The sequence below is a fragment of the Giraffa tippelskirchi genome, chromosome 13 (assembly GCF_054371585.1).
Source record: "Giraffa tippelskirchi isolate mGirTip1 chromosome 13, T2T-mGirTip1v1.2.pri, whole genome shotgun sequence".
NCBI lineage: Eukaryota > Metazoa > Chordata > Mammalia > Artiodactyla > Giraffidae > Giraffa > Giraffa tippelskirchi.
This window is the reverse complement of record NC_137287.1, coordinates 64,243,141-65,206,297: the sequence shown is the minus strand read 5'-3', so window position 1 is coordinate 65,206,297 and position 963,157 is coordinate 64,243,141. Positions and strand designations below refer to the sequence as shown.

The window sequence follows — 963,157 nt, the reverse complement described above, 5'->3', positions numbered from 1 at the left end:
AATGGAGAAGTCGCTTTAGTGTTCTAAGGGCAAACGGTCCTGTTAGTCTATTCTTGTCCAGTCTTTTCCATGTTCTGAAAAATTGATGGGTGCCATCCATAACCACTTTAATTTTGTCTCAACACCCACTGGAAGTGGAGCCAGATAATTAAACTACTCTTCCAATTTGATGCCCGAAGAATGCCTCTCTCATGGTTGCTTGGCTGGTGAGCAGAAGAGAAACACAAAGGGTACCGTGTTGTCCTCAATCCCATACTCAACTTGCTACCTATTTTGGAAATGTTATGCACACACACTTTTTTATGCTCTTTGCTCTCTCCTGAGCTTTCTTCCAACCAGTTGATTGTCCCTCCTCACTTTATTTACAAAACCTGGTTCTTTTACTTCTGCCCAGCCAAGCGTTTTCAAGTTCTAGGCAACCTTACCTCCAAAGCTGAGTACCTGAGATACTTAACTATTTAACATTAAGTTGAAAAAAGTAATCTTCCTATCAAAATCGGATTGTCATTTAATTAACATTGATTTTTTTTTCTCTGTATCCCTGGTGACCTCACTACTTCAAGAATCCCTGAAGAAATAAAACATTCAGTGCCATTGTCCCATTTATACCCAAAATCATGGGGACCCAGCAGGAGCCATTTCAAGAGCATCTCTTCCTTAGTCTAGAGTGTTTCCGTCCCCTTTCACAGTAGAAAAATGGGTGTTTCCTGCTTTTCAAAGAAGAAACAAGTCCCTGCCTCTCCCTGGTATCATTTTCTTTCTTTTTTTCCTTTATTATTATACGTGCAAATTAGCAGTGCTTATTTTTGTTTGTTGTCAGCAATGCTTTGCCCTCCTGATGGAAGCTATATACCCTAAGAGGAAATCTGATGCCAAAAATTGAAAGGGAGCCAAGTGGTAATTCAGAGTGACTCTGGAGAGGCTTCTGTGTGTTTTGTCTATCTCACTGGTGCTGTTTCATTTTACTCATATCTTATGAATAAGTAAATCTTATTCTGAAGAGCAGCCCACACAGAAAATACTTAAGTATGGGAGAAGATCCAGGTAAGCAAAATTCAATCATGCATGATGATTTAGTGCTCAGAACTAAGAAAGAAGTGCACCACCATAATAAAGTTAGGCTTTGGTACATCAGCTTAAAAGTCAACCAATGATTATTTGTTAAAAATTATTTTTCCTTTAGCAGGTGACAAATAACTAAGATGTATGTAGGATAGTATGTTCAGGGAGAAATGGAAAGTTCATTACTCATATTAAATCCTGGCTAATTAAAAGTAGTATACTTTGTGGCCTAAATGATCTAAGTTTGCCATACATATTTCACCAAAGAACAATCTATTTCACTTTCAGGGAGAGAAATTAAGATGTGTCTAAGGAAAAAGTTTCATCTTCCATCTCACTAGAGAGAGAAGAGTTACAGTGAGTGAGGTTTGTTTCTATTTAGTTGTAAGAACTGAATTGCTGGGATTTTGTTTGTTTGTTTTTTACTCACTGGCTTAATTTTAACTAACCTCTCAAGGAACAAATGAATCAGCAATCTTCATGGAGCAGCACTTGAGTTCCTTGTCCATGACAAAAGATCTGAAATTCACTGAACACCCTCCTTTTAAGATCTTAAAATTGTATGTGAGAATCACTCTCACCAACAGAGAACTTTGGGCATTCATTAGCACCTGAGGTAATGTCTATACAGATTTCAGTCCTGTTCACAGCCCCTTATGTATACTGACCTTCAGAGACATTTCTGCACATTCCAAGTGCAATACTATCTATCTGAAGGTAATTACAATTACCCATCTCAGCCCACCTCCAACTTTGTCATCTCTCCTAAATTGAAACTTGGCTAACAGGATACTCAAGAAACCATCATGCTCACTTAGAAAAGAACTGAGATGTTATAGGCTGTGGGGTACTCACTATTTATTGTAACCTATTTTTTGTTATTTCAGGAAATAATTTTTGTCTGTTTTAATAGGATTTGTTAAAACTTTATACAACTGCTGTCATGGACAGCAAGGAGATCAAACCAGCCAATCCTAAAGGAAATCAACCCTGAATATTCATTGGAAGGACTGATGCTGAAGCTGAAGTTTCAATTCTTTGCCCACCTGATGCAAAGAGCCGACTCATTGTAAAAGACCCTGATGCTGGGAAAGATGGAAGGCAGGAGAAGAAGGGAACAACAGAGAATGAGATGGTTGGATGGCATCACTGACTCAACAGACATGAGTTTGAGCAAACTCTGAAATGGTGAAGGACAGGGAAGCCTGGCGTGCTTCAGTCCATGGGGTCACAGAGAATCAGACGTGACTGAGTGACTGAACAACAACAACAAAAGGGAAATTACTATTAGTGGATTCCTTTTATTAAGTCCTTATCTAATGTTATGACCTTTTCCTCCAGGTCTAAGGCATTTCCTCTCCCTCCTCATTTGCTAAAACTAATCTTTTTTATCTTTAGCACACAATCACAAGATTCCTTTCTTCATCTTGGCTGATTTTTTTTCTCAATTCATCCCAACCTCTCCTTCCCCCACCCTCTCCATCCCCACCATGTCCACAAGTCTATTTTCTGTGTGTATCTCCATTGCTGCCCTGCAAATAGGTTCTTCAGTTCCATCTTTCTAAATTCCATATATTTATGTTAATATACGATATTTGTTTTTCTCTTTCTGACTTACTTCACTCTGTATAATAGGCTCTAGGTTCCTCCATCTCACTAGAGCTGAGTCAAGTACTTTCCTTTCTATGGCTGAGTTATATTCCATTTTATTCCATTGTATATATGAAATATACATATATGAATATTCCATTGTACAATATTCCATTGTGCCACAACTTTTTGATCCATTCATCTGTTGATAGACATCTAGGCTGCTTCCATGCCCTTAACTATTGTAAATAGTGCTGCAATGAACATTGGGGTACATGTGTCTTTTTCAGTTACAGTTTCCTCAGGGTATATGCCCAGTAGTAGGATTGTTGGGTCAATAGGGTAGTTCCTTGTTTTTTATTCACCTTGTTTGACTTCTGCTCTCAGAATCAACTGAGGATTCATTATACTATTTCTGGATATTTCAGCTTTTTGCTCTTTTATAATCTTAAGTAAAATTTTTATGAATAGAGTGTTTTGAATGAAATAAGCATTTAAAAAATTACATGACAGCTAGTAGCACTCTTTTTTTCTTCAGGGACATTAAGTATGCAAGAGTACTTAATGCCTTTTATCCTCATGTCAATAGTACATTTACTATTTAGATGAAATTAAAATATAATTATATTTGGCTCACTCATAATGAAATAACATACTGCATTAAAATGTTATACATATTTATACTGTCTTCTGAATCTTAATAAGCTAAAGTTTTTTGACCAGTAAATTGCAAAGTACAAATATAGTAGAAAACAAATTATTAAAATGAACTAGTACACTCATATCAGAGAAGGCAATGGCACCCCACTCCAGTACTCTTGCCTGGAAAGTCCCATGGACGGAGGAGCCTGGTAGGCTGCAGTCCATGGGGTCGCTAAGAGTCAGACACGACTGAGGGACTTCACTTTCCATTTTCACTTTCATGCATTAGAGAAGGAAATGGTAACCCACTCCAGTGTTCTTGCCTGGAGAATCCCAGGGACAGAGGTGCCTGGTGGGCTGCCATCTATGGGGTCGCACAGAGTCGGACACGACTGAAGCGCCTTAGCAGCAGCAGTACACTCATATATGATCAGGCCACTCAAGATGGCTGTTCTCTTCCTCTTTGTAGAGCCCCTGCTAAACCAGTCCCTGCTTCACCTACACCCTACTCAGGCAAAAGTGCCTGCCCCCTGCCCCAGCTAGTGATTGTTCTAATCCTTAGGCCAGAAAGGCTCCACCTGCTAATTTATTAGAGGAAAACATTTACTCTCCTGATGCTCATTAACCTCAGGAGCTGTAAGGGGCAGGCACAGGCTGCTGGTTTCCCTGGTAATTGGCAGTCAATATAAGGGCAATTCCCCCCTATAAACAGCCACCATCTTCCCTAAGTAGTAAAGGTGGCTACCGTGTCGCTTGCCTGTAGTACCTTGTTGGGCATCACACCAGGACCCTTTATTTCAGACAGGTAAGCTCCCTTATCCAGTATTATTGATGTCTCTGTCACTGTTTGGGGGCTCTTTCTTCAGTGTCCAGGCTGGTGAACTACAAGGCTTGCGGACTTGCCCAGTGCGACCCAGCAGTTGGTGAGCTATTGGGACGCCAGGGAAAAATCCCTTGAGTACAAAGATGTCAGCAAAAGAATAACGGGGAATGGAAGATTGTGGGGTTAGTCCCAAGGTGGCCATCCACCCAGAATAGGGGACTCTCTGGCAGCTATCTACCATGAGAGATATCTTTCTCTTCCATTATGTTGATAATATCCTGTTAATCTCAGAGTCTTTCAAGTTTAAGAGTAGCAGTCTTGTGCTGGTGGTTCATCTTGACTACACAGGGATGACTGGTGAATACAGACAGAACAAGGTCATAGATTATTCACAAAATGCAAGCACACCCCTGACCCACTGCCCCTAAACTATTACAGACCCAAGCTTTGAGGATACTAACTCAGGAATAGACTTGTGAGTTAGACATGGGCAGTTACCCGGGTTTGGCTAGGGGCTGTGACAATGGCAAAATAAGTGTACCCTTTTTCACCACAGCTATGGAAAGGGGCAAAGCAACCATACAGTGTGAAGGAACAACAGCTACATGCAGTATGCGATGCGTTACAACAGGTGGAAGGAATTACAGAATGCCTACGTGAGTCATCGAGTACTGCAAAAACCCACTATTCAGGGTATAGAAGAGCTGGGCACAACATACAGGACCCCATGGACACAGTGACCAGGGAACTCACTTCACCTGCCACAAAGTTCAGGAATAGGTCTATGAAAATGACATATGCTGACATTTTCTCCTGCCCTATGACCCTGCTCTCTCAACCTGTGGGCCAGGAGGCTAACTTAAGCACTAGGAACTGTAAAACCGAACATTCCAGGAGCGATTGTCTCAGTGCCTATGTCATGTTAAGTGAGAGGCTACTACTCAACACTATCAGAATTCAACTGTTGACACCAAAAGATGACTGCCAGTTGTAGGTCAGGACAGTAACTTGCTTTTGCCCTCACCATAGAATCTACACCCCGAGGAACATAAAAAAGTGACTCTGGGACTAGCAGGTAAATCCTCAATAGTTTGGGTTTGCTACCCTGTGTGTAGCAATTAGAAAGGTACTTGCGGTTTTCACCTGTCTTTTCCCTGGACTCACTGAAGACTACTAAGGTAGTAATCTGACTCCCCCCCCCCCCCAATGGAGAAAAGCACCATTATATTAACCTGTGGTCTGTTATTCTATCTCTCCAGTCTATTTGACATTGGCTGTGGGTACTGCAGGCCAGGGCAAAAACTACAGGTAGGAATGATATGATTTCAGAATGCTGTTACTGCTTGTGTTCTGCTTAATGGTCATGATCTTCCCTGTATTGTACCTGTTAAACATCTTATATTTCGTCCCTCGCCTAAGTACAGGGAGTCTGTGGGCTGGGCAACAGCAGCGGCCTCACTTACTGCCAAATGAATTTCATTGCGGGGTCTCCGGCCAGATGCTGTTGTTGTCCTCCTGCGGACGTCCATAAAAAATTGACCTGATAAGAACCTGTCTCCAAAGTTTGCCCACCTCTTTGACTCTGTATTCTATATGTGGTATCTGGTTGCAGTACACCTCTACATACCTAAGCTATGTATATCGCAGAAGAGGGGTGGACCAAGATTGTAAGGGTGGTGCCGGGTGTGTAGGGCTGTGATGTATGGTCAAGCCACTCAAGATGGCCGTTCTCTTGCTCTCTGTACATCCCCTGGTCGACCAGTCCCTGCTTCAAGTACACCCTACTTATATGAACTTGCTTGAATCCTGCCCCAGCTAGTGATTGTTCTCATCCTTAGGCCAGGACGGCTCCACCTGCTAGTTTATTAAAGAGAAACACTTGCCCTTGTGATGGTCTTTAAACTGAGGGGCTGTAAAGAATGTTCCCAGGCTGCTGGTTTCCCTGGTAACTGATGAATCAACCTAATGTTAATTCCCCCTATAAATGGTAGCTGCCTTCTCTACTGAGTAGCAAATATGGCTGCCATGTCCTGTCTGCCATACAGGTGAGGTGTTGCTCCAGGACTCTTTGTTTCAGACATATGAGATCCCCTATCCAGTATCATTAACTCTGGTGCCATTTTCAGGTTCTTCATCTTTGGGGCTGGGTCACTACAAGGCTTATAGGCCTGCAGGGTGCTACCCAGCAACCCCTAAAAAGGGTAAGGGCATTACCTGACATTTCTTTTCATGTAGCAACAATGAATACTAGCAACATAGACCTATTCCTCAGTTCTTTGCAAAGATAAATCCAACTGCTGCATTTTGCTAAAAAGGAAAATGGCCAAGTACTCAGCAAGCATTTAGTGAATTAATAAATGAAATATGTTAAGGAATATGCTGCATAATTCCTAATATGAAACACTCAGAAAAGTTCTGAAAATGCTGATTTGTTGTGGACATTGTCAACCCAGGCTTTTCTGAACTGATCAAAATACATCTGAACCTCAAGAAATATGTTTTCTAAGTGTGGGACCCAGCAGAAGTTGTGCTTCTGCAAACCCCTGGTAGACTCTTACTCCTAGCACAGATCACGGGCCTTATGTTCACTGCTGAAGTGCTCTGCACACAAACCACCACATGACCAATATTCAGCCTTGAAGGCTTCTCCTGCATTTCCTTTTCTCTAAATTTCCTCCTTTGCATCTTCACCACTTGAGTTTTTTATTGATGTATAGTTTAATTAACATACATAGCTCTAGACTTATTCGTTTAAAGTGTACAGTGGATTTTCTAATTCCAGAACCATATCCATCACTCCAAAAACCTCATACTAATAGTTACTTCCCATTGTCCTCCCCAGGCCCAGCATCTGGCAACCACTAATCTACTTTCTGACTCTCTGTATTTGCTTGTTCTGTATCCCTCATATGAACAAAATCAGACAATATGTGATTCTGGGTCTGACTTCTTTCGTTTACTGTGTTTTCAAAGTTCATCCATGCTGTTGCATGTATTAATACTGTATTCCTTTTAATTGCCAAATAATATTCCATTGAGTGGATATAGTACATTATGTATATTCACCTAATGGACATTTGACTAGTTCCCACTTTGGTGCTATTATGACTAATGATGCTGTGACATCACGTACAATATATATGGATAAATGGATGATACATTGAGTATTTTTAACTTTGTGAGGAAATGACCAACTGTCTTCCATAGTGACTACATCTTTTAAAATTCTCAGCAATGTATGAGGGTCCCAAATTCTTGTCCTCTTCACTGACGCTTGTTATTTTCCATTAAAAAAATACTTATATAGCCATCCTGGTTGGTATCAAGTGGTATCCCATTATGGTTTTGATTTATATTCCCCTACTGACTATTGATATTAAACATCTTTTCAGTTGCTTACTGGGCGTTTGTATATCTTCTCTGAAGAACTGTCTATCCAGACTCTTTTGCTCTTTTTTAATTGGTGGTTTAGTTGCTAAGTTGTGTCTGACTCTTGCGACCCCATGGACTGTAGCCCACCAGGCTCCTCTGTCCATGGGATTGCTTGCCTACTGGGATTTCCAGGAGGCAAGACAACTGGAGCGGGTTGCCATTTCCTTCTCCAGGGGATCTTCCCAACCCAGGAATTGAACCTGGGTTGCCTGCATTGCAGGCGGATTCTTTACCAACTGAGCTATGAGGGAACTCCTTTTTAATAGGGTTGATATTTTTCATTATTGAGATGTAAATGTTCTTCATATATTCTGAACACTAGGCTCTTGTCAAGATATATGAATTGCAAACATTTTCTCCCACTGTGTGAATTGCCTTTTCACTTTCTTGATAGTGTCTTTATATGCACAACTTTTTAAAAATCTAATTTAAAATCAATTAATATATTTCATTGTTTCTGTTTTAGGTACCATGTATATGAAACCCAAGTCTAACTCAAAGTCACAAAGATTTTTACCTCTGTTTTCTAAGAGTTTTAGAATTTTAGCTCCTATTTTTTTTTAAGGTTTCTAATTCATCTTGTTTCAATATTTGTATTCAATATGAGGAAAGGGACCAAAATTATTTCTCTGTATATGGCTATACACCTGTCTGGGTAATTGTTGACAAAATTATTTTCTCACTGAATGAACTGGCATCATTGTTGAAAATCAATTGGTCATAGACTGGTTTATTTTTGAACTCTAAATTCTATCCATTAATCTACATGTGCATCCTAGTGCTAGTACCAAGCTATTCTGGTTACTGGGCAAAAATAGTAGTTGGAATTTTGATAGGGATTAAACTTACTCTGTAAATTAACTTGGGAGACTTTTGCCATGGTAACAATGAGAAATCTTGCAATCCATTTATATGGAATGTCTTTCCATTTATCGAGGTCTTTAATTTCTTTCAAGATGGGAGTTTTCAGTGTACTAGACTTGTACTTCAGTTATATTTATTCCTAAGTGGTTTTTTATGCTATTATAAATGGAATTTTCTTAGTTTCACTTCTGAATTGTTCATGGCTAGCATATTAGTTTGCTATGGCTGCCAAAACAATACCACGCTCTCAGTAGCTTAACATAAATTTTCTCGGTTTTGGAAACTGGTCAAAGTGTCCGCAGGGTTGGTTTCTTCTGAGGCCTCTCTCCTTGGTTTGCAGACAACTACCTTCTCTAAGTGTCCTCACATAATCTTGGCTCTGTGCAAGCGTTTCCCTGAAGTCTCTTTGTGTAAGTCTTTGTGTCCACGCTTCCTCTTATAAGGACACCATTCCGACTGGATTAGTGCCTTCACTGACAGTCTCATGATAATATAATACCCTCTTTAAAGAACTGTTCTCCAAATTCTGAGGTACTGTGTATTAGGATTTCAACATATGAATTTGGAGGGCATACAGTTCATTCAGTAACAATGGGTATAGAGAAATACAAATGATTTTTTTTGCTTATTAGTCATGTACTCTGCACATGACTTCCCTGGTGGCTCAGATGGTAAAGCGTCTGCCTACAACGCGGGAGACCCGGGTTCAATCCCTGGGTTGGGAAGATCTCCTGGAGAAGGCAATGGCACCCCACTCCAGTATTCTTGCCTGGAAAATCCCATGGACGGAGGAGCCTGTTAGGCTACAGTCCATGGGGTCGCAAAGAGTCAAACACGACTTCACTTTCACTTTCACTTTCATGTACTCTGCAACCTTGCTGAACTCATTCTAAAAGTTTCTTAATATGTGTGGATTCTATAGTTTTCTATATGTAAGATCATGTTTTCTGCAAATAAAGCTCAATATTTTTCTTTTGAATATAACTGGGCTTTTTTCTTTTTGCCTGATTACCCTGGCTGGAACCTCCAGTGCAATGATGAATAGAAGTATTGAGAGTGGTTGTCTTGTTTTTAGAGGGAAACCATTAGTTCTTTGATCACTAAATATAATGTTATCTATGGGTTTATCATTGATTCCCTCTATTAGGCTAAGCAAGATACAGTCTGTTCCTGGTTTGAGTGTGTTTTTTTTTTTTTTTTTTAATCATGAATGGATGTTGGATCAAGTTCCTTTTTATACATCTGCCAATATGACTATGCATTTGTTCCCTTGGCGTGTGCTCAGATGTGTCTGACTCTTTGAGACCCCATGGACTGTAGCCTGCCAGGCTCCTCTGTCCATGGAATCCCCCAACAACAATACTGCCGTGGGTTGCCATTTCCTACTCCAGGGTATCTTCCTGACCCAGGGATCTAACCGTCATCTCCTGAATTGTAGGCAGATTCTTTATCTCTGAGCCACCGGGGGAAGCCCAAAACAGTACACTGGCCCCAGATAGCTGAGGTGGATATCAAAGGAATGATTTCAATGAACTCAGACTCTAGCATCTTCCCATACATAGAAAAGCACTAAATTCAATAACTTGAGTTGTCTTTCTTCATGTGTGTTTAGTCAGTCCTGCCCTACAATTTCGGAGAGGGCACTGGTACCCCATTCCAGTACTCTTGTCTGGAAAATCCCATGGACAGAGGAGCCTGGTAGGCTGCGGTCCATGGGGTCGCTAAGAGTCGGACACGACTGAGCGACTTCACTTTCCCTTTTCACTTTCATGCATTGGAGAAGGAAATGGCAACCCACTCCAGTGTTCTTGCCTGGAGAATCCCAGGGATGGGGGAACCTGGTGGGCTGCCGTCTATGGGGTCGCACAGAGTCAGACACGACTGAAGTGACTTAGCAGCAGCAGCCCTACAATTTGTGACCCTTCAGACTCTAGTCTGCCAGGCTTCTCTGTCCATGGGATTTTTCAACCAAGAATACTGGAGTGAGTTGCCATTTCCTCCTTCAGTGGATCTTCCTGACCCAGGGCTTGAACCCATATCTCTCGTATCCCTTTATTCTATTGGTATAGTGTATTGATGAGCAAATCTTGCAGTCATGATATAAATTCCATTTGGTAATAGGTTATACTCCTTTTACTAAGCTTCTGAATTGAATTTTCTAGTATTTCTTGAGGTTTATAGCAGCCATATTGGTAAGAAATACTGATCTGTATTTCTTCTGATACTTTGTCTAATTCTGGTATCAGGATAAAACTAACCTGTTAAGTTGGTAGGTGTACCCTCTTCTATTTTTTGAATAGTTTGAAGAATTAGTATTCTTTAAACATTTGGCAGAACATTCCAATGAAGCCACTTGGATATGGGATATTCTTTGTGGAAAGCTGTCTTGATCACTAATCAGTGTTTTTACTTTTTATTAGACTGTTCAGATTTCACTTTTGAATCTGTTTTGGTACTTTGTATTTTGTTCACAATGTCCACTTGTTACCTAATTTGTTGGCATACAATTGGGTCATGATATCCCCCTAAATTTGGTTTTCACTGGGGAGGTTTGGTAGTAACATCCAGTTTCATTCCTGATAGTAGTAACTAACGTCTTCTCTTTTATTCTTGGTCAGTTGAACTAAAGGTCTGTCAATTTTGATCATTCAAAAAAAAAAAAAACTATTTGTCTTGCTTTTCTGTATTTTTCAATTCTCTATTTCCCTCTAATCTTTATCATTTACTTCATTCTGCTTGCTTTGGATTTAGCTTGCTTTCTTTTTTAATTTCTTAAGGTGGGAAGTTTAAGTTGTTTTAGACATTTTTTTTCCCACAGCTTGACTAAGATAAAACTGACATAACACTGTAAGTTTAAGGTGTACCATGTGAAGGTGTACCATTTAATTCAAGTATATATTGAGAAGTATTGACCATAATGTTAGCTAGCACATTCATCTTCTCACATAATGATGACTTTGGTGGTGGTGAGAATATTTAAGATCTACTCTATTAGCAACTTTCAATATAAAATACAGTCATGTTAGCTATATTCACTATGCTGTACATTACATCACCAGAATTTATTCCTCTTGAAACTGAAAATTTGTAGTTACAATTAATATCTCATATCCTCCCACCCCTCAGTCCTGGACAACAACTAATCTTAGTTTCTATGAATTCAACTTTTTTAGATTGCACGTAGGTGGAATCATTCAGTATTTCTTTTTCTGACTCATTTCCCTTAACATAATGCCTTCAAGGTAAATCTATGTTATCACAAATGCACGGATTTACTTTTTTTTTTTTTACAGCAGGATAATATTCCATTTTATGATATATATTTATCTCTTCATCCATTGATGGATATTTAGATTGTTTCCATATTGGCTATTGTGAATACTTCTGTAATGAACCCAGGGATGTGGATAACAATTTGATGATACAGTGATTTTATCTCCTTTAGATAAATATCCAGAGTATAATTGCTTTATATACTTTATTGCTTTAAATAAATAAGTAATTGCTTTAAATAAACAGCTTTATTTAACTTTTTGAGGAAGCTCCATATTATTTTTCCATAGTAGCTGACCTAATTAACATTCCCACCAACAGCTCACAAGAGTTCCCTTTACTCCACATCTTCACCACCACTTATCAGTTGCCTTTTTGGTAACAGATAGGAGGTGATATCTAGTGGTTATGGTTTGTATTAGTGATATTAAACAGTGTTGACCATTTTTTATGTCTTCTTTGAGAAAATGACTATTCAAGTTCTTTGGCCATTTAAAAATCAGATTATTAGTATTGGAGTTTTTGATAATAAATTATTTAGGTCCCTTATATTTGAATATTAACACCTTATCCAGAGATATGGCTTGCAAGTATTATCTCCCATTCCATAGGTTGCTCTATTTACTTTTTTGACTGTTACTTTTGTGCAGAAGCCTTTTAGTTTGTAGTTCAGCGATTTAATTTTTGCTTTTGCTTGTGTTTTTGGTATCAGATCCAAAAAAAAAATCATTGCCAAGATAAAACTCAAGAAGTTTTTCCTTTGAATTATGTAGGAGTTTTATGGTTTCAGATATTACATTTAATCCTTCATCTGTTTCAAGTTAATTTTCATGAGTGACATAAAATATCTGTCCAATTTCAACCTTTAGAATATGAATATCAGTTTTCCCAACATCATTTTTAAAGAGACTATCCTTTCCTCATTTAGTATTCTAGCATCTCTTTTCAAATATTAACTGTGTATGGTAGGTTTATTTCTGGACACTTGATGCTGTGCCATGGATCTATGTCTTTTTATGGTTTGGTTACTAGCTTTGTAATACAGTTTGAAGTGTGGTACTTACTGTTTAAGAAGAAATTGCTTTCATTATCTGGGCTCTTTTGTGGGTCCATATGAATCTTAGGATTATAAACCATTTAAGTGACTGTCTTAAGATTATTTAGATAATCATAAGTTTTTTGTTTCTATTAATGTGGTCTATTGCATTTATTGACCTACATTTGACAACCATTCTTTACTTCCAGGGATAAGTCTCACTTGATCATGGTGTATGATCCTTTAAATGTGTTGAATTCTGTTTTTTAATACTTAGAGTATTTTTGCAACCATATTCATCTGAGATATTGGTGTGTCATTTTCTTTTTTATATGAGGGTTTCCCTTGTGGCTAGGCTGGTAAAGAATCTGCCTGCAATGCGGGAGATCTGGGTTCGATCCCTGGGTTGGGAAGGGAAAGGCTACCCACTCCAGTATTCTGGCCTGGACACTTCCATGGACTGTGTATAGTTCATGGGGTAGCGAAGAGTCAGACATGGCTGAGTGACTTTCACTTTAAATACTATCCTTATCTTTTGTATCAGAGTAGTGCTACCCTCTTAAAATGGTTTTGGACTGTTTTCTCCTACAGTATTCAAATTTTCTTTTTTTTAGAGCTTGAGAATTGCTATTTAATTCTTTAAATGTTCAGCAGAAATCCCCTATGAAAACATCTGGTTAGACATTTTAGACATTTTTGGTCATGAGGCTTTTGATTAATGATACAGTCTCTTAGTCTGTTCAGATTTTGATCATGATTCAAATTTGGTAGGCTCTATGTTTCTAGAAATTTACCCATTTCTTCTAGACTGTCTAATTTGTCGGTACACAGTTTCTCATGTTGTCGCTCATGACCTGCTGTATTTCTGTGGTATCAAATGCAGAGTCTCCCTCTTAACTTACAAAACTGAGTCATCTTTCTTGATAAGTTTAGCTAAAAGGTTGTTTTCAAAAAGTCTTACTTTCATTTTTTTTAATATTTTTCTATTTACTTCATTAATTGTTGCTCTGATCTTTGTTACTTCCTTCCTTTATACTAACTGGACTTTGTTCTTTTTCTAGTTCCTTGAGGTATAAATATAAAGTTGGGTGGCTTATTTTAGGTCTTGTTAATAGAGCCTTTATCTTTATAAACTTCCTCCTTGGAACTGCTTTTCCCACATCCCATAAATTTTGGTGTATTGTGTTTCCATTTTCATTTTAAGATATATTTAGATTTCTCCTGATTTCTTCTTTGATCAGTTGGTTAGTCAGGAGTGTGTTAACATCTACATTTTTTTAATTTGTCAATTGTCCTCCGGTTACTGATATGTACCATCACAGTCAGAAAAAGATTTCAATGTTTTCAAGTTTATTGAGAATTGTTTGAACACCTCTAGTAAATTTTTCCATTGGTTATTATACTTTTCAACTACAAAATTTTTATTTGGTTCATCTTTACAATTTCTATTTCCTTGTCAACATTCTCTGAGATACCATTTTCATAATTTTTAAAAACTCATCTGGGCATAGTTTCCTTTAGATCTTGTGAACATTACTTAAAACAGCTGATTTAAAGTTTTGCTTTCTTCTAGTAAAACATGTGACCTTCCTCAGATTGTTTCTACTAATTGCTTTTTCCTCATGCATGAGCTATTCCTTTGTGCTTCTTTGCAAACTTTTTTTTTTTTTTGTAAACTGATCATTTTAAATAATGTGACAACATGTAAATCACACTATACCCTCTCCCCGGGGTTTGTTTTTGCTGTTCTCTATAGCCATTGCTGTTTGTTTAGTGATGTTTCCTGTACTAATTGGGAGAAATCTTTATATGTCATGTGTGGCCATTTGAGTCTATTTGGTTGGCCTAGCAGTTGTAGATCCGATTTCCTGAAAGGACTGGAACCAATTTTTCTATCTTTGCTGAGGGCCTTGTGTGCATGTTGTATGCCTTCAACATTCAGCCAGATAATTTTCAGCTCTACCTTAAGTTTTCCAGTTTCTGCTGGCCATGGCCTTATGGTCAGCCAAAGAGGAGTCACTGTAGTCTTCTACAGTCTTTCCTCAGCAGGCACACATGCACGTGGCCTTCTAGATGCCTTGCAACATGTCTGAGGTCTTTTAGAGCCACTACAGGCATCTCATTCTCCAGGTTTTCCTTTTTAAGATTTTTTTTAGTCAATCTGTTTTCTCCAAAAGTTATGTTTTCTTCAGTAGTTATAAATCTCCCCAGGCAGCTCCAAAGATAAAGCACTTGATTCCAACTGTTTTTACCATACTGTAAGAGAAGAAGGCTTTTAGTATTGCATAGACTCCAAGTTGAAAGTGGATATTCCAGGAACCCTTCAGACAGGTAAGACAATGACCATACTATGAAAATAAGGCTTTGAAAGAGATCTTGTTCTATTTGCTCACTATAGTGAATGCCATGCTTAACCAGAAATGCAGAATATTACCTATTACAGCCACCACTGAGCTGCATAGGGCTAGTGTATGATAAAATGCCCCAGAGCTCACTATTGTTCAGAGTTAACCATTTTTCTTGCATAACACTCATTGGGTTACTGCAATACTTTGGTTAATTTCCAGAATTCTGAAAAGATTTTTCTGATAATTTTGCCAATTGCTTTTATGGAAGAACATGTTTTTGGAGGTCTTTCCTGTACTATTTTTGCTGACATGTACCCTTACTTTTTTTAAAACAGTTTGAAAACTGGGGATTAAGGAGAGTAATAAATCTGAAAGCATTAAAGAATCACAGGAAGAAAAATATGTAAAGCATAAAATATCTAAGTTAATCCTTTGAAAATGTAGACGAGAATAGCACGTGTGCTTAGTCGCTCAGTCGTGTCCAACTCTTTGCGACCCCATCGACTGTAGCCCTCCAGACTCCTCTGTCCATGGGGATTCTCCAGGCAAGAATACTGGAGTGGGTTGCCATGCCCTACTCCAGGGGATCTTCCCAACCCAGGGATCAACCCAGGTCTCCCGCAGCGCAGGTGGATTCTTTACAGTCTGAGCCACCAGGAAAGCCCAAGAATAGCATAACATTTATATATTTTATTTAAAGAAGTTTAAGATTTACAAAATACTCTAGTTTTCTTACCTTTAATATACTTCATTTGCATGTCAGTATAAAATATTCATATTTTAAACTCATTAACCTCATGAAGCCTGCTCCTACCTAAAGCAACTTTGTCATCTATTGCTCAGCATCCCCTTGTATAATTTTTTAAGTAGTTATTCACTTTTCATCTTTAAAATAGAAGTAAACAACATACATGGAAACTGACTTGTGTTGTTAGGAATCTCAGTATATAATTCAACTGAATTTATTTTCTCACTTGAGTTTTTCTGAAGTTCTTTGTAAACAAATTTGTTTCAACCGATTCGTGTCTGTTCAATTTTAACAAGGAAACAGATAAAGAATGCAGTATAATATCTGAATGCTTCTTAAAAACAAGTAGAAGTTTCCTTAAATGTCTTCATATGCAAAGAATGACTAAAATGAGTCCTTAAAATTATAAATTACATTAGATAATGGTTATTTTAATGCTAATTTATAGTGCTCTTATGCCCACTACCGTGTGCTTCTCCACATCCTTTCTAGTTGGAATTCACTGTGTCCCTAAAGTGACACTAAGATCCCAAATGGAGTCAAGATATTTCAAGGTATCTAATCTCTGTTTTGTAAAAACTGTGGTAATGTACATAAAATTTTTCTATCATTCTTAGGTATACAAATCATTAGCATTACATGTACTCACATTGTTGAACAGCCAACGTGACTAACCATATTCAGCACTTTTTCATCAAAAACTGGAAGTCTGTATCTTTAAAAGAAAAGTCCTCATTTCTCCTCCTCCATCCCCAGGACACCCCAAGCCCCAGTGACTACTGTTCTACTATCTTACTGAATTTGACTATTGTAGGCACTTCATAAGTAGAATCATACCACATTCGTCCTTGTTTCTGACTTATTAGCTTACTTATCATAATGTCTTAAAGCTGTATGCAAATTATATGTATCAGAATTTGATTCCCTTTTAAGGCTAAAATTATCAATATAACTTATAGTACACTTGTTTATCCATTTGTCCACTAATAGACATTTGAAACCATTTCAACAAGGACAAAAATAATCCATTTGAACAAGTAAGGACTGAGTTGGAAAAAAATGTCAGCAAGGGAAAAAAATTAAATATAAATCTCAGAATACATGCATGCATTATGCCACATTTACATGACTAGTATGTAGATAAAACTGAGTTTTTCATCTATTTACTTGGACATAGAAAAAAACCAAATTCTGGATGAAATGTAACTTTTGCCTTTTTTGTTTGTTTCATGTTAATATACTGTATAAAGTCTCTAGTCACACACACAAAAATCTATCAACAACATTATTTCTAGTTTCTTTTATTTTCCAATAAGAAAATAGCATAGAGTGAATCAACTCTAAACATATTACTGCTATGAGGAAAACTAATAATCAACATAATTATAGATATGTACTATTTAAACTTGAGAAATGTTAATAGGTTATCACAAGTACAACAACCTTTACTGAGGAATGAAGGCCAATCCTCACATGGGATGTGGATAATTAAAATCAATGTATACGTGAGGCAGGATGGCTCATGCAATGTGATGCAAAAGCTTGAAGTGAAAGGGTGTGGTGAAAACTCAGCCTTACTGTCAACTGAAACTTGATGGCTCCAGCAAGTTTCTACACACCCACATTAACAAGCTAATGTCAACCACAGTCATCTTAGGGATTCAAAACTGTGCCTCTCTTCTGGTCGGAATAAAGAGATAAACCCAAAATTCAGGAAATCATAATCACTTCACATGAAGCCTTGGCAGATCTGGACTCAAATTTTTTAAGATTATTTTATTGTTGTTGTTGTTTCTCAGTTGCTAAATTGTGTTCAACTCTCTGTGACCCCATGATTCTCTTACTTGTTAAATAATGTATAAAGTCTATTATACTAGAAGGATTAGTAGGCAAATACATAGGAAACTAGCTCAGAGCAATCTAATGGGCAATCCTCATTTAGAGGAGAGTGAAAAAGTTGACTTAAAATTCACATTCAAAAAACTAAGATCATGGCATCTGGTGCCATCACTTCATGGCAAATAGATGGAGAAACAATGGAAACAGTGACAGACTTTCTTTTCTTGGGCTCCAAAATTATTGCAGATGGTGACTGCAGCCATGAAAGTAAACACGCTTGCTCCTTGGAAGAAAAGCTATGACCAAACTAGATAGCATATTAAAAAGCAGAGACATTACTTTGCCAGCAAAGGTCTGTCTAGTCAAAGCTGTGGTTTTTCCAGTAGTTGTGTATGGATGTGAGAGTTGGACGGTGAAGGCTGAGTGCTGAAGAATTGATGCTTTTGATCTGTGGTGTTGGAGAAGACTCTTGAGAGTCCCTTGGGCTGCAAGGAGATCAAACCAATGAATCCTAAAGGAAATCAATTCTGAATATTCATTGGAAGGACTGATGCTGAAGCTGAAGCTCCAGTAGTTTGGCCACCTGAAGAAGAGCCGACTCGTTAGAAAAGGCCCTGATGCTGGGAAAGATTGAGGACAGGAGGAGAAGGAGATGACAGGGGATAAGATGGTTGGATAGTATCACCGACTTGATGGACATGAGTTTGAGCAGGCTCCAGGAGATGGTGAAGGACAGGGAAGCCTGGTGTGTTGCAGTCCATGGGGTCGCAAAGAGTCAAAGACGACTGAGCGACTGAAAAACATTTTGATATAAAAGTAGTTTAAAGAAGCTTTCAAACAGTTAATAGAAGTGGTATGGTCAAGTTAGATGTGATTCCTTTCACGAGACTCTTGAGAGAAGAGTCCCTTGGACAACAAAGAGATCATAGCCGTCAATCCTAAAGAAAATCAGCCTTGAGTATTCATTGTAAAGACTGATGCTGAAGTTCCAGTGCTTTGGCCACCTGATGCAAAGAGCCAGCTCATTGGAAAATACCCTGATGCTGGGAAAGATTGAGGGTAAGAGGAGAAGGGAACAACAGAGGATGAGATGGTTGGTTATCATCATCTAATCAATGGACATGAGTTTGAGTAAACTCAGGGAGATAGTGAAGGACAGGGAAGCCTGGCATGCTGCAGTCCATGGAGTTGCAAAGAGTTGGACACAACTTAGTGACTGGACAACAACAATGTTTTAAAACCAAGTGGATCTAGACAGCATCTTTAAAGAGAGGAAGCTGCAAATATCCTGTGTTACGAAGGACAAACTCTGCCATTCTAAATTTTAAACCTAAAATATTTCTATAGCAAACATGATATTAACACATCACAGTAAGTTGCCAGGATAGTCTAAAAGAACTGTCTAGTTCATGATACAGAAAGTTTATTCATTTCAGAAAAAGAGTGTCAAAAGAAACATAATCATTAGTATTAAATATTAAATGCATGCCTAAAAATATTCTACTAATTAAACAGTGTGCAGGATATAACATGGAAATACATGAGATAATATTACATTGATCTAATAAGTAATAAGCCACAAACAAGAGCAACTAAATCTTCAAGTAATACTGCCCACTTTTAGATTCCCTATATATGCCTATTGAGTTTTCCACAATAAGGAACTTTCAAATTTATACAACTTTGTTGCCATTGTCCTTTTGCAGTAGAACTTCAGTATTTAATTGTGGCTGATTCATCGAAATACACAATATTTATTAAAATTCTGCAGGAAAAGGAAGGAACATTCAAATTTAGGTATTCTATGACCTACTTAAAATGACAGAGGAATCACAGGATAATTTGTGTTAAAAAGCAAATGAAAGCTTTAAAGTCTTCTAGAGCATCAAAAAATTTTAATAAATGCTAATATGCTATCGTTAATGAATGCCTTTAACTGGAAAAGTCTATTAGTTTCTTTTGCTACTTAGAGGATTTCATTTATATTAAAGAATTCAATAACCTATTTTTTCCTAGCTCTACAGAATTTGGTCTGACATATTTTACTACCTGTGTGCATTTTCTTCTTCAGATTAAATTCTAGTTTTCTTGATTAAATCATCCATCATTTTTAGGAAGATTTTTCTCTTATTGGCTTTTTGGTACTGCCTCAATTATTTTAGCTACTTGCTACTTTCTCTTTTTTTTTTTAATTTATTTATTTATCTATTTTTTACTTTACAATATTGTATGAGTTTTGCCATACATTGACATGAATCCGCCATGGGTGTACATGTGTTCCCCTTCCAGAACCCCCCTCCCACCTCCTTCCCCATCCCATCCCTCTGAGTCATCCCGGTGCACCAGCCCCGAGCACCCTGTATCATGCATCGAACCTGGACTGGTGATTCGTTTCACATTTAATTTACATGCTTCAATGCCATTCTCCCATATCATCACACCCTTGCCCTCTCCCATAGAGTCCAAAATACAGTTCTATACATATGTGTCTCTTTTGCTGTCTCACAGACAGGGTTATCTTTATCAATTTACTAAATTCCATATATATGTGTTAGTATACTGTATTGGTGTTTTCTAGTGTTTTTTTTTTTTTTAAATAAATTTATTTATTTTAGTTGGGGGCTAATTACTTTACAATATTGTAGTGGTTTTTGCCATACATTGACATGAATCAGCCATGGGTTTACATGTGTTCCCCATCCTGAACCCCCCTCCCACATCCCTCCCCATCCCATCCCTCTGGGTCATCCCATTGCCCCAGCCCTGAGCATTTGTCTCATGCATCGAACCTGGAATGGTGTTCTGTTTCACATATGATAATATACATGTTTCAGTGCTATTCTCTCAGAATGTCCCACCCTCACCTTCTCCCTCAGAGTCCATAAGACTGTTCTATGCATGTGTGTCTCTTATTCTGTCTTGCATATAGGGTTATCGTTACCATCTTTCAAATTCCATATATATGCATTAGTATACTGTATTGGTGTTTTTCTTTCTGGCTTACTTCACTCTGTAAAATGGGCTCCAGTTTCATCCACTTCAAAAATATTTCTGTGACTTTTGTATATTAAATTTTCTAATAGCATATTAATTTTCATTTTAGTTGCAGTTCATTTTTCTATTTCTTATCCTTCATGCTTTTCATGTCTCTGGATTTCTGTATCTACTTGGGACCTTCAATAAAATAAGTAGCTCCTTCAAAGAAGAAATCTTACCCCTATGTTGTCATTATATGGCTTGCAAATACTCCATAACCCCTAAATCCTGTGACACCTAGAAGTAAATATGTTTTCTAATGTATTAGATTTAAATAATTAGCTACTACTTATTTTATGAGCTATGAAATGTTTTGTATTAATCCTGAAAAAACCAATTAAACTTTCTATTTTGGGAAAAATGGACTATAAAAGAGATACACTTTATAGGGATTGAACTTACCTGATGGTCAGTGAAGATAAAAGTTCGGACAATGAAATGCCTGCATTACAAGATAGAGGACATACATGATTGTTCCCTTAGTATTATCTAAACCATGGAGGTAGAAAATGTGTGGAGGTAGGAGGAGCAAAGTTTCCATGCCTGTGTGCAGGGAAGTGTGTTGAAAGATAATCAAGAGGTTGCATTTTTTTAAAACTCAGAAGATACTTGAGAAGCTGTGAAGCTGGAGCATGGTCTGGGATAGAGATATGTGTTAGCAAACGATAACTGTGGAAAACGGAGATATAAAATAGTATTAATACACAGAGTATCTGGAGACACCACCAAAGAATGATTCCAGACAGAGGACAGAGAGATACAGAGAAAACATCATCAAATGACAGTTGTGGAGTCACAACCACAGGATGACCTTTCTTCTGTTCAAGGGATAACCCAGAGTCCTAGCATCATGAACTGACCTCATGACTTGTGGGGTCTAAAGGCTGTTAAGCTGGATCTTAGATTAATGATGGCAACTTGAATCAATATCTTAATTTTCAATCAAAACATGATAGTACTTAATAGGAGTGTGATTCTCAACAGGATGAGCACATTCCTATTTCTTACAGGGCTGTGGGGGATGTTTGGGGGAAAAAGGAGGCTATGTAGAAAGAAGAAAACCTGACATTATAATTTTGCATGTGGGAAACAAAAGTCTACTTTTTAAAACGCAAACTACAAAACAACATCTCAACTAATCGGAATATAAAAAAGATCATGATCCTTAACAGGGCTGGGGTGCAGAGGGCACACACTGGCAGGAGTCCTAACAGAATATTCATGAGAAGTGAGATTTTTATGTTATGGAGGACAGGAAATGAAGCTGGAGATACTAGTGTCGTAGAATGACTAATTAGTGTTCTCACTCAAGTGTGTGCTTAAGTCAAGATTTGAGTAGCTTTGGACTACTATCAAAGCAGGAATTTGACTAGTTTAGTGGTATTTAAAAATCTATAATTATTGCCATCATTATCAGAAGTTCCACAAATGGCCAATCATCAATTTAAAAAGGAGTCTCACAAAAAATACACAATAGATGCACACTTGACATTAAAGTGTACTTTACAGAAGCTGGATAGAAAGAATCTTAGATGAGATAATAGCCTCTAAAGCAGGGACACTTTAAGGTCACTCCTTCAACTAGCTCTATTAGTATCACCAACTATGCTTGTTTTGTATGTATTTCTGATCTACATGCCTGCCTGGTGATTCTGATTCAGTGAGTCTGAGCTGGGGTGGAAAGTGGGAAACAAATTTTAAAGCAAGCTCTTTAGGTGATTAAATGGCTCAAGTCATCCTAACACCACACTTTGAAAACATTGTCCTAGAGTAAGGGAATGACAAAGGGGACTTTTCATCACACACATATATATAAATGCATTTTGTTTTTATTATCAATTTTTCATGACAGTAAAATTAAAAGGAAATAAACCTCTATAAGATTATATGTGCTTTAAAAAAGCCCTCTCTAGCATATAAGTTTCTACAGTTTTATTAGATTAGAAAGTAAGACACAGTAATTAAAAATTAAAAAGCACACCCATCTATGATTAAATCAATTTACATAATGAGGTGTTGTAATTCAGAATTTAGAAAGTAGTAGTCAAGTTGAGGACAAGCCATCTCATTAAATAGCTCCTCCTCAATTGTGAGTTAATAATCACTCAGAGCTTAAATGCTTTTGATTCTAAAATAAGTTTCACTCATAGGGCCTTTTAGAGAGATTTGTGAGAACACTTCTTGTTTCATTAATCAGAATAAGTTAAAAATATATGGGGCAGTTCATTTTTCACATTTTTTTTTTTACTATTATAGATATGAAATTTCTATCTGGGAAAATGAGCCCTTCAATAACCAATACCACCTCTCATTGAGTGTGTACTGTATAGACAGACATCTATTTATTGCTCATTTCTATTCTAAAACATTATCACTAAAATTAATAAACCATGTTTGTAGCTTTATCTGAGAACATAGTTCTCTTGTGAAGTGTAAGAAATAAAACATTTTGTTTCTAGTATTGCACATATACTGGTGTTTAGCCTTATAGGCTTTTGCTTATTTAAAATATAGGAATTCAAAGTTACTACCTTTTCAGTGGCAGTAATTCATATCATGTGATTCTTACACATATTATCTAAAGATTTGTGTTGAAATATTCAGATTTCCCAGACTAAAGGAATTGTGCTTTGAAATGAATCAAACTGATTGTTTCAATAGAAACTGGTAATGTCCTATATGCAATTTAGAATGTAAAAGGTATTAAAAAGTTACAGACCTTGAGAAAATTTTATAGTTGAAAAATCTTATTTGGTGAGTCTATTAAGTCAGACTTCTGGATTTTTGATATCCTACAAAAAGGAAAGAATCTTCATGCTCATAACTGAGTTATTCTCTGCTTAAGTGGAGGGTTTGCCCAAATTATGACCAAGCTTGACAAAGGGATCTATTCTCAAAACTAGGTTGGAAAGTTGCCACTGTGACACTCTAGTAAAACAGTAGAATTACAGTAAAAGTAACAATACCCTTTTCTTTCCAGTTCATGACATGGGTCAATCTGGATAATTTGGGAACTGTGACAAAATTAGAAATGGGTTGCAAGTGCATAATTTTGAGATTTCATATGTTTAACTTTAGTGGTTTGAATGTGAGATAAATGCATATCCAGAAAAAAACTATAATTAGTTCATTGATCACTTCAGCCTTTCTTATTCTTCTTAGATTTTTTAACTGAGGTATACCTGACATACATTGTATTAAAGTGGATGACATAATGATTCAATTATTTGCATAGTGAACACCATAATAAATTTAGTTAATGTCCATCAATACATAAAGATTTTTTTTCCTCTTGATAATTTTTAAGATTTACTCTCCTACTAACTTTTGAATGCAAAACAGTATCAAAAAGTGTAGTCATCATGCTGTATGTTACATTGCCATGACTTACTAACTTCCTAACTAGAAATTTGTATTTTTTTATTTCTTTCACCCATTTTGCCCAACTGTGACCCTCTGCTTATGGCAACCACAAACGTGTTATCTGTATCTATGATGTTGGTTGGTTGGTTGGTTTTTTTTTTACATTCTACATGTAAGTGAAATCCTATGGTATTTGGCTTTCTCTGTCTGATTCAACTTAGCATAATGCCCTGAAGATGTATGCATGATATCGCAAACATCCAGATCTCATTATTCTTTGTGACTGAATAATAATCCAGTGTGTGTATGTATGTATTTTCTTTATCCATTTGTACATCAATGAACACATGTCATTTCTATATCTTGCCTGTTGTAATTCTGCAATGAACATGATGGTGCATGTATCTTTTTGTGGTAGTGCTTTCATTTTCTTTGGATAATATTTTAGATATGGAGTTTCTGGGCAATATGATAATTTCATTTTTAATTTTTTCAGAAACCTACATACTGTTTTTCATAGAGGCTGCACCAATTTACAATCCTACAAATAGGCGACAGGGGTTCCCTTTTTTCCATATCCTTGGGAACATTTATATCTTCTTGTTGATGATGACCATTCTAACAAATGTGCAGTTATAATCATTGCAGTTTTCATTGGTATTTCCCCGATTAGTAATGTTGAACATGTTTTCATATATCTGTTAGCCATCTGCATGTCGTCTTTGGAAAAATGTCTTCATATCCTCTGCCCATTTTTAATTGAATTATTTGGGAGTATTTTTGCAAGTGATATTTTATAAGTTATTTTATGTGACCTGATTTGACAATGTTTCCTCCCATTTCATAGGTTATCTTTTCATCTGTTGATGGTTTCTTTTGCTATGCAGTAGCTGTTTAGTTTGTACTCCAACTTTTTTATCTTTTATTGTCAAATCCAAAAAATGACTGCAACAACCAATGTCAAGGAGCTTACTGCCTATGTTTCCTTCTAAAAGTTTGATTTCAGGTCATATGTTCAATCCATTTAATTTTTGTATGTGGTGTAAGATAGTGGTCCAATTTCATTCTTTTGCACATGACTGTACAGTTTTTCCAACATCATTTATTGGACGGTCTTTTCCACACTGTATGTTCTTTGCTAATTTGTCATAAGATCAGTTCAGTCACTCAGTCGTGTCCGACTCTTTGCAACACCATGGACTGCAGCACGTCAGGCCTCCCTGTCCATCATGAACTCCAAGAGGTTGCTCAAATTCAGGTCCATTGAGTCGAGGATACCATCCAACCATCTCATCCTCTGTTGTCCCCTTCTTCTCCTGTCTTCACTCTTTCCCAGCATCAGGGTCTTTTCCAGTGAGTCAGTTCTTTGCATCAGGTGACCAAAGTATTGGAGTTTCAGCTTCAGCATCAGTCTTTCCAATGAATATTCAGGACTGATTTCTTTTGGATTGTCATAAGATAATTGACCAGATATGTGTGTATTTATTTCATGGGCTTTCTTTTCTGTTTGATGGATCTATGTGTCTCTTCATATGATGGTAGCATACTGTTCTGATTACCATTGCTTTGTAATATGGTTTGAAATCACAGAGAACAATGTCTCCAGCTTTGTTCTTCTTTGCAAAGGTTGCTTTCGCTATTCAGGATCTTTTGTTCAGTTCAGTTCAGTCGCTCAGTCATGTCCGACTCTTTACGACACCATGAACTGTAGCACGCCAGGCCTTCCTGTCCATCACCAACTCCCGGAGTCCACCCAAACCCATGTCCACTGAGTCGATAATGCCATCCAACCATCTCATCCTCTGTCATCCCCTTCTTCTCCTGCCCTAAATCTTTCCCAGCATCAGGGTCTTTTCCAATGAGTCAGCACTTGGCATCAGGTGGCCAAAGTATTGGGAGTTTCAGCTTCAACATCAGTCCTTCCAATGAACACCAAGAACTGATCTAGTTTAGGATGGACTGGTTGGATCTCCTTGCAGTCCAAGGGACTCGCAAGAGTCTTCTTCAGCACCACAGTTCAAAAGAATCAATTCTTCGGCGCTCAGCTTTCTTCACCATCCAACTCTCACATCCATACATGACCACTGGAAAAACCATAGCCTTGACTAGACGGATCTTTGTTGGCAAAGTAATGTCTCTGTTTTTTAATATGCTATCTAGGTTGGTCATAACTTTCCTTCCAAGGAGTAAGCGTCTTTTAATTTCATGGCTGCAATCACCATCTGCAGTGATTTTGGAGCCCCAAAATATAAAGTCAGCCACTGTTTCCACTGTTTCCCCATCTATTTGCCATGAAGTGATGGGACTGGATGCTGTGATCTTAGTTTTCTGAATGTTGAACTTTAAGCCAACTTTTTCACTCTCCTCGTTCACTTTCATCAAGAGGCTCTTTAGTTCTTCTTCACTTTCTGCCATAAGGGTGGTGTCATCTGCATATCTGAGGTTATTGATATTTCTCCCGGTAATCTTGATTCCAGCTCGTGCTTCCTCCAGCCCAGCGTTTCTCATGGGGTACTCTGCATATGAGTTAAATAAGCAGGGTGACAATATACAGCCTTGATGTACTCCTTTTCCTATTTGGAACAAGTCTGTTGTTCCATGTCCAGTTCTAACTGTTGCTTCCTGACCTGCATACAGGTTTCTCAAGAGGCAGGTCAGATGGTCTGGTATTCCCATCTCTTGAAGAATTTTCCAGAGTTTATTGTGATCCACACAGTCAAAGGCTTTGGCATAGTCAATAAAGCAGAAATAGATGTTTTTCTGGAACTCTCTTACTTTTTCGATGATCCTTCGGATGTTGGCAATTCGATCTCTGGTTCCTCTGCCCTATCTAAAACCAGCTTGAACATCTGGAAGTCCACGGTTCACGTATTGCTGAAGCCTGGCTTGGGGAATTTTAGGCATTACTTTACTATGTAAAGTAATTAGGCATTACTTGTGAGATGAGTGCAATTGTGTGGTAGTTTGAGCATTCTTTGGTATTGCCTTTCTTTGGGATTGGAATGAAAACTGACCTTTTCCAGTCCTGTGGCCACTGCTGAGTTTTCCAAATTTGCTGGCATATTGAGTGCAGCACTTTCACAGCATCATCTCTCAGGATTTGAAAGAGCTCAACTGGAATTCCGTCACCTGCACTAGCTTTGTTCATAGTGATGGTTCCTAAGGCCCACTTGACTTCACATTCCAGGATGTCTGTCTCTAGGTGAGTGATCACACCATCGTGATTATCTGGGTCATGAGGATCTTTTTTGTACAGTTCTTCTGTGTATTCTTGCCACCTCTTCTTAATATCTTCTGCTTCTGTTAGGTCCATACCATTTCTGTCCTTTATTTAGCCCATCTTTGCATAAAATATTCCCTTGGTATCTATAATTTTCTTGAAGAGATCTCTAGTCTTTCCCATTCTATTGTTTTCCTCTATTTCTTTACATTGATCACTGAGGAAGGGTTTCTTATCTCTCCTTGCTATTCTTTGGAACTCTGCATTCAAATGGGTATATCTTTCCTTTTCTCCTTTGTTTTTCGCTTCCCTTCTTTTCACAGGATCTTTTGTGGTTCCATGCAAATTAAAGAATTGTTTATTTATGTAAAAAAAAAAAATACCATAGGAATTTTAACAGAGACTGCACTGAATCTGCACTGAATCTGTAGATTGCTTTAGGTAGTATTGAAATTGCAACTTTTAACTATTTATAATCCAGAAGCACTAAGTATATATTCAATGTGTCTCCTTCAAATTCTTTATCAATGTCTTACAAGTTTTCAGTATGTAGGTCTTTTACTGCCTTGATAAAGTTATTCATAGATATCTTACTTGTATTATGAAATGGTAAATGAGACTGTTTTCTTAATTTCTCTTTTTGATAGTAATCTTTGTTATTAGCACACAAGAATATAACAGATTTGTATAGGTTGATTTTTTTCATCCTGTTTCTTTATTGAAGTCATTTACTAGAATTTAGGTGGAGTACTCTTGCCTGGAAAATCCCATGGACGGAGGAGCCTGGTAGGCTGCAGTCCATGGGGTTGCGAAGAGTCGGACATGACCGAGCGACTTCACTTTCACTTTTCACTTTCATGCATTGGAGAAGGAAATGGCAACCCACTCCAGTACTCTTGCCTGGAGAATCCCAGGGATGGCGGAGCCTGGTGGGCTGCCGTCTATGGGGTCGCACAGAGTTGGACATGATTGAAGCGACTTAGCAGCAGCAGCAGCAGGTGGAGTCTGTAGGATCTTGGCTATATAGTACCATATCGCTGCACAGTTTTACTTCTTCTGTCCCAATTTTGTTGTTGTTATTCAGTCATGTCCAAATCTTTGGGACCCCATGGACTATAGAACACAAGGCTTCCCTGTCCTTCACCATCTCCTGGAGTTTGCTTAAACTCATGTCCATTGAGTTGGTGATGCCATCCAACCATCTCATCCTCTCTCATCCCCTTCTCCTGCCTTCAAACTTTTCCAGCATCAGGGTCTTTCCTAATGAATCGGCTCTTTGCGTCAGGTGGCCAAGGTATTGGAGATTTAACATCAGTCTTTCCAATGAATATTCAAAGTTGATTTCCTTTAGGATTGACTGGTTTGATATCCTTGCAGTCCAAGGGACTCTCAAGAGTCATCTCCAGCACCACAGTTCAAAGGCATCAATTCTTCAGCACTCAGCCTTTTTTATTTTCCAGCTCTCACATCCATACATAACTATGGAAAAACCATAGCTTCAACCATATGGACTTTTGTAGGCAAAATGATGTCTCTGCTTTTTAATATGCTGTCTAGGTTTGTCACAGCTTTTCTTCCAAGGAGCAAGTATCTTTTAATTTCATTGCTGCAGTTACTGTCCACAGTGCTTTTAAAGCCCAAGAAAATAAAATCTGTCACTGTTTCTATTATTTCCCTATCTTCCCAATTTGCATGCCTTTATTTCTTATTCTTGTTAATTACTTTGGCTGGGACTACCAATATTATGTTGAATAAAAGTAGAAAAAGTGAGCTACTTGTCTTGTCCCTGATCTTGTGTATGATGTTAGCTGTGGGCTTGTCACATATTAGTCACTCAGTTGTGTCTGACTCTTTGTGACCCCACAAACTGTAGCCTGCCAGGCTTCTCTGTCCATGCAATTCTTTAGGCAAGAATATTGGAGTGGGTTGCCATTCCCTTCTCCCAGGGATCTTCCTGACCCAGGGATCGAACCACGGCCTCCTGCATTGCAGGCAGATTCTGAGCCACCAGGAAAGCCCAGGCTTATCAAATATGGCCTTTATTATGTTGAGGCACATTCTCTCTATACCCACATTGATAAGAGTTTTTATTGTAAGTAGATGGTTACTTTTATCAAATGTTTTTACTGCATTGATCAAGATAATCATATGATTTTAAATTTTGTTCTGTTAACATGTTATATCACACTGATATGCAAATAGTGAACCATTCTTGCATTACTGTAATAAATTCCACTTGATCACAGTGTTTGATTCTTTTAATGTACTGTTGAATTTGGCTTGCTAATATTTTATCAAGAATGTCTGCATCTATGTTCATTAGGATATTGGCCTGTAATAGTCTTTGCTAGTGATATCCTCTGGTTTGGGTATCAAGGTAATGTCAGTCTCATAAAATGAGTTTGGAAGTGTTCCCTCCTCTTCTGCATTATGGAATAATTTGAAATGGATTGGTATTTTTCTCTGAATATTTGATAGAACTTACTAGTGAAGTTGTCTCAGTTTTTAAAATAGCTATTTTCTTCACTTACTTATTTGGCTACTCTGGGTCTTTTTAGATCTTGCAAGCTGGGTCCTTTTTTTTTTTTAAGCTGCAACATGTGGGATCTAGTTCCCTGACCAGGGGTTGAGCCCAGAGTGAAAGTCACTCAGTTGTGTCTGAGTCTGCGACCCCATGAACTATGCAGTCCACGGAATTCTCTAGGCCAGAATATTGGAGTGGGTAGTCTTTCCCTTCTCCAGGGGATTTCCCCAACCCACGGATCAAACTCAGGTCTCCTGCATTGCAGGTGGATTCTTTACCAAGTGAACCACCAGGGAAGCATTGAGCCCAGGGGCCCCTGCATTGGGAGCATGAAGCCTTAGCCATCAGACCACTGGGAAAATCTCGTGATGTTATTTAATTTTTACAGGAAGTTTTAAAACTACTGATCAATCTCTTCACTAGTAATCAGTCTATTGAGATTTCCTATTTTTTCCTGACTTAGTCTTGGAAGTCTATGTGTTTCTAGGAATTAATCCATTTATTTTAAGTTGTCCAACTTGTCATTTAATTATTCATAGTCTCCTATGATCCTTTGTATTTCTGTGGTATCTCTTGTAATATCTTCCCTTTCATTTCTGATTTTGGGTCCTCTCTTTTGATTTCTTGGTAAGTCAAGCTAAAGGATTGTCAATATTATTTATCCTTTCAAAGGATAACTTCTGGTTTCATTGATCTTTCCATTGTCTTTTTGTCTCTACTTCATTTATTTTTGTTCTGATCTTTATTTCCATACTTCTACTAGGAATTCACTTCCTAGTAATGTAATTATTTCTCTAGTTCCTTTGAGGTGTAAATTTAGGTTGTGATTTTTCTTTTTTCTTTAAGTAAGCATTGATTCTATCTTAGCATTGTTTTTGCTGCATGCCACTGCATCCTACAAGTTTCCGTATGTTATATCTACATTTCCTTTTGTGAAAAGGAATTTTTTGATTTTGCTTTTGATTTCTTCACTGAACATTGTTCAGCAGCATGTTGTTTACTCTCCACATATTTGTGAATTTTACACTTTTCTTTTTATAGTTGATTCCTAATTTTATACCATAGTGGTTGGAAAAGAAACTTATATCATTTGTTTCTTTTTTAGCTGAAGTACATTTGATATGCAATATTGTATAAGTAACAAGTGTACAATTTAGTAATTCACAATTTTCAAAGGTTATACTACATTTATAGTTCTTATAAAATATTGGCTATATTCCCCATGTTGTACAGAATATTCTTGTAGCTCATTTTATACATAATACTTTATACTTCTTAATTCTCTACCACTATTTTATCCTACCTCCTTTCTTCTTCACAGTGATAACCACTAGTTTGTTGTATATGTTTGTGAGTCTGCTTCTTTTTTGTTATATTCACTGTTTTGTAATTTTTAAGATTCTACATTTAAGTGAGGTGATATATAGTGTTTGTCTTTCTGTGTCTTATTTCACATAGTGTAATGCCCTCCAAGTCCACCCATGTTGTTGCAAATGGAAAAATGAATGTATACACACACACCCCACAAACATAGACAGTGTATTTGAAAGCAAAGCCATCACTTTGCTGACAAAGGTCCACCTAGTCAAAGCTATGGTTTTTCCAGTAGTCATGTACAGATGTGAGAGTTGGACCATAAAGAAGGCTGAGTGCTGAAGAATTGATGCTTTTGAACTGTCGTGTTGGAAAACAATCTTGAGAATCCCTTGGACTGCAGGGAGATCAAACCAGTCAATCCTAAAGGAAATCAATCCTGAATATTCATTGGAAGGACTGATGCTGAAGCTCCAATACTTTGACCACGTGATACAAACCTAGCTGACTCACTGGAAAAGACCCTGATGCTAAAAAAGATTGAAGACAGAAGGACGACAGATGAGATGGCTGGATGGCATCATTGATTCAATGGACATGAATTTGGGTAAATTCCAAGAGATGGTGAGGGACAGGGAAGCCTGGCATGCCACAGCGCATGAGGTCACAAAGAGTCAGACATGACTTGATGACTGAACAACAACAACAGCAGCATACACCACAACTTCTTAATACATTCACCTGTTGATGGGCACTTAGGTTGCTTACACATCCTGGCAATTGTAAATAATGCTGCTATGAACAGTGGGGTATATGTATCTTTTTTAGTTGATATTTTGGGTGTTTTTTGGATGTAAACCCAGGAGTAAAACTGCTGGGTGATAGGTAGTTTTACTTTTAGTTTTTTTAGAAACTCCCATACTGTTTATCACAGTGAGTATACACATTTATATTTCCACCAATAGTGAACCAGAGTTCTTTCTTCTTCATATCCATGGTAACATTTCTCTGTCACTTTTGATGATAGTCATTCTGATATGTGTGAAGTGATATCTCATTGTGTTTTTGATTTGCATTTCCCTGACTATTAGTTAATGTTGAGCCTGTTTTCATGTGCCTGTTGGCCATGTGCAAGTCCTCTTTGGAAAAATGTCTATTGAGCTCTTCTGCCCATTTTTCTTTTTGTTTTGAGTTACATGATCTATTTATATATTTTAAATATTAACCCCTTATATAATTTACAAATATTTTCTGCCATTCAATAGGTTGCCTTTTCATTGTATCAATGATTTCCTTTGCTGTGCAAAAACTTTAAGTTTAATTAAGTCCCATTTGTTCATTTTTGCTTTTGTTTCTTTTTCCTTGAGAGATCCAAAAAAATTACTATTAGGATTGCTGTCAAATAGTCTTTTCCTATGTTCTCTTCTAGGAGTTTTATAGTCTTACCTTCAGGTCTTTAATCAATTCTGAGTTTAATTTTGTATATGGAATTAGAGAATGTTCTAATTTATTGTTTTAAATCTACCATTCCAGTTTTCCCAGCACCACTTATTAAAGAGACTGTCTTTCCTTCATTGTATATTCTTGCTTCCTTTGTCATATATTAATTAATGATAAGTGCATGTGTTTATTTCTAGGCTTTTAATTCTGTTCCATAGATTTATGGATCTGTTTTTGTGTCTGTACTATACTGTTTTGATTACTATAGCTTTGTAGTGTACTCTAAAGTCAGGGAATGTGATTCCTCAAGCTCTGTTCTCTTTCTCAAGATTGTTTTGACTGTTCAGGATCTTTTGTATTTCCACATAGATTTTAAAATTATTTTTTCTAGTTCTGTGCAAAATTCCATTGGCATTTTGATAGCGATTGCTTTGAATCTGTAGATTGCCTCAGTTACTATGGTCCTTTTAACAACATTAATTCTTCCAATCTAAGAACATGTTATATCTTTCCTTCTGTTTGTGTCCTCTTCTATTTCTTTCATCAGTTTCTTATAGTTGTCAGAGTACAGACCTTTTACTTCCTTAGGTAGGTATATTCCCAGTAAACAATCCCATTTACTTTTTGATGGAATAGTAAATGGGATTGTTTCCTTGATTTCTCTAACAGTTCATTGTTAGTATATAGAAATGCAAGATATCTGTACAGTAATTTGGTATCCTGCAGCTTTACTGAATTCATTGAGCTATGGTAGTTTTCTCATGAAGACTTTATAATTTTCTATGTACAGAATCATGACATTTGCAAACAGAGACAGTTTTACTTCTTCCCTCCCAATTTGGATTCTTTTATTTCTTTTTCTTGTCTGACTGCTGTGGCCAGGACTTGCAATACAGTGTTAAATAAAAGTGGTGAGAGTGGGTGTCTTTGTCTTGTTCCTGATCTCACAGGAAATGCTTTCAGCTTTTCACTGTTTAATATGATGTTATCTGTGGGTTTATCATATATAGCCTTAATATGATAAGTAATGGCAACAGAGGATGAGATAAGTTGGATGTAATCACTGACTCAATGGACATGATTTGAGCAAACTCTGGGGGATAGTGAAGGACAGGGAAGCCTGATGTGCTGCAGTCCATGGGGTCGTAAAGAGTCGGACACAACTGAGTAACTGAACATAAACAACAACATTGGGTAATTTACGAATATTGAAAAACTCTTGCATCTCTGGGATAAATCCCACTTGATCGTGATGTATGATCCTTTTAATATACTGTTGGATCTGGTTTGTTAATATTTTGTTGAGGATGTTCTCACCTATTTTATCAGTGATATTGGCCTGTAATTTTCTTTATTTTTTGAGATACCTTTAGTTTAGGCATTAAATTGATGCTGGCCTCATAGAATGAGTACACAAGTGTTCCTTCTTCAATTTTTGAGAATGGTTTCAGAAAGATAGGTGTTAAATCTTTAAATAATTCACAGGTGAAAAAATTCACCTGTAAAGCCATCTGGTCCTGGACTTCTGTTGGGTGTTTTTAAATTAATGATTCAATTTCATGACTGGACATTAGTCTTTTCATATATTCTATTTCTTCTTGGTTTGGCCTTGGGAGTGTGTACATTTCTAAGAATTTATCCATTTCTTCTAAGTTGTCCATTTTCTTGGCATATAGTTGTTCATAGTAGTCTCTTAGGATATTTTACATTTCTGTGGTGTCAGTTGCTGTTGTTCAGTCACTCGGTTGTGTCTGACTCTTTGTGACCCCATGGACTGAAGCATGCCAGGCTTTCCTGTCCTTCACTATTTCCCAGAGTTTGCCCAAACTCATGTCCATTTAGTTGATGATTCCATCCAACCATCTCATCCTCTGTCAACCCATTCTCCTACCCTCTATCTTTCCCAGCATCAGGGTCTTTTCCAATGAGTAGGCTCTTTACAAGAGATAGCCAAAGATTGGAGCTCCAGCATCAGTCATTTCAATGGATAGTCAGAGTTGGTTTCCTTTAGGATTAACTGGTTTGATCACCTTGCTGTCCTGGGGACTCTCAATGACAGTCTTCTTCAGGAGCACAGCTTGAAAGCATCAGTTCTTTAGCACTCAACCTTCTTTACAGTCCAATTCTCATATCTGTACATAACTACTGGGAAAACCATAGCTTTGATTATATAGACCTTTGTCAGCAAAGTGATGTCTCTGCTTTTTAATATGCTGTCTAGGTGTCAGCTGGGGCTTCCCATGTGGCTCAGCTGGTAAAGAATCCACCTGCAGTGCAGAAGACTTGGGTTTGATCCCTGGGTTGGGAAGATCCCCTGGAGAAGGGAAAGGCTACCCACTCCAGTATTCTGGCCTAGAGAATTTCATAGACCTAGAGAAGTCCATGGGATCGTAAAGAGTTGGACACGACTGAGCAACTTTCATTTTCTTTCAGGTGTAAACTGTAACTTCCTCTTTTTCACTTCTGATTTTATTGCTTTGGTCACTCCCCTTTTTATCTTCATGTGTCTAGCTAAAGGCTTATCAATCTCATTTCTTTTCAAAGAAACAGCTTTTAGTTTCATTCATCTTGTCTTAATTTCTAGTTTATCTATTTCTGCTCTGATAATTATGACTTCAAGGCTGTATATTGTCACCCTGCTTATTTAACTTACATGCAGAGTACATCATGAGAAACACTGGGCTGGATGAAACACAAGCTGGAATCAAGATTGCTGGGAGAAATATCAATAATCTCAGATATGCAGATGACACCACCCTTATGGCAGAAATTGAAGAACTAAAGCGCCTCTTGATGAAAGTGAAAGAGGAGAGTGAAAAAGTTGGCTTAAAACTCAACATTCAGAAAACTAATATTGCGTCCATGGGGTCACAAAGAGTCAGACACAACTGAGCAACTGAACTGAATTATGACTTCTTTCCTTCTACTATCTTCAGGTTTTGTGTGTTCTTCCTGTAATTTCTTTAGGTGTAAGGTTAGATTGCTAGCGATTTTTTGCTTTCTGAGGTAAGCTTTCATTGCTGTAAACTTCCCTTTGAGAAGTGTTTTGCTGTAACCTGTAGGTTGTGGATCATTCTCTTGTATCTGGTGTCTACCCACTGGTGGGTAAGGCTGGTTCAGGGCCTAACAGCAGACTTCCTGGAGGGAAAGGCAGGGACCCAGAGGATTCTGAAGCTGGTGCCTTCTGACTGATGGGCAAAGCTGGGTCCTAGGACCTCTGGTGGACAGAACTGTGTCTAGACTCCTGTTAAGAGGTGGCAATAGGCTCAGGGGGTCTTTAGGCAGCCTGTCTACTAGTTAGTTGCATGGTCTGAAACTGTGCCCATCCAGTTAGTAGCCTGGCCTGAGGCATACCAGCACTGTACTTACAGGCTATTGAGTGGGGCCAGATCTTGGTGCTAATAAGCTAAAGGGAGAATTCTACTATGGTGTCTGTCAGCACCAGCATCCACACAGCGGAAGGATCTCCCAAGAATGGCTTTCTCCACTGAGTGTCCCCAGGAAGAGCTGCAACCACTCCCCACCTCTCTAGGAAACTCTTCAAGATCAGCAGGAAGGTCTGGCCCAGGTTACTATCAGGTTACGGCTTTTTCACTGGGTGCCACAGCATGGGAGGTTTCATGTACTCTATTTCCCCAATCTTATAGGGCAAGTCTTCAGAGTTGAATGCTCTTGGAGCTCATCTTCCCAGTACAGGACCCCTGAGGTTGTAGAACCTGACACAGGGCTCAGAACTCTCACTACTGTGGAAGAACTTCTGCAATATAATTACTGAAAAATGTGTGGGTCATCCACCACTCCCAGGGGTATGGACTTGACTATATCATGACTGTGCCTCTCCTAGATGGCTCATTGTGGTTCCTTCTTTATATCTTTAGTTGTAGGTCTTTTCTGGTAGTTTCCAGTCATTTTCATTGATGTCATTTTGCTCTGTTTGTGAAAGGAGGTGAACTTGTAAGGTCTTTCTAGTCTGCCATCTTGGCAAGATCTCTTGGCTGGTATAACTTCATATTCTTAAATTTGTTAAGATTTATTTTTTCGCTAACATGATCTATCCTGGATCATGTTCCATGTGCACTTGAAGAATTTCTATTCTATTGCTTATGAATATAATATTCTGTATTATATTTCTCTCTCTCAATGCTTTTATTTGTCTTTTCCTTTCTATGAAGATTTGTATTTTTCAGTCCAAGTGTTGTTGAAATAAAGAAAGAATAACTTATATAACCTTGGCTATGTTTCAAGCTCTTTTTTAAGATTGAAAGTAAACTCTGGTGCTTACTTGGTCAATATGTATACTGAAATTGGAACAGCACAGAGAAGATAAACATAGTTAATGTGCAATGATGGTTCACACATTTGTGAATCATTCCATAACTGTCAGCCTTTGTCTTGGAAGAAATAGGGTAGGGGAAGCAGGATGGCAAAGGAAAATTAAAGGGTACTGGGCCTCTACCAATTATATTTTATTTATCATATTTTATTATATAAAACACTGGTTTTAATACAGTAAATTTTGGTGTGTGAGTGCAGTGATTGTGTAGTTCTGATTTTTGTATTTTAAAGTAGAGAAAGAAATCACTATAGCTGTCATTCCATTTCCAAACCTATAAAAATTATCAGAAGTGAATTCCAAGATTTATCCATAAAGATGTTCTCTTCAGCATTATTTATAATTTATAATAGGGTAAAAGTAACAATAATTTAAAATTTTAACTACATAGGAATGTCACATAAACTAGTCATATGATTGTTTTATATTTATTTATACATCTTATTTTCTACATTAGTTTTTTTTTTTTGCTACTGTAAGAAATTACCAGAAACTTAATGTCTGAAAACAACACAAATTTACTAGCTTACAGTTTTGGAGGTCAGAGTCTAAAATGGATCTAAATTAAAAAAAATCAGGATGTTGGTAGGGCTGCATTTCCTCTGGAAGATTCTTCTTTTCTTACATTTTTTTAGCTTGTGGAGATTTCTACATATAATGGTTCTTGACCTTTTCCTTACCTCACTCCAGCCTTTTATTTCCATCCTCATTCATATCTTTCTACCACTGACTCTGACCCTCTTACCCCCTTATAAAGATCCTTGTGATTATAACATGCCCACCAGAATAATCCAGTTAAATTTACTCATCTCCACATGATTAATCACATCTGCAAAGTCTCTTTTACCATATAAAGTAATATATTCTCAGGTCTATGGACATTTTGGGGGACCACTATCCAGCTACCACATTACATAAGCAACTAAAGGCATGTGAATATTTAAAGTGTTTAGAATAGTGCTTGAGGGAGTTTCTTGGTGGCCTAATGGTTAGGATTCTGGGCTTTTCTGGCCTGGGTTCAATCCTTGGTCGGGGAACTGAGATCTTGCAAGCCACACAGCTTGGCCAAAAAAAAAGAAAAATGCCTGACACAAAACACCATCAACTGTGACTTGTAAAATGAATGGGTAGACAAGCATACTTCTCACTGCTTTCACAGTCTTATCTAAACCACCACCATCTCTTATCTGATAACTTCAATAGTCTTCTCATGGGCTTCCCTGTTTCAACCCCTGCTTCCATCTATTCTCAGCATAGCAGTCGGAGTGATCTGTTTAAAACACAAATGAGATTGTATTTCTCCTCCATTTAAAATCCTACACCGTCTCATCTTCCCATTTCACTCAAAATACAGTTCAAAATCTTTGGCCTCTCTACACTATGTGCTTCCCCTAATGTGACCTATTTAAAAAAACCTTCTGTATTTCTATTTTGCCCCACCCATGCTGGCCCCTTATTATTCCTTACAAACACTAGTCTTGCTACCACCTCAGCACCTTTTCACTTGCAGTTATCTCTGCCTGGAATAGTGTTCCCCTAGATAGTCATGTGTCTCATATCTCCCTTTCAAGTCTTTGCTCATATATCACCTCATTGAGGCCTACCCTATGTACTCCATTTAAAATCTCAACTGTTTCATCATTTCTGTATTCCAGATCCTTTTTACTCATCTTTGTTATTTTTATATAGCACATCACCTTTTAGTATTACAAATACTTTATTAATTATACTTATATTTTCTCACCCCCTACTGAAATATAGATTACAAAGGGCAGGAATGTTATATGTTTTGCTAAATGATGTATTTTCACTCCTTGAATAGTTTCCAGCAAACAGAAATCACTCAATAGCTACTGAACAAGTGGCTGATAAAATCCTACTAGGTGCCAGGTTATATCCTAGGTACTAAGATCACATCAGTAAATCTGAGTTTCTCCTTTACTGGTGCTTGCTTTCAAGTCCTCCAGTCTATTAAAATCTACTCCACCCACGTCCCCATGTTGATGAAATAGAAGAAAACACTACAATGAGAAGTAGTAAGACTGGAATTATTAATTAGCCTTGTTTCTTTACACACCATCCTCACCCTTACCACTCCTATACTTCTGTCCCAATTACTGGGACTGATGTTTTGGAGACTAATTCAAACAAATGTAGCTATTAATTGTGCATGCTGCAAAACAAAACATGGAATTTGTTTTAAGGGTCATAGAATAAGCCAGTGGGAAATTAAAATATCTAAACATTCTACCATTTTATAAATATACAGAGAACATATGCACATATTCTCATTGAATTGATTCAAAACTAATAAGCCTTTTTCAAAAACTATTTTCTTGTTGACTGTAATTTTTAAACTGCATTGAGTATAAATCTTTGTCTTAAATGCATCCTTCAGTATGTTATATGGAATCCTGACACAGTTGCCAGGTGACTTCTGGCTGAGATTTTTCCATTTATTTTGCAGGACAGCACACTACTACCTTCAGAATTTAAGCAAAGCAGGGAAATCAGTTATTCGTAAGCAAATGTTTTAATCTGGATGATTTATACTTTGCTGTTTCCTTCCTATATATAAAATACTCTTAAAGTTTAGAACAAACAGGCTGATGCTCCATTATCCCAAACTTTTTTTTTATCAGAGAATGCAGAGCCAGAACATGTCAAATAGTTGATATGCCATTTTCTGACCTCGATTGTCAGGCTTCCAACAGATGAGATTAACTAGATAATTTAATGTACTATACTACTCTATTTTACTTTTCTCTATTATAATGAATTTCTTATTGTAATTTACAGTGTAAATATCTTAAAGCAGTATATTTTAAAAGATTAATTTTAAAGTAAAATTTTTAAAAATTCAACTACTTGGGTACCATAGCCAATCATATCCTTTTGGTATTTTAAAACATTCACCAAGACTTTCTTTCACATTTTATGAGAAACTAGATTCAAGTTCAATTTCTCCTCAAATAATTTTCAGCCACTTGAAAACAATGTAGTATTTCAAAAGGCATCCCTTATTTTATGATTTTTGCTCTGTGACTATCTATTAATCTTTTTTTTTTTTTAATTATTTGGAGGACCCTTTAAAACTAGGATTTGGGAAGACATTATTATTTTTGAAGTGTTAGTGAACGCTGGCTCATTTGGTCATCAACTACAATTTTAGTATTTTCAAATACAGGTAATTTGTTATACTCCCAACTCAATTACACCAATATTATTAAGGTACAATTAATTAATCATTGGATTAATTGGTATGTTTTTACATAGCAATTTTTATAAGTTTATATGAAAACTGTATCTTGCTTCAAGACAGAAATGTTAAACTGCACATAACTTTAAAGTATTTACTAATACCACTAAATAGATGATAGTGATTGTGTGTGTTTGCTTGTTTTCTTCTGTTTCTAGTTTCAATCAGTTCAGTTGCTCAGTTGTGTCCGCCTCTTTGCGACCCCATGAATCACAGCACGCCAGGTCTCCCTGTCCATCACCAACACCCGGAGTTTACCCAAACTCATGTCCATCGAGTCGGTGATGCCATCCAGCCATCTCATCCTCTGTCGTCCCCTTCTCCTCCCGCCCCAATCCTTCCCAGGATCAGGGTCTTTTCCAATGAGTCAACTCTTTGCATGAGGTGGCCAAAGTACTGGAGTTTCAGCTTCAACAACAGTCCTTCCAATGAACACCCAAGATTGATCTCCTTTAGGATGGACTGGTTGGATCTCCTTGCTGTCTGAGGGACTCTCAAGAGTCTTCTCCAACACCACAGTTCAAAAGCATCAATTCTTCGGTGCTCAGCTTTCTTCACAGTCCAACTCTCACATCCATACATGACTACTGGAAAAACCATAGCCTTGACTAGATGGACCTTTGTTGGCAAAGTAATGTCTCTGCTTTTTAATATGCTATCTAGGTTGGCCATAACTTTCCTTCCAAGTGTCAGGATACATTTAACAGGAGGCTTCCTGTATGCTGTTTTCAGTCTTGCATGAATTCTATGTTCCTTAACAGCACTTGAATACAGGTGCCAGAGAGCTGGCAAGCTGGCTTTCGGGGATAATAGAAATTCATGTATCTCATTCGTATGGAAATTCCATATGGTGAACAGCAGCCATTTACAAGTCTCTTCCTTTCTGATATGTAAAGTTACTTTTACAACCCCCTCTCTAGAGAATAATTCTAGCCTCCGGCTTTCTAGATGACTTGTTAGATCTTTGATCCCTATCTCTGCTAAAAAGGGCTATCTGGTAAGAGAGTATATATATGCCCACAATATGTTGAATAAATGCCTTTGTTCCACCAGAGCACTGGTCCCCCTGCCTTTCCTCATTCTCTCTCTCGCTCTCACTCTCTCCCTCTCTCTGTTTCAGGCTGCTTCCACGGAGCACAGGTGTCCATCATGTCTAATTATTTGCCCGGGCTTTCAAGACCTCTTCAAGAGGACGCCCTGAGCCTACGTAGACGGTGCTAGCTCTTTGTCCTAGAATTATATTGGCATACTGTGTAAACCAGGGAATATCAGCCTCTTTCCTTCCTTCTTTTACTTTCTTATCGGTCGACTCTGTACCCCCAAGTTCCGGTCCATTAAAGGACCACAACATCCAGCCATCTCATTCTCTGTCATCCCCTTCTCCTCCCGCCCCCAATCCTTCCCAGGATCAGGGTCTTTTCCAATGAGTCAACTCTTCACATGAGGTGGCCAAAGTACTGGAGTTTCAGCTTCAACATTAGTCCTTCCAGTGAACACCCAGGACTGATCTCCTTTAGGATGGACTGGTTGGATCTCCTTGCAGTCCAAGGGACTCTCAAGAGTCTTCTCCAGCACCACAGTTCAAAAGCATCAATTCTTCGGTGCTCAGCTTTCTTCACAGTCCAACTCTCACATCCATACATGACTACTGGAAAAACCATAGCCTTGACTAGATGGACCTTTGTTGGCAAAGTAATGTCTCTGCTTTTTAATATGCTATCTAGGTTGGCCATAACTTTCCTTCCAAGGAGTAAGCATCTTTTAATTTCATGGCTACAATCACCATCTGCAGTGATTTTGGAGCCCAAAGAAATAAAGTCTGACACTGTTTCCACTGTTACCCCATCTATTTGCCATGTGATGGGACTGGATGCCATGATCTTAGTTTTCTGAATGTTGAGCTTTAAGCCAACTTTTTCACTCTGCTCTTTCACTTTCATCAAGAGGCTTTTTAGTTCTTCACTTTCTGCCATAAGGGTGGTATCATCTGCATAGTTTCAATTAAAAGACCTAATTGTAACTTTTAGCTATATATTCTAGAGCTCAGTATCTCTGAGCATCACTTCATCTTTTATATGGAGAGTACAATTCCAGCTCAACCTTATAGAAAGGTTGTAAAAACGACATAATCTGGAGGCATGTTGTAAACTCTAAAGCAGCTAGAGATACAGTATTAGATTTATTACGTGCTTATATAAGTCTGCTCACCTTAACTAAAATGTTCTCTCCCCTACTTTTTCTCCCATATGGTATTTCTCCTTAGAAAATAGTAGGCTGTGTGACACAAGTATTGCATGGTTCCACTTACATGAGTTATCTGAAATAGTCAAACTCAAAACAAAGATGAGAAGGGTGGTTACCAAGATCTAGGGCAAGGGAGAAGAAATGGGCAGTTATTAATTAACAGGAGTTAAGTTTCAGTTAAGTAAGAGTTATAAGCTCTAGAGATCTGCTGTAAAACATTGTTCCTATGGTCAACAATAACACACTGTACACAAAATTTGTTAAGATGATAGATGTCATAGTGAGTGTTCCTAACACTATTTTTTTTTTTTAGCAGAAACTTACTTGATTGTATCATTGTATGATTCCACTGATATGAAACGTCCACAATAGGAACATCTATAGACATGGGCTTCCCTCATAGCTCAGTTGGTAAAGAATCCTCCTGCAATGCAGTAGACCCTGGTTCGATTCCTGGGTCAGGAAGATCTGCTGGAGAAGGGATAGACTACCCACTCCAGTGTTCTTGGGCTTCCCTTGTGGCTCAGCTGGTAAAGAATCTGCCTGCAATGTGGGAGACCTGGGTTCGATCCCTGGGTTGGGAAGATAAAAAGGCTACCCACTCCAGTATTCTGGCCTGGAGAATTCCATGGACTATATATAGTCCATGGGGTTGCAAAGAGTAGGACACGACTGAGTGACTTTCACTTTCACTTCATAGACATGGAGATGATTAGAGTTGACCAGGGGCTGCAGATGGGAAAATGGGGAGTTAAATGGTTGGTACAGAGTTTCTGTTAGGATGATAAAAATGTTATGGAAATAGTGATGATTGCACAACACAGTGAATGTAATTAATACCACTGAACTGTACATTTAACATGGAAATTGTTTTCTTCTCCTAAATCAACACATAGACCTTAAAAAATCATGAATATGCATGTCCTCAACAAATATCTCAGTGCCAATTTTGATCTTGTCTTCTTTTAAGGACACCCTAAATTGTTTTCCTATTTGGGGAATACAGATATTTTAAGTTAGAATGCATTCACAAATCCTTCTACTTCCAGTGTTAAGACCTTCTTAGATTCCTGTTACCTCTGTACTTAATTTCTGAAGAGAGAGATTAATGCGCCAACCTATTTCTTGCCTCACCCTCACCTTTACTGTGATTTTTACAATGAAGAAAAAAACCACGCTAACCCTAACTATGAAACTCTTGTTCACCACATAAGAAAATATGTTTAGATCATCTTTTCACCATAACTCTCCTGAGATCTACAGTTCCACCTGGTTCTTCTATTGGCGTCTCAACATCAGTACACCTCACACTGTACTTATCTCTCTTTCCTCACCCCTAAGCTGCTCCTTCTGCTTTGCTATTTCTGTTAACACCAGTACCATTTTCTGAGGCCCTAGCTTGAGAAGTTTTTGTATTTCTGACCTCATATTTTATTTCTTCTTGTTTCCATTGTCTCACTCTATGGTTCCCCACTTCAAAAACTTCACATTTCAGGCACTTACAATCTTGGGCCTGGATTTTTTTTAATAATTACTAGTAAATTACACTTCTATGTTACTTCTTATCCACTCAGTTGCTAGAATAATTTCTTTAAGACATTATGTTCATTCTCTTCTCAGAAGTCTTCACTAGCGTTCAGCCTCCTTAGAACATTACTCAAAGCGAAACTTATTGTCCAACTTTGTTCTTTCCGTAGCCTTGAAACTTGACTTATTCTACGTGCTAAAACCTCTTTTTTCTGACTTCATTTGCTCATGTCATTAAGTTTACCCAAAATGTACAGCCAGCTCCATATTCTGTCTTCATTTCTTATCTTATCCATTACTAAAGACCTAACCAATTACCTTTATGAGAGACACCCTAGCAGGCAATGTGAACTTTCTTTGCATTCACAGTACTTTTCAAAAAGACTAACAGTTTGTATGCCCCAAATTTGCTTTTACAGAGCTCATATTTCATCTGTTTAGCAATGTTGGTACTATGCTCAGCATATTCATAAATTGTCCTTTTATCTTACAGTGTAGAATCAACACATTGACAACAAATGAAAAGAATCATGAAGGAAAATAAAAGAGTGGAAAGAAGAGTTTTGAGATTCTGGGAAAAGCAGTTACTATATAGGATAGTGGAAGAAAAATAATTATTTGGGGAGGAGGAAAGGAAATATATTAAAGCAATAAGTGTATTAAAGAAACAAAATGATTTATGTTCTTCTCTTGACTGTTGGTTTTTGATAGTTTTAATGGCATTTCTGTGTGTTTCCTTAGAGTATTTAAAGGCCTATACACTGTTAGATAAGTGAAAAGAAACAGACATGCAACATTGTTGCTTCATTTTAGATATAAATTCTTTGAATTTTTCTCTTTTTTGGGAGTTTTCTTGTTTCAATAAGTAAGGATATGAGGGTAGTCATGATTCAGGACCATTCTGGTTTCTCTGTTATAAGAAAATCTATATATTGATTTTTTTTAAGAGATCTTTAAAATGTCTTCCCTTTTTATATTTTCTTTTTTTTTTAAATTTCTTTGAGTATAGTTGATTAATGATGTTGTGTTAGTTTCAAGTATGCAGTAAAGTGAATCAGTTATACAAATATGTATATCCACTCTTTTTTAAGATTCTTTCCCAATATAGGGCATTACAGAGTAATGAGTAGAGTTCCCTGTACCATACAATAGGTTCTTATTAGTTACCTATCTGATATACAGTTGTGTATATGTCAGTCCCAATCACCCAATTTATCGCCCACATCCCCTGGTAACCAATAGTTTATTTTTTACACCTATGACTCTACTTCATATTTTGGAAGTAAGTTCATTTGTTGTTGTTGCTATTCAGTCTCTCAATTGTGTCTTGACCCTTTGCGACCACATGGACTGCAGCACACCAGGCTTCCCTGTCATTCACCATCTCCTGGAATTTGCTCAAATTCATGTCCATTGAGTATCCAATGGTGCCATCCAACCATCTCATCCTCTGTCATCCCCTTCTCCTCCTGCCCTCAATCTTTCCTAGCATCAGGGTCTTTTCCAGTGAGTTGCCTCTTCACATCAGATGGCGAAAGTATTGGAGCTTCAGCTTTAGCATCAATCCTTCCAATCAATATTCAGGACTGATTTCCTTTAGGACTAACTGGTTTGATTTGCTTGCAGTCCAAGGGACTCTCAGGTGTCTTCTCCAATGCCACAGTTCAAAAGCATCAATTCTTCAGTTCTCAGCCTTCTTTATGATCCAACTCTCACATCCATACATGATTACCGGAAAAAACATAGCTTTGACTATACAGACCTTTGTTGGCATACTGAGTGAGGCACTTTAACAGCATCATCTATGAAGATTTGAAACAGCTCAGGTGGAATTCCATCATCTCCACTAGCTTGGTTTGTAGTGATGCTTCCTAAGGCCCACTTGACTTTACACTCCAGGATGTCTAGTTCTTGGTCAGTGATAAGACCATTGTGGTTATCTGGGTCATTAAGATCTTTCTTGGACAGTTCTTGTGTATTCTTGCCACCTCTTCTTAGTATCTTCTGCAAATCCATACCATTTCTTTCCTTAATTGTCCCAATCTTTGCATGAAATGTTCCCTAATTTTCTTGAAGAGATCTTTCCCATCCTATTGTTTTCTTCAAATTTTTGGCACTGTTCACTCAAGAAGGTTTTATTATCTCTCCTTGCTCTTCTTTGGAATTCTGCATTCAGATTGATATATTTTTCCTTTTCTTCTTTGCCTTTTGCTTCTCTTCTTTTCTCAGCTATTGGCAAGGCCTCCTCAGACAACATTTTGCCTTTCTGTATTTCTTCTTCTTGAGGATGGTTTTGATCACTGCCTCCTGAATAATGTTACGAACCTCTGTCCATAGCTCTTCAGGCACTCTATCAGATCTGATCTCTTGAATCTATTTGTCACTTCTACTGTATAATCATAAGGGATTTGATTTAGGTCATATATGAATGGCCTAGTGGTTTTCCCTGCTTTCTTCAAGTTAAGTTTGAATTTTGCAGTAAGTTACAGTCAGTTCCCAATCTTGTTTTTGCTGACTGTGTAGAGATTCTCCATCTTCAACTGCAAAGAATATAATCATTCTGATTTCAGTATTGACCATACAGTGGTGTCCATATGTAGAGTCATCTCTTGTGTTGTCGGAAGAGGGTGTTTGCTATGACTAGCGCATTCTCTTGGTAAAACTCTGTTAGCCTTTGCTCTGCTTCATTTTGTACTCCAAGACCAAACTTACTTGTTACTCCAGGTATCTATTAACTTCCTACTTCTGCATTCCAGTCCCCTGTGATGAAAAGGACACCTTTTTTTGGTGTTAGTTCTAAAAGGTCTTTTAGGTCTTCATAGAACTGTTCTTCAGTTTCTTCAGCATTAGTAGTTGTGGCATAGACTTGGATTACTGTGATACTGAATGTTTTGTCTTGGAAACGAAACAAGATCATTCTGTTATTTTTGCACCCAAGTACTTCATTTCGAACTCTTTTGTTGACTGTGAGGGCTGCTCTATTTCCTCTAAGGGATTCTTTCCCAGAGTAGTAGATATAATGGTTATCTGAAGAAGAGGAGAGTGAAAAAGTTGGCTTAAAGCTCAACATTCAGAAAACTAAGATCATGGCATCTGGTCCCATAACTTCACGGCAAATAGATGGGGAAACAGTGGAAACAGTGTCAGACTTTATTTTTGGGGGCTCCAAAATCACTGGAGATGGTGATTGCAGCCATGAAATTAAAAGACGCTTACTCCTTGCAAGGAAGGTTATGACCAACCTAGATAGCATATTTAAAAGCAGAGACATTGCTTGACCAGAGTCAAGGCTATGGTTTTTCCAGTAGTCATGTATGGATGTGAGAGTTGGTCAGTGAAGAAAGCTGAGTGCTGAAGAATTGATGCTTTTGAACTGTGGTGTTGGAGAAGACCCTTGAGAGTCCCTTGGACTGCAAGGAGATCCAACCAGTCAATCCTAAAGGATATCAGTCCTGGGTGTTCATTGGAAGGACTGATGTTGAAGCCGAAACTCCAATACTTTGGCCACCTCATGTGAAGAGTTGACTCATTGGAAAAGACTCTGATGCTGGGAAGGATTGGGGGCAGGAGGAGAAGGGGACAACAGAGGATGAGATGGCTGGATGGCATCACTGACTCGATGGACATGGGTTTGGGTGGACTCCGGGAGTTGGTGATGGACAGGGAGGCCTGGCGTGCTGTGGTTCATGGGGTCGCAAAGAGTCAGACACGACTGAGCGACTGAAATGAACTGAACTGAACTAAATTTGCCTATTCCTATCTATTTTAGTTCAATGAACCCTAAAATTTCGATGTTCATTCTTGCCATCTCCTGTTTGACCACTTCCAATTTACCTTGATTCATGGACCTGACATTCCATGTTCCGATGCAATAGTGTTCTTTACTTTCACCACCAGACACATGCACAACTGGGCATTCTTTCCCCTTTGGCTCAGCCTCTTTATCCCTTCTGGATCTATTTCTCCTCTCTTCTCCTGTAGCATTTTGGACACCTACTAACCTCTGGGGGGGTTCGTTATTCAGTGTCATATCGTTTTGCCTTTTCATACTGTTCATGGGGTTCTCAAGGCAAGGATGCTGAAGTGGTTTGCCATTCCCTTCTCCAGTGGACCACGTTTTGTCAAATCTCTCCACCATGACCAGTCTGTCATGAGTGGCCCCATGGGGCATGGCTCATAGCCTGATTAAGTTACACAAAGCTGTGATCCATGTGATTATTTTGGTTAGTTTTCATAGACTGGTTTTGATTTTGTCTGCCCACTGATGGATGAGGATAAGGGGCGTGTGCAAGCTTCCTGATAGGAGGGCTGGCTGTGGGGAAAATTGAGTCTTGTTCTGGTGGGCAAGGCCATGCTCAGTAAATCTTTAATCCAGTTTTCTGCTGATGGGTGGCAGGGGTAATGGTGACTTCCTCCAAAAGGACTTATGCCAGCACACTGTGCCTCCCAGGACTGCTGCTGTCAGTTTCTCTGATTCCGTGGCAGGCCACTGTCAACCCACGCCTCCACTGGAGACTCCCAAACACTCATAGACAAGTCTGGCTCAGTGTCTTTTGGGGTCACTGCTCCTTTCTCCTGGGTCCTGGAGCACATAAGGAAGGTCTTTTCCTTTCAAGAGGCTGTTTCCCCAGTCCTGTGGAAGTTCTGGAATCAAATCCCGCTGAACTTCAAAGTCACATTCCCTGAGGATTCTCAGTTCCTTTGCCGGATCCTCTGGTTGGGAAGCCTGTTGTGGGGCCTGGAACTTTTGCAACAGTGAAAGAACTTCTTTGGTACAACTGTTTTCCAGTTTGTGGATAGCCCACCTGGCAGCTCTATAGTAGGGCTTATGGAAACCTCCTCCAAGAGGACTTATGCCACACGCCACACCTCGCAAAACTGCTGCTTCCAGAGACCCTGTCCCCGCGGCAGGCCACTGCTGACCCATGCCTCTGCAGGAGACCCTTAAACACTCACAGGCAGGTCTGGCTGTCTCTTCTGGGGGTCACTGCTCCTTTCACTGGGTCCTGATGAACACAAGGTTTTGTTTATGCCCTCCAAGTGTCTCTGGTAGGTATGAGGTTTGATTTTAAATGTGATTGTGCCCCTTCTACCACCTTCGTATGGCTTTTCCTTTGCCCTTGGATGTGTGGTATCATTTTCTGGTGGATTCCAATGTTTTCCTATTGATGATTGTTCAGCTGCTAGGTGCAATTTTGGTGTTCTTGCAAAAGTTGAGTGCACTCGTTCATTTGTACCCTCTTTAGACTCCATATATAAACTATATCATGTGATATTTGTCTTTCTCTTAGTTTACTCAGTATGACAATTTCTAGGTCCATCCATTTTGCTATAAATGGCATTATTTTTTTTAATGGTTATATTCCTTATTTAATGGTTATATGTACCACACATCTTCTTTATCCATTCCTCTGTTGATGGGACATTTAGGTTGCTTCCATGTCCTAGTTACTCTAAATAGTGATGCAATGAATATTGGCATGCATGAGTCTTTTTGAAGTATGGTTTTCTCTGGGTATATGCCCAAGAATGGGTTTGCTGGGTCATGTGGTAGTTCTATTTTTGTTTTTTTTAAGGAGGCTTTAGATAATAGTCTGCATAGTGGCTGTATCCATTTATATTCCTACCAAAAGTGTAGGAGGGTTCCCTTTTCTCCACATCCTCTCAAGCATTTGTTTGTAGATTTCTTATTAACTTATTGTCTTAATTATTTTGGTATTTGTCACCCATACCTAAGACTCCACTATTGAAAATTTAGGAATTAACACTTCTTTAAGGATCAGATAAAAATCTGGGAAGAAAGTCAGTTTTGCTTTTCACTTTAAAAAAAATAAGGGACTTTTAAAAATTGAAGTGTATTTGATTTACAATATTGTGTTAGTTTCAGGTGTACAGCAAAGTGATTCAGTTATATTGTTTCAGGGAGTTTTCCATTATAGGTTATTATAAGATATTAAATATTCCTTGTTATATAGTAGTGCATATCTGTTAATCCCATACTGCTAATTTATCCCTCCCACCTTCTCTTTCTCCTTTGGTTACCCTAACCTTGTTTTCTGTGTATTTATTTTGTAAACAGATAAATTTGTATTGTTCTTTTAAATTCCACATATAAGTGATAACATATTTATCTTTCTCTGACTTGACTTAGTATTTTATAGGTCCATCTATATTGCTGCAAAAGGCATTATTTCATTGTTTTTTATGGCTAAGTAGTATTCCATTGTGTATACATACCACATGTTTATTCATGCATCTGGTGATGGACACTTAGGTTATTTCCATGTCTTGAGTACTGTAAACAGTGCTGTTGTGGGGTGCTTGTACCTTTTCAAATTGGAGTTTTCATCTTTTCTGGATATATAGACAGGAGTGAGATTGCTATCTCATATGGTAACTCTAATTTTTTAAAGAACCTCTACACTGTTTTCTATAGTGGTTGCACCAAGTTACATTCCCACCAACAGTGAAAGAGGGTTCCCTTTTTTCTACAACCCCTCCATTATTTATTATTTGTTGACTTTATGATGATAGTCATCCTGACCAGTGTGAGATACCTCATTATGATTTTTTCACTTATCTAATAATTAACAATGTTGAGAATCTTTTCATGTGCCTGTTAGCCATCTATGTGTCTTCTTTACAGAAATGTCTATTTAGATCTTCTGCCCATTGCTTGATTGGTTTTGTTTTTTTTTTACATGAAGTTGTATTAGTTGTTTGTATATTTTGGAAATTAATCCCTTGTTGGTTATTGAAATATATTGAATATATTCATATTCAATATATTGAATATATTGAAAAATATTTGAAAATACTTTCAGTTTAACCATAGGTTGTCTTTTTGATTTGTTGATGGCTTCCTTTGCTGTGCAAAAGCTTTTAAGTTTGATTTAGATCTCATTTGTTTATTTTTGCTTTTATTTCTTTTGCCTTGGAAGATTCATCTAAGAAAAATTGCTACAATTTATATCAGAATGTTTTTCCTATGTTCTCTTGTAAGAGTTTCATAGTGTTGTCTTATTTTTAGGTTTATAAGCCATTTGAGATTTAGTTTTGTATGTGATGTGAGGGGGTGTTCTAATTTCATTGATTTTCACGACACTGCCCAGCTTCCTCAAAACCCTTGAGGACATTGTCTTTCCTTCACTGTGTACTTTTATCTCCTTTGTTTATGATTAATCCATAGTTGTGTAGGTTTATTTCTGAGCTCTCTATTCTGTTCCATTGATCTATATGTCTGTTTCTTGCCAATATGATGCTGTTTTGATCACTGAAGCTTTACAGTATTCTCTGGAGTTTGGGAGGGTAATGCTTCTAGGTTTGTTCTTTTTCTTCAGGATTGTTATGGCAATTCTGGGTCTTCTGTAATACCATATAAAAGTTTTACTGTTGGGGTCCTTTAATGGACTGGAACCTGGTGGTACAGAGTTGACCATAAGAAAGTAAAAGAAAGAAAGAAAGAGGCTGATATTCTCTGGTTTACGCAGAAAACCAATAAAACCCTAAGACAAAGAGTTTGCACCACTTACGTAGGCTCAGGGCACCCTCTCGAGGAGGTCTTGAAAGCCTGGGCAAGTAAGTAAGCTTCAGTGGGCCTCTGCACTCCAAAGAACTAGCCTGAAGGAGAGAGAGAGAGAGAGAGAGAGATGAAGAAAGACACGGGGACCCGAGTTCTGATGGAACAAGGGTGTTTTATTCAACATAATGTGGGTATATATACTGTCTTACAAGGTAGCTTTCTCAGCAAAGATAAGGATTAAAAATCTTACAAATTACCAAGGAAACAGAAGGCTCAAAGAGAGAGGGTTGTAAATAATCACTTCCATATCAGAAAGGAAGAGGGTTTTAAATGTTACTTTTCACCATATGGAAAAGCTAATGAAGGAAATGCATGCATTCCTCAGTCCTTGCCAGCTCCTCTTAATCTTTGAATATTCAAGTATTAATAAGGAACAGAGAAATCCTGACAGATCAGCACACAGGAAGCCCCCTGTTAAATGTTCCCTAATATTTTACAATTGTTTTTTGTAGTTCTGTGAAAAATATCATAATAAATTGAAAGACTGCTTTGGGAAGTATGACCATTATATTAATACTTTATACCCACAAGCATAAAGTATCTTTCCATTTCTTTGAATCATCTTCAATTGCTTTAATCAGTGTTTTAACTTCTTACTATACAGGTCTTTTCATCTCCTATGTAGATTTATTCCGGGCACTTTATTTTTTTGATGTCACTTTATTATTATTTTTTTTTACTTTCTAATATTTCATTGTTAGTATAAAGAAAAGAAACAGATTTCTGTATATCAACTTGTGCTCTTCTAACTCGCTGAATCAATTTATTAGTTCTAATAGCTTTCTTTGTGTGAAGTCTTTAGGGATCCCTACACAGAGTATCATTCAGTTCAGTTCAGTCACTCAGTCATGTCTGACTCTCTGCGGCCCCATGGACTGCAGCATGCCAGGCTTCCCTGTCCATCACCAACTCCCAGAGCCTGCTCAAACTCATGTCCATCGAGTTTGTGATGCCATCCAATCATTTTGTCCCCTGTTGTCCCCTTCTCCTCCTGCCTTCAATCTTTCCCAGCATCAGGGTCTTTTCCAGTCAGTGAGTTTTTCACATCAGGTGGCCAAAGTATTGGAGCTTCAGCATCACTCCTTCCATTGAGTATCGTGTCATCTACATATGATGACAGGTTTACCTCTTTCCTTTCAAATCGGACACCTTTTATTTATTGTCTCCTTGAAATGTCTAGGAATGACAATACTATGTTGAACAGAAGCAGTGACAGTAGGCATTCTGTCTTGTTCCAGAATCAGTGGGGAAGTTTTCAGCATTTCACTCTTGAGTTTTCTGTTGGCTGTGAAATGGCACTATCCTGTTGAGATATGTTCCCACTTTGGTGAGCTGTTTTTTTGTTTTATAATGAATGTATACTGAAAGCTATCAAATGCTTTCTCTGCATCTATTCAGATGATCATGTAGTTTTTGTCTTTTCTTGTTAATGTGGTGTATCATATCAATTGATTTGTATGTTAAATCATCCTTGCAACCTTGTAATGAATCCAACGTCATCATGATGTGCAATTCTTTTTATGTATTATCGGTGTAAGTTGCTAAAACTTTGAGGAGTTTTGCATCTATAGTCATCAAAGATATTGGCCTTTTTTTTTTTTTGGTAGTGTATTTTTTATGGTCCTCTAAACATCAAGTAAGTCCAAATATACTACTGTGTCCTTTAAGATTTCTGTTGCTTTTTTGATTTTCTGACTGGATGATCTGTCCACAGGTGTTAGTGGGGCATTAAAGTTTCCTACTATTATTGTATTCCTGTCAATCTCTCACTTTTACCAGCACTTGTTTAATATATTTAGGTTCTCTTATATTGGGTGCATATATGTTAACAAGTATAATGCCCTCTTCTTGTATTGATCCTTTTACAGTTATATAGTGTCCTTCTTCAGAGAAGGCAATGGCACCCCACTCCAGTACTCTTGCCTGGAAAATCCCATGGACGGCGGAGCCTGGTGGGCTGCAGTCTAAGGGGTCGCTAACAGTCGGACATGACTGAGCGACTTCACTTTCACTTTTCACTTGCATGCATTGGAGAAGGAAATGGCAACCCACTCCAGTGTTCTTGCCTGGAGAATCCCAGGGACGGGGGAGCCTAGTGGGCTGCCGTCTATGGGGTCACGCAGAGTTGGACACGACTGAAGCGACTTAGCAGCAGCAGCAGTAGTGTCCTTCTTTGCCTTTCTTTATGGACTTTGTTATAAAATCTACTTTATACAGTATCACAAAGCGGCATCAGTTTTCTTATCATCTCCATCTGAATGAAATACCTTTTCTATCCTTCTTCTTGAATCTATGTCTTTGCCAAAAAGTGAGTCTTATATGCAGCATACTGTAGTTTCTTTTATTATCCACTCTGCTGCTTTGTATCTTCTGATCACAGCATTTAGTTTACTGACATTTAAAGTAATGGTAAGTATGTAATTATTGTCATTTTAAGTCTGTTTTTGTTGTCAGTTGGCTTCAGCTCGCTTCGGCAGGCTTCAATGATGGCTTCAGAAGGTAAAGAGTCTACATGCAATGCAGGAGTCCCAGGTTCAATCCCTGGATCAGGAAGATCCTCTGGAGAAGGAAATGGCAACCCACTCCAGTATTCTTGCCTGGAAAATCCCATGGACGGAGGAGTCTGGTGGGCTACAGTCCATGGAGTCACAAAAGAGTCGGACACAACTGCACAACTAACACTTTCCCTTTCATGTAGTTATTATTTTAAACCTTTTTTCAGTTGGATTTTGTACTTCTTGTGTTTATTCTTTTTGTCCACATTGCTACAAATGGCATTATTTCATTTTTATTTACTTTAAAAATTTTCATTGTAGTTGCTTTACAATGTTGTGTTAGTTTCTGCTGTACAGCAAAATGCATCAGCTATACATTTTCGTGTATCCCTTCTTTGTCGCCACCAGGCATTGAGTAGTTTCCTACACAGTAGGTTCTCATCAGTTATCTATTTTATACATAGAAGTTCATATGTGTGAATCCCAATTTTCCAATTGATCCCACTCCCCCTTTCCCATCTTGGTGTCCATATATCTGTCTGTGTCTCTATTTCTGCTTTTCAATAGATACATTTGTACTATTTTTCTAGATTCCACATATATACATTTATATATGATGTTTGTTTTCCTCATTCTGACATACCTCACTCTGCTTTGTGTGACAGCCACTAGGTCTAGCCACATCTCTGCAATTTGCACTATTTCATTTCTTCTTATATATACTCCGTATTTATATATATTCCATTTTCCATAAAATGACCGTATATATATGCTACAGTGCCACATCATCTTTATCCATTTCTCTGATGATGGGCATTTAGCGTGCTTACCTGTCCCAGCTATTGTGGATACTGCTACAGTGCATGTATCTTTTGGAATTATGGTTTTCTCTGAGTACCTGCCCAGAAGTAAGTTTGCTGTGTCGTATGTTAACTCTGTTTCTAGCTTTCTAAGGAATATCCGCACTGTTTTCCACAGTGGCTGTACCAAGTTACATTCCCACCAACAGTGCACGCAGGTTTCCTTTCCTCCACACCCTCTCTAGCATTTACTGTCTCTAGATATTTTGATGGCCATTCTGACTGGTGTGAGGTGATACCTCATTGTAATTTTGATTTGCATTTCTCTAACAGTCAGTGATGTTGGGCATCATTTCAAATGCTTTGTGGCCATTTGTATCTCTTTTTTGGATAAATGTCTAATTAGGTCTTCCACTCATTTTCTGATTGGTATTGAGCTGCATGAACTGTTTGTATATTTTAGAGATTAATTCCTTGTCAGTTGCTTCATTTGCAAATATCCCGCCCCCCTTCTGAGGGCTGTGTTCTCATGTTCTTTATAGTTTTCTTTGCTGTGCAAAAAGCTTTAAATAGGTTCCATTTGTTTATTTTTGTTATTTTCATTACTCTAGGAGTTGGGCCAAAGAATACCTTCCTGTAATTTATGTCAACGAGTGTTCTGCTTATGTTTTCCTCTAAGGGTTTTGCAGTGTCTGGCCTTACATTTAGGTCTTTAATCCATTTAAAGTTTATTTTTATGTATGGTGTTATGGAGTGTTCTAATTTCATTCTTTTACATGAAGCTGTCTAGTTTTCCCAGCATCAATTATTGAAGAGACTGTCTTTCCAACATTGTGTATTCTTGTCACCATTTTCATAGGTGACCATAGTCCATTGGTTTCTCTGGGCTTCCAATCCTGTTCATTGGTCTATATTTCTGTTTTGTGCCAATACCATACCGTCTCCACTACCATGTTTTGTTTTTTTTTCTTACAAATTGTAAAAAGTTTTTGTTCTGAATCTGTGAAAAATGTTATTAGTAATTTGATAGGGATTGCACTGGATCTGTAGATTGCTTTGGATAGTAATTTTCACAATATAGATTCTTCCAATCCAAGAACATGGTATACCTTTCCATTTGTGTGTCTTTGATATCTCTTATCAGTATCTTATAGTTTTCTGCATACCAATCTTTTACCTCCTTAGGTAGATTTATTCCTAGGTATTTTATTTTTTGTTGTTGTTGCAATGATAAAGGGGACTGTTAATTCCTCTGATTGTTCATTGTTAGTGTATAGGAATGCAAGAGATTTCTGCATATTTTTGTATTGTGCAACTTTGCCAGATTCAGTGATTAGCACTAGTAGTTTTCTGTTAGCATCTTTAGGATTTTCTATGTAAAGTATCATGTCATCTGCAAACAGTAATGGTTTTGCTTCTCTTCCAGTTTGGATTCCCTTTATTTTTCTTCTCTGTTGTAGCTAGGACTTTCACAACTGTTGAATAATAGTGTCAAGAGTGGTCATCCCCATCTTATTCCTCATCTCAGAGGAAACATTTCAGTTTTTCACCACAGAGAATGTTTGCTGTGGGTCTGTCATATGTGGCCTTTATTGTGTTGAATTAGATTCTCTGTATACCCATTTTCTGGAGTTTTTATCATAAATGGGTGTTGAATTTTTTCAAAAGCTTTTCTGCATCTACAGAGATGATCATATGGTTTTTATTCTTCAATTTGTTAATATGGTGTATCACATTGATTTGCATATACTATTTTCATCACTGGGATAAATCTCACTATCACAGTGAATGATAGTATTAACGTGCTGTTGAATTCTGTTTACTATTTTTTTTTTTAATAATTATTGAGTCTATATTCTTCAATGATATTGGTCTATATTTTCTTTTGTGTGTGTGTGATTTATTTGTCTGGCTTTGTTGTCACAGTGATGATGGCCTTGTAGAATGAGCTTGGGAGCATTTCTTCAATTATTTTGGAAGAGTTTGAGGTGGATAGGTGATAGCTTTTCTCTAAATATTTGATGAAATTTGCTTCTGAAACCATCTGGTCTTAGACTTTAACATGTTGGAAGATTTTTAAATACAGTTTCAATTTCATTGCTTGTGATTGGTCTGTTCATATTTTCTATTTTTTCCTAGTTCAGTCTTGGAATACTGTACCTTTGGAAGAATTTGTGCCTTTCTTCCAGGCTGTCCATTTTATTGGCATATAGTTTCTTATAGTAGTCTCCTATGGTACTTTGTATTTTTATGGTATCAGTTGTAATTTTTCCTTTTCATTTCTAATTTTATTGAGTCCTTCCTCTTTTTTTCTTGATGAGTCTGGCTAAAGGTTTATCAATTATGTCTATCTTCTCAAAGAACCAGCTTTTAGATTCATTGATCTTTGCTACTGTTTTAATCATTTCTACTTTTTATTTCTCCTGTGATTTTTATGATTTCTTCTACTAACTTTGAGTATTCTTATTCTTTTCTCTGGTTGGTTTAGGTGTAAGGTGAGGTTGGAGATTTTTCTTCTTTCTTGAGGTAGGAATGTATTCCTATAAACTGCTTTTGCTGCATCCCATAGGTTTTGGGTTGTTGTGTTTTCATGGTCGTTTATTTCTATTTATTTTTTTAATTTCTTCAGTGATCCCGGTTATTTAGTAGGACATTGTTTAGCCTCCAGGTGTTTGTGCTTTTTACTCTTCTTCCATCTAATTGATTTCTAATCTCATAGTGTTAGAAAAGATGCTAGAAACAATTTCAAATTTCTTAAATTTACCAAGGCTGGATTTGTGTCCTATGATGTAATATATCCCGGAGAATATTCCTGGTGCACTTGAGAAGAAAGTGTATTCTGATTCTACTGCTTTCGTATGGAATGTCCTATAAATACCAATTAAGTCTATCTGGTCTAATGTGTTGTTTAAAGCTTGCATTTCCTTATTAATTTTCTTCCTGGATGATCTGTGTATTGGTGTAAGTTGGTGTGTTAAAGTCGCCTACTATTATTGTATTACTGTCAATTTCCCCTTTTATGGCTGCTAGTATTTGCCTTGTTTTTAGGCGCTCCTATTCTAGGTATGTAAATATTTATAATTGTTACAGCTTTCTTCTTGGAATGATCCTTTGATCATTATATAGTATCCTTATGTAGCATCCATATCTTTTGTAACAGTAAGGTCTATCTTGTCTGATGGAAATATTGCTCCTCCAGCTTTGATTTCCATTTACATGGAACACCTTTTCCCACCCACTTCCAGTCTGTGTGTGTTCCTAGGTCTGAAGTAGGTCTCTTTTGTGAACAGCATGTGTATAGGGGTGTATAGGTCTTCCTTTCATATCCATTCAGCCAATCTGTCTCTCAGTTGAAATATTTAATCAATTTATATTTAAGGTTAAGTGTTGATAGGTATGTTCCTATCACCATTTTCTTAACTGTTTTGGGTTTGCTTTTGTAGGTTTTTTCTTCTCTTGTTTCCTGCCTAAAAATGTTCCTTTAGCATTTGTTGTAAAGCTGGGTTGGTGGTGCTGAACTGTCTCAGCTTTTGCTCATCTGTAAAGTTTTTGAAGTCTATGTTGAATCTGAATGGTATCCTTGCTGGGGACATTAATCTTGTTTTAGGTTTTTCCCTTTTATCACTTTAAATATATCCTGCCACTTCCTTCTTACCTGCAGGTAAGAATCAGCTAATAAACAATGAGGTACCATTTCACATCAGTCAGAATGGCTGCTATCCAAAAGTCTACAAGCAATAAATGCTGGAGAGGGTGTGGAGAAAAGGGAACCCTCTTAAACTGTTGGTGGGAATGCAAACTAGTACAGCCACTATGGAGAACAGTGTGGAGATTCCTTAAAAAACTGGGAATAGAACTGCCATATGACCCAGCAATCCCACTGCTGGGCATACACACCAAGGAAACCAGAATTGAAAGAGACACGTGTACCCCAATGTTCATTGCAGCACTGTTTATAATAGCCAGGACATGGAAGCAACCTAGATGTCCATCAGCAGACGAATGGATAAGGAAGCTGTGGTACATATACACAATGGAATATTATTCAGCCATTAAAAAGAATACATTTGAATCAGTTCTATTGAGATGGATGAAACTGGAGCCCATTATACAGAGTGAAGTAAGCCAGAAAGAAAAACACCAATACAGTATACTAATGCATATATATGGAATTTGAAAGATGGTAATGATAACCCTATATGTGAGACAGAATAAGAGACACACATGCATAGAACAGTCTTATGAACTCTGAGGGAGAAGGTGAGGGTGGGACATTCTGAGAGAATAGCCTTGAAACATGTATATTATCATGTGTGAAACAGAACACCATTCCAGGTTCGATGCATGAGACAAATGCTCAGGGCTGGGGCAATGGGATGACCCAGAGGGATGGGATGGGGAGGGATGTGGGAGGGGGGTTCAGGATGGGGAACACATGTAAACCCATGGCTGATTCATGTCAATGTATGGCAAAACCCACTACAATATTGTAAAGTAATTAGCCCCCGACTAAAATAAATAAATTTATTAAAAAAAAAAAAGAATGCTTGCAAAAAAAAAAAAAAGAATCAGCTAATAGTCTTGGGATACCCTTGTATGTTATTTGTTGCCTTTCCCTTGCTACTTTTAATATTTTTCTTTGAATTTCAGTTTTGTTAGTTTGATTAATACATTATTGACTAGGGGAGTTTTTGCAGAAAACTAATGCCTGTGGCTCGAAATTTGTAAGTGAATACTGAAACATCCATGTTGGACTAAAAATCAACAAGTTTTCTTTGCACTTAACATACCTATTTGCAGCTTGCAAGATGGTGAAGAACAGAGAAGCCTGGCATGCTGCCATCCATGGGATGGCAAAGAGTTGGGCATGACTTAGTGACTGAACAATAATATGTCTTACAGAAACATTCTAATATTTCGTTGAGAGTGTAATAAGCAGTATAGCAGGCCCCTCTGTACAGGGAACAGAACATATATTACAAATATACTGTATACCATCTGCACTTTTTCCTGAAAGAGCAGATGCTACACTTCCTGGCAGCAATTTTTTTTTTCAGTCCTGTGGGTATTATTTCCTCTAGAATTTGTTATTCTATTGTACCTGATACTCAACAAGGTGAACATTTTCTTTTAGAAATGCCACAAGAAGGACCAGGTATGGGACTACCACTGCATTCACCAGAATGGTCAGTGGCTACTGCTAACAAAAATTGCTTCTGTGTCATTTTATTCTATGTGTTAAGGCTACAAAAAATTTAAATGCATTGGATAAACCACAATTACTCAAATAGAAACCCACTTTTTTATACTATTCTTGAGCTTGCCAGAGGATACTGAAGTTTGCCAGGTATTAATCAGATCTATTAACTTCTAATTATACTCTAATATACAAATGGACTTGCTCAAAATTCTCCAAGCCAGGCTTCAGCAATACGTGAATCGTGAACTTCCAGATGTTCAAGCTGGTTTTAGAAAAGGCAGAGGAACCAGAGATCAAATTGCCAATATCTGCTGGATCATCGAAAAAGCAAGAGAGTTCCAGAAAAACATCTGTTTCTGCTTTATTGACTACGCCAAAGCCTTTGACTGTGTGGATCACAACAAACTGTGGAAAATTCTGAAAGAGATGGGAATACCAGACCATCTGACCTGTCTCTTGAGAAACCTGTATGCAGGTCAGGAAGCAACAGTTAGAACTGGACATGGAACAACAGACTGGTTCCAAAGAGGAAAAGGAGTACGTCAAGGCTGTATATTGTCACCCTGCTTATTTAACTTATATGCAGAGTACATCATGAGAAACGCTGGGCTGGAAGAAACACAAGCTGGAATCAAGATTGCCGGGAGAAATATCAATAACCTCAGATATGCGGATGACACCACCCTTACGGCAGAAAGTGAAGAAGAACTAAAGAGCCTCTTGATGAAGGTGAAAGAGGAGAGTGAAAAAGTTGGCTTAAAGCTCAACGTTCAGAAAACTAAGATCATGGCATCTGGTCCCATCACTTCATGGGAAATAGATGGGGAAACAGTGGAAACAGTGTCAGACTTTATTTTTTTGGGCTCCAGAATCACTGCTGATGGTGACTGCAGCCATGAAATTAAAAGACGCTTACTCCTTGGAAGGAAGGTTATGGCCAACCTAGATAGCATGTTTAAAAGCAAAGACATTACTTTGCCAACAAAAGTCCGTCTAGTCAAGGCTATGGTTTTTCCAGTGGTCATGTATGGATGTGAGAGTTGGACGGTGAAGAAAGCTGAGGGCCGAAGAATTGATGCTTTTGAACTGTGGTGTTAGAGAAGACTCTTGAGAGTCCCTTGGACTGCAAGGAAATCCAATCAATCCATCCTAAAGGAGATCAATCCTGGGTGTTCATTGGAAGGTCTGATGTTGAGCTGAAACTCCAATACTTTGGCCACCTCATGCGAAGGGTTGACTCATTGGAAAAGACCCTAATGCTGGGTAGGATTGGGGGCGGGAGGAGAAGGGGAACACAGAGGATGAGATGGTTGGATGGCATCACCGACTCGATGGACATGGGTTTGGGTAGACTCCGGGAGTTGGTGATGGACAGAGAGGCCTGGCGTGCTGCAATTCATGGGGTTGCAAAGAGTCGGACACGGCTGAGCGACTGAACTGAACTGAACTGAACTGATACAAATGGACTTAGCTATCTGATGGCCAGGTCTCCTGTCTTCTTTTCCTATTGATGCTATTGATGCAATTGAGGTGTCATGAATAGTTGTCACCACGTGGACTAGCCACTTGTCTTTTCATTTAAGAAGAATCACTTCTCCCATCTATAAGAATGTCATTTCTTCCCTCTGTGGCTTTTCAGATTTCTCCTTTAATTTATTTGGTAGAGCACGATTCTCTGTTACAGTCCCAGAAACTCTGGCTTTATTTTCCAATAATATTTTAGATGTAGACATACTGTTGTAACAACTGTCTTAGTAACTATGGTGCCATGAACCAAGATAAGACTGTAGGACTGATAATATTTTTTCTTGCCGTTTCCTTTCTTCATCTGTATAAATCTCAAGGTTGCATATACAACCAATTTCACTTTCACTACCCATCCTGATCAGAATTCATTCTATATTTTTTGTAAGTTTTCTAGGATTATAAATTTTGAATCTGAGTCATCCTCTCTACTACTTTTTGGTAGAAAATAATCCAAAACAAGTTTAACTTTGGATTCTGTCTGGAGGTAGTGGAGTTTCTGAGTTAAAGTGTAGAAATGTCATTATTTGTTTGAGCTGCCTTCTTGTAATAATCTTTGGAAAGTTAGGTGTTTCAAGTAAGGGAGCAGTCAACCAATACTCTTTTCACTGTGACGTATTCTTCCTATTAAAATTATTAATTCAAGAAACTTCTTCAGGTCACTATTGGTTACATCAGTCCATTTTAAAGCTTTATCATACTTTTTATATGATTTTTCATTCTGTTGGTGATAACAAGTTTGAGAAGTGACCAACTCCAAACAGTCATTATCAAAAATTCTGTTATTTCACTAACACTTTGTAAATTCAAGTTACACCTGACATAGCTATAAAGTCTTCTAATTTTCATGAAATGTTGTCTTCAATTCACTCTTCTATAGAGGCAAAAAGCATTTTCCAGCACATGAGTTTCATTTTCACTTTCCGTATCAGAATCAGTCACTAACTTTTTTTGTCTTTTTGTTAGTCTCTCATTCACATTGTCTGAATCTGAACTATATTCTGAAGAACTATCATCTTTTGAAACACTAAAATATATGTTGTTTGGACAGAGAAAATATCTGCATAAAATTCACTGAAAAATTCTTCACTCAAAATTTAACTATGCATCATTTTAAAAACTTTTTTTAAAGTTTTAGGGTAATAAACTTAGGTTTTATTCCAACCTTGTATATATTATAAACACAACAAAGCAAAATGTGAATGATAATGACAATTATAACACTCATTCAGTTTCAAGCTCTAACAACTCTTTATGTTGATGTTTATTGTATCACTCTCTAAAAACGTATTTGTATCTCCAGGCAACAGTGTGTTTAATGTGTCTTGGCATGTTTCTCCTTGGTTTTATTCTGTATGGGACTCTATGCACTTTCTGGACTTGGGTAGCTATTTCCTTTACCATGTTAGGGAAGTTTTTGACTATAATCTCTTGAAATATTTTCTCAGATCTTTCTCTTCTTCTTCTGGGATTCTTAAAATTTGAATGTTAGTGTGTTTACTGTTACAGAGGTCTCTAAGACTGTCTTCATTTCTTTTCATTCTTTTTTCTTTTTTCTGCTCCTTGGCAGTTATCTAGCTCACTTCTTCATTTTTCTGCCTCAGTTATTCTGCTGTTGATTCTTTCCAGTGTATTTTTCATTGCATTTATTCTGTTATTCATCACTGTTCGTTTGTTCTTTAGTTCTCCAGTGTCCTTATTAAACATTTCTTGTATTTTCTCAATCCATGCTTCCATTCTGTTTCCGAGATTTTGGGACTATCTTTACTATCATTGCTCTGAATTCTTCTTTCAGGTAAATTACCTGTTCCCTCTAAATTTCTTTGGTCTTAAAGGTTTTTACCTGGCTCCTTCATCTGTAATGTAATTCTATCATTTCATTTATGTTGATGGGTGGGGCTGTGTTCCTGTTTGGCTTGAGGCATCCAGCTTTGGAGCATGTGGGCAGCTGGGTGGAGTGAGGTCTTGGTGCCAAGATAAGGACCTCTGGGAGAGCTCACAATGATGAATATTCCCTGGAGTCTGAAGTTCTCTAGTAGTCCAGTGGCCCAGATTTTATGTTCCCACCCCAGGAGTTCGGATTTAACCCCTGGCCTGGGAAATCAGACCTTGCAAGTCACACTGTGGCAAAAAAAGAAAAAAAGTACAAATAATTATATTAAAAGTAAAATATAACCTAATAAAAGATGAAAAAAAAATTAAAGATAAAAAAAAGAAAACAAGTAAAAATTCTCAGGTGCCTCTATCAGTGTCCTTACTGCAGGCTGGCTGAGGTACCGGCTTCCACAGGCCATGTCCACAAAGCCCAGCACAGCTTGAAGAGGCTTTGAAGACGTGCAGCGTTCAGATCAGCAGGACCCATGCGGCCCACAGAGGTTTTGAGGGAAGCACTGCTCGGGTCCAGCAGGACCTGTGTGGATAGAGGAGGTGCTGGAGGGTTCAGGCCCAGGACCCATGTGACCCTGAGGCTTTGGCAGGGGTAAGGATCAGGCCTGGAATACAAGCAGTTTCGCTGGGGCCCGAGCAGGAGAGGGAGACCCTGGCTTGAGGGTTAGGTGAGCCTGCACAGGCATGCACTGCTCCCATTGCCCAAAGAGGCTGAGCCCTGGTGTGGAAGGGTCTTGCAATGGCAACCATGCCCTTTTGTGTGCCACTTAACAATGGCACCTTGCTTCCACAGTGGCCTGGGCCTCCCCTGCTAACCTTCTGAGCTGGCTGTGGAGCCCTTCCCTCCTGTTGCCTCAGCCTGTCTCCTCAGCTGTCCGCTCCCTGGGTCCACTCTGCAAACCTCACTCTCTAGCACCTAGCACACCTCCTCACCAGGAGACACATAACTCAGGCTGGGATGTGTAGGCTTGTGACATAGTATACACAGGTCTTTCTCTATCTTGCCATCCAGAGACCAGTTACTGCATTTCCCTCTGATTCCCTGAAGGTCCCTCTTTGTCCCCACTGATCGCCTTGCCAGGAGTGGGCTTTTCTGAGTGGGGACATGCTCTTCTCCTTCAGCTTCCCCTCAAGGGCACCAGTCCCATTCCATTTCAACTTTTATGCCCCCATTCCTTTCCAATGTTCTATCTGGTTGCATGGGAATTTTTCTTATCCCATTAGATGGCTGAGGTCCTCCACTAGTGTCCAGCAGGTGCTCTGTGAGAACTGTTATGATGTATTCTTGATGTACTTGTGAGAAGATGGGAACTTCACCACCTCCTATTCTGCCATCTTTATTCTGTCCCACCTTTTCTTTGGGTTTCCCTTGCGGCTCAGCTAGTAAAGAACCAGCCTGTAATGTGGGAGACCTGGGTTACATGCCTGGGTTGGGAAGATCCCCTGGAGAAGGGAAAGGCTACCCACTCCAGTATTCTGGCCTAGAGAATTCCATGGACTGTATAGTCCCTGGGGTCACAGAGAGTTGGACACAACTGAGCGAATTTCACACACACACACACACCCTTTATTTTTAATGGCTATATGGAGTTATATTCCATTATATACATGTACCACATCTTTATTCATTCGTCAGTGGATATTTAAGTTATTTCCATTTCTTGTCTACTGTAAACAATGCTGCAATGAACACTAGAGTCTATGAATCATTTTGAAACATGATTTTCTCTGAATATATGCCCAGGAGTGAGATTGCTGGATCATTAGTTCAGTTCAGTTCAGACACTCAAGTTGTGTCCGACTCTTTGCGACCCCATGGACTGCAGCATGCCAGGCCTCCTTGTCCATCACCAACTCCCAGAGTTTATTCAAATTCATGTCCATTGAGTCAGTGATGCCATCCAACTATCTCATCCTCTGTCGTCACCTTCTCCTCCCGCCATCAATCTTTCCCAGCATCAGGGTCTTTTCCAATGACTCAGATCTTTGTCTCAGGTGGCCAAAGTATTGCAGTTTCAACATCAGCATCAGTCCTTCCAATGAATATTCAGGACTGATCTCCTTTAGGATGGACTAGTTGGATCTCCCTGCAGTCCAAGGGACTCTCAAGAGTCTTCTCCAACAACACAGTTCAAAAGCATCAATTCTTCAGCACTCAGCTTTCTTTATAGTCCAACTCTCACATCCATACATGACCACTGGAAAAACCATAGCTATGACTAGACAGACCTTTGTTGGCAAAGTAATGTCTCTGCTTTTTAATATGCTGTCTAGGTTGGTCATAACTTTCCTTCCAAGGAAATTTCATGGCTGCAATCACCATCTGCAGTGATTTTGGAGACCTCCAAAAGTCTGTCATTGTTTCCATTGTTTCCCCATCTATCTGCCATGAAGTGATGGGACAAGATGCCATGATCTTAGTTTTCTGAATGTTGAGTTTTAAGCCAACTTTTTCACTCTCCTCTTTCACTTTCATCAAGAGACTCTTTAGTTCTTCTTTGCTTTCTGCCATAAGGGTGGTGTCATCTGCGTATCTGAGGTTATTGATATTTCTCCCAGCAGTCTTGATTTCAGCTTGTGCTTCATCCAGCCCAGCATTTCTCATGATGTACTCTGCATATAAGTTAAATAAGCAGGTGACAATATATAGTCTTGTCGTACTCCTTTCCCTATTTGGAACCAGTCTGTTGTTCCATGTCCAGTTCTAACAGTTGCTTCCTGACTTGCATACAGATTTCTCAAGAGGCACTCAGGTGGTGTGATAGTCCCATGTCTTTCAGAATTTTCCACAGTTTGCTGTGATCCACACAAAAGCTTTGGCATAGTCAACAAGGCAGAAATAGATGTTTTTCTGGAACTCTCTTGCTTTTTTGATGATCCAGCGGATGTTGGCAATTTGATCTCTGGTTCCTCTGCCTTTTCTAAAACCAGCTTGAACATCTGGAATTTTACGTTCACATACTGTTGAAGCCTGGCTTGGAGAATTTTGAGCACTACTTTGCTAGCGTCTGAGATGAGTGCAATTGTGTGGTAGTTTGAGCATTCTTTGGCATTGCCTTTCTTTGGGATTGGAATGAAAACAGACATTTTCCAGTCCTGTGGCCACTGCTGAGTTTTCCAAATTTGCTGGCATATCGAGTGCAGCACTTTCACAGCATCGTCTTTTAGGATTTGAAATAGATCAACTGGAATTCCATCACCTCCACTAGCTTTGTTCGTAGTGATGCTTCCTAAGGCTCACTTGACTTTGCATTCCAGGATGTCTGGCTCTAGGTGAGTGATCATACCATGATTATCTGGATCGTGAAGATCTTTTTTGTGTAGTTCTTCTGTGTATTCTTGCCACCTCTTCTTAATACCTTCTGCTTCTGTTAGGTCCATACCATTTCTGTCCTTTATCGAGCCCATCTTTTCATGAAATGTTCCCTTGGTATCTCTAATTTTCTTGAAGAGATCTCTAGTCTTTCCCACTCTATTGTTTTCCTCTATTTCTTTGCATTGATCACTGAGGAAGGCTTACTTATCTCTCCTTGCTATTATTTGGAACTTTGCATTCAAATCGGCATATCTTTCTTTTCTCCTTTGCTTTTCGCTTCCCTTCTTTTCACAGCTATTTGTAAGGCCTCCTCAGACGTCCATTTTGCTTTCTTGCATTTCTTTTTCTTGGGGATGGTCTTGATTTCTGTCTCCTGTATGGTGTCACGAACCTCTATCCATATTTCTTCAGGCACTCTGTCAGATCAAATCCCTTGAATCCATTTCTCACTTCCACTGTATTGATTTTGGTCATACCTGAATGGCCTAGTTATTTTCCCTACTTTCTTCAATTTAAGGCTGAATTTCACAATAAATAGTTCATGATCTGAGCCACAGTCAGCTCTCAGTCTTGTTTTTGCTGACTGTATAGAGGTTCTCCATCTTTGGCTGCAAAGAATATAACCAATCTGATTTTGGTGTTGACCATCTTGTGATGTCCACGTGTAGAGTTTTCTCTTGTGTTGTTGGAATAGGGTGTTTGCTATGACCAGTATGGTGTCTTGGCAAAACTCTTATTAGCCTTTGCCCTGCTTCAATCTGTACTCCAAGGCCAAATCTGCCTGTTACTCCAGGTATTTCTTGACTCCCTACTTTCGCATTCCAATTCCCTATAATGAAAATGACATCTTTTTCAGGTGTTAGTTCTAGAAGGTCTTGTAGGTCTTCATAGAACCGTTCAACTTCAGCTTCTTCATTATTGGTGGGGCATATACTTTGATTACTGTGATACTGAATGGTTTGCCTTGGAAATGATCAGAGATCATTCTGTCATTTTTGAGATTGCATCCAAGTACTGCATTTCAGATTCTTTTGTTAACTATGAGGGCTACTGCATTTCTTCTAAGGGATTCTTGCCCACAGTAATAGATAAAATAGTCATCTGAGTTAAATTCACCCATTCCAGTCCATTTTACTTCGCTGATTCCTAAAATGTTGACGACGTTCATTCTTGCCATCTCCTGTTTGACCACTTTCAATTTACCTTGATTCATGGACCTAACATTCCAGGTTTCTATGCAATATTGCTCTTTACAGCATCGGACTTTGCTTCTATCACCAGTCAGATCCACAAACGGGTGTTGTTTTTGCATTGGCTTTGTCTCTTTATTCTTTCTGGAGTTATTTCTCTGCTGATCTCCAGTAGCATATTGGGCACATTTCGACCTGGGGAGTTCATCTTTCAGTGTCCTATCTTTTTGCCTTTTCATGCTGTTTGGGGTTTTCAAGGCAAGAATACTGAAGTGCTTTGCTACTCCCTTCTCCAGTGGACCACATTTTGTCACAACTCTTCACCATGACACATCTGTCTTTGGTGGCCCTACACGGCATGGCTCATAGTCTCATGGCTTATATGCTGGATCATTTGGTAGCTCTATTTTTAGGTTTTTTTTTTTTTTTTTTTAAGAAACATCCATACTCTTCTCCAGAAGGGCTGTACAAATTTATATCGCCACCAAGAGTGTAACAGGGTTCCCTTTTCTCAAAACCCTCTCCAGCATTTGTTATTTATAGACTTTTTGATGATAGGCATTTTGATTGGTGTGAAGTGATATCTCCTTGTAGTTTTGACATGCATTTCTCTTAATAACTAGCGATGCTGAACATCTTTTCATGTGCATCTTTGCGATATATATGCCTTCTCTGGAGGAATTTCTATTTAAATCTTCTGACCATTTTTGATTGGGTTGTTATTTTTGATATTCAGCTGCATGAGCTGTTTGTAGATTCTGGAGAATAATCCTTTTTTGGTTGCTTCATTTAGAAACATGCTCTCCCATTCCGTGGGTTCTCTTTTTTAACTTGTTTATGGTTTCCTTTGCTGTGCTAAAGCTTTTGAGTTTCCTTAGGTCCCATTTGTTTTTGTCTTTATATCCACTCCTCTAGGAGACACAGCAAAAAGATATTGCTGCAATTTATATCAGAGTATTATGCCTACATTTTCCTCTAAGATTTTTATACTATCAGGTCTTACAGTTAACACAGTGAGTTTACTTTTGTGTATAGTGTTAAAGAATGTTCTAATTTCATTGCTTTACATGCAGCCGTCCAGTTTTACCAACACCATTTATTGAAGAGACTGTCTTTTCTCCACTGTATAGTTTTGCCTCACTTGTCATAAATTAATTGACCATATGTGGTTGGGTTTATCTCTGGGCTTTCTATCTTGTTCCACTGCTCTCTATTTCTCTGTCAGTACCATACAGTTTTGATGACTATAGAATAGTCTGAAGTTAGGCAGCCTGATTCCTCCACTGTTTTTCTTTCTTAAGACTGCTTTGGCTATTAGGGGTCTTTTGTTTCTCCATACAAATTTTAATATTTTCCTTATTGTTCTGTGGAAAGTAACATTGGTAATTTGAAAGGAATTGTATTTAATCTCTATATTAACTTGGGAAGAATAGTTATTTTGACAATATTGATTCTTTCAATCTAACAACATGGTATATCTTTGCATCTGTGTCATCTTTTGATTTCTTTCATCAGTGTCTTAGCGTTTTCTGCATACAGTTCTTTTGCCTTCGTAGGTAGGTTTATTTCTAGCTATTTTATTCTTTTTGGTACAATGGTAAATGGATTGTTTTTAAATTTTCTCTTTCTAATCTGTTAGCATACAGAAATGCAACAAATTTCTGTGTACTAATTTTGTAAGCTGAAACTTCACCAAATTCATTGAACGGCTCTAGTAGTTTTCTGGTAGCATCTTAAGGTTTTTTTTTTTCTTTTTTTTTATGTATATCATCATGTCAACTGCAAACAATGACAATTTTCTTTCTCAATTTGGATTGCTTTTCTTTTTTTCTGATTGCTGTGGCTAGGACTTCCAACCTTATGCTGAATAATAGTGGTGAATGTCTTATTCTTGATTTTAGAGAAGAAAGAAAAAGCTTTCAGCTTTTCACCATTTAGTATGATGTTTGCTGTAGGTTTTTCATATATGGTCTTTATTACGTTGAAGTATGTTCCCTCTATGCCCAGTTTCTGGATAATTTTTTTTTATCATAAATGGTTGTTGAATTTAATCAAAAGACTTTTCTCCATGTTTTATATGATCATATGACTTTTATTTGTTTACCTGGTAAATCACACTGACAGATACTGAAAAATCCTTCCATCCTTGGGATAAATCCCACCTGATCATGATTATGATCCTTTTAACATATTGGTGAATTGTGCTTAGTTGCTCGGTCATGTCTGACTCTTTGCGACCCCATGGACTGTAGCCCGTCAGGCACCCCTGTCCATGGTGATTCTTCAGGCAAGAATACTGGCGTGGGTTGCCATGCCCTCTTCCACGGGATCTTCCCAACGAAGGGACTGAACCCAGGTCTCCTGCATTGCAGGCAGATTCTTTTACCATTTGAGCCCCCAGGGAAGCCCATATTATTGATTTCGGTTTGCTAGTATTTTGTTGAGGATGATGAACATCTGTATTCATCAGTGATACTGGCTTATAATTTTTTTGTGGTATCTTTGCCTGGCTTTGGTACCAGTATTATGGTGGCCTCACAGAATGAGTTTGGGAATGTTCCTTCCTCTGCAGTTTTTTTTTTTTTAATAGTTTCAGAAGGACAGGTATTAACTCTTCTCTAAATGTTTGATCAAATTTGCCTGTGAAGCCATCTGGTCCTGAAATTTCATTTGTTGGAAGTTTTAAAATCAGTTTCTCTTTCAGTACTTGCAATTGATCTGTTCATATCTTCTGTTTCTTCCTGGTTCAGTCTTCGGAGATTGTAACTTTTAAAGAATTTGTCCATTTTATCAGTATGTAGGTGGTTAATAGTAGTGTTTTATGGGTGTTTATTTCAGCGGTGTCCACTGTAATTTGTCCTTTTCATTTCTAATTTTACTGACTTCAGCTCTCTCCCATTTTTTCTTGATAAAGCTTTATCAATTTTATTTTTTCAAAGAACCAGCTTTTAGTTTCATTCATCTTTTTTATTGTTTTCTTCATCTGTTTTTCATTTATTTCTGTTAAGATCTTTAAGATTTCTTTCCTTTTACTAACTTGGGATTTTGTTCTCTTTTCTCCAGTTCATTTAGGTGTAAGGTTAGGTTGTTTTGACATTTTTCTGTTTCCTGAGGTAAGACTATTACTATAAAACTCCCTGTTAGAACTGCTTCTGCTGCATCCCATAGGTTTTGGATCATTGTGGTTCTGTTTTCATTTGTCTCCAGGTATTTTATTTCCTTTTTGTTTTTCTCAGTGATCCACTGGTTGTTTAGCAGCACACTGTTTAGCCTCCACGCGTTTGGGTTTTTTTTTTTAGTTTTTTTTTTTTTCTTCATTTCTAATCTCATAGTGTTGTGGTCAGAAAATATGCTTGATATGATTTTAATTTTCTTAAATTTAGTGAGGCTCACTTTGTGACCCAGCATGTGATCAGTCCTGGGAAATGTTCCATGTATCTTGAAAATGTGTATTATCCTGCTGTCAGATGGAATGTTCTATAAATATCAAGTCTATCAGCTTATAATGGGTGTGTTAAGGCCTGTGTTTCTTCTTGATTTTCTGTCCAGATGATCTGTCCATTGATGAAATTGGGGTTTAAGATCCCCCACTATTACTGTATTACTGTCCTTTTCTCCTTTTATGAATAATAGCACTTGCCTTATATATTGAGGCACTACTAAGTTGGGTGTTGGAGAAGGAAATGGCAACCCACTCCAGTATTCTTGCCTGGAGAATCCCAGGGATGGCAGAGCCTGGTGGGCTGCCGTCTATGGGGTCGCACAGAGTTGGACACGACTGAAGTGACTTAGCAACTAAGTTGGGTGTATATATTTACAATAGTTATATTTTCTTGGACATTATGTAGTGTCCTTCTTTGTCTCTTGTAACAGTCTTTAAAATCTATTTTGTCTTAGTATTCCTACTCCAGTTTTCCTCTGAATTCCATTTGCATGGAGTGTGTTTTTCCATCCTCTCACTTTCAGTCCATTTGTATCCCTAGATCTGGAGTGGGAGGTCTCTTATAGACAGCATATATACATGTCTTGCTTTTTTATCCATTAACCAGTGTATGCCCTTTGCCTGAAACACTTAATCTGTTTATATTTAAGGTTAAGTATTGATAGAAATATATATCACCATTTTCTTAATTGTTTTGGGTGTTAGGGAAGTTTTCAACTATCGATAATCTTTAATTCCTTTACCATTTTTATTACCTCCTTTTTGTATTTGGGGGCCTAGCAGACCAGAAAGGCCTGTTTCATTGTTTCTTCTTTCAGGGGATTTCTCCTGTCCTTTTAGTTGGAAATTGTTCCTCCACTTTTACTTTTTCTCAAATTTCTCTGTCTCTATAAATTCAGGAGAAACAGTTACTGTGGTGCTGAAGGGCTGTTTTTACGTGTGACCATCCCTGCGCAGACTGTGTGAGTCCAATATTTCGGGTGCAAGGGCTGTTTGCAAGTCATGATAGGCATACATCCCAAAGGGTGTGCTGGCTGTCATCCTTTTGATAGGGGGTGTGGCTGCTGTTGTGGTGACAAAAGCCTTGTCTGGAAGTTGGGTAGGACCTCTTTGCTGTGTGGCTGTCACAGACCTGTTAGGGATGGGGTTTGCTTCCCAGTTGTTTGGGTAGAGGCCCTGAGGGTCAGGTGTGATAAGGCTCTGTTGCTCGTGTGTGTGTTCTGTCCCCAAGAAGGGGAGAACCAACGCAAGTGAGGCCGGTGTGGTCACAGAGAACCTATGCACTGAGTGACCATGCAGGGGGCCTTGGTTCTACTCAGAAAGGGCCCAAATGCTGCATCCCTTTCTCCGCTGTGTTCCTACCAGACATAATACCAGGCTGGTGCTAGGGCCTGAGGTGTGGCTGTGGGGATTGAGATGGTTGTGCTGCCTATATGGCAGGACTCTCCCAGGAGCTGTCTGCTCAGATCCAGCTTCAAGCTGTGGTGTGAGGGAGGCGGGACTGGAATACTCCATTTGGAAAGGGATCCCAGCATGCTTCACCCTAGGGGCTGTCTGCAGAGCACATGGGATTCTGTGATACAGCCCACCTCCCAGTGTGTTCACCAACAAAGTGGCTGCTGCTGGACCCACCCCCATGTTTGGAATGCTGATAATGGGCTTACATACCAGCCACACCCACACCATGTGCTCACTCACAAAGCCTGTGACCAGAGTTGCTCCCCGCTGAGAGCATGCCTACAATGAGGCTCCTACCTCATGCATGAGCCTACATGAGCTAACAATGGTAACCCAGACCACACTCCAGACCAGGCTGCCTGCACAGCTAGACCAAGTCCTCCCTCAGAGTCCTTCTGCTGAATCCTGAGTTCCACTGAAGCCCGAGTTTCAGTGCTCAGCTTCTGCACATAACTAGCAGCCGCACCCAGCATATGTTTCAGACTAGACAGTGCAGCAAAATGGCAACTGTCAGCACCTGTCTCTCTCTGTCCTGACTGATAGCAAGTCAGCAGGCACACACTCCTCCCAAGCAGAGAGCAGAGACCAGACCCCTTCAGCTCCCTATCTGTTCCTGGAGACCTCCCAGCTGCTGAAGAGTTCCCAGGGCAAAGGAATCTTTCCTTTTTCACGACTCCCTTCCAGGTTTGTCAGTTCTATTCTTACGCCTTGTATTTTCTTGTCCTACCTGGTTACATGGGGATCTTTCTTGCATCTTCATTTGCTTAAGAGGTCTTCTGCAAGAACTGTTCCACATGTAGGTGTATTTCTGGTGTGTTTGTGGGAGGAGGTGAGCTCCACATCCTTCTCTTCTGCTACATTGATCTCTGCCTCACTTTAAAGGTTTTTTTTTTAAAAAGAGAACCTTTACTTTCATTAAATTGTATCCATGTTTTAAACATAAAAGAAATTTATTCCAATATAATAGAAAAAATAATTACTATAACTAGTATCATGACAATAATAGACTGAATGTCTACTATATGCAGATGCTTCATATACATCTATACCTAATCTTCACAATAATCTCAAGTGATTAGTATTTTAATCACATTTTATAAATGAAAAAACTTTCTAAGTATGTAAGTAACTAGTTCAGGGATATGTAGCTTATTAATGATAGAGCCAAGTTTTTAATCCAGTGTTAATATACAAATACATTTTCCACTGTGTCATGCTGTCAAGCATTTCTAAGGTTAACAAATCTCCTCAAACTCTCTCACACACCAAAAATGAGAGAAAAAGCACACAGGTTCTAAAAATTCCAAATATTTGAAACTCATATAAGTCAACTTAACTTGAGCTTCTCCTGCTCTACTATGAGGTCTGCAATGCTTGTGGGTTCCTTTAGGTGTCACTAACAGGCCTAATGCAGAAGCAGAGAAAATGCACATAGGAACAATTAGGTGATATTAATAGAAGAAAGAAGAAATGAAGGGAAAAGATACTTTTGGCGAGGAGTGGGAATATCACCACCGATTGGCTACCAGACACCACCATTTGTGGGTTCACTTTAACACTTAATGTATTTCTAATAATGTGTGAAAGTCTCATGTATAGCAGTCAAATACTACGCAAATATAGGAAGAGTTCCTCTGCTGCTAAGTCGCTTCAGTCGTGTCTGACTGTGCGACTCCATAGATGGCAGCCCACCAGGCTCCCCCGTAGCTGGGATTCTCCAGGCAAGAACACTGGAGTGGGTTGCCATTTCCTTCTCCAATGCATGAAAGGGAAAAGTGAAAGTGAAGTTGCTCAGTCGTGTCCGACTCTTAGCAACCCCATGGACTGCAGCCTACCAGGCTCCTCTGTCCATGAGATTTTCCAGGCAAGAGTACTGGATTGGGGTGCCATTGCCTTCTCCGAGAGTTCCTCTGCTCATAGTTTAAAGAATAAACAAGCTATTTTTTTTCTGTTATACCTAATCATCATTAGTGATTAATTCCAACATTCCATACATGTTCTTAAATTTTTTTTGCTTTGACAATCAAATGAATAGATTTCTTCAAATATCTTCCAATGTTATTAGAAATACATTAGGTTTATGAGAGTCAAACTTCTTGTCCTCTTTGGAGTGTTTATCATAAAATGATAAAGACAAATTGTAGTAAGATATTAAAACAATTATAAAAACTGGTAGACACAAGTGATGATGTTACTGAATTATAGCTTGAGAAAGTTCTTTTTGTGACACTGGAAATGTCTGTCAGCTAATCCTAAAGGTCTAAATTCAGAGCAGTGAAGGCTTTTTAGGGACACTGATGGATAATCTGTGAAAATGAAACTTCTATGGAAGCTGAACACAAACAGAAGTGCCTTTAATTACCTACTTTTGGCTCCTTGGTTCAATCTCTCTGAGACTATCCAATATTTCTTTAATTACACTTCATCAAGGACAGAATTGCTCTTTCAAACCTGAAGAGGTCAAAAGTTCACTCATTCTTTCTTCTCTACATTCACTGGCTTTTCCCTGAAGTACTAACAGAATAAATGTTCTCTTCTATGCAATATGGAGGAACATATGAATCAACAGTTTGTCTTCCCTCTAAGAAGACAAACTGAACTCCATGAGAATGCAAAGACTAGGTTGTTCACTCCTGAATCCCATTAAGTGGAGCACCAGCTGGTACTTTATCAGTAGGCATTCAACATACATTTGTGATTGGATGACTCTATCTAAAGCTGGGAAAGTTCATTAACCCAGGAAGGAAGGGACTAGGGGAAACTTGAGCAGTTATATAGTCTATGAAAAACTAGCAAGGGTATTTCACTTAAGTGATGATTAATAATATTTTCATTTATAATTCCCACTACATTATTTTCTCAACATTAAATACTTACGATGAACCCAGCCATATTTAGGCTTTATAAAGAATATAGGAAAAATAACATTAAATATCTCTTAATCTTTGCAAAGTACAGTTTACACAATAAATGGTGTCTATAATTATTATTACTAAGTAGTTTAGACTTTTGAGGATATCTCATGTTAATAAAACTGTAAGTACAAATACCTCTCAAGAAGTACCTGGGAAAATAAAAGATAAAGGAATCAAAGTGAATTTTAAATCGCACCATAACATTACTAAATTTCACAATGCTTAATATATTAGTCTTGGTTCTTATAAATATACAGCTTAGTGAATATCTCTCAATGTCCTAAGTCATTTATTCTTTAGGATAAACTAAGGTTATTAAATGTTTCCCTTTTTAACACACATATACCTTATCTCTAGAGCTCTTCGGAGACCTTAAAGTTTTTCTCCTGTGATTTCCTAGTGGTGCCTTTTCCTGAAGCTATTATCCAATAAAAAAGAAGATTAATCAGCATACTCAGTTTGCTGCTCACTTTTTCTGAAGTAAGCTAAATAGCATCTCTAAGGTAGGCCAAGTCCTGGAAAGGAACTACCCAAAAGCGCATAGCAATGGCAAGTACACTCAGAAACCTGCTTGTGGTACTTTCTTTTTTGGTAAACACATTCTACGATTTTTTTAATTGAAGGATAATTGCTTTACAATATTGTGATGGTTTTTGCCATACAGCAACATTTATTATTTGTTTTTTGTTGTTTCTGTTTTGCTTGGTGTAAATAATAATCAAAGTGTGAATCAGTATGGAAGAAATTTTTGCTATAAGAACAAGTGAAAACTTGAATCTGTCTATATAACAGCTGCATGGGAGGCCACATCTATACAGTATAGTACGCTACCTGCACCAGCTGGGGGTAGGGCAGTATACAGTGATAACTCACCATTGCTTTATGTATCTTGGTTGATACTTACCAAAGTCTGGTTTAGAATATAAATTGATTTCTGAGATTTCATTTCTGAATTGTAAGCTTCCTGAGGTTACAATGAGTGCCTGATTTATTTTTTCCCTGTTGTTCCTAGTCCATATCTTACATATTTTAAGTGCTGCTCTAAAATATTAGGTATAACTAGTTAATTTCAGATTTAATGCTTATACACTACAAATTATACACTATAAATTATTTAACGTCACTGAAATAAACCATTTAAACACCCAAAAGCAATTCATATTTTTGTTATGGAATACTCTGAATATAGTATAAAAGCCAAAATAAATAAAACTTTTATACAGCCTCACAAATGAAGCACATTTGTTCATTCGATAATACTGAGCACTCCCAGGAGTTAGGCAAATCTTGCTCCAGGTGTGGGTAAGATGCCTGAAAAGTTCTGGAAAGCTCCTGGCTTTACAAAGCCTATGTTCTACAGACAGACAACAAATAAAATTAATAACACCAAAGCCCTAAAGTGGCAAGAACTTGATGTGCATGAAGATTCTGTGCCTGGAAAAGGTGATGAAAGAGTGAAATGGTACACACAGATACTCGAGCAGGCCACTGTTAAGAAGCTGAGTTTTTAAACTCTATGTACAATAGGAAGCCACTGAAAACTCTTAAGTAGGAAGCCCATGCGGCTTCTTTATTTAAGAAAAAACCAAATAAATATATACAAAGATAAAACCAAAGCAAACCACACTGGCTGCTGTAAAGAGGATGGGTGATGAAAACTGGAAGGAGAGAGACTTGATATGAGTTCACTGCAATAATACAGCTACCAGGAGATGACAATGGCTTTTACTAAAGGGATAGCAGAGGAGAAGAAAAGAAAGTAATAGGTTCAAAATGTTACTTTGGAAACAAAACTAAGAGGACTGTCTGACAGATTAGATGTAGGGAAGAATTAAGGACTCTAGAATTTTTAATTTGAATCACTAGAGAATAGTTCTTTTACTTTGATGGCATGAATGGAAGGACAAAGTGTGAAAGAGACCTCTACCCGCCACAGAGTTCCAATTCTCTCCTTCTGCGGTAACAACAGGGTTCATATTAAAGATGGAAATGGGTCCAGCTGAAATACATTTTTGCTTTCCTTTCCTTAATTCTAGGTGTGTGCCCACTGGCTGGGTTCTGGCTAACAAAACATAATTGGAAATAACATGGGAGATTTCTGGAGAGGTTGTTTCAAGCTAAGTGATGTTCCCTTTTCACATTTTTATCTTTTCCTGTCTTCCTTCTGAAACCTGAACATGATGGGTGGTATGCCAAGACCACCATCGATAATGAAATGATTTGAAACACAGAAGCACCTGCCAAGATAGTGAATCAGAAACAAAAACATACCTGATGAACAAGGAGCCTTCATAGCAGCTTTGAATGAAGACCTTCAGACCTCTTTCACATAAGAGAAATAAAACATATTTTAAGTCACTTTTATTAATAGTTTCATTTGCAGCTGAATTCAGTCTCCACTGGTACCAACTTGTTTGAGGAGAGTTGTGGAAAACCAAGAACTATTTCTGAAACATTCATGTGAGATGTCTTAGAGAGCCAAATGAGATGTCTAATAAACAACAGAATATAGAAATCTTGTCCTAAAATAAGAGACCAGCACTGGGAGATATCCATTTGGGAGCTATTGGTGAGTTAAACCCATGGGACTGATCAAGTTTGTATAGACAGAAAAAAAAAACAAGTCCAGTGAGGTAGTAAGAAAATTCAAAGGTTTTGGTTTCATAGCAGCAAAGAAAGGAAATGATACCAAGATATAGGGAGTTTTCAATTGTTCTGAATGCATTCAGTAGAGAACTGAATTTAATGAACTGAGTAGAGAAAGAGTCTGCAGAATTGGGAACTGTGGAAAACATTTTATCTTGGACAAAAACAGTTTCAACAGGATGGGGAAGAACTGGAGCCTGGATTGGAGAGAAGTAAGAGGAGTGCATGGGAGGGCTTTAGTTTCAGATTCCTGTGATGTGGAAAAATACATATCCTGGAAAGCCTCCCAACAGAAAACTTAGAACCACCGGGCAAAGTATAACAAACACCTTGCTAAATATGCAGCTAAGCTACAAGAAACTAAGAATCATAAAGGGTACACAATGAAGAGGTGTGAAGAGGGACTTAGAGGAATAAGATGAAACTAAAACTGGTTTCCCTGGGTTAATTTGCCAATCACCACTTAAATTTTTATTAAAAACTAGATACATAAATATTGAATATTTGCAATGTATGAAAACAATCATAACAAAATGAACACTTGCAAGTGCCTTCCAAGTCCCCTTTGAGCCTCTTATTATACCACCCTTTCTGCTCCTGGCTAGGGGTTAAATCCTTTCCCAAATGTCATTACTACCTTAACCTTCACAGATTCATCAAAGCTGTGCTCCCCCCCCCCCCAAATGTTACTATTGGTAACATTTTCATAGCAAGTTTTAATCTGTGTTTAAATGAATTCAGTCTTTGTTATTCTGCAACTTGTTTCGTAATTGTATTTTTCCAGTGTTTATCAGTGTTGTTACATAAATCCATAATTTAGTAACTGATGATGGAAGTAACACTCCAGAGCTGTGGGGAAAAGGTTTTGTCATAAATCTGCAGACCAACTGGAAAATACAGATGAAACTTACCCCCTACCTAGCCCAACTGTTAACCCAAATCACAAAAAAATAAAATGGTGGGTTTGAGAGCTAAATGTGAACGTTAAAACAATCAAGGTCTAGAAGATAACATAGGAGAAAATATTCAAGACATCAGAGTACAGATATATTTCTTAAATTAGATGCAAAAGTCACTAGTCATAAAAGAGAAAGAACTGCATTAAAATTAGGAATTTTTGTTCATCAAAAGATTACTGAGAGTAGAGAAAGTATTTGTAACATGTATAACCAACAGTGAGAATGTAATGACTATTCAAACAATTTTTACAAATTGGTAAGTCTGACAATCCAATAGAAAAATCAGCAACAACATGATTAAGAATTGCATTAAACTACCAAAAATTATAAGGAAAGATCATGGCCTCATTAAAAATGAGGAAAATGCAAATTAAAACCTCACATGGTATACAATAATGACTGCTATTTAAAAATGACAATATCAAATGTTGGAAAAGATGTGGGGCAACAGAATCTGTCCTGCAGGTGGGATAATTTATGCAGAAACTTTGGAAAACTAACTGGCAGCTTGTATTAAAACTACACATTCATATATCCTCATGCATGTTTCTATTCTTAGGTACTTACCTAGAAAAAGCATATATATGTTTGTTTACCAAGAGGCATGTCCAAGAATGTTCATAGCAGCATAATTCATATAAATCCAAACTATTCAAACTAGAAATAGACCAAAATGTCCATCAACAGTAGAATGGATAGATTATTGGAATATTCATATAGCTAATACTTAACAATAGCAAAATGCAAAAAAAAATGAAATTCCCAAATACAATTTTGAAAAAAAGCAAGACACAAAAGAACACATAGTTATTATTCATTTAAAAAAATATAACAACTCACATGTGTGAGATATGAAGAATAGTTACTTACCTTTGAGAAGGGAGAAGTAACGACTGGGAGAATCATGAGAAACTATGAGGGAGGTTTCTGGAGGGCTGCTGATGTTCTGTATATTGATCTGAGTGCTGTTTACATAGTTGGTTTTACTTTTGCAGTCTTAGCAAATGAGAATGGGGTTAAATATTAAAGGTTTTCATTAAATGTTGAGTAAGTTTTGTTGAATTTAAGATGAGAGGGAGAAGCCTTATAAATGAGATAGATCATAACTGTTATATTAATTATTTCAGTACTCCATAATATGTATCTCTACTGAAACCAAGAAACCAAAAGTGGTTAACCTGTGTAAACTATACATACTTCTATACTTTTTAAATATTTAAATTAGTAATTCCTAGAAATTTTTTTGGGCTGCACGACATGGCTTGCAGGATCTTAGTTCCCCGAACAGGGACGAAACCTGTGCGCCCCTGCAGTTGAAGCGTGGCGTCCTAACCATTGGATGGCCATGAAATTCCCTGGAAATTTTATTATTCAGATTCTTTTTTCCCCTGACAATTACAAATAAATTAGGTAATGAGAGTGAAAACACATCACTAAATAGGTTTCTAGTGGGGATGACCAAATCCTAAGTGACTTTCACTGAATTTCAGGAATACAATGTTAAAGTTTAACTCTGAAAGTTTTAGAAGGTATCAGGAGAGAAAAATCGGCAACATTTAAAATGTCCCTAAAATAATAAGGCTTCCAACTTCACACTAACAAGAAGACCTAAAGAATAAACTGTAGTGCTTATGAACTGTTACAACATAAAGAATGGAGAGTTAAAGGATTTCCTTCTTCTAAATGCTCTCAGAAAAATAAACAGAAAACATAAATACTTCCTCCAGAACTACTAAGCCAATCCTCAACAAAATACTAGCAAAAAGAATCCAACACATTAAAAGGACCATACACTATGATCAACTGGGATTTATCCCAAGGATGCAAAGATTCTTCAATATAAACAAGTGAATCAATGTAATACACCATATTAACAAATTGAAGAATAAAAACCGTATGATCATCTCAATAGATACAGAAAAAACTTTTGAAAAAATTCAACACCCATTTACGATTAAAAAAAAACTCTCCAGAAAGTGGGCATATAGGGACCCTACCTCAACTTAATAAAGGCCATATATGACAAACCCACAGGAAACATTATTCTCAATAGTGAAAAACTGAAAGCATTTCCTCTAAGATTAGGAACAAGACAAGGGTGTCCACTCTTGCCACTATTATTCAACATAGGTTTGGAAGCCCTAGCCACAGCAATCAGAGGGAAAAAAGAAATAAAAGGAATCCAAACTAGAAAAGAAGTAAAACTGTCACTGTTTGCAGATAACATGACACTACATATAGAAAAACCTAAAAGATGCCACCAGAAAACTACTAGAGCTAATCGATTAATTTAAACTCACAGGATACAAAAGTAATACACAGAAATCTCTTGCATTCCTATACATTAACAACAAAAGACTGAAAGAGAAATTAATGAAACAATCCCATTTACCACCACAAGGGACAAAAATAGGAGTAAACCAACCTAAGGAGACAAAAGACTGATATGCAGAAAACGGTAAGATACTGATGAAAGAAATCAAAGATGACACAGATGGAGAGATACACCATGTTCTTGGACTTGGAGAATCAATACTGTGAAAATGACTACACAACCCAAAGCAATCTACAGGTTCAATGCAATTCCTATTAAATTACCAACAGCATTTTTTACAGAACTAGAACAAAAATTTTTACAATTTGTATGGAAACACAAAAGACCCCAAATATAGCCAAAGCAATGTTGAGAACGAAAAACAGCTGGGGAAATCAGACTCCCTAATTTCAAATTATACTACACAGCTACAGTAAAGATGAGAGCATGGTACTGGCACAAACACGGAAATATAGATCAATGAAAGGGGGGTAGAAAGCCCCAAGTTAAACACATGCATCTACGACAAAGGAGGCAAGAATATACAACAGAAAGAAGATAGTCTTCAATAAGTGGTCCTAGGAAAATAGTCAGCTACATGTACAAGAATGAAATTAGAACACATCACAGGGCAGAACGGCCATCATCAAAAAATCTACAAACAATAAACACTGGAGAGGGTGTGGAGAAAGGGGAACCCGCCTGCACTGATGGTGGGACTGTAACTTGGTGCATTCACTTTGGACAACAGTATGTAGATTCCTTAAAAAACTAAAATTAGAATCACCATATGACCCAGCAATCCCACTCCTGGGCATATTCCCTGTTCAGTTCAGTTCAGTTTAGTCGTTCAGTCGTGTCTGACTCTTTGCAACCCCATGAACCGCATGCAGCACACCAGGCCTCCCTGTCCATCACCAACTCCCAGAGTTTACCCAAATCCATGTCCACTGAGTTGGTGATGCCATCCAGCCATCTTATCCTCTGTCGTCCCCTTCTCCTCCTGCCCTCAATCCTTCCCAGCATCAGGGTCTTTTCCAATGAGTCAGCTCTTAGCATCAGGTGGCCAAAGTATTGGAGTTTCAGCTTCAACATCAGTCCTTCCAATGAACACCCAGGACTGATCTCCTTTAGGATGGACTGGTTGGATCTCCTTGGAACACACCTGTACCCCAATAAACACTGCAGCACTACACAATAGACAGGGCATAGAAGCAACCTAAATGTCCATCAATAGAGGAATGGGTAAAGAAGATGCAGTACACATATATAACAGAGTATCACTCAGCCATAAAAAGGAAGAAATTTAGTTATCTATAGAGACAAGGATGTACTCAGAGATTGTCACACAGAGTGAAGTCAGTTATAAATAAAACAAACATCGTATATTAACACATATATGTGGAATCTAGAAAAATGGTGTAGATGACCTTATTTACGAAGTGGAAATAGACGGAGAGGTCAAACATATGGACACTAAGGGGAACAATGGGGGTGGGGTAAACTGGGAGATTGGGATTGACATATACACACTATTAATACTATGTATAAAACAGATAACTAATGAGATGTATAGCACAGGAAACTCAGTGCTCTGTGGTGACCTAAATGAAAGGAAATTCAAGAAAGTGAGGATATGTGTATACATATAGCTGATTCATTTGGCTGTACAGCAGAAACTAACATTTAAAGTAACTATAATCCAATAAAAATTAATTTAAAAACCTACTAAGCCATAATAAAAATTCAAAACATTTCTAATTTATAAAATGTTAGCCAGGGAATACTGCACATAAAAAAGAGTTTTCTAATAATCTTTTGTCTCCCTAGTAAAGGAAGGAGGTGAATTTCAAAGGGAAAAAGGAAAAAAAAGTTGGTGCTATGTTCTCCTTTCCTATAATAAATAATAATTAAATTTCAGTTATTTTATTTGCAGGTAAAGATTCTCTTCATTATGACAAGGTTGAAAAAGAAGGAAATCATCTGTACCTTCAATTACACTTTGAAGCCAACTGAGATTGCAATAGCACTCTATAAACATTCAACATCTACAGAGGCTATTAATAAATAACTGCCTGAGATTTAACAACAAAAATAACCACAAAACCCAAATGCTCCAGCGCTACAGAAGACTCCTCCAGTTCCAGGGTCAGCTACCTCCATGAGTGTGCTACTCCAGAGGAACCAGGAAACAGTGAAAGGATTTAGCTCAGTACAATCATTCAACTCACTGAAAAATAATTCAGCACACAAGCCTTATCAATGAGTATCTATACTGTCATTTGTTGTTGTCAGTATTACAATGGAACATGTCTTGAGAGGTAGCTAAAGCCTTACAGTTTAGAAGACAAGTTCTAGAGCCAGGTTGAGTATGAATCTTGCCTCCACCATTTATAAGCTATGACTCTGAGCAAGTTGTTCAACCACTCTGGACCATAAAACCATTAACTGTGAAAAGGGATAATGTATCTACCTCTGAGATCTATAAGGACTTCGATGGTTAATTTTGCATGTCAATTTCACTTGTTTCGAGGGGCCAAGATTAAACATTCTCTCTGGGTATGCTGTGAGGGTGTTTCTGGATGAGATTAGCATTTGGATTGGTAGACTCAGTGAAGTAGATGGTCCTCCCAATGTGGGTGGCCATCATTCAACCACAGAGGGCCTGAGTAGAACAAAAGGCAGAGGAAAGGGGAATTCACCTTTCCTCTTGCCTCACTATTTTAGCTGGAACATCACCTTTCATCTTCTTCTCTTGCAATGGGATTTATATCATCAGTTCCCCTATTTCTCAGGCCTTCATACTCAAACTATATTACACCACCACTTTTCCTGAGTTTCTAGGTTGCAGAAAGCAAATCATGGGACTTCTTAAGACTCCACAATTGCATGATCAAATTCCTAATAATATATATACTATGAAACGAACCAACAGGAAATATATACCTGGAGAACCCTAACTAATATAGGGGCTAATGAGTTAATGAGGCTTCCCTGGTAGCTCAGCAGTTAAGAATCTGCCTGCAAATGCAGGAGATGTGGGTTCGATCCCCGTGTTGGGAAGATCTCCTGGAGAAGGAAATGGCAATCCACTCCAGTAATCTTGTCTGGAAAACTCCATGGACAAAGGAGCATGGTGGGCGACAGTATACGGAGTCGCAAAGAGCTGGACATGATAGAGCACACACAGCACATGTGTGTATGTGTGTATCCAGCTTTTTTCCTGAGTTGAGGTTGAAAGGATAGGCATGGGGTAAAAATAATACATCTTTCTTTAAAAAATTGTACATTTTTAAAGTTTCCTCCCCTCTTTTCTGTTTGTAGTAACACAGAACTTGTTTAGCCAAAGGAATTGGTTGTAATGAGATTGTCAAATGTATGAACAGACTCTTGTCAAATAGCCTTGAAAAAAGCAAGTATCTCTTCACCATATGAAAGTACATTCACATAAACATCTCTCTATCAAATCACTGGGCAAATATTCTTAAATCTTTAGTGGGATGGATGTCCTATATTAAGTTTATAACAAAATAACAAGCTCAAAATGTATTATACATGAGGCATCATGCATAGCATTCATGTGGACACAAAGATACACAAAGACCTGTACTGTCTAGGTATGCAATAAAGTTGTGAATTTGGGCCCTTAATCCCTCCTGGTGGGATGAGCAAAGGAACTGACCTGACATACCTCTGGTTGTATCTACCCTTAAAATCAACCTAACCAGAATGCTCAAATGTATCCACAGGAACTTCAGCTGATAATGTCAAAAGAATGTTAAGTGTGTGATAAATGTTATTGCTTCTAGACGAGTTCAGAGGAAAGGGTTCACTGCAAGCTGAGTGCTGCAGGGAAGGCTTCCTGGAGGAGGGAAGGCCTCAGCTGCATGAAGACAGAGCAGGCAATGGATGGCCATAAAAGCAGGACAAGGAATTCAAACCAGTAACATGGCAGTGTTGTTTTAGGTGATAAAGACTGGATGTGATAACATGAAAAGGAAATTGTAATGAGAGTTAGTACAATGTAAGTCTGATTCAGTGTATGATTCAGCCATTCTCCACTTTTGCGTGAAAAACCTCAAACTAAGAAACATGCAGTGTTTTATGGGACAGAATCATTCTTGCAGTGCTATTAATTGCTTGTTTTTGTAATTTTCTAATTGCATTGTGTATTTAAGACAATACAAAACTGAAAAATCAGCTTTAGTAACATTTTCCATTTTGGATTATTTTCATACATGAGGCACCAAATACGAAATGGTGCTTAGCTAGCTTTATTTTAATAAACCATCTTAAGGTATTGGACAATACTAAATATCGAATGAAAAATAACTAATAATTTTGTAAAGTATCATTAGTCTGCCAATCAACAAATGTTTATTTGGCACCAAGTATGTGCCAGGCTCTGTGACAGGTGCTAGGGCAGATACAAACAATAAATGCTTTCTGGCTGGAATGGGAAACATTGATTTGAAATGCTGGAGAGGATGTGGAGCAAAGGGAAACCTCCTACACAGCTGGTGGGAATGTAAGTTGATGCAGCCCCTATGAAAAACACTATGGCGGTTCCTCAGAAAACTAAAAGTAGGATTACCATATGATGCACAGTTCCATTCCTGGGCACATATCCAGAGAAAACTGCAGTTCAAAAAGATCCATGCACCTCTATGTTCATAGCAGCACTATTTACAATAGGCAAGACATGGAAGGAACCTAAATGTCCATCAACAGAGGCATGAATAAGGAAGATGTGGTACATATATACAATGGAATACTACTCAGCTATAAAAAGAATGAAATGCCATTTGCAGCAACACGGATGCAACTAGAGATTATCATACTAAGTGAATTAAGTCAGAAAGAGAAAGACAAATACCATGATATCTTTTATATGTGGAATTTAAAAACAGGACACAGATGAACTTATCTATGAAACAGAAAAAGAATCAAGGACACAGAGAATAACTGGTGGCTGCCAAGGGAGAGGGGTGGGAGAGGGATGGATTCATAGTGCAGGATTAGCAGAGCAAACTGGTATATACAGAATAAATAAACAAGGTCCTACTTGTTATAGCATAGGGAACTAGATTCAGTATCCTATGATAAACCATAATGAAAAATAATATCAAAATGAATGTATACATTTGCATAACTCAGTTAGCTGTACAGTAGTAATTAACAGTGTAAATTGACTATACTTCAATAAGTAAAATAAAATAAGGTGTACGTAACAAAATCTGGTGCTCTGAATGTGACCTCTTGCATTTCCTCTAGGGGAGGGCTGCAGGAGTGATGTGACCTTATATATTAATATAATGGATCTTGGATATTTATGTTCTAACGCATACATGTTTTTCACTTGTGGGACATAATGGCTGTTTAAGAAAGTTTATCTTTGAATCTATTTCCACTTTTATGATGCAAACTTTAATGTGATATTTCATAAAGTAGCTGTCTTCTCAAATTTCAAGGGATAGCTTCTCAATCACATGTGCCAGAATTTGATGAAAGTTAATTATTTCTCTGTAGCCATCTGGTTCATGTCATTATATATCTCAATAAAGAGTAATTAATAAAGAAACTTATTTGAAATGCTGGAGAGGGTGTGGAGAAAAGGGAACCCTCTCTTTGGCAGGAATGTAACTTGGTGCACCCACTACAGAAAACAGTATGGAGCTTCCTTAAAAAACTAAAATTACAGCTACCATATGAACCTGCAGTCCAAATCCCGGGCATATATCAAGAAAAGATGAAAAAAACTAACTTGAAAAGACACATGCACCACAAGTTCACAGCAGCCTTAGTCACAACAGCCAAGCCATGGAAACAACCTAAATGTCCATCAACAGATGAATGGATAAAAAGATGTGGTATATGTATACACTGGAATAGTATAGCCATAAAAATGAACGAAATTGTGCCATTTGCAGCAACATGGCTGGACCTAGAGATTACCATCCTAAGTTAGTCAGAGAAAGACGTATGATACCACTTACATGGGGAATCTAAAATGACACAAATGAACTTATTCTCTAAAGATAAACAGACTCAGGCAGAAAACAAACTTACCAAAGGGGAAAGGGGGTGGGGAAGGGGTAAATTAGGAGTTTGAGATTAGCAAATACAAACTACTATATAAAATAAACAACAAGGTCCTACTATAAAACACAGGGAGCTACATTCAATATCTCATAATAAACCATAATGGAGAAGAGTATTAAAAAGAATTTATATACATATATATGAATCACTTTGCTGTATATCAGAAACACAACATTGTAAATCAACTATACTTCAACAACAACAAAACCACTGGTTTTGAAACCAAGAATAACTCCATCAATAAAAGTTTAAATAGGTCTTTCTGATAACTAAAAAATGCTGCAATTTATATGTACTTTATCCCAAAGAAACCTAAAAATATTTTTTACCTTTATATATTAATACTGAATCTGTCTTGATACGTAACAGTTAATCTCACTAAACCAATGTATTTTCATACTTGTCAATGCAAGATAATCATGTTAATTTTTCCTAACTTACAGAGGTGACCAAACTTATCATACTATTTCCAAATATCCACTGATTGGAAAGAAAGGAATAAAAGCCTCATAAATATCTATGCACTCCTTCTCCCTCCTATACAAAACAAAAAGGTAGTGAGAGAATTCTGACATTACACCCTGTGAGAAAATTTTGTATCATAAATTTCACAAGATATAAACCCAATCCCATCAATTTTCAGAGTGTTTTTGGATCTTCCTTATAAAAACAAAAACTATGGCCATGGGCACACAAGGCTAACTGAAATAGTCCTCCAAATTCTCCCGAGTTCTGTCTCAGGGGAGTATTTGTTAAGGTAATAGATTCTAATGAAACCATGGTCCTTCCCCTTGTTCCCTACATCCGTTTCCTCCCTCACTTCTCAGGGACTTTTCTTCTGCAATTATTTTTTCTCAGTTGACAAAAATGTGCACCAGCTTTCTCCTACAAGTGACTAAAGGTGCAAATTCTAATTATTTAACCAAAGTGTTTAATGCCACATTAATAATGGTGTCTACTTGGGTGGGTGGGTGAGCATATGTGTGTGGCAGAATTAGGGGACGGCTTGGAAAGATGGGACAGGGGTGAAGACTTGACAGCTAGGGGACAGAGATAGGAGAGGACTACATATCTTTTAAATGCTTTTTGGTCTTTGAAGCACATAACTGTATAATTGATCACACCTAATAACAGCAACAATAACAACATAACGAAATTAAAAAGAAAAAAGTTCTCCAATCTCTGTAGGATTACTAAAGCAGAGCTATAAGAGCTGTAACACCTAGCACAAGTTGCTGATTAAATGTGTGTAAATTAAGACATACTTCAATTGTGGAAGTTTTCCATAAAATATTTAGTATATGCATTAAAAAATTTTTTAGCTTATGTTTTTATATATTTACCAATCTGCCAGGGTAACAACATCAGCCATCTTTCCCCACGTGAAACATGAAGAGCACCAACCCAACTCCTAACAGCTTCAACTATGAAAGCTACTGCATTAGCTCAAGCATTTCAATACTGCATTGTGATGCAGGCTTACCCAGGTCGGATGCAGGATGAAGAGTCAGAGCATTGCTAGGGACTAGTCACAGCCAGAGGGAACCCGGATGAGAAGAGTGCCCTGCGTGGGCAACTGGCCAGGCTGCGGGTCAGGCTCCTGGGACCATGGGCATCAGGCCTTGAAAACACGAGGCTCCCTGTGTCCACGAGGAAAAGCAACTGCTCCGGCAGCCCTGTTTTCCGAGATCCCAGAGGCCAAGGGCCTCGGGCCACCCCAGGACGTGCCGCTGTTGACTTCTAGGGGTGGCTTGCTCCTCTCAGCCGGTATCCAGGCCTTTAACGTGCCAAGCAATCGGCCCTTCAGTGGATCTGCCAGGAGGGAGCGAATTGGGAGGGCTTGCAGTCTCTCCGCAGGCTGCACAGGCCTACTAGGTTCCGTACAGGAGAGCTGTCCGGAAAGGTGGTTTACCCCATCCACTGCCAGCTACTGTGAGCTGTGCCATGTGGACTTTGTGGCGGAGAAGTAGCTCAGCTCTTCAGAAACGGGTTGAAGGCCAGAGGGCCTCATACAGAGGAGCGGATGCTCTGCAGAGTCCAAGCGCGCTTCCAGGCCTTCACGTCCCTGCCGGTCGTCTCCATTTTAGCTGGCCGGGCCGACGCTGTGGCGCAGGGCTACTTCCGGTTCTACATCCGCCTCCAAGCCTGGGGCTCACGCCTCGCCCTATGCGCTTCACCACCTACCTCCTCTGATGCTGGTCTGCTTCCGCGTCTACGGCCAGCTGCACTCTGAGTGCAGAAAGTACCCCGAAGAGCCCAGATGTCCGTGGCTTCAAGGCATTCTGCTTCTCATGCTAGCGGGTGGGCTCCTGAAGAAGGTCGTGATGGAGATGCTGTGTGAAGGCTAGGCTGGCAGGGCCCGAGGCAGCTGGCGATGCCTGGGCCTTTGGAAGGACCAAAACTGCTCAACCCTTCATTCGCGGCCAGAACTCCTGTTAGGCCAAAAGATGCTGAGCAGCACCTATTCTGTGACACTTTGTGAAGATAATTTCAAATGTATTTGTGCACCATTATACACAAGGAAGACAGAACAAGAGGTCCTGGGTTTCCGACGAAGCAGGTACCCAGATCTCATTCTGAGGTCCACTTGGCCCCTTCTGGGCCAGCAGTTGTGGCCCTAGGGAGATGAGGGTACCCAGCGGGTGGGGAGGCTCCACAAGCATCTTGCCCTTCTCTTCACAGGGCAGGCTTATTTTCCTGGCATCACATTTCAAAAACCCATCCGATGAATAAAAGGAGACCTTGCTGGGGGGTAGGGGGAGGAGCGGTCAAGCAACTGACTGATGCTCTAGAGCATTCATACGTTAGTCAGGCATGACTTTGCATATGATAATTCAGAAAAATCAACATTTTTCAAGTGTTTTCTGTTTTAGAAAAGCTCTGTTTCAATGCTTTCGTAAAGAAGAATTCTTATTACTGTTTTTCTAGTGAAGAAAATATTTTAAGAATTTTTGTCATTTCTGAAGTAGAAGAAAAGTGCTAGCTAGAAAGCACTGGGTTGTTTATTGTGGCTGCTACAATGCCTCACATCTGTAGAAATCTTCTATATGAAACTTCAAATACATCACATTTATAGTACTATAGTATATCTTTATGAAATGAATGGGGAGGGGGGAGGAAGGGCCTGAGGAGGCTAAGGGACTCCTCCAGGATCACAGAGTCAGCCTGGAAATGAATTCTCAGAGTGAACCTTTACTGATGCACTGTGCTGATGACATCTGACTGCAAGGCAGAGAGAATGGCTTCTCCAAGTATGGAAATGAATTCATGTATAAAAGGTTAATCAATGATCTTACTATTGGAGAGGCTTTCCTAATCAAAATACATCTTTTCAAAGTCTCTGTTCAAACTGAATTGAATCTTGTAACTTCTCTGCCTTCTCCCTAGTCATCATTTTCCATTAAGCACCACAGAAAGAGTGCTTGGAGACTACAAGTTTTCCAAGAGTCTAAGAAAATGTCAATGGGAAAAATAAATTATACTAAATATATAAAAGAATAATCACAAAATTGAATTAAACATTTCATTCATTGTCTACAAAGTGTGGCCTTATAGCATCTTCAAATACAGTCCAACTAACATGATTATGTATAAAGTACACTTTAGTGTCTGAGAGAATCCCATGGGCAGAGGAGCCTGGCAGACTACAGACCATGGGGTTGCAAAGAGACACGACAGCATACATGGACATGGGCACGTTTTAAAAGTGTTTGATGTGACATGAGGCACTTCAAGGAGTATCTAGAATTTACAGAGAACCTCTTCCCCAGGCCTACCTGGAGACAACTACTCATCTGTCAAATGTCAGCATTAAGTGCCACTTTCTCTGAGAGGCTGTTTATTATTCTGCATTTCTGCTTCCTCTATGCTAAAGAGGTAAGCACTTATTTCTCTGTGTCCTGATGATAATTTTTTCATATTATTAGTAGTTTACTATAGTTTTTGATTGTTGGTTGGTTGGTGTGCATACAGTCTGGATTCAGGGACTAGGAATTACTCATCTCTGTATTCCCAGTTACCGGGAACTGTGTGGGAGTATAGTAGGTGCCCCGTAGTTCTTGATTGATTTATATTCCTTTTCTGTGAGGATACTAGAGCATCTGAAATTCTACCATTATAGTTATGCTTTTGGGGAGGACACATATGCTTATAAAGAGCACATAATCTTGGGACTTATATTGGAGTGTTTTCCCCAGATGTTTTTGCATACCTAATAGTTTTTCCTAGGACTTGGTAGACACAATGTTAGAATGATATTTGATCATTTAACTTTTCCTCAAAGGATGACAGCTAGCCTGAAATTTCCCCCAAATGCTCTTTGTCTCCATTTTCTTTCTCTGTTTCTTCTATTCATCATAATTTTTTCCCTCTTTACTCTTTCCATTTTGGACCTATCAATAAAAGTTTTAGCTGGAATCAGTTATCTTAAAGGTTAGTTTTATAACAACTCTGAAAACTCAAGCTTCTCTTCTATATAAATCCTCTCTTAATTTACTGATATTTCCAGGATGTTTGTTTTCTCTTTTAGTAGAAGGTGGGAAAAAAAAGAAAAAGAAAGAAACAGAGCATGCTTATCCTCATACTTAATATTTTTTACATTTACCCATTCTTGATTCATTACAATGATATGCTGCAGATGTCCAGCATAAACTGGATCATTTAATGCATAATTATACCTTTTAGATGACTCTCATATCTATTGCTGTTATTTTACATGGGCTGTAACTGTTATGTGCCTGAACAGAATTAAGTTCCCATCATCCTGTGTCATGGTATATTGTCTTCTGGAAGATGAGACTGAAAAAAGAAACTAGTTTGGGGAGAAATTGTTCTTACAATAGTAGACGTAGCACTTTGGAAATGCTTTGAGGTTCCTGAAAGACAGAAAACTGCCAGATGCCACTATTAATTCATGTACAAAATAAACTCCATTCTAGAGATGATGAAACTGTTTACATAGTAGTGAATCATGCCACTTGAAGAGTAGGTTTTCAAAAAATGCTGTATCATATAGTTGGTAACAAAATATTGTTCCTATGCTTAACTTTCTTCATATAACAGGGATACCTATCTTTTAAACACAAGAAAAAATTTTAGTTGAATGCATAAAAGGGTAAAAACAAAATGTCATTGCATTTTTTTGCTTCATTTTAAACTTTATCATATGGCATATAGTTAATGAGATATGTGTTTTTCTGTAAGAGTAACTGTTATTCAAGACAGCACTGAATTTGTGTGGCTGAATTTTTAGAGATAACAGTAACTTAAAATTGTGATTGGTTTAATTCCAAATAGTATCAGAATTTCAACACTGACCCTGAAAAAAATCAACATCACCTATATCTCCAAAATATTTAATTCAACTTTGCACTTGACAGCTTAATTCAGTTATAGATTATGAACCTTTGTCTCCCTTTTAGATTTTCTTTTTTTAATAGTGGTGATAAACTACTGATGTGCTTTCAAGATCAAAAAGCTTGTTTATCAGAGCTGCCTTCCAACAACAGTATTTCATAGAGCTATTTTATTGAGGTCCAGGGCAAGTTCCAGAATAATAGGATGAATGTTGAGCCACTGAGTGACTGATCTGATATGGCAGAGATGTAAGCCAAGAGTCAGAAGCCAGGCATGCAAGATCAGTTTCATAACTATACTTTGTGGCTGATCTTAGATAGGTTAAATCATAAGCCTTATAAAATTGAGATGATAATACCTACTTCAAAGAGTGACTTTACAAGTTTGATGCTACACGGGAAGGCACTTTTAAAGTGCAAAATAACACAAATTTTAAATCCTAGATTTTCCCTTAACTTCAAATATATTATGTACTTCCAGTGGATGATTTAATTAGTTTCTGTTAATCCAAATAACTTAAAAAATGAATAGCAACAGAACTGTCATTTATTGAGGCACTGTATATCTCATTTAATTGCCTACTAAAGACTTTATGAGGTAACTAGTATTATCTGCATTTAAAAAATGAACTCTAAATAACTCATTAAAAAAATAGCATGTAAATTTTCTCTTTTCATTTTCACATTGTCCTGGAGCTAGAAACCCATATTACCTACTGTTTATTAAACTCTTTACTGGGATATCTAGGTTATTCAAATTTCATGTGTTTAAATCTAAACTCATTGTTGTCCTTCCCAGATCTCGTTCTTTCTCTTGCATTCCTAATTACTTAATTATATCAGTATCTACTTAGTTCTAAATTGGGAAAGGAGTACATCAAGGCTACATATTGTCACCCTGCTTATTTAACTTATATGCAGAGTTCAGTTTAGATCAGTCACTCAGTTGTGTCCAACTCATTGCCACCCCATGGACTGCACCAGGCTTCCCTGTCCATCACCAACTCCCAGAGCTTGCTCAAACTCATGTCCATCGAGTCCGTGATGCTATCCAACCATCCCTCCATATTTCTTGAAAAACATTATACACATTTAGGAAGGTCAGTGAACTCCAAGACAGATAAACTCAAAGAGAGCCAGAAATAGACATGTAATAGTAAAAATGATGAAAGTTGAAGACAAGGAGAAAATCTTGGAAGCAGTAAGAGAAAAACTGCTCATTACTTAAAAAGGACACCCAAGAAGATTAAAAACAGACTATCAAGTTTCTACTATAAAGTAGAAACAAGGGAAACCAATTACAATGACATAACATATTCAAAGTACTGAAAGAAAAAACTGTCAACCAAGAATCTTTTACCCAGAAAAACTATCTTTCAGAAATGAAGTCCAAATAAAGACTTTACCAAAAAAAATTGAGAGAATCTATTTCTGGCAAATCTATTTCTAGGTTTTTCCAGAAAGAAATCCTACAGTACCTTTTCAAGCCAAAACCTAGTGATTTCAGATGGTAATTTGAATACATGAGGAAAAAAAGGAATACCAGAAGACATAATTATATAGTTGTAAAAAAAAGAAAATAGATGTACATATTTTTATTTCCTTATCTTAAATGATTTAAAAAGCAGTTATATAAAATATGTACATAATCTACTCTTGGACTTATAGAGAAATGTGCCAATAACAGCATAAAGGAGGTGAGTGGAAGTAAAGGTATTTTGGGTTAAGAAAGGACTAGATTGTAGAGTAATAATTGTAGCAAAGTATTTTGGGGTCTGTAATATTAACAGACATAATGAATATAAAAATAACAAAGCTGTATAGGAATAATATTTAGATATAGATGGTAAGCCCTGAACAACTATCAGAAAAACAACCAATTAAAAAAGTGTAATGAAAAAATCATTAGAGAACTTAGAATGCTACATTAGAAAATATTCACTTAATGTTTAAAAAAATCACAAATGAGGAATAGAAGAAGAAAAAAGACATATACTATATAAAAAACAAACAGAAAAATGGAAGCTGTAAATCTGTCATACCAGTAATTACATTAAATGCAAATGAATTAAAAATGTATTAAACTCTCCAATTAAAAGGTAGGAGTTTTAAAATTTGACTTAAAATAACTGCCACAGTGACCATTCAAAAGTGCAAATAGATTGAAAGAAAAAGAGATAAGAAAGATGTATCAAACAAACAACAACTGCAAAAAAGCTGGAGTGGCTATACTGGTATCAAACAGACTTTAAAATAAAAGATGATACTAAAGATAAAGAGAAATGTTTTACTAATATACTGATAAAAGAGTCAGTTCATCAGGAAGATACTATATATGCACTCAATGACACTTTAACATATATAAAGCAATAGTGATAGAAATTAAGGGAGAAATAGACAATTTAAAAATAATAATCTGAGCTTGAATATCTTATTTTAAATAATGGATAGAAAGACTGGACAGAAGATCAATAGAAAATTTGAACCATGCTATAGACCAACTAGACCTAACAGATATTTATAGTGCACTCCTACATAACACAGAATATACATTCTTCTTAAGTGTATGTGGAACATTCTCCATGGTATACCATATACTAGGCTATAAAACAAACCTCAACAACTTTAGAGGGATAGAAATTACACAGTATGTTCTTTGGCCACAATGGAATAAGAAATCAGTAGCAGGAAAAATTGGGGAACTCCTAAATAACTAATGGGTCAGAGAGGAACTCAAAAAGGAAATAAAGTATTTTGATATATGTAAAAATTAAGACAATGTACTGAAACTTATTGGAGGAACTAAAGCAGTTGTTAGAGATAAATTTATAGTAGTAAATGTCTATCATAAAAACAACGATTGCAAATCAATAACCTAAACTTTAGACACTGAAAAAGAAAAACAAACTAAACCTAAAGCAAGCAGAAATAATAAAGATTAGAGCAGAAATGAATGAAACAGGGAATCTACAAACAATAGAGAAAAATAAAACCAAAAGCTGGTTCTTTGAAAAGGTCAATAAAATTAACAAATCTTTAGCTAGATTGACCAAGGGAAAAAGAAGACTCAAGTTACTCGAATCAGAAATCAAAGAGGGGACATTATTATTGTTCTACAGAAATAAAAAGGATTTAAAAAGAATACTATATTTACTTGAATGCCAGCAAATTAGATAATTGAGATGAAATGAAAAAATTTCTAAAAATATATGAACTACTGACATTGACTCCAGAAAATAAAAGGCAATCTGACTGGACCTATAATATAAAGAGACTAAGGAAATAGTTTCTTTAAAAATCGACACAAAAAAAAGTCCAGATCCAGATGACTTTACCACTAAATGCTGCTGCTGCTGCTGCTAAGTCGCTTCAGTTGTGTCCGACTTTGTGCGACCCCATAGACGGCAGCCCACCAGGCTTGGCCATCCCTGGGATTCTACCAAACACTTAAAGAAAAGTTGAAAACAATTATTCACAAATTCTGAAAATTAGAAGAGGAGCGAACACTTCCCAACTCCTTCTATGAGGCCAGTATTACCCTGCCAACAAAATCAGACAATATCATTATAAGAAAAGAAAAATACAGACCAATACCTCTTATGAACAGAGGTTCAAAAACCTTCAACAAACTACTAGCAAACCAAATCTACCAACATAAAAAAGTATACACTATGACCAAATGGAATTTATCCCAGGAATGCAGGGCAGATTCACTATTTTGAAAACAGTACATTATATCAATGTAATAAAAAATGAAAGTCGCATAGTCATCTCATTAGATGTAGAAACTGCATTTGACAGATCTAATAACTTTTGATAAAAAAAGGGACTCAACAAATTAGGAATAGAAGGGATCATGCTCAACTTGACAAAGGCCATGTATTGAAAAATCACAGCTAACATCATAGTTACTGATTAAAAATCTGGATACCTCCAAGAGCAGATAAACAAAAAGATATCCTTCCTCACTATTTCTATTCAACATTGTACTGGAGGTTTTAGTAAGGACAATTAGGTGGCAAAAGAAATAAAAGCCATCCAGATTGGAGAAGAAAAAGTAAAACGATCTCTATTTGTAGATGACATAACTTTATTTATAGAAAATCCTAAATAATTCACTAAAAAGAATTAGAGCTAATAAATAATAAGACAAACAAATGAACTAAAAGAAACAATCAGAACTAATAGACAAGTTGTTGTTCAGTCACTAAGTCATGTCTGACTCTTTGTGACCCCATGGACTGCAGCATGCCAGGCTTCCCTGTCCTTCATTTGCAGAAGACATGATCAATATAAAAACATCAATTTTATTTATATTGCAGTGAACAATTCAAAATGAAAATTTAAAAATCCTTTTATGATAGTGTCAGAAAGAGTAAAATACTTAGGAATTAATTTAATAAAAGAAGTATAAATCTTATACTCTGAAAACTATAAAGCAATGGTAAAATAAAAAAAATGTAATAATTGGAAAAATCCATTGTTCATGGATCATAATATTTTTATATGGCAAAACTCCCCAAACTTATCTACAGATGCAACACAATCATCATAAAAATTGCAGCTAACTTCCTTATAGAATTTAACAAGCTAACTCCAAAATTCATATGGAATTTCTGGTCACCCAGGTTTATAGCCAAAATAATTTTGGAAAAGAATACCAGTTAGAAGATGCATACTTTCCTATTTCAGAAGTTATGGCAAAATTTGAGTAAGTGACACAGTGTGGTGTTGGCCCAAGGATAGACAGATCAATGGAATAAAATTCAGAGTTCAGGTACAAACCTATGATTTATAAACCCATATATGGTGAACTGCTTTTCAACAAGGGTGTCAACACTATTCAACTGGAAAACAATCATGTTGTCAATAAAAATGGCTAGGACAACTGAATATCTATTTGCAAATGGATTTGGTCCCTTTCCTCACATCCTATACAATAATTTACACAAAATGGATTAATTGAAATACAAAAACTAAAGCTATAAAAGTCTTGGAAGAAAACATAGAGGTAAACCGTCATGACCTTAGATTTGGCAATAGATTATCAGATATTGACTGCTCCAAAAGCAGGAACAAGACAAAAAATAAATGAATTTAATTTTATCAAAATTAAAAAAAAATTGTGCTTCTAAGGATGCCATCTGGAAAGTGAAAAGGCAACCACTAAAATGGCAGAAAATATTTGCAAATCATGGCGATATTGTTGACCATGAGGATGGAACAAGAATACTGAGAAAGAGTTTCTGGCACCTTCATTCCCATTCTAAGCATGAAGTAATGATAACTAACTGCTATATGCCTTTGAAGTCTGCTGGGAGGGGTGGGTAGGTGGGGGAAAGAAAGGTTAGGAGAGCAGCAAACAAGCCAAAATCCTGAGTAGAATAACAACCCTACACAACAGAAGCAGGACAAAAGAAGAGGCATGCTCATTTTCAGGCATAAATACTATTTACTTTAGTCTCTGCTAGTCTACATGTGCAGAGAAGGCAGTGGCACCCCACTCCAGTACTCTTGCCTGGAAAATCCCATGGACAGAAGAGCCTGGTAGGCTGCAGTCCATGGGGTCGCTAATAGTCGGACACGACTGAGCGACTTCACTTTCCCTTTTCACTTTCATGCATTGGAGAAGGAAATGGCAACCCACTCCAGTGTTCTTGCCTGGAGAATCCCAGGGACGGGAGAGCCTGGTGAGCTGCCGTCTATGGGGTCGCACAGAGTCGGACACGACTGAAGCGACTTGGCAGCAGCAGCAGCAGTCTACATGTGATATCCAGCATTCTATACAAAATTATCAGACAAAAAAGCAAAAAGAGCTAATCCATAATTGAGGTTAATCAGAAAATCCAGTTTCAAAATGACCAAGATGTTAAAATAATCTGAAAAGAGAATTTACAATAATGATAATTAATAAGAATCTTGCAGGAAATGTTGATAATGTATGAACAAATGCAAGATTCAGCAGACTAAAAGAAAGTTTTTAATAAAATGAGAATACTAAAAATAAAACATACAATGATAGAGATGGAGAATTCCTTCAATGGGATCATCAGCAAACCAAGCACACCTGAGAAAATAAATTTGCAGGTACAACAATAGAAATTGGCTTCTCTGGTGGCTCTACCTACAATGCAGGAGACCCAGGTTCAATCCCTGGGTCAGGAAGATCCCCTGGAGAAGGAAATGGCGATCCACTCCAGTATTCTTGCCTGGGGAATTTCATGGACAGAGTAGCCTGGTAGGCTACAGTTCATGCAGTTGCAAAGAGTCAGACATGACTGAGAAACTAACACACACAATAGAATTACCCAAAGAGAAACTCAGAGATAAAAACTGGGGTAAAAACCCAAAACAGAATAGAGCATGCGCAAACTTCAGGATAATATCGAATGATCTAACATATATGGAATTTGAGTCTTAGAAGAAGAGAGGAAAAATGAGATAGAATAAGAGAATGAAGAGATAATGGCCAGAAAATTTTCTAAAATTTATGGGAAAAAAAAAAAAAGACACAAATCTATGAATCTCAAAGAACCTCTAAAAGGATAAATTCCCTCAAACATACCTACACATATTAGAGTCAAACAGCTAAAACTCAATGATAAAGAAAAAAATCTGGAAGCAAACAGAAAAAATAAACAAAAGATACATTACACAGAGAGGAACAAAGATGATAATTTCACTGCTCTTCAAATTAGGAACTATATACCCTTTAAGAATACAGAATGACATCTTCACTCGTCAAAGTAATGAAACTATTTCAAAGTAATGACAGAGAAATCTCACAACACAAGACTTTGATACTCAGCAAAAATATTTAAAAAAGTAAACGTAAAATAAACACTTTTTTCAGGCAAAGAAAAGCTGAGAGAACTTACTGCCATCAGGCCTGTGTTTAAAGGAATGTTCCAGAAAGTTATTTAGACAGAAAAATATGATGTCAGGTAGAAATTGAGACCTACCTAGACAAACAGTGTAGTAGAAAGGGTAAACATAATGGTAATTTATAGATTTTTTTCACAATTTTAATTGCTTTAAAGGATAATGCAGAAGAAGTAACAATACATTGTATAATTTTGACATATGTAAATAGGTGTAAAAACTATGACAAAATCAGCATGTAGGATTAAGAGAAGGGGAATAGGAGAATATGATTGTAGGGCTCTTACACTGTATATGAAATTTTATTTCAAGGTTGACGTGCATTCTAAGCTCTATATAGTAATCACTTGAAAATAATATAATCATTTAAATTCTCATAAATACAAAAATTACATAATCTCTAGACTAAAAAGTGCCCCATATTTTTAAAGAATCTTATTTAAGACTGATGCTCTCTTCTTATAAAATATTTGTTCTAAATTGAAAGAATATATTTTAATATAAATGTTTAATCCTAAGGTCAGTAAACTTCATCTTTTTTCTCTCTACAAATTCAAATATAAAATAACTGGGATTAATCTAGTAAAGACAAGGACAAGGTGGACAATATTTTGTTCTATATATACTCTCAGCACTGTGAAACATAGTAGTAAAAGTTTAAAAGTATTTTATTCTAAGCAACAAGCAATAAGATGTAATCTCTCACTTTCTATTCCTTACGATGGTAAGAAAGATAATAAACTTGCATTATAAAATTACCTTCCAGGGTAGCATGTTTCAAAATAAACCAGACAGTGTAAAGAGCCCAAGGCAATAAAGAGGAATTTTAAATTTGGAACTTTTAATGGTAAGAAATAACACTGTTTATTTGTTCCTAATATGTTTTACTCCATTTTCATTTACTCTGATATTCTGGATCCAAAACCATTGGGAAAATAGAATATTTGTATTTTTAATTGGCATAAAACATATGCCATTCGAACAAAACAAAACCAAAAAAAGTTGAGTTTTTAATCCTAATATAAGCCTTCCTATTTTTTCAACTTCCAAATTACATTCATTGCTGTAATATGATTGATAGAAACACATCAAGCACTGGCCGTTTTCTTGCATTAATTGAACTACATTCATTCTAATCTTTGGCTTGGTAATGGTTTATGCACTGCATGTGAATGAGCAGCCACTGGGCTGGTTTTCTGACATCTCCTCCCATCCCCCTTTCTTTCTTTTCAGTTCTGCCTCTAGATGCTGCAGTAGATGAAAGCTTTTCAGAAGCAGCAACATGCTCATTGTCTTTCTAGTCATGGTATGATAGAGAGTGACGAAGAGGAACAAGAGTGTTTGGAACAGCTACAATAGTATCTATTATGCATCAGTCATAGAAGGATGAGCTAATTTTGCGGAATTGTTATGTGCCTATTGTGGAAGCTTTTTCTGTAACATCAGATAGAAATAATCATTCTGAGGCAGGCTTTCCTGGGAAAGACATTGTCTCTCTTTTGGACGTGCATTTTCAGTATGGTAGGTGGTGCTGCGGTTAATGTAAAGCACATCAAATGTGTAATTCAGTTTCAAAGAATTGGTTTTAATTGCTGTGGCAATACTAAATGATCAGTCATTGGGATATATAATACCAAGCATGGAACTGGCACTCTTTTGAATTAGAAATTATCTGTTTTCATATTTATATCTGGCAAGCACCTTAGGTGTGAAGAAATGCAAATGCTTCAGGGAACTGCAAATGGGTATCTGCCAAATAGGTACCCATGAAGAGCAAAATGTCTAGTGCTCTTGAGAATCTTGAAATTCATTTTCAGAAATCTCTAGATCATGAAAATCCTACTTGGCACAGGCATAATTTGTCTTGTCTTTGTACTTTAAGGCACCAGATACTTTGTACCATTTTCTCCTGCTAACATAATTTTAATTGAAAAATGTTAAATATTTTATTATATTTAACCTTACAATATAATATCTCTGATTATGATCTACTTCATCAAATGTCCTTGAAAAAGTGAAATTCCAAGATCTTTTTCTAAAAAAAACTTTGTCAGGAGATTCATTTTGTAGAAAGACGTAGAAATTTATTAAAAAATAGGGGGATTTTTGTAGTCTTATAGGCAATACAAAGACCCATAAATATTTTAATAGATATATTATTAAGAATGTAACCAGTTTTAAATTTATAGTTTCTCTATAAGTTCCTTAATATTTTTCACATGGAAGGGAAAAATCTGCCTCCAGTCTGTCACAGTGGGTTTTCTTGAGGAACAGAGAACTGTTCAAATAGAGTTTGAACCCAAGAACTGTGCAGACAGAGAGGTGGTCACCAAGAATTTGACCACTAGAAGCACCCCCTGTCTTGGCTCAGTTGGGTGGGGGTGGGGAAGAGAGAAATTCTTTGCATGATGGCCATGCTAAAGCTCTCTTAGATTTGGATAGACTAGCGAGGTAAGCAAAAGAAAGGATTAGGGTCTCCATCTTATGATTTAACATAAACCAGAATTATATGATCTCTCACTATCTCTTTTTCTCTCTCTCTCTACACACACACACACACACACACACACACACACACACACACACACACATACATATCTATATACACCCATCTGTATCTACATCTATAGCTATATAGATGTAACTATAGCTATCTACATCCATATATCTCTATCTCTACATTGTTCTTAAGAGCCTAACTTGCATCAAAGGTTTCTTCGTTCCATCATTGCAAAGTTTTGTATTCAACTGCATGTTGTCTGGACATGAGGACTTTCCCTTTCTCTCCATACAATGCAACTTCTATGTGTAGACATAGGATAAAATTATACATGAGCCTGAGTATGCTACTTACCTACCTGGAGAGAATTCATGTCACTTTAAATGGATACATTTCCTCCTTATTACAGCTGGGAAATCATTACTAATTTGTGGCACACTGATATAAATTATTATCATCCTTGATATTAATGCCATTATAATGTCTAGTTCTATCATAGGTCTGTTTTAATTTGGCACTAAGTAACTTCCAGTTCTTGAAAATTGTAATCATGAATAATATTATTTATTTTATTTATTGTGTTTCCAAATTTAATACAATTTAGTACTTAAAATGTTTACATCTGAAACAAAAGTAAGGCCATGTAAAATGATTTCTAAGGAATAATATATTTCCAAATCTTCACCATGGAATGTTTATTAGGGAAGTCAGAGTTAAGTGAAATTGTGTTCACTAGGAACAAACACAATTTGGTAAAGAGGACTTGTGTTCTTTTAGATTAAATCTATGCAAAATTTGGCAAACATATATTTTTTGTGATTCTTTATTTTAAGGAATTTCAATAACTTCACTCAGTGTTAATTAACCGTCTGTGAGTTTCATTTTTAAAAGTTGCTAAAACTAAAGTTTCTAAAAAGTTATCCAAGCTGCTCTTACAGTCTGTTCTCATAGCACAGAATGCTTTCTGAAAATCTATAAAATAATATTTTATATGACTTTAATGATATTTGTTAAAAACTTAACTTTTATTGATATTTTTAACACCTAATAATGGACAATATACAGAATACATCTGTAAAGAAGAATGAAGGAATTACTAGAAAGCAGAAGGGATAAATTTTCTAATCCATTCTTGGTCTGTAATCACACGTCACTGCCTAAATCAGGATCTGAACTTTACATTCTTATTCTATTATATTCTTAGCCAATTCTTAATGTATTTCCCACACCTATGATCTATGAAAAATGTAAGAAAAAGCCATTGCAGACCCCATATAACAACAGCACTGTTATGGACTGAAAGTCTGTATTCTCCAAAATTCACATGTCAAAGCACTAACTATAATGTGATGGTGTTTGGAGATAAAGACTTTGGTAAACTAGTTAAGATGAAGTCATGAGGCGTGGGGCCTTGAAAAGGAGAGGTTACTTTCACTATTCTCTTCCCTAATGCAAGGAGGAAGTTATGAGAGCACACAGAAAAGATAGCTGCCCAGTATCCAAGAGAAGAGGCCTCAGAATGAAACCTATTTTGCTGGCACCTAGATCTTAGACCTCCAGCCTCCAGAAATAAATAAGAAATAACTTTTTTTTGTTTAAGCAACTCAGTCTAGTGCATTTTTGTTACAGCTGCTCAAGCTGACTAAGGCAAGTTCCAATTTATGCTTCAGTTGGTTTTCTTTGGTTGTTTGCAATAGAAACAGCCTGACCAACTTAAGCTAGATAAAGGGATATATTGGAAGGATACCAGGGAGCTCTCAAAACTAAACAAAAGAACAATCAGAACATGTGAAAGATTTGAAGCAGAGTTGCTTTGAATATTTAAGTAAGGGCACCATCTTTGTAGGCATTTCCAAATGATGCCTCAGCTTTTATTGCCTTCAGTCCAACTATCTTACATTTTCATATGTAATATATGAAATTTCTTTCATTTCATATGTCTGCTTAATAGGCAGATTTCCATCAGGGAGAAATTAATTGGCCTGCCTGAGAGTTGGTAAGATTTATTATTCTAGTATATCTATTTTAAACTTATCATAATAGTTTCATTTTAAAAAATTTGTTTGTTCAAGACATACATTCAGTTAGCCTTATATATTATTCTTGTATCTAACAAACTTGTTATACTATTTATAATGACAATTTTTTCTTCTTCCAATACTTTTATGTATGTATTTTTTTCTTTTTCATGTCTTATTTTCTTTTTAGGATCACTAGTAAACAGTTATAAAAAAAAAAAAGCTGGAAGGTAAAGTCAAGTGGGCTTTAGAAACCATTACTATGAACAAAGCTAGTGGAGGTGATGGAATTCCAGCTTAGCTATTTAAAATCCTAAAAGATGATGCTGTGAAAATGCTGCACTCAATATGCCAGCAAATTTGGAAAACACAGCAGTGGCCATAGTACTAGAAAAGGTCAGTTCTCATTCCAGTCCCAAAGAAGGGCAATCCCAATGAATGTTCAAACTACCACACAACTGCACTCATTTCACATGCTAACAACATAATGCTCAAAATTCTTCAAGCTAGGCTTCAGAAGTACATGAACCGAGAATTTCCAAATGTACAAGCTGGGTTTGGAAAAGGCAGAGGAACTAGAGATCAAATTGCCAACATTCGTTGGATCCTAGAGAAAGCAAGGGAATTTCAGAAAAACAGCTACTGCTTCCTTGACTATGCTAAACCCTTTGACTGTGTGGATCACAACAAACTGTGGAAAATTCTTAAAGAGATCACCTTAGCCCTCTCTTGAGTAACTTGTATGCAGGTTAGAACCGGACAGTTAGAACCGGACATGGAACAACGGAATGGTTTGAAATGGGGAAAGAAGTATGACAAAGCTGTATATTGTCACCCTGCTTATTTAACTTATATACAAAGTACATCATACGAAATGCCGGGCTGGATGAAGCACAAGCTGGAATCAAGATTGCCTGGAGAAATACCAATAATCTCAGATATGCAGATGATACCACTCTAATGGCAGAAAGTGAATGGGAACTAAAGAGCTTTTTGATGAGGGTTAAAGAGGAGAGTGAAAAATTGACTTAAAATTCAACATTCAAAAAACTATGATTATGGCACCCTGTTCCATCACTTCATGGCAAATAGAAGGGGAAAAAGTGGAAATAGAGATAGATTTTCTTTTCTTGGGCTCCAAAATCACCATGGATGGTGACTGCAGCCATGAAATTAAAAGATGCTTGCTTCTTGGAAGGAAAGCTATAACAAATCTAGACCGCATGTTCAAAAGCGGAGACATCACTTGCCAACAAACATCCATATAGTCAAAGCTATAGTTTCTCCAGTAGTCATGTACAGATGTGAGAAATGGACCATAAAGAAGGCTGAGCACTGAAAAATTGATGCTTTCCAGTTGTGGTGCTGGAGAAGACTCTTGAGAGTCCCTTGGACTGCAAGAAGATCAAAGCAGTCAATCTTAAAGGAAATCAACTCTGATTACTCATTGGAATCACTGATGCTGAAGCTGAAGCTCCAGTTCTTTGACTATCTGATGCGAAGAGCTGACTCACTGAAACAGACCCTGATGCTGGGAAAGACTGAAGTCAAAAGGAGAAGGGGCGACAGTGGATGAGATGATTAGATAGCATCACTGACTCAATAGACATGAGTTTGAACAAGCCCCAGGAGATAGTGAAGGACAGGAAAGCCTGGTGTGCTGCAGTCCATGGGGTTGCAGAGAGTAGGACACACTTTAGCAACTGACCACCAACAACAATGTCTTATTTTCTCACTGGGATCACTAGTAAACAGTTACAGAAAAAAAAAAAGGCTAGAGGGAGAAACAAAGTTTCCTATTCTTGATCTCTTAAACTGGCATTTTTTCATTGGCTCCAAATTACATATTGACTGCAGATATTATGCTAATTTCCTCAGGTGATTTCTTAGTTACACAGCTTTAGGCAAATACTATAAAACTCTAAGGAAGTTGTCTTGAAAGTGGCTAGAACCAGGCCTACATAAATAAATGTTTTTAAATTTAGAAAAACAAAAACCTCTTTATTATTGCTTCCACATTCTACAGAAGAAAATGTGTTCTTTACTGTTTCAGAATGTTTGATGACATGTATCTGTGAATTTTTGAGTGGATTCTTAAGTATCATAATCGTTCATTTATGCTTTTATTTATTTGCATACTTAACTGATTCATAGTTATAGAGTTCTTTAATTCAAGATATGGCATGTCACCAGTTTCACTGAAATTTCACAAAGTGGGTGCTTGTAGAAAGTGGTGCTTTTTCACTTCTGATTATTTAAAGAGCAAGTTCTTGAATTTGATGATTACTTATTTTAGAGATTCTAGTCAAGGCTATGGTTTTTACAGTAGTCATGTATGGATATGAGAGTTGGACTATAAAGAAAGCTGAGCACCGAAGAATTGATGCTTTTGAACTGTGGTGTTGGAGAAGACTCTTGAGAGTCCCTTGGACTGCAAGGAGATCCAACCAGACCATCCTAAAGGATATCAGTCCTGGGTGTTCATTGGGAGGACTGATGTTGAAGCTGAAACTCCAATACTTTGGCCACCTCATGCGAAGAGCTGACTCATTGGAAAAGACCCTGATGTGGGAAAGATTGAGAGCAGGAGGAGAAGGGGACGACAGAGGATGAGATGGCTGGATGGCATCACTGACTCGATGGACATGGGTTTGAGTGGACTCCGGGAGTTGGTGATGGACAGGGAAGCCTGGCATGCTGCGGTTCATGGGGTCACAAAGAGTCGGACACGACTGAGTGACTGAACTGAACTATTTTAGAGATTGAACCCTTGCCTTGGTTTTCTAGATACATCAGCAATGAAACTCCAAGCATTTTGCCAGTTGATACAAAAAAAAAAAAAGCAGAATAACATTAAGATTCACAAAGCAAGACTTCCCTGGTAGTCCAGTGGCTCCCAATGAAGGGGGCCCGAGTTCAATCCCTAGTCAGGGAAATAGAAGCCACGTGATACAACTAAGAATCTGCATGCCTCATGTAAAAGATCTCTCATGCCACGTTAAAACCTGTCGCAGCCAGAGAAAAGACTCACAAAGCTTTCACTGTTTACAGTGAAATATATACTTGAAATCTTATTTTTTAAAAGACTTTTTGGAAAACAAACTCAAAGTCCTTTTATGGATTTTCCCTGGTGTTTATTTTTAAGAATAAAGTTTAAGACTACTTACTGCGAAAGACATTGCCATGAATATAGTAGTTGGTTTACCTAAACTACATGCCCTTAAATGAAAAATACAAGGCAGTTATTATTTAAAGGATCATGAATCTTCAGTTCTCGGTGTGACAAATGTGGAAAATGACTGACAGTCAAGAAGATGAAAGGGGAAAAGCAAATTCTTACATGATTTTTTCAAAATGCCATCTAAATGCGGAAAAATAGGCAAAGATGATATGGGTATAATATGTTATATGCCAAGAAAGCACTGTTAAAATATGCTACTTTATCACATATATTTGGTTGTTTGCTTACAGTAAACATGCTTTGTCTTATTTATAACTTACCATTATGCTAAAATTTGGCTGATTCTAGTTAAAATACGTATATTGGGAAATATTTCAGTGCTTATCAGATTTATAGAGATTACTGCTGTGCCATTTATAGGAAAATATTTCAACGTTGTTCTAAGCCACTGCTGTTGGAGAGAACTTCATGGGATGATGGAAATGTACTCTGTGTTGACCAATACAATTGTCACAAGCCACATGTGGCTACTGAGCATTTGGAACATGGCTAGTACAACAAAAGACACACATTTGCATTTAATTTTGGCTAATTTAAATTTCATATTAAATATCCACATGTGGCTAATATCCACATTATTTCCATGTTTGTGGTTTTAAAACACATAAAATAAGAACAGTATTTGGCAGATTATTAGTACTTACCAGTTTGTTATTAATATGCTTAAAGTATATTTTGGGAAACAACAGGTTGGTCACATGAATCCAATTAACAATAAGATATTGTCTTAAATATGTGTGCACTCAAAGCCCTAAGAATCTATTAGCACTACTCATTGGTATCCATTCTCCTGACATTTACCAGCTTAAAAAAAAAAAAACAACTTTCAACAGATTCTCTGTCCTTTAGTGAAATTTAAGATGATTTAAAGGTGATTTATGTAATTTGTGGACTCTCTATACTTCCTGTTGTCCCTCTGTTTGTTGTTTTTTTTTTTTTGCTTTCTTTGCTTCCAAGCCATTCTCCCATATCATCCCGCCCTCGCCCTCTCCCACAGAGTCCATAATACTGTTCTATTTATCTGTGCCTCTTTTGATGTCTCGCATACAAGGTTATCTTTACCGATTGACTAAATACCATATATATGCATTAGTATACTGTATTGGTGTTTTTCTTTCTGGCTTACTTCACTCTGTATAATAGGCTCCAGTTTCATCCACCTCATTAGAACTGATTCAAATGTATTCTTTTTAATGGCTGAGTAATATTCCATTGTGTATATGTACCACAGCTTCCTTATCCATTCGTCTGCTGATGGGCATCTAGGCTCCTTCCATGTCCTGGCTATTATAAACAGTGCTGCGATGAACATTGGGGTACACGTGTCTCTTTCAAGTCTGGTTTCCTCAGTGTGTATGCCCAGCAGTGGGATTGCTGGGTCATATGGGCGAGGGCGGGATGATATGGGAGAATGGCATGGAAGCATGTAAATTATCATATGTGAAATGAATCACCAGTCCAGGTTCAATGCATGATACAGGGTGCTCGGGGATGGTGCACGGGGATGACCCGGAGGGATGGGATGGGGAGGGAGGTGGAAGGGGGGTTCTGGAAGGGGAAAACATGTACATCCATGGTGGATTCATGTCAATGTATGGCAAAACAAATACAATATTGTAAAGTTAAAAAATAGAAAATAAACTAATTTAAAAAAAAATAAAAAAATCACAATGATGCAAATTTGGACTTATATCAGAAAGTTTTCAGAGGAAGAAGTATGCAAATAAAATTTTTATTTTTAAATCTTGCATCGGATTATGAAAACAACGTAAACATCTACCTCTTCTACTTACTGGATAAGAAAATTCAGTTTCATTCTTTTAGCTCCACAGAACTGCATATGTATTTTTTAAGAACTCACAAATACTTGATTTAAATATTTTAAAGTGTGTTTAACTTGCTCCTGAAGAAAATTTTAAACACTTTTAAGAATATCTTAATTTCTAGTCTCTGTAGATTTTCTAGTCTCTGTCATTTGTCTCAATCAGAAGCTACATATATGTTAGGAATTTCCTCGATACCCTAAAGAAACAAGCCAGTTTAAATTGGACAGTCATTTTTATTATCTCTTTTGCACTTTCCCTACATTTTTCATGTAGTAGCTTTGAGACCTTTACTAAAACTATACCTGAATTTTAATTCACTGCTTCTTTAGGAAGTTAGATAAAAATACTGAATATATCTGGATGATATTTTTAAACTGAAATAAATGCAACTTCCAAAAATGCATATGTCCCACAATGCCATGAACCAAACAGTAAACAACAACAATTCAACAGTAAGAATGGCAACTGATCCTCTCCTGTATGATTTTTTTCCTAAGATCAGAAATTTTGATGTTAGTTGGAAAGCAGCACTTAGAAAAAGATATTCATAGAGAGCAAAACTAGAATGCAGTTTATGGGGTTCAAAAAATTAATTTAGATAAAATTTGAGATTAACTTTATTGTAAGTATAACGAAAAGTAATATTTCTCTGCACTGTGTACTCTCACAAAGGGCACTATGTTGGTAGTGAAATTTACATGGGGCTCAGAAATGTCCCAAACATAGCTTGAGAATTGAAACTTGTGAATGAGAATCCTTGCTGAAGGCATAGAGCTGTCACAAGAACTATTGAACCCATATACTGCAATTACTGAAGCCCATGAGCCTAGAGGCCATGCTCTTCAACGAGAAGCCACTGCAACGAGAAGCTATTGTAGTACAACTAGAGAGTAGCCCCTGCTTACTGCAACTAGAGAAAGCCTGCATGCAGCAATGAAGACCTAGCACAGCCGAAAATAAATAAATTTAAAATAATATTTTTAAAAAATAACAAAGCAAAGAGATGCCCTAGTTCCCAATTTCCTGATTTGTTGGATAAAAATTGCCACATTATTTAAGCCATTTCAGTAGGAAAGTTTTCAGTTACTTAACAGCCCAAAATGTCGTTAAAAAAAACCTAATATTTTATAGATGATACTCCATTCAAGTTATTATAAAATATTGGCTATATTTCCTTGTGCTGTGCATCCTTGTTGCTTATTTATTTCATGGATAGTAGTTTGTATCTCTTAATCCTCCACCCCCTTCTAACCCCTCCCTTCTTCCCTCTCCCTCGCTGGAAACCATTAGTTTGTTCTTTCTACCTGTGAGAGTTTTTTTGTTTTTGTTGTTGTGAGGGGTATTTTGTTGTTGCTGTTGTTGTCACTGTTATATTCATTGGTTTGCCTTATGTTTTAGATTCCACATATAAGTGATAACATAGAATATTTGTGTGTCTGACTTATTTCACTAAGCATAATACCCTCCGTCCACGTTGTTGCAAATGTAGAATATTTTTTTTGGCTAAGTAATATATATATACACATATATATACACATATATTCACACCTCATATCTTCTTTATCCACTCATCTATTGATGGACATTTAGGTTGCTTCAGTATCTTAGCTATTATAAATAATGCTGCTGTGAACACTGGGGTACATATGAAACACTAAGTTTCAAATTAGTGTTTTCATTTTCTTTGGACATATACTCAGGAGTGGGATCGCTGGATCATACTGTGGTCCATTTTTAGTTTTTTGAGGAACCCCCATACTGTTTGCCATAGTGACTGCACCAATTTACATTCCTACCAACAGTGTATTAGGGTTCCTTTTCTACACATCCTTGCCAACATTCGTTATTTGTAGACTTTTTGATGGTAGCCATTTTGATGAGTGTGATGTGATGTCTCATTGGGGTTTCCATTTGCATTTCTTTGATGATTACCGATGTTGAGCATCTCTTCATGTTCCTATTGGCCATCTGTATTCTTTGGAAAAATGTCTATTCAGGTCTTTTGCCCGTTTTTTAAATCAGGTAGTTTGTTTTTTTGATATTGAGTTATATGAGTTGTTTATATATTTTTGATATTAACCCCTAATTGGTTATGCCATTTGCAAATATTTTTTTACCATTCAGTAGATTGTCTTTTCATTCTGTCAGTGGTTTCCTTTGTTGTGCAAAAGTTTTTAAGTTTAATTAGGCTCCATTTGTTTCTTTTTGCTTTTGTTTCTTTTGCTTTATGAGACAGATCCAAAAAATATTGCTATGATTTACATATGCTTGCCTATGTTCTCTACAAGGAGTTTTATGGTTTCAGGTCTTACATTTAGTCCTTTAATCCATTTTGAATTTATTTTTGTATATGGTGTAAGAATTTGTTCTAATTCAATTCTTTTATAAGCAGTTGTTCAGGTTTCCCAGAACCACTTACAGAAGAGACTGTCTGTTCTCCATTGTATATTTTTGCTTTCTTTATTGCAGATTAATTGACCATAAGTGTGAGGGTTTATTTCTGGGTTCTCTATTCTTTTCAGAAAAACAAAGCTTCTTAACATATATTTTAGCATTATTTTTATATCTATGTAAAGATAGATGTTAAATGATGATTTGAATGAAGGCAAGTTCAGGATGATAATTTATCACATTTTTTTTCCCAAATGCAGAAATACCTTTTATTCACGGTTATGTTGATTAGGATTATTATATTTGTCCACCCACTCCTGCTGGTTTGTAGTCAGTTCAACTTTATTTCTAAGCTCAATGGAATATAAATAAGCATCTTAAACTTCTTTATATTCAGGGTCTGAAACAATTTGATTCATCCTTAAAAAAATAACTATAATAAAATCAAAAGAAAACTTAAGTGGGACATTTTATTAAAATATTCAGATATATAATGAAGATAAAGTTCTGATTCAGATTCCATGAAAACATTCAATATATTCTATAAGAAAATTTATTTGTAAATATAATAATTAGAGTGGTATTCCAAATCCCTTCCAGTTTTACTATTGAATAAGATGAGTTTCTATCAGATTTCACAGACTGGATACGAGATCATATTTGATCTTTTTGTTTTCTTTTTTTTCTTTTGCCATGCCATGCAGCATGTGGGATCTTAGTTCCCTGACCAGGGATCAAACCTGTGCCTTCTGCAGAGGAAGCGCAGAGTATTAGCCACTGGACCACCAGGGAAGTCCCAATCTTGATGATCTTGATGGCACTATTTGAGACAATTAGATATAGTCTCCAGTCTTCCTGATATTGTGTCATATAATGGATTTGAGAAGGAGTATATAGAACTCTAAAGAAAAACACATTGAAAGAGTTATGATTTTAGACTTTAAAATAAGAGACTTTTTCCAGATCATGAAGAATGCAGTGAGTTTTTAATGGATTTTTACTGGAGTAATAACTAGTACGTCCCTGACTCCTACTTCAACACCTCCAGTCCATACTGCCTGAACCACTGACACAGGCCTCTTCTTGGTGTGTGCCCAGCATCCTCTGAGCAAAGGAGCCACTGCCTCATCCTCACCTCTGGGTGTGATGGGGGAATGCAGTGGCCAGGATCTTGACTGTTTCTTTCTATGGCACTGTTTTTAAGTCTGTTGCTTTGATTATAGTTAGGTTAAATAAAACTAAATAAAAATATTTACAAAAACCAATAGCCAACAGCTTTCAGCTGGGAGAATTATATTTTGCAGTATATATTAGAAAATCTAAAACATGGCAGGTTGTATAGGACAACCAACATGATTTCCTCAACAAATAAATTGCAAGGGGAAAATAGAAAACAAAATCTAGAGATTAAAAGAGACTAGAGACATGTCTGGAGAAGGCAATGGCAACCCACACGACTGAGCGACTTCACTTTCACTTTTCACTTTCATGCATTGGAGAAGGAAATTGCAACCCACTCCAGCGTTCTTGCCTGGAGAATCCCAGGGACGGGGGAGCCTGGTAGGCTGTCATCTATGGGGTCGCACAGAGTTGGACACAACTGAAGCAACTTAGCAGCAGCAGCAGCAGAGACATGTCTAACAATTTGAATGCACATAAATTATATGGATCCTGATTTTAAAAATATAGCAACAACAACAAAGTACAACCCCTCCACACATACTTATTTATGAGACAAATGGGATAAGTTGAACACTGATGGAATCTTTGTGTCATGGAATTACTGTTAAATATTTGCAAGTGATACTGTGGTTATATATATTTTTTTAATATATTTATCCTAGTATAACTGAAGTCTTAACAGGTAAAATTAAATGATACTGGGATTTGCTTAAAAACACTCTGGCTGACACAAAGAGTGAATTGTAATGTAAACTATGGACTCTGGGTGATAATAACATGTCAATGTAGGTTCATCAGTTGTAAGAAATGTACCACTCTTGTTGGAGATGTTGATAATGGGAGAGGCTATGCATGTGTGGGGACACAGGATATATGAAAAATCCGTGTACCTTCTGTCCTGAACCTGAAACTTCTCAAAGAAAATAAAGTCTATTTTAAAAAATATCACCACCATTCTGGTGGGTGGAGGGAATGGGTGGCAGCAGAGGTGAAACAAGAATGACCATGGGTTGATCATTGTAGATGTTAGCTGATACGTCTGTGGTTTTCAATATACTATCTTATAAATTTGTATATAAGAATATGAGAATTTTCTCTAAGAATGTTCAGAAGAGCATTTTCTGAGAAGTCTATTTCTCTGTTATGTCAGGAAAGGTGCACTTAGTTTAATTAATACAAAGTTATTTGTTTCTGAAACAACAGAAATCAAAATAGCAACAAAAGTTGAGAGCTATGTCAGGATTTCTTCTCTAGCCATTCTTAGTGGAAAGACACAACATGAAAGAGGAATGATTAATATAAAAATGTCAAATTTAAAACATTTTATTTCCTTACATCCTTCGTAATTTTCAGATTCTAAAAGTTAAACTAAGCTAAAGACTAAAAAGATTAAATTTTTTTTCTTTAGTAAAAATGAAAATAGGTTTATGTTACACCTTCCTTCTTTGTCAAGAAGATACATTACTTTTGTTTCTTATTTATTTATTAATATTATCCATTAATATTTATTAATATTATCCATTAGAATTACATTTTCATTTTTACTCTGTGACTTAACTGACTTGAAATCAAGTTAATTCTGTATTCTTAGGTATATCTTACTTATTTTCATTTCTAACATAACCACACACAAAGTGTGTATATGTCATTAATGAAGATGTAATGCCCTTAATTTCTCCCTTCCTCTTCTAAGTTATCAGGTAAAGTGAAAATCGCTCAGTCGTGTCCAACTCTGCAACACTATGGACTATACAGTCCATGGAGTTCTCCAGGCCAGAATACTAGAGTGAGTAGCCTTTCCCTTCTCCAGGGGATCTTCCCAACCCAGGGATTGAACCCAGGTCTCCCACATTGTAGGCGGGTTTCTTTACTAGCTGAGCCACAAGGGAAGCCCAAGTTATCAGGTAACAGAAATAAAAAAAGTCAAGCGTTTTATTAGACTTTGACCACATAACTCAAATATGCTAGAAACCACATGATCTGAAAACTCTGCTACTTACTTTTAGTAACAGTAATAATGGTTTATGACTGACTTTCATTAAAAATAAAAACTGGTTTTCTAATATATGCTCACTTTGATAAGATAATTAATTTGATACAATATTTCTAAAATCAGATATAAGGAAGCTTTCACACAGAAGTGATGTGTCATGGCTAATCCTGTTTTATACCCAGATGGATGCTCATATTACATACTTAAGAAAGGGATGAGAGAGATTTTACTTGCCATTTTCTCCCCAGCCTATTTCATATTGCACTCATAAGGAGTAGCCGTTAAAAAGGCCAAGAAAGATGTAACACACTTCAGTTTCTCCTTTCTCTGTCTAAATTATCAGGTAACAGCCCTCACAGCCCACACCTGAATTGAAAGAGAGCACAGAATGCTATTCCCCCTTTTGTGTTTGGGAATAAAATATGAAGAACAGTCCATGAAGAGTTACTGTGAGGAGACGACTAATACTCTGTTGGTTAAACTGATACTTTCCAGATTTCTTGCCCCACTCTCGGAATGAACAATGACCACAAAGCCATTTAACAGTGAACTGATTCTACAAGCGGATTGAAACCGTCCTGAAATGGAAAATTCTCACTGCATATTTAGAGAGAATTAAAATCCTTCCCATCTCATCTCTCTGGTGGAGAAATAAGTCCACTAAAACACATTTCTTAACCATTATATGGGGACATGTCCAGACAGCACTGTGTGTGTGTGTGTGCATGTGTGTGTGTGCAATTGCATGTGCTTGTGTTTTCCCTTCGGAAACAATACAGTTCATCATTACCACTTACCTCTGTTTTCTCTGGGTTGCTCCAGTTCCCATAAATTGGATTAACAAATGCACGGTTAATACTTCTTTTAGTTTTCCTTAAAGCACACAAGGCCATAAAAAGGAAAGTAAGTATTGAAATTACCACAGGACATTTTCAGGTTGTTTTCTGATAGAAATCTTGGGGAGACACATTGCCTAGCCAGTGTACTTATTTTTGTGAAGGTATTTCCATAAGACTACTTTGTAGGACACCAAGGCAACCACATCTTTGAAGGCAAACATAATCTGATGTCTGAAAAGTTAGATCCAAATAAACCCAAGCATATAAAAAAGTTGTTCTTAATTTCTTAAATGTTACTAAAATAATACAAAGGATACAACATAGAATACAAAGGATACAACATAAAATACAAAGAATGTTACTAAAATAATACAAAGGATACAACATAGAATACAAAGGATACAACATAAAATACAAAGAATGAGGTAATCTAAAGCTGAACCGGTTATAAGGAAAGATCACCGTGAAATCCCATAGATTCAAAAGTGCCAAGCCAGCCACAATCTGAGGACTATTTTCCATGACAATGTCTGTCATAATAATCTGTACATAGCATATGAGTCATAGTATTTAACATTTTAAACAGAAAATTTAAAGAGGAACATTTTGAAAAGAACTTTATGTTAGTATTTCCTTTCAGGAGTCATAAAGAGGCATGTCCTTGGTAATCTCACATATTGGTCTATATCTGCATGATTGACTCAGATTAACTGAGCTCCTAAATGATCATTTCCTTTTTATGTTTTGGCTCCTTAAGAGTCAATAGACTTATTAGAAGACAAGTAGCCCTGGCATAGTTGGTCACAACTGATGGAAAAAGTGCTCATCACAGGAACAAAATAAATGTAACTAGATAACTAAATACATGCTATTGAAGAAATAAGGAAAATTGTATATATGCACACATTCACATACACATACAGTGGAGAATGGAAGACCAATTCCAGGATGATTGCCAGTGTCTTGAGAAGGCAGGCAGGAAGAAAAATTACATGTGCTGTGTTTAGTTGCTCAGTTGTGTCTGACTCTTTGTGACCCCAAAGAGCCTGCTAGGCTCCTCTGTCCATGGGAATCCTCAGACAAGAATACTGGAGTGGGTTGCCCTGCCGTCCTCCAGGGGATCTTCCCAACCCAGGGATTGAACCCAGTTCTCCCACATTTCAGGTGGATTCTTTACTGTCTGAGCCACCAGGGAAGCCCAAAAGGCATGAAAATTTTTGCTTAATCAGAGTATAATGACAATTAATACTTGTCAATAATGTACCTTTAAATTCTGAAAGAAAAGGGTGTAAAGAGTAAGTCTTACTGATTCCTCCTTTGAAAAGATATTGTCAGAGGTATGACCTCTTTTTTCATCTACCAAACCACATGGTCCTCTTCTAAAAAGTAACAGGATTAATAAACCCAACAGCATAATCTGGGTAACTGTGTCTGTCTGGCAAAACATTCTCCCTATGGATTCAGTGTCTTCTAAGATTCCTGACCTCTACTGTTTCCATGCAATTGACTTAAATGTTCAGTAGCTTAACCAGATCACCTTCGGGTTATAGATGAAGAGGGTTGTAGCAGCCATTTTTGTGAGTTATTTTGTGGGAAAAAAAACAGATATACTTTAAAATGATGAAGGAACAATTACTTAACCACTAATTGAAAATGTACAATTGCTATACTTGTTAATGAAAATTGAATAAGTGGTGTTTGATTCTTTGCCTTTTCTCTCTCCAAAACCAGTCAAGATTGAGTTTTCAGAGCACTAAGCTCAATAAGTGGCATAGTTAGGGCATGATGGGGCTGCTCTCAAACCTGAGACTGGGTAGGAAGTGAAGTGGTGTTTTGAAATGTGTCAAATGTGAAAGCAGAAGCTGGTACAGGAGAGACTGAGGATTAAAACAAGATGGAAATTAGGAGCTAGGTAAAGACGGGACAGCCACAAACAGCAACAACTGAGAAAAATTATTCTTGGCTGAAATCAGGCATGAAATCAGAAAGCAGGAGGAAACCCAAACCATAAGACCAGACAGGACAGATGGTCCAAAGACTGGGCAGGCAACCAGGAACTGAAGAGACAGGCTTTGCTGTCAGTGGGATAGAAGTGAGGCACAAGCAACCCAAAAGATTTTGATTATTTTGGGCTTTGAACAGCTAAGACTCCAGATGACCTAAACCACTACTGGCAAGCAGAAGTCAAGTAAATTGATCAATTTTCCAACCCTATTACTATCGCTTCAGCTATAGAAGCTACTGTTCTTCTGAAAGGATTTTAAGTCTTAAATCATTTTCTGTTAAAATGAAGTGACCAGCCTTTGGGGTGGGTGACTATAAAGAAAAGAAGAGGGATACATAAGTGTAAGGATATGGAGCTATAATAAAAGAAGAAAGGGTCACAGTATGAGTAGTGGGAGGTGAGCAAATTATGTTTACTTCAAATTATGTTTATCAGCAATCTCAAACTTTTAATTTTCCCCAGATCAAGAGTTGTTTCCCAATATGGAAAATCTGAGAATTGTTGGTTTTAATTTTTAATATCTTTCCTATGTAAGAAGTAAAATCATACCCACTACCTATAGATACTTCAATTAAGTACATTCCTAGTGTCAACTCCATAGAATTACTATTTCACGTTCCATGATATAATTTTCCACCTCATCAGTTATATGTTTGATATTCAAACATAAACAATTTTACTTAAAATGACAAATCCTGCTACAAGGGACATAAAATGTTTGATTATGAAGTTTTCTGCAAGTCCTAACACTTGCAGAATGGTACAATGTTAAGGTTAATTGGTATGGTACAATGTTAAGGCTTCATGAGGCTAAAAAATGCTGTGTTTAACTTACTGTGTCTGTCATTATTAGGCAGATGGCTCTTTAAGAGCTAAGGTTTCGAAGAATGGAATCACCTCTGGGAATCAGAAAGGTATTGATTTAGAAGTTTAGAGTAGATAAAAGGAAACTGAATCACATGCATTCTCCTCCCCTGACTCAACAGGCATTCACATAAACTACTACTAAGCTCTGGCTACACCCAGTGTGTGCAGGCACTGTATAAGGTGGTGTTCTGAGGGGGCTAAACAGACATAATGTTAGTGCAGAACCAGGATAAGTCTGATACAAGTTTCTAATTTAAATATAGTGAGCATATGGATACCTCCACAGGAATTGACTTCATGGCTTATTAACTAACAAAATTGTTTCAGTGTTGATTAAAAACATGAAAGTAGTTATAATAGATATCTGAAATTATTTTAGATGAGCAATGAAGAAAAACAAAAAATAAAGCAAATTCCTCTATGTTGCATCCAGTAAACATGACTTTCAGGTAAATGCTTATTTTATACCTTTCAACCAAATTATTAAATTAAAATTGACACACCCTAAAAGTCACCCATTTAAAGAATACAATTCAAAGTTTTATAGGAATATTAATTGTATTTATTAATTTTAAAACATGGTAAATATATATATATAATAAAATTTGCCATTTTAGCCATTTTTTGAGTGTACAATTCAGTGGCATTCACTGCATTCACAGTGTTGTGCACTATTTCATTTTCTTAGTGAAATGAACATCTTTGATGAAATCCAATTTATCTATATTTTTTTTCTTTTGTTTCTAGTACTTTTGGTATCATATCTAAGATGGCATTGCCAAATCTCAGATCATGAAGATTTACTCCCATGATTTCCCCTAAATATTTGATGGTTTTAGCTCTTATATTGAAGTCTTTGACCCATTTTGAGTTAATTTTTATGTGTGGTATGAGGTACGAATTCAACCTCATTCCTTTGCATGCAGAAATCCAGTTGCCCTGGCACCATCTATTGAAAAGACTATTCTTTCTCTATTGAATGGACTTGTCAAAACTCAACTGGTCATAGATGTATGGGTTTATATTTGGATTCTTAATTCTAATCCATTGGTCTCCATTTATATTTACATGCCAATACCACACCGTTTCATTTCCTGTGGCTTTGTGGTAAGCTTTGAAATTAGGAAGTGAGTTCTCCAAGTCCATCCTTTATCAAGATTGTTTTAGCTCTTTGGTGCCCTTGTAATTCCATACTTATTTGAGGATAAGTTTTATATTTCTGCAAGAAAAAAAAAAGCTTCTGGAGTTTTAATAGGTACTGTGTTGAATCTGTAGATTGCTTTGTATAGTACTGACATCTTGACAATAATAAATCTTTCTATCTATAAACTCAAAATGTCTTTCTACTTACTTAGGTTTTCTTTAATTTCTTTCAGTAATTCTTTGAAATTTTAAGTGTAGAAATCTTTCACCTCCCTGGTTAAATTTATTCCCAGGTATTTTACTTGCTTATATGCTATTGTCAATGTGATTATTTCCTTTATTTCTTTTTCTGATTGTTCACTGATGGTATTTAAGAGCATACCTGATTTTTGTGTGTCGATCTTGTATATCAAAATTTTTCTGAGTTTACTAAATCTAGTAGCTCTCTTATGTATTTTTTTGAGTTTTCTATCTATACATATTCATGTCATTTATAGTATAGTTTTCTTTCTTTCTTTCCAATTTGGATGGCTTCTATCTCTTTTTCTTATATAATTGCTCTGGTTAAGGTTTCTTTTTGATAAACACATTTATCTCTAGCTTAGCAGAGCTATAAAATCTTCATTAACATAAAACTAAATTGTAATGCTAGTGTATGAGAAAAATTATTATGGCAACATTCGGACAGTTTTAAGTTAGAGTCTGATTGCCATTTAATGTGAACGTCTTTAGACTAGATACGTGAATAAGCTTTTATCTAGGTTGAAAGAAAAACAAGGTTACAGCATTCTGCAGTTGAAAAATAGCTATCAGGAAGCTGATAAAAAAAAGAATGACAAGACAGTGCCTGAATTGTTTTAACTGACAAGTCTATACTTCAAAATAAACATCTATTTACACATATTATAAATTTATTAATAATTGTAATCTGCTTTTATGCTTTGTCTAGTGAGTGTCTTATTCATTCTATTTACTAAATTTATTATTGTTTTTGGTTATCAATCAGTAGTTTACTTTCTTTTTGTTAACAACAGACGTGTTTTTCTCCAATTTTGTGTGTTGGAGAAACTGGCTAGTCTTCTTAGTCAAATCCACCAAATATCTTGTTCTTGCTACCATCTCATGGGAGTAAAGCTGTCACAATGTTTTCATATTTAAAAGTGAGCTCAAAACTTTAGCACACATTATTAGGGTGGAACAACACTGAGAGGGCCATGCACAATGATTTCTGTTATATTCAGGTGGACTGTATTATAACACTGTATTGTAAAAAAATATGTCTACTAAAAAGTATGGAGAACAACACTCTCTGAAACTGGGTAATCCTAATGTAGCCATCAAGATGATTTGAAGAGATAAACATGATAATTTATTTACCAAAAGATATTTGTTGTGCGTGTGTATGTGTGGAGGAATTTGCTCTCATGCTTCCACTAAAGAAATGATTTCTATGTTTGTTTCTAAATGCTAAAGAACATTCTAAGGTCCAAGAAATAACTTCTTTGTGTCTAAAGGAAAATGATGTCTATAATGTGATGACCCACTCCTCAAGATGGTGGAATGCTAGAATGCTGATTATGTTATTTATCATCTTTCATATTCATCTATTTAAATGTATCCAACATTTCTAGGACACATGTTATCTATCAAACACTGCTTTAGGTCCTGTACTTACAGAGTTTATTAGTATGTGGTTCCTGAGTCTAGATCTAATTTCTTTTAGAGGGTGGCAGCTTACTAAATTTCTGTCTCTTGGATTAAATTACATCTTTATAAAATGCCCACCACAAGTAGATGCCCACTAATGGTTCAGTGCTATTCTTTTACCTTCTTTTATTATTTTCTCCTTTTGCCATTGATATTTTTATTTAAACTCCCTACCTGTTTCTCCTGACCCCAAAGCTTGGGACCAATGAAAGGACATTGGAATAAAGGGGGAAAAAAAAAAGAAGGAAATGACAACATTGGCAATAATACTCACTGTAGTACTTTTAACTTTTTATAATAGATTTATTTATTTAGAGTTAGCAAGGACCTTTGCAATCATCTTGTTCATGCATTTTTTACAGAAGGGTTAAATGAGGTTCTTCCTTATCTGGCTTCCTCTTCTATCACAGCACCTAGTATAGTACCTAGTGCTATAGGAATCAAGTGAATATTTACAGAAAGAATAACAACAAATGTGTATAGTCTGAGGCTTGATGATCCACTAGCTAACTCTCTACTCTGTTCTTCCATGCCCACTCCCAGCAATACACTTCATCAATACTCAGAGAAAGAAAGATATTCACTTTTACTATTGTGACCTTGGAGTCACATTTATGTTTAGATTTCTGTTCCACTTAGCTCAAGACTAAGTGGGCCAGGAGCCTACTCTTGACCTCTGTCTCTTTCCATTTTTTTTTTTTTTTCCAGCTGGTTAAGTGCCAGTCCAGAGGGGTAGCCTGGGGGCTTTCCTGAAGATGAAGTGAAAGTGAAAGTCCCTCAGTTGTTTCCAACTCTTTGTTACCCCAATGGACTATACAGTCCATGGAATTCTCCAGGCCAGAATACTGGAGTGGGTAGCTGTTCCCTTCTCCAGGGGATCTTCCCAACTCAGGGATCAAACCAAGGTTTCCTGCATTGCAGGCAGATTCTTTACCAGCTGACCCACCAGGGAGAGAAGAGTATAATAGAACAGGGATGGTCCCTCTATCCATTTCATCACACAGGAAATGAAAAAGTCATACAATTGGTGAAAAATTAATTTGGTACAAATAAACCATTTTCCAACATTTGAAAAATAAAGGTCTGTGTTTCTTACATCTCATATGTATCTCTGAAAAACGAGAGGTATGAAATATCCATGTATAAATATCAGGAGTTGATGTGAGTTTTCAGGCTATGAAGTATATGATTTGTTGCTACTGGGGAAATTGTTTTCTAACAGTAAAAGTACATGTGACATATTTTTTAAAAAAAGGATCCATCTAAATTATGAAATACAATCATTTCACTGGTGAAAATGGAATTCATTTATTCTGGGAGTCATGCCTAGTATATTAAATTTTGCTTACCCTGATTAATGGTGAACCTGAGGTGTCCCTCAGAAGTAAATCTCAATTCTACTCTACTCATTTCCACCTCTGTCATTTTAAACTCTTCAATTTGGTTTTTCTAAATATTTTCAGTTCTAAGAGTTTCTATGAAGTCTTCCTGAGTGTGCTTAATCTTTCAGGTAAAGGGAAAATATATTATAAAATCCTAATAAAAATAAAATATTTTTGGTCTCTATTTTTACTCATATCTATTAAACATATTTCTTTTGGTCAAAAAGAGATCTTTTTAGAAATGTTTGTTTCTTAGTTAGGGTACTATTAATTTTTATTCTCTATCTCATTATAAAAATTAATGAGTAATGCTCTTTTTTTGCTTCCTGATTTTAAAACCTATGAAAATGAGGTTTGCTTGTTTTGATTTTTTGGTTTGTTCATTTTTAAGTTGTAGTAATGGGGAGAGATTGTGCACTGTATTTCCTGTGCAACCATGGGTGCCACATGATTTACATATATCATCTTTCTTTTCTGAAAACCCTAAATAAGTTTTATTTTACACCTGGTCTCTGATCATTTCCAATCCAAATTTTAGCCTGTTTGAATAAACTGTTTTTAAGGAAAGGTATCACAAATTTTAAAATTCAGACACTGCTTTGTCCTTTTTGTAATGAAAACAAATTTACAGCAGCTTGCAAAGATAAGCACAACAGAAGAATATAAGACAAATGAGAAGTAGATAAGTGGAGAAAGGGATTCTGAGAACTGGAAAATAGAGTTGACCCAGAGGGAATGTGCTGGGGACGGTCCATGAAATGGGTATGGTCCAGTCTATGTATTTAATTCATACAGGATACAACTTTGTCTTGAAGATTCTCCAATGCAAATTTAAGCAGGACAAAAGAATCAGTTACCATAGGTCAGCGCTTTCAAACAAAACAAACCAAAGCCAGGTGCTTAGAAGCACATCTCCAACTTAGGAGAGAAGACATTTATGGTCTGTATCCTGTCACTATTATCAAGACTAACAAAGTAACAAGACCCCACAATATTATTTTAGGAAGACCAGCAATATGCTTCATTAAGTTGTTTCAACTAAAATCCTTAAAAAATATCACACTGAGATTATGCTCAAGTGTGCTTCGGTAAAAACTATCTAAGAGAGGTGGTGGCCAGAGGGGAGGGATTTAATGGAAACTTTGAAACACAACAGTGCCTTAGAGAATTTGATTTGGGGGGCATTTTCATATGGTTGTGTTTATCATAAAAACGCCAGCACCAAGATTACAATCTGCAGTGTGTAATTACATTGTGGCACATTAAATCTGTTATAAGAATCTACAGATAGAATAAAATTACACAACGTTATAAGGCAGTATGAGAAACAATAAACCAAGTCTATTAAATCATCCTTTTCTCACTGAATGTATTAAAATGCTGCATTATCTGACCACTGCTAAAGAAAAAAGAGAAGAAATCATGAGGAGTAGTAAACAAAAATATTGAGCTATAAAATGGTGTCTACCTTTGGAAAGATGATGACTTAAAAAAAAGAAAAGAATTAAAACAATCTGTAAGAAAGGAAACAAAGAAAAGAAACAAGCCAATTTGGAAAAGTAGCGATAATTGGGGTGGGGGGAGGGGGGGCAGTGGTGAGGAATGTCCATGAACTCAAGTTTTCACTTCCCAGTCCTTATGAAACAAGCTGAACCAAATGTTTTGGGTGAGAAAATTCAGAAAACATTGGCTTTGCAAATGTAACCAGAAATGCCACAAAAGGGAGGGGAAAGGATTAATCATCCAGGGTCACAAAACCAAACGACAACTGGGACATCAAATTTGCTAAACTGAGTCACGTGATACAGCAGCTGCCATATTTTTTCTCCTACTCTTTTCAGGCAGGAAGTAAATATCACTGACCACAAAAACTGTCACTGTTTAATTGGATCTAGCTGTGGGAGAGTGCTTAAATGGGAACATGCCCAGGAATATGGAGGCAGTTACGATGAATAAAGCTGACCCAGGTTTCCGTGGCTTAACTCTAAGGAGACCCTGTGTTGCCAACGGGAAGGCGGCCTCCGCCAGCTTCTCCTCCCCTGAGTGCAGTGTTAGCACATCCATAGCCGCCTAGTGGGAACTACATGCAGAGTAAAACAGATTTTCAAGATGAAAAGTGTATGTACATGTGTGCACATGGATGAAGGTTTGGAAGAAGACACATCAAAATGGTATCAGTCTGCATCTCTGGGTGGTGACATTAAATATAATCTTTAATTCTTTCCTGGCACTTTGTTGTATTTCCAAAATTCCATTCATTATGCTGCTGTGTATCTGAATCTTGAGGGTGAGGTGATGGTTTTCCAATTTGGAAAAGATCACAAGGTGTTTCCCCAAATGAGCTCCTTGCCTCCACCCTGCCTGGCTCCTTGTAAATCATTTACCTAAAAGACAAGATCCTTATTGCAGTCTTTCCTAGGTCCTCTCTTTTTAGCATTTCTTCTCAACATCTACCTACCTCCTGTTGCGGCTGCACTCCTTAGGCTAGGTTTTAAGTAGGTCATGTTTTTTCATAATTCCTATTTTTGCTCTTAAATACCCTCCTTATGTGGGGCTTCCCAGGTGGCACTAGTGGTAAAGAACTGGCTTACCAATGTGGGAGACATGAGATGTGGATTCGATTCCTGGGTTGGGAAGATGCCCTGGAGGAGACTATGTCAACCCACTCCAGTGTTCTTGCCTGGAGGATCCCATGGACAGAGGACCCTGGTGGGCTATAGTCCATAGTATCGCAGAGTTGGATGTGACTGTAGCCACTTAGCACGCACACACCCTTCTCATTGGCCAGAGTCTTTGCCAGCCTTGGAACCAGGTAAACCACATCTCTTCTTTGTACTTCCGTGTGCATTGTGCATTTTACCATCAGGCTACATGATATTTTTGTTAATTGAAATGAAATATTTTCCCTGTAAATTCCTCCATATGAAAACTCACTCGAATTTCCTTATTGAATTCCCTTAGACACATAATCTCTTTGCTTAAAAACTGATTGCAGCATTGAAGTTAATTATCAGTCTTGTGATTTCCCCTAGCAATCACCTAGAAACTGGCTTCTAAATCTTTTGACAATTTAAACTTGGAAATGCTGTGTAAGAATCTGTCTAGAAAAATGAACTTAGTTGCATTTATTTATCTACACTCACATCTCTCCAACTAGAATATTAACTTCCTATAGACGGAGCTAAAATCTGTATAATTTATCTAGGAAACATTTTTTGAGCCCCAAATATGAGCCATGCACTCTACTGCAGAAATGCTCAAGAGAGTGATTTATATTTGGTTATGGTCTTATTCTGTTTATCGTTCCAAGATGACATAAATACAAAAATAGAGGATAGCTGTTTAGAAATGTTTGTGGCTATTTGTCTGTTGAGGCTAAGAATAAGAAATTTGGACTAGTGTTTTGTGTGTCTTTTAATTTCACTTTCCCAGTACTTCTTACAAAAGCATTGGTATGTGATGGATTGAAAACAAAACAAAACACAGCTGGTCCTTCATCACACAGTTTAGACAGCTCTGTTCTGCTAACACTGGTGTTTAGATATGAGTAAATACACATGTGCCTGGCTGATTTCTACTTCTGATTTCTAATAACTTTTTGCTAGCTGAAAAAATATATATATATTTTTGCTCTTCTGAAAATATGTTCTCTTCCTTTCTCTTTGAATGAATGTGATACCCAAAGTCCCACAGTTGGAAAGGGCCAAGTACTATATAACTTTATTCAATCAGAATAAAATATTTTTTCATGTAAATTGCTCTATATGAAAACTCACTCTAATTTTCTTATTGAATTCCCTTAGACACATAATCTGTTTGATTGAAACTGATTGCAGTGTTGAAGTTAATTATCAGCCTTCGTGATTTCCCTTAGCAATCGCCTAGCAACTTGCTTCTTTCTAAATCATTTTAGACAATTTAAAGTTGATAACTCCATATGATAATCTATGTAGAAAAACTGACTTACTTCATTATGACTCACAAATACCGACAAATTCCTTTAAATATACCCTATTTTGGATTTATCAATACATTTATTAAAACTCTCTTGGATCTATGAATTTGTTTATAGTGCTTAAAATTTTTAAAAAGCAATAAAACTGCATTTTCTTACAGTTATTCTAAAACAACTTAGTTTTAAAATATAAAGAGAAATTTTTAAGTACACAAGCACATGATTAGCATTCTATGTAGATTTCTTAATTTCTCTGTAAATTCTCAGTAAATTTCCTATCATTTTTCCTTATCTGTGTTTGTATGCTTAGTCGTATCTGACTCTTTGCAACTCATGGACTGTAGCCCGCCAGGCTCCTCTGTTCATGGGACTTTTCAGGAAAAATACTGGAGTGGGTTGCCATTTCCTTCTCCAGGGGATCTTCCCATCCTAGAGATCAAACCCGTATCTCCTGCACTGGCAGGCAGATTCTTTACACACTGAGGCATCAGGACCTATATTTTATTTACATTAACCCACACCATTCTCCAGTACAGCTTGTACCTTGACACGAGCTGTTCTGTCTGTTCTTCCTGCTTTTCATCTGGGGTTTCCAATCTATGAATTCAGACTTGAGTGATGTAGCACATAAATCCTTTTTCAACCTCCCCCACCATATTATTTTCACCTCTGAAACAGACTTCACCTCTCCTTTACCTGTGTTTCTCCAAAACTTAGTAGGAAGTAGCTGCATGTGCTTCATACATGCTTGTTGAAAAAGTGACATTATATGCTTTTCTTCTCCACCAGATTGTACATTATCCTGTATTTCTATATCTCCAGCCAAGAGCACAGTGCCCAGCACATACTAGGTGCTTAATAAATGTTTGCCAACAAGTATATTAATGAATGATTAAGAGTTTCTGATATATATGTTTCTTTTTCCAAAGACAAAAACAGGCTGGTCTTCAAGTTCTGTTGTAATTGTGTCCTTTGATTCATTAGTGAGCTAGAGATTCCCACACAGTAAACAGATCATTGAACTTGTAAGAGAGTCCCTAAGGATGCTTCTAAGGAGAAATGGTATCAAAGATGATGTGAAAGCAGAAAAGAGTCTAGCAGGAGGATGGCAAAGCAGTTAGTGAAGAAAAATTATGGAGTTGATCCCATCATCCTCTCTTTGAAATTCCTTACCCTCTAGTATCATTAATAATGAACAACATTTAGAATTCTGATTCTCTGGCAAAAGGGACTGAATGTATTTGCTACATGCCATTGTAGAGCTAAATGGTTTGCTAGTAGCACACACCTCACTTATCTTTATTACCTTCCTGTACTTCCTCATTTAAACAGGTTACCTCTTTCAAGGAGCAACTCTGGTTTCCCTACAACACGTTCTTCTACTCTGATTGCTTGGTGGAAACGAATGAAACACTGAAATGTATCAGGACCGAAATGCTGTCTTCCTGCTCATATAAGATTTATAGTGAACAGAAAGATGATGCTGAAAAGCACCTTGACTCTTGCCCCGAGGACTATTTCTGCCAAACAGTCGTCTGTATTGAAATGGGAAAATAGCTATCTTCAGATCAAATAATTAGAACATGGAGCTATTATACAGTAAAGTGCTCTATTTTTTCACACAGAATTTATTTCTTAGACTATTTCGAGTCTGTATGCAATGACAACAGAATTGAAACAACTTGAGAAAGTTGGCAATGACAACACACACATACAAACTAATGAAGCCTGCATTATTCCAGACTTATATCCCTGACACATTGCATGTAAGCTGATTTTGTACAGTCAACTGTTTGCAACCCCAGGAACTATAGCCTGCCAAGATCCTCTGTCCATGGGATTCTCCAGAAAAGAATACTGGAGTGGTTAGCCACTGCCTTCTCTAGGGGATCTTCCTGACCCAGGGATCAAACAGGGTCTCCTGAACTGGCAGGCAGAATCTTTACCATCTGAGCCACCAGGGAAGCCCCAATGATCAGAGAAGTGGTTACTTGAGGAGCTACTAGTTATTTAGTAAAGATAGCAAGTCATTTTGAAAATTCATGTGAGATTTTTAATTTTGTTCATTTGATAAATATGAATATTACTTGAAGAGTAAATCTATATACTCATCTATATATGGGGAGAATGGACACATGTATATGTATAGTTGAGTCACTCCACTGTGCATCTGAAACTATCACAACATTGTTAATTGGCTATATTCCAAAATAAAATTTAAAAAAGTAGAATGGGAGTAATAATATCCTTATGAATAAAACTGATAATTAGATTTCCAATTAGATAGACTAGATTAGACTGTCAGATGCCAGGCATTGTTTTCAGAAACATTCAGGGTAAAATCTGTCACACATAAAAATATCCAAATGAAATGATATTGTGTGAGGACGATATTGGGATGAGTGAATATAGTCACTTCTTAAAGTAAATTTGAATTTCCTGCCTCCCTGAAATGCCAGTGTTTTGATATCCAGTTTCTTCCATAGATTACAAATGTGCATACTTACAGGTTTTTGGTTTTCTCTAATGTCCTTCATTCATATTCCAGGATTTAAGCTTCTGACTATATGGGCTGATTTTGTAGCCCATCATAGAATTCAATAATGATTCTGCTAAAGGTCATATATGTAGGCATCATTCAGAATTCCTTTATTAGCTTTCAGCTTCTACAGAATGGAATGAAGGTCAGTAAAGCTGGATTGAAATTTTTCAATAATAGTCAACAATGATATCCTAACTTTAAGAGTCATCTGTGAGGATTCTAGCAGAAATAAATGCTGGAGCATTGAAGCCAAGTGAAATATTTCTTGGAATATAAGATGTTCATTTGGGCTCAAACATCCTACTGGAAACAGGCTGAGAAAACTGATTTAACAAATAATTCAGTTCAGTTCAGTTGCTCAGTAATGTCTGACTCTCTGCAACCCCATGGAGTACAGTACGCCAGGTCTCTCTGTCCATCACCAACTCCCGGAGCCTACTCAAACTCATGTCCATTGAGTCAGTGATACCATCCAAGCATCTCATCCTCTGTCGTCCCCTTCTCTTCCCACCTTTAATCTTTCCCAGCATCAGGGTCTTTTCAAATGAGTCAGTTCTTTGCATCAGGTGGCCAAAGTACTGGAGTTTCAGCTTCAACATCAGTCTTTCCAATGAACGCTCAGGATTGATCTCCTTTAGGATGGACTGGTTGGATCTCCTTACTCTCCAAGGGACTCTCAAGAGTCTTCTCCAACACCACAGTTCAAAAGCATCAATTCTTCGGCACTCAGCTTTCTTTATAGTCCAACTCGCGCATCCATACATGACCACTGGAAAAACCATAGCCTTGACTAGACAGACCTTTGTTGGCAAAGTAATGTCTCTACTTTTAATATGCTGTCTAAGTTGGTCATAACTTTCCTTCCAAGGAGTAAGCATCTTTTAATTTCATGGCTGCAGTCACTATCTGCAGTGATTTTGGAGCCCCCCAAAATAAAGTCTGACACTGTTTCCCCATCTATTTGCCATGAAGTGATGGGACTGGATGCCATGATCTTAGTTTTCTGAATGTTGAGCTTTAAGCCAACTTTTTTACTCTCCTCTTTCACTTTCATCAAGAGGCTCTTTAGTTCTTCACTTTCTGCCATAAGGGTGGTATCATCTGCATATCTGAGGTTATTGATATTGCTCCCAGCAATCTTGATTCCAGCTTGTGCTTCCTCCAGCCCAGCATTTCTCATGATGTACTCTGCATATAAGTTAAATAAGCAGGGTGACAATATATAGCCTTGACATACTCCTTTACCTATTTGGAACCAGTCTGTTGTTCCATGTCCAGTTCTAACTGTTGCTTCCTGACCTGCATAGAGGTTTCTCAAGAGGCAGGTCAGGTGGTCTGGTATTCCCATCTGTTTCAGAATTTTCCACAGTTTATTGTGATCTGCACAGTCAAAGGCTTTGGCATAGTCAATAAAGCAAAAATAGATGTTTTTCTGGAACTCTCTTGCTTTTTCAATGATCCAGTAGATGTTAGCGATTTGATCTCTGGTTCTTCAAATAATAGTTACTGGTCCCTCTGGTTCCTAAAACAAATAATTACTAAGATGCATTTTCTAACAGCTATTTGTTGAATTTAGGAATATGAATATGAATAGGACATGGACCCTACCATCAAGAAGCTCACAATCTGTTGTGGGAGACATCAAACCAAAAGTCAATGTAATGAGAGAAAAACAAGGCTGAGAACAAAGCACTTTGGACGCTCAGAAGTAGGAGTGCTTGCTTTTGTCCAACGTCACCTGGGACGATTTGCAGATGACACAGCTTCTGTGGTTAGTTTTTGTGAAAGTTTTTCCATTTATGTTTTATTTTTATGGGAAAGGAAGAAGTAAACCTAGTATTTCTGAAAATTTATTCTATCTTCCTTTGACCAATAATTTCTTCTTGATCACTGGAGTCTGGAAAAATGGCAGCTGGCATCATTCATTCTATGTCTTGGGCATATTTGGCCTATGGAGCCTGAATTCCAAGACTTTGATGTATTACTGTAAATACATTACAGATCTTAGCCACCTTATTTTTCATCTGCCCTACATGTTATTTGTGAAAAGCACACTGTGTGTTAGGCAAAGAACAGAGTAAACAAAACTGCTGTCTCTGCTTCCCAGAGATTTATCAGCAAATAGAATTATAACTGAGTCCCAGATATTGCTGTTTCTAATCATCAGTCATCTGTGTGGTCAAGACCACCATACAAATAGATTTGCTAAGTGTGTGGTCTAATTTTGAATTGTAAGTTAGACACTTTTAATTTTTAAAATTAAGCATTAACTCTCTTGGAGAATTGTAATGCATAGATAAAGACAGGACACTACTTAGTCAGATAAAAGGCACCCTAATAGCTGAAAGGTCTAATGCAGTTATTAATACATCATAACCAGGTAATACTCAGGGCCCAAAGGTGTAAACCCTAAGTCTCTTTAAAGATAAATAAATAAAAAAATAATAGTAAACATAATATATAGTCATGCTCTGAATTGTGGGGGTGGCCTATACATCAGGGTTTCCCAATCCCCTGGCCCCCAGTCATGGCCTGCTAGGAACCATGCCACACAGAAGGAGGTGAATGACAGGTGAGCGAGTAAAGTTTCATTTGTATTTACAGCTGCTCCCCATAGTTGGAGGGCATCACTGACTCAATGGACATGAGTTTGAGTAAGTTCCAGGAGATGGTAAAGGACAGGGAAGCCTGGCGTGCTGCAGTCCATGGGGTCACAAAGAGTCAGACACGACTGAGCGACTGAACAACAACAACCCATCGCTCTCCCATCACCCCCAGATGGGACCTTCTAGCTGCAGGAAAACAAGCTCAGGGCTCCCACTGATACTGCATTATGGTGAACTGTACAATTATTTCATTATATATCAAAATGTAAAAAGAACAAAGTCCATAATAAACGTAATACACTTGAATCACCCTGAAACCATCACCCCACTCCCAGTGTGTGGAAAAATTGTCTTCCAGGGAACCAGTCCTTGGTGCCAAAAAGGTTGGGGACCACAGCTATACATGACAGATATTTGGGAAAACTTTAGTTCAACTTTCTCATTTTATGTATAAGAAAATACAGAATATCAAAAGAGTTTCTTCCCTATTGCCCAACCTGTTCATCTCCCTGGGTTTTTGGATTTTTGTTAGTGGCATTATCAACTATGCAGTTGTCTAAGTATAACACTCTTGGATCAACTCTGACACTGGTCTTTTCCTCACCAGTTATATCAGGTCAGTTGCCACTGCTCAAGTTCAAGTTCTCACTGTCTTTCATCCAAACCTCTGAAATAGGATTATGTCCTCTAGACAGATGATTGCTTTCTTAATCTTATCCTAATCTGTTCTCATGCTCTGCATTATTTTAACCATAAATATGATCTGGTCATTCTTTGTACAGTCTTAAAAGACTTCTTGTCATTCTTAAAACACTTCTTGTCATTCTTAAAACACTTTTCTGGCTTGCATCAGTTAAGGCCCTAGCAGGAAACAGATGATATACTCCAAATGGGAGATGTGAGGAGTATTCAATAAAATGACAATTTGCAAAGGTGTGGCCAGAATATAAAGAAACCATAAATGATGTGGCAGTAGCCTGGGCCAATGACATCAGGCCTGTTACCAGCCTAGGCTGGAAGGAGGAAGACTGAGAAGAGGTACAGCTGGGGTCTGCATAGGGCCCCTCATGGACCTATCGCTGCTACCAGCCAGCCAGAATGGTGCTGCAGGCTGGAGCCAGGATTATGAATACCCAGCCCCCTCTCTCTTTCCTCCCTCAAGGTGCACTCCACTTCAACCAAACATAATATAAATTCAGATGACAAGGGAGCCTATTAATGCAATCCATACAGGCCAGTTCTCTAAACCCTGGGGGGACAGACAGGGATAGGCAGCACTTACCCCAACTTTATCAATAAATTGAAAACTCCTTAATAGTCATTCAAAACCCTTAACCACCTCTCTACCACATACTTTTACCACAAGTGTAATGTAACTTGTTCCCCTCCATATTCTATAGCTATGACAGCCAACTAAGAAACTGTAAGTTTCCACATTTTTTTTTATTTTCACCCATGTTCTTGCCTCATCTCTACCTAGTTTCTTCATCCTTCCAGGCTTTATGTAAATGTTACTTTCCCCTTGCAGCCCTCTTCATCCATCTGAATTGCATCTCCCCAGAATATATTGCCTCTGTGTAACACACCAAGATACATGCCATGCTCCACTCACTCCACTCGGAATAAAAGGAGTTTTGAAATCCCCAGGCACAGGGTAGGGAATGGAACTCCTCTAAGAGGTGCAGAGATGTGATCTGCCTGGGATAAAGGCTCTTCTTCCTTTGAGGTCTTTTTTATGGGCCTGTTCTATCATTTCAAGACAAAAAACAAAGGTGAGGATTAAGGGAAAAAAATAGGTGGCATGGTATTCTTTAAAAAAAAAAAACAGAAGAAGAAAAGGAAGGAGGAGGAAGAGGAGAAATCTTCATGATCACATATGGTCCAATCCTGTTTTTAAGGGAAAGATTTCAAAACCCTGCTCTCCATTTTCCTTTTCTAACTCAAAGTAAACATTTAACAGAGTTGACAGGACATGGCCAATATATGCACAAAGGCCTGAGACTGGGGAGTTAGGTTTGTGCATCTCAACAGCTGTACTTCTTTTGGACAAACGCATATATGGAGAGAGCAAAGGTTTGCAAGCACTGGGAGATGACCTTAGTCATTGCCGCTGGTGGAATTCCAGTTTGCTAAGCTGAGAATTCATTTCCGGGACCAAAGACAGGCTCACTAGTGACATTCTAGCTGCAAGAGCAGCTGAATGCCTTGAGGCACAGAGTAAGTAATTTTTGATTTTGGCTAAGGATAAATATTCATCACTGAGCCCAGTTTAGGTCTAGCCAAGGATCACAAACTAGGAGAGAAGCAAAACTTCTGCCCCCAAAGAAACACATTATCATACAAGGTGTTAGCAGTGGGGAAGGCTCTGGGAGAAAGAATAATAATATAGAGACAGATATTTTTTTTGGACGTCAGGGCCACTCATTCATAAATCTCAACCAAGAACATCTGTATTTTGCATGGGCAGCTGGTATACCTTTTGGGATTCCAGTCACCTTCTTTCTTATTGAGATATAAACAATTACTATTTTGATTATTCTTTCCTTCCATTTTATCCCCAAAGTATTTTGTTTTACATTTCTACCTTTACACGTGCCATAGTCAAATAAATACATTACTATAATGGAGTATGAGTCAGAAAGCATATAAGATGATAATAACCACATATATATACATATATATATATATATATATATATATATATATACACACACACATATATATATCTTTGAGCTTTTGCAAAACCAGCACATAGGAAGTCTTAATAAATGTTCAAGGCATTGAATCAAGAGGCATTTCCAAGATCACATTCAGGTCTTTTAATTGCCTACTCAGCAATATTTTTACAGTTGTACATACTTATAATCCCATGAAATTATTTAGAAAGATTTTAGAAAGACGTAGGCCTATCTTATTTCTCAGCATAACTGAATGAAATAGGTCTGTTAATTTTTAACATCTGTTTGTGTATTTATTAAATCAACACAATCCTTCAGGAGTAAGTGCCACAAGACAGCATAATAAACAGCTATTTATTGTGTATTTTTCCCCAGGCAAAGATGATGTAATCCAAAATAGGAAAGCAGTGGGTGTTATGTGGCTTTAGGAAAGTAAGGATAAATAGTCCACTATTTATTTGTGTTCTTTAATATTAGCTTCCTGGTGTAGGTGGGATTGTCACAGCTATTTTCTATTAACTGCAAACAACTCTAGAAGTTAATACAAATTTGTTGCATCCTCTAAAATCTCATGAGGAAAAATCTGGTGGATTTTGGACTGTGAGGCCAGGTGTAGTAGATACTTTCAGAGACCTTTCGTGATGACCTCCATCATCCTCACCATGGGGCATTGTATGGGGTCCCAGCAGCCATGTTTGTACAGTTGATCTTGCCCCATAACTCACCCATAGCTGATTTAACCAGAAATGGGATCTTGACCCAAGTGGGCTAATCAGAGGGTCTTCCTTTGGAATATGGAATGGAGATAGAAAAACAAAGATATAGTCTCTCCACGGGTCTGGGGGCATAATGAGTAACATCCATCCCCAAGGCAACACCTTTTTGTTAATATAGACAGAGTAAAGGCAGTATGTCTTCAGAGAGAGAATCACCAAGAGCGAAGCAAAAAGCAGCAGAGATGAAAAGCAGAATACCACTGGGTCGAGGCTTTCCTGAGGCCTGATCTCTTTATTCCTACCCTTGAGCTCTCTAAGACATGTACATTGTTACACTAAATTCTTTATTTTGATTAAGGTGCTTGAGATGCTTTCTTCCCCTGCGATCAGTGTCCTCACTCATACATTTGGTGGCAAGTAGCTAACAGAAAGGTCAGAGAATGTATAATAAAATCCAGAAATTGCATCTCTAAAAACAACTTTAAGAGGCTTGTTGCTGTGCTTAGCATTGTCTGAGCACACAGTGCTCCATCCTGTGTTTTTCAGAAATGAATACAAAAAAGTTTCAAGTCACTGAAGGATCTCTTATGCTACAGATTCTTTTTATAAAATCTAATGAAAAATATTAAGGTTAAGGTTTATTTAGAGAAGGTGATAAATTTCCTGCTTACATTAATTCCTGCCTATCTCAAAGTTTTGGTATTATTTTCAAGATGAGTCATTTTTATCATGTAGCTATCTCCCAGCCAAACATTCTAACTTGCTTTAGGGCTTAAATGATTTTTTGCAAAAAGACATTTAAAAAAGTTAACGTGCAACATTTTCATTGAAAAGTCATCAGTAGACATGAGCAATATTTCCAGTGATGATCAGAAGTATGGAAAATATTAAAATACAGATAGTCTTCAATAGGTGTGTATTGGATATGTTATGCATATGATGCTAGAAACTGGGAATGGTTAATATGGAAATTGTTAAGTAATAACACTACAAAATGGTGTTGTAACAGTCTTCTTGAGGATAACATTCTGACAACTCAGTGACTAACCCTGAAGGGATACCAGGCTATTTTTACTTAGTATCAAAAAATACATGTGTTTGTATAGCTCTGCTAGGCACACTATGTGAAATGCCACACACTTTAGAGGAATGCTAACACTTCCCAAGGGTAGGGTGTGTGTGGAGGGTGGAGTTGGTGGGAAATCAAACTTGGTACAGTGGTCTTTGAACACTGCCACTTGAGTTATCTCTAAAATAATTTAGAAAAATATGCATCTCCTTTTACATTTTTATTTTAATGTCTAAAAATTGTACTGAGTCAATTTCTAGGTAGGTTGATAAGAAGTCGGGGGTCCCTGAGGAGGAGAGAGGGGTCTGGGCCTCTCAAGGAGGAGATAGGGGTCTGGAGTTCTCAAGGAGGAGAAAAGGACAAACTTTTTTTTTTTTCTTATATTCCTTAGTTTTAGTTTTTTTTCTCCTTAAGCCCAGAGCTGATGATTACACAACAAAACAACTCAGCTTAAACTCTGTACTAAGGATTATATAACAACAGTGTATCCTGCTTGAGGGTATGTTTCTCCTTCTTGAGAACCTTCTGACTAATCCTGTTATCTTAAAATGTAAATTGTAGGAGTGGGTCTAGTAAGACCTTTACAATCTTGGGACATTCTTTTGATTTATTGTAATAACCAATTAAAAAAGTATATAGCTCCCTTGCTAAGACTAGTGAGGGGGCATTCTCCATCCCCTTCTGATGTCTTTGTCAGAAGCTTTCTTTGTTTTCACTGTAATAAAACTTCTGCCACACAAGAGGCCTGAGTGGTCAAGCCTGGTCTCTGGTCCTGAAGCTAAATCTTCTTCGGAGATCAAGAATCCGACATTGTTCACAGTAAGCTATAAGTTTAGTGTTTGCAAAGAAAAGAATTTCTGGAATATTTTATACTGAGTTCTTTAAATTATGGAATTTGTCTACCACCTTATCTAAGGGACAAAGCCAGTCGTGCTAACTATCCAATCAACCAACTCAAACTTAATTTTCAGAAAAGCTGACTTATTGTTAAATTTAAATACATACGTTAAAACATGTCCCAGGAAATCTAAAAAAAAATGGTACAAATGAACTTCTTTAGAAAACTGAAACAGACTCACAAACATAGAAAACAAACTATGGCTTGTTACGGTTACCAAAGGGGAAAGGGGTGGGGAAGGGATAAATTAGGAGTTTGGTATTTAACAGATACACACTTGTTTAGTTGCTAAATTGTGCCCCACTCTTTTGCGACCCCATGGACTGTTGCCTGCCAGACTCTTACTTCTATATGTAAAATAGATAAACAACAAAGTCCTACTGTATAGCACAGGGAACTATATTTGATACTTTGTAAAAACCTATAATGGAAAGTAATCTGGAAAAAAATATATGTATATACACGTATAACTGATCACTTTGCTATACACCAGAAACTAACACCACACTATAAAACAACTGTACCTCAATTAAGAAAAAAATCATGATTTCAAACTCTAAGTGAGAGAGGAGAGAAAGAGGAAAAGAGATCTCTCAGGCTGGGCTGTAGTGCCACCAACATTTGCCTTAGAGGTCTCTCCATAGCCCAGAATATACAGGGTGTCCAATATGAATCTGGAGAAGGTGTGAAACTTACGGTTCTTTTTGAGGACTCCTGCTGATTGTGTTCATATGGAAACTTATTTATATACTGCAACGATTAATTTTATGTGTCAACTTGGTTGGGCTGTGGAGCCCTATTGTTTGCTCAAACAATACTCGAGATGTTACTGTGAAGGACTTCTCAGATGTCATGAGCACTTACAGTCAGCCAACTTTAACATTATTACCTCTATTGTGGGTGGGGCTCATTCACTTATTCGAAGGCTTTAGGAGTAAAGACTGAGATTTCTTAAAAAAGAAAGAATTCTGCCTCAAGATTACAACAGAGAAGTCCTACCCATGTTTCCATTCTGATAGCTTGTCTGAAAGATTCTAGACTCAAGCTTACACCATCAACGGCTTACTTGACTTTCCAGCTTGCAGGCCTGCCCTGCAAGTTTCATGCTTGCCAGTCCCCACTATTACATGAACAAATAAATCCTTCTCTCTTAATATATTACATTATTATCTTATTAATATAATTAAATATTGATTAATTATCTAATTAATATTAATAAACAATTTTATAACTCATTGCATAAATGTAATATATTAATATGTAATTCTTTATATGAAGATATAATGTTAATTTTTAAGAGATCTTAATATATTGTATACTGACATATTTAAACATAAGATAATATATTAATACTTACATAATTTATTATATAGGTTTTATAATATACTATGTTTATACATTAAATATAAATATATTATGTATTGATATTTAAAGATATATATACACGCAGGATAGAAACAACAGGATATCTAACTAGCTAGCTAGCTTTCTGTTTATCTATTTTTTTGTTTCTCTGGAAAATGCTACTATCTATAGTAGCACAAAACCAGTATTTCACTTAGTAGCTTTGTTTCTTTTTTTTCCCACTACATTAAGTCCAGACTTATTTTCATTCATGTTTGTATCCACATTGTCTGGTATATTTTAGGCATATAAGAAACAAAGAATTAATAGATGAGTAAGATCTTAATAGTAATGGATTAAAACGTCGTATCTTTTTTTCTAATGAACACTATAATTTTATAATAAATTTGCCTTAATTGATGATATCAAGTTTGGTGTCTGCTAATTAACATGATTGCAGGCTGGAGATCTGAGGAGAATTCAAGCAGGAGGCACATATAAGTTGGCACCAAGGAACAGGCAGTTATCCAGGGCTCTGTGACATACTGGCTTGCAGCAAATCTAAATTTCTGACCACAAATGCAGGTGTGCAAGATACAATGCATTTCTTTAATTTCTTAAAATTTCATTAAATCTTATTTTGAGCCCTTACCTTGTTTAGTTCATGGGAAAATCAATCACTTTCATTACTGGGGGGATGTGATGTGTTTCTCATTCAGATGATAGGAAGATGGGTATGGGGTAGGAAGCCCCAGAATCCGGAAGGGCACAATAGGTTGTGAGGTCTTAATCATGCATAGTCCAGCCCACAGAGTCCCTCCAGGTACGCAGCTCTCAGCCTTGGATCTGCGTGCCGCCTAGGGCCTGGAGTCTTGGTCTGGGGCACTGGTGCAAGACCTCCCTGAGCAAGCTGAGAAAGGGTCTCTGATAGTTCTGCTGCCAACCCTGAGCACTGCCAGAAAGTGGGACACCCATCCCCTTGTGCATTTTTCATTTGGGCCAAATGTCAGGTTTCGTTATTTGGTATTATCAAAAATGTTCCTAACGTATTTAGAAAAGTAAACTTAACAGCTTTTTATTTAAAAACTGCTAATCATTAAATAGCTTCAGCTTTCTTCCCAGAAAAATAAATCCATGAAGTATGGAAAGCTAAAGTTACCTGAATGTAATATGGAATGAAAGAAAAATATAACAAATGAAATGTTTCAGAAAATTGGTCTGCCAGAGCAATCGAAGGCATCACTTACCTTACTGGTACTTTTCTGTTGGCAAGAAAACACAAGACCGCTAGTGTAATATGAGCTATCAGGAAAGCTAATCCAATACCCAGGAGGGTCCATATATCTGGAATTTCAAACCAATGAAAAAATGTAAATATTCAGTGAAAAATATTAGAGACTCCAAAACTCAAGTGATTTTGGTCACAATGTCACTTACTGTTCTGAGTGTTCGTGAAATCAGCAGTCGGTGGGTTAACCTTGACGTGGCAACGATTTCCCTTCCAACCTTGTGCACATCTGGAAATGAGATAAAATGTGATAGTTGGCAAAAAAAAAGAAGTGGAAACATATTTTAGCAGTACTGTCATGGAATAAAACAATGAATGTTAAAAAATAATGAGATACCAGGAATGTGGGTAACTTTGACATGAAACCAAAAATGCTAAAGCAAAGCAAAAACAAAATTAAATTTTATTATTTTCACATTATTGTGTAAGAGAATTTTTTTTTCAATATTTATTCCCTCCTTTTTTATCTGTAAGGTGGGGGCTTGATTTCCTTATCTATACGGTGGGAACCATATTCCATATATTGGAAAATATTTCCTTCGATTCCTGTGTTCCACAGTTCGATTACAGTGGCATACCAATTCCATATTTCCATATATTGGAAAAGACCCTGATGCTGGGAAAGATTGAAGGCAGGAGGAGAAAGGGACGACAGAGGATGAGATGGTTGGATGCCATTACCGACTCAATGGACATGAGTTTGAGCAAGCTCCGGGAGTTGGTGATGGACAGGGAGGCCTGGCGTGCTGCAGTCCATGGGGTCGCAAAGAGTCGGACATGACTGAGCAATTGAACTGAACTGATGGTGGGAACAAGACTCATTTCTTGTTTTCAAAAGTTGACTTCACTTTTCACCAGTGCCCAATATTACTTTACTTTTTCATTTGTCTCAAACGTTAAAGCTATCACATTTTTCAATAGTGAATGGATTTAAGTTCTTTCAGCTACCAATAGAGAATATTCAAATAATAGATTAACATAAATATAAATCAGAGAGTATTTTTATTTCTCATTATAAGGGGATGATCCTTCAATTTCATAAGTGTGGAATCAGATTAATAATCAAATTGGAAATACCATCAATCCTACAGGATTTCACTATCTCTGCTTTATTTAGGGTCATACGTGATGAAATTTGTAACACTGGGAACATCTGCTCTGATATGGATGGCCTTCAGAAAGTTCAGAACTGGAGACTGACTCTTGCCTCAAAGGGAAACGAGGTTTATTTCTAAGCAGCATAAGTGTCAGAATTTCTCTGGTAAAATGTGTTTGCATATGAATGTGAAAGCTTATATATACATTCTTGTTTACCAGAAATAACAGGATACAAATTAAGAAGGGTTTGGTTGAGTTTCCTGCCAAGTTCATAGTACACATGACAAAATTGGATTAAAAACTGGCTTTTGAATGCATGTTTTTAAAAGCTATGTGTTAGAAGCAATGTTTCTTCAGCACAGAGTTAATTTTTTTTCTCAATCTCTCTTTTGATTTTGAAAATCTGAATAACCAACAGCAATTTCTTCAAAAAAGCAATAGCTTCCTTAAATATAAATAGCTTAGAGGTTCAAGGGGGCCCATAAGAATGCCTCTTTCCTTAGTAAATATTCTTTAAAAAGTAGAAACTTAAGACAATTTAATTGTTTTTGATGTCTCTATTCAAATTAAAATAAATTAGAAATGTTTAAAATCAGAGTCTATTTGTTTTTTTACTCTCATAAACCTTAATAAGTATTCTTTACCAGTTCTCCAGTTGGCAGTGTGAATCTACATGTCAGTTTTTCACATTTTGCCAAGACTGCCTTGATCTAAGACATTACTTTGCTGACAAAGATCAGTATAGTCAAAATTATGATTTTTCTAACAGTCATGTACAGATGTGAGAGTTGGACCATAAAGAAGGCTGAATGCTGAAGAATCATGCTTTTCAAATTGTGGTACTGGAGAAGACTCTTGAGGTTCCCTTGAAATGCAAGGAGATCAAACCAGTCAATCCTAAAGATCACTGAAATTTTTTTTTTTAAAGGCTAGTCATCCTCTCTATTCCTTTTCATGTGCAATCTGAAGCTTAGATATCTCATTCAACTATTTGTTTTTCACTAGCAAATCATCAATAGTAGCATACCAAATGAAAAATAAGAGACTGACTTTTCCTGAAGAAGGAAGGCACAGATCGTTATTTTCAGTGGCAGCATTCTGGGTAGTTTTACAGTTGTTGGGGACGGAACGTGAAGGCTCTTGTGGGGAGAAAAAGGGAAAGTAGATGATCTCTTGGGAAGAACCTGGTGTGCTTTGCCTAAGCAGATGCCAACCAGAGGATACCAGTCCAGGTGGGGCATTCCAGGCACAGCTGCGAAAAGCTGGGTGGCTGGTAGAGTTGGGTGGGTGTGGGGAGTCCTGTGTAACTGTCTGATGCCAAGAGTGAGATCCCTAAGAGAATGGGGCAATGAGATTCACCCTATTTGCTTGAAAATTAAGGATCAAATAATCCTTTCTAGGTAATGTTTTAGCTATATTATGATTAGGCAAGATTCAATGCAATGGTGATTCCACCTCTTGTATAACCCAACAAGATCTATTAATATAAGGATGATAAACATTATATAGTATTTGTGTTAAAGACTAGGGTTATTGTTGTTTAGTCACTAAGTCGTATCCGACTCTTTTGCAACCCTATGGACTATAGCCTGCCATGCTCCTCTGTCCGTGGGATTTCCCAGGCAAGAATACTGGAATGGGTTGTATTTCCTTCTCTAGGGGATCTTCCTGACCTAGGGATCAAACCTGCATCTCTTGTGTCTCCTGCATAGTAGGCGGATTCCTTACCAATGAGCCAACAGGGAAGCCAAAGACTAGGATATCTCAGTCTAAATGAGAAGGCTTGTTTTGTTTTAATGTCAAGAAGAAAAGAAATGTTAGATGTGATGAAATTATTCTGGAGGTCTTTTTCATACTAAGTCATAAGAAACAGTTTAATCAAAAAAATTACCTGTTAAGCTTGACAAAAGGAAAAAAAATAACTTATTTTTATTCAGAAAGTATGCATAAGCAAAAAGTTTTTGAGGAAAATTTAATTTATTCCGAGTTAACGTGAGGCTGTGTGTTTTCTCATTTATTTCATATACCTAATGAGTTTAACATTGGAGTATTTCAGCCTTATTTTTTGTTGTTCAGTCACTCAGTCGTTTCCAACTCTTTGTGACCCCATGGACTGTAGCACACCAGGCTTTCCTGTCCTTCACTATCTCCTGGAGCTTGCTTAGACTCATATCCATTGAGTCAGTGATACCATCCAACCATTTTGTCCTCTGTTGTCTCCTTCTCCTGCTTTCAATCTTTCCCAGCATCAGGGTCTTTTCCAAAAAGTTGGCTCTTCACATCGGGTGGTTAAACTATTGGAGCTTCAGCTTCAGCATCAATCCCTCCAATGAAAATTTAGAACTGATTTCCTTTAGGATGGACTGGTTGGATCTCCTTGCAGTCCAAGGGACTCTCAAGAGTCTTCTCCAACACCACAGTTCAAAAGCATCAATTCTTCAGTGCTCAACTTTCTTTATGGTGCAACTCTCACATCCATTCATGACTACTGGAAAAACCATAGCTTTGACTATATGGACCTTTGTTGGCAAAGTGATGTCTCTGCTTTTTAGTATGCTGTCTATGTTGGTCATAGCTTTTTTCCAAGGGGCATTTGGAGGCATTTCAGCCTTATTTTTAGAACGATGGAAGTTCAAGCTGCTACTCAATTATCATGTATGTAGTGACTGCCTGCCCCAAATTCATTGAAACACATATCCTCCTTCCTTTCCCTCCATCAAATTATAAGCATTTCTATGGTTTGGCTAAGATGGAACCCTAGCCTGTCTCTCGGGTTATCTCATTTTCCTTGGTGCAGTGTTTTGCCTCAGGGCCCTATCCATTACCAGACAGCATTCCCAGTCAACAGGGATTGGTTCATAGACAGGCATGGACATAAGTTGTCCAGAAATTATTCTGTCACCAGAGGGTACACACTGATGGATATTTGTGGTAGAAATTATCTTCTGCCCAATTCTGATGTGACAAAGGAAGAATAGAGCCCTATGAAGCTACCATTTTGCTACAAAAGCCAGTCTAAGGATAAAATAACCTAATGGGAAGACACAGCCTAGGAAATCATAGAGAAAGGGAGGAACAACCTTAACGGCATTTCAACCTTTTCAGCCTGTTCCTGTTTCAAGTCTGCTCTGCATTCAGACTTTTTAGATACATGAGTCAATAAATACCTTTCTCATTTGAGTCTGGTCTTCTTTTAGGAGCACACATGCAAACCCCGTTTTCCTACTCTTCCATTTTGATCCCTGAGGCTCTCCTCATTAAATCAATAATCCCTTATTCTTAAAATATTTATTGAATGTCTACTACATACAAGATAGTCTGCCACATAGAAAAAGAATGGACAAGATATGCTAGAGAATTGGAAGGAGCATAAACTTAGGAGATAAAAACCTTTTTTAAACATAAGCAAGAAACAAAATAGAAAATAAAACATATGAAGTATAAGAAAGGGAAAGAAAAATGCTAAAGGAGAAGATGAAAAAACCGCTTCCAGAATCTATTTCTCCAGACTCATAAAGTGAAAAATGTGCAATCACAACTAGACATGTATGGAACAAGTGATTTATTAAAGTGTTTTAATTCTAGAGCATGAAGGGTTTATATATGTACTATATAACAATGAGTCAGAAAAAATGGTCATCTGTGTATGTAGAAACCATCAATGACTGATGGGATCTGGACAGATATGTCTGAATTATGTTCAAATTGTTAATGGGATGTTAATCTAGCCTCTAGATTTCCCAGTTCTTTACTGAAGTATATTTTTTCAGAAATACTTACTCTATAGTTTTCTAAGTCTGCAAAAGGGAACTTCCTTCAGAAGGAAGGGATTTTGAATTTAGTGCAGATTAACCATTTAGCATTCTAGTAGTAGACTTGTTTTCATTAGGCATGTTTACAGTAACATTTTATGATTATTAAAATTATGAATATTGTTATAGGAACTGATATCATTCTACAATGACATTTATGCTTCAGAAAACTACAATATACTAAACCCAATAGGGATTGGATTGAGCACCTCCTATGTGCTAAACAATATTCTAAATACTTTATTTCCCCATTTTATAGTTGAGAAAATAAAGGCCCAGAGTGGTTGAGCAGTAAGTCACCAAAGGTACTCAATGAACTAGCCCTTACACTGTGTCTCTTTGCCTCTCAGTTGATGCTCTGTTTACTATAAGGTTTCACTTCCCACTGTCTTCCTAAAGTTGGAATATAATTGTTTATAATTGCAGTTAACTTCACAATATTTGTCTGTTGGGAGAGAAACACTGGGGACATAGGGCTGATCTTCATTTTCTGAAAACATCCATTTATCTCATTAAGTTTTACCCTGCAAACATCTAGGTGTGGAGGAGGCAGATGTGATGCTGAGAAAAGAGTAAGAATGAGAATCAGGGCACCTGGATTCATTCAGCAAGACTAAGCCACTTTCTAGCTCTGTAGCTTTACGAGACTCAGATCACTTCATTTTACTATCTATTTACTTATTTATTTAGAGAGGAGACATACTTTTCATTAATTAAAAAGTGATTATTTTTCCCCTTACAAAAGCAACAGTAGTTAAAAAAACAAACAAAGATAAGCAAAAAAAGAAAAAAGAAAAATGCCAGTTTCTATCCCTGGGCTGGGAAGATTCCCTGGAGAAGAGAATGGCTATCCACTCCAGTGTTCCTACCTAGAGAATTCCGTGGAGAGAGGAGCCTGGTGGGCTACACTCTATGGGGTTGCAGAGTCAGACACAACTGAGTGACACTAACACTTTCACTTCACTTTCTCCACTCAACTAAAGAAAAATCATGGTATTCATCTAGACTTTCAAAATACTACACAACAGTCATACGCACAAAAAAATTCAGTTTCCTATTTATAAAGAGTAATAAGTACAACTCATCTCACAGGATGTGTAGGAGAACTGAATTAAAAAAATGCACATGAAAGCACGTTGCTAACTGTAAAGTATTATCTATGTCAGGCTTTTTGATACACAGCCTTCTGCTTTCTGATATAAACCATGGTCATAACCATTCCCTGCCCTAACATACTGACCCTCCGGGGAGCTGGCATCTGACAACAGTCCTGTCTCCACCCCTCCCTGAGCATCAGTAAGACTTAGGAGATGGTGAAAGGCCATGGTTTACAGCTTCTACTTTCATAGCTTATCACTTAATGTCACTTGAAAGGCATTTTTACGCCCAAATTTGCCTGGAGGTTCTTGAGCCAGTTACACAGGTAGAAGAAGGAAAAGCAGGTGTTTAAGGTGCTCACTGCCTGTGTTGAACATTTCTACACCCCTCCCCCATCCCCTGCGGTTTCTACCCACTGGAAGCACTCCAAGGAGGGAGAAAGTAGTGCCAACCCAACTTTGCATGAAAGCATCAGTTCAGACGGAGTGTTTTCTGATCCCTATGGCGAGCCTGTGACAGCAGAAGGGGAGTGGGACAATGGAGGTAAGCCCCTAATGAGCCATCGGTGTTGACATGGATGAATTCATTTTAACAGAAAACAAGAAAGCAGGAGAAACCACTAAATAATCTCTGAGTCACAAAGCACTGAAATTCCACATTGAGCACCAGTGATTAATTCGCTTGGACTAATTTCCTCCTTGACTAATTAGCTGCAGCATATTTTATAACATTTAGAAGTATTAGGTAGAGCCCTCCTGAAAGAGAAAGATAAACCTCCCACTCCATCCATGCATAAGGGCCTGTTTCCTCAACACAAACAGGAGAAAGGGAGAAATAAAATGTAATTAGATTCTTTCAGCCACAGCCAGCATCCTAATCTTTCCTAAATTCTTAGAGGTCTTCTGCTACTAGTAGGTAATAAGGGAGGAGCTATAAAATAACAGCTTGTTTCTGGGTGCGCTTGGGAACACCCATTCATTACTCACTAACACCTGGAACAAAGGATCCTCCCAGCCTTTCTGTCATCTGTGTGTTGGTCCCAGCTTATCTCTTTCATTGCCAGGAAAAACAAATGAGGGGCCACACATTTTCAAGCATGTGTTCATGGATTAATTTGGTGGGAACCAGCAGGGGGTTTACTCTGTCCTTTTTAAGCAATATGAGTTGTTCAAATAATTCTAAAGTAATAAAAAACAAACTAAGTGATAATGCAGAGGCATGGCTATTTCATAACATGTTGATATTTGAATATTTTAGATTTTAGTTAGCTGACCTGATCCAATACTTCTTACTGATTCAGGATAATGAGGCAAACACATCTGACTGCATTTTTTCCTAATAATTTTGAAAACTCTTTAAAGGGAATCTTAATTTTGTTTTGAAATATGACATTTCAAGCATCAGAGATAGAGAAGAATTTTACATTAAAAGAAAGATGTATAGGTTAAAAACAGTTTCTGAATTCCCATATCCATTCTTCCACTTTATCATCTCCAGGGGTTCCCAACCTCCGAGATCTAATGCCTGATGATCTGACATGGAGTTGATGTAATAATAACAAAAATAAAGTTCACAATATAAGTAATGTGCTTGAATAATCCCCAAACCAACTTCACCATCCCAGTCCCTAGAAAAATTGTTTTCCATGAAACCGATCCCTGGTGCCATAAAGGTTAGGGACCGCTGATCGTCTCAATCACCAAAGTTCCATCAATTTACCTGCTAGGCATCTCAGCCATATGTCCTTCTGCTCCATCCTGCTTTGGTCACATGGCCAAAGGCCCTCATTGGTCTAGTACTGGAACTGGATTTCCTGCCTTAGGAAACTGATGTCACATTGTATAACTTCCCTGATTCAAGACTTTGCTGGTTTTCTGCAGCTATGAGAATCCTATCTAGATGAAGAGGTTTCACATGGAGGTTCTTCTCCAACAGGGCCTCTTGATGGTATGGAGGGTTTGATCTCCACTCTTCCTTTGTTCACACTCTCTTTACCTTTATTTGAGCCCCCTTCATCTAAGATACTCTTTCACACTCCTAGGACTTTCCAGGACATCTATTCTCATTAGCTGGAAAATGGGTTCAATCCTTATCAACCTAGCCAACTCACCTAAGGACACAGACCAAATAGCATCCCCTGGGAAGCCCTCCTTCATACCCCTGCCTAACTTAAATGGACCATCTTTGGTTGTAGGACATTCTGCAAGCTCCCATGATAGCTCTTAACATACAGCACTACAACTGCTGGTTTCTTTATAAATCTTTCTTGACTATGAATTTTTTTTTAAGGTAAAGACTATACCTTTTTAACTCCTGTATGCTCCAATCAGCACAATCCTGCTCAAAGACAATATTTGCTGAAACTATTCACTAGCATCATAATAATGGGAGTTAACATATGGGCAATGTGTTGTAGTTTTCAAAGCACTTTCACTTTAATGAAAGTCCAGAGTCCAAATAGTTATCTGTTTAGCCACAGTCATGGTCATTGACAACTTTAGTGTGTAATAGAATGACCTGGAATGTTTGTGAAAACAGATGGCTGGCCCATCCACAGAGTTTCTGATTCAGTAAGTCTGAGGTGACCCCAGAATTCCATTTCTCACAAGTTTTCAGTGACACTGAACAGAGGCCACACTTTGAGAATCAATGTCTTAGAACCCCTCTTAAGGTAAGTGTTATTATCCCCAATTTACAGAGAGGAAACTGAAGCTTAGAGAGCAATGCTTTTGTAAACGGCAAATTCAGGTTCTCAAAACTGCTTAGCCTGTGTTCTTGTCATTGTACCATATGAATATTTGTAAATTTCTCACTATATTCCATTTCCTTAGGAATACAGATCTCTCCTTATTGAAGTATAGTTGCTGTGCAATATTATATGTTACAGGTATACAATATTATATGTTACATGTATACAATAGAGTGATTCACAATTTTTAAAGTTTATGTTCCATTTATAGTTATTTTAAAATATTGGCTATATTCTCTGTGTTGTATAGTATATCCTTGTAGCTTATTTTATATATAATAGTTTGTACCTCTTACCCCCAACCCCTGGTTGCCCCACCCTTCCCTCTTGCACTGGTAACCACTAGTTTGTTCTTTTTTTTTTTTTTTGAGTATAATTGTTTTACAATGTTGTATTAGTTTCTGCTGCATAATGAAGTGAGTCAGCTACAGGTATGCATATATCCCCTCCCTCTTGAACCTCCCTCCCACCCCCATCCCACCCCTCTAGGTCATCACAGAGCCCTGAGCTGAGCTCCCAGTGCTAAATGGCAGCTTCCCACTAGCTAGCTATTTTACACTGGTGGTGTATATATGTCAATGCTACACTCTCAATTCTTCCCCGCTCCCTCTCCCCCGAGTCCACTAGTCCACTCTCTACATCTGCGTCTCTCTTCTTGGCCTGTTAACCAAAAGCAGTGTATGTATGGTCAGATTTTGTCCTTAGGGGATGATAACTTGTAAATGTAAATCACATGCTCTTGTGTAGGAAATACCAACCCACTCCAGTATTCTTGCCCAGAAAACCCCATGGACAGAGGAGCCTGGCAGGCTATAGTCCATAGGGTCAGAAAAGAGTTGGACACGACTGAGCAACTAAGTAACAACCATCACCACCACTTGAACTGGTAGCTAAGTTGCACAAAATTGCAAATATAGGAAGGAAGCACTTTCACATGTTACTTCAAGTTACTATGGGAGAAACAACTTTAATTACTTCAGAATAGAAGCAAAGCAGATAAAAATTATGTTTCTGTTTCCTCTTTGTTCATATAGGGAGCTGATGTGATACTAAAAAAAAAAAGAAGAATTCCTGAAATTGATGTTTTGAGCTTCCCACTTAGGTGTTTTTTCCCCCCCCCCAACTGTTATGAAGTAATATTTCCCTGGAGTCAGATGAAAGGGGCGGGGAGGGGGGGAGGGAAGGTAGAGGAAATAGCATAGAAACTAAATAATTCACAAACTGGGCAATTGAAAATGGCTGCAAGTCAATAGAAATCAGTCTTATTCTAGGATGAAGAAGATAAAGGCACTAAGTTTTTGCTGTGGAGTGTAAACTAGCAAGAAATAGGTTTTTGAACTTTTTCTCCTGCCATTCTATGAAATGTAAAAGAATTTTCCTTTAAAACATAAATTCTGACTTAATTCCAGCAAAGCCTTATTCTTGTTTTCTCTCCTTCATTGAATATCTGTGTGTTGAAATACATATAAAAACACCCAAGATGGTAAAGGCTGAAAACTAGAAGGAACAAACAATGAATTGTCAGCTCTGGAAGGAACGTTCACTCACCAGAGTACTCACAAAGGCCAGGATAGGAGTTCAGGGGTGTTTAGGACTCACTTTCACCTTTATTAATAAAGAGGTCCTGTACTTGCTCAGCACACAACAATGAATCTTCTAATGACCTTTCATCCAACTGAGGAAAAAAAAAGTCTAAACCCTGTACTCTTTGTTCAATGAGTAATTATTGAATGTCTCCTATTGGGTTGGCCAAAAACCTCGTTTGAGTTTTTCTATAGTGTTTTTCATAAGATGTTATGGAAAAACTCAAATGAACTTTTTGGCTAATCCACATTATACACCAGACCTTGTTCTAGGTGCACTGTTATCTATTAGATCACATGTTGCCTGGTACTGCTCTTCCCTAAATACACTAAGCTTGTTCTTGCCTTTAAGGACGTCATAATGCCTCAGGGACTTCATGCCTTTTCTGACAGTTAAGCAGTTTTGCCCAAAGCTTGGAATAGCTTGCCCTTTCCTGAAATTGTGATCTAGACTCAAATTACACCCTCTCAGAGAGGCCCTAACCAATTTATCAAAAATACATCACTGCCTTCATACCTTCCCCGCCCCTTCCTAGAAACCTGCTTACCCTAATGATTTCTTCATTGCACTTGTGACTACTCAAATTTAATGCACACACACACACAAAAGTATATATATCATATATGTATATCTAAAATATACTTCTAAGTATAAATGTGAAAATGCAAATATATATAATGTGTAAAGAATATACATACATATTCACATATTAAACTATAAATAGAAACTTGAAAACTTCAATGAAATGATTTTGCAATGATACTACAAATTATACAATTAATATAAGTGGTAGAAATCCAGATAAGTTCAATAATACATATGATATTGAAAAAGCCTTAAACACTGCTTCAAGACAGGTTATTTGGCTGTTTTGTCCTTTCAAAGTTTCAAGAAAGGTAATTCTCATGCTTTACATGCTGTTTTGGAGAATAAAAAGCTAGCCAATTTACTTCAGAGAGCTAATGCTTGCCTAGTAACGAACCTTAAAAAATATGCACAGAAGAAAAGCTGAGAACAATGTTGCTCATAGATGCTAATATCCTAAATAAATTACCAGCAATCTGAATACAATGTGCAAGAGTACATTGTGCTTTAGGATTTATTAAACACTCCCTTTTCCCTGGGTATGTAGTTTTAATCCACGGGGAAAAGAGAAATCAAATGGTATAAGAAGCAGAGGACCCTGTGAGAAAGAAGCAAAAGATAAAACAGAAGAACCTATTGTCCTAAATCATCCACAGAGTCCTTCCGATAAAGTTTCTTTCTCTAAATCACTGTACTGATGAATTTTCTCAAGTTCTTAATGAGTAAATAATATTTATGTTATATAAACTCTTCTAAACACAGAAAATATATAAAAATAAATCCATTTTGTTATTAATGAAAAACCTCCTAATATATTTCCTGGCTTAGATCAATTTACTAGTAAATTCTTTCAAATGTTTAATAAACAGGTAGTTCCCAGGTTATATATATCCTTCTAAACATGAAAAAAAAAAAGGTTAACTAATTTGCTGCATAAAGTTACATATCTCTGCTACATAAATCAAGTATAGCATACCCACAAAATCATAGATCAGGGGCTTCCCTGGTGGCTCAGTGGTAAAGAATCTGCCTGCCATTGCAGGAGACATGGTTCGATCCCTGGTCCGGGAAGATCCCGCATGCCACATAGCAACTAAGTCTGTGCACCACAACTATAGAGCCTGTGCTCTAGAGCCTGGGAACCACAACTACTGAAGCCCCCACACACTAGCACATCTGTGCTCTAGAAGCCACTGCAATGAGAAGCCCATGCACCACAACTAGAGAGTAGACCCCTCTCATCATAATTAGAGAAAGCCTGTGTGCAGCAACAAAGACCCAGTTCAACCAAAAATAAATAAATAAAATTATTTTAAAAAATCATAGATCAATCTCACTCAAAGATGCACAAAAATCCTCATATAATTCAGAAAAAAATCTCTGTTACACAAACACAAATATTTCCATTGTTTATATCTCTTTGTTAGAGTATGTGTTGATCTCTTAAAACTTCACACCCTTGGACATAATGAAGAATGATGGTTCTTCGTGTGTAACACCTGGTGAGGATGGAGCTCTGGATGGCTGCCTCTATGGGCGGAAGCTCTGAATAAGGATAAGGTGGTGTGGCTAGCAATGGAAGAAAAATGACTCTGTTAGGGGCTATTTCACCTTGTGAAAATCTCATAAATTTTAAGGATAATAGGTCATTAACCACCTGGCTGGGGATATTCTAGGTACACAGCAGGAGAAAGAAACTGGAAAAAAGAGAAAGTCAGGGCAAGAACAAGCCGGTGATGCTGATGGATCTTTACAAAGAAATGTTGCTTCAATACTCCTGAGGTTTCATCTGTTTCTGTTACAATAAATCCTGACATTAGAAAATTTTATGACACTCAATCTACAGAGAATTAAGCATTTCCCATTAAATTTAAAACACATATATGTGTGTGTGTGTATATAAGTATATATATATATATATATATAGTTTAAATTATTTCTGAGCACCTTACTATGTTTGCAAGGAAATAAACATGCACTAAAAATGGAATTTTTAAGCAATTAGAATGGACATGTAGCATGTATTGGTTGTGCTTATGTGCCTAAATCCTAAAAATAAAGCTATTTTGTGGAATGTTATATTTAATTGGTAAAATATATCTCCCATAGCAAACTCCAGGAGACAGAGGAGGACAGAGGAGCCTAGAGTGCTGCAGTCCTTGGGATCACAAAGAGTTAAGTATGACAGCAACTGAACAACAACATATTTATATATATTATATAAACAGATTAGTGGGAAATAAATATATGTTTTCATTTGATTTGATTTTACATTTCTATTAAGTCAAATGTTTTAAAAAAGTATTTAAGTCATTGTCACACTGTGTGTTTTATATGGTGGACCTTACAATATGCTCTAAAACATCTTTCAAAAAAATCATTGTGTTGTTTTGAAATAAACATTGGATATTTAAATTACTTGTTGGAAGATATTTATTGAGGGCCAGGTGCTAAGTCCGAAGTTGGGACAGAAGCATAAAAGACTAAGTCCTAACCTCACACAGTATACCTTTTATTGAGAGAGGGGGCTGTGGAGATAATAAGCAATTTATCAGTTAACTATGTTTATGGTGGACTAGAGAGGCTGCAGTACTCTTGCCTGGAAAATCCCACGGACGGAGGAGGCTGGTAGGCTACAGTCCATGGAGTCTCGAAGGATCGGACATGACTGGGCGACTTCAGTTTCACTTTTCACTTTCATACATTAGAGAAGGAAATGGCAACCCACTCCAGTATTCTTGCCTGGAGAATCCCAGGGACAGAGGAGCCTGGTGGGCTGCTGTCTCTGGGGTCGCAGAGAGTCGGACACAACTGGAGCGACTTAGCAGCAGCAGCAGCAGCAGAGAGGCTGCAGTGCCGGTGGAAGGACCCAGTTGGCAACAGTGAGTGTGGACAACTCTTTGAAGTGGACAAGATGGATATATTGGGAGCTGGAATAGACAGTGGGAGCAAGTGAGGGTTGTGTTATTTTAAGGGTATAGCTCCAAAAGCACGTTTGTTGATAATTCAGTAGGTAAGGAGAGGCTGATGTCTTATAGAGACAGGGTGATGAAGGAAAAATTCTAGGATGAGGAGAAACAGCTGCCTCCAGAGTCCATGGGAAACAGGGTCTTTTTTGAGAGAGGATAGGGAACATGAGAACAGGTCATTTGCTAATGGAAAGGCTTGGGAGTTCTCTTCTAATAATAAATCTTTTCCCTAAATTAGAGTTGGCAGAGATGGTATTTTGGGGTGGAGGGACTGAGGAGAGGAGAAAGCATGAAATTGGAGTAATTTCTGATTCAAAAAGCACTCAATCTACAAATATGTAAGGGCATGTTCACTAGGTCACAGGTGTGTGTGTGTGTGTGTGTAATCAAGGGGATTTTGCTATATTTATATTTTCAGTAAAAGATTACATGCATAAGTGTTCAAAAACTCAAGTTGAACTAAAAGTCTTAAGCTCCAAGACAAATACTTTCAATCTCTTTCCTGTTTCTTCCAGTATGAGCCTCTATTTATATTAATGATATTCATATGTGGTGCTTTTTAATTTATCTATTTTATTGTTATAGCTAAAAATTTCACTGTGTTATATAATCAGCAGCTCCTTACTCATGGCCTCTTAGAGCCCTTCCTCCACCACTCCATATAATTAAATCCATATTCACAGTTTATAATAACTATTACTACATAAATATTGCTGTTAACTGCCAAGCTAATAGGGTATGAAAGTGAACCATTCATTTACTTTTTTGTTCTTTTCTCTGGAGCTAATTATCTGATTTATTTTAATTTGCCAAGTTGTCTAGGCTTTGGGGCCAATTCTTAAACTCTCCAACAACTTCTCAATACAATTTAATCCACTAGATTAAAATATCAGATAGAATTGCTTATTTATATATTTATTTATTATTTAATTTTGGCTGTGCTGGGTCATTGTGGCTCCAGGCGGGTTTTTCTCTAGTCAGAAAAAGCGGGTGAGGGGCTACTCTCTAGTTGCAGTGCACAGGCTTCTCATTGCAGTGGCTTCTCTTCTCGTGGAGCACAGGCTTCAGTAGTTGCAGCTCACGGGCTCAGTAGTTGTGGCCCATGAGCTTAGTTGCTCCATGGCATGTGGGCTCTTCCTGGACCAGGAATAGAACCCATGTCCCCTGCATTGCAAGGCGAATTCTTAACCACTGGACCACCTGGCAAGCCCATCAGACAGACTATTAGTACACTATTTCTTCTGGAGACTTCCAAAGCCCCTTTGTGTTGATTCTTTGGGCCAAACTTGATGCTTGTTCTCTGGACCTCCTTTCCAGGGACTTTTCTGGGACTTCTCTTGAGCATCAGCCCTGTGTCCTGAATCCCACTCTGCCCTCTCCTTTGGTTCCCTCCCTCATTTTCCTAGGGCACAGAGTACATGGGATGTTCATTTTTTAATATATTTTCTTTTAAAGACTACAGTCATTCCATTTTTAGTTTGGAACTCAGGTTTGAAAATCATGGAACCGAATAAATAAATAAACTTGAAGATGTATTATCTTCTAGATCTCTCCATTCTTAGCTTGTAGTTTGTATTTCTTGGATTATTCCCCTTTCTCTGTATGTGAACTGTTACATTCACGAGAGTGTTGTCATCTCCGGTTTTCTGAAATTCCCCCATGGAGAGTCTTTGTACTGTACCTCTCACTTCATCAGTCTGGGGAAGGTTTTTGCAGATTTCTTTGACAACTCTCTCCCTACTTTTTATTTTCTCTGTTGTTTCTTTCTGCAACTCATTTTTTTGGGGGTACTGACTTTCTGAATTGATCCTTAAATGTTCTTATTTTCATCACATATTTTCTTATCCCTTATATTCCATTTTAAGGAGAATGCTCTGTTTTCATCTGCCAACATTTTTATTCATATTTTAAAATTCTGAGAAATGTTTTAAATTTCTTTAAGCTTTTTTCTCTATTTTTCATAGACATCAGGTATAATAAATTTTCTGTCTCTCTGAACACATTAAATTGAATTAAATATTTTTCTTTAGCTCCACATACTGTTTTTTTTATATGAACTCCATTTTTCTGTTGAATCTTTTGATTTACGTTATGAGTTCTATCTGTCTTTTATATCATTGGTTCTCCTCTACATGTGGTTATTCTTGGGTTTTTAGGTGTATTTAAGAGTAAAGGCCTGAAAAGATGATCACTGGGTCTCTGGCATGGGCTAAGCTGGTTGACTGATGGGTTACAATTTAAGGCAACAAGCCTCCTTTTCTTGGTGCTGTCCAATTATAGAATTTGTAGGTCTTTATTCTGGTGTGATTCAGTCTCTGTAGTGGGGGGTGGAAATTTGGCATAGGGAAGATATAAAATTAACTGCTGGAGTTCTGGGGGCTGTGAAGGAAAGGAAAAGAAAAAAAAGGTTTTTACCATTAAAAATGCAAACTGGCAATTCTTGAAGCAGCATCTCATGACTGTTCTCCACTGGCATTCAGAGTGCTGGCACAATTTATTCAGAGAAATTTTTGATCTCCTGAATGGGTGAGTACAGCTGGGGTTTTGCTGACAGTCCCTTACAGGCTTTCAACAAGTTATTTTCCAACTTAGTGCTCCATTCCGCCATTGAAGTACTCAGTCCTCCAACTGTTGAGCCCTACAAAGCAGCACTCTCTAACCTTTTTGGCACCAGGGACTGGTTTCATGGAAGACAATGTTTCCCCAGACCAGGGGCAGTGCGGGGCGGCAGCGGGGTCGGGGGGTTAATTTCAGGATGATTCAAGTGCATTGCATTTATTGTGCACTTCATTTCTATTATTTTGTCAGCTCCACCTCAGATCATCAGGCATTCGATTCCAGAGGTTGGCAACCCCTGCTGTAGGGTGTTTAATGGGAGTGATGGCACCTGTGGCTCATTGGAAGCCCCTTCTGAAGATGTTTAGGCATCAGCTGGTTCCACTCAGACAAGTCATCCTTTACCTATGTTTCCTTCCTAAAATGCTATCAACTTCTCTTATCTTTTATTGTCTATTCATCACTACTGAGGCCTTGTGGATTTACACGGCTTTCATGCTTTGTTGCTGCTGTTATTTTAGTGAGTCTGGAAAAGAGATAGAGGTAAATGCATTTGCACAACCTCCCAGCTTTTATAATCTTCTTCATATACATTTAGCTGACCTGGTATATTCACAGAAAAGACAGGGAGTTGTGTACATTTAGAAGTAGTGTTTTCCCCAGTAAATGATTCAGAAAGTGAAAGTCGCTCAGTCATGTCCGATTCTTTTCAACCCCATAGACTATATAGTTCATGGAATTCTCCAGGTCAGAATACTGGAGTGGGTAGCCTTTCCCTTCTCCAGCAGATCTTCCCAACCCAGGAATGGAACTGGGCTCTCCTGCATTACAGGTGGATTCTTTACCAACTCAGCTATCAGGAAAGCCCTAAATAATTCAGAGGAAAATGTGAATGGGAACTGACAATATTATCAAGAGAAGACTTTTAATAATAGACCACAGAATTGAACTTTGATAAGAATGCAAGTAAATACATGAGGAAGCGAGGAAGAATGTAAAATGACTCCTACTTTGGAGTCAATGGCATGGGGGTCTGAATAAGAAGGAAGAATACTGCAATGGACACTGCAATGATAGATTACATGGTCTGGAAGTACTAGGCAGAAACTTGAAATCTAAATAACGAAGCTGTAGGTGGTGACAGTGTCTAGGATGTGACTATGAGAAAGAAGAGATCTGCAAGTGGAGAAGAAAAGCTAACTGGGAAGAAGTCAGAGAATTGAAAGGACAGAGAGTATTGTGAAGATATATTCACTAACCCTTAGGCCACTAAGAATGATTACAGGACTGGAAATGAATACAGATGAAAGCCAAAATCAAACACAGTGAGACAGAGGCTGGGAACAATGAGGGGTGGCAAACAGCAGAGCCAGAGGGCACAGTTTTCAAGGCACAAACTGTTTTATGTGGTGGAAAGGAGGGGGAGTAAGTCATTCTAGAAGTTGCTGATGCTATGAGAAAGTTTGTTGACTACACAGATTGGGGGACAGGAGGAAAGAGTGTGGGGAAATGGATGGAGGTGGGGGGGGTTGATGTAGATTAGCAAATGTATCTGACAAAATGGGGTTGAAAATTCTTAGTATAATAAATGGAAGAAAAACGTAGAAAAAGTCAAGTTTAAGCTAAGATCCTAATGGCTAAGTTTTGGGAGGGCTCAGACTAGCTATTCCCTTCAGTAGTTTAAGAAGTTGTGATATCTTACAGGAAGAGGGGAATTAATACAATCAACCCCAAACAGGTTCCTGTTTATCTGCCGAGACTCTAGATAATGACCTTTGAATTATATGTAAATACTCAATGGTATGTGTATAACTAATATTATTTATAATAACCTTTGATCATACAGAGTGAAGTTAAATCAGAAAGAGAAAAACAAGTATTGTATATTAACATATGTATGTCAAATCTAGAAAAATGGTAGAGATGATCCTATTTGCAAAGCAGAAACAGAGACATAGATGTAGAGAACAAACGTATGGATGTCAAGGGGGGGTGGGAGGAATTGAGAGATTGGAATTGACACATATACATGATTGATACTCTGTATAAAACAGAGAACTAATGAGAACCTACTGTATAGCACAGGGAGCTCTGCTTAATGCTCTGTAGTGACCTGAATAGGAAGTCCAAATGGAAGCGGATATATGTATATGTATGGCTGATTCATTTTGCTGTGCAGTAGAAACTAATACAATATTATAAAGCAACTATACCCCCAAAAAACTGATTTAAAAATACCAAAGAACAAAGTATTATGATTCTTAAAACCATTAAGAAAATAACCTTTGAAATGAAGTGCAAAAATAAGTTTATGGTAAGTACAAAAAGAAGTGTTCTGATAGTACACAGGCAGTATAATCTTAAAGTTAAGGTACAGCAACGTATTAATTTTGATTACTTCTGAGGTTTTTCTGTTTGATGTACTTCTGAATTCCAAATTTTTCTATAATAAATACATTAGAAACACAATTCTTTTATAAGAAAGAAAAAAAAATCTTTTAAAATATCCAACAACACCATGCATTGAATATTTACTTTTCTTAGATGTGTGCTTATTTTTAAAAAGTTATTATATGAAAACTTTAGATTAACAAACCAGGTTGCTTTGAGATACATGAAGGCTATGAGACATTCATCCTTAAACTAAATTAACACTTACAGCCAGTGATTTCCAAACTGGACTCAGCATTAGCATTCTCCTTTGTTGTTGTACAGTCACTAAGTCATGTCTAACTCTTTGTGACTCTGTGGTCTGCAGCCTGCCAGGCTTCCCTATCCCTCGCTATCTCCTGGAGTTACTGCAAGTTCATGTCCATTGAGTTGGTGATGCTATCCAACCATCTCATCTCATCTATGCTCCTCTGAGATCCCATTAAAAGTCCTGCTCCTCGGCCCATGGAATCCAGCCACGATCACACTCCATGGCTAACAGGCCGTGGAAGACAGAGAGAGGCCTCTTCTGAGGGTTTTCACCCTGAATTTTTGCACAACAACCCAGTCATCTCCTCAACCCGCATATCTGCAAATTAGGGGCTATCATGGAGAGCTTTCAGAGTAATTTTGACTACTTTCTTTACCTTTACTGCCTTTGTGATGGAGGTGACTTTGGAGGCAGCAAAGCTTCACCTTGATGAACCACAATCAGGAATTACATTTCACTACGTTTTATACAGGACTGTACAAAACTGTGCTAAAACCTGAACAGTTGGAAATTTTAAAACCTTCCTTTTCTCTTTCCTTGGATAGCTGGATGACTTTCAGTAAATCATGTAAACCCTCAATACCTTTGTCTGCAAATATTCACAGCAGACTACATCTCAGAAATGCTGTGAAAGCATAATTTTAACTTGAGTGGGAAAATACTTTGAATTCTTCAAAAAGAACAATCCTATATAAATGCAATAATAATGCTTGAGCTTGTTCTATAACAAGTGAAGAGTAAAAGGATTATTTCTCTTTTTGCCCTTTTGCTTCTGCTATGTACTGCTACTCTGAAATGTACTTGGTGTGCCTTTTTAGTTTCCTCCAAAGAGCAGGTTAGGTAGAGACAGTCATCTTAGAGGTACTTATATTTCCATTCAAATAATGCTAATCTACATGTTGTTGTTACTGTTCAGTTGCTAAGTCATGTCCGTTTCTTGTAACCTCATGGACTGCAGCACACCAGGCTTCCCTATTGTTCACTATCTCCTGGAACTTGCTCAAACTCATGTCCATTGAGTCTGTGATCCCATTCAAGCATCTCATCCTCTGTTGCCCCTTTCTCCTCCTACCCTCAATCTTTCCCAGCATCAGTTCAATTCAGTCGCTCAGTCATGTCCGACTCTTTGTGACCCCATGAATTGCAGCACACCAGGCCTCCTTGTCCATCACCAACTCCCAGAATTTACCCAAACCCATGTCCATCAAGTCAGTGATGCCATCCAACCATCTCATCCTCTGTCGTCCCCTTCTCCTCCTGCCCCCAATCCTTCCTAGCATTAGGGTCTTTTCGAATAAGTCAACTCTTCGCATGAGGTAGCCAAAGTATTGCAGTTTCAGCTTCAACATCAGTCCTTCCAATGAACACCCAGGACTGATCTCCTTTAGGATGGATTGATTGGATCTTCTTGTAGTCCAAGGGACTCTCAAGAGTCTTCTCCAACACCACAGTTCAAAAGCATCAATTTTGCGGCGCTTAGCTTTCTTCACCGTCCAACTCTCACATCCATATATGACCACAGGAAAAAACATAGCCTGGACTAGACGGACTTTCGTTGGCAAAGTAATGTCTCTGCTTTTAAATATGCTATCTAGGTTGGCCATAACCTTCCTTCCAAGGAGTAAGTGTCTTTTAATTTCATGGCTGCCATCACCATCAGCAGTGATTTTGGAGCCCCAAAAAATAAAGTCTGACACTGTTTCCACTGTTTCCCCATCTATTTCCCACGAGGTGATGGGACCAGATGCCATGATCTTAGTTTTCTGAACACTGAGCTTTAAGCCAACTTTTTCACTCTTCTCTTTCACTTTCATCAAGAGGCTCTTTAGTTCTTCACTTTCTGCCATAAGTGTGGTGTCGTCTGCATATCTGAGGTTATTGATATTTCTCCCAGCAATCTTGATTCCAGCTTGTGTTTCTTCCAGCCCAGCATTTCTCATGATGTGCTCTGCATAGAAGTTAAATAAGCAGGGTGACAATATACAGCCTTGACGTACTCCTTTTCCTATTTGGAACCAGTCTGTTGTTCCATGTCCAGTTCTAACTGTTGCTTCCTGACCTGCATACAGGTTTCTCAAGAGACAGGTCAGATGGTATTCCCATCTCTTTCAGAATTTTCAACAGTTTATTGTGATCCACACAGTCAAAGGCTTTGGCGTAGTCAATAAAGCAGAAATCGATGTTTTTCTGGAACTCTCTTGCTTTTTCGATGATCCAGTGGATATTGGCAATTTCCCAGCATCAGGCAATTATAAATACAATATAGTACTGATGTTGAATAGTACGCAGTCAATAGCAAAAATATATGACAAAACCTTGTCCAATTATTTTCTTTTTCTTCCTAGAACTTGGAACAGTATGTACTAATTAACACTCTTTCATATTAAAGTAGAGGCTTCCCTGGTGGCTCAGATGGTAAAGAACACGCCTGCAATGTGGGAGACCTGAGTTTGATCCCTGGGTTGAGAAGATCCCCTGCAGGAGGAAATGGCAACCCACTCCAGTATTCTTGCCTGGAGAATCCCCATGAACAGAGGAGCCTGGCAGGCTACAGTCCAGGCGATTGGAGAGTCAGACATGACTGAGTGACTAAGCACACAGCACACATATTAAAGTAGTCTGTGATTTTATTAACAGATGCTACATTTTCAAGATACATATTTTTTTAAAAGAAATAATGGAGGAATGGGTGTTCCATTGAATCCATCTGTAGGTGGAAAGCTAATTCAAAACCTCAAACTTCCCATCTGTTTTGTTCATTGTGATGCTCGCCATGGTGTTTAATATATGCATTGTTTCTCACAATAGCAAGTGAGGCTGTTTCCCTTGGTTTGCTTGCTGTGATTATGTTGTCATTAATATCAATCTGTCATTTGGTTTCCTTTTTACCAAAGAAAAATTGTTAGTGTTTTAGGCTTGATGGCATTGGAATAACTGATCTTATCTCTTACCTCCTTCCACATGGAAAGAAAAGAACCTGGGAAAAAATAGTTTAACAAGAAAGTCCAATTGGAAAACAGCTCTTTAAAGAACTGTGATCACAGTAGCTAATTAGTTTCCTCTTTGAAAACATAGGGCAGTAGAGGAAACTTCCAGAATTAACACCACTACTGTGTTTTGTTTTTGTTTTTTCTTTTTGATTGAGCACTTATGGGAGAAAATATTCGATGCTTTCAGGAGATTATAATTACTGTGAACTCTCAAAAGCAAAGCAAGCCAAAGAAAACCAAAACAGAACTTTTTTTTTTTCTCCCCACATGGAGAAAGGTGAAGGTAGCTTATCTGGGCATTTTGAAGTGATACTTTACTTGGGTGAATACACCTGAAATCCTCTTCTTCCATTGTCATAGCCTCACCATGCATATGTAGTAACTAGTTAAGACCACATTTCATTTCCTAACCTCCAAGGCCCAGGAAGACACAGGAGTAATGACTGTCTTATTCACTGCTTTATCTGCAGCCGGGGATAAGAGGTACTCTGTGGTCACTCAGTACATGTGTTTTGAATAAACTATGAGGAATGCTTGTAACTTTTTTAAAATTTATTTTTAAAAGTAATTTATTTTTTGATAACTTCTTGTACGGGTATGTCTGATACACCACCAACCCCAGCTTGCCAAAAGAAGAAAACTCAGAAACCCTAAACTAAGACTGATAATCCACCTATTGCCCGAGACCGGGAGAAATTTCTTCAGGTAACAGTTTCAGGCAGATTAAGAGAAACATACACAAGCTTAGACATCTTGTGTAAGCAGACTTTAGTTGCAAGTTCAGTCTGTGCCTAACAAAGAACAAGGAGTCATTTTATTACTGCCAAGCTGTGCTTTGATCTCTCTATTGTCTTTTCAGTGGAGGAACCCTTGGAAAGCACCATGACTCAAAGATACTGATTTGGGGGTACATTATGGGCTTCCCTGGTAGCTCAGCTGGTAAACAATCTGCCTGCAATGCGGGAAACCTGGGTTCTGTCTCTGGGTTGGGAAGATCCCCCAGAAAAGAGAATGGCTACCCACTCCAGTATTCTGACCTGGAGAATTCCAGGGACTGTATAGTATAGTCCGTGGGGTCACAGAGAGTCAGACATGACTGAGCAATTTTCACTTTATGACCCACAAGATAAAGTCCTTACAGCTTGTCACTGAAGGTGAGGATGGAATTAGGGAGAAAGTGTTCCCTATAGCTCAGGCTGTGCATTGTATCTTACACAATTCTGTATCAAGTCATCAACACAGTCATCAAGTTGGCAGATCCAAGGGTCAGTTAGCACCATGGAATAGAGCTGAAAATGGAACTGCTTCTTCTCATCACCAAACTCTGCGTTTGACTGAAGACAAGTTTAACATCATCCAAGTAGAAGTGGAGCAGGGATGTGAGCACCTGACATATTGTTTATTGACCTCAGTCCACAAGGAAAAATAAACATGCCACTTTAAATATTATAGTAGGAAAAGGTGAAAGGAACATTATCCTAAAGATCTAGAGAATGAGCCACTGGAAGAAGAAATGGCTTCTATGAAGCACAGCAGTGGTGGAGAGAGAAGAAAATGAAATAAACTGGAATAAGATGAGGAAGATTATGTGAAAATTTAAAACAAAAGAGTTAAAAGTTAAAGATATTTTGGAGGTAACGAACATAGAAATAGGCATTTCAGAAAATAGCTTATTGATGAAGAGAATAAATTTGAGAATCTCATCTAGCATGTAGAAGATAAAGACAATTAATCAATTTATGCTTCAGTTTCTTCATCTGTAAAATATGAAAACATAACACTTATCTCTTAGGGATTGACTCAATATATGTCAAAGTGCTTAGAACTGCAACTTGATATATATTAAGCATTCTATGAATGTTAGCTATTATCATAAACAAATATTTTATTGAGCTCATAATATATGCAGTGTGCAAGGTTAACTTTTAGAAATATAAAGGCCAAAGCAACTGATGTATTGATGAAAAGTTCATCAAATGACTAGCAGAGCAAATATCAAAAGACTGAAATAGATAAGAAAGAGCTCCCTATCCTAACACTGATAGCTAAAGCGCAAAACATAAGAAAATACACAGATGAGTCATTTTTATGGTTGGTTCAGAAAACAGGCAGTTTTATACTTTGCCAATTAAACTGTTTACAAGATAGCAAATGATTTGTCTTTCAAAGCAAACATTTGGCTCAACTGATTTTTCATTTCTTCTTTAAAAAAATCATGATTGTTTTCAATGGCATCTCTCTAACAAAATCAGTGCAGCAATGCTATTACTTTTAGAGATAAACCACCAAGAGACACCTACTAGAGTTTTTTCAAGTGTGGCCAACATGACAATGAAAAATAACTCATATGAAATTAGAGGCTATACCAAGTGTTATACCACAGTAGGTAAACAGTAGAGGTTGACAAAAAAAAAATCACATTGAAACAGCTCTTACTGCTCTTCTGGTCCAAGTCTTTCCCCTCATTTCCATCTGTATTTAAGGAGACTCAACATCAGAGAAGTGAATTAACTTGGTAGAAATGACTGCAGCCATCAGAGCCCACAACTTTTGATCCTCAATATCAAGATCTCTCTAACATTCCAAATTGTTGTATTTTGATTGTCCTTTGTTTGAAATATGGAATACAAAGAGAAGAAAATTTCCAGAACCTCTTCCAACACTTATTATGGTTCATTACATGCCTGTGTCTCAGAATTAAGTCTCTGTGATGTTTGTACTCTCAGGTTATGTTGAGAACTGGCGAGGTATCAATCATGGAGTAAAAGATTGAAAACGGACAAACCCATATAAGGTTACAGTACTATTTTGAGCATGCTGAGTCTCAAATCTATTTTGATCTTTTGTTAAAAGTCTTATACTTGGTCTGAGTATCAAAATACAGCATTCATACACTATTAGTCTGACTTTAATCAATAAATAATAACTGAATACCATGAGTGGAGCAGAGCAGATACCAAAGAGTATAATAGCCTCTCTTCTTTCAAAACCCACAATCTACTAGATGCCTTATATCTACATCATAGAATTTTCAAAGAACTTCCATCCATACTGTTTTACTCAGTTTTCAGAACAGCCCTACAAGACAGCAAAGACAGACATTGTCATCCCATTTTAAAGATGGAGAAATCAGTGTTTATAGAAGTCTCACAAGCAATAATAGCTGAAGACCAGTGTCACCTATACTCTTAAGATGGGAATCATGACGGTTTTAACAATTCATGACTTGCACATTTTCAAAGTAGTGGTATATTTAACCAATTGTTGAATAAATGTGTATGTATTCTGCAGTATTGATTCTTCTCTCTTAATTCATTTATTTATAAAGGAAACAAAAACAATTCTCCTTTAGTCCTTGTGGTCATTTCTTGGTGACTAGGTGGGGCTTCTTCTAGACCTGGTATCTAAACTACCAGTACAGAGGTCCTGGATATGGACACTAGGAGATGCTTTCTTTGGGGTTTTTTCTGGAGAAGCCACCCTGAACTCTGCTTTCTCAAGAAAGACAAAAGCAAAGACCCAAGGATTTTGTGGGAGAATGTACATTACCAGGATGTGGAAGAAGGGGATGGATTCATTGCAAAATAAAAACCCAATTAGCATAAAGGATAAATCAGTCAACAATGCAAAATTTAAAGACAGATTAAAGAGAAACATGATTGGATTAGATGACCAAGCATGGTTGAACAGCTGTGCTAGCATACCAAAATATATACAAGCCTGCAATGCAAGAGACCCCAGTTCGATTCCTGGGTCAGGAAGATCCCCTGGAGGAGGGCATGGCAATCCACTCCACTATTCTTGCCTGGAGAATCCTGTGGACAGAGTCTAGCAGGCTATGGTTCATGGGGTCTCAAAGAGTCAAACACGATGGGAATGACTTAGCGCACACACACACACACACACATCAGAGTCACTACCTACTTTAAAAAAAATTGTCTTTATCCTACTGGTGCTATTTTCAACAATGGATATGTCATATGTCTAGCTATTACGTCTCACCAAGCAATCACTTTTATCACAGGTAAAATAGGAATAATTGTGGATAATATACTTGTCCTGTCTCCACAAATATACATGACTTCTTGGGATCTCTAGGTTCTGTGATATCAAATGTATCTTCAAATTATCAATAGTTACATTGAAGAAAGTCAAGCCCAGAGAAGTAAATATTGGAGAACTCAAGGCCAGAAATGGTCTATAAAATCACTTCCCTCTTCTCGTATACAAAGGGCAAACTCCTAGAAACAGACTCTTCTCCCACGTCTTACTACATAAATTTAAAAATTCTTCAATTTCAATTTCATTTTTAAAATTAATTTGACCAGAAGACTGCAGGAGAACCATACCCAACCCTCCAACTGAGGCATAGATTTCTTTTTGATCTCAAATGCAGCTTCTATAGCTTTTGCATCATCATTCTGTCTACAAATTCCTACTTACTGTTATTTTTATCCCATACCACAGTGCAAAATATTGACCAACTACATCATGTTTTTTGCTCTTTAAAAATGAATCTTTAGATTCACATCAATTCTGTGATTATTTTAAAGTTATTATCAATGGAGGAAGACTGATTCCCTCCTGTTAAATAAACAGGAAAAAGATTGCAGTTCTTTACTCTCTGTTGCTGCTGCTGCTGCTGCTGCTAAGTTGCTTCAGTCGTCTCCGACTCTGTGAGACCCCATAGACACCAGCCCACCAGGCTCCCCGGTCCCTAGGATTCTCCAAGGAAGAATACTGGAGTGGGTTGCCATTTCCTTCTCCAATCTTTACTCTCTACAAAAGCCAAATATCTCAAGTCTTCATATAACTTTTATGTAGCAGGTGGGGCAGGAAGCTGAAACAGTCCATAAATATTCAAGGCCTCAGGCTCAGCACACACACTGTGTCTATCTTTTACATTTCTTTCTTGCCTCTAATTCTCTGGATAGTCACTTTCTGATTTCCCCTTTGTATGTGGATATTTTCAGCTTCAACTTTCATGCTCCCTCATTTTCTCTTTTACTATATTCAATGACAAAGGTAGTTTCTTTGGGGAACTTTGTTCCCTAACCTCTTTTTACTTTAAGAACATTGAATTTCAGATTCAACTGAAAGTTATTTGTTTGCAACTGGGAGTAAGTGAGAGAAAAGTACTGCAGCCATTTAATACAGCAAAGATTTCCTTTCCAAAATACACAGAGAACAAGAAACTGCACTATTTAATATGATTCACCTTTTGGGTTCATCTATGTAGAAATATGGATACTGGTCATTTTTCCCAGCCCAAGACAGCATTTATATCTGTTTTCCCTGGTGCTTACCATGTAAATCAGCAGAGTGTGAATAACATGAAACAAATCTTCACTTAAAGGCTTGAATGATGACTGTGTTTGGTGAAATGCGTTATGCTACACATCTTGTTAATAAGGTGCATAAAAAACCCTCATTTTTTGATGAAATTTTTTTCTTTCTCTTTTCTTAATCTTGGTTTAGTCTTTTGTTCATCAAAATTATTGGTTCCCACTGGAGAGAGCATTGCTAAGGGAAACATTACTCCTGCCAGGTGGATGGCAGTGCATATGGGAGGTGATAAATCATTTGTCATGTTGAGGAAATCATAAATTCATCTGCTTCCATGAGAGACAATATTATGCTATGAAGTCTATGGCTGTCTATTCTTAACGCTGCACGTCAGGAAGCCACTCAGTACCTCAGTGATAACCCTGCTCGCTGTTAACAAAGAGCTTCATTAAACTGTTAAACGCAATATCACAGTTCCACTTAGAATTGAGGATCACGTGTCAGCAGCAAAGAAATGCTCAAATCTCTCCCCACGAAGATTTCAAAAAATAGAGGAAGGATAATGATAAATGATATTGATGTTTTAGGTTCCTGTCTATAATCTAGAAGAATCTTTATATATTTCTATTATCCCAGTTCCATAAATTTAATTAATCATCTAATTAATTCCTGGACTATGAGAGTTGTAAGGGTGAAAAAAAGTAACATTTATCTTCATGGTTAGTTGGTACTTTAGTGAACTGAGACACACATGGGTTTAAAGGAATGACATTCACAATTTGTAGACTACCCAAAGAGTGTCACACAAAATAGAATAGTTTTAGACAACAAAGTCTTTAGACAAGTGATGACTTTACCCTGCATACATTTGCATATTTATATATATTCATCATGCTAATTAGGAGCCACAAGCAACGGTGTGGAATTCAAAAGTTTTTTTTTTTTAACTAATAATGGAAAAACTATATTACAATGGATCACTGTGGACCACCAAAGAATAACCTAGATATTATTTTGAAGTTTAGTCAGACTATTCAGAAGTAGCCTTTGAATTATCTACATGGAGGTAAACAATAAAAAATTCTTCTTAAAGTACAAAGAAAAAGAAGAAATTAACAGAGGTAAATGTGAATAGAAGAAGGCAAATGAACTTTAAACTTCCATTTTTAAACTTACAGAAAATGCAACTTTGAGGAAAAACAGTATTTAGTAATTGTTTAGGTTTATTCTTGCTAGGGATCAGAGGATTCTTTGCACATTTAAACTGAAAAGTAATTTTCAGTATTCTCATTTTTAAGAAATGTCATAAGCTTCTAATATTTATCCTGTATGTTTTCTTTTTGAAACACTTTTCACATCTATATACCCATGTACCTTCTGGATTCACTGAGATGCTCTAAGTTAGGCGGCTGGCAGCACTCTAGTTGTTACCAAGAGACTCTTTTCTAGGTCTTACCTTACTGGACTTTCCACCATTTGACAGTTCTGATGTCACTGGTTAGAATTCTCTAGGATTCTCTGGTTGAATCCTCCCTAGGACTTCTTGACATCAACTCCCCCAGACATTATCCTTACTCAGATTCTTCCTTTCATTCTTTTCTGCAGTCTGCCTGTCCTTTATATTTATGTACTGCTGATTCCAAAATTAAAACTTCAAGTTCCAAGTGTTAAGAACTACATGCTTAATAGGTGTACATCATGAATGACATATATTATCTTATTCTTTATATACATGAACCCTAGCAGTAGAAATTATTCTCCTTCCATAATTGAAAAACTGAGGTTTCAGAGAGTTTAAGTAACCTGTCTAGTTCACACACACACATTTTTAAACTTAGTTTTACACATACATCTTTAAAACAGTAGAGTGGTGACTCAAACCAAAGATAGTTTGACCAAAAGCCTCAGTCCTAGTCACCACACTACACTGCTTCTGATCAACAATCTCATCTAACAGTCAGTTGTTCATATTTAATCTCTAGAGTCTATCTCCATGTGGATATTCCACATCTGTTTCAGAATCAGTGTATCCAAGCTGGAGGTCAACATCATCCTGCAAAATCTTCGAACACAGTTGCCTCTCTTAGTTCAGAGACCGTTATTTATTCCTAGCAACCTAGTGGAACAAGTTAGTAACCTGACTGTTATCTTAAGCCATTTAATTTCACTCAGCCCCATATCTGATTGGTTTTCAAGTCTTTCTGATTTCTCTTTTATATATTTTTATTTCTTTGCAGCTTCTTCTTTGTTCTCATAGCCATAGCCATCATCCAGGCCCTCATTTTTCCTCTCCTGAATTCAACTCAGTGGCCTCCTCACGGATCCTTCTTGCTTCAGTGTATTACTGACACACTATTTCCAAAGCAATCTCCATCGTGCATCGTGATCTATATAACATTCAGATCCAAGAATGTTCCTTCCCACTTTTCCAAGGTTTACCCTCTTTATTGTGGCACATGATCTGAACACTGTCTGCCTTTAGAAGTTTACCTCTAAATGCCTTTCCTGTACGGGCCACATACTTGAACAGCACACTGAAGAAATGTCTTTATACACTTGGTTACTTCTTGTACTATGTAACTCCTTACCTGTTTAGTAAACATCTATTTATTTTCCAAGATTTATCTCAAAGGTATTTCATATAAGAAGTGAGAGGCATAGCACACATCCCATTACAAAAACTGAACACTCCAGAAATTTGCTTTTCCAGTTTCCATGGCAGCTAAGATGTCAGCATATGACTTAGGCTCTGCCAAAAAGAGGCTCTCATCCTAGACTTCTTTAAAATTTATTTTTAATTGGAGGATAATTGCTTTATGATATTGTGTTGGTTTCTGCCATACAGCAACATGAATCAGCCACAAGTATACATAGATCCTCTCCTTCTTGAACCTCCCTCCCACTCAGCCCTCTATCTCCATCCTACCCTTCTAGGTTATCACAGAGCACCAAGCTGAGCTCCCAGTGTTATACAGCAGGTTACCACTGGCTAGCTATGTTACACTAGGTAGGCTATATATGACAATACTACTCTCTCAATAGGTCCTCCCCTCTCCTCCCCTCACTGTGTCCACAAGTCTGTTCTCTATGTCTGTGTCTCTATTCCTGCTCTGCAAATAGTTTCATCAGTATCATTTTTCTAGATTTCATATCACCCTAGACTTGGAATTTGGTGCTGGTGATGCATCATGGGCAGTCTCACTGGTAGTGCTGGGCATTTCATCAGTTGTTAGTTTCTGGAACTATTAAGGATGGAGTCAAGGGGCAAAACAGGTGATTAAATAGTTAATCCCACTAGGGGACTGTAAGTGGAAAAAATATGGGAGACTCATGTAAGTTAATGGTTACACAGGAAAGCACATTTGCTTAACCACAAAACCAAGCAGGCTTGCATAGCAACAAAAGCATGCAACAGAAGTATGAGACATGCCCCCAAACAAAAAAACAATGATGGCATGAGACCCACATCCTCCTCGTGAGCTCAGTAAGTTAGGACACGCTCTCTGCACACATAAAAACAATTTGTGGACCTAGCTTGACCATGTAGGGACAGGAAGACTCCCCTGCCCAATCTGGAGGAGAAATTGATAATGGAAACATGGCATCTAATCAAGAAAGACAAAGAAGGTCCTCCACCTCTCCCTTCTCTTCCTTTGATTATAAAAATGTGACCCACGAAGTTCTCAGGGCATGGCATCCTCTCAGCCACTGTGTGTAAGCCTCTCAAGTGTCCTATTTTAATAAATAATTTCTTATCTATCACTTTGCCTCTCACTGAATTCTTTCTGCACTGAGACATAAAGGACTATGGTCCTGGAGTTTTTCAGAGCCCTTTGAAATGCCACCCATCTGTTTCAAAACAACTCTACTATGGTGATACTAGCTTAGCACCTGTGCTCTGCGGCAGCTACAGTGATGCCTCATCACCATCAGTTCTGGGGCATGAATTTGGTCATGGTTCCTGCTTCATAGGAGAAGGCAATGGCACCCCACTCCAGTGCTCTTGCCTGGAAAATCCCATGGACAGAGGAGCCTGGTAGGCTGCGGCCTATCGGGTTGCTAAGAGTCGGACACAACTGAGCGACTTCACTTTCATGCACTGGAGAAGGAAATGCCAACCCACTCCAGTATTCTTGCCTGGAGAAACCCAGGGATGGGAGAGCCTGGTGGGCTGTCATCTATGGGGTCGCACAGAGTTGGACACGACTGAAATGACTTAGCAGTGGCAGCCTGGTTTCATAGATCCTGCATAATATTCTTGAGTCTTCTAAGTGTTTCTATAGACTATACTCTATTTTAAAGATACATTCCTTTCTACTTAAGGCCATCAGAGTTATATCTGTTTATTGCAACTAACAGCACTGATAGTCATGCCCTAGAGGATTAAGCAAGTCGTATTTTCTGATCTCATAGCATCCTTTTTTGTGGGCTATTATGCACATCTCTCATTATACTGTGGTTTTCTTGCTCATCTGCCTTCCCCACTATATTAATCATTTTGAAGCTATGATAATTGCCTTCTTTATGCGTCTATCCACATAATACCATGGGTCTTGGTGCATAATAGTATCAGTAAGTGTTTGTTTTGAATGAGGAAACTATTTAATGGATAACTAAAAACTTGTGATTCTGAACTATCTGCTTTTCTACATTATACTTTTTCTTTTTCAAACAGCAGCCCTCTCTTAAAAATTAACAGTGAAGCTTAAGTAAGCTCAATCTGCCTACACTGAATCTGATGATTTTAAGTATTTCCTAAAGACACATAATTGAGAGATCAAATGACACTCTTGTTTTGTCTGTTAAAAAATATTTTGGAAGTTACGTATAATATAGGTCACCATAGGACATTTCTTGCATATTCAAGGGTATCTCAGTCCCCATCAAATTTACTAACTAAGCTTCAGTTAATGAGAAATGTCAATTTCCTAACCATGATAGCTAAATTAACAATTATTTGAACTGAAAGAATACCTGAATTCTTTGGACTGGTGACCATTTAATTCACTTTATTTTTAATGAGGAAAAATAGAGAAATGGTATTGAGGGGGGAAATTCCATTATTGAATTAAAATATTCCATTTGGGTCAAGAACAGAGAATATCCTTTGATGTGGACAATGGATTCTAAAGAGGTTGGAAGATTGATTTGCTATTGATCAACCATACATTTAGAAACACCCAGTGCTTTCTCTGGCTTTCAGTACAGACTCCCACAGTCAGGATTGGCTGTCAAGCTGAGCTGATACCAATTCCACCTCTCCGTAGGAACGGCTGCTGCAGATTTAACCTAATGGGTGACACAGGAGGCAGCCTGTAGAGACCCAACTGACTTAAAAGATGCACATTAACTGGTTGGAAATCTGGAATGTTACAAAATCTTAAAAGGCTATTACAGAGATACTAGTTAATATTAGTTGAGGCCAAAGTGTAATTTTATTGACCTTACAACCATGTATTACAATTACAAATGTATGTGTCTATCTCTGCCACAGTCTACTTTGAGGATAAGAACTTTGCTGGACTTCATCATTCATCTTCTCATCTCCATGAGTAGGCACTGTGTGTGGTACCTTTTAAAGTAAATAAGTGATAACAGGCTAAACCCATAAGCCAATGCCCCTTAAAAACAGGTTAAAAGCTGCTTTCTTCAAAAAACGACTCAGATTTTGTTATTACCCATTTGATGGTTTAAAGAGACTGTTCAATAACATCCACTGAGAAATGGAATATTTCCTGCCATATCAGTAAACAAGGATGTCACAGTCACCACCAATTGCAACCACCATGGCTGGTAAGCTGGTGAACCCTGAAGGAACTCAGAAAAGAAAGAATACCTGCAATCTAGCAGCCATTGAACTGCAGTCACTCCCTAAGTGAGTCCTGAGGAACTCAGGATATGAAAACACACTGTACCGGCCCCAGATAGGTGAGGTGCATATCAAAGGAATAATTTCAGTGAGCTCAGACTCTCGCATCTTCACATATATTTGTCAGTAAGTTGTGTCTGACTCTTTTGTGACCCCATACATAGAGTCTTTTGCGACCTCCTTACCTTGAGATACCTGGTTTTGTTAATTAAACAGTAATCTCAGGCGGGGCTAAGATGGCGGAGGAATAGGACTGCGAGACCACTCTCTCCTCCACAAATTTATCGAAAGAACATCTGAACGCTGACCAAACTTCACAAAACTACTTCTGAAGGCTGGCAGAGGACGTCAGGCTTCCACAAAGACAGCGCATTATCTTCAAAAGCAGGTAGGAGAAATTATAAAAGATAAAAAGAGAGACAAAAGAGTTAGGGACGGAGACCTGTCCTGGGGAGGGAGTTGTAAAAGAAGAGGAATTTCCAAGCACCAGGAAACCCTCCCACCGGCGGGTGTGGGGGAAGATTTCTTATCTCGGAGGGCAACGTAACTGGGAGGAAAAAATAAATAAAATCCACAGATTACGTGCCTAAAGCAACTCCCAGCAAAGAACCCCAGACGCTCGCATCATTCGCCACCAGCAAGTGGGGGCTGAACGGAGAGGAGCGGGCGGCACTGCCTAGGGTAAGGACCGGGCCCGAGTGCCCCGAGGGCAATCTGAGGGAGCTAACGTGAGATAGTAACCTAAACTGTGGGACAGCCAGAGAGAGAGAACTATCCCGCGAAAAGCCCAACTCTAAGGCACTGCCGGCCCGCTCACAGAACAAAGGACTGAGCGATACCAGAGGAGAGCTAGCCGGCTGCGGACCGCCCCATCCCCCGCCGGACACAGCGGGCAGGCGGGGCCCGCCAGAGCCGGAAAGGGGCAAACTCGGCTCCAGAGAGGGCACCCCCTACCAAACTGCAAACAGGCTCCCAGTTTCTAAGCAAAGACTGCCTGAGATCCCGGAGGGTCGACAGCCGCCGGGAGGGTCGCAGCCAGAGACCAGCTCCCCAGAACCGACACAAAGCACACCGGAGCCGGGCGCGCCCGTAAACCGAGGCGGGGACCAGGGAGGTGATAAGCCGCACCGCCCCAACGGGGGGGAGCGCGCTCGCCAAACTCCTGGCCGCCGGGGCAGCTCCGACCGGGAACGGCACAAGCCGCGGGCGAAACCGAGTCTGCGCCTTTGTGGAGTAACCGGGAGCCTGAACCTGAGCGGCTTAGACCTGGGAAGTGCACGCAGCTCAGGGCCCGCTCCCCGGCCGAGTAACCTGAAGCCTGAGCAGGGTAGATGGGGAAAGCACACACGCCGTGAGCGGGGGCGAACCCAGTGCGGCCGAGACACTGCGAGCTTACCACACACACGCCAGATTTGCAGTGTTCCTTCCTCCCCACAGCACGATTGAACAAGCGAACCTAAAGAGATCACCTCCACCGCTTTGTTGCAGGGCGGAAATTAGATACTGAAGAGCTCTCCAAACAGAAGCCAAATAAACAGAGGGAAGCGCTTTGGAAGGGACAGGCAAACAGATTAAAATCCCTGTAGTTAATACCGACTGCATTGAAAAGGACCTATAGATCTTGAAAAGTATAAGCAGGAATAAGGATCTATCTGAAACTGAGCAGATCCCACACTGCTCACAACAGCTCCAGAGAAAGTCCGGGATATATATAATTTTTTACTATTATTATTATTTTTTTTTAATTATTTTTTTTTTAATTTAAAAAAAATTTTTTTTTTCTCTTCTTTCCTTTTTCTTCAAGTCCTCTATTACACCTTTAAATTTCATTTTCATAACCCACTATTAACTTGCAAAAAAAAAAAAACCCTATTTTTGAAGCAAACTACATACATATATCTTATACCTTTTGTGTTTTCTTTTTTTAATGTTTTTTTTCCTGTTTTACTTTTTTTTACTGTTTCTTTTTTTACTGTTTTACTGTTTTTTTTTCTTTTTACACTGTTTCCTTTTTTCTTTTTTTTTATATTATAAGTTTTATAAGAGTCTAACCTCTACTCTAGATTTTTAATCTTTGTTTTACATATTTGATATCAATTTTGTACATTTAAGAACCCAATCTTTAGGACCCATTTTTACTCAGGAGTGTGATCACTGGCCTGATCACTCTCTCCCCCTATTGATGCTCTTCCTTCTCCCCCAGGGAACCTCTATCTCCCACCCTCCTCCTTCTCTTCTCAACCCAATTCTGTGAATCTCTGAGGGTGTTCTGGGTACCGGAGAACACTTCAGGAACAGGATACTGCCCAGATCTCTCTCTCCCCTCTTGATTCCTCCCTTTCTACTAATGCTCACCTCTATTACCTTCCTCCCCCCTCTCTATGTATCTCTGTGAACCACTCTGAGGGTTCCAAACTGTGGAAAGCACAGAGGGAAGTGCTTACTGGCTAGATTGCTCTCTCCACATTTGAATTCCCCTCTTCCCCTCCTGGTCACCCCAACCCCACCCCCCCACCTCATCTCTCCATGTAACTCAGTGAACCTTTCTGGGTATCCCTCACTGTGGAGAATCTTTTCACCATTAACCTAAAAGTTTTATTATTGAGGCTGTATGGAAGGAGAAGTCTAGAGGCTACTACAAGAATAAGACTGAAAGCCAGGGGAAACATTAATTAATAAGAGACCATCCAATAGCCTCCATATATACACTGAAACCAAGCTCCACCCAAGAGCCAATAAGTTCCAGAGCAAGACATACCACGCAAATTCTCCAGCAACGCAGGAACATAGACCTGAGCATCAATATACAGGCTGCCCAGAGGCACACCAAATCCATAGACATCTCAAAAATTAATACTGGTCACTCCATTGCACTCTAGAGAGCAGAAATCCAGCTCCACCCATCAGAACACCGACACAAGCTCCCCCAACCAGGAAGCCTTGACAAGCCACCTGTCCAACCCCAACCGCAGTGAGAAACCTCCACAATAAAGAGGAACTTCATACTACCAGAATACAGAAGGGCCACGCCTAACACAGCAATCTAAACAAGATGAAAAGGCAGAGATATACTCAGCAAGTAAAGGAAAATGAGAAATGCCCACAAAGCCAAACAAAAGAGGAGGAGATAGGGAATCTATCTGAAAAAGAATTTCGAATAATGATAATAAAAATGATCCAAAATCTTGAAAGCAAAATGGAGTTACAGATAAATAGCCTGGAGACAAAGATTGAGAAGATGCAAGAAATGTTTATCAAGGACTTAGAAGAAATAAAAAGGAGTCAATATAGAATGAATAATGAAATAAAGGAGATAAAAGACACTCTGGAGGGAACCAACAGTAGAATAACGGAGGCAGAAGATAGGATAAGTGAGGTAGAAGATAGAATGATGGAAATAAACGAAGCAGAGAGGAAAAAAGAAAAAAGAATCAAAGAAATGAGGAAAACCTCAGGGACCTCTGGGACAATATGAAACGCCCCAACATTCGAATCATAGGAGTCCCAGAAGAAGAAGATAAAAGGAAAGGCCATGAAAAAATACTCGAGGAGATAATAGTTGAAAATTTCCCTAAAATGAGGAAAGAAATAGTCACAGAAGTCCAAGAAACCCAGAGAGTTCCAAACAGGATAAACCCAAGGCGAAACACCCCAAGACACATATTAATCAAATTAACAAAGATCAAACACAAAGAACAAATATTAAAAGCAGCAAGGGAAAAACAACAAATAACACACAAGGGGATCCCCATAAGGATAACAGCTGATCTTTCAATAGAAACCCTTCAGGCTAGAAGGGAATGGCAGGACATACTTAAAGTAATGAAAGAGAATAATCTACAACCCAGATTACTGTACCCAGCAAGGATCTCATTCAGATATGAAGGAGAATTCAAAAGCTTTACAGACAAGCAAGAGCTGAGGGAATTCAGCACCACCAAACCAGCTCTCCAACAAATGCTAAAGGATCTTCTCTAAACAGGAAACACAGAAAGGATGTTTCAACACGAACTCAAAACAACAAAGTAAATGGCAACGGGATCATACTTATCAATAATTACCTTAAATGTAAATGGGTTGAATGCCCCAACCAAAAGACAAAGGGTTGCTGAATGGATACAAAAACAAGACCCCTATATATGCTGTCTACAAGAGACCCACCTCAAAACTAGGGACACACACAGGCTGAAAGTGAAGGGATGGAAAAACATATTTCATGCAAACGGAGACCAAAAGAAAGCAGGAGTCGCAATACTCATTTCAGATAAAATAGACTTTAAAATAAAGGATGTGAAAAGGGACAAAGAAGGACACTACGTAAAGATCAAAGGTTCAATCCAAGAAGAAGACGTAACAATCATAAATATATATGCACCCAACATAGGAGCACCACAATATATAAGGCAAATACTAACAAGTATGAAAGGGGAAATTAACAATAACACAATAATAGTGGGAGACTTTAATACTCCACTCACGCATATGGATAGATCAACTAAACAGAAAATTAACAAGGAAACACAAACTTTAAATGATACAATAGACACATTAGATTTAATTGATATTTACAGGACTTTCCACCCCAAAACAATCAATTTTACCTTTTTCTCAAGTGCACATGGAACTTTCTCCAGGATAGATCACATCCTGGGCCATAAATCTAGCCTTGGTAAATTCAAAAAAATTGAAATCATCCCAGCCATCTTCTCTGATCACAATGCAGTAAGATTAGACCTCAATTACAGGAAAAAAACTATTAAAAATTCCAACATATGGAGGCTCAACAACATGCTTCTGAATAACCAACAAATCACAGAAGAAATCAAAAAAGAAATCAAATTCTGCATAGAAACGAATGAAAATGAAAACACAACAACCCAAAACCTATGGGACACTGTAAAAGCAATACTAAGGGGAAGGTTCATAGCAATACAGGCGTACCTCAAGAAACAAGAAAAAAATCAAATAAATCAACTAACTCTACACCTAAAGCAACTAGAGAAGGAAGAAATGAAGAACCCCAGGGTCAGTAGAAGGAAAGAAATCTTAAAAAATTAGGGCAGAAATAAATGCAAAAGAAACAAAAGAGACCATAGCAAAAATCAACAAAACTAAAAGCTGGTTTTTCGAGAAGATAAACAAAATTGACAAGCCATTAGCCAGACTCATCAAGAAACAACGGGAGAAGAATCAGATCAACAAAATTAGAAATGAAAATGGAGAGATCACAACAGACTCCACAGAAATACAAAGGATCATAAGAGACTACTACCAACAGCTATATGCCAATAAAATGGACAACTTGGAAGAAATGGACAAATTCTTAGAAAAGTATAACTTTCCAAAACTGAACCAGGAAGAAATAGAAGATCTTAACAGACCCATCACAAGCACGGAAATCGAAACTGTAATCAGAAATCTTCCAGCAAACAAAAGCCCAGGACCAGACGGCTTCACAGCGGAATTCTACCAAAAATTTAGAGAAGAGCTAACACCTATCCTACTCAAACTCTTCCAGAAAATTGCAGAAGATGGTAAACTTCCAAACTCATTCTATGAGGCCACCATCACCCTAATTCCAAAACCAGACAAAGATGTCACAAAAAAGGAAAACTACAGGCCAATATCACTGATGAACATAGATGCAAAAATCCTTAATAAAATTCTAGCAAACAGAATCCAACATCATATTAAAAAGATCATACATCATGACCAAGTGGGCTTTATCCCAGGAATGCAAGGTTTTTTTAACATCCGCAAATCAATCAATGTAATACGCCACATTAACAAATTGAAAGAAAAAAACCATATGGTTATCTCAATAGATGCAGAAAAAGCCTTTGACAAAATTCAGCATCCATTTATGATAAAAACCCTCCAGAAAGCAGGAATAGAAGGAACATATCTCAACATAATAAAAGCTATATATGACAAACCCACAGCAAACATTATCCTCAATGGTGAAAAATTGAAAGCATTTCCCCTAAAGTCAGGAACAAGGCAAGGATGCCCACTTTCACCACTACTATTCAACATAGTTTTGGAAGTTTTGGCCACAGCAATCAGAGCTGAAAAAGAAATAAAAGGAATACAGATAGGAAAAGAAGAAGTAAAACTCTCACTGTTTGCAGATGACATGATCCTCTACATAGAAAACCCTAAAGACTCTACTAGAAAATTACTAGAGTTGATCAATGAATATAGTAAAGTTGCAGGATATAAAATTAACACACAGAAATCCCTTGCATTCCTATACTCCAATAATGAGAAAACAGAAAGAGAAATTAAGGAAACAATACCATTCACCATTGCAACAAAAAGAATAAAATACTTAGGAATATATCTACCTAAAGAAACAAAAGACTTATATATAGAAAACTATAAAACACTGATGAAAGAAATCAAAGAGGACACAAACAGATGGAGAAATATACCGTGTTCATGGATTGGAAGAATTAATATAGTGAAAATGAGTATACTACCCAAAGCAATCTATAGATTCAATGCAATCCCTATCAAGCTACCAATGGTATTTTTCACAGAACTAGAACAAATCATCTCACAATTTGTATGGAAATATAAGAAACCTCGAATAGCCAAAGCAATCTTGAGGAAGAAGAATGGAACTGGAGGAATCAACCTGCCTGACTTCAGGCTCTACTACAAAGCCACAGTCATCAAGACAGTATGGTACTGGCACAAAGATAGAAATATAGATCAATGGAACAAAATAGAAAGCCCAGAGATAAACCCACGCACATATGGACACCTTATCTTCGACAAAGGAGGCAAGAATATACAATGGAGAAAAGACAATCTCTTTAACAAGTGGTGCTGGGAAAACTGGTCAACCACTTGTAAAAGAATGAAACTAGAACACTTCCTAACACCGTACACAAAAATAAACTCAAAATGGATTAGAGATCTAAACGTAAGACCAGAAACTATCAAACTCCTAGAGGAAAACATAGGCAAAACACTCTCCGACATAAATCACAGCAGGATCCTCCATGTCCCACCTCCCAGAATATTGGAAATAAAAGCAAAAATAAACAAATGGGACCTAATTAAAATCAAAAGCTTTTGCACAACAAAGGAAACTATAAGCAAGGTGAAAAGACAGCCTTCAGAATGGGAGAAAATAATAGCAAATGAAGCAACAGACAAACAATTAATCTCAAAAATATACAAGCAACTTCTGCAGCTGAATTCCAGAAAAATAAACGACCCAATCAAAAAATGGGCCAAAGAACTAAACAGACATTTCTCCAAAGAAGACATACAGATGGCTAACAAACACATGAAAAGATGCTCAACATCACTCATTATTAGAGAAATGCAAATCAAAACCTCAATGAGGTATCATTTCACACCAGTCAGAATGGCTGCTATCCAAAAGTCTACAAGCAATAAATGCTGGAGAGGGTGTGGAGAAAAGGGAACCCTCTTACACTGTTGGTGGGAATGCAAACTAGTACAGCCACTACGGAGAACAGTGTGGAGATTCCTTAAAAAACTGGGAATAGAACTGCCATATGACCCAGCAATCCCACTGCTGGGCATATACACCGAGGAAACCAGAATTGAAAGAGACACGTGTACCCCAATGTTCATCGCAGCACTGTTTACAATAGCCAGGACATGGAAGCAACCTAGATGTCCATCAGCAGACGAATGGATAAGGAAGCTGTGGTACATATACACAATGGAATATTACTCAGCCATTAAAAAAAAATACATTTGAATCGGTTCTACTGAGATGGATGAAACTGGAGCCCATTATACAGAGTGAAGTAAGCCAGAAAGAAAAACAACAATACAGTATACTAATGCATATATATGGAATTTGAAAGATGGTAACGATAACCCTATATGCGAGTCAGAATAAGAGACACAGATGCATGGAACAATTTTATGGACTCTGAGGGAGAAGGTGAGGGTGGGACGTTCTGGGAGAATAGCATTGAAACATGTATATTATCGTATGTGAAACAGAACACCATTCCATGTTCGATGCATGAGACAAGGGCTCAGGGCCGGGGCAATGGGATGACCCAGAGGGATGGGATGGGGAGGGAGGTGGGTGGGGGGTCCAGGAAGGGGAACACATGTAAACCCATGGCTGATTCATGTCAATGTATGGCAAAAACTATTACAATATTGTAAAGTAATTAGCCCCCAACTAAAATAAATAAATTTATTAAAAAAAAAACAAAAAAAAAAAACAGTAATCTCTTGCTGTTGCAAACTACCTGCCCTTTGTTGAAAAATTCCTATGTATTCTAGCTCCTCCCCTCACCTTCTCTGAGCAATTTTTCAGAGTTATCTGAAATGCTGTCTCCCAGGTTGCAGCCCTTATTTTGCCCCCAGTAAAACTTAACTTGTAACTCTCACATCGTGCAAATTTTTTTTTTTAACACTACCTTATCCTTTCCAATGATTTCTAAACTGTTTTCATCAGTTTTTCTTCTTTTATTATTCTAAGAAATGTTAAACAGTACTTTGCTTTGGTTTGAAATTTAACAGTACCATGATCATAGTTGAAAACAACAGCTAACAAACATGTGAACTTAAATTTTTAATTAGTATTAATGGATATAATAATATTGCTATTTATTAAAACATAATAAACATCTAAAATATTTAACCAATTTTAAAAATTAATGTGTTTCTCAAACTGAAAAGTCATTACAGGGTTAACCAGATGAAAAGCAAAGAACCCAAAGGATGAAATGTTCTAAAAATCCATTTTTGAAGATATTTCTAACTCAGGAAAGTTTGTGATATAAACATCCACAGTGAATCTAAAGCCTAAATTTTGTTGAAATCCAGGCTTTGCTTGCTGCTAATGTTATGACTTCTTTCAAGGTTCTCATCCAGAAAATAAGGATGTCTACAGTATTACTCCACAGAAGAGTTTTGAGGATTGAGATAATGCATAGAAGTGCCCAGCAAAATGCCTGGCATTAAAAACTCTAAAGATATATCATATGGACAGCCTCCATGGAAACAAAAATGGGTCCATTTTTTGAAAATTAAAACCTGTATTATCATAAATGTATTTAAAAAGTTTAGGTGGAAAGGACTTTTGTCACTCTTCATACACGTTAATAATAAGAGTGCTTACTCTAAATAGAAGGCTTACTATTTAGGAGAAAAACAAATCCTTGTTGGCAACAAAGTAGCAGAATATAACTGGGAATACATGAAGATATTCACTATCTACTTACACTGTTCATTTTTTAAAAATAGAAAAGTAAATTAAATCTTAACTTTAGCCTGACTAGAGGATTATTGGCTTTATGTATCTTTACAAAGAGCCATCTTTTCATTGATTTTCTCTATGGTTTTCTTGTTTCAAATTCATTGTTTTCTATTCTTATCATTTCTTTTCTTCTACTTACTTTGGTTTTAATTCCCTCTTTTTTATTTTTGTAAAATGGAAACAGGTTATTGATTTCAGCTCATCCTTCTTTTCTAATATATTCATTCAATGCTATAAATTTCCCTCTAAGCACTGCTTTCACGGCATCCCATAAACTTTGATGTTATATAGTTTTGTTTTCATATAGTTCAAAATAGTTTTGTTTCTCTTGAGAGTCCTTCTTTGACCCATGTATTATTTAGAATCACATTTTTAATTTTCATGTATTTTTGGATTTTCCAGTTATCTTTTTGTTACTGATTTTTATTCTTTCAAATTTGTTAAGGTGTGTTTTATGATCCAGAATGCGATCTATCTCATTGAATGTTCTCTGTGAACTTGGGAAGAATATGTGTTCCGCTATTGTTGGATGAAGTAGTCTATAAATGTCAATTACATCCAGTGGATGGATGGTGCTGTTGAGTTCAACTATGTCCTTCTGATTTTCCTCCTGCTGCTGCTGCTGCTAAGTCGCTTCAGTCATGTCCGACTCTGTGCGACCCTATAGACGGCAGCCCACCAGGCTCCGCCGTCCCTAGGATTCTCCAGGCAAGAATACTGGAGTGGGTTGCCATTTCCTTCTCCAGTGCATGAAAGGGCAAAGTGAAAGTGAAGTCGCTCAGTCGTGTCCGACTCTTAACGACCCCATGGACTATATAGCCTACCAGGCTCCTCCATCCATGGGATTTTCCAGGCAAGAGTACTGGAGTGGGGTGCCATTGCCTTCTGCATTCCTCCTGCTAGATCTGTCCATTTCCGATAGAGGAGTCTGAAATCTTCAACCATAATAGTGGATTTACCTGTTTCTCCTTGCAGTTCAATCAGTTTTTACCTCATTATTATTATTATTTTTTTACCTCATTATTTTAACACTGTATTGTTAGGTGCATAATACATTAAGGATGTTCTGTCTTTTTGGAGAATTGACCCCTTTATAAATATAAAATTCCTTTCATTATCCCTGATAATTCTCCTTGCTCTGAATGGAGTCTGCTATGGCAGAAATTAATATAACTACCCCTTCTTTCTTTCGACTAGTGTTAGCAAAGCATGTTTTTCAGAGAAGGCAATGGCACCCCACTCCAGTACTCTTGCCTGGAAAATCCCATGAACAGAGGAGCCTGGTGGGCTACGGTCCATGGGGTTGTTAAGGGTCGGACATGACTGAGCAACTTCACTTTCACTTTTCACTTTCATGCATTGGAGAAGGAAATGGCATCCCACTACAGTGTTCTTGCCTGGAGAATCCCAGGGATGGCGGAGCCTGGTGCGCTGCCGTCTATGGGGTTGCACAGAGTCGGACACGACTGAAGCGACTTAGCAGCAGCAGCAGCAGCAACATGTTTTTCTTTATTCATTTACTTTTATTCTATATGCATTTTTATATTTACAGTGGGTTTCTTGCAGAAAACATAAAGTTGGGTCTTGTTTTTTGATCCACTCTGACAATTTCTATCTTTTTATTGGTACATATAGACCATTTATATTCAAAGTGATTATTGGTTGTGTTAGAATAATATCTACCGTGTTTGTTACTGTTTTCTATTTGTTGCCCTATTTTTTCTTCTACACATTACCTTCCTTTTTAATTAAACATTTAGGTAATTGTATTTTCTTTTTTTTCTACGTGTGTTGGTTATACACCTTTTTAATTTTTTTAAGTCGTTGCCCTACAGTAGCAGTATATATTTACAGTTAATCCAAGTCCACTTTTGAATAAGTGGTAACACTAAGTGGTAACTTCATGGATAGCGCGAGTATTTTATAATAACAAAATAATCCCAATTCTCTCTCTTTTTCCTTGTATCATTGCTGGTTATCCATTTCATTTACATACAAACATATATAATCAAAACTGTCACACTTGCAGTAAGTTTCATTAAACTTTCCTCCTAAACTTCTCCAGGGATATGCATTTGTTTCTTTCTGCTGCTAGGGCTTTTTTCTTGAAAAAGTTTTGAGGACTACTTCTAAGTCATCTGAGGACATTTTTCAAAACTTACCCAGCTTTAAAAAATTTTCTCTCTGCCTTTCCTCTGTCCAACCAGTCCCCTCTCATAGGTCTGCTATTACTCAGTGCTCAGCACAGCTCTTATAACTTTTCTGTTCAGAAACTACATATACACCCAGGACATGTTGTGTCTTAAATGACAAAGTAGCATCTGCTTCTGTCCTTTTTAACTTCTGAACCAAGAAGAGTGAAAGTCTTTACATTGGTTATCTCATTCAATGAACAAAACAACTTTATAAAAAAAAAAGTATTATCATTTGCTTTATTGTATTTTTAAAGCACGTATATGACAAACAAGGAAAGAGGGCAGCAGAAGATGAGATAGTATCACTGACTCAATGGACATGAATCTGAGCAAACTCCGGGAGATAGTGGAGGACAGAGGAGACCAGTATGCTGCAGTCCATGGGGTCGCAAAGAGCTGGACACAACTTAGCGATTGAACAACAAATATGCAAACAGTGTCCGGGTGCCAGGGTCACAGACATACACAGTACTTAGCTCTGCATCTGAGAAACTAACAGAGGAAGATTTAAAATCTATTTTAAATCTTAAATATTTTATATTCTACAAATATTTTGGGTCATTGGTTAACCAAAAGTTGGAAACAGTGTAGTCACTGAGACAGAGAAATGAGTTTTCCTGTTAATAATCCCAGCCAGCAGCCACATGCCAGCACCCTCCCTAATAAACTGCTGAAAAAGGAAATGCTAACCTTTGGAAATCGGGGCAGGGGGGCAGGAAATGAAAGAAGAAGTGGTGTCATGTTTAAGTATAAAAGAAAATTGGTGAAAACTGGATCCATATTTAACTTAGCAAAACTTTGCTTTTCCTTATTTACATGAGCTACAAAATTTGCATTCAATCAACAAAGAAAATGGCAATAAAGGAAAACCAAAATTTGTTTTTGTAGGGAAAACAGTACACTGTTATTTAATGTACTATTTAGGAGATAAGAAAAAGATTTTCTTCCTATCCATTTTTTAATATACTGAATTCAGAGAGTATCATCTAAAATTTTACAAGATGCAATGGCACCACTTAACAAGAGAAAGGGAGGAAAATTATCTGATAATGTTCTTCACCTAGAACTGATACATAGTTTATTCCAAGTTATAATCAGTATGGGATAATTATTTATAAATTGTTAACAAAATAGAACTTACCTGCAAAGGACAATGAATAGCTTTATAAATGGCTGCTTTTCTACATCCAAAAGGCTAATTATGAGGGATAAGAGTTAGGAAAATGTTATTTATAGTCAGTATGGGTTTACTTTCTGCTACTTGTTAGTTCCATGATTTGGTGAAGAACTACAAGGTGTTGATCCTCAGGTTCATTATCTGAAAACAACACCCTCATGGACTTTTTATTCATAAATTAAAGAGACAGGGACTTCTCTGGTGGTCCAGTGGCTAAGACTCCCAATGCAGGTGGCCCTGGTTCAATCCCTGGTTGGGGAACTAGATCTCACATACTACAGCTAAGAGTTCTCCTGTAGCAGCTAGAAGATCCCACATGCCGCGGTGAAGATTGAAGCTCCGTGTATTGCAACCCAGACATGGAGTGGCCAAATAAATAAATAAATAAAATATTAAAAAAGTAAAAGAAACAGTGGTATCTGACCCATAGTAGTCAGAAGTGATGGCCATTTATATTATTAAATTATAATATGTATTCACTAACAACCCGTTTTGCTTTTGTCTTGAGCTCCTATCATGATATAAGATCTTGCTAAATGCCAATCTTAAAGATAATCCTGACTTAAGAACTCCATTTTACTATGCAGAATCAGATGCTGTCTTGCCTATAAGCATAAAGATCTATTGATGTAAATGCCATTATCCCCCCATCACTGTACATGATCCAGTGAACTGCTTCCGCCAGTCCATCTTTGATGCCTATAAGCAACAAAGCAGACTGATAGGCAGTTATGGTAAGCATCTGCTAAGCCTTGATACAAATTTCAATGTTTCTTTCAAATGAATAACAATGGGGTTACTTTATGAGATCAGTGGGCTTCCCTGAGAGCTCAGCTGGTAAAGAATCTGCCGGCGATGCAGGAGACCTGAGTTCAATTCCTGGGTTGGGAAGATCTCCTGGAGAAGAGAAAGGCTACCCACTCCAGTATTCTGGCCTAGAGAATTCCCTGGATTGTATAGTCCATGGGGTCGTAAAGAGTCGGACACAACTGAGCAACTTTCACTTTCACTATGAGATCAGTTACCTGAAATGAGCTCAGAAAACAGTATTCCACAGGATCACTGGTCCCTGTACTTCTGGGATCTTTAAGCCTACAGAGCACTACCTTTGCATCTTCTCCTTCTTTAAAACCACCAGTTGGGAGGGAAAGTGTTCAAGTAGGGTTTCGGCAGAAAACAGATGACGAAGTCTTTTCAGTTCACTAAGGGGGTTTAGTAAAGGGATGTTTTACAAAAATGAAAGCAAGGCTTAGGCAAAGCCACAAGGGACAGTGCAGTATATCAGGGCAAATAACAGTAGGAAGTTGAAGGGGTGAGAGGAGAGAGTGATTTCCTGAGCTCAGAAATAGAACTGTAGTTGGAGGAGGGCTCCAGGTCAGAAGCTATGTCTTAGAAGGTACAGCAAGACTGCAACAGCACAGGAGGGAGGTGTCCAGGAAAATAATCTCATTTTCTCTTCTACCCTCTGATCTCTCCCCATGCATCCCCACAGCTGAATTCAATTAGAAGCCAAAAGGCACGGGAGTCTGTTGATACAGTCCATGAAGGTCAGCATCGCAGGATCACAGCGTGGGAAGAGAGAGTGGAGAATAGATATGGGGGCAAGCGGAGTACGTGCTGCAGGGAGGGGACCGGATATGCATCATTCGTGGTCTGGACACTGCATACTAATAAAGTTCAACAAGTCCTAAGGTCAGACATTTAACTTGATCTGTTAGTGGAGTCAGAGGCTAAAATAAGAAGACTGGGTGCTGATCTTCCCCATCTATTATCAGTATTCATATGTGATTACATTAAAAAGTATGTTAAAATTATTGGACAGTTTAATCAAGCACAATTCTGGTTAACTGAAGAAATAATACACATAGTCTTATTCATGTAAACTTACAACATTCATGTCTTTACCTCAAAACTAATAATTACCATACTAGTTGGTATGCAAAATGTTTCCTACAGTGAAGAGAATATATAAAAGAAATGCAAAGGGAAACTACCACTGACCATTACCCACGAGGAGGCGATAAGACAGCTATGTTTGGATTAACTACAAAATTATTACAGCTGCTAAGTCACAACATGAATCAAGTTCAGTGAGAGGTTGAAGAGAGAGCTTTTTGGAGCCAGTGGTAATGGCTTTGTTTGCATAAGTCTATCTGAGACCACTTCCTTAAAGACCTCTCTAACTTCACAACCACATCCCCTTGCTGAGTAATACATGGATGCCAGTTATCTTTAGTTTTTTCACTCTAGACTCTCAAGCTTGAGGCATCTAGCCTAATACTTCAAATTTTAAAAGACCCATATCTTTTCAATAGAACATCATCTAAATTGAACTTGAGGATTTCTATGCAGAGTATATATTTTTTATTCTTAGATCTTTCTAAATTATTCGGACTACTGCACCTAGCCTTAGAAATAGGTTTGTTCAGTTGGATTATATTTGTATTGACTGTACTGATTATTTTTATCTTCTTCCCTACTATTCTACTCAATAAATTTCTAGTGTGTTTTTATATTGTTTACTGTACCTTTGATTTTTTTGATTTTTACTTTTTACTGAGAGATTGGAAGTAACAACGAGAGAGAGTCAACTATGTAGGTAGGCTGCTTTAAATTAAAAAAAGAAAAAACCCTCAATATTCCTGTTGCTTAGTTTAAAGTTTATAATAATTTCTGTACTTCTAAATGGATTTCAAAAAAAAGGGCACCAAGCCCTAGTCAAAAATGTACCCTTTTTTCTAACTCTGAGGATCACAGAGTTCAACATACCTTCATAGAAGAGTAAGAAAATTAGCCACTAAGATTGTTCAGTAGATTTTCTAAACAGTCTGTTATCCTGTTTCCACAATGATTCAAGTCAATTTATGGAGATTTACATAAATATACAAACAGAAACACTTTGTTTGCACAAATATACAGACAAAATCACTGTTTTGTTGGCCTAACCCTTAATAACAAAGTATGTGGCAGTTTCAGTAAATTTAGTTTGGGGTTGAAATTGACATCTATCATTCAAAAATATCTTAAAAACTATGCCACAAATGACTGAAATTATTTTTAACTTATTTTTAAATTAATTAATTTATTTTAATTGGAGGCTAATTACTTTACAATATTGTGGTGGTTTTTGCCATACATCGACATGAATCAGCCATGCGTGTACATGTGTCGGAAATTAGTATTAATTTTAAGGAAAAGTGTACATTAATCTTTATTCATTCAAAGATAATCTCCAATTCTTCCCATTATGTGTTTACTTGTTATTATCAATAATAAAAGGACAAGGTCGAGCTATATGGACCATAATAAAACTTAGGTCATTTAGTATATGTTGAATTTACAATTTAACTCTGAGGAAGTCATGTCAAGTGTTTGGTAAATATTTTGTATATATACTTATGACAAAATGCTGTTTCAGGCATTAAAAATCAACCAATGAGCTTGCATAACAGACAGCAAACTCCCATTAGATTATAAGATAGCATCTAAGATAGCTACGATGCTCATTTTCTTCTAACAAAGATTTTTCACTCCAAGAATGTAACAAATGGTTTCTATCATTCCTTGAAGGTCTTTCTTTTTCCATAATTTGTCTGTAGGATCCTATAATCTGTAACGGAGGATTAGAGTACTAGAAATAAAACGTTCTAAACAAAGTCTAACATTATACTGGGGGAAAATAGTTGGTCAATAAGTAAAACAAAATTATTAATCTGTTTTAAGATGAGGTCTTTACTTGTAAAAACCACACTCTTATATAAAGCAGTATCCATTGCCACTTCCTTTTTGTATTTCAGAATGCACCTTTTCCTTTTGGATGTAAAGCATTTGTCTAATGATTAAAAAGCAATGAGTGTGCATATAATCATTGCTTGGTACTCTGATACATATAGTTTATTTATAGCATCTTTAATGATCTTCATAATTTACTTTAATCATCCTATCTAAAAATAAGATTTTGAATGCTAATTCTAGAATGCCCTTATGTATTACTTGATGTTTATCAGATTTGTCGTACTATATATACTATCATATAAAAATATAATCCACCATCATAGAGTGTAAATATGTTTACATTGAACATATCTTTGGGATATTTAAATGTGATAAATTTATTATAAATATACCTTTGGGATTTTTAAATCCAATCATTTTAGCTTTTGCTTCTTTTTTAAACCTATTTTTAATCTTCCTTTGGGACCATTAGTAAAAATGAATGTCCAAGAGAAAAAAACACAGATGGCATTAAGAGGATAATAAGATGATTAGAAAGCAATTCCTAGATGATTTCTAGTTGGATATGAAAACAAAATAAAAACTGAATAGCGCTAATTTTTTTCAAAGACAAAACTCCATTATTCTCACAAGTTCCATTTTTGTATTTTTTCCTCTTCATTTGAAAAACAAAAAATGATTATATAATTGCCACCTCTCAGCTCTTTTGTTATGTAATACCATGAAACAGTTATTTCTGGATTGAGTAGAAAGGAGAAAGGAGGAAACGAGATAGGTTCAAGAAACAAAATGAGAGGAACTTTTAACCACAGAGTAACAGTGACCCAGAGAGATACAAATTAGAATTAGATGCTGTTAGATACCACATTTTTCAAAATAGTCTAGTGTTATGAGAATCCATAAAGTATATGATACAGAATATGGTTAGGATAGAAAGGAAATTAATAAAATATTCAGTATTAAGTTTCCATTGAGTTTTTTGAAAGACCCCATACACATTTATCCATTGAAATAACTGAAACAGACTTTTTCTCCTCCTTTTTCTTTCTCAGGATTGGAAACACCCTAGGATACTGCAATGGGACTTCAGAAATAGCAGCTGAGGGGAAGAATACAATGAAGCAGTATCCCCTTGTGGGCATCACATTCAATGGAGAGTTAGTATAATACATTTGACTTGAGGGGAGAGGAAGTGACTTGAGCTGGTTTCATTTAATTGGCCCAATTCTACTGTGAAAATAACCTCCATCTCCACTACTACCACCCCGGAAAAAAAAAAAATCCCATATGTTCTTCTGTATAATATATAGACACAAAACCATACATTGACTCTTTGGAGCAAAAGCAATTCTAGGTTTAGTTAATGGTGACTCAAACTATATTGTCTTGCTGAGTTAAAAACATACAAATTATCTGAAAGTGATACGGTGGTTAGCTGCTGGCCAGAGGTATATACATTGCAAATATGATCAGAGAAAATACTAATGTTTGTGGTATATTCATACGTTCTTATTTAATGCCTTCTGCCAGTGAAATAATTTGTATCTGCCATTTCTCACATGGATTTTATGATGGAAGACTAGAGCTGAATGCTCAGGTTCCTGTGCACTCCAGGACTGGAACAATGAGATCTCAGTGATCCCTTCAGGGATACTGTGGAGGATCAAACTCAATTTTGAAGCGTTATTTATTGTTGCATCTTTCTCAAAATGTATGGTGAGAGCTGGAAAAAGCTTGTGTGGTAGACAGAGTTATTTTACAGGATTCTTACAGGGATCAAAGAGATGTGCTTGTTGAATTTGAGCTACTTCATTTCAGCCACTGTTCTAATCAAGACTATACAGAGATGACTACATCCTGCCAGCATCCTACAGACAAATGAGCACATGAGTTTCAACCATCTATGTACAACTGAAGTCTATTTGGTGATGTGATAGAAGTTTTTCTAAAGTAAAAGAACAATGCTGTGCTGTGCTTAGTCATGTCCAACTCTTTGTGACCCCATGAACTATAGCCTGCCAGGCTCCTCTGTCCACGGGAAGTCTTCAGGCAAGAATTACAGCTGCCACGTCCTCCTCCAGGGGATCTTCCCAACCCAGGGATCAAACCCAGGTCTGCCTCATTGCAGGCAGATTCTTTATCATCTGAGCCACCAGGGAAGCCCAAGAATACTGGAGTGGGTAGCCTATCCCTTCTCTAGGGGATCTTCCTGACCCAGGAATCAAACTGGGGTCTCCTGCATTGCAGGCAATGGCACCCCACTCCAGTACTCTTGCCTGGAAAATCCCATGGATGGAGGAGCCTGGTAGGCCACAGTCCATGGGGTCGCTAAGAGTCGGACATGACTGAGCTATTTCACTTTCACTTTTCCCTTTCATGCACTGGAGAAGGAAATGGCACCCCACTCCAGTATTCTTGCCTGGAGAATCCCAGGGACGTCGGAGCCCCCGGTGGCTGCCATCTATGGGGTCGCACAGAGTCGGACACGACTGAAGCGACTTAGCAGCAGCAGCATTGCAGGCAGCTTCTTCACCAGTCGAGCTACCAGGGAAGCCTAAAAAGTACAGTATGAAGACTAAATTTTTTTTCTTCGCTACACATTTTTTAAGGAGGACAATGTTACATGTTTTTGACATTGTATTCATTTCTATATTTGAACTTCTGGACCATTCCTCCTCTTGACTTTCTAACTTTTACTTTGTGTATGGTTGTACACTGTTTGGAGTTTGGAATGATTTTTTTTTTTTTTTTCCTACTCAGATAAAGCAAAGTTTAAGAATTTAGTTTTCATGAGGCTTCAGTAAATAAGAATAAATAATAAAAAAAAAAAACCCCAACCCTTCCTGTTACTCTGGTCATCCTCATGACAAAAAGGAAGTTAAAATGTTTGCTGACATGTCTCTTATGGTTTGAGTCTGGGCTTCCTTTTCTAGGACTCCTGCCAAACACTCAGCTTCCACAGACAATCTTTTGTGGGAGGTGACCTCTTTGGAATCTAAGAGCAAAGGCTAAAAAAAATGCCATAATAATTGCAAACAAACCCTAGTTCTGGTGAAGGATTGTTTGGTTCACATTCCTGAAGTAGCTGGAAATATACTTTCTGAAGAGTTTAATAGAATATGAGTTCTCTTCTCTTGAAAACAACTCTTCTAGACACTCAAGTTCCAGTTTACTGTACCACCACTTTTCAAGTTGTTCAAAAGGGTTATGGTAAACTTTCACTCTTTCTTCTTTATTATCTATCACTCATATTTGATTAATTAGTTCTAAAATCTCTTTATAAGATGAATTTTCTGCTACTCCCTTAATGCAGTATCACTTGACTTTTAGATGAATGTATCTTTTTTTTTTTCCCTGTACTTGGCTTTTCTAAAATTTATTTTTTAATTGGAGGAAACTTGCTTTACAATGTTAATTTGATTTCTGCCATACAACAACATGAGTCAGTCAATGATATATAGATCCCCTCCCTGTTGGGCCTCTCTCCCCTCCCCCATCTCACCCATGTAACTTGCATGATTAATTTCTGTCTCTTTAAGTCTTCTCTCCATTATCATCTTCACCTAACTTTTTGTCCTGTGGCTTTTACACACTTCACATGTTTTCATGATCCATGGAAAGAAATCAATAGAAGGCAAAGTGTCCTTTGGCATATAGGACCTTATTCATTGCCTTTGTTTAAACATTTAGTGTATAGATTCTTGATATTTCTTTTGTTGACTAAAACTTCCTTTAAGACTAAAAGGTTTTTTGCCTTCTCTCCTGAAGTCTTCCATCTGTTAGTGATGCGGTCTTTCTCATACCAAGTGGTTTCTCTCTGGGAAAGTGATCTCAAATTTGTTTTGGAGATTGTATCTTGGCATACCAGTATTATGACTTCACCCCATGTGCCTACCTTGGCATGTAGCTGGTATGTTTGCTGATTCATTTCTTATTTCTGGAAAGGAAATGGGACATTAACCTTCTGAAAACAGAATTTTGACCGTATGACTAATGTGGTTATAAACCATCAATGACTCCCCTTTGACTCTGGATCTGGAACTAGGTTGACCTGATATCCAGTTTTGTCACCACTAGCACAGTGGCAAGCTCCTGAACCTCATTAGGAATAAGTTACTTTATCTGCGAACAATTGATATATTCAGTTGTACTTTTGATTTTCACTTTTATGTTTAGAAGTAAACTTTCTCTACACTTTCTCTGCTTTGCCCTTATTCATTATTGATACCAATATTATCTTAAGAGGCTCAGTGACAAAGAATCCACTTGCTAATGCAGAAGACACAGGAGATTCAGGTTCGATCCCTGGGTCAGGAAGAGCCCTTGGAGGAGAAAACAGCAACTCAATCCAGAATTTTTGCCTGGAAAAATCCCATGGACAGAGGAGCCTGGTGGGCTACATTCCATTGGGTAGGAAAGAATCAGATATAGCAACTGAGCATGCATGCACTCATAAAGTAAAGTAAGTAGGATGGTTTTCCTACTTCTATTATTTTTAGAGGTAATAGCTAATAAATTTATAGAAGAGTTTATCAACTTCTTGAATCACCATTGTGCTGCACATCTACACTTTTTCTTTAGGATAAAGTTTTCTCTTTGTTTAAGTACTTACCAAGGAATTATTTCTTTTATTTATTTATTTTTAATATTTATTTATTTCTGGTTGCACTGGGTTTTCATCGCTTTGCATCGGCTTTTCTCTAGTTGCAGAGAGTGGGGGTTACTCTGTAGTTGCAGTGCACAGGCTTCTCATTGCAGTGGCTTCCCTTGCGGAGCACAGGCTCTAGATGCACAGTAGTTGGGGCGCATGGGCTTAGCTGCCTCAAGGGCATGTGCTATCTTGGATTGAACCCTTGTCCCTTGTATTGGCAGGCAGATTCTTAACCACTGGACCACCAGAGAAAACTTCTCTTTTATTAGGAAGCCTATGGATAATAAATATTCCTCTGACCATATCTTTATTTCACTCAGGCTTTATTTTAAAGAGTTTACCAGAGCATGAAATTTCAATTTGACAGTTATGTTCCCTCAGTATTTTCCCTCTGTTGTCATGCGGAGTCCTGAGACAAGTCCATGGTCAGTTTAATTGCTAAAACTTTATAAGTACTGTGTATCTTTTCTTCCAAATGCTTTAAAAATAGTCTCTTTCCCCTAATATCCTGCAATTTTTCTATGACACGTTAAGTGGTGGATTTGGGGGGGGGTTGTTTTTCATATGTGTATTGTACTTTGTGTGGTACATTTGAAGTCATAATTTTACTCAAATCAAAAATACTCTCAGCATCTTTTTTCTTTCAATATTGTTTTCCTAATATTCTATTTTTTTATGTTTCTAGAAATCATAACACTCTACAGATCACTCCCTTCTGTGCCCTTATCCGTGAAGAACCACTGTGGATGACATCCTTATCTATGGTCCTTGGTTGGCTTTCTGTCAGGTTCAGCCAAAGGGAGACAGAAGCTGGAGTTGGAAGGGTGGGAGAATGGAGAATTCAGATATATTTTATCTGTTTGTTTCCTCCAGTTTCTCTGACAGGCAGTTGCTTCCTCAACTCCCACTCCTGCTATGAGGTCCCCTCCCCACGGTTCCAGCTCTCACCGGGAACTGGGTATCCATGTCCCCTCTCTGTAGTCTTTCTACTGCTGCTAGTCTCCAGGAATCTCACCATCCCTTGCCATTCCTTACACCTTGCCAATGCCTTCATTAAAGTAAGTATTCTTGGAAGTTTGTTATTTTAGCCATCTGGATTTGTCTTTTCTGATAGGCTGCTAATACCACTATATAATTATGCAGGGTAGTCAGGCAGATCTAATTCTAAATCCATTCTTCCTTTTCTTATACCTCACACTATTTCATATATTTGACCTTCAATAAATGATTAAGTTTTATATATTGTAATACGTTACCATAAAAACAAACAAAAATATAGGCAAAATACTTGTCAGTATGGATATACAGTTGTTCCCTAGGGTGATTTGTCCTAGTGAAAAAAAAATAACATAAAAAGAATAGATTATATATCATCTATCAACATATATCTTTTTATGTATATAACTTGCATCCCTCCGTAACCAATAGGAAAAGGCAACACATTATAATTTACATCGTTACAGAGAAAATTCTTATAATATCTTTTTTAGTTCCAATAAATGGAAAAGAATAATATATGTAAAGCCTTATTTTCTGTATTGAAGTCTTCATTCAAACTAAACACATTCTCATTCTGACACTCTAACACAAGAACAGTACTTTTCAGTTTTATCTACAAAATGAAAAAAGTAATTATTAGAAAATATTCTTATTCCAAACTTAGAATTTCCCATATATATTCAGAATCATGCTATTTAGTCCTCTACATTTTCAGATAGTAGTGACACTAAAACACAAGTTTTGCTATGAAATGATATTATATGTTTTCATTCTAAATCCTCAGGCAATAAATTCAAAAGGGATAAATTTCTCTTAATACCAAAATGCCTGTTCTCTTATCTTTTTTTTTTGCTGCACCTGTGGTATTTACTACAATATATGTGTGTGGTCAGTCATGGCACACAGAGGGAATGAAAAGGCAATAAGTTCAACATATCATATTTTGCATAAAGTTATTTTTGCCATATTGTGTGTTGCTTTTTGTTGTTTTCATACGTCTTACTCACAATTCCTTATGTTTTAATACACAATAAACAGAAGGATAATACAGACTTATAGATTTATAGCTTATATAAACTCTAGCCACTGATCATGAATAGTGGTCATTTAATCTTAAACTTAGAGACATAAACAAGTTCCATTACCTCCTTCTTCCTCCTGGTGCAAACAAGGAAAATAAACTAAGTCTTTCTCTGAAGAATACAAAGGGATGCCCTACATCTCAGAGTGACAGATGGACAACAGATTAAGGCAATCACACACACAAACCAGGGCTTTCAGAGGATAAGAAAAGTCCCACGGAGGTTTCAAAATTAAAATGCACTGAACTACTCAGATGTGTCAACATTTCACTAGGAAGAGGGACAAGTTCAAAAAGTTCTACCTCATTTGGTAGATTTTGCTTCTGTAAGGCAGAGATCAGCCACCTAGCAACAGCACAAAAGAGTCTCCTCTTGACATAGTTAAACTCATGCTGGCTGAGCAGGAAGAAAAGCTGTGTAGGATCAGGGCAGAGCTGTAAGGCCTGCAGTTCCAGTGCCACTAGGGAGTCTGGTTTGGGAAATTGTGAAATTCCGTCAGAGGAATGACATTTTGCCAGCATTCTTCGAAGTTCAGGTCTCAGCACCCCTCCCCACTTCAGGAGACTGCACTGGACACATGCATGCACATCAAGCTTGGCAAAGAAAGAATGGATGTCACTTCCAATCAACGACTACCTTGTTAAAGTACCGGTGTGCACAGGCTAGGAAAAGTGAGAAAGTAAAAACTGTGTCGATGAAGAGGAGACATTTTCTGACGCAGCTATTTCAGGACTGGTGAAGCACTGAGCTTTTTCAAGACCCTGATCTTCACAATATAGACAGCTATCTCTTGTTCTCTCTCTTTGAAAGCCAGTCCTTTGGCACGGTAGATCCTGCCCCAGAAATAACCCACCACTTTTCTTCCAGGAGAAGAGAAATATCTACTTAACAGTCAGGTCAGACCAGAGACTTTGGAAAATATCTGGATCACAAATCTCTGTCAGCAACAACTAGTGAACAAAATCTGGGCCATGTGCTTCCTTGGAGGGCACCCTTCCGGGATGAGTCCACACCACAGGTCATTCAGAAGGCAGTTGCATCAGATTGTCAAAGCGATGCTGTAGTCAGCTGTGAAAGTTTACAGCCTGGCAGAGGGAGTCTAAAACAACTGGACAATTAAGTGGTCCAATACTTCATGAGGCTTGCTTTCTGGGAGAGGGTCAGAGAGGGAAAATGAGGTATTACTGGGCTTTTGATTTTCATGATTCTCTGAGCATATGTGATCAGAGGAGAATGGAGCTAGAGGAGGGAGATAGGGAGGGAGGCTTGGTGAGAGAGGTTATTTGTTTCATCGTCAGTTGCATTCCTAGCTTGCCTGGCCTGTCTGACTTGGCACGAGGCAGAAAGTGTGTGATGCTTTCTGACAACGGGGGAAGAAAACCCAGAGACAGGCACATCTTACCACGGAGCTGCTGGTAAAAGCAGCCAGTTGGCTCTGCCTTTTACTGTAAGAGGTGTTATTCTTTTTTAAACATTGCAACCATTTTAAAGATCTTTTTGGAAAAAATTCATTTTGGAGCTACAAGAGCAGTTCTTGTTAAAAATGCAGAAACTAAAATATGAAATTGTCCTTTTCTCCAGAGCCAGTCTCCTTCTAGAGAGGTCACTGACAACCCTGAATGTGTCGATGCTCACACTGCTATAAGCATTTGTTTTGCATTTTCACATACTTTCTGCCCACCCTCTCTCACATAGAATTTTAATACACATATTATTTTGGCATCTGCACATTTTTACCTAACAACAAAGATACTTTTCTGTCAGGATTTATATTTAATTTAAAAATTGTTTTCAAAATAGTACTCACAAAATACCCAAATCAACACATTTATCTATATTTTTTCTGTTTATATGACAGTGGGCTAGAGTCCTAGGATTGAGATGACTGAGTTTAAGAGTATAGATATTAAAAATCTTGAATGGATATTGTCACTTTGTCTTTCCTACAAGTTTCTTTTCCTAAATGTTGTATGTATAATTTCCTAAATATATAAGTTACATTCTCATAATCTGTATAAAAGAGGGTAAATATTTCTACCTTCTAGTAGATATTAGTAGATAGTAGTAGTACTATCTACTATCTACTAGTACTATCTATGTCACTTTGATAGGTTAAACCAGTTTAAAAGGTTTAACTTTGTACTTTTTTATTAATGAGTGTTGAGTTTTTTCTGGTATGTGTTGAACATTTATATTCCTTCTTCTGTGAATAATCTTTGTCTATCATTTATTGTATAATATGTATTGCTCTGAGGGGATACTACATATATTATAGCTAATCTCCATCTATGGTATTTACTGCATATCTTTCTTGTGGCCTGCTCTTGTGTCTTTCACCATTACTACAGTTTCATTTTTGTTTAGGAGCCATTCATGTGGTCAAATTTCCAAACCTGTTCATCTTTTCTCTTACGGTTGCTAGTAAGCTTATAAATGACTTCCGTTCTTCAAGATTTTAAAATATTCTCTTATTGTATATTTTCCTTAATTATACGTTTTCCATATTTATACCTTTAACAAATCTGGGATTAGTTCATTATACACAGATTAGTTTTTGGGTATAGTGTCAATAACAATTAATATTTTAAAATAAATGGCTAACCAATAGTCCTAACACCAATTATTACATAGTCCAACCCATCTACCTTCATCAACTTGAAATGCCACTGGTTTTATATTAATTCCACATAGCTGTATCAACCTATTAGTAGACACTTCATTCTGTTCCAATAGTCTATTTGTTGGTTTCTGTCCCTTCTCCACAATATTTATTACTAAGACCTTATAGCAAGCTTTAATATAAAGTACAACACACAGCAATCCTTAATTTTGTCTTTAAATATTATATTTCTTTTTCTAGTGAACATTAAGATCCACTAGTCTACTTCAAAAACAAACAAAATCTAAAACACTAAAAAATGTCCTTTGTTAATTATCATTTTTATGTCACTGAATATTGCTAATTCCAGAAAGTAAGTTCGTTTTCTTTTCTTATCCATTTGATTAGGTCTTTGAATATCCTTCATTTGTGCCTGCAGTTTTCTTTATGTGAGTCTTCACCATTTAAGTGTAGGCCTGTATATATTATAATAACACTATTTCAGAATGGAGCTCTTTTTCTAATTATCTTGTTTAATTATTGCCCTTACTGGTGAAAAGGAAAAGACTAATTAGTCTTGCATTTTTATCTTGTATCTATCTACCTTGCTGAACCCATTTTATCATTCTAATAGTGTCACAGTTAATTTGCTTGAGTTTCCTAGGCTGTGAGTATCTGCAATAATATTTGTGTTTCTTTTTTTTTTAATATGTTTATTTTTTACTTCTTTTTGCTTGTTCCTTCACTCAAACCTCCTGAGCAAATAGAATAATCTCAGATCCTTTTTTTTCCTTATTCCTGGCTTTAAGGGAAAATACTTTCAGTTTTTAAAACAGATATACACATTTAAGTTTTTGGAGGAGAGGCACTACATCTTTGACATAAAATTTCTACTATGTCATTTAATCTAATCAACTTTAATATCTCTGTTTGGGCCAGTTGTGGTGATTTCTATTTTCCCATCAAGTGGTCTCTTCATGTGTTAGTAGATATGAAAAGAAAAGCAACTGCATGGCCTTAAGCTTGCTATACAGAAAACATCTGAGTGCTCTCTTTTTAAATTGACTTCTTGACATTTTGAAATAATTTTCATTTACAAAGCATTCAAATGTTATTATAAACCTATTTGTTAGTCCTTAGCACTTCAGTACTCTGTTTGAAAAAAAACAACAGAGGCCATGATCTTAAATTTTGATAATTTGTTCTATTTTCCACCAGTAAAGAATTGTTGTTGGTTGCTATGGAGATGATTTCAATGATGTTAAATAAGAAACTGGCAAACAGATTACTAGTGCTTCCCACTTAGATACATTTTAAAAGTGTTCTTAAGTAAATAAAACAATTATGAATTATATATATTCAGCAATACAGAAGCTCTTTTCAATTGATAGCTCCACCATGGCAGAGAATGTTGGTTTCTCAGTGAATGTTCATTTCCCCTCTTTGGAAAAAAATGAGGTAATTTATTCAAAGTCATGGAGTTAGTCAACGGTGGATGGAGTTCATACCTAAGCCCAGGTTGACCTGGTTTTAGGGTCAGATTCCTGCCCTCTTTTGTACACTTCCTACAGGATATGGCTCATATGCATGCGGGTTCATGGAAATAGAGAGGAGGTTCTACAAGTTGGGACACAAAAAATTAACCTGGAGTTTTTCAGTCAGTCAAGGCGAGAAAGCAAAAAATGGGCAGAAAGGAACAACATGAACACTCATAAGAATAGAAGTGCACAGTGTGTTAAAGAACAGAAAACATCCAAATGCAAATAAAACTTAGTTTTATAATTTCTTCAGGCATTTGAGTCAAATCTGTACTCGATGAATCTGGCGATTATAGAATCATGAGTCACCAGGACTTTCCTAGTGGTCCAGTGGCTAAGACTCTGTGCTCTCAATGTTGGGGGCCCAGGTTTGATCCCCGGTCAGGCAACTAGATCCCACATACAACAGCTAAAGATCCCACATGCCGCAACTGAGGCCCAGTGCAGTCAAATAAATTAACTAACTAATTAAAATACATTTTTTAAAAAGACTCATGAGTCACCTAGTCAAATATCCAAAGAGGTAACATATCACAATGGTTGATAACTTAGGAGTACAGACACTGGCCAGAAGACTAAGATTTAAGTCTTAACTCCACCACTTTCTTGCCCTTTGTCTTTGGGAAAATTACTCAATTTCATGGTCTCATCTCCTTACCTGCCAAATTAGACACCATATCATCTACCCTATAGGTTTATGTGAAGGCCAAAGTCATGTCAGACACTTAAGAGGTACCTGACATGTGACAGTAAGACACCTGATTTTTAACATTTGAGTCAAATGAAAGAAAAGCCATATGATAATTCTAGCAACTATGACTATATATTCTCATTTTCCTTTAGACTGCCCCAGGCAACATTTGCCCCACATCTGGTAGAAAGGACACCCCTTAACTGTTCTACATTCCAATTGCAGTCTGTCGTGTGAATGTACCATTGATTATTCTGCCACTCTCCTATATGTTGGCATTTAGGTTGTTTCCAATATTTTGATATTACAAAAAATACTTACAGTAAGTAACTTTTGTGGACATGCATTCTCATAGTGCTGGAATTGTACCAAGAGTATAAATTCTAGAAATGGAATTCTTAGGTTCAAGAAGTAAATGCATATGTAGTTTTGCTATATACTGCCAAATTCATTTCTATAAAAATTATACCGATTTGCATTTCCCCTAGCAAAGTGCTTATTTCTTCACTTTCTTACCAACAGAATATGTTGCTCATCAGAGAGGCAGAGAATAGCATCTTAGTATGATTTTATCTTTATCTCATGAATGAAGTTGAGGTTTCTTCATATATTGAAGCATAATTTTGCATATTTTTAAACTAATCATGGTCTATTTTTAATATGATGTTTAGGCTTTGGCCGTATTTTAAAATACTTAAGTATTAGGCATATTTTCATTTTCCTGAGATACATGATACAAACATTTTCTCTCAGATTGACAGGTGCCTTTTGATGTTGCATATGGTACTTTTTTGTAACATGCAAAATATTCCTTCTAACCATATTTTTGTGTAGTCAAATTTATCAGTATTATATTTTATTGTATTTGGACCTGCTTTTTTCTTATATCCAAATTATAGAGAAATTCACCATGTATGTAACTGGTTTTAAAAATCACCCTAGTATATGCATGGTTTCACTTTGAACTCTGATCTACCTGAAGATTATTTTTATTTGTGTATGGTGTGAGGTATAGTTCTAAGTTTTATCTGTTTCCAAAGAGCTAAGTAGTTGCCCCAACACTGCTTGAAAGTCCATCCTGAGACTGAGATGCTGTCATTAATATTTACTAAGTTTTCATATGCAGTTAAACGTATTTCTAGACTTTTTATTCTGTTAGTCTAAAATGTCTATAAAGTCTACTCAATTTCCTGTAGACTTGCTTTAATAGTAAGCAAGTCTTTTACTAGTAAGCAAGTCTTTAATAAGACCTCCTTTAATAGTAAGAACTTTGCTATCTTTGTACTAGTCGGTCTACTCAGCTTCTAGTAGCATTTTTCAACAGTTAACTAGCTAATTCTATGTTTATTTTCCCATATGAACTTTATTATCAAATTATTTACCCCAATTTGCGGATATTTTTGTAGGGTTGTATAAAATTCATAGACTGACCTAGGGACCAAGGTCCTTTAAGATGTTGAGTCAGCTACCCAGAGAAGGAAAATGTCTTTCTATCTGTTCAAGATTGTGGGATTGATTTTATCACGTGGATTTGCTTTTTACTTTATTAGATTTATTCCTAAATATTTTATCTTTTTGTTTTTGTTATGAATAGGGTTTCCTTTTCCATTTTCCCTGAGTTTTGTGTATATCAACTATTGATTTCTGAATGCTAATTTTATATCCTCCAAACTTACTTATGGAATTGTTTTCAATTTTTGAATTTTATTTATGATTAATTTTCTAAGGTTTTCCAAGTATGCTGTCATAATAATTTAAGTTCTTTCCTAGTTCTTAGACTGCTTTTTTCCTTTTGTTTTTGGTCCAATTGAATTGATTACTATCTCCCATACAACATTAAATGTCAGTGAAGATAGTGGTCAAATTTCCTTCCTCTGAACATCTTAATGGAAACGCCTTGTGTGATTCTCAATTAAGATACTGAATTTAGAAATAAAGAATTGATTCAAAATTAAAAATAAGAATTCCTTATCACATTAAGAAAGCATCAATTGGATACCAATTCATATATTCCTTAATGCTTTTTTAAAATATCAGGAATGGATATTAAATTTTGTCAAAGACTTTTTTTTAAATTCTGGAGAAAATCATAATAATAGGTTTCTTTGTCTCTCTGATTTCAGAAGTCTAATGCTTGACTAATCCCTTTTCCTTATTATTTGGTCTTTTTCCCTACAGGTAATGAGAATATTTTTCTTTGGTTTAGAGCCTAAGATTTTTACTAGGCTATATCTTGGAATTGCTGGGTTTGTGTCAAATTTCCCAGGTTGCTGACAAATTGTCATCTTAATAGTTGTTTGTCCTTTCATTATGCAAATTCAGGTCTTCTTTCATTTCTGAGTTTCTTGGATGATAGTTTTAAATATTAATTCTGTTCTATTGTTTTGATTTCCTTCCTTAGGGACTCAAACTACAGTTGATCTTTGAACAACTTGAGGTATAGAGACTCCAACCCCTGCACAGTTGAAAATTTGTGTATAAATTTACAGTTGACCTGCTGCATCTGAAGTTCCACATCCCCAGATCCAACCAGTCATGAAATGTGGTATACTGTAGTACATATGTTTCTTAAAAATCTGTATATAAATGAATTTGTAATGTGCATATAAGTTGTATGTACTTCAAATCCATGTTGTTCAAGGGTCAACTGTACATGCATGTTTTTTGTCTTCCACTTCAATTACTTTCTCTTTGGTTCTTTTTACTTCATCTCACTTTCATTTGCTTGGTTATTTTCTCACTTTTGTTCACAATTCCTTAATAAATTTAATTTGAATATATCCTCCCTTGAGAGAATTATAATTTAGTTTTTCTTTTTTAGTTTCTTTCCTGAGTTCAATCAGTTCTTATTTGATTCTTACTGTTGTGTTTTCCATTTGTACTTTGGTTTTGACTTTCTCAATTAAGATTTTTTTCCCTTATCTCTAAATGTTTTATTTTTTTCTGACAATATTTAATTTAGTTTGGAGTTCAGATCTTTGAGTATTCTGTCTTTTGCTTCATATTACTTGTTTTTCCTTCTTTCCTTCCTTCTCCTTCCTCCTCCTCCTCCTCTTCTTTTTCTTTTTTGGGGGAGGAAGAATAGTGTTCATTAGGTGAACTTTTAAACAGTGGCTTTGTAGGTATGAAAATTGCATTTACTCTTCATTTCAAGCCTAGGGTTGTTGATTTGAGGTAGTTTATAAGATTCCTAGTTTAAGAGCACCCTCTTCTGTTATTATAGCAAAGTAGAGTTTCTTTAATGGGTGATATTTATCTTTTTTGATATCCATTCTGTCCTATAAAATGGAGAGTCATTACTTTTTAGTATAATAAGCACATCATAGGCTCACTCAGTATTCTTGCAGTCTACTTAGAAAACATTCAATAGTTCCTTTGTGGTTGACAGTCTGAGTTTTGGTGAGACCATATGCTCACTTGGGCTTCCCTGGTGATTCAGACAGCCTGCAGCTCAGGAGACATGGGTTTGGTCCCTGGGTTGGGAAGATCCCCTGGAGAAGGAAATGGCAACCCACTCCAGTATTCTTGCCTGGAAAATCTCATGGATGGAGGGGCCTGGCAGGCTACAGTCCATGGGGTCACAAAGGGTCAGACACGACTGAGCGACTTCACTTTATATGCTCACCTCAATAACTTAAGAACATATTTAAAAGTATTGATATTTTTTCCTTGAAACTCCAGAACTTTGCATGTATATCCATTTGTTCATCCTTCATTCAGTATATCATACAAATAGCTCTTATAACGTCAGGTATGATGTTGGTACTACTTATGAAAAGATATACAACAAACTCTGGTAAATTCTTAAAGAGATGGGAACACCAGACCACCTGACCTGCCTCCTGAGAAATCTGTATGCAGGTCAGGAAGCAACAGAACTGGACATGGAACAACAGACTGGTTCCAAATAGGAAAAGGAGTACGTCAAAGCTGTATATCGCCACCCTGCTTATTTAACTTATATGCAGAGTACATCATGAGAAACGCTGGATGAAGCACAAGCTGGAATCAAGATTGCCAGGAGAAATATCAATAACCTCAGATATGCAGATGACACCACCCTTATGGCAGAAAGTGAAGAAGAACTAAAGAGCCTCTTGAGGAAAGTGAAAGAGGAGAGTGAAAAATCTGGCTTAAAACTCAACGTTCAGAAAACTAAGATCATGGAATCTGGTCCCATCGCTTCATGGCAAATAGATGGGGAAACAGTGGAAATAGTGAGAGACTATTTTTTGAGGCTCCAAAATCATTGCAGATGGTGACTGCAGCCATGAAATTAAAAGATGCTTACTTCTTGGGAGAAAAGTTATGACCAACTTAGATAGCATATTAAAAAGCAGAGACATTACTTTGCCAACAAAGGTCCGTCTAGTCAAACCTATGGTTTTTCCAGTAGTTATGCATGGATGTGAGAGTTGGACTATAAGGAAAGCTGAGTGCTGAAGAATTGATGCTTTTGAAGTGTGGTGTTGGGGAAGACTCTTGAGAGTCCCTTGGACTGCAAGGAGATCCAACCAGTCCATCTTAAAGGAAATCAGTCCTGAATATTCATTGAAAGGATTGATGCTGAAGCTGAAACTCCAGTACTTCGGTCACCCGATTCAAAGAACTGACTCACTGGAAAAGATTCTGATGCTGGGAAAGATTGAAGGCAGGAGGAGAAGGGGGCAACAGAGGATAAGATGGTTGGATGGCATCACTGACTCAATGGACATGACTTTGAGTAAATTCCAGGAGTTGGTGATGGATAGGGAGGCCTGGCATGCTGCAGTCCATGGGGTCGCAAAGAGTCAGACATGACTGAGTGAACTGAACTGATGAAAAGATACAGAAAACATGACCTTTATTTTCTGTTTGGGTCTTCAAAATTTTTGCCCACACTCTCTAAAAGAATATTTGAAAATTTTTGAATTTCCTTTAAGTCAAAGTTATTATTTTTTTTAACCTTAACTTTAAGCTACTGCAAATTATACACTCTCCAGGCTAGTAAAAATAAAACTCTTAGACCACTTTTTCAAATGTAGTCACTGAAATGTAAATATCATGGTGATTGGATACACATTGGTGGTGGTTTAGTCTCTAAGTTGTGTCAGACTCTTGGCGACTCCATGGAGTGTAGCCTCCCAGGCTCTTCTGTCCATGGGGATTCTCTAGGCAAGAATACTGGAGTGGGTTGCCGTTTCCTTCTCCAGGGGATCTTCCCAACCCAGGAATCGAACCCAGGTGGCCTGCATTGCAGGCCATTTCCTTACCAACTTAGCTATGAGGGAAGCCCCAGATACACATTATCTTCCAACAAAAACTACATGAAGAAGTTTGCCTTTAATGGTTAGAATTTTTAATAGCTCCTTTTCCTCATTGAACTAATATTTTTATTTTCCTTTCCAACTGATTTTTATCATTCATATTGCAAACTTCTTTATATCACAAAGCTTTGTTATGTTTTCAAACTTTCCTGCAACAAATATGTAATTTAGTTTTTTAAGTTGTCTGTGATCATAACTAAGATTTTATCCTTATATATAAAACTAATAAAAATTAGAAAAAACAAATTTTGATGGTCATAAAAAGTGAAATTGCATGGAAATGAATTCCTTAATAAGATAGATAGGTTTTAAATAGGTAATAAAGTAAAACAAAGACTTGTAAAATAACATACTTACACAGGCAATAGAGGAGCCTAGAAGGAGCAATGAGTCATTTTACCTGGTTGGTATGGGAAAGGATCTCCAAAGAAAATGCCATTTATATTGGATCTGAAGTATTAAAAAGCATCCTTTGGGAAAATAAGGCAGAGGTAACAGTGTGTGCGAAGCGTGGAGAAAGAGGAGATGACCTGTCGGGGCAAAAGATCTTTTTGGACATGTTATATTTGTGATACCTATTAGATATCCAGATGAAGTCTGATGTCTTCTTGGCTGATGAATTTAAGAATGTGGAATTTGGTAGGATAGGTTTGAACTGCTAATACACTATTCAAAGTCAATAAATTAACCCAAGCTTAGATGAGATCATATGGTAAGTGAAAGTAGGCAGAAAGGAGAGGAGTTTCAAGCACTGAGTATTGGAGCACTCCAATATTACAAGAAGGAGAAGGAACTAGTAAAGCAAAGTGAGAGTGATGGCCAGTGGTATCTCAGAAACCAGATAAAGAAAAATGATAATTCACTCTCACATACTGCTCCAGAGAGAAGATGACAAAAGAGAAATTATCATTTTTATTTTCTTTTAAAATTACAGGTTAAAATGCCTTTCTAACCTAAAGGCTTCCTAGAAATGGTATTCAAAATACCCAAAAATGTGTTTATTTTCTTTTGTCGTCCTTCTATTCTTTTTTTTTTCTTTTGGGTATCTAGAAACTGCTGCTTTATGTATTTTGCTACTAGGTTATTTAATACATAGGGATTTTTGTCTGTTGTAACTTTTAGAGTGTATCATTTTAATTTAGCAATATAACCTTTTAAAAATGTGCTTATACTATAATTTTGTGGGGTTTTGATATTAAAGTTACCACTGTGTATTTTTTTATTCATTTGTCAAATCTTTTTTTTTCTTGCCTTTTTTCAGTCTTCTTCTAAAAATATTTTTGTTTAAAATTAAATATATGTGAAATAAAAATATAACATATAATGTTTATACAGTAAAAATATGTGTGAAATAAATATTTATATAGTAAACTTCTATATATGTATGTAATTGTATAAGTACTTCAAATTTAATGCTTTTTCCTATTTCTCTCTCTTAGCCTGGCTAACTTGATTTTCCTTTCTTTCTTGTAACTTCTTTCCTGCCTTCCATGTTAACTTTGAAGTTATATTACATAGCTCACTCTTTTTCTGATAAACATATTGGTATATTGAAATAATATAATAATCAAGCCTCCTCAGGTGAAGAATAATTTACATCTTTTGGCTCATGGTGTGCTTCCTAAGTCATGAACATACCAAGCTATTAGGGTTTCTCAAGTAATGGGAAACCACGGTTCACCTTGTAGCTTCTACTCTTGTGAATAATTACAAGCTCCTAGCAATACGAATGACCTTATAAAGTCTCTTTCCTCTGGGGTTGTAGATTAAACCCGAAGGTCCTTTCTCACAGATTCCAAGAGGAAGTCCAAAGGCTTTTTTGACAGGTTTCCTCAGGAAACCATGAAATTCTTGTATCCACTATGGCCTGAATGAGAGATGGGCTTTGGACTTCTGTCCTTATTTCTTTGGGTGAAAATGACAATGAATTCCCACTCTTGGGGATGAGAGAATAGGGCCTGACATAAAGCCAACACCTTCCCACAGTGCCCTAGAGTTACTCTAAAACTGTATTCTAAAGCTGTCTTCATTTAACCTTATATCCAAAAATGAGTACCTGTATGTGACAAATGAACTGGATGCTAAATTTAACTGGGAATGAATCTGACACTAATTGCCTTTAGAAATAATTTACATTGTTATTTGGCATTACAGAAAGACACACTATACTTAAAATAAGGAATTGTACAAGAATAAGTCAAAGGCTGATGGTGACTGCAACCATGAAATTAAAAGACGCTTACTCCTTGGAAGGAAGGTTATGGCCAACCTAGATAGCATATTTAAAAGCAGAGACATTATTTTGCCAACAAAAGTCCGTCTAGTCAAGGCTATGGTTTTTCCAGTGGTCATGTATGGATGTGAGAGTTGGACGGTGAAGAAAGCTGAGTGCCGAAGAATTGATGCTTTTGAACTGTGGTGTTGAAGAAGACTCTTGAGAGTCCCTTGGACTGCAAGGAGATCCAATCAATCCATCCTAAAAGAGATCAATCCTGGGTGTTCATTGGAAGGACTGATGTTGAATTTGAAACTCCAATACTTTGGCCACCTCATGCGAAGGGTTGACTCATTGGAAAAGACCCTAATGCTGGGTAAGATTGGGGGCGGGAGGAGAAGGGGACGACAGAGGATGAGATGGTTGGATGGCATCATCGACTCAATGGACATGGGTTTGGGTGGACTCTGGGAGTTGGTGATGGACAGAGAGGCCTGGTATGCTGCGATTCATGGGGTCGCAGAGAGTCGGACACGACTGAGCGACTGAACTGAACTGAAGTCAAAGGATGGGTATTACAAGATAACTGTGAAACAAAATATTTAAGAACCAAACCACCAGTAATAGGATTAATGGGGTTAATTAAACGATGACAAGCCCATATATTAAATACTGTATACTACACAGTATAAAATAGTGGCATAGTAATAATAATGGGAAACATTCCTCTAATGTCTTATGTGTCAGGCTTTGTGCAGAATGTCTTACATATATTAACCCTTTTAAATCTCATAACAGCTCTAGGAGGCTCTATGAGCACACTTATTCTCTCCACTTTAACAAAGAAGAAGCTGAAACACAGTCAGATTAATGGATTTACCCAATAATACACAACCAGTAAGTGGTAGATCTAGAATTATGTTGACTGATGTGGAAGAACAGCATGACATTTCATGAAGAGATTAAAGAAAACACACATACACAGTACAAAGTGTATTGTAAAGTGTAATTCACAATTCTGTAAGAAATAAATGTGTGCTTGTGTGTGTGTGTGAAAAGAAAGCCATGTGGATATAAGCCATACTACTCAAGAAGAGGATTTAGGTGTTGGGATTTCTACTTTTTGCCTCATACACTATTTTATGCTTTTAAAAAACTTTATTACAATACACGTGTCACTTCTGCAGTTCACCATTTAAAGAAATAAAATTTTGAATGAAAAGGCTACCATATCATACTATGAAAAAAATGTTAAAAAGTCATTTTTTTCACCCCTATGGAGCAGATAGCCCTCAGACCAGTTGTTTAAATTGATGGTAATTTAAATTGATGGTTAGCTAGCTATTTGGAAAGTACTATTTATTATGAAAAGTAACATAATAAAATACTTCATTGGCTTTCCAGTCAGTGAATTCCTTTATATTGCATTGGTCAAAAACTTCATGCGGGTTTTTTTCCATAAGATCGTGTGAAAAATCCGAACAAAGTTTTTGGCCAACTCAATACATTTTGCTGCATTAATTTCCTTTCTTTAGTCTAGCTCTCTCTCAATCCTCTTGTCATATCTTCTCCCCCCACATCAGAGTTTCTTTACTTGAAAGAAATAAGTTTCAAACATCACCATCTGGATTTCAATTTTCAAAGTTATTTAAGTACACGAGGAGGTTGCCAAGAACGCAAAACTCTTTGCTTGCTCAGCTGAGACTAACTATAGTTGGGAGCTTTTGTCTAACCATCAGGGTTAAAAAGAGAAAAACTGAAACCTCCTTATTGTAAACAGTTGACACTAAACAACATTACCCACTCAGCTGATGTTCAATAAATATTTATGCCATCATTCTCAATTTCTTCCACAAGATTTTTAGAAATTAGTAATATGTATCCTGTATTTCCATGAAGTTATAGTTTGTAGAAAGCTAATTTCCATGGAAACTGATACAGGGAAAAGTATAATTTTGCTAAGATGTTGTGAGTTAAATTATGTAGTGAATTTGAAAGCCAAAAACTTTGAGAAACACATTAATATTTCTGTTTCAACAATGTTAAAATTGTGTAGTATTTCATCATAAAAATTTTTGTTGTTCTTGGTAGACGTGTTTGTTTTCTTTTAAAGTGATAAACGAATTTTCCTAAAATGTGAGTGTTGACTCAGAAGGATGTAAGAATTTAAACAACTATTAATGAGTTTTTCCAGATAGTAATACTTCTGTGTGCTTTGTTATGACTTGAGTGTCAACATGAAACCATTTCTCTAATAAGCAAAGTAATATATACACTGGTCTGTTAGATTAAAAAATCATAAACACAAATATAATGGAATATGCATCATTTCCTTTAGAATTTATGAAACTGTTTTGCATGATATTCCCTAAAGGGTGAGAGAAAAAAAATCAAGCCATCTTTGATAGGCAATATAAATAATTCCCAGAAGAAATCACAAGAACTGTTTCTGATTATTTTTGCTTTAACTATGCAAATGTATTCCTTATCTGTACCTTAACTTTATCTACTCATAAACATCCATTGAATAAACCAGAAAAAGGTTTTACTTACGAATTAATTTTATTCTTGTCTTGTTAGAAAAGAAAAATATAGAACTTGAAATAAAAAGCGAGATAGGAAATATAGACACTAAGTTTATCTGAAATAGGATGATACCTATATGAAATCTTTTTATAACCTGATATAAATATTAAAAACAAGAAATAATGAATATTATTAAAACTATATATCCCATGCAAGATAAAATGAATGTTGAGAGATATAAAATCATGTGAAATAATTGATATTTTTCTAAATATCATATATTCCTTTCTCACACTCAGACAGATAAATTAATACTGCCATTATTTACTGTTTTACCTTAATAACCACATGTTCATTATGTTCTCTTAGATCAGCCTCAAGAAAAACAAGATGACTATAAAAAATGTTAAAAAAAATTTAAAAAGGCAATTATTCTTACCGACACATTGGACCATTTTTCTCTACCACACAAGTCCCACCATTTCTGCAGTAACCTCTTGGACACTCTAAAAAGAAGCAACCCAAAAGCCACAGTTAATTATAAATATTACCAGGAAGAAGGAAGACATATTACTATTAGTCAAGACATTAAATCTAATCATGGAGAATAAATTGCTTCCTAGTTGCCAAAAGCATGAGAATTTGTTTAGGCTACTTTCCTGTATCCCCAAATTTGTTCAATGCTCCCCACTGCTCTGGATGTGTTCATTCCTTATACATGCCCAGTGCTTGGGCCTAAGACTTTCCCATAGATTAGGTACAATCCACTTATCTAGAAGGTCTATATAACATCTTTGTGATTATACTGAAACGTTTTCTTTACTGAAATATTTCTTCAGTTCCACATACCAGTCACTATATAATGGCAGATAAATGCTTCGCATGGGTGACTGTCATTTTGAAAAAATGTCACTCGTATGCAGACTCTTGTCCTACCCTCCCTGTCTGTGACAGACGTCAGCACAGCTCAAATGGATCCTCACCGACCTGAACCTGCTTATTCTGCTGCTCGTATCATTCCTGAGTTCTAGGTTAGCATGAACGTTTATTTTCGAAGATGGTTTGTTTATAAGTTAAAAAGAAGCTAAATAGTTTCATGCAGTCATGCCTGTAGAAGTGGTTAGTGTTGCTTTCCCAAATACACCACCATGTGTAAGACAGATAGCTAGTGGGAGGCTGCTGTATAGCACAGGGAGCTTTAGCTCTGTGTGCTCTGTGATAACCTAGAGGAATGGGATGGGGGTTGGAGGTGGGAGACTCAAGAGGGAGGGGATATATGTATGCATAATAGCTGATTCACATTGCTGTCCAGCAGAAACTAACACAACAGTGTAAAGCAATTATACTCCAATATAAAAAGAAGCGGTTAGTGATTCCAGCTCTTTCCTTTACACTGTCTCCTTGTATTGTCACTACAGGATCCTGATCCATTGAAACTTGCCAATTTCCCCACTCACTTAACTCCTTCCTTACTCTTTTTGGCTTCTTCATACCTCCTCTCTTGCAGGAGACAATTCTTCTCTGATTAGGCTATCAGAACTCTATTAGTTGAGAAGCCTACATTGCTTTTAATGTATAATCAACACATCTATTTTGAGCCCCTATTCTATGTTTGTCACTTGGCTAGGCACTGGATATGGAATGATAGATAATACAGGAAGCTTCATAGCTGTTAAGGCTGAGGGTACTCGAGCCAGACCACCTATGTTGAAATCCCAGCTCAGTCTATTAGCTGTGTGATTCAGGGTAAGGTAGTTAATCTCTCTGTGCCTCAGGTTTCTCTCTGTTAAACAGGGTTAATAATAGTACCTATCTCATGGGGCTGTTGAGAATGTTAATAGAACATCAGGATCATAATATGTGTTTAAGAAATGTTGATCTAAAAATGATATAGGCACAGCCTCTGCTCTCATTGAGCTTCCAGCTTCATGGAGGATGTAAAAAGTGACTAGGGGATTAAAATATGGTATTAAAGAGAGTCTACATTGTAATGAATGCAACAAGGGTAATGGGGACACCAAGGAGAGAACCTAAGTCAAATTTGACCGCTAAGGAAAAGCTCCAGAAGAGCTTTTATTTGGACTGGTGTGTGTAAAGTGGCAAACCACTTCAGTATTCTTGCCTTGAGAACCCCATGAACAGTATGAAAAAGCAAAAAGATAGGACACTGAAAGATGAACTCCCCAGGTCAGTAGGTGCCCAATATACTAATGGAGATCAGTGGAGAAATAACTCCAGAAAGAATGATGGGATGGAGCCAAAGCAAAAAAGATACCCAACTGTGGATGTGACTGGTGATAGACGCAAAGTCCGATGCTGTAAAGAGCAATATTGCATAGGAACCTGGAATGCTAGGTCCATGAATCAAGGCAAATTGGAAGTGGTCAAACAGGAGATGGCAAGAGTGAACGTCGACATTCTAGGAATCAGCGAACTAAGATGGACTGGAATGGGTGAATTTAACTCAGATGACCATTATATCTACTACTGTGGGCAAGAATCCCTTAGAAGAAATGGAGTAGCCATCATGGTCAACAAAAGAGTCCAAAAGGCAGTACTTGGATGCAATCTCAAAAACGATAGAATGATCTCTGTTCGTTTCCAAGGCAAATCATTCAATATCACAGTAATCCAAGTCTATGCCCTAACCAGTAATGCCAAAGAAGCTGAAGTTGAACGATTCTATGAAGACCTACAAGACCTTCTAGAACTAACACCCAAAAAAGATGTCCTTTTCATTATAGGGGACTGGAATGCAAAAGTAGGAAGTCAAGAAACACCTGGTGTAACAGGCAAGTTTGGCCTTGGAATACAGAATGAAACAGGGCAAAGGCTAATAGAGTTTTGCCACGAGACCGCACTGGTAATAGCAAACACCCTATTCCAACAACACAAGAGAAGACTCTACACGTGGACATCACCAGAGGGTCAACACCGAAATCAGATTGATTATATTCTTTGCAGCCAAAGATGGAGAAGCACTAAACAGTCAGCAAAAACAAGACCGGGAGCAGACTGTGGCTCGGATCATGAACTGCTTATTGCCAAATTCAGATTTAAATTGAAGAAAGTAGGGAAAACCACTAGACCATTCAGGTATGGCCTAGATCAAATCCCTTATGAGTATACCGTGGAAGTGACAAATAGATTTAAGGGTCTAGACCTGACAGACAGAGTGCCTGATGAACTATGGACAGAGGTTCGTGACATTGTACAGGAGACAGGGATCAAGAAAATCCCCATGGAAAAGAAATGCAAAAAAGCAAAATGGCTGTCTGAGGAGGCCTTACAGATAGCTGGGAAGAGAAGAGAAGTGAAAAGCAAAGGAGAAAATGAAAGATATTCCCATCTGAATGCAGAGTTCCAAAGAATAGCAAGGAGAGATAAGAAAGCCTTCCTCAACAATCAGTGCAAAGAAATAGAGGAAAACAACAGATTGGGAAAGACTAGAGATCCCTTCAAGAAAATTAGAGATACCAAAGGAACATTTCATGCAAAGATGGGCTCGATAAAGGAACGAAATGGTATGGACCTAACAGAAGCAGAAGATATTAAGAAGAGGTGGCAAGAATACACAGAAGAACTGTACAAAAAAGATCTTCACGACCCAGATAATCACGATGGTGTGATCACTCACCTAGAGCCAGACATCCTGGAATGTGAAGTCAAGTGGGCCTTAGAAAGCATCACTACGAACAAAGCTAGTGGAGGTGATGGAATTCCAGTTGAGCTATTTCAAACCCTCAAAGGTGATGCTGTGAAAGTGCTGCACTCAATATGCCAGCAAATCTGGAAAACTCAGCAGTGGCCACAGGAATGGAAGAGGTCAGTCTTCGTTCCAATCCCAAAGAAAGGCAATGCCAAAGAATGCTCAAACTACTGCACAATTGCACTCATCTCACATGCTAGTAAAGTAATGCTCAAAATTCTCCAAGCCAGGCTTCAGCAATACGTGAACCGTGAACTTCTAGATGTTCAAGCTGGTTTTAGAAAAGGCAGAGGAACCAGAGATCAAATTGCCAATATCCGCTGGATCATCGAAAAAGCAAGAGAGTTCCAGAAAAACATCTATTTCTGCTTTATTGACTATGCCAAAGCCTTTGACTGTGTGGATCACAATACACTGTGGAAAATTCTGAAAGAGATGGGAATACCAGACCATCTGACCTGCCTCTTGAGAAACCTGTATGCAGGTCAGGAAGCAACAGTTAGAACTGGACATGGAAAAACAGACTGGTTCCAAATAGGAAAAGGAGTACGTCAAGGCTGTATAGTGTCACCCTGCTTATTTAACTTATATGCAGAGTACATCATGAGAAACGCTGGGCTGGAAGAAACACAAGCTGGAATCAAGATTGCTGGGAGAAATATCAATACCTCAGATATGCGGATGACACCACCCTTATGGCAGAAAGTGAAGAAGAACTAAAGAGCCTCTTGATGAAGGTGAAAGAGGAGAGTGAAAAAGTTGGCTTAAAGCTCAACGTTCAGAAAACTAAGATCATGGCATCTGGTCCCATCACTTCATGGGAAATAGATGGGGAAACAGTGGAAACAGTGTCAGACTTTATTTTTTGGGGCTCCAAAATCACTGCTGATGGTGATTGCAGCCATGAAATTAAAAGACGCTTCCTCCTTGGAAGGAAGGTTATGGCCAACCTAGATAGCATATTGAAAAGCAGAGACATTACTTTGCCAGCAAAAGTACATCTAGTTAAGGCTATGGTTTTTCCAGTGGTCATGTATGGATGTGAGAGTTGGACGGTGAAGAAGGCTGAGCGCTGAAGAATTGATGCTTTTGAACTGTAGTGTTGGAGAAGACTCTTGAGAGTCCCTTGGACTGCAAGGAGATCCAATCAATCCATCCTAAAAGAGATCAATCCTGGGTGTTCATTGGAAGGTGTGATGTTGAAACTGAAACTCCAATACTTCGGGCACCTCATGCGAAGGGTTGACTCATTGGAAAAGACCCTAATGCTGGGTAGGATTGAGGGCGGGAGGAGAAGGGGACGACAGAGGATGAGATGGTTGGATGGCATCACCGACTCGATGGACATGGGTTTGGGTAGACTCCGGGAGTTGATGACGGACAGAGAGGCCTGGCGTGCTGCAATTCATGGGGTCGCAAAGAGTCGGACACGACTGAGCGACTGAACTGAACTGAACTGTGTGTGTGTGTGTGTGTGTGTGTGAAGGGAAACATAAAGACACAGAGGTCTGAGAAGAGATTGTGGTGTATTTGAGAAATTGAGGGGTGTTCCACCAGACTGGGTTGTTAATACAAAGTATGAAAGAAGGTCATAGGCACACAGGGACCAGATCCTCTGGGCTCAGTGAGTTTAAACTTTATCCTAGAAAACTAGGATCTTAAGAAGGGAAGTGGTATGGCTTATGCTTTAGAAAGATAACTCTGGCTACAAAGTTTACAGTCAGCAGAAGGGCCAAGGCAAAAAATCTGGGTGTAGATCACAATCCATGAATGCCCAAATGAAAGGGATGGCATGGGAGCATTCAGAGTTGTGGGAGTTTATGAGATATTTAAATTTTGGGACTGAAACATTTTAGGAAAGTCAAGGATGATGTTCAAATTTCTGACTGGGCTACTTATTAATTGATGGCTTGATTCCTTGAGTTGTGGGATTTATGGGGAAGGAAGATTTTAAAGGGAACAATGATGCTGTGTTTTAGGTGCCTAAGGGACATCCAAGTGGAAGTATTCAGTGGGCAGATTTGTAGGTCTGAAGAAAGGTGAAATATTAACACAGATAGAGAAACCATTTACTTGGGCAGAGGAAGGATGATGTTCATGAGGCAAAGCAGAAAAGCAAAGAGGAGAAATAGAGATATTATGTAGATATTATCCATTGAAGGAAACTGTGAGTCTAAAGAGTCAGACTGTCAGGTCGGTCATTGAAGGTTCAGAAGGGGCTGGTAGAGGCATTAGAAAAGAGGAAAACAGGGAAGAAGAAAGGTTGTATTCTGGGAACAAACTTGAAATATACCATGTGTTTGGTATACATTTTGTTTCAAAACTTTCCAGTGTTTTGCTTTTCCAGGGGTATATTTCCTATCTTGCCTTCCCCAAATCCTCCTATGTAACTTCAGCAGGAAAGTGCAGGCTGGAGATGAGCATAAAGAGCTGCCCACCTCAGGCATTGAAGGCAGACTTGGCTGAACAGAGCAGATGTGAAATTTCCTTCATAAATAAGAAATTAGCTGGTCTGACTAAAAATACCCTATAATTTGATAGAGAATAAATAGATACATACCTTGTTAGATTAACCAGTTTATTATTATTGATGTTTTTTGTCTTAGGTACAATTTTAATCTTCCTCAAGTAAGAGCTCTGTTTTAATAAAAAAAAAAAATAGAATGTCTGATACTCCACAGTGTCAAAATATAATACACAGCTACAGATTTTTTTATGGAGTTATTAAAATTTGCTTTGATGCTTGCTTTACATCAGAATGATTTTGTGGGAATCTAAATGTGTATTTTCTTGTACAAGAGAGTGGAGCACAGCAGAAAGAACACAGGCATCGGCTGCAATAAAGAGTGAATCCTGGTCGCTGGGTGAACAAAGATTTGTAGATTATCTCTGTGAGAAATTTTGCTAAGTTTTGGCCTTGAAACCAAGTTCTTTATAAAGATAATGGGCAGAAACAGTACAAGAATTTTCATCTTTAACTTACTCAAAACAATTTACAGCAGAGAGCAGAGAGTGAAATGGGGAAAGACATGGACACCAGATAGTAATGAAGATACAAAAGATATTTAGTAGATAAATGAATAGTTGGGAGCTAGAAATCCATAAGCTGGATGTTAGAATTAGCACCACAAATATCTCACTACCTTGTACCCTCTTGAGTTGTTTATCATGACCATGTGTCTCGAAGCCTATACAACTCACTGTTAACTCTGTGGAAATACCATTCTGGAAAGGATTCACATTCAATCTCACTCTACCGTATGACTTTGGATAAGCAGAAAACACATATAAGTTGGATAAGTGATGAGTACAAAACAAAAGTAACTTTTAAGCTTAAATCTAAATAATCTGCAATTAGGCACACACACAAATATATATTTATATAAAATATGTTTACACATATATATTAATAAAATATGCTTATATAATATATCTTTATATAATATTTAGGCTTCCCTGGTGGCTCAACTGGTAGAGAATCCACCTGCCATGTAGGAGACCTGGGTTCGATCCCTGGATAGGGAAGAGTCCTTGGAGAAGGGAATGGCTACCCACTCTGGTATTCTGGCCTGGAGAATATCATGGACTGTTTAGTCCATGGGGTTGCAAAGAGTCAGACATGACTGACTTTCACTTTCACTTTTTACTTTATATAATATTTATATATAATTATATATCTTTATATTTATACTTCATTTATATATTTTTTTCCCTTCTCAGTTGCATGGAAACTAGAGTAGTGATGACTATTCTATGGTGGGCTGTAGGGAAGACTGACAATCACATGAGTCCTGGTTTTCCCTCTGTGATACATGACTTAGTTAATGATTTATGTGTTGTTGTTGGGTTAGGTATTTTAGGTATAAAGTTCTTCATGTTTAAAATGAAGATGACCTTCTTTTATAGGACTTATGGGAGGATAAATTGGAAGGACTGATGCTGAAGCTCCAATACTTTGGCTACCTGATGTGAAGAACTGACTCATTGGAAAGGACCCTGATGCTGGGAAAGATTGAAGGCAGGAGGAGAACAGGACGACAGAGCATGATATGGCTGGATGGCATCACCGACTCAATGGACATGAGTTCAAGCAAACTCCAGGAGTTGGTGATGGACAGAGAAGCATGGTGTGCTGCAGTCCATGGGATCACAAAGAGTCAGACATGACTAAGCGACTGAACTGAATATTTTTATAGCAGTGAATGGTATGAATAAAGTATTAAATGATTGTTCTCATCCATTTCTCCATATTTGGTGTTCTTTTTTTTAATGATACAATTTATTTATTTTTTGGCTATGCTGGGTCTTAGTTGCCACATGCAGGATCTTCAATCTTCATTGTGGCATGCCGGATCCTTAACTGGGGCATGTGGGATCTAGTTCCCCAAGCAGGAATCAAACCTGAGTCCTCTGCTTTGGGAGCATGGAGTCTTGGCCACTGGACCACAGGGGAAGTCCTATTTGGGGGTTCTTTGAGTTTACCATGGAACTTAATTTCTATTACCACTGCTCTCTCCAAATTTTCTTCTTTTATTTTCCCCCTTCTATCATCATGAGCACCATCATCACTACCGTTTACAGAAGATCTACTCTATCAGAGACATACAGCAAGAGTCCCAAGAATTTTACTGATCAGTTCAGTTCAGTTCAGTTCAGTCGCTCAGTCGTGTCCGACTCTCTGCGACCCCATGAATTGCAGCACGCCAGGCATCCCTGTCCATCACCAACTCCCGGAGTCTACCCAAACCCATGTTCATCGAGTCGGTGATGCCATCCAACCATCTCATCCTCTGTCGTCCCCTTCTCCTCCCACCCCCAATCCTACCCAGCATCAGGGTCTTTTCCAATGAGTCATCCCTTCGCATGAGGTGGCCAAAGTATTGGAGCTTCAGCTTCAACATCAGACCTTTCAATGAACACCCAGGATTGATCTCTTTTAGGATGGATTGATTGGATCTCCTTGCAGTCCAAGGGACTCTCAAGAGTCTTCTCCAACACCACAGTTCAAAAGCATCAATTCTGCGGCACTCAGCTTTCTTCACCGTCCAACTCTCACATCCATACATGACCACTGGAAAAACCATAGCCTTGACTAGATGGACCTTTGTTGGCAAAGTAATGTCTCTGCTTTTAAACATGCTATCTAGGTTGGCCATAACCTTCCTTCCAAGGAGGAAGCGTCTTTTAATTTCATGGCTGCAGTCACCATCAGCAGTGATTCTGGAGCCCAAAAAAGTAAAGTCTGACACTGTTTCCACTGTTTCCCCATCTATTTCCCATGGAGTGATGGGACCAGATGCCATGATCTTAGTTTTCTGAACTTTGAGCTTTAAGCCAACTTTTTCACTCTCCTCTTTCACCTTCATCAAGAGGCTCTTTAGTTCTTCTTCACTTTCTGCCATAAGGGTGGTGTCATCTGTATATCTGAGGTTATTGATATTTCTCCTGGCAATCTTGATTCCAGCTTGTGTTTCTTCCAGCCCATTTAATCCTCCATTTAATCCTCACAGCATTAAGTGGTATATGCCTATATCCCATACTTATCTTCTTCTTCTTTTTTTTTTTTTTTTACAGAGGAAGAAACTGGTTAATATTATAATTTGCTTAAATTAACAGCAAGGAAACACCAGATAGTTAACTAAATTTTGGTCCTCTATTTCTAAATCCTGTTAGTCTAAAAATGTCAAATAATTTGCTATTCAGTTCAGAATTTCTAACACCCCTTGTGTTTCTTGATATTATATGGTATTTAGGCACTGCCATGGATTAAATATACATATCCACAGTACCCTGTATGTAGTTTCAGAAGCTCTATGGATTATAAGAGTTCACCAGAAAATTGTGCAGCAAACTAAATTCCTAGTGGGCAGAGACTTTTCTTTATCTTGAAATCCCAGCTCAGGGACAGCAGGGGAGATTAACTGCATTTCAGAAACTTGAAATAGCTTCACAAGTACTTGTATAAGAAATTTTTGTGTTATGTTTTGGTTTGATTTTCAGAACTTTCTGAAACTTTATTAAGCTATATTATTATTATTGTTGTTCAAATATTAAATTAATACTATCTCATCTGAAAACTGTGTATTTTGTGTGCCTTTCCCTAATTCTCCTTCAAAGAATGATTATCATAATTACAGTATCACTTTAACGTAATCTTTATTAACTCTACTAATGCAAATGACTGGAAAAAGACTTTCAATGTAAATTAACTCAAATATATTCTGTTTAATAATTTTCTGTTGCCTAAGCAACCAAAACTTGAACATAATATTCCTTATTAGTGTAACTTGGGAACAAATAGGACTCATTGAAATATACTTAACCTGCAACACTCATGCAGTGCCTGAGCTTGTTTTGGTTAAAGACTTAAACCTTGAGGTGAGGGGAGACCAGCTGCTCACCATCTGTTGTGTGACTACTGGGAGAATTACTGGATGCTCTAAAATTGGGCTCATAAAAGTCCATGAAATGCTGACCTTAAGAGAATATGATGTTTGAAAAGAGGAAGTTATAATATCTATGGACAAATTTCAGCATGGATGAGGTATAAAGGCATTCTTAAAAACAGAAACATTCACCTTATCATATTTGATTGACAAACTAAAAGGCATAAAAATATAAATAAGAGAATACATAATACGGATCTTTTTAATGAAAACTGTTTTACTAGTTCTTTATTTCATTCTAACCCAACATCTGTGGCAATATGACCTATACTTTATAAATGAACTAAGTGAACAGGGAAGTGACTGAAAAGACAGACAACAAAAATGTGTACTATAATATCACCTACAGATTGTCCATCATACAATGTGAATGACAAGTCTTCTGTCCTCCTGACCGTATTTTAAAAGATAGACTATGTCAAAGTAGACAGTGAACTGTAACATGTTACAATATACTTGCTCTCATATAGGACTATCTTGAAAAAAATCTCAGTTTTATATAGATAAATATGAGTACTGGACTTAAGTGCTGTATCTTCATAAGTTCAAAGAAGGGACTTGTTTCATTAATACCATTCTTACTCTCTTCAGTGTAAGATCTCTCTTCAGAGAACAAGAACACTTCCTTTTGGATATCTGATCTGATATATAAGCATGCCTAGTAAAGATAGAAAGTCAAAGAGCATTCATCTTTGCACACTTTATGGGATCAGATTTGCCCACTTCTTGATTTCCCTTTGTGCTCATAAAATTCAGTGCCGTGCAAGAACTCATTTTTAGCAGTATAAAAAATATTTTTGCACTATGATTTCATTTTAAATATCTTGCCTTTGTTGCTTATCTCATAATGTTTTTCTATCTTGAAAGATACAAAGAATATATTCTGTCCTAGTTTTGATATGAAATATCCCCAGTTTATTCATAAAATGTGATTGAATATATCTTTTATCACCAGTTCATATTATCTTTTAGTTGTGACATTTACATTGCCTCTATATTTTATTTTACATATCCCTGCATGAAATAAAAATTCAATTACTCAGGAGAGATGTTAGCAATGTGCTACAACAAATTAGAGATCATTAAAGTAGTTTTGATAAAAGTATAATCACAAAAACACATTGTCAGTTCTTATAAATATTCTAGGGTCAGAAGAAAGAAAAATGTTGTAAAGACTAGTCTAAAGTTTCATAAATTGACTTTTAAGCATGACTAGAGAATGCAAATAGGGAGCTCTTAGGAAGAAGTGAGAAAAATGCACAATTAAAAAATATTAATAACATATTTGATTATGTAGGGGTTATATAAGATTAGATTATGTAGGGTTATTATAGAAACCAGCAATTTGCATAGAGGAGATTATTAAATGCTAATAATGCTAAGTTATATTAAATTAAAATTGTTTGATTTTTATTTTGTGAGCATTTTTAAATGGAGTATGCATGAGTTCATTGTATTATATATTGTACATTTTTATAAATGTAGCAAAATAATGTTAACTTTCTTTCTGCCACTAAGCCAATAACACAAATGTAATTATTCTATGTTTGCCATTATTTAGAATTTCAAGATAGTGCACAGGTGAAGTTACTGACTTATATTGCAAAGAATATTTAAATGGATAATTACCTAAGCAGCTGGATTCATCAGTTTGGAAATCCATGCAGTCAGCAAAACCATCACAGCGCTTGTGCACTGGGATACAGCTGTTAGAAGAGGAGCAGGTCAAAGCTCCATGAGGACAGCTCTCATTGGCTGAAGAAAAGAACAATAATAATCACTTTAAAAAATGGATTTCTTCTAATCATATAAGCCAGTTTGTATTATCCTTCATTTTTCTAGCCTTATTATTTTTAAAATTTTTAAAGATCTATTCTGTATTGGAGTATAGTCGATGGTGATAGTAACAGGTGAACAGCACAGGGACTCAGCCATACATATACCAGTCTTCATTCTCCCTCACATTCCCCTTGCCTCCAGGCTGTCACATAATACTGGTCAGAGTTCCCTGTTTAAGCCTTATTTTTTTTTTTTTTATGTGTATATCAAATCGATTGAACTGACTGTACAATAAAGATACTGGATAGACTCCTTGTGTGCCAGAGATGGTTCAGCCGACCCATGGACTTCATGTAGCTGGGATTTTTAAAAATGATTGCTGCTAGAGCAGCACCCTAAACGTTTCCCAGGAGATCCTAGGAATAGGATGGCTGCCTGCTCATGACTCCTTACTGACCTATTGTTATATTAAATATTATGATAACAGTTAAAGTTTATTGAATAATTACTTTGTGCCAAACAGTGTGTTAAATGGTCCACATGGATTATATTTATTTAATTCTTACTTGAACATGTCACTTAGCCTTGCTGAGCCTTACTTCTTTTTTCTTTTTTTTTTTTCTTTTTAATCTATTTTTTATTTTTTATTTTTTTTTACTTTACAATATTGTAATAGTTTTTGCCATACATTGACATGAATTAGCCATGGGTTTACATGTGTTCCCCTTCCTGGACCCCCCACCCACGTCCCTCCCCATCCCATCCCTCTGGGTCTTCCCATTGCCCCGGCCCTGAGCCCTTGTCTCATGCATCGAACATGGAATGGTGTTCTGTTTCACATATGATAATATACATGTTTCAATGCTATTCTCCCAGAACATCCCACCCTCACCTTCTCCCCCAAGCCTTATTTTTAAACTATTGAGTTCTTAATGAAGAAAACTTCAATTTATTAAAATTTCCTCTAAACACTGTCAACAGAATCATCGTCCAGCTGTGCATCGTGTCCAGCTGTGCATTCACGTATATATGTACAAAATGCTTTGTATATGTTTTATGGTCTGAACTGATTTTAGACTAGTGAACTTTAATATCAAGGCAGATCTCTGTTTGTACTTCTGTTGCTCCCCTAACATCTCTATATTATGTACTGTTGAATTAGCAGAGACTGTAACTTGTTTGAATGTTCATCCATTTCCACCTGGGTCATAAGCCATGGGTAGTCACTAGGTATCTATTAGATCCGGGTGATGGTGAAGGTCACTGCAGCCCAATGCATGATGTAGGTATTTCACTACTTCCAGAGTCTCCTGCTGTCTTGATTTCAAGGGGCAAGCATAAGTCTTGTGCATAAGACGACTTTGGCTATTTCAGAAAACTGCCTTTATGGATGCCCATCAAGACTACTGACAGCTCAATGGCAATCTAGTCCTGTAAAGTACTTGACCTTCCTCAGATGCTACTCTTAGTCCTATAACTGTATTCTTGTGTCCCTTATTTGAATATTTTAACGCAAAGCTGCTGCCAAAAATTTATAAGACTGATCCATGAAGTTACTTCTACTAGAATAAAGACAATTAAGCTCAAATTTCTCAAGTTAAATCGACAGTTTTAGAATACTGAGGAGTAAATTTCCCCATGTATGGGTCTTGCACAGATTTTGTCAGTTATGCCACAATTTTTCTTTCTCAAATATATTTATGGGTTGGAAGGAGTTGTTTACTTGAATCGTAGGTTGTTGACAAGTTTAGTTTGAGAACTGCCTATCACCATTTAATGTCAAGTAGGACACAAAAGTGTTTTTAAGAGTATATATTTTCATTGACTAAAACTGCTGGATCTGAAAAATTCAAGTGATACTCTTCACTGAGTGATTCTTCCTGCTAGAACATTAATTCCCACCAACGAATAATATTGAGCTGCCTTACTGTGAGTAAGACATTATGCCTAGCACGTTCACTGGGAAGTGCAGGAAAGAGATTTTGAAAACAGTAGTCAAAACATATGGAGCAACAAAATCAAGATAACAATATAAGAATGATTAAGAATGCAAAGTTCCAAACAATAGCAAGGAGAGATAAGAAAGCCTTCCTCAGCGATCAACGCAAAGAAATAGAGGAAAAAAAACAGGATGGGAAAGTCTAGAGATCTCTTCAAGAAAATTAGAGATACCAAAGGAACATTTCATGCAAAGATGGGCTCAATAAAGGATAGAAATGGTAGGGACCTAAAAGAAACAGAAGATATTAAGAAGAGGTGGCAAGAATACACAGAAGAACTGTACAAAAAAGATCTTCATGACTCAGATAATCATGATGGTGTGATCACACACCTAGAGCCAGACATCTTGGAATGTGAAGTCAAGTGGGCCTTAGGAAGCATCACTACGAACAAAGCTAGTGGAGGTGATGGAATTCCAGTTGAGCTATTTCAAATCCTCAAAGGTGATGCTGTGAAAGTGCTGCACTCAATATGCCAGCAAAACTGGAAAACTCAGCAGTGGCCACAGGACTGCAAAAGGTCAGTTTTCATTCCAATCCCAAAGAAAGGAAATGCCAAAGAATGCTCAAACTACTGCACAATTGCACTCATCTCACACGCTAGTAAGGTAATGCTCAAAATTCTCCAAGCCAGGCTTTAGCAATATGTGAACCGTGAACTTCCAGATGTTCAAGCTGGTTTTAGAAAAGGCAGAGAAACCAGAGATAAAATTGCCAACATCCGCTGGATCATCGAAAAAGCAAGAGAGTTCCAGAAAAACATCTATTTCTGCTTTATTGACTATGCCAAAGCCTTTGACTGTGCGGATCACAATAAACTGTGGAAAATTCTGAGAGAGATGGGAATACCAGACTATCTGACCTGCCTCTTGAGAAACCTGTATGCAGGTCTGGAAGCAACAGTTAGAACTGGACATGGAACAACAGACTGGTTCCAAATAGGAAAGGGTGTACGTCAAGGCTGTATATTGTCACCATGCTTATTTAACTTATATGCAGAGTATATCATGAGAAATACTCGGGTGGAGGAAGCAAGCTGGAATCAAGATTGCCGGGAGAAATATCAATAACCTCAGATATGCAGATGACACCACCCTATGGCAGAAAGTGAAGAACAACTGAAGAGCCTCTTGATGAAAGTGAAAGACGAGAGTGAAAAAGTTGGCTTAAAGCTCAACGTTCAGAAAACTAAGATTATGGCATCTGGTCCCATCACTTCATGGCAGATAGATGGGGAAACAGTGGAACCAGTGGCTGACTTTATTTTTCTGGGCTCCAAATTTGCTGCTGATGGTGATTGCATCCATGAAATTAAAAGACGTTTACTCCTTGGAAGGAAAGTTATGACCAACCTAGACAGCATATTAAAAAGCAGATACATTAGTTTGCCAACAAAGGTCCATCTAGTCAAGGCTATGGTTTTTCCAATGGTCATGTATGGATGTGAGAGTTGGATGGCAAAGAAAGCTCAGCGCCGAAGAATTGAAGCTTTTGAACTGTGGTGTTGGAGAAGACTCTTGAGAGTCCCTTGGACTGCAAGGAGATCCAACCAGTCCATCCTAAAGGAGATCAGTCCTGGGTGTTCATTGGAAGGACTGATGTTGAAGCTGAAACTCCAATACTTTGGCTACCTGATGGGAAGACCTGACTCATTGGAAAAGACCCTGATGCTGGGAAAGATTGAGGGCAGGAGGAGAAGGGGATGACAGAGGATGAGATGGTTGGATGGCATCATCGACTAGATGGACATGGGTTTGTGTGGACTCCGGGAGTTGGTGATGGACAGGAAGGCCTGGTGTTCTGCGGTTCATGGGGTCACAAAGAGTCGGACACGACTGAGCGACTGAACTGAACTGAACTGAATGTTTCAAAGTAAATATAAGAAATGTCATAAGGCCAGACTTAGCTAGAAAAGCATTGGTATAGGTAAGTATGACAGAAACAAGAGATTCCTTTAGTATAGGGAAGTCTGTAAAGGGTGAAAGTAGGAATAGAGTCTTGAGATATTCTTTATATTTTAATTTACATTTTAATGCTTCCAGAGAAAAGCCATTTAGCCAAGTGGGAATCAAATCTACAGATTGGGAATCAATACTTTTGATATTGGAACAGTAAGTAAAGCAGTTTTCTCAGCTGGAGAATTTCTGTGAAGAGGTAGGAGAGACAAATCTAAAACCAAAGGCTGAAACAAGACTGTAGAAATGGCTAAAGTGCTAGGAGAAAAAGCTATAGAAAAAGCTCTTTAAGCTTTTCCAAAGGGTAAAATAATTTTAGGATATACATCGACAAGATAAATAATATTCCAAACCAAATAAACTAAGAAACAGAATAATTTTCCAACTCTTATAAGATGAAGAGATGTTTGTAAAAAAAAAAAGGATTGTGTCTCTAGAGCCCACAAGCCACATTTACTGAAGCACACATGCCTACAGCCTGTGCTCCACAACAAGAGAAGCCATCACAACGAGAAGCCAGGTCATGGCAACTGGAGAGTAGACGCACTAGCTGAAGACCCAGAGCAACCCAAAGTAAGTTTAAAAATATGAATGTGTGACTAAAATCACGCATCAATATATCCATGTATGTATGTATATGACAAAGGTCCCCATGGTCAAAGCTATGGTTTTGCTGGTAGTCATGTACGGATGCAAGAGTTGGACCACAAAGAAGACTGAGAGCTGATGAACTGATGCTTTCAAACTGAGGTGCTGGAGAAGATACTTGAGAGACTCTTGGACTGCAAGGAGATCAAATAGTCTATCAACCCTGAAGATTCATTGGAAGGACTGATGCTGAAGCTCTAATACTTTGGCCATCTAATGTGAAGAGCTGACTCATTGGAAAAGACCCTGATGCTGGGAAAGATTGAGGGCAGGAGGAGAAGTGGTGGACAGAGGATGAGATGATTGGATGGCGTAATTGACTCAATGGACATGAGATTGAGCAAACTCCGGGAGATTGTGAAGGACAGAAAAACCTGGTGTGCTGCCATCCATGGCGTCTCAAAAAGTCAGACACAACTGAGCAACTGAAGAATAGCAATGTATGTATATGCATTTTATCACTGTTTTGCATTGCTAGGAGCTGAGAGATCATACAAGAGAACAGTTTAAAGGTTTTAAATAATATGTTGAAATTTGTATACAAAGATGATGGTGCTTATTTACTTGTAGAGCATTATTTTGGACCCTTCTTTTCTCAGAAACACTAATCCAATTCATATTCCTTAACCCAATCTTCAGTATGACTGAGAGCTTAGTTTCAAGTTTACTGTACAATGAAAAGTTCTAACTTATAAATGATATAACTGTTCAACCATAGCCCAAGCAGCATTGAAAGACATAAAATATATATAAGAAAACACATGGTTTCAATTTGTAGAAAAATTTACTCTTTTCTTTCTATAGAAAATTTACAGTTTAGATAATTTAAAATTGGCCTTTCACTTAATGAAATTAGAAACTAAAATCACAGTTTCTGTAGCATTTTAAATGATGTAATATTAAAGTTAATGAATACTTATTAATTGCATTTTAAAAGTAGGTGGAAAACCTACTTTTACATACGTGATGAATACTTATCGACACCTACACAGCAAAGGACTGAAAGGAGGAAAACAAATGGAATCACTACTTTCTTTTTATCCATTATTAATACATATACAACAAAACATTTTCCAAAATTAGTCCAAATAAGGTAAAAATAAAATTTATAGGAAAATCAGGTTTCAAAATGTTTCCTTGGACAATATCAACTTTTGCCACATTCTCTTTCAAACATTATGGTTTCATGGCTATAAAAATACTTATTTCAATCTGTCATCACCCTAGAGGTTGATACTCTTTCTAACCAAAATAAACTAAGTATCACAGTGCATTTTATGGCTTTGAGGTCATTTGCTCAGGTAGATGACACATTAAAAATAAACAACTGATGAATGATGGCTCACCAAAGTTACTTCTGTAAAGTAACATCCCTTTTGAATATTATATCTGCTATATAAGAAATATACACAGAAGTAAAGCATATATGACTATGGCTGTGTATCTATTTACTATTAAAATGAAAGGTCAAATATGTAGCAGATTAATATTTCCAACCTTAGAGGAGCTATGGTTTTGTGCCATGAGAATGAAGGCTACAAGCCCTTCAAGGCAGATTCACACCTAGCATGAAGCAGGATGGATATGTACTCTGTCCCTGAACAAAACCAATTAGTACTCTTATTAAAACATCTTAGCAGCTTAAATAATTTTAATAAAACTATAAAGATAATTTAATGTGGAAAGGATAATAATGCTTATATTATGCAATTTGCCACATTAATTCATTTAATTCTTGACTACCTCTGTAAAATAGACTTAACCACTATGATTTTCATGTTGAATAAACTGAGGAACACTTTTTTAAGAAGTTGTCAAATACAGAGGGTAACCTTTATACATAGGGTGCTGAGATCATAGCTAATAAATTGAAAGTGAAAGTGAAAGTCTTTCAGTCATGTCTGACTCTTTATGACCCCATGAACTATACAGTCCATGGAAATCTCCAGGCCAGAATTCTGGAGTGGGGAGCCTATCCCTTCTCCAGGGGATCTTCCCGACCCAGGAATCAACCTGGGGTCTCCTCATTGCAGGTGGATTCTTGACCAACTGAGCTATCAGGGAAGCAACAAATTGAAAGGCCAGCAATAAAACTGTTGACAAAGGTTGGTCTACAAGTCTTAGGAGCATAACCCCACTCCTAATTTTCAGAAGTGGCCCTTAACTTCATAAAATACATCAACTACTTCTGGAACATAAACAGAAAGTTGTGTGTCCTCAGTTACTCAGTCGTGGCCAACCTTTTGCAACCCTGTGGTCTGTAGTCCGCCAGGCTCCTCTGTCCATGAGATTTTCCAGGAAAAATTATTGAAGCAGGTTACCATGCCCTCCTCCAGAGGATCTTCCCAACCCAGAGATCGAACCCGCATTTCTTGCATTTCCTTCATTGGCAGGTGGATTCTTTACCACTAGTGTCACCTGGGAAGCCCATCAATTAAAGTTAGATAGCAGTAAAACTGTTCACCTCCCCATCTACTGGTCACAGTTCTCTCTCTTACTGAAAGATAGCATCCATGTGCCTCTCTTGATCCATCTCCATCTTCTCTCCTTGCTCTGGGCCCTAGGAGGTGGAACATCTTTCTTTGTCTTCTAGTTTTGGTTGGGTTTGATTGATGGGTACCACCAGTGGGAGGTTAACGCAGAGGAAGAGACTGTGAGATTACCAATGGTTAGCTGCTCCCATTACAAATGCCACATCCTTTATCAAGTAGCTCTCCTTGACTCTAGATTCAAACAACTGTTCCCTCCTCTCACATCCCTTGTTCTATGGTGATAAAAGACCTCCTTGTGGTTTTCCTATGCATATTATTTCCCTAATAAATAATTCCTTTATTAAAACAGTCTAAAATTACACAATATCAACATACCATCTATTTCTTGTCAGGATACTGACTGATACATCTGATGAAATAAAAATCCTCATGGTGAATAGATTTCTTTCAGAGGAATATCAATGAGAAGAATGTTTCTAGTTTTGGGTTATTTTCCCATATCATTAAACCATACTTATTTTTTTCCACTTACTTCAAGGAAATTTGATATTTTGGGTCAAACAAAAGTATCACTAACTGAAGCGACACTTTAATAAAAAATATGTTACCAATGGAAATACATGATTAAATATGAATTATTTTTAAATGTTGGACTCACCATATGCTCTGTTTAAGCATTCTGATCACTAAACATGTATTTTTGCAAAAATAAAAGGCTTTTAAATATCAATTGCTACCGATTTTCCTGTATAAAATTTCAAACTTTTCAGAATTCTGTTCCTACAATGTTTAAAAACATGCAAGTCTCACAAAACAAACAAACCAATCAACCAAACCTCTTATTTTGTCCGATATTCCAGTCTCAATGCCACCTTTTTGAAGGGGTTTTCTACAGCTGGCTTCCCTCTGAGATTTGTCATCTTCTCCACAAAAGGCTGATGTCACAATTCTGTCCTCCCACTCCACAGGGTGTTACCTCTCTAGGATCACAGCAACTACTTTAGCTTTTTCCCAGTCTAAAAATTTTTAGTACTAATTTTATGTGATCTCGCAGAAACATCTGAACCTGTGCATACCCTGTGATACATAGATTTCTACCTTTGATTTAAGATCATCATTCTCTTTTGGTTGCCCTCCTGTGTCTATGACCACATCTCTTTGTCTTTTGATTTTTTTTTTTTTTAAACTATACTTTAGATGTTCTCCTTAGGATTCTGTCTCCCTCCTTATCTTTTTCCTCTATTATCTCATTTACAGCCACAGTCTGAATCGTTGTATGCTAATAGCTTTGTATCTTTATATATCTTCCTTGAGCTCATTCCTGAGCTCCACACACCCATTTCCAGACATATTCTGAATGTTTCCATGTAGGTATGCCACAGATAATATAAATAAAACATGTTTAAAGGTGAAGCCACATTCTTACCCTAAGAGGTCCTTCTCCTCCTATTTTTCCCAGCTCAAGAAATGGCAGAGTAGCTGTCTTGTTGCCTAGATCAGAAACTTGGAAACTATTATTGATTTCTTTCTCCTGCTCTTCACTTGAATATCTCCTAAATCTATTCATACTGTGCATCATACCATTAACCTAATCAACCCCTTAATATTTCAAGAGTGACGTCTCCTAACCAGGCACCCAACCTCATTCCAATCCATTCCATGTACCACTTAAATACTTACTTTTCACTGGCAATATAGGGTGGACTCTTCAAGACCTAGCTCCTGCTTATCTCTCCCAATTTATTTCTACATTTTTCACCACAGACTTGAGTTATATGAAATATTCTTTGATCAAACAACTTCTCCTCTATTCTTGGAACATTCTCACTGGAATCAAGCATTTCAAATTGTCTAATTACGGTAATCCAAGTCTATGCCCCAACCACTAACGCCGAAGAAGCTGAACTTGAACGGTTCTATGAAGACCTACAAGACCTTTTAGAATTAACACCCAAAAAAGATGTCCTTTTCATTATAGGGGACTGGAATGCAAAAGTAGGAAGTCAGGAAACACCTGGCGTAACAGGCAAATTTGGCCTTGTAGTACAGAATGAAGCAGGGCAAAGGCTAATAGAGTTTTGCCAAGAGAACGCACTGGTCATAGCAAACACCCACTTCCAAGAACACAAGAGAAGACTCTACACATGGACATCACCAGATGGTCAACATTGAAATCAGATTGATTATAGTCTTTGCAGTCAAAGATGGAGAAGCTCTATACAGTCAGCAAAAACAAGACAGGGAGCAGACTGTGGCTCAGATCATGAACTCCTTAATGCCAAATTCAGACTTAAATTGAAGAAAGTAGAGAAAACCACTAGACCATTCAGGTATGACCTAAATCAAATCCCTTATGATTATACAGTGGAAGTGACAAATAGACTTAAGGGACTAGAAGAGTGCCTGATGAACTGTGGACAGAGGTTCGTGACATTGTACAGGAGACAGGGATCAAGACCATCCTCATGGAAAAGAAATGCAAAAAAGCAAAATGGCTGTCTGAGGAGGCCTTAAAAATAGCTGGGAAAAGAAGAGAAGCAAAAAGCAAAGATATTCAGATATTGCCATCTGAGTGCAGAGTTCCAAAGAATAGCAAGGAGAGCTAAGAAAGCCTTCCTCAGTGATCAATGCAAAGAAATAGAGGAAAAAAACAGAAAGGGAAAGACTAGAGATCTCTTCAAGAAAATTAGAGATGCCAAGGGAACATTTCATGCAAAGATGGGCTCGATAAAGGACAGAAATGATATGGACCTAACAGAAGCAGAAGATATTAAGATAAGGTGGCAAGAATACACAGAAGAACTGTACAAAAAAGATCTTCATGACCCAGATAATCACGATGGTGGGATCACTCACTTAGCGCCAGACATCTTGGAATGTGAAGTCAAGTGGGCCTTAGAAAGCATCACTACGAACAAAGCTAGTGGAGGTGATGGAATTCCAGTTGAGCTATTTCAAGTCCTGAAAGATGACGCTGTGAAAGTGCTGCACTCAATATGCCAGCAAATATGGAAAATGCAGCAGTGGCCACAGGACTGCAAAAGGTCAGTTTTCATTCCAATCCCAAAGAAAGGCAATGCCAAAGAATGCTCAAACTACCGCACAATTGCACTCATCTCACATGCTAGTAAAGTAATGCTCAAAATTCTCCAAGCCAGGATTTAGCAATACGTGAACTGTGAGCCTCCAGATGTTCAAGCTGGTTTTAGAAGAGACAGAGGAACCAGAGATCAAATTGCCAACATCTGATGGATCATCGAAAAAGCAAGAGAGTTCCAGAAAAACATCTATTTCTGCTTTACTGACTATGCCAAAGCCTTTGACTGTGCGGATCACAATACACTGTGGAAAATTCTGAAAGAGATGGGAATACCAGACCATCTGACCTGCCTCTTGAGAAACGTGTATGCAGGTCCGGAAGCAACAGTTAGAACTGGACATGGAACAACAGACTGGTTCCAAATAGGAAAAGGAGTACGTCAAGGCTGTATATTGTCACCCTGCTTATTTAACTTACATGCAGAGTACATCATGAGAAACGCTGGGCTGGAAGAAACACAAGCTGGAATAAAGATTGCCGGGAGAAATATCAATAACCTCAGCTATGCAGATGGCACCAGCCTTATGGCAGAATGTGAAGAAGAACTGAAGAGCCTCTTGATGAAAGTGCGAGAGGAGAGTGAAAAAGTTGGCTTAAAGCTCAACGTTCAGAAAAATAAGATCATGGCATCTGGTCCCATCACTTCATGGGAAATAGATGGGGAAACAGTGGAAACAATGTCAGACTTTATTTTGGGGGGCTCCAAAATCACTGCTGATGGTGATTGCAGCCATGAAATTAAAAGACATTTACTCCTTGGAAGGAAGGTTATGACCAACCTAGATAGCATATTTAAAAGCAGAGACATTACTTAGCCAACAAAGGTCCATCTAGTCAAGGCTATGGTTTTTCCAGTGGTCATGTATGGATGTGAGAGTTGGACGGTGAAGAAAACTGAGCACCGAAGAATTGATGCTTTTAAACTGTGGTGTTGGAAAAGACTCTTGAGAGTCCCTTGGACTGCAAGGAGATCCAATCAGTCTATCCTAAAGGAGATCAGTCCTGGGTGTTCATTGGAAGGACTGATGTTGAAGCTGAAACTCCAATACTTTGGCCACCTCATGCGAAGAGTTGACTCATTGGAAAAGACTCTAATGCTGGGAAGGATTGGGGGCTGGAGGAGAAGAGGACGCCAGAGGATGAGACGGTTGGATGGCATCACCGAGTCGATGGACATGGGTTTGGGTAGACTCCGGGAGTTGGTGATGGACAGGGAGGCCTGGTGTGCTGCGATTCATGGGGTGGCAAAGAGTCAGACACGACTGAGTGACTGAACTGAACTGAATGACTACCTGTCTTTCCAAATTTGGCTCTGCAATCACTTATCATGTTAAAATTTATAGACACTCGGCACCATAGTTAGGGAGTACCCTATGTTATTCAATAACACTTTGGTTATCTCTCACAGAACTTACCACGTGGTATCCCAACTGTCATTTACTACTCTCTTTCTCTAATATAGAGTGTATCTAACAACCTGAGCTTGTATTGAGTCATGTCCTTTGGATCGTCAATGCCCAATACAATGTGAGGCATAAATTACATCCTTAGTGAAGGTTTGTGAATGAATGAGTGACAGTTAATAAAATGCCATTCTAAATAAAAAAAAACGAGTCCAGAAAAAAAAAAATTGTTATGCCTTCAATTGTTTAGTAAATTGTCACCGTCAGATGACAGTCCTGTAATCATTGCTCTAGCATTTTGTTCACAATTTATTTTCATGCAATTTTCCCTACAGAGTCATAACTCAATAAATATTTTGGAGATGGAGAAGAGCAATTCTTTCACAGTATCATGTGTTCCTAATGTACACTTATTTCCTTTTAGGAGCAGAATTCCATATATTACTATCTCATCAAACACCAATTTTCTAACATATGTCTAAAAGTATAAGAATACAGTATCTTCCTATGCTTCTCTCTAAATAGCACTGTTTTTTGAAGTCAAATACCATATGGCTATATTGAGCTTAATCTGATTTCTTTTTTATTTTTATTTTTTTAAATTTGGCCAAGAGACGAGGCTTGTGGGATCTTAGTTCCCCAACCAGGGATCGAACCTGTGCCTATAGCAGTGAAAGTGCCAATTCCTAATCACTGGATCACCAGGGAATTCCTTAACTTAATCTGGTTTCTAACAGCCAAATTCCATTAGAGCCTTGATCAGAACAGGGATAAGTAACTTGGCTTCCTCTTCCTCATTCGCCTCTATTTGTTTAACTTGCCTCTAAGACAATATTATATGACCTGACAAACTGACTTTACCATAGAAAGAATATACATGTAGGAAATGACAGGGAAATAGAAAGCCAAGGAAAAGAGATTCACTGATTTAAAGCTAAAACCTTCAAACATACAAAAACTGTCTTATGTTCCTTCATTCATCTTCATGCCTTTTGCAATAGATATCATAATTCTGGATGCTCACACAAAATGGGGCACTGAAATAGCCTTCTGTTTTTTTTCCAATACCCTCATCTTACAGTTACATGCCAAACTTTACTGCTCCAAAAGAAGTGGCCACTAACATATGGCTTATGGAGCTCTATCACTGAAGCTCATATACAGTGTGATATAACGTGAAATCAGACAGAAAATAATTAAATAAAATGTTAGTGGTGCCTTGACTCCACCATGATTATGTGCTCACCTTAAAGATTTGTGTGATTTGTGTAATTACTTAATTAACACTCTTCCTTCTCTATCTGACATAGGCTAATTATAATAAAGAAAGAAGTTGATGAATGTAGGACTGAGAATTTTACATGCATTCTCTCCAATTCTTATAGCCCTGTAAGGTATGTATAACATGGGTGGTGAGACTGACTCAAATGACTTTCCCCAAATTGTACAGGTAGTAAGTGATGAAGATGAGGTCAAACCAGTTGTCCCACCGATTTACTCCGGCATAAACTCTTTTTTTAAATAAATATTTTTTATGGCTGTGCTAGGTCTTTGTTGCTGCATGTGGACTTTCTTGAGTTGTGGCAAGTAGGGGCTACTCTCTAGTTGTGGTGCATGGGCTTCTCCTCACCATGCCTCCTTTTGTTATAGAGCATGGGATCCAGAGCTCAGGCTCAGTAGCTATGGCACACAGACTTAGTTGCTCTGTGGCATGTTGGAATCTTCCTCGACCAGGGATGGAACCTATGTCCCTTGCATTGGCAGGTAGCTTTTTATCTATTGTATCACCAGGGAAATCCTGCATTAACTCTTAATGACACAACATCTATCAAGGTTCAGGTCTAAACCGTTTAGATCTATTCTAGTGAATCTAAATCTATTCACTAAAATAGATATTTCCTCACTTGTTTGTGCCATCTTCATGAACGTTTTTAGGGGGAAGAAATTATAATTACATGTCTTTAATCCATCTCCAAACACATTTTAAGAACTAACGGATCTGTAAGAGAATCCCCTATATGAATGATTCAGATGCAAATATAAAAAGGAGATTAGACACATCTAACAGAGATTAGTATGACTATAAACAAAATGTTTTCAGAAATGCTAAGCAAGGACTGTACACTTTGTTCAGCAACATAGCACAAACAACTTTGTTATTGATGATATGATCATGGTAAGACTCTAGAGAACTTTGTTTTATCTGTCAAGCTCTCTCTATCATTTCCAAACAGCATTTCTTCCCTGGAACACTGAATGAATGAAAATAACTCACAGCAGCCAGATTCGTCTTCATTAAAGTAGCAATCAGGCACTCCATCACAAAGCAGGAGGGACGGGATACATTCATGGGTGGAGCACTGGAATTCTGTTTGACCACAGAGCTGGGGAAGGGGGCTGAAAGGACAATCCATTTCATCAGATCCATCTGTGCAATCTTCCTGTCCATTACATTTCCCTGCAAGAGGGACACACTCGACAGCATAGATACAAGAAAATTGATCAGCTTCACACAGTGACGGCTGTATTGTGACAAGACCTGAAAAAGAGAGCAAGTCATTTTCACATTAGGGGAGTTAGTTCTCTGTTCAGTGTTGAAACATTGTAAGATATTTTCAATGAAACATTTAGCTAATTTAAGTATTAATTTTCTATTAGGAATAATAAGAACTCTAACATAACAGGCCAACATGATTACAGAACACACCTCAGAAACACCTCTTAAGTTAACCTCAGAAACATTTTTATAAAGGGCATCATTACTGTTAAAAAATGACACTTCCCAATTAAAGAGGAAATTGTGATTCATATTCTTAAATTCAACCATAAGATTTTCTTGGAGGAGTAAAAACACTTTTATGTGGTAAGTTAGGCACTTTGAAGGGTTGCATTCATAATTTTAGCATTTAAGGAAATTGGCATTATGTCACTATACTGGTATACAGTTTATTAACTGTTTCTTAGTGACTTCAGCTTGGGGAGTTTGGCTCCTGAGAACTTGAGGAGGAATGAGTCACAGAATTGAGGGTTGCTATGGTTTTGTCACACTATTCTTTGCCCTTCAGTCTTGATCACATTTCAAAGGTCTAAAAAGTACAGTATGTGCGGTCATATCTGAAGTAGAGATGAAAGCATAGCTTAAGCCAAGATATCACACTAGTGAGACTCTTCAAGATAATGTGATTCATACCCAACAAACCCATTTTACAGATAAGGATACTGAGGCTCATAAAATTTCAGTGTCCAAAGACACAATGTAAATTTAATGAACTTTTATCACATGAAACTATTCCACAGGGATGGTTTGAATCAACACTTAAAGCATGAGAGAAGAGTGCTAACTTGCTGCTGTTTCTAGAGGTCAGAGAGTATCTGTGAATATACAGGATTACACTAATTTGCTGGAACATTATTCTTGAAACAGTCCTTAAACTTCTTATCATTTTGGGGACATATGCTAATGGGCTAATCAGTATTTTAGGGAAGAAAAATAGCATGTAATGGGGCTGGGGCTGGGGGCGACGGCCAACAGGGGCTAGGCCGGTTCGGGGGCCAGGGGCGGCGGTGAGAGGAGTTACCCCAGGCCCAAGGAGCAGGGGCTGAGTGGGCACAGGAGGGCCGAGAGGAGTTACTCCACATTCAAGGTCAGGAGGGGCCGTTGTGAGTAGATACCCCTTGTCCAAGGTAAGGAGCAACAGCTGCACTTTGATGCAGCAGCCGTGAAGAAATACCCCATGTCCAAGGTAAGAGAAACCCAAGTAAGACGGTAAGCATTGCGAGAGGGCATCAGAGGGCAGACACACTGAAACTAAAATTACAAAAAACTAGCTAATCTGATCATACAGACCACAGCCTTGTCTATCTCAATGAAACTAAGCCATGCAATGTGGGACCACCCAAGACAGATGGGTCATGGTGGAGAGGTCTGACAGAATGTGGTCCACTGGAGAAGGGCATGGCAAACCACTTCAGTATTCTTGCCTTGAGAACCCCATGAACAGTATGAAAAAGCAAAAAGATAGGACACTGAAAGATGAACTCCCCAGGTCAGTAAGTACCCAATATGCTACTGCAGATCAGTGGAGAAATAACTCCAGAAAGAATGATGGGATGGAGCCAAAGCAAAAACGATACCCAGCTGTGGATGTGACTGGTAATAGAAGCAAAGTCCGATGCTGTAAAGAGCAATACTGCATAGGAACCTGGAAAGTTAGGTCCATGAATCAAGGCAAATTGGAAGTGGTCAAACAAAGATGGCAAGAGTGAACGTCGACATTCTAGGAATCAGAGAACTAAGATGGGCTGGAATGGGTGAATTTAACTCAGATGAACATTACATCTACTACTGTGGGCAGGAATTCCTTAGAAGAAATGGAGTAGCCATCATGGTCAACAAAAGAGCCCGAAAGGCAGTACTCGGATGAAATCTCAAAAATGATAGGATGATCTCTGTTCGTTTCCAAGGCAAACCATTCAATATCACAGCAATCCAAGCCTATGCCCTGACCAGTAACACTGAAGAAGCTGAAGTTGAACGGTTCTATGACGACCTACAAGACCTTTTAGAACTAACACCCAAAAAAGATGTCTTTTTTATTATAGGGGACTGGAATGCAAAAGTAGGAAGTCAAGAAACACCTGGAGTAACAGGCAAACTTGGCCTTGGAGTACAGAATGAAGCAGGGCAAAGGCTAATAGAGTTTTGCCAAGGGAACGCACTGGTAATAGCAAACTACCTTTTCCAACAACACAAGAGAAGACTCTACACATGGACATCACCAGATGGTCAACACCGAAATCAGATTGATTATATTCTTTGCAGCCAAAGATGGAGAAGCTCTATACAATCAGCAAAAACAAGACCGGGAGCAGACTGTGGCTTGGATCATGAACTGCTTATTGCCAAATTCAGTCTTAAATTGAAGAAAGTAGGGAAAACTACTAGTCCATTCAGGTATGACCTAGATCAAATACCTTATGAGTACACAGTAGAAGTAACAAATAGATTTAAGGGACTAGATCTGATAGACAGAGTGCCTGATGAACTATGGACAGAGGTTCATGACATTGTACAGGAGACAGGGATCAAGACCATCCTCATGGAAAAGAAATGCAAAAAAGCAAAATGGCTGTCTGAGGAGGGCTTACAGATAGCTGGGAAGAGAAGAGAAGCGAAAAGCAAAGGAGAAAAGGAAAGATAGTCCCATCTGAATGCAGAGTTCCAAAGAATAGCAAGGAGACGTAAGAAAGCCTTCCACAGCAATCAATGCAAAGAAACAGAGGAAAACAACAGATTGGGAAAGACTAGAGATCACTTCAAGAAAATTAGAGATACCAAAGGAACATTTCATGCAAAGATAGGTTCGATAAAGGACAGAAATGGTATGGACCTAACAGAAGCAGAAGATATTAAGATAAGGTTGCAAGAATACACAGAAGAACTGTACAGAAAAGATCCTCACGACCCAGATAATTACCATGGTGTGATCACTCACCTAGAGCCACACATCCTAGAATGTGAAGTCAAGTGGGCCTTAGAAAGCATCACTATGAACAAAGCTAGTGGAGGTGATGGAATTCCAGTTGAGCTATTTCAAATCCTCAAAGGTGATGCTGTGAAAGTGCTGCACTCGAAATGCCAGCAAATATGGGAAACTCAGCAGTGGCTACAGGACTGGAAAAGGTCAGTTTTCATTCCAATCCCAAAGAAAGGCAAGGCCAAAAATGCTCAAACTACCGCACAATTGCACTCATATCACATGCTAGTAAAGTAATGCTCAAAATTCTCCAAGCCAGGTTTCAACAATATGTGAACCATGAATTTCCAGATGTTCAAGCTGGTTTTAGAAGAGGCAGAGGAACCAGAGATCAAATTGTCAATATCCGCTGGATCATCGAAAAAGCACGAGAGTTCCAGAAAAACATCTATTTCTGCTTTATTGACTATGCCAAAGCCTTTGACCTTGTGGATCACAATAAACTGTGGAAAATTCTGAAAGAGATGGGAATACCAAACCATCTGACCTGCCTCTTGAGAAACCTGTATGCAGGTCCGGAAGCAACAGTTAGAACTGGACATGGAACAACAGACTGGTTCCAAATAGGAAAAGGAGTACGTCAAGGCTGTATATTGTCACCCTGCTTATTTAACTTATATGCACAGCACATCATGGGAAACGCTGGGCTGGAAGAAACACAAGCTGGAATCAAGATTGCCGGGAGAAATATCAATAACCTCAGATATGCAGACGACACTACCCTTATGGCAGAAAGTGAAGAAGAACTAAAGAGCCTTTTGATGAAAGTGAAAGAGGAGAGTGAAAAAGTTGGCTTAAAGCTCAACATTCAGAAAACTAAGATCATGGCATCTGGTCCCATCACTTCATGGGAAATAGATGAGGAAACAGTGGAAACAGTGTCAGACTTTATTTTGGGGGGCTCCAAAATCACTGCTGATGGTGATTGCAGCCATGAAATTAAAAGACGCTTACTCCTTGGAAGGAAGGTTATGGCCAATCTAGATAGCATATTTAAAAGCAGTGACATTACTTTGCCAACAAAAGTCCATCTAGTCAAGGCTATGGTTTTTCCAGTGGTCATGTATGGATGTGAGAGTTGGACGGTGAAGAAAGCTGAGTGCCGAAGAATTGATCCTTTTGAACTGTGGTGTTGGAGAAGACTCTTGAGAGTCCCTTGGACTGCAAGGAGATCCAATCAGTCCATCCTAAAGGAGTTCAATCCTGGGTGTTCATTGGAAGGACTGATGTTGAAGCTGAAACTCCAATACTTTGGCCACCTCATGCGAAGAGTTGACTCATTGGAAAAGACCCTAATGCTGTGTAGGAGTGGGGGCAGGAGGAGAAGGGGACGACAGAGGATGAGAAGGTTGGATGGCATCACTGACTCAATGGACATGGGTTTGGATGTACCACAGGAGGTGGTGATGGACAGAGAGGCCTGGCATGCTGCAATTCATGGGGTCGCAAAAAGTTGAACACGACTGAGCGACTGAACTGAATTGAGTGGGGACTGGGAATTCCCTGAAGGTCCAGTGGTTAAGACTTCACCTTCCAATACAAGGCGTGTGGATTTGATCCCTGATCGAGGAACTAAGATCCCACCTGCCTTGTGGTCAAGAAACCAAAACGTAAAACAGAAGCAATAAATTCACACAGTCAATGAAGACTTTAAAAATGGTGCATGTCAAAAAATATTTTAAAAAAAGTAAATAATGGGCACCAGTTTCAGGAATACCTTGTTTTGTGTTCATTACATTATAAAACTATTATTTATGGGTTTTGTAAGAATGATTTGTTTTAAACATAAGCATGGTGGTTGAATACATTTTAGAAATGAAATTTAAATATTCCTCTCCCACTCAGTAGTGGTGATATACCCAGAATATATTCAAATTCTAACCCTGTGATGAAAGTCATGTATCTGAGGGAATTTTTGTTCATGGGAATAAGAATGTTTAAGTGGATAGAGATACACGTATGACTTTGAGGTGTCTGTATCATGTTCTTATTTAACTACCTAAGACACAGCAGCGCATACAACTTCAGTGTTCCAATGGAAACACTCTGAATGAAAACTTGGAAAGTAAATTGGATTTAAATGTTTAGAAATAAATATATATATAGCATATATATCTTTTGATACTTAACCATGATCAAATGAATAATTACTCTTCATTCTTTTTGTTAATCTCACATTGAAGGAATGGCAGATATCCTTACTTTCATTTTTTCTCAAACATTTTATGGACTAAACTTTTATCTTTATAAACTTCCCTCAAAGTAGAACCTCAGATCAAGGTTGAAAAGGCTGGATAAAGCCTTTGCATGTGAAGCCTTTTTTGCATGTGAAGAAAACCTAGAACTAATTTTAGTAATTCACCTATTACTTAGTTAAGCGATCGACCTTTTCTGAAAAAACACAAGGGAAGTAACTTTCTCTATTTCACAAGCTTCTTGCCTTATTCAAAATGAAGTGTGTGTGCTTTCCTTTATATTTTTGCTTATATAAGATATGCACAAATAAACTTCTCTCTTATTCTGAGGCAGCAATTCTGTTAAATTCTAGAATCATTTCTATCAAAAGATACTCAAACTCACCTGTTCTAAGTCCTTTTTTACAGGAAACCTGGTAGGCTTGTATTGTCTCCTGTGGATTCTGTCTTGTATTGTCCAGATTTTTCACTCAAGGTCAAGGCCCTCATTCCCCCAACTGCTGAGAGGTTAGCAGTGATAGTGCACAGATGTCTACCTCTAGCATCTTCTCTCTAAAGTCACACACCCTTGCAGAGGCTGTTCCTGGCAGAATTTCCAATTGTCACAATTGACCAATGGTGCTGGAAGGTTGATTATGGGGGAAGACAGGTATACATAAACTCTCTGTAATTTTCACCTAATTTTGCTGTGAACCAAAAACTGTTTTAAGAAATAAAGTGTGTGTGTGTGTACATCTCAGCAACAATATCCCTCAGAATCTGTAGTCTAGCCTGTAACTCATGTTTGATATTTTTCTTTTTAAATTTTCTGTGTTCTAGTTTCTCCAAGTCCCTTTTAAAATCCAGCATTTAAAATTCACAGTACTTAAGTAAGTGTACTGTCCATTGGTCAAGCCACTTGGTCCATTTCTTCCCATGCCCAGTGAGCTGCTTAGTCAGTTGTTTAAAACCAAAAGAACTGAGGTGCAGGGCCAGTGAATGCACAAGAGAAATGGCACCATTTCAGTACTAACCCAACTTGGCCTCCTTGAACATGGACATGATTGTTCATTACATGTGAGAGTTACTTTGAGGGAATGGATCATGATCAGAAAAGGTGATGGATAACTCATAAGCTGGAATCAAGACTGCCAGGAAAAATATCAACAACCTCAGATATATAGATGATACCACTCTAATGGCAAAAAGTGAAGAGGAATTAAAGAGTCCCAATTGGAAAAGATTCTGATGCTGGGAAAGACTGAGGGCAGGAGGAGAAGGAGGTGACTGAGGATGAGATGGCTAGACGGCATCACTAACTCAATGGACGTGAATGGACTAACTCAATGGCAGAGGACAGGGAAGCCTGGCATGCTGTATTCCACGGGGTTGCAAAGAGTTGGGCACGGATGAGCAACGGAACAACAAAAGCACAATCAGAGCAAAAGAAAACCCACATCCAGAAAGTCAACTGAAATACACCTCAAAGAGTAAAGTGAGAATAGGAAGGATGAAAGGTAAGATAGAGAGATTGAAGGACATCAAAAATGTTGGTGACTGTGACAGAGGCAGAGAGAGAAAGTGGAAAGAAAGACAGTCCAAGAAAATGTGGATTCATTTTCACAATGTGATTCAGTCTTTAACTTACAGGTGTTCTTCTTATTGCTGTTCAGCCAACATTTCTTAAGCTGTATCTGATTAGGTGAATTGTGAAGACCTGATACTGTGAAGACTTAGTACAACTGTACACACATACACTCACACACATATTATATCATATTAGCTTTAGGGGCATGTTTCTCAAATAGATCACAAGTCTAAAGTATGTTGGGTTCAAAAACCAAGGGTATCTCCTATTGCGGTTTGCAACTGATTCACAGTCCATGGTGTCGCAAAGAGTTGGACACGACTAAGAGAATTTTACTATTCTTTGCAGGCTGGAGCTGATTGAAGGCATTGTTAACTAACTTTTGCATTCCCAGGAATCAAAGACATTCCTCTCATTACCACATTCCACTTCATAATGTGTTATGCAGACAGGTACAATTTCTAATATTATGGATATTTCTTTGTTCTCCTAAAATGATGTTGAGTTTCACTGTTCACTTAGTTTGGGTAGTAGCTGAAATACCTTTTTTTAGAGCAATAAACATTATAAACAATATAAAGCAATAAACATTTCATACTGATGATTTACAGTGAAATACAATGTAGCATTCTCATGAATTTCATACAAATTCAATAAAAGTCTAAAAGTGCCCAAGGAAAATTTCATGGATTTTGATCTTTATGATAAGTATGTTTAGTAAAAGCAAAATTGATTGCCTGATTTGAAGGGAAAGAAAAAAAATGCACAGGGAACTTTAGTTTTAAAGAGCAGGAATTAGCTCTTGCCAAATCTTGCCATACTCAATGATATAAATGGTAAAATGCTTATTGTAAAATATGACAGCCAGTTATAAATTGGTAATTGTTTGTCTTTGGCCAATACTTCATTAACAACATTCAAAAATGTTACAGGAAGCTACAGGAGGGGAAGGAGATGATAAATTTTTAACTTTAACTTTGCAGAACTAGAAACAGAGGAAAACAACAGAATGGGAAAGACTAGAGATCTCTTCAAGAAAATTAGAGATACGAAGGTAATATTTCATGCAAAGATGGGTTCGATAAAGGACAGAAATGGTATGCACCTAACAGAAGCAGAAGATATTAAGATAAGGTGGCAAGAATACACAGAAGAACTGTACAAAAAAGATCTTCACGACCCACATAATCACGATGGTGTGATCACTCACCTAGAGCGAGACACCCTGGAATGTGAAGTCAAGTGGGCCTTAGAAAGCATCACTATGAACAAAGCTAGTGGAGGTGATGAAATTCCAGTTGAGCTACTTCAAATCCTGAAAGATGACGCTGTGAAAGTGCTGCACTCAATATGCCAGCAAATCTGGAAAACTCAGCAGTGGCCACAGGACTGGAAAAGGTCAGTTTTCATTCCAATCCCAAAGAAAGGCAATGCCAAAAATGCTCAAACCATCACACTAGTAAAGTAATAGTCACTCATCTCACACACTAGTAAAGTAATAGTCAAAATTCTCCAAGCCAGGCTTCAGCAATACGTGAACCGTGAATTTCCAGATGTTCAAGCTGGTTTTAGAAAAGGCAGAGGAACCAGAGATCAAATTGCCAATATCTGCTGGATCATCGAAAAAGCAAGAGAGTTCCAGAAAAACATCTATTTCTGCTTTATTGACTATGCCAAAGCCTTTGACTGTGTGGATCACAATAAACTGTGGAAAATCCTGAAAGAGATGGGAATACCAGACCATCTGACCTGCCTCTTGAGAAACCTGTATGCAGGTCAGAAACCAACAGTTAGAACTGGACATGGAACGACAGACTGGTTCTAAATAGGAAAAGGAGTACGTCAAGGCTGTATATTGTCACGCTGCTTATTTAACTTATATGCAGCGTACATCATGAGAAACGCTGGGCTGGATGAAGCACAAGCTGGAATCAAGATTGCCAGGGGAAATATCAATAACCTCAGATATGCAGATGGCACCAGCCTTATGGCAGAAAGCGAAGAGGAACTAAAAAGCCTCTTGATAAAAGTGAAAGAGGAGAGTGAAAAAGTTGGCTTAAAGCTCAACATTCAGAAAACTAAGATTATGGCATCTGGTCCCATCACTTCATGGGAAATAGATGGGGAAACAGTGGAAACAGCGGCTGACTTTATTTTTCTGGGCTCCAAAATCACTGCTGATGGTGATTGCAGCCATGAAATTAAAAGATGCTTACTCCTTGGAAGGATGTTTATGACCAACTTAGATAGCATATTGAGAAGCAGAGACATTACTTTGCCAACAAAGGTCCATTTAGTCAAGGCTATGGTTTTTCCAGTGGTCATGTATGGATGTGAGAGTTGGATGGTGAAGAAAGCTGAGCGCCGTAGAATTGATGCTTTTGAACTGTGGTGTTGGAGAAGACTCTTGAGAGTCCCTTGGACTGCAAGGAGATCCAACCAGTCCATCCTAAAGGAGATCCAACCAGTCCCTCCTAAAGGAGATTAGTCCTGGGTGTTCATTGGAAGGACTGATGTTGAAGCTGAAACTCCAATACTTTGGTCACCTGATGCAGAGTTGACTCATTGGAAAAGACCCTAATGCTGGGAAGGATTGGGGGCAGGAGGAGAAGGGACGACAGAGGATGAGATGGGTGGATGGCATCACCGACTCGATGGACATGGGTTTAGGTAAACTCCCGGAGTTGGTGATGGACAGGGAGACCTGGCGTGCTGCGATTCATGGGGTCACAAAGAGTTGGTCACGACTGAGTGACTGAACTGAACTGAACTGGTTTCAGATTATTTTGAATTAAAATTTAATTTTTATATTTTTGCAAATCACTTCACAAAGTATAAAATATTTCTTTTTCAATTAAAAATACTTATCTTTAATATGGAATCATAAAATAATCATTTTTATCTTTTTATTTCATTTCAATATTTAATAGTTTAAATATTCCTAGAAAGATGGAATGTGACTTCAGGTTGAACTAAAGAAGATAGAAGAGTCTGGCATAAACAGAGCAGTATGGGGAGCACTGGAGTGGGTGATGAATCAGGAGAGCTTGGGTGGCTGATTAGAAAGGTTATGCAGAAATGTCAAAAGTCTAACACAGTAGACAAAAATAAATGAAATTTAAAAGTTTGCAAAAGGTGAGTCCAATGTTTTGGATTGACCAAAAAGTCTGTTCAGGTTTTTCCATAACATCATATGAAAAATCTGAACAAACTTTTTGGCCAACCCAATAGAAGCTGATAAGTATTTGAAAAGAGATGCCATATGGAAAGTGATAATTATTTTCAGAGTGAATGGCAGAGCTAGTTAAAGCTAAGGCTAAAATAAAGATAGAAGAATACTAGAAATTAAATTTGTTTTGCAAGAATTGAAAATGAAAAATTTTCTGCCTGCTTATAACCCTCCAATAATCTAAAACATGTGAATGTGGAAACATGCATAAAATATGGAATGTTAGAACAGTTGTTGGTCATTTCTTTCTTGTCATGAAGCCTGGAACCCAGAGAGAGACCCCAGCAGATAAGAGATAAATTCTTCTCTTATCATCTCCAGCTGGTGCTATACCACACTTCTTGGTCTGCTATATCTATGCTGGTGTGGCCTCTTTTGTATGCACTGTTGGGCCAGGTAAAGTACTTGACTTAATTTAATGCTACTGTTCTCTGATAACTCTATCTCCATATTAACTAAATTTTATTTAATAGTCAAAGAATTTCGCAAATGTTAAACTCTTGACTTCTATATTAGGACCAATATTATTAAGTACATTCCCCTTTTAATTTGTGCTTTACATTGCTTCAAATATACATTTTCCAAAAGAAGAATCCTGCTCAAAAATGGTTTTCCAATGTCTGACACAATGAAGCCCACTGTCCTTATAAGATAAAGGTCCACTGTCCTGTGGTTATTCAGTGACCTAACTTCTGGTTCAGTCTCACCAATGCTTTCCCATTAAGCCTAAAATTGCAGAGGAAATAGTGACTCTCTTTCAGTTATGGCTGTATTGAACTTTGCTAATTATGGCTGTATTTTACCCTTTAACTATTTCAATTATGACTGCATTGTACTCTTTGGGCTTCCCTGCTGGCTCAGATGGTAAAGAATCCACATGCAACACAGGAGACCTGGGTTCGATTCCTGGGTTGGGAAGATCACCTGGAAGGAGGGAATGGCAACCCATTCCAGTATTCTTACCTGAAGGATACCCATGGACAGATGACCCTGGTGGGCTACAGTCCATGGGGTCACAAAGAGTCAGATACTACTGAATGACTAAGCACAATACTCTGTCTGTTGAAGTGGGGCAGAAAAGAGAATGCTGTTGTCATTCGTGTAAGTGGGAAGGTTTTTACTTATGGAAATTATGAGAGGGTGTCTTCAGTTCAGTTGCTCAGTTGTGTCCAACTCTTTGCGACCCCATGAACCGCAGCACGCCAGGCCTCCCTGTCCATCACCAACTCCCGGAGTCCACCCAAACTCATGTCCATCGAGTCGATGATGCCATCCAGCCATCTCATCCTCTGTCTTCCCCTTCTCCACCTGCCCTTAACCTTTCCCAGCATCAGGGTCTTTACAAATGAGTCAGCTCTTTGCATCAGGTTGTCAAAGTATTGGAGTTTCAGCTTCAATATCAGTCCCTCCAATGAACACCCAGCACTGATCTCCTTTAGGATGGACTGGTTAGATCTCCTTGCAGTCCAAGGGACTCTCAAGAGTCTTCTCCAACACCATAGTTCAAAAGCATCAATTCTACGGCGCTCAGCTTTCTTTACAGTCCAACTCTCACATCCATACATGATCACTGGAAAAACCATAGCCTTGACTAGACGGACCTGTGTTGGCAAAGTAATGTCTTTTCTTTTAAATATGCTATCTAGGTTGGTCATAACCTTCCTTCCAAGGAGGAAGCATCTTTTAATTTCATGGCTGCAGTCACCATCAGCAGTGATTTTGGAGCCCAGAAAAATAAAGTCAGCCACTGTTTCCACTGTTTCCCCATCTATCTGCCATGAAGTGATGGGACTGGATGCCATGATCTTAGTTTTCTGAATGTTGAGTTTTAAGCCAACTTTTTCACTCTCCACTTTCACTTTCATCAAGAGGCTCTTTAGTTCTTCTTCGCTTTCTGCCATAAGGGTGGTGTCATCTGCATATCTGAGGTTATTGATATTTCCCCTGGCAATCTTGATTCCAGCTTGTGCTTCATCCCGCCCAGCGTTTCTCATGATGTACTCTGCATGTAAGTTAAATAAGCAGGGTGACAATATACAGCCTTTACGTACTCCTTTTCCTATTTGGAACCAGTCTGTTGTTCCATGTCCAGTTCTAACTGTTGCTTCCGGACCTGCATACAGGTTTCTCAAGAGGCAGGTCAGGTGGTCTGGTATTCCCATCTCTTTCAGGATTTTCCAGTTTATTGTGATCCACACAGTCAAAGGCTTTGGCATAGTCAATAAAACAGAAATAGACGTTTTTCTGGTACTCTCTGCTTTTTCGATGATCCAGTGGATGTTGGCAATTTGATCTCTGGTTCCTCTGCCTTTTCTAAAGCCAGCTTGAACATCTGGAAGTTCATGGTTCACATATTTCTAAAGCCTGGCTTGGAGAATTTTAAGCATTACTCTACTAGTGTGTGAGATGAGTGCAATTGTGCGGTAGTTTGAGCATTCTTTGGCATTGCCTTTCTTTGGGATTGGAATGAAAACTGACCTTTTCCAGTTCTGTGGCCACTGCTGAGTTTTCCAGATTTGCTGTCATATTGAGTGCAGCACTTTCACAGCGTCATCTTTCAGGATTTGAAATAGCTCAACTGGAATTCCATCACCTCCACTAGCTTTGTTCGTAGTGATGCTTCCTAAGGCCCAATCTTGGCATCAATCAATTATTACATCTTTGTCTTAGTGTAGAAGGGTTGAGATGGAGAGTGTAAAGCTGTTTCTTTAACACACTCTAGAGATACACACAATTGAAGGAAATCTAAGAGTCTCAGGCAGTCTGTCTGTGAATTGCTGAACTTCATACACACTTTGGGGACTTTCTATATGTCTCGAGAAAGTCAAAGGAGAGAGGCAGATACCAAGATGAAGATATGGAGGTGGGCAGTAGAGACAACCATTCAGGAGTTAAATATGGTGGTCTTTTAGAGATATTCCAGCTGTACTATCGTGACTGCCTCTATGATCCAAGAGAAAGTGGTGGGGATAGCCCATAACTTTTAGTTAACAGGGCCTTGGCTCTAAGCACAAAGACCAATACATCCAGCTATATTTAACTTACTATTAACTTTTGAGGAATAGGAATGAATAGCTTTCCGTAAAGTTTAGAGTGTTCTATATGATTGAATTACTATTAATTTTAAAACCACATAATCTGAAGACTAATTTCTGCCTTTCTAATAAAATCATTTAAAATGTACAGCTATATACCTGTAACTAATACAACATTATAAAATAAAATTTCAAAAGTTAAAAATACACTTTAAGTCAAAAAGAACTAGTAGAAATATTACTTCATTTGTTGCTTAATGATAAACAAAAATTGATTTATTGGGAAGATTAAAAAATGATTATTTTAAAGTGTGTTGGATTATTTTGCTTCATATGGAATTCTTTAGGAGGCATGCCTATTTAACATATCTTAATTGCATTTTAATCAGAAACAACAGAAAGTGCAAAATGCAGGGTCTGGATATTTTAGAACTTGAACTGACTTCTTATCAATTATCTCCATTCAAAAGTGAAGACCAACTATGGTTCTATTATTCCTTCAGATTTTTTTTTTTTTTTAATAAAAAATTGCTTATTTCTCTAACCTCATATTTTTTATTTTGAGGAAGTTCATATTAGTGAAAATGATAACTCATATATGTAAACCCATTTATTTACTCTTTGTTAAGACAAGAAAGTTGTTTTTTATTTTCTATGTTCCTACTTGAAAGAGTGCTCAGTCTTTTCTGAGTAAAATGTTCTCACATGCCAGTAAGATGCTATCAGAAAAACGGTCGTTCTATTGAAGTCATTTGTTTTCAATGAAAAGAAAAAAAGCTTTTCTTAAAATAGATTTCTTAGTGAATGAGTGTCACTTTCTTATTCTATTTCTTAGGTAACAGACAAACAACCTTGTTTTTGTAGATCTGAATGTTTCCAGATAACAACATATGTGTTCCACGGAATTAGGAAATCTATAATAGAAACAGATTTTAATAGCCCAAGAGAACTAAACAGGCCCAGATTGACCTTGGCTATTGAAAAACTCCCAGAACCCCTCAGATACACTTGTCTTGGTAAAACATTTGGCCTGCTGAGGATTTTCAAGGTAAAAGAAAAGAGTCAGCAAAGGTTATGATCATTTTCAAACTTACTGTACAGTAGAGAAATAACAATCTCCATATTTTATTTTAAATATACATATATTTATATACTATGGTACAAAATATATATGATTATGTGGTAAACTTCTTTTTTGACATAAGAGCATTCACCTTGAAGACAGAGTGTTGGGACAGTGAAGTGTGGTTTATTGTTATGTTCAATATGAGGCACTTGTCAAATCCAGGCTAATGGAGCACGGTTTCTACTGGGACTGATTTTTCCATGGTTGTCATTTGGATTTCTTCCCCATAATTCAACAAAATTCCTTCCAGTCTGAGGATCAGCAGGAAATCAAGTAAGAACCACCTCATAGTACAACAGACAAGCTCCTCCAAATATAGTTAAGAGGGAATTCAGATTTTACTCCTGTAAGTCGGCTTGGTATTAGCTTTTAATGACATTTTTCTGGTTCCTGTGTTTTTCCCTTCTAATCTAATGTCCTTGCCAGGAATAAAGAGGAATTATCCTATCATTTGACAAGCTGTGAGGAATTCAAAACCCACAGTAACAGATTTAAAACCTAATAATATTCTATAAACCAGTAAGTGAATCAGAATGGACAGAAAATAATCTTCCTTCAGCTTTTTGTACATTCATCACTATTCCTTTAAAGATTAGGCCCATGAATGACTCACTGAATCAGTATTATAAAAAGGACCCATGTATTAAAACTGTGTTTTAAATTATTTATCTACAGTTGCCATGATACCACTTCTGATATAACATGGATATCTACTCTATATCATATACTTTTTTCAAATTTATATTTTTATCCATCAACCTAAAATTAAAGATCACTTACACTCAACAAAATTTTCTTTAAAAAATAAGGTAATGGAAATTTTTCAGTGTAGAGGAACTAAAAGTGACAGAAAACAAGCTACACATATCGCAAAATACTATGTAAGATATATTACCAGAGAGCTGCAAACTTAAGGCTAAGACAATCTGGAACAGAGTTTAGCTTCCTGCTGGGAATATCAAGGATAAATTCAAGGATAATAAGATGGCTTTTGCTCTGCCCTAGAAAGTAAAAAGGATTTTAACAAGAGAAGATAAAGGACAGGGCATCCCCAGCCTGAGAAGTGGTAAGATTAAAGTCAATGAGGTGAGAGGAGAGAATATAGGAGAATATAGGACAAGACTAGAAAAGGCAAGAGGTCCTGTTTTAAGGGATCATTTTAGAATCAGAATCACACAGCTAAGCCAGGAATTGCAATAAAGACTAAACAGTGTATTAAGCAGGCAATTGAGAGTCTCTGAGTATTTTTCTTCTTCTTTATAACTGGTATGAATTGCTATATTTTGATTAGTCTGTTTTATTTCCTCTCTTACCACTGGCATATAGATAGATAATTTATTGTTTCTGGTCAACCATATAAATTGAACCATATGGTTACAGAATATTCAGGCTTGATTATGAGTTTTTTAAAGAAGTAGAGGAATGGTGATCATCCAGGTGATGGATGATGGGGAAATTAGAAATGAAAGAGTAACTTATAAGACTCTGAACCATGGGCATTTGACTAAGGCTTAGTCAATAGTATGCTTCCAATCAGTTCTTTTAATTTTGAGGGAAAGGCAAAGGCACAATTAGAGATTACTCATAATGGTGGCAGGGCAGTAGACAGGTCAGCTCTGAAGGAAGTATTTATAGGCAGTAGAATTAGGCAGTTTTACTCACTGGTTAGTCAGTTTTACTCACTTTCTGCTCGTTTTTCTGTCTTAGACTCTTAGTTTTACATTTAATTTTTGGAGTAATCTAATACTCTTTCAATAAACTTATTTTCTGCCTTTAAGTTAGCCTAAGTCAGATACTGTTGCTTGCAATAAAAAAATCTGTTACTGTGGTGAGTAAGAAAAATGCAAGAATACTTTTCTGGAACTTACACGATAGTAGGGACTAGAAGATGAAGTTGATAATTATGTGTGAGTAAATTAGACAAATCAGATATGCAGCCATAAGAGAGATTCTGATGAGTCATAAGAAGCCCTTGAACTACAGTTTGAGCAATAAAAGGGAACTGGGGGTGGGGGAAGAAGGCAAAGTCTATAGAATATGCTGCCTGAGGTATGCTTGGAATAAGCAAATGGAGTAAAAATACTGGTTTCAAAGTGAATATTTGGTGATGGACAGGGTAGCTTGGTGTGCTGCCGTCTATGGGTTCACAAAGAGTCAGACACAACAGCAAGTGAACTGAACTGATTCCTTGCCCTGGACCACAGCTTGGGTCTTCACTCCTGTGTAGTGTTGGTAGGAAGGGAACACCATTAACTGTGAGGATCCTTCCTCTGACGTGTGTGTAGAGCAGCCTATGTAAAGTAAAAGATGGCATGCTTTTCTTCTTAAACCCACCAACCTACAGTGATGTCATACTGGTAAATTAAAATTAACCATGCTGGAGAATTGACACCAAGGAAATAGGAAAATGCTACACACGGGGCTTTTTTTCCTCTGAGAACTAGTTTACCAGCACACCACTGAATATTTCTCAGGAATATTCATTGATGGCTCAATAAACTATTTCTCTATGCCTGATGCTGCCTTCAAGTCAAACGAAATTGTCTTAGAACCATAGTTTAGAGCTGAGAGAGTTTCAATTACATTTACTACTATTTTAAGCTTTCAAGGATGCATTGCTATCCCAATATGTCCTTAGATATTAAACTTCTGGAGAGCTGGCAATAATATTATGGGCACGTATGTCTTTTCAATCTAAATTCAGGGCAGCGCACAGTAGATCCACAACAAACTTTAGTTACATGGGATTCCCTGGTAGCTCGGCTCGTAAAGAATCTGCCTGCAATGCAGGAAACCTTAGTTCGATTCATGGGTCAGGAAGATTCCCTGGAGAAGGGAACAGCTACCCACTCCAGTATTCTGCTCAGGAAAATTCAATGGACTGTATAGTCCATGAGGTCACAAAGAGTTGGATGCAACAGAACAACTTTCCCTTCACTTTTGGTTAAATGAAGGGCAGACTTACTCAAGTTTACAAACACAGCAAGTAATGAGAAGTCGTCTACGTCTTCCCACAATGACATTTCTGCCCTAACTCCTAGACCCTCTGACCTTCCTCATCATTCTATCTGGACTCTCTTCTTTTCTAGATCATTCTCTATCCTTTCCTTTTGCTTTCCTGATCCTCTTTTACAAATCCTGTCCCATATGATCATAAGATAGTAGACTTGAAAGAGAGAGAAGACATTGTTTATTTCATCTCCCTGATATAACATGATCTAAGGAGTTTAAATTTCTTTTAAAATTATATAACAGTTTGGTGATACAGTCATGATGTAGACTCATGTCTCCAATTTTTAGTATAATTGTTATCTTTCTACCTCTCAATACAGTCACACAGAGTACGTTGGACCATTCACTCAGCTCTGTCTGTCACTGTCTCTTTCCTTTTTCCAAACCAAGGGTTAGAGAATAAGACTGGAGGCAGAGTTCATTGGTAGTAGTGAAGAAGGGTATCATATAAATTCAGTTGATGACTTTTGCTTACTCATATTTTCATTTGACATATTTATTGTTTATTCATAGGATATGTTTATTGAGTATCTCCTATATAACAAGACTCTTCTAGACATGTAGAATACATCACTGGAGATAATATAAATGATGAAGATGATAAAAACAGACAAATATTTTCATCATCAAATAATTTGCATTCAAGATAATATACCAGTCCTGGAAATGCTCCAGAGTAATGCTCTCTGTTCACATCCAGAGATAGGAAAAAAGAAGAAAAATCTCTGTTCAAGAATGAGGTGAGAGCTACTGTCATTTAGCAGTGATAATATAAACAAGGAGAACTTGTGGCTGCCTATTCCCCATGAATTCCTTATGAATTTCATTATTTTGTTTGGCACCTTCCTAGTTGCTGTCATTTTATATTTACCAAGTCAAGTTAAAAGGGATGCCCTGGGATAATATTTCTTTTTTTTGGAATTGCATTCACTCCCTGAAGATCTATTTTTTTTTCAATTTAATGACAATAACAACAACAACAAAATGTAGCTAGAAAGATTGTTCAAAAAGAAGAACTAAAAAAGCCCAAAGTTAGTGGAAGGAAGGAAATACCAAAGATTAGAGCAGAAATAAATGAAACAGAGACTAAAAGCACAACAGAGAAGATCAGTGAAGTCAAGAGCTGGTTCTTTGAAATGATAAACAAAATGACAAATCTTTAGCTAGACTCACCAAGGAAAAGAGAGGACTCAGATAAAATCATAGATGAAAGAGGAGATGTTATAACTGATAACACAGAAATACAAAATGTAATAAGAGACTACTACATACAATTATAATCCAAATACATTGGACAATCTAGAAGAAATGGATTGATTCTCAGAAACACAACCTTCTAAGACTGGTTCAGGAACAAATAGAAAATCTGAGCTGATGGTTGCTAGTAAAGAGATTAAATCAATAATTAAAGACATTCCAACACATCAAAGTCCAGCATAAGAAGGCTTCACAGGTGAGTTCTACCAAATATTCAAATAAGAACTAATATCAGTACTTGTCAAACTCTTCCAAAAACAAAAGAGAGAGAACACTTTCAAACTCATTCTGTGAGGTCAGAATTATATACATAAACAAAATAAGGACACCACAAGGAAAGAAAATTACAAGTCAATATTCCTGATGAAGATGAATGAAAAATCTTCAATGAAATATTAGCAAACCAAATTAAACAACACATTAAAAAAGATTGTACGTCATGATCAACTGGGATATCTTCTAGGGATGGAAGGATGACTGAAAATCTGAAAGTCAGTCATTATGATACATCATATTAACAAAATAAAGGATAAAAATCATATGATCATATCAATAAATGCATAAAAGACATTTGGCAAAATCAACATCCACTTTTCGATAAGAACTTTCCCAAAGAAGATATAGAAGAAATGTACATCAACATAATAAAGTCTATAGAGGACAAACCCACAGCTGATGTTATACCTAATGATGAAAAGATAAACACTTTACCTCCAAAAAGATCAGGAACAAGACAAGGATGCCCACTCTGTCTACTTTTATTCAATATAATATTGAAGTCCTAGCCACAGCAATCAGGGGGAAAAAGAAGTAAATGGCAAATACATTGGAATGGAAGAAGTAAAACTGTTGTTATTTGCAGGTAACGTGATGGTATACATAGAAAACCCTGTAGACATCACCAAAAAAAATCCCTGTTGGAAATAATAAATAAATGCAGCAAAAGTTGCAGCATACAAAATTAATGGACAGTTTGAAAGCCAATGACCCTACTCCCTAATGTTGATAAAGTGAAGGATTTATATAAGAACAAATAGCCACTTAAGTGGAAGCATCTTAAACATCAGAAACTCAGATTTTTAGTTAAAGGTATGATTTCTTAGAAAAGGAGTTAATGACAAGACTTTTTTTCCTTTATGCAATAGAATAAGAGTTTTAGATTGTAATGTAGAAACAGAAGGGGGAAAGACAGGTGAACAGAAGAGTCTTTGTACAGTTGCTGTGAACCTCTGGAAATTAAAAAAAAAAAAATAGACAACAAGGCTATATTGAGAAAACTAAATTTTCTCTGGGTTTCTTAAAGAACTTTAGTCAAAGCTATTTTGTTGCCTAGAGGGCATAGAAATTTCATGATAAAGTTTCATGGAGAAAAAACTTTACCTCCAGCTGTGTATACGGCTCTTTCTACAATGTATGAGTAAGACTGGACATGAAAAGACATGTAATTCTTCAGAAATCCCCAATTCTTTTATATTTAGGTATCTAAAACAATCTTTGTACAGCTCATTTTCAGAAGGAATTGCTTACCTCCAAATACACATTCTGGGGTAAAAGTGATGTCATCAAGGGCGATAAAGATGTTCTCTTTTCCACTCAAATCAGCTTCAAATGCCACTTTAAATGGACTGTTACTCGAGAGAGGAACATGCCCATACATCCAACCAGTTCTTTTATTGCCAATCACTGACCACATGAGGATGTTTAGTCCAGATTCATCAACAGTATACACCTAACAATAGGGAAGAAAACAAACAGAAAAAAATCAACTCTTTGTGGTTTAGGTATTAGAGGAACACAGACATCCAGGTTGTCAGTGAAAGAATGGAGTCTGGCAATGTGACAACCCAATAACAATACTTTCTATATATATAAAAGCATGGTTGCCTATGGATATTATATTTTCTTTGATTAATCAAAACTTTGTTTAGTTTTGTCATATTGATTTCTGTGTACCAACTTAGATATGGCCCCAAAGTGTAACTATTTCAAGTCTCTAAAAAGCTGGAGGAGGCATGCAACCAGAATTTTTCACTACTTAAAAAAAAACAAAACGAAAAACCATGGAACAACAGACTGGTTCCAAACCAGGAAAGGAATACATCAAGGCTGTATATTGTCACTCTGCTTATTTAACTTATATACAGAGTACATCATGAGATATGTTGGACTGGATGAAGCACAAGCAGGAATCAGGATTGCTGGGAGAAATATCAATAACCTCAGATATGCAGATGACACCACCCTTATGGCAGAAAACAAAGAAGAACTAAAGAGCCTCTTGATGAAAGTGAAAGAGGAGAGTGAAAAAGCTGACTTAAAACTCAACATTCAGAAAACTAAGATCATGGCATCTGGCCCAATCACTTCATGGCAAATAGATGGGGAAACAGTGAGAGACTTTATTTTGGGGGGCTCCAAAATCACTGCAGATGGTGACTGCAGCCATGAAGTTAAAAGACAATTGCTCCTTGGAAGAAAAGCTATGACCAACCTAGACAGTGTATTAAAAAGCAGAGACATTACTTTGACAACAAAGGTCCATCTAGTCAAAGCTATGGTTTTTCCAGTGGTCATGTATGGATGTGAGAGTTGGACTATAAAGAAAGCTGAGTGTCGAAGAATTGATGCTTTTGAACTGTGGTATTGGAGAAGACTCTTGAGAGTCCCTTGGACTGCAAGGAGATCCAACCAGTCCATCCTAAAGGAAATCAGTCCTGAATATTCATTGGAAGGACTGATGCTGGAGCTGAAACTCCAATACTTTGGCCACCTGATGTGAAGAACTGACTCATTTGAAAAGACCCTGATGCTGGGAAAGATTGAAGGCAGGAGGAGAAGGGGACAACAGAGGATGAAATGGTTGGATGACATCACCGACTCGATGGACATGAGTTTGAGTAAGCTCCGGGAGTTGGTGATGGACAGGGAAGTCTGGCGTGCTGCCGTCCATAGAGTATCAAAGAGTCGGACACAACTGAGCAACTGAATTGAACTACAACATTAACTTCACATTCTTTGAAAGAGACAGAATATTCAGGAGTAATCAGAATTAAAGTGCCTCTTAATAGCAGAATGACGTATGTAGGGTTCAATGTTAGCCTGATACCTCCAAGTTTTTTTGTTTTTAATCTCAATTAGTAATATTACTGTACAGACTACCTTCAAAATGCCTTCAAAGCATCTTCCCTCCAAATGAAGGAAGTTTTAGACTGTAAAACTACAAACAGGAATTTACTTTTTTGGTGTATTCTGAAGGATTGTAAGTATTTGAAAAAATGGTTTCTGGTTCTGATGGCTAACTGAAAACATACGTTTATCTATACACCTCAAAAATGTTTCCATCCACAGAAATACTGGAAAATTAGGAGCACATCTACCAATGTACAAAAGTAGTAAGTTCTTTCTGGAAGTTTTAAACTAAATGGAAACTGTTGGTTGAAATTACATAAACAAAACTGAGGAATTTGCAAACATCCACAGGCGAAAAAAAAACCCAAAATTGACTGTTCCCAGCAGAATTCTGGAATAACAGTAAGAGATGGACAACATAGAGAAGAATCTATGCATGTGTCACCAGCTTATAATTCATCAAAGAATTCCATGAAAAGCCTGATCAGTCATTATGTTAGGAGTTACTGATGCAGAGTTGCATACCTAGGACACACAGGTTGGGTATATACTGCTGGAGAAAGTATTTTGTTATGGCGGCCATGAGCAGAGCAAACTAATGAACACATTAAACAAAAAGAATTCAATATAGTGGACTGCACAGGGATTAAGGTTGAGAGTAGGAGGAAAAGGGGGCCACAGAGGGAAAGATGGTTGGGTGGATTATCAACTCAATGGACATGACTTCAAGCAAACTCTGAGAGATAGTGAAGGACAGGGAAACCTGGTATGTTGCAGTCCATGGGGTCACAAAGAGTCAGACATGACTGAGCGACTGAACAACAACAATAGGGATTAATAAAGAGTAGTGAGCAAAGATCATGGTCTTTGATAATTATCATTGATAATTATATACTTATGATGTCTAAGGAATTTTAAAGAATACAATTGCCAGGGAAGTAGATGACATTTACTACATGCATCTAACCTTAGTAAGTCATAGAGCTGTTTGAGAGGGTTAGTTTAGGTCAATAAAATTTTGCCAAAGGTCTTTTTTTATTTGAGGTTAGGTAGTTTAAAGTACGCAATTAATTTTCAACAAAAATGGATAAATATTTTAAACAGATTTACTAAAAATTTAGTATCTACTTTACAGAAAAATATAGCAATTAGAATGTAGAAACACAGGGAATAAGAAGAAGTAAAGGAAGTACAATCAATCTAAATGAAGACAGAGCTAACAGGGTAAATAATGAAACAAACATACAAAAAGACAAATAGAGAACGTACACAAAAAATGGTTTGTATAGATGTGAAAGAACTGCACTGATTTATAAAATCTTAGATTACAGAAAAAAAAATAATCCAGCTATAAGCTGTTTATAACTGATGTTCAGTTCAGTTGCTCAGTTGTGTCCAACTCTTTGCGACCCCATGAACTGCAGCACGCCAGGCCTCCCTGTCCATCGCAAACTCCCAGAGCTTGCTCAAACTCATGTCCACTGAGTCAGTGATGCCATCCAACCATCTCATCCTCTGTCATCCTTTCTCCTCCTGCCTTCTGTCTTTCCCAGCATCAGGGTCTTTTCAAATGAGTCAGTTCTTCCCATCGGTGACCAAAGTATTGGAGTTTCAGCTTCAGCATCAGTCTTTCCAATGAATATTCAGGACTGATTTCCTTTAGGATGGACTGGTTGGATCTCCTTGCAGTCCAAGGGACTCTCAAGAGTCTTCTCCAATACCACAGTTCAAAAGCATCAATTCTTCGGCACTCAGCTTTCTTTATAGTCCAACTCTCACATCCATACATGACTACTGGAAAAACCATAGCTTTGACTAGATGGACCTTTGTTGGCAAAGTAATGTCTCTGCTTTTTAATATGCTGTCTAGGTTTGTCAAAGCTTTTCTTCCAAGGAGCAATTGTCTTTTAACTTCATGGCTGAAGTCACCATCTGCAGTGATTTTGGAGCCCCCCCAAAATAAAGTCTCTCACTGTTTCCATTGTTGGAATGAGTAAGATGTTAAAGAAATTATTTTTAAAGTGGTAAGGATGCCTGTATTATAAACAAACAAAATAAGATTTCAGGAAAGTATAAAGGGGGGATATTTAAAATTGATAAACATTATAATTCTTTCAGCACATGTAACTGTCTTGAATCTTCATGCATTCCACCACATGGCTTTGAAATGTAGAAGCTGAGACCAATAAAGACAGAAAACCAAACTGAGACTTAACACTGGAGGGAAAATGTCTTTTTCCTAAATTGTCAAATTAAGTCAATAACAGTAAGGTTGTAGAGGATCATGATTTATCTCTGTGTTTCTATCATCTCTGTGTATCTATCTATCTTCGTTTCAACTAAGAAGCAATCATTCTCTTACACATCTATAGAAAATTTACAAAGGTATACATAAACTTAACAATGATAATGAAAGCATGTCTAATCAATAAAGGGAGGGCATAGTATTGAATCAAATGGTGTTGGAATAACCAGCTTCTTATCTGGAAAGAAAAGCATGAGTTTCTACCTTCTCACCACATATACACAAAATCAATTATTACTGTATTAATCAGTTAGATCTGAAAATCAAAATTATGTGATAACAAATAAGTGAGAATATTTTGCTATTTATGACAGGAAAAGGCTTCCTAAACAAAGCATTAAAGCCAAAATCTATCAGGAAAATAGACTGATGGATTTCAAAAAATAAAAATGGAAAAAAAAGTTGCTTTAACTATGAATATATTAAGTGTTTTTCTCTTTTTAAGAAGTAATATTCAGCTTGGGACCCAGACTTTAAAGCAGGGCTGACTTTTGGTTCTTTCTCAAGGTGACTTTGCACCTAGCTTGCTTTTAGGCAGGTGTAAGAAATATCTTCTTTTGCAAATTCCCATGTCTCTATCCTAAAACTGTGACTTGATTTTAATTTTTAGCAGCATAACTCTTCAACTTGAGGTCACTTTTCTTTTCCTGCTTTTATTATATTCTAAAGGGAAAGTCTAATTTGAAGGTCATATTCGATTAGCTCCTTCTCCTGAGTGTCAACCTTTGAATTTCACGGAGTGCCTTCTCAGCCTGCTAATTTATACTTTAATAGAAACTAACAGCAAAGTTTTCCCCATCCTGAGATTGATTTTCCTATTATATACAATAAAAGATAACAGCACGTTCCAGCACTGTTTCCTCTGCCTGCACTGTTGAAGTATCTCTGCCATCAAGATCTGTGCACCCCCCTTTGCTAAGCTGTTAACATAAGCCCATGATTCTCACTACACAACGTGATGGATGAAACATTCTGTTGGACACACTCTCCTATGGACACACTCCTCATCACAGCATCCTCAGTGTCACACAAACTGCTCAGCAAAATGCCTGGCACACCAGGTACAACCTTACCTTTCTTGTCTTCTATTCAGTAAGACCTGTTAGAAGAAATATAGGACACTGATAAAGGGAGAATCTTGAAGTTACACTCAAAATGGGAAGAAATCACACTGAAAAATACTTGGGTTCATTTTAACTACTGTTCTTGCGTATTACCTGTGTCCCATTTTACAAATGACTGACACACCAGTATGTGTACACGTTGAGAATTACTGCCTTAGTACATGACTAACTACGTTTTTGCTAAAATAGTATGAAATGCTCAAATGGAGGGTATTACCTAGAGTTTGATAAGTCTGTTTAGAGGGCAGAAATTTGCTAAGTCTGCTCATCTACACAGACTTCCTACCTTTTATGCCTGGGGATATTTGCATATATCGTTTCCTCTGTTAAACATTCTCCGAGGTTATTCTCAAAAGCTGCCTTTGATAAGCCATGTACCACCACTTGTAGATATAAGAACTATGAAGTTCAGCATGTAACAGGAATGAGAGCAAACTTGTTAGTCTGGGACAGTTAAAATTTGTTTAAAAAAAGAATAATCTCCTGCAAATCAATAGACAAGTGATCTAATATAAAATGGGCAAAAAACTTGAGCAGGTAGTTCACAAAGGAATGTGTACAAACAGCTAATAAGCACATTAAATTGCTTATTACCATTAATGTTCTGAGAAAATGCTAATTAAAATTACAGTGAGATACTGTTTTATATTCATTATAATGGCTAACTTTAAAAAGATAACTACAACTGTTGGTGAGAATGTGGGAAAACTGCTGATAGAGTACAAAATCACAATCATTTTGGAAAAAAATTGGCAGTTTCTTGAAAAATTAATCATGTATCTGTGCTGTGGCCCAGAAATTCCACTTCTAGGTATTTCTCCAGAAGAAATGAAAATGTATGGCTACAAAAGGGCATGCAAAAGAATGTTCACAACAACTTTATCCTGGTCACAAGATGGAAAGAACCCAAATATCCATCCAGGATAAATTATGGTATAATTCAGATAAAAGAATACTGCTCAGCAAGTAAAAAGAATGGACTACTGATACATCCAGCAATAAGAGCAAATCCCCCCAAAGATCATGTTGAGTGAAAGGAGCCAGACACAAAATAACATACTGAATTATTCTCTTTATTATATAAAGTTATAGAGGAGAAAAATTTATGGTGATAGAAATAAGAACAGTAGTTACCTGGGAGGGTATATGGTAACTTTCTGGAGTGATAGAAATGCTCAATATCTTGACTGGTGTGGTAGTTACATGGATACACATTTATCAAGATTCATCAAGTTATATGCTTAAGGTTAGGCATTCCATTACATGTATATTTTACCACTGTGAAACCCAAATCAATAGTTAACTATATGCCATTACAGCAGTGAGCAAAATAAAGAATATTTCTAACACCCCCCCCAAAAAAAAAAAGAATAAAATTATAGACCAAATACTGATAATGCCTCTCAACAACTTTCATAATAACATAATGTCATAAAAATGCATTTTAAAATTAAGCATTAATAATAAAAAACAGGACTAAACAGAAAATCTGATGTGTAAATTGCCTTAAGCATGTGCCATACAAACTAGACCCTATTTAATTTTGAATGCACAATTCTATAAATATAAGTACATATTAAATTTTTTGAATATACTTTTTCCTTCCTGAAACTTAACATTTTTATCATTTCTCCTTTTACTCAACATATCACTGGAAGAATTTCTATAGTACTAGTGATAATTAAGAAATGAGCCAGGTCCTTGTCTCTGTGGTGACATTGCACGGTAATAATCAGAGACTTGGGGCAAGTCATTAATGCAGGTTATCAATTTGTAAGTTATGACTTCATTGAACTAAGTGGTAATCTAGTGTCCTGATTTGTGTGTGAATATAAATCTAAAATGGGCTTCCCTGGTTGCTCAGATGGTAAAGTGTCTGCCTGCAATGCTGGAGACTCGGGTACAATCCTTGGGTTGGGAAGATGCCCTGGAGAAAGAAATGGCAGTACTCCACTCCAGTACTCTTGCTTGGAAAATCCCATGGACAGAGGAGCCTGGTTGGCTACTGTCCATGGGGTCACAAAAAGTCAGACATGACTGAGTGACTTTACTTACTTACTTACTTAAATCTAAAATACATTTTCTTTTATTACTAGAAACTGTTTATATACAATATTTTATTAATTCGTTATTCAATTATTTCTGATCATATTATTACATATGGTGATAAGGGTAGTTGCCAATTGGTGTATCAGATGTCTTTTCTAGAATACCTCAAAATACCTGGCCCTCAATGATTCATTGTGCATCACCCCTAGAGGGCCCAAGGTTGTTTTGCATTTAAGAAACAAGGCTGAATTGAAGTGAGACTCTTTTTTGGCCACATAGCTTGAAAGATCTTAGTTCCCTTATCAGGGGTTGAACTGGGCCCTTGACAGTGAGAGTACAAAGTCCTATCCACTGGACTTCCAGGAAACTCCCTAAATGTCTTATTCTGAAGTTTGGAAGTCTGGAAGCAACACAGGGAATATAAAGAAATTCCTCTTGCATTGTCTGAGAGATAGGGGCCCCTGAAAGGGCCAATTCTTCTAACAGGACAGATATAGATCAGATAACAAACGCAAGAGGACTCTGAAACTGACCAGAAAGGGCTTTGAAAAGTTTGACAAAAAGGATGTAGTCTCGGTGGCTCTTGTTCTTGAACAGCTCATTCAAAAGTTAACCATCAAAAGCAGCAGAACAAAAGGATTAAATGTTATCTCACAGGGGCAATTATAGAAAAAAGGAATACTGATAGCACCCCCCCCCCGACCGCCCCGACACCAAACACACACTATACATTTAGGGTGCCATGTTTAGGAGGATGATTTAAATAACAGTTTACACCAATTTGGAGGCTTTTTTTTTTTTTCTGTTACATTGGTTGTTGTTGTTCACTCTTTGTGACCCCATGAACTGTGGTACACCAGGCTTCCGTGTCCTTCACTATTTCCCGGAGTTTGCTTAAACTCATGTCCATTGAGTCAGTGATGCCATCCAAAGGTCTCATCCTCTATCGCCCCCTTCTCCTCTTGCCCTCAATCTTTCCCAGCATGAGGGTCTTTTCAAATGAGTTGGCTGGCTCTTCACATCAGGTGGCCAAAGTACTGGAGCTTCAGTTTCTGCATTAGTCCTTCCAATGAATATTCAGGGTTGATTTCCTTTAGTATAGACTGGTTTGACCTCTTTGTTGTCCAAGGGACTCTCAAGAGTCTTCTCCAGCACCACAGTTCGAAAGCATCAACTCTTTGGTGCTCAGCCTTCTTTATGGTCCAACTCTCACATTTGTACATGACTCCTGGGAAAACCATAGTTTAACTATATGGACCTTTTATGGCAAAGTGACGTCTCTGCTTTTTAATATGCTGTCTAGGTTGGTCATAGCTTTTTTTCCAAGGAGCAAGTGTCTTTTAATTTCATGGCTGCAGTCACCATCCACAGTGATTTTGGAGCCCAAGAAAATAAAATCTGTCACTGTTTTCACTTTTTCCCCATCTGTTTGCCATGAAGTGATGGGATCAGATGCCATGATATTCATCTTTAGAATTATTGAGTTTTAAGCCAGCTTTTTCACACTCCTCTTTTACCTTTGTCACATTACATTAGTAATTCAAATCAAATTTATATTGAAAACCATAATATGCAGAATATAAAACAGGTAAAGTATCTTTTAAAGACCATATTTCAATAATTATTGGAGAGAATAAAAGATGCTTTTGAGCAATAAAGTATGGAAAATAAAATATGTCGTAAAAACCCATCTAGATCTGGGAGGCAGTAAAGCATACTAATTAAAAGCATAGGCTGGAGCCAGTGGGTATGGGAACATCATGGCCTGCCATCTCTTAAATAGCACTGTGACCTTGAACAAATTCCTGAAGATTTTTCTATCTCATTTTACTCAACTGGTAAAGTGTAGATAATGTCATTATGTTCCTTACTGGATGGTTGAGGATTAGATCAGTGTAAAGGACTTCAGTGTATAGCATACAGTAACCGTCTGCAATTATTATCAGTTTTTTTTCACTGCTCTTACTATTTTTCTAAATATCACATTAAAACAAAACAAAGCAAAATTCACAAGCATAAGGCCATGGCAATAATGGCTTCCTGAACAGAAGATTTACATGTTGAATTCCATACATTTTAGCAGAAATCATTTAGCTCTAAAACTCAACTTTATTTTTTTAAGATTTTTTTTTTGATGTGGACAATTTTTAAAGTCTTTATCAAAGTCAGTACAATATTGTTTCTGTTGTTTATGTTTTTTGGTTACTTGGTGATGAGGAATGTGAAATCTTAGCTCGTCAACCAGGGATTGAACCCATACACCTGTACTGGAAGGTGAAGTTTCACTTTAACCACTGGACTGCCTAAAACTCAATGTTAAAATAAAAACCACTTCAACCTGGTAGGCTAACTGTTCTGATATATGAACAGTAAGCTTCTGGAAAGCCCTTTGAAATATATTAACTCGTCTGTTATCACTGAAAGAAGTTTTAGGTAATGATTCATTTTTCCCCCTTGAACAAAGAAACTCTTCTACAAATTACAAAGAGCATTTTGAAAAGTATTAATTACAAAAGTTCACTTCCTTTTTGTGTTTTTAAAAAATGAGTCTGGAGTAATAAAGGGCTATTAGTTATTTGTAGGGAAATTCTCTTGTCCTGTGCTAAACTTTGTCTCTTTCATAGACATTAAATAATTCACCTGAGCTAGCATTAAATATCAGGACAAGTCAGAAGCTAGGAGCTGAACTACTGAAACTAAATAATCTCATGGGAAATTAATTTGGTTTCACTTAGGTCTTTTTTGGCAATATATATCAGAAAATGACCAGCACCATTTTAAAGAGTGCTTTTAATTTTATATGTAGGAGGTAATTCAAAGAAAGAAACTGACCTAGAAAATAAAGTATGTATTAGCATTCCTCCATAAATCATGAGCCTGTGAATCAGAGGATACTGAAGCCTGAATAGACATCTTATTATTCTGAATATTATTCATTCACTATCCTGAATATTATACATTTAGTATCAGGCTTTCTAGTTTCTATAAAACATTTTCTTTCATCATGCAGCTTTCTACTTTGCAGGATGGATAGATGTGAATTATTTGGCGTTTTATCCTAAAAAAGTAATAGCGACATCATAATTGAATCTCACCTTGATCTCATCAACTGTATAACATTTTGATTAAACTAACTTTATATGATGCCCTTCACTAATATACTAATAAAATAAAAGTGTGTTTTATTTAGAAGATAATCTTAATATGCCAATGAAGAGCTCAGGCTTGTTCATTATTTGTAGCAATTGTTTTCCAGTTTATTCTTACACTCCACTTTAAATCAAGCTGGGGACCCCTGGAAATCATCTAACTTGCCTTCCTATTTCATGTCCACTTCTGATCTCCTCCTTTTACTCCCAGGTCCTGTCCCTTTTCCACACAGCATATCTTCTAAATTTTCAAAGATGTTATTATCCCTCAATTTAATACTCTCGACTATGGGCTGAATATATCCCCTCAGATTCGTAAGTTGAAGCCCAAATTCTCAATGTTTTGATTTTGGGAGGTGGGGGTCTTTGGAAGGTAATTAGCTCATGATCGTGGGGTCCTGTGGATTAGATTAGTGTCCTTTTAAGAATAGACCCAAAAAAGATGATTTCTATCCACCGGTTGAGCACACAGTGAGAGCCAGTTATCTACAAACCAGAAAGCGGGTCCACAAGAGGAACCAAATTGGCCCATACCTTGATCTTGAACTTCTAAGCTTCCAGAGCTGTGAGAAGGAAACTTCTGTTGTTTGATCCACCCACTTCATGGTAATTTGTTATAGTAGTTCAAGCTGACTAAGACTCTCCAATGACTTTCCATGATTCTTAGAATAAAATCTAATCTCCTTACCATTCCTGCAAGGCCCTGAAGGAGCTGGTTCCTACCTATCTCTGATCATTTCTCTCTTTCTCTTGCTTATTTTGTTCCACTACAGTGGCCTTCAAATAACTTCTACTTTTGAGCTTTTCCCTTAGCTTATTTCTTCTGCCTAGAACATTCTTACTACAGTTGTTCACAAGAATGGATCTTTTTAGCTTTTCAAGTCTAAATTCAAACCTCATATTTCTCAGAGAGACTTTCTTACTATTTGATATAAAATAACTTTCTCAGCAGACCATGAGTAATTATATATTATAGAAAACAGTTTAATTTGGTCCATAGTATTATATCACAAACAGAAGTTTTCATATTAGTGTTTTTTCTTTAATTTGTTTTCTGTCTTCCTCTACTAGACAGTAAAGTTTTTAAGAAGTTAATGTAAGGAGGACAAATTTAAATTGGTGGTCATTCACAATTTTTCATTGTTTTATCAGTTAATGTCTTTGAAAGATTTGTGTTTTCTTTGAGGTAGGTACCTAGACAGGGCTGAGTTAGGAAACGGAAACTAATATATTTCAAATAGAGGAAATTTAATATAGGTAATAGGTACAATGTTTATGGAAGAGATGAGAAATCACCAGGGAAATTATGAGGCAACCTATAGATTAGCATGTACAGGAAGATGTTTCTCCTCCAAAAAGTCAAAGGGAGGGAGTAGTGAAGCTGAGTTGCTGGAAGAAGATGGCATTTGTCAGTATCCTTGGTGGGAGTTGAACCAGGGAGGCAAGGCCTTCTGGGGGAAGTGAGTCACAGATGAGATACAGTACAAACTCAGCTAGAGAAATATAGATATAAATATACAGAAAAAGAGAAGAGAGAAAGAGGAGGAAGGCTTGTCTCCTTTTCCTGCCCTCAGATGTTTGGCCAGTACCTTCCTTTGGTCAAACTTATTCAGGAATGCAAACAGCAAAGGAGTCTGGGAAATATTGTTCTCTGGGATACAGAACAGAGCACAGAAAGGCAAGAGATACATAACACTCAATACAATTTCAGATTTGTGCTGGCAAGAAACCATTCTAGCACAATCTGTTATTTGATCTCTTTTAAGAATGCCAGGTTATTTTAGGGCCTCATAGACACTTAAATATGGAACTTCACTTTAGATATTTTCTTTGGCATATCCTCTTTGAAGAATTTATGTTGTCAATCTAAGAGATGGTTTATAATCTACCATGTGCTCCAGAACCACATTTGCTATTTATTAACTCAAGAAGTGACCTGTTCATGGATATCCTTGAGCTGTGTCTTTCAACATTTTCAAACGTGATGATCCTTTAGAAAGACCCTTATATATATTTTTCTTACTAGAAAGGCAACATATGCTTAATGTAGAAAAATCATAGAATAAGAGTAAAAGTAATGGAAACAATCCTTTCATCTCACCGTCTAAAGATAATTACTCTTTTCATTTTAGTGTATATCCTTCCATATATATTTTCACATATATATATATATACATACATATATACTTATTTATATAGATTAAGGAATAGATAGTCATATGTTAACATATGTGAAATTAGATATATTTTTATATCACATTCTAGAATACATATTTGTAAATTTGGTTACTTTGGTTATTAATGAATCACAAATACTTCTCTTTATTATCAATTATTCATTTACAGAATTAACTTCTCCACAGTAGTTCACTGTAAGAGTAAATGTACTATATTTCACCAATTCTTAATATTTGACATTCGGGTGGTTTCAAATATTCCCTATTATAAACAACAGTGAGATGAAGATACTTATAAATAAAACATCATGCATATCTATCTTTATTTCCTTATAATACATTTATAGATGTGGAATGTTTTGGTAAATAATATAAAAATTATAAAGCTTTTAATTTCCAAAATACTCTTTATAATTACATGCTGATAGCAGTGAATATCTATTTATCCACATCATACCTCAGTGCATTTTATCATTTATTATAGTCTTAAAATTTTTTTTAATATTAAAAAGAAGAAGTTCTTCCTCACCATGAATCTAGATAATGTTATTTCAGTTACTTTAGAAAATGTATTCACAAAGGTGGGTTTTCAGACCCTTTGTAAGAAGCTATCTGTCCATCAGTCTTGTCAATACTGTAACTACAGATGATTCTAAGGCAACACACCAGCTGAAATACCCCTGCCACGGAAATTTTATAAAATGTGACACTGTTATACTCAAATTAGAGATTACAAAAAAGAACAGTTGCCTGTGAAAGAACAGCATGCAGCTGGAAAGTCTCACTTTAAAAGAGTGGAAAGAATGGGTTTCCACTTCACTGATTTATTCACACAATATAAAAATATAGTATACTCAGGGAGTTTTTCAGACTGGGAATAACTCAAGATTAAAAGCAACAGTTGAGAAAGAGACTTGCCACAGTTACCATGATCCATCAGAGACATGAGGATACATTACAAAAACAGTTTCTCCCTGGGTTTCTGTAACAGGAATTTTCCAGTAGCAAGTAACAAAGAGAAATTACTGACTCAGGTAAAGCAGGCTCTGGGATTTAAACAGAAACAGTTCTGTCTTCCTTCTTTTGGTCCCGAATTCCTCTGTGGGCTAGCTTCTTTCTCAGACAATCTCTCTTCCCATATCGGGAAAGATGGTCTCCAAGAGTCCCAAATCTAGTCTACTTCTAGCCAGTGACTTGCAACACAGAAGACAGAGAAAGCCTCTTGTAAACATTGCATCAAATCCTAGATGTGACTACAATTGTTTCTGCTTGGGTCACTTGTGGAGGCGGTAAAAAGCCATGGGGACAGTCAAAACCTACCAAGACAATCTGGTGCTGAGGAGGGCAATTTCTCTACGAAACCTGGATGTCAGCCTTACTGCAATTCCCCTCCAGTGTTCTTTCCAGTATACCTCTCTGAAGCCAGCTGAGAGTATAAAAGCAATGCTACACTTAATGGCTGCCTTCCAGTTAGCTGTAATCACTATTTTAAGCAAGCTATCAGAAATCAAGACTTGAGACCAACATTTTCATTTCAAAGACTGTTTGCAAAAGCATGGCTAAAAACAGTGGGCTGTTTAACTAGGTAACTGAACTAGCTGACTGTCATAGTTAGGATTTAATATGTGAATTTGGGGAGACAAAAATATTCAGCTTCTAGCACCGACTGACCAGCTGGTGAATAGCTAAAGGATATACAAAGGTTAGTTTTGAATCAAGAAAGCAACATTTTGTTAGAAAGTGACTGAAATCTATGTGCATTCTGTTGAAAGGTTTCCATTTCACATTTGCTTCTGTGTGTAACAAATAACCACTGACTACTGTCCTCTTTAATTGCAGTATCTATGTTTTAAAATATCAGTGAAGACAATATATTATAGAGTCTTTTTAAGATCAGTGGTTATAAATTACCATGGATAAAATTTAGCATAAGCAATAGGATAATCTACTGAATTAAAAGAAATGTAAAAAAGCAAAATGGCTATCTGAGGAGGCCTCACTAATAGCTGTGAAAAAAAGAGAAGTGAAAAGCAAAGGAGAAAAGGAAAGACAGACCCATTTGAATGCAGAGTTCCAAAGAATAGCAAGGAGAGATAAGAAACCCTTCATCACTGATCAGTGCAAAGAAATAGAGGAAAATAATAGAATGGGAGAGACTAGAGATCTCTTCAAGAAAATTAGAGATACCAAGGGAACATTTCATGCAAAGATGGGCTCAATAAAGGAAAGAAATGGTATGGACCTAACAGAAGCAGAAGATATTAAGGAGAGGTGGCAAGAATACACAGAAGAACTATACAAAAAAGATCTACAAAACTCAGATAATCACAATGATGTGATCACTCACCTGGAGCCAGACATCCTGGAATGTGAAGTCAAGTGGGCCTTAGAAAGCATCACTACGAACAAAGCTAGTGGAGGTGATGGAATTCCAGGTGAGCTATTTCAAATCCTGAAAGATGATGCAATGAAAGTGCTGCACTCGATATGCCAGCAAATCTGGAAAACTCAGCAGTGGCCACAGGACTGGAAAAGGTCAGTTTTCATTCCAATTCCAAAGAAAGGCAATGCCAAAGAATGCTTAAACTGCTGCACAATTGCACTCATCTCACACGCTAGTAAAGTAATGCTCAAAATTCTCCAAGCCAGGCTTCAGCAATGTGTGAACCATGAACTTCCAGATTTTCAAGCTGGTTTTAGAAAAGGCAGAGGAACCAGAGATCAAATTGCCAACATCTGATGGATCATCAAAAAGCAAGAAAGTTCCAGAAAACATCTATTTCTGCTTTATTGACTATGCCAAAGCCTTTGATTGTGTGGATCACAATAAACTGTGGAAAATTCTGAAAGAGATGGGAATACCAGGCAACCTGACCTACCTCTTGAGAAATCTGTTTGCAGGTCAAGAAGCAACAGTTAGAATAGTTAGAACAACAGACTGGTTACAAATAGGAAAAGGAGTACGTCAAAGCTGTATATTGTCACCCTGCTTATTTAACTTATATGCAGAGTACATCCAGAGAAGGCAATGGCAACCCACTCCAGTACTCTTGCCTGGAAAATCCCAAGGATGGAGGAGCCTGGTAGGCTGCAGTCCATGGGGTCAGTAAGAGTCGGACACGATTGAGCATCCTTGCTTTCACTTTTAATTTTCATGCATTGGAGAAGGAAATGGCAACCTACTCCAGTGTTCTTGCCTGGAGAATCCCAGGGACGGCAGAGACTGGTGGGCTGCCGTCTATGGGGTTGCACAGATTCGGACACGACTGAAGGGACTTAGCAGCAGCAGCAGAGTGCATCATGAGAAACGCTGGGCTGGATGAAGCACAAACTGGAATCAAGATGCCAGGAGAAATATCAGTAATCTCAGATATGCAGATGACATCATCCTTATGGCAGAAAGTGAAGAAGAACTGAAGAGCCTCTTGATGAAAGTGAAAGAGGAGAGTGAAAAAGTTGGCTTAAAGCTCAACGTTCAGAAAACTAAGATCATGGCATCCAGTCCCATCACTTCATGGCAAATAGATGGGGAAACAGTGGAAACAGTGGCTGACTTTATTTTTTTAGGCTCCAAAATCACTGCAGATGGTGACTGCAGCCATGAAATTAAAAGACGCTTACTCCTTGGAAGGAAAGTTATGACCAACCTAGATAGCATATTAAAAAGCAGAGACATTACTTTGAGAACAAAGGTCCGTCTAAGTCAGGGCTATGGTTTTTCTAGTAGTCATGTATGGATGTGAGAGTTGGACTATACAGAAAGCTGAACACTGAAGAATTGATGCTTTTGAAATGTGGTGTTGGAGAAGACTCTTGAGAATCCCTTGGACTGCAAGGAGATCCAACCAGTCCATCCTTAAAGAGATCAGTCCTGAGTGTTCATTGGAAGGACTGATGTTGAAGCTGAAACTCCAACACTTTGGCCACCTGATGAGAACTGACTTATTTGAAAAGACCCTGATGCTGGGAAAGACTGAAGGCAGGAGGAGAAGGGGACAACAGAGGATGAGATGGTTGGATGGCAACACTGACTCAATGGACGTGAGTTTGGGTAAACTCTGGGAGGTGGTGACGGTCAGGGAGGCCTGGCGTGCTGCAGTCCATGGGATCGTAAAGAGTCGGACATGACTGAGTGACTGAACTGAACTGAATCTACTGAATATTTACATACTATATGTAAAAGAAAAATCCAAAATTTTTTCATGATCTGCATATACTCACATTTATCCAAACTGTTAAAAATGTATCTCGAGAGGGCGGGGCTAAGATGGCGGAGGAATAGGACAGGGAGACCACTCTCTCCTCCACAAATTTATCGAAAGAACATCTGAAGGCTGAGCAAACTTCATAAAACTACTTCTGAACACTGGCAGAGGACGTCAGGCATCCACAAAGACAGTGCATTATCTTCAAAAGGAGGAGGGAGATATTATAAAAGATAAAAAGAGAGACAAAAGAGTTAGGGATGGAGACCCGTCCCGGGGAGGGAGTCGTAAAAGAGGAGAAATTTCCAAGCACCAGGAAACCCTCTCACCGGCGGGTTTGGGGGAAGATTTCGAATCTCAGAGGGCAACATAACTGGGAGAAAAAATAAATAAAACCCACAGATTACGCGCCTAAAGGCAACTCCCAGCAAAGAACCCCAGATGCTCACATCCGCCACCAGCAAGTGGGGGCTGAACGGAGAGGAGCGGGCGGCACTGCTTAGGATAAGGACTGGGCCCGAACGCCCCGAGGGCAATCTGAGGGAGCTAACCTGAGATAGCAACCTAAACTGTGGGACAGCCAGAGAGAGAGAACTATCCCGCGAAAAGCCCAAATCTAAGGCACTGCCGGCCCGCTCACAGAACAAAGGACTGAGCAATACCAGAGGAGAGCTAGCCAGCTGCGGACCGTCCCATCCCCCTCGGGACACAGCGGGCAGGCGGGGCCAGCCAGAGCCGGAAAGGGGCAAACTCGGCCCCAAAGAGGGCACCCCCTACCAATCTGCAAACAGTCTCCCAGTTTCTAAGCAAAGACTGCCTGAGATCCCGGAGGGTCGACAGCCGCCGGGAGGGTCGCAGCCAGAGCCCAGCTCCCCAGAACCCACACAAAGCACACCGGAGCCGAGCGCGCCCGTAAACCGAAGCGGGGACCAGGGAGGTGATAAGCCGCACCGCCCCAACAGGGGAGAGTGCGTTCGCCAAACTCCTGGCTGCCTGAGCTGCTCCGACCGGGAACGGCACAAACCGCAGGCGCAACCGAGTCTGCGCCTTTGTGGAGTAACCGGGAACCCGAACCTGAGCGGCTTAGACCTGGGAAGTGCACGCATCTCAGGGTCCACTCCCCCGCCGAGTAACCTGAAGCCTGGGCAGGGTAGACGGGGAAAGCACACATGCCGTGAGCGGGGGCGAACCCAGTGCGGCCAAGACACTGTGAGCTCACCACACACACGCCAGTGATATAGGTTTGCAGTGTTCCTCCCTCCCCACAGCACGACAAGCGAACCTAAAGAGACCACCTCCGCCCCTTTGTGGCAGGGCGGAAATTAGATACTGAAGAGGCCTCCAAACAGAAGCCAAATAAACAGAGGGAAGTGCGTTGGGAGTGACAGGCCAACAGATTAAAATCCCTGTAGTTAACACCGACTGCATTGAAAGGGGCCTATAGAGCTTGAAAAGTATAAGCAGGAACAAGGATCTATCTGAAACTGAACAGACCCCACACTGCTCACAACAGCTCCAGAGAAAGTCCGGGATATATATTTTTACTATTATCAATTTTTTTTTAATTTTTTCTTTCTTTTTTCTTTAAGTCCTCTATTACATCTTTAACTTTCATTTTCATATCCCACTATTACCTTGCAAAAAAAAAAAAAACCTATTTTTAAAGCAAACTGCATACATATATCTTATACTTTTTGTTTTCTTTTTTTTAATGTTTTTTTTTCCGTTTTACTTTTTTTCCTGTTTCTTTTTTTACTGCTTTACTGTTTTTTTCTTGTTACACTGTTTCCTTTTTTCTTTTTTTATATTGTATGTTTTATAAGAGTCTAACCTCTACTCTAGATTTTTAATCTTTGTTTTACATATTTGATATCAATTTTGTACATTTAAGAACCCAATCTTTAGGACTCATTTTTACTCAGGAGTGTGATTACTGGCTTGATAACTCTCTCCTCCTATTGACGCTCTTTCTTCTCCCCCAGGGACCCTCTATCTCCCACCCTCCTCCTTCTCTTCTCAACCCAATTCTGTGTGTCTCTGAGGGTGTTCTGGGTACCGGAGAACACTTCGGGAACAGAATACTGCCCAGATCTCTCTCTCCCCTCTTGATTCCTCCCTTTCTACTCATGCTCACCTCTATTACCTTCCTCCCCGCTCTCTATGTATCTCTGTGAACCACTCTGAGGCTTCCAGACTGTGGAGAGCACAGAGGGAAGTGCTTACTGGCTAGACTGCTCTCTCCACGTTTGAGTCCCCCTCTTCCCCTCCTGGTCACCTCAAACCACCCCCATCCCCCACTTCACCTCTCCATGTAACTCAGTGAACCTTTCTGGGTGTCCCACACTGTGGAGAATCTTTTCACCATTAACCTAAAAGTTTTATTATTGATGCTGCATGGATGGAGAAGTCTTGAGGCTACTGCAAGGATAAGACTGAAAGCCAGGGGAAACATTAATTAATAAGAGATCATCCAATAGCCTCCACATATACACTGAAACCAAGCTCCACCCAGGAGCCAGTAAGTTCCAGAGCAAGACGTACCACGCAAATTCTCCAGCAATGCAGGAACATAGCCCTGAGCATCAATATCCAGGCTGCCCAGAGGCACATCAAATCCATAGACATCTCAAAACTGAATACTGGACACTCCATTGCACTCTAGAGAAAAGAAATCCAGCTCCACTCACCAGAACACCGACACAAGCTCCCCCAACCAGGAAGCCTTGATAGCCACCTGTCCAACCCCATCCATAGTGAGGAACCTCCACAATAAAGAGGAACCTCAAACTACCAGAATACAGAAAGGCCACGCCTAACACAGCAATCTAAACAAGATGAAAAGACAGAGAAATACTCAGCAAATAAAGGAAAATGAGAAATGCCCACCAAACCAAACAAAAGAGGAGGAGATAGGGAATCTATCTGAAAAAGAATTTAGAATAATGATAATAAAAATGATCCAAAATCTTGAAAGCAAAATGGAGTTACAAATAAATAGCCTGGAGACAAGTATTGAGAAGATGCAAGAAATGTTTATCAAGGACCTAGAAGAAATAAAAAGGAGTCAATATATAATGAATAATGAAATAAAGGAGATAAAAGACACTCTGGAGGGAACCAACAGTAGAATAACGGAGGCAGAAGATAGGATAAGTGAGGTAGAAGATAGAATGATGAAAATAAACGAAGCAGAGAGGAAAAAAGATGAAACTGGAGCCCATTATACAGAGTGAAGTAAGCCAGAAAGAAAAACAACAATACAGTATACTAATGCATATATATGGAATTTGAAAGATGGTAACGATAACCCTATATGTGAGACAGAATAAGAGACACAGGTGCATAGAACAATTTTATGGACTCTGAGGGAGAAGGTGAGGGTGGGACGTTCTGGGAGAATAGCATTGAAACATGTATATTATCATATGTGAAACAGAACACCATTCCATGTTCGATGCATGAGACAAGGGCTCAGGGCCGGGGCAATGGGATGACCCAGAGGGATGGGATGGGGAGGGGGGTGGGTGGGGGGTCCAGGAAGGGGAACACATGTAAACCCATGGCTGATTCATCTCAATGTATGGCAAAAACTATTACAATATTGTAAAGTAATTAGCCCTCAACTAAAATAAATAAATTTATTAAAAAAATAAAAAAAATAAAAAAAGGAAAAAAGAAAAAAGAATCAAAAGAAATGAGGAAAATCTCAGGGACCTCTGGGACAATATGAAACGCCCCAACATTTGAATCATAGGAGTCCCAGAAGAAGAAGATAAAAGGAAAGGCCATGAAAAAATACTCGAGGAGATAATAGTTGAAAATTTCCCTAAAATGAGGAAGGAAATAGTCACAGAAGTCCAAGAAACCCAGGGAGTCCCAAACAGGATAAACCCAAGGCGAAACACCCCAAGACACATATTAATCAAATTAACAAAGATCAAACACAAAGAACAAATACTAAAAGCAGCAAGGGAAAAACAACAAATAACACACAAGGGGATCCCCATAAGGATAACAGCTGATCTTTCAATAGAAACCCTTCAGGCTAGAAGGGAATGACAGGACATACTTAAAGTAATGAAAGAGAATAATCTACAACCCAGATTACTGTACCCAGCAAGGATCTCATTCAGATATGAAGGAGAATTCAAAAGCTTTACAGACAAGCAAGAGCTGAGGGAATTCAGCACCACCAAACCAGCTCTCCAACAAATGCTAAAGGATCTTCTCTAGACAGGAAACACAGAAAGGATGTTTCAAAACGAACTCAAAACAACAAACTAAATGGCAACGGGATCATACTTATCAATAATTACCTTAAATGTAAATGGGTTGAATGCCCCAACCAAAAGACAAAGACTGGCTGAATGGATACAAAAACAAGACCCCTATATATGCTGTCTACAAGAGACCCACCTCAAAACTAGGGACACATACAGACTGAAAGTGAAGGGATGGAAAAACATATTTCATGCAAACAGAGACCAAAAGAAAGCAGGAGTCGCAATACTCATTTCAGATAAAATAGACTTTAAAATAAAGGCTGTGAAAAGGGACAAAGAAGGACACTACACAATGATCAAAGGATCAATCCAAGAAGAAGATGTAACAATTATAAATATATATGCACCCAACATAGGAGCATCACAATATATAAGGCAAATACTAACAAGTATGAAAGGGGAAATTAACAATAACACAATAATAGTGGGAGACTTTAATACTCCACTCACACATATGGATAGATCAACTAAACAGAAAATTAACAAGGAAACACAAACTTTAAATGATACAATAGACAAATTAGATTTAATTGATATTTACAGGACTTTCCACCCCAAAACAATCAATTTCACCTTTTTCTCCAGTGCACACGGAACTTTCTCCAGGATAGATCACATCCTGGGCCATAAATCTAGCCTTGGTAAATTCCAAAAAATTGAAAATATCCCAGCCATCTTCTCTGACCACAATGCAGTAAGATTAGACCTCAATTACAGGAAAAAAACTATTAAAAATTCCAACATATGGAGGCTCAACAACATGCTTCTGAATAACCAACAAATCACAGAAGAAATCAAAAAAGAAATCAAATTATGCATAGAAACGAAAGAAAATGAAAACACAACAACCCAAAACCTATGGGACACTGTAAAAGCAATGCTAAGGGGAAGGTTCATAGTAATACAGGTGCACCTCAAGAAACAAGAAAAAAATCAAATAAATAAACTAATTCTACACCTAAAGCAACTAGAGAAGGAAGAAATGAAGAACCCCAAGGTCAACAGAAGGAAAGAAATCTTAAAAATTAGGGCAGAAATATATGCAAAAGAAATAAAAGAGACCATAGCAAAAATCAACAAAACTAAAAGCTGGTTTTTCGAGAAGATAAACAAAATTGACAAGCCATTAGCCAGACTCATCAAGAAACAAAGGGAGAAGAATCAGATCAACAAAATTAGAAATGAAAATGGAGAGATCACAACAGACTCCACAGAAATACAAAGGATCATAAGAGACTACTACCAACAGCTATATGCCAATAAAATGGACAACTTGGAAGAAATGGACAAATTCTTAGAAAAGTAAAACTTTCCAAAACTGAACCAGGAAGAAATAGAAGATCTTAACAGACCCATCACAAGCACAGAAATTGAAACTGTAATCAGAAATCTTCCAGCAAACAAAAGCCCAGGACCAGACGGCTTCACAGCGGAATTCTACCAAAAATTTAGAGAAGAGCTAACACCCATCCGACTCAAACTCTTCCAGAAAATTGCAGAAGATAACAAACTTCCAACCTCATTCTATGAGGCCACCATCACCCTAAATCCAAAACCAGACAAAGATGCCACAAAAAAAAGAAAACTACAGGCCAATATCACTGATGAACTTAGATGCAAAAATCCTTAATAAAATTCTAGCAAACAGAATCCAACATCATATTAAAAAGATCATACATCATGACCAAGTGGGCTTTATCCCAGGAATGCAAGGTTTTTTTAACATCCGCAAATCAATCAATGTAATACACCACATTAACAAATTGAAAGATAAAAACCATATGATTATCTCAATAGATGAAGAAAAAGCCTTTGACAAAATTCAACATCCATTTATGATAAAAACCCTCCAGAAAGCAGGAATAGAAGGAACATAGCCCAACATAATAAAAGCTATATATGACAAACCCACAGCAAACATTATCCTCAATGGTGAAAAATTGAAAGCATTTCCCCTAAAGTCAGGAACAAGGCAAGGATGCCCACTTTCACCACTACTATTCAACATAGTTTTGGAAGTTTTGGCCACAGCAATCAGAGTGGAAAAAGAAATAAAAGGAATACAGATAGGAAAAGAAGAAGTAAAACTCTCACTGTTTGCAGATGACATGATCCTCTACATAGAAAACCCTCAAGATTCTACCAGAAAATTGCTAGAGCTAATCAATGAATATAGTAAAGTTGCAGGATATAAAATTAACACACAGAAATCCCTTGCATTCCTATACTCCAATAATGAGAAAACAGAAAGAGAAATTAAGGAAACAATACCATTCACCATTGCAACAAAAAGAATAAAATATTTAGGAATATATCTACCTAAAGAAACAAAAGACTTATATATAGAAAACTATAAAACACTGATGAAAGAAATCAAAGAGGACACAAACAGATGGAGAAATATACCGTGTTCATGGATTGGAAGAATTAATATAGTGAAAATGAGTATACTACCCAAAGCAATCTATAGATTCAATGCAATTCCTATCAAGCTACCAATGGTATTTTTCACAGAACTAGAACAAATCATCTCACAATTTGTATGGAAATATAAGAAACCACGAGTAGCCAAAGCAATCTTGAGAAAGAAGAATGGAACTGGAGGAATCAACCTGCCTGACTTCAGTCTCTACTACAAAGCCATAGTCATCAAGACAGTATGGTACTGGAACAAAGATAGAAATATAGATCAATGGAACAAAATAGAAAGCTCAGAGATAAACCCACGCACCTATGGACACCTTATCTTTGACAAAGGAGGCAAGAATATACAATGGAGAAAAGACAATCTCTTTAACAAGTGGTGCTGGGAAAACTGGTCAACCACTTGTAAAAGAATGAAACTAGAACACTTCCTAACACCATACACAAAAATAAACTCAAAATGGATTAAAGATCTAAACGTAAGACCAGAAACTATAAAACTCCTAGAGGAAAACATAGGCAAAACACTCTCCGACATAAATCACAGCAGGATCCTCCATGACCCACATCCCAGAATATCAGAAATAAAAGCAAAAATAAACAAATGGGACCTAATTAAAATTAAAAGCTTTCACACAACAAAGGAAACTATAAGCAAGGTGAAAAGACAGCCTTCAGAATGGGAGAAAATAATAGCAAATGAAGCAACAGACAAACAATTAATCTCAAAAATATACAAGCAACTCCTGCAGCTGAATTCCAGAAAAATAAACGACCCAATCAAAAAATGGGCCAAAGAACTAAACAGACATTTCTCCAAAGAAGACATACAGATGGCTAACAAACACATGAAAAGATCCTCAACATCACTCGTTATCAGAGAAATGCAAATCAAAACCACAATGAGGTACCATTTCACACCAGTCAGAATGGCTGCTATCCAAAAGTCTACAAGCAATAAATGCTGGAGAGGGTGTGGAGAAAAGGGAACCCTCTTACACTGTTGGTGGGAATGCAAACTAGTACAGCCACTATGGAGAACAGTGTGGAGATTCCTTAAAAAACTGGGAATAGAACTGCCATATGACCCAGCAATCCCACTGCTGGGCATACACACCGAGGAAACCAGAATTGAAAGAGACGCGTGTACCCCAATGTTCATCGCAGCACTGTTTACAATAGCCAGGACATGGAAGCAACCTAGATGTCCATCAGTAGACGAATGGATGAGGAAGCTGTGGTATATATACACAATGGAATATTACTCAGCCATTAAAAAAAATACATTTGAATCGGTTCTATTGAGATGGATGAAACTGGAGCCCATTATACAGAGTGAAGTAAGCCAGAAAGAAAAACACCAATACAGTATACTAATGCATATATATGGAATTTGAAAGATGGTAACAATAACCCTATATGCGAGACAGAATAAGAGACACAGATGCATAGAACAGTCTTATGGACTCTGAGGGAGAAGGTGAGGGTGGGACGTTTTGGGAGAATAGCTTTGAAACATGTATATTATCATATGTGAAACAGAACACCATTCCATGTTTGATGCATGAGACAAATGCTCTGTGCTGGGGCAATGGGATTACCCAGAGGGATGGGATGGGGAGGGAGGTGGGAGGGGGGTCCAGGAAGGGGAACACATGTAAACCCATGGCTGATTCATGTCAATGTATGGCAAAAACTACTACAATATTGTAAAGTAATTAGCCCCCAACTTAAATAAATAAATTTATTTTTTAAAAAATGTATCTCTTTCTTTGTTGCTTTTACTGGCTTCTCTTGAGGAAAACAGAGTCTCCACTTTCTTGCATGCTTTTATTTTTACTTGATAAGAGCTTGCTTTCTCAGCAATGGCTAGAATTGATAAGGCCTTTTATTCTTTCTCTCTTTCCCTCATATTTCTCCTTAGACATCTCTGAGTAATGGAAAAAATATGAGTGACAATGCTGGATAAAGGATGTCAGATTTTTGAAATCAGATTTCTGGTCAATTGTGTAATCATGGAAAAGTTATTAAGCCAGTTTGAGTTCAGTTTCTTTACTGAAAATTTTGGGAAAGCTAATCACTGCCTCATTAGATCAATGTGACAATTAAAAATACTAACACATATAACACATATTCTTGCCTTGAGAACCCCATGAACAGTATGAAAAGGCAAAAAGATAGGACACTGAAAGATGAACTCACCAGGTCAGTAAGTGCCCAATATGCTACTGGAGATCAGTGGAGAAATAACTCCAGAAAGAATGATGGGATGGAGCCAAAGCAAAAAAGATACCCAGCTGTGGATGTGACTGGTGATAGACGTAGTCTGATGCTGTAAAGAGCAATACTGCATAGCAACCTGGAATGTTAGGTCCATGAATCAAGGCAAATTGGAAGTGGTCAAACAGGAGATGGCAAGAGTGAATGTCAACATTCTAGGAATCAGCGAACTAAAATGGACTGGAATGGGTGAATTTAACTCAGATGACCATTATATCTACTATTGTAGGCAAGAATCCCTTAGAAGAAATAGAGTAGGCATCATGGTCAACAAAAGAGTCCAAAAGGCAGTACTTGGATGCAATCTCAAAAATGATAGAATGATCTCTGTTCGTTTCCAAGGCAAACCATTCAATATCACAGTAATCCAAGTCTATGTCCCAACCAGTAATGCCGAAGAAGCTGCAGTTGAATGGTTCCATGAAGACCTACAAGAACTTTTAGAACTAACACCCAAAAAAGATGTCCTTTTCATTATAGGGGACTGGAATGCAAAAGTAGGAAGTCAAGAAACACCTGGCGTAACAGGCAAATTTGGCCTTGCAGTACGGAATGAGGCAGGGAAAAGGCTAATAGAGTTTTGCCAAGAGAACATACTGGTAATAGCAAACACCCTCTTCCAACAACACAAGAGAACACTCTACACATGGACATCACCAGATGGTCAACACTGAAATCAGATTGATTATATTCTTTGCAGCCAAAGATGGAGAATCACTACACAGTCAGCAAAAACAAGACAGGGAGCAGACTGTGGCTCAGATCATGAACTGCTTATTGCCAAATTCAGACTTAAATTGAAGAAAGTAGGGAAAACCACTAGACCATTCAGGTATGACCTAGATCAAATCCCTTATGAGTATAGAGTAGAAGTGACAAATAGATTTAAGGGACTAGATCTGATAGACAGAGTGCCTGATGAACTATGGACAGAGGTTTGTGACATTGTACAGGAGACAGGGATCAAGACCATCCCCATGGAAAAGAAATGCAAAAAAGCAAAATGACTGTCTGAGGAGGCCTTACAGATAGCTGGGAAGAGAAGAGAAGTGAAAAGCAAAGGAGAAAAGGAAAGATATTCCCATCTTAATGCAGAGTTCCAAAGAATAGCAAGGACAGGTAAGAAAGCCCTCCACAGTGATCAATGCAAAGAAATAGAGGAAAACAACAGATTGGGAAAGACTAGAGATCTCTTCAAGAAAATTAGAGATACCAAAGGAACATTTCATGCAAAGATGGGCTCGATAAAGGACAGAAATGGTATGGACCTACCAGAAGCAGAAGATATTAAGAAGAGGTGGCAAGAATACACAGAAGAACTGTACAAAAAAGATCTCCACGACCCACATAATCACGATGGTGTGATTACTCACCTAGAACCAGACATCCTGGAATGTGAAGTCAAGTGGGCCTTAGAAGGCATCACTATGAACAAAGCTAGTGGAGGTGATGGAATTCCAGTTGAGCTATTTCAAATCCTGAAAGATGATGCTGTGAAAGTGCTGCACACAATATGTCAGCAAATCTGGAAAACTCAGCAGTGGCCACAGGACTGGAAAAGGTCAGTTTTCTTTCTAATCCAAAAGAAAGGCAATGCCAAAGAATGCTCAAACTACTGCACAATTGCACTCATCTCACACGCTAGTAAAGTAATGCTTAAAATTCTCCAAGCCAAGCTTCAGCAATACGTGAACCGTGAACCTCCAGATGTTCAAGCTGGTTTTAGAAGAGGCAGAGGAACCAGAGATCAAATTGCCAATATCCGCTGGATCATCGAAAAAGCAAGAGAGTTCCAGAAAAACATCTATTTCTGCTTTATTGACTATGCCAAAGCCTTTGACTGTGTGGATCACAATACACTGTGGAAAATTCTGAAAGAGATGGGAATACCAGACCATCTGACCTGTCTCTTGAGAAACCTGTATGCAGGTCAGGAAGCAACAGTTAGAACGGGACATGGAACAAGAGACTGGTTCCAAATAGGAAAAGGAGTACATCAAGGTTGTATATTGTCACCCTGCTTATTTAACTTATATGCAGAGTACATCATGAGAAATGCTGGGCTGGAAGAAACACAAGCTGGAATCAAGATTGTCGGGAGAAATATCAATAACCTCAGATATGCGGATGACACCACCCTTATGGCAGAAAGTGAAGAAGAACTAAAGAGCCTCTTGATGAAAGTGAACGAGGAGAGTGACAAAGTTGGCTTAAAGCTCAATGTTCAGAAAACTAAGATCATGGCATCTGGTTCCATCACTTCATGGGAAATAGATGGGGAAACAGTGGAAACAGTGTCAGACTTTATTTTGGGGGGCTCCAAAATCACTGCTGATGGTGATTGCAGCCATGAAATTAAAAGACGCTTACTCCTTGGAAGGAAGGTTATGGCCAACCTAGATAGCATGTTTAAAAGCAGAGACATTACTTTGCCAACAAATATCCATCTAGTCAAGGCTATGGTTTTTCCAGTGGTCATGTATGGATGTGAGAGTTGGACGGTCAAGAAAGCTGAGTGCTGAAGGATTGATGGTTTTGAACTGTGGTGTTGGAGAAGACTCTTGAGAGTCCCTTGGACTGCAAGGAGATCCAATCAATCCATCCTAAAGGAGATCAGTCCTGGGTGTTCATTGGAAGGACTGATGTTGAAGCTGAAACTCCAATACTTTGGCCACCTCATGCAAAGAGTTGACTCATTGGAAAAGACCCTAATGCTGGGTAGGTTTGGGGGCAGGCCAAGAAGGAGACGAGAGTGGATCAGATGGTTGGATGGCATCACCGACTCAATGCACATGGGTTTGGGTAGACTCTGGGTGTTGGTGATGGACAGGGAGGCCTGGCGTGCTGCAATTCATGGGGTCACAAATAGTCGGACATGACTGAGCAACTGAACTGAACACATAGAAATTTAAAATGAATAGCCAGAAATATAGGAATCGTTTAATAATAGCTGTTAGTATTTACAAGGGACAATGTTTGAGATAACGACAAAAATTCCAAATTGTATATTTATCCCAACAACAAATAACTGCATAATTTCAAGGCAGTATCACTACATGTTGTGTTCTGACACACAATCTTTTCATTAGAAATTAAGATTTCAAAATTGGTTCCTAAGAAGTGAAAATTTCATTCATTGATCTTTTGTATAATAAGAAATATAGATGCAGCAACTTATCGTTTAAATATATGATCATTTGGTGTAGATTCTTGTATTCAATTAGTTAAAAATAAAGCAGGCACACTGTTTTCAGTGTGAGCTGATAATATACTTATAATCTTAAGTGTGCTTTGCTTTTACTTTGGGGAAGAGAATCCTCTCCATTGTTATCCCTCTCGTCACATTTCTTCATTGTTCCTATCTAAGTTGTTATCAGAAGATACATGTAGAATCTGCCCATAATCTTTCATCTGTAGATAATCTTTTAAATAGCATGCACCATAATTGAGTTCAGGTGGCAGCCATGAATGAGATAAATCTTGAATGAGATTAAGATCAATGACAGAACTGCTTGCCAAAGTCCCATTGCCCCAGAAAGAAATGAGAAATTAATAGAATCAGGATTGGTGTTGTCTGACTACCAAAAAAAAGAGAGAAATGTTTAAACACATGCTCTGAATATGTTAGTGAAAGACAAATCTCTGTCTTCCTTTTGTACCTTTAAGACTCCCGTGTTCTTGGGATCAACCATGTAGAACCAGAACCGAACAGCACACATTCTGAGGCTTGCTGGGAAGTATTGGGAAGTGGTGATTCTTGCAGTGTATCCTTCTTTGGGGCCAGATGAGTTGACAAACAGGAAGTGCTGACCACTACCTTGAAATAGATAAACAATTTTGATTTAGTGAAATGATATATTTTGTAGCATGAGGTAGAATATATTTAAATCATGTGTGAATTTCAGTTTTCCCCAAACACACACATGCGCGCATAGAAAAAATTAAACACAACTCACTTTCTGTCAATTATATATCAACAATATTGACTTCTTTAAACCAATATTAAAAAGAGTGTCACCATGATTATGAATTACCATGAATTACATAATTCACAAAATTCACCTTGGTATGTGACTTGTGCATAAAGATGATCCAATATTTTGTTGACTCTGAAAGTGTATTCCTTTTCTCTTACATTGCTCAAACTTGTCTGTCAGTTTCTAGCAAATAAAATATTCCGTATGCTGCATGTAGAACAGGTATGGAGGGTGTTGGGATTGATTGATACTGTATGTTATTTTTGGTTGATCCAATTCCCACACTGACCAAAGTAGCAGTGAATGGCATGCAAGAACTGCAAAGTGAAATGTAATTCTGAAATTTACCTTGTTATTTTTCTGAATAGATAACTTCTCAACTACATTAGTATGTGAACGATCTCTCAATTTAAACACAATTGGATTTTCTTTTTCTGCAGACATCATCAAAATGTATCATAGTTACTACTCCCTCTGTGGCTTTTACTAGGGGATAATGAAATGTATATATATATATATATATATATATATATATACTTCCTTAGGTTAATTATTTATTTATAGTTCTAAATGAAGTCTATTAAAATATTCTTTAGTTACAAGTATTTTTTCTTGTGGCTTTCTATTTTTACTGAGAAATACGTGTGTAAATTATAAATTGTGAGTTAACAATATGCCTTTTCCAGAATGTCATATAGTTGGAATCATACAGTACAAATCATACTAGTCTTTTTAGATTAGCTTCTTTCAGTCAGCAATATGTACCATTTAAAGTTCTTCTGTTTCTTTTTGTGACTTGATAGGTCATTTATCATTATCACTGGGTAACATTTCCTTATATGGATGCACCACAGTTTCTGTATCTATTCACCTATGAAGGACATCCTGGTTTCTTCTCAGCTTTAGCAAATGTGAATAAAGTTTTTATAAGCATTAGTGTGTAAGCTGTTGTGTGGACAGAAGTTCTCAACTCATTTGTAAGTACACCAAAGTACACAACAGCTGGATCTTATAGTAAGACTAGGTTTAGTTTTGTATGAAACTGACAATCTATTTTCCAAAGTTGGCAGTCCCACCAGCAATGAATGAGAGTTCCCATTTCTTCTTATTCTTATCTGCATTTGGGGTTATCAGTGACTTGGATTTTAGCTACTGTAATAGGTAATATGCAATGGCACCCCACTCCAGTACTCTTGCCTGGAAAATGGATGGAGGAGCCTGGTAGGCTGCAGTCCATGGGGTCACTAGGAGTCAGAGATGACAGAGCGACTTCACTTTCACTTTTTACTTTCATGCATTGGAGAAGGAAATGGCAACCTACTCCAGTGTTCTTGCCTGGAGAATCCCAGGGACGGCGGAGCCTGGTGGGCTGCCATCTATGGGGTCGCACAGAGTTGGACACGACTGAAGCGACTTAGAAGCAGCAGCAGCAACATTCGTGTTCTCTACTGAGGGCAGGTCTTGTTAGAGAGAACAGACTGTTCTGATAAATGGCGACTTTTCTCTTCCACCAACTCAAAGCAGAGAGGAGTTTTCTCTGATCTTTACTGTGAGAAATGGTAGGGCTCCTGAAGTTAAAACGTAAAGAAGTGTGAGGACCTCTAACACTGAATGTCCCCCAGGATTTTTTAATCTCTCAAATGGGTGCACATTGTTGTTGTTTAGTTGCTAAGTCATCTCCAACTCTTTTGCAACTCTGTGGACTGTAGCCCACTAGGCTCCTCTGTGCATGCGATTTCCTAGGCAAGAATATTGGAGTGGGTTGCTATCTCCTGCTCCAAGGGACCTTCCTGACCCAGAAATCGAAACTAGTCTCCTACATTGGTAGGCAAATTCTTTTCCACTGAGACACCTGGGAAGCCCAGTGCACATTGAGCCTAGAGCACTTCATCAATTAGGGATTAGAACTTCCTCCCCCAGTTCTTATTCCTGCAGAGGTTTCTGCTCTTGAGCTTCTGCTCCAGGAAGCTGTGATTCTGTTTCTCCTATTTGTCTCCAATTTAGAGGCAGTGGTTTGCCTTTGACATTAATTCTCTAACCGACTTAAAAGAGCTGTTGATTTTTAATTTATTCAGCTTTTTGTCTTGTTGTGAGGATAGGAATAATGACTTTAAAATGACTTACACGTCAGATGAGAAACTGAAAGTGACTTGTATATATTAAAAAAAAAAAAAAAAAACTATTCCTTTCTGAAAGTATTTCTCTTCATTAAGGACCCTTATAATGTCTGGCAAAATAAAGAAAAAAATCTTATCCAAGAAACATGAAGTACGAGTTATTGCAGCAAGAGTCTCCTCAATACAAAAGAGTGGTGGGAATTCCCTGATGGTCCAGGGGTTAAGAAATGGGCTTCCTAGCCAGGGAACTGGGTTTGATCCCTGCTCAGGGGACTAAGATTCTGCATGCCATGACTAAGACCTTGATGCAGCCAAATAAGTAAATAAAGCATTTGTTTAAAAAAGAGTGGTAGTGGAAATAATTTGAAATGTTTCCCTATTACATCTGTGAATGGTCTTCTATCTTCAATGTTCCATTAAATTTATTTTATGTGTTAGCAAGTACTGGATTAGGAAAATTGTACACACTATTTTGGAGAAGGCAATGGAAACCCACTCCAGTATTCTTGCCTGGAAAATCCCATGGACAGAGGAGCCTGGTAGGCTGCAGTCCATGGAGTCCCTAAGAGTTAGACACGACTGAGCGACTTCACTTTCACTTTTCACTGTCATGCATTGGAGAAGGAAATGGCAATCCACTCCAGTGTTCTTGCCTGGAGAATCTCAGGGACGGCGGAGCCTGGTGGGCTGCCGTCTATGGGGTCACACAGAGTCGACATGACTGAAGCGACTTATCAGCAGCAGCAGCAGCACACACTATTTTAATTCAACAATGAAACAGTTTTCTTTCACATTTCATTTCAAGGATGTCACTTGTTTGTTTTCTTATTTGGAAAATGAAGACATGTATGTGGCATGCACAACCAAGATATACCTACACTTCATCTGTCAAACCTACTAAGAACTTTGACTTATGCGTTAAGAACATGCATTCTTTAACTCTGTGCTATTTTGATTAAATACGAACACTGAGCTTTCCCTCATCTTACTACATTTTACACCCTTGATGACTTATAATTAGCTTAAATAATTACTCTTTTATATAGTTAAGACTTTATTGAAAACATATTGGATGTAAAGAAATAGCCCTGATCGAGTTCCAAATAAGGTGAATTAATGCTAACTGTCTGGGCTGCCATTGTTAGCTCATGCATGAGGTGGCGCAGCTCTGTTATAGGAGCCTCAGTGTAGGCATGCTCTCAGCGGGGAGCAACTCTGGTCACAGGCTTTGTGAGTGAGCACAAGGTGTGGGTGTGGCTGGTATGCAAGCCCATTATCAGCATTCCAAACATGGGGGTGGGTCCAGCAGCAGCCACTTTGTTGGTGAACACACTGGGAGGTGGGCTGTATCACAGAATCCCATGTGCTCTGCAGACAGCCCCTAGGGTGAAGCATGTTGGGATCCCTTTCCAAATGAAGTATTCCAGTCCCACCTCCCTCACACCACAGCTTGGAGCTGGATCTGAGCAGACAGCTCCTGGGAGAGTCCTGCCATATAGGCAGCACAACTATCTCAATCCCCACAACCACACCTCAGGCCCTAGCACCAGCCTGGCATTATGTCTGGTAGCAACACAGTGGAGAAAGGGATGCAGCATTTGGGCTCTTTCTGAGTAGATCCGAGGCCTCCTGCATGGTCACTCAGTGCATAGGTTCTCTGTGACCACACCGGCCTCACTTGCGTTGGTTCTCCCCTTCTTGGGGACAGAACACACACATGAGCAACAGAGCCTTATCACACCTGACCCTCAGGGCCTCTACCCAAACAACTGGGAAGCAAACCCCATCCCTAACAGGTCTGTGACAGCCACACAGCAAAGAGGTCCTACCCAACTTCCAGACAAGGCTTTTGTCACCACAACAGCAGCCACACCCTCTATCAAAAGGATGACAGCCAACACATTCTTTGGGATGTATGCCCGTCATGACTTGCAAACAGTGCTTGCACCCAAAATATTGGACTCACACAGTCTGTACAGAGATGGTCGCACATGAAAACAGTCCTTCAAGACCACAGTAGTTAACTGTTTCTCCTGAGTTTACAGAGACAGAGAAATTTGAGAAAAAGTAAAAGTGAAGGAACTGTTTCCAACTAAATAGACAGGAAATATCCCTGAAAGAAGAAACAATGAAACAGGCCTTTCCAGTCTGCTAGACCCCAAGTTCAAAAAGGAGATGATAAAAATGATAAAGGAATTAAACATTATCAGTAGCTGAAAACTTCCCTAATACCCAAAAGAATTAAGAAAATGGTGATAGAAACATACATATCAATACTTAGCTTAAATGTAAACAGGTTAAATGTTTAAATGTTTCAAGCAAAGGGCATACACTGGTTAATGGATAAAAAAGCAAGACCTGTATATATACTGTCTATAAGAGACCTCCCATTCCAGATCTAGGGATACAAACAGACTGAAAGTGAGAGCATGGAAAAACATATTCCATGCAAATGGAATTCAGAAGAAAGCTGCAGTAGGAATACTAAGACAAAATAGACTTTAAAGACTGTTATAAGAGACAAAGAAGAACACTAATGATCAAAGGATCAGTCTAAGAAGGTACAACTATTGTGAATATATATGCCCCCAACATAGGAGCACTTCAATATACAAGGCAAATGTTAATATGCATTAAAGGAGAAACTGACAGTAACAAAGTAATAGTGGGGAACCTTAAACCCCAATTTCATCAATGGACAGATCATCTGGACAGAAAATCAAGAGGAAACACAGGCCTTAATACACCCATTATAAGCAGATAGACTTAATATTTATAGAACATTCCATCTGACAGCAGGAGAATACACATTTTCAAGATACATGGAACATTTCCCAGGACTGATCACACGCTGGGTCACAAAGTGAGCAAATTTAAAATTTAAAAATTCTTAAATTCAAGAAAATTGAAATCATATTAAGCATATTTTCTCACCACAACACCATGAGATTAGAAATGAAGGGGAAAAAAAAGCTGTTAAAAAAAAAAACAAAACTTGTGGAGGCTAAACAATGTGCTACTAAACAACCAGTGGATCACTGAGAAAAACAAGGAGGAAATAAAATACCTGAAGACAAATGAAAACGAAGCACAATGATCCAAAACCTATGGGATGCAGCAGAAGCAGTTCTAACAGGGAGTTTCATAGTAATAGTCTTACCTCAGGAAAAAGAGAATTCTCAAACAACCCAACTTTACACCTAAAGGAACTGGAGAAAAAAGAACAAAATCCAAAGTTAGTAGAAGGAAGGAAATATTAAAGATCCGAGCAGAAAAAAAAAAAAAAATAAAGATCCGAGCAGAAATAAATGAAAAGCAGATGAAGAAAACAATAGAAAAGATGAATGAAACTAAAAGCTGGTTCTTTGAAAAAAAATAAAATTGATAAACCTTTATCAAGAAAAAATGGGAGAGAGCTCAAGTCAGTAAAATTGGAAATGAAAAAGGACAAATTACAAATTACACTGGACACCGCTGAAATAAACACCCATAAAACACTACTATTAAGCACCTACATACCGATAAAATGGAGAATTTCTTTAAAAGGTACAATCTCCCAAGACTGAACCAGGAAGAAACAGAAGGTATGAGCAGATCAATTGCAAATACTGAAATAGAAACTGATTTTAAAACTCCCAGCAAATGAAATTCCAGGACCAGATGGCTTCACAGGCAAATTTGATCAAACATTTAGAGAAACATTAATACCAGTCCTTCTGAAACTATTTAAAAAAAAAATGCAGAGGAAGGAACATCCCTAATCTCATTCTGGGAGGCCACCATAATCCTGGTCAGGCAAAGACATCACAAAAAAAGAAAATTATAGGCCAAGATCACTGATGAACATTGATGCAAATATCCTCAACAAAATATTAGCAAACATAATTCAATAATATGGGCTTCCCTGGTGGCTCAGATGGTAAAGAATCCACATGCAATGCAGGACACCTTTGGTTCAATCACTGGTTTGGGAAGATCCCCTGGAAGAAGGCATGGCAACCCACTCCAGTGTTCTTGCCTGAAGAAGCCCCATGGACAGAGATGCTTGGTGAGCTACAGTCCATGTGGTCGCACAGAGTCAAACACAACTCAGTGACTGAGCACAAGCACACAATCTTTTTATAAAACTATTTCATAGCTTAGCTCTTAAACAGTATGACATACATAATGAGATTGATGAACTTCGGTCTCATGAAAGCAAATTATGTTTAACTCAGACATCAAATATATTGCTTTCCATGATTTAATGCTAACATGATGCTGAAGATTAAATATTTAGGGCAATGGAGCAAAAAGTATTTGTGTTCATTGACATGAATTTAATCTGTTTTACAAAGTTGGGAACTCTCATTTAAAACCTTGTATTTCAGTAAATTATTCCTCTAACTACAAAAATACACTGAAACTTCACTAATTCAGATGTTTCTCTTGAATAGTTTTAATCATATAGTATGTAGTTTTAAATGTAAAGTTTAAGCTTGCCCAGAAACCTGAGTTCATTCTAACCAAGTTCTCCATTCTTGGTCTTTGCCTACACGCTCCTAGAGTGACTTAGACTACAGCATCCTTAGTGTCTCAATATCTTTTTTCACAGCACCTCAAATGGGAAGTTACACCTCAATTTTGTTTACTAAGTACTTCAGTGCAAAGAACTTAATATTTATTGGTATCTAACAATATTACAAGCATTTGAAAAATAAAACATACAACTGAAAAAATTTATTTCATTCTTAAATAGCCACAATTATGTTCTATCTGAGTGTGATCCCACTGGGCACTGCACACGTTCTCAAACCTCGAAATCAGATTGAACAAAATCACCTTCACTCCTCATTCCACATTTATCTTCCCAGGACTTAACTTTTTCTTACACCAACTACTGAAAAGCAGTTTAGCAAAGATACAATATCACTGAAAAGAATGTAGGACAATCTGATGTTTGTATTTTAGGGTTATATCATGGAACTCAATGTAAAAAAAAAACCAACTAATTCACTGGGGATGATGATAATCCAGCATGCCACTGCAGTATATATTATTTCAGTACAAGACAAACAAAGTCACATAAGGCTAAATATCAAAGGGAGCAATTCCAATTATTAGTTAGGGGACTCTGGGTGAGCTTCAGAGCACACCCGACTTAGCCTTTTCTGATTTGCATATTCAATTTTTGTCTTACCAGATCCCCCAGTCAAACACAGAAATCAGAAAGCCTATTCCTGTGTGATCTATTTGTGCCTGTAAATGGAAAATTTTATTCATTTAAAAATTTAAGATTACAAAACTGTACATGGCAATTTAGAAGCCACCATTGCAAATTTGGTCTTTGGGGATTTTAAATTCTGGAACTCAAGCATATCTAAGTTTGACTTTGCAAGTGGAATAGACTTGTTGCAATGCTATGTTTGTTTGTTTGTTTGTTTTTCCTGGAGAATCATAAAGGTGAAAAGTTGCTAAGCCTCTTAAAATTATTAATAGAAATGTATAAATTCTCTGGGAACTAGGTACTCTATCACAAAATTATAAAATGCTACATTGAATTACACTTTCAGAAATAGACTTGTTCTTTATCTAGCAAGCTCAGACTAGACACGCTTTCATACATTTATAAACTTTCAGTTGCCTCATTGAGAACTACCTATTTATATCTGGCAAAATCCTTGGGGAGGTCAATCCAGCCTCCTTCACAAAGTTCAGAACTTGTTAAACCAGAAAATAAAGCTGAAAAGTTCTAATTACCACAACATAGTTAGAATTTAACAGTAAATCATTAAACCAGCATTATTTAAATGTAACTGTGTGGCATGATCAAGCATTCATTCATGGGACAGATTTCCACAGAAGGGGACTGTTTTGTTCCTTAATTTGATTTTGAACTATTTCATAACTTTATACTGGGCATTTAAAAAGCTACTGAACTCTGATATATTAGATCAGAATGGATCCAATTAAGTTTGTAATATCTAAAACATTACTACATGTAATACTCTAGAACATGGGCATTCATTAAATATTATCTGAATTTTACCTCTCCTCAGATGCTACGCCTCCTGGTATTTTCTCTACATTTTCAGTTTAACATTTCAATTTTGCTTGTACCGCACTAATGATTACAAATTCTTAAGATTCTCAAGGTACAGCTTTTATATTTCACATCTTAACTAGCTAAAATAAGAACCGGACAGAAATTTCTCATTAATGTTAAATTCTTTACCTTAAAAACTTTAAAGAGTCGCACATGTTTTCAAAAACTGCTTTAGGCGCTCCCTGGTGGTCTAGTGGTTAGGATTCGGTGCTCTCAAAAACTGCTTTAGTGTCAAATAGGGCAAATTCATCATCAAAGTGTACTTTGTTCAAATCATTATCTTGACATTAGAGGCCAAAAATATACTAGCCATATTCAGAATCCATCACCATGCTTCATGAACATTCTTTTTAAACTTTGATGTCTGCAGAGAGTAAAGATTCTAATTTGTCTTGTAGATGATATTAGCTATAATTTTGAGTTTTTGAAAATGTTTCACTGAGTTATTATGCCATAAGGTAATATATTTGACATGTCTCTTTAAAATAGACAGCTAATACTTTTAAAAGAAAGCTGCATTTTTAAAGCTCCAATGCCCTCAGCAGAATGATACTCATTTGCACTAGGGTCAAATCATAAAAGACAATTTCTCACTTCAAGTGTTCTGAATTCACTCCCTGCTTTAAATTGTAGGCAATTTTCATCTTTTTTTTTCTTGTTCATAAAATAGGCTAATGGTTTTTTTTTTTCTTTTTTAAATGCAATATGTCTCTCTTTCAAGATAGCAAATTCTCCCTTCCTCAGAGTCAGACTTACTTTGTTTGGCTCCATATCCTCTATAATTTCTACTTGTCTCTCACTCTAAAATAGAAGGGTGCATAGGACTATCAGTTAAAATGCCCTCAATCTCTTCATGTACTTTCATTCCCTCCCCACACCAGATGATCATGGTGCTAGCTATTTGCATCTGCAAGTTTTAAAGCCTGTGAATTAGAAACATACTCAGAGAGAAAACAAAAGTTTCCTCAAAGGTGTCAAAATGGCAACCACAGATATGGCGCCTCTCAAGTCAAGTGAAATCTTCTCATAGTATTTGATAGACATCACCACTGCATCACTTCCTGAAGAGCTATGCACTGAACAGATTTGACATTTCTTCATTTTCACCTTTTCCAACAGTTTATTCTTTAGGCATTATTCTCTTGAGAGTCATTATTACCTATTTTTAAAAAATCCACTTTCCAGCAGAATGTCTCATTTCAGCACTATTCTCTATTACCAAATTGAGTGCTATACTCTTCCCCCCTCAGGATGTGGTGCTCTGATATAAATATGAAGCTTCTAGTTGTGACATGCTGACACAGGATAGATTCAACTTCTTTTGAAGTTTCTAATTTGCTCAGCAGCAAAAATGTCTCAATCACATGAAGTTGACATATGAATGGAACTGATTGGTACTTTCTATAAGCCTAGGAATTTCAAAGGACTCAGAGTTTCTTAATCCTCATATTAGAAGAACCCTGAATTATGTCTTTAGTGCTTTTTCTTATCAAAATGCCTTTGGAAACATGTATTGGCTTAATAGTATTTCTGTAACATGCTTTCATTTGCCAAATTAAGATTACAAAGGAAATGAATTAAATTATAAACCCTTTTGTTTAGGTAAGTGATATATGGTAAGATATGATTTTGTTTGATCTATTGCCTGAAAGAGTATGAGAAGCAAATAATGGAAGAATATTTATCTTTATGGAAATAGAAAACAGTATTATTATATTGTTTTAATAAATAAACAAGGAGCAGAATCTGGGCTGGATGTCTATTAGTTAAGCCTGCAGGTTCTAGAGGTCTTGATTCAAACTCTGACTTTTCCACTTATTAGGTATGTGACCTTGGGCAGCCTATTAAAATTCTCCAGGACTCAAAAGCAATAAGAGATAATTACAGTAGGTACTGCAGCCATGAAATTAAAAGACGCTTACTCCTTGGAAGGAAGGTTATGGCCAACGTAGATAGCATATTGAAAAGCAGAGACATTACTTTGCCAACAAAAGTCCGTCTAGTCAAGGCTATGGTTTTTCCAGTGGTCATGTATGGATGTGAGAGTTGGACGGTGAAGAAAGCTAAGCGCCGAAGAATTGATGCTTTTGAACTGTGGTGTTGGAGAAGACTCTTGAGAGTCCCTTGGACTGCAAGGAGATCCAATCAATCCATCCTAAAAGAGATCAATCCTGGGTGTTCATTGGAAGGTGTGATGTTGAAGCTGAAACTCCAATACTTTGGCCACCTCATGCGAAGAGTTGACTCATTGGAAAAGACCCTAATGCTGGGTAGGATTGGGGGAGGGAAGAGAAGGGGACAACAGAGGATGAGATGGTTGGATGGCATCACCGACTCGATGGACATGGGTTTGGGTGGACTCCGGGAGTTGGTGGTGGACAGGGAGGCCTGGCGTGCTGCAATTCATGGGGTTGCAAAGAGTCGGATACGACTGAGCGACTGAACTGAACTGACTTAAGCCTCAAGGGGTTGTGGTAAAGACTGAATGAGACCCTACATATGAGCATATAATACCAAATATTAGTATAGATGGTAACTGCTATGTAGCTCAACAGATAACAGATGTCGTAAAATCGGTGGATACAGAAAGAGACAATAAAAGATGATCCATTATGTTGTTATTCAGCCACTCAGTCATGTCCAACTCTTTGTGACCCCTTGGACTGCAGCACGCCAGGCTTCCCTGTCCTTCATTGTCTTTCAGAGTCTGGTCAAACTCAGGTCCATTAAATTGGTGATGCCATCCAATCATCTCATCATCTGTCATCCCCTTTTCCTCCTGCCTTCAATCTTTCCTAGTATCAGGGTCTTTTCCAATGATTCATTATATTAGAATATTAAAGGATATTTACAAGTGCTTCCCTTGTAGCTCAGTCGATAAAGAATTTGCCTGCAATAGAGGATACCAGGGATCGATTCCTGGGTTGCGAAGATCCCCTGGAGAAGGAAATGGAAACCCACTCCAGTCTTCTTCCCTGGAGAATCCCATGGACAGAGGAGCCTGGCAGGCTACAGTCCATGGGGTCACAAGATTTGGACATGACTTAGTGACTAAGCCACCACCACCACCACCAAAGTATATAGCAGAGATGTCATAGGCAAAAGAGGTTGTACAGGAGTAGGAAAAGATCATTAAAAAAAAAAAAGAAACAAACAAACAAATGTGGGGGAAGACTTCTGGTTTCCAGTCCAGCATGTAAGGAGCTTGGAAAGCATTGGTTTCATCTTCCCAACAACCAAAAATCAAAAATTCTTCTTAGATCCTTCAAGAAGAGTGATCACAGGGAAAACTGCTTCCCCCAAATTGATGGGCATATATAGAGAGTAAAACTTAGCAAAGCAAAAACCTGGCAAAAGGAACTACAACTGGAGTCAGCATTTGGCTTTCTAGGTGGCTCAATGCAGGAGACGTGGGTTCAGTTCTCATGGTGAAGATTAGAAAAAAATCCCTTCTACTTCTTACAAGGAGAGAGGAAAAAGTAGCCATCTGAAAGTGCACCTAGTTTTCTTAATGATTTGCTATCTTACCTAAGGTTTCTGGGGTAGGGTAGGGTAAGAAGTGAAAAGTACTTATGAAGGTTACAGTGAAAGGACACAGACTCACTAGTAGACTGAGATCAAATCACAAGATTGGAGAATGATTCCATTCCCCTGGCCTGACACTTGGCACCTTTCCATCCCATCATCACATCACTAAGGCTCCTACATAATAACAGGGAACTGTAGTGAAAGAGTGTCATCTCTCAGACCTTATTTAAGAAGTTTGGACCTCCAGAATACAAAAAGGGAGACAAAACCAGGATGCCAGAGGAAACTTTACCTTCTGGCACCCACAGCTCTAGTCAGCAGTAAACACAACCTAGCCAGATAAACAAAAATCTGACACTATCTCGCTGTTTACCTTGATTCTTTCAAAGCAATTCATTATGTTCACCATCAACACAAAATTACGAGTCATACTAAAACAGTATTATGGCCAAATGTTGACTTTTGTAACACCCAAAGCACACAGAGTTTGTAGAAGAATAAGAGATGAAATCAAAACTGCACTTTGGGGAAGAACATAGGAAGCCCTTCAAACCAAATTAAAAGGTAGTGAAGAGCCTCTGATTTGGTGTCATCATTTAGGAATATTAACCCTGCATCCATGTGAAGAGTGGCCTCGTTTAGGGGAATACTTGCACAGACATGAGTTGGCTGGACATGTGCAACAGTCCAGGAGTTACTAAGATGGCAGAGGTGGAAATGCAATGAAAGAAAAGCGTATAAGTTGAGAATGAAGAGGTAACAGATTGAAATTCAGAGAGAATTAGTTAATAATGTTAATAATGATAATAGTGTTAATAATGATAATTTTAATAACAAATAGTAAGATCAGGATTAGGAAATTCTTTCCTAAAGGAAGGTAAGTATGAGTTTGAAGTAAGTATGGAGTTGAAGATACTGGCAACTAAAAATATGGGATAAAGATGTGGAAATAAGGGCTACATACACGGGGGACTGAGCAAATTTTGAGTGCCGAGAGAATAAAAATTCAAGCAAAATGTGTAGGAAAAGATATAAAAAGGTAAAAGTCAGAATTTTGGTTGAGATGCACAAATAGGTCCTAAAAGGAGAAAGAAAAAGCATAAAATACAAATATAACACTAGGGGGAAAAATCACATCAACTATAGTGAAAACACGGATGAATACTTTAAGAAGGTGTGGATTGATCATGAGTGAGTGCTAAGTCACTTCAGTTGGGTCCACCTCTTTGCAACCCCATGGACTGTAGCCCACCAGGCTCTTCTGTCCATGAGATTCTCCAAGGAAGAAGACTGGAGTGGGTGGCCATGCCCTTCTCCAGGAGATCTTCCTGACCCAGGGACCAAACCCATGTCTCTTGAGTCTCCTGAGAGGTGAGTTCTTTCCCACTAGCGCCATCTGGGAAGAACAGGTGGATTGATCAGTAGTGTCAAATGCAGCATTAGAAGAATCATTATAATTATGAAATTAATGAAGTCCTCAAAGACAGCTAGAATACATGCTTCATGAGGGTCAGGAATGTATTTGATGAACAATTATCTCTACAGTTTTAGATCAGTGACCAAGAGTCAGTGACCAATAATTATACATTGAAGAAATATATATAAATATAAATATAAATATAAATATAAATATATATATTTTGGCTGCACAATGCTACATGTGGACTCTTAGTTACCCAACCAGGGATCAAACCTGCACCCCCTGCATTGGAAGGGCAGAGTCTTAAACACTGGACAACTAGGGAAATCCCAAGAAAAAATATTTGGGGGGAGACAATAGAAGACAGATTGCAGGAAACCAAAGATGATATAGAAGTAGAGGATACAAACAATGTGTTGCTGTTCAGTTTCTCAGTTCTGTCCAACTCTTTGTGACCCCATGACTGCAGCACACCAGGCTTCTCTGTCCTTCATCATCTCCCGGAGCTTGCTCATGTCCAGTTAGTCGGTGATGCCATGCAAACATCTTGTCCTCTGTCGTCCCCTTTTTCTCCTTCTTTCTAATTTGCCCAGCATCAGAGTCTTTTCCAATGAGTCGCCTCTTCTCATCAAGTGGCCAAAGTATTGGAGTTTCAGCTTCAGCATCAGTCCTTCCAATGAATATTCAGCGTTGATTTCTTTTAGGATTGACTGGTTTGATCTACTTGCAGGCCAAGGGACTCTCAAGAGTCTTCGCCAACACCACAGTTCAAAAGCATCAATTCTTCATAGCTCAGCCTTCATGGTCCAACTCTTATATCCATACATGGCCCACAATGGGTGGGAAATGTTAATTAGAGATAAAAAATAATTAAAAACAATAATACTTAGATGAGAAACAAAGTTAAGATTTTGTAGTTAGGTAATTCATTGTTTTTTAAGGTAAGAAAGAATTGTGATGCCTAAAAAGGCAAGAAGTGGTGATAAAGAGGCAATTTAAGGACACACACAAAATGAGCTAAATACAAAGAGGCAAGGTTCTGAAAAGATAGAAAGGGATAAGTTGAATGGTTCATTATTTCACTGAGAACTAAAGTCATAAATAAATAAACATTTAGTAAATTCCTTTTAGAGAAACTCTGGATTCTTGGATACTTGGAAAATGATAAATAACCTGAAAGACTTTCAGAGTATTTATTCAGGCTTTAATCTTATCCTACAGGATTCTAAAAGCACCGCTTCCTTCACATGCCTTTCACTTTACACCATCTCTCACAGATGATACCTCCTGGCATTTCAAAAAGAGAAAGCATATCCTGAGTCCTACTTGAAACAATTATTAAGTATCCTTGGAAGTATTTTAAGTAAACACAGACAAAACAAAGAAAAGAAAAACAGAAATTTAGATTTTGTTTCTCCTGGGAGGCAGAAAAATATGATATAAATTGCATGGGGTATTGATTCAAATGGTACACGTGAATGATTGGAAGGGGTTCAGGTTTGATACCAGCATTACTTTTTGTCAACAAAATAGAAATCGCCGTGGGATCATGAGACTTTTTGAAGAAACACCGAGGAGCTGTAGATGATCTGAGCTTATTTCTGCTATCTAAACATCACCAGGTTTACCTTCTGTCTCAGAGTAAAATAAGGAGAACAGAAACAACTCTGGCCTAACCACTCACATCATGACAGAAACTGTCCTTGTTTTTTCACTTCATGAAGGTAAGTCATGAAGAGAAGTGCCTTTATTGTAATTCTGCTTAATAAACAAATGAAGGATGTCATCCATTGCTTTTTTTGCAATGAGAAAATGAAATCTGCAAGACATATCCTGAGATTTATCAGTCAAAACGGCCTCTTCCCCCCGCTACCCCTTGGCATAGTTGTATATTTGGAATGGAATGGTTGTAACTCCAAGTAACTGGAGAAAAAGAGATAGTAGTAATGATACTGAACTGTGATAAGAAAATGGCAACTAGAGCGAACAGGAAATATAGGAATAAAATGCTTGTTTGTTTTGAGCTCTTTGACATGGATGAAAATGCCATCTCGCAACATTTTTGTGTTTTAGAAGAGAAACTACTAAGTATTCTCATATGACCATCACATTTTACATTTGTAAGCTTTGAGAGTGTCATGTTAAGCTGAAGAGATTGAGGGTTACACAAGCAGGCTTTTGCTTTAGAGAGATACGAGTTTCAATGCTGAATTCAACAAGTGTCTTCTGTGTGGCTGGGGGCGTTATTTATTCTCTCTGTGCATCCATTTCCTCTGCAGTAAAAGCCTCAAGGTATTATGAGGATTAGAAAAGATAGCCAGGGACCTGGTGATTGGCATTCAGTGACTACCAGTTACACAGCCACAATTTTTGATAACCAGGCTTGTTCTATTTAGTTATATATAAGTAAGTAAGTAAGTGTTAGTTGCTCAGTCGTACCCAACTCTTTGTGACCCCATGGACTGCAGCCCACCATGCTCCTCTGTCCATGAGATTTTCCAGGCAAGAATACTGGAGTGGGTTGCTATTTGCTTCTCCAGGGGATCTTCCCAACCTAGGGGTCGAACCCAGGTCTCCTGCCCTGCAGGCAGATTCTTTACCGACTGAACTACAAGGGAAGTCCTTAGGTATATACAACAATTTTCAAGTTTTAGTAGTAAAAAGAAATAAATGATAACAATAAAAAACCTCTCTCCCTCTGTACATATACTCTACATATATGTAGATCATTTAGTACATATACTCTAGGTATATGTAGATCATTTAGCACTCTTTCATTCTCAAGTATTTACTTAGTTACTGAATTAATACATTATTTATTAAATACCAAAGCCAAATTACTTTTATCAGATGATATTAAAGGTTACCAAAAGATACAAGAAAATCAGAAAAATGTTATGCTATTTAATATTACTCATTTTATCCTAATAATCTATATCATTATTCTGATAAAATCTCCTTTTACTTGATGCTATGTCTTTGACGGCATCATAGAAGAGAAGTAAAGGGGGCAAAAGGAGGTACAAATAGGAGAAAATGAGAAAAAATACCAACACACAACCTATCATCATACAGATTATCATACAGTAATAACTATTGTCTAACTTGTATTTTCTAAACCTGTACTTTCATAAAATCAATAAAATATCAACTTTGAACTTTAACTACATATTAGAAAAAGAAAAATATATAAAAGACAAATGAAAGAAAATATGGAAATAAAGAAAGACTGAAATAGGAAAAGGAGTACGTCAAGGCTGTATATTGCCACCCTGCTTATTTAACTTATATGCAGAGTACATCATGAGAAACGCTGGGCTGGAAGAAACACAAGCTGGAATCAAGATTGCCAGGAGAAATATCAATAACCTCAGATATGCGGATGACACCACCCTTATGGCAGAAAGTGAAGAAGAACTAAAGAGTCTCTTGATGAAAGTGAAAGGGGAGAGTGAAAAAGTTGGCTTAAAGCTCAATGTTCAGAAAACTAAGGTCATGGCATCTGGTCCCATCACTTCATGGGAAATAGATGGGGAAACAGTGGAAACAGTGTCAGACTTTATTTTTTTGGGCTCCAGAATCACTGCTGATGGTGACTGCAGCCATGAAATTAAAAGACGCTTACTCCTTGGAAGGAAGGTTATGGCCAACCTAGATAGCATATTTAAAAGCAGAGACATTACTTTGCCAACAAAAGACCGTCTAGTCAAGGCTATGGTTTTTCCAGTGGTCATGTATGGATGTGAGAGTTGGACGGTGAAGAAAGCTGAGCACTGCAGAATTGATGCTTTTGAGCTGTGGTGTTGGAGAAGACTCTTGAGAGTCCCTTGGACTGCAAGGAGATCCAATCAGTCCATCCTAAAAGAGATCAATCTTGGGTATTCATTGGAAGGGCTGATGTTGAAGCTGAAACTCCAATACTTTGGCCACCTCATGCGAAGAGCTGACTCATTGGAAAAGACCCTAATGCTAGGTGGGATTTGGGGTGGGAGGAGAAGGGGACGACAGAGGATGAGCTGGTTGGATGGCATCACCAACTCGATGGACATGGGTTTGGGTAGACTCCGGGAGTTGGTGATGGACAGGGAGGCCTGGCGTGCTGTGATTCATGGGGTCGCAAAGAGTCAGACATAACTGAGCGACTGAACTGAATTGATTCTACTCTTTGAAAATTATGGAATGAGGAGCCACAATAGTTGGGCAATAATTCAGAAAGCAGTATTTTTAGACATAGAAACTGTTGATACCGTAAGAAAACTGCATGCTAAGGTTTAAGTATTAGGATGTAATATACACAATACAATATTATAAAGATAACACATCAGATAAGATTATAATCACCCCACTTTACTTTTTATATGTTCTTTTTTTTTTCAAAGTACCTTTTGCATAAAGTAGACGAAGTTGTGCTGTGCTGTGCTTAGTCACTCAGTTGTGTCTGAGTCTTTGTGATCTCGTGGATGGTAGCCTGCAGTTTCATCTGTTCCTGGGGATTCTCCAGCTAAGAAAACTGGAGTAGGTTGCCATTCCCTCCTCCAGGGGATCTTCCCAACCCAAGGATTGAACCCAGGTCCCACACACTGCAGGTGGATTCTTTACCGTCTGAGTCACCAGGGTTAAGTAGGTCATTTTTGCATTTTCTAGTGGCAAGTACATGAATTCAAAAACAAGAGGCTGCCCATCTTCAAAGAGATGGATATTTTTCCGTATTTCTTTAGTTAATTCAAGTTGTTTTTTTTTTTTTTCCACTTGAGAGACAAGAAAGCCTTCTCTGTGTGTCCAGGGTGATATAGAACAGAGCCATTCAACAGAAACAGTGAATCCCATATGTAGGTTTAGAATTTTTAGCAACACATTTTAAAAAGTAAAAGGAAATAGGTTAATCTTTAGTAATACAACTTATTCAACTGAATGTTCCCAAATGCTATCATTGCAACATATAATCAATAAATTCTTAATTCTTAATGAGATTTTCCTAAATTCTATTTTCTTTTGTATGACATATTTGAAACAGTATGTATTTAACATTTGGACCAGCCACATTTCAAGGGTTCAATGGTTCCATGTGGCTGGTGGCTACCACATTGGACAGTGTAGGCTTTAAAAGAAAGCCATTTAGTCAGAGAGTTGAATATTCCAATCCCCCTGCCCATTTACCCTTGTGACTTAGTAAAGTTTTTTTCAACCTTTTAAAGAATTAAGTATCTTCCACATCTCACTGTATTAAAAGGATGAAATGAGATAACAGAGGCAATTCTCTTACTGTTTCTGATTCTCAGGAAACATTTAACAGATGTTAGTTTTCTTCCTCTAAATCCCTCTGAAATTTATCCTTATTTTGTTTGGTAAAAAAATCCTTTTGTTTGGATTTCTGTGAATGGATAAGAACAACAACTATTCAACATCTATTCATAATCCTTTATGGAAACAGTAATGCAGGCAGATTCATTCTAGTGGCTACAGACAAAAATGTCTTTAACTTATAGTACCCCCCCACCCTTGTAACATCTATGCTGTTCCCCACTGGCTCCTGGGTGATATTTTTTTGAAGGCTCCACTTTTCCTTTCTTTTTCCTACCAGTTAACTTCCCACACACCATACAAGCTTTTTACTTAAAATGCTTGATATTTATTTTTTGTTCTACTCTGCTACAATGTCAGCCACATGACAGCAGAGATCCTTTCTTGATATATTCAACATATATTCCAAAGAACTACAACAGCAGCTAACAAAAAAAAAAAAAAAAAGAGGGGGGCTCAACAACAATATGCTGAATGAATAATTGAAAAATTTTTTTTCACATGTCAATGTATCATCATACATCTTTACATTTCAGATGGTAAAGAATCTGCCTGCAGTGTGGGAGACTTGGGATCAATCCCTGGGTCAGGAAGATCCCCTGGAGAAGAGCATGGCAACCCACTCCAATATTCTTGCCTGGAAAATCCCATGGACAGAGGAGCCTGGCGTGCTATAGTCCACGGGGTCACAAAAAGTCGAACATGACTGAGTGACTAACACACACACACAATGTATATAATTTTATTTATCTGTCACACATGTGTAGAAACTTTTTCATTTAGTCACATGCATTTCTTTTAAGATTTTTTGATATGGACCATTTTTAAAGTCTTTATTGAATTTGTGACTATACTGCTTCTGTTTTATGTTTTGGTTCTTTGGCCCCAAGGCATGTGGGATCCTAGCTCCCAAACCAGGGATCGAACCTGCACCCCCTGCATTGGAAGGCGAAGCCCTAACCACTGGACCACAGAGAAGTCCCTGGTTACATGTGTTTTTAAAGTAGTGGCTGAAGAATTACACAAATTACAGACGTTTTCCTTTAACACTGTTCTTAGACTTTAATGTGATGATGGTGATAAAGAATAGTAGTAGTAGTAGTATATTAGTAATTCACTCCCCTTGGAGTATCCCCCCAAATTCCCATAACACATAACGTTATGTATTATGTAATAATATTAAATAATACATAATGCACAAATTATGCATTATTATGTATAAAAATACATAATAAATTTCAATGTATTGTTTAAGGATCAGCTAAAATATGTACATATTTAAAAATCATATACCCTCAGAGCAGGAACTGGCAACCCACTCCAGTATTCTTGCCTGGAGAATTTCATGAACAGAGGAGCCTGGTGGGTTACAGTCCATTGGGTCACAAAGAGTTGGACGTGACTGAGCGACTAACGCACACACCTTTGTTCTACAGCATTGTCTCTACCCTTGAGCAGCATGTGTCTTTATGAGAAATATGAACACTTGACTTATGATACACTTTCATATTTAAGGAGAAAAAGATGTATGTATGAATGAGCCCAGTTTACTGAAATGACTGATATTTTTGAAACAAAATGTGTCATGTGTCTTTAACCAGCCAACACTCATACTTAATCTATTGTTTTCTTCATTTGTCTGTGGGGTGAGGAGGACACAGTAACTGTGCAACCTTTCCAGATGAATCCCAGTTCTTCCCTCTGACTCCTCCTTAGAGAGGCTTCAGGAACACTTCTGTGATTTTCTAAGAGGTTGAATTGCAGCCAGAACAAAACAAAACACACAGCTAAATTAAGCTAAATGATAACAAAACATTCAGAGAAGGAACCTCATTTTTAATCTTACAAAAGATTGTGTGAAGATTCACTGTCAAGTAAAGTGACTAGAATTTTAATGGTTGAAATGAGCATGTGTTGGTACAGGTACAGGTGAATTCCACAAACGTCGCCATTGGCTTAGTCCCAGTATACGGACTAATGACTAATATCATTTGTCAGGGTATTTTGAGATTCCTTCCTTTTATTTTTTTAAGCAACATGTGATAGTATTATCTCATGTTAAGGAATATACTGTACAGAAAGATATAAAAATAATCATGTATTCACTCTGAACCCTTCTCAGGGCCTTTCAAATGACTACGTGTCTAGTTTTCTATGGCCATTGTAGACTATATCATTTCTGTTGTGTTAATCTATGGCATTATTGTGAAGGCCCCTCTTCATGCTTTTCATGTTTTGTCTAAGAAGTCGTCAGCAAGCTCTAGGTTCTTAAATCTCTGATACATGTTGAGTTACTTTTTGTATTAACCTTTTGCCTAAGGATGTTCAGTTGTTCTGGAATCATTTGAATAGTTGAAAAGACTATTCTCCCTCTATTGAACTGAACTTAGTAAAAAAAAAAATTTGTTGGGCATATTAGTTTTTGGTCTGTTACTGAGTTCTTTATGTTATTCTACTGATCTGTGTATTTATACCTCTGCTAATACTGCATTATCTTGAATACTGTAGCTATCATTAAATCTTAAAAGTGGATAAAGTAAAAAAAAATCATATGCCTTGAGTATCATTTGAAAATCTAATGAAGAGATTATTTCAATTGTTGCATTCATGTCTTCATTTCTACCTTGTGTATAACTCCTTTGGTGCTTTCTGAATATCAAATTCTTATTTCATGCTAGATATCATATTACCAGGGTTTTTTCACTTAAGTTACATTCATATATTGTGGGAAATATTTTTTAAACATCTTTGAGAAATTTTAAATTTATATTGAAGTATAAAAAGCAGCATAATGAAATCCCATCTACGCAAAATCCAACTTCAACAGTTTCAACCCATGGTCAGTCTCATTTCTTCTAAATTAACACTCACATCCTCACTACCACTAGAATACTTGAAAGTAACCCTGAATATCAAATTACACGTTTATATGTTAAATATAGGTCAGTATATATTTCTACCATATTAGGACTATCATATTTCATAACTATATTACACAAAGATGAGTTATACTTCATTATAATCAAATATTTAGACAGTAGGAAACATTTTATATTTATGTTAATATGGATATATTTATTGGAGCATAAATATATATGTATACATATATGTATAAATGGGAATATCTACATTCCCAACTCTTTCAGTAAATGATTATACTCCATTATAAATGGAGGAGGAGAATTGCTGTCAGTTTTCAAATCAAAGTCATGTGCATCTGATTGGCAGCTTTCATTGTAAGCACAGGACAAGTTGGGTGAGATGGAACTCTTAAGGCTCAGTAGTAAACAAACATCTTTCTAAAGCATAGCAAGAACATATGACAAATGTCTACTGCACTAAGTTATCTCTTTCCTCCAGGGTAATTGTTCTCTTTTTATGTCATTATCTTTCATGACATTGGTTGTCTTCAAATGCTTGGTGATGCTTGGCTATCTATTTCAACTTTTGAATGAAGGCTTGTATTGCTTCCGTATATAGATATTGAGAAAGAATATTCACTGCCATTAACCAGAACTGTTTTTCCCACAGAGCTGTCCTCTGATTGGAGGAATAAAGAGCAGGTGCTGGACAGGTGGGCCGGGTACAAAGATGCACAGACGTCCCTATGATGGGACAGTAGTTCTCAACCTGGGATACACATTAGACTCAAGGAGAATTCTTAAAAATCTTGCTGCCCAGGTCACAACACTGATTGATTTTGTCAGAATCTTTGTGGGTGGATCCAGGTATTAATATTTTGTTTAAACTCTCCAGGTGATTCTAATAAAACCAAGTTTGAGAACCATCGTCCTTGGTTGTGAGGTGGAGGGGTGGCAGACAGGCAGATTGCCTGTTCGATTTTCTTTTATTCCTAGACAGAGTTATCTTTCTTTATTTCCCCCTGCAAACCTATGGTGTGGATCCTGTATAATCCCCAATATAACTCTGCTTCTTTTTCAGGATGTAATTAAATCATGATAATCATTCTGCAGGCAGATGCCTGCCTTTCCTTAGATGACATTTCACTGATTTTATTCTGTGAGAAAAAGCTACTCTTGTGAGCAGTTGTGTTTGGAAACCATGGTCCTGGGAAGTAAATACAAAAGGTGGTGCCAAGTTCCAATTCAACCAGGTGTTCTGCGTGCTGTTTCTCAGAGACTTTGAAGAATTCTTCACAACCTTTCCTGGTATTTATACTAGTCAGCTCAGGCTGTGATAACAAACTGTGTGCTTCAACCACAGAAATTTATCTCCTCACTATTCTAGAGTCTCAAAGTCCAAAATCGAGGTCCTGGCAGGGTTGGTTTCTCCTGAGGCCTCTCTCCTTGGCCTGAAGACAGCTCCCTCCACTGTGAAATCTCACAGGGCCTTTCCCCTGTGGAGGTGCCTCCTGGTGTGTCTTCCTCTTACTATAAGGACATAAGTTCTTTGGATGAAGGTCCCCCAATTCATGACATCACTTAACCTTACAACCTCTTGAAAGGCCTTGTCTCTAATGCAGTCACACTGGGAGTTAAGGCTTCAACATCTGAATTTTGAGGGGGGGGCACCATTCTGTCCAGGACAGTACTTCTGACCTTAATCTGAGAATATCTGTGTAGTTTCCTTGGGAAGATCTACATGGAACATGTTCTCCTGGGCTGAGATTTCTGCTATTTTCACTTCACTCATTCTGATCCCATCTGCTTTTTTATTCCCTTCTGGAATGCCTCAAACATTTCTGGTCCAAAGATGGGAATTTTCTAAAATGTGTGAAAAGTTCAGTTATTATCTCTTTCTGCATGTGTGTGTAGGTGTTGCATGAGTGTGTGTGGATAAGATCAAAGTGAGTGGTCTGATAAACATGTGAGCGAGGGCTGGCTTTTGTATATAACACACCATTTCCCTGACCGAGCCTCAACCCTCCCTGGTCTATCAGAGACCACGGTGAGACGGCGACATAACTCATAAGAAAGAAAAGCTTAAGTGGCTCCAAATAAGGATATTAAGAAGACTCAGGCAGAGCTGTACCTAAGGATAAAGCAAGATAGTGAAGGAAACAGCTTGGATGAAGCTCCAAACACCAGGGGTTCTGTTCTGACGTGGATGCTCAGTACACAGACTCAGAGAAGACCTTCAGCTCCTCTTGTTCTTCATCTCTGATGCAGGAATAATAATAGTATCTGTCCTGTCTGCCCAACAGGAAATATAGCTATCACCAGCAAGCCTGCAGGGCTCTGTCAACTAAGTATCAAGTAAGTTCTGTTTGTTGAACACTTAAAGCTTTAAACTACTGACATATGCATTAGAGTGTTAGTATCACTAAGATTGTTTGCAGCTTTACTTTTTGACCTTGGGCTGTGAGTAGAGAATTTGCACAACAGTAAGCATGTGGGTCATATAAGGAAATACACTCCAATTCAGTTACCTTCCAAACATTCACTTAATTCGGTTTCCAACACATTGTGTGTGGTATTTAGAAGGCACTCAGGAAAACTACACTGCATTCTTTAATCCAAAACATTTGTAATAAATACAGATGAACATAGATCTAGGTCACGTGAGGCCTACACAAATACGCATTAAGGTTTATTCAATTATAAATTCTGGAGAGAATATAAGAAGAGCAAAAGATGTGACTTTGGTATACCCTACCAGAGTTTATAGTCTAATTGTAGAGAGAGTTAATTTATTATAACATTAAAAAGAAAATAAAGTTATGAGGGAAGGGAAAAGAGACAGCAGCCTTCTGCATTTTGCTTCTGTTAATTTATGTCATGCAAATGTCATTCTTGCCATTAAAACTCATATATACTCAGTCCAAACACTATTCATGTGCAGACTGGAGTGGATTAATGCTTGCAGTTTCTCTCTACAACTTTGGTGATGGCCCCAAAAAGACTCATAAATAGGCCTGTGATAGACATTGAGAATGCCCTCCTTATGTATCTAATTCTTCATCTTGGTAACAACAAGTGAAAATATCCATAAATGCAGCTTTAATTAACAGCAAGGTTGTGATGCTTAGAAACAGACCGTGGATTCTTTGAGTCTGTTGGCCTTCTCATAAAGAATTTTGTTTTTCCCAGAGGGTCAACATTAATTAATGTCCTGACAATCTATTTAGCAGCCCATTGTCTCAGTGATGCCTAAACAAGTTGAGTGAGCTGTAGTGGTGTAGCCTGGGTGATATAATCAGGCTGCTTTGAAAAGAGACTCAGTAAAAATAAACTGTCTGGCACAGTGATTAACAGGGAGGATAATAAAGTATTCCATCCGCATGATTACTTTTCCTCATCTTTGAACAACATGACCTGTATACCATATTGCATAAAGAACCAGATGGAAGACTTTTCATGTGGTCTTTAATGAACTCACATTAGCTATAAAAGTTTAAATGAAAAAAAGAAAATAAACATAACCATTAATATTCTTTAAATGTTACATTGAAAAGGATCAACAGATCACTCACGTTTGTCTTTTGGGACAATACATGGAAGCTTTCTCATGTCCATCGATTATACTTCTTTTTCTCTAAACTGTTATATTGTATTATATTTCCTAAAGGAAATCAGTCCTGAATATTCATTGGAAGGACTTATGCTGAAGCTGAAACTCCAATACTTTAGCCACCTGATGCAAAGAACTGACTCATTGGAAAAGACCCTGATGCTGGGAAAGATTGAAGGCAGGAGGAAAAGGGGACGACAGAGGATGAGATGGTTGGATGGCATCACCGACTCGATGGACATGAATTTGAGCAAGCTCTGGGAGTCGGTGATGGACAGGGAAGCCTGGCATGCTGCAGTCCACGGGGTCACAAAGAGTCGGACACAACTGAGCAACTGAACTGATTATATTATATTGTATTATATATTATTATATTATATGTTAACTATATTTCTTCTTGTTGTTTAGTTGCTAAGTGGTCTTTGACTCGTTTGCAATCCCATGGATTGTAGCCCACCAGGCTCTTCTGTTTGTGGGATTTCCCAGGCAAGAATACTGGGCTGGGTGGCCATTTCCTACTCCAAGGGATCTTCCCAACCCAGGGATCACACCTCATCTCCTGCACTGGCAGGGGGTTCTTTATTACTCAGCCACCAGGGTAGCCCATTATACTTTTACATTTTCCCTAAACTGAGCCTACAGTAATTTGTCCCACTAGTAATATTATACAAGCAGACATGCTCGGTAGTTTTCAAATACTGTCTTAAGATGAGGAAACACTGCTACAGATGTTATCTAAAGAACTCATGGGCATTAGTTTACCTAAATGTTACTCTCTGGATTTTGTGTGAAGTCGCTCCGTCGTGTCTGACTCTTTGTGACCCAATGAACTGTAGCCTACCAGGATCCTCCATCATGGGATTTTCTAGGCAAGAGTACTGAATTGGGTTGCCATTTCCTTCTCCAGGGGATCTTCCCAACGCAGGGATCGAACCCAGCTCTCCCGCATTGTAGGCAGCCGCTTTACTGTCTGAGCCACCAGGCAAGTTCCCTCTGGATCTTAGTAGCAAATAAATATCAGTTTATTTCCCGTAATTTCTCAAGGAAGAGAAACTAACATTTATCCTCAGAGACTATCAGAAAAGGTTAAAAGAAAAAAGTTCCATCTAAATGCATATTGACTGTTGTGACGTTTATTATACTGAAAATGTTAGGAAATAATTTAAGAATTTACCGTTAGATAACTTTATAAATCATGATATATCAACAAGTAGAATACTATGATATAATTACAATTATGTTACTAAATGTAACGCATAAGATAAACTTGTTCACACTATATTTTTTTAATCACTGAATCAAGTAGAAACTTAATTTTTATTGGCCAATATGTACATTAAGAAAGAATGGCAGGGTACACAGATATGAAGTTTAAAAGTAGTCATACTGCTCTACTGGAATGACTAGAGTTTTCTTTTTTCTGCTTATTTAAAATGTTTTAGAAAAAATGTATTTTCAGCAATGTAAAATTCAAGAAAAGAATTCTTGAAGAAAAAATAAATATTAAGAGTGAAATGCAATAGTTCAGGTTTTTTTAAGGAGTAAAACTTAAAAATATCCACCACATTATCCACAAACACATAATTGTGCTGCCATCATGTATGCTAGCATTTCTTTTGAGATGTCATTCCTGGTTTCAATTATTCTTTTATTTTTGGATTTATTCCCCCTCTCCTCTACTCCAACTCTATCACCCATCTACATAATTCATGTTAATAATGAATGTATATCCTTTCTCATCCTCTTTTCCATGTTCACATTGTTATTCTATAAATATTTACATTTGGAGTTAAATGTATGTACAGATAAGAGGGGGTCAGTCGTTGTTTTAGAAATATCAGATCACATCATATAATCATTTTGCATGTTATCTCACTTCTTTAAGAATATTTTTAGGAAATCCTTACAAGTCAAGTGTATGGCACTACACTCTTTTTAGTGGCTGCGTGATATTGTGCACTGTGGATTGAAACAATTACCTTGGCTATTCCTCTAGATTCTTGACAAGGGGCAATTTTGGCCCCTTGGTGGTAGTTGTCAATTTCTAAAGATATTTTGAGCTTTCAACACTGGAGAGAGGAGTGATGCTGGTATTAGCTGGGCAGAGGCCAGGGATACTGCCAAATATCACAGAGTGTACAGGGAAGCTCCATAGCAATTAATTAGATTACCAAAACACCCACCAGGCGTACTCCGATCTCAGGGTGTTTGGCACTGGCTGTTCCTCAGGCCAGAACACCCTCTCCTTAGGTTCCCTACCTGTATCACTCTCTCACTTCTGTCAAGTCATTTTTCAAATGGCATTTTCTCAATGCAGCCTATTTTGACCAGCTTATTTAAATTATAACCCTCCCCCAATCCATCTACTAGCCTTCGGGAATCTACTTCCTCCATTCTTTCTTTAACTGATCATATAACATTTTAGTTATATATTTATTTATTATCATTTCCCCCTTCTAAAATGCAAACTCCACTGTGGTGATGATTTTTGTCTGTTTCATCCACTTAATTTTTCCCCAGGTCCTAGAATGGTGCTTGGTATTTAATAAATTGATAAATAAAGGAACAAATGAATGATTAAATGATTGTATGAATGATGCATACTCATGTTGAAAGTGAAAGTCACTCACTTGTATTTGACTCTTTGTGATCCCATGGACTGTAGCCCGCCAGGCTCCTCAATCCATGGAATTCTCCAGGCAAGAATACTGGAATTGGTAGCCATTCCATTCTCCAGAGGATCTTCCTGACCCAGGGATAGAATGCTGGTCTCTTGCATTGCATGCAGAGTTTTTACCATCTGAGCCACCAGAGAAGGCCCATGTTTATGTTACTTCCCATTTTTTCAACCTCAAACAACGTTGAAGTAAATATCGTTACAAACATATGCTTACATAATGTCTTTGTATATCTGTATGGACAGAAAGTTGCCCCAAATGGAAAATTTCCCACAACCATGAATGAGGGTCTTTCCCCTCTTTCCCCAATTCTATCACTCAGTCATCTGTGAGTGACTTCTGAAAATCCCGTCCCATCTTATTAATTTGCATTTTTCTGATGAGTTGCAAACTTGAGCATCATTTAATATATTTGTTGATTATTTGAATTTGCTCATCTGTGAATTGGTTATGTAAATCTTCCCTGGTTGGTAAAACTGCCATTTCTAATAAGTCTATAAGAGTTACCTACCTATGTACTTGCAATATGTAAGGAAAAGAATTTTCAAATCTATTATATGCCTGTTGATTTTGTTTATGAAATTTTTAGACCATAGTTATATCATTAACTATGTGTGGTTTATTTATTTATTTATTTATTGTAGCTTTTAGAAGGTAAATACTTCTTTAAATTGCACATAGCTTACCCTATGTTTTCTTGCAAGAGTTTTATTATTTTAATTTGTTATATTTATATCATTAATCCATTTAGAATATATGGTTGTATACGAAATATCCAGAAGAAAAACTAGAATTTCATTTAATTTCCTTCCAGGTGGATAACTAGCAACGCCAGCATCACACTAAATAATACATCTTTTTCCCAGTGAATTAACATTTGTTATATACTGAACTCTTCTAATTATTTACCCAAGTGCCTTAATTCTCTATCCTGTTCCATTAACCTATCACCTGGTATATACTAATCTCATCTGTTTTTTAAGGAAATAAAAACTTGATGAAAGGCAGAGGAAATACAACTTGACAAGTCCAAAGGAATAGAAATATTCAACCTGAAGCTGAATTAGGAAACAGCTTTAAACAAAAATGCACATTCAAGCTGTAATTGAAATCATGATATTTTCAATCTGCCTGGAATATATAAATAATAAAAATACTATTCTCATTTATTGGACATAAAATGGCTGAGCCAATCTTGAATACCTTTTCTATGAAAAATTATTTTAATTCCATGTAATCTTGTTTTCATTGAGCCTATGCTTCAATTATTTTGGGGAATGTTGTATTAATTAGAGTTCTCCAGAGAAACATAGCCAATAGGATATGTGTAAACATAGCAAAGCATTTATTAAAGGAACTGGCTCATGTAATTATGGAGGCTGGCAAGCCCCATATTTGCAGAAAGAAAGCCAACAGGGCAGTGAAAGTCCAAAGGCAGTCTGTTGGTGAGTTATCTCTTGCTCAGAGAGGCTGGTCTTTTTATTCTATTCAGGTGTTCAACTGATTGGGTGAGGCCCACCCACTATATGGCATGTAATCTGCTCCAAGTTCACCAATTTAAATGTTAACCTCATCCCAAAACACCCTCCAAGATGATACCTAAAATTAATCATCACAATATTTAAGATGATTTTTTTTTACCTCAAAGAAAAGCTAGATTTTATTCCTCAGAACAGTTTTGTCCCTAAGAAAAGTTTACCACTGAAAAAAGTTATTTTTAATTCCTAAGAAAGTTTGACTCCTAAGAAAAGAAAAGTGTTAAGCATCAGGTAAAATTTCAGGTTAAAAGCAAACAAGAATACAAGTTTACTTCTGCTCTGACTCTATTACGTGTAAAACCATTTCAGATCACCTTAACCTCAAACCACCGGCAGGAAGCAAAACTTGTTCAGGGTTCATTGATGCTCATTCCTTCTATCATTGCTTACTTTTTAAATCGCTGCCTCTGCACTTCAGAGGGTCCGGAATGAAACTGATGGCCAGCTACCTATCACTGTGGTAGCATGCCAACTGTATTCTTTTGTCTACTGCATGCATTAATCTGAACATCCCTACTTGTCCCTGCCCCAGTTAAGAAATTTTAAGGTCGTCTTTGTTGTTGTTATTTAGTCGCTAACTTGCGTCTGACTCTTTTTGCAATTCCATGGATTGTAGCCCACCAGGCTCCACTCTCCACGGGATTTCCTAGGCAAGAATACTGGAGTGGGTTGTCATTTCCTTCTCCAGGGGATCTTGAAAACCCAGGGATTGAATCCACATCTTCAGCATTGGCAGGTGGATTCTTTACCATTGAGCCACCAGAGAAGCCCTGGGCCTTCAGGGTACCATAAATAAAATCTGAGTTTTTTTAAAATATGCAGAGAAGGCGATGGCATCCCACTCCAGTACTCTCGCCTGGAAAATCCCATGGACAGAGGAGCCTGGTGGGCTGCAGTCCATGGGGTCGCGAAGAGTCGGACATGACTGAGCAACTTCACTTTCACTTTTCACTTTCATGTATTGGAGAGGGAAATGGCAACCCACTCCAGTGTTCTTGCCTGGATAATACCAGGGATGGCGGAGCCTGGTGGGCTGCTGTCTATGGGGTTGCACAGAGTCAGACACGACTGAAGCGACTTAGCAGCAGTAGCAGCAGCAGCAGCAAGATCAGTCCTAGGTCTGTTAAATAATACAGGGGATAACCAGAAGGAACTAACTCTCTTTTCATAAAGGATACTGAGTTCTATCTCCACAAAGACACAAGGAAGGCACTCTGACATTCACTCAAATAGTTAAAGCAGATTACCAGCTAGTGAATTCTTTGGCCTGGCTATCTCTCCTAGTTTTACCTGGTGTGTGATCAGGGTCTGGACTCAATGCTTCTGTAGGAATTCCACTGCCAATGACCCAATCCAAGTCATCCTGAGAATCTTGAGTAAGATGGCAAGCTGTGGTCCAGTTTCCTGAAGTTGTTTCAAAACTGCAGCTTCCTGCTGTGCCTGTATACTGGCCTAAGGAAACAAAACTATTAATGGAGTGTTCTGGAAATGTATGTCACACTTGATATTACACTACATTTGTGATGGTTTAAAGTTATTATTTGCATATTCTATTATTTAAAAATTTAAAGAATCATGGCATTTGTATTCATTGGAAATATCAGTTGTACACTGAAGCTTTTTTAATCACAGAATCTAGAAGTACATGAATACTGTCATTTAGCCGTTAAGGATTTACATGGATTGACTATTAACATTTTAGATGATAGATAAAACTGTATCTATACATGAAGAATGTATATAACATTATGATAATACAGATAATTCAGGTCAAATAAATCAATATTTCCAGTTGTCTGGATGATTAATTCAGTTCCTCTGTCCACTGTAGTGCTTGAACAGCATGGACCATTAGAGAGGAAAAGTCAATAATTAAAGAAAAGTTGCCTTTGGGAGAAGTAGTAAACAGTAGAGGATGCAAACCCTCTCTGCTACCATACCCATCACCCACATAAACATTTCAGAGCCAGTCACTAAATAATGAAAGAAGTTCTCTTCTAAAAGTGTTGATTGATAACTCATTAAAAAATTAAGTCATTCACAATGAGAAAAATTACTAGATAATAACTGATTGTCTACTAGTTAGTCATCTGTGAAAAGTGCCATCATAACACTCTGATATTTGCCTTCATTTTTCTTTAATTTTCTTTTTGCATAGCAGTTATTATTTTTGAGCATTCACTGTAAAAACTGTTTTATAGAGACAGAATGAATTATTGGATAGTTTAATCAGTATGAATCAAATGAGATTGTCATTGACTTTTTTTTTCTTTTTTGAAAGATGAAATCTGTATTATCTTAACACTTCTTCTCCAGGTGGTTTCTCATTCTGAACTTTTTCTTAACATAAAACTGTTATGAGCGTGTATAGGCACATTGTCACAGGAAAACTTGCTGTTAAAATGGATGCCAAACATTAGGTATTCAAAGCTCTACTATTTTTATAGAAAACTTTCTGAATCTCTGAGAGTATTTTCATAAAAGATCAGCCTTTTACTTCTCGGGCATGATTGCATCTTATTTCTATAAACTAGAATCGCTTTTAATTATGTACATTTCTTTCATTCATTCTCCATGACTTATGATCCATTGGTTTTTACATGTTTATTTATGGGCTCTATATATCCTTTTTATGTTTACATGCCAGTATTATGTGATATAGATAGGTCTATATCATACTTATGCAATATGGATAAAAGTGAGGATTTTGTTTCTCCATGTGTTTAGCTAACCAATTGCAAACATCCAGAATCTTCCAAGGTCACAGAAAAGACAGCCATTGTGTGTTTATTAGAATGAAGTCTCATACAGGTTCTACTGTATTTCTGTAACAATAATTATTCTATATCCTTTTTTTATTCTCTGTAGTCACCCTTGCCCTAATTCTTCTACTCTATTTAATATTAAACTTTATATTTGACTCTCAAGATATCTACACAATCAGGATTCATTCTGTTACATTTCAGCCTCTCTAACTCAAATTATGTCACTTTTACTTTTCCCTTTTCTAGGGCTAATCTTGCTAATCAACTGTTTATCAAGCACTGCTATTAGCATTCCAAGGCTTCCTTTATTTTAAAGTTATATAAAGTTTCCACATCTTTCAAACACACATTCTCTACTAATTCCTTTCTCACCTTGCAGAGGTAGCTAGGGTGCCTCTCATGTTAAAAAAAAAAAAAAATCACATAAATTTTAAAAGTCTCACTCTATACCTTCATTCATTCTTTCCGATGGTTTTCATACTTTCGTGCAAATGATCTACAAATCCACAGACACAATGAAATGCAGGTGTTTTTCTACAAATGTTTGTTGAATATTCTACTTGGAATATACAATTGTCATCTCAAAGCCAACAATCCTAAAATGAACTCATCATTGATCCTTCCAAATGGGTTCTTCTCTGAAATTGATTTATATCATAGCATGAATCTTCTCTTTCCAAAGATTCAAACTTTGAAGTTATCTTTTGATTTTGCATTCTTGTTTATGTATATAATCTACCAACATCTGTATATTCTTCCTTCAAGAACTTGTTTAATTCACTCCTTTTTTGTAGCTCCGTAGTCTCTGTTCTAGTTCCATTGGTTCAAGCTGCTGAGTTAAGAAGCCTCTTTCTTTACTGTAACCTTCATTCTATCAACCTCGTAAACTCAAACTCCATCAATCATCTTTAAGACTTCTCTTCTGTTATTTCCCTTGCTCAAAATATTCAGGTGTTCACATTATTTGAAAATGCCCTCAAGACTTCTAGTCCTGAGTACAATAACCTTTCTGTTGATGCAATTCTTTAAGGCTGAAATCTGTCTTGTCTCCAAACTGTCTCTACAAAATTTTTCAGTAAATTATCTCTTGAATGAAATTGACATTTTTTTCAACTTTTGTGTTGAAACTACTCTCTCTCTTTTTTTTTTTTTTGCATATTCTCTCTAGCAAATGGATGCTACTTGTCAGTCCTTCCTTTTCTCTCTTGTTCAGGACGTACCTGCAGTTTTATTAAGAGTAAAGAACTGAAGTTTTATGAAGAGTGTCTGAAGAGTCAAACAGCTGCTACCATAGCTCTGGAGGTGCCTCACAGTTTATCTAAGCAATCATGATGCAATGTTCAAACTTCCCTTGTCCACTGGTTTAAGACAGTCTTGGGATACATTTCTGACAATGAGACTTTCTAGGAAAAAGACACCTAGGAAAATGTCTCTTTATTCTTAAAAATATATCAAAAGGAAGAAAATCTATTTGTCCTTTCTCAGGATATCACTGCAAAGATGTGGAAGGGGAGCTGACTTTATAAGACCGTCCATTATCTGAAGAAGGCAGAACTTAAAGAATTATGGAGGGCATATAGTTCTATACTTTTGATGACAAAAGTTACTAAATTAACCAACTCTAAATTGCTTTTGGACTTCTTGCCATTTGAGAAAACACATTTTCCTTATTGTCTGTATCAGCTGCTACTGCTAAGTCGCTTCAGTCATGTCCGACTCTGTGCGACCCCATAGACGGCAGCCCACCAGGCTCCGCCGTCCCCGGGGTTCTGCAGGCAAGAATACTGGAGTGGGTTGCCATTTCCTTCTCCAGTGCATGAAAGGGAAAAGTGAAAGTGAAGTTGCTCAGTCGTGTTCGACTCTTAGCGACCCGATGGACTGTAGCCTACCAAGCTCCTCCGTCCATGGGATTTTCCAGGCAAGAGTACTGGAGTGGGGTGCCATTGCCTTCTCCTGTCTGTATCAGAGATGCATTTAATTTCAAGTACTGAAAACCCAACTAATAGCGTGAACAGACAAGAATTCATTTATCTCAATTAACAACAGGTCAGGAAGGTGTCAGTATAAGGTTGGCATCCTGTCGTTGTTGTTCAGTCACTAAGTCATGTCTGACTCTTTGTGACCCCATGGACAGCAGCACACCAGGCTCTCCTGTCCTTCACTTATCTCCCAATGTTTGCTTAAACTCATGTCCATGGAATCAGTGATGCTATGTAACCATCTCATCCTCTGCTGCCCCCTGATCCTTTTGCTGTCAATCTTTCCCAGGATCAAGGCCTTTTCCAATGAGTCAGCTCTTTGCATCAGGTGGCCAAAGTATTGGAGCACTATGGTTGTACTTCTAATGTGCAGTGTGAAGCACACATTTTCCATCCTTCCTTACTGTCATCTTGTTGTCCTCATGTTCATTCATGGTTGCAAGATGATGCTGTACTTCCCAGAGCCACAAATATTCAACGGCATTGAAAGGAATGGGAAGAGGAAAGAAGAGAAAATCTTTTTGCCCATTCTGTTGCTTTTTCTTTTTGAAAGTGATACTTTCCCCCAGTTCCCATGGATATCTCATAGGCTTCTAGTGGCTACAAAGAAGCTGGAGAAGATAGTATCTGTGGCTGGTTATAATGCTGCCCCAAGTAAAACCGGAATTCTGTTTTTTAACAAAAACATGGATAGGCAAGTAGCAGGGATTACTCTGCAGTCTAAACCTGTCAAGGTTCAAATTTCTCTACAAGTGTATTAATTTACCTTCTCTGCTCCATTCCATCTAGCAAATAATACTCTTCCTCGAAAGTCCAACGTAGGTCCTATCTTTCTCTTTCCAGATCACGTCAGTTCTCAGGGTGTGTGTGTGTGTGTGTGTGTGTGTGTGTGTGTGTTTTACAACAGTAATTATAGTTGTTATTATTTATTTAGCAACTTATTACTTCTTGACTTTGCACTGTCACCCTAATTGTTGTTTACCACCACAGCCTGGTGTGCTACAGTCCATGGGGTTGCAGAGTCGAACTCAACTTAGTGACTGGACAACAACAACCATTGAATTACTATAAACATTTCCATGTGATCAGGTATGCATTACATAAGCCATAATGATTCCATACTAATTATTGAATGATAGATAATATGAACAATTTGTAGTATTTCTTGATGATTAATACATATAAATATTTTTGAAATGGCTACAGCTTTAGAAAAAATAATTTCCAAATTGTGAACTTTATCATGATTCCTTGAATGGATTCAAAGCATTACTAATACTCTTAAACAACTGGCATTTTTCCATTGGTACAATATTCAGCCATATGTTTGTATGGTCAGTGCAAACATTAATCAACTCACTTATATTAAAGAGATGGCTCCATCATTAATTCTTCTTAATTATCACATCCACATAGCCACCTTATTTTGCAATACCATAATATATAACATGGGCTTCCCTGGTGGTTCAGTTGGTAAAGAGTCTGCTTGCAAGGTGGGAGAATCAGGTTCTATCCCTGGATTGGGTAGATCCCCTGAAGAAGGCTGTGGCAACTCACTCCAGTATTCTTGCCTGGAGAATTTCATGGACAGAGAAGCCCGGTGGGCTACAGTCCATGGGGTCACAAAGAATTGGACACAACTAGAGTGACTAACAGAACAACATATAAAATAGGGCTATTAAACAGTTTCTCCTCATTGTGACATGGCTTCTTGGAAAGTTGTGTTCAAAAGAATTTTGGGGAAACTGGGTGCAGTGGGAAAGACTGTTGATAATGATGCTCATCACCGTAAAAGACAGGAGAGAAAGTAGCCGCCCCATTCTCTGCTTCCCTAGCCTAGAATATGCTGCTGCTGCTGCTAAGTCGCTTCAGTCGTGTCCGACTCTGTGCGACCCCATAGACGGCAGCCCACCAGGCTCCGCTGTCCCTGGGATTCTCCAGGCAAGAGTACTAGAGTGGGGTGCCATTGCCTTCTCTGGGAGCCTAGAATATGAGGCACTCTTAATACGTGTTTCAGGTAATAACTTCCTTCCACGAAAAGAAAAGGGCATCTTTTCTAATGTAACTGCTTCTTTTAAAAAGAATTGATCTCCTTTCCTATCAGCTATGCATTTTTGCAACAAGAGGTAGAGATGCAAAAGAAAATTTTATCTTTGCTCATAACCTACAGTCAAAATTTAGTCATAAGGAATAGCTGCATTTATTATCTGATAAGTATAAAGGACATGTAAATAAGGTATTCATGATGACTGACAAATTTCAAGAGAATATAAAAACAACAGCATGGAAGAAGCTAACATTAATCCTCAAAGACTGAACAAATATATTCTTTACAGTATTTCATTTAATTCTCAAAGTGCTCTGTATGTTATTATATCTACTGTATAGATAAGGAAAGTGAGTCTCTAAGAATTTAAATAATTGCCCAAGAAATGATGCTCAAAGTAAAAATGAAGACTTCAGTTTAATAATCCCAAAGGTCAATTCTTTCCTTATTTCTCCAAAGGTCACTTTGAAAATGTTCCATTATCCACAGTAGATACTCTGCCTGCAGGAATATGCAGTGCTGATGTCTCTACTATATCCAAAAGACCATCAATATAAAATATTGAGGGACTCAATCTGAAGCATCAGTAAGTGTTAGTTGCTCAGTTGTGTCTGAATCTTTGTGACCCCATGGACTGTAGCACACCAGGTTCGTCTGTCCAAGGAATTCTCTAGGCAAGAATACTGGAGTAGGTAGCCATTTCCTTTTCCAGGGTATCTTCCCAACCTAGGTATCGAACTCGGGTCTCCTGCGTTTCAGGCAGATTCTTTACCATGTGAGCCACAGGGAAGCTTTGCAAAATCAATAAAGTCACCTGAATATCCTTGTGTGCTTCGCAATGTTTCTTTTGGATATGAACAAAATCTATCAAGATGTTTTAAGAAAAGTGACTATTCACTTCTCAACATAATTGCTTTTAGTTTAATGAATTCAAACATTCCCTGCTGTTGTCCATCAAAGTTATGGGTAACACTAACAGACATGGGTGTGTAATGGACTTCAATTTCTGAAAATCAAAACTGCCTTTGTGTGTTTTACATCAGTACCTCAAATAGCTGTGGGAAAAATAAAAATCATGTAAGGTACTCTGAGAAGAAAAATGAATGAAACAAAAAGAACATAGGCAGCATTCACACCTGAAAAACCAAAGGACTTGAAACTCTTTCTAATGTTTTAAAGTCTGTTTTTATATTTCATCTACAGGTGAACACATGCATACATGTTATTCTTCATATATACTCCCCAAATAACTGGTGGTAACTTTATTCCTGACAGCACCTGTTACATTTAAAAAAAATAACCAGGGATCTTTCCATTTACAAACTTTTTTAAAAAGCAAAGAACTTCATATTTTAATATATTTTCCCCTCTAATTGTTTGTCCACAGTAGAAAGTAAATTTCTGAAACCTAACAAAATGTCTTATTCATTTTCATATACCCAGTGTTTAGAAGGTGGTTCCTAGTCCAATTTAGGAATAGGAATAAATGGAAGAGTTTAATTTTTATATCAACATTTTCAATATAGGATATTTTTACATGAGGGAAAGATAATTTACTATTTGTAATAAATTTTCTATATGTCTGTAACAGCTGTCCCTCTTGTCCCATTGGATTATATATATCAATATCACCATATTCTTATTATTTTTCCTTTAGAAACTTCTTAAACTTTGCCAAGTTTTTAATGTTTTTACTGGTGATTATTAAATGTTCTATTTGTCATGTCTTGTGGGGAAAATGGTGATTTCAAAATGCTTCAGAGAACTGTTTTAAGAATTCCATTGAAATCAATTCCTTACAGTTCATGTAAAACATATATATATATATATATATATATATAGTTCATGTAAAAGAAGCTAAAAATAACACTAGGAAGTATTAGTTAATATATTATACATTTCATTGGAGAAAATATACATTATAGAGGAAACAATATTTTATAAAATTAAGATTATATATTGTAGTGTTAGTAGTACAGTTTTAAAAAGTACCAACCATTTATACTTTTTTATGCTTGATTTAAAATGAAAAGATGGGGTGAATGTTGACAATAATATGCTAACTAACGTAAGCCAGTCACACAAGGACAAATACTGTGATTCCACTTATATGAGGTACCTAGAGTCATCAAATGAATAGAAAATAATTAGAAGGGTGGTGGTTGGGGGCTGAGAGTTAGGGAAAAGAAAGGGCTATTGTTAATTGGCATAGAGTTTTAGTTTTTCAAGATAAAAAATGTTCTGATTATAGGTGGTGATGTTGGTTGCACAACAATGCAAATACACTTACTGCCCCTGAACCGTAACATTGAAATGCAAGAATAGTACATTTTATTGCACATATATTTTACCACAGTTAAAAAAAAATAATGGATGCAAAAAGGAGAAATGAACACTGCAGAAGCATTGTCACTGTACCATCTGAAAACAATACTGAGTTAAAAATAAAAAACACTTAACCATGGCTTGAGTAGTACTCCTTCCCAGCGCATGTGTGATGTTTTCCCACTGAGAACTGGAGTCTACGCTCTTCCTCCCTTTGAATCTAGACTTTGTTATCTGCATGACTGTTAGGAAGAGTCAGGAGGGACATTCTGAAACTTCTAAGGTGAAATAATAAATACTCCTGCTATTTTTCCACAGGCTGTTGGAATGCTTACTCTTGGAACATTCACATGTGTTAATGAAAAATGTTGCCTTCCCTGTCAGTAAACAAAGGATGTTGTAGCTACCAGCCACTACCCCCTCCCCCATGGTGAGCCCTGAGGGAACTCAGGGTAGAAACAGCAGGATGCCTGCCATCAAGCCACTGCAGAGACCAGAACAGTGTACTCTGAGGAGACTCAGGATGGGAAAAACCAGGGTGCCACCCTAGATAGCTGAGATGGATATCAAAAAAATAATTTCAACGAGCCCACAGTCTTGCATCTTCCCATACACAGAAAAGCACTAAGTTCCTTAAGATATCTGGTTTTCTTTAATTAACAGTAATCTTTTGATGTCTGGACTACCTGGTCTTTGTTGCAAAATTCCTATATAATCTGGCTCTTTCTGGACCTGTTGGGAACAGTCCCTTAGAGCTATCTGAGAGGCTGTCTCATAGGCTTGAGTCCTCCAAGTAGTAGTAGCAGCAGTAGTAGTAGTTAGTAATAATAGAAGTAGTAGTGGTGCTGTTAATCACCCAGTTGTGTCCGACTCTGTGTGGCCCTATGGACGGCAATCCGCCAGGCTCCTCTCTCCGTGGGATTCTCCAATCAAGAATATTGGAGAGGGTTGCCATTCCCTTCTCCAGGGGATCTTTCCGACCCAGGGATAGAACCCTGGTCTCTCACATTGCAGGCAGATTCTTTACCATCTGAGTCGCCAGAGTTTTCCAAAGAAAACATAATTCTCAACTTTCAGGTTGTGCATTTATTTTTTCAGTCAATAGATGGTAAAAGTCAACCCCATGAAAGATGTCTGACTAACCTGTGATAGTCCAAGCCATACCAATTGCCCTAGAGGTTGATTCCATGCTGATCAATACAGAGAAACCAAAGAGCACACACGACCCAGATAAATAAGAGACACCACCATCTTGGAAGTACTCCTCCCGGTCTAGATGTCCCAGTTTGAGCCATGTGGATCTGAGACAAGCTGCATCGCTGATTCCTTCCTAAGTTACTGAACCACAAAATTGCAAGCCAAATGAAACTTGTTTGGACTACTAACTCTTAGGGTACTTCATTACACAGCAAATGCTAATTGCAACAGGCAGCCTGTGTGGTATTAGGATTCCATATGAATTCTCATCAGTAAGATATATGAAAAAAATTTTTTGGCTTTAAGCATGTGCTCATGTTTTAAAATCACATACTTGGCTTTATACACGACTTTAAAAATCATTTGAATTAAAGTTTGAATTTAAAAAAATGTGGCTCATGTATTCTTTTTCCAGTGCAATGTAATTAATAAAATTAATCATTAAACTAGTATTTATTCAAAGTGTTCATATTTTGCCTCATCTATAAAATCAGCCATGGGGGGGGCGATGAAAACATTAATGAGAATTGATGAAGAAATGTAGACTGCTAGTTCAATTTCTGACAATTTGAATTCTGACTCTGCACACAGTTCTATACAATGACATAATGGGAAATTTTTGTCACACGATTTGCTATAGATTTTAGCAGTTTTTAGTATGGGGAAAAACAAGGATGGTAGGGCTTCTATTTAAATATCCATAGAGAGAAGTTGGAAAAATATTTTGGCTATTCGAAGCCTACTCTAGTGCATGAAAAGAATATTTCTTCTCACTCACCAACATCAATAAGTTACTCTACTAATAAAGTGAAACTCTGTGCAGCATTAGAACAGGCAAATACACTTACCACAGTGAGCTTCATCAGACCCATCAGAGCAGTCTGGTTTATAGTCACAGACAAGGTGGGATGCAATGCACTTCTTATTGTGGCACAAAAAATCAGTGGCTTCTGGGCAAATCTCAGAAGTCTCTCCCACTGGAGAAAAACAAAATAACCATCACAAACATCATTTTGTAATACTTTCATTATATTTCAATGTTCCCTTTAGTTGTTTTATAGATCCCACAGTATTAGATAAGTTCAATATTTGAATATGTTGCCCAAGATAGACTTTAGATGACTCCCCATCTCTCAGTCACACCTGGAACTGTGTGACTGAGCAAGTAATAGAAACTGCACTTTGAAAATATCTTTTAAGCAATCAAGGGCTGACCATTGTCTATTACATAAACCCAAACTCCCAATCAAGGCATTAAAATCTTTTGATTTTTGGTTCCAGCTTAGTTTTCTAGGTGCAACTCTTCTCTGAAGCACCTGCAGCTAAATATCCTAGGACTGAGGGCTTCACCAAGACAACATTTGTTCTGTGTTTTGCATGTCCTCGTAAATATTTCTTCCTTTACCTGTACTGATCATTCTCTCTTTTGGTCCTGGTGGCCTGTTCAATCTTAAGACCCAAGGAAACAACTTTTTTCTCTATTCTGGTCTCACCTTCTCTTTGCCATCCAAGCCTCAGGTTGGACACTCCCTATTTCATGCTGCCTAAGAGCACTTTTATTTCTATATTAAATGCTTACCACTTTGTATAAGAGCTGTTTACACATCTGTCTGTCCTTACAGACTCCAAGCTCTTTTGACACAGAATTTTTTGCTGTTTTTTGGGCCTAATACAGCACTCAATGAACAATTTGTGCTTTATAAATGCTAGTTATAATAATTGAAGGCATAATGGTATCATCTAAAGGTGACTTAGAAAAGCAAATAGATGGTGGTCCAATGATTAAGAATTTGCCTGCTAATGCAAGGGACACAGGTTTGACCCCTGGTCTGGGGAAGATCCCACATAACATGGAACAACTAAGTCTGTGTGCCACAGATACTGAGTCCGTATTCTATAGAGCCTGTGCTTGGAAACAAGAGAGGTCAACACAGTGAGAAGCTGCCTCTCTGCAACAAGAGAAAGTACAGGCAGCAACAAAGACCCAGCTCAGCCAAAAATAAATTTAAAAAATTTAAAAAGCAAATCGACATAGAATTTTCCAAGCAATTCACATATTTGCATATAATTTGAACTGATACAAAGTCTAATGATAATACTCTATAGCTTCAAAATTATATACATTAAAGGTCTAAAACTATTGTTATCAAATTCAACAAATTAAATAAACCTCAGCAATTCCTTTGTTACATAGATTACTATGGGTTTGGACTAGTGTGACTGTGGTGGGAGTAAGTCACTCAAAAATTGGCAGTATTTTCATGAAGGAAAATAGTAAACCTCTGCAGATTTCATAAAAGTGCATTTCCATAGTCTTTGAGTCATTTCCATAATACAACAGTTAAAACCGGAATAATTTCCAGAAACAATTTACCAGTAAAATGGAGTCTAAATATTAGATTGAAGAGAGAGAACCTAAAAGAACAGCCAATATTTAGACCAAGGATATCAGTAACATGAATTAAACGTTATGTTCTTTGAGTGATTTAGAATCTTTGCCTCATAATTGTAATTAACATTAGTGAGAACTTACTATTAACGTAGAGCAGTATGCGGACACTGTTCAGTATGCAAGTCTATGCACTGGAGATTATTTTATTTTTCTATGCCATAGGCTGTGGAGTTATATAATTACTCCACAGAGGAAATGCGTTTTAATTAATAATCTAAATAATTGGTTTTTTAGTTTTAAAAAAATTACCAAGAGAGACTCCATCACTGAATGAGGCTTATTTCCTTAACAATATAGAATAGAAAAAAAAAAGAGAGAGAGAAATCATAGTATAGTGAATTATAGTATAATTATAGTAAACTCAGCATAGATCAGAGTATCTATGGTATCGTTCAGTCACTAAGTCATGTCTGATTCTTTGCGACTCCATGGACTGCAGGATGCTAGGTTTCCCTGTCCATCACCAGCTCCCGGAGTTTACCCAAACTCATGTCCATTGAGTCAGTGATGCCATCCAACCCTCTCATCCTCTGTCATCCCCTTTTACTCCTGCCCTCAATCTTTCCCAGCATCAGGGTCTTTTCCAATGAGTCAGTTCTTCTCATCAGGTGGTCAAAGTATTGGAGTTTCAGTTTCAAAATCAGTCCTTCCAATGAATATTCAGGACTGATTTCCTTTAGGATGGACTGGTTGGATCTCCTTGCAGTCCAAGAGACTCTCAAGAGTCTTCTCCAACACCACAGCTAAAAGCATAAAATCTTCAGCACTCAGCTTACTTTGGAGTCAAACTCTCACATCTGTACATGACTACTGGAAAAACTATAACTTTGACAGGAGGGACCTTTGTTGGCAAAGTAATGTCTCTGCTTTTTAATATGTTGTCTAGGTTGATCATGGCTTTTCTTCCAAGGAGCAAGCATCTTTTAATTTCATGGCCGCAGTCGCCATCTGCAGTGATTTTGAAGCCCCCAAAAATAAAGTCTGTCACTGTTTTCCCATCTATTTGCCATGAAGTAATGGGACCAGATACCATGATCTTGGTTTTCTGAATGTTGAGTTTTAACTCAACTTTTTCACTCTAGTTTTTCACTTTCATTAAGAGGCTATTTAGTTCTTCTTCACTTTCTGCCATAAAGGTGGTATCATCTGAATATCTGAGGTTATTGATATTTCTCCTGGCAATCTCGATTCCAAATTGTGCTTCATCCTGCCCAGCATTTCTCATGATGTACTCTGCATATAAGTTAAATAAGCAGGGTGACAATATACAGCCTTGACATACTCCTTTCCAGATTTACAACCAGTCTATTGTTCCTTGTACAGTTCTAACTGTTGCTTCTTGACTTGCATACAGATTTCTCAGGAGGCAGGTCAGGTGGTCTGGTATTCCCAACTCTTTAAGACTTTTCCACAGTTTGTTGTGATTCACACAAAGACTTTGGTGTAGTGTATAAAGCAGAAGTAGAGGTATTTCTGGAACTCTGTTGCTTTTCCGATGATCCAATGGATGTTGGCAATTTGATCTCTGGTTCCTTTGACTTCTCTAAACCAGCTGAACACCTCGGTTCATGTACTGTTGAAGCATGGCTTGGATAATTTTAAGCATTACTTTACTAGCGTGTGAGATGAGTGCAATTGTGTGGTAGTTTGAGCATTCTTTGGCATTCCTTTTCTTTGGAATTGGAATGAAAACTGACCTTTTCAGTCCTGTGGCCACTGCTGAGTTTTCCAAATTTGCAGCAATTTCACAGCATCATCTTTTAGGATTTGAAAGAGCTCAACTGGAATTCCATCACCTCTACTAGCTTTGTTTGTAGTGATGCTTCCTAAGGCCTACTTGATTTCGCATTTCAGGATGTCTGGCTCTAGGTGAGTGATCACATTATCATGGTTATCTGGGTCATTAAGATCTTTTGTATAGTTCCTCTGTGTATTCTTGCCACCTCTTCTTAATATCTTCTGCTTCTGTTAGGTCCATACCGTTTCTGTCCTTTATTGAGCCCATCTTTACATGAAATATTCCCTTGGTATCTCTAATTTTCTTGAAGAGATCTGTAGTCTCTCCCATTCTATTATTTTCCTCTATTTCTTTGCACTGGTCACTGAGGAAGGCTTTCTTATCTCTCCTTGCTATTCTTTGGAACTCTGTACTCAAATGGGTATATCTTACCTTTTCTCCTTTGCCTTTTGCTTCTCGTCTTTTCTCAGCTATTTGTAAGGCCTCTTCAGATAACCATTTTGCCCTTTTGCTTTTCTTTTTCTTGAGGATGGTCTTGATCACTGCCTCTTGTACTGTGTCACAAACCTCTGTCCACAGTTCTTCAGGCACTCTGTCTATCAGATCTCATCCCTTGAATCTATTTCTCACTTCCAACTGTATAATCGTAAGGGATTTGATTTAGGTCATACCTGAATGGTCTAGTGGTTTTCTCTACTTTCTTCCTTTTAAGTCTGAATTTTGCAATAAGCAGTTCATGATCTGAGCCACAGTCAGCTCCTGGTCTTGTTTTTGCTGACTGTATTGAGCTTCTCCATCTTTGGCTGCAAAGAATATAATCTGATTTCGGTTTCGACCATCTGGTGATGTTCATGTGTAGAATCTTCTCTTGTGTTGTTGGAAGAGGGTATTTGCCATAACCAATGCGTTCTCTTGGCAAACTCTGTTAGCCCCTGACCTGCTTCATTTTGTACTCCAAGGACAAATTTGCCTGTTACTCCAGGTAGCTCCTGACTTCCTACTTTTGCATTCCAGTCCCCTATAATAAAAAGGACACCTTTTTTGGGTCTTAGTTCTAGAAGGTGTGTAGGTCTTCATAGAACCATTCAACTTCAGCTTCTTCAGCATCACTGGTAGGGGCATAGACTTGGATTAGTGTGATATTGAATGGTTTGCCTTGGAAACGAATAGAGATCATTCTGTCGTTTTTGAGATTGCATCCAAATACTGCATTTCAGACTGTTTCGTTGACTATGATGGTTATTCCATTTCTTCTAAGGGAGTCTTGCCACAGTAGTAGATATAATGGTCATCTGAGTGAAATTCACCCATTCTAGTTCATTTTAGTTCACTGATTCCTAAAATATCGATGTTCATACTTGTCATCTCATGTTTGACGCCTCCAATTTGCCTTGACTCATGGACCTAATATTCCAGGTTCCTATGCAATATTGCTCTATATAGCACATCCACAACTGGGTGTTGTTTTTGCATTGCTGCTTCTCTTCATTCTGGAGTTATTTCTCTGCTGATCTCCAGTAGCATATTGGGCACCTACCAACCTGGCGAGTTCATCTTTCAGTGTCCTATCTTTTTGCCTTTTCATACTGTTCATGGGGTTCTCAAAGCAAGAATACTGAAGTGGTTTGCCATTCCATTCTCCAGTGGACCACATTTTGTCAGAACTCCCCACCATTACTCGTCCATCTTGGGTGGCCCTACACGGCATGGCTCATAGTTTCAATGAGTTAGACAAGGCTGTGGTCCATGTGATCAGATTGGTGAGTTTTCTGTGATTGTGGTATTCATTCTGTCTGTCCTCTGATGGATAAGGATAAGAGGCTTGTGGAAGCTTCCTAATGAGAGAGACTGACTGAGGGGGAAACTGGGTCTTGTTTTCATGGGCAGGGCCATGCTCAGTAAATCTTTAATTCAATTTTCTGTTGATGGGCAGGGCTGTGTTCCCTCCCTGTTGTTTGACCTGAGACCAAACTATGGTGGAGGTAATGAAAATAATGGGCACTTCAGTGCCCCCTACCTTGCAGCAGGCCTCTGCCAGAGACTCCTGGATACTCACGGACAAGGTGTGGGGTCACTGTTCCTTTCTCCTGGGTCCTGGTGTGCACAAGCTTCTGTTTGTGCCCTCCAAGAGTCTGTTTTACCCTGTCCTGTGTAAGTTCTGACAGCTCTATGGTGAGGCTAATGGCAGGGTTATGGTGGGGTTAATCTATGGTATATGGGTTGCACAAACTAAAAATAAAAAGAGACTGCAATTCTTAGAAATGTAGATTTTCTTTAAGAGTATGGTCAGTCAGACTGGTGTTAGCGAAGTCAGCATGGTAAATAGAAGAGGTGGATTATTTTCCTGAGCATGTCTTGTCTGTTTTTAACCATTTTCAGTTTCTTCATTTAGTCAAAATGACAAAAGCAGTTCCTATTCACCTGGTCAACAGATGTATGAAATGAAAGATAATCTCACATATACTGTAGTTAATAAGAATGAGAATGGAAAGAGCATTGGTGCTCATAGGAGCAAGTTGAAGATACCCTGGCTGGCAGAAAACAGTATATGAAACAGCTGAAATATTTATTTTAGTTTAAAAAAGTAAAGACTGACAGAGCCCTAAAGACCTAAAACTAAAACATGATGGAAAAGTCCTAGAAAGAAGAAAAGGTCTGCAAAATGATGTAGCCATAAGAACTGAATATTTAATTCAACAAAAAGCATGGGGAATATATAGGACCAATCCACTGTGGATCTGAATACATTGTCCTCACTTAAAGTGACATCACTTGAAAAGTGGCATCATTCTTCTTTGTAATAGAATTGACAGTAAAGAAATCCTTGCCCATATAAATTTGTATTTAGAGTAAAACAGCTTTGTACACAGGATTCATTACACAGAACTTGACATAATCATTCTACAGGTTCTATTTGTGGGCACACATTTTATCATCTCTTTCAAGTGATGATGTTCAATATGCTCTGGGATTTCAGATAGTAAAATTCACATGGGCAGATATTTTTAAATACCTTTATTTCTCATGCAGAATATTACCACATGAAGTACATAAAAGATGTGTTGATAATGGCCAGAATCATTTTTGAAAACCATGTTATTCAGTTGGTAAGGTCATGTCTCCTTAGGCTCCTCTTCACTGAGACAGTTTCTCAGATTATCCTTGTTTTTGATAACTTTTACAATTTAGACATTACCGGTCAAGTTATTTTGTAGGATTTCTATTGGACTCTGATTCCCAACCCCTGCCCTTATAATTTAGATGGGATTAAGGGTATAGGGGAGGAATACTACAGAAGTGTTATTTTCATCACATCATGACCAAGGTACATACTATTACTTGACTTGTCACTGTTCATGCTGACCTTGTCTACCTGGCTAATGTAGTTCTTGTCTTGTTTCTCCACTTTAATTTTTTTCCTACCCCTTTCCGTATAATATTTTTTGGAAGGAAGTCACTATGTATGGACCACATAGTGAAGATATACTTTCCTCCTTGCGGGCAGAGAATCTACATAAATTTAGAGTTCTTACATATAGGAGATTGATCTTTTCTCTCCCATTTATATATTATTTAGTAAATTATATCAACATAGACTCAAGGATATTTATTTTATAATTTGTATTATTTAGCATAATACAATGCTAGTTTATTTTATTGCTCAAATTGCTCCAGCTTTGGCTAAGGAGAGCTCTTTTATTTGGCTCCTGTGTCCCTTTGACATATTCCTATCCATGTAGACTTTTTAAAAAAAAATTTTTCACACTGCCATCTGTTCTAACACCATAAGTTGCCTCAGGCTTATCTTGTATATTTCTTGACTCAGTCCTAGAATCAGCTGTCATTCATTTCTGTAAGCAGCTCTGGGCCTTTTATTTTAGAATGCTGTAGGAAACCAAAATCTGAGTGCTAGGCCACCCCCTGCTATTAGGGTGTGATTGTTTCTATGCTATGATAGCTTGAGGATTCATGATATTTTTCAATTTCAGAAAATGATCAATTTTATCTCTTCAAGTAGTCTCTGTTTCTATTTCTGGAATTGCCATTAGAAGTGTTGGATTCATGTACTCTATCCTCAATGCCTCCATTTCTTTTTAGTATTTTTTTCTCTTTACCTTTTTGCGTCACATTCTGGTGAATAAGCTCACATTTCTTCTTTGACAACTTATCCATCAGTTGTGCTTCTGATCTGTTTAAATTTTTCACTGATATTTATTTTTAATTATAATAATTTCTGGAAGTTAATTATTTATTTAGTATCCTGCCTATTTTATGCTTTTCTTTTTCTGTATTATGATCCCACTAACATGGGTCCCAACAGCATAAATGTAGAGTGGCTTCATGACTGTCTTTGGAGTTTTAAAGGTTCTAGAAATTTTAATAATAATGTGTTGTTTTAGAGTTATTCTCAAAGCTTGTACTATTCTATGTGTGATATGGCATGAGTTTTAGGGTTTTGGTTTCATGCTGGTAGATTCTGTTCTGTTTGTTTTTCTTTAACCTTTTCTAAGTCCATGGGCAGACAACAAATTTCTGGGGTTTCTCTGGAAAGGACTAGGCTTGATGCAAAGTGTACACATCTAGCTCTCCTATTCTTATACAGGATTAAAACTTTCAGTCTCCAGATACCATATTCTATGTTCATGTCCCCAAGTCCTTTAAGCCACTGGGAAATTAGTTTTCATCTATAATCTCTGGTTGAATCCCCTCTTTGGTTCTGGAACTGGTAGATTTTCTTTTTTTTAATTCAGTCTTAAGTAATAAAATAATATTTAAATTATTTAAATTAAATATTAACTTAAAATAATTAAATTTCAGTATTAATAAGTGACAATAAGGATATTTTTAGAGGTTTGAAGTGAATAGGAAACACATCCTATGATACAATTCTGCTAATTTTTCTGTAGTCTAATTTTCAACATGAATTCAATATTTTAAAACTTTTAATATACCATGAATTCTAAAAATAATCTCAAGAAAGTCCCAGAAAGCAATTTTCTCCAAACCACACTCCTCATTTAACATTACTTGGATTTTGTCCAATCTATGCTTTAAAAGAAAAACCTCTGAAACTGGCATATATCAGTTTATTTTGTGTTTCTATAAAAGTAAACATATACAAACATTTGAGTGCATTCACTGAAAAAGAAACATTAAGATATATTTGTAGTGGCTAAAAGAGAGAACTTTTTCATAACCATGTTTTTTTGTTGTTTGTTAAGATATAAACTTTCCTTGTCATTTGTCCATTTCAATTTGTTGATAAATTGCCTTTGAGTAGTTTTTATTGTAAGTATGTTTCAAAAATTTCATCATGCTAAGCAAAAATTTATCTCTAGTTAAAGTTGGTACTACTGGACAGTAGATATTGATTGTTCATGGAAAGTCCAAATATGTGAGGCCAATATAATGTGCTGAAACCCCATTCTCATAAAAGCTCTGTAACCTTAGGGAAGTCATTTAATATTGATCTCTAAATGAAAATAATGGTAATAACTCTCATATAAAGGACTGTACCTTTACACCTAGTGATGTAATCAATTTAGTATCTTTACTTATTTATTCTAGAAACATATATCAAACCATTAGCAGACACCAGGGTGGATAGATCTTACCATCAAAGAATTTACAATTTGGTGGTGAAGACATATATGAGTAAAACAGGATGTTCAGGGCTGTAATTGAAGATATTAAATGGCTTGCTGTCAGAAGACAATAAAATGTAGCCCTAGTTTGTACTGGTGTGATAATAAATATTTAATACATTTATTCAGCTGCTGACCTTTCAAAATGCCTATCATCTCAGCTTGTCATTTAGTCAGTCAGAAAGATGGGCTAGACTACTCAACTGAAAGGAAGTCCTTTACAAAATGCCATTCTTTCTCAGTGTCCTTATCAAGTAAGTTTGGGCACATGTTGCAAATACGGAAGATTCAGATTTATTTCGAGAATAACATTTGGATTTTAACAAAAGGGAAATGGACTCAAGGAAAAAGTATTTTGGGAAAGATAATACACCTGAAATCTTCCTTGACAGGCGCTATTCTTCCTTAACAGAACTGCTTATTTCACCTGAGTGTTCTCTTGTTCTAGAAACACTAACAGGGGCAAGTTTGCAAATAAAAAGAAATCTCAGCACTGCTGACAACTACATTTCTCATGACCAGAATATTTAAATGTCCAGAAAATAACAATAATACCTTTCATATTTTCCATTCAGGATGAATTTTTAAATCTAACTTACGTTAGAAAAATTGCTAGGTTTTAAGAAGGTCACTGCACATATCAGACAGTTCAGTACAACATATCTAACATAGTAACCTCATGAGCTCAGTGACAGCAAAGTTCAACTTGTGCCAAAATTATCAGAAGTGTTATCGGAATTACTGAACCATGTACCATGTCTTAGATACAGCCAGAGCTTAGGGAAATATAAAAAATGTGAATCTACTACACAGAGTCAAGGTGTATACAAAGTGGAAAATATCTGTTAAGGCCAACTTTTCCAGATTTTAAGCAAAAAAGGGGACGTTATAAACTGATTCTGTATTTGTCTGAAAGAAAAATGACATACATCAACCTCTCCTTTAAGACATGAAACTCAGATTTTTATCTTTAGTGTTTTTTAGATCTGGTTATATTTTAAATGTCTAATTTTCCTTATGGATTCTCCATATAATTAAGTACAATAGATTGCTAAACTCTAGGCTCTAGACACATCAGGTTTAAAAGTTTAATGGTTTAGACAAAAAGCCTTTTTAGAAGGCCTATGATGAATGACAAGGAAGTAATAAAAAAAGTAAAACAAAATCAACAACAAAATTCAGAAATGATGTATATGCTGAAGACCACTATGCTTTTATGCTTGAAGAAGCATTTTTAGTGTGTTAGTGATTCAAAAGTCCTCATCTACTCCTCCCATCTTTTCAGATCCTTGTTGCTGTTGTTCAGTTGCTGTCATGTCTGACTCTTGGCAACCCCATGAATTGAAGCCTGCCAGGCTCCCCTGTCCTTCACCATCTCCCAGAGTTTGTTCAGATTCATATCCATTGAGTCAGTGATGCTAATGTTCCACTAAAAGAACCCTTGCTCAGTTATCTGATGATTTCCTAACCACCATTTTAAAAGAAATGTCAACCCTTTCCACTCTGGATTTTACTTCTGCATCTGACATGGCAAAAATGTCTTCCTTCTTGTAACCCTCCATTCCTTTACCTCTTGGCCACCATCTTTCTACCGCTCTGTCACATCTTGACCCCCTTATCCTCTCTTGGCTCCTTTCCTAATTCAGGTCTTTAATGTCACGGCAGCAAATTGTGACCCTCTGCTCTCTTTGGACACCATATTCACGATCATGATTTTACCTGCCATCTAGGAGTTGGTGACATGATGTCTGCAACCCAATCTGTCCCTTTGCCTGAGTTCAGAAACAGGATACATTTCCTGCTGGATTTCTCAATAACATACCAGACACACTAAACCTAATCAACAATGCACATTCTTCTTCTTCTGTTTTTTTTTTTGCCTTCTGTTTTCTCTTTTCCTACTTCGTGCCTCACACCAAATCTCACAATGCCCATCTGTGGACGGTCCACAAAAGCATAACATTTTTCCTCATCTGCTTTGGTCTTTACTCTTGTTTTTAAACCCTCATCCTGTCTCATCCATGTGGTGGAGATGGCTGACTGCTTACAACATATACCCTCAAATTTCTACAGCAGACCACTGTTGCTGGGTAGCAGCTGTTTAACTTCTCAGCTCCATTTTCAACCAAGTGGGGCCACGACGTTAAGTTCTAACACAAAGAGTGTGAATGGAGGAGATACCACCTCCAGCTGAAGGCACACAAACTTCCACGCACTGCTCATCATGTGCTCTTTCTCTGCAAGGCGAATAAGATATGAACTTGAACTGTGATCTACCTATTATGGCGACAGCTTTGCCAGCTACAAATGGGATACAATGAGGATCATTCTGATGATGATGGTGGTGACAACAACTCTTAAGGAGAGAGGGGGTGGAAAAAGACAATGGATTGTATGCCTCATCCTGTTTAAGCACATTACATATATTAACTCATTTAATTCTAAAGATAGCTCCACAAAGCAGGTACTATAACTTTCTATATGATTTGAATTACTGAAGGTCACACAACTACTTCATAGCAAAGCCAGAATTCATGTTCTGACTACAGTCTTTACTCTTATAAACCCCAACAGCTCCCCTCATTCTGCTCAAATGTCCAATCCCATAAACTGTAAGTTAAGTGTTACTCTTTCCAAGTTCCATTTATCCATCCAGCTCTCATGGTGCTCTGGATAATATTAATTATAGCACATGGTATTGAAATACAGTACACTGATACATTTCCTGTTGGATTTATCCACTATACGATAGAAAACTAGACATGCTTCTTCTGCAAAAAAAATGAAAGAATCCTTAAAGGAATGAACTGTATTGTATTAATTGCTACATCCCTAATACATATCACAGAGTCCAGGTACCTTCTGGTGATTAAGTTAACATTTGTTGAACTGTGTTTAACTTTGGTAAAACTGCCTGTTCTTTACCACAATAATCAGAATAGGTGGTAATTAAACATAAAATTCTAAACATGTTATGAATTACATTTAATAAATTTAAAATATATTGGGCAAAATCATTCTTACAAAATTTTGCATTTAAAATGGTTATAAGAAAATTGTCAAATATTGTAAACTATTTATAGGATAAATCAGCTGCAGGATAATTATTGTCACTGCCTAAGATCATTTCTGAGACGTATGATATACTGTGAGCCGGATCATCTATAAACACAGGTCATGATGTAATTTTCTGGTTGTTACACAGACATAGGTCCATGGTGTGTGATGATGTGAGGCAGAAAGCAAAGATAAGCTAAAGAGAAGTGAGGAAAAGCAGCCAGGAGTATTGAGATAATAAATAGTCTTTTTGAGGATGATGAACTCGGTGTTAGACATAAAATTGTAAGGAAAGAAAAAAACTCACCCAAGAAAATTGTAATCATCATTCACAAGTGGTCCTTTATTAAGGATATCTATCTACATGCCAAATTCCAACTCTAACTTGAAGACAACCCATAATGTAAGAAATATGTCATCTGTTTAGACCTACTTAAAATTTTCTAATTGGTATATTAAGAGGGGAGTGCACACTTTAGCTTAAGTTTATCTCCAGTCCACTGGAGATGAGGTGTAAGAGGAAATTTTCATATCAAAGCATATGTATATATGTATACACACATATGATAGAAAATGCAAAGGAGGCCGATTCAGTTGTTTATTTAGCATTTGTCTCAGAATACTATTTTTTTTCCCTTTGGGTACCTCCTGTATAGAAATTATACTGAAGCATTTGCTGATTGGTTCAAAATATTAATATACAGTAGGCATATATGTTTATTTAGATAGATAATAAGTAGTTGATCTATTTTAACCAAACTGAAAGCAACTATCTGTATATATTTTACTAATCATGTCAGCAATTACCATGTGTGTTTTTTTCTTGTTCTCCTACACCTGCTATGGAACTACAGAATGATTGGAATGACAGCCTAAATTGAGAGTCAGTAAGCCTCATTCAATCTTCAATTCTTTAGAAAAAATGACCTTGATTTAAGATTGGTAAAATTGGTTTCTAGTATATGCACTAAATGAAGATAGAAACTGTTAATCACACCTATTATTACCCCATCTTGACCCCTCTTTAGAAGTAGGAATGCTTCAACAATAATCAATGATATGTGTAATATAGACAAATGATCGTACATCAGATATTTTCACATTAAAGGAAATATATGGTCTTCCTAAAAATGTAAGATTCTAGAACCTCTCTGGTGTTGATACCATTAATGGGTTTTAATAAAGAATAAGAGATTTTGAAATGCTGATCAATCTGATTCCGTTTTCTTAATTAGTTTGTCTTGTCTCTTATTTGGGACACTGTTACATAATTTTCAATTTATGAGCAAATTTTAGCATTAGTGATCAAGTTATGTTTTTCTGTATAAAATGAATACAAATAAGTATAACCACAGTATATTCTTTTATCTCTCCCACTGAATTCTCTCATATATGTGAGATGTATAAAAATTTAATCTGCACTGTGTTTTTGATAAAATATTTCATTCAAATCTTCATAATTTAATCAGTTTACTGTAGTCTAAAGAAACATATTTTGATGCATTTCATAATTGTTTACAAAGAGTTTATCCATAACAAAGAAACTTAAAGATATTTTTAAACAAAATCTTCAAATGTCCCTGAGTAAACTCTCTAAAAACTGTGTCATTTGGCTAAATTAATCAGTCTCTCTGAGGCTCAGATTCCTCATCTGACAAATGGAGCTACTGAAGGGCCTGTATGAATAACAGAGGTGAATGAACGTTAGAAATCATGTATGCAAAGTTTTCAGTACATGTTTGACATTTAGGAATTAGTTTTTTAGTGTCACTTTTTTCCAATTTTTTCTTGATTCTTGACTACTTGCCCTATTAAGAACCTTAATTTTTTTATCTATAAAATAGGTTCTTGTAAGATTTAATGAAGATAAAACATATAAAGCTGATAAACTGTCCTTGATTTGTCAATATTGAAAGTCCTAATTCTTTTTGTAGTTATCCTAGGCCAGCACTCTTTCTACAACAAAATGCTGCTTTGAGAAAACATTAGTAATATTTTACACTATTGTTTCCTTTCTAAATAGTGTTAGAAAATGCTTCATCATTTATTTGATATTAATCAGAATTAATATCATCAGTATTACCAGATGATATTAGTTCTTCACTTAAAATGGACTGGGTACTGGTTGAATCACTTTGCAAGGATTAAATCAATAGATCTCCACAATAATCCAATTGTATGGAAGATGCCTAGATTAGGTAAGTGACTTGTTCCAGGTCATACACCTGAGAAACAGTAACGTTAAAATTCAAACTGAGTTAAAGATTCCAAAGCCTATCCTATTACATAACCTCTAAGATAGTGCTTTTCCTATCAAAATAGTGATAAAAGATTAAAATTAAATTGTGTGTTCTACACTTCTAAGGAAATTTGAAAAATATCTAATATATTTAAAAATAAAGGTTTTCTTAGAATATAAGATAATATATTTTAGACTAGAAACACTCAGAAGCTCACTGGATTCATTTTCAAACTCAACATACTACTTAAATTGCTTAATATGTTGCATAAGTTACTTTAAAGATAAACTCATCAAATAGAACATTACAACCTAAAGAACAAAGCAGGCTTGACATCTTGGGAAAAGATACACATCTACAGTAGGATTCAAAAAATGATGATATTATTTTCCATAAAATATAAAACACTGCAAAATACTGGTAGTCATGTGTTTTACATTTTAAAATATTTTAAATATTATTGATAGAAACCACTTTTTTACTTCCATTTTTGGTGGTATGAGATTTTAGTCACTGTATTAAGGTCATCTGAAAGAAAATATCCACAATCTGTAATAAAATACAGAATTATATTTTCAAGTGCAAGACTCTTCAAAGTAAAAAGTGAAATGAACTCAGCCAACTGGAATTTCTATTAAAATCTGGAGATAACTTCATAGGCTAAGAAATACCCAGGGCAGATTTATTGGAGGTTCCCAGACAAAACTAGAATCAATAGGGTTTATATTTGCTGCATTAGAGTAAATGCGAAAGAAACCTGCCTCTCAGAAGTGGTGGAGATATAGATATAGTCATAATGAACCACCTGAGTATCTATCTCTATATCTGTATCTATCTTTGGCCACCTGATGTGAAGTGTGGACTCTTTGGGAAAGATCTTGATGCTGGGAAACATTGAGGGCAATAAGGGAAGGGGGTGACAGAGGATGAGATGGTTGGATGGCATCACTGACTCAATGGACAGAAGTTTGAGAAAACTCAGGGAGATAGTGAAGGATAGGGAAGCCTGGCATACTGTAGTCCACAGGGTCACAAAGAGTTGGACACAACTTAGTGACTGAAAAACAATATCCATCTCTGTAGATATATACCCTTATATACCTATACCTACCTCTATAGCTATATACCCAGAGAGAGAGAAACAGAGTCAGAGATCAATCATTTGAATCTAGAATTGATACAGAACAACAAAAGGCTAACAGGAGAAAAGACACTCCTGAGAAAGAAGATCAAAATCAAGAGCCTGTATAGTGGATCGGCCAAAAAGTTTGTTCAGGTTTTTTCTGCAAGATGTTGTAGAAAAATCCAAATGAACTTTTTGGCCAATCTGATTTTCAGATATCAAAACTTATTTAAACATTATAGTAAATAAGAGGTGAGGAATAGCAGATACAGACTCATAGACCAGAGAACACAATAAAAGACCTAGAACTGAACCTCATGTGTTTAGATATTCGATTTTTGGCAGACTTGGCATGCAGATCAGAAGGTAAAGAAAGGACCTATCACATCTAAGCAGTCTTCAGGCTAGTAAGGGTGCACTGCAAGGAGATCCAACCAGTCCATCCTAAAGGAAATCAATCTGGAATATTCATTGGAAGGACTGATGCTGAAGCCCCAATACTTTGACCACCTGATACTCAGAGCTGACTCATTAGAAAAGACCCTGATGCTAGGAAAGATTGAAGGCAGAAGGGGACAACAGAGGGCGAGATGGTTGGATGGCATCACTGACTCAGTGGACATGAGTTTGAGCAAGCTCCAAGAGATGGTGAAGGACAGGGCAGCCTGGCGTGCTTTTCTCCATGGGGTCGCAAAGAGTCGGACATGACTGAGCAACAAGAGAGTCCATAAAAATGTTTGCAAGGGAGATAAAGACATAGTTTTCAGGAAATGGATTTCTAATAGATTTTCTTTCCCAAATATGAAGCTTCCTATAACTGATATGCCTAGAATGTACCTATGATCAGCTTGGTCTTCCTTTACACACTCTTTCACAAGCACACTTAACGCTTTATAGAAGGTAGAGCTTTGCATCTTTCCCTCTATTTGACATTCAAAAATATACATGGGCAAATTGTGACAGTAGAAATATGGTAATTTTTAGCTCATTTAGAGTCTCACTTCTTTTATTCTATTTTCAAAGAATGTTTCAGCCTGATGGAGTTTCATGAGATTGAAGGGAAAAAATATTAGCATGAAACCATTTTACCATACAATGTTATTTACCAACAGTGCATTCACAACTGAAAATAAAGCTATATTTTAAAATTAAGAAATCTGAATATATAAGCACAAACATAAGTAAGTTTGATATTTTTAAGCTTCCATCAAAGTATGGAAGTTTGATATAAATCAGCATTGCTCACAGTGAAAGCTGGATAAACATATACACCTATAGAAAAATGATTGTCTGGTGTACTGTTAGTAGTTACAAGTTAAATGTTCATGTCAGCACTTCAGAAAGCTGATTACCTATCATGACATCACCGTGCTCATGAATGAATGTGATGGCGGAAGACATTGTTCAACAAACTGCAGCAAAAATCATCACAGGGGAAAATAAGACTATGCCTTATTGCCAAGAAAAATATGTTACTACTGAGATTACAACAAGCAGAAAAGAGCTTGTTGAAATATAGATACTTTGCAAAAGTATGTTTGGACTTACATTGGGAGAGGAGTATTTTTATAAATGTTTACACATTTGTATTTACATTTTTTTTTTCCTGAAGGAACTGCTTGATGACTAAGCAGAAGGGTGCCTTTCTTGCTCATGTTCATCTCTTTACTCTTTTTAAAAGTATGTGCTTATAGACTTTTCTGATGATGGCCATTCTGACTGGTATGAGGTGATATCTCATTGTAGTTTTGATTTGCATTTTTCTATGATGAGTGATGTTGAGCATCTTTCCATGTGTTTATTAGCCATCTGTATGTCTTTGGAGAAATGTCTGTTTGACATTTGGAAATGTATATGCTACCATCTGTAAAATAGACAGCCAGTAAGAATTTGCTCTATGACTCAGGGAGCTCAAACCCATACTCTGTGACTACCTAAAGGGTTGGGACAGGCTGGAAGGTGAGAGGGAGGTTCAAGAAGGAGGAGACATATGCATACCTATGGCTGATTCCTATTGATTTATGGCAGAAACTAACACAATATTGTAAAACAATTATCCTCCAATTAAAAATAAACTTTAAAAAAGTATGTGCTTAAAAGTCAAGAGCAAAAAAATAAAACACACACGCAAATAACATGGATAAAGGAACTGAATAGATATTCCTTGGCCCTCAAACAAATGGCCAAGAAGCAACTTGAAATGATGCTCACTATAAATAATTTATACATTCTAGATTATTGTGTTTCCATTTCCATCTGTCTCCAAGTATTTCCTCTTTGATTTCCTCAGTGACTCACTGGTTGTTTGGTAACACATAAAGTATGTAGGAATCATGTGACAAAACCAACTTTTTTATCACATATAATTGACAAAGTTATGCTAAAATTATGCTTGTAATTTTTTACATCCTTATGAGTATATTATGTTAAAAAAAGGAGCCACTAAATGGAAGAGTAAAAGGATTACTAACAGTATCTTTTTAAATCTTGTTAGGTAAATCATTCTTGGGCATTATTCCTAGAAATTAAGAGAATGAAAAATTCTACTGACTGTATTATAATAAACACTTTTATAAGTCAGGTGGATTCTAGTCCATTGCTTCCAAAAATTAGAACGGTGAATTAGTTTTCAGATATTAGATCAAAAAATAACTTTTGATTATAAAATACTATGATTTTTTAAAACTTATATTTTTGGCACATAATCCAGTTCAAGTACTTTCAGGACAATACTATAAGAAAATTCAGTCTTAACAAACATCACAACCTTATGTTAATAAGGTTTCTTAGTACTTACTTTTAATAACAGCAAAAAGTAGAAATAGATTCTTTCTTATTCTAGGAATATTCATTCATGAACACATAAAATAATTGATGTCATGAACATCAGTTCATGTCAGTTGCGTGCAGAGTGAAGTCAGTTGCATGCAGAGTGAAGTTGGTTGCATGCAGAGTGAAGACTCTCAAAAAACTTTATCCAAAAAAGAAGCAAAATACACACACAATTTTACAGTATGATTCCATTTCCATAAAGTATGAAACCTGACAAAATTAAATAACATGATTTAGGAATAGTTGTGCCAAAACTAAACATAAATTCAAGATGATTATCATAAAATTCAGAGTATTGATTTCCTCTAGCAGAACATTACGTGAGTGGAGAAGTGCACATAAGAATTTGCAAAGTACAGGCAATATGCTTATTTTGTGTAGAGTAATTTGAGGGATCATTTTATTTTCATATTAAGCTGAAAATACACACTTAAAATACACTTACATATATATATATATATATATATATATATATATATATATATATACACACATACAATAAGGGCCTATATAACTGGCTGCACATTCGAATTATCTGCAACTCGAAAAATTACCGATGCCTGCAACCCACATCCAGAGATAATGATTTAATTGGTCTGGAATGGGGCCTGGGAAGAGAGATTATTTTAAGCTCCCCAAGAGATTTCAGTGTGAGACCAGAGATAAAGGCCACAGCACTGATGCATTTCACAGTAGGGAGTAAATAATGGGTTTTTAAAAATTTTCATGAGAATATAGTTTTTTCTTTTTTAAAATTAATTGGAGGATAATCACTTTACAATATTGCATTGGTTTCTGCCTTACAACAACATGAATTGGCCTTAAGTATACATATGCCCCCTCCCTCTCAAACCTCCTTCCCAACCCCCATCCCATCCCACCTCTCTAGGTCACCAGAGAACAGCCAGTTGAGTTCCCTGTGTTATATAGCAACTTCCCTCTAGCCATCTATTTTACATATGGTAATGTATATGTTTTGATGCTACTTTCTCAATTCATCCCACCTTATCCTCCCCCTGTTGGGTCCACAAGTCTGTTCCCTATGTCTGCATCTCTATTCTTTCCAAGCAAATATGTTGATCAGTACCTTTTTCTAGATTTTATATTCAGTTAAGTCACTCAGTCCTGTCTGACCCTTTATGACCCCATGGACTGCATCACACCAGGCCTCCTTGTCCATCACCAACTTCCAGAGCTTGCTCAACCTTATGTCCATCGAGTCGGTGATGCCATCCAGCCATCTCATCCTCTGTTGACCCCTTCTTCCCCTGCCTTCAATCTTTTAGATTTCATATAAATGTGTCAATATATGATATTTGTTTTCCTCTAGTTGATTTACAAGGAAGTAAATACTGTTTTTAAGAAACAGTAGAGGAAGAGAGAGTAAGAGAAAGAGAAGATCCTGGGAAGTTGGAGATTCTGAATTTTCCGGATCATCCAAACACAGGGGATATGGTTTATGCCTTGTTGAAGGCCTCCATATGTTTTATTGAGCATATGTTCTCATGGTCTCTGTAAAACATTACATAATTTATTGGGCAATTGCATCCAATACTCAAAGAGAGCTGTATTCCTCTTAACTTCATTTAAATGTGTTTATAATATTTAATATATCAGAGATGACTTTCAATCAGTGATTCAACCCATAAAGGTATAGCTGAGCATAAAATAACTCACACTAAAGTGATCTAGAAATGTTAACAAGAGTAAAAATCAATGAATAATAAAATCATTAATTCTTATTGTCATTTTTTGTTTTCTTATTAGTTCAACCAACACATTTAGCTTATTATAGATTAAAAGAAACTTTTAATAATACTATGCTTATATTTAAAGCAATTAAGAAAATGAAAGTATGACCCTGCTAAATGAATTCCTATGAGTCCTTGATAATCAGGATAATCACCTAATTCCATATTTTAGTTTCCACCAGAGTGGGATAATTAAGAGAATTCTAATTAACCACTAAGAAATAAACATGTAAAATCAATGCAGAATGTTCCCCCAGTGCAAAGCACAACAGATTAAAAAAGAAAAGAGTAGATTACAATACTAGGAAAGTATAATAAAATGCACCAGCATGTTGTAAGCAAAAAAACAATCTAACAGTGATTTTATTTTTTTTGGTAGAGGGCTTGAGAAAAAGCAACAACCAAAAATATAAAGCATAATCAAAGTTAGAAAAAATCTGAATGGTGATGAAGTAGTATGTTCAAGAATATTTAAATATAAGCATTAAAATGTAAACATGGAAAACAGAATAAAATGTATTTATTTAACCTCTGGTGTTTCTTAAGCAATACAACAAAGGCACATGTATAAAATAAAACCTTCATTAAATTAGGTTAAAAAACTGGACAAGGATGTTTTCATCAAAATTCCCTAGTGGCTCTGACAGAAGAGAATCTGTCTGCCATACAGGAGACCTGGGTTCAATTCCTGGGTCAGGATGATCCCCTGGAGAAGGGAGTGACTACTCACTCCAGTATTCTTGCCTGGAGAATCCCATGGACAGAGGAGCCTGGCGGGCTACAATCCATCGGGTCACAAAAAGTAGGACATGACTGAGCGACCAGCACTTTCACTTCATCATAAACAACATGAAAAAAAACAGTAAAAGCAAGAAAAACATATTTACAATGTATCTTAAAAAAGAATGTTTATATACTCAGTGAAGAAAGAACATGTCCAAATACAAGAAGCAAATTTTTGACAAGGAAAGGAATGAGCAAATCTCAAAAGAAGAACTGTGAATGAGCAATAACAGGCATTTTAGTAAAAAAAAAAAAAAAAAGTGCATTATTAAGTACAGATGTAGATATATCATTTCACCTACTAAATTAGGAAAAAATTCATCACAGAAATTTAATGAAAACCAATGGGCAATGAGGATTTAAAGATATAGATAGTTTACCTAAACTAAAAAGGGAAAGCAATCTTGATGGAAAAGGTAGGAAGTTAAGAAAGGTTTAATGCGTTGAATTATGGAGATGAGAGAAATATGGCCAAAGACTGAGAAGAACTGAGCAATAAGGAACCTTAACAGATAGCATGAGAAGAAACAGAGCAAACAATGAAGGGTTGCCAGTGGAAATTTGCATTTTATTAATCATTCTTGCTGACAATATATATTAAATTCATCATTTATACACCCTTAGGCTGGGATATTGCCTGTAGGAACTTGTGGTAGGCTGCTGCTGCTGCTGCTAAGTCGCTTCAGTCGTGTCCGACTCTGTGAGACCCCATAGGTGGCAGCCCACCAGGCTCCTCCATCCCTGGGATTCTCCAGGCAAGAACACTAGAGTGGGCTGCCATTTCCTTCTCCAGTGCGTGAAAGTGAAAAGTGAAAGTGAAGTCGCTCAGTCATGTCCGACTCTCAGCGACCCCATGGACTGCAGCCTACCAGGCTCCACCGTCCATGGGATTTTCCAAGCAAGAGTACTGGAGTGGGGTGCCATTGCCTTCTCCTAGTCATTCTCTAAACAAATATCCATTCCCTTCCTCTTCCTTAGTTTTGAATAAACATATTTACTAACTTTCCTAGTGGAAAATTCTGAAAGAGATGGGAATACCAGACCATCTGTCCTGTCTCTTGAGAAACCTGTATGCAGGTCAGGAAGCAACAGTTAGAACTGGACATGGAACAACAGACTGGTTCCAAAGAGGAAAAGGAGTATGTCAAGGTTGTATATTCTCACCCTGCTTATTTAACTTATATGCAGAGTACATCATGAGAAACGCTGGGCTGGAAGAAACACAAGCTGGAATCAAGATTGCCGGGAGAAATATCAATAACCTCAGATATGCGGATGACACCACCCTTATGGCAGGGAGTGAAGAAGAACTAAAGAGCCTCTTGATGAAGGTGAAAGAGGAGAGTGAAAAAGTTGGCTTAAAGCTCAACGTTCAGAAAACTAAGATCATGGCATCTGGTCCCATCACTTCATGGGAAATAGATGGGGAAACAGTGGAAACAGTGTCAGCCTTTACTTTTTTGGGCTCCAAAATCACTGCTGATGGTGATTGCAGCCATGAAATTAAAAGACGCTTACTCCTTGGAAGGAAGGTTATGGCCCACCTAGATAGCATATTTAAAAGCAGAGACATTACTTTGCCAACAAAGGTCTGTCTAGTCAAGGCTATGGTTTTTCCAGTGGTCATGTATGGATGTGAGAGTTGGACGGTGAAGAAAGCTGAGCTCCGAAGAATTGATGCTTTTGAACTGTGGTGTTGGAGAAGACTCTTGAGAGTCCCTTGGACTGCAAGGAGATCCAATCAATTCATCCTGAAGGAGATCAATCCTGGGTGTTCACTGGAAGGTCTGATGTTGAAGCTGAAACTCCAATACTTTGGCCACCTCATGCGAAGGGGTGACTCATTGGAAAAGACCCTAATGCTGGGTAGGATTGGGGGCGGGAGGAGAAGGGGACGACAGAGGATGAGATGGTTGGATGGCATCACCGACTCGATAGACATGGGTTTGGGTAGACTCCGGGAGTTGGTGATGGACAGAGAGCCCTGGCGTGCTGCAATTCATGGGGTCGCAAAGAGTCGGACACGACTGAGCGACTGAACTGAACTGAACTTTCCTAGATTTGACTATGAGACAAAATTTTGACTAATTAGTTATAAGTGGAATTTTAAGAACCAGCTTCAAGAAAACTTTTTAAAGAACAGTTGGTATGTGCTCTTTGTCTTTTTCTTCCACCTTATTTTTTTCTTGCCAGGTAGGAGGGAGATATTACGACTGGAGCTAAAGCATTCATCCTGAACTACCATCACCCTACCAATACCTCATACAGCTATCTCCCCTTCTCTATTTCTATGGCAATACTCTAGCTAATTACTTTTCACCTATGCCATCAGACTAGCCATCCATTGGAATAAGTAACTCATCTGTGTACTTATTTGTGGAGGCATTGTATTCATATTTGTAGAATGAATACTATTTCAAGAATACATGATCAGTGAGCCACGAGTGGACCTGTTTACCCCACTCCCTTCATCTGATGACTCCTCATCATTCACCTGGCCACATGGTCACCAAAGTGGGGGCTCACTAGGCATGTTTGCACATGTCTCTGACATCAGATTAGTTAACTGGTCTGAAGATGGCTATTTGACCCAAGATAGGTCACTTGGAGTCACCTACCAGAGAACTAAAAAATGTAACTAAAGGGTTTCTGCAATGGTGTTTTGAGGCTCTTGAATACTGTGGTGTAGTAACACTTTCTGCTATATATGGTGAAGCAAAGAAAGCTGGTTCCACAGTAGAAGAGCCCAAAACAGACACACAAAGTAAAAAAGACAAGAGGCACAGAAAGATCACAGCTCAATTTCCCTCTTTCCAATCCTTGGTTTTAGAACCTTCCTGAAGCTGGACTGCTCTCCTGAGCTTGGGTTTCCTGAGATTCCTTGTATCCTTAAATAAACTCTTTATGTTTGATGTTTTTGGCGATAAACTAGACCTAATTAACCTAGAGACTTCTCAGAAATGATCATGAGGATGTATAAAGACTGACAGGCCAAGGAGTAAATGAGTGGAAAGAAATTCAAACCATACTTTTTTTTTTTTCTGCTGAACTCCTTCCTGACCGTTTAATCAACAATTTAAAACTGTATTTCCCAACTCCTCTGAGACAACTTTCCAAACAATTTGTTTGACTCATTTTGCTCAAATCCCTCAAGAACCTCTTCTGTATTAAATATCCTATTCCTGTCTTAAAAGACATTATGTATGCACTGGGTCTGGTTTCACCATGCCATCCACGATGCTAGGTGTTCAAAATATATTAGCTTCCTTTCATTGTCTTGATGATCACGTATGCAATGCAGGTTTCTGTAAAATAATGAAGTTTGTATGCAGCTAAACAATTAAGGAATTAAGTCAATACAGCACAGAATTTGTATGGATTCCTACATCATTTTTCCCTCTATGATAACATCTTCCACAGAGAAAGCATAGCAGAAGAGAGGGAAGTATCCTACCACAGCTCAGCCAGAGAGCAACAAAAAAAAATACAGGGCTGTTAAGTATGCACCTCATCCCGTGTTTCTTTGCACTGTTTCTCCACACACTTTCGTTTGTTTTCTTTTGTTACTTTCTCATGTCTCCATAATTCAAAAGCCGTAAACTCTTTTTCAAACCACCTGTTCATCAAGATTCCTTGCATCCTACCCCACAAACCTTTTTAGGTAAAGTAGCACATTTGCTGAAAAGTTCCTCTATTAGGATTCCTTTATTAAGATTTTAAAATGTTTTAAACTGTATTTTTATTATGGTTGCTATTTATACTAGCACTGTATAACTTAGTTATCTATGCTTATAGTGCCTTGTCCCAATCCTGTTTTCCCATAAGCTCTTGTGTATGATTATCCAAATTATGAGGTTTTGCATAAACTCAGGCTTGCCTCTGTGTATATGTATGTATGTATGTGTGTGTGTGTGTGTTTCATCATATAGACAAGAAATTAATTTCTGGTCCTGGACTAATATTTGTACATGTGTAAATACCTATGGATTTTGTTGAAACTCATTTATGTTTGAACTAACTGCATATAAATTTGAGTTCCACATCTACTTATTTTGCATACACTTCTGTCTTGCATATCCTATATAAATACATTTGTTTCAGGACTGAAGACTTTACCTTTCAACTGTGTAATGGAAATTAAAAAATATATATATATACATACATATATATCAGTGTAAAATGGAAGTTTCATAAACATTAATATTTATTTTTATTAGAAACTAATTAGCAAAAATACAATTTAGTAAAAATTGAAATGCAATACTATCACAAATTCTCTAAGCAATGGTCTTACTGACATAATAGATATTAAGTGGGGAAATGTTCATTGTAATTGAAACAAATTCTAATTAGAAATTGCATGAATGGAGGAAAATGTTAGTATTCAGATCTACAGTAGTCTTCATTTGAAATTTGAACTTATGAATATTTCAAGGGTTATTTAAGGCTTACTAAAATGTATGCTCAAGTAATTATATTTTTTTAATATTATGAACAAACCAAGTTATATTATTGTGCTTGATTATAATCAAGTACAATCACATTAATTATAATATTCAGTTTATCATGATGATACGATTATAGTTACATCTTTAAATGTAGACTTTTTTGACACTGAAGTGCTAATTTTATCAAATTTATTGAAAGATAAATTAAGATTTGATATTTTCTAGGTACGTAATAAATGGTTGACTTGAATGCAACATTAAGGTAATTAGATCCATTCATGGCTTTGATTTTTTAATTTAAGATAGCTGATTAAAGATATAATAAACTCAATTACTTAGTCCTATTGTCTAAAACATGGACATGGAATCAGGAATAAGAATCTATTCCCTGATTTTACAAGAAGCAAATAAGTTGGCTCTCAGAGTTAATGAAGAATAATGTTGTTGGCTGACTATAACAAGGAGACCTCTCCCCTGCGGCCTGGCTCAAATCAATTCAAGAAGTGAGGCAAAGTGAGCATACTGCTGTCAATGACCAGAAGGAGAGGGTTGATGCCACAAGGAGTCTCTCCACTTCTTGGTTTTGAACATTGCTTAGTGTCAACTTAATTTTCTGACCACTCTCCTCATAAGACTGGAGCCAGGAATGCTGTGGATGTTCTTTCTTAACATATTTAAAGTTTCAGTATAGGAACAGTAAATATATTTTTTACAGAATAGCCCTAAATGTAAAAAAAAATTGCTGAATTTAACACAGAAAAATGCATGATATGTTCATTAGATCTGACTAGATTATATGAAACTTAAAAAATAATCTCCAAATCTCAAAAACATCATTTTTTTTTTTTTTTTGTCACTTTGCTATCTAGGTCTATAACAAGTTGGCAGAGGGGATTTTTCTCTGCAAACTCAAGGGGACCAGGCAGAGGTAGACACGTTGCCTGGAAAATGAGGCATCCTCAACCACAGCAGCAGAAGGAGACCAGGTGGGTTGTGCAACAGCTTGGAAATGCTTCAGCCTGGAAATGACATTTCACATCCTCACAGCACTCTGGCCACATCTTTTTTAAATGGATCTACCTATCTGAAAGGTTCTGGGACACACGGGGGAGAAAATGGATATATCAAAACAGTAAATATCTCTAATATACAATGGGAGGTTTAAAAATTTTGTAGTATTTGTTCATAAATCAATGAATTGAGATCACCAGTCTTCCCTTTTGATAAAGAAACATTTCTGAATCAATAAAAACTAGTTATCTTTCTTTGAAAAGTCAAAATGTTTAATTTCTGCATAATGTATATAGTATATACTTAGTAAAATATACTTTTATGGATAGATATCTTATTGATATGTAAGTTGGGAGAGGAATAAATCAGGATATATATTAATTATAACAAAATTTTTAAAGTATGACCTTGATACTTTTTGTGAACCCATAAAAGATATTTGCAGAAATGTAAAGTAGTTACTTCAAGTAAGGTTACTTTTCATAGTCTTTTTCAGAACTACTTGAGAATCACTGGACATTTCACTAGCCAACAGAAAAAGTTCAATATAAAGTATCAGGTTTAATTTAAAGATATGAATTGGCTCTGACACACAGAATATATTTAACAAATTATATCAATTCTTGGCAGAAATTTTTAGCTTCACGTACAAAAGGTGCATTGCAGTTTAACAAAACCTAAAATAAAAACAGTCATATATAATCAGATAAAGAAACTGTTGTGAATTGAATCTCATTCAAGTCCTATAACATTTGTTCACAAAGTGTGTTTCCCTCCCTCGTCTTATTGAAAAACATTCTGAATCCAAAATAAAACAAGTCTGTAATAATGAAGACTGGTTTAACATTCAATTTTTTTAAAAACAGGATTTATAATGTTGAAAATATTTCAAGTGTTAACTAAAACACACCACTGTTAGGAGTACAAGTGATATGTCTGATACTGCCTTTCTTCAAGAGCATTTGAAATTATTGACAAACTAGATGTGGCAGGTGTTACACGATTGCTTTTACTCCAGAGTATTCCTCATGATTTTAATAGTACTCCATGCTGTTACAGTTCAATATGGCTGTTTCTGTGCCATTAAGCATCAGTAAAGAAATCAACCTGGTTGGGATTATTTAGTATAACCTCTGGATCCCTCAAGTTTCCAGAGTTGCAGTGATGATTAAATTAAACATGATGGTGAGGATTTCAATGATAATCATGTCTAACGCTTACTGAGTAGTTACCACAAAGAGTTACTGTTCAAAGCTCCTGGCACATATTAACTTGTTAAATCCTCACAAATTGCCCTATAAAGTAGGTCCGATTTTCATTGCCATAAAAAACTGAGGTAAAGAGTTGATAAGTGCTTATTCAAGGTCACACAGCAACTAAGTGGCAGAGACAGGATTTAAACCACAGGAAGGCTGACTCCAGAGTCTGCTTGCTTACGCTCTGGGCTGTGAGATGATCCTAGCATAAAGCAGGTCTCGCTGAGGACAAAGCTCTGCATCCTGAGAGTCACTGCCATCTCCCCCCACTTCCTTCTGCTTCAGGAATGCATTCCCTCCCAGTGAGTCTGCCTTATTGTGCCTGAGGCCTGGAGTGCTTTTCCTCAGGGTGTTGGTGTGATTGCCTCTTTTTAAAAATTTTTGGCCATTTTGTGAGGCATGTCAGAACTTAGTTTCCTGACCAGGGATTGAACCCATGGCCCCTGCATTTGAAACACAGTCTTAACCACTGGTCCACCAGGGAAGTCCCACGTGGTTGCCTCTTAGTACATTCAAGCCTTTGCCCATCTGTAACTTTCAGAGATTACTTTGACTACTCTAATCAGGGTAATAATTCTCCAACACATTCTCCCTATACCATTCATAGTACCCAGTACTGTATGATACAATATTACATATTTCTTTGCTTATTGTCTGCTTCTGCCAGTAGACTGTAACTCAATGAAGGCTCTGTTCTGATTTTTCAAATATAATGAGATTTGAACAAATGTTTTCTATTAATCTATCTGTCCATCTATTGGTCCATCCACCCATTCATCCATCCACTCATTCATTCATCTTTTATGTACTCTTTTTATAAAGCACTACATATTATCTAGCCATTAGTTAGTAAAAATAAAAGTCACTTTTAATTATTTCACTATGGTGAGATATTTAATATTTTTTTCTACTGACTATCATCTTCCTTTTTTTCCCTTTTCTGACATTTACTATGAGAGAAAATTACTTGGAACACTCTTGTGTTGAGCAGAAATACAGTTTTTCATATTAAGCAAAGAAGTGAAGTTTTGAAGTCACTCCACATGGTAGTGTGTACAGATTTATGTAAATGTGAACTCTATATAGAGCAATCACTGTTTTGTGATCTCCCAAGTTCAATTTGAATTCAGAGTGAGGCTGCGCTGAAATCATTATCATCAAACCACTATTTTTCACTCCAAATCAATTACTGCTTACAGGACACTGAGGAGTCATACATACGGTGTTTAAGGGGAAAATCAAAAGGTGTGAGAGTCATTATAATCTTTTCAGGTGATGTGTGAAGACGATGTATTAGATATCAGATATTATAATGATGCTATCTTCTCTTACTTTCTCCCCAAGGTTGTTTCCTTCCTTTCACATTTAGGATTATTTGGGGGAGCATGAGGTGTTTTCCTCTATATGAATTAAGAGAGAGACGGTGTAGCTACTGGGCTCCTATCTACTTAGAAGACTTTATTGACTTCTGGAAGCATTTGCAATCCCTGAATTATTTCCTTCTTTTGCTTCAATGGAAAACTGGTCATCATTCAATTGGATCTTCTAGATTTTTCAGTGGAAAAGGCAACATTTTATGCTGTTACTGGCTCCTACCCCAAGGTCCTGGGTTTACCAGTGTCTTAGAGATGGCTCACAGAGCCGTGCTGGCAGCAGAAGACACAGGAGGGGCACACAAGGGAAGGGGAGGAAATGCCGGGCATCAAGAAAGGGGTACTGAAAGGGGAAGTGGAAAATCAGGAAAGCCAAACACTGTGAGCCACAGGCATTTCAGCCCTGCTTCAAAAAGATGCACATAGTTCATTGCAGTTTTCTGTAGCCTAGTAGCTGAGTGACCAAGACTGACTGAATATGGAAATGGACAGAACCAGCTTTTAAATGTTGATACAGAAAGTGTTGTGCCTAGAACAATGTCAACTTTTTTGTTACTGCTGTTCATCTATACTTGTAGCCAACAAATATTCAGTGTTTTTTATAACCCACATATTCTTCAAAGAATTTGTTTAAAGTAAATGATTTAATTCTTGTAAGAGCTCTTTGAGATGGAAGCAGTATTCCTATCATTTTCTGGCTGAGGAAAAGAATACAAAGGAAGATTATGAAACTTGCCTAAAATCACAGAGCAGATAGCAAGTGGTCAAACTAGGATTTGCACCTAACATTCTTATTGCAAAACTGACATAAATGATACTTAGTATTAATAGTCAGCTCAATAAATATCAGCTGAATGACTGTACATAATAAATGATTTTACTTAATGAATAATATTGATCCAAAATTGAGGAACCATTTAAAATTTGAATTGACACTTTTACAAGTTACAGTGATGGAATATTTCTTTTGTTGCTATATGAATTCTCTTCCTACTTTTCTGTATTATAGAATGGTGGTCATGTTTTATAAGGTTTTTGCACAAATAATTTTTAAATCAACTTGAATTTAAAAAGAGAAAATATCAAATTCATTAACAATCACTTTTTAAAAAATGAATAAGCTATTAGGTTCTATGTTAACTTGTCCAAAAAGGAGGTATGCTTCTTAATGTGCCCTTGCACATAGCAAAGATAGGCCTATTCTTTTATTTTTCTGTTTAAAAAAATACAATAAATTTGATAGTAAATTGAAGGTAGCACCATGATATGTTCTGAATGCAAAAAAATAATGGGTATATATCTAGCTTTATGTTGGCCATGTACTAAGTACTACTTAGTAAACCAAGTTATGTGTTTTTGAATGGAAGGTAAAAAGTAGACAGGAAGCTTAAATAGTTTTCTTATCTGCAGGTAAAGTAGATAACCATCAAATATATCTCATCTATATCCTCTACTTTCTCCACTTTCACTCTTAATCAATTTAAAACTTTGTTCTCATTAATTTTGAAATTTAAAAAATATGCATAGATTCCAGAGTTTTCAAAAAGCCGTAGAAAAATCTCAGAGACACTTTGTTACGACTCTAGGAAGAGTTATAAGTCTATATATATGTATAAAAAAATAATGGTGTGCTTTTCAAAATTTCCTGGATCTATGTCCCTCCAACTCTTTGATGTTAGTCTTTTCTGTTCTGCACTTTTCCCTATTCAATCCTGACTTCACTCCCAGTGGTGTTTTTGTTTGTTCATTTCTTGTTTTGTTTTTGAATGTGGGCTGCTGTCCTGAAAGAGAATCCTGGTGGATCCATTTTGAGTGTTCCTGGGGTTTAGACTGCTCCAGCCCCACAGACTTAATCACAGATCCTTTGGTCCCAATGATTCTAAAAGTAGGTGAAATCTCTCCCAGTTTTGGCTGCCATTTTAAAACCACATGACTGCATCTTCAAGTGAGTATCTGTTGGCCATTTTGTGATTCTCCTGGCTTCTCTCTCATACACATAAATATCATACAGATCTTGTGAGTCTTGGCAGTTTATCCTCAGTAGCTTATATACTGGGTGTTTTAGGAATGCATTTTCACTTACTTTGCTGCATATGTTTTCTATAGCTTATAGACTGCCAACTAGGCTTTGACTATTTCCCTTTTAATTTTAAAAATTAAAGTATAGTTAATGTACAGCATTATATAAATTACAGGTGTACAATATAGTGCCTCACAATTTTAAAAGTTATTATACTCCACTTATACCTGTTATAAAATATTGGCTATAGTCCCCAGTTCTGTTTTATGTGAGAAACTGGGAAAGCTCAAAAGCTATTCACCACCATCACCATCTCTCCAGAATTTTTTCTGAGTTCTTTTTGATTTTTAATAGCTTTTGATAAATAATTTATAATTTAGATACCATCAAGTTCATCCATATAAAGTTTACAACTTAATAGTATATTTATGGAATTGTACAACAATCACTATAAAAACTTGGAATAGTTTCATCATCTCATAAAGAAACCCTATATTTATCAGCAGTCACTCCCTCACCCCATATTCTTGAGCCCTAAGTAGCCAGCAATCTGTTTTCTGTCTCTATATACCTTCTATTCTTAAATGGCATCATACAGTATGTGTTCTATTGTAACTGGCAGAATATGACAAGAGAAATGAATATTAAGTCATTTTTTAAGTTATTCATCTCAAATGGGAATCAGTTCCATGATAGATTTTATAGTGACCTGTTTGCATAGGATCTGAAGGTGGTTTCTTAATAGAGAAATAATGTACCATTTAAAAATATGACATAGTTAATATTAATGACGATGGGTAAAACAATATAATGCAATGCATAAATTTTTTACTATGTGTCAAGAGTATTCTAAGCAATATATGTATTAGTAACACAGTATTCACAGAAATCTATGACAGAATTGCTATTACTATTGTACCCATTTTATTGATGAAGAAACTGAGGAAAAGTGAAATAAACTCACCCAAGTCAGTCAGTGGCAGAGCCAGATTCCACACCCAGGTAGTTGGACTCCACTCCTTGTTCCTAACCATCATTCTACATTGTCTCTCTGATGCTTTGTCAGATACCATTCTCTTCTAAATTAGCACTAGTAGAAAACAACCTAGATCAACTTATACTGTAATTTGCTTCTTGTTACCGATTTTTCACAGCACTGCTATTTTATTGGCATACAGTTTAAAACTAAGAAGACCAAAAAAATTACTGCTTCTTTTTTAGTTGCAGACATAGTCTTTTAAACTTTACCAAAATGTTTTTTTTCCTATCTTAATTAAAATATAATTCGAAAGTTCTCATTATTTGCAACAGCCTGGCTATTTAAAAAATGGTTACTTCTTCCTAAAATATATTTGACATATAATTGACCATATTCACTACGATTAACCAAAATTGCCTCTTTATTTATGACATAGAAAGATTTAAAAGTACTATATCACTAAATATAAGATAATAAAGTATTACTCATTAAGGTGAATGAATGTTTGATTGACCTGAATGCATTATAATTTTGTAAATTTTCACAGGGCTTTAAGAACAAAAAGAACTTCAACACGAAACTTGGCAAAACTGGAATAATAACTCTCAAGTTTTTTTCTGCACTGAATCAACCCATCCAAGAATCATTTTGCTTCCCTTGAGAGGAAAAGAATCTTTCTCCTGTTTAATAAAAGCTTCTTTCTAAAAATCTTAGATAAAGCTTTGAAGAATTTCTCCTTTTGAACTTGCCAGAATCACTTATAAATTGAGTAACAAACTATAATGGAAATTTAGCATATTACTAGGGAGTTACTAGAAAAGCATTAAAGAAGGATATTCTAACTTCTAAGATACCTTTTCATGATTATATTTTCAGATCCCATTTTCTGTGGTCCAGGAATCCTCTCCCAAACACCTCCACTCCCAAACCCTGTTTTTCACTCGACATAGATACCTCAGATTCCCTGCTCCCTAGATTATCTAGGGTCCATACATTCTGCTTTCATGTAATATATATATATGTGTGTGTGTGTGTGTATGTGTACATATAATAGCTGAGTATCAGCTGCCTTTGCTGGAAACACAGCAGGGGTGGGACTCAATAGAAGACTGACATCTAAGCAGAAGGCTTCTCATAAAGAGAGCAAATGCTCTAAAAGCACCAAAAACCAAAGTCATATTTTCAAAATGTCTCAGTGAAGTGATATTTTAATATGAAAGCAGCAAAGGAATTAAGCAGCATTCAGGTTTAGCTCTTCAGTCCCAGGGGCTTGCCTCCAAGGGAATCAGCAAAGGAAACCACAGAAAGGCGTATCTTCCATGGGCAGGACATATCACACTGTACTATTTCATAAATCAGAAGGAATAACTTCTCAGAAAGAAACTTTGCAGTTGTGAAACTGCACAAATATATTTATAATTATTTTTGACATTTTCTGGGTAGTTTCATAAAGATAATCTAAGGGTAATTATACTTTAGATTTATAAGCGTGATAAATGATAACATATTTTTCAAATTATTGTTCACTGGCTAGAGTAGCCTTTTAAATGCCTTAAGTATAGCTCTCAGTTCAAGTTCTGCTTGAATTATGCCTAGTTGTAAATATTTCTTATACAGCCACTAACTTCCTGCTTTCTAACCCTTTCTACTGGTTCATTTAAAATTAGTTTAATTACATAAATGTATGTGAATATTAGGCTTACAGTTTAAATTGTAGTGAAAATAAATTCAAAGAATTTAATTCTAAAATAAATTCAAAGAATTCTACATGTTACAAAAAGACGATAACATAGAAGAGAGGAATTATCTTTATAATCAAAGGATGGAGAAACTATTATCTGTTAAAATGGAACTGTAAATTCAACCATTATAAAATCATCTCTTTCAATTGATTTTTATGTACATACAAAATATGTAGCAGCAGAACATTTTATAAACATGAAGCAAAGATAAATGTCTAGGTTATATATGTGCTTCCAAACAGGAGAGCCTTCTAGAAACTTACCAGTCATGCAGTTTTCAAATTCAATGTCATCAATTGCAGCTCCTCCTCCCAGATCCCGTGTACGGAGACCTTGAAATATGACTTCGAAATTCCTTAACTTTCCTAGAAGGATGACAGCCTTTTGCCAGTGATCACCAGAGTTCTGCTGATTTTCTTCCCATACTTTTGATAGTCCTTTCTCCGTCTGAAGGTAAAGAAGTTTGCATTAGGCAAATAATTTAACACAAAAGAAGGAAAAACACGAATTATTTAGAACACAAGCATTTGACCAGTGAAAACTGATTAAAGAGCTGATAATAGTCATGGTATACTTTACCCCATTGAAACAGAGACCCATTAATCTATTAAGTATTCCCAAAAGAAATATGAGCAAGACTTGTAAACTTGTTTCAATATTTTCAGAGACATCATTATTAGCAAGTGAATACTCAATTAAATCCACTTCTTGCTCACATGCAGAGTTCTCAATGGATAGTTGATGGAGTCTGAACAGTTTACTGAAGCCCTGGTTTTAGTGCTCTAGGTACCCTCCCAGTCAACCTTCTATGCACATTCTTTAATCATTGATACTGTATTGGGTTGGCTAAAAAGTTCATTAGGGTTTTTCTGTAACGTCTTATGAAAAACCCAAATGAAATTTTTTGTCCAACCCAATACGTTTCTTTACAGACCTGAAACAACTTACATAAGGAAAGAAAAAAGAGAGAAGGAGGAAGAGGTGGGAGAAATCACAGATCCCTGATGGATATAAGATACTGTGAAGTTAATGGAAAGTGATCACTTCTAAGAGGGTATTTCAAAAATTCTATTAGTTCATTATATGATTTTGGCTATTTATAAAATTCTGATTATTACATGAGGCCTAACAGTATTTTATAGCAAATTCTTCAAATTGTAAAGGAAAAATTAATTTTCTAAGAAAAATTTAAATATCTCCCCTCAAGACAAATGTTTCCTTGACCAAGGAAATATAAAGAAACCACAAGGGACTAAAAATAACTATACCTATGCACAGGTGGGGTAAATTATGAACAAGATACAAAAAGACTAAAACCCAATTGCCACTTCTGAGGTGCCAGGAGCAAAAGCAGGGGGCAGTGCATGATTCCTGCACAACAGTACCACCAAGGGGGTGGAAAGACCACCCAAGCCATTCCTCAGCCCATTTAAGGGACCCAAGCTAGGGAAACTGGCATTTGTTTTTGCTCCCTGATGCTGTAGCATGAGTCCCAGTGAAGTCTTGCTCGAATTTCTTGTCTGCCCTCTTATCAATTTCTATTGATTAAAAAGTTCAAGAACCCAAGTTAGTAATACTCTGAATGTCAAAGTTTGGTCTGCTAGCAGTACAATATTCTAATAGGTGAATAATCCAAGTATAACATGACACGATATGACAAGACATAATGTGACATATTGCATAATCTTAACAATAACAACAACAAAAAATGATACTAACAGTAAAACAGAATGTAAGTCAGTTGAGCACAAGGACAAGGCTTAAACTGTATGTGCTGCTCTTTGCTATTCTGGGCATAGCCCTTATTGGGATTTAGAGGTTCACAAATCATAACAATGGATATGTAGCAAAGGAAAAGGGAAAATACATATATAATTATATTTATGTCCCCAAAATTAGTATTTCAGGGTCCAGTATTGTGTTTTTATGACAAATTCACAAGTAAATTTGGTCACTGAAACTTATAATCAAGAAGGTGGAATAGAGGAGAATATTTAATGGAATGGCATCCAGAAAATCGAATAAGATGTTCCAACTGATTTTTTTAAAAATATGGACTGAACAAAAAAAGAAATGCTTGAAGAGGAGATTAAAAGGAGTTACACATTCATAGTCTCACCCTTTTGGGAAACTAATGTTAATAAATGAGGCGGCTGATACCTCATTCTGTTGAGGGAGGCACAGATCAATCAGTCAAGCAGCTCTTCTGGGGAATTACAGAGAGAAAGTGGAACTCTAACAGCTACTCTAAAATTAACTTTGTGAAACAACTAACAGTGCACAGATAGATCTTTCAACATCCTCCCCAAAATAACAAACAAATTTTTACACTCAGAGACTCCTGTAGCTTCTGCATTGAAAGGGATGGGAAATTCACACCTAATTAATGGACATTCATATCCTTCTGATGATTAAGGAAGAGAAGCTTTTTCAAGGTTAGTCTCTGACTATTACCAATGTCTTAGCGATTTGGAATCAAAGGAATGATTAGTTAAATTAAAGATTAAAGTATAAGGTGTCTGACACTTAACAGCATAACATGCACAGATAATGATATAAGTCTGTTTTAATTTGCAAACTTAATTCAAGCTCAGTGCTCAGTCATGTCCGACTCTTTTGGACCCCATGGGCTGTAGTCAGCCAGGCTCATCTGTCCATGAAACCAGGCAAAAACACTGGAGTGGGTTGCCATTTCCTCCTCCAGGGGAATCTTCCCAACCCAGGGGGGATTGAACCACATCTTCTGCGTCTCCTGCACTGGCAGGCAGATTCTTTCCCACTGAGCCACCTGGGACTACACTGCTAATCTGTCCTGTTAGTTTCAGAAGTTTATAGAACCACTTATACACTATGCCAATCACCAAAAGGGTTTTCCAACAAATGCCAACAAAGCAGGTTGTGTGATCACTTTATCCAATAAAATGCAAATCATTTCTTTACTCTGACAGCAGACCTTCTAATAAATGAGATTTAACTAATATATTTGTTCTCACTTTATATGATAGGAAAAGAAAATGAGGGTTAATGGATTGACCTGATGATGGGTTATTGTAGTATATCATTTTAATATATTTGCTCTCATTCAACTCTGGATATAACATACCAAATCATGTCCCCATAATTATCAAAATAGCCATTCAAATGTGCAATGGAGATTTATTTATTTATTGACTTATTCAGACAGTCCACCATTTATTCAGCGAACATCTGATGCTCATACACTTGCCATACATGACATTAGACACCAGGAAAAAGAAGGTCAAAAGAGAGGGGGAGCCTACCCTATAATGGTAATCATTTAATAGAGTTGAGCCATAAAAAAATTATTATTAATATAAAATTACTCAAGAAACATAAAACAGAAATTTTAAAATATTTATTATACACAATTTTAAAATATATAAATGTATATATTTATATAAAATATATATCTTTTATGTAACTAAAAGTTACTAAAAATTATCAAGTCAAATTTGAAAAAGTCAGAAAAAATAAGAACTATAAAAATTATTTGACTTTTATTCATTTTTAAGATAACAGAGCATAGCTTCCAAATATTCCAGTTAAATTTTCTGTGTTTGGCATGTAATGAATTATTTCTGCTATTAATACTTTTTGAAACTTCAGCAACTTTTTAAACTTAAAATATGCTTAAATAAACATAATGCTTACAAAAGATTAAGCACATAAAGGATACAAGCACATTGAGCACATGAAGGGTAAAAAAGATGCAATGTGATACAGGAATAATTCTGGACCAAAAGCAACAACAAAAAAGTCATTTAATACATGTCTGGCCCTAATTACTGACACTGCAGCCAAGTTTTTGTCTTCTGACTCTAGACAAGACTAAAATACTGATTAATGATGCCATGTAGTATTAAAATCTTTCATTGCCATAATAAAATATTTTTATATATATTTTTTAAAATGGAAAGGACTAGCTATGATTTGGAGAAGGCAATGGCAACCCGCTCCAGTACTCTTGCCTGGAGATTCCCATGGACGGAGGAGCCTGGTAGGCTGCAGTCCATGGAGTCGCTAAGAGTCGGACACGACTGAGCGTCCTTGCTTTCACTTTTCACTTTCATGCATTGGAGAAGGTAATGGCAAACCACTCCAGTGTTCTTGCCTGGAGAATCCCATGGGGAGCCTGCAGGGCTGCCCTCTATGGGGTCGCACAGAGTTGGACACGATCGAAGCAACTTAGCAGCAGCAGCAGTAGCAGCTATCATTTAGTATAATATCTGTACCCAGCAGATAAATATTGGGCTGGCCAAAAAGTTCATTCAGATTTTACTGTGTAATCTCTTATGAAAAAACCCAACTGAACTTTTTGGCCAACTCAATATGCATAATTCTCTAAATCATCTAAATATTAAAGTCTTGAAAAAATTAAATATTAGAAATTTATATTCATTAAAATTTCAAACATTTTCAAGTGTTTAAAATTAATATGTAGTTTAATCCTATTTTGAATTTTCAAAAATAGGATGAAATCAAGCATAAACTATTTTAAAAGTTCATAAAACCTCTTCCATAGAAATATCTTGAAAATGGCTGTTATACTGGGAGTAAAATCTGTAACCAGTGGCTCTTGTATTTACAAGAGGATTTCTGTCCTAACAAAATGATTTTGAAGTTTAGATTAATATATTCACTGAACAGTCATGTGTGGTTTTAGACATATATATATTGAAAACATTTTAAACAATATGTCCTCATGTTTTGTAGAATAATGTTTCTTTAAATTCAAAACATTAATTTCTTGATAACTTTCTTTAAAATTTTAGGCAACTAACATGGGACTCAGGCAAAGTAGGCAGTTTAATATAAAGTATTGAGATCAATAAAGCTGAAGTTATATAATTTCTTACAATCACTTTTTTTTTTTTCTTTTTACCATTCTGATCTTTCTGTTTCCCATGACTTCCTGGGAAATAGGATTCTGGAATCACAACCTCATTTACACTGTACAAGATAGAAAGTTTAGTTTCTCTTTCAGTCATACACACACACAAATCTTATATATACATACATATGTATATATATGTATATACACACACATATATATTTTTTTCCCCCCAAAATAAGCAATTGTCTTTTTCTCTTCAAATGTCACCTTAGAGAAGCATTCATAGGATCTTCGGGGTGGGTTTCATTCTCACTCACATCGCATCACCCTGCTTTAACATTTATAGCACTCTCACTTCTTATTTTCCAATATTATCTTATGTTTTAATTATTTCAGTAATTCTTCACTGTCTGTCTTTCCCACTACAATTTAAATTCCATGAGGACAAGAGCTTTCTCTATCTTATTAACATCTAGATCTCCCATGCCTAAGATAGAGTTTGGCATAGTGTAGGCACTAAAAAAGCATCTTTTTAATCAATGAAGACATATTTAATTCAAAATGGTGAATTAAGATGTTGCATGAAATTGCTAGTACTGGCTGAAAATAGGTTCAGTGCCTCTTTATAAAAATTCTACTGGATTTCAGATTCTCTGAAAAGGTAAAAACTAGTTTTAATGGGTTTAAATTGCAGAGCTTGTCATAATAAACATTTAAAAATTAGCTAACAGATAAATTCTCTCAACAGTGAGTCACTACACTCATAGAGATAATTTCCTGAGACTTACTATGGTTATTTTAACTCTTAGGTGATACAAAATGGAGGAAGAATTATTTATAACAAGGACTAGGCTATGGAGCTGGTTGTTCTTACAAAGTTACATTCAGAATGATTCTTGCAAGGTCCTTACTCACTTAAAAGAAAGGGCTGACTAACCCAATTAAAATTCCCAATCTATGATATTCAAGGTGATATCTTCCTCAGTGGTTGATGGCTTGTCTCTACTGTCTTTCACACTACATTTGGTTCCTGAAGGAGAAAAACGTTCATATGGATGAACATAGAAGAACAATGGGGAAAAAAATAAAAATGAGGAGTCTTTAGGAAGCATCTGACAGGAAGAATAATAAGAGGAGGCAGCAGGTCTGAGGCAGAATGTCAGTCATGAATGATTGTATCTGTCCCTTGGCACACTGCCATTCACCAGGGTTGATAACCACTCGATGCGAACAAAAGAACAGCATTTTATGACAAAATCATTGGACATAACTCAGTTCACTGTCTTCCTCCAGGGGTGGGAAATAATGAGAGAGAAAATAAAACAAATATATGTGTGTGAAACAGCATATGTGTACAAAGGAATGACAAACTTCAAGCTGAGATCCTTGCATGAATTTTTCTTTCAAAGGAGACACAGGTATACAATGTTTATAAGATGTGAAAAATGGTCTTTCAGGAAAGTATTAAACAAGTAAAATTCTCTGAAAACCAATCCTAATAGCAGGCACAAAATTATAGGTATAAAGGTATTACTACCTAGAGAAGTATATATTATGTGTGTATAAAGAGTGTGAAAATTTTCTGACTTTAATAAATCATTGAATTCACCAAAAGAGTAATGCTGTTTGTATTCAACAAAGTCAAATATATCCACACTTTTATACTCAAAATATATTACTAAAATAAAAAGTGCACTGCAAAAAAAATTATAAACCTAAAATCTGAGCATAAAGATGAAAAAAGAATACTAGAATGAGAATTAAGTCAATAACAAAAGAATAAGTCTAGTCATTAAATCACTTGGGATAGGAATTAAGTAGGAAAAACAATGGTTTAGTAAAGATTAGAACCCCAATATGATAAAATGAATTTATCAGTTTTCTAGTTACTTAACTCACATATTGAGTATTAAGTCTAGGTCAGACATTCTTCTAATTGCTGATAAAATGTTATAATGATAGAAACATAACCTAATATTCAGCTTGTTTTACATAATCTCAAAGCCGGTATGTGCTCACTACATTGCAATATTTCCTACTGCAAGTAATGAAGGAAATGAACATCTATGATTCCCATGAATGCTAAATTTTAATTTAAATCAATTATTATAAGGTTCTTGTATATGCTGTTAATTGAGATGGGTGTCAAGAAGAAAAATAAGAACCTGTTATTATTTAAGGAACTCCCAAATCAATAGAAACAAAAACACCATGTAACTACTTAGCTTGAGTGTAAGCAAATTCCATTATATCACAGAAAAATAATACAGTACTTGAATGGAGTTGCAGTAAAATGAAGGATCTGTGTGAAATTAGGAAGGTGTCGTAAAGAGTGTAGTATTTGTATTGGGCTTTGAAACTGCACAGAATATCACCAAGGGCATAAAGTATATGAGGACATTCCAAGTAAAGAAAATCACATGATTGCAGGCAGTAGGCTATATTTTGGGAACTTTGAATAGTCTAATGTGATTATAATATCAAAAGTGTAATAAAGACCAAGGATGCACAACTCAGATATAGAGACCAAGACCATACGATGGAAAGTATCTTTAATTTCATCGTGAAGGTTTAAGACTCAATCCCATAACCAATATAAAGCCACCTACAATTTTTAAATAAGGGAGTAACCTGACCAGATCTGCTTTAGAAAGATCTGTTCTTTAGTAGAAAGAGCTGTAGACAGTGGGCAGGGTAGACTCACGGCAACTAATCCTGGAGCTTTAGAGGAAAGAAAGAGATGTGATATGCAAGTGTATCATCAAAAGGTGTGACATGCAGAGAGCAAAGGCCGAGGCATCTAGGAGTAGACATTACTGTGGAATGAATGGGAGGCTTAAGGGACTGCACTGAAAAATCTAGTTGAAACTAGAATTCAAATTCCTAATGGAACTTATCAATATAAGTATTAACACATGGTTTCCTCAGTAGTCCAAAAGCAAGAACTAGACTTAGAGCAAATTTACGTAAAGAAATGTTTTCTGGAGTTGTTGCCAAGCTGGGAGTTCACAGAGAAGGAAAAAGAGGATGTAGGCAAACATACGTTTGTGTTTTATAAAGAACACCTTTGATGAAATTAACAAAAAGTGTAGCCTACAGTGAGAATCAGGCAAAAACTTCTAGAGACTATTCATCCACTCCCCTCCTAATCACAGTATTAATCTCCCAAAGACTCTCTCCCTACCCCAGGAAGACATGAAGATAGTAATGGAAAGTGATATTAGGTAAAACTGTTCTTTATTCTGTCCACAAGATGGGGACGTTGACCTAGAACAGTTGACACTGGTCAGAGCTTCTGGACAGGTGATGAGAAAGAGGTCTAGTCTTTATAGCTTCGTGGTGTTAAAGGTTCCCAGGTGGTGCAGTGGTAAAAAATCTGCCTGTGAATGCAGGAGACCAAAGCGAAGTGGGTTTGATTTCTGGGTTGGGAAGATCCCCTGGAGGAGGAAATGGCAACCCACTCCAGTATTCTTGCCTGGGAAATCCCATGGATAGAGAAGCCTGACAGGCTACAGTCCACGGGGTCACAAAAGAGTTGGACATGACTTAGTGACTAAAACAATAAACAACCTATTATTAATGTATTTTGTAAACAAGGAAACTGAAGTTCAGAATACTTATGAAATTTGAAACTGAGAATACATAGCAAGAAATATTTGGGTAGAGCAGAGGTTGGACCCAGATTTATCTGAATCTAATGTCCATGTCACTGCCTGCTGCCTGAAACAGGAGAGCCATGCTAACAAGAATTTGTATGCAAAACATGGTTTAAGCCTCTGCTAAGCCAAGTGGAATATTTCTCTTTAAAACAGTAATAACAACATTCACTCCATAATTTATTATCTGGACATTTTAACTGCTGAAATGCAGGGTAAGAGCTAAAAAATGAAAGTTTGATTTGGTTTAGCCTTTCAATTTATTATGTATATAAAAATACGAGAGCCATGCTCATTAAGGTTTAATATCATAAATAACTGTGCATGTCCTTTGAAGCCTTGGGCAGCAGCACTGAGACCCAAATGCTCACAAGTGGTGGATTAATTACTCAGCAATAAACAGTAAGAAGTTTACTAAGGAAAAGAATAAGGAACAATTACTGGATTTATTTATTCATGCCCTTGTTCCAAGGACGAAAGGTGAGGACACAAGAGTATAATAAGATGAAACTAAGTGATAAATATATAGTCAAGGAAAAACTCATGTGGCAAAACTTAATGCAAATTCTAGTACACTGGCCTGGATGTTGGCCTCAGAGCTGCATGTGTTAGCAAAGAGAACACATATGCACACAAACAGTCTAAAATAGGAGGGTAATTAGAAAAGGCAGAACATATTTAAATCATGAAAAAGATACAAAGTTCTATTCCTAGATCAGAGGTACCATAATTTCCTCTCATCTGTCAAAGACTAAACTTCCAAAAATGAATGTGGGCTTAGCAGCAAAGAATGTCACAGCAGTGGAAGGAGAGGGTGGGATGAATTGAGAGAGTAGCATTGACATATATACACTACCATGTATAAAATAGAGAGCTAGTGGGAAGCTGCTGTATAGCACAGCTCAGCTCTGTGCTCTGTGATGACCTGAGTGGTGGGATGGGGGTGAAGAAGGAGGTTCAACAGGGAGGGAATATACATATACACGTAGCTGATTCACCTTGTTATACAGTGAAAACTAACACAACATTGTAAAGCAATTATCCCCCAATTAAAAACATAAATAAATGCATTTTTGATAAAAAAGATGCAAAAAAAAAAAAAAAAAGGAAAATCACAGCTTCCATGAGGCTTAGCTAGAAGGACAGTGCTCCTTTCTGTAGGTATTACCCATCCCTTAAACCACACAGTAAATGATAAATAAACTAAAATCTCTCCTTATTTTCAAACTTGCCTCATCTATACTACTTAATTTATTCTGAGCTTAATGGAATGTAATAGAAATAACCCACTTCTGTACTATGAGTTTCACTTTCCTCATCTGAAAAATGAGAACTATCATATTTACCTTGTCATCTTTTGTAAGGATTGGAGATCCAGTGTTTAGAGCTTCTAATACCATGTCTGACATAGAAGACATTTACATTTTACCAATATATGTTCACACATGAACATTTGTTATTAAGATCTATAGCAAATAAAAAATATATTTCTAAAACATAAATCATAATTGTTTAAATGCATTATCTCTCACCCTATTTACTTTCCAGGAAAATGTTCTAGGAGTGAGATGAAGAAAAATAAAAATAATAAAAAATATATATACATTGAGTTGGCCAAAAAGTTCACTGCAGTTTTTCTGTAACATCTCATGAAAATTCCAGATGAACTTTTTGGCCAAACCAATATATCTGTATACTCAACGATTAGATTAATGCCTTAAGATTCAATGAAGAGGGGAGACTAACAAATGGGCTGGTATCTTGTGGCTCAAAGATGACTCTAAGGACCATAGTCTGCAATCATTACACTCCACAATGCTCTAGATCTCAGAGGTCTTCACATGAAATTTGTCCTGTCAAGAGGTAGAGCCAAATACTCATTGGAGGTGTTTTCACTCTTACTTTCCTCCTCAGTTCTAAACAACTCAGGACAATGCACAAAGCTCTTCTTATACAGTAGACAGACAGGTACAGAATCACTTGTTTTTTGTTTCACTCTTGCAGTTTACTACAAGCCATCACAAACAGTCACACCCTTCTTCCAATTGCACACTTGTCAACCTGTGGCTTACACACACACACACACACACACACACACACACACAGGCTCCTCTGTTCATGGAATTTTCCAGGCAAGTAATACTGCATCTTCCTAACCCTGGGATCGATCCCACATCATTTGTGTCTCCTGCATTGGTACACAGATTCTTTACCACTGGCACTACCTAGGAAGCCCCACATATATACACACACACATGTGTATCTACCATAACCTATTTAATGCTACTTCTTTTTTTAACCTTGTTATGTAACTTTAAAAAATATTTTATTTTTATTAATATATTTATTTGGCTGGGCCAGGTCTTAGTTGCAGCATACAGGATCTTTAGTTGTGGCATGTAGAATCTAGTTTCCTGACCTCCTATCTTGGGAGCTTGGAGTCTTAGTCATTAGACCACCAGGGAAGTCCCTACTATTTCTTGAGCATCACCAGAAGCCATTGTTTTCTCCCACAGGTGTGATGCACTAATGCTAAAGGAAAGAAGGAAGAAATCATGGAGTACAGGTGAAGTTAAAACTCAGGTAAAAATCAAAATAAACAGCCAAAACTGTACTAGTAAAGCTAAGAATAAGGGAAAGACTGATTCTTAAAACTAATAAAAAGGGCTGAGGTTTATCTCATATTGTTGTTTAATATCTGTTGAAGGATAGATCACCACTGTCTTGGAAAGCCCCTCAAGCAGATGAAAAGATAGGGAGGAAATCGCCCCCAATCACTTTCTAATGATGTGATTAAACATACAACTATCATATTTAAGATGGTAGAGCTCAGAATAATTCAGGTCAACCATCAATACACTTTTGGAAAAGTGGTCCCTCTGTTCCATTCCTACCCTCTTAACCTTTGTTGCATTTTTAAAAAATTGTATTTCTTTGTATCCCTTGATGATCAGTTTTATTGTCAGAGACCCTGACTTCTCTGGTACCTAATGTTAATCTGGTGGCTGGTATCGGCTGCCAAGCAAACTAAGCTCAGAATTTTATCAAAAAATCGATAAAGTCTATTTCCATATTCAGAAAGCAATCACTCAGAGAGTGATTTTTAAAGCAAATGTTAATACTTAAACCCAACACGATCAGGGGAGTCTCTGAATACAGAAGCAGGTTGTAGTGAATTGTCCATTTCACAAAAGCAATAAACATCTTTGTGTAATATTTTAATTGTAGCACTGCAAGTTACTTAAGCTCTAGTTTTTGAAGGGTCCCAAGTAAAGAGGCAAATCTCATGATAACATACATGCTTCTGTGTAGGACAGTCAGTAAAAACTCTTTTTTAGTTTTAAGTTAAAATTAGTTAAGAGGATATTAAGCAACAACTGGCATAGTTTAAAATATGAGCTAGATTTCCAAACTCTTGGCTCATTTAATTGACTATATATTAATAGTCTAAAAATTGTTTTTCTTATTTTCTTTTGTCTTATTTTAGCCATGCAAGCTACATCAATCTCTTCTGTGATCGGTTTCATCTATATTTTTATGTCATCCATGTTAGATGAATGCCCAGCATAAATGACTCATATGACACAATCATCTCACTTCACTCTTATTTTTCAGCCTGTTCCTAGGTCAAACTGTGTTTACTGTTAGAATGGTCATCCTTGTGCTGATTACAATTAGACTCCTTGGTACATCCTGATCTTCATGAATGACAGAAGGAAGTGCTTTGGGGTGACAAGAAGCTGCCAATTATATGAGTCATTTTCAGTCTTGATAATTGTTAGGTTCTTCACATCACATGGGGAAGGAACACACAACTTTCTACTCAGTACCCCAACCCCTCAACTGATTTCTCCCCTCTTCATTACTGACACCAAGGTTGGTTTTCTCATCCCTCTAAACACATGATGACCTGCCACTGGAATCCCTCATTACTTTGATATTCTTCCACAACACTGAAAGTGCAACCTGTACTATACTTCTTACAGGAAGAATGATTCAATGCTTAATGAATTTAGTTTATATTTCAGCATCATCATTTGCATAGCGATCTTCATTGTAGGGTGCTTTTGGGTAATTTTTAGTATCATATAACCTGAAAGTCTATTACTCCTAAATCATGACCATTTGAATCAAATTATCTTAAAGATAGTAGAAATAATTACTATGATATTTGTGCCTAGAGTAGTATTAAAATGTTTATCTCCTGAAGAAACAGATTTAGAGTAAAACTAAGTGAACAGGATTTAATTTTACTATAGGATGATGATGATACAAAATATCTAGATCTCTGCTTTGTTGGAACAATTACAATTTTATAAAATATTCTAAAGAAGATTTAGCTGAACCTCCTATAGCAATTACTAGACTTCAGAAAACTTCAATTGGAATAACCACTTCTTTTTTCAGTAGATTGTCAGTCTTTCCATTGTAAGGGTCATCTTCTATCTTAACAGCATGGCCCAGGCAGCCAGGAATGCAGAGTTAGCACTGCATGGGCTCGAGAATATCATTAGTGGCTCCGCTGCCCAGGAGTGGATTTGTTACAAACACCACCAGTAGAAGCAGAGCCTGATTATTGATGGAACTGCCTAAAAGTGGGACAGAAAATGAGTGCAGACCCAGACAACATCTCTTGGGGTCCCTCTTGGAGCACATGGGTGAAGAATGGAAATGCTATCATTATTCTGCACTTTGCATTTCTCATAGAAATGTCCAGCCCAATTAGTAAGGCTTCATAAACTTCCCACATGGAAGGGAAAATGAAAATTCAGATGGATAAACTTCAGGAAAGCATTCTAGATAGAAACTGAAACCTGACTTTCTAAGATTATAAAATGCAGTAATTATTTTACATCATTCCAATAAACCATAGATCCATTCTACGTCTCATCACTAGGTATAAAAAATGCAATTCTCATTTGTTACATTTCACTCTGAAATTTCTGTAGCTCTGGAGCCAGAAAGCAATTACGACTTTATGCACAAAGATTATGCAGTAATAATTATCATTGTCAGTCTTAAATTTTCTCTAGCATGCTGGTTTGGAAGCATTCAAGCTTTTGTTTCATGACTTTTCCCCAAAATTGTAGCTCTCTTGGTTTTAGTCTATGCATTGCTATGCTTATTTTCTGTAAAGGACATTTTTAATATCTGAAAGGTATTTATCTGGCTAGTACTTTTATTATTTCTTTGTTTGAAATTCATTTCTCATACATTGATTACTATGCTATGGCATCAGGGTATTTTATTGATCATAAAATTACAAAGATACTGCAGAGTGGCATTTTATCACAGGACTTCACAGTCAATTTTACTAAATAGTATTAGTGCCAACATGAAGTTAGGAAAGAATATAAATGGGAAAGAGTCCACAGAGAAGCCATTAGACTTTAAAGGTTAGAGAAATGGATTTTCCTTTTCAAAATTTCTTGCTGGAAGAAATGCTGTTTTTTTCTGCACTAGTATCTTTATCAGTCTTCCAGAGGATTTTGTTCATTACTGAAATCATTCACTGTTTTTTGTTGTGTTTTAATTATTTTTTGTTGCATCATCAAAGGAAATTTGCTACAGATGGGTCCAGTCATATGCTCCTTCCATCCTTCTTCTTGGCACAAGCATACTCATTTTGGCTCTCATCTTTGAAATCCTTGTATCTAAGCCAAACTCTGGACATGTCTTTCAAGTTAAGGGTTTAACCCTGTCCTAGTCCAAAAAAAATACAATAATAAAATGCCATTGAAGACTAGAGAAGGATAAGATGAATTATCAAAATATTCTTTCTGGATTACTGACAAGCCATACAAGCCCTGGCAAAAGCATAAATGGTATTTTTAGCCGTATTAATTTCAGTGGAATATATAGAAATATTTTAGCTAGAGCAGCAATTAATCATTACTGCATTTGGTCAAATTTGAAATCATAAAAGGTGGTTCTTTCTTTCACTCTTCAGTGTGTAAAGCTTTTAAACATTCTCCAATTCTGGAGTAATTACCCAGGGACACAATAATTACAGAACTTTGGTGTCTGTAATATCTTGTACTCGTTTCACTGTGGCCTCTAATCAAGAATTAAAATGCTCTTTTTCACGATTGCCTGCCTTTTCCTACAATGACTTCAGGTGAATCAGGCACTACTTATTATTCCTCATTTAAGCTAGTGAGTTTCTTTACACATCTCCAAAGCCAGCATTTTAGTGTTTAGAACTAGAATGCATTAGAGAGCCAGGCTTCAAACCCTGGATCTCATTAGCAGAGTTTCTGGAACATAGAGTATAACAAATTCTAGGTTGAAAACACACACATATGTACATACATACACACACACACACACACACAGAGGCATCAGAAACATCTATGGTGACAGGAAAAAATAACAATGAATATTAAAACTTTTATCCTTCCACTTAATATAGGGCAGAGAAAGGAACATTTAGGTACAGTCCTGATTACTGAAATTACTGCAAAATGAGAACTAGCCATATTCTATACATTAAACACAATCAAAAGATTCTTTCAGAGTCACAGAGAGAGGTCTCCTTCTTTATGTAAGAAAAAACAAAAATTTCAATTCCCTAAAAGCAGTGTTTTAAGTGGAAAAACATAACATTTATTTTTTTAGTTTTGAATCTTCTAAACTATAGCATCTATGTGTGTGTGTGTGTGTGGTGAGGTGGGGTGGGAGAAGTGGTACGGACGTCATCAATTCACCTATCCATCTAGCTATATTATCTAGCTAACTAGATTACTATATAGCTACCTATATATATCAATCTCCCAAGCACAAATATAATGATAGCATGAAGGGCTTCCCTAGTAGCTCAGCTGGTAAAGAATCTGCCTGCAATGCAGAAGACCCGGTTTGATTCCTGGTTCAGGAAGATCCCCTGGAGAAGGGATTGGCTACCCACTCCAGTATTCTTGGGCTTCCTGGTGGCTCAGCTGGTAAGGAATCTGCCTGCAATGTGGGAGATCTGGGTTTGATCCCTGGATTGGGAAGATCCCCTGGAGAAGCAAAAGGCTACCCACTCTAGTATTCCCGCCTGGAGAATTCCATGGACTATACAATACAGTCCATGGGGTTGCAAAGAGTCAGACACGACTGAGCAACTTTCACCATCTGCACGTAGTTATTCTTAGAGATCTACATTTATCCTAAGATTTTATATTCTTTGTGATGATAAAACTCATATGAGTTCATGAATACAAAGAACGCTGTCAAGATTTTTCATAGGTCAGTATGTTTGCCTTAAAAGAAGTGAATCCAGGACTTAGAGGTTGCCATACTCAGTGAAGAAAGTCAGACAGAGAAAGAGAAATATTACATTACATCATTTATATGTGAAATCTAAAAAGAAATGATATAAATGAACTTACAAAACAGAAACAGACTCACAGACTTAGAGAATGAACTTATGGTTGCTGGGGGAAGGATGGGACAAAGGGATAGTTAAGGAGTTTGGGAAGGACATTTATACATTGCTGTATTTAAAATGGATAAGTACCTACTGGAACTCTGCTCAGTGTTATGTGGCAGCTTGGACAAGAGGGGAGCTTGGGGGAGAGTGGATACATGTATATATATAATTGAGTCCCTTCACTGTTCACCCGAAACTATCACAACATTGTTAATTGGCTATCTCCACTTTTAGTCACTCAGTCATATCCACCTCTTTGCAACCCCATGGACTGTAGCTCACCAGGCTCCTCTGTCCATGGAATTCTCCAGGCAATACTGGAGTGGGTTGCCTTTCCCTTCTGAAGGGGATTGTCCCAACCCAGGGATCGAACCCAGGTCCTGTGCATTCCAAGCAGATTCTTTACTGTCTGAACCACCAAGGAAGTCCCAATACAAAATAAAAAATTAAAAAAACAAAAGTGAATCCACAGGTCGTGCATGTGTTTGCTGTTGCACACACTCAGGTACTAAGCAACCATTTGCTGAAAGATTAGGAAATGATTTTTTCATTATACCACATATTTACATGATGTGATATATAATACATGTTACATTACATACATACACATCTCTAATATACACATGCACATATATGATATGTATACATTAGATATTAGATATATATTATACAAATTACATATACATTTTGTATCTGTATACAGTCACTCTGAATTGAAATCTCTACACTCACAATTCCTACATTGTATAGAAGGAATGAGTAAAAATAGCACTCTATAGCTACACAAGGCATATAGAAAAATGACTGATGTCAGTCTAGGAAAAGCATGTTTTATTCATTTAGACATATTTCTTAAAACATATTCTATCCATTTAGATGTGTTATGTGTGCTTACTTATGAAACAGTGTTAGAGATTTGTGTTCATGTAAATTATTATACTAAGGTTAATTAATGCCATCACTTAGAAGTAAATTTGTTTCTCTGTCTAGAACTGAGACTGCATTTATTTTATAGGGTGTACTTGTCCTGTCACACTGATACATTAGTTGAATTCAATGGGTATTAACCACCAAATAGTTCCCTCTCATTGTGCTATGTGTCATAACAAATAGTAAAGTATAAAATATATTTCTGAAACTCTTAAGTATTTACAACCACTCTGGAAAACGTAAGTCATATATATATTGTATATATATAATATATATGAAGCTATTATAAAATCATGGAACTTAAAATCATGCACCAGAATCAAAGTTTAATTTATATTAAACTTACTGGAAATCCAATTCATTAAGTAATTCAATATGAGTCAAAGAACAAAACAGTTGGCATTTAAAGCTGCATAAGGAATGAGATAACCTAAAGAGATTCAAAAATGGAGAATAAAGATGCAAAGATACTGTCTGGAAGAAGAGTTAGGAAAAGATATGAAGAGGAAAAGATGGAGAAGTTAGAGTAAAACCGTGAAGGTACAGTATCCCATAAGCTAAGACAAGGAAATGAAAGTGTTTCTAAGCAAGGGTGGTCACAGATGCCAAATACTGCTGAGCTGCCAAGCAACTTGGGCCCAGAAAAGTGTTAAGTGGCATTGGTGAGATGAAACTGGTAAACTTTCCAAGAGAAGATTCAGTGGAGTTTGGAAGGGTGAATATGAGTTGGTTGAGGAGTGAACATAAGTTGAAGAAGGGAGTGTAAAAATTACAGCTTTGTAACAAGCTTTGCTGTGAACAGAAGCCAAGTAAAGAGGCAGTAACTAAAGCAGGAAATGAGATAAAGGAGTTTTAAAAGATTTTAAAAGCGGATTGGATGATGTAGTGAGAGAGTGAGACTGAGAACAGGAGAAAGAGCATCAAAACATGGAAGCAAGTACAGAAGGAGAGAGAGATGATAATTGAGGACATACTGGAGAGGAATTGTATGCACAGTGATGTCAAAGTTGGTTGGTGCCAATGGTTGAGAGGAATACACAAGCTTTCCATGTTTGGACTTTTTTAAAGCTGGAAATGAGAAATCACTGAATATATATATGAGTAAATGAGAACATGTAACGAGACGAGAACACATAAACATCCATGAAGTTTAAGCTGGGAGAGGTTATCAGGATGTCCTTGTGGCAGCCAGCCAAGATGGCCCCACTTCCCATTGTCTGGTATTCACTGAGTTCTAGCCTGATGGACTGCTCACACTGAAGATGCTGGCCTATATAACCAATGGGTAATCGTGCAAATGATAGTGGATAACCTCTGAGGCTAGTTGTTAAGATACTCTGACTCTTGCCTTGTTCCCTTAGGCAAATTCCTTGACCTGCAACCAGTGCTATCTTATAAACATATAAATAAATTGCTTACAGCCAGAAACAAGCCATAAAATATCCCTTAGATTATTTTTCCTTAAAAGCTCTATTTCACTTAGTAACTGAATATTTGAGTGCCTTTCTTTTATCAAGATCAGTTCTCAGTGCTTGGAATCCATCTGCGAGCAAAATAGACAAAAGTCCTTGACTACTTCAAAATAAGATTTATTGTTCAGAGATTACAAAGACCATGAACACACCCTTTTCCTACTGGCAGTGTTACTTAGCCAGGGTTGTTCACTTCTTTAAAAGTCTTATACTCTCCTCATAAAACATAAAAACTAAACTAGGATCTTTAAAAAAAAACACTTCAATGAAAGTCTGTAGAAATCATCCGTTCTCTAGGATCTATTTCTTAAAAGAGCACATTTATGATTTTTAAAAAATAGCAATACCATAGTCTGGTAATTTTTGTATGTCCTATTGAAAAAAAATCCTGCTTTCTTGTCTGATCTACATGTAGAAATGACATTTTGATTGCCATTTATCATGTTTAAATATGATAGTTAATTAGCCTGAATAAGTGTAATAATACATTATTTATGAAAATACAAATCTTAACAGATTCTCAAGAACTAGAGGGATTATATCTGAATTATTGATTTTGTCTAATAACTCAGAAAGGGAATCCCAATATCATTAAGTGTTTTTTTGAAAAGTTTACATAACCAACCTTCATTTAAATGAATAAAATCTTACACTGATTTGAAGGAATGGTCAATGCCCAAATACAAAAAGTCTTTTATGGCTGTGTGGTATTGGTATGTGTGCTTAGCTGGTTGGCAGGCTATGCAGGTGGCTGTTGAGGCTTTTAGAATGTCCACCCAAGTTCCCCACACCCTGCCCATTTCCTGGTGGGCATCCTTTAAGTTTAGCTCTTTGACTCAGCAGAATGGTGAGCCACCCTTCATGCCCACCATACATGATTTGGAAATCTCCTTTCTATTCCAGTCCTACCTCTTTGGTTTTGAAGACACAATGCTATTTTTAGCAAGAGTCCATAGTGTCCCATGCCCAGTTCCTTAGCATGTCTCTAGAACCTCCATAATGTCTTAAATGTGTGTCTAGTTGCTCAGTTGTGTCCGACTTTTTGCAACCGCATGAACTGTAGCCTGCCAGGTTCCTCTGTCCATGGAAGTTTTGGGGCAAGAATACTGAAGTGAGTTGCCATTTTCTTCTCCATGGGAATTTCCCAACCCGGGGATAGAACCCACACCTCCTGTGTCTCCTGCATTGCAGGCAGATTCTTTACCTGCTGAGCCACTGGGGAAGCAGACTGTCTTAGTCCTATGGTTTAGTCTATACCTCTGAAGTGGAGGAACCTGAACGTGGGTTGGGAAGTGCGAGGAGTCTGAGTTTCTTAGGGAGAGACACCTGCCTTAGGGAAGAACACAGTGTGAAGATTCAGGACTCAGCTCCGGCATCTTCTGGTTAAAAACTGAAGTTTGACCAGAGACACAAAGAAAAACAAACACATATGTAAAAGAAAAAGAGAGGATACTAATGTCTCAAACAAGATATTCCACTGAGGGAGAAAACAAAACAAGAAATTAAGGAAAATATAGCAAAGTAAGATTGATACTATAAATAAAATAGGTAACTATTGAGAACCTACTGTGTAGCACAGGGAACTCCACTCAGTGCTCTATGGTGACCTGAATGGGAAGGAAATCCAAAAAGAGGGGACATATGTATATATGTAGCTGATTCACACTGCTGTGCGGCAGAAACTAACATGGGCTTCCCTGGTGGCTCAGAACAGAACAGTGTAAAGCAATTATGCTCCAATAAAAATTAATTTTAAAAAAGACAGAGAAAATCAATCTAAGGGAGAATAAAGAAAGAACTTTTAAATATGAAGGATTAGAGGAGGCAGTTAGTTAGAAAAGTTTTGTGTTTTCAAATAAAAATGTTTCCTTCAATTAAAATCCAAATAAATAAAATGAACCTAATTGTATAAGCAATATACCAAAACCAAGGGGGAAAAAATGAAGTGCTGAAATTCAATTAAATAAACAGAAGAGCACAATAAACATTCAAGGACTCTGAGAACGCTCATGAAGTCCCTTTATTATTCATCACTCTCCATCTACTTCATCACTCCGCACATCAGTTTAATTCCTATCACATGTTAACATTCAAAAGTTAGTCTAAAAATTTATCTTATTCAGGACATGAATTCCCTTTGGTTGTGTTATCTCTAACTCAACACATTTAAAAATCATCATATCTACCAATGATTATTCTCTCTGCGCCATGTGCTTAATTATAATTTTGGTGTTTAAAAGAACAAAAAGATGTTTTCTATACCTATTACTTTCATTTCAGATGCAGAATATATTCTGGTTTCATTAGGGTTGTATAGACTACTTTGTGAAACAAACCATGATTTACAATATTGTTTCTACAGAAAAACGTGTTGCAAGTTTCAACCAGCTGATTTATTCATGATCTTTTGGAAAATAAATCATTCACAAATTTTGGGCTGTCTAAAAAGGATATGAATTCTATCACTAACCTCAGATATGCAGATAATACCACCCTTATGGCAGAAAATGAAGAAGAACTAAAGAGCCTCTTAATGAAAGTGAAAGAGGAGAGTGAAAAAGTTGGCTTAAAACTCAACATTCAGAAAACTAAGGTCATGGCATCCGGTCCCATCACTTCATGGCAAATAGATGGGGAAACAGTGGAAACAGTGGCTGACTATTTTTCGGGGCTCCAAAATCACTGCAGATGGTGATTCCAGCCATGAAATTAAAAGACGCTTACTCCTTGGAAGGAAAGTTATGACTGATCTAGACGGCATATTGAAAAGCAGAGACATTACTTTGCCAACAAAGGTCCATCTAGTCAAGGCTATGGTCTTTCCACTAGTCATGTATGGATGTAAGAGTCAGAGTATAAAGAAAGCTGAGCGCAGAAGAATTGATGCTTTTGAACTATGGTGTTGGAGAAGACTCTTGAGAGTCCCTTGGACGGCAAGAAGATCCAACCAGTCCATCCTAAAGGAAATCAGTCCTGAATATTCATTAGAAGGACTGATGCTTAAGCTGAAACTCCAATACTTTGGCCACCTGATGTGAAGAGCTGACTCATTTGAAAAGACTCTGATGCTGGGAAAGATTGAGGGTGGGAGGAGAAGGGGATGACAGAGGATGAGATGGTTGGATGGCATCACTGACTCGATGAACATGAGTTTGGGTAAACTCGGGGAGTTGGTGATGGACAGGGAGGCCTGGTGTGCTGCAGTTCATGGGGTCACAAAGTGTCAGACACGACCAAGTGACTGAACTGAACTGAAAGCAGAGATGAGAAACTATTTAAAATAAAAAGAGAATCTCTCAAAATCAATCTAATAGAAAGCAAGAAATCAGCAAAGGAAGCACAGGGTAAACATAGTAACTGAATATTATTCTTTAAGTATTTTTCTGTTTTCTCTGAGAATGTAAATCTATTGGTGTCTCAGAACTAAATCTGTAGTGTTGTAAAGCAATAAAAAGTTAAAGCCATTTCATGAAATGTCAGTGTAAAATTATTAATAGCCCCCAAATTTCAAAACGACCTAGTGGCAGTACATTGTTATCACGGATTATGAAGAGAGACTCCAAAACTGAGCTGAAGTTCCTCACTTGTAAAATGGATAGCTGTTTCATAATATTTTTAAGGGAAGTAGAATACATCATATATATGGCATACCAGCATATAGAATGTACTCCAAAATTAATATTTACCATTACTTTTTTTCAAAGGTTTCAATCCATGTATAGCAGCAAGTTCGATTTACAAGAATAAAATTATCTTCTAAAGTACATCATACAAGAATGACTCGTTTCGTCCTTGTAAAATGGAATCTTTGATCTACAAAGGAATAACTTTTAATCTATGCAATACATTAAGTGTCTATACTTATCATTACTAGGAGAGGATAGTAATACACAAATCATGGATTTCCCTAGACAATGAGGAGGACTGTCACGGGAAAAATGGCAAGAGATTAGCTTGAGAGTAGAAGTAACAAGATAATTCTTTAGCTTTCTAGTGGCTGACTCAGCCTCCTCACACTATTGATTTGTGAGTTCATCATTTGCAGGAGGCTGTGTGTTTAAGTTCTGAATGTGTCCCTATGGGGCTTTAAGTTCAACCCTAAAGGTTCCAGTTGTTCTACATGTGCTTTAATGCTAATTTCTTAGCTCAGCATGTCTCCATCATGCAGATAGTATACACCGGGATTTCTCATTGAACATTTTGCAAATCTACGTTTTCACATTATTTCAGAGACATTTTAGCCCTACACAAGACTCCTGAAAAATGGCAAACTTCTCTGCTGCTTTTCTTTGAGGGTTGATGGAGTTTTTCTAATATTGTATTTATTAATTACTGATTCTATTTATGCAGGGGAATTTTTGTGAGTCCAAACTCAGTTGCCCTTCTTTAAAAGAGTGGATTCCATTCTAAACTTAAGACAGTCACATATTATATAATTTACTTATGCAATGATCAATATGAAGTAGAGATCTGAAAACATGTGTGCACCATTTCCCCACAAAGGTCATACTGTCTTTAAAATTCTTTAATATAGTTTATAACTAAATAGCAAAATTTTCTCATATGAAATTCCAAATCACTATTATGCTTAGAGAAGTCTAGGAAAGTACTTAAAGTCCCTTGGTTTCTTGCCTGCTAGATGTTGAATGAAGACTGTGTGTGGAATTCATAAATCTCTACATTCTATAAACTGACAGGCAGCCTTAGGTGATGGTTAAGATTTGAGTTCTCAAGCTGAACTGTCTGGATCTATAATCCAGCTCAACAACTTACTCAATATAGCAAGTTAATGAGTACTCTCTAATGCAGTTATGCCATCGAAAGAAGAGTATTACAGTAATACCCTTTTCATAGAGTTAGTGTGCTTCCTTGATGGTTCCACATTAAAGAATCTGCTTGCAATGCTGGAGATGCAGGTTCGATACCTGGGTCAGGAAGATCCCCTGGAGAAGAAAATGGCAACCCACTCCATTATTCCTGCCTGGAAAACCCCATGGACAGAGGAGCCTCATGGACTATAGTCCACAGGGTCACAAAAGAGTCAGACATGGCTTAGCGAATAAACAACAACTCCAACAACAAAAGAATAAACAAGATAACACATTTAGTTAAGAGGGTGCTTAGTTTGTAGGAAGAGAATAAGAATAGCTACCATTCATTGCTCCATTAAGCACACATTTTTCAATTTCCTATTCCCTGTTAGGTGGTGTCTGGAAAATATTGCTATTAGAGAGGCTTTGGTAAATGCTAACAGCTGCAGCAACTACTGGCTTTTAGAATTAGTCATATCTATTCACAAACCTAAATATTTTGTTATGTTCTTCATATTTTAGCTGAGAAGGGTAAGATGATGGAATCTAAACAATACCTCCTTCTAACCCTGAATTTGATACATTCAAGGGCTGGCCCATACATCATGATTGACAATTGCTATAGCATTTAAAAACATCCTTCTCCCACTCACTGTGCCTAAGAGGGTGATCCAATATTCACCTTCTTTCTAACCCCAAAACTGTCCACTGTGATATCACACCAAATCATGTATTCATTGACAATACTTTTCCAAAAGTAAATTGTAGCACATTTATCAAAAAAGTCCAATTAAAGAGAGTTAGTGAAATTAACCTGGGAAAAAATCTTATGGTTAAATAACATTGAGAAACTATCTTGTTAGGAAACATTGACACCAAGAAAGTTCTTTCTTTTAATGTTCTTTTACCCAAATTCAGCTCTTAATAGAGTTCAAGCCTGTAACCTCTATCTCACAAGCTAAATGGAATTCTTAGAGAATAATAAATTAATTATCAATTTGCTGCTATCATGTAACAGTTATTCCCAAGTGTGGCTGGTTAAAAACAGGTCCTCACTAAACACTGAAAGGAATGAAGGAAGAAAGGAGGACAGTTCACTAGCTTCTATTTCTTTTTCTCCTTGCTTTTATCACCAAAGTTATTTCTTGAAGTGTACAATGTTCACACTTAACTGAAAGATTTAATTTAGATTTCCAGAGGTCAAGAGGCAGGCTTTGTACAATGCCATTCTTTTGATTTGAAACACCTGACTACAGCTTAATCCCAAAGTGCAAATTATTCCATCTCAAATTTTAAAGTAGTGAGAAAACTGTCTGTCTCCTAGACTTGACATTCATGAGGACTGCTTCAAGGGTCATTTACAGTGACTTGTAATGAGCTTAAAAAAATCTGAACTAAACTTGGGCACAAAATATCAAAAACCATTTACCCAACATCGCTAATTATTAGAGAAGTGCAAATCAAAACTACAATGAGGTACACCACTTCACACGGTCAGAATGGCCATTATCAAAAAGTCTACAGATAATAAATGCTGGAGAGTGTGTGGAGAAAAAGGAAACCTCTTACACTGTTCGGGGAGTATAAATTGGTGCAGCCATTGTGGAAAGCAGTATGGAGGTTTCCTAAAAACTGAAGAGAGCTACTATATGATGATCCTACAATCACACTTCTGTGGTTTTCATATATGTGAAGAAAACCATAATTTGAAAAGACACATGCACCCCAATGTTCATTCCAGCATTATTTTACAACAGTCAAGACATGGAAGCAATATCAATGTCCACTGGCAATGAATAGATAAAGAAGACATGGTACATATGTACAATGGAATAGTAATCAGCCATAAATTTGAATGAAATAATGCCATTAGCAACAATGTGGATGGATCTAGAGATTATCACACTAAGTCAGATAAAGACAAATGTCCTATGATGTCATTTATATGTGGAATCAAAAAAAAAAAGATACCAATTAACCAATTTAACAAAATTGAAACAGACTCACAAACATAAAAAACAAACTTATATTTACCAAAGAGGAAAGGTAGGAGGGATAAATTAGGAATTTGGGAGAAACATATACACACTTGGAGGACAAGGGGACGACAGAGGATGAGATGGCTGGATGGCATCACCGACTCAATGGATATGGGTTTGGGTAAACTCCGGGAGTTGGTGATGGACAGGGAGGCCTGGCGTGCTGCGATTCATGGGGTCGCAAAGAGTCGGACATGACTGAGCAACTGAACTATACACACTTCTATATATAAAATAAGCAACAAAGACCCACTGTATAGCACAGGGAACAATACTCAATATTTTATAATAACCTGTATCTCATAGGTGTATAGCGGTATTTCCTTGTGGATTTAACTTGTATTTCCCTAACAGCTAGTACTATTGAAAACACATTCATAATTTTTTTGCCATCTGTTATAGTCTCTTCATGTCTTTTGTCCATTATCTAACTAAATTGTTTATTTTTTTTGTTAATGTATTTCACTAATGTATGATTTTCACTGTTTGAATATACCACCCATTATCTGATGGAATCTATTAGGAGGATAGACTATGTGATTCCTTGAAAAGACTCAAGGAAGAGTCAAAACTGAAGGGGAGGAGAAAGGATGGGAACTAGAATGTGCTGAAAGAGGGAATCCATGTGGAAGTTTGATATTTGTTTTTCCTTTTGTGCTATGGGAATAGTCACATTCAGTTAATTCTTCTACAGACTGACATTTGGGTCAATTCTAGCTGAGAGGTTTTATAAACTCTCTGCATTGAATTTTTTTCATGACTCTTAGACACACAAGCAATTATTTTCCCAGAGAATATGAAAATGAGGAACATAGCTGGATAACAGGGCCTATGCCATCTTAGTTTTACTTACTATTGCATAGCTATTTTCCAAAATTGTTATACTAATTTACACTCACTAAAACTAAAAAAAAAAAAAAAAGATTTCATGGCTTGTTCTACTTTCTTGGCAACACTTGATACTGCCTTTTTAATTTTTGCCCAGCAATTTCATATCAAATAATAGCTGCCTGTGTTTTGATTTGCATTATCCTGATCGCTAGAGTGGAGCATCTCTTCATATGTATAGTGACCATTTGTACCTTCTCTTAGGTGAAATACCTATTTATGTCTTATGCTTATTTGTCTGTGCTTTAGCAATATGCAGGAATTCTTTATACAGAGAGAAAGTAGAATAAGTTGGTTTAAAGTGAAGATTCTGAATCTTAAATCTTACGATTTAACCTAGGCTTAAGTCGAGCCTATGGCTCAGATCATGAACTGCTTATTGCCAAATTCAGACTTAAACTGAAGAAAGTAGGGAAAACCACTAGACCATTCAGGTATGACCTAGATCAAATCCCTTATGAGTATACAGTGGAAGTGAAAAATAGATTTAAGGGACTAGACCTGATAGACAGAATGCCTGATGAACTATGGACAGAGGTTCGTGACATTATACAGGAGACAGGGATCAAGAAAATCCCCATGGAAAAGAAATGCAAAAAAGTAAAATGGCTGTCTGAGGAGGCCTTACAGATAGCTGGGAAGAGAAGAGAAGCGAAAAGCAAAGGAGAAAAGGAAAGATATTCTCATCTGAATGCAGAGTTCCAAAGAATAGCAAGGAGAGATAAGAAAGCCTTCCTCAGCGATCAGTGCAAAGAAACAGAGGAAAACAACAGATTGGGAAAGACTAGAGACCTCTTCAAGAAAATTAGAGATACCAAGGGAACATTTCATGCAAAGATAGGCTCGATAAAGGACAGAAATGGTATGGACCTAACAGAAGCAGAAGATATTAAGAAGAGGTGGCAAGAATACACAGAAGAACTGTACAAAAAAGATCTTCACGACCCAGATAATCACGATGGTGTGATCACTCACCTAGAGCCAGACATCTTGGAATGTGAAGTCAAGTGGGCCTTAGAAAGCATCACTACGAACAAAGCTAGTGGAGGTGATGGAATTCCAGTTGAGCTATTTCAAATCCTCAAAGGTGATGCTGTGAAAGTGCTGCACTTGATATGCCAGCAAATTTGGAAAACTCAGCAGTGGCCACAGGACAAGAAAAGGTCAGTCTTCGTTCCAATCCCAAAGAAAGGCAATGCCAAAGAATGCTCAAACTACCGCACAATTGCACTCATCTCACATGCTAGTAAAGTAATGCTCAAAATTCTCCAAGCCAGGCTTCAGCAATACGTGAACCGTGAACTTCCAGATGTTCAAGCTGGTTTTAGAAAAGGCAGAGGAACCAGAGATCAAATTGCCAATATCCGCTGGATCATCGAAAAAGCAAGAGAGTTCCAGAAAAACATCTATTTCTGCTTTATTGACTATGCCAAAGCCTTTGACTGTGTGGATCACAATAAACTGTGGAAAATTCTGAAAGAGATGGGAATACCAGACCATCTGACCTGTCTCTTGAGAAACCTGTATGCAGGTCAGGAAGCAACAGTCAGAACTGGACATGGAAAAACAGACTGGTTCCAAAGAGGAAAAGGAGTACGTCAAGGCTGTATATTGTCACCCTGCTTATTTAACTTATATGCAGAGTACATCATGAGAAACGCTGGGCTGGAAGAAACACAAGCTGGAATCAAGATTGCCGGGAGAAATATCAATAACCTCAGATATGCAGATGACACCACCCTTATGGCAGAAAGTGAAGAAGAACTAAAGAGCCTCTTGATGAAGGTGAAGGAGGAGAGTGAAAAAGTTGGCTTAAAGCTCAACGTTCAGAAAACTAAGATCATGGCATCTGGTCCCATCACTCCATGGGAAATAGATGGGGAAACAGTGGAAACAGTGTCAGCCTTTACTTTTTTGGGCTCCAGAATCACTGCTGATGGTGACTGCAGCCATGAAATTAAAAGACGCTTACTGCTTGGAAGGAAGGTTATGGCCAATCTAGATAGCATGTTTAAAAGCAGAGACATTACTTTGCCAACAAAAGTCCGTCTAGTCAAGACTATGGTTTTTCCAGTAGTCATGTATGGATGTGAGAGTTGGACAGTGAAGAAAGCTGAGCACCGCAGAATTGATGCTTTTGAACTGTGGTGTTGGAGAAGACTCTTGAGAGTTTCTTGGACTGCAAGGAGATCCAATCAATCCATCCTAAAGGAGATCAATCCTGGGTGTTCATTGGAAGGTCTGATGTTGAAGCTGAAGCTCCAATACTTTGGCCACCTCATGCGAAGGGTTGACTCATTGGAAAAGACCCTATTGCTGGGTAGGATTGGGGGCGGGAGGAGAAGGGGACGACAGAGGATGAGATGGTTGGATGGCATCACCGACTCGATGAACATGGGTTTGGGTAGACTCCGGGAGTTGGTGATGGACAGAGAGGCCTGGCGTGCTGCAATTCATGGGGTCGCAGAGAGTCGGACACGACTGAGCGACTGAACTGAACTAAGTCGAGCCAGGTTTTAGGATGGATAGGGGTACAACGAAGACCAGAGGTGGAGGAGTTAAACCTTCATCAGGAAGAGGGATCCCCTCTTCATTTGAAATACAAAGAAAGTTCAGTTCAGTCGCTCAGTCGTGTCCGACTCTTTGCGACCCCATGAATTGCAGCACGCCAGGCCTCTCTGTCCATCACTAACTCCCGGAGTATACCCAAACCCATGTTCATCGAGTCGGTGATGCCATCCAACCATCTCATCCTCTGCCGTCGCCTTCTCCTCCCGCCACCAATCCTACCCAGCATCAGGGTCTTTTCCAATGAGTCAACCCTTCGCATGAGGTGGCAAAAGTATTGGAGTTTCAGCTTCAACATCAGACCTTCCAACGAACACCCAGGATTGATGTCTTTTAGGATGGATTGATTGGATTTCCTTGCAGTCCAAGGGACTCTCAAGAGTCTTCTCCAACACCACAGCTCAAAAAGCATCAATTCTGCGGCGCTCAGCTTTCTTCACCGTCCAACTCCCACATCCATACATGACCACTGGAAAAACCATAGCCTTGACTAGACGGACTTTTGTTGGCAAAGTAATGTCTCTGCTTTTAAATATGCTATCTAGGTTGGCCATAACCTTCCTTCCAAGCAGTAAGCGTCTCTTAATTTCATGGCTGCAGTCACCATCAGCAGTGATTCTGGAGCCCAAAAAAGTAAAGGCTGACACTGTTTCCACTGTTTCCCCATCTATTTCCCATGGAGTGATGGGACCAGATGCCATGATCTTAGTTTTCTGAACGTTGAGCTTTAAGCCAACTTTTTCACTCTCCTCCTTCACCTTCATCAAGAGGCTCTTTAGTTCTTCTTCACTCCCTGCCATAAGGGTGGTGTCATCTGCATATCTGAGGTTATTGATATTTCTCCCGGCAATCTTGATTCCAGCTTGTGTTTCTTCCAGCCCAGCGTTTCTCACGATGTACTCTGCATATAAGTTAAATAAGCAGGGTGACAATATACAGCCTTGACGTACTCCTTTTCCTCTTTGGAACCAGTCTGTTTTTCCATGTCCAGTTCTAACTGTTGCTTCTTGACCTGCATACAGGTTTCTCAAGAGACAGGTCAGATGGTCTGGTATTACCATCTCTTTCAGAATTTTCCACAGTTTATTGTGATCCACACAGTCAAAGGCTTTAGCATAGTCAATAAAGCAAAAATAGATGTTTTTCTGGAGCTCTCTTCCTTTTTCGATGATCCAGCAGATATTGGCAATTTGATCTCTTGTTCCTCTGCCTTTTCTAAAACCAGCTTGAACATCTGGAAGTTCACGGTTCACATATTGCTGAAGCCTGGCTTGGAGAATTTTGAGCATTACTTTACTAGCATGTGAGATGAGTGCAATTGTGCGGTAGTTTGAGCATTCTTTGGCATTGCCTTTCTTTGGGATTGGAACGAAAACTGACCTTTTCCAGTCCTGTGGCCACTGCTGAGTTTTCCAGATTTGCTGGCATATCGAGTGCAGCCCTTTCACAGGATCATGTTTCAGGATTTGAAATAGCTCAACTGGAATTCCATCACCTCCACTAGCTTTGTTCATAGTGATGCTTTCCAAGGCCCACTTGACTTCACATTCCAGGATGTCTGGCTCTAGGTGAGTGATCACACCATCGTGATTATCTGGGTCGTGAAGATCTTTTTTGTACAGTTCTTCTGTGTATTCTTGCCACCTCTTCTTACTATCTTCTGCTTCTGTTAGGTCCATACCATTTCTTGCCTTTATCGAGCCCATCTTTGCATGAAATATTCCTTTGGTATCTCTAATTTTCTTGAAGAGATCTCTAGTCTTTCCCAATCTGTTGTTTTCCTCTGTTTCTTTGCACTGATCGCTGAGGAAGGCTTTCTTATCTCTCCTTGCTATTCTTTGGAACTCTGCATTCAGATGGGAATATCTTTCCTTTTCTCCTTTGATTTTTGCTACTCTTCTCTTCCAAGCTATCTGTAAGGCCTCCTCAGACAGCCATTTTGCTTTCTTGCATTTCTTTTCCATGGGGATTTTCTTGATCCCTGTCTCCTGTACAATGTCACGAACCTCTGTCCATAGTTCGTCAGGCACTCTGTCTATCAGATCTAGTCCCTTAAATCTATTTGTCACTTCCACTGTGTACTCATAAGCGATTTGATCTAGGTCATACCTGAATGGCCTAGTGGTTTTCCCTACTTTCTTCAATTTAAGTCTGAATTTGGCAATAAGCAGTTCATGATCTGAGCCACAGTCTGCTCCCTGTCTTGTTTTTGCTGACTGTATAGAGCTTCTCCATCTTTGGCTGCGAAGAATATAATCAATCTGATTTTGGTGTTGACCATCTGGTGATGTCCACGTGTAGAGTCTTCTCTTGTGTTGTTGGAATAGGGTGTTTGCTATTACCAGTGCGTTCTATTACCAGTACGAAGAAAAGTCGTACATTTATCTGGAGGTAGAAGGTAGACACAGGGCTATACATGGAAAATGAAAAAAAAAAATCTGAAATCATATTAATCATTGGATTATCCTTCTCATATTCAGTGCTCTATTGGAGAGCTGGTACTCTGATAACAAAGTGTGGGCACTGGATTCTCTTCTCAGTAGAGAGCTACTGAATGAGGTGTCTACGGCCGTCTATCATGTTAATGCTCTTCCATCTGTGAGATATCGTGATTACTGGAACATTTGCCATGTGGGAGATGGGGAATAATGTTTTTTTAATGGACTATGTTGACATATCTCAATGTCCTTCCTTAGTATAAAAACAAACATCTTAGGTTTATCTAGATATGTATTTGTCATGAATAACCTGACTCATAACAACATTCTGCTTTTCTAAACATTATCTCCTCAATGACAGACATCTTTAGCCAGGTTATGGGAGGCAAACAGTAACAGCTTGTGCTCCAAGCTTAACGCCTGAGGGGATCTCATCATGGCTCAGCCACAGTGAACACAGGCATAAAGTCCTATGCATTCAAACAGACAATGTGTGAGAATCAACACAGATAATGAGTTCTGGCATCAAAGAGAAGGGCACTCAAGTGGAAACAATATGCAAACTCCCATTTAGAAAAGTGATAGAATTCACATTTGGGGATGATACATATATTAATACAGTTTATTTTTAACAAAAGAACAGAAATAAATATTCTAAATTTTACTCTATCTCCCTTTCCTAAACTCAATTTTCATTAAGAATCAAGAGGAAAAAAATGACTTAAAACTTGTTAAATGCTCTATAGTTTTCAAACAACAGCCTCACCTATTATAGCATTTGATGACTGTAGAACTGTTTCAGCTCATGCTATGACCGTCATTTTATACGGTGGTTCAGTGGTAAAGAATCTGACACTGCAGGAGACAATCCCTGGGTCAGGAAGATCCCCTGGAGAAGGAAATGGCAACCCACTCCAGTATTCTTGCCTGGGAAATTTCATAGACAGAGGAGCCTGGCAGGCTGCAGTCCATGGGGTCGCAAAGAGACACAACTGAGTGACTAACTTTTCAATTATATATATATACATATATATATATATGATGTACATACGTGTATCTTTATATATATATATATATATATCATGTATAGTGACTCATAGACACTAAGGTCATGCCCAAGGTCATGAGTAATAAGTGGTACAGCTGGGATTCAAATCTGAAGGTCTCTCTGGCTACATATCTAATGGTCTTTTGACACACCCTGAAGCCCAGGGTGAAATTCTATCAGTTAAATACTACACTTTAAGAAATGAGCTGATATAGGTCTCAGTGTCTTTTGATAACTCTGGCAAAATACACCCACAGTGAAGACCAACTGCTATGTTTAGGGTGGTGTTATCTGAACTGGTGTCTGTCTATGCACTGGAAGGACAGTTCATCTGATTCCTTGAAAGCATCAAAGGAAGGTCAAACCCAAAGGAAAGGAGTAAGCCTGAGAACTAATTTTGTTTGCTTTCTATTGTCCAAAATAATAATTAAAATTCTCTAAAATCTATGACATACACCAAAGGCTGTGTTGGTGATTTTGCTTTGAATGAATGAATAAGATCAAAGAAGTATGTGGTTTTCTTCCTTTGGTGAAAACAGAGAAGTGGTTGTAGCAGAGTATAAATTAAGGGGTTTCAGAGTACCAGACAGCAGCTAGAACAGAATAATTGATGACTGAAAATATTGTTAAGAGTTCCAGGCAGAAGTATACAATGATGAGAAGCAGGTTGCTGATAAAAAATTCAATGGGGGATATAAAAATAATTGCAAAAATATTAGATAATGGTGATCTTTCAAAGAGGAGAGAAGATGACCTTTCTCATGAATGTTTTGTTCATGTAGCTCCTTCTACATTCTACTTGCAGTTCTCACTCCCTTCTTTAGATAGAGCAAGTAAGATGTTTTCAGTATTCTTACCAAATTCAGAAATATTAAGAAAATTAATGTCAATATATCCAAAAGACTATCAAGGCCTCATTTGCAATTTCAACTATTGTCACAAATTTAACTTCTTGCAGGATTTTTTTTGTTGTCATTATGAAATACCTACTGACCCTGGAGAAGGAAATGGCAACCCACTCCAGTATTCTTGCCTGGAAAATCCCAGGGGTGGAGGAGTTTGGCAGGCTACAGTCCATGGGGTTACAAAGAGTTGGACATGACTGAGTGACTTGACTTTCACTTTCACTTTTCCCATTGTATTATGTCACTTCTCTGGTTTGTGTGTATATTTTATGATATATTAGGATGAGGGCTTAATAATTTCCTCAAAATTGTAGCAAGGTAAATAAAATGAACTGGCAATCCTCTCCAGTATTCTTGCCTGGGAAATCCCATGGACAGAGGAGCCTGGTGGACTCACAGGAGCCTGGTGGCCATGGGGTCGCAAAGAGTCGGACACAAATGAGCGACTAAATCAACAAATAAATGAAAACAGAAAGAAGATAAAAAGTCAAATAGTTTCCTTACCCATACAAATGGTTTTCTATATTTTAGAATGTTGTTGTGGATAAATTCTAGGTAATATAAATACAGATGGGGTGATAGGATAAGAGTATAACCCTTTTGCAACCCTAATGAAACTACGAATCTAGGCAACAACTATCAATGGCTACTGAAACAATTAGATGAAAGGTTATTTGGGAAATTAAAATGGTAGATCAGAGGCCATCTGAAACCACCGATCAATCTTATCACAACAAGAAAGAACTAGACATTATGAATTTTCTGCTATGGTTCAATAAGAAATACATGGTACCAGTAATGAAATGTTCTTGCTACAGAAACAAATGTGAATCTAATCAAGCTTCTAGACCCACTCATTCTTTCACGGAAAAGCCAAGGTGTGAGAAGTACATAGTGAGTGACATACTGGAATGTTGTCAGCTAAAACCAGGACGTAGGAAATTCTAAACACAAGTGACCTGTTTTCTTCAAAGAGTAAATGGCAAGGGGAAAAAAGTAAACAGGTTGGAAGAATTGTTATTAAAGAGTCTTAATGTGTTCTTTATATGCTTTAAAAAAGAAAAGAAAAAAGAAATACCTACTGAATAAATTGCAAATTATCTTCATGAATACATATATAGATTTATTCACATGGATATATTCACAGGCAATTACAAGGAAAATATTATTAAGCTTTCTTTCTCTTCTCTGTGTATAGAATTTCATGTATTTTCCAAGCAATTATCATGTATAAGAAGGTACAAATGGACGAAATGAGTACTGTGCCTGGGGTAATGATTCTGCTCTTTGTGGTTCACACTGACATTAGTAAATGTAACAGAACTTTTCAAAAGTGCTGACTAAAAAAAGTTAATACATCTTATGTGTGTGCAAAATATGATATGGAGCTACCACTTCCCCCCAGAGATCTATGAAAACAAAGTGAATCTATATAGTCATCCATCAGTCACTCCAAACAAAGCACTGTACTTTAGATGGCTCTTGGTCACTGCCCAGCTATGTCTGCATTCATAAAATTTTCTTAGAAGTTTAACAGTATCTGAGCTACTCAAAAAATCCTGTATATTTAAAGCTAGAGAGTTTGGAGGGGAAAAAATGGGAGATTTTCAAGGAAGTAGGATATATCAGAAACTTCTAACAGAAAATAGAAAATACTGTATCTTAGCTACAGACAAATAATCTGGAAAAAAAATGACCTGGTGCTCCAGATCAACAGTGTGCCTTTAATCATTTTATAAAATACAGAAGCATTTTTCAAGTACTGAGGTATATATTTGAAGTATTGTATGAGTTTTTGCAAATGATGTTTATTACTGTGTGGATAGAATAGTAATAACAAGAAGCATAAATGCACTGTAAAATCACTACTAACTGTATATCTGGAAAAATAAAACTGCTCACAATCTTTCGGCATCTAAGTAAAAAACTAAATTGCAAAAAAAAAAAAATCAATTATATGTTCCTATAGTTTGTGCTCAAATGTAGAAAGTAAATGAAAACGAAAAAAAATTCTTCTAATTCTGACTATTTCTTTTTCTTAACTTATCTTTTGTTTAGACATCTTTTGGAAGAAAAAACAAACTCAAAATGAATAAATTGCTTTGCAAAAGCTTAGCTTCTTTAGTGCCATTTAACGTTTTATTTTCTGTTCTTCTGTACATGTGTTTGTGTATGTTCTTTTGACTATTAAGGAAAATTAGCTCCAATTCTGATGAAGCTGAGAAAGTTATTACTTTGAGTCTAACTTATAACTTAGAACTTTTTCCAAAAATAATTTAAATATCCCACCCTGTGCAAAATTAAATCCTGCTCTAAACTAAATAATTTTCTCATCACTCAGAAGCCATATGCATATCTAACTTTGGTGAGATTTTATTTGAAGAATGACCCCCAGTGAGGTAAAAAAAAGAGTCAAGTTAACTCATTAAAAATATGACCCCTAAAATCCTTAAGGGCTCATGAATGCTGATGAAAAGAAACCCATAAATTCACAGAAAATATTATTTTACCCTTCTTTTTAACCTCAAGTCTCTATGTCACTTCAATTGCTAGCACTCAGAATAATGATCTCTCAGCTTGTAAAAGTGAAGAACTAAGTATGCTCTTTTGCCACCAAGAGGTTAGCATAAAAATAGAAGACAAAGCAATGTACAATGATCATCTGTAGGATATAGTACATGGCGCACCTTGAATTGCAAATAAAATTGATCTATATTTGTAATCCATACCTAAGTCCTCAATGAATCAATCAGGGAAATGTGCACGTTCAAGTCTTGATATGTCAACATATGATACAGGAAATAAAATGTTAAAGTCTTGATCCATAAAGTAAATCCCTAAAAAAAATGGTCTAATTCATAAAAAAGAACAGTAATTCAGCCAAGACCACGTTTAACTCTATTTTTCCATTCCTGGGAGAATAACATCAACTGCAACATGATACAGGGTTTTCAATTAGGACCACATAGGTAGTAGTTTTATAAAGAATCTGTCTAGATGGCATAGATAATTGCATCTACAGGTCCCACTCAAAAATTTCTTCCATTATCTCCCATTTTGCAAATTCCTTTTATTATACATTTACATATTGTTCTCCTTGTCTATGTCTAAGTTCGTTGAGATATTGGAAATCTGTCTTATTTTTTTTTTCTAACAAGTATTCTATGTGCCTAAAATAAACTATTTTAGGGCTTTCCTGATGGCTCAGATGGTAAAGAATCCGCCTGCAATGTGGGAGACCTGGGTTCCATCCTTTGTTTTGGAAGATCGCCTGAAGGAGGGAATGGCTACCTACTTGAGTATTCTGGCCCAGAGAATTCCATGGACAGAGGAGCCTGGTAGGCTATAGTCCATGGGGTCACAAAGAGTTGGACATGCTTGAGAGATTTTCACATTCAAAATAAACTATTAATTACTTGAAAGGTCTAGTTCCTAGTTCTCTTATTTCCCCTAAATACTTTCATTCCACAAATACTCTAATAGCTTTGAATTCCTAGGATATTGAATGGTTTGTTCTCCATAGTTAGCACTTAATTATATATAGGGAGCCTGTATATTCACTAATTCATTTCAAACACCTATTATATGCTATACACTAGACCCTATGCTACATGCTGCTGCTACTGCTAAGTCGCTTCAGTTGTGCCCGACTCTGTGAGACCCCATAAACGGCAGCCCACCATGCTCCCCCGTCCCTGGGATTCTCCAGGCAAGAATACTGGAGTGGTTTACCATTGCCTTCTCCATGCTACACGCTAGAGATAAGTAAACAAGATAGATACAGTTTCTGCAACATGAAAGCTCCCTAGTCATTGGACTATAGAGCTTTACATGTAGACAATCAGGATGCAATGTGGTGGGGTCATGAGACATAGATCAGTGGAATGGGAACACACACCATTCAATTAGGACCCACACCATGACCCCCAGGGAAGTTCCTATTCCAGGAATACAGCACAGCAAATCGTAAGTCACCTTCTCAGATGGAGGACAATGTCAAAAGAGGATAATTAAATATCAAAGAACATTCCGTTTTAGTGGGAGAGCTCTGACTGATTCTGATAGACTGTGTATCACACTGCTGTGTTTTTGCAAACAGTTGAGTCCACTCTGAACTCACAGGCTCCATGACAGCAAGGAGTATATTCAATAGAAGTTCACTGAAGACTGGTTTGAATGCACAAATAGAAGCGTTATGGTATCCACAGAAGTAGGATCACAGCAGAATGTGCCACAGAGCTTAGCTGACACAAGTCATAGATTATTAGAAAATATTCTTGACTTCTTTAGAAGATGTAAAGAGATGTACCAATCTGGACAACGGAAATTAACTCTAAATACTTTTCATCATTAAATATGCTATATATTCATCTCATAGAGATAAGGCTGCCAACATTATTAGGAATTTCATTGTTTATTTTGACAATACATATGAGAGTGAATCATAGGGTTTTCTCTACTCCAACTCTGTGATCTATAATTAGTAAAAACATATCACTGACCTTGTAGCAGCCTGAGTCAGGTGTGTGATTCATTTAGAACAGTCAGCCTACAGATAAGCAATTTTAACCTATTTCAGCAGAAACATACACTGCAAACTCCAAAGAAAATTAACAGAGCAGGCATTATAAATTAATTGATAAGATAAATAAAAATTATACCAAGCATCAAAAAAATTAATTGATGAGAACTTACAAGTTCCAAAAAGTTGCTATCATGTGCTAAAGACTCTTAATTTTTCCAGCAATGTCCTCCTCCAAAATGAAAGAAAGTGAAAGAAAAAAGCAATATTTTGCCATGGCAAATTGGTTTCATATAGTGAAGATGCAATTATCAGGAAGTAAGCAAAAGTCAAGAGGAAATTAACCAACCTTCAAGACACTCATCACCAGAGGAGGGCATGGCAACCCACTCCAGTATTCACGCCTGGCAAATCCCATGGACAGAAGAGCCTGGCAGACTACAGTTCATGGGTTGCAAAGACACAACTGAAGCGACTGAGCATGCACGCACAGGATTCCCACATAGGGCAGTCCATACAAAATTGCACTTCTGAATTTTCTGACATCAAATGGAGAGTAAGCAAGTGAAGCAACCAGTCAATTACACCTTGAATTAAAATTAAACATTAAGTTTAAAAGTGAGGTAAGTTACAATATTGTTTCTCTTCACTTTCTTCTACCAGACTTTATATTACATAAAAAGCAAATAGCTGTGACTCCTTATGACATTTGAAAAGACACTCCTGAAGCTGGATGACAAATCTCTCAATATTTTAATCCACTAACAGTCAGTTCGGAAGCTGCTGACTCTACCTGGCTGCGAGTCTGATAACCAGAAGCTGAAACAGCTCTTTGCTGTGGCAGCACCTAAACCCGTTTACAATCATCCTGCTCTGAATTTGGTTCAGATTGAATGTTATCTTCAGTGCCTTTAAGTTCCATTTATTGGGAACTGGAATTGCTTTTCCCTGCAGAAAGTTCCTACTCAGGTAAGATACATATATATTTTAAACAACAAATAAGGTAGATACGTTTATGAAATTAAAAATTCACAAGACCCTTTATAAGAGAAGGATCTTGGTTTTTAAGAGGGTCAGAACATGGATGGGGGAATACATCTTTATTTTTACTAACTTGAACTAAAATTTGGTATTTTTTTTCAACTATGAATACAAGCAACAAACTCACAAATATTGATAGCACTTGTGACTTTCCCACCAATAACAGAAACAAATATTTTAACATCACTTTAAAGTGACATAAGTGTCTCAAAAATATCATTTATGTTTATTACTTTTTGGAATAATAGTTATTTTATCTTCCATTAAATTTTGTCCTTTACAATTTGTCACAAATTTACTATATCACGAGTTGGGAGTTTTAAAAGTATTTTAATAATTAGCATTATTTTTTCGGGCACACAGCTTGCAGTATCTCAGTTCCCCAACCAGAGATCAAACCTGTGCCCCCTAGAGTAGAAGTGCAGAGACCTAACCACTGGACTGCCAGGGAATTTCAAATAATTAGTATTAATTAACTACTTTCTTTGTAATTCTAGCATTTTATACATTGATAACCAGTATTCTGAGAAGTAATTCAAAAGTTCAGCAGATTTCCAAGGAATCTGTAAAACACACAAACACATACATGGACAATTGATTAAGAATCCCTGACCTTGAAGATTTCTTCTCCTAATTTACAGGGTCTCAGTTTTCAAAAAGGGAAAATTATTACTAAGTTTGATCATACTAGTAAGCAGAGAGAGAGGGGTGGGGGAGGAAGTTTCTAAAAAACAACAGATGTTTGCAACACTTTTGAAGATTTCATGTTTGAATAAAAGTTAAGAGCTTTTATCTAGTTAGATTTCTGTCTTACAAAAAACAAATTATGTTCCTTCTAACTCATTCTTTCCTCACCAAATTTAAAACACAGCTATTAATCATGATTCTGAAATTTTTGAAATATTTAGATATCAAGTAGAGTGATTTAGATAAATATGGTTATTATTACTAGATGTTGACAAGCTGTTCCAAAAAAGAAACTGTAGAAGTTGCTAAACACAAACTAATCCTTTCCCCTCTTTTACATGTGTGCGACAGGCCATACATATCTCTAATATGTATGATCTCAGAGCCACAGGAAAACTTTGGTGAAATATGTTTGCTTCCTCGGCATGAGTTTGTTTTAAATTCTAAAAGCAGAAGTTGAATGCAGTAGTTTAGAGATGGATTTTAGAGTCAGAATTGGCTTTCAATCTGATGATACCACTTATTATTTATGTGATTTGGGTCTCAATGTCATGGTCTGTTAAATTAGAACAAAATATCTACCTCGCAGATTTCTTCTGAAGATTAAGTCAATTACTATGTATAAAAGACATCTATGATATATAAAAATAAATCAGCCAGGATATGGAAGCAAACTAAGTGTCTATAAACAAATAAATGAAGAAAGATGATGTGGTATGTATCAGTTCAGTTCAGTCTATCAGTTGTGACCCCATGACTGCAGCACACCAGGCTTCTTTGTTCATCACCAATTCTTGGAGCTTGCTCAAACTCATGTCCATTGAGTCAGTGATGCCATCCAACCATATCATCCTCTGTTGTCCCCTTCTCCTCCTGCCTTCAATCTTTCCCAGCAGCAGGGTCTTTTCCAACGAGTCAGTTCTTCACATCAGGTGGCCAATATATTGAAAATTCAGCTTCAGCATCAGTCTTTCCAATGAATATTCAGGACTGATTTCCTTTAGGATTGACTGGTTTGATCTACTTGCAGTCCAAGGGACTCTCAAGAGTCTTCTCCAGCACCACAATTTGAAAGCACTCAATTCTTCGGCACTCAATTTCTTTATAGTCCAACTCTCACATCCATACATGACTACTGGAAAAACCATAGCCTTGACTAGACGGACCTTTGTTGGCAAAGTAATGTCTCTGCTTTTTAACACGCTGTCTAGGCTGATCATAGCTTTCCCTTCAAGGAGCACACATCTTTTAATTTCAAGCTGCAATCACCATCTGCAATGATTTTGGAGCCCAAGAAAATAAAGTCTCTCACTGTTTCCATTGTTTCCCCATCTATTTGCCATGAAGTGATGGGACTGTATGCCTTGATCTTCGTTTTCTGAAGGTTGAGTTTTAAGCCAGCTTTTTTACTCTCCTCTTTCACTGTCATCAAGAGGGTCTTTAGTTCTTCTTCGCTTTCTGCCATAAGGCTGGTGTCATCTACCTGTCTGAGGTTATTGATATTTCTCCCAGAAACCTTGATTCTAGCTTGTGTTTCATCCAGTCCAACATTTCACATGATATACTCTGTATAAGTTAAATAAGCAAAGTTACAACATACAGCCTTGATGTACCCCTTTCCTAGTGTGGAACCAGTCCATTGTCCCTTGTCTGGTTCTAGCTGTTGCTTCTTGGCCTGCATACAGATTTCTCAGGAGGCAAGTAAGGTGGTCTAGTATTCCGATCTCTTTAGAACGTTCCACAGTTTGCTGTGATCCACACAGTCAAAGGATTTAGTGTAGTCAATGAAGCAGAAATAGATGTGTTTTGAAACTCTCTTGCTTTTTCTATGATCCAACAGATGTTGGTAATTTGATCTCTGGTTCTTCTGCCTTACGAAATCTAGCTTGAACATCTGGAAATTCTCAGTTCACATACTGTCAAAGCCTAGTTTGGAGAATTTTGAGCATTACTTTACTAGTGTGTGAGATGAGTGCCACTGTGCGGTAGTTTGAGCATTCTTTGGCATTGCCTTTCTTTGGGATTGGAATGAAAACCGATCTTTTCCAGTCCTGTGGCCACTGCTGAGTTTTCCAAATTTGCTGGCATATTGAGTGCAGCACTTTCACAGCATCATCTTTTAGGATTTGAAATAGTTCAGCTGAAATTCCATCACCTCCACTAGTTTTGTTTGTAGTGATGCTTCCTAAGGCCCACTTGACTTTGCCCTCCTGGAATACAGGCAACAAACTCACGCATAAAAGCAAATATTACTAACCCTAACCTTAACCATAAAAAATGAATGAAATCTTGCCATTTGCAAAACTATGAACATAGACATTATGCTTAGTGAAATAAGTTAGAGAAAGAAAAATACTGTATGTTTTCATTTATATGTGGAACGAAAAATAAAACAGATGAATATAACAAGACAGAATAGACTTATAGACACAGAGAACAAGCTAGTGGTGACCAGTGAGGAGAGGGGTGAGGGGAGCGGCAAGATACAAGAAGGGAATTAAGAGGTAAAAAGTACCAGGTGTAAAATAAATGAGATACAAGGATGTAATGTACAGCATAGTGAAAACACCATTATTTTATAAAGATTTAAGTGGGACTGGAATGCAAAAGTAGGAAGTCAGGAAACACCTGGCGTAACAGGCAAATTTGGCCTTGGAGTACAGAATGAAGCAGGGCAAAGGCTAAGAGAGTTTTGCCAAGAGAACGCACTGGTCATAGCAATACTGAATCACTGGTCTTCATACAACACAAGAGTAGACTCTACACATGGACATCAGCAGATGGTTGACACTGAAATCAGATTGATTTTATTCTTTGCAGCCAAAGATGGGGAAACTCTATACAGTCAGCAAAAACAAGACCGGGAGCAGACTGTGGCTCAGATCATGAACTCCGTATCGTCAAATTCAGATTTAAATTGAAGAAAGTGGGGGAAACCACTAAACCACTCAGGTATGACTTAAATCAAATCCCTTATGATTATACAGTGGAAGTGACAAACAGATTTAAGGGACTAGATCTGATAGACAGAGTGCCTGATGAACTATGGACAGAGGTTCATGACATTGTATAGGAGACAGGGATCAAGACCAACCCCAGGAAAAAGAAATGCAAAAAAGCAAAATGGCTGTCTGAGGAGGCCTTACAAATTGCTGTGAAAAGAAGAGAAGTGAAAAGGAAAGATATTCCCATTTGAATGCAGAGTTCCAAAGAATAGCAAGGAGAGATAAGAAAGCCTTTCTCAGGGATCAATGCAAAGAAATAGAGGAAAACAACAGAATGGGAAAGACTAGAGATCTCTTCAAGAAAATTAGAGATACCAAGGGAACATTTCATGCAAAGATGGGCTTAATAAAGGACAGAAATGATACCATTTCTGGACCTAACAGAAGCAGAAGATATTAAGAAGAGGTGGCAAGAATACACAGAAGAACTATACAAAAAAGATCTTCATGACCCAGATAATCACGATAGTGTGATCACTCACCTAGAGCCAGATATCCTGGAATGCGAAGTCAAGTGGCCCTTAGGAATCATCACTACAAACAAAGCTAGTGAAGGTGATCGAATTCAGGTTGAGCTATTTCAAATCCTGAAAGATGATGCTGTGAAAGTGCTGTACCCAATATGTTAGTAAATTTGGGAAACTCAGCAGTGGCCACAGGACTGGAAAAGGTCAGTTTTCATCCCAATCCCATAGAAAGGAAATGCTAAAGAATGCTCAAACTACTATACAATTGCACTCATCTCACATGCTAGTAAAGTAATGCTCAATATTCTCCAAGCTAGACTTCAACACTATGTGAACTGTGAACTTCCAGATGTTCAAGCTGGTTTTAGAAAAGGCAGAGGAACCAGAGATCAAATTGCCAACATCTGCTGGATCATCAAAAAAGCAAGAGAGTTCCAGAAGAACATCTATTTCTACTTTATTGACTATGCCAAAGCCTTTGACTGTGTGGATCACAATAAACTGTGGAAAATTCTGAAAGAGATGGAATACCAGACCACCTGACCTGCCTCTTGAGAAACCTGTATGCAGGTCAGGAAACAACAGTTAGAACTGGACATGGAACAAGAAGAACTATACGAAAAAGATCTTCATGACCCAGATAATCACGATAGTGTGATCACTCACCTAGAGCCAGATATCCTGGAATGCGAAGTCAAGTGGCCCTTAGGAATCATGACTACAAACAAAGCTAGTGAAGGTGATCGAATTAGATCAAATTAGACTGGTTCCAAATAGGAAAAGGAGTACGTCAAGGCTGTATATTGTCACCCTGCTTATTTAACTTATATGCAGAGTATATCATGAGAAACACTGGGCTGGATGAAGCACAAGCTGGAATCAAGATTGCTGGGAGAAATATTAATAACCTCAGAAATGCAGATGACACCACCCTTATGGCAGAAAGTGAAGAAGAACTAAAGAGTCTCTCGATGAAAGTGAAAGAGGAGAGTGAAAATGTTGGCTTAAAGCTCAACATTCAGAAAACTAAGATCATGGCATCTGGTCCCATCACTTCATGGGAAATAGATGGGGAAACAGTGGAAACAGTGTCAGACTTTATTTTTTTGGGCTCCAAAATCACTGCAGATGGTGACTGCACCCATGAAATTAAAAGACGCTTACTCCTTGGAAGAAAAGTTATGACCAACCTAGATAGCATATTAAAAAGCAGAGACATTACTTTGCCAACAAAAGTCCGTCTAGTCACGGCTATGGTTTTTCCACTAGTCATGTATAGATGTGAGAGTTGGACTATAAAGAAAGCTGAGCACCGAAAAATTGATGCTTTTGAGCTGTGGTCTTGGAGAAGACTCTTGAGAGTCCCTTGGACTGCAAGGAGATCCATCCAGTCCATCCTAAATGAGATCAGTCCTGGGTGTTCATTGGAAGGACTGATGTTGAAGCTGAAACTCCAATACTTTGGCCACCTGATGAGAAGAGCTGACTCATTTGAAAAAACCTTGATGCTTCGAACGTTTGAAGGCAGGACGAGAAGGGGATGACAGAAAATGAGATGGTTAGATGGATGAGATGGTTAGATGGCATCACCGACTCAATTGGCATGTGTTTGGGTAGGCTCCAGGAGTTGGTGTTGGACAGGGAGGCCTGGCATGCTGCAGCTCATGGCATCTCAAAGAGTTGGACACAACTGAGCGACTGAACTGAACTGAACTGAAATGGAGTATAACCTATAAAAATACTGAATCACTCTGTTTTACACCTGAAACATACAACATAACAAATCAACTATACTTTAATTAACAAAAAGAAGAAAGAAATCAGTCAATAAGTAGGGTATTGTCCAAAATTAGTTGTAGTAGTGGGAATAGAAATGGAAGTGAAACAGCAGTATAGTAGTTAAAAGGACAATCTTCAGAGCTGACCATATGAATCTCTTGAAAAGTAAAACTCTAGAATCAATTAAACTAATTAACTAAGTTGTTAGTCTCTTAATAGAAATCTTAATAGAAGGGACTCCACTGGCTGCCTAGTAGGAAGCAGTAGCGGTACCTAAAGAGGTAGAAGATGTGAAATAAGTAGTGAGAAGTTCAGAAAAAAATCTTAAAAATATATGGGGGATAAACATTACCCATTGTTGTTCAGCAGAAATCAACACAAAATTTTATGCAATTTTCCTCCAAATTAAAAAAAAATAACAAATTTAAAAAATAAAACAGAAAACAAACAAAAATCACTGCCATGTTCTCTAAGGAACATTTGTTTTACATAAACCATGGTGTTGTGATCTTGTGGCTACTAATTAATCAAACTGTGGGTGTGTTGATCTCTTGCAAGTCTATAGTTTGAAATGCAAAGATCAAGTTTTCTCCCTTAATTTGGTTAAGGTCAATAATACAATAGTACCAAAACTATGCAGATTGAATTGTTAACACACGAAACAACTCCAGAATAGCAAATAAAGTTTTGTTAATAAAGTTTATTTTAATGAATTTACAGCTCCCAATGCACATGACTGGCTTTGCAAAAATCAATTTGCTATATACAACTGCTATGTATCCCCTCTATCCATATTCTCTACATCCTTTTCTCTGAAAGAATGAATCAAATCTCAACAACGTGACTAAAATAGCATCAGATATTCAATAGGCAGAAAAGATAAAAAGCTGTCTAAGTATGAAAGCCTGTCTGACATTCTCTTAGGCACATTAGTATTAGTAGTTAGTTCTAAAATCTCACATTAGGACTGTGGGGTTGTGTGTGTGCACTCACCAGGGATGGGGTAGTGGTGGGTGAGAAAGGACGGAGGTGCTCATTTTTGTCAGTGGACCCTTACACCCAACTGAAGCTCATTGTTTGCTAGGCTGAGGGTAAAATCAGAAGGAGAACTGCCAAGTAGGCAGTTCTTCCAAGTAGGCAAAGGAACCTGGCCTTTCCTTTGTAGATTTGACATTTTCCACTGCCTACTGAACAAAATCTGTATTTCCATACTGAATATGATTTTTAGATAGACTTTCCAGGCAGTCAAGTACATAAGATCTCTGAATTAGAAGTCAGGAAAATTGGATTTGCATCTTAACTTTTTTCTTAAAATACCATATGAGCTGGGACAAGAAAAACAACCTCATAATCTTAGTTCCTTCATCTGTAAAATGAATAGTTTAAACATACTTCGAAGGACCTTACCAGCCAGAAAATTCTCTGAATCACTAAGCAAGATAAAGCAATAAGCTAATTTAATTACGATCTTTCAGCATAACTAGGTTGCTATAATCAGGAGGGCTCTCCTGAAATACATTATTTTCCTCCACTTCAGGCATGAATACATTATGTTTTCTATCACAATGGCATAATGGATAGTCCTGAAGACCTTCAGTCAAATAGATTCAAATTCCCTACAGCATGAAGTCATCTTGATTAAAATATCAACAGTTTATCACAGATGGAGTTGGTTCAAAACACAATAATGCCCTTCAGGTAGCAGGCGTTTCTGCATTTTATTCTATTCACAAGACTATTTGAAAAGATGCAAAGGCCTTTTGTTTCGTGATGAGGCTAGAATTTTTACCTATGAAAACAGTTTATCAAATGCATGTAAACTTTAAAATTCCCTCAATTCTTTTTAACATATTAAAATCGACATATTACTCATCATTAATTCATTCCATCAGAAAAAAAGTGATCTGAAAAATGTGTAAAATTCAATATATTTGTAAAAACAAGTTAACTTTCATGCTGTGGAACTCTAACTTTACCCCTGAGCATTTGTTTCATATTTTTTAAATCTTAGATGGTTTCAAAAGCAATACATTAAAATTTAATGAGAAATTTCATACTGAATGCATGAGTTAAAAGGTAGGTAAAAGTGATAGATGATATCAAGGGCAAACATACTATTTTAGAAACGAATCATGGAGTCATATGGCAGAAATCAACACAACATTGTAAAGCAATTATCTTTCAATTAAAAATAAATTTAAAAATAAAAATAATAAATTCAAAAAAGAAAAATGAATTATTATTATATGCAGAAAAAGACATGACTCAGTATGTGTTGCTGCGGTTATGATTTGTAATCAATAACACTACTCTTTAGAACCATATTGTTATTAAATTATTGGTCAGTGGTTATATGCCTTTTGCATCTGAATGCATGTATATATTTCAGACCTAGATCACAGATTCTCTAGGTTAGACTTTAATGTCATGCACGTAATGTGTAACAGCCATTCCTTCGCAAGGATTATCCCTAACAATGGTTGTCCTGAGCCCAGCGGTGGGCTCCTCTGGGGAAGTACCACTCCTTTCCTGTAATCCCTTCATCCTGCAGTCCCTTCTCCGAAGAGCTGAGACAGACATAAGAACTAAGTCTCAAGGCTTTGCCTTCACTATGTTATGATGTATCTATTGAAACAGTATAAATATAAATGAACAATCAGTCATCAGGAAGAATTTCTGGAGCTGTGAGGGACACTTACAAAAGGAATAGTCATGGTTGGCAAAAGTGTCAAGGAAAGACTTGTGAAAGGCTGAATCTACCCGATCGTGTTGGACTTGATGTGGAGGGAAAACATGGGAACACAGAAGGAGGTATTCCTGAGAAAAAATAGAGGAGACTGGGCCGGGGACACCGTATGCATATACTGGGACTGTCAGGCAAGTGTAAGCTCCTCGGTTCTGTCTCCTCACAACAGAGATTTGGAGTGACGGACATTAGAGCCCTCGGTGGGTCACAGCTCTCGGTTCTTGGACAGACTGTTATAGCTCTCCGGTCTCGAACAAACCGTGTTATAGCTCTTAGACGAATCAGTGTTACAGCTCAGTGTTACAGCTCTTTTATTTAGATGATAGCAGGAAAATCCATCCTCAAAGCATGAGGGCATGCCGACCCTCAACCCAAAGACACAAAGAGAACGCCCCAGCTCGCGGGAGAGAGAGAGCGCTTTTGGCTCCTCTTTTTATATGTTTTTTTCCTCCCCCTGGGCCTGCCCTATGCAAATTTGGCTTAACCAGAGTGCTGTTCTACCTGAAGTTCTCACTCCGGTACTCGGACCTTCCTTTGACCTTCCTTTGTTCCATTTTCGCGGGCTTTTCCCTTCCTTGTCTTTTAGCCACCGCCATTTTGGACTCCTGTTTCCTATTCTACCTATGTAACAGGACCATTTTAAAGGATAGGGAGTACAGAAAGAAAGAAAAGGTAGCATTCATACCCCCGTTGTGTTTGCCATCTGGCTAGGACGATTTCCAACTAATGAGTGAGGTGAAATCCAACATGCTTCCATACAGACAGAAGTCTAAGCAGTACTTTGTAATGATGATCAAAAATATGTATTGTGTTAATTACCAAAATGAAATGATTGCCCTAATTCACGAATATAAAATCAATATATAGTATAAAAGATTTCTGTTTGTAATAAATGTAACTAAATAATAATAGGCATTTTTTTTTAACACAATAGGAATATAGGTCTTAAAAGTTGCTATTAAATGTCCAGAGGAATTGGAAGGAATATGTGAGCTCAATGTGACTTGATAGGAAGATATATATGTCAAATCAGTATAATTTTATAGTAAAGTTTTTTATAGTAATGTAAAGCTTGTTACTATAAGAGAAGAGAAATGTAAATATGAGTAAAGCAAATAATAAAGGCAAAATCCAATGCATCAAACCCTTCACATGGCACTGTTGAAAAAAGACAACTTGCTCAAAATGGAGTCACTTGTACTAAGCACCATGACAGCAAACTAAGACCTTAATACCTAATTTAATTGCAGTTTCAACTCCCCTCAGGAATGGAATCTTAACCAGTCAGCACTAGAGAAGTTATCTATCCAACAGAACCCTTCCATCCTCCTTAGGAGGAGACTTTCCCTGAAACAATGCATTTTTTTTGAGCTAATAACTTCCTTTTCCTGCCCCCTTTCTGCCTTTGAAAACCTTTTTGTTTCTATAACTTGGCAGAATTTCTTTCTATCTGCTACATGGGATGCTGCCCAATTCATGAATCGTTCAACAAAGCAATTTGATCTTTAAATTTACTCGTTGGAGTTTTGTTATTTAACAGTACAGACCATATAACCCAGTGTCACATTCAATGGAGTACTGGAAAATACTCTTCTAAGAACTTTAAGCACTGTATTTCAGTAAGTTTTCATATTTAAATATAAGAATAAATCTTTGTGGTATTTTGTGCATGTATTTTATCAAGCAGGCTTTTCTGCATTATTATAGAAGGTCCTAAATTATAAAGTTAACTCAGGTTTCAGATAAAATGTGAACTATGAAGCCATGAGCTATTCAGACAAATGAGGCCGTTGATATTCTGGTCAGGCATTGTCCAGCAGTGTGGGGGCACTTCACCAAAGCCCATGTGTGCAAAAACAGCAATGGCCTCAAAAGCATGTTCTCCGAGTAAGCTTTCTTGGAATTCTAAAGAGATTCTTGAAATGAACACACATGTGTGTATATACATGCAGGCATGCATGTATGCACACACACCCCTCCTTTTTGCTGCTGCTGTAAAACTTGCCAAAGAGTCAAAGTATATGAACCAAGTCTCATTAATATTAATATATACTTCGTTATTTTGCTCCCCAAACACTGTCACTCTGTTAAACTAAATTAAAGCCCTGTCAGAAACATCTAATTAATCCACAGTAAGAAAATGCATTACTGTGTCATAGTTAATAAGTGGTTCAGTGTAATCACACCTTGATCATTCTCCTGAGCAGCCCTGTCCTTTGTATGCTGTACTTAGGACCAGAATGTTTCACATTAATTTCTTTAATGATTGTTCGTATATTAATTACAATGGATAGCTACTCTCCTTTCAGATGTACAAATCATCTAGATTCTTTCAGTGAGGAGGACAGACAAGGAAATACCTAAATAGAGTGAAGAAACTTGTGTGTCTTAGACTAAATGTCACCACAAAGAGTTTCTGAGAGTCAGTTACAACCTGAGTTACGACCTGTTGTATGACAGTTGTATGATGTTGAGCTCAAAGCTGGTCCTTGTGCCCAGTTTACCAAATTCCACAAAACATCTGAACCACAAGCAGCATCACCCTCTGATGGGAGAAGGCCTCCCAGGGCCAGATCAGCAGAGTTGTGATAAACTCCCTTTGGCCATGTGCTGCCTGTAGGAAACTTCATGAAGCTCAGAGGCATCACAAACAAATCTTACCTTAATGAGGATCTGGATGGACCCTGTGGCTTTTGTGGATATGAAATACCAAAAGCTCATGGTGCAGGCAGCGCTGGATTCTTGCCACAGACCACTCTTGAGGTGTGCTTCTTCGCCCCGCAGGCCCACTGGAGTAGCTTCCAGATACAGGAAGTGCCCTGGGAACAAGATGAGATTCAGATCATGCCAAAATAACATGGAGAGGATCATTTTAGTTTTTCTATCGTAGGGTTTTTAATTACATTTCATAAGATCTCAACTGCCAAAGGTATTTCTACTTGAAAGAGAAAGGAAATCTAATAGCCTTGCCTCCAGCTCACTGACAGAACAATTTCCAACTGTCTGTGCTTTTAGCAAAGTACTTCACAGCGTGCAGATGAACTGATCTGACAGAATATTTATGCCATGGACTCAATGAGACAGTTACAGAAATCATTTCATGGACTCCGCAAACTGTCCAGTTACTGCAAAACAATGCAAAGATTGTCTATGAAACATAAATAGAGGAATATGACATGCTCTCAAAAAGTCAGTCACCTTTTGAGTGCACAAATAAAATGCTGAGAATTTTAATATACAACATACAAGGAAAAATACTGAGTTTTTGGCTTGTTTATCCAAATATCCAAAACATTTTACATACGTAGAGCTGAGTGTTACAATGGGACTCAGCCCTTCCTTTCTTTGGCATGGTTGGTCTGGCTTGGAGAGCTCTGTTTTATCATGTATGCTGTGCTTAGTCTCTCTGTCATATCTGACTCTTTGCGACCCCATGGACTGTAGCCCATCAGTCTCCTCTGTCCATGGGGATTCTCCTGGCAAGAATACTGGAATGGGTTGCCATGCCCTCCTCCAGGGGTCTTCCCAACCCAGGGATCAAACCCAGGTCTCCCGCATTGCAGGCGGGTTCTTTACCGCGAGCCACCAGGGAAGCCCCTGTTTTATCATAGGCCTGTGAAACTTCAATATTTAAACACCTGTATTCTACTCTATAACAGCCAGGAATTCAAGATCCCTTCTTTATTCTGCTAATGTCTTTTGGCCCTTGACCAAAGAATCTGAGAAATGAGTTCAGCTGACTGTAAAAATGAGCATTCCAAGCACCTTTCACAGAGATGATCTTACAACTACATCTGCACAGCACCTTTAGGGCTTTCTAACTACCTGTCCCCAAACACAGATCATCTCCCTTGATCTTGAAAACTCCAGGGCAAATTTTATTATCTCCATTGGACAAGAGGAGAGATGTGAGAATCTGAAAAGTTACATGACTTGCTACTGATCAAATGAATGGCAGAATTCATGGTTATTGATTACAAATGTGTCATTTCAAAAAGGTATCTGAGGGCAGTATATGTTATCATCTATCTACAATTATCAAAGCAATATTCAATTTTAATTACTTGCTGTTATATGTTACTTAATGTCCCCCCAAAATATGCGAAAGTCCTAATTTCAGTCCCAGTTAATGTGAGCTTATTTGGAAATAGCATTTTTGCTGATGATCAAGTTAAAATAAAGTCATGAGGGTGGCCTCTAGTCCAATAAAACTATTGTAAAGAAAAGGGAAAGTTTAGACACAGAGACATACATAGAGGGAAGACAACGCAAAGACAGAGAGTCTCACCCACAAGCCGAGTAGCATCTGAAGCTACCAGAAGCTAGTGAGAGGCAAGGAATAGATTATTCTCCTTCAAAGTCCTCAACAGGAACCACCAGCCCTACAGACATGGTGCTTTCAAATTTCTAGCTCCCAAACTGTGAGACAATAAATGTCTGCTTTTAACACCACCCCATTTGAGGCTGTCTGCTATGCAGTTCTGGGAGACAAAGGTACTCATTAAATGTTTGACTTAGTTGCCCTGGCACCACGGGGGTCGCTCTGATGCTCTCAGGAAAGACAATGTGATGCTCACTGTGAATAAGATTAGAGTAACTGGAACAACCTGATAACCTACCATTTTCATTTCCAAGTGTGTGGTCTCTGGGAGGTCTTAGGCTTTGTGGAGAGCCAACCCCCAAAACCCAATCAAAGTTTTCAGCCAAAGAGTTTTGCCAACCACACCAGCCTTTTTCAAAAGTACAGGAGCCACCACATTCATTTTCATCAGTATAATCTCCGCAGTCATCTACAAAATTACAGCTCTGCTCCAGTTTAAAACATTTGCCATTCTGACATTCCCGATAGCCAAGTGGACAGTAACCTAAAAAACAAACAAACAAAAAGGATGAGGAAACACTCCCACCACATTCATGAGGTTAAAAAGTAGGAAAAGTAGATGCCCTTTAATATGTAAAGAAACATAGTGTTCTTAGGAGTTTCGGGTGTGTGACCCTGCCTCTCTCTCCCCTAATCTCCTCTAGGGTTCTGGTCTATAGCTCATTCACAAGCATCATTCAAAATGAAAACAATCAATCATTTTATTGATCTAGGAATGTACTCCAGTCGTCCTCAAATGCAGCATGTCCTGTGAGCTATCCTCAAAGAGATAAATTCGATCTGAAAACCAAAGAGAGGCTTTCTATTTTTAATCCTGAAACAAGATCTTCAGGGTAGTAAGAACTTAGGTAACGTGGGGTATTTGAAGGTACATTCCATCAGTATCCATTCACTCCACTATTTATCAGAAGCCAAACATATATCACACTTCCTCAGAAGCAGGGGCATGAATATACAACTAATATTTAACCTTCCAACAGATTTTTTTTCCTCCAAAATGCTTATTTATTTCATAGTTGTTTGGAACTTAAGGGGCAATTTTCCTACAAAGCAATGTTACCCATAAAGACTTTTCTACAAACTTTAAGATAAAGCACGATGCTTTTGAATGTCTGAGTTTGAACTGATGCTGATAACTCATCAGTTATGTGACTTGGATCATTCCTATATTTGATGAGTTTTAGTCTCCTGATCAAAAAAGAGAAAAAAAATAGAGTAAAAAGTTAAACTAATTAGAGAGACTTGTTTATATTGGGGATCCTCAATCTCTGAGATCTAATGCCTGATGATCTGAGGTGGAGCTGATATAATAATAATAGAAATAATGTGTACAATAAATGTAATGGGCTTGAATTATCTGGAAACTATACCCCCACCCTCACTCCACAGAAAAAAATTATCTTTCACAAAACAGTTCCCTTGTGCCAAAAAGGTTGGGGACCTCTGGTTTCTATCACTAGAAGAGTGCTTCAACCTTCACAGGCAATCAGTAAATATTAGTCAAATGAATGAGTTAAAGTGTTTTGGAAATAATAAACCAGTTCAATAGGCATAGTCAAGTTATAAATATCCTGCTTGAATATTTCAATAGAACATAACCACCGTGGTTGACAATATTGTAGTAGGAAAAGTTTTGATGTGGTGACATCAGCTTCCCATTTGCTTTGTGACTCTACAGTACTTGAATTTTTGTTTTCCTTCCTCCTTAGTTGGCCAGTTAGGGGAGCTGGTAATACCACTTCCTACTTCATTTTTAGATGGGAGTTTCCATGGCCTGAGAGAGTGTCTGGAGGTTGAGGACTGGTGTGGATTAGAGGAAGGAGGTGATTCAGACATTTAATGGAAGGTGTTTTGAGAATTGGAAACTGCTGCTGATAGAATCTCATAGAAAAGCTTTTATGTTCCGGATCAGACTCACATTTTAGCAAACAGATGGCTAAGAGGGAAGAAGTGGCAGGAGAGGAATGGAAGGCCATGTAGAGATCAGTGGGGAAGAACTGGTGTTCTGAGAATTCCCAGCCACTTTGTGTGCTAAGCTCTTCTTGAACTGCACGTTCAAGATTGCCTAATTAAATGGCCTTCACACTTGCAAGTCCTCTGAAAACAAATTTCAACTATGCATTCTGTCTCTAACAAAACTTCCTTGTCTTCTAGGTTAATTGCTAACATTTTCCTTTCCTGCAGTGTAAGATTAAACTATTTTTATTTAGGTGCCCAGTTCAACCGGCAGATTGGAGGGTAAGACAAAAGACCTTTGCTGTTTCAATTACAGAGCTTGACTGAGAATTGTAACATTAAAGCATTTTTGAGCTACACAGAAATGGAGATCACTTACATTAACCCTCTCATTTATAGATGAGAAAACTGAGGATTATAGATGTTAAGTGACTTGCTGAATTTTCAAGAGGAGCAATGTAATTTGGACCCAAGTCTGTTGTCTTCAGAATTATTTTTTAAATCCATTGACTTGAAGAACAATGGTAGGTCTACTATCATAAGATGCAAGATCACTGAGGGATGAAACACCAGTGTTGACTACCAGATGCATTATTTCTCATGGATCTGTTGAAACCTGAGAAATTACTAGATCATTTGATTTTATATAATTGACATTTGTATTGATTCCATCAACTTCAATTTATCTGGGGAATAAAAGAAAATGTACTGGTTTTGAAGATGTTTTTCTCCAAAGCAACTGGGTCAAGCTAAAATCTAATTCTTTTAAAACACATAAGAAAATAATTTGGATATGTCTCTAAGTGGAAACATGAGGCAAAATATTACACAATCAATATAGCTAATATTTTAAGATAGTCACAGTGTGAATCAGTGTTTTACATTTATAAAACATAAATACCTGCATAATTTAAAATACAATAATTCAAATATTACAAAAGATTAATTTTGAACAGAAAGCTCTCTAGGTTAATAAAGAAAATTTCACTGCTATAATGTACTCTTATCCATAAAACAATAAGTAACATTTTTTGGTAAATTCAAGGGAAGTTATCAACTAATATTATTTACCTATTTCTAAATTATTTTCCATGCCTATTGTTTTGTCCAAAGAAATCAGCTACCTAAAAGTAGGGCGAATATCTTTAAATGATTTGATATTAAGGATCTGATGAAATTGTGTTCATTTTTACAGAAAAAAATACTGTTTAAATTAGGCAGTGGCCCTCCTGATAGGCACTTTAATTTTGTGTGCTGTGCTGTGCTTAGTCACTCAGTTGTGTCTGACTCTTTGTGACCCAGTGGACTGTAGTCTGCCAGGATCCTTCGTCCATGGGGATTTTCCAGGCAAGAACACTGGAGTGGGTTGCCATGGCCTCCTCCAAGGAACTTCCCAACCCAGGGATCAAACCCAGGTCTTCCGCATTGCAGGCAGATTTTTTACCATCTGAGCAGTAGGGAAGCCCTTAATTTTGTAAGGAAGAACAAATTACAAAATTTAAAAACCTCCCATGTAAACTTCAGAGACTCTGAAACTTAACGTACTTAAATTCAAAATCTGATTCTTCCCCTTCAAACTTTCTCACTGAACAGTCTTCTCCATCTGTGTTAACGGCAACTCTATAAATCCAGTTGCTTGGAGAGGAAAAAAGTATTGTAAGTAGCTCTGTATTGGAAGTCTGACTCCACTTTTTAATGTATGACTTAATGACTGACAGCCTTTGCCCACATGTTCTACATCCAGGAAATTTTCAAGCCATCTTGGTATGTATGTGGTGTCATCAGTCTTAGAGGTGATAAGATATATTTTAATTATAAGATTGACAATTGACAGAATTCACTGAACAATTACATATAATTTATGATATAAAATACTATATATATTATTATTACAACTCCTAGAGCTTGGGACCATCCTCAGTTACAAGGTAGACCACTGTCCAAAATTTGGTTCAGATATTAAGACTGATAACACCACACAACACACCAGGATGGCATTACTCACAAAATGAGGTTTTCTAAGAAAGCCCAGGTGCTCCCCCGGTTGGTAGAAGATCCCAAATATATCAGCCCCTACCTGTGCACAGCAATCTTCATCCAGGTCCTATCCCCTAACCAACATAACACTCTCCCCCGTTTCCTTTCCTCATTCTCTAAATAATAATAATATATATATGTATATCCGTATACAATACTGTTGTAATAATATATAATACTTTATCTCATAACTCATATATAATCTTCCAGTGCATTCTGTCAATTTTCAATCCCACTCTGTTATGAAAGGTGTTGTTACTACTATTTTTGGTTCAAACCACTATCATTTTCTGTGTCTGATTTTATTACAACACTTTCCTTCCTGATCTCTGTACCCTACCACTTCCCTGTATGGTACATTAAACAATAAAGAACGATGGTGATGTAAGCTGTTATACATAGAACGGATAAACAACAAAGTCCTACTGTATAACACAGGGTACTGTATTCAATATCCTGTGATAAACCATAATGGAAAAGAATATTTAAAAGAATGTAATGTATACATACACACACACATATATAAAACACTTTTCTGTACAGCAGAAATTAACACATTATAAATCAACATACTTCAATAAAAATATTTACCAAGAAAAACCATGGAGATATTTTATATTAACTGAATGTCACTTCTCTGTCCCAAACTCTACAATATTTAAATACTATTCCCCATTACAAGGAACTAGGTCTTCTTGGAAAAATGGTCTATGTGGGGCTAAGGAAAAGAAGGTCCAAGATGAGCCTGGGAATTTTTTGTGTGTACCAAAAATTAGAGAAGTGCTCAAAAAAATTACATCATTATGATGAAAGGCTGAAATACTGGTCAAATCAGAAATAATTTCAACATCAAAATAAGTAATGAGAGGACTTTGGCTCTTACCACATATATAAGAAAGAGCAAGAAGGTACAAAATTATTCTCCAGCCATAAGCAACTAGAAACTTCGGGAAAATCTATGTCTGATGCTTATGCTCTATGAAACTGTTTACACTTTAAACAGGAGAAGCACCAGCTCATAACAACCTCAAGGCCTAGCTGACAGTTCCAGAACAGGTCCTGAATATCATGAGATGTGTTTCTTCCTCTCACTTTGCAATTCTATTTATATGGCAAGAGAGTTCAGTGGAGCAACCAAACCTTCTGGGTGATATGAGCCTAGAAAATAAAACCCTTCTGGTTATTGTCTTTGCAGTAGGTAAAACATGGCAGACCAATTGTTTTGGGAGATGCTAAAAGATTTCAAAGGTCTTCCTATTTGTTATTTTTAAGACTCTTGATATTTCCCTTTAGTAATTTTCAGCAAAAACTTGAAAATATCAAGGTTTATGGTATCTACTTTAATGTTATTAGCATGAAGGAGATAATATGTGGGAAAAAAATTCCATAAAATAGATAGCAGTGGCCTTAAAGAACTGACAAATGAAAGACAACAACAACAAAAAAAAAAGTAGAGGAACTGTGATTTGCAATAAGAAATAAAGGAGAAACATGGAGGGAAGTTTAGGCAGAAAAAAGGCCTCCAGGTTTTAAGGATTCCAACTTAACATGGAATTCTAACGTGATTCCAACTGGCTGTGACTGCAGTACTGCTGAGGCCCTAGCTGAGAAGAGTAGCATTCTGTACTTCTGTGCTTCCTGGGCAAGGCTTACTAGCCAAAGGCTCACTCAGCCCTCAACTGGGAACAAACTGCCAGCTGGACAAAATATAAAAATATTGTAAAAAAAAAAAATATTGTGCCTGCAGGCTCCTACTTCATTCCAAATGGTAGCAATCCAAGTATTCAAAGAGCACTTTCTAACAGTCTTGATCAGAACGATGAAATTTACACTAACAGAGTTACCACTCATGTTCATTCAAAATACACTGTCAGAAAGAACAGTTCATTCCTCAACTTTTACTCAATTTTAATACTTAACATTTGAGAAATATTATGTTAACATTACATGCTCACCTTCAATTAACTCTCTCTTAGAAGAACACTTAAATAATTACAAAGGAACCTGTAAACATACATGTTTCTTAATAATTCTGACTTGGAGAACATTTCTAATGTCTTGGCGGTCAACAGTTTATATATCTTGATTTTGAGGGTATCATACTTAGTAACATAAAAGAATGAGTTAGATCACTAAGCATCTCTGTTTTCTGAAGTGCTATTTTTGCTATCAAGAAATGTAAAACAATTCTTTACTGTCTTTCAGCATACCTAGCAGCAGCAGCAGTAAAGGTTCTGAGTATTTAAGGAGAATTATTTTTATTTAAGGCATTGCTATGGAGCTGTTGCCATAAGATGAAGCTAGAGCTACAAGTCTGACCTACGGTTAAATCTCAAGCTCAAAATCACTTTAGAAAAATTCTATTTTGCACTTCTATGCAGTCAAATTTTTCCATCCTTCCTTTTATGGCTTTTGACAATCCCATACTAAATAAAAACCTTCCATATGTTTTCCAGGACTGTATGATTAGCATATGATCTCATTTTTAAAAAAATTTTAAACCTTTGATGCACCTGACATTTACTTTGGCTGCAAATGAACAATAAGATTTTTAGAGTGAAAAAGAGGAATATATACACAGGCACAACACACGTGTGTGCTGGTGTATTTATTGACTATCTCTGGAAAGATACATAAGCAGCGAACAATTCCTCTGGAAACAGAATCAAAGACTAAAGTAAAAAGAAAAATTTTAAATTTCTGCTCCCTTTGGTAATACTGTGTGCATGTAATGAAATGAAAGTTTGCTTTATTTTAAAGAGAAATTGGTGAGAACAAAGGCCTGAACACACCAGAGCCTCATCCCAGGTTAAAGAAAGGGCTATAGCTGTAAAGTTATATATAATTGGGAAATCCCAAACAGACTGAAGTTCCTTTGAAGAGTATTAGCCTGGAATTAGTGGCAAGAATGTTGACAATTTTCTGGACACCATGGTTTATGGGAAGTGGGAGACTGAACACACTCTACTCCATATGGCTATGGAAGAAATGTTGAAATTAAGGAAGAATTGAATCCAATTTCAGTTTTAAAAAGGAGTTATAAGGAATGAAGTGCTCTACCAGTCAGGGGAAAGGCCAAGTTTGCTAAGGTGACAGAGAATCAACTCAAGGTCTGTTTGCCGCTCACCTTTTCAGCCTCCCCTCTGATCATGCTCTCCCCCTCAACTTCCCACCATGAACCTACTGGTCTTCATCCAGCCCCTCCAACCACAGACACTTTACACAAGCTGGATCACCTACCTGCCTCAACAACTCTCCCTTTGAAAATCTTGCAGATTTAAGCTCAATCTCTACTTCCTGCAAGAAGCCTTGATTAGTCAAATCCTTCTATTATATCTTCTTATCACACCAGGCAGATCTTCTTCAAAGGACTTTTCATAACTCTGTGTTATATGTGTCTGCATAGTTATTGGCATTTGACTCTTTCCACCACCAATGAGTAAGATCCACAGGGGACTGAAATCAACACACACTTAAAAGTGTTCACTATACATTTGCTGGCTGAACAAAAAAATTGAATGAGTGAATGAATGAATGAACTGAGTAAAACAAAGAGGAGAGCATAGTGATGACTGAGAGCTTCTAGAAGATAGTGCATGCTCAGTTACTAAGTTGTGTCCGACTCTTTGCGACCCCACGAACTGCATCCCACCAAGTTCCTCTGTCCATGGTAATTTCCCAGCAAGAATATTGGAGTGGGTTCCCATTTTCTCCAGGGGATCTTCCTGACCCAGGGATCAAACCCACATCTCCTGCTTGGCAGGTGGATTCTTTACGACTGAGCCACCAGGGAAGCCCTCCTAGAAGATGGCTGAGTGGAAAATGACTTGCTATTCTGGTTGTTCGGAGAAGGCACTGGTGACCCACTCCAGTACTCTTGCCTGGAAAATCCCATGGATGGAGGAGCCTGGTAGGCTGCAGTCCATGAGGTCGCTAAGACTCGGACACGACTGAGTGACTTCACTTTCACTTTTCACTTTCATGCATTGGAGAAGGAAATGGCAACCCACTCCAGTATTCTTGCCTGGAGAATCCCAGGGATGGCGGAGCCTGGTGGACTGCCGTCTATGGGGTCACACAGAATCAGACATGACTAACGCGACTTAGCAGCAGCAGCATTCTTGTTGTTGGACAAGATAACTGGTTTTTTCTCCTTCTGTTTTGGATAGTGACAGTAGCTATTTAGTTTGTTCAAAATATACATTTTCAATACTTTTAAGCAAAGATTTACCTATTACGTCTATAGGCAGAATCCATTATAGTCACAATCCCAATTTAATACTACCTTTATATAATTTGATCCTATAACAAAACAGTTTCCATTTGTAAACCCTATTGACCTGGTTAACAAAAATTCTATGTAATGAAACTGAGGCAATTATCTAATTCAAAGGGAAATATACAACAGGCCATTTAAGCTAAATTCTATCAATAGGAAGCAAAATAAATCCACAGGATTGTGTGCCTAAATGCTACTCCCATCGTGCAGTGTATCATGTCTAAAATTAATTGGAATAAACCAAACCATGTTTGAATTTGCTTTAGTTTATATATTTTTGACTTAGTATATATCATTCATAGTGAGTAGAGTGCAAAATCCTTTTAAAACAAGATTAAAATATAGGCTCCCTTTCCTTAAAATATAAATTGCCTACCTAGGGTGAAACTAATTTTTAGTACTTTTGTGTGTATGTCTGTGTGTATGTTTGTTACATATGTGTTGCATAAGTCACACATATTATATATATGTGTGTGTATAATTTTGTATATATACATATGACAGTATTAAATATAGGAGCATGCATATATATTAAAATATGGTTAAAATGAGTGAAGAGCAATTTTAAAGTAAATGGTAAAATTAGTTATTTATCAATCACCTCCTATATGTTGTGCTTTGTGCTAGACATTTTATGAATATTACCTCTAATCCTCATAACGACATTATAAGAAACATTACCTCCATTTTTAAATGTGGTAACTAAGGATAAGAAGGCTAAAGTACAATTGTACACATGATCAGTTTGTCCCATCCTCTCCTTCCTCCACTGTACTCACAAGTCTGTTCTCTACATCTGTGTCTCCATTCCTCCCTTGCAATAGGTTCATCAGTACCATTTTTCTAGATTTCACATATATGCATTCATATACAATATTTTTCTCTTTCTTACTTCACTCTGTATGACAGGCTCTAGGTTCATCCACCTCACTACCACCGACTCAAATTCATTTCTTTTTATAACTAATGACTAATATACAATTCCATTGTATATAAGGTACATGTTACTGGTATTTTAATACTCTCTCTTCAGTAAGAACTGAAGTGACCAAATGGGTAAACATATGGAATCAGAGGATAAAGAGAGCCTAATACAATGAATCTAGTTACAAACTTAGAACACAAAAATCCTCCTGCAGAGTTATAATAATTGGACTACAAGATCACTCTGAGAGTATTACAAAAGGGAGGTATAAGGAATTATAACAAATCAGTATCTGTAAGATAAAGTCACACTATTTGCTTAGGAGAACCACAGCACTCTCCAACATAAGGTTAAAAAGAAATTTCTCTCATGAAGCTTCACAATTGTAAAATACAGACATACTAAGAGAAAAGGAAATAAGCTAAAGTTAAAGGAGCTAAGGGAAGTGATATTTATAACAAGCTTTCACTAAGACCAAAAGTATCATAAGAAATGTCATGTTTCATTTATCCCTTTACACAATAAAGAACTAGCAATCACCTTCTCTGTTCCAGGCACGCTGCTCTGGCACAGGGAGTATTGCAGTGAGGAAGACAGTGTCTGTCCATGTGGTATCTGTCCTCCAGTGGAGGAGAAAGACAGTGATGGAACCCACCTATAGAGAGAATGACAGTAAATGGAGCGTGGGTGGAAGACAGGGTGGTCCTTTGTTGTCATGGATAAAAAAAAAACATTTAAGTGGAGAAACTGAATAGAGTGAAGGAGAAAGGCATGCAAGGTGGCAAAGGGAATCACAAGTTCAAGGTCCTATGGTGGGAAAGGGCTTAGAGTCATGAAGGGTCATCAAGAAGGCCCTGTGTCTAGATATTAATGAGCATGGTTCTGAGCTGTGGGAGAGAAGTCAGAGGAGGCCAGGAAGTACATTTGATGGCCACTGTAAGGACATGGGCTTTATTCTGAGATGGGAATCCACTGGCAGCTTTTGTCTATAACTAAGAAATGGTATGGACCTAACAGAAGCAGAAGATATTAAGAAGAGGTGGCAAGAATACACAGAAGAACTATACAAAAAAGATCTTCATAACCCAGATAACCACAATGGTGTGATCGCTCACCTAGAGCCCGACATTCTGGAATGTGAAGTCAAGTGGGCCTTAGGAAGCATCACTACGAACAAAGCTAGTGGAGGTGATGGAATTCCAGTTGAGCTATTTCAAATCCTAAAAGATGATGCTGTGAAAGTGCTGCACTCAATATGCCAGCAAATTGGAAAACTCAGCAGTGGCCACAGGACTGGAAAAGGTCAGTTTTCATTCCAATCCCAAAGAAAGGCAATGCCAAAGAATGCTCAAACTACTGCACAATTGCTCTCATCTCATACGCTAGTAAAGTAATGCTCAAAATTTTCCAAACCAGGTGTCAACAATATGTGAACCGTGAATTTCCAGATGTTCAAGCTGGTTTTAGAAAAGGCAGAGGATCCAGAGATCAAATTGCCAACATCCGTGGATAATCAAAAAAGCAAGAGTTCCAGAAAAACATCTATTTCTGCTTTATTGACTATGCCAAAGCCTTTGACTGTGTGGATCACAATACACTGTGGAAAATTCTGAAAGAGATGGGAATACCAGACCATCTGACCTGTCTCTTCAGAAACCTGTATGCAAGTCAGGAAGCAGCAGTTAGAACTGGACATGGAACAACAGACTGGTTCCAAATAGGAAAAGGAATATGTCAAGGCTGTCTATTGTCACCCTGCTTATTTAACTTATATGCAGAGTACATCATGAGAAACACTGGGCTGAATGAAGCAGAAGCTGGAATCAAGATTGCTGGGGAGAAATATCAATAACCTCAGATATGCAGATGACACCACCCTTATGGCAGAAAGTGAAGAAGAACTGAAGAACCACTTGATGAAAGTGAAAGAGGAGAGTGAAAAATTTGGCTTAAAGCTCAACATTCAGAAAACTATGATCATGGCACCTGGTCCCATCACTTCATGGGAAATAGATGGGGAAACAGTGGAAACAGTGGCTGACTTTATTTTGGGGGGCTCCAAAATCACTGCAGATGGTGATTGCAGCCATGAAATTAAAAGACGCTTACTCCTTGGAAGGAAAGTTATGACCAACCTAGACAGCATATTAAAAAGCAGAGACATTACTTTGCCAACAAAGGTCTGTCTAGTCAAAGCTATGGTTTTTTAGTATGGATGTAAGAGTTGGACTGTGAAGAAAGCTGAGCACCGCAGAATTGATGCTTTTGAACTGTGGTGTTGGAGAAGACTCTTGAGAGTCCCTTGGACTGCAAGGAGATCCATCCAGTCCATCCTAAAGGAGATCAGTCCAGGGTGTTCACTGGAAGGACTGATGTTGAAGCTGAAGCTCCAGTACTTTGGCCACCTGATGCGAAGAGCTGACTCATTTGAAAAGACCTTGATGCTGGGAAAAATTGAAGGCGGGAGGAGAAGGGGCCGACAGAGGATGAGATGGTTGGATGGCATCACCGACTCAATGGACATGAATTTGGGTCAACTCTGGGAGTTGGTGATGGACAGGGAGGCCTGGCGTGCTGCAGTTCATGGGGTCACAGAGAGTCGGACACGACTGAGCGACTGAACTGAACTGAGCTGAATACCACCCAGAAGCAAATTAAAAAAAGAATTCCTTGATTGGCACATGGAAAGAGTAGCATGAATACATAAAAGGAGACCCACTAGGAGGCTATTATGGTTAGGGATGAAGTAGGTTCAGACTCACAGGAATGAGTATTAAGTAAGCAATGCCTGGAATATAGTGAATACTCAACCCCTGTGAGCTGTCAACATTGTCATTAGAAGAGTAGCTGAGCTCATGGTGAAAAGTGGCTGAAATTGGGAAATATGTTAAAGAAAACAGGGCCACAGAAATTTCTGATAGATTCAAAGATAAATAATCAGCATGGTAGAAGTCAAGAACACTTTTAGGTTTTTGGTATGAAAAACTGGCTGAATTATTTAACCATTTATTCAAGTCAGGGGAGGAGGAAAATTTGAGACAGAATAAACTTCTATTATTTTTTGCAAGAAATAGATAGATTAGTATCATACCAGATAATAATAGAAATACCTTAGTTTTATATAACATTAACATGTATTATACTGCCCTCATGTCAATTCCTAGGGGGTTAGAGACCAGCTTTCCTTTGTATAGATGAGAAAATAGAGCTGGAGGAGGTGTAAATGGCTTCAATGTCTACATTCACCAAGACATTATCACAGCAAAGCACACATTGGCAAATTGTGTGATATTGACTATCTGTTGTATTCAAGTGCTCTCTCTGGAGAAGGATAATCCTGAATTTTCCTTGAAATTTACTGACACATGGAACCACACACATGATGTATTTAAAAAGAGAAGGGGGAAAGAGTCGTACACTGTGTGAGACATGATGAGAAGTGGAATGAAAGCTGAAAGAATTTAAGTAATGAAGGTAATCAAAAGTAAACAAATCATTTCCTCCAAAAGTATTTGAAAAATATAAGGGAACATAATGTACACACAAAGAAATCAACAGGAGAAAAGTTAGTTTCCTTTTTTTCAGATTGTCTGCTACAAAATCAAGGCACCAAAAATTTTTGATGAAAATATGCAAATGTCAGCTTTAAGAATATGAATTCCAGTTTTGGTGAGAGAAGGCTAACTGCTAATAGTTAACTAAGCATAGCAAGCAAATTTACCACATGAACATCCACTCATAGACCTTCAAAGTCTGTTCTTAATCATTTCTTTTAACCTTCCTGTACAAAAATCTTCCATTACTAAAACTGTTGTTAAAACTGACTTCACTTTCAAAGTTGTTCTGAAATATAAATAAATGATCATAAGATGTTTTGGAAAACATGGATCACTATATAAATAACTATATAAAACCAAATTTAAGTGAAGACATGCTTGGTTAAAAAAAGAAAAACACATTAATAGTCATCACTTTCATTATCGTAGCTTCCCTGATAGCTCAGATGGTCAAGAATCTGCCTCTGAGGCAGGAGACCTGGGTTCGATTCCTGGGTTGGGAAGATCCCTGGAGAAGGAAATGGCAACCTACTCCAGTTTTCTTGCCTTGGAAATCCCATGGACAGGGGATCCTTGTGGGCTACAGACCATGGGGTCGCAAAGAGTCATACACAGCTGAGTGACTCTCATTTTCACGTCATTATCATAGCTAAAATTAATTGAATGTTAACCAATGCTGGGCATTTTCTACATATTATCTCTAATCCTCACAATGTTGAAAAATAAATATCATCTTGATTTTGCTGCTGCTAAGTCGTTTCAGTCGTGTCTGACCCTGTGCAACCCCATAGACGGCAGCCCACCAGGCTCCCCCATCCCTGGGATTCTCCAGGCAAGAACACTGGAGTGGGTTGCCATTTCCTTCTCCAATGCATGAGAGTGAAAAGTGAAAGTGAAGTTGCTCAGTCGTGTCGGAGTCTTAGCGACCCCATGGACTGCAGCCTACCAGGCTCCTCCGTCCATGGGATTTTCCAGGCAAGAGTACTGGAATGGGGTGCCATTGCTTTACACCAATATTAATTAACTTGTGCAAATTCACATTATTGGTATACAGTAGAGCTGAGATTTAGACCCAAATGGATCTAACACTGAGGTTTTTGTTCTTTTTCATTATAACTCATTACATAAAATCCTAGGCCAAATGGAAAAACTAAGAAATAATAAGAAGCAAAAGACTACATCTCTGTCCTAACAAAGTTTATAAATAACAATAATGCATACAGTTATACTAGAGATTAGCTGAGAATACAATTCAGTATATGATGGGAGAACTGAATGGCATAAGTGAATTCTAAGAAAGATGAGTAATACCAGGAGATATAACACTGGGGTCACTAGTAATGACTCCAGAGAGGAATTGAGTACTTAACTACCGTAAAAAGAAGAGTAGAATTCATGGAGGAATCACAGAGAACAGAAAATGTCTTTCCAGCAATCAACAAGTGGTATGAATAATAATAAGTACAATTAACAGCATGCTTGTGGATAAGAAATAAATCAAATCTATTTGAGATCCAAACTAATATTATTATAACATTGATAATTTACAAAGCACTTTCATATGTGTGTGTACCTATAGAAATATATATGTATGTACGTATACACACATGTATATATTGATTGTACTTGTTTTGCATCAAACCTTAAGAACAATCATGTAGACAGTAAATTAGTCAAAATTGGGGCCAGAACTCAAAATGTATGTCCTCCTACTCTGAAATTCATGTATGAACTTTAGTACAGATATGATCACAAGGGATTCTCAGTTGTCTGCTTCACAGTCAGAACATTTCCTCTGAATTTAATGGAATTTAGTCTAAACTCCTGAGCACATCATTCAAAGACATTCACATGCCACTCCCAGCCCAACTTGCTAGCATCATTATCTCAAATCTTCATTATTACATCATCTCCCTTTCATTCAAACCAGGTATCTGTCCATCCTTCTAAACACACATGGACCGAGACTTCCCTGGCAGTTCAGGAAGTAAGACTCTGCTACCACTGCAGGGGTGCAGGTTTGATCCCTGGTCTGGGAACTAAGATCCCGCATGCTGCAAGGTGTGGTCAATAAATAAATAAATAGTAAACACACATGGACCTTTATGTCCCTGAGTCCTTAATCATGCTCTTCCTAGTTTTAAGTATATCTCTATTAAAAGAAAATCTACAATTCCATTATATCAAACTTATCCCACTTTATTAGATCGCTCATTCTTTAGGAAAAATGATAAACAAAGATAAAGATGGGTGTGGTAGTATGAACAATGACTCATCACAATGTTCCTGCCCAAATCTCTGCAGGGAACCTGTGAAGTGGTAATTTGTGTGTGGAGTTGGGGGGGGGGGTATGATTTTGGTGAATGTGATTAAAGGTAGCCATCTTGGGATGGGGATATTACCCTGGGTTATCCTGATCTAATTACATAAGTCTTTAAAAGCAAAAGAGAAAGGCAGAAGAGCGAAGCACAAAAACTGAAAAAGAGGCAGAAGAGAGTCAAATTATGAAAGGGACTTGCTCCGCTATTATCAGTATTGAAGATGGAACAAGAGGGCCATTAGCCAAGGAAAATGGATGGCCTGTAAACACTGGGGATGATCTGAAGCTGGCAGCCAGCTAGGGAATGGAGACCTCAGCCCTACACCCACAAGGAACTGAATTCTGCCAACGACCTGAATGAGCAATGAAACAGATTCTCTTCTAGCCTGTTGCAAGGAATGCACTCCTAAGGACATTCAGTGTCCTGATTTTTACTCACTGGGATTCATGTCAAACTTCTGACCTAAAGAGCTATGAGATAATACATTTGTTTTATTTTAAAGTCACTGAATTTGTGGTATGTTGTTATGATAACAATATAAAACTAAGACAGTGGGCATGGGTGTTATAATTGAGCATATATGAATCTGAATCTCATTTTTATTCATAGAATTTTGGGTAAATCATGTTTTCATTGAGTTATATCATTTGGAAAAGATAATCTTATGAACAGAAAAGTGCATCTAAAATGCCAAAGAGTTCCCTGTGTACCATACATGGCATACTACCAAAAAATGATAGTTGCTATCAGTATTACTATTATTATCATTTTATCATTTATTTTGGAGGGACCCTTATAACACTGATGTTTTACCATAATGCTATAGTACATTGTAAGATTTTCAAAAATCATTATTCATTTACAAGGATGCTCTTCTACTAAATCCTAAGCTCCTTACAGTAGAGCAAGAGGCTTATGATATTTATCTTGGCATCACTAGATACTAGAACATTTTCATATATATAATATCCACTCAAGAGACATATGCTGAATAGAACCAAAGTGGAATACCCATCTAAGAAGTCTAAATTTTATATTTTAGCTTAGGAAAGCTATTGAGTAATTCTCAGCAGAGAAGCAATGTGGTCAGAGTGTGGTTCTAGAAAGTTTAATCTTTTTAAATTGAACAATGACCTGAAATTGGCAGTGACTAGAGGCAGTGAGACTAGTTAGGTTTCAATTAGTCAGTCTCTTTCATTTGATACTTAACATGTTAGGAAGCTGACACAGAGAGGTGAAGGGACTTACTTAAGGCTCTATTTTTAACTCTGAACTGGCAAAGGGCTAAAACTCATTAAAAAAAATTCAAGTTCAATATTCTTCTCACTATATAGCATTGCTATTTGTGGTTCAGAGTCTGATGGTGAACTTTAATGCAGAATCTAGAAAGCATTATCATCTGCCAGACAGTACCCATTTTTCAAAGTATAATGTGAAATTAACCAGGGACAGCCTTCTCTGGTCCAGCTGAATTTCCAAGGAAGCACCAATTCAGAGGACTGACAATGGACATAAAACATGTAAAGCTATTCCTGTGAGTCTATGCTTGCGGTCGTTTCTGGTTACACTCGGTCTCATAAGACTAATAATATTAAGAATAATGAAGAACCAAGTATAATAATAATTACTGGAGGCAGAAATATCAATAGAGATCATTTAGCCTAATAGGATGCTTCCAATCAAGGAGACACACATCTCAGGAGCCAATACCAGGTCCATTCTTTCAGTGAATGTGATTGGGACAAAGAGACCACATACGCCTGCATCAGGACATAATAAGAATTGACCACTTATTATCTATGTTCAAACCTTAGTCAATAAATCATCCAAATATTCTAATGAAGTGGCTGTTGTGGGATATTACAATGGTTTTCAGAACAACCTAACAAGGATGCAAATGAACTAGATTATATGTTTCAAATACACTGAGGCAAAATATAAAGATATTCTTTAAAATTGTTAAGATTCATTTTGAAGTCATCTATAATAAATGATATTCTTTTAAAATATGTATCTTTTAAAAATTTTATCTTCAATTGAAGGATAATTACTTTACAATATTGTGTTGGTTTCTGCCATATACCAACATGAATCAGTCATAGGCATACAAATGTTGCCTCTCTCTTGAACCTCCCTCCCAACACCCAACCCATCCCACCCCTCTAGGTTGTCATACGCAGAGCATGTGTTTAAATTCCCTGAGTCAAACACCAAATTCCCACTGGCTATCTATTTTACATATGGTAATTTATATGTTTCCATACTACTCTCTTCATTTATCCCACCCTTTCCCTCCCCCACCCGCTGTGTCCAAAAGTCTGTTCTCTATGTCTGCATCTCCATTGCTGCCTACAAATAGGTTCGTCAGTACCATCTTTAAAATATGTATCTTAAATTGGGGGCCAATTCATGTGGTGTCTGGCAGGAAATGTACAATGTATAGTCTGCTCTATATAAGCTTAAAGTCTTCCTTAAAGAATAAGACTTTCATACACAAGACACAAAATAAACAATAAAGACTGGTTGCTGATTACTGGTCCGAGGCGAGTCTTTTAGAGTAATTCTTGGGGCTGGATGGCTGCTGCCACCCAGTGGACATTAGTTTGGCCATGCCTTTGATAAACCAAGTCCATGTATTCTTAAGAAACTCCTGGAAGGTTTACATAGTGCCAAGGTAGCCAAGGCTTCCTTCGTTATTGATAAAGGGGGAGGTAAAGGTTCTAAAGATGTGCCTGTGACCTTTTGGTATCAGGAAGACGCTACTTCAGAGCCAGATGGGGGTTTCTTTTGAGTATACCATCTCCACCTCAAAGGAGAAGACTACGAAGACTATAACCATCTTTATTGCTCATCTTAACCTGTTTTCCATACAACTGTTGGAGTGATATATCTAACCAGCAAATCTCATCATATGTGTGTGTGTATACACTTCAATATAAATATTATTTACATGCTTCCTCAAATCACTTAAAATTACAACTTTAAAGAAAAGGATGTAACTTCCACTAAAAACATACTTAGAGTTTCAGAAAATATACTAACTAGGTTTGCAATAACAAACAGAAAACAGAAATCAGCCTTTACCATTTCTGCTACTGGGCTTTGCTTCAATCTTCAAACCTTTTTTTTAAGTTTTTTTTTTTTTTTTTAAATGTGGATCATTTTTAAAGTCTTTATTAATTTGTTACAATACAGCTTCTGTTTTATGTTTTTGGATTTTTGGCCATGAGGCATGTGGGGTCTTAGCTCCCCAAACCAGACTGAACTCAAACCTCCTGCATTGGAAGGCAAAGTCTTAACCACTGGACTGCCAGGAAGTCCCATTCTTCAAATCTTCAGTGTGAACACCTATCACAAAGAATATTATGCTGAAATTTTTAATTTATCTGAAATTGGCAATAGTATTAATATACATTGAAATCTGAGCTATATATTCTAGCTAGATTATACAGCATAATTTCCAGTACATTAAAATGTTCTCTGTATTATAAGAGAATGGATTTCTGTATCACTACTTTATTGTATTATGCATGCCATCTAAATAACTAAAGCACTAAAAGAGATAGTAGTATGTGTTTATATATGCAGTCTGTCATTGACAACATTTTAAAAAGTAGCTAAAGCATGCATGTATTTAAATGGACTTTCTTTGGAAAGACAATAAAGATGCCAAAATGAAAGCCCCTTCACAAATAGCTTCTCAAACAATTTCCAGTACAAACAATAATTTATGCTAAGTGATCAGTAAAGAACTACATTTCATTCAGTTCAATTGCTTTTGCACCATCCAACATGAGGGAGAAATAAGCTAGTCAGAAATTGCTTTGAATTGATAAATGTGTGTTCTTCTATGTAAAGTGAAGTGAAATTGTTAGTCACTCAGGTGTGCACTGACTCTTTGCAACCCCATGGACTTCTCTGTCTATGGAATTCTCCAGGCAAGAACACTGGAGTGGGTAGCCATCCCCTTCTCCAGGGGCTCAAACCTTGGTCTCCTGCATTGCAGGCAGATTATTTACCATCTGAGCCACCAGTGAAGTCCTGTGTTCTTGTATATTCAGTGCAAATCTAATCAAAAGAAAATTCCAATTTTTCAGTTTCCATGTTGACCTATATATTCGCTCTGACATTGGGATCAGAGTCACAAAACTGTGTGATAATTGCCAAAGCATCTTGGCTAATTGATATTCAAAATTTTAAGAAAACACTGTGAATAATGTCCTGCCTGGAGATCCAAGGGCAATTAATTTAAAGTGAGGAATAATACCCAGGTGGCACCATGCTAAGGAATCAACCTGCAAATGCAGAGCTGCAGGAGGTATGGATTTGATCCCTGGATCAGGAAGATCTCCTGGAGGTGGCAACGACAATCCAATCCAGTATTCTTGCCTGGGGAATCCCATGGACAGAGGAGCCTGGAGGGGCTACAGTCCATGGAGTCGCAAAGAGTGAGACATGACTGAGCGACTGAACACAAACACACATGAGGAATAACGTACATTGAAGTGTGAGAAATGTAGAAGTCATTTCTTTAACAATTTTTATAGAGATGTTTTCTCTTACAGTTTATCTTGTCATTCTTTTTTGGTATGTGTTTAGAATATTATACAATGCAAGAAATAAGTCTTCTGGAAAAAAAATGAGGTTAACTTTTATCTTTCTGTTGTCTACTGAAAGAACATAAATTTCAGCAATGGCTTGGCTTTTTTCCCCCAAAAGTGTAAACTCATCTTTTCTAAGAATTTTAGTCTTTAAAAGTCCACTTGAGAATAATCATTTGGCTAGGGGACTTTAATTCACAAGAATGTTCCTTTTATCATCATCAATGATCTTATTTTAGTTTTTTGATGAAGATTGTAATCACAATGAAAAATACATGATTTGACTGGTAATTCAAGTCTTGAGCAACCTAATGATTGTATTAAAAATCAAAATAATCTTATATAGTCATTATATATAATCTCAATTATATAGATATATATATAAATGGAGTTTTAAAAGTTGAAGACTACTTCAAGTAGTCCATGTCTCATCCTACACTCATTATATTGTCTTACTTTGTAGACATTCACTTTCATCTATTTTGTCTGATAACTTCCAATATGTCTAAATAAGGTATTTATAGTGTTAATTCTTGAGTTTTCAATTTCAGGATAAACAATTGCCTTCATCCTACAGAAACTATGGATATAAGTCAGGCTACTTCCTTCTCCAACACATATACTTCTCTCCCCCCACCATATATTCATGAACAGCTATAATTTTTTGTTAAATCCATACTTAGTGTTCATATTATTGTAACTATACAGATACTGTTCTTGACTTAATCACATATATGTTTATAATAGTTAAGTTCTTAAACAATAATTATTTTCCTATACTTACCTATCTATTTTTCTTCCACTTGAGTATATAAATGAGATATAAAATTCCTCTAAATAGTCAAAGCTATGAATAACAGTCCACTTGTACATTTTCTTGGAGATACTGTTATTGCAAATTAGGCCTCCTGACCCAATCTTGGTTGACTGCCTTGTGCACCCTTATGGGTTGACATTCTGCACACCCATATCTGTGGGAATTCCCTTTGCCTTTCTAATTAATCTATTTAGGAGATAATTACTGAGCTCCTACTACGTGACAGGCAGTTTTTTTAAAAAATAATTTAAAATATGCTTTTAAAGCAACTTTTTTTAAAAAAGTAACTTAAATTTCTTTGAGATGAAATACAAAGTCAATCTACAAATATATATGATATATACAGTATGAAAGATGAGGGGTCAGTATAAGAAAAATTATCAAAAATGAAAGTTACAGAACAATGCTTTTCACTAATAAAAGTATAGCTCTATAAAAAAAGTATCTAATAAAAAAGTATATAATAAAAGTATAGATCTATAAAAAAGTATCGATCTATCTATAAAAGTACAGATACTCAGAAAAATTAAACCTAAAATCTAGCAATATATAGGTAGGATAAAATATTCTAATCAAGTGGGTTTAATTCTAAGGATGCAAAGCCTTGTTTAAGATTCGAAAATCAGTTAAGGTACTATCTACAGTTAGATATTAAAAGAGAAATACTGCATAACTTTCTTCACAGATTCAAAAAGAGCATTTGACAAAATTTAATATCCAATCAGGATTAAATCCCTTAGAAGATTAGGAATGAAAGAAAACATCTTTAAACTGATAAAACTGTTCATTAAAAATATACAGCTATCAGTTCAGTTCAGTCACTCAGCCATGTCCGACTCTTTGAGACCCCATGGACTGCAGCATGCCAGGCTTCCCTGTCCATCACCAACCCCCGGAGCTTACTCAAACTCATGTCTATTGAGTCGGTGATGCCATCCAACCATCTCATCTTCTGTCTTCCCCCTTCTCCCATCTTCAATCTTTGCCAGCATCAGGGTCTTTTCAAATGAGTCAGTTCTTTGCATCAAGTGGCCAAAGTATTGGAGCTTCAGCTTCAGCATCAGTCCTTCCAATGAATATTCAGGACTGATTTCCTTTAGGATGGACTGGTTGGATCTCCTGGCAGTCCAAAGGACTCTCAAGAATCTTCGCTAACACCACAGTTCGAAAGCATCAATTCGTCAGTGTTCAGCTTTCTTTATAGTCCAATTCTCACACCCATACATGACTATTGGAAAAACCATAGCTTTGACTAGACGGAACTTTGTTGGCTAAGCACTGTCTCTGCTTTTTAATATGCTGTCTAGGTTGGTCACAGCTTTTCTTCCAAGGAGCAAAGTGCTAACATCACATTTAATGGACAACAGAATGCTCCCCCCTAAAATCAGAAGCAAGGCAAAATGTATCTGACCACCACTTACTCTCAACATTGTCCTGGATGTTCTAACCAGCAAGGAAAATAAATAAAAGGTTGAAGTCTGGAAAGGAAGAATAATAACACTGTCTTTTATCACATGTTCCATGATGTAAAGTCATAAAAAAAACTTATGAAAAGGCTACTATTAGAACTAACATGTCAGTTCTGAGAAGATATACATTTAGCATACAAAAATCAATTATAGCTTTAGATATTAGCAACAAGTCTCTGTAAATAAGATAAAATAAAACACTGCCACTAGAAATAGCACTAAAACATTTGAAAGTTTGAGCTTCCTTTTTGAGCATTTCTTAAAATCTATACCATTAAATTACAGAGTAGTACTGAGAGAAACTAAAGAACACTCAAACAATTGGAGACATATACATGTACATGCCCATGGATAGAAAACTCAGTACTATTCACGCATCAACTCTCCCCAAACTGACAGATATGACACTATCACAATCAAATCACATTTACATTAAAATATACAGGATATTGAATAGACAAATAAATCAACAAAAGAGAACAAAGTACTAGTTTTAGATCTATACCTATGTGATTAATTTTGATAAAAGCTTCCAGGTAATCAATAGGCAAACAAAAATCATTTCAGTAAATGATGTTGGAACATCATACATAATATTGACAAGTCAGAGACCTAAGTATAAAAGTTAAAGCTCTAAAACTAATGAGAAAACATGGAAGAATACTTTGTGACTTTGGATAAGGAAAGATTCCTTAGAGAGAAAAATAAACTGATAAATTGGACAGTTCTCATTAAGATACCATTAAAGAACTAAGATATTCATTCAGAAAAAAAAAAGCTTTACTATATATATATATACTGATACTTATATCCTGAGTATATAAAAAATTCTATAACTTAATATTAAATATCTATAACAATATTACACTTAATATCTATATCTTAATATTAAGCATATAAGATGTTAAAAAATGAAAAAAAAAATACTTAAACATGCACTCCATAGAGGAATATATACAGGTGGCCAAAAGCTCAATTAAAAATCATGAGGGAAAAGTAAACTGAAACTACAAAGAGATACCATTTCATACCCACTAGAAGTGCTAAAATTAAAAAGACAGACAAAACAAATGTCAGTTAGAATGAGTAGCAGCTGGAAATCTCATACACTGCTGGTGGTGTTGTAAAATCATTTTGAAAAAGTTTGGTTGTTTTTTCATAAAGTAAAACATACATCCGTCTAATGATCAAGCATCCACAGTTCCAGATACTTACAAGGAAAAAAAAACATTTTGACAAATAGATGTGTACACAAATTTTCATAACAGTTTAATTCACAATATCCAATAAGTTGAAATAACCATGTATTTATGAACAGAATGAATAAACACCTTATGACATATTCATACAACAGAACATGTCATATTTATTTATTCAATTTGTCTATTTTATGCATCTATTCATGGAAAAAATAAGCAAATTAGTGACACACTCACTAATATGGATAAATTTTAAAAACCTTATATAAGCAAAAGGAGCCCAATACACCATTGATGGGACGCTCATGACAGGCAAATCTACTATGTGGAGAAATACTTGAGCTTTGATTGCTTTTGGACGAATGGGGGGGCACAGTATTAAGGAGAAAGATGACAGGCAAATCTACTATGTGGAGAAATACTTGAGCTTTGATTGCTTTTGGACGAATGGGGGGGCACAGTATTAAGGAGAAAGAGAACAAAGAACATTTCTGGGGTGAAGGAAAGTTTCAGTATTTCAAAGTGGTTTGGTTAACAATAGTGTAAGCATTTGTCAAAATTTGTTGAATTACGTAGTTGACCCTTGAACAACTGGTTTGAACTGCTGGGGTCCACTTATATGTGGGCTTTTAAAAAAATATAGTACCTATATTTTCATTTTACAGATCTGTAAATTAAATTTGGGGAAAAGTTTGTATTCGATTAGAGATCACAATATGTAGAATCAAAAGAATCATGGTTGGGTGATGATTCTATCCACACTGTTTCAGCCCTCTGCCCTTGGATGAATCATTTATTAATTCCTTTGTTTTTGAGAAAGAGATAATAAATAGTACAAGGATTTTCAACTGTGCAGGAGGTTGGTGCCCCCGACCCCTGTGTGGTTCAAGAGTCAACTGTATACTGAAAACCTGATACATATCACTATATCTAAGCAATAAATTTTCTTTAAGGAAAAGAAAAGATGAGAAAATCCTACGTAAGTTTTAGCAGAGATACAGAGGACAGAAAAGAGTGAATGAGGAACAAGTAATATTCTAAGACATAATAGCTTAGAACGTTTCGGAATTTATGTAGAACTTCAATTCTTAGATTCTGAAAGTTCACTGACTCTTAAGCAGAATAAATACAGAGAAGCCTATCCTATTTCACATAACTTGGAACACCAGTAAAAAAGAGAAGATCTTCACCATCAGCTTATTTTTTAGCAGAAACTTTATAAGTTACAAGAGAGTACCAGGATGTATTTAAAGTGCTGTAAAGAGGAAAAAAAAAAAAATGCCCCCTACTGAATCAGAGTAGGCATTTGCAAATGATATACTGGATAAAGTGTTGATATTCAAAATATATAAAGAAGTCTTACAACTCGATATTACAAACAAAACAAAGACACCTATTAAAAAATGAGCAGAGGAGCTGAATAGACATTTCCCCCAAAGAAGAATACAGATGGCCAAAAGATGCTCAATATCATTAACCATCAGGGAAATGCAATTTAAAAACACAGGATGTCACCCCACACCTGTCAAGATGGCTATCATCAAAAAGCAAGAAACAAGTGTTGGTAAGGCTGGAGGAGAAGGGAACCCTTGTCATTATTGGTGGGAATGCAAACTGTTCCATACATGATGGAAAATAGTATGAAGATACCTGAAAAGTAAAGAAAAAAAGAACTATCACACAACCCAGAAATTCAATTTCTATGTGTTCATATGAAGAAAATAAAAACACTAATTCAAAAAGATATATGCACTCCTTTATTTATTTCAGCACTATTTTACAATGGCCCAAATATGGATGCAACCTAAGTGTCTATCAATAGATAAACGGACAAAGACATTGTCAATATGACTCAGCCATAAAAAAATGGAAATGTGGTCATTTGCAGCAACATGGATAGACCTAGAGGGTATTAAGTAAAACAGAGAATAACCAATAATGTATGATTTCACTTATATGTGGAATCTCAAAAAACCAAAACAAATGAACAAACAAAACAGAAAAAGACTCACGGACACAGAAAACAGAACCAGAGGGGCTTGGGTTGGGTCAAAGGACAAAAGAGATAAAAAGAATTAAGACATACAAACTTCCAGCTATGAAATAAATGTGATAGAGATGAAACACACAGCATATGGAACATAATCCATATTGTTAACAACTGTGCATAGTGACAGATGGTAACTACACTTATTGTGGTAGTCATTTCATCATGTATAAGAGCACTGAATTAGAGTAGTTTCAGTTGTACACCTGAAACTAATATTGGATATTAATCATAATACAATAGAAAAAGTGGTCAGGATACAGTTACTTGTGCTAGTAATTTACTATTTGATTCCTATATGGAGCAACTTAGTTTCAAAAATAGTATCTTAAAATACTATATGATTCCACTTACATGAGGTACCTAGAATAATCAAATTCATAGAGACAGAAAGCAGAATGGTGGTTACCAGGGCTGGGAACACTGGCAAATGCGGAGGTATTGTGCAACTAAGCCTGTGCTCTAGAGCCCAGGAGCCACAACTACTGAGTCCACATGCCACAACTTCTGAAACCTGTGGGTCCTAGAAACCATGCTCTGCAACAAAAGAAGCCAATGCAATGAGAAGCCCACACACGGCAACCAGAGAAAAGCCAGTGCAGCAATGAGGACCCAGAACAACCAAAAATTTGAAAAAAAAAAAAAATAATAGCACTTGGATATTCTAATTCCCATTATCCTTTCCACAAATTAACAGAAATAATTTATTTGGAAACAAGAATTCTAAATTGAATAAAGGACATGTTCTTGGAACAATGATACAGTTAAAAATTAAACTGCACCTCTCTCTACTACTACATCAGTAGGGTTCAGCCAACTGGCATTTCAAATGAAGCTGAAATTTTCCAATATATTAAGTTCACTGGGACATAAAATATATTTGATTTCCCACAACCATATTTTTCTTGCAAGAGAAATGTAATTTGTGTTGTTTCACTTATATTCAACCATTAAAATAGCTTATCACACAATCTTTCTTGGTTTTTATTTAACTAGAATATACTTTCGGGGCTCAAACAGTAAAAACAGCTTAATTTTACCTTGACAACCAAGATAATGTCAATAATGCTGTAATTTCTAACTTTGCTTATGATATAAATATTTCAATAAGGATCAAGCTTATGAGAAACACAACATATATTATTTAAGAGAATACAAATGTAGTGGTTTGTTTTAGAGTTCCTAAGAACCAAATTGTAAATGCAAAGGAAAATATTTAAGATACAAAAGCACATTTTTGAGAATTTTGTAACGATTATCACTACCAGTCATTTAATAGGAAATAAGATAATCGTTAATCATAATAAGCTGGTACGAAGGTGAAAGTGTTAGTTGCTCAGTTGTGTCCGACTCTTTTGTGACCCCATGGACTGTAGCCTGCTCTTCTATCCATGGGATTTCCCAAGCAAGAATACTGGAGTGGGTGGCCATTTCCTTCTCCAGGGGATATTCTTGACCCAGGGATCAAACCCAGGTCTCTGCATTGCAGGCAGATTCTTTACCATCTGAGCCACCAGGGACATCCCTCAGCTATCATTTAAATATCATCCATAGTTATCTAAAAAAAGTGCCCATTGAAAGCAAAACAGTAGAAGTCTAAGTGGTAGTCTCCATAGCACAATGTGAAATGTATAAGAAATTCAGGCATTATTGGAGTAAGTTGGCTACATTGGAGTTCATAGCCAGAGAGTTTATAAAAAGAACTAATTGGCTCAGAACTTTCAATTCTTTATTTAAGGTTAGATCAGAAATTCAGAGTGTTGCTGCTATGACCCTAAAGAAATTTCTTTTTGCTTGTAGGCAGGAGGCTGATATAGGCAAAAAAAAAAAAAAATCAGACACAGAGTTTGACTTACCAGATTGCAGAATTACAACAGAGGTTGAAATCAAATCTAGCAAGCAAGGTTTTTAAGTGACATTTGGCACACTGGCTCATTAGAATCAGAATGGCACATTTTGAAAATTCATACAACTACAACTAATGCAAACAATAAAGTCAAACCTTTGGTACCAAATGCTGAGATCAATCAGCATTTAAAAGCAGATAACTCAAATCACCCTAAACATTTTAAACAGAAAGTGATTTGATAGTGAGAATTATATATCTGAGAAACTGTTGAAATAGTTGGAGGAGTGATGTGTATTGAGTTCCCACAGGAATGACTCCCAGAATTGACTCCCCAAGAGACCAACTGCCAACACAGAGATCATAGAACATCTTTCTTGGTGACAGGTGGAAAACTAGAGATCCTCTAAGAATAACTAGAGACAAGACAACATCCAAATAAATATCATAATGACACAGCATGTAGCAACTGAAAACTTCCATAAAAACTATGAAACATTACCAAGAAAAATTAAAGATTACCAAAATATGTATTTATCCTTACCATAAACAGGTTAATATTTTAAAAATCAACTACTTTTCTACCCAAATCCCCTGGAGTAAGAAATGACTACCCACTCCAGTATTCTTGCTGGGAAAATCTCATAGACAGAGGAGCCTGGCGGACTGCAGTCCACAGGGTCACAGGAGTCAGACACGACTTGGCAACTAAGCAAACAAATGTGTACTTATCCTTACCATAAACAAGTTAATATTTTAAAAATCAACCACTTTTCTATCCCCAAAACAAATAAAAAACAAAAATTTAAAGATACCACTTTAAAAATTATAATTTTCAATAGCATGGAAGATATTAAATGCCCTTACCATAAAGTTACAATATATTATTGAATCTTTCAGTCTATGAAAATAATGCTATTTTGTATTTATTGCAGCAATGAGATGTTTAGCTTTGTGCCTGTCTAAATATAGGGCTGTCTTATATACCACAAGAAGAAAAAGAAAATGGCTATTTCAGAACAAAAAGCAGACTACCACAGTTCCAATACTGGGTGATTCAATAAAAAATGATACCTTGTTTAGACAAGAGCACTTACTTTTATGTAATTAACTGTATAATAATTATACTGTAGTAAAGCTATATGAAAGAATGAATTATAAATGAAAATTCATTAGTTAAAACTGATATTATGCCATTGTTAACTAATATGTAATATAATTAATAATATACAGCATTAGTACTATTTTATTATATTTCTATCATCTAAAATATTCTGTTTAAATAAGACATAATGATGTCATATATTTAAATTTTATTTATGCACACACCCAATGGAATACTACTCAGCCATAAAAGAGAATAAAATCTTGCCATTTGCAACACCATGGATGATTGTAGAAGGTATGATGCTAAATGATGCTGAAGCTGAAACTCCAATACTTTGGCCACCTGATGCGAAGAACTGACTCATTGGAAAAGACCCTGATGCTGGGAAAGAATGAAGGCAGGAGAAGGGGACAACAGAGGATGAGATGGTTGGATGGGATCACCAACTTGATGGACATGAGTTTGAGTAAGCTCTGGGAGTTGGTAATGGACAGGGAAGTCTGGCGTGCTGCAATCCGTGGGGTCACAGAGAGTTGGACATGACTGAGCGACTGAACTGATGCTAAGAGAAATGAGTCAGACAGTGAAAGACAAATATTGTATGGTACCACCTCTATGTGGAATCTAAAAACTAAAACAATAAATAAAATGAAAACCAAGGAACAAATTTCTTTATCTAAAATGTATAGAACTTTATACAATATCTGTTCTATTATATCTGAAACTAGAAGAAAGAAAATTTGTAAAATATAGTCATCAGCAGCAATCGAGAGACTTGGGACACAAAAAAGAATGGGGCTTGATGGGTGCCTCCCTACTATAGTGAGGAAAATTTTGTTCTACTTGGAATAAATACATAAAAAAATAGAAGGATTCCAAAAAATTTCTTTGTATTAAAGGAAAAAAGGAGAGTTAATTAATGATTATATCCATGAACATGAGATGGGTATTTGTTTTTTTTCAATAGATCCAGGTAGCACAAAAGAAATACAGCTTTCAGATTTTAAAAGTCCCAGTCCACCCCTGGCCATTCCAATCCAAACCCTCACAAGTCCAAGTGTTGCCCAAATGTATCTACCATCATGCCTCCTTGAAATCTTATAGTATGGTTCCTTCCAACATAGTTAAAAATATGTTTCTAAAATTCAGATGTTCTATTTTATTGATTTTTAAAGATTTTTAAAGATTTTCTTTGATGTGGACCATTTTAAAATCTTTATTGAACTTGTGACAACAATGCTTCTGTTTTATGCTTTCAGTTTTTGATCTTGCGGCATGTGGGATTTGAACTCCCTGAACAAGGATTAAACCCGCACCTCCTTGTTGGAAGGTGAAGTCTTTAAGCACTGGACCGCCAGCGAAGTCCCAGATGTTCTGTTTTAAAATGCTGTATCCATAGCCAATTTCACCTTATTTAAGTGTGAAAAATTATTATGCATTACACAATCTACTCATCTAACCCCAACTAAGTTCTAAAAATGCAAATGAAACACAGAGGAACACCAATTAAGGTATTATGTTTATCCCAGCAATTATAAGAGCCATAAATTATTTCAAGCCAATGATGTCTATCATTTTAATTAGTCAGTGTCTGAGTTTACCTTAGACTAACATTGTATGTTTATAGGAACAAACTTAATAGAAAATCCTTCAGTAAGATATAAGAGCACTTCAATAAATTTTTAAAGATTTTTTTTTTTGATGTGGACTGGCTTAAAGTCTTTATTGAATTTGTTAAAGTATTGTTTCTGTTTTTATGTTTTGTTTTTTTGGTTGAGAGACATGTGGGAATCTTAGCTCCCTGAACAGGGATTGAACCCACACATCTTGCACTGGAAGGCAAAGTCTCAACCACTGGACCACCAGGGAAGTCCCTCTCAATTATTCTTTAAATCTACCTCTTCAGCTCTGATAGACAGAGTGCCTGATGAACTATGGACAGAGGTTCGTGACATTGTACAGGAGACAGGGATCAAGACAATCACCATGGAAAAGAAATGCAAAAAAGCAAAATGGCTGTCTGAGGAGGCCTTACAGATAGCTGGGAAGAGAAGAGAAGCGAAAAGCAAAGGAGAAAAGGAAAGATATTCCCATCTGAATGCAGAGTTCCAAAGAATAGCAAGGAGAGATAAGAAAGCCTTCCTCAGCGATCAGTGCAAAGAAACAGAGGAAAACAACAGATTGGGAAAGACTAGAGATCTCTTCAAGAAAATTAGAGATACCAAGGGAACATTTCATGCAAAGATAGGCTCAATAAAGGACAGAAATGGTATGGACCTAACAGAAGCAGAAGATATTAAGAAGAGGTGGCAAGAATACACAGAAGAACTGTACAAAAAAGATCTTCACGACCCAGATAATCACGATGGTGTGATCACTCACCTAGAGTCAGACATCCTGGAATGTGAAGTCAAGTGGGCCTTAGAAAGCATCACTATGAACAAAGCTAGTGGAGGTGATGGAATTCCAGTGGAGCTATTTCAAATCCTGAAACATGATGCTGTGAAAGGGCTGCACTCGATATGCCAGCAAATCTGGAAAACTCAGCAGTGGCCACAGGACTGGAAAAGGTCAGTTTTCGTTCCAATCCCAAAGAAAGGCAATGCCAAAGAATGCTCAAACTACCGCACAATTGCACTCATCTCACATGCTAGTAAAGTAATGCTCAAAATTCTCCAAGCCAGACTTCAGGAATATGTGAACCGTGAACTTCCAGATGTTCAAGCTGGTTTTAGAAAAGGCAGAGGAACCAGAGATCAAATTGCCAATATCTGCTGGATCATCAAAAAAGCAAGAGAGTTCCAGAAAAACATCTATTTCTGCTTTATTGACTATGCCAAAGCCTTTGACTGTGTGGATCACAATAAACTGGGGAAAATTCTGAAAGAGATGGGAATACCAGACCATCTGACCTGCCTCTTGAGAAACCTATAGGCAGTTCAGGAAGCAACAGTTAGAACTGGACATGGAACAACAGACTGGTTCCAAATAGGAAAAGGAGTATGTCAAGGCTGTATATTGTCACTCTGCTTATTTAACTTATATGCAGAGTACATCATGAGAAACGCTGGGCTGGAAGAAACACAAGCTGGAATCAAAATTGCTGGGAGAATTATCAATAACCTCATATATGCGGATGACACCACCCTTATGGCAGAGAGTGAAGAAGAACTAAAGAGCCTCTTGATGAAGGTGAAGGAGGAGAGTGAAAAAGTTGGCTTAAAGCTCAATGTTCAGAAAACTAAGATCATGGCATCTGGTCCCATCACTCCATGGGAAATAGATGGGGAAACAGTGGAAACAGTGGCTGACTTTATTTTTTTGGGCTCCGGAATCACTGCTGATGGTGACTGCAGACATGAAATTAAGAGACGCTTACTCCTTGGAAGCAAGGTTATGGCCAACCTAGATGGCATATTTAAAAGCAGAGACATTACTTTGCCAACAAATGTCCGTCTAGTCAAGGCTATGGTTTTTCCAGTGGTCATGTATGGATGTGAGAGTTGGACGGTGAAGAAAGCTGAGCGCCGCAGAATTGATGCTTTTGAACTGTGGTGTTGAGAGTCCCTTGGACTGCAAGGAGATCCAACCAGTCCATCCTAAAGCAGATCAGTCCTGGGTGTTCATTGGAAGGACTGATGTTGAAGCTGAAACTCCAAACTTTGGCCACCTCATGCGAAGGGTTGACTCATTGGAAAAGACCCTAATGCTGGGAAGGATTGGGGGCAGGAGGAGAAGGGGACGACAGAGGATGAGATGGTTTGATGGCATCACTAACTCAATGGACATGGGTTTGGGTAAACTCCGAGAGTTGGTGATGTACAGGGAGGCCTGGCGTGCTGTGATTCATGGGGTCACAAAGAGTCGGACATGACTGAGAGACTGAACTGAACTGTGAGAGCAAATTCTTTGAAGAAAATAGGAGGGTCAGAGGAAATCTGAATTTTTAAGCAATGAATGGAACATGACGAAGAAAAAAATAACAAGTATACAGCATGCTTTTAAGAAATTTCAACTTATGCACACTTTAATTTCATAATCTCCCCAGCAGGGAGAGAACTGGTAGAAAAAAGGGACATGTACTAAACACTGACTGTATGCCAGTGGTTACTTAAAACATACTATATATTATTATCTCAATTATTTTTCAGATCACTTAAGAGATTCCAATAGCTTCATTTTTATGGACAAGAAAGATAAGAATTAGAGAGGTTAAGTAGTTCAGGTGACACCTTATAAGTAGTAAGCAGTACAAAAGTCCAAATTCATCTTTTTAAACCCCAAACACATGCACTTCGCACTAAACCCTGTGTACAGGGTTCACTAAATTACAAAGCCAAGTATAATCTGCCAGATTTCCCAGCGGAGGACTCTGAGTTGCTATGCCAGCATTCTCATCAGTAGGTACTAGCCTTTTAAACTCCCCTCAAGTATTTCAAGGAAATACTTGACTTCAAAGAGAAGCTAATCCATTCAAGCTCCATTGCCTTATACATTTTTTTTTGCCTTTTTTAAACTTTTCATTTTATATTGGTGTATAGCTGATTGATTAAGAATGTTGTGATAGTTTTAGGTGCACAGCACAGTGACTCAGCCATACATATACATGTATCTATTCTCCCCCAAAATTCCCCTTCCACCAAGGCTGCCACATCACATTGAGACCAGACTTCCATGTGCTATATGGTAGGTCCTTGATGGTTATCAATTTTAAATATAGCTGTGTGTACACATCTACCTCAAACTCCCTTACACATATCTTTTAAGCAAACTTAATTGTCATGTTAAAGCATAACTGTTTTATGACTCATGTTTATCAATTACTTAAAACAAACATGAGCATGAACACACAAATTAAGACTTGGTCTCTGTCCTTATTATACTTCAAATTTTTATTAAATAGTGGTCAATAACAGATAATATGATAGTGCTGAATCTCCATACAGACATTTAAAAGAGGAATCTTGGTTGTTTTTTCTTATTAAAATTTATTAAAGAATTATTTTTCTCCACCATCATTTAGCAATTAACAAAATTGCTATCGAAATAAGCTTTTAAATATAACTTCTAAAGACTGGATAATAACCCCTTAATATTACTTTTGCTAATAAAGCTCTGGTTCTTATTTGACTGATTAGAATCACTAATTCCAGATTCAGTTCAATTGCATCTTCCTAAATATATATGTTTTGCCTCCTCTTGTCTTTTTCTATTTTAAGTTGTCCTTGACGGAATTATTAGCCTACGCCCATGAATATAGATGAAAAGTGTGCATGAACTAAAGTCACTTTCAGAAGTTTAGTGGATATAGCCACTGCCTGAATATCATTTATCCTTCATTTATCTGTGAAAGTTCCAGGTTAAGTGTTTTTGCAGTACTGAGAAATTGAGAAACATTTCAAAGATACACAAATACATACACATTATTCATGACAAATCAAAATTACTAAATTAAAGAGGTTTTCAATACATAATAGACTGAATGATTACCATGTAATATAAAATAATTATATGCTTGTGTTCTCTGCAAGAGAGAAAATTTTACTAAAGTACATGGTAGAAATATATTCTTAATAAAATGCCAATAATGGAGGCTCACACTCAAATGTCTATACCATCTAAGGAATACTGGTAAGGTGCTCAAAATATCAGATAATGCAAAATGATAAAGTTTTTACTGACTAAATGCCAAACAAGAGAATATACCAGACATGAAACTAGGTAAATTATATAGATGATGTGCATGCTAAGTTGCTTCAGTCATGTCCAGCTCTTTGTGACCCTATAGACCATAGCCCACCAGGCTCCTCTGTCCATGGGATTCTCCAGGCAAGAATACTAGAGTGAGTTGCCATTCCCTTCTCCAGGGGATCTTCCCAACCCAGGGATCAAACCCACAACTCTTATATCTCCTGCATTGACAGGTGGATTCTTTACCTTAACACCATCTGGGAAGCCCGTATAGGTGATTACCTCTTTTTATTTTAAGAACTTAAGAAATAGGTTCTCTTTGCTTAACAGATGAGGAAATTGGGTCTCAGAGAAGTTGGACAACACATAGCTAGTAAGAAGAATGTCTGAAATTAGTACCTACTCCACTAGAATATGGTACCTACCTGTGCTTTCCCATTTAGCCTAGGGGTATATTTTTGCTTCTGTTTAAATAAGAATAGAACTGAAATTCTTTGGAATTCACAAATTGGATCCCGAATAATGGAACCCAATTGTCAGACATAAAAGTGCCCTACAGTATCTACTTCATCTCCTGTGCATTGGGATAGAAGCAACCAATCAAAATGTGGCTAATCCAAATTGAGATGGGTTGCAGTTATAAAATACACACTGGATTTTAAAGGCTGAGTCTGAAAATAAGAATATAAAATACTTCATTATTATCTTACATAGCTTTTGTGTTAAAATGATAATACTTGGGGCATATTGAGTTAATTCAGGGTTCCCCTTGTAGTTCAGTCGGTAAAGACTCTGCCTGCAATGCAGGAGATCCAGGTTCAATTCCTGGGTTGGGAAGATCCCCTGGAGAAGGAAATGGCACAATATATTCTAAAAATTAACTTTGTTTTTTATAAACATAACTTCTAGCATATATAAATTACATAAGTAGCTTACATTAGTGGCTTGCATTATACTTCCGTTAAAAGTTCATGATATTGCTGAATTATCTTGCACCAACTTTCGTGAAGACTAATAAAAAGCAGTTTGGCTTTTAAGAAATTTGTCCAGGACACTCCCCCAAATATGTTTAAACACATATATACACAACAATGTATATATACTTTCTACTGGTACTTTATTATATCTAACCTAATATTAGGTGGTTTTTGAGATGCTTTTCCTATTCTCCCCTACCACAATGAGATATTCTTAAGAGCAGAGTCTCAATTTCTATTTATCAAAAAATTTAATAGAATATCTCCAATAGCATCAGGATATACAAAGAACTTTAGTGATATTAACATGAACCCTTAATTTTATAATTAATGTATAATCTATACCACTTTGTATATACATTAAAATTTTCCTTTTGGAAGCCTTTTCATTTTTATTTAAGAAGATTCATTCCAGATTTCATAGGTTTAAGAATTAAAATTCCCAATGAGATTAGTTTGTTCCTCTGATATCCCACTTAGTAGTTGTTCATTGAAGTTTAAAGTGGTTCTACATAAAACTTCTGCTCTCTCGTTACTTGGATGCTGTAAGATTACTTTTTATTATGATCAAAAATTTACTATTTAAAACGTCAGATCTGGACAAGAGCTTGTATAGCTGCCATCATATCTCCTATAGAGAAAGAACGTGAAGCTTTTCTCAAGAAGTAGATTATTCTGAGGTATCTGAAATGCTTTTACATTGAATTATTGTTAGTATCTGGGGTTCCCTGATGGCTCAGCTGGTAAAGAATCCACTTGCAGTGTGGGAGATCTGCATTCGATCCCTGGTTTGGGAAGATCCCATGGAGAAGGGAAAGGCTACCCACTCTAGTATTCTGGCCTGGAGAATTCTATGGACTGTATAGTCCATGGGGTTGCAGAGAGCTGGACACAACTGAGTGACTTTCACTTTCACTTGTTAGTATATATATCCCTCAACACAATCTTGAAATGTTTGTTTTCCTCTGTACCATTCCATACAGTGCTGGAAACTTCAAGCAAACATCCCGACTTAACTATGTGTCAGTGGGGAAACATTTATCTAGAAACACACTCTTAATCAAATTAAAACACTCCCTTTGAAATGAATGAGGAAGTCAAGACAGAAATGGCACTGTTCTCCATTCCACCCACCATGTTAAGTCAGCACAAATAAATCAGTTCTTTCCTCTTAAAGCACTTTTGTTTCTTACTTACAATATATAATTTATATACAAAAGGAATGGCATTTTTATTTTCTTCTCCAAACTCGTGGTTTAAATATTAATATATATCATGTTATCAATTGATAAAATGTGTTCTTTTGTTTTCTTTTTTTTATAAACATTCTTTTTATTTTATTTTTTTAATTTATTTATTTTAGTGGGAGGTTAATTACTTTACAATATTGTAGTGGTTTTTGCCATACATTGATATGAATCAGCCATAGGTTACATGTGTTCCCCATCCTGAAACCCCCCCACCTCCCTCCCCATCTCATCCCTCTGGGTCATCCCAGTGCACCAGCCCTGAGCACCTATCTCATGCATTGAAACTGGACTGGGGATCTGTTTCACATATGATAATATACATGTTTCAATGCTATTCTCTCAAATCATCCCACCCTCGCCTTCTCCCACAGAGTCCAAAGACTGTTCTATACATCTGTGTCTCTTTTTCTGTCTCACGTATAGGGTTATCATTACCATTCTTTTGTTTTCTTAACACTATATACTGTATTTATCTTCATCTCATACCTCTAATACATTATAGGGATTAATGCTACTTACTATTTCCACTTCTTATAACACTGTCAATCTATGTATTATATTGGACATCTATCAAGTCAACATTTTAATCTAATTATTAAGAAAAATTACCCGAATATTTTTAGGTGAATGGATGGACATAGTCAATCATCTAAATGACTAAATATATAAATTCAACCATTCAAATGAATAAGTGAGTGAGTGTTAGTCGGTCAGTCATGTCTGACTCTTTGTGATTCCATGGACTATATAACCCACCAGGCTCCTCTGTCCATGGAATTCTCCAGGCAAGAATACTGGAGTGGGTTGCCATTCCCTTCAAATGAATAAAGTATTTGTCTAAAGAGAATAAAGTAAATAACATAACCACACTAACATCTAATTAAAATGGAATAAATCTGTTCTTGACATTCTTACATTTTATTAAGAGTGAATGATATTTATTTAGGACTGAAATTGAATCAAACTGAAAACAAAGGAGTCTTATTTTATTGATCTAAGAAGATACTGACTAAACTAAAAACTCAGGAATTGGTAAATACACCAAAGCTTGGAGAAAAAATTGGAAGACAAGTTCATGAGTAAAGGCTTGAAAGATAACATTTTAGATTCAAAAAGATTTTTCCTTATGAAAAGAATAATTTACTAGGTGTTTAGGTCACTTCTTTTCCATTTCCTTCCTTCCCACCTACGACCCTGTAAAAGCAGAAATGAAATAAATCAAAATGTACCTGTTGGAAGAGGCACTGTGAGTTCTTCTTTCATGGAGTGATGAGAAGATAGACAGTTCTTTGTAAGCACAATGTCATCCAGTGCAATATCACCATGGTGGCCCTTCCCAACTCGGCCTTCAAATTTGAGTTGGAAGTCCTCATCACCAGACAGGGCTAGTTCTTTCCGCTGCCAGAAATTGCCTTGTTCTACAGTGAGGTTAAGCAGGACCTTCGTTTGGTTTGAGACTAACACCTGGATCAAAGTGAGTGCTCCAATGCCATGTCCATACATGTGATAATGAAAAATTATCTGCAACCAAGAACAGAAATATTATAAATAATTAGTACAATTAATTTCATCTTATTTTCAATTATATCATGTTGTCCTTTCTTTTCTTAACAGATTCTGGAAGAAAAAATAGGTCTGTATGTTCTATTGCTTAGTGAATACTCTATCAATGAACAAAGTTAGTCCAGCCTTAAATCATATGCTGCAAAACATGGAATGTAGTACAATAAGGACCAAGCAGGAATTTAGTTGAAAAAATGAGCGGCATTTACTTCCTTTTTGTGACTTATAAAAGTAGGATTCCTCCACAAACTCTTAAAATCCACTGTCAAAGGGATAAAATTATCATTAAAAAGTGCTGTATTATATAGAAAGACTTCTCATGATTAAGAAATATCAGGTACTAAAGAAAATCATTTCCCATCTCATGAAATTTAAATCATTTTCTTCAAAACAGCAGAGTACTTGATTGCTTATTCCACCCCATTCTTATACTTGAAACACATTTTCAGTTCTACAAGGTCCTCAGGGCTCTACTATACATAGAAAAACCACCAGAATAGCAATTTCTAAATTTTACTTGAAATGTATTAGAAGAGTAGACTTGAGAGTTTTACCCCCAAGTAAAAATTCATATGAGTATTTCCAGGGATTAACATTTCAATGGTTCAAATATGTAGTTTACCAGATTTTTGGTGACTAAAACACTGATGGAGAAAGTCAGGGGAAATTCTAAAAAAAGAGAAGAGTATGAGTTAGGAACGGTAGGGACTCAGTGTTTTTAAGCTTTTGGCTTGTCATTTTTAGGAGTCAGGGAAACTAATGCTGGGTGATCTTCACGCAGGAAAATAACATTTTAGAAACACTGGTACTCATGGATATTATAGTCTAGAAAAGGGAAATGAATGTGTTTAAAGGGTAAAGAATGTGAGTAAACAATATACATAATGCGTACTTTCAAACAGCATCAAGAGGTAAGCTCTGTGAAGTCAATCTATGCAAATTTCCTAGCTGATGAATAATACCCAAACTTCAGCTATTACTCTATGATCCAAAAATGCTTATTCTCTTGATTAACCCATTAATGTAGGGAAACATGAACTCTATGACCACTGTGGCTTGTTCTGGGAGGACTGGTCAAACCTGAGTGGCACAAAGCGAGAAACAAAAAGTGTCTGACCAGAACTGACATATATACACGATTGATACCATGTATAAAATAGGTAACTAATGAGAACCTACTGCACAGCACAGGGAACTCTACCCAATGCTCTGTAGTGACCTACATAGGAAGAAAATTTAAAACAGGAGGGGATGTATGTATATGTAGAGCTGATTCCATGGGGCTCCCCTGGTGGCTCAGTGGTAAACAATCCACCTGCCAATTCAGGAGACAGGATTCGATCCCTGGGTCGTGAAGAATCCTCTGGAGAAGGAAATGACAATCCGCTCCAATATTTTTGCCTGAGAAATCTCATGAAGAGGAGCCATGGGGCTGCAAAAGAGTCTGACATGACTTAGCAACTAAATAACAACACAGCTGATTCACTTTGCTGTACAGCAGAAAACTAACACAACATTGTAAAGCAACTATATTCTATTAAAAATTAATTTTAAAAAACGGTCTGAGACCAGTCTCTTGAGCAGTGTCAATAAGCAAGAAAGGAAACTGTCCAACAGGCAATAGCACACGTCTGTCTGGAGCCCCTGAGGTCCTACACACGGGCTTCCCAGCATTCTGCCTTGTTTTGTCTTATTAAAGAGAAAGCATAAAGTATATGTTTTATGTCACAGTAAATACCTCTGTATCTTCTTGAGGCCATTTTCTGAATGATAACATCGGGTTAACAAGCGAACAAACATCTAAACACAAACACTCCATTTCTACAGAGAATACCTGATGACAATGTAACCTAATCACAGGGCAACATGAGCAAATAAAAATCTGTCAAGTACTGAATTCTTTTAAGGAGGCATCTTCACCAGAAATTTCAGTTACTCAGAGGTTTGCTCTCTACACTCATCAATCTATGTCTGCATATTTCTCTGTATTGCACTCATCCCTCAGAAGGGAGAAAAATCTCCAGTTTGATTTTTTTCTGCTTGAAGGTATTCCACAAGGTCAAGTGACAGAAAGGATTTTCATGAAAATTTGGAAGGTCATTTCTGCTCACCTGATAAACAAAGTTTTTATATCTGAGAGTCCCAATCATTTTCAGCAGGACTTTTCCTTACTTCTTTGTATTCAATCTATATCATAAATATTCATAAAATGAACCATTCATCATTAATTTTTTGACATTTCTCCTAGGCATATTTCATTATTCTCACACAGATGTTTAAAACAGTGGGAACTATAGTTCTGGGACCAGGCAAAAATAGAGATGAATGAAATCTTTAGTTACTACATTATGAAAAAAAAAATCTATTGAACATTCTTAGAGGAAGTCTAAATAGAAAAGCTAACAAAGAAGTCTTCTTTCGGTTGTCTTCCAAATTACTCGATACTTTCTTGAAAATAAAACCCCAGAACACTGGATTTTATATATGCTGTGTCTATATCTATAAATCTGTATATTCATAGATATTCTGAAATGAGAAAATCAGTTCTAGTCTTGGAAAGTTAATTAAAAATTAAACACAAAGTATTTAAAATTTCAGTTCGACTTCTTTGCTTTTCTAAAACTCAATGTTTGCCAAACTAATTAAAGTTTAATTGTGTGTTTTTTCATTACATCTATTCTGGACTGCTGAGTTATGTCTCTCAAACTTTGATCGTGTCACTCTCTTGCAGAAAATCTATCAAATGTGCCTAAAGAGAGAAGAGAGATATTACTCTGAGTGTTAAACTATGAAATCAACTTAAGCTGAGACAGAAAACCTCCTAAGACAAGCTAAAGGCTTAACATGACTGGGCCAGGACAGTGGTAGGATGTGTAGGCTGGTCAGTATAAAACAGAGGAACAAACACCTGTAGTAAATACAGGTTCAGCTGGAGAGCCCATGAGCAAAGATTTAACATGTCTCCTTCTGGAATTAGGGCTCTCTGTGTTGTGGAGACAGATATACAAGAATATGACAATCTGAAGATAATAAAGATTTAAATCACGCCTCCCAGTTTGATTCTTTGATCAGCTAGCAACTTTCTGGATATAATTTGTTTTCTTTTCAGTGTTCCGACATTGAGGAATACACCAGTTTGAAAACATGTGTTCAGAACTTATGGAGACTGTATTTTTTGTCATAAATATAAAGGGCACATTTATTTACATATTAAGTTCTTATAAAAAGATGCCATGAAGTTATTCCTAAGTGCTTAATTTATATGTAAAGCTAAATTTAGCTCCTAGCTTAGCTGGCTCAAATCCCTTGGGGAATAAAAACAGACAATCACACAAATAATAAAGGAAAGGGAAGGACCTTGCAAATGCATAGTCATCATATGAAGATCCAAACAACTCTACTTATACTTTTAACACTCTATAAACATTTTCTTCAAATTTCCACAGGATAATGGCCAAACCATTTTTTCCTAATCTAGAAATTCTACCTTTTAAAGGGTCAACTTCAGTCTTTAACTTTCTGTGAAGATGTCCAACCATTTTATCATGGTGTCAACTATGACTAATATTGGTTCTTGGAAATATTTAACTATACGCTATTTCTTACTGTTTAATTCTCTTCCTTATGGTGAAATTCCCATAATTCCAATGAGTGCCAAGTTTCCTGAGTGGACACAACTGATATTTTACCTGCAATGCAGAAGACCCATGTTCAATCCCTGGGTTGGGAAGACCCCCTGGAGAAGGAAATGGCAACCCAATCCAGTATTCTTGCCTGGAGAATTCCATGGACAGAGGAGTCTGATGGGTTACAATCCACAGGATTGCAAAGAATCGGACACAACTGAGTGACTAACACTTTCTTTCACTTTCACCCATAGTTATGGATAATAACCATGACATTTTTCCAATGGATTCCAAGATTCCTTGTCTATGGAACTTATCCATAGGATAAATTCTTCCAACAGTGCTAACAAACCTTCCCTTTCATCTTCACTTTCTGCCTCTCAAAAAATTCCAAGTTGAGTCCATTCAAACTCACTTTTTGGTCTGGTTCTGGCCATTCTGTTTTCTGTTTTTGACTCTATCAGAAGTTGCTCATAATAATTCTGTTTAAATTTTTTCTCCATACCTTACAGTTTTTGCTTCTCCTGCTTATGACTGGACTTGAAATTCGGGCTGCCCTCATGGGCTGCTGAGAGAACAAGCTCTTTATAAAGATGTAATGGCCAGATGAATTTCCCAAGGTGTGATCAGCCGCTGGCTCTGTGCCTGTAGCAGGGACACTGCTCGCCTTCAGATTCCAGTCAAAGTCATCATCCTGCTCCTGCTCCCAGGAACAAAGATCAAACTCAAAATCACAGCGCCCACTGGAGGCACCTGGAAAACATTTTCCAATTTATGGTGGAGAGAAAAAGGAAATTAGCAGATAAAGCATGCAATCCAAAATCACATTTTATAAAGCACTCTCATGTCTCAGGGCCTTTGAACTTGCTCCTCTCTGCCAGGATTCTTTCCCAAATGTCCATATGACCTGTCCACTCATTTCTATCAGATCTGTATTTGAATATCACCTTGTCAGTGGATCCTTATTTATTGGTGTATCTAAAATCTCCTATACTCAACTCTCTCCTGCTTCACTTGTTTATTTTTATTGTTGGCACTTTCCTAATATATCATATTCTTACCTATTTATTTTATTTTTTTGGTCTTCCCTCACTCTTCACTCACCAGAATGCATGTTTCACTAAGAAGAGAATTTGTTCAGTTTTGTTCATTGTTATTTTCCCAGTACCTGGCAAAAAAACTGCTTAATTTGCTGAATAAATAAATTAAATTTAAAAAAAGAAAAAACAAAAAATATAGTAATCTTATGTAAGCGTTTATATACAGAATGAATAAACAACAAGGTCCTATTGTATAGCATGAGGATTATATTCAATATTGTATGATAAACCATAATGGCAAAGAATATAAAAAATAATGTGTATATATACGTATAAACTGAATCACTTTGCTTTAGAGCAGTAATTAACACAACATTGTAAATCAACTACACTTTGGTTAAAAAATACCAAAAAAATTACAGTAATCCTGCCACATCATGCAATATTCAAAACTTAACAATATTATCCTGACAGTAACATTAAAATAGAATATTTTAGTTTGTTACACACAGATATGTAACAAACTAATGACTTACATAAGTTTATTTCTTCACCAATCTGGTCCCAGGGTCAAAATCCATGGGAAAAGGTTAGTATTACACACATTTTCTCCTCCAAACCCCTATTTGATCAAAGTAACTTATTTCTTCTCTGTTCTCCTCTTTGCTTCTCAGCTCTTGGTAGGGAATTTAGGAAGTTCATTATTTTTCAACACAGTTTGACATGGGAAATGCTGCCTGAAGCAAAAATTACTAATCATCATAATCATTTTTTTAATGTATCCTCATTTTAGAGATAATAAAATTGTGAAATGAAACAGTAAGGTTAAAACTGCAATGATTTATTATAATAAGCCATAGAACCTAAATCTGTTATTTAATACCAACTATCTCTCAGTTATTCTAAAAATACTTATTAAAATTGCTTAAGTTTTTCTTTCATTTCCAGAATAGTAAAAATTACTGAGTACAACTATGCCCTTATTGCTTTTCTGCTGGCCAAATCTATGCATCTCTGACAGTTGTTGTTGTTCAGTCCCTCTCATGTCCAACTCTCCATGACCCCATGGACTACAACACTCCAGGCTTGATTTCTTTTTTCTTCTTTTTCAAAATAAGGCTATCCTTTTTCTTCTTCTTCTTTTTTTTTTTGCCCCTTTTTTCTGGTTGCCCTAGAGTCTAAATTATACATTTGCAACTAATCCAAGACAACTTTTAAATAACACTATACCACAAACAACAGTTAGAACTGGATATGGAACAACAGACTGGTTCCAAATAGGAAAAGGAGTACGTCAAGGCTGTATATTGTCACCCTGCTTATTTAACTTATATGCAGAGTACATCATGAGAAATGCTGGGCTGGAAGAAACACAAGTTGGAATCAAGATTGCCAGGAGAAATATCAATAACCTCAGATATGCAGATGACACCACCCTTATGGCAGAAAGTGAAGAGGAACTAAAGAGCCTCTTGATGGAAGTAAAAGAGGAGAGTGAAAAAGTTGGCTTAGAGCTCAACATTCAGAAAACTAAGATCATGGCATCTGGTCCCATCACTTCATGGGAAATAGATGGGGAAACAGTGGAAACAGTGGCTGACTTTATTTTTGGGGGCTCCAAAATCACTGCAGATGGTGATTGCAGCCATGAAATTAAAAGACACTTACTCCTTGGAAGGAAAGTTATGACCAACCTAGATAGTATATTAAAAAGCAGAGACATTACTTTGCCAAGAAAGGTCCGTCTAGTCAAGGCTATGGTTTTTCCAGTAGTCATGTTTGGATGTGAGAGTTGGACTGCGAAGAAAGCTGAGCAACGAAGAATTGATGCTTTTGAACTATGGTGTTGGAGAAGACTCTTGAGAATCCCTTGGACTGCAAGGAGATCCAACCAGTCCATCCTAAAGGAGATCAGTCCTGGGTGTTCATTGGAAGGACTGATGTTGAAGCTGAAACTCCAATACTTTGGCCACCTCATGTGAAGAGTTGACTCATTGGAAAAGACCCTGATGCTAGGAAGGATTAGGGGCAGGAGGAGAAGGGGACGACAGAGGATGAGATGGTTGGATGGCATCACCGACTTGGTGGACATGAGTTTGGGTAAACTCCAGGAATTGGTGATGGACAGGGAGGCCTGCGTGCTGCAATTCATGGGGTCGCAAAGAGTCAGACACAACTGAGTGCCTGAACTGAACTGAACTGAAGTGAAAGTTGCTCAGTCATGTCTGACTCTTTGCAACACCATGGACTATACAGTCCATAGAAGTCTCCAGACCAGAATACTACCTTTCCCTTTGCCAGGGGATCTTTCCAACTCAGGGATTGAACCCAGGTCTCCCACATTGCAGGCAGATTCTTTACCAGCTGAGACACAAGGAAAGTTCAAGAATACTGGAGTGGGTAGCCTATCCCTTCTCCAGGGAATCCTCCTGACCTAGGAATCGAACCAGGTCTCCTGCATTGCAGGCAGATTATTTACCAACTGAGCTATCAGGGAAGCCCTACAGATGCAAGAAGAGTTGCTCATTTTTCAGTCTGTTCAGACTTTTACTTGTAATTAAGACAATAGGTTGCTGGCAATTTCTGAGCTCCTCACATATAGAACCAGATAGTGGAAATTACGCAAACACATTTTTACAGTTCTGCTACTAAATAATAAAGAAGGCTGACACTGAAGAACTGATGCTTTTGAACTGTGGTGCCGGAGAAGACTCTTGAGAGTCCTCAAGAGAGGACAGCAAGGAGATCAAACCAGTCAATTCTAAAGGAAATCAACCCTGAATACTCATTGGAAGGACTGATGCTGAAGCTGAAGCTCTAATACTTTGGTCATCTGATGTGAAGATCTGACTTGTTGGAAAAGACCCTGATGGTGCGAAAAACTGAAGGCAGGAGAAGAAGGAGATGACAGATGGTTGGATGGCATCACCGACTCAATGGACATGAGTTTGAGCAAACTCCAGGAGACAATGAAGGAAAGGGAAGCCTGATGTGCTGTGGTCCATGGGGTCGCAAGAGTCGGACGCAACTGAGCAACTGAACAACAACAATACAATAGGTTGCCAGCAATTTCTGACCTCCTCACATACAGAACCAAATACTGGGAATACACAAAAGCCTTTTTACAATTCTTCCGGGTAATGATAACACTGATAATGTTAGTAAAGATGTTATAAAACTGAGAACGTATTAGTAAGGGCAATATCTTATAAACATATGTTTAGGACACTTTTCAATTAAAGTAAATTCACATGCTGTAGCATAAAACCAATGAGTGATTAATTGGACAATAAGAAAATGTACTGTTTAGAATTACTTGTCAACAGTAATTCTTCATTAAGTCCTATGTGAATATTACAAGGTGAAAGCGAAAATCTGTAAAATCATAATTATATGTAAGCTGATGTTCAAAACTAAAAATACTTGAGAAGAAGGTAAGTTGCAACATGTTAAGGTATATTAAACAAAGATTTTTCTCTTAAAGACAGCACATTTGAACAACTGCTCAAATCAATTTAGGTGATTTTATCAAAATGAGAGGAATGATTCAGCTGCCAAAACTCTCAGGAAAGAGGAGGACAGGTAAATATTCTGGCAGAAGTCACTGAAATTCCTGGATGAACAATCTATTTTATTACATAGGACTCTTTAAGAACTTCAAAACTGTGTTTTTTCAGGGAATTCCCTCACAGTCCTTTGGTTAGGGCTCAGCACTTTCATTGCTGGGGCCAGAGTTCAATCCTGGTCAAGGAACAAGATCCCACAAGCCACACAGCAGAGCCAAAAAAATAAAACATATCTTTAAAATTTTTTTTTTAATTTATGGAGGTATTCTTACTGTTAACACAGGTCAGATAAAAGTTTTAGTTCAGTGTCGGCTGGTCCCGACAGTTCAGAATACTAAAGTTCTCCCAGGTATTCTCTCAAAGGACTAGGAAGTAAATCTCACTAAAATAATAATGAATCCCAACTCATTATCTTATTTATAATCTGAACTCTTGTCTTGGTTAAGAATATAAATGAAGTAACTAATTTAGTTGCCCTTACATTAGAAAATTTAGCAACCCATGAGGACCAGATTTCCATATGGACCAGCATCGAAAAAGGCCACTTGTATAAGGAAATGATGTGCATTGGTAAAAAGCAGATTTGTCTTAAAAAAAAAAAACATACAAATAAACTACTGCTACATGAATCTCTATAATGTATATCATATTTCTGGTTTTGATATTTACTATAGGTTTGAAGATATGTTTCCTTGGAAAGTTTAATTCTAAAATGTCGGTGGAGAAAACACAAGTAGGCCTAAAAGCTGTTTGAATTTCACATCACTGTGGTAAGGAAGAGCAACTTATCCTTTCATTTTCTACTATTTCCCATCGGTGCCAGGTGAGACAAGCAACAAATAGTCTTCTGTGCAGATGCCAATTCCTGGCATTTAATGGAGCAATTAATGCCAGTGCCAGACAGGTGTGCCCTCAGGAGGAAAATGATCACATTTGTCTACAGCTATGTCATCCATCAAACCAGTTTTACCTTTCATAATGCTATTATTTTTCCATGGATCAATATCCTTATAAGCATAAAACATCAGTTTCATTTAAAATGCTCATAGTTTTGAAAGAACATGCCTTGTAAGATCTTATCATCAAATCTCTAAAATTAAAATAGCATTATATTCATTTGTCCCTTTCATATACATTTTAATTAATTTTAAATTGAAGTATAGTTGCTGTACAATACGTTACAGGTGTACAATATAGTGATTCAAAAATTTCAAAGGTTATACTCCATTTACAGTTATCATAAAATATTGGCTATTTTCCATGTGTTGCATAATATATCCATGGAGCTCATATTAGACCTAATAGTTTGTACTTCTTAATCCCTAACCCATATATTACCTATATTACCTCTCTCCTCCTGCCTCCTCTCCCTACTGGTAACAACTAGTCTGTTCTCTGAATCTTTGGGTCTGCTTCTTTTTTGTATTAGTCACTAACTTGTTGTATTTTTTAGAATTCACATGTAAGTTGTATCATAGAGATTTGTCTTTCTCTGACTTATTTCATTTAGCATAATGCCCACCAAGTCCATCCATATTGTTGCAAATGGCAAAATCTCATTCTTTTTGTGGCTGAGTAGTATTACAATGTATGTATGTGTATACACACACTCACACTCACACACATACACACATCTTCTTCACCCATTCATCTGTTGATGGAGACTCAGGTTGCTTCCATATCTTGGCAATTGTAAATAATGCTGCTATGAATATTGGGGTGGATGTATCCTTTTGAATTAGTATTTATTGAGCACATTCTATCAATAAAGCACATTTAAGAAAATGGGAAACAGCCTGGAAACAGGGCTCCATTGTATTAATCAGAACATAACATCAGGGCCTGAGTATTTTCCTTATACATATTATTACACTTAATTCCCACATCTCTGTATAATAGTTATTATGCTTATTTTGGTCAAAGAGAAAGCTAGAGTTCAGAGTTAAAAGTACTTTGCTTAGTATTATCCAGTAAGTAGCAGAACTATGAGTTTAAGAATGATATGACACAACCCCTGAACCAGTATTTCCCATTATAATGAGGTATACAGTGGCTGGGAGAAGGGGCTTAAAAAAAAATACAAATAATGCAGGGTAAGAAAACACATATGTCTATAAGGAAATGCTCTAGGAGATTTCTTCTCTAGGGTAGGGAGCTACATGAAGATGGCAGTCATCCAGTTTGGCTTGATTCTTCTTGAGGTGGCAAGACATCGTTCATCACTTCTTTAATTCTTTCTGTTCATCTGAATTATGAATGTCCAATGGATATCAATTTGCTGCGCAAAGAATATGTTCACAGTTGCCAAGAGACAGAATACGATCAATCTTATAAATTATATCCCTTACTGAGAGATTTCAAAATACACTAGCATATTAAAAGCTTCACGAATTCCCACAATATAGAAATTATCTTTATACAATGAAGTATATTCCCAACTTATTTGACTAAGGAACCTTTTTACTTGCTTATTTATGAACTATTAACAACTTTAGAATACTACACTGCTGATAAGGCACACAGCAAGGTTCACAAATCCTAATTAAAAATAAACCAGCTAGAAAAATGGTACAGATGAACCTGTTTACAAAGCAGAAATAGAGATACAGATGTAGAGAACAAAAATATGGACACCAACGGAGGAAAAGGTGGGTGGGATGAGTTGAGATTGACACTACTATATATAAAACAGATAACTAATGAGAACCAACTGCATAGCACAGGGAACTCTATTCAATGCTCTGTGGTGACCTAAATGGGAAGGAAATCCAACAAAGGGGATATATGTATATATACAGCTGATTTGCTTTGCTGATGACACCACCCTTATGGCAGAAAGTGAAGAAGAATTAAAGAGCCTCTTGATGAAAGAGAAAGAAGAGAGTGAAGACGTTGGCTTAAAACTCAACATTCAGAAAACTAAGATCACGGCATCCAGTCCCATCACTTCATGGCAAATAGATGGGGGAACGGAGGAAACAGTGACAGACTTTAAGTTTTGGGGCTCCAAAATCACTGCAGATGGTGACTGCAGCCATGAAATTAAAAGACATTTGCTCCTTGGAGGAAAAGCTATGACCAACCTAGACAGAAAGCAGAGACATTATTTTGCCAACAAAGGTCCGTCTAGTCAAAGCTATGGTTTTTCCAGTAGTCACGTATGGATGTGAGAGCTGGACTACAAAGAAAGCTGAGCACCGAAGAAGTAATGCTTTTGAACGGTGGTATTGGAGATTATTGAGAGTCCCTTGGACTGCAAGGAGATCCAACAAGTCCATCCTAAAGGAAATCAGTCCTGAATATTCATTGGAAGGACTGATGCTGAAGCTGAAACTCCAATACTTTGGCCACCTGATGCAAAGAGCTGACTCACTGGAAAAGACCCAGATGCTGGGAAGGATTGAAGGCAGGAGGAGAAGAGGACGACAGAGGATCAGATGGTTGGATGGCATCACTGACTCGATGCATGTGAGTTTGAGTAAACTCTGGGAGTTGGTGATGGATAGGGAAGCCTGGCTTGCTGCAGTCCATGGGGTTGCAAAGACTCAGACACAACTGAGTGACTGAACTGAACTGATAAAGCAGCTATACTGTAACAAAAATTTTTTAAATCTAGCAAAGAGCAAACTTAAAGAAGTTAGTTACCACCAGTTCTGAGTGGGGCACTTTCTTTGAGGAATTGTATTTGTTTCTTAGGACAGCTGTAACAAAGTACAACAGAAGGGGTTGTTTTAAACAACAGAAATTGACTCTCTTTCAGTTGCTCAGGTTAAAGATCTGAAATCAAGGTGTGGGCAGCACCATGCCCTCCCTATTAGCTCTAAGGGTGTATCCTTTCTTACATCTTCGTAAGTATCCAGGTAGTTACTGGCAATCTGAGCATGCCTTGTCCTGTCCACACCACTCCACTCACATGGCATTCACCCTGTGTGTTATCACATCATCTTCCCTCTGGGCATCTCTGTTCCTATTTCTCTCTTCTTATAGGGCCACCAATCACAGGGTTTGAGCCCACCTAATCCAGTATGCTGCTGCTGCTAAGTCGCTTCAGTCATGTCCAACCCTGTGAGACCCCATAGATGGCAGCCCACCAGGCTCCCCCATCCCTGGGATTCTCCAGGCAAGAACACTGGAGTGGGTTGCCATTTCCTTCTCCAATGCACGAAAGTGAAAAGTGAAAGTGAAGCCAAGCCGCTCAGTCGTGTCTGACTCTAAGCAACCCCACGGACTGCAGCCTACTGGGCTCCTCCGTCCATGGGATTTTCCAGGCAAGAGTACCGGAATACTTCATTTTAATTCGCTGCATCTGCATAGACTCTGTTTCCACATAAGGTCGCATTCATAGGTTCTAGTTGGAATTTAACGGGAAACACTATAGAACATAATACTGAAATGTTGACAGGTTTTAAAGCATATAACCATATCATTGGAAAATAATCACAAATTGCTAAGATAGAAGATCTTAAAAGTTCTCCTCACACACACATACAAAATGAGTAACTATTTATGGGATTGGATATTAACTAGACTTAATGTGGTGATCATTTTGCAATATATACTTTATACTGAATCATTATGTTGGACACCTGAAACATAATATTATATGCTAATTATTATTCAATAAAAAGAAAATATAATTTGACGTTTCCATATTTCATTTCATGTCCTACCATATTAAGCAGAATCACAAAGAGTACAAATAATAATATCAGTAATGGATATTCCTGACATGATCTTGATTTTACTGGGAATATTTCCATTGTTTCCTTCTTTAATTTGATAGACCATTTTTAACTTGTTAAAGTAACGTCATTCTGGATATATTATAAGAAATGGTTGTTAAATTTCAGAAAATATTATCAGCACCTATCAGTTTACTGTGACAGTTTTTAGTGACTTGGTTACATTAACAGTCTGTTACATTAAAACATTTTTAAAATGTAAGATTCTCATCTCAAATGTATGACTGTTACATTACTGAATTTAGTTTGCTGGTCTTTTAAGTTTTGCACATTTATATTCACAAGGAGGTTTAACTTTCGTTTTCCTTTCTAATTTCTGAAGTCTTCACTAACAATGATATATTAGCTTCATAAAATAAATTCTATCATTTCATGTGGTTGGAATAGTTTCTTTGGGCATTATCAGTTCATTAAAAACTGACAGAACTCAGCAGTAACTATCGCAGGAGACAAAATTGGAGGACATTTGTTGATAACTTTATTTGATAGTTAATGGTCTATTCAGGTTTTCTGCTTCATTAGTTTGATTTTGGTCATTTTTCTGTGAAAAAACTAACCATTTCATTGACATTTTCAAACTAGCACAGTTATTAGTTTCCATATGCTTATTAATTTCCCCTAAGTAAACCTACATTTGTATGTGTTTTTATTCCTTTTTTAGAATTAAAAAATTGGTGTTTTGTCTACTTTTAAAAATTACATATTCTTGTATTTATCACTTGAATTGGTTTTGTTTCCAAGTTAGTATTTCTTTCTCTTTATTGTCTTAATATGATGTTATTCTTTGCAATATTTTTTTTTGAAATAATTTCAAGCTTACAGATAAGTTATAAGAATTGTTTAAGTATTTTCTGTCTACTCTTTAATTTAATTCTCATATATCTGCATTTCCCCATTTGTTCTATCTATACATGCAAATGCATATATATATAAGAATTTTCAGAAAAATCTGAAAGTAACTTAGAGATATAGCATCACTTTATCAATATTTTCATGTGTCTTTCTTATAAACAAAGATGTTTTCTTACATAACCACAGAAAAATCACAAAACCAGAAAATGCGACATTAATACTAATGACTAATGCACAGTTCATATTTCAATTTGTCAATTATCCTGCCTAACTCCTTTATAGTTATCTTTCTCCTTGGTTCAAAATCTAATCCAAGTTAGATCACACATTGTACTAAGTTGTTGTGAACTTTTATTTTCTTATCTACAAGAGTTTTTCATCCTTTCTTTTTCTTCCTTTGCCTGGATATGTTCCATGAGGCCAGGCCAGTTATTTTAGCAAGTACTTGAATTTGGGTTTGTCTGAGGAATCCTGGTGATTAGATTCAGATTATGCATTTTAGCAGGAATACACATGAAGTTTCATTCAGCCATGAAATTAAAAGATGCCTGCTCATTGGAAGGAAAGCTATGACAAACCTAGACAGCGTTTTAAAAAGTGAAGACATCACTTTGCTGACAAAGGTCCGTATAGTCAAAGCTATGGTTTTCCCAGTAGTCATGTATGGATGTGAGAGTTGGACCATAAAGAAGGCTGAGCACCGAAGAACTGATGCTTTCATGTTGTGGTGTTGGAGAAGACGCTTGAGAGGCCCTTGGGCTGCAAGGAGATCAAACCAGTCAATCCTACAGGAAATCAATACTGAATATTCATTGGAAGGACTGATACTTAAGCGCCAATACTTTGGCCACCTGATCTGAAGTGCCAACTCATTGGAAATGCCCCTGATGCTGGGAAAGATTGAAGGCAAAGGCAGGGGTGGGGGGAGGCAGGCAGAGGATGAGATGATCAGATAGCATCACCTACTCAATGAACATGAATATAGCAAACTTGGGAAATAGTGGAGGACAGAGAAGCCTGGCATGCTGCAGGGCACGGGGTGGCAAAGAATCAGACACTACTTAGTGACTGAACAATAAGTGTGAAGGATACATAATCTATTGATCTATATGATCAATACATACAATATTAACTGTATAAATTAACTGAACTTTATATACCATCAATGAATAGGTAAAAATCAAACTTTTAGATATAATTCTATTTGCAGTCCTTTACAAGCGAAATGCTTAGGTACAAATCTTATAAAATATGTACAGGACTTACAAGCTGAAAACCACAAAACATGGGTGAAAGAAATCTAAGTCTTAATAATAGAGAGACAAACGGCTCATGGATTGGAACACTCATCCTATTAAAAGTCTTATTTCTCCCCAACTGATATATGTGTTTAATAAAATTCTTATCAAAATTATTTCACTTTTGATAGATATATAGATGATTTTTTTTAATGAAAAGCAAAGCCAAAGAAATTGGAATAATTGACACAATTTAGTTGAAAAAGAAAAATAACATAGAAGGACTTGCTCCACCTAATTTTAGGATTTATGATAGAGCTTTAGTTCCAAAGACCATGTGGCATTGATGAAGGAACAGACACATGGATCAATGGAATAGAATAGAGGACCCAAAAAGAGCTTCACACAAGTACAACCAATATTTGACAAATACGCAAATACACTTATAGGAAGGGAGGTCAGTTTTGTTAATGGTGATGAAGCAACTGGATAACTATTTGCAAAAAATTAAAAATTTGCCCTAAATCTCACATCTTACATAAAAACTAACAAAATGGAGCATACATTTAAATGTACAATATAATACTATACTTTTAGAAGAAAAAAAGGAAATCTAGAATCTAAAACTCAGCGAATTGTTTTTACCATATCAAAAGCATGATCCCAAAAGGGAAAGATCAATAAATTGGACTTCATCAAAACAAAACTCCTTACTCTTTAGTGCCTCTAAGTGCCACACTATGTAATATGCCACTCATATCCGTCAAAGGACTTATATTTACAACATATGAAGAACTCTGAAAACTCAGCAATTTGAAAAAAACCTGCTTAGAAAATAGGCGAAAAAGACATGAAGAAACATTTCACCAAAGACAACAGACAGATGACAGAGAAACATGTGAGAAGATAAGTTTAACACCAGGAGCTACTAGGGAAAAGGGAAATAAATATCATGATGAGATTATTCCATACCAATAGGAAGAGCAAAAATGAAAATAAAATAGTTACAATACCAAATGCTAACAACAGTGTAGACAAGCCAGATCTGTCACACATTGCTGGTGGTAACATAAAATGGTATAGCCACTCTGGCACATGGTACTATGTGGAACTATGAACATTCCACATAGCACATTCCACATACTATGGTAACGTGCTACATACTGTGGTTCCACATACTTATGTGGAACATAAGTCAGCAACAAAAAAGAACAAATAAACACACTACAACTTGGATGGCTCTCAGGGGGATTATGCTGAATGAAATAAAAAACAGTCTCCAAAGGTCACATGGTATATTTACATATTTACATAACTTTCTCAAAATGACAAACTATGAGGTAGAGAACAAAGTAGTATTTCCCAGGTTTGGAATGGTAGGAATAAATATAACTGTAAAGGAAGAGCTCAGGGGAGATTTTTGTGGTGATAGAAAAATTTAATTACATGGATTATCACAGGAATTTCCACATATAATAAATGCCAGAGAACTATATATACATATTAAACCAATGTCAGTTTCCTAGTCTTGATATTATATGTTACATAAACTGTAACCACCGAGGGAAACTGCATGAAGGCTAGCAGAATTTCTCTGTAATACTTATGTAACTTTTCCTATTAATTCATTAACATTTCAAAGTTTAAATTTCAAAAAGTTAATGACATGTGTCAATTATTATTGAGTTATATCAATAAGAAATTGTGATATGATATCCTTTCTATTGCCTTATTTTGTTAAAATAATGGTAATAAATTCTACAAATACTTTCCAAACTGTTTCACAGACACAAAACTGTTGTTCTACAAACAATATATTGGTTTCCATACTAAAAAAACTGGGGGCATAAGGAATTTGGAAAAATTCTATTTATAGTATCAGCTGCAGGTGATTCACAGTGCAGGATCCAGAGAAACCCCTCACATAGAAGTTTGTCTTCCCTGATGACTACCTGATTTCATAATTTGGAAAATATTATTCTAATGCATGTCACTTACAAAACTGAGTTGGTGAGAGTGGGGATCAGTGTCAAAAATTTTGGAAAGACAATGAAAGCTTCCTGAGCTCCAGTCACTTGACTACAGCTTGCAAATAATGAATTCCTGAAGCTTAAGATAGCTGATCCTTCAGAGAAGGCCTGGTTTGTTAACATTATGATACCTGACCTACTTTCAAACATAATCTCCCAAAGAAAACAAAAGCTATTCATAGTGCATGATGAATAAAGTCTCTGAAAATATACCAGTTGTTTTCAAGGTGATGTAAAGTTTATGGAAGTTCATGTTGGGAGTATATATTTATTATATATAAATATACTATATATTTATATATTCTCTTCCACTTTTATCCATTCAAAAATGCTTTGTACTTACTCTAATGCCCATTCACACTGTGAATGTTTAGGTACCTATTTCTCTAGCTAGACAAGAAGCTCAACAATTCTTCATGTAATATCTTATTTTTCTTTGTTTTCACTCCAGGTCACTTATATTAATGTTAGAGATGCCCAGTATTTACCAACAAATAAATGAAAAGGAAATGTCCAGTATGCAAGGCTAGGTCAGTAGTTTTCAGTGCCCATGATGGTGGACACTGTTGCACTCGCACAAAGGCAGTCTACACCTTTAAATTCATTTTAGACACAACTGAGAACAAGTTCTGAAATGCTCAAAAGTTTTAGGTGAAGCACTGGATATGATGGAGACATAACATTCATAATATAACCTTGTGTGTGTATGTGTGAGTCACTCAGTCATGTCTGACTTTGTGACCCCAAGGGCTGTAGCTCACCAGGCTTCTCTGTCTATGGAATGCTCCAGGCAAGAATACTGGAATGGGTTGCTATTCCTTTCTCCAGGGCATCTTCCCAACCCAGTATGTGAACCCAGGTTTCCTGCATCGCAGGCAGATTCTTTATCATCTGAGCCACCAGGGAAGCCCTAATATAACCTTACTGTGAGTAAAACATAGTGTGTGTGTGTATATATATATATATCATCAAACAATAGCCCCTTCTCCCTCCAACATTCATCAGTTTACTTAAAAAGAGAAAGAATTCTGCTATAACAAATGAGAAAAGACATTCAGGATGTAAATGAGTCAACTCAAATGAAGGATAACTGTTCAGGGGAATTACAGTTATACATTCACAGAAAGCAAAGAAAATTGTTAGTGATGTGGTGATGATACAGAAAGGGCTGTGTTTTGGTTATTGCTGGCTTTTAAAATATTCTTTAATTTTTTAAAAACATCATTCAAATACAGCAAATATCACTTGGCTCAAACCCACTGTTTTTTCATTCTTTATTTAAATGTCAGTTTCTCAGTGAGAACTTCTCTGATGGCCCTGTTTAAAACTGTAACCATCACTACAAGCATTTTCTTTCTCATTTTTCCCTATTTATTTTTTTGCCAGAGCACTTATCCTTATGAAATGTACTGTATTATTTTACTTACTCTGTTTTGTCTGTGTCCACCTACACTACCACCATCCATAATGGAAGCTTCATGAGAGCAGGAAATTTGTCTGTACTGTTCATAGCATTAATCCAAATAGCTAGAAGAAACCCTCACACATGATAGATACTCAATAAATATTTCTGAATAAATACACAAATGTTCATTCTTTAAAATTTCTTAAAATCACCAATAAATTATATCAGGCAATTAAAAATATATATAGCCATTAAATCTTGACTAGAGTATGAATGAATCAATTAAATTCATTAATATATACTGAATCACTTTCAATATTTAAAATATTAATTATTGCCCATATACAAATCCTGATATATTTGTATATGACAATAAAGAATAAAATCATAGCTCTCTCTTCTCACCAGAAAACTTTTTCAAATGTTTCTCTGTTTAAATGAGTGTTTTCTCAAATTTTAGTGTGTGTGTGTGTGTGTGTGTACATATATATACATATGTTAAAATGCAGTTTATAAGTCTGGGGTAGAGCCTGAATTCTGACAAAAATGCTATTTGTCTGTGGACCAAAATTTGAGTACTGAGTTTAGGGAAATTTTCAGCAGTGCTAAATTGCACATAAATGTAATATTAAAAAATGATATTTTTGAAAACATTGCATCCAATAAGAATAAAATGCATTTAAAAATATTGGTAATGAATTTAGTAAAGCTACTATTAAATAACTGAGTATAAGAGTTTGATTTACTGTTTATCACCAAGTGTCTAACACTTGGTGTTCTTTCACCAAGAGGGAACCCTAATGTAAACTATGGACTGTGGTGATAATGACAACTCCAGTGTAACAAATCAACCCTCTGGGAGGCAACATGTTAGTCAAAGAGAGGCTGTGCATGTATGGGAGCTAGTTTTGCTGTGAACATACAAGTCTTTTAAAAATAAATTCTATTGAAAATTTAAAAAGACAGCCTACAGAATGAGAAAAAAATATTTGCAAATCATACATTCAATAATGGCTTAATATCCAGAATACATAGATAACTCCTACAACTCAACAATAAAAAAAGTACACAATCCTATAAAGAAAAGCACAAAGGACTTCAATAGACATTTAATCAAAGAAGACATGCAAAAAGCCATTAAACACAAGAAAAGATGATTAAGACTGTTAGTAATTAGGGAAGGACAAATCAAAACCACAATAAAAGTCTGCTTCATACACATTGGAAATGGCAACCCACTCCAGTATTCTAGCCTGGAAAAATCCCATGGGCGGAGAAGCCTGGTAGGCTGCAGTCCATGGGGTCGCAAAGAGTCAGACACGACTGAGCGACTTCACTTTCTTTCACTTTCACTTTCATACACATTAGAATGGCGATAATGAAGTGGATGAAACTGGAGCCTATTATACAAAGTGAAGTAAGCCAGAAAGAAAAACACCAATACAGTATACTAACACATATGGTATTTAGTTAATCGGTAAAGATAACCCTGTATGCAAGACATCGAAAGAGACACAGATAAATAGAACAGTATTATGGACTCTATGGGAGAGGGCAAGGGCGGGATGATGTGGGAGAATGGCATTGAAGCATGTAAATTGTCATATGTGAAACGAATCCCCAGTCCAGGTTCGATGCATGATACAGGGTGCTCGGGGCTGGTGCACCAGGATGACCCAGAGGGATGGGATGGGGAGGGAGGTGGGAGGGGGATTCTGGAAGGGGAACACATGTACACCCATGGTGGATTCATGTCAATGTATGGCAAAATAAATACAATATTGTAAAGTTAAAAAATAGATAAATAAACTAATTAAAAAAAAAAACAAAGGCAATGTGAGTATTTGCAGCTACGAGTATTGTAATTTTGCTCTCTGTGGTGTGGGCTTCCCAGGTGGTGCTAGTGGTAAAGAACCCATCTGCCAGTGCAAGAGACATAAGAGACAATGGGTTCAATCCCTTGGTTAGGAAGATCCCCTGGAGGGGGGTGTGGCAACCCACTCCAGTATTTTTGCCTAGAGAATCCCCATGTGCAGAGAAGCCTGGCAGGCTACAATCTATAGGGTCACAAAGAGAAGGACATGACTGAAGCAACTTAGCACATGCACAGATAGTATGGTATCATCCAATTGGCTGTTACCCATTTCAATGGGTTGACAAATGCCGTCTTCACTACAGAATCTGCTATTTCTTTCATTCTGCTGCCATGTCCTTCAGTTAAATGCAATTAGAAATTGAGAGGAAAAACACTTTAATATTTGAATGTCATTTTTTCCACATTTCATCTTTATATTGGAATAAATTTGTGACTCCATAATTGAATATTTTGTTCTCTTCCTCTGTGACATTAATACCTTTTCTAGATTTACTACAATTAATATTTTCAGTTTGTTTTCATTGTATCTCTTCACTTATACATTTCAGATTTATTCAGTGAAGAGTTTGTCAGCATAATTATACCCAATAAGTATTATTTTAGAAAAACATATTTCATTTTAGGATGTTTTTACAGAATACACTATCTGGGAGAGTTGCTTATACATTTCTTTATTTATCTCACTTTGCTGAGTTAATTTAGCTTACCTATGGAATATATTAACATAGTATCTTTGTTGGTTTATATGCTTCACATGCCTACTGCCTCTGATTCCTTTAAAAAGTGCCACTTAGCTTTTTTAAATGTGTTAATAACACCTGCTTCCATAAATTTTGCCTCACTTGAATCAGAACCGTGTATATTTGAGGGCAAAGTCTATGATTGTACAACTAATGTGAATTTTTCTAGATGTGCCATTTTTGTAAACATCTATTTCACACTTACATAAAATAAACAATATTAAAAAAAATTAAAAAGGGGGGAAGGGGAATAAGTATCAGTTAAGTCCCAGGTCACCTTTGGGTTATAAGATAAACACTAGGGCTGTAACACACAACATGATGACTATAGCTAGCACTGTTGTACGGTATATTTGAAATAAAGAGATTAAATCCTAAGAGTTCTCATTACAAGCAAAAAAGGGTTTTTTCCCCTTTTTGTTTTTGTTACCTATCCTAAGCTCCTTAATATTGCAATTTGCTCTGTATTTTTTATCTCCGTTAATGTACTCTATATTTTCTCATATAAAATATATAATTTACCACCTTCTGCCACACTCTGTAATATACATACACACAGACACACATATTCTGTGTGACTTTTGTCTTCTCTACTTCTCTTGATCATTCTTGATGGAGTCTTGAAAATGTTATCAGTCTTTCCAAATTCTCTCTATCTGACATTTGTATTCTGTTCCATTAATTTGCATTGCAAGCTAATTAATTTCTAATGCAAGAATTTAAGCACATAAAATTTTCACTAAGCCCTTTCTTATCTAAATACCACAGGTTTTTTATTGCATTATTGTTATTATTTATTTAAAACATATTCTAGCTTTTACTGTAATTTTTTGGGGGGAGCCATGGGTTATTAAATATGTCTTTCTTCTAAGTAACAGGGATTTTTCTAACTTTTGCCTTAGAACTGATTTTCAGGCTAATTCAAAGGATTAATCCATGTCACTTTAATCCACTTAAAATTACTGACATTTACTCAGTGTTTAATAATTTTGTATGTACTTGAAATAGATGTCTGCAGTTGAGAAATACACATGATTAATACAGGTGCCCATTAAGTTCAGATTATTAAATAACTATGCTGGTCAAATATCCTGTATCTTTGTTAATCACAGTTCAGAATTAAATTATTTTGAGTTTCTCTGAGATACTCTTAGTTGCGTACCAACAATAAATATGCTAATTGGAATATATAGGAAAACAAAAACATGACAGTTTTCTAAGGAGCCTCTATGCCAATGGGGGAAAAAATGTTTAAGATTTCAGATTTCTCAGATATACAAACCACTTTCTTTTTGACTATGTCCTGTATTTTATAATATTTTATATCATAAAATAAAAAATAACATTTCAATTTTCAGCCAAATTTTGCTTTCTGAGCCTATATTGCTCTACAGAAAATTAAAGCCACAGATACTTTGTTTTATAAAGGATTATTTTATTTTCCTCTGTCAGAAATAGTCTATGTCTTTAAAAAATAGCTCAGTTTTTTCTTTTTTTTTTTCTATTCCTAGGTGGTGTATTTATACCAAATGATATTTTAGAAGTCTTATTAGAGTTGTGGTACTTGTTCAGCCTTTACTTAGAGTCTCAAAAAGTAAATAAATAAAAAGAAAAAAACAAAAGAAGCACATACAAGTTCCAAAGATCATGAAACTTAAGGCTAAATTCTTGGTTGGTTGTCAGCCAAACTTCTGAAATCAGTTGCTATGGTGATTTTTTTTAAAGCTTTTCTTTCTATTCCTCTGGGTCTAATTAAAGCATCAAAGTTTATAGTATATGGAGGAAAAATAACAGCACTCATTATTTATATAGCAGGTTCTAGCCATTTATAATTAAAACATTTAAAACCATTAATATAGGAATACAATTGAAGTTTTTAAATACATAATAAAATAAGCAGTGTTATATAAAAAGAAATCACATTCATGTAATAAGATCCAATATTGAAATGTGGGGTTTTGGGTTTTTTTTTTAAGGTTTGCTGTAACTTGTTGGTTATTTTTTCTAAGGAGCTGAAAAAATATTCTTCTAATGTAATATCGGGAACTAATTCACCTTTCTACTCCAGTATTACTGATATCATAGCCCATTCAAATCATAGAGAGACTGGGAAATTAGTACACCAAAAAGCACCTTCTCATACAACTTTCCCTCCAAAGGCTTATAATGATTTTTGTCTTTAGTTTTCCATACAAAAGAGCTACCAAGACAACAAATTTCAGTGCATTTCTCTGACCCTCTCAGTATATCAGTATCCCCTTCCAAACACAGATAGAAGATGCCTAGAAATATTCATAAAATTATTATCTAAGCACAAAGAGTAAAATTCAGCGAGAAATAAAATGTTCCTGTAAACACTGAAAAAATGCATTAAATCATATCTTGGGAAAGATATAAATTGGCAACATTGCAAATAAAATTCAAGAGCATAATATCTGTTCTGTTTGACTGATAACCTAACAAATTTGTGAGATACTCGTATGAAAACGACAATGAAGAAAATGGAAAAGCATTCGATGCAGAAAATGACTAAAAATTCAAAAAAATATTCATAAGATAAGATAAATATTAATTAGCCAAAGTTTTGCTTGGTTTCTATAGTAGTAACAATGGATATTATAAGACATAATCCACAATTGAGGAAACAGTTATTGGATAGAAACAAGATTTTTACATCTACAAAATCTTTGGTTTTCCTAAGATTCAGCTGTACCTAGAGGTCGTATGGTATTAAAGCTTTGGCAAACCAGTGAATCATAAACCAAAGTACCTGGAAACTTGGATCAACTCTGCCAGTGCCAATTTTATGAAATTTGACCTAATCTCAGCCATTCTTGTCAACAGTTTTATCCATGGAAATCATTAATAATTAATACCTTTACCCCTTGCCCTTTGGCTTTCTGTGATGATCAATTGGACATCAATAGATAAAAGGGCTTTAAAAATTGAAAGTCCTATATAAACATGAGCTCTTATTATACTGAAGTTGTTCTTGTGATTCCAGATTTGGTTTCAAGAGGTAAAAAAGATCAAACTGTAACACACTAGCCCTGAAATTATTACTAGTAATAGTGGAATAATTTGTCAGCCTTCATTTTGACAGTTTATATTCCCCTCATTTGCAATGAAATGAGGCAACAATGGACTCTGTTGCACCATTTCATGGACCTCCCTGGATGAGCAATATGGCCCATTTAGCTAAGGATGATTTAAAAGGTGCTGTTTATGACAAGTTGATCTCTTACAACAATATTACACAGCTGATATATATTCCCCTTAGGAGATAATTTTATATATTATCTGGATATTGATTTTTTTTAAATCCACTTCTCCCAGATCATAATTGACTCAAGGGAAAGATAATTCCCAGAAATACATCAAAGCATCAAGGCTCGTCAACTCTGCATGAGTTGGCTTTGATGGATATTTGGCTTGTCTTCTTCTCCAAAATTTATCTCATGTAGAAAAATACTTGTTTCCATTCAGTTTGTCTTTGAAGACATCTGTTTTCCAGTTAACCTCCAATTCTTCACACACAAACACAAAGTCACTGACTAGTTTCAAATGACTTAAGTTTTTAAATGACTTAAGTAAATTAAGTATTGCATTTAGAATCACTAAAATGTATTTGAATGGTTAAACCACATTTCTTGCCTAGGTTTCTCCAATTATATACACTCTGTATTTTTCATCAACAAACCCATTGCAGGGAGGGAGGCTGTAGAGATAAAGACGACAGGAAGGAAACAGAACATGTGCACTCACCACAGATGAAAGGAGTCTCATCTGAATTATCAGCACAGTCATTCACAAAATCACATAGCTTGTCCTTGGCAATGCAGTGCTTGTTAGCGCACGTGAATTCTTGAGCAGTACATGTTCTGTCTGCGCTTAGAAGTGGGGAACAATCTTGAAAGGAAATATCATCCACTGCTACATCTCCTATGTAACTGATACCACGTTTTGCCCTGAAGATAATCTTTAAAAGAAAAAAATCAAACAAACAAAAAAAACAGCATCAGTAGACTCATTCATCAAGAATTCAAAACTTGGGAGACTGGGATCAATGTACATAGACTATCGATGTTGTTGTTGTTTAGTTGCTAAGTCATGTCGACCGTTTTGCTACCCCCTGGACTGGAGCCCTCCAGGCTTCTCTGTCCATGGGAGTTCTCAGGCAAGAATACGGGAGTGGGTAGCCTTTTCCTTCTCCAGGTTATCTTCCCAACCCTGGGGTCAAACCCATGTCTCCTGCACTGGCAGGCAGATTTTTTACCACTGAGCCACCTGGGCTTGGACACACTTTTGATACTATGTATAAAATAGACAACTAATGCGAATCTACCCTATAGCACAGGGAATTCTACTCAATGCTCTGTGATGACCTAAATGGGAAGGATATCTGAAACTGAGGGGATATGTATATACATATAGCTGATTCACTTTGCTTTATGGTAGAAACTAACACAACATTGTAAAGCAATACGCTCCAATAAAAATTGTTTAAAAATTTAAAAATAGAATTCAAAACCTGGGGCAAACAGTAAATACAGTACAGAACATAGGGCTTGAATATGATAAAAATGATCCTGCAACCCATATGACGAAACTGACCCAGGAAGTTGGAGGGATATTGAAGATCTGCACCATACTCAACACACAAGAAGGTGTGAGTAGCAACACTATTGCCTCTTGTCTAGATTTTTGAACATGGGGCCTAAGAAACTGGCTGCTGCTGCTGCTGCTAAGTCGCTTCAGTCGTGTCTGACTCTGTGCGACCCCATAGACAACAGCCCACCAGTCTCCACCGTCCCCGGGATTCTCCAGGCAAGAACACTGGAGTGGGTTGCCATTGCCTTCTCCGGTGCATGAAAGGGAAAAGTGAAAGTGAAGTCGCACAGTCATGGCCGACTCTTAGCGACCTCATGGACTAGCCTACCAGGCTCCTCCGTCCATGGGATTTTTAGGCAAGAGTACTGGAGTGGGGTGCCATTGCCTTCTCTGAAGAAACTGGCAGGAATCACCTATCACTGCTGCCTCTGTAAATCTCAGGCCCCAAACAAGACCTGGGCACTTGAGAGCCTTATGAACAAATAAGCAGCAGGCCAACCAGGTGACAGAACGTACCTAGAGACAGAAGATGGTGAGCATACTTTTTTTTTTTTTTATTTTATCCACTTCTCACCATTTTTCTGATCCATTCAACTCAACTGGTGTTTATCAAAAACGTACCAAACCTCAAAACAATGAATTTTTTAAAAATTGGCCACCTCTTTGGACTTGAAATAATTGTGATTTGCCTTTGATTAATGGATGTGATGAACAAAATTCTCAAATGTGTCACTGTTGGTCAGTGAGATATCACATCTATGGATTTTGATAGAAATGATGGAAAATAGGAGTAACAGTACTCACTAAAGTTTTCTAAGTGAAACTAATTCAGACAGTTTCTATTAAATTTGTCTGCAAGCTAAATATATATTTGTGTGTTAACAGGAAATAGTTATATATTTTAAAGCAAATTTAGGACAATTAGAGATGAGTTAATAAGAAATACCTATTTATTGTCATCAAACTCTCGTACATCTTTTTACCAAATCTAAACAACTATTTTTCTTGAAAGAAGTAATTAGTTTTTCCTTAAGATATTATATACTTTTATACTACTATATGAAAAACCTAGGTGTTTTCCTTTTAAGATAATAACTGAAAATTCATATCTTTTACATTATAAAAAATATACAATTTTATGTACAATAAATTCATGTATCAAAGTTACATAAAAGGAAAAAATTACTTTTTTTCATAGCAGTTGTACTGGAAAAGAAAAATAAATTTGTAAGATATACTGAGAGCTTGGCTGTGATTAAGAGGTGAAATTAGAATTATAAAGACAACTATTTTATAAGAAAAACTAAGCCCAAGACAAACTGAAACAGGTATTCAATTACTTGATGTATCTGAACTCTTAAATACATAATGCATTGCTTGTGATTAAGAAATTATATAATTCTAAGAGTATCTCAATATTCTTTTATTTGTCATGCTATAGATCTTAGGTACTTTGCCATAATCCAATGGTCAAATTATCACTTACATGCCAACTCTCCACACAGTGTTGGTTAAGGTTCCATAGACTTTAATACTGAATGTCACTAAACAGTTTTAAAAGCACAAGTATATTTTTTCTAGTACAATAAAAGTTTGGTCAATTATTGTATAAAACATAGGAAGTAATAAAGCAGAGCATCTGTATTATGGACTTGCACTTGACCTGCCTGTACTTAAAGCCTATCACTGCCATTGTGTAGTTATATAAATAGGGCAAGTTACCCAACTTCTAAGTATTTCTGTATTCTAATCTATAAAATGGAGATAATAATAGTAAGTCCCTTATAATATTACAGGAATAAATTTTTTTATTCATAGAAGAGTAATTAGCATTTAGTAAGTGGCACCCCACTCCAGTACCCTTGCCTGGAAAATCCCATGGATGGAGGAGCCTGGTAGGCTGCAGTCCATGGGGTCGCTAAGAGTTGGACATGACTGAGCGACTTCACTTTCACTTTTCATGCATTAGAGAAGGAAATGGCAACCCACTCCAGTGTTCTTGCCTGGAGAATCCCAGGGACGGTGGAGCCTGCTGGGCTGCCATCTGTGGGGTCACACAGAGTCAGACACGACTGAGGTGACTTAGCAGCAGTAGCAAGTGCTATGTACATGGTTGCTCTAGTTATAAAATTATTATAATTAAAGATTATGATTAAACTGTAGTTCTCAAATATAACTCTGAAAATGACCCAGTGGTGACTCAGCATAGAATTTCTAAAAATACTATATACTTCTACTCAAAGGTTAAAGGCACACATGTTTCTGAGGCTACAGAGAATGATACTGTAAAAACGGAAGGACAGTGGACAATACATATGTTCCATCACTATTTCTCCAGTGCATAGTAATGTGCTTTTCTGCACATAGTAGGTTCTTAATATGCTTTTATTGAAGGAATGAATGAATCACATTAAATACCAAATATTAACAAACCATTAAAATTTCATCTTAAAATTCAAACAATATGAGCATATTCCTCTGCAAATCCCAATATATGAAAAATTAAATTTCAGAAAGACTAAATTAATAATTGATTCCTCTGCTTAAATCCCTCTTAATGTTGTTTTGAACAAGATTTTACTATGCAAATATTCTACTTGCACAGAATAGTTAAGAATCCACTGCCTGAAGTGGAAGCTGATGCCTGGCAGCAGCTGAACCTTCTACATGTTCTTACTGATGATCCTTCTTGCCTCTGTCAAAAGGTCTTGAAGGTTAAACAGGTAGGATCCTTTAATAATAAACTTCACACAGTGCAAGGCCACTATATTGCTGTCTAATCTTTCTTATTCTCAAGTTGAACTTATTTCTTGCCATTTCCTAAATTATCTACAAATGACCCTTCAGAAAACTAGGTTCCAGCAAGATGGATTTATTATACCTAACATTCTAAGAAATTGGGGATAATGCTGAATCAATGCCTTTATTTATTTATTTTAAAATGTTACCTGTTCTTTAAGTCTTTATTGAATTTTTTTTACAATACTGCTTCTGTTTTATGTTTGGTTTTCTGGCCAGGAGGCAAGAGGAATCTTAGCTCCCCTACCAGGGATTGAAACCACACCACCTGCATTAGAAGGCGAAGTCTTAACCATTGAACAACCAGAGAAGTTACAAGTATTAGTGCCTTTAAAGAGCTATATCTAGCCTGTGCTTCCATTGGAGTTAAAATGGGCTGATCTATCAAATATGGCACATGACTGCAGATACAGTTACTGAATATTTACAGCTGATTTGACTACGTTTGCTATTATATAGAAGAATGGAAATGCAATCATTAGCAAAGACAGTATACCATCTATAGATATATGGTGTAAATTCAAGGAATTCAGACTTGTGCAGTTAAAACTAAGAAAAACATGACATAAATGGCTCTGGATTCTCACTTTCCCTTATCCAATCTAAATCTTAACAGTTAAGCATTATCTTCCAATAAATATCCCTTCATGTCAGACAAAACAAAGCTCCAAAAGCAAAAAACACACATCCTAGGAGCTCTTTTTTTGCCAGATAATGCATAAAAAATAAAATTCACATTAAATATCTTGTCACATAATTACTTTTGGGTTAAATGTTTTAATCTATGTATCATTGATTCTTTTCCTTTAATTTTAGGTCTTATCCTAATATTATTGTATTTTACATGAAGACAAATACAGCACCACACAATTTTGTGCTTCCCAAAATATTTTTCAGTCAAGTAAACCTGTTTTCTCTAATAAGGTTCAACAATGCAGTGTACTTTCAAAGGTCTCTTTAATCAGGTTTGAAATAAGTGAAGGTAATTGCTCTACAGTCTCTGAGAATATATCTGCAAAATAGAGAGTGGTGTACGAGATTGTGGAGGCATGATGGGTGTCACTAAAATTAAATGTTCCTAGAAATATGGTTGTCTCATTGGGAACAAAATTAGGGCAGTCCAGAACTGTAAATTCCTTATGGAAAATGCTATATGGAGCGGTAAGCATTCATGTAACATATCAGAATGGGAATGAGAGACCAGAAGACAGGGGTAGAGGAAATAAAGAAATAAATCAACAAAACTCAATCATCATCTTAATACTTGGATTACAAACCTGTATATGGGAATGAACACCTAAAAACAGCTCAACTTTTTTCCACTGTGCACCTTGCTGTCCACTTTGAGCCCACAATTTAGAAGTAACATTGTCTTTCTTGCTGAGTACCTGCCGAGATAAATTAAGTAACAAGTATTAAAACATTGTGCCTTGATCAATTTTAAACATGTGGAATTTTCCCAGTATTTCTTTTAATTTTAATGTCAACATGAATCCCTGAGAGAAAAGCTCAGACATTTTTCATTAGATATCTTTGTTTTCTAGAACAGCACAGTTCCCCAGGGTACCTTACTAGCTCTGTGTAATAAAGTTGTGCATGAATATCTGTCAGTCAAGTCTGAAGGTATCTGGGCACCATTTAATTAAGAATTCTTAACTACCTTATCTTTTAAAATCTGACAGCAGGAACAACTGGAAGTCTCAATATTGAATAACATTCATGTAGTCACATGAAAAGCACAGTATTATTTACTGAAACATAGTTTTGAGAATAACCTTGTGTTCAGTGGGGATGGTGAAATTACAATGGAAGCCAATTCAACTCCAACAGCACGTATGGGTGATACAAGCAGGCATCTTCTTATCTAAGCCAGTAAGAGTTCCCCACCCAATAAACTCTCACCAGTACTACTGGGGGGCTTCCCAGGTGGCACTAGTGGTAAAGAACACACCTGCCAATGCAAGAGACTTAAGAGACACAGGTTCGATCCCTGGGTCAGGAAGATCCCCTGGAGGAGGGCATGGCAACCCACTCCAGTATTCTTGCCTGGAGAATTCCAGGGACAGAGGAGCCTGGTGGGCTATGGTCCATAGTGTTGTAAAGAGTCAGACACAACTGAAGCAACTTAGAACACTCACACAACTACTACTGGGCTCATTCTAAAGACAAATTGAGACTCAGCAGATAAACAATCATGGCTCTTCATTTAGATGGCACAAAAAGAGCCATCAAGGGAGTAACTGAGAAGAATAGTTTCACATTTTAAAATAACTGAATTAGATGATGTATTTAATTATATCACGGCATTACTTTTTAATAATACAAATGTGTACAATGGAATTATTATTCACATAAAGGGTGTGGGAAGTTTTTGGCTTTTGAGAGTGAAGATAATTTTGAATGCTTTCATCATTGCTTTTTAAAGATGTTAAATAAAAAAAAAAAGATGTTAAATGGAAATGGTTATTTTTACAAAGTTAGAGTTTTCAGAGTCATATAAATATTAGTATGCAGCTAGCAAAAATATCACTAAATTCTTGGTCCATAAAATTCAAGTTGAATTTTAAATATATTAAAGTCAAGAAAAAAGAATTTATAAAAAATATAAAAAATCATTTTTGAAGGATACTAAAATGAGTGTATAGGAAATAGGTCTTTTTTGTATGAATACTGCTGTATATACAAATCACTAAAGAAAACTGTGTTCATATGACATAGTACCAACATTCAATGTCCTTTTATTCAGCCATGCACAAAAATAAGGATATGTATTACCACTGTAATTATTTGATAATTAATTGCCTATAAAATTTAAGTCTGAAAAATTTATAATTTTTCATCTACTAATGTAAAATCATATTTTTTAAAAAACGAAAGCCTATTTCAGACAATTAATCTCAACCACAAAATACACCTGGTAAATAATTCTCATTTTTCTGATGGAAATCCTGTAGTCAGTTGTATTGGCTGTTTTCTCTAAAACAATTTTTAAAGAATCAGCGTAACACAAAGGTAAATTATAACTTCAATCCACAAGACTACTTGGATGTTTTCAGGTTATTATATACACACATACATATACACAAACAGGTTTACTCTTTAACTGTTTTTGGTGGGAAGTCTCATCTATAATAAATAAAACTATTCTTTCAAAATTGATTTATAAATTTAACATATTTCCAATTTAAAAAGTAACAGCATTTTAAAAATAAGATATGTTTATCTAATTTGGGGGGATTTAATACTTATTATATCCAGAAAAATCCTAGAATAATACTGAAATTACATCAAGCTACCTGAAAAGAAATGGATAAGCAAGTGATCTGCAGTGTGTTTCTCTCTACTTATCGGGGAAAAGAAAGCAGGTAACCCAAGTGTCATCTCTTTGCAAATATACTAAATATAGGCTTCCCTGGTGGTCCAGTGGTTCAGAATCCTCCTGCCAATACAGGAGACATGGGTTCAATCCCTGGTCCAGGAAGATCCCACATGTCATGGAGCAAGTAAGCCTGTGCAGCACAACTACTCAGTCTGCACTCTAGAGCCTGCAAGCCGGCACAGCTGAGCCCACAGGCCACAGCCACTGAAGCCTGCGATTCCCAGGGCCTGTGCTCCGCAACAAGAGAGGCCACCACAACGAGGAGCCTGCGCACTGCAACTAGAGAGCAGCCCTGGCTCACCGCAACTGGAGAAAAGCCAGCGTACCACCCTGAACATCCAGCGCAGTCAAAAAAAAAAAAAATTAATATTTTAAAAAGATACTAGAAAGAGACAACAATGCAGTATGAAAATAATTCTAAGGGGGAACACATGTGAACCCACGGCTGATTCGTGTCAATGTATGGCAGGAACTACTACAATATTGTAAAGTAATTAGCCCCCAACTAAAATAAATAAATTTATTTAAAAAAAAAAAAACATAATTCTATGTTGAATTAAATTTTTCCTACAAAAGATCCTATTGGGATAGTGGACAAGAAAAAGAATCTCTGAGTGAAAGATACATTAGAGTTGCCTTTGAGATTCTTGCAACCTTTTGTGAGTTTCAAACAGTTTAATATATATATATGTGTGTGTGTGTGTGTGTGTGTGTGTGTCTGTGTGTGTGTGTGTGTGTGTATATATATATATATATATATATATATTTTAACCAAGAAATAATTTGCAAGAGACTAATGGAGAATGTAGCACCACTATATCAAAGACAACAAGAATGCACATCCAAATATCACCCAAGTGTTTATAATCATTTGTTGTGTTATTCACAGAATACTGACTCTGAAACCTATATGACATATTTCACGGGTAAAACAGTTTCACACAGAAGCTGTAGCCTCAGAATAAATTCCATAATCATATACAACATTATAAACTATACTTCAATAAATTAAAAAAAAAAAACAAACATGAGGTCAATTGGCTACTTGAGTTTTGAAGTAAACTTTAAATTTTTATAAATGGTCTTGACACACTTTTGTATGTCAAATACATTTGAAAAAAAAATAGAAGAGAAAATAAAATGACCTCAAAAAGACCATAATCAGAAACAGGATAGTTAAAAAAAATTCTATTAGACATTCAGGTCCAATTCTACTAAATATTTTCAGTCATAATGTTTTGAAACCAGTTGATAATTGTTGGTAATTGTCCATATCTCATTTATTAGCAGACTATATATTTTAACAACACTAAATTGTATAGTATGAATTTTTATAGAACAAATTCGAAAAATGCCATTGCCTAAGCAGTACCTGGAGAGAACCAACTGTGGCACCATTCATATGAGTCCAGAACACCAGGGTACATTTTGGTCCCGTGCGTGAAATGATAGGAGTAAGGATATCAGCCATGTCACCAAACTTTCCATTGGAACTATCAGCATACAGGTACCAGCCATCTGCGGTATTTCTGGGGAAAGAAGGATGTGTTTATCAGATAAAAATGAAGAAGAAACTCATAAACAGTTTGTCATTGATCATACATTACTGTTCTGTAATTTGTCCTAAGAATATAACATGCTGTTTAGCATAATGATGACTCATAACCTTCAGCATAGACATTCTATTTTAATTTTGAATCTATGTAGCATTGGTACAATGTGCAAAAATTATGGTAAAGGCTGAAATTACCAAATCTAACATTTAATGACTTGATCTTTTTTTTACAACAATACTGGCAATACTCTGATCAGTTTTGTAGAGCTTATTTTTATGTGGGTAAAATGAGACTTTAAAACATTGAAAACATTTAGAAGAGGCATAAAAAATGTAACTATAAATATAAATAATTAAAGCATGAAAAAGAGAAATGAACTGTCCTGAGGTTCTATTAACTGGTCTAAAGTCTTTCAGTTTCAAATTTATTTTCTCTATTAATTTAGGTCAGTTTTACTTAAACATTTTAATAAATTGGTAGATAATTTTTAATGTGTGTCTTTTCTCTCTGAGTTTCAAACCAGAGAGGGAAACTAATGATGGAAACAAATATCAGTTGTAATCTTGCCATAAAGGATAGAGTTTATACCGTCACTTTAATTATCAATCCAGAAAAAAGATAAGACATGCTATGCAACACAGAGCTTTTTGAAATATTAAATAAGGAAGTGATTCCTCAAAATTTGGGCATTCTGGCATTCTGTCACTTCTTTGATTACTTAGCTTTCACATCACTTTTTCACCACATGGGACACCAGTAACATAGAGTTTAAACTTGCTACTTATTAAAACCATTTGGAAAGCTGTATCACTTTTGGAGGAAAGAAGTATGAATCATTAATAGAAAATAGATGGAGAAAAAGAGGAAAGTGTTCAGTCAGTCACCACATATTTACTGAGTCAGTCTTTTGAGTCTTACTTGTCCAAGGCAGTGGGAATGTGATTGTGGACAAGAGACAGGGTTGACCCCCTGGCCACAGCATTTACTAGATGGCAACATTAGGCAGGTTATTAAACTGCTCTGAACCTACTGATTTCTTCATTTATAAAATAGGATAGCTCCATGTTATTAACAGGAGTTAGAAATAAGTGGAACCTCTAACACTGTACCTGGCCCATCATATATATTTAATGAATGGGAGTTGTAATTTGTGATTATGTTTCTGTCACTAGTTGATGCTAATAGAATAAAGAGTTTAGTGTCCTATGAACTATACAGGGTATGAATTAAGATTATTTTTAAGAGGCAGGATTATTACATTAATTTGTCAGAATTGTGTGTCAAAGAATAAACAGTTACAGCTTTGTTCCTTATGTGTGCTTAATATTGCAGGATCCCATGGATGCTGAGAACAAAGATGAATAAATGAATTATTCCGGATTCACTGAGATTCAGCACTATTTCAATAGATATTTTTCCCCAAAATTGGCAACCTGATACTAAGCTTAATATAGAAAACCAAAGAACTAAGAATAGCCATTTTATAACAAAGGAGAACAAAGTTGAAGAAGTCACTCGATCAGATAGCAAGATTCATCATAAAGGTAGAACAATCAAGATAGACTTGTATTGGAGTAAAGACAGACAAACGGGCCAGAGTAATGGATAAAAAAAGTCTTAAAATTCTATACATATTTGTACATCTGATTTATGAAAAGCTTAGTTCTTCAGAGCAGTGAAGGAAAGGACAACCTTTTCAACGTGGATTGAATAAATTAGGTAGTCCTATGGGGAAAAAAAGAAACCTTGACCTCTATTTCAAAGCATTCAAAATTAATAATTACAGTATGAAAAGGCAAAAAGATAGGACACTGAAAGATGAACTCCCCAGGTCAGTAAGTGCCCAATATGCAACTGGAGATCAGTGGAGAAATAATTCCAGAAAGAATGATGGGATGGAGCCAAAGCAAAAACAATACCCAGCTGTGGATGTGACTGGTGACAGACGCAAAGTCCGAAGCTGTAAGAGCAATATTGCATAGGAACCTGGAATGTTAGGTCCATGAATCAAGGCAAATTGGAAGTGGTCAAATAGGAGATGGCAAGAGTGAACATCGACATTCTAGGAATCAGTGAACAAAGATGGACTGGAATGGGTGAATTTAACTCAGATGACCATTATATCTACTACTGTGGGCAAGAATCCCTTAGAAGAAATGGAGTAGCCATCATGGTCAACAAAAGAGTCCGAAAGGCAGTACTTGGATGCAATCTCAAAAACGATAGAATGATCTCTGTTCGTTTCCAAGGCAAACCATTCAATATCACAGTAATCCAAGTCTATGCCCTGACCAGTAACGCCAAAGAAGCTGAACTTGAACGGTTCTATGAAGACCTACAAGACCTTCTAGAACTAACACCCCAAAAAGATGTCCTTTTCATTATAGGGGACTGGAATGCAAAAGTAGGAAGTCAGGAAACACCTGGTGTAACAGGCAAATTTGGCCTTGGAGTACAGAATGAAGCAGGGCAAAGGCTAATAGTTTTGCCAAGAGAATGCACTGGTCATAGCAAACACACTCTTCCAACGACACAAGAGAAGACTCTACACGTGGACATCACCAGATGGTCAACACCGAAATCAGATTGATTTTATTCTTTGAAGCCAAAGATGGAGAAGCTCTATACAGTCAGCAAAAACAAGACCAGGAGCAGACTGTGGCCCAGATCATGAACTGCTTATTGCCAAATTCAGACTTAAATTGAAGAAAGTAGGGAAAACCACTAGTCCATTCAGGTATTACCTAGATCAAATCCCTTATGAGTATACAGTAGAAGTGTCAAATAGATTTAAGGGAATAGATCTGATAGACAGAATGCCTGATGAACTATGGACAGAGGTTCGTGACATTGTACAGGAGACAGGGATCAAGACCATACCCATGGAAAAGCAATGCAAAAAAGCAAAATGGCTGTCTGAGGAGGCCTTCCAGATAGTTGGGAAGAGAAGACAAGTGAAAAGCAAAGGAGAAAGGGAAAGATATTCCCATCTGAAAGCAGAGTTCCAAAGAATAGCAAGGAGAGATAAGAAAGCTTTCCTCAGTGATCAAGGCAAAGAAATAGAGGAAAACAACAGATTGGGAAAGACTAGAGATCTCTTCAAGAAAATTAGAGATACCAAGGGAAATTTTCATGCAAAAATGGGCACAATAAAGGAGAGAAATGGTATGGACCTAACAGAAGCAGAAGATATTAAGAAGAGGTGGCAAGAATACACAGCAGAACTGTACAAAAAAGATCTTCACGACCCAGATAATCACGATGGTGTGATCACTCACCTAGAGCCAGACCTCCTGGAATGTGAAGTCAAGTGGGCCTTAGAAAGCATCACTACGAACAAAGTTAATGAGGGGATGGAATTCCAGTTGAGCTATTTCAAATCCTGAAAGATGATGCTGTGAAAGTGCTGCACTCAACATGCCAGTAAATCCGGAAAACTCAGCAGTGGCCACAGGACTGGAAAAGGTCAGTTTTTGTTCCAATCTCAAAGAAAGGCAATGCCAACGAATGCTCAAACTACCACACAATTGTACTCATCTCACATGCTAGTAAAGTAATGCTCAAAATTCTCCAAGCCAGGCTTCAGGAATACGTGAACCGTGAACTTCCAGATGTTCAAGCTGGATTTAGAAAAGGCACAGAAACCAGAGATCAAATTGCCAATATCCGCTTGATAATCCAAAAAGCAAGAGAGTTCCAGAAAAACGTCTATTTCTGCTTTATTGACTATGCCAAAGCCTTTGACTGTGTGGATCACAATAAACTGTGAAAAATTCTGAAAGAGATGGGAATAGCAGACCATCTGACTTGTCTCTTGAGAAACCTGTATGCAGGTCAGGAAGCAACAGTTAGAACTGGACATGGAACAACAGACTGGTTCCAAATAGGAAAAGGAGCATGTCAAGGCTGTCTATTGTCACCCTGCTTATTTAACTTCTATGCAGAGTACATCATGAGAAACGTTGGGCTGGAAGAAACACAAGCTGGAATCAAGATTGCCGGGGAGAAATATCAATAACCTCAGATATGCAAATGACACCACCCTTATGGCAGAAAGTGAAGAAGAACTAAACAGCCTCTTAATGAAAGTGAAAGAGGAGCATGAAAAAGGTGGCTTAAAGCTCAACATTCAGAAAACTAAGATCATGGCATCTGGTCCCATTGCTTCATGGGAAATAGATGGGCCAACAGTGGAAACAGTGTCAGACTTTATTTTTGGGGGCTCCAAAATCACTGCTGATGGTGATTGCTGCCATGAAATTAAAAGACGGTTACTCCTTGGAAGGAAGGTTATGGCCAATCTAGATAGAATATTTAAAAGCAGAGACATTACTTTGCCAACAAAATTCCGTCTAGTCAAGGCTATGGTTTTTCCAGTGGTCACGTATGGATGTGAGAGTTGGACGGTGAAGAAAGCTGAGCACCGCAAAATGATGCTTTTGAACTGTGGTGTTGGAGAAGACTCTTGAGAGTCCCTTGGACTGCAAGGAGATCCAATCAATCCATCCTAAAGGAAATCAATCCTGGGTGTTCATTGGAAGGATTGATGTTAAAGCTGAAACTCCAATACTTTTGGCCACCTCATGCAAAGAGTTGACTCATTGGAAAAGACCCTGATGCTGGGAATGATTGAGGGCAGGAGGAGAAGGGGACGACAAAGGATGAGATGATTGGATGGTATCACCGACTCAATGAACATGAGTTTTAGTAAACTCCGGTGTTGGTGATGGACAGGGAGGCCTGGCATGCTGCAATTCATGGGTCGCAAAGAGTCGGACACGACTGAGCGACTGAACTGAACTGAGCTGATTATATAACTACATATTCATACGAGGAAGAACAGGAGAAATACCTTCAAATGGTAATGTTTATATCTTTGGGGCCATGACTGTTTCGTCTCCTACACAGTGTCTGGTTTATTCTCAAAAATACTTGATACTCTCAAAAATACTTGATAAACAAAAAGTACTTTAAAATCAGTATAGCTCATGTGGAAACAAAAACACAAAGGGAATGCTAGAGCTGTATTTCAGATGATACTATGTAAGAAAATTTTATAATAATATGTTCCAGGCTAGGGGAGAAAAAATATAAAAAGACAGAAAAATGTGAATAGATCTAGAGACCATGGAAGTGTTAGGTTACTAAAAGTCACAATTCTAGCAATGATAAAAGCATCTAATCAATGGTTCTTCAACTGGAGGTCCTTGTACTAATTTTGCAGCAACTAGACAATGAAAAAATACAAATGCTTCGTTTCCCCCAGCAATACAATTTGAGAAAATTCAGTCACAATAACAAAAGTAAATGAATTATTGAAACAGTTCTAATTGTACTCCCTTGAAATATCCCCTCACCTGCAAAGAAAAGGAAAAAGGGAGACATGTCAGGAGATCCATTTGAAAAATGCAAACAATACAACTGCATTTGTGTTTTAACTCTGCCATATGAACACTGGGCTTCCGCGATGGATCAGCAGTAAAAGAATCTGCCTCCAGTGCAGGAGACGTGGGTTCGATTGCTGGGTTGGGAAGATCCACTGGAGGAGGAAATGGCAACCCCAGTATTCTTGCCTGGAAAATCCCATGGACAGAGCAGCGTGGAGAGCTACAGTCCATAGGGTGGCAAACAGCTGGACATGACTGAGCAACTGAACATGCAGATGCACATCAACACAGTACTAGTATAAAAGTATATCATCTGGTTACCAGTTTCATATGCCTTAATTGAGGACATATGATGTATATATGATGCCTAATGGAAAATGAAGAATGATCCAAGCACATGCCTGAGATGAGATTATTTGAGCATGTACCTGCAAAGGAAATCAACCTCCCTCTTGGAAAGAGTACAGCAGTAATCATTATACCTAACAGTGCTGTCACTCATAAAATATCAGCATCTCTCTCCCAGCCTTCAAACTGTCTTTTCTTATACAGGGGAGAAAGTATGATGCTTTATAGAAATATACTTTTTCTAATAAAACATAGCATAAACCACAGTAGTAAAGGTTTAAAGAAAGCACAGCTTTATATACAGGTGTCACAAAAGTAAAGACCCAGGCGATGATATAGAAGTCATTAAAAAGTCATTATAAAAAGAGATGTGATTTACAGTCAAGCTACTTTTTTTAAATGTTGCCTAAGCTTCAGTTGCTAGAGCCTCAGTATTACACAGATTAAGCGATTTAAAAATTGACATTTCCTTCTTATTTGAGAATCTCCTGGGTATTCACCTTATTTAAATTAGTAAGGAAAAAATATACCCTTGCATGGACAAATCAAAATATACAGGTACAGTATGAGGGACATATTCTTCAGGCTTATCCTCTGTGTTAAGACATATCCTATGATTACAATACCGTAGGCTGTTGTAATATATCTGATGGTATATGAATGACTGAAAGTTGTCATGAACTTGATTACCTTCATGAGTAGCAGAAAATACAAAGTGTTCAACAGTATAATTTTCCTGGGGATTTCTATAGTATCACCCTCATGTCTGCAATGAACCATCCTTGCCATGTATAACTGCTCCCCACCCCTCCTACCAACTCCACAATCTGATCCACCGACTGCTGGAGTAACCTTCTTAAATAAGACACAACACTTAGAGTTCTTATGTGGAACTTTTAGAATATAAGGGAAGAGGAATATTCCTTCTTGAGTGTCAAGACATGATCCCACCCCCGCATCCCTGACCCCCACCCAGGTCTGAAACCAGCTGTGTAGGATTCCAAAATTCCACATATGCCCTCTACATTCTGCTGGAACATTGCAGAAGACCAAAAAAGAAAAAAGGTTCTATTTGATCTTATTGGTCCTTTACAATATACATTTGATTCTACCATCTGACTTAGAAATCTGTAATACACCTTTACTTACTCAAAGTGAGATCCCCAAACTAAATTGTATGTTCCTGGATTGCAAATACATAAGAAGACTTGGTAAAATACATATCAATCCATTACATACACTGTCCCGATCAGCTGACACTGTTTTGTTTCATTTTTTTAATAGTTAGAATTTCTTGATAAAGGAAGCACTGAATTAATTTGCTTCTGGCGTAAGCTCCTTGATATCATCATTTTCTTGTAACAAGCCCATCCACAAAGCAGTCTTTCATAATGAGAAAAAGTGAGTTAGTTGCTCAGTTTGTGACTCCATGGACTATAGCCCACTAGGGTCCTCTCTCCATAGAATTCTCCAGACAAGAATACTGAAGTGAGTAGCCATTCCCTTCTCCAGAGGGTCTTCCCAACCACAAAACCCAGGTTTCCTGCATTGCAGGTGGATTCTTTACCATTTGAGCCACCAGGGAAGCCTCTTTCAGGATGAACTGGTATCTAACTGGGGTCAGAGAACTTTTTTTCTGTAAAGGCCACACAGTAAATATTTTAGGCTTTTGGGGCCATATGGTCTTTGTTAAAACTATTCAACTCTGCAGCATGAAGGCATCCATGGACCACATAAATGAATGATTATAGCCATGTTCCAAAAAAACTACACTAATAAAAATAGGCATTAGGCAAAAACTGGCCCACAGACCACAGTTTATTTAGCACCATTCTTTGGATAAAAGTCTCAACTCATCAGGATCTGAGAAATAACTTTCTATACTAACATCCAGCTTCAACTTTCATATACTACTTCACTCAGCCACCCAGATTTATACTCATTGTATGTGTTCATGCAGTTACCTGAATACATCATGTATTTCCTTCTCTCTGTCTCCCTTGTGTTGGTCTTTCTTCTGGACAATGTATAACCTCTGTTGCTGTTTGGTCACCCAGTCAAGTCCAACTCTTTGCGACTCCATGGACTGCAGTATGCCAGGTCTCCCTGTATCTCACCATCTCCCCGAGTTTGCCCAGTTTCATGTCCATTGCATCAGCCATCCAGCCATCTCATTCCTTAAGATGAGATGAGTATAACCTCTATCCTTGGTCTTTTTTCTAAAGATTTACCTTCCACAGCATCTCTCAAGTACATTCTCCTTTCTAAGCCTTCTTAAATCCCTCGATTCTAAATTCCCTGATTCAAAATCACTCCCTCACCCAAGAATTCCATATCATTTTATACATAACTTTTTAGATGCGTTTTTCATATTAGATTTTAGTTCATTGAATATGAAGCTAAAGTCTCACATAAACATATGAAGGCATATATTTTAACTTACCTGTTACAGTATCTAGAACACTTTGTAAAATGGCTTAAACTCAACTGGTGCTTAATAAATATTTCCTGAATGTGTTGCTAAATAAAAGCAGAAGATATTTTTTGCTTTTCTATAAAAAAAATTCTTCTTTACAAATACAATTTCCACCTCAATTGTGAAAAAGGGATTTACAATTTAAGCAGTGCTTTTTAAATTTGTTTTTATTAATTTATTTTAGTTGGAGGTTAATTACTTTACAGTGGTAAAATTAGTGGTTTTTTGCCATACATTGACATGAATCAGCCATGGGCTTACATGTGTTCCCCATCCTGAACCCCTCTCCCACCTCCCACCCCTCCCATACCTCTGGGTCTTTCCATTGCCCCAGCCATGAGCATTTGTCTCATGCATCGAACATGGAATGGCATTCTGTTTCACATATGATAATATACATTTTTCAATGCTATTCTCTCAAAATGTCCCACCCTCACCTTCTCCCTCAGAATCCATAAGACTGTTCTATGCATCTGTGTCTCTTATTCTGTCTCACATATAGGGTTATCATTACCATCTTTCAAATTCCATATATATGCATTAGTATACTGTATTGGTGTTTTTCTTTCTGGCTTACTTCACTCTGTATAATGGGCTCCAGTCTCATCCATCTCAATAGAACTGATTCAAATGTATTCTTTTTAATGGCTGAGTAATATTCCATTGTGTATATGTACCACAGCTTCCTTATCCATTCCTCTGATGATGGACATCTAGGTTGCTTCCATGTCCTGGCTATTATAAACAGTGCTGCAATGAACACTGGCGTACATGTGTCTCTTTCAATTCTGGTTTCCTCAGTGTGTATGCCCAGCAGTGGGATTGCTGGGTCATATGGCAGTTCTATTCCCAGTTTTTTAAGGAATCACCACACTGTTCTCCATAGTGGCTGTACTAGTTTGCATTCCCACCAACAGTGTAAGAGGGTTCCCTTTTCTCCACACCCTCTCCAGCATTTATTGCTTGTAGACTTTTGGATAGCAGCCATTCTGACGGCTGTGAAATGGTACCTCATTGTGATTTTGATTTGCATTTCTCTAATAATGAGTGATGCTGATCATCTTTTCATGTGTTTGTTAGCTATCTGTATGTCTTCTTTGGAGAAATGTCTGTTTAGTTCTTTGGCCCGCTGTTTGATTGGGTCATTTATTTTTCTGGAATTCAGCTTCAGGAGTTGCATGTATATTTTTGAGATTAATTCTTTGTCCGTTGCTTCATTTGCTATTATTTTCTCCCATTCTGAAGGCTGTCTTTTCACCTTGCTTATAGTTTCCTTCGTTGTGCAAAAGCTTTTAAGTTTAATTAGGTCCCATTTGTTTATTTTTGCTTTTATTTCCAATATTCTGAGAGGTGGGTCATAGAGGATCCTGCTGTGATGTATGTCGGAGAGTGTTTTGCCTATGTTTTCCTCTAGAAGTTTTATAGTTTCTGGTCTTACGTTTAGATCTTTAATCCATTTTGAGTTTATTTTTGTGTGTGGTGTTAGAAAGTGTTCTAGTTTCATTCTTTTACAAGTGGTTGACCAGTTTTCCCAGCACCACTTGTTAAAGAGATTGTCTTTTCTCCATTGTATATTCTTGCCTCCTTTGTTGAAGATAAGGTGTCCATAGGTGTGTGGGTTTATCTCTGGGCTTTCTATTTTGTCTCATTGATCTATATTTCTGTCCTTGTGCCAGTACCATACTGTCTTGATGACTGTGGCTTTGTAGTAGAGCCTGAAGTCAGGTAGGTTGATTCCTCCAGTTCCATCCTTCTTTCTCAAGATTGCTTTGGCTATTTGAGGTTTTTTATATTTCCGTACAAATTGTGAAATTATTTGTTCTAGTTCTGTGGAAAATACCTTTGGTAGCTTGATAGGGATTGCATTGAATCTATAGACTGCTTTGGGTAGTGTACTCATTTTCACTATATTAATTCTTCCAATCCATGAACACGGTATATTTCTCCATCTGTTTGTGTCCTCTTTGATTTCTTTCATCAGTGTTTTATAGTTTTCTTATATAAGTCTTTTGTTTCTTTAGGTAGATACATTCCTAAGTATTTTATTCTTTTCGTTGCAATGGTGAATGGTATTGTTTCCTTAATTTCTCTTTCTGTTTTCTCTGTTAGTGTATAGGAATGCAAGGGATTTCTGTGTGTTAATTTTATATCCTGCAACTTTACTATATTCATTGATTAGCTCTAGTAATTTTCTGGTAGACTCTTTAGTGTTTTCTATGTAGAGGATCATGTCATCTGCAAATAGTGAGAGTTTTACTTAATTCCAACATATGGAGGCTAAACAACACACTTCTGAATAACAAACAAATCACAGAAGAAACCAAGTATGCACAGAAATGAATGAAAATGAAAACACAACAACCCAAAACCTATGGGACACTGTAAAAGCAGTGCTAAGGGGAAGGTTCATAGCAATACGGGCGTACCTCAAGAAACAAGAAAAAAATCAAATAAATAACCTAACTCTACACCTAAAGCAACTAGAGAAGGAAGAAATGAAGAACCCCAGGGTTAGTAGAAGGAAACAAATCTTTAAAATTAGGGCAGAAATAAATGCAAAAGAAACAAAAGCGACCATAGCAAAACTCAACACAACTAAAAGCTGGTTTTTCGAGAAGATAAACAAAATTGACAAACCATTAGCCAGACTCATCAAGAAACAAAGGGAGAAGAATCAAATCAACAAAATTAGAAATGATAATGGAGAGATCACAACAGACTACACAGAATACAAAGGATAAGAGACTACTACCAACAGCTATATGCCAATAAAATGGACAACTTGGAAGAAATGGACAAATTCTTAGAAAAGTATAACTATTCAAAACTGAACCAGGAAGAAATAGAAGATCTTAACAGACCCATCACAAGCACGGAAATCAAAACCGTAATTAGAAATCTTCCAGCAAACAAAAGCCCAGAACCAGATGGCTTCACAGCTGAATTCTACCAAAAATTTAGAGAAGAGCTAACACCTATCTTACTCAAACTCTTCCAGAAAATTGCAGAAGATGGTAAACTTCCAAACTCATTCTATGAGGCCACCATCACCCTAATTCCAAAACCAGGCAAAGAAGCCACAAAAAAAGAAAACTACAGGCCAATATCACTGATGAACATAGATGAAAAAATCCTCAACAAAATTCTAGCAAACAGAATCCAACATCATATTAAAAAGATCATACATCATGACCAAGTGGGTTTTATCCCAGGAATGCAAGGTTTCTTTAATACCGCAAATCAATCAATGTAATACACCACATTAACAAATTGAAAGATAAAAACCATGTGATTATCTCAATAGATGCAGAAAAAGCCTTGGACAAAATTCAACATCTATTTATTATAAAAACCCTCCAGAAAGCAGGAATAGAAGGAACATACCTCAACATAATAAAAGCTATATATGACAAACCCACAGCAATCATTATCCTCAATGGTGAAAAATTGAAAGCATTTTCCCTAATGTCAGGAACAAGGCAAGGGTGCCCACTCTCACCACTACTATTCAACATAGTTTTGGAAGTTTTGGCCACAGCAATGAGAGCAGAAAAAGAAATAAAAGGAATCCAGATAGGAAAAGAAGAAATAAGCAGTGCTTTTAGATTTCTCTTTCCTAGTCTTATGAAACAAAAAAATGAAAAAACACTTGTTGAAATTTTACATAACCACCTGGGGTTTTGTCAACAGAACATTTAATAACAAAGGTATTAAAGCCAACTGTTTTAATTAGGAGCATCCATGGTTCTTGTTTCAATATTGTATGACATTCACTGGAGAACAGTTTTTTGTGAGGCAAGAAGAAATATATTTAAAAGATAACAACTTATACATATAGAGGTATTATATGGGAACTCCTAAATTTACACAATGCAGCTGTATTTATCATCTAATTCCAAAACATGAATTTAGAATGCTCATGTATGTATATTGTTTGTTAAATAGATTTCAGACCAAAGAAACACTAGCTTCTACAATGTATAAAATATTGGAATTTTTAGATCAGTCTTTAAATTAGTATGCCTTTAAATTAGGGAGTATTAAATAATAGTTTATTATTTGATACTTGCAACAAGACTAAGAAAGTAGGATTATTCATTACTATTTCACACACAAGATAACTAAAACAATTTGCCAATGGGAATTCATTTGCAAAATACTGAAGTCAGGACTGGGGACTTAAATTCATCACCCCATGCTTTATACTGTTTTTAAAATAAGAACACTTGATTTATGTTTAGATAGAACTGACATTTTTACAAAATAACCTTCCTATTCAAGTATGTATTTCCACTTATCTATTTTTCAGTGTTCCTCAGAAGTTATTTTTTAAACTACATTATAATTAATATACAATAAACTGCTTATATTTCAAATGTTAAGTTTGATGGTTTTTAATAAACTTTTACATCTGTATAACCACCACAAAGGGTATAGAACATTTCTCTTACCCCAGAATATTTCCTACCATTTGTCCTATAAGTATGGTATCTGAATTAGCAGCAGTAGCCTCACCTGGAAACTTTTTAAAATGCTAATTCTCGGGCCCTATCTCAAACCTACTGAATCAGGAACTCTGGGGTAAGGTTGAGCACTCTGTTCAACAAATTTTTCAGCTTATTCTGGGGCATGTTAAATTTTGAGACCCATTGCTCAAAATTGCTAACACATATGCAGATGATACCACCATCATGGCAGAAAGTGAAGAGGAACTAAAGAGCCTCTTGATGAAAGTGAAAGAGGAGAGTGAAAAAGTTGGCTTAAAGCTCAACATTCAGAAAACTAAGATCATGGCATCTGGTCCCATCACTTCATGGGAAATAGATGGGGAAACAGTGGAAACAGTGGCTGACTTTATTTTTGGGGGCTCCAAAATCACTGCAGATGGTGATTGCAGCCATGAAATTAAAAGACACTTACTGCTTGGAAGGAAAGTTATGACCAACCTAGATAGTATATTAAAAAGAAGAGACATTACTTTGCCAACAAAGGCCCGTCTAGTCAAGGCTATGGTTTTTCCAGTGGTCATGTATGGATGTGAGAGTTGGACAGTGAAGAAAGCTGAGCACCAAAGAATTGATGGCTTTTGAACTGCGGTGTTGGAGAAGACTCTTGAGAGTCCCTTGGACTGCAAGGAGATCCAACCAGTCCACCCTAAAGGAGATCAGTCCTGGGTGTTCATTGGAAGGACTGATGTTGAAGCTGAAACTCCAATACTTTGGCCACCTCATGCAAAGAGTTGATTCATTGGAAAAGACCCTGATGCTGGGAAGGATTAGGGGCAGGAGGAGAAGGGGACGCCAGAGGATGAGATGGCTGGATGGCATCACTGACTCGATGGACATGAGTTTGGGTAAACTCTGGGAGTTGGTGATGGACGGGGAGGCCTGGTGTGCTGCAATTCATGGGGTCACAAAGAGTCGAACACAACTGAGCAACTGAACTGAACCGAAAAGTTGCTAAATGAAGATGCTAATCCAAAAGGAATATGCAGAAAAATAAATGTTCAAGCTTCATTATCCTTCCTGAAATGAACATTCTAGCGACAATATCTTTAAGATTAAAGATTTTTTTAAAATAATTGTTACAATACCTCATTTTCCATTATATAATGTGTAGAGAAAAGCCCCTATGTTTTAGTAGTAGAAGGAGAAGAGGAAAAGGAGGACGAGAAGGAGGAGGCGGGGAGAGTAGGGAGGAGAAAGAAGGAAAAGAAGAAGAAAATGGTTAGTAGAAGTAAGATATCCATTTGCAAAATAATGAAGTTGGACCTTTACCTTTATATCGCACACAAGGATTAACTCAAACTAAATCAAAATCCTTAACATAAGAGCTATAAAACTCTCAGAAGAAAGTTTAGAGGAGATCTTCCCCTGGGGGTTTAGTGACTAAGACTCCATGCTCTCAGTGCAGGGGGCACAGGTTCAATCCCTGGTCAGGGAAGTAAGATCCCACATGTTGCATGGCACATCCCAAAGACAGACTCGAGAAATAGCCTCGTGACATTGAATTGGCAGCTGTTTGTTGGCTATGATACCAAAAGCAAAGGTAACCAAAGAAAAACTAGATAAACTGAACTATGCCAAAAGTAAAGCTTGTATGCATCAATGCACACTATCAACAGAGTGAAAAGTCAACACACAGAATCTGAGAAAATATTTGCAAATCATACTCTGATAAGAGATTAATATCCAGAATATACAAAGAACTCCTACAACTCAACAACAAAAAACAAAAACCCCATTTAAAATGAGCAAAGGACATGAATAGCTATGCAAATTAGCTAAGCACATATAAAATAGTCAATGTCACTATCATTAGGGAAATACAAATCAAAACCACCATGTGATATCACTTCACACTCACTGGGATGGCTATTATAAACCCTTCCCAGAAAAAATAACAAAATAAATGCTGTTAAGAACGTGGAGAAAGAAATGTTTATTATATACGTAAAATTGTATATTAGATATATTTTGTCATAACAAAACATTTGAAAAGACTTTAATAGGAAGCAAATTAAAGTCTTGTTATCTTTCTGGGGAAAAAAGTATTGGCATTATTCAACTCCAATATTTGATATCTTCCAATACTTGCTTTATTCCTCTTACCATAATTATATAAAGAAAATATTTGTTGTTATTGTTCAGTCGCTCAGTCACATAGACTTTTTATCTTAACCATGGTACACATAAAATCAAATCTCCTCTAATTTACCCAGTGGATCTTACCAGTATTATCATTTTCTACAGGCTCCATGTCATGAAAAAGATTGAAAAGCCCAACTATATTCAAGCTTTCTTTCCTTCTACTGACCAGTTAATTTAGTTTTACAAATATAGGAGTTGAAAGTCAAAAGAGAAATGAGAATAAGCAGAAGTATAGCATTCTGTCTCCCCCCACCCCAAAAAAAGTATCTGGAATGGAGAGATAACAACTGCTTGGACATATTTTCTTTTGAAAAGCAGTTTGGCTGATTCCATAATCTAAAGTCAGCATAAGCCTGCTAGTGGAGGTAAAAGAAATGTACAAGCTGTCTCTGTTAACAGGCAATAGGCTTGTGAGATATAAATGACAATCACAAGTATGCAAATGAATCATATTTTCCAGTCAGATATTTACTTATTCAACATTATCAGGGTCTGATAAAAACTAAGATGTTCTATGCTCAAAATTTAAATGATTCCTGTATCTGAATATTTTTCAATATTATTAAAGCTATGGTGCCTTGAGATTAAGAACTTCTCCCTTTTTACCATTTTTTTAAAAATGCCACACTGTACTAGAGATTAAATTAGCAATAAAGCATGAGTGAGGAGAAGCTATGATGTGTAAAACTATCTGTTGTCCTGTGTTGCACACAGAAAGCTGACCCTCAGATCTCTGCATTTGTAGAGAGAGCAGATAATTTGGTTCTGGTTCGTAACCTTCTCACAATCACCCTGATGAAAGGGGATTCATATTGTGCCATGAATTCCCTGTGCTAGGCCACCGAAGTTCAACATCAGTATTTTAAAGCCTTGTATACTTTGTTAAGGATGATCATGAACTATTATTCTACAGCAATTGCTGTTACCAGTTATTTATAGTATCACTGGTCTGTGTTGGAAAGGGCAATCTAAATTCTGAATATACAAAAGATTTAGATCATGTTAGAAGTATTTGAAAACGTAAACAAACACTACTACAGTGTTTTGTGGCTAATCCTTTGTTTTTCTAATAACGTGAATACAGAATGTCACAACTAGAATCTAAACTAAGGCAATGCTAGTAATGAGACAAAAATGGTACAAGCTATAACAGTTTAACGCTGTTAAAAGGGGAATCTCTTTTGAATTGAATGTGAACAGTGAATGGGTCTAGTCCAGGACAACTTTGGAGCAGACTATTCTACTTCATAAAAAGCCTCTTGTGTCCTTTCATTTTAAATCAATCTTTGAAATACACCAATGCTATTGATTAGAACTACTGGGCAGTCATATTTGTTTCAAAAATTTTGCTGATAAAAATTGAATTACCAAATTTAATATTAAATTAAAAAATAATTTAATAATAAATATCCTTTAATTTTTAAAAATCTATATTTTCTAAGAAACTCACTAAAAGTTTTCCCAGAATATTAATTTGACTTCATGACATCCTAACCAACAGGATAACTGTTTCATTAGAAAACTTTGTGTTTAATTTAAAAGAGACTGAAAACTAATCCCTGGAAGGAAATTTAGATCCCTACTTTAATATCAGAAAATTTTAAACTTAGTGATTTCTCCAAAGAAATTATAGCTCAAGATATTTTTGTCTGTCTTCTCTTTTACAGGAAACTGCATACATCTCATGTAAAATATATCCAAAGTTAATAAAAGTAATATATCTATGCACATGAGAAGAACATATTAGGAAATAATCCATAAAAGCACCATAATTCTATCTAAACCAGTTTGGACAAGAGAACTAATTTTATCATCAAAATTTTATTATTGTCACCAATCTCCTCTGGCTTTGCTGTTAGCTTTTACTTAGTTTTTAAGATCTCCTCTATTGGTCCAAATAGTAAATGTTTCAACTGTGTTGTCTTTTCATCAACCCTCTTTTCTCACAGTTACTTAGTATGCGACCAGCACAATGGTAGGTGTTGTAAAATAGTCAAATTGTCAGCACTCTTTTTCTCAAGATACAGTATCATGAAGGCATTAGACAAGTAAACTAATATTAGTGGTATTCTCAGACACATGCTGGAATACAGCTAATACCCAAAGAAGAACTATTTGGATTTGACAGGAGAGAAATCAGAGAGTTTCTCAGAATTGACTTTCAACTAAGTTTGAAAGGATGGTTTGGAGATTGTTAAAAGTACCGTGCATGACACAAAGATCCACATTTGGAGAATAAACAGATTCACTAGAAGAACAGGAGAGAGGGCTAATGATGATGTGGCCAAAATAAGAAGCCTGAGTCAGACAAGAAAAGACCTTAATGATGGATGTATTAATTAACCTTACTCTGGTAATCATTTTGCACTATGCACACACAGAGAATTATTACATTGTATACCTTAAGCTTACACAATGCTGTATTATCAATTATATCTAGATAAAGTTAGAAACAAAAAAAAAATCATAATACCAAGCTAAGGAGATGAAGAACGTCAACTTTGATGTTGGCTAAGTGTCTTAAACTAAAGAACTCAAAACAAAATGAGGGATCTTTTTCTATTCCCACAGAAAGGTCCTATTGGACTTCTGTCAACTCAGGCTTCTAAGTTAAAAACTAATAATGTTCTTTAGCAGCTCTTTTTTCTTTTTCCTCGCATTTCCAGTTAATCCAATTGTATTGCATTTATATCATACAAGAATTACATCCACTTCTCCGCCTTTCCTCTCTTTTTTGTCCTTCTTAATTTCACTTCTTACTCATCACTTGAAGTATTTCAACAGTGAATTAGCCCTCTAGCACAAAGTGCTCCTCCAGTCAATTACTATTACCAATAACTTTGGAAAAGCAAATTCAAGCACATCTTTGCCTTCATTAAATGTTTTATCAATCATTCTACTATTGTAAAATACCTCCAGTTCTGAAGACCTCTATAGAATGTGTCATCCAGGTTCCAATAACTTCTGACTTTCAGTTAGAATTGGCTGGTATAAGATACTAGCAGGAGACTGGAAGGTGGAAGGAAAGAGCATTCAGGGTATTTATTCCCACGATCCCAGTCCCTTCCCTCTCTACCTCACCATTTTTGTGGCAGGGAGCCACAGAGTGAAATAGAGATAGAAAATCCACCAGAAAAAGAATTCAGAGTAACGATAGTAAAGATGATCCAAGATCTCAGGAAAAGAATAGAGGCGCCGACGGAGATGATACAAGAAATGTTTAATAAAGAGAAAGAAACTTTAAAGAACAAATAAAGATGAATGATGTGATAACTAAAATTAAAAATACACTAGGAGGAATTAATAGCAGAATAAATGATGCTGAAGCATGAATAAGTGAGCCAGAAGACAGACTGGTGGAAATCATTGCTGCAGAACAGAAGAAACAAGGGCAGTCTAAGAGACCACTGGTACAACATTAATGCACCCACATTCATATTATAGGGGCCCTGGAAGAAGAGAGAAAAGACCTGAGAAAATATTTGAAGAGGTAATCACTGAAAACTTCTCCAACATGGGAAAGGAAACACTCAAGTCCAGGAAATACAGAGAGTCTCATACAGGATAAATCCAAGAAGGAATACATCAAGACACATAATCAAATTTATAGAAAGTGATGACAAACAGAAAACTATTGATTATTACTGCTCCATGATGGGAGCATAGTATAGCTGCTATTTTATCTTTGCTTGGTGAAGTTCTATGCAGTTCTTTAAAATCAGCTCAAAATCACTTTTCATAATGTTTTTTTTTTTTCTTTGTATACGATCAACCCTGCTTCCTCTGCACCCAAGTAATACTGTAGCTTCTTTATGGTCCTTATATTCTCTTTTAAATGATACCTAATTTTAAAAATTTCTCTTATCTGCACTCAAATTTAAAATTCTTGCTTCTCCTTCTGTTACTTGCATAAAGTATTTCTCATAACTTGTATGCAGAAATCTCTCTTAAATTGTATTGTAATTATTGTATATCTAGAAGTAACTATTCTTAGGGAATACCAATGATGTTATGAATATATCAATAGTTTACACATTATGAAGTCACTACAGTCTTATAAAAATTTGACTAGATATAGACAAATTTGAAAGATAACAATGATGATACAGATTTTAAAATCTAGACTCTGAATCCCAACCTTATTATCCCAGAAACTTTATTATTTGTACTGTTATACTACATATAAAATATCTAAATATTTTTAGCTGCTTAAAGAAAACATTATGTATATATACTTATTCTTTTAATCTTATGATTATAGAATTTTAAGAACTCTTTAATTATTTTATGATGATTAATAACAAGGAAAATAAAATTATAAAAATGAAAACATTTATAAGTTAATAATAAATTATGCCCATTAAAACAAAGTTCATAGAAATAGTACATTTTTAATGAGATCATTAATATTTGCTTACACTTCCTTAATTTAATTTTTATTATCATTGTTATCTCATCTTATTCTCAAAATACACTGCTATTTACAAAAACAAGATATAGTGTAACATTATAAACTAGAGCTTCCCTCGTGGCTCAGTGGTAAAGAATCTGCCTGCCAATGCGAAAGACATGGGTTCTATCCCTGGATTGGGAAGAACCCCTAGAGAAGGAAATGGCAACCCATTCCAGTATTCTTGCCTAGGAAATACCATGAACAGAGGAGGCTGGTGGGCTACAGTACATGGGGTCGCAAAAGAGTTGGACATGCCTTAGCAACTAAACAATAGTAACAACATCATCAACTAAAAGATAAACAGAAACAAATGTATATTTTGTTCTTACACTAAATGGAGCCACAGATAAAAGCAGATCACAAAATGCATTTTATGTTGTACAGAATCACTAACATTAGGTTAAATTTTTCATTCTAAGATTTCTCTGAGTCAATATGAACAAGGAAACATAAACAGCAACATAATTCAGAGACTCAAGAAAACACAAAGCCAAAGTGATTGTATTACCCCTTTGGCACAGGAAATAAACACACACTTTTAAGGGTCTATATTTCTCAATATGACAGAAAGTTGGCAAAGGTAAAAAAGTAACCAAAGTTAGAAGCCCATTTTTGGAGCCATTCCTTTATGAGAATCAGGGAAAGAAAAAAAAAAGTTTTCTGTATAAGACCTGGATATCAGTATCTTTTAACAGTGTTTCCAGACAAGTCCAATGTGCTGCCAATTTTGAGAACCGGAACTTGGCTAAAAAAATGGGTCTTCACAGCATGGCTGCCAGATGAGTGGCCTCACCTGGGAACTTAAAAGCGTAAATATTAGGGTCCAACCCAGACCTACTGAATCAGAAATTCTAGAGTGAACCCAAGATTCCTGTGTTTTAACAAGCTCTCCAGGTGATTCTGATGGGTGATGGGGAAACAATGGACTAAAACAATTCCCAGGAAAGCAGAATGAGACTGCCTTCTACCAACAAAATGTGGGTTCTGGACTTAAGAAAAGAATGCAAGAATGGGTTTGGATACTGGATATTTCTTCTCTTTTTCTAAGATGTTTTTTTGACATGGACCATTTTTAACCCCTTATTAAATTTGTTACAATACTGCTTCTATTTTACATTTTGTTTTGTTTTTGGCCACGAGGCATGCGGGATATTAACTTTCCAACCAGGAATTGAACCTCCTGCAGTGGAAGGTGAAGTCTTAACCTCCGGACCACCATGGAAGTCTCTGGACATTTCTAGATTACTGCTTTCTCTCCAAACTACCATCACTGACACTTCACCCATCTACCCTTCCTTCTTCTTCTGAATTATTTATATAGTTTACATAATTATACTGTTTATACAATTAAACAGTTGTCTGTTTCTCCATCTCCTGTGGCATAAAACTGCAATCAAATCAGGTCAGAAATCTTAAAAATGCTTGGTTCTTAAGCAAGAGATACTTCCAAGATAAGCGAAAGTGTGTAAGATCACAGATTAGAGCATCTGTGATTTGGATTCAAAGGTTCCATCTCCCAAGCTTACTAAATAGTGTGCACCAAGGCAAGCTGTTTAACATCTTTAAACCTTGGTTTGCTGACATGTAAAACCGGGATAATTATACAAACCAGCAAAGTTCACTGGGAGGACTTAATATGATTATGTATGAAAGGCATCCTCATAATGCCTATCATATAATAAACAATTAATACTGATTTCATTTCTAAGATGCTTCACTATGAAAGCTACCAGGGCTCATTTATCAGACCTCCCTGTTAGTTGTGTACAGTCAAAGAGGACATGCTGAGGAAACAGATCTATGTAAATATCTGAATTTAAAAATTCATAAACTTGGCATTTTCCACCTTTTTCATGAACAGTCTCCACTTAACTGTAGATATTATTCTTTGAAACAGGCAAATCAAAGGTAGGTTTTAAGTATAAATTAGATGTAATTTTTAATTCTATCTAACATTTATTAATGATAAATAAGTAATCTTAAGTTTCCAGAGAAAAATGATGTAAAGAAGATATAATTGAACTTATATAATATCCTTCCATTAGCCATTACATTATCGATGAATTGTTGAGCATACTGACCTTAGTACCTATCATGTGTAAAACTATGCATGATTTTTAATAAATCCACTTAAAGCATCTTTTGTAGATACTTTTAAAATAAACACTATGGAGTTAATCTATGGAGAGACATAAATTCATTCATTTAGTCATGAAAAGATAACAGCTGTTCTATCTCTCATATCACATTTTGCTCTTCCATCCTTTGGTTATCTGACCATTAATACAGAACAAAAGTATAAACAGACATCTCTTGTAAACTATTTTTAATAAACTGCTTTTAGTCTGATCTGCTACACTTGATAACTAAGACAAAAACTACTCTTCTTGGATAATAATGTTATAAAGAACTTGAAGAAAATGAGTTCTAAACAACAAATCTATTGAGATTTACTCAAACCATGAGACTGAGGAATTGTATTTTGAATTTCATTATGATTGTAGTTCTAAAAGTTAGACTTGTAAGACCAATGTAAATAATTCTTCAGTGGAGAAGTCTGTGCTAGATAGGATTACTACTATCTTTACCCACAGTTTATGGTTGAATTTGAATATCATATAAACTCTCTGGAAAAATTTATGTTCTTAATGTCAGAGATATTTGAATGGATGTATTAAAGTCACATCATCTTACAAATAAATATCTTTTTAATATGCAAACACAGGCATCACATTTAAGCAAAAACCTTCACAGCATAAAGAAAATGCATTGCCTTCCCTTGCTTGTATTTCTAGGAATACAAAGTGAATACACAACAAATGTAGAAGATAAGAGGTTTCTTTCTTACTCTATTAAAGCCCACTGTATATTTTTATACTAAGCCTTATGTTGACTTTGCTAACTTTTGCTCAATTTATTTTTAATATCTCAAAACCTAGAGAAAAGTTTAGCTTCAATTCAGTAAAATTTTTTTAAGTGGATAGAAATTTAAAAATCCACTTTATGGCAATCCTTGGTGATTGAAAATATTAAACTAAATTAATAATGTTAATAATGAGGCTTAAAATGTCAAATTGAAAGGAGAACTAAATCAAGTAGGTTCAGGTGAAGAAATATTTCCATTAGAATAAAATTATCTAAGAAGTATGAATACAGATTACAATAAGATATGAATTTAGCTAAATAGGAAACCACTTAATAAAGTAACTTGAAGCATTTCCAAGGCACTTGTTTTAGTGCCTGTATTTAGGAAAGACCCAAAAGGGAAAATGTTATGGAGACTAGATCCTAATAAGCTTACAACCTAGTGGAAAAAAAAGAAAATAAATCCAGATGGCTATTTGCAGAAAACTCAATTGATGGAATTAATGTTAAATATTTGGAAAGTAAAGATAGCCAGGAAGTATGTTACTGAAATAAATGATAATTCTAAATTTAGAAAAAAGTCCTCTCCATCTCAACCATGTCTACCCTCCACTTGCAGATAAAGCTTCTTTAACAAACATTCTGAAATTTAAATGATACTATTTCCTTCCTGGCATTTTGACCACTGCAAAATAAGCTCTCTACTTTCAGTCAACTTCTGGTCAAGTTCACTTAATTTTGATATCACTACTCAGTGCCCTGAAACCTTAATATAATGACATTGATTTGGGGGATCTATAATGTTATTTTGTAGACATATTCTGCACATAATATTTTGTTACACTATTTTCCACTGCCATCAAATATATGATGCTGACTTTAGAAGCAATTTACTGTTACTTTTTCTAGAGTGATAACTTGTTTGCATCTTTACCTTTATTTTTGTGAATTCCTCTATTCTCTTTTAGAGACCAATCCCCTTCCCTGTACGCTTGACAATAATTCAGTGCATACTGGGGGTGGAATGTGTTACATACATAGCAGAAAATTCTTCTCTTGTACCCGAATGAGGCAATCACTCATCATCAATGATAAAACAGCATTGTGTCTGCCCTCCTGAGCTTGTGGTCCAGGGAAGACATACAAGGTCATTACAGAGATATTGTTTCTCTCTGTTGTTGCTCAGTTGCTGTCATGTCTGACTGCTTTCGACCCCATGGACTGCAGCACGCCAGGCTTCCCTGTTCTTCACTGTTTCCTGGACTTTGCTCAAACTCATGTCCATTGAGTCGATGATGCTATCCAATCATCTCATCCTCTATTGACCCCTTGTCCTCCTGCCTTCAATCTTTCTTGGCATCAGAGTCTTTTTCAATGAATCGGCTCTTCACATCAGGTGGCCAAATTACTGGAGCTTCAGCTTCAGCATCAGTCCTTCCAATGAATATTCATGGTTGATTTCCTTTAAGATTGACTGGTTTAATCTCCCTTCAGTCCAAGGAATTCTCAAGAGTCTTCCCCAGTACCACAATTCAAAAGCATCAATTCTTCAGCACTCAGCATCTTTATGGTCCAGCTCTCACATCCTAAATGACTACTACAAAAACCATAGCTTTGACTAGACAGATTTTGTCAGCAAAGTGATGTCTCTGCTTTTTTCCTCTCATGTCAATGAAACCTCTTCTCACAGTTGGGAGTCATATGTATGTACATCCTAAGAATTTTAAGATATAAAAAATATGATAAACGGTAACCAAAGGCCAATAAAAATTGGGGAAAATTTCTACGACATTTGTAACAGATTAAAAAAAAATCACCTCAACGCTTTAAAAGATCTTATATCTAGGACCCGCAACTACAGAAGCCCATGTGTCTAGAGCCCACGCACAACAAGAGAAGCTACCACAATAAGAAGCACACACACTGCAATGAAGAGTAACCCCAGGTCACCACAACTAGAGAAAGCCCACATGCAACAAGCAAGACCCAGTGCACCCCAAAATAAATGTCTTATAAATCAATAAGAAAAAATAAGCACTACAAACTGAAAACCAAGCAAAGAGCACAAACACAAGACACACAGAGAAATACACTTGAACAAGGTACAAAGAAAAAAAGGTAGGTTACTCTCTCTCTGTTTTAGAGAAATGAAAAGAATGCAATTAGCTGATATTTAATAGCTTTAATATGAAAAGAAATTCGATACTCAATTGTATGGCAAACATACAGAAAAACAGACATCACGTACTGCTTTCAAAAATGGTACATTTTACAACATAACACAAAATTATAAATCAAATGTTCTAAAATATAATTAATAATATAAAAATTCTACTCTGTATGCTTCTTAATTCTCAGGATGTAATCTACAATATGTGTAAAGTTGCATAGTGTTCAGCGAAGTTTGATTAAATTTGTGTATAATTAAAAACAACTTGTAAATCAAATAGTGAGGAATTAAATTACTGAGTTATGGTGCATCCTGTTAATGGAAAACTATTGTCCCATTTAAAAAAGTATTGGTAAATAATTGCTTACAGATTGTATATAAAATTAAAAGCATATTAGAAAACAATGTGATTAATAGAACCTATTTTTGCTTATCAAATATATATATGTACACACACAATGCTTTTTATTATGGTGGCAAGATTATAGTTATTGCCATTATTTCCCTTTCTTATTTATATTTAAACATTTTCCTACAATAAGAGTACATTTCTTCTTTTGTGGGGAAAAAGCAGTATTTTTGTAACAATAAAAATTTAAAGTCTTAAAATAATCAGTAAATGGTCTTTACCCTTAGTGTTATTTTAGTTCACTTAAATTGTTTGCTAAAATTCAAATTTGGAGACTCTTTTCAGGTATTATTAAAGATAGAGACAACCAAGACAGACCTGTAGACCTCAGTGTCTACAGTGGGCCTCTCCTGAGTGTTACACATCTATTCATGTCTATGCTGGTTCCATGTCTGATTAAGTTTGCAATTCTCACAGACCAGATGCTCAGGAAATACATGTCTAATTTAAGAATGAGTTGTGTGTCTAGTCAAGGGTACTTCTTCACCCTCCAGACCATAAAGATCTTTGAATATTTGATAAATCTGCATATACAAAGGTCATTAGATGATGTAGGCTGCGATGGTCCGCACAGAAGTGAGGCGGCTGCAACCCCGAGAGGAGCTAGGCTGGGCCGGGCCACGGGTGGAGCTAGCCCGGACCGGGGGCCAGGGGCAGCGGCTGAGAGGAGCTAGGCCGGGCCGGGGGTCAGGGGCAGCGGTGAGACGAGCTAGGCCAGGCCGGTGGTCACCGGCAGTGGCAAGAGGAGCTACGCCTGAGGATGGCCACTGAGAGGAGCTAGGCCGGGCCCAAAGAGCAGCGGCTGCATGGGCACAGAGGGCCGAGAAGAGTTACTCCACATTCAAGGTCAGGAGGGGCCGTAGTGAGTAGATACCCCTTGTCCAAGGAAAGGAGCAACGGCTGCACTTTGCTGGAGCAGCTGTGAAGAGATACCCCATGTACAAGGTAAGAGAAACCCAAGTAAGACAGTAGGTGTTGCGAGAGGGCATCAGAGGGCAGACACACTGAACTAAAATTACAGAAAGCTAGCTAATCTGATCACATGGATCACAGCCTTGTCTATCTCAGTGAAACTAAGCCATGCCATGTGGGGCCACCCAAGACGGATGGGTCATGGTGGAGAGGTCTGACAGAATGTGGTCCACTGGAGAAGGGCATGGCAAACCACTTCAGTATTCTTGCCTTGAGAACCCCATGAACAGTATGAAAAGGCAAAAAGATAGGACACTGAAAGATGAACTCCCCAGGTCAGTAGGTGCCCAATATGCTACTGGAAATCAGTGGAGAAATAACTCCAGAAAGAATGATGGGATGGAGCCAAAGCAAAAACAATACACAGCTGTGGATGTGACTGGTGATAGAAGCAAAGTCCGATGCTGTAAAGAGCAATACTGCATAGGAACCTGGAAAGTTAGGTCCATGAATCAAGGCAAATTGGAAGCGGTCAAACAGGAGATGGCAAGAGTGAACGTCGACATTCTAGGAATTAGCAAACTAAGATGGACTGGAATGGGTGAATTTAACTCAGATGACCATTATATCTACTACTGTGGGCAGGAATCCCTTAGAAGAAATGGAGTAGGCATCATGGCCAAAAAGACAGTCTGAAATGCAGTACTTGGATACAATCTCAAAAACAACAGAATGATCTCTGTTTGTTTCCAAGACAAACCATTCAATATCACAGTAATCCAAGTCCATTCCCCGAACAGTAACGCTGAAGAAGCTGAACTTGAATGGTTCTATGAAGACCTACAAGACCTTTTAGAACTAACACCCAAAAAAGATGTCCTTATCATTATAGGGGACTGGAATGCAAAAGTAGGAAGTCAGTAAACACCTGGCGTAACAGGCAAATCTGCCCTTGGAGTACAGAATGAAGCAGGACAAAGGCTAATAGAGTTTTGCCAAGAGAACGCACTGGTAATAGCAAACACCCTCTTCCAAAAACACAAGAGAAGACTCTACACGTGGACATCACGAGATGGTCAACACCGAAATCAGATTGATTATATTCTTTGCAGCCAAAGATGGAGAAGCTCTATACAGTCAGCAAAAACAAGACCAGGAGCAGACTGCGGCTCAGATCATGAACTGCTTACTGCCAAATTCAGACTTAAACTGAAGAAAGTAGGGAAAAGCACTAGTCCATTCAGGTATGACCTAGATCAAATCCCTTATGAGTATACAGTAGAAGTGACAAATAGATTTAAGGGACTAGATCTGATAGACAGACTGCCTGATGAACTGTGGACAGAGGTTCATGACATTGTACAGGAGACAGGGATCAAGACCATCCCCATGGAAAAGAAATGCAAAAAAGCAAAATGGCTGTCTGAGGAGGCCTTACAGATAGCTGGGAAGAGAAAAGAAGCGAAAAGCAAAGGAGAAAAGGAAAGATATTCTCATCTGAATGCAGAGTTCCAAAGAATAGCAAGGAGAGATAAGAAAGCCTTCCTCAGCGATCAATGCAAAGAAATAGAGGAAAACAACAGATTGGGAAAGAACAGAGAACTCTTCAAGAAAATTAGAGATACCAAGGGAACATTTCATGCAAAGATAGGCTCAATAAAGGACGGAAATGGTATGGACCTAACAGAAGCAGAAGATATTAAGAAGAGGTGGCAAGAATACACAGAAGAACTGTACAAAAAAGATCTTCACGACCCACATAATCACGATGATGTGATCACTCACCTAGAGCCAGACATCCTGGAATGTGAAGGCAAGTGGGCCTTATAAAGCATCACTACGAACAAAGCGAGTGGAGGTGATGGAATTCCAGTTGAGCTATTTCAAATCCTGAAAGATGATGCTGTGAAAGGGCTGCACTCGATATGCCAGCAAATCTGGAAAACTCAGCAGTGGCCACAGGACTGGTAAAGGTCAGTTTTCAACCCAATCCCAAAGAAAGGCAATGCCAAAGAATGCTCAAACTACCACACAATTGCACTCATCTCACACGCTAGTAAACTAATACTCAAAATTCTCCAAGCCAGGCTTCAACAATATGTGAACCGTGAACTTCCAGATGTTCAAGCTGGTTTTAGAAAAGGCACAGAAACCAGAGATCAAATTGCCAATATCCGCTGGATCATCCAAAAAGCAAGAGAGTTCCAGAAAAACGTCTATTTCTGCTTTATTGACTATGCCAAAGCCACTGACTGTGTAGATCACAATACACTGTGGAAAATTCTGAAAGAGATGGGGATACCAGACCATCTGACCTGTCTCTTGAGAAACCTGTATGCAGGTCAGGAAGCAACAGTTAGAACTGGACATGGAACAACAGACTGGTTCCAAATAGAAAAAGGAGTACGTCAAGGTTGTATATTGTCACCCTGCTTATTTAACTTATATGCAGAGTACATCATGAGAAACGCTGGGCTGGAAGAAACACAAGCTGGAATCAAGATTGCCGGGGAGAAATATCAATAACTTCAGATATGCAGATGACACCACCCTTATGGCAGAAAGTGAAGACGTACTAAAAGCCCTTTGATGAAAGTGAAAGAGGAGAGTGAAAAAGTTGGCTTAAAGCTCAACGTTCAGAAAACTAAGATCATGGCATCTGGTCCCATCACTTCATGGCAAATAGATGGGGAAACAGTGGAAACAGTGTCAGACTTTATTTTTCTGGGCTCCAAAATCAGTGCTGATGATGATTGCAGCCATGAAATTAAAAGAAGCTTACTCCTTGGAAGGAAGGTTATGGCCAACCTAGATAGCATATTTAAAAGCAGAGACATTACTTTGCCAACAAAAGTCCATCTAGTCATGGCTATGGTTTTTCCAGTGGTCATGTATGGATGTGATAGTTGGACAGTGAAGAAAGCTGAGCTCCGCAAAATTGACAGTTTTGAACTGTGGTGTTGGAGAAGACTCTTGAGAGTCTCTTGGACTGCAAGGAGATCCAACCAGTCCATCCTAAAGGAGATCAGTCCTGGGTGTTCATTGGAACGACTGATGTTGAAGCTGAAACTCCAATACTTTGGCCACCTGATGCAAAGAGTTGACTCATTGGAAAAGACCCTAATGCTGGGAAAGATTGGGGCAGGAGGAGAAGGGGACGACAGAGGATGAGATCATTGGATGGCATCACTGACTTGATGGACATGGGTTTGGGTAAACTCCAGGAGTTGGTGATGGACAGTGAGGTCTGGCATGCTGCAGTTCATGGGGTTGCAAAGAGTCGGACACGACTGAGGAACTGAACTGAAATGAACTGAATATATACGTGATTCATATGTGATATATATATATATAAATGGTTAATATGTGGTATACTATTTTCTAATTTTTAAGTTGTCCTCACATAAGTATTAAATCTAATTTATCTTACTTGAGAAAATATTTTATTCCTCCATATTTTTATAACTATAACTATTTTGTGCAGAAGTTAGAATACAAATAAATTTATTTCATCCTAATGTGGAGAAGGAAATAGCAACCCACTCGAGTATTCTTGCCTGGAAAATCCCATGGACGGAGGAGCCTGAGAGGCTACAGTCCATGGTGTCGCAAAGAGTCGGACATGACTGAGCGACTTCACTCCAATGTGGCTAAAGGGAAAGCACATTTAAAAGTTATATAATTAAAATGAATTCAAAAATTTTGAAAGTATAAAGCACGATATAAAAATTATTTTATTATTAAACTGTGACCATTGGTAACATATCATAAATCATATGCTATATTATGAATATATTATTAAAACTTTACCATGTACAGCAAATACACTACCTAACAAGCTATATTTATATTATTTTAGGAATGGTTTACAAGTAGTATTTTCAGCATATATTTCTCTTAAATTCCATGTTTTGGAGCAACTGTAGTTAATTTTTTAAAAATATTATCAAGTCAAAATACACCAAAATAAAATTAAAGTGATTTAATTCACTTAACTAAAACAAATTATTGATATGTATGCAAAAATAAAGAATAGGTGCTTAACTCAAGGTCAACCTAAAATGAAAGCCATTTTTTTAGAGGTGCAATTATGCTTTATATTCAGTCCTGTGAAAACACTGCCAGAAATGCTATTTCCCACAAGTGTTAAAACAGTTAAGAGAAAACTACTATAGTTTAATTTTGATTTTGCCTGTTTGCATTTTTATTTTCATTTTAGCCAAACTGTTCCCAAAGCCTACTATCTAACCATTATTCTAGATTTATAAAACTGGATCTTTCAGAAATTTTGTTGGGAGAGTGTTGAAGCATTTAAATTGGCCTATAAAATATTGGCTTCCCAGACAGGACTCTGAGAAAGCAGTGATCCTGGCATTTAATGTCTAAGAGAGTAAAGGTTTGCAAATTGTTATTGTTGTAGAGCAGAAAACATTAAAATATTTTCGGGTTTACTGAAACCTTTATCCACATTTATATCTAGCACTTAGACACATTATGGTATGCACAGTTATGTCACAGAGACAGTTTGCATTATTTATGTGGCTTTTAGTTTATAATGATGTCAAGCCTGTACAAATGCACAATGTGGATAGGAATGTAGGTCCATTGGCAACAGTGTGGACTCTATCTCATTCCCACCTCAAAGACAACGATGAGTGCTATGAAATAAAAAGAAAAATTTCAGAAAAAGTACTTCCAGCTTTATAAACAAGCAATACACGAAATTATATTCTATCTAATCTGCATTTTGAATGAGATGGTTCATACTCAAACAGCTTCTCAATAATCCGTAAGCAAACCTTAAAATGCAAGGCATTTAAAAATACGCATTTTTTTGTCAAGATGTTAATAAAATCAGTACATTTGGGTTTGAACCTAAAGAAAGGCAAGAATCATTTTGATTAGGGGTAGAGAAGAAAACACACAGGCGAAAAGATTTGAGGAAATCAGGTTGGGTATCTTACATGAATGAGGCAACACAGAGGGTGCCTTGAAATTACATGTCTTCTAGATTAACACAGTGTAGAGTTTTCTCCCATACAATTTCTCAATTATAATAGTTACTTTATAGCACACACATTTTATTGTTTTTAGATAAAATCATCTTTGAATTTTTCTGTTGCTTCATTTTTCCTGAAATATTTTGTTCTAAATTTTTTAATTAGTCACTGGATTTAGAGGAAAATGAGTCAGCTCTGATCAAAATTGGAAATAGTTGCTAAGAAAGCCGCCCTCTTTTAGCAATACCCTCCCCACTTTCTCCCATAGACAGCTGCTAAGAATGAGGTTTTAGAACCATCTAGAAGTTATACTTAAAGTACAGAGTCCCTCTAGTTCCAAGAGTCTGATTCAAGTGTCAGAATCTGCTTTTAAATAAATGTATTACATATTTAAATATTAATAGGCACAGAAACATGTGAACAGAGGTCCTCAATCTATACTTTGCAAAACTTCTCTAGAGCTTCTGTGAGCAGTCAGAAACCACTGACCCAGAATATGCATGTGTATTCTACTAGATATAATTCCATATGAACAATAAATAGAGAGAGCTTAATCTGCTTGAAGGAATGAATTAAGGCTCCTAAAAAATCTTAATAGAAGACCTTATTTAACCAATAGATAGGCATTTACTGCAGTCAAATAAAATGGAATTGAGGGCCAAGGGTTCAAAACTTTGCTCTTCTTGCTTCCAGCTGTGAAAAATGAATAAGCTAGATCATACAAAGGCTTTCTTGTGAGATAAAAATGATCATAAAATTTATGGTACTTAGCTATGAGCCAATTTACCAATTTACATACTAGGGTAAAACTGACTTGGGTTGTTGAACTGATTATAGAGGTTAGAGGACAGGATTCTGAGGTCTTATAAAATTATAAACTGAGAGAAATTATGCACGACACTCCTATAGCATCAATGTTCTAAACTTAATATGAATTAGCTACATATTCATATTCATACTTAATATGAATTAGCTACAAAGCTTAGATGCTAGGTAATCCAAATGCCTTGATTCACTAGTAAGCAAATGATTTTTTTAAACATTTCTCAGTTAAGATTTATGTTTTTGCAAGTTTTATAGTACCTGGAGCATGAATGGATATAAATTCATTTTGCTTCTGTGTGTGTGTGTGTGTTGTTGTTGTTGTTGTTGTTGTTATTGTTTAACTAGATCATGGTTCTTTTCCCAAAATACCAAGAAAATAATTTTTCTACTAAATATTCCCTCTCACTGCCTAAGTTAAAGGAAATGGACATTTCACCCAACTCCAATCTCAAAAGAACATGCACATTGCAATGATATTTACATTGAGTAGATTTTACTTTATTATTTCTTCAGATTATAATTGAGAACAATATGTATTTTTAGATAAATATTTAGATTTCAATCCTAGGAAAAAAAATATCATGCCAGGTGCCCTTAGTTGGTCCCTGCTGAGCAGGATGAAGGGAGAATCTACTCACAAGCCCCATGCTAAGACCACGGCCACAAAGAAAAAGCCCAGAAGAAGAGAAGACTATTTCTAATTCATATACATATGTTGAATGAAACAGCTGTATGGAATGGTGTTATTCTCCTACACACAAAAAATGTAGAATAAAGATATAACCCTTATTATAGACCCAGAGTTCACTTTAGATCTTCAAGTATAAAGATTTGTCTGTTAAAGTGTGAACACAAACTACTGAAGAGTGTCACTTGGAATATCACTTCACTTAGTTAGCCTTGACCGTTTCATCTCCATGATGAAAATCACAAGGTAAGACTCATCAAAGATTCAACTACACAGTGAAAACCTCCCTATGTATTACTACTCCATCATGAAAGACATTCTACTGCTTCACTAGGTATATAAAGTGAGAGAACATTTTGAAATACAGTAATGTGACTTGTTTTTCTTTGTACTAACTTATGAATGATCTTCACCACCCTAAGCCAGAAGAAGCCTTTGCCTTAAGGTGAAATCATAGAATGAAAGAATTGGTGTAGAGCTTTTGTATTTTCAAGACTGCTCTTGAAAACTATTTCAGACACAACGGTCTAAAAACCTGGCTTTAAATCTCTAGAGCCAGATACCTGAGAGAGAAAAAAAAATATTTTCTAAATAGAAAAGCTCCCCTTTAAAAATAAAACAACAACAACAAAACCAAACAGAATTTGGGTAAACTGAGCTTGTGCTATATGCTGTGCTTAGTTGCTCAGTTGTGTCCGACTCTTTGAGCCCCTGTGGTCTATAGCCCACCAGGCTCTTTTGTCCATAAAATTCTCCAGGCAAGAATACTGGAGTGGGTTGCCATGCCCTACTCCAGGAGATCTTCCCAATTCAGGGATCAAACCTAGGTCTCCCATATTGCAGGCAGATTCTTTACCATCTGAGCCATAAGGGAAGCTTGGAGTTCTACTACAAACCAGAGAGCAGGATAAATGACGCATAAGAATCATTTCACAAAGTAAAAGCAAAAAGAAAAAGAAAAAAGCAGAGAGGAAGGCAAGAGGAGATGGAAGCTTAGGGACTGCACCCTTCTCCAGGACTCACTGTCATGTAGTGCTCATCCATTACACATTATCTAATTAAGCATTCCTATTTAGGATATATTTAACTTTGTGCCTTGCAGCCTTTAATTATAAAGAATCAATATATTGATACTAATCATCAACTAACTCACTCAACAAATAATTACCGGGGTTTCATTATATAATGAATCTTAAAAATAATGCAATGGATGGGAATCACAGTCCTTGAAATTCCTCAGGGAATTTGCAGTCTACTGGAGGTGGTGGGGGTGAGGGGCAGAGATAAAGAAGTTAAAAGTCAATTATATTACTCTGCTTATATGTTGTCATAGTTCTATTTATACTTTTACCACCTAGAAATGAGACTCTCCTCTTTTTCTTTACAAAAATATATTATTAATTAAGCACAGCTTTGCATGAGCCACAGAAACTTTCTGAAATCATCCTATGCTTTTTTATGTGAGAAGCAGCCCGAGAAAACTTTTGTATACTGAAATTACAAAACTTATTTGCCAATTGTCAGATGTGATCAAAACAAAGCAGCATTCATATCTGCTACTCTCTATACTTTGGGCAACTTGGTTGCAGATGTTTAAATAAAATGATGGTAAAACTGGAACCATTTTAATGGAACACAAACAACAAAGAGCTCAAAAAGTCAGGGTGAAAAAGTCAGCCAGGAAAATAAAGTCACTGCACACTAAAGGTACAGTGATCCTCTTGAGTGCAAGGTCAAGTTGGCCAGGGCAATAATGGACTGGACAGCAGATATACCTTTAGTTTTCTTTGAAGCAGCAACCATAGGAGCTGGGGGTCATAAAGCTTTACCAGCGGAGAAGTGCGAAGGTATAAAGGTTTTGAAAAGATTCTCTGTAATATAAACGGGGAGTTCTTTGTTGTCTTCAGTAACAGTTCCTTGAAATCATTAAAAGGAAAGAAGAAAAATGGGAGCTTGCAGAGAGTATTATTTGCAGACTACAAAACAGGGGAAGGAATGAGTTACTAAAACTTGAAAGAAAAGACCAAAATAAACGATGATAAAGAGCAATGACTGAAAGGAGAGAGAAAGGGCAAGGTGATAGAGGAGAAGTTTGAAAAGGAAGAAAAGAGGAAAAGAAATTTGGAGAAGGGATAAATGTATAACTCCTTCTGAATCCTGGGCAATATTACGAGTTATTTTTCTTATGCATGCTTTTCTCTGGCTTCTATGGCTTTTTTGTATGTAAAGGAGTAGTTTACTTGGAGAAGAGCATAGAGACCAAGTAAATGGAGACTGTGTCATCTATTCTCACCAGACAGTTGCAAAACATATTGGAACACAATAAAAATGAATATTAATACACAAAGGCTTCATGAGGTATAATAAATTGAGTATACATTTAAGGCAGTCTATGAAATGCTTTTTCTAAATTTTTTAATTAAAAAAATGTTGTTAATTTTTATTATAGTTGCTTTACGATGTTGTGTTAGTTTCTACCACACAACAAAATGAGTCAGCTATATGTGTATATATGTGCGTGTGTGTGTGCTAAGTCACTTCAGTGTGTCCTACTCTTTGTGCTCCCATGGACTGTAGCCCACTAGGCTTCTCTGTCCATGAGATTCTCCAGGCAAGAATACTAGAGAGGGTTGCCATGCCTTCCTCCAAGAGCTCTTTCCCACCCAGGGATCAAACCCACATCTCTTATGTCTTCTGCATTGGCAGGCGGGTTCTTTACCACTAGTGCCACCTGGGAAGCATATATACATATATGCATACATATCTCCCCTCTTTTTTGGATTTCTTTCCCATTTAGGTCACCAAGGAGCACTGTAGAGTTTCCTGTACTAAACAGTAGGTTTTCATTAGCTATCTATTTTATACATAGTATCATAGCAATAGTGTATATATGCCAATCTCTATCTCCTGATTCATTCCACTCCCCTCTACCTCCTTGGTATCCATACTCTAATTCTGCTTTGCAAATAAGATCAGCTATACCATTTTGGGGGGCTTCCCCAATGGCTCAGCAGGTAAAGAATCCATCTGCAATGCAGGAGACACAGGAGATGTGGGTTCGATCCCTTGGTTGGGAAGATCCTCTGGAGGAGGAAATGGCAACCCACTCCAGTGTGCTTGCCTGAAAAATTCTACGGACAGAAGAGCCTGGCATGCTATGGTCCAAAGGGCTGCAAAGAGTCTACGTGACTGAGCAACTAAGCAAGCAAGAAAAATGATATCATTTTTCAAGATTTCATATATATGCATTAATATACAATATTTTTCTCTTTATGACTTACTTTACTCCTTATGAATTTTATAAGAGCATTTACTACTTTTTAAATTAAATGTTTTCTTCAATCTTGTAAGAAAGAATATACTTAGTCCACTTATTCTCTCACTTAAATATTCATCTTTACAAGAGCACTAACAGGATCAGGGGGCAAGGCAGAAATTTTGGAAGGGCTTAATAAACAGTTCCTAAGAGACATTTTCCAAATATGTGGTCACTTACGTTGTATGATCCACCGATGGCCTGTGATTTTCCTCACCATGATGAATACTGGTTCCATTACCAAGTCCCCATCTGAATGTGTTTGAATCTTTAATTAATTTTTCTGAGATTGGCTGGTACCATTTACACAGGCTTCCTTTTTCAAAACTGCAAATGTCCATAGCTTGAAGAGAATGGGACAGAGACAAGATGAGCTAATCACAACAAATGTATCAATAAATGGCAATTTTCATCTGCATCAGCACTTTCTTACACTAGCAGATTTTTAAAATTTTTAATCAAACTTTTCAACATTATTGAAATAATTAGGCAAACACTTTATGTAATCACTTGAAGAGTTTTAAAGACATTTAGGTGTATTATATTCAAATATCTATAGTCACTGAAATGTGGAAATAAATGCACATACTGAAGAAACTGCTTTCATAAACAAGTAAGATTTTAATTAGCTCCTAAAGCAGCACTTTAAGCATCACCAGTCTCTTCTGACATAACACTTACATTGCTTATATGACCTCCAAGTTCTGATAGTCTGTTCTTTTGTCACAGTATTACTGGAAAACTAAATTCCAAGTTGCTTAAATTCAAAGCAATAAGATTTTCAACAGCTTTCATACTGAATTTCTTTTCTTGGAAGTTTTCAATATTCTTATGACTGTATTCCAATATCAAAAACTAAAAAACCAGTGATTTTTTAAAAATACATAAGTTGTATGTGAAAACAAAAGCTCTCTCTTCCTTTCCCCCTCCCCTTCTCTCTGCATGTGTTCATATGTCTGTCTGTTTTCAATCCTCTACTTCTTAAAGATTCAATTCAATGAGATTTTGTGTATAAAATGGAAAGCCTGGCATGTTAAAAAAAAAAAAAACCTCCAGGTTTTTTCAATTTTTAATTGGAGGATAATTATGTTACAACATTGTAATGGTTTCTGCCATACATCAGCATGAATCAGCCATGGGTATCTTTAGGTGGCAAAAACAATAATGGCATAGACTACCACTCCCACCATTTAGAAACTTGGGTTCACAGTTTAACTTAAAATTTGAGAAGGAAACACTCCATCAAAAAAGATGATTTTAATCATGACATTCAGGTGTGTTATTTAATCACTGATATTAATATTGATCATATGATTATTCTGCGAAGAGGTTAAGTATTCAATAGAATCTTGTTCTTCACATAATTTAAAAAAGACCTTAAAAAGTATAGATTTTTAAAAAATTATAGGACAGAGTTTCAGGCAAACTATCTGCTGTACAATATTGTACCTATAGTCAACAATGCCATATTGTACACTTAAAAATGTATCAAGGGGGTAAATCTTATATTGTGTTCTTATTACAACGAAAAAATTACAAAATGTAAGACTGTAGATGACAGGAAGATTTATCACAATAGTTCATCTTACAAAGAGATAGAGGAGGCAAGACATACAATTTGTTCAGAAATAAATGGCAATAATTCATGTTTAATCAAAATAAATAAACATCCTCATGGTTTTAAAATGATAATTTAATTGTAAGCATTCATTCAGGACATTTAAAGAACTTAACAAAACTTAACAAAATATCCCACCCAGTCATCAATGACATTACTAAAATTTCTAAGCCGAACTAAGAAGAAAGTCAGTACTCACTAAAAATGCTCACTAGGTGTAATTAATTAGATTTTGTGTAAACTTTCACAAAGATAACTTATGTGTGATTAGAAGGGATTCTATTGTCTTCCCATGAAGACTGAATACAACAACATCTTCCATTATCCTACATCTGTGATACACAGTGTATCTTCCTGACCAACTTGAGTTAATTACTGTCTCATCTCATTCACAGAGTGGATCAGCTTTGATTTTATGAGTTTTTTCGGCCTCGATTAGTTTGTGTTAGTCACTCAGTCGTGTCCGACTCTTTGTGACCCCATGGACTGTAGCCCACCAGGCTCCTTTGTCCATGGGATTCTCCAGGCAAGAATACTGGAGTGGGTTGCCATTTCCTTCTCCATTGATTAGTTTACATGTGTATTTATATCTTTAAATTTTAGAATTCCTTGATGAGGCTGACACAAATTAGAATGTCACTATACACTGTACTGTCTATATGTTCTAAATCTTTAATATTATCAAGACACTTGAGCAATATTATAGTAAATTCACATATAATCAATACTTAATAATGAACAAGGAAGGGAAAAAATTCATAAGTGTTTATTTCTTCTGATCCTGTGCTTTGTCTATTCAGATGCAGATTAATTCTCCTCCTCTCAGTTTGTATCTCTGACTGAGACATTCACTTTTTTTTTTTTTTTTTGAGACATTCACTTTTAAGTTAAATAATTTGCCTAGATCCATTTTTAAAAAGTCATAGATTGGTAGATGCCAATAAATGGATACATCTTTCAATAGTATGTAGCTACTGAAGTGTTCACATGTACTAGGATTGATTTTCTTATTAACTATGCACATTTGACATGGTATTCATTTTACATGTGTATTTTGACAATGGCAAAATTTGAACAGATTCATCTTATTTGAGGGTGTTATACTTCTTCTCTAAATATTTCCATTTAGTGATATTGAAGAATAAAGACAAAATGAAGATGAATTAAAAAAGGGCTGGTAAATGATAGCCCTGGAATCAAGTTCATGAAAACAAGTATTTTGAATCTAAAATATTAAAAACACTTACCTCTTGTTGGACATGATAGAAGAATGTATGCTGATTCTTCCATCATTTTCTATACAAATACCTTTTATATTAAGAAACTGCTTTAAACCAGGTTGAAGACTTCTAACTAGGACATTACAATACTACTTGAGATTACACTAGTGTTTTCTTATCTATTTTATGGCTATATTTAATGCAAAATTTAGGAATTCACATACCGCAGGAGGATTCATCTGATTGGTCAGGGCAGTCATACCTAAAATCACATTTCTGGATATTTTCAACACACTGACCATCAGACCTGCAAACAAATTCACTGTCTGTACAGTTGTGTGGAGGCAGTGTTACTGGAACTGTAGTTTCTGGTGGAGTTGGAGGGTTCACAGGCAAATGACCTTGAAATAATAGACAAGTATCATTTTGCAGCTTTTTCATTTCTTTAAAGATTGCACACGATAAACTTTACTAAGTATGCTTCACATTCAACATTATAAGGAATATCTGATATCATTTGCTAACCTGAACTTCTTTATGTAAGCATATAAACTGGGGTTCATGGCCTTAGTAATGGCAAATAACTCTGGATATCTCTGATTATAAAAACAGTGCAAGTGCAGATGGAAATTACTGAAAACTCTTCAGAGCTCATTGAATAAATGGGAGGCTCAAGAGCAGGGCTTGGATGATCTTCAGGAACCAAAGGAACCCCAGGTGCTGGCATTAGGAACCAGAGTCAAGGTCAAATTAAACCCTCAAGTTCTCTATGTAAAGGAACTTGTTCTTCCACTTTCACAATGAATCTAATGAATAATCTAGTTTCAGATATCTCCACATAGTTGGAGTTCAAAGGCTGCAAGGCAGACCCAAACAAAAGTATTCACCCAGAAGTATTTAAATAATTAAGATAATAATTTCTGATATTACAGAATTTAGAAGAAATTTATACAAGCTAACTAATTTAGACAGTAAGATATTCAATAAGCATTTATTAATAACGTCTCTGTATCATATACATGCTAGTTGCAGAGGATTTAAAGCCAAAGTTGTCACTGCCGTGAAAAACTGGGTTGGTCAAAAAGTTCATTCAGATTTTACCATAAAATGGAATGGAAAAAAACCCAAACAACTTTTCTGGCCAACCCAGTATTTCTCTATTCTTTCACCACTACCACACTGTCTTGATTACTGAAGCTTTATAAGTCTTGAAGTCGGTAGTGTTAGTCTTCCAATTTTGTTCTCCTTCAATACTACATTGGATATTCTGGGTCTTTTGCCTCTCGATATACACTTTAGAGTTAGTTTTTCTATATTCACAAAATAATCTACTGGGATTCTGTTTGATTGGGGTTGCATTAAGCCTATAGATCAACTTAGGAAGAACTAACATCCTGAATATAGTAAGAATTCCTCCAATGCATGTTTTTGTATCCTTATCTCAAACAAACATTTTCTGCATAAAATATATACTATTATGTGTCAGAAAATTTTACATAAATAATATTCATATTTTTTTGAACTTGCATTTTTTACTCAAAACATACTTTTCAGATTTCTCTCTATTGATATATACAGATTCAATTCATTCATTTTTAACTGCTTTAGGGTATTCAATTAAATGAATACTGAGATTCAATATTTATTGTATGAATAGTCTGCAGCTGGTATATCTCTTCTCAAGTAGGACAGTAAGAATATAAAGTCCTACAATGGATGTGTTTGTACATTTCTCTTTGTGAACATATACCAGAGTACTTCCAAGACAAGTCATCTTAAAATGAAATTTCAAAGTTATAGAATATGTAATTAGTCAACTTTAGTTGTTTTCAAAGGTGGTTTACCATTTCCACCCAGAAATGTGTGCATTTCTTATATTCTAGCCAACACGTGGTATCATGAGATTTTTTTTTTTTTAATGTTTGCCACAGTAACAGTTCTGAAATAATTCTGTGATATTCTAACTTGTATTTCCCTAACTAATGAGACTTTTTGGCCACTCAAGTATTTTACTATAGTTTTTGACTATTCACATCCTCTGCTCTTTCTCTCTATTGAATCCATTGTCTTTTTCTTATTAATTCACAAATTTAAATTAATCCCATATTCTCTATACTAATTCTCAATCATTTATCTATGTGAAAAATAAGCTCTCTTAACCTATGATTTGTTTTTTCATTTTGTATGGCTGCCCTTCAGAATAAAAAAATTCTAACTTTAATATATCAATCATTTCCTTTATGGTTTGTGCTTTAAATTTTCACTGAAAAATAATCCTCCCTGTTCGAATATCGTAAATATGTCTTTGATAATTTTCATGAAGTTTTGGTAGCTTTACTTTTCACATTTAGATCTTTACTCCATGTGGCCTCTATTGTTCTCTATTGTCTGTGACAAGAATCTAAATTCAATTTTTTTTTTAACACAAATGACCACTTTTTGACCCATAAATCTATTGGGCAACTCAAACTTTTCTTGCTTATCATTTTATATTTTATTATGAAATGTATTGGGCTTTCCTGGTGGCTCAGACAGTAAAGAATCCACCTGCAATGCAGGACCTGGGTTCAATCCCTGAGTATGGAAGATCCCCTGGAAAAGGGAGTGTCAACCCACTCCAGTATCCTTGCCTGGAGGATTCTGTGGACAGAGGAGCCATGAGGTCACAAAGAGTTAAGACACGACTGAGCAACTAACACTTTCACTTTTTTTTCATGAAATGTAATTATACATGTAGAAAAATGAACATAAAATATAGGTTTTTTTAAAAGGATAATAAAAGCCATATGCTTACCTTCTAGTTTATGAAAATAAAATTCACAAGTAGATTTGAACCCTCCAGTGTTTCTCTGTTGATTCCAGACCCTCATAGCAATTTTTCCTGGTTCACAGGACATTGAAATCTGTTTTTTATTTCTTTGCTTTCACTTGTGTTCATATTTTGTTCATTTGCATATAAACCAAATAAGCTCTTACAGTGTTAACTTATTAGCTCATTATGTGACTAAATAACTTAACACTGTGAAATTCTTAGAATAGTGACCATATACATGGAACACCACGTAGATTCTTTTTAAATAAAACATTGTTGAGAATCAAACTTTAGATGAATGGACTCATTATTTATATAATCTGCAACTTAATTTTTTCTTAACATTGTATATTCACTCACCCAAGCTAATGTATGTTCCCACATACATTTAGGAGTTGATTGCTGTATAATAGCTCACTATATGACTATGTAACATATGTTTTCATATGTTTTGTAGCCATTATACCATCAGTGGTTCTTGAGCTGATCCTGTTTGAGGATTTGTTTGTTTGTACATTTCTCCTTATATACCTAGGTATGGAATTGCTTGGTCACAGAGCATGCGCATTTAATTATAATAGATAATGCCAAACTGGGGCTTCCCTGGTGGCTCAATCTGCCTGCAATGCAGGAGACATGACTGAGTGACTAACACACACAATGCCAAACTGGTTTCAAAAGTAATTGCATCAATGTCTATACTCTTCAAGAGTGTATAAGCATTCTGGTCATATCACACATTCGTCATCCACTAATATGGCTAAGAACTACCTGTATGTTTGTCATTTACTTTGCTGTCTATTCCCTTTTGCATCTCACCCTTGGCTTGGCTCATTCTGTTTTATAATGTTGACGTTTACATCGTTCATTTGGTAAGAGTCTGGTGCAGTAAATTCATTTTTTTATTTGTTTGTGGATGTCATACTGAGTGCCTTTTTTCACCCTCATTCTTGAAAGAATTTTGCTTTGCTATAGACTAACTCATTTTTTCTCAGCACTTTGAAAATAATATCCAACTGTCTTCCTAATTCCATTCTTCTGTAATTGTATTTTAATCTCTGGCTATTTTTAACATAATCTTCATTTTTATTGTTTTTCTAATTCATTTCCATAAGCTTATATCTGGATTTATTCTAATATTTTTGCATGAGGTTGACTAGGCTTTTTAAATCTTGAAGTTCTTTGTCCTTTTCTCATTACTCTGTATTCCACCAAAATTAATGCATCTTAAGTGTAGTATCTTTGAGAGCACCAAAAGAACAATTGGAGGAATGTGCTTTTTCCAGATAAAATTTAAGTATTTTAACAGTCTTCTCCATTTGGGGTATTTAGCACTTCCCTCAATAAAAGATGATAAAGTTTTTAAGTTTTAAATTTAAAATAAGTCAATTATTTGTCCAGTTTTATTTTCTAGAGACATAATAAAAAATATTAAGTTGCATAGATCACAGGCTTTGGACAAAACTTTTCCCTGGATATATGCTGAATCACTTTATAAAACTACACTAGAACACTAAAACAAGGATATTTCAGATTATAATCACTGAGTCTCGAATTTCTTCATCTATGCCTTGAAGAAATATTTCCAGCACTTTTAAAATTTTTTCAGAATCTGTATTTCTTTTCAAAATACAGATTTTCCCCAAAGCATAATGCTTTCATGAAATTTATTATCCTGAGATAAATGTAATGGGCACACCAAACAGCTTAGTATTAGAAGGTAAAAAGCTGCCTGTGATATCTTAAAAGCATACACAATATAACACACACATTTTGCCACTGAAACAAACCCCACTCTTTGTAAAAGGAAGGGAGACTTGATCAAGCACAAATAAAGCTGGTAAGATGTGTATGCAAAGGAGGAGAGATGTCAAAAATTCCATAACTTGGCCGGTTTGGCAGCAATAGCAAAAACTACTCGGTGGGTAGGAGAGGAACATGGTAAAAACTGTTGCTAAGCATTCTGTAAAGAGTTAATATGGTTTCTCAATCTTAAGGTATCATCAGATGCAAGATATGCCCCTGACTTAGTAACAACTTTCCTTGGAAAAATAAAATACAAATACATTGGATAGTGATGTTCATTCTCTTTCCTTATGCATGTTCAGTCATGTCCGACTCTTTGTAATCCCATGGACTGTATCCCACAGACTCCTCTTGGAACTTTCCAGGCAAGAATACTGGAATGGGTTGCCATTTCCAACTCCAGGAAAACTTCCCGACTCAGAGATTGAACCTACATCTCTTGCTTCTCCTGCATCGGCAGGCGAATTCTTTACAACTGTGCCCCCTGAGAAGTCCAATACTCACTCTAATAATTAGCAATTCTAGTAACTAATCAATGTAATATGCATGCTGAATTCTGAAACTTTAAACTGGTGAAAAGTACCCACTCCTGGGGATATATCCAGAGAAAAACACGATCTGAAAGGATACATGCACCCCAATGTTCACTGCAGAACTATTTATGATTTACAGACATTTACAGAGAAATGGATAAAGAAAATATGGTACATGTATATAATGGAATATTACAAAGAATTAAAAAGAATGAAATAATGCTATTTGCAGCAATATAGATGGACCTAGAGATTGTCATATTGAGTGAAGTCAGAAAAGGAGAAATATCATATGACATCTCTCATATGTGGAATATAAAAAGATATGATGCAAACAACTTATTTACAAAACAGAGACTCACAGACTTAGGAAATGAACTTTTGGTGGCAGGGGTGGGGGAAAGGATGGGGAGAAGGGAGAGTTCTGGAGTTTGGGATGGATATGTATACACTGCTGTATTTAAAATGGATAACCAACAAGAACCTACTATATAGCACATGGAACTCTGCTCAGTTATGTGGCAGCCTGGATGGGAGGGGAGTTTGGGGAAGAATGGATATATGTATGGCTGAGTGCCTTTGCTGTTCACCTGAAACTACCAAAACATTGTTAATTTGCTATACTCCAATACAAAATGAAAAGTGTAAATAAAAAAACTGAAAAGTATATAGGTAATTTTTCTTTCAGTTGGCAAACAGTATGTCATGATGCCATGTCATCACAGATCTACTCTTCCATATAACTCAGCTATCTCACCAATAATCTTGGACACAAGAAAGAGAACTCCTGCTGCATGTGTTCTGCTGAAAGAAATGTACTTCTTGCTTTTCTGACTGAAGATGGAAGGCATGATGCGAAACAGATACTTCCTCTGGGATAATATTTTTAAATCTGAATGTCTGGCAACAATTCTTCCAAAATAATCTACTCTGAAGGTCTAATTCAAGGTGAAGGGAAAGCTATTTAACCTTGCCATCATTCTGCATCATTATCTACTCTGAGAATAGACAACATCATCACATACTGATGCAAAGAATCATACGATTCAATTGCATGGTTAAGATTGTCTACTTTCCCTAGAAATGTAATTAATCTTGCCTAAACAGCTGTTTCTCTATTTTCCTCCTGAATTAGATTTAAAACAAGAATCTCTGTCATCAAAGTACTGAAACAAAGGCAGTACAATCCATAATTGAGACTGGATTTGAAAATTGTTAGAAACAACTAGAAGTTAGAAAATGAGAGAGGAATGACCTAAAAGAGCAAGTAATAATCGTCTAGGATTAAGTGGAAAGAAACTAAGCTTATGGCATAAAAATTATTGAGGAAAAGTAATAAAGTTTTGCAGTTAAGAAGCTCAATCATTCGAGTCAAGGACATGGCAGAGGTAATGGAAAAAATAGAACAGATGTGATAAATATTTTGGAGCTGAGAGTTAATAGCATCTGCAAGCGAGCAAGTTTAAGAGGAAAGCCAAAGATGACTATGGTATTTCAATCCTGGGTTGCTAGAGAAAACTGAGTTCATCCAAAAGGAATAAGGGAGATATGGTGGAAAGAGTTCGATTTTGAGGAAATGGGTAAAAATGAAATAATCTACTCCACTTTAGCCATTTTTAGTATAAAATAAAATTACAGGTTACAAAACTGTATTTTGGACGTGAGGTCAGTAGTTTGTGGTTTTGTTTTTTTTTTTAGTTTTTATTTGTTTTGTTTTGTTAATCAAGAAAGGGAACATGCCATAGATAATGTTTATACTGACAGCAAATCAACGTCTGTAAGTGATCCTACATATCCTGATCCCATCTCAGCTAATGTGATGTCATGACGAAACACTGACTGATAATCATCAAAAGCAATATTTTTATTAAAAGCCTAATTTTTATTTTCATTTTATAGTAAGATTACATCAACTTCCTTTATGAGACATATGGCTTCATCAGATTCTGCAGTTTCAATCCAAAGTTTCTTTTGTTATGAAGCCAACATGAAAACCACACAGTTCAGACTGTCTTTAAAATTCCATATTTTTCTTCCAAAATGTAAACCAGAAAATTGGGACTAATGGTGTGTAACTGATATTTCACATCTCTGCCCTTGTTTCTGGCAGCTCTTTCCTCTCCACCTTGGAAACATCAGCTACAGAACACACGCAGCAGTATAATTAAAGCAGCAACAGTATCCACGATGCCTTGGTTCTCTTTCTGAATTCTTTATTCCCTTCCGCCACTGGGGTTACAGCCATTCTCCCTAAGCTAAGAGTGGGAGGTGATTTGGCTAGTGAAATCAGAAACCTTAGGTGAAAATCTCATTACAGCTTTCAACTGTGTATTCTCATCCCAGTCATCTATACTCTTCAAGTTTCGTTTTTCATATTCCTAAAATGGAAATCGCTTTCTCTTCCTTGGGAGGTTAACGCATTTGATGAGCAATATAATGAATGATAGTGGTGAGCATTCTTATCCAAAGAAGACCGCACTCTGCCATTTGATAGCTATGTAGCCTTAGACTGGCTATCTCCTTCTCAATTTGCTCCACAAAATTGGGATAACAAAGGCATCCAACCTATTCATCATTCAAAGTCTCTTCAACCTGTGATGGACCAAGGACTATTCCAGATTTCTAAAAGGTTACAGGATTATATGAGATGATATGGAGAATGACAGACAATATTTAAGGAAGTGTGTTTTTTAATACTGATTTACTTATTTATGGCACTGCTGGGTCTTAGTTGTGGCACACAGGATCTTCACTGAGGCCCATGGACTTCTCTCTAGTTGTGGCACATGGACTCTAGAGCACACACACCCAGAGTTGTTGCGGTGCATGGCCTTAGTTGTAGTGCAGCATGTGGGAACCCAGTTCCCCTACCAGGGATCAAACCTGCATGCCCTGCACTGGAAGGCAGATATCCAACCACTGGACCACCAGGGAATATGACCATTTATCAGCTCCCTTTCTTTTAAGGACTTTCTGTATTTTCTGTCCTTGCCAAGCTCCCTGACTATAGCGAATACTGCCGTGCCCCATTGTTAGGCTTGATCACTTAACTTGCTCTGACCAGTGGAAGCGAGTAGACACAAGGCCCTGATAGAAGCTTTAAGAGTGTTTTATTTTTCTAACCCTCTGATTTAAAAACAGAATATGTCAGACAAGGATTTTGTCCATCAGCCCGGGTCCCAGATAGACAGGACACACAAAACAGATATATAGTTTGGAACTACACAGAATTATGGGGCTTCCCTGGTAGCTCAGTGATAAAGAATCCGCCTGCCAGTGCAGGAAGATGCAGGTTTGATCCTTAGGTCAGGAAGATCCCCTGGAGAAGGAAATGGCAACCTACTCCAGTATTCTTGCCTGGGAAATCCCAAGGACAGAGGAGCCTGGTGGGCAAGAGTCCACGGGGTCACAAAAGAGTCAGACACAACTCAGTGACTAAAATAATTAAAACGACATAGAATTATACAGGGATATGAACAAGAAGAGTGTATGTTTGCTGTTATTTTTCTATGCCAACTGACACACTTGAGAGCAAAAAATAAATGCTACTGGTTATATGCCATTGAGATTTGGCTTTCAACAGAGGCTGACATATATATATAACCTAGTATCTTACATGCAGAATTAATATTTTAGCAATAGTAATGATAAACTAAAATATATAAGCACTTTAAAAAATATACATCTCTCCACTATCCACCCATCTATCCAACAGATGCTTATTGAGCACTACTATGTGCTAGGTACTGTTTATACTACAAGGGACAGCAGTGATAAAATAAAATCCCTACTCTCATGCAACATTATTATGGGAGAAAATCAAATTTGACTATAAAGTGATAGGTGTTGTGGAGAAAAACAGGAGATGGAAAATGTCAGGTAAAGAGATAAGAAGAGATGTGTGTATGTTTGAGAGAGAGGTAGAGTATAGGTTGAGAGAAGGTTTTACTAGAGAAGAAATTCTCCAGCAGAGATCAGAAAGGAGGAGGTAAATGGATATCTGGAGGAAGCACATTCCAGGAAGAGGGGAAAGCAGGTATAAAAGTCCTGAGGCATAAGGGGGTTGGAGTAATCAAGGACCAGCTAGGAAATCTTGTCGTTGAGGGACGTCAATTAGAAGCACATTGGTCAGGGCTTCCCTGGTGGTTCAGTGGTTAAGAAATCACCCACCAATGCAGGTGACACAGGATTGATTCCTGGTCCCGGAGGATCCTACATGCTGTGGGGAAAGTATTTCCATGTGCCACAACTAATAAAGCCAATGCACCAAGAGCCCACAACAAGAGAAGCCACCTCAGTGAGAAGCTGCACACCTCAACTAGAGAGTAGCCCCTATTCACCACAACTAGAGAAAGTCTGTGTGCAGCAATGAAGAGCCAGCACAGACAAAAATTAAACAAATAAATTTTAAAAAATAAGGTGCTTTCAAAAAAAAGCACAGTGGTAGAAGATAAAGACAGAGCCATATATGACAGTGCCAGTCATTTATTCCTTGGATGTTATTGTAAGAAGTTTGGCTTTTGTTCGGAGTGAGATGGATGTCATAGCAAGGCTCAGGTTAAGGTGACATGAGCTTATGTAAGTTTGAAAAGGATCATTCTGGCTGCTGTTATGAGAAGAGATTACACGGTTCAAGGGTAGAAGCAGAGAGATCATTTAAAAAGCAATCACAAAAATCTATATAGAGACACTGGTGGTTTGGACCAAGAGGAGAGAAGCAAGGGAAATGAGGAGTGGAGTCTGGATACACGTGTAGCTAGTAGTTAATCAAATTTGTTGATGAAGAATAAGCAACTAGAGATAAACTGTCATTCACTGAGACAAGAAGGCAGGCAAAAATGATAGGATTGAGGGGACAATGGGTCATAAAGAATTTACTTTTACACATTGAGGGATAAAGGTAAACTTGTTGAATTCTGATTTCATCTTTACTGGCTTTCTGGAGAGGGGTTTGACTTTACAGAGTTCCATGGAAACTGCTACACAAAGGATGATGGTTAATCCTGCCAGAATGATGAGCTGGAAAATTGGAGCTGGGACATGTAGCTACAGCAGAAAGCACTGGAATCCAGCCCTCTGATTATGTCTGGGGAGGGGCAGGTATTCTGATGGACCATTGCATGTAAAGTTTTCAGGATATGAAAGTGCTCTTCATATGGATTAATGCAACTGATTTTTAAACTACCCAACCTCTGATCACTCTGAGGAGGAGATCGTGCTTCTTCTTGTCATGCAATTAAAGAGTCTACAGTCTCAATCCCAAGATCACCTTCCAAGAACTTGATATCTACCCTACTGGATCACTATGCACTGCTGGAATGAGTCTCCCTTGGGGCATGTTTGTTTTAGATTATTTCCCCTAGTTATCTTTGAGATGCTCATTACATCTAAGTTTGGATATTGAATAGGTGGTTAGTATCCAACTATGGAGTTCCAGCATTCTTGGGCTTCCCTGGCAGCTCAGCTGGTAAAAATCTTCCTGCAATGTGGGAGACCTGGGTTAGATCCCTGAGTTGGGAAGATCCCCTGGAGAAGGGAAGGGCTACCCACTCCAGTATTCTGGCCTGGAGAATTCCATGGACTATATAGTCCATGGCGTCTCTAAGAGTCGGACACTATTAAGTGACTTTCACTTTCTTTTTGGAGTTTGGGGGGGAAGTTTGAGGATGGAAATATAAATCTGGAATAAATAGATTAGTTTTTTAATGGAAAGAAGTCTATAACTTGGAAACGAAATGGCTGGCACCAATCCTCAGGAATGTTTAAAGTGCAGCCTGAGAGTAAGACATCACTGAAGGTAACTGAAAGGCTACTAAAGTCTCCAAAACAATGTAATTACAAAGCAACCAGTTCAGTTATTATAACCGCACCCCCCCCAATATAATAGAATTACTGTTTAACTTCAGACACGTTTTCCTAATACTTTGATTGTGATAGGATGTATACACAACTGATTCAAACCTCTTTACTATGTTTGCAAAGAGTTTGACCAATTACAAAGATTTGCAACCTTTTTGCAGGGTTAATATGTTAATAGAATAGAGAGAAGTGAGAGTACTTTTGGAATATTTCTGGAAATGAAATACTGATTTCCTTGGCAGTCTTATTCAAGTAAACAGGCTTGAAAACACTCATACATTGAAATACTCTTCCTTACCAGGGTAGAGAGTGCAGTCCATAAATGACAAATCATCAATTGCAATGTCTCCAGTAAAGCCATCTCCCACTGAAGCCTCCACCGAAATCTAAGAACAATATAAGAAATTTGTTGATATTGTGAGTGAAATTCATTTATGGATCTACATGGTTGAAAAAGAATTCAGAATTTACCTAAAGACAATCTCTTCTTCTGAACCATTAAAATCATACTTTGTAAAACTCTCCCTAAGCAAGCATCTTGTCTCTCTACCAAATACTTCCAGTCATAGGAAGCTCCACACCTTACTGGGCCCATTATATCCATGAAGCCCATTCTGTTTATGGTGAAAGTTTTGACTTTTTGTGATTTCAGTGTATCAGATTTATATCTACTTCTTTATAACCTTCCATCATTGATTCTAGACTTGTCTTGCTTTCCTCTGAGCCTTAAGGCAAATTACTGAACCTCGGCCCAGCATTGCCCCAGTAGCTCATCTGTTTCCAAGGTTAAATCTCTTCATCCTTCAAGAAACCCAATTTGTTGCCAGAGGTACTTGCTAGACTGCACACTGGGAAGAGCTTTAAAATTTTTCTCACATCGACCTTATTCTGTAACACTTTATGAAACTGGCTAATCATTATTAGATCTCCTTCAGAACCACATTAATCACAGTGAACTCAGATGACATCGGTGCTGTTATACAAGCTACAATTCCACTGCAACTCCAGTAAAATATGAAATACTGACAAACCACGATAGTATATGGCAGACTGTAATTAGGGCTGAGATTTACTATAGCAGAATTAATCATGATGAATTATTTTAATACTCATGCAAAGATGTTGCACACTTACTAGAAATTCTGCTATGTAATGAAGAACAGTAAGCAAACTCAAAAAAACACATTCCTTTTTCCATTAGTATAGGAATATGTTTCTGTTTCATTTTTCCTCACTAATGCTATATATGGAAATTTAAATTTTATTTCGTTCTTCAAATTCTATCCTCCATTAAAAGTTGTTTCATACATTATTCATGCCCTAAAGAAGATAATTAAAAGGTCAAATTACTGACCTTAAGCCTCTTGACATCTTCCACCAGCTTTCTAGATTTTCTTCAGAATTAGTAGAATTTTCTCCCTGATATGTCACTAAGGAAATGAATCAATTTGGAAAAGGTTTATGCACTCAACTAATAGGCAAATATAGTCCACCTAACACTGCCTGAATAATAGGAAGTCTCCTGCTGCTTTAAAATGGATCACTGCAAATATAAAATGCACCCTTCTTTTCACCACCAGCATGATTAAAAGAAACATTACAGGGGAAGAAAACAGAAACACAAATGTATTCTAATAAACAAAAAGCCAGCAGTCAGAATTTGACAGAACACACTGCAATAAAATATCTCTTATTTTATAGAAAATAAAGATAGCAGTTGAGTGAATAAGAAAAAGATGTAAGGACTGATTAATAACTATACATTAATTAATTACTAATACATTCCTTGGATCAATATCACTGCAATACAACAGAAGACATGGTAACAAGAGGCTCAGAAGATGTAAGAAAAAGGAAAAATTAGGATAAATAAAAATAAGCATTACTAACTTGGCTACACTGCTCATGATTATCTTGTTTTATTCATGAGGAGGACTAGAAAATTGATATAATAGAACCTCAAGTCTATGAAAAGCACAACTGTACATATAAATATCTATAAGCTAACCATATGGGTATATAACCACACATAGCTCCATTCAAGTGGGTGGGTGGGCTCAACTGTCCTAAAACATTCCTTTTGTTGTCTTTATATAGTCACAAATTCAAGAATTGGCCATTTGTGAAAGTTACAAATTCTCTCATTGACAGTCCACACCAGGTAAGCAGCATTTGTGAGTGGATGCTGTCTATACAAGGAGTATTTGCATTGCGGTTACTTCATATTACATAATAAGCATTTTGATATTGTTTCTACTAGCACTGTCAATGGGAAGACACAGAAATAATCCATGGCAGAGGACAGTTGGGTCTCGCTCTAAGACAAAAATTAACCATAATTTTTACTGAAATATCTTCAATTTCATAACCTCTAAATGGTAGCATTCTTGAGAAAGAATGAACAATAATTTCAAGCTGAGATACTAAAAAAAGTCAATTTGCATATATAACTGCAGTCTCAGCCTCTTTTGAATATTTAATTAAGGAAGACATTAAAAAAGGCTACTTGATAATAAATCATATCTTGAGAAAAAGTTATGAATGTTAAAGTTCAATTCTACTTCTGTCCTGTATTTATTTCAGTCTTGTAAAAAGCTTTGCAAATTATCCTAAGGAACTAGTCACAAGAAAAAGCAAACCCAAGTGTCTCTATTCTGGAAAATTCACTTTCTCTCGGTGTTTTTCCCAGAATAAATGGAAGGATATTAAAACACTAATGTTGTTGTATGCAAGGCAGTATTGCCACTCTGGACATTAGGGAAGCCAAATTTTCCTCCTAAGTTTCATTAGCACCTTACTGAATGACTTAAAAGGCAATTGAAAATTCCAATTCAGTCTGAAAGACCTGCATTATCTGTAGAGGCCAATTCTACTTACGTGAGAACTATTACTGGCTTGGAAATTTTATAAAGTAATTCAGCCCTTTTAAGTTGTTCTCATGGGCTGTTGCATGCTTCAAATAAAGATGGAGTGGCCTTGTCAGCTACACTGGAAATTTTAGCTCTAATATAGCCAAAGACTCTTATATTAATAAGCTTCTAAATACTTGTCTGAATAGATTCTTTTCCATATTGAGGAAACCAAGTTATTCACCAAAGTGTTTACATGATATAGAAACTAATCATTCATATGTAAGACAGAATTTAATCATATTTTTTTACCAAAATACCTTCAATTTCCTAACATATGCATATTAATTCTTATATGAGTTATATATATGTACATATATAGATATGTACATATACACATATGTACATATACACACACACATATACTCTATTAACTCAAAAGAAAGGAAAACTGGAATGGATTGAGCCTGCCATTTAGTTTAACCACTCCGCATTGGGAAAAAAAATTACAAAATTCCAGGATAATACATCAATTTTTAATATAACTCATCTTCAGAAAAATTTGAAATTCTTGCTTAAATTTATAAAAAGCACAAATCCTGTGTAGAGAAACTGGAATTCCAATGCATTGATGATGGGAATCCAAAATGATACAGTCACTATGAAAAATGGTTTGGCAGAAATAAACCTGTGCACTTAATGGTAAATTAATGAATGACAAAGGAGGTAAGAATATACGATGGAGAACAGATAGTCTCTTCAATAAGTGTGTCTGGGAAAATTGGCAGCTACATGTTAAAGAATGAAATCAGAACATTCTCTAACACTATATACAAAAATACACTCAAAATGGATTAAAGACCTAAATCTGAGATCAGAAACCATAGAAGTCCTAGAGGAAAGCATAGGCAGAACACTCTTTGACAAAATCACAGCAATATTTTTTTAATCTATCTTCTAAAACAAAATAAAATAAAATAATAAACACATGGGGCCTAGTTAAACTTAAAAGCTTTTGCACAGCAAAGGAAACCATCAGCAAAATGAAAAGACAACCTACCGAATGGGCAAAGATTTTTGCAAATGATGTGACCTACAAGGGGTTAATATCCAACATATATAAACAGCTTCTACAACTCAACATCAGGAAAACAAACCACCTAATTTAAAAAAAAATGGGCAGAAGAGCTGAATTTTCCTAAGAGGAAATGCAGATGGCCAACATGCATAGGAAAAGATGCTCCACATCACTAAGCTTCAGGAGACTGCAACTTAGAACCATAATGAGATATCACCTCACACTCGTCAGAACAGCTATCATCAGAAAGAACACAAGTTAACGAATGTTGACTCAGATGTGGTGAAAAGGGAGCCCTCCTACAATGCTGCATGTGTGTGTGCTCAGTCATGTCCAAACCTTTGCGTGGACTGCAGCCCACCAAGTTCCTCTGTCGATGGGATTTTCCAGGTAAGAGTAGTGGAATGGGTTTCCATTTCCTTCTCCAGGGGTTCTTCCCAACCCAGGGACAGAACCCAAGTCTCCTGCATTGGCATGCGGATTCTTAACCACTGAGCCACCTGGGAAGCCCTCCTACACTGTTGGTGGGAATGCAAGTTGGTACAGCCACTAGGAAAGACACTATGGAGTTTTCTCAAAAAACTAAAACTACCATATGACTCAGCTTACATATCTAAAAAAATACAAAAATTTCTTGTCAGGCTTCATAATATACAGGTTGGTAAGAATTCAGTTTTTCTGTGCAAGTCTACTTTGGAATTGTGCCAACTGTTCCCCTGGTTACCAAGAAGGAAAAAACAGTCTTCCCCGTCCTGGTGTTTCTCATCATCAATGACAGAAAAGACTAAATGGTGACGGTTCAGTTCTTGTGAACTTAGATTAACCCCAACAGTGCTTTCAAGTAGGAAAAGTGAAAGTGGCTCAGTCATGTCCGATTCTTTGCAACCCCACGGACTCTACAGTCCATGGAATTCTCCAGGCTGGAATATTGGATTGGTTAGCCTTTCCCTTCTCCAGGCCATCTTCCCAACCCAGGGATTGAGCCCAGGTCTCCCACACTGCAGGTGGATTCTTTACCAGCTGAGCCACAAGGGAAGCCCAAGAATACAAATACTGGAGTGTGTAGCCTATCCCTTCTGCAGATCTTCCAAACCCAGGAATGGAACAGGAGTTTCTGGTATTGCAGGCGGATTCTTTACCAACTGAGCTATAAGGGAAGCCTGTTTCAAGTAGAATAGGTTGCCAAATACTTCTTTAAAAAAAAAAAAGATTTTCTTGATATGGACCATTTAAAAAGTCTTTATTGAATACATTATTGCTTCTGTTTTATATTTTGACTTTTCAAGAGCTTCACAATCAGGGATCGCATCTGCACTCCCTGCATTGGAAGGCAAAGTGTTAACCATTGTACCACCAGGGAAGTCCCAGCAAATACTTCTAAGGTAGGATATTTCTCAAGAAGATACTGCCTGTAGTTGCTGCAGTCCCCATTACTCCCTATCACACCTAACTCTAAGGCTGAAAGTCAGTTGCCATTAATTATTTTACACCCAAACCACTTTTCTTAATTCACATCCCTTGCCTGGTTTCTATGGGCACTAGGGTTTGCAATTCCTTGTGCATGCTGGTTAGGTTAGAAACCATGAAGGGTCTGAGACTTTACCCTACTTTCAAGCTAACAAGTTAGCCTGTCACTGTTTCATATACATACACTGAGAGAATATACAAGAGATTTGACTTAGAGAGATGGCAAAAATCATCAGCCAGAGAAATGTCTTCCATTGCTTTCCCACTTCCTGCAGGGAAACATGATAAGTGCCAGGTGTTTTTCTGCATGAGTGGTGGGCTGCATCACAGAAGAAGAACCCCAACATTAGGAGATTCTAGCTGCTATAAGCTGCTGGCACAACTGAAGGACAAGGAGGAGGAGGAGGTGATGCAGGAGGGGAGGAACGTGATGGGCTATAGGTAGGTAAGTAATTGTGGAACACAAGCAAATGTCTCAGAGTAAACTCCATGCAATAGATTCTTTGCTCAGAAGCTGAACAACACAGGACATACAAAATGCAAGGAGCAGCCTGGGTGGGAGGGGAGTTTGGGAGAGAATGGATACATGTATATATGGCTGAGTTGCTTGCTGTGCACCTGAAACTATCATAACATTATTAGTCAGCTATACCACATATAAAATAAACGTGTTTTTTTTTTGTTTTTTTTTTTTTATGCATGGAGAACTGTCTCCCAATGGGGAAGTTGGACAGTGCTAATTTGCCAATATACTTAATTTGTGGAAGTATGATGATCCCCTCATGTATGTAAAAATTGAAATATTTATCTAAATTCATCCTCCTTTCCTCTTATACCTCATTTTATACTCTTCTGAACTGAATGAGAGTAACTTGTTTGAGTCTCTCAAAGATGGTTATCCACCTGCTGTTAGCCCAGCTCTTTTTATACCCACAAAAATCTTTTCCCACCCACAAAAATCTTTTCCCATGAAAGCTTCTGCTATATTAACAGTAGAGATTTTTTAAAAATCAAGAAGCAAAGAATGGGGTTGAAGAAATAAGGTCACTGAAAACTTCATACAAGCTTCTTTATTCAGATAAAAATTTTTTCTATTCTTCTTCTTGAAAGAAAGAGACAGGACCCCCCCAAAAAAACTTGAGTATTCAGGTCACATTATTTGGATTTGCTTTCCACAGTTTTTAAAGGGTTGGCAAGCCACAAAGCTTATTTCTGCTCCTTTTCTCTCTATACCATTTTAGATGTACAGGAAGAGTCAAAATTTGGGCAAGTGTTTTTCCTCCCTGCCAATTCTTAACAGTGCTGTTTTGGAACATGCCTAGCTAGATTTTAAAAGGGATAAATGTTGATCAATTTGAAATTAATTTGCTACTTGAAACTGGACACATTCACATGCTATATTACAGCATCCCCCGGGGACTCATCTAGACCATAACCCATTACACATCTCATCAATTATGTGAATGAAGACAAATAGTTCTCAATTTCCCTAGTTCTAAGAATTTATACAGAACCAATTTGATTGGTGGTTACAAAGAAGCATTTAATTGAAAAAATCCTGGTCAATATCAGAGAAAAGTGATACAGGTTTGGAATTATTGACTTAAAAGTTCAGAAAACTGTGGTTTTATTATTTTTAAAGATACAATAAGATGTAATAGAATTTTAACAGAATGTGATATAATACTGTCTAAGTGACTGGTTCACATGTGCCAAAATTAAATTCTCATTTAAGAAGAAGCATAGTTCTGAAATTCTTGAAGGTTATCTTTTTTTCAATTAAAACTCATTTTTTATCCTCCATACTATTAAAATAACATTTAAAGGAAAAGGAGAACTGCAGTTTATTATTTTGACTTACAGAATGTCTTTTTTACAAAAAATAACACACTCCCCTCAATCTCCTTGTGAAAGGAAAAAGCTCCAAAGCTACCCCCTACCTCCATGTGGGTACTTCTTAAAACTGATGTAGACAGAAAGTGAGAAAAATCAGGTCATGAGTTTAAGCTCCAATGATAACACACATCTGTCCTTTGTTCTGGTTCCACATTTCATAATATCCACCCAGTGATGACTGTGAATTAGAAATCCCATTTCAAGTCTCAGTTTTAGATTATTACTTCCTCAGAGAAGCCTTCCTTGATCACTCAAGTTGAAGCTATTTTTCTTTAAAAACTTCTCATTTTAATTATACTGTTACATAATTTTTAACTATATTGTTATGCGTGCATTTCAATGTCTATCTCTTCTTGGAGACTTTAAGGACGAGTGACATGAGGCTCGCTGAGGGACACACAAAGCTGTATACACCCAGCACCCGTACCCTGATAAGCATGTGCTGAGAATTGACTATTACAGGGAAAAAACAAACTAATTTCAACTGAAACTATACATGTTACTCTTGATGTCAGACTTCATTGCCCACATTTCCTTTCCTTTTTTTGTCTTTAAACTTATTTGGTTGTGCTGGGTCTTAGTTGTGCCATATACAGTCTAGTTCCTTGACTAGGGATCCAATCTGGGTCCGCTGCTTTGGAAGCATGGAGTCTTAGTCACTGAACCACGAGGAAAATCCCAAGCTGGTGTTTTCTAAATGCAACTTAAGAGAGAAAATAGGCCTCTTGATGTCATTTAAGCGATGAACTTGAATGAACAGTAAGACTTACATCTCCAGGTATTTTTAAAATAAATTCAGACATTAAATAATGGTAACACCCAATTTAGACATCATTTAATCCACTATCTCCTAAACTTGTCTCACCGTCAGAATCACCAAAGGTTTCTATTTAAAGTGCAGATTCACAGGACTCTCCTCTGGGGCTTCTGACATGAGAGAACCTGTATTTTTTTAAATGCTCCAGATGGTTTTGATAATTAAGAAAATTTGGGAACTACTAATCCAATCCAAATTCTGTGTTTAAAAGAATAAAGTGGATTCCCAGAGAAATAAACTTCTTTATAAGTTACTGAGACACTTCACCACACACACATACAAATGCCTCAGAGATGCAAAGTATTCTGCCTAATAACGGAGATAAGACACAGTAAATGAATGCCATTTAAACCAGTTTCCGTCTACACAGTGCTACCAGGAGAATGTACATTATGCACACTTATTTTGTTGCTCAAAAGGAAACGTTTGCTATCTTTTCCCTGAGCTCTGGAGGATCTCTAGCTGTATTTTGTAGCCTCCTGTATATCAACTAAAGCCTTGAAGGAAAAATTATTTTTAATTTTGATAAATGCCCTATAAGTTTCTACTTCCTAAGAATCCATTCTATTTTCTCTAGTTCTCTACTATCACCCATTCTATACCTAAAAATACCACCGCATCTCATAGTCAGCTCTCAGTATTCGAGCTTAAGTGCATTAGGGTGAGCCTCCTTGAATGGCAAAATTTCAATATTGAAACAAAATTAAAACTAGTACAATATGGAATCCACTTAGTGTAGAGTTCATTTACACCTACTTTTCATCCCCAGGATTTAAGTCTTTATTGAATTTGTTATAATATTGCTTCTGCTTTACGGCCACAAGGCATGTGGGATCTTAGCTACCTGACCAGGGATCAACCTTGTACCCATTGCATTGGAAGGCAAAATCTGAACCACTGGAGCACTAGGGAAGTCCTTGTCCTCAGGATTTTTTTATGTGTTTCTTTCTTCTACTTTTTATTGGAATACAATTGCTTTATGATGTTAGTGTCTGCTGAACAATGAAATAAATCAGCAATATACATACATAGCAAGTTTACTGATAGAAGTCAACAGTCACTCTAATGTACTGAAAAGTCAGTTAAGTTGGTTGGGATACCACCCTCATTGCTCTGTCCTGGATCGTCCCAGTTCACCGAGCCTCTGCGGGAGGTACAGACAGGCGGCCACCAATCAGGGACAGCTGTTCTTGCTCTTAACTCACACCCAAGGCCACAGGTTTTCATATTTGTTAAAGAGACCAAGATACAAAATGATGAGTTTACATTTTTTTTTCTGGTGGGTAGATGAACTTTTTAATAACTGCCAAAGGAAGTCTGAACTCTAAATATACATATATACAGCTTGCTTTCTGGTTCTAAAGAAAATGCAAGTAAGCAATGGCCTTAAAAAAGTTATTAGCTCTAGAGCTTTCTTCATTTTGAATTCCATGGAAACTAAAGCTTCACCTATCATTAATCTCTTAAAAATTAATTTCACATGAAATTGTCTAAGTAAGCAAGGGAGGGTAAGACACCTGAGGAAGCAATCAGTGGAGGAATAAAAGTAGAAAATCATATGTACAAACAGCATGATGTCACGTGGTAATAAAAAAAAAAATTACCACCTAAAGTCTTAAATCCTGGATTAAAGGATTATTTTTAAAAACTAGACTGTTTTGGACACATTTTAGATAGGAGAATGGAAAGTCATACATACAGATTATTAAAGTGTTTCCTTCAGTGTAATTTAAGTATAAGACATTCACTTTCATATAATTCATAAGAGTCGGAGAGTTAAAGGCAAGGTTGCTCTGTCAAACCCTCAGTTTCATGCTCTTTGCATCTCCTCCATCTTTGTGTTAGTGACCTCTTTTCAACCTATTCTGTCAATCCTTCTGAAAACATTTATTTTGTTTTCACCTCATCAGAAAACCATTACTCCACATCCTACCTTTCTGAGCAAGCAGAAGACTGGTTGTGGCCCAAGCTTGTTTTTAGTATATATTTCTAAACTAAGATGATTGGGAAGAATTGATACAATTTCCAGTATACCTTTCAGTTAACAATCAATGTGATCTGACTCCAGGGTAAGACAAAAAAGGCCTGAAAGCACGGTCTAACTATGCAGCCTTTTTAACAGACCTAAATTAATCATAAAGCAGAAATATTCACAAGTTACACTCAAATTGGTAATGTGGCAACATAAGAGAAACAAAGAATCATACCTAAGGATGACATAAACATATCTAAGGATGAACAACAATTTTACTTCTATTATAATATTAAAGTGTATAATGATCTTGTGAACTCCATAGTGGCTATCTGCAACGATCAGGACTCAACAAAGTCATAACTTAAGTGTTTTTTTTCCCCCTTTTAATAGGAAGCTTTATTTTAAAAATGTTTGTTTTCTCAACTGGAACACCCCATTTGTTGTCATTTAGTCACTCAGTCATCTCTGACTCTTTGTGACCCCATGGACTATAGCCCACCAGGCTCCTCTGTCCATGAGATTTCCCAGGCAAGAATACTAGAGTGGGTTGCCATTTCCTTCACCAGGGGATCTTCCTGACCCAGGAATAGAACCCATGTCTCCTGCATTGGCAAGCAGGTTCTTAACTGCTGAGCCACCAAGGAAGGCCAACAACAACAAAAGTTGCCTTCATTCTACCATGACTCTGTTGAATAGTCAGGAGAGCAACGCTATGGCTCATGACATCTGAAATATTTATCACCTTGCTCTTAACAAGAAAAGTCTGCAAATGGCTGATAAAGATTAAAAATATTTTGCCTGTCAGAATCAATAACAATTAAAAGGTCCTTTCATAATCTTTCATTTTTTTAACTATGTACTTATTTAAATTAAAAAATATAAAAATATCTCAACAAATCACTTAATACTAAATAATTTAGACTGAACTGTTTTAAAGCTGCCTTTTTTAGAAACTTAGAAACTTACTTCCTTTCTATCAAAGCAAACTTTAAGAGTCTGTGCTCAATTTAGTTCCAAACCTGGAAAAAAAAAATGTGTTAGAAATATTTGTAGACGGGGGAGAGCAGAAGATGGCGGAGGAATAGGACGGGGAGACCACTCTCTCCTCCACAAATTTATCGAAAGAACATCTGAACGCTGACCAAACTTCACAAAACTACTTCTGAAGGCTGGCTGAGGACGTCAGGCTTTCACAAAAACTGCGCATTATCTTCAAAAGAGGTAGGAGAAATTATAAAAGATAAAAAGAGAGACAAAAGAGTTAGGGACGGAGACCCGTCCCGGGGAGGGAGTCGTAAAAGAGGAGGAATTTCCAAGCACCAGGAAACCCTCTCACCGGCGGGTGTGGGGGAGGATTTTTTATCTCGGAGGGCAACGTAACTGGGAGGAAAAAATAAATAAAATCGACAGATTACGTGCCTAAAGCAACTCCCAGCAAAGAACCCCAGACGCTCGCATCATCCGCCACCAGCAAGTGGGGGCTGAACGGAGAGGAGCGGGCGGCATTGCCTAGGGTAAGGACCGGGCCCGAGTGCCCCGAGGGCAATCTGAGGGAACTAACGTGAGATAGTAACCTAAACTGTGGGACAGCGAGAGAGAGAGAGAACTATCCCGCGAAAAGCCCAACTCTAAGGCACTGCCGGCCCGCTCACAGAACAAAGGACTGAGCGATACCAGAGGAGAGCTAGCCGGCTGCGGACCGCGCCATCCCCCGCCGGACACAGCGGGCAGGCGGGGCCCGCTAGAGCCGGAAAGGGGCAAACTCGGCTCCAGAGAGGGCACCCCCTACCAAACTGCAAACAGGCTCCCAGTTTTTAAGCAAAGACTGCCTGAGATCCCGGAGGGTCGACAGCAGCCGGGAGGGTCGCAGCCAGAGACCAGCTCCCCAGAACCGACACAAAGCACACCGGAGCCGGGCGCGCCCGTAAACCGAGGCGGGGACCAGGGAGGTGATAAGCCGCACCGCCCCAACAGGGGACAGCGCCCTCGCCAAACTCCTGGCCGCCTGGGCAGCTCCGACCGGGAACGGCACAAGCCGCGGGCAAAATCGAGTCTGCGCCTTTGTGGAGTAACCGGGAGCCTGAACCTGAGCGGCTTAGTCCTGGGAAGTGCACGCAGCTCAGGGCCCGCTCCCCGGCCGAGTAACCTGAAGCCTGAGCAGGGTAGACGGGGAAAGCACACACGCCGTGAGCGGGGGCGAACCCAGTGCGGCCGAGACACTGCGAGCTTACCACACACACGCCAGAATTGCAGTGTTCCTTCCTCCCCACAGCACGATTGAACAAGCGAACCTAAAGAGATCACCTCCACCGCTTTGTTGCAGGGCGGAAATTAGATACTGAAGAGATCTCCAAACAGAAGCCAAATAAACAGAGGGAAGTGCTTTGGAAGGGACAGGCCAACAGATTAAGATCCCTGTAGCTAATACCGACTGCATTAAAAAGGACCTACAGATCTTGAAAAGTATAAGCAGGAATAAGGATCTATCTAAAACTGAGCAGATCCCACACTGCTCACAACAGCTCCAGAGAAAGTCCGGGATATATATATTTTTTACTATTATTTTTTTTTTTTAATTTTTTTTTTAATTTTTTTTTTTTTAATAAAAAAAAAAAATTTTTTTTTTCTCTTCTTTCCTTTTTCTTCAAGTCCTCTATTACACCTTTAACTTTCATTTTCATAACACACTATTAACTTGCAAAAAAAAAAAACAACCCTATTTTTGAAGCAAACTACATACATATATCTTATACCTTTTGTGTTTTTTTTTTTTAATGTTTTTTTCCTGTTCTACATTTTTTTACTGTTTCTTTTTTTACTGTTTTACTGTTTTTTTTTTCTTTTTACACTGTTCCCTTTTTTCTTTTTTTTTTCTTTTTTTTTTTTAGATTGTAAGTTTTATAAGAGTCTAACCTCTACTCTAGATTTTTAATCTGTGTTTTACATATTTGATATCAACTTTGTACATTTAAGAACCCAATCTTTAGGACCCATTTTTACTCAGGAGTGTGATCACTGGCCTGATCACTCTCTCCCCCTATTGATGCTCTTTCTTCTCCCCCAGGGAACCTCTATCTCCCACCCTCCTCCTTCTCTTCTCAACCCAATTCTGTGAATCTCTGAGGGTGTTCTGGGTACCGGAGAACACTTCAGGAACAGGATACTGCCCAGATCTCTCTCTCCCCTCTTAATTCCTCCCTTTCTACTCATGCTCACCTCTGTTACCTTCCTCCCCCCTCTCTATGTATCTCTGTGAATCACTCTGAGGGTTCCAAACTGTGGAAAGCACGGAGGGAAGTGCTTACTGGCTAGATTGCTCTCTCCACATTTGAATTCCCCTCTTCCCCTCCTGGTCACTTCAACCCACCCCCCCCACCTCATCTCTCCATGTAACTCAGTGAACCTTTCTGGGTATCCCTCACTGTGGAGAATCTTTTCACCATTAACCTAAAAGTTTTATTATTGAGACTGTATGGAAGGAGAAGTCTTGAGGCTACTGCAAGAATAAGACTGAAAGCCAGGGGAAACATTAATTAATAAGAGACCATCCAATAGCCTCCATAAATTCACTGAAACCAAGCTCCACCCAAGAGATAATAAGTTCCAGAGCAAGACATACCACGCAAATTCTCCAGCAACGCAGGAACATAGACCTGAGCATCAATATACAGGCTGCCCAGAGGCACACCAAATCCATAGACATCTCAAAAATTAATACTGGTCACTCCATTACACTCAAGAGAGCAGAAATCCAGCTCCACCCACCAGAACACCGACACAAGCTCCCCCAACCAGGAAACCTTGACAAGCCACCTGTCCAACCCCAACCGCAGTGAGGAACCTCCACAACAAAGAGGAACTTCATACTACCAGAATACAGAAGGGCCACGCCTAACACAGCAATCTAAACAAGATGAAAAGGCAGAGAAATACTCAGCAAGTAAAGGAAAATGAGAAATGCCCACAAAGCCAAACAAAAGAGGAGGAGATAGGGAATCTATCCGAAAAAGAATTTAGAATAAGGATAATAAAAATGATCCAAAATCTTGAAAGCAAAATGGAGTTACAGATAAATAGCCTGGAGACAAAGATTGAGAAGATGCAAGAAATGTTTATCAAGGACTTAGAAGAAATAAAAAGGAATCAATATAGAATGAATAATGAAATAAAGGAGATAAAAGACACTCTGGAGGGAACCAACAGTAGAATAACGGAGGCAGAAGATAGGATAAGTGAGGTAGAAGATAGAATGATGGAAATAAACGAAGCAGAGAGGAAAAAAGAAAAAAGAATCAAAAGAAATGAGGAAAACCTCCGGGACCTCTGGGACAATATGAAACGCCCCAACATTCGAATCATAGGAGTCCCAGAAGAAGAAGATAAAAGGAAAGGCCATGAAAAAATACTCGAGGAGATAATAGTTGAGAATTTCCCTAAATTGAGGAAAGAAATAGTCACAGAAGTCCAAGAAACCCAGAGAGTTCCAAACAGGATAAACCCAAGGCGAAACACCCCAAGACACATATTAATCAAATTAACAAAGATCAAACACAAAGAACAAATATTAAAAGCAGCAAGGGAAAAACAACAAATAACACACAAGGGGATCCCCATAAGGATAACAGCTGATCTTTCAATAGAAACCCTTCAGGCTAGAAGGGAATGGCAGGACATACTTAAAGTAATGAAAGAGAATAATCTACAACCCAGATTACTGTACCCAGCAAGGATCTCATTCAGATATGAAGGAGAATTCAAAAGCTTTACAGACAAGCAAGAGCTGAGGGAATTCAGCACCACCAAACCAGCTCTCCAGCAAATGCTAAAGGATCTTCTCTAAACAGGAAACACAGAAAGGATGTTTCAACACGAACTCAAAACAACAAAGTAAATGGCAACGGGATCATACTTATCAATAATTACCTTAAATGTAAATGGGTTGAATGCCCCAACCAAAAGGCAAAGGGTTGCTGAATGGATACAAAAACAAGACCCCTATATATGCTGTCTACAAGAGACCCACCTCAAAACTAGGGACACACACAGGCTGAAAGTGAAAGGATGGAAAAACATATTCCATGCAAACGGAGACCAAAAGAAAGCAGGAGTCGCAATACTCATTTCAGATAAAATAGACTTTAAAATAAAGGATGTGAAAAGGGACAAAGAAGGACACTACATAAAGATCAAAGGATCAATTCAAGAAGAAGACGTAACAATCATAAATATATATGCACCCAACATAGGAGCACCACAATATATAAGGCAAATACTAACAAGTATGAAAGGGGAAATTAACAATAACACAATAATAGTGGGAGACTTTAATACTCCACTCATGCATATGGATAGATCAACTAAACAGAAAATTAACAAGGAAACACAAACTTTAAATGATACAATAGACAAATTAGATTTAATTGATATTTACAGGAGTTTCCACCCCAAAACAATCAATTTTACCTTTTTCTCAAGTGCACATGGAACTTTCTCCAGGATAGATCACATCCTGGGCCATAAATCTAGCCTTGGTAAATTCAAAAAAATTGAAATCATCCCAGCCATCTTCTCTGACCACAATGCAGTAAGATTAGACCTCAATTACAGGAAAAAAACTATTAAAAGTTCCAACATATGGAGGCTAAACAACACGCTTCTGAATAACCAACAAATCACAGAAGAAATCAAAAAAGAAATAAAATTATGCATGGAAACGAATGAAAATGAAAACACAACAACCCAAAACCTATGGGACACTGTAAAAGCAATACTAAGGGGAAGGTTCATAGCAATACAGGCGTACCTCAAGAAACAAGAAAAAAATCAAATAAATCAACTAACTCTACACCTAAAGCAACTAGAGAAGGAAGAAATGAAAAACCCCAGGGTCAGTAGAAGGAAAGAAATCTTAAAAATTAGGGCAGAAATAAATGCAAAAGAAACAAAAGAGACCATAGCAAAAATCAACAAAACTAAAAGCTGGTTTTTCGAGAAGATAAACAAAATTGATAAGCCATTAGCCAGACTCATCAAGAAACAAAGGGAGAAGAATCAGATCAACAAAATTAGAAATGAAAATGGAGAGATCACAACAGATTCCACAGAAATACAAAGGATCATAAGAGACTACTACCAACAGCTATATGCCAATAAAATGGACAACTTGGAAGAAATGGACAAATTCTTAGAAAAGTATAACTTTCCAAAACTGAACCAGGAAGAAATAGAAGATCTTAACAGACCCATCACAAGCACGGAAATCGAAAGTGTAATCAGAAATCTTCCAGCAAACAAAAGCCCAGGACCAGACGGCTTCACAGCGGAATTCTACCAAAAATTTAGAGAAGAGCTAACACCTATCCTGCTCAAACTCTTCCAGAAAATTGCAGAAGATGGTAAACTTCCAAACTCATTCTATGAGGCCACCATCACCCTAATTCCAAAACTAGACAAAGATGTCACAAAAAAGGAAAACTACAGGCCAATATCACTGATGAACATAGATGCAAAAATCCTTAATAAAATTCTAGCAAACAGAATCCAACATCATATTAAAAAGATCATACATCATGACCAAGTGGGCTTTATCCCAGGAATGCAAGGTTTTTTTAACATCCGCAAATCAATCAATGTAATACACCACATTAACAAATTGAAAGAAAAAAACCATATGGTTATCTCAATAGATGCAGAAAAAGCCTTTGACAAAATTCAGCATCCATTTATGATTAAAACCCTCCAGAAAGCAGGAATAGAAGGAACATATCTCAACATAATAAAAGCTATATATGACAAACCCACAGCAAACATTATCCTCAATGGTGAAAAATTGAAAGCATTTCCCCTAAAGTCAGGAACAAGGCAAGGATGCCCACTTTCACCACTACTATTCAACATAGTTTTGGAAGTTTTGGCCACAGCAATCAGAGCTGAAAAAGAAATAAAAGGAATACAGATAGGAAAAGAAGAAGTAAAACTCTCACTGTTTGCAGATGACATGATCCTCTACATAGAAAACCCTAAAGACTCTACTAGAAAATTACTAGAGTTGATCAATGAATATAGTAAAGTTGCAGGATATAAAATTAACACACAGAAATCCCTTGCATTCCTATACTCCAATAATGAGAAAACAGAAAGAGAAATTAAGGAAACAATACCATTCACCATTGCATCAAAAAGAATAAAATACTTAGGAATATATCTACCTAAAGAAACAAAAGACTTATATATAGAAAACTATAAAACACTGATGAAAGAAATCAAAGAGGACACAAACAGATGGAGAAATATACCGTGTTCATGGATTGGAAGAATTAATATAGTGAAAATGAGTATTCTACCCAAAGCAATCTACAGATTCAATGCAATCCCTATCAAGCTACCAATGGTATTTTTCACAGAACTAGAACAAATCATCTCACAATTTGTATGGAAATATAAGAAACCTCGAATAGCCAAAGCAATCTTGAGGAAGAAGAATGGAACTGGAGGAATCAACCTGCCTGACTTCAGACTCTACTACAAAGCCACAGTCATCAAGACAGTATGGTACTGGCACAAAGATAGAAATATAGATCAATGGAACAAAATAGAAAGCCCAGAGATAAACCCACGCACATATGGACACCTTATCTTCGACAAAGGAGGCAAGAATATACAATGGAGAAAAGACAACCTCTTTAACAAGTGGTGCTGGGAAAACTGGTCAACCACTTGTAAAAGAATGAAACTAGAACACTTCCTAACACCGTACACAAAAATAAACTCAAAATGGATTAAAGATCTAAACGTAAGACCAGAAACAATAAAACTCCTAGAGGAAAACATAGGCAAAACACTCTCCGACATAAATCACAGCAGGATCCTCCATGACCCACCTCCCAGAATATTGGAAATAAAAGCAAAAATAAACAAATGGGACCTAATTAAAATTAAAAGCTTTTGCACAACAAAGGAAACTATAAACAAGGTGAAAAGACAGCCTTCAGAATGGGAGAAAATAATAGCAAATGAAGCAACAGACAAACAATTAATCTCCAAAATATACAAGCAACTTCTGCAGCTGAATTCCCGAAAAATAAATGACCCAATCAAAAAATGGGCCAAAGAACTAAACAGACATTTCTCCAAAGAAGACATACAGATGGCTAACAAACACATGAAAAGATGCTCAACATCACTCATTATTAGAGAAATGCAAATCAAAACCACAATGAGGTATCATTTCACACCAGTCAGAATGGCTGCTATCCAAAAGTCTACAAGCAATAAATGCTGGAGAGGGTGTGGAGAAAAGGGAACCCTCTTACACTGTTGGTGGGAATGCAAACTAGTACAGCCACTATGGAGAACAGTGTGGAGATTCCTTAAAAAACTGGGAATAGAACTGCCATATGACCCAGCAATCCCACTGCTGGGCATATACACCGAGGAAACCAGAATTGAAAGAGACGCGTGTACCCCAATGTTCATCGCAGCACTGTTTACAATAGCCAGGACATGGAAGCAACCTAGATGTCCATCAGCAGATGAATGGATAAGGAAGCTGTGGTACATATACACAATGGAATATTACTCAGCCATTAAAAAAAATACATTTGAACCGGTTCTACTGAGATGGATGAAACTGGAGCCCATTATACAGAGTGAAGTAAGCCAGAAAGAAAAACAACAATACAGTATACTAATGCATATATATGGAATCTGAAAGATGGTAACGATAACCCTATATGCGGGACAGAATGAGAGACACAGATGCATGGAACAATTTTATGGACTCTGAGGGAGAAGGTGAGGGTGGGACGTTCTGGGAGAATGGCATTGAGACATGTGTATTGTCATATGTGAAACAGAACACCATTCCATGTTCGATGCATGTGACAAGGGCTCGGGGCCGGGGCAGTGGGATGATCCAGAGGGATGGGAGGGGGAGGGAGGTGGGTGGGGGGTTCGGGAAGGGGAACACATGTAAACCCATGGCTGATTCTTGTCAATGTATGGCAAAAACTATTACAATATTGTAAAGTAATTAGCCCCCAAGTAAAATAAATAAATTTATAAAAAAAAAAAAAAAAAAAAAAAAAAAAAAAAAAAAAAAAAAAAAAAAGAAATATTTGTAGATCCTTTCAATTTTAAAAGTCTTAGATAAATTTTGAAATACAAAATGTATTTCATGTACTCTATTCCTACATATAACCGGGATGAGTCCTACTCTTAGGTGAAGCATACAAAAAGGAAAGGTAAAAGTGTGTGATAAGATTTTGAAGTATTTGGGAAAATTACAATGAAATCCATAAAGTCAAATTTTCTGTACAGCAATCTTCCATTTTATGTGTGTTTGGTGGTTTTAGAGGTAGGAGTCTAGATTTTGGAGATATAAATAGAATATCAAAATATCTTCCCTAATATTGAAAGTAAAATATTTTGAGAATATAACTCAGGAAGAAAGGAGGAGGAGCAGAGTGAGATACAAAAGGAGGAAGGCAGCTTAAAAGGATGACTTAGAAACTTGGCTATCACTGTGATGGAACCTCATGGGCCTTCTGAGGAGCTGAATGGAATGGTCTAAGAAACATCCAATCCATTAGAGAGGAGGGAAGGGCTTCATCCCATACTGGTCATGAAGGGGATCCCAGGGCATGAACTTTCCCATACTCCTGGGCAGCACCTGAACGAATATCCCACCTCCTAAACAACAGAAGCCATGAGCTGTGGGCCAGTCCAGGCAAGTACTGTCCTATTACACCTGAACAAAGTGGTTCAAGCCCTAGTGGAAGTTTATGAAGAACTGGCTGTTACAGCAGAAGCTAAAATAAAATATGTGCCCGAAAGATTGAGAAGTGGTGCCCAGGTATCCAAAATAGGGTCCCCTTCACCTTAAGTGGGAACTGAGAAACATTTTCCTTTGCCTTATAAGAAATGCAGGCGTGTACCTTTTAAGAACATCTAGATTAATTAAGCACTGCTGCTACTGCTACTGTTAAGTCGCTTCAGTCATGTCCAACTCTGTGCGACCCCATAGACGGCAGCCCACCAGGCTCTGCCATCCCTGGGATTCTCCAGGCAAGAATACTGGAGTGGGTTGCCATTTCCATCTCCAGTGCATGAAAGGGAAAAGCAAAAATGAAGTAGCTCAGTCGTGTCCGACTCTTAGCGACCCCATGGACTGAAGCCTTCCAGGCTCCTCCATCCATGGGATTTTCCAGGCAAAAGAGTACTGGAGTGGGGTGCCATTGCCTTCTCCGAATTAAGCACTACTTAAGCACATTGATGAGTCACCTAGTTTTACCTACTCTTTGGTTTTCCCACTTCAAACATTCTCTCTGCATGAATCAGTTCCATACTTTGAACTACCACCAGTATGTTGATTACCCCAAACCTTCTTTCACTCCATACTTCCCTAAACTTTAGACTTCTTTTTTCCCCAACCCTAAAGTTGAGACTTTTTTATCCAAAAAGAAATGTCCCTCAGAGTTTCTGATGGCCCTCAAAGTTTTAAAATGTCTTTCAACAACTCATCTTTCTCCCTAAAATTTCCTCTGTTTTGCTCTCTGTTCTATATTTCAACTGACGGCTCCTACTGTTGTTACCACCAGAATCTTGAATTATTCTGGACTATTCCTCATCATTCACACCACACATGCAAGGCTCAATGGCATTACTTTCTAAATATTTATTGAATCCTTTTCATTCCATCTATATTAGCCCATGTTCCCAGCTTAGGCTCTAGCTGTCTCCTACCTAAGCTACATACATATGCATATACAAATACACACATAAAACATATATATATACACATATATAATTGATTATTTTTTAATAGTAAGCCCTACTTCAAAAATGTTCTTCCCACAGCTAACCGAGTGATAGATCTGAAAGTGATCCAAAAGTGGACCACTTCTGGATGGAGTGATCCAAAAGTGATGGAACACTTTCGATCGGCTCACTAAACTGATTAAAACCTTCAATGGTGCTCATTAGCTCATGGTCAGTGTATGCATTTGTGACCATGACAAGTGAGTCATTTCTTGCTCTGGCTTCTGTCTACCTTCCTCTGCCTCAAACTTCATGCACCATGAATTATAGAAGTGCTTGGTGGTTCTTCCAACCAGCATGCTGCTTCTCATCTGTGTATATTTGCATCAGCCTCTGTGGCTCCTTAATCATGACCCTCAGCCCCAACACGGGCCGTCACCTATAGATACTGTGTAGATACATAAATCATACAACTCCTGCCTTGATATCACCATTCCTAGTCAAGATGTCACTTTTCTAAAAAAAATAATTTTTATTGTAATTATTTGCTTGAGTATCTCTGTCTCACTTTAGAATGTGAGCTTCATGAGGACAATGACCATCCACTACTTGTATTCATATCGCCACCAAGTGGCATAGTGCCTGAGGCAATGGAGGGCCTAAAATCAGTGAACAAATTAATATAGACACGAATTAGCACTTAAGTTAAAAGTTACACAGAGAGATTATACATACAAGTTAATTTTGCTATTTATGCCATTTCTTTCAGGAAATTAATTATTTACTTTTAGTATTCTCAACACATTTTGCTGATATTTTTTTTAAAAAAGAGGAACTAAATGGCCATCTCTAAAATATACAACAGTAGAGTTGTTGCTATCTATCAGTAGAATCTGAATTATCTGAAAAGAAATTAAAAACAAACTCTGATCTTAAATGTGCATTAGGGGCTCAAAAATCATTGAAATTGATGGTAACAATAAAAGTTTAGGAAGGCTTTTTAAGATATGATGGGCTTCCCTGGTGGCTCAGATGGTAGAGAGTCTTCCTGCAGTGCAGGAGACCCAGGTTCAACCCCTGGGTCAGGAAGATCCCCTGGAGAAGGAAATGGCAACCCACTCCAGTATTCTTGCCTGGAAAAATCCCATGGACAGAGAGCCTGGCAGGCTACAGTACATGGGGTCACAAAGAGTCGGACACGACTGAGCTTTGAACTTTTTTAAGATATGATAAAACTAAATTTAAGTTTCTTAATAAGAAGGATTTCTGTGACTTATAACATGCAACAAGAATTGTAGAGTTCAATTGTGAATGAAAAATGGAATTTCTAGAATTTTATAATTAGAAATAGTTTATGGGATTCCCTGGTGGCTCAGACAGTAAAGCGTCTGCCCGCAGTGTGGGAGACCTGGGTTCGATCCCCAGGTCGGGAAGATCCCCTGGAGAAGGAAATGGCAACCCACTCCAGTACTCTTGTCTAGAAAATTCCATGGATGGAGGAGCCTGGTGGGCTACAGTCCATGGGGTCGCAAAGAGTCGGACACGACTGAGCGGCTTCACTTTCACTTTATAGATCATTTCACTGTTCTGATGAAAAAATACATAATTAGAAGATTAAGTAACATCCATAAAGTCACTAGATCCCTTAATGGAAAATTTAATCTTTAGAATCCAGGTATTCTAGCTCCTGACTTGATTTTATTTCCATTTTATCACATTGTTTCCCAAGTGCTTTTTTAAAAAAGTATTTATTTATTTATTTGGCAGCACCAAGTCTTACTTGCATGCAGCATGTGGAATCGTCAGCCTTCCTTGTGGCATGCAAGATCCTTAGTTGCAGCATGTGAGATCTAGTTCCCTGACTAGGGATGGAACCCAGGCCCCCTCCATTCAGAGCACACAGTCATAGCCACTGGACCACCAGGGAAGTCCTGCCCAATACTTTTAAAAATAAAAATTGGAAAATTACATTTACTTTACACGTACAGCATAATATCAAGCTCAGGATAACTATTATGTGTATATATTAAAAGCAAAACAATAAAATTCCATATAAAAATCATCTCAACATAATTGAATACAACTAACTGGGTAATCAAACAGGAAAAGCTCTTATACAAAGATATTTTACCCTTGAAAAGGGAATATACGGAAAAAATAAGATAAATTATTTGTAAACATGATGAAATATAAGTTAATACATTTTAATCCAAAGCTTCAATTTGAAGCAAATTAGCTTTTGAGTTATTCCCATTTTTCTTCACAATCTTGTTCTTCATTATATTACACTATGCTTCATAGTAACTATAATCAATTTTTCATATTCACATGTGCTGAAAATACAAAGGGTCACTATGCTGGAAATAAGTAGGAAGAATATTTGTTTCTAACTAAATTTTTTTTTAAGTTTCTTGCTAAGTTTTTTTTTTTTTTCTTTTTTTAAAACAGAATCATCTTATTTAAACACAATGATTCCCCTTCATCCCAAGAACTGGGATCTGTGAGGAAAAATAAGTATCAGCTTAAGGATGACAAAGTGTTAAAGATAAGGTGCTAACTAAAACTGCAGGGAGACTGCTTGAACCATTTCATTCTATGTAACACCAAAAAGGCAAGAGAGAAAAGGGTGGGAGTCACATATTCATTTATTTGGATACTGACAGGACTGTATTTACTGAAATTCATCTTCATGCTTGCATATGTGCTCTTGATTACGGCTGATACAGCAAAAACTATAATACAAGAACTAGATCCCTGTTTTTAGGTAATTATAATCTAAGTGCTAATATTAGACTGATCATTTATATAAAGCTTATATCCATAATAGAATATTTTAGCTAACTATGTCTAGATAAAAATCCCATTTCACTCTGTGCAAAAAAGGCACACAATCATGTCATTTTGCTGTGGTTTGAGTCCAAGTGAACTTTTGTTTCAAAGGCAATTTAGGTTGGTATTTAAGAACTTGAATCCTGGAGCCACATTGCAAATCTTAAAAACCTGGTTCTACTACTCAGGGTCTTCAAATCCCTCTATTTTGACTTCATTTTAGACTTACAGAAAAGATGCAAAAATAATACAAAGAATGCCCTATGTCTTTCACCCTACTTCTCCTAATGTTAATATTTTACTGCTGCTGCTGCTAAGTCGCTTCAGTTGTGTCTGACTCTGTGCCACCCCATTGACAGCAGCCCACCAGGCTCCGCTGTCCCTGGGATTCTCCAGGCAAGAACACTGGAGTGGGTTACCATTTCCTTAGCAACCCTCATTTTCTCCAGGTAAGAGCAGAGGCCTCCTCTTAGTGGTTTGGGGATATTATAAAAAGATAACATACAAAATACAGCACCAGGCACATAGAGTGTTAAAGTATTAGCTATGGTTAACTAGTTTCTTTTCTATCTACATGTGTAAAGCTTTGGCAGAAAGAGAGGCTAGAAGGAAAAACAGAAGCGGGAAGCTTCTTGATCCGGCTTTGGGCTGCTAAAACTAACCAGGGTTAACAGCCAGAGCTCGTGGAAATAGGACTCATGCCAGATTCTCTGTAAAAATAGATCTGAGACAGAGATTTGGGTACAGAAATGTTCCTGGGGGAATTCACTTGGAACCAACAACTGGAGGGAAGTGAGAGAAGGAAGGACGGAGTGGAGGGGGCAGTTGAGCTGTGATGCAGTCACAACAGAGGCCTCAGCCAACCACACAGGGAGCCTAGAAACTGGGACGGCCCTTCAGTGCTGTCCTACACGGAGGCAAGAGCACTGAGTTTTCAGGCTCTGCATGGACCAGACTGTGGATGTGGTTGGTCTCCAAGGAGAGGTATTCCCTTGGCAAGTCAACCCTCTTGAGGTCAATTTCTAGAGAGAGAATCAGCTAAGCAGCATTAGCTGCCAACAGTCCCAGCACCTGGGGGAGGAGCCCTTCTATCCTGAGGGAGATTTAGGCTGTGGACAAAGTGTCCATGACCAACAAGTCATACAGAACTTTATGTGGACAGCAAATGGACAGCAAATCAAAACTACAACATCCTTTCTATTAGGTGAGAGATCCTGAAAAGATAAATTAAAATCTACATATTAATGCTCAAAGCCTGTTAAAACATTTGTCTTTTGCTATATTTTGTTTTTGTTTTGTTTTGTTTAGCAATCTCTAGAGAGCAATCATTGGAGAAGGCACTGGCGACCCACTCCAGTACTCTTGCCTGGAAAATTCCATGGACGGAGGAGCCTGGTAGGCTGCAGTCCATGGGGTTGCTAAGAGTCGGACACGACTGAGCGACTTCACTTTCACTTTTCTTTTCATGAATTGGAGAAGGAAATGGCAACCCACTCCAGTGTTCTTGCCTGGAGAATCCCAGGGACAGGGGAGCCTGGTGGGCTGCTGTCTATGGGGTCGCACAGAGTTGGACACAACTGAAGCGACTTAGCAGCAGCAGAGAGCAATCATTACTAATATAACATGGAGTAGGAAGGACTTCGGAAAAAAGAGAAGCTAATTCTTTCCCCTTTCCTGGAACTCAGACTGACTAAGATGCTCAGCATCCTACCCTGTGACAACATCCACAGATGACACACTTTTAGACTGAATATAGGTTGGCCTCCTGTCAATGGGCAGTAGCAGTCCTGACAGTACATCAGGAACTTTTGTGAACATTGACTATAAAGGTTGGATCTACTACAGAGTATTGAGTCGAGTTCCCTGCGCTATACAATAGGTCCTTATTAGTAACAGCCTATATGGGAAAAGAATCTAAAAAAGAGTGGAAACAGATATACGTGTAACAGATTCACTTTGCTGTACACCTGAAATTAACATTGTAAATCAACTATTCCCCTCAAAAAACTTTTAAATAGATAACTTAATGTTTAATAATGTAAAGTTAAAATAGTATTAATATTATTAAATATTCATAGTATTATCATTAAGAATAATAATAGCAGATATCAAGCTCAGTCTCCTATTCCTAACATTAATGTAAATACTTAAAGTTTTCTGTAGTTATTAATAATGATTTAATGAAAATTAATTTATGCATGCCCAATTTTATCCTATGGGACATCATCATCTGAAGATCATGCCAATATCTTTTGAAAATTGTCATTTTTTTGTTTATTACTTAGGGTGTGTAATACAAAATACTTCACTAAAAAAGTAAAGGTTGGATCTAGATATTTAAAACAAAGTGAATGACATGTGGGGATTACAGACAAAAGCTGGGTTGTTTTTATTTTTGGTCATGTAAGGAGCAAAAATAAATATGGTTAAGATTGAGGGGAAAAGAAAAACCTGTTTTGATGCAGATGGAAGTTACTAATCCAAAGGATAAATCCAGATTGTACATCATAATGCAAGTCAAGCTAGAGGCATGAAAGGCAAAGATTAGGCAATAATTAGAATAGAGACCAGTTGGAACCGTGAAATCCCACACTGAGAGGCTATGACAGTCCTGGAAGGGGTCAATTTTGCCAAAGCTAATTAATGAAATGGAACCCAAGGAAGCATTGTGTTATCAAACATAAGTGGAACATAAGCAAATTTTGAAATAATTCGATAATTTATCTTTTGGTGGCTCAGACTGTAAAGAATCCGCCTGCTCTGTGTGAGACCTGGGTTCGATTCCTGAGTTAGGAAGATCCTCTGGAGAAGGGAATGGCAACCCACTCCAGTATTCTTGTCTGGAAAATCCCATGGACAGAGAAGCCTGGTAGGCTAAAGTCCATGGGGTCACAAAGAGTCAGACACGATTGAGTGACTTCACTTTTATCATTATATAACAACATAAGAGAAGAATCAGGTAGTTTGTGCTGGCTTCCATGAGGGGAGAAATGCCTTTATTTAGAGTAACTAGGCACAAAGAGAGAGAAAATGGCTTATCTCCTCAACCACTTAGAAAGGAGAAAAAGGTCATATGATGTTTATTCTAGTTCAGTGACAACCTTCAATTTTTACTTTTAAACTTAATAACATCTATTATATTTATTATTATTACTATTATACATTATTATTATTATATTTATTATTGTTGTTGTTCTTATTGCTATGTTTGAGTAATTACTGTATGCCTGGAAAATTTCAAGTGTTTTATACGTATATATTAATACATGTAATCTTTAAAAAAAAACTATACAAGGTAGCACTATTACTATACCTGATTAGAGGTAAAGAAAATGTGGCACAGAGAGATTACATGATTTTCCAAAGGCTACACAGATAATAACTGACATAGTCAGGATTTGAACTCAAGCAAATCTAAAGTCCATATTTTACTCTAAAGTCCATATTATATCTTCCTCAATAACCTGAAATCACTGTATAACAGAGTACAAGTTAAATTTATTGTACTAAAAAAATACCTCTTGAATCTGAGCTACTTAAAATGTAAACTAAAATTAACTCATACTTTACATCAATTAGTAGTTCCAAGTCAATGCAAAGTTCTCTAACACTGCGTAAATTGTGGCAGTGGTATAGCACTATAATTTGCAATGTAGGTATAACACTACTAACTGTAGATCCAAATGCATAAAGTTGACTTAGATAGAAGGACATGTAATACAGCCACCTCTATCATTAGCAGTTATCCAAGCAAAGATAAAGCCATGAATTATAGAGGAAGCTGTCATTCCCTATGAGAGCAGAGCAGCCAAGAAAGCAGTAGGAATAAATCTTAAAATGGAATCAAAGATTCAAAAGCCAGGGGCAACATGATAGGAGGAATATAGAGTCTTAGAGGTAAAAACAAGTAGTTACACACTGTATTTGATAAAGAAAACTAAAGCCTTATCCTAAGATAGGTGCTCCCTAGCTTTTCTGACACTTCCTCATGGATTTTAATTGCTTCTGACTGTGTTATAATTAAGATGAAGCTACAACCAGGGACACAGTGAGTGAAGGTCTGCTCTGTACTGATGGAAGCAGTAATCGGAGACCTGCAGTTTAAAGAATACTCATGATACATACAAATGAAAATCATAGTAAGTCTGCTAATAATAGAAAATATATTTATATGGATTTGCACATACATCAATGTGCACAGAGTGTGAATTTGGAGACACTGAAGTATGCAAGTAGCCTCTACATGAAAAGGATGTATTTATACCCAAGGACACACATTTCAGATTCTCCAGAACAGTCCTCATTTAAAATATCATAAATAGTCTCTACAAACCTATCAAATGTTCTGAAAATTTCAAAGTTTCCAAATGCAAATAAAGTTTCCATAGACAGCAACTCACAGAGAAACTGGGAAGAGAAAAGTCCTTGGTCAGATATTCAGTGTACACAAACGCTTAAGGTACATCACAGAATTGCCCAATAGATCATAAGTATGAGGTTAGGGGATTGACATCTACTTTTTAAAAAAAATAATTTTTAGTTCTGCCCATAGTTCTAGGCTATAGATTCTTTTTTTTTTCTTTTAACAATTTTGATTTTTAAAAAATATTTATTTATTTTTGGCTGCTGCAGGTCTTAGTTGTGGCATGTTTTGGTAAATAAAGTTTTATTGGAACACACACACACAAAAAAATAAGTTTTAGGATTTTTCTCCATCTTCATTCATTAACCTTAATCATGCTGGAGACTGGTTCAGGAATAAAAAAACATCTTTTACCTGAAACATTTCATTAATTGGATTCAAGATGGAGTAGCCATTATAGTCAACAAAAGAGTCTGAAATGCAGTACTTGGATGCAATCTCAAAAACGACAGAATGATCTCTGTTCATTTCTAAGGCAAACCATTCAATATCAGAGTAATCCAAGTCTATGCCCTGACCAGTAATGCTAAAGAAGATGAAGTTGAATGGTTCTATGAAGACCTACAAGATCTTCTAGAACTAACACCCAAAAAAGATGTCCTTTTCATTATAGGGGACTGGAATGCAAAAGTAGGAAGTCAATAAATACCTGGGGTAACTGTCAAATTTGGACTTGGAGTACAGAATGAAGCAGGTGAAAGGCTAATACAGTTTTGCCAGGAGAACACATTGGTCATAGCAAACACCCTCTTCCAACAACACAAAAGAAGACTCTACACATGGACATCACCAGATGGTCGACACCGAAATCAGATTGATTATATTCTCTGCAGCCAAAGATGGAGAAGCTCTATACAGTCAGCAAAACAAAACAAGGAGCTGACTGTGGCTCAGATCATAAACTTCTTATTCCCAAATTGAGACTTAAACTGAATAAAGTAGGGAAAACCACTAGACCATTCAGGTGTGACCTAAATCAAATCTCTTATGATTATAAAGTGAAGTGAGAAATAGATTCAAGGGATTAGATCTGATAAACAGAGTGCCTGAAGAACTATGGACAGAGGTTCATGACATTGTACAGGAGGCAGGGATCCAGATGACCCCCAAGAAAAACAAATGCAAAAAGGCAAAATGGTTGTCTGAGGAGGCCTTACAAACAGCTGTGAAAAGAAGAAAACTGAAAGGCAAAGGAGAAAAGGAAAGATATACCCATTTGAATGCAGAGTTCCAAAGAATCACAGGAGAGTTAAGAAAGCCTTAATCAGTGATCAATGCAAAGAAACAGAGGAAAATAATAGAATGGGAAAGACTAGAGATCGCTTCAAGAAAATTAGAGATATCAAGGGAAAATTTCATGCAAAGATAGGCTCAATAAAGGACGGAAATGGTATGGACCTAACAGAAGCAGAAGATATTAAGAAGAGTTGACAAGAATACACAGAAGAACTATACAAAAAAAGATCTTCATGACCCAGATAACCATGATGGTGTGATCACTCACCTAGAGCCAGACATCCTGGAATGTGAAGTCAAGTGGGCCTCTTACGAAGCATCACTATGAACAAAGCTAGTGGAGGTGATGGAATTCCAGTTGAGCTATTTCAAGTTCTAAAAGATGATGCTGTGAAAGTGCTGCACTCGATATGCCAGCAAATCTGGAAAACTCAGCAGTGGCCACAGGACTGGAAAAGGTCAGTTTTCGTTCCAATCCCAAAGAAAGGCAATGCCAAAGAATGCTCAAACTACCACACAATTGTACTCATTTCACATGCTAGCAAAGTAAGGCTTAAAATTCTCCAAGCCAGGCTTCAACAGTATGAGAACCATGAAATTCCAGATGTTCAAGCTGGATTTAGAAAAGGCAGAGGAACCAGAGATCAAATTGCCAATATCCGCTGGATCATCCAAAAAGCAAGAGTTCCAGAAAAACATCTATTTCTGCTTTACTGACTATGCCAAAGCCTTTGACTGTGTGGATTACAATAAACTGTGGAAAATTCTGAAAGAGATGGGAATACCAGAGCATCTGACCTGTCTCTTGAGAAACCTGTATGCAGGTCAGGAAGCAACAGTTAGAACTGGACATGGAACAACAGACTGGTTCCAAATAGGAAAAGGAGTTCATCAAGGCTGTATATTGTCACCCTGCTTATTTAACTTATATGCAGAGTACATCATGAGAAACGCTGGGCTGGATGAAGCACAAGCTGGAATCAAGATTGCCAAGAGAAATATCAATAACCTCAGTTATGCAGAACACCACCCTTATGGCAGAAAGTGAAGAAGTATTAAAGAGTCTCTTGATGAAAGTGAAAGAGTAGAGTGAAAAAGTTGGGTTAAAACTCAACATTCAGAAAATCAAGATCATGGTATCTGGTCCCATTACCTCATGGCAAATAGATAGGGAAACAGTAGAAACAGTGACAGACTTTATTTGGGGGGGCTTCAAAATCACTGCAGATGGTGACTGCAGCCATGAAATTCAAAGACGCTTACTCCTTGGAAGTAAAGTTATGACCAACTTGGACAGCATATTAAAAATCAGAGACATTACTTTGCCAACAAAGGTCCATATAGTCAAAGCTATGGTTTTTCCAGCAGTCATGTATGGATGTGAGAGGTGGACTGTGAAGAAAGCTGAGTGCTCAAGAATTGATGCTTTTGAACTGTGGTGTCGGAAAAGACTCTTGAGAGTCCCTTGGACTGCAAGGAGATCCAAACAGTCCATCCAAAAGGAAAGCAGTCCTGAATATTCATTGGAAGAACTGATGCTGGAGCTGAAACTTCAATACTTTGGCTACCTGATGCGAAGAGCTGACTCATTTGAAGAGACCCTGATGCTGGGAATGATTGAAGGCAGGAGGAGAAGGGGATAACAGTGGATGAGATGGTTGGTTGGCATCACCAACTCAATGGACATGAGTTTGAGTAAACTCCGGGAGCTGGTGATGGACAGGAGGGGCTGGCGTGCTGCGGTCCATGGGGTCACAAAGCGTCGGACACAACTGTGCAACTGAACTGAACTGAAACTTAAACATTTTAAAGAATTGCATTCACCCGTGTTCTTTTCCTAAGCTTGGCAGAAAGTTATATATCATAAAATGTAAAGTCTTCTTCTACACAAGCACAAAACAGCCTAATCATTTTTGAATTCAATAAAAAGTTCAAGATGGTAACAATGAAACACTGTTTTCAGCACAGATTATGACAAGACAAAGTAAACTACAATGTTTGTTTGGAGTAAATTAAAAAAAAAAAAAAAGTTACTTGGAAGATGATTTCTTGAATTCTAGTCCAAGAAATTATCTTTCAAAAGTTTATAATCAGATTTCAGTTTGGCCATAGTCAATAATGCTGTTTTGAAGATAATTTCAGAACAGGCCCTACAGCAGTTCCAAATGACAATCCTGATAAGACAGAGTGAAATCTTGCTAAGACCTAGAATCCTGAGTTTCTTTTCAGACCCCAAAATTCTGGGAAGCCCTTGAATATCCTAGAATAATAACCATCTTCAATCACCTTTTATTTTATAAAGGAACATTTTCACTAAAAATTTCAATATAAAAATTTGGATATGCACCAAAATCATTAATCTGACTTATTTAAGAAGGAAGAAGGCATTGTGTCCCTAATCTACTGAGTTGATATGTTCCATAAACAATTCTGGAAGGAGGCTGTAGTCAGAGCATAAATTGGTATAGATCGCTTTGCTCTCACAGATATCACCATGATATTTTCTTCTGAATGAGAAAAAGTTTAAAGGCATAAATCAAGATAAAGCAATCATCTCACAAAGAATTACAAAGAGGTCCCATACCTTTTTCTTAGTGAGCACTATGACCCATTGATTTTCTACTGAAGATAAAAGCCAAAATCATGTGTCACCAATAAAAACAAGCAAAACTATTTGGTTCAATACATTATATTGTTAAACACACACACACACACATTTGCAGAGAAAAGTCAAATCTGAAATGTTACACATGATTAAAATGAGTTTGGATCAGTGAGAAAACACACACTTGAAAGACATTTCACAGAGTTTATTCCTAGAGCGTGAACAATACATCAGATGGGAATAAACTATTGCTTTTGTTAGTCCAGATAAATACACAGACACTGTCTGAATAAGAAGGCTCATATCCAGTGTGCTACCTACAGTATTGCTTTTAGCAAAATAATTCAGCCCTGATAATCCAAAACACTTTTATTCATACTGCAGTTTCACAAAAGTGTAGTTAAACCCTGTATGCGAGACATCAAAAGAAACACAGATAAATAGAACAGTATTATGGACTCTATGGGAGAGGGCGAGGGTGGGATGATATGGGAGAATAGCATGGAAGCATGTAAATTATCATATGTGAAATGAATCACCAGTCCAGGTTCAATGCATGATACAGGGTGCTCGGGGCTGGTACACCGGGATGACCTGGAGGGATGGAATGGGGAAGGAGGTGGAAGGGGGGTTTTGGAAGGGGAAAACATTACACCCATGGTGGAGTCATGTCAATGTATGGCAAAACAAATAAAAATAAATTAATTAATTAAAAAAAAAAAAAAAAAACTTTGTCAAGAGGCCAGCAAGGCAGCTGGCAGCATAGCCAGCACTTTTGCACAAATTCCAGAATGGCAATAAATCCCACAACAGATTTCAACCCCATGCAGAGCCCCTCAGCTGTATAGCCGTGCTGTGGCAAAATCGGCCAAATCAGACATGGCGACCCCCTACACTGCGTCTACATTTTCTGCCTTCATTCTACTCCTCTAGCCAGAAAGGAGGAGAAAAGGATTTGCAAGTATGATTAGAAAGGAACTAAATGGCTCATATATGTAACCCCTGGGAGAAAAAGAAACAAACAAACCAAAGTATAGTTACATGAAGTTTCAAATAGGGCATAGACTAAAAGGGGATAAGACAAACTAGATGTTAGGGAAAAGATCACAGAGAAAAATCTGAACAAACTTTTTGGCCAACCCAGTGAAACATTCAAACTTGCTCTTTTTCTTATTGCTACAGTCCTTGGGGTTGCAAAGAGTCACAGGGGACTGAGTGACTAACACTTTCACTTTATATAGCATGTATTAATTTCTATTATTTGTCAATACTTAATAACCCATAATATATAATACTTAATACTTACTTTATATAGCATGTATTAATTTCTATGATTTGACAATACTTAATAACCCATAATATATAACACATATATTACAAATATATAAAGTATGTTTCCAAAGTTTAATGACTTATATTAATATTCTACTGTAATTTTAGAGGATCAAAAATATTAGATGTCATTTTGTATTACAGAATAAAAATACAAAAATATTAAATGTCATATTTGTATTACTACGAACAAAGCTAGTGGAGGTGATGGAATTCCAATTGAGCTATTTCAAATCCTCAAAGATGATCCTGTGAAAGTGCTGCACTCGATATGCCAACAAATTTGGAAAACTCAGCAGTGGCCACAGGACTGGAAAAGGTCAGTTTTCATCCCAATCCCAAAGAAAGGCAATGCCAAAGAATACTCAAACTACCACACAATTGCACTCATCTCACACGCTAGTAAAGTAATGCTCAGGATTCTCCAAGCCAGGCTTCAGCAATACGTGAACCGTGAACTTCCAGATGTTCAAGCTGGTTTTAGAAAAGGCAGAGGAACCAGAGATCAAATTGCCAATATCCGCTGGATCATCCAAAAAGCAAGAGAGTTCCAGAAAAACATCTATTTGTGCTTTATTGACTATGCCAAAGCCTTTGACTGTGTGGATCACAATAAACTGTGGAAAATTCTGAAAGAGATGGGAATACCAGAGCATCTGACCTGTCTCTTGAGAAACCTGTATGTAGGTCAGGAAGCAACAGTTAGAACTGGACATGGAACAACAGACTGGTTCCAAATAGGAAAAGGAGTACGTCAAGGCTGTATATTGTAACCCTGCTTTTTAACTTATATGCAGAGTACATCATGAGAAACGCTGGGCTGGAAGAAACACAAGCTGGAATCAAGATTGCCGGGAGAAATATCAATAACCTCAGATATGCGGATGACACCACCCTTATGGCAGAAAGTGAAGAACTAAAGAGCCTCTTGATGAAAGTGAAAGAGGAGAGTGAAAAAGTTGGCTTAAAGCTCAACGTTCAGAAAACTGAGATCATGGCATCTGGTCCCATCACTTCATGGCAAATAGATGGGCAAACAGTGGAAACAGTGTCAGACTTTATTTTTTTTGGCTCCGAAATCACTGCTGATGGTGATTGCAGCCATGAAATTAAAAGATGCTTACTCCTTGGAAGGAAGGTTATGGCCCACCTAGATAGCATATTTAAAAGCAGAGACATTACTTTGCCAACAAAAGTCCGTCTAGTCAAGGCTATGGTTTTTCCAGTGGTCATGTATGGATGTGAGAGTTGGACGGTGAAGAAAGCTGAGTGCTGAAGAATTGATGCTTTTGAACTGTGGTGTTGGAGAAGACTCTTGAGAGTCCCTTGGACCGCAAGGAGATCCAATCAATCCATCCTAAAGGAGATCAGTCCTGGGTGTTCATTGGAAGGACTGATGTTGAAGCTGAAACTCCAATACTTTGGCCACCTCATGCGAAGAGTCGAATCATTGGAAAAGACCCTAATGCTGGGAAGGATTGGGGGCAGGAGGAGAAGGGGACGACAGAGGATGAGATGGTTGGATGGCATCACCAACTCGATGGACATGGGTTTGGGTAGACTCCGGGAGTTGGTGATGGACAGGGAGGCCTGGCGTGCTGCAATTCATGGGGTCGCAAAGAGTCGGACACGACTGAGTGACTGAACTGAACTGTATTACCGAAGTCATAACAAGTAGAGCAGAATTTAAATAATGGATTTATTAAGGAATGAGACTTCCGTTCTGGCCCTTGCATTCTTGTAATATTCTCTACCTAACCTTTTCTTCTCCCTTTCTTACTCGTACATTCTTCCCACTGGAAACCCAGCTCATCACTTTGGATCAGGATGTGAGAAAGAGTTGACACACTAAGCTGTGGTTATATTTGAGTTCAGCAGAAGAAGACAGCCTATGAGAAACCTAAGACTGTAAAATAAGATTCAGTATGCTGTTCAGCAAGCAACAAATCTATGAGTGCTACTCACACAGGCTTCAAGCCAGCAGATTCCATCCCAAACCTTTCAATGTAAATTCTAATAACTCCACTAGAAGCTTGGAAGAAAAATGTTACATGAGGCTGCATAAATAATTTGTACTTGTAGCACTTCTGTATACAATTTCACAAAAAGTGGAATCAACTTAACATTATTAAATATGGTCCTATTTTATTTACAATATAACTTATGAAACATTTCTTCTAGAAGTACTGAAAAATAATGCACAATTTAGGATTTAAAGCTATATCCCACAAATGAAAAAATAAATCATGATTATGAATATGATTTTTCAAGCTTTTCACAAAATCCATCAGTGGAAAATTCTCTTTATTACTGAGGGATGTTACCAGAACACTACAGAACTCTTTCAGATTTACTCAGACAGTTCTGTGGTGTTAAGAGGTCTAGCCAAATAATCTTTTTTTTTTTTAATTTCTTAACATTTTAATGATGTGATACCACCTGGAGAATTTATTTCTGTGAAAGTCCATGTCCTCTCCTTGGGCCAACTTCATGTATAAGTATATACTTCAGGAAACAAGGCCATGTTAGGAATAAGTGAGCAGAAGCTTGTAAGTCCTGGTTCCTGTGGTGCCAAAGAATTAATAGGTATCTTTAAACTAGGTTTTTGCAATACTTATCAGTGAACACTGCTGATATTGAATCACTGCCAAGAAGAATGGAAAAACTGCTCTATCTATATCGTGGAACACTATTTAACAATAGAAACAAGTGAAGTACTGATATATTTGGTAATAAAATGAATCTCAAAATAATTATACAGAATGAAATATGTCAGAAAAAAGTACATGGCATACTATTTGACTTATATAACAGTTTGAGAAGTGTAAGTTAATATACACTGAAAGTTCAGTGGTTTTCCAGGGATGGAAGTGAGGGCCAGAAGGAGATATTACTAAGGGATATCAGGAACTTCCCTGGTGGCACAGTGGATAAGAATTCACCTGCCAATGCAGGGGACATGGGTTCGATCCCTGGTCCAGGAAGATTGCACATGCTACGAAGCAGCCAAGCCTGTGTGCCGCAACTACTAAGCCTGCACTGTAGGGCCCTCAAGCTGCAACTACTGAAGCCCTTATGCTCTAGAGCCCACATGCTGCAACTACTGAAGGCCGTGCACTCTAGAGCACATGGTCTGCAACAGGAGGAGGGACTACCATGAAAAGCCTATGTACTGCAACCAAGCATAGCCCCAGCTCACCACAACTAGAGAAAGCCTGGATAAAGCACTGAAGACCCAGTGTAGTCAAAAATCAATTTAAAAAAAGGGATATTAGGAAACTTTCAGGAATGAAACACATTGATATTTGAATTAGCTTGACTATACATTCACAATGTATAGTTATCAATCAAATCTAAAAAATCTCATAATAAAACTTAGGTAGAAGGTTGACCTGAAGTTTTATATGCAGTGACTTGCTGAGCTTTTACCGACCATACCACACATAAAAGCAGTGGATGATAATTTAAACTGACATTAATAAGACAAATTGTTCCTATACCTGGATGTGCAATATGGTTCTACCCTATGTATTTCATTTTAAATGAATGATCCTGAAAAACCTTTAAATTTTTCTATTAACCAAATATTTAGTGAGTACCTATTAATTCCTGGGCATGATACTAGGTAATTTCACTACAATATTACAGTTAATGAAAATGTTGGTTGTTGTCACTTTTGTTCAGTAGAACAGAAACTATGTATATCCATCATTCAGTGAACAAACATCCTATTGCTTAAAACAGTCTCAATCCTTATTATCTTAAACCATTAATCTACACAGCATGCAGAATCTCTGATTTCATCTTTCATGCCTAAAATTCATTAAAAAAATAATAATAATCCTTGGATAAAATCAAATAGAGTACTCTGTGTAATCCAGGATGGGTTTCAAACCTCAACATTTATGCTTTAGATTCATAACCAAAGGAATCTTTGGTTAGTTCCACGGTCATCTGACTCTTAAGCTGCTCCCTTGCAAAGCTGATTTTCTCCTGAAAATCAATTCTTTTTTTTTTTCTTTTTACTTTTTATTTTGTACTGGGGTATAACTGATTAACACCATTGTGATAGTTTCAGGTGGACAGTAAAGGGACTCAGCCATACATCTACATGTATCCACTCTCTCCCAAACTCCCCTCCCATCCACTGAGCAGAGTTCCATGTCCTATACAGTAGGTCCTTGTTGGTTATGCACTTAAAATATAGCAGTGTGTATATCCAAACTCCCTAACAATCCCTTCTCCCCATCCATCCCCCTCCAGAAACCAGAAGCTCGATTCTCTAAGTGAAAAGCAATTATTGAGTAAACATCACAAAAAAAGTTTATCCATTTAAATACTAGTTAAGCCCAAATTACAACTGATCTGATTAGACATTAAGAATTAACTTGAAGTGGATGAGCCATTATTAAACAAAAGTCAAAAAACTCTCTTCAATTTCATTTCACATGATTATATGGATCTTACGATTGGGCTGGAAAGCAAGATATCACTCTGAACCTTGCAGATTAGGTTTCGTGATGTCAGCTTATGTCTATCAGGACAAAACACCAACCGCTATGTGTTCTCTAGTGAGCCACATACAATGTACATCTATGATGGTTAGAAGCTCAGGTGGCCTGGAGCTAAGTTCTTGGCTGTAAAACTCTTTACTCGAGACATTTAGATAAAGATAGTGCTTTCAACTGGGGTAACTGGGAAGTTTAGAATATGCCAAAAAAAGGTTTAGCCAGTATAGGTAAGAAGTTTCTTCCAATACATTATATGCATGTCTATTTGACCAGAGGGAAAAAACAAATATTCAACACTCCTACATACAACAGGCTATATGATGCATCAGAAAGAGAATGAGGATTTCCCTGGTGGCTCAGTGGCAATAAATTTGCCTGACAATGCAGGAGACACAGGTTCAATCCCTGATCAGGGAAGATCCCACATGCCATGAAGCAACTAAGCCTGTGCACCACAACGATCGAGCCTGTGCTCTGTACCCTGGGAGCCACAACTACTGAGCTCATGTGCTACAACTACTGAAGCCCATACACCCCGGAGCCCATGCATTGCAATAAGAGAAGTCAGTGCAATGAAAAGCCTGCAGACCTCAACTAGAGAGTAACTCCCACTCACTGCAATTAGAAAAAAGCCTGTGCAGCAATGAAGACTCAGCAGAGCCAAAAACAAATAAAATCCTTTTTTTAAGCAGAGTAAAAAAATGTATTATGAAAGAAAAAAAAAAAAGAAAGAAACAGAATGAGCATGAATTAAACAGACATTGTGGGCTCTAAAACAAGTCCCTGTTTTTCTGCTCACCATCTACCTGGCCAGGAGCTCAGTTGGTAAAGAATCCACCTGCAACGCAGGAGACCCTGGCTTGATTCCTGGGTTGGGAAGATCACGTGGAGAAGGGATAGGGTACCCAGTCCACTGTTCTTGGGCTTCCCTGGTGGCTTGGATGGTAAGAAATCCACCTACAATGCGGGAGACCTGGGTTTGATCCCTGGGTTGGGAAGACCCCCCAGAGGAGGGCATGGCAACCCACTCTAGTATTCCTGCCTGGAGAATCCCCATGGACAGAGGAGCCTGGCAGACTACAGTCCATGGGGTCGCAAAGAGTCAGACACGACTGAGTGAATAAGCACGGCACAAAAAACAACTTGAGTTTTTTCCTTCATATCTATAAAACTGGCAAAAAGGATCTTTGACTTACCCACTTCAGGGAATTGCTGAATCAAACAAAGTATGCCAAAACCCTTTACAAAACTGTAAAAGCACATAAGCATTTGAACTTGCTATTGAAACTTTGACTTTTAGGAGGAGGTAGGAAAAATTTAAAGAATATTCCACCAAGAGGAAGGAAACCTAGATTCAGACTCTGGTTCTGCCCCAGAATAGCTCTTCCAACAATGTGTGCTGTCTTCCTGGATTTTTGCTCCTTACCTACAAAATGTGAGGAAGTCAAATGAGAGATTCAAAATAACAAATTTAAGAGTCTGAACTTTTAGCAGAAGACTAGAGATTGAGCCAAACTCTTTTTTTTTTCTCCAGGTTTTTCACTTCAGCACAACAATGACTTAGATTGGAAGAACCTACAGCTGTGTCCAATGCCATGTGTCCACCTGTAGAAATTTCAGTCACACATTACTGGAGGTAGTCAAGGAGGAAGGCAACCTAACAAGTTTGAGTACACCCTAATTAAATGATAAATGTGTGTCAAACTATCTGACCAAACTTCACTTTTAATTCAAGAACATAGAGATCTTTCATATTCCTTAGACGTTCTGACGCCATTTGAATATACCTTGTGAAAGCCGTTGTCCATACCTGAAAAGGCTGCCTGCTGAAAAGGTTGAGAGATTTCCGTAGCCAAATGGGGCCTTGATTCCCAAATATATGCCACAGCAGCTGTCCTCTTGTGTTGTTCCAGACTCGTTGGTACACGGCCAGCCTATAAATGTGCTTTCCGAACATGTGGTAGTACAAGCGGAAGGTGCAGCCCTCCGCATTAGTGGCGTTAAGGATCGGGCTGAGCAGAGCAGCTCGGTGCTGGAAAACCTGTGGTTCAGATGATTCGATGTACAGATAGTGTCCTTGAGCTGTGCCCAAAGTATTATCCTTCATCGGCCCTGTATTAAGCGTTGATGTTGGGCCCTGGTACCGGGTCCAGTCGAATTCATCTTCTGTATCTTGTTCCCAGTTACAAATTCCATTTTCAAAGTTACACTGAAGTTCAGGTACTGAAATGGGCATTAAATAAAATCAAAAGATCATTAAGGACCAAAATAACTATGAATGGGAATACTAGCTGCTACTTTGCTTCTGCCAAGGTAAACCATTCTAATCTTTTTTAATGCAACATTAGAGCAAACTTTTAAGAAAAGTAAATCTTAGCTAATACATCAAGCAATACTATTTTATAGATGGAGGTGGAATCCCTTTGGCCATTATTTTCCAAATGCCTTTTATACCCATCCCCTGCCCTGTAGCATTATCCCAACCTTATGGAAATGATCACTACCCCACAGCTGGCTCACTGCAACAAACTTCTGTCTCCATGGATTTCAACTTCAGCTAAATGTTCCAGTCACCAGTGAACACTAAAAAAATTAAAGTTCAAATTCAGCTCCAGATATGTGGATTTAATTTGTCCAAATTGTGTACCCATCAATTGAGAGGATATTTTACTAGCTCCCTTGGTAGTTCTAACATGCACAGCTGACAAGAATCATACTAGTTCTCAATCTTTTGGAATGCCCTGTGGTGAACGGTAAAGTTGTTTACTCTTTGGTAAAGTCCTATACAAACACTATGTAAAGTATGGAAGGAAGCCCAGTTTTTAATAAGCACCCAAGATGATTCTGAGGCAGGTGTTTTCCAGGCTTCACTCTGAAATCGAATTCTTCTCTCTGGATCCATCCCATCCCAGTTCCAAATATCCCTCCTTTGTACCACAATGACCATCTTTCAATGGTAGCTTATCATTTTTCTTCTCTATTCAAAATCCTTTCCTATTTACTTATTTAATCTCAACTTAAACTCTATCTTTCAAGCTTTACCATTTCCAAATTAAAATAACTTCCTGTTTATCCACAACTGTCTTTCCCCTTGGCATGCACTAATTTATCAGCATGCCCTAAACACTCACCTCTCCCTCTACCTCTATGCCTCTTATGCTGTGTGCCTCATCAGTTCTTAGCTGTGTCTCCTCAGTGGTAATTTTTTCTAATCACTGGGTGGTAGCTCCTTTGAACTGATGCTTTAAAATGTTTTATTTATTTATTTATCTATCTAAGACCTGGCTTTACCAGGTCTTAGTTGTGGCATGCAAATGCTTAGCTGTAGCATGTGGGACCTAGTTCCCTGACCAGGGATTGAACCCAAGCCCCCTGCATTGGGAGCATGGAGTCTTAGCCACTGGACCACCAGGGAAATCCCTGGTGCTTTTAAACTTTTAACTCCCTTCAGTCAGTAGAAGAACTCAAAGCACTTTTAAAGAATTGGTCAGTCCCTTATCCACTCAACACTCTACCTACATTTGTAGGATAATATTGGAATGTATTCATTTTTCAAGATGTGACAATTCTGTTGACACCAAGTACTTGTTCAGAATAAATGGGATAGAATATACGTTTGACATTATTTGGGTAGAAGGGACAGGATTTAGAATCAATGAAGATTCCACATTTTAACTTCATTTACATAAGTTAATATTTTTGAAAGACAAATGTCAGCTGTCCTCTATTCATCTTACTAACGGCACTTGGCGCCAAAGGTGAACAAATATTCTGAAACAATAAATAAAAGCATATGTGAGTAAACGCAGCCAGGCAAGAACAAATCATCTGTCTCGAAACCTAGAGAACAGGAGCTTAGACCTAATGAAGGGAACCAAGAGAGTAAATGTCAAATGGGAGATGAGCTTTCCTTTGATATTTCCTCACTTGTGACTAATCAAGCGCAGCTGTGATATGAACTAGGCCCTGCAGGTCCTCTGCAAGTGTCAGTTTGGGGCTGTGCAGCAGAAGGGGGATGTCAAGCAACTGTGTTTTTGACATAAAATTGGCACTAAAGCCAACAGATTTTTTCATATTGCCTGTCTTCAGACTGACTGCATGCTCAATCTTTATTTCAAAAAGGAAGGCATATAACTCCACCCTTAAGTGAAAGACCACATTCCAAGCATACTTCAGGAAATAAAGCACTGATTTCTGGATGACTAATACATTCTATGTTAATAAAGTACTAAATCTAGAGACTTCCCTGGTGGTCCAGTGATTAAAACTCTGCACTTCCACTGTAGGGGGCGCGGGTTTGATCCCTGATCAGGGAACTAAGATCCCACATGCCACATGGCACAGCCAAAATATAAATAAAAGCTAAAAAATAAAAAAAATAAAAAAGTCTCCATTAAAAAAATTACTATGTCTATTTATATTCTTATGGCTGATTCACAGTGTTGTATAGCAGAAACCAGCACAACATTGTAAAGAAATTATCGTCCAATTAAAAATATTAAAAAAAATTACTACATCTAGATGGAAGGCTATATATGAGAGAAAGTGATGGTCACTATTGTTTCCTCTCATTAATATATAGTCAGAAGAAATATTTTGATATTATAGCCATACTTCCAAAATCTTATTCTACTCAAACTGTGAAGTTTGAAGGATAATTTGCTTATCTTTAGTAAAAGATCAACATCTTTCAAGGAGTGGGATTTGAAGTGAGTGAAAAAGATGAAAAGGCTTTCTAAATTTGCAAAAATAAATTACCTTTAGAACAAGCAATGCTTCTTGTAACAGCCATTGGTCGAAATCATCAATTTCATTTATACGCACTAAAGGTATTAGTTGTGTAACAAGCTGCATGGTAATTCTGACTTTATTGTGCCTGACTGTATTGAACACCACATATGTGCAAAATTCTCCACAATGATTTATATGGAAATTTCTCAATGTAATGTTTCCTATGATGTTCCAAGTATTTGATGGCTTTCCTTTTGTTTCCTATTCTAACTACCTCAGTTTATGATAAGCCTTCTAATTTAATAGGCACATAGATTGAATTTTAAGGATGGTTGCTATTTCTGGACAAAGAAAGATGCAAACTTCCCTTGATAGATTTTGGTAATTAAAAAAGAAAAACCTCTCTTAGCTTGTGATTCATTTTCAGAAACAAATGCATCCGGGGCTACCAAGAACCAGATTTATTAACCTGAAAGAGGTACACAATCATCAGATATCAACTTTTTTGTAATTTAAATCAGAAATTAGGGACATTAACATCTCACTCTCTGCTCCCTATACCTAAGACATCATCAAATGTCCCTCCTAAAGGTCCCTCCACCAAACTTTAGTCCCTGCATCTCCACCACTGTTACTGGAGAGAGGCTGCCAACCCTTCTCCTTGGAACTTCTGCTACAGACTCCTAATAAATATGATCCACTTTCCTCTAATCCACTCATTATGCTGTATCCACAGTGACATTTTTAAATCTTAAATTTTTAAATCAATTTTATTATATTACTTTCCTTCTTAAAAACCTTCAAATGGGGAAAAACTTCCTTAAAATGGTCTACAAAGATCTGATAATCTGGCCTCCCCCTTCATCTCCATCTTTATGTTGCATCCTAGTTCTCCCTCAATGCCTTGCTCCAGCCATACTGGGTATCTTGCAGCTGCTGTGCGGTCATGCATCAGGGTTTTGCACATCTTCATTTACTTACTCTTTTTCAGATCTGTTAAGTCACCATCTCTAGACAGTCCAAAGCCATAATTATATAAAGTCACAGCATTTGTAAGTCCTGTCAAAGCTCCTGTCATTTTACATTTATTTTTTTAATATGTGAATAATATCTATCTCCTCATTGAGACTGTAAGCCCCATGGGGTCAGGGACTCTGTAACTGTGCTCATCACTGTATCTCTAGTATCTAGTTCATAAATCTACATAATAAATACTGATGGCTGACTAAGTGATCACACAAAACATTCATTCAACTTTGGAACAATGCTTAGGGCCTTTGTCTTGATGGACTAGGAAAACAATGAACTGATCAAGATCACCACCCTCAAAATGTATACCTATGGCTGATTCATGTCAGTGTATGGCAGAAACCAACACAATATCGTGGGGTTTCCCTGGTGGCTCAGTCGGTAAATAATCTGCTTGAAATGTAGGATACACATTCCCTGGGTCAGGAAGATCCCCTGGAGAAGGAAATGGCAACCCACTCCAGTATTCTTGCCTGGAAAATCCCATGGACAGAGGAGTTTGGTGGGCTAAAACCCATGGGCCCACAAAGAGTCAGACATGGCTTAGCAAATAAACCACCACCACCAGCACAATATTGTAAAGCAATTATCTTTCAATTAAATAAAATTTTTTTAAATGTGTAAGAGGGACCAGAAAGAAAGATACTTACCACAGTTGACCTCATCAGTATAATCACCACAATCATCCACTAGATCGCATAACTGAAGTTTTTTTACACAAGTCCTAGTGTGCAGACACCAGAAATGATCTGGCTCTTTGCAGCTGTTCGAGGGGGGTGGAAGAATACAATTTTCAAATCTGATATCATCAATAGCTGAGACACCAACATAAATGCCAAGACTGACTTTATGTAGCAACAAATGGAAGGGCTGAGTAAGACGTCCAAGCTGAACAACTGCCTGTGACCACTGATCACCCTGGTTATACAATACTCTCCAGAGTACTGTGGACTCGCTGGAATTTTCCATGTGTAGCTGTAACTCAGCCGCCCCCACTGATAGGCCATAGTTATAAAACCTGAAAGAGAACAAACACAAAAAATGGAAATTGTTTCTGGAAAAGTCTAATTGTGTGACTTTTACTCAGTCAATAGTCAATCAAAAATGAGTTATCACAATAGATGCCTCTATTTAATATTGTGGCCACCCATTTGAAAGAGCTTATCTGCTCAGGTGCATACTCTGACTCTCAGGACCCTGGGAACCTTTCTCAAGGAGTTCAGTCCAGAAGTCAAGAAGCAGTATTAATTAAATGATAATCCACTGTTGGAGGAAGAGTCCCTTTTAAGAAAGAACATTATAAATACTGATAATGTGCTCCTGAGTAAAATGCTAACTGTATGGATCTAATGCAAGAGCTATTTTTAAAATAAAGCCAAATTACAGGAAAAATTACAGTATCGAGTATATGCAGGACTATGCTTGCAACTGCCAGGCTGCTAGAGTAATTGACCATTGTTTTCAGTATTTACCAGAAGGAAAGAGTGCATCCAGGTGCTGTCTGGCTGAAAGTTGGGCTCTGGAGTTTAGCAATTTGTGATAAGCTGTTGCTTTTCTTCAGAATGAACATAAAGTGCCCTATTGGAATATAAGAAGAAATCATAACTTAACCTACTAAATTCTAAAATGAGACATCTGTCTGTAACCCCTACACTGAAGACTATACAACAATTAAAAATCAATATAAGTGATTGTTAGCAAATTTGCTTTTGTAAGTACTAAACTATTATCTAAAGCCGGGCCAAGATGATGCCAAAAACAACACGTAGTTTCCATTAATTCAGCCAAAAATATATCTATACTCCATCCCCAAAACCCGTAAAGGAGCATTTCTTTTTTGACAACATAAGTACAATAGATAATATTCAACTGATCTATTATTGTTTAGGTGCTTGGTTGTGTCCAACACTTTGGAGACTCCCTGGACCATAGCCCACCAGGCTCATCTGTCCATGGGATTTCCCAGACAAGAACACGGGAGTGGGTTGCCATTTCCTACTCTACACTGTCCTATGTTGTAGTATCATAGAACTTTACTGCTTCTCTTTTTCTTCTCAGACTTGAGCAAAAGGTAAACTGAAGTACAGATCTCCCTTGACTTAAGATGAAGTTATGTCCCATAAGCCAATCATAAGTTAAAAATATCAAAGTCATAGCACAGGGAACTCTACTCAATACTCTGTAATGGCCTATATGGGGAAGAAACTGAAAAAGAGTGGATATAGACATATACACTCTGTTATGTTTAAAATGGATAACCAACAGGGACCTACTATATACAGCACAGGGAACTCTGCTCAATGTCATGTGGCAGCCTGGATGCGAGGGGTGTTTGGGGGAAGAATGGATACATGTAGATGTATGGCTGAGTCATTTTGCTGTTCACCTGAAACTATCAAAACACTATTAATTAGCCATACTCCAATGTAAAACAAAGGCTTTTTTTTTTTAAGTATATGTATTTTAAAATACACATATCAGATATATGTATAACTGATTCACTTTGCTGTACACCTGAAACTAACACAACATTGTAAATCAGCCCTATGTAAACAAAAAGTTTTCTTAAAGAAGAAAATATCGAAGTTCAAAAGGCATTTAACACTCCTGACCTACTGAACATCACAGTTTGGCCTTACCTCCCTTAACCATGCTTAGAACACTTACATTAGCCCACAGTTAGACAAAATCGTCTAACACAAAGCCTATTTCATACTACAGTGATGAATATTTCATGCAGTTTATTGAATGCTCTACTGGAAGTGAAAAACAGAACAGCTGTAACTGTATCAATTGTCCATCATGGTGATCACGTGGCTGCCTGGGAGCCGCATCTCTGCCTCTTCCCAGCCATCAGGAAAGAGCATCACAGGTGCATCGTTATCCCGGAAATGGTCAAAATTCCAAACGTGGTGTAAGTTTCTATTGAATGCGATCTCTTTCACACCATCATTAAGCTGACGAATCATTAGGTCAAATCATCGTTAGCTGGGGAAAGTGTGTAGGTTCGGAGAACCTCTGCAGGCGTCTTACCTTGAGATGTGTTGCGAGTGTGATCCCGAGGTGGAGCCTGACCCTCAAATTCAGCAGAGAGGTTACTTCCAGAGCTCCAGGTCCACTCAAAATCGTCACCACGGGCTGCTTCAAACCAACCACAGCTATCTGTTTCAAAGTCACATTCTGTAACTGAAAAACAAAAATGCAGCTTTTCAGTAGACTCTTGAAGGTGATCACATGTTTAAAAGAATAGGCAGAGCTCATTGGGATTCACCTTGCCACATTTCCCTAAGTAAAGTTTTATTTGAGGAAAAAAAGGATGCTATCTGATCCCCTCCAAAAAAAAATCAGAACTGTGCTTTTCATACTGGAAATTGATAGGTAGAATCATCAATTTAAGAATATTTTCCAAATATTTTTCTAAGAAACAGCATTGGGACTTCCCTGGCAGTCCAGTGGTTAAGATGTCACCTTACAATGCAGGGGGATGCAGATTCGATCCCTGGTCAGGGAGTTACGATCCCACATGCCTCGCAGTGAAGAAACCAAAACATAAAATAGAAGCAATATTGTAACAAATTCAATAAAGACTTTAAAAAACTATCCTCATCAAAAAAAAAAAAAAAAAACCAACTTAAAAACAAAAAAGAAATACCATCATTCAGCCACATTGCTTATAGAATTGCAAAGGTCTAATTTATTCTGATACTTATGCTAGTTTCTCTGCTATTACATTATCTGGAAGGTTTCATTGTTCCTACAGATTATTTTAAACCAAACCATGAAAAGCTACTTCTAAAACATTTAATACTTGAAAAAATCCAGGTCCATGATTTTTAACATTAATGTTCACTTCTGATATTTGTAGAGTTACTATTTCCCAAAGCATTGAATGTATCACCTAAAAGGCACAAGGCAAAATAATATGACCTACTTTTCAAGTAAAAAGGAAGAGAAACAGTTAACTTCCATAAAGACATTCAGGAGGAAGAAGAGAAGAAAAAAGTAAAAGGGAAAGAAGGGGAAGTTTTAATAATAGTAGTGTGGAATTAAAACTAATACATAGTGAATACCTAATGGAACAGACCCTATACAGTAGGCTTTATATAAATCTAACTTGCACAATAGCTATGTGGAGGAGGTATTATTATTGTTGTTTTACAGAGGAACAAAGGAAGGTTTAGGAAAGCTTTTAACTTAACCAAAGTCACATAGGTAGAAAGTCATAGAGACTGATTGAAATCAAATATTCTGACTTCTACTCTATTTCTGCAACTGCTGACAGCAACTTTTAATTGTCATTAGACTGGAAAAGGGATAAGCCAAAAAGGCATGATCTGAATTTGCTTAGTGAGGATATTTAGGTGTTACTACAGACTCCAGTGAAAAATAAGATTTTCCCCATTGATGATTATTACACTGGGATCCTTGGCCGCTGGATATTTTTATCCAAGGATATAGTAATAAACTACACAGATCTTTCTTAAAAAAAAAAAAAAATTTAGAAAGTAAGCAGTATATTTAAAGGTAAAAGTATAAAGTAAATCACTCAATGAAATTATAAAATTTTACATGGTAAAGGCAATTTTACCTAATGATAAGTTATGTTTAATTTTGAAAATGCTCCTTCCACATGGGAAGGAATGTTAGGTGACTAGTAACATAATAAACATTTTTTATTTTTATAAGATTCTAGATTTCAAAAAATATGTTTTCTATCAGGTCTTCTGGCTCAAAATATGGCCAATAGAATACTTTCAAATGTTATCAAAAGTCAATGAGAAGGTATGAATACACTTAAAAATAAATATTTTGAAAATGTTGCATCAACTTGAATAAGCAAGTGATAACTATATTTCAATAGAGACAAATAGAAGTCATCAAAATGGAGACACAATTGCTACACTTAGAATAAAGATTTTCAAATAAAATTTAGAAAGCAAAATTAAGTACTATTCAAAAGTGACAAACAATAGTGATAAATATGACAAGCTAGGGACAAATGCTAAGAATATTTAACTCTTTGTATTTTCAAAAGCCATCTCTACCAATACAAATATCCATAAATATGCATAGATTCCAGTATGTAGATGCTATAAGAAAGCAAATACTTTTGATTCCTATTTCAGACAATCCCAAAAATAGGATCCAGGAATTTTGTTATGCACATATAGAAAGAAAATAAGTTGTTGCTACTGTATAATATCTATCCCACATAGATCCCTGAAAAGGGAACTTTATCACCTACTATCATGGGCTATATTGCCATGGAAATAAATGAATATTCAAACAGTAGTAAAATTTAAGGAACTACTGTAGCAATTCTGTAGTTCTCAGATAAAAATCATTATCTTTGAAGAGCCTTAGGAGATGATTATGCTGTTAAAATTCAAATACGCCTTGTTAGTATACTTTGTTTCTATATATTTAGATTTCTGCTGCTGCTGCTAAGTCGCTTCAGTCGTGTCCGACTCGGTGCGACCCCATAGATGGCAGCCCACCAGGCTCCGCCATCCCTGGGATTCTCCAGGCAAGAATACTGGAGTGGGGTGCCATTTCCTTCTCCAGTGCATGGAAGGGAAAAGTGAAAGCGAAGTCGCTCAGTCATGTCCGACTCTTAGCGACCCCATGGACTGTAGCCTAACAGGCTCCTCCGTCCATAGGATTTTCCAGGCAAGAGTACTGGAGTGGGGTGCCATTGCCTTAGATTTCTACACACATTTAAATACCCGACTGATCAGAGACATAATAATCAGATGAAACCTTTTCAAATTAAATATATACCTTGTCAATGGTAAACAAATGTCCTAGTTTGGAGGGGGGATGTGGTTAAGGGGGGAGGCAATGGATATGGACTTCCAAGCTACAGAACTAAGAGATAATAAATAAAAGTTGCCTTAAGAAACTAAGTCTGTGGTAGTTAGTTACCTAACAATAGAAAACTCATGTACTGAGTAGAGACTGATGGCTGATTTCTTCCAACACTCTGGAGATAACTTTCCATTTTCTTCTGGTTTCCACTGTTTCCATTACAAAAGTCTAATAGTCATTCTTTGACAGTGATTTATACCTTTTCTAGCTGTTTTAAAAATGTTTCACTTTGTTATAGATTTTTAGCAATTTCACTATGATGTCCCCACATGGTTTTCATTTTTATTGTTTTCATGCCCATAGGGCTTCTTGAAATATGGTTTTGTATCCTTTTCCATTTGAAAACTCTGAGCTAAACTCTCTATAAACACTGTCAGTCTTGTTTTTTTTCTTTTCTTTTTCTGGGACTCCAAATATATAACACTAGAAGTTCTCACTGTTCTCCTATGCCTCTTTTCTTTTTTTGTAGTTTCAATCATTTTATTATTTTACTTCACTTTTTCTCCTGATCTAAAGTCTAATTCCCTTATCTCATTAGCTGTGTATATTATGCTGATAAACCATCAGTGAGTTCTTAATTTTGATTATTCTACTCTTGGAATTTAGAAATTTCATTTAGTTCTTTTTTATATCTTCTAATTATCTGCTCAAATTCTCAGCTTCTTTTTTTTAACTTTGAGCATATAAAAGATAATTCTTTTCAATTCAATGTCTGATAACTGCTTTATCTGTATGGCTTTTTGTTTGGTTTCAGTTTTAATTGTGATTTTTCTTTCCTGTGGCCTCATCTGATTGGTGTCAAAGTGCTTGACACTGTATATAATAAAAGGTAAAATAATTTGGGACCTAAGATATCACCTTTCTTCAGTAAGATTTATGTTTGTTTCTGTGGGCATGAAGAGTAAATAATATTTGAGGATTACACCGAGAGATTGAGGGTATTTGGCACTGGGTTTGAGACTCTGTGAGGAACCATACTTTGCAGTTCACACACATCTCTTAGACACAGATTTTAGGCACTGCAAACAAAACTGTGGAGTTTACCAACCCATATTTAGTATACTAAGCCTGGACTCCAACTTGTTCCCTTGCCTGACAAGACTTCTAAAGTTCTATACTCTGATTCTCAACTACCAGTTCCATGTTGGCATATAAAGTGGTACTAAACACCAGGTTCAGTTATCAAGGCCTTTCTTCTCACTGGTCACTTAATTTGTCCCTTCCTTTTTACATCTTCAATGCATTCAAGTAGGTTTATAAACATCTTTTTGATTAGATTTCTAGTTGTTCTCAGAAGGTGTCCTGAATTAATCTACCATAACTAGAAATAGAAGCTCTAGAATTTTTTATTTCCATTTTTTAAAAACAGTACTTTAGAACAAATTTTATGTAATAATAGCTTATTCAGTAGTCCCCCCTTAGCCATGGGGGATATGTTCCAAGACCCTCAGTGAATGCCTGAAACTGGCAGATAGTACCAAACCCTATATATAGTATGTTTTCTTCATGCACATATGGATAATAAAGTTTAATTTATCAATTAGGTATAGCAAGAGCAATAACTATATAGAAAAATTGCAACACTATACTATAATAAAAATATGTGAATATGGCCTCTCTCTGTCTCAAAATATCTTATTGTACAAATTTAATTCCTTTGCCATATTAGGTGAGCATTTATCATGCACTGTGGCTACTAACTTTTGTAGTTTGAGATGCAGCAGTAAACTAGAACTAATTTTTTTCCCTACTTCACAATTTCATGTATTTTCTTCTTACTGTAGATATTAGCAATGTCAATATACAGGTGTTTTTCCTTATTAAGTCAAGAATTTTCAACTTTTCACTTAAAGGAACTACTTTACAGTTTCCATTTGGCATAATACAGATTAAGAGAATGACTACTCTTGTGTTTTGGGGTCATTATTAAGTGAAATTAAGAGTTAGTTGAACAAAAGCATTGTAATACCATGAGAGTCAACTAGATAACCAAGACAATACTAAAGGCAGGATACAGTGAACAAAGAGATGGTTCATGTTCAAGGCAGGACAGTGCAAGATGGTGGGAGATTTCATCATGCTGCTCAGAACAGCATGCAATTCAAAAATTATGAATTGTTTATTTCTGGAATTATCCATTTAATACTTTCAGATCATAGCTGACCATAAGTAACTGAAACCACAGAAAGGGAAACCACTGATGAAGGGGGACAACTGTATTAAAATATTTATACAGTAAATATGGGCAGACAATGCTCTGGTAGAATTTTATAATATTTGTGGAATGGGGAAAAGTTATTTTTCCTGATGTCAAATTGTTTTTGAAAGAAACAAAGAAAATTTCTGTGTATATTTAAAGGTATATGTAAGGTACAAATTGATATGTGATAGATAGTATAAAATATTCATTTAAAAACTTTCCAGTCTACTTTGTGTATCTTATGTCAATACTTAAATTTAATAAATTTTTGTATCTATATAGCTTCTAAAATATTTTGTTAACAGGTGTTGCAATGGCTTCTATATATCTAAAACAGCAACTATTATTAAATACATTCATAGGATACTAAGTCAGAAATTTGAAATATGGTCAAACTTGTTATAAATAGCCTTTCATTTTTGTTTGGAAAGGCAAAGAATGAGGAAATATGGAAATACCAGAAAACACTAAATTTGAAGTTTTAGTGTTCTTTTAAAATCAATAAATTATTAACATGAATATGTTTTTTGATTTGAGGTTTGTCCTAAAGCTTGAGCTCCTGGAGTTACTAATTTGTTTATCCATAAGGATGAGAAATTCTTAGAAATGCTGTAAGCCCCACATGGAATTCTGAAAGATCAAGACTATTCCACCAAATAATCAAAAATATCATTTTAACAAGGAAATAGGATATAGGAATAAAATAACTTACAAGATAAGCCTAGAAAATCATATCATAAAAAGGCATCATTAAAATGTGATACTGATTGGAGACTACTAATAAAACTGGACTTGCCTTGCATCTTAAAATGGATAAAATAATAATATAAGTGACTCAGAAGTGACTGAGGAACAGGATATCTTGGGTAAATGAAAAAACCTACAAATGCAAATGAAATAATCTGAGCTCATTAGCTCCACAGATAATTGGGCTCTTCTCAAGAAATACAAAATATCTGAAATCATTAGGTTAGTCTGAGGAAAGAAATATAATACCTATACAAAGAAGATACACATAAAAATCTAACAGGACATAAAAAAAAAGTTAACCCTTTAAAAAAAAGTCATCATTCGTTTCTGCCTACTATTGGGGTAAAAAAATAGTAAGCCTTTTTACAAATCATATTTTCTGCCTTTATATTACTAGAGTATTCATTCAGTGTGATTATCATCTCAAAAACTGTTCCTCATAAGTTCAGTTTAGGGAGATGAACATAATGAGTTTATTACATGTCTGTGCATGGCTTATTCTTGCTCTATGGAGCAGCACAAAACAAGAGGTTATTAGACATTTTTCCATGGAAATGTGATGAAGCAGAATCTTTGCTCTTACTCAACAAAAGGTAGGGAGTTCTCTTTGTTTATATTTCTGGTAAGGCCTTGTGATCTTGAATTATTACTTAAGATGGAGCTAGTCTAAGACATGGTTATCCTAAGATTCAGTTAACCTTATTCAAGTTTTAAAGAGAGTAAAGAATAAGAATGTTATTCACAAATGACTAAAAATTTCAGTAGTAAACTAAAATGAAAAAGGAAACATATCCATTAAAAATACCCATAGACACAACAGTCTAAAGATGATAATAAAATTAAATTGTTTAAAAGTGTCATCTCAAAGCTTTATTCTCTTACTAAAATGGTTTTCTCAAAGAATATCAATGGTTCTGAAAAGAGAAGTATGGATAGAGTCTTCTTATATGTATGTATATAACTAACTGAAGAAACGTGATGAGAAAAACTTGAACTGTGCTTTTCCTTTTAAACTGAAAACTAAACACAGAATATCTTCTTTATAATGGAACTCATTGTCTTTTGAGCAAAAATGTTAACATCTGATTTCTAAAATGGTGTTTCAGAAATCTGCTCTATACATGTTCTGCCACAGATACAGCACGAGTTTTATAAGCAGATAAGCCAAGGTGGAACTTTACCCTTGCCTTTTACTAGATTTGTACTTTTAGTTGTTGATCTCTCCAGAGGGAATTCCTACTTTCCTGAACCTTCCCACAACTTATACAACACAAGTCTAATTCCAATAACAAGTTCCTCCTAACACTCCTGCTAAAATGCCCCACAGGTCCCCACGGTAAACCATTTTCCTTGTTCTGTAAGTGTCAATCAACACAGCTTTGTTACAGGGATTGTACTGGTATTCTCTGATGGTTTTTCCAGTAGTCATGTATGGATGTGAGAGCTGGACTATAAAGAAAGCTGAGCACCAAAGAATTGATGCTTTTGAACTGTGGTGTTGGGGGAGACTCATGAGAGTCGCTCGGACTGCAAGGAGATCGAACCAGTCCAACCTAAAGGAAATCAGTCTTGAATATTCATCGGAAGGACTGATGCTGAAGCTGAAACTCCAATACTTTGGCCACATGATGCAAAAAACTGACTCATTTGAAAAGACCCTGATGCTGGGAAAGATTGAAAGCGGGAGGAGAAGGGGACGGCAGAGAATGAGATGGTTGGATGGCAACACCGACTCAATGGTCATGAGTTTGAGTAAACTCCGGGAGTTGGTGATGGACAGGGAAGCCTTGCATGATGCAGTCCATGGGGTCGGACACGACTGAGCAACTGAACTGAACTGAACTGGTCTTCTCTGATGGATGGGCATTAGTACCCTCCTGTCTGTTTTCAGTGTAGCAAGCATAGTGATTCTATTAAGTCAGTTCCTGGAAGGCCTCTCTGCAAAGTGCCACAATGGTTCCTCATCTCACTCATTTAAAGCCGGTGACCTTACAATGCCCCTGTGAGGTCTTAACTGAATGGCATTCAAACTTGGTTGCATATTAAAAATCACATAGGGAGCTTTAAAATTGTCAGTGCCTGGGTTGCACCTCCAGTGACTGCAGTGTTAATTGGCCATGGCATTGGTGGCATCTAGAGGTTTAGAAGCTCTCTAGGTACTGGAATGGGCAAAAAGTTCATTCAGTTTTTTCCATGAGATGCTATGGAAAAACCCAAAGGAACTTTTTGGCCAACCCAATACTTCTCACGGCCTTCCTGGTGGCCCAGAAGGTAAAGAAACTGCTTGCAATGCTGGTGAGACCATTCCCTGGGTAGGGAAGATCCCCTGGAGGAGGAAACGGCAACTCACTCTAATATTCTTGCTGAAAGAATCCCATGGACAGAGGAGCCGGATGGGCTACAGTCCATAGGGTCGCAAAGAGTTGGACACGACCGAGTGACTAATTTTCAGTTTCTTTCTTTCAATACTTCTCAAATGCAGTCAGGGTTGAGAAGCATAGCTTTAGATTATTTGCTTATTTCTCTGATTTCATTCCCTATTATTTTTGTCTTTTTTTAAAGGAAATCCTTTATTTCTCTCTTTTTTTAGAGTTTTCTTTATTTATTTATTTTTGGCTGTGATGGGTGTCCATTGCTGCGTGGGCTTTTCTCTAGCTGTGGCAAGTGGGGTCTACTCTCTAGTTGTGGTGAGAGGGCTTCTCATTGAGGTGGCTTCTCTTGTTGCAGAGAATGGGCTCAAGGGTCCCAGGCTTCAGTAGTTGGGGCCCATGGGCTCAGCAGTTGCAGCTCCCAGGCTCTAGAGCACAAGTTCAATAGTTCTGGTGCGTAGCCTTAGTTGCTTCAAGGAATGTGGGATCTTCCCTGATTAGGGATCGAACTTGTGTCTCCTGCATTGGCAGGCAGATTCTTTATCTGAACCCTCAGGGAAGCCCTTACTTTTTTCTTATAATCACTCTCTTCCAGCCAAACAGATCATTTGCTATTGCTCAGATTCACCAGGTAGCCTCTTGTCTCAATCCCTTTGTTCTTGCTTTCTGCCTGAAAATCTTTTCTCTGAGATATTCTCAGTTTATTTCCCTTCCCTTCTTAATTCTGCTTTCACCTATCTTGTCCTTGAGAGCTACTATGACAATCTATTTAAAATTGCAAAGTCCTTCCCTCCATCATTACCTGATTGCCTTTACACCACTCTACTTCTTATAACATATACTCCTTCTAAAATAGTATGCACTCTGCTCATTTATCATAGTTTCAGTCTCTCCCCTACTTGGAAGCAAGTTCCAAGAGAGGGATATCTGTCTGTTTTACTTACTGTGGGATCTATCTGCCTGGCATAGAGCAGGCACTCAAAATTCACTTGTTAAAAGCATCAGTGGTGACCTTCCTTTTTCCAGAAATAATTTTTTTCTCATTTCTTATTTTCCCCCATATTCTTGATTCTATTAATGAGTTAGACATACTTAGCTGGGACCCTCTAATACAAGCCCACTTATGAGTCCATCCACTCGTAAAAAATCACTCCTAATTTTTTTTTTAACTAGGTTTCTCCTTTGTCAGAGTTCCCTAATTGTGTGTCTCTCTTTAGGTTCTATTTGACCCTTTTTTTCCTCTTACTTATAATTATATTTAATATCCTCTCAAAGGAGATTTAATTAAATATCATACTTCATCTGGAATGGGAAACCTCAAGTGGTGTCACCATGCCAGAGTTTCAGTTAAAAACACTGGCTCTTAGCCTATACTCTCTCCCCAGTAAATTCTATCCAATATCAAAGTTTCAATTACTTTATTATCTCAATAAAATTATTCAATAATTATTTCTTCAACTCACTGCCCTCTTGTTAATGCCAGAACTATCCAAACTACAGACAATAATGATCTCCTCCTTCAATCTTACTTCTTCGTCTTACTCACTCTGTATCCTATGATTCCAGATAAAAACTGGTAAGTATCACATAAGACACCCATTTTCCATTCTACCAAAATTCAGGGACGCCCCTGGCAGTCCAGTGGTTTAAGACTTCACCTTCCAATGCAGGGAAGACTAGACACAGGCCTTATACCCTTCACAAAAATTAACTTCAAATGGATCACAATCCTAAATGCAAAATATAAAACTATTAGAAGATAACTTCGAAGAAAATTTAAATGACCTTGGGTAGGGCAATGACTTTTTAGGAACAACACCAAAGCATAAGCTATGAAAGAAATAATTAATAAGCTAGACTTCATTAAAATTAAAATTTTCTGCTCTGCAAAAGACAATGTCAACATACAGTATTTGTCTTTCTGTGTTTGACTTATAAGTCACAGGGATATAATATACAGCACAGGGAATATATAGTCAGTAACATTATAACTTTGTATGGTGCATAATCTATACAATGTAGAATTATATGTTGTATACCTGAAACTAATATAATACTGTAAGTCAACTATACTTCAACTAAAATTTAAAAAGACAATGTCATGAAAAGAATAAGAAGACAAACCACAGACTGGGAGAAAATGCTTATGAAAGACACAGTTGATAAAGGACTCTCATCCAAAATTTAAAAAATCTTAACACTCAACAATAAGAAAATAAACTACCTGATTAAAAAATAGTCCAAAGACTTGAAGACACCCCACCAAAGAAGATACACAGCTGGCAAATAAGCATATGAAAAGATGCTCCACGTTTGTACATCATCAAGGAAATGCAAATTAAAACAACACTGAGATACCACCATACACCTATTCAAATGGTCAAACTCTGGAACACTGATGACAACAAATGCTGGTGAGACTGTGGAGCAACAGGAACACACATTCATTGCTGGTGAGTATGTGAAATGGTACAGCCACTTTGGAAGACAGTTTGTCAGTTTCTTAGAAAATTAAACACAATCTTACATATAATCCAGCGATCATGTTCCTTGGTATTTACCCAAAAAGAAACCAAAAATGTATGTCCACACAAAATCCTGCACACAGATGTTTATAGCTGCTTTCTTCACATGGAATATCGAACAATGGAATATTAATCAGCACAAAAAAGTAATGCACTTGAAAGCCATGAAAAAATCTTAAATGCATATTACTAAATAAAACAAGCCAATCTGAAATGGCTATAAAGCATATAATCCCAACTACCTGACCTACAGCAAAGGCAATAAACACTATAGAAAGAATGAACATATCAGTGTTTGCCCTTAGTTGGGAGCAGGTGAGGGATGGAGCAGCAGAGCACAGAGGATATTTTAGGGCAGTGAAAATATTTTGCATGATACTGTAATGATGGATATATGTATTTATATATTTGTCCAAACCCATAGAACGCACACCACCAAGAGTGAACCATGAGGTATACTATGGACTTCGAATGATTATGATGTGTCAATGTAAGTTCATCAACTGTAAGAAATATCCCATCCTGGTGGGTGATGCTGATAATGGTAGGGGTTATGCATGTAGGGATAGGGGTTCTATAGAGACTCTGTACCTTCTCAACTGTGCTGTGAACCTAAAATTGCTCTAAATTTTTTTATTTTAATTTTTAAAAAAAGGCTAGTGCACTAAGAAAAAATTCTGGTATCTTAAGACTATGGCCAATCAAAGAGTCAATCTATAACTTTCTCTCTGTAACTCTTTTTTTTTTCTTTTTATTTATTTATTATTTATTTATTTATTTATTTTAGTTGGGGGCTAATTACTTTACAATATTGTAGTAGTTTCTGCCACACACTGACACGAATCAGCCATGGGCCCACATGCGGTCTATGTAACTCTTAAATACTTCTCATCAGAATTAGAATCATGGCTATATTAGTGTAATATAGTTCTCCCCACTAGACTGTAATCCCTAAGAAGGTAGGAACTACATGTATCTTGTTCACCCTGTAAACAGCTGTTGAATCAAGTACAGTGCTTGATAAATATTTACTGAATGCATGACCTAACCCCAAGGACAGCAAGTATTAAACATCTGCTGCCTACTATTATCCACTCTTTTCAGGCACTCTTTCAAAGTACCCACTCTTCTAGCCCAATATTACAACACTAATGCCCCAGGTAAAAACTTTCTCGGCTAACTTGCTTCATTCTACCTTTATCAACAATTTGATTACACCAGTGCAAACTGTGCTTCCAGCAAACTTCACCTGTGCTGTATGGAACTTTCAACTGAAGTCAAGAAATGTTTATTCTCAAACTTTTCATTAAACCTTCCCTGCAACCTTCTCATTTTAGAATCTGATTCATGCCTATCCTAGTCCACCCTTATTGTCTATGGAGCAAAACCAGCTTTTTCTATTAGTTACATTTTTATGTATATTTTCATCTATTTTTAAAACTTATTTTTAATCGAAGGATAATTGCTTTACAGTATTGTGTTGGTTTCTACCAACACAATATGAATCACAAACATCAACATAAATCAGCCATAGATTTATTTACCCATGTGCCCTCCTACTTGAACATCTCTCCCACCTCCCTCCCCATCCACCCCTCTAGGTTGTTACCGAGCCGTGGTTTGAGTTCCCTGAGTCATACAGCAAATTCCCATTGGCTGTCTATTTTACATATGGTAATGTATGTTTCCATGTTACTCTCTCCATACCTCCCACCCTCTCCTTCCTCTCTGTCCTCAGCTGTGTCCATAAGTCTTATCAATGTTTGTGTCTCCACTGCTGCCCTGCAAATAGGTTCATCAGTACCATCTTTCTAGATTCTGTTCTAGATTTTGGTCAGAATCTCCATACTCTTCTCGATAGTGGTTGTATCAATTTGCATTCCCACCAACAGTGCAAGAGGGTTCCCTTTTCTCCACACCCTCTCCCGCATTTATTGATTGTAGATTTTTTGATGGCCATTCTGACTGGTACGAGGTGATATTTCATTGTAGTTTTCATTAGCATTTCTCTAATAATGAGTGATATTAATTATCTTTTTAAGTGTTTATTAGCCATCTGTATGTCTTCTTTGGAGGAACATTTGTTTAGGTCTCTTGTCTACTTTTTTATTGGGCTGTTTTTCTGGTACCGATTTGTATGAGCTGCTTGTATACTCTTGAAGTTAATCCTTTGTCAGTTGTTTCATGTTATAATATTTTCCCATTCTGAGTGTTGTCTTTTCACCTTACTTATAGTTTCCTTTGCTGTGTAAAAGCTTTTATTAGGCTCACTTGTTTATTTTTGCTCTTATTTTCATTACTGTAGGAGGTGGGTCATAGAGAATCTCACTGTGATTCACGTCAGAGTGTTCTGCCCATGTTTTCCTCCAAGAGTTTTACAGTTTCTGGTCTTATATTTAGGTCTTTAATCCATTTTCAGTTTATTCTTTGTGTGTGGTGTTACAAAGTGTTCTAATTTCATTCTTTTACCCATAGCTGTCCAGTTTTCCCAGCAGCACTTACTGAAGAGACTAACTTTGCTTCATTGTATATTCTTGCCTCCTTTGTCAAAATAAGGTATCCATAGATGCATGGGTTTATCTCTGGGCTTTCTATCTTGTTCCATTGGTCTTTGTTTCTGTTTTCATGTCAGTACCATCCTCTCTTGATGACTATAGCTTTGTAGTATAGTCTGAAGACAGAAAAGTTGATTCCTCCAGCTCCATTCTTCTTTCTCAAGATTGCTTTTGCTATTCGGGGTCTTTTGTGTTTCCATATTAATTGTGAGATTTTTTTTGTTCTAGTTCTGTGAAACATTCCATTGGTAATTTTGTAGGGATTGCCTTGAATCTATAGATTGCATTTGGTAGTATAGTTATTTTCACAATATTGATTCTTCCTAACCCAGGAACATGGAATATCTCTCCATCTCTTTATTTCATCTTTGATTTCTTTCATCAATGTCTTATAGTTCTCTGTATACAGCTCTTTTCTATCCTTCAGTTCAGTTCAGTCACTCAGTCGTGTCCGACTCTTTGTGACCCCATGAACAGCAGCACGCCAGGCCTCCCTGTCCATCACCAACTCCCGGAGTCCACTCAAACCCATGTCCATTGAGTCGGCGATGCCATCCAAACATCCAAACATCTAATCCTCTGTCGTCCCCTTCTCCTCCTGCCCTCAATCTTTCCCAGCATTAGGGTCTTTTCCAATGAGTCATCTCTTCACGTTAGGTGGCCAAAATATTGGAGTTTCAGCTTCAGCATCAGTCCTACCAATGAATATCCAGGACTGATTTCCTTTAGGATGGACTGTTTTAGAGTCTTCTCCAACATCACAGTTCAAAAGCATCAATTCTTCAGCACTCAGCTTTCTTCACAGTCCAACTCTCACATCCAAATATGACTCCTGGAAAAACCATAGCCTTGACTAGAAGGATCTTTGTTGGCAAAGTAATGTCTCTGCTTTTCAATATGCTGCTAGTTGGGTCATAACTTTCCTTGCAAGGAGTAAGCGTCTTTTAATTTCATGGCTGCAATCACCATCTGCAGTGATTTTGGAGCCCCAAAAAATAAAGTCTGACACTGTTTCCACTATTCTCCCATCTATTTCCCATGAAGTGATGGGACCAGATGCCATGATCTTAGTTTTCTGAACGTTGAGCTTTAAGACAACTTTTTCACTCTCCTCTTTCACTTTCATCAAGAGGCTCTTTAGTTCTTCTTCACTTTCTGCCATAAGGGTGGTGTCATCTGCATATCTGAGGTTATTGATATTTCCCCTGGCAATCTTGATTCCAGCTTGTGCTTCCTCCAGCTCAGCGTTTCTCATGATGTACTCTGCATATAAGTTGAATAAGCAGGGTGACAATATCCAGGCTTGACGTACTCCTTTTCCCATTTGGAACCAGTCTGTTGTTCCATGTCCAGTTCTAACTGTTGCTTCCTGACCTGCATACAGGTTTCTCAATAGGCAGGCTGTCCTTCGGTAGGTTTATTCCTTGGCATTTTATTCTTTTTGTTACAATGGTAAATGGGATTGATTCCTTGATTTCTCTTTCTGATATTTCATTGTTAGAGCATAGGAATACAAGTGATTTCTGTGTATTGATTCTGTATCCTGCCACTTTGTAAATTCAATGATTAGGTCTAGTAGTTTTCTGATAATAACTTAAGGGTTTTGTATGTATAGTATCATGTGATCTGCAAACAGTGAGAGTTTTACTTCTTTTCCAATCTGGATTCCTTTTATTTCTTTTTCTTCTCCGATTGCCACAGCTAGGACTTCCAAAACTATGTTGAATAATAGTAATGAGAGTGGGCACCCTTGTCTTGCTCCTGATTTTACAGGGAATGCTTTCAGTTTTTCACCATTGAGAATAACGTTTGCTGTGAGTTTATCATATATGGCCTTTATTATGTTGAGGTAGGTTCCTTTGATGCCCATTTTTTGAAGAGTTTTTAATCATAAATGGGTGTTGAATTTTGTCAAAAGTTTTTCCTGCATCTATTGAGATTATATGGTTGTTATCTTTCAATTTGTTAATATGGTGTATCACATTGGCTGATTTGCATATATTTAAGAATGCTTGCATGCCTGTGATACACCCATGTGATCATGGTGTGCGACCATTGTAATGTGTTGTTGAATTCTGTGTGCTAGTCACAGCAGAGCAAATATATTAACATCTCTACATACTCTACACACATTTCTTTTAGCAGATATTAAGTACAACCACTGTTTATTATTAACCAGGTTTGACTGGCAATAGATTATCATGACTTCTTTTATGCACACATGTCTAGATTTTCTCATTAGATTGCTTTTCCCTAAAGTAAAAACTCCTTTCTGTGTCTACCATACACACATAACAAAGTGTTGGAAATGCTCAGTCTTAAAATACAGTCACTTTAATGCCTTTCTTATAAATGCCCATGGGGGTGAAAAGGTTTACATTCTTTGAGAACTTTACAAACCTAAGCACCCTGAAGACTCAGTAGGTGAAATGAAAATCAGTTCCAAGATCCATTTTTCACTCCCACTTCTACCTCTATTGAACTAACTGCGTGACCACGACCATAGGAAGAGCCATGACATTCATTCTGTGTGCCTTATTTTCCTTAGCTCTAAATTATTTAATACATATAAATTAATTTTAAATGTCAGGAACAAAATAAATGCATGAGAAGTGTGTAACAGAATTTATATTATCATCATACCATCTTTCAACCTATGTTTAAGTCTACACCCCAAAGAAAGCGGTTTCTATCAACCCTGGAAGAAAATATAACTTCACTATCTACAGCGGTAAAGTTCTGCAAGGCAAGGAGACAGGGACTGCTAAGCAAATTTAGTGTTCAACAGGAGAGGATGATTAATTCCCCTTATATTTCTCATCACAACCATCACTAACCTGAAAATAGAAACTAAATGGATAACTGTAGCAGGTGTGAAACTAAAGAGAAGGACTGAAGTAGTTGGGGTATACAAGCAAAAATAATGCCACTTATACTTCTAGCTCAGAGAAGGCAATGGCAGCCCACTCCAGTACTCTTGCCTGGAGAATCGCATGGACGGAGGAGCCTGATGGGCTGCAGTCCATGAGGTCGCTAAGAGTCGGACATGACTGAGCAGCTTCACTTTCGCTTTTCACTTTCATGCACTGGAGAAGGAAATGGCAACCCACTCCAGTGTTCTTGCCTGGAGAATCCCAGGGATGGGGGAGCCTGGTGGGCTTCCATCTATGGGGTTGCACAGAGTCGGACACGACTGAAGCGACTTAGCAGCAGCAGCAGCATACTTCTAGCTTATAATTTTCAGAGTGAAGAAGAACGATGATCATGCTGAAAAATAAAATTCAAGTGCCTCTTGATGAAACTGAAAGAAGAGAGTGAAAAAGCTGGCTTAAAACTCAACATTCAATAAACTAAGATCATGGCATCTGGTCCCGTCACTTCATGGCAAATAGATGGGGAAACAGTGGAAACAGTGGCTGACTGTATTTTGGGGGGCTCCAAAATCACTGCAGATGGGATTGCAGCCATGAAATTAAAAGACGCTTACTCCTTGGAGGAAAAGCTGTGACAAACCTAGACAGCATATTAAAAAGTAGAGACATTACTTTGCCAAAAAAGGTCCGTATAGTCAAAGCTATGGTTTTTCCAGTGGTCATGTATGGATATGAGAGTTGGACCATAAAAAAAGCTGAGCACTGAAGAATTGATGCTTTTGAACTGTGGTGCTGGAGAAGACTCTTGAGAGTGCCTTGGACTGCAAGGAGATCCAAGCAGACAAACCTAAAGGAAATCAGTCCAAATATTCATTGCAAGGGCTGATGCTGATGCTGAAGCTCCAATAACTTGGCCACCTGCTGCGAAGAACTGACTGATTGGAAAAGACCCTGATGCTAGGAAAGACTGAAGACTGGGAGAGAAGAGGACAACAGAGGATGAGATGGTTGGATGGCATCACCAGCTCAATGGATGTGAGTTTGAGCAGGCTCCAGGAGTTGGTAATGGACAGGGAAGCCTGGTGTGCTGCAGTTCATGGGGTTGCAAAAGTCAGACGTGACTGAGCAACTAAACTGAACTGAGCTCAAAATGATGATGCACACAAAATCTTTCCATAGATACTCTTAATAATGTAATTTATTGAAATTTAATCATAGAAAAAGACTTTCCTATTAAATACAAAGATTCTTATTCTCAATAGAATTTTCAACTGAGAAAATTTACTGTCTGCTGCATTACCTATTTTATTATTTCACCCCTAATGTCCTGAATTTCTCTAACAACATAATTATCCACAGCAAAGACTGATCAAATCATCATGGGCTATTTATCAGATTTTACTTGTCTACAGAAATAGTTTTCATGTTTTTTTCCTCAATGATCAATGGCTCCACAAATGAGGATGAATGGATTTTTTCTCAGCTTCTTAGTCTTATGTCACAGAAATTATGAGCCTTCACCAGAAACAACTTCCCATTCTAGTCTTTTATAGTTACCTCTGTCTAGGGAGACTTTTTTTTTTTTTTTTGGACTGGAAAACAGTGTCTACATTGTGGAGGACAATATGAAGAGAAAGACAACCCAGTTCAGTAAGAAAAAAATACAAAGATAGCCTTCTTTCTACAAAAACGTGTACACTGATATATATTTAAGCAAGATGCTAAATAATTAGCAAATTTAGGTTTATTTGGAGACCTTTTTTTTTCTCTGGCAGTCGGGCCTATCGAAAACAGCATAAGCATAGAAAATAGGAAATAGTTTATTTTCTCATCTTTCATTGAAATAAAAAGCAATTTGTGGTTATACAGAAAAGTGCATTTTAGGAAGCCTTTAATTTTATGTTCAGTCTCACCAAAAAATACCTTCTCAGGGAACATTTTTTTTAGAATATAAGCAGTAAAAATGAAGCCTTCATTAGATCTGTCTCACACACATGCACACACAGACACAAACACACACACATTCTCAACAAATAGAGAGCAGAAGAAACATAGATATGGAAAATTCAAGCTTTCTCACAATGCTATTGTGTCATGAAAGAAATCTGTCTCACCGCAGAATACAAAAATTATTATTGGAAGGTAAAGCGAAGTGAATCAAAATGTTAGTCACTCAGTCATGTCTGACTCTTTGAGACCTCATGGACTGTAGCCCACCAGGTTCCTCTGTCCATGGAGTTCTCCGGGCAAGAATACATAGCCATTTCCTTCTCCTGGGGACCTTCCCAATCCAGGGATCGAACCTAGGTCTCCTGCATTCAGGTGGATTCTTTACCATCTGAGCCATCAGGAAAGCCCAGTGGGAGGTAAAGCATTAGTAAAAATACATGGAGATGGCCTCCAAAGCATCAACACATAAAATCACTTAGCCTCTACCTTACTGTCAGCTGTAGAAATTCCAGTGTTTAATACATACATTTTTATATTTAGCAGACATAGTAGTTTGGGAAAAATAAACAGCCAGTATTTAAGTTTGCAAAGTCAAATCAGAAAAACAAATCACTCTTTCCTTTTCTGCTCAACCTGCCTTGGCTTAGACTTTATTGAATTCAAACCAAGTACTGATATATGTGTTTTTTCCTGTGAACAGAGAGAAAAGTAGAAAATGAGAAATTGTGTAGACCTATTTTTAGAAAAAAAAGCATACGCATTTCCTACTAACCAGTTTTTAGACAGAAATAAATTACACTGTTTAGAAAATGATGTTTGGGAATATTATAATACCTTTAAAACACAAAGAGTTGTTTAAAAAAATACAGGCTTTCTCATCTATCTGATAAACTATGTCTTTTACCAAAATTGGTTAAAAATTACATTTGGTAATTTTTTCCTAAAAAGTTCAAAGATATTTTAGAGACACAGAATACCTAAATCATAGTAAGTTTAACAACTCTTTTGAGGTAAGTCATAATCATTCTTATCATAAAGAAAGACAACTCAGATTAGGTCTGAGATAGTTGTGAAAATTAGAATAAATTGCATGAAGACATTAATATTTGTAACCCTAGAGAAGCAATGTTCCTTTTATGGAGAATTTATTTTTATGTGTAGAAATCCTGAGTGTAGTATCATCTTTTCTTCCTTACAGAAAATCTTTTTTTTTTTTTTAAAGCAATTAAGCTTTCCATGGGGAAACTGACAGGTTAGTTCAATGCTAGACTCTCAGCCTAAAATCACTGTGCTTACTTCTCTTTTTTGCTGCAAAGAAGACAAAAGATGCCTGCTTTTACTCCAAATTCTTTACTGTGCCTTTACTTCATCTCAACTCACTGCTGGAATTTTTAATGTATGAATTCATAAAAATGGGTTGAAGAATAAGCATTTGTATGACAAATCAGATTCGCCAGAATAAAATCAGCCTTGCCGGGGAGGGGATGGGGGGAAACAAGCAAAGAAATAAAGACAAAGATTTTAGAGAATTGGAGTTCATTTGCTTATTTTTTAACTAATTCACTATAATCATAGATCCAATGCCAAATAAAGATCCCCATCTTCTTTTTGTGTCTGTAAGTCTTTTAAGTCCCTGAAACACACAATTGGAATGGAAAGAAATTTAGTACATTTCTGATTTATGAAATGTAATGTGATAAAATAATTTCTAAAGGGAAAAGATTAAGGTTTCTTTCTTTTCTCTTTTTTTTGAGGACATTAATGCTTTAAAACTTCTAGACAGAATTCTTAAGTTACCATTTGACATCCTAGGGGCCTAAGAGCATGATTTCTCCTCCAAAAGTCAATTCTTTCACTGGCTTCAAATTTCCTATTGCCCAAACTGATCAAGGAATCAACTTTTCATTTCTGAAAACTATCATTTTCAATTTAATGATGAACTTGAAAGGACAGAAAGGTTGCAAAATGTGTGGTTAAGAATGTGTTCTGGGAACATATTATCCAGATGTAAGTTGGCCTTTTACCAATTACAAACTACACAACATTAGGAATGTGTGCCAATTATAATCATATTGTGTCCCAGCTCCAAATCTACCCTCTTTGCTCTGCTTTGAGATAACGGAGTTGGACTGTGCAAACATTTCTCTTTTCAATAGCTCATGCAATAGTTGGCTTTCTTAGTAAAGAGCAAAGATTGCCACAAAGCATGGCAGAACAAGGAGCTTCACTTTTTGGTTCGAGGGTACTTTTTTCTTGTTTTTGTTCTTAGACCATGACCCCCAGCCTTATAAGGCAATGCAGTTAAGTCACCTTCAGTGAGTTTTGCAGGCATCTTGGTGGATAATTTCTTCCTTGAATACTAAGCTGTTAACAAAATCTAGCCCACAGCATTCCAGCAAATTTCTCCAAATGGAAAAACACTTCCAAATACACCTTCAGGCCAACATTACCCAAATACCAAAATCAGAAAAGGATGCCACAAGGGAAAAAAAAGGCAAATATTCCTGATGAACAAAGATCTTCATCAAACACCTCAATTAAAATATTAGCAAACCAAATTCAAGAGCACCTTAAAAGGATCAAACACTAGGATTAAGAAGGATTCATTCAAGAATGCAGTGATGCCTCAGTATTCACAAAGGTAATACACCATGTAACAAAATGAAGCAAATGTGATACATCATGTGAACAGAATGAAGGATAAAAATCATATGATCATCTCCATAGATGCAGAAAAACACCTGACAAAATTCAACATCCATTTATGATAAAACCTCTCAACAAAGTGGGTATTAACAATGTATCTCAACATAGTAAACGCCATATATGACAAGCCCACAATCAACATCATAATCAATGATGAAAGCTGAACATTTTTCCTTTAAGATCAAGTACAGGACAAAGATGCCTAAACTAATCATTTTTATTTAACAGTATTAGAAGACCTAGTCAAAATACCTAGGCAAGAAAAATAAAATAAAGAGCATCAAAATCAGAAACAAAAAATATTTGCAGATAACATGATTATAAAAGATTCCCTAAAAATCTGTTAGAACCAATCAATGAATTGGTAAAGCTGCAGGATACAGAAACAATATACAAAAATCTATTGCCTTTCTATATATCAATAATAGACAGGAAGTGGTCCACTGGAGAAGGGCATGGCAAACCACTTCAGTATTCTTGCCTTGAGAACCCCATGAACAGTACGAAAAGGCAAAAAGATAGGACACTGAAAGATGAACTCCCCAGGTCAGTAGGTGCCCAATATACTAATGGAGATCAGTGGAGAAATACCTCCAGAAAGAATGATGGGATGGAGCCAAAGCAAAAACAATACCCAACTGTGGATGTGACTGGTGATAGATGCAGAGTTCGATGCTGTAAAGAGCAATATTGCATAGGAACCTGGAATGTTAGGTCCATGAATCAAGGCAAACTGCAAGTGGTCAAACAGGAGATGGCAAGAGTGAACGTCGACATTCTTGGAATCAGCAAACTAAGATGGACTGGAATGGGTGAATTTAACTCAGATGACCATTATACCTACTACTGTGGGCAAGAATCCCTTAGAAGAAATGGAGTAGCCATCATGGTCAACAAAAGAGTCCGAAATGCAGTACTTGGATGCAATCTCAAAAATGATAGAATGATCTCTGTTCGTTACCAAGGCAAACCATTCAATATCACGGTAATCCAAGTCTATGCCCTGACCAGTAACGCTGAAGAAGCTGAAGTTGAATGGTTCTATGAAGACCTACAAGACCTCCTAGAACTAACACCCAAAAAAGACGTCCTTTTCATTATAGGGGACTGGAATGCAAAAGTAGGAAGTCAAGAAACACCTGGAGTAACAGGCAAGTTTGGCCTTGGAGTACAGAATGAAGCAGGGCAAAGGCTAAAAGAGTTTTGCCACGAGAACGCACTGGTAATAGCAAACAGCCTATTCCAACAACACAAGAGAAGACTCTACACGTGGACATCACCAGATGGTCAACACCGAAATCAGATTGATTATATTCTTTGCAGCCAAAGATGGAGAAGCTCTATACAGTCAGCAAAAACAAGACCAGGAGCAGACTGTGGCTCAGATCATGAACTGCTTATTGCCAAATTCAGACTTAAATTGAAGAAAGTAGGGAAAACCACTAGGCCATTCAGGTATGACCTAGATCAAATCCCTTATGAGTATACAGTGGAAGTGACAAATAGATTTAAGGGACTAGACCTGATAGACAGAGTGCCGGATGAACTATGGACAGAGGTTCGTGACATTGTACAGGAGACAGGGACCAAGAAAATCCCCATGGAAAAGAAATGCAAAAAAGCAAAATGGCTGTCTGAGGAGGCCTTACAGATAGCTGGGAAGAGAAGAGAAGCAAACAGCAAAGGAGAAAAGGAAAGATATTCCCATCTCAATGCAGAGTTTCAAAGAATAGCAAGGAGAGATAAGAAAGCCTTCCTCACCGATCAGTGCAAAGAAACAGAGGAAAACAACAGATTGGGAAAGACTAGAGATCTCTTCAAGAAAATTAGAGATCCCAAAGGAACATTTCATGCAAAGACAGGCTTGATAAAGGACAGAAATGGTATGGATCTAACAGAAGCAGAAGATATTAAGAAGAGGTGGCAAGAATACACAGAAGAACTGTACAAAAAAGAGCTTCATGACCCAGATAATCACGATGGTGTGATCACTCACCTAGAGCCAGACATCCTGGAATGTGAAGTCAAGTGGGCCTTGGAAAGCATCACTATGAACAAAGCTAGTGGAGGTGATGGAATTCCAGTTGAGCTATTTCAAATCCTCAAAGGTGATGCTGTGAAAGTGCTGCACTCGATATGCCAGCAAATTTGGAAAACTCAGCAGTGGCCACAGGACTGCAAAAGGTCAGTTTTCGTTCCAATCCCAAAGAAAGGCAATGCCAAAGAATGCTCAAACTACCACACAATTGCACTCATCTCACATGCTAGTAAAGTAATGCTCAAAATTCTCCAAGCCAGGCTTCAGCAATACGTGAACCATGAACTTCCAGATGTTCAAGCTGGTTTTAGAAAAGGCAGAGGAACCAGAGATCAAATTGCCAATATCCGCTGGATCATCGAAAAAGCAAGAGAGTTCCAGAAAAACATCTATTTGTGCTTTATTGACTATGCCAAAGCCTTTGACTGTGTGGATCACAATAAACTGTGGAAAATTCTGAAAGAGATGGGAATACCAGAGCATCTGACCTGTCTCTTGAGAAACCTGTATGCAGGTCAGGAAGCAACAGTTAGAACTGGACATGGAACAACAGACTGGTTCCAAATAGGAAAAGGAGTACGTCAAGGCTGTATATTGTCACCCTGCTTATTTAACTTATATGCAGAGTACATCATGAGAAACGCTGGGCTGGAAGAAACACAAGATGGAGTCAAGATTGCCAGGAGAAATATCAATAACCTCAGATATGCAGATGACACCACCCTTATGGCAGAAAGTGAAGAAGAACTAAAGAGCCTCTTGATGAAGGTGAAGGAGGAGAGTGAAAAAGTTGGCTTAAAGCTCAACATTCAGAAAACTAAGATCATGGCATCTGGTCCCATCACTCCATGGGAAATAGGTGGGGAAACAGTGGAAACAGTGTCAGATTTTATTTTTTTGGGCTCCAGAATCACTGCTGATGGTGACTGCAGCCATGAAATTAAAAGACGCTTACTCCTTGGAAGGAAGGTTATGGCCAACCTAGATAGCATATTTAAAAGCAGAGACATTACTTTGCCAACAAAAGTCTGTCTAGTCAAGGCTATGGTTTTTCCAGCGGTCACGTATGGATGTGAGAGTTGGACGGTGAAGAAAGCTGAGCGCCGCAGAATTGATGCTTTTGAGCTGTGGTGTTGGAGAAGACTCTTGAGAGTCCCTTGGACTGCAAGGAGATCCAATCAATCTATCCTAAAAGAGATCAATCCTGGGTGTTCATTGGAAGGTCTGATGTTGAAGCTGAAACTCCAATACTTTGGCCACCTCATGCGAAGGGTTGACTCATTGGAAAAGACCCTAATGCTGGGTAAGATTGGGGGCGGGAGTAGAAGGGGACGGCAGAGGATGAGATGGTTGGATGGCATCACCGACTCGATGAACATGGGTTTGGGTAGACTCCAGGATTTCGTGATGGACAGAGAGGCCTGGCGTGCTGCAATTCATGGGGTCGCAAAGAGTCGGAGATGACTGAGCGACTGAACTGAACTGATGTCAATAATGAACTATGAGAGATAAATTAAGAAAAGATTAACACTAAAAATTGCACCAAAAAAAAAAAAACCCACAAAGTATTTAGGAATCAATTTAACCACGGGGCTGAAAAACCTGGACACTAAAATCTATAAAACATTGATGAAAGAAATGGATGATGACACAAATAAATGGAACAATTTTTCTATGCTCAATGAATTGTAAGAATTAATATTGTCCTAATATCCCTGCTACCCACCCTGCCCACGAGGCAATATACAGAATCAATGCAATTCCTAACAAAGTTTCAGGGGTATTTTTCACAAAAATAGAACAAATTATCCTAAAAAGTTTAGGGACCACAAGCAACACCAAATATCCAGAGCAATCTTGAGAAAGAAGAAAGAACAAAGACAGAGGCATCTCACACCCTGATGTCAAATTATATTACAAAGGTATCATAATTAAAACTATGTTATTGCCATAAAAACAAACATAGATCAATGGAACAGAATAGAGAGCCCCAAAGTAAACCCAACTATAAATAATTAATGTTCAATAAAGAAGGTGAAAATAAACAATGGGGAAAAGATAGACTTGAATAAACAGTGCTGGGAACACTGGACAGTCACACAAAAATAAAACAAAAGTGGGCCACTCTCTTTACACCATACACAAAAATTAACTCAGAATAGATTACAAACTTCAACATAAGATCTGAAACCAAAAAAGTTCTAGAAGAAAACACAGGCAAGACGCTCCATGACAAAAGTCTTTGCAACACTTTTTCGATTTGACACCAGAAGCTGAGTCAACAAAAGCAAAAATAAACAAGTGGGATTACATCCAAAAGGTTCATCCCTGTTTCTAGTTCAGAGTTCCTAAAATCCTTGGCATTTCCTAAGTGTGCATGTGGGCATGCTAAGTCACTTCAGTCCTGTCCAACCCTTTGCAACCCTATGAACTGTAGCCCACCAGGCTCCTCTGCCCATGGGATTCTCCAGGCAAGAATAACGGAGTGGATTGCCATTCCCTTCTCCAAGGGATCTTCCCAACCCAGGGATCAAACCTGCATCTCCTGAGGTTCCTGAACTGCAGGTGGATTATTTACCGCTAAGCCACTAGGGATTCCTAAGGATGGAGAACAACAAAGTTGTGTTTTCTGATGTCAATTAGGAAACTTTAGAGTGATGGAGGGTGGTGGCCAATGGAACCAAATATGTGATTAGAGGGTTGGAACTCTCAGTCCTACCCCTAACCACTGAGGAGAGGAGATAGGCTGGGGGTTGAATTGGTGGCCAATGGTTTAATCAATCATATTAATATCTATGTAATGAAGCCTTCATAATAACTGAAAAGGATGGAGTCTGAAGAGCTTCTAGGTTGGTGAACATGAGGAGGTGCTGAGAGAGAGGTGCCTGGAGAGGATACAGAAGCTCCTCATCCTTTCCCCCTATACTGTGTCTCTTCCATCGAACTGTTGCTGAGTTAGATCCTTTTATAATAAACGGGTTATCTAGCAAGTAGAATGTTTCTTTGAGTTCTGTGAGCTGCCCTAGCAAATTAATCAAATCCAAGCAGGGAGTCCAAGGAACCGGATTTAGAGCCAGCCAATGAATAACAACCTGGACTTGAGATCATCATCCAAAGTACAGAAGAAGAAGGGAGGCAGTCTTGTAGGACGGAGCCCTAACCTGTAGCACTTAACGGCATCTCTGGGTAGACAGTGTCAGAACTGAGTTAAAAGTGTTGGACACCCAGCTGGTGCCCTGAATTTATCTGAAGAAAACAAAAACACTAACTCAATAAGATATATGTGCCCCCGTGTTCACTGCAGCATTGCTACAATAAGGAAGAAAATGTGGTACATAGACACAATGGAATAATATTCAGCCATAAAACAGAAAGGGATCTTGCCATTTGTGACAACACAGATAGACCTTGAGGGCATTAGGCTAAGTGAAATAAGTCTGACAGAAAAAGACAAATACCATATGATTTCATTTGGAATCTAGAAAAGAAACAGATAACAAAAAACCAAGGTCCTAGTTCAGGGAACAGATTGGTGATGGCCAGAGGCAGGGAATTGGGGATCAAAGGGTACAAACTTATAAGTCATGAGGATGTAATAAAGTATAGCATGGTAATAATAATCAATAATATTATATTGTGTATTTGAAAACTGTTAAGAGAGTAAATTTTAAAAGTTAGGGCAATGAAGATCCCACATGCTACAACTAAAATCCAGTATAGCCAAATAAATAAATATTCTTTTAAAATAAAAGTTCTCATTACAAGAAAAAATTTTATAACTATGTATGGTGATATAACTAGACTTATTGTCATGGTTATTTTGCATTATATTCAAATATCAGAGCATTGTGTTCTATGTCTGAAACCAATATAATGTTATACATGAATCATATCCCGATAAAAATATTTTTAAAATATTAATAACAAAAAAAGAAACATTCTTCATTAATTAAGTAGCATGCACTTTACATTCAGAGAGTAAACAGGTACCCACAGATCTTAGCCGAGTGAGTCTGAAGTCTCTCACTCACCACAGTTAGCTTCCTCTGCTCCATCTGGACAGTCAGATGTGAAATCATACACTCTGCTGGATGAAGTCCAGCCTGCGTCCTCCTGGGGCACAAATCCAGCTTCAAATTAAGAGATGGAAAGAATAAAACATCTTTTTCTCTTCCAACAAATAGATGGAATGTATAATTGTTTCATGAACACTAGTTTGTAAATGTGCTAAAGATGGCAAGCATAGGGTCTCAATAACTCTCTGGCCATAAATATAACATAACTCACCATCAGTAGGACTTGACAAGTCCCCCTCTACTCCCACCCCGAAACTCCTGCTCAGCAGAAATACACAAGTCCATGATGGAGATCTTATAATTGCCTACTGGATAAATTTGTACAAATGGTAAGAAAGTTTCTTCCTTTATGTAAAATCATCGGTCTTTCAGGAATAATTCATGTAAGTTTGACCTAATGAGAATTATGCTCTAACCAACTGAGCTGGTGTGCCAATTGAAGCACACATAAATGAGATTTGAGTTAATTTATGAAGAGAATTCTCTATAAGTGAGATCAAGTATTCTCAGAGATGTCTACTAAGGTTAATTTAACTGATAATTTAAAACCTTTAACCACTTCTGTTTCCAAATACACCGTCCTTAATGTCAACTCTAATACCTTCCTACTATTCCAATTCTGGTGATGCAGCATTTAATTAGGAGAAGGAAAATGTTTAATTATTAGCAGAAATAAGGTAATTCTGGTTAACCCTCCAAAACTCATTAATCATTAAATCTGCTGCTTTGCATTCTGTAATGTCTACCAAACCCCCTCCCCACACACACACACACACACTACACACAGCTTAGAATGCTTTATTGTAAATTCAGGACACACATTCTGAATAATGTAAAAGCATGTTAACACAATACAATTAGGACATAGAATATACAACCTCACCAATGAAAGATGACTTTAATAAAGGACCTTTAATGGAAAGTTCTTTAACTCAGATCTCAATTTAAAATTGTTTCTCCTATATCATCCTTGATTAATGCATTAGCTCCTGTTAAGAATGCAACTTCTCCCACTAAATATGTCATATAAGAAAACATAACTTCAGAATGTATGACATGCCTGATGTCCACATGCAATTATTTTTCAGGTAAAGAGATTAATAAAATGAAGTGTGACAATTTACAGAAACATTTTTAATATTCATTTTTGTTTGTTAAGTGAGACCTGAAGAAAGGGGTGGTCAGAGAGAAACATCAACCAGTGTTAAAACAACAAAGTAACTGCAGGCACAATGTATACCTGTTTCAACATACTCTCACAAAGACCCCATGGACTATAGACCCCCAGGCTCCTCTGTCCATGGGATTTCCCAGACAGGAATACTGGAGTGGATTGCCATTTCCTTCTCTAGGGGATCTTTCCCGCCCAGGGATCAAACTTGAGTCTCCTGCATTGGCAGGTAAATTCTTCACCACTGACCCACCAGGGAAGCCCATATATTATAGAGAGGTTTTCAAAAATGCCTATTCTATTATTTGGGATCAATTTTTATGACAGTATATCTTTCTCTCAATTGAAATTCTCTACAAAATATGTAGTCACAGAATTAGTCAAACTCCATCTGTTTCTTGAAGATTGTTTTGAATTTAAACACATAATTTTAGGGTCAAGTTTGAAATTCTTCTTTGGCCTTAAGTCACTTTTCCAAACAATACTTTTTTTGAACTCCTGAGTGATTCTGAAACATGAATTTAATTACATATTCACTTGAAGTATCAAACAAAATTAAAATACAATTGATTTTTAGAGAGGTGCTTTAAAACATGCAAAATATTTAAAATTCTTTCATCGCTATTATACTTAAATAATCTGTATGTGACAATTTTAGCCACAAGTGTAGAATGTTACTGGAAGATAGTCTTGGGCCTAGACTGTGATAGACCATATTTTTACCTTTTTTTTTTTTTTAAAAAGAAATGTTTTAGTTTTCATGGACATGTAACATAATCCACATCCTGGTATTAGTGAACTATATTAATAAGGATTCTAATATATTTTATATTTTGAGGGACTTTTCTGGTGGTCTAGTGGTAAAGACTTTGCCTTCCCATGCAGGGTGTGAGGGTTTCATCTCTGGTTAGCAAGCTAAGATCCCACATGCCTTGCAGCCAAAAACCAAAACAGAAAAATATTGTAACAAATTCAAGAAAGATTTTTAAAATGGCCCATATCAAAAACTTAAAATGTATACATATACTTTTGTATTTCGATATCAAATAAAACTATTTCAATGTTCAAAATTGCAACAACCATAAGAAAAAAAAAAAAACAAACTTACCTTTGCTTTGCACACTAGTACCTGGAAGTGTCTTATATGAAATTTCACATTCCTGGGATACACTGATGTCATCTAGAGCAACAGTAGCATTTGACGATAAAACTGTAGCTTCCAAAATTAACTAAAATTACAGAAAGATAAATTATTAGAAATACACTATAAACATTCTTTAAAAAAATTCTAGGCCCAAGATGGAGCCATTCCTGCCCTGGGTGCCATGAGAGCAAATCTAAACTTAAGTAACTTTCATGCCTATAAATGCTCCTCTTGACCAGAAACACAGTATATTCAGTCAGTCAGTATTCACACTTCAAGCCAACTCTGAGCTCTGTATTTCCTTATTCCTTCTCAACCCAAACAAGGTTGACTATGAGGCCTCAACCAACTGAATATTTTCTGTTTTATCTCTTCCTCATTTTTTATTCTTTACCCCATAAAGCTTCTTGCCTTCCACCCCATTTTGCATTTCTCCAAATCAGAGACTGTTTCATGAAGTGTTGAATAAACTTTGTTTGTACCCCCTAAACTATCTTCCTTAATCATTTTTTAACAAAAGTAAATGTATTACAATCATATTTCTTTGTGTAGAGAAGCTCATTTGTACATGTCCCAATCTTCCAACCTAATTTTATAAAATTGTTTTGATCAGAAAATTCAAATTAGGAATTTATAAAGTCATAACTGCTTTGACAGCACCTTATGCAACCTTAATACCCTAGGTAACTTTGTTTCAATTAGAAGTTGCAACATTCATCACAACTGAAGGGCCGCCTTCCCACTGGAGCCATTAAGAGTCATAAGCATTTAAAATGAGCTCTTTGGGGTAATCAACTGTGTGGTTTACAACTCAATTTAATTGAGATATGAGTTCATTTATAATGTGTCTGCTGGAGGCGATGATTCATTTACATATCAGAATATTTAAACACATATAGATTATATATACATGTATGGAAACCTACTTAGTGAGGCAAAAAATCACAGCGGTTAATAACATTCATATGCTAAAGCACTTGGAGGCATCTACTGAAATTTAATTTATTCTAACTTTCTAAACAATGACTAATATAATTTGTTTTCTTTCTTGTTAATCACTCACATTATGCTGTTATTCCACCATCTTAAAAAAATAAAAAAGAAGAAGAAAGAAAGAAAGAAAGAAAAAAAATATGTGCAGAGTCTTAACACATAGCAGGACCACTAGTCCAGGCTAGGAAGTGGCTAGTAAGCGCATCTCCATGTTATCAGGGAGGATCTCTGAGCTCAAAGACCTTAAAATTAACTTGGTAAGACACATTGACAGCTAAACTATACCGTAAGTGCCATATAAGAAATATGCATAAGATACTAAGAGAATCAAAGAAAAGCACTTCACTACTTCTGCCAAGAATGTGAGACAGAATTCAGAAAAAAGTTTTAGTAGAGAGGTAATACTAAACTTCAGTTTTAGGTCATCTATACCTTTGCCTGCTTTCCTCTGTATAATTAAATGCAAGACTATGTGATGAACAATTACAATTTGACCTGGATTAATTAAAATCCTCCAATTTTAAGTAGAGAAAAATGTTAAAATGTTAAAAAATTATATCTCATATCTGTAAATAATATCACCTGATTGTGCCAAAATCATCTTCCCTGTTTCTATTTTGTATTACTTGCTTTAAACCAAGCTGATATTCCGATTTGTCACCGAAGGCAGTTCTCTCTGAGAACTACAGTATCAGTTCATAATCATTGTGTGAGCCAATGGTTGCTCTGAAGAGATGCTTCAACCATGCATAAAGGCAGAGCGAAAAACCTAATTTTAAGAAGATTCTGAAGGTAACTTGAGAGTTAAAATGTCTAATTATATGTAGATATCTTTCCTTCAAAAACTATTTTTAAGGATCTTGTTGAGTTTTGTTTTATTCAATTATATTATATTACTCCCTGAGTGAGCAGAATCAATTCTTATTTTTGCTTTCAGGAAGCACGGCAATGGTAAATATTGTTTACAGTCAAGTGATTACTTTTTACATCTGCAAAACTGAGAGAAGGCTTTCCAGAGAAATACTCAACTAGCATATTTAAATTTGGGTTCTTTGATATCTTGTTTTACACAAAGGATAATAAGAATGAATAAATATGAATCTAAGAGGAAATGGAGACTATGGGAATATGGTAAGAAAAAATAAAGACAAACTGGATTACAGAAATTTTTAAACAATGACGGTGGTGTTAAAAGTAAGATCAACAGCAAACTTTCACTAAAGAGCTTAGATGCTTTTTTTTTTTTTTTTAACATGCCAGGCTTGGAGTAAGCTAAATAAGTTAAAATACATTCACTTATTTTAACCCTGTGAAGACAGTGCTATTTTCGTCCGCATTTTAAAGCAAAGGAAACAGAGCTTAGAGAGCTAAAGTTATTGGTTGAAGGTCACATTTTGAGTAAGAAAAATGTGTGATCTGAGCCATGGATGATTATGCTGAACATCATCACTACCATGAAATAAGAGATAACTGGTCTTCAGAGATGCTGGAGGACAGAGCTACCTGGCAAAACAAGATTTAATGAAGCCCTGGGCTAAGAAGGCCAAGGACATAGCGACATTACAGAGACCGGACCAGCTTTTACTTTGCATCATAAATCTTACCCTTCACCGAATCCCCAAATAATGTCAGGAAATTGTTATTGATTTATACCATCAATACTGATCAGGAGTGAAAATGGTATCAATTATTGTAGAAAATTCCACAAAAGGATCATTTTAAAATAAAATGTAAATATGACACGATTATGTTTTAGTAGCAAACTCAAAGACAGCAGATCAATCTGAAATCAATAAACAGTATTCAGAAAAAGTACCACTTCTAGATATGAAATTAAGAAGAAAAGTTAGGAAAGAAATTGCAAATTAAGTGAATATATTTGTATAAAAGACTGAATATTTAAAATGAGTAGGAACAGTTAAAACAGATCGGAAAAAAAATACTATTAATGTGAACTATGTGACTTACGTTCTTCCAGTAAAAACTGCAAAGGCAATGGAGAGAATATTAAAATGCTAACTTGCTGTTCTTGCAAAATAAACAGTAAGCCAAATCCATTTCTACCAGAAGACTGAAAGCCCTACCTAAGCCAGGAACTGATTTCCTAAAGAAATCAGAGCAGTTTACATTCTGTTGCGATGTCTACAAGAGACATAAAAGGACCACACTGAATCTGAATGTCATGGCTACAAGAGAACAGAGAGGTCACACAGTCCCATGCCTTTCTCCTTTCCAATGTTTGGATTAGATAACTCTGTACAAATATATGCTTAGCCGCATTAAACTGATGGTCAGGCCATGACGAAGGTCACCCTTAAATACTTCAGTCCACTAAATTTAAAGTGCCAAAAGAGCCTGTTCCCAAGAAGATAAACTTTAAATATTTGAATATGTAAGAGCTAGATTGACTCTTTGTAGGTATAATATCTTTTCCATTTGCTGTTGATCAAAGAATGAAGTAGAACTACATCTAGCTAGACTCCTCATGCATATTTCCGTAACTTTGAAAATACACTTAGAAAACTCAGGTTAAAAACAACATAATTTTAGCATTTTTGTTTCTTGTAGAGGGTAAGAAATGGAGTAGAAAAGGGTACCAAGAGGACAAAAGCTGTGTTTTTAGAAACAAACATATCAACATTACAAGCAAATGAAAATGTTCATATTAATTCGTTCTGAAGTTTAAGCACATGGGTGTTTGCCTTTCTGTGTACTTTCTACTTGTTTGAAAGGTATAATAATGTATCTAAATAATATCAATGTATTCAATAAAAACACATGTTATCCATGTGTGTGACTGTGTATTTATCTAATAAAATGTGTATAAAATCTGCACTGATCCACACCAGAATGTTAACACAGACCCCAATTCCTTACCCACAGTCTTTGAGTCCAACTAGGATTTGAAATCTGGATAGTTCAGAGTTGTGGATGTTCATCTTAAATGTATCATGATGCCCTCAGAGAGACCGAGGGCCACTCTCTATCATCAAACTCATCACTAAATAAACTGCTTAACACTGGTTCAGGTCAGGTTAAACTTTGCCTCTAAATTTGTTTTTCAAAAGCTTATTGCTTTCCAAATTTTGACTCTCTAAATTGCTGCTTAGAGACTGTGGACCTATAATAGCCTTCTGAACGGTGAAATCTGAGAAAACAGTTCTTATTTTTCTTTTCACTGACTATAGTTTCTAAAACAAGCCTTTACTACAGCCAAGTAACAGGATTACATGAGAAGGAACAGAGTCACAGGCTAAAACCCTCACCTTCTCAGGGGCAAATTAAACACGGCTGAGGCTTAAAGCAAGAACCCAGGGCCATTCACTCCCCTCAAAAGCCAGAACAATTAAGAAGAGCCTGGGACTTCCCTAGTGGTCCAGTGGTTAAGACTCCGTGCTTCCAGGTCAGGGGGCACAGGTTTGATCCCTGGTTGGGAAACTAAGCTCTCATATGCCGCAGAGCGTGGCCAAAAATATAATAAAAAGGAAAAAAAAAAGAGTCTGACTGGTGCTGACTGGGAGCCCTCAGGTTAGGAGAGAGAAAAACCAACACAGGATGCTGACTCACCACGGAGGGGAGTGAAGGGAGAAAGAGAGCACCAGAATGCGGCTGTTTAAGAAAACATCATGGCTGCCAAATTACAAAATCTCGTCAAACCCTGATCAATCCACAAACTAGTTAATACGTCCCCAGATAATAAAGAGCCATCTCAATTTTCACTGCAAAACGAAGACAAAAAGAAGAAATATTAAAAAAAAAAAAAAACCTACACTATGCTAAAACTCTTCAATAATAGTGACAGTTTAATGAAGCCCAGAAAGAACAGTATGAGTTTCAACTGCTAATATTTCTCAGAGTCAGTTTCAACAAAGGACATTCTGGTTTTTTGTGTTTTGTTTTTTATTAAGATTTTAGAGCACCTTTAGGGACAGTTTTAGAGCACAGTTGAGAGGAAGGTACAGAGGGTTCCCACACACCTCCTGCCCCCAAGCATCCATGGCCTCCTCCATCATCATCAACCCCATCAGAGGGGGGCATTTGTTACAATTGAGAAGACAACACTGATATATCATAACCACTCATGATAAAACGGTTTCCCCAAAGGCTGAGTCCTGGATTCTCTAGCAGTTGGTTGTTCTCTGGGTGGGGCTGTTTATTCTTAAGTATTATTTTAAATTTAAAAAAATTAATTTATTTCTTGGCTGCACTACGTCTTCATTGCTGCATACAGGCTTTTGCTACTTATTAACAGCAGGGGCTAATCTCTACTTGCTGTGTGCAGGCTTCTCATTGCACTGGCTTCTCTTGTTGTGGAGCACAGTGGCCAGTGGGATGTGAGTTCCTGGACCAGGAATCAAACCCATGTCCCCTGCATTGGCAGGCAGATTCTTAACCACTGGACCACAAGGGAAGTCCCTATTTTAAATATATTCCGGAAGGTTCTAAAGGCATCTTCTGCAAAAGTTTGCTCTCTCTGTTTGACTTCCATATTTGCCTCAGTTAGGAATTGAGTAGTAGATGAGGTATGTTGTTTTTCAGAGGCTTCAAACACCCCAACAATCTTACCTCCATGCACCCATTTATAGAGAAAAAATCAGAAGCATGGAAGGATTAAGCAATTTCCCTCTGACTATACCCCAGGGTTTGAACCCCAGGCTCCAGAGCCCGTGTTCACAGCTACCATTTTAGCTACATTTTCTTTAATACTCAGATTCCCCAAATATTGCTTTTATCATCACTATGGTTTTCACAGATTGGGAAATCTGAAGCTCAAAGGTGTAATGTATACAGTCACTTAGCAACCCTTGGGTTAAGCAGAGAGGGAACTCAGACCATCTGACTCTGATGGCAGTGAGTGTTCCTCTAATTCCACCATTCAATCTAGTTACTAAACTAGTTTTCTCCAAACATCATCCAGAAGGGAGTCATGTCCAGAAGGGTGGAAGCTGGGGCACTCATCTGATAAGCTACAGTTTCATTCTTCCATTATTCAACCAAGAAAATTACATAAAAGTGTGATAAAATTCTCAGTATTAATGGACAGCAATAGGAGTGCAGCTCAGAATTTTTTCACTACCTCATGTACTCCACCATCCTTATTTAAGAAAAATATTTTCCCATTACATTTCTCTTCTCTCTGCTATCCTGTTCAATCCTTACCTCCACTTTTGCTCTGCTTCCACGAGTAAGTCGTGAGTACTTAGTCAAGATAACCTCTCTGCTTATCCCTGACTGTGAATATGCTTGCTTTATTAATATCAGATAAACTTACAGGATATATGTGTTCTATTGTTGTCTGGGAAGATCAGCATTAAATAAGCATCTTCTGAGTTGTATTCATCTCTTACGTGCTTACCTGAAAAGGGAGAGTAGATTCTCCAGCCTTTGCAATGAGATTGATTTTTGCTTGCCGCCATTGAGATTCAGAGATTCCGATTAGATCACTGTGCTTCTGCAAATCCCCATTCAGAGATGTTCTTGTAAAAAGTGAGAGACGTGAATGCTGAGACAAATGATACCAAAACCGCACCTGGTGAAAAATGTGTTTGAGTGATATAAATATTCCATTTACTTATAGCCCAATAGCTCTTCTATAATTAAAAATACCCAAAACTACTTTGGTGTTCAATATCATTTTAATTCTCTTCCAAATATGTAGACCCAGAAAATGTCAAGTACATCTTCTGCCAGCCTTTGTGGTCCCTCCTTAAGAAAAGGCTCAAGGCAGTTACATTAACCGGTGTTTTAAACACATGCTATAGAGTTGTCTAAAGACATGGGACACCAGCTTCATGCTCAGACAAGTATGAGGACAAATATTTGTCTACATCATTAGGGAACATTTTTAGGACCCTTTTCTCTTGCTTTCTTGCTTCTTATGAATCTAGGAAGACACACATTCTATGTCTGACTGAAATTACAAAATCACATACTACTATTCATTCTCTTTGATATCTTCAAAAGTTTGATGTCTCAAGTAAAAGAAGACTGCAAGGAATACTTTTTTATTAATTCCTTCTTTTTTGTGACATTATCAAAAACCTTGGGAGATCATATAATACCATTTATCAATAATTTAATCTAACTAGAAAATATTCTTTTTTTGGTCAAGGAACCTAGATTTGATCATTTTGTTTCCTACTCACCATCAATGATGATACAATCTAAAGGACTGACAGGTTAACGAGGTAGTGGAGAAAACAGAGAGGATTATTTTAGGTGCTGACAGCTGCAGCTATAACATGGAATTTGGCACTATCATTTCTCAACCAATATTTACTGACCATTTACTAAGGACTGGAAACAATGCAAGTTGAAAATTAATTGCCTCAGTGGTTGGATGATATAATACAAAATATATCAAAGAAAAAACCCCACAAAACCAAATTCAGACACAACAGCAATTTTTTCTTCCTCTCATTATGCCATAGAGTGCTAATGCTTCATGTTTCAAAGAAAAACAGAGCATTGTTCAGAGATGAGGCTCTTGAGAAATGAAATCATTCTCTTTGGACTCAAAGTGACTCCTTTTCAGTTTCACTACATTTTAAATTCCTATATTTTCTTTTTCCTTCATCATTGGACTTTTACCTTGTTGCATGGACAGACATTATTACATGCACTACTTATTTATTTATTATCCCATTTATGTCATTGTGGGTACCAATTTCAGTGGAGATGTAAGTTGAAAAAAATGTCTAATGTCTTCTAAAAACCTGTTTGAAACATCAAGCATTCTCTGCTTCAATGTGGTACACATTTTTTTCAATTGCCATCACTTGGTCAAAGCATTCTTTCTCATCATCCATTTCATATCAGATTTTACCACCAAGCTCAACTACACTCAGGTCTTGAGGCAAGCCAAGAAACATAAAGTCAAATGGAAGTGTTTAACCAAATTCTGTGGAAAGGGAGGCTGTATGGTCCCCAACCACAATTAAATTTTAGATCCCTGCTATAGTTTCAGCATGTTCCAACTTTGTAAATATGCAAAAGAGAGTTTTAAACCTAGTTGAACAAGAGTTGTGTGTGCCCATCAGAATTTCAAGCTGTCAAATTGTCACTCAGTATGTTACCCATGCGAAGTTAGTAGTGCATTAAGAGTAAATATAAGTGGGATCCATATTCAATTGGATAAGAGCTTAGAACTTCACATTTACTTTTTAAAAAGTGAATTGGCATTATAGAGATTTGATAATTCTTTAGTTTGGTATAGACCAAGAAACCTCCCAGAATCTTTCCAAATTTAATACTGGTCGGGGTGAAAATACTGTACAAAAGTTAATACAGCTATGATTTTAGACAGGCACTTAATCAACATCTGTGGTTCTCACCGTAATACAAGTTAGTAGTGGAACACTAAGTCATGAACTCAAAATCACAAAGCACGTTGTTAATTCCTCATAGAACCTACTAGGGCAATTTGTACTTAGTAGGTATTCAGTTAACAGGTACTAAAGAAAAGAAGGAAGTTTGAGTAGGACTATCAGCATTAGTGTTAAAGTAAATGTTTATAGGACTTTCTTGGTGGTACAGTGGATAAGAATCCCCTGCCAATGCAGAGGACACAGGTTCGATTCCTAGTCCAGGAAGATTCCACATGCCATGGAGCAACTAAGCCCATACACCACGACGACTAAAGCCCATGTGCCTAGAGTCTGTACTCCACAAGAGAAGCCACCACAGTGAGAAGCCTGCATACCGCCACCAAGACCAGCTTCTACTCTCCACATAGAGAAAGCTCCCCCAAAGCAACCAAGACCCGGCACAGCCAAAAATAAATAAATATAAATAAATGTCTAAAGATCTTCAGGGAGAGTGATAAAGAGAGAATCCCCCCATGTATCCTAAAATGTACAAGGAATCAGGTGTCCTTAGGGACCTCAAAGTTTTATGGGATAGAATGAAAAGGAACAATTAAGCATATAATGACAAGCATATGAAAACAGTGTGGCTATTTACATGTAAATGAATTCAACAAAATGAAAAATTCACTCTCTCTGTTATCATCACATTTTAAATGCTCGATAGCTATTTATAGCTAGTGACTTCCATAGTGGATGCAGAAGACAATCTTCATCACAGAAAATTCTATTAAAAAGAACTATCAAGCATGTATATTAAAACGATGTTGTTCTTATTGTTTAGTCACCAAGTCATGTCTGAATCTTTGTGGCCCCATTGACTGCAGCCCACTAGGCTCGTCTCTCCATGGGATTTCCAAGGCAAAAATACTGGAGTGGGTTGCCATTTCCTTCTCCAAGGGATCTTCTCAACCCAAGGTTTAAACCCACATCTCCTGCACTGGCAGGCAGATTCTTTCCCGCTGAGTTACCAGGGAAGCCCACATTAAAATGATATCAACCATTTAGAATGCATTTATTAATTATCATTTAAAGGAAACTACTATCTTGATTTGATTCACTAAAAAGCAGGGATATAGGGACTTCCCTGGTGGTTCAGTGGTTAAGACTCTGTGCTCCCAATGCAAGGGGCAAGAGTTTGGTCCCTGGTCAGGGAACTAAGACCTGGTGTGCCCCCCTGGCAAAAAAAAAAAAGAAAAGCAGTTATATAAAATGTTAATATTAAAGGCTTGCTTTTATTTCTTCTGGGTTTTCAGTAAGTTGTATATCCACAACTTGGATTATATGTACAGGGTGACTATGCAAGACACTGAATCAATTTATTCAAGAGAATTTCATGTGGTTTAAAAAGCTTCCAACAAAGCAATTCCTTTAATTGCAACTTGGAGAGAAAAGAAATGAAGCTCAAATTACTTTACTGTTTTTAATTGCATTCTCTGATTTTATATTATTTCTATATATTTTTTAAAATACTGAATCATTCATTTCACTAATAAAAGAAAGGACATCATATTGAGTGACTTATACTATTAGTTACTGAGTGCAGGCTGAATAACTAATCTTGCTATTCTGTTTCTACAGTGCCCTGTGATATTCCCAGAGGAAAGGCCAACCTCTACAGAAGAATGTGATTAGGAACAACTGCTGCTGCTGCTGCTAAGTCGCTTCAGTCGTGTCCGACTCTGTGTGACCCCACAGATGGTAGCCCACTAGGCTCCCCCGTCCCTGGGATTCTCCAGGCAAGAACACTGGAGTGGGTTGCCATTTCCTTCTCCAATGCATGAAGGTGAATAGTGAAAGTGAAGTCACTCAGTCGTGTCCGACTCTTTGCGACCCCATGGACTGCAGCCTACCAGGCTCCTCCGTCCGTGGGATTTTCCAGGCAAGAGTACTGGAGTGGGGTGCCATTGCCTTCTCCGTAGGAACAACTAGGAATTACTTATTAGTAACAGATATAACAGGACATTATTTAGAAGCTCAAAATAATGTCTTCCTTATTTCTCTTTGCTATTTCATTTGATTTGGGTTTGTCTCCAATCAGAACTCTACTCTTCAGATTTTTTGCTTTTTTCCTCAGCTTTCTTATGCTCTTGACTCCTTTTATTTCCCTATGAGAGAGCTTATTGGTCAAATCTTCATGTCTTTTCTCATTTTCTCCAAATGCACAGTTATCTCTGCTTTCTCGGCCACAAACATGAACCCGTCTGGTGTTTTCAACACCTGTTGTATCTTCAAGATCCAGAATAAGACAAAAAATAAAACACACACACCAAAAAAAAAGAGAAAGAAACAAGATATCTGTAACTCCTCAAAACTTAGCTGGGAATAAGTCCATGTAGTAGAGCGGGAGCATTCATCTTTCTCACACGTCCCCCTTTATCATTACCAGAACACTGGAGTACAAGAAATCTGGAGCGGGTTGCCATGCCCTTCTCTAGGGGATCTTCCTGACCTGGGGATTGAATCCAGGTCTACTGCATCACAGGCAATGCATAGAGATGCGGGTTCAATCCCTGGGTTTGGAAGATCCCCTGGAGAAGGACATGACAACCCACTTTAGTATTCTTGCCTGGAGAATCTCATGGACAGAGGAGCCTGGTGGGCTACTGTCCATGGAGTCGCAAAGAGTGGGACATGACTAAGTGACTAGCACTACTACCACTACTATAGTGATTCTTATGACTCCTAGTCATAATCATGCTTTTTGCCTGAGTTTTTTATCTGAATGAGCGTAAGTGGAAGTTGGCAGTCTTCAATAAAATATAATCTTTTCTCATCTAAATGATTAATCTGGGTGTGTTTTGATCATGTCCAATAAGAAAGAATATCTGCTCAACCTTTCCCCAATGGATTTCCCCAAATTCATTGCTTCCTCTAGAATATCTAACATGTATGTGTGCATGCAAAGTCACTTCAGCTGTGTTCAATTCTGTGTCCCGAAGGGCTGCAGCCTGCCAGGCTCCTCTGTCCATGGGACTCTCCAGGCAAGAATACTTGGCAACCCACTCCAGTTCGACCCAGGGAACAAACCCCAGTCTTCTACATCTAACCTGCACTGGTAGGTGGGTTCTTTACTACCAGCACCACTGGGGAAGCCCAGGATCTCTAACATAATCTAACACTAGCCTTGGAGTAAAGAAAACAGAGAACAAATCATGACTGCACCCTTTCAAGCCCACTGCAAATTTCCTAAATTTCTCTCTGATAAGACTTCATCACTGTACTTAGGGAATGTGATAAAACATGGCCTTTTAAAACTCATTGAGAGAGTTGCTACAGATGGGTTATCACTGTTACATTTTATATTGCTAAATGTTTTATATATATATGTTATATATACTATATATGTTTAATTTATATGTTGTTACATTATACGTTACATATAATTACCAATAATATTACATATTGGGCTTCCCTGGTGGCTTAGATGGTAAAGAATCTGTCTGGTATGCAGGAGACCTGGGCTCGATCCCTGGGTCAGGAAGATCCTCTGGAAACGGGAATGACTACCCACTCTGGTATTACATATATTATATTTTTATCATGCTGTGAAGCACTTAACACTGAACGGCTGTTAGTATCCTTCACTAAATTCTATATTTTGGCAAATATTTTCTATATTATGACAAATATGTTTCTATTGTCCCTTTAGGATCCACATGGAGTATGGAAGTAACAGGTGTGCCCTGAGTCAGAGAAAGAACATTTACACTTGCATGTGTGCACTCAGAAGTCTCAGAAGAACTATTTTTGTTTTTCACTTCCTTGAACCTGAACCAAATGATGACTCACATGTCTCTCTCTGCATTGGCTGCTGGGATACTTCGATTCAAACAGGTAGCCTGGTCCTCAAACTTTAATTTTAGAACCAGTCTATCTTTTGTTTCATCATTTTTTTTCCTGATATACTCATTCACTTTTTTTTTTAATTTTAAGAATTTTTTAATTAAAGACTATTAGAATAGCCAATATGTGTTGGGGAATTTAGAACAAACAAAAGACAAACATATAAACTATTAATAGCATTGAAAGTAGAAGCTTCATGTTATCAGTCTGCTGTATTTAATTGTGAAGTGAGATATTTGGTCTTTTTCAAACAGTAACTCAAATATGAGAGCTCAGAAAATATTAATATTCTCACAAATCTCTTTCATATTCTATATTTCCTGATTTATTAAAAACAGTAATAGTATTTCAACAGTAATAAGAAATACTAGCTTCTGGCTTCCACATGTTCTGTGTGTCCTATCTCCTGGCTATTCTAAGGAAAAATGCCAAATTTCCACCAGTGACTGAAGGAGCTTTTGAAGCTTTTAATAAAAGTCCACACCTTGAATACTGCATAGTTGCAGGACCAATTCTGCATGTTGATGCCATGTGTAGTCTCCACATAAAGTACAAGGTAATTCATGCAAAATGACCCTAAAAGTCTGTTAGAAAAATTTCCAAAGAAAGCTTCATATTCCCTTAAAGTCCTTTCAAAAAAAATTCTTAGCTGTATTAGCCTGATATGATTATGTAGAGAAAAAATCATATAATTTCATAAGACGAAAGCTTTAATCACATCAAAGTTCCCCATTTTGGTTATCTCACTGCCCCACTTTATTATTTTATTACAAAGAACATTTGCTATTCCATGAACACAGCTATGATCAATAGGTTCCAATTAGGAAGATCAGCTGCATTTTCTGGTTACTGAAGAAGATGAGATTTTGTTCTGTTAGCTTATTTTGTAACTTTCATGAAAGAAACACACATTACCACAGAATTCTAAAAAAGTAATAGTATATGCTTAGAATACTCCTATGGGAGAGAACTTTGGCTATGTGCATCTCAGACTATGAATAACCTATAACAATCGAATAATAATTCTAAGCTGGAAAGTACTATGAAGTAATGCAAATATCCCTCCTTCTAACTCAAAGATTCCTAACATTCAAGCAGATGCAGTTAAAAGGGAACAAAGACTTCTGCTGGCAGTCTGTAACCTCTTATTTTTCCACAAATCAAGGCAAGCCCCTAAGTCAGTATCTGAGAACAAAGGTGGAGGACCTTGTTCTGAGACACAGACAACAAAGCATCTAAATTGTTCATTGCTTTTACTGAGGCTCCACCCCAACAGCTCCCATAGGTAAGCTCCAAATTTAAGCCACAATAAAGAAAAATGTCCTCAAGTGGAAACAATCATAAATTGTGGGTCAATCCCAATGACCACAGGTTAATGGCTAGCCACACACAACAATGGGAAATGCAAATCATCTTGAAAAAGAAGAGAGCTGTATGATTTCTTAATGAGTCTCAGAATTTCTAATACGTTCTTAATGTTAGTTTTCATACTTCTGTAAAACAGGCAGAATTAATATATTCCATTCCTTTTTATCCAGTGTCTTTAATAAATTTAACAACAGCAGTTGCATTACTTTGGTATATGATCCTGAATTAAAGTTCAGTAAGTCTGTAAAGTGCTTTTAAAGAGCAAGCGAATGTTTCACAAGTTCTCCAAAAATTCTATATCTATCACATCAGATTTAATTAAAATAAACCAAAGGTGGGAGAGCCTAGAGTCCAAGTGGGTGAGATAGAAGTGGAGTTCAGGCCACTGTTTTAAACCAAATTCTCACAAAGATATGGACAACAACAAAAAAAACACAGAAAAAAAAAACAGAGTAGGTCAATCTATTAAGAGTTGCAGGGACTCTCAGTCAGGCTTATATCAAGATGAAAGTATAATTAAATTTATACCACTGAATGATATGTAATTTATCACCAGGAATGCCTGAATTAATTCTGTAACACTGCATTTCCAGGCAATGAATTTAGTGTGTGGGACTACAGATCCCTTCGTTATTTTCTGATAAGCAAAGGGAGAAAAAGAAAGCTGAAATCTACAGGCTCAGAGACATGTTAGAACTCTCAAAAGGATAGAAACTTCTAATAGAGACATTAGTGTTATGGAAAAATGAAAGGATTATGTTTATTGAACACCTATATGTGCCAAATACTTTCCCAGGTCCTTTATTTAATCACATTTGAATTCTCACAACCATGTGAAGAAGGTATACTAACACTGTGTTTCCACTATGGACACTGAGTATCAAAGCATATCATCTGTGGCAGAAGTGAAATTGGAATCATGTTCATCTGAATCCAAAGTTCCCTTGCCTTCTTCTCTGTTATTCTGTGGGAATGAACTGAGTGTTTTACCCCTTGGTCTGTGTTTAGTGGCACCAGAAGGACTAACTGAAAAAATAAAATCCTGGAAATATATTTATTTTTTCCTGCACATATTTGTCTTTCTTTATTCATTCTTTCATCTTTTTTTCAACAGAATTTGTTAAACTGCTTTTATTTTCCTCAATTATTAGCAACATTTCTGGCCAAAATAATAAGCAGTTGGGGCAATGTGGATCCACAGCTTTAAATTATTGAAAGAACTACATGGGAAGAATACAAAATGATAGAAATATTTTTGAATAGGCCTCCCAAACAAAGGGTGCAAGTTATATGCTGTAAATGTCTTCTGGAATGACATGACATTTCCTGTTGAAATAGCTCACATAAATCTCTCAAAACATCATGAAAATAGTAGTAAAACATAGGAGGCATTTACTAGCTGAAGCAACCCAAGCCTAACAGTTTATAACCACAGACTGGCCAATGAAAATTCCAATAATTGGTTACCTGACATGGGGTAGAGGCAGTGACTGATTTTGTAAGAACAGGACTTCCAAGCTTGGCCACTGCAGGTGGTTGATGTACCCCAAAATAAATAAATGATCCTGCAAAAACAAACACAAAATCATGTGGATAAAAGTACTTCTCTTGTACATTTGGCAGTTCTTTGCTCTAATAGCTCGACCGTGCACACATTCAACTGTTAATCAGATAAAGAAAATTACGATTTTACTTCTTTACCATTAAGTTCCATAAATAACCATGAATTGCTTTCATATGGATAACACTAAATATTTGAAATAAAAATCTCATTGATGAAAAATAAGCTCGATCTAAATCCTCTCAATGAACATGTTTATTGGCTTAACTCAAGTCACGTTTGAAATTAAATTAAATGAAGCTTCTAAGTTTACAATTAGATATTCAGCATGCCCTTACAAAATTCCCAGGAGACCTTTACTTGTAAGTTTCTTCTAGATGTAATGAAGGATGAGAGCCTATAGAATGAGCTTGGTTTCTCCTGGGGCTTACATGTTTGTCACTGTTGTCTGTGCTAGTGGGAATGAAAGCTTAATTAAAGATGTAATCTGAGCGTTAACAAAATAACTGCTTTTAGACTTTAACTACAGTGGAAGTGCTCATGGCAAATGTACAGGGGGGATAACATCTCTTAGCAGCTCGAGAGATCACACATTCAGAAGAGTAGTCAGGGTAGCTTCCTTGAATAACGAAAATTTACAAGGTAGTCTATGCTGCACAATGTCAAGGTTTGATCCTGCCCTTTGATAATCATGGAGTGACGGGCAACCTGGAAATACAACTATTTTGATGAAATAAAACACGCTCAGAAGGGAATTTTCTTAGACAGATCAATGCTGACTGCACAGAATGAAAAGGATTTCAGAATTAAATGTGTTACAGGTACCACCACATGTTTAACCAAATCACCATGGCTGCAAGTCAGCAGTGTGGTCTCTGAGTGAGAAAAACAGAACCCAGTTTCTATGGGCTTTAAATCCAAACCCAACTGGGGAGGATAATGCCTACTGTTCCCAACTCCAGACTAAGAGTAATAGACAGAGTATATGAGTTCATTAAATTCTCTATTTCACCTATAAAAGACTAGGAAAAGATGACTTTGAAAAATTATTCCAGCTTAAAAATCCTCAGGTTCAAGTAAAAATCAACTGAATATTGCCAAAAGACTAATAAAAATTCTAAACATTAACAATATTCAAAGATCTTACCCCTCTGGTCATTAAAAACAATATAGACAATTTCAAACAAGCAGTTAATGAAGGATGAAACACATAAACACTAAAACTTCAAAATCTAAAAGAAGGGTTTGAATAAGTTGATTATCCCACAAAATTAACTGGAAAAGTGATATGAAAACAATCTACCAGGGTGTATGGCTCCACTGCTTAATTTTATTTAATTTTTAAAAAATAAATATTTGCACATTACTTGCATATATCGCAGGTTTTAGAAAAATATGAACAGCTCCTTGACTCACTTTAAGATGCCAGATATCTCTAATGTTAAGAATGATGAAAAGAGAATAAAACTACAGATCAATATCACTCATGATCATAGATACAAATTTCTAATTAAAATGTCTCAATTGCATTTGCAATTCTTAAAAAAAAAAAAAAAGCTGGGGCGGTCCTAAGATGGCGGAGGAATAGGATGGGGAGATGACTTTCTCTCCCACAAATTTACCAAAAGAACATTTAGACGCCGAGCAAATTCCACAAGACAACTTGTGAATGCTGCCAGAGGACATCAGACACACAGAAAGGCAGATCATAGTCTTTGGAAGGAGGTAGGACAAAATATAAAAGATAAAATGAAAGACAAAAGAGGTAGGGACGGAGATCCATCACAGGAAGGGAGTCTTAAAAAAGAAAGAAGTTTCCAAACACCAGGAAACACTCTCTCCGGCCAGTCTGTGGCAAGCCTTGGAATCACAAAGGGCAAAATAACCAAGAGGGAAAATAAATAAATAATTTAAAACCCACGGTTTACGTACCTAACAGCAATTCCCAGCGGGTGTGCAGCGCAGACATGCGCATCCCCAACTAGCAAGCGGGGGCTGGGCAGGGAGGGGCGGGCTGCATTGCTTTGGGTTAGGACTGAGCCTGAATGTCCTGTGGGCAATCTGAGGAAACTAGATTGAGACAGCAACCTAGACCATGGGATAGCTTTCCCACGAAAAGCATTAACCTAAGACACCTCCAGGCCCCCTCACAGAACAAAGGACTGAGCAGAGCAAGCCTGCTGCGGACCAGCCCATCCCCAGCAGGACACAGGCAGGCGAGAGAAGCCAGAGCCGGAAGGGCAGAACCGCGGCCCCAGAGAGGCATTCTATACCAAACTGCAAACAGACCTCGCTGCTAACCAGGATTGCTTGGGACTCTGGAGGGTTAACACCCGCCGAGAGGGTTGCAGCCAGAGATCAGCTCCCCAGGGGAGAGCACGGCATACCTGGGAAACTGCGCCCATTGTACACCCAGAAAACCGAGTTGCTGGGATGGGGGAAGGGAAAAAGGCGCAGCCCCCGACCGCGCTAGCCAAAAACCTGGTCACCGGAGCTGACTGGAGCTGGGAAAGGCACAAAACCCAGGCTCAACCAAGTCTGCGCCTTTGTGAAGTACCCGGGAACCAGAACCTGAGCGGCTTAGACCTGGGAAGTACAGACAACCCGAGGGGCCGCTTCAGACAGTTCCCGGCAGTGCAACCTAGAGCCTGAGCAGTGTAGACTGGGAAAGCACACATGCCGTGAGTGGGGCAAACCCAGTGTGGCCAAAACATTGTGAGCACATGCCAGTGAGATTTGTTTGGAGTGTTCCTCCCTCTCCACAACACGATTGAACAAGTGAGGCTAAAAAAAAAAAAAAGTGACTACAACCGCCCCCCTTGTGTCAGGGCAGAAATTAGACACTGAAGAGACCAGCAAACAGAAGAAGCTAAAAGAAACAGAAGGAATCGCTTTGGAAGTGACAGATGCAACAGTTTAAAACCCTGTAATTAGCACTGACTGACTATATAGGAAGGGACCTAGAGACCTTGAGAAGTACAAGCTGGACCAAGGAACTATCTGAAAATGAACTCACTCCACACTGTACGTAACAGCTCCAGAGAAAGTCTGAGATATATTTTTACTAGTATCTTTTTTTAAATTTTTAAAACTTTTATTATTTTTTTTGTTAATTTTTTTAAATTTTATTTTATTTTCTTATTTTATTTTTAAGTCTCCTATTACTCCTTCAATTTTCATTTTTATAACCTACTATTACCTTGCAAAAAAAAAAGACCCTGTTTTTATTTTTTTCTTTAAGACATTATTTTTAAAGTAAACTTCATATACATATATTTTATAATTTTTGTGACTTTGGTGGGTTTTTCCCTTTTTTTTTCTTTTCTTTCTCCTTTTTTAATATGGTATTTTTGAGAACCTAACCTCTACTCTAGATTTTTAATCTTTGCTTTTTAGTATTTGTTATCAACTTTGTATCTTCAAGAACCCAATCTTCAGCACCCATTTTTACTTGGGAATGAGATCACTGGCTTGATTGCTCTCTCCCCATTTTAACTCTCCTTTTTCTCCACCAGGTCACCTCCATCTCCCCACTCCCCCTTTTCTTCTCTACCCAGCTTTGTGAATCTCTTTGTGTGTTCCAGGCTGTGGAGAACACTTAGAGAACTGATTGCTAGCTGGATCTGTCTCTCCCCTTTGATTCCCCCTTTTCTCCTCCTGGCCACCTCTGTCTCCTTCCTCCCTCTTCTCTTCCCTGTGTAACTCTGTGAACATATCTGAAAGATTCAGACGGTGGAGAGCACATAGAGAAGTGATTATTGGCTAGCTTGCTCTCTCTCCTTTTGATTCCCCTCTTCTCCTCCTGGCCACCTCTATCTCCCTCCTCCCTCTTCCCTTCTCCTTGTAACTCTGTGAACCTCTCCAGGTGTCCCTCACTGCGGAGAAACCTTTCATCGTTAACCTAGATGTTTTATCATCGATGCTGTATAGATGGAGAAGTCTTGAGGCTACTGTAAGAATAAGACTGAAAACCAGAGACAGGAGACTTAAGTCCAAATCTTGAGAACACCAGAGAACTCCTGAATCCAGGAAGCATTAAACGATAGGAGCTCATCAAACACCTCCATACCTACACTGAAACCAAGCACCACCCAAGGGCCAACAAGTCCCAGAATAAGATATACCACGGAAATTCTCCAGAAACACAGGGACATAGCCCTGAGCTTCAACATACAGGCTGCTCAAAGTCACACCAAACCCAATGACATCTCAAAACTCATTACTGGACACTTCGTTGCACTCCAGAGAGAAGAAATCAAGCTCCACCCACCAGAATACCGACACAAGCTTCCCCAACCAGGAAACCTTGACAAGCCACCCATCCAAACCCACCCACAGTGAGGAACCTCCACAATAAAGAGGAACCACAAACTGCCAGAAAACAGAAAGGCCACCCCAAACACAGCAATATAAACAAGACGAAAAGGCAGAGAAATACCCAGCAAGTAAAGGAACAGAATAAATGCACTCCAAATCAAACAAAAGAGGAAGAGATAGGGAATCTATCTGATAAAGAATTCCGAATAATGATAGTGAAAAGATCCAAAATCTGGAAAACAAATTGGAGTTACAGATAAATAACCTGGAGACAAGGATCAAGAAGATGCAAGAAAGGTTTAACAAGGACCTAGAAGAAATAAAAAAGAGTCATTCTATAATGAATAATGCAATAAATGAGATCAAAAACGCTCTGGAGGGAACCAACAGTAGAATAACGGAGGCAGAAGATAGGATAAATGAGATAGAAGATAGAATGATAGAAATAAATGAAACAGAGAGGAGAAAAGAAAAAAGAATGAAAAGAAATGAGGACAACCTCAGAGACCTCTGGGACAATGTTAAACACATCAACATACAAATCATAGGAGTCCCAGAAGAAGAAGACAAAAAGAAAGACCATGAGAAAATACTCGAGGAGATAAGAGTTGAAAACTTCCCTAAAGTGGGGAAGGAAATAATCACCCAAGTCCAAGAAACCCAGAGAGTCCCAAACAGGATAAACCCAAGGCGAAATACTCCAAGACACATAGTAATCAAATTAGCAAAGATCAAACACAAAGAACAAATATTAAAAGCAGCAAGGGAAAAACAACAAATAACACACAAGGGGATTCCCATAAGGATAACAGCTGATCTTTCAATAGAAACTCTTCAGGCCAGAAGGGAATGGCAGGACATACTTAAAGTGATGAAAGAAAATAATCTACAGCCCAGATTACTGTACCCAGCAAGAATCTCGTTCAAATATGAAGGAGAAATCAAAAGCTTTACAGACAAGCAAAAGCTCAGAGAATTCAGCACCACCAAACCAGCTCTCCAACAAATGCTAAAGGATCTTCTCTAGACAGGAAACACAGAAAGGGGGTATAATCTCGAACCCAAAACAATAAAGTAAATGGTAACGGGATCATACTTATCAATAATTACCTTAAATGTAAATGGGTTGAATGCCCCAACCAAAAGACAAAAACTGGCTGAATGGATACAATAACAAGACCCCTATATATGTTGTCTAGAAGAGACCCACCTCAAAACAAGGGACAGATACAGACTGAAAGTGAAGGGCTGGAAAAAGATATTTCATGCAAATAGAGACCAAAAGAAAGCAGGAGTAGCAATACTCATATCAGATAAAATAGACTTTAAAACAAAGGCGGTGAAAAGAGACAAAGATGGACACTACATAATGATCAAAGGATCAATCCAAGAAGAAGATATAACAATTATAAATATATATGCACACAACATAGGAGCACCGCAATATGTAAGGCAAATGCTAACAAGTATGAAAGGGGAAGTTAACAGTAACACAATAAGAGTGGGAGACTTTAATACCCCACTCACACCTATGGACAGATCAACTAAACAGAAAATTACAAGGAAACAAACTTTAAATGATACAACAGACCAGTTAGACCTAATTGATATCTACAGGACATTTCACCCCAAAACAACAAATTTCACCTTTTCTCAAGTGCACACGGAACCTTCTCCAGAACAGATCACATCTTGGGCCATAAATCTAGTCTTGGTAAATTCAAAAAAATTGAAATCATTCCAAGCATCTTTTCTGACCACAATGCAGTAAGATTAGATGTCAATTACAGGAGAAAAACAATTAAAAACTCCAACATATGGAGGCTGAACAACACACTGCTGAATGACCAACAAATCACAGAAGAAATCAAAATATGCATAGAAACGAATGAAAATGAAAACACAACAACCTAAAACCTATGGGACACTGTAAAAGCAGTGCTAAGGGGAAGATTCATAGCAATACAGGTTCACCTCAAGAAACAAGAAAAAAGCCAAATAAATAGCCTAACTCTACACCTAAAACAACTAGAAAAGGAAGAAATGAAGAACCCCAGGTTTAGTAGAAGGAAAGAAATCTTAAAAATTAGGGCAGAAATAAATGAAAAAGAAACAAAAGAGACCATAGCAAAAATCAACAAAGCCAAAAGCTGGTTCTTTGAGAAGATAAATAAAATCAACAAGCCATTAGCCAGACTCATCAAGAAACAAAGGGAGAAGAATCAAATCAACAAAATTAGAAATGAAAACGGAGAGATCACAACAGACAACACAGAAATACAAAGGATCATAAGAGACTGTTATTAGCAACTATATGCAAATAAATTGAACAACTTGGAAGAAATGGATAAATTCTTAGAAAAGTATGACTTCCCAAAACTGAACCAGGAAGAAATAGACAATCTCAACAGACCCATCACTAGCACAGAAATTGAAACTGTAATCAGAAATCTTCCAGCAAACAAAAGCCCAGGACCAGATGGCTTCACAGCTGAATTCTACCAAAAATTTAGAGAAGAGCTACACCTATCCTACTCAAACTCTTCCAGAAAATTGCAGAGGAAGGTAAACTCCAAACTCATTCTATGAGGCCAACAACACCCTAATACCAAAACCTGACAAAGATGCTACAAAAAAAAAGAAAACTACAGGCCAACATCACTGATGAACATAGATGCAAAAATACTTAACAAAATCCTAGCAAACAGAATCCAACAACTTATTAAAAAAATCGTACATCATGACCAAGTGGGCTTTATCCCCAGGATGCAAGGATTCTTCAATATCTGCAAATCAATCAATGTAATACACCACATAAACAAATTGAAAAATAAAAACCATATGATTATTTCAATAGATGCAGAGAAAGCATTATGACAAAATTCAGTATCGATTTATGATAAAAGCCCTCCAGAAAGCAGGAATAGAAGGAACATACCTCAACATAATAAAAGCTATATATGACAAACCCACGGCAAACATTATCCTAAATGGTGAAAAATTGAAAGCATTTCCCCTAAAATCAAGAACAAGACAAGGGTGCCCACTCTCACCACTACTATTCAACATAGTTTTGGAAGTTTTGGTCACAGCAATCAGAGCACAAAAAGAAATAAAAGGAATCCAGATTGGAAAAGAAGAAGTAAAACTCTCACTGTTTGCAGATGACATGATCCTCTACATAGAAAACTCTAAAGACTCCACCAGAAAATTACTAGAGCTCATCAACAAATATAGTAAAGTTGCAGGATACAAAATTAATGCACAGAAATCCCTTGCATTCCTATACACTAACAACGAGAAAACAGAAAGAGAAATTAAGGAAACAATTCCATTCACCATTGCAACGAAAAGAATAAAATATTTAGGAATATATCTACCTAAAGAAACAAAAGACCTATATATAGAAAACTATAAAACACTGGTGAAAGAAATCAAAGAGGACACAAATAGATGGAGAAACATACCATGTTCATGGATCAGAAAAAATCAATATAGTCAAAATGAGTATATGACCCAAAGCAATCTACAGATTCAATGCAATCCCTATGAAGCTTCCAACGGTATTCTTCAGAGAACTAGAACAAAATATTTCACAATTTGTATGCAAATACAGAAAGTCTTGAATAGCCAAAGCAATCTTGAGAAAGAAGAATGGAACTGGAGGAATCAACCTGCCTGACTTCAGGCTATACTACAAAGCCACAGTCATCAAGACAGTATGGTACTGGCACAAAGACAGAAATATAGATCAATGGAACAAAATAGAAAGTCCAGAGATAAATCCACGCACCTATGGAAACCTTATCTTCGACAAAGGAGGCAAGAATATACAATGGAGAAAAGACAATCTCTTTAACAAGTGGTGCTGGGAAAACTGGTCAACCACTTGTAAAAGAATGAAACTAGAACACTTCCTACACCATACACAAAAATAAACTCAAAATGGATTAAAGATCTAAATGTAAGACCAGAAACTATAAAACTTCTAGAGGAAAACATAGGCAAAACACTCCCTGACATAAATCACAGCAGGATCCTCTATGACCCACCTCCCAAAATATTGGAAATAAAAGCAAAAATAAACAAATGGGACCTAATTAAACTTAAAAGCTTTTGCACAACGAAGGAAACTGTAAACAAGGTGAAAAGACAGCCTTCAGAATGGGAGAAAATAATAGCAAACAAAGCAACGGACAAACAATTAATCTCAAAAATATACAAGCAACTCCTGCAGCTCAATTCCAGAAAATTAAACGACCCAATCAAAAAGTGGGCCAAAGAACTAAACAGACACTTCTCCAAAGAAGACATACAGATGGCTAACAAACACATGAAAAGATGCTCAGCATCACTCATTATTAGAGAAGTGCAAATCAAAACCATAATGAGGTACCATTTCATGCCCGTCAGAATGGCTGCTACCCAAAAGTCAACAAGCAATAAATGCTGGAGAGGGTGTGGAGAAAAGGGAACCCTCCTACACTGTTGGAATGCAAACTAGTACAGCCACTATGGAGAACAGTGGGGAGATTCCTCAAAAAACTGGACACAGAACTGCCATATGACCCAGCAATCCCACTGCTGGGCATACACACCGAGGAAACCAGAATTGAAAGAGACACGTATACCCCAATGTTCATCGCAGCACTGTTTACAATAGCCAGGACATGGAAGCAGTCTAGATGCCCATCAGCAGATGAATGGATAAGGAAGCTGTTGTACATATACACAATGGACTATTACTCAGCCATTAAAAAGAATACATTTGAATCAGTTCTAATGAGGTGGATGAAACTGGAGCCTATTATACAGAGTGAAGTAAGCCAAAAAGAAAAACACCAATACAGTATACTAACACATAGATATGGTATTTAGTCAATCAGTAAAGATAACCCTGTATGTGAGATATCAAAAGAGACACAGACAAATAGAGCAGTATTATGGACTCTATGGGAGAGGGCGAGGGTGGGATGATATGGGAGAATGGCATTGAAACATGTAAATTATGATATGTGACACAAATTGCCAGTCCAGGTTCAACGCATGATACATGCTGGTGCACCGGGATGACCTGGAGGGATGGGATGGGGACGCAGGTGGAAGGGCGGTTCTGGAAGGTGAAAACATGTACACCCATGGTGGATTCACGTCAGTTCAGTTCAGTCGCTCAGTCGTGTCCGACTCTTTGCGACCCCATGAATTGCAGCATGCCAGGCCTCTCTGTCCATCACCAACTCCCGGAGTCTACCCAAACCCATGTTCATCGAGTCGGTGATGCCATCCAACCATCTCATCCTCTGTTGTCCCCTTCTCCTCCCGCCCCCAATCCTACCCAGCATTAGGGTCTTTTCCAATGAGTCAACTCTTCGCATGAGGTGCCCAAAGTATTGGAGTTTCAGCTTCAACATCAGACCTTCCAATGAACACCCAGGATTGATCTCTTTTAGGATAGATTGATTGGATCTCCTTGCAGTCCAAGGGACTCTCAAGAGTCTTCTCCAACACCACAGTTCAAAAGCATCAATTCTGCGGCGCTCAGCTTTCTTCACCGTCCAACTCTCACATCCATACGTGACCACTGGAAAAACCATAGCCTTGACTAGACAGACTTTTGTTGGCAAAGTAATGTCTCTGCTTTTAAATATGCTATCTAGGTTGGCCATAACCTTCCTTCCAAGGAGTAAGCGTCTTTTAATTTCATGGCTGCAGTCACCATCAGCAGTGATTTTGGAGCCCAAAAAAATAAAGTCTGACACTGTTTCCACTGTTTGCCCATCTATTTGTCATGAAGTGATGGGACCAGATGCCATGATCTTAGTTTTCTGATCGTTGAGCTTTAAGCCAACTTTTTCATTCTCCTCTTTCACCTTCATGTCAATGTCATGTCAATGTATGGCATTCATGTCAATGTATGGCAAAACAAATACAATATTGTAAAGTTAAAAATAGAAAATAAACTAATTAATGAAATAAAATAAAAAAAGAAATAATTGCAGAGCATGCAAAAAAAAAAAAAAAATGCTATGTCCCAACCAATGAGCTTTCCAAGAATAGAAGTTTGGTTTAACAGTCTTATCAACATAGTCAATAAGATCAAATTAAAGAGTAAAATGATAGAGTCATATAAACAAATATTGAAAAGACTGTGAAAACTAGTCATTCATTCCCAATAACCTCAATAAAATGTTAAAAAGAAACAATAAAGATTAATGACATACCTCAAAATATATAATGTCTTCAATGGCCAACAACAAAATTATTTTAATTATAATGAGAAACTATCTAGAGAATTCTGTCACCGTTACTAATTAGAGGAAATATTAGTAAGATAATATTACTTATTTAGACTAACATTATCTCATAGGTCTAGCAAATGTGGAAGTCAAGAAAATAAAATTTCTAATAAGTATGACAGAAAAGTAGAGATAGCGTTCCATATATATTGCCAGTAATAGAATTGTAAAATCCCAACAGATTCTCCAATCTGTTGGAGAAACCCCAACAGATTCTCTTTTGATAAAGACAGGTATCAATAGAAGAATTTAGCAAGGTAAATTCAAACAGAGAAATACTTCTAAGTTATTTTATTTATTTTAGCAATAAGACCCTGAATATAGAACGATAAGAAATATTCTACTCCCAGTTAATTGTAATACAAGATATGTAGGAATAAATTTAACAAGAAAAGGACAGGACTTGTATGAAAAACATCATAAAACTCCATGAAAAAGTATAAGACTTCTGATTAAGTGAAAAGAGACAACATTTTTTAGACAAAAAGATAATATTATGAAAATATTACATTAGTGAAAACTGATGTGGAAGCTAAACACAATCTCAAGAACATTTTAACCAAATATTTGAAAAACAGACAGTATTGACTTTAACTTTATATATGCAGGTAGAGCCTAAAGAGAATGAACTCTGACCCTAGGTCCATGTACTTCCAGAAATATATCTCTGGATTTATTTTCTTACAAGCCTGCACCATAGAATGCTCTGAGTTAAGAGACCTATGGAATTATAGCATACCAGAGAGACTGTTCCTGTTCATCTGAACTGTTCATCGTAAAATTGTTCTTGTAAAACTCTTGTAACCCCGGAGGGGCTTGCTGACCAGCACAGTATAAAAATAAAGAATGGAGGGGTCAGCCTCCCCGGGCTACACTGTCCAGGCCAGCCTCAACCTCACCTTTTGCAAAGGATGCACCCCTTTTAATGTAATACGGCCCAGAAAGGATTCCTTAGATGCCGTGAGAACATTAGAAAATAGACCTTATAATGAACTTAGGTAAAAATATCACAAATACACCATTATGCAGGAAGAAATCATAAATAAAACCAGTCAAAAGAAGTTTGCCTCAGGAATACAAGGGTGGTTTAAGAGAATAGCATGTCTATTGATGGTAGACAAATAGAAAACAGCACTCCTTTTGCTTCTGGAATTTTAAATATTAAAATTTTGAGAGAAAGTACATTTCTGTAAAAAATAGGAGGATCACTGTTAGTTATTTACTGCATAGAATTAAAGATCCCCATATAAGAAAATGCATACCAGTATAGATTTGCAGCATTGTCATCATATTGTTATCCAATAAGAGGATGGCTAGTTATATTACAGCATACCCAGACCAAAGAAATTAAGCAAACTAACAAAGGAATTAGGCTTTTCCTGTTTTAAGGCAAGGTTGAATATCAGGCATCAGATTTAGTCTTCTATCTTACACGAGCAAAGAAATCAAAACATACATCTATTATATAATGGTTTTCAAATGTAGGACAATGGGAATATAGAATCACAATGATCTCTGAGAGAGGGAACAAGTGAACGAAGTTACACAATTTTCCCAGCTTGGTACCTATACCCAGTTTCCAACTGCCGGTCAGGGAGGCGGAAGCCAGCAGTGTGGTGGTCTTCTCAAGTTGAAAAGACTGCAGTTTGGGGAAACACAAGTGGCCATAGTTCATGAAGCAGAGTTCCAGGAAAAGGAGAGCGGCAAAGAGAGTGAACTCCGGAGATCTCCACAGAGTTCCCTCCAAATCTCCACCTGAGTACTAACCAGGGCATGGAAACCACCTGAGGCTGGAGGAAAACCTTCTAAAAGGAGCAGCTGAAGCACTGCCTCAAGGTCATAAAGGGCCAGAAACAGTAGGGTCTTTTTACCAACCAGAGTGGAAACGCTAATTATACGTAGGAATTGAACAGAGTGCTCAACTCTAATGAAACTTTATGTCCAGATAAAACCCATAGGCAAATTATATACTCATAATCACCAAAATGTAGGAACAACTCAAATATCTTTCCACTGGTATACACCCAGGTCTAATATATGGTATGTTCTCAATTGGTTTAAGGAAACATTATATAAGCTTGGAGGAAATGTAGTAGTAATAAATATAGTTCCAATAATTAATAGTCTCCTTCCTATTTTAAACTTTAAATTTAATCCAATCTGCCACAGAATCTGAAGGGAAAAATAAGACCCACTGGCACAAGAGCAGAAATTAAGATCCTAATCTACTGTTAAATAATAAGCTGAGTTTATAGTTTTAGACAACAGATGGGATGAATAGCCAAAGTCTCCCTCTCTGTCCCCTAACATCCTCCCCCACTAACCCCAATTTGCAATGGCTAAAAACACAGTCAACATTATTAGTTTTGGTGTACTTCTTTGGAAATCTCAAAGGAGAAATAGATATAATGTCTAGTGGAGGTTATGCGAGCTTAAAGAGGATCTATGGCATAGTTGTGTTATTATAAAGTTAGTATGAAACTAATGTACCTTTGCAATTCATCAAACAAAACAAAAACAGAACAAAACCCTTCTATTTTCCTTGGAGTTTTACAACCCTTCACTGGAATGCTATATATAGTTATGGTTGCTCTATTTTAAGGGGATATGTAAAAACCGTACTGCTGGTTAAAATAAAAGGATGTACGGGGAAGAAGTAATACTGTTACAAAGAAGCTTTAAAAGTGATTAAGTTGTATTAGAGTATTTGCAATTTATTTTCGAGCTAGTGCTAAATTTCTGTTCTCTTTTCCTAGAAAAAGGATTAAACTATTCTTTCTGTTTTGCAAAACTTGGATTGCTCTAAAAAGAAGGCAAGCCTACTGTACATGATTCATGACAACGAGAGAAAATTATCAGAAGACTTTTCCCCTCTTCATGCCTTCAATCCCACCTTTTAAAAGGTGTAACAAAATGTTTTGTTATTAAAACAATGCTCTTTTCAGGAAACTCAATCATAAATTATTAAGTTGATTAGAAGAAATGAAAGCAAAACAAACCAGAGTTCCACTTATACAGTCTATAGCGGGAAGTGAAAATGCACAGAATCATCATTCCACAACAGGAAAAAATATTTTTTTTTAAGAAAAGAGGAAAATATCCTACCATGATTTGTGTTTGTTGAGTGCTCAGCATCAGGAAGATGGTGGTCTGTACTGGGCAACCCTTTCACGAATTCCCAGTGTGAATCTTCTGTGAGAAATGGCTCCCAGCCGCAGAAACCAGACTCAAAGTCACACCTGAGATGATTGGCTGTTATGGACAGAAAGGAAAACAAGTGAGGAGAATAAAGGGGAAGCAAGCAGGGAAACACTGACGCTAGCATAGCCAATCAACTTAGGTGGTCAGAACCATCACTCTACTTTGTAAAGAATGTTTTCTAATCATCAGAGTCGTTTTGCTTTTTCCAACCTCACAAAGTTCTCCATGTGCTGCGTGAGGCAGCGCCCTTCTACATTCTTCTATCTACACCTGCACATTTCTTCCTGGTTGGCCATCTCTACTGCATTTAATGACACAAGGCAAAACTCTGCAGCTTTTCAGAGTAACCAATTCAACTGCCAAGATGAAAAAGATTCACCTGCTGAGATGGTTAAAAAGGATGGAATTTAAGCTAATTCTGGACACCTGAAGAGCCTGAGGTCAGCACCTTAGAATTCAATCTATTATGTTAGTTTAACAGTTTCTCTAAAAAAAAAGAAGAGAAAAAAAATCCCCAGCCACTTTGGATTGCAGATAAATTAGATATTTTTGAACTTCGCTTTTTCCCTTCCTCTTAATACATAACTACAAAGTTGAAAAATACTTAAATTCCTACATTTATCACAAAATAATGAGTTCTAGAGAAAGTCAGAATTTAGAGTAAGCTTCCTAAACACCATTCATAGCTTTGTCACCAAATTTGTGAGGAAAAAAATCAGCAAGTTTCAGTGGGCGGGGTAGTACACTAGAAATTCTAACAACTTGATTTGTGCTTTCAAGAAATTAATTTCTATCTGTTAAAGTTTCCTTATCCTAAAATAAGAATTATAGTATCAGTCTATATTAGTGGTTTGGGGGATAAATCTATGCAATTAATTTAAAACATATTTGCAAGTATTCCTCTTTATGCAGAGGCATTTTCATAACAGAAAGAAGGATAAAGTAATTCTTGGTCTTGATCAGAAAACACCTAAAGTTTTGACAGCTCCCTCAGATCACAATTCTATGATCTTTAATAAAATTAGAATAGATGTATTCCCACTGAGCTCTAAGTATGTGGCAAGTATTTTGCATATATTACCATCTGTGTTCACAAACACCCTACAAAACAAGTGTAATTATCTTTTGGAAACGTTAGCGCTAAGTAACTTGCCTATGGTAAGTAAATTTTAGTAAATGGAATATCCAGACTTTGGGTTGCCTGACACCAAAGGTTATACTTTGAAGCCTCCCTACACCAGGGACTTTGTCTCAAAATTTAAAAGACTGCATTACTGCTTGCTCTTAACTGTTATGTTCAATTTTTTAAAATGTGACCAGTTTCACCAGCATACTGAATAAGCTCACTATATCTTAATAAAGGATATTCAAATTTCTATAAAAACAGATGCCTGGGTCATGACCAGATATTTTATCACTAATATGTCAACTCTTAGAACACTAAACGGTATTTGAAAGTAAGGCCACAAATTTTCTCTCCGTGTAAATTCAATGTTTAGTTCTTAGAGCTCTGCTTGTTTAGATAATCATATAACAGATATGTAATGAAAGATTTTTCTCTACAAGCAAATATTATTTCCCCTTAAAAGTATTCTCCAAAAATAAAAACAAGCAAATTAACTATCATATAATAATGGGAAAATGTTGCTCATAACCTAATGGTGAATCAACATGACAGGGAAATGCTGTTCACCCACATAGTACTTAACTGGAAATCTATTGCTTTTGGATGTTTTTCTTTTCTAAGCTCTGGTTACAGAGTTGCTGGAATACTGCTATTGATAGCAAGTTACTGCTCCAAGCAGAGCCTCTTCAGTTTTTTTGACAGTGTTAAGAACTTATGACCTAACTGTGACTGTCTCCCCCAGCATCCAGAAAATCTTCTAATCTAGTTCTCTGGTCTTCTGTTAACTTCACCACCTGCTAAGCCACCTCCCAGCTCTTCTCAGTCAGAAGAATATACAAATAGACAAGGTTTAAATACATACTTGATCTCTGAAATGTGTTAACAAGTTCCCAATTCTTGATTGCGAACTTGGTCAAGGAATCCCTCCTCCCCTAACTACAGGCACCCCATCAGGGTTGGCTCAGAAATGTCCCAGTTTATACCCATTGTCCAAGGATAATAATTAATATCTCTCCTTTTTCCTCTCAAGTGCCCTGTTTGGGCAATAGATTCAATATTGCCCTACTGGAGCAACAAATTACATGCTAATAAACAAAGGAAGCAAGCAAGACCATGCAGAGAACAATCACTGTTACACGCACTGGTATGAAATGGCTATAATACCATTGAATGTGGAAACGGAAAGTACAAAATGACCCAAACATCACCAACTCTTCCACAGATGCTTCACATCTGTGCCTGTGTCACTTAACTGCAAAAACCGTAAAGAAGATTTCAAGACAAAATAGATTGTACTCATGTTGAAATTCAGCTTTAGAAGAAAAGTTTTAACCATTTCTTTCATTATCTGGATGTTTTATCAGTTAAAATGTCTATCACTGCACTTTCCACAGAACCCAAAACACTGTCTTTTGAAAAATGAAAATTAATTTTTAAAGTCCATCACTATAAAGATAGATGAAAGTAAAATGATGAAAAGTGAAAGTGAAAGTCACTCAGTTGTGTCTGACTCTTTGCGACCCCATGGACTATTCTCCAGGCCAGAATACTGGAGTGGGCAGCCTTTACCTTCTCCAGGGAATCTTCCCAACCCAGGGAACGAACCCAGGTCTCCCGCATTGCAGGCAGATTCCTTACCAGCTGAACCACCAGAGAAGCCCAAGAATACTGGAGTGGGTAGCCTATCCCTTCTTCAGGGGATCTTCCCGACCCAGGAATCGAACCAGTGTCTCTTGCATTGCGGGCGGATTCTTTACCAGCTGAGCTACCAGGGAAGCAATCACCTCTATAAAATGATGCAATTATCTCTATAAAGATCTTACTGAACTGCTCAGTTGTTTTTTTTTTAACCAAAGACATTCATTCCAGTACATGTCAAAGGACTTTCTTAAAGCTAAATATTCTAGAACTTAACTGCACTATAAAATAGAAGTCAAATTCCAATCACCAAAGCTGAAGTTTTTCCATTAATATTTCCCCTACATAATTCTAAACATTTAAGGTAAAGTTATATCTGAAGTAAAACCAGGAGGGCCAAACACATGCAGGCAGCTAATAAATGCCTTATGATACCACATGTTAAATGTTAAATATTTATAAAATCTAAAAAATTACCTATTCATATTATACACAAACTGTATTCATGACAAGTAGTGATTTGGACTATCTGGTTGCTTTTACTTAAATTTCTGTGACTGCAGAATACATATCGCCATCTCTAATCAGAGGATGAGATATGCCACAGTTCATAATTTCAGTGAAATTTCACTGAGTTCATCAGTTAGAGTAATATTTTTAAATTATGACAAAGCTTTCTCTTGCATGTTTAACCACTGAAGCATACTGGCAAGAGAAAAAAGAATTTCATTGTGGCAGCTGAGGAAAATTCTGGATCATGAAAATTAAAATATTTATGAACTCCCCGGTTCAGAAAACAGTCAGTTCTCTATTGTATAAGAAAAAAGTCTGTGTGGGAATTATACATTCATTAAGCAGATACTAGGTTTTAATACGATTGTACTAACAAAAATATTTTATTTATTGAGAACTCACAAGATCTTTTCTCTGATAAGTGTATATATATGTCCCTTACCCTCAGGAGGTATTTTAGTATTCAACATTTTTTTCAAAATATGGAAAGCATTCAGGCACAGTATCACATTGAAAATTAAACATCTTGCACTGGATTCTTGGTTTAAGTTTCTTTCACTTGAATATTGTACCAACTTCTCCTTTGAAGTGTCACAGTTTCTACTCCCATTTTAAATGCTCTAAAACATTCCTATTTTTTCATTCAATTAAAAGAGTTTTCCCATGGAATTTTCCAAACTGCTTTAAACATTGATCTATCCATCCTTCCGTGCTTGTTGGAACACACAGTCTTTCTGCATGAACTATATATTTTTTTCAACATTTTATTGTGGTAAAATGTACTTATATGGGCTTCCTTTGTAGCTCAGTTGGTAAAGAATCTGCCTGCAATGCAGGAAACCCAGGTTTAATTCCTGGGTCGGGAAGATTCCTCTGGAGAAAGAAATGGCAACCCACTCCGTTATTCTTGCCTGGAGAATTCCATGGACAGAAAGAGTCAGACACGACTGAGCAACTTATACGGGAATTAAAATGCAACTTTGGGTTCTGTAAGATAGGGTTGTATCCTGAAGTTCTGTGTTTCCAAGGAACTCGCAGATGCTGCTGCCGAGACTACTAGTCAACCAAGTAACACTCACGGTAAGAATAGCAAAATCTGTTTTTCCTTTACCATTAGCTACTTTTGAAAAGGTACTGGGCTGGAGGCTCAATCAACTACATTTGTTGAAATAGTATAAAAGTAAGAGGAACTTGGTAAAGAAAGAACACTTGAGTAAACATGCATTTTGCAAAAATCACGCTGACCGCAGATACCAACTGATAATATTCATGAGTTAATATTTACTTAGCCTCTGGAATACAGTAAAAAATCTGATGTATTCAAGCTGTATATACGAACTATCAGTTCAGTTGCTCAGCAGTGTCTGACTCTGCGACTGCATGGACTGCAGCATGCCAGACTTCCCTGTCCATCACCAACACTCAGAGTGTGCTCAAACTCATGTCCATCAAGTCAGTGATGTCATCCAACCATTTCATCCTCTGTTGTCCCCTTCTCCTCCAACCTTCAATCTTTCCCAACATCAGGGTCTTTTCCAATGAGTCAGTTCTTCAGGTGGCCAAAGTCTTGGAACTTCAGTTTCAGCATCAGTCCTTCCAGTGAATACTCAGGACTAATTTCCTTTACGATTGACTGGTTTGATCTTCTTTCAGTCCAAGGGACTCTCAAGAGTGGCTCCAACACCACAGTTCAAAAGCATCAATTCTTTGGCACTCGGCTTTCTTCATGGTCCAACTCTCTCATCCATACATGACTACTGGAAAAACCATATCTTTGACTAGATGGACCTTTGTCAGCAAAGTAATGTCTCTGCTTTTTAATATGCTGTCTAGATTGGTCACAACTTTTCTCCCAAGGAGCAAGCGTCTTTTAATTTCATGGCTGCAGTCACCATCCGCAGTGATTTTGGAGCCCCCCAAAATAAAGTCTGACACTGTTTCCACTGTTTCCCCATCTATTTCCCATGAAGTGATGGGACCAGATGCCATGATCTTAGTTTTCTGAATGTTGAGCTTTAAGCCAACTTTTTCACTCTCCTCTTCCACTTTCATCAAGAGGCTCTTTAGTTCTTCTTTGTTTTCTGCCATAATGGTGGTGTCATTTGCATATCTGAGGTTGTTGATATTTCTCCCGGCAATATGAGCTATACCAATCTAGAGATTCATCCTATGCTGACATTTTAAAAAAAGATATAAAAACATTTTTCTTGTGCTTTATGGACCTGAAAATTCTATTTATAAAAAAATTTGTATAATGAATTCAAATTTGTAGAATACAAACTCTAAGTATGTTGTACAATGTTTGAAATTGGCTTAAAATGTCAAAGAAAAGCCTCTTATTTTATAATAACATATATATACATGTGTTTATATACTTTATATAGGGGATATGACATAAGAATGTAGCCATGTTACATACTACAATACACATATACACTTTGATGTCAACATGAATATTTCATGTACTTATTTGTATAATCATTTTTACTTGGAGAAACTTATTTATATAGTAATGGAATTGTTAGAATTGACACAATGCTACAGTATTGTATGCACTAAAGTATTAACATGTTTTGCATGTTACACAGGGGCTGCACATGTTAAAAACTTTAGTGCAGAAAACAGTGTAACATTATAACATTTATATAGATTCTAGTAATTCCATTACTATACAATAATTTCCTCCAAGCAAAAATGATTATACAAATATGTACATGAAATACTCACGCTAACACCAAACTATATGGATGTTTTATAATATGTAACATGGCTACCTTTTTATGTCATATCTCCTATATAAAGTTGATTTAAATCAACCAAATATGCCAGGTGTTCTTTGACTATTTGACTAAATGAGCTTACATTATTTGGAAAATTTAGCTGACTATGAAGTAAAACTACTTTTTGATAAGGACAGACATCTGTCCCTGAATTCATACAAAGGAAAGAGCAAGATGGTATCAAGATATAATCTATGGGGGAAATACCAGATAAGTAATCAATAAAACTTCCAATAAAGAGATATGGGAAAGTATGTCCAAAATCAAATGCTAAAGTATCTACTAATATTCTAGGTGAAATTAAAGAAAACCAGTTAAAAGGATAGCATAAAGAATCCTCCAATTGTGGGGAAAGAAAGGAGAAAAGCTATTAATAAGTTTAAGTTTCAATATGTGGAATTGAAAAGACAAGAAATACATTTATTCTCAATTATTGAAATTGAGAATAATACAAACCATTAGAAAGGTGAATTTGTCCCAAGAAATGAACCAAATTGTCTATAAAAAAAACTTTGTAATGAAGCAAAAAAGAGGAAAGTGACAGTCACATTAGAGAAAATGAAATGCCTCTTTTCTAATGAAAAAAAAGGGGGGGCACCAAAAAAATCCACAGAGATCATATCAGTAAGGAGATTATTTTACTTAAATTTATGGTTAAAACCAAGTGTCTTAGGAATAGATTGAATTGCTGTTTACAAACAGGCAGAGAGTTTCTTCCTTGCTTTCTCTTCTCCTCTTTTCTACATCTTTGTCCATTACTCTCAGTAAAATCCTTACTCACCAATCAGCAAAAGCATATTGTACAAAGCTTTTCATTAAAAAGGTGACATTCATCTTGTTACAATATTTTTCTGTTGCTCAACAAAATATATCACTAAAATAAAGCGCTGCAGCAAAAATAAATGTAAAGTTTTTAATAATTAAGAAACCCTCCTGTTTGTGATATAGAAATTGGATGCATTTAGTTGTATTCATTGTTTCTAAAAAGACAAGTATTTTAGTTGCTAAGTTACCTTATATGAATGAAAACCATGTTGTAGGTTGTAAATTAAATTATGTTTCCTTTCTGATATAACTAGGTTTGAATAGTAATAGAATTTATCATTGCTCTTATCAAAGACTCTTCATAAAAGGTCTGAAATATTAACCCATAGTAAATTTGTATTTAACTGAAGAATACAGATAGGTTCCTTCTCCCATCCATTTTCCTCTTACTCAAAATACACACACCTCACTCATCATCACAACTATTCATTTGTTGAACAAATAGATTCTGAGAGTGAGCAAAAAGCACCAAAACATTAAGTTAACACAGAGACACCCACAAGGAATAGTGCTTATGGCTTCAAAGTGAGAACATACATTCATCTTACTTTATACATACTAACTTCACCTTGCTCAAGATAAAGACTCTTTTAAATTCAACCACTATCATGAATGTGAGCATAGGAGTGACTTAACCATTAATTTACTTACAGCAAGTTGCCAGATCCTCATCACTCTCATCAGAACAGTCCTGCCAAGAGTCACAGACCAATTGTCGAGCAATGCACTGGCCGCTGGCACAGGTGAATTCGTCTGCAGAGCAAAGTTGTCTGGACGGGGCCTGGGCACAGGCGTAAACCCACAGATCATCAAGCCCGATAAAACCTTTGTGGCTCAAAATAGTCCCTTCAAAAATAATCTTCAGAGAAGCACAGAGAACAATTTGTGACCTTAAAAATCTCTTCAAAAAGACTCCAAAAATAATACTAGAGATTCAAGAGTTTTTTTTTTAATAAATTTATTTATTTTAGTTGGGGGCTAATTACTTCACAATATTGTAGTAGTTTTTGCCATACATTGACATCAAGAATTTTAAGAAAAATGCCCTTTTAAAGATAAAGCAAATACAATTAAGAAGTAAATACAACTAAGAATAAAGTTCCCATTTGATAAGCTTGACTCACACACATCAGATTGATGGGCACATTAGAGCCACTGAGGTGTCTAAGAAACCACCCATGATCTGATGATCTGAGAAATCACCCATGATCATGATCCCATTTAATCACTGACAATGTCCCTGACTGCAAACTTACTTGGTCATCATTTTCACAGCCCACGGACTTTAATATTCAAGGAAAAGAATAAGCGTTGTTGCTATTTATATAACAAGAGCTATAGATGCACTTGGTTTTTTAACTATTGAAATTAGTTACTAGAAGGTAGGAAGTGAAATATCAAGCAGATAAAAAGGGATGCAATAGAATAGGAAAACATTTAAAAGAATAAATTTTAAAATCTATTAATCTTTATGAAAGAATTACCCTAACAATCAAATAAGTGCTAATTAAAGGAAATGAATTCATTTTCTCTAATTGAATTGCAGGCTTTCTAAAGGTATAAAATACTAGCAAATTGAAACAACCATACGTTGCTATTCTAGTGTAAGATAATGTGAAAGTATTAATATCCCTTGAGGTTTTAACAAGAGCAATTATTAGGTAACACCAAGAGTGCAAGAGAAATCAAAAACTGTATAGCAGATGCCTTATTCTCTGCTGTCCAATATGGTGGTCACTAGCTAGCTACATAGGGCTGTATCAATTTACATGAATTAAAATTAAACTAAAATTCAGTTCCACATTTTAATAGTTACATTTCAAGAATTCAATAACCACATGTGGCTACTGGCTACCATACTGGAGAACACAGATAAAATTTCCATTAACACAGAAAGTTCTGTTGATGAGCACTGAACTAGATATTGGGTTTGGTTTGGTTTTCATGGAATACAGCAAAAGTATCTCTATTTTTTGAAGTAGAGTTAATTTATAATATTGTGTTTCAGATGTACAGCATAGTAATTCAGGGGGTATTTTTTTGCATCGATATTGTTAATATGTAAATAAGATTCTAGGAACAAAGACTGACTCCTTTTAGTCTCTTCCAGCTTCAAGTGGCCGAGAAATTTTCTTTTCAAAAACATGAGCAATACATATTTAAGAATTACTTAAGATCAAGTTTGCATAAATATTTAACAATTTATAAAATAATAAATTTAAATATTTCATAGTAAGAAAACTTTGCATCTTTTTCCATAATGACTATATGTTAAAATCATTGGACCTACAGCTGTGTATTTTCACAGTCTCAAGATATCAGATATACAGAAGTGATTTCAGTTTAGGTTTCCAAAATTTTGAGTTTGAATTTGGATCTCAAAAGTCTGCCATTACTGAAAAGCTAGTTACATTTAATATGCACTTGGAAATGGTAACTCCAAAATTATTTTCATTACAATTTTTATCTCTGAGTTAAGTACCAAAACAAACTTTAATATTTAGCTTATGAAAAAGTAATAAAGGTCCAATCATTTAGTACTTCTTTCAGAAATTATAGAGGTAGATAGGAGCTTAGAAAAGTTAAAATACTATCAAAATGTTAACTCAATGGGCTATGATATAAACCTCAACTTCTGAGATTGCTGCAAACATGCTGTGATTCTTAAGTTACAAATTCAGCTGTGAATTGGATGTAAAAAATCTGCATAGTCACAGTTCATATCATTTGGGTCCTCCTTTTAATACCTAGAAAAATTTATGACTGTGATATTACCTTAAAGGAATGAAATTGGTTTCATAAGCCACACAATCAGCCTCACTATTTTACACTTACACTCCAGTGTAGGGTATTTATGTACTCTTTATACAACACAAAATGAGAGGAACCTTAAAGTACTGTACTTTAAAAATACACATCTAAACAGCAATTAAAAATATCAGAATTTCATTGTTGATCTGACATTACTACACATTGCAATATTGCCTTATTAGAAAAGAAATGACAAACACTGAATATGAAAGTTTTAAAATGTTACCAGATATTTTTCTGCACAATTTCAACTCTATATATAACACAAAACCCCAAGTTAATAATTTTTAAAAATAGCATTCCCACTGAGCATATGTATATGTCAGATGCATCTTTGGACAGATAGAGTTGCCCATGCATTATAAAGATGTGAATTCCTGCATTCAAAATATTTGCATATACTCTTCTGATTTTTCAATACCCGTTTATTGTTCATCGGCTTCAAATGCAACTGGCTTCCTTGGTTGTACTGCACAGTGTTTGGGGATGCTAGGGAGAGAGCCCATGGAGAACGAGGGAGCTTTAAACAAGAGTAGTTAATATTCTCATCATTTCAAAAACTTTTGTTGAATACTGAATTATATAAAATTTGAATGTGTCAATCTTTTGTTTGTGAATGACCTATAGCTTCAGTATAAGAACTGTATTATTCTTTCCTAGATTTGATCAATACACTAACTCTGTTTAAAAAAAAAGAAATAGTAGTTACTTTCTTGCTTCTCCACTCAAGCAAATTTGACTTGAGTACAGGTAGGTACAATGAAAACAAGTAATTGCTCTCCCTAAACATATGAGTCTATATTTCTAATTTAAATGCTAATTTAAATTAACAACGAATGATAAATTCACTCCAAGCCTAAAAATTAAACCTATGATAAAAAAATACTTGTTTTTCCCTTATACCTTAAATGTCTTCAGTTCTTCTGGTATTACCACATCCACTTTCACCCATTTTCTGTGAGTTGATGTGTTGTATATCCAAAATATTTCTTCTTCCTTTGATTCAAAGGAAAAAAAATCACTCATTCCCAAAATTCTACTCTCATATTTATATATGTGCCCTCTTAATTACATTTCAGTAGAGTCTATCACACCAGCAGGATATTAAGTACTAAAAAACTGAAGTAATGTTTAAAATGGTGTATTATATTTTAAGAGAAAAATAAAGAAATGGAGATAGGGAGGGATGAAAAGAGAGAGCATAGAGAATGTTTAAGGCAGTAAAAATACTCTTTATGATAATATAATGATGGATCCATGTCATTCATTATACATTTGTCCAAACCCACAGAATATGCAGCCCTAAACATGAACCCTAATGTAAATTAGAGACCTCAGATGATAATGACATGTCAGTGTAGGTTCATCAATTGTAACACATGTGCCATTCTAGTGGAAGATGATACTAATGGGGGAGACCATGGATATGTTCAAGCTGGTTTTAGAAAAGGCAGAGGAACCAGAGATCAAATTACCAACATCCGCTGGATCATCAAAAAAGCAAGAGAGTTCCAGAAAAACATCTATTTCTGCTTTATTGACTATGCCAACGCCTTTGACTGTGTGGATCACAATAAACTGTGGAAAATTCTGAAAGAGATGGGAATACAGACCATCTGACCTGCCTCTTGAGAAACCTGTATGCAGGTCAGGAAGCAACAGTTAGAACTGGACATGGAACAACAGACTGGTTCCGTATATGAAAAGGAGTACATCAAGGGTGTATATTGTCACCCTGCTTATTTAACTTATATGCAGAGTACATCATGAGAAATGCTGGGCTAGAAGAAACACAAGCTGGAATCAAGATTGCTGGGAGAAATATCAATAACCTCAGATATGCAGATGACACCACCCTTATGGCAGAAAGCGAAGAAGAACTAAAGAGTCTCTTGATGAAAGTGAAAGAGGAGAGTGAAAAAGTTTGCTTAAAGCTCAATGTTCAGAAAACTAAGATCATGGCATCTGGTCCCATCACTCCATGGGAAATAGATGGGGAAACAGTGGAAACAGTGTCAGACTTTATTTTTTTGGGCTCCGAAATCACTGCGGATGGTGATTGCAGCCATGAAATTAAAAGACACTTACTCCTTGGAAGGAAAGTTATGACCAACCTAGATAGCATCTTTAAAAGCAGAGACATTACTTTGCCAACAAAGGTCCGTCTAGTCAAGGCTATGGTTTTTCCAGTGGTCATGTATGGATGTGACAGTTGGACGGTGAAGAAAGCTGAGCACCGAAGAATTGATGCTTTTGAACTGTGGTGTTGGAGAAGACTCTTCAGAGTCTCTTGGACTGCAAGAAGATCCAACCAGTCCATCCTAAAGGAGATCAGTCCTGGGTGTTCATTGGAAGGACTGATGTTGAAGCTGAAACTCCAATACTTTGGCCACCTCATGCGAAGAGTTGACTCATTGGAAAAGACCCTGATGCTGGGAAGGATTGGGGGCGGGAGGAGAAGGGGATGACAGAGGATGAGATGGTCGGATGGCATCACCGACTCAATGGACATGGGTTTGGGTAGACTCCGGGAGTTGGTGCTGGACAGATAGGCCTAGCGTGCTGCGATTCATGGGGTTGCAAAGAGTCAGACACGATTGAGCGACTGAACTAAACTGATGAATATGTGGGAACAGGGGGTTTATGGGAAATCTCTGTACCTTTCTTTTGATTTTCCTGTGACTCTAAAACCACTCTATAAAAATTATCTTTTAAAAAATAAGGAAAAAAATATAGATACATAGTAGAGCTGCCTATTTTTTATGATGGAGAATAAGTTTAGAAGAAAAATTTGAATGGAATCTTGAATAAAGTACTACACTTCAAAATATAAAATTCTAAGTATCAATTAATAAGCCATCTATTTAAACATTGATTCTACTGACATTACTACATTTTGCAATATTGCCTTGATTAAGGAAAAGAAAAAATGCAGGCAAATATTTAACTTGAAAGTAAAAAAATGTTATCAGATATATTTTCTGCACAATCCAAATATTTTTTCCTATGGAAGAAGTCATTCCAAATTCCAAATAATACAGTTCTTTTCTGGAGATTGTATTTCTATTTTACTCTCCAGTCACTCAATCAAAGACCTTTCCATGTCTTCTAAAGCATCCTGTGTCTGTAGGATGGTCATTTTCCAGGTTGCAAAGTATGCTGCTGCTGCTAAGTCGCTTCAGTCGTGTCTGACTCTGTGCGACCCCATAGACGGAAGCCCACCAGGCTCCGCCGCCCCTGGAATTCTCCAGGCAAGAACACTATATGCACAACTATATTAATATATACTAGGAGGTCATATATTTGATAAAAGTTTATAAAGTACTCCACAATTTTTCCCATGGTGTTGGACTTTATGATTTTGATTGTGCTTTCATGCTATGAAATAACCCTATTTTCCTTAGATTTTAGTGATATATATAATCTCTGTGGATGGTGACTGCAGCAAAGAAATCAGAAGACGATTGCTTCTGTCAGGAAAGCTATGACAAATCTAGACAATGTGTTGAAAAGCAGAGACATTACTCTACCAACAAAGGTCCATATAGTCAAGGCTATGGCCTTCCCAGTGGTCATGTATGGCTGTGAGAGCTGGACCATAAAGATGGTAGAATGCCAAAGAATTGATGCCTTCGAGCTGTGTGCTAGAAAAGATTCCTGAGAGTCTGTTGGACAGCAAGGAGATCAAACCAGTCAATCTTAAGGGAAATCAACCTGAATATTCATTGGAAAGACTGATGCTGAAGCTGAAGCTCTGGTATTTTGGTCATCTGATGTAAACAGACAACTCATTGGAAAAGTCCTTGATGCTGGGAAAGATTGAGGGCAAAAGGAGAACAGGGCATCAGAGGATGAGATGGCTGGATGGCATCACCAATGCAATGGACATGAACTTGGGCAAACTTCAGGAGATGGTGAGGGACAGGGGGGCCTGGAGTGCTGCAGTCCATGGGGTTGCAAAGAGTCGGACATGACAGAGCGACTGAACAACTATATATATAGATAAATAGATACAGATATATAGTGAAATACAGTGAAAATGTAGACAGTGGCATAATTGTCTCAGGTTAAACTCTGAGACCATCTCTGTGCCCTCCGTCTGTGAGATAGGAAACAGCACTGGAAGGTGACATCTAGTTGTAATCCAAATGACACATGACATCTATCATTTTCAGACTCTTAAGAGCCTTTATCTCCTTACTTGGTTTCACTTATTTCATTCATATGCAAGATTTTCTAAATATGAATTTCTTTTTAGCTTTGTTCTTTGCCCTCTGTTATCTACTCCAATTTTCAGGTCTTAAATATTTCAGGGAAGATTGTCTAAACCCATTAAAATGTACTTCATTCTATTACTTATTTATATGAACAGTTAAGACTTCCATAAGACAATGAAACATACATGGCAGACACATATTTTCAGCTGATAGTTTCCAGGTCACATCACAATGAAGTTATAGAGGGTTGAGAAATACAGCAAAATTTTTCTTTCAATAATTTCTTAAGCAACTTTAGTTATTTAGCATTGAGACCCTATGTCCTCCACTGATGCTTTTATTGCACTACCAGGCAAGTTGCATTCACCAGTCCCTTCACTTTCACTTTAAGAGGGTAATTTACAGTTGTTTTGCTCTTTCTTCACAATGACTAACTGATTTTCCCCATTCTACCTGAAGAAGAATGCATTTACATTTTGTTCAGGAGGCTGAGCATAGTTCTTTCTAAACTTAATTTAGCATTTGCAAAACCATTTAATGGTATATTGTGTATGAAATCCATACTTTTCTACCATATTTTACTATCTGGCAACACAAGTAATGCAAATGAAAAAAATTTACTCCAACTACATGATGTCAGCTTTTATTTTATATTTGTCCATACTCTCAGACTTAGCTAGTTACTTTCAACAGGTGTCAATGTAAAACACAAGTCAGAAAAGCCTTCAGGTGATGTTCCAATTTTCTATTATCTTAAAATCAATCAATCAAAATTATTTAAATGTCTTTACTCCCCTAGACCAACTTCCCAGGTGGCGCAGTGGTAAAGAATATGTCTGCCAATGAAGGAGATGCAAGTGATGTGGGTTTCATCCCTGGGTCAGGAAGATCCCCTGGAGAAGGGAATGGCAACCCACTCCAGTATTCTTGCCTGGGAAATCCCATGGACAGAGGAGCCTGGCAGACTACAGTCCATGGGGTCACAAAGAGTCAGACACGGCTGAGTAATAGAGACACCTAGGACTTAGCAACTGGACAAAAACAACAACAAAACTCCCCCAGACTAGGCTTAATAATGCCATTTTACTTCTCAAGAAAAATATTTATGATCAGATCTCTTAGAGCTCTCTGCTTCTCCTCCCCTCTTCCAGTGGGGGAAAAAAATCAGATATCAAATTCAAGTTGTTCTTTTTTTTAAACTACTTTTGATTGCATGTGGTGATAGGTCCATGTACTTTAGCAAAATCTCTCCTTCAAGGAGAGCTTATTATAGCTTTAAAACTTGTATCATACAAGAAAAGATATTTTTCTAAGGTGTTTTCTTTCCTTTCCCAACTACAGGTTCCTCCTATTTATTTGCCAGTGGGAATTTTAAAAATATATAAAAGTCACGACAAGCTGGGAACCCTTACTACCCTTGGCTCACTGACATGGCAACTTTCCTGAGGATAAAAGATAGGCTGTTGCTATGATTATTATCTTATAGATGATGGGCAGAGACTTAATCCTAAGAACAGTTACATGGTATATACACTAAAGCTGAATTTCAAAGTTTCAACTTTTTATATAACAACTTTCCTTTCACCTATTTTTTATTTCTGAAACTCTAAAGTACTCCAAAACTAAAATTGTGCTAAGCATTCTCCCTAGATATTTCTTGGTTCACCTGCACACATTATCATAAGGGTTGTTTTTGTTATTCTATCCACAGATTATGTTAATGATCATTTTCATCAAGAGCTAATTTTTTAAATGATAGGTTTGAAGTCCTTTTTAACTTTGTGTCAAAACATCAAGTTGTAATTTAAATGTACTGTGATGCAGATTTTGCACTAGTGACCAATGTGTTACATGTAGTGAGCACAGTGAATAGTATCAGAAAAGACTGGACAGTGCCTTGCACAATACTGGGTGAACTCACTGATCAAATATCAGTCAACACTGTCTAAAATGTACTTCCAATTGTTTCTGATTAATACGCTGGATCAGTTCTCCACCGTTAACTTCTTCTTATAATGTGGGAGACAGAATCTTGATAAGTCTATTATTATTATATGACATAGTATCTGAAACCAATTTATTTGCACTTTTTTCTTGTACAGTCCCAAAGCCAGAGGAATGATACTACTCACTTCCAATAATTCATATCTCCATATACACGTACTGAAACATAATCCACCACTGATGTTCAGGATATTAAAATAATCCTTAGTATTAGAAGATAACACAAATTTCTACTTAAACTTAAGATAATAACTCATTCAACATTTAATGAATATTAATTACCCACCTTGTGAAAAGGAGTATAGTAGCACCATACTTTTTAAAAAGCATCTTTAACTATAATATAAGCTCAACAAAATTTCTGAATTTTCTTTCTACTATGCCTTTGTTGAAGAAGGATTTGGAAATTACAGAAAGTTTCAAAGTACGTGAAAGTTCACTGAACTTGGTTTACGTGGCATAGCCGATAATAACTAAAAAATGCTTGAAGCTTGAATGCTACAACATATATAGATAAATTAAACCTATTTAAGTTTGTAAAATTTTTCCAATTATCTGAAAAGTTTGGGGCCCTACAGAAAGGGCAAGGAGATGTTTTAGCCCCTCCACCCACCTCATATCAAATCAAATTGAATGAAATATATCAAATAGATTCTAGGGCAGTGGACTGCCAACTACTACTGCAAAAAAAATGTGATGAAAATATAGTTACAAAATGCTACAAATTGTGTCTCATCCATGTAACAAAGGAAAATGTATTAGGCCATCTAATGAGAGTATTCAGCTTTAGAAGTCTGTGAAGGTCCTGGAAAAGAGAAGTAGAAGAAAAAAACCTGGATATGATGAGAATGACACAAAAAGAAAAAGGGACAGGTGAAATGATAGAACCCAGGAGAAAAAGAATGCCTCTTCAATGTTCAAGTATCTTGGTAATAAGAAGTCTGGTACTTGAGGATTAACTATGAAGTCACTTCACACTTCTAGAGCCTATTATACAAGATGAAGCACAGAAAGAGAAAGACAAATATCATATATTGATATATATATATATGGAATCTAGAAAGATGGTTCTGATGAACCTATCTGCAGGGCAGCAATGGAGAGGCAGTCATAGAGAACAGACTTGTGGACACAGATGGAAGAAGGGGGTGGGCCAAATGCAGAGAGTAGCCCTGAAACATATACATTATATATGTAAGATTAGATAGCCAGTGGAAATTTGCTGTATAATACATGGAGCTCAAACCTGGTGCTCTGTGACAACCTAGAGGGGTGGGATGGAGTGGAGGGTGGGATGGAGGTTCAGAGGGAGAAGACATATGTATACCTATGGCAGACTCATGTTGATGTATGGCAGAAACCAACACAATATTGTAAAGCAATTATTCTCCAATTAAAAATAATGAATTTTAAAAAAAGAACAAAAGAAAATGCTTCTGAACGATGGTTAGTGGCACCTGATAAGTACAAGTGACAAACTTTTGTTGAAGAATGAATTTGACTGATGTAACACAGAAGTTTCAACTCGATTTACCCAAAGCCATTTGAGCCACAGGAAACTTGATTGGAGGCTTTTACTGTCCTTTTCCAATGTCAGAATTCCTGCAATTATTGTCAAATGTCTCCCATTTCTACAGTGACTTATGTTTACCCCTATAATTTCTTTATTCCTACCTGTAAATAAATTTTTCACAATAGAAATTCTCAGTGTCTCAAGTATTTTTCACATGTGTAGAGAATTGTTTTCAGTTAAAGTTAGTTTTTTTTACTCACTAGCATTACCACTACAACTTTCACTCTGCCCAATGCACTATTTTTTTCCCAGTTATATGACTCATTTGGCTTATTTAATCAGCAATTACCAATCTTTTAAAACGATATCTACTGTAACAGAACAAGTAATTTCCTTCCATCATATTTATAGCTTTAAGGATACAGAGATTAAAAGTCCAGAGCAGATCACATCAACACTTCAGTGTAGAGTTAATAATATAGAATCCCCAATGTATTATGATACCATAGTTTCTTTTAACATATTTTCATGAATTTTAAAAATGTTATAAACTTTTTACAAACTACCACCATGACTTTTGTACATGACAGTATCTCTTAAACCAATTTCTTAGTACATTTTTTAAAGGTATACCAGATAAACAAGGTCCTATTGTATAGCACAGGAAACTACATTCAATATCTTTTACTAAACCATAATAGAAAAGAAAAACATAAAATCCCCCTCAGAGAAAAAAAATAAAAGTATATCAAATAAAGGCAAGTTAAAGAATACCTTCAGTCTACACATAACTAAGAAATAGAAACACAAATTGCCAAGAATAGAAATTTCATTTACTAATGAATTTGAAAGTAATAGAAGTTTCTTCTCACCTTATCATTAGACAGTCCTACTCTGAGAACACTGTTTTCCATAGAGTAATAGAATTGAAGATGGCAGCTTCGGCCCAGGCAGTGACACACGGAGCTATTCAGATAAGCCCTGCTGCCTAAATGGTTAAGAGTAGAAGCTTGCTTAGCCCCTACCCATAGACAGTAACCTGAAAAATAAAGGGGGGAAAGGAACTTAGAAAAAAAAACCAGCTGTTTCTGTTTGAACAAAATTATCATGTTTCTGAAATTTTCAAAATCAAGTTTGAAACACAAGTATTTTATTTAAAAGAAAAAAAATGACATCAACTACAAATTATAGATTTTCACTTCCATATTTTATTTCGTACTTTTTTTTGATGTGGACCATTTTTAAAACCTTTGTTGAATTTGTTCCAATATTGTTTTCTGTTTTGGTTTTTTCAGCCATGAGACATATGGGATCTTAGCTGCCTGACCAGGGGTAAAACCCTCACCCCCTGCATTGGAAGGTAAAGTCTTAACCACTGGACCACCAGGGAAGTCCTGCCATATTTGATTTCTAAAATGCATTGTAATCTCATCCTAATTCCTGAAATCAAAGTTTTATACTATCCTCAATATGAATGTTCTTATAAAAAGAAATCTACTGATATAAAAAAATCTCTGTGCCACCAAATGATCATATAAATGTCACAATGCAATCTTTCTTTAATCAAAAATTCCTCATTTTTCTTCCCAGAATTATTTTCCCTTTTCATTATTTTTTATATTCTTCACAGGAAAACCTTCATCATTTAAGGGAATGTAATTTAAACTGCCTCTTTCTGACCAAACTATGTTGAAGCACCAGATACTTACAATCCCACTAAATTACACGGATGGGTTTTGTGGTACATAAAGATATTGCCAATCAATTTTTCCCATCTGATTCTTAAAACTAATTTGGATTTGTTTTAATTAAGTAATACATATAATGCAGAAATACAAAGCTATTTCTATATTTTCATAACTTTAATTTTCAAAAATAAGGTCTTTCAAATGCTCTATTTCCTGTAATATAGCAAATATTCCTAAAGCTTCAAAAAAAACTATGAATTTAGTGAAGCTCTGATTTACTTTAATCAAAATGGTACAATAAATTAATACCTTGCCTCTGACCTATACACAAGGAAATGATAAACGACATAAAAATACATTTTTACAAAAGCAGAGACAGAATAAGCACAAGAAAAAACATCTCAAAAGATAAGGAAAAATAGATATGAACAGAGTGATGAACAGAGCTGAAACCATAGAACTCTCAGACTTGAGACGAGACAGAGGCTGTAGTAGCTAGAATTTTAACTACTTCAAATGCTGCACAGTCCTGGATGAACAGAATCTAATTCTCTCAATGAAGTTAGAGATTAGGGCTGGGAACCTTGCTTATAAACCGAGATGGGAAATATGCTTACCTTCATTGCTGTGGCTAGGGCCAAGTGGCAGAATGTGGAAAACATATGAGACCCTAAAACAGGACTGTTATTCACATAAGGTTCTGGGTTGCTGAGTAATACCACAATAAAACTGCTGAACAAGAAGGCAAGAACAAAGAAAAAGAGCAGTAAAGAATAAAGGTAGTGGAGAAAGAGAACAAATTTCATTGAAATAGAGCCTTCAAAATTTTCTGTTTCTGGACCACTACGTAAGGAGCTTGGAAGTTGTTACTCCCGTCCACTCAGCAAGAAAATATATGAAATGAAAATCAACAGCTCCTCTTATACCCCTAAGAAAATTGAGGTCAGGGTACAAACCACTGGGCAGGAATTAGTGAGACAAGCAGGTATAGAGAATCACAACTTTCAAGACTAGAATCCCAAGAACACAAACTTCTATGGGCATCAGTACTGGGGTGGAGAAATCTAACTGTAATGGGTGAGCTGCTAGAGGCTCAGTGTGAACACACTTGAGAGCTGAGAACTCCAGACAGTCCCATCTTAGAGAGGATCCCATTCTGTTTACCTCCAGGAACCCTACCAGATTCTCACAGTAAGAGTTGGAGAAAAATCCCTTTTTGCCTACAGCTAGGGGAATAGATGGTTGCATGGCACCACTGACTCAATGGACATGAGTTTGAGCAAGCTCCAGGAGATGGTGAAGGACAGGGAAGCCTGGCATGCTGCAGTCCATGGGGTTGCAAAGAGTCAGACACAACTGAGCAACTGAACAACAACAACAACAAGGGGAAAAGATGGCTTCCCAGGTGGCTCAGTGGATAAAGAACCTGCCTGGAAACGCAGGAGACCCTGGAGACACAGGTTCAATTCCTGGGTTGGGAAGATCCCCTGAAAGAGGGAACGGCAACCCACTCCAGTATTCTTGCCTAGAGAATCCCATGGACAGAGAAGCCTGGGGGGCTACAGTCCATAGGTCACAAAGAGTCGGACATGACTGAAGCAACTGAGCACAGCACAGAGGAAAAGGAAAGTAGTCATTTTGAAATATACCTGGCTTCTGTTATCCTTAACAAGGCTTTCACTCAAAACAAACTATTTACCACCACCACCACGTAACTGACTGCAGTTGAGATCAGGGAGAAGTGAAATATCAAATCCATCAGGTTCTAACCTTCCACATGAAGTGAGGAAAATACCCAGACCCAGTCCCCTCTGGCATTCCTGTCTCACCTGATGTAAGGGAGAAGGATTTGTGAAGGTTTTGGAGCAAAGGTACCATTTCTCTCAAAGACTGAGGTTGACTCATGGAACTATAGGATGCTTCCCTTCCTCTCACAAGTTATCACCACATCAAAAGTGGCCTTGTAAAATAACAAGGGCATGTTATCAAAAGAACAGCAGGCCTCAGACCTTATTTCAAAAGACATCTCTAGGGAAACCCAAAGACAACAGTGGGACAAAAACAAAAACATCAGATGAAATTTTCATCTCAGACTTTAAAAGCTATGGCCATCAGAGCCTAATCTATAGCTGGAAAAATATAAAAACTCATATTAAACACCTATTTATCTTAATTCCAATATGCTTGGCTTTCACAAAAAAATTACAAGGCATACTAAAAGGCAAAAAAATATATAGTTTGAAGAGAAAGAAAAAGCATCAGAACTAGGCCCATAAATGGCAGGGATGTTATAAGACTGAAAATTTTTTTTAATTAGAATTAATAAGTTAAGAGTTCTAATAGAAAAAGTACAAAACACACAAAAAAGATAATATAGACAGAGAGTTTAGAATGTTAGGAATAAAAAACACTGGAACATAAATGAAGAATGCCTTCAAAGAACTCATTAATAGACTGACTTAACTGAGAAATGAATCTGAGCTTAAGAATATGTCAATAGGAACTTCCAAAATTGAAAAGCAAACAGTGGAAAACAAAGGAGCAATTCTATAATTCTATCTAAGAACTTTGGGAAAACTATAAAAGATGCAACATATGCATAATGGGAGTATGAGAAGAAGAATAGAGACAGGAAGAAAATCAATATTTGAAGTAATAATGACCGAGAATTTTCCCCCAAATCAATGTCAGACAGACACCAAAGTGCAGATCCTAGAAGCTCAGAAAACACCAAGTAGGATAAATGTCTAAGAAACTTCACCTAAGCAAATTATTATATTAAAAACCACAGACAATCAAAGACAAGCAAAAATTTTGAAATATTCCAGATTTGCTTTGTAAAAGGCATTCTTCAGAGAGAAGGAAATGATGCAGGTCAGAAACTCTGATCTACATAAAGAAAGGAATAGTATTAGAGAAGGAATAAATGAATGTAAAACAAAACATTTTATTTTCAGCTTGCTTAGTTGATCAAAAAATAAGTTTGTTCACAACAGGAATAGTCTTAATGTATTTGCTAATTAAGTGAAATGAATGACATCAATAATATGAGAGAATTGAGGGAAGAATTAGGAGTATTTTATTATAATAAGGTCCTTGCACTACCCATGAAAAGTTATTGGAAAGTAGCCTTAGATTAGTTGTAAATGCATTTTTATGATTCTAGAGCAAATAATTACAGTAATGATTCTTTATGATTCTAGAGTAAAGTAAAAATGGAAGTATAATTGATATGATTTTTATTTGCTACCTTCATCGTCATGGCTCTGATCTTGTTGAGGTGTATATTCTAACTCAGGAATTTCTCTTGCTTTTGTGCGCATCCAGGAAGTTTGCCCAGCAGTTGCTTCTGATACCCAGTCACACATGTCAAGTGCAAATCCACAGACCTGACACACTGAAGAGAGGAGAAAAAGATCTTGGTAGACTATCACAGTCTACTGGAGTGGCTGCTTAACAATGGTTATAGTTGCAATCAAGGCTAAACACACATACACACACAAATACACTAAATCATACCAATAAGCCTTAGAGTGAAATGTACTTTTTAAAAGTTCTTAATTTGATCCAGACAGGCATCCTCCCAAATGAGAACCATTACCATGCTTCCACTGTTTTGTTTTGTTTTTTATATAACATAATACCAGACTTTACCTACTTTATGGAATTCAGTTAGCTTAAATCATTTACTATTCATAATCACATTAAAATTTTAAAGAAGATACATTGTATTTAATTTCATGATTTTTAGAGCAACTGTTTTTCAAAACATTACCTTAACTTGATATATTTACTATCTTTCACTTTTTTAACAAACCACACACCTCCAATTACACTCCAGCTAAAACCCCAATGATACTCCTGGTAAAGAAGACACAGATGACAACAGAGCTTGCCACATGAGTACCCCTACTAGTGGTTTGATATTCCTGTTGGGGTCCGAGTCTCATGGATGGCAGGCAGGCATCTCATTTTTACACTTACACCTCAATCCTTCATCTGTAGAATCAAATCTGCAGAGACTTCTATCTGGATGGCACAGTTCCTTCTCCATATTTGATGCCTCTTGACATGGCAAAATGTCATCTGTTAAATGTAAAGATTGGCAGAAAGTGAGATGTGGTATCACTAGAAAGGATCATGGATTCCTTAAAATGTTAACCTTTGTTCTACAGAGAGTGCTGAACCCAACTCTTCTCTATGGCAGCATCACACCATTATATAGACGGAGAAACAGATTCAGGAAGAGAAGAGAGAATAAAACAACTATGCCAGTACTCCTCGATTTTAATCAGATCTCTGTGGTGATTTCTAAGACCCCAAACCAAATCATCTAGGTCTCCAGTGAAGTAGGTTACATGTCCTAATATGGAAACAAAGAGCCTATCATTAGGCTGATAACTGTACATGTATCAAATACAACATATGGTACCCTCTTTACCTGGATCTGCCCTGGATTTACTTTCCCTGTAGCTCTTTCAAATGGAGCCTATTTCTGCCCACTCTCCCCACCCCTACAGTCCTCCCAACACAGGACTTGAAGATGGTGGAATTGTTCTTTTATCCCCTGCTGCCACAGATAATTCTCACTCTCAGCACAAAAAGAGGCAAGAATATACAGTGAAGAAAACACAGACTTTTCAATAAGTAGTGCTGGGAAAGCTAGACAGCTACATGTAAAAGAATGACATTAGAACATTCTCTAATATCATAGACAAAAATAAACTAAAAATAGATTAAAGACCTGAATGTAAGACCAGATACAACAAAACTCCTAAAGGAAACATAGGCAGAACACTTTTTGACATAAATCACAGCAATGATCTATCTCCTAAAGTAAAGGAAGTAAAAGCAAAAATAAACAAAAGGGACCTAATTAAACTTTTAATTAATTAAGATTTTGTACAGCAAAAGAGACCATGGGAATGGGAAAAAACATTTGCAAATGATTACTGATAAAGGGTTAATGTCCAAAATATATAAACAGCAACACAACTCAATATCAAAAAACCAACCGAACAAATGACCAGGTTAAAAAATGGGCAAAAGAAATGAACAGACACTTTTTTCAAAGGGGAAATGCAGATGCCCAACAGGTCATGAAAAGATGCTCAACATCACTAATCATCAGGGGAATACAAATCAAAACCACAATTAGATATCACCATACACCGGTCAGAATGACTGCCATCAGAAATAACACAGATAACAAATGTTGGCAAGGATGTGGTGAGAAGGGAACCCTTGTACACTTTTGGTGGGAATGGACACTGATGCAGCCACTGTGTAAAGCAGTATGGAGATTTCTCACCTTCCTAAATATTTGACTTTTGAATCTTTTGATATCAAATGGTATCCCTCTCTGCCTGTGCCAGCTTGTCACCATCATCTATGGACACTGATGCACCACCAGAACATTTAGCTTTAGCTAAATCAAGTAGTGGATCAGATCTTGTTTCTTCTGCTTAAGATCATCATATGGGCTTCTGCCCTACAAGAAGTAGATGCAAAATTCCTTTGCACGAGCCAGTTTGTGAACCAGGCTTACTTTTGCCTCGGGACTTCTACATTTACACATGGCTTCCTTCTAATATACACATGGCTATTTCCTTCAACTTATTTTCTGAGCAAAAAATATATATATATATATAAACATATATATATACATTCTCCATGTGACCATGCATCATCTATTTAAAACTTTAAAATTCTACTTAAAACTTCATTTCCCCCTTACCTGGGTACTCTCATCTCAATTTTCTGCTGTTTTATTGTATCCGTAGCACGTGTCATCACTTGACATAAAATATGTTTTTCTATTTACTTGCTTAATTTCATTCACTGATTAAAATATAAATTCCATGAACTCAGGGATTACTGCTTTTTTTTTTTTTTACTGCTTCTCCCATGCATCTAGAAAAATTCTTGATATAATGTAGATGTTCAATATGTACTTGTTTAATGAATGGATAAATAAATGACCTAAGACCTATTCAATGAAATCTTTTAAAATAGTGCAGACTCTACATAAATTGTTTGTATTTTTATTGGAAATAAAATTGAACCAATTGGTTATGAAAATGATTTATGCATAACATCCTTAATCTGGTTTCTCATAATGGAAGCTAACAAATGATGAATATGCAAAGCTTTTTGAACATAAGATTCAAGGAAAATAAAACTATATGCAATTAAGGGAGTGTGGGCAATAAATGAAGCAAAGATTGCACAATAACAATTACCGTGAAACAATTAAAAGAATAATTTTTGTAGATTCATATAAGAGCTACAAATCTTCTACCCCTAGAGCTCCATAATTAAATATTTCCCATAGTTCAATTAGATGTTGTATATTATCTCTAATTTTTCACTGTTTGTACAAAACAATACCCACAAAAGCGCTGTAAACAAAAAAAACAAAACAGTCAAGTATAAACTGTATGGAATTTTTTAAAAAAATTTGGATGTGGATCATTTTTAAAGTCTTTGTTGAAATTGTTACAACATTGCTTCTGTTGTTTATATTTTGGTTTTTTGGCCACAAGGCAGGTGGGATCTTAGCCCCCGACCAGGGATCAAACATGCACCCCCTACAGGAGAAGGCAAAGTCTTAGTCACTGGACCACCAGAGAATTCTCATGCATGGAATTTAAGATGCAGCTTATATCAGTTGGTATTAAATATCTTTCACCAGTGTTCGCCACTTTTACTACCTTTAGTCCCCCAAATGGAATTTACAACCACAAAAACAATGACATGAGGGAGGGGTGCAATAAATTGTCAATCAATCAATCTCCTGAACAGCTTTTTGTTTTAGCATATTCTATTTCAGAGCTCAAAGCTATTTAAAGATGTCATCTATATTTATATTCATATTCAATTCTCTCCGTCTCCATCCTGTCTCCCTTTAATTCTTATATTGCACCACAATCCAGCTGTAGAAAATTATCTTTGATATTTTAAAATTCTCCATCAATGATGTACAATCAGCAGGATGAAGCTTTGTCAACAATTACAAAGTCTTTATACCAATGAAGCCACATGTGCAAAACCTGCCATCCTTCAAATCTTATCTTGTACAAACAGGTTACATGAAATTGACCAGACTCACTCAGATGGTAAAGAATGAAGTCCAAGCCTCAAGGCTACTGCTGCAAAAGTTATAATTGACATCTACTTTTGACTCCAGGGGTTTTTGACAATTTCTTTATCAGTTTTCTTAAATCAGTAATGAATTTCAATGAATAGTCATTAGATCTTAAAAGGTAGCTAGAAATTAATAAGATAAAAATGTAACTAGTTAAATAATGCTTCTTTAACTGGATAATATATAAGCATTATTCAGGTTTTCATCAAGAGATAACTTGTGTATTTGGAATGTTTAAAAATGAGACTAAGGCAAAATCCTGGCAAACCAACCTAAAAATATACACAGAATATTCATGATATTCTGATTGTGAGCTATATCATGCAATCTTTATAAAAATACATAGTGAGCAATTTGCTCAAGAATCAACGTTATTTAAGAATCAGTGATTAAGCATATTCTTATTTAGTCACAAACACTGATCTTTTTTAGTCACAAACACTGATCTTTTTTCATATTTGCTATTTTGGTAAAGCCTAAACAGATCTTCCTTCTAATAAATGCACAGTGAACACCCCTGTCTTGGGAAGGGCAGTGGTTAGATACTATTTGAAAGCATGTAAGTAATATAAAAGATTTCTTTAATGTTATAAAAAGAATTTAGCTTTATTGTCCAACTTGAAAACCTTCAGAAACCATGATAATACCTACATCTATCACTTTTATAGAGTTGTTTATACTTCTATGGTAAAATATAGAAACTTTTTTTTTCCCCTAAAGATAATAGTACACATAATAATCTATGTGGTGAAATAAAATATAAGAACAAGAAAAAATCTGTCTGTTGGATTTCTCATGATCAGAATTTTCCCAAATGTAAAAAGTCACTTTCTTTTTAATTAAAAAAAAATTAAATAATAAAATTATACATTTCTGATATTTATTTCTGTGTGTTTTGACAAACATAGAGCCATGGTCTGAAAATCCATCAATATTTCATTTAGTCAGTCAGGGCTGTCCCTAGTTGCTCTGATGGGCTGAACTCTACCCACCAATTCATATGTTCAAGTCCAAAAACTTAGTAGCTCAGAATGTGACCATATTTGGAGATAGGGTCTATAAAGAGGTAATTAAGGTAAAGCGTGGTCATACTGGTGGGCTCTAGTCCAATATGATTGGTGTCCTTATAAGAAGAGGCATTTAGGACATGGACACACAGAGAAAGAAGACTATATGAAGACCAGGGAGAAGACAGTCATCCACAAGCAAGAGGGGAAAACATGCAAAAAAAACAAACGTGGTGACCCCTCGATCTTGGACTTCCAGCCTTCTGAATCATGAGAAATGAAATTTCTTTTGCTTTAAGCCATCCATTTGTGCATTCTTAGTCTCTTCAGTCGCGTCTGACTCTGTGCGACCCTATGGACCGTAGCCCGCCAGATTCCTCTGTCCATTGGATTCTCCAGGCAAGAATACTAGAGTGGGTTGCCATACCCTCCTCCGGGGGATCTTCCTGACCCAGGGATCGAACCCGTGTCTCCTGTGTCTCCTGCACTGGCAGGCAGGTTCTTTACCACTAGCACCACCTTAAGCCATCCAGTCTGTGATAACTTTTTTTTTAACTACTGCCTTAGAAAATATGCACTGCCCCTGCGGTGATTAAGGCAGGTATCTAGTGACCCAGAGTATGAAAGCCTAAAGAGGTGGCTGTAGATTTGAAAAATACACTATAAGATGAGCTTTCTTACTGTCTCTAGGAATTGGCTCACCTTGGAAGAGACAGACCCTCTGTGATCAGCAAGACACCCGGTATCAAAGCATCAAAACAGAGAAAATAAAAACATGGTAATAGAATTGTTCCTTTGTCTCAAAAGAAAAAAAAAATCAGAACAAATTTTTGAAAGCACACTAGTTTGAAGAAGAAAATAGAGAAGTCTTGTCAGGAAATCTATATATCTTAAACAGAACCATTTCTATAAATCAAAATGACCACCAAAAGACTTATTACAGCATTCACTTTCAAGTGGACTCATTTCCAAATGCTATATATCTGCTGTAAAATGACAAAAAACACAATGTTTCTACCAAACCATGGCAAATGTTTTCCTCAGATTAATTCATCCTGATAAAAATCTCATTATTTTGAAGACATATCTTTATTTCTGATACTGAAACAAAACATAAAAATAACATAATATTCTTAATATAAGTGTAAGCACTGCTAAAGAAATATATTCCCATGATATTTTATTTAAATCTTCTTTTTATGGAAAGATGCTTGTGGCTCAGCAGAAAGAAGAATTCATCCAAAATCCCAAATACTTGATATTTAAATAATTTCACATATTCTTTGTTCCATCTATTATTCAAGTCTCAGCATTTAGTTGTGGAGGTAAATCAACACTGTGTGTGTCTGTATGTACAGGGGCTGGGAGTGTGGGGGCATTTTCTGTAAGAGGAGGCTTCTCAGAAAAGACACCCTGACAGTCTGAAAGGATATCTAGTAGCAGGACAGGTCAAAAAAATTTTTTTATGAAATAAGCAGAGGGAGCAATGTTTGCAAAGATACACAAAAAAGCAGATAACACTGGACTCACGAGTAGCTCTTTTGGGTCAGAATATGGGAATTCTTGGGGATTAAGAAGGAAGAAGTTGGGCTGGTGTGTAAGAGCAGGATCCTGGTGAGCTTGTGTCATGACAAAAAAATGTGAATTCCATTCTGAAGGCAATGAGAGCTACTGAGGGATTTAAATAAAGTAGAGGTTGGTCATAGTTGGATGTTAGAAAGTACAAACTGGTGGATAGCAGGTAGTAATGATTAGTGGAGTGGAATAGACTGAGACTGGAATTTGCAAAATCTATGAGAATGATAATGATAAACAAGTGGAGACAATTGGAGAAATATAAGAACATATTTTCAATAATGTTTTGCACCAAATTAATGTGGAGGTGAGAAAGGGGAAGAAGGATTGAAGAATGATTCCTTGGCTTCTATGTGAAACTAAACAGACATCAATGAACAAACATCAATGAACAGACATTAGTGAACAAAATAGGGAACATAGAAAAAGAAACAGAGTTTGAAAGAAGATTGGAATTTAATTCTAAATATGCTAATGCTGAGTTTCTATAGCAAATGGGTGCTCACTCAACTTATAAACCTGTTCTCCTTGCCTTCCTTTATTACAGAGGCCAAATTTAAACACTCAGTTTTCTTAGCCTCCCTAGCAACCAAGGTTATCTGCCTGACGATCCTCTAGCTGATGAACAACATGTCCAAAACTATTTCCTATGCCATTCCTTCCTTCTTCCTATCCTGAATGAGAGAGGTTATTCTAGAAGCATAAGATGGCAAGCATGAGGCAAATAGCAAGGAAACCCCTTAGTCCTTGAATTTAGCAGTATCAGAGTTGAAGAATCTATGCCATGACTATCTATCTCCTTTATTAAGTCATCTGACAAGTGAAAGTCACTCAGTCATGTCTGACTCTTTGCCACCCCACAGACTAAACATTCCATGGAATTCTCCAGGCCAGAATACTGGAGGGGGTAACCTTTCCCTTCTCCAGCTGATCTTCCCAACCCAGGGATGGAACCCAGCTCTCCTGCATTGCAGGCAGATTCTATACCAGCTGAGCCACAAGGGAAGCCCCAAAATACTGGAGTAGGTAGCCTATCCCTTCTCTACAGGATCTTCCCAGCCCAGGAATCTAACTGGCATCTCCTGCATTGCAGGCGTATTCTTTACCAACTGAGCTATCAGGGAAGCCTATTAAGTCATCTGAGCAAAAGAAAAAATCTCAGACTTTTCTGCTTTCTTGCATCTCAATGCATATCTAACCCTATTTTCCACTGGAGTAGGATTTTCTCATGGAAATGTCCAGAAGGTGTTGGGTTGGCTCTGCTTGCTTTTCCCACCTTGGCCATCACCACCAGGACCACATGAGACTGAAACCATTGACTCTAGTCATCCAGAACCCTACTCCAGGGCGTCACTGCCAAATGCAAAAAATCAACACAAGACAGTCTCATGGTTACCAAAGGCTAGTTCTGTTCTTAAACCTAGAACTGGCTGACTTCACAAAAATTTCCTAAGGACATTATTTAAAATGTAGGCCCCCATCCTCAGTGATTCCCATCTAGTAGGGCTGGAATGAATCCCAGAATCAATCCCTCTTGTACGTGATTCTGATGATTAACTAGATGTAGTCTGTCAGTGCCTGAATTTGACTGGAGAGTCTCATTTGAAAATTTAATGCCACCTAATTTTACCATCTCTCACAGTCCCATTTATAAAATGTAACTCCATCTGAATGCCAATCCTATCCGATAATGCTTTATCCTTTGTCTCCATTATTAGTCCTCATGCTGCTGTTGTTTTCCTCCCAAAAGTTTAAATATGCCTTCAATCTTCATTCTATTTGAAAAACAAAAAACAAAACCCGTGCACCCTCACCTTCAAAGATTCAAAGAACACTCTCTGACCTTACCTGAGTACAGAATTTCTCTAAAAGGAAACCACTCACTTTGCAGCTTTTCCCAAGGGGAGTTATCTTTTTCCAATGCCCCATAAAACACAAGGCCAAAAATGATAGTCATCATCCTTCTAAATCCCCAATGTTGCTTCCATATAGCGATTTATTCTTCCATGTTGTAAAAACATCTTGGCTCACGACATTTAACTTATAGCCCTGGGTCATCCATACGGGAGGTCTGATATCCATATTTATTGAAGACTTCAGTCATGGATTTCAAAGTTGTCTTCTCTAGAGCTTTATCTTGTAATTTTGTATAAATGTAACACTCATGTAAAAGCCCTACCCAATAATTGAGCTTAAAAATCCATGTCTCATCTTCATTAAACTTTATTTCCATATCACCTCAGAACAATATGGTAATAACACTACCTAGAACTATTCTTAGAAATTGTAGGTGCCAGTATTTTTCTATATGACCACAACTTTTCTTTGAATGTCCAAGTATCGATGCTCTCACTCCCACTATTATTGCATTTTTTATTTCTATAGTGATTTTAAGGAGTTCAAGTGCTTACTAAAAATCTGGCATTTGTCTTCTGAGTAATTATTATGGCCCATCTACACAGGCCTTTGTCCTAGTGTATGGGTCATGGGTACTTAGAGAAATGGCTTTGGTTCCCAGAGCTGAAGATGAAGAGTTAAGTTCATGTCTGAAATGATAGCAGAGTCCTATTACAAGCAATCTCAGGTCCCAAGCACAACCCAAGCATTTTCCTGTGTAAATTGGCTGTGTAAACAGTTTCAATGGCAACAGCCATTTCCTAACTCCCTGATGGTCCAGGAAGTCCAGTTAATAGCTGATTTCATGGCTTTGTTCTCCTTTGAGGGTGATCAGCCAGACTGGGCAATAAATACAACTATTAGGGATCATTTTGTCTGGCAGACCTCAATTTCTGTAGAAACTATTAAACTGAGATATATAATGTCCCTGCTGAAGTGATCAGGGTCAGGGACTAGATGTTTCATTAAAAATCAAGTGTAAGTGGGCTGTACTCTGGTTCAGAAACAGCCATGCAGGGTAACAGAAGAGAGCTTATTAGGGGAATTTTGAATGGCAGATCATGCACTGCCTGGAGTTGACAATGTATTCTCTACTGGCATATTGCTTCCCTTCTGATAAATCTAAGGAATATTATCTTCTTTTAGTGAAAAGTCACTGATGTGCTTAATAATAGTGCTTAAATAATAATGCTTAAATTATTTACTTCTAAGAATAGGTGGGGGTTACAGTCTGTTCCTTTAAAGTTCTACATTTCACTTATCTATATTTCAATTTATCCTATCATGATTTCTTACTAATATATACTGAGAACTGAAAATACAAAGATGAAAGAGAACTTAATGTGTTCCATGTTTAGAGGGGCTGTCATTAGCTCCTGTAAATTTACCTTGATTTGACTGACAAGAGACACAAACCTGTAAGCTCTTATAACAGCAGAAGTGCTTTTGAAGTATCAAAGCACAATGCAAACATCCTTTATCAAGTTTCCTTGGTCTCTCTTAGGTAGACTGGAACATTTTTTTCTTAACCACATTTCTTCTGTTACTGGAACATTTTTATTTTAACCACAACTGCCATTTCTTTGTATCCAACTAGAACTTGGAACCTTCTCTACAAAATAGCCTTCTTGATTCTACCATATCATAATAAAATTTCAAAAGGAAAAAATTCTATCAAATATGTATACTCAAATATATTGAATAAATGTGATTATTGCATATTAGACTAAGGATGCATTTCATCCTTATCAACTTATATTTTAAACATTGAACTTTCCTATTGAGAACAATGTGAATGGTGAATTGAATATTACACAGTTAATGTAATCACAGGACTGCTATGGATAATTTTTTAGATTTGATGTGTGGTTTATTGATCTAGTTGTTTCAGTCTAAATAGAAAAAGGATTATAACTAATACACTTCTCCATTTGTGTCTTTCAATGGCTTAAATTGATTCTCCATGACAGTTTCAAATCAATGGGGGCCAGTTTTCTCCTGATATCCTAGAAGGCATAGAATTATCTGGGTAAGGTTTAACTAACCAGTGTAAATATTGCTACAGGGTTCCAAATCTGAGACTAAATTACACACTTCAGTTCTTTAGAGTAGCCTGTGTTCACCTGTACCACAAATCTAGTCATTGTACCACAGTGTATAAGGACAACAGAAAATAGCTCACTCCAGAACATTAAGCAAAAACAAAAGAGCAGGCGGGGATAAGATGGCGGAGGAATAGGACGGGGAGACCACTCTCTCCTCCACAAATGTATCGAAAGAACATCTAAACGCTGACCAAACTTCACAAAACTACTTCTGAAGGCTGGCTGAGGACTTCAGGCTTCCACAAAAACTGCGCATTATCTTCAAAAGAGGTAGGAGAAATTATAAAAGATAAAAAGAGAGACAAAAGAGTTAGGGATGGAGACCCGTCCCGGGGAGGGAGTCGTAAAAGAGGAGGAATTTCCAAGCACCAGGAAACCCTCTCACCGGCGGGTGTGGGGGAGGATTTTTTATCTCGGAGGGCAACGTAACTGGGAGGAAAAAATAAATAAAATCCACAGATTACGTGCCTAAAGCAACTCCCAGCAAAGAACCCCAGACGCTCGCATCATCCGCCACCAGCAAGTGGGGGCTGAACGGAGAGGAGCGGGCGGCATTGCCTAGGGTAAGGACCGGGCCCGAGTGCCCCGAGGCCAATCTGAGGGAGCTAACGTGAGATAGTAACCTAAACTGTGGGACAGCTAGAGAGAAAGAACTATCCCGCGAAAAGCCCAACTCTAAGGCACTGCCGGCCCGCTCACAGAACAAAGGACTGAGCGATACCAGAGGAGAGCTAGCCGGCTGCGGACCGCCCCATCCCCCGCCGGACACAGCGGGCAGGCGGGGCCCGCCAGAGCCGGAAAGGGGCAAACTCGGCTCCAGAGAGGGCACCCCCTACCAAACTGCAAACAGGCTCCCAGTTTCTAAGCAAAGACTGCCTGAGATCCCGGAGGGTCGACAGCCGCCGGGAGGGTCGCAGCCAGAGACCAGCTCCCCAGAACCGACACAAAGCACACCGGAGCCGGGCGCGCCGGTAAACCGAGGCGGGGACCAGGGAGGTGATAAGCCGCACCGCCCCAACAGGGAAGAGCGCCCTCGCCAAACTCCTGGCCGCCTGGGCAGCTCCGACTGGGAACGGCACAAGCCGCGGGCGAAACCGAGTCTGCGCCTTTGTGGAGTAACCGGGAGCCTGAACCTGAGCGGCTTAGACCTGGGAAGTGCACGCAGCTCAGGGCCCGCTCCCCGGCCGAGTAACCTGAAGCCTGAGCAGGGTAGACGGGGAAAGCACACACGCCGTGAGCGGGGGCGAACCCAGGGCGGCCGAGACACTGCGAGCTTACCACACGCACGCCAGAATTGCAGTGTTCCTTCCTCCCCACAGCACGATTGAACAAGCGAACCTAAAGAGATCACCTCCACCGCTTTGTTGCAGGGCAGAAATTAGATACTGAAGAGATCTCCAAACAGAAGCCAAATAAACAGAGGGAAGCGCTTTGGAAGGGACAGGCCAACAGATTAAGATCCCTGTAGTTAATACCGACTGCATTGAAAAGGACCTATAGATCTTGAAAAGTATAAGCAGGAATAAGGATCTATCTAAAACTGAGCAGATCCCACACTGCTCACAACAGCTCCAGAGAAAGTCCGGGATATATATATTTTTTACTATTTTTTTTTTTTTAATTAAAAAAAAAATTTTTTTTTTCTCTTCTTTCCTTTTTCTTCAAGTCCTCTATTACACCTTTAACTTTCATTTTCATAACCCACTATTAACTTGCAAAAAAAAAAAAAACCCTATTTTTGAAGCAAACTACATATATATATCTTATACCTTTTGTGTTTTCTTTTTTTAATGTTTTTTTCCTGTTCTACATTTTTTTACTGTTTCTTTTTTTACTGTTTTACTGTTTTTTTTTTTTCTTTTTACACTGTTTCCTTTTTTCTTTTTTTTTTTTTTTAGATTGTAAGTTTTATAAGAGTCTAACCTCTACTCTAGATTTTTAATCTTTGTTTTACATATTTGATATCAACTTTGTACATTTAAGAACCCAATCTTTAGGACCCACTTTTACTCAGGAGTGTGATCACTGGCCTGATCACTCTCTCCACCTATTGATGCTCTTTCTTCTCCCTCAGGGAACCTCTATCTCCCACCCTCCTCCTTCTCTTCTCAACCCAATTCTGTGAATCTCTGAGGGTGTTCTGGGTACCGGAGAACACTTCAGGAACAGGATACTGCCCAGATTTCTCTCTCCCCTCTTAATTCCTCCCTTTCTACTCATGCTCACCTCTGTTACCTTCCTCCCCCCTCTCTATGTATCTCTGTGAATCACTCTGAGGGATCCAAACTGTGGAAAGCACAGAGGGAAGTGCTTACTGGCTAGATTGCTCTCTCCACATTTGAATTCCCCTCTTCCCCTCCTGGTCACCTCAACCCACCCCCCCCCACCTCATCTCTCCATGTAACTCAGTGAACCTTTCTGGGTATCCCTCACTGTGGAGAATCTTTTCACCATTAACCTAAAAGTTTTATTATTGAGGCTGTATGGAAGGAGAAGTCTTGAGGCTACTGCAAGAATAAGACTGAAAGCCAGGGGAAACATTAATTAATAAGAGACCATCCAATAGCCTCCATAAATTCACTGAAACCAAGCTCCACCCAAGAGACAATAAGTTCCAGAGCAAGACATACCACGCAAATTCTCCAGCAACGCAGGGACATAGACCTGAGCATCAATATACAGGCTGCCCAGAGGCACACCAAATCCATAGACATCTCAAAAATTAATACTGGTCACTCCATTGCACTCTAGAGAGCAGAAATCCAGCTCCACCCACCAGAACACCGACACAAGCTCCCCCAACCAGGAAGCCTTGACAAGCCACCTGTCCAACCCCAACCGCAGTGAGGAACCTCCACAACAAAGAGGAACTTCATACTACCAGAATACAGAAGGGCCACGCCTAACACAGCAATCTAAACAAGATGAAAAGACAGAGAAATACTCAGCAAGTAAAGGACAATGAGAAATGCCCACAAAGCCAAACAAAAGAGGAGGAGATAGGGAATCTATCTGAAAAAGAATTTAGAATAAGGATAATAAAAATGATCCAAAATCTTGAAAGCAAAATGGAGTTACAGATAAATAGCCTGGAGACAAAGATTGAGAAGATGCAAGAAATGTTTATCAAGGACTTAGAAGAAATAAAAAGGAATCAATATAGAATGAATAATGAAATAAAGGAGATAAAAGACACTCTGGAGGGAACCAACAGTAGAATAACGGAGGCAGAAGATAGGATAAGTGAGGTAGAAGATAGAATGATGGAAATAAACGAAGCAGAGAGGAAAAAAGAAAAAAGAATCAAAAGAAATGAGGAAAACCTCCGGGACCTCTGGGACAATATGAAACGCCCCAACATTCGAATCATAGGAGTCCCAGAAGAAGAAGATAAAAGGAAAGGCCATGAAAAAATACTCGAGGAGATAATAGTTGAGAATTTCCCTAAACTGAGGAAAGAAATAGTCACAGAAGTCCAAGAAACCCAGAGAGTTCCAAACAGGATAAACCCAAGGCGAAACACCCCAAGACACATATTAATCAAATTAACAAAGATCAAACACAAAGAACAAATATTAAAAGCAGCAAGGGAAAAACAACAAATAACACACAAGGGGATCCCCATAAGGATAACAGCTGATCTTTCAATAGAAACCCTTCAGGCTAGAAGGGAATGGCAGGACATACTTAAAGTAATGAAAGAGAATAATCTACAACCCAGATTACTGTACCCAGCAAGGATTTCATTCAGATATGAAGGAGAATTCAAAAGCTTTACAGACAAGCAAGAGCTGAGGGAATTCAGCACCACCAAACCAGCTCTCCAGCAAATGCTAAAGGATCTTCTCTAAACAGGAAACACAGAAAGGATGTTTCAACACGAACTCAAAACAACAAAGTAAATGGCAACGGGATCATACTTATCAATAATTACCTTAAATGTAAATGGGTTGAATGCCCCAACCAAAAGACAAAGGGTTGCTGAATGGATACAAAAACAAGACCCCTATATATGCTGTCTACAAGAGACCCACCTCAAAACTAGAGACACACACAGGCTGAAAGTGAAAGGATGGAAAAACATATTCCATGCAAACGGAGACCAAAAGAAAGCAGGAGTCGCAATACTCATTTCAGATAAAATAGACTTTAAAATAAAGGATGTGAAAAGGGACAAAGAAGGACACTACATAAAGATCAAAGGATCAATTCAAGAAGAAGATGTAACAATCATAAATATATATGCACCCAACATAGGAGCACCACAATATATAAGGCAAATACTAACAAGTATGAAAGGGGAAATTAACAATAACACAATAATAGTGGGAGACTTTAATACTCCACTCACGCATATGGATAGATCAACTAAACAGAAAATTAACAAGGAAACACAAACTTTAAATGATACAATAGACAAATTAGATTTAATTGATATTTACAGGAGTTTCCACCCCAAAACAATCAATTTTACCTTTTTCTCAAGTGCACATGGAACTTTCTCCAGGATAGATCACATCCTGGGCCATAAATCTAGCCTTGGTAAATTCAAAAAAATTGAAATCATCCCAGCCATCTTCTCTGACCACAATGCAGTAAGATTAGACCTCAATTACAGGAAAAAAACTATTAAAAGTTCCAACATATGGAGGCTAAACAACACGCTTCTGAATAACCAACAAATCACAGAAGAAATCAAAAAAGAAATAAAATTATGCATGGAAACGAATGAAAATGAAAACACAACAACCCAAAACCTATGGGACACGGTAAAAGCAATACTAAGGGGAAGGTTCATAGCAATACAGGCGTACCTCAAGAAACAAGAAAAAAATCAAATAAATCAACTAACTCTACACCTAAAGCAACTAGAGAAGGAAGAAATGAAAAACCCCAGGGTCAGTAGAAAGAAAGAAATCTTAAAAATTAGGGCAGAAATAAATGCAAAAGAAACAAAAGAGACCATAGCAAAAATCAACAAAACTAAAAGCTGGTTTTTCGAGAAGATAAACAAAATTGATAAGCCATTAGCCAGACTCATCAAGAAACAAAGGGAGAAGAATCAGATCAACAAAATTAGAAATGAAAATGGAGAGATCACAACAGACTCCACAGAAATACAAAGGATCATAAGAGACTACTACCAACAGCTATATGCCAATAAAATGGACAACTTGGAAGAAATGGACAAATTCTTAGAAAAGTATAACTTTCCAAAACTGAACCAGGAAGAAATAGAAGATCTTAACAGACCCATCACAAGCACGGAAATTGAAACTGTAATCAGAAATCTTCCAGCAAACAAAAGCCCAGGACCAGACGGCTTCACAGTGGAATTCTACCAAAAATTTAGAGAAGAGCTAACACCTATCCTACTCAAACTCTTCCAGAAAATTGCAGAAGATGGTAAACTTCCAAACTCATTCTATGAGGCCACCATCACCCTAATTCCAAAACCAGACAAAGATGTCACAAAAAAGGAAAACTACAGGCCAATATCACTGATGAACATAGATGCAAAAATCCTTAATAAAATTCTAGCAAACAGAATCCAACATCATATTAAAAAGATGATACATCATGACCAAGTGGGCTTTATCCCAGGAATGCAAGGTTTTTTTAACATCCGCAAATCAATCAATGTAATACACCACATTAACAAATTGAAAGAAAAAAACCATATGGTTATCTCAATAGATGCAGAAAAAGCCTTTGACAAAATTCAGCATCCATTTATGATTAAAACCCTCCAGAAAGCAGGAATAGAAGGAACATATCTCAACATAATAAAAGCTATATATGACAAACCCACAGCAAACATTATCCTCAATGGTGAAAAATCGAAAGCATTTCCCCTAAAGTCAGGAACAAGGCAAGGATGCCCACTTTCACCACTACTATTCAACATAGTTTTGGAAGTTTTGGCCACAGCAATCAGAGCTGAAAAAGAAATAAAAGGAATACAGATAGGAAAAGAAGAAGTAAAACTCTCACTGTTTGCAGACGACATGATTCTCTACATAGAAAACCCTAAAGACTCTACTAGAAAATTACTAGAGTTGATCAATGAATATAGTAAAGTTGCAGGATATAAAATTAACACACAGAAATCCCTTGCATTCCTATACTCCAATAATGAGAAAACAGAAAGAGAAATTAAGGAAACAATACCATTCACCATTGCATCAAAAAGAATAAAATACTTAGGAATATATCTACCTAAAGAAACAAAAGACTTATATATAGAAAACTATAAAACACTGATGAAAGAAATCAAAGAGGACACAAACAGATGGAGAAATATACCGTGTTCATGGATTGGAAGAATTAATATAGTGAAAATGAGTATACTACCCAAAGCAATCTATAGATTCAATGCAATCCCTATCAAGCTACCAATGGTATTTTTCACAGAACTAGAACAAATCATCTCACAATTTGTATGGAAATATAAGAAACCTCGAATAGCCAAAGCAATCTTGAGGAAGAAGAATGGAACTGGAGGAATCAACCTGCCTGACTTCAGGCTCTACTACAAAAACAAAAGAGCAGATCAAAATCATTACACAATGTTTAAACTGAACTGAATTTATTATACAATAAGGATCAGAATGAGAAAAATACCTTACCATCTGCTGGCAAGCAGCCTGAGCTGAAAGATACATCATCGATAGCTATGACTTCATCCTGAGCTGAAATCATCTGGCCTTGAAAAACAACCTGGACAAGAAAAATAAACAAAAATAAAGAACAAGGAACATTATTGTCTCACAGTCTTGTAGCACAGAGTCTACAAATAAAAGAAACATGATACTTCCTAGAAGCACATGGGTGCCCATGCTAATTCCAAGTGGAGAGAGATCTATACTTTGAAGAACAAAAAAATGCCTGGATGGGAGGGGAGTTGGAGGGAGATTAGATACATGTACATGTATGGCTGAGTCCCTTTGCTGTCCACCTGAAACTATCACAACAGTGTTAATCGGCTATACTCCAATACAAAATAAAAAGTTTAAAAACAAAACAAACAAAAAACACCTGAACCAAAAAATGTGCAGTCTTCTCTGTATCTCACATGTTTAGAATAGATTAGGTAGCATATTTGTGAAATGAATCAACAGCCACCTGGTTTCTTCCCTATATCATCTTCCATGTTTAGTTCCTATGCGTTCATACTACTTAGCATTTACCAGTTCTGGGAGCCTCACTTCATCTTAAGTTCTGGTTCTCGGCACTTTGCATCATTAAGCAAAAATAAAGAGCAGATCAAAGTCATTACGTCTGGTTCTCTGAATTTTACTCACAGCCCCATCTTGAATGTCTTTGTGCTATCCTCCTGCACATTTTCTGCCATTATCTAACCATAGCTTGGGACACTGACTGGAAATCATTGTTCAGTGACTTACTGTTAAAATGACCGAATGTTGTACTGTGATGTGAGGCCAGCCCAAGTCTTCACCAAGAGGAATACTCTAGCATAATGAATCTAAGAAACTTGGAAAGATCAAGTAATCCTAATTACTTAAATCAATAAAACATTGATGTATTGGTGGAGAGTATTCTCCTGTCCTCACTAATGTATATCAATAATGTGTGAGGCTTAATTCCTGGATGCATTAAACCTGTGTGCATAACTCAGCCTTATTCATAACGTAAACATTATTTCAAGACATCACACTGCTTCCTGGCTTAACAGTTGGTCTGTATCACAAACCCTAGCAGATCATTTTGCTGTCCTACATTTTCTTCTGTTCCTGTACAACACGATGTCCTAATACATTTCCTTTCAAGCTAGAGATTGTCTACTAGTCTATTAAAAATGTGATGAAAAACGTCCATAATGTATCCAGTGAACTGTCAGTATGTAGCCCTAAGAAAGTCATCCTCTCTTCACATAAATTAGAATAACCATAGTACTACTTACAAGTCAGGAACATGATGGAAAAAGTCTATCAAAGATTGTGATGTAGGGATGGCTTCATATGAAGGTAGCATAGCATAGTGTGTATGCTCAGTCATGTCTGACTCTTTATGACCCCGTGGACTGTAGCCTGCCAGGCTCCTCTGTCCATGGGATTCTTCAGGAAAGAATACTGGAGTGGGTTGCCATTTCCCACTCCAGGGGATCTTCCTGACCCAGGGATCGAACCCATGTCTCCTGCATTGGCAAGCAGATTCCTTACCACTGTGCCACCTGAGAAGCCCCCGTAGCATGGTGATTAAAGTATATATTTGGAATCAGATTACTTGAATTTAGATCCCAGATACACCACTTCCAGCAGAAAGACCTTGGAGAAGTTACTTAACACCTCTGTGCCTCAGTTTATTTCTTTGTAAGAAGGTACTGGTAAGAACAGTTATTACCTATATGATAAGGTGTATGCAAGATAACAAACGAGTCATCACTTATACAACAGCACTTGACCTATATAGTTGGCATTAAATGTCAGCTATTATGGCATAGAGTTATTAAAATATTTAAGCTACTATGTAGTGTTTACTAATTAAAAATCTACTCTGCACAGGTTAACTTTATTCTTCTTGAAACCCTGTTCACATAGATACATTCCCTAGTTCCTGCTGAACTGAACACTTACCTACAGCAGCCACATTTTTAAAAAAAATATTTTTCTTGGTTGAAATGCAATTATTTTACTCTAATTGAAAACATTTCTATAGTATTACAATGATCAAGGATAACCAAAAATTAATATTTGGATACTAGGATTTCAAGGTGTCATAAGGTACTTGCAGCAGCCACATTTAAAGAGAAAAGTGGAAATAAGTGTTGACTAATCACCAGTCTCTCTTCTCCTCCATGCTCCCCCTGCAAACCCATTCATCTTCAGGGCTTTAACTGTCACCCAGGCTGATGAATACATGTTTACATCAGGAATGTCAACCTCTTTCTCTCGAGCTCCCCTTCCCCATCTCTACCATCTGTTAAATATTTTCAGTCAGGTGACATGAAGTCACTTCTAATTCAAGATGTTCTTTCCTCTCACCTTGGACCTCTGCCCTGACTCTCATCCTCTGAAAATGGTACCAGGAGACTGCCATCTGCAGTGCTCAAAACTCCAAAATGACCCTTGGAATCACTTTCTCCTCCAGTCGTGTCCAATCGATCAAGACCTATTAAACCCTCTTTCCCTTCCATTGCTATTTCCACTCCTATGTCTTCACACCTGATCTAATGAAGTAGCTTTTATGTTATTTATTTGGCTCTGCCAGGCCTCAGTTGCGGCATGCAAATTCTTAGGTGCAATATGTGGGATCTAGTGCCCTTCCCAGGGATTGAACCACAGGCCCCCTGCATTGGAAGCGTGGAATCTTAACCATTGGACCACCCAGGGAAGTCCTGAAGTAGCTTTTAAATTACCTTCTTACCTTCAAGCCTCTCCTCAGAGTTTGCAATATGTATATTTATTTATTTGATTCAGTTAAATTATAGATTAACTTGGTATAACTGAAGAGAAGCTAGTATGAAAATCGGCCATCATTTAAGCCCACTGGTACTGCAAGAGCAAAGGTTTTCTTAGGGAAAAGAACTGCTTCTCTAATTGTAGGGAAGTTACTTGTGGATCTGTGTAGCTAGGAAACAAAAGACCCACCAGGTACAAGGAGGTAATCCAGTTAAATGTATTTAAACAAAAAGTTTCCAGGAATTTTGGTTGGGATCCTGAAAAGGGGGATGAGTGAATATCTAAAGAATGTGGAAAGTGAGTGAAGTTGCTCAGTCATGTCCAGCTCTTTGTGACCCCCATGGACTGTAGCCTGCCAGGCTCCTCCATCCAGGGGATACTGGAGTGGGTTACCATTTCTTTCTTCAAGGGACCTTCCCGACCCAGGGATCGAACCTGGGTCTCCCGCACTGCAGGCTGGCTCTTTACTGTCTGAGCCACCAGGGAAGCCCTTAAAGAACGTGGAAACCCATGATAATTTTTTACAAACCAGGCCCTATTGTCAGAGGCTGTTTGTGATATGGTAATTGTGTTTCTAAGAGAAGTGATTAACATTCTTTGTTTTCTCCAAAACTTTGGCAAATAACGTTTTCCAAATACCTACCTCACTTTTTTCTGTTAGGTGAAGTAAAAAAAAAAAAAAGATAGGGACTTCCCTGGCAGTCCAGTGGTTAGGACTCTGTGCTTCCACTGCAGAGGGCAAGAATTTGATCCCTGATCAAGCAACTAAGATCCTGAGTGCCTCAGGGGCACAGCCAAAGTAAAGAAAACAACAGCAAAGTAGCAAAATAAAAGCAGATCACAACACGAATAATGTAGTCAGAAGTTTGACACCATCACATAAGTCAGGTATGACCTGCACGGATGCAATGTAAAACATGTGACAAATTCCTTTCACCTCAAACATTTTAAGAGCAGATGGCTTCAGAAGGGAGGCTTTGTGCTTGAAATACTTGATTTAAATCTTAGATGAAACTTTTATGGCAGGTGAACAATGAATATAAACTCACTTGGATTATACTAGTAACGACATGAACAGAAACCCTTGCATTTATATCTTCTGTGTGAGAATTATCCTAATTAGTAGTATGCATTCAATGGTCTTTTTCAAGAAAATATATAAAACACAAAAAGATGACAGTAGTCTTTTCATCGTCGTGTGTTCACATAGTAAGTATTCTTGAATGAAAAGATAAAATGTCTCAAATTATGATTCTGAAAAGTTTGAGTAGCAGTAAGTTAATAATTTATATTTATCGTTATTAACCACATCTTTTGTTCATATTAATAAAGCCTATTGTTTCTGAATGGGAGAGTGATGAGAAGTCTCTGGCATTTCTAAGTGGAATATCAGAGAAATGACAAGTAGATAATAGCATATTAAAAATATTTCAGTATCGTCTTAAAATTCAGGCATTGATTTCAAGAATCCAGACATTCAACTTGAAAACCACAGTCAATGATATACTCAGTAACATAGTATTCATTCCTCCCTATCCATAAAACCAATAGGGGAAGTCCCTTCAAGAACTAGAAAAAAACAGGGATGAGGGGAGATTACATCTGAATTTGAGACTAAATTTCTACTCTATGTTTAGCCTGGTTTATTCTTTGTGTCTATGAATATTTTAAGACAATAGTAAAATTAATTGCTTTTGTCTGCAATTTTGAGAAATGTGATCACAGTTCATCAGCACCATGCAATGCATAATAATGTTTCATCTAACATAGCAGACAAAGGATTGTTTAATAAGTCCCATCAGATCTGACCAAATCTAGAGGTTGGATTTTTTTCCTATATTTTATAAATTCCTACATAGCCTTATTAAATAAAAAATTATCATGGCTCAGTGACTGACTGAGATCTGAAATCAAACTATCCTATGTTCTAATCTTGTATGGGATTTGGTAAGTTATTTCATTCTCTAAAGCTTACAATCCTCTGGACTTCCCTGGTGTTCCAGTGGTTAAGACTTCACCTTCCAATGCAGGGGGCCAGGGTTCAATCCCTGGTTGGGGAACTAAGATCCCATTGGCCTCAGGACCAAAAAACCAAAACATGAAACAGAAGAAGTATTGTAACAAATTCAATAAAGAATTTAAACATGGTCCACATCAAAACATCTTTAAAAAATAAAGCTTACAATCCTCATGTGAACAATGGGGTAAATGATAGTTGAGAGGACTGCCATGAAGGGCCAATAAGATAGTACACATGAAGGACTAAATGCAATTCTTTACACACAATAAGCACTCAATCAATACTAGATGTTATTCTTTAAACATCTTCAGAAACTTTCTGAAACACTGCCATCTCTGTGGACTAAATGCATAAACACCATTCCTAGTGTATACAGGAGCAGTCTCTCAGAAATTAACATACACTTCAGGTTAACAAGGGATGGACCTAGTTAGTCCTTTACAGGTGAAGGTGACAAAGGCCCCACACAGGAGCCAGATCCAGAGGCTTGCTCAGAAACCCATGCTAAGCCAGAGTCCAGCTGGGACTAAAATTTACTTAAGTATTTCTAAAGGAAGCATGAATGACTTTAAAACTATCAAGGCAGCATGGACGGGAAACTGCCAAGAAAAACAAACAAAAAAATAAACCTAGAGTAATTCTAGGAGACTTGTAAATTGATGAGGCAGCAGATACTGTCTGGAGACGCTGATTACAAAATGCCCTCAAATAAGCCTCTTTCTAAAGCTTTTCAGGAAGGAGCTACTACATAGTGGCAGGCAGTATTACAAGCACAGCACATCTCTGTGGCCCAGCTCAACAAAAGCAAATGAGTATCTGTTCACTAGCTGACAGGATAGAACCAAAACATACCTGCAGTCTTTTTTATTATTATTAATTTATTTATTTTAGTTGGGAGCTAATTACTTTACAAAATTGTAGTGGTTTTTGCCATACATTGACATGAGTCAGCCATGGGTTTACATGTGTTCCCCATCCTGAACCCCCCTCCCGCCTCCCTCCCCCTCTCATCCCTCTGGGTCATCCCATTGCCCCAGCCCTGAGCATTTTTCTCATGCATCGAACCTGGAATGGCATTCTATTTCATATATGATAATATACATGTTTCAATGCTATTGTCCCAGAACGTCCCACCCTCACCTTCTCCCTCAGAGTCCATAAGACTGTTCTATGCATCTGTGTCTCTTATTCTGTCTTGCATATAGGGTTATCGTTACCATCTTTCAAATTCCATATATATGCATTAGTATACTGTATTGGTGTTTTTCTTTCTGGCTTACTTCACTCTGTATAATGGGCTCCAGTCTCATCCATCTCAATAGAACTGATTCAAATGTATTCTTTTTAATGGCTGAGTAATATTCCATTGTGTATATGTACCACAGGTGCCTTATCCATTCGTCTGCTGATGGACATCTAGGTTGCTTCCATGTCCTGGCTATTACAAACAGTGCTGCGATAAACACTGGGGTACACGCGTCTCTTTCAATTCTGGTTTCCTTGGTGTGTATGCCCAGCAGTGGGATTGCTGGGTCATATGGCAGTTCTATTCCCAGTTTTTTAAGGAATCTCCACACTGTTCTCCATAGTGGCTGTACTAGTTTGCATTCCAACAGTGTAAGAGGGTTCCCTTTTCTCCACACCCTCTCCAGCATTTATTGCTTGTAGACTTTGCGTGAAATGGTACCTCATTGTGGTTTTGATTTGCATTTCTCTAATAATGAGTGATGTTGAGCATCTTTTCATATGTTTGTTAGCCATCTGTATGTCTTCTTTGGAGACATGCCTGTTTAGTTCTTTGGCCCATTTTTTGATTGGGTCGTTTATTTTTCTGGAATTGAGCTGTAGGAGTTGCTTGTATAATTTTGAGATTAATTGTTTGTCCGTTGCTTCGTTTGCTATTATTTTCTCCCTTTCTGAAGGCTGTTTTTTCACCTTGCTTATAGTTTCCTTTGTTTTGCAAAAGCTTTTAAGTTTAATTAGGTCCCATTTGTTTATTTTTGCTTTTATTTTCAATATTCTGGGAGGTGGGTCATAGAGGATTCTGCTGTGATGTATGTCAGAGAGTGTTTTGCCTATGTTTTCCTCTAGGAGTTTTATAGTTTCTGGTCTTACGTTTAGATCTTTAATCCATTTTGAGTTTACTTTTGTGTATGCTGTTAGAAAGTGTTCTAGTTTCAGTCTTTTACAAGTGGTTGACCAGTTTTCCCAGCACCACTTGTTAAAGAGATTGTCTTTTCTCCATTGTATATTCTTGCCTCCTTTGTCGAAGATAAGGTGTCCATAGGTATGTGGGTTTATCTCTGGGCTTTCTATTTTGTTCCATTGATCTATATTTCTGTCTTTGTGCCAGTACCATACTGTCTTGATGACTGTGGCTTTGTAGTAGAGCCTGAAGTCAGGCAGGTTGATTCCTCCTGTTCCATTCTTCTTTCTCAAGATTGCTTTGGCTATTCGAGGCTTTTTATATTTCCATACAAATTGCAAAATTATTTGTTATAGTTCTGTGAAAAATACCGTTGGTAGCTTGATAGTGATTGCACTGAATCTATAGATTGCTTTGGGTAGTATACTCATTTTCACTATATTAATTCTTCCAATCCATGAACACGCATACCTGCAGTCTTAAAGATCGGTGTAACCAAAGGATCCCATGAGAGTCGTATGGTTTCCTAATTTTTAACAATGCCTTCAAAGTAGAAGCACTGTTTTCATATCAGCAATAAAGGATTTTGAGAATCAAATTAATATGCTCCATGGGCATCTGCTTTGGTGGAAGACACTGCTGCATTTTCAAGCACTCAGGTGAATAATCTCACTTCTTCTGCTACAGCTGAATTGCCCTGGAGATAATCTATTTGGGAATTTAAGTTTTATATACTACACATATTTAATCATCAGCCCCCACAATATGCTATTTGGGAATGGACAGCTGAGAAAAGCAAAGAATTTATCTTAAAAGGTTGAACTTACAAGTAGTCAATCAAATCTCTTGTCATGCTACTAATAAAGACCTTGACCAAAATATTTTTTTGTTGTAGTTTTAGTTGCTAAGTCATGTCTGACTCTTTTGTGACCTGTGGACTATATCCCACCAGGTTCCTCTATCCATGGGATTTTCCAGGCAAGAACACTGGAGTAGGTTGTCATTTCCTTCTCCAGGGGATCTTCCCGGACCCAGGGATCAAACCCACATCTCCTGCATTGACAGGCAGACTCTTCACTAAAATAAGAAGGCACAATGCTTGATAAAGATAGCTTAAGACTCTTTTTTTAATCACCCACTCGGTTTCAAAGTTGGAAAAGATGTATAAATACTGATAAAGTTTACACAGAGACAAGAGTTCCATAGCAGTCCTTAAGGTTTAGAGAAGCGTATAGAGGGACTTCAGCAAGCTCATCCTTCAGCGTCTAGTCAGTGTCCCCTCAAAGGCGCTCTTGGCTCTCTTTTGTTGCTATTGTTGTTACAGAAAAGAGACATACATAGGGAAGTAAGAAAATAAAGTAATAATATGATAAATAAACTAGAAATTTCTCCTTTGGTTAATGACACCTGAACATCCACAACAAGTTGGATGCATTCTTGTTGTCTGGGGTTATCACTCTGCAGAGCACTCCCCACCATGGCAGGAACTCAGGATGTCTTGTCCCTATACCTGAGGAGTCCCTTATAGGAAGACTTACATGCCTGATGGCTTAAAATACCACCCCCACCTCACACACACACACACCAATAATACTGGATTTCAAGAGGATACAAAGCCTCAAATGACAGAATTATGCTTCCAACTGTACAGTTCTCCTCAAGTCATCATCCAGGAGTCACCTAACTATCTATTAAATGATTTTCTTTCATCTTCTTTGGATCCCCATTTGGTTTTACAAAAGGCTGAAAATTCTGAACTTCAGTGATTTTATGACAGATCAATTAAGAATATGTGCCATTCTTATATCTTATCATTCAATTTTAATAATAGAGGTCTTGTTCATTCTCCCATATTCCTTGTTAGCCACTCAAAATCCAATACAATTTACTCTCTATTAAGGTACGTGCTAAATCCATCACGTATCAGATGATTTTCTATTCCATATCAAAATTATAAAATTATTCTAATAATAGATGATAAAGAAAACCTACCTGGGCTAAATTGACTCACAAACCAGGTTTAAAAAGCATATTTGTTCAGAATAAAATGTTCCAAGATCCCATTTTTAACTGAAAAATTTTGCTTGGCTGTCCAAAATGTTAAAGTATGCACTATTTTTCTAAGAACTCCTATAATAGTTATTAGATTATAATTTCCATCATACATAAGTTTTATTAGGCTGCATAAATAAATGTCTTTTATAGGCTTATATTGGCTTTAATTCTCAAAATTATTTTGGAAGATGAAGGCTGTATTGAATAATTTAGTTTAACCATGAAATGAATATGACAATGATTCCACTTCAGCAGTATTTGGTATTAATATTGAAAACAGTCTATGTCCTCATTACCCAAGACAATCCTATTCTCTCAAAGGCTTGAGAAAACTGTGAAAAAGAAGCAATTTTTTAAAAAAATTGGAGGGTAATTGCTTTACAATGTTGTGTTGGTTTCTGCCACATAGCAATGTGAATTAGCCAGAAGTATACATATGTCCCCTCCCTCTTGAACCCCTCTCCCACCCCTCTAGATTGTCACAGGGCACCAGGTTGAGCTCTCTCTCTTATACTGCAACTTCCCCAAAGCTATCTTTTACAAATGGTAATGTATATGTTTCAATGCTACTCTCTCAATTCATCTCACCCTCTCCTAACCCCACTGTGTCCACAGGTCTGCTCTCTATGTCTGCATCTCCATTCCTGCCTTACAAATAGGTTTAGCAGTGCCATTTTTCTCAATTCCATATGTATGCATTAATATACAATATTTGTTTTTCTCTTTTTGACTTACCTCACTCTAGATTCATCCATCTCACTACAAGTGACTCAAATTCTTAAGAATGCAAAATGAAATGAGAGAAGATTGGAATAATGAGTGAAAAAGGAAAGTAGAGGGGATTCAAGAAATTAGGAAGAGTATTAGAAGGTCATATTTTACTGTTATATCAATATATGTCAGTATATAACAAATTTAGTTTTGATACATAAGTTTTAAACTTCTTAAAACTGTCTTTTAGGATGACTGGCCACCCCAACTTCCTGGAACTGTTTGGTTTCAACACGCAACAGTTCTGGCAAATTCCTCAGTCCTCAGACAACTAGAATGATTAATCACCTGGTGTTAAACATCTGTACTTTATCATTTTTCCTTCAAAGACAGTTAGAAAACACAACACACATACCTGAAACCTCTGGGGACTCTGAATTTTGATGACATTCCTCTCCCAACGATTCTGGAGCCCAGCAGTGTTTTGCCATAAATGCTGTACAGGGCCACCACAGCTAGTTTGAAAGCCAGCCATTAATTTGCCATTCATTTGGCTGGAGAAGTAATAAAATGTAATCTGTGAAAAATAATGAATGTCCACACAATTATAACAACGAAGTTCCCAAATGTGGAAAGTAATTCAAATGCCATGTGCTTTCAAATACCTGACAAGCATGTTGGTTATTCGTTGGAAGAAAAACTCTGCTGCTTATGTTTGAGGAAGTAGAATCCATGTTAGAGACCAATGAGAGGAAGTGAGCTGTTAGAAACAAGACCATCATTGGTAAACTTATTCAATACACCAGGCAGTAATTCAGGTCCATATCCACATTAGGTCAATATATTTTTGTTTAAAAAATGAACTATTTAACTGCACCATTTATTTTTGCAAATGGTCTGGTTGATATTGTTACTTCAATATATTCCCCAGTAAAGTAACTGATTTTGAGTGTACTCCATATAACACTATTATGGACTGTAATTCACAACCCAGTTTATCTCATATAACTTGGAAAGTTATAACTCAGTAAAGATTGTATCCAGGAAAAACATTATACTGGGACTGCCCACCCAAATAAGCAATTCAATGAAGAATTCAAAAGAAATCCTCTTCTGTAGTGCTTTTCTCCTGAAAGAATTGGGTCAATTAGCTGCAGTTTTTCCCAGGATTACGTCGAAAACAATACTGAGTCCCAGTGCTGTCCTGTACCCTGCAGTACAGATTATGCCAGTGGACTGTCACTATTTAGAAGCTTATAAAATAAAAACAGAATATTCTCTGGGCTTTCATAAATTTTTGCAATGCTTGACAAGGTTATAGTGTATTACCTGGGAACCACTATTTCCTGCTACCCTATTTGGTAAACCCCCATTTGTCAAGAAGAATGAAAAAATGACATTGATGATGATTGTGAAGGTCTATCTACTCAAGTTATTTAGTGGTAGTTTAAACCTGTCTTGGAAATTAAATTTAATTGTCACATCATTGAGAGACTTAATTATGAAACCTAAGAAACCTCTTATTCCCTACAGCTTTTCCAAAATTTACCCTGATTAAGTGGAAAAAAAGAACATTAATGATTGCTTATAGATACAGTCAGAGGCATAACTGAAATCCTTGAAATAACAGAAAATTGTTCTGAGAATGTACTACCTGGAATAATTTTATAAACAAAATTTAGATGAAGAGTTGGCATCATGGTGATATAAGTGGATAATCATTAGTTTGCTTTTGCTTCATATTCAGCAGGGAAAGCAAATGTTAAGCAAGTGAAAAATCAAATGAGCATAATGAGTCATATGGATATATTGTTTGAGGTGTAAATAAAATTGTTTGCAATACAAATGGTAACATTCAATGGGCCCATAATTATTGTTTATAAATATTCAGCTACTAAAAAGCATTTGTGATATGTACAGAAAAAGTTGTTTTCATTTGTCAAGGAAATTACTTAACCATATTTAGTTTTCAAAGCTTGGTCTTAAAAATCAGATGGATACATTTAAGCCATTATGTAATAGAAGAGCATTTTCAATAATAAATTATATAAATATTTAAGTCAGGTGTGTTATAAATAAGAACTGTCATTTAGTACATTTTATGACACTGAATTATTTTGTATTGTGTCCAAAATTAAATGGTAATTTTCAGGTTATCATAAAAAGTGAAGTTTAAATTCAGAAACAACTTAAGATCCTTTGGCATTTGTTTTAGTAATAAGCTTTCTTTTCATGCAGTAAAAAAGTGTTCAAAATGCACCCAATATAGCAATACTTTTTTAACTTTTAATTCTAATTTAGTGACAATAACAAGCATTTTTTTTAATACACAATTTTAAAAACATTTTTATTGGAGTATAGTTGATTCACAACGTTGTCTTAGTTTCAGGTGTCCAAAGGCAAAGTAAATCAGTTATGTATATATCTACTCTTTTTGCATGCTCAATTTTACATTGCTCCCTATCAGCATAGAATTTCTTTAATTCATAGCTGGAAATATTCCTTGGAGAATATCAAAGTATAGAAAGTTCTCTTGCTTTCCCTGGGGCTTTAGTTATCAAGTTTATGATTAAAAAAGAAAGAAGCAGATCCCCGGCAGCAGAAGTTTTTCCACAAGCCCATTCCCTCATCTGATACCCTTTCTTGCCACTGGCTCTCACCATCAAGAGGGACTACAAAGCTGATTTTTTAAAAAGGTTCTCAGTGTTTTATCCACATACCATTCTTAGTCCTTGAGGGAGACTAATAGTATCATACCACATATTCACACATCATTGTCATCATCACATGTCATCTGTTTATCTCTGCCATATTTGTTTCAGTTTATTCATCATCACTGACTCGATGGACATGAATTTGAGCAAGCTCTGGGAGTTGGTGATGGACAGGGAAGCCCATGCTGCATGCTGCAGCTCTGCATGCTGCAGAGCATGGGGTCGCAAAGAGTCGGACACAACTTAGCAACTAAACTGAACTGATTCATCTGATTCATAAATTCCCATTTTATACTTGCATCCGTAAAAGCAACTGCATAGCATATCTTTAAAACATATTTAAAATAACCCTGTGATGAAGTTAACTATTAAAATTATAAAATAAGAATTATTAAAATTATAAAATAAGGATTATTGAAATTACAAAATAAGATGACATGATTTCATTTATAATCTCAAATGTTTACAGTAAAGGGGTTTTTCTTCCTAGTTGCTGGGTAAGTGTAGGAGTAAAACTCCAACGTAAACTTAAGATTGATGACAAAAAAAGTATATAAAATATGAAAGCAATAAAAACCATGAAGTTTTTGAGGGATAAATTCAATAATTTTGGCAGTGAATTCCACCAACCTTGATCCTCAGAAAAGATAAGGTAGAATTTTCGGTCTCACTTTCTTCAGTGACTGATAGGCAGTCTTGCCTTTCCTCCATTTTCCAAGTTCTAAGTGATCAATAGTAATGAATATAAGCAGAATAAATATAAATCCTATTGCGTGCTGCATAATAACCAATGCATTTAAAGGAACTCAAAAACTTGAGTATTTTAACAGTGGCATACTATCCAAAAAAAAATCAGGCTGCAGGAATGGATCACTGTGACAAGCTTCAAGGCATGAGGCAAAGGTTAGAATATTAAAACTTTGGAAAAGAAAAAGTAGGTTCATCTGTGACAGAAATATGGCTCAGTTCAGATAACAGAGGTAAAATAGCAGTCTGGCATACAAACTCCTTCAAAATGATAATTTCTATTTATTAAATTCCATTTCTATTGAATCAAGTTCTGGCTCATTCCTGTTCATTAAATTCACAAGTCAACATAGCAACATAATATTTACTAGAACTGTGTCAAAGGATACTCTCAAACAGTAATCCCTTATAGTTGCTAGCACTGTGTAAATAAATGCTGCCATATCAATTTAAGTCTGCTTCAGTGATAAAGGGCTAGGTGAATCACTTTAGGAAATCATAAAACATACAAAAATATGAGGATGATTTGTAAAGATCTCTGAAAATTTTTTCCTCCATAAAAGCAATGAAAATACTGGCAAAATGAGCATAATAAAACTTAGAGAACTGGAGAAATTTTATTCAATAGATAACTGAATCTCCGTAAAAAAAAAAAAAAAAATGAATTTCAGTAAATTTTAGGTTTTTTTTAATTTGACCTATTCCCATTGCCCACTCCCTCTCAAGCCCCATAGCAACTATAAACAATGGCAGCCTACATTCCTGGTGCAGTATGGCAACCATAGTAATGAACAGAATGAAGCTAAAACTCTTTCAAGCCTCATTACCAAATAATTATCATTATCTGACCTCACTGATGTTTCCTGATGGAGAAGGAAATGGCAATCCACTCCAGTATTCTTGCCTGGAGAATTCCATGGACAGAGGAGCCTGGTGGGCTATACAGTTCATGGGCTAGCAAAGAGTTGGATGTGACCGAGCACACGTGTTTCCTGAAAGCCATCACTTATAAGGCTGTCTAAAATTGCCCAAAGCAAATAAACTCACAGTAGGCATGTGTTGAAAACAACAACTGGCAAGTATCTTAACTTTATAGTTGCCTGAAACAGTATATAACATCTGGGGCCAACAACAGACTGACTAACTTAAAACTGCCCAACAATCCCAATGACCAAAGAAATGCTCTAGAAATGGATCCTGCAGGTGTGTCTGTGGAGAAGAGCAAAGGGATTTCAGTTCTAGACTGATCATATTTTCCTAGGACAAAATGAAAAGACTGGATGCTGTTTAATAGTGTGTTTCATAATACAGTATATGGACTTTAGACCCAGTTTAACAATTGGTTAAAATAACAAAAATTCTCATAATTCCATTTAAACCTAATTTTAAACATCCAAGTAAGGAAAATAATCTGTAGTATAAAAGGAAATATTAACTTTTCATAATTTTTTTCATCTTTGATAAACCTATATAGTTTAAGTTTACAGAGAATTAATACATTTTAAAAACCTCATGTATCACCTTTACGATCAGTCGAACTCTAGAATTATTCTATACTTATATATTTATAAGAATTAGAAGAAAAACTTATTTATGAGTTATAAGAAAAAATTTTATACTCTTACAAGAAAAATTGTTATAGTCTATCCTTTACAAAAAAGTGTTACTGTCATTGCAAAGATGTATCTGCATTTTGTAATAATATTATTTTACCAAATTGCAATGTCATATACTTTTAAAAATCAGTATTACATCTTAATCACTCTGCTTCAAGCTTTAGTAGACTTCGAACACCAGCACAGTGATGCTTTTAATGTTCTAACAGATTTTCAAACTTAGCTCAGAGAACTTCTCAAGGCATTGATTACATGATGAAACTTATTCTGGAGCACTGGCAAATTATTTCAAGTGTAAATTAATCAAAAGTTTTATTAAAACTCATGAAATAAGGATTTTTGAATTGAGACAAGTTTTCAGCATAGCTATTTTTCCATAAACATTTTCAACACTTTATATCTGAAGGCAAAACACTTGCTTATTTAAAATTATCTCTAGGGAAATACTCATATTTTAACATTTAATTGTAGTTATGAGACACGTCACTATTATTAAAATCACTAGCCTTTCATTACTATGCTAATCAATATCTTGCCTCCTTTTCCCTTTTTGGCTTATGTTATTATTTCCATTTTACAGATGAGGAAACTGAAACAACATAGTAAGCAGGTTAGCGGGGCCAGGTTCAAACCCAACCAATCTGACTCCAGAGATCTGAAGTCAACCAAGTGATACAGATAAAAGAGTGTCTGCCTGTATAACCTCTCAATTTTGATATAAATGATTCCACTTTATCTTTTGACTAGGCTATCAAAACATTAGCATGGCAAAATGAGAAAATAGACAGACGGAAGGAAAGAAAGAGGGATGAAAAGGAGAGCAGAAAAGAGGTGGAGATTCTGATGTCTAAGTTCCAGACGAAGAGGCAAGCAAGAATAGAGGAAGGGCTCATGTGACATAAAAGGAAAGCATCGAGTCTTCGCCCATGATGGAGACTACGGTAAGCAAAAGTATACTGTGAAAAATCTTGTAAGTACAAGGAAGAAACAGTGGGGAGGTTCTAAAGGGGAAATGGTATTACAGTGGCTAAAACTGGGGACCGGATTCAGTGTCACAATCTAGTTCAACTGAATTCACAATAAAACTTTTATGTATTGCCGTGAATCACTGGTCCTGTTTGTGAACTGGTCTTTTTTTTAGGGGGGTGGGGGTAGTGTGGTGAGAAAGTTGGCTTTTTCCTAACAATGGTTAAAAATTCTTTTTTAAAACGTAGTTTTGTCATCAAAGTCAGCGAAGTTAAACATTTTACTTACGTAAGAGTTAAAATTAGGAACACCAAAATTATTCAGGAATGTACTAAATATCAACCTTGTATCAGACAGTTTATGACAAGTTCTACTCAAAATATCTTATTTAGCTCTTAAATCTGATTCAAGATAGATTTTAGAATTGAGAAAACCAAGTCTTAATGAAGCAAATTGCTCAAGATTATATAGTTAGTAAGTGACAGTGCTGGGATTCCAACCACATGTATACTATTTATGTAAACATTTCCAAACAATTAATATGCAATTGCTTTAAATTATCTCTAAGCAGGTAATTCTCTGGTGGTCCAGTGGTTGAGACTTGGGCGTTCACTACCATGGACGCAGGTTCGATCCCTGGTTGGGGAACTAAGATCCTACAAGTTGCACGGTGCAGCCAAAAAGAAAAAGTTATCTTTAGGGAAACATTCATATATAACATTTAATTGCATTTATTTGAGAGAAATACAAACTTTAAAAAATCACCAGCCTTCAATTAGTTATGCCGGGCAAAAGATTACCTCTTTCCATATCACTATAAGGCCATCGGATGAAGGCAAGCACAGGGTCAATTTCTTGACACTAAAATATCTTAATTGCCTGGTATAAAATGGTGAATGAATGAAGTTCATTAGCTAACAAACAAAACGAATAAATGTCTGGGTCCAGAGCCAACTCAAAGGCCAGTGGTCAACCCATCAGTGCTTTCTAGGCAGCCAAAGAAAATGAGCATTACGACAATCAATCGAGCCAAAAGCAAAGATATTTGACAATTAATTTTTGTAGGATTGTCACATTTAAATTTCACAGTTTACAGGTAGAGTCAAAATAGCTAGAAAGTCCCAATTATCTAGATAGTCCTTTGGGATCTCAGGAATCCAATTATAAGTATCTAATATGACATTTTAAATACTGAGTGGCTCAGTGGTAAAGAATCCACCTGCAAGGCAGGAGACATGAGTTTGATCCCTGGGTCAGGAAGATCCCCTGCAGAAAGAAATGGCAACCCGCTTCAGTATTCTTGCCTGGAGAATCCCATGGATAAAGGAGCCTGATAGGCTGCAGTCCATGAGGTTGCAAAGAGTCAGACAAGACTTAGCAACCAGATAACAACAACAATATGACACTTTAGAATCACAAATATCTTGAATATGGTTAAAGAAGATATCAAATTAGACATTAGAATCATAATCTCTAAATATCAGCCAAGATTCTACTTTCCTAACCAACCGTTTGACAAAAACGAAAATAATAATAAAGTTCAAAGCATTTACCAGACATATCACCATTGTGATCATAAAATGGAGGTGACTGGCTAATCAGCCCATTCCTCTTTGTCCAGCCAAGTTGCAGACTCTGATCTCGTATCATACTACAGAGCCCATCCTCAAAATCACATCTTTCATAATCCGAGCCTAATGAGAGAGAAAATAAATTAGCTTCCAAAACCCCATGTATCTTCTTGAGAAATAATACAATACATGAAAAAAGAAAGCTTAGGAACAAATGACAAACAGAGATTAACAGCTGGATAGTTTTTCACAATTTCAGTCTACTTTATCGATGCAAAGGTTTTCTGTACATGACATTCAAATAAATCCCCACATGTAAAAACCAGTGTGGTCATACAGACAGAATGCCACACATGAGGTCATAAGACTGAGGACCTAAGCCTGATTTTGTCTCGTACTAACTGAGGGCCTAGCTAAACCACTTAACCACACCAAGCCCTTTTTTTTCACCTATGAAACTAAAATACTGACATCCTGTCCTTTCTCCCTTGAATGATTTCTATGAAGATCTAATGATACAGTGTATTTTAATCACACACAAAAAAGGGTATTTTCTGGCTTTTTTTTTTTCTTTTTCTCTGGGTACAAGTGATCCAACAGACTTGGGAGAAAGAAAAGGATTTGGACCCCTGGTCGCTCATGATAATCGTCCAGAGTGGGCTTTATTCCATTATCCAACATCCGCAAATGTCACTCTCTAAAAAACAGATTAATTCAACCATAAATATACCATCCCTTGGTTGCAGCTCTTAGTAACGGTGATTTTCCTTTGACAAGTTTGTTCTTGTCCTGACTGGTTGCATTAGCCACAGTGCTTATTCTGATTAATAGATAAGACAGTGCTTGGCAATCCAGTCACAAAAACCTAATTTTTATTTAATCATTTTTTGGTCAAAATATTACTTAGTAATACATCTGGTGCATGTTCTTGAGATCATCCATGTGAGTACTAAGAGCCAATTTAGAAACGACAGTTTTAAACAACATTAGCTAAACCTGCTTTACTACCAATGGTCTGTTTTATTAATTTTAGTCCTAGATTCCTTATTGGGAGATTTTACAAAGCAGCTGTATTCTGTAATATTAACAGGAGTCTTCTAGTACAATCTACTGAGGAAAGTCAGTGATAGGCTTTCTACTTCATGCAGTTTACTCTTTACAACCTTACAAAGCAGGCACTAAGTGAATACTGGGGCCGAGAGTGGAATCCAGGTCTTTTTTGACTCCAAAACCTGAATTCTTAAAACTCTAAGGTCTCATTGTTAATCCACTAACCCATTTTTACCAAAGTCCTAGATTTAAAGGTCGGTCGGTCAGAGTTTCTACTCAGCCTGAGGAAACCAATATTTCCAGGTAGAAGCACTGTCCTTCTACCTAAAAACTAAGAAACTTGATTAGTCTATGAATCATATTATGATTAAATATACAATTGCCTTAAGGCCTTTGAAATGTTTAGAATTGCTGGAATATCTGAGTTATTACCTCATGGACTCCTACTGATCCGAGAATCTGAGAATCAGAAAATGAACTAAATTATATGCTATTTGTATATAAATGTGTGTCATTCAAATAGCTATGCAATAGCCTGCATAAATAAGTATCTGTTTAAGTCCCTTTCAGCTCCCAGCAATGTTTCCAATGATCTATTTCTGATTACAAAATATTTACAGAAGTATTTTTATCACTGTATTTCAACAATTATGTGTATGAAATATACTCACATTCTCACATAGGTGTCAGTTTTTAAATACCAAGAAATTACCTTGCGTTAAAATTACTTAGTTGATGTTTATTTTCAATGTTTTTGTTTTCTTTAATAAACAAGGATAATGATGATGTATTCTGAAGTGTTAGAGCTACAAAGTAACTAAATAAAACATTTTTATTTCTGAATAGTCTCAACAGGGGCTCTTTTTGTTACAGCATGAATCTAATGAGCGTATATTTTTCAACTCATTCTTATTAAAAAGAAGCAATCATGAATTTCTCATAACTGGTGGGTTATTCAAAAAATCCATCAGAAAATTTTCTAAGTACTCATTTTTCTCCCAATAGAGAACTGAGTATTTTAAGCCATTTGAACAATTTTTCTTGAATTGTGGTTGATTTGCCTTTTATAATCTCATATGCCACCCATCTACATTCAAATCTGACAGTACTTGCTATAGTAAAATCTGTGTGGAGATTAACCTGCTATTATAGCAATGCTGCGGTTGGACTGGATATGGAACAAGAAGGAATGGATGCAGGAACTTATCTAGAGAATCATGTTTCTGAGCTTTCTGAACTTGATAAACTTATCATTTTGCTTTTAATTTTGTGATACCACAGGTCAAGTGTACTATTGTCAAAAAGAGATTGTCTCTATGTTGTTCTTTGAGGTTGCTTGGAAGACCCAATTACCTTCTGAATCGGCTTCCATCATGCCAGATTCTCTCATTAAAATTTACTGCAGAGCCGTTCAAAGATATGATCATTAACACTGTAATTGGGGAAAATATTTTAAAAAATATCCTCAAGTGATAGTTAACATAGGGCATGCTTCTGAGAAAATGGAAAGGAATAGAAAAAAATTTAATAGTGGTAATGGTGAAGAAATTGATGCAGAATTCAGGATTAACTTAGTATGAGTAGGTCATCACAATAATGAAGTTCTTAGAAGACAGAGAAAATATAAGAATTAGGAAAATTCTAAAAAGGAGAGGTAGAAGGCATTTATTTCACAGTTTTGCCTGGGCCTATATTAATAATGCACATATTTTCCCTCTCGAAAGTTCTATGAGGCACAGTTGTAGTCTTTCCTTAATGACAAATCCCGCTTTTCTTAGACAATTGTGCCAAGACATACATAAAATGCATCATTTTAAGTGTATAGCTCTGTGGTAACAAATACATTCACACTAATATGCAACCATCATCACCCTCCAAGTTCACAACTGTTTCATTTCTTCCAACTAAACTTTTCATCCTCCCTCCCCTCAACCCCTCAAAACCACCATTCTACTTTCTGTCTATAAACTTGACTACTCTAGGTACCTCATAAAAGTGGAATAAAATATTTGTCCTTTTGTGATTGGTTTATTTCACTTAAAATAATTGTCCTCAAGGTTCATCCATGTTGTAGCATGTGTCAGAATGTCCTTCCTTTTTAAATCTGAACAATATTCCATTGTATGTATCTACCACATCTCATTTATTCATTCATCTGCTGGAGGATACTTGGGTACTACTGACATCTAAACACAATTAATTCTCCCAATCCCTGAATATGAGATGTCTTTGCATTTATTTGGGTCTTCTTTAATTTCTTTCAGCCAACAATTTTTAGTTTTCATGTTCTTGGTTATGTTTATTCCTAGGTATTTTGTTTTACACTATTATGAATGGAATTTTTTCTTAATTTCCTTTTTAGATGGTTCATTGTGTACAGAAACGCAGCTAACGTCTGTATGTTGATTTTGAATCTCCCAGCTTTCCTTAATTTGTTTCTCTGTTCTAAAAGTTTTTTTCATAGACTTTTTAGGATTTTCTACATTTAAGATCACATTTTCTGTGAATAGAGATAATTTTTTGTGTTCATATGCAATTTTAATGGCTTCAATTTCCTTTTATTGTCTAATTGCTCTGGCTGGGATGTCTAGTACTCTGCTGACAGAAGTGATTAAAGAGGGCATCCTGTTCCAGATCTTAAAGAAAAAGCTTTCAGTCTGTCACCATTGAGTATAACGTTAGCTGTGGATTTTTCATATATAGCCATTAGTGTGTTAAGGTTAATTTCCTTCTAGTCCAAGATTAAGTGTTTTTATCTCCTTCCTTTTTGAGGAAAGCTATGTATTACATAGTCACAAAATTTTACATACATTTTACTGTTTAGAAGATTATTTCCCTCATGTAGATAGCACATAAAAAATTTTCACAAAGAATTATCTCCCTTACTCACATTTAATTTAAAAATTAATGGCTGGTTCCTGCAAAGGATAAAAATACATTCAAAATATTCCAATTAAATAAAAGTAAATTTTAATTACTCTCAAAAGTAAATTTCCATGAAAGAGTGTTATTATTTAGCTGGGCAATTTGAAACCATTAATTAATTTTTATCAGGGAAATGTTTATACTTCACACTGAATTAATTTTAATAGTTTCAATGAGACAAAAATAGGAAAAATCCTAATTCAGAAAGGTATGTGATAGCAAATGGAATAAGAAGTTCCATAGCTCACACCAGAATTATCTATTATTACTTAGGTTGGAATCTTCTCATATAGTTGCCTTTAATCTCAAGCCATTAAGCACATCTTCAGCAAGAATTTGACACAGATACCATCAGTGACTCGTGAAAAAGATTTCCAAACCATTTTTTTTTAACTGTAATACTGTTTGAAGATTAGCAAAATTCAAAGGAATTCTCTGTATCTAATTGTCTGGTGATTTCTACAGAAATACTGACTATGTGTGGCATCCACCCCAGCCTGCAGCAGTATTCACAGGAGTATTGTAAAGATTATATAGCTACTTACAAACAATTCTCTACTTCAGAGCAGCAGTGTGGCCAAAAGATCTTATCACTTTTCACTGCTGTCAGTTATGGTGAATATGGGACCTTTAATAGAAAGTTATCGCTCTTGCATAGAGAAAACTTTGTTTTGCATTCAATGTAGTGGTAAGATAAATACTGCACATGAAAACTCACATTTCACTGTATTAATGTTTATCTTCATATACTTCAATGAACTTCTACAATTACAATTACTTTTAAAAGTAGTTGACATTTATGTCATCCTACTGAAGAAACAATGTTTGTATTTAATATCATCTGACTAAACACTATCACCTCTCAGATTTTCAGAATGTACCTCTAAGGTAATTTTCACACATTTCACATACAAAGATTTGTATGAAGTAAATACCTTTTGAAAAATTCCTAAATCCAAAAAGTTTGCAAAAGAAGTTAGGTACTACTTTAAAACTTTATGATATATTTCATCATATCAAAATAAACAAAAGAGGCCAAATGGAAGTATTGTTAAGCAAGACATGTAACTAGGAGAGAAATTATATAACTGAATATATATTTCCATTTTGAGTCACAGTAAATTTAGCTCTAAACATAAATGTATGTAACAGTTAATGTTAAAACTAACCTCAGGTATGCTCAAGTAATTATCTAAGAATATTTTCTGGCAGTATTCCAGTAATAGAGACCCACTGCATGGGATATACCTCAACATTGTATCAATAGTATAATTTATTATCTTATGGTTGATTTGTTATCTGAATGATAGCAACATAAGTAACATTACTGTTTTATCGCTGAGTAAAAATAAAACAATAAAGCCTTTGGACATCAAATAATTTTGCATGATTGCTAAAAGAGAAACTATTGCTTAGTTTAATTAAACTAATAGAAACTTAACAGAATGAGGAAGACCAGGCAATGGGGTACTACATGGAGGCAGACGATGTGACATGAGAAACATAATAAAAAATAAAAAAAACCTAGAGTAATACCACAACATTTATTTCCCTGGCTCAGGATATTAATAAATTCTAGTAAAGGGAAGTTCTTGTCAACATTAAAACCATATAACTGTTACACCTAAAAATTATTTTTCTTGCTCAAAATTTATTTGATCAATATCATGTATACATAATTTATTTCATTCTGAAGATTTAGTCTTTCTTAATTTACTATCTTAAAAAAATACTGAGTTAAACTAATATGTTCAAATATTCTGAAAATAGGACCATCATGTAAACTAAGAAAATTTTCAAAAAATTATTAATAGAATTAGTTGCATCTGAATTTTAACTATGCCAATTTCATTTTAAAAATTATATTAATCCATTCTCTAAAATCCATTTGGACTTTAAAGAGGGTCACAGATTGGTCTTTTCCCCCAAAATGTGATTGTTTAAACATCATAATAAAGTTAGCTTTAGAAAAAAAAAATATCTTGTAAGTTTAGCATTGCAAATTTTCAAGAGAAAAACTGCTTTGCTATCATGATTCCTCCACAATATTTTCCCTCTAGTGTGGTATACAAAAGAAACTCATGCTTTAAAGTGATTGTCAATTTTATCTACAGTTATCCCATTTTTAATAAAATACCAAAGTGGAAATTCTCAGAAATGAAAATGAAAAGCGAAAAAGCCAAGAGGTGACTTCCCCAGGGTAACATTTAAAATGAAATCTGTTTATTCGACAGATCTGTTCCTTCATGCTTCTCTCAGGCTGGGGTTATTAGAATCTTTCACGCAGCCAGACCTTTTCTGCTCAGCAACTCTCCCCTTCTTTCGCATTAACCTTTTCCTCAAAGCAGAACCACGCATGTTATCAGAGCAATCGTGCTGAAGGAAGCTTCAGAGGGATTATTAATGGAAGGGACTTTGCACTTCTGGTCAAACCAGCCAAGTGGTTTCCCTTTCCTGCTCAAAGAATAGTAACGGCTTCTGCCAGACAGTCCAAAGAAAGGGCAGTGCGTCCACAGGTGGCCTCTCTAGGCAAACTGGACAAATATAAATGAATCCTTCTCTTTCGTTGCACTTTGTGTTTAATAGTTCCTAACAGCCTGATTGTAATCACAAACTGTAGGAGAAAAATCCCTCACCTTCTAAAGAGAAGATTTTCAGTAACCACTTTTCTTGGTTTTTTTGTGGGAACAACTGAATTTACAAATTCCAACAAAGCAAAAGCAAACATGTAGAGCTTTATGTAGGAGAAGAAAATAAAGAATTCTGTAAGCACTAATTAAGATCGTATCTGAACACAAAACAGAAACTATGATTGAGTAAATTGTTCTAAAATACTAGACTTAGTGCCTCCAGGTATCTGAGGGTTACTACAAATCAATAATGGACCCATTTAATTGTATGAAAATGTTGTTTATAAAAGGTGACTGCTTATAGGAATGGCACTCGTTCCATTGATGAAATGCAGTCTATTTTCAGGATGTGATACTGTAATGGAAACTACAGAAACATACGTGCCTTTACCCATATCTTCCTAAGTGAGCTTTTTATTAATGTTATACTAGAAGCATTTTCCTGCCAGGGAGATCGGTTTATCTCATTTTATGACTTCTTATAATAAACTGGAGGTTCAAGATCACACAACTAGTAGATGGTTGACCCAGGATCCAAATCAAGGCCCTGAACTCTCTAAAGCTTTCCCTCTTTCCTCTGCCTTAGAATCAAAGGATATTCATCAGTTATGCTCTGTGTACAACAGGTACCAACTCATTTGGTGGGAATATCATATAAAGCAAAAATGAAACCTCCTCACTCAATCTTAAATTCATATTAAACATTCCCATACTGTATTCCAACTTAAGCCCATAATTTTCATCACAGCATTTTAAAACTGCAAGACTAAGTTTTTTAAAAATCTTGTTTCACAGATAACAACATTAAACTTACCTATCTGCATTTCACTCCCTCTTTATACTCAGTAAAAACTGATTCAAAATACATCCTATCAAGTAGAATCTTGGCAATTTGATAACATTTAAGTAGAGTTATTTTTATTTGTGGATCTGTTTCTTTAAATTTATTTATTTTTAATTGGAGGATAATTGCTTTGTAATATTGTGTTGCTTTCTGCCACATATCAACATGAATCAACTATAGGTACATGTATTCGCCCTACTTCTTGAAACTCCCTCCTACCCCCACCATCCTATTCTAGACTGTTCATCCTATTCTAGACTGTCAGACCACCGGATCTGAGTTACCTGTTATCATACAGAAACGATTCCACTGGCTATCTATTTTACATCACCAACTCGATGGACGTGAGTTTGAGTAAGCTCTGGGACTTGGTTATGGACAGGAAGCCTGGCATGCTGCAGTCCATGGGGTCGCAAAGAGTCAGACAAGACTGAGCGACTGAACTGATGCTGCTTCAATGCTACTCTCTCAGTTCATCCCACCCTCACCGTCCCCACCCTGTGTCCATAAGTCTGCTCTTTATGTCTGAAAAAGAATCTTTTAGTTTCTGATTGACATTGAAGTCATATAAATGAACTCTGTGCAGAATCAGGCATCTAGCTGAACTTCCTCAGGCAACTCGGCAACCCCTGGATTAAAGGTGGACAGGACTTAGAGGAAGGAGAGAAAGGAAACTTACATTGCTGTTCATCGCTCATGTCACCACACTGATCTGTGAAGTCACACACATTGTCAAGAGGCAAGGAGACCCCATTGTCACACTGAAAGGTGCCGGTTCCTTGCTGAACCAGTACGGAGATGAAACCACAGGAAATCCAAAGGACACACAAAGCTTCATTCTTTGGCAAAGCTAACATTCTGGCAAAGGAGCATCACTTGACATGTCTCTTAGAGATCAGGCAGCTGTAACAGGTGAGTCCATAATTGGAAACATCCTTTTTCTTTTCTCTGTTCTTTGATTTCCAGGTTTACCTCTTATGACTGGAAACTATTGGTAACTATCCACAACTCTTAACAAATGAGTCCAAGGCAGCTCATTTACTCTTTCAGAGGAGTGTCTTTAGAAAATATTTAACAGAACAATTGCATCATTTCTATATCTAGCTAAGCATGTATGTTTATTGCCCTAGTTATACCATGTTCAAATAGTTTAAGCCCTTATAATCATGCTATATCCTAAAAGAAAATAAATTTTTTTAAAGAGCAGGCACATAATTGGGAGGAAAACCACAGCAAAGTTAAAAGCAACATAAAAATTCTCTATATGAATTCCTATGCTTAAGCATGTTCATGCAATTCAGAACATTGTCATGAAAACTTATTCAAATATTTCAGGCCGAATTATTAGAACTGTTTCATGAGAATAAAATTCTTGTCCTTTATCACTGAATGGAAACTTTGCACTGTTTGTTGAGATAAACTGAAAAACACAGATTTTAAAAACTTAAGGGACGTTGCAGATCATTATTTTCCAAATCACATTATTTGGACTCAAGAAAGTTAAGGTATATGTATGAGGGAAATACAGTTATTTGGTGTTAGAAACTGGAACTCAAATATCCTGCTGTTGAGGGCAGTGTTATTTCTTCTGCAGTATGTGGATTTTCCTGTTGATTCATCTTAATTTGCTTTTACAAGTGAAACATATGATTTCAGGGTGATATTCACAATGAACAGTATACTCAAGTTCAGATCACTTGAACTTCATATTATAAATAATAATTCTATGAAGCTGAAAAATAGAAATCATATGAAGTTGATTATTAAAAATAGTCCTTTATATTTGATTTATTAACAGTATATTAAAGTTCTTTTGAACTACTTTCAATTTCTGCAATATAACTTCAAGAGATGAAAACACAAAGACTATATGAAGTGACTGAAGAATGTAGGGTGAAAAGAATCACAGACCAGGGACCAACAACGTACCTATGCTTTTAAAGAAGATACAAGGAAAACAAGATTTTTCACATATTCAAAGAAAAAAGGCCCAATAAACATATGAAGTTCTACAGTATGATTATTCAGGATTCCAGGAGAAAAATTCATAATTTTGCTCTATTATTAAATACTTCACACAATTTAGCATTTCCTCACTCTGTGCTTTGTTTTATTTCAGAAATATTTATTCTCCCCAACTCTCTGCTTTGTAAGTGGATTGCCTACTCCTTTCTTTGTACATCTCTTAAATGCTGATTAACCTGATAGTTCCATGTTAGTCCTCCTCTGTGCTCAGATTATATTTTCCAGGCTTTCTCTTCATGCTCATAATTTCAAGTATCATCTATACATTGTTGTCTCCCAAGTCCATATCTGAAGCCCTGATATGACATGCTGAAAGTGAAAGTAACTCAGTTGTGTCCAACTCTTTGCAACCCCAAGGACTGTATCCATGGAATTCTCCAGGCCAGAATACTGGAGTCAGTAGCCTTTTCCTTCTCCAGGGGATCTTCATAACCCAGAGATCAAACCCAGGTCTCTTGCATTGTGGGTGGATTCTTTACCAGCTGAGCCACAAGGGAAGCCCAAGAATAATGGAGTGGGTAGCCTATCCCTTCTCTAGAGGATCTTCCCGACCCAGGAATCGAACCGGGGTCTCCTGCATTGGAGGCGGATTCTTTACCAACTGAGCTATGAGGGAAGCTTACGATATGACCTGCTACTCAAACCCACATTTTAAGTCCTCTTCCTGAGTATATATACACATACACACAGCACATAGACAGACACTGTGACTTCTCTACTTGCGTCAAAAACTAACCTCATCTTCCTTTCCCCCACCCACTCAATGAGCCTCTACTCCCATATTCTATATTTTAGTGAACAGCACCATCTTGCCAAGCCAGGAACTGATATGTCCAAGACTACTCTCACCACCTACCCATCAATCATCAAATCTCATGAATTGAATTCCATATATGTCAAGTGAAGACTCCATCAGTTCTTATCTCAGCAACACTCTAAACCAGATGTCTCCTATCCACAACTCATTTTCCATTCTTCAGGCAGAGTGATCATTTTCAAAGCATAAGCCACTCCTTATTTCCATCTGAAATAACTGTAAGTGCCATATGCCCTAGCAGCTTACCTGCTGCTGTTCACTGCTGACTGAATCCTCTTGTGTTCTCCATCACAATTTTGCTTAACCATGACCCTGGCAGTTTTCTGAACATGCATCTCAAGACTCCAGATTTGAGATCTCCTTCCTATCCCAACCACCAGATGCATACTAATTAGTCTTTAGTTTTCCAATTTTGAAGACTATCTTTGAAGTACCTCATTTTCTCAGGCTGAATTAAGTTTTGTTCCTGGGTTGTCTCTCATAGTCTTCTGCTCTCACTAATCTTAAATACTTCTGGGTCTGGTGTGGTCACTGATGTTTACTTCAGTGATTCCTCCACTAGTCTATAAGACTAGAGCTGGACTGTGACTTTCTCGCTATTGTATCATGAGTTACTAGCAAGGTCCTGGCAGATAGGTCAGTAAGTAATTCCTTATTGAATGTAATTTAGGAGGGCTTACCATCATTTCAACTTTTGCTAGGCACATGTAAATAAATGCAAGAAGTGAAGTTTTTAGTGCCTCTACATAAAAGGCATGTAATTCTTGTGTTCAATGTGGCTTTATTTCTAAATCTTGTGCTATTTTTAAAGGTTCTTTAGATTTTGAAATTGCAATTTTGTGTTGTATTAGCAGTACTCTCCACCATCCCCCTACACTAAATAAGTAAAGACATGTATAATGTCAAAACTCATTCCAGATTTTCCTTTTCAAGTAAGGAAGACGAGAGAGAATAGAAATAGAGAATGTTATAAAGAAGAAAAAAGAATAAGCAGAAGAGTGTAAAAAGGCATGAAAGCATAAAAACATTTCAATTTTATATACTAACTCTGAATTCAGGTCCCTTAACATTTTATATGATCACTATTTTCCATTTAGAAAAAAGAGTTACATATTTCGTTGCTGTCATAGCTGTTTATTGCCTAGTTTCAGCTGGAAAACTCCTTTATTAACCGTTACTGTCTACTAAAACTAACATTACTCTATAATGTTTCAAGTGCCATTCATCATTTAGACAAGAAATGAACTGGAATAGTGGCACCCAAAGTAAGCCAGTATAATCCAGTATATAAAGCAAATTTATATTTTGTGGCCAAAAGGTAAAATTATATTCAAATGATAATATGTTTAATTGCTTTTTCTCTACATATACCAAAAGGGATATAAACTGATACTGGTAGCACCCAGGGTTGTTTTTATCTAGTTTATGGAGGAAAAGGACAAGTCTTAGAGATCCAGTGCTCGTACACTGGGCTGGGTGCATTATATACACTGTCTCATTATATCCAAAACATGTTGCATTGTTCCCTAGATCTAAATTAAAAAAATAGTACTCAGTTGTCTAAGATCACATGATTATTAAATGATGGTACCTGGATTAGAACTCAAGAGAGATGAGTTCTAAACTTACATAGTCTAAAAAAGGACTATGTAATTTTAATTGGCAATAATTGTTCAACAATTTCATAAGGCAACACAAAGGTGAGATCTCCAAGACGCAAAGTGACAGAATATTCATTTTAGAAAGACATATCATTCTATCTTTCTTAAAAGATTGAGAAGCTACTTTACACTAGACATTGGGGATGGGAGTTAGGAAGATAGGAGAGATACAATGAAAAAAAACAAAAAAGGCAATGTCCCTAACTTAAAAGAAATTACAACTTGGAAAGGTGATATGAGACATTTATTAAAAAATGTGCTCACACTGATTCTAATTTTGGCTAAAAAGTGGTAGGTTATACGTTATATTTAAAAAGTAGCATTCTCAAAATACAAGAAAGTTAGATGATGGATGGAGTGGAATATAAACTGCTTTAAAATATGTAACTGAATCCTGAGCCTATAAAACTCAAAGAAAATTCCCAAGAGTTAGAAGGGAAATAGGAAAAAGGAAATAGCACTAACTCAGAGTTTATTACTGAAAGATGGTCCTAAAGAATATTTTAAGGAAAATTTCAGATGAGTTCAAAATAATGACTGAAAGAAGGTATAAGATGCACGAAGAAGGCATGAGAAAGCACTTGCTCTATTACAGATTGAAATGACCCATAACCCTAATCTTGAAAGATGAACTGAGAAATGTCATAAAAGATTTGGATTTACATAGCATAGGGAAATACAAGTGCCATCACTGCAGAAAGCCAGAGGAAGAATATGCTAGGAAACAAATTCCTGACACCGTCAATAAGGATTCCCATAGGTTATGATTATCCAAATAAGAACTCGGTGAAAAATTAACTGGTAAGTCACAAGCAAGTCTATATAACTTAGGGCCATCACAAATAATCAAATAAACCAAGGTACAATTACATACCCAAAGTATCATACATTGGCATTATGTAGTAGTGAATAAAAATTATTTATCAAAGATTTTAAAAGATTAAATTTTTAAAAGAAGCACAAGGAAAGAGACTAACCATGATTTTATAAAAGTGCCCAGGAAAAATATAATATTGAGAATGAAAGCAAAGTAGATGGCAGAAGCAGGAAGAAAAAAAATGAAAAAAAAATATAGTGAACTGGAAGATAGATATTTTTTTAAATATACAAAATGTACCATAGAGATATAGGCAAATATTTTAAAGTATAGTTTAAGAGCCTGGAACATAGAATTGTAGAGTCTAACATATGACTAAATGAAACTTACAGGAGAGATTAAAAAAAGAAATATAGACAGGCAATATTTGAAGTAAAAATTTTCCAGAAAAGAAGGTCATGAACTAGTAACCCTTTTTGTCTATGAGCTCTATCTAGAAGACAGAAGCAGAGGGAATGCTTCCTAACTTATTCTATGAGGACATGCATGTGTGCTCAATTGCTCAGTTGTGTCCCATTCTTTGTGACCCCATGGACTGTAGCCCATGAGGCTCCTCTGTCCTTGGAATTTTCCAGGCAAGAATACTGGAGAAGGTTGCCATTTCCTACTCCAATTATATGAGGACAGCATTACCCTATTACCAGACAAAAGACAAAAGAAGAAAAGTTACCAACCAATCTCTCATGAATACAGATGTAAAAATCCCCAACAAACTGAAGGCAAATCAAATCCAGCCATGTATAAAAATAAGTGTGTGTGCATGCAAGCTAAGTCATTTTAGTCACGTCCAAACTATATGCCACTCTATATATTACCAAGTGGAATTTATTACAGATGTGCAAAATTGGTTCAACATTCAAAATCAATGAATGTAATCCATCACATCAACTGTCTATAAATAAGAAAAGTCATGGTTATATCAACTGATGCAAAAAAAGTATTGGACACAAACCAACATTAATTATAATTTTAAAAACTCTCAGAAAACCAGGAATATAAAGAAATTATCTTCTTGATGAACCTTTTGGGGTCTACCAAAACCCCACAACTAATATCATACTTAATGGTGAGAAACTAGCTGTTTTCTCCCTAAGATCAGAAATAAGGCAAGAATGTCCTCTTTTCCCATTCAATATCATACTGAAAGACCTACATAATGCAGCAAGGAAACACACACACGCGCGTGCACACAGCAAAGATATACTGATTGGGAAGGAAGAAATAAAACTGTTCAATTTTTTTATGACAATTTTACATGTAAAATAATTTTTTAAAAATCACATATTAAAAAAAAAACCCTGAAACTAACAAGTGATTACAGCAAGGCTACAGGATCCAAGGTTAATGTATAAGGTAAACCACTTTCCTATATACCTGTAATGGACAATCAGGCTTTGAAATTAAAAACACAGAACTATTTTTATTAGTATCCAAGAAATGTATAAATATAAATCTAAAAACATCTGCATAAGACTAATATAAAGAAACTTATAAAGTTTTGACTTAAAAATATCAAAGAAAATTTGAATATATGGAGAAATATCCCATGTTTATGGATAAGACGACAATGCTAACAGCTCTTACCAACTTCCTGTATGAACTCAACACAATCCCAATAAAAATTCCACCAAATTATTTTATGAATATTCACAAAATGAGTCTAAAGTTCACATGAAAAGGCAAAGACTCAGAAAAATCAATACTGAAGAACAACATTTGAAGACTTCACAACTGTGAATATACCAGTGTGAATATACCACCTCATTTCAAAAGTTAATATAAAGCTTTAGTAATCAAAACAACGTGGTACTGGTTAAAGAAGAGTTAAATTAATCCATGGAACAGAATGGAGAGCCCAGAAATAGATCCACACAAATACAGTAAGTTGGTTTCTGACAAAGGAGCAGAGGCAATTCAGAGAAAGAATAACCTTTCCAACAAATGTATTGGAACTGGACATCCACACACAAAAAATATTAATATATTTTTTAAGATATTAACATATAAACACAGACTTTAGAGCTTTCATTTTCATTAATTCAAAGTAGATCATAAACCAAAATGTAAGAAGTTTAACTATAAAGTGCAGAAAATAACATAGGGAAAAATTGAGGTGACCTTGGGCTTGGCAATGATTTTTTACATATAATATCCAAAGCACTATATATAAAAGGGAATAAATGGGTAGGTTTGATTTTATTAAAATTAAAAATGTCTCTCTGAAAGACTAAGTGAATGAAAAGATTACCCATAGACTGGGAGAAGATCTTTTTCAGTACATTATCTGATAAAAGTCTTGGGTCTAAAATAACAGAGAACTGTGAAATATCAACAATGAAAAAAAAATCTAATTCAAAACCGGACAAGGGAAAAAAAACTGATTAGACTTAAATCCAAAACTTGAAACCATAAAATTCCTAGAAGAAAGCATGGGGTATACGCTTCATCTTGGCAATGTTTGTTTGTTTTGGATTTGACACCAAAAGCAAAGGCTGCAAAAGTAAAACTAAACAAGTGGGGCTAGATCAAAGTAAAAAGCTTCTGCAAAGCAAAGGAAACCATCAACAAAATGAAAAGGCATTCTATGGAAATGGGAGAAAATATTTGTAAATCAGATAAAGGGCAAGTATCCAAAATATGTTTAAAAAAAACTCACACAACTTAATATCAAAAACAATAATAATAATTCAATTTTAAACTGGGAAGAAACAAATAAACATTTTCCCAGAGAGGATGTAGATATGACCAAAAGGTCCATGAAAAAGCGTTTAACATCAATAATCATCTGGGAAATGCAAATCCAAATCACAATGATGTATTACTTCATACCTGTTAGAATGGCTGTCTTCAAGAGACAGGAGAAAATAAGTGTTGGTAAAGATGTGAAGAAAAGGGAACTCATGTGCACTGTTGCTGGGAATGCAAATTGTACAGCCACTTTAGAAAGCAGTTATGTGGTTTTCTCAGAAAATTAAAAATACAAATACCATATGATCCAGTAACCCCACTTCTGGGTATGTAGCCAAAGGGAATGAAGATGGGATATTGAAGACATATCACACTCCCATAGTCACTGCAACATTATTCACAACCATAAAGTTACAGAAGTAACCTAAGTGTCATAGTAATTATGGTCATTATTATTACATAACATAACAGATGTGTTCACTAGTGTGATGGTGGCCATCATTTTTCAATATTTAAGTGCATCAAATCAACATGTTGTATATCTCAAACTTACACAATGTTATACATCAATTACATTTCCATAAATCTGGGGGAAAATTTTAATGTGGGAAAATATGAATAGATACCTCACCTAAGAAGATATACAGATGGCAAATAAGCATATGAAAGGATAATCAACATAACACGTGTTCAGGGTATTGTGAGTTAAAACAATGATATAATATTACACATCTATTAAAATGGCTAAAATTCAAAAAAGGAGAAAGTCTCATCCTCTGTTGATGGGAATGCAAACTGGTACAATCACTTTGGAAGACAACTGGTAATTTCTTACAGAACTAAACATATTCTACCTTATGACCCTGTAATCACACTCCTATTTAACCAAATTACTTGAAAACTGTTCACACAACTTATTTATAACACTTTATAAAATCACCAAAAGCTAGAAATTATCAAGATGTCCTTCAATATCTGAATTATTAAACAAACTGCAGTATACAATGTAATAATATGTAGTGATAAGAAGAAATAAGCTATGAAAAGACAGGAAATTAAATACTTAAAGAAGTCAGTCTGAAAGCTATACATGATTTGATTCCAACTATATGACACTTTGAAAAAGGCAAAACTATAGAGATAGTGAAAAGTCAAGGGGTTGCTCCTGCTTCCAACTCAAGATCAACCAAAAAAAGTTAAATATGCCCCCCCGCCCCAAGCCAATTAGTAACATGACTCACTTTTTACTAGCTGGTCCACCTCCAGCTTCCCGATGGCAACAACATCCATCAAATCACACCTAAAGCCCTCCCTTTTCCTCGTTATGAAACTTCCCCACTTCTCTGCCTGCCTTTGAGTCTGTGCAAGTCATGGCACTGACCCTTGCTATACCAAGCTTGGAATAAAGAACCTCTGTGTGTTCTCATATGGGTGATCTTCGTTTATTTTCACACTGCCAAGAACGTTAACACTCCTTCCCCCGACACCCCTTCCCCTCTGCCTTCACTCTAGTTGTTCTGCCCATTCTGGGAGAAGGGATGAATCAACTCAGAACTGCAGAGATGAAAGCACATTAGATGTGTTTAAAGTACAGATACTCAGTGTATCCAGCAGTTTACAATGATTCTAGCAGCTAGCTGCTCTTTTCATTAACACCATAGCACTGCCAGCTTGGAGAGGGGACAGCCAGCCTGTGCAGGGGACACAGCCAGTACACCTGCTGAGAGTGGCTCATGGCCAATCCACAGTTACACGCACAACAAGGATCCCCCACACATCCCATGTCCCCAGGGTGGAGGGGAGAGGTCAACAGCAGGCAGACCCCTTCCCCAATCCATGATGGTAAGTTCTGAGGATTCAGGACACTCTTCAGAGCAAGAATCCCCAGAGGCCTCCACATGCAGTTTTTTCTAGCTAGAGCATAACTGCTTTACAATAGTGTTGGTTTCTGCTATACATCAACATGAATCAGTCATAGATATCCTTATGCCCCCTCCCTCTTGAACTTTTCTCCCACCTCCCACCCAATCCCACCCCTCTAAGTTGTCACAGAGCACTGGTTTGAACTCCCTGAATCATACAGTAAATCCCCGCTGGCTATCTATTTTACATATGGTAATGTATATGTTTCCATGAGGTTTCTTTGCCCAGCCAGTGTCCTGAGCTTAAAATAGCAGGCCTGCCCTGGGTGGACATTTAAACATATCTGGAGCTTTGCAGCTGTAACTATTCGGCACCTGTCTCCTGCCCAGCCATGCCCACCCTCACTCTTCCACTGCTGGGCTCTCACTTCGAGCCCTGAACTGCTTCTAAGGACCTGCAGGGCACCAATAACTGCTTAGCAGTAACCATCCAACTCTGTCACCTTTGAAAGCTTTGGTTTCTCCCAGTCTTTCAAATACCCTAATGGTTGCATCTTTGAGGTGAGGGCATTGATTTCCCAGGTCACTATTGGTGAAATCATTAGCAGGTAGGCTATCACCAAGTAAGTGTCAGGGATTATTTTGCCCTGCAAACCATTCAGAGTGGTGTCCATTTCACCTGCAAGGCCACAAGTACACCAGTTCCCACACCTCATCTCACCAGTTTTTCTCTTACACTACTTTTGCTAAGCAAATCTAAGAGCAGATGCCAAAATGGAAGACAAAACACTAATTAAGTGCAGGCAGCAGGAGGGTCTTCATGATGAGTAAAGGGCTGAGAGCTGGAAGAGCAAGAAGACAACCTTCTAACAACCTTGGACAGAAGAGGGAAGGGGGCTTAGATTGCAAGAACCTGTGACTATAGCAAGAAAACTTTCTAGAAACCAACTCTTCACTGTTTAGACATTATCATCAAGCCAGTGACAACACCTTAGAGAAAGAGCTTTGTGTTATAGCTGCCTTTTTTTCCCTCCAAATAAACATATGATTTTTGCCTTTAAGACTTGAGACCGTTATGGTGACAACTTGGGTCCCACAGGACTTGCACATATAGTCTGATAATCAGATTCCTAGCGGAGGAATAGCCATCCGGCGACCATGGAGTAATCAAAACAGTATGACCTCTCAAACTGTGGACTTCCATTGCTTTCCCCCTCAATGGGGTGGGTGTTTGTTATTATGGGTTTCTGCCATAAAATAAATACAATATAGAGAGCCAACTGTGCAGATGTGAAGAGAGTGTAGGAGAGCTCAGATTTTCCACAAATGTTAGAGTTTCTATGAGCACAAGGGTAAACTTCTTCTCAACCAAAGTCTTAGCAGCAGGTAGAGGCAGGTGGTGATCTCAACCCACCAGCAACCCCAAGTCTTCAAAATCCGTCCTACTGAGAAGTGACTGTGAGAGATTCTGGTTCTTGGGTCAGACCCCCAGAGTGCAGACGAGTTCACTGAAATACGATGCTGCAGCAGCCAGGCTGTCTGCCACAGCCCTCAGGCCCTGCCAGACTCCTCTCTCATTGCATTTAATATTGATTTTGATTTTAAGAAATAAGATAAAATATTGATTTCAAATTTAAGGGAAAGGGCATATTATGAAATGAATCTCTTCTGGCAAAGCCTTGCAAGGTGGTGTTCTCTCTTACCATGGTAAGCAATAAATTCAGCTTTGTCTTATCAAAAGCCTTTGTCATAATGTCGGGGGAGCCAACTAGCTAGAGAAGAGTGGCACCAAATGCTTTACCATCTGAGCTGCCAGGGAAGCCCGATAACAATTACAGAGGGAAGGAATTAGAAACTAATAATTTGGAAGATTCAAGTAGCAAGGGATGCACAGCTTGGCAATATTGTAACAGTGATGGACACTCTGATGTTAAGGCAACCAGTGCAGGAAATACATAATTATAAATGAAGCAAAACAGATTCACTGGGTGTTCATATGTGTCTGTGTTTAGGAAAAAATAAATAGAACATGGACCATATTATGTTATCTATCAAATGACCAAAAACTCTTATCCCTCTACATGACATAAAGACTTGGCATTGTAGACTTAAAGAGAGAAGCTACACAGATAAATCAGACATGGAATATGCCAAACGTTGTGATTAAATCTTAGTGATACATGGCTCTTTGACATTTGCTCTTGTGCTTGACCTCTGTCCTTTGTTCTTTGGCAAGAGTGCAGAAGCAAGGGTGGGAGGTAGGAAGCCATAGGACAGGCTGCTATATTATTACAAAACTTCACAGAAGGGTGCTCCAAAAGCTTGAAAGAGCAGGAAGATGTCCAAGTAAATAATAAAGAATGATTTTTTTTTTCCTTTCTTTGCTCTTCAATGGTAAACAAAAACATCTGCATTTCTCACTCTATTCACCATTCTATTCTCTCGTGAACTACTTCTGCTCCAGCCTTCTAAAGGGCTGGATGTGTTCAGAGTCTTTATAATTATACTTGAATAAAATCCAGTCAGAGACTATATGATGCATATGGCATAGGTTTGGAGTGAGAAAGCTTGAATCAGAGACACTTGTTGTAAGACACTGAAAGGTACTTTTAAGGCAGATGATTAACAAAAGCAATCAGGACTAAGAGAAATTAGAAAGATTCACTAAGTAAGGCAAAGATAAGAATCAATCATCAATAAGTTGGAATATTATATAGAAGGCATGATAACTATAATTGTTATAAGGGAGTGACACAGAATGAGATGGTTTGATGGCATCACCGACTCAATAGATACAAGTTAGAGCAAACTCTGGGAGATAGTGAAGGACAGGGAAGCCTGGCATGCTGCAGTCCATGGGTCAGACACACAGGTCAGCCGTAATGAGTCAGACACATCTTAGCAACTGAACAGCAACAAAGTAAGTAAAAAGGAAAATTAGGAAAGGAAAAATAATACTATCACCATGAATTGTGGGTATGTTGTAGAAACAGAGAAATTACTTATAAAACAATCCAAAGATACATAGTAAGTATAATTTAATGTGATAGAGCATCCAATCTGAAATAAGATTGTAGAATATGATTCTGGAATCTAATAAAAAGATATATTTCTGTCAAGGCTGTGTTTGTGGAGTACTTAGAAGAAAATGTGAATGTTATTCATTGCTCACTGCCATTCTTTGGAGAATTGTGAAGTAGTGATGAAAACTAAAGCAGCAGGGGGTGGAATAGAAAAACTACGATAAGAGAGCCAAAAAGTAGGGAAAAAGGAGAGGATTTACCCACTTGATCTCACATCCCAGTGGCGTAGAGATGAGTTGCATAGGCAAGGAGGTCACCAGGTGGCATTAATAGAAAAGCCTCTTGCCATGTCTTAGTCCATTTGGACATCTGTAATAAAATACCATAGACTGGGTGACTTATAAACAACAGAATTTTATTCCTCATAGTTCTAGAGACTAGGAAGTCCCAGATGCAAGTATCAGTTTTTAGGATTCGTTTTCTGGTTCATAGACAACAGTTATCTTCTCCATGTCCTCATATGAAGGAAGGGATGAGGAAACAATCTGAAGTCTCTTTTATAAGGGGACGAATTTCATTCACTTTGACTTAATCAAGCTGCAAACCTTGGGGATTTGATTTCAACATATGAATTTTCAGAAGACACTAACAGTGCATGGCATGCAGGAGGCAGAAAACAAAAGGTGCAGGCTGAAGAGCTGAAATGGAATGTATGAGGATCTGAAGTGGTATCAAGAAAAGTTGATGCAAATAATATTGAAAGCCAAGATACAGGGTGATAGCACCAAGGTTGTGAAAGGAGAAACTGAATGTTAAACCACTCCCCAGTGTTCTGAGGTCAGAAAGATAAGGAGCAAAAGCGGCAGAGAGGCTAGAGATGGGAAGGTAGGATGAAAGCCAGGACAGTGAGACATACCAGAAATGAAATTAGAGAAGGAATTCAGGAGGAGACAGATCATCTATGTCAAATGCAGCTGAGAGATCAACTGAGAGTAGAACAATGATACAGCAACCACGTGAAGCTTATTGGTGACTTTGTTGGGGGTGGCAGACAAGAGCCTACTTGGAGTTCAAGACTGAAAATGGGGAGAGGAATTTGGAGAAGTGATTACAGATAACTCTTTCCAAGAGTTTTACCTCAAGGGGGATAAAAGTGGGAGAGTAACTGACAAAAAGATGTGAGATAAAAGGAGCTTCATTTTTTAAGAACAGGGAAATGGAAACTTGTTTGTGTGCTTATGAGACTAACCCAGAAGAAAGGGACACGTTAACAACGCAAAAGAGGAGAAAGCTGCTACAGGAATAGCACTGAGTAAAGGGGATATACGCTAGCATCTGGGTGTGGGGTGGGGGGAGCTGCAGGGACCGTGGATCCATGTCCACTGGAGATGGGGCAGAGTATATATTAAGAAGGCAGGTAGTTAACCATGGTGGAACAGAAGGTAGTTCCTCTGGATTACTTCAATTCTCTTAGAGACCTAGAAAACAAAGTCATGAGCTGAGAATGGAGGCATACAGGAGAGAAGGTACTGGAAGCTCAAGGAAAAAGCAGATGTATAAAATAATCCTACAGGAGAGAAGAGGAAATGAAATGCACCAGGGACAAGTATATGATAGGGATAGCATTCAGAGCCCATGGAAGGGATGACGTGGGGCTTATGCACCAGACTCTGGAGCGAGAAAGACTGAATAAGAACCCAGCCTCCACCAGCTTCCACCTATGTTATCTGGGCAAGTTAGCTAACCTCTCTCTCTAACCCACCCTTTCCTGCTCCGTAAATTAGTGTGCTGAGTTGCTTCAGTCATGTCCGACTCTCTGTGACCCCATGGACTGTAGCCCACCAGGCTCCTCTGTCCATGGGATTCTCCAGGCAAGAATACTGGAGTGGGTTGCCAATTAGGGATAATAATAATATTGATATTTTCTCGCAGAAAAGAGGATTCACTGATTAGATGGATGGATGGATAGAGAAACAAACAGACAGAGAGATAGACGGGTAGAGATAGACAGCATAGAAATTTGCCTGAAACAAAGTTTTATGTGAAAGCTGTTATCTATCCTGATGTTAATGACCATGGATTTAAATTCAAGATAAACATCAAAAATCAACAGTTATCAAACTCACTTAACTCCCTCTTCTTTCACCACAAAATACAGTAAGTTACCAAGTCTTGTCAACCCTGTTTTGTTTTTTTTTTAAATTTTTGGCTACACCACAGGGTTTGTGGGATCTTAGTTCACCCACCAGGTGGAGAAAGCACAGAATCCTAACCACAGGACAGCCAGGGAATTCAAGTCTTGTTGATTTAAAAAAGAAAACTTTAAGGTATAATGTTGCATCATATAAAATTACTGATGTTCAATTGCTGATTTTCTACAAATATATATATAGTTCAACATACTATGTTCCCTAGCTTGTGTCAGAACAAATTTAGATAAGGGACCCAAACCCTAACAGACTGTAAAATTTTTGTCCTGCTTTATTGGAAAAAGTGAAAGTGAAAATGATAGTCACTTAGTGGTGTCTGACTCTTTGTGACTCCATGGATTGTAGCCAGCCAGGTTTCTCTGTCCATGGAATTTTCCAGGCCAAAATACGGGAGTGGGTAGACATTCCCTTCTCGGGGGATCTTCCCGATCCAGGAATTGAACACAGGTCTCCTGCACTGCAGGCAGATTCTTTACTGTCTGAACCACCAGGGAAGTTTACTGAAAAGTTCCTTCAAATGCCAGAATACATCTGCCTTTCCATATCTTTTTCTGTATCTACTCCTATTCTATTCTAGAACCTCAGGACATACACACATGCATGTATATCCCTTTTAAAAGCTTTCTTTTTAAAACAATCACTGGCAAAAGATATTTTTCTAAATTGAAGAAAAAGGCATCTAAGCCAGTCAGGAGATAAATGAGTGATGAACTCTCGGCAATTGAAAGCAAAGTGATGGATCCACCGAGTACAGAAAGATCAATTGAGCCCTGGAGGGAGGAAAGGATGCTTTAGCAGGGCCCACCCGTGTACCTTCCCTGAAACAGATTTCCCAGAAAAATATCATGAAGATGAAAGATAAGGCAAAACCTCAAGAGGCAAACACCCTGAAAACAATATCAAACAAACCCACTAAAAAGTCAACTCTCATTAAAAAAGAAACAAAAAACACAGCAACCTCAAGCCTGAGACAAAATGACTTGATTGTTTTTTCTTCAGTATATAATGCAATGTGTTCCACTCAGTCAAACATTCATTCCACCCTGAAAACTTCCAAGATAACCACAGTTACTCCAAATTGAACTCTGAGTCAATTTTAAAAAAGATCCTCAATTATTCTGAGCAGGTTTATAAACCTGTTGCATAGTAATTTACTTTTTAAAAAAAAAATGTGGTTACAGTTTCTCAAGAGTTGAAAATATCACTTACGTTCAATCTGCTGCTTGGGTGGTAAGTGAGACTGTGTTCGTGGTCCCTCCGAGCCACCTTCTTTTTTAACCGGAGAGAATGCCCAGCAGATGAACACGCTGCAAGGTCTCCCTTGTCTCCATGACAGAGGAAAGCATCTAACAAACATTATCAACTTTGAAATATAAACTTCCACCTATGTTTACACAGGGACAATTTTATTTTCTAACTTAAAATAGCAGAAATAAGTTATATCTCTGAGAGGAATTCACTGCCCAGCTACTTCATTTTGCAGCTGAGGTGCCAAGATGCATAATGAATATGGAATTGATGTGATTTCTACACATTTTAATTTCCAAATTCAAGTTGAATGAACTGTATTAATGAAAACCCAAGGAGTTTCAGTAACCCTTGGCTTAATCCATATTTAACAAGTATTGACAGGCTTTTTTTTTCTTCTTTTTCTTCTAGGAAGGGAATAATCACACACCATCTGCTGCTAGTTAAATGGAACTAATTCAATTGTTAAATTACAAATGTAAAGGACTGAGTTATAAATATGTTTGATTAAAACAGACGCTATGCAGATTTCTTTTGGTAGTGGCTGGTGCAGTCAACTCTCAATCACTGAAAAGTGGAAAATTAGGCCTCTTTCCTTCTTTCTTTCCCCCTCATGCTTTGCAATTTCAGTGTATGAGCACTTTTGTCAACAAGAAGTGATGAATATACATGTGTCCCTTCTAGGTCTATGACTCCACAGAAAAGCAGTAACACCACTTCTTGTTTTAAACAACAACAACAACAACAACAAAAAAAGTGACCAAAACACTGTACTCCTAAAGGTAACTATAAAACAGTATTTTTCTTTGTACTGTAGCATTCAGATTCATGAACTTCTAGACTTAAACATTTAGTCAACGAAATCGTTATTAATCACCACTTAATCCATTCAATTCCCTGAGTCTATTTATGGAATTAATATTCTCCAACTTATAAAAATATCTAGGAATTTCAGTTATACATGGCAGATAGTTTCTCTGCTTCCTTAGCTACCTGATATAAGGAGGAAAGAAAAAAAAGATATAGATGCAAAAGTACAAAGAGATTAGGAAAGAAGATAACAGCAGAAATGAGATTAACAAATTTTGAAAGATGGAAAGTAGATGGAGAAGTTGTAAAGGGTTTAGCAGAGGTGGAAAAAAAAAGTTATGTCTCCACAGAAAGCCTGAGGATTTGAACCACTGGAGGCACCAATGCCTTGGAAAGCAGAGTAGAGTTGAAGGAATGAAAATTAGACTTTATTAAAAGCTGGAATACAAGTCTTAGATGCTCAGCTCTCTCCCTAACCCAGCACAGCCAGGCCACTGTCCTCAATTCTAGCCCTTTCTCTCACTGCAACTAGAGAAAGCCCACAGATAGCAACAAAGACCCAGTGCAGCCAAAATAAGTAAATTTAAAAGGGGGGGGGGGGAAGAATGTATATATGTATATAACTGAGTCACTTAGATATACAACAGAGACTGGCACAACATCTAAATCAACTGTACTTCAACAACAACAAAATTTTTTAAAAGCTAGACCCATGCTCATCTTTTCATACCACTTTAAATTTTTCAGAATAGTGATAATTTCAAATATTTAACCTCACTACCCTGATAAGCAAGCTTATGCTTTTCAGATAATGTGACCTAATTTTCTGCTTGAAAATTATTGTTATTCTGTATGTTTAACTGGGCTTCTCTAGTGGCTCAGTGGTAAAGCATCTGCTTGCCAATGCAGGAGATGTGGGTTCAATCCCTGGGTCAAGAAGATCCCCTGAAGAAGGAAACAGCAATCCACTACAGTATTCTTGCCTGGGAAATCCCATGGACAAAGGAGCCTGGCGGGCTACATACAGTCCATGGGGTGCAAAAGAGTCTGACTCAATTTAGTGACTAAACAACAACAAATTTTAACTTAGGCATATCAAAGAACTCAATATTGTGCTGTCTAGCTAAACCTTTTATACCAGATAACAGAAAAACCTATTACCTCTGTCTTTGATATGATAAAGGTCACCTTTAGACAAAACAATCATCATGTGCTGTTTTAGTCTTGGCATTTAAAGAATTATAGCTACCGTTTTAGAAATATAGATCCATTTTGAAATCGCATGTCACAGTTTGCTTAACCTTTCCAGGTAGCTAAATCATATGGTACACTGCAAGTAAGGTGTGAGTGTGTGTGCTTGTGCTCAGTTGTGTGAGTAAAATGAAGCACTTTAAAAGAGAATAAATAAATGGTGGATGAGGAAGCAAAGGGGGAATAAAGAGACAATATTTTCATATCTACCAGTTCACCAAATTCTCTTAACTGAATGAAGTAGATTAAACTTTACAGATGAGGAAACTAAGGTTGAGAGAGCTTTAATTTGCCAAGTATCACACATCAATTTTGGAGAAGGAAATGGCAACCCACTCTGGTATTCTTGCCCGGAGAATTCCATTGACGGAGGAGCCTGGCAGGCTACAGTCCATAGGGTCACAGGGAGTCGGATACAACTGAGTGATTAACACATACATCAATGTAATTGAATACTTAGTGAGCAGCTACTTTGCACCTGATACTGCACCACCACACCAGGAATACAGTGGTGACAGGTTTCACAGAGCTTACAAAGTCAGAGAGAACAGATAAGAAATCACTGATGGATAAGCAAGGTACCATGGCAGCTAAGCCAGCCTTCCTGGAAAACTAGCAGCTTAACTGAAACCTGGAAAACTGGTAGGAATTAGCTGGGCAAAATTAGTTAGTTTTCATGCATGTAATACTACTTTCATATTTTTTGATGAGAATTTTAGGGAATATCCAATATGGACAATTCATGTTTCCCATCTGCTATGGATAAAAAGTGTCCCCTCATATTTCATAATTTTGAGGCCCTAAACCCAATGTGATGGTATTTGGAGGTGGAACCTTTGGAGGTTAATTAGGTTTAAATAAGATCATGAAGATAGAACTGCCATGATGAGATTAAGGTTCTGAAAAAGGAAAGAGACCAGAGCTTTCTCTTACCATTTGAGGACACTGAGAACTCTGCCAGCCAGAAGGAGGGTTCTCACCAGAAATGAAATCAGCCATCAACTTGTTCTTGGACTTCCAGCCCCCAGAACTGTGAAGAAATTCATTTCTGTTGCCTAAGCCCAGTCGATGGCATTCTGTTATTGCAGCCCGGGCCAATTAAAACATTTTTTTTTAATAAAACTCCAAATCTACCTAGGATGGCAGAAGAGAAGCACAAACCAGTAAGTCAGAAACAGGCAGACTTGGATAAAATGACTTGGTTTTTAATCCAAATTCTTCAAATGGCTAAACCTCTCCAAAATAGAGTTGTCAACTCTCTAATAAACATATTGACCTCATAGAATTGTTGTGAGAATTAAATGAGTTAATAAACATGAAGTCCTTGTAAAGGGCTCAAAAAGTGATAACTACCATCTTTATGATAACAAAAGATGTTATGAGACTGTCGAAGAAAAATTAATCAATCAATCTAAAAATGAAATGGAAAATTTTAGTCAAGAAAAATTTGAGGATTCTAACCTGGGAACAGCACCTCAGAAAGCTCAGAAAACTGTTCCACCCATTAGAAATCAAAGCACAGTTATGTGCATTTTTTGAAATAGAGGGCTATACATTAAGTGATGCATTATTGACAATTTACACAATCCAGATCTAAGTGTCTTGGGCCCTTAGAAGATCAGGAAAGAATATTATCTTTAAGGAGTTGTTGCTTTAAGGAGTTGTTGCTGTAAGGAGAATGGAGAAGGCAATGGCAACCCACTCCAGTACTCTTGCCTGGAAAATCCCATGGACGGAGAAGCCTGGTAGGCTGCAGTCCACGGGGTCACGAAGAGTCAGACACGACTGAGGGACTTCACTTTCACTTTTCGGTTTCATGCATTGGAGAAGGAAATGGCAACCTGCTCCAGTGTTCTTGCCTGGAGAATCCCAGGGACGGGGGAGTCTGGTGGGCTGCCGTCTGTGGGGTCACGCTGAGTTGGACACGACTGAAGCGACTTAGCAGCTGTAAGGAGAACGTAGCTCTTTTTGGTTCAGCAGGTGCTTCTGCTGATCAGGGGCAGTTTGTTCAAAACATAATGCAAATAACCAATGCATAGTGCAGGGAGTGAGGAGGCCAAGGGCCAGAGAAAATATTTTCTGTTTATATCTTTCTTGTCTTGCCGTAAAATACGAATCTCATTTCACAATACAGTACCTATTTATGTGCCAAATGATTAGTATAAAAAATACTCAGTTTTCTCTGCAATATTTTTGCTCCTTCCTCCCTTTGGAACTCTGGAGAAGAAATGGCAACCCACTCCAGTATTCTTGCCTGGAAAATGCTATGGACAGAGGAGCCTGGCATGCTACAGTCCATGGGGTCACAGAGAGTCGTATAGAACTGAGCAGGCACGTAGGCACCCCCTTTGGAACTCACTCCCATCATTTCTCCCGAGGCCCCCGTCTCTTATTTTTCAGATCTCCATTTAATTATCCCCTCCTCTGAGAACTTGCCTGAACTTCCTTGAGCCCAAGAAAGCTTCTTTCTTTCTTCCCTTCCTCCTCATGGTGGTATCTCAGCCCAGGATTCTTAAGAACTTGTTGTGCATGCTAAGTTGTTTCAGTCAGTCCAACTCTGTGTGACCACAAGGACTGAGCCCACCAAGCTCCTCTGTTCATGGGGATTCTTCAGTCAAGAACACTGGAGTGGGTTGCCATGACCTCCTCCAGTAGATTTTCCTGACCCAGGGATCAAACCTGCGTCTCTTAAGTCTCCTGTATTGGCAGGCAGGTTCTTTACCACTAGCACCACCTGGGAAGCCCCTAAGAACTTGTTACCACATGAAATTACCCATTTTAATTTCATATGTTCTTATCTATCTCCTCCTATGATAGCATAAACATTATAAAAACCAAAGGCATTTTCCCTGAAAAGCCAAAGATTACTCTGTGAATCTGTCACCCAATTCCAGAAAGAGAAATGTAAATCAATCCTGTAAATTTTCTATTATTCAATGTTTAAATACTAAATCATTTATTGGTGAGAAATATCCTGAATCAAAAATTATTTCTTGAATATTCCCTACATGTATAGATTGATTTGGGGAATTTTTGTTCTGTTCCATTGATCAGTATTTCTGCACTTATAGAAAACCTATTCTGTCTTGATTAATATAACTTTTTTTTTAAAGGCATTTGCTTAGCCAACGCCCATACCCAGAAACAATATCTGGCATACCGTAGTGGCTCAATGCAGAGAAGGCAATGGCACCGCACTCCAGTACTCTTGCCTGGGAGACCCCATGGATGGAGGAGCCTGGTGGGCTGCAGTCCATGGGGTTGCGAAGAGTCGGACACGACTGAATGACTTCACTTTCAATTTTCACTTTCATGCACTGGAGAAGAAAATGGCAACCCACTCCAGTATTCTTGCCTGGAGAATCCCAGGGGCAGCGGAGCCTGGTGGGCTGCAGTCTATGCGGTTGCACAGAGTTGGACACGACTGACGCAACTTAGCAGCAGCAGCAGCAGCAGCAGCAGTGGCTCAATGAACATTTTGAACAAATGACTAAATGCTCTTGGATTAATAAAGTATATATCAGATAGAAAGAATTCAATGATTTCATCAGGAAAGTTACTATCTATGTAGAACCTTAATAGTATCTGTGGGGGTCATCACCAAGAAAATAATATTCTATCAAGGAAGCCAGTGTGCACAATTTTGGCAGATGTCCCCATGAAGCATTAGAATTTTTTTTTTTTTTTATAAATTTATTTATTTTAGTTGGGGGCTAATTACTTTACAATATTGTAATAGTTTTTGCCATACATTGACATGAATCAGCCATGGGTTTACATGTGTTCCCCTTCCTGGACCCCCCACCCACCTCCCTCCCCATCCCATCCTTCTGGATCATCCCATTGCCCCGGCCCTGAGCCCTTGTCACATGTATCGAACATGGAATGGTGTTCTGTTTCACATATGATAATATACATGTTTCAATGCTATTCTCCCAGAACGTCCCACCCTCACCTTCTCCCTCAGAGTCCATAAAATTGTTCCATGCCTCTGTGTCTCTTATTCTGTCTCGCATATAGGGTTATCGTTACCATCTTTCAAATTCCATATATATGCATTAGTATACTGTATTGTTGTTTTGCATTAGAATTTATCTTGATCTCAACGGTATGTTACTTATATACACTAAGTTGGTATGAATCCACAATGGTAGGATTGAGGTAGAAACAGATAGCTGAAAGAAGCAAAGTTATCAAGACATGGTTGCAGAAAGAATCGGAGCATGAAGATATGTGAATAGAAACTTCCAAAATTAAAAATGGCCCCAAATTCCCCAAATTTGATGAAAAATGTCAACTTGTAGAACAAAGAAACACACCAAGTTCAAAGCAGGATAAGTTCATAGAAAGCACAACTAGATCACAATCAAATGCTAAATCAAAAGAAAAGTAATTCTTGAAGAAGAATGAGAAAAAAGATTTTAAAATTACTGCTAACCTCTCATGATAACAGAAAAGGATAGACAACAATGGGACAACAATAGTTAAGCACCGAGTGAAAAACAAAATAGTCAAGCCAGAATTCAACATCCATTAAGACCATTCAAAACTTAGGGTGAAAACCAGACATTTCAGATTATCAAAAACCATAAAAATTCAGCACTAAAAGATCTGTTTCCCAAAAAATGCTAACAGAAATTCCTCAGGCTAAAGGCAAATGACACCAGGTGGTAATTGTTGGAAGAAATGATAAGAATATGAGTACATTTTCTAAACAGCCTAACAAACCACCCTAAAAGCTAGTTGGCTGGTTGGTTTATTTGCTAAGTTGTGTCTGACTCTTGCAACCCCATGGATTATAGCCCACCAGGCTCCCCTGACCATGGGATTCTCCAGGTAAGAATACTGCAGTCGGTTGCCCTTTCCTTCTCCAGAGGATCTTTCTGACCCAAACATTAGTAGCTTAATATAAAAAATGTATTCTTCTCTCTCATAGTCCTGTGGGTTAATTGAAATTAGTTGGGCAATACTACTTGAGATCTTTCATGTGGTTGCTGGCTAGAAGCTTACCTGAGACTTCTCCATATAGCTTGAGCTGCTCACAGTGTGGTAGCTGAGCTTTAAGGGGAAATGCTCTAAGAAACTCAGTCTGAAGCTTTGAGGCTTTTTATGAGCTATCATTGAAAGAATAACACAATTTCTACTGTATTTTATTGATCAAGCATTAAAGTCAGCCCCAAATCAAGAGCACTGGAAATCAGATTCCACATTTCAACAGAGTAGTAGCAAAAGTAAATATTTGTAGTAATGTTTAATCCACCAAAAAATATTAAAAAAAAACATAAAATGCAATCAATGACAAAATGTTAATTTCTTTGTGTTGTATAATACTTAAAAATAAACATAATGTATGTAATTGCAATGCGTATGGTGCAAAAACACATGGGACAGAGATGCAAATAGTATTACACTGACGGAAGATTCTTATACTTTGTATGGATTAACACTATTAACTCTAAGATTTTTATTAATTAAAGATGCAATTTGCAAATCCTAGAGCAGCATTAAAATTCTTTCAAAGAAGAAGAGCTAAAATGTCAATATAATTATCAAAATAAATTTTTTTTTTAATATTTGGGAAGGAGAGGGTGGGACAAATTGAGAGAGTAGCATCAACATACATACACTACCGTGTATGAAATAGAGAGTTAGCAGGAAGCAGTTTTATAGCACAGGGAACTCAGCTTAGTGCTCTGTGATGACCTATCGTGGGATGGAGGCTCTAGAGGGAGGAGATATATGTATACGTATGATGGCATAGATGGCAAAGACTCTGCCTGCAATGCAGGAGACCAACATTCAATCCCTGAGTCAGGAAGACCCCCTGGAAAAGGGAATGGCAACCTACTCCAGTATTCTTGCCTAGAAAATTCCATGGACAGGGGAGCCTGGCAGGCTACAGTCCATGGGGTTGCAAAGGTTGGACAGGACTGAGCAACTAACACTTTCACTTTCATAGCTGATTCATATTGTTGTACGGCAGAATCTAACACAATATTGTAAACCAATCCTACTCCAATTTAAAATTTTAAAAAATTTTGTTTTGCCCTAAAGAAAGTAAGACAAAGGAAGCAAAGGAACAAAAAAGAAACAGTTAATAAAACAGTGGATTCAAATCCAATCATATCAACAATTGTATTAATTTTAAATGAGCCAAACTTTTCACAAAAAAGCAAAGATTATCAGACTAGATTAAAAAAAAAAAATAAGGCCCTATAGTACATCTTTAAAAGATGTACTTTAATACAAATGAAAAGGATGAAATACAAATACTTATCATGAAAAAGATTTTATCACTGGCTATATTAACATCCCTGGTGGCTCAGATGGTAAAGCGTCTGCCTGCAATGCGGGAGACCCAGGTTCGATCCCTGGGTCAGGAAGACCCCCTGGAGAAGGAAATGGCAACCCACTCCAGTACTCTTGCCTGGAAAATTCCATGGACAGAGGAGCCTGGTAGGCTACAATACACGGGGTCGCAAAGAGTCGGACACAACTGAGTGACTTCACTTCACTTCATATTAACATTAGACAAAGCAGACATCAAGACAAGTAGTATCAAAAATAAAAGACTTAATCACAAAAAAGAGTTAATACATCATGAAGATAAAACATGTGTAATGTGTACACACATAACTATAGAGCTTCAAAGTACATGAAGCAAAAGCTAACAAAATTAAAATATAAACTAAATAAATCTAACATTACCGTTGGATAGTCTTGTATCTCTTCTCAGCAAATGACAGAACTATTAGGTTATCAACCAACTTGATCTTACTGACATTTATCGGTACTATACCCTAAACAGTAGGATATCTTTCTTTCCAAAAGCATGCAAACATTCAGCTAAATAGACCACATGCTGAGCCATACACAACACTAATCATAATCCCAGTAAGGTATTTTTACAAGAATTGATCATCTAGTTCTAAAAATTCATATGGACCTAGAATATACAACACAATCTTGCAAAAGAAAAAACAAAGTTATAAAATATACGCTGACTGCAAGATTTACTATTAAGCTACAGTAATCAGTTAGAGTCTGGAAAATAGATAAATACGAAGTTGGAACATGATAGAGTCCAGAAATAGACTCATATTTACACAGTTAATCAATAATTGACAAAGATGCAAAAGCTATTGAGTGAGCTGTTGTTTTCAACCAGCAGTACTGAGACAACTGACAAAGGAGCCTGGCAAGTCACGGTCATTGCCAAAGGGTCAGACGTGACTTAGTGACTAAACAACAACAATAACTGAGATAACTGGACTGGACATTCAAATGGAAAGATGAGTAAATAACCTCAGCCTCTGCTTACCATATACAAAAATTACTCTGAATGAAGCAGGGTCCTAAAAGATAAAACTATAACACTTTTAAAAGAAAACACACAGAAAAGTCTTTCAGACTTAAACAAAGGTTTCCTGGAAAGTGGAACGAAATTACCACAAGAGAAAAAAATGAAAAATTAGGCCTTCTCAAAATTAAAAATTGCTGATCAAGAGACATCACTGAAAAAATTAGCAGCAAATTACAGTCTGGAAGAAAATATTCACAAAATGTGTAACTGACCACAGTCTTGCATTCAGAACATTATAAAAAAATTCTTTTTGAGAAATAAATAGTAAGCACATCCGAAAATACTTAATATCATTTACCATCAGGGAAATGTAAATTAAAGCCATAAACCATCACCAATGAAAATAAAAAGCAGTACAGCTGTATTGTAGATATGCTTAGCATTTGTTATACAAATAAACATACACCAACACTTTACCTAAGCAGCCATTCTTAAGCATTTATCCAAAAGAAGTGAGAACATATGTCCAAAAAAAATAGAAAGACTTACAGAAGAGTATATACAGATTTTGAACCACAGCCAAAACCAAACTCATTTCAATTGCACATAAAACATTCAGCTAGATGACCACATAAAACAATGGCAAATGTCAGTTATTGAGAGAATGAAATGACAAACTGCCATATATTCATATAATGGAACACTACAATGTGGAGAGGAGCTAATTTGCATTAATACATGCAAAAACATCAATGATTCTTAAAGACACTCTTCTGTGTAAAAGCAAAAAAAGAAAAATGAAGGATCCCTAACATACCCTGGTGGCTCAGCTGCTAAAGAATCTGCCTGCAGTGTGGGAGACTTGGATTCGATCTCTGACTGGGAAGATCCCCTGGAGAAGGGAACAGCTACCCATTCCATTATTCTGGCCTGGAGAGTTCCACGGACTGTACAGTCCATGGGGTCTCAAAGAGTTTGACTGAGCAACTTTCACTCTGATTCTGACTTTTAACATACAGGTCAATCTAGACATGAAGTTCTAGAACAAATGAAACTATGTTAAGATGAAAAAAAGAGAACAATCATTGCCTGAGTTAGGAGGGCAGGGAAGAGTGACAAGAGCAGTTTGCCTTGGAAGGGACAGGAGTTAACTTACTGGGCAGATGAAGTGTTTCAAGACACAATCAAGATGTAATATACGTAGGTGTATATATTTGTCAAAAATTATATAGATTTACGCATTTCAATATGTGTAATTTTACCACCCCCCCAAAAAAATTGAATCCCCACTGAATTATCAAACAAAGGATAAACAGACTAAGTGATTTAAGAATGGTAGAATGATGGTAATTGTTGAAGCTGAGTGATTGGTACAAGGGGTTCATTATACTATTTTTCCTTGATACATGTTTGATATTTATTATGACATTAAATTTTAATTACCGTATAATCATTCATTCAAATATCACTTCATGTTTATGTGCTAGGTTTTCTCAGTTCTGATGATAGAGCAATTATACAACAAACATTGCTACTCTCACATTATATGACTTACAGAGGTCACATTCTAGTGGAGGAAGTTTTAAAAACTAAAATAGTAAAGAGAGAAACAATAAATAAGGAAAAGATAAGGCATAACAGGTGGTCATAAGAGCTTTAAAGAAAAAGTGGGCAGAGAGGGGAGGGGAAATTGTAACAAAGGCCAGTGATGTAACTTTAAACAAAGTGATGGACTCACTGAGATGGTGATATTTGAGGGAGAAATAGACCATGATAGGGAACAAAATAGGCAAATATCCCAAAGCAGGGGTATACCTGGCATGTTCAAAGGGCAGCAAGGTGGGGAGGGGAACAGGTCATTAAGGAATCTTGCAGGCCAGTGTGAAAACTTTGACTCTCCATTGTAGTGAGACAAGAAGCCTTTGAAGTGTTCTACATAGAGTAGTGACATGATCTTATTTACATTTTAATGGAAACATTCTGGTTCCTGTATTGGGAATAAATTTAAGAAGATCAAGGCGGGAGCAGGGGAACATCCAGATGAGAGAGAAACTAAATCTGAGAATGCTGGTTTGTGCCAGCTTTGTAGCTATGCAAGTGTGAGAAGTGGTCAGATTAGGGCCATATTCTTAAGTTAAAGCTGCCAAGCTGTGCTGAAGAATGATTTCTGAATTCAAGAATAACTCTCAAACATTGTCCTGACAAATTTAAACATGGAATTACCTCTTATGGAAATGTGGAAGATTCTAGAAAGAGTGTATCTGGGGATGCAGTCCATCATCGGAGGGTAAATATCGCCACTGTTCCCCCTTTAAAGTCTCAACATCAGACTTGACAGGTTATAGGGTTTTTCCAGGTTTTGAGAGGAACTCTTCAAGGCAAACCAAATTTTTATTATGTCTTGTTCGAAAGCTCCTTTCCAAAAAGGGTAAAGGTGGGAAATTTAGACTGGCATGAGGGACTAAAAAAAAAAATCCAGCATTGCTCTATAAAAAGACAAGAAAAGGCATGTGACTCTCAAATTTCAGATGAAATCATTTAGTGTCCAAAATATAATTTTAGTTTTCTAGGTGGTAAAGAATCAGCCTGCCAATGCAGGAGACATGGGTTCAATCCCTGGGTCAGAAGATCCCCTGGGGAAGGAAATGGCAACCCAGCCCAGTATTCTCACCTGGAGAATCCCAGGGACAGAGGAGCCTGGTGGGCTGCAGTCCATGGGGTTGCAAAGAGCTGGACATGTCTGAGAGACGGAGCGCACACACGCACACACACACATTGTATAAGATGGAGGAAGTTAGATAGAAACAGCGTTAACAGATGATGGAAGAAAGAGTATATTATAGGGAGAATTCAGAGGAATAGAAAATGAAAAAGAAAGGCAGGGAAGGAGAGAGTCACCAGAATGATAAAAGCAGTCAATGGTTTTGTGTCATTTCAAATATCTTGTGGAAAACAAAAGCTACAGGACCTTTTCCTAACGTCTTGCAAGTTTACCTCCAGCGGTTGTTAGTTACTTATCAGCAATTATTTCAAAACTTCCCCTTCTTCCTTTTGGGCCGAGTGTTCCCACCTTAGATACTAAAAGAATCTTCTGTCCCTCTCTGTTCTGACCCTAAATGCTGTCGTGTTGGTACTTAATGTTTGGAGCTGCCAAAGCCATCAGGGCTAGGTGGAAATGATGCCCAGTGAGGAAGCCATAACCAACATGATGAGGATGTCCCAGAAGATGAAAAGGGGTGGACTCTTGACCTTTGTGCCACTTAACAAACTCTGGGACTTTCTATTTCTGGGTTTCTATCCATGAGAGATAATTAGTCCTATTGTTAAATCAACCTCAGTCAGGTGTTCTATTATTTGTAACATTAAGTAATCCCCCCAAGCATTTCTTTGTACCAGCAGTTCTCCTAGCAGCCTTAGCCTCACCTGGAAACTTCACAGAAAGACCAATTCCCAAGCTCTATCCCAGTCCCTAGAGATGGGGGCCAGCAATCTATCTCAGCAAAGTGATGCCGATCCACCTACAGTTTGAGAATCCTTGCTCTGTACTTTAATGAGCAGAAGCAGATAGATAAAAAATTTCATTCCATTCCCCTAGACTCTGACTCGTAAATGCAGGTCCTATCAGGGCAGAACTGAGAATATACTTTAACTGAAAGACCCAAACTTACGTCTTGGAAACTGCATGTAAAGTTTGAAGGAACTGTGATCTTTGTCACATGTTTATCCTCCAAAATATAATTATTCATGAGAAGGCCTGAAAATTTAGCTACTGGAAGGAGAGGGAGGTATTAAGTCCTGCAACAGGCCACATCATGGCCAAAGCTAATTTCACAGCCATTGCTGCTTTCCTTTCTAAATGCATATTTTAACCACCTTACCTATAATCCCCAAACTTGGTTCCCACTGTTAAATTTATATATCAGTTGCTGGCAGCCGCTAAGTTTTTTAAGCATGGCCAATCATATTTCATACACTCTGAATTTAAAACATTTGAAGCTAATTTAGTGGTTATGTCTAGCATTAGATATTTTAAGTGCAGCAATAAACTCTTATTGCTCTCCTGACTGATGGAACATGTAATACAATTGCCACTGTGCTTTGACTGTCAAAATAATTCATTACATCCCATATAAACTTTTTTTTAAAAAAGAGAGAGCAGGTTACATCAAATAATTTGAATAAAAGTTTAAACCCAAGGTCACCGAAGTGCTTGAGACTCCTTTCCAGAATTAATTGAAATTCAGGTACATTCTCTGCAATGATTTGAAGTCTCTTCCCAAATATACAAGCTGTCTGAAAGCAACAACTTGCTGCCACGCTAACTGAGCTGTTAAGCAATTATCAGTGACAGCTGTAACTCAGGGCTACGCCAAGCAGGACCTGCATGCAGACAAACTTTTTAATTCCTTCGGCTGACAGTTACTGGATTAATATTTGACACAGTTCAACCAGCTCCACTTTATTTGTGATGATGGGGCCCCAAGAAGCAAAATCTACTGAGAGCCTACTTCGTGCCAAATTCTCTGCTGCCTCAATTCACACATATGATCTCACACTTATCTTTGACTCTAATTTAAAGAAGAGGAAATCAGAACAGAGAAGATAAAGAGTTTTACCATGACTCTAGCAATGTATTAATTCAGATGTCTCTGACTCCAAAGTGCTTTTTTCTTGTACAGCATGTTAGGGCTTGTGTATAATCATTTGGCTAATTCTTAAAACCGTTTTTGTGATGTGCAAAGCTTAATGTGTAAGAAATTAGACATCTTCCATGCTTCCCTGTGCATTTTAGGAAGAATTGTTCCACTGCAAGCCAGTCCTCAACTAAACCATAAGTGGTTACATTCCTAAATGGGAAAAGAATTTTAAAAGAATAAATACATGTATGTGTATTATTGAATCACTATGCTATATATCTGAAACTAACAACATTGTTAATCAATTATGCTCCAAATATAAAAGTTTTTTCAAAAGTGGTTATAGTAATTTCTAAGACTTCTCACTTTTTCCTGTGGGAGAAAGATAGGAGAGAAAGAATGAATAAAGAAGGAAGACAGGAAAAGGACCCGGGTACTCTCCCAACCCCTACCATGTGGTAACCATGATGCCTGATCATTTATGCAACATTAACTCATTTAACAGCTTCCCTGGTGGCTCAGGGGTAAAGAATCCGCATGCAATGCAGGAGATGCAGGAGATACAGGTTCAACCTCTGGGTCAGGAAGATCCCTAGAAGGAGGAAATGGCAACCCACTTCAGTATTCTTGCCTGGAAAATCCCATGGACAGAGGAGCCTGGCAGGCTATGGTTCATGGGGTCTCAAAGAGTTGGACATGACTGAGTGACTGAACACAACTCATTTAACATTATTCTCCTCACTACTGAGTTTCCCTGGTGGCTCAGATGGTAAAGAATCTGCCAACAATGCAGGAGATCTGGGTTCAGTCCCTGGGTTGGGAAGATTCCCTTGAGAAGGGAATGGCAACCCACTTCAGTATTCTTGCGTGGAGAATTCCACGGGTAGAGGAGCCTGGCAGGTTACAGTCTGTGGGGTCACAAAGAGTCAGACACAACTGGAAGACTAGCTTTCACTTTTCCCCACTACTCAATGAAATAAATATTTGTCCCAGTGGTGAAGCTGGGTCGTTAATTAGTCAGATAATTTGCCCAGACATTACAGGACTACTCAGAGTCACAACAGGAATTAAAATTGAGTTCTGCATGGTTAAAACTAGTTGTTTTTCCTATTCCACCTTTAAGGTATATGCACTCTCTCCTCTCTCTCTTCCTGGGATAAAACTAATAAAAGATTCCAGACAACAGAGCAAGTCCCTTATTCCCACTATAGACAAATGTCTCCATTTACCCACCCTGGCTTTGGTCCCGATTAATACCAAAAAAAATATATGACTGCATCACTCAAAAACTTCATTTGTAGCCAAGCTCTAGAAGTGTTATTCTTCCTCTTTGCTACTGAGCTCTGTAGTAGAGTTTCACTATCTTTGATTTCCCCTGGGCATCTTCCTGATGGATTCACTGTGAACTAAGAGTTGAAAAGAGGAAAGAAGCCAAATGAGGAAGTTCACAGTACTGTGATTAGAAAATAAAATGCAACTCCATTACAAAAAATACATGTTATTTAAAATGCAAATATTCATTACAGATTGATTTACTTTAAATAGTGCAAAGGCATTTTCACTAGAAAACTACTGATTTATACTTATTTTGCTGTTACCAAATGGGAAGTTTTCAAAATCTAAGGTGCTTGAAGGGCCTACTTTATATAACAAAGTAGAAAATTTTTCATTGAAATGTTTTCCCTCATTTTAATAATAATCTCGGCAGTTCTCACTATTGTATTTATCAGTGCACATTTATCAAAATAAAAAAGGTTTAGACTTCCACATACAGTTAATCTGCAATGATTGTCAAATGTATTCTAATTGATTAAAGGCCCATTAAAATTCTATTTTCAAATAGAAAACAATCAAACATGAAATAAATGATCAGTCATCTAGCACAACCAGAAAAATCATATTAATTATAAGTTATTCAAATGAAATGGTAACTCGGCAAAATCTTTAGACCATCTCTGAGACTTAAATAAGGAGGAAAAAAATTAAGGTTTTAAATGGATTTTCATGGTCAAATTGGTATTATGCTTCAAAAACCCATTAAGAGTTACTAGAAAATACTATTAAAATAAGCTTAATATTTATATTACTGTTGCTATATTCAATGGAAGATAAAATCAAGAATGTTACATTAAAATTAAAATGAAGGTTATTCATTTTGATGTTATATGTTAAACCAACTACTTTTCTAGAAATCGAATGTGCTATGAAATTAATCTTTATAAACCTGAAGATATTTTCAAAATCAAGTTAGCACATATTTAAAAAAAGAAATCATACTAAGTTTAACACAGTATAAATAAACACATAAACATATACATGTATAGATATAAATTATATAGCTGTATCTACATACCAGAGACAGAGAGAGAACAAGAATATAAGAGCATAAAATCTGGAAAGACATCAAAGATTTGGCACATATGACCATGTTATGTGTGGTAAGGAGCTGGCAGGATGACAGTTTGCAAAACTGGGCTGGATGAAACTAATGGCAATGTAAAACAGGCTGTGTATTTGCCAGATCATAACTTCTCAGTTACTACTTCTCTTGGGATATGCAAAATGCACACAAATATGTAACAAATAATCAGAAACACACGTCTTCTGACACAGTTATATATTCATGTACAGGGATTGATAAAAAAGCAGTGTTAATGCATAGTGTTCATTGTAATTTTGTCTGGCAAATCTAACTATTGGGCAAACTCCCTTCCCCTTGTGTTTTAGGAATGGTTTAAATTCCATACATGGTTCAAAATGCTCAATCTGTATCTGTGGCTGGGGTGAATAAGTTATAGTTATTAGTTCAGAAATGGATGAGTGACTCACTTCCTGTTACTAACATGCCAGTTTACTGTGGGTTCTAAGGAAGATTCTTAGCCACTCTGTGAGAGAACTTCTAGAGGGGCCCTTCTCTTTTCCTAGCACTGACAAGAAAGCATGTATCCCTGGGGATCGTTGGCAGCATCATCATTATCTAAATTAGGAAAAGAGAATAAAGCTGATGTTGTCAAAGGCAGACTAGAGAGGCAGACATGAACTTGACCCTCAATGAACTGAATAAGCCCCTGTGTCAAACCAGACTCAAAGACTCTTTCACTTCTGTACTTTCCTGATATGTGAACCAGTGAACTCACCACGCAGTTTAGGCCAGTTTGAGACAGTTTTCTCTTATTTAGAACCAAGTCCATTAAAAATTGTATACTCAAAGTGTAATTCAACCAAAAATATTTGTTTAGGTTCTACTTTTAAAAAGGAACTAAAAGTTATGATGATAAAAAGGGTCATACTTCCAGACTTCATCTAGACAATAAAAATGAACACTGCATCACTCAGCTTTAAGTCGCTGCTAAGTCGCTTCAGTTGTGTCCAACTCTGTGCAACCCCATAGATGGCAGCCCACCAGGCTCCTCCATCCCTGGGATTCTCCAGGCAAGAATACTGGAGTGGGTTGCCATTACATGACAATAAACTACCAAGATCTCCAAGGCTTACAACAATACAGGATCATTTCTCACTTCTGTTACATGTTCACTGGGCGTCACCTCCATGTTTTCACTCTGAGCACATAGTGCCAACAGTACCACCCAGACGCAGAACCCAGCCTACAATCCCCCCCAAGCAGTGAAGCCCAGCATACAACCCTGATTGCCTGCTAAACATAGTCCCTTGACTCACTCAACTGTGGGGTTCATTCGAAGGCCCTCCCCAACCAGAAAGCCAGACCAGTGACCTCAACCAAAGGCAGAACACTGCCTTTGGCCTATCTGATTGCAAAGTTGCAAAGCCCCATCTGTAGCCTTGATTAACTTTGGGGTACAGCCTGATTACCCGTCTGTCCATGAAGCCTGCCGTTTAACCCTGCCAGCACGTGCAGTCCAGTCTGTGGAAACGTGCAGGCAGGGAGCACAGCCTAAGGCCCCACCCACCCAAGAGCAAACATGAAGCACGGCACACAGCCCTACCCAACTGTGGAATCCAATCATTAGCACCACCTTGCCAGAGATCATAGTCAGCAGCGCTGCCCAACCAGGAAGCCCACCCAGTAAACCTACTTAAAACCACAGTCCAAACTTGGAGAGAGAAATAGATACTTAGAATCATGAAGCTTAAAAGACCACAAATAGGTTGAACCACTGTAGAAAAGTTCTACACTGAGACATTATTATTAGGCAGTCAAAAACAAAGAATTTTGAAAGCATCAAGAGAAAAATGACTTGCCGCATACAAGGTGGCCTCATGTAAGATGATCAGTGGTTTCTCAGTGGTAACTTTGCAGGCCAGGAGAGAGTAGGAAGATATATTCAATAATAAATGAAAAAAATTCAACCAAGAATTATTTTTCTGGAAAAGCCATCCTTCATATAAATTGTTGCAGCCACTGTGGAAAATAATACAGAAATCCCTCAAAATGGTAAAAATGTAACTATTTTATGATCTAGCAATCCCACTTCTGGGTATTTATCCAAAGGAAACAAAAATACTACCTTTAAGAGATATCTATATTCCCCAGATAACATTATTTATAATATCCAAGACATGGAAACAAGTGTCCATAGATGATAACGGATAAAGACATACACACACACAATGGAATATTATTCAGACATTAGAGATGAAGGAAATCCTGTCGTTTGTGTCAACATGAATGAATCTGAAGAGTATGGCACTAAATGAAATAATTCAGAGGAAGACAAGTAATTTGTGATCTCACATAAACATGGAATCTAAAAAACTGAACTCATAAAAAGTAGATTATTGTGTGCCACAAGTGAGGGTATGGATAAAAGTGGTCAAAAGGTACAGACTCCCAGATATAAGATGAATAATTTCTGGGGCTCTATCGTACAGCATAATGATAATGTTAGCAATCCTGTAATGTATACTTGAATGTTAAGATAATAAATCTTAAAAATTCTCATCATACACACTCATACACACACAGGTAACTCTACGAACTAATTTTTATTTGAAAAAAAACACCAAATTTCGGAATACCATAGATATTAAAAGGCCCCACATGTCTTCAGAAGAAAAAGTATGCATATACACAAAGGATTGAGAGCCAGAAAGTCATGACCCTTTTCTATCAGAAACCTAGAAGGTAAAAGTAATTGTACCAATGTTCTGGATTATGAAGCACAAATTTTTAACCTGGAATTCTATGTAACTCTAAACAATCAACTACAAGTATGGGGAGAATAAAGAGATTATCAAACGGACAAGGTCATAAAAACTCTGCTTCTGAAGCAAACTTTCCCAAGATCCCCATGTGTTTGATTACACTGAGAAGAGTTTTACATTTTCGGTCAAAAACTAGGCCAATAGCCAAAAAAAACTATCTCCAAGAAAAAAGCTGTACATCATAGCATATATTATCAGTGATGCAATGTAGTTCACTTGTCAACAATATTTACATATTATTAATATTATTATACTAACAATATTATCAGAGGGTTGGTACATGGACCTTTTTAATATTATAATCCTATGGTACTACTTGACTTTTACATTATGTCCAGTTATTTCTTTGGTTAAATTTCTTAATTTAAATAAAATAACAAGAACAATTTAAATGCTTAAACTTCTTTTCAAGGTTTTCATTTTCTTTCAAACAAGCTTAAGTTCCTGTCTTTAAAATGAAAAGCTGGGCCAAATTATTTCTATTGTTGTTATACAGTTGCTCAGTCATATCCAACTCTTTGCAACCCCACGGACTGCAGCACACCAGGCTTCCCTGTCCTTCACTATCTCCTGGAGCTTGCTCAAACTCATGTTCATTGAATCAGTGATGCCATCCAACCATCTCGTCCTCTGTTGTCCCCTTAATTCTATGAGTCTATGTGCCCATAGACACAATTTATTTCATTCCACTAGAGGAGAAGAATTATGAATGTGTAAAGAAATAGAGCTTTGAATTCCTTTTTGAGCTCTTTTCTAGAGTTCACATTTGCTGAGTTAATAGGCTGTTCTCAAGACCCATCTAGGCATCACCCTTAGATTACTGTAGGTGTAACATAGCTAATCTTCATCTCTCTATCCCACCTTTAAGCAGCAACAAATTCTCACAAACTGATGCGTGTCTGTGAATTTCATGGTGGAGTGATCTTTTAAGAAAGAGATGGCAGGACTTCCTTGGTGGTCTAGTGGTTAGGAATCTGCCTGCCAATGCGGGGAACATGGGTTTGATCGCTGGTCCAAGAAGATCCCACATGCCATGGGGCAATTCAACCCGTGCACCACAACTACTGAAGCCTGCATACCTAGAGTCCATGCTCCGCAACAAGGGAAGCCACCACAATGAGAAACCCGTGCACCATAACCAGATTAGACCCCACTCACTGCAACTAGAGAAAGCCTGTGCACAGCAATGAAGACCCAGCTCAGCTAATAATAAGTAATTTTTAAACAAAAAGAGAGAGATGGCTTCCTGGGATACCAAGTAGTTCCCATTTTCTGCACTTGTTCATATTTTCCAAATGACTTTGAAGACGTCTTTTTCTGAATTTAAAATCGAGGCCAATTTTAAGCAATGAAGTTTTATTTTTGAAAAGGAATCTTGTGCTAAGACTAATGCAATAGAAGGTGCCCTGACTTGTTCTGACAAGGTGAATTCCAAAATCAAAGAAGAACAGTTTGCTTTTTCACATTAAAGGTCAAATTTACAAAATGTCTCTCAAAGGCAGAGGTCTGCCTGATGACTTCATCAAATAAGACCTAGATGTATTGATTCAATCGTCCTGGTAACCCAAATATATAATCCAGGCACTACAAGGAAGATTACCGAATGCTGTTATCACATTCTTCTAACAGATACTAAAGCTGAAAAAGCAGAAACAATTTGGTACAGTTACGCATGAAATCTTTTTACAGTACACAAGCTTCAACTGTCTTAGCAAAGCATCTCAGAACTCAAGAGCAATTGTATCTGAACCGTCCCACTGCAACAACTAATGCAATACTATAGACATGATCATTTGATTTTTGCCAATATTGTTCATGGCTGATTCAGCCTATTTTAACTTAATGAATGGAAAAGTCAGCATTTCTTCCTCTCAAAATACAAAAGCATGTTTTTCAAAACACAGTGAAACTGCGTCTGATGTATGTGGTAGTGGTGGTTTAGTTGCTAAGTCGTGTCCAACTCTTGTGACCCTATGGACTGTTGCCTGCCAGGCTCCTCTGTCCATGGAATTCTCCAGGAAGAATACTGGAGTGGGTAGCCATTTCCTTCCCCAGGGGATCTCCCTGACCCAGGATCAAAACTTTGTCTCTTGTGTCTATTGCACTGCAGGCAGATTTTTTATCACTAAGCCACCAGGGAAGCCCTCTGATGTATATTTGTAGTCAACATAGTCTAAGACAGGGCTTCCCTCATAGCTCAGTTGGTAAAGAATCCGCCTGCAATGCAGGAGACCCCAGTTCAATCCCTGGGTCGGGAAGATCCCCTGGAGAAGGGATAGGCTACCCACTCCAGTATGCTTGGGCTTCCCTTGTGGCTCAGTTGGTAAAGAATCCGCCTGCAATGTGGGTAGACCTGGGTTTGATCCCCAGGTTGGGAAGATCCCCTGGAGAAGGGAATGGCTACCTACTCCCATATTCTGGCCTGGAGAATTCCACGGACTTGTCCATGGGGTCGCAAAGAGTTGAACATGACTGAGCGACTTTCACTTTCACTATTCTAAGACAAGGTGAGAAACATTATATCTTACTTAAAATATTTTGAGTCTTAAACAGAAATTCAAACAGAAAATGTATAAGCTATATTGAAATAGTATCGGAACATCTCCTTGGTACTATTCTGTTTAGTGAGCCTTCATAGGGCCAACCACAAACTCTCCACAAGGTTAGGGAGAATTCATTAACCAGAACTCATGCCCAAATGAAACTCATCTAACACATGGATTTTGTCCATGAGACACATCACTGCCTTCTTGCACTTGGGTACAGTAGAGGTACAGCACTATACTTGGGGCCAATTTTAGACAATAAAGTCACCAACAAAAAGTACAAAAATCTGGAAACTCAGTATCAGTTTCCTTAACAGCTGTACTATTTTGCATTTCCATCCAGTCATCCTAACAGATGTGGTTTGCATTTGTACTTCCCTGATGATTTGTGATATTTAGTAAAACATGGTAGTAAACAGAACATGTAAAGGATATTTTCCTTTTTTTTTTTTAACAGTATGACAGCTGAAACAAGAAGGCAGAGCATCACCTGTTCAACTTCAGTTGAAAACATGAGCTTCAGGCGACTCAAATATTTCACCACTCAGCATTTCCACAAATGACAACAAAGGCAGATTAAGTACTGGTTTGGAGGTTACCAATAAGCTTTAGCAAGCAGGCAAATTTGCAAATATGGTGTCTGTGAATAATGAGGATTTATTTTATCTCTTATGCATGGTTTTGAATCCTTAAACATTTTATAAAGTCCTTGTTTTATTATCCACTATGCAGGCCAGTTTTTTTTTTTTTTCAGTTTTCAGTTTAATTTTTAGACCAGTATTTTGTTTGTTGTAAATTTATTTCTCTCAAAGGTTTCACAGTCATTTTAGTTTTTCCTCTATGCTATTTTTTTAAGGTTGAACAAACTGTGTTTTATCTCATTATTTCATATTCCAATTCCATTTTGAGGAAACTAGAAAAATGTGTTTTATCCTATTTGTTAACACATGACACATTATCCTACTCCAGTTTTTCAGAAGCCATTTGCTGTTTCTGTATTAATAGTTCATTTCATGCTGCAAATTGGACATTGCTTGTAATTGTTAGGCTTCTACTAAGTGGCAGCTTCTGGTTTCTTGAGGCTAAATGAGATTTGCATGTTTTAAAAAATTTAATTTAGTTTATTTATTTGGCTGCACTGGTCTTAGTTGTGGCATGCACAATCTTTTAATTGTGTCACATGGAATCTAGTTCCCTTACCAGGGATTGAACCCAAGTCCCCTGCATCAGGAGCATGGAGTCTTAGCCACTAGGTCATCAAGGAAGTCCCTAGATTTGCATGATATTGCATTTACCGATTAAAAACTAACCTGGAATTAAAAGCTTATTTCTCAGGAGCTTCTGCAGTACTAGTTTTTCTTTCTAAATCTAGACTGAAAATAGAAACAATAGGTAGCTGAAACTAGAAATATAAGGCCAAGCACAAACTCTGAAGTATTTCAATCCCCTGCATAGTAAAGATATTTTTTAACTTTAATTTTAGGACTAAGCATCACCAAACTACTAGGACCTTTAAATTGAATCCCAAAATCCATTTTAACTCTTGCTATAACTCTTTTCCAATTGCCTGTGCTAACTGGGGATACAGAAGGAAAAGGAAGAAAATACATAGTATCTAAATTTTCAGTAAAAGATAATCTAGAATTTCAAATATTCTACTGTTCCCTTTTAACCAAACCACTTATTTGTAAGAGATTAAAATGGTTGCTTTTTGGACAATCTATATTATACTTTGAAATATTAGCCTTACATGCAAAAAAAAGGAATCCTTGTGTTAACAAAATTTCTTGAATATTTTGGATATCTCCTATTTCTTAATAGCTTTCTTTTATCATTTCTCCTTCCCACTGACACATGCTTTCTTGTGGGGAGGGGAGGTCTGGTGTCATTTCATTTGCCACTTGGTGAAACTAAGTTTTTATCACCAAGAAGCAGCAGCAGATCAAAGTTCAAATTTATGTTGCTTTATCTTTGTTCCTTGTGTCTGAACCTTGGCCTAATAATCCACAGCACTAACTATAACCACTGGGAAGATCAAGATGTGGATAAGGGTTGAGTTAGTGTTATAAAAGATGAAAGAATCAAAACCAACATTGATAGTGACTTTCATTTTAAAGTAATCAGTCTTTCAATGGTTTTTATCTAAGTTGCAGTTTACCAGTTATAAAACTTGGATGTTCTATTTTCCCATAGTATACTATTTGGGAAAACTAACTGTTCTCTTTGCTGTTGAAAATTCAGTCTTGAGAATTATGGAAATTATTATTTTAGATTTCAATTGCTGTATTAAGGAAGTCAAATAAATATGAAGAGTGTATGCTAGTCTATTATTTACTATGTAAAAGTCCTTAACTTTGAAGGTGTAATATCACAAGGACAGAAATATCCATCTATGCTGTTATTTATAGTTGAAGTATTCTCTACTAGGGGCATTGCATTGCATGATTTATCATTGGTAAGAAAAAATTACTTTTCCCCCCCTAATTTTGCTCTTAAGAAGAAAATACTACTTTTTATTTCTCCTGGAGCACGTGAGTAAAATTTTTCTTGAATATACAGCTAATATTAGAATTGCTGCATTATAGAGCAAGAAATTAAAATAGAAGTGCCAATGTTTTTAAGTAGTTTTACTACTTAAAACTACTTTGTAGATATAAGCTACCAACAGTGTATAAAGGATCCAGCTAACCCATGTCTAACACTGGCAATTGTCTGCCTTCTCAGTTGCTGCCAGTATGAATTTCTCATTCTGTGAAATAGTTATTCATATATTTTACCCATTTCTATACTGTGCTGTTTTGTGTCTTTCTTGATTTGTAGTAATTAGATAATCTGATTATTAGTACTTTGTCAGGTAAGTGCAAAATAAATATCTCTTCCTGGGTGGGAGCCTCCTTTTTCAGGCTCTTCAACTTGTTTTTAATAAAATGAAGTTCTTAATTTTAACGTAATAAGTGTACCTATAATTTCTCTGCTGGTTGAGTTTTTGTCTTCAGAAAGCCTTTCTAATGCTAAACCAAGCAGAGCCTTTCCTTGTATTTTCTCCTAAAAGTTTTAAACTTTGTTTCTCATATTTGTGTCTTCAATCCATTAGGGGTTGAATTTTTAGTATGGTGCAATGGAAAGATCCAATTTTATGTTTTCATGTAGTTAACCAGTTTTTCCAATTTCATTTATGAGACAGTGTCTCCACTATAAATCTGTTTTGTCACCTCTGCCGAATATCTAGTTCTAAATACGCATTGTCTGGGGAGGAAGGATAAACTGGAAGGTTGGGATTGACATATACACACTATAATGTATAAAATAGATAACTAAAAAGAACCTGCTGTATAGCACAGTGAAATCTACTATGGCCTTTATGGTTAAAGAATCTAAAAAAGGTGGATATATATATATATAAACTGAATCACTTTGCTGTACACCTGAAACTAACACAATATTGTAAATCAACTATGCTCCATTAAATTTTTTTTAAAAGAGAGGCTATTGCCAAGCTTAAGCAAAAAGAGATATATCAAGCAGGGGTTAGAAAACTACAACCCATGGGCAAAATCTGACCCAATGCAGGCTTTTGTGAATAAAGTTTTCTGGGAAAACATCAATAAATAAATAAATAGGCATGGTCTATTTCTAATCATCCTGTTCTTCATTATTCAATTTGTCCACCTTTGCACTAACACAACAGCATCATAATTACTGTAGCTCCATAAGAGTCTTGATATATGGTAAGGCAAGTACTTATTCATTCCTCTACTTTTTTTTTCTGGAGTGTTTTGACTTTTCTTGACCCTTTGTTCTTCCTTATAAATGAGAAAATTAGTTTGTCAAGCTCCATGAATAACCTGGTTGAGATATTTATTGGCCCTGCATGGACTCTATAAACAGATTTGGAAAAATTGAATTATTAATGATATTAAGCCTTCCCATTCCTGAATTTGGCATGACTCTCCACTGTAAGAGGCTTCTTTAATGCCTTTTATAAAGTATTATAACTATACATCTTGCTCATATTTTGTTAGATTCATTTACATGTGTCTTACAGTTTTTGTTGTTATTATACAAGGTATTAAAAAAAAATTTGTTGAGGGTGAGATGTATGGAGAGAGTAACATGGAAATTTACAATACCATATGTAAAATAGGTAGCCAACGGGAATTTGCTGTATGACTCAGGGAACTCAAACAGGGTCTCTGTAACAATCTAGAAGGGTGGGAGGGGGAGGGAGACAGGAGGGAAGTTAAAGAGGGAGGTGACATATGTATACCTGTGGCTGATTCTTGTTGATGTTTGACAGAAAACAACAAAATTCTGTAAAGCAATTATCTTTCAATTAAAAAATAAATGTATTTTTTAATTAAAAACCATTTGATGGTGAATGAGGACTTGATTGATTTGTTCATACTGATCTTGCATTGAGTCACCCTGCTAACCTTTCCTCTAGATCTAATAATTTATAAGTTTGTAGTAGATTTTAAATTTTTTATAGAGACAAAATCAATAGCAACTGTATTTACTCTTTTATAATCTTTACACTTTTCATTTCTTTCTTTGACTTACTGCATAGCCAAAACCTTCAGTAAATTGGTGAATATAAATAATGACAAGGGGATTTCTGGCTTTTAGCTGATTTTAAAAGAAATTCCATTAATGTTTCCTCACTCGGAATGTTGATTGCTGTGTCCATATAGTAAGGGCTATCCAAATATTGGCAATGTTCATTGTCATTTTATTGTTAGCTACTTTTACTGCATTGATTTAATTTTATAGAATTGTATTCTATTCCTTCAGATAAATAGTTTGTATCTTTTCATTGGTATTTATAGTGAATGCATGCCTGCATTCATGCTAAGTCGCTTCAGTCGGGTCCGACTTTCTTTTACAACCGCATGGACTGTAGCCTGCCAGGCTCCTCTTGTCTATGGGATTCTCTAGGCAAGAATACTGGGGTGGGTTGCCATGACATTCTCTAGGGAATCTTCCCAACCCAGGGATCAAACCCAAGTGTCTTAAGTCTCCTGCACAGACAGGCAGTTTCTTTATCACTAGTGCCACCTGGGAAGTAAATAGAGTACTTATATACTAGAATTTACAGTATAATGTAGTAAATACTATTATAATGTTTTTGTCTGTCTGTCACCTTCCTTCCTTTTTCTGAAATGTAAACACTTTTCATTATGAAGAATGCAATTTAAGTGATTTATATGGGAGTAGATTGTCACCTACTCAAAACCCAGGCCTGCGTAACCAATTCTTCCAAGCCACAGTAACTGCCAGTCCAATAAGAAGCCATTTGAGCTGAGATCACAAAGAAAGGAATATTTACCTGCTTCTGAGATCACTGGTGCTAAGAACCACATAAACCTGTAATACAAAGAATTTTCTCAGCTAAGATGCAGAGAAAGACTGACTGACAATACAGAATAAAAAAAAAACCAGCCTGAGTGAGCAAAGCTGGGAGTCCTCTGGTCCTAGAATGCCTCAAAAATAACCTCCACTTTTTATTTATGTGCCAAAAATGCCTACCCATACCTACCACTTTTGTGTCCACCATATTGATTTTCCATTTCTTCTAGTTACAATCAAAAGAATCCTACCAATCATATAGTTCAGTTCAGTCTCTTCGTTGTATCCAACTCTTTGCGACACCATGGACTGCAGCCCGCCAGGCCTCCCTGTCCATCACCAACTCCTGGAGTTTACTCAAACTCACGTCCACTGAGTTGGTGGTACCATCCAACCATCTCATCCTCTGCCATCCCCTTCTCCTCCTGCCTTCAATCGTTCCCAGCATCAGGGTTTTTTCCAATAAGCCAGTTCTTTGCATTAGGTGGCCAAAGTATTGGAGTTTCAGCTTCAGCATCAGTCCTTCTAATGAATATTCAGGACTGATTTCCTTTAGGATGGACTGGTTGGATCTCCATGCAGTCCAAGGGACTCTCAAGAGTCTTCTCCAACACCACAATTTGAAAGCATCAATTCTTCAGTGCTCAGCTTTCTTTATGGTCCAACTCTCATATCCACACGTGACTACTGGAAAAACCATAGCCTTGACTAAACAAACCTTTGTAGGCAAAGCAATGTCTCTGTTTTTTAATATACTGCCTAGGTTGGTCATAGTTTTTCTTCCAAGGAGTAAATGTCTTTTAATTTCATGACTACAGTCAACATCTGCAGTGATTTTGGAGCCCAAGAAAATAAAGTCTGTCACTGTTTCCATTGTTATCCCATTTATTTGCCATGAAGTGATGGGACCAGATGTCATGATCTTTGTTTTTGAATGTTGAGTTTTAAGCCAGCTTTTTCACTCTCCTCTTTCACTTTCATCAAGAGGCTCTTTAGTTCCCCTTCACTTTCTGCAATAAGGGTGGTGTCATCTGCATGTCTGAGATTATTGATCACATAGCTATTATTTATTCTTTTTATATCCTAGTCCATAAACTATGAAAATAGAAGATATGTCTATTTTTACCCACAGTACCCTCACAATGGCTGGCACATGCTAGATAGTTCATATCTGAGTATATCAATGACTAAACTAATAAGTATGTAAAAACTATGTTTTTCTATATAGAATACAAGCTGATATATTTTGTCACATCAATCTAGATTTATTTTGATAACTTAATAGTTTATGTACAATCCAATAATGATAAAGAATAGTTTTATGAATCTTTTTCCATCATTTAAAAATTGTTAGTCCTGTACTTTTCCTCATTTTATTAACAGGTGTAAATTATTATTGGTTTTATTCTCCTCTCCTTCAAACATTCATTCAACAAGCATGTACCCAATATCCATGTGACACCATGTTAGATATTCCAGGAGATTCAAACTGAATAAGGCATAGTCACCACTTCCAAAAATCATCCCAGTGATCTTTTGCATGAATTCAGTCTGTGTACTCTGTAGAAACAAAGTTAAGTGAGGAAAAGAACTCTGGACATTAAATGGCTTCCTAGTAATCAAGAAGATAAAAAGCTCTGAGTATACGATCCAGCCTAAGACAAGTTAAAAAGTAAAGAGGAAAAATAATAGCTAAAAAAAAAAGTACCGTGATGAGGTAAAAATAAAGAGAAATGAAGACAGCCAGAAGCATGTAATTAGAACTGAAACAGATGCTGAATTACCCTCAGCATCTTTAAAATTACACTTTCCAAACAACCAATCATTTCTAAAATCTTAATCCATGAGCATCATTTTTCATACAAATTGCCCACATTTGGCTATAATTTCAGAAGTTTGCATTTATGCCAGGAGATTCAAGAAAGCAATGTTTTTACATAGCATTCAAGCTGTTACTGTTGCCATTATTAATCTGGTCATTTATACGGGTGAACTGAAATATAGCCTGCAAAATATTAAAATTTCATCTGTAAATGTAAAATACAGAATTTCCAAAATCTGAATTCACATTGATGTGGAAATTAAATCAAATGATGCATTTCAAAGTACAGCATATACACAGTGAACTTGATACGACTAAACAGTGAAAACTGAGAGATCACTACAGTAAGAAAAATATTTTTTATTAACACAAAGGAAGTGTCTTAAGTTTTGTGTTCCAAACAAGACTATTCCAGGTTATTGTCAACTCCAGAAGTTGTTCTTTTCTTTTCCGAATCCTATAGACTGCTCCCACTGGCATGGCACATATCAGCAAGTTCACAGAGCAGAGATCAGACAAAAATCCATAGTGGATAGAAACCCACTCCTAGGATAACAGGCTCCAGGTATTTTTCAGGGACTTTAAAGACGGAGAAAGCATCTTCTTATGAAAGATCTTTGCTCAGATAGTCACACGTCAACAGAACTCAGGAGATGCCTTCAGTTGATTCTTAGCAATCTGCAGAAACCCTGAGCTTGGATCAGCACTGTTTCCTACTGGGGTCACTCCACTATCCAGCTAGGCACCCAGACTGCATAGGCAAAAGCTGAGCTTTCTTGTACATGGATTGAGTTGACAAAAATAAGGGACAATATCACTAACGGTAAAGAACTAGACTGCCAATGCAGGAGACACAAGAAATGCAGGCTCAATTCCTGGGTCCAGAAGATAACCTGGAGTAGGAAACGGCACCCCACTCCAGTATTCTCACCTGGAAAATTCCATGGGCAGAGGAGATTGGAGGGCTACAGTCCATAGGGTCTCAAAGAGTAGGACATGACTGAAAAACTAACACTTTCACACTTTTCACATGGTATAAAGAAGACCAGAGGATGATGGCCCAGGATCAGGACTATAGAATTGGGATCAGGGCAAAGGTAGTACTGCACACACACTAGTTATGAATGTGTTAGATATTATTTACATATATAATTTTACATGTGTTCAGTTCAGTCACTCAGTCATGTCCAACTCTTTATGACCCCATGCACTGCAGTACACCAAGCCTCCCTGTCCATCACCAACTCCTGAAGTTTACTCAAATTCATGTCCATTGAGTCGGTGATGCCATCCAACCATCTTATCCTCTGTTGTCCTCTTCTCCTCCCGCCTTCAGTCATTCAGGGTCTTTTCCAATGAGTCAGTTCTTCGCATCAGGTGGCCAAAGTATTGGAGTTTCAGCTTTAATACCAGTCCTTCCAATGAATATTCAGGACTTATTTCCTTTAGGATGGACTGGTTGGATCTTCTTGCAGTCCAAGGGACTCTCAAGAGTCTTCTCCAACACTACAGTTCAAAAGCATCAGTTCTTGTTTCCTTTGGCGCTCAGCTTTCTTTATAGTGCAACTCTCACATCCATACATGACTATAGGAAAAACCATAGCCTTGACTAGACCGACCTTTGTCAGCAAAGTAACGTATCTGCTTTTTATATTCTGTCTAGGTTGGTCATAGCTTTTCTCCCAAGGATCAAGGGACTTTTCATTTCATGGCTGCAGTCACCATCTGCAGTGACCTTGGAGCCCAGAAAAATAAAGTCAGCCACTGTTTCCACTGTTTCCCCATCTATCTGCCATGAAGGGATGGGACCAGATGCCATGATCTTAGTTTTCTGAATGTTGAATTTTAAGCCAACTTTTTCACTCTTCTCTTTCACTTTCATCAAGAGGCTCTTTAGCTTTTCTTCACTTTCTGCCATAAGGGTGGTATCATCTGCATATGTGAGTTTATTGATATTTCTCCCAGTAATACCGATTCCAGCTTGTGGTTCATCCAGGCCAGCATTTCTCATGATGTACTCTGCATATAAGTTAAATAACTAGGGTGACAATATACAACCTTGGTGTACTCCTTTCCTGATTTGGAACCAGTCTGTTGTACCATGTCCAGTTCTAACTATTGCTTCTTGACCTGCATTCAGATTTCTCATGAGCCAGGTCAGGTAGTCTGGTATTCCAATCTCTTGAAGAATGTTCCACAGTTTGTAGTGATCCACACAGTTACAGGTTTTGCCATAGTCAATAAAGCAGAAGTAGATATTTCTCTGGAACTCTCTCGTTTTTTTGATGATCCAACGGATGTTGGCAATTTGATCTCTGGTTCCTCTGCCTTTTCTAAAACCAGCTTGAACATCTGAAAGTTCACGGTTCACATACTGTTGAAGACTGGCTTGGAGAATTTTGAGCATTACTTTGCTAGCTTGTCAAAGTAGTGTAATTGTGTTGTAGATTGAGCATTCTTTGGCATTGCCTTTCTTTGGGATTGGAATGAGAACTGACCTTTTCCAGTCCTGTGGCAACTGTTGAGTTTTCCAAATTTGCTCAGTAGGGTGCAGCACTTTCACAGCATTATCTTTTAGGATCTGAAATAGCTCCACTGGAATTCCATCACCTCCTCTAGCTTTGTTCATAGCGATGCTTCCTAAGGCCCACTTGGCTTCATATTCCATAATACACACGTATATTTAAGTATGTATGTAAATGTTTACATTATATATGTGTGTGTATATATATATTCCTTTTATCCAGTTGATAATTAATAAGGTACTTGATAAGTAAAAATAGAGCTTAATTTATTGAGTAGACTCATTCTAAAGATGTTTTTTAAATTCCTACATTACTAAGTTATATTTTTTTCTTAGTTTGTCCTATATGTGGTGCTGAAGTTTAAAATGATGTATAGGTATCAACTCTTCAGCTGTCAGATCTTATGGAGAGAATATTCAGGAGGGTCTCAACAGCTTGGAAGGAGTGTGAGCAGCCCTTTTCAGGAAATCTCCCTCTGCAAGAAACCCCTTTTCTTGTCACTTTACCAAAGCTTCATTGCAACTAAACTTTTAAACCAGGCACCCTCATGCTCTACTCACCTCCCATGCTAGCAAATCCTTCACATCTTGGAATTACACTTTGCCTGTGCCTAACAAAATCACTGCAGATGGTGACTACAGCCATGAAATTAAAAGCTGCTTGCTCCTTGGAAAGATAGTTATGACAAACCTAAACAGCATATTAAAAAGCAGAGACATTACTTTGCCAACAAGGGTCCATCTAGTCAAGGCTATGGTTTTTCCAGTAGTCATGTATGGATGTGAGAGTTGGACTGCAAAGAAAGCTGAGCACTGAAGAATTGATGCTTTTGAAGTGTGGTGTTGAAGAAGACTCTTGAGAGTCCCTTGGACTGCAAGGAGATCCAACCAATCCATATTAAAGGAAATCAGTACTGAACATTCATTGGAAGGACTGATGTTGAAGCTGAAACTCCAATACTTTAGCCACCTGATGCGAAGAACTGACTCATTGGAAAAGACCCTGATGCTGGGAAAGATTGAAGGCAGGAGGAGAAGGGGCCGACAGAGGATGAGATGGTTGGATGGCATCATCGACTCAATGGACATGAGTTTGAGTAAACTGCAGGAGTTTTTGATGGACAGGGAGGCCTGGTGTATGCCAGTCCATGGGGTCACAAAGAATCGGACATGACTGAGAAACTAAACTGAACTGAACTGTGCCTAACTTGTTGGTTCTTTCCATAAATCAAAGTAGACAAAATGAAGAATAATTAACAGATAACAAGATCTCTTCCCCAGTTTTCTCTCAGTCATCTCATGGACAAACTGAACAAGATAACGTCTAGAGGAAGATCAACAACAGTCAACAAGCCTGTCCTCAGTGGGGGGATGTTGACAGCTCTGACTTCCTATCTCAAAGTTTACTTCTCTCTTTCTCTTTAAACTTTCATGGCTGAGCATACCAGGAAATGGTTTTTGTGGGGGGACACTGAGTCCACTATCTCCCCAGATTGCCAGCCTTCTGACAAAAAGCAACTTTCCCTTCCTACCAACATTTGTCTTTCTTGAGTATTGATTTTTGAGTAGCAGGACCTGATTTGATAGCAAGGAGGAGAGAGGAAACTCTCATCTCTTTTTCCTAAGGGCCTTAATCCCATCCGGTGGACCCACTCTCATGACCTCATCTAAACAAAATTATCTACCAATAGCCTATAACACTAGGGCTATGGGTTCAACATATGAATTTGGGAAGCACACAATTCAACCTATAGAACTGGTGAGGTCCTCAGGACAGGGTGCAGGCTATCAGCATATTTCCAGACTTAACCTGACCATGTGGAAATAGGCTAGGATCTTGATCATTAGCCTCTGATCTCACCATACACAGTCATAAGATACCAAACTTTGCAGCAGGGGCATATTTGAAAATTAGCCCTCTGTACACTCCTGGGTGTTCATTGGAAGAACTGATGGTGAAGCTGAAACTCCAATACTTTGGCCACCTGATGCAAAGAACTGACTCATTGGAAAAGACCCTGATGCTGGGAAAGATTGAGGGCAGGAGGAGAAGGGGTCGACAGAGGATGAGATGGTTGGATGGCATCACTGACTCAATGGACAGGAGTTTGGGTAAACTCCAGGAGTTGGTGATAGACAGGGAGGCCTGGCGTGCTGCAGTTCATGGGGTCACAAAGAGTTGGACACGACTGAGTGACTGAACTGAACTGAAAATGATTATAATCATACTTCCTCAAGAATATTTTGTTTACAGTTATTCAGAAATAGGACTGAATCACAATGTCCCCAATTCCCTATGCAAATATAAACTTCACAAGAATTAAGTGGAATATATTTTTTAAATTAATTAGTGATGAACATTGTCTTATCCTAAAGAGTATCCCTTTTTATAATAAAAAAAGTAAAAATATCAATGAATATAGTTTAAATTGGAAAATCATTCAGTGTGTAATAGAAGCACCAAATGGATTTGTAGATGGAAAATAAATGAGCTGGAAATGAAAGAGTAATGCATTAGGGATACTTTTCTTTATGTAATATGTTTCTGCATCTGATGGAATCTGAATTGACCACCTCTTCAATCTCTCATGAGATGGAAATGCCAGGATAGAAGAAAAATGCTAGAACTAAAATTCTTACTGTCAAGGGTTTTCAATCAACTCTTATCACATTAGGTCTTAGAGCTTCGGTTATCTTTCTATGCACGCGTGTATTATCTTCCTGCAACTAAATTATAAACTGAGCTCCTGGAGGATTAAGGCCATATCTCAACAGATCATACCTTTCTATAAACTACTTCAGCCTTAGAACAATTAAGAATACACAGTGATGATTTTAGAACAACCGAACTAACACTTGTACATTTTTTGTCTTCCTTTGAATATTCTCATCCATATTCACACAGTTTTATAGTTATCATGATGGCTTACATAGAATTTCATGTTGCCAAGTACCTAGAATTTCTTCAAATATTCCATCAGTTGTTTTAATAGTTTCTGTAACCATTTCCCCTTATCCATTGTTTAATCTTTTTGAAAATTCTGTATTATCAATAATTCTGCAACAAACCACTCCACACAAATTGATCTTACTTTAAAATATATCCAGGTACTTCGCTGGTGGTCCAGCATGATTAAGACTTCATGCTTCTGGTGCAGGGGGCACTGGTTCGATCCCTGGTCAGGGAACTAAGATCCCTCAGGCCACATGCCACTTGCTGCTGCCAAATAAATAAATAAATTATATCCATAGGATACATTTCTGGTGTGGGATACATTGTCTAAACTAACATCCATGTCTGAAACTGCTTCATACACAATAAATACAAATAAATATAAAAGACAAAATTGGAAATACTCAAGGAAAGACAATCAGTAATTAATATCAACAGATTAGGGAAGTTAACTAATGAAAGACTGGAATGGGATCATAAAGATCTTCAAAGTCTACTAATTGAAGGCTACTAGATGAAAATAGCTTGCATTACCAAGAGGAAGAAAGAATAGAGGATAATTTAATAAAATGAGGAAAATGAAATTTAGATTTAAAATCTAAATATCATATCCTTCAGATAGTTTATTTCAAGGTAACATAGTGTCACATGGGTTTGGGACATTCTCCTCAGAAGGTTGCTGTCCTCTGACCCAAGTCCTGACCCTCCACATAGTCATACTTGGGCCTGAACACTGAGGGTTCTACCTCCTCAAATGGCTCCCCAGAGTTTCAGGGTTAATAGCTGAGAATCTACAGTCAAATACAATTAAATCTTATCCCTTCTGGGGAAGTCCTCTCTATTCTCTTCTTCCCTATTTAAGAAGCATTAGCCAACAAGATTAAATTAATTTAACTTTTTAATAATGTCTTACCTCTCTGCTATTTTGGACTCTAATTGGAATTACCAATCACACAGGGTAGAATATACTAATTTGATAAATCAGTGGGATAATTATGTTTGGATGGGTAAGCAAAGTCTCTTTCATGATACCTTTCCAAATATGATTTACAGTGGAAACAATGTCAGACTTTATTTTGGGGGGCTCCAAAATCACTGCTGATGGTGATTGTAGCCATGAAATTAAAAGACGCTTACTCCTTGGAAGGAAGGTTATGGCCAACCTAGATAGCATATTTAAAAGCAGAGACATTACTTTGCCAACGAAAGTCCATCTAGTCAAGGCTATGGTTTTTCCAGTGGTCATGTATGGATGTGAGAGTTGGACGGTGAAGAAAGCTGAGCGCCGAAGAATTGATGTTCTTGAACTGTGGTGTTGGAGAAGACTCTTGAGAGTCCCTTGGACTGCAAGGAGATCCAATCAATCCATCCTAAAAGAGGTCAATCCTGGGTGTTCATTGGAAGGACTGATGTTGAAGCTGAAACTCCAATACTTTGGCCACCTCATGCGAAGGGTTGACTCATTGGAAAAGACCCTAATGCTGAGTAGGATTGGGGGTGGGAGGAGAAGGGGACGACAGAGGATGAGATGGTTGGATGGCATCACTGACTCGATGGACATGGGTTTGGGTAGACTCCGGGAATTGGTGATGGACAGAGAGGCCTGGCGTGCTGAAATTCATGGGGTCACAAGGAGTCAGATACGACTGAGTGACTGAACTGAACTGATATGGCCACCTAATTATGTTAAAAAAAAACAACTTACTTTTATGTCAAGTGTATTTAGTACATCATAAATAATTCTAAATTAGCAGCATAGAAGAAAAAGAAAACTAGAAGCCTCTTTGCTCTTTTTCATAGTCATTGCATTTACAGGCATATTAAAGAGGCAGAATAAGAAGCTGTGTAGACTAGGGGGACTTCAAACAAGCCCAGGAGCCAATGTACAGCCAAAAATAATGGAACAAGTAACCTTATAGATTGCTGAGTGGAACAAATTTATATAGCCCTTTTGAAAAACAAGTTGATACTCACTGCCAACAGACATTTTAAAATGTTTTCTTATCCTGTGAGCCACTAAATTCACCTGTAAGAAAAATCCTAAGTAAATAATCACATACATAAAAAGTTTCATACTCAAAGGCCTCTTCTTAAAAATACTTGTAGTGAGAAAATTATAAACAGCTTGAATGTCCATTTATAAAGACCTGGCTACTAATCTTGGTTCTGCCATGTTCTGGCTATGTAACTGAAGACTGAAGGCAAGTTACTTAGTTCTGTCTGTATTCTCCTTGACCCTACACCTGTATTCTAGAATAGACAGAGAAGGAAGAAGATTCTGTCCTTGAAGTGTCTAACACATCTGTATTTGAAGCTTCTAGTTTCAGATTAGATCATAAACTCTCCCCTATGCCTGGCCAAGAGAGTGTCATGAACTAATAAGCTTCTAATTACAATAGCCAAGACACAGAAGCAACTTAAATATCCATCGACAGATGAATGGAAAAGATGTGGTATATATAAATACAATGGAGTATTACTCAACCATAAAAAAAATAAAATAATGGCATTTGTGGCAACATGGATGTACCTAGAGATTATCATACTAAGTAAATTAAGCCAAAGACAAATATCATATGATATCTCTTGTATATGAAATCTGAAGGGAAAAAAAGATACAAGTTAACTTATTTACAAAACAGAAATAGATCCACAAACAAAGAAAACAAACTTATGGTTACCGAAGGAAAAAGGGAAGGGGAAGCATAAATTAGGAGGATGGCATTAACATATATACACTCCAAAATATAAAATAGATAAGCAACAAGAACCTACTGTATAGCACAGGGAACTATACTCAATTTTTTATAATAACCTATAAGGGAAAATAATCAGAAAAAAAATTGTATGTATGTCTGTAAAACTGAATCACTGTGCCACACACCTGAAACAACACATTGTGAATCAACTATACTTCAATTAAAAAAAAAAATAACCAGCTGAAGCTTTCCAGTTCTGAACCTATCACTTCAGTGAGTGATCAAAATATCCAATGGCATAGATTAGAAGGTATCGCCTCCTTGAAGTTGGGGTCCACACTCAAGGGATCACCTTACACACCCCTGACTATTGTATGAAAGGAGAAGGATAGAATGGATACTGAACAACAACCACAATGATACATGAAATGCTTCATTTTGTATCTTAGGAAAAGAGCAACAGTCACCATAGCCAATATGTTTTAACAAAAACATTTATCTATTAACTATCATGTTTTCTTTCTAGGCACTAGGGCTATACATGGACAGGATGGTCACAGTACAGGCCAATGGGAGAATGAGACATAGTTATAAGCACTGACACCAGTAAATGATTAATTCTATTTAGATAGATGCTAAGGAGGAGGATAAGGATAATGTGAAATATACTTGAGGGACTTACATGTTCTAGATGTATATATGCTCTGGATGGCAATGATTTTAAGCTAAGTTCTGCAGGATAATAGACCAAATAGTCTGTGTGAAAACTCAAAACCACAGGAACCTGGCCTATCTTGGTATCAAAAGGTGACCACTGTGTAGATGATGAAGGAAAGTCTATCTGCAATTTACCTTCTAAGCATTTGGCAGTTTTTCTTCAATTATAGTTTGCAACTGTGCAGCTCGAAATTAAAAGACACTGACTTTTGGATAGCAGCCATTCTGACTGGTGTCAGAATGGCTGCTATCCAAAAGTCTATGAGCAATAAATGCTGGACAGGGTGTGGAGAAAAGGGAACCCTCTTACACTGTTGGTGGGAATGCAAACTAGTACAGTCACTATGGAGAACAGTGTGGAGATTCCTTAAAAAACTGGGAATAGAACTGCCATATGACCCAGCAATTCCACTGCTGCGCATACACACTGAGGAAACCAGAATTGAAAGAGACGCGTGTACCCCAGTGTTCATCACAGCACTGTTTACAATAGCCAGGACGTGGAAACAACCTAGATGTCCATCAGCAGACGAATGGATAAGGAAGCTGTGGTACATATACACAATGAAATATTACTCAGCCATTAAAAAGAATACATTTGAATCAGTTCTATTGAGATGGATGAAACTGGAGCCCATTATACAGAGTGAAGTAAGCCAGAAAGAAAAACAACAATACAGTATACTAATGCATATATATGGAATTTGAAAGATGGTAACGATAACCCTATATGCAAGACAGAATAAGAGACACAGATGCATAGAACAGTCTTATGGACTCTGAGGGAGAAGGTGAGGGTGGGACGTTCTGAGAGAATAGCATTGAAACATGTATATTATCATACATGAAACAGAACACCATTCCATGTTCGATGCATGAGACAAATGCTCAGGGCTGGGGTAATGGGATGACCCAGAGGGATGGGATGGGAAGGGACGTGGGAGGGGGGTTCAGGATGGGGAACACATGTAAACCCACGGCTGATTCACGTCAATGTATGGCAAAAACCACTACAATATTGTAAAGTAATTATCCCCCAACTAAAATAAATAAATTTATTTAAAAAAAAAAATAAAAGACACTTACTTCTTGGAAGAAAACCTATGACAAACTTAGATAGTATACTACAAAGCAGAGACATGACTTTGCTGACAAAGTTCGTATAGTCAAAGCTATGGTTCTTCCAGGAGCCAAGTATGGATGTGAGAGTTGGACCATAAAGGAGGCTGAGCACTGGAGAATCGATGCTTTTGAACTCTGGTGCTGGAGAAGACTCTTGAGAGTCCCTTGGACAGCAAGAAGATCAAACCAGTCAATCCTAAAGGAAATCAACCCTAAATATTTATTGGAAGGACTGATGCTGAAGTTCCAATATTTGGACACCTGATGCAAAGAGCTGACTCATTAGAAAAGATCTTAATGCTAGGAAAGATTGAGGGCAGGAGGAGAAGAGGATGACAGGAGGAGACAGTTGGATGGCATCACCGACTCAATGGATGTGAGTATGAGCAAACTGTGGGAGATGGTGAAGGACAGCAAATCCTGGCATGCTGCTGTCTGTGGAGTTGCAAAGAGTTGGACATGACTTTGTGATGAAACAACTGTTCATTGCATGACTTTGGCTAATGTGTATCTTTCTCATTAGATAATTAGTTCTTAAAAGCATGAACTCTTTCTATAATGCTCACCACCATATGTTAGCATGTAGCCTGAAACAAGGTAGGTGTTCCACAGGTATTTGTGGAAGTAGGGAAGAAGTCTAAATGCACTTGGATTTAAGGTGTGGGCATTTGACACACAAATTCCAGTACAACAGCCACTACACACAATGACAGGAAAAAAATGATATAATAAAATCACCATATGGGAAATTTGCAAACAAAAAAACAGAGACGTTACTTTGCCAACAAAGGTCCATCTAGTCAAGACTATGGTTTTTCCAGTGGTCATGTATGGATGTGAGAGTTGGACGGTGAAGAAAGCTGAGCGCCAAAGAATTGATGCTTTTGAACTGTGGTGTTGGAGAAGACTCTTGAGAATCCCTTGGACTGCAAGGAGATTCAACCAGTCCATCCTAAAGGAGATCAGTCCTGGGTGTTCATTGGAAGGACTGATGTTGAAGCTGAAATTCCAATACTTTGGCCACCTCATGCGAAGAGCTGACTCATTTGAAAAGACCCTGATGCTGGGAAAGATTGAGGGCAGGAGGAGAGGGGGACGACAGAGGATGAGATGGTTGGATGGCATCATCGACTCAATGGACATGGGTTTGAGTGGACTCCGGGAGTTGGTGATGGACAGGGAGGCCTGGCGTGCTGTGGTTCATGGGGTCGCAAAGAGTCAGAAACAACTGAGAGACTGAACTGAACTGAACCCAGATCTCACACAATTACTGATACAGCATATTTGCCTCAAAGATAAAGGATCTCATGAAGGGTATATAGGATTCCTCCAGAATCCAGGGTTTCTTGCCCAGCTTAAATTATAAAAAATGAAGTCTTGATTCCCATGGCAGCAATGGACCAGACACAAAATTAGAAAATAAAACTAAATGACACATATTTTGAACACATTATAAAGGAGGCATTTTAGGAGGAAAAAAAATATCCAATCAGACAAATAATGTGTCAAGTTGTAAGAAGTAGATCTCACAACTTGAGCATAGAGCTCTTAAGTTAAATTAGGAATAGGGTAAATTACCATGAAGAAATAAAGTAGAAGTTGTTTTAGAAAAGTAACCTAGCCAGAAGAGATCTGTGACTGATCTGTGATCACACAACCAGAACTGGGGTTTCCCCTAGTTTTCTGGTCCTAATTCTATTTTGATTTCAGTTCAATCCACCATTTATATATCACATTAAGGGGAATTTCCTGGCAGTCTAGTAGTTAGGACTCTGCACTTCCACTGCAGTGGCATGGGTTCAATCCTTGGTCAGGGAACTAAGATTTCACATGCTGCACCAGCACAGCAAAAAAACAAAAGGAGTTTGGGGGAACTCCTTCAATGGTCCAGTGGTTAGGACTTGATGCTTTCACTGCCAAGGACCATGATTCATTCCCTGGTCTGGGAACTGATATTCCACAAGCTGTGTGGTATGGCCATAAGTAAATTAGTATCACATTTCACATTTTTTCTACCACATGGACGTTCCAGTTGAATTTGTCTCAATGTGTACTAAATAACATTCATCCTATAACACTGGTGCTGGTTATTTTTGGAGTACCTAAAAGGAAGAATTTATTCTGAAAGTCTGCACAATTTTTTTCACTTCATTAGAGCCATGAACAGCTCAGAGAAGATTGCTTCTTCCTCTTTAATTTTAGAGAGCATCTCTTAATCCTTGCCTTCATCCCTGCCCAACAGATATCTGAATTGATGTTTTTTTGGAAAAAAAAAAAAAAGGCAGTTTCATTCTTTTACAAGTGGTTGACCAGTTTTCCCAGCACCACTTGTTAAAGAGATTGTCTTTTCTCCATTGTATATTCTTGCCTCCCTCATCAAAGATAAGGTGTCCATAGGTGCTTGGCTTTATCTCTGGGCTTTCTATTTTGTTCCATATTTGTTCCAGATCTATATTTCTGTCTTTGTGCCAGTACCATACTGTCTTGATGACTGTAGCTTTGTAGTATAGTCTGAAGTCAGGCAGGTTGGTTCTTCTGCTTCCATTCTTCTTACTCAAGATTGCTTTGGCTATTCGAGGTTTTTTTGTATTTCCATACAAATCGTGAGGTTATTTGTTCTAGTTCTCTGAAAAATACTGTGGGTAGCTTGCTAAGGATTGCATTGAATCTATAGATTGCTTTGGGTAGTATACTCATTTTCACTATATTGATTCTTCTGATCCATGAACATGGTATATTTCTCCATCTATTTGTGTCATTTTGATTTCTTTCTAACACCATACACAAAAATAAACTCAAAATGGATTAAAGATCTAAACGTAAGACCAGAAACTATAAAACTCCTAGAGGAAAACATAGGCAAAACACTCTCTGACATAAATCACAGCAGGACCCTCTATGACCCACCTCTCAGAGTAACGGAAATAAAAGCAAAAATAAACAAATGGGACCTAATTAAACTTAAAAGCTTTTGCACAATGAAGGAAACTATAAGCAAGGTGAAAAGGGAGCCTGCAGAATGGGAGAAAATAATAGCAAACAAAGCAACTGACAAAGAATTGATCTCAAAAAATATACAAGCAGCTCATGCAGCTCAATTCCAGAAAAATAAATGACCCAATCAAAAAATGGGTCAAAGAACTAAATAGAAATTTCTCCAAAGAAGACATACAGATGGCTAACAAACACATGAAAAGATGCTCATCATCATTCATTATCAGAGAAATGCAAATCAAAACCACAATGAGGTACCATTTCATGCCTGTCAGAATGGCTGCTATCCAAAAGTCTACAAGCAATAAATGCTGGAGAGGGTGTGGAGAAAAGGGAATCCTCTCACATTGTTGGTGGGAATGCAAACTAGTACAGCCACTATGGAGAACAGTGTGGAGATTCCTTAAAAAAAATGGAAATAGAACTGCCATATGACCCAGCAATCCCACTGCTGGGCATACACACCAAGGAAACCAGAATTGAAAGAGACACGTGTACCCCAATATTCATCACAGCACTGTTTATAATAGCCAGGACGTGGAAGCAACCTAGATGTCCATCAACAGATGAATGGATAAGGAAGCTGTGGTAAATATACACAATGGAATATTACTCAGTCATTAAAAAGAATACATTCGAATCAGTTCAATTGAGACGGATGAAACTGGAGCCCATTATACAGAGTGAAGTAAGCCAGAAAGAAAAACACCAATACGGTATACTAATGCATATATATGGAATTTGAAAGGTGGTAACAATAACCTTATATGTGAGACAGAAAAAGAGACACAGATGCATAGAACAGTCTTATGGACTCTGTGGGAGAAGGCGAGGGTGGGACGATCTGAGAGAATAGCATTGAAACATGTATATTATCATATGTGAAACAGAATGCCAGTCCAGGGTCGATGCATGAGACAAGTGCTCAGGGCTGGTGCAATGGGATGACCCAGAGGGATGGGATGGGGAGGGAGGTGGGAGGGGTGTTTAGGATGGGGAACACATGTAAACCCGTGGCTGATTCATGTCAATGTATGGCAAAAAAACACTACAATATTGTAAAGTAATTAGTCTCCAACTAAAATAAATAAATTTTTTAAAAAATTTTTAAAAATTAAAAAAAAACTGGAAATAGAACTGCCATACGACCCAGCAATCCCACTGCTGGACATATACACTGAGGAAACAAGAATTGAAAGAGACACGTGTACCCCAATGTTCATCACAGTACTGTTTACAGTAGCTAGGACATGGAAGCAACCTAGATGTCCATTGGCAGATGAATGGATAAGGAAGCTGTGGTACATATACACAATGGAATATTACTCAGCTATTAAAAAGAATGCATTTGAATCAGTTGTAGTGAGGTGGATGAAACTGGACCCTATTATACAGAGTGAAGTAATTCAGAAAGAAAAACACCAATACACTATATTAATGCATATATATGGAATTTAGAAAGATGGTAACGATGACCCTACATGCGAGATAGCAAACGAGACACAGATATAAAGAACAGACTTTTGGACTCTGTGGGAGAAGGCAAGGGTGGGATGATTTGAGAGAATAGCATTGAAACATGTATATTACCATATGTGAACTAGATCACCAGTCCAGGTTCAATGAATGAGACAGGGTGCTCAGGACCGGTGCACTGGGACAACCCTGAGGGATGGGATGGGGAAGGAGGTGGGAGGGGGGTTCAGGATGGGGAACACATGTACACTCATGGCTGATTCATGTCAATGTATGGCAAAAACCACTATAATATTATAAAGTAATTAGCCTCCAATTAAAATAAATTAATTAACTTACCAAAAAAAAAAGTCAGTAAAGTCATGTACCCAGGGTTTCTTAAAGATTTGAGGAATTTTGGAAGAAAAACTGGAATCCACCTGCAAGTGTAGCAAGATGTGGGCCTTGGTTTAACTTAGGATATATTATGAGAAGTTAAATAAAATTACCAAATTGGCAGCTCCCATAAGAAATCTGTTGGAGGTGAGCTTATATCGAGAAATTGCAGAATCGGGTTGTGGAGCTAGACCTTGATATTTCATTCTCAACTTAACAAATATTTCGTAAATTGATTGATGGTGACAACCTGGATGTCAGACAAAAGATAATTCACAAGCGAATGGTCCAAAAAGGGTTTTGTTGATGGAGTAAAAGCAGGACGGACAGGCTTGTAATACTGGCTGTATGCCCAAGGCCAGAGAAAAAGGAGAATTGGAACTTTTTCAAGGTAGTGTTAAGAAATTTGGAAAGCAGAAGCACAGGATTCGTCGAGAGAAAGTGGAGATAATTCATGGTTGTACATTTACGGAATGAGTGGAGCTGGAGGCACCTTCGAAGACCGAGAACATTTTAATTTAGAGACAGGGACCATAGAGAGGGAAAGATGTCACTCAGGTTTAGGAACAGAGGAGTAAGTTGAAGTCACTGTTTTCTGTGGTGGCTCAGTGGTAAAGAATCCAGCTGCCAATGCAGGAGACAAAGGTTCATTTCGTCAGTCAGGAATATCCCCTAGAGAAGGAAATAGCAACCCACTTCAGTATTCTTGCCTGGGAAATTTCATGGACAGAGGAGCCTGGAGGGTTACAGTCCATGGGCTCGCAAAAGAGTCAGACATGACTTAGCAACTAAACAACAACAACAAACAGGGTTATAGAAAATAGACACCTGCCTTCCCTTTGGTTTGCCTTCTATCTCTGCCTTTTTTCTATTCCTGAGCTTTCTTTTAGTTCCCACCTTGTCTAAGGTGTATAATTGCTGCTACCAGACCTGTCCTTGTCTCTATTCATTATGAATCTACCAGTTCTCCAAATTTCTATTCGTTTGAGAGCTCCCTGATAACCTTTATCTTTCTCATAAAAAAACTTGAGGTTTGTCATGTTGGTTTCTGTTCCTTAGAATTAATACAGGCCTGTTTCAATCAGTACTTTGAAAACAGATACTTCTATGAATTCTAATACTGATGATAATGAAATCATCTACTAAGAGGTAGTATAGGAATTAATTAGAAAATTTTACCTTCTCACTATGAATGAAATATGATACTGGCTAAGAAACCCAGAATGACCATAGAAGTTGGAGATAGCTTATACAGGAAGAACAACCTATAGATAATTAGAAGGAAGTGATGCAAGTCACAGATCACAGGATGAAGACAACTAGCCAAAGTAATCAACTGGGGCCCAAGGAAACATAAATTGAGTATGACAACAGTATCATTTTAAACTCATACCTAACTAAAGGATGATTAAGAGATTAATTTCCAAATATATCAATACAATTTTACTTTTCAAGTTTAGACTATCAGAATTGTAATAATATCAGAATGTAATAAATGTAGCAAATGTACTTCTGAGTCTATTGTAAGGAGAAAATAGAAATAATTCAAATTTATCCTTATATTAGCTTTTCAGATCCCCATAAGAAACTTATTGGCCACTCTTGATTACTTTCACATATAAGTAGCATAATCACAGTAATCTATTTTAACTTTCTTCTAAGAATTTTTTAAAAAGAGACAGAAACTCATGTCATTTAATTTTCTTCATTTTTGATAATCTTTACTAATGGAAACAAGAGACATACAAAAGAGTAACAATGAAATGGGAGAAACATGAAAACACAAATTATATAATCATCTGCTTGGAACTGAAAGTTGCCTATAAAATGATACTCCTTTGTTCAAGAACAAAAATTAAACAGGAAAAGGAATTATTCAAACAATCATGTAGCTGCTATGGCCATATAGCACTGTCTTCTACTAGTATGAAGTATGTTCAGAAAAAATAATACAACTGAATGTTTAGCCCTAGCTGAAGACCAGATCTTTAATATAGCCTGATAGAAATATTGAGATTTTCTTTTTGGCTTTATAAGTTTGAGTTTATGGAGTTAAAGATTCTGGAAACTTATCTTACAGACAAAGTTTAGCTAGAACACAAATTCAATTGTTCTAGGACCTTAATATTTCTGTTCTCAAAGAAAAATCTTCAAAAAATACCACATCAGACACCTCCAGGGATGAAATTTTTTTCTATCATGAAACAAAATATTGAAAAGGCAATAATAGAACAATTCTACTCAAGTCCAAGAAAAAAATAAGAACTATTTGCTTGTTTGTCTATATGGATGACATTCAGACAATGTGTTAAAAAATAATTGAACAAAAATGGGGGGGGGGATGTAGACCTTTGGCTTTAGAATCTTTCCCTCCAGAATCAACAGGAGACAGAGGTGCGCTAGGAAAGCCTCCAGTAGTTGAAGATTTCATTCAAAAATTATAATCTATAACCAAATCCCAAAGTGTTTTTTTTGTTAGAACCATCTTGTTTCTTTCTATATTAAAAATCATAGTTCTTAACTTTATATACTTATAGCACAGAATTTTTTTCTTTCAAAACTCCTGTTGAGAAATTATTCTGACCAAATTCTCCCTAATTCTGGTTTCCCATGCTTTCAATACATCCTAAAAGGTATTGCACTATCTTACCACATCTTGGATGGTCTCATCAGATTAAAATTCTGTTCCTGAATCTGCCTGCAATGCAAGAGACCCCGGTTTGATTCCTGGGTTGGGAAGATCTGCTAGAGAAGGGAGAGGCTACCCACTCCAGTATTCTTGGGCTTCCCTTGTGGCTCAGCTGGTAAAGAATTCACCTGCAATGTGGTAGACCTGGGTTCGATCCCTGGGTTAGGAAGATCCCCTGGAGAAGGGAAAGGCTACCCACTCCCACATTCTGGCCTGGAGAATTCCATGGGGTCACAAAGAGTTGGACACGACTGAGTGACTTTTACTTTCCTTTTATAATTAACAAAATTTCCATCAATAGGAGAAACAAAATCTAGTCCCTATTCCAGGGTCTGGTGAGAAAAAACTTCAAAGCTCAAATAAATTGAGCTTTTCCTTTGGTGATGTCCAAGCCAATGAGATCCTGCCAGAAAAGTAATTCTACATGGATTTCATGATTTGAGAGCAGATTGTCTACCAACTTTTTTTGTTAAGAATCAGATAGGAGATATTGCAGGTATTTATGGCCAAGCAGTCAGTCACAGCTACTCAGTTCTACTGCTGTAGTATGATGGATGTAGCTGTGTTTCAATAAAACTTTAGAAAGACAGATGTGAGCCAGATTTGGCCTTTAGGTCATGGTATGCCAATGCCTGTTCTAGAATATTATGGTATTGCGACATTCATCAAATCAATTTAAATTGGATGTTTGAACACAGTATTTCTGCAAGAACCACCAATGGAATATAAAATTCAATGATTCATCTACTGTCTTCCAATAAACAGGTAAAAATTTTTAGGCTGTCTGTGCTTAGTCACTCAGTAGTGTCTGCCTCTTTGCAACCTGATGGACTGTAGCCTGCCAGGCTCCTCTGTCCATGGGGCTTCTCCAGGAAAGTATACTGGAGTGGGTTGCCATGTCCTCCAGGGGATCTTCCCAACCCAGGTCACCCACGTTGCAGACAGATTCTTTATCATTTGAACCACTAGGGAAGCCCTTTGGTCTGTCTAGAACCAAATTATCTTTCTAAAGATGTGTAACTACTTCAGATTGATGAAGGAGATATTTCTGCCCTTAAATCTGATGGCTAAACAAATCATGGTATATGTACAAAATGGATTATTCAGACATAAAAAGAAATGGAGTACTAATATATACAACATGGATGACCATCATGCTAAGTAAAAAAAAAAAAAAAAAAAAATTTAAAGCCAGGCACAGTGACACACACTGTATGATTCTTCTTATAGGAAATATCCAGAATAGGCAAATCTAGAAAGATAGATACCAGGTTAGTGATTGCTAGGAGATGGGACCAAGAGAGAATGGGGAGTGACTACTTAATAGGTATGTGTATTCTTCTTGAAGGACAAAAAAAAAAACTGCAATTTAAGAGGTGTTATGTTTGCCCAATATTATTAATGCATTAAACGCCATTGAAATGTATATTTTAAAATGGTGAATTTTATAATATGCAATTTTACCTTTATTATTTAAAAAAGAGGTCTGTTACCGGAATCTTTTGTTCTGCTTAAGAATCACAAGCAGTGCTCTTGGAATTTGCTAACAGTATCCTTTGCTTAAGCATTCACTGTGTTCTCTCGTGGACTTGGCACTAGACATGCAGTGGTAACAGATGCTGCCTCTGCCCTCAGGAAGATCACAGTCAAGAGGTAGGAGACATTGCACAGTGTATGGAGCTCCTCTATGAAGCATATACTTTCAAGGAATAAAGGAACATAAGGCACAGAAAAATTGACTTAGTCTAATGTGGGAGAAGTGAGAGGAAGAAGGGTATTTTGAGATAAGGAAAGTTAGGGTTAGATTTCCCAAATGTAATGAAGGATTTGTAAGAGTTCACCAGACTAACTGCAGGTGCAAAAGCCTCACAGTGGAGCAGTAAGTCCAAAGGCTCCAAAGCTTGCCAACCAGGAAATGAGTTGCTTAACATGGGGCTGGAGAAGAAGACAGAAGCCAATTCATGCAACATTGATGTGCCATAAAGATTTTTGTCTATATTCTACAATCAAAGTGAAAATGCTACAGGGTTTCATTCAGGGAAGTCACGAGATCCAGGTTACTTTCTACCTGAGCACTGTGACTGTCAAGACCTGGACTAGAGGAGAACAAGTGTTGAGGGGACAAGACACATTAAGAAATCATTGCAAAAAAGTAACGAAAAGGCAAAACGCTCATAACCAAGAAATAACATTTACTCTCCTTACAAGTCAAAGGCCAAATACATTCTTTATCTTGTCCAAAAAGTGCTTTCATGGTTCAAAATGTTATTATATAATATTACTTACAAATTATAGCCTGAAGTAATTCTAGATTTTGTGTGCATCGGATTAAAATGCAATACTTTCAGAAAGTCCTATACTTGGTTTATAGATTTCACCATGACCAAATTCCATGTAAGAATTCCTGCATTCAACGTAAGCATCCAGGAGACATGGATTCATTGTAAGAGCCCAGGTGAATAAACAGACCCCTTTTTCAAACTCTAAAAATAAATGAAAATACTGATGAGAAATAGATTACTGCAGAAGACAGGTAGAGATGTTGCTGGTTTCAACTAGAGTGCAAGCAACAGCAAGAACAGGTGTAAAAGATCTTAACACACTTAGGTGAAATCATCAGATGTTGGAGACTGTTAGCATATAACATAGAGGATAATAAACAGGATCTTCCTAATTTCTCTCCTTTTCCACATATATTCAACTGCACAATTGCTTCAGTCAGTCTCTCTCTTTCCAGCTTGGCTTCTATCCCCACCCTGAGTTGTTTCTAACCCTTTCTAGGAAAGAAGCGATTTGATAAAAAGGCAAGGCTTTAGGGTTATGTTTAGATTCAATATCATGGGCCCTCTAGTGTGGCCCATGTTTTCAGGTTCTCAGGTGGCTCTTTCTCCTGTGGGATATGTTCACAGGTGCACATGTGATCTCCAACTGCATCTGCTGTGAAACAAATGAACAAAAGAGCATCTCCTCTGCTGGTCATATGCAACTGATTTGGTCTCTTTGTACCTCCAGAGTCTCCTGGGTAGAACACTAAAATGACCTTCCCCTCACAGATGTATATGTGCCATATCCTGAAGGTACTGGTATACTAGAGGTAATTAAAAAAATTTTATTAAGATAATTCAGATGTCTGGTATGAGCAGTTGTATAGATTCCACCACTACATACTGAATGAGTGAGCTGACAATGAGAAGCAGAGAGAGATGAAGTAGATGAGAATAATGACTTCCATTTCAGATATCAATGTTTAATTACCAAAGTGAAAGTGTTAGTCACTCAGTCGTGTCTAACTCTCTGTGACCCCATGGACCATAGCCCACCAAGCTCCTCTGTCCATGGAATTCTCCCGGCAAGAAAACTAGAGTGGGTGGCCATTCCTTTCTCCCTGGGATCTTCCTGACCTAGGGATTGAACCTGGGTCTCCTGCATCACAGGTAGATTCTTTAATGTCTGAGCCACCAGGAAAGCCCATTTAATTACCAAAGGAGATGACAAGTAGGCCATGGCATAGCATGTTGTTATGGAATTCACAGGATGGCTCAAGGTAGAGGGTATAATTTGTAAATTGCTGTTGTCGAGTAAGTGAAGCAATGGGTAAAAAGAGGACTAAGGACAAAGCACTGAAGAGTTTCCCTCTTTAATGGACTTGCGGGGGAAAAAAGGAGAAGTCAATAAAGGAAACTAAGAAATAGTGGCTAGAAAAGCACAAAAGAGAAATGTGTGGATCTCAAAGAAATCAAACAGAAAAGGTGATTTAAAAAACTGTTGCAATGGGCAGTTTAAGTAAGTCTGCTGAGTTGCCAAGCAAACTGCAGACTCACAATTCCTAATTAAATTAATCTATAAGGAAGTCATTCGTGATCTAAGCCTATTTGGTTTTATTCAGCAAAACTCATCAGCTTGACTGCAAGCCTGGGGGAGGGGAATAATTGGGTTCACTCAGGACTGGGGGTTTTGCCAAAAGTTTAGACAAAGGATGGGAAGGGAAAAGGAATTTAATCAGTTTTTAAATAATTTAATATTCTATGTTGCTTTACTTTCTTTTAATTCTGTGGATCCTATGGTATAGTCAGGAGGAAAAAGTGAGCAGAAGAGAATTTAGTGAAAACAACCCCTCCTGCCACTTTTGCCTCAGCCCTTCCCAGAGGGAGCTCTTCATAACGGTGGAGAAGAGGAAACCATCAAAGCCAGACCCCACAACAATGTAGGTCCCAAGAAGGCCAACAACCTATCTGTGGTGTTCACTTCTAGACATGCAGGGTCTCACATGAACAACAGAGATTCAACTAATGTTTGTGAAATAGTTAAGAATTGAATAAATGTGTGTAACTTTCTAGGATCTTTGCAACTGAATGGATCTCTCTCTCCAACATGTTTCAAAATATTGAAACTATATACTTCAGTGGACCCAAAAGTTCCATTTTTTCCTACTTAAAACTGTTGTAAACATATCAATAATAAACAAACCATACACATATTTGTGTGAAAGACTCTGATACTATGCATTCAACAAGCTGGTGTACCTAGAAAAACCTGAGAAGGTAGTGTTCTACACTACCTGGGCAAACTGGGCACACATTTATAAAAGCCTACTAAAACACCTGACTATTGACTTTATGTATACTTAAAATCATCAGTTGAGGTCACCCCAAAAACTAGAGACAGAGGCAAACACAGGTGATCACAGTATACCAGGAACAGGAACTACTGTTGGAGCCAGTAGCTGGTGGATTCCACCAGAATCTAACCAACTCTAGCCTCCTCTAGTATTCCTGTGTCTCCTAAGAGCGTGTGAGGGGTGTGGATGGCTGACAAGCATCTATGAAAGTTTACAGTCCAGAGACACCATCAGACACCTGTATGATAGCAGAGAATAACAGCTCCAAGAACTAGAAACCTCAGACCCCATTTGAGAAGTTTCTAGAGAAATCCAAAGACAACAGAGGAGATAACAAGGCCACTAGAGAAGATCTTGGCCTCTGAGACCTCTAGCTACCACAAAAAGTAAACACACCTTAACTTCTATCCACGTAAACATAAAACCTCAAACTAAAGGCCCATTTACCTGTTTATTTTATCCAGTTCATCATGTCCACCTTTCCACAAAATATTACAAGGTATGCTATAGATAAGAAAACACATGCTAAAGATGAAAAGCAAGCATCAGAAGCAAACTTAGATATGGCAGAGATTTGCGAATTATCAGATGGGAAGTATAAAGTACAATGGTTAATGTCCTGAGAGCTCAAATGAAAATACAAGGTTGAAGCAGAGGACAAAGTTGGAGGACAGGCTCTGCCTGACATCAAGACTTACTGTAAATCTACAGTCATCAGGACAGTGCAGCTAGCCAGAAAAACACAAACACATCAACAGATCAGAATAGATAGCCCAGAATCAACATATGCAAATATAGTCAACTGATCTTTGACAAAAGAACAAAAGCAATTCAATGGAAAAAAAAGAGTCTTTCTAACAAATAGTGTTGGAACAACTGGACGCCCACATAGCAAAAAAATTTATTGACACGGAATTAAAAGATACAAACTACTAGATATAAAACAAAGATACCATGATGTTATGCAGAAAAGAGTATTTAACAATAACATTAAACGAAGTATAGTCTATAAAAATACTGTCATGTTGTACACCTGAAATGAATACAACATTGCAAATCAACTATACTGTACTTCAAGCCTTTGAAAGTGTCTATCTTACACCTTTCACAAAAATTAACTCAAAAATGGATCATAAACCTAAATGTGAAATGCAAAAACTATAAATCTTATAGAAGATAAGGCAGTAGGAAAATCTAAGAGATATTGAGTTTCACAATGACTTTTTAGATACCAAAAGCATGATTCATGAAAAAAAAGTGAATGTTAGATTTCGTTAACAATAAAAATAATCCATTAATTGCCCTTCTAGATATCTACTCAAGTAAGTTAAAAACTTACGTTCCCACAAAAATCTGAACACAAATGTTCTAAAATGCTGTAATAAAGTAAAATATAAATAAAAACTAATGAAGTAAATACAAAATAATCATTGTGGGAACTGTGTAAGCTACAAAGGATAACATTAAAATCACCTTTAGTATCCCCCAGAGCCAACTACTCTGATTTTTTCCTACTTTCAATCAATATCTGCTATTCTACTTATAAATAGGTCAGGTCATAGATTCATTCCTCTATTCTGCTTTTTCCATTTAACATCACACTGTATTTTACTATATGTAAAATGTGTTTTACCATATAAGTAAAAAAACTCTATTTTTATAAATTTTATTCTATGGCTGTAACAGGTTATCCTTTTTCTATTATTGAATATTTAATTATATCTTCATATATAAGTATTATAAGCAGATAGGGTAGGAGGTCCCTGGAAAAAGAGAACCAGGCATGGATTTCTTGACATAAGAGAAGCCATCTTTGACCTAAGCCATTTTGTGATCCAAATCTGGACACAATGCTTGTCCCTGAACTCTCTTTGTGACCCTATGGACTGTAGCCTGCCAGGCTCCTTTGTCCATGGAATTTTCCAGCCAAGAATACTGGAGTGGGTAGGCACTCCCCTCCCCAGGGTATCTTCCAGACTCAGGGATCAAACCCACAGGTAGTTACTTTACTGTCTGAGCCACCAGGGAAGCCCTGTCCTTGAACAGGTCTCAGTAATTAGTGATCTTAAGGGAACAAAGAATGCCAAAACAAACTTATCAGACAAGAGAAGTAGTAAGAATAGCAAAGATAGCAGTTTTACAACAGAGTCCCAGTCCTGTTTCAGTGGTAAAATTGGCCCAAAGCACTCAACCACCAGATCAAATGACACCTAAGTTAATGCTGACTTTTTCTCACCCTCTTCAATCAACTGAAGCTTGGACCCTGACCACCACCTAAGTCCCTTCATGAAGGGGCTTAAAACTTCCCCAATTTTGCTGCTTTGGGAAAAGTCCCAGGTGTTCTCTTTACTTGGTGCAAGTGATAAATCCTTCATTCTCCTCTTTACTTTGGCTGTGCCTTTTGGCTCAATGCCCATTAAGAGGAGAACCCAGTTTTCATGTCATAGTTTCTATCTATTTATCTGTATCTTCAAAAACTAATGTGGTGAAAAGCTTTGTCCATATAACTTTGCCTGACTTTTTAATCTTTTTTTAAAGAAATATATAGAAGTAGAATTAGTATGGCTAACATCTAAGGAATTGCTTAAGAGAGTGTGCTAAATACTTAGAAAAACATGAATATTTTAGCTAAATATGTAAACCCTTTTGCACATAGGCCATTACTCACTTGGGAATAGGCTGCCATGTCATGGTCATACTCTGAATCTTCACATTCTTTCTCAGTTAATGAAAACGTAAAGCTATTTGATTACTCAAACCGTTATTGAGTCCGAGCTTGCTCTGCTCACCACACAACAGGCCAATGAATCCAAGAGATAAGATGTTGAGGCAAGGAATATGACTTTATTCAGAAAGCCACTGATTGAGAAAATGGCAGACTAATGTCTCAAAGTAACCATCTTGTGGGGTCTGGATGCCTGGTTCTTTTATGCAGTCTGAGAGAGAAGTAATGAGTAACAAGTCAAAAGGCAGAATGGAGAGGGAAAGGCAGTGAGGAAGTAAAGTAAAAAGGATCTTCAGGCTAGCAAACATCTCTGGGAAGGGCCAGCCTTTGGAAGGGTTGTGCTAACCTCTTCTTCTTTGTAGCCTTTCACAGGTGGGCAGGGTCAGATTATCTCTCTGTGAGCTAAACAAAGGCACTATAGTTTGACAGACAGGCAGAGGTGTAGAATCCTCTGAGGCAGGCTGTTATGAATGACTATAATAACAAAAGCAAGGAAAAGCAAATCAAATAAATAGTTCCAATATGGAGTCAGAATTGGCTTCTCCCTGCAACAAAAATACAATTCTAATGTCATAGTGCTAAATACTAATGTAAATGATTAGTTTATATACAGCTACATGTTTAAGTAAACTTAGAAAATGTTTAGATCAGATTATTGACATCGATGCTATATAAAGAAATAAATGAGGTTGGAGCAAATAACAGATTGTTGGTTGGGCTACCTGGATGTTTTCACTCAGAAGGCTATTGAAGTGCCTGTCATTGAACATTTCCATCACACTTTAAATTCAGTATCTCCAATTATAACAATCACCAGAGTAAAGTGTGAAAAATGGTTTTATTATATTAAAATTTCTTATTTTCACTAGCATATAACTCCTCTGAACAATCTCTGCTAGTTGTACACTTTACCTTTCCTGGCTATATCTTACAGGTGAATTTGAGAGATGTTAAAATCCTTTTGCTGCTGCTGCTGCTGCTAAGTCGCTTCAGTGGTGTCCGACTCTGTGCGACCCCATAGACGGCAGCCCACCAGGCTCCCCCGTCCCTGCGATTCTCCAGGCAAGAACACTGGAGTGGGTTGCCATTTCATTCTCCAATGCATGAAAGTGAAAAGTGAAAGGGAAGTCGCTCAGTTGTGTCCGACTCCTAGCGACCCCATGGACTGCAGCCTACCAGGCTCCTCCGTCTTTGGGGTTTTCCAGGCAAGAGTACTGGAGTGGGTTGCCACTGCCTTCTCCAAAATCCTTTTAGCTGTAATTAATTTGTTTGATTTACCATCAAATTTTAAAAATAAGACCTCGGATTTTTTTCAAACTTCTTGGCATCAGTAACATAACAAGACACTGATAGTCTGAGGAAAGAAATAAACAGGGACAATAATGAAAATATATCAGTTACCATTAATATATGTACCATTAGATACAGTGGTACCATTGATGCTTACAGATACCACTTTGACTTTCCAACTGGAGTCAGTAACACCAAGAAAAAAACATGACATTCACTCCTTATATGAATGAGTACTTATTATTTGCAGAGAACTATGGATGGGCTTCCCAGGTGGTGCAGTGATAAAGAACCCACCTGCCAATGTAGGAGACATAAGAGATGGGGATTTGATCCCTGGATCAGGAAGTTCCCTTGGAGGAGGGCATGGCAGCCCACTCCAGTACTCTTACCTGGAGAATCCCATGGACAGAGGGGCCTGGCAGGCCACAGTTCATAGGGTTGCAAAGAGCTATGTATGACTGAAGCAACTTAACATGCACGCACGCGTACTGGGTGTCAGGTATTTTTGTGTAAAAATTTATGTGATGAAACTGATAGCTTACAGTGAACGATGTCAGATTCATGATCTCCAAAGATGATTTAGCTTCGGGACCAGGGACCAGGCTTGATCACTTAAGAGCTTTTGTATAGCAGAGTTTTATTAAAGTATAAAAAGGGTCAGAGAAAGCTTCTGACATAGACATCATAAGAGGGATGGAGAGTGCCCCCCTTTGCTAGTGTTAGAAAGGGAGTTATATACTTTTTTAATTGGTTATTAAAATAAATCAAAAGAATGTCTCAAGATTGTAAAAATCTTACTAGACCCACTCCTGTAATTTACATTTTAAGATAACAGAATTAGCAAAAAGTTTTTCAGGAAGGAGAAACTGTCCTCAAGCAGGATACACTGCTGTTATATAATTCTTAGTATAGAGTTTAAACTGAGTTGTTTGTTGTGTAATTATCAGTTTCAGGCTTAAAGAAAATAATGTTTTATGTGACTAAGGCAAAGGAATGCAGAGGAGAAAAAAGATGTTTGTCCTTTTTCCTCCTTGAGAATTCCAGACCCTTATCTCTGCTTCAAGAGCCCCAGATCGCTTTCACCTCCTCCGGGACCCCAGACTTCTTATCAACCTGCCTAGGAATTGACTCTCTCAAAACCCCAGTATGACCTTTCAATAGGACATGTTTTGTCCTTATTAAATGACTGAAATGTTAAGTCACTTTAAAAGTCAAGTTGTCTTACTTTCTTAAATGAAAACAAGACCACCAAGAGTTCAAGTGACTTGCCCAATACAGATTCCCCGTTAAACAGATGTGAACATTTAGGGACATCAAAAATGAAAAGTTTCCCAGTGGTTTCAAATAATTTGCCCACATCCACCCAAATCCTGTCTTGAGATCACTGAGTTTTAGCCTCCACTTTTTTTTGCTTTGCATCATGCATAATAAGAAAAGAGTAAAATGATTAAAGGGGGGTAAAAAATGTGCAAGATAGAATGAACAAAATATGTTGCATTACAATCATTTTAAAATAAAGACTCATCACAGAAAATCAAAGAACTGGATTCTATCAGGGAGAAGCATTTCTGCTGTAACAGGAAATCTGGGCTCAAGGCAGAAAAACTAGGAGGAGGAAGTGATGGCAAAATGTCCCAGGACCGCAAATAAAAAGCACATCTCTGATAACTTCTAGTAGAAGAGAAAAGCTGCAGGTTTTCCTCATTTCTTATCAAATAATAACAAACCAGGAAGTACCCTTGGCTATCACTGTATGTTTTTTCGGGGCGGGGGGGGGGGGTTACTACAGCATAAAGATTGACGAATTAATTGAAAAGGGGCCTTTATAAATACTTGAATGTTTTCTCACTGCATAAATATGCCCTCATGAATGTCAGTCTCTGTGCAGTTTCAGCATCTCTCCCTTGCCTTATGAGGATGAAGGTTCTGACTATCTCTCACGATCAGTTTTCTGGACAACAGTTCGTCTCCTTTATTAGTAGGTGAACCAAACCATGTCCCATTCATCAACTTTTATCTCTAGGGCTGAACTTTTCAACTAAATCAGGGGATTCCTTAAAAAACTGGAAATAGAACTGCCATACGACCCAGCAATCCCACTGCTGGGCATACACACCGAGGAAACCAGAATTGAAAGAGACACATGTACCCCAATGTTCATCACAGTACTGTTTACAATAGCTAGGACATGGAAGCAACCTAGATGTCCACTGGCAGATGAAGGGATAAGAAAGCTGTGGTACATATACACAATGGAATATTACTCAGCTATTAAAAAGAATGCATATGAATCAGTTCTAATGAGGTGGATGAAACTGGAGGCTATTATACAGAGCGAAGTAATTCAGAAAGAAAAACACCAATACAGTATATTAATGCATATATATGGAATTTAAAAAGATGGTAACTATGACCCTATATGCGAGACAGCAAAAGAGACACAGAGATAAAGAACAGACTTTTGGACTCTGTGGGAGAAGGCAAGGGTGGGATGATTTGAGAGAATAACATTGAAACATGTATATTATCATATGTGAAATAGATCGCCAGTCCAAGTTTGATGCATGAGACAGTGCACTCAGGGCCAGTGCACTGGGATGACCCTGAGGGATGGGATGGGGAGGGAGGTGGGAGGGGGGTGCAGTATGGGGGACACATGTCCACTCATGGCTGATTCATGTCAATGTATGGCAAAAACCACTACAATATTTTAAAGTAATTAGCCTCCAATTAAAATAATTAATTAAAAAACATACTATATGCAAAAAAGCTAAGATCATGGCATATGGTCCCATCATTTCACGACAGACAGATAAGGAAAAAGTGGAAACAGTGACAGATTTTATTTTCTTGGGCTCCAAAATCACTGTGTAGGGTGACTGCAGCCTTGAAATTAGAAGACACTTGCTCCTTGGAAGAAAAGCTATGATCAACCTAGACAGTGTATTAAAAATCAGAGACATCACTTTGCTGACAAAGGTCCATATTAGTCAAAGCTTTGGCTTTTCCAGTAGTCATGTACAGATGTGAGAGTTGGGAGCATAAAGAAGGCTGAGCACCAAAGAATTGATGCTTTCAAACTGTGGTGCTGGAGAAGACTCTTGAGAGTCCCCTGGACTGCAAGGAGATCAAACCAGTCAATCCTCAAGGAAATCAATTCTGAATATTCATTGGAAGGACTGATGCTGAAGCTGAAGCTCCAATACTTTGGCCATCTGATGCGAAGAGCCAACTCACTGGAAAAGACCCTGATGCTGGGAAAAATTCAGGGCAGGAGAAGGGGTGACAGAGGATGAAATGGTTGGATGGCATCACCAACTCAATTGTCATGAGTTTGAGCAAGCTCCAGGAGATAATGAAGGACAGGGAAGCCTGGTATGCTGCAGTCCATGGGATCGCAAAGAGTCAGACAAGACTGAGCAACTGAAAAACAACAAAGTAAATGCTAAGGGCTTGAGTGCCATTAGACCTTTTTTCCAGTCCTATCCACACATCTAACATTCATTTGCACGCCTATGTCTTTTCTTCACCTGTGTGCCTGGAATTCTCTATCTACTGCCTAGCCTGACAGGGCTTATCCTTCAAGTAAACACCAAGGCTCCTAGTCGTATTGGCCCCATACTCCCTAAAATGTCATTTTGTACTTTAATTTCTTATGCTTATTCTTTAAACAATTAAATTATTCATCTTATTTTGCATTTCTGAGCACCTAGTATGACAGAAAACATTGAAGACATACTGTTTCGTTGATTTGATCTCAAGGTAATTCTTCATGGCAGCCATTTTGCTTCCTGCACACATTTCCAGGTAAATAAATGATAGCTTTATTTTCTTAAACGTGGAGAATCAAGTTATGTCCTTCTAAGAAATATAAATTTTAAATCTTTATCTTAACATGGCATTAAGTAAATTGCCATTCTATTTCTCTTTGGACTTATTTGAAACCCTGCTGCTATTTCTTATTTCCAAAAAGGGCACTTCTGTTAAATCTGATCCTTTAATTCTCTTTCCCACTTCATTGCACCACTATTGCTACTTTATACTTTATTTTTCCTTTAAGTATAATAAGTGTGGGCTGACAAGATAGTTCATGTGTTGTGTGTGTGTACATACATGTGTGTCTGTGCACTATTTGGGAAGGCAATAAATAAAATATAATTCTACATTAGCCTTAAGTAATTCATTGAGTAAATTCCACATAGATGCAGAATACAAAAGACATTTAGATGAGGCTGATCCTATTATTTTTCTCAATGTCTACAAAGACATGAAGAATATAAGTACTGAATGATTTACTTTCAATTGATTATATTGGAAGAAAAAAAATCCTCTCAAGCCTAGACCTAAACATGTATTTCATTATGTTATTTGATTATGAAAAAAGAATTTACAAATTTGTTAGAAATGTTTTATGAGAGAGTCTTTGGGTGCTACCTCAAATGATTCCAATAACTGAAAATTTCAAAAAAAAATTAGAAATAGAAAATTACAACTTTAAATATCATAAATTATAATAATTTCAACTAGTATTGTTACAGTTTAGCAGAGCTAATTTTTTAGCTTCAAAATGCCCTTCCCACATGTGACAAACAAAATAGAAACATGGAAGATTATTATTAATGCTTAGAAGAATACTGAAGCTTGAAGCACATGTATTAAATTTGGGCAGTCTTGGTGAAAATGAGAATGGGTTTCCTCATTATACAATCTGACATCCTTCATCTAAAACCAAATGAGACAATAAAGTAAGAGAAACGTGATATTTTCTGCATAAAGAACCGTATAATCTTTTACCTCATTTAAAACAATTCGTAATTTTATTCCAACTATTCTATGACACAAACACATGCTTAATAATGCCATAAGTCCAAAACATACATGATATTCCTGTATTCTTAAAATGTGCACAAGCTCTCACATGTTTTCATTTCAGTCTAGAGAGTTTTATGGAGCTTTTCATGCACTATATACTATAAACGAGAGGAAGAGAAGGAAATAATTCTGCAAAAATAAGTTGACAGTTTAATATAAAACTGGAGAAGAGACTGAACTGACAATATTTAATGCACTTATGAAAATAACTAAAGTGTACCATTTCTAAAATATCTCATTTAGAAGTGGGATTTTTAATCCCTGGAGATAAAAATAACTTTCAAGAATCAATTTAAATTTGTAAAATTTGCAAATTTGTAAAGGTTTCATTAAAACATGGAATTGTTACTTATTTTGCTTTATGTTTAAGATCTTTTCCAAATTCTGAAACAAATTGGGTGATAGGTATATGATATTCACCCTATTATTTTTTTTTTTTACATTTTTCTGTGCACCTGAAATCTTCCACTCAGTTCAGTTCAGTCGCTCAGTCGTGACTGGCTCTTTGCGACCCCATGAATTGCAGCATGCCAGGCCTCCCTGTCCATCACCAACTCCTGGAGTTTACCCAAACCCATGTCCATCGAGTCAGTGATGCCATCCAGCAATCTCATCCTCTGTGGTCCCCTTCTCCTTCTGCCCCCAATCCTTCCCAGCATTAGGGTTTTTCCAATGAGTCAACTCTGTGCATGAGGAGGCCAAAGTATTGGAGTTTCAGCTTCAACATCAGTCCTTCCAATGAACACCCAGGATTGACCTCTTTTAGGATGGATTGATTGAATCTCCTTGCAGTCCAAGGGACTCTCAAGAGTCTTCTCCAACACCACAGTTCAAATGCATCAATTCTTTGGCCCTCAGCTTTCTTCACAGTCCAACTCTCAGATCCATACATGATTACTGGAAAAACCATAGCCTTGACTAGACGGACCTTTGTTGACAAAAGAATGTCTCTGCTTTTTAATATGCTTTCTAGGTTGGTCATAACTTTCCTTCCAAGGAGTAAGCGTCTTTTAATTTCATGGCTGCAATCACCATCTGCAGTGATTTTGGAGCCCCAAAATATGAAGTCTGACACTCTTTCCACTGTTTCCCCATCTATTTTCCATGAAATGATGGGAGCAGATGCCATGATCTTAGTTTTCTAAATGTTTTAAGCCAACTTTTTCACTTTCCTCTTTCACTTTCATCAAGAGGCTTTTTAGTTCCTCTTCACTTTCTGCCTTAAGGGCAGTGTTATCTGCATATTGGAGGTTATGGGTTATTCCAGCAATCTTGATTCCAGCTTGTGCTTCTTCCAGCCCAGCGTTTCTCATGATGTACTCTGCATATGTTAAATAAGCAGGGTGACAATATACAGCCTTGACGTACTCCTTTTCCTATTTGGAATCAGCCTGCTGTTCAATGTCCAGTTCTAACTGTTGCTTCCTGACCTGCATACAGGTTTCTCAAGAGTTAGGTCAGATGGTCTGGTATTCCCATCTCTTTCAGAATTTTCCACAGTTTATTGTGATCCACATAGTCGAAGGCTTTGGCATAGTCAATAAAGCAGAAATAGATGTTTTTCTGGAACTCTCTTGCTTTTTTGATGATCCAGTGGATGTTGGCAATTTGATCTCTGGTTCCTCTGCCTTTTCTAAAACCAGCTTGAACATCTGGCAGTTCATGGTTCATGTATTGCTGAAGCCTAGTTTGGAGAATTTTGAGCATTACTTTACTAGCGTGTGAGATGAGTGCAATTGTGTGGTAGTTTAAGCATTCTTTGGCATTGCCTTTCTCTGGGATTGGGATGAAAACGGACCTTTTCCACTCCTACGGCCACTGCTGAGTTTTCCAAATTTGCTGGCATATCGAGTGCAGCACTTTCACAGCATCATCTTTCAGGATTTGAAAGAGCTCAATTGGAATTCCATCATCTTCATTAGCTTTGTTCGTAGTGATGCTTTCTAAGGCCCACTTGACTTCACATTCCAGGATGTCTGGATCTAGGTGAGTGATCACACCATTGTGATTCTCTGGGTTGTGAAGATCTTTTTTGTACAGTTCTTCTGTGTATTCTTGCCTCCTCTTCTTAATATCTTCTGCTTCTGTTAGGTCCATACCATTTCTGTCCTTTATCTAGCCAATCTTTGCATGAAATGTTCCCTTGGTATCTCTAATTTTCTTGAAGAGATCTCTAGTCTTTCCCATTCTGTTGTTTTCCTCTATTTCTTTGCATTGATCGCTGAGGAAGGCTTTCTTATTTCTCCTTGCTATTCTTTGGAACTCTGCATTCAAATGGGAATATCTTTCCCTTTCTCCTTTGCTTTTCGCTTCTCTTCTTTTCCCAGCTATTTGTAAGGCCTCCTCAGACAGCCATTTTGCTTTTTTGCATTTCTCTTCCATGAGGATGATCTTGATCCTTGTCTCCTGTACAATGTCACAAACCTCTGTCCATAGTTCATCAGGCACTCTGTCACATCTAGTCCCTTAAATCTATTTCTCACTTCCACTGCATAATCAAAAGGGATTTGATTTAGGTCATACCTGAATGGTCTAGTGGTTTTCCCTACTTTCTTCAATGTAAGTCTGAATTTAGCAATAAGGAGTTCATGATCTGAGCCACAGTCAGCTCCCAGTCTTGTTTTTGCTGACTGTATAGAGCTTCTCCATCTTTGGCTGCAAAGAATATAATCAATCTGATTTTGGTGCTGACCATCTGGTGATGTCCATGTGTAGAGTCTTCTCTTGTGTTGTTGGAAGAGGGTGTTTGCTATGAGCAGTGCGTTCCCTTGGCAAAACTCTATTAGTTTTTACCCTGCTTCATTCTGTAATCCAAGGCCAAATTTGCCTTTTACTCCAGGTGTTTCTTGACTTCCTACTTTAGCATTCCAGTCCCCTATAATGAAAAGGACATCTTTTTTGTGTGTTAGTTCTAGAAGGTCTTGTAGGTCTTCATAGAACTGTTCAACCTCACCTTCTTCAGTGTTACTGGTCAGGGCGTAGACTTGGATTACCGTGATATTGAACAGTTTGCTTTGGAAATGAACAGAGATCATTCTGTCATTTTTGAGACTGCATCCAAGTACTGTATTTCAGACTCTTTTGTTGACCATGATGGCTACTCCATTTCTTCTAAGGGATTCCTTCCCACAGTAGTAGATATAATGGTCATCTGAGTTAAATTCACCCATTCCAGTCCATGGGAGAAGGCAATGGCACCCCACTCCAGTGCTCTTGCCTGGAAAATCCCATGGACGAAGGAGCCTGGTAGGCTGCAGTCCATGGGGTCGCTAGGAGTCGGACACAACTGAGCGACTTCCCTTTCACTTTTCACTTTCATGCATTGGAGAATGAAATGGCAACCCACTCCAGTGTTCTTGCCTGGAGAATCCCAGGGACGAGGGAGCCTGGTGGGCTGTCGTCTATGGGGTCGCACAGAGTCTGACACGACTGAAGAGACTTAGCAGCAGCATTCCAGTCCATCTTAGTTCGCTGATTCCCAGAATGTCGATATTCAGTCTTGTCATCTCCTATTTGACCACCTCCAATTTGCCTTGATTAATGGACCTAACATTCCACGTTCCTATGCAATATTGCTCTTTACAGCATCAAATGTTGTTTCTATCACCAGTCCCATCCACAACTGGGTGTTGTTTCTGTTTTGGGCCCATCTCTTCCTTCTTTCTGTAGTTATTTCTCCAATGATCTCCAGTAACATGTTGGGCACCTACCAACCTGGGAAGTTCATCTTTCAGTGTCCTATCTTCTTGCCTTTTCATACTGTTCATGGGGTTCTCAACGCAAGAATACTGAAGTGGTTTGCCAGTCCCTTCTCCATTATATAGAATTTATTCAGTGCTTTAAAATTTCATTCCACAAGTACCAACAAAATATCTGAAACTGAATACTTTATGATTTTACCTTCATATTCAAATATTTAATTCAAATATGCAAATAAAAATTTCATGTAACACAGTCTATTACACTTAGCACAATATTATACTTTTAAGTATGAACTACCAGACACATCCTGATCCCATCAACCTCATCAGTTTCTCCCTGAAATCCTTAGAAAGAAATAAGAAGCATAAAAATTAATCAGTTTTCCAAGACTGAGTGAAAAGGGTAGTAAAATTTTGTTACCTACCTATTCCCTCTTTCAAAAACCCTTTATGAAGTCACAAAACACAAATTCCTTCAGTCAGTTCAACAAACACTGAATAAACATAGGGACCTTCCATGAAGGAATTCAAAAGCTAATGGGGCCATCAGTCATAGTATTACACCAGCAGATACTCATGGAAGTGGTTTCATTAACTCGATTTTATACTCAATAATTCATAACTCATATTAAATGCAGTTCACTTTTATTTACCTACATATTCTAACAAAGTTGTTTTTTTTTAATATCACCAAATCCAAAATAAGGAAAAAAACAGTTCCCCAACAGCTGTGAGGTTTCAACAGCTACAGGTGTCAAGGGGGGAATCTTGGGCTCCAGCAGAGGGACAGCAACACTTCTCCTCCTTCTCCTTCCAGCCTGATCAGCATCACTGTAATGATGTCAATATTAAATCCCTCTCTACTCAAATATCCAAAGTGGTTTCTTTTCTCTGACTGGACACTACTGACTGATAATATGAAATAGAGCAATTCAGCTGGGTAGTCAGTATATGACGAAGAAAGTGGGAAAATGTCAACTGTATTACAAATAAGTTATTCTTAATGTCATTATTTCATAGAAATTCTGTCAATATGAATGGAAGAATGCAAGGTCAAAAAAAGAATAAGGTCAGGAATAAAGGGCAATTGCTCAATATGCTACATTCCAAACAACTTATCTTCATATTCATAACCATCCCAGTACCTATTAGGTGATGAGAAGACAAGGAACATGGTGGGGAGGGGTCTTTTGCTAAAATAAGTCTTGGGTGGGTATCCACTCACTGAGACAAACAAAATTCAAACAAAATTCTTGTCAATCAGAACAACTGCAAAAACACTCAACTCTTCAACACACTATGAAAGCTGCCAGGAACAGTCACAAACAGCAAATCAAAACAATTTACCATATATAATAAAATTCTGCAAAAAAGATAGGGGACAATAAATATACTTAGATGGATCACTGAGAGTTAACATTATATTTGAAAATTCTGATGGAGTGTGCAAACATGCAATCAGTCAGTTCACTCACTCAGTTGTGTCCAACTTTTTGCAACACCATGGACTGCAACATACCAGGCTTCCCTGTCCATCACCAACTCCCAGAGCTTGCTCAAACTCATGACCATCGATTCTGTGATGCCATCCAACCATCTCATCCTCTGTCATCCCCATTCTCCTCCTGCCTTCAATCTTTCCCAGCATCAGGGTCTTTTCCAATGAGTCAGGTTTTCCCTGCTGGCTCAGATGGTAGAGTCTGCCTGCAATGTGGGAAACCTGGGTTTGATCCGTCGGTTGGAAAGATCCCCTGGAGAAAGGCGTACTAATCCACTCCAGTATTCTTGCCTGGAGAAACCCCATGGACAGAGGAGCCTGGTGGGCTGGAGTCCATAGGGTCTCACAAAGTCGGACATAACTGAAGAAACTAAGCACAACAGAAGAAATATGCAACTCGTATTCAATGAGTTTCTCTTGTTGACAGTTTATCAGCTAAGAAATATTAAGATCACATTTATTATTTGAATAACATATCTTAATAACCCTACACTCACTCTCCATCAATTTAATGCAAGATTTATTGATTTCCTACTACACACTAGGAATTTCAAATAGGAAAACAACCAGAAAGTATACCCATCACCTTAAGATTCTCAATCCTAATCATTTTTCCCCTTAAACAATAGCTTCCTTAGCTATGCTTGAATTTTTAAATTTGAAAATGTGCTTCATTTCAAAGCAGAGATCTTGGTTTTAAGTTTAGTATGTTCAATTCAGTAGCTCAGTCGTGTCCAACTCTGCAACCCCATGGACTGCAACATGCCGGGCCTCCCTGTCCATCACCAACTCTCAGAGCTTGTTCAAACTCATGGCCATCAAGTCGGTGATGCCATCCAACCATCTCATCCTCTGTCATCCCCTTCTCCTCCTAACTTCAATCTTTCCCAGCATCAGGGTCTTTTCCAATGAGTCAGTTCTTTGCATCAGGAGCCAAAGTAATGGAGCATCAGCTTCAGTCCTTCTGATGAATATTCAGGGTTGATTTCCTTTAGGATTGACTGGTTTGATATCCTTGCAGCCCAAAGGACTCTCAAGAGTTTTCTTCAGCACCATATTCTAAACCATCAATTCTTTGGCGCCTAGCCTTCTTTTAGTCCAACACGCACTTCCACCCATGACTACTGGAAAAAAATAGCTTTGATTAAACAAAACTTTGTCAGCCAAGTAATGTCTCTGCTTTTTAATATGCTGTCTAGGTTGGTCATAGCTTTTCTTCCAAGGAGCAAGAGTCTTTTAATTTCATGGTTGCAGTCAACATCTGCAATGATTTTGGAGCCCAAGAAAATAAAGTCTGTCACTGTTTCTATTGTTTCCCCATCTATTTCCCATGAAGTGATGGGACCAGATGCCATGATCTTAGGTTTCTGAATGTTGAGTTTTAAGCCAACTTTTTCACTCTCCTCTTTCACTTACATCAAGAGGCTCTTCAGTTCCTCTTCACTTTCTGCCATAAGGGTGTTGTCATCTGAGTATCTGAGGTTACTGATGTTTCTCCCAACAATCTTGATCCCAGCTTGTGCTTCATCCAGCCCACCATTTCACATGATGTACTCTGCATATAAGTTAAACAAGCAGGGTGACAATATACAGCCTTGATGTACTCCTTTCCCGATTTGGAACCAGTCTGTTGTTCCATGTCCAGTTCTAACTGTTGCTTCTTGACCTGCATACAGATTTCTCAGGAGGCAGGTCAGGTGGTCTGGTATTCCCATCTCTTAAAGAATGTTCCACAGTTTGTTGTGGTCCACACAGTCAAAGGCTTTGGTGTAATCAATAAATAAAAGTAGATGTTTTTCTGGTACTCTCTTGCTTTTTCAATGATCCAACGGATGTTGGCAATTTGATCTCTGGTTCCTCTGCTTTCTCTAAATCCAGCTTGAACATCTGTAAGTCCACCTGAGGTATGTTAGTATGTTACTTAAAGAATAAAGTTTTTTATTTTGTAATAAATTATGATATTTTTAAGAGGAAATTTATTTAGAATTGAACTGTTCATACAAAAATTATATGGCATAAAAATAATGTGTAAAGTGATAGAAATGATAAAAATCCAATGGCCTAAATTATTCTTCCTTGCTTGAAAAATATATTTATATAAAAAAACATTATTTGGAAAATAGATACTTTTTGTCTACTTACTGTGAGTCAGGCACTGTGTTATTAGATACTGGAGTACAAAGAAGTATGAAACAATTCTGTCTCTAAAGTACTCAGAGTCTTATCTAACCAATCACAAAAAGTAACTTTAAGACACCTCACAAAAAGGCATGCAAATTCTTAAGAATAATGATTATTAATTAGAGGTGGCAAGAATATACAGAAGAACTATACAAAAAAGATCTTCATGACCCAGATAATCACAATGGTGTGATCACTCACCTAGAGCCAGACATCCTGGCATGTGGAGTCAAGTGGGCCTTAGGAAGCATCACTATGAACAAGGCAAGTGGAGGTGATGGAATTCCAGCTGAGCTACTTCAAATCCTAAAAGATGATGCTGTGAAAGTGCTGCACTCAGTATCAGCAAATATGGAAAACTCAGCAGTGGCCACAGGACTGGAAAAGGTCAGTTTTCATTCTAATCCCAAAGAAAGGCAATGCCAAAGAATGCTCAAACTACTGCACAATTGCACACATCTCACACACTAGTAAAGTAATGCTCAAAATTCTCCAAGCCAGGCTTCAACAATATGTGAATCATGAAATTCTAGATGTTCAAGCTGGTTTTAGAGAAGGCAGGGGAACCAGAGATCAAATTGCCAACATCCACTGGATCATCGAAAAAGCAAGAGAGTTCCAGAAAAACATCTATTTCTGTTTGACTATGCCAACACGTTTGACTGTGTAGATCACAACAAACTGGAAAATTCAAGAGATTGGAATACCAGACCACCTGACCTGCCTCCTGAGAAATCTGTATGCAAGTCAAGAAGCAACAGTTAGAACTGGACATGAAACAACAGAGTGGTTCCAAATTGGGAAAGGAGCACATCAAGGCTGTATACTGTCACCCTGATTATTTAACTTATATGCAGAATACATCATGAGAAATGCTGGACTGGATGAGTCACAAGCTGGAATCAAGATTGCTGGAAGAAATATCAATAACCTCAGATATGCAGATGACACTCACCCTCATGGCAGAAAGTGAAGAAGAATTAAAGAATCTCATGATGAAAGTGAAAGAGGAGAGTGAAAAAGTTGGCTTAAAACTCAACATTCAGAAACCTAAGATCATGGCATCTGGTCCCATCACTTCATGGCAAATAGATGGGGCAACAGTGGAAACAGTGACAGACTTTATTTTGGGGGGCTCCAAAATCACTGCAGATGGTGACTGTAGCCATGAAATTAAAAAGACGCTTACTCTTTGGAAGAAAAGATACTTTTGAACTGTGGTGTTGGAGAAGACTCTTGAGACTCCCTTGGATAGCAAGGAGATCCAACCAGTCCCTCCTCAAGGAAATCAACCCTGAATATTTATTGGAAGGACTGATGCTGAAGCTGAAACTCCAGTACTTTGGCCACCTGATGCAAAGAACTGACTCATTTGAAAAGTCCCTGAAGCTGGGAAAGATTGAAGGCAGGAGGAGAAGGGGACGACAGAGGATGAGATGGTTGGATGGCATCACCAACTCAATGGACATGAGTTTGAATAAACTCCAGGAGTTGGTGATGGACAGGGAGGCCTGGCGTGGGGTCGCAGTTGACCCCAGTCCATGGGGACGCAAAGAGTCGGACATGAATGAGAGACTGAACTGGACTGAGCAACTGAAGTGAACTGAATTCCCTACAAATTCATTACCAGATATGCCTCAAACATTGAAATTTGCTATTTTTGCTTCTCTTCCACAGCCTACAATAGCAAATTTTGTCATAAGGAAAAGTACATAATGACTTTACTCTGATTTGTTTGTTTTTAACAAATACACAGTATGAAACCCACTTCATAAATTTTATAGCCTTCTTGGCAACAAAGGTGAAGAAAAAAATGCGATTTAAAAGAGTACAAATGTTCACTTTGAATCAATGTCATTCATCCATTGTAGCCAAGCTTTAATTGCCTTCAGTGACCTGAGAAAGGAAATGCCTGGTCATTTTAACCTGGTGTTTTCAGTAACTTTTACCTATACTCATTGCCAGTTTCCATATAAATAGTTCCAATAACACAAAACATTTTTCCACACACTAATGCTAAAGCTCCAAAGTCCATGTTACCACTGATATGCTTTTTACACATGTTTTTATTAATCAGTGAACTTCCATGTTTACATATAAATCTAGACATTGATAAATAAGTACTCATTCACAAGGTTCAGCTTTGGTACAAACAAGTTGATCAGCCTTTGTTGATTTAAAAAAAACAAGCACATAGTATCTATTATGTTTTAGGAGAACTTGCATTAGGCAACAACTAGAATATTACAATTGATTTATCTCACAGTGTGAACTGGATGAGTTGCAAACCAAAAACATTTAGTGTTTGATAGATCGTTCACTTAAAAAAATAATCATTTGTGGCTTGAAAAGGTGTTTTGTCATTTCCTTCCCAAGATACCTGAAGAAAGATTTCATAATTTATGATTACTCCAGCATATTAAAAGTCAGCACAGATTCTTCTCCCAGTAATGACAGAGTGGATGACTCTCCCATAGATAACAATTATAAACTCCAGACAAAATGTAAATAAAAACAATCATTATAAGTTAAGGTACTAGGAAGTGAGCAAAACTTTCAGGATTTAAGAAGAAAAGACTTTTGAAAAGAGAATAACTGCAGTGGGTGAAATTTAAGTTCACACAGATTTTTCTGTAAGGGTACTTTCCAGTCTGAGCAGCTCAGTACAGCATGAAATCAGAAGATGGAGTTCAGGTCTGAGAGAAACACCTCAACAAAGAGCTATAAAGAAGAGGGACTAAACCCTGTTTAAAGACTCTACCCAAATCCTTCTCTGATCCTTGAACTACAAGGGGACTTCATGGCACCAGGTGAAACAAACTGGTGGAGGCTTAAAAACTGAGAGGAAATTTCAGCAACTTGCTCACCAGAAAGGTCACAGAGTCGGGAGCCGCAACTCAATTACATTATAATGCCTACTAGGACAAAAGTCAAGATTATACATTGAAAGACAACAAAATTCAGAACCCCCAACCATCTATCAACAACAATGCCTATTATAGAATAAAAAAATTACTTGACATTGAAAAAGGCAAAAACATCAGAAGAAATTAAAGAAATTCCATCTACCATTGCATCAAAAATAAGATAACTAGGAATAAACTTACCTAAGGAGGCAAAAGACCTGTACTCCACAAACTAAGACATTGATCAATGAAACTGAAGATGATAGAAACAGATGGAAAGATATACTATATCCTCAGAATTAAATAATTAATACTGTTAAAATAACCACACTACCTAAGGCAATTGAAAAATTCAATGCAATCCCTATCAAAATACCAATGGTATTTTTCACAGAACCATGCTCCCTGACTACAGACTATTCTACCGCTTCAGACTATACTATTGATACAAAACTGTAGTAATCAAAACAGTATGGTACTGGCACAAAAACAGACACATTGATCAATAGAACAGGAGAGAGAGCCCAGAAATAAAGCCATGCACATGCACTATTGTCGATTAACCTATGACAAAGGAGGCAAGAATATTCAGTAGAGAAAAGACAATCTCTTCAGTGAGTGCTGCTAGGAAAACTGGACAGCTACATGTAAAATAATAAAATCAAAACATTCTCTAACAGCATATAAAAAAACAAACTTGAAGTAAATTAAAGACCCAAATCTAAGGCTGGAAACCATAAAATTTCTGGAGAAAACCATATGCAGAACACTCTGACATAAACCATAGCATTATTTTTTTAAATATATCTCCTAAAACAAAGGAAATAAAAGCAAAAACAAATAGGACCTAATTAAACTTAAAAACTTTTGCACAGTAAGGGAATCCATTGACCAAACAAATTATAACCTACTGAATGGGAGAAAATATTTGCAAATGATATGACTGAAGAGGAGTTAATATCCAAAATATAATAACTCAGTGTCAAAAAAAAGAAAAAACTGATTAAAAAATGGGCAGAAAAACTTAATAGATGTTTTTCCATAGAAGACATACAGATGCCCAACAAACACATGAAAAGATGCTCAATACAATGAGATATCACTTTACATTTGTCAGAATGGCTATTATCAAAAAGAACACAAGTAACAAATGTTGACAAAGATGTGGAGAAAAGGAAACCCTTGTATATTGTAGGTGGGAATGTAAGTTGGTGCAGCCACTGTGGAAAACTGGATGGCAGGTTCTCAGAAAACTAAAAACAGAACTACCATATGACCCAGCAATTGCATCCTGAGTATATATCTGAAAAAAATCCAAAAACACTAATTCAAGAAGATACATCCATCTTGATGTTCACAGAAGTATTATCAACAATTGCCAAGATATGAAAGCAACCTGTTTCCATCAACAGGTGAATAGATAAGGAAGATGTGGTGTATATCTATATGTACACACACACACACAATCAAATACTACTCAACCATAAAAAAAAGAATGAAAATTTGCCATTTGCACCAACATGAATGGACTTGGAGGGTATTGTTCTAAGTGAAATAGTTAGAAAGAGAAAGGCATACTGTATATTATCACTTATATGTGTAATTTAAAAATTCAACAAGCTAGTGACTATAACAACAAAAAACAAAAACAGACATACAGATATAGAGAACAAATTAGTGGTTACCAGTGGGGAGAAGGAAATGGCAATCCACTCCAGTATTCTTGCTTGGAGAATTCCATGGACAGAGGAGCCTTGCAGGCTACAGTCCATGGGGTTGCAAGAGTTGGACATGATGTAGCAACTAAACCACCACAGTGGGGAGAAGTTAGGAGGGAAAGGCAAGAGAGGAATAGAGAATTAAGAAGTACAAACTACTATTTTTAAAATAAACTACAAGGATATATTGTATAACACAGGGAATCTAGCCAATATTTTATAACAACTATAAATGGAGTATAACCTTTAAAATGGTGAATCACTGTATTGTACATCTGTAATTCAAATACCACACATCAACTATATATTTAAATTTCCTAAAAATCCTTAAATATTAAAAAACAAGATAATACTAGTATTTACATCAACAAAATAATACTTTTGAGAACCTGGAATTTATAAGATACTTTGGAGAAAAAAACTTCAGAACAAAAAAATTGCCCCATAGTCAGGAGAAAACAACTCTAAGTTTACCCTGTTGTTGGAATTGGCACCTAATTCAGAGCAGCTATGATAAACATGTTCAAAAATAAAGAGAAGTTTTTTCATATGAACAGATGAAAATGTTACCATAAATTCATAAACTACAATAGTAAACTGAATAGAAATGATAGAATTGAAAACTACAGTATATAAAATAGAAATTCTGCTGGATAGTCTTAATAGCATAGAGATTCTAAATGACTACCACAACAAACTTTGAGAGATAAATGGAAATATTCCAATCTAAGGAGTAAAGAGGAAAAAATATTTGAAAAATCACTGAAATCCCTATCAAAATTTCAACAGCATTTTTCATAGAAATAGAACAGTTCTTTGTATAACCATGAAAAACCCTTGAATAGGCAACACAACCTTAAGAAAGAAGAACAAAGCTGGAGGCATCACACTTCCTGATTTCTACCTATATTATAAATATATAATAATCAGATCAGTATGGTACTGGCATAAAAACAGGCACAATGTTCAATGCAGAATAGAGAACCCAAAAATAAACCCACACATATATGGTCAATTTATGACAAAGGAACTAAGAATATACAATGGGTAAAGAGTAGTCTCTTCAATAAATGATGCTGAGAAAACTGAACAGTCACACACACAAGAGTGAAACTCGACTACTATCTTCTACTGTATACAAAAATCAACTCAAAATGGATGAAAGACTTGAACTTAATACCTGAAACCATAAATCTCCTGGAAGATAACATAGGCAGTCAACTCTTGACATTCGTCTTGGTCATGATTTTTTGGATTTGATAACAAAGGCAAAGGCCACAAAAGCAAAATTGAACAAATGGAATAAATGACTACAAACAGAAAAAGCTTCTGTACTGCAAAGGAAACCATCAACGAAGGGAAAAGGCAGTCTTCTGAATGGAAGAAATTATCTGCAAACCATATATCTGATAAAGGGTCAATATCCAAAGTATTAAAAATGTAAAGAAATAATACAACTCAATACCAAAAATATCTGATTAATAAGTGGGCAGAGGATCTGAATAGACATTTTTTCAAAGAATACATAAAGGTTAACAGGTATGTGAAAAAGTACTCAGCATCACTAATCAGAGAAATGCAAATCAAAATCACAATGAGGTATCACCTCATACCTACTAGAACAGCTATTATAAAAAAGATAGGAAGTAACATTTTGGCAAGGATACAGAGAAAAGGGAACCCTTGTTCAAGCTCTGTGTATGCCTTAGTTTCTTATCCCAGTGACCCTCTAGGTTCATTCAGGCTGTCACAAATGACAGAATTTCCTTTTTTTTTTTTAAAGCTGCAATAATATTCTCTTTGATACCACATTTTCTTTATCCATGAAAGGAGACAGGCTGTTTCTATGTCTTGGCTATTGTAAATAAAACTGTAGTAAATATGAGGGTGTGGATATCTTTTTGAGTTACTGTTTTGTTTTGTTTTTTTCTCTTAGATAAATACCCAGAAGTGGGATTGCTGGATGATATGGTAGTTCTATTTTTAATTTTCTGAGGAATCTCCATAGTGGTTTCCACAATGGTTATACCAGTTTATATTCTACCAATAGTGTAAAAAGTGTCCCTTTTTTCTCCAAAATCCTTAACAAGATATTAGCAAATAGCATAATTCAACAGCATATTAAAAGGATGACCTACCATGATCACCTCGAATTGCAAGGATGATTCACTATACACAAAATCAATATGATACACACAACGTTAACATGATGGAGGATAAAAATCATATGATTGTCTCAATAGATGGAGAAAAAGCATTTGCCAAAACTCAACATCCTTTCATGAGAAAAATTATCAACAAATTAGGTATAGACAGAACATACCTCAACAGAGTAAACGCCATATATGACAAACAGATAACTAACATCATCATACTAAATGATGAAAAGTTGAAAACTTTTCTTCTAAGGTCAGGAATAAGTCAAGGATGGCAACTCTTGCCACTTCTATGTAACATAGTACTAGAAATTCTACACAGAGCAATTAGGCAAGAGAGACATATTAAAAAAACATCCAAACCACTAAGAGTCAACAATGCTTTAACTATTTAAATAATACAAAGTATGTTATCTGACCACAGTGGATGGCAACCAGTAACAAAAATAAAAATGAGAAACCCCCAACTATTTGAAAATCAAACACCTTTAAATATGAGTCAAAGAATTCACAATGGGAATCAGCAACTTTCTTGACATGAGTGAAAAATAAATAAATAAAACTATCAACCCTTAAATAATGCAACTAAAGTAGTATCACTCAGATCTTACTGCATTAACTTGTAGGAATTGTGGCTCAGAGAACCTGGGAGTGGGGGGATTAACTGAACTATGGTTCCTATTATTGTAGTAAACTGTCCTTTGCCGCCAGCTCATGAGATTTCCATTCTTCCTAAATCTGTAAGACTGTGGATAAACTCACTTGTTCCCTTAGCAGTAAGGTAAAATCTCAGAGCCTTCACAGTTGCTGAAAGAGAACTATAAAATCCAATTCAGAAATCAATCTCACATAATTGAGAAGTTACTATTGACAAAGGAAGAATTTTATTTCAGTGAAAAACTGTGACATTTAACAAATGCTATCAAAACAACTGGCTTTCCACCTGGAAGAAAAGCAGATCCATTCTTTCCTCATAAATGTAAATAAATTTCAGAAGGAAGAAAAAACTAAATATAAGACATAAAACAATGAAACCCATTCACAACATACAATCTAAGGAAATATCCTTTACCATGGATAGAACCCCAGTAGCTATAAAAGAAAGATTATTTGAGCCTTATAAGTTTTAAAACTTTGTAAAATGGAAGATACCATAGCCTAACAGATGAATATGGGGCTTCCCTGGTTGCTCAGATGATAAAGAATCCGCTTGCGATGTGGAAGACCTGGGTTTGATCCCTGGGTTAGGAAGATCCCCTGGAGGAGGCTATGGCAACCCACTCCAGGTATTCTTGCCTGGAGAATCCCCATGTACAGAGAAGCCTGGTAGGCTACAGTGCATAGTCACAAAGAGTTGGATATGACTGAGCAACTAAACAGAACAGATGAGTAAGAGATTTTGAAAACACTATAATCCAAACAAAGAATTAAGTATAAGTCCCTACCAATAGCCAAGGAAGAGATAAACTACCCTGCGACAAATGCACTAATGATATGGGAAGGTCATTCACAAAAGATTCCATCCAAGAGACATAAAATGGATTTGAAAAAGATATACAACCATAGCAGCAGTAAGGGAAGTACAAATTGAAGTTACTATAAAATATAATCTTATCCCTGTAAGACTGGAAAAATCTAAAAATTATTATATCATCTCTTACAGGTAGAATGTAAAGGAAACGGTACTCTAACACTTTTTTTTTTTTCAATAGAAATGAGACCTCTTACAATCCAACGTAAGCCTTTTGGAAAGCAGTCTATAAACAATGAACAAACTTAAGAATATTGTACCCCTTCAACCAGCAGCCACGCAAAGACATATGTTTAATACAGCACTGCTGATAGTCTTTAAAACTGCAAACAAGCTGAAATGCCCATTGAGGAGGGAATACTATATAATTGATAGTATGCCCAACTGTGATCTAACATGTAGTCAATAAAAAGACTGAATGACAATTCAATCTTAGAGAGATTTCCATACGGCTTTAAGTGAGAAAAGCAAAATGCAAAAAACTGCATATGATGTAATTATTATTCATCTTCATGTATAGGTGTATTTTGTATGATTATTTAAAGCATGAAGAAAACAGGAAGAACATGTTTTTAGCATTGAATACCTATGGTAGAGGTGGAGGATTAGGGTGATTTGCTGGGAGAGGATTAAAAAGGCAAAGGAGAAGCTCAGAAAATGCATAATATAACATAAACTTAAAGGAATGCATATGTGTGTATGCATAAGCATGTGAAAGATTTAAACAAAGAATTGTTTTAATGAATTACCAGAAAACAGATTCTTTAAATCTCTATGTGTGTGTTACTTGCTCAGTTGTGTTCAACTCTGTGATCCCATGATCACCGTGCTCATCTGTCCATGAAATTCCCCAAGCGATACTGCAGTCACCATTTTCTTCTCCAGGGGATCTTCCTTACCCAGGGATCAAACCTGTATCTCCCACATTGCAGGCAGATTCTTTACCTTCTCAGCCACCAGCGAAGCCCTTTTAAATCATTATAGTAACGGAAGAAATGTATTCATTTCAATTAAATAATCTGGTTTCAAATTTTGCCTCTGCCACTCTGGGCAAGTTAAATAACCTCTTAGAACTTCAGTTTCTTCATTTGGAAAAATTAATTAGAAATATGACCCATAGAGGTACTTACACGGAGTTGTTACAAAGGTTTAATTCTATAATTGGCATACAATTTTAATAAATTGTAAAATTTGCACTGCACTACTACCATTGTTGGAATTATATAAATTACAGATTTCATCCTGACATTTTCATAAGTCACTAAAGCTATCACTCAACAGGAATTACCCATTCTTACTTCCAAAGTACAGATGTCACCAAAATGGAAAATGATAATCATCACAAACATGGCATCAGACAATATTGTACTATAAACTTTTCCTGTGATCACCACCAGGCACCCTCCCACATGTCAGGTTAAATGTAGAGCATCCTGAATTTCTTCCCTCAGACATGTTGGTCATACATAATTTGTATTTGACCTTGTTCATAAGAGAATGAAATATTTAACAGGTACCCTACATTAAACTAGAGGGTGTCCAAGGTGGCTCATAGTAAAGAATCCACCTACCAATGCAGGAGAGGTTGAATTCAATTTGGGAAGATCTCCCAGAGGAAGAAATGTCAACCCGCTCCAGTATACTTGCATGGGAAACTCCATGGACAGAGGAAACTGGCAGGGTACAGTCCATGGGGTCGCAAAAAGTTGGACACAACTGAGTGACTGAGCATTCATGCTACATTACTAGACCTCAAGGGCAATGATTGGGAAGCGAGCTGGCACTCCTCAGCATGCATTCTCCCAGTGACCACTGACACCAATGGCTATGCTGATCAGCCCCAGGTGATGTCACAAGCTTCGAGCATCAGGGAGGCAGGGCAGCAGTGGCAGCTGAAGAAGATGGTGAGAACTGAACAGGAGGGGAGAGCCTCACTCTGGAAACAGAGGGACTTGAGAAAGTCATGGGGTGGGGCTCTTGAGGCCGTGTGTGAGCAGGTGGTTTTAAGAGTCAACAAATACAACATGATTTTTTTAAGTTTTTTTTTTTTTTTTTTTTTTATTGTGAGCCACTTTTTAAAGTCTTTATTGAATTTGTTACAACATTGTTTCTGCTTTATGTTTTGGTCTTTTTGGCCACAAAGCATGTGGGATCTTAGCTCTCCAACCAGGGATAAAACCAGCACCCCTGCATTGGAAGGTGAAGTCTTAACCACCAGGGAATTCCCTAGGATGATTGCTTCTGAAGTGATGTCCTTTGGACCCTCCTGCTACTTCATGAACCCTTATGTGACCTGGAGAAATACAGGTTACATTACACAATATTTCTGTGTTTTTTCTTCTAAGACAGAATCTAAATATGGCTCAGCCATTATAGAGATTTCTAAGTCCTGATAGCTCAGTTGGTAAAGAATCCACCTGCAATGCAGGAGACCCCAGTTTGATTCCTGGATCAGGAAGATCTGCTGGCGAAGGGATAGGCTACCCAATCCAGTATGCTTGGGCTTCTCTTGTGGCTCAGCTGGTAAAGAATCTGCCTGCAATGGAGGAGAGCTGGGTTCGATCCCTGGGTTTGGAAGATCCCCTGGAGAAGGGAAAAGCTACCCACTCCAGTATTCTGGCCCGGAGAATTCCATGGACTGTATAGTCTGTGGGGTCACAAAGAGTCAGAAACGACTAAGTGACTTTCACAGAACAGAGGAGTTTCTATGTACTCAGCATATTTGTCCACTTAGAAGCACAAATACAGTACATTGACTTACACAGCATTAGCAGTAACATTTATAGCTAATGAATGAATCAACTTTCATCTCTTAAAGCTATTTTTCCAGGATAGCAAAAAATGATTGCTAACATTGTATGCTGCTCTTAGCCTAGATTTTTTCTTGTCTGTGACAATGAAAGCACACTTAAAAAAAATAATAAAGCAGGTTTAAAAAGATGTTTTCCATATTTTTAATTGAATTGGGTGATTATATAATCATTTCTCCTTTAAGCGCAGCCGATGGCAGGTTTGGTTTTTTTTTCGCTTCCTGAAACTAAACTCCTACAATCAAGGAGGCAGGAGGAGGCAGAGCAAAGGGTATATTCATTTATAATGAATTGAACCTTGACTTATTAGAAAATGCAATTTGAGAACAGAAAAATCACTTGCTTCATATAATGGCTTGGCACTTTTCATCCTTACATAAATCTGTCCCTTTTAAACTCTTAGCTTTCAGGCCCTGGCTACTCTCATTATATTTAGGAAAATTGTCTTCAATTACATGACCCCAAACAAGGCCCTAGGCTCTTTACGAATCCAATTCTAATGTGTTGATCTTTATGCCGCACCTTAAGGACTCTTACATCTCAGACTGAATAGAACTGTGTAATGGTGAAGAATTATGATTCAGCATCTTAGATACTGAATGAATAGTGTCTAAGCAAAACAGAGTCTTCATGTTATGTAAAACTGTCCCTTAGAAGCTAAAATACAAGACTTTCCAAATCCTAAATACCAGCTCAGTTTCTCCCATCACATAATCTCCCCTACAGAGGACTTAGAGTGTGGATTGTCAACAAGTGTTTGATAATTATTCAACAAAAATGGATAAACACCTACAATGTGCTAGGCACTGATCCATCTAGGTGGTTAGATACATAAACTAGACATATGGAATCATTAGTGATTGTATTTGTCTCAGTGCAACTTGATTCTACCCACAGATCCAAGAGGTAAATAATTACACATGCCAAATTTAAAAATTTAATGAGACAAGGTACCAGTTGTTGTGGCATTAACAACATGCTAAAAAGGAAAGATAAACACAGAATAAATTATAGTATTCACCTGATACTATGTCCTGTTCGGTTCCTCAGCTCCTTATTAGACACCGTTTTTAAGCCATGAACAGGGACAAAAGAATTGAAAGAAGCATGACCTTCATGCTACTGATTCAATAGCAAGTCAAAAGCTTGAGTTGAGGGCACAAAATGTCACTGCCCAAACCAGAAAACAGTAAATGGGGAAAGCAGTCTTTTTCCTGAACTTAAACATCTCTTACCATATACATTTTCTTTTCCTTTCAATGAAAAATAAAATTCTAGATTTTCTTGGGATGTCTTCCTATTTAAGAATTAAATGTGCCCATCGTGTATTTATATGTAGTAAGATGTTCTTCACAGCAATGTTTGTAACAGTGAAAATTAGAAGCATTCAGTATCCATCGTGTAGGTCAGATTCATAAGCATTGATATGACCACAGTGTATTAAAATCATGCTGCATTTGTATTACAGACTGTATTAATTACCTTAATTTTTCACATGTCACAGAACTTACATCCTTATTAGTATGTTCCCACACTAATTCTGAGCATAACCTTGTGATATGCTTTGGGATAACGGGACAATAGTAAATGTGATGCAAACAGAAGCTTGACAAAACTCTTCCACACTTCTTCACTGATTCTTTGATCTCTGTTTCCACAATTACAACATGCATGAGCTAGCCTCTTAGATGTGAGACACATGAAGAAAGCCATGTCTCTGACTTATTTCACTGAGCATAACATCCTCAAGTGCCCAGCAATGGATGAATGGATACAGAAGATATGTTATTATATACATAGTGGACTCTCCATTGGAAATGTAAAATATAAGAGCAGGAATTTAATGAACAGGAAGACAAAAAGTAGCCCAACTGGCCAGTTATTAAAATCAACCAAGATCTCTAAAACAAAGGAGCATCAGTTGAGGAAGGCACCTTGCTCTTTGCCTAACCATGAAGGGAATACCTCTTTGAAATGGATGCCTCAGCAGTCACAGCTTGAGCCAGGCACTTGCATTACCAAAAACAAAACAAAACAAAACAAAAATCACTCCTTAACAACTGTCAAGAATCACACTACAATCTTTATTGATTTAAATTTTTTTCTCAGTGAGCATATTTTCATGTATTACTTACAGAATTTTAAGAGCCTCTTCCAAAGAAAGCACAGCTATAGGAAACCTGCATATTGAAGTATTTTCTCTTCTTAGCCCATTTGTTAAAAGAACATTAGGCTATAGATGATAAATATTTCAGTGAGTTTCATCTGACTTGCAGAAGAAAATTTTGAAAATCCAGGAACTTGAAAGAATCTCTTCAAGGCAGATATAGATAACTGGGTGGATAACAGACCTAAGAGTAGATCCCTGATTGACAGTGTTGTTGATACTGTTTAATGGTGGCCTTAATTGTGGTGGATGAATAACAGAGCAACACTCAGAATCCTGCTGAACTACAGGTGCCTTGGAAAACCTCCATCACTACAGTGGATATAAACACCATTTCCTTGAGCCCAGAACTGTCCCCAATACTTAGAGATAGATCATTCTAGGCCACCTAATTCAAAGCACCTCTATTAAAGAAGTTCCTTTAAGAAATTCATTACAATCTGAATGCTTGTGTCCTCAAATTTTTATGTTGAAATCTTAATGCCTGATTTGATGATATTAGAAGGCGAGGTCACTGGGAGTTGTTTAGGTCATAAGGGTCATGGAGCTCTCACGAAGGAATTAATGCTCATATACAAGGGAACCAACAAGCTAGTTCATAGGGCCACCATGTGCAGACAGAAGAAGTCTGCATGTAACCTGGAAAAGGACCCTCACCCAACCATGCACACACCCTGATCTCAGACTTCTCACCTTCCAGAAGTATGAGAAACACAGGACTGATGTCTATAAGCTATCCAGTATGTGGTGTTTTGTTATAGCAGCCTGAAAGGACAAAGACAAATGTCACAGTTTTTAAGTTAGGGAATCCAGCTTTGTCATCCTAATTTCGCTCATTTTCTAATTTAATAGAGGTGAAAGAGAGGCATATGTCAAATATGACCCACAGGTTTCTGGCTCACAGTACTAAGAATATAGTGACTTCCATCACTGAAATAGAAAATATGGATAGAGGAATGCTGCCAAAAGTTCTCTTAAACATACAAAAGAAAATAATAGCAACTCAGCACTATTTATAAAGGAAAAACACAAAACACTCTTGATTTATGCATCCTGTGTGATATCTTGACCCAGAAAGAATGCTTATTTTTCAGCTTAGGATTATCTATATATGGCAAGTAGTGCTATAAAACGCACTCACCTAAATCAGAGTATTTTATATTAGAACTAAGGAAAAATGCTGTTTTCCTATTCAATTGCTCACCTACAGAATAAATGTCCATAAATCCAATTCAACTGATGTACTAATTTAGAGCCCTCCCCCTTTAACAAACAATGATGAATTTGATCCTAAAACCAAGTTCATTTCTAGTATTTCACTTATGTACTTATACTCATCCCAAATCTCCAGGTTTTTCCTTTTGGATAACACACGCGCTTTGCCCTTGAAAGCACTCAAAGTAAGAGATAAATGAGCTACATCTCATCAATGCGCTAAAGAAGCAATGGTAGGTGTGACAATAACACCCTCGAGGCTTCCTGAGATTTTCTTCTTCCCCTTTGGCACAGCCACTTATACCCTGCACTGGAGTCTGTCTGCCCAAGTTAACAACTCTTACTGCTGAGCAGCAAACATTCACAAACCTTTTCTCCCTGCTGTTGTTGATGCAAATAAAGGGATTTGTCACTGCAGGTGGAAGTCTAATGACCACCAGGAAAATGAACTGGCACTGTAAGAACACGTCTGCACAATTTTGCCAAAAGAGGTAAATTAGAGGGTTAATTGAAAAAACCTCACAAAATCCCCTTTCTCTAACAGGAATAACTTGAGCTATTACTATTAACCATGTTTCTAGCTTCCACAAATTTGATGTTTTACCATCTGCCCTTCATGCATATCCTGGACATGCCTTGTTCTGGACAACATGACAATGTGCTCGAGTCACTTAGTTTTAGCCTCGTTCAGCATTTTCTCTCCTTGGAAAGAGTCCTTCTCTCAGAGGGTGCACTTTTCAAATACAAACCAACCAATCCAGGCTCCACACTCCCAACCAACTTCCTTTTTGGGCTCTCACACTTCAGGCCACTATTTACCTGCCTTCTCGCTCCAGGGCCAAGTATTCAACATTGAGGGACAGCCCCTGGTCCCATGAGCCAATCCTAAACCTGCTTCCTCTGCCTCATCCATTCCCTCTAACAGAAACCACAAAGGTTCTTAAACACAGTTCCCCACCCCCCACCATGACCAACCCCAATGCTTCCCCAGGTGGTCCCTCATGGCATGCCCTCTCCCCCTAGGAACTGTAAAGAACTATCTTTACAATGAAAATCATGTGCTGATCTGTTAGCCTCTCTACCCTCAAGTTTCCTATTAATAGAGCATTTTAGAACAGCTGCTGACTCTCACTGTAAGGTAACCTGGAGAAGAGAGTGACCACAGTGACTACAGGGGGAACGTATAAGTTCAGTTCAGTTCAGTCGCTCAGTCGTGTCCGACTCTCTGCGACCCCATGAATTGCAGCACGCCAGGCCTCTCTGTCCATCACCAACTCCCGGAGTCTACCCAAACCCATGTTCATCGAGTCGGTGATGCCATCCAACCATCTCATCCTCTGTCGTCCCCTTCTCCTCCCGCCCCCAATCCTACCCAGCATTAGGGTCTTTTCCAATGAGTCAACCCTTCGCATGAGGTGGCCAAAGTATTAGAGCTTCAACTTCAACATCAGACCTTCCAATGAACACCCAGGATTGATCTCTTTTAGGATGGATTGATTGGATCTCCTTGCAGTCCAAGGAACTCTGAAGAGTCTTCTCCAACACCACAGTTCAAAAGCATCAATTCTGCGGCGCTCAGCTTTCTTCACCGTCCAACTCTCACATCCATACATGACCACTGAAAAAACCATAGCCTTGACTAGACGGACTTTGGTTGGCAAAGTAATGTCTCTGCTTTTAAACATGCTAACTAGGTTGGCCATAACCTTCCTTCCAAGGAGTAAGCGTCTTTTAATTTCATGGCTGCAGTCACCATCAGCAGTGATTCTGGAGCCCAAAAAAGTAAAGTCTGACACTGTTTCCACTGTTTCCCCATCTATTTCCCATGGAGTGATGGGACCAGATGCCATGATCTTAGTTTTCTGAACACTGAGCTTTAAGCCAACTTTTTCACTCTCCTCTTTCACCTTCATCAAGAGGCTCTTTAGTTCTTCACTTTCTGCCATAAGGGTGGTGTCATCCGCATATCTGAGGTTATTGATATTTCTCCCGGCAATCTTGATTCCAGCTTGTGTTTCTTCCAGCCCAGCGTTTCTCATGATGTACTCTGCATATAAGTTAAATAAGCAGGGTGACAATATACAGCCTTGACGTACTCCTTTTCCTATTTGGAACCAGTCTGTTATTCCATGTCCAGTTTGAACTGTTGCTTCCTGACCTGCATACAGGTTTCTCAAGAGACAGGTCAGATGCTCTGGTATTCCCACCTCTTTCAGAATTTTCCACAGTTTATTGGGATCCACACAGTCAAAGGCTTTGACATAGTCAATAAAGCAGAAATAGATGTTTTTCTGGAACTCTCTTGCTTTTTCGATGATCCAGCGGATATTGGCAATTTGATCTCTGGTTCCTCTGCCTTTTCTAAAACCAGCTTGAACATCTGGAAGTTCACGGTTCACGTATTGCTGAAGCCTGGCTTGGAGAATTTTGAAAATTACTTTACTAGCATGTGAGATGAGTGCAATTGTGCAGTAGTTTGAGCATTCTTTGGCATTGCCTTTCTTTGGGATTGGAACGAAAACTGACCTTTTCCAGTCCTGTGGCCACCGCTGAGTTTTCCAAATTTGCTGGCATATCGAGTGCAGCACTTTCACAGCATCACCTTTGAGGATTTGAAATAGCTCAACTAGAATTCCATCACCTCCACTAGCTTTGTTCGTAGTGATGCTTTCTAAGGCCCACTTGACTTCACATTCCAGGATGTCTGGCTCTAGGTGAGTGATCACACCATCGTGATTATCTGGGTCGTGAAGATCTTTTTTGTACAGTTCTTCTGTGTATTCTTGCCACCTCTTCTTAATATCTTCTGCTTCTGTTAGGTCCATACCATTTCTGTCCTTTATTGAGCCTATCTTTGCATGAAATGTTCCTTTGGTGTCTCTAATTTTCTTGAAGAGGTCTCTAGTCTTTCCCAATCTGTTGTTTTCCTCTATTTGTTTGCACTGATCGCTGAGGAAGGCTTTCTTATCTCTCCTTGCTATTCTCTGGAACTCTGCATTCAGATGAGAATATCTTTCCTTTTCTCCTTTGCTTTTCGCTTCTCTTCTCTGCCCAGCTATCTGTAAGGCCTTCTCAGACAGCCATTTTGCTTTTTTGCATTTCTTTTCCATGGGGATTTTCTTGATCCCTGTCTCCTGTACAATGTCACGAACCTCTGTCCATAGTTCATCAGGCACTCTGTCTATCAGGTCTAGTCCCTTAAATCTATTTGTCACTTCCACTGTATACTCATAAGGGATTTGATCTAGGTCATACCTGAATAGTCTAGTGGTTTTCCCTACTTTCTTCAATTTAAGTCTGAATTTGGCAATGAGCAGTTCATGATCTGAGCCACAGTCTGCTCCTGGTCTTATTTTGCTGACTGTATAGAGCTTCTCTAAACCAGACACTAAAGCTAAGATGTCTCTCCCCAGTAACTGTCATTTCGAAGAGAGGACTGACAGGGAATAACCCCTTTCCCAAGGGGTCCCACACACTTTGAAGTAATTTTTCCTTCAGAAAGGCAGAGTTGGGGCCCAGACTGGCTCCATATCTTCCCTAACATAACTGATCATCAGTTTCTTTAACTATATAAGATAATGCTCCTAAATTCTTGGAGTGTGTGAAAATTATAGATGTGAAGTTCCTATTACAGTGCTTCTTCAGACATAGTAGGTACTCAATAAACAGTAAATATTTTTACTGGTATCAACATCATCATAATTGCCATTTTTTAGATAGCACAAACTAAGGAATTAGGGTGGTTTTTTTTTTGGTTGCACTGGATCTTCATTGCTGCTCCCAGGCTTTCTCTAGTTGAGGGTGTGGCACACAGGCCTAGTTGCTCCTCAGCACATGAAATTTGCCTGGACCAGAGATCAGACTGGCGTCCCCAGTCTGATGGCAGGAATGGCAGGCTGATTCCTATTCACTGTACCACCACAGAAGTCCTAATTTTAAAATTTTCTTTTCATGTCTCACTTCTTGCTGAAATGGTACTTAAGATCCAACAAGGTCACACATGTTACTTCAAATCACTTCAAATTTTTTTTTAAAAAATGAGTTTTTCATAAATGAAAAAAACACAAGATTTGTCATTTAATTACTCGAACAGCTTGATTTGTTTCCACAATAACCAGCCAATCTGTTATGTTATAGTCGATAAAACTTGTAAACTGTTCATTTCAAAAGGGAGAGAAATCATGATGATTGTGACAAGGCTAGGAAGCATCAGGCATTCAGTAATAAAGAGTAATAAAAAGGGATGGACATAAATATGAAAATTTTTAAAACATTTAAACATCAGTAAATCTCAATCAAAAATATCACAGAATATAGAAACTAGGTATGTCTAGTGTTGATGTTATATCTGATGCTATACTATTAATTTTGTGTGTCAACCTGAATGGCCCATGCGGCACCCAAATATCTGGTAAAATATTACCCTAGGTATTTCTGTGCAGGTGTTTGGAGATAAGATTAATATTTAAATTGGTAAACTGAGGAGTTCCCTGGTGATGCAGGGGATAAGAATCCACCTACCAATGCAAGGGACACAAGTTCAATCCCTGGTCCGGAGAGATCCCACATGCCTCGGAGAAACTAAATCCATGTGCCACAACTACTGAGCCTGCACTTCTGCAATGAGAAGCTCATGCACCACAACTAGAGAGTAGCCCCTGCTCTCAGACACTAGAGAAAGTCCCCACAAAGTAACAAAGACCCTGAGCAGCCAAAAATAAAATAATTAAAAAAAAAAAACTGGTAAACTGAGTATAGCAGACTTTCCTCTTTAATGTGGGTAGGCCACATTCAATCAATTAAAGGCCTGAACAAAAACAGAACAATAGGTCTGCCCTTGGTATCATCCTGTGCCAGGTAAGAGGGAATTCCTCTTGGCTGACTTCTTTCAAAATAAGGCATCAGCTTTTCCTACCTTTGAATTCAAACTGAAACATCAGGTCTCCTGGATCTCCACCTGGCTGATTCACCCTGTATGTCTTGGGGGTTTGTCAACATCCATAATCACAGGAGTCAATTCCTTTTTTTAAAAAAATCCTATTGATTCTGCTTCTGTGGAAAACCCTGATTCATACACATCCTCAAGAACATGTAATAATAATGAGAAGAAATAATCACAGAATGTTTACTATATACCAGGCACTGTTCCAAGCCCTTTATAAAAATTTTCTCATTCCTTACAAACAATCCTATGAGGCAGGTACTGTTGATATTTACAGTGGAGCAAACAGAGGCATAGAGAGGTAGAAAAACTTGGACAGCTCACGCAACCAGAATTTTAATCTATATACAATGGCTTCGAATCTCTGCTTCTAACCATGTTAGTATTAAGAAACAAAATACTTGGGTGAAGTAGGTCATCATTGGAAATACAGTATCACCATGGACAATTCAATGTGTCATGTCAGAACCACATTCCTGTCTTTAAAAAAAAAATAACTCAGGACTTCCATGGTGGTCCAGTGGCTTAGACTCTGAGCTACCAACGTATGGGGTCTCAGTTCAAATCCTGGTCAAGGAAACTAGATCCCACATGCCACAAATAAGACCCAGCACCACCAAATAAACAAATATTTTAAAAAAAGAACTCAAAGGATTTTGTAAAAATTGAGTATTCATAATATCAATGTCTAACAAAGGGCTAGCACTCAATTATTCATTTCTTTTCCCATTATGAATTAAATCATCTTGATTCTATTTTCATTAATAGATTCAGTTCAGTTGCTCAGTTGTGTCCGACTCTTTGCGACCTCATGGACTACAGCAACCCTGGCCTCTCTGTCCATCACCAACTCCCGGAGTCCACCCAAACTCATGTCCATTGAGTCAGTGAAGCCATCCAACCATCTCATCCTCTGTCAGTCCCTTCTCCTCCTGCCCTCAATCTTTCCCAGCATCAGGGTCTTTTCAAATCAGTCAGTTCTTCACATGGGGTGGCCAAAGTATTGGAGTTTCAGCTTCAACATCAGCCCTTCCAATGAACACTCAGGACTGATCTCCTTTAGGATGGACTGGTTGAATGTCCTTGCAATCCAAGGGACTCTCAAAAGTCTTCTCCAACACCAGAGTTCAAAAGCATCAATCCTTCGGCGCTCAGCTTTCTTTATAGTCCAGCTCTCACATCCATACATGACTACTGGGAAAAAATATATGACTACTGGAAAAGATATATGACTACTGGAAAAAAATAAAACAGATTATATGGACCTATGAGTATTTCTTCTCATCAGAAAGCAATACACTGCTATGTTTTCATTCTTTTCTTCTTTGATGATGTATCTCCCCATAAACTTTCAAAATTAGTAGTAAACATAAAGTGACTCAATTTTAATATCCACATTTCTATCAAGTTACACCATGCTTGCCATGTTGTAAAACAAATTTCCATAATTCCATTATCATGATAAAATGAAAGAACTTGCTTTCTGACATTAGAATAATATACCTTCTCTAAGAGCCCTAATTCCAGCTTCATAAATGTGACAGGTTATTTTTTTATTCTATTCATACTTTATGTGGGGAATTTACTTGCCAGTCAAATTATATACAAATTGCACTGCTCATTATTCCTTATAAGACAGAAACCACAAGAGCTCATAATGTTTGCAACATTTGAATTTATATCAGTAGCACTAATGTTCTGTATACTTTGCATTTCTTTACAGAAAGCTGCATTAATGTCACTAGTACAGTTTCATCTAGAGAGCAGTCAAGGTCATGATGTAGGCTTACTTGTCTGCAACTAAGGGAATGTTTATGTTTTTCTTTCCCTTTTTATTCCTGTTCAGCTTCAACTTGAATCTGGATATATAAGCAAATGAAATTTTTTAACAGATATAGATATACTGCCATTCAAGAACTATGTTTATTTTACTCTATTATTTGATCTGTTTAGACAGACATGCTCACCCATGAAACAATTACCGCAAAAAAGATGATTTATCCATCAACCCACAAGTTCCCCTCTGCCCCTTTGTAAATCTATCCCATTTAAGCAGTCCTCCCATCCCCAAACGTGGGGGACAGACTGAGGTGGCCTCCTGCTGTTCATGCCCTTACATCATCTCCTCCCCTTGGGTGTGCGCTGGACCTATGACTTGTTTCTAATAAATAAAATAGAGCTAAAGTGATGGGATGTCCATAGATTATAAATCATAATATCTATGGATCATAATGTCTCCCTGCTAGTCTTTAGGAAGCCACCTGCCAATTTGTGAGCCACCATGTGGAGAAGGTCATGAGGCAGGGAACTGAGGGCAGCTTCCAGCCCAAAACCAGAGAGAAAATGATGTCTTCAGTTTAGCAGCTTACAAGGCACTGAATGAACCAACCATTGCATGAACTTGGAACATGATCCATCCCCCATCTAGCTTCAAAGAGCCCATTCCTGGCCAACGCTTTGATTACAGCCTCATAGAGGACCCTGTTAAGCTGTAACCAGACTTTTAACTCACAGAAAGTCTGAGATAATACATGGATATTGTAAGCTGCTAAATTTTTGGTAATATTATTACATAGCAATAGATGATATACCAGCCAACAATTGACCTGCTGTCACCACGGACTAGTTTGCACTTTCTGAAATTTTAAAGGAAACATAGAACAAAGAGAAAAAAATTAGTCTAGCTCATATATGTGTGTATATATATATTTATGTATACACATAATGTATAACTGAATTGCTTTGCTATAAACCTGAAACTGCTGCTGCTAATACATTGTAAATCAACTATACTTCAATTTAAAAAAAGAAAAAACTTTACCATCTTTCAAATTCCATATATATGCATTAGTATACTGTATTGTTGTTTTTCTTTCTGGCTTACTTCACTCTGTATAATGGGCTCCAGTTTCATCCATCTCAGTAGAACCGATTCAAAAGAAAGATGGTAACGATAACCCTATATGCGAGACAGAATAAGAGACACAGGTGCATAGAAAAATTTTATGGACTCTGAGGGAGAAGGTGAGGGTGGGACGTTCTGGGAGAATAGCATTGAAACATGTATATTATCATATGTGAAACAGAACACCATTCCATGTTCGATGCATGAGACAAGGGCTCAGGGCCGGGGCAATGGGATGACCCAGAGGGATGGGATGGGGAGGGAGGTGGGTGGGGGGTCCAGGAAGGGGAACACATGTAAACCCATGGCTGATTCATGTCAATGTATGGCAAAAACTATTACAATATTGTAAAGTAATTAGCCCCCAACTAAAATAAATAAATTTATAAAAAAATAAAATAAAATAAAAAAGAAAAAAAAGAAAAAACTAAGGCAAAGAAAAAAATAATGACTTATTTCAAATCTACAAAGCTTCTCTGGCTGTGTTTTCCATTTACACTTCATTTATGCAATCAAATACAGAAATTACCTTATCAACTCTTCTAAGAAGACAGTGACCATGTCTGAACCTAAGGCAAATAAATAATAAATAAATATTTGTCTTTGAAAATATAACCTTATTGTGTATTCCTAACACTTAAAAGGTGAGGCTTAAATAATGTCAGTTGTTGGTGATGATTAGTAGCAAAGAAATTAAGAGAAAGTAGGGAGAGATCTGGCAAAGAAAAAGAATAGGATTGGTGATGAAATGCAGTGAATGTTTTTCCTGCCAACTTAATGTTCACTTTTTCCGTTTATTTAATGACCATTGTTATCACTTGATATTGAATTAAGCCCTGTTTTATACCAGGAAATGCTAGATGATTTGTTCTTCCTGTTGAACAAAATATTTAAACTCATAATCTCACTTATATGAGGAAAAAAAAGCAAAATGAAAACAGGCTCATAGACACAGAGAACAAACTGGTAGCTGAGAGGGAAGAGGGGAGTGCTGAAGGGAGGTAAAATATGCAGAAGGGATTAAGAGGTACAAACCTCCAGCTATAAAATAGAGAAGCCACAGGATGTAGTATACAGCATAAGGAATATGGTCAATAATATTTTAAGAGGTATGGGGACAGATAGTTATAAGACTTATGGTGACAATCATTTCATAATGTATGCAAATACCAAATCACTATGTAGTACACCTGAAACACAGTATTATTGTACATCATCTACATTTCAATTAAAAAATAAAGAAAAAAGATGAATATTTAAACTCTGCTATTTTTATTTAGTTCTTCATACCTAAGAGCCATGGGACCCAAACTGTTAACAATCTTCAGCTAATTGGTCTACCAAACCACCCACTGTGCTTCCTATCAGCTCAGATCAATGCACATCTATTGAGTGCTGAGTGCATGACAGTTGTGTTCAGGTACTGGGGACAGATGAATTGGAATGGTCATTGTCCCTGAGGAAGTTTTACTTGCACTATGGACTTAGAAATATAAGTAGATGATTCCAATACAATGTATTCAGGTACAATGAAATATCACAAAGGTACAACTTAAAGGACTTAAGACCTACATAATAGACAAGTGATTGTGTTGGAAAGATATTTTTTCCAGGTTTTATCAGAAATATTCTCACATGATTTTGGTATTAAAAATCTGTCATCCTGCCAACATAAGCCCCCAAATCAAAATGTAGAAACTATAAGAAAAGGGAATCTGAGAACAAAATCAAGGGGGGAGGGGAGAATCACAATTTTTCTTTTATTATCATCCTCATAGTCCTATCTCTACTCAATAGAAAAGATCCATACAGTCTGCTGAATGGCTAATGATACTGGAATGAGGTAGAGGAAAAGCTTTCAGATTGTCCTAATGTGATTTGTTAGAAGTTCAATATTTTAAGTTTAAAAAAAACAGGAAAATTTTACTTCCTGTAGTGATAATGCAAACTTTCCTGCAAAGAAAAAATCAGAAAGCTGCATAAAATATTTCAAAGATTTATAATCATGAATAAGTGGCTAATGAGGCATTAAAAAACCTACATGGCCAAGACCTGGATAAAGAGGCATATCCAAAGAGATGAAGCTAGCATTTGAGGCTATTTCCCCCTGAGGATATTTTCTAATTGCAAAAGAGGCAGATAAGAGGAGAGTAGTTGAGCAGGGCTTTGTGACAATTCATGGGGTTAGTGGAACAAAAACTGGAGTTCAGGGTCAACTAAGAAGGGAATATCAACCTGAGTGCTCTTGCATGGTCCTTCACCTGACTTGAGCTTGTCGCATCATGTTGAGTGAATTCCAAGAAGAAGCATCTCATGGATAAACATGCTAAGAGACTCAGATGGAAGCTGCAAGGCTTCTTGTGACTTAGCCTCAGTAACCATGTGGCATTATTTTTGCCATAATCGACCAGAATAATTGAGTCAAAGTGTCAGTCTAGAGTCAAAGGCGGGGGAATACTCAGTAATGTGAATACTGGGGGACATGATTCACTGAGGAGGGCACCTTTGGAGACTACAAGAACTTTAGGTCACAGGAAGAACATGACTGACAATCCCTGCTGAGCTCCCAACAAGCGCCAGCTGCTGACCATGTGAGTGAACCATCAAAAACGCAGAGCCTAGCTGAGCCTTCCAACGATTCTAGCTCTGGTCACCTGATTAGACCATATCACAGAATCCAAGAGCAAATTTTCCAGATAAGCCTAGTCTCCACAGAAACATGAGAATATTAATCAGTTACTGGATTAGGGCATTGCATTTTGTGATGGGTTAGTTGTGCAAAATTTGACAGCTGAAACACCTCTCATTGTCTAGACATTAAGAACAAGGTCAGGAAACTGCTCAATGTTATGTGGCAGCCTGGATGGGATCGGAGTTTTGGGGAGAATCGATACATGTATATGTATGGCTGATTCCCTTTGCTGTTCACCTGAAACTATCACAACTTTGTTAATTGGCTATACCCAAACACAAAATAAGACATTTTCTTTAAAGAAAAAAAAAAAAGAATAAGGTAAGAATGTATGTTATAATACTTATGGTAAAAACTGAACTAGAGAAATGACTGCTGCTGCTGCTAAGTCACTTCAGTTGTGTCCGATTCTGTGCGACTCCATAGATGGCAGCCCACCAGGCTCCTCTGTCCCTGGGATTCTCCAGGCAAGAATACTGGAGTGGGTTGCCATTTCCTTCTCCAATGCCAAGTCGCTTCAGTCGTGTCCAACTCTGTGTGACCCTATGCACAGCAGCCCTCCAGGCTCCTCTGTCCACAGGATTCTCCAAACAAGAATACTGGAGTGGGCTGCCATTTCCTTCTCCCAGAGAAACGACTATATAACTATAAATCTTACAAAAAGGGAAAGAAGGATAATAAAAATAATCAATCCAGACAAACTTGACTTTATAGCTATTTCACAGCAGGCCAATGCTCCTGCAGTAACAACTAGTAAAAAATTAATTATTCAAAACATGTTTTTAAAAGGTCTTCAGAATCTGTGGAAGCAAAGAGTAAGATAAAATAAAATTCTAAGCAGAATTCTAAGAAGTTGCTAAGAGGAGAAATTCTCTCGGGGGAGCTAGTAACATCCAATTATTTTTCCCATGGAACATGAAGCAATTTCTGTTGTAGACTCAAATCTGATTTGTTCAAGTTTCAAGGTTACCTAAGAATAGAGTCTCTAATGGGGAAAATGTAAACTGAAAAGCTTTGAATAATCAAAGAAATAGTGTGGCAAATTGAAAACTTGAGAACTAAAACAATAGTTCATAGATTCAACAGGACCTTTTCTGTATTTGGGGGCCATAAAGGTATAAGGAGATAGAGGTCAAAATCTTCTAGAGGAAGACTGAAATCCTTAGTTTTTCAATGCTTAGGGAAACAAAAACTTGTTTCAAGCACACTGTCAAGTTTTCCTTTCAATATTAGTCAAATTTTGAAAATATGCTGGGTGTGAACCTGGAGATTTGGTTCTGAAGCACAGAACTGGAGTTACAGTAATATTTCACACCTAGGAAAAATAAGACCATCCAGGCTCTAAACCAGAGATCTGGGAGAGCCATATCCTCGAACAAAAATGACCAAAGGTAGACTGTGTAACAAACTCAAACTCAGCTTTGATCCAGTTCAATTTTGATTTGGATTGAGAGAGCAGTCTCAATTATCTCCCCAAGAAAGAATACTCTTAGGTAGAAGTCTGTAATATCAGGAATCTGATTCTTTATATCTCAGCATGTATAAACATTGAACACATAACTTAAAAATTACTAGAACAGCAAATCAGAAAATGTTACTATAATTGAAAAAGAAATGGTAAATAGAAATGAACATACAGATAATCAAAATAGAGTTAGCAAAAACTTTAAAATATATCAAAGAAAGAATATGGATCAAATAGATAAAATGATGGGGAAATTTAATGGAAAATTGGAATCTACAAAACAGAATCAAATGGAGAATCTAGAACTGAAAACTGCAAGACAGAGTATATAAAATAAAAAACCCAACTGCTAAGTTAAACAACAGATTGAACACAGAACATGAAAACAGTAAGTTTTAAAGCAAGTCAATAAAAATAACTAGATGAAGAGGAAAAAAAAAATGAGGGAAAAAAAAGAGGACAGAGTACAACAGGCAAATGGTAAATGATTTTAAACCTTGAGGCTTACATATAACAACTTATATCTCTAACAGTCTATTTTAAATGGAGACGGACTTGGCCCCATTCTAAAGTTCAGTATTTTTACTCTCTTCTATATTTATGCTTCTGAGGCCATATTTTACATCTTTTAATTGTGTTATCCCTTAATTATTGTAATTGCAGTTTTTATACTACTTCTATCTTTTATAATAGCTATAAAAATGACTTATCAACTACATTTACTATATATTTATCTTTCCCATGAGATTAATTTTTTCATGTTTTCTTGCTACCAATTTGTACCCTCAAACAAATTAGTCCTTTCCCATAGAAATGTTATCTTTTAATAACAAATTTATTTTTATGACTTGACGTTTCTCTATTGACATACCCATCCAAAAATCATGCAAATTATACATGCTCAGTTTAATGAATTACCACTAAGTGTATAACTACCATCTAAGTAAAAAACTGATTATTGCCAACATCACACAAGACCCTTTAATGTTCTCTCTCAATGTCCCTACCTTCTTTCTAAAAATAACCACAATCTTGACCTTTACCATGATGGTTTGGTTTCACCTTTGCCAGCTAGTCACAAAAATTTAGATGAGTCGCATCAGCATATTAGTTGACAATGGCCAGAGTCACATAATAAACATATGATTCCAATTATGTAAATATACCAAAGACTTGACACCATAAATGACCTGGAAGAAATTTTCACTACATCAAATCACAATAGAAAAACATGAGAACAAATTGGAGTTTGTTAAAAAAAAAAAAACAACTACAACACTTTTTAGAAAGTGATACAATTTTGAGGATGCCAATATATAATTTTTATTGGATTATTTGAGTAAACAGGTTGGAATTTGGCTTAACGAATGCTATAGACAGAGGAGAGAGAGAAACTTCATAGTTATTCAATTGTTCCTTTCCTTAGTGGAAGTGCTTGTTACATAATCAGGACTCCAGAAGTCAGTCTCTAGATCTGCAACTCAAATATCACTTGCCAAAATAACAATAATAGCATTTAATATTCCTGATGTTATGCTATAGTAGGAATATAAAAAAGAAATACATTACAACATTATGAAGTGTACTGTGTTAAAACAGAGCTATGATCATCTAATTATACTTAGGAAAAAATAACTTGTGGTATTACAGGAAATACCTGAAAGAACACAGATTAGTTTAAAGTTTTAAATTAAAACTTACAGTACATTTTAGGGACTTCCCTGGTGGTCCAGTGATTGGGACTCTGCATCCACTGCAGGGAGCCCAGGTTTCATCCCTGGTCAGGGAACTAAGATTCCTCAAGCCACACAGCACAGCAAATACATGTTTTAATCTTATTTTAGAAACTTCTCTCCTAACCACTCCATACATGACACAGATTACTTGCACTCATGAAGCACTGTATGACTGATAAATATTAGTTCAATATGGTTCTCAATCATTTTCCAGTACTCATGAATGGGTATGAGCATTGGACCATAAAGAATGCTGAGAACCGAAGAATTGATGCTTTCAAATTGTGGTGCTGGAGAAGACTCTTGAGAGTCCCTTGGACTGCAAGTAGATCAAACCAGTCAACCCTAAAGGAAATCAATCCTGAATATTCACTGGAAGGACTGATGCTAAAGCTGAAACTCCAATACTTTGGCCACCTAAGGTGAAGAGACAACTCATTAGAAAGACCCTGATGCTGGGAAAGATTGAGGACAAGAGGAGAAGGGGGTGACAAAGGATGAGATGGTTGAATAGCATCACCAACTTAGTGGACGTGAGTCTGAGCAAACTCCAGGAGATAGTGAGGACAAGGAAGCCGGGTGCGCTGCACTCCATGGGGTCGCAAAGAGTCCGACTCGACTTAGTGACTGAACAACAAATCATTTACACACTTCTTACTTCTTATTTGTACCCTTAAAAAAAAGAACTCAGTCTATCATTAGAAGCTAGTCTATTACCAGCAAGCAAAATGTCTTTAATAGATCTCATTTACTCAAACTATATGGTCTTCCCATAGTGGTAAAGAATCCACCTGCCAAAACAGAAGCAAGAGACTTAAGAGACGTGGATTCAATCCCTGGGTCAGGAAGATCCCCTGCAGTAGGAAGTGGCAACCCACTCCAGTATTCTTGCTTGGAAAATCCCATGGACAAAGTAGCCTGATGGGCTACAGTCCACGGGACCAGAAAGACTAGGACACGACTGAGCACGACTACTCAGACCATAAAAATATAAGGTTCCTGGGCACTAAAACCAACAACAACAACATAAAGGTAAGACTCAATTTGTAGATTTATAAGTCTTACTAAAACCCACTAAAGTAGATCTACATAAGACAAATCCTTATATTACTATTTTAATCAGTAAAATATCAGTATCCAGAATTTGTAAAAAAAAAAAAAAATTCTACAAATCAATTAGGAAAGACACAGGAGTCAACAGAATCATAAACAACAGCAAAATACAAGAATTTCACATTCTACCATTCAAGAAGACAGAAACCACTCCTAACACTTAAAACAGAATACATTTAATAAAAGTAATTGGTTACAGAGGCATTTGGAAGGTTAAAGTCAAACAGGAGATGATGAGGAAACCCAGACATGAGCACAGAAGAAACCCCTCCCAACCCTCCACTGGAGAGACAGGGAAGTGATAGAATCAGGGTCCAGGGATGCCAATCACCAAGTAGTAGCTAAAGCAACAGTGAGCTGCCAGGTACAAAGGGGACCCTTGCGGGGACAGAGCAGATGGCAGAGACAGGTTGGGGTGGGCACAGGGGAGAGAGCAGGCCAAGGAGACTCTGGCTTTTCCTCCACTCTGCCATCTAATCCCTGTCTCCAGCCCCCATTTGCTAGGCCCAACTGGGAGCCAACGTCACCTGGGAGAAAAAAATCAGCCCGGAGGATGTTGACCCTGACTGCCAAGCAAGAGAAAGGCTGGGAACATATCAGAGGGCAAACAGGCCACGGCCAGCTCCACAAATACAGACAGAGGGGGTTTCTTTTGTTTGTTTGTTTGTTTTAAATCAATTCCTCAGATGCCACTAATTTGGATCTGAGATTAAAATTAAGTATTTTCAGAGGTAAACATGCGCTTAAATGCTTCCACTCTGTTCAGTCTTCTCACTGAGAGGAAATGTTGCTTTATTATTAACTCTTGGAAAACTGGCCATTTAAAAAAAACAGTGAATGGACTTAGGGAAATCCTTAAAAGAGCTCAGTTGTGTTTTTTTTTTTAATGTGTGCAGCCTCATATGATAAATATGCTATTGACGTAAAATTCTAAATATGTTTTCTGATTTTACCTTTTATCTGGGCTTGTTTTGAGCTTATATAAAAGCATCTTCTGTAGCAGAAGACATTTTAATAAAGCAAGTAACTAAGTCTCCATATTTCCTTTCTTCCTTCCTCCCGATTGGAATTAAGGAAAGCTATGGAACATAAGAGTATACTCCTCCTTAAAAAAAAAAAAAATCCACTCACACATTCTGATTCCAACTTTCCAAGCAGTTGTAAACTATTACAAAGCATTCTGATTCTCCTATACAAATGCAGAAAGTGGTTTCCCCATGCATTGACTGAAAAGTATAATTGCTACCAACACTTATATTTTGTGAATCGTCTATTAGCTGAGTATAATTCAGTTTCTTCAGTAACAAAAAGCTGTTTTAAAAAAGAGAGAAGAAAAAGAAAGAAAAAAGAAAAAAAAGAGCTTTGAAAAAAATGGATCTACTCCAAAGCTATTAAAACCATTCCCTATTTTGGACAGATGCCAACCCTCACTCCCTGCCCACTTAAAATGCTTATTGATACTTTAATAGCTTTGATGCAACCACATCCACATAATGACAACACAGCAGATGATTAGGAGTGTGGCCATTTTGTTGGTCTTTAATGATAATATCACACAGAGGAAGATTGAACAAAAGAAGATGGCTGAGGTATAGATTTAGTTGGAGAATTTGTAACCTAAAACATAATAAACATCATCCTAGGCAGATGGCACAAAACTGTCTAATCATCTTTAGAAAACAGCAACAGATTATTTAAAGCTTCCCTTTAGATATTAAGGACTTGGTTAACAGCAAGGATCCACAGGTATGAGGTTTGGGGTTTTTTTCCTTTTTCACTAGCTAAGCTTTTGTTAGTTATTTGGCTCAATCTCAATAAAAGCATGAATAAATGCCTAAACAAAAGTGGCTCATGTATTATTTAATAAAGACATTTATGAAAAGAATCAATGAAATCATCTTTTAACAAAAATGTCCAAAAGACATGTAAACAAATTTACTGTCAAACAGTCTTAAAGATTGTCTTAATTTAAGTAACATAATGGCGTGCTTTCAAGCTATACAAGTGTTCGAACATTGTCCTGTGGTCTCAAAACATTTAACTGAAGTGCAAATTAATGGCCTTTAAGGCCCAGTAAGATGCTTTCTTTCCCTTTCATTTGTGAAAAGATACTATGATCACTATTGCTTTTACATAAAAAAAAGTTTTCTCATAGTAAGAAGAGCCAACAAAAGACCATTTCAAATATAATTTGTTAACCAAACAGGAAATTTTACTATGCATTTAAGCATCTGGTTACATAACAAACAATTAAGCAAAATTGAATTACGCCTTCGGTTGGAAATTGTAGTTGTTTTAAGGGGTGAATTGCCTGGACAAATACAGGCTCTGTAGATGCTTGCATTTCAGGCTTTAAAATCATCTGGCTTAGAAACTGAGCTCTATGACTTAGCATGTGTGTGACTCTGGAAGTTACTTAAACTAAGCTTCAGTATCATTGTTTTTAACACAGGATCTCTGTTTCTTCTAAGAATTAGTGTATACAAACTGCTCAGAGTCCAGTACTGAGTAACTGCTCAATAAATGAGTTTACTGTTTGTTGTTTAGTCACTCAGTCGTATTCAACTCTTTGCGACCGCATGGACTGCAGCACACCAGGCATCCCTGTCCATCATTTCCTGGAGTTTGCTCAAACTCATGTCCATTGATTCGGTGATGCCATCCAACCTTCTCATCCTCTGTCACTCCCTTCTCCTGCTCTCAATCTTTTTTTACTGTTGTTTTAATATTACTGAGTCATGAGTTTGTAAGACCACTGACAACATGGTTTTAGCTGAATTACAGCTAAAACAAATGTCAATCAGGTCAGTGGAGTTAAAAAGGATGTCCTGAAAGCAACTGAAGAAAATCTTTCATTTCTTCCGAAAGGAGAAAACCTACTCCTATTATTCTGGGAACCATTTGTTGTGCAAATTCCCAGAAAGTTCAGGGAAACAGGTTGGGTTAACCACGGGGCAAAGGCACTGGAAGTATTGCAGCAGGTCAGCAGCTGTTGGTGGACAGTTTGGGCTTTAGCCAGAGAGTAGGGAGAAATATCTCGAGGCCAGAGTTGTATGAAGGTCATACTGAAAAATGTTTAGTTGTTCAGGGTCTTTTCAACATATTTTATCATGGCAACAAAATCATTACTTAACTACTGCATTTACTCTAGAGAATGAGCTATAAACTAAGTGAACATAAACTTGTGGTTACAGTGTTAGGGTTAACACAGATCAAGGTGGAAGCAAAGGGAACAGTTAGGAAACAAAATGTGACAAAAAGAGCTTCAGCAGAATATTTAAGGCTGGGAGGAATATGCCTGGGGTGTTTAAAGTGAGGATAACTCCTTCATGAGGTTAAACATGAAGCCCTTCAGGAAAGACTAGGCTGTACCCACCGATTCATGCTATTGTCTACTTTTGTTTGTCTGCAGATTAAGACCATAGTTTCTAGAGTCAAATGTAGAAGTTTTAAGACCCTGGGCTAATCCTCAGTTTCCACACTTGCCAAGTGAGGATAAAAACACCTGTCTCTGGAACTTCCCTGGTGGTTCACTGGGTTAGGCTCCATGTTTTCACTACAGGGGGCACGGGTTCGATCTCTGGTCAGGAACTGAGACCCCTTAACCCACGTGGTGTGGCCAAAAAAAAAAAAAAAAATCTGTCTCACAGAACCACATTGAGGATTAAAGAAGATAACAGATTAAAAACCCTTGTACAAATCAGTAATCACTCCAGTGATCACTATTATTTCATTTTGTGTCAGCCATTGATGTGCTTCTATAATTCATGTCTAAACTTCCCATATTTGCATTTGAAAGGAATAAAAAAAGACTCTCTACCTCTTGAATTTCCTACATTCTCAAGAATAATGCAAGAGCTATTAGGAACAAAAGTAATGAGAAATGACCCATTCATTTCCTTTCTACCACTATTTCCTAAGGAAATAATAATCTGAAATATTAGCAAAGATTTACATACAAAGACATGAACATGTTTAAAAATTATGCTTACTCTAAGCTTTAGCCAGAGGAAAACTCTAGTATCTTCTGAGAAAAGTAAGACTCGAAATTTTATCTGCAGTCCCAATTCAGCTATTGCAAAGTGTATAGAGAAAAAGACAGCATGGAAATAAATGTGCCTTGAAACTGACCTCTAACTTCTGTACAATGTCTCCCACCAAAGATTTTCTTCTGCACGAGGTGATGCTTTTATTTAGACCTTCCTATCTATAGGCATAGACATTGTATCCTCCAGGCCAAATGTTGCCTGAAAGAGTCTTTTGCATTATTCAGAATCTTACTGCTTTATGATTGTCCACTATCATTTGCAATTACACATAGCCCAGCTCCAATGGCTAACATTAAGAGCTGTGTTTTTGCTACAACAATTCTCTGGAATATACGAAGCTGTATTTATCTCACACAGTAGAATTACTTCTTCATCCTTCAGAATTCTTGAAATAACAAAAAACTATGCTTCCCTTGATTCCTTCTCTTTCCACTCTTTCAGGAATGTCTCATACACCAGTTAAGGAGAACTTCAGCACCTATGTTCCCTCTAACAAATTCCACCTCTCTCACTCAGCAAACAACTACAAAGAAAATGTCTTAAACCAAAGTTTTAGTTGCTCATTATTGTCATAACAGATGCTCATTTCCTAATTAACAAAATCTATACCCCGTGCAATTTTGCATAAGGCAAAATTTTTCAGCCATCCGTTACCCAGAGCACAAGCTCACCCATCCATCTGGATTCCTCTCCATTCCCCCATCACGACTATTTTACTGCTCCAGTTTTACTCAGACCATTCCTTTATGCTCAAACACTCTTTCCACTTTTCTGTTAGTCTTAAATATTCTTCTCAACCCAATCCTCACCATTAGGTTTCTAATTGTTCTGCCTGCTTCCATATTTGACTGCTTGCAAGAGACCTAGGTTCGATTCCCAGGTCAGGAAGATCCCATGGAGAAGGAAATGGCAACTAACTCCATATTCTTACCTGCAGAATCCCATGGACAGAAGAGCCTAGCAGACTACAGTCCATGGGGCTGTAAGAGTTGGACACGACTAAACCACCACCTACTATTCTTCACATGGTGACCAACCTGACCTTAAGCAATTAACTCACCCCACTGCCAATGACTTTATTCTAAAGAATAGTTGTTTTTCTTTTCTTTTTTTTTGCGGTGGTGGGGTAGGAAGGCATGTCACACAGCACATGGGATTTTAGTTCCCCAACCAGGGCCAAATCCTCACCCTCTGCATTTGAAGCACAGAGTCTTAACCACTGGACAACCAGAGAAGTCCCTCATCACCAACGACTTTTGATGACCTAACAGTAAGATCTCAAGGACAAATGAAATACCAGCCCACCAGTCCCACCTCCCTCTGAATGATCCTCACTTTCTTCAACACTTTCCATGTTCTTCCCACCCCTGAGCTTTTCCTCTTCCTTTGTCCTCGACCAGACACATTCTCCTTCCTCCTCCATTTACCTCCCAAAGTCACATGGCTTTTTCTTTCACATAATTCAAGTTTCTACACAAATGTTATTTTCAGAGATGTCTTCTTCAACTACCCTGTCTGAAATAACGTCCTTCTCATCTTTTGACCACATGTTATTGTTTCCCTCACTTTTTATTTTTGAAGCATTCATTTATAAGATTTGGAGCATTCATTTTCTTGCTGGAGACTAGTGGCTAGGTCATACGTAAAAAAAGAACTCCTACCCACAATCTTCTATGTATTCCTGCCACCTCTTCTTAATATCTTCTGCTTCTGTTAGGTCCATACCATTCCTGTCCTTTATTGAGCCCTTCTTTGCATGAAATGTTCCCTTGGTATCTCTAATTTGCTTGAAGCGATCTCTACTCTTTCCCATTCTGTTGTTTTCCTCTATTTCTTTGCACTGATCGCTGAGGAAGGCTTTCTTATCTCTCCTTGCTATTCTTTGGAACTCTGCATTCAGATGGGGACATCTTTCTTTTTCTCTTTGCTTTTCACTTCTCTTCTTTTCACAGCTATTTGAAAAACCTCCTCAGACAGCCATCTTGTTTTTTTGCATTTCTTTTCCATAGGGATGATCTTGATCCCTGTCTCCTGTACAATGTCACAAACCTCTGTCCATAGTTCATCAGGCACTCTATCAGATTTAGTCCCTTAAATCTATTTGTCACTTCCACTGTATAATCATAAGGGATTTGATTCAGGTCATATCTGAATGGTCTAGTGGTTTTCCCTACTTTCTTCAATTTAAGTCTGAATTTGGCAGTAAGGAGTTCATGATCTGAGCCACAGTCAGCTCCCAGTCTTGCTTTTGCTGACTGTATAGAGCTTCTCCATCTTTGGCTGCAAAGAATATAATCAATCTGATTTCGGTGTTGACCATCTGGAGATGTCCATGTGTAGAGTCTTCTTGTGTTGTTGGAAGAGGGTGTTTGCTATGAGCAGTGAGTTCTCTTGGCAAAACTCTATTAGCCTTTGCCCTGCTTCATTCTGTAATCCAAGGCCAAATTTGCCTGTTACATCAGGTGTTTCCTGACTTGCTACTTTTGCATTCCAGCCCCCTATAATGAAAAGGACATCTTTTTGGGTGTTTGTTCTAATAGGTCTTGTAGGTCTTCATAGAACTATTCAAGTTCAGCTTCTTCAGCATTATTGGTCGAGGCATAGACTCGGATTATCATAATATTGAATGGTTTGCCTTGGATACGAACAGAGATCATTCTGCCGTTTTTGAGATTGCATCCAAGTACTGCATTTCGGCTTCTATGGTTGACCATGATGGCTGCTCCATTTCTTCTAAGGGATTCCTGCTCAAAGTAGTAGATATAATGGTAATCTCAGTTAAATTCACCAATTCCAGTCCATTTTAGTTCATTGATTCCTAGAATGTCAACGTTCACTATGCCATCTCCTGTTTGGCCATTTTTTCCAGTGGTCATGTATGGATGTGAGAGTTGGACGGTGAAGAAAGCTGAGCACCACGGAATTGATGCCTTTGAACTGTGGTGTTGGAGAAGACTCTTGAGAGTCCCTTGGACTGCAAGGAGATCCAATCAATCCATCCTAAAGGAGATCAATCCTGGGTGTTCATTGGAAGGACTGATGTTGAAGCTGAAACTCCAATACTTTGGCCACCTCATGGGAAGAGTTAACGCATTGGAAAAGACCCTAATGCTGGGAAGGATTGGGGGCAGGAGGAGAAGGGGACAACAGAGGATGAGATGGCTGGATGGCATCACCGACTCGATGGACATGGGTTTGGGTAGACTCCGGGAGTTGGCGATGGACAGGGAGGCCTGGCGTGCTGCGATTCATGGGGTCGCAAAGAGTCGGACATGACTGAGCAACTGAACTGAACTGAACCCACAATCTGTAGCAAAGAGTCAGACACGACTGAGAGACTGAATGAACTGAATTTGCCTTGATTCATGGACCTAACAACAGAAGATATTAAGAAGAGGTGGCAAGAATACACAGAAGAACTGTGCAAAAAAGATCTTCACGACTCAGATAATCACAATGGTGTGATCACTCACCTAGAGCCAGAAATCCTAGAATGTGAAGTCAAGTGGGCCTTAGAAAGCATCACTATGAACAAAGCTAGTGGAGGTGATGGAATTCCAGTTGAGCTCTTTCAAATCCTCAAAGATAATGCTATGAAAGTGCTGCACTCAATATGCCAGCAAATTTGGAAAACTTAGCAGTGGCCACAGGACTGGAAAAGGTCAGTTTTCATCCCAATCACAAAGAAAGGCAATGCCAAAGAATGCTCAAACTACCTCACAGTTGCACTCATCTCACACACTAGTAAAGTAATGCTCAAAACTCTCCAAGCCAGGCTTCAGCAATATGTGAACTGTGAACTTCCAGGTGTTCAAGCTGGTTTTAGAAAAGGCAGAGGAACCAGAGATCAAATTGCCAACATCCACCGGATCAACAAAAAAGCAAGAGAGTTCCAGAAAAACATTTCTGCTTTATTGACTATGCCAAACCTTTTGACTGTGTGGATCACAATAAACTGTGGAAAATTCTTAAAGAGACGGGAATACCAGACCATCTGACCTGTCTCTTGAGAAACCTGTATGCAGGTCAGGAAGCAATAGTTAGAACTGGACATGGAACAACAGACTGGTTCCAAATAGGAAAAGGAGTACGTCAAGGCTGTATACTGTCACCCTGCTTATTTAACTTATAGGCAGAGTACATCATGAGAAACGCTGGGCTGGAAGGAAGCACAAGCTGGAATCAAGATTGCCGGGAGAAATATCAATAACCTCAGATATGCAGATGACACCACCCTTTCGGCAGAAAGTGAAGAAGAACTAAAGAGTCTCTTGATAAAGGTGAAAAGAGGAGAGTGAAAAAGTTGGCTTAAAGCTCAATATTCAGAAAACTAAGATCATGGCATCTGGTCCCATCATTTCATGGGAAATAGATGGGAAAACAGTGGAAACAGTGTCAGACTTTATTTTTTTGGACTCCAAAATCACTGCAGATGGTGATTGCAGCCATGAAATTAAAAGACGCTTACTCCTGGAAGGAAGATTATGACCAATCTAGATAGCATATTGAAAAGCAGAGACGTTACTCTGCCAACAAAGGTCCATCTAGTCAAGGCTATGGCTTTTCCAGCAGTCATGTATGGATGTGAGAGTTGGACTATAAAGAAAGCTGAGCGCTGAAGAATTGATGCTTTTGAACTGTGGTGTTGGAGAAGACTCTTGAGAATCCCTTGGACTGCAAGAAGATCCTACCAGCCCATCCTAAAGGAGATCAGTCCTGGGTGTTCATTGGAAGGACTGATGTTGAAGCTGAAACTCCAATACTTTGGCCACCTCATGGGAAGAGTTAACGCATTGGAAAAGACCCTAATGCTGGGAAGGATTGGGGGCAGGAGGAGAAGGGGACAACAGAGGATGAGATGGCTGGATGGCATCACCGACTCGATGGACATGGGTTTGGGTAGACTCCGGGAGTTGGTGATGGACAGGGAGGCCTGGCGTGCTGCGATTCATGGGGTCGCAAAGAGTCGGACATGTCTGAGCGACTGAACTGAACTGAATCCACAATCTGTAGCAACATCCCAAGAAGCCAACCTATTTTCTGCCAATCAGACTTGTAGGAAGTCAGACTACTATCTCTAACAACCGTTCCAGGAAGCCAAACAATAACCTCTAACAAAGTGGCCACAAAATGACCAGTCTTAATAAAGCTTCTCTAATTTCTGACCTACTGCCAACTCAGGGGCAACTACAGAAAGCCAAATACACCCCAGTAACCAGCCACATTGATTGTCCTGTCTACAGCCTCCCCTGCCAATAGCCTTCAATCAAGGCACATATGAAGCCTTCTATTATTCCTCTTTTATAAAACTTTCTCACTCCTCTGCCTGTCTTTGAGTCTCTCTCAAATTCAAGTGATATGGTGCTAGCTGACTCCATTGCTATAACAAGCTCTGAATGAATAGCCTTTTCTTATTCTCTATATTTTCACTGTTAACAATGCAGAAATATGGGACACAAACATGCTCAGACAGAAGACCATGTGAAGACAGAGAGAAGATAGCCATCTACAAGCCAAGGAAAGAGGTCTCAGAGAAAACACAGCTGACACTTTGATATCACACTTCTAGCCTCCAGAAATGTGAGAAAGTATATTTATGTCATTTAAGCTATCAGACAAAAAACAAACAAAAACTGCTTTCTTGAAAAATCTAATGAAACAGGCAAGGCTTTTATAATTAAAAACCACATAAAACAGATGAAGAATAAAATTGGTCATAGGGACAAAGCTTATGACTACATTCTGTTCTTATTAATATGTACTTTTAAATACTATTCTGGAATCTATTACTGAATACTATAAACAAACACAAATTTTAAGTAAAAAAAATGCAAATATAAACAAAGACCAATCTATCTCAACAAGGATGTTAAGTTTCATGAGGAAAAAGCACATCTGTTTTGTTCATCACTGATTTTCCAGCATGTACGTTGGTGCTTAGAGTATATGCTAAATAAAAATGATCAATAAATGAATGAGCAGCATTCCTGAATACAACCACAATGCACCCCTTATTCCTCTGTAATCTCATATAAACCAGCCTCCGTCACCTGTGAGGGCTATCAGTCTGCTCTGTAATGTAGTACCTTGTACTCCTGCATTGCCTTCTCCTTACTGTGCATTATACTACTTGAACACAGAGAATGGTGGGGTTTTTTTTTAAGGTAATAGCTCACACTATTCTCCAAACATGTCTCTGATTGTCTTGTGCATGTCCATCTCATCTCTAAACAGCACTGTCCTCATTTCTGTTCTCCCTTAATTTATGGTGTATCCTCAGGTGAGTCAGTGTTGCTCTGAATGGTAGCTTGCTTCTTTGTAAAAGTAGTTGATCAGATCATGTGATCCAAAGCCCCTTCTAACTCTAACAAGCTCTGATTATCTTAGGACCTCAGGTAAAAGACTAAGAGGGTAGGAACAATCCAGGTTTCCAAGTGACTTTCAGTTTGGTGTATTTCATTAATACAGAAGTTACAAATTCACTTGCCACGCATTGCGGGTAAAGCTGATTTACATTCAGAGCACTGGGGAGATTTCCATGTAAAACACAAGGATGTCCAGCATACTGATGAAGCTTCTGTCCTTTGAAGATAATCAAACTTAAACAGGATGACAAAACCAAAGAATTGCTAGGGATAAAATGTGTTGATCTTTTATGTCTTAGGGCAGAAACACTACTAAGGAGCTTTCAATCAGACATGAATAAAACCCTTTAATGCAGATATAGTTTAACAGTCTCCACAATTATGTAGCCCAAACAAAGGAAAATGTGTTAGTATTAGATATAGACTTTCCAAGACTTTTGTGTTTAAGTTTTGCTTTAAACAGCTACATAATTATTAGTTCATTATGTCTTCAGTATACATTTACTGACTATCTACAGCCCAGTTCTGGGCTCTGCATTACTAGCTAAGAGAGTTTGAGAGTTATTTTACTTACCTTGCACCTCAGTCTCCTCATCAGTTGAATGGGGATAATGATAGTGCCCATCTCATAATTGTTGTATGAATTAGATGAGTCAAACCCTAGAACAGACACTAATGGACTCCCTCGTTGGCTCAGTGGTAAAGAATCCACCCGCAATGCAAGAGCCACAGGAGACACGGGTTCGATCCCCGGGTCAGGAAGATTCTCTGGAGGAGGGCATGGCAACCCACTCCAACCTGTAGAATTCCATGGATAGAGGGGCTTGGTGGGATACAGTCCATGGGGCTGCAAAGAGTCAGACACCATTGAGCATGCATGTACAGAGACTAACCCATAGTTAACACTACTGAAGTGATTTATATTGTTATTGGTGTTAATGCTATTATTCTGGTATTGTTAATTTTCTATGTAGGGTACACAGCTGTATGTGTTTGACAATTTAATAAGAGATGATCATAGTGGGAGGGAAGGTGTTATAAGCAGAGCACAGGATATTCAGGACAGTGAAAATACACTATATTCTGAAAGAGATGGGAATACGAGACCACCTGACCTCCCTCTTGAAAAACCTGTATGCAGGTCAGGAAGCAACAGTTAGAACTGGTCGTGGAACAACAGACTGGTTCCAAATAGGAAAAGGAGTACATCAAGGCTGTATATTGTCACCCTGCTTATTTAACTTTTATTCAGAGTACATCATGAGAAACTCTGGGCTGGATGAAGCACAAGCTGGAATCAAGACTGCCAGGAGAAATATCAATAACCTCAGATATACAGATAACACCACCCTTACGGCAGAAAGTGAAGAAGAACGAAAGAGCCTTTTGATGAAAGTGCAAGAGGAGAGTGAAAAAGTTGACTTAAAGCTCAACATTCAGAAAACTAAGATCAAGGCATCCAGTCCCATCACTTCATGGCAAATAGATGGGGAAAGAGTGAGAGACTTTATTTTGGGGGGCTCCAAAATCACGGCAAATGGTGACTGCAGCCATGAAATTAAAAGACTCTTACTCCTTGGAAGGAAAGTTATGGCCAACCTAGATAGCATATTAAAAAGCAGAGACATTACTTTGCCAACAAAGGTCCGTCTAGTCAAGGCTATGGTTTTTCCAGTGGTCATGTATGGATGTGAGAGCTGGACTATAAAGAAAGTTGAGCGCAGAAGAATTGATGCTTTTGAACTGTGGTGTTGGAGAAGACTCTTGAGAGTCCCTTGGACTGCAAGGAGATCCAACCAGTCCATCCTAAAGGAGATCAGTCCTGGGTGTTCTTTGGAAGGACTGATGTTGAAGCTGAAGCTCCAATACTTTGGACACCTGATGCAAAGAGCTGACTCATTTGAAAAGACCCTGATGATGGGAAAGATTAAGGGCAGGAGGAGAAGGGGACGACAGAGGATGAGATGGTTGGATGGCATCACCGACTCAATGGACATGGGTTTGGGTAGGCTCTGGGAGTTGATGATGGACAGGGAGGCCTGGCATGCTGCGGTTCATGGGGTCACAAAGAGTCAGACACAACTGAGCGACTGAACTGAACAAAACTGAATGTTACTGAGCATCTACATAGGAATGTCTGGCAAAAAGTTCGCCATTAATTGAAGTTTCTTGAGTTAAAGAAGGGCCACGTACTGAGAGCTGAACTTTACTAGAATACTATTATGATCACTGTCTTCAGGATGAATTGAAAAGGCTGGCGGTCATTTAAATTTTCCAATATTCTTCTAGTGTCAAGAAATTTAACTCAACATATTTTCAATTTTCCCTTAGTTTTACATCTTTAACAAAATTTATTTAAAGAACACTTCTATTTCATTATTGGCATGGTATCCTTTGGTTCATTAGGAAAATAAAGTCAGGACATTGGAAATGTGAGGCCATTCAGCACATATAGGATTTTATCAGTTCTATGATAACATTCATGCCATAGATTCTGTCAGAGAGAAGGATCTTAGAAGAGACTTAGCTAAGACAATTTTTTTACAGATTCTATGATGAGATTTTATATACATCTAGGGCTCTCCATGAATAATCAATAATCTATAACCCTTGACTATAATCAATCAGTCCAGTCGCTCAGACGTGCCCGACTCTTTGCGACCCCATGAATCGTAGCATGCCAGGCCTCCCTGTCCATCACCAACTCCTGGAGGGCACCCAAACCCATGTCCATTGAGTTGGTAATGCCATCCAACCATCTCATCCTCTGTTATCCCCTTCTCCTCCTGACCTCAGTCCTTCCCAGCATCAGGGTCTTTTCCAATGAGTCAACTCTTTGCATGAGGTGGCCAAAGTATTGGAGTTTCAGCTTCAACATCAGTCCTTCAAATGAACACCCAGGGCTGATCTCCTTTAGGATGGACTGGTTGGATCTCCTTGCAGTCCAAGGGACTCTCAAGAGTCCTCTCCAACATTCAAAAGCATCAATTCTACTGTGCTCAACTTTCTTCACAGTCAAACTCTCACATCCACACATGACTGCTGGAAAAACCATAGCCTTGACTAGACGGACTTTTGTTGCCAGAGTAATGTCGCTGCTTTTCAATATCCTATCTAGGTTGGTCATAACTTTCCTTCCAAGGAGTAAGCATCTTTTAATTTCATGGCTGCAATCACCATCTGCAGTGATTTTGGAGCCCAAAAAAATAAAGTCTGACACTGTTTCCACTGTTTTCCCATCTATTACCCATGAAGTGATGGGACCAGATGCCATGATCTTAGTTTTCTGAATGTTGAGCTTTAAGCCAACTTTTTCACTCTCCTCTTTCACCTTCATCAAGAGGCTCTTTAGTTCTTCTTCACTTTCTGCTGAAAGGGTGGTGTCATCTGCATATCTGAGGTTATTGATATTTCTCCCGGCAATCTTGATTCCAGCTTGTGCTTCCTTCCAGCCCAGTGTTTCTCATGATGTACTCTGCATATAAGTTAAATAAGCAGGGTGACAATATACAACCTTGACACACAGCTTTTCCTATTTGGAACCAGTCTGTTGTTCCATGTCCAGTTCTAACTGTTGCTTCCTGACCTGCATACAGGTTTCTCAAGAGGCAGGTCAGGTGGTCTGGTATTCCCATCTTTTTCAGAATTTTCCACAGTTTATTGTGACCCACACAAAGGATTTGGCATAGTCAATAAAGCAGAAATAGATGTTTTTCTGGAACTCTCTTGCTTTTTTGATGATCCAGCGGATGTTGGCAATTTGATCTCTGGTTCCTCTGCCTTTTCTAAAACCAGCTTGAACATCTGGAAGTTCACGGTTCACGTATTGCTGAAGCCTGGCTTGGAGAATTTTGAGCATTACTTTACTAGCATGTGAGATGAGTGCAATTGTGCGGTAGTTTGAGCATTCTTTGGCATTGCCTTTCTTTGTGATTGGGATGAAAACTGACCTTTTCCAGTCCTGTGGCCACTGCTGAGTTTTCCATATTTGCTGGCACATTGAGTGCAGCACTTTCATAGCATCATCTTTCAGGATTTGAAATAGTTCGACTGGAATTCCATCACCTCCACTAGCTTTGTTCATAGTGATGCTTTCTAAGGCCCACTTGACTTCACATTCCAGGATGTCTGGCTCTTGGTGAGTGATCACAGCATCATGATTATCTGAGTCATGAAGATCTTTTTTGTACAGTTCTTCTGTGATTCTTTCCACCTCTTCTTAATATCTTCTGCTTCTGTTAGGTCCATACCATCTGTCCTTTATCGAGGCCATCTTTGCATGAAATTTTCCCTTGGTATCTCTAATTTTCTTGAAGAGATCTCTAGTCTTTCCCATTTTGTTGTTTTCCTCTATTTCTTTGCATTGATCGCTGAGGAAGGCTTTCTTATCTCTCCTTGCTATTCTTTGGAACTCTGCATTCAAATGGGAATATCTCTCCTTTTCTCCTTTGCTTTTCGCTTCTCTTCTTTTCACAGCTATTTGTAACACCTCCTCAGACAGCCATTTTGTTTTTTCGTATTTCTTTTTCTTGGCGATGGTCTTGATTCCTGTCTCCTGTACATGTCATAAACCTCCAACCATAGTTCATCAGGCACTCTGTCTATCAGGTCTAATCCCTTAAATCTATTTCTCACTTCCACTGCATAATCATAAGAGATTTGATTTAGACTGAATGGTCTAGTGGTTTTCCCTACGTTCTTCAATTTAAGTCTGAATTTGGCAATAAGGAGTTCATGATCTCAGCCACAGTCAGCTCTTTTTCTTGTTTTTGCTGACTATATAGAGCTTCTCCATCTTTGGCTGCAAAGAATATAATCAATCTGATTTCAGTGTTGACCATCTGGTGATGTCCATGTGTAGAGTCTTCTCTTGTGTTGTTGGAAGAGGGTGTTTGCTATGAGCAGTGCGTTCTCTTGGCAAAACTCTATTAGCCTTTGCCCTGCTTCATTCTGTACTCCAAGGCCAAATTTGCCTTTTACTCCAGGTGTTTCTTGATTTCCTACTTTTGCATTCCAGTCCCCTATAATGAAAAGGACATCTTTTTTGGGTGTTAGTTCTAAAAGGTCTTATACGTCTTCATAGAACTGTTCAACTTCAGCTTCTTCAGCATTACTGGTTGGGGCATAGGCTTGGATTACTGTGATATTGAATGGTTTGCCTTGGAAACGAACAGAGATCATTCTGCTGTTTTTGAGATTGCATCCAAGTACTGCCTTTCAGACTCTTTTGTTGACCATGATGGCTACTCCATTTCTTCTAAGGGATTCCTGCCCACAGTAGTAGATATAATGGTCATCTGAGTTAAATTCACCCATTCCAGTCCATCTTAGTTTGCTGATTCCTAGAATGTCGATGTTCACTCTTGCCATCTCCTGTTTGACCACTTCCAATTTGCCTTGATTCATGGACCTAACATTCCAGGTTCCTATGCAATATTGCTCTTTACAGCATTGGACCCTGGTTCTATCACCAGTCACATCCACAACTGGGTATTGTCTTTGCTTTGGCTCCATCCCATCATTCTTTCTGGAGTTATTTCTCCACTGATCTCCAGTAGCATATTGGGCACCTACCAACCTGAGGAGTTCCTCTTTCAGTATCCTATCATTTTGCCTTTTCATACTGTTCTTGACTATAATCAATAACCCTTAAAAAATAATTTAGGACAATAATTCAGTTACATAGAGAAGAGAATTAATAACATCAACCTTTTCTCTCCTACAGGCATTGCAGAAGCTGCAGTTATAGTAAAATGTTCTTAAGGATATTTAGTTGCACCACCTTCCAAAATGTCGAGAGACTGTTACTTTCCAAACTGTTGGAAAGTAAAGTACTTTTCCACACTGCTAGGCAATTATTTATTTTCTTTATTTCCTCCTTCTCCAGAAGCTCAAAGTAACTGAAATGTTTCATATGTGTTGCTGAAAAAAACAGACATTTGTATGTGGCCACTTGGGAATTCATACTCTGAACCCAGTATGCCAATCTTCTGTATAAAAAAATTATTTGATAAATTACAAGAATCATATTTTCCAAATGCATTGCTCATCTATAAAGAGTTGAGAAAATCCCCACGAGCCAAGAATAGTGATGATGATGAACTAAAAATAGAATGATAACGAGAATATGAAGCTGAAAATCTCCTGGTGACAAATGCCAACAACGAGACTCTTTAAGGACAGAAATCCCATGGTGCTGATAACTGAAGAGAAGAACTTTGTGGGTGGAAACTGCTGGACTGAACAGGCCCTCGCTCCCCTACTGCCAAAGAAACAACCATAAGGAAGGAATGACTCCACGACTCAGCTCTGCAGCAAAGAGAGCTAAACCCGTCTACCTTAGCCTTGGTTCTAGGGGAGAAATAAGTAAAACAAGCTCATAAAAAAAGTTTAGCCGTGAACTTGCCTCCACATGTGTTTTGGAATTGATGTCACATCACACATATGATCTGTGAAGTAGCAGCCAAAACAATTATTCAGATGGACCCAGGATGATCACACAAATCCTCTCCAGAGGAAAGTATCATCCACTTAACTCCCACAGGATTTTCTCCACAATCAAACATTAGTACAAAATAATGAACAAATACATAAGAAAACTAGGCATTTTGAGTGAGAGCCAGTAGAAACAAAGACAGCAGATTGAGATCCTCAAGGATTCTAATACAAGAATATGTAGAAGATAAAATCAAGCATTAAAATCTTCAAAGAATAAAGAATCAAACCCTAGCCAAGGCTCAAGAAGCTATTGAAAATAACCAAGCCAATTTGACAGCAAACCAAGAAAAAGATCTAAAAAATATAATCACTGAAGTTCAAGACTCAAGAGAATAGTCTTAAGTGAACAGCACATGAAACAAAACCAAAGAAAGAATTAATGAACCAGAAAAATTACCCAAATGCAGTGCAAATAAGAGAAATTAAGAGGTACAGAAAATATCAATAGAATGAGAAACTTTAAAATATATCAAGTCACTCTTCCATACAGAAATACAGAGATTGAACTAAAAAGCATCTCAAGAATGATGACTAAGAATTTTCTAGACGTGTTAAAACAAAAACACTCAAACAGAATTTTAAAAGGTAGAAAATCACACTCTAGATATTAATATATCACATTAAAAATTCAGAAAACAAAAGATGCAGACAAGATCCTTTAAGAAGTCATTTGGAAAAAAACCAAAAGAATAAACCAAATAAAGATAAAAGAGAATCAATAATAGGATGAAATAGAAACTAAAAATAGAAATGCAAAATTTTTAATTTATCCCTTTAAACCAATGAATATGTGGCCCTCAGAAATAAAAATCCCTGAAATTGACACTTATATACAAGGAAATATAATATATGACAGATGTGTATCATATATATTGCTGATCAGTAAGGATGAACTAAGAGCTTAAATGATGGCAAATGGATTAATGAAACAGTGATGCAGGAATATTGATTAAACACATAAAACAGAAATGGGAATTCACACCATACAGAAAAATCATTTCTAGAAGATCAGAGATTTAAATGTGAAAACTTTTTTAATTTAAAAAAAATAGATGAAAAAAGAAAAATATATATATATAGATGACTCCCTTCAGGACTGATGGAAGGACTGATGCTGAAGCTCCAATACTTTGGCCACCTGATGCAAAGAGCTGACTCACTGGAAAAGACCCAAATGCTAGTGAAAGATTAAAAGCAGGAGGAGAAGGGGACAACAGAGGATGAGACAGTGGGATGGCATCAATGACTCAACGGACATGAGTTTGAGCAAACTCCCGAAGATAGTGAAGGACAGAGAAGCCTGGCATGCTGTAATCCATGGGGTCACAAAGCGTTGGACATGACTGAATGACTGAGCAACAATATTCTTCAGGACACTCTAAGGATGACTTTCTTAAAGACACAAAAGCATAAATCATGATTGAAAAATAAACATGACCCATTAAAATTAGGATTTCTTTTCATCACAAAGTATAAGAAAGTGAAAAATCGAATTTCAAACCTAGAAGATTATTTTTGTAATTTATAGAGCATAAATGAAAACAAGTGTTGCAAATCGAAAGAAAAATACCAACAACCAATTGAAAGAGGAGCAAGAGAAGAAATATGAAGCCTTATAAATAAGTAAAAATATGCCCAATCTTATTTTTAATAAGGGATTTGAAGATCAAAACTATGAGAGAACATTTACACAGATTGGCAAGAACTTAAAAAACTGAATTTTTGCAAGTGGAGAGGTTTCCTGGGTTGATAGGAGATTTTGTTTTTAATTATATTTTCTCAACAACTGCAAAAGCAAATCACAGAAAAATATGGAGTAGCATACTATTTATAGGTGGTTCAAGATTAAAAATCGATCAATATTGGATTAAAAATATGTACCTATGTGTTGGAAAAACGCAGTGAACACACTAGAATTTTAATACAAAAATTGAAATTGATACCCTTGGAAAGGGGAAGAAGAGAGTTTGAATGGAGGAAAGGTATCTAGGAAGCTATAGTATTACTGGTTTTATTCTCCTGCTCAATCTGGGTGGTGAATACCTGGGTATTCAGCCTCACATTCTTTGTGCCTGTTATATACTGTTGTTGGGGTTCAGTATGTGGGACATCCTTGTCCTGCTGTCTAGACAGAGGACCCTCTGAGGTAACAACTTCTAGTATTAAATGTGTCTTGGCACAAGTCTCCCCTACCTCTCCACACCTCTCCCCAGGCACCTCAACTTCCACCCTAGACGTCCTCTCTTGCTGCTAAGGCACATGATCAATGATGCAGGACAGAAAATGCAAGGCAAGATAAACATTGACAAATGAGTAGAAAAGACCCAATCGATAAATTCTTTTTCCTTGCCCCCAGTAGACTATCTGTTGGACAATAGCTTTGTGGAGCCCCTTTGAGGGCATCAGGGCACACATTTTCCCTATGAAAGCTGTGAGCATCAGTGATCTACAGCTTTGCATCTGTTCACCCTTCTTCCCTGTCTCAGATGCCCTTGTTTGGTCCCCAAAAAGCTGCACACATAAGCTTTTGCTCAGGCTCTATTTTGCCTGGAAACAAGAACTAAGACATTTTATATCTATTTTTTATTATTACCATTAAAATTTATATTTTATACATTTATGCTTGTATGTAAATATAGTTTAGGGAAATGGTAACAATTCTAAAACAAAAATAATGCTAATGTAAAAGATGAATATGAAAAAATTGTTCCAAGGAAAATGGGATCCAGAGAACAAATGGAAAGGTTATTTCAGGAATAGTCAGCTCTAAAAATTTTTTTTGATGTGGGCCATTTTTAAAGTCTTTAATCTGTTACAATATTGTTTCTGTTTTGGTTTTTTGGCTCCAGAGCATGTAGGATCTCAGCTCAATGACCAGGGATCAAACCTGCACCCCCTCATTGAAAGGTAAAGTCTTAACCACCAGACCACTAGGGAAATCCTAGGAATAACTACTCAGCTCTAGTAGTGAATGGAAGGTTGGGATGAGAAGAGAAGAGAACAAGAATAAATAAGAATTGGGGCAAGGTAACTTGTGTTTCATCTGTCTCTGCCAACCATAAATCTTGGCCACTTACCGACATTGAGAGCGACGAGGAGAAAATTGAGCACTGAAGGAAAGAAAAATCACTATCATAGGTGTTAGTGCAGGGCAGGAGCTGGTCAATAGGAATTGGAAATGGATAGGCTCCATTAGCACTCAGGCTTCCACCAGCAGTGATTAGTTCATGTGTTAATCACTCAGTTGTGTACGATTCTGTGCGACCCCATCGGCTGTAGCCCACCAGGCTCCTCTGTCCATGAAATTCTCCAGGCAAAAACACTGGAATGGGTTGCCATGCCCTTCTCCAGGGGATCCTCCCAATCCAGGGATCAAACCCGGGTCTCCTGCATTGCAGGCAGATTCTTCCCTGGTGGATCAGATTCTGTCTAAGCCACCAGGGAAGCCCCCAGTTAACTGATAGATCAGTGCACAATAGTTTTAGTTCTCATATTAGTGCAAATTAAATGACCTACCAAGAGAGTGAAGTAGCATGGAGCTGCTGCTATCTCTTCCTAAAATTCACCTCTGAAGAATGTACAGAAACAGGGGGGAAACAGATTCTAGAACTAACCAAAAAAAAAAAAACCATCAGATCAAATAAATGTGACAAACTCCCAGAAAGAATGAAAGCTGCCTTGAATTGGGGTATGTTGCAGGGTGGGGTAGAGTGAGCGGCAGCTGGAGGAAGAAGCCCCCTTCTCTCCCTGTGCTGCCCTGGACAACGACCATTCTCTCTACCTTCACAGAAATGAGCAGCAACAGCTCTCACCTCTGGTGCTGGTTAGGGAGGGAACTAAGTAGCTATAGAGAGCTAGGAGCTGATGCAAACAAGTAACACCTGACCAACTGCCTCCTGCATTCCTCTTCCACTCTTTCTTTCCTGTTCAACGCTCCCAGGGCTGAGGGAATGAAACCTAGGGAGTCTCTGTGGCCCAGTGGTGTTCCTCTGTCAAGGAGTAAAGCTGGTTCTGGTGTGGTTATTCCACATACAGGTCCATAGTAACTAATGTCCTCTCATCTCACCTATCCTAACAGTCTCCCAGAGTAACAGATAAAATCCTGAGTTTTTGGCTATCCTCAAATTCACATAGCCAAAGGGTACCCCAAATCAACACGCAAAATAATTAGATAACTGAAGCTTAAAATGATCTTAAATAAAACCGCATGAATTTGCAACATATAAAATCTACAGCAGAATTATTGTCAGGAAGATCATGAAACTGAATTGAAAAATTCTGGAGTGATATTCAAAAACTTATCAACAATTTGAAGGGAAAAAAAGTAATCACAATTAAGTCAAGTGTAATATTAACAATGAAAAATATCATATTTGAAATAATAAAACAGTACATAATTTAAGCAGTAAGATGAATGTTTTTATTTTTAAAAATCAAATTAGAGAGCTGGAAACAAACTGAGAAAATAACAGAAAAGAACAAAGTTTTTTTTTTTTTCTTCCAAAGTTAAAGAATTTGGAAACAACACATAAGCCAAAATACAGATATAAGAATCATAAAAGAAGGAAAGTAAAATATTGAAGGAGTAAAGTGTAATAGAGATAAATGTCCCAGATTAAAGAGGGGCAAAAGAACTCAGATCAAAAGGGCTCAGAGTGCCATCTATGAGAGATAAAAGAACCCAAGTAAGACAAATAGGACATCAAACAAATGGAAAGTGCTAGAGCCTTTCAGAGAGAAAGAGCTGATCATCTGCAGAAGAATAAAAATCACATCGAGTGAGGCCCAAGAATATGCATTTCTAACAAGTTTCCAGGTAATATTAATGCTTTTGGTCCAGGAAGCACACTTCAAGAATCACTGTAATATATTACACTCAGAAATCAAATAGCAAGCAACAAAAAATTCAAATATATGGAATATCTGAATAATACACTAATATGCTCTTAGATATATAGAGAACTCTAAAACAACAGAGTACACATTCTTTTCAAGTACATACAGGATATTTACTAAAATGAACTATTAGGCCTCAATAAAAGTGAAAGTGAAGTCACTCAGTAGTGTCCAAGTCTTTGCAACCCCATGGACTGTAGTCTGCCAGGCTCCTCCATCCACAGGATTTTCCAGACAAGAACACTGGAGTGGGTTGCTGTTTCCTTCTTCAGGGAATCTTCCTGACCCAGGGATCAAATCTGGGTCTCCCGCATTGCAGGCAGACTCATCACCATCTGAGCAACCAGTGAAGCCCTAGGCCTCAATAAAGGAGCCCAAATAAATTCCAAAGTATAAATTTTGTACAGGCTCTATTTTCCAACTATAATGCAAAAAACATTTTTAATAATAGTTATTTTCAAGTTCTCTTGTAATGAAACTGGTGATACTGGACTGTAGTCAAATTACCATGATTTTTTAAGACAGAGACAGAGAGAGGGAAATGCATGTGTGTATAGATGGGTTATTATATATAGAGAACTGGAAAGATATATTTACTAAGAGGCATTCAAAGCTACAAAACCAGTAGAAGAGTATCTTGAGTACTCAAATCCTGATTTCCACATACCATCCTCCAATACAAGGAGCAAGTCTCCTTAGAAAATTGGTGGATTTCAAGGTTAGGGATTAGAAGATTAAGCCTAGAGCACCTTCTGCTGTAAAGAAAGACAAAAAAGGATAGTGGTGTATCAAAGACCATAGGGACAAATCTGCATGGTGAAAACAGAGTATTAGACGCAAAGCATCTCCCCCCAAACATTCAGTAATTTCAAGAGTGAAATAGTTACTTGTGTTTTAGAAAATCCTGACAAAACACCACCTTAACCAAGTGATCAAGGTTAATATCACTATTAAAATGTAGATACTATGGACCCGATACTATATCCTGATACCTCTGTGGTATTCTTCTCAGTTATGCATCACCACATTCTAGTCCGGTGGAATCATCCTCTCAACTCAGATTGAGGGACATTCTGCTTGACCGACACTTGTGAAGAGTCCTGGTCGAAGTTACACAAGAAAAGACTGAGGGACAAGTACAGATTATTGTTGTTCAGTTACTGAGTTGTGTCTGACTCTTTGTGACCCCATGGACTGTAGCACACCAGGATTCGCCCTCCTTCATTGTCTCCTGGAGATCGTTCAAACTCATGTCCATTGAGTGGGTGATGCCATCCCACCAACTCATCCTCTGCCTCCCTCTTCTGCTCTCAATCTTTTCCTGCATCAGGGTTTTTCCCAATGAGTCACCTCTTCAAAGAACTTAAAATACACAGAACAATTAAATGTGATGCAGAATCCAGCACTGGATGCTGGGAATGGAAATAGAGCATTACTAGAAAGCTGGTGAAATGCAAGTATGTTCTGTATGTTAGTTAACAGTATTATACCTAGGTCAATCTCTTAGTTTTGATCATTGCTCTGTGGTTACAGTAGAGGCTGATGTAGGCGAGCAAAATTTGAACTTGCCACCCCAAAATGTCTTTCTGGCATGAATTTTATTTCAAGCTAAAAACCATCAAGGCCTAAAAGACTCAGGAAGAGTCTCTGACCTTCCCCCTAACTGCCTGAGTTTAGATGGTGAGCCTGTTCCAGGAAGGACGCTATCACCATAGATAACTATATCGGGTCAGTCAAAAAGTTCCTTTCGGTTTTTCCATAAGATGGTATGGAAAAACCGAAAGGAACTTTTTCACCAACCCAATAAATGTGGTAGCCAAGGAGGAATCTGGCAAAGTTTCTCAAAATTCCTCTCTGCCTGTTGTCTCTGCAGGCCCAGCAAACATCTGTTTACCAAACAATTTTCTTCCCATCGCTACGCAAATTGCCTTCCTCCCCTTTGCAGTCCCAAACCATTACCCTTATCTCCCTCTTTTTTCATGAACTAAAAATGTTAACCAAAGTGAGAATTTCAGCCACTTTAGCAAGCTATTCAGTCCTGGGTCTCTCTTGTGTATACGTGTTAACGAATTTTTGTTTGATTTTCTCCTCTGAATCTGTCTCATGTCAATTTAACTCTTAGACCAGCCAGCAGAACCCAGAAGGGGAGAGGACACTGACTAAGAAAAGGCTGAATGAAGGGCACCCAAGTATTCTGTTCTATCTTTTTGCAGCTCTTCTGTAAGTCTAAATTATCTCAATTAAAGGTTCGTTAAAAATTCATTAAGTCATACCTAAAACCTCCACAAAATGGCAAATTTTAAACTCACAGCTGTGCCCCATAATGGAATTCTCAACATTCAAAGGCATTTTTTTTTCATTTTTAAATTAACAGTCATTTAATATATACATCACGTTTTTGCTTTCATGGCTTTTCAAGTCACATTTCACAGCAATTCAAAACCAACAAAAAAGCTAAAAGTGTGGAAAAGCTTTGCCATAATATTGAAAGTAAAACTCTAGAAAATGTTAAATAACAGTATACACAAGCAGCCTTTTTAATTCTTGTCCCCCAACAACCACCCCTTGCTTAAGAACTTTCCTTTAGCGTCTTTTGCCATGGCTGACCGAGGCTGGGGTAGATACCTCAGTCTGAAACAGGCTCCACTGACTGGTCTGATTCCCTTAGATTCTCTCATGTGAATGACAAATGCTGCTGCTCTATCAATAAAGGATGCTGCAGGCTTCAATCTCCTATAGCCCCCAACAGAGAGCCCAGAAGGCACTCAGAATGAAAAATAACAGGATACCTGCCCTAAATTGCATATCAAAGAAATGATTTAAATAAGCCCAGACTCTTGCCTCTTCCCATACAAGTGCACATATTCATTCAGTCACGTCCAACTCTTTGGGACCCCATGGACTACAGCCCGCCAGGCTCCTCTGTCCATGGGATTCTCCAGGCAAGAATACTGGAGAGGGTTGTCATGCCCTCCAACAGGGGATCTTCCCAACCCAGAGATCGAACCCAGGTCTCCCCCATTGCAGGCGAATTCTTAATCATCTGAGCCACCAGGCAAGCCCTCCCCATACTTAGAAAAGTGCTAAATTCATTAACTTGAGATATCTGGTTTTCTTTAACACTAATGTTTTCATATTCCTACTACCTGGTTTTTGCTGCAAAACTCCTATATTCTGGCTCTTCCTCTATCTCTTCAGAGCAGTTCCGCAGAGCTATCTGAGAGGCTGCCTCCTAGGCTCAAAATCTTAGAAAGTCCACAGAATAAAACAATTCTCAACTTGCAGCTTGTGCATTTTTCTGTTAGGTGACACTCTCTCTAGCAATTTAATCTAGATACCAGACTCTTTAGTATCACATTTTTTTCACTGATGCTAAGATGCAGATTTCTACACGTTTTATAATTTATAAAATCAGAAGGCATCTTACAAAAGCTTGTGCATCATATGACAATATTTCTTAGTCATACATAAAGTAACCGTTCCTCTTAAAGTATTTGAAACACACAGTCCAAATATAGTTATGTGTCTTATACACTTGGATGGGAGACCATGAGGGTGTGAAGCTGTTATGAAGATAAAGAATGAGCAAGCATATAGAAGAAAGACAGGTGAGAGACTCTGTGGCCCCAGAGAAACACTAAAAACATTTATGTGACTTAGTAAGAATTGCTGCTTTGGCTCCTGACAATAATTCCATTCTGCTTATCTAAGCTTTTGTGTGGCCCAGTGGCACTTTCATTATTAGGTCCTGCAAGTTATTTCATACACTTATAATAAAGTTATTCTTCATTAAAACATATATGCCAAGACATCAAGGTTATTCAAGGACACCAAAAGGATTTGTAAATCAGTCAAATATTCCAGAATTTCAGGAAGAAAGTTGTTGCCTGCATTAAACGTGTTTAGTGTGAAAAGTGCTACTGTTTGCTATCAGTTCAGTTCAGTCGCTCAGTTGTGTCTGACTCTGTAACCCCATGGACTACAGCACGCCAGGCCTCCCTGTTCTTCATCAACTCCCAGAGTCCACCCAAACCCATGTCCATTGAGTTGGTGATGCCATCCAGCCATCTCATCCTCTGTCATCCCCTTCTCCTCCTGCCCTCAAACTTTCCCAGCATGAGGGTCTTTTCAAATGAGTCAGTTCTTAGCATAAAGTGGCCAAAGGATTGGAGTTTCAGCTTTAACATCAGTACTTCCAATGAACACTCGTGACTGATCTCCTTTAGGATGGACTGGTTGGAACTCCTTGCAGTCCAAGGGACTCTCACGAGTCTTCTCCAACACCACAGTTCAAAAGCATCAATTCTTCTGTGCTCAGTTTTCTCAGTCCAACTCTCACATCCATACATGACTACTGGAAAAACCATAGCTTTGACTAGATGGACCTTTGTTTGCAAAGTGATCTCTCTGCTTTTTAATATGCTGTCTAGGTTGGTCATAGCTTTTCTTCCAAGGAATAAGCATCTTTTAATTTCAAGGCTGCAGTCATCATCTGCAGTGATTTTGGAGCCCCCCAAAATAAAGTCTGTCACGTTTTCCATGTTTCCCCATTTATTTGCCATGAAGTGACGGGACCGGATGCCATGATCTTAGTTTTCTGAATGTTGAGTTTTAAGCCAACTTTTTCACTCTCCACTTTCACTTTCATCAAGAGGCTCTTTAGTTCTTCTTCACTTTCTGCCGTAAGGGTGGTGTCATCTGCATATCTGAGGTTATTGATATTTCTCCCAACCATCTTGATTCCAGCTTGTCCTCCTTCCAGTCCAGCATTTCTCATGATGTACTCTGCATATAAGTTAAATAAGCAGGGTGACAATATACAGCCTTAACATACTCCTTTTCCTATTTGGAATCAGTCTGTTGTTTCATGTTCAGTTTTAACTGTTGCTTCCTGAGCTGCCTACAGATTTCTCAAGAGGCAGGTCATGTGGTCTGGTATTCCCATCTCTTGAAGAATTCTCCACAGTTTGCTGTGATCCATACAGTCAAACACTTTGGCATAGTAAATAAAGCAGAAACAGATGTTTTTCTGGAACTCTCTTGCTTTTTTGATGATCCAGGGGATGTTGCCAATTTGATCTCTGGTTCCTCTGCCTTTTCTAAAGCCAGCTTGAACATCTGGAAGTTCACGGTTCACGTATTGCTGAAGCCTGGCTTGGAGAGTTTTGAGCACTACTTTACTATTGTGTGAGATGAGTGCAATTGTGTGGTAGTTTGAGCATTCTTTGGCATTGCCTTTCTTTGGGATTGGAATAAAAACTGACCTTTTCCAGTCCTATGGCCACTGCTGAGTTTTCCAAATTTGCTGGCATATTGAGTGCAGCACTTTCACAGCATCAATTTTTAGGATTTGAAAGAGCTCAACTGGAATTCCATCACCTCCACTAACTTTGTTCATAGCGATGCTTTCTAAGGCCCACTTGACTTCACATTCCAGGATGTCTGGCTCTGGGTGAGTGATCACACCATTGTGATTATCTGGGTTGTGAAGATCTTTTTTGTACAGTTCTTCTGTGTATTCTTGTCACCTCTTCTTAATAACTTCTGCTTCTTCTAGGTCCATACCATTTCTGTCCTTTATTGAGCCCATCTTTGCCTGAAATGTTCCCTTGGTATCTCTAATTTCCTTGAAGAGATCTCTAGTCTTTCCCATTCTATTGTTTGCTATACATTCATCTTACCAAGCTTTTTCTTCCCAATCCAAGGATTGAACCCAAGGTTCCTGCATTGGCAGGAGCATTCTTTACCACTGAGCCACTAGGGAAGGCCAAGATGTAGAATATCAAGTGATAATTCATGTGTTTAAAGGAAAACAAAGAGTTGAACATTGGGGATGCTATTTACTGTTGTTGTTCAGTCACTCAATCGCATGGAACTTCATGATATAGTGTCAGGAGGTTAGAAATCATCTATAGGACATGCTTTAGTTGTTTTTACATTCCTCTCACTGAAACAGGAAATCTGTCAAAACTTGAAAAATAGAACATAGCAAGAGCAACACTGCACCTATTTCTGAGACCAGATTTTATGAAACTGGCAGCTTTTACTTCCTGTCTCTTGGCATACTTGCTGTTGGAACCCAGCCCCATGGTGTAAGGAATTGTCAACAGTCCACGGAAAGGTCCAAGTGAACAGGAACTGAAACCTAGCCCATAATACTGACTGAGTTCCCAGACAATGGTTTGTCCCAATGTGTAGCCACAAGAAAGGGCTAGCAACTGGATAAAAATGGACCTGCTGAGATAGATCAGCTGGTAAAGCATCCGTCTGTAATGCAGGAGACCCTGGTTTAATCCCTGTATTGGGAAGATCCCCTAGAGAAGGAATAGGCTACCCAATCTAGTACTCTTGGGCTTCCCTGGTAGCTCAGATGGTAAATAATCCACCTGCAACTTGGGGTAGACCTGGGTTCGATCCCTGGGTTGGAAAGATACCCTAGAGAAGGGAATAGCCTCTGACTCCAGTGTTCTTGCCTGGAGAATTCCATGGACAGAGAAGCCTGGCAGGCTACAATCCATGGGGGTTGCAAAGAGACACAACTGAGTGACTTTCACTTAACCTCCATTCAAGCAGCCCAAGCTGATATCTAGTAAAGATGAGCTGCCCCCTTTCAAGTTTGGCCCAAATTGCCAGCCAGAAGAAAAAAGTGGAGAGCAGCATTGTTCTTTCAAACCATCAAATTTAGGGGTGATTGGGGTAACCCCTTAGTAAACTCTTAAATATTGCAAAAAATTTTAAAGAATTAAAATTAATAATAAATGAATATACATTTTACAGGCATATATCAGATAAATGTAACAGTTCTATGAAGACCTACAAGACCTTCTAGAACTACGCCAAAAAAGAGATGTCCTTTTCATCATAAGGGACTGGAATGCAAAAGTAAAAAGTCAAGAGATACCTTGAGTAACAGGAAAGTTTGGCCTCAGAATACAAAATGAAGCAGGGCAAAAGTTAACAGTTTTGCCAAGAGAGCACACTGGTCACAGCAACCACACTCTCCCAGCAACACAAGGGACAGCTCTACACATGGACATCACCAGATGGTCAATACTGAAATCAGATTGATTATATTCTTTGCAGCCGAAGATGGAGAAGCTCTACATGGTCAGCAAAATCAACACCAGGAGCTGACTGTGGCTCAGATCATGAACTCCTTATTGCAAAACTCAGGCTTAAATTGAAGAAAGTAGGGACAACCAGTAGACCATTCAGGAATGACCTAAATCAAATCCCTTACAATTATACAGTGGAAGTGACAAATAGATTCAAGGGATAGGATTTGACAGACAGGGTGCCTGAAGAACTACGGACAAAGGTTCATGACATTGTACAGGAGGCAGTGATCAAGACCATCCCTAAGAAAAAGAAACGCAAAAAGGCAAACTGGTTGTCTGAGACGACCTTATAAATAGCTGAGAAAAGAACAGAAACTAAAGGCAAAGAAGAAAAGGAAAGATATACCCATCTGATTGCAGAGTTCCAAAGAACAGCAAGGAAGAAACAAGAAAGTCTTCCTAAGTTATCAATGCAAAGAAACAGAGGGAAATAATAGAATGGGGAAGACTAAAGGTCTGTTCAAGAAAATTAGAGAAACCAAGGGAACATTTCAGGCAAACATAGGCACAATTAAGGACAGAAACAGAGTGGACCTAACAGAAGGAGAAGATATTAAGAAGAGGTGGCAAGAATACAAGAATACACAGAAGAACTATACAAAAAAGATCTTCATGACCCAGATAACCACGATGGTGTGATCACTCACCTAGAGCCAGACATCCTGGAATGAGAAGTCAAGCAGCCTTTAGGAAGCATCACTATGAACAAAGCTAGTGAAGATGATAGAATTGCAGCTGAGCTATTTCAAATCCTAAAAGATGATTCTGTTAAAGTGCTGCATTCAATATGCCAGCAAATTGAAAAACTCAGCAGTGGACACAGGACTGGGAAAGGTCAGTTTTCATTCCAATCCCAAATAAGGGCAATAAGAATGTTCAAACTACTGCACAATTTCACTCATCTCACACTCTAGCAAACTAATGCTCAAAATTCTCCAAGCTAGGCTTCAACAGTACATGAACTGAAAACTTCCAGATGTTCAAGCTGGTTTTTAAAAAGGCAGAGGAACCAGAGATCAAATTGCCAATATCCATTGGATCATCGAAAAAGGGAATTTCGGGAAAACATTTACTTCTGCTTTATGGATTACACCAATGCCTTTGACTGTGTGGATCACAACAAACTGTGGGAAATTCTTAAAGAGATGGGAATACCACACCACCTTACCTGCCTCCTGAGAAACCTGTATGCAGGACAAGAAGAACCTTTAGAACCACACATGGAACAACATACAGGTTCCAAACTGGGAAAGGAGTACGTCAAGGCTGTGTATATTGTCAACCTGCTTATTTAACTTATGTGCAAAGTACATCATGCAAAATGCCAGTCTGGATGATGCACAAACTGGAATCAAGATTGCTGGGAGAAACATCAACAACCTCTAATATGCAGGTGATACCACTATAATGGCAGAAAGCAAAGAGGAACTAAAGAGACTCTTGATGAAAGTGAAAGACAAGAGTGAGAAAACTGGCTTAAAACTCAACATTCAAAACACTAAGATCATGGCATCCAGTCTCATCACTTCATGGCAAATAGATGGGGGGAAAGTGGAAACAGTGAAAGATTTTACTTTCTTGGGCTCCAAAATCACTGCAAGAGGTGACTGCCATCATGAAATTCAAAGATGCTTGCTCCTTGCCAAGAAAAGCTGTGACCAACCTAGAAATCATATTAAAAGCAGAGACATCACTTTGCCGACAAAGGTCCGTCTAATAAAAGCTGTGGTTTTTCCAGTAGTCATGTATGGATGTGAGAGTTGGACCTTAAGGAAGGCTGAGCACTGTAGAACTGATGCTTTTGAACTGTGATGCTAGAGAACTCTTGGGAGTTCTTTCAACAGCAAGGAGATCAAACCAGTCCATCCTAAAGGAGATCAGTTCTGAGTGTTCATTGAAAGGACTGATGCTGAAGCTGAAACTCCAATACTTAGCCACATGATGCAAAGAACTGACTCATTAGAAAAGATCCTGATCCTGGGAAAGATTGAAGGCGGGAGAAGGGGATAACAGAGGATGAGATGGTTGGATGGCATTGTCGATTCAATGGATGTGAGTTTAAGCATACTCTGGGAAATAGTGAATAACAGGGAAGCCTGGCATGCTGTAGTGTGTCAGGTCTGAAAGAGTCAGACACTATTTAGCGAAAGAACACATACCAGTTTTAGAGATGTTCATGTGTTCTCGTTGTAAATTAGATGGCCAACAAAAGGCTAAGAGATTTGCCCCAAACTAAGAATTTAATGAAGAAAGTCATCAGGATTAAAATACAATCCTCCAGCCTTATGCTTTAATGTTTTTCCCATAGACTGTGCCCCTTTGCAAATGTTTTAAAGGTATTTATTTTCTAGGGCAGGTTTGCACTTAATTGGCATTCTTCAAAAGATAACTCCAGCACTAATCAGGGCAAAGGAAGTTAACATTATGCTGGAAGTCAAGTGCACGTTCCAGACAAACATTTAATATCAATGTTCCTTCCTTAAGATTTAAGGAGCAGTATTTATGAATAATTGGCAACAGCATTCTATCCAAACATCTGGGCAGTACAGTCAATTATACCATTAACAAGGAGAACAGAATAGCATCAACTCCAGCAATAACAAGATAAAAAAATAGCCAACCAAATTAAGTGTTAAAGGTTAGTAAAAATGTCAGATGATAGACTCTCATTGTATGCAACTTGAGAATTCACTGACTCATCTTTAAAAATAAATCTAAAAAAGTATATTCACCTATCATTCCAGAAAGTATCTTGCAACGTATTCATTTTAAATTTACTGAAAAGAGACCCTACAAAACTGATATTTCCTGCAGGGCTTGCTTGCATATCACTAACACCCAGTAAGTATATAATAACAAAATCAAAGAATAAAATGCCACGTGGAAGAGGTTACACAAACCTGGCAAAGTCAAGAACACAAAGGAGAAAATGTAAGCAGACTATCAATCTTGTTAGTAAACTCAACCAAAACACTGGAAGCATGGTTCAGGATTCCTTTCCACACCAAGCCAATGAAACAGAAAACTTTGTCCTTCTGACTGGCAAAATAAAATAAATATTTCCTTCTCCCATCCCAATGTTTTGGCCCAGATGAATCCAGGAATATATATCAAAATCATTGTTCATGTTTCTGGCTATCCTAGTCAAACAATCCCAGCAGCAAATAGACAACATCCAGGACTGGATGGAAGGCAATTTCTTTTTTATATCAAATTTCCCTCTAAAAACAACTTCATTAACTGCCATGACAGATGTATTTTGGGGGGATGTTCTCAGCTTTGATTTCTCTATTTCTCTGCCCTTAGCACAACTGTGTCTTGTTTCTAAGGAGCTATTCAGAATACGCTTTAAATATTTGTTGATGAAGCATCTCCCATAAATTTTAACTACTAGATGTAAAACACCCATTACTGATTATACCAGATACTCCATGGATTTGTAATAATAGAGTGGTTAACAATTCAGGAGTGGGAGTTGGAGAGATCCTGGTTTGAATCCTAACTATTTTCTATTAGTGCTATGACATTGGGCAAGATACTAAGCCTTTCCAATCCGATCTGATTTTACAAGGATTACATTGGATTAAGTAGGAAAACAACTGAGGATTTTTTAATTTGCCCATGGATGAAGAAACAATCCAATTAGCAGTAAAACTTATTATTGTCTTTCTCCAAAGCCCTACTCTATCTACTGCAAAGTACCATTTCTTAAAACACGCATGAAATGCATACTGCAGTACATGGCACAGAAGTATTATTCAACGCAGAGTTTTTTTTAAACCAGCATTCACATATCTTGTCACTGTAAAACTTTATGCATATTAACACATTTCCTGAAAACTACAGCAACATGGTGGTAAATTCTTCTCATGAGAGAACATCCCTTCATAACAACTGTTGGAAGGCAATTCTCCATGAGACTCGTCTTACATTTCCAAATGCCTTGCAAGCAAGGAAGTGCTGTCCTTTTTTCCCAGACTTTCAAGGAGATCTGATTTAAAAATAGCCTTGGAAGACAGATATTTTTTCCCTCAGGAGCAAAAAAGAGTAGTTTTGCTTCCTTGGCAGATAGAAACAGTATCTTTCGCCAGAGCAACTGCCCATTAGAGAACAATCAGATTCCCCAAAGTCAGAGTTCCTCTCTTGCAGTACAATCCACGGTGTTTCCAGGGTATCATCTGACTCTTCACAGCACCTTGTGTACAGAGGCTGGGAAACTGGTGTAAAATGCTGATACTGTTATTGCTATGAGAAATCGCATCATTTTTGACCCAGGATAAAAACTTATTTGTTCTACCAGCATCCATGAAACTATTAAGCTGACTTGTCAGTCTGCAAGTGGGGAAAAATCTCAGACTATTCACAGCTCTTAACAACTCACATGTTTTTTAATACAATTCTCAAAATTTTGAAATTGAACTTCTAGGTAACCATAGCAGAGTTAAGCTGGACCACCTATTTCTTCCTCATAAAACTAATGGAATTAATAAAAAGGAGCAGCAGTCTACTAAAGAAGTAGTTACACGCCACACTTAAAAGATTTCAAAGAGTGGTATGTTGAATGGTGCAGAATAGAAAATTCTGTGTGACCACTAATCCCACCAGCAAACTTCAGAGAAGGTATTGGTAAAAGAGGACAATACTAAAACTCTATTTTTCTCTATCTGAAAAGAAACTTGTCAGGGGAGAAAGACGGAAGCCCCAGAAAATGTCGAGAAAAAACTGGAGAAATCACTATAATTGCTATAGGATATTCATGTTTGCAGTGAACATCAGCAAGATTCATCATCTCTATGACTGTTTGACTCCTCCCAAAACACATGTTAAAGTCTTAGCATACCCCTAGTACTCCAGGATGTGGCTATATTTGGAAATAGGGTAGCCTCAGAGGTAATTAGCTAAAATGAGGTCACACTGGAGCAGCATGGGCTCCTAATCCAATATGACTGATCTCCTTGTAAGAAGAGAAGATGAACGCATGAGAAGACAGTCATGTGACAGTGACCACAGAGATTGGAGAGATGAATCTACAAGCTGAAGAACACAAGGATTATTGCCCACCCTCCCGCACCCAGCAACTAGGAACAGTCAAGAAAGTATTCTACCCAAAGTTCACAGAACTTCGTTTTAGACTTTTGACCTCCAGAACTTGAAAATAACTTTTTAAGGTGGTAGTTTGCTATGGCTGTCTAGGAAACTAATGCAATGATGAAAGTGAATGAACAACCTATATCTTGGGGACCACACCCATCAGCATAGCATAGACAAAACTGCATTAAGCCCAAGTTGAACTCTCAACAGCCCCTCACTTGCATGCCCACTTGCTCCATCCTACCACCACCCCAACAAGACCAAAAGGGCATGGGACAAAGTGTGCTGTCCTGCAACTCAGAGAAAAATAGATCTTAGTTAGTCTCTTTCTCACTCCTTAGCTCCATGCATCATCAAATCCTACTTCCATGTCAATGTATTCAGAACTCTTACCAATGCACCACAATCATCTCTCTCACTTTCACCACTTTCTCCCAACTGAATTCTTGTAGCAGCTTTTAAACTGATCTCTCGTACCCTCATATGCCCTTATGCTCTATTTTCACACTCCGAGAAGAACAATCCTATTAAAGATGGATCGTGTCACTCTGCTCAAAATCCTTCAATGGCTTTCCATCTTTCTTAGGATAAAAACCTAAGGTCTTACAGGGGAAGGGGAGGGAGGCTCAAGAAGGAGAAGATATATATATATATATATATATATATATATATATATAATTATGACAGATTCACGTTGTTGTGTGGCAGAAATGAACACAACATTGTAAAGCAATTATCCTCCAAATAAAAAGTTTAATTTTAAAAATTAAAAAAAAAAAAATAAAGAATCTAAGGCCTTACAAGAATCACAGGGCCCCACATCATCAGGCCACCTGCTAGTCTTAGACATTCTCTCCTTCTTTCCTCTACACTGGCTTCTTTGATAAACCTCAAACATGCCGAGCCTTGAGGCATGCCGCTCTGCCTAAAACACACTTCCTGCAGACAGTTAACCATGTGGTTTATTCCCTCACACTTCATGGATCTCTGGTCACATGATCCTTTATCAGAGTTGCCTCCCTTAATCACTTAAAAATGGTAAATCTCTCTCCCCTACATGTCCTTACCCTGTTCTGTTTTCTTAACATGACATATATCTACCTAAGAGATATATTGGTTTATTGCTATATGATTGTTGTTTTATTATCTGTTTCCTCCTATTAGATTATAAGCCCCTTGAGGTCAGGGACTTTGTTTTGTTCATTATTATATTCTGACTGCATAGAACACAACTCCCACTGAACAAATATTTGTTATTAAGTAGGTGAAGATGAGTTCTGTGTACTACCTACTGGCTATCTTTGTAAGAGTAACTGGAAGGTCTGGACAGATATATCACAATGGCCCAGTAAAATGGAACACATGTAAACCCATGGCTGATTCATGTCAATGTATGGCAAAAACTATTACAATATTGTAAAGTAATTAGCCCCCAACTAAAATAAATAAATTTATTTAAAAAAAAAAAGAAATGTTCTATGCTTTAAAAATATAATAAAAATAAAGGGCTACCCTGGTGGCTCAGTGGTAAAGAATATGCCTGCCAATTCAGGAGACACAGGTTCAATCCCTGACAATGCAATGGAGCAGCTAAGCCTATGCTCTAGACGCTGGGAGCCACAACTGCTGAGCCAATGAGCCACAACAGCTAAAGCCCCTGTGCCCTAGGGCCCATGCTCCACAACAAGAGAAGCCCACACACCACAACGAGAGAGTAGCCCCCACTCTCTGTAACTAGAGAAAAGCCTATGCAACAACGAAGACCCATCACAGTCAAAAATAAATTAATTTTAAAAAGTAAAGCAATATAGTCTATAGTCCTCAGGAAATGGCAAAAGAGAGAAAGTATGTCTTATTCACTCTGAATCACAATTATTTAACATATGTTTATTACACTAATAGGTCAAAATGGCGATTTTTATGTACCCATCACTTCTTTCTCCTCCAAAACAACCAGTATTTGTAATAATTTACCCATTCATAATCCCAGTGTTAAATATGGAAAAATTCACCCTCTAAAAAAATTTATTCTATAGACAATGTCACAAAAACAATTTCAGTATCTAAATTACATGCAAATTTAGTAAGCAGTTTTCTTTCAAATTTTTTCTTTCAAATTTACTCATATTTACATTTCCATGGTAATTATTTATAATATGTCTAAGGTGTTCATTCAGTTCAGTTGCTCAGTCATGTCCGACTCATTGCAACCCACATGGACTGCAGCACACCAGGTTTCCCTGTCCATCACCAACTCACGGAGCTTACTCAAACTCACATCTATCGCATCACTGATGCCATCCAACCATCTAACCTCTGTTGTCCCCTTCTCCTCCCTCATTCAATCTTTCCCAGCATCAGGGTCTTTTCTAATGAGTGAGTTCTTTGCATCAGGTGGCCAAAGTATTGGAGTTTCAGCTTCAGCATCAGTCCTTCCAATGAATATTCAGGACTGATCTCCTTTAGGATTGACTGGTTGGATCTCCTTGCAGTCCAAGGGACTCTCAACAGACTTCTCCAACACCACAGTTCAAAAGCATCAATTATGTCTAGGTTGGTCATAGCTTTTCTTCCAAGGAGCAAGCCTCTTTGAATTTCATGGCTGCAGTCACCATCTGCAGTGATTTTGGAGCCCAAAATATAAAGTCTCTCACTGTTTCCATTGTTTCCCCCATATATTGCTATGAAGTGATGGGACCAGATGCCATGACCTTAGTTTTCTGAATGTTGAGTTTTAAGCCAATTTTTTCAATCTCTTTCACTTTCATCAAGAGGCTCTTTAGTTCTTCTTCACTTTCTGCCATAAATGTGGTGTCATCGGCGTATCTGAGGTTATTGATACTTCTCCCGGCAATCTTGATTCCAGCTTGTGATTCATCCAGTCCAGCATTTCTCATGATGTACTCTGCATATAAGTTAAATAAGCAGGGTGACAATATACAGCCTTGACATACTCCTTTCCCAATTTAGAACCAGTCTGTTTTTCCACACCCAGTTCTAACTGTTGCTTCCTGACCTGCATACAGATTTCTCAAGAGGCAGGTCAGGTGGTCTTGTATTCCCATGTCTTTAAGAATTTTCCAGTTTGTTGTTATCCACATAGTGAAAGGCTTTGGCATAGTCAATAAAGCAGAAGTAGATGTTTTCCTGGATGTTGGCAATTTGATCTCTGGTTCCTCTGGCTTTCTAAATCCAGCATGAACATCTGGAAGTTCACAGTTCATGTACTGTTGAATCCTGGCTCGGAGAATTTTGAGCATTACTTTGCTATTATGTAAGATGAGTGCAATTGTGCGGTAGTTTGAGCATTCTTTGGCATTGCCTTTCTTTGGGACATGAATGAAAACTGACCTTTTCCAGTCCTGTGGTGACTGCTGAGTTTTCCAAATTTACTGGCATATTGAGTGCAGCACTTGAACATCATCATCTTTTAGGATTTGAAATAGCTCAACTGGATTAACCCTCACCAATAATAAATTTTTCTTAGAGTCAAATTTAACTTTTATCTCTCATGCTCTTAATAATTATGCATAAAGTAAAAGAAATGTGTTAATATTTTACAATTTCCTCTAATTTTCACTTGCCCCACAAGAATGTATGATACACCTGAGAAATAATTTTAAGAAGTATATAAGTTGGGGAGTAGAGCATGCAATGGTGTTCCTCAAATTAAATTCTGAAAGATTTTCAAAAGAATAAAACATTCTTCAAAGCAATGATTTCAAACCTTGAAATTATGCAAATTAACATAGAATTCCAACATGTGGCTAAGCCACCACATGGTCAATGGGTATGTTCTCTATTGTGTGAAATCCTGTTGCTCAAAGTTAATGCATAAACTTGTCAAATACAGTAATGAGCCCTGACACAATCGTGTACATCACAAGCCTAGCCAGGCATTTACAAGTATATAAACCTCTGGGATGAATTATTTCCTTGACTTCTTGGAATACAATGTTATTGGAACTTGGCATTTGGGGGAACTGGAACATAATGAACTTTAGATGAACCAAGATATGGGCAGTTGCCTGTAATGAATCATTGTGACACAGCCTCCTCTCCTTCCTTCTTTTTTTTCAAATAGGAAAGTGAGCTGGGTAAGAGTCAGTTTATTTCCATCAAAAGCTCAATGAGGATTTGCAAGGTGAGTGGAAATGGGAGCCTTTGTTCTGATGAAGAGCTAAAAGGGTTCACTGGCTGAATACTAGATATTCAGCCATTTGCCAAGCATCTAGAAAATATAACCTTCTACTGTGTTTTACAAAAGATGCTTGGGAGTAATTTGGTGTACAACAATTCTCCCAAATGGGTCATCAGTCACAAGCAACCTGAGTTCCCACTGTCATACTCTCAACATAAACCCAGGGAACTGTCCTTCAGGTCTCAGACATGAAGAAGGTTTTGCCTCAATTTCTAAGAAAGAGTTCCAAGGCAAAATTTAAAATGATGCTATTACACAGTTCTGGATCTCAAACCCAAAGATGCGAATTCTGATCTCCATTTACGACCCCCCAAGAAGAATTTCACTTATAAGTGATGATTTTCGTGTACCCAGTATGTGACTTAGTATCACACTTCTTAACAAGGGAATCAAATCTTATTCTACCACATACTCAATTTTCCCTCCTTCCTTTTTTCCTTTCCCTTTTACTACCAGCACCACAGTTGTATGTAAGTTTGCATCCCTATCTACCTGTCTTTGAATTATGAGGTAACAAAGGTATCATTTTAGTGCCTCGAACAGCCACGAAAGTGACTACTAACCATATAAGCAATTAATCTGAGTGTAAGTTACATAACATCCTAAATATCCATGGGGAACTAAAAATATAAAGAGGAATGTCTTCTTCCTTATGCATTTTTTCTACTCTGCTTTTCTCCAGATAAAATAAAAATGCTTATTAATGACTGAGATATTACATAATTTAAAGTAACATGATGATCTGGTGGACATGGTAAAGGCAGAGCCCAGAACCTTTGAAGTCAGCAAGACTGAAACAAGCTCTAGCTGGCAGTTAAAAAGTATCCAGTTTTATTTCCCCGAAAGGCCTTGCAGAGGCTGACCCTGCCAATTTATACTAACATTCTCAATCATGCATATCCTTAGGTTAGCAACCTCTTAAACACAAGTAGGCTGAAGTCTACCATTAGCTTCCAAATTCTCTCTGCTTTCATTCTACGAGTCTCTGTCAGTTTTGGAAATAAGTTCATTTGTAATTTTTTTTTAATTCCACATATAAGAGATATCATATGATATTTGTCTTTCTCTGACTTACTTCACTTACTATGATAGTCTCTAGGTCCATCCATATTGCTGCAAATAGCATCATTTTATTTTTTATGACTGAGTAATATTCCATTACTCAGTAATATTCCATTCCATATACACACCATGTATTTTTCCAATCATCTGTCAATAGACATTTAGTTTGCTTCCATGTCTTGGCTACTGTAAACAGTGCTGCAGTGAACACTGGGGTACATATATCTTTTCAACCTTACATTCACTCTAATTTACTTGCCACAACTCATCAATACTACAACTCACCTCAGATCACTCATGACCTCACTCCCTATTAAATATTAGTAATACAGCATTTTAGTCTTAGAGTTTTACTATCATATTTCACATTTCCACATCCTTCTATACTCATGTCCCCGTTTTCCTTCCTAAAGCCATCTCTTTCCTAACATCACACTATTCTGGTTATTTTTGCATGTTCTGATCTCACCTTAGCTGGTTCATGAACCACTCATTGACTTTAGAAATTAGTCTGGCAAGGCTCAGTTCTACCCCTTTCTTTCACCATTATACACTCTCTTCTAAGATTCACCAGCATTTCCTAAATTGACATTTTTCACCCAGAACTCTTCTCTAAATTTCAAAACCACATGACTACCTATTGGACATCTGTTAAGATGTCAGTAACTTTGTAATATGTAAAAAACTGAATTCATCACCCTGCCCTCAACCTAACCTACCTACTGTGTTCCCCTCAAGACCTTGTTCTACATGCCAAAAAAGTTTCCCTGACATCTCCTTTCCACTGATTTCATTTCTCATACATGTGTGTGCACTTGTACACATGTATGTATGCATGAAAGAGAAAGCCTCCTGTGAGTATGGATGGGTATCTTTGAGTGCCTATGTGAATCTTTTGGTGATTAAAGTGAAATTAGTCAACAGGGTATGTGATTTGCTCTAGAAATATTAAACTGCTCAGAGCAGTACAGAGGCTGAACAGTTGAGTTTAATGGGAAATTAGGCTTTGCAAGATGAGTATAATGGAAGAAGTAAAGGGAAGGGATTAGAGAATTCAAGAGAGTAATTATCATGTTGGATCATAAACTCTTATGTTGAGTAATAGGTCAGATGAGATCAGCTGCATTCAAGGTGCTATGGCCATAATAGTAGAGAAAGTAAGAGAATAAGTATTGATAGAAATTATGGTCAGTACTCTGTAATGACCTATATGGGAAAAGAATCTAAAAGAGTGGATATATGTACATGTGTAACTGATTCACTTCGCTGTACAGCAGAAACAGAACAAGGTAAAACAACTAAACTAATAAAAATTTTAAAAATAAAAAAAGAAATAATGGTGAGATAACAGGATTAGAGGTCTACGCAGAGCCAAAGAAAATGAATGGAACAGGCTGGAGATCACTGGAATGCTTAAAATTTTTGAGTAATTAAGAGGCCAAGTTTTAAGGAAGAGGAAGAACTATGTTCAAAGTCATTAACTTCGATAGGGGAGGAAGGCATCACCAAATCAAATTCATTCATTGGTTTTTACCACAGCACCCCAGTAGATGTCACCATGTATGGAAATACCCAATAATACTCATACCAAAGGAAGAAAGTGGGGAAATCAAATCCCTTATGATTATATAGTGGAAGTGGAAATAGATTTAAGGGACTAGATCTGATACAGTGCCTGATGAACTATGAACGGAGGTTAGTGATATTGAACAGGAGACAGGAATCAAGACCATCCAGAAGAAAAAGAAATGCAAAAAAGCAAAATGGCTGTCTGAGGGAGCCTTGCAAATAGCTGTGAAAAGAAGAGAAGTGAAAAGCAAAGGAGAAAAGGAAAGATATTCCCATCTGAATGCAGAATTCCAAAGAATAGCAAGGAGAGAAAGAAAGCCTTCCTCAGTGATCAATGCAAAGAAATAGAGGAAAACAACAGAATGGGAAAGACCAGAGATCTCTTCAAGAAAATTAGAGATACCATGGGAACATTTCAGGCAAAGATGGGCTCTATAAAGGACAGAAATTGTATGGACCTAACAGAAGCAGAAGATATTAAGAAGAGGTGGCAAGAATACACAGAAGAACTGTACAAAAAAGATCTTCACAACCCAGATAATCACGATGGTGTGATCACTCACCTAGAGCCAGACATCCTGGAATGTGAAGTCAAGTGGGCCTTAGGAAGCATCACTATGAACAAAGCTAGTGGAGGTGATGGAATTCCAGTTGAGCTATTTCAAATCCTGAAAGATGATGCTGTGAAAGTGCTACACTCAATATGCCAGCAAATTTGGAAAAGTCAGCAGTGGCCACAGGACTGGAAGAGGTCAGTTTTCATTCCTGTCCCAGAGAAAGGCAATGCCAAAGAATGCTCAAACTACCGCACAATTGCACTCATCTCACACACTAGTAAAGTAATGCTCAAAATTCCCCAAGCCAAGCTTCAACAGTACGTGAACTATGAACTTCCAGATGTTCAAGCTGATTTTAGAAAAGGCCGAGGAACAAGAGATCAAATTGCCAACATTCGCTGGATCATCAAAAAAGCAAGAGAGTTCCAGAAAAACATCTATTTCTACTGTACTGAATATGCCAAAGCCTTTGTGTGGATCACAATAAACTGTGGAAAATTCTGAAAGAGATGGGAATACTAGACCATCTGACCTGCCTCTTGAGAAACCTGTATGCAGGTCAGGAAGCAACAGTTAGAACTGGACATGGAACAACAGACTGGTTCCAAATAGGAAAAGGAGCATGTCAAGGCTGTATATTGTCACCTGGCTTATTTAACTTATATGCAGAGTACATCATGAGAAACGCTGGGCTGGAGGAAGCACAAGCTGGAATCAAGATTGCCAGGAGAAATATCAATAACCTCAGATATGCAGATGACATCATCCTTATGGCAGAAAGTGAAGAACTAAAGAGTCTCTTGATGAAAGTGAAAGAGGAGAGTGAAAAAGTTGGCTTAAAGCTCAACATTCAGAAAACTAAGATCATGGCATCTGGTCCCATCACTTCATGGGTAATAGATGGGGAAACAGTGGAAACAGTGGCTGACTTTATATTTTGGGCTCCAAAATCACTGCAGAATCACAAAATCACTGCAGCGATGAAATTAAAAGACACTTACTCCTTGGAAGGAAAGCTATGATCAACCTAGACAGCATATTAAAAAGCAGAGACATTGCTTTGTCCACAAAGATCCGTCTAGTCAAGGCTATGGTTTTTCCAGTGGTCATGTATGGATGTGAGAGTTGGACTATAAAGAAAGCTGAGCACCGAAGAATTGATGCTTTTGAACTGTGGTGTTGGAGAAGACTCTTGAGAGTCCCTTGGACTGCAATGAGATCCAACCAGTCCATCCTGAAGGAGATAAGTCCTGGGTGTTCATTGGAAGGACTGATGTTGAAGCTGAAACTCCAATACTTTGGCCACCTGATGCAAAGAGCTGATTCATTTTAAAAGACCCTTATTCTGGGAAAGATTGAGGGCAGGAGGAGAAGGGGATGACAGAGGATGAGATGGTTGGATGGCATCACCGACTCAATGGACATGGGTTTGGGTAAACTCCGGAGCTGGTGATGGACAGGGAGGCCTGGCGTGCTGCGGTTCTCGGGGTCACAAAGAGTCGGATACGACTGGGTGACTGAACTGAACTCATACCAGATTATTCTAACATATATAATTTGTATATTTATTTCTAATGGCAGGACCAGAATTATTTCTAAATTACCATAACCATTTTTCTTTAAGAGAACAATAAAAAAAAAAGTATATCTACTGAGGATAATATCAATATTTACTGGAGTCTTATTTTTTAAAAGAGTAAATTAAAATAAACATTACAAGAAAACATAGGTTCAATACGCATTAGTAAAATTCTGCACATGTAAAAATCTGGAAGAAATATGTAAAAATATAAATGGAAAAAATTCTATTTGTGTGGTAACAGTTTAAAAAGTAAATGTGGATAAATAACATAATCCAATATATTTTATTCTTCAGAAATAACCTTATATATGTCATTGTAAAAGAATAATACCTTATCTAAGATTAAAAAAGAAAGCAAGAATTTGTCAGTAATACATACCTATGGCATGGGAGGTGTGGCTTAGTGCCTCTCATAAGGCAACAGAACAATAAAATTTACATTATGTTTTTTCCTTTAACTATAAATAGCTGAGTTGGCAAATGAGTGAATCATGTAGTAGAAACTCTGTGACAAAGTTGGCTCTCTATGACATTCTGGCACATTGTAAAGATATTCTTATCACTCGTATTGTAGGATTTCTGGTAAAGTACTTCAATTAACACTTTTAACAAAAGAGTATTTTAGAAATAAATGTTTTGTTCAATATACTGAACAGTAATATTTCAAAACAATTTTTAAAAACCATAGTGCTTCCTGATCACCTCGAAAGTATATTTAGCTCTCTTATGAGTACAATTATGTTACGGTATTCCATACAATTTTCAAAATTCCCTAAATCAGTGTTATTAGACTGAGATTCAGCACTACTGTCTAAATTACTCAGCATAGCACATACCAAAATGAGCAGTATAAATATAATTTTCCAGTAATGAGGATATAAAAGTGTAAGCCTATGACTTGTGGACAAAATTATCAGTTTCAAATGTCTACAAAAATGCTTATAAAGAAAAGGAACAGTTCAGTTACTTTATAAGTCTATCCTTTTAAGTAGAATTATCCTTTTAAATTGTCAGACCTGGATGATAAAATATTCCAGGCCAAGTTCCACCTGTACAAATAAACTCTTCAAAATATAGGCTTTGCAAGGCTTTACAATTTCTTATTTCAATGTAACTGACAGACCAAGAACAGACGCGAAATCCAAAGATGTGAGAACCATATCTTATCACTTCTTCCCTTGAAGTTTAATCACAGAAAAAGCACTGAGAGCACACAGATTGGTCTTTCCTATTTTTGAGACTCCATGAGAAACAGCATTTTTCTAAGGTAACTAAAGTCCATTCACAACATTTTTTCATTTAAACTCAGCATCCCTAATTGTAACCTGGAGGTGAATCATAAAACTGCTATAATGCCTGCAAACCTCATACTCCTCAAGGTTACAGCCCAGAACATTCAATTTAAAGGGTGATATTTCCTAGATACCATGAGGCACTTGCCTGAACAGAAAGGAAAGCCTTAAAATATAAACGACATTTAGTGAGATTGTTTTAAGCACCAAAAAGTGGATTTGAGGAGGAAACAGCAGAGATTATTTGTGTTGTGTGCTTAGTCGTGTCCAGTTCTTTGTGGCAACCATGGACTGTTAGCCCACCAGGCCCCTCTATCCATGGGATTTCCCAGGCAAGAATGCTAGAAATACAGACAATTTCCTACTGCAGGAGATCTTCCTGACCAGGGATTGAACCCGCATTTCATATTTCCTGCATTGGCAGGCAGGTTCTTTACCACCTGGGAAGCCACCTGAGAAGCAGAGATTATAGAAATGAGAAAATAATTAATGTAGTTTCTCTTCAGATGTCAGGTGTTAAAAGCACTACTGAAGATACAGTATCATTCAAAAAAATGTTTTAACATACTCTAAATTTTTAAATATAAAATTTAGACAAAAACAGTATCTCAAAAGTAGAAGTCATGTTTTTCCTCCTTTTCCATTATGTGGCAATTCACTATCAGAGAACAGGGAGAAAAAAGTTAGATCTCAACCTAGGTAAGTTTTGCTACTTACGCTTAGTTTGCAAGAATGTTTTCGTGGCCATATTAGAAAATTGTGACTAGATGAAATTGAAAATGTACTTATGATCCTGGTCCACATCTTCCTATCCAAATACTATAGAAATGTTATCTTGAATTCTAGCCATCTGATATTTAAGGAATAAAAAGATACCCTAACCAGACAGTACACATGTACTATGGGTCAAGCAGGTTCCAATCACAAAGCAGTACCATTGTGTAACTATCACCAAGTACTGTAATAAAATAAATCGCTAGGTAGTAATTTTAATTGAAGTTGAATTTCTCTAATTCTATTATTTTGAGATGTTCAAGCTAACTCCCCTTAAAGAACATATGTAAGTAGAGAAAGGATGTGAATAAAGCCTGCAAACTCAATTTACGCGTGAGTCACATGCCACAACTAATTCTCTAAGAAATTCTCTTGATAGTCTTAAAATTTTTTTAAGTGTGGCCTGTATCTATTTCTAACTGTATAGATGACTGCAAAGTGAAATCCAAATAGATGTTTCTTAACACATATACGTGAAATCTAGAAAAATGGTACAGATGAACTTGTTTGCAATGCAGAAATAGACACAGATGTAGGGAACAAACGTACGGACTCTAAGGAGGGAAAGTGGGGTGGGATGAACTGAGAAATGAGGATTGACATATATACACTACTATGTACAAAACAGATGACTCATGAGAAACTACTGTATAGCACAGGGAACTCTACTTAATGCTCTTTGGTGACTTATAGGGGGAGGAAATTCTAAAAGGGAAAATACACACATACATATAGCTGATTCACTTTGCTGCACAGTGGAAACTAACACAACACTGTGAAGCAACTACACTCCAATTTAGAAAACAAAATTGAAATGTTATCTACATAATTTCTAAAGTAATTAAGTTATAAAAATAAAGCTATTAACTCTAAAAAAAAAAAAAAACTAGATGTTTCAGCTGACACTCAAAAACAGTATTTCTCAGTAGAGATATTCATATTTGAGGTACAGTAATGCTTCAGACTTGCTCTACCAGCCTTGACAACTCTGAACTGGAGCAGACACCCCAGGGATGGGATACTAGAGAACTGGACTTTGAAGGGAAAGGCATTTGATCAGCATATCACTCCCTGTTCTCTCTCATTCCTTCAAGCTCCCCACTGTGCCTCCATGGCCACTGTTGATCCACCTTCTGTCACTATATATCAGTTTGCATTTTTAAAGAATTTTATATAAATTAAATCAAATACATAATATTTTCAATCTGGCTTCTTCTACTCAGCATAATTATTTTGAGACAAATCAATGTTGCAGTGTGTAGTACTAGTTCATTTCATTTTCTGACTGAGTAGTATTCCATTGTATGGATATACTATAATTTGTTTACCCATTCATAGACTGATATATATTTGGGTTGTTTCCATTTTTTGGTTATTACAAATAAAGTTGCTATGAACATACACTTTCCAGTCTTTGTATGGATATATGCTTTCTTTCCTCTTGGGTAAACGGCCAGGAGCAGAATATATAGGCTATACGGTAGGTATTTTTAATTCTGTAAGAATCTGCCAGTTTTCCAAAGTGGTTGTATTATAATATTTTACATTCCTATCAGCAGTCTAAGGGTTCTAGTTCCTTCACCATCTGCAAACATTTGCTGGGTCAGTCTTTCTAACTGTATCCAGTCTATTAGATATATATTGTTATCTCATTGAAATAATTTGCATTGCCCTAAGCACTAATTATGCCAAGTATCTTTTCATGCATATATGCTATTCGTTCAGTTAGATTTTTTTATCCAATCTTAAAACCACTGCCTTTTATTGGGATAATTATTCCACACTACTGAGGGAAGACCCTCTGAGTACTCTACCCAGGGCTCCATAATTGTGAAGTTTTCCAGTCTAGCTGATGGGACAGGGATTTTTGACCTTGACAGCCACATACCGCTCCAGCTAGTCCTTTCAAATGGTTCCTTCCCTCAGCTCAGGCCTGTTGGTTTCTCACCTGAGCTAATCAATATCCCACTAAACACCTGCAAGAACCTTCTTGCAGATCAAAGATTCTTTGTGTAAATATCTCTTTTCCAGATCTCTGGCCCATGGATTGAGCTGATCTGGTCACCTTGAACTCTGTTATATTTCTTCAATTCAGGGAGTCAACTGTATTCTGCCCAAGTTCCCCCACCCTGCACTACAACCTAGAAATTTCCTCAAGACTACTGCACCAATCATGGGTTCACCTCATTTGTTTTCTGTCAGTCACTGTTCCTCCATGCCTGATGCTCAGTGTCTTCAAAACTGTTTCATCTGTTTTATCCAGTTTTATTTGTTTCAGGAGGTAAAGTAATTCTGGTAGATATAGACATTTATAATCTTAGAAATTTATGACTTAAGTGATGATAGGATTTTCTATTTAAGAGTCATCAGGTAAGGGATCCCAGGGCTTTCAGGTAGGGCATAGGACAAACAAGTCAGATTCACCAAATAAATGTGAAGGGACTATTAGAGAAAAATATAGAATCGCCTTCTTGTTACATCCCACAAGTTGCTTCTGTTCATTGAACCAGTTATTCAACCACTAGAAAAACGTTTATGATTCTAAGTATGGGATTCACTCATTCATCACTCATTCACTTTCAGTAAAACTGCACCCTCTCTCTATTCAAAGATAATTGTAAAACTTTCTCATAGACTGAGGCATTTACTTTGCCCTTGTAAAGTTTTTCAGTCAACATTTCTTGCCCATCAGCTGCCACTGGAACAAAGGAAACCCACTACACCTTGGTGATATTTGCTGCTCACACAAAAAGAGGTGACGATGGAATCAGGCTTCACCCTGCCAGTTGTTTTTGCAGGGTCACAGAGCAATCTTTACAACATTGCCAAACTGGACTCTACTGCTCCACACCCTGGACAGTGAAATGGCTACCCACACCAGTATTCTTGCCGGGAGAATTCCACGGACAGAGAAGCCTGGCAGGCTACAGTCCACGGGGTCACAAAGAGTCAGACACGACTGAGAGACTAACACTTTCACACACTATTTTTTACATTCCTCTGACATAAACCTATCCTGGTCTATGTCTTTGACTGTATGGAAACTCAAAAGAAAAGGTTTCAGTCCTTGTACCATAGCAGTAAAAATGCTTCCAAAGGCAAGAAAGACTGACTGGTAGACTCCTTACTGTATAAAAAGGGGAACCTTCAGTATTTCACTGTTTCAAGATTTTTCAGCATTTTTATTGCACTTAAAGCAGCCTAGAAATGCTTAAACATTTGATGATTCAGTTAACATGTCTATTAAGCATCGATTTAGTAATGAGCACTATCCAGTGCACTGAGAATACAGATGTGAAGTAAACCCGTTCTTCAAGATGCTTGTGGTCTGGAGTGGGTCTCAGGGTTCTATAGGCTAGTAAGTATAAAATTAGAAAAAAGTTTGTTTCCATGAAAGGTAATACCCAAGATGAACTATTACAGAATTTTTAAATTATAAAATAAACAAGTTTTTAAAAATCACAGAGATGAAGCTCACTTATTATCACTCCTCTTAAACTCTACCAAGCAAACTGTCAAGTCTTCCACGGGAAAGTGCTATCAGGCTTGCCAAACTATGAACCATAGGTTAAATTCCACTTGCTTCCTGTTTTTTTATAAATATTTATTGGACACAGCTGCTCATCATTCACATATTGCTTAAGGCTGTGACATCCTATCACAGAGTTGAGTAGCTGCAAGACGTCACATGGTCCCTGACACTGAACTTATTACTACTAACCCTTTAGAGCAGTGGTCCCAACCTTTTTAGCACCAGGGACCAGTTTCATGGAAGACAATTTTTCCACAGATTAGGGGTGAGGGGGATGACTTTGGGATGATTCAAGCATAATACATTTAATGTGCACTTTATTTCTATTATTATTACACTAGTTCCACCTCTGGAGAAGGACATGGCAACCCACTCCAGTATTCTTGCCTAGGGAATCTCGTGGACAGAGGAGCCTGGTGGGCTGGTATCTGTGGGGTCGCACAGAGTCGGACACGACTGTAGCGACTTAGCAGAAGCGGCAGCAGTTCCACCTCAGATCATCAGGCATTAGATCCCAGAGTGTGGGACCCCTGCTTTATAGGGAAAATTTGATAGCTCCTACATCAGATGATTAACTCATCAGTCCTGTGTCTAAACAAAGACCTCTACCTAAACCAAGGTTAATACTCGGCTGCCTTGAAATCCTTGCCTGGAGAATCCCAGGGACGGCGGAGCCTGGTGGGCTGCCGTCTATGGGGTCGGTCGCACAGAGTCGGACACGACTGAAGCGACTTAGCAGCAGCAGCAGTAGCAGCAGCTTTGAAATCTATATTAAAGGAAATGAAACCACCCATGAGCCAAAGAGCCAATTTTATGCTCAACAGTGGCTTTCTTTCCACTCAGCCCATCATATCTGTCTTGTTTGTGTAGTATCAGAAAACGCCTGACCGTTAAACTCTTTATAGTCCTCTACATGTTTTTATATGCCACCTCTTCCCTCAAAAGCCACAATATTTCGAGCTTCTTACAATTGTCATAATGCGAATGACACAGTGAAAACCTTGATGTCAATCCCACCTGCCATGTGACTCCCCAAATACATGATTTTTCAGTAAATCATTTTCTTTGTATTATCTTGATTTGGTAAATGCCATGAAAAAGTATCAACTATTTCTACTACTATTTTCTTGAGGTTTTTTTTAATAATCTTTTTTTTAAGAAGGGAATTATCCCCTCAATATCAATTTCTCACATTCTGCTTTTCTAATGTCAACTTTTGCCAATAACATAGGTGCTCTCATTGATTTACAAATAGTTGTTTGATACACTAAACAAATTTACCATGACACCGATTTCTTAAAGCCCTTTAATTTAGAATTGCCTGCATAAGATAGAGTTGTCTTAAAATATTATCAATTACTCCCAAATAGATGATTAAGCAAGCTACAATAAGAGTATCAAATCAAATCTAAAGAAATTCAAAACAAAATAATTCAGAACCCTGCTGCCTCAACTGGTAAAGAATCTGCCTGCAACGCGGGGGGAGACCTGGGTTCGATCCCTGGATTGGGAAGATCCACTGGAAAAGGGAAAGGCTACCCACTCGAGTATTCTGGCCTGGAGAATTCCATGGACTGTATAGACCATGGGGTAGCAGACTCGGACACAACTGAGTGACTTTCATTTTCATAAATAAACTTCCTTAAAAATAAGAAGTCATGGAAAAAGAATCTAAAAAAGTTGTGGAGATATATATATAACTGATTCACTCTGCTGCACGACAGAAACACATTTTAAATCAACATACTCCAATACATTTTTTATAGTTTCAAAAATTAAAAAATAACAAACTTAAAAAATTAAGTCAGTTGTTAACACAAAGGTGTTTCTCATGAAAGTATAATGGAGAAAATGTCTTTATTTCTGTATGGAAGGACCAAAAACTGGTAGTTTACTTAATTGGTTTGGGCTAATATAAGAGAATATCACAGACTGGGGGGCTTAAACAACAAGTATTCATGTCTTACAGTCCGGGAGTCTGGAAGTCCAAGGTCAGGGTGCCAGCATGGCCCAGGTCTCGCTGAGGGATGTCTTCCTCTTAGGTCCTCACAAGGCCTCCTCCGATGCATGCTGGGAGAAAAAGCCAGATCTCCTAGCTCTTCCTCTTTTTATAAGTCCACGTGAGGGCTCCAGCCTCATGACCTCATTACCTCCCGAAGGCCCCACCCCCAAATATCATTTCACCTGGGTATGGATTTCAATCCATGGATTTTGAGGGGACACAAACATTCAGTCCATAACAGTAGTAATTAGCTGCTATGATGAAAATACCCTTAGATGCAAAATCATCTCTACAGACCCTGTATTTTTAGGTCAGATTTCTATTTCACTCAACCCACTCCCTCCTCAAATCAATTCTAGAGTCTCAGAGCCTATTTTCAAAATGAGACTGCCTTAAGGGTCCTCAGCTGAAGCAACTACACAGCACTGGTTCAGATTCTTCTATTTATCCACTAGGGCCAATCAGTGAATAAGCCAACTCAGTGGCTGTTCCCCAGGCCCAGCCACTAATAGTCTTTAAATATAATTAGAGACATTACACACCTCTGCGAGTTTTCAGGGAGTTTTCTGCAGTTGCTCTTATGATGTTGTACTTTAAACATTTTAAACAGGGCTATGTCTAGTCACTGAATTATTTATGTTACTTCTTATAAAAGTCAAAAATTCCCTCTGAAGTTTCCAAAATAAAAAGGCAGAGCTAGTTTTCAAGCTTGGGCTATTTCCTTATTTCAAGACCCAGGTGATAAGATGCAGGTCAATGAGATGTTTTCGGTTACCTTTATAATCCTACACAGCAACGCTTAACGTACATTATATGGAACAACATGCAATAATAGAACAAATGTTTTACTACTACTACTCCAGCTGCTGTCTTCATTTAATAAATTAATTGCTCTGTGTGTGTGTGTGTTAGTTGTTCAGTCGTGCCCAACTCTTTGCGACCCATGGACTACAGCCCACCAAGCTCCTCTGTCCATGGGATTTCCCAGGCAAGAATATTGGAGTGGGTTGCCATTTCCTTCTCCAGGGGACCTTCCTGACCCAGGGATCGAACCTGAGTCTCCTGCTCCATAGTTTTACCTTAAAAATTCATTTGGATAATTTAGCAATTACTTCATTTTCCATTCCTGTTTCTTTTGAACTCTCATGTTAAGTAAATATTTATCTTTTTCAGTTTAAGTACCATCAGAACTACCTATAAAAATCCACTGTCTTCTCTTATTTCTAGATTTGCTGTTTAAAAAATCATCACATAGAGATCATTAGCCTTCCTTTTATATTTTTTTATTTTCTTCATATGGCCCTCTGATGAGAACAGATTTAGAATAATAGAGGGAAAATAAGGTCTATTTATGGGCTCCTTTCTCTCCAACAGTTTTGTATGTAAGGATATGGTTTCCATGACAAAGAAAGCATCATGTAAACCACTGAAGTATCAATGTGGCTTTCCTGTCCCTCACTCTAAATACTGACCACAGCAGAAACATCAATAACTCCACATAAACCCCTTTGAACATCATTGACTATTTCCCTCAAACTGATTTTTTTAAATGTTGAATCAATCCTAATACTGAATTCATATTCCAAAAGATTTGTCCAAAGGGTTTTGTTGGAAATATTAGCAAAATACATCCACATAGGAAAATATAATCCTTTTGTTTCTAGTAGTATTTTCTTGTGCAACTCTGGCATCATAGCTTTTGCTTTAGAAATGATTGTACATCTAGAAAGGATGGAGTTTAATAATAATAATAATAATAATAATAATAGCCATCATTTAATAAGAACTGAAATGTGCCAAACTTGTACTAGATGTATTAAATATAATAAAATCTATTTAATCCCCACAGAAATCCTATTAATCTCTCTTTTTTGCACATAAATAAATAGAGAACTAATAAGTTTAAATGCGATGACCAAAAGGAGGTAGCTAATAAGCCTCTAAGCTAGAATATGCATCAATATCTGAACCTCAACTTCTATACAACATGGTCTCTCATTAAAAAAATGACCACACATGGAACTTCCCTTGTGGTCCAGTGGGTAAGTCTCTGAACTCCCAATGAGTGGGGCCTGGGTTCAATTCCTGGTCAGGGAACTATTGATAGATTCCACATGCCACAACTAAGAGTTCACATGCTTCAACTAAAGATGCCAAATACCCCAAGGAAGATCAAAGATGCCATATGCCGTGATTAAGACATGGCACAGCCAAATAAATAAATTATGTGTGTGTGTGTGTGTGTGTGTGTGTGTGTGTGTTAGTTTCTCAGTTCATGTCTGACTCTTTGTGACCCCATGGACTGTAGCCTGCCAGGCTCCTCTGTCCATGGAATTCTCCAGGCAAGAATACTGGAGGGGTAGCCATTCCCTTCTCCAGGGGATCTTCTCAACCGAGGGATCAAATGACAGTTTCCTGCATTGCAGGCAGATTCTTCACCATCTGAGCCTATATATATATATATATATATATATATATATATGTGTGTGTGTGTGTGTGTGTGTGTGTGTGTGTATATGTATATATTGTTTTTTAATTGATTTAATTTATATATAAATTAAAAAACAATGACTGCACTTGGTTTTAGACTTTTAGGTGTTTCTATATTAGTGCCAAAAAAAAAAAAATAGGCTAAACATTTCAGGATGCTGCTGCTGCTTCTAAGTCGCATCAGTCGTGTCCGACTCTGTGCGACCCCATAGACGGCAGCCCACCAGGCTCCGCCGTCCCTAGGATTCTCCAGGCAATAATGCTGGAGTGGGTTGCCATTTCCTTCTCCAGTGCATGAAAGGGAAAAGTGAAAGTGAAGTTGCTCAGTCGTGTCCGACTCTTAGTGACCCCATGGACTGTAGCCTACCAGGCTCCTCCGCCCATGGGATTTTCCAGGCAAGAGTACTGGAGTGGGGTGCCATTGCCTTCTCCGAACACTTCAAGATAACCTCTCATAATCTCCCTAAATTAATACAGTACCGAGCAATCTAAAAAATTCAAATAACAAATTCATCTTCAGAGGAACCAGAGTCTGTTATCAACATCCCTCATTTCGTTTGCCATGCTGAATGTAAAAATTTAGATTGTGAGTCTAGATGTCTCTTATTTGGGGTTTTAGAAATTTCTGAAAAGTATTCAACACTTGGCAGCCCCTCTTAAGAGACCTACTACCTTCCCTGTTTTGCTCACCTTCCCTCTCACTCTTCTGTGAAGCATCTTCTATCAGGGATCCCAAACTCCAGGATCTAATGCCTGATGTTCAAAGGTGGAGCTGATATAATAATAATAGAAATAAAGCGCACAATAAACACAATGTGCTTGAATCATCCCAAAACCATCTCCCCACAACCAGTCCATAGGAAAACTATCTTCCATGAAACTGGCCCCTGGTGCCAAAAAGGTTGGGGACTGCTGTATCTAGATTATTTCTATTGAATTCTAGAGGGCAGTTATAATAAGCTGTAAACAAGAACGCATTTGAGTTACTTCTAATGTGGTGGAAGAACGTAGAACCTATTATACAGAGTGAAGTAAGTCAGAAAGAGAAAACAAATATTGTATATTAACACAAATATATGGAATGTAGAAAGATGGTACTGATGATCCTATTTGCAGGGCAGTAACTGAAACACAGACATAAAGAACAGATTTGTGGACACAGTAGGAGAAGGAGAGTGTGGGACGAACTGGGAGAGCAGCACTGAAATACATTACCATATGTAAAATGCGTAGCCAGTGGGAATTTGCTGTATGAAACAGGGAGCTCAAATCCCATGCTCTGTGACAACCTAGAGGAATGGGATGGGATGGGATGTGGGAGGGAGGTTCAAGAGAGGGGACATACGTATACCTGTGGCTGATTCATGCTGCTGTATGGCAGAACCAAACATGATACTGTAAAGCAATTCTCCTCTAAATAAAAATAAATAAATTTAAATTTAAAAAAATAAGTCTGTGGATCCACATAGCACAAAGCACAATGTTGTTTGAATAAATAATATGTTTAACACTTGTACTTATTGCATTTCGAATAGATTTTAGTGATTAAAACATTACAAGTTATTTGATAGTATTTTAAAATTCATAGCATGTTTGTCACATCAACTATCATAAAAATTATAATATAACATGAATGTTTCTATTGATTTCTTACTTTAAAAGAACTCTTCATAGTGAAAAGTAAAAAACCAATGCATTAGTCCTTGAAGAGTAAAATTTTCATTCTGCTAGGTCTATTATAATTTGCACAGCAAAACAGGAGAAGTATCCTAATACCTTCTCCATAATTGTGCAAGATTACAGCAATAGACAAAAGAAAAGGCCCACAAGCAAAAAACTGAAAAGTCCTCCAAATAGAATATCTTGTTGACTACACCCAAGAAATGAATACGAGAACATAAAAGAACAAAAAGTACTAAGACTGACTCTCAGGATACCCCTCTGTCTCCTCTCCCAGCACAAATAATGTCCAGCACTACAGCCTCAGCAAAGGAGGATCTGGGATGCACAGTCTGAAAAGAGATACAGTCTAGACTGTGTTTCTTCCCAGTTATTAGCATGTGTTTTTTAAAGGGCTCAGCAGCATAAAAGTGAGGCATGGACATTTTAGGCAAAATATTCAAGAGCCACTCTTTAATTAACTTCACCAAAGATATTCAGCATTATACACCAGTAATTAGAATTTAGAGCTATTTGCTCTGTAATATTAAAGAATGACAAAGCTTCCATTATTTATAAAGCTGTATTTTTTCAGCTTTTCATTTCACTTGCTCAAATTGGTTCTGAAAATATATTTCAAAGTATCAAGCTTCACCTTAATCAAAATTGTCTCAAAATTCCAGTGTGTTCTCATTGCTAGCAATGGTCACCCCTAAATAAATAGATACTTACTCCATAAGTAAGTATTGACCTTGATGTGATTGACCTTGATGAACACAAGTAATGTCTCTCCCACAGTTATTTGAGAAACAGGATGCTGCCTGCTGCCTAGCCTTTGATCCACATAATGTATCTCAGTCTTTTACCCAAAACCAGTAGAAAGACATTAAGTTCAGAGTTAGATCTGTCTGCCAACCCCAGTTCCATTACCTACCATTGTTTCATTCAAGGAAAATTGTTCAACTTCTTTGAATCCCTCTCCCAACAAAATTTACTTCACTGTCACTAAGAATTACATGAAGCAATTCTTTATTCACAACTGACAAAAGCATGACCAACAGCATTTTATTCCCTCAAGGAGCCCACCCCCACTCTCCTAAATATGTTTTATTCATATCTCTTCCTCAGGTCTGAACACTTCCTTCAGTCCACAATGCTCAGTGGCTTTGATCTTGCCCATGAAATAGATAAATGGGCTTCCCTGGTGGCTCAGTGGTAAAGAATCTGCCTGCAATGCAGGAGCCACAGAAGACACAAGTTCCATCCCTGAGTGGGGAAGATCCCCTGGAGGAGAGCAAGGCAACCCACTCCACTATTCTTGCCTAGAGAATCCCATGAACAGAGGAGCCTACCAGGCTACAGTCCATAGGGTCGCTAAGAGTCAGACACAACTGAAGCAACTTAGCCTGCACGCATGAAATATAGGGACTGGCTAGTATCAGGTAGGAAGAAGAGGCAGCGAAATCATCATCATGGACCTCGCTGGTTCTGTTTGCAACAGTTCCTATTCATTTGCTTAATTCATCCTCAAAGGAATATGTTTATTTTCAAGAAACATCTAAGTAAGTGCTAATCACAATGTGACAAGATGAAGCTCAGTCTAATCCAACCAAAGAGCCAAACCATAAACTTTTTTCGATCATAATAACATAAGTTAAATTACAATAAAACTGTGGGCATAAATCAGTGTTTCTGGAGTTCATGAAAGCTAAAAACTGAATGTTTGGATGCTGTGAATCAGATACACAAAAATCATTCACAGCCTTATTTTCTTTACTTTCTGTCGCAGAGACTGGAGAATTGAGATGCCTTCCTAGAATCCCCCACAGTTGGGCTTAGCCACGTGACTCACTTCCAGCCAATGAACTGCAGGCCAGAAGGACAGGCTTTTTCAAATGGACAATGGTGTAAGTTTTGGCGTTCTGCTTTTGCCCTGTAACCCTCTCTTTTCCTCCATGTGGATCATGGATAGAAGGCTAGAGGCACAACACCCACATTGTAACCATGAGGCTGAAAACAGTTTAAGGATAGAAGGAAGCCAGGTTTATGCAGAACGATTTTATCAGTCTGAGATTCCCTAGCTCCAAATTCCTTGTTATACGAAACAAATAAACCTCTTACTTGTTTAAACCACAATTAGTTGAGTTTTCTGCTAGTTATCATAACTGAACTTTATCCCAACTAATGCAGCCTAAATGGAGAACAAAACTTAGTCTAACAAAGAATGGCAGAGAACTCCAGGGAGGAAAACAGCAGGAAACATGACCATATCTAAGAATGAATGTCCTTGGTTTGGAGAAAAATGAACAAAATAAATTCACTGAAGTCATGGAGATACAGTGGAAGCCTATACAGAAGGTAGCAGCAGATAGAGTTTTATCTGTGGATAAGGGCCCAAATACATAGTGTCTGAGTGCTCGGACGAAGGGTGTGAAATAGAGACTCACTGAAGGGATGATGAGGCAAGAGACAGGGGATTTACATACAGTATATTATAGTATACTTAGTATACTATGGGGCTTCCCCAATGGCTCAGCAGGTACAGAATCCACCTGCAGGAGATGCAGGAGGTGCAGGTTCAATTCCTGGGTTGGGTAGATCCCCTGGAGGAGGAAATGGCAACCCACTCCAGCATTCTTGCCTGAAAAATTCCACGGACAGAGGAGCACGGCGGGTTACAGTCCATGGGGTTGCAAAAAGTCAGACATGACTGAGCGATAAAGCATGCACACACAGTGTACTATAGTATAGTATGTGTGGTGTAGTATAGTATAGGGTTGTGTACTATAGTATAGTATGGTATGCTATGCTATGCTATGGTGTAGTGCAGTGTAGTATAGTATAGTGTGGTATAGAGTAGTATTGTATAGTATAGTATAGTGTGGTATAGTGTATTATAGTGTAGTGTAGTGTAGTGTGGTATAGAGTAATATAGTGTGGTATAGTATAGTGTAGTACAATATGGTATAGTGTAGTATAATATAGTATGGTATAGTGTAGTATAGTATAATGTAGTGCAGTATAGTGTGGTACAATGTAGTGTAGTATAGTATAGTATAGTATGGTACAGTGTAGTATAGTAGTGTGGTATAGTGCAGTGTAGTGTAGTATAGTGTGGTATAGTGTAGTGTCATATAGTATAGTGTAGTGTGGTATAATGTAGTACAGTATAGTATAGTACAGTATGGTAATCTGCAAGGGATTTTTCCAGTTACTGAATCCACATACACATGAAACCAATATTTTTAATTTTTAAGGACCTAGAATGACACAGCCATACAACGTCTATTCCTCCTAGATGTTCCTCTTTGTAATCTATGAAGTAGCCCTCACTCAAGTCCTCTGAATAGTACTCAATTCAGAGCCATCCTAGTGAAAGCCCTCAAAATAAATAAGTAAATAAAAAGCAAGGATGTGTTTATCACTTGGACACACTGTCCTTTGCATGATACCCAAACTCTTCACTTGTCCTCTCTCCCATATCCTGTAACTCCAACTAACAATGCCATGACACTTTTGGCAACACCAGAAAGAAAAAGTCCAGCTATTGATCTAGATGGTAAAAAACAGATCAAATACTAAGTTCAGAGTCTAATGTCTTAACTAGACAAGAATTATGGGAGAGAGCCGTGCTTGCTTCCTCAAATGGGCTGTGACTTTTAGCAGCCTTGACTTTTCTTCTTTATTTAACAAACACTGACACAATGTATCTACATGCTCAGCACTGTTTTATGTGCTTTGTAAAGAAAAGCAAACAACATTTAATTTTCCAAACAACTCTATAAAGCACTTAGTGTAATTTATCACCATTTTACAGACAGAAGCATAAAGAGGCTAAGTAACTTTTCCAAGCGAAAAAAATCTACATCCAAAATATTTATATATACTAATAATTGCAGTCATCTACCTCCCTTCAAATTAAAATTCTGATCAGTGTCAGGAGTATATGATCACAGCCTGAACTCCTATTACAAGTTTTTGCCTCCTTATAATTGTCATTGGCCTATCCTCAGGTTGTAAAGGGAGGATTAGGAGGAAAGAACTGAGCCTTCTGGCGAATGTTCACATCTAGACTAACTAGAACAACTGCATCACAAATCACCTCTATCTTTACAGTGTTTGATACACCAGAATTAGGCTAAATTGGCTAAAATAAGAACAAAGTAGGACTTCCTAGGTAGCTCAGTGGTAAAGAATCCACCTGCCAATGCAGGAGACACGGGTTTGATCCCTGAGTCGAGAGGAGCCCAAGAAGAAGGAAAGGCAACTTACTTCAGTATTCTTGCCTGGGAAATCCCATGGACAGAGGAACCTGGTGGGCTACAGTCCATGGAGTTGCAAAGAGTCAGACACAACTGAGCAACTAAACAGCAACAGAGAAACTGTTAACCAACTGTAAGATGGACAGAGCTTTCCACATAAGAGAAATTTTGTGGAAAGCAATATATGATTTCAGCTTTCATGGATCATGAATTGCTATGGGTTGAGTAGGGGCAACAAGAAAATCAATGTGATTCCAGAAAAAAGCTGGAGTTTGTTTCCAGAAAAAAAAAAAAAATCAATGAGCTTCCAGACAAAGCCTCTATGAAAGGCTTCTACTTACAGCCATGAGGGACTAGCTGGTGTCAGAGCATTCTCTACAGAAAACAACAAGAAACCCTGGGTAGATTTTTTACAAACAAACCAAAACAAAACAAAACAAAAAAAACTGATGGCAATGTGTTACCAAGACAGCAAAGACTTGAGGAGTCAATATCCTCAAGAAAAAGAAAGTATAATACAAAGAGGTAAGGCTAAATTCATCATTATATGTTCCTTTCTGTCACTGGCTTTTTTTCAGGTGGTGGTCAAGAGGCTGAAAAGTCAAACAGGCAGCAACTCAAAGGCCAAAAAGCTGAGTAGAGTTCAACAGAGAATTCAGTGGTCTCAGGGGATTAAGAAAATAAAGATGAGAGCCCACCAAAGGGAGGATCCCAGAAAATACTTCTAGTTTTCACATAGGACTCATCAGGGGCTGTGCTATAAGACTAAGTGTGACTAGAAAAGAATAGTTTTCATAAAAATTTAGATACAGCTGCAAATCAACTCAACCCCACACAAGGCTGAAGTATTCTTCCTCTAAATCTCCTGCATGCCAGAAGCAAAAGTCAATTCTCTTGCCAGAAGATAACACACAGAGCCTCAAAATCACTTTACAATTTTTCACACACAACTATAAGAAACAGTCATTTCTATGAAATCAGATAACAAAATTGACCCTTATGCTGCTGAAGTTATGAGGACTGTAGAAGAGGTCTGTAAATTATCTGGCACTCAAAAGGTCAACAAACGACAGCTTTAATAGCAAGCACTGAGGAAATATAAAGTGTGTCATGTTTTTTTTAAAAATTCGCTTTTATTCTTTCGGCCAGAGACCCTGGGGGGTTGACTAATAACTTTGTCTCTGTTATATTAAAGGAAAAGATGTGTTGGCTTTATGATTTGATTAAGATTAGTATTAAAAACTAGAGATAGACACTTTCCCTTGTCAGTTCCTCAGCAAGTAACCAGAAGTCAGCAAAAATGACAGTTCCACATTAATGAAACAAGCACAGCTTGAAAAGCATTTAACCTGGCTTTTCTAGCCATTGTCACCACATCATTCCAGGCTGTTCTGTTTATAATTAAACAAAATTTCTGCATATAGCTTCGCAACTTAATGTTTCATAATCAAGGGAAAATAATTACCTTTTAGTCTGGGTGTTCCTTAATGGTTGAAAATGGAAATGCATTATCCATGCTTTCAACATCTCTATTTTGTACCGCACTTAGAACAGCAGAACGGAGGGCTGATATTCGGAATTAAAGGCAGTTCAAATTTATAAAGGGTTTTACAAACATATGAGTTCTTATTTTTATACCCGTAAGTAAGGATTGGGTTTTGATATTTATACACTGCTGCTGCTGCTGCTAAGTCGCTTCAGTCGTGTCCGACTCTGTGCAACCCCATAGACGGCAGCCCACCAGGCTCCCCGTCCCTGGGATTCTCCAGGCAAGAATACTGGAGTGGATTGCCATTTCCTTCTCCAGTGCGTGAAAGGGAAAAGTGAAAGTGAAGTCGCTCAGTCGTGTCCGACTCTTAGCGACCCCATGGACTGTAGCCTACCAGGCTCCTCTGTCCATGGGATTTTCCAGGCAAGAGTACTGGAGTGGGGTGCCATTGCCTTCTCCGATTTATACACTAATAGCTAAGAATATGAGGCCTACGAAATTTAAATGACAGTAACAGCCCCGGTAATACTAAATTGGGGTAAAATTATGGCTAAATTGAGCAGAAACGATGGTATTAATTTTCCTTGTGCCATTTACTCATCAGGTTTTCAAGGTCACTTTAAACTAGATTTGAAATATCCAAACGTTATTTTGAATAACTGTGCCCCAAGTTTTAGATATACCGCAGACTGGGAAGTGTATTAATATAACAGACAAAATTAAAAAAGAGAAAAACTGAGATTTAAAAAAATTGTCGACTTCCTCCCACCACTCCACTTCTTCCACACTGCTGCCCTAACAGGACCCAACAGGACAAAGAACGTTGCAGGACAAGGGACACAGCAGGACGTGTAGACCAGGGCAGCATGAAGCCCTGTTCTCCACTGGCGCCAGCACCATGATCCTCTGCTTCCGGGTCACCAGCCAGGGAAGCTCTAACAACATCTTTGGTGCCACCAGGAGGTGAAGAGCTTCCGGGCAAAGAATCCGGCTGCCAACGCAGGAGCCACGGGTTCAACCCCTGGGTCGGGAAGATCCCCTGGAGAAGGCATGGCGACCCATTCCAATATTCTTGCCTGGAGAATCCCATGGACAGAGGAGCCTAGAAGGTATAGTTCATGGGGTCGTAGAGTCCGACACAACTTAATGACTAAACAACAACAACCCGGAGGTGAATCACTTCTGCAGGGAGGTGCCCATCACAGTCGTGGGCTGCAAGACTGACCTGAGCAAGGACATGTAGCTGGTGAAGAAGCTGCGGGAAAGGACTGGAGCCTGTGACCTACCAGAGGGGCCAGGAGATGGCGAGGACCGTTTGGATGCAGGGTCTCCATCCAGTGCTCAGCTTGGCTGCACAAAAAGTGTGCACCATCTTCCAGGGAGTGGCCAAGGTGACCCTTGGGCGCAGTTGCAACCTCTGGTGGAGGATTACGCAAAGCTTTGGTGCAGTAACAGGATGGCCTGGGGCCCTCGCTGCCCCGAAGGACCCCACCGCGCGGGAAGGAGGTGGGCAACGACCTTCTGCCTGGTTGACAGAGCTGGACTCTGTCCCTAGGTTGTGGCCGCCGTATTGCATTTCAAACAGATGAGCACTGTCAAGGCTGGCTCCCTGGACTGAAGAAAAACCCCGCTGAGGTCTGAAGGAAGGGGATCCTGGGCCCATCAGCCCTGTAGAGGCCCAGCCCTAGAGTCTCCTGGAATTGCTGACAGACCGTCTCCCCGCCCCGGGCCGCGCATCCGGGACCAGGCATCCTGGAGCCAACTGTGAAGCTTGGCGCCACCTCGCGGCTGTTTCTGGATCTGCACCTTCAGGACCTGCATGTCTACGACTATCTGCGCCGAACTCACAGTCGGCCCTATTCACCTTTGCCCTGCCCATCACGGTGGTAATTGTTAACAACTGCCATTATAATTACAGTTACAAATGACATTGTTCTGCGTGCTCAGTCACTCAGTCGTGTCTGACTCTTTGCTATCTCATGAACTGTATGTAGCCTGCAAGGCTCCTCATGGGATTACCCAGGTAAGAATACTGGAGTGGGTTGTCATTTCCTCCTCCAGGGGATCTTCCCCACCAGCGATCCAACCCTCATCTCCTGCGTCTCCTGCATTGGCAGGAGGATTCTGTATCACTGAGCCACCTGGGAAGCCACAACGATATTACTTATCCACCCCCCAAAAAATTGTTACGTGAAATAAACAACCACTTATTTCACAAAATAAACAACTGTTGGCAACCACGATACCCCAAACCCTACCCTGGTGGTGACACAATGAAAGAGGTCTGAAAGAATTGTGGTTCTGGAAAAATTATGGTTATCTGAGTCAAAGCTTTCTTGTAGTTCTTAATCTTTAGTTACTATGACATATTCCAAGAAGTAAGGTGTCCTTAAGTACAAAATAATTTTCGTTCTCCATATGAGTTTTTTCTTTCCCCCAGGAGGGAGAAAATAAATTCAGAAAAATGAAAGAAGCAAAGAAGATCCATGACTTCTGATGAGCACGAATAAACAGACAAGATCTGAAATTAAGAACAAGAAGATATAATATGAACTGACCATTTAAAACATTGGCAGTTTTAAGTGATGTTTGTTATATTAAGCAAAACCTTTTTATGATAGGAAAATAAAATATCGGATTCTTGATTTTTAAACAGTTTCAAAAAACCACTTACATAATAAAATATATTCTGAGACTTGCATACCACTATATGATATCATAGGATAACAGTTCAATAGTTCAAGTAAACAACAATTTTTGACTGAAGCACTATTCTTCACTTTAAGAAAAATAACAGCAAAAACTAAAATAGCTATGAATTAACAGGACAATTGATGTACAAGAGATATATCGTGAAAGCTATTAAATTTAAACTTTATTCATGGACACAAATAAGACGTGAGTACACAGAGAATCACACCATGTTCTGGACTGAAGGTAAAAACACTGTAAGCCAATCAGCTTCCCTTAAATAAATTCATAAAATCGAAACAATCAAATTTTGAACAGAAATTATATGGAACTTTACAACGTGATTCTAGAATTTAATTGAGAAACTAAATGCACAAAATAAGTAATACAATCTTAAAGAAATAAAAATTAGTGATTCATTTGACAGCTCCAATACCAAAACTGTGACAAAAAATTTCAGTACCTAAGAGAGAGTCTGATTGTCTTAGAAATATTACTAATAAAGTAGATAAATAGAATCAAGTACTGGAAAACAGACCTACCCATACAAGAATAATTAGTGTATAATAGTGTTGATATTTCAGGTAATTGTTAAAAATAGCAAAATAAAACTGTGACCATCCATTTGAAAAACTAAAAACAGATCACTATATCACAAATTCACAAAAATAAATTTCTGTCATACTAAGAAACTAAATGTAATAGGCAAAACTACAAATTTTAGAAGACTATATAGGATATTATATTGTTTTCATAGAAAATGTCTTCTTAAACAAAACTAAAACCCAGAAGTCATAAAAAATCTGTATATTTAAAAAAAATTTAGTAAGAAAAATCCCTTAAAAAAAGTAAAAATGAATGAGAGAATAAGGATTATAGTGTACAAAGGATTTCTACACATCAATTTTTTAAAGAAAAAGAAATGTCTTCAGGATGTATGAATAAGCAGACCACAGAAGAATAAATACAAACCTCAAATCATTTATAATCAAATTGTTAAGAACCTTGGGAACTAAAGTTTACCATCAACTTGGTATAAAATGAAAAGAATTCAATAAAATCTAGTGTTGGTTTGCCTTCATACCATTCCTAAGACTACAAAATGTCACAGCTGTTTTGAAGGACCTTTGACAAAATCAGTCAAAATGTAAAATGGGCACAGATATAGATCCAGGTACTTCAATTCTTCAAATTTATCCCTCAGAAATACTTGAATATAATGTAGGGTAGAAACCATCATTATATTGTAAAGTAATTATCCTCCAATTAAAAATTAAATTAAAAAAAAGAAATGTTTGAATAAATGTTCAGGGATATGTACAAAAGCAATACTTAAAGCATTGATTATAACAAAAATTACAACAACTTAAGTATCTATCAATTAAAGAATTTTTATATGTCATGATAATCTGGAACAATTTTATGGACTCTGAGGGAGAAGGTGAAGGTGGGACGTTCTGGGAGAATAGCATTGAAACATGTATATTATTGTATGTGAAACAGAACACCATTCCATGTTCCATGCATGAGACAAGGGCTCAGGGCCGGGGCAATGGGATGACCCAGAGGGATGGGATGGGGAGGGAGGTGGGTGGGGGGTAAAAAAAAAAAAAAAAAAAAAAAATTACATGTAGATGTTAAGAAAAGGGAGGCCAACATGTTCTAAAATAAAAAATTCTCCTAAAATGTCCATAAAATAATTGAGGTGATGTACAATATGTACATTAAAATATAATTTATCTTTTAAAAATATAGATGAGCATGTACATGCAAATTAATAGAAATCTATATGAAAATATAACACCAAATATTAACTGTGATTTGTCTTAGGGAGTAGTAAATGACTAATATAACTTTAAGTAGTAAGAAGTTATAGCCAACCTACTTAATACTGTTGTAATAGGTACCTAACAAATATTATGCTGTCAGTAAAACTATTACTTGATACATAACACACATGTGATTGATTCTGTATATTGACTTTTTGTTAACACAGAAGAAAAGCAATAATAACATATATCCACAAAAATACAATCAATAAAAGCATTTTCTTTGAGTTTTCATTTAGATTCCCAGTCTTTTAGAAATACATGTGACAGTTGTTTTTATGTGAATAAATAGCTATATATGGAATCAAAATAAAACCAAGTTTAAAATTATCCTCATCCTCATCAATTCTGTAATATTTAAGTCCAAAATTAAAAAACAAAACAAAGTTAAAAAAAAGAACAACGGAAAGTCCAGTGCTTAGACTCCATGCTTTCACTGCCCTCAACCCAGGTTCAATCCTTGGTCAAGGAACTAAGATCCCACAAGCTAAGCAGGGCACCCAAAGAGAAAAAACTAAAACAAAGCAAAAAAATAAAATTAATTTTGGAAAATGTTTCCAAAGCCAGCCTATATATATCCAACATTGTTATTTTACATTTGCAGAGACTCATAAGGTAATAAGCGTAGTTTTGCGGTTCTAACCAATATCTCAAGACATTTCAAAAATTTGCATTGCAAGTGTCTTCTGTACAATCCAACTAGAAGTCTATGAGAAAGGTAAAAACAAACAATTTAATTAACTTACCTCAACTGAAGTCAGTGCTTCCCAGGTGGCTCAGACAGTAAAGAATCTGCCTGCAATGCAAGAGACCCAGGTTCAATCTTGGGTCAGGAAGATCCCCTGGAGAAGGGAGTGGCAATCCATTCCACTGTTCGTCCCTGGACAATTCCAGGGACAGAGGAGCCTGGCAGGCTACCGTACGCTGGGCTGCAAAGAGTCAGACAAGACTGAGAGACTAACACTAGGGGAACTGAAATCTATTCGAATTATTCAGGGAAACTGAGTAACAAGTCAAATAATTATACATAGCTGTTTTCCTCTGCTCCATGAGACCAAACTACCCATTCAGATATGATCGGAGATGAACTATCAATTTTCCTAAACAATACTCTCAAACATTTTTGTGACAATTCCCAGTGATCTCAAATTGTTACATTCATAATTTCCTGTTCCAAAGACTCCCCTTAGGAAAAATAATATGAAGTGCAGATTGCCTTAAGGATAACTGAACAAAATGTTAAATTGCCGTCTGGGGCAATCAACTTAAGACATTTTCACAGTATCACTGGATAGGAAAAAAGGTTTGAGTTTCACAAGTGAAAGACCCATTGCCAATTAGTTGGCAAACAGCTATCTGTATTGCTTTGGATACTTTCCCTGGGGCTTATTTTCTTGCCTATAAAATGAAGTGATTAAACTAAATGCTCTCTAACATTATCCATCTCTTTATTTATTGAGGTTATGGGCCAGGCTTCCAAGCTTAAAAGCTGCAGAGAAAGGGCGCCACTAACAAACATGAAAGTAAAATGGGGATTGAGGTGATGGGAATGGAATTAGTTATCAGCTAGTTTCAGTTAGTATCAGTTTATACTGCATAACAAATCACACAAAACTAGAAGGTTTGAAACAATAAATATTTATTACTCCTTATGATTTTGTGGGTTGGCTGGATAGTTCCTCTAGTCTGGGCCAGCTTACCTGGGATTAGATGTTTTAGGGCATGAGCCCAAAAACCTTTTCTGTAAAAGACTTTGTAGACCATGTGATCTTTGTTGCAGTTACTCGGCTCTGCTTTTGAAGAACGAAAGCAGCCATAGATAATATGTAAATGAATGAGTATGGCTGTCTAAATACTACCTTATTTACAGAAGCAGATATTGGACTGGATTCAACCCACAGATCACAATTTGCCCATCCACGGTCTACATGATCTAACACACATCTGGCTGGTTAGCTCAGTTGAAATGCTTCAGTTCTTTCCCACATCAACCTCTCATTCTCCACGAGGCTAGTCTGTGGTCATTCACATGCTGTACTTGGACTTTCAGATGCAACAAGACAGCAAGGCAAATTGTAGAACATTTTTCAAGCATCTGCTTGTGATATATTTGCCCCATTGGCCAAAACAAGTCATGTGGCCAAGCTCTGAGCCAAGGGGTGGAGAAATAGACTCCACCCTTTGATGTGACCAATGGGCAAAATTAAAATATAAAGTGTTACACATAAAGATGGAAGAAACCTGTTCCCCTTTGTATAATATGCCACAGGGAACTCTATAAAAGATACCTGCCATGAATCCAAATTTCTAATCATTTAGATTTCACTAACCCCAAGCCAATTAGAAACATAACATTTTGAGATGACATGAAACATACTTTATTTCTCCTAAAAAATAAGTTTAATGTTATGATTATTTCAAACTTCTTCACATGAAAAGAAATAGTGTCACTCCAGAGTTCCTCTGACAATATAAACTAATTTATAAGGTTGGTGGAGATTAGACCATTATAGAGTTGATTAATAAAATCCTTTTAAATTGCAATGATTTTTTGCCTATCCTTATATGAAAAGAGATGTCTATAGCCTACAGCAATAAGTGAAGAGTACGTTTATTACTTGAGACTAAACATACACACTTCACTCCATCATTTTCACTCCAGTTTGATATCTATCCTCTAGGCAACAGAGGCTTATAATGACAGAAGCAGTGATCACTACAGAAATGGACTGGCTTTATTTTATAGCAGGAAAGTACCTGAGACAGTGGTCTGAGAAAATTGGGAAGCACCCTTGGAAAGCCAAAAGTGGAATTCCCCCTGAACATTTTGTCAAAAATATAGAAATAAAAATGAGAATGTTTAGTTACATGATATGACTTTCAAAATAATAGATAGACTACTTCACTACAGAAATGGACTGGCTTTATTTTATAGCAGGAAAGAACCTGAGACAGTGGTCTGAGAAAATTGGGAAGCACCCTTGGAAAGCCAAAAGTGGAATTCCCCCTGAACATTTTGTCAAAAATATAGAAATAAAAATGAGAATGTTTAGTTACATGATATGACTTTCAAAATAATAGATAGACTACTTCAGCAGCCATGGTTGAATCTGTTCCTAAGACACATTTACTTTTTAAAACAGTTTTATTTATATTAAAGTTGATTATCCATTTGTCAGCAACAGAGAAGCAGAAAGATATACAAAATAGAGAGGCATCTGAAATATGATTGAAAGTTTCCTGTATGTGGAAGTGATGCCTTCTGTGTTTGGCATGATTTTATTTGCTCTTCTCAGTGATTAGCTTCATAAGAAACTGACCTCCTCCTACCTTCTAACTCTCAGGAAAGGAAAAATAAATTTTCAGGTAAGCCTTCCAGAGAAGACACAATCCACATTCTTAAGCATGAAAAAAACAACAAATTATTTTATAGATCATGTGTTAGGGATAGGTCAGAGAATAGAATGAATTCACTTAAGAACAGGGGTCTTAAAACGTGGCTGCTTACTAACAGCATTGGCATCAACTGGAGATGTGTTAGGTATGTAAGTTATCTAGTCCCACACCTTAGTCGGTGAGTCAGAATATCTAGGAGTGGGATCCAGCGATCTGTTTTAAGAAGCTCTCCAGTTGATCCTGAGGCACATTAAATTTGGGAACTGCTGTATTCAAAGATAGTCCAATTTGATTATTACTTTAAAAGGGACCACTAGAAGCCAATCATATCTTATTATTTTAAACTATCTGTTTTCATCAACCTTCATGGGCCATTCACTTTTTTTTTCAATTAGATATTCAGTCAGGAATTTCTACTTATAGACATACAAGTTGACTATGGACAATAGGCTTGATTGGCAAATCACCGTGCTGTGAATGCCTGCACTCATTTCTTATTCACGTCAGGTGGGATCCGTGAAGCTAAGTAAGCATTAGCTAAATGAACAAAGTTAGGACATGGAAATTAGATAAATTCCATTTCTTTCTTCACAGTAGTTTTCAGGAGGTGTATACTTCCTATGACTCCAAGGATTCTATTTGGATCATGAGAAGAGTAGCAAAAATGTGCTATTTTGCTCTAGAGCATTGAAATCACACAATATATTCCAGCATAAATACAATTTTTTTAAAAAATGGTTTTCTCACTTACCCAGAAAAGTACAAGTGGTATTTTTCTTCTTTTAAGGAAAAGGTTGAAAGTAAACTGACACTGGAAAATATTAGCAAGACATGGGAAGGAAGATAACAAACTAGGTGAAAAAGCAATTTAGAAAATTGAGGACAAAATGATGGGTGGAGGGTAAACTGGACATCATTTAGAGTATGGATGTGCTTCCAGAAGTTCAGAATGTTTTCACCTATGTAATAGTCTTCCATGAGTTCACAATTGTATTTACTTCTGCTATTTTCTACCTTCATGGAAGACGTTGTGAACATCCAGGATACTGATGGTTCAGAAAACCTGTTCTTTACCATCCAGTCCCCCATCTCCAGCTACATTCTACATTCTTTTCTCACTTTTGAACATGGTGTTTTGGTAGAAATGCATATTTCATTGGCCTTTCTAACAATGAATAGCTTAATCGTAATTGCTTTCCAAATACGTCTTTACCTAATGAAGCATGAGGGTGACATTTTCAAATGCATTTACTGAACTTTCCTGGCCATCCAGTGGTTAAGATGCCAAGTGTCCAATGCAGAAGCTGTGGGTTCAATTCCTGGTCAGGGAAACTAAGATCCCACATGCCGCATGGCTCGATCAAATTAAAGCACACACCACACGCACACATGCACACACACACATGCTTCAAGTGCATTTACCAACCTATGAGAAATCCTGAGCTCAAATAATGTAGGGTTGACGGGGTTCAAGACACCAAAATATGGGTGCTCACTACCCCCAAATACAGCACGTTGTCATATAGAACAGTTTCAGCTGAAGGAGTTTGAGAAAATGACAGAAGCAGGAAGGTTTCTCTGACCTTCCTCCCACCCTTCTCTCCTGAAACAGGTCATAAAATGCTCACAAGAGAGATGCCTCCCTAAACCAAAAGGAAAGGGGTATCCTTATCTCCAAAGACACAGGAGCTCCATGAATAATCTTAACAAACAGGTCTTGCTAAATTTTTTCCAGTTTATTACACTTACCTCATACTCCTTAACCTATTAAATTTCTACCTGACTGCCCATCTTCATCAAACCTCGCATAAAAATACAGAGGTCTGACTGTTCCTCTGGGTCTGTGTTTCCTTATGAAGGCTCCCAGGTCAGATAAATTTTATAGTAAATATATTTACATGCTTTTTTCCTATTAGTCTGTCCTTATCAGCTAAGTTTTCAGACCCACCCAGTGACCCTAAGAGGGTCATGCAAGAAGTTTTCCTTTCCAATAAGGTTATAGAAATTCATGAGGGAAAAGATCATCTTAAAAGCAAAATTTGGTCTTTCTGTAAGTATATTTTATATAGTTGATTGCCTAGAAAGTGTTAGTCGCTCAGTCACATCCAACTCTTTGCAACTCCATGGACTGTAGCCCATCAGGCTCCTCTGCTCATTGAATTCTCCAGGCAAGAACACTGGAGTGGGTAGCCATTTCCTTCTCCACGGGATCTTCCTGACCTGGAGATCAAACCCAGGTCTCCTGCATTACAGGTGGATTCTTTACCAGAGCCATAACTAATCAAGACAATTTCAGAGGTGATTGTTGCTGGGAGTATGGCTTTCTGAAATAAAGGTGGGCATGAGGGACCTTTACTTATCTAGATTGTTTACAAACCTAAAGCAAAACATTACTGACTAGTGCTGGTCTCAAATATTCAAAAGTGAAGTTTCTCTTTCCAAAGTAAGTCTCAAACTTACAAATGATATTTCATGTAGAATTATTATAGGAAATGACCCAATAATATGTTCTCTTTTTATATTGCATGACAGATTGGTTTTTACATCTTCAAAAAACAAAGAAGCTATAAAACATTTACACTAATGAGAAAGTTAGGATATTTCCTGATGCATTATATTGTCTGGCAAGCTTATTACAAATAATATTTTACTGATTTTTAAAGCTTTGTACATGAATGACAATAATCTACCAACTGTGAAGACATTAAAAATATAATTTCCACAAAACTATTCTGAGCCTAAGTTTTCCTATTTAGCGAAAAAGTATCTGTTTACAATTTTTAAAGCATAAAGCACTATTTTAAGCTCACTCTATGGATGTGGTCAATGACTTATAAGCCTTAATGAACTTATTAAAATGAAATTTTTTAAATTGATTTGCCTGATTGTCTTTTTGTAATTTGCATCCACAAATAAAATCTAAGTTACACGTGCTTTTCATGCAGAAAAAAAAGGAAATATTGAGGTTGATAAAAATCCAAAAGATCAAATTATGTAGGCTTCGCCAATGTTCATAACAGCATTATTTGCAATTGCTAAGATGTGGAAGCAACCTAAATGTCCATCAACATTTAAAGAAGGTGTGGTATGTATATATAACAGAATACTGCTGCTGCTAAGTCGCTTCAGTCGTGTCCGACTCTGTGCGACCCCATAGGCGGCAGCCCACCAGGCTCCCCTGTCCCTGGGATTCTCCAGGCAAGAACATTGGAGTGGGTTGCCATTTCCTTCTCCAATGCATGAAAGTGAAAAGTGAAAGTGAAGTCGCTCAGTCGCGTCCGACTCTTCGAGACCCCATGGATATTCAGCTATAAAAAAGAGTGAAATTGTGCCAATTTTGCAACAATATGGATGAACTTGGAGGGCATGTTGCTAAGTGAAATAAGTCAGACAGGAAAAGACAAATACAGTATATCACTTATATGTGAAATGTAAAAAATACAATGAACTAATGAATATAACAAAAAAGAAGCAGACTCACAGATATAGAGAACAAATTAGTGATTACCAGTTAGGAGAAGGAGAAGGGAAGGATAATATAGGAGTGGGGGATTAAGAAGTACAAACTGTTAGGTATAAAATAAGCTACAAGGATATAATTGTACAATACAGGGAATATAGCCAATATTTTATAACAACTATAATCAGACTATAACCTTTAAAATTCGTGACTCACTATATTGCACAACTGTAATTATATAATACTGAATATCAATTATGCTTCAATGAAAATTTTTTAAATTAAAATTAAAGGAATAAATGCAAATCATTTAGGATACAGTGAAAGCAGTGCATGGAGGGAAATTTATATCACTTAATACATATAATCTAACAAGATCTATATGAGGAAAACTACAAAAGACAGATGAAAGAAATCAAAGATGACCTAAATAATTGGAGGGATATTTCATGTACTTGGATAGGAAGAGTTGATATGGTTAAGATATCAGTTCTTCCCAACTTTACCTACAGATTCATGCAATCCCAGTCAAAATTCTGGCAAGCTATTTTGTAGGTATTGACAAATGTATTCTAAGGTTTATTTGGCAGGCAAAAGACTCAGAATAGCCAACATATCAACACTGAAGAACATAGTCAGAAGACTGATACTCCCTCACTTTGACTTACTATAAAACTAGAGTGGTCGAAACAGTGTGGTATTAGCAAAAGAACAAACAGATCAATGGAACAGAATAAAGGGTCCAGAAGTTCACCTTCACACATAAAGTCCACTGATCTTTAACAAAGAAGTAATGACAACTCACTGGAAGAGAGAGAGTCTTTTCCACAAATGGTACTAGAATACTAGACATCAACATTAAAATAATGAATCTAAACAAAGACATTCTGGGACTTCCCTGGCAGACCAGTGGTTAAGACTACATTTCCACTCCAGGGGACATGGGTTAAATTCCTGATTGGGGACCTAAGATCCTGCATGCTGCATAGCTTGCCCCCAAAAAAAATCAATAAAAAAAAGTAGATAGTTAAAAGTCAAGGTTGGATGCTTTCCAAAAAATTTTTTTGATAAAAAATTTTTTTAAATGAACACAGACCTTCTATCTTTTATAACTGTGAACTCAAAATGGATCATAGGCTTAAATGTAAAAATGTAAAACTATAAAACTCCTAGAGAATAACACAGAAGAAAATTTAGATGACTTTGAGTTGACAATGACTTTTTTAGATAGAACATCAAAAACTCTAGCCATAGAAAAAAATTGATTTTACTTTATTAAAATTAAAAGCTTTGACTCTGTGAAAGCACTAAGAGAGTAAAAAGGTAAACCAAGACAGTGAGAAATTATTTGCAAAACACATATCTGGTAAAGCACTTGTATCCAGATTACACAAAGAACTCTAAATACTCAGTAATAGGAAAACAACCAATCCAATTTTAGAAAATGGGCAAGATACATGAATAGATATCACATTAGAGAAAAAAGAAGCATATAAAAAAATTCTCAATACCATATGTCACTAGGTAATTGCAAGCTGGCAGTATGTATATTTTGTTACTCATATTTATAAAAGAACACCTCTGTCAACTAATGTATAAATACCTATGTAACAATAAATACGATGTATATAGCTAATAACAAACATAAATATAATATGTAAAAACAAATAATACATTTATTACTTAGAACTATCTATTCAATCTTATTTCAATCTTACACTAATTGAAAATTGGTTGTTAAGTTATAACTATTGTGTGCATGCCTGAAAAAAGGAAAAGACAAGAGAAATACAATGATAAAGGTATTTTCAGAACGAAATTTCTTCACATTCAAAATCCAGTGCTTCTGAATTGTATTTTTCCATACTATATTGTCCTCTGTGCCATCAAGAGGATTGGTGAGATATTGTTTATTTCAAAAGCTTCACACTTGTCTTCAGAATTTCCTCCCAAGCTGCTGACATTCACACTGCAAGGTTTCATGTCAGTGCTGTTTAAATCTTACCTAAAGATGTCATCAGAAGGTTTTCCAAAAGAACAGACTCATATTTCTTTCAAACGATCCTTAATGATTTGTTAACTGAGACATCAAAGGATTGCTATGGTCCAATCATGCCACCAAGAATACTAAGCAATTTGCACCGCTTAGTGGCAACAACATCAAGAGTGTTGCCAAGACACAGCATAAAGTATTTTGTAATTTCAGAGTTGACAAGTGTGAAAATAATATGCATCTTAAAATCAGTGAAACATAGTATTAGGTTTCATTTTCTTTAATGAATTTGAAAGATTGCATCAATGGATTTAAACTCACCACTATTTGAGTGAAGTAAGTCAGACAGAGAAAGACAAACACTGTATGATATTGCTTATATGTGGAATCTTAAAAGAAATGAGACAAATGAACTTATTTACAAAACAGAAACAAACTCACAGACTTAGAGAAGGAACTTCTGGTTACCAGCAGGGAAGTGTGGCAGAGAGAGATACTTAGGGAGTTTCCAATGGACATGTACACACTGCTATATTTAAAATGCGTAACCAACAAGGACCTACTGTATAGAACAGGGAACCCTACTAAATGTTATGTGAAAGCCTGGACAGGAGGGGAATTTGGGGGAGAAGGATACATGTACATGTATGGCTGAGTCCCTTTGTTGTGCAACATTGTTAATTGGCTATACTCCAACATAAAATAAAAAGTTAAAAAAAAATAATAAGGCACCACAACATGAAAAAAAAGAACAAGCCAACAAAAAAGCCCATCTCTATTCATAATTACTAGTGATGTGTGTGGACATAGTTCTGCCATCTTATTTTGCTCATGTATAAAATGGCAAGGGGAACTTTCAGCCTTTGTGCAATCCAAAATTTCAAACATGAATTTTCTAACATCCTTTTAAAATTTTCTTAAATTCCTAATCATAATAAAAAAAAATCAAAATATCCTTTAATTATTTCTTGTCTCCTGAGAGCTCACTTCCTAATGAAATGTAAATGTTTGCTTCAATTAGTGATGGAAAATAAAATCGCCAAATAATTATTGTTTGATGATGCAGATGTAAAATACGTAGATGGGGAAACTACACTATTTCTGCTTTCAGTGTAAGACACATAGCTCATAAAACTGAAAGGTAAGTTTTTCTAGCTGTAAAGTGTCTCTGTTAGGATGATTTCTAACAGCAGAATGTACTCCCTATGAGAATACAATCGTTGCACTGAGTCTTTACTATGAGTCCCTTTAATTCAACTAAAATTCTTCCTGAATGAAATATTTAATATTTCACCTGAAAATTGATATAGTTACCTGTATTGTCATTTTTACCTTTTGAATAAGCCTCATAAAAAGAAAAGTTTTCAAAAACATTATAATATTCAAAATCTAAAACTGAAAATTTACTTGAGTACAGCTTGGAGAGTAAATGTCACCTACCCACAGGAGTTATTAGAATCACTGCACATTTACTTTAAACTATGACAATATTTGGGGGGAAACTTTAGGGTAGAAAACAGTAAGTCATTTTTTTTGAAAAAATGCACTTTCATTCTGATGGTTTTCAAGCCCAATCTTCCTTCAAAAGAACATTTTGCTTTTAAATATAGCTCATGATTATTCCCTTTAAAAAATGCAAAGAATAGTATGAAACAGAAAAGGATTATTATTTCTACTTTGGCTATTATCCTTTCTCTTATACTACTAAATGTGTGAAAAACAGAACTTCAAGGAGTAAAACAAGCAGAGAGTGAACAAACTGTAATGAAAAATAATACTCCTAGGGCAAGTTGTTTTTTTCTCAGAATCAGGGTCTCATTAAATACTGTCTAACTTTAATATGTTTAGTAAGTTGAAAAACACCTTTTCCTTTTCTGTTATCTTACTGTACCCTGAATATTCTTTATACATTACAGATGCACTGAATACAAAAAGGTATAGAATCTCTTAGGATAAAAAGACAAAATCTTAGGGAAAAACCATTGTCCATTTTTCTCTACAAATATTTCAAGCATAGGACATGAAAAAGCATCAGGCCTCCCTTTCTTTAATTATTTTGGATTGCAGAAAATAAGTAGATTGTCTATTTTAGCCTTCAGTAATGTTACCTAAATTACCTTGCAAAGCTTGGAGACTGAAAAGGGAGAAAAATTGTTTAACCTACCATACAATGTAGACATAAAGGATGATAACCAATGGCCCAGGTAAGGTACGTCCCTCCTCTTTTCATTCATTTTCAAAGTTCCAGAGGCGTCTGTATCCAAGTTATTAAGGAACCCATAATCTGTCCCCTCAAACACAAGAGAGAAAGTTCATCAAAAACAAAACAAGGTTTTATCTAATTTTTTTGATGTAGCAAAAGTGCCTTGCAGAAAGTCAAGTTGTAGTATTAATAAATGTGTGCTGTCTGTTGTTTAATGAAAGAAATTTTAAATGAGTTGAACCAACTGTATAGTTAAATAAGGACTTGCGCTCTCTCCTCAATTGTACCTCTTTCACACAAACACTTTAAAGAAGTCAGCAATAATCATTTTATTTTGTTAATTCTCTTTTCCTTCAATATAGCAAATTTGTTTCCATGTGTCCTCACATGCAGCTTTCTACAGTTTTCTAATGCTTCCAACAACAATCTCTTTCAGCCAGTTCAGTCGCTCAGTCGTGTCCGACTCTTTGCGACCCCATGAATTGCAGCAGCCAGGCCTCTCTGTCCATCACCAACTCCCAGAGTCTACCCAAACCCATGTCCATCGAGTTTTAGGCGGTCCTAATCTCTTCCTCGGTGGCTCTTTCTCTCCCTCACAATGACTCAGTGGTAATGAATCCACCTGCCAGTGCAGGAGACTAGGGTTCCATGCCTGGGTCAGAAAGATTCCCTGGAGCAGAAAATGGCAACCCACTCCAGTATTCTTGCCTGGGAAATCCCACGGACAGAGGAGCCTGGCAGCCTACAGTCCATGGGGTCGCAAAAGAGTCAGACACAACTGAGCGAATAAACAACAACAAATTATGCTTCCAGTGAGTCAAGGAGAAAGAGGTTTTAGTTGGGGAGCGTGTCTGTTTGATTTGCACTGTGAATTACCTCCTACAATGACATTCCAACTTGCCAGAAATTCAGTTGGGCAATATGACTGTTGTGGCAGTGTAAATTTATGAAGCCTATAGAATTGCTACTGCTGGAGGAAAAAGATAATTGAGCTTAATATTTGATGAGAAAGACAGAAAAGTTACGATCCTTTCTAGTCCCCAATATGCTGAGCTCCCAATTATCAGGATTTGAAGCTGAGTGCCACAATAAAATGAAAAAAATAGTAACAGTGGGGAATCTCATCAAGAATTAAAACCTAGCCACAGGGAGAGATTGTTGTTGTTTAGCTGCTAAATCGTCTGACTCTTGCGATCCCATGGACTGCAGCACCCCAGGCTCCTCTGTCCGTGGGAATTCTCAACGCAAGAATACTGGAGTGGGTTGCCATGCCCTTCTCTAGAGGATCTTCCCGACCCAGGGATTGCACTCCCATCTCCCATGTCTCCTGCTTTGGAAGGCAGATTCTTTATGGCTGAGTCACCAGGGAGGCCCCTCTAAAGAGATCAGGACCTTCTAAAGATAAGTGAAGAATTGGTCTAGGGGACTCAGCCCAGACAGAAACATAATACACAGAATGTCTCTAAATCGTAGTGTAAAAGACAAGACTGAGCCTATAGAAAGGACAGAGAGGGTAGGTGGGGTAATAACAGGAGCAGTCAGCATGCCAGAACAGCACAGAAAAGACAGTTTCGAGCCAATGGAGGGAATGAAGTTTTTCATTTCCATTTAAATGGACCACTAGCCAGTGAATGCAGTTCTGTCTGTGCAACAGAACCCAGGACTGACACCTGGCAATTCAGATAGAATTGAGATGTGATCAAATCAGATTGGCAGGCCATTGGTGGTTTGTTCTGGACGTGAGGAGAACAGACCATCCTTGGCATCGATGCATTTGGATTGTTTCCTCCTTGTTGGTAAATCAGTCAATGGATAGTCTTTAGTATTAGTGAAGCATCGCCTCCCAAAATAAATACCATTTTATGCACATATCCATTTATAATACTTCAGCCTCGGTAAGACTTTCAAATTTTGAAATGAAGGTTTTGGTCTGACTAGATGGAGTAACGTCAGACACAGAAACTTTAGGGTGTGAATGGGAATTTGGAAATAAAGTTTAAATATCATTATGTCGCATGGCTGTGGCTGTAGAGATAGGTATTTTTTTCTGAGCCAAATGACACTCCAGCATGGTCATTTAATCACCAAATATTTGCATATGTCCAAATTTCATTTTATACATTGCAGGTTCCTGCTAAAAGAGAATAAGATACTTTTGTGTGTTTTGTTTGTCATCAAATTTTACCAATTAGAAAAATTTGCCTAATGGCATATTAACATTTTGTTGTTGTTTAGTTGCTCAGTTATTTCTGACTCTTTTGTGACACCATGAACTGCAGCCTGCCAGGCTCCTCTGTCCATGGGTTCTCCCAGGCAAGAATACTGGAGTGGGTTGCCATTTCCTTCTCCAGGGGATCTTCCCCACCTAGAAGTCCAACCCACATCTCCTGCACTGGCAGGCAGGTGCTTTACCGTTGAGTCACCAGGAATAGGGCTAGATAATACCTGAAAGTGAGTATTTTCTGAGTGATCTATAGGAATGCATGACCACTTGTTACTTTGTTGGGGCCATAGAGGAATAAGTGGCCTTCTGTACCTGAAAACAAAATTTATCCAGGACTTGCCACCCTGCTCAGGGTGGACAAAAAACTGTAGGAAAAAAAAAAAAAACTATCAAAAAACTATAGGAAAATCAAGACCAGCCTTTCTGTCATGCTTCTAGAGGTAAGTGGATAAGTCTTTGTGACTGTAATTTATGTTGCTTATGGATCCAGACAATAACAAAGATAAGTATGGGGACATTACAAACATTACAAAAATCTCTTATATAACGGTTCCTTGGATTACTTGATGTTAAAAAAAATCAGATTCATTAAAAGAGAAGTTAATCTATGGCATACTTAAGACAGTGGTCTTTGTAGGAAAGTGTCACTGAAATCCTTGAGCCTTACAAGTAGATCAGGTCTTCCCTGGTAGCTCAGACGGTAAAGAATCTGCTTGCAATGCAGGAGACCCAAGTTCGATCCCTGTGTTGATAAGATCCCCTGGAAAAGGGAATGGCTACCCACTCCAGTATTCTTGCCTGGAGAATCCCATAGACAGAGGAGTCTAGCGGGCTACAGCCCGTGGGGCCACAAAGAGTCAGACACAACTGAGTGTCTAACACTAGGAATGGATCTGACCAGTGGAAAAACCCCAAAATAGCACTCAGACATATGGGCGGGTGGGGAAGCAAGGAAAACATGATGTTGTTTTTATGCTATCCACACATTTCAAAAGAAAACAACGTGGTAGCAAGGGTGAGATGGGAGAATTGCTGTGTGACAGACAGGGCCAGCTACATAATTTGCAAGGCCCGGTGCAAAATGAAAATGCAGGACCTCTTGTTCACAAAACTGGCAAAAAGCTCCTCCTCAATTTTGCCATCTGTCTCTGGACCAGCCATGGTATTTTCACTTGCTAATAAATGTTGCACTGTCTTGGAAGAGCCGACCCCACAACTGGGCACATATGATGCTTTCCAGCTCCAACCATCCCATCCCATGCCTACACCCTGTTCCCTCACAGCGGGTGAAGGCCATGGGACCACAGAACAGGTGCCTGAGCGTGTCCCAGGTGGCACCAGGGTGACCCCACCTGAAACAAGGCTCCAAGTCCCCCATACATACTCCATTGTTCCATCAGAGTTCACTTATTGAGCACAGATTCAAAGATTAATTTATTAAGAATTTCAAGGTGGCAATTGCAAAGCATTCAACCGAAAGTTGCCTGCACTGATCACACACCCAGGAAGCAGGTCCCGGTAACTCACAGACATCCAAACAGAGGGCATATGGACTAATTATATGGTGACAAATGAGAGCGAATGGAGCCAATGGAAGTGGCTACTCGGGCTCAGGAAAATCCTCCTTTCCTTGTCTTTCTCTGCTCTGGTGAGCTGCCAAGGAAAAACAAACGAGATTTAACCAAATCTGTAAAGAATGTGAGACTTTCTGGAAATGCTTCGAATTGGTGCATATTTTTTATTATTATTATTGGTGACACACATAATAAACAGGTTTCCTGATACTGGATAAATATAAAATGTTAGGAAGTAATTTTTTTTTTACCTCTTTCTACCTGTTCTGTGTAGCCACTAAGTCATGTCTGACTCTTAGCGACCCCATGGACTGTAGTATACCAGGCTCCTCTGTCCATGGAATTTCTCAGGCAAGAATACTGAAGTGGGTTGCCATTTCCTCCTCCAGGGGATCTTCCTGACCCAGGGATCGAACCTACATTGACAGGCAGATTCTTTACCACTGTGCCACCTGGGAAACTCTTCTACCTCTTACTCAAGCCATATATTTTTTTGCTCTCAAATTTCAGTCTAACTGTGATTGAATTTAATTTCCCCACTAGTGGAAAGTTAACTGATAAAAGAATATAGAATTATGTACTTGATCTTTGATAATGAATCAAAACAGTTTTGCCTAGTTCTTTTGTATATCTGCTGGGGCAATCTAGCAAAATCTTCATATATTGCTGAATAGTTTTCATCTGCTTGGTAAAAATTCACAGCAGTGGGGCTGAAAACCACAAATTTCACAAAGAGGGCAGTTAGTGATTTTTTTTAATTCTAACTTCTCTTTGTCAAACTAAGAGAATCTCAAACACATTAAATAAATTATCAAAAAGATTAAGTCCCTAAAGCTAGAGGAGACTGTCGGTAACAACGGGCTGCTAACGAGATCACCAAGTTTTATCACAATTTCCTACAGTTCTTTCAAAATTATGAAACGATTTATAAGGTTCTGACAAGGGAATAATATAGCATCAAGTGCAGTCTTATTAACTGTAAAACATCTAATTCTTTAACAGATGCACTATCTTTATTCAGCCATCTCCACAGGGTTAATTCAACACCACAGGGTTTAATCTGAGGGGAAAAGAGAATACTTTTTTGTTCTTAATAATATCATAGTTTCAGCCTGCTTTGCTGCAGTTTTAAGAAAAGAATACAGAAAAATAGCCCTGTTTGAATCCCAGCAGCAAAAACACCTGAGAGGATGAATCCTTCCTAAGGCTTTTGTCTATTACTGTTTCAACCCCACTGCGGAGATCTGGGGAGATGAACACAGAACCCACAGTGGATAAAAGCAGAGTGAAACTGAGTTTCTAATGGGGTGGACATTCAGCAGGAGACAGGATTCATAATCTTTGCAGCGCCAGTCTGCTAACGAAAGATTCCTGGAAAGAAAAACAGGAATTGTATTCTTTAGAATGAGCTCTTCAAAGTAGGCCTAAATTGTTTCCTCTTAATTTCAAGCAGAGCAAACAGGGTAAATAGAACTGTGGACTTACATTTGGCAAGACTAGCACAGCTATAATGACAAATAAAGGTGAACCTCAGCTGTTCACAAGATGTGCTTCAGAGAAAATGTGTGTTTGTGCAACCGCTGCGTCTCCTTAATCAACATCATTAAAGTAAACGTTAGGTAGCATTGGTAATAAAACAATTCTAAATTCAAATCTTTCTTGCAGCGTTTCACATCCCCCAACTCTGCCATGGAGCCGTTTATTAAGTGCTCTTTACCCTGTGAGACACATTATTATGTTGACTTCAGGAATGTTCTAGAGAAGATTATTCCCTCGAGAGTCCTCATTGAGATGATCCATAAAGCAAAATTCCCTCACATCCATGTACAGAGCAGAATTATGGATATATGATATTAAGCAAATTATTTCCATGATCATTAACCATCATTAGTTATCAGGTAAATGCCAATCAAAATCACAGTGAGAGGGACTTTCCTGGTGGTCCAGTGATTAACATTCTGTGCTTCCACTGCAAGGGGCAGGAGTTCAATCCCTAGTCAGGGAACAAAGATCCCACATGCTGTGCAGTGCAGCCAAAAGTTTTGGAAAAAAAAAATTACAGTGAGATACCACTTCACACCCAATATGATGGCTTGAATCAAAAAGTCAGATGGCAAGTGTTGGCAAGAAAATGGGAAAATTGGAAACTTAATACACTGGTAGTGGGAATGGAAAATGCAGCAGCTACTTTGGAAATCAGTCTGGCAATTCCTCAAGTGGTCAAACACAGAGTATGATCCAGCAACTCCACTTGGGTACATACTCAGGAAAAATGAAAACAATGCCACACAGACACTTGCACACAACATTTAGGGCAGCATTTTTCAAAATAGCTAAGAGGTGGAGATAATCCCAAACATTGATCAATGGATGAATGAGTTTTTTAAAAAGTGGCATATCCACATAATGGAATAATATTTGTCCATAAAAAATGAAATACTGATGATATTTTACAATATAGATTAACCTTGAAAACATTGTGCTAAGTGAACCAAGCCAGTCATAAAAAATATATATATATATGACATGATTTCATTTATGTAAAAGTCCAGAATAAGGAAATCTATAGAGAGAGAAAGTAGGCTAGTGGTTTCTTAAGGCTGAAGATAGGGGGTAGACTGAAGAAAGGTAAAAGACAAAGAACACAGGGTGGTATTTTTTTTTTTTTGCTCTGTAATATGGCTTGCAGGATCTTAGTTCCCAGACCAGGGATTGAACCCACACCCTTGGCAATGAAAGCACAGAGTCCTAACCACTAGACCACCAGGGAATTTCCAGGGTTTATTTTTGAGGTGTTGAAAATGCTCTGCAATTGACTCAGGTGATGGCTGCATATATCTGTGAATATACTAAAACCCACCAAATTGAATATTTTCAATGTGTGTTTTTGTCAAAAATGTGAACATATGCACTACCACATATCAGTTCTTGAAAATCAGACATTTCTTCCTATATTCCAACAGAAGGCAGGACAAGAAAGCTATGAACTTCACAACAGCAAACACAAATAAAACATTACTACATTTTTTTCAGTTTGCCACTCATAAAAGCACAAGGCTGAGACTGTCCTGAAGGTATGTCATTAATCCTAGTTTCCAGGGTAGAAGGTACTTTCATAATTTTGATTTTTCATTCTTTTCTTATTACTCAGCCAGTGCTAAATGTGAGGAATGCTAACACTTTGGAAAATCCGGTGAACATACTCCCTCTGCTGGTTAATAACTGTCTTTCATACATCATCTTTTTCTCCCATGTGTGGATCCTTTATATATGAGATTTTCTATTTCACAATTCTTAAAGGAAGCTCTGAACAAACCAGTAAATAAAAACTTTTTAAAACGATTGGTTTTTAGCAAACTCATTATAAGCAAAATCTTCCTTCTTGCCAAACTTTAACACCTTTGAAGAATTTGATACCACCATCCTATTTTGACCCTCTCCTACAAAGCTAATCTATGAAAAATACTATTTTTCTTTCATATACAATAGCCACTTCTAAAAACTTCAACTAAAGGCTTCTCACTTCCAACATAACTAATGACATAACTGCTGATACCATAGAAGTCTTCCTAAAATTCTTGGAATGTTGAACATCAAAATTTATACACACAGAAAATGACTCATTGCATTTCATCCATTTAAAAATGTGTCTTCAGTTAATTAATGAACAATATCTTCCTTTTATGGCTTTAATCTCCATTCTTAGAGCTGCCCTGTTAGTCTGGAACTTCTTCATTTTCTATTTGCATTTCTCTATTTCCAGATCTTTCCTGATTCAAATTATTTGTCCTACTGCTACCAGGAAATTTCCCTAAAGCAGGCAATGTCCCTAAACCCAAGTTAATCATTTCATTCCCCTGTTCATAAATCAATAGTCATTTTGAAACTAACGACTTCCACCTCATTTCCTCCATTAGACTTGAAGAAAGTTGTAAATCCCTAAAGTTAAATAAAAAATTTTGCATCTGTATACATATACATTGTTCTGGAGAAAAGATTGCATAGCTTTCATTAGCTTATCAAAAGGACTCAGGACACTCTCTCCAAACTGTAAGAACTTATTCTTCTGTGTCTGCTACAGTCTGTCCCTCTACACATAAATATATGTATCACACTGGCCCCTTTGCTCTGCTGGCACTCATACTTGAATGGCCTTTGTCTTTACATTCCACTATCCAAGTCCTGTCCTTTTTCAGGACACACAGTAAGATGCCACCTTCTGCATAAAGCTTATTCCAGTTGCTTCTCAGTTCTTGAAAGTGAAAGTTGCTCAGTCACGTCTGACTCTTTGAGACCCCACAGACTGTAGCATACCAGGCTCCTCTGTCCATGGGATTCTTCAGGAAAGAATACTGAAGTGGGCTGCCACGTCCTTCTCCAGGGATCTTCTCAACCCAGGGAGCAAACCCAGGTCTCCCACATTGCAGGCAGACTGTTTACCGGTTGAGCTACTCAGGAATCTGCCTGAGCATCTGAGAATCTCAATTCTTATTACCATTTAAACAGCAGCACTCTTTTTGTGTGCTAAATCACTTCAGTCATGTCAACTCTGTGCAACCCCATGGACTGTAGCCCACCAGGCTCCTCTGTCCATGGGATTATCTAAGCAAGAATACTGGAATGGGTTACCATTTCATCTTTAATTATTCTGTAATAATTCTCCAACCATGGTCAAATAATCACTTCTTAATATCTGTGTCTTGTGTATTGGTTTATTTTCCCAACTAAACTGCATTATCTTATCACTTAACATGTCTTTTTCATTCTTTCAACAGTGAATTTCCTGTATTCACTCCCAACATCCAGTATTGCACTGGGTAGAGATTCCCTAAGTGTGTGATACACAGAGCTACAAGAGCTCTGAAGGAAATAAAATATCTCATTATTTTACTTCTTTCAAATACACAAGTATTTCAAAATACACTTATTTATGGATTTTCAAAAGACTTTGTAAAAATAGTCATAATCTAAGGTTCTCCCAGGTGGCACTCAGTTCAGTTGCTCAGTCATGTCTGACTCTTTGGGACCCATGGACTGCAGCATGCCAGGCTTCCCTGTCCGTCACCAACTCCTAGAGCTTGCTCAAACTCATATCCATTGAATTGGTGATGCCATCCAACCATGTCATCCTCTACCGTCCCCTTCTCCTGCCTTCAATCTTTCCCAGCATCAGCTAGCACTAGTGGTAAAAAAAAAAAAATCCACCTGCCAATGTAGGAGATTCAAGAGACAAGGGTTCAATCCCTGGGTGGGGAAGATCCCCTTGAGTAGGAAATGGCAACCCACTCCAGTATTCTTGCATGGAGTAACCCATGGATGGAGGAGCCTGGCAGGCTACAGTCCGTGGAGTTGCAAAGAGTTGGATACAACTGAGCTACTGAACACACACAAAGTTTTCCTTACTTTGAATATATATATATAGGCTGTGTCAGGTCCTGGAAAGTATAAGGCCAAAGGTCTAAAATACCTTAGTCTCTAAGGAAGATGCATAGTTCACTAAAAATACATATATATACATATACATACATATATATATATATATATATATATATATATATATATATATTTGTTGACTACTGTTGACTCAAAAAGATCCACAACATGAGAGTTGGCAGTTAACTTTTATTTGGGGCAAAATAAGGACTCAGTCTGGGAGACAGCACCTCAGATAGCTCTGAGAAACTGCTCCAAACAGGCAGTGGGGGAAGGTCAATATATAAGATTTTTGTGAAGGGGGAATTCAGTGCAATCAAGGCTTACTTTGCAAAAGGTTTTCTGCTAGTCATGAGGAGCGGATCTCACCATGAAGGGATTTAGGGCTTTTCTAGATATGAGGAGACAAAAGGGTTGGAATCATGGCATCAGTTCCTGAAATATCCAACTATTTAAAGACCTGTCCCACCAGTTTCCCTGGAGCACAGATTGCCTCACTGTTCACCCTGAACTCCCATCAGGGCATGTCAAATGCAACTCCATGCAGGAGCACACGGTTCAGTCTCCACAGGGGCAGATGGCAAATGCCCCTGGCAAGCACCAGTTTGTAGTTGACACTACATATATATAAACATAAAAAAGAATAAAATAATGGCATCTGCAGCAACACAAATGGACCTAGAGATTATTATACTAATGAAGCAAGTCAGACAAGGAAAGACAAATATATGGTGATATCACTTATATTTGGAATCAAAAATTATACAGAGAAAATGGATAGCAAGATACAGTCCCAGACCCCAGAGTTTTTTTGGGAGACTATATCCATATTTTCCATAGATTATGTCAGAGCTTGGTGGTAATCATGTCGTTTTCTTTTTGTCCTCCATGTTCTTGTTAAAGTCTCTCCTATAAAAGATGAATTTTTGCAGTAAGAAGGTATGAGAAGCAACAACAGAAAAGGCAGAATGCAAATGATCTCAGTCCTAACTTTAAAACTCGAAGGCATTAGCGACAGACAAAATGAACTAACTAGTGTTTCTCCTAAATCACTGCAGATGGTGACTACAGCCACGAAATTAAAAGACTCTTGCTCCTTGGAAGAAAAGTTATGACCAACCTAAACAGCATATTAAAAAGCAGAGACGTTACTTTGCATCACCGACTCAATGGATATGAGTTTGAGAAAACTCCGGGAGTTGGTGATGAACAGAGAGGTCTGTTGTCTGCAGTCCATGGGGTCGCAAAGAGTTGGACATGACTGAGCAACTGAACTGAAGTGATTCTCAAGCCTGAACACCATTGGAATTAACTGGAAAGCATTCAAAAGACTATATGCACCAGAACTCTAGCCCCAGATTTAATTACTGTGTGGTAGAGTCCAGGCATTTTTTTAAGCTCCCCAAGTAAATCTAACATAAGGTTTGATTTGAGAAACTCTGCCCTAAACCACAACTGTATCTTAACAAGGTTTATGAGATATATTATACAACTCAGTAAATGAAATTCTGTAATATAGATTACAGGCATGAATGAAAAAAAGAGAAGCAGGGAGTTAGAAGGAAAATGAAAAGAAAAGACTATGAAGATATTAAAGAGTTTCAGCTGCCTTCAGACCAACAGTTAGAAAACATACTACTCTAAAATCCCTCCATTTTCCAAGTGTTAGCCTGAGATCTACTGACCCTTCAAAAGCTTGTTTTATTAAATTGTCTCATAAATTCTTTCTTCCAGGTTTCCTTGAAATTTTAGATGAGTGGTTCTCAAAGCTAGCTGTGAATCTTCAGATTCCATTCAGATTTTTCCTTTAAATACAGTTTCTTGTCCTACCTCCAAGATTCCGATTAAGTAAAACTGCCATGAAGTTCAAGAGCCATTTCTATCACTAAATGTTTTTCAGGAGTTTCACAGTCAGGATTGAGAAATACTGGTCTATATTATATGAAAACAAGCTCTTTTTCAGCAAGAGTGTGCCCATTTCAGGGGTTCTCAAATAGACTTGTTCAAAATACAGTGGGCCTCCATAACTACAGGTTCTAAGTGTGTGGATTTGACCAATGGTAGATCAAAAATATTTGGAAAAAAAAATTCTAGAAATTTCCAAAAAAGTAAAACTCAATTTTGCCTCACCCTGGCAACAACTTACATAGCATTTAAATTGTATTTACACTATTTACTTAGCATTTACACTGATTAGGTATTATAAGTAATCTAGAAATGATTTAAAATGTATAGGAGAATCTTCATAGATTATATGCAAACACTATGCCATTTTATATAAGGGAGTTAAGCATCTGTGGGTTTTGGTATCTCTGTGGGGGGTGGGAAGGAGTGTCCTGGAACCAATCACATGTGGATACAGAGAAACAACTGTATACACTTTCAGACTCAACCCAAGAGACACTCATTTAGCAGGCAAAGAATTTAGACTGAAACATTTGTATTTTTTTAAAGCACCAGAGGTAATACTGAAGCACCCAAAGTAGATAGCCCCCAGCATAACACATAAAGTTTCAATGCATAGTTGTTGAATAAACCAAAGAATGATTGGGTATAAATCTCTGACTTTTGCCTCCCTTATACAACTTGCCTTGCTTTATATTTATAACTGTATTTTTATACCTCTTTCTCAATTTGGGTACAGGATGTTCCTTCACAAATATTGGTCTCTTAATTCCTAGGAAGACTTGATGAAAACAAAGACCAATCTGATTTCCACATGTACTTTCTTCATAAAGCCAGGATTCCAACTGGGGGTGGATAATATGTCTCAAACCCTGTTTGAAAGTTGTACTTCGTTCTTTAACCAGAGCATAGCAGAATCTTGATGTGAGTATCTATCTTGGGAGAAAAGGGATGGCTTGGTCATCCTTCAGGTCCAGTAGCAATAAGACAACTGAGTAGTTAAATAAAACATATCCTTATTGTGCTATTCACTTACTACATCAGAACCTTGGGACAGGGGAGAATATTTTGGAACTGTTTTTTTAAAAAAATATTTATGTATTTGGCTGTGCCAGATCTTCACTGTGGCACATGGGACCTTTAATCTTCCTTGTGGCATGCAGAATCTTAAGTGGCAGCGTGTGGAATCTACTTCTCTGAGCAGGGATCAAACCTGGGCCCCCTGCATTGGGGACTTGGAGTCTTAGCCACTGGACCACCAAGGAAGTCCCGGGACTGTATTTTTTTAATAAGCACTTGCAGCTAATTCTATAGGAACCTGGAATGTGAGGTCCATGAATCAAGGTAAATTGGAAGTGGTCAAACAGGAGATGGCAAGAGTGAACATCGACATTCTAGGAATCAGCAAACTAAGATGGACTGGAATGGGTGAATTTAACTCAGATGACCATTATATCTACTACTGTGGGCAAGAATCCCTTAGAAGAAATGGAGTAGCCATCATGGTCAATAAAAGAGTCCGAAAGGCAGTACTTGGATGCAATCTCAGAAACAATAGAATGATCTCTATTCGTTTCCAAGGCAAACCATTCAATATCACGGTAATCCAAGTCTATGCCCCAACCAGTAATGCCAAAGAAGCTGAAGTTGAACGATTCTATGCAGACCAACAAGACCTTCTAGAACTAACACCCAAAAAAGATGTCCTTTTCATTATAGGGGACTGGAATGCAAAAGTAGGAAGTCAAGAAACACCTGGCGTAACAGGAAAATTTGGCCTTGGAGTCCAGAATGAAGCAGGGCAAAGGCTAATAGAGTTTTGCCAAGAGAACGCACTGGTAATAGCAAACACTCTATTCCAACAACACATGAGAAGACTCTACACGTGGACATCACCAGATGGTTAACACCGAAATCAGATTGATTATATTATTTGCAGCCAAAGATGGAGAAGCTCTATCCAGTCAGCAAAAACAAGACCGGGAGCAGACTGTGGCTCAGATCATGAACTGCTGCTGCTGCTAAGTCGCTTCAGTCGTGTCCGACTCTGTGCGACCCCATAGATGGCAGTCCACCAGGCTCCACCGTCTCTGGGATTCTCCAGGCAAGAATACTGGAGTGGGTTGCCATTTCCTTCTCCAGTGCACGAAAGGGAAAAGTGAAAGTGAAGTCGCTCAGTCGTGTCCGACTCTGAGCGATCCCATGGACTGCAGCCTACCAGGCTCCTCTGTCCATGGGATTTTCCAGGCAAGAGTACTGGAGTGGGGTGCCATTGCCTTCTCTGCAGATCATTAACTGCTTATTGCCAAATTCAGACTTAAATTGAAGAAAGTAGGGAAAACCACTAGTCCATTCAGGTATGATGTAGATCAAATCCTTTATGAGTATACAGTGGAAGTGACAAATAGATTTAAGGGACTAGATCTGATAGACAGAGTGCCTGATGAACTATGGACAAAGGTTCGTGACATTGTACAGGAGACAGGGATCAAGACAATCCCCGTGGAAAAGAAATGCAAAAAAGCAAAATGGCTGTCTGAGGAGGCCTTACAGATAGCTGGGAAGAGAAGAGAAGCAAAAAGCAAAGGAGAAAAGGAAAGATATTCCCATCTCAATGCAGAGTTCCAAAGAATAGCAAGGAGAGATAAGAAAGCCTTCCTCAGTGATCAATGCAAAGAAATAGAGGAGAACAACAGATTGGGAAAGACTAGAGATCTCTTCAAGAAAATTAGATATACCAAAGGAACATTTCATGCAAAGATAGGCTCGATAAAGGACAGAAATGGTATGGACCTAACAGAAGCAGAAGATATTAAGAAGAGGTGGCAAGAAGAACTGTATAAAAAACATCTTCACGACCCAGATAATCACGATGGTGTGATCACTTACCTAGAGCCAGACATCCTGGAATGTGAAGTCAAGTGGGCCTTAGAAAGCATCACTATGAACAAAGCTAGTGGAGGTGGAATTCCAGTTGAGCTATTTCAAATCCTCAAAGGTGATGCTGTGAAAGTGCTACACTCGATATGCCAGCAAATTTGGAAAACTCAGCGGTGGCCACAGGACTGAAAAAGGTCAGTGTTCGTTCCAATCCCAAAGAAAGACAATGCCGAAGAATGTTCAAACTACCACACAATTGCACTCATCTCACACGCTAGTAAAGTAATGCTCAAAATTCTCCAAGCCAGGTTTCAGCAATACGTGAACCATGAACGTCCAAATGTTCAAGCTGGTTTTAGAAAAGGCAGAGGAACCAGAGATCAAATTGCCAATATCTACTGGATCATCGAAAAAGTAAGAGAGTTCCAGAAAAACATCTATTTCTGCTTTATTGACTATGCCAAAGCCTTTGACTGTGTGGATCACAAGAAACTGTGGAAAATTCTGAAAGAGATGGGAATACTAGACCATCTGACCTGTCTCTTGAGAAACCTGTATGCAGGTCAGGAAGCAGCAGTTAGAACTGGACATGGAACAACAGACTGGTTCCAAATAGGAAAAGGAGTATGTCAAGGCTGTATATTGTCACCCTGCTTATTTAACTTATATGCAGAGTACATCATGAGAAACGCTGGGCTGGAAGAAACACAAGCTGGAATCAAGATTGCCGGGAGAAATATCAATAACCTCAGATATGCAGATGACACCACCCTTATGGCAGAAAGTGAAGAAGAACTAAAGAGCCTCTTGATGAAAGTGAAAGAGGAGAGTGAAAAAGTTGGCTTAAAGCTCAACGTTCAGAAAACTAAGATCATGGCATCTGGTCCCTTCACTTCATGGGAAATAGATGGGGAAACAGTGGAAACAGTGTCAGACTTTATTTTTTTGGGCTCCAAAATCACTGCAGATGGTGATTGCAGCCATGAAATTAAAAGACACTTACTCCTTGGAAGGAAGGTTTTGGCCAACCTAGATAGCATATTTAAAAGCAGAGACATTACTTTGCCAACAAAAGTCCGTCTAGTCAAGGCTATGGTTTTTCCAGTGGTCTTGTATGGATGTGAGAGTTGGACGGTGAAGAAAGCTGAGCGCCGAAGAATTGATGCTCTTGAACTGTGGTGTTGGAGAAGACTCTTGAGTGTCCCTTGGACTGCAAGGAGATCCAATCAATCCATCCTAAAAGAGGACAATCCTGGGTGTTCATTGGAAGGACTGATGTTGAAGCCGAAACTCCAATACTTTGGCCACCTCATGGGAAGATTTGACTCATTGGAAAAGACCCTGCTGCTGGGTAGGATGGGGGCAGGAGGAGAAGGGGACGACAGAGGATGAGCTGGTTGGATGGCATCACCGACTCGATGGACATGGGTTTGGGTAGACTCCGGGAGTTGGTGATGGACAGAGAGGCCTGGCGTGCTGCAATTCATGGGGTCGCAAAGAGTTGGACACGACTGAGCGACTGAACTGAACTGCAGCTAATTCTATGATTAGGCAAGATTTGGAAACACTGAATAAGGGGGAAAATTTAAATCAACCAAGACATAAAGGAAATTTTGGATAAACATCCAGTGCTTAATCCAATAGGTAAGGAAAAGCAGCTGATCATCACATCACTTAATGTAGATTGCAAATCATTAAAACCATACCTTAGATGGAAAGAAAAGGAAGACAATATTTCACCAGAGCATATGGAATAATAAAGAAGTGCAGCTTTTAAAAGTAATTTATTCTCATGAAGTCCCTCCATTCTTTCCACTTGAAGAAATGACTTGGGGAGCTTCTCTGGTGGCTTAGAATCTACCTGCCAATGAAGGAAACATGGGTTCCATCCCTGATCTGGAAAGATCCCACGTGCTGCAGAACAAGTAAGCCCATGCGCCATGACTACTGAGCCCGTGCTCTAGAGTCCAGAAACCTCAACTACTGAAGCCTGTGCACCCTACAGCCCATGCTCTGGAAGAAGAGAAGCCACTGAAATGAGAAGCCCATTCACAGCAACTAGAGAGTAGCCCATGTTCTCTGCAACTAGAAAACAGCCTGTGCAGCAGTGAAGACCCAGCACAGTCAAAACTTAATTTTAAAAGGTTAATTAATTTAATTAATTTTTTAATTAATTAATTTTTTAAAAAGAGATGAATTGGGCTGGCTAAAGTACAAATATATGGATATTTAATAACTATTATAAAACTTAAATGCCAGTTTATACAGATGAAAGAAAGCAATTAATATCCATAAAACTCTGACAGATGAAAGCTATAAAAACGAAATTCAAAGCTTTGCCCTGAGCTTCCTATTAGCCTAAGTAACAAGGGAATTTTGATCTGTTATATATCTCTTATTGTCTAGTAAAAGAAAGTACATCAGTTCATCAGAAGAAACAAACTTTTTCTTAAATCTGAGCACTATGAAAAATTAGTCCCAAGGTCTTTATATAAGGAACATTGACAGCGTAATGGACTGTGAACACTTAAGCAGAAAAGAATATAGAATGTTGTTATTCAACATATGGGTATTTTTCAATCAAAGCTTCAGTGAAAGTAAAGGGCATAGTGGTAATGATTTTGTAGAGATATGCAGGCTTCTGGTAATTTCTGCTAATAGGAGAATGATGAGTATCACATTATCCTCAGAAAATCTTGAGAAATTAACAAGCCCATTAGGTTTGTGTTGCTGTTAGTCAATCATATATAAGAATCACACAAGAGCAGTTAAAAAGTATAAATTCCTATACTGCTCCCTAGACTTCAGAGTTGGGATCAGAAATCTACACACAGAACAAATGATTCTCAAATGATAGTGAAAAACCACCTTCTAGAATTGCCACTTTCAAAAATCAGTTTTTCACTGCTGGAAATGTTCTGATTCAAGGTAGAAGACCCCAGTAAATGTCTGGCAGGTACACTGATTGAAAGTAGCAGGAACCATGGTCTCTAGCATCAGTTTGTCCAAATATGGCCTATTCCCTTGATAGCTTCTAAAACTACTTATTTTGAGAACAGAGACACCGATGTAGAGACTGGACATGTTGCCACAGCAGGAGGAGGGGAGAGTGAGATGACCTGGGTGAGTAGCATTGACATATATACACTACTATGTGTAAAATGGGTTTCCTAGGTGGCACTTAGGGTAAAGACTCCACCTGCCCATGCAGGATACACAAAAGACATGGGTTTGATCCCTGGGTTGGGAAGATCCCCTGGAGGAGGGCATGACAACCCACTCCAGTATTCTTGCTTGGAGAATCCCATGGACAGAGGAGCCTGGCGGACTACAGTCCATAGGGTCACAAATAGGTGGACATGACTGAAGGGACTTAGCACGTGTGTATAAAATAAATAGCTAATGGGAAGCTGCTGTAGAGCACAGGGAGCTATGTGCTCTGTGATGACCTAGATGGGGGAGATGGGGGTGGGTGTAGGGGTTGGAGGGAGGCTCCAGAGGGAGGGAATATGTGTATACTTATGGTTGATTCACTTTGTTGCACAGCAGAAACTAACAGAACTTTGTAAAGCAATTACACTTCAATAAATAAATAAAATTACCTATTTTGAAGACTCACCCCAAAGCTGGAGAACCCCTCTGTTAGTGGCAGAATTTAGGCCTCTGTATTGTAACTAATACTGAAGGTGATCTTTTGCACAGTAAAATTTGAAAATCTTTGTTATAGCCTTTGTGTAAATCTTTGTTATATTGGACATATAAATGGGGGAGAAAGGATAAAAAGATACTTTATTATGAGAAGTAAAGTTCATGACTTGAAATATGGCCACAGGGGAAGCCTGCTGGGAGAATTCTTACAAGTTGTGCCAAGATTTCCTAGAGGGCAATTTCAGATCTGTTCCCATGTTCAAACAGGAATCAAATGAATGTTGTACCATCTGTGGCAAGTAATTAATCTCAAGTTTCCAGAAACTTTTAGCTCTAGGAAGTGTCTTAATATGGCAGCAATGGGCATTGCAGAACTACACTTCCAAATACCATCATTCTTTGAAAACTTTCTCAAAAAACACTCGAGCTTGGAAGAGATTTTCCAGTTTATCTAATTGTCTCAATCTGTAAATGGAAAAAGCTGTAGACCAGAGGTCATGTCCAAGGTGACATGGCTAATTTGGGCACATTTAGTTCAAAACTCTGGGCCCCCGCTACTACCATAACCCAACTCTTATTACAGACTTGCCAATGAAAATCATTTTAAAGAAAGGCTTAATTTAGAGGTTATGAAAGCAAGAAGACAATTCTTTTTTTTTTTTTTCTTTTCAGGCCAAGCCATGCAGCATCTTAGTTCCCTGAAAGTGAAAGTGTTATTTGCTTAGTCGTGTCCTACTCTTTGCGAGTCCATGTACTGTATGTAGCCCGCCAGGCTCCTCTGTCCATGGAATACTCCAGGCAAGAATACTGGAGTAGGTTGCCATGCCCTTCTTCAGGAGATCATCCCGACCCAGGGATCGAACCTGGGTCTGCCCAATGCAGGTAGAATCTTTACTGTCTGAGCCACCAGGGAAGCCCTGGTTCCTTACCCAGGGCTCAAACCCTCACTCCCTGCAGTGGAAGCACAGAGTCCTAACCACTGGACCAGCCAGGAAGTCCCCAAGAAGGCAATTCTTTTAATGTGCTATTTTTCATAAAATTTCCTTAGTAAATGGTGATTCTCTTTAGGGAGGGGAGGGGTTTTGACTTGGTTTTGCTCTTGGTTTTCTCTTGCTGTATTTTGTGTTCTGTTCTGGTTCAAGAGATATTTTAGTTAATCTAACTATTCTCTTTACCCAAAATCCCCATTTATAAATTTCCCACTGTGAAAGTGAAAAGTGAAAGTGAAAGTCACTTAGTCATGTCCAGCTCTTTGAGACCCCATGGACTATACAGTACATGGAATTCTCCAGACCAGAACACTGGAAGGGGTAGCCTTTCCCTTCTCCAGGGGATCTTGCCAACCAGGGATCAAACCCAGGTCTCCAGCATTGCAGGCAGATTCTTTACCAGCTGAGCCACAAGGGAAACCCAAGCATACTGGAGTGGGTAGCCTATCCCCTCTCCAGGGGATCTTCCCAACCCAGGAATTGAACTGGGGTTTCCTGCATTGCAGGCTGATTCTTTACCAGCTGAGCTATCAGGGAAGCCCTACCACTGTGAGTACAGGTTGAACCTGGGCTTCCCACTCTAATGGTCTGCTTATTGATGCTCAGTATCAATAAGATCAATAGACCTTTGTACTATGATGTTTTAAAGCCAGAATGACTCTGGGTAAAGCAGAAACTCACCCCATCATAAAAACACTTCCTTTCTGACATTTTCTAGAGACACTTCCCACTTTCTTGACATAAATAATCCTGGCTGTAAATTAGTTTTAGCCCCTCCAAAACTCAACTATAAATCTAACCCTGAATTACACATTCTGACTTTATATTCAAAAAGAACTCAGAAAGAAATGGTACTTTTTCTCTAGAGTTTTTATCTGAAACCATGTTACCCATTAGTCTTCCTAATTATCTACAATCTGCTTTTAAGAAATGTCTTCAAAGCGAAAAGCTCAAAATAAATACAGATTATTTTCCTGAGACACTTTAGAGTTTGTGTTTATCTATATACATTTTTTCCTTTTACCTTCCTCTGAGCATGGTCTTGTTAAGAGTTTTATTGGAGCGGTCCTAAAAGCCTGCTAATGGCAGCTATGAGGAAGAAAAGCAATAACCCACATTTCGTGAAAACAGGCTTAGCAAACAAGTCCCTATACTTCACAGAAGATGAAAAGCTCTTCTACCGGAAGTGCTGTTTCACATGAGATTCTATTCAAGGAGAGGATATTTCTACTAAAATGCAAGAAAAAGACGCTGTGAGCAGACATCCTTTGTCTAGATTTATGGAATTTAAGAAAACATGTCAAATGGAAAATCATAATTAATAAACACTGCCAAAAATAAAATGTTGAAATTGGGTGTGATTTCTGTAGTCTTGAAAAATGTATCAAGATAGATGGAACTTATTTGCCTTAATTTTGATCCATTATGATTAATTTCTTAAAAACCCACTTACATTTCAGGAAATATAGTTAAAATGAAAGATTTTCACCCAATATATCATTCATTGATTATTTCCTAGCTTCCATGCACTGGTTACCATAAACCAATTGGAAACAATTTTTTATATTAATCAACAACCATCTTTCGTAAATTTTCTTTCCTTCTGGGGTTAGAAATACAAAGAATAGAAGAGCTGAGCGCTCCCTGTCAAGAGGGTTGACATGTAAAAAAATAATTACAATTCCTTGTGGTAAGTGCTAGAAGATATTTAGATGCTAAGCAAGTCCTTGAAACAATCAACTCCTTTCCTGGGATGAAGATAGAAATTTACTTTAAGGCCCTCTTCAAACTGAGATTTATAGAATAAGGAGTTGATCAGGATATGTGCATATCCTAGGAGGCTTTCCTAGCAAAGAAAAATCAGGACCACATGTGCAAAGGCAGAATCATGAACAAACATAGTGTATGCAAAAGACAGTTAACATTTTGGTGTCTATGTGAAGGAAGGAGATGGCAAGAATGTGCAACCAAGCAGGAACCTACGAGGACTTCCCAGGACTGATTTCCCACCACCACCACCATGTCCTCTGTCTGCACTAATTTGTAGAAGAACTTTAGCCACCCTAGGCCTTCCCTGAGTTCCAAAGACAAATTGGAACAGAGAAGACAGAGAAGTGAGAAAATTCAGAAAAAAAGAAAAAGAGTCTTGCAAGACAAAATAATAATAGTTTAGCCATTAAACAAAGTCAAGGACTTTTAGTTCCTCTTTAAGGACTACAGATAATATTCTGAGCCATTTTCTTTAAGCTATTTTGCAGATACTGAAATCCCTACCAGGTGGAAGGAGTTAACTGCATGCTGACCACAAGCACATAGACCCCCAGACCAGTTGAACAAGAAGGTTGATGATGTTGACACCCAATTACCTCACAGTGATACCGTGAGAGCACCTTTGGGCTGCAAGAGGCTGTGTGTTAGTCACTCAGTTGTGTCCGACTCTTTGGGACTCCAAGAACTGCAGCCCTCCAGGCTCCTCTATCCTTAGGCAAGAATACTGGAGTGGGATGCTGTTTCTTTCTCCAGGGGATTTTCCCAACCCAGGGATTGAACCTGGGTTGGTCTTTACCATCTGAGCCATCAGGGAAGCCAGTTACCTCACCACCAACCAGTCGAAAGAATTACCATGAGCTGATACTGCTCCGCGGCGGCCGACAGGGGCTAGGCCGGGCCGGGGGCCGGGGGCAGCGGCCGACAGGGTCTAGGCTGGGCTGGGACCCAAGGGCCGGGGGCGGCGGCTGGGAGGGCCTAGGCCAGGCCGGGGGCTGGGGGTGGCAGCCGACAGGGAAAACTAGCTAATCTGATCACACGGACAACAGCCTGGTCTATCTCAATGAAACTAAGCCATGCCGTGTGGGGCCACCCAAGACGGATGGGTCATGGTGGAGAGGTCCGACAGATTGTGGTCCACTGGAGAAGGGCATGGCAAACCACTTCAGTATTCTTGCCTTGAGAACCCCAAGAACAGTATGAAAAGGCAAAAATATAGGACACTGAAAGATGAACTCCCCAGGTCAGTAGGTGCCCAATACACTAATGGAGAGCAGTGGAGAAATAACTCCAGAAAGAATGATGGGATGGAGCCAAAGCAAAAACGATACCCAACTGTGGATGTGACTGGTGACAGATGCAAAGTCCGATGCTGTAAAGAGCAATATTGCATAGAAACCTGGAACGTTAGGTCCATGAATCAAGGCAAATTGGAAGTGGTCAAACAGGAGATAGCAAGAGTGAATGTCAACATTCTAGGAATCAGCGAACTAAGATGGACTGGAATGGGTGAATTTAACTCAGATGACCATTATACCTACTACTGTGGGCAAGAATCACATAGAAGAAATGGAGTAGCCATCATGGTCAACAAAAGAGTCCGAAATGCAGTATTTGGATGCAATCTCAAAAACGATAGAATGAACTCTGTTCGTTTCCAAGGCAAACCATTCAATATCACAGTAATCCAAGTCTATGCCCCAACCAGTAATGCCGAAGAAGCTGAAGTTGAACGATTCTATGAAGACCTACAAGACCTTTTAGAACTAACACCCAAAAAAGATGTCCTTTTCATTATAGGGGACTGGAATGCAAAAGTAGGAAGTCAAGAAACACCTGGTGTAACAGGCAAGTTTGGCCTTGGAGTCCAGAATGAAGCAGGGCAAAGGCTAATAGAGTTTTGCCACTAGAACGCACTGGTAATAGCAAACACCCTATTCCAACAACACATGAGAAGACTCTACACGTGGACATCACCAGATGTTCAACACCGAAATCAGATTGATTATATTCTTTGCAGCCAAAGATGGAGAAGCTCTATACAGTCAGCAAAAACAAGACCGGGAGAAGACCGTGGCTCGGATCATGAACTGCTTATTGCCAAATTCAGACTTAAATTGAAGAACGTAGGGAAAACCACTAGACCATTCAGGTATGACCTAGATCAAATCCCTTATGAGTATACTGTGGAAGTGACAAATAGATTTAAGGGTCTATACCTGATAGACAGAGTGCCTGATGAACTATGGACAGAGGTTCGTGACATTGTACAGGAGACAGGGATCAAGAAAATCCCCATGGAAAAGAAATGCAAAAAAGCAAAATGGCTGTCTGAGGAGGCCTTACAGATAGCTGGGAAGAGAAGAGAAGTGAAAAGCAAAGGAGAAAAGGAAAGATTCCCATCTCAATGCAGAGTTCCAAAGAATAGCAAGGAGAGATAAGAAAGCATTCCTCAGCGATCAGTGCAAAGAAATAGAGGAAAACAACAGATTGGGAAAGACTAGAGATCTCTTCAAGAAAATTAGAGATACCAAAGGAAAATTTCATACAAAGATAGGCTCGATAAAGGACAGAAATGGTATGGACCTAACAGAAGCAGAAGACATTCAGAAGAGGTGGCAAGAATACACAGAAGAACTGTACAAAAAAGATCTTCATGACCCAGATAATCACGATGGAGTGATCACTCACCTAGAGCCAGACATCCTGGAATGTGAAGTCAAGTGGGCCTTAGAAAGCATCACTACAAACAAAGCTAGTGGAGGTGATGGAATTCCAGTTGAGCTCTTTCAAATCCTCAAAGGAGATGCTGTGAAAGTGCTACACTCGATATGCCAGCAAATTTGGAAAACTCAGCAGTGGCCACAGGACTGGAAGAGGTCAGTCTTCGTTCCAATCCCAAAGAAAGGCAATGCCAAAGAATGCTCAAACTACCGCACAATTGCACTCATCTCACATGCTAGTAAAGTAATGCTCAAAATTCTCCAAGCCAGGCTTCAGCAATACGTGAACCGTGAACGTCCAGATGTTCAAGCTGGTTTTAGAAAAGGCAGAGGAACCAGAGATCAAATTGCCAATATCCGCTGGATCATCAAAAAAGCAAGAGAGTTCCAGAAAAACATCTATTTCTGCCTTATTGACTATGCCAAAGCCTTTGACTGTGTGGATCACAATAAACTGTGGAAAATTCTGAAAGAGATGGGAATACCAGACCATCTGACCTGTCTCTTGAGAAACCTGTCTGCAGGTCAGGAAGCAACAGTTAGAACTGGACATGGAACAACAGACTGGTTCCAAATAGGAAAAGGAGTACGTCAAGGCTGTATATTGTCACCCTGCTTATTTAACTTATATGCAGAGTACATCATGAGAAACGCTGGGCTGGAAGAAACACAAGCTGGAATCAAGATTGCCGGGAGAAATATCAATAACCTCAGATATGCATATGACACCACCCTTATGGCAGAAAGTGAAGAAGAACTAAAGAGCCTCTTGATGAAGGTGAAAGAGGAGAGTGAAAAAGTTGGCTTAAAGCTCAACATTCAGAAAACTAAGATCATGGCATCTGGTCCCGTCACTTCATGGGAAATAGATGGGGAAACAGTGGAAACAGTGTCAGACTTTATTTTTTGGGGCTCCAGAATCACTGCTGATGGTGATTGCAGCCATGAAATTAAAAGACACTTACTCCTTGGAAGGAAGGTTATGGCCAACCTAGATAGCATGTTTAAAAGCAGAGACATTACTTTGCCAACAAAAGTCCGTCTAGTCAAGGCTATGGTTTTTCCAGTGGTCATGTATGGATGTGAGAGTTGGACGGTGCAGAAAGCTGAGCGCTGAAGAATTGATGCTTTTGAACTGTGGTGTTGGAGAAGACTCTTGAGAGTCCCTTGGACTGCAAGGAGATCCAATCAATCCATCCTAAAAGAGATCAATCCTGGGTGTTCATTGGAAGGTCTGATGTTGAAGCTGAAACTCCAATACTTTGGCCACCTCATGCGAAGGGTTGACTCATTGGAAAAGACCCTAATGCTGGGTAGGATTGGGGGCGGGAGGAGAAGGGGACGACAGAGGATGAGATGGTTGGATGGCATCACTGACTCAATGGACATGGGTTTGTGTGGACTCCGGGAGTTGGTGATTGTCAGGGAGGCCTGCCGTGCTGCAGTTCATGGGGTCGTAATGAGTCGGACATGACTGAGCAACTGAATTGAAATGAACTGTATAGATTAATATATTTGAAACACTAGTCCTGCTTTCTGCCCTATGCACCAATCTCATAATTTAACTGCCTGCACCTCAAACACAATTTCCTTACGGTTTATTTGCTAGAGTTTCTTCTCAACTTTCTCCTGGTTTTCTGGTCCCTGTGTTTACTACTTAGGCAACATTGACTCTTTTTTAAACATCGATTTTGCCTGCTTACCTCCTCTGCCCCAACTTCCAATTTATTGCCAAATCTTATCATTTCTGCCTTTGCATCATCACATCAGTATTGTATTGATTAGGTCCTCACAGGAACTAGGATGACACACTCAAATTGGGCAGTTTGAAGAGAGGTTAATAAAGGTACAGATGCAATAATGGTGGAGGGGGGTGCCTGTTATTACCCTTAGGTTTAAAGAATGAACAAAAAAAGAAAATTGTTAATAGAAGGAGGAAGCTACTTGGAGACAGCTGTCTGATGAGAGCTATGGCCTTGGATCACAGTAAGACCATGCCAAGTCCTGACAGAAGGAGCTATGGTATGTTGGGGGTGGGGGGAAGAAGGTATAAATATACTGATCTTACCCTCTTTCATGCCTCTGATGTCCAGTCAGGGCACATCATTGTCTGGACTTAATTAGAAGCCAGAGAGTAAAAATACTTCCTTTTTCTTTTTTTGTCAATTGATATAGTCCAAACTTCGGTTTCTAACACTCTGTAGAACAGGATAGGAAGGCACCACAGGGAGGCCCTGATGTTATTAGTGAACAAAACCCATCATTTTGCCAAATAAATGCATGGCTCATCAGCCACTTGAATCCTCCACTGCAGACCAGGGTCCAAAACTCTCATACTCATCCCAACAGCTTTGTGCAAGTGACACAGATGCCTCAGCTAAACCCTGGAGGTGAGTGACATAAAAGCAGCACTGTGAAACAATTACAGGAATGGGAACTCAGGTTAAATTACTTTTAAATCCATTGTGTTCCATTCAGTCATTTGTGGAAGGCTGAGCATAATTATGAGAATAAGTATGCTCTGTGGGGTTATTCAAATGAAACACTTTCTGGCCTAAAGCAGTATATAGTTTAATGGAAAGTGAATAAACAAATAAAAAACTAAGTACTGAGTGAAAAAGAAACCCTAAGTAGAGCTAAATACAATTACCCATCTTCAGTTAAATGCCAGTTCTTCAAAATTTCCTGATCTCTATTAATTTGTTCTTCCTCTCAGAGCACTGTTATAATTTCCCCCATTTGATATGCCAAGTCGTTAATTCTTGTGTGATTATTTGATGAATGTCTATCTCCTATGCTGGCCTGGAATCATGTAGGTAGAACCCATGCCCGCTTTCTTGCTCACTATTGAACTCTAAAACCTCACCTAGTGCCTGACACCTAGAAGTACTACTCAATAGAGGATCAAATGTTTCCATTATATTTTTACTACTAGTTATATAACTCGGAGGCTTCCTTGGTTGATCAAGCAGTAAAGAATCTGCCTGCAGTACAGGAGACCCAGGTTCAATCACTGGGTCAGGAAGATCCCCTGGAGAAGGAAATGGCAAATCACTCCAGTATTCTTGCCTGGAAAATCCCATGGACAGAGGAGACTGGGGTTGCAAGTCCATGGGGTTGCAACAGTCAGACATGACTTAGTGACTAAACCACCATATAACTCTGAAATAGCATCCAATGGTGGAAATAATCCAGTATTATACTGACACTAAATTATTAAGAGACCCTGAAAATGTCACTTTTTCTCTCTCTTTGCTTGTATTTCCTCAGGACTAAAATGAGGATTAAAACCATCTGACTCACAGGATTTCCCTGGTGGTCCAGTGGCTAAGACTCCAAGCTCACAAAGCAGGATGCTCAGGTTTGATCCCTGGTCAGGTAACTAGATCCCACATGCCACAACTAAGACCTGGCATAAATATATATATATTTATATATATGTGTGCAATGTGTGTATACATACATATATATATGTGTATGTATAAATTAAGGACTTCCTTTTTAATATATATGTATTATATATATTTAATATATAAAATTAATAAATAAAAAGGACTTCCTAATGGAAATTAGAAAGTTCCTAATGGAAGTTCAAGTCACAGGAAAAAAATGAAGCACTGATTAAAACAAAATGGGTATACATAAATAACCAATTACTAATAAAAGTGGTAAAATGTTAATAAACATGAAAATATATTAATTAACTTGTGCTTTTAAAATAATATTAACTAAATTAGACTTTTAATATAGTTAAAAAAAAAAAAAGGACTTCCCTGATGGTCCAGTAGTTGAGAATCCACTTGCCGATGCAGGGGACATAGGTTCTAGGTTCGATCCCTAGTCTGGGAAGATCCCACATGCCAAGGGAAAACTAAACCCATGCACCACAACTACTGAGCCCGAGCACTCTAGAGCCTGTAATCCACAACAAGAGAAGCCACCACAATGAGAAGCCTGTACACTGCAACTAGAGAATAGCCTCCACTTGTTGCAAGTAAAGAAAGTCTGCTTGCAGCAACAAAGACCCAGCACAGCACACCCACAGCACCAAAATTAAATAACAAATAAATAAATAGCTTTTAAAAAAATATGACTCAGCTTTATATGGTTGCTGTGCCAGTTACTATTGCTGCATAACAAAAGCACTTAAAACTTAGAGGTATAAAATAATTATATGATGCTCACACATTCTGTTGGTCAGGAATTCGAACAGGGCAGAGTACACTTTATTGTTTCTGCTCCAAGATGTTTGCAGCTTACCTGGGAAGACTCAAAGATTGGAGATGGAATTATCTGGAGGCATCTCCACTTACATATTTCACAATTGATGGTGGTTGTTGGCTAGAATCTCAGCTGGGCTGTTGGCGAGAATAACCTATGAGTGATACTTTCCTAGTATCCTCTCAAGTGGGGTAGTTTGGACTTCCTTGCATCAGAGAAGTTAAGCTCCAAGAGCAAGCATTGAAAAAGAACCAGAAAGAATCCTCCTTTATGATCTAATTCAAAAGCCACACAGCCCCCCCTACAGTCCCAATTTCATCCAGGTTCAAGATGATAGAGTTTATCAGTTTAGTTCAGTTCAGTTCAGTCGCTCTGTCGTATCCGACTCTTTGCGACCCCATGAATTGCAGCACGCCAGGCCTCTCTGTCCATCACCAACTCCCGGAGTCTACCCAAACCCATGTTCATCGAGTCGGTGATGCCATCCAACCATCTCATCCTCTGTCGTCCCCTTCTCCTCCCGCCCCCAATCCTACCCAGCATTAGGGTCTTTTCCAATGAGTCAACCCTTCGCATGAGGTGGCCAAAGTATTGGAGTTTCAGCTTCAACATCAGACCTTCCAATGAACACCCAGGATTGATCTCTTTTAGGATGGATTGATTGGATCTCCTTGCAGTCCAAGGGACTCTCAAGAGTCTTCTCCAACACCACAGTTCAAAAGCATCAATTCTTCAGCGCTCAGCTTTCTTCACCATCCAACTCTCACATCCATACAAGACCACTGGAAAAACCACAGCCTTGACTAGATGGACTTTTGTTGGCAATGTCTCTGCTTTTAAATATGCTATCTAGGTTGGCCATAACCTTCCTTCCAAGGAGTAAGCGTCTTTTAATTTCATGGCTGCAGTCACCATCAGCAGTGATTCTGGAGCCCCAAAAAATAAAGTCTGACACTGTTTCCACTGTTTCCCCATCTATTTCCCATGAAGTGAAGGGACCAGATGCCATGATCTTAGTTTTCTGAACATTGGACTTTAAGCCACTATTTCACTCTCCTCTTTCACCTTCATCAGAAGGCTCTTTAGTTCTTCTTCACTTTCTGCCATAAGGGTGGTGTCATCCGCATATCTGAGGTTATTGATATTTCTCCCGGCAATCTTGATTCCAGCTTGTGTTTCTTCCAGCCCAGCGTTTCTCATGATGTACTCTGCATATAAGTTAAATAAGCAGGGTGACAATATACAGCCTTGATGTACTCCTTTTCCTATTTGGAAGCAGTCTGTTGTTCCATGTCCAGTTCTAACTGTTGCTTCCTGACCTGCAAACAGGTTTCTCAAGAGACAGGTCAGATGGTCTGGTATTCCCATCTCTTTCAGAATTTTCCACAGTTTATTGTGATCTACACAGTCAAAGGCTTTCGCATAGTCAATAAAGCAGAAATAGATGTTTTTCTGGAACTCTCTTCCTTTTTCGATGATCCAGCAGATATTGGCAATTTGATCTCTGGTTCCTCTGCCTTTTCTAAAACCAGCTTGAACATCTGGATGTTCACGGTTCACGTATTGCTGAAGCCTGGCTTGGAGAATTTTGAGCATTACTTTACTAGCATGTGAGATGAGTGCAATTGTGCGGTAGTTTGAGCATTCTTTGGCATTGCCTTTCTTTGGGATTGGGATGAAAAGTGACCTTTTCCAGTCCTGTGGCCACTGCTGAGTTTTCCAAATTTGCTGGCATATCGAATGTAGCACTTTCACAGCATCACCTTTGAGGATTTGAAATAGCTCAACTGGAATTCCATCACCTCCACTAGCTTTGTTTGTAGTGATGCTTTCTAAGGCCCACTTGACTTCACATTCCAGGATGTCTGGCTCTAGGTGAGTGATCACTCCATCATGATTATCTGGGTCATGAAGATCTTTTTTGTACAGTTCTTCTGTGTATTCTTGCCACCTCTTCTTAATGTCTTCTGCTTCTGTTAGGTCCATACCATTTCTGTCCTTTATCGAGCCTATCTTTGTATGAAATGTTCCTTTGGTATCTCTAATTTTCTTGAAGAGATCTCTAGTCTTTCCCAATCTATTGTTTTCCTCTATTTCTTTGCACTGATCGCTGAGGAATGCTTTCTTATCTCTCCTTGCTATTCTTTGGAACTCTGCATTGAGATGGGAATATCTTTCCTTTTCTCCTTTGCTTTTCACTTCTCTTCTCTTCCCTGCTATCTGTAAGGCCTCCTCAGACAGCCATTTTGCTTTTTTGCATTTCTTTTCCATGGGGATTTTCTTGATCCCTGTCTCCTGTACAATGTCACGAACCTCTGTCCATAGTTCATCCGGCACTCTGTCTATCAGGTCTAGTCCCTTAAATCTATTTGTCTATAAACTCTATTTGGTAGAGTTTATACACCCTACCAGTTAATGGGAGGAGTGTGACATTCACATTGTGGGAAGAGCACGGAGATTAGAAATAATGTTGTAGTATTTTTTGGATGTACACAGTTGATTTGAAGAGGGTGTCAGGAGAAATACCAAACTATCTCTAAGAGGATACCAAAGAGGGTACCATGAGAAATGCCAAACCATATCTCTAAGAGTTAATTTTTGTCCAAATCTAAACCCTTAGTCAACCTAATAAAATCTTTGAATTATGCATTTCTGAGGCTTCCTTATTGTATTTATTGGCACTTTTATGCTGTTCCTATTGGAAATTCAAATCCCAGAGAAAAAAATGAAGCACTGATTAAAACAAAATGGATACACATAAATAACCAATTAGAAATGGGGGGAAAGGTGAATAAACATGAAAAAATTAAATTATGCAAATAAAACAATAAGATGGTTTTTAACTGCCAGATTAACCTACAAATTACAATGTCAGCAAGGACTCTATCCCAACTGCTGGTAGGAGGTTGTATTGATTATCTATTGATGTGTAACAAATTATCCCCAGATGTAGCAAGTTAAAACAAAAATTATTTATCATCTTACTCGGTTTCTGGGGGTCAAGAATCCAGCAGTGGCTTAGCTGGCTGGTTCTGGCACAGAAGTTCCAATGAGTGGCCATCAAAGTGTTGGCCAGGACCACAGTCATCTGAAAGCTAGCCCAGGGCTGGAGGGTCTGCTTGCAAGATAACTCACTCATATAGTTGTTCACTGGAGGACTCAAGGTCCTTGCTGGCTCTTGACGGGAGGCCTGAGTTCCTTGCCACATGTACCACTTTTCAAGGTTGCATAAGTGTTCTCATGATATGGCACCTGGCTTCCCCTAGAATGTGGGATTTAAGAAAGAACAAAGTAGAGGCCACAAAGACGTCTTTCATGACAAACCATAAAACATTTCCATTATAAAATACTGATTTACACAGGTCAAGCCAATTCATTATAGAAGGAACTATATATACCAAGGCATAATAACAGGAGGTAGGTATATTTGGCATAATCACCAATAAAGTGGTATGATCACTCTGGATAGCAATTTCATATTATGTATCAAAAGCCTTAAAAATGTTTCATAGCACAAAGTTGGCTGTCCAAGTGTGTTTGTTCTAGGAATGATTAAACGAATAAACAGCCTACTAGCTTCAATTCTAAAAATTACTCTAAGGAAATAATAAGATGGAGCTGACAAAGATTTATATACCAAGATGATAATGATAATGATGCATGAATTACTGCAGAGATCAAGTGGAAATAAACTAAATGTTCAAATAACAGAATCATCAAATAAATTATAACACATTGTATCTTGATTGGTTTTGCAGTTATTAAAAATTACATTTTCAAAGGAGTTTAGTGAGATGTTCCTGATATAATATTAAGCAGAAAATAAATGCAGAATAAAAAATAATTAAATATGATCTCAATTAGTTGCATTCAAAAGTGAAAATAAAGAACACTGGAAGGAAATACAGCTAAGAGTTAATGATAGTTATTTCCAGGTTGTATGTTTAGCTTTTCTGTCTTCCTTCCGCTTCTATGTATTTTCAAATTGCCTATATTGCAAGTACACTACTTCTATAAGCAGAAATAGTACCTATTTAAGTGTTCATTTATTGCTCTGCCTTCTCATTCACTTTCTTCTCAATGCTCATGCAATTCTACAAATTCTTGACAAAAAAGACATAGCTCAAGTTTTGCACTTTTCTATTACGTTAACATTTAAATATTACACACATGGAGAACAAACTAAATTTCTTATCTTAACATCTATGATCACTAGAGAGTCAGAAATCTACATAGTAATTTATCAAATTATATTTTTGCTATTAATATTATAAATTGGGGCTGGTCTTTACTTGCTTGTCACAAAACCATCTATTCCGGAAATATTGCTATTAAAATCATAGAAATCACTGTTTGAATAAATATACAATGAATGCCATTTGCAGATGAACATAATTTTTCTTTCTTTCTTTTCTTTTCTCTAGATAATTATAGTTTATAAATAATTTTTTATAAATAATTAGTCTGGTGTTTTATGTCCCAGTAATTTTGAAGTTCACTTTGTCTGTTCTGTCTACATGTTATGGTCACTAAAATCTTTCACCCAGAAACTAAATCTTTTTACACATGGTGTCTTAAGACACATACTCCTGCATGGAAATTAAATACTTTGATTGTATAAGTAAGGTAACACAAGCAAGAGTTAAATAACCAACAGTACTCCCAAAGCAAATTTTGAAAGCCCTTGAAAGAAGAGGCTTTTTCCTCAAAGACCAGCCTCTTTCATCAAGGGTCTTTAATATTCTTGTCCTTCTTTGCAAATAACCACAAAAAAAGAACTTGAACCTTTGCACTAAAATATTCAACATGCCTCAAACATCTCAATGAAATAAATGAAAAATTCAAATAAAATTTAAAATAAGAGTTATCATGTTCCATTACACGCTAATAAGGCCATTTTCTGTTCTTGTTTAAAAATTGATTAAAATCAACCCATCCTTGTTGAAATAAATATATCCTTGCTGTAGCCTCCTCATTTGAAAAAAATAATATGCTTCAAACTAAGAACAAAGTTAAAAGAAATTATAATTGGAATAAAAGTAATAAAATATTTTTATACATTCATTTTGAAGTCATTAATATTTTATCTCCCTATAATTAAACTCAGAACAAGAAGTTCATTCAAATATATTAATTAAAATGCCCTACACTTCTATCAGTGTTGATTAGTTATTAATACAAATATGTTAGCATTTTTTATAAAGTAACAAAAATTTACCCCCAAAGAAGAAGGAAACCACATATTTAATAACAGACGCCAAATATGAAATTGTTCTCTCTTTATTTTTTTTTATTTTTATTTTTTTTTAAACTTACAGTTATTGAATTTATTTACCCATTAGTGAAAAATGTAATTAATTTATAATCTATAGTTTGATTCCAAGTTAGTTAAAAGGAAGATCATCAGAATTATATTATTATGATCTTGTTGTTTAGTTGCTAAGTTTTTTTTTTTTTTTAATAAATTTATTTATTTTAGTTGGGGGCTAATTACTTTACAATATTGTAATAGTTTTTGCCATACATTGACATGAATCAGCCATGGGTTTACATGTGTTCCCCTTCCTGGACCCCCCACCTAGTCTACGGCCATCCACCCTGAACGCGCCCGATCTCGTCTGTTCTCTCTTTAAAATTCACCACTTAAAGACTAAGAACTGGAGAAGTGATAAATATACTTTTCTCTATGGGTTTTTTCTGTCTTCAAACATAAGGACTGAGGACTCAATAAGGACTGAGGACTCATTACAGAGAAGCTGAAAACAGGCTATTGGCACATTAGTAAGTTACCCAAAAGCTGCTTGGCAAAGTGCCCATTTTATAAAGGAAAATGTGTGGGTTTTGTTACAAAACCTACAATCAGCTAACCTAATATATAGAGAAGTCTTCATTTGGATTCGGTATTTAGTATGAATCAATCACTTACATTTACAATTGCAAATCATAAATCTGATAAACCAACATCTCAAAATACAAAATTTGTATCTAGAAAATAGAAGCACCTGTCATTTTAAAGGCATTTAAATAGATTGAAGTTCTCTCTGCTCTTTGGAAAGTGAATCAAGTAAGGAAATTTTAAAATTTATATCTGCCATCATTCTATTTTGAAAGTGTGTTATCTATCCTTAACTCAAGCTATATGCTATGTTGAAGAATTAAGTGCTACCCACAGGTTAGAGATGGTGCTGCCTTTCTTTATATACAATACAGAATTTCCAAATCCTATCTAAATTTCTTCACAAACATGCCTTGTACCCTTCTGAGAATCAATGGGATTTAGCAGTTAAGAACACAGACTCGAGTCAAGGATGATTATAATAATACATAGCCCATAGAGAGTTTTTGCAAGGAACAAATGAATGATATAATAAAGAACTTAGAAAAGGGTATGTCACATCACAAGTGCTCTGCATTAGCTTTTTTAAAATTTCTGTTCTTGTTGACACAACTTGTTCACCAAAACTTCCTGTATTACTATGAATCCTCACTAACGTGACCTGCTACCCACACATAAATACTAAAATTCCATATCTAGGATGCTCTTTTGGGTCTTTTGTCACTCACTGCTCAGCATTTCTGTATTTCAGGGTGTAATTCCTATGTAAATGTGAGACAACATCATACCTAACTTTTAGCAATCTCAGATAATTAGCCTGCTTCTCTGAGGATCAGGATTGTGTTTTACTCGTCTTTTATCAGAGCTGCAGCCAGGCACATAACAAGGACTACATAGAATTGATTTGAACATTTATGATCCCTGTCTAAGCCCAACATCATCATACTAGCATATTAGCATCTTGTAACTGATGAAAAAAAAAAAGAAAGAGGGAGGAAACTCTGATGGGAAACTCATGAAAAAGTGCACAAAACACACTAGTTGATTATCCAAGTTTTGTCTTCAGAGCAAGAAGAGCATAGTTGAGCAAACACGGTGACTGTGAGCCCTGGCAACTGCCTTGGTGACCCGTAGGGAATTCCCAGTGGTTGGGATTCCACCTGGGAGTGTTACACTAATCCCTGCAAAGGTGTGAGACTGATTTCAGTGGCAGCTCTGTTATTACTGTAATTTATTGTTGTCCAATGACTAGATTGTTGGATTTTTTTTTTCTTTCCATTATTTGGGTTGTATTTAAGCAAATGGATTAGAAGGATTTCGAGTATTGTGTAGCCAGACCTTGGGGTTCTGTCAGTGCCTTGTCCACAGCCCCTGCAGAACACCTCAACCACTACCCACAGGCCCACCCAAAGAATGAGGCATTCTCTCTAATCTGAAGAGGTGGAGACACAACAGTTCTTCCCCTCAGCAAGTCCCTCCCAGTGTCTTCCCACATAACACGTTCAGTGGGTCTTTTCAGGACAGTCTTTATTTGCTAGAGTGTTCAGATTGCATCAAAAAGGTAAATGGCAGATAAAGCCAAAATTATTTTTTACTTGAGGAATCTTATGATGGAGGGTTCATGTAAATAACTAACAGATATGGAATTAAAAAAAAAGAAAACATTATCGCAGAATATACGTCTTGAGAATCCCTTGGACTGCAAGGAGATGCAACCAGTCCATCCTAAAGGAAATCAGTCCTGAATATTCATTGGAAGGACTGATGCTGAAGCTGAAACTCCAATACTTTGGCCACCTGATGCGAAGAGCTGACTCATTTGAAAAGACCCTGATGCTGGGAAAGGTTGAAGGTGGGAGGAGAAGGGGACAACAGAGGATGAGATGGTTGGATGGAATCACTGACTCAATGGACATGAGTTTGAGTAAAGTCCGGGAGTTGGTAATGGACAGGGAGGCCTGGCGTGCTACAGTCCATGGGGTCAAAAAGATCTGGACACGACTGAGCAACTGAACTGACTGAACTGAATGATACGCCCTTAAGCCGTAATTGCTATTTCTCTGTCCAGACAATCATGTAGCCATATCCCTTCCTAGAAGGCTTTGGAGCCACCATTTCAATTATGTGCATTTCAATAATATATATTAAGACTATACCTCTCTGTTATTTTTAGCATTTGTTTTATCTTCTTTACTATTGTTTACTGTTTTATTTTCCTCTTGGCCATCTATATTCCCTTTATGTCTTATACCCTTTTAGAAGTGTTGAACTATAACTTATTTCTAGAATAATGTCTTTTTCCATCCCTGTGAAGCCCAGATGGAAACTGAAGAAGGGGACTGTTCACTAAGTAGCTATTATGTGAAGATAAGGAGGACAGTCAGCCACACAGAAGGCCTGTAGGGAGCAGTTCCAGAGCAGCAAATGTAGGGAGAAGGCTTAGCTAGCACCACCAGGGATTAAGATTTCATCTCAGTGAGTTGAAAGAGACATGCAGGGCATCGAATGAGGAAGAAACCATGAAAGTCATATTAAAAAGTCTGATCACTCCAGGAAATGCATATAAAGGGATTAAAGACAGGATAGAGACCACTTTCTGGAAGTGGAACTGAACAGGAACCACCGAATCCTGCCATCTGCTAAGACATCAGGCCCAATTCCCAACTGCCATGGGCACAAATGGCCTGGAGATGGAAAAGAGGAAGCACCTATTCCTTCATAGATGATGACCAGACAGCAGCCTGGCCCCCCCATAGTGGAGATTCATTGTAAGGAGCCTGAGCAATGGCCATCCTCCAGCAACAACAGCAGACAGCCTGGTGTCGGAGATGTCCCCTGTGCCTGGAATTTCAAACTCTACTCTTTAAATTGGGAAAGGAGCATTTATCTTTTAATCTCAAGTCCACCTCATGGATAAGGTGCCCTTTCACTGTGCCCTGGTAATAGTCATATTGGACTTATCTATTTGTTTATCAGTTCAGTAGACTGGGAGTCCCTGGAGGATATACTTTTTTTGGTCACCTAGATATTCCCACAAATACCTTACACACTGTGCTCAGTACATACACATTGACAAGCAAGTGAGTAAATCAATGAATGAAAGGATGAAGGCATCCTTGAGTATTCGTGGTACCGACAGAGAGACGACCAACTGTGGGGACCCTGCTTGGGACCAAGGGCTTTGGCGGATGGGATGAAACGATGATATGGAATCCTGCCATCACACTGAGCCTGAGCAAGGAACCGAGAGGCTTGCCAGACACTAAGCACATTCCTCGGAAACACAGGGACCGCACTCAGACGCATGCACCACCTCTGATAACAATGACTTCTCAAGGAACCAAAATCTCTCCTCTTCTTCCTGCCTCCAACCAGAGTTAAGGAATAACTCCTCCCACATTCTTTTATACCTCAATAAATGGCAATCCCCTCTGACTAATTGCTCAGGTGAAAAGCCCCAGTCTTGCTGGTCTTCTCACTTAACATCATTCAGTTTAACAGAGACCTATCAGCTCATCCTTCAAAATAGATCCTAAATCAAACCACTTTTACTGCCTCAAAGCTATAGTTACCTGTCCTTTGCACAGAGGTTGCTAACTAACTGGTTTCCCTTTTTTCTTTCTCATTTTATATCATCTATTTCTTTATATAGTCAAATTTCTGCACTGCAGAGTCATTCCCTTAAAGGAAATCTGACCATGTTTCTCTTCTAGTGGAAACCTTGTCTTGGATTCTAAATTCACACTAAGTAAAAGCCAGAGTCATGACAGTGGTCTAAAAGTCCTATACCAGCTCTATCTTACCACCCTTCTTAACTCATCTTATGCCACTCCTGACCCCATTCACTCTGCCCTAACACATCTGCTTCATCTCTTCCCTGGACAATACCCAGAATGTCTCCACCTCAACACCTTGTCGCTTGCTATTTTTTCACCCAGAAATTCTTCTTCCCATAGACCTCCATGGTGTTCCCTTCTCCCCTTCATGTGTTGATTCTGATATCTCAGACTTGGAAGATCGTCTATGACCATATTATATACAACAGATGTGACTACATGTTCCTTTAGTTTTTGTTTGTTACTGTACATACAAATTTTTGTATATTTTACTTGTTTGGGCCTACCTCTATTATCTAGAATATAAGCTCCATGAGGATAAGGACTTTGTCTTGTTCACCACTATATCCCCTAGATACTACCACATACAAAAACTCAAAAAAAAAATATTGTTACATGAATGAATGAATGAACATAATTACTGTGATGTTTATACACATAATTTGCAACTCATATAATTTGCAATTTACTTCATTGCACCAATGAAATTCTCAAAAGTGAGTGATATCATTTTGGTCATAGTGGCCGTAGCACAACTTAGTGAACGAAAGTTAGCTTTCAACATACAGTGCAGCCCATTAATGAAAAAAGAAATCATCTTATTGTTTCTTGAATTCTGCCTTTAATTTAAATGAACCCCTATTCCATTGATTTCTTGGTCATTTGGACTGTGAAAGAATACAAAAAAAAACAGATCAGTTTTCAAAAATCTCACCAGTCATCGGTATTTTCTTCATGGTTTAATGACAAACAACAAAACTGACAAGTGAAACTTTGACTTTACTGACTTGGAACCATTGATAGCACAGTCATGTTACTCTGTTGTGTTAAATTTCTGATCAAGTAAATGTATTCTTTTTCTACCCATACTGGATACACACTGTGAATAGTAACAGCTCCCCAGACTTGCTCCAACTCAAGACATAAAAAAATATACTTAAAGTTGTTCATTTTTACTTGTGCAGCAGCAGCCATTAGTACATTTTATACTGCAAATGAGGTGTCTTCTCTTAGCCTCTGGGGAATCCATTCTCATACAAGAATCTGTCCTCAGTGTCAGCCCACCAGATCTGGTCTCCCAGGGTGAGCCTAGATTCAAGCACTATGCTCACACCCCGTACTTTGGCTAGAACTAATACGCTGACTGATTCAGGCCAAGGTATAATGACGAACAATAACTTTACATGGAAATTTTGAAATGAGAAATATTTTTTAGCACTTACTCCAACATGCCACACAGGGAGTTACTTATTACAACTAAATATTATAAGTGGTGCCTTCCCAGGAAGGAAACATAATGTAACTGAATCCAGTATGAAAAAAAGTAGTCAAGCAAATTATAGCAATCCACCAAAGGGAATATTAAGTGATTATTTAAAATGGTGTTCATGGAGAGTATACAGCAAGATGTGAAAAATACATTATTTTAGGTGAAAATCATAAATATTTAAAATTGCATGTCACTTATGCTTATTCCTATAAAAACATATATGGATTTAGATAAAGGCTGGAAAGTGTGATTTATGTATCAGAATGTTCATATTTCTTTCTTTTAATTTTTTAATCTCATAGCTATTTTAAGTTAAAAATTATACAATTTTATGGAATGTCTTAAGAGTGTTATAGGAATATATAATATTCCATTTATAATGGTTATAATATTTCCTTTTGTAACTAATCTTTTTTTTTTTGGCTTGATTTGACAGTCTTTTTGAAAAGTATTTTTTTATGTGGACCATTTTCAAAGTCTTCATTGAGTTTGTTACAATACTGCTTCTGTTTTACCTTTTGATTTTTTGCCCATGAACCATATAGGATCTTGGCTCCCTGACAAGGGATTGAACCCACACCACCTGCATAGGAAGGCAAAGTCTTAACCACTGAACCAGCAGGAAAGTCCCCTGATGCTTCAATCTTACGCGTGCTTTTTGAAAAAATTTTTAATTGAATGATGTAACTACTCTTTGTAGTCTTCAAAATTAAAAGTCTCATTATGATATTTTGGTCATTCTAAGCTATGTTTATGATATATTACAAAAAAGTCTAATAAATACCTCACCTACTAAACATCAAATAGCTTCAACAATGAAATAGCATATAACACTAATTCTTACATGAATCTCGTAGTTTATAAAGCTCATTTGGAGAATTTTAATTATCTTCCTATAGTAATATCTATTCCATTATGACACTGCTGTTTAACTGTCACTAGCTTTAATGATATCTTTTACTGAAAGCAATTTTAATCTCAAATCATCTTTAAATTTACTTATTTATTTTGACCATGGCATGTACTGCTAGTGAAGAACGTATCTTTTTCATGTATTAAAAATTATCTATATTTTCCATCTTCTGGATTTATTTGAAATGGCAATTTAATTTAATTTCTGTCAAACTGGACCATGATGAGATATACATCACAAAAATCCAATGAAATCTTGGATTTCTAGCAGTACAATGTATGACTCTGATTGACATTTTATTTTGGCTGCAAGTGATTTTGATAAGCACAAAATACCCTGTAAATATATTGACTCCAAAGTCAAGTTTGGACAATTTTGGCCACAGAGTAAACATTTCCAATATATCCTTGCTTTAGAACAGTTTACCCCCAGCACCCAACCCATAAAATAAAAAAGTAATGATTTTATAAAACTAGAGTCCAGAAAATAATTAAGCGGAGTCAAAAATAAATCCTGTTCTTGTGAAGACATGACCAAAGGTTACTGGTCTTACTCAGGCCCTGATGGGGCCTGTTGGGAGAGATTTTCAAAGATGTTACAGAGGAAATCTCACAGCAGTTATGTTTCTCAACAGTGATGAATCAGTTTTCTAGTAGAAGTTTAAGTCTCTTACTAGGAAGAGATTCTTCTAGTGAAACCATTTAGAATGAACCTTCCATTACCGGGTATGAGCTCAGCAAAGGAGTAAAGAATTCTCAGGGTAAAGAGTCACGTTGCTGGTATCACTCAGTTGCTAAATTGTGTCTGACTCTTGTGACCCCATGGACTGTAACCTGCCAGGCTCCTCTGTCCATGGAATTCTCCAGCCAAGAACACTGGAGTGGGTTGCCATGTCCTCCTCCAGGGGATCTTCCTGACCCAGGGACTGAACCCACGTCTCCTACATTGCAGGTGGATTCTTTACCGCTGAGCCATCTGGAAAGCCAAAAAGAGCCTTCAGTTCAGTTCAGTCACTCAGTCGTGTCCGACTCTTTGCGACCCCGTGAATTGCAGCATGCCAGGCCTCCCTGTCCATCACCAACTCCCGGAGTTTACCCAAACCCATGTCCATCGAGTCAGTGATGCCATCCAACCATCTCATCCTCTGTCGTCCCTTTCTTCTCCTGCCCCCAATCCTTCTCAGCATTAGGGTCTTTTCCAATGAGTCAACTCTTCGCATCAGGTGGCCAAAGTGTTGGAGTTTCAGCTTCAACATCAGACCTTCAAATGAACACCCAGGACTGATCTCCTTTAGGATGGATTGATTGGATCTCCTTGCAGTCCAAGGGACTCTCAAGAGTCTTCTCCAACACCACAGTTCAAAAGCATCAATTCTTTGGCGCTCAGCTTTCTTCACCATCCAACTCTCACATCCATACATGACCACTGGAAAAATCATAGCGTTGACTAGATGGACTTTTGTTGGCAAAGTAATGTCTCTGCTTTTAAATATGCTATCTAGGTTGGCCAAAACCTTCCTTCCAAGGAGTAAGTGTCTTTTAATTTCATGGCTGCAATCACCATCCGCAGTGATTTTGGAGCCCCAAAAAATAAAGTCTGACACTGTTTCCACTGTTTCCCCATCTATTTCCCATGAAGTGATGGGACCAGATGCCATGATCTTAGTTTTCTGAATGTTGAGCTTTAAGCCAACTTTTTCACTCTCCTCTTTCACTTTCATCAAGAGGCTCTTTAGTTCTTCTTCACTTTCTGCCATAAGGGTGGTGGCATCTGCATATCTGAGGTTATTGATATTTCTCCCGGAAATCTTAATTCCAGCTTGTGTTTCTTCCAGCCCAGCGTTTCTCATGATGTTACTCTGCATATAAGTTAAATAAGCAGGGTGACAATATACAGCCTTGATGTACTCCTTTTCCTATTTGGAACCAGTCTGTTGTTCCATGTCCAGTTCTAACTATTGCTTCCTGACCTGCATACAGGTTTCTCAAGAGACAGGTCAGATGCTCTGGTATTCCCATCTCTTTCAGAATTTTCCCCAGTTTCTTGTGATCCACACAGTTAAAGGCTTTGGCATAGTCAATAAAGCAGAAATAGATGTTTTTCTGGAACTCTCTTGCTTTTTCGATGATCCAGCGGATGTTGGCAATTTGATCTCTGGTTCCTCTGCCTTTTCTAAAACCAGGTTGAACATCTGGACATCCACAGTTCACATATTGCTGAAGCCTGGCTTGGAGAATTTTGAGCATTATTTTACTAGCATGTGAGATGAGTGCAATTGTGCAGTAGTTTGGAGTTGACTAATCATAGAACCACAACCAGCATTTTATACATTTTAAATAAGAAAATTAAACACTTTCTTACCAATACACTAAAAATCATCTACTCTTTCTTGTTTGTTCACTGAAAAACAAATTTATTGAGGTTGGGACTTCCCGGTGGTACAGTGGCTAAGAATATGCCTTCCAATGCAGGATATGTGAGTTCAATCCCTGGTTGAGGAACTAAGATTCCACATACCGCAGGGCAACTAAGCCTGCACACCACAACTTCTGAGCCCACAGGCTACAACTAAGACCCCATGCAGTCTAAATTTGAAAATAAAAAGAAGTCCAGCTGAAGGGGGTTTTGTAAAGAATGAGAAGACAGAAGGCACTCACTACCATTTTAAAAACGTTTGCTAGTGAAGGAGGTAAAGAAATTGGACAATATCTGGTGGGAAATGAGGGGTCAAGAGAAGGTTTTCGTATAGAAAATACTTCAAGCAGCTTTCATATTTTCAAAGATGTGAAAAGATCCATTCTTATATTATCCCTTGGCAAATATCAGCGTTATGTAGCTTCATTACAAAGTCAATATGCAGCTTCATTATAAAGTCATTATAATGTCAAAGGGGGAAAAAAGCCAAATAGGTATTTTTCTCAATCCTGCCATTTCCATGGAAATCTTGAAAGCTTATTTTTTAAAGGAATATTTAAAGTATACTGCCTTTATAAAAATGCCAGCCATTTGAAGAAAATATGTTTTTAAATTCTTGATATCAGATCAGTAAGCACAAAATTTAACATTTGACTTCCCACAAAAAGTAACATAATTGTCCACGAAATGAGAAAGAAAGAAAACAATTGCTACCAATTTGCTTCTTATTTTCAGGAGAATCTCCTGCCAGTAACTTCATTAAGAGTATTTAACAACATAATGAATGTGCTAAATATGTGTATCCTCAAAAATATAGTCCATGTGCCTTTTTTTTATTTTAATATAACAATCTTCTAAAAAACAAAACCTTAGGACATATTTTGTAGTTCTTTGTGGCAATTTCTACAGAAAATTAACATCATCTAAAGCATCACTTTCTGGTGGTCTTGCAATAGAAAAATCAGAAATTCCATGATTAATTTGTCCTAGGACCAGTGCTTTGGAGACTTTTTCAGACACACACATGTCCTTCCAAGTAGTCTGTCTTGAACAAGGCTATCTACTACTGTAGGAAACCAAGGACTAGGTATCTCTGCATACCCTCAACCAATACCAATTGGTATTTTCACAGATTGAGAAAAGTTTTAAATGATGACTTTCAAACATTCCCTGCTGGCTCAGCAGTAAAGAATCTACCTGCCAATATAGGAGATGCAGGCTCAATCCCTTGGTTGCGAAGATCCCCTGGAGAAGGAAATCCCAACCCACTCCAGCATTCTTGCTTGGCAGAGCGCCTAGACAGAGGAGCCTGATGGGCTACAGTCCATGGAGTCAGAAAAGGGTTGGACATGACTTAGTGACTAAACAACAACAATCTCAACATGGGCACTCTAAAATACCACATTTGTGTAGAGTATCAGAGGCCAGTACACATGTTTTTGCTCACCCTTTCACATCAATGATCACCTATTTTGTTGGAAATATCAAAAATCCTCTCAAAACAAAATATAAAAGTATACCATTTTCCTCAAATTAATAAGAAAACACATAAACAAGTTCACTTTTCTATGGAGAGTATTTTTTTATTTGTTTAGATGAAAATAAGTTTGCCTCCTCTACTTTCCTATTTCTACAGAAGGCTTAAGACAAATGAAAAAAAATGTTTTGCCTAACTTTTTAGAACCGTGTGTCTTCCAAATAAAACCAAAAGTAAGTACCCGTAAGGATACAGAGGCTTTTTGATTTAATGACTATAGAAAATAAATCTAAAAGAGAAATATCTCTAGCTATGTATTATGTGATGATGAAGATAGCTAAGTTCAAGATTCTTTGTTCAGAGTACCCAGCATGTGCTGGGGAAGATGGAGAAAGAATGAGAAGCTGATACCGAAGCTGAGAAGGGATGCTGCAAACTGAAATACGAAGGATGAAAAGGATATGAGAAGACTGTTATTTACACTTCTAGAACAAGACTATTTCTAAGTCCAGTGAAGCTAAAAACACCCACAAAAATGAAATACCATCAATGTCCAGAATTTAGTTGAGTATATTTTATTGTGTTCTACTGCTCAGTGTGAAATGAACTCACAGAGGGATTACAATCCAAGCTCAGATGCTTTAGATCACCAATTTCCTAAGTGCTAGGACAAGACACATTCATCATCATGTTTTACTTCAGAGGATTTTTCATACATGCAGTTCCCTAGTAAGCCTAGGTTTTTACATTTCTTCACTATTTATGCATATATGTGTCAAACAGAGAAATATCATTACTAAAAAACAGCATCTATAATTAAAAAACAAAATAAGGTTATTTCTAGATTTTTACTCTCTAGAAGGATAAATGCATTGTGTAAGTTAAAAACACATGGATGGTCTTGATCTCTATTTTATTTTGTTTTTTGGCCATACCGTGAAGCATGTGGGATCTTAGTTCCCCCAACAGGAATCAAACCTGTGCCACCCTGCCATGGAAGCAGGGAGGCAATTATTGGACCACTGGGAAAGTCCTAGCATCGTCTCATAGTACTCACTTAGCTGCAGCCTAGTTTCTCATCAGTTCTGGGCTTAACCAGGACACACACACACAACTTAGTATATCCAGCTTCACAAGCTAAATTTTAGAGCATTTAGAGTCAACAAAAACCAAAAGATCATCTTTTGGAAATGATTCTATTCATATTTAGAAAGTTAATATATGCACAAATATTTTACTGCCAGAGAACCAATCCTATTACAACTATTATTTGCAAGACCCACAAGTTTTTATTATCACTTTATTAGGAGGATGCTTGTAACAGGCTGAGGCAATGATAAATAGGCACGGTAACTCAAATGCTTTTCTCTAAGTATCAGGCAGAATTGTATGCCTTGTAGCACCTTACAAAGTGAGTGTTAAGGGCATTCAATAAAAAATTTTTATTGAATAAATTAATGCATGGAATGAAATCAGTAATGACATAAATGATTCACAGATCATGGTGTTCACTTCAGAGAGAACAAATAGACCCAATGAATCTAGCTGCTGCTGCTGCTAAGTTGCTTCAGTCGTGTCCAACTCTGTGCAACCCCATGGACTGCAGTCCACCAGGCTACTCCATCCCTGGGATTCTCCAGGCAAGAACACTGGAGTGGGTTGCTATTTCCTTTTCCAACAAATCTAGAATCAAATTCAATATCAAAGCATTTGTCAATTCAATATTTAGTAGCTTAAATGCCAATGTCTGCTCTTGCTCGTAAGATAATATCTTCATGAGGGTCTTCCCTGATGGCCCAGTGATTAGGAATCCAGCTTTCAATGCAGGAAACTCAAGTTCCCTGGCTGGGGAACTAAGATTCCACATGTCATGGAGCAACTAAGCCCCTGCTCTGCAACTGGAGAGCTGGCATGCCACAACTAAGACCCAATGCAGCTAATAATAATAATAAAAATATCTTCACAAGAATATGTTGAGATATAGACTTTGAGACCCTTGCTGTAATGGCCACAGAAAACATTTGAAGCAGTTTTCACATAGATGCATGTATAGAAGGCTTAGGTTTAACAAAGTCAATGTTCCTACAATCTCTCTGGTCTAAAAGATTAACCACATTTATGTGGACCTCTTTCCCTTGCCATTTAGAGATAAGTGAGCAATTTAGATGCTATCATTGTGCCCAAGTAGATTTGTCCATACGAGCTCTTGTTAAATGGTCTTAGATCAGCTTATTCATCTGCTCTGTCATGAAGAGCCTCTCACTAAGTTCCCTGCCACTTGCTCTCAGTCTTCTATACATTTCACCAAGTTTATCTTTCATTCATGCACACCTGGATTCATCATGCTTCTAAAGACTGCCACGTTTCTCCACTGCCAACAGTGTAAAATCAAAATGTGTTACAATGCTGAACACGTTTAGACTAACCTAACATTTTAGCCTAATATCTCCATTTCAAGTATGCACACAAATGTCTATCCCTCAGATTCCTCAGTTTTTCCCAAATGTCACAATATTCTTGCTTCCAAGCCCTTGTTTGTGCTACTTTTTTTTCCCCTTAGAATGCCTCTTAAGACCTGAAAGTTCTTACTCATTCTTCAGTGCCCAGGTCTAAGATTGTCCCCATTGTAAAGCCTCTGGATTTATAGGCAGAATAAATCAGTTTTCTTTGTTTCCATAATTCTTGTATCTGTGTCTTGTAGGGAGATAATATAGTTATCTGTCTTCCTACTTGATTTTAAAGTCCTTCAGTTCAGTTCAGTCACTCAGTAGTGTCTGACTCTGCGACCCCACGGACTGCAGCATGCCAGGCTTCCCTGTCCATCACCAACTCCCGAAGCTTGCTCAAACTCATGTTCATCGAGTCGGTGATGCCATCCAACCGTCTCATCCTCTGTCATCTGTTTCTCCTCCTACCTTCAATCTTTCCCAGCATCAGGGTCCTTTCCAATGAGTCAGTTCTTCACATCAGGTGGCCAGGAGCTTCAGCTTCAGCATCAGTCCTTCCAATGAATATTCAGGACTGATTTCCTTTAGGATGGACTGGGTGGATCTCTTTGCAGTCAAGGGACTCTCAAGAGTCTTCTCCAACAACACAGTTCAAAAGCATCAATTCTTCGATGCTCAGCCTTCTTTATGGTCCAACTCTCACATCCATACATGACTACTGGAAAAACCATAGCTTTGACTAGATGGACCTTTGTCAGCAAAGTAATGTCTCTGCTTTTTAATATGCTGTCTAAGTTGGTCATAACTTTTTTTCCAAGGAGCAAGCATCTTTTAATTTCATGGCTGCAGTCACCATCTGCAGTGATTTTGAAGCACAAAAACATAAAGTCTGTCACTGTTTCCATTGTTTCCCCATCTATTTGCCATGAAGTGATAGGACCAGACAGAGAAGGCAATGGCACCCCACTCCAGTACTCTTGCCTGGAAAATCCCATGGACGGAGGAGCCTGGTAGGCTACAGTCCGTGGGGTCGCTAAGAGTCGGACACAACTGAGTGACTTCACTTTCACTTTTCCCTTTCATGCACTGGAGAAGGAAATGGCAACCCACTACTCCAGTATTCTTGCCTGGAGAATCCCGGGGACGGCGGAGCCTGGTGGGCTGCCGTGTATGGGGTCGCACAGAGTCGGACATGACTGAAGCGACTTAGCAGCAGCAGCAGCAACAGATAAGACCAGATGCTATGATCTTTGTTTTTTGAATGCTGAGCTTTAAGCCAGCTTTTTCACTCTCCTCTTTCACTTTAAAGACCCTGGAAGTGGTAAATTCTTTCATTCAACAAATTATCACTACTATTATCATAATTATTTTAACATAATTATATTATTTTAATTATTATTCAGTACCTACTAAATGCCAAGCAGAAATCTTGGAGCTGAGGATACGGCAGTGAATATAACAATCAAGATTCCCTACCCTGTTTATCTTCTAGTCTGAAGAGAGAGACAATACAAAAAATACATAGTAGAGCTTCTCTGGTGGCTCAAATGGTAAAGAATCTGCCTGCAATGCAGGAGACCTGGGTTTGATACCTGTGTCGGGAAGATATCCTGGAGAAGGGAATGGCTACCCACTCCAGTATTCTTGACTGGAGAATTCCATGCACAGAGGAGCCTGATAGGCTACAGTCCATGAGGGTTGCAAAGCATCAGACACAACTGAGCAACTAACACTTTCACTTTCAATACAGTTTTGAAGGTGTTGCTGTCAGAAGGTAATAGCTGTGAAAACAAAATTAAGCAAAGAAGTAAAATAAGGAGTACTGGGATTGATGATTGCAATTTTAATGTGGATGAGCAGGAAGGGACTCACTGAGAAAGCAATATTGGGAACAAAATACAAAGACAATAAGGCAGAAGGCCATGCAGATATTTAGAGGAAACTTATTAAAGGTAGAAGAAACAGCAAGTACAAACGCCCTGAGGTAGATCACTGGACCATCAAATAAGTCAGACTGGAGACGAGTGAACAAGGGAAAGAGTAGTAGACAATAAAGAGGTAATGATAGCCAGATCATGTAAGACCACTTAACCCAATGTATGGATTTAACTGGTTTCCCAAGTGAGAAGTTAACCATTGGAAAGTTTAGAGCAGTAAAGCAATTTGATGCTTACATTTTAATGAGCTTAACTGTGACTGCTATATATATTCAAAGCTAATTTTATTTCCTTCCAGTGTACACATTCACTGCAATTTTTTAGCTTCCCTTGCAGTTAGATAAGACCATGTAACTGGCTTCCAGCCAATAGGAAGCAGTCAGAAGTGATGTATGAGCACCCAAGCCAGGCAAGAAAACTCATATACTGTCCATATTCGCTGCCACATGCAGAGAATCCAATAGAGAATTTCACATCACAGAGAAAGAAGGAAGAATCTTGGGTCCCTGGATGACCATGTATTACAGATCAGAGCCCCTTCACCCACTCACTGTCATGTGAGCAAGTAATCAATATTTTTTGCACTAAGTCACTTAAATTTTGAAGTTGTTACAGCAATTATGTCATGACTAACACAGGAAGCTACTGCAATAATCCAAATAAAATACGATGATGACTTGGATCAGAGTGGCAACAATGGTAGAAGCAGTCAGAACTTTGATCTATTTTGAAAGTGAACCAATGGAATTTACTGATAGGTTAAATTTGGGATGAGAACTTAAGACACTAGTCAAAGATGACCCCAAGATTTTGGCCTAAGAAACTAGACAGATGGAGTTACATCTATATTCACTGGAGGTGACTGACACAATCAGGCTATGCAGAACTTGAGAGCTCAGTTTAAGAAATGTAAAGCCTGAGCCCCAGCACAAATGTCATGTAGACAGTCAGACACATAAGACTGCAGGTGAGGGGCAAGGTTCGGGCTGCAGATACTTAAACGACATAATATATAATATTTGGTGAATATTTAAACCACAAGATAACAATAATTATTTTTATTATATAATATGTAAACCACAAGACCACATGAGATTTCCAAGGTTTTTGGTGTAGATGGAGAAAGGGGCCAAGGATGGAGCTCTGGGACATTCCAATTTCAAAGGTCAGGGAAATGAAAAATACCAGGGAGGTAAATTGGACAGGAAAGACATTGAGATAGGAGGGATCCAAGACAGAATGAAAAATGGATAAAGAAAATGTTTCAAAGGCAGCAGAGTAATTAACTGCATCAAGAGCCAATGATAGATCACTTAAGAAAATTTTTATCATCCTTTTCCTCTTTAGCACAGTACCTGATGCATAATAAAAATGAATAAATATTAATAAACTTTGGATTACTCTAAATAATAACTATAAATTTGCTTCAAGCAATGGGTAAGATGAAAGAATAGCGTGAGGGATACAAGAGTCAAGAATTATAGTTAAGGGACATGATAAAATGAAGTTCACCTAAAAGCTATCTTCATAAATATTCTTTTTTGTAAGTATAGTATTTTTATTTTGGAAAAAACAGCTTTTTCTTAAAAGTCTGGCTATTTGAAATGATAAAGAATAGTTTGCATTTTACATGAATAAGTATTTCATGCATAGCTCTGTCTTCTGTGATAACTACCATTATTAAGCTTTCCGATCTTTGCACACTTCCCATTTGTTTTCTCCTTAATCTCCTCAATATGCTGAAAATATAACACTGAACTTTAAAACATCCCTAAGGAATTAAAATAGAAATGAAATAGCATTGCCAGAAGGTTGATAATAAAGAAATACTACTTAGAGGAATTATCTACTTACAAATATACAAAGACACAAAGGATATGAAGAATTGACAAACTGACAAAGTTAATGTAATTCTAAAAAATAAAACATAAACACAACCTATGGATACCAAGGGGGAAAAAGGGTGGGGAGGAATTGGGAGATTGAGATTGACGTATATACACTACTGATACTATGTATAAAATAGGTAAGTAATGGGAACTTACTGCATAGCACAGGAAACTCGACTCAGTGCTCTGTGGTGACCTAAATGGGAAGGAAATCCAAAAAAGAGAGGATATATGTAAACATAAAGCAGATTCACTTTGCTGTATAGTGGAAACTAACACAACATTGTAAAGCAACTATACTCCCATAAATTAAAAAAAAAAAAAGAATAAAATATAAAACAAGGTCAGGAAACTATAGATAAACCTAAGCTATAAGACTAAGCATTAGTACATAGTATGGATGTTCTAGGTACTAAAGTTATAAAAATTTGGCCACAAATTAATTCTAGAGCTTCTTGATGACCAAAAAGGAATAATGCTTAAATCTATAATTTCCTCTATGTGCTTTGGATTTTCCTTACAAGGGCTACTCAGTGTGTAGTGATACCTTCAACTACTTTCCTGACTGCTTAGAATAAATTGAAAAATATATGTATCTTACAATGCTATTTATGAGAGGGCATTTTCAAAAGAAATTTAAATGGAATTTTGTAAGGAAACCAAAATAATATGGACCACTGCATAGCTCTTTGATGCTCTGGCTTAGTTCACAGAAAAGAATGAGCTGCTTAAAAAAATCCCCCATAGAAATGGATTATCTCAAGAGTTCCCAGGCTGTCCAGTGATTAAAATTCAGGACTTTCAATGTGGTGGAGCACAGGTTCCATTTCTGGTCGGGGAACCAAGATCCTGCATGTCGCATGGCACAGCCAAAAAAGTTAAAATAAATTAAGAGATTACCTATCTTAAAGGGACTTGAAAAACACTACAAATATAAATTCTTGATAATTCATTTCCTACTATGTTCAGTTTAGCTCTTTTCTTACTTGTGTGTCTCTCAACTTCTTGGAGATAAGAACTCTGCCATTTTAATATTATACAGTATCTAGCATGACATCTTGCAGGGGCAGCTGCTGTTCAGTCGCTAAGTCGTGTCCAACTCTTTGTGACCCCATGGACTGTAGCATGCCAGGCTTCTCTGTCCATCACCGTCACCGGAACTTACTTTAACTTATGTCCATTGAGTCGGTGATGCCATCCAACCATCTCATCCTCTGTCATCTCCTTCTCCTCCTGCCTTCAATCTTTCCCAGCATCAGGGTCTTTTCCAATGAGTCAGTTCGTCGAATCCAGTGGCCAATGTATTGGAGCTTCAGCTTCAGCATCAGTCCTTCCAATGAATGTTGAGGACTGATTTCCTTTAGGATTGACTGGTTTGATCTCTTTGCACTCCAATGGATTCTCAAGACTCTTCTCCAAAACCACAGTTCAAAAGCATCAATTCTTTGGCGCTCAGCTTTCTTTATGGTCCAACTCTCACATCCATACGTGACTACTGGAAACACCATAGCTTTGACTAGATGGACTTTTGTCGGCAGTCTCTGCTTTTTAATATGCTATCTAGGTTGGTCATAACTTTCCTTCCAAGGAGCAAGCGTCTTTTAATTTCATGGCTGCAGTCACCATCTGCAGTGATTTTGAAGCACAAAAACATAAAGTCTGTCACTGTTTCCACTGTTTCCCCATCTATTTGCCATGAAGTGATGGGAGTGGATGCCATGATCTTAGTGTTTTGAATGTTGAGTTTTAAGCCAGTTTTTTCACTCTCCTCTTTCACCTTCATCAAGAGGCTCTTTAGTTCCTCTTCACTTTTCGCCATAAGGGTGGTGTCATCTGCATGTTTGAGGTTATTGATATTTCTCCCAGCAATCTTGATTCTGGCTTGTGCTTCATGCAGCCCAGCATTTCACATGATGTACTCTGCATAGAAGTTAAATAAACAGGGTGACAATATACAGCCTTGATGTGTTCCTTTCCCAATATGGAGCCAGTTCGTTGTTCCATGTTCAGTTCTAACTGTTGCTTCTTGATAGGTTTTGCAGGAGGCAGGTCAGGTGGTCTGGATTTCCCATCTCTTGAAGAATTTTCCACAGCTTGTTGTGATCCACACAAAGACTTTAGCATAGTCAATGAAGCAGAAGTAGATGCTTTTCTGGAATTCTCTTGCTTTTTCTATGAACTAATGGATATTGGCAATTTGATCTCTGCTTCCTCTGCCTTTTCTAAATCCAGCTTGGACATGTGGAAGTTCTCAGTTCATGTACTGTTGAAGCCTAGCTTGGAGAATTTTGAGCATTACTTTGCTAGCATGTGAGATGAGTGCAATTGTGGGGTAGTTTGAACATTCTTTGGCATTGCCTTTGGGATTGAAATGAAAACTGACCTCTTCTAGTCCTGTGGCCACTGCTGAGTTTTCCAAATTTGCTGGCATATCGAGTGCAGCACTTTCATAGCATCATCTTTGAGGATTTGAAATAGCTCAGCTGGAATTCCCTCACCTCCACTAGCTTTGTAGTGATGCTTCCTAAGGCCCACTTGACTTCTCACTCCAGGATGTCTGGCTCTAGGTGAGTGATCACACCATTGTGATTATCTGGGTCGTGAAGATCTTTTTTGTACAGTTCTTCTGTGTATTCTTGCCACCTCTTCTTAATATCTTCTGCTTCTATTAGGTCCATGCCATTTCTGTCCTTTTCTGTGTCTTTATTGTGCAGGGGCAGAGGTTTTCAAAATACAAAAACAATTGGCATTCCTTCATTGACAAATTTTCTTTGACAAAAAAAAAAAAATGATAGAATGTCTCCTCTCAGCTAAGGTGGTTCCTTTCGTCACAGTTCACCACTGGTCCTTGATTGTCACACCATGAGAGTAAATGGAAAGGAACGGGAGGCTGAAATTACCATTCCCACCCTGAACCTTTAGAAAACTGCCATAAAGTCTTTTTTACAGCTTTAAGCATAAGTTGTAGACTCCATTAGCTCTTGCCCCACAAATTAAATAAACTTGAGCTAATGATCAGAACTGACCCCAAAAGAGAAAAGATTACTTTTTGAGTACCTGTGATGCAGTCATCACACATATTTTACTTAATCAATACAAATAACAATCTTGTTTGATAGGTAATAGTCAACTCATTTTACACTTGGGCTATTTCAAATTTGTAGAGATGCAGTATTTCTCTGGGGCTACACATCTAGTAAACAGGGGAGCAGGGCTCAAATCTCAAAATACCGTATTTTAACACATATATATATGGAATCTGGGGGTAAAATGGTACAGATGAAGCTATTTACACAGTAGGAATGGAGATGGAGAAGTAAAGGACATGTGGACACAGTGAGGGAAGGGGATGTGTGGGACGAACTGGGAGATTAGGATTGACATAAATTCACTACCATGTGTAAAATAGATAGCTAGTGGGAACCTGCTGTATAGCACAGGGAGCTCAGCATAGTGCTCTTTGATGACGTAGATGGTGAGTCAGCAGGGGGGTGGGGATAGTGGGAGGGAGGTTCAGGAGGGACAGGATATACGTGTACATATAGTTGATCCACTTCGTTGTACAACAGAGACCAAAATAACATTGTAAAGAAATTATACGCAAAAATCTATGCTCATTCTCTAATATCAAGCACTGCCCTCAGTCTTCCACATTATTTTTTGTTTAGAGATGTAGAGGAAAGCTTATTAAAATAATACTGTTTTTCAGAAATAGAGCCTCATATAAAATTACCATATGTCTAAAATATAAATGCACAACTAACAAACTAAAGTGCATTACAAGAAGTGAAAACTAAGTAATGTTTTATTCAAGAAAAGCAAGAATCTCTTTCAGGATGATACATAATAAGGTATGACTTCAAGATCTTCATCTTTATTAACAAATATCAAACAAACATATTTAGGACATTGATAACAATAACAAAATAACATAAGCATATAAATTAGTTCATTAAAATGCTTACATTAATCTTTTAGAGCTAAAAATCAACAATGTATATTTCATTGACATATGTGTTTGTGTGAGTATGTGTGTGCATGATCAATTCTGTAAGCTATGAGTACAGTTATTCCCCTGGGAGATTTGGGAAGCAGCTAAAATTGTCATACATAAGCAGAAGAAAAGATGGTGGCCAATACACATTATAATACTAAAGCTGAAACTTGATTAACACCACCACAATATCTGAAATTCAAAAGTTCTATAAAATAAAGTAAAATGATTATGAAGTCTTTCTAGGTAACAAATTCCAAGATATTGAGAATAACATGTCTATCAAACACAGATTTAAAATTGGCATGAGCTGAATAATAAGAAAGTTAAAGCTTTCTATCTGTAAGTTCTGTCATTTCTGAAATATAATTTCACCAACCTAGAGAAAAGAAATGAATTGTTCCTCTTTCTTTTATTATTGCCCTGTCTCAGAAGATTTTCTTCACAGCTACCAAATTTTGCCTTGTGTAATTTAGAGATCATTTTGAAATGCAGGTACAATTTCTAATGTGAACTGTTAAGAAACAGTGCAATATAAGCTCTTCTTCGATTTTCAACTTTGGTTTCATTGCCATTTCATTTCAAGCAGACTTCAGATTATTCAATACCATCAAAGCAAATTTTTTTCAGTATTTTCTGGTGTGTTTTGTGTTTATAAAGTCTCCATCAGCTTGTAAAAACACCTTTAGACCCTGAGCTACATAGTGATTAAGGGATAATTGTTAAACAAGAATTGAAATATTAATGGTTATATCATGATAAATTTTTCTAAAGGAGTCATATGTAGCATGCAGTTCCATCTTCTGACAGTAGAGGCTGGGTTCCATAACTGATCCTCCAATTAAAAACAAGTTAAAATGGTAAAGTGAAAGAAAGGGAAGTCGCTCAGTCGTGTCTGACTCTTCGCGACCCCGTGGACTGTAGCCTACCAGGCTCCTCGCTCCAAGGGATTCTCCAGGCAAGAATACTGGAGTGGGTTGCCATTTCCTTCTCCAGGGGATCTTCCCGACCCAGGGATCAAACCCAGGTCTCCCTCATTGCGGATAGACGCTTTAACCTCTGAGCCACCTCCCTCTACTTAAAATGGTGAGTATCCCTGATTAGTTATGCTTATGCTGCTGCTGCTAAGGTGCTTCAGTTGTGTCCCACTCTGTGCGACCCCATAGATGGCAGCCCACCAGGCTTCCCCGTCCCTAGGGTTCTGCAGGCAAGAACAATGGAATGGGTTGCCATTTCCTTCTCCAATGCATGAAAGGGAAAAGGGAAAGTGAAGTCGCTCAGTCGTGTCCGACTCTTCACAACCCCATGGACTGCAGCCTACCAGGCTCCTCCGTCCATGGGATTTTCCAGGCAAGAGTACTGGAATGGGTCGCCAGTGCCTTCTCCGATTAGTTATTAAGGACATGAAAATCAAAACCATAATGCAGTACCACTAAACACCTATAGAATGCCTATGATTTTTTTTTTTAATAAATTTATTTATTTTAGTTGGGGGCTAATTACTTTACAATATTGTAATAGTTTTTGCCATACATTGACATGAATCAGCCATGGGTTTACATGTGTTCCCCTTCCTGGACCCCCCACCCACCTCCCTCCCCATCCCATCCCTCTGGGTCATCCCATTGCCCCGGCCCTGAGCCCTTGTCTCATGCATCGAACATGGAATGGTGTTCTGTTTCACATATGATAATATACATGTTTCAATGCTATTCTCCCAGAACGTCCCACCCTCACCTTCTCCCTCAGAGTCCATAAAATTGTTCTATGCATCTGTGTCTCTTATTCTGTCTCGCATATAGGGTTATCATTGCCATCTTTCAAATTCCATATATATGCATTAGTATACTGTATTGTTGTTTTTCTTTCTGGCTTACTTCACTCTGTATAATGGGCTCCAGTTTCATCCATCTCAGTAGAACCGATTCAAATGTATTTTTTTTAACGGCTGAGTAATATTCCATTGTGTATATGTACCACAGCTTCCTTATCCATTCGTCTGCTGATGGACATCTAGGTTGCTTCCATGTCCTGGCTATTGTAAACAGTGCTGCGATGAACATTGGGGTACACGCGTCTCTTTCAATTCTGGTTTCCTCGGTATATATGCCCAGCAGGGGGATTGCTGGGTCATATGGCAGTTCTATTCCCAGTTTTTTAAGGAATCTCCACACTGTTCTCCATAGTGGTTGTACTAGTTTGCATTCCCACCAACAGTGTAAGAGGGTTCCCTTTTCTCCACACCCTCTCCAGCATTTATTGCTTGTAGACTTTTGGATAGCAGCCATTCTGACTGGTGTGAAATGATACCTCATTGTGGTTTTGATTTGCATTTCTCTAATAATGAGTGATGTTGAGCATCTTTTCATGTGTTTGTTAGCCATCTGTATGTCTTCTTTGGAGAAATGTCTGTTTAGTTCTTTGGCCCATTTTTTGATTGGGTCGTTTATTTTTCTGGAATTCAGCTGCAGAAGTTGCTTGTATATTTTTGAGATTAATTGTTTGTCTGTAGCTTCATTTGCTATTATTTTCTCCCATTCTGAAGGCTGTCTTTTCACCTTGCTTATAGTTTCCTTTGTTGTGCAAAAGCTTTTAATTTTAATTAGGTCCCATTTGTTTATTTTTGCTTTTATTTCCAATATTCTGGGAGGTGGGTCATGGAGGATCCTGCTGTGATTTATGTCGGAGAGTGTTTTGCCTATGTTTTCCTCTAGGAGTTTTATAGTTTCTGGTCTTACGTTTAGATCTTTAATCCATTTTGAGTTTATTTTTGTGTACGGTGTTAGGAAGTGTTCTAGTTTCATTCTTTTACAAGTGGTTGACCAGTTTTCCCAGCACCACTTGTTAAAGAGATTGTCTTTTCTCCATTGTATATTCTTGCCTCCTTTGTCGAAGATAAGGTGTCCATATGTGCGTGGGTTTATCTCTGGGCTTTCTATTTTGTTCCATTGATCTATATTTCTATCTTTGTGCCAGTACCATACTGTCTTGATGACTGTGGCTTTGTAGTAGAGCCTGAAGTCATGCAGGTTGATTCCTCCAGTTCCATTCTTCTTCCTCAAGATTGCTTTGGCTATTCGAGGTTTCTTATATTTCCATACAAATTGTGAGATGATTTGTTCTAGTTCTGTGAAAAATACCATTGGTAGCTTGATAGGGATTGCATTGAATCTATAGATTGCTTTGGGTAGTATACTCATTTTCATTATATTAATTCTTCCAATCCATGAACACGGTATATTTCTCCATCTGTTTGTGTCCTCTTTGATTTCTTTCATCAGTGTTTTATAGTTTTCTATATATAAGTCTTTTGTTTCTTTAGATAGATATATACCTAAGTATTTTATTCTTTTTGTTGCAATGGTGAATGGTATTGTTTCCTTAATTTCTCTTTCTGTTTTCTCATTATTGGAGTATAGGAATGCAAGGGATTTCTGTGTGTTAATTTTATATCCTGCAACTTTACTATATTCATTGATCAACTCTAGTAATTTTCTGGTAGAGTCTTTAGGGTTTTCTATGTAGAGGATCATGTCATCTGCAAACAGTGAGAGTTTTACTTCTTCTTTTCCTATCTGTATTCCTTTTATTTCTTTTTCAGCTCTGATTGCTGTGGCCAAAACTTCCAAAACTATGTTGAATAGTAGTGGTGAAAGTGGGCATCCTTGCCTTGTTCCTGACTTTAGGGGAAATGCTTTCAATTTTTCACCATTGAGGATAATGTTTGCTGTGGGTTTGTCATATATAGCTTTTATTATGTTGAGATATGTTCCTTCTATTCCTGCTTTCTGGAGGGTTTTTATCATAAATGGATGCTGAATTTTGTCAAAGGCTTTTTCTGCATCTATTGAGATAACCATATGGTTTTTTTCTTTCATTTTGTTAATGTGGTGTATTACATTGATTGATTTGCGGATGTTAAAAAATCCTTGCATTCCTGGGATAAAGCCCACTTGGTCATGATGTATGATCTTTTTAATATGATGTTGGATTCTGTTTGCTAGAATTTTATTAAGGGTTTTTGCATCTATGTTCATCAGTGATATTGGCCTGTAGTTTTCCTTTTTTGTGACATCTTTGTCTGGTTTTGGAATTAGGGTGATGGTGGCCTCATAGAATGAGTTTGGAAGTTTACCATCTTCTGCAATTTTCTGGAAGAGTTTGAGTAGGATAGGTGTTAGCTCTTCTCTAAATTTTTGGTAGAATTCCACTGTGAAGCCGTCTGGTCCTGGGCTTTTGTTTGCTGGAAGATTTCTGATTACAGTTTCGATTTCCGTGCTTGTGATGGGTCTGTTAAGATCTTCTATTTCTTCCTGGTTCAGTTTTGGAAAGTTATACTTTTCTAAGAATTTGTCCATTTCTTCCAAGTTGTCCATTTTATTGGCATATAGCTGTTGGTAGTAGTCTCTTATGATCCTTTGTATTTCTGTGGAGTCTGTTGTGATCTCTCCATTTTCATTTCTAATTTTGTTGATCTGATTCTTCTCCCTTTGTTTCTTGATGAGTCTGGCTAATGGCTTGTCAATTTTGTTTATCTTCTCGAAAAACCAGCTTTTAGTTTTGTTGATTTTTGCTATGGTCTCTTTTGTTTCTTTTGCATTTATTTCTGCCCTAATTTTTAAGATTTCTTTCCTTCTACTGACCCTGGGGTTTTTCATTTCTTCCTTCTCTAGTTGCTTTAGGTGTAGAGTTAGTTGATTTATTTGATTTTTTTCTTGTTTCTTGAGGTACGCCTGTATTGCTATGAACCTCCCCCTTAGTATTGCTTTTACAGTGTCCCATAGGTTTTGGGTTGTTGTGTTTTCATTTTCATTCGTTTCTATGCATAATTTTATTTCTTTTTTGATTTCTTCTGTGATTTGTTGGTTATTCAGAAGCGTGTTGTTTAGCCTCCGTATGTTGGAATTTTTAATAGTTTTTTTCCTGTAATTGAGGTCTAATCTTACAGCATTGTGGTCAGAGAAGATGGCCGGGATGATTTCAATTTTTTTGAATTTACCAAGGCTAGATTTATGGCCCAGGATGTGATCTATCCTGGAGAAAGTTCCATGTGCACTTGAGAAAAAGGTAAAATTGATTGTTTTGGGGTGGAAACTCCTGTAAATATCAATTAAATCTAATTTGTCTATTGTATCATTTAAAGTTTGTGTTTCCTTGTTAATTTTCTGTTTAGTTGATCTATCCATATGAGTGAGTGGAGTATTAAAGTCTCCCACTATTATTGTGTTATTGTTAATTTCCCCTTTCATACTTGTTAGTATTTGCCTTATATATTGTGGTGCTCCTATGTTGGGTGCATATATATTTATGATTGTTACGTCTTCTTCTTGGATTGATCCTTTGATCTTTATGTAGTGTCCTTCTTTGTCCCTTTTCACATCCTTTATTTTAAAGTCTATTTTATCTGAAATGAGTATTGCGACTCCTGCTTTCTTTTGGTCTCCGTTTGCATGAAATATGTTTTTCCATCCTTTCACTTTCAGCCTGTGTGTGTCCCTAGTTTTGAGGTGGATCTCTTGCAGACAGCATATATAGGGGTCTTGTTTTTGTATCCATTCAGCAAGCCTTTGTCTTTTGGTTGGGGCATTCAACCCATTTACATTTAAGGTAATTATTGATAAGTATGATCCCGCTGCCATTTACTTTGTTGTTTTGAGTTCGTGTTGAAACATCCTTTCTGTGTTTCCTGTTTAGAGAAGATCCTTTAGCATTTGTTGGAGAGCTGGTTTGGTGGTGCTGAATTCCCTCAGCTCTTGCTTGTCTGTAAAGCTTTTGAATTCTCCTTCATATCTGAATGAGATCCTTGCTGGGTACAGTAATCTGGGTTGTAGATTATTCTCTTTCATTACTTTAAGTATGCCCTGCCTTTCCCTTCTAGCCTGAAGGGTTTCTATTGAAAGATCAGCTGTTATCCTTATGGGGATCCCCTTGTGTGTTATTTGTTGTTTTTCCCTTGCTGCTTTTAATATTTGTTCTTTGTGTTTGATCTTTGTTAATTTGATTAATATGTGTCTTGGGGTGTTTCGCCTTGGGTTTATCCTGTTTGGAACTCTCTGGGTTTCTTGGACTTCTGTGACTATTTCTTTCCTCATTTTAGGGAAATTTTCAACTATTATCTCCTCGAGTATTTTTTCATGGCCTTTCCTTTTATCTTCTTCTTCTGGGACTCCTATGATTCGAATGTTAGGGCGTTTCATATTGTCCCAGAGGTCCCGGAGGTTTTCCTCATTTCTTTTGATTCTTTTTTCTTTTTTCCTCTCTGCTTCGTTTATTTCCATCATTCTATCTTCTACCTCACTTATCCTATCTTCTGCCTCCGTTATTCTACTGTTGGTTCCCTCCAGAGTGTCTTTTATCTCCTTTATTTCATTATTCATTCTATATTGACTCCTTTTTATTTCTTCTAAGTCCTTGATAAACATTTCTTGCATCTTCTCAATCTTTGTCTCCAGGCTATTTATCTGTAACTCCATTTTGCTTTCAAGATTTTGGATCATTTTTATTATCATTATTCTAAATTCTTTTTCAGATAGATTCCCTATCTCCTCCTCTTTTGTTTGGCTTGGTGGGCATTTCTCATTTTCCTTTACTTGCTGAGTATTTCTCTGTCTTTTCATCTTGTTTAGATTGCTGTGTTAGGCGTGGCCCTTCTGTATTCTGGTAGTATGAAGTTCCTCTTTATTGTGGAGGTTCCTCACTGTGGTTGGGGTTGGACAGGTGGCTTGTCAAGGCTTCCTGGTTGGGGGAGCTTATGTCGGTGTTCTGGTGGGTGGAGCTGGATTTCTGCTCTCTAGAGTGCAATGGAGTGACCAGTATTAATTTTTGAGATGTCTATGGATTTGGTGTGCCTCTGGGCAGCCTGTATATTGATGCTCAGGTCTATGTTCCTGCGTTGCTGGAGAATTTGCGTGGTATGTCTTGCTCTGGAACTTATTGACTCTTAGGTGGAGCTTGGTTTCAGTGTATATATGGAAGCTATTGGATGGTCTCTTATTAATTAATGTTTCCCCTGGCTTTCAGTCTTATTCTTGCAGTAGCCTCAAGACTTCTCCTTCCATACAGCCTCAATAATAAAACTTTTAGGTTAATGGTGAAAAGATTCTCCACAGTGAGGGATACCCAGAAAGGTTCACTGAGTTACATGGAGAGATGGGGGGGGGGTTGAGGTGACCAGGAGGGGAAGAGGGGAATTCAAATGTGGAGAGAGCAATCTAGCCAGTAAGCACTTCCCTCTGTGCTTTCCACAGTTTGGAACCCTCAGAGTGGTTCACAGAGATACATAGAGAGGGGGGAGGAAGGTAATAGAGGTGAGCATGAGTAGAAAGGGAGGAATCAAGAGGGGAGAGAGAGATCTGGGCAGTATCCTGTTCCTGAAGTGTTCTCCGGTACCCAGAACACCCTCAGAGATTCACAGAATTGGGTTGAGAAGAGAAGGAGGAGGGTGGGAGATAGAGGTTCCCTGGGGGAGAAGAAAGAGCATCAATAGGGGGAGAGAGTAATCAGGCCAGTGATCACACTCCTGAGTAAAAATGGGTCCTAAAGATTGGGTTCTTAAATGTACAAAATTGATATCAAATATGTAAAACAAAGATTAAAAATCTAGAGTAGAGGTTAGACTCTTATAAAACTTACAATATAAAAAAAAAGAAAAAAGGAAACAGTGTAAAAAGAAAAAAATACAGTAAAACAGTAAAAAAAAGGAAACAGTAAAAAAAAGTAAAACAGGAAAAAAAACATTAAAAAAAGAAAACACAAAAGGTATAAGATATATGTATGTAGTTTGCTTCAAAAATAGGGTTTTTTTTTTTTGCAAGTTAATAGTGGGTTATGAAAATGAAAGTTAAAGGTGTAATAGAGGACTTGAAGAAAAAGGAAGGAAGAGAAAAAAAAATTTTTTTAATTAAAAAAAAAAATTAAAAAAAAAAAAAATAATAATAGTAAAAAAATATATATCCCGGACTTTCTCTGGAGCTGTTGTGAGCAGTGTGGGATCTGCTCAGTTTCAGATAGATCCTTATTCCTGCTTATACTTTTCAAGATCTATAGGTCCTTTTCAATGCAGTCGGTATTAACTACCGGGATTTTAATCTGTTGGCCTGTCCCTTCCAAAGCGCTTCCCTCTGTTTATTTGGCTTCTGTTTGGAGATCTCTTCAGTATCTAATTTCCGCCCCGCAACAAAGCGGTGGAGGTGATCTCTTTAGGTTCGCTTGTTCAATCGTGCTGTGGGGAGGAAGGAACACTGCAAATCTGGCGTGTGTGTGGTAAGCTCGCAGTGTCTCGGCCGCACTGGGTTCGCCCCCGCTCACGGCGTGTGTGCTTTCCCCGTCTACCCTGCTCAGGCTTCAGGTTACTCAGCCGGGGAGCGGGCCCTGAGCTGCGTGCACTTCCCAGGTCTAAGCCGCTCAGGTTCAGGCTCCCAGTTACTCCACAAAGGCGCAGACTCGGTTTCGCCCGCGGCTTGTGCCGTTCCCGGTCGGAGCTGCTCAGGCGGCCAGGAGTTTGGCGAGCGCGCTCTCCCCTGTTGGGGCGGTGCGGCTTATGACCTCCCTGGTCCCCGCCTCGGTTTACGGGCGCGCCCGGCTCCGGTGTGCTTTGTGTCTGTTCTGGGGAGCTGGTCTCTGGCTGCAACCCTCCCGGCGGCTGGCGACCCTCCGGGATCTCAGGCAGTCTTTGCTTAGAAACTGGGAGCCTGTTTGCAGTTTGGTAGGGGGTGCCCTCTCTGGAGCCGAGTTTGCCCCTTTCCGGCTCTGGCGGGCCCCGCCTGCCCGCTGTGTCCGGCGGGGGATGGGGCGGTAGCCGGCTAGCTCTCCTCTGGTATCGCTCAGTCCTTTGTTCTGTGAGCGGGCCGGCAGTGCCTTAGAGTTGGGCTTTTCGCGGGATAGTTCTCTCTCTCTGGCTGTCCCACAGTTTAGGTTACTATCTCACGTTAGCTCCCTCAGATTGGCCTCGGGGCACTCGGGCCCGGTCCTTACCCTAGGCAGTGCCGCCCGCTCCTCTCCGTTCAGCCCCCACTTGCTGGTGGCGGATGATGCGAGCGTCTGGGGTTCTTTGCTGGGAGTTGCTTTAGGCACGTAATCTGTGGATTTTATTTATTTTTTCCTCCCAGTTACGTTGCCCTCCGAGATAAGAAATCTTCCCCCACACCCGCCGGTGAGAGGGTTTCCTGGTGCTTGGAAATTCCTCCTCTTTTACGACTCCCTCCCCGGGACGGGTCTCCGTCCCTAACTCTTTTGTCTCTCTTTTTATCTTTTATAATTTCTCCTACCTCTTTTGAAGATAATGCGCTGTCTGTGTGGAGGCCTGACGTCCTCAGCCAGCCTTCAGAAGTAGTTTTGTGAAGTTTGGTCAGCGTTCAGATGTTCTTTCGATAAATTTGTGGAGGAGAGAGTGGTCTCCCCGTCCTATTCCTCCGCCATCTTAGCCCTGCCACTGCCTATGATTTTTTAACTGACAATATAAGTGATCAGAATTTTGCAGAGCAAATGGAACTCTTCTCAATTCCTAGTGGGAATATAAAATGTACAGCCACCCAATTTAGAAACCAGTGTGGCAGTTTCATTAAAATTAAACACACATTTACTCTACAACCCAGCAATTCTAATTCTACCTATCTACCCAAGTGAAACAAAAATTCACATTAAAACCAGTATAGGGGACTTCCCTATACTGGTGGTCCGGTGGTTAAGACTCCATGCTGCCAGTTCAGAGGGCCCAGGTTCTCTATGTACCATATATAAGAGATGGCCAGTAGGAGTTCGATGTATGACACAGGGAACCCAAAGCAGGCGCTTTGTGACAACCTGGAGGAATGGGGTGAGGAGGGAAGAGGGAGGGGAGCTCAGGAGGCAGGAGACACATGTATGCCTAGGGCCAATTCATGTTGATGTATGGCAAAAACCATCACAATATTGTAAAGTAATTATCCTCCAGTTAACATAAATAAATCAAATTTAGAAACAAACCAAAGTTTAGCCACCTCAATGCTGGTCGCAGGTACCCACAAGGAGGTATCTTGCCCAGGACACATCTGCAACTGGGCTGTGGAGGAATGCTTGACTGGCACTAGCTCCAGGCTTCAGATTCTTAGGAGGGCCTCTTAGGTGAACACTTCAGAAGTGTGACATTGTGATATCAATTGGAACACAGAAGATACATGGCAGTTTGTATGACATCTCAAGGACCATCAACACCATACCCAGAGGAAGAACTTAGAGAGACTAGATTCCAGCAATTCTCGGAGGAGGCAAACTGACCTGCAGGGTACTGGGTTCATATCTAATTCCTAGAATTGCAAAATCTTGAGACTTCCCTGGTGACCTGTGGCCAAGATTCCATGATCCCGGTGCAGGGGGTCTGGGTTCAATCTCTAGTCTGGGAACTAGATACTGCATCAGTTCATTTCAGTCATTCAGACGTGTCCGACTCTTTGCGACCCCATGAACCGCAGCACGCCAGGCCTCCTTGTCCATCACCAACTCCCGGAGTCCACTCAAACCCATGTCCATTGAGTCGGTGATGCCATCCAACCATCTCATCCTCTGTCATCCCCTTCTCCTCCTGCCCTCAATCTTTCCCAGTATCAGGGTCTTTTCAAATGAGTCAGCTCTTTGCATCAGGTGGCCAAAGTATTGGAGTTTCAGCTTCAACATCAGTCCTTCCAATGAACACCCAGGGCTAATCTTTAGGATGGTCTGGTTGGATCTCCTTGCAGTCCAGGGGACTCTCGAGAGTCTTCTCCAACACCACAGTTCAAAAGCATCAATTCTTCAGCGCTCAGCTTTCTTTATAGTCCAACTCTCACATCCATACATGACCACTGGAAAAACCATAGCCTTGACTAGACGGACCTTTGTTGACAAAGTAATGTCTCTGCTTTTTAATATGCTGTCTAGGTTGGTGATAACTTTCCTTCCAAGGAGTAAGCGTCTTTTAATTTCATGGCTGCAATCACCATCTGCAGTGACTTTGGAGTCCAAAAAAATAAAGTCAGCTACTGTTTCCACTGTTTCCCCATCTATTTGATACTGCATAGCACAACTAAAGATCCTATGTGCCACAACTAAGACCTGTTGCAGCCAAATAAATATTTTTTTAAATATGCTTGATTAAAAAAGAAAAACTCAAAATCTTGCAGCCATAAGAAACAGCCATTAGAAGAGTAGTATTTTTTGCTTTTTAGTATTCAGCAAAATGTAGATGGTTTATTCAAGTATTTACAATCTATACACATAGTAAAAAGCTTTTAGAAAAGGTCTCCCAAAGCAACTTTGGGCTTATCCTCCCAAATAAATGAAATCTAGATTTAAAAAGAGATAGCATCCAGTGTTAATTTTCCCTTTCACTTCTTATATTCTCATTTTAACTTCAATAGTGTAATTGGGAACTAATTGCACTTTAATGATGAAAACAATTGAGTTACAGGCAGTTGATTCTATCTTTGTCGGGTTGAAAGCATATTTGTTGAGGGCACAAGATGAACAGAAAAGGTTAACACACTATTTTGATCTTTCTTTAAAATCAATTACACTGACTTAGGTTTCTCCACAGATTAAACAACAGATGTTTTCTTACCAAGGTTAACTTGGAATTTATTGGGTAAAAATTATAGGAGAATTCCCTGGATGGATCAGTCTTTTAGAAATAAAAATATATTGTCTCATATTGTCAGAGAATTTGAAATTAATTCTAAATTGCATCCATGTTCTAAAAAAAATGGTATTTGGAAATAGGAATCAGTCTAAAAAATGATATTTGGAAATAGAAAGCAGTCTAAAATATGGTATTTGGAAATAGAAATCAAATGAATGACTCTTTTTTCCTAGGATAAAAACATCAGAAAAGCAACATTTTGAGGAGGTAATATACCACACCAGTTAATGACAGTTTTTTTAGGTCAGTAAATGTGAGTTGAAATCCCACCTTCTAATAACACCTCAAACTAGGTTTGTCTTCTTTAGCAATTAACTTCTTTTCTCCAAGCCTCACTTTCCCACTAACAAGAAGACAGTGTTGATACCTACCTCTCAACCAAGCAAGCCAATTAATCTTTGTGACCTGCAGTTCCTCTAGCTATAAAAATGAGCCATTAATGCTGGTCTCGGAGACTTATTGTTACATCTAAATGAAACCTGCTAAAATACATTGCATGTAAAGAACTATGCTGCTGCTGCTGCTAAGTCGCTTCAGTCGTGTCCGACTCTGTGCAACCCCATAGACAGCAGCCCACCAGGCTCCCCTGTCCCTGGGATTCTCCAGGCAAGAATACTGGAGTGGGTTGCCATTTCCTTCTCCAGTGCATGAAAGAGAAAAGTGAAAGTGAAGTCGCTCAGTCGTGTCCGACTCTTAGCGACCCCATGGACTGTAGCCTACCAGGCTCCTCCATCCATGGGATTTTCCAGGCAACAGCACTGGAGTGGGGTGCCATTGCCTTCTCTGGTAAAGAACTATATAAATATCATAATTGAGTTGCTTCATATTATTTGTGGAACATGGTGGTGTATAAATTAATAGATTATTAAGCACTGTTAAATACAAGATGGAGACTGGACTTGGAAATTCTCTGAACAGACAAAACTTTTTTGGGTCATTGAGGGGGAGCATAGCGGAGGAGTGGGGAATACTTTGAGACAATGTAAAAATCCCATCTCTAATTAAAGTTTTACCCACAGGTTTTAACACCCATTGATGAGTATTACCTGAAACTATTATTAATGTGATCATTACCAATTTTTTTACATTTTTTATCAGTCATTCTACAATTAATTTATTTGAAATTAATTTGCAATATATATAAGCCAGATTGATATTTTAGTATCACAACAGGTTTATTGATTTTTTGAGAGATAAGCTACATCTTTAAAATGTTTTAAATTTTTACTGAGATATAATTGAATATAACATTATATTAGTTTTAGGTGTACAACATAATGATTCTATATTTGTATATATTGCGAGATGATTGCCACAATGAATCTAGTTAACATCCAACCATATGGAGTCACAAAAATTTTTGCTTTGTAATAAGAACTTTTACAATCGACTTTCTTAGCAACTTTCAAAATATAAAAAACAATATATTAATTATAGTTACATGCTGTATATTACAACTTCATGACATTTAGTTTATATCTGGAAGTTTGTACCTTTTGATCCCCTTCACCCATTTTTCCAGCCCCCCAACCCCCACCCCTGACAATCACAGACTAAGTCATTTAAACCACATAAGCAAAACTAAATCTAGTTTATTTCATGAACATAAGTGAAACTTAGGTTATTTCTTGCAAATACTACTGATAATCATAAAAGGAACTTAAGTCATCATCCTAAAAATGGTATAAGGTGATCACTTTTAACCAAGCCCTGCCATATGGAGACCCCTATAGTAATAATAACCAATCATCATAAAGCTTAATGGACTTCCTCATTTTCACTTTATAAGCCATCCTGTAACTCCATGCCACTGAACTTCCTATCAACTTTGAATTTCAAAGTTCCCATTTCGAAAACTGTTCATACATGCACAATTAACTTTTACTAAATAATATTTTATTGACCTGGTAGTTTTAATTTTGCTATTTCTGGAGTTTTGACAGTACATATAATTATTAACATAATTAGTAGAATTATCTAGTCAATTGTCAGACAGGGCCTGATGTAAAACAGAAAATCTAATTTACATTTAGAAATGGCTGATTTGCACTATTCTTGTCTTTTTATCATTGAGTGGGTTTGTCATGGAGATACATGTCCACCAGGCATGAACAGACAAACACATTTTCCCCCCTGACCTGGTCAAATGTGAATGCAAGTAGGCATGTGAGGTAAAAATACAGCTGAACATTGAAACTCACTATTCCTATTTCATCAGTGTTCAGCTCAGGTTTCTTCCAAAAGAAAGCTTAGTTTTTATTGCTTCATCTCTGCTCCCCAAACCCTAGAGTATAACATCTCTAGGTATTTCTGCACAGCAATAAGGATTTATCCCACACAAAACGATGTTTCAGACTTCTGATATTCTTCTGACTTATTCTTTAATCTGTTTCTTCTTCAGATACCAATGCTAAAATCAAAGGTCATTTTATTTAACCTTTTTAAAATATTTAACAGTCATACAGAAAGTTTTAATACAGTTATAATTTCCCTTAAACCTCCATTTTTAATATCTCCATGTGAGACTTCTCTGGTTGTCCAGTGGTTAAGACTCCATGCTTCTACTGAAGAGCTACAGGTTTAATTCCTAGTAGGGAATGAAAACACTGCAAAAAAAAAAAAAATTCCCCATGTGATATTACTCTTAAACAGGATTTTAAGATACTATATTACTGGAGACTTTAGCCTTCATCTGTTCAGGAACTGGAAGATTCCTGATATTTAATATTTTTATGAGTCGTTGCCTGAGCATGTTGTCATGTTTGGAACTTGTATAAGGCAAGTGTAATTGGCATATATGTATGCCATACGTATTAAGACAGAATATTTTTCATTTTTATAATGAAATATCTAATACATATAAACATACTATTTATACAGTATAAAGAGTAATACTACAACAGGTACAGTACAGCCATCACTCTACTTTATTTTTTTTAGTTTTATTGAAATATACTTGATTTACTGTTATATAGTTGATTTAATGTTGTGTTAGTTTCAGGTGTACAGCAAAATAATTCGGTTTTGCAGGTATATATATATATGTATATAAATACATAAATTCTTTGTTACATTAATTTACATTATAGGTTATTATAATATACTAAGTATAATTCCCTGTACAGTAAGTCCTCATTGGTTACCTACTTTACATGTAGCAGTATCTGTTAATCCCAAACTCCTAATTTCCCCTTCCCTACCCACCACACCACCCTACTTTTAAAATAGCAATATTTTTATATTTTCCTCTTTGGCTGTTTTAGGCATTAGTTACATACTTCCTCCCTGCTCAACAAAACCTTTGAAATTTATAAGTCATTATACGTATATTTAAAATGAAAAACACTTGAAATACCCACAGAAAAAAGAATATAATATCAAAACTAACATCTAAAAGCTGTCACTTCTTCAAAAGTGATTTTGTATTTTATATCTATATCCAATTTGAATATTATAAATGATATGCAGAAAATTTTGAAAAAGAGGGAAATTGTTCACAAGATAAAACAAAATTTATAGCAAAACATATTTCTTAAAGGCACTTACTTTTCGCCAGCTTGGCTGATTCATGTCAATGTATGGCAAGAACTACTACAATATTGTAATTAGCCCCCAACTAAAATAAATAAATTTATTTTTTTAAAAATTGTATATATTTAAGGTGTACAACAAAGAGTCAGACACGACTGAGCGACTGAACTGAACTGAACTGAAGGTGTACAACATGATAATTTGGTATACATATGCTTCATGAAATGATGACCACAATCAATTGTGAAGACAATTAACATATCTATCACTTCACATAGTTACTGTTTTCTGTGTTTGATAAAAACACTTGAAATCTACTCTCCTACTGAATTTCAAAGATATAGTACACCACGGGACTTCCCTGGTGGTCTAGTGGTTAAGACTCTGTACTTGCAATGCATGGGGCATAGGTCTGATCCCTGGTCAGGGAACTAAGACCATTGAGAGGTTTCTTTTGTTAATTACTCTCCAGTGCTTATATTCACCAGTTTTATTGAGTTCCAAGGTATTTTCCCAACCAAGTAAGCAGTTCCAGTGCCAATTAGCTCACAGTTTAAAGAACCACCCCATCATCTCACACTCCCATCCCACAAAAGACAGTCTAGAAAGGTTGCTTCAAGAAAATGCCCTCAAGACTCTTTGTTAGGTCCTCTCGACCTACCAAGTCAGACACCAGGTGCTTTACACAACTTATATCACTCAATAAATGCTTTCAGCAATCTGTGAACCAGATATTAACTTCCTCACTTTTAAATGAAGGCTACACCAACAAAACAAATGCTAAGACAGAATTTTCATTCTCCAAAGCCCACCAGGGATTTTTATAAAGCTTTGCTGACATAAACTATACATTCCAAAAGACACTTCTAAATGGATGAAAATTACCCACTTGCTGGCCATAGTTTGCATTCTCAAGTAGTTCCAGACCGTTACCTACCCTTTGGAGTCAGGCCCCAACCAGGGTCCTCCTGTCAGTGTCACTAGAACAAGGCTGAGTTGGGTTCAGAAACAAAGGAACTCTTTAATCTTTGAAGAAAGAATGAAGAGATGCAAGCTCTGGCTGTAAAGCACAGGCTCCCTGACAGTCTGGGGCGGGCCTGTTTCATGGGAACCCCAGTGGTTTGGGGGAGGGGGTGGAGTGCACCCCCATGCCAGGAGCAGCTTCTCTGCTCATGGCACACCGCCGCCATCTTGAATTGAGGTGTTGAGCGCAGTCTCTCTTCACTCGGCTACCAAGCCGACTTGTCCGGGCAGCCATTTCACCAGGAGGAACTCTGGTTGGAAATGCCAGGCCCTAGACCTCTGTGAGTCAGAGAAACTGGACTAGCCACAAAGGAGAAGAAGAAAGGTAAGACTTTATTTTATTGCCCAGGTTCTGTTTTTATTTCCTGGGAATTGTGAATGGATTTTGCCAGTGACAAATCTCTTCTCTACCTTCGTCTGGCTTCTCATTCTTGAGGGCCACTGGGGGGGCGATGGTTTGGCTTCTGTAACTGCTTCCTATGGTACTGAGGGCCTAGTCTTAACTGTGGGTGGAGGAGCTGAGCTTCCCTCAGCTCCTTTTGATGTGCTTGCTAGTCAACTGACTTGGGCCCTCACTCTTCAACCCTCGTTTGTCTAACCTTTTAGAGACAAAGGACACCAGGCAATTTAAGGTCTGTGGTCCCAATACTAGAAAGAATGTAGTGTGCAGGTGTCAGAGTTTTCCTAACAATGCAGGTATCTCAGTCTTCGGCCTGTAGGTGAGTGAAGAGGCCCTACCAGGGCCTGCATCTCCCTAGTCAAACAACTTTTGTTGTTTGTTAAGAGAAGCTTCAGGTCAGAGAGAGGTTCCCAGAGTTGTCCTTTTTAGCCTTGGGGCAGAACTGTTGGCAGTATGGCTGTTTTTGTTGCACATTTGAGTCCTACCATTTGAAAGCCAAATTTCTTGTGCCTCTGAGGCTAATGCAATACAGAGGAAGGCATCTTTTAAAGCTAGCACAGTATATCAGTTCCTGGTGGATGGTAGAGTGGCCAGCAGGACCTAGGGATTAGGGAACACTGAATATATATTACTGCCCTGAGGTCTTGTACCATCTGATATTCCCCACTGGGTATCTTTACAGGGAGAATGGGGGTATTACAGGCTGACTGGATGATCTTATAAGGACCTAGTCAATTAGGTCCTGTATAACTTGGGATAGGATACTGTTTTTCTTTTCTTCCCTCACACCGCCCCCCCCCCACTTTTTTTTAATACATGTTTTTTTTTCTTTATTTGGAGTGTGATTGCTAGTACTGTTTTCTATTGGGCTTTGTATGTCTGGGTTTTAGATGGACTATCACGGGACTAGCTCTTTCATCTTGCAGCACCCATCCCTGGGCTGAGACCTCAGGATTTACTCCAGGGAAATCAACGTATTTTGTCTGGGGAGCTTTGTCCTCAGTCATTAACATGTTTATTTCCTAAAAAATTTTAATAGACTTTGCTGGTAACAAGACTACATGAGAAAGTTAGCAAAAGGAATGGAAAACACTGGGGTCACAGTTAACAAACAGACAAAAAGGTAGTCAGCACTTCCTTAGCTCTTTTTTTTTCCTCTCCATGATTGTGTGTATTACTTAAAAAGGCACCATGTTGGATAGGAGAAAATAGACAATACATTGTTACATAAACCGTTTTTACAGATTAGATATTGTATAGAAGCCATTTGACACTTTTTCATAAAATGAGTATTCAGTTAAACTTTTTTGAAAGAATGAAGACACAGTTTTATATTTTCACACTTCATCCTCAGAAAAATCCTCTGCGATAAAGAGAAAGTGGCCTCCAGGAGTGAGTCTTTCTGATCAAGAGATGTTATCTTTCAATTTACTAGGGGTAAGGGAATCAGTTCTAAAATTTTTGCTTCAAAGAAAAAGCATTTTTTCCCCCACTGCTTACAGCATAGATTCTTTCATATCAAGCAGACATAAAATTTATCATTTTATAATATAATGCTTTTTTCTTTCATCAGGTTAGCTCTGGACTTTGCAGAAAGGAATAATAGAATGCATTTGGGTATAATAAATGACATCAATTTCCTGATTAAAAAGTGTGAAAGGAAAATAAAAATGGAGTCAGTATTGCTAAGAGAGCTGTCTAAAGTGGACCCAGGAGGCATTGAGAAAGTGTGACATATGCATGTCTCAGCCTGGATGGAATCTGAACTTTGTCTTATTGTCTTAATGCAGGGATCTAGAACATCTGCCCAGTGTTCCAGAAACTCAAGATACTTACTGAATCCTTGCTGTAAAATAATTCATGATTGCCTATATCCTAAGAACAAATATTTCCTTTCTTGAGTCAAGATCAGTCATAATTCTTGCCAGACAATTGTAACAATCTTGTGGTTTTTGCCTTTATAAGCCCCGAACTTTCTTTTCCCCAGAAGTCTTTTGGT

At 37.4% G+C, this 963,157-nt stretch overlaps 1 protein-coding gene and 5 long non-coding RNA genes across 48 annotated transcripts; 2 read left to right on the top strand and 4 right to left on the bottom strand.

Annotated features, from left to right (window-relative positions):
• Positions 1-30,420: 30,420 nt before the first annotated feature.
• Positions 30,421-35,171, bottom strand: LOC145532862 (uncharacterized). The gene is made up of 2 exons (XR_014073670.1): positions 34,925-35,171; positions 30,421-34,348 (listed from the first exon to the last, which is right to left on the bottom strand). It is a non-coding gene; the product is annotated as an uncharacterized LOC145532862 (long non-coding RNA).
• A 27,579-nt stretch (positions 35,172-62,750) lies between these two features.
• LOC145532857 (uncharacterized) lies at positions 62,751-89,851 on the bottom strand. 40 transcript variants are annotated; one of them, XR_014073640.1, is made up of 9 exons: positions 89,091-89,175; positions 80,202-80,327; positions 79,899-79,988; positions 77,998-78,048; positions 76,073-76,144; positions 75,862-75,875; positions 73,539-73,685; positions 63,777-63,928; positions 62,751-63,639 (listed from the first exon to the last, which is right to left on the bottom strand). It is a non-coding gene; the product is annotated as an uncharacterized LOC145532857 (long non-coding RNA). The 40 variants fall into 40 exon arrangements; XR_014073654.1 differs by lacking the exon at positions 63,777-63,928; XR_014073632.1 differs by lacking the exon at positions 75,862-75,875.
• Positions 72,466-84,207, top strand: LOC145532860 (uncharacterized). Its single transcript, XR_014073666.1, has 4 exons — positions 72,466-73,495; positions 76,084-76,229; positions 77,763-78,295; positions 83,582-84,207. It is a non-coding gene; the product is annotated as an uncharacterized LOC145532860 (long non-coding RNA).
• On the top strand, positions 89,278-115,769 carry LOC145532861 (uncharacterized). Of its 2 annotated transcripts, XR_014073669.1 has the most exons (4): positions 89,278-90,307; positions 91,518-91,623; positions 101,217-101,504; positions 103,940-104,082. It is a non-coding gene; the product is annotated as an uncharacterized LOC145532861 (long non-coding RNA). The 2 variants fall into 2 exon arrangements; XR_014073667.1 differs by lacking the exons at positions 101,217-101,504; positions 103,940-104,082 and adding an exon at positions 115,478-115,769.
• On the bottom strand, positions 112,502-877,312 carry MALRD1 (MAM and LDL receptor class A domain containing 1). 3 transcript variants are annotated; one of them, XM_081558804.1, is made up of 42 exons: positions 876,891-877,312; positions 865,670-865,772; positions 694,547-694,687; positions 687,616-687,710; positions 687,366-687,527; positions 677,226-677,316; positions 660,851-660,952; positions 660,117-660,263; positions 656,051-656,217; positions 648,348-648,440; positions 645,285-645,492; positions 637,656-637,802; positions 623,844-623,941; positions 615,155-615,328; positions 608,770-608,890; positions 606,446-606,544; positions 579,614-579,766; positions 578,053-578,158; positions 577,231-577,598; positions 572,631-573,043; positions 533,343-533,430; positions 522,259-522,435; positions 519,377-519,539; positions 483,514-483,670; positions 480,040-480,150; positions 475,118-475,331; positions 454,369-454,616; positions 449,904-450,195; positions 412,833-413,078; positions 410,875-411,032; positions 361,206-361,389; positions 327,341-327,469; positions 317,470-317,631; positions 286,724-286,881; positions 257,467-257,668; positions 237,257-237,520; positions 223,234-223,359; positions 211,889-211,955; positions 140,323-140,402; positions 140,133-140,229; positions 115,932-116,007; positions 112,502-112,860 (listed from the first exon to the last, which is right to left on the bottom strand). In XM_081558804.1, the coding sequence occupies exons 3-42, from the start codon at positions 694,641-694,643 to the stop codon at positions 112,780-112,782; spliced, it is 6,321 nt and encodes a 2,106-aa protein (XP_081414930.1). In that variant the 5' UTR covers positions 694,644-694,687; positions 865,670-865,772; positions 876,891-877,312; the 3' UTR covers positions 112,502-112,779. The 3 variants fall into 3 exon arrangements, with proteins under 3 accessions (XP_081414930.1, XP_081414929.1, XP_081414931.1); XM_081558803.1 differs by lacking the exons at positions 606,446-606,544; positions 865,670-865,772; positions 876,891-877,312 and adding an exon at positions 702,693-702,870; XM_081558805.1 differs by lacking the exons at positions 637,656-637,802; positions 645,285-645,492; positions 648,348-648,440; ... (7 more) ...; positions 865,670-865,772; positions 876,891-877,312 and adding an exon at positions 625,870-626,155.
• A 17,490-nt stretch (positions 877,313-894,802) lies between these two features.
• Positions 894,803-953,986, bottom strand: LOC145532853 (uncharacterized). Its single transcript, XR_014073621.1, has 4 exons — positions 953,821-953,986; positions 940,717-940,756; positions 918,505-921,802; positions 894,803-895,053 (listed from the first exon to the last, which is right to left on the bottom strand). It is a non-coding gene; the product is annotated as an uncharacterized LOC145532853 (long non-coding RNA).
• Between the last annotated feature and the right edge of the window lie 9,171 nt (positions 953,987-963,157).

Bases quoted from the DNA above. Each gene is read 5' to 3' on its own strand.
- MALRD1 (XM_081558803.1), bottom strand. From the start codon at position 702,870: ATGTTAGCTTTGCCAAAGAATGAAGCTTTGTGTGTCCTTTGGATTTCC. The intron at 623,942-637,655 runs GTAGGATATTTT...TTGTTTTTGCAG, and splicing joins CTCAACAAACACAAATCATG to GATCATTTATTTATTTTGGG. The intron at 286,882-317,469 runs GTAAAACTAGGA...ATCTATTTCAAG, and splicing joins AGACCCTGATCACACACCAG to GTAGTGGTCAGCACTTCCTG.